The sequence below is a fragment of the Heterodontus francisci genome, chromosome 20, assembly GCF_036365525.1.
Source record: "Heterodontus francisci isolate sHetFra1 chromosome 20, sHetFra1.hap1, whole genome shotgun sequence".
In the NCBI taxonomy this organism is placed as follows: domain Eukaryota; kingdom Metazoa; phylum Chordata; class Chondrichthyes; order Heterodontiformes; family Heterodontidae; genus Heterodontus; species Heterodontus francisci.
The window spans coordinates 82,111,857-82,993,142 of NC_090390.1; the positions used below are offsets into that span (position 1 = coordinate 82,111,857).

Here is an 881,286-nt window from a genome sequence, read left to right on the forward strand (position 1 = left end):
GCGAGAGCGAGGGACAGACAGCGAGAGCGAGGGACAGACAGCGAGAGCGAGGGACAGACAGCGAGAGCGAGGGACAGACAGCGAGAGCGAGAGACAGACAGCGAGAGCGAATCAGAGAGAGAGAAAGAGAATCAGAGAGAGAGAGAGAGAGAGAGAGAGAGAGCGCAAGAGAGGGGGGAGAGAAAAACAGTATTATTTTAACTGAATCGTTGATCAAAATAAATTTAGTACGGCAGAGGGAAAATATGGGCCTCATGACAAACACAAAATAAGGTGTTAAGAGGTGTGTCAGTCTAGATTGATGAACCAAAGGAAGCAGGCAAGTGACCTAGTCCAAGCCTGGAGATCATATGATGCGATACTATCATATGAATCTCAATCCCTAATGCTAGTTCAGCAGGAGACCCGAACTCAAGATTTAAAAAAAAATATTAATTCATGGGATGAGTGTCACTGGCTAGGCCAGTATTTACTGCCCATTCCTAATTGCCCTCGGGAAGGTGATGGTGAGCCGCCTTCTTGAATTGCTGAAGTCCACGTGGTATAGTTACACTTAGTGCTGTTCGGGAGGGAGTTTCAGGATTTTGACCCAATGATAGTGAAGGAACAGTGATACAGTTCCAAGTCAAATGGTGCAAGACTTGGAGGCGAATTCTTGAAAAATTCTGGACAACTACATTGGGTAACAATATTGCACAGGCCTTTTTCAATAGCTGCTACCAACCAACATTTTACAAGCAGCATCTGAGTCATCAGTTTATTCAAACATACAGAAAGCTCTGCTTAACTTTAATTCTATTATTCTGGGAACTTTGAAAGGATCACTGCTAAAAGGAGAAAGAAAACTGCCAATTTTCCGTTCCTTTTAAAGAAAACATTCAGCACTTAGTAATTCACAGGATAGCATCAACTAATATCATTCATAAAAGCATAATCTTCATTTACACCACTTTTGACTTTATATTTGTCGATATAGTTGTGATATGGAAGGGAATTTGATAAATACTAGAACAGGAAGATTTTGCAGGGCCACGGGGAGAAAGCAACATGGGAGGAGGACATGGGTCAAATTGGATAGCTCTTTGAAAGAGGCACAATGGGCCAAATGGACTCCTTCTGTACTACAGGAAACTATAATTCTGTTTCATGAAAGTCTGCATACTCCAAGAAAGAAGTTGCATTTGTATAGCACCTTTCATGACCTCATGACATCGCAAAGCACTTCACAGCCAACAAAGTCCTTTTTGAAGTGTTGTGACTGTTGCAATGCAGCAAACGCAGCAGACAATTTTCTCACAGCAGGATTCTACAAACAGCAATGAAATAACGACCAGGTAATCTGTTTAGTGGTGTTGGTTGAGGAACAGGCACGAGTGGGAGGACATAGTGTCCACACCCACCTGTATAGTTCCCAATTGGAGCAAGGTGGTGTCAGATCCACTTGCAGATGGGAGGAAGGGGGCTACCAATTCCAGGTGTGACGGCTGACCAGGAGACACACTGACAAAAAGAGCACTGGCAGTAATCTGGAAGCTTGCGCCCTGACCTGTCACCAGGCAAGAGGTGTATGGCACCTATAGGTGCACAGCTCTTACTGGAGGGTGAAGAGGATTATAGAATGCTGAAGCAAACCACTGCAGTCCACCCATCTGGCTGGTTACAAAGTTTGAAATATACCATGCACTATTCTACAACGACTTTCATTAATATAGGGGCATTATTATAGTAAAAAAAGTCTCAAGGAACTTCAGACGAGCGCAGACAAATAAATTGACACTGAGCCAAAGTAGATCTGAGGGCAGGTGGCTAAAAGCTTGGTCAAAAGTAGAAGATTTTAAGACGTGTTAAAGGAGGAGTGAGAAGTGGCAATGCATGGAGGTTGAAGGAGGGAATTCCAGAGCAAAGGGCTGAAACAGCCAAAGGCATGGTCACCAATGGTAGAGAGAAGGAAATCAGAAATGCATAAGAGGCTAAAACTGGAGCAACACAGTTCTAGGAGGGACATAGGGCCGAGGCTACTAAGATAGGGAGGGGCAAGGTCCCTTTTGAACACGAGGATGGGAATCAGCCAGAACTCTCAATCCCACTCTCTGCCGAATATCTATCTGGTTCCCTCTTGGATCTGCTAGCACCATCATACTTTAGTCCTTGCCCTTCCCACTATTCTCCCTACTTGGTGAGAGCGCCTTCAGCCATTTTGGCCTTGTACTCAAACTCTCCCCTAAATCCTTTTGCCTCGTTGCTCCTTTCCAACAGTTTCCTGAAGAAACTTTCGTTTTAGCCTTGCTTTTGGTTACCACCTCTCTCCTTTCTTTTGATCTCCAGATTTCTGCTGCCTCTGGCACATTTAGGCTGCTTTGTTACGTGGAGGAGTGCTGCTGAGAACCCAAGTTGCTGCTGCAATGGATATTGTGACATCACAGACTCAAATCCACTTGTTTAGGAGGCAGCAGCTCACAAGACCCAGGAGAAAGGGCAACCAAAGCAAGCAAGCGCAGGGGGAAAAATCAGAGCACTGCGTCCGCTGCCAGCTGCAATCTTGGAACATAATCAGTCTCATTACCCAGGTGTAACCAATGCACCACATTTCATGGTATTACGTACACATTATGGGGACCTCAAGGCTCAGGAAACAGTTAATTCAAGCAACTGAGGGCATGCCTGTTTGACAGAACACCGTTTTGTAATACAAGTATCAGCCTTGACTCCATGGTCACACTCTCACCTTTGAGTCAAAAGGTCACAGATTCAAGCCCCACTCCCACACTTGAGCACATAATTCTCAGCTGACACTCACAGTGCAGCAGTGCATTGCCAGATGTGATGTTAACATGCACCCTCATGTTTCTGCATTTACAATGCCTTTGTCTCTTGCACTGCGGAGTGCGAGGGGGGTGGGGGGCAGGGGGGAGGAAGAGAGAGAGAGCGCGAGAGAGAGCAAGCAAAAACAAGAAAAGAGAGTGTCAGACAAATAGAGACAGAGGAAAGAGAAAAAAAAACTTAATTTATGTTGCATCTTTCATGACCACAGGATGTCCCAAAGCATTTTTCAGCCAATGAAGCACATTTGAAGTGCAGTCATTTTTGTAATGTAGGAAATGCGACAGCCAATTTGTACACAGCAAACTCCCACAAACAGCAATGAGATAACAGGTTTTTGTGATGTTGATTGAGGGATATTATCCAGTACACCAAGGAGCTCTCTCCTGCTCATGTTCAAAATGAGACTTTTTGCGTTCACCTAAGGGGGTAGATGGGGCCTCGGTTTAACGTCTCATCCGAAATACAGCACCTCCAACAGAGCAACAACCCTCAGTATTGCACTGGGAATGTCTGCTTTGATTTTGGGCTCAAGTCCTGGAGCGGGACTTGAACCCACAACCTTCTGGCTCAGAGATGATGTCACTAACCAATGAACCATGGCTGACACGTGGAACAGTAGACAAGTGGGCAGGCAGGAGCGAGAGCGCGCGAGTGAGGGAAGGAGGAAGAGAGGGAGAAGGAAACAGCGATAAAGAGATATATGAACTTTAAGCCTGCAAATCCTCAGTTTATGCTTTCACTCCATTTGCAATGAGCTTGTGAAGGTCTGGTACCTATTTGCAGTTTTGCACCTCTTCTACTGGGACTCCAGCCGTTTCCAACACACAGCGTGCTGTAATCTATATCCTAATTTACGTACGATGTGCCAAGCAAGATCTATATCCTCAGGTAACAAGACATGTTCAGACTTCTAACCTCATTTAACATGCAACACACAGCAACCCATTGTGGTACACACTGTGCAATGGCTTATTCACTCATTTGACATACAATGGACCACAAACTGGATCTTTATTTAACATATAATGCCATTAATTAGAAGAACAACTTGCATTTATATGTTGCCTTTTGTTTTGAATGAATTATTCCTTGAAGTGTGGCCATTGTTCCTGTGTCGACGGAGACAGCAACCAACTTGTATATACCAAAGTCTCACAAACAGCAATGAGGTAAATGACCAGTTCAGCTTTCGAGGTGGTGTTGGGTGAAGGTCAAGTGTTAACCAAGACTCCAGAAAAAGTCCCCTGCTTCTCTATGACTTTGTTGTCCTGAACAGGTTGCCTAGGCCTTGGTTTAATGCATCATCCAAAAGACGGCACCTCTGACAATGCAATACTCTCTCAGTACTGCAGCCTGGATTATTTTCGATTGTCAGTTCCATCAGGATTGCGCCTATGTGATCAGAGTGGCTGTTAAAAGAGTTAGTGACCAATGTTTTGGCATTGCAGAGTATGTTCCCTGCTTTGGGATTTTGGTGCAGATCGAGCAGATATCTTGGCTGCACTGTGTAAGCTGCATCCCAGGGGAACACCTTCTGAATCAAAATATAAATTGTTTTCTGCTCTGTACTCATTCCTGCTCTTTAACCCTTTCAGCAAATGCTCCATTCATGTAGGTGTGCTCAGGATCTGACAGCTGAAATTTTAAATTTAGCACCATCGGCTTTACATTTTGGTCAAGAAAAAAAAAACGTTTGCATAGCAGCTCATCATCATGTCACAACAACAACCTGCATTTATATAGCACCTTTGACATAATAAAATGCCCCAAGGCACTTCACAGCAACATAAAAAAACAAAGGCTGGCATTGAGTCAGGTAAGATGTTAGGGCAGATGAGCATAAGCTTGGCCAAAGAGGTTGGCTTTAAAGGAACGTACTAAAGGAGGAGAGCAAGGAAGAGAGGTCATAGTGTCATACAGCACAAAAACAGGCCCTTCAGCCCATCGTGTCCGTGCCAGCCATCAAGCACCTAACTATTCTAATCCCATTTTCCAGCATTTGGCCCGTAGCTTTATATGCTATGGCGTTTTAAGTGCTCATCTAAATACTTCTTAAATGTTGAGAGAGTTCCTGCCTCTACTATCTCTTCAGGCAGTGTGTTCCATATTCCAACCACCCTCCGGGTGAAAAATCTTTTCCTCAAATCCCCTCTAAACCTCCTGCCCCTTACCCTAAAATCTATGCCCCCTGGTTATTGACCCCTCCACGAAGGGAAAAAGTTTCTTCCTATCTAACCTATCAATGCCCTTCATAATCTTGTATACCTCAATCATGTCTCCTCTCAGCCTTCTCTGCTCCAAGGAAAACAACCTGAGCCTTTTCAGTCTCTCTACATAGCTGAAATGCTCCAGCCCAGGCAACATCCTGGTGAATCTCCTCTGCACCCTCTCCAGTGCAATCACATCCTTCCTATAGTGTGGTGGCCAGAACTGTACACAGTATTCCAGCTGTGGCCTAACTAGCGTTTTATACAGCTCCATCATAACCTCCCTGCTCTTATATTCTATGCCTCGGCTAATAAAGGCAAGTATCCCATATGCCTTCCTAACCACCTTATCTACCTGTGCTGCTGCCTTCAGTGATCTATGGACAAGTACACCAAGGTCCCTCTGACCTTCTGTACTTCCTAGGGTCCTACCATCCATTGTATATTCCCTTGCCTTGTTAGTCCTCCCAAAATGCATCATCTCACACTTCTAGAGGTTTAGGGAGAAAATTCCAGAGCTTAGGACTTAGTCAGCTGAAAGCACAACCACGCATGGTACAGCGATTAAAATCAGGGATGCTAAAGAGTCCAGAATCAGAGGATCACAGATATCTTGGAGGGTGGTGGGGCTGGAAGAGATTACAGAGATAGGGAGGGGTAAGGCCATAGAGAGATTTGAAAACAAGGATGCGAGTTTTAAAATTGAGGCATTGCTCAACGGAGAGCCAATATAGGTCACAGATGACAGGAATGATATGCCTCACTAAAAACCCAGTTACAGCACGCACTGCGCACAAATCAACACATATTTTGAGCATTATTGTCCAACAGATGCTGTAAAATAAAACTTCGCACAGCCAACTCTGGAAGCAGGATAGATGAACGCAGATAGTGTTAACCTTCTCCAAAATGCTCTCCCTTTCAGGCGAAGGAGAAGGTCAGTATGGAGGTTAGTGGCTATGATAATTGTGATGGATTGGAAGAGCAATAAAGTCCCCCACAAAGATGCACATTGGGTTGTATTCGTCTGTTAGTTGTCGGAATATTTCAATCGGGAGCTGTTGCACTCTGAATGAGGCTGCCAACTTGCCATGGACCAGCGCTGTCCCTTGGCAAGTGCAGCAGTCTCTCACCCAGGAAGCACGCAACCCACACAGTCCCAGCCGGAAATGGAAGACTTTCATCTGACCAATCTGGGCTAAATTCAAATTCAGGCAGGACAGGGGCAGGTAAAATAGATAAAGCAAAAAACCTTAAACCAATCATTTATTCTTTTTTAATTACAAAAGTTAAAATATACTGAAAATATGGCGTTTGACAGTATATCTAAATGCCTCACTTTGAATCCTCACAAGAACCGATACTTTAAGGAAATAAGCGTAGTTTCCACCATTTCTCAAGTTAACGACCTTTAGTTTCACCTCATACTCCTCAAAAACGTATTCCAAAACTATCTTCCTCCAAGTCACTCATCACCCTGACTTGGCACTATATTGCCGTTCCTTCACTATCGCGGTGTCAAAAACCTGTAATTCCCTCCCCAACACCACCATGGGTGTTGTACCTACCACCAGATGGACTGCAGCGGTTCAAGGTGGCTCATCATCAAGGGAGGTGGTGACTAGATTAGATTAGAGATACAGCACTGAAACAGGCCCTTCGGCCCACCGAGTCTGTGCCGAACATCAACCACCCATTTATACTAATCCTACACTAATCCCATATTCCTACCAAACATCCCCACCTATCCCTATATTTCCCTACCACCTACCTATACTAGTGACAATTTTATATTGGCCAATTTACCTATCAACCTGCAAGTCTTTTGGCTTGTGGGAGGAAACCGGAGCACCCGGAGAAAACCCACGCAGACACAGGGAGAACTTGCAAACTCCACAGGCAGTACCCGGAATCGAACCCGGGTCCCTGGAGCTGTGAGGCTGCGGTGCTAACCACTGCGCCACTGTGCCGTCCACAACTGTGACGTCGTGGTAATGTCTCTGGACACTGGCTACTGCTCTGGGGGCATGGGTTCAAATCCCACCAATGCTGATGCTGAAATTTGAATTCAATTAATCTGGGAATTTAAAAAAAAAGCCAGTCGAATGGTGACCATGAAACCATTGCCGATTGTTGTAAAAACCCATCTGATTCACTAATGCCCTTTAGGGAAGGAAATCTGCAGTCCTTACCTGGTCTGGCCTACATGTGACTCCAGACCCACAGCAATGTGCTTGACTCTTAAAATGTCCTAGCCAAATGAACTAGCCAGTTCAAGGGCGATTAGGGATGGGCAATAAATGCTGGCCTAGCCAGTGACGTCCACAAACGAATAAAAAACAACCAAATTCTCAATGCCAAGGTTTGGAGGTTGGGTGGTAAATGTTTGGAATTCTCTACCCCAGAGAGCTGTGGAGGTTCAGTCATTGAGTATATTCAAGATGGAGATAGATAGATTTCTAGATATTAAAGATATCAAGTGATATGGAGATAGTGCGGGAAAATGGCATTGAGGCAGAACATCAGCCATGATCTAGTTGAATGGTGAAGCAGGTTCGAGGGGCTGAATGACCTACTCCGGTTCCTATTTCCTATGTTTCTAATTAGGGATGGGCAACAAATGCTGGCCTTGCCAGTGACATTCAAATTCCATGAAAGAATTTTTTAAAAGCCTGAATACAAGGCAGTAATTCAATTGAGAAAAGCGAGAGTGTGAAAGAAAGGGAATGAAAGGGAGAAAAAAATATTGGGGAAGAATTTACAAACTGGAACCTAATTGAAGAGCTCACATAGTTTATATAGAAGAAATACCAGGAATAACTTACACATTGGAATCTCGTTCAGATGAAATTCAAACCACAAGAGTAGGTTATTAGATGAACCTCCCTACTGTGGAGTTCAGAAGCTATTTTCTTCAGCCTTGCACAAGGTATTTTACTGGTAGTTTGCCGCACAAAATAACGAGAGAGCAGGTGCCTGCATTGACTACTTGGTGTACAAGGGACCAAAAAGATAAAACTGAATGAATCAAGATCAAATTATTAAAGATGTGGATGTGTACTTCAAGCATTCACATGCATACACAACAGGAATGTGTACCCAGGAATATGGATGCAGTAGTGTCAGTTGGCTTAGCAGGTAGCTCTTCACACCTCCAAGTCTGAGGAATACTGAGGAAGCGCTACGCCATCTGAGGTGCTGTCTCTCAGAAAACAGGTTAAACCGAGGTCCCATCTGTCCTTTCAGATGGATGTAAAAGATCCTACAGGCACTATTCAAAGAAGAGCAGGGGAGTTCTCCCCGGTGCCTTGGGGTCCAATATTTCCTCAACCAACATCACTCAAACAAATTATCTGGTCAGAATCACACTGCTGTTTGAAAGTTGTGAAAGGCACATATAAATCCAAGTTCTTTCTTGCTTGCTTCCATCCAGCAGTATTTATGAGCAGAGATTGTTTATGCATAAGGCTGTAAAATCTAAGCAGCTTCTTACCTCCGGGGTGCTTGCTGTTGGAGTCACGTCCTGGTTGAAACCGCCTTCTGACTCTGGCACTGCAACCAACTCTGCTTCAATCGCAGCATTTGATCTAAAATTCTGCAGAAATCCTCCCTTGCAATCAGTAATAACTGCAAAAACACACACAGGAGAAAAAAATGAATCAAATCATTGGAAAACTTTGCATTTCTTCCCCTTTCCCTCATTCCAACTCAAAAGCTGTATAAACCACCAAGCTGAACTGAAAGATGGGACTGCTCTGATGGCTCAATGAGTGAATACATCTGTCTGGGGTCAAGCTACACGGGTCAAAGGAAGAATCCCCAGCTTTAAACTGGGATAGATAGTCTCAGTCAGGGAAGTGAAGGGGAAAAAGGCAATTCAAATCAAGGTCCCTGCTCTTGATTGCCACCTAATGACCCCTGCTGAAAAATGTTCACACATGGGCATCAATAACAACCAACTATATTTATACAGCACCTTTAATGTAGTAAAACATCGCAAGATGCTCCACAGGAGTGCAATCAGAAATTTGTCTAGAGAAGAGGTGTGACCTAATAGAGGTCTTTAAAATTAAAAAGGGGTTTGACAGGGTAGACGATGAGAAGCTGTTTTGACTTTTGGGAGAGTCCAAAACTAGGGACCATTAGATGTAAGACCATTTGTGCTGACTGGCCCATTTCTATGCTGCAATTCCATGTAAAAAATCTACTACACAAGGACACTGGAATATTGGGGCAGGTAACCAAAAGCTTAGTGAAAGTGGTAGGTTTTAAGGATTGTATAAAAAAGAAAGATGGAGAAGAGGCGGTTGAGGGAGGGAACTCCAGAGCTTGGAGTCAATGTTCCCGCACAGCAACCCGGAAGTTCGCACGCAGGCTGAGCACAAGTTGCCCCCTCTAGGTTACCACGCAGCGTGCACAGCTGCGCAAAACAATTTAAAGGGCCCATGCACTTAAATGAATAGGCTGCGCACAACAAACAAAATTAGAGGGACCGTTGTTTGGGACATAAACAGCTGAAGGTATGGCCATCAATGGTGGAGTGAAAGAAATAAGGGATGAATAACACACCTTGGAGCGTTGTCAGGCTGGAGGGGGTTACAGACATAGGGAGGGCAAGGACATGGGTTGGGTGGGGGAGGTGGATTTGAACACCAGGAGGGAGATGTCCTCTGATTGCTATGTATTGGTGTCATTGGGAAGATTATTAATTTCAGTGAAATTAAAAATATGGCCTTTCCGAACCTTTTCCCTCAAAATAGTGACCAGAGCATATTCCCACTCACACCTCCATCACCCCCTCAAGGCCAGTTTTGGATCCACAAGAGTCTAATGGCCTGCTGATATACACTGTTCAAGAATGGCCACTCAGTCAAGGTTCCAGAGTGCTGCTGAAGCCTGTGTATCCCTGTGTGAGTTTCCATCTCTCGAATGGTAGGAGAAAGAACTAAAGGGGGACAAAATAAGCTAAACAAAGCAGCAGGTAATGCCCACCTTCCTTCCACCAAAATGAATTCTGCAAGGAGAATCCTTGGCATTGTTCAGCACTGCACACAGTTCTTTCACTAAAGGATTGGACTGAATTATCAATCCAGTCGCCTCAATCAACTACCTCCTTTTGGTTTTGAGGCATCACAAATGGCACGACATTGCACAGTATGCAAGGCAAACCAATACTAGGGTTTGGCTGATGCTCTGTTGATGCCAGCTCAGTCAACGGAATCCCCAACCATTGACTCAATGGAAATTGGCATCAGTTTTCACAATGGAAAGTGGTTAACTGCCAGTCGAGGACTACCAAAATGTCTCATCCAGCATCATGTGATACACCAAAGGGTGGAGCATTTGGCACTGAAAGTTCCATCCCCAGAAGAAAGCACGTAAAAACAACAGGAGAATCTGTTGATATCATCCTCGCATTGGCTAAGGAGATATCCCAGCTGATCAGTAGGATTCTTTCTGCTGCCTGTATCACGCATCATCTAAGGGTGTAATAATGCAAGTCACTTTCAATGAACAGACCAGGCAGCATCTATGGAGAAAGAAACATGCTGTCTGCTCTTTTGAGTGTTCCCAGCATTTTCCTTTTTTATTTCACATTTCCAGCATCTGGGATATCTTGCTTTTGCACTTTACAACACTCAGTACTGCTGAGTGGATGTGGCCAGTCACCTAGGCTGATCCTATGCTCTAATAGAAGCTTTTTAGGGGACCGGGTATAAAACAAATTGTTCCAATTTTAAGACAATGCATGTAGAGATGAGAAACAAACTATTCAGATGCTAATGCCCCATTCTACCGACCAAAGAAACAAGCCAACTGCCTCTCCAGAAATATTTATGTTGTTATCATCAAGTAGAGAGCGAGCTGAAAACTGCAGCCCAGCAGAAAATCACGTGAGAAATGGAAAAATGCAGTGTTTGCATTTGCCAAACTATGATGCTGGCACACACAAATCCTTTTGGAATAAAGCACATAGGCAGATGCAAACGTACAAATGCAAGTTTTCCATTCAGATGGAAACGTTTAGGTAGAGAGGAAGGAGATTGCAGCCTACCCCAAAACCACGTTTAACAAAAAAACAATCTGACTATATAATCTGGAAAGCATAGTGATAAACAGCATCAGCAACTGGAGAACCTCAGTAAGTTACATTTATGGGATTCCACTCATGAAACCGGATCTAAGGATGCACCAAAAACCAAATGTTCATATAATTTATTATCACGGTGAAGGAATATTTATTGCATGGCAGCTCTTTTTAAAAAAAAAAATGGATGTTTAGGGGGTTGCATTCCACTATTAGAATCATCGAATGATACACCATAGAAGGTGGTCATTTGGCCCACCATGCCTGTCCTAGCTCTTTAAAAGAGCTATCCAATTAGCCCCACTCCTTTGCTCTTCCTCCACTGTTAACTGTATATTAATTGAGTGTTTAATTGTATTCAGGTGGTGGGCTTTAACTAGGGATTCACTTATACTCCTATATAGGAACAGACTGAAATTGTGGTTGTTGGGTTTGGAGGTGCATGTTCGTAATGTGTGCCTCTGTAAATAAAAGCTTATAAGTGTGTAAAGACTAGGCTCCAGTTCCATCCTTCACTGCCTGGCTATCTGGAATAGAACACCCATCGCCCTGAAATTCCACTCCCCCCCCACCACCACCCATTCAAGTATTTATCCAATTCCTTTATGAAAGTTACTACTGAGGCTGCTTCCACCATCCCTTCAGGCAGTGCATTCCAGATCATAACTTTCTGCGTTAAAAAAATGTGTTCATGTCTCTTCTGATTCTATTGCCAATTACCTTGAATCCATCGGCTTTTCAGTGGCCTTTTCTGTGCCATCAAGCAGTACAGTGCAGCTTGCCAACCCACCAAATGGAGGAAATCCCGCAGTTGACAATGGAAATTAGTGGATCAAATCCCAAATTTTGGGTTTAACGTATTACACAGAAACTGCCTCAGCACAGGAACAAAGATGAGTGCAGTACAAAACGGCAAAAGAAACACATTCAAAAGGATAAAATACCAATAAGGAGAAGCCTTAATTGGCTGTGCAGTGAGGCAACGTCTTGCTTTGTCCTACAAGTATTCGTGGATTATTAGCAGAGATTGACTAACAGAAAGTTAATCCCGCAAGATTCTTGTGTATTCCAGATTAATTCTGGAATAAACACACTCTTCTACATCCAGAAGCTATTTGTTGCAGCGTTACAGGCCAGAAGGTCCTTACAATTATCAAGTGTTTTCATAGGAAAAGACCATTTCCTCTGGCTGAAGCAGTCAGTGGTCATAATTCAACATGGCCACAGAGCAAGAATAGAAGATTACGCAGAATTTTCTTCGTGCCGAGGGTTGTTAGAAAATGACATCGTTCACCACAGGGACTAGCTGAGGCAAACACAAATTGCACCTTTTAGAACGTGGATAAATATTAGATCTAAAAGAAGATACAGAGCTATGGGTGGTGGAACTGGCTTAGGATTGCTCTCACAAATGAATGGCCTTCTGTGCTGGTCAACCTCCTGGTCTGTATGACTCAGCTGCACACTGCCTTCAGCATCTGAGCTATCAGGGGAATTCAGTAAACATTATTCAACACAGCACAAGGTATCTGGAAGCAATTTCAGAGCTGCAATCTAATGCAAAGATTCAGATATGAGGGGTGTAAATAGTTGAGTTTTATTCAAATGGTTTATAACATGAAACTCTTGATTAGATTATGCCTTGTAATCATTTGTGCATAAACAGCAAACCTCTCAATTCGATCAGTCATGTAAACACTTTCAAATATTCATTGTACTATACAGAATCTAAAGTTAAAATATAAGAAATAGGAGTAGTCCATACAACCCGCTATTCAATAAGATAATGGCTGATCTTCTGCAGCAACTTCAGTTTGCCGCACTATCCCCTTTATCCCTCGATTCCCTTAGTGTCGAAAAATCTATTGTTCCCAACCTTGAATATACTCAACGACTGAGCATCCACAGTTCTCGGAGATAGAAAATGCCAAAGATTCACAACCCTCAGAGATACAATCATGCCATCACATTCACTGTCACTGGAGCTGGAAGTGAACCTGCTGCTCACCAAAAGCAGGATAGGGTTGAAAAGTGACAAAACTGTCTTCCCCCTCCAATTTGCTCAGCCTTTTCCCTTTCCAATCCCTCGCTTCAGTCGTCACTCCCTTGTGTACATTCGAACAAGAGAGAGAAAGGCAGGGGAACCAAAGCAAGGGCTCCTTGGATTACAAGGGAAATGGAGAATATGAAGAAACAATAAAAAAAGAGGGTGAATGATGAAGGCTGGGTGAATTCTTTAAGCAAGAACCAGGCCAAATACAATAAATTGAAAGGGGAAGTGAAGAGGTAAAGTCTAACAAAGAGAGAATGAGAGAATAGAATGGTAGTTAACATAAGAGGGAACCCAGAAATCTTCTATCTGCATGTAAATAATAAGCAGCTAGTAAAGTGGGAGGGGGGGGGGGTCCTATTAGGGACAGAGGTGGTGAAATATTCTTAGAGGTGCAGACAAGGCTAGAATGCTTAATCAGTATTTTGTACTGATGTTTATAAGGAAGAGGATGCTGACATAAGTGGAAATGGTAGAGGTAATGGGTGGGTGAAAACTGATAGGCAGGGTGTACTGGTAAGAGTGGATAAGTCACCTGGTTTGCACCACAGGTTGCTAAAGGAAGTGGGAGTGGAGATAGCGAAAAGGCTTGCCAAAATCTTCCAATCTTCCCTAGATATGATGGAGGTGCCAGAGGACTGGTAAGTGGTAAACGTGACACCCTTTTCAAGGAAGAGTGTAAGGACATTCCAAGCAACCACAGGCTGGTCAGTTTAACATCAGTGAGGGTAAGGTTTTAGAAATAATCTAAAAAAAAACAGGCACTCGGAGAGTTAATTAAAGACAGCCTACATGAATTTGTAAAAGGTAGATTGTGTTTGACTAATCTAATTGAATTTTTTGATGAACAAAGAAGGTTGATGAAGGTAAAGCAATGAATGTTATCTACATGGATCAAGAAAGCTTTTGATCAAGTACTGAATAAAAGGCTGGTTAACAAAATTGAGGCTTATAGAATAGGAGGGTCAGTGTCAGCTTGGATAAAAAAAATTGGGCTTAAGGACAGAAAACAGCAAGTCACGATATATGGTTGTTTTTCAGACTACAGGATGGTGGACAGTGGTGTTACTCAAGGCTCAGTACTAGGACTGCTAGGATATATAAAATGACTTGGATATTGAAATACAGAGCAAAATTTCAAAATTTGCTGATAATACCAAACTTAGAGGTGTGACAAAGAGTAACGATGATATCAATCGACTGCAACAGGACATAGATAAGCTAGCAGATGGGCAGACAAGTGGCAGATGGAATTTAATACAGAGAAGTTTGTGGTGCTGCATTTTGGCAAAAGGGATAGGCAATATAGACTTAATGGCACAGTTCTAAAGAGTGTGCAGAGACAGAGGGACCTGGGGGTTCAGGTGCATAGATCTTTGAACATGGCAGGACATATTGAAAGAAAAGTTAGCAAAGCATATTTTAATAAAGACAGAAAATGCTGGAAATACTCAGCAGGTCTGGCAGCATCTGTGGAGAGAGAAACAGAAAGCATATGAGAACTTGGGCTTCATAAATAGAGGTATTGAATACAACAGCAGGGAAGTGACACTGAACCTTGATAAAGTTCTGGTTAGGCCACAACTAGGGCATTACATTCATTTCTGGTCACCACACTTCAGAAAGGATGTGAAGGTCCTGGAGAGGTGTACAGGAGATTTACCAGAATGGTTCCAGGAATGAGATATTTTCGCTACAAGGTTAGGTTGGAGAAGTTGGGGTTGTTCTCCTTGGTGCAAAGGAGGTTGAGGGGAGATCTGATAGAGATGTACAAGATTATGACAGGTTTAGATAAGGTGGACAAAGAAAACTGTTCCCATTAGCTGATGATACAAGGACTAGGGGGCTCAGATTTAAAATTTTGGGAAAGAGATGTAGAGAGGATATGAGGAAGAACTTTTTTCTTAAATGCAGCAAGTGGTAATGACCTGGAACTCATTGCCTACAAGGGTGGTGGAAGTGGAGACGACCAATGATTTCAAAAGGAAATTGGATAGGCACATGAAGGATTTAAACTTGCAGTGCTACGGGGATCGAGCAGGGGAATGGGACTGACTGGATTGCTCTAGAGAGCCTGCATGGACTCAATGGGCCGAATGGCCTCCTTCTGTGCCGTAATGACTGTATGATTCCATGACTCTATGGCTGTTCCCTTATCCTGAGACTATGACCCCCAGTTCTAGATTCTCCAGCCAGGGGAAACAGCTTCTCAGCATCTGTCAAGCCTACTAAGAATTTTATACGCATCAATGAGATCACCTCTCATTCTTCTAAATTTCAGAGAGTAGAGATACATTCCACTTAATCTCTCCTCATAGGGCAACCTCTCATCCCAGGAATCAATCGAAGTGAACCTTGATCAAGAAGTTCTTGATTAGATTAGTCTTGTAGCAATTCATCAGTATTTCTGATTTTGTACTAAAATTGCAATACTCAGGTCAGATTACAGTCCTAATACTGCCAAGTATCTATTATTCTGTTATCTATTATTCTGTACTAAATAGGAGAAATAAAAAGCTGCTATAAAATGTTCAGATGAAAGTGACTTGCCCAAAATATTAGCCTGTTTTTTTGAATGTTTACCTCAGATTTCTTTTTGTGCTAAATACCCAAATCCAGTGCTGCAAGTGAGTCCTTGTTTCCCATAAAGCGGAGTGCGCCTGTTTATCCAGAATACCTGAATAACTTGTGATTTTGGGGCTCAAACACAAACCCAAGTGACTGTACATGGTTTATGGGACGAACATATCACTTTCTCTTACAATTGCCTTGACTTCAGAAAGGAGTACAATAAAACAATCAAAACATGACTTAGGCGATAAACTACCAGATTGATTAACAGTAAATAAACAGGAGCAAGGACAAATAGAGATTTACTGCAGAACCTAGCAACCCTTCCTCAGTATGCCCAATTTGTTTTTTAAATTGCTTCCCCTACACCAAACAAAGTAAAACTGGGTGCAAAACAACATCCTTTTAGTTTCCAAAGGCCCTCCTGCTTATGTGCCCATCTCTGATGGCTTCAGAAGACTTGTTCAAGGTATACATTTTAACTCTAAGTTGCACACGGAAAAAAGGAAATCTTTTGCCACTTATTATTCCCCAATAACATTCCCCACTAACGTGCTTTTTAAGATCACCTCCCTTTTTTTTCTCCCGAATGTTGCCCAGAGAGGGTTGCATGGTTGACAGCAGGCTGCGAGTACTTCACCTAGGGCCATTCTGCCAGCCTAACATGGGCAGGTTACACTTCCATACTGTCCCATCCCTACCACTCTTTAATGCCCACGTGTGCTCACTTTTGAGCAGGAGTCAATGGATAACAGGGAACAATCTGTAGCTTGTTACTATGTGGTTAGACTAAATTTGCTTTGAGCTGTTGCAATCCAGAGTGAGTGATCATCAGGCAACAGGATATTTTTCATTGTATTAATATATTTCTAATACTGCATGCTCCACACAGACTCCCCCAAGGGCAAACCAAACTGCACCAAACAAATTCCAGATGAGCAGTCCTTTTTCAGATTTGAAGGATCAGAGAATGTTAGGAACTCACAACCAGACATATAAATCCCCAGATCAAATGACAACCCATCAAACTCACCAGGTCATCAGTAGTCAGATTTCTTCCATCATCAGTCCTCGGACCCCCAAAAGAGAACATTTTGCAATGGACAGGGAGGTAGGAGAGGGCTGGTTGGGCAAGATTTTACCACCCTTTCGCCAACCCAGATCACAGACAGTCAGAATGCTCTTATATTAGCTAGAATTGATATTCTCATTTTGAGGATAACTGGTACTGGGAAAAGGAAGAGTAGCGCTCCTGAAATAAGGGAGTGGATTCAGAAGCTAGGGAGTGCTATCTTCAGCCAGGCAGGGTTATACCCGACTGAGGATTACTTGGTTTCCACACACTCAGTTTAGTTAGCACAATAATTTACCTATAATATTTTGTTTTAAAAAAAAATTAGATTTATTTCCTTCCTCCTGTAGTTTCTTTTATCATCAATTTGCAGAACAATTTCAAACCAAGGAAGAATGCAAAATAAATAGTACTTTGTAGATCATTCGGCACTTGCTGACTCATAGACCGAGAGCTCTTCACATTTTAGCAGGGTTATTAGTGAGCAGGATAAGGCCCTTTCAGTGTCTGGAACACAGGTCACAAGGAGATCGGTGGGGAAGAAGGATTTTCTTTAGATATTAGCTGCTTCAAGTGATACCTACTACACGAGGGAGGCTAGTGATTGGCTGGGCAGGAGCAGCGAGGATATCTGTCCAGTCAGAGATCAGCCCATTCAGCTGGGGAGCCTATGACATGCTCACTCGGGAGCTGTCCGGCTCAGCTTTTCCATATTTGGTACCTCTGAGCACAGGACCCTTATCTTGGCACACCCAGGATTCCGCTGTCTGAATAAACTGCATCATGAAGAGGGGCGCGACAACACTCCCACGACCAAATCTACAAGAGTGCCCAATACAAAGAGTATTCAGAGCCAGTAACGTGAAAAAGTCAAATTAGAAACATACAGACAAGAGTAGGCCACTCAGATCCTTGATACAATTAGATCATGAGCCGATCTCTATCTCAACTTCATCAACCAGCATCAGTTCTGTAAGCCTCAATACAATTCCTTAACAAAAATCTACCAAACCCAGTTTTGAATTTTTTGACTGACCTCATAGTCTCACAGCATATTTGGCTGAGGTGGGGGGGGGGGGGGTGTGCGGGAGGGAAAGAGACTTCCAGATTTCCACAATCTTTTGTGGTAAGAAGTACATCTTAACACCTAACCTAAAAGGGCCTAGTTCTAATTTTAAGAGATGACCCCTTGTCTCAACTCCTCCCATCCACCCCCATCAGAACAAATAGTCTTTTTATAAAATCTGGCCTATCAACTCCTTTAATTACCTTAAACACCTTAATGAGATCACCCCTTAAGGGAATACAAGCCTAGTTTATGCATTCTGCCTCTTAATTCAATCCATTTAGCCCTGGTATCATTCTGCACTGCATTCTCTCCAAGTACAATATATCCTTCCTGAAATGTGGTGACCAAAATTGCTGCAGGCCCTGCTGGAGCTGCATTATTTACAAAACAGATTCCGCCAGGATCCGAAGCAAATAGATCAGGTCACACAAAACCTCACACTGCTTTGCAGTCCCTGAGCCTTCGCTTTGAAATGGCTGAATCGTAGAATCCTACAGCACAGAAGGAGGCCATTCAGCCCATCATGCCGGTGTCAGCTCTTTGAAAGAGCTATCCAATTAGTCCCATTCCCCACAGCTCTTCCAAAGGTGCCAAGAGGTTGCAAATCAAATCAATTCTCAAGCTCATTGCAATGTGTGGTAATACTTGTGCACTTGTTTTGAAATTAACACAGCAACAAGCATAACCTTTGAAAGCTTCACTCTCAAAAAAAATGTCATTTAGTTAATTTAAAAATAAAAAAGCCATTTTACTAAGTACACTCCATTACCCATTTGTGTAGTCAGATGAAAAGCACTTCAATGCATGTTAGTTTGCAGAAATAGCAGAGACGTATGGGACCTGATGTCTAAAGATGTCGATCTCCTAAAGACTGACCAGAGCTTAGGTCCTGGAATTTTGTGGGTCTTGGCATCTGCCACTGAACACACACTGCGGTTCCGCTGAAAAATGCTGGGCAGGCAACAGTATCAACAAGTTCACACCGTGATCCAAAAATTGCCTCGTGAGGCAATAGTTTTTAATGTGCTTACGTAATGCTCTTAAATCACTGCCTCAAACTGACTCCATTAGCACTTCGCACTAGTGTTAATGGAAACATCAACTGTGCTAATGGGCATTTTTCGCAGTTCAGTGGACAGTTATGAAAGTTTCACACCCCCACTGTTACGCTTCATTCAAATCGCAATGAACACACAGCTTGAAACTTCACGAACAAGTGATTTTTCATTTGTCTTAAATCTGCAACTACAAGAAATGATACCCATTTTAACTGCTTTTTCTTTTCATACCAGGCAATCTTGAGCTTAAAAATAATTCCACACACTCGAGACAGTCAAAAGGACAATCAGCAGGAAACTAATGTATAAATTTAGCAAATTAGAAATCTCACATAATGGGAGCCTGATTACAGAAGCAAACAATTAATCTTTGTGTGTTTAGTGTGACATGCAGATGTACGTATAATAGATTGGATTCCACTTGCACTTCAGGCAAGGGTAGATATTGCCCCCAAATGGTTTTAATGTGCTATAACTAAAAGGAACAGCAGCCATGCTCTCCACCCTGCTCCACTTTGTTTTAAGCTTTTTTAAAAAAAAAACAATCTTTCCCATCCTCAGTTGGGGTACAGTTGCCCTCCGATACCTTTTCGTAGTAGTCCTTCTTCACGTGAGCATCGACAGTGAGTACTCGCTATCAGGAGTTACTGCATAGCTATGTGCAGCAAGAACTCTGGCTTTCTTTTTTCGCTCTTCCATTCCCAAGGGCACTGAAGCTGATTAAAGCAAGACTTAATGCCTCCCAAGCCGAGAATCAGGCAACTCGACAAAGGCCAGGACTAAATTAGGAACTTTGCCAGCCGGTGTGCCCCACTGCCTCACTGTAATAACCAGCAGGACAATATAGCACAATATTTAATGGGAAAAAGTTAAGTGTGAAGAAAGTGTCAATCGATTCCTACAGAAGGCTTTTAAACAAGATCGATACGAATAAAAGGAGGCCATTCAGGAAGAAACTGCAGCAAAAACATTTCCGTCTACAAACGGGAGAATTGATATCAGCAAATCTCCCTTTAACAAGCCTGAGTTTCAGTACTCGTTTGAAGGAAAAAAAAGCAGTGCGATTTCACCGACGATTCATACTTCGCCAAGAGGGAAAAAAGAACAGGCCATCTCCAATTTTTAATTTAAAAAGATTATATGCAATGTTCCCTTTAAAATTTCATTGTTGTGCGCAGCCAGTTTACCTCAATGCACAGTCATGCACGTGCGCTCTTTGATACGGAACTAGACTCCTGCATGGCTATGCTTGCGCGCGGCTTAGTGGGAACATTGATTATATGATAGATTTTTGTTTGGCAAGGGCATTACGGGTTTCAGAATCAAGGATGGAGTTAAGATACAGATCAGCCATGATCTAGTTGAATGGGGGAATAGGCTCGGGGGCTGAATGGCCTATTCCTGTTCCTGTAACAGTATTCAATTATTTCTTAAAATTACTCAACAACTTGCACTTGCATAATGTCACTAATGCAACATAACGTAGGTGGTAGGGAAAATATAGGGACAGGTGGGGATGTGGTAGGAATATGGAATTAGTGTAGGATTAGTATAAATGGGTGGTTGATGGCCGGCACAGGCTCGGTGGGCCGAAGGGCCTGTTTCAGTGCTGTATCTCTAAACTAAACTAAACAGGCTGAAAGCAAAAATAGGGATTCCAGGCTTGTGTCTCTATTGCCCTACAGAAGTCCATTTCGCACATTGTTTACTCTTTATGTGACAAAGAAGTTTGCCTTGTTGTCAGAGTTTACTTAGCATTCTGAAATGGTAACGCTAGTTTTGTCAGCTCTGCCTAATTCATGTGATCCCTAGGTCAGTCAAGTGACAAGATCCAAGACACAGTAAGTTACCTCTGATGGTGCACCATGCACCCAGTCGACAGATTAAGGCTACAAGTGACCGACCACACTCGAGCAGGTCCTACAGCTTGTCCGCTATGGAACAACAGTGGCAAGAGGCTCCATGTTCACAAGATTTAAAACGTTTCTGTCCGCAAATGGGAGAATCTATAGCAGCAAGTCTCCCTTTAAAAAGCCCTGCGCAAGACACAGTACTTGTTCGAAGAAAAAAAAAAGCAGTGATTTCACTGATAGTTCATTCATTGTCGAGAGGAGGAAAAAAGAGGTCATCTCAAATTTTTCATTAAAAAAAGGAATTTCTCATCCAGAATCGGCATGCATATTTTTGCAGGAATTACATCATGCTTCAGTTGGGGTTCAGATCATCAGAGTAAAGTCTTGCCATTCCGTATCTGTTTTTAGCCCCTAAAAGATCCTACAGCACTATCTGAAGAGAGGGGAGTTCTCCCCAGTGTCTTGGTCAATATTGATCCTTCAACTTTCTTCACTAAATTAGATGATTTGGTCATTATCTCATTGCTCTTTGTGGGAGCTTGCAGTGCACAAATTGGTTTTAGCATTTCCCACATTACAACAGTGATGACACTTCAGAACAAGTACTTCACTGGCTGTAAAGCACTTTGGCATGTCTTGAGGATGTGGAAGGCACTGTATAAATGCAAGTTTTTCTTTCCTTTCACTTCCTTATTCCAATAGTTCAGATGCTAAAGGAACCAAGCCATGCTGTACTGCACCATCCAGACCAGAAAAGCCCCAGATTTGATCACTGCTCTGTGATGAGTTGGCGTCTCTCAGCTGAGAGTATAGCTGGGTTGCTACAATTTGTGCCAGCGTCTCTGCACTTGAGGTGAGAACATCGCGCGCGTGTGTATACACAGACACAGGCAGTTCCTGTTGCTGATCACCACAAGATGGAAAGGATGTGTGGGCGTGTGCATATGTGTTGGGCAAGAACAGGAGCAGGATCGGCCCTAGTGCTCTCCTGCTGCAGTGACTCATTCTGGACACCACCTGAGGCCATTGCAGGTTCCAGGCCAGCCTGACGATTCCCATCCTCTCCGATCGTGATCCATCAGTTAAACAGACCCAGTACTCCCCCCACAGTGCAGGCTCCCATCCCTGCCACAAGTTCAGAAGTCGAATTGGGAGCTAAAAGTTGACGATGTCTCTTGTGCTAGAACAGCCCACTTGACACTCGCCCCGGGCATTCACGCATCAAGAGCGGCTGCTTAAATGGGGTGTCAGAGACCTGCCTGCTGATGCTTCTTAGCTCCAGTCAGAAGAAGAATGGGTGAACGGAATGGTTAAACACAGAATTGTCAACTGATAAATTGCGACAGTTATATGCGAGTAGTTTCTCTCTTTGAATAAAAAGGGAAAGGGCCCTGACCAGATAGGATTTCATTTTAAAGAATTACATAGCCTCTAGGATTAGTTTCTGTTATAGTGACTCTCGCTCTGAAATGTGGGATCTCACTACAAATATGCAATGCTGCTGAGGCCCTGCTTCCTATCACTCATTTCTTCATCCCAGAGACTCTGACCAATTTGTTACTCTTACTCCAGACAGGCTTCTGTGGCTATTTATTTTTTCTAAAACCCTATTATGATTATACATATTGTAAGTGTGGCTCTGGCTCAAAATTTCCTGCAGTTAAGGGTGGGGGGGTGGGGAGCCTTCACAGGCGCATTTTACTTTGCTGCGACCTAGCTGACAGCAGAAACTGCTGGATATGGTCCTACAATCAATTTGATACAGCATTCCCTATTTGCCTGTTCCATATACCGTTCATTAAAAGTAGTGACACAGATTAAAAGGCCCTGTAAAAAATGCAAACAAAGCACTCGGGTCCATTTCGAGAGAGAGAGAAAGAGAGAGAGAGAGAGAATAGAAAAGCAGAGAAGTTATGTTAAACTTGCATAGAGCCTTCGTTAGACTACACTTAAGAGTACTGTGCACAACTCCGATCTCCATGTTACAAAAAGCATATTGAGGCACTAGCAAAGGTTCAATAAGGTAGATATAGAGATATTTCCACTTATAAAGGAGTCCAGAAGTAGGGGCCATAAATGTAAGATGGTCACTAATAAATCCAATTAGGAATTCAGGAGAAACTTCTTTACTCAGAGTGGTGAGACTGTGGAACTCGCTACCACATGGAGTGGTTCAGGCAAATAGCATAGATGCATTTAAGGGCAAGCTAGCATGAGGGAGAAAGGAATAGATAGTTAGGCTGATAGAGTTAGATGAAATAGGTTTGGAGGAGACTCATGCAGCATAAACACCAGCGCAGAACAGTTGGTCTTAATGTCCTGTTTCTTTGCTACAAATTCTATGTAACTCCATGCCCACTCCTGCATATCTCAGAAATTCCCTCTCCTTTGACTGCTTTAAAGTTTATGTTTCCCCTGACCTCACCTTTCAATAACCTCCTGATAAATTTTCTCACGAGCTGCACTTGCAATCACCTCCCTGAGCATCTCTTACGCTTCCTGTTCATTGCTGCCTCTGTTTAGTGGCTCTGGATACTCTGTTAAACAGAAGGCATTGTGTAAAGATCAAGGAGCTTATCTGATTTCAATAGCCCCATCTGCCCCCTCAGGTGGACGTAAAAAATTCCACAGCACCATTTCGAAGAAACGCAGCTGATTTCTGGCCAATATTCATCCTTTATTGAAAAATCGCTTCAAAAACAGAGAGATTATCTGATCATCATCTCATTGCTACTTGTGAGAGATTGCTGTGTGCAAATTGGCTGCTGCATTTCTTACAACAGTGACTATGTTCAAAAAGTAAAGCGCTTGGCTATAATGCGCTTTGGGGCATCCTGAAGTCATGAAAGGCGCTATATAAATGCAAGGCTCTCTTTTTCTAATTCAGCGGCTCCCTACTTTTATGCTGCTAATACCCGGCTCGCTGATCCTCGACTGCAGAATTACAGACCCATCATAAAGCGGATCTATAAATCTGGCGCTGGGTTAAGGCAAGCAGCAGCTCTGCGGAAAGCCAAGCCAAAACTGGCCGCAGGGTGGAAACAGCTCAACTTTTTGTATCTTGCAACAAAAAAAAAGCACAGCTGGAAATCCACCCTATCCTTTCACTGGAATGAATTTCATGCTGTAACACAGTACAAATGATTCCATTCGGTGCGGTTATTAAGCGCAAATCTAGTTAAGCCCCTTCCTGCCACTTATATACACATACGAGGGGCATAATGGGAGCAGGCGTGTCAATGGAAGTTGGTGGTGGTTGGTGGGGCTGGGGGTTTGAACGGAAAGGGAGGAGAAAGAGCAAACTCTTCCCTGGCCCTGTAGGAAAATGCTCAATAATATTATAATGGAGACTTAAAAAAAAAAGCACGTGTAAAATGGTGTGTAATTCAATCCAATTGGCAACAGCAACTCACCCAAGGCATTGGACTATAAGTACGCAGTTAAGCTTTACAAACAAAAAAAGTCCACCTAAAATTCAGGCCTTCCATTAGGCTGCAATGCATCATCTTATTTTCACTCAAAATAGTAACTGCTAACCTCAACCTCTCCTCACCATTCTGCCTAAGTCAAGGGCTGTGCAAAACCCACATCAGAAATTAAAATTAAACGTTTAAGCACCAAAAATGTACTTTGTGAAAAATTTCACAACTTGAGATAGTTTGTTTTTTTTGGTGAGGCAAGGGTTTTGAGCGGTATGAAACCAAGGTCAGTCGGTGGAGTTAAGATACAGATAAGCCACGATCTGAATGAATGGCAGAACAAGCTCAAAAAGCTGAATGGTCTGTTCATATGCAAATCCAGCATTTCTACAGGGAGCAAAACAATTCTGAAAATACACAGAGCAGGTTTTAGGCGGGGGCTCTGGAATAGGTCCAAACATAGAACATCCACACATTCTTCTTCACTGATACTGGCAGACCTGAGGAGTATTTTCAGAATTTTCTGTTTCATCTCAGGTTTATTAGCCTGCAGAAGATTAAATGTGTTACCTCTCCCTGCCCCAGCAGCAAGACGGTTACATGCTCTGCAGTTCATGGAGCTTTCTGTAGGTCCTCTTTTCAATCTTGGTGAGATGTATATGAGAACTTGCTGAAATCCTCCAGCCCCGTGCAAACTGGTAAATGTGTTGTGTGGCACACAGAGCCAAAGAACCCAGTGCAGTACTAGAGTCTATCCCTGGTATATGTTGAGTTAGCTGATCTCAGTTGGCGAGGCAGCTGGAGCTATATAAGTGACCCCAGCTGTCGCTGGGCCAAGAAGCAAATCAGGGTTCCTTCTCCTGCCCACTGTCCGAGGCCCTTGCCAGGATGGACAAAGGCATGTTCCCATGCAGTCACCGGAGCCGAGAGATCGGACTCTTAATCTAAACACAGTGCGCTCCGCAGCATCAGGGGCCCAGGTTTGGAAACCCATCTCTATTTGCTGTTTCTGGCTGAACTCCGCACTAGCCACCATTGGCTGAAGCTGTGTGGGTTTTTCAGGAGGCCTGTAGACACATTGTTCTGTATTACTTAAAAGTAAAATACTGCAGATGCTGGAAATCTGAAATAAAAACAAGAAATGCTGGAAATACTCGAAGAAGGGTCACTGACCCGAAACGTTAACTCTGCTTCTCTCTCCACAGATGCTGCCAGACCTGCTGAGTATTTCCAGCATTTCTTGTTTTTAGTTCTGTATTACTTGCTGGTTTTACTCCTTAAAAGCTGCAGCTGGGGATAGTTGCCCCAGCTCTCCCACTACTGATTGCCAGTCAGAAATAATAGACTGAACAACCTTCAGCTCAACAAGTTAGGGGCGGCACAGTGGCGCAGTGGTTAGCACCGCAGCCTCACAGCTCCAGGGACCCGGGTTCGATTCTGGCTACTGCCTGTGCGGAGTTTGCAAGTTCTCCCTGTGACCGCGTGGCTTTTCACCGGGTGCTCCTGTTTTCTCCCACAGCCAAAGACTTGCAGGTGATAGGTAAATTGGCTGTTGTAAATTGCCCCTAGTGTAGGTAGGTGGTAGGGAATATTACTGTAGGGTTAGTATAAATGGGTGGTTGTTGGTCGGCACAGACTCGGTGGGCCGAAGGGCCTGTTTCAGTGCTGTATCTCTAAATAAAAATAAAATGAATAAAGTTAGCATGAGGATGGGAGGGGAACACTTTGACATCTAATAGTTCCAAAATAATTTGCACCTTAGCGGAAGAACAGGCTTGGAAACACATCAACTTCATATCGATTACAAGGGTAGCTAGAGATGAGAAAGGCCATTCAGTCCATCTAGGTTACCCCTTCCTAGATGCCCACGAGCTCCTCCTCCCCCATCACAACATCTAACCGCCTCCTGAACGACCCTGGAATTTCTGCCTCCACTTCCCCACCCAGGGGCCGCTCCAGGCAATCACTCTCTGTGACAAAGTGCTGCCTAACATCAGTCCTGAAATGGTGATTGACCACTTTTACGTCCCTGTCCTTGGTCACGCAGTCATGATTTAATGTGAAACATCTGTAATCACAAACAGGATGAATTTTTTTTTAAAGTGTCTTAAACACGTTATAAAAGTCACTTCTCATTCGCCATCTTAACTCCTTGCAATATTTATATCGACCAAGAAGCTTCACATGTAGTATCATCGGACCTTTTACTGAACCCACAAGATAGAAAGACAGTGACGTTTTACCCCTGGGTTCGAGCCTAGCCATGCTTATTGAATCAAAGCACCGTCTCTCTCTGCTAGCTAGAGGGGCTCCACCTGAAGTTAGTTTGGGCAACCGCAAGTTAGAAGCAAGGATCTATAGAACATAATTTCTCCCAACTCAGTTCTAATCTGACAATATCTCTCATTTCAGCAAGTGTATGGCATGGAAACAAGTCTCACCTATCCTCATAATTCAGTCCTCTGAAACGAAGTAGCACAGAATAAAACACAGCTATTGATTTTGGCAGTCCTCTGTCACTTGGAGCAAATGTAAACAAAGAGTAGAAGTTAGAGTCTCTGTAAAATAAACGTGTCTGAAGTCAGTAGACCAGAGGGATACAAGTGAGTGGAGACAGAGACAGAAAAACTACCGGCAGGGGAAAAATAATTATCTTTAATAGGAAAGGCGGTCCAAAATCAGAGAAACAGACAACAGGAAAATAAACAGACAAAAGCACATCAAGAGTAAAACAGGAACACAGAAGTGAAATGAAACTTTGAGAAGGAGATATAAAATAAACAGTTGGCAAAGATTGCTTGCAAATCAAGCCTTACAGGCCGGGTAAACCCCAGGCTCGATCTCTGGTCTATGCAGAATTAGTGAACTCAGCCAGGGAGCAAGGCTCCTTTAAAACTGGCCTCAGCATCCCTGGACAAGGGAGAGGCAAAGAAAAAAGTCCCTCAGTCAGGGTTTTCACTAATTGCAACCTAGCAAGTCTAGTTGGGAAGTGTGCAAGCAACAGCAGAATAGCTCTGCTGTGACCCTTCCTAACCGTCCAGTCAAAGCCATCCAGGCTTGCAAATGAAGGATGGCCATTTGGGGCGAGTTACCATAGGAATGTAGGAACAGGAGGAGGCCATTCAGCCCCTCGAGCCTGTCCTGCCATTCAATGAGATCATAGCTGACCTCTGACCTAACTCCGTATACTCGCCTTTGTCCCACATCCTTTAATACAGTTGGTTAACAAAAATCGATCAATCTCAGATTTAAAATTAACAATCGATTTCGCATCAATTGCCATTTGAGGAAAAATGTTCCAAACTTCTACCACCCTTTGCATGTAGAAGTGTTTCCCTATTTCACTCCAGAAAGGCCTGGCTCCAAGTTTTCAACTATGCCTCCTGGTCCTGGACTCCCCAACCAGTGGAAATAGATTCTGTATATCCATCCTTAATATCTTGAAAACTTCAACCAAATAAATCCTTAACTTTCTAAATCTCTGGGAATACAACCCTAGTTTTTGTAATCTCTCCTCAATGTAACCCTTGGCAGAGGGAACACTAAGCCAACTTGAATCAATGCCTTTGAGGATTCAATTGAGATGAAAACGGGGGACAAAACAAAAGATTTAAACAGCCAAAGAGTGAATTTTTCCTTCTTTCAATGAGAAAGAATTAAAGGAAGACATTACTAGACCCTGTGGGGACAGATTCACTGCAGTGAGGCGATCACCCAGCTAATCCAAACACTGTAGTGCATTTCCATGGAAAACATATCTCACGTCAGGAGCTGCTTCCAATCAGCTTTTGACAGCTACTATTATATTCAGTAAGCTCAGCAACACAAAACAGCTTTGTCAGTTCTTTGCATCACCTCCACACTTGGAGTCGAGTCACAATTTATGCAAGGGCTGTGGATGAGCCAGATTGGTGGCCGTGAAAATGGAAATGTTGTTCAGTCCATTGAGCGCAGATGCACTGGAGTTATCAAGTAAACATAGGCAGGCAATTCAACAGATAAAGAAAAGTTATCCAGAGGCGCTTTTGCATCACAGAACTGCTGTCGACAGCAAAAGTGCATGTCTCCCACCATCGGAAAATAGGATTGGTCTGTGTTGTCCATGTTGCGGTGACAGCATGGACCCACTTCTCCGTGGGCCTCCTTGATCTGCTGCGAGACCAGCAATCGCCTCACTTGGGCTTCTAAACATACAGCACTGATTTAATGAGTGAGAGTGCTTGCGTCACCACAGACTGCCCCGTCATGCCACAGGCATTTTAGACCGACTGGGCTTCTGCTCCAACGTCCACACTTTAATTTTCAACCACAGAATCTCCTCCCTCCCCCATGTAATTCGAGAGGACTCAGCTGATTGTACTAACAGAATGAATAAACTTGCATTCATAAAATGCCTTTCACAACCTCAGGATGTCTTGAAGTGCTCTGCAGCCAATGAAGTATTTTTGAAGTATGGTCACTGTGGAATGCAGAGAACGTAGCAGCCAAGTTGCGCACAGCAAGCTCCCACATACAGCAGTGATCTGCTGCAGTGATATTAATTGAGGGATAAATATTGGCCAGGATACTGGAGAGAACTCATCTGTTCTTAGAAAAAGTGCCATGGGATCTTTTATGTCCAGCTGAGAGGACAGACAGGGCATAGGTTTAATGTCTCACCTGAAAGAGAGCACCTCCAATAGTGCAACACTCCCTCAGTGTTGCACTCAAGTGCCAGTCTAGATCTTGGGCTCAAGACTCTGAAGCGGGACTTGAACACGTAACCTTCAGATACAGAGATAAGAGTATCACCCACTGAGCCACTGCTGTCACTGAGCCTGTCAGATGCCTCTCCTCTCTTGCAGAGGAAACTGATTCAAACACTGGATGCAGGAAACCAGTGCCGTTGCCTATAATATTACGAAGAGGCTTTTATTCCCTATTACCAGGACCACAAGTTTACAGTGACTGACTTAAGTCAAATTTTGTTTTTAGTGCATGGGATTCCAGGACTTTTAGCAGCATTGAGGATTTGCATTTCCTGATACTGTCCTGAAAACAAGCAATCTTAGGAATTGATTCCCAGCAACATCAACCCTACAAACCTAGCCTCCCACTGGGCCTGCAGTATGACTACGGTGTCTGCTAGTGGTGCTGTAGAGAAAAATGATATGTAAAAGCTCAGTGCTACCATCATCAGGCATTTAGCAAAATTGCAGCTGTGCATGAACTTGGTCCTCAAAAGAGTTTTTCCTATAATAATAATACTCAGTTTTTGTTTGTCCGGACTGTTTTGATTGGTCAGTTTAAGGGAATCGTCTGTTGGTGGGATTATTTGGTGGGCAGTGCCTGGCCCACCCGGAGGCATGTGCAGCTGCCAATGGTTGGCGGTGGCAGCGGATTGGGACAGGGTTGGAGAAGGAGAAAAACAGTGGAAGATAAGGGGAGCCCAAAGTTACCCTGGCTGGAGAGACTGTTTCTGTGATGGATGGGATGGGATTGATGGGAGGGATGGGGATGGCAAGACAGGGATGGGGATGACATGGGAGGGATGGATGAGATGATGGAATTGGTTAAGTGTGGCAAAATTCTTTGATACAACTTATCGTTCGAAAGCTATTCTTTGCGCTGTAAGTGAAGATTTACTACATTTGAATGAAAAATTTAGAAAAGCTGTCAGGCGAATTCAAATAGACCAGAATTGATTCTATAGAGAAAATGATAACAGTCGATATCCTCCAGAGTTTAACATATGAACATAAGTAGGAGCAGGCGTAGATCATTCAGCCCCTCGAGCCTGTTCCACCATTCAATAAGATTGTGGCTGATCTGATTGTGGCCTTAATTCCACTTTCCTGCCTGCCCCCATAACCCTTGACCCCCATCGTCAATCAAAAATCTGTCTCAGACTTGAATATATTCAATGACCCAGCCTCCACTGCTCACTGGTGAAGAGAATTCCAAACACTAACAACCCTCAGAGAAGAAATTCCTCCTCATCTGTCATAAATGGGAGACCTCTTAATTTGAAACTGTGTCCTACCTCTAGATTCCCCAACGAGGGGAAACATCCTCTTAGCATCTACCCTGACAAGCCCCCTCAGAATATTATACATTTCAATAAAATCACCTCTCAATCTTCTAAACTCCAATGAGTATAGGTCCAACCTGCTCAACCTTTCCTCATAAGACAAACTCCTCATCCCAGGAATCAGCCTAGCGAACCTTCTCTGAACTGACTCCAATGCAAGTTTGCCCCACCTTATGTAAGTGACCAAAACTGTACTCTAGGTACAGTCTCACCAATGCCCTGTACAGTTGTAACAAGACTTCCCTACTTTTATACCTTATCCCCCTTGCAATAAAGGCCAACATTTCATTTGCATTCCTAATTACTTGCTGTACCTGCATGCTGACTTTGTGATTCATATACAAGGACAACCAGGTCCCCCTGTACTGTAACATTCTGCAGAGTCTTTCCATATAAATAATATTCTGCTTTTCTATTCTTCCTACCAAAGTGGACCACCTCACATTTTCCCACGTTATACTCAATCTGCCAAATATTTGACCCTCACTCAACCTATCTCTATCCCTTTGCATTCTTTTTTTGTATCCTCCTCACAACTTGCTTTCCTACCTATCCTCGTATCATCTGCAAATTTGGCTACAATGCACTTGTCCCTTTATCCAAGTCATTAATATAGATCGTAAACAGTTGAGGCCCCAGTACTGATCCCTGTGCCACTCCACGAATTACAGTTAGTCATCCTGAAAATGACCCATTCATCCCAACTCTCTGTTTCAGGTTAGTTAGCTAGTCCTCCATCCATGCTAATATATTACCCCAACAACTCTGATCTTGTGTAGTCACCTTTTATGTGGTGTCTTATTGAATGCCTTTTGGAAATCCAAATACATTACACCTACTGATTTTATCCACCCTGTTTGTTGCATCCTCAAAGAACTCTAATAAATTTGAGGAATACAATTTCCCTTTCACAAAGCCATGTTGACTCTGCCTAATTGCATTGTGATTTTCTAGATGTCCTGCTACTACCTCTTTAGTAATGGATTCTAGCATTTTCCCAACAACAGGCGTTAGGCTAACTGGCCTATAGTTTCCAGCTTTCTGTCTCTCCCTCCTTTCTTGAAAGGAGAGGTCACTTATGCAGTTTTCCAATCCACTGGGACCTTTCCAGAATCTAGGGAATTTTGGAAAATTACAACCAATGCATCCACTATCTCTGCAGCCACTTCCTTTAGACCCTCGGATGCAGGTCATCAGATCTCGGGGACTTTTCAGCCTTTAGGCCAATTAGTATTCCCATTAAATTTTCTTTCGTGATAGTGATTGTTTTATGTTCCTCCCTCCCTTTTGCTTCCTGTTTTCTACTTTTCTTGGGATGCTTTTTGTGTCTTCTACTGTGAAGACGGATACAAAATACTTGTTCAAAGCCTCTGCTATTTCCTCGCTCCCCATTATTAATTCCCCAGTCTCACTTAAGTACACTTTTCCTTTTTATTTGTAGAAGCTTTTACTGTATGTTTTTATATTTCTTGCTAGCTTTCTCTCATACTCCAATTTCTCCCTTTTTTTTTCGGCATCCTTTGCTGATTTCTAAAGTTTTTCCAATCATCTGGCCTAGCACTAATCTTCATACATTGTACACCTTTTCTTTCAATTTGATTCCATTTTAACTTCCTTAGTTAGCCATGGATGGTGCATCCTTCTGGTAGTGTCTTTCTTCCTCAATGGAATAGATCTTTGAGAGTTATGAAATATCTCAAGTATCTGCCACTGCTTCTCTACTGTGTCTTATCGTTTAACCTATTTTCCCAGTCCACTTTAGTCAACTCTATATTCACATCCTTGTAATTGCCTTTATTTAAGTTTAAGACATCAGTTATGGACCCACATCGCTCACCCTCAAACTGAATGTGAAATTCTATCATGTTATGATCACTCTTGCATAGAGGACCCTTTACTATGAGGTCTTTAATTAATCCAGTTCAATACATATTAACAGATCCAATATAGCCTGGCCCCTGGTAGATTCTGGAATGCATTGTTCTAAGCAACTGTCTCAAATACACTCTGATAAAACAGGATCTGGCCAAAGTGGACCGGGAGCAGCTATTTATAGGAAAGTCTACATCAGACCAGTGGGAGTCAAAGAGGAAATAGTGAGAGTTCAGAGCCAACATGTAGCCGTTAAGGTGAAGGGTAGGACCAACAAGTCCAGGGAACCCTGGATGTCAATTAATATAGAGGATTGGATCAGGAAAGAAAAAGGAGGCTTATGGCAGATACAGAGCACTGAAAACAGCAGAGGCACTAGAGGAGTATAGAAACTGAGCGTCACTGAGCAGGTTTTAAGGCAGGAGGTTTAGAGGGGATTTGAGAAAAAAAAATTTCACCCAAAGGGTGGTTGGAATCTGGAACGCACTGCCTGAAGAGGTGGTAGAGGCAGGAACCCTCACAACATTTAAGTAGTATTTAGATGAGCACTTGAAATGGAGCATACAAGGCTATGGGCCAAGTGCTGGAAAATGGGATTAGAATAGTTAGGTGCTTGATGGCTGGCACAGATACGATGGGCCGAAGGGCCTGTTTCTGTGATGTATGACTCTATGAACTTATCCTCCAGGCTACCTTTGCCAATTCGATTTGTCGAATTGATGTGAAGATTAAAATCACCCACAATTACTACTGTACCTTTCTTGCAGACCCCCATTATTTCTTGATGTTTACTCTGTCCTACTTTGTAGCTTCTTTTACTAGGCCTATAAACTACTCCCACCAGTGACTTCTTTCCTTTGCTATTTTTTATTTCTACTCAAACTGATTCCAGATCTTGATCTTCTGAACCAAGATTATCAGTTTCTACCATCTAACTCCAATGGACATGCCACCGCACAAACTTCGACTCAAGGAAGGAGCAGTTATAACGTTGCTATGAAACTTGAATCCTAAACAACAACTTTTTCATGGAACAAGTTTGGTAGCTAGGTAGCTGTTTTCTTCGATGGTGGATGCTTAAATTATAGCAGGCAGATTTCATGGAAATAAGAGCATTTATTCCTCAAATAACATTGAGCCCATCAGATGTAAACCTGCCTTTTCAATCCAGAGAAAACTGCTCCCAATTGGACTTTCATATTTGATAGCTATAAACAAGTCACATGGCCAGACTCTTGACAAAACCTGCTATTATATTTCTAGGCCAGTTAGCCAAGAAGGTGCTGGAAACTATTAAAGAGGTCTTATCATACTATGCTTTTCCAAGTGCATTGTTTAGAACAAGTCAGCATGGTTTTACTAAAGGGAGATCCCGTTTGACAAATTTAGAGTTTTTTGAGGATGTAACTAGTAGGGTAGATAAAGGGGAACCAGTAGATGCAGTATACCTGGATTTTCAAAATGCATTCGATAATGCATTAAAGATTAACAGGCAAGATAAGGGCTCATGGACTTGGGGGGTAATATATTAGCATGGATAGAGGATTAGTTAACAGACAGGAAGCAGAGAGTGGGCATAAATGGGGCATTTTCAAGTTGGCAGACAGCGAATAGTGGGGTGCCACAAGGATCAGAGCTGGGGCCTCAGCTATTTACAGTCTATATTAATGACTTGGATGAAGAGACAGAGTAATGCATCTACGTTTGCTGATGATACAAAGCTCTGTGGAAAGATAAGCTGCGGGGAGGATGTAGAGAGGCTGGAAAGAGATATCGACAGGTTAAGTGAGGGGGCAGCAAGATGGCAAATGGAGTATAATATATGGAAGCGTGAAGTTGTTCACTTTGGTCATAAAAATAGAAAAGCAAAATTTTTTTTTTTTTTAAAAAGGTGTGAAACTGGTACAAGGAACGCACAAAGTTAACATGCAGGTGCAGCAGGCTATTAGGAAGGCAAATAGCATGTTGGCCTTCATTGCAAGGAGATTGGCGTACAGGAATAAAGAAGTCTTAATTAAATTGTACAGGGCTTTGGTGAGACCGCACCTGGAATACTGTGTGCAGTTTTGGTCTCTATATTTAAGAAAGGATATACTTACACTGGAGGCAGTGTGGCGAAGATTTACTAAATTAGTCCCTGGGATGAGAGGGTTGCCCTATGATGAGAGGTTGAGTAAATTGGGCCTATATTCTTTGGAGTTTTGAAGTAGGAGAGGTGATCTAATTGAGACATACAAGATTCTGAAAGGGCTTGATAGGGTAGAAGTTGAGAGATTGCTCCCACTGGTCAGGGAATCTAGAACACGGGGACACAGTCTCAGGATAAGGGGCCAATCATTCAGGACTGAGATGAGGAGAAATTACTTCACTCAAAGGGTTGTGAAGCTTTGGAATTCTCTACCCCAGAGGGCTGTGGATGCTCCATCATTGAATACATTTAAGGCTGGGATAGATAAATTTTTGGTCTCTCAGGGAATCAAGGGATATGGGGAGCGGGCAGGAAAGTGGAGTTGAACCCCAAGATCAGCCATGATTGTATTGAATGGCGGAGCAGGCTCGATGGGCCATATGGTCTATTTCTGCTCCTATTTCAAGTGTTCTTGTGTCTGTTTTCAAACATATACAGCTTTATGTAGATTTTCCAGAGTGAAAAGTTTTGATTCGGTTAAAGTCTTGGGTGAAAGAATAACCAGAAATCCTGTATTTAAAGAAGTACTGTTGCAATAAAGATACTAATTTGACCGCAAATGTTTTGCAGTCTCTGCTAGTATATAAAAAGGTCATTTTATATCTCTGCTGGTTGCAAGAGTCCCACATGAAATGAGCTGTGGGCTGTCACAATCCAATGCCACAATGCACAACTGTCTCTTATCGAGGACTAAATTGGATATCACATTCAAAAGTCACAGTATGGTTGTGTGTAATAATAGAATTATAGAATAGTGCAACACTGGAGGTGGTTACTTGCCGGTAGCTTTGAAAGGCAATCTTGTTAGCGATCAGTACAAGCTGCATTTATGTAGTGCCTTTAAAAGTAGAAAAACTTCCCAAGGCACTTCACAGGCGCAATTTTCATACTAAATTTGACACCAAGCCACATAAGGATAGATGACCAAAAAAGTTAGTCAAAGAGGTAGGTTTAAAAGAGAGAGAGGGAGGTATACAGGCAGAGAGATTTAGGGAGGGAACTTGACAGCTTTAGGGCCTAAGCAGTTAAAAAGCACGATGCCAATGGGTGAAAATCCAGGAAGCACAAGGGGTCAGAATTGGAGGAGCTCAGAGATCTCCGAGGACTGTAGGGCTAAAGGAGGTTACAGAGATATGGAAAGGCAAGGCCATGAATGAGTTTGAAAACAAGGATGAGAATTGTAAAAATCAAAATGTTGCTGGACTAGAAGCCACTGCAAAGGTGAAAGGGTCTTAGTGCAAGTTAGAATACAGGCAGCAGAGTTTCAGATGTGCTCAAGTTTACAGAGTGGAAGGTCAACCAGGACAACACTGGAATAGTTGAATCGAGAGGTAACAATGGCAAAGGACATTAGGAAATGACAGAGGCACTGAGGGACTTTAGTCTGGACATAGCAAAGAGAGGTATTCTCTGCCTCTAAGCAGTGTGCACATAATGCCAACACAGGATTCAAAGTGTTCGACTAACATCCCTCATCCCGATCAGCACAGAAATTCACAAAACTGATTCAGTGGCTGAAAATCAATGACACAGTAATCCTTCAGATTGAACTGCTCAAAATAACGCTGAAGCATTCTGAAACATGGTTTCATGCTGCTATCAAAGTAGATCCCATTGCTTCATTAGCACTACAACCAGGAATGAAGTTAAAGGCTTGATGGTGTGAAATTCTCCACACAGCAAACTTCCCAATAGTCTGCCAATATTCACTATGTAACAAGTGAAGAACTGATAGTTGGATAGGGGTGTAGAGGAGCATGAGCATCTGTGGAACTGTACCCCAACAAGAAATACTCCCTCCCTCATACACACACATACAAACACCCCTATCCCCACAGAATCTCGAGAAATGCAAACGACCTACAGCCAAGTCAGGAAAAATACTGGAAAATTCATCATCAACTCCTTAAGGCAATCAACCAATATTGCGCAGCAACTTGTGGAGCTCATACTTACTCAATCACAAGTAACTAATTATTTTAGAACTGGAAACGTGAACCAGACAGCAGTGAGACAAACAAAGACACTCAATTTCATATAGATACCAGGGGAACACATGGGACAAAAGTATCTTAATGTCCCCTTTCATTAACACCTTTTAATGGATTATACCATCATATCCACATTCCCAATCACTTACCCCCGTAAAAATCAGCATTTCCAAGAAATACCACACTGTTCAGGAGAACCATGACCCAGCAGATCGGTAGCAGGTAAAAGATGGAAAGCATTCCCAACAGACTTCCGTAAAACCTGAACAAAATAGAAAGCGAGGCAAACGTTGAGCATTAGCACTTCAGGATTCCAGACAAATACAATATAAAGAGTCATCAGGAATATAGGAACAGGAACAGGCCATTCAGACCTCAGGCCTGTTCTGCTATTCACTGAGGTCATAGCTGATCTGTACTTTAACTCCAGCCACCTGCTTTGCCACCATATCCTTTTACACCTTTGTCTAGCAAAGAATTATCCATCTCAGATTTATATTTATTGAGCTCATATCCATTGCTTTTTGTGGGATAGAGTTCCAAACCCCTATCAGCCTTTGCGTGATGAAGCGTTTCTTAACGCCACTCCTTTTTGGCCTGGCTCTTATCCTAGATTCCCCCACCAGCAGAAAAAGTTTCCCTCTACCAATTCCTTTCAAAATACTACAAACCCCAAATCACCCCTTAACTTTCTCTTCCAGGAATACAAACCCAGTTTATGTGATCTAACCCTTGAAACCCTGGCAACATTCTGGTGAATCTGAGCTGCGCTCCTTCCAAGGCCAATATATCCTTTCTAAGGTGCAGTGTCCAGGACTGTACACAGTACTCCACATTTGGTCTAACCAAAGCATAGCTCTGCTAAAGCTCCCTCCACTTTATATTCTAGCCTTCTAGTTATCAACACCAACATTCCAATAGCCTTTTTGATTATTTTTTTGTACCTAACTACTACATTTTGCGATGTGCACATGGACCCCTAAATCTCTTTGGACTTCTTTTCCAAGCTATTCACCAATTATAAAATACTCACATCTATGCTTTTTTGCAATATTGGACCACTCAATTAACGTGTAAATCAATGAATCATTGCAATTTTATGCTCCCATCTACACTACTTACTATGCTACCAATCTTTGTGGCATCAGCAAGCTTGGATAACATGCCACTCTGTTGCATTATTTAAGTCATTAATAAATTTAGTGATTAGCTGAGGCCCCAGCACAGATACTTGTGGGACAGCACCTTCAAATTTGAGGAACTCCAGCTCATTTCTTTGCCGCTCTCTAGCTGCCAGGGTAGGGATGACCATTATAGTGCCAGCCCTACCCCAACCATCACAAGGAGTATCAAACGAAGTTTGACACTCAGCCATGTAAGGAGGTATCAGGGCAGATGACCAAAAATTTGGTCAAACAGGTAGGTATTAAGGGAGGAAAGAGAGGTAGAAAAAAAAGAGAGGATTGGGGAGGGAACTCCAGAGCTTAGGGCCTCGGCAGCTGAAAACACAGCCATTAAAAATCGGGGAAGTGCAGTAAGCCAGAACTGAAAAAGCGCAAAAGTCTCAGAGGGCTGTGTGGTTTGAGGTGGTTGCGGAATTTGGGAAGAACAAAGCCTTGGAGGGATTTAAAAACAGAATGAGAATTTTAAAGTTGAAGCATTGCCAGAGCAGGAGAACGGAGGGGTAATGGGTGATTGGGATTTGGTGCGAGTTAGGGCACAGGCAGCACTGGATGAGCAAGTTTATGGAATTTGGAAGATGAGAGGCCGGTCAAGGCATTGGAATAGTCAGGTTTAGAGGTAATGGAGGCACGGATGATGGTTTCAGCAGCAGATGAGCTGAGGAAAGAGCGGAATCAGGTGATGTTATGGAGGTGAATGTAGATGGTGTAGATGTTGCTGCAGGCATGTGGTTCGAAGCTGGTCGCAGGATCAAATAAGACACCAAGACTGCAAACAGTCTGGTTCAGCCTCAGAGCTGCCAGGGAGAGGGATAGAATCAGTGATGAGGGAACAGAGTTAGTGGCAAGAATGGAAGACAACAGCTTTGATTTTTCGCAATATTTAGTTGCAGGAAATTTCTGCTCATTCAGGACAGAAGCCAGACAAGAACTTCACAGGAGCTCAAGGAAAATGTACATTTAGCCGAAGCAGAGATTAGGAGGGGTGACCTAAAACTTGACCAAAGGGGTGAATTTTAAGAAGGGTCTAGCAGGTGGAGAGAGGGGTACAGATCCTAGGAGCAAAATCCCTGTGCTAATTTGCCGCACAATATAATCCCCTGGACCAAGTTTAAAGAATAATATTTTCATAGATCAGAGTCAGAAGGCTGTGGATTTGAGTCTCACTCCAGAGACTTGAGCCCATAATCAAAGCTGACATTCCTAGTGCAGTACTGAGGGAGTGCAACATTGTTGAAGGTGTTGTCTTTCAGATTAGACATTAAACTGAGACCCGTCTGCCCTCTCAGGTGAACGTAAAAGAACCTACAGAACAATGTCGAAGAGGAGCAAGGAAGTTTTCTCATGTCCTGGGCCAATATTTATTCATCAACCAACATCAATTTAAAAAAAGTGCTCATTATCTCATTACTGTTTCTGGGACCTTGCTGTGTGTAAATTAGCTGCCACATTTCCTACATTACAACAGTGACTACACTTCAAAAAGTTCTTCAATGGCAGTAAAGAACTTCGGGATGTCCCGAGGTCCTGAAAGGCACTATACAACTGCAGTTTCTCTCTTCCCTCTGTTCCACCACCAGAAAACACACGAAAACCATGCAAGAAGTGAGTCCTTCGTCATGGTCATTTCCGGTTTAATGACTGTGTTGGTCAAAGCTTAGAAATTCACAGCAAATTTACCGTCCTGCACCACAACCCACCACACCAACATCGTCCAAGGTAACCAACCATTCACTTACAGGACGGACTGCGAGTGATCCTCCCAGTACAGGACTCGATATGCAGCCTCGCAACTGCTGCAGGTCTTATTCAGTATCTCATCCAGATGAATTAAACTGTGGAGAAACGAAATAAACGGAAGCATTAGCATCAAAATAGCAATCAGCAAGCATGTAGGGGCTCAGAAGGCACATTACAAATATTTTACACTTAGCAAGGGTGGACATGAGGCAGATAGGTGTTATAAAATCAGGAGATAGGGCATTTGATATAATTGATGAATTGGTGAGCTAAGTGCTCTCCGCAGGAGAGTTTATAAAGTTTATAACAAAGGAAGGCGGCTCACTTGATGCCTTTTGTATATGTTATAAGAATGTACAGTACGGAAACAGGCCATGCAGCCCAACTGGTCGATGCTCTATATGAGCTCCTCCCACCCTACTTCACCTAATCCCATCAGTTTATCCTTTTCTGCCTTTCTCCCTGCTGTGGCTCAGTGAGTAGCATGCTCACTTCTGTGTCAGAAGGTTCAAGTTCCACTACAGGACTTCAGCACAAAAATCTAAGCTGACACTCCAGTGCTACGCTGTGAGATGTGCCATCTTTCAAATGAAACTTTATGAAACAAATGCCTCATTTTCTACATTACAACAGTGACTACGCTTCAAAAGTACTTCATTGGTTGTAAAACACTTTGGGACATCCTACAAAAAGTGCTATATAAATGCAAGTCTTTTTTCCCTTAAAAAGCATCGATGCTATTCACCTTAACTATTTCTTGTGGAACTGAGATCCACATTCTAACCACTCTCTGGGTCAAGAAGCACCTCCTGAATTCCTCATGTGTTTTTCACAAATGACTTACGTGTTTTTCTTTAAAACTATATCTGGCAAACTCGAAGGAATGACAGGTTCGACTGAAAGGTCCCCTAATGAAACAGTCTGCACCGGGAATGCAAATTCTATGAAAACATTGCGGAAAGACCTGGGCAAGCTCCTTACTTGACATAGTGGAAAGTTTTGCAACCGGTTCCTGTAATTAAAGATGATCAGACAGTCCTCAAAACTGTCTCTCATTAGGTTTGTGTACAGATTTGGCTGTGATGTGCACACAAACCTTAGAAGTAAATTCTTCAGTAACAGACAGACTTGAGTTATAGAAGCGTGGCCAAAGTTGGAACACAAATACGAGGAATGAGCGCAGCACTCTGCTATGATCTGCCTGTCTCAAAGGTCGCTCTCAGTCAATGCTTGTAAATTGATTTATTTGGAGGAACTGAAACTCCCCAATTTGTTAAGCGACTCCCATCAAGCAGCCTCTGTTCGTATAGGTATGTCTTGATTGAAAGCTGTGAGCTATCAAAGGAAATACATATGGGTCATCCTGCTCCAGCCAAAGATGCATTCTTTCCATGTTATTGTACTCACACTGAAGCATTTTCACCTAAGCTGCCCAAGACGATTGATGAAGTTCAGATGGAGAGATCAGACCCCACATACTGATGTTCTTAAAGAAAAATCATACATAACGTGCCAAGCGATAGATATTCGGATCATGAAGACACGGTTTTGATGATCAGGTCACATGGTACACAATGGACGAAATGGCCTCCTCACCTGATAAATGAATCCCAAGGAAGTTTTTGTGACACATTGACAACTGGGAAGCAATTTTTTTTTCAGTGGTGAGCAAAAGACTGCTTAAAAGGTGTCTCTGAACCATCGAGCAAAATAGAAGCCCATAAACAGGAAGAATTTGTTCAGGATAAGAAAGCCGGATGAAAACTCATTCATGAAAGCTCTTCCTACTATCAGGCCCACAGCACTGAATGTAAATGGCAACTGAGAAAGTCTCGCTTGGAAAACAGTGTATCCAGGACCCACTGTTCAATCTGAAAGTATCGGTCTCGACACTGTTATGACCGAGGCAGGAGGAATGCACTGTCTTTTCTAATTCCACTACTCCACAGGTCACAACATATATCCAAATGTTCACCCAGTTAGCGGTACAGCCAATCGTATACTCTATTTTTTAAAATCCCAGAATAAAATACACTATCCAGGTTGCTTTAACAAACAAAAGTATCAGTTTATTACAAAACAAGATGTAACCAGTAATGAAGCAAAGCATTAACACACAGATTGAAATATGAAAGTTCCCATTTCAAGCTCCCCAATTGAGCTCACACACACACTGGAAAAAATACAGAAATTCGCTCTGCAAAGGTGTGTTACAAAAAAAAAAAACAGATATGGAAGGAAGTCAGTTGTCCCTTTTTCGGTATGGCATCCCGGTATATGGAGATGGGTCACTGGGATCATTTCAGAAGCAGCTCATTCTGGAGATATGGAGAATTATTCTAGTAGGCTTTCCAGGAGAAATGTGGAGCTGGATATTAAAGCCCCTCCGCTGTCAGGAACGGTGGGGGGGGGGGTCGGGCAATGAAGATCGGTATGGCGGAGGCCCGCCACCGACCCTGATGGCGGCAGGCCTAAACTGGATCTTTGCAGGATTTCGTCAAAAAGTTAGAGAAGGTGGGTGAGCTGGGTGGTTTCTTGTTCCCTTGGCAGGAAAACATCAACTGTCTTCAAACAGTTCACACCCCAACTAAACTGAAAACAATGTCCAAACCACAAACAAAGAGTCGACCTCCTGACCTCCATAAACCTTGACATGTGGCTTTTCTGTAACCATTTTTCCCTAAGTCACCAAGGGTTCTGTTGTTTACTGAGCCCAAATCAAATCACAGATGGTTTCCAGCACCAAACAAAATTGCAAGTATCCTTTCGGTGAACTTTTCAATTTTAACACAAGTCCAGAAAATAAATTTTTTTTTAAATGGAAGCTCTTTCGTAACAACACTCATCACACAACTCACTGCAGAAAATGAGACGATATTCTGGCCGTCTTCTTCTATCACCAAGGATGAACTCCCCACTATTAAACACTGGATGGGTGAGGGTTGAGATATATGTAGCATCATTGTCCCCTTACATCAGGAATTGCGGCACAGGAAGGAGAATCACGGATGTAAACCCACATCCCCTTCATGTATTGCACCAGTGCACTACACCATGCTAAGCTACAGGCGAGCCCTCCCCCTCAGCAACTCCCCAAGGTATTAAACCTGACCAATTTCAGTTTGCCAATTTTCTTTTAGACCTAAGAGATTTTCTTTTATTTCTTGAACTGGACATGATTTTGTTTGATAAAAGATCAAGAAATAAAGGACATCAATATACCTTTGCCTGGTTTGATCCCTAGTTTACGTTGAGTCAATTGATCTCAGTTGGGGCTGCTGCAGCTTTTCCCAACATTCCTGAACTAGAAGAGAGAAAAAAATGATAATAAGCCCACTCCTGCTCATCATCCAGCGTGAGAGCGTGTACGCGAGAGAGGGCAAATGCTAGTGAGACAGTGAGCACGTGCAGCCGGCCAGCACTTAATAACAAGTCTCACGTGTAGCATGGCAACTCTGTTGAGGTACCAGAGGGCTACTAACATTCAGAGAACCACATCCCAGCTGACTGAACACATTAAGTATAGGAGGAGAGAAGAGAAAAGGAAAATTGGAATTTGAAAGCTACACAAAAGGTTGACACTGGAAAAGGAAGCCTTTATGCAGTCTCTTTGTGTCCCAACTTATGAACAAATGTCAAGCTTGATCCATTATTTATAGGAACTTATGAACCTTTACAGCTTGATACCTCAGCCCAGCTACTACTGGACACAAGGTGGAAGGAAAAAAGAAAATCTACAAATACTATGAACCGAAAATAAAAACAGAAAATGTTGGTAATGTGTAAGCAAACTAGTCAAGATCTAAAAGAGAACAGACAGTTTAACAATTCATTAGGCAAAGAAAGAAATACTTGCATTTATATATATAGCACTTTACACATCGTCAAGATGCCTCAAAGCACTTCATATAATGAATTACTTTCCGAAGTGCAGTAACTTGGGGAAATACCTCAATTGAATTTGATCAGAAATGTTCTAAATAGGCCTATTTTTAGTGATGATGGTTGAGGGAGGAATGTTGGCCAGGACGCCATGAAAAACTGTATGTGCTCTTTTCCAAATACTGCCACGGGACCGTTCATGACACCCTGAACCGGGCAGACACAAACTTATTTTAGCATTTCAACCAGAGGACAGCAGCTCTGACAATGCAGCCCACTCACAGTACTGCAATTGTGTTTCAGTCTAGTTCACGTGCTCAAGTCCTGGTGAAGGTGGGGGGGTGCTCAAGCCTGCAACTTTCTGTTCGAGAGGCAAGAATGTTACCAACAGAGCCAAGCTGGCAAAGAGAAGCAGAATACTTCGTATGAAGGGTCACACCAAAAGTTAACTGATCTTTCTTCTTCTGAGGCAAGACTGACTTTTCCAACATTTTACCTTCTGCAGCATGTGGACTTTTCAAAACAAAGTTCTTATCAAGCACAATAAATTTCAATTAAGCTGGAGCTGTAATTCATAGTAATCCTTTAACAGAACTGACTGAAACACTCAAGAATTATTGGCACTTTTTCTTTACCCCTCTCCACCAAATTGAATTAAAACATGAACAGATACCAAGAATACAATTTCTTTGGCATGTTTCTTCATGCAAGACATCAGCTTGACAAGGCAAACATTGGATTAAGCTAAAAATATGACCAATGCACACACACACTTTCCATAAGGTTATAAGAAGGGCAATGGAACACACCCAAAATGTCACAGGAAAAGTGTACAGGCACTTTAAAAGAACACTGACCCCCAATTAAAATTAGAAAAAGCTGGCTTTAAAGAGCAAAGGAACCAACATTCCGATACATCTCTGTCAGCAAAGGGGTTGCTGGTTGGTACAGTGAATTGGAACCCTATAATCCAAACCCAATATTCCAATGAAAAGGTCCCATGTGACTAGGTCTGGAGCACAGATCATGAGCACTACAGCCACAATGATGTCAAGACCCCAACATTTGCTGTGTCCAGTGCACTCTGCCATTTCTGAATATCAGGTAAGTGAAACAAATTGGCCGAAGACTGGCATCTGTGATGGTGGGGTCCTTTGGAGGTGGTTGAGAAGGATCATCCACTCGGCACTTCTGGCTGAAGATGGTTGCAGCCTGGTCTTTGGCACTCAGGCATGGGGCTCCACCATCATTCAAAATGGGGATGTGCACAGAACCTTCTCAACAGCAACAACTGAATTTACATAAAAGAAAAATACTGCAGATGTTGGAAATCTGAAATAAAAATAAGAAATGTTGGAAATATTCAGCATATCTGGCAGCATCTATGGAGAGAGGAACAGAGTTAACATTTCAGGTCAGTGACCCTTCATCAGAACTGGCAAATCTTAGAAATGCAAAAGATTTTAAGCAAGTAAAGCGGAGGTGGGGCAAGAGATAACAAAAGAGGTGTTGATAGGACAAGGTCACAGAGAATAACTGACCAGAAGGTCATGGAGCAAAGGCAAACAGTATGTTAATGGTGTGCTGAAAGACAAAGCATTAGTACAGAGAGGATGTTAATGGACCGAAAACTGAACAGCCTGGCCCCAAGCACAAACATGAAAAAAAAAGTGGGTAGGCACAGTAGAAACAAACTAAACAAACTAAAATAAAATAAACACAAAAAATATAAAAGAGAAAAAAGAAATAACTAAAAATGAAAAAGGGGGGCCCATCATGCTCTGAAATAATTGAACTCAATTTTCAGTCCGGCAGGCTGTAGTGTGCCTAATCGGTAAATGAGATTCTGTTCCTCGCGCTTGCATTGCTGTTCACTGGAACATTGCAGCAAGCCCAGGAAAGAGATGTGGGCATGGGAGCAGGGGTGTGTGTTGAAATGGCAAGCAACCGGAAGTTCAGGATCATGCTTTCGGACTGAGCAGAGGTGTTCCGCAAAGCGGTCACCCAATCTGCGTTTGGTCTCCCCAATGTAGAGGAGACCGCATTGTGAGCAGTGAACACAGTGTACCATATTGAATGAAGCAGCAATTTACTTGTACTTCACCTGAAAGGAGTGTTTTGGGCCTTGGATAGCAAGGAGAGAGAAGGTAAATGGGCAGGTATTACACCACCTGCGATTGCAGGGGAAGGCGCCGTGGGGAGGGGATGAGGTAATGGGGTTAATGGAGGAGTGGACCAGGGTGTCGTGGAGGGAACGATCCCTTCGGAATGCTGACAGGAGAGGGGAACATGAGTTTGGTTAGTGGCATCACGCTGAAGGTGGCGGAAATGGTGGAAGATGATCCTTTGGATGTGGGGGCTGGTGGGGTGGAAAGTGAGGACAAGGGGAATCCTGTCGCGGTTCTGGCAGGGAGGGGAAGGGGTGAGGGTAGAGGTGATGGAAATGGGCCGGACACGATTGAAGGCCCTGTCAACCACAGTGGGGGGGGTATCCTCGGTTGAGGAAAAAGGAAAACATATCAGAAGCGTTGTCACGGAAGGTAGCATCAACAGAGCAGATGGGTCAGAGACGGAGAAACTGGGAGAATGGAATGGAGTCCTTACAGGAAGCAAGGTGTGAAGAAGTGTAGTCGAGGTGGCTGTGGGAGTCAGTGGGCTTATAATGAATATTAGTAGACAGCGTATCCCCAGAGATGGAGACAGAGAAGTCGAGGAAGGGAAGGGAAGTGTCGGAGATGGACCCTGTAAAGGTGAGAGAAGGGTGGAAATTAGAAGCAAAGTTGATAAAAATTTTCCAGTTCCAGGCAGGAGCACGAAATGGCACCGAACATTCCGGTACATTGATGACTGTATAGGTGCCATTCAGTCCGCTCAGTCTGAAAGCATGACCCTGAGCTTCCGGTTGCTGGCCATTTCAACACTTCCCCGCTGCTCTCATGCTCACATCTCTGTTCTGGGATTGCTGCGGTGTTCCAGTGAACATCAACGCAAGCTCAAGGAACAGCATCTCATTTACCGATTTGGCACGCTACAGCTTGCAGGACTGAACATGGAGTTCAATAATTTCAGAACATGACGGGGCCCCCTTTTTATTTTTAGTTATTTTTTCTCTTTTCTATTTTTTATGTGTTTATTTTATTTTAGTTTATTTAGTTTGTTTCTACTGTACATACCCACTGTTTTTTTTGTGTTTGTGCTTGGGGCCAGGTTGTTCCGTTTTCTGTCCATTAACACCCTCTCTGTACTAACATTTTGTCTTTCAACACACCATTAACATACTGTTTGCCTTTGCTCCATGACCTTCCGGTCAGTTATTCTCTGCGACCCGCTGCCCTATCACCACCTTCTCTTTTGTTATCTCTTGCCCCACCTCTGCTTTACTTGCTTAATACCTTTCAAATTTCTAATATTTGCCTAAGACCACCAGCTTAAAGCCACATGTAGCCAGAGACTCGAGTTGGCCATGAACTCTCAACCTGAGGAACCATATCAGGGCTTCACCATTGAACCTTGACTGGAGTATAACAAGAGAAATCTGCTACTGTGAACATAAAACAGTGAATCAGTCCTCCTCAACCTCCAGAGCTTTTCTTCAGTGGACAAAGGATTACAGGCCTGCATCATTTCAAGTCGTCACCCCAGAAAAGCAAGTGTAACAGATGACTCTTGAAATCATACAAGACCTAAACACATACTACTTTTATAAGTGCAATCTTTTCTTGAGTGTGTGTGTGTGTACCTGAATGAGTGTGAGAGTGGGTGTAGTTGCTATTATTCGGGTGTTGAATAAACATTTATCTTTCTTTTAAAACTTACGAGAAAACCTCTCATTTATCTGTTCCTGACTGATAAAATAGAGCTTTTCACACCCATTTTCTCTCGGACACACTCTCTGTATAAATGGTTTGTCTTTTACTATGGCTATTACCACTCCCTTTGCCTTTTGTTCCCTGACATTTTTGTCATTTAATCTCTCCTGCCCTCTGCCCTATCAGAGACCTTCCCTTTTGTTCTTCTTCCCACCCCTTTTCATTGCTCAAAACCTATTACATTTCTAACCTTTGCAAGTTCCGATGAAATGTCACAGACCTGAAACATTAACTCTGCTTCTCTCTCCACAGATGCTGCCAGACCTGCTGAGTATTTCCTGCACTTTTCGGTTTTTATTTCAGATCTCCAGCATCCGCAGTATTTTGCTTTTACTATCGCTAAAACAGATGATCACACTGTTGTAGGATGCTGTGTGCAAATTAGCTGCCATTTTTTATGCATTCAAGGGGTGTGGCGTGTCACTAGCAAGGCCAGCGTTTATTGTCCATCCCTAGGTGTCCTTAACTGAATGGCTTGCTAGTCTATTTCAGAGGGCAATTAATAATTAACCATATTGCTGTGGATCTGGTATCACATACAGGCCCAGACTGGGCAAGGAGGGCAGATTTCCTTCCCTAAAGGACGTGAATGAACTAGATGGATTTTTAAGACAATCTGGTAGTTTCTTGGTTACCTTTACTGATACTGGCTTTTTATTTCAGATTTATTTAATTGAATTTAAACACCCCAGCTGCTGTGGTGAGATATGAACTCGTGTATCCAGATTATTAGTACAGGCCTCTGGATTACTGGCCCAGTAGCATAACCACAATGCTACCATCTCTTGTAATTTCCTGCAGTGACCACATTTCAAAAGTACATTATTGGCTATAAAGTGCTTTGGGCCACACTGAGGTTGTGGAAGGTACAATATAAATACCATCATTGCAATGCCGTTCTACCAAACTGAGATAGGCTTACAATGCTTTGATCTCTACTAGAGCTTCCTGTCTGCTGATTTTGACTTTCTGAAGATCCTCTCTTCGAACACTGTGACTTTTCCGTCTCGTGAGGGCCTGCTCGGTGAGCTGCTCCTGGCAGCAATCCTGTAAATACCCAAGTACAGCAGGGGTAGAGATAAATACCGCAAGCAGGATGAACCAGCCAACTGCAGAACAGAAGAGAAAACAAGACACTAAATGACAAGCTACAATCTGCAAAAACAAAAAGTGTGCGTAAAATGGAGGGATGTTTACCGGTGGGGAGCGGAACATTTTCAGGCAGCCAGTGTTGGCACCAAGTACCGCCAACATGAGTTAGATGAGGAGCGAAGCACCCTCGCGCTCCACACAGGCACTCCCAGATCAGGTGGAGCACAGGTTACATGGCACCAATAACAGTAGAATTTCCAACGCCATTCTCCCAACCTCCCGCCCTGAACTCTGGAGAAAGGCCAGAAGCAGCCATTTAGGAGATTGCTTTAGAATTTCAACCAATCTTCCGCCAAAGTTACAGCGGGAGATCCCAATGTACCTTCACATCAGAACAGCTTCCCCTACAGCACCAGTGTGACATTTTCAATTCCCTACAACAGACTGGGGCCTTGTCTAGTACAGGCACAATAGGTGAAAGGCCTCCTTGTCTGCAGTAAGATTCTGTGATTAGGAACACAGGAGCAGGAGTAGGCCATTCAGCCTGTTGAGCCTGCTCTGCCATTCAATTATAATGGCTGATCATTTACCTCAACCCCACTTTCCCGCGATGTCATTAGTATCCAGATATCTATCGATTTCTGTCTTGAACATGCTCAATGATTGAGCTTCCACAGCCTTCTGGGGTAGAGAATTCCAAAGACACACTACACTGAGTGAAGAAATTCCTCATTTCAGTTTTAAATCATCTACCCCTTATTCTGAGACCATGTCCTCTGGTTCTAGACATACCAGCCAGGGGGAACATCCACCCTGTCACGCCCTGCAAGAGTTGTTTTGTAAGTTTCAATGAGATCACTCCTCATTCTTCAATTACCAATTTAGTGCCAAGTTAAGCCACTTTCATGTCCACTGAGAATTGAACTGAGTTTATCTAAATTTATTTCACATTGGAATCATACAACCAGCGCAGGAGACACACCTCCAATCTCTCTGGGTAGGACTAGGACACAAGCCTCACAGGTAAAAGGTCACCGTCCACCTACTCTCCATTCTGGAGACCACTTTAATATTAACGATTCAATTCTTACCTTCGGTAAGCGTCAGGAATAGCACGTTGAGTGTGATGCAACACAACATGGAACATTTGGGAGCTTTCCACCTGCAAAATAGTAAGCTTGATTAACAAATCTGGCAGCATCCAGCTACTATAATCCCTCTGCCTGAATTAGTAAGGGCTTTAATAATATGCCGATTTCACAGTGCATTTAGACTGTGGCGACCTGTCCAAGACTGGCAGCATTGAAGCAAAGCTGGAAACACACAGCTGATCAAATCATAGATTCCAAACCACAGGAGACCATTCAGCCCATCGTGCCTGTGCCAGCTCTCTAAAAGCGCTATTCACTTACTCCCACCACATCGCTCTGCAAATTTCTCCTTTTCATGTATATACCCAAATTCCTTTTGAAAGTTATTATTGAATTTACATCTACCACCTTTTCAGACAGTGCATTCCAGATTATAACCACTCACTGCATAAAAATAACCCTCATCTCCCCCTCTGGCTCTTTTGCCTTAAATCTGCCCTCCGGTTATTGACCTGTGTGAGGTAAACCCCCCACCCCCCACAACCTGCAAGCCCCTGACTGGAAAGACATACGCATAGTACCTGACAGTGTTGAAACAAAGGAACCAGTCCTTTCCCCAATACACAGAAGAGACCTGGTCAAACCAGTCAGTCACTTGACCACCTACTAGTCAACTGAGGGGAGTTTTAAATTAGAAAAAACAGAATTTGAACTCAGAACGCCATGTTCTCCTGGAACTGAAGCAGAACCCTCTTCGGTCTGTTTCCTTCTATCTCCTTCGCACGGAGCTGAATCTTGTGAAAACACGAGAACCTCAAAAAGAGAGAGAAAAGTCTCCTACGTGAACAAGGTTTAAGCAGAATACTGGGCCCCAACGAAATGCAAGAATTACCTACAAAAGGACTATACCCATGAGCTCAAAACACAAACAAGATATTGCCTCAAACTGTCCTACTTTATCTTTTCTTTTCTGTCCCTACCTGCATGTGCATATCGCGTGGGCAAGTCGTATATCCATACGCATGAACCGTTTGAGTTTAAGTCTAAGTTTTAATAAATTTCACTTTTCTCCTTTAAACCTGAGAAAACCTGGTGAGTTGGTCTCTTTGCCTTATTATTGATAAGCTGTGAATGAGGATTCACAAAGGGGGAGCTCAAAACACAATGTGTTTAAAAATTAAACCCAGTTACAATAAGACCAGGTAAAGACAGCCAAAGACCCCTAGACACATTTCGGCACGTGGTCATAACAACCTGCCAATGGAAACAGTTTCTCCTTATTTATCAAAACCTTTTCATAATTTTGAACATCTCTATTAAATGTCCTCTTAACCTTCTCTGCTGTAATGAGATACAAGATTAGTCGAGGTTCCAGTTCATTATCCATTGATTCCGCATTGTAAACTGCATTGATGGGGACATCTGGCTGGAAGACAGGGGAGGAAATTTAATGGCAGATATCTAGACTCTCAACTAGAAGCTTTTGCTCATTACCCTCTCAAAATGGAAAAAAAAAGAACTACCTGATGCCGTGTCCTGCTCTGTGGCACCTTAATAGCCTCCTGACTTTCCTATGCAATACAGGCCTTTAAATTTAAATAATGCCAGAAAATACTACAAATATAAATTTATCAAAGTTGGAGAAACACCAGGAGAAAAAGTATTTATACATCTAAACATTGAAAATTGGTGTCTTGCTGCTCATAAAAAATATATTCACTAATGATATTTCTGGGATATAATTTACTCACATCAACATTTAACGGACACTCAGATGCATCAGGTAGGGAAGGAAAATCAAATACAATACATTACGATGTCCATCAATCCAAGAAATCCTGCAGGTAATTGATCAGGTTCCACCAGAAAACTCAAGATTTTATTTACTTTAAGGTCCATTCATGCTGTAGCTGCAACATCAGTGGAAAGTGGTTTCAATGGCAAAGTGTAGATAAAGTGGATTTTATTTACGCAACGAGTTGTGATCTGGAATGCGCTGCCTGAAAGGTCAGTGGAAGCAGATTTAATCTAGCGACTTTCAAAGGGGATTGGATCTATAATTGAAAAGGAAATATTTGTGGGGCTATGGGGAAAGAGCAGGGACGGTGGGACTAATTGGATATCTCTTTCAAAGAGCCAGTCCAGGCACAATGGGCCGAATGACCTCCTTCTGTGCTGTATGATTCTATAATTATGGTATGAATGTAGTTTAAATCTGGAGTCAGGCCCAATCTAACCCCACAGCAAAACAGAGTTGGATTCCCTGGAAGGTGCAGACTCAGACCTCTCTCGAGTTAGTTTGGGCTATGACACCTGACTTACACTCTAAGTTTAACCCCAGTGCAAAACCAAAAATGCCCCAGTCCTCAGATTTCTGTCCCTTTGTGATAAGATTCTGTATTTGTTGACATACTGGCGCATTTCTTTGTACAGAGCAACGGAAACAATGGTTTCAGCAAATTGTAAGTTTTCTTCTCGTTAGGTAACTTTTAGAACTGGGGATCCTCAGGACTGCCAATATTTGCAAATGGATTCTTAGAACAGTGATAAGTGCTGGGGTCCCTGAGAGCACTTCCATGTGTGTCCAGAATGGGTCACAGGGAGTCCCACACACGGAGAAGTTTGCTTCTTTAAAACATGCGTGGAATTTAGAAGCTGGCAAGCTGCTTTATTTAAGAAGCTCTGACAAGTGGCTGCGAGGAATTTTCCACTTTCCTCTCATTGTCAGGAGGAACAAAAAACAGGAATTCGCCATATGAGAAAACATAAGTATAGGAAATCAGTCCCACACCGAGTGCGGGAACGGAATACAACAAAGCAGAAGCAATACCATCGAAGGCAAAGTCACTGGCTGAACCCAGCAGTATATAAACATCAGTGACGAGCCATTCTCTTAGCTAAAGATTTTACAGATTTCATTAAGACACTGGTATATTAAATTAAATTATTGTTCATAATTCATTTGAACATTATGTTCAAGGCATTATTTTATTTTGTCTGATTGTTCCCTCCTCTGTTTTAACTCCTGCTGTTACATAAGTGCCTACTGCCTTTAAGCTCCATGTGAGCCTAGAGTGAGTGTTGGTAAGGTTCCTGATCATGGGAAATCATCAGTGCCTGATTCCCATATAATTCATCATCAACACACACACACACCCTCACGAGCAACAGAAAAGAGTGAGTGAGAAAACACACATGCAAAATATAGCACGTGCACACAAGACAGATGAGAGACAGAGACGAGAGATAGACATCTGAGGGGTCTGACAAGGGCCTTCGTTTAATGTCTCATCTAAAAGGCAGCACCTTTAACAATGCAGCACTCCCTCAATACTGCACCAAGTGTCAGCCTAGCTTTTGTGCTAGAGTCTTTGAAGTGGGATTTGAACACACAACCTTCTGACGCAGAGGAGAGAGTGCTACTCGCTTAGCCACAGCTACTGAACAATCAGGGAAAACAGTATAAACATTCTAAACCCACATTACTGATGTCTTAAACTGCCTCCAACCACAATGGAATATAAAGCAATATCATTAAAATAAAGTGTCCAACACCTATCTGGTCCATCACACCTCACATACCAGAATCACTCTTGATTAAGATGCAAATCATGCAGAAAAATAAAATCAGTCCCTTGATACTGTGCGCTTCTGTCCTGGAGCCTGAAATTTACAAGGATTTCCAACCGCCACAGTTCCTTCACTGGCCTGAAACCTTCACTTTATTTCTTTCCCCTTCGATGCTGTCTGGCCTGCTGAGTGTTTCCAGTATTTTCTGTTTAGATTTCAGATTTCCAGCATCTGTAGTATTATGCCTAATCGCTAACAATTTGTTTACTGAACAATTCTATTTTGTGACCTTATGAACATACAGCTCTTTAACACAATACTACATTGTACACTAAATGGTACATAAACTCATGTTCTTACTAAAAGCAGCATCGCATCCAATTTACCGTAAACAATGCCGAATCCTTCATTTACTTTTTAAAAGATCAGCTATATTCACATACAAAGGATCTTGTCATCACTGAACAATTAGTTGATGCTTCCAAAGTCTGCGGAATTAGCACATTCCCCAAAACAATTCACATCTTCAACTGCAAAACCTGGCTGTCACATTCATGTACATAAGTGAATATGATCCAAAGGGTCTTTCATTAGTTGTGAAGCACCTTGGGACATGAAAGGCGCTACAGAAATGCAAGTTCTACCTCCCCTCTTTCTTCAAAATTTCTGTAATCTCCATTCCTAAACTGAGGATGCAGGTAAACCAATAGGAGTGCCCCAAAACTTTGTCGGATCAGAGTTAGCAGATCTCAGCAGGGATGGTGTGGGATTGCTATAATTGGGCTCAGTGTAGGTACAGGGACAGAAAGGAATCAGCAAGGCTCCTGCTCCCTCAGTGCTATTTACAACGCCTGCTAAAACTGTGTGGGCGTGAATATTAGGTCACCTGTGAGATTAAGAGATATGGGGTGATTTGACAGCGTCATAAAATGACTGGCTTTCTCCTTTAAAAAAAATTCTCAACACTTCTGAAAGTCAAGCGCAGCATCTGCACACTCTATGCACGAAACACTAAGATACAAGTGAGGACGGGGATTGGGTGGTAATCAGTTTCTTAGAACACTATTGTTTTTTAATGTATGGGGCTTGGGTTCAAATCCAACCCAAACAAATGGTATGAAAGTACCCTCTGTCAGACAGTTGGAAGGGTTTAAGCAAAGTGAGCTTGAGGCAGTCTGAAACCAATTCAAACTAAGTGGAAAGTTATAAAACTACTTGTAATTCTGAAATACTAACACTCTCATTGGAGGGCCAACATTGGACAAATCCTTTAATGTTGAGGGCTGAGATGTAAAATGAGGAAATTATTCTCATATTAACTCAAATTATTCTTCATATTAACAACTGCTGTCCTATATCACGAAACTGTTTTTTCTCCTCTGTTTAAAACAGTATGCCTTCAAGACTCTCTTTAAAAACAGTGTGCCTTTAAGATTAAGCACAGTGTGCCAGCAGCTGCACCTGTTTCCCAGGCCACAGCAGGAGAGAGGTCACATGATGTACTGTAACTTTTAACTGTGGATAAAGATGGGTTTCAACCAGTTTGAACTAGCGTCCGGCGAAGCGTGCTCTGAAGTAAGAAGCTGTCTATTTTTCTTAGCCGAAAATCTACATTGAGTTACAGGCTGTGTTATGGCCCAAGGAGAGAAAAAACCTTGGAAAAAGAACGTTTGCCTTCAAGAGGGAGTATGTTATTTGTTTGGGTTTGCTGGAAGTCTCAGTAAAGTTTCGACTTAAAAACTACCAATTTTAGAATCCAAATAGATCTGTGGCTATACTCCTTGTTAAAAGAACTGTGTGACATCTGCTGCAACCAAAGTGCTTCGAATGTCCATCTATTAAAAGATTGTTTCGTCTAATTCACCTGGAGGCTTCAAGTGGCATCTGATTGTTCTAATCTGGGACACCTCACCAACCAGGACGTAACTCACCAGGACTCACAACCCAGCTACTTATTTTATTCTGAAGAAATAGAGACAGAGTTATACAGCACAAAAACAGGCCCTTTGGCCCATTGTGTCTGTGCCGGCCATCAAGCACCTAACTATTCTAATCCCATTTTCTAGCACTTGGCCCGTAGCAATGGCGTTTCAAGTGCTCATCTAAATACTTCTTAAATGTTGTGAGGGTTCCTGCCTCTACCACCCCTTCAGGCAGTGTGTTCCAGTATACTATTTTTAAAACTGGTTAACCGTTGGTTTTTGAATGTATGTCTGTGTGCATTAGGGTTAAGAGAAAATAAGTTATAAAGCCTTTAGATATAAATTTATCTTAATAGTGTTTAAGATTCAGTTTATTAATAAATAGTTAATTTGTTGCTGTTTAAGGCTTGGTCTGTTTTATTCTGGGGGTTACTAAAGTGTTTAATCTGGCTAATTTCCAGTAGGTGGGAAAACTTTAACTTAATGCTGCGACCTGTGGTGTATTGGGACTGAATTGACAGTACATTACTCCCGCCTCGGTCGTAACACCTAAATGGTGTCCCAAATCATTTATATATACACCAGAATTCCCCTACCAGAAGTTTACTGTACAAATCCGAAGGGTTCAAGGTTCTTTATGAATGCAGACACACTCACATAAACTTCAATCAAATCATGGGTGTATAAGATATTAAGGGGCAATGATAGAAATAAACTATTTCTTCTCTTTAGGGAGTCTAGGCCTAGGGGACATAGCCTCCAAATTAGAGCCAGATCTTTCAGGAATTAAGTTATGAAACACTTTTACATGCAAAAGGTGTTAGAAGTTTGGAACTCTCTTCAGCAAACACCTGTTAATGCTGGGTCAACTGTTAATTTAAAATCTGAGATTGATCAATTTTTGTTAACCAAAGGTATGAAGGGATGTGGGGAATTAAACTGGGGAGCTTCCCAGCAGGCATGCCTCACTGATTCACTGCAACAACGAACCGAGGTAGCTGAGATATGTAGCATTATATTTAGAAAAGAAGCTAAGTGTGAAGACATTATTGAGATATTCCCAAAGAAGACTTTTAAACAAGATTGAGACAGATAAAAAGAGGCTAGTTGACCCATCTTAACTCATCCATCCAGTAAGGAAATACAGATTCAGCCCATAAAATTAATGGATTTTGGTTTGGCAAGGGTGTTATAAGTTACAGAACCAAAAATGCTGTTAAGATGCAGATCAACCATTATCTAGTTGAATGGAGGAACAGGCTCGAAGGGCTGAATGGTCTACTCCTATGTTCCCTCAATCCCCCTCACACCCATTGATACTGTCCAATTGAATGACTTTCCCTGGTAACTTATTTCACAACTCCATTAGCCTTTGATAAAAATGATGCCGGCTTCCCTTACTTCCTAATTTTTAAACTCGTGCTGCTGGTATTTAAAACATGAACAATTTATTTGCAAGTATGACCAACCATAGCAACAGAATTCTTGCGCAACCAGTTCCCTGATCAGTCAGCTGATTATGACAGTGAAAAGTTGAGCAAGTCATACATAATCAAGGTAATTCCTGGCTCTATCCCTGATCTGAGGTGACAAGAGGGAGCATGTTGTAATGGGAAGACAATAGGGTTGGAACTCTGATCAAGTGTGACAAAGGACCTCCATCACTTAACTGAAGCCAACTGTCAACAGCCTATTTAAAAAGACAAAAGAACACTTGAGGACGTGAATATTGATTACATAGAATTTGTACGTAAAGAATGGAAAGAGAACCTGTTTCTGCCAAAGGAGGAATGTTGGCCAGGACACAAGTAGAACATCACATTCCTCTTTGAGTAATATTATGGGATCATCAATGTCCACCTAAGCAGGTAAATGGGGCACAGGTTCAATGTTTCATCCAGAGGTCAACACTGGAGTACTGCCTCAATAATACACAACCTTCTGACTCGATAAGGAGAGTATTACTGTCATGCTAGGCCCCCACCTGTCAAGAATGAGGCACATTAATTTTGTCATGAACATTGATTTTAAACTGTTACTGGAATGAAGAAAGGACTTGTTAAACAGAACAGCTGTGGCTGAAAAAGACATTTGCATATTGACAGTGATTGGAAGGACAAAGGACCATTCCCTGACACATTCAACCTACAATGGACCTTGATCACCAGGTATTGTGTGTAAGAGGAGCGTTCCAGAGACTGCTAAGGTGATACAATCCAAGACACAGTCAGATCAGTTAGTCATATGACTAAGCTGCTAGGCAACCTGGGTTTTTCTAAATTGTACAAACAGTTTGAACTCAAAAAGACTGTTTGCTCTTGGATTGAGAAGATCTCTCCTGTCTGCTCCCATCTCTCTCTCACAAGCCTCTGAATCCACTGACGACACATGAACCCCAAGAGAGAAAAGTCTCCTACAGCGAACAAGGTTTAAGAATAATACTGGGCCCCAACAAAAAGCAAGATCTACCTACAATCAAGGACTCTACAGTGAGCTCGAAGAACCGTAACAAAAACTCTTCAGATATTGCCTCAAACTTTTGCACTTTACTTCTTCTGCTCTGTTCTGTCTCGATCTGCATGTGTGTATCACATGTGCATGCTAGCGAGGGTGCGTCGTGTATCTGTAGGCATTAACAGAATTAGAGTTTAAGTTTAATAAACCTAAGAAAACCTGTATGTGCTGGTTTCTTTGCCTTATAATTGGAAAGCAGTGAACAAGGATTCACCTAGGGGGAGCTGAAAACATGGTGTGTTTAAAATGTTACGGTAAGACCAGGTGAAGGCTGAGAGGGACACCTTTCTCACCTGGTCATAACAATTAACAACTAGACAAACGTAGTGCACAAACACAGGCTCTCAAACACTTGTGTAGTGGTGTGAAACCTTGCTCTGCCCATTACTGCTCACCTGCAAGAATAGACCCATCATTCCATTAAATAGAAGAAACTGTCCCTCACTGAAAAAAGGCATTCCAAGGTGCAGCTAACAGTAGATGTCCTCCCTGTCAAACAGACTAGTACACACAACTGGAACTGCCTGGAACTGATGGCACGTAATGCCATGAAAATGCAAGCCTACGAATAGACACTGGAAACAAAGTTAAACGTGGGATATTGGCACACTGCCTTGCTTCTATGTCCAATGCCCTGAACATCTCCCATCCCCTGTGTGAGTGACATACAGCTGACAAGGGTAGAGAATCGGCATGTTCAGTTTTGGAAAGCAAACATCCAGAAAACTCAGAGGACTGAAGATGATTATCACTTGTCTATCAAAGCTAAGCTACAGAAGTGCCTCGACAAAATTCACCACTAATTACAGTTCATCTGACAATCATTAACTATACTGCGAGCAGCACAATTCACTTCAGTACGTCTCTCATGTTCTAACCAAAATACCGAACTATTTGTAAACATTGAATTAACTCCACTATAGTTAATTTACTATAAATTTCAGAACTGCAAACAATAAGAAAATATGAGCATAAGAAATAGGAGCAGGAGTGGGCCCTTCAAGGCTGCTCCACTATTCAACAAGATCATGGCTGATCTTCTACCTCAACTGCACCCTCCTGTACGATTCCATATAGCACAGAATAGAATTATGTCATATCTCTTAATTCCCTTAGTACCCAAAAACGTATCAGTCTCGGTGTTGAATATATTCAACAACTGAGCATCCATAGTTCTCTGGGGTAGAGAATTCCAAAGATTCACAACCCTTTGAGTGAAGAAATTTCTCCTCATCTTAGTTCTAAATGGCCAATCCCTTATTCTGAGACTGTGGCCCCATATTCTAGATTCCCCAGCCAAGCAAAGTATTTTCTCAACACTGTACTATTTTCCAGCAATCTAGAAATATGAAATGCACTGTCATTGAGGCGGTTTTTAAAAAATCCTTTCTTGGGAGGTGGGTGTCACTGGCAAGGCCAGCATTTGTTGACAGCTGAGTGTCTTGCTAGGCTATTTCAGAAGGCAGTTAAGAGTCAACCACATTGCTGTGGTTCTGGAGTCACATGTAGATCAGACTGGGTAAGGACAGCAGATTTCATTCCCTAAAGAACACTGGAGAACCAGATGGGTTTTTAAGACAATCGATGATAGTTTCATGGTGCCATTACTGAGACTAGTTTTCAATTACAGATTTTTATTTTATTAATTAATTGAATTTAAATTCCACCAGCTACCATGGTGAGATTTGAACCCATATCCTCAGGGCGTTAGCCTGGGCTTCTGCATTGCTCGTTCAGTGACATTGCCACTACACCACTATCTCCCTCAAGGGTGGCACAAATTGCTTGGACTAGCCAGTTTAAACAAATAAGATTAGATTACAATTGACATTCATTTATTGTCTACTGTCCTTCTCAAGTCTGTGGTGACTTTCTCATTTATATAGCAACTTTCATATCTTCAAGACAATCCAAGGTGCTTCCCACTCTTGCTGCTTCCCCCCAGTACAATATATACTTTCAGAGCTCAAATCCTGAAATGCACATAGCCTGGTCATGTGCTAACAAATTTGGTTCAAACACCTCAAGCTACATCACAACACACTACGCAGCCAAATCCTCTTACTATTTCAGGATCCAAATCCTCTTACCATTCCAAGGCATGGACAACTGGCTTATAAATTGCATTGAACTAATTTAATCATGAGATTCTGGCATCATAAACTGGCAGTAAAGGTAGTGCGCAAAATACAGACCAGCAGAACACAGAGGTTACATGGAAGCCCTATAGAGATGTTCAAGAAGATGGAGTCTAAACATTTTTGTCTGTGCTTACAACACACAGAACATAGTGTGATTCAATTCACCAGTCAGTTGTGCATGACAGCAAGATTAAAACAGGCAAGGCTCTGACTCTTGACAAGAGAATCGGACCTCAGCCTTCCAAATACCAAACCTACCATATCCCCCACAACATCCATTAGCATCGGGCTATCATGTAAATGCATCAACCATTTGGGTATCCGCCTCAGCTCAGTGGGTAGTACTCCCACCTCTGACTCAGGTCATGCATGCGTTCAAGTATCACTCCAGAAACCTGAACACAAAATCTAGGCAGACACTCCAGAGAAGTACTGAAGGAAAGTTGCACTGTCGGAGGTGCCATTTTTCTGACGAGATGTTAAACCGAGGCCCTGTCTGCCCTCTCAGGTGGACATAAAAGATCTCATGGAGCTATTCAAGGAAGAGCAGAAGCGCTCCCTCTGGTGTCTTGGCTGATATTTATCCCTCAGCCAACATCACAAAACCAGATTATCTTGTCATTATCATTTCATTGTTTGTGGAACCTTAATGTGCCTAAATTGGCTGTCACGTTTCCACAGTTCACTGAAAAAGTATTTCACTGATTAAAATGCTTTGGGACGTCATGAGGATGTGAAAGGAGCTACATAAATGCAAGTTCTTTCTTTCCTGCTAACTAGTTCCAGGTAACGATCAGCCTTTTCTTCTCAAAACAAAATGCTTTTTATACCTTATAATCCTTGAACGAATCAAAAAGTTAAGCAGCATGAAGAGACAAATCTAAAAGATCTGCAAAGATAAGCCACACAGAAGTAGTAGGTATATGTAGCATATACCACTGAGGGAATTGGGAGGGGGGTATTTTAAAAAAGCATTACCACCAGCCAATAAATTATACACTATATCTTATTCTGTAAAATACTATTATACAGCCACAAAAATAAAACTTCTAATTTGATTCTTGATATTACACCCATCACATTTACAATTCCAGAATTAAACTTCTCTAAAATGATTAGATACAATCCTCAAAGCTAACAATGTTTAACTGTGCTGAAAGCGATCAACAAACTATTTTCTGTTAGTAAACAAAATTTGCTTCAAAACACATCACTCTGTGATGAAAAATTTCACTTTCACCCAACAACTTGTTCATTTTGGGCTCCTTGCTTTGGTCCTGCCCACACACACAAGAAATACCGTTCCCTTTAATTTACTGAAGAAGGAAAAGCCGCCAGACAGCAAATACCAAGAACCAATGGCAGACTGTCAAGTTAAAACAGCAGAAAACGAAAAACACACCTGATTAAATACTTCACCACCTCCCAGAAGTCGTACAGCGGCTCTGCGAAGAACTCCAGCCTCTTGAAAGCCACTACCAGGCTGAGGAGGTCGAAGGTCTGAGGGGGTTTGGGCCTGGACTTGAGCTCCACTGTGGAGTTGGTCTCTGGCTCAGGGAGGGGGCTGCTGGCAGTGAGGGAAGAGCTACTAGTGTAGGTGATGGTGGTGGTAGGAGGGCTACTAGCAGAGTTCCTCCTCTCACCACTGTCTGCTCCAGCAACCTCCCAGGTAGGAACATTGCTCAAACCAGGTTGCATAGCTCCAAATATATATGTAGATATATTTAAATATAAATGTGTCTGATATTCAAATATGTGTTTGTATCTATCCAAATAATAGATGTTGCTATAATTATTTTAAATAAAATTGAGGTACAACTGCTGCAAAGATACTACTCTCCAGTCTATGAACACAATGCTAAACTGGGGTGGGGGTCACTGAGGGGTCACCACGTTGCTAGGAGACGGGGTCGGTGGTGGCCATGACATTACACTCCGGTAAGTCTCACCGGTCGCCGCTACTTTCTCTCCCGTTGTCTCTGGTACCGGTGCACTGATGTTACCGAGTGTTGTTAACACCTTCCAGTGCTTCCCCGAACGCCCCGGTACGATGTTTCTCCGTCCTCCCTTTCCCTCAGCCAACCACCGCCGCCTCCGTGCGGCCCCACCCCGGCACAGGCCAGAGCAATCGAGCTCCCGCTCGCTCATCGACGTACGGTAGCGCGATGAGGTCATGCGTTGGGCAACTTGGCATGGTTCCATAGTGGTTATGTTACCAGACTAGCAAAGCAGAGGCGAATGCTCTGGAGATATGATTTCAAGGGCAGCTGGGGAATTTAGTTAATTAAATAAATCTGCCATTTAAAAAAAAACTAGTGTCAGTAACGGCAACTATGAAACTGCTGGATTGTCATTAAAAACCCATCTGGGTCACTAATACTTATGGAAGGCTATCTTCTAAGAAACAATAGAGGTAGACTGCGTGTATTCTAAAGGTCACCAACTACTGGGAAAGATATAGAGGAGCAGCTTTGCAGGGAAATTACAAAGAGGTGGACAAACTAGAGTGGTGATGATGAGGGAGTTCAGTTATCCCGATATAGACTGGGATAGTATTAGTATGAAGGACAGAGGGGGAAGCATTTCTGGAATATTAAGGAGAATTTTCTTGATCAGTATGCTTCCAGCCCAACGAGGAAGAAGGCATTGCTGGATCTGGTTCTGGGGATCGAGGTGGGTCAAGTGGATCAAGTATCAGTCAGGGTACATTTAGTATCATAAGGTTTAGGTTAACCATGGAAAAGGATAAGGAGCAATCCAGAGTAAAAATAATTAATTGGAGGCAGTGAGAACAGATCTGTCCCAGGGCAGCACAGTGGCGCAGTGGTTAGCACCGCAGCCTCACAGCTCCAGCGACCCGGGTTCAATTCTGGGTACTGCCTGTGTGGAGTTTGCAAGTTCTCCCTGTGTCTGCATGGGTTTTCTCCGGGTGCTCTGGTTTCCTCCCACAAGCCAAAAGACTTGCAGGTTGGTAGGTAAATTGGCCATTATAAATTGCTCCTAGTATAGGTAGGTGGTAGGGAAATATAGGGACGGGTGGGGATTTGGTAGGAATATGGGATTAGTGTAGGATTAGTATAAATGGGTGGTTGATGGTCAGCACAGACTCGGTGGGCCGAAGGGCCTGTTTCAGTGCTGTATCTCTAAACTAAACTAAAACTAAACTAAATTGCAATCAAAGATTGGCAGGCAAAACTGGAAGGGAACAATAGGTTCCCTTTAAAGAGGAGATGATGCAGATACAGTCGAGGGGAATTCCAGGAGGGGGAAAAGTAGGGCAACCAAAGCTAGAGCTTCCTGGATGACGAGAGAGGTAGAGTAAGATGAAATTGAAAAAAGGTGCCTGACAGATATCAAGTTAATAATACAAGTGAGAACCAGGTTGAATATAGAAAGTTCAGAGGGGAAGTGAAAAAGAAATCATAGATGCAAAGAGAGAGTATGAGAAGAGACTGGCAGCTAACATAAAAGGGAATCCAAAAGTCTTCTATAAGCATATAAATAGTAAAAGGCTAGTAAGAGGAGTGGTGGAGCCGATTAGGGACCCAACAGGGGATTTAAGCATGAAGGCAGAGGGCATAGCTGAGGTACTAATGAGTATGTTGTATCTGTCTTCCCCAAGGAAGAAAATGCTGCCAAAGTCATAATGAAAGAGGAGATAGTTGAGATACTGGATAGGCTAAAAATTCATCTATATTAATAACAGACTTGGGTGTGCAGGGCACAATTTCAGGATTTGCAGATGACATAAAACTTGGAAGTATTGTTAACTGTGAGGAGGATAGTGATAGACTTCAAGAAGACGTGGACAGGCTGGTTAAAGGGGTGGACACCTGGCAGATGAAATTTAATGCAGAGAAGCGTGAAGTGGTACATTGTTGTAGGAAGAACAAGAAGAGGCAATATAAAACAAAGGGCGCAATTCTAAAGGAGGTGCAGGAGTAGAGAAATCCGGGGGTATATGTGAACAAATCATTGAAGGTGACAGGGCTGGTTGAGAAGGTGGTTAAAAAGGCATATGGGATCCTGGGCTTTATAAATAGAGGCATAGAGTACAAAGCACTAGTTTGGCCTCAACTGGAATATTGTATCCAATTCTGGGCACTGTACTTTAGGAAGGATGTGAGGGCTTTGGAGACGGTGCAGAAAAGATTTACGAGAATGGTTCCAGGGATATGGGACTTTGGTGATGTAAATATATTAGAGAAGCTGGGTTTGTTCTCCTTAGAGAAATGAAGGTTGAAAGGAGTCTTGATAGAGGTGTTCAAAATCATGGGAGTCGAGACAAACTAGATAGAAACTGTTCACATTGGCAGAAGTGTCGAACGTACGAATTAGGAGCAGGAGTAGGCCATTTGACCCCTCGAGCCTGCTCTGCCATTCAAGAAGATCGTGGCTGATCTGACTATAACCTCAACTCCACATTTCCACCTACCCTGGTAACCTTTCACCCCCTTACTTATCAAGAATCCATCTACCTCCGCCTTAAAGGATTTGAGTACAGGAGTAAGGATGTCTTACTGCAGTTATACAGGGCATTGGTGAGACCACACCTGGAGTATTGTGTGCAGTTTTGGTATCCTTACCTGAGGAAGGATGTTCTTGCCATGGAGGGAGTGCAAAGAAGATTTACTAGGCTGATCCCTGGGATTGCAGGATTGACGTATGAGGAGAGATTGGGTCGACTAGGCCTATATTCACTGGAGTTTAGAAGAATGAGAGGGGATCTCATAGAAACCTATAAAATTCTAACAGGACGAGACAGGCTAGATGCAAGGAGGATGTTCCTGATGGCTGGGGAGTCCAGAACCAGGGTTATGCCATTTAGAACCAAGATGAGGAGAAATTTCTTCACTCAGAGGGTGGTGAACCTGTGGAATTCTCTACCGCAGAAGGCAGTGGAGGCAAAGTCATTAAATATATTCAAGAAGGAGATAGATATATGTCTTAATGCCAAAGGGATCAAGGGAAATGGGGAGAAAGCGGGAACAGAGTACTGAATTAGACCATCAGCCGTGATCTTTTTTGAATGGTGGAGCAGGCCTGAAGGGCCGAATGGCCTACTCCTGCTCCTATTTTCTATGTTTCCCTGCTTCCACTTTTGAGGAAGAGAGTTCCAAAGACTCACAACCCTCTGCCTTAAATGGGTGACCCCATATTTTTAAATAGTGACCCCTTGTTCTAGATTCTCCCACAAGGGGAAACATCCTTTCCACATCCACCCTGTCAAGACCCTTCAGGTTCTTATATGTTTCAATCAAGTTGCCTCTTACTCTTCTAAATTCCAGCAGATACAAGCCTAGCCTGTCCAACCTTTCCTCATAAGACAACCTGCCCATTCCAGGTATTAGTCTAGTAAACCTTCTCTGAACTGCGTCCAAAGCATTTACATCCTTCCTTAAATAAGGAGACCAATACTCCAATGCCCTGTATAGCTGAAGCATAACCTCCCTACTTTTGTATTCAATTCCCCTCGCAATAAACGATAACTTTCTATTAGCTTTACTAATTACATGCTAAACCTGCATAATAACCTTTTGCAATTCATGCACTAGGACACCCAGATCCCTCTGCCTCTCAGAGCTCTGCAATCTCTCACCATTTACATAATATGCTTCTTTTTTATTCTTCCTGCCAAATTGGACAATTTCACATTTTCCCACATTATACTCCATTTGCCAGATCTTTGCCCACTCACTTAACCTATCTATATCCCTTTGTAGCCTCCTTATGTCCTCTTCACAACTTACTTTCCTACCTATCTTTGTGTCATCAGCAAATTTAGTGACCATACCTTCGGTCCCTTCATCCAAGTCATTTATATAAATTGTAAAAAGTTGAGGCCCAGCACTGATCCATGTGGTACACCACTCATTACATCTTGCCAACCAAAAATATGTACCATTTATGCCTGCTCCCTGTTTCCTGTTAGCCGGCCAATCTTCGATCCATGTCAATATGTTACCCTCTACACCATGACCTTTTATTTTCCGCCATAACCTTTGATGTGGTAACTTATCAAGTGCCTTCTGGAAATCTAAGTACAATACATCCACCGGTTCCCCTTTATCCACAGCACATGTTACTTCTTCAAAGAGCTCCAATAAATTGTTTAAACATGACCTTATCAATCTTTTAGTCATTCTTTGCTGTTTTTATATTCTGTCCAATCTTTGGACACCTATCTTTGTGCAATTATATGCTTTTTCTTTAAGTTTGATACTATCTTTAACTTTCTTAGTTACCACGGATGGTGGGTACTCCCTTTGGAATTTTTCTTTCTCGTTGGAGTGTATCTATTCTGTGTATTCTGAAATATCCCCTTAAATGTCTGCCACTGCATCTCCATTAACCTAATTTGCCAGTTCACTTTTGCTAGCTCTGCTTTCATGCCCTCATAATTGCTTTTGTTTAAGTTTAAAATACTAGTCTTAGACCCACTCTTCTCTCCCTCAAACTGAATGTTAAATTCAACCATATTATGATCGCTGCTACCTAGGAGCACCTTTACTATGAGAATCAGAGGACACCAAGTTAAGGTGATTGGCAAAAGCACCAATGGCAGCATGAGTAAAAACTTTTTTACACAGCTAGTGGTTAAGGGGCGAAAGAGAATATTGTGTCAAATTTTGTTTGATAACACTCCTGTGAAATGTCTTGGTGACATTTTGCTACAGTAAAGGCACTCTATAAATGCAAGCTGTTATAGTAAGATACTTTTTTGTAACTTAGAAGAAAATATACACCTTTAAGGTTTTCTTGGGGGAGAAGAAAGGATATATTGTATCAAATTTTGTTTGGTAACACTCTTGGTGCAGTGCCTTGGGGATGTTTTACGATATTAAAGTTGCTTTCTAAACATAAGTTACTGCTGTTATAAATGTAAGATTTTATTTTGTTAATTCGGGGGGCTGAATTTTACCGGCCCCCCGACATCGTGGGTTTTGGCAGGGGGGCCCAGAAAATGCCTCTGGGAGAGTCCCACTATGGGCCTCAACGCCGGGAAGGCCCCGCCCCATATTACCAGCAGCGGCGAGGCCTTGTGGCAGCCCCACCACCACTTGGCAACCGGAGACACATTTAAATATGGTAATCAATGTCAATTAATGAATTACCTGGTGCCGCTGGCCGACCCGCACCAGTATTGCGGTTGGCGGCCAACACTCACGCGCCGTCCAATCTCCGACCAGTGATGGATGGCAGAACACTGGTGGGGAGAGGGAAGGAAGTAAGTATATCAGTGCAGGAGTGGTGGACTGGGGTCAAACTTTCCTGATTGGTCCAGGGGGTGATGAGAAGGGGTAAAGTTAAAAGTTTCTGACCTTGGGGCGGGGGAAGGTCAGCTGCACAAGGTGAGTATTTTGGGTGGGAGGAGAGGGCAAGGAATGAAATGTAAGTTTATTGGGGAGATGGGAAATGGGCTGGACACATTAATTTAATAATTTGTAATAAACTTTAAAGCAATGTGCCTTTAAAACTTTAAATGAAATGTAAGGGCTTGAAGCCCTTTAAAAATGGCGTTGGCACCTGCGCAGTGGCGCTGGATGCCGTTGCCGGGGACGGGGCGCCTGCCCCCTCCACATCATGGGGAGGGGTGGTGGTCCGCAACGGCCATGTAAATGAGCCGTCGTGTTTAATATTGCGGCGGCTCCACAGAGCAAATCCCGTGCGTGCGCCCCACCACCTTTGAAGCTCGCCGCCGAGATCAGCAGCGAGCTGGTAAAATTCAGCCCCTAGAATGCACTACCCGATAATGTAATGGAGGCAGATTCAATTGTGCCTTTCATAAGGGAATTGGATAAGCACCTGAAGAGAAACAAATGCACGGCTATGGGTAAAGTACAGGGAAGCGGGACTAGCTGAGTTGCTCTTGCAGAGGGCTGGTAGGGACACGGCGGGCTGATTGACTTCCTTCTGCACTGTAACCATTCTATGATTCATACCCAGTCTGGCCTATATATGACTACAGATCCACAGCAATCTGGTTGACTCTTAACTGGTTTCTGAAATAGTCTAGATAGCTAATCAAGTGTATTCAAGAAGGCAGCTCACCATCACCTTCTCAATGGCAGTCAGGGGAAAGCAATAAATGCTGGCCTTGCTAATGACACCCACACCCCGTGAATTAACAAAATAAAAGCTTACATTTATAACATTGGTCAAATCTCAGTCACAGTTCAGTGGTGAAAATCCTGTTACTGTTTCTCAGGTAGGGAGTATCAAAGGTCACCTTTTGTCTGTGCCTCTATGTAGTTTAAAGATGGCATTCTGGCAGGGATGGGTCTGTCTCTGCTTTCTGGCTTTCTCTGCACAGAAAATGTCTCAGAGATTTGATTTCTGTCAGGTGACCAAAGCTTCTCTCCCATTGTTTTCAAAAATGATGTTTGATCGTGTGGTCATTGTTAGACAATGGGTTTGGATGTTGCTCATCTCTATGCCATCTTGATAAAGTGGTGTTTTTTCACACCCTTTATCCTGAGTTGAGTCTGGAGTCTCCATGTCTGTCAAGTCATTGTTAGCCGAACCTTTTGAGAAGGGGCAGCCATTAACATTCAAATGGGCCATTTACATTTCCGATGCTTTCTTCAACACTTGACCAGACATGACGATTGATTCAGAGTTCCAGCAGCTACCATGTGTATTTGCAGTACAGGAGAGGCCACCTGACCTCTTGCTACATTTTGTTTTGCAGAAAAAGGTGGCCATTTTGAGTTCAATTCATCAGTTGATTTTTTTAGTTCATAATTTCTTCTTGCGTGAGCGTGACAGCCTCTACCACCCTTTCAGGCAGTGAGTTTCAGACTCCCACCACCCCCCCCCTTCTGGGTGTAAACATTGCTCCTCAACTCCCCTCTAATCCTTCTACCCATTACTTTAAATCCATGCCTCTTGGTTATTGATCTCTCTGCTAAGGGAAATAGATTCTTCCTATCCACTCTATCTGGGCCCCTCATAATTTTATACACCTCCATTAAATCTCCCCTCAGCCTCCTCTGTTCCAAAGAAAACAATCCCAGCCTATCCAATCTTTCCTCATAACTAAAATTCTCCATTCCTGGCTACATCCTCGTAAATCTCCTCTGTACCCTCTCTTGTACAATCAAATCCTGTAATGTAACCAGAGCTGTACAAAGTACTTTAGCTGCAGTCTAACTGGTGCTTGATAAATTTTTCATTAAGATGTCTGTGATAAAAATAAAAATCTGGAATATAAAATGGTAAAGACTGGAAATTCTCAGGAGGTCCAGCAATATGTGAAAAGAGAAAAGACTGAGTACTGAGGGAGATACAAACATGTCACAGCTAGTATCTTAAATATGTATTTTTTCAAAGACAGCAGTGAGATTACATTTCAAGATATTAAAACATAAAACAGAACAAAGCATTTTGTCTAAGATTTAGCACTGTATTGGTTTCTTTAATTCTGTCATGGTACACACAGGGTTAAAAACCCACTGTAATTCAGAAATAATGTTTTTTGTAATAATTGGCCATTTTTCTGAAAATTAGACCTCATGGACGTAACCAAGCCATTCAATTCAACTATAAACATTATGTGTGTTTTGTTTTCAGGCGGGTGGTTGAATAATCTTGTATTGGATTTAACATAGTTATTTTAATTCATAAGATCCCAGTAACAGCTTTAGTGGAATTCGTGAGGCTGCCTTTTTTTAAATCATAGAGTCTATCTGGAATTTCCAAAGAAAACTAGCTAAATCAGATAATTGTCATAATTAGTAGGAATGGGGGGGGATCCATTGTACAAAATTAATTATAGCTCAATTGAGCATAGAGGTTGGAAAGAGCATAAGAGATAAGAGAATGAGTAGGCCATACAGCTCATCTAGCCTTTTCCACGATTCAATAAGATCATGACTGATCTTCTACCTCAATTCCACTCCCCATATCCCTTGATTCCCAAGTGTCCAAAAACATATAAATCTCAGTCTTGAATATACTCAGCGACTAAGCATCCACAGCCTTCTGGGGTAGAGAATTCCAAAGACTCAAAACCCTCCGAGTGAAGAGATTTCTCCTCATCTGAGCCCTAAATGGCCAACCCATTATGCAGAGACTATGATCCCTAGTTCTAGACTGTTCAGTCAGGGGAAACAGCCTCACCACACCTAAAACTAATTTAGTATTTGATAACGCCACAAGGCAATAGCTGATCTTAACAGCCCTTGTGCTATCAATACCTTCTCTTTTCTTATCTCTTGACCCACCCTCACTTTACTTGCTTAAAACCTATTACATTTCTAATATTTGACAGTTCTGATGAAGGGTCACTGACCTGAAACGTTAACTCTTCTTCTCTCTCCACTAATGTTGCCAGACCTGCTGAGTATTTCCAGCATTTTTTGTTTTTATTTCAGATTTCCAGCATCTGCAGTATTTTGTTTTAATTCCATAAAAAAATATGTTCTGTTCCTGCTATTATTTGCTTATTCTATTACTATTTAATAAGCTTGTTTGGTGGTTAATGCCTACAGGAATTGTTATTCTGCCACCTTCCAAATTCAAGGAGGATCTCTGAATGCACAAGATAAAAACAGCAGCTCGGATAATTAAGAAATCAGTTTGTTTTCCCAGCACACAATGAATTTTTCCAAGTTACTGGAATGAGTGGAAACACTCTTTAGGATCTGGAAATTTAATGCTAGCTTGTAAGGGCAGTCTTCAACGTGGGGAAACAAAAATGCCTACTGAGTAGAGGGACATAGAAACCCCAAAACCTAATGCTGTCAACTGCCTCATTTTAAGTAACGTTCACTCACTTTTTGTCTCTGCTAAAGATAGACAGAGTTTTGTGCTGTCAGGTGGGTTTGTGATCTGACTCACTCCTCACGTTACTGTTATGGAGCCAACTCTGTCAATATTAGAAAGGCAAATTGCATTCGAATTGATCTTTATATTTGCTTTGCCAATTCTCTCGCCAAAATGTCATGGACGCTCAAGGGCAATTGAAATTTTCAAGACTGAGTTTGACGGATTTTTGTTGGGTAAGGATATTAAGGAATAGGGAGCTAAGGCAGGTACATGGAGTTGAGGTATAGATCAGCCATGATCTAACAGAAAGGCGGAGCAGGCTCTGGGGCTTCTTCCTGTTCCTATGCTCCAATGTCAGCTTGTCAAGTTTAATAAAATGCTGGATAAGTTCCTGGGACTAATGAACCCATCTATATCAGTACACCTGAGATGGGAGGAGTGCACTGTCTTTTCTATTTCAATTCTCCATAGGAACATAGGAGCAGGAGTAGGCCATTCAACCCATCAAGCCTGCTCCGCCATTCAATACGATCGTGGCTGATCATCTACTTCAATGCCTTTTTCCCACACTATCCCCTTATCCCTTTATGTCATGGTATTTAGAAATCTGTCAATCTCTACTTCAACCTTACTCAATGACTGAGCTTCCACAGCCCTCTGAGTAAAGAAATTTCTCCTCATCTCTGCCCTAAGTGGCTTAGCCCTTATTTTGAAATTGAGTCCCCTGGTTCTAGACTCCCCAGCCAGGGGAAACATCTTAACTGCATCTAACCTGTCTGTCCCTTTAAGTATTTTGTAGGTTTCAATGAGATCACCTCTCATTCTTCAAAACTCTAGCGAATACAGGCCCAGCTTTCCCAATCTCTCTTCATAGGACAGTCCCGCCATCCTGGGAACAAGTCTGGTGAACCTTTGTTGCACTCCCTCTATGGCAATAATATCCTTCCTAAGGTAAGGGGACCAAAACTGCACACAGTACTCCAGGTGCTGTCTAACCAAGGTTCTATTCAATTGAAACAAGACTTCGCTATTCCTGTACTCAAGTCCTTTTGTGATAAAGGCTAACATACCATTATCCTTCTTAATTGCTTGCTGCACCTGCATGTTAGCTTTCAGTGACTTATTGATGAGGGCACCCAGGTGACTTTGTACATTTACACTTTCTAATCTCTTAATATTTAAGAAATACTCTGCACGCTACCAAAATGGATAACCTCACATTTTTCCACATTATATTCCATCTGTCATGTTCTTACCCACTCACTAAGTCTGTCCAAATCCCCTTGAAGCCGCTTTGCATCTTCCTCACAACACACATTCCCACCTAGCTTTGTGTCATCTGTGGACTTGGAAATACTACATTTTGTCCCCACATCCAAATCATTGTTATATATTGTGAACAGCTGGGGCCCAAGTACTGATCCTTACGGTACCCCACTTGTCACAGCCTGCCAACGCGAGAATGACTTGTTTATTCCTACTCTCTGTTTTCTGCCTGTTAATCAATCCTTAATCCATGCCAGTATATTACCTCCTATCCCACGTGCTTTAATTTTGCTAACCAACCTCCTGTGGAGGACTTTATCAAAAGCCTTCTGAAAATCCAAGTATACTACGTCCACTGACTCCCTTTTACCAATTCTGTTAGTAACATCCTCCAAAAACTCTACCAGGTTCGTCAAACATGATTTCCCATTCATAACTCCATTTGACTATGCCCAATCAGATCATTATTATCCAAGTGTCCATTTATCACATCCTTTAGAACAGATTCTAACATTTTCCCTACTACTGATGTAAGGCTCACAGGTCTGTAGTTCCCTGTTTTCTCTCTCCCACCCTTCTTAAATAGTGGGGTGACTTTTGCTACCTTCCAATCTGCAGGAACCGTTCCAGAATCTGTAGAATTTTGGTAGATGATCACCAATGCATCCACTATCTCCATAGCTCCTTCTTTCACCATTCTGGGATGTAGAATATCCGGTCCTGGGGACTTATCAATCTTCAGCCCCATTAATTTCTCCAATACAACCTTCATACGAATACTAATTTCCTACAATTCCTCATTCTCCCTAGTCCCTTGGATCTCTAATTCTGGGAGATTACTTGTATCTTCCTCAGTGAAGACAGACACAAAGTAAACATTTAGCTTCTCTGCCATTCCTCTATTCCCAATTATATATTCTCCTGACTCTGCCTGTAATGGACCCACATTTGTCATAGCCAAATGTTTCCTTTTTACGTACCTTTAGATGCTTTTACAGTGCGTTTTATGTTTTTTGCTAGTTTACACTCATATTCTATTCTCCCTTTCTTTATCAGTTTCTTTGTCCTCCTCTGATGTATTCACAGCATCAAAAATAGGCCACAACATCTATTTAAATGTTTACCCGGTTACCAATATAGCCAATCATATATTATCTATTTTTTTTATCCCAGAATAAAATACACCAACCAGGTTTCTTTAATAAACAACAAAATTATCAGTTTATTATATAACAAGACTTAACAAGCATTAACACACAGATTGAAATAGGAAAGTTCCCTTTTTAAATTCCCCAATTACACTCACACACACTGGGAAAAAAATACAGAAATTCACTCTGCAGAGTTCTGTTACAAAAAAAGACAAAAAAGTTACTTTGGCCAATTACTTGTTAATTCTTGACAAAAAAGAAAGAAGATATGGAAGGAAGTCAGTTGTCCTTTTTTTGGTCCAGATATATGGAGATGAGTCAGTGGGATTGTTTCAGAAGCAGTCCGTTCTGGAATGTCAAGAATTATTCTAGTAGGCTTTCCAGGAAAAATGTGGCATCAGGGTTTTGCTGCCAGCACACACTTGGATCACAGGATTTTTTTCCAGCTTCTCAGGAGCTATGCAGCATCAGGGATTTTAGCTCTCCCACACTGGATCTTTGCAGGATTTCTTCAAAGAGGCAGAGAAAGAGGTGAGCTGGGTGTTTCTCCTTCCCTTGGCAGGAAAACACCAACTATCTTCAAGCTGCTCACACCCCAACTAAAACTGAAAACAATGTCCAAACCCCAAACAGAAAGGCAACCTCCTGACCTCTATAAACCTTGGCATGTGTCTTCTCTGTAACATTTTCCCCCAAGTAACCATGGGTTATGTTGTTTACCGAGCCCAAATCACAGGTAGTTTCCAGCACAGGTGGTTTTCAAATCTCGTGTCCTTTTGGTGAACTTGGTTAAATAAAAACACATCCATGTAATCTTTTCAGTTTTAACAAAAGTCCTCAAAAAAATAAAATATTTTTAAAAATGGAAGCACTTCCGTAACAATATATAGAAGCTAAGTAGGTGATGGGGTTATGTCTCCCAGTCACCGTGATTTTCTGGAGCTCACTTGATAGTCTTCAGGTGTTTTTAAAAAAATCTTCTTTACCAACTATTTATTCGCTTTATAAGTTTCAGTCAATGAATTAAAAAAGACTGGTTAGTAAACCTCTCTGAAACAGCAACCAGACCTTGTGAATTTAAAGAACTGTATTAAATTCAAATTGCAGTCAATCAGGCATACATGTCAAACAATCTCTCAGCATGTTTGTATTTGAATTGAGTGGCTTTGTTCTTTAAGCTGAAAACAGTCCTAAATAAATTTCTCCGCCACTCTCACTTTCACCAATGGCACATGCAAGTACTTCAGTGCCCCACATCGTCCACACAATACACACTAAACGCAACACAAAATGACAAAGAAGTGTTTCATGAGCTTTAACTAATAATTTAAAATATCAATACCGAGTATGAATTGGGCCTGACTTTGCCGAAAACTTGGGCCAAAGTAATGGTACATCTCTGGTGTATGTTGTTTATTACAGTACAAAAATTCCAGGAAATTATGGCGTGAGTGACTTACACCATAACTTGCTGGGACTTGTGCGTCGCTCCACCATTACTCCTCTCTGAAAATAGCCAGAAGATAATTATCAAAGCCCTCAATCCTATTAAAATCAACGATGATCGCTATTTTGCTGGATTTCAGCCATTCTTCACGCCACTGTCACTGAGGCAGAAAGGTAATTCTTGGCTGGGGCAGATATTGCATCTTATGGAAGGTAAATTAATCAACAGATGATGCATGCTTGGTCCATTCAGCCTTCTGGACTGGTTTCGATTACCTGAGGAAGTTGGACAGGAATTTACTAGGTTTGTTTTACCCTTTATTGGGCCTGGGTTTTTTGTCTCTTGCAGGAGATCACATGGCCTCAGGGTTGGGAGAAGGGCAGGGTAGGAAGTGTCCACTTGCGATGCTTCGAGCATCATGAGCGTGGGGCAGTCTTGATGCATCAGCTGGTCTTTTCCTGCCCGTCATTTACGTCTGTTCAAAATGTTCATACAAATTACATATTACGTAGAAGCTACAGCACAGAAATAGGCCATTCGGCCCTACAGGTCTTTCCCCGCTGTTTATGCTCCACACAAGCCTCCTTCCATTCCTCCACACCTTACCCTTTTATTCCTTTCTCCTTCATATGCGCATCTACCTTCCCCTTAAATGCATCCATGCTCTTCACCTCAACTTATCCATGTGGCAGTGAGTTCCACATTCTCACCACTGTCTGGGAAAAAGAGTTTCTCCTGAATTCCTCAACGATGGCGCCCCTCCCAGGCGGGCCACACGTCACGGAGCCGCCGCGATATTAAGCGCGGCCGCTCATTTAAATAGCTGGGGCTGACCGTCATGTGGTGACCTCGATGACATGGAGGGGTGGGCTGTCCGTCGCCGGCAATGGCGTCAGCTGCCTTTGCGCAGGCGCTGATGTCATATTTAAAGGGCTTTGAGCTCTGCCATTCAATGTAAATATTTAAAGAAAAATGATTTTAAAAATTAAATAAATTTATCTTGCTCCTCTCCCACCCCACCCATAACAATTAGATTAATTACTTGCCCTCTCCCCCTCAAAACACTTACCTTGTCCACCTGACCTTCCCCACCCGCCAAAGTGCATAAACTTTACACTGTAACTCTTCCCTGCATCCCCTACACCAATGATATGACTTTGACCCCTCTCCCCTCCTCCCACACTGAGAAACTTACCTCCTCCCCGCCGCCCCCCCCCCCAACAGTGTTCCACCTCGGTTCCCCGGACGGGGATCTGAAGGCGCGGGAATGCCAGCTAGTGGCACAGAGATCGCACCGGGACAGACGGTGGGAGCGTAAGGGTAATAAATTCATCGATTTTAATTAATTTAAATATTTAAGTGGGGCTCCCATCACCGAGCGGCGGGGGTGCCACTGGAAATATCGGGCCGGGCCTTCCCACAGTCGGGGTGCATGACGGTCCTCTCCCAGACACATTTTCCGGCCACCCCCTGCCAGAACCCCCGATGTCGGCGGGAGGCAGGTGGGGGTCTGTAAAATTCAGCTCATTCTTTCTCCTGCTCCTTCATTCTCTGGTATAAGTCACTCTGGTGACAGGATCGATATATTGCTCGTTTGGCCATACCGCTCCAGATTTGCGGTTATGTGTGCTGCAGCGTACACTAATCATTCCCCAGCAAATTGTGGCGTAAATTCGTCACTGGATATTTTGGGAGCACAATGGTTTAACCTATGGCATACAGTGCCAATATCGTCATCTTGGCCCCATGAATTTAAAGTGACTGGGGCAGGAAAAGGGAGGTAAATCCAGGAAATTTGCAATCACCATTGACTTGATAGAGTTGAGGGTGGGTGGGGAGATGTTGCGAGGAGCTATAATAAAGATCCCGTCTTGGTTTTGATGAGGATGTTGGCCATGTGTGGTTAAAGCCCCCCACCCCCCCTCCCCGACATTAACAGCGCAGGGTAAATAATGCTGTAACTCAGGCCATAATTTCCTTGAACTTTTATGGTGCAGCAAACTCCAACACCTTAGACGGGCCACTCTATTGGTGCAAATCACCAGGAAAATCTGGGCCATTATGGACATGAAGTGGTTCAAACCAAGTGGTCCATAATGTCTGCCAAATTATGCCTTCCCAAATCCACCAAAGGCCTTAGTAGTACCTATAAGTAATGATCCCATGTTCCTACACTCCAGTTGGGCTGGCTGGGAGTGCAGGTTAGTGAAAGGGCTACAACCCTGTGGTCCAATTCTCTGACTCTGTGCGTCCTTCAGAATTATCCCTATAATATCTGTAACAGCCTCCCCAGAGAGGTAAGTGGACACTGTTGGCCTCCGCTGTAATGGTGTTCCTCTCTGTTGAAAGTTTCTGTAAGGAGAGGAAGAGCAAACATTAAGTATATATACGGCTTGTGGCTGTGACGCTCCTATAGAATTAACCAGCTTTACACCACTACCAAGGTCCTTGGTGTGAAACTGGGATAGTTCTCCTTACAGCAGAGATTTGATAAAGGTGTTCAAAATTATGATCCGACTACCACTAGGTCCCAGGCAAAGAACCTATGCTTTCCTTCAGAAAGAACCCATAACTCTGCACCTCAGATCACATTTGCATGCTATTTTGACCAAAACTCATGATAAGTTTCCTAAAATGAGCACTTCCTGGGAGTTTAGCAACCCACTCAGGGCCCTCCGACTGGCATAACATTTAGACTACAGGCATGATAAACATTGTTCCATTACATCAATGCTAACAGCTCACCTTGCTGCACCTCTTTAACTAAGAGTACATGTTGTAGACCTCCACCATAGTGTATTCTTGACATCACATTTATGCTGCAAGTCATCGCCTGTAAATCAGAAGGTCAAATCCTATTCCAGAGACTTGAGCACAAAAAATCCAGGCTGACGCATCAGTGGAGTACAGATAGAGTGCTGCAGTGTTGGAGGCGCCATCTTTCAGACGGGGAGTTAAACTGATACCTTCCCCACTGCCCCCTCAGGTAGATGTAAAAGATCCCATGGTAACATTTTGAAGAAGAGCAGGGCAGTTCTCCCTGGCGTCCAGGTCAATATTTATCCCTCAACCAACATCACTAAAATAGATGATCTGGTCATTATCACTTTGCTGTTTGTGGGAGCCTGCTGTGTGCAAATTGGCTACTGCATTTCCTACATTACAACAGTGATTACACTTCAAAAACGCATCATTGCTATAAAGTGTTTTGGGACGTCCTGAGGTCATGAAAAAGTGCGATAGAAATGCAAGCCTTTTACTTTTTCATTGTCTCTGGATCATTATTCTGAAACTGCTTACCAAGCAATATCAAGAAGGCCACCCACCATTGTCTTCTCAGGACAACCAGGCATGGGCAATAAATGCTGGCCTTGCCAGCGATGCTGCATCCTGAGTACTTTTTAAAAAATTGTCATATGGCAGGTTCTCCAGATATGTCCATTCGGTGTTTGTGACTGCTGCTCTGTGAGGCTGGGTCATCGTTTGCAAAGCACGTTTTGAACTGTTGCCAAGCAGCTCCTACTCTAAATTATTATTATTAGCTCTTGCCAATTGCAGAGAAACACGAAGCATGACAGACCGTAAAGTGCCCCATTATTGCATTAACACATAGTGATGGCAACTTATTGACACTGGTATCAAGTACAGGCGAAAGCTGGTCTGGGGTGTGTGATCCCACCACGGAGGCATCTTGCAATCTGGTTCTGGTCTCCATGATACCAAAAAAGGATATCAAGGCACTGGAGAAGGTGCAAAAAATAAAGATTTACAAGGATGATACCAGAACAGAGAGGGTATAACTAGCAGGAAAGATTAAACAGGCAGAGGCTCTTTTCTCTAGAAAAGAGAAGGCTGAGGGGAAACCTAATAGAGGTCTTTAAAATGAAGACCTGGAGGACCAGAGCGGCAGTCGGCGGACCTAGGAGGAACCAGGACCAGAGCAGGAGATATAGATGAAAAGTGGGGCTCGAGGCCTAAACTTACCTGGAGGACCGGAGCGGGGGTCTCTGCAGCTGTGGCTGTGTCCCCGCGGGCTGTGTTGAAAAGTGGGAGAACATCCGGGAAATCCGTAAGCTGATTGGTTATTGCCTGCAAATAGCTTAAAAATTAGAGAAAAAAAGTTCTTTTTTTTCAAACCCTCAAATAGCTACCTTGTAAGTGGTAAGGTTGGTACAGCGAGGCCTGGACAACGTATGTCAGCCAAGAGCGACGTCTCAATTCATTCCATCTTTACTGCCTCCGGAGAATCCTTGGCATCAGGTGGCAGAAGCATATCTCCAACACAGAATTCCTCGAGGCGGCCAACATCCCCGGCATGTACACCCTACTGAGCCATCGGCGCTTGATATGGTTTGGCCATGTGAGCCGCATGGAAGATGGCAGGATCCCCAAGGACGCATTGTACAGCGAGCTCGTCACTAGTATCAGACCCACCGGCCGTCCATGTCTCCGCTTTAAAGACATCTGAAAACGCGACATGAAGTCCTGTGACATCAATCACAAGTCGTGGTAGTCAGTTGCCAGCGATCGCCAGAACTGGCGGGCAGCCACAAAGGCGGGGCAAAAGTGTGGCGAGTCAAAGAGACTTAGCAGTTGGCAGGAAAAAAGACAGAAGTGCAAGGGGAGAGTCAACTGTGCAACAGCCCCGACAACCAACTTTATCTGCAGCACCTGTGGAAGAGTCTGTCACTCTAGAATTGGCCTTTATAGCCACTCCAGGTGCTGCTTCACAAACAAAGAACAGTACAGCACAGGAACAGGCCATTCGGCCCTCCAAGCCTGCGCCGATCTTGATGCCTGCCTAAACTAAAACCTTCTGCACTTCCGGGGACCGTATCCCTCTATTCCCATCCTATTCATGTATTTGTCAAGATGCCTCTTAAACGTTGTTATTGTACCTGCTTCCACCACCTCCGCCGGCAGCAAGTTCCAGGCACTCACCACCCTCTGTGTAAAGAACTTGCCTCGCACATCACCTCTAAACTTTGCCCCTCTCACCTTAAACTTATGTCTCCTAGTAACTGACTCTTCCACCCTAGGAAAAAGCTTCTGACTATCCACTCTGTCCATGCCGCTCATAACTTTGTAAACCTCTATCATGTCGCCCTTTCACCTCTGTCGTTACAGTGAAAACAATCCGAGTTTATCCAACCAATCCTCATAGCTAATGCCTTCCAGACCAGGCAACATCCTGGTAAACCTCTTCTGTACCCTCTCCAAAGCCTCCACGTCCTTCGATAAAAGCAAAATACTGCGGATGCTGGAAATCTGAAATAAAAACATGAAATGCTGGAACCACTCAGCAGATTTGTCAGCATCTGTGGAAAGAAAAGCAGAGTTAACGTTTCGGGTCAGTGACCATTCTTCGGAACTGACAAATATTAGAAATGTCACAGGTTATAAGCAAGTGAGGTGGGGGTGGGGCAAGAGATAACAAAGGAGAAAGTGTAGATTGGACAAGGCCATATAGCTGACCAAAAGGTCATGGAGCAAAGGCAAACAATATGTTAATGGTGTGTTGAAAGACAAAGCATTAGTACAGATAAGGTGTTAACGGACTGAAGATTGAACAGCAGCAAGTGTAAACATGAAAAAAAACAGTGGGTAAGCAAACTGAATAAACTAAGATGAAATGAAATAAATGCAATAAAAAGAAAGATTGCAAAAAATGTAAAAAAAGAAAAAATAACTAAAAATGAAAGTAAAATGGGGGGTTGTCATGCTCTGAAATTATTGAACTCAATGTTCAGTCCGGCAGGCTGTAGTGTGCCTAATCGGTAAATGAGATGCTGTTCCTCGAGCTTGCATTGATGTTCACTGGAACACTGCAGCAATCCCAGGACAGAGATGTGAGCATGAGAGCAGGGGAGAGTGTTAAAATGGCAAGCAACCGGAAGCTCAGGGTCCTGCTTGCGGACTGAGCGGAGGTGTTCTGCAAAGCAGTCACCCAGTCTGCGCTTGGTCTCCCCAATGTAGAGGAGACCACATTGTGAGCAGCGAATACAGTATACTACATTGAAAGAAGTACAAGTAAATCGCTGCTTCACCTGAAAGGAGTGTTTGGGGCATGGGATAGTGAGGAGAGAGGAGCTAAATGGGCAGGTATTACACCTCCTGCGATTGCAGGGGAAGGTGCCATGGGACGGGGACGAGGTGGTGGGAGTAATGGAGGAGTGGACCAGGGTGTCGCGGAGGGAATGATCCCTTCGGAATGCTGACAGGGGAAGGGAGGAGAAGATGCATTTGGTAGTGGCATCATGCTGGAGGTGGCGGAAATGGCAGAGGATGATCCTTTGGATATGGAGGCTGATGGGGTGGAAAGTGAGGACAAGGGGAACCCTGTCAAGGTTCTGGGAGGGAGGGGAAGGGTTGAGGGCAGAGGTGCGGGAAATGGGCCGGACACGGTTGAGGGCCCTGTCAACAGTACTAATGCTTTGTCCTTCAACACACCATTAACATATTGTTTGCCTTTGCTCCATTACCTTTTGGTCAGCTATGTGGCCTTGTCCAATCTACACCTCCTTTGTTATCTCCTGCCCCACCCCCACCTCACTTGCTTATAACCTGTGACATTTCTAATATTTGTCAGTTCCGAAGAAGGGTCACTGACCCGAAACGTTAACTCTGCTTCTGTTTCCACAGATGCTGCCAGACCTGCTGAGTGGTTCCAGCATTTCATGTTTTTACTCCATGCCCTTCTGGTAGTGTGGCGACCAGGATTGCACGCAATATTCTAAGTGTGGCCTAACTAACGTTCTGTACAGCTGCAGCATGACTTGCCACTTTTTATACTCTGTGCCCCGACCGATGAAGGCAAGAATGCCGTATGCCTTCTTGACTACCTTATCCACCTGTGTTGCCACTTTCAGTGACCTGTGGACCTGTACACCCAGATTTCTCTGCCTGTCAATATTCCTAAGGGTTCTGCCATTTACTGTATACTTCCCACCTGCATTAGACCTTCCAAAATGCATTACCTCACATTTGTCCGGATTAAACTCCATCTACCATTTCTCCGCCCAAGTCTCCAACCGATCTATATACTGCTGTATCCTCTGACAATCCTCAACACTATCCGTAACTCCACCAACCTTTGTGTCGTCCGCAAACTTACTAATCAGACCAGCTACATTTTCCTCCAAATCATTTATATACACTGCAAACAGCAAAGGTCCCAGCACTGATCCCTGCGGAACACCACTAGACACATCCCTCCATTCAGAAAAGCACCCTTCCACTGCTACCCTCTGTCTTCTATGACTGAGCCAGCTCACCTCTGATCCCGTGTGACTTCACCTTTTGTACCAGTCTGCCATGAGGGACCTTGTCAAAGGCTTTACTGAAGTCCATATAGATAACATCCACTGCCCTTCCTTCATCAATCAGCTTTGTCACTTCCTCAAAAAACTCAATCAAATTAGTGAGACATGACCTCCCCTTCACAAAACCATGCTGCCTCTTGCTAATAAGTTCGTTTGTTTCCAAATGGGAGTAAATCCTGTCCCGAATAATCCTCTCCAATAATTTCCCTACCACTGACGTAAGGCTCACTGGCCTATAATTTCCTGGATTATCCTTGCCACCCTTAAACAAAGGAACAACATTGGCTATTCTCCAGTCCTCTGGGACCTCACCTGTAGCCAATGAGGATACAAATATTTCTGTCAAGGCCCCAGCAATTTCTTGTCTTGCCTTCCTCAGTATTCTGGGGTAGATCCCATCAGGCCCTGGGGACCACTGACCACCTCCAGGTGCTTACCCATTGTCTCTCGAGACAAGGAGGCCAAAGAAGAAGAAGAACTAATTAGAATAGTGCTGTTTGGACAGAGTGAAGCTGTGAGTTGTGCCTGAGGGATTTCACTTATGAGGGGAAGGAGGTGCTCTTTGCAGTCTTTCTTTTCTTTTCTGCCTTTACAGCCTCCACCGTACAGGGGAAGAAGCTGATTGGCAAGTAATTGGTAAGTTATTCTACTTATTACACTAGCAATAATTAGTTTGTAAAGCTAAGTAATGACAGGGCAGCTCGGCCAAGTAGAATGTGCCTCCTGTGGTATGTGGGATGTCATGGACGCACCATGTGTCCTTGACAAACACATCCGCAGGAAGTGTCACCGGCTGCAGAAGCTTGAGCTCCGGCTTTCGGAACTCGAGTGGCGGCTGGAGTCACTGTGGTGCATCCGGCAGGCAGAGAACTACGTGGATAGCATGGTTCAGGAGGTAGTCACCCCAGAGCTTAAGAGAGCACAAGCAGAGGGGGACTGGGTGGCTGCCAGACAGACTTGGAGAGCGATGCCTATGGTCCTTTGGGACTACAGCTACAGCAACAACAAATGAGGGAGAAAGGAATAGGAAGTTATGGTGAGATGAGGGAAGGTTGGGGGAGGCTCACGAGAGTGTAAAAACTGGCATGGGTCTGTGCTGTAAATTCTGTGTAACTCGATGTACTTTAGGTTTCTGACAGATTATGACAATCTTTGGTAAGAACAATATTGATGCCTGTACCTGGACTGATGGAATGAAAAATCTCTACTATCTGTCTCAAGAGTTCTAAAAAGGAGTTTTGGACATTCTTCAGCTGGTTTCTTAGGGAACAAATCAAAAGCACCAAACTGCCCAAAATCCACCACACCTTGGCACTTAAGGGGAGACTTACTGTTAGTGGCAGAGTCCCAAAGCACTTTACAGCCAATGAAATACTTATGAAGTGCAGTCACTGTTGAAATGTAGGAAATGCAGAAGTCAATTTATGCATAGCAAGCTCCCACAAACAGTAATCCAATAATGACCAGATAACCTTGTTATTGTGATATTGATTGAGTGATACATATTGGTCCCAGGACACTGGGGAGAACTCTTCTGCTCATCTTGAAATAGTGCCAAGGACAGATGGGGCCTCGGTTTAACGTCTAATCCGACAGACGGCACTTCCAACAGTGCAGCACTCCCAACAGTGCAGCACTCCCTTGCTACTGCACTAGGAGTGTCAGCCTGGATTTTGTGCTCATGTCTCTGGAGTGGGCCTTGCACTCACACAACCCTCTGACTCAGGGGTCAGAGGGCTTCCCGTTGAGCCACAGTTGACACCTTTGTACCTTTGCATTATAGATGCATGTGTGGGACCTTCTGGCATTTTCCAAGGTTCCCCCCATTTAAAACAATTATGTAGGACTCCCAGTTGTAATTGAGAACATGTGGAGTCCGAAAGGATGGGATACCCATAGTGGAGCAGTACTAGAGAGCTGCTGTTATGCCTTAAAGGAGCACCCACACTTCCACAACACGGAAAGTAAAATCTGCTTCTACTGGAAGAATGGCTGCAGTTGGGTCTATTGGGGAACATCAGACAAAGACGGAAGGGTCAAAACTAGGTCAACACTTCGATACTCCCATGGGCATCAGTGGTCTGTCCTCGCGATTTAAGCCTCGGGCATGGTGGGGTTCTGCTCTGTTGCATTTATGGAGTATGGCTCTTAGGAATTGGGGGTTAATTTGTGAAGAGCAGAAAGTTACTTATGTGTGTCTGTTTTTTGCAGGGCAAAGAGGGACGATGGGTCACATTTGGGGGGCAAACCATTGTGTAATGTAGACGAGGAAAACGTTCCCCTAATTTTCAGATATTCACTGATGAGCATCCAGCTCATCCAATTGGAGAATTGGAAAATGACATGCTGCCCGGGCACACAGACTGTGCCCCCAGTTTTCTGCACCCCCTCCTCCCCAATGTTGTACGTCTATCAGAATGGAAAATCACACCTTAAATTGTTAATCCAATATGCCAACTGTGAAATTATTCTGTATGTCGTTCACTTAACTAACAGCAGATGGAAGCAAAGAACCAGTATTTGACGGTGATCTGCTGACTGAAAGTTTTATATACAAAGTGATTACTGACAACGCAGCCGGCAGCTTACGTCATCCGACTGCGCCAATCTGCGCACATGCGTAGATTGGTTCCTACCCTCTGCGCATGTGCTGCGTTCCGCAGTGCCAGGACTGGTTGGCGCATGCGCAGATGACGTCATTGCAATGCGGCAGATGGTGGGGGGATTCGGGCCGGAGAGAGCAGGGGTGGGGGGAGAGAGGGTCTGAGGAGTGCGGAGAGAGCAGGAGTGGGGGGAGAGGGGGTCTAGGGAGCGGGTAGAGACCGGGTGCGGGGAAAGCTCAGCCAAAGACCTTGCTGGAGGTGGGTGCGCTCTCCTCCTTCCCCCCGCTGCCCGCTCCCAACCCCCGCCGCCTGCCCGCTCGCTCACAGACACCCCCCCACTGACTGCTCGCTCACCGCCCGCTTGCAACACCCCCAACCGTTCGCTCCCCCCCTCCCCGCCGGCCTCCTCGCTCCATCCCCTCCCCTCCCTGGCCCGGTCCCTCCCTCCCCTCCCCGGCCCGCTTGCTGGCTCCCCTCCCCTCCGGCCATTGTGTGCTGCCATGTGTTTAGGTTGCCAAAATATGATTATTTGAGCAGCGCCATCTTTAATCCTGGCAGCTGCCTGACGGCACAGACTGTGACATTTTAGTGGCACAGGCTGCATTTGTGCATGTGCCACTGCAGCGCCACCTAGTGGTAGCATTGTCAGCCAACGCAGCCTTTTATATATACACAATGTCTTTCACAACCTCAGGATGTCCCACAGCATTTTACAGCCAGTGATGTACTCTTTTGAAGCATGGTTCATTGTTGTAATGTAGGAAACATTAATAACATAATGTAGCCAATTTACACACAGCAAGACCCCGTAGACGTGTGATAATGATCAGATAACCTGTTTTAGGGATGCATGTTGAAGGATAAATATTAGCCAGGACACCAGGGATAATGCCTTGGCTCTTCTTTGAAATAGTGCCATGGGATATTTTTACATCCACCTGAGAGGGAAGACGGGGTCTCGGTTTAACATCTCATCCACAGTGGCGCAGTGGTTAGCACCGCAGCCTCACAGCTCCGGCGACCCGGGTTCAATTCCGGGTACTGCCTGTGTGGAGTTTGCAAGTTCTCCCTGTGTCTGCGTGGGTTTCCTCCGGGTGCTCCGGTTTCCTCCCACATGCCAAAGACTTGCAGGTTGATAGGTAAATTGGCCATTAGAAATTGCCCCTAGTATAGGTAGGTGGTAGGGAAAATATAGGGACAGGTGGGGATGTGGTAGGAATATGGGATTCGTGTAGGATTAGTATAAGTGGGTGGTTGATGGTCGGCACAGACTCGGTGGGCCGAAGGGCCTGTTTCAGTGCTGTATCTCTAAACTAAACTAAACCTCCAACAGTGCAGCACTCACTCAGCGCTGCAGTGTTAATGTCAGCCTAGAATTGTGCGCTCGAGTGTCTGGAGTGGGTCTTGAATCCACAACCTGCTGAGTCAGAGGCAAGAGTTCTACCCACTGAATTAACACTTTTACAGCAGTGCCAAAATTGGAAGTATAAAATACGCAACAACTTTCATTTATATAGCACCTTTAACTTAGCAAAATGTTCCAAATCTCTTCATAGGAGTGTAGGATTAGGACAGGCAACCATATCAAAGAGATAGGTATTAAGCAGCATCTTAAAGTAAGAGAGGCAGAGAGATTTGGAGAGCGAATTCCAGAGTTTAGGACCTAGATACTGCAGCCAATGGTAGTGTGAAGGGAGTGGGGGATGTACATCAGGGTAGAATTGGAAGAACACAGCCATAGGAAGAAGCAAGGCCATGGAGGGATGGGTAAGGATGAGAATTTTAGAATTGAAACATTGACAGGGACAGAGGAATGTTGGAAATATAGGCTGGAATGGTTCAGCTGAGGGCCTTTTGGGAGAATGATTTGATCCGAAATGTTTTCTTGCCTCTTCTAGGTATTTCCAGCATTTGCTGTTATTATTTCTCAATACATGGAAGATTGCAACTATTGCAGACACATAGCCCAGAGTGTTTACCAGCTCGCTATCTGGTATCTTAACAGAAACAGTGGGGTTGAAATTGGTATGCATTACTCCCGTTTTTATCAGGCATAAAATGAGAGCAAAACAGATCCATTTAGCAGTGGGACAACCTGCAGGTGCTGCTCCCACTGCTAACTTCGTGAGACCCTTTTTATTCGGTGTACTAGGCAGACACCTAAAACAAGTTTTAGGCCCTTTAAATAGGTAAATTAGGAGCATGCCAACAACATGCTTTCACAAGACAGCATTCGCTCATGTATGATTGTAAACTGATTTTTACCTCACCTGTCAGTTCAAGTATGGAATCTATATATCAAGGCCTGAATCTTCTCTTAAAGAAAGACCTCACATTCATGTAGACATTGTAAAGTCTCTTGGAAATGTTCCCAACTGCTACCTGTACAAAAAAACTGATTTCAAAACACAGTCACTACAGTTAGTAGTGCAATAGCAAGAACAACTTGCATTTATAAAGCATCTGTAACATCGTAAAATGTTCCGAGGTGCGTCACAGGATCATGATCGCTGAGTTTGGATGATCAGCCATGATCGTATTGAATGGCGGTGCAGGCTCGAAGGGCCGAATGGCCTACTCCTGCTCCTATTTTTTTTAAATGTTTCTATGTTTTTCTATAATCAGACAGAATTTGACACCAAGCCACGTAAGGAGATATTAGGACGGGTGACCAAAAGCTTGGTAAAGAGAGGTTTTAAGGAGCGTTTTAAAAGAGGAGAGAGAGACAGAGAGGTTTAGGGATGGAATTCCAGAGCTTGGGACCCAAACAATGAAGGCACGGCTGCCAGTGTTGGAGTGATGGAAATTGGGGATGCACAAGAGACAAGAATTTGAGGAGCGCAGAAATCTCGGAGAATTGTTGGATGGGTGGAGGTTACAGATCCTATCAAGAAATTTGTTGAATTTGCAATGGCCTCTAAAAAAAATCAAGAATTCTTAAAAACAAACTTCCCTATGGAGCCAGGAGGCACTGAGTCACCATCTCTAAAGGAGTCATGGTCCCAACTCCCACCCCTAAATACACCAATTCCTTCGCCACATTCTCCGGAAAGCTCCTGGCATGAAGCAGAGAGCAAATGGTGAAGGTTTGGGAGTCCATGGATGGAATTGACGGTCTGCGCGCGTCACAACACTCCTCCCAACTGGACATTGGTAAACTTTTTCTCTCACAGCTGACTGAGTACCCTGAGAAAATTGCCGTGAATTATGTTCACAAATAGTTGCATCCTGCCTGTAGCTCGAAACATTGCCAAGTGGTCCAAAGGGTTAAACTTGCATTTGTATAGTGGCCTTGGGTTTAGGGTGCTTGCTGGCTGCCCTGGCCCCAATCTAGACATGAAGACGAGGCCCGGACTGAAATCTATCCCGTTTTCCTTTGGCATTCAATCCCGCCACCGCCGACATACAGTGGCAGCAGTGTGTACCATCTACAAGATGCACTGCATCAGATCACCAAGCCTCTTTCGACAGCACCTTCCAAACCCACAACCTCAACCACCTAGAAGGACAAGAGCAGCAGATGCATGGGAAAACCACCACCTGCAAGTTCCCCTCCAAGCCACACACCATCCCGACTTGGAACTATATCGCCGTTCCTTCACTGTCGCTGGGTCAAAATCCTGGAACTCCCTTCCTAACAGCACTGTGGGTGTACCTACCCCACATGGACTGCAGCGGTTCAAGAAGGCAGCTCACCACCACCTTCTCAAGGGCAATTAGGGAAGGGCAACAAATGCTGGCTTAGCTAGTGACGCCCACATCCCATGAATGAATAAAAACAAGGAATCATGGAAAAATCCATTTTGTTTTATTCCTCAGAATGGGTTTGCAGGGAGCAGCTTGGCTGCTGGGTTATTGACTTGTGTACCTGAATCAGAGCCTTCAGCAGGAAAGGGAAGAAAAGGAAAGTGTTTTTAAAGTGACACCATGCTGACAGAGTTGGTGTTTGCTCTGTGTACATACTACGGAATCAAATTTACCAAAGTCCATTTTGACACATTGAAGCTACAAATTGAATTCCTATTGACTCAGCTCATCCAAGCTTGATTCCATTACTCTGGGCTATAGAAGATAATAAATAGCCCATTCCTCGATTAAACATTAATGTGTCAATCACTTACTGCTGCAAAATATACAGTAACATGGAGCCTGATTAGCAGGACTTCATTCATCTCTAGTCTCCAACCTCTGTTTCCATCACAAAACCTTGTGTATCTATTTTATAAATACTGCTATGGTCAGCATTTCTTTTAATTTTACCTCTCTTGTTACTTCTCAGCTGAAAATATCCCATCCCGCAGGCACTTCCATCCCCTTATATTCTTGCTGTTGTTACGACCAGGTGAGAAAGGTGTCCAGGGGTCTTTTACTGTCTTGACCTGGTCTTATTGTAACAGGGTGAATCCTTGTTCACCACTTTCCAATTATAAGACAAAGAAATGAGCATAAACAGGCTTTCTTGGGTTTAAAGAAGAAAAGTGAAATTTATTAAACCTTAAACTTAAACTCTAATATGGTTAAAGCCCTGGGATATACGACACGCCCACGCTAGCATGCCCACATGATACGCACATGCAAACAGGGACAGAAATGAGCAGAAGAAAAATAAAATGGAGAGCTTTGAGGCAATATCAGAAGAGTTTCTTGTTTACTGTGCTTCGAGCTCACTGTAATCCTTTTGTAAGTAGTCATGCTTTTTGTTGGGGCCCAGTATTCTTCTTAAACCTTGTTCACTGTAGGAGACTTTTCTCTCTTAGGGTTCATGTGTCTTCAATGGTTTCCGAAGCTGGTGAGAGCGAGATGAGAGCAGACAGGAGAGAGATGTTCTCAGTCCAGGAGAAAACAACTTTCTGAGTTCAAAATTCCTGTTGGAAGTTCAAGTTCCAAAAGACTCCAACAGTCATCCGGTCATGTGACCAAACTGGTCCGATCTTGTCTGTTTGTGTATCCGGCCATCTTAGCAGTTAACCTGGAATGCTAGCCTTTCCACCTTCAACGTCTGGTAATCAAAGGTCCATTGTGGATTAAATTGGAGCAGGGAATAGCTCCTTTGTCCTTTGAAGTACTTGTCTTTTGATATGCTAATGTCTCTCTCCAGCCAAAGTCTTCAATTGTTTTTTTAAAGCAAGTTCATTAACAATAGTTTAAAATCAATGTTCTTGTGGTGAAATTAATTTTCCTCATTCATGGCAGGTGGTGGGGGGGGGGGGGAAGGGGGGTGCTTGCCTGACACAATTAACAATCATTGCACTGTCTCCTTCAACAATAACAAGTTTCATTTATATAGCGCCTTTAACACAGTAACATGTCCCAAGGTGCTTCGCAGGAGCGTTATCAAACAAAATTTATCATCCAGTCAAGTAAGGAGACATTAGGACAAGTGGCCAGAAGTTTGGTCAAGGAGGTTGGTTTTAAAGAACACCTTAAAGGAGGAGAGAGGCAGGGAGGTTTAGGGAGGGTATACCAGAGCTTGGGATCCAGACAACTGAAAGCACAGTTGCTAAATGCACAAGAGGCCAGAATTGGAGAAGCGCAGAGATCTCAGAGGGTTGTGGGCTAGAGGAGGTTGCAGAGATAAGGAGGGAAAAGGCCATGGAAGGACTTGAACACAAGGATGAGAATTTTAAAACTCTAACTCATTATTCTCAGGATTATAACTCATTCCCTCCCTCAGTTTTCCATCTCCAATACAATATACAAACTTTAAAAACAACCCAAGCTTTCATTGACCTGATTTCATTTATTCTGTTCAATCCCTGCTGCTGTGGTTTCATTATAAACCTCAAGCACTTTAACCCAAACCTCTCAGTAAACTATAGGAGGCTAGGACTGAATGATGAGGCTATTATTCGTGGTTCAAAGGTCACAGCAGTAAAAGCCAGTAGTTTACGAGTATTGTGCAAACCCTGAGATCATTAATTGCGGTGAGTCTCAATTGCCCAAACACGGATTGGGAAACAGGTGAACCCTGTCAATCGCCATCCCAGATCTAATCATTAGCAATGATCCAGATAGGGTCCATAAGTCAAAAGTGTGGAGCATCTGGGATTCATTGATAACCATGGGCTATAATTTGCATCTGCCGTTAGTTAGACATGCCCTTGCGCCTTTAGGTTTCTTTAAATTTTGTGTTTGCTGACAATGCAACCACTAGGTGGCACACTCCTGGCACATGCACAAGCGCAGCCTCATCCACTGAAACGTCAATGTCCGCGACATTGCAGGCAGCTGTCACTAATAAAGATGGCACTGCTCAATTTGTCACATGAAAAGCGAATTGACGTTAAACCTCCTCAACGGCTGCTTCCATACCCTGCAATCATTTCCCCGCTCCCGCCCACGATCGCCGCTTGGAAGGGTGTGGAACCAGGGGTGGAGGAGGGTAGGAGAGGTGCCAGGAGGAGGGAGCCGGGAGAGGGGAAGTGAATGTGGCGATCGCGGGAGGATCACACAGTCAATTCGCTTTTGTGTGTCAAATTTAAGAGCAGACGGGCGGGAAAAAGATCCTCTCTGCCCCCGGCACCCCACTCCCCTCCTTTCAATGCAGCCCTCTTTCCCCACTCTCCTTTTCAGTTGCTGATATAGGCTGCGCATGAGCAGAATCATACTGGCAGGATGAAAGCTTTCTGCACATGTGCGCAGTTCGGATCGCAGTGATGGCATCAGCGCTTGGCTGCGTTGTCAGGAGACACTCCGTAAATTGTTAGCATGGCAGAAGCTGCCATGGTTGCTGATAACAGCACAGCGAATGGAAAGTGTGCATCTGGGAGCTGAGCGCACAGGGCAAGCAACTGTGGCTCTCATTAACCAATCAGATTGTGAAATTAACAGCATGAGGACTGCGAAGGAAGAGTGAATGAATTCAATGTCAAATCAGGTACAGAAAGAGAGATAAAGAGAGGGAAAGCAAGACTGGATGAAGAGAAAGAGTAAAAGAGACTGAAAGGAAAAGTAAAACAAAATTATGTATTAATTTTATATTTTACATTTTTAAAATCTCCCACTGTGATAAAAACCTGAAGGAATGAGATGCCACACTTATAATGGTTAATTCCGAGCACCAGAGAGCTTGATTGGCAGTAATTAGCATCACGTCGTTGAAAGGGTACTTAGACTGAAATGGACAAGAGTTTCTGACTGAGATTAGTTCGTTTGCACTATGCAAATACAGGAGCTACACCCTATTCAATGTATGTCGACTGTAATGCAGGCAGTGAGATGCTGTTTTCACAAAGCTATCAATCTCAAAGCTACCAATAGAAGCATGCAACTCAGAGGGCAACTTTTAGATTTTTGAATTCAACCCCCACATCTGCCCTTCACCTAATGTTTCTGTACCATTTGCCTGTAAATTTAGCCTCATCATTTGTTTACAAGCTAGTTAAGACCCGGTATTATAAAAACTGAAATGCTCAAGTTAATATGCAAAAAGGACAATGACACAATAATGTCAGACTTTAAAAGACAAGACGTTGAGGGAAATGCAAAGTGTGTTTCGATAGTATAGTAACCTATAGCACAGAAGGAGGCCATTCAGCCCATCATGCCTTTGCTGGCTCTTTGAAAGAAATATCCAATTAATCCCACTCCCCCTGCTCTTTCTCCATAACCCTGCAAATATTTCCTCTTTCTGTGCTGTCAATTCCATGTACTTCTATTTCCTTTCAGAAACCGCTACTGAATTTGTTTTCACCGCCCTTTCAGCAGCACATTCCAGATCAGAACAATTAGTTGTGTAAAAAATATTTCTGCTCATCTCCCGTCTCGTTCTTTACCCACACGTTAATTTATACATGTTAATTGGAATACAATAATGGTTGGACAATGTACAGTAAAGAATTGGGAATTATTCAACCCAGCTGATTAAAGAAGAACTGGCAGAGCTGGGCTCTTTGGACACTGGGCTGTAGGCCCCTTTCAAAATAGCACCAGCCGCACTGCCTATACTAAGCAGGCTGGGAAAGCTGTGACCCCATTTCGGGGCCATTACTGATCCGTTAATGCCAGGCGAAGGCTGTCAAAATAGACCCCAATATTTTCAGAAAAGGGGGAAATATTCTAGGGAGGAAATCTGGCCGCATTCAAACTAGAGCAAGATGTATTTTGGACATGTACATAAATCACGGCAAATCTGACTTCAGCGATGAAGTTAGCTTACCACAGTCTTTCTGAGCATTTCCCTACAGCAGCATGAAAAGATCGAGATTGGAGAGGGAGACGGATGATATCTGGAGTTTTGTCAACCAGTCGGCACAAGAGATACATAATTCATTGGGAAGTCTTCAATAATAGATTGTAAATTCACATTCAGATGCAGGAGAAATTTGAGGAAGAGACACATAAATAGTATTAAGTTAGTTAATATGCTAATTCAAAACTTCAAACATTGCTTATCTGCATGGTATTCTTTTGGGTCTCCTTATTCCGAGAGACAATGGATACGCGCCTGGAGGTGGTCAGTGGTTTGTGAAGCAGCGCCTGGAGTGGCTATAAATCTGAGAAGATGAGTTTGAAGCCACAACCTATAAAACAGCTTAACAACATCAAATGTTTTAACGGATTACACAAAAAATGGCAGTAATCTTGCCCTCCTGCTTTGCTTCAGTCAGTCCTATTATTTTTATTCTTTCACAGAATGTGGGAATCACTGGCAAGGCCAGCATTTATTGTCCGTCCCTAATTGACCTTGCGAAGGTGGCTGATCAATACAACTGAGTGGCTTACTCGGCCATTTCAGAAGGCAGTTAAGAGTCAACCACATTGCTGTGGGTCTGGAGTCATGTGTAGGCCAGACTGGATAAGGATTGCAGATTTGCTTCCCTAAAGGGCATTAGTGAACCAGATGGGTTTTTAAACAATCCAGCAGTTTTATGGTCTCCATTACTAATATTAGCATTTTATTCAGATTTTATTTATTGAATCTAAACTTATTAGTTGAGACGATGGGCTTTGAACTCATGTCTCAGGAATTATTAAACCAGGAGTCTCTGGATTATTAATCTAGCAACATTATAGGAAGGATGTGGAAGCTTTGGAAAGGGTGCAGAGGAGATTTACTAGGATGTTGCCTGGTATGGAGGGAAGGTCTTACGAGGAAAGGCTGAGGGACTTGAGGTTGTTTTCGTTAGAGAGAAGGAGGAGGAGAGGTGACTTAATAGAGACATATAAGATAATCAGAGGGTTAGATCGGGTGGATAGTGAGAGTCTTTTTCCTCGGATGGTGATGGCAAACATAGCTTTAAGTTGAGGGGTGATAGATATAGGGCAGATGTCAGAGGTAGTTTTTTTACTCAGAGAGTAGTAGGGGCGTGGAACGCCCTGCCAACTTTAAGGGCATTTAAGTGGTCATTGGATAGACATATGGATGAAAATGGAATAGTGTAGGTCAGATGGTTTCACAGGTCGGCGCAACATCGAGGGCCGAAGGGCCTGTACTGCGCTGTAATGTTCTATGTTCTATGTTCTATGTTCTATAACCACTCTTCTACCTTAGCCCTTGAGTTTTTGTTACATTGAAGTACAAGAGTTGTCCTGATTTCCTTAATGGTTTCTGAGGAAGCGCCTCAATGCACAATATTAATCTGTCCCTTGGTTTGTTTCAGATTAACTGGTGGAGAAGGGAGGGCGTAGAGTTACAGCAGCACTAACAGCACCCCAGGATTATGTTTTTCAGATGATGGAAGGGAAAGAAACTAGAGGGTGAATTTCTGCTGGGGTAGGGTGGAGTGTCTCTCCCACTCACATTGTTATTCACTGCTCATCCAGCAAAGTTATGGCTGATGTGTGAAGGAGCAAACCCCCTCCCCCAACCCCGTGGAAATTCACCCCCTGAACATTTCCTAAAATGGGGGAGAGCAGAAGAGTCTGAAAGAATAATGATACATAATTTCAGGCCAGAACAGGATTGATAGGCTCTGGATGGAGCAAGCTTGATGGGCCGATTGGCCTTTCAACTGTTGATAGGCCTGATGTGTGCTGCCAGGAGTTGTCTCTGTTACTTCCTAGCATTTGATTTCTTTCTGTTATGGTGTAAGCTCCTGCTGTACTTTCCCCAGACATCCTGCAGCAATCGGTGGCCGGGTAGGCTGGATGGTTCCAGATCTTGTCTCTACCAATAAAATACAAAGAAAGAACTTGCATTTCTGTAGCGTCTTTCCCGACTCAAGACATCCAAAAGCGCTTTTCAGCCGCTGAAGTATTTTTTGAAGCGTGGTCACTCCTGCATTGTTCCTGTTCTTCCTTTGATTTTCCTGTACTGGCCTCTCCGTCCCCTTCCCAACTCATGAGAAGTGACCTGTTCTCCTGCCAAATACTTCCCTTCTCCAGATTGACGGGTATTGGTAACTCAATAGTGCTGGAGTAGCAGATAAAGTGAGTTAAGCTTGTGCAGCAATAATGCTTTATGTAGAAAGTGAGGCTCCGAACTTCTTCAGCGTCTGGGGCGCAGTCCTTATGTAAAATAGCTGGCAGATCAGCAAAGTGGATGGAAATGTATGAGAAATTACAAAAAACTGTCTGGAGAGTCTAGTACTAGGAGGTCACAGTCTCAGGATATGGGGACTGAGATGAGGAGAAATTTCTTCACTCAGAAGGTTGTGAATCTTTGGAATTCTCTACCCCAGAGAGCTGTGGATGCTCAGTCATTGAGTATATTCAAGACTGAGATCGATAGATTTTTGAACAGTAAAGGACCCAAGGGAGATGGAGACAGAGCAGGAAAGTGGTGATGAATTAGATCAGCTATGATCTTATTTAATGGCAGAGAGAGTTCGAGGGGTTGTATTGCCTACTCCTGCTCCTATTTTTTATGTATAAATTGAATGGTTTCTACAATGGCCAAATTAGCCCCAGGCCTGGAAGATGAAAATGACCCCTTTATATTTGTGGGCCGGATATTTAACATGCCGTTGTTCAAGTTCTCCACATATGTTTTAGTTCAACAATCAGAATGCCGATTTTGGTCACATCCTGGAAACCGATCATTATGCTTCTGTCACAATATTGAGGGCGGACCGCTGATCCAGAGTGCCACGGAGCAGAGGAGTGCAGAGTTGTTCTGACCCTTCCTGCACCGGATTCATGACCTTGGCCGAGGGGGAAGTACTGTCGGGAGGTCAAACACTTACCCAGGAAGAAGAACTGGAACAACAGTCAACAAGCTGCTGTTCCTGGGCAGCTCCTCACACCTGTATTGGCCAAGATCCAGGAGCAATAAATAAAGAACTAACTTGCATTTCTATAGCACCTTTCATAGCCTCAAGACATCCCGAAGCACTTTACAGCCAATTATGTACTTTTGAGGTGTAGTCACTGTTGTACTGTAGGAAATGCAGCAGCCAATTTGCAGACAGCAAGCTCCCACAAACAGCAATGTGATAATGACCAGATAATTTTTTTAAGTGATGTTGATTGAGAGATAAATATTGGCCAGGACACCAGGGATCATTCCCCCACTCATCTTTTAGTTAGTGTGATGAGATCCTTTACGTCCACCTGAGAGGGCAGGCGGGACCTCTTCTGAAAGACAGCACCGACGACAGTGCAGCACTCCCTCAGCACCGCACTTGAGCATCAGCCTAGATTTCATGCTCAAGTCTCCTGAGTGGGATTTGAACCCATGGCTTTCTGACTCAGACAGGAGTACTACCCATTGAGCCACTGAAATAAAATGGGAACAGGGCTTGACTTCAGCTGTAATGTAAGATCTTGCTGCATTTTTCAAGCTGACCATGTCGGCTAATGATTTTGTAATGATATTATATTGCTGCCTGTGGCTCAGATATATGAGTGTAATATAGCTCCTTCCACAACATTTTATTTACTAGTCAAGATTGTAACAAGGCATTAGAAATCATTTTTTGTTGCACAATTATTTGCTGGCTTTTTATGCAGGTTTTCTCCCTTTATTTTTCTCTGAGTCTAGACAGAGACAGATGGAACATCTAATAACAACTACAACTTATATTTATATAGCACCTTTAAAGTAGTAAAACATCCCAAAGCACTTCACAGGAGCAATTATCAGACAAAATTTGACACCAAGCCACATGAGATATTAGGACAGGCGACTAAAAGCTTGGTCACTGAAGTAGGTTTTAAGGAGTGTCTTAAAGGAGGGTGGAGAGGTTTAGGGAGGGAATTCCAGAGCTCAGGGCCCAGGCAGCTGAAGGAACGGCCGCCAAAGGTGGAGCGATGGAAATCAGGGATGAAGAAACACAGAGATCTCGGAGGGTTGTAGGGATGGAGAAGGCCTGATCCCAAATGCACCAGAGTTCCCCATCCACTCCCCCCTCCCTGGCTGCAGTTTTGGGGCCAAGGTTTGTACTCTTACAAAGCCCGGCTGGGAAATCTCGGACAGCGGGGAGCCCTGGCACAACCGAGTTACTGCATTTTCCAGTGGGTTCTGCCAGTGTTACAGTTGTAGCCTGGCAGAACTCCCAAGGAACCTCTGATGAAGATCATGCCCTTGAAGAAAGTGGCCCTTTAATGGCCACATGAAGAGAGTGCCTCTTTAATAAAGATTCTCATTAAAGCAATTCCAGTCATCCTTGGGTATTGAGCTCAAAATTAATTTGAAGAAGCCTTTGAAAACACACGAGAGGCTCTCCTCACAACAAGAACTCTCACTTTATTAGTCCTGTCAACAGATCAGATGAGCTTTTGTAGATCTAATTTAATGTAGAATAAGTCAAATGTGTGATTTTACAGCCAATACTCGGTTATTGCACAGGGACACAATTTACACCTTTTACTCTGTTTAATTGTTTTGTTACTTTCACTGAGAGAAAGACAGCAGATTATTTGCAGCACTCAACTTATTTTTTTCCTTCCCACTGTTTCGCTGCGTGCAATATCCATTTATAGTTAAAAGATCCCAGGTTTGATCAGCTGATAACAGCTGGGTTGACGGGGGTGGGGGGGGGGGGGGGGGGTGGTGCTGAGTGCAACAGTTGACCAATAGTAAGGAGTGGGGAGCTTGACCAATTGTTAATTGTATGACCTTCGATAATAAAAGTGTAGATATTGGCTGAATTGACAGGAACAAGCTCATCTGTGGTCCACCTAATGATGGTTATTTAGCCTCATCACTAGTCAATACCTACAGGAAAGAAAGGTAAGGGTAAAAACTATTCTCAATGACAAAGACATTACGATGGTTTAGAGCATAGAATCTTTTGTAATCAGAGAGTAACAGAGTATGACACAGCGACAGATAGGGAGAAACTGTTCCCGTTGGCAAAGAGCCGAAATCCAGAGGACGCTGATTTTAGGTGATTGCCAAAAGAGGCGACATGAGGAATAACTTTTTTACGCAGCGAGTAGTTAGGATCTGCAATGCACGGCCTGAAAGTGTGGTGGAGGCAGATTCAATCATGGCTATCGAAAGAGAATTATATAATACTCTGAAGAGAAAAAATTTGCAGGGCTACGAGGAAAAGGCAGGAAAGTGAGACGAGCTGAGCAGCTCTTGCAAAGAGCCAGCATGGCATCAACAGGCCGAATGGTCCCCTTCTGTGCTGTAATTCTATGATTCTACATTGCTAAGTGATTCTCTCAACCCAGACCTTAGAGGTAGCTTACTCAATGCACCAGTGTGATTCTCTCCTGTGGCTTTAGGCCAGTTGGAGTATTCTTCTCCATTCATTGAGTTTAGTGATAAAGCTAAGTCAGGACCCTCCCCCCTCATCCCCTCAACAAGTTCATCTCTCCTCTTCCCACCCAACATATCCACCTGGAGCTAGGTCAAAAACATCACGGCAGTGCAGCATATTGGAGTTGGGACACATTGAGGTTGGTCTTGACATTTGGGCAGCCATCATTTTGAGTCCCTACCCTTCCCAACATCGAGCTAGTGAGCTGTGGGGAACGTCAAAAGTTCATCACAAAGCAACTCGCCAGATGAAGCATGGCCAATATCGGTTCGCCCCAGCCAGCAGCAGCCTAGATTACTGTCCACTGGAGAATTTCTTCTCCTCCTAAGGCCCCACAAAAATAATTTCCAGCCGTTGCCAGGCCTCCACTCCTTTATCACCTGTGGAACTGATTGGAGACCTTTGCTCCCTATCTAACCTGTGCCATCTGACCTTGAAATACTTCATGTGACAGAGTAGAAGGAGAGTTGTCCTATATCCCACCTGTATTGTACCACTGACCGAGTGCTCCTTGAGTCCGAGTAGGAGCAGCTTCACCTCCCCGACATTCCCTTACCTCACACGGGAGAAATATCTTTAGTCATGTCAAGCAACGATGGATAGCTGAAGGTGGAACTATGTCTATTTGTCTGAGCGTGATGTAGAGTGTATCGAACTGCTTTGCAAATATGCCAGTCAGGATGAAATCAATATGAAACTCTGCTCAAGGTAGCTAATAATGATTTGTGAATTGACTGTGCAAGTCCTCATCGGTGATTAAAAGAGAATTAAGGTGGGCCTGGATTCAAGGTTGGGTATATCCTTGTAGGAACGCATAGGTGAAAATGCCAAGTTCTACCTTAAAGCCAAAGTATTTGTTTGCAATTTGGCCGTCCTTTGCAGCAACACAAATCTTTGCAGTCTTGAAGTGTTTCCACTTTGACGAGATGCACTCGCAGTTGAAATTTCCATCTGCTACATTTCCTGAGACAGTGATGTGAGTAAATGTAGCAGAGATAGGCACCCTGTTGTTCATACAGCAGAGTTGTCAGTAGCCAGTTGCTAATATACATGTTTCAGATTGTGACAGATATACAGCTTCTCGGACTTGGAGTAATAGTGAATTAGTGATACCACTGCGAGAATGGCCAAGAGAGAAGGCTGAGTGTCTGGCCACCTGCATGTTTGAGGGAAGTGCAGTCATGTTTCTATGTGGGATCAAAACTGCCCTCGTCTTCGCGCTGTGGAGGAGTACCGTATTCATTTTAAAAGAGGGTTCGAGTCATCCCTCTTGCTTCTTGTGGGCCACCAATTCTGACAGAGGTGCATGTTTGTTCCTCCCAGCAAGCTCATTGAACATCCCCTGCTTCCTGGCTGCCTTTTCACAAGAGTCAGTTCCTGGAATCATCACTCCTTAGTGTCTCTTCTTACTGATCACTTTCACTCGACTAACCTTTGGCTAATTCATCTCGGCACCTATTTTGTCTCACGATCCACTTTAAAAGAATAGTAGGGAGGGAGGAACTTTGTCATCGGCGGCAGGTCAAAATGGGCGATAGCGCACCGGCACCAGGTTATTCACCCACCCAATTTTCTTTTCCCAGGTGGAGTTGATGCCACAGTCGGCCATTGTGTTTCACCCCTGGTTTATCTAAAACGATTATTACAAAGAAAATCCTGTTGCATCCTGGCAGCCATTTGACTGTCGCAAGAGAACCAGGCTTGGAAATTCCTTTATGCTATCGTCAAAACTTGAAGTAGGTGCAGGAAATGATCTCTCTTCATTCCTATACGGAGGCCAGCAGATAGCAAGAAATTGGCCCTTAAGCCCCGTCTGAATACTAACCCTACATTAATCCCATATTCCTTACCACATCCCCACATTTCTCCTACCACCTACCTACACTAGTGGCAATTTACAATGGCCAATTTACCTATCAACCTGCAAGTCTTTGGCTATGGGAGGAAACTGGAGCACCCGGTAGAAACCCACGCGGGACAACTTGCAAACTCCGCACAGGCAGTACCCAGAACTGAACCCAGATCACTGGAGCTGTGAGGCTGCGGTGCTAACCGCTGCGCCACTGTGCTGCCCCTGTTTCTGTTATCTGTTTTCCAGCCCTATCCAGCCCTGAATTACACTCCTCCGTATTAGCCATGCTTTCACTGGGGTTACTCTGTCGCCCCCTAGTTAACTCAAGTCGCCTGAGCTCTCTCTCTTCGCATTCTTTCTGAAAGGTTCTTTCTCTCTCCTCTCTTTCTTTTTCTTCACATTCCTTCTGGAAGGTTCCTTCTTTCTCTCTCTCCTGTCTCTCTCTCTTTTTCTCTTTCCTCAAATTCAAGTTTCCTCTGTTCCAATTGTATCTTTGCTAACAATACCCTGTCTAGGTCTACTTCTAACACTGTTTCTGCTTCTTCAGATTCAAGGGAGAAATGGTTGGCCACTAGCCTTAGGAGTTCAGACTTCCTAGCCTTGCCACGTACAGTGATCCCACACTGCTCAGCCATTTCCCTCAACTCCTCCATAGACAGGGCTTTTAACTCATCCCAAGTTACTTCACCCCAGCTTGGAGAGCTACTCGCTTCAGTTGCAGACATGTTAGTATTCAATCACACACAACCACAAGAAAACCTGGATTGAAATCTTTTTTTCTTTTTGATTGGGATCAATTTGGCTTCCCATTTCCAATTTCCCGTTTGTCTGTGGGTCAAATCCAGGATGCTAGCCCCTAAATTTCTGTTATGACTAGGTGAGGCAGGGGTCTAGGGGTTCCCTCCTTGCTTGGTTTAACTGTAACAGGATTTAATTTTAGAAACACTGTGTTTTTAGCTCCCCCTCAGTAAATCCTTGTTCACTGCTTTCCAATTGTAGGGCAAAGAAATCAGACAGGTTTCCTTAAATTTAAACAAGAAAGGTGGAAGTTTATTAATCTTAAACTCTAATCTGGTTAACGACTACTAATATGTGAAGCAACCACACTAGCATGCATACGCGATAAACACACAGGCAGATAGAGACAGAAAAAGTAGAAAGGAATAAAGGGGAAAAGCTTGAGGCAATATCGGGATTATAATTACAGTCCTTTGAGTTCAATGTGGAGACTTTGGTTTCCAGTAAGTCCTGCTGTTCGTTGGGGCCCAGTTCACGCTTCAGCTTGTTTCATTGTCGGAGTCTTTTCTCTCTTGAGGTTTATTTGTCTTCCGTGGGTCCGGTGGCTTAGGAGAAAGTGAGAGAGAGACAGCCAGGAGAGAGACTTTCTTGTTCCTGTTTCAGTTGCAAACTCTTGTCTCAATTCAAACTGTCCTATGTCTCATTCAAAGGCCTGGATCAGCCAGTCAGTCATGTAACCAGCTGGTTTAACCAATCCTGTCTCTGTGGATTGTATTATCTTAGCATTCCCTGGAATGCGCTTCCTTACACTTTCAATGTCTGGTGATCAAAATCTGTTTGGGTTAATTGGATCAGGGAGCAGTTCTTTGTCTCCACAAGCATCATCTCTTAGTATGCAAATGTCCTTCCAGCCAAGTGACTGGTGATCTTCAAACAAGTAATTTCTTCACTCCAGCAGCAGTTTAAAATCAATGTTCATATGACAAAATTAATATGCCTCATTCTTGGCAGGTGGGGGTCTGCATGACATAATACAAGAAATGTCCCTGGGTCTGTTTCATTCACAGCTGTCAGGAAGAGGGGATGTTGGGGAAGTGTTCATTCCATCAGTCAGCTCTGCATTTGAAACAGGTGTTGGAGGTTTATAATAGGAGAAATTAATCATCCGTTTGCTGTCAATAGAAATGAGAGCTCAATTCACTGATTAGTATGGAACATCTCCTCTGATTTTAACTCTTCCTCCTCCTTGCTTTGTAATTTTTCCAAATTCTTCTGCCTTTTCTAATTATTTCTTTTCTTATTTCTTAGCTTATAATTGTTCTCCTTCAATTTCCTTTTCTCCAATGTCTCCCTCTCCTCACAAGCTGTGGATAAGAAATTCCATTCAGCCCACTGCAGTACATTAGTCCCGATAAAGCAAAAGGTCCCCCTTCACTTGCCCCTCCATCACGGCATCTAACTGCCCCTTAATCTAGATTGACACAGGAGTCTTTGAGTGGAATCTTACCACCTCCCAACCCCAAATGTCCCACCTGCCTGCGCGATCTTCCCAGAGGTGGCCAATTAAGAGGCCGCCTCCAGAAGTTCCATCCAATTAAAGACAGTGGGCGGGTTCCTGCAGCTGCAGGCCCAATCAGAGGAAAGTTGGCAGACCCACCGGGAGAGGTGGGACGTGCTCAGGAAGCAAGGAGAGCAGCAGGGTGTCTCAAAATGGAAGCGTCCTCAGAGGTGTGGAACAAAGTTAAAATGATGAGGGCCGAAGCCAGTAGACCCGTCAGAGCGAGGGGGAAATCACTCATGTGGGTTCATTTTGGCTGCGGGTGCAGCCTTTCCTGCCCACGGCCCTGTCACTGGCACATGGAGCCTCTGGCTCCGATGCCTCTCCCAGCCTGATGCCAGGGAGCAACCCCCATGGAGATGCTGTGCTCGGCACTCAGTGGGAGGCAGCTCTGATATCGGGAAGATCCTGGTGGAGTCCTCCCCAACCCCCTCATTATGCCCTTAATTGATCATTATTGGCTACCCATCACTGCCAGATGGGTGCTCAACCACCTCTGGCCAGATCGCCCAGAGGCAGAAACACATTGGGGCACCAACCCAACATCAACCTTTCCTATATCCCTCCCAGTCCAGCCTCTGCAAATCTCACAAGTTTCTTCCCTTTGACAGCTCAAACTGGTGTGAGGCAATCTCCAGGACAGCTCCTCACAACTTCAGTGTGCTTCTGAGTTATACTGCTACTGTTCTATTGATAGGAGCATAGAAACAGGTGAAGGCCATTCAGCCCCTCGAGCCTATTTTACCATTCAGTTAGATCATGGCTGATCTCTATCTCAAATCCATCTACCTGCCTTGGTTCCCTATCCTTGATACCCTTACCCAACAAATATTTATCGATCTCAGTCTTGAAAAGCTCTAATTGACCCCCCTGTCCTTGTGGAGACGAAGTCCCGTCTTCATATTGAGGATACCCTCCATCGTGTTGTGTGGCACTACCACCATGCTAAATGGGATAGATTTCAAACAGATCTAGCAATGCAAAACTGGGCATCCATGAGGTGCTGCGGGCCATCAGCAGCAGCAGAATTATACCCAACCACAATCTGTAACCTCATGGCCCGGCATATCCCCCACTCTAACATTACCATCAAGCCAGGAGACACACCCTGGTTCAATGAAGAGTGCAGGAGGGCATGCCAGGAGCAGCACCAGGCATACCTCAAAATGAGGTGTCAACCTGGTGAAGCTACAACAGAGGACCATCTGCGTGCCAAACTGCGTAAGCAGCATGCAATAGACAGAGCTAAGCGATCCCATAACCAATGGATCAGATCTAAGCACTGCTGTCCTGCCACATCCAGTCGTGAATGGAGGTGGCTCCACAAATATCCCCATCCTCAATGATGGAGGAGCCCAGCACATCAGTGCGAAAGATAAGGCTGAAGCATTTGCAACAATCTTCAGCCAGAAGTGCCAAGTTGATGATCCATCTCGGCCTCCTCCTGAAATCCCCAACATCACAGAAACCAGTCTTCAGCCAATTCGATTCACTCCACGTGATATCAAGAACTGACTGAAGGCACTGGATACTGCAAAGTCTATGGCCCCTCAAAATATTCCAGCAACAGTAATGAAGACCTGTGCTCCAGAACCTTCCGTGCCCCTAGCCAAGCTGTTCCAGAACAGCTACAACACTGGCATCTACCCTGCAATGTGGAAAATTGCCCAGGTATGTCCTGTACACAAAACGCAGGACAATTACCACCCCATCAGTCTACTCTCAATCATCAGTAAAGTGATGGAAGATGTCATCGATAGTGCTATCAAGCAGCACTTGCTTAACAATGACCTGCTCAGTGACGCTCAGTTTGGGTTCCGCCAGGGCCATTCAGCTCCTGACCTCATTACAGCCTTGGTTCAAACATGGACAAAAGAGCTGAACTCAAGAGGTGAGGTGAGAGTGACTGCCCTTGACATCAAGGCAGCATTTGACCGAGTATGGCATCAAGGAGCCCTCGCAAAACTGAGGTCAATGGGAATCGGGGGAAAACCCTTCTCTGTCTGGAGTCATACCTAGCGCAAAGGAAGATGGTTGTGGTTGTTGGAGGTCAATCATCTCAGCTCCAGGGCATCACTGCAGAAGTTCCTCAGGGTAGTGTCCTAGGCCCAACCATCTTCAGCTGCTTCATCAATGACCTTCCTTCAATCATAAGGTCAGAAGTGGGGATGTTCACTGATGCACAATGTTCAGCACCATTCATGACTCTTCAGAAACTGAAGCAGTCTGTGTAGAAATGCAGCAAGACCTGGGCAATATCCAGGCTTGGGCTGATAAGTGGCAAGTAACATTTTCACCACACAAATGCCAGACAATGACTATCCCCAACAAGAGCGAATTTAACCATCTCCCCTTGACATTCAATGGCATTACGATCGCTGAATCCCCCACTATCAACATCCTAAGGGTTGCCATTGACCAGAAACTGAACTGGAGTAGCCATATAAATACCATGGCGACAAGAGCAGGTCAGAGGCAAGGAATCCTGCGGCGAGTAACTCATCTCCTGACTCCCCAAAGCCTGTCCACCATCTACAAGACACAAGTCAGGAATGTGATGGAATACTCTCCACTTGCCTGGATGAGTGCAGCTCCAACAACATTCAAGAAGCTCGACACCGTCCAGGACAAAGTAACCCACTTGATCAGCACCCCATCCACCAATTACAATATTCACTCCCTCCACCATCAACACACAGTGGCAGCAGTGTGTACCATCTACAGGATGCACTGCAGCAATGCACCAAGGTTCCTTACACAGCACCTTCCAAACCTGCGACCTCTACCACCTCGAAGGACAAGAGCAGCAGATGCATGAGAACACCACCACCTGCAAGTTCCCCTCCAAGTTACACACCATCCTGACTTGGAACTATATCGCCGTTCCTTCACTGTCACTGGGTCAAAATCCTGGAACTCCCTTCCTAACAGCACTGTGGGTGTACCCACCCCACATGGACTGCAGCGGTTCAAGAAGGCAGCTCACCACCACCTTCTCAAGGGCAATTAGGGATGGGCAATAAATGCTGACCTAGCCAGCGATGCCCACATCCCCTGAATGAATAAAAAAAAGCAACTGCAAACACTTGAAGGAGAGAGTTTCAGAGTTCCAATACACTTTGAGTGAAAAGGTGCTTCCCTGATTTCCCTCCCAAAAGGTTTAGCTCTAATTTAAAGATCCTGCCGTCTCGTCCTGAATTCGCTCAGGAGAGGAGGATAGTTTCTCTCTATCTACCCTAATGAATCCCTTTATTGTTTTAAAGACCTCAATCAGAGTACTCATCAACCTTCTACGCTCATGGGAAGACAAAGTCAAGTCTATGCAACAAAAGCAGAAAATGCTGGAAATATTCAGCAGGTCAGGCACCTTGCTGTATGGCTGTGAATCATGGGCGACTTACAGCTACAAGGGAAAGACGCTCAACAATTTCCATCTTCACTGACTGCAGTGCATTATGCGTATATCATGGCAGGACAAAATCACAAATGTGGCAGTCCTCTCAATGGCAGAGCTCCCAAGTGTGTTGACACTAATCAATTGAGGCGGCTTCAGTGGATTGGTCACGTCCTCAGGACGGAAGACAGTCACGAACCCAAGGAGTTTCTTTATGGTGAGGTAGCCAGGACCAGACGACCAATGGGGTGCCACTTCAAGGATGCTTGCAAGTGTAACATGAAGTCCCTAAATGTCGACGAAGGCTCTGTACTAATCATGAACACCCAAAATCACTTAGATTTGACACAAGAGAATAAATTAAAGCCTGAAATAAGTGCAGAATGTTTCTATTCACCCCTCTACACTAAACTCAACCTTTGAGACAAGTAGGACCTCCTGACATTCATCCTATATTTACCTTTCAATAGTTTGAATCTGTACCCCTCATCTGGTATGAAGTGGTACTATGCCACTTGCTATCTGACACACCCGACTCTTTCCGTGAATTTGGTCCCAAGGCACTAGAAGCCCTCCTGCACCGAACCCAAATCCTCATTCTTCAGGTATGAACCCAGGCAGTGGGTGCCAGCTAGCTATTTAACTGTGAAGGCATCACATCAGAGCCTAATCCTCTCCTGGTCCACATCTGATTCCACGTCAAGTCACTGGGTTATGATCAGTGAAGACAATCTCAGCTGCTTTTCCCTTTCCTGCCCCATGAGTGCACAGAATGAGATCAGCAAATGGGGATAGACCCATCCTCTGACCTTCCTGTTTTGAGGTGGCACAGTTAGACAGAAAAAGCACTTATTATACAGGGTAGGTCAGGACACTCGGGAGTGCATTGCTCTTCTTGGAAATATTGCCACGAGATTCACATGAGAGGGCAGCCGGGTCCTCCGTTTAACGTCGCATCTGAAAGACAGCACCTCTGACAGTGCAGCACCCCTTCAGTACTGCTTCTGACCCAGAGGCGAGCGCACGACCAACTGAGCCACCATAAATGAAAGGACGGCATCCAATCCACTCATCCTGTTGTACCACTTAGCCTACACACTGAAATCCGTGCTGAAGGGCTGTAATCCAATAAAGGGTTAATGAAAATCTCTGTGTCTTTAAACAAAGCAATTTATTCCATCATAAACTCTGAAACAGCAGAGGTGGGTTTACACAAAGGGGGGGGGGGGTGGAATTCGAATTCACCCATCCTCTATATCCCATATCCGGGCTAAATAAAATCATTTACTTGGGGAATCTTTTTCCCCTCTCTCAGTCAATTCGCAAAACTGAGTGTTGGAGGCGCTGTGTGTTTGGTACCAGGGAAGCTGTTACATTGAAAGCATCGTCCAGCCCAGATTACTGGCAAATCATCACATCTCCCCCCCACACACACACACTCACTCTCTCTCTGTACCTTTAGCGACAGCATCTCAAGGAGATAGGGGCCAGGGGAAGAAGACAGACAGAGAGGAGAAACGAGAGAACAGGAACTGAAGGCGCAACATCTCCCATCTTTGCAACGAGTTCAATGTAAGTCGAGTTGAACGTCCTAAAAATTGATTATTGGTGTGATTTTGCAATCCAATATTCCGAGTACCGTAAAACTAATCTAACCGGAAGATTGATGTCTCACTTTAAAACGTGTATTTTTTGTAAATATTTTAGGATTTTAATTATAGACCTTAAGTCAGCGTGTTTTTCTGTGACTAGGGCGATGCTATTGAAGTGTGTAAATTTGCAGAGTAGTTTTGGTCAACAACATTGAATAAAATTCAAAAACACAAGGTTCACACTAGAGAGAGAGAGAGAGAGAGAAAGACAAGGACCTGGGGCTAATTGGCAGCATGTTTACTAGATTTCAATCGCCAAATATTTAAATAAACTAGATTCCCTCCAAGTGAGGGACATGTTAAGTGATATGACTGGGACACCTGCAAAGCAAGTAAGCATTTATATAGATTTAAAAATAAAGGAAAGTTCACACTGTAGACTGAGAGACGGAGTCACTTGGCAGTGCCCTTTCGCCAAGTGCCAAACATGTCACTTTTAGTAGAAATTGGCAGCCAGTTTTGTTTCTTCTGTCTTGGCTCATGAGGACAGTCTCCCTATTTAGGAGTGAGTCACCTTGAGAAATAGTGAAGGACTATCAAACCTGTACCATATTATTCTGGCTACACGGCCAAGAGTGTCCTTCATTGCTGAGGGAGGGGAAAAAAAGTATTTCTTGAACCAGATTTGAAGAGACGCCCAGGATGTTCTTCCCTATCCCACGAAAACTAGTTCTTCACACCCCTGCTGCAGTTTCTGTTTGCGAGTTAGCACTGGCATCTGTATAAGCACAGTGGGTCATTCCATATCAGCAGGCTTGTTTGCAGGTAACAGGATGGTTCTTAATTTGCAAAGAACTAGTCAGATCTTGAGGAGATATTCCTGAGAAAGTTATCAGAAATAAGTGGGTATGAAGATAGTTTTAACTCCAGGGATTTTATATTATAGAATTGTTTGCCTCGTGAACTTTACATCTGTATTTTTTTTCCTGCAGATTGATTATGGAATAATATTTTAAATTTATATAAGATTTTCTGCTCAGAAACCAGCCAATTGGCTCCACATGAGCCTCCTCTCACCCTACTTCATCTCACCTCATCAACAGAACCTTCTATTCCTTTCTCTCATGTGTTTATCCAGCTTCCCCTTAAATACATCAATGCAATTCGCCTGAACTATTCCATGTGGTAGCATATTGCACATTCTAGCCAATGTCTGGCTGAAGTTGCTTCTCCTGAATTCCCTATCGGATTTAACAGTGACTATGCAATCTTTGGGGGCACTTTCTTATTATTATGAAAATGTTAAATGCAATTAAAAACCTAGACAGTTCATGTGGAATTTCAGTGGTTTTTATGTCATGATTGCATTCACAAAGACTTCAAAAAGCAAAAATCTTGCAAAATTTCCAACAATTCAAACTTGCATGTTCACTCATTTCTATTTTTCATCATTCTGGAAACAGCTGTTTGATTTGTGTGCAGCTTGTCTTTGGGTTTAAAGATGAGACATTCATGACACTCTTGATTCCTTCGCCACTGTTACTGCAAAAAAAAAAGCAAGCAAAGAGCTACCAAAATGATAACTACTTACTCCAGCCTGATTCTTCACTGTCATTTTATTTTGTTGGTGAATTTTTGTTCTTGATAAGGTGTGGGTACATTAAGTGCTGGAGAATAGCACACTTCAGAATTTCTAGCACCCAGTATTCACACCAAGCACCCCCAGGTCAGGTTTAGCATGGCTCCCTGTCCTCAGCCCAAACTCAGAAAAGCAATCCTTACTGCACTGTTGTGGACAGGTAGGAAATGATAGGGGTGGTTTTTCTTTTCACCTCTCAACTGACCGCAGACAGTGTTTTTATTAGAATTGTGTGTTAACCCTTGAGCATTTTAATGGTCAATAAACAGACAAATGACAGGTTTTCTGATAGGTTTAAAGAAAGATAAATGTTTATTAAACAAAACCTGAAAATTTGAAACTTCACCCACATACACATGCACAAACGTGCATACACACAAGAGAAATAGAGATTAAAAGATAGCATGCATTTAGGTCTGGTATTTTTATAAAGAGTTCATTGTGAAACCTTGTTTGTTTTCCTGGGAGGAAAACTTAAACGATGCAGTCCTGTTCTTCCTTTTCTCCTGGTTCACTGGAGTTAAGCTTTGGAGAGTTTCAGGTGGACGGATGCTTGGCTGCAGACTTCTTTGGTTAAATCTCAGTTACAGTCCGATGACGAAGATCCTGTTTCAGTCTCTCAGATGGAGAGTTTTCAAAGGTCACCTTTTCATCTCTGCCGCCAGGTAGTTTTTAAAGATGGTATTCGACAGGATCTTTTTCTCGGCTGGAATAGATCTCTCTCAGCATCCTACCCGCTGGCTTTTTGTCTCTGCTCTGGATTTCTGCACAATAAAGTCTCTTTTTAAAAAAAGACCTTATCAGGTGACAGAAGATGCTGCTCTCCCCTGGTGTTTTCATACAATGGCCGGAGTTTTACCCCTCCTGGGAGTGGGCTGGAGGCGCCGGGAGGGGAGTAAAATAGAGTGGGAGGCGGGGGGTGCTATTCCCATTGCCTACCCTCCCCCGCTGCTATTTTACCAGCAGCATTTTACCGGAGATTGAAAACGGCCTGCCTGCCCCAGGCCAATTGAAGCCCCTAAGTGGCCAATTAATTGCCACTTAAGGGCCTCGTCCTGCCACTTTTACTGGCAGCTCCTGGAGGCGGGACATCCTGCCTCAGTGGGGCAGAAGTCCCGTCCGATGCCAATTAAACGCCTGTGCCGTGCAAAATCACTGCGTGGTTTCCACGTCTGGCTCGCCTCCGACCTTTCAGCCAATAGGCGGAGCCTCTGCCACAACATAAAATTCCGCCCAATGTCCCTGAATGTGTGGCCATTGTTAGACAATGGTGTTTGATTGTTGCTGATCTTGATAAAGTGGTGTTTGGTCACACCTATTATCCTGAGTTTGGGTCTAGAGACCCTGTGTGCACAGGTGATTGTTAGTCGAAATGGTTGAAAAAGGTAGCCATTAACATTAAATGGGTCCATTAGCATTACTAATGCTTTCTTCAAGGTTGGTCCAGACATGATGATAGGTTTATTCTCCAACAGTCACTATGCATATTCATGGTACAGGAGAGGTCACCTGACCTCTTACTCCATTTTGTCTTCTCGCATAAGCGTGCCCATTTTTGGGAGGCTAATTCATCAGTTCATTGTTATAGTTCATAACTTCTCTTTGTGTGACTTTTACCCAATTCCCACACCAGCCAGTTGAAAGTGCTAATTTGCGGATAATTCTGTGCTCTGAGCCTATTTCTCTCTCTCTCTCTCTCTCTCTCTCATTCCAATCCTTTCACTGCTTGTTTCTCTCTCTCAATTTTACCCTCTCTCTCCTCTCAATCCCTCATTCCCTGTTACTCATTTCAAGCTTTCTCCTTCATTTCCCTTTGTAATCCCTGTGTCTCACTTCAGTCCCTAGCTGCTAGTCTCTCTCTTCTCATCCCTTATTCTTTAACTCTCTCTCTTTGTCTGTCCTTCATACTAGGAACCTAACACCTATCTCTTTCTCCTTGATGCCTCACTCATCATCTTCTTCAATCTCCTCATTTAAAAATAAAATTCTTGACTATTTGGGAGCTGACAAACTTCTCTCAGTTTCTCAAATACATTTTGTCCCCCTTGAAAGGGACTTTCACTAAAACCATTCTGATCCAAGATCACCACCAACACTATAGTGAGTACAAACTATTTTATGGTCCCTTTAAAGCCAGCACGTAGTTGCCCCAGTGACTGGGTAGCGTGTGTAAGTTAGCGTTCAGTGCCAGAAGCAGATCACACCAGTCTGGCAGGAGACTGGCTGTAAGGCAGATACATTTGACCTAAGTGCTCCCAGAATTAGTATTAATAAATTAACTAGTGTTAATATTAACCAGGGTCCTGCTTCTGGTATCGATCCCGTGCTTTCTACTGAAAGGTATGTGGGTGGAGGTGAATGTCAGTTAGAGACTGGGCTTTACTGTGTAGCCTCCCATGGTTTAATATCATAATGAGACTCACTATGCAGGTTCATACATAGAGAATGGACATTTAGCAGAAATATCAACGGTGAGTCGGTACCCTTGGGACTGAGCCCAAGCAAGAGTCAAAGTCTTTGGGAGAGCCAGGGTGGAGGGAGAAAGTAATTCTACCACAAGCAATGACATCATCACCATGAAATCTCTTTACGTTTGACCTCATAATTGGTAATAAATGTCAATTAAAAAAAAAATAAAGCATTGCCGGAACCAGCAATATAATTTGCATTAAAAATAATGACATAATGTCCTTTAGGGAAGGAAATCTGCTGTCCTTACCTGGTCTGTCCTACATGTGACTCCAGACCCGCAGCAATGTGGTTAACTCTTACATGCCCTCTGAAATGGCCTAGCAAGCCACTCAGTTGTATCTAATCGCTACAAAGTCAATAAAAAGGAATGAAACCGGACGGACCACCCGGCATTGACCGAGGCATCGGAAACGACAACGGCAAACCCAGCCCTGTCGACCCTGCAAAGTCCTCCTTACTAACATCTGGGGGCTTGTGCCACTGTTGGGAGAGCTGTCCCACAGACTAGTCAAGCAACAGCCTGATATAGTCATACTCATGGAATCATACCTGACAGACAATGTCCCAGACACTGCCATCACCATCCCCGGGTATGTCCTGTCCCACCGGCAGGACAGATCCAGCAGAGGTGGCAGCACAGTGGTGTACAATAGGGAGGGAGTTGCCCTGGGAGTCCTCAACATTGACTCTGGACCCCATGAAGTCTCATGGCATCAGATCAAACATAGACAAGGAAACCCCCTGCTGATTACCACCTACTGCCCTCCCTCAGCTGATGAGTCAGTAGTCCTCCATGTTGAACAGCACTTGGAGGAAGCACTGAGGGTGGCAAGGACACAGAATGTACTCTGGGTGGGGGGACTTCGGTGTTCAATTAATAAAACAAAAAAACTCAACCTAATTAGCATTTTAATTAAAACAAGAAATTCGGGAAATACTCAGCAGGTCTGGCAGCATCTGCGGAGAGAGAAGCAGAGTTAACGTTTCAGGTCAGTGACCCTTCTTCAGAACTGGCAAATATTAGAAATGTAAAAGGTTATAAGCAAATAAAGCGGAGGTGGGGCAAGAGATAACAAAGGAGAAGGCGTAGATAGGACAAGGTCACAGAATAGCTGACCAGAAGGTCGTGGAGCAAAGGCAAACAATATGTTAATGGTGTGTTGAAAGACAAAGCATTAGTACAGATAAGGTGTTAATGGACTGAAAATTGAACAGCCACAAGTACAAACATGAAAAAAACAGTGGGTAAACAACCTGAACAAACTGGGATGAAATAAAATAAAATAAACACCAAAAAAATGTAAAAAAAGAAAAATGAAAAAAGTAACTAAATATAAAAGTTAAATGGGGGGCCCGTCATGCTCTGAAATTATTGAACTCAATGTTCAGTCCGGCAGGCTGTAGTGTGCCTAACCAGTAAATGAGATGCTGTTCCTCAAGCTTGCGTTGATGTTCACTGGAACACTGCAGCAAACCCAGGATAGAGATGTGAGCATGAGAGCAGGGGGGTGTGTTGAAATGTCCAGCAACCGGAAGCCCGAGGTCATGCTTTCAGACTGAGTGGAGGTGTTCCACTAAGCGGTCACCCATTCTGCGTTTGGTCTCCCCAATGTAGAGGAGACCGCATTGTGAGCTGCGAATACAGTATACTACATTGAAAGAAGTACAAGTAAATCGCTGCTTCACCTGAAAGAAGTGTTTGGGGCCTGGGATAGTGAGGAGAGAGGAGGTAAATGGGCAGGTATTACACCTCCTGCGATTGCAGGGGAAGGTGCCGTGGGAAGGGGACGAGGTGGTGGGGGTAATGGAGGAGTGGACCAGGGTGTCGCGGAGGGAACGATCCCTTTGGAATGCTGACAGGGGAAGGGAGGGGTAGAAGCGTTTGGTAGTGGCATCACGCTGGAGATGGCGGAGAATGATCCTTTGGATATGGAGGCTGATGGGGTGGAAAGTATTTAATATAAAAGTATTTTATATAAATAATATAAAAGTTCTAATATTTGCCAGTTCTGAAGAAGGGTCGCTGACCCGAAACGTTAACTCTGCTTCTCTCTCCACAGATGCTGCCAGACCTGCTGAGTATTTCCAGCATTTCTTGTTCTTATTTCAGATTTCCAGCATCCGCAGTATTTTACTTTTATTTTAGCATTTTAATTACTTGCTTAATGGTTCAGGTGAGGAGTCATGTGATGGCATTTTTGTCCGCATCAGAGCATTAACTACAATTCACTCTGACTCTCTTACTGCTCCTGGATACACCTGAATGTAAAAGCAGGCAATGTTCAGGACATACGATTGACTCTGTCCCTAACAGTGTTCAATCTCGTGCTTTGTGGGAGGGAGGGAATGATGATGGAGGGGAAAGTAAATGTTTTAAAAGAAGATACATTCTGTGATACATAAACTATTTTATTAAACTTTTTAATATCTTGATAATTTGAGGACAGTGACTTGCTGGAGTGTTGGGAGTTACAGTAAAAGCAATGTGGCTTTATCAGCTGTTCTCTAACAGTCTAGATGGCTGCCCTTTGATGCATGCTTTGCATCATTGCTAAACTCTCACTAAACCCGCCCTTGATATAGGAGCCTTGATTGGTGTGCCGGCCGATTATTTAAGTGATTTTGATGGTTGGAAAATCTTCGTTCCCATGGCCAGCATAAGTTCCCAAGATTATGCTCTCCTAATTGGACCCTCAAAGTTACGATCTCTGAGGTTGATCCCGGATATGAATCCTTAACCCTGACAGAGAGCCTATTCTGATGGGCCAATCAGGGTGACTTTTGGGTTAATCCCAGGGTTATCAAACAAGAATTAGCATCACAAGTGCCCCTTTGAGGGCACAACTGATGTTAGAATTATGTAGTATTATGCAGTATTTACAGGATAGAAACAGGCCATTTGGCCCAACTGGACTATCCTGGTCTTTATGCTCCACACAAGCCTTCTCCCAACCCTCTTTATCTAACCCTATCAGCTTGTTCTTTTCGTTCATTCATGGGATGTGAGCATCACTAGAAAGGCCAGCATTTATTGCCCAATCCTCAATGCCCTTTAGATTCCCTTTTCCCCTTGTGTTTATCTAGCTTCTCCTTAAATGCAACTATGCTATTCGCCTCAACCACTCCCCGTGATAGCAGATTTCACATTCTCAGGGTAAAGAAGTTTCTCCTGAATTTCCTATTAGATTTATTAGTGACTATAATATATATGGTTTAATCAAACTAAAAGAAGCTTGACATGAACACAACTGTCCCAGCAAAAGTTAAGCGAACCTCCCCAGTGTTCTTATCAGTGTCAGAATACCGGCCGACGCAAGTTGTAAAACTTGTGAGCATGAGGAGCATTTTTGTCCTCACTCAAACGATGATGGAATCTGTGCAGAAGCACATTGACATGGGTAGTATATGGATTCAAGCGACAATTAATTTGTTCCTGCAGCCAGAGGGAAACAGGGATAAGCGATGGGTTTTGTTTGAACTTCTGGTATTCCTCCTGTTCCTAAACACTCTTCTGATCTTCTGAATATAATGCACAATCTCACTGAGGTCCGTTCAATTCACTTAGACACTATTCATTTAAGCCTCCACCCTCGAATCCCACTCTAGACGTCTTATGTCTGTCTATCTTTTTTCTTTTGCAGATGAAATCTGTGGGGACAGGTGAGATAGAGTTGTTCACAGACAGCTACTGTAACATCTGCAATGCACAGTTAATCTCCGAGTCCCAGAGAGTAGCACATTATGAGGTAAGGAATGTTGGCACTGTATCACCCCACCCCTGCATGCCCCCCACCAACCAGCACCCCCAAAAGGTGAAATCCTTTAGTCAGATCCTTTACACTTGTCGGGAAGGGGTGATAGGCCTCCCATCAGTTACCCGAAACTTTCAACAAGCAAAATAAAACCACCGCCGTGACCAAACAGAAGAAAAGAAAGGATTTGCATTTAAATCGCGCCTTTCACAACCTCAGGAAATGCAGTACTTTTAAAGTGTAGTCAATCAAGTATTGTAGGAAACACAGCAGCAAACTTGCACATAGCAAGATCCCACAAATGGCAATGGGATAATGCCCAGATCATCTTTGTATGCGGGCGTTGGTTGAGAGAGAAATATTGGCCAGGCACCCTTGCTCTTCTGTGAAATAGTGGCATGGATCCTTTTGCAGCCACCTGAGAGATCAGCAGGGGCCTCAGTTTAATGTCTCATCCAAAACACAGTGCAGCACTCCACTCAAATGTCAGGCTGGATTTTGTGTTCAAGTCTCTGGAGTGGGGTTTGAACCCATGACCTTCTGTTTCAGGGCAGGGAGTGCTATCCATTGTGCCACAGTTGACATTTCAAAATTACCATCCTGAGAGTTCTTTTTTTTATTCATTCATAGAATATGGGCATCCCTAGCAAGGCCAGCATTTGTTGCCCATCCCGAATTACCCTTGACAACTGAGTGGCTTGCTAGAGACCCCCTTCAAAATAATGACAGACTCCTGGGGACCCCCACTCAAATAATGACACATTCCTGGGGACCCCCATTCAAATAATGACATACTCCTGGGGACCTCCACTCAAATAATGGCACATTCCTGGGGACCCCCACTCAAATAATGACAGACTCCTGGGGACCCCCACTCAAATAATGACACATTCCTGCGGACCTCCACTCAAATAATGACAGACTCCTGGAGACCCCCACTCAAATGATGACACACTCCTGGGGACCCCGACTCAAATAATGACAGACTCCTGGGTACCTCCACAATATTGCTGTGGGTCTGGAGTCACATGTGGGCCAGACTAAGTAAAATGGCAGATCTCCTTCCTTAAAGGACAGTAAGGAACCAGATAGGTTTTTACAACAATCAATAATAGTTTCACCATTACTGAGACTAGCTGCTTTTAATTATTATTTAATTGAATTGAAATTCCACCAGCTGCCATGGTGGGATTGGAAGCCATTTATTTATTTTATTTATTTATTTAGAGATACAGCACTGAAACAGGCCCTTCAGCCCACCGAGTCTGTGCCGACCAAGAACCACCCATTTATACTCACCCTACAGCAATCCCATATTCTCCTACCACCTACCTACACTAGGGGCAATTTATAATGGCCAATTTACCTATCAACCTGCAAGTCTTTTGGCGGTGGGAGGAAACAGGAGCACCCGGCGAAAACCCACACAGTCACAGGGAGAGCTTGCAAACTCCGCACAGGCAGTACCCAGAATTGAACCCGGGTCCCTGGAGCTGTGAGGCTGCGGTGCTAACCACTGCGCCACTGTGCCGCCCACCGCCACTGTGCCGCCCATGTCCCCAGCTTATTAGCCTGGGCCTCTAGATTAGTAGTCCAGCAACATTACCACCACTACGCCACTGTCTCCCCATGTCAAGCATTCAGTGCAGGAAACCCAGAGTTATGTGAGGTGACAGTTAGCAATTAGCCCCGTCAATGTTACAGTTGTCAACACTGGAGAGATGTCAGGAGTGAAGAGTCTGATCAAAAAGTAATGAGATAGATCACAGGCCCATTGATGTACACAGAACTGTGTGCTCATTGTCATAAGGCCAAGTTTTCGAAGCAAGCCTTGGGAGGTCCAACAGGAGATCCCAGGGGACCTGTAAATCCAACAGATTTCTGCCCATTCATCATTTCATTTTCTCTGTTACTCAATATAATGAGAATATCTTTTGCAGTGAAAGCTCTTGAGTAGCTGACATTCTTTCCAGAATTAGGGTGGGGTTCCCAGGAGCGTGTCATTATTTTGAAAGGGGGTTCCAGTAGTGTGTCATTATTTTGAAAGGGGGTTCCAGGAGTGTGTCATTATTTTGAAAGGGGGTTCCAGGAGTGTGTCATTATTTTGAAGGAAGTCCCCCACTCAGGCATTTAAAGTCCCCAGTCAAGATATTGAAATGGATTATAAGGAAACCTCCATTATCTACTTCCCAATTATCTACCAGATGTTTCACGGAACATAGGTTTGTGGAAGACACCATGGGAATTTTAAGAGTAATGCTCCCTCTACACTGTCCCATCAAACACTCCCAGGGCAGGTACAGCTCTGGCTGGAGAGTTTTGAATTATTTCCTGTATGGAAGCAGGGAAAGCAGCTGATCCTGGAGCCGCCTGGTGGAGCAGCAACTGCAGAGGAGAGTGACGTGCAAGTGTGGAAGTGAATCTATCTATTGGGGAGGAAAGAAGGCTGCAATTTTTTTAGAGGTGGATGTTGGAGCACCTGAAAAACTCTTTTGTTTAGACTGTTGGGGGAGGGAGAAGAGGCTGGAAAATTCAGGGGTGTGGCTGCCAAAACCTGTAGAGAGCCCCTGTATTTGAATCTGTGCTTTTTCCATCCTGCACACAGGGAGTTCCCTCCCCACCCCAATTGCTTGGTTTGGGACGGCTGGAGCTGCCCTGATGAGGAAATTATCACTGTAACAGCAGAAGAGGAGAGTACTGGGCAGCTCCATCTGACCCGGGTGAAGAAGCCTCCCCCAACCAGAAGGCAACTGGAAGTTTGAACTTTGGACTGTCTGTATTAAGGTGCTGCAACCACCTGTTGGAGAGAAACATTCCTCGCAGCCTTTCTCTCCCTTCCACCACCCAACCACCTATTCTCCCCATTTTCCACCCCATCCTCCTCTACTCCCACTCCCAAACCATGTCTTTTTTTTCAAGGGGGGGCATGGCTCTTCGACCCCATGGCAAACCCATCATCACCGGTGGCGGGGCCCTCTCATGTGCTGCTGCAGCTGTGCCTGTTGTCCCGTCACCTTTTTGGGCAAATTAACTTCAAAGCATCAGGTCAAGAGTTATGTCCACCCAAATATGACAATGGAGGCATGTGCAAAAGCAATGGCCGAGGTTGTCGGCCCCTCAGCCATTGTCACTGTCTCCAAAGTGTACAGGAAAGCTGTCTTTTTCCTGAAGACCAAGCAGACGGTGTCCCTGGCCCTGATTAAGGGCATCAACGTGGATGGGACTTTTCTGCCAGTTGACCCCTCTGAAGGCCGCTGTGCAATGGATCACATTGTCACATATCCCGCCTTTTATTCCAAGAGAGCTGCCCCTCCCCCACCTGCACCATCGAGGGGAGGTAAAGATGGGGATCACCCGAATCCTGCTCGGTATTCAGGACAACAGCCTCCGGCATATCAAGTCCTTCTGTCACCAGATCTTTATGCAGCTGGCACGGGATGAAATGTTGGACGGCCTGCAAAGGGGTGGGGCATGTTCATAACAGTTGCCCCAACCTCAAAACCATCAATTCCATATCAACTTCACAGCCTCCAGTTGGGATGGGAGCTCGGTCCAAGTAGAAGGAACACGCGGAAGAAGAACAAACACAGAGAGGCACAGCCCAGGCCTGAGGCCAGCGCAAGGCCTGATGCCAGGGAGCCCACCTGCTCCACGGCTGAGCTCAGGCCCAAGGTAACTGGGCAGAAGGAGGATGTGGAGGCCTCTGAGCCTTCGCACCCTAACGGGAAAAAGAGGAGGAGGCACCCATCCACAGAGGCAACTCAGGGGCCTGAAGTGTCCCCAGGATCCCCCTCCCACCACCATCATCAAAACCGTAAGGCGTGGGCAGGTGCTTCTACTCCTCAGGATGGAGGGTAGGGGGGTGCTGTAGATTTAGCCCCTGCTGTAGGGGGAGGGTGAGTGTAGCCCTGCCTGTGGTGGGAGAGCCTGGGCTCGCTTCTAGTGAAGCCTCTCCGTCTGCCACTGGGTCAGGTATCCTGGGTGGAGGTTGAGGGTGGGTCCCCAAGGGTTGGCTCCCCAGCCTGGGATGTATCCGACTCAGTGACAAACGAATATAGTGCCCCACCTGCTGAGCCTGTGGGTCCGGAAGCGCTGGTGTCCACGGGCCCAGTTTCCCTGAAGGAGCCCAGGAAGTACTCCTCTGCCATCGATCCTGGGGGTGGGATCATGACGGAGGAGGAACCAGCTGGCACTGTGTGGGGGGTGTGTTGGCCACTAGTGGCGACTGCCCGGAAGAGGATGGGGACTCGGTGTGGAGCACGGAGGACGATATAGAATCCATCGCCCATGAGGCGATGGACACCCTCATGCACCCACCGAGTCTTCTCTAATCCCATAAGCAGAATTCAGGGACTTCCTTGCGGTTAGCAGAGGTTATCATAATAAAGTTCAGCTGGCCCTTGATCGGGGGTCAGAACTGGCGCAGATCATCGAGTCCGTCCGTGTACAAACGTGAGACCAATTGTGCAGCATCGGTTCAAGGCTTTCCTCAATGGGCTGTTGAGGGAGTGGTCAGCGACAAGCTCTTCTGTTCCCTCTTCACAGTGAGGTGTTGGTGACGGTTTTTAAGTACCTTTGACATGAAGATAACCATAGCCAGCCTCAACATCAACGGCAGCAGGGGGTCTCACCGCAGCTTTCACAATCTCTCAGTCCTCAGGGAAGGGAGATACGCGGTGAGCTTTCTGCAGGAAACCCACACCGTTCCAGGAGACGAAGCCACCTGGCTCCTGGAGTGACAGGGTGGGGTCTACATGAGTCACCTCACCCCTATTTCTAGTGGGGTGGCTATTTTGTTGGCCCCGACTTTTCAGCCGGATATCTTGGGGGTCAAGGATCTTGTGCCAGGCCGCTTGCTTCAGCTCGCCATTCGCCTGGGTGGCGTGCCACTTCACTTTGTGAATGGGCCTGGCATGTTGCAAGTGCACTTCTTTAAAGAAGTGTTCACTCTCTTGAGCTCTATTGATAGCGGCAAGTGCATCATCCTCGGGAAGGATTTTAACTGTAACCTCGAGGTGAGGGATCTCTCCGGTCCCCAGCGCGGCCAAGTGTCAGTGGAGAAGTTGAGGGAACTGATCAGCTCCCTCAACTTGCTGAACATTTGGCAGAATCTCCATCCCGACTCCGGAGCCTTCACCTGGAGCAGGAGGGTCCCGAATCGACCGCCTCTACATTTCGCAGACGTATGTCTCCTGCTTCTCGGCGGCCTCCATGCGGCGAGTGCCATGCTTGGACCACCACCTGCTGTGGGCAGAGCTCGCTGTGCTCTGCACGTGGGCGGAGTCCACGTACTAGCACTTCAAAAACTGTCTGCTGGAGGACGAGCAATTCCGGGACTCAGTCCGTTGATTCTGGGCCGATTGGAGAAGGAAGGGGAGAGGCTTCCTCTCCTTGCGGCTATGGTGGGATGTGGGCTAGACTTCCATCCATGTCTTCTGTTAGAAGTACGCGAAGGGGTCAACCAAGAGACAGGAAGCCGAGATCGTGTGTCTGGAGAGGGAGGTGCTCGACTTGGAGTATCGCCTTGGTCATGCCATTTCACACCCAGTCCTGTGGCAGGCGTACAAAGAGAAGAAGGGCACGCTGAGGGAACTGCAGCTCATAGGGTCCCGAGGCGTGTACGTGAGGTCGCAGATCCAGATCCTAGAAGATTTCGACCGTGCCTTACCCTTTTTCTACTCGCTGGAAAAATGGCGGGGGGTCCGTAAGCAGCTCGTTGAGCTACTGGCCGACGACAGATTCTCCATCAAGGATCCGGAGGGAATGGGCCTTTTGTTCTGTACCTATGACGAAGCACTGTTCTCTCCAGATCCTTCGAGGACAGACGCAGAGTTTTGTGGGAGGACCTGCCGAAGGTCAGCCAGGAGGGCGCTGAACGACTGCAGGCTCCACTCACGTTGGCGGAGCTGACCGGCGCCCTCCACCAACTCTCGAGGGGCAAATCCCAGGTGCTGGGCGGGCTGACCGTGGAGTTCCTCAGGGCATTCTGGGGCATCCTGGGGGACGATTACACGCGGGTCCTGGGGAAAGCCTGGTGACCAGGGAAATACCCCTCCCGTGGCGCAAGGCAGTTATCGTCCTTTTGCCGAAGAGGGGTGATCTCTGCCTGCTTAAGAACAGGTGTCCGATCTCAGCACGGATTATAAGATCTTTGCCCGGGCTATGTCTATCTGCCTGGGCTCCATGCTGACCCACATGATCCACCCCAACCAGTCCTATACGGTCCCGGGCCGGTCCATCCAGGACAACACCCAACTGGTCCGGGACTTGATCCATCTTTCCCAGAGGACTGGTCTGTCGGTCGCCTTTCTCTCTCTTGGTCAGGAGAAGGCGTTCGAAAGGGTGGATCACGAATATCCTTTCGGGACTCTGCGCACATTCGGACTCGGGCTGCACTGCATTTTGTAGCCCGGGTCCGACTTTTAAACATCACCGCAGAGTGTCTAGTCAAAGTTAATAGGTCCTTGATGGCGCCCCCTCACTTTAGGAGAGGAGTATGTCAGGTATACCCATGTCCAGCCAGTTATATACCATCTGCGTGGAGACGTTCCTGTGCCTGCTTCGCAGGAGGTTGGCGGGTTTGGCTCTGCGCAGGCCGAGCATGCGGGTCATCCTCTTGTTTACGCCGATGACGTGCTCCTCGCGGTCACAGATCCTGTTGACTTGCGGAGGATGCGCGAGTGCCAGCAGACCTTTTCTGCCATACCCTTCGCGATATTCAGTTAGGAGAAATGTTCCAAAACCCTGATAGGTCAGTGGTGGCTGGACTTCCTGCCAGAGGGGTTAACACTTTTCACGCACTTCCTCTATCTGAGAGTCCATCTTAGCTTTGCTGAGGAAGCCTGGCCGGCAAACTGGCGGGAGTTGTAGGCGAAAGTCACCACTCGGCTGGAGCGCTGGGCAGGACTGCTCCGAGTGCTTTCCTACAGGGGCCGAGCGCTGGTCATAAACCAACTGGTGGCCTCGATGCTGTAGTACCAGTTGGTCACATTGGCCCCGCCCCCTGCATTTGCCACCAAGATCCAGAAGAAGCTCGTCGATTTTTTCTGGGGCAAGAGGAAACACTGGGTCTCTGCCGCGGTCCTGAGTCTCCTGATTGAGGAAGGCGGCCAGTCGCTGGTGTGCATCCGCATTGAGGCTGAGACTCTCCTCCTTCGGACCCTGCAGAGATACCTGAATGTCGATCGTCCTCCCAGATGGTGTGTGCTGGCGACGTATTTTTTTCCACCGGGGCACTGCCTCCAAGACAACGCGCAGCTTCCAGCGGAGAACGTTAGCCGCGCCTGTCTGAGGGATTTGCCTGTCTTTTACCGGGATCTATACAGAGTCTGGAACATGGTCGCCTTCGGTCAGGATGCTCCCTGTGGAAGGGAGGGCTCTGGCTGTCCATGCAGCCAGTTCTGGGGACGGACCGACAGGTGGAGGAGTAGCCGAAGCCCCTGGGACGCCCCTCACTGCGGGTGACGAGAGGGCTCGGGAGTGTGGAGCACTCCCAGCCGAGCTGATCCCAGCTTGGCCAGAACTGCTCATCGGAGCCTGGACCCGAAGCCCACCTTGGGAGCTGGTCCCTCACAACCTGCACGGAGGGGTTTCCTATAGGGGCTGCTCCTGCACAGCTTCCACTTCCTTGCCCTTGTTTGCCGCCCGAACACGCCATGGCGGTCCTTGTTGCCATCTGGTGGCAAGGGGTGTCTCCGGTGGAGGTCTCTCTATGCGGGAGTCCTTTCCCTTTATATTGGGGATTGGGGTGGAGAGTGTTTAACAGGCTTTTAAGTAGGTTCACGGACTCCCAGGCCGCCTGTAATTTCTGCGCTCCTGATCTTTGGGCACCCGGTGTGGAGGGGCGTGGGCCGGGAGTAGGATTTCCTTGTCAGCCTGGCAATTCACAGGTTCAGGCAGCAGGCTGTCGGGGGCGGGGGGGTGGGTGGGGAGGTCCGTCTGCCCTGATTGCCTTCCCTCTTCCGTGGTTAAATTCGTGTCCGGGTGTCCCTGGAGAGGGAACATGCGGTGTCCGCTGGTTTTACTCAAGGTCTTCTGCAACCGATGGGCACCACAGGGGCTGCAGTACATCATAGATGCAGAAAATCATATTTTGTTTTGAGGTTTGTGTTACTTATCTGTTTTAAAAGTGAAAAGGAGGTTTAAAAAAGAGGTTAGATTCAGAATAAAACATTAAACAGGTCAGGTAGAGTTCAGGTTAAATGCAAAGTTCAGTGTAAGCTGCCCAATTTACATTGCCCATATCATGAGAAAAGCTGACAGCGCAAAGAGGAAAAAGAACTGTAGATGATTCTATTTTGTTTGACAAATGTTCTGGTCCCTGAAAGTTTAACTTTTTAATTTTAAGCAGAAATGTTACACTTACAAAACCCCTTACCATCTCCAACCTTCACATCAATGAATTACTTTTGAAGTGTTTTGTCATACAAGTGCAGCTCCCAAATTCCGCAGAAAATTCTGGAAAAGTGAATGAAAGAACAAATTGAATTTCTTGGTTGGTTGGTAGGTAAATTGGCCATTATAAATTGTCACTAGTATAGGTAGGTGGTAGGGAAATATAGGGACAGGTGGGGATGTTTGGTAGGAATATGGGATTAGTGTAGGATTAGTATAAATGGGTGGTTGATGGTCGGCACAGACTCGGTGGGCCGAAGGGCCTATTTCAGTGCTGTATCTCTAATCTAATCTAATCTAATCTATAGCACTTTTCACAGCCAGAGAACACCCCGACGTGCTTTATCGCAAATGAGGTGCTACTTGAAGTAAAAACAGTAAAAATGCTGGAAATACACAGCAGGTCTGGCAGCATCTGTGGAGAGAGAAGCAGAGTTAACGTTTCAAGTCTGTGACCCTTCATCAGAACTAGTCAAACTAGTAGCGTGGCCATGTTGGAGAATAAAGAGAGAAAATGCCAGAACTGCACAGAAAGTCGTTCAAAGAGAAAAGGCAAGCTTGTGCTTTAAGAAGTACAGACACATTATCACACTTAAGGTTACACAGAGTTTATTAACCTCCACCATTCACTTTCAAATGCTGCCTGACTCCTTTTTCAGCAGTTTCTGGGATTATTGGAGAAAGGATAAAGCAGGGTGTTTTGTTTTGTAATTGATGAGTGATGAGATCACTTTATCAGTTTGCGACAGGGGTGGGGGTGCTGCTGGGGGGAAGGATTCTCTGTTGTGTGATGCTGGCTGCTGTTTGCACACTGCTGGACCCAAGGTTAAGGGAACCTCAAGGCTCCACCTGCACTCTGTGGCCTGATGATCGCCTGGTAGTGTGGCAGGTACGGGTATACCCATCATGTGTCTCTGTGATCCAGGCATGTGCTCAACCTCTCTGCATCATGCTTCGCTGCTCAGGGCCTATTTAGAACAAGAGAGCAGGAGAAATTTCAGCACGCATGCAGACACTACATTTAACAGCCAATTAAATTCTTTTGAAGTGTACTGTTGTAATGTAGGGAAATATGACAGCCAATTGGGCACAGCAAGCGCCCACAAACAGCAATGTGATAATGACCAAATAATCCGTTTTGTGGTGTTGGTTGAGAGATGAATTTTGTCCCAGGACACCAGGGAGAACCCCCCTGCTTTTCTTCAACGTAGTGCCATGGGATTTCTTATATCCACCTGAGAGGCCAGACAGACCTTGGTTTAGCATCTCATCCGAAAGATGGCAACTCCGACAGTGCAGAGCTCCCTCTGTACTCAGTACTGTACTGGAGTGTCAACCGAAACTACATGCTCAAGACTGTGGACTGGTCACAACCTTCTGACTCTAGAGTGCTATCCACTGAGCCACAGCTGACACTACATCTAGAAGACTAGACAGAGTGTTAACTTAGAAGGGTGTAGAGAGGCCTGGAGTAAATTGCAAACGAGGACAAGAATTTTGAAGCTAATGCTCCAAAGATGGGGAACCAGTGAAACTCAGCGAGGACAGGAATAATAAGGGCAGAGACCTGAGTACATAGACTAATACTCCAGTCATCATCTTGTCATGTCACTACACATTTCCTTGCCTCTGCCCCATGCAAGCTCTGGAGAAATCTGCGTTCAGAAAGTTGGGTGTAGCATTGTAGAAAGATTCATACGAACGTACGAATTAGGAGCAGGAGTAGGCCACTCGGCCCCTCAAGCCTGTTCTGCCATTCAATAAGTTCATGGCTGAACTGATTACTCCATATTTCCACCTACCTCCGATAACCTTCCACCTCCTTGCTTAACAAGAATCTATCTACCTCTGCCTTAAAAATATTCAAAGACTCTGCTTCCACTGCCTTTTGAGGAAGAGAATTCCAAAGACTCACGACCCTCTGAGAGAAAAGATTTCCCCTCATCTGTCTTAAATGGGCGACCCCTTATTTTTAAACAGTTCTAGATTCTCCCACAAGGAGAAACATCCTTTCAACATCCACCCTGTTAAGACCCCTCAGAATCTTATATGTTTCAATCAAGCCACCTCTTACTCTTCTAAATTCCAGTGGATACAAGCCTATCCTGTCCAATCTTTCCTCGTAAGACAGTCCACCTATTCCAGATATTAGTCTTGTAAACCTTCTCAGTACTGCCTCCAAGGCATTTACATCCTTCCTTAAATAAAGAGACCAGTGCTGTACACAGTACTCCAGATGTGGCAGGCTAGACAAAGCTTGACAGAGACTAGAACTAGGGGACATAGTTTAAAAACAAGGGGTCGCCCACTTAAGACAGAGATGAGGAGAAATTCTTTCTCTCAGAGGGTTGTGAGTATTTGGAACTCTCTTCCTCAGAGAGTGGTGGAGGCAGGGTCATTGAATATTTTTAAGGCAGAGGTAGATAAATTCTTAACTAACAAGGGAGTGAAAGGGTATCAGGGGTATGCGGGAAAGCGGAGTAAAGACCACAATCAGATCAGCCATACTCTTATTAAATAGCGGGGCAGGCTCGAAGGGGCCGAATGGCCTACTGCTGCTCTTAATTCATATGTTTGTATGACAGGGACCGCGACATGAATGCTCCAACTGGTGTCCCCACCACTGCAGTGCAGTGCTGAGGAAGTATTGGATTCTGGAGATCTTTTGCATGACTCATTAAATCCAGATCTTGTCTGCCTTCTCAATTAGATGTAAGAGATTGCATGGCACTATTTCAAAGAAGAGCAGGGGAGTTCTTACCATGTGCTGGGGCCAATATTTATCCCTCAATCAACTACGCTAATAAACAGATTTTATCCGGCAATTACATTGCTGTTTGTGGGAGCTTGCTGTGAGTGGTATGAGTTCAGCTGAGGTTGCAGAGTCATTAATGAGTTAAAACCTGTGTCAGGTAGAACACCAGGAGCCCAACGAGGACAATGTAAGAGTTGCCTAGATCTTGGATCTGTCTTACCTTTTAAATAGTTGGAGTGTGTCACAGTCACACATGTAGCTATACCTCCGAACTGTCAGTATATCAGCAAAATAATTCTGTCTGTCAACAGCAAAATGAGAGACAAACAAAGGCAACAAGTGTGCTGAGGCCAGTCAGTTATTTATTTTTTTATTTATTTTTATTTTTTATTTAGAGATACAGCACTGAAACAGGCCCTTCAACCCACCGAGTCTGTGCCGACCATCAACCACCCATTTATACTAATTCTACACTAATCCCATATTCCTACCACATCCCCACCTGTCCCTATATTTCCCTACCACCTACCTATACTAGGGGCAATTTATAATGGCCAATTTACCTACCAACCTGCAAGTCTTTGGCATGTGGGAGGAAACCGGAGCACCCAGAGGAAACCCACGCAGACACAGAGAGAACTTGCAAACTCCACACAGGCAGTACCCAGAATTGAACCCGGGTTGCTGGAGCTGTGAGGCTGCGGTGCTAACCACTGCGCCACTGTGCTGTCCAACTACCTGAGCAATGGTGGTTCTTTCCTGACCCAGCAGCAACACGACTCCCCATCACTTTATCTCTTTTCTACTTTGTGTATGTGTCAATTGTGTTCTCTCTGTCACACCGTAGATGCATTTAAGGGGAAGCTAGATAAACACATGAGAGCGAAAGGAATAGAAGGATATGATGATAGGGTGAGATGAAGAGGGGTGGGGCTTAGACAAGTTGGGTCAAATGTCCTGTTTCTGTGTTGTAGCTTCTATATAATTCTCTCTCTGTTGCTTTCTGTCTCTCATTGTTCCAGTCTCTGTCTCTCTTTCTTTTTCTGTCCATCTCTTTTGCACCTGTTTTTCTGTTTGTTTCTCTGCCTCTTTCTCTCCTATTTCTGCCTCTACATTTTGCTCTCTTTGTGTTCTTCCTTTGCACCTACCATGTGTCAGTCATGTTCATGGTTCAGCTGGTAGCTGAGTCAGAAGGTTGTAGGTTCAAGTCCCACCCCAGAGACTTGAGCACAAAAATCTAGGCTGATACTAGCAGTGCAGTACTGAGGGAGCGCTGCACTGTCAGCAGTGCTATCTTTTGGATGAGATGTGAAACTGATGCACCGTCTGTCCTCTGGGTCGATGTAAAAGATCCCATGGCATTCTTTTGAAGAAGAGCAGGGGAGTTCTCCCCGGTGTCCTGGCCAATATTTATCTCTCAATCAACATCACGAAAAACAGATTATCTTGTCATTGTCACGTTTCCTGCTCTTGGGAGCTTGCTGTGTGCAAATTGGCTGCTGCATTTCCTACATTACAACACTGGTTGTAAAGCACTTTGGGACATCCTGTGGATGTGAATGGTGCTTTATAAATGCAAGTCTTTTCTTTTTTTTCTTTTCTACTTATATCATTCTCTCTCACTTTCACTTTTGAGGACTAAAGGAAATAGTGGATGCATTGGTGGTTATCTTCCAAAATTCTATAGACTCTGGAGCAGTTCCTACAGATTGGAGGGTGGTAAATGTAACCCCACTATTTAAAAATGGAGGGAGAGCAAAAACAGGGAATCACAGACCAGTTAGCCTTACATCAGTAGTGGGAAAAATGCTAGCGTCTATTATAAAGGATGTGATAGCAGAACATCTAGAAAGCATAAATGGGATTGGGCAAAGTCAACATGGGTTTACGAAAGGAAAATCATGCTTAACAAATCTACTGGAGTTTTTTGAGGATGTAACGAGTAGAATAGATAAGGGAGAACCAGTGGATGTGGTGTATTTGGATTTTCAGAAAGCTTTTGATAAGGTCCCACATAAGAGGTTAGTGTGCAAAATTAAAGCACATGGGATTGGGGGTAATATACTGGCATGGATTGAGAATTGGTTACCAGAGAGGAAACAGAGAGTAGGAATAAACGGGTCTTTTTCTGGGTGACAGGCTGTGACTAGTGGAGTACTGCAGGGATCAGTGCTTGGGCCCCAGCTATTCACAATATATATTAATGATTTGGGTGAGGGAACTAAATGTAACATATCCAAGTTTGCAGACAACACAAAGCTGTGGGGAGGATGCAAAGAGGCTCCAATGTGATTTGGACAAGTTGGGTCAGTGGGAAAATGCATGGCAGATGCAGTATAACGTGGATAAATGTGAGGTTATCCACTTCGGTTGTGAAAACAGGAAGGAAGATTATTATTTGAATGGTGATAGATTGGGAAAGGGGGAGGTGCAACGAGACCTGGGTGTCCTTATACACCAGTCGCTGAAAGCAAGCATTCAGGTGCAGCAAGCAATTAGGAAGGCAAATGGTGTGTTGGCCTTCATTGCAAGAGGATTTGAGTACAGGAGCAAGGACGTCTTACTGCAGTTATACAGGGCCTTGGTGAGACCACATCTGGAGTATTGTATGCAGTTTTGGTCTCCTTATCTGAGGAAGGATGTTCTTGCCATGGAGGGAGTGCAAAGAAGATTTACTAGGCTGATTCCTGGGATGGCAGGATTGACGTATGAGGAGAGATTGGGTCGACTAGGCCTATATTCACTAGAGTTTAGAAGAATGAGAGGAGATCTCATAGAAACCTATAAAACTCTAACAGGATGAGACATGCTAGATGCAGGGAGGATGTTCTCGATGGCTGGCGAGTCCAGAACCAGAGGTCACAGTCTCAGGATACGGGGTGTGCCATTTAGAACTGAGATGATGAGAAATTTCTTCACTCAGAGGGTGGTGAACCTGTGGAATTCTCTACCGCAGAAGGCAGTGGAGGCCAAGTCATTAAATATATTCAAGAAGGAGATAGATATATTTCTTAATGCCAAAGGAATCAAGGGATATGGGGAGAAAGCGGGAACAGGGTACTGAATTAGACCATCAGCCATGATCTTTTATGGTTGATGGCGCAGGCCCGAAGGGCCAAATGGCCTACTCCTGTGCCTATTTTCTATGTTTCTATGTTTCTCAGTCTCTTTCCCTGTCCTGGACTCCCAAATTCCGATCTGTCTCTCACAGAAATGATCTTCCAGGCCTGTTTAGCTTTGCACATCATTCTGTGTACTGTTGAAAACTTGATGCAGCCATAGAAAAATCTGCAAACGTAATTGTGGTGCTGTTTTTCTACATTATAACAGTAACTACACTCAGGGGGAAAAAAGTACTTAATTGGTTGTAAACTGCTTCGAGACATCCGGTGGTCGTGAAATGCAAGTCTTTCTTCTTTTCTTTCTGTTCTGCTAAATACTAGCTGTTAAAAGCTTCATAAAGGTTATTATTCAGTTACTGTCAAATTGGTATAAAACACAGAGCAAATAATTATATAAACTGCCACTTAAAAAATTTCTTGGAGAATGCATGATGAAGAGAAACACTGCTTTAACTAATTTTTCATATTAATGCAGCGTACTCAAACTCTCTAATGTTAGAAACTGGGATAAAAGACATCAGCTGAGATTGCCTGACTGGCATCATCTTGGCACTGCCTCTGTTAGCCTGGACTTCAGTGGTCACTCTGGGAAGTAAAGGAGCCACAATCTGACAGAGGGGGAAAAATATTATGACCTTCCAACAAATCACTCTTCATTCGTACAGAAGCTTGCACAGAAAAATGGCCACTCTCTAGTTGACCCTAATCAGCAGGCCGAAAGCAAAAGAAGGAGGAATCTTCCTTTGGACACACATGTCACAAGGGGCCAGTGAATATGTGATATTGCGATGTACAGATGGGAAGCCACAGCCAGTCTCCATTCTGTGCTTGCATTTATAGGATGCCTTTCAGGATGTTGCAAAGCGTTTTACTGTTTAAAGTGTAGTCACTGTTGTAATGCTGGAAACATAACAATTTGCATACAGCAAGCTCCCATAAACAGCAATGTGAAAAATGGCCAGTTAATCTGCTTTTCGGTGATGTTGCTTGAGGGTTGAATATTGGCCAAGACACCAGGCAGAAATCCCCTCCTCTTGTTCGGGTGCCCTGGGTTCTTTGACTTTCACCTTAGCAGGAAGCCTCAGTTTAAAGCTTCATCTGGAAAATGACAATACTGGGAGTGTCAGTCTGGATTATATGCTCTGGTGTGGGGCTTGAATAGAGGTGAGAGTGTTACCACTGAGCCATGGGTGACAGCATAGCTGTGGTAGTGGATCTGGCCTTAGTGCTCTTGGGTTCAGAAGTGCAAACAAAACAATCAGCAGGGTTTCCTGCTCCCGGTCACCATTCAGTGATAATTTATCAGACAGTTCCCCTTGGGTGGGATAAGTAACGGGAATAGCTGCAAACCTTTCTCTTTCCCTTCAATTTCAACCCACCCACGGTTGAATTGCCTACTGACACACGAAGAGCAGCCAGTTTGGATGAAGTGGTGGAAGTAGGCCACGGAACTCGATGCCAGTAAGAACCACAGCTTCAGGGGAGGGGGAACGGGAGGACATTTCAAGATGGGTCAGAGATGGAAGCAGTAGCATTATCAAAGAACACTGTGTGAGGAGTGGGGTTGGGAGGGTCAAGCGGAAATGCAGGTGTTGGCACTACAGAAACAAACTTGAAGGGAAGGGCTACACTCAGAGCAGTGTTCGAATACACCTGAGCTTCAGAGGTAATTATTTTCTTAACAGCAATTACTTGTGTGAAAAATGGGGCTATCGCTGACCGACATTGGCTCCTGGTCAAGCAATGCCTTAATTTTAAAGTTCTCATCCTTGTTTTCAAATCACAGAATTGTTACAGCACAGAAGGAGGCCATTCGGCCCATCTTGCCTGCACCAGCTCACCGAATGAGCAATTCACCTAGTGCCACTCCCCTGCCTTCTCCCCGTAGCCCTGCACATTCTTCCTTTTCACATAAAAGTCTAATTCCCTTTTGAATGCTTCAATTGAACCTGCCTCCACCAGCCTCGGGCAGCGCATTCCAGACCTTAACTACTCGCTGTGTGAAAAAGATTTTCCTCATGTCACTTTTGCTTCTTTACCAATTACTTTAAATCTGTGCCCTCTCGTTCTCAATCCTTTCACGAGTGGAAACAGTTTCTCCCTATTTGCTCTGTCCGGACCCCTCATGATTTTGAATACCTCAGCAGTCCCCTCTCAATCCAAGCTCCACAGGTGCAGTCTTCACCTCAAGGTGCATTTCGACAGAGCCTCCTCAGCTCTGGTTAGTCAGCTACTTTAAGTAACAGAAACAGCTTCTGAACTCAGTCTTCATTTTCTTCTGCTTGCTGGGACTGCATTCCTGCCCAATCTGCCTGATCTGGGGCGGACTCTGTCTCGTTTTATCTGGTTCTAACTGATGTCAGTTTTCCCGGAAACCTGAAGTTGTTTTTCCAAATTCTGTTTCACTTTTGGTTTCCATTCTCTTTCAGTTTTAACGTTCCACTTCTGTTTCAAGTCTAGCTTCCCTCTCAGGTTGAGTCTAAAAAAACAAGCAAGCTTTGCAACCATGGAGTCCATCACAATCTGCACAAGCCCCTTATATCTCCACTAACCTTCTCAACGCGCACCCAAGTTCTCACCCTCTTTCTGCAGACAAGACTGTTCATAACATAAAAGCAAAATACTGCGGATGCTGGAAATCTGAAACAAAAACAAGAAATGCTGGATTCACTCAGCAGGTCTGGCAGCATCTGTGGAAAGAGAAGCAGAGTTAACGTTTCGGGTCAGTGACCCTTCTTCGGAACTGACAAATATTAGAAAAGTCACAGATTATAAACAAGTGAGGTGGGGGTTGGGCAAGAGATAACAAAGGAGAAGGTGCAGATTGGACCAGGCCACATAGCTGACCAAAAGGTCACGGAGCAAAGGCAAACAATATGTTAATGGTGTTTTGAAAGACAAAGCATTAGTACAGATTAGGTGTGAATATACTGAATATAGAACATCAGCAAGTGCAAACCTGAAGAAAAACAACCTGAAAAAAACAGTGGGTAAGCAAACTGAACAAACTAAGATGAAATGAAATAAATGCAAAAAATGTAAAAAGGAATGCAAAAAAAAGGAAGAAAAAATAACTAAAAATGACTAAAAATGAAAGTAAAGTGGGGGGCTGTCATGCTCTGAAATTATTGAACTCAATGTTCAGTCCGGCAGGCTGTAGTGTGCCTAATCGGTAGATGAGATGCTGTTCCTCGAGCTTGCGTTGATGTTCACTGGAACACTGCAGCAATCCCAGGACAGAGATGTGAGCATGAGAGCAGGGGGGAGTGTTGAAATGGCAAGCAACCGGAAGCTCAGTGTCCTGCTTGCGGACTGAGCGGAGATGTTCCGCAAAGCGGTCACCCAGTCTGCGCTTGGTCTCCCCAATGTAGAGGAGACCACACTGTGAGCAGCGAATACAGTATACTACATTGAAAGAAGTACAAGTAAATCGCTGCTTCACCTGAAAGGAGTGTTTGGGGCCTGGGATAGTGAGGAGAGAGGAGGTAAATGGGCAGGTATTACACCTCCTGCGATTGCAAGGGAAGGTGCCCTGGGACGGGGACGAGGTGGTGCGGGTAATGGAGGAGTGGACCAGGGTGTCGCGGAGGGAACGATCCCTTCGGACTGTTCATAATGCCAGGGAAAGGAACAGGCTGGGAGCAAGAATTCTCCAGTGTCATCACCCTTAAACCGGCAGTGCAAGGAGCTCAAGACTTCACTGGCCCAGCAGGGTCATGAGCATCAGAGAGGTAGAGGTTGATAGCAGACCCAAGCAGAGTGCTTGCATATTGCAAACTATCATCTGATCATGTGCAGCTTGTTCCACCTTGGAACGTTGAACACCAATGTGCAGGAGCAGCTACTTGTGGCAGGGACAGCCCAGAAGAGACCTCAATTTATGCACATCTTTAAAATAATGAAATGACTCAAGACCTTTAGCAAACAAATTTGACACCAAGCCACATAAGGAGATATCAAGACAGATAATCTAAACCTTTTTAAGAGAGGCAGGTGCTAAAGATCATCTTGAAAGAGACAAGTAGAGAGGAGGGAAGGTTTAGGGAGGGAATTCCAAAGCTTAGGGTTTCGGTCCATCCGAACATACGAATTAGGAGCAGGAGTAGGCCACTCGGCCCCTCGAGCCTGCTCCACCATTCAGTAAGTTCATGGTTGAACTGATTACTCCACATTTCCACCTACCCCTGATAACCTTTCACCCCCCCCTTGCTTATCAAGAATCTATCTACCTCTGCCTTTTGAGGAAGAGAAGTCTAAAGACTCACGACCCTCAGAGAGAAAAAAATTCTCCTCATCTTTGTAGTAGTTTTGAAGGCACAATGGTGGAGCGCTTAAAATCAGGGATGCGCAAGGAGCCAAACTGGGAGGTTTGCAGGGTTGGAAGAGCTAACAGAGATCAAGAGGGGCAAGGCCATGGAAAGATCTAAAGACAAGAATGATCATTTTAAAATCAAGACATCGCTGGACAGGAAGCCAGTGTAAGTCAGCAAGCACAGGTCTGCATTGTCAGAATGCTATTGATATATCAGTTGTCTGAATAGTTTCAATGGTTTTTCAATGCATGATGATGGGACTGGGGAAGAATGTATCAAGGATTGCTATGTAGAGGATCTCTAAGTCCTCAGGGCTGGGGAGTGAGGAGTGAAATTACCGAGCTCTGAGCTAAACCCTGACGGCTCTGACTGCAAGGCACCAACACGTGCCCCTCCTTCTCTGCTGCTTCCTCTCCTTTTAGCAGGTCTTCCTACTCTGATGATGACTGCTGCTGTTGCTCTTCCTCCGCTAAATGCAGGCCTCTCTGCAATGCTATGTTCCACAATATGCAACTGACCATGACGAAGCAGAAGAGGGTACTTGGAGTATATTTGAGCAGCCCAGACGCATCAATTTCTACTCGAGTATTCCTATTCTTTCCTCTATAAGGATCCTGGTTGTGCCCTGGCTTTGATTGCGGATATGGTGGGCTTGCACAGTGGTGCCATCAGCCAGGTCTGCAGTGGGTATCCCTTGTCCCCCAGTAACCATCTTGTCACTTTCCTCATAGAATTGACTGGTCAGGCAATAGCACAGTGTCTGAGCATGAAGGCATTGTAGCAGTTTTGAATATTTTGTAGACCTGCGTGATGATGTTCATATGAGCAGCAACTACTTGTGCAACATGCAGTACTCCTGCTGTGGCCGAACTAGTGTTTTATGCAATTCCAGCATAACCTCCCAGCTCTTAAAGTCTATGTCTCGGCTAATAAAGGCAAGTATCCCGTATGCCTTCTTAGCCACATTATCCACCTGTCCATCCACTTTCAGGAATCTGTGGACATGCACTCCAATGTCCCTCTCTTCCTCTCCACTTCTCAGTATCCTACCATTTATTGCATATTCCCTCGCCTTGTTAGCCTTCCTCAAATGCATTACCTCAAACTTCTTTGCCACTGTTCTGCCCACCTGACTAGTCCATTGATATCTTCCTGCAGTCTTCAGATTTCTTCTTCATTGTCAACCACATGGCCAATTTTTGTATCATCTGCAAACTTCAAAATCGTACCCCTTGCATTCAAATCCAAATCATTGAGATATACCACAAAAAGGCGGCGCAGTGGTTAGCACCGCAGCCTCACAGCTCCAGGGACCCGGGTTCGATTCTGGGTACTACCTGTGCGGAGTTTGCAAGTTCTCCCTGTGTCTGCGTGGGTTTTCGCCGGGTGCTCCGGTTTCCTCCCACATCCAAAAGACTTGCAGGTGATAGGTAAATTGGCTGTTGTAAATTGCCCCTAGTGTAGGGAGGTGATAGGGAATATGGGATTACTGTAGGGTTAGTATAAATGGGTGGTTGTTGCTCGGCACAGACTCGGTGTGCCGAAGGGCCTGTTTCAGTGCTGTATCTCTAAATAAAAATAAAAAAATAAAAATAAAAAAGCATGAGACCTAGTACTGAGCTCTGTGGAACCCCACTGGAAACAGCCTTCCAGTCACAAAAACACTCATCGACCATTACCCTTTGCTTCCTGCCTCTGAGCCAATTTTAAATCCAACTTGCCACTTTGCCTTGGATCCCATGGGCTCTTACTTTTTTGACCAGTCTGCCATGTGGAACCATATAAAAAACCTTGCTAAAATCCATATAGAATACATTTTCCAAAAGGCATTTGACAAGGTGCCACATAAAAGGTTATTGTGCAAAGTAGGAGCTCATGGTGTAGTGGGTAACATATTAGCAGGGATAGAAGATTGGCTGGCAGGCAGAAAACAGAGAGTATGCATAAATGGGTCTTTTTCTGATTGGCAGGATGTGATGAGTGGAGTCCCGCAGGGGTCTGTGCTGGGACCTCTACTTTTTACAGTTTATGTCAATGACTTAGATGAGGGGAGCAATGGCATGGTAGCTAAATTTGCAGTTGACACAAAGATAGGTAGGAAAGTATGTTGAGAAGAGGACATAAGGAGGTTGCAGACCGATTATAGATAGGTTGAGTAAGTGGACAAAAATCTGACAGACGGAGTATAATGTGGGAAAATGGGAAATTGCCCACTTTGGTAGGAAGAATAAAAAAAGCAAAGTATCACTTAAATGGAGAATGACTGCAGAATTCCAAGGTGCAGAGGGATCTAGGTGTTCTAGTACAGGAGTCACAAAAAGTTAGTATGCAGGTACATCAAGTAATAAAGAAGGCTAATGGAATGTTATCCTTTATTACGAGAGGAATTGAAAATAAAAGTAAGGATGTTATGCTTCAGTTATGCAGGCATTGGTGAGACCACATCTCGAACACTGTGTGCAGTTTTGGTCTCCTTATTTAACTAAGAATGTAATTGCGTTGGAGGTGATTCGGAGGAGGTTTACTAAATTGATATCTGGAATGAGCGGGGTGTCTTATAAGGAAAGGTTGGACAGACTGGGCTTGTTTCCACTGGAGTTTCAAAGAATGAAGTATGATTGAAGTATATAAGTATATACTTGATTGAAGTATATAGATCCTGAACGGTCTTGACAAGGTGGATGTGGAAAGGATGTTTCCTCTTGTGGGTGAGTCCAGAACTAAGGGTCACTTTTTAAAAATTAGGGGTTGCCCTTTTAGGACAGAAGACGAGGAGAAATTTTTTCTCTGAGGGTTGTGCGACTTTGGAACTCTCTGCCTCAGAAGGTGGTGGAGGCCGGGGTCATTAAATATTTTTAAGGCGGAGTTAGATAGATTCTTGTTAGGCAAGGGAATCAAAGGTTATCGGTGGTAGATGGGAGTGTGGAACTAAGAGACAAACAGATCAGCCATGATCTTATTGAATGGCGGAGCAGGTTCGATGGGCCGAATGGCCTACTCCTGCTCCTAACTTGTATGGTCTTATGGTAAACTCCAGCCCCACAACCCTCTGGAGAATCCCCAATTTTAATCGCTCCACCATTGGTGGCCGTGCCTTCAGCTGCCGAAGCCTAAGCTCTGGAATTCCCTCCCTTAACCTCTCCAACTCTTTACCTCGCCTTTAAGGTGCTCCTTAAAAGCTACCTCTTTGTCCAAGCTTTTGGCCATCTGCTGCAATATCGTCTTATGTGGTTCGGAGTCTAATTTTGCTCTATAACACTCCTGTGAAGCCAGTTTGGAAGTTTTATGACGTTAAAGGTGCTATATAAATATAGGTTATTGATAGTGGTTAATTGATCAATTCCCTCTTCTGCAGTAATACTGCTGCTTAACCAGCAGGTGGCAGTCACTTAGCAAAGAGGATTTCCTTTGTCTCATTCAATGGAGGTTTGGGTTGTCAAGCCTCCCAGAAAGTCCTGGAGTTGCCTGGGACTCCTTGGTCTTGTTGCTCGCTGCCCAGGGGATCATTTCAAATTTCCCACCTCCAGCCCAGTGACATCACCATTACAGTCAGTTGGGACGGACTGGCTTGTTGGGAACAATGGATGATAGGGTACCAGGAGTTGGAGTTGGTGTCCTCAGCAATCAGAGTGCTAAATGAAGCTCTTTTTTGAAGTGTAGTCGCTGTTGTATTGTAGGAAATGCAGCTGCCTGGTTGCGCACATTAAGCTCCTCTAAATAAGAATGTAATGTTTGCTAGTGATGTTAGTTGAGGGATAAATGTTGGCCAGGACACCAGCGAGAGCTCCACTGCTCTTCTTTAGTTTGTGCCGTGGTATCTTTTACAGTCACCACAGAGGGCAGACGGGATCTCAATTTAACATCACATCCGAAAGACAGCATCTCCAACGGTGTAGCACTCCCTCAGTACTACGCTGGGAGTGTGGGCCTGGATTGTGTGCTCACGGCTTGGACCACGACCTTTTGCATCTCACCTCGGGCAGTGGGAAAGCTCCTGTAAGAAACATGTCTGCTTTGCTGCCTGACTTAACACAGCCGGTAGTTTCTTTTTATTCGTTCATGGGATGTGGAACTTTTGATGATGTGGAACTGGCTCTTTGTGGCTGGATCACCACAGTGTAATAGCTCCTTTAGTTTGTGCTCCACTGCTCAAACACTCTGAAGTTAATAATTTATCCATTGCACTACTAGTCAGCTATGACAGACTATTCCTTGCAGTTCGTAATGCTTTGTCTTATGTCCTTGGGAGTGAGGTCACTATACTTCTCTGTTTCCATTGTAACATGAAATAATTTACTCCCTTATAGATTTCAGCTACAGATAGTCCAAAAAAATCATATTTTACAAATTTAGGACAAACGCAGTGTTCTTTGTGCTTTAAAAAAATTGCTACTTTGACCATTTTCCTGGCACTCTTCACTTATTGTAGAAAGGTTCTTGCGTCTATATCTAGCTCTCTGTCATATTAAAATTGCTGAGTGAGTCACAACAGTCCATTTAAAAATTCACTGTGATGCCCTCACATACTATGCCAATGAAAAGGTCCATTCTAAACATCTCAACATTAACTTCCAGTACCTATTGTGCCTGTAGGAGGTGCTGTGATAGGACTTTACAATGTAAAAAAAACCGTCACGTAACGTTAGCTGCTCCACCCATTACTGGCCTGCATGCTGGTCCTGAGACTCGGCACACAACTGCAATGCAAAGGCACTGGAATTGTGCCAGTATGATTGCTGTTGAAAGTCTCAGCCCTGACTCAAATGCTCGGACACTTTGAAGACTGCTTCCTTTTCTCCTTCCTGCCTTTTCCGTGAATAGCAACTACCATAAATCAATGTTAAACCAAAAGATAAAAATCTATCAAAACACTTTGTAACTTCAAATACCTCTATTAAATCTCCCTTTACCACTGTTCTAAGGAGAACAATCCCAGCTTCTCTAATTTTCCACATAACTGAAGTCACTCATCTCCATATCATTCTAGTAAATCCAAGGCCTTGACATCCTTCCTAAAGTGTGGGAAAGGCCTGCTCAGGTCAGGAAAAAAAACCCGACCCAAACCTGACAGAACCACATCGGACTCAAGCCCGACCCAATCCGAGCCTGGCCCGACCACCGGAACGTTCACTTTACCTACCTTCCGATTCCGAATCCGTTTTTCACTTTTTCAGTTTGTGCAGATAAGCAACAGAAACTGTAATTGGACTTGAAAAGTTGTTTAAAGAGATGAAGATTGGAGCCACGAAGCCAGTGATTGTTTGGTCACGAGTTAAACAGAAACCCATGGAGTTGTGCCCAGACAGGTTGTGCCACACTGTACCAGTATTGCTTAAAATAAGCACAACAATTGCCCAAAGGCTCAGAAAATATCATTGTACATCTAGACTCCTGCTTTACAGGTTGAAATACTTGCTGCAAGTTTATCCGGTGAGCAGCTGAGATGCAGAGACCAGGAAGGTCCTGGAGGTCTAGAGGACTCTAGTCTAGAGTCCTGACAGTGATCATTTTATATTTTTATATAAATACTGTATATTTTATAATAATTAATCACTCAGGACCTTACTGGTAGCAGGCCTTTAAAGTGTGGTTTCCAGAATTGGACACAATTCTCCAGCTGATTTATAAAGGTTTAGCATAATTTGCTTTCTTCTGTATTGTGTTCCTCTATTAGTAAAGCCAAGGATCTCGAATGCTTTTTTAAAACCGTCTTCTCAACTAGTCCTGCCATCTTCACAGATTTGTGTACATACACCCCCAGGTCTGTCCCTGCAACCCTTTAAAATTGTAACATTTCATTTATATTGCCTCTCGATCGTCCTCCAGAAATACATCACGACACATTTCTCTACATTAAATTTCATCTGCCATGTGTCTGTCCATTTTGCCAATCTGTCTATGTTCCCCTGAAGTCTGAGCCTATCCTCACTGGAGTGTTATCGAACGGAATTTGACAGCGAGCCACATTAGACCAGATGACCAAAAGATGGGTCAAAGCGGTAGGTTTTAAGGAGTGTCTTAGAAGAGGAGAGAGAGATGGAGAGGCAAGGAGGTTTAGGGAGGAAATTCCGTAACTTAGGGCCTTGGAACCTTGGCCGCCAATGGTGGAGCAATTAAAATCAGGGATGCTTAAGAGTCGAGAATTAGAGTAGTGCAGAGATCGCAGAGAGTTGTGGGGCTGGAGAAGATTACAGAGATAGGGAAGGGAGGAGAAAGGCCGTGAAGGGATTTGAAAACGAGGATGACAGTTTTAAATTTGAGGTGTTGCCACACCAGGAGCAAATGTTGGTCAGCGAGCACGGGTGATAGGGGAAAGGGACTTGGTGCCAGTTAGACACAGCGAGCAGAGATTTGGATGACCCCAGGTATACAGAGGGTTGAACGTGAGAGGCTGGCCAGAGTGTCTTGGAATAGTTAAGTCTAGAGGTAACAAAGGCATGAATGAGGGTTTCAGCAGCAGATGTACTGGGGAAGGGGTGGAGTCGGGAGATGTTGCAGAGGTGGAAATATGCGGTATTAGTGATGCCACAAATATGTGATCAGAAGCTCACCTCAAGGTCCAATATGACACCAAGGTTGCGAACAGACTGGTATAGCCTCAGGCAGTTGCCAGGGAGAGGGATAGAGTTAGTGATGAGTTTGTGGTGGGGACCCAAAATTATAGTTTCGGTTTTCCCAATATTTAGTTGGAGGGAAATTTCAGTTCATCATGTTGACAAGAATTTTGATAATTTAGAGGCAGTGGAGGGGTCAAAAGAGGTGGAGGTGAGGTAGAGCTGGGCATCATCAGCGTACATGTGAAAACTGACATCTTTTCGGATGGTGTTGCAGAGGAGTAGCATGTAGATAAGAAATAGGGAGCCAAGGATAGATTCTTGGGGACACCAGCGGTAACGGTGCGGGAGCAGGAAGAGAAGCCATTGCTCGTGATTGGTTTTTTGAGGAGAAGTGTAGATGCCTTGAGATTCTATGTAGAGAGGGGAATACCTGAAGAGAGAGAATCATCAGCAATAATAGCTGTCAATCTAGATTATGTCCTGAAGTCTCTGGAATGGAGCTTAAACCCATGACCTTATGACTTGGATGTGAGAGTGCTACCCAAGGATCGACTGCTGACACCCGAGCACATCAGCGAGCAGGTTGCACTGTCGGAGGAAGGGGCAGGGTTAACGGTTTTGAATGGCTTTCTTTTCTCAATGAACTGATTCTTTATGCTTTAATAGTGAATGTGTGACCATGTGACTTAGGACATGGACTCTAAGCCATCTGCCTGTTTTATTTTCTCAGAGCAAGAAGCATGCCAACAAGGTGCGTCTGTACTATATGCTTCACCCAGAGGATGGAGGGCCTCCCTCCAAGAAGCTACGTCCTGATAACCCTGTAAGTAGTCACCATTCTTAAAGCTACGCTTGATAAATTATATTGCTGAGCAACGAAGGTGTACCTTCATGAAACTATTCCCCTGTTTAATAATCCAAAACATACGGTCAGTACAGGATATGTCCTGACTTGGTAGTTTTATTAATAATGTGAGCTCTGAATTTGCACTTTGCTACACATTTTGCAAGCCTTCAATATTTTATTTTGGAGAAATATGCTTTCCTTAGGTTTTTTTCTGCTCTTCACCTCCTTTGGTATTTGTTGTGCTAACCTAGTGCAAATGGAATTGGATTATTGCTGTGTAAGATATTGCTCAGATCCCAGTGAGTACTGCACTAATCACTGGGACACTAATCATTGGCAAGGATGCTTCTTCCCCTTGAACGAGGCTGGAGCTGAGCCGTGTGTTTACCATTTCTCCCCTGCCCCCAACCTATGTTGGAGCAGCTCACCGAAATTCACTGCCAAGTGTTACGACCAGGTGAGAAAGGTGTCTAGGGGTCTCTTTCAGCCTTCACCTGGTCTTATTGTAACAGGGTTTAATTTTTAAACACACTGTGTTTTGAACTCCCCCTTGGTGAATCCTTGTTCACCACTTTTCAATTATAAGGCAAAGAAATGAGCACAAACAGGTCTTCTTAGGTTTAAAGAAGAAAAGTGAAATTTATTAAAACTTAAACTTAAACTCAAATTCAGTCAATGCCTACGGATACATGTCGCACCCCACGACAGCATGCATACACGATATACACATGCAAATTGGGACAGAAAAGAGCAGAAGAAAAATAAAATAGAGAGGTTTGAGGCAATAATAGAAGAGTTTCTTGTTTACTGTGCTTCAAGCTCACTGTAGTCCTTTTGTAAGTAGTCTTGCTTTTCGTTGGGGCCCAGTATTCTTCTTAAACCTTGTTCACTGTAGGAGACTTTTCTCTCTTGGGGTTCATGTATCTTCAATAGGTCTTCAGTTCTGTGAGAAAGAGATGAGAGCAAACAGGAGAGAGATCTTTTCAGTCCAGGAGCAAACAGCTTTCTTGAGCATCAAACACTCTGTGGCAAATTCAAATTCAAACAGCCAGTTAGTCATGTAAGTTAACTGGTCTGACCACTTCTTCTGTGTATTGGAGAAGCAAGGACTGGGTCCTTTGTTCCAATGCTGTCTGCTAGCATGCAAAAAAGGTATTTCCGGCAAGGGGCCTGGCAATTCCTTGTGATAGACCCACTTTTCTTCCCAGCACAAATTTTAAGTTTTAATGTTCATGTGGCAAAATAATGTGTGCCTTATTCTTGGCAGGTGGGGGCCTGCATGACACAAGACACTGGCATATGAATGATATCTGTTTGGGCCAAGGTACCAGAGGGTGAGGGCCACCCACTGAATTGTATCCCAGCACAAAGAGGGGATTGTAGAGATACGATAAAGCACAGTGAGAAAGTAGAGGACAATACTCCAAGGAAGGTCCTTTACCATCTTGTATATTTAGTCCCCTCATGCCACAAAATTCATTTCTCAATATTTGCTACCCCCATCCTGTATTCTCCCGACTCTGCTGAAGGCACTGACTTACCCTGGGGTATCCTTCAAGCCCATGCCATCCTCACCCGAGGTCTATACAAACACATTTCGAACAGATTCACTGGTTAACGCTCAAATTTTGCATTTTTAACCTCATCTCTAATTCAGGGAGGTTGAGGCCCATTGCAGTACCCTTGGCCTCTTCCCTGTTGAAATTGGCTGACTTAGCCCATATTAAGGGACCCTTACAGCTCAATGAGTGTAAATAGAAGGGGAACTGTTATGTCTTCTTGTTGTTTTCTGGTTCCCAGATGGTGGAAATAATCACACTTTAAACTTGGAAAGGCTGGGGTCTTTGTCTAATCATTCATCCACCATGCTGCCTGCTGTAGGACTGGTGAAACTGGTTTTCTGTTACATATCCATGACTCTCTAGTACAGCCGTGAATGTGGCCCCACTTGAACACTTACACAAAACAATTAGTTCCTAGCACTTTACAGATAGTATAACAATATATAACATCCCTCTTTCTTTAAAACATAACGTCCCTATATCAATATAACTGTCAATATAACCAAAGAAGATTATCAACTGACTTTTGGAAATAATCTGAACCCCTTTCCCGAGTCCTTTATAGCGTGTATTCTTTTTCTAAAAAATATTATTCATGGTATTGCTTGGGTGGTAAGATGTTGTGCCTCCATCTTGTAGATTTGGCATTTGTTGCTCTCAGTGGTGAGTTGGCATGCTGTACAGGCGATGTTGTGTCACTTGCTGGTGATGTTGTTAATGTTGTCTCACTGGATAGTGATGTTTCCGGTGTTGTTGATGGTCTTTTCTGTTGTTCCAGCTGAGGTGTAGGTTGAATATGGATTCTGTTCCTTCTCATTTGGTTACTGGTTTTGGTCTCAATGATATATGACCTTGGAGTCTCATCTTCACCAACAACTTTTGCTGGGCTCCAGGTTTTCATGATTGGATCCTGTACATGTACAGTTTGTCCTTTCAACAGCTCAGGTAGGGATTTAGCATATTTGTTGAAGTGTTGCTCTCCTCCCACTTGTGCTTCAGTGAGTTGTTGTCTCACTTCCTCCTGGTCACTTGAAGGATATATTTTGCTTGGCAGAGTTGTCTTATATTTTCTTCGAGTCAACAGCTCTGCAGGTGATTTCATGTCAGCCTTGAGAGGTGTGGATCGGAGTGACAATAAGGCCAGGTTTGGGTCTTCCTTCACCTCTTGGCATTTCACAAGTGTTCGTTTGACCGTCTGGACGTGTCTTTCTATAAATCCTTGTCCCCGTGGGTAGTGTGGTGTTGAGGTGATGGTGTTGAACCCATAGTGGTCAGCGAATTCTTTAAATTCTTTTGGATGTATATTGGGTGCCATTGTCACATATTAACCTTTCAGGAATCCCTTGCTCAGTGAACAGAACTCGTACTGCTGACATTATTGTTGTGGCTCTCAAGTCTTTCACCTTCCGGATAAAAGGGAACTTTGAGTAATAGTCTGCGACAATAAGATACCATTCTTGATTATGTGTGAATAAATTGATTCCTTCAGTATGCCATGATCTGGGTGCTACTTCAGTAGCTATCATCTCCTCTTTTTGCTGCGCGTTTCTGTACTTCTGGCATACATTGCATGTCGACACTGTATTTTCAATATCTTTGTATATGTCTATCCAGTACACAGCTGATTTGGCTCTGAGCTTACACTTCTCCATTCCCATGTGGCCTTCGTGTATCTTTTGGAGAAGTTCTTCCTGCATTGTTTTGGGTATGATTATTCTGGATCCGGTCAGCAGAACACCATCTTCTAGTGAGATGTCATCTCTGATAGACCAGTACTGCTGTATTGTTGGCTGTGTGTGCTGTATCCTATCAGGCCATCCCTGGATCACTTGCTGAGATAGCATCTGTAACTCCTCATCTTTGCTGGTCTCATCTCTAATTTGACTCAGTTTCGGTGGTGTTACATTCAGTAGGTGATGAATCTTTATACCTAGATCCTGTGGTGACAACTGAGATAGGGTGTCTGCCAGCACCATTTCTCTTCCTGGCTTGTATTTCAGAGTGAAATTGTAAGTCTGAAGCCTCTGCAGTCTTGCTGGTGCTTTACATAGATTTTTCTTGTAGATCTGCTCCAGTGGACGATGATCACTCTCCATTGTGAACTTTCTCCCATAGAGATATGTGCGGAACTTCTCACATCCATAAACGACTGCCAAAAGCTCTCTTTCCATGTTGGCATATCTTGTTTCAGCTAATGTCGGAGCTTTGGACACAAATGCTATTGGTTTTCCCTCTTGTACCAGGGCTGCTCGCTGTTCTTTTGTGGAAACATCTTCTTGCAAAGTGATGGGTTTCTTTCTATCGTAGTATGACCGACTTGTCTCCTTGCATACTACCTTTTTGAGTTTGTCGAAACTCCTGTCATGTAACTCTGACCACTGATACTTTATACCTTCTTTCATCAGCTCCCACAGGTCCGCTGTGTGTTCTGATATGAGGAATGAAGGAGCTCATGTATTGTACCAAACCAAGGAAACTTCTCAACTCTCGCTGTGCTCTTGGGGCTTCCATCCCCGAGATGGCTGAGATACTTTCAAGATTCGGCTTAACTCCGTCAGGTGTGTACACCATCCTGAAGAACTGACATTCTGTCACTTTCACAATGCATTTGTCTGCATTTAGCTTAATCCCAGCTTTCCTGGTTCTCTCCATGGCTTCATGTAGATGGTTATCATGATCTTTTCCATCTACACCATATATCTGGATATCATCAGCTATGCCGACTGATACTTTGCATCCCATGTATGTCTTGTCTACCTCTGTTGGAACACATCCTGGCTCACTTTGAGGCCAAAAGGTAGATGCAGGAATTTGTACCGTCCAAAGAGTGTGTTGAATGTTGTCAACAGTGAAGATTGTGCGTCCAGCTTCACATTCCAGTAGCCATTCCTGGCATCAAGCTTGCTGAAAACTTTTGCCGCTGTCAGTGCTGGTGTGATTTATTCCAGTGTGGGAATAGGGTAGTGAACCCTCTTTATTGCTTGATTAAGATCTTTGGGATCGAGGCAAATTCTTAGCCATCCATTTGGCTTCTCTCTCACCACGATGGATTTTAGAATTAGAATTAGAACATTACAGCGCAGTACAGGCCCTTCGGCCCTCGATGTTGCGCCGACCTGTGAAACCATCTGACCTACACTATTCCATTTTCATCCATATGTCTATCCAATGACCACTTAAATGCCCTTAAAGTTGGCGAGTCTACTACTGTTGCAGGCAGGGCGTTCCAAGCCCCTACTACTCTCTGAGTAAAGAAACTACCTCTAACATCTGTCCTATATCTATCACCCCTCAACCTAAAGCTATGTCCCCTTGTGTTTGCCATCACCATCCGAGGAAAAAGACTCTCACTATCCACCCTATCTAACCCTCTGATTATCTTATATGTCTCTATTAAGTCACCTCTCCTCCTCCTTCTCTCCAACGAAAACAACCTCAAGTCCCTCAGCCTTTCCTCGTAAGACCTTCCCTCCATGCCAGGCAACATCCTAGTAAATCTCCACTGCACCCTTTCCAAAGCTTCCACATCCTTCCTATAATGCGGTGACCAGAACTGCACGCAATACTCCAGGTGCGGCCTCACCAGAGTTTTGTACAGCTGCAGCATGACCTCGTGGCTCCGAAACTCGATCCCCCTGCTAATAAAAGCTAACACACCATATGCCTTCTTAACAGCCCTATTAACCTGGGTAGCAACTTTCAGGGATTTATGTACCTGGACACCAAGATCTCTCTGTTCATCTACACTACCAAGAATCTTCCCATTAGCCCAGTACTCTGCATTCCTGTTACTCCTTCCAAAGTGAATCACCTCACACTTTTCCGCATTAAACTCCATTTGCCATCTCTCAGCCCAGCTCTGCAGCCTATCTATGTCCCTCTGTACCCTACAACATCCTTCGGCACTATCCACAACTCCACCGACCTTCGTGTCATCCGCAAATTTACTAACCCACCCTTCTACACCCTCTTCCAGGTCATTTATAAAAATGACAAACAGCAGTGGCCCCAAAACAGATCCTTGCGGTACATCACTAGTAACTAAACTCCAGGATGAACATTTGCCATCAACCACCACCCTCTGTCTTCTTTCAGCTCGCCAATTTCTGATCCAGAGCTCTAAATCACCTTCAACCTCATACTTCCGTATTTTCTGCAATAGCCTACCGTGGGGAACCTTATCAAATGCCTTACTGAAATCCATATACACCACATCCACTGCTTTACCCTCATCCACCTGTTTGGTCACCTTCTCGAAAAACTCAATAAGGTTTGTGAGGCACGACCTACCCTTCACAAAACCGTGCTGACTATTGCTAATGAACTTATTCTTTTCAAGATGATTATAAATCCTGTCTCTTATAACCTTTTCCAACATTTTACCCACAACCGAAGTAAGGCTCACAGGTCTATAATTACCAGGGCTGTCTCTACTCCCCTTCTTGAACAAGGGGACAACATTTGCTATCCTCCAGTCTTCCGGCACTATTCCTGTCGACAATGACGACATAAAGATTTACCCAATCTGTAAGCTCTGTGACTCTGGCAATCACCTTTTTTTCCATTTCTTGGAGCTCTCTTTCAAGCTTTCCTTTTAGTTCTACTGGTACTTTATGTGGGGGATGAATCACTGGTTTCATCGCTGGATCAATAGTGATGTGATACTCAAAATCTTGAAAGCATTCAACCATCTCATCAAAACACTCTGGGTACATTTGTACCAGATCTTCTTTTGCTTCTGATCAGAGGGAACTTTTCAATGGGTGTACTGTCTTCAACCCTTAGTGTCGCTTCCTTCACCTCATGGTTTATTGAGATAATCTGCAGCTCTTCACAACTGCTCATCCCAAGTATAGCAGGACCACCTGTTTCAGTGAGGTAGAATATACAGTTAACATCTTTTCCTTTGTGTGTCCCTCCAATTTGGGTTGTTCCTAGCTGTCGAATCTCAGTTGCCCCCGTATGCTGTTAGCACAACGTTGTTTGGTTTCCTTGGATAACCATTTTTCTCCAAGTTTTCAGGAAAGATCTGCTGGTATAGTCTGAGCGGGATGATGTTGCTCTGCGCTCCAGTATCAATCTTCACCTGCAAATTTATTATTGTGGATTTGTTTCTCACCCTCCGCAAGCTCTGCAGATTGATCCATATGTGGGACATTTACTTCTATCTGTCAATTCATGTGGTCGTCCACAGCTCCTGCAGATCTTTCTCTCTGTCTGGTGTATATTCTTTTGTTGTTGTTTCACTGCATCAACCCTGCTGCCTTTCTCTTGGCTTAACTGAAGACTAGCTGTTTGGGTAGTCAGAGTCTTCGTCTGTCTGCTCGTGACTTCATGTACTCTGGCAGTGTCTACAGCCTGCGATATTGTGAGCTTCTCCTGTCCGATTAGAGCTTTCTGTACTTCAGGATGTGCAGAACCCCAAATGAGCTGATCTATCAGCCTTTCATCTGTGTCCTTAAATTTACATTTTCTGGCTGCACTTTTCAATCTTGTTACAAAATTGTCAATAGGCTCACCTAGTTCCTGTCTGAGGCCTTGAAATTCATACTGGTATATCCGATGATTTGATTTTGACTGGAGATGGGTGCTGAATCTTTCAAAAATTTTGTCTGGGTTTCTGCTGTCCTCTTCACTTTGGTCCCAGCTGTTAAATAAATGAGATTTATCTCCAGCCCACAGAAGGATATAGCTGACCGTCTCCTCTTCACTAGAGCCTTTTAGGAAACTATTGTTTAAATTTCTCAAATGCTTCTACGACATCATCAGCATCCCAATTCATTACGGGCTGTAGCTGTGCATTCATTCCTATCCCGGCTGACATTTCGTTTTCGCACGAGTCACTCACTTTTTCTTTCTCTCTCTCTGGCACTAATTTGGGGTCAATTTTCCCAATCTAATTCTTTTCAAATGTTCCAGGTTTACTCACAGACACTCGCTGCCACCATGTTACATCTTCTGGTTGTTTTCGGGTTCCCAGATGTTGGAAATAATCACACTTTAAACTCGGAAAGGCTGGAGTCTTTGTTTAATCATTCATCCACCATGCTGCCTGCTGTAGGACGGATGAAACTGGTTTTCTGTTACATATCCCATGACTCTCCAGTGCAGCCGTGAATGTGGCCCCACTGGAACACTTACACTTACACATAAGAGGGAGCTGAACCTGTGGAATTCTCTACCACAGAAGGCAGTTGAGACCTATTCATTAAATATATTCAAGAAGGAAATAGATATATTTCTTAATACCAAAGGGATCAAGGGATATGGGGAAAATACGGGAACAGGGTACTGAATTAGACCATCAGCCATGATCTATTTTGAATGGCGGAGCAGGCCCGAAGGGCCAAATGGCCTACTCCCGCTCCTATTTTCTATGTTTCTATAACAACTAGTTCCTAGCTAATTAGTTCCTAGCACTTTACAGATGGTATAACAATATATAACAGGAATCAAAACAGTTCAATGGAGACTACAACAGGGCATGATTGTCTAACCCATCTTCAATCCACTCACTACTGTCTCTGTACGAACAATAACGGATCGCTCCTTTGTTATAATTACTAAAGGTTTTTAAATGGCTATTGAGTAGTCCTCAGTTTCGGCCTACTTTAATTAATTAATTAAAGCCTAAGCTTCTAAATGGTTACAGTTAACTAAACTTTCAGTTGCAACTTTTAAATGATTGCAGTAAATTCAACAGACTGAAAGTTTCAGTTGTTGGTGTGAAACTATCATGGCTGCCTTCTGTGTTGTAGGGCATCATGATGCTGACATGTGACTCAATTGTGCCATGTGTTTAGTGCAAGACAAGTCAGGACTACCCCACCCTTCTTCGAATGGTGACCATGGGAACTTTTACAGCCACCTGAGAGGGCAGATGGGGTCTTGGTTTATTTTCGCATCTGAATGTCAGTACATATAAATCTTTCACTTCTGAGGTCTGTATTTAGATTTAGGGCACTTCTGTTTCTCTATGGTTCTACTTTGTGTCAACACGGAACAATAGGTAGTGACATTAGAAAATTAGAAATAGAGCATCAGTTGATCAAGGTTCCACCTTGTCTTCTACTGCAGCTCATTCTTTTATCAGAACCTCAAAACTGCTGTGCTTCCTTCAATCTTATGTATTCAAATTCACCTCGAGGATGAGGAGATAAAGCTGCCCCTCTCTTTACTATGTTGAAAGGTTAACAACAATTACTTGCATTTACATAGCACAGTGGCGCAGTGGTTAGCACTGCAGCCTCACAGCTCCAGCGACCCGGGTTCAGTTCTGGGTACTGCCTGTGTGGAGTTTGCAAGTTCTCCCTGTGATTGCGTGGGTTTCTGCCAGGTGCTCCGGTTTCCTCCCACAGCCAAAGACTTGTAGGTTGGCAGGTAAATTGGCCATTGTAAATTGCGCCTAATGTAGGTAGGCGAATGGGAGGGATATGGGATTAGTGCAGGAGGGGATGTGGTCGGGAACATGGGATTAATGTAGGATTAGTATAAATGGGTGGTTGATGGTCAGCATAGACTCAGTGGGCTGAAGGGCCTGTTTCAGTGCTGTATCTCTCTATGACTTCTAATCTAATAGAACTTCCCAAGGTGTTTCACAGGAACAACATCAAGCAAAATTTGACACCAGGCCACAGAAGGAGGTCTTAAGAGAGGTGACGTAAAAGCTTAGTCAAAGAGGCAGCTTTTAAGGAGGAATGCAATGCAGAGCGGTTCAGAGAGAAAATTCTAGGGCCTAGGCAGCTGAAGGCACGGCCGCCAATGGTGGCGCAGTTATAATTGGGCTGCACACAAAGCCAGACTTGGAGGAGCGCAGAGATCACGGAGGGTTTAAGGGCTGGAGGAGATTACAGAGATGGGTCCTATGTGAAAATACGCATGCACCCAAAGAGAATAAATTCAGATGAGGAAAATCTGAAACGAAAATCAGAACCTGCTGGATCTCTAAAAAGAGAAAGGATTGGTTAATATTTTGGGTGGAGGATCTTTCACACATTGACATCCAAAGACCTTTGCCCATTTTTTTCTTTTTGTTGATTCACCTGGCTGTGTATTTGCACCATTTTCTATCTCTCTCCCGATAAACAATATATTTGGGACAATTTCAGCCCAGTTGTAAATGGCTGTGAATCTACTACACACACTGCCTGTAAAGCAACACAAATTGGTGCTGAATTGTCAGCCTCCTTCAGAGAGATGACAAGGCTACAGAAATTGAAATAGATGATGTCCACAAGTTGAACTTAAGGCACTTATGTCAGTGCAGTGTAGAAGGAATTCTGCCTGGGTCTCAGCTCCACTGGCCCTCGAGCTGCGTCATACTGGTACAGTTTGACAACATTGACATGCCTCACTTTGAAGACATAACAGAAAACCTGGTCTGGAATAAAGGTGCTTTTCTAAATCTTCCCATAAGAACATTCCTCATTTGCCTCATATTAGAGGGTCTATTATGAGGAAAGCTTTTTTTCAATTCTTTCATGAGATGTGCATGTCGCTGGCAAGACCAGCATTTATTGCCCATCCCTAATTGCCCTTGAGAAAGTGGTGGTGAGCCGCCATTCAATACGATCATGGCTGATCAATGCTGGAAGGAGATTGAGATTTAATAAGCAAAGTACAGAGGTAGGCAAAGTGAAGGAGGGGAGGAAAGAACAAGAGAGAAGGTCTGTGATATGGTGGAGTGCAGGAGAGATTAAATAACAAAAGGGTTGATGGTGCGAGGCAAAAGGAAGGTGGTAATGGGATAAGTAAAGAAACAAAAGACGAGTCTAGAGGAGGTGTAAAGGGCAACAGCAGAACCATTGCCAGCACCTGCTATCTGAAGAAACAGGGGCAGTAGGAGCTGTGTGTGTGTCCATGTGAGTGCGTCCTTGTACTTATGCGTGCGTTCGCGTACATGAATGCTAGTGTGCGTGCGTGATTTTATATACTTCACACTTCTCTGAAGGTGATGAGCTCAATAAATCTTTCTGACGAAAGGTCATAGACCTGAAACGTTAACTCTGTTTTTCTCTCCAAAGATGCTGCCTGACCTGCTGAGTATTTCCAGCATTTTCAGTTTTATCTAAGTCTTCCAGCACGTATAGTATTTTGCTTTTGTTGAAATCAGTGTTGACGCTGGAAGGCTGTAAAGTGTCTCAAGCTTCATTGGAACAGTGTAGGAGGCCGAGGACAGAGAGGCCACGTAGCGTAGGCAGCTAAGAAGGAAGGTGAATAAAACTACATCCAGTGCCACTCTTCAGCTAGCCACCCCCTTACCCCCACCCTCCTGCACCAGTTGACAAGGTGGCAGGTGAAGATGTGGGGATGGGGGAGGGACAGAAATTCATGGGATCCCATTTTAATTTGGTGAATTCCCCTCGGCACATGATCCGTTAGGCCCATAGGCCGGGCCCTAAATTAGGCCTTGGGACTCTGCTAAATAACATGGGCAAACTGCTGGCACCTTGCGCTGCACCACAGGCAGCTCACCTAATGGCATGAAGGAATTTCAGGCTCGCTGCAAAGGGCCTTGTGTGAGGCCCGTGAGGGAGGGGCAGCGGGAAAATGGGTGGGAGGGGACAACAGACAGCTGTCAGGAGGTCTGTGGAGCTGGGAGGAGTTGCTATGGAAACCCGGCTTTACGCTGGCAGGCTGGTTCCTAGACTGCGCCCATGATCGGTGAAGCTGTGTCCACCCAGCTCGCTCCACATCCTGTGTCCCCACTCCTGTAGGTGCTTCAATTTCCTGCGGGTAGCCTTAAAACAGGTGTCAACCTCTCACTTACGTAGGCATGGGGCCTAACACCTGATTTGGGCAGCCACAAGAGATATCTGAAAAACCATCCAACCCTGATGCCTGTAAAACGGGCGTACGAGGACCAATTTCTACCCCTTATTATCTCCGACAGTGGGATTGTGAGAGCGGTGGGGAGACATACCAAAATGCAATCTCCTTCATGCTCAATTAATCCTCATTTTAAAACTACTCGCTGCTTTAAAACTGAATTCAATTTTTCACAGAAGTGCTTCACATGAACTGTGTTTTTGATTTACGTTAAGTTTAACTTGGTCTGATGCCCTTGACGGTCCAATAAAGCAGAGCTCCTGTTTGGCTGGCATTATGTAATCAGGGCCTCAAGACAATAAACTCTTGCTTGTCCCCTGTGTTCCATGTGAAAGTAGGGCAATCTCTTCAATACAAGATGAGTGGAATATGATTTGGCATCAGAATGACGTTGCACGCTCTGTGAGATGACCATGAGATTGTGGAGCTGTTTACAGCCTGTTCCCTTGTGAGTGAATTATTGCTCTGAGCAAAAACACATCTGTGTTCCCATTATTAATATTTCATTTCTACTTAAAGCATCGATGAAGCAGTCTCCACTCTGACAGGAGTTTGTCGGGTAGAAGATGGACAATGTGGATCGTAGTGTGTGTGTGCAGGATGTGCGTGTGTGAGATGTGTGTGTGCATGTATGTTATGTCTGTGTGTATGTGCACATTTGTATGAGTGCGTGTGTGAGCTGTGTGTGTGTGTCCACGTGAGTGCGTCCTTGTGTCTGTGTTCGTCTGTCTTTGTGCTTGTATGTGCATCCATGTACGTGAATGTTAGTGTGCGTGTATGTGTTCCTGTGCGTGCATGACCTTTGCACTTCTCTCTACCTCTTTTGTGAATTGTTTTTATACATTTGACCATTGCTAGCTGGGCCAACATTTATTGACCATCCCTAATTGCCCTTGAGAAGTGGTGACTGATGTTGGTGGCCGTTTCCGAGCTGCCAGAACCAAGTGGCATTGTCCTAGACAGTGAACGTTGACAGCTTGGTTAACATTGGACGTTAACTTGGTTTCAAGTCTGGAAATGATTGGTTCAAACCCTACTCCAAAGACTTTAGCATGTAACATCACTTCAGCTCCTTAAGATAGTGCTGTAGAGTCAGAGCTGTAGGGGCTTTGATTGAGGCATGACACAATCTGCCTGTTCCATCGTTCATGTAGCTGTTAAAGATCCAATTTGAAGGAGAATAGTGACCTTCCCAGGTCACCAAGAGACACATTCGCTGAACGTTTGTCTATTGCTGTGTGCAAAATGGCTTCTACATTTGCCTAGATAGCAGCCACCATGTTGTAAAATGAAGTGCTTCACCAGTTCAATTCTTTTTATGCTAAGCATCATTGTGGTCCTCAGCCAATATCCACATGACCTTTTCCTGGTTTGAATTATGCTGGAGCAACCAGGATGTCCAGTCAGCGATGTATGTGACACCTCTTGAAAGTCTTGGCGTACTCACCGTGTGTTGAGAAACCCAGCAGGAATATCACAGTCTATTTCTAATGGAGCCAACCCACCCCCAATACCCTCCCCCACCCCCATCGCTCCAGAAGTCTTTGTCCCCACACGGACTCTGCCACCAGAGAGGTGAATCTTGGATGTGGCTCAGTAGGTAGCTCTCTTGCTTGTGAGGTAGAAGGTTGAGGGTTTATATCCCATTCCAGAGACTTACATGCAAAATGCAGTCTGAAACTCCCAGTGCCTGTATTCAAGGAGTGCTGCATTGTCAGAGGTACTGTCCTTTGGGGGAGATGTTAAAACCAAGGCCCCACCAGCCCCTTCAGATGGACATAAAAGATTCCAAGGCACTGTTCCACAGAGCAGGTGAGTTCCTCCTGGTGTCCTGGCTATATTAATCTTTGACCAACATCGTTATTAAAACAGATTTTCTTGTCATTATCACATTGCTGTTTGTGGGAATTTGCTGTGTGTTAATTGGTTGCTGTGTCTCCAACATGACAACTTCAGAAAGTACTGCATTGGCTGTAAAGTTCTTTGGGTTATCCTGAGGTCTTGAATGGCGTTTTATAAATGTTTTCTTCTTATCCCTGTTTTCTTCAATTACATTTGAAAGGTGCCTGGGGCAAAGCAGATACATGAGCCTGTTTGGTGAAGTTAGTGAACAGTAACAATGCACACGACCTGACATTAATTTTCCAGCCATTATTTTAGTGACTCAGTCGTTGCCTCTCACTTTTTGCACTGTGAATGCTCGTTAAAGGCAGACCAGAAAAATCAATTTACCTGGCTGCTCAGCATCCTATCTCTGGTCCTCTGGGATCATGCAAGTGTCCTTACCCTAAAACAAAATAAAGAAAAACAAACTACTAAGCCTTTCTTTGAATATTATAAATGAACGCTCCCATCGCTCTTTCTGGTTTTAGGAAGTTCAACAATCAATGTTTTGAAGAAGTAGAATTTTTGAGGGTCAACTCAGATGGAAAGCCCATCCCCAGGTTATACTAGATAAGAAATAAAGTCAACGCAGAGGAGGAGGCCATTCGGCCCATCATGTCTGTGCGGCTCTTTGAAAGAGCTATCCAATTAGTTCCGCTCCCCCATAGCATAGCCCTGCAAAGTTTTCCTTTACAAATATTTATCCAATTCCCTTTTGAATATTACTGTTGAATCTGCTTTCAGGCGGCACTTTCCAGATCATAACAACTTGCTGTGTTAAAAACATTTTCACCATCTCGCCTCTGGTTTTTTTTGCCAGTTACCATAAATCTGTGTCCTCTGGTTGTTGACCCTCCCACCAGTGGAAATAGAGCATAGAGGGAAAAGCTATCAACCTCCTCAAAATTTTGAACACCTGGGCAGCACAGTGGCGCAGTGCTTAGCACCGCAACCTCACAGCTCCAGCTACCTTGGTTCAGTTCTGGGTACTGCCTGTGTGGAGTTTGCAAGTTCTCCTTGTGACTGTGTGGGTTTCCACTGGGTGCTCTGGTTTCCTCCCACAGCCAAAGACTTGCAGATTGATAGGTAAATTGGCCATTGTAAATTGCCCCGAGTGTAGGTAGGTGGTAGGAGAATTGTGGGGATGTGAGAGGGAATGTAGGATTAGTATAAATGGGTGGTTGATGGTCAGCACAGACTCAGTGGGCTGAAGGGCCTGTTTCAGTGCTGTATCTCCCTATGAATCTATAAACACCTCTATTTAAATTTCCCTTAATCTTTTCTGCTCTAAAGAGGACAAGCCCAGCTTCCCGAATCTCTCCAAACGACCATTCTAATGAAATGTGTTGAATGGCATGAAGTTCCTGTATTTCCACTGTAAGTGCAAGCTAAACTCACCACAGAAAGTTATGTCTTGACATTTCAAGTATAAGTAGCATTTTTAATGATGCAATAATATCATTAGGGGAGGCGGTGGCGTAGTGCTTTTATCACTGGACTAGTAACCCAGAGACCCAGGGTATTGATCTGGGACATGGGTTCGAATCCCACCACAGCAGAAGGTGGCATTTGAATTTAATTAATAAATCTGGAATTAAAAGCTATTCAATGATGGCCATGAAACCATTATCGATTGTTGCAAAAACCCATCTGGTTCACTAATGTCCTTTTGGGAAAGAAATCTGCTGTCCTTACCTGGTCTGGCCTACATGTGACTCCAGACCCACAGCAATGTGGCTAACTCTTACATGCCCTCTGAAATGGCCTAGCAAGCCACTCAGTTGTACCTAACCCGGCATCAACCTCGGCACCAGAAACGACAACGGCACAGTGGCGCAGTGGTTAGCACCGCAGCCTTACAGCTCCAGGGACCCGGGTTCGATTCTGGGTACTGCCTGTGTGGAGTTTGCAAGTTCTCCCTGTGTCTGCGTGGGTTTTCTCCGGGTGCTCCGGTTTCCTCCCACAAGCCAAAAGACTTGCAGGTTGATAGGTAAATTGGCCATTATAAATTGTCACTAGTATAGGTAGGTGGTAGGGAAATATAGGGACAGGTGGGGATGTTTGGTAGGAATATGGGATTAGTGTAGGATTAGTATAAATGGGTGGTTGATGTTCGGCACAGACTCGGTGGGCCGAAGGGCCTGTTTCAGTGCTGTATCTCTAATCTAATCTAATCTAAACCCAGCCCTGTCGACCCTGCAAAATCCTCCTTACTAACATCTGGGGGCTTGTGCCAAAGTTGGGAGAGCTGTCCCACAGACTAGTCAAGCAACAGCCTGACGTAGTCATACTCACGGAATCATACCTGACAGACAATGTCCCAGACACTGCCATCACCATCCCTGGGTATGTCCTGTCCCACCGGCAGAACAGACCCAGCAGAGGTGGCTGGTCAGTGGTCTACAGTAGGGAGGGAGTTGCCCTGGGAGACTTCAACATCGACTCCGAACCCCATCAAGTCTCATGGCATCAGGTCAAACATGGGCAAGGTAACTTCCTACTGATTACCACCTACCGTCATCCCTCAGCTGATGAGTCAGTACTCCTCCATGTTGAACACCACTTGGAGGAAGCACTGAGGGTGGCTAGGGCAAAAAATGTACTCTGGGTGGGGGACTTCAATGTCCATCACCAAAAGTGGCTCGGTAGCACCATGACTGACCGAGCTGGCTGAGTACGAAAGGACATAGCTGTTAGACTGGGTCTGTGGCAGGTGCTGGGGGAACCAACACGAGGGAAAAACATACTTGACCTTGTCCTCACCAATCTGCCTGCCGCAGACGCTTTTGTCCATGACTGTGTTGGTAGGAGTGACCACCGCACAGTCCTTGTGGAGACGAAGTCCCGCCTTCACATTGAGGATACCGGCCATTGTGTTGTGTGGCACTATCACCGTGCTAAATGGGATAGATTTCGAACAGATCTAGCAATGCAAAACTGGGCATCCATGAGGCACTGTGGGCCATCAGCAGCAGCAGAATTGTACTCAAACACAGTCTGTAAACTCATGGCCCGGCATATCCCCCACTCTACCATTACCATCAAGCCAGGAGACCAATCCTGGGTCAATGAAGAGTGCAGGAGGGCATGCCAGGAGCAGCACCAGGCATACCTCAAAATGAAGTGTCAACCTGATGAAGCTACAACCCAGGACTACTTGCATGCCAAACTGCATAAGCAGCATGCAATAGACAGAGCTAAGCGATCCCTAGTGAATTGCCATTGTAAATTGCCCCTAGTGTAGGTAGGTGGTAGGAGAATGGTGGGGATGTGGTAGGGAATATGGGATTAATGTAGGATTAGTATAAATGGGTGGTTGTTGGTCGGCACAGTCTCGGTGGGCGGAAGGGCCTGTTTCAGTGCTGTATCTCTAAATATAAATAAATAAAATAAATATAAAATCCCATAACCAACAAATCAGATCTAAACTCTGCAGTCCTGCCACATGCAGCCATGAATGGTGGTGGACAATTAAACAACTAACTGGAGGAGGTGGCTCCGCAAATATCCCCATCCTCAATGATGGGGAAGCCCAGTACATCAGTGCGAAAGATAAGGCTGAAGCATTTGCAACAATCTTCAGCCAGAAGTGCCGAGTTGATGATCCATCTTGGCCCCCTCCTGAAGTCCCCAGCATCACAGATGCCAGTCTTCAGCCAATTCGATTCACTCCGCATGATATCAAGAAATGACTGAAGGCACTGGATACTGCAAAGGCTATGAGTCCTGACAATATTCCGGCAATAGTACTGAAGACCTGTGCTCCAGAACTTGCCGCATCCCGAGCCAAGCTGTTCCAGTATAGCTACAATACTGGCATCTACCCGGCAACGTGGAACATTGCCCAGGTATGTCCTTTACACAAAAAGCAGGACAAATCCAACCCGGCCAATTACCGCCCCATCAGTCTACTCTCAATCAGTAAAGTGATGGAAGGGGTCATCAACAGTGCCATCAAGCAACACTTGCTTAGCAATAACCTGCTCAGTGATACCCAGTTTGGGTTCCGCCAGGGCCACTCAGCACCTGACCTCATTACAGCCATGGTTCAAACATGGACAAAAGAGCTGAACTCAAGAGGTGAGGTGAGAGTGACTGCCCTTGATATCAAGGCAGCATTTGACCGGGCATCAAGGAGCCCTAGCAAAACTGGAGTCAATGGGAATCAGGGGGAAAACTCTCTGTTGGTTGGAGTCATACCTAGCACAAAGGAAGATGGCTGCGGTTGTTGGAGGTCAATCATCTGTGCTCCAGGACATCACTGCAGGAGTTCCTCAGGGTAGTGTCCTAGGCCCAACCATCTTCAGCTGCTTCATCAATGACCTTCCTTCAATCATAAGGTCAGAAGTGGGGATATTCGCTGATGATTGCACAATGTTCAGCATCATTCGCAACTCCTCAAATACTGAAGCAGTCCATGTAGAAATGCAGCAAGACCTGGACAATATCCTGGCTTGGGCTGATAAGTGGCAAGTAACATTTGTGTCACACAAGTGCCAGGCAATGACCATCTCCAACAAGAGAGAATCTAACCATCTCCCCTTGACATTCAACGGCATTACCATTGCTGAATTCCCCCTTTATCAACATCCTGGGGGCTACCATTGACCAGAACCTGAACTGGAGTAGCCATATAAATACCGTGGCTACAAGAGCAGATCAGAGGCTAGGAATCCTGCGGCAAGTAACTCACCTCCTGACTCCCCAAAGCCTGTCCACCATCTACAAGGCACAAGTCAGGAGTGTGATGGAATACTCTCCACTTGCCTGGATGGGTGCAGCTCCAACAACACTCAAGAAGCTCGACACCATCCAGGACAAAGCAACCCGCTTGATTGGCACACCATCCACAAACATTCACTCCCTCCACCACCGACGCACAGTGGCAGCAGTGTGTACCATCTTCAAGATGCACTGTAGCAACGTGCCAAGGCTCCTTAGACAGCACCTTCCAAACCCGCGACCTCTACCACCTCGAAGGACAAAAGCAGCAGATGCATGGGAACACCACCACCTGCAAGTTCCTGTCCAAGTCACACACCATCCTGACTTGGAACTATATCACCGTTCCTTCACTGTCACTGGGTCAAAATCCTGGAACTCCCTTCCTAACAGCACTGTGGGTGTATCTACCTCACATGGACTGCAGCGGTTCAAGAAGGCGGCTCAGCACCACCTTCTCAAGGGCAATTAGGGATGAGCAATAAATGCTGGCATAGCCAGTGACTCCCACATCCCATAAATGAACTTAAAAAAAGTTAATTACTGCCAGTTCACCCCTCTGGCATAGGAAAATTATTACAAGTGTGGAGTCTAATTCCTTCAGATACTAATTGATGGAGATTTTAAAAGTTTAAACTTTAATTATTTTAATTTGTTTTTACTTTTCCCTTTTGTCTCTTTATTTCTGTTTTTCTTCATCCAGTCTTTTTTTCCTTCTCTTTTTGTACCTGATTTGGCATCAAACGCACCCACACTTCCTTCTCAGTCCTTGCGCTGTTAATTTCACAATCCCTCAGTCTCACTGGTTCAGGAGATACAGGAGGTACTAGCTCTGTTCACTCATGTCCCACATGCCCTGGTTCCCCAGCTGTGCCGTTACTGGCTCACACTTTCAGCCACTTGTCGTGCAAAAAAATGTAAAAATCTAAACGTGCAAAGGCAAGTCTAACTAATGTGGATGCAGTTAGATCCCCTGCTACAGCAAATGATGATCCAGGTACTCTAGCTGGTGCCTAAACCGTGATTTATAAAGGCTGACCATAACTTTCTTGCTTTTATACACCATGCCTCTACTTAGAGAGTTCAAGACCCCATAGGGCTTGTAGCCTTCTCAACTTGTCCTGTCACCTTCAAATACTTGTGTATATAGATCCCCAGGGCTCTCTGTTCCTGCACCTCCTTTAAACTTTTACCATTTATTTTATATTGCCTCTCCTCATTCCTCCTTCCAAAATGCATCACCTCAAGCTTCTCTGTGTTAAACTGCATCTGTCATGTTTCTGCCCATTTCACCACTCTGTCTATACCCACCTGAAGTCTGTTCAATCATTACTACATTTCTGTGTTTTGCGTCATCGGAAAACTTTGAAACTGTGTCCTGTATACCCAAATTTATGTCAATGATATATATCAAAATTGAGTCGTGGTCCTAATACCGACTCCAGGGACACCACTGTATCCTTCTGTCTGGTCTGAAACAACATGTCTCTGGAGCAGCACAGTGAGAACGAGAGCAATTTTTGCATCGCATTACCTCAACGGAGAGCATCTGTTCTGGTCTCATACCCTCTCCTTCCATGATAATTGAATGAGAAGCTGCCAATTCCATCTTCCTCTCTCCTGTGCTTTTATTTTTAATTCCTACATTGTGGGGATGTGGGCATCACTGGCCAGGTCAGCATTTGTTACCCATCCCTAATTGCCCTTGAGAAGGTGATGGTGAACTGCCTTCTTGAACCGCTGCAGTCCATGTGGGGGTAGGTCCACCCACAGTGCTGTTAGGGAGGGAATTCCAGGATTTTGACCCGGCGACAGCGAAGGAACGGCGATATAGTTCCAAGTCAGGATGGTGTGTGGCTTGGAGGGGTATTTGCAGGTGGTGGTGTTCCCACACACTCCGTGGCCCCTTGCCCATCTGGGTGTTTGGAGGTCGCAGTCAGGGGTGTTGCCAAAGAAGCTTTGCTGCATGACACACCCCAGGCCCCATTATCCTCCACATATTAGCACTCAGTATTAGATATTAGCTGCACAAAAACAAGCACAGAGTCACCTTCAGCAAGCTGTAATCTGATTAAAGTGTTATGTCTCTGCAGTGGGCTCCAAGGATGTGTTGTCCTTGGAGATGCTGCTCCCCTGCCCTAGATTTCCATGATGTAGGTATTTTTAGATTTTATATCATTTAATTTCAGACCTGCAAAGTCTCACACATTAACTGCAAGTCATGCATTTTGATTCTATTTCTACCTGCAATCACACTTTAATTTGCACTTCACACATCAACCCAGACATAGCACGCAGGCTTGGACTGTCTGCTGTAAATTGATTCGCCTTGATGCTAATGTGTGTGTGGTTCTGTTGTGGTGGACCATTTGAGGCTTTCAGTGCTGGGTTCTCATTTAAGTATCTGCTCTTCATAATATTTTGCACCTGTGAAACAGCTTGGGACATGTTTCCACCTGAAAGTTTGTTTTTGCTGCCTAGCTTCTGTATCCTAATAATTTCTGTTTGGCAATATAGAAAATTCAGACACCTAAGGAATTAGCCAACAGATGCCCGTCTCTTGGGAGAAGGGGACGCAGCAGAGGGAAATTGCATTTCATCAATTTTAAAGTCACTTGAAGATGCAGACCTGGTGCCAATACAGACCGCGAGACAACATTTCTTTGGAACTGGTAGCAAAATGGGTTAACTGTTCTGTCTTTCAGATGAGATGTTTTAAACCAGGGCCCTATCTGCCCTCTCAGGTGGATGTAAAAGATCCCACGGCCACTATTTCGAAGTAGAGCCTTGAAGTTCTCCTGGTGTTCTGGCCAAAATTTATCCCTCAACCAACAACATTGAAGCAGGTTATCAGGTCATTATCACATTGCTGTTTGTGGAATCTTGCTATGCATGCATTTGCTGCCCCGTTTCCCTGCATTAAACCACTAGCTGCAGTTCAAAAGTACCCCATTGGATTAAAGTGCTTTGGGACATCCTGAGATCGTGAAAGGCACTACATAAATGCACTTTATTGTTTATTTGTGGGATGTTATTCCCAAAATAGCTACCAATTTAGTCTCCACGGTAACACAGTTGATTATGTGGGAAGTGTTGTGGAGAGGTGCTGAAGGGCCAGTATATAATTACAGGTGTTTCCTCTTCTGACCTCATGCTGACACTGAGTGCCTTGTTTTATTCCAACATTGATTTTCCTTCGCCTTGATGAGCACCAAAATGAATCAATGCAAGTAAAAAATTGTCCCGTAGTAATTAGGCATTTTTTAGTTTAATCTGTTATAGAATATTGACCTGAATTCCAATAAAGGAATGAAAACTTGCCAGTATCTAATTTCTGATCGGTACATTATCAGCTCATGGGTCCGTTTTCCTTTAATGTTCCTGGGTACCTCAGGAACCGCACAAATGCTAATCAGTAGAGTCTGTGCTGCTTGTAAAAGCAACCCGGTAGCATTGAAGCTACATTTACAGGAACATACATCTTTCAGGTACTTTGGATTCCCTCAACAGGCAGTCCAATGAAGACAATAATTCAGTTCTATCACTCTGATCTCTCAGATTTCCACGTCTCATTAATTATCCCCTGAAGGAGTCGAGCTGGCGGGAAGGAAGTGGGACACAGGGTTGGTTGGTGACTGCATTGCTTTATGTGCACTCTATCACTTTTCAAAGTTATTGGGACATGATAGATTGTGAGCTGTAGGGTTCAAGAGAGAGGTTGGATTGTGCATGGATGAAATGGCACACTTCCTGGTATTGATTCTCTAATTCTTTGATATCATTTCAATGATATCACCCTATTGCAGGAATATGGGACTAGAATAGTTGAGTGCTGTATGGCCGAAGGGCCTGTTTCTGTGCTGTATAACTCTATGACTCTATGACCCTGTAGATTGCAGGCCAGCCTATGGAAATCCAGGTTAATGTCTGTCAAGCTCTTGGGGTTGGGAGCCCATTGATTTTCTACTGTGACCAAGGCAAAGGCCACATTTTGGAAGCAACACTTAACCTGAATTTATTGGTTATCTCCTGGGGAGCAGTATCATCCACGACCTCAGGACTCTCAAAGCACTTCACAGCCAATGAAGTACTTTATGAAGTGTAGTCACTGTTGTAATGTAGGAAACGCAGCAGCCAATCTGTGCACAGCAAGATCCCACAAACATCAATCTGGTAATGGCCCGATAATCTGTTTTAGTGATATTGGGATAAATATTGGACCAGGACACCAGGAAGAACTCACCTGCTCTTCTTCAAATAGTGCCCCGGGATCCTTTAAGCCCGCTAGGGAGCGGCCTCGATTTAATGTCTTCTCTGAAAGATGGCACCTCCAAAGGTGTAGCACTCCCTCGGTGCTGCACTGGGAGTGTTAGCCTAGATTAGGCGCTCAAGTCACTGGAGTAGAGCTTCTGACTGAGAGGCGAGAGTGCTACCCACGGAGCCAAGGCTGGCACTTTGGCCTTTCAGTCAGAAGAACAGAAGAAAGCAGGAGAGAATCACCAGAGAGTCTAGGTACACTCTCCCCTTGAAATTTATAAACCTGTGTTTCTCAAAATACAGTAGTTGGTAACAACAACAACCTGCATTTATTTAGCACCTTTAATGTCGTAAAAGATTCCAAGGCACTTCAGAGAAGCGTTACCAGACAATATATGACATCGAGCCACATAAAAAGACTTAGGACAGGTGACCAAAAGCTTGGTCAATGAGGCAGGGTTTAAGGAGCATCTTAAAGAAGGAGAGAGAGGTGGAGAGGTTTAGGGAGGGTATTCCAGAGTTTAGGACTCCAGGTAGCTGAAGGCACAGCCGCCAATGGTGGAGTCAAGGGAGTGGGGGGATGGACAAGAGGCCAGAGTTGAAGGAATGCGGAGCTCTCAGAGGGTTATAGGACTTTGTTCTTTTAAAAGCATGAAGCACAAAACAAAAAGTGTGAACGATTCAAGAATGCCAGCAATCACTGTTAGCAAGAGTAGAGTGAAAAAAACATTCACAGGCACTTCACGTGGGCCCACATTATTCATCACCTACTGAAAGCAACATCACGGGCATCAAACTGCGACATGTGAGCTCACAGACCAACCATCTGTCTCACCAGACAACCACAGGACAAGATGATACTTTCACAAGACAGCATCCGTTCATGTAGGATTCTGTCAGTTCAAATGTTTAATCTAGAAAACAACAGCCTGAATCTCTTAAAGGAAGAACTTGCATTTAAGTCTCCAAGTCCCTCAGAACTGTCCCCGAGCGCTCTTCATACAATGAACTGATTTCCAAGTACATCATTGCTGTTATGTAATGCAACAGCAACAACAGTAAAGTGTCCAAAAGTGCTTCACAGGAGCGTTATCAGAACAAAATTTGACACTGAGGCATATAAGGAGATATTAGGGCAGGTGACCAAAAGCTCGGTCAAAGACGTAGGTTTTAAGGGGTGTCTTAGAGGAGGAAAGAGGTGGCAAGGAGGAGAGGTTTAGGGAGGGAATTCCAGAACTTGGAGCCCAGATAGCCAAAGGCAGGGCTGCCAATGGTGCAGGGGGGAAGGAAACTGGGATGCCATTTTGGGCACAACTAGATCTCACAAATAGCAATGAGCTGATTAATCAATTAATTTGATTATGGCGGTGTGGGTTGTGTGAGGATATCAATGATTGTTCAAGTAGTACAGGGAGATCTGTAACATCGATTTATTACAGCACAGAAGGAGACCATTAGGCCCATCGAGTCCATGTCTGCTCTTTGTAGCACAATACAATCAGTCCCATTCCCCCGCTTAATCCTCGTAGCCCTGCAAGTTTATTTCCCTCAAGTGCCCATCCAATTTCCTTTTGAAATCATTGATCGTCTCCACTTCCATCAGCTTTGTTGCCAGCGAGTTCCAGGTCATTACCACTCGCTGCGTTAAAAAAGTTCTTCCTCACATCCCCCCTGCATCTCTTGCCCAAAACCTTCAATCTATGTCCCCTAGTCCTTGTGCCATCAGTTAATCTTTTCTTTGTCCACATTATCTAAGCCAGTCATAATATTGTACACCTCTATCGATTCTCCCCTCAATCTCCTTTGCTCCAGGGAGAACAACCCCAGCTTCTCCAACCTAACCTTGTAACTAAAATCCCCCATCCCTGGAACCATTCTGATAAATCTCCACTGCACCCTCTCAAGGAGCCTCACATCCTTCCTAAAGTGAGAAAAAGTCCATTTAGTAAGACAAGAATCATCCAGTCGAGTAACAAAGAGCCTGTTCACTTTGCGATTGGTGGTGGACGGCGGTGTGGTGAGTGAGAGCCGGGCAGTGGAAGGTAGGAGGTCAGATGATGAAACGTCCAGGAATACATCAAACTAGAATTGGCAACTCTCGAGCAAATACTATTTGATCTTTGTTTTTTTGCAGAAGGACAGGTTAAGATGATCCATATATTTAACTATGAGGGCAGCGACTCCCTGCTTGCCTTCCAAATACTTTATAATTGTCAATAGCACCACCACCGGACCAGAAGCACATCTACATTTCAACCACAATTCTATCGAAGCTCTTGTTACAATGCTATGGGCTATCAATTCTTGCTTTCCTCTATGGCAATTAATAGAAAGAAAGAAATTGCAAGAAGACCTAAAGTGCTTTAAAGCCAATGAAATACTTTTGAAGTGCAGTTATTGTTGTAGCATAGGATCGGACGATAAGATTTTGCTGAACAGCAAAGTGATAGTAACCAATAATAATTTCAGTGATGTTGATTGAGGGACAAGTATTGGCCAATATCACTAGAGAGGGAGCTACCCTGCTGTTCTTTGAATAGTTCATTGGATCTTTTCAATACACCTGAGAGGGCAAAAAGAGTCTTGGTTGAGTGAATCATCTGAACGATGACATGGCCAACAGTGCAGCACTTCCTCAGTACTGTACAGGGAAAGTCATCCTGGATTTTGTGCTGAAGTCTCTGGAGTGGGACCTGAAGCCATAATCATCTGACTCAGAGGTGAGAGTGCTACCCACTGAACCACAGGAAGTCTTCAACATTTCTCTATCACCTCTGCCTCACAATGGGGGTAATTTTGACTCTTTTTGTTCGGGTTCCAAACAGTTTTTAAATCCCCGTGGTCACTTACCCACCTGATAAGTGGTGTCACTGAGAAAACAATGAGGTCTCCTCTTAAAGGGTGGCATGGTCCTGTATAGCATATGCACAGCAGGTCATCAGGACCTGCCTGGAGCATTTAGTAGGAGGCCTGAGCAGGAAATGGCAGGCAGTTTCCTGCCAAGCCAACCCGACATGGCATCAGAAGAAGCTCACTAATGTTCGCCTGGGAACCAAAAGGAAACCTAAGGCCTCCCTGCCAAGGTATCACCCACCCCCAGGTCCCCACTGATTTCAGGGAACCCTGTGGGACTTGCCATCAGTTGATTCCGTGGTCTTACCTGCTCATCAGACGTTCTCAGGACTGCGTGGGTTTGTGCCCGGGACAGGTGTGAAGAATTGAAGAGGATTGTGATAGACTTCAAGAGGACATAGACAGGCTGGCAGACATAGACACATGGCAGATGAAATTTAATGCAGAGAAGTGTGAAGTGATACATTTTGGTAGGAAGAACGAGGAAAGGCAATATAAAATAAAGAATACTATTCTAAATGGAATGCAGGAGCAGAGAGCCCTGGGGAAATTGTGCACAAATCATTGACTGTTGCAGGGCAGGTTTAGAAAGCGGTTAATAAGGCATGACGGGATCCTGGACTTTATAAGTAGAGGTACAGAGTACAAAAGTAAAGAAAAGCAAAATACTGCGGATGCTGGAAATCTGAAACAAAAACAAGAAATGCTGGATTCACTCAGCAGGTCTGGCAGCATCTGTGGAAAGAGAAGCAGAGTTAACGTTTCGGGTCAGTGACCCTTCTTCGGAACTGATAAATATTAGAAAAGTCACAGATTATAAACAAGTGAGGTGGGGGTTGGGCAAGAGATAACAAAGGAGAAGGTGCAGATTGGACCAGGCCACATAGCTGACCAAAAGGTCACGGAGCAAAGGCAAACAATATGTTAATGGTGTGTTGAAAGACAAAAGTAAAGAAGTTATGATGAACCTGCATAAAACACTGGTTTGGCCTCAACTGGAGTATTGTCTCTAATGCTGGGCACCACATTTTACGAAGGATGTGAAGGCATTGGAGAGGGTGCAGAAAAAATTCACGAGAATGGTCCCAGGGATGAGGAACTTCAGTTATGTGGATAGATTGGTGAAGTTGGGAGTGTTCTCCTTAGAGAAGAGAAGGAGATTTGATAGAGATTTTCAAGATCGTGAGGGGTCTGGACAGAGTAGATGGGGAGAGACCGCTCCCATAGGCAGAAGGGCCGAGAGCCAGAAGACACTGATTTTAAGTGTTTGGAAAAAGAATCAGAGGCGATATGAGGAAAAACTTTTTTACGCAGTAAGTGTTTAGGACTGGAATGGCCTGAGAGTGTGGGGGAGGCAGATTCAATCGTGGCTTTCAAAAGGGAATTGGATAATTATCTGAAGAGAAAAGATTTACAGGGTGACGGGGAAAAGGTAGAGGTGTGGGATTAGCTGAGTTGCTCTTACAGAGAGCCGGCACAGACACTATGGGCCGAATGGCCACCTTCTGTGTTGTAACCATTCTATGAACCCCAGCAGAATTCCGCATTCCTCTAACTGGCCATTTGTGCACCCTCCTCTCCTTCGCTCCCTCATTGGTGTCCATGCCTTCAGCTACCTTGGCCTTAAACCCTGTAATTCCCTCCTTAAACATTCCCAGCTCTCTACCTCTCTCTCCTACTTTAAGATAGTCCTTAAAACCTACCTCTTTGATCAAACTTTTGGTCGCCTGTCCTAATATCTCTTTATGTGGCTCAGTGTCAAATTTTGTCTAATAAATTTTGTTGATAGGTAAATTGGCCATTATAAATTGCCCCTAGTATAGGTAGGTGGTAGGGGAATATAGGGACAGGTGGGGATGTGGTAGGAATATGGGATTAGTGTAGGATTAGTATAAATGGGTGGTTAATGGTCGGCACAGACTCGGTGGGCTGAAGGGCCTGTTTCAGTGCTGTATCTCTTTAAAAAAAATTGCTCCTGTAAAGCACTTTGGAATGTTTTACTATGTTAAAGGTGTTATATAAATGCAATTTATTGTTATTGCCCCTCTGGTGCCTTGCTCATTTTTGAATATTAATCTGGATTTATTGGAATGATGTATATTATCTGAAGAGTATCCACTCTGGATGTAGTAAAATGGCATGGCTCACTTGGGAACCCTCTCAACTGTGTATTCGAAGGTTATGGGTTCAATCCCCAATCGCAGGACTTGTGTATGTAATCAATCCTAACAGTATAATGCAGCACTGAGTTACTGAATATCCTGTCCTTCAAACTCAGATGTTTAAACTGAGAATCCAGTCTGACAGCCTCTGGGATTAGCCTGTGTAAATAAAATATTCATGTTCAGTAACAGGCAATTATTGTGTAACAGGTGTGAGCAAGCAGTTTACACGGTGTACATCCACTGATATTCCTCATGTTCAACGAAAGAACTTGCATTTTTATAGCGCCTTTCAGGAACTCAGGACATCCCGAAGAGATTTACAGCCAATGAAACACCTTTTGAAGTGTGATATCCGTTGTAATGTAGGAAATGCGGCAGTTGATATACACACAGCAAGCTCCCGCAAACAGCAATGTGATAATCACCCGAAATCTCTTTTAGTGATGGTTAAGGGATAAATATTGGCAGGACACTGGGGAGAACTCTCCTGCTCTTCTTCAAAATAGTGCCCAGGGATTTTTACATCCACCTGAGAGGGCAGGCGGGGCCTCGGTTTAACATTGCATCCGAAAGACAGCACCGCTGGCAGTACAGCACTCTCTCAGTACTGAACTGCAGCATGTCAGCCAAGATTACGGGGATCGAGCGGGGGAGTGGGATTGATAGCATAGCTCCGTGGAGAGCTGGCATGGACTTGATGGGCTGAATGGCCTCCTTCTGTGCCGTAAATAAATGACTCTAATTCCCTGGTGTGGGCCTTATATTCCAGAGGTGAGAGTGCTACCCACTGAATCATGGCTGACGTATGTTGGGGTGGGGCAGTTGAACAGGTGCCACTCGCCATTTGACCAATCTTCGTGTATGAGTGAACGTCAGCTGACTATTCAAACATTGTGTGCTTCACACTTCAGCCTGACCCTGTCCTTGCACACATGCATCTTCCAGCAAGTGCCAGGTGCTGTGGCTAACTCTTTTCCCTCCGCATTCCACCACCCTACCTCCTACACCCCTCACTCACCCTGAAACAGGGGCACTAAGTCCTATTGTGCCCTCATCACCAGCCAGGGAATCTGTCGAGTCCTATAGTCGCACAGCATCAAGCAAGAGCTTCCTCCAGCCTGTGCTGTACTATGTACTGCCCGTGCGGTCTATCCATCATTTTAAGTACCCCTTTATAGACCATCTGTGTAATAAAGTTATTGATAATGCTTCTTAATAGCCATTATTGAAGGAGTAGTAATAGGCTGAATTACACAAAGAATGCATGTATTAATCTGGCTTTAATTTACATATGATTCTGCATTGGCTTGTATATTTTTATTTTAAACACGACACACAGAAGCCCTGCCTGGAATCCACAGGGCCTGATGATTAGCTTTTTTATATTTAAAATGTTTTGATAATGGCCTTCCCCTCTAGCTGAGTTGACTAACTGGACAGCCCCATCTATGGCTCAGTGACTGGCTGGCACTATTGCTTCTATATCAAAAGGTCATGGGTTTGAGCCCCCCCGCCCTCCCCCACTTCTAGAGATTTGAGTATGTAATTTAGGCTGACACTCCCAATAGTACTGAGGAAATGCTGCACTGTCAGAGGAGCTGTCTTTCCCACGAGAATTTAAACCAAGGTTCCCTATATGCCCCCTCTGATGAGTGTAAAAGATCCCATGACACTATTTTGAAGAAGAGCAGGGGAGTTCTCCCTGGTGTCCTGGGCCAATATTTGTCTCTGAACCAATGTCTAAAAACAGGTTATCTGGTCATTATGAGAACAGAAAGTGCCGGAAATACTCAGCAGGTCTGTAGAGAGAAACAGTTAACGTTTCAGCTCTGTGACCTTTCAGCAGAACACTCTCTAGTCATTGTTGCTGATTGTGGGACCTTGCTGTGCACACATTGGTTGCCAATTTTCCGACATTACAACAGTGACTATTTTTCATTGGCTGTAAAGCATGTTGGGACATCCTGAGGTTGTGAAAGATGCTATAGAAATGAACGTCTTTCTTTTTTTACGTCACCAGATTATTAAAACTTTATAAAATGTCACATTTCTTACAATTGGGAATCCCTTTGTATGCATACATCAGCCTAACAGGCAAACCTGTCTGTTATTAACACTGCCTGGGATATTGCTTGCTACCGGGGCTGATGTTGTACACCACTGACTACAGCAATGCTATTCATGGATCTCGCATTTGAATAATTTATTCAGAAATGCAAAAATCTGATTGATGTCCTGCTCTACTCAGTCCTTGATGTGGTTTCTCCTCTGAGTTTTACCTTGTCTCAGTTGGTAGCACTCCCGCCTCACTGCAGAAATTCATAAAATCATAGAAATTTACAGCAAAGAAGAAGGCCATTCGGCCTATGCCAGCTGAAAAAGAGCCATCCAGCCTAACTCACATTCCAGCTCTTTGTCCGTAGCCCTGTAGGTTACGCACGTCAAGTGCATATACAAGTATTTTTTAAATGCGATGAGGCTTTCAGGCAATGAGTTCCAGACTCCCCACCACCCACTGGGTGAAAGAATTTCTCTTCAACTCCTCTCTAATCCTTCTACCAATCACTTTAAATCTATGCCCCCTGGTTATTGACCTCTCTGACTTGATCACGTAGCCCAGGCCCGCACTCCAGTGCAATGACAAGAAATTGCTGCAATGCTGCCATCTCCCGCTTCTGTAGTTTCGCCAACAATTAAATGTCCAGTGCCATTATTGTAAGACGAGCACGGGAGGTCCCCTGATGTCCTGACCAATTTTTCTCCCTCAACCAATGCCACCAAATAAAAACAGAGTGAGTAGGTCATTAATTTCAGGAGAACTAATTCATTAAAAGAAAGATTTTCCATCTTTTTCATGACCTCAGGATGTCCCAATGCGTTTGACAGCCAATGAAGCCGAGGTGGGAGGAGTGCACTGTTTATTCTAGTTCCACTTCTCCATGGGTCACAACATATATTTACATTTTTTTCCCACTTACCGATATGGGCAATCACAGAATGAAACACACCAACCAGGTTTCTTCAATAAACAACAAAATTATCAAACAAGTCTTAACCAGTAATGAAGTAAAACATAAACATATAGCTTAAAATATTAAAGCTGCTTTTTCACCTTAGCGCCACACACACACACACACACGTTAACCAGAAAAATAAAAGCAATTTTTGTTCAGCGCGGTTACAAAAAAAACAGGGGGAAAACTACTTAAGCCGAATACCTTCTCATACTTGAAGAAAAATCAAGTCTGGAAAGATGTCCTTGGTTTTGGTTTGGCGTCCCAAATGTATATAGACAGCTGTCACTGGGATCTTCTTAAAACAGTTCGTTCCAGGCAATGTTGTAGATCAGTTTGGGTAGGCTTTCCAAGAAATGCAGCTGCAGAGGCTTTGATACGCAGGGTTTCTTCAAATATGTAAGGTTTCTTCAAATACAGGATGAAATAGGAATCTGACACACTGTATGCAGGATTTCCTTTCAAGACAGAGAGATGAGCTGGGTCTTCTTGGCAGGCAAAAACTAACTGTCTTTTGTAACATTTCAAATTGAAACTAAAAACATTCCAGAAGTCAAGCCTCCTGACCTCTATAAATCTTGACATGTCACTTCTTTGTAAACAGCTCCCTAAGTCAAAAACAACCCCTGCTGGGTGATTATTCACAGACAGTTGTTTTCCAGTAAGACTTGTTTACAAGCCAAGTCCAGGAACCTCCTGGTGATTTCTTTAAAAAAAAACTCAAAGCTCAGGATCTCTTCAAGATTCCAGATGAATCAGTGTCCGTAATTCAACTATAAGTCCTTAAAACATATTTTACAAAATAAATTGAAGCGCTCTCGTAACATACCTTTGAAGTGTTGTAATGTAGGGAACACAGCAGTCAATTTGCAAGCTCCCATGAATAGCAATATGATAAACAGCCAGAACATTTGTAGTTTAGGTGATGTAGGACTCTAATATTGCACTGGGACTTTCAGCCTAGATAATCAGGTCAAGTCTCTGGAGTGGGGCTTAAACCCACAACTTTCTGACACAGAGGTGAGAGTACTACCCATAGAGCCGCAGCCTACACCTACTCTCATTTTTATGCTTTGGGATGATTCTGAGATACAAGGTGAGATGTTACATATATAGAGATGCAAACTCTCCTATTGTCTCGAGAATACATCAGTTAATGATCCAAGTTTAGTATTTTAAAATCATTTAGCTTTGTGCTGGACTAGTGTCCCCCATTGTATTGCAGAAGCATTTCTACACAGAGCATGCCAGGACTCCCATTGTTCCCAGTCTCTGCCAATTATGTTGCAGAGCAGATTTCAGACTGCCAGCTACAAAGGAGAAGCAACATTATGCATTGGGCAGGTTTTGACTAGAAAAAAGATTAAGAGGCAAAATGACTGCTATTTTTAGGTTCTAAAGGCACTGGATAATGTGGACCGTAACAAGCTGCCTCTGAACAATACACCCAAAGGACACGGCAAATTCGGAAACAGTCTGCAAAAAATTATCTTTCAGTGAGTGCCTGACTGGTCACTCTCTGGAATAGACTCCCGAGAAAGACGATGAAAGCAGTTATTATTGATTCATTCAAATTCTGCTCAAATACTGGATCCCCAAAATGTTATTTTCTGAAAGGAATCTGAATAATCTGAGATATGACACGTGGTGAGTGCAGCGATGCTTGAGAGGAACAGGAGGCTTTGAATCTATGGTTCCTAAAGCTCTCCATCCACAGGGGGTTTTCCTCACCTCATGTCTGGGTCTGTTGTAGACTTATTGATGGAGATTGATCGTTGTGATTAGTCAATAACTCCATTATCATTGTATCATGTGATTACCAGGATAGTGAAAAGTGAAGTAGATGGACCTTGGTCCTTTTCATCTCGCAATTCCTATGTTCCCATGTATGTGTGTGATCGGCCAGAACTATTGAAAAACTCTACTCACCATCACCATCAAGGTCCCACAAACAGCATCTGACACATGACTGGATAATTTGTGCTGGTGATGTTAGTTGAAGGGTAAATGTTGGTTAGGACACCAGGAGAACTCTTTTGCTCTTCTGTGAATAGTGCCTTGGGATTGTTTACATCCACCCGAGAGGGCAGACAGGATCTCGGTTTAACATGTCATCCAAAAGACAGCAGATCCAACAGCACAACACTCCCTCAAAGCTGCCCTATAGTATCAGCCGAGATTATCCATTCAAATCTCTGGAATCTGCAGCCTTCTGACAGTGAGGTGAGTGTTCCCACTGAGCCATGGGTATACCCTAATGTGGACATGGTACCCCTTTTCTGTGAAGAAAGTTCATGGAGATCAATGGTAGGTGCTCACAATTGTGGTATCATTTTGCAACATGCACTTTGGGGAGCCCAAAACTGATCAGCTGCTGCCCTTTAGTCCTGCTGAATGGGATGAATTACTCAACTCTCTTCAAAAATGCTCTAAGTGGAGAGATTGAGTAGAATGGGCCTATACTGTTTGGAGTTTAGAAGAATGAGAGGTGATCTCATTGAAACATTTAAAATTCTTTAACCACCAGAAATCTGCTACACCTCAGCAGGTTCATGACTACAAATATCCAGGCCTGCACCTTTGAACAGACTTTTCCTGCCGAAAAGATACAACAGGTTTTACATGAACCACGAGCTCTTATCTCCCTTTGAACTTAAATTGCATCCGCTCTCTTTATCTATTCTTGTGTATGCATGTGTGTGAGAACGCGTGAGTGGGTGAAGGTTGTGAAATCCGGGCTTTTTGCTGTTTAAATAAATTTAATCTTTCTTTTAAACCTACAAGAAAACCTGTCATTTGTCTGTTTATATGAACTTAAAACACTTGGGGGCTAACACACCATTTTTAACAAAACACGATTGCAGTCAGTTGGGAAGTGAGGAGTGGAAGTTACCCACACTGCTTACCATTTATCTGTAACACTTTCTATCACTCAATCTTGTGCTCAGTTTCTATTTTATATTGTCTCAACTCATTGCTCTATTCCGATATTTCTTCCTCATTATTTCCTTATTCATCTCCATCTCTCTCCTTCCTTCTCTTTTCTCTCTCTCTTTCCATCCACGGGAGATGAGGAAAGTTTTTTGTACACAGTGCATTGTGATAATCTAGAAAGGCAATGGAAGCAGCTTCAATAGTAATTTTCGAAAGAGAATTAGATAAGTACTTGAAAAGGAAAAATGTGCAGGGCTATGGGGAAAGAGTGGGGTGGAAGATCTTTCCAAGAGTCGGCAAGGGTACAAAGGGAATGGCCTCTTTCTATCCTGTAGGATTCTATGAGGTGCCTGCTCTGGAGGATGTAGAAAATCCCATGGCAATGTTTGAAGAAGAGCAGGGGAGTTTTCCTGTGTCCCACTCAACATTCAGCCCTCAACCATCACCACTAAAAACAGAATAAATGTTCATTCATGGGATTTGCTGTATGTGGGATCATGCTATGTACAAATTGCATTTGCCTGAAAAAATGACTTGACTAGAATTCATGGACGATTCATTGTGGAGCTTTTTGGAATGTTCTTACGCTCTTATCTCTGCATCCTTCCCTCTATCTCTCTGCCACTCTGGGGAGTGAATTTCCACATGTGTTTCACCCGCCCGTCTGCTGTAACTTTGGTGGAACAGCTACTGGTGCGAATGGCATTCTTCTGGGGTTTTCGGGCTCTTCCTCCAAAGTTAGAGTGTAATGACGGGGAAAACCACCATGGAAATTCCCCTCCGGAATCTCTCTCCCTGGCTCTACATGTCAGCCTTGGCTCAGTGGGTAGCACTCTCAGCTGAGTTGCAAGGTTGTGGGTTTGAGTCCCACTCCATGGTCTGGATTACTTTACAACAGTGTTTCATACGTTGGTAATGTCAGTTTGGCTCAGTTGGTAACTTTCATCTCTCAGCCCAGAGTTTGGTGGACTCATTCACCAAACCAGGCTATGGGCAAGTAATTTAGCCTTTGACTACTGAAGCACTGAGGGAGAGCTGCATACTCAGTGACATCATTCATGCAACAAGTTGGTAACCAAGGTGCCAACAACAACTTATATAGTGCTCTTAACGTAATAAAACATCACAAAGCGTTTCACAGGAGCTGGAGGAGATTGCAGAGAGAGGGAAGGGCAAGGCCATGGCAGGATTTGAAAACAAGCATGAGAATTTTAAAATTTAGATGTTGCTTCACCGGGAGCCAATGTAGGTCAATGGGCACAGAGGTGATAGGGGAATAAGACTTGGTGCAAATAAGACACAGGCAGCAAAATTTTGGATGACCTCAAGTTTACGGCAGGTGGAATGTGGGAGGGTGACCAAGAGTGCATTGGAATAATTAAGTTTGGAGGTAATGGCGGATGAGCTGAGGCTGGGATGTTGTCAGGCAATGCTATGGAGGTGGAAATAGGTGGTCTTACCATCTACTTGTGTTGGTGGATGATAAAGATCCCATTGCATGATTTAGGAAAAGAGTGAGCTGGAGTTCCTGCTACATTGTACTGTTTTATCAGCGCACTTTGCCTGAAATTGGCAAGAACTGAGGAAGTTACATTCTGTAATCAAGTTTCTGCCATCTTTTGTGCTAGTTTAAAAAACATTGTGCTGGAAAGATTAGACCAGAGTTGAGGAGAGATTTTTTCACCCAGAGGGTGGTGGTGGTCTGGAGCTCACTGTCTGAAAGGGCGGTAGAGCCAGAAATCCTCATCACATTTTTAAAAACTCTTGGGTATGTACTTGAGATGCTGTAAACTACAGTGCTACAGACCAAGAACTGGAAGTGCGATTCAACTGGATAACTCTTTTTCAGCTGACACAGACACCCTGCACAGAATGGCAGTGTAAATCTTTCTATGTTTCTCTGCCTGCCCACAAAGCTGGCCATGCCCTCGCCACCACCACACTGCCCCCCCCCCCCACCCCCCCCACAGATCGAATTAATCACCATAGCAACTTTCCAGTAATTGTGCCTTTTAAGGGCTTTCGAGGAGGCTCTTAAAATGAAAATGTTTTCCAGGTTCAAGGACACTAATAGGCACCTTTTAAATTCATTGTTCAAAATCAGGTTACTCACATGCTTATTTTTGTGATAAACCCATTTTCAGATGTATTATTCAAGCTGCACCAAGTTATGACACTTAAATACAGCAAGGAATATTTTTGAATGCAAATTCCTTTCGTGTTACATTTTAATATGGTGCCCCATTCCAGCAGGTTTTACATTTGGCAAATGAGTTTGTTATATAGTGTTATACTATCTGTAAAGTGCTAGGAACTAGTTGTTATGTGTAAGTGTTCCAGTGGGGCCACATTCACAGCTGCACTGGAGAGTCATGTTACATGTAATACAAAAAACAGTTTTACCAGTCCTACAGCAGACAGCATGGTGAACTGTGTTAAACACAAAGACTCCAGGCTTTCCAAATTTAAAGTGTGATTATTTCCAACGTCTGGAACCCGAAAACAACCAGAAGATGTAACATGGTGGCAGCGAGTGTTTGTGAGTAAACATGGAACATTTGAAAAGAATTAGATTGGGAAAATTGACCCCAAATTAGTGCCAGAGAGAGAGAAAGAAAAAGTGAGTGACTCGTGCGAAAACGAAATGTCAGCCGGGATAGGAATGAATGCACAGCTACAGCCCGTAATGAATTGGGATGCTGATGATGTCGTAGAGGCATTTGAGAAATTTAAACAATAGTTTCCTAAAAGGCTCTAGTGAAGAGGAGAGGGTCAGCTATATCCTTCTGTGGGCTGGAGATAAATCTCATTTATTTAACAGCTGGGACCAAAGTGAAGAGGAAAACCAGAAAAAGAGGACAGCAGAAACCCAGACAAAATTTTTGAAAGATTCAGCACCCATCTCCAGTCAAAACCAAATCATCGGATATACCAGTATGAATTTCAAGGCCTCAGACAGGAACTAGGTGAGCCTATTGACAATTTTGTAACAAGATTGAAAAGTGCAGCCAGAAAATGTAAATTTAAGGACACAGATAGATCAGCTCATTTGGGGTTCTGCACATCCTGAAGTACAGAAAGCTCTAATCGGACAGGAGAAGCTCACAATATCGCAGGCTGTAGACACTGCCAGAGTACATGAAGTCACGAGCAGACAGACGAAGACTCTGACTACCCAAACAGCTCGTCTTCAGTTAAGCCAAGAGAAAGGCAGCAGGGTTGATGCAGTGAAACAACAACAAAAGAATATACACCAGACAGAGAGAAAGATCTGCAGGAGCTGTGGACGACCACATGAATTGACAGGTAGAAGTAAATGTCCCACATATGGACCAATCACTGGGAAAAGATCTGCAGAACAAGGCAAGAAGGTGGTAGACGAGTCACCAGAACCAGGGTAACAGGGCGAATGAATAGTGAAAGAAACCAAAACCTCTATACCCTGGAAGATGGCGATGGGTTTGAGAACATGATAGACATAGGAATCATACAACTGCATAAAAATGTCTGAATGTGACAGTTCCCAGAGAAAAGAAATTCACACAATCATTCAGATCAGGAAGAGGCCGATAAACAAGCCCACAATGATAAATCTGAAGGTGAAGATTGATACTGGAGCACAGAGTAACATCATCCCACTCAGACTATACCAGAAAATCTTCCCTGAAAACTTGGAGGAAAATGGTTATCCAAGGAAAGGTGCTCTGAAACCAAACAACGTTGTGCTAACAGCATACGGGGGAACTGAGATTCGACAGCTAGGAACAACCCAAATTGGAGGGACACACAAAGGAAAAGATGTTAACTGTATGTTCTACCTCACTGAAACAGGTGGTCCTGCTATACTTGGGATGAGCAGTTGTGAAGAGCTGCAGATTATCTCAATAAACCATGAGGTGAAGGAGGCGACACTAAGGGTTGAAGACAGTACACCCATTGAAGCAAAAGAAGATCTGGTACAAATGTACCCAGAGTGTTTTGATGAGATGGTTGAATGCTTTCAAGATTTTGAGTATCACATCACTATTGATCCAGCGATGAAACCAGTGATTCATCCCCCACATAAAGTACCAGTAGAACTAAAAGGAAAGCTTGAACGAGAGCTCCAAGAAATGGAAGAAAAGAAGGTAATCGCCAGAGTCACAGAGCCTACAGATTGGGTAAATTCCATTGTGGTGAGGGAGAAGCCTAATGGATGGCTAAGAATTTGTCCGGATCCCAAAGATCTTAACCAAGCAATAAAGACGAATCACTACCCTATTCCCACACTGGAAGAAATCACACCAGCACTGGCAGGGACTAAAGTTTTCAGCAAGCTTGATGCCAGAAATGGCTACTGGAATGTGAAGCTAGACACAGAATCTTCACTGTTGACAATATTCAACACACCCTTTGGACGTTACAAATTCCTGCATCTACCTTTTGGCCTCAAAGTGAGCCAGGATGTGTTCCAACAGAAAGTAGACGAGACATACAGGGGATGCAACGGATCAGTCGGCATAGCTGATGATATCCAGATATATGGTGTAGATGGAAAGGATCATGATAACCATCTACAAGAAGTCATGGAGAGAACCAGGAAAGCTGGGATTAAGCTAAATGCAGACAAATGCATTGTGAAAGTGACAGAATGCCAGTTCTTCGGGATGGTGTACACGGAGTTCAGCTGAGCCCTGAAAGAATCTCAGCCATCTCGGGGATGGAAGCCCCAAGAGATAAGAGAGAGTTGAGAAGTTTCCTTGGTTTGATACAATACATGAGCTCCTTTATTCGCACATGTTGGAACACACAGTGGACCTGCGGGAGCTGATGAAAGAAGATATAAAGTATCAGTGGTCAGAGTTACACAACAGGAGTTTCGACAAACTCAAAAAGGTAGTATGCAAGGAGACAAGTCGGTCATACTACGATAGAAAGAAACCCGTCACTCTGCAAGAAGATGTTTCCACAAAAGAACTGCGAGCAGCCCTGGTACAAGAGGGAAAACCAATAGCATTTGTGTCCAAAGCTCTGACATTAGCTGAAACAAGATATGCCAACATGGAAAGAGAGCTTTTGGCAGTCGTTTATGGATGTGAGAAGTTCCGCACATATCTCTATGGGAGAAAGTTTACAGTGGAGAGTGATCATCGTCCACTGGAGCAGATCTACAAGAAAAATCTATGTAAAGCACCAGCAAGACTGCAGAGGCTTCAGACTTACAATTTCACTCTGAAATACAAGCCAGGAAGAGAAATGGTGCTGGCAGACACCCTATCTCAGTTGTCACCACAGGAGAAGCATGAGATAGAAGATCTAGGTATAAAGATTCATCGTCTGGTGAATGGAACACCACCGAAACTGAGTCAAATTAGAGATGAGACCAGCAAAGATGAGGAGTTACAGATGCTATCTCAGCAAGTAATCCAGGGATGGCCTGATAGGATACGGCACACACAGCCAACAATACAGCAGTACTGCTCTATCAGAGATGACATCTCACTAGAAGATGGTATTCTGGTAGGTGAATCCAGAATAATAATTGTCAAAACAATGCAGGAAGAACTTCTCCAAAAGATACATGAAGGTCACATGGGAATGGAGAAGTGTAAGATCAGAGCCAAATCAGCTGTGTACTGGATAGACATATACAAAGATATTGAAAATATGGTGTCGACATGCAATGTATGCCAGAAGTACAGAAACGCACAGCAAAAAGAGGAGATGATAGCTACTGAAGTAGCACCCAGATCATGGCATACTGAAAGAGTCAATTTATTCACACATAATCAAGAATGGTATCTCATTGTCGCAGACTATTACTCAAAGTTCCCTTTTATCCGGAAGGTGAAAGACTTGAGAGCCACAACAATAATGTCAGCAGTACGAGTTCTGTTCACTGAGCATGGGATTCCTGAAAGGTTAATATGTGACAATGGCACCCAATATACATCCAAAAGAATTTAAAGAATTCGCTGACCAGTATGGGTTCAACACCATCACCTCATCACCACACTACCCACGGAGACAAGGATTTATAGAAAGACACGTCCAGACGGTCAAAAGAACACTTGTGAAATGCCAAGAGGTGAAGGAAGACCCAAACCTGGCCTTATTGTCACTCCGATCCACACCTCTCAAGGCTCACATGAAATCGCCTGCAGAGCTGTTGACTCGAAGAAAATATAAGACAACTCTGCCAAGCAAAATATATCCTTGAAGTGACCAGGAGGAAGTGAGACAACAACTCACTGAAGCACAGGTAAGAGGAGAGCAGCACTTCAACAAATATGCTAAATCCCGACCCGAGCTGTTGAAAGGGCAAACTGTACATGTACAGGATCCAATCATGAAAATCTGGAGCCCAGCAAAAGTTGTTGGTGAAGCTGAGACTCCAAGGTCATATATCATTGAGACTGAAACCGGTAACCAATTGACAAGGAACAGAATCCATATTCAACCTGCACCTCAGCTGGAACAACAGAAAAGACCATCAACAACACTGGAAACATCACTATCCAGTGAGACAACATTAACAACATCACCAGCAAGTGACACAACATCGCCTGTACAGCATGCCAACTCACCACTGAGAGCAACAAATGCCAAATCTACAAGATGGAGGCACAACATCTTACCACCCAAGCGATACCATGAATAATATTTTCTAGAAAAGAATACACGCTATAAAAGACTCTAAAAAGGGGTTCAGATTATTTCCAAAAATCAATTGATAATCTTCTTTGGTTCTATTGACAGTTAGATTGAAATAGGGGCATTATGTTTAAAGAAAGAGGGATGTTATATATTGTTATACTGTCTGTGAAGTGCTAGGAACTAATTAGCTAGGAACTAGTTGTTATGTGTTCCAGTGGGGCCACATGCATGGCTGCACTGGAGAGTCATGTTATATGTAACACAAAAACCAGTTTTACCAGTCCTACAGCAGGCAGCATGGTGAGCTGTTTTAAACACAAAGACTCCAGCCTTTTCAAGTTTAAAGTGTGATTATTTCCAACATCTGGGAACCAGAAAACAATAAGAAGACGTAACAGAGTTTGAGCAAAAACCTGAGCAAAAAAAAAACGCTTCCACAGACTAAAACAACTTTGAGGGCAGTATGCACCCGGATCACTGATTGCAGCCAAGGCTGAAACTCTGCCCCAGGGAGTTCTCCCTGAGTCTGAGCCATATCCCTTATCCCAGTGGCCACCTGACAACAGATGAACCAATCAGTCCTCTCTTGATTCTGGGACATTGCTGGTGTAGGAAAGCTGTGGCAGTTACATCTATAATACATATGGTGCTTCAAAATGTAATGCATTACAACATGAAAAAGCAAGTGCCTCTATTTATATAATGCCTTTCATGACCTCAGGACATCCCAAATCACTTTACAGCCAATGAGGTACTTATCAATTGTAGTAATTTAAGAAACGCAGCAGCCAAATTGTACACAGCAAGCTCCCACAAACAGCAATGCGATAATGATCAGATCAGTCTGGTTTTTTTTGTTGATTTTGGTTAAGGGATAAATATTGGCCAGGACACTTGGGATAACTCCCCTGACCTCCTTCGAAAGAGTGGCTGTGGGATCTTTTATGTCCGCCTGAGTGGGCAGATGGGGCTTCGGCTTAACATCTCATCCGAAAGACAGGTGCTACATGGTTGTATGTAATTTGCTTTTGTTGATGAGCATCTGTGATTAGAACATCACTCATGCATAACGGTGAGTAATGGCAGGACTTGGCAGCATTTCATGGCAAGCGAGTAAACTGTGTAAACGTTTACAGACAAATAGAATTTTTGAAAGAGTTGTATTTCTTTATTCTTGGGACTTGGGTGGTGGTTAGGCACGGTTTATTCCATGTGAAGTTGTAGCGATTTGTTTTCCCAACTAAGTTGCCTACTTTGGAGGGCATTAAGAGGCAGTCATAGAATCATAGAATGATTCAGCCCCCAGGTAGGTCTTTCGGCCCATCTTGCCTGTACTGGCTCTGTAAAAGAGCCATCTTATTTTGTTTAATAATGCTGCAGTGAAGCGCCTTGGGATGTTTTACTATGTTAAAGGCACTATATAAATACACAATGTTGTTGTTGTAGTGGTAATGTTTGGGGTAGTTGTGATGCTTGAGATCTAAGCATTGAATCAAACACTGGGAGAACGTCCCTGCTCTTCTTCGAACTTTGCCATGGGTTTTTCTACATCCACCTGAGCTGGCGGATTATAGAATCTTGTAGCACAGAAGGCCATTTGGCCCGTCATGCCTGTGCCAGTTCTTTAAAAGAGCTGTCCAATTAGTCCCACTCTCCTGCTGCTTTTCTCCCTATAACCCTGAAAATTCCTCCTTTTCAAATATATATCCAATTGGCTTTTTGAAAGTTATTATTGAATCTGCTTCCATCGCCCTTTCAGGCAGCGCATTCCAAATGACAACCACAGGTCTCACAGGCCAAGAATTTCCTTGAAACAGCTGCTGCTCCCTAGTCATAGTTTTGACACAAACCCTGTGGCCAGTGAAGTTATGGTGGGGGAGAAGATGCAGCTCCAAAGACAGTGTCCCGTATAAGTCAGATCAGGTAGGGGTGTGAGATGTGTGGAGTTGACGGCGGGGGTGAGGTTCCGTGTGAGATGTCAGCACCCAGTTTGCCAGTATCCAGAAGTTCAATGCAGTAAGAGGGGCCCACAGAAAGACATCAGCAAGAGTCCAAATGTCTCTTTGAGACAACAGGCAAAGCAAGTATATAAGAAATATTAAAACACAAGAGTGACTTTTGGCCATCAAAGGAGCTCGTTCCTCCTACAGCCCATGTACTCTCTACCCTATCATAGACTCCACACACTTATTTAATGCCCTCTCACAGCCCACATATACTGAAATCTCAAGATTTAGATAGACACATTTTTATTCGGTAAGAGCATCAAGGGATATGGAGCAAAGGCAGGTAATGGAGTTAAGGTACAGATCAACTGTGATCGAATTGAGTGGAAGAACAGGATCGAGGGGTGAATGGCCTCATCCTGTTCCTAATGGGCCTCATGACACATTCCTGAGAAGGATAGAGGAGAACATACCTGCCTACATTTCAATGCCATTACTAAACTCAAGACAGGCTCTGACATCAACAGCTTCTCTCAGTTAGAATCAAAAGATAAATATTCATAATGAGACAACGTTGGGTAGAGTTATTGTCATGTTTGTGATGCAAAAATATCTCCCTGCATGCTAAAAATGACTCATCCCTCATCTGAAAATAGATGCACAATGTATTTTGTGAGGTACCTTACTTTTTATAATGCATTATTTTGCAGTGTTGGGTCCTAATTGTGAATTTGGAGGAGGCTTGTCTTAGCTTCCAGGTGTTACACTGAGAGAGATGCTCCATCACAGTAGCATAATTGAACACCCTAAAATCACTGTTTCTGAGCCTGTTTGTATGGTGCGCTGCAGTGTGACCCCAGTAGAATTTGCAGTGTCAGTGGTGGGGATAGGTGCAGGGTGGGACACCTAATTAGTATGGGGCTAGTGGGCACACATGCCACTATGTGTGTATCTCTGGCACCTACCTGCCATTGGGCTTGGGGATGTTGGGGGTTGCCTGATCCCATCCCTGGTACCATTTAGTGTCCCCCGACCCCCTATGTTATTGGGGATAATTGAGATGTCTTTTTTTTAATTGTCCTGTCCTGCAGGATCCAGGACACTTTCTAGGCTTAGACCACACCCATAGCCCCTTGATGGGGCCCACTAGCTCCCATCTATAGGCTGCTGTGTTCTATTCTAGAAAGCCAGTTGGTGAAGGATAGAACTAGAGCCGATCTTTACACACTTCCTTTTTTATTTGCAGAGTTACACATTACAAGCATACACCTCCTAACCCAACAGCCACAGTTTTAACCTGTGTCTATTTGTAGGGGTTCAAGAGAATACCCAGTTAATGCCCACCACCTGCAAACAATTAAACACAATTAATATGCAATTAACATGGTGTACTTCATATTGTGCAGCATGCCAGCTTCCAACTGAGGCAAGGCAGCAAGAACTTCCAGCCTAGGGAGTCCCTTCCCACCCACTCCCTCCCAACCAGACCACCCCAACGTTTGTTCAATTTTAATAGTTGAGGTTCAGTGTGCAATAGCCGAGCAAATTCTTTTACACACGCATATACCGATAATCTTCACACCAGTCCAAAAACAGTCTATCGCAGCAGAGTGCAGCTCATCTTTGCCACCTTTCAAATGAGATATTAAACCGAGGCTCCATCTGCCCTCTCAGGTGGACATAAAAGATCCCATGGTACTATTTCGAAGAAGAGCAGGGGAGTTCTGTTCAGTGTCCTGGCCAATATTTATCGCTCAATCGACATCACAAAGCAGATTATCTGGTCATTTACCTCATGTGGGAGCTTTCTGTGTGCAAATTGGCTGCCACATTTCCTACGTTACACAAGGACTTCAAAAGCGTTTCATTGACTGCAAAATGCATTGGGAGATGAAAGACGCTATAGAAATGCAGGTTTTATTTCTTTGTTTCTTGGTTCCTTGTCTAATTGGTTGGCCAGCATTGAGTGACAAGGGGGAGGGTAATTTTTGTCCACACCCACAAGCGACAGCATGATATCAAGAGTGAGTTTTCAGACTAATTATAGTGTCCTTAACACAAAAAAGAAATGAGTGAGGGCCTGTAAGGAATCAAAATTTAATGCACAGAAGATTATGACAGTTCTTTAAAAAATTCCCTGCAATGCAAGGGAGAAATAAAACAAGCTTTAAACGTGGCTGTTAGATCTGCACGGTGCCTTTGATGGTTGTGCAGAGATGGTTTTAAGTTTTTCTAGCAGCAGCATTTAAATTGTAAATTTCTCCAAATATTCAAAATTTATTTGGAATTAAAGCCAGTGTTTAATGAATGCTCCCTTTAAACACATTGCCTAACCAATCAGAAGCTCATCAGGGCTCAATTAATGTGCAAAGATAAAAGACAAATGTAATAAATTACAGAACTAATGCAAATTTTCTAAATTATATTTATAAACAGCTCCGTAGGATTCATTTAACTAAAGTGTAGAGACAGATGCCGCAAGGCAGGAGTTGGAGAGGTGATGCTGGAGGGATATTCTGGAGAATTTTTATTTTCTTTGGACATTGTGCTTTTTTTTATTTGGAGCTTGTTCTCTGTGAAAGATCCCACGACATTATTCCAAAGACGATCAGGTGTCCTGGCTGAGCAGGGCGTTATCCCCTGGTCAATATTTATCCCTTAACCATAGGAACAGGAGGACATCAATCAGCCCCTCGAACCTATTCCATCATTCTGCATCTTAACTCCATTTACCTGCATTGGTTCCATAGTCCCTTAATACCCTGCTCCAACAAAAAAAAGATCAATTTCAATTTCTAAATTTTCAATTGACCCCCAACCTTAACAACCACCATCACACAGAAAGAAAGAACTTGCATTTCTGTATCGCCTTTCACTACCTCAGGATGCCCCAAAGTGCTCTACAGCCAATGAAGTACTTTTTTGAAGTGCTGTCATTGTTGTAGAAAATGCGCAGCCAAAATGCACATAGTAAGATCCCGCAGACAGCAATGTGACAATGACCAGCTAATCAGTTCTTAGGTGTAGGCTGAGGGATTAACATTGACCAGGACGCTGAGGAGATCTCCCCTGCTCTTCTTTGAAATAATACCATGGGATCTTCACTGAGAGGGCAGATGGGGCCTTGATTTAATGTCTCATCTGAAAGACAGCACCTCCAACAGTGCAGCACTCCCTCAGTACAAGCTGGAATGTCTTGTCCAGATTTTGTGATTAAGTTTCTGGCATGTGAGATAAACCCACAACCTTTTGGCTTGGGGATGTGAAAGTTACTCACTGAGCCACAGCTGATACTAAACAGATAATCTGGTTATTAGCTCATGCTTGTTTGTGGAATCTTGCTGTGTGTCAATTGGCTGTCCCGTTTCCCTACATCACAACAGTGACTACACTTCAAAAGAACATAATTAGCTGCAAAGTCTCATGGCATCAGGTCAAACATGGGCAAAGTAACCTCCTACTGATTACCACCTACCGTCCTCCCTCAGCTGATGAGTCAGTACTCCTCCATGTTGAACAGCACTTGGAGGAAGCACTGAGGGTGGCAAGGGCACAAAATGTACTCTGGGTGGGGGACTTCAATGTCCATCACCAAGAGTGGCTCGGTAGCACCACGACTGACCGAGCTGGCCGAGTCTTAAAGACTGGGTCTGCGGCAGGTGGTGGGGGAACCAACACGAGGGAAAAACATACTTGACCTCGTCCTCACCAATCTGCCTGCTGCAGATGCTTCTGTCCATGACAGTATTGGTAGGAGTGACCACCGCACAGTCCTTGTGGAGCCGAAGTCCCACCTTCACATTGAGCATACCATCCGTCGTGTTGTGTGGCACTATCAACCTGCTAAATGGGATAGATTTCGAACAGATCTAGCAATACAAAACTGGGCATCCATGAGGCACTGTGGGCCATCAGCAGCAGCAGAATTGTACTCATCCGCAATCTGTAACCTCATGGCCCGGCATATCCCCCACTCTACCATTATCAACAAGCCAAGAGACCAACCCTGGTTCAATGAAGAGTGCAGGAGGGCATGCCAGGAGCAGCACCTCAAAATGAGGTGGCAACCTGGTGAAGCTACAACCCAGGACTATCTGCGTGCCAAACTGCATAAGCAGCATGCAATAGACAGAGCTAAACGATCCCATAACCAACGGATCAGATCTAAGCTCTGCAGTCCTGCCACATCCAGCCGTGAATGGTGGTGGACAATTAAACAACTAACTGGAGGAGGTGGCTCCACAAATATCCCCATCCTCAATGATGGGGGAGCCCAGCACATCAGCGCGAAAGATAAGGCTGAAGCATTTGCAACAATCTTCAGCCAGAAGTGCCGAGTTGATGATCCATCTTGGCCCCCTCCTGAAGTCCCCAGCATCACAGATGCCAGTCTTCAGTCAATTCGATTCACTCCGCGTGATATCAAGAAACGACTGAAAGCACTGGATACTGCAAAAGCTATGGGCCCTGACAATATTCCGGCAATAGTATTGAAGACCTGTACTCCAGAACTTGCCGCACCCCAAGCCAAGCTATTCCAGTATAGCTACAACACTGGCATCTACCCTGCAATGTGGAAAATTGCCCAGGTATATCCTGTACACAAAAAGCAGGACAAGTCCAACCCAGCCAATTACCGCCCCATCAGCCTACTGGCACTTGCGTAGCAATAACCTGCTCAGTGACGCTCAATTTGGGTTCCGCCAGGGCCACTCAGTTCCTGACCTCATTACAGCCTTGGTTCAAACATGGACAAACGAGCTGAACTCAAGAGATGAGGTGAGAGTGACTGCCCTTGACATCAAGGCAGCATCTGAACGAGTATGGCATCAAGGCGCCCTAGCAAAACTGAGGTCAATGGGAATCAGGGGGAAAACCCTCCGCTGGCAGGAGTCATACCTAGCGCAAAGGAAGATGGTTGTGGTTGTTGGAGGTCAATCATCTGAGCTCCAGGACATCACTGCAGGAGTTCCTCAGGGTAGTGTCCTGGGATAAAAACAAGAAATGCTGGAACCACTCAGCAGGTCTGGCAGCATCTGTGGAAAGAGAAGCAGAGTTAACGTTTCGGGTCTGCGACCCTTCTTTGGAACAGGGCCCAACCATCTTCAGCTGCTTCATGAATGACCTTCCTTCAATCATAAGGTCAGAAGTGGGGATATTCGCTGATGATTGCACAATGTTCAGCACCATTCATGACTCCTCAGATACTGAAGCAGTCCGTGTAGAAATGCAGCAATCCTGGACAATATCCAGGCTTGGGCTGATAAGAGGCAAGTAACATTCGTGCCACACAAGTGCCAGGCAATGACCATCTCCAACAAGAGAGAATCTAATCATCTCCCCTTGACATTCAACAGCATTACCATCGCTGACTCCCCCACTATCAACATCCTAGGGGCTACCATTGACCAGAAACTGAACTGGAGTAGCCATATAAATACCGTGGCTACAAGAGCAGGTCAGAGGCTAGGAATCCTGAGCTGAGTAACTCACCTCCTGACTCCCCAAAGCCTGTCCACCATCTACAAGGCACAAGTCAGGAGTGTGGTGGTATACTCTCCATTTGCCTGGATGGGTGCAGCTCCAACAACACTCAAGAAGCTCGACACCATCCAGGACAAAGCAGCCAGCTTGATTGGCACCCCATCTACAAACTTTCACTCCCTCCACCACTGACACACAGTGGCAGCAGTGTGTACCATCTACAAGATGCACTGCAGCAATGCACCAAGGCTCCTTAGACAGCACCTTCCAAACCCGCGACCTCTACCAACTAGAAGGACAAGGGCAGCAAATACATGGGAACACCACCAACTGCAAGTTCCGCTCCAAGTTACACACCATCCTGACTTGGAACTATATCGCCGTTCCTTCACTGTCACTGGGTCAAAATGCTAACAGCACTGTGGGTGTACCTACCCCAAATGGACTGCAGCGGTTCAAGAAGGCAGCTCACCACCACCTTCTCAAGGGCAATTAGGGATGGGCAATAAATGCTGGCCTGGCCAGCGTCGCCCACATCCCATGAATGAATTTTTTAAAAAGCGCCTTGGGATGTCCTGAGGTGGGTGAAAGATGCTATAGAAATGCAAGTTCTTTACTTGGAGTAAGAAATGGGAAGAAGGTGTGAAGCCTTTGAGAGAGCTGAGAAGAACAGTGTATTAGCTATTCAGATGATAGTGGGATTGCCATAGCCATTGAGATTTGCCATGTATTGGCACTCAGTGTTACTTCCAGCTTCTTTCAACTTGAGCTAGAGATTAATGTTTGTGTGGTTTTTTAAATTATTCATTCATGGGATGCGGGCGTCGCTGGCTAGGCCAGCATATATTACACATTCCTAATTGCCCTTGAGAAGGTGGTGGTGGCTGCCTTCTTGAACTGCTGCAGTCCATGTGAAGTGGGTACACCCACAGTGTTGTAGGAAGGGAGTTCCAGGATTTTGACCCAGCGACAGTGAAGGAACGGCGATATAGTTCCAAGTCAGGATGGCTCCAAGTCAGACATTTGTTGTATATCAGTCATTCAGTTGGACAAAAGCCCAACTCACTAACGTGCAGTGTGACTCCCAAGGTACAGATTTGTTACACATTGAATTACCTGGCACATCACGGCACTGCAAGTCAAGTGGTGGAATTGCAGCAGTGCTTAGTCAGGTGATATGTATCGCTACAGTGTGAATCATGTGATACAGTATCATTACATTGTGATTCATGTGATTCATCATTGTTGCTGTGTGTCATGTGATACAGTATCGCTGCATTGCGAGTCATTTTGTAAAACCAGTGCTTTTACACATATTATTTATTGTCTGCCCGCGCAATCAATTGCTGCTCTCTAAATATAATTTGTTGTGTGAATCTAGTTAAAGTGTTGTAATATAGCAAGGTGCTAAATAAATTTAAATGCATTTTATAAAAATTTGAGCTCTACACCCGCACTTGATGCCATTATCTGAATCCCCTTGGTGTATCATTGTTTTTCCAGTAGTACTCTCACCTCTGGCTAAGAAGGTTATGGGTGGCTGATGCTACAAACGTCAATACCAAATCTAAGTTTACACTTCAGTGCTGCACAGGGGAAGTGCTGAAATGTTGGCGGCACTGGCCACTCATACGTTGGCTTTTTGTGAGCCAGCTGTGTTCAGGTCAGCTGCCTCATTTTCTTCTATAACAATGTGGCTGGACTTCAAAGAATAATCTGTTGGTTGTTAAATGCTTTGGGTCAGCCCAAGTGCATGCTAAAGCACTATGTAGATGCAAGCTCTTTCTGTGGGAGGTAAATGGACTTAGCATGAACTAATGTATGGTGGTACTGATACCTCTTCAAGGAGGGAACATTCCCAATGTACAGTGAATCCATCCTTCATGGCTTCCTGAAAAAACCTTTACCAACCTCTCCCAAAGGTCCCTCTGACATTTCATAGGTAAACATATAGCAAGGCTGTGAGGGTCCTAGAGAGGGTGCAGAGGAGATTTATCAGAATGGTTCCAGTAATGGGGGATTTTAGTTACAAGGTTCGGTTGGAGAAGCTGGGGTTGTTCTCCTTGGAGCAAAGGAGATTGAGGGGAGATTTGATAGAGGTGTACAAAAGTATGACACATTTGGATAAGGTAGATTTAAAAAAAAAGCTGTTCCCATTAGCTAACAGTACAGGGACTAGGGGACACAGATTGAACGTTTTGGACAAGAGATGCAGGGGGAATGTGAGGAAGAACTTTTCTACGCAGCGAGTGATATTCACCTGGAACTCGTTGCCTACGTGGGTAGTGGAAGAAAATCAATGATTTCAAAAGGAAATTGGATGGGCACTTGAAGGAAATAAACTTGCAGGACTTTGCTCTGCGGAGAGACAGCATTGACTCAATGGGCCGAATGATCTCCTTCTGTGCCGTAGTTGACTCTATGACTGTTATGGTTCGGAGCCATGGGAACATGTAGACTTTCGTTCCAATGGAGTCAAATATAGGATTAGACCAGGTAAAGACAGCATGTTTCCTTCCCTAGCAGAGAGCAGTGAATCCAGGTGGGATTTTACGACAACCCATCGGCTCGGTGGTCACTGTTACTGGTTCCTTAATTTTATTTCCAGATTGTTTTAACTCAGTTCAAATTTTCAAGCTGTCCATGGTGGGATTTAAACCACTTCACTTCCGTACCCATGTTCCGGAAGTCTTCACATGCCGCAGACGTTTGAGCCATCCTGATGCTCTCTCCCGCATCCCACCGCGTTGTACCTTCAAACAACAGCAAGTAATACAATACCTGAGCACCGGAACCTCTGACTTTTTATCTGCCCGATCTTCTTGTTTGCCAGCTGCTGGTCTTGATGGGATCGGAGCGAAGGTAGTTGACACGCTGTTTGAGGTAGCAGTCACAGGTGGACGGGTTTTGGTCTCAGTGCCTTGGTTGAGAGTTAGAGAACCAAGACAAAGATAATATTACATAGAATTTACAGCATAGAAACAGGCCTGATTTATTGCAATATTGGAGATGGGGAAGAAATGGACTTTCAATGGGTGGAGTTGTTGGAGGAGCAGGAAGTCATGTGATGAATCCTCCAGGGATATGTCCAAATAAAGTTTGCATCCCTGAGGGTGACTACAGCCTGTTTGTTGCTGGCTGCAATAGGTATTACTGGTAAATTCTAGGGTAGAGGATTGTAGGTAAACCACTTGCCTGTCCAGTCACCAACAATAAGGGGCAGGGGGTAGTACTCCGAGAAAAAAACACAAAACAAAATGAGGAGAGAGGGAATTTTTTTAAATTATTAATTTTTTGAGGTATTCATTTCCGACCACATATCCGTGCCATCATTAAAACCATGTATCTATGCCTGACTTCACCCCTGCTTCAGCTCATCTGCTGCTGAAACCCTCATCCACGCCTTTGTTACCTCCAGACTTGACTATTCCAACACACTCCTGGCTAGCCTCCCATGTTCTACCCTCCGTAAACTTGACGTCATCCAAAACTCTGCTGCCTGTGTCCTTACTCACACCAAGTCCCATTCCCCCATCACCCCTGCCCTCTCTGACTTACAATGGCTCCCAGTAAAGCAGTGCCTTGATTTCAAAGTTGTCATCATTGCTTTCAAATCCCTCCATGCCCTCACCCCTCCCTAGCTCTGTAATCTCCTCCAGCCTCACAACCCTCTGAAATATCTGCAATCGACTAATTCTGGCCTCTTGAGCATCCCTGATTTGTATCGCTCCACCATTGCCTTCAGCTCCCTGCGCCCTAAGCTCTGGAATTCTCTCCCTAAACCTCTCCATCTCTTTACCTCTCTATCTTCCTTTAAGACGCTCCTTAAAACCTGTCTCTTTGACTAAGTGTTTGGCCGTCTGCCCTAATATTGCCTTGTGTGTCTGGGTGCCCAGTTTTGCTTTATAATGCTCCAATGAAGTGATTGGGACATTTTGTTGTGTTAAAGGTGCTATATAAATATAAACTGTTTTTGCTTTTATCGAGCAAATTCAAAGTGCATCAAATGTGGCACAAGTTATGAAAATAAGCTTTGCGCAAGCACAGCACATATAGAAGCAAAAACTTACATTTATGTAGCACCTGTCAAGACCTCAGGCTGTCCCAAAGTGCTTTGTAGCCAATTGAGTACTTTTGAAGTGTAGTCACTGTTGTAATGTAGGGAAACATGACAGCCAATTTGCGCATAGCAAGATCCCACAAATTGCAATCTGATAATGACCAGTCAATATTCTGATCAATATTGGCCTGCTCGTCTTTGAAATAGTTTGAATCAGAAATAAAAACAGAAGACGCTGGAAATACTCAGCAGCTCAGGCAGCATCTGTGCAAAGGGAAAGAAAGTTAATGTTTCAAGTTGATGACCTGAACTAATTATATCAGAACTAGTTTGAATCAGAGATGGTCCAGCAGGGTAGACACAGGGAGGGGGCATTGAAATTAGAGACATCTCAACAGGGTGTGAAGAAGGAAAGATTTATAAATCAGACACAGCTCAGCAGGGTAGGCTATTGGGTAGAAGCTTTGCAATGTCCAGCTTAATCTTTTACAGGGTAACCTTTTGCATGTTGATCTTATATATGGACCATCCTATATGCACATCAAAAACATAGTTGTAACCTATGCTGGTTTCCACTCTGTCATTTAGATTACAATCAGTTGTTCCACATTCTCTGGATGTGACAAGGACACATTAAACACCCTGCAGCAAATATAATGAGAAAGCCATGGGGGACCTTGAACTACTGCAGTGCTTGTGGTGATGGTACTTCCATAATAGTGTTAGGCAGAGAATTCCGGTATATTGATCCAATCCAATTGACAAGCCTTTGACAATCACTGTGATGCCTTCAGTTCATTAGGAATCTGCACATTGATTTTGTCAACCTGCATTTATCTTTCTGCAATCCATTTGGATTTAATCAGTCTGAAAAGCCTAGCATCTACTTTGTGAACCACATTTTCACAATTTTAAAGTGAGATTGATGAAATTAATGACCTGTCCACTGGTACCCACAAAGGCTCAGTAAATATATCCAGTGAGTCGCTGAAACAAACAGACTTAATCTAGTTGCATGTGTGATCCTCAAACTGTTCTGAGTCAACTGACCTCAGTCACGGATAGTAAGAAAAAGAAAAAAAGGAAATAACTGACCGACTTGCATTTCTATAGCACCTTTCACGACCTCAGAACATCCCAAAGCACTTTACAGCCAGTGATGTACTTTTGAAGTTTAGTCACTGTAGGAGCCAATTTGCAGTCAGCAAGCTCCCACAAACAGCAAAGTGATAATGATCAGATAATCTATGTTTGAGTGATTTTAGTTGAGGGATAAATATTGGCCAGTTTGCCACGGAGAATGCCCCTCCTCTTCTTCGACATTGTGCCATGGGATCTTTTACATCCACCTGAGAGGGTCAACGGAGCCTCAGTTTAACATCACATCTAAAAGGTGGAGCCTCTGACAGTGCAGCACTCCCTCACTACTGCACTGGAGTGTCAACCTAAGTTGTGTTCTCAAGCCTCTGGAGTAGGGACTTGAACCCACAATCTTCTGGCTTGAAGGTGAGAGTGATACCCACTGACACAACTCTTACATGTTTGTGAGAGTATGTAAACTCATGTACTATTTTCAAGGTGCAACCCAATCAGAGCCTCAGTGTTATGGTCAATTTGCCATTCATCAGAATGAGCCATGGGATATTTCAGCCTTTGCCTTGAATATGTTCCTGTACAGTTTGAGCATCAAACATTTCCTAGTAAGATGCAGGATAAAGCTCTGCTCCACCAATGTGCCTTAATCCCAGCTTAGAATGAGAATTGGATCCTTTCTATTTTTCATATTGTAGCAAACTCAAGTGAGCAACCTTGATTTTCCTCTTGGAACATGGGAGCAGAAGAAGGCCATTCAACCTTTTTTATTCATTCCTGGGATGCAAGCATTGCTGGCTAGGCCAGCACTTATTGCCTATCCATAATTGCCCTTGGGAAGGTGGTGGTGAGTTCATTTTTTGAACCGCTGCAGTCCATGTGGTGTTGGTACACCCACAGTGCTGTTAGGAAGGGAGTTCCAGGATATTGACCCAGCGACAGTGAAGGAACGGTGATATAGTTCCAAGTCAGGATGGTGTGTGACTTGGAGGGGAACTTGCAGGTGGTGATGTTCCCATGCACTTGCTGCCCTAGTCCTTCTAGGTGGTAGAGGATACGGGTTTGAAAGTTGCTGTGGAAGGAACCTTGGCAAGTTGCTGCAGGGCATCTTGTAGGTGGTACCAACTGGTGCCACTGTGTGCTTGTTGTGGAAGGAGTGAATGTTTGAGGTGCTGGATGGGGTGCCAGTTAAGTGGGCTGCTTTGTCCTGAATGGTGTCGATCTTCTTTAGTTTTGTTGGATCTGCAACCAGGCAGGTGGACAGTATTCCACCACACTCCTGACTTGTGCCCTGTACATGGTGGACAGGCTTTGGGGAGTCAGGAGGTGAGTTACTCACTGCAGAATTCCCAGCCTCTGACCTGCTCTTATAGCCACAGTATTTATGTGGCTGGTCCAGTTCAGTTTCTGGTCAATGGCGACCCGCAGGATGTTGATGGTGGGGGATTCAGCACTGATAGTGCCATTGAATGTCAAGGGAGATGGTCATTCCCTGGCACTTGGGTGGCACAAATGTTACTTGCCACTTATCAGCCCAAGCCTGAATGTTGTCCAGGTCTTGCTGCATATGGACACGAGCTGCTTCAGTATCTGAGGAGTTGCGAATGGTACTGAACACCATGCAATCATCAACCAACATCCCCACTTCTAAACTTATGATGGTGGGAATGTCATTGAAGATGTTTGGGACTAGGATACTACCCTGAGGAACTCCTGGAGCAATGTCATGGGGCCTAGATGATTGACCTCCAACAAGTACAACCATCTTCCTTTACGCTAGGTACGACTCCAACCAGTGGAGCGTTTTCTCCTGATTCCCATTAACTCCAGTTTTGCTACGGCTCCTTGATGCCATACTCGGTCAACTGCTGCCTTGCTGCCAAGACTGATACACCTTTCAATTAAATCATGACTGATCAGTAGCTTAATTCCATTTATCCACCTTGGTTCCATAGCTCTTAATACCCTGCCCTAACAAAACTCTATGAGAACATAAGAAGTAGGAGCAGGAGAAGGCCATTCGGCCCCTCGAACCTGCTCCACCATTCAATAAGATCATGGCTGTTCTGATTGTGGCCTTAACTTCCCTTTCCTGCCGTTCCCCCCCATAACTCTTGACTCCCTTGTAGATCAAAAATCTGTCTAACTCAGCCTTGAATATATTCAATGACCCAAACTCCACAGCTCTCTGGGGAAGAGAATTCCAAAGATTAATAACCCCCGGGAGAAGAAACTCCTCCTCATCTCCGTCTTAAAAGGGAGCCCCCTTATTTTGAAATGTGCCCCCAGTTCTAGATTCCCCCACAAGGGGAAGCATCCTCTCAGCATCTACCCTGTCAAGCCCCCTCAGAATCCTATATGTTTCAATAAGATCACCTCTCATTCTTCTAAACTCCAATGAGTAGAGGCCCAACCTGCTCAACCTTTCCTCATTAGACAATCCCTTCACCCCAGGAATCAGCCTAGTGAACCTTCTCTGAGCTGCTTCCAATGCAAGTATATCCCTCCTTAAGTAAGGAGATCAAGACTGTATGCAGTCCTCCAAGTGCCGTCTCACCAATGCCCATGACTTCCCCACTTTTGTATCCTATCCCCTTTGCAATAAATGCCAACATTCCATTTGCCTTCCTAATTACTTGCTGTACCTGCATGCAAACTTTTTGTGATTCATGTACAAAGACACCCAGACTCCCCTGTACTGCAGCATCCTGCCAACTGTCTCCATGTAAATAATATTCTGCTTTTCTACTTTCCACCCAAAGTGGACAACCTCAAATTATCCAACATTATATGCAAAATCTTTGCCCACTCACTTAACCTATCCATATCTCTTTGCAGGCACTTTGGGCTGAATTTTACTCGGCCCGCGACGTCGGGGGTTGTGGCGGGAGGGCCCAGAAAATACCTCCGGGAGAGGCCCGCCACAGACCTCGATGCCGGGAATGCCCCGCCCCCCCCAGTGACGGAAACTTCATTTAAATATTTAAATAAATGTTAATGAATGAATAAATACTTACCTCGTCGCGACGGTCATCCCGTTCTGATATTCCGGCCGGTTTCTGAAACTTCCATGCCTTCGGATCTTCGTTCGGAGGTCCAAGGTGGAGCACTGATGGGGAGGTGGGAGAAGTTACGTTTTCAGGGCAGGGGGAAGCAGGGAAAGCTCTTGCGATTGGTGGAGGGGATGGTGGAAAGGGGTTGAAGGTCAAAGTGAATAAAGTCCATGGGGGAAAGGTGGGGATCGGAAGATAGGTTTTTTGCGGGAAAGAGGCCAAACAATAAAGTCTTTAGTCATTGGGGGTGTGATAGAGGGGCTTCAATCATTTATTACCTCGTTTAAGTTAAATTTATGCTGACTGTACCCTTAAAGATGTCAATTAACTGAAAGGACTGGAAGCCCTTTAAAAATGGCACCACGCCTGCACAGTGGCATTGGACACCATTGCAGGGGACAGAGTGCCCCGCCCCTCCATGTCATTGGGGTCAGGCATTCCTCCCCCTCCATGTAAATGAGTCGTCGCGCTAAATATCGTGGCGGCATCGCGGAGTGAATCCCACGCTTGCGCCCTGTCGCTTTTGAAGCTCACAGTAGCGAGCTGGAAGAATTCAGGCCTTTGTGTTCTCCTCACAACTTGCTTTCCTACCTATCTTTGCATTGTCTTAAAATTTGGCTGCAATGCACTCGAGAGGGGGGAGCAAAAAGACAAGTGGTAGTTATAGGGGATTCTATAATTAGGGGGATAGATAGTATCCTTTGCAAGCCGGATCGGGAGTCCCGCATGGTGTGTTGCCTGCCCGGTGCCAGGGTGCAGGACATCTCTGACCGGCTTGAAAGGATATTGGAGCGGGAGGGGGAGGATCCAGTTGTTGTGGTCCACGTTGGGACTAACAACATAGGCAAGGCTAGGATGGAGGACCTGTTTGGGGATTATAAAGCACTAGGAACGAAATTAAGGAACAGGTCCTCGAGGGTCATAATCTCCGGATTACTGCCCGAGCCACGTGCAAATTGGCTTAGGGATAAGAATATTAGGGAAGTAAACACGTGGCTAAGGGAGTGGTGTGGGAAAGAGGGGTTCCATTTCATGGGGCATTGGCATCAGTTTTGGAACTTGGGGGATCTGTATCGATGGGACGGTCTCCACCTGAACCGATCTGGAACCAGTGTTCTAGCGAAACGGATAAATAGGGTGGTCTCTAGGACTTTAAACTAGTGACTCGGGGGGAAGGGAAAGGGAAAACGACAGGGAGTATGATAAATAAAAAGGTAAGCAGCAGGCTAACATGTGTGCAGGAGGGTTTAAGTTCAAGGCAGACGATGAAAGAAGCAGAAAGGAAGGATAACTCAGGAGTTATTATTAGAGATGTTGGGAATCATGAGGGTAAGAAAGCTAGCATAAAGGCACTTTACCTGAATGCTCGTAGCATTCGTAACAAGGTTGATGAGTTAACGGCACAAATCATCGCGAATAAATATGATTTGGTAGCCATTACGGAGACATGGTTGCAGGTTGGTCACGACTGGGAGTTAAATACCCAGGGGTACCAGACTATTCGGAAGGACAGACAGGAAGGTAAGGGAGGTGGTGTAGCTCTGATACTCAAGGACGACATCAGGGCGGTGCTGAGAGATGATATAGGTTCTATGGAGAATGAGGTTGAATCCATTTGGGTGGAAATTAGAAACTCTAAGAAGAAAAAGTCATTGATAGGCGTAGTCTATAGGCCACCAAATAATAACATCACATTGGGGCGGGCAATAAACAAAGAAATAACTAATGCCTGTAAAAATGGTATGGCAATTATCATGGGGGATTTTAATCTACATGTTGATTGGTCGAACCAGCTCAGTCAGGGTAGCCTTGAGGAGGAATTCGTTGAGTGTATCCGTGATAGTTTTCTTGAACAGTATGTAATGGAACCGACGAGGGAGCAAGCTATCCTAGATCTAGTACTGTGTAATGAGACAGGAATAATTAATGGCCTCATGGTTAGGGATCCTCTTGGAAGGAGTGATCACAGTATGGTTGAATTTAGAATACAGATGGAGAGTGTGAAGATAAAATCCAATACCAGGGTCCTGTGCTTGAACAAGGGGGACTACAATAGAATGAGGGAGGACTTGGCTAAAGTGGACTGGAAACAAAGATTTTACGGTGGGACAGTTGACGAGCAGTGGAGGACTTTCAAAGCAATTTTTCAAAGTGCTCAGCAAAAGTATATTCCAGTGAAAAGGAAGGACTGGAAGAAAAGGGGTAATCTGCCATGGGTGTCTAAGGAAATAAGGGAGGCTATCAAATTGAAAAAGAAGGCATACAAAGTGGCCAAAAGCAGCATGAAACTAGAGGATTGGGAAAAGTTTAAAGGTCAACAGAAAGCTACAAAAAGAGCTATAAAGAAAAGTAAGATGGAGCATGAGAAAAAACTAGCACAGAATATAAAGACAGATAGCAAGAGTTTCTATAAATATATAAAACGAAAAAGAGTGGCTAAAGTAAACGTTGGTCCTTTAGAGGATGAGAAGGGGAATTTAGTTATGGGATATGATGAAATGGCCGAGGCATTGAGCAGGTATTTTGTATCGGTCTTCACAGTGGAGGACATTAATAACATGCCAGTAATTGACAAAGAGACGAACGTAGGTGAGGACCTGGGAACAATCATTATTACGGAAGAGGTAGTGTTGGGCAAGCTAATGGAGCTAAGGATTGATAAGTCTCCTGGCCCTGATGGAATGCATCCCAGGGTACTAAAAGAGATGGCAGGAGAAATAGCAGGTGCACTGGCGGTAATTTTCCAAAATTCGCTGGACTCTGGGGTAGTCCCAGCAGTTTGGAAAACAGCAGATGTGACGCCACTGTTTAAAAAGGGAGGTAGACAAAAGATGGGGAATTATAGACCGGTTAGCTTAACCTCTGTAGTGGGGAAGATGCTTGAGTCTATTATCAAGGAAGAAATAGCAGGGCATCTCGATAGAAATTGTCCCGTTGGGCAGACGCAGCATGGGTTCATGAAGGGCAGGTCATGCTTGACAAATCTTTTGGAATTCTATGATGACATTACGAGCAAGGTGGATAATGGGGACCCAGTGGATGTGGTGTACCTAGATTTCCAAAAGGCCTTCGACAAGGTGCCGCACAAGAGGCTGCTGCATAAGATAAGGATGCATGGCGTCAGGGGTAAAGTATTAGCATGGATAGAGGATTGGTTGACTAACAGGAAGCAGAGAGTGGGGATAAATGAGTGCTATTCTGGTTGGCAATCAGTCACTAGTGGTGTGCCTCAGGGATCGGTGTTGGGACCGCAATTATTTACAATTTATATAGATGATTTGGAGTTGGGGACCACGTGTAGGGTGTCAAAGTTTGCAGATGACACTAAGATGAGTGGCAGAGCAAAGTGTGCAGATGACTGTGAAACTTTGCAGAGGAACATAGATACATTGAGTGAGTGGGCAAAGGTCTGACAGATGGAATACAATGTTAATAAATGTGAAGTCATTCATTTCGGTAGGAGTAACAGTAAAAAGGATTATTACTTGAATGGTAAAAAGTTGCAGCATGCTGCTATGCAGAGGGACCTGGGTGTCCTTGTGCATGAATCGCAGAAGGTTGGTCTGCAGGTACAGCAAGTAATTAGGAAGGCAAATGGAATTTTGTCCTTCATTGCTAAAGGGATTGAGTTTAAAAGCAGAGAGGTTATGTTGCAGCTGTATAAGGTACTGGTGAGGCCGCACCTGGAGTACTGTGTGCAGTTTTGGTCTCCTTACTTGAGAAAGGATATACTGGCACTGGAGAGGGTGCAGAGGAGGTTCACTAGGTTGATTCCGGAGTTGAGGGGGTTGGCTTATGAGGAGAGACTGAGTAGATTGGGATTATATTCATTGGAGTTCAGAAGAATGAGGGGGGATCTTATAAAAACATATAAAATTATGAAGGGAATAGATAAGATACAAGTAGAGAGGATGTTTCCACTGGCAGGTGAAGCTAGGACAAGAGGGCATAGCCTCAAGATTAGAGGGAGCAGATTTAGGATTGAATTAAGAAGGAACTTCTTCACCCAGAGGGTTGTTAATCTATGGAATTCCTTGCCCAGTGAAGTAGTTGACGCTTCTTCAGTAAACGTCTTTAAAGCTAAGGTAGATATCTTTTTGAACAATAAAGGAATTAAGGGATACGGTGGGAGCGCGGGTAAGTGGATCTGAGTCCACGAAAAGATCAGCCATGATCTTATTGAATGGCGGAGCAGGCTCGAGGGGCCGGACGGCCTACTCCTGCTCCTAGTTCTTATGATCTTATGATCCCTTCATTCAAGTCATTAATATAGATCATAAATAGTTGAGGCCCCTGCACTGATCCCTGTGGCATTCCACTAGTTAGTTTGCCAAACTGAAAATTCCCCGTTTATCCTGACTCTCTGTGTCCTGTTAGTTAGCCAATCCTCTATCCATGCTGATATATTACCCCAAGCACCATGAAATCTTATTTTGTGTAGTAACCTTTTATGTGGCACCTTAGTGAATGCCTTTTGGAAATCCAAACACACAACATCTGCTGGTTCCCCTTCATCCACGCTGCTTGTCACATCCTCGAAAAACACTAAATTTGTCAAACACGATTACCCTTTCATAAAACCATGTTGACTCTGCCCGATTGCATTATGATTTTCTAAATTTTCTGCTACTACTTCCTTAATCATGGATTCTAGCATTTTCCCAATAACAGATGTTAGGCTAACCGGCCTATAGTTTCCTGCTTCCTGTTGCACCCCTTTTTCTTGAATAGAGGTGTTACATTTGTGATTTTCCAATCTACTGGGTCTTTTCCAGAATCTAGAGAATTTTAAGATTCCTCCTACAATCTACAGGGATTTTAAACCGAATCTTGGTGTCACTCAGCCACTGTGTCCTGACTTATCTCATCTTCTGTCCTATTTTCTCAAGCTTGACAATGTCCTACGCAAAGGACTTGGCTGTTTATCTAGGTTTCTCGATTTTTAAAAAAGAAGTGCTCTTTGCAAAACCTCTTGGTGTTGGGGATTTAATTTAGAGAATTTTAATTTAGTTATTTAATTTAGAGAATGACCTACTACAGTATGGGAGCCTTACATTCCCAGTGAACCAGTCACCACTGTAGATGGGCATTAAAAGCCTGTTCCCTGAAGATTGGCCATGGGCCATCCAACAGTATTGTGTGAATTTGCTAAACGCATGGCTCCAACTCACTTAATAGCTCATTGTCGAAGCAGCCTAGGAGATTCAATCGGTACAAGGAGCACCACTTTGAAGGGCTAGCCTGCTACAGAATCACAGATGCCCTGTCTTCCAAAATGGCATATACTAGACTATCAATGACTGATATTTTTCTCAGCACATATTCAAAGGGCCCGTTTGAAACCTAATAAAGACGTCTGTCTTTATTTCCAACAGAAACAAGCATGCTTGAATGGAGAGAAGATCCATTGCATGACAAGGAGCTGGTTAATGTGCACACTGAATAAATTCCTTTTTCCTATTAAACACCCAGTGCTTTCCAGCAGTAATCTATATGTCATTAGTGGCAACTTTGGTAAGCAGATTTCTTAAAAGTTTTCCGATTTTCATTATTGTTCCAACTTTTTGGCAGGTATCCCAATTTGTTAGTGTTTAATTGGATTTGTAGCTGAAAAGATTCAGCTCCAAGCTCAAGCAGTTCAAGGGAGTGTCAAATGGGCTTTTAAAAAGGAATCAGCAACCCTTCTCAATGAGGAGATTTGGACAGTCTTTAGAAGGAAGCCTCACCTGCAGCACTCTCAGTTACAGACGGAGCTCCCTTCACTGACAAGATATCACCAACAGGAGTCCTCCCTTTAGACCCGGAAGAACAGAGTGGCACAACGCACTGACCAGTTTATGCCGTATCTCGGGGAGGGATCCTAAAACAGACATTAGGATTTTGATTTGCTTATTGAAGACACCACATGCCTATTTCAGAAAGGCACTTGAAAAGCACTGTCTTCCAATTTGACAGTTGGCAAGCTTCCAGTTGGTGTCAGATGCAAGAGACCATGCTGGCCCATTCCCTCCCCGAGTGCTAATTTTTGCCGAAATACAGGCATAGCCGATTTCTCCCCCTGTTTTTTCTGATTGAGTGATGTGCAAAGGATCAACTTAAAATGGTCACTAAGAGAATGAGGAGGGAGGTTAGGAGAAACGTTTTTACACAGTAGATTGTTTGGAAGGGTTTGCCTTGGGAACAATTGAGGCAGAGACTACAAAGTGGATATACATTCCAAGCAATAGAAGGTGCTCGACTATGGGAAAGAGCAGTGGAATTAGTTTTGCATTGTTCTAGAAAGGAGCTGGCACAGTCATGATGGGCTGAATGGCCTTCCTTTATTCTGATATCTTCTATAGTTCCACAGGATCCTCGTTTAAAGAAGGAGTTTCACTATCAGGATACAATATATAAGGAACAACTTTCATTATCGTAGTTTCAATATTTCAGAAGGGAGTCTCAAGTATCAAGTTTTTTTTTAAGTCATTGAGGCCTCATTGACAGAGGAAGTCACACAATTATAACTTCCTATTACCAGCTTCACAAAAATTATCGAGAAAACTAAAATGTTCTTGGCCATTAAATTCAAGTACTTCACTTGCCCTGGGCCCTTAAGCTCTGGAATTCCCTCTCTAAACCACTCTGTCTTTCTACCTCTCTCCCCTCCTTTAAGGCACTCCTTAAAGCCTATCTCTTTGACCAAGACAGTCCTAATCGCTCTCTATCAATTTTTTGCCTGATTATGCTCTTGTCAAGTGCCTTGGGACATTTCACTGTGTTAAAGGTGCTATATAAATGCAAATTGTTGTTGTCTATGCCGGTTTCTTTGCCAAAACAGCCAGTGCCCACATGTTGGGCTGAATTTTATTTGGGCGTCACGCTGCGCGGCTGTGCCCTTTCAACTCAGCGGGGTGCCCGCATTTAGCTGTCGCCACGGAGCCCGCACAATATTACGCGCGGGGGCTCATTAGCATCACTGCGTCAAGCCTCCCCCCCCCCCACGATATTACATGGGGAGAGGCAGGACATTCGGCGCAGTGAGGAACCCTTTGACAGTTGTGCAGCAGGTGCTGAGGCCCTATTTTAAGTGCCCCAGCACCTGCTTCCTGACAGCTGTCAAAGAATACTTACCTGACTGCTGAAGAGTGGGGCTGCTGTCAATCTAGCAGCAAAGCAGAAAGTGCTGCAGAAACCCAGCAAGTCAGGCAGCATCTGTGGAGAGCGAAGCAGAGTTAACTTTGTCCAAGTTCACAGACCTGAAAGTTAACTCTGCTTCTCTCTTCACAGTTGCTGCCTGACCTGTTGAGTTACCCCAGCACTTTCCAATTTGCTGCCACATACTTACCCTGCTGTGTCCCAGTGTCCTGTGAAGTTGCGATCCTCTTCTCCCACTCAAGTGTAACATTGCTTCTTGTAGGCGTGCCGCACCTGGGTGAATAATCTTAAATCTGCACATTCCAGGACGTGAGACAGTGCCCCCTTTCAGAATGCAGAGTTAGACCCCTGCATATCCCCCCCTCCTCCCTTCCAGAATGCAGTTAGACCCCTGTGAATCCCCCCTCCTCCCTTCCAGAATGCAGAGTGAGGACCCGCCAGCTTTTCAGATCATGAATGGGGCGGCACGTGACAGCCACCCATTCAACAAAAAATCTGGCAGTGTCGGTGGAGAGGCAGCGGGCTACATAATCAGCATAGGTAAGTAATAATCATTACCATATGTTGATTGTGGTGCCTCCGCTGTGCGGTGGGGTGGGGGGGTGGGGGAAGGGGGCAACACCGAGGTCCCGCCGCCGCTGGTAATATGCGGTGGGCCCTTCTCGACGTTGCGAGGCGGGCTTCTCCCCACAATATTTTACTGGCCCCCGCACCATGACCTGTGGCGTTGAGGGGCCGGTAAAATTCAGCCCGTTGTGTGGGGAAGAATTATCTGTCCCCTCACTCCATTGCACAGTATGTCACTGGGCTATGGCCTTCTGGGGGGGGTTTGGCATGTTTCTTTGAATTCTGACTGCTGGAGCTTATTCCTCCAATTGTCCTGTCCTTATCTCCCTGCCTTCTCCTGAAGCTGCTGAATCCTTATTGGGGGAAAGGTCCAGCACATGCCAGGAGTCTCAGGGTTGTATCCATGGCCATTGGGCCATGGGGATTAAGATGACAGAGTCCACTCCCGTCCACGCCAAAGGTTTTCTTCACATGTGCACATCTCAGCAGAGCTCAGCTGTTAACAATTAGAAACGGGACTCCATTGTAAATTCTCAAAATTTGCTGATGACACCAAACTTGGAGGAGTGGCAAAAAGTGAGGATGATATGAACTGCCTGCAACAGGACATAGATAGGCTAGCAGAATGGGCAGACAGGTGGCAGATGGAATTTAATACAACAAGTGTGAGGTGATGTATCTTGGCAGAACGAATAGGGAGAGGCAAAATAGATTTAATGGTACAGTTCTAAAGAGTGTGCAGGTACAGTGGGACCTGGGGCTGCCTGTGCATCGATCTTTGAAAGTGGCAGGACATATTGAGAGACTGGTTAGTAAAGCATATGGGATCTTGGACTTCTTAAGTAGAGGCATAGAGTACAAAAGCAGGGAAGTTATGCTAAACCTTTATAAAGCTCTGTTTAGGCCCCAACTGGAGTATTGCATCCAGTTTTGGTCACCACACTTTATGCAGGATGTGAGGGCCTTTGAGAGGGTGCAGAGGAGATTTACCATAATAGTTCCAGGGATGGAGGATTTTAGTTAGAAGATTAGGTTGGAAAAGCTGGGTTTGTTCTCTTTAGAACAAAGGAGATTGAAGGGAGATTTAATAGAAGTGTTACAAGTGGTCTCCTTCTGTGCCGTAAACTCTGTAGTTAGTTTGAGTTCATTAAGGCCAAAGACTCTTCACACTGCCAATCTGAGATCAACTAAATCAACAGAGACCAGGAATGGAACCAGGAATCTTTCTGGCCTGCAGTCTCCAGTTCCACACTGGGAGGTATATTTACCAGTACAGCCCTTTGGGCTGGATTTTTTTTTGCACTGTTCCCTTGTACCATTGGAAGAAGGTGGTTGTCAATTGTTAGATAATGTATGAACTTCAAAATGCAGTTAAAGCCTTCTTTTCTAGTCAATTTTATGCTTAGATCATGATCTTTATAACTCAAGGAGCAAAACAACCAATTTGGAGATTTTTGTGCATCAGGCCATTTAATTGTTCACTCAGCAATTGAACACAAACTAATTGCAAATGTTCACACGAAAGGAACATATTTTATACAAAGTTCATTAATCCTGTGCAGTTTCCTGCTGTGTCCAGGCACAATTTGAACCTGGTAGATTGACTATATTTAATATTGCTGAATATTAAAAACCAGGTAATTGGAGAATATTTTATGCATAATGATAGAATCCTAGACTTATAGAATGATAACAGTACAGAAGGAGGACATTCAGATCACCATGCATATGGTGTTCTTCAGTAGAACTATCCAATTAATCTCATTCACCTGCTCTTACCCCATAGCCCTATAAATTTTTCCCTTTAAGTATTTATCTAATTCCCTTTTGAAAGTTACTATTGAATCTGCTTCCACCGCCCTTTCAGGCAGCACGTTCCAGATCACAACAACTCACTGCATAAAAAATATTTCCATATTTGCGTCTGGTTCTTTTGCCAATTACCTTAAATTTGTGTCGTCTGGTTTCTGACCCTTGTGTCACTGGAAACTGGTTCTCCTTATTTACTCTGCAAAATCAATTCATGATTTTGAACACCTCTATCAAATCTCCTCTTAACTTTCTCCACTCTAAGGAGAACAACCCCAACTTCTCCACATAACTGAAGTCCCTCATCCCTGGTACCATTCTAGTAGATCTACTCTGTGCCCACTGCAAGGTGGTAACATCCTTCCTAAATTGTGGTGTCCAGAATTGGACACAACTCTCCAGCTGGGGCCCAAGCAGTGTTTTATAAAGGTTTAGCATAACTTCCTTGCTCTATTCCTCCATTAATAAAGCCAAGGATCCCATATGCTTTTTAACTGTCTTCTCAACCTGCCACCTACACACACCCCCAGATTTCTCTATTCCTGCACTGCCCTTAAAATTGTACCATTTCATTTATATTGTCTTTCCTCATTCTTCCTACTGAAATGTCAGTGTAATTTCTTAAAATGCTTCATGAAACTTAGCAAAATCTAAAATGTGAGCGATTAGGAGGCAGTTTGATCCATTGGAATTCCATGCAGTAGGAGTGGATTAAGCCTTTGAAATTACCCACAATGGGAGCAAATCGGATGACTTTGGTTCATTGGGATTCTGTATGATGGCAGTGAATGGGAGGAGGTTTGGTTGGTTGAGATTCAATGCAATGGAAATGGATTTGAAACCCATTGAATCTACAATGTGAGAGTGAGTAAGAAAGGATTTACTCCATTAGAACTCTGCATAATGCCAGGGAATCTGGGAAGGTGTTTTATCTATTGGAACTCTACACGATGCAAGCGAGTTTGATAAGAGTAAATAGTGAGAAACAGTTTCCTCTGGCAAAAGGGTCGGTAACCAGAGGACACAGATTTAAGATTATTGATGAAAGAGACAGAGGAGAGTTGAGAGAATTTATTGTTACACTGTGAGTTGTTGTGATCTGGAATGCACTGACTGAAAGGGTGGTGGAAGCTGATTCAGTAGTAACTTTCAAAAGGGAACTGGATAGATACTTGATAAGGAGACATTGCAGGACTATGAGGAAAAAGCAGGGCTGAGTGGGACTAATTGGATAGCTCTTTCAAAGATGCACAATTGGCCGAATGGCCTCCTTCTCTGCTGTCTGATTTTATGAATTTGGGAAGGGGCTTGGTCCATTGTGAATCTGAACTGAGGGCACAAAAAGGACGCAGTAGAAGGTGCATTATTTTCTATTGATACAAGATTGGGAATTTGGTTCAATAAACAAGGGGCTGGATTTTATGAGCCCCCAGAGATGGGCTAGGAGGTAGGGGGGCCCATAGAATTGCGACAGAAGGCAGAGGGTGGAGGGCCTGTCGCCTTCCCGTTGCACCACAAAATAGTCCGGGGTGGGATAGGCCAACAATGGCCTTCCCACCTAGAGGCCAACTGAGGCCCTGAAGATGCCTATTAGCAGCCACTTAAGGGCCTCTTGCCACTGCCGCTGGCATTAAGCCAGCAGCATGAGGGGGGGTCTCTACCATGCGGGGAGGTCACCCAGTAAAACGAGGCGACCTTCCTGCAGAGTTGTGTGGGGGGTGGGGGTGGGGGCGGGGTGGGTGCGCTTTGTGGGCAATCTGTGGCCCACGGAGGGCCCACACCAGTAAACAACCCACATTCCTGGACCCCACCCCGCTGTACTCAATGCCTACCCTCCCCCCACGATCACCGGGGCCCGCTGGAATGGCCCTGGCGACCCTGCCTTACTCACCTCAGGTCTGGGTCTCCAGCACTGGGCCTGGGCCCAAGGCCAGGTGCAGTACCAGCAGGGGCCACTGCTCCCAGTGGCACTACTGATACTACTGAGCTACTGGGGCTCTGATTGGCTGGCAGCTCTTGGAGGTGGGATCCCTGTCTTTAAAGAGATGGGGATCCTGGCACCGACCGGGCTGTTAATTGGCCTGGCATTGTAGAATCGCCCCGAGGGGGCTCCAAATTCCTGAGGCAGGATTCCCCCACCTTCTCGGCCCGTTGCCGGGAGCCTCACAGTGCCACTAAGTTGTGCAAAACCGGACTGCAAAATAGCTGTGTACAAGGTGCAAGAAAGCTGAGAAATTGAGAATTTTCAAGTATTACGGGTGTTGTGTGTGGCAGAAATGCATCATTAGATTTCTTGGCTTGTGCACAGACATCTTGAGTGCTCTGGGCCGTTCATTTGAAGAGATAACATTAGCAGGTAAACTATCAACCACATTAAGGATGGAACACTGCACTCATGTGAGAAATATCCAGAAGCTGAGACAGTAGGGTTGGTATTCTAGAAGGATGAGATCAAATGGGTTGAAGCAGCTTCTTTCATGTGAACCCAACCTGTGATAATTTGATATTTCTTTGCAAAACTTTTGGCTCAGGTCCTGACAGCAGCTGCCCGCACTGTAGGCTCCTTGTCCCCAAAGAGTGCCCGCTGCATCTCAGCAGTAACTGTCCTCATGTGTGAGGCTAGTGGCTCAGTGGGTAGCTCTCTCAATTGTGAGGCAGAAAGCTGTGGGTTCAAGTCCTACTCCAGGGACTTGAGCACATGGTCTGGGCTGACTCTTCAGTACAGTATTGAGGGAGTGCTGTATTGTTGGAGGTGCTGTCTTTCAGATGTTAGTGGAACTGAGGCATTGCCTGCCCTCTCAGGTGGATGTAAAAGATCCCATCATACTATTCAAAGTACATGGGAGTGCTCCTCATGTCCTGGTCAATGTTTATCCCTCAATGAACACTTAAAATGAATGATCCAGTCATTTATTTCATTGCTTTTAGTAGGAAACAGTTTCTCTCTGATCAACCCTATGAAATCCTTCTCAGTGCCTGGCTCACGCACAACTTCCCCTCCCTCCCTCCCTCCCTCTCTCTTTCTTTCTTTCTCCCTCTCCCTCCCTCCCGCTCTCTCTCTCTCCCTCTCCCTCCCTCTCTCTCTCTCTCTCTTTCCCTCCCTCCTTCTCTCTCTCTCTCTCTCTCTCTTTCTCTCCCTCCCTCCCTCCCTCTCCCTCCCTCTCTCGCTCTCTCCCTCCCTCTCCCTCCCTCTCTCGCTCTCTCCCTCCCTCCCTCTCTCTCTCTCTCCCTCCCTCCCTCTCTCTCTCTCTCTCTCCCTCTCTCTCTCTCTCTCTCTCTCTCCCTCCCTCTCTCGCTGTCTCTCTCCCTCCCTCTCTCGCTCTCTCCCTCCCTACCTCTCAGTCTCTCTGTGGAAATGCTTCCAATCACTCTCTGACTGTTGGAGATCCAGTTTGCTGTGGCTTTCTGGGCAATGTGCTGAAGGACCTGTTTATGGGCTGCTATGTTTCTTGGAATAAAATAAATATATATCCCCCTCCCCCCCCACTGTTTCTGTACGGGAGGGCAACATGCTGAAAGAAACATCTGCTGGGAAACAGGCAAGATGGATGAAGCATTGCGCTACTCCGTGCTTCATTAAGAATAGAGACAGTCTCTGAGAAATGATGGCTCCTGGGGATCGAGATATGAAATAAAACTAAACAGTGCAGTCGTAATGATATTTCTTTCTCTACATGACAATCATGTCAGTGGTATTTAGAAAAAGACTACTGGCCTTTCCTGACCTCCCAAAGTGCTTTACAGTCATTTAAGTACTTTATTGAAGTGTAATCACTGTTGCAATGTTGGAAAATGGGCACAGCAAGATTCCACAAACAGCAATGAGATAAATTCCCAGATAATCTGTTTGTTGAGTGCTGCATAATGGCCAGGAGAACTGCCCTGCTCTTCTTTAAATAGCTGCTGTTGCATCTACTACATCCACCTGAGATGGTAGACAGGGCCTTGGTTTTAAACATCTCATCTGAAAGTCAGCACCTCCAACTATGCAGCACTCCCTCACTACTGCACTGGGAGTGTCAGCCTAGATTATTTCCTCACATTTCTGGAGTGGGATTTGAATCCATGGTCTTCTGACTCAGAGATGAGCATGCTACCCACTGAGTCACAGCACCTCCCTCCATCCAATATTTGCTTCCACAGGCCATGGAGAGTCAGCTTGTATTAAACTCAAACTCTTAGTGTGCGGCTCAAATCAATGATCCTCTGAGTTGGCCGTGTTACCGATTGAACCACGCCTATGCATTGATGAGATCAGAAGGGAAGTCAACTGAATCTTTTTTTCATCTAAAGGATAGCAGACTTGTGGAATGAATTCCATTCAGGTGGGCAATATTAAATAGAAGGTACAGTACCAAACAGACTATTCGGCCCAACTGGTCTATGCTGGTGTTTATGCTCCACACAAACCTTCTCCCACCCTACTTCATCTCACCTTATCAGCATAACCTTCTACTCCTTTCTCCCTCATGTGTTTATCTGGCTTCACCTTCACTGTATCTATGCTATTCGCCTCAACCCCTCCCTGTGGTAGCGAGTTCCACATTCTCACCACTCACTCTCTGCGAAAAGAAGTTTCTCATGAATTCTTTATCAGATTTATTAGTGACTATCTTATATTTATGGCTCCTATTTCTGGTCTCTCCACAAGTAAAAACAGCCTCTCTATGTCTTCCCTATCAAACCCTTTCATCAAAGACCTCTATTAGGTCATCCTCAGCCTTCTCTTTTTTAGAGAAAAGAGCCCCTGCCCCTTCGGACAACATAGATGGAATGAAGAGTAATGCATCTTTATTGCAGCGAGAAGGGATTGAGGGATACAATGAGAAAATGAGTAATGGAATTGGTCTACAAGCAAAATAATGGATTTCTAGATTTAATGGCCTCTTCATGCTTCAATAAAATCATTACAGGATGGATTGCTGTGGTGGATGTGTTTAATGACATGGTAACTGAGTGCTTTTTGAATGTGTTTATAATTTCACCTATAGCAATGACAGTGACCCTTCCTCAGTTTGTTCTTACAATGTTAATGAAAAGAGCATCATTAAATAGAATGGAGCAGGATTGTATAGCCACACCGTCACATTGTATGTCAGTCATTAGCAAGTCAAAGACAATTTTAAAAGCTTTCCAGTATGTGGGGAGGCGGTGGCGGAGTGGTATTGTCACTGGGCTAGCAAGCATGCTTCCCCCACCCCCCCCAGGGTATTGTTCTGGGGATGTGGGTTTGAATCCCACCACGGCAGAAGATGGAAATTCAATTTATAAAAAGTGTGTCTAATGATAAAACAATTGTCAATTGTTGTAAAAGCCCATCTGGGTCACTAGTGCCCTTTTAGGAAGAAAATCTGCCATCCTTACCCAGTCTGGCCTACATGAGACTCCAGACCCACAGCAATATGGTTGACTCTTACTTGCCTTCTGAAATGGCCTAGTAAGCCACTCAGTTGTATTTAACTGCTAAAAAGTCAATAAGGAAAGAAACTGGACAGACCGCCTGGCAGTAACCAAGGCACTGGAAATGACAGCAACAAACCCAGCCCTGTTGACCCTGCAAAGTACTCTTTACTAACATCTGGGGGCTTGTTCCAAAGTTGGGAGAGCTGTCCCACAGACTAACATAGTCAGATTCACCTAATCATATGTTACAATGAAGGTCCTAGACACTGCCATCACCATCCCTGGGTATGGTCTGTCAAGGTGGCAGCACAGTGGTATACAATCAGGAGAGAGTTCTCAACACTGACTCTGGACCTCATGGCATCAGGCCAAACATGGGCAAGGAAACCTCCTGCTGATTACCACCTATTGCCCCCTCCCCCCCAAGCTGATGAATCAGTACTCCTCCATGTTGAGAAGCACCGAGGGTGGCAAGGGTGCAGAATGTACTGTGGGTGGGGGATTTCAATGTCCATCAGCAAGAGTGGCTCAGTAGCAACACTGCTGGCTGTCCTAAAGGACATAGCTGCTAGACTGAGTCCGTGGCAGGTGGTGAGAGAAAAATATACTTGACCTCGTCCTCACCAATCTGCCTGCTGCAGATGCATCTGTCCATGACAGTGTTGGTAGGAGTGACCATCGCACACTCATTGTGGAGATGAAGTCCTGCCTTCACATTGAGGATACCCTCTATCGTGTTGTGTGGCATTACTACCCTGCTAAATGGGATAGATTTCGAACAGATCGAGCAATGCAAAACTGGGTATCCATGAGGCGCTGTGGGCCATCAGCAGCAGCAGAATTGTACTCAACCACAATCTGTAACCTCATGGCCCGGCATATCCCCCACTCTACCATTACCATCAAGTTGGGGGACCAACCCTGGTTCAATGAAGAGTGCAGGAGGGCATGCCAGGAGCAGCACCAGGCATACCTCAAAATGAAGTGTCAACCTGATGAAGCTACAACCCAGGACTACTTGCATGCCAGACAGGGTAAGCAACATGCAATAGACAGAGCTAAGTGATCCCATAACCAACGGATCAGATCTAAGCACTGCGGTCCTGCCACATTCAGTCGTGAATGGAGGTGGCTCCACAAATATCCCCATCCTCAATGATGAGGGAGTCCAGCACATCAGTGCAAAAGATGGCTGAAGCATTTGCAACAATCTTCAGCTAAATGTGCCAAGTTGATGATCCATCTCGGCCTCCTCCTGAAGTCCCCAGGATAACAGATGCCAGTCTTCAGCCAATTTGATTCACTCTGCATGCTATCAAGAAACGACTGAAGACATTGGATACTGCAAAGGCTATGGGCCCTGACAATATTCCGGCAATAGTACTGAAGACCTGTGTTCCAGAGCTTGCCATACCCCTAGCCAAGCTGTTCCAGTACAGCTACAACACTGGCATCTACCCGTCAATGTGGAAAATTGCCCAGGTATGTCTTGTACACAAAAAACAGGATAAATCCAACGTGGCCAATTACCGTCCCATCAGTCTACTCTCGATCATCAGGAAAGTGTCATCGACAGTGCTATCAATTGACATTTGCTTAGCAATAACCTGCTCGCTGATACTCAGTTTGGGTTTCGCCAGGGGCCCTCAGCTCCAGACCTCATTACAGCCTTGGTTCAAACATGGACAAAAGAGCTGAACTCCAGAGGTGAGGGAGAGTGACTGCTCTTGACATGAAGACAGCATTTGACCGAGTATGGCATCAAGGAGCCCTAGCAAAACTAAGGTCAATGGGAATCAGGGGGAAAACTCTCCACTGGTTGGAGTCATACCTAGCGCAAAGGAAGATGGTTGTGGTTGTTGGAGGTCAATCTTCTCAGCTCCAGGACATCACTGCAGGAGTTCCTCAGGGTTGTGCCCCAGGCCCAACTACCTTCAGCTGCTTCATCAATGACCTTCCTTCACCATTCATGACTCCTCAGATACTGAAACAGTCCATGTAGAGAATATCCAGGCTTGGGCTGATAAGTGCCAAGTAACATTTGTGCCACACAAGTGCCAGGCAATGACCATCACCAACAAGAGAGAATCTAACCATCTCCCCTTGACATTCAACGGCATTACCATTGCTGAATTCCCCCTTTATCAACATCCTGGGGGCTACCATTGACCAGAACCTGAACTGGAGTAGCCATATAAATACCGTGGCTACAAGAGCAGGTCAGAGGCTAGGAATCCTGCGGCAAGTAACTCACCTCCTGACTCCCCAAAGCCTGTCCACCATCTACAAGGCACAAGTCAGGAGTGTGATGGAATACTCTCCACTTGCCTGGATGGGTGCAGCTCCAACAACACTCAAGAAGCTCGACACCATCCAGGACAAAGCAGCCTGCTTGATTGGCACCCCATCAACAAACATTCACTCCCTCCACCGCCAACGCACAGTGGCAGCAGTGTGTACCATCTACAAGATGCACTGCAGCAACGCACCAAGGCTCCTTCGACAGCACCTTCCAAACTCGCGACCTCTACCAACTAGAAGGACAAGGGCAGCAAATGCATGGGAACACCACCACCTGCAAGTTCCCCTCCAAGTCACACACCATCCTGACTTGGAACTATATCGCCGTTCCTTCACTGTCATTGGGTCAAAATCCTGGAACTCCCTTCCTAACAGCACTGTGGGTGTACCTACCCCACATGGACTGCAGCGGTTCAAGAAGGCAGCTCACCACCACCTTCTCAAGGGCAATTAGGGATGGGCAATAAATGCTGACCTGGCCAGCGCCGCCCACATCCCATGAATAAATAAAAAGAAATGAGTCCAAAGGAATGTTACTGGCTGTCTATCAGCATTGGGGTAAAATCACGAATGGAGGATTGGGATCATTTTTAGTTGCTAGCATTAGAAATTGGAATGCAGCCAGTTTGATATCAACCAGCTAGGAGGGAGAAACTGGATCGTAAAAGTTCACAACACAGAAGGAGGTCATTTTGCTCATTGTGTCTGTGCTCTTTGATGGAGCATTCCAAAACTAATACTGTTGCCTTATGCTCTCCCCATAGCCTTAAATCTTCCTCTGCTATGAATATTTATCCAATTTTCCCTCATAAGATGCAATGATGTAATTGTCTCATTGCCCATTGTCCAAGCTCTGACTACTCTCTGCAAAAAGAGATTTCTCCTAAGCTTTCTCCTTACTCTTAGTGAAGGTTTTAAATAGCTAGCACCTCATCACAAAGTTGGAACCAGAGGAAATTGTCTGTCCCTACTCGCTCTTTCAAATCCTTTCAACATTTTATAAACCTCTCCTTAATCTCTTAGTCTTAACCTTCTCTGTTCCAGTATCTCAAGTCTCTGCTCATAAATGCAGTTCCTCAGGGATGGTGTCAGCCGGGTGCATCTACTCTGTATGTTCTGGATGACCTTATTGTACTTCTTATATTGCAGCATCCAAACTTACGTACAGAACTCCAACTGTGGCTCAACCATTACCTTTCACAAGTGCTTTCCATACTTCAGATGAGATGGTAAACCAAAGCCCTGTCTGCTCTCTCAGGTGGACGCAACAGATCCGACAGCACAATTTTGTAGAAGAGCAGTGGAGTTCTCCTCAGTGACCTGGCCAACATTTATCCCTCAACCAACATCACTACGTTAGATTATTTGGCCATTATCACATTCTTGTTTGTGGGATCTTGCTGTGTACAAATCAACTGCCGCTTTTCCTATATTACAACTGTGACTACACTTCAAAAGTACTTCATTGGTTGTTAAACGTTTTCAGACATTCTGGGACCATGAAAGTCGCTATATAAATAAACATTCATTTGTTCTTTCTCCCGCTTCATTTCATTAATCTTGTAACAAAATCCCCTAAATATAAAAATCCTAGGGTACTGGAAAATTATCTACTCTGACTGAAGCAGAGCAAAAGTTGGGTATGTAATGCAAACTTTTTTAGATCACTCTCAGTCTGTTTCCAATCATTGTAAACTGAGACACGTAGATGAAGAGTCAAAACCCATAGTATAGATGGGAGGACATAACCCAGGCCACCACAATGATGCAGTACTGGGGGAGTCCTGCACTGTAAGAAGCACAGGCCTTCTGGATGTGGTGTTAAGCCAAGACTCTGTTGACCAGTTCTAGTGGATTTTGAAGATGCTACGACAGTGTTGTTCTGTTGTTCGAGTCAGCATTCCTTCCTCAGGCAACATGATCGAAAAAAAAATATTGGGCTGAATTCTCCAGCGGGCAGCAGGAATCTGACACCATGACCATAGGGTGGACCCGAGCCTGCACATGGTCTCACTGTGCCCGCCGGAGCAACTTTATGTGAGGCAGCCTCCTAATTGGCCAACTCCACATTCGCTGTCCAGTTAAGAACGACGGACGGGATCGCGACTCAGGAGGTCCAAAGCAAGGGTCCACAGCACTGGATGGACGGCAGCCCCACCAGGAGAGGTGGGCACTGCTGAGGGAGGCAGGAGAGCACAAGGGCACCTCAAAATGGAGGCACTCTGGGGTGGCTGCAGATTATTTTAAAAAAGAGAAGGTCCAGATGTGTCAGGGTCATCAGTGTGGAGGGGAACCCCTCAACAGCAGTGACTGTGTTTGTGACTGCAGCCATTTCAGCCTTGCAGCTACATCACTGGGTGTTTGAGAGGAAGCTCCAATAACTCTCCAACCTGCCACTGGGAGGCCACCTCCACTTAGTTTCCGGTCTCCAGACTCAGCGGCCGCCCGCCCGATGCCAGGAAGGTTCTGGAATAATGACCCTTGATTGGACCCTTAATTGGAGTTACTGCCTGCCAGTCTCTGTGGCAGCCCGCACCGGGAAAGTCGGCTGGAGGTGGGTCAGCGTCAAGGAGCTGTCCCAAAGGGGTTTTCTGCTCCGTTCCTGGCACCCACCCACCTCCAAACCCATTTCCACGGGACTGGGAAAATACAGCCCCTTATTTTTGTTTGTGGGATTTTGCTGTGTGTAAAAGGACTGCTGAATTTGCCTGAATAATTCTCAATACTTCAAAGTAATTAATTGCCTCTGATTGAAGATGGCAGCACACCACCACTTTCTCCAGGGCAATTAGGGAATGGGCAATAAATGGAGGCCTTGCCAGTGATGCCCAGACCTTGTGAATGAATTTTTTTAAAAACATTTTCCGATGTTTCTGAGAGATATAAGAAACCATATAAGTGCAAGTCTTTCTTATCAATGATTGAGTAACGTCCAACTTGGTGTTTGAATCGTAAGAAGGGGAGACGGAGGGAGGTGAGGAGTCAGAATGGGAGACACTGCAATGATTTCTGATAACAAATCATGCACGATGCAGATGGGAGGAAAGGTGTGCAGGAGGGCTTGCTTGAAGCTAATGGGAAACAAGACAAGAAAAGTTGTTAAAATGAAAACAGACAAGAAGAATTGCAGTAACGAGGAGCTGCAGGCGAGACGTGAGGGAAGGATAAATTGACAAGCTTTCTCATGCATTTTCTCCAACAGTAGGAGAGAGGTAATGGAAATGTGAAGGACTCAGATCACTGTAGGACAACAAAGCAAAAATGTAGCTGAATATTTGGACACCACTGGGGTTATTGGCTATGAGAATCACAGAATTGTTACAGTGCAGAAGGAGGCCATTCGGCCCATCGTGTCTGCACTGGCTCTCTGAAAGAGCAATTCACGCAGTTCCATTCCTCTGCCTTCCCCCCTTAAACCTATACATTCTTCCTTTTCATATAACTGTCTAATTCCCTTTTGAATGCTTCAATTGAAGCTGCCTCCACCACGTTCTCAGGCAGCGCATTCCAGACCTTAAACACTCGCTGTGTGAAAAAGCTTTTCCTCAGGTCACTTTTGCTTCTCTTACCAAATACTTTAAATCTGTGCCCTCTCGTTCTCGATCCTTTCACGAGTGGGAACAGTTTCTCTCTATCTACTCTGTCCAGACCCCTCATGATTTTGCATATCTCTATCAAATTACATCTCAGCCTTCTCTTCTCCAAGGAAAACAGTCTCAGCTTCTCCAATCTATCTTCATAACTGAAATTCCTCATCCCTGGAACCATTCTCGTGAATCTTTTCTGTACTCTCTCCAATGCCCTCACATCTTTCCTCAAGTGCGGTGCCCAGCATTGGACACATTACTCAAGCTGAGGCTGAACTAGTGTCTTATACAAGTTCAACATAACTTCCTTGCTCTTGTACTCTCTGCCCCTATTAATAAAGCCCAGGACACTGTATGCTTTATTAACCGCTCACTCAACCTGTACTGCCACCTTTAATGATTTAAGCACATATACACCCAGGTCCCTCTGCTCCTGCACCCCTTTTAGAATTGTACCCTTTATTCTATATTTTCTCTCCATGTTCTTCCTACCAATATGAATCACCTCACATTTCTCTGCATTGAACTTCATCTGCCACCTGTCTGCCCATTCCACCAGCCCATTCCACCAACTTGTCTATGTCCTTTTGAACTTCTACACTATCCTCCTCACAGTTCACAATGCTTCCAAGTTTTGTATCATCTGCAAACTTTGAAATTGTGCCCTGAACACCAAGGTCTAGGTCATTAATACATATCAGGAAAAGCAAAGGTCCCAACACTGATCCCTAGGGAACGCCACTACAAGCCTTCCTCCAGCCTGAAAAACATCCATTAACCATCACTCTTTGTTTCCTGTCACTCAGCCAATTTTGTATCCACTGTTGCTACCATCCCTTTTATTCCGTGAGCACATCATATTTTGGAACTTTTTTTTGACAGAAAGGCTTTGGAAAAGAGAGTTACATTGAAATATGAGGCTTCCATTGCAAAGTGCGTTCACACAACTTTCTTTTGAAAAAATGCACCGAGTTCAAATGTGGATTAAATTCAAATGAGCTAAGCTCTGATTTTGTTTGCCCAAAGATTGAAGGTAATTAATAATTCATTTGCCTGTCTTCGTCTTTAGTATAAAAATAAAAAGTGCTGGAAATACTTAGCAGGTCTGGCAGTATTTGTGGAGACAGAAGCAGAGTTAGTGTTTCAGGTCAGTGACCTTTCATCAGAACTGACCTGAAATGTTAACTCTGCTTCTCTCTCCACAGATACTGCCAGACCTGCTGAGTATTTCCAGCATTTTTTGTTTTTATTTCAGATTTCAAGCATCTGCAGTATTTTGTTTTCATCTCAGTACTTAGTAAACACTTTGGGCCCAATTTTAACTCTGTGCAAGTTGGTGAGTTAAAATCTCGCCCCTCATATCCGTTGTGTTGGGAAGTTCTTTGTCCAGAGTGCTTGGCTCTGACGTCCGCCCTCCTCTTTGCTGTTGAGCACAGAGAGATCAAAATTGGGACAGAAACTCACAATGAGTCAGGTCATGGGTAGGCTTCAGGTTAAAAGACTAAAGCTGACAAGCTTTCTCATGTAATTTGTCCAGCAGTACAAATCAGTCTGATTCCAACCAGCTATGAGGTAGAAAGTAGGATTTTTTGAAAATTCTTTCATGGGATGTGGGTGTTGCTGGCATTGCCCATCCATAATTGCCCTTGAGAAGGTGGTGGTGAGCTGCCTTCTTGAACCACTGCAGTCCATGTGGGGTAGGTACACCCACAGTGCTGTTAAGGAAGGAGTTCCAGGATTTTGACCCAGCAATAGTGAAGGAACGGTGATATAGTTCCAAGTCAGGATGACTTGGAGGGGAACTTGCAGGTGGTGGTGTTCTCATGCATTTGCTGCCCTTGTCCTTCTAGGTGGTAGAGGATACGGGTTTTGAAGGTTCTGTCAAAGGAGCCGTGGTGAGTTGCTGCAGTGCATCTTGTAGATGGTACGCACTGCTGCCACTGTGTTTCGGTGGTGGAGGGAATGAATGTTTGTGGATGGGGTTCCAATTAAGCGAGCTGCTTTGTCCTGGATGGTGTCGAGCTTTCTGAGTGTTATAATAGCCGTACTCATCCAGGCATGTGAAGAGTATTACATCACACTCCTGACTTGTGCCTTTACAGATGGTGGACAGGCTTCGGGGAGTCAGGAGATGAGTTACTTGCCACAGAATCTCCAGCCTCTGACCTGCTCTTATAGCCCCAGTATTTATGTGGGTGCTCCAGTGTAGTTTTTGGTCAATGGTAACTCACAGGATGTTGACAGGATTCAGTGATGGTAATGCTTGAAGACTGAGGTGACCATGGGCTAAATACAACTGAAGAAGTGACCTTTTATATAGCACCTTTCACATCTTCAGGGCATGCCAGAGCACTCAACAGCCAAGAAATTACTTCTGACATGCAGCTGCTGCTAATAGTGTAGTGAAACAGGACAACCAATCAACACAGCAAGATCCCACAAATAGTTCAATGACCAGATACTCTGCTTTGGTGATGTTGGGGAAGGGATAGATGTTGGCCAGGACAGGATTTTAAAGACAAGATTTCTTGTTAGAGATAACAGGCATAGCAGAAGGGAGGTCACAATAGTCCCAGCCACTGAATTAAAAGACAGGGTTCTTCAACGTAAGGAATGATGAAGTGAGAAATATCACTGATCACATCAGTCCCAGCTTATCCCTGTTACAAATTCAGGACTTGCCTAAAATATTCTTCCAGCTCTGCTCACCTCTGTAAATGGTCTGAACAGCCGTACTTTGCAATCTCGAATTACATGGAAGTGTAACCCAGTGGTAGCAATAGCACCCACTTCGTGAGCTGAAGTGGATGTTAACTAGGTGTCAGCTGTGGCTCAGTGGGTAGCACCGTCACCTTTATATCAGAAGGTTATGGGTTTAAACCCCATTCCAGAGGTTTCTGTACATAATCCAGGCTGACCCCCCCCACACAGTGCAGTACTGTCAGGGATGGTGTCTTGTGGATAAAATGTTAAACCAAGGCCCTGTCTGCCCCCTCAGGTGAATGTAAAAGATCACATGCACAATCTGAACAATTCACTCAGAGAGCGGGAAACAGCGAGAGCGGAGCGGAGCATAAAGAGACTGGGAGACAGAGAGCGAGAGTTCACTCAGAGAGTGGGAGACAGCGAGAGCGGAGCGGAATATAAAGAGACTGGGAGAGAGAGAGCGAGCAAGAGTTCTCTCAGAGAGCGGGAAACAGCGAGAGCGGAGCGGAGCATAAAGAGACCAGGAGAGAGAGAGAGAGTTCACTCAGAGAGTGGGAGACAGCGAGAGCGGAGCGGAATATAAAGAGACTGGGAGAGAGCGAGAGTTCACTCAGAGAGTGGGAGACAGCGAGAGCGGAGCGGAATATAAAGAGACTGGGAGAGAGCGAGAGTTCACTCAGAGAGTGGGAGACAGCGAGAGCGGAGCGGAATATAAAGAGACTGGGAGAGAGCGAGAGTTCACTCAGAGAGTGGGAGACAGCGAGAGCGGAGCGGAATATAAAGAGACTGGGAGAGAGCGAGAGTTCACTCAGAGAGTGGGAGACAGCGAGAGCGGAGCGGAATATAAAGAGACTGGGAGAGAGAGAGCGAGAGTTCACTCGGGGAGGGGGAAACAGTGAGAGCGGAGCGGAATATAAAGAGACTGGGAGAGAGCGAGAGTTCACTCAGAGAGCGGGAGACAGCGAGAGCGGAGCGGAATATAAAGAGACTGGGAGACAGAGAGCGAGAGTTCACTCGGGGAGGGGGAAACAGCGAGAGCGGAGCGGAGAATAAAGAGACCAGGAGAGAGAGAGCGAGCAAGAGTTCTCTCAGAGAACGGGAAACAGCGAGAGCGGAGCGGGGCATAAAGAGACCAGGAGAGAGAGAGAGAGTTCACTCAGAGAGCGGGAAACAGCAAGAGCAGGGCGGAGAGTTCAGGCACACCGGAGTTTGAAAACAAAGTGAACATTGACATCAGAGAAAAGCTACAAGGTGATGATTCATGAGTAACTGCTGTTAGGGAGTATCAGTAAATAGCTAAGTTAGTAAATTACTGTTAGGGTTTGTGTAAATAGCTAGGTTATAGCGTCTCAACAACTGGCAGACGAGAAAAGAGTATAAATTAAGTACTAATAATAAGGAAGAAGTGTGTATCTGGTGAGTTTTTTTTTGAATGAGGCTTATTTTAACTGGTGAACTGTATTGATTTTTAATAGGATTTATCAGTACTAGTAAGGTTTTATTAATAATTCTCAGGTGTAGTATTGGTAAATTGTTTTCAAAGCAGTAGCAAAGGGTCAACTAATAAATAGAGGAATGGCAGGGTGCTTCAACCTCACGAGTTCACCTCCTGTGCTATGTGGGAGCTCCAGGATGCTTCCCATATCTGGAGAACCATTTGTGCAGGAAGTGTCATCAATTGCGGCAGCTGTGACACTGCGGTGCATTCATCGGGATGAGAGCTATGTTGATAGCATGTTTATAGATGTGGTCAGCCCACAGCTTTAGAGAATGTAGGGAGAGAAAGAATGGGTGACCACCAGGTAGTCAAAAAGAATCAGGCAGGTAGTGCAGGAGAACCCTGAGTGCATATCACTCGCCAACAGGTATTCAGTTCTGAATACTGAGGAAAGTGATGCTTCACTTGGGGAGTGCAGCCAGAGCCAAGTCCATGGCACCACGGGTGGCACAGCTGCACAGGGGGTACAGGGAAGACTGGAAGAGCCACAGTGATAGGTGATTCAGTATTCAGGGGAACATACAGGTATTTCTGTGGCCATAGACATGAATCTAGGATGGTGTGTTGCCCCGCTGGTGCCAGGGTCAAAGATGTCACTGAGCAGTTGCAGAGCGTCCTGAAGGTGGAGGGTGAACAGCCAGCTGTCGTGGTCTATATTGGAACCAACGTCATAGGTAGAAAGAGGGATGTGGTCCTGCAGTCAGAATTTAGGGAGCTAGCTAAGAAGCTAGCAAGCAGGACCTCAGAAGTAATAATCTCTGGATTACTCCCAGTGCCACGCGCAAGTGAGTATACAAATAAAGGATAAGACAGATGAATGCGTGGCTGGAAAGATGGTGCAGGAGGGAGGGCTTCATATTCCTGGGACACTGGGACCGGCTCTGGGGGAGATGGGACCTGTACAGGCTGGACAAGTTGCACCTGAACAGAGCAGGGACTGAGTTCCTTGCGGGACATTTTGCTGGTGCTGTTGGGGAGGGTTTAAACTAGTTTGGCAGGGGGATGGGGACCTGAGGGTAGACTCAGTTGGGACAAAATCAGAAATGAAAATGGAAGGCAGAAAATGAATGGATGAGTCTGGAAGACAGAGAAAGCAAAGGTTAGAAAATAAAATAAAGAGTTTGGCAGTACTCAAAGGTATCTATTTCAATGCAAGGAGTACAGCAAATAAAGCAGATGAGCTGAGGGCACAGATAGACACATTCTTTTGGGCCTCCTTATCTCGAGAGACAATGGATACGCGCCTGGAGGTGGTCAGTGGTTTGTGAAGCAGCGCCTGGAGTGGCTATAAAGGCCAATTCTGGAGTGACAGGCTCTTCCACAGGTGCTGCAGAGAAATTTGTTTGTTGGGGCTGTTGCACAGTTGGCTCTCCCCTTGCGCCTCTGTCTTTTTTCCTGCCAACTACTAAGTCTCTTCGACTCGCCACAATTTAGCCCTGTCTTTATGGCTGCCCGCCAGCTCTGGCGAATGCTGGCAACTGACTCCCACGACTTGTGATCAATGTCACACGATTTCATGTCGCGTTTGCAGACGTCTTTATAACGGAGACATGGACGGCCGGTGGGTCTGATACCAGTGGCGAGCTCGCTGTACAATGTGTCTTTGGGGATCCTGCCATCTTCCATGCGGCTCACATGGCCAAGCCATCTCAAGCGCCGCTGACTCAGTAGTGTGTATAAGCTGGGGATGTTGGCCGCTTCAAGGACTTCTGTGTTGGAGATATAGTCCTGCCACCTGATGCCAAGTATTCTCCGAAGGCAGCGAAGATGGAATGAATTGAGACGTCGCTCTTGGCTGGCATACGTTGTCCAGGCCTCGCTGCCGTAGAGCAAGGTACTGAGGACACAGGCCTGATACACTCGGACTTTTGTGTTCCGTGTCAGTGCGCCATTTTCCCACACTCTCTTGGCCAGTCTGAACATAGCAGTGGAAGCCTTACCCATGCGCTTGTTGATTTCTGCATCTAGAGACAGGTTACTGGTGATAGTTGAGCCTAGGTAGGTGAACTCTTGAACCACTTCCAGAGCGTGGTCGCCAATATTGATGGATGGAGCATTTCTGACATCCTGCCCCATGATGTTCGTTTTCTTGAGGCTGATGGTTAGGCCAAATTCATGGATAGACACATGGCAGTATAATATCATGGCTATTACAGAAACATGGCTTAAGGAGGGACAGGAATGGCAGCTCAACGTTCCTGATTACAGGGTTGTCAGACGCGATAGGGAGGGGGATAAGAAAGGAGGGAGAGTGGCAATTTTGGTAAGGAAACTAATACAGCTGTGAAGAGGGATGATATGTTGGAAGGTTCATCAAATGAGGCCATATGGATTGAACTAAGAGGCAATCACACAGCTGGGAGTGTACTATAGACCCCCAAACAGTCAGAGGGAGATAGAAGAGCAGATATATAGGCAAATCTCTGAGAAATGCAAGAACAATAGGGCAGTAATACTGGGGGATTTTAACTACCCCAACATTAACTGGGATAGTTTTAGTGTGAAAGGAATTGAGGGAGCAGAATTCTTGAGGTGCATTCAGGATAACCTTTTTGGCCAGTATGTAGCAAGTCCAACAAGAGAGGGTACAGTTTTAAACTTAGTTTTAGGAAATGAAGATGGGCAGGTGGAAGGAGTGACAGTGGGAGAACATTTTGGTGGTAGTGATCATAATTCAGTCAGTTTTAACATATGGAAAAGGACAGAGATAGAACAGGAGTTAGAGTTCTCAATTGGGGCAAGGCCAATTTTACTAAACAGAGGAGTGATTTAGCGAAAGTGGACTAGAAACAGCTACTTGAAGGTAAATCAGTGTCAGAGCAGTGGGAAGCATTCAAAGGGGAGATTCAAGGGGTTCAGAGTAAACATGTTCCCACAAAGAAAAAGGGTGAGGCGGCCAAATCTAGAGCCCCATGGATGTCAAGGAGCCCACAGGGTAAGATAAGGCAGAAACGGAAAGCTTATGTCCGACACAAAGAACTCAATATTACAGAAAGCCGAGAGGAATATAGAAAATGGAGGGGTGAAATCAAAAAGGAAATTAGGAAAGCAAAGAGAGGGCATGAAAGAATATTGGCAAGCAAAATCAAGGCGAACCCAAAAATGTTTTATCAATGCATTAAGAGTAAGAGGATAACTAAGGAAAGAGTAGGGCCCATAAAGACCAAAAAGGTAACCTATGTGTAGGGACGGAAGATGTTAGTATGGTTCTTAATGAATACTTTGCATCTGTCTTCATAAAAAAGGGGGAGGATGCAGATATTGTAATTAAGGTGGAGGAGTGTGAAGTATTGGATGTGATAAACGTGGGGAGAGAGGAAGTATTAATAGGATTAGCATCCTTGAAAGTTTATAACTCACCAGGGCTGGATGAAATGTACTCTGGGCTATTAAAAGAAGCAAGAGATGAAATAGCGGAAGGTCTGACCATCATTTTCCAGTCCTCACTGGATATAGGTGTGGTGCCGGAGGATTGGAGAACTGCTAACATTGTACCTCTGTTTAAAAAGGGAGCAAGGGATAGACCGAATAATTACAGGCCAGTCAGTCTAACCTCAGTAGTGGGCAAATTATTGGAATCTATTCTGAGACAGGATAAACTGTCACTTAGAAAGGCACAGGTTAATCAAAGATTGTCAGCATGGATTTATTAAGGGAAGATCTTGTTTGACCAACTTGATCGAATGTTTTGCAGAAGTAACAAGGAATATAGATGAGGGTAGTGCAGTTGATGTGGTCCACATAAAATCCTATGAGATCCAGGGAAATACAGCAAGGGTGGATACAGAAATGGCTCAGCGGCAGAAACAAAGGGTAATTGTTGACGGGTGTTTTAGCGACTGGAGGGCTGTTTCCGGTGGTATTCCGTAGGGCTCAGTACTGGGACCCCTGCTTTTTGTGGTATATATTAACGATTTGGATGTAAATGTAGGGGGCATGATCAAGAAGTTTGCAGACGACACAAAGATTGGCCATGTGGTGGATAGTGAGGAGGATAGCTGTAGGCTTCAGGAAGATATTGATGGTCTGGTCAGATGGGCAGAAAAGTGACAAATGGAATTCAACCTGGAGAAGTGTGAGGTGATGCATTTGGGGAGGTCAAACAAGACAAAGGAATATACGATTAATGGGAAAGTACTGAGAAGTGCAGAGGAAGTGAGGGACCTTGGAGTGAATGTCCACAGATCCCTGACAGGTCAATAAGGTGGTTAAGAAGACATATGGAATCCTTTCCTTTATTAGCCGAGGTATAGAATACAAGAGCAGGGAGATTTTGCTGGAACTGTATAACTCATTGGTTAGGCCATAACTTGAATACTGTGTGCAGTTCTGGTCACCTCATTACAGAAAGGATGTAATTGCACTAGGGAGGGTACAGAGGAGATTTACGAGGATGTTGCCATGATGGGAAAAATGCAGCTATGAGGAAAGATTGGACAGACTGGGGTTGTTATCCTTGGAACAGAGAAAGCTGAGGAGAGATCTGATTGAAATGTACAAAATTTTGAGGGGCCTGGATTGAGTGGCGGTGAAGGGTCTATTCACCTTAGTACAGAGATCAGTGACGAGGGGGCATAGATTTAAAGCGATTGGTAGAAACATTAGAGGGGAGATGAGGAAACGCTTTTTCACCCAGAGGGTGGTGGGGGTCTGGAACTCACTGCCTGAAAGGGTAGTTGAGGCAGAAACCCTCAATTCATTCAAAAGGTGTCTGGATGTGCACCTCAAGTGCCGTAAGATGCAGGGCTACATACCAAATGCTGGAAGGTGGGATTAGAATGGGTGGATTGTTTTTTGGCCAGCACAGACACGATGGGCCAAGTGGCCTCTTTCTGTGCCTTAAACTTTCTATGATTCTATGATTTATATGGTTCTAAGAGCAGTTGAGTTATCCCTGGTGTCCTGGTCAATATTTATCCATCAATTAACATAATTAGAAACAAAGCTTATCTGATCATTATCACATTGCTGTTTGTGGGAGCTTGCTGTGTGAAAATTGACTGCCACATTTCCTACATTACAACAGTGCCTACTTCAAAAAGTACATCATTGGCTGTAAAGCACTTTGGGGCGTCCTGAGGTTGTGAAAGGCGCTATATAAATTCATTTAGAAAGGGATGAAGAGAGAAAACAAGGAATTATAGACCAGTCAGCCTGATGTCAGTAGTGGGGAAAATTCTAGAGTCCATTATAAAAGATTTTATAGCAGAGTACTTGGAGAACAGTGGTAGAATCGGACAGAGTCAGCATGGATTTACAAATGGGAAATCATGCTTGACAAATCTACTAGAATTCGTTGAGGCTGTAACTAGTAGAGTTGATGAGGGGGAGCCAGTGGACGTAGTTTATTTGGGCTTTCAGAAGGCTTTCAACAAAGTCTCACTTAAGAGATTAGTGTGTAAAATTAAAGCGCATAGGATTGGGGGTAGTGTATTGCGATGGATAGAAAATTGGTTGGCAGACAGGAAACAAAGTGTAGGAATAAACGGGTCTTTTTCCGAATGACAGGCAGTGACTAGTGGGGGTAACGCAGGGATTGGTGCTAGGACCCCAGCTATTCACAATATATATTAATGATTTAGATGAGGGAACAAAATGTAATATCTCCAAATTTGCAGATGACACAAAACTGGGTGGGAGGGTGAGTTGTGAAGAGGATGCAGAGAGGCTTCAGGGTGATTTGGACAAGTTGAGTGAGTGGGCAAATGCATGGCAGATGGAGTATAATGTGGATAAATGTGAGGTTATCCACTTTGGTAGCAAAAACAGGAAGGCAGATTATTATCTGAAAGGCTATAAACTGAGAGAGAGGAATATGCAACAAGACCTGGGTGTTCTCGTACACCAGTCACTGAAGGTAAGCATGCAGGTCCAACAGGTGGTAAAAAAGGTAATTGGTATGTTGGCCTTCATAGCGAGAGGGTTCGAGTACAGGAGCAGGGATGTCTTGCTGCAATTATACAGGGCCTTGGCGAGGCCACACCTGGAATATTGTGCGCAGTTTTGGTTTCCTTATCTGAGAAAGGATGTTCTTGTTATAGAGGGAGTGCAGCGAAGGTTTACCAGACTGATTCCTGGGATAGCGGGACTGACGTATGAGGAGAGATTGAGTCAGTTAGGATTATATTCGCTGGAGTTCAGAAGAGTGAGGGGGGATCTCATAGAAACCTATAAAATTCTAACAGGACTTGACAGGGTAGATGCAGGAAGGATGTTCCCGAAGGTGGGGGAGTCCAGAACCAGGGGTCATAGTCTAAGGATACGGGGTAAACCTTTCAGGACTGAGATGAGGAGAAATTACTTCACCCAGAGAGTGGTGAGCCTGTGGAATTCACTACCACAGAAAGCAGTTAAGGCCAAAACAATGTATGTTTTCAAGAAGGAGTTAGATATAGCTCTTGGGGTGAAAGGGATCAAAGGATATGGGGTGAAAGTGGGAACAGGTCACTGAGTTGGATGATCAGCCATGATCATAATGAATGGCGGAGCAGGCTCAAAGGGCCGAATGGCCTACTCCTGCTCCTATTTTCTATGTAAGTCTTTCTTTCTAAAATGCCATTCAGGCTCCTATTGATGTCATCGGACTTGATTTCTATATTAAAAGGGGCCCATTGGCTGAATCAGGCAAGTATTTTGGACATCCGGAGTTAGGTTCCCTTTCAAAATGGCGCTGATGTGTTGCCAGTGGTAACAAGGAGGTAAGGATGTCAATCCCATTCTGAGGCCATTGCCACACCCATTAACACAAGGTGAAGGCAGTCAACATTGGCCGCTCTATAGTTACGAGTCTTCTTTCATGTAACATTGTCTTCAACAATCTTTGTAAACTCAGTCATACATTGTGAGGTCAGATAGACTGACCTTTATTTCCCAGTTTGTAATTTTGATAAGTGGCCCTTAAAACAAATGTAGTCATTTAATTGAGTCTTTTAAAAAATCAGATTAAACAGATAGAATTATATCTGAGTACTGCAGTTAAACATAAAGGCTGATGGTGGAAGGGCCCCTTTGACGATCACAAACACATAAAGAAGGGATACCCAGGATAGGGAGGCCGAGGAACTCTTTATAAAGCCCAGGGAGGCACTCCTGCTCTTCACAAGGTAACCTTCAAAAACATTTTTTCTTGCCTCCATGGAACTGTTCTGCCCCGGATCCACGTCGCGGCAGAATCACCAAGTGCACTCAGCACAATACACAGTTCCCGCGGCCAGGGGTTAAAATGGCATTGGGGTCCAGATCACATTAATGGACACTGACTTTTGAATGTTCATAAGGTCCTGCCTAGGTGAGTGCCTTCAAAACTGCACAAAATGTGCCGAGCAAGGTGAGTATTGCACTGCCCCGATTTTAACCCCAGTTCTCATCCAGAGCGAGCATAGGGAATCAAAATCGGGTCTGTTGTGTCTTTTGTGTCCCCATGTGCCTGTCTCCAATCTTTCCATAGATTGATGACTGAACTTCTGCTCTCCTGCATCCTAAGTGACTGAAGCTGGTCAAGAGCCTGCCCTTAGACCTGAATGCTAGTGTGAGTTTCTGCCCCTACTTGATCTCCCTGTGTTCACCAACAAAGTGAGAGTCTATGTCTGAGAACCCCTGACACCCAACATCAAAAACTTCCCAACACAATGGATACAAGGGTGAGAATTTTATCCTGGCAACGGGGGTCTCAACGTGGGAGAAACCAACGCTTAGATCTTTCCTTCGCCTCTTCTCTGGAAGGCCTGCCAAATTTACTGCCAGTCAGGCACTCTACTGGACAGCGGCGGTCCTTCCATAAGATCTAGGATCCCGTCGCCGGATGCCCTGCCCTTAGAGAGCTGCCAGCCAATCAGAGGCCGAGGAACATCGCAGGACCCAGGCCTCAGGTAGGCCGGGGTGGGAGGGGTCTTGTGGGGTTGGGGTCGTGGGGGATGGGATGGAGGCAGATCGGCAGGAAGGACGGGGGGTGGGGGGTTGCCCTCAGCACCCCCCTCTCACCTCCCTTTCCTGATGCCGGCTCCATCGTTCAGGCAGCCTGCAGGGTTTTCCTACCGTACTTCCCGTGCGGCAACAGAGCCACCTGCCGACAGGTAATTGCGGCTGCGGCAGGACGAAGCCCTTATTTGGGCATTCGTTGCCCAGTTAAGGGCCTCAATTGGCGATGGGCCAGGAAGGCCATTCACAGACCTTCCCGACCCAGACTAAATTTCAGTGGAGGCGGGATGGTGGCGGGAAACTCCCCTCTGCCTCCATCCCACCCGATTTTATGCTCTCCCCACTTCCCAACACGCCATGGGGGAGAGTATAAAATTCCCCCCAAGTTGTTTATCGATAATAACAGATTAATGAATTATTAGTTGTTTTTAGTGTTTGGCGAAATAAATTCAGTTTAGCTCATTAGCATTTGACCCACTTTTCAACTTGCCGCTTTTGTAAAAGAAGTTTTGTAAACACAATTTGCATTAGAATCCCATCATTTCAATGTAACTCTCTTTTCCAAACCCTTTCTGTCAAAACATTCTAAAGTATGACGTGTTCATAGCCAACAACCCCAGTGGTGTCCAAATATTCATCTACATTTTTGCTTTGTTGTTCTACAGTGATCTGAGTCCTTCACATTTCCATTACCTCACTCGCACTGTTGGAGAAAATGCATGAGAAAGCTTGTCAATTTATCCTTCCCTCACCTCTAGCCTGCAGCTTCTGGATACTGCAATTCTTCTTGTCTGTTTTTATTTTAACAACCTTTCTTGTCTTGATTCCCATTAGCTTCCAGCAAGCCCTCCTGCACACCTTTCCTCCCGTCTGCATCGTGCATAATTTGTGATCAGAAATCATTGCAGTGTCTCCCATTCTGACTCCTCACCTCCCTCTGTCTCCCCTTCTTCTTATGATTGATCTCCGCTTGTATTTATATGGCACCATATCAAATCTCTCAGAAACGCCTTGAAGTGTATTATGAGCAATTAATTACTTTGAAGTATCTATAATTATGTAAAGTGGGTTCTCTTAATCACTACTTCTTGATTTATCTAATCTTTCACAATCTTTTCAATTTATCCGGCAGTCCTTAACTCTTCAGGCAGGGTTGTCCATGTGAAACAAGACACACAAACAAATCTTAAGAGAGCTCACTGTAATTCTCCTTGCTGCTTCCTTGATGTAATTAAGTGGTAGCTGTGGCTCAGGGAACAGTACTCTTGCCTTTGAATCATGATGATTGTGGGTGGAAAACTGCTCAGAGTTGAGCACATATTCTAGGCTGACAGTCTCAGTGCAGTACTGAAGATGCCCCAGTTGCCCATTCAGATCCTGCGGCACTATTTCGAAGTGTTCTGGGGAGCCAATATAACTAAAATACGATTATCGGGTCATTTGCCTCATTGCTATTTGTGGGAGCTTGCTAGGCACAAATTGACTGCTGCGTTTCCTACATTTCAACAGTTACTACTCTTCAGAAGTATTTCAGTGGTTGCAAAAGCATTTTGGGACGTCCTGTAGTTGTGAAAGATGCTATATAAATGAAAATACTTTCTTTTTAAGCCTTAAAGACCAAAACAGCCACAGGTTTGATTTCTGGCCTGTTTGGGGAGTGAGCTGATTGCAGCCTGGGGGCTGGGGTGACAGTGGACCTGGTCTAGAGGAAGGGGAAAATAAGTCAGGAGTCCTGCTTCTGATCGCTGTCCAGTGATCCTGAAGGTGTCTGTGGGTGTCAGGTAAAAACAAAATTGTGCTTGGCTTATTAACATAAGAATTAGGAGCAGGAGTAGGCAACTCAGCCCCTCGAGCTGCTGTGCCATTCAAAATGATCATGGCTGATCTCATCTCGGCCTCAACTCCACTTTCCTACCCGTTCTCCATAACCCTTCAACCCATTACTAATTAAAAATCTGTCCATCTCCTCCTTAAATATAATCAATTGATTCCTAATCATCCACCGCACTCTAGGATAGTGAATTCCACAGACTCACAACCCTTTGAGAGAAGTAATTTCTCCTCATCTCTGTTTTAAATCTGCCACCCCTTATCCTAAAACTATGACCTCTCGTTCTAGATTGCCCCACCAGAGGAAACATCCTCTCTACATCTACTTTGTCAGTCCCCTTAATCATCTTATAGACCTCAATTAGATCTCTCCTTCCTCATTTCAACTATCCTACCTTTTAGTCTTCCTGCCCAGTCCACTAGGGCCAAATCTGTCCTCAGGCCTATGTAATTACCTTTGTTTAACTCCAGAACGCTAGTGTGGGACTCCAGTTTCTTGCCCTCAAACTGAATTTGAAATTCTAGCATGCTATGATCACTCTTCCCTAGAAGATCCTTAACAATGAGATCATTAATTAATCCCACCTTATTGCATAATACCAAATCTAGAATAGCCTGCACCCTGCTTGGTTCCACAACATATTGCTCCAAAAAACAATCTCTAATACATTCAATGAACTCTCCCTTGAGGCTACCCTTGCCGATTTGATTAATCCAGTCTATATGCATATTAAAATCACCCATGATTATTGCCGTACCTTTCTTACAAGCCCCCCAGTATTTCCTGGCTTATACTGTGCCCCACTGCGGAACTATTGTTTGGGGACCTATAGATTACTCCCACCAGGGACTTCTTTCCCTTGCTATTTCTTATTTCTACCCAGACTGATTCTACGTCCTGATCTCCAGTGCCTATATCATTTCTCACTACAGCACTGATCTCTTCCTTCACTAACAAAGCTACACCACCTCCTTTTCCTTCCTGCCTATCCTTCCAAAATACTGAGTATCCTTGGATATTCAATTCCCAAACCTGGTTTCCCTGCAACCACTTCTCAGAAATCGCCACTAAATCATACCCATTTGTCTCTGTTTGTGTTGTTAACTCATTAATTTTATTCCGAATGCTTTGTGCATTCAGATAGAAAGCCTTTAAGTTTGTTCTATTATCAAATTTCCCTACTCTTGTACCCTTGCTACTTGGACAGGACAAAGCAGCCCGCTTGATCAGCACCCCATCCACCACCTCAAACATTCACTCCCTTCACCACTGACACACAGTGGCAGCAGTGTGTACCATCTACAAGATGCACTGCAGCAATTTGCCGAGGTTTCTTCAACAGCACCTTTGAAACCCGTGACCTCTACCAACTAGAAGGACAAGGGCAGCAGATGCATGGGAACACCACCACCTGCAAGTTCCCCTCCAAGTCACACACCATCCTGACTTGGAACTATATCGCCGTTCCTTCACTGTCGCTGGGTCAAAATCCTGGAACTCCCTTCCTAACAGCACTGTGGGTGTACCTATCCAACATGGACTGCAGCGGTTCAAGAAGGCAGCTCACCACCACCTTCTCAAGGGCAATTAGGGATGGGATATAAATGCTGAGCTAACCAGCGATGCCCACATCCCATGAAAGAATAAAAAAAATTGTGATCACTGCTTTGTGCCATAACAATCATTCCTTTACCAGTTTTTAGCGACAGAAATTAAAGTAATCATTAAAGTCATTAACAGTCATTATCCTGTTCTACCGTACAGTTTTTCTTTCACCATTTATTAGCTTCAGAACTTAAAGTGCAATTTGTCACCCATGACATATGTTAATCTATTGAACTTCAAAAACTGCTTTAAAAATGCTGTCCATAAATTCTGTTTTGAATGCTACACCACAGAGCCTTATAATGCCCTTTTAGTGGTGTGGCCCTATCGGGGCCCCGTGGAAACAGTTTCTGACAATGAGCCCTTATGACTATGTACGAGAGAAGCATTTTGAGCCATTTTAAATTGCTCTCCCCTTAATTGATTTCAATTAAAGGTTCACAACAAGATGGTACAAGATAGAGGACTGGAATACAAGGTAGTAGAAGTCATGCTTCAGATATACAAAGCGCTGGTTAGCTCACTGCTAGAGTTACTGTGAGCAGTTCTGGGCACCACACTTTAGGAAGGATATATTGGGCTGGGGGGGTGGGGGAGTGCAGTGAAGATTTACCAGAATAATAACTGGACTCCAAGGGTTAAATTAGGAGGAGATATTACACAAACTAGTGTATTCCCTGAAATTTAGAAGATTAAGGTGAGATCTGATCAAAGTTTTCAAGGTATTAAGGAGAACTGATGATGTAGATAAAGAAAAGCTATTTCTTTGTTGGAGAATCTAGGACTAGGGGGCAGAATCTAAACATTAGAGCCATATCTTTCAGGAGTGAAATTAGGAAACCCTTCTACACACAAAGGGTGGTAGAAGTTTGGAACTCTCTTCTGCAAAATGTAATTAATGCTAGATCAATTGTTAATTTTAAATCTGTGATTGATAGATTTTTGTTCATCAAAGGATATGTGGCAAAGGTGGGTATATGGAGTTAGCTTGGAGATCAGCCATGATCCCATTGAATGGGAGAACAGTCTCTATGGCTTGCTCCTGTTCCTACGTTGCTATGTTCCCGTAAGATGGAACAGCTTGTCTCCTAGAGATATGTCCCCATCTCACAGTCTGTATGGGGTCATCCATAACTCTTATTTTCACCAAACCGCAGTACAGCAGGGGTGAATGCTCTGCACACAATGGATTCTTTCAACGTCTTAAAAAAAATTCCTTTTTTTATTTAAAAAAAAACACATCACACTGTCGGCAGGTAGATTAAACAAATTAGAACTTTATTCTACCCTTTTGAAATGGACATCCCGGGTGGGTTAGTAAATTTGCAGAGGACACGAAGGTCGGTGGAGTTGTGGATAGTGCCGAAGGATGTTGTAGGTTACAGAGGGACATAGATAGGCTGCAGAGCTGGGCTGAGAGATGGCAAATGGAGTTTAATGCGGAAAAGTGTGAGGTGATTCACTTTGGAAGGAGTAACAGGAATGCAGAGTACTGGGCTAATGGGAAGATTCTTGGTAGTATAGATGAACAGAGAGATCTTGGTGTCCAGGTACATAAATCCCTGAAGGTTGCTACCCAGGTTAATAGGGCTGTTAAGAAGGCATATGGTGTGTTAGCTTTTACTAGTAGGGGGATCGAGTTTCGGAGCCACGAGGTCATGCTGCAGCTGTACAAAACTCTGGTGAGACCGCACCTGGAGTATTGCGTGCAGTTCTGGTCACCGCATTATAGGAAGGATGTGGAAGCTTTGGAAAGGGTGCAGAGGAGATTTACTAGGATGTTGCCTGGTATGGAGGGAAGGTCTTACGAGGAAAGGCTGAGGGACTTGAGGTTGTTTTCGTTAGAGAGAAGGAGGAGGCGAGGTGACTTAATAGAGACATATAAGATAATCAGAGGGTTAGATAGGGTGGATAGTGAGAGTCTTTTTCCTCGGATGGTGATGGCAAACACGAGGGGACATAGCTTTAAGTTGAGGGGTGATAGATATAGGACAGATGTCAGAGGTAGTTTCTTTACTCAGAGAGTAGTAGGGGCATGGAACGCCCTGCCTGCAACAGTAGTAGACTCGCCAACTTTAAGGGCATTTAAGTGGTCATTGGATAGACATATGGATGAAAATGGAATAGTGTAGGTCAGATGGTTTCACAGGTCGGCGCAACATCGAGGGCCGAAGGGCCTGTACTGTGCTGTAATGTTCTATTCTATTCTATTCTTAAACAAAGTATAGTGTTCTTGGTAAAGGGCAGGTAGATTTCCCACTATTTGGCGCGCTGGGAGAATCGCACTCAAAATCCAAATCTTCCCACTGCCCTAGTTTGTCAATTTAAAGTGGTGAAGAACATCAGAAGGCCCTCCATCATACTTGGACTAAAGTCTATAACAAGACTGGGTTCACAGGGTCTGCTCATGTTTCTTGACCTGCTGTCTGTGTGTATACATGTATATATAAAATTTGAAACAAAAACAAGAAATGTTGGAATCACTCAGCAGGTCTGGCAGCATCTGTGGAAAGAGAAACGTTAACTCTGCTTCTCTTTCCACAGATGCTGCCAGACCTGCTGAGTGATTCCAGCATTTCTTGTTTTTGTTTCAGATTTCCAGCATCTTCAGTATTTTGCTTTTATATATAAAATTTGTCCATCAGGTCTGTGTATATGCGTGTTAGGATGGAGTGGTACTGTAGGGTCCTGCTAGATCGATAATAATGGTATACAAGGGGACATCCCTCCTTTGTATCTACCTTATGACTTCTGTGTATGTGTTTTAGTTGGTTGGGGGGGGGGTGTCAAAATCAACCCCACCCCTGCGCCTTCAGACAAGGTTGTTGCTAGGCTCAAGTCTGGGATTGGAATGACAATATGCAGCACAGAAACAGGCCATTCAGCTCATCAAGTCTGTGCTGGTGTTTATACTCCACACGAGTCTCCTCTCATTCCATCTGCCTCAGCATTTCTTTCTATTCCCTTTTCTCTCTTGTACTCGTCTAGTTTCCTTTCAAAAGCATCTAAGCTTTTTGCCTCAACCCCTTCCTGTTGTAGTAAGTTCAGCATTCTAACCACGCTCTGAATAAAGAAATTTCTCCTTATTTCCCTATTGGATTTATTAGTAACTCTCTTGTATTTATGGCCATGAGTTTTGGATTCTCCCACAAGTGGAAACATTCTCTCCCTATCTACCCTGTCCAACCCATTCATAATTTTAAAGACCTCTACCAGGTCTCCTCTAAGTCTTCTCTTTTCTGAAGAAAAAGCTCCAACCAGTTCAATCTTTCCCGATAGCAATAATCGCTCAGTTCCGGTGCCATCCCTGTAAGTCTTTTTTCCACTTTCTCCAGTGCTTCTATGTCCTTTTTATAGCACGGAGACTGGAACTGTACAAATACTCTCTAAGTGAGACCTGATCAGGGTCCAATGCAAGTTGAACATAACTTCACTACTTTTGAATTCTATTTGCTCAGAAATAACTCCCAGTGCTTTGTTCGCATCTTAATTGCTTTGCTGACCTGCGAAGCTGCTGTTAATAATTTGTTCAGCTGTATCCTGAAATCCCTTTGCTCTTAGTTTCCAAGATATAGGTGATGTTTCTGATTTTCCTGCCAAAGTGCATACCTCATATTTATCGACTTTAAAATTCATTTGCTACTTAACTTCCAGTCTGCAAGTTTTCTGATGCCTCCTGGGAGCTAGCTTAGACAATGGCATAGAATCATAGGGTGAGATTTTAACCCATTCAAAACCAATCCATTTGCACAGAATTAAAATCGGGCCCTATGCAGCACAGAAGGAGGCCATTCGGCCCATCATGCCTGTGCCAACTCTTTCAAAGGCTTATCCAATTAGTCCCATTTCCCCCTCCACCCCTTCCCCTTTTCCATAGCCTAGCAAATTTCTCCTTTTCAGGTATTTATCCAATTTCCTTTTGAATTTATGATGGAATTTGCTTCAACTGCCCTTCCACAGAGTGCATTCCAAATCATCATAACTTGCTGAGTAAAATATTTCTCCACATCTCCTCCCTGGTTCTTTTGCCAATTGTTACGACCAGGTGAGAAATATGTCTAGGGGTCTGCTACTATCTTCACCTGGTCTTATTGTAACAGGGTTTAATTTTAAACACACTGTGTTTTGAGATCCCCTTTTTGTGAATCCTTGTTCACAGTTGTCCAATTATAAGACAAAGAAACCAATTCACACAGGCCTTCGCAGGTTTAAAGAAGAAAGATGAAATTGTATTAAAACTTGATCTCTAATACAGTTCACGCCTACAGATATACGACCTGCCCATGCGAAATCACATGCAGATAGGGACAGAAAAGAGAAGATGAAAATATAGTAGCGAGGGGTTTGAGGAAATATCTTGTTAGGGTGCTTCGAGCTCACTGTAGTCCCTTTGTAAGTAGTCTTGCTTTTCATTGGGGCCCAGTAGTCTTCTCAAAACCTTGTTCACGTAGTCTGTTCACCTTTCTGTCTTTGAGTTTCATGTGCTTTCACAAGATTCAGTTCCATGGGAAGGAGATGGAAGCAGTTCAGTTCCAGGAGAGATCGTTACTCCATGAGCACAAGCTTTTGTCTCAGTTCAAATCCTTTGTTGGAAGTTCAAATTCAAAACAACTCCAGCCAGCTAGTCATGTAACTAAAACTGGTTTGACCACTTCTTCTGCGTATTGAGGAAGCAACGACTGGGTCCCTTTTGTTCCAACACTGCTAGTTACTATACAAAAATGTCTTTCCAGTCAGGGGCTTGCAATTTTAAGTTTTAATGTTCATGTGGCGAAATAATGGGTGCCTCAGTCTTGGTAGGTAGGGGGTTTGCCTGACATCGCCACACCAGGGGAATAAAATGCGATTTGAAGAAAACAGCACATTTCATTACAGAGTTTGAGAGAAATGTAAGATACAGAAAGAAAAACCATGCATTTCTCTCATTCATTTCCATTCATTCAACAATATTAAAGCTAATTGAAAATGGTCTGTTCCAGGTGCCTGGGCTGCTTTAATTTTCTCTTTTTTTCTCAGGAGAGTTAGTGGGAGGGTGGGTCTGTCTTGAACTCCCTGATTCATGCAAAGACTTTTGGCTTCAGGGGATGGGTGGTTCCCTTTTCCTCTGACTGTGGGGGAGGATCTCTGTTACTCTCCCTTTGTTCTCTGGGACACTCCTACCTGCAGGTATTTGTGCAGACTTAATTGCATTCTCCTGTGGCACTTTGACTAGGTGAGGCCTCACCCTCATGGTTTCTCTGCCCCCTAGAGGTCTTTCTTTGTCTGTGCAGGTTCCTGTAAATGCTGTTAGCAACTCTGGTAGGGAGCTTCTAGAGTCTGCATTTACATTGGAGGATGTGGGGTCTAACTTTTCACATTTATCGGGGTTGGTTGACCAGACAGTAGGGGTTTTCATCTGGGATTCGTCCCGGGCTTCCTTTAACATGCTTTCATAGTAACTTCTTCCCCTTCTGTTTCTAAACTTTTGCCAGCCCTGTAACTGCCTGTCCCCTTTTGATCTCGGCAGGGTTCCTTTCACTTCACCAGCCCTCTGCCCTCCTAACACTGGTGCAGGACTTAGGGGTGCAGGTTTCACTGTAGGTAGGGGTTTTCCCTCAATCTGGTACATGTGGCAACTCCTGCAGTATTCCACCACATCTTTGTGGAGTTTTGGCCAGTCAAACTGCTGTCTTATACAGGCTTTGGTCTTTCGTATACCGGCATGTACAGCCACTGTAGCTTCGTGGGCCCTTTTTAAGATTTCTGCCCGGTACCTCTGTGGCATCACAAACTGGTGAACTACTGTCCACTCCTTGTCCTCAAGTCTGTGAGGAGAACTCTATTTCCTCATCAGTACCTCATTCTTTAAATAGTAGCAATCAGGGACTCCCTGTGCTTTCACTTCCAGACTGGGCAGCCTGTGCTAACTCTCAGAATACTGGGTCGGCTCTCTGAGCCACACCTAGGGAAAATCTATTTAATTCATTCCCTGGGTCTCCTAACTTTCCAAAGAAAGTCTCGGGCAGGTAGACCTGGTCATTTGCCTGCAGTGCCAATGCAGTCTCCTCTGGGGGAGATGCTTTGATCATGGCCTGATCCACTACATATTCAGGGACACTGCAGGGGACTGTCTCCTGTCGCCGGCCTGTCTCTCTGACCTCCTGTGATCTTTCTTTCACTACTGGGGGGGGGCTACCACCTTCATCCCTGCCAGACCATTACTGAGGAGCAGGTCAACCCAGTCCACAGGCGAACTACGGACGATCCCTACAGTCACTGGTCCCGAAACTAGGTCGCACTCCAGGTGTACCCTGTGTATAGGTACAGGCATGCACTGCCCTCCAATACCATTCACCACCATTCTGGCGTGCACTACGCTCTCTGGGGGAAAGGTCAAACCTTTTCCCAGTAAAAGGGATCTGAACCACTATGGGCTTGTTTGCTCCACTGCCTTCAAATACAAAACCCTGATAACCTTCAGGAATCCTATTACCTTTTCCTGCACTGGCCATAGTAAACTTCCTGGGTCACACCCTTACTGCAGTCAAAGCCACAGCCCATTCCGTGTTTTCCATCAGGCCCTCGTCGTCACTAAGTGGGTGTGCTCTGATTAATCCTACCGGTTTTCCCTTTAGTTTCCAGAAGTCAGCTTTTAAATGCCCTGCCTTATTACAATGGAAGCACACAGGTCTCCGGATCTCACTCTTGCTCACAGCACCTTCCTTTTTGGCTGGAGGATGGCTCCCTGTGTCTCCTGCTTTCCTTTCTCTTCCAGGACTACCTGGGCAGATATCACCTTCCCACCCTTTGTTCTTTTTGGATTTTTGGGGGTGATTAGGAAAGGTTCTCCCCTGGGAAACCAACTTATAAATGATAGCAAACTTATCGGCCGGAACGGCCGCTTGCCGGGCTCCCTGAACCCACTGCTCCTCTACATGGGTTTTTATTGAGAATGGGAGAGAGTTTTTAAATTCCTCTAACAGGATTACTTCTCTGAGAGTGTCATAGCTGAATTGTGTTTTTAAAGCCCTCAGCCACTGGTCAAAAGCCAGCTGCTTGCTTCTTTCAAATTCCAGATAAGTTTGATTGGCTTGCCTTTTAAGGGTTTTAAACTTTTGGCGGTAGTCTTCGGGTACCAATTCATATGCCCCGAGGATAGCGTTTTTGGTCAGTTCTTAATTTGATGAACTCTCATCTGGCAGCAAGAAATAAACCTCATGGGCTTTTCCAGTTAGTTTGCTTTGTAGTAAAAGAGACCAGGTCTCATCTGGCCATTTTAGCTGCCTTGCCAGTTTCTCAAAGGACACGAAAAACGTTTCCACATCTTCCTTATTGAATCTTGGAATTAGTTGGGTGAGTTTTAGCAATCTTGTACCCAGTCCTGAATTATGCTCCTCCATATTGGCCATGCTTTCACTGGGGTTACCCTGTCGTCCCCTAGTTAACTCAAGCCTCCATAAGTCTCTTTCTTCGTAATCCTTCTGGAATATTCTTTCTCTCTCCTCTCTCTTGTTCCTTCTCCTGTCTTTCTCTCTCTCTCTCTCCTGCCTTTCATTTTCTTCACGTTCCTTTTTGAAGTCTATCTCTGTCTCCTCCCATTCCTTTTGGAAAGCTCTCTCTTTCTACCTCTCCTGCCTCTCTCTCTCATTTTCTCTTTCTTCTAATTCAAGTTTTGTCTGTTCCAATTGTATCTTTGCTAACACTACCCTGTCAGATTCTGCTTCTAAGCCTGTTTCTACTTCTTTAGATTTAAGGGAAAAATGGTTGGCCATTTCAATTGGAGTTCAGACTTCCTAGCCTTGCCACGTACAGTGATCCCACACTGCTCAGCCATTTTTCTCAACTCCTCCATAGACAGTGCTTTTAACTTATCCCTGGCTTGGAGGGCTACTTGCTTCAGTTGCAAACATGTTAGTATACAATCACACACAACCACAAGAAAACCTGTATTGATTTTGTTTGCGCTGGAGTGCTGACTTGGGTTGCATTAGAGTGCTACAGTGGAAGTTTGGTAACTGAGGATAATTAAGGGTTAATTTTATCTTAAATCTAATCTGTCTTTTATTTAGCAGATTAACTTAACAGTTGCTGTTAGGGTTGGAGAAGGTGAGTTTTAGACCATCTTTAAATAGGGTTCACTCAGGCTCTGCTTGTAGCTGCACCTTGTTAATTAGAGAAGTGGCTTAAACCAGTTTTCAGGGCGTTAGAGCCAGTCAGTATAAAAGTGAGCCATCTTACAGTGCTGACTTTGTTTGTACTAGACTGCTGACTTGGGTTGCATTAGAGTGCTACAGTGGAAGTTTGGTAACTGAGGAAGTTCGGTAAGGAGAGAGCGAGGAGCTCCTTTTATTTCCTACCTGTCCTCAGAGTGAGGGGAGCCGAGAGCTTCCAAAGAGCACAGCTGACTGGGAGGAGACTCAGCGGGCGGAGTTCCGGACCGGTAAGTATAAAAAACTTGCCTCTGGTAAAAAGCTGAAAGTGGTGTCACAGGAAAGCTGTGACCTGATTGGCTGGTGGGGAATTTTTATTACTGAATTTGAAAATATAACATTGATAAAAAATGATTAAAACCCTAAATAACTAATTAATAAGTAGAGTAACTAAACCAGAGGGAGGAGATTACTGTATTTAGTTAGCATTTAATATTTATAGTAGGAATCTAGCACTGGGGACCATATAGTTAATTATAACAATTTAGTAAGGATTTAATAAGTATTTATTTATTTTAAATTAATTTATTAATTAGTGCTAGAAATGTCAGTTAGAGGGTTGAAGTGCTTCACCTGTGAGATGTGGGAGGTCTGTGACGCTTCCAGCGTTCCGGCCGACTACATCTGCAGGAAGTGTACCCAGTTGCAGCTCCTCACAGACCGCATGGATCGGTTGGAGCGGCAACTGGATGCACTTAGGAGCATGCAAGTGACAGAAAGCGTCATAGACAGGAGTTTTAGAGAAGTGGTTACACCCAAGGTGCAGGCAGAGAGATGGGTGACCGCTAGAAGGGGCAGGCAGTCAGTGCAGGAATCTCCTGTGGCTATCCCCCTCTCTAACAAGTATACTGTTTTGGATAAGTGTGAAGTGATTCATTTTGGAAGGTCGAATTTGAATGCAGAATACAGGCTTAAAGATAGGATTCTTGGTAGTGTGGAGGAACAGAGGGATCTTGGGGTCCATGTCCATAGATCGCTCAAAGTTGCCACCCAAGTTGATAGGGTTGTTAAGAAGGCGTATGGTGTGTTGGCTTTCATTAACAGGGGGATTGAGTTTAAGAGCCGCGAGGTTATGCTGCAGCTCTATAAGGCCCTGGTTCGACCACACTTGGAATATTGTGTTCAGTTCTGGTCACCTCATTATAGGAAGGATATGGAAGCTTTAGAGAGGGTGCAGAGGAGATTTACTAGGATGCTGCCTGGACTGGAGGGCATGTCTTCCGAAGAAAGATTGAGGGAGCTAGGGCTTTTCTCATTGGAGCGAAGAAGGATGAGAGGTGACTTGATAGAGGGGTACAAGATGATGAGAGGCATAGATAGAGTGGATAGCCAGAGACTTTTTCCCAGGATGGAAAGGGCTATCACCAGGGGGCATAATTTTAAGGTGATTGGAGGAAGGTTTCGGGGAGATGTCAGAGGTAGGTTCTTTACACAGAGAGTGGTGGGTGCGTGGAATGCGCTGCCAGCAGTGGTAGTAGAAGCAGATACATTAGGGGCATTTAAGTGACTCTTGGATAGGTACATGGACGATAGTAGAATGAAGGGTAGGTAGTTAGTTTGATTTTAGAGTAGGTTAAAGGGTCGGCACAACGTCGTGGGCCGAAGGGCCTGTACTGTGCTGTACTGTTCTATGTTCTATGATACTGTTGGGGAGGATGGCCTATCAGGGGAAAACAGCAGCAGCCAGAGCAGTGGCACCACGGCTGGCACTGTTGTTCAGCAGGGAGGGACAAAGCGCAGAAGAGCAATAGTTATAGGGGACTCTATAGACAGGGGCACAGATAGGTGCTTCTGTGGACGTGAAAGAGACTCCAGGATGGTATGTTGCCTCCCTGGTGCCAGGGTCAAGGATGTCTCTGAACGGACAGGGGGCATTCTGAAGGGGGAGGGTGAACAGCCAGAGGTTGTGGTACACATCGGTACCAATGACATAGGCAGGAAGAGTGACGAGGTCCTGCAGGGGGAGTTTAGGGAGTTAGGTAGAAAGTTAAAAGACAGGATCTCTATGGTTGTAATCTTGGGATTACTCCCTGTGCCACGTGCCAGTGAGGCTAGAAATAGGAAGATAGTGCAGCTAAACACATGGCTGAACAGCTGGTGTAGAAGGGAGGGTTTCAGATATCTGGACCATTGGGATCTCTTCAGGGACAGATGGGATCTGTACAAGAAGGACGGGTTGCATCTAAACTGGAGGGGCACAAATATCCTGGCTGCAAGGTTTGCTGGCGTCACTCGGGAGGGTTTAAACTAGTGTGGCAGGGGTGTGGGAACCAGAGCAGTAGGACAGCAAGTGAAATAAATGAGGGGGAAGTAGTAAATAAGGCCAGTAAGACTAAGAGGAAGAGCAGGCAGGGAGATGTTGCAGAGCACAGCGGAACTGGTGGTCTGAAGTGCATTTGTTTCAATGCGAGAAGTATAACAGGTAAGGCAGATGAACTTAGAGCTCGGATTAGTAGAACATAGAACATAGAACATAGAAAAATACAGCACAGAACAGGCCCTTCGGCCCACGATGTTGTGCCGATCCTTTGTCCTCTGTCAAGGACAATTTAATCTATACCCCATCATTCTCCTTTATCCATATACCTATCTAAAAGCCGTTTGAAAGTCCCTAAAGTTTCTGACTCAACAACTTCCCCAGGCAAGGCATTCCATGCCCCGACCACTCTCTGGGTAAAGAACCTTCCCCTGACATCCCCCTTATATCTCCCACCCTTCACCTTAAATTTATGACCCCTTGTAACGCTTTGCTCCACCCGGGGAAAAAGTTTCTGACTGTCTACCCTATCTATTCCCCTGATCATCTTATAAACCTCTATCATGTCACCCCTCATCCTTCTCCGTTCTAATGAGAAGAGGCCTAGAATGTTCAGCCTTTCCTCGTAAGACTTATTCTCCATTCCAGGCAACATCCTGGTAAATCTCCTCTGCACCCTCTCCAAGGCTTCCACATCCTTCCTAAAATGAGGCGACCAGAACTGCACACAGTACTCCAAATGAGGCCTTACCAAGGTCCTGTACAGCTGCATCATCACCTCACGGCTCTTAAATTCAATCCCTCTGCTAATGAACGCTAACACCCCATGTGCCTTCTTCACAGCCCTATCCACTTGAGTTGCAACTTTCAACGATCTATGCACATAGACCCCAAGGTCTCTCTGCTCCTCCACATGCCCAAGAACCCTACCGTTAACCCAGTATTTTGCATTCGTGTTTGTCCTTCCAAAATGGACGACCTCACACTTTTCAGGGTTAAACTCCATCTGCCACTTTTCAGCCCAGCGCTGCAACCTATCCAAGTCCCTTTGCAGACGACAATAGCCCTCCTCGGTATCCACAACTCCACCAACCTTTGTATCATCTGCAAATTTACTGACCCACCCTTCGACTTCCTCATCCAAGTCGTTAATAAAAATCACAAACAGGAGAGGACCCAGAACTGATCCCTGTGGCACGCCACTGGTAACTGGGCTCCAGGCTGAGTATTTACCATCTAAGACCACTCTCTGCCTTCTATCAGTAAGCCAATTCTTAATCCAACTGGCCACATTCCCCACTATCCCATGCCTCCTGACTTTCTCCATAAGTCTACCATGGGGGACCTTATCAAATGCCTTACTAAAATCCATGTACACCACATCCACTGGTTTACCCTCATCCACTTGCTTGGTCACCTGCTCAAAGAATTCAATCAGGCTTGTGAGGCAAGACCTACCCCTCACAAAACCGTGCTGACTGTCCCGAATCAAGCAGTGTCTTTCCAGATGCTCAGAAATCCTATCCCTCAGCACCTTTTCCATCAACTTGCCTACCACCGAAGTAAGACTAACTGGCCTGTAATTCCCAGGGTTGTTCCTATTCCCTTTCTTGAACAGGGGCACAACATTTGCCACCCTCCAATCACCTGGTACCACCCCCGTCAACAGAGAAGATGAAAAGATCATTGCCAGCGGCTCTGCAATTTCATCCCTTGCTTCCCATAACATCCTTGGATATACCCCGTCAGGCCCGGGAGACTTGTCTATCTTCAAGTTATTCAAAAACCCCAACACATCTTCCCTCCTAACGAGCACTTCCTCGAGCTTACCAGTCTGTTTCACACCGTCCTCTTCAGTAATACACCCCTTCTCATTCGTAAATACCGAAGAGAAGTACTCATTCAAAACCTCACTTATCTCTTCCGGCTCAACACACAGTCTCCCGCTATTGTCCTTGACCGGACCTACGGTCCCCCTAGTCATCCTCATATTTCTGACATACGCGTAAAAGGCCTTGGGGTTTTCTTTTATCCTACCCGCCAAGCATTTTTCATGCCCTCTCTTAGCTCTCCTAATCCCTTTCTTCAGATCCTTCCTGGCCATCTTGTATCCCTCCAGAGCTATGCCTGTGCCCTTTTTCCTCAACCTTATATACGCATCCTTCTTCTTCCTAACAAGACTCTCAACCTCTCTTGTCAACCACGGTTCCCTCACATGACCATCCCTTCCCTGTCTGACAGGGACATGCTTATCAATGGCCCCTACTATCTGCTCCTTGAAAAAGTTCCACATTTCGACCGTGCCCTTCCCTGCCAGCATATGCTCCCAACTTATGCTCCTCAGTTCCTGCCTGACAGCATCATATCTACCCTTCCCCCAATTGTAAACCTTGCCCTGTTGCACATACCTATCCCTCTCCATTACCACAGTGAATGCTACAGAATTGTGATCACTATCTCCAAAGTGCTCGCCCACCAACAGCTCTATCACTTGCCCTGGTTCATTACCTAGTACCAAATCCAATATTGCCTCCCCTCTGGTCGGGCAGTCTACATACTGAGTCAGAAAAGCTTCCTGGACATACTGCACAAACACTACCCCATCCAAACTATTCGATCTAAAGAGTTGCCAATCAATATTTGGGAAGTTGAAATCCCCCATAATTACTACCCTGTGACTTGGAAAAAGTACTTGGAACTATGATGTTGTTGCTATTACAGAGACTTGGTTGAGGGAAGGACAGGATTGGCAGCTAAATGTTCCAGGATTTAGAAGCTTCAGGCGGGATAAAGGGGGATGTAAAAGGGGTGGGGGAGTTGCATTACTTGTTAAGGAGAATATCACAGCTGTACTGCGGGAGGACACCTCGGAGGGGTCGTGCAGCGAGGCAATATGGGTGGAGCTCAGGAATAGGAAGGGTGCAGTCACGATGTTGGGGGTTTTCTACAGGCCTCCCAACAGACAGCGGGAGGTAGAGGAGCAGATATGTAGACAGATTTTGGAAAGATGTAAAGGTAACAGGGTTGTAGTGGTGGGTGATTTTAACTTCCCCAATATTGACTGGGACTCACTTAGTGCTAGGGGCTTGGATGGGGCAGAATTTGTAAGGAGCATCCAGGAGGGCTTCTTGAAACAATATGTAGATAGTCCAACTAGCGATGGGGCCGTACTGGACCTGGTATTGGGGAATGTGCCCGGCCAGGTGGTCGAAGTTTCAGTAGGGGAGCATTTTGGGAGCAGTGACCATAATTCCATAAGTTTTAAGGTACTTGTGGATAAGGATAAGAGTAGTCCTTGGGTGAAGGTGCTAAATTGGGGGAAGGCTAATTATAACAATATTAGGCAGGAACTGAAGAATTTAGATTGGGGGCGGCTGTTTGAGGGTAAATCAACATCTGACATGTGGGAGTCTTTCAAACGTCAGTTGATTAGAATTCAGGACCAGCATGTTCCTGTGAGGAAGAAGGATAAGTTTGACAAGTTTCGGGAACCTTGGATAACGTGGGATATTGTGAGCCTCGTCAAAAAGAAAAAGGAAGCATTCGTAAGGGCTGGAAGGCTGGGAACAGACGATGCCCTTGAGGAATATAAAGACAGTAGGAAGGAAATTAAGCAAGGTGTCAGGAGGGCTAAAAGGGGTCATGAAACGTCATTGGTAAACAGGATTAAGGAAAATCCCAAGGCTTTTTATACGTATATAAAGAGCAAGAGGGTAACTAGGGAAAGGGTTGGCCCACTCAAGGACAGAGAAGGGAATTTATGTGTGGAGCCAGAGGAAATGGGCAAGGTACTAAATGAGTACTTTGCATCAGTATTCACCAAAGAGAAGGTCTTGGTGGATGATGAGCCTAGGGAAGGGAGTGCAGATAGTCTCAGTCATCTCATTATCAAAAAGGAGGAGGTGTTGGGTGTCTTGCAAAGCATTAAAGTAGATAAGTCCCCAGGGCCTGATGGGATCTACCTCAGAATACTGAGGGAGGCAAGGGAAGAAATTGCTGGGGCCTTGACAGAAATCTTTGCATTCTCATTGGCTACAGGTGAGGTCCCAGAGGACTGGAGAATAGCCAATGTTGTTCCTTTGTTTAAGAAGGGTAGCAAGGATAATCCAGGAAATTATAGGCCGGTGAGCTTTACGTCAGTGGTAGGGAAATTATTAAAGAGGATTCTTCGGGACAGGATTTACTCCCATTTGGAAACAAACAAACTTATTAGCGAGATGCAGCATGGTTTTGTGAAGGGGAGGTCGTGTCTCACTAATTTGATTGAGTTTTTTGAGGAAGTGGCAAAGATGATTGATGAAGGAAGGGCAGTGGATGTTATCTATATGGACTTCAGTAAAGCCTTTGACAAGGTCCCTCATGGCAGACTGGTACAAAAGGTGAAGTCACACGGGATCAGAGGTGAGCTGGCAAGATGGATACATAACTGGTTCAGTCATAGAAGACAGAGGGTAGCAGTGAAAGGGTGCTTTTCTGAATGGAGGGATGTGACTAGTGGTGTTCCGCAGGGATCAGTGCTGGGACCTTTGCTGTTTGTAGTATATATAAATGATTTGGAGGAAGATGTAGCTGGTCTGATTCGTAAGATTGCGGACGACACAAAGGTTGGTGGAGTTGCGGATAGTGTTGAGGATTGTCAGAGGATACAGCAGGATATAGATCGGTTGGAGACTTGGGCGGAGAAATGGCAGATGGAGTTTAATCTGGACAAATGTGAGATAATGCATTTTGGAAGGTCTAATGCAGGTGGGAAGTATACAGTAAATGGCAGAACCCTTAGGAGTATTGACAGGCAGAGAGATCTGGGCGTACAGGTCCACAGGTCACTGAAGGTGGCAACGCAGGTGGATAAGGTAGTCAAGAAGGCATACAGCATGCTTGCCTTCATCGGTTGGGGCATAGAGTATAAAAATTGGCAAATCATGTTGCAGCTGTACCCAACTTTAGTTAGGCCACACTTAGAATATTGCGTGCAATTCTGTCGCCACACTACCAGAAGGACGTGGAGGCTTTGGAGAGGGTACAGAAGAGGTTTACCAGGATGTTGCCTGGTCTGGAGGGCATTAGCTATGAGGAGAGATTGTATAAACTTGGATTGTTTTCACTGGAATGACGGAGGTGGAGGGGCGACATGATAGAGGTTTCCAAAGTTATGAGCGGCATGGACAGAGTGGATAGTCAGAAGCTTTTTCCCAGGGTGGAAGAGTCAGTTACTAGGGGGCATAGGTTTAAGGTGCGAGGGGCAAAATTTCGAGGGGATGTGCGAGGCAAGTTCTTTACACAGAGGGTGGTGAGTGCCTGGAACTTGCTGCCGGGGGAGGTGGTGGAAGCAGGTACGATAGCGATGTTTAAGAGGCATCTTGACAATTACATGAATAGGATGGGAATAGAGGGATACGGACCCCGGAAGTGGAGAAGGTTTTAGTTTAGGCAGGCATCAAGATCGGCACAGGCTTGGAGGGTCGAATGGCCTGTTCCTGTGCTGTACTGTTCTTTGTTGTTTTTGATTTGCTCTTTTTGATTGGGAACAATTTGGCTTCCACTTCAAATTTCACTCGTTTGTCTGTAGGTAAAATCCGGACGCTAGCACCCAATTTCTATTACAACCAGGTGAGAAATGTGTCTCGGGGTCTGTCACTATCTTCACCTGGTCTTATTGTAACAGGGTTTAATTTTAAACACACTGTGTTTTGAGATCCCCTTTTTGTGAATCCTTGTTCACAGTTTTCCAATTATAAGACAAAGAAACCAATTCACACAGGCTTTCTCAGGTTTAAAGAAGAAAAATTTTATTTTATTGAAACTTAAGACTTAATCTATACTACGGTTCACGTCTACCAATATATGGCGAGCCCATATTAGCGTGCACACGCGATATCACATGCAGATAGGGACAGAAAAGAGAAGAGGAAAATATGGGAGAAAGGGGTTTGAAGCAATATCTTGTTCGGGTGCTTCGAGCTCACTGTAGTCCTTTTGTAAGTATTCTTGCTTTTCATTGAGTCCCGGTAGTCTTCTTAAAACCTTGTTCACGTAGGAAACCTTTCTCTCTTTGAGTTTCACGTGTTTTCACAAGATTCAGTTCCGTGGGAAGGAGATGGAAGCAGGCAGGATGGAGAGACTGTAATTCTTGCTTCAGTTCTAGGAGAGATATTTACTCCATGAGCACATGGCTTTGTCTCAGTTCAAATTGTTTGTTGGAAGTTCAAATTCAAAAAAACTCCAGCCAGCTAGCCATGTGATTAAAACTGGTTTGACCACTTCTTCTACGTATTGGGGAAGCAACGACTGGGTCCCTTTTGTTCCAACACTGCTAGTTACTAGACACAAATGTCTTTCCAGTCAGGGGCTTGCAATTTTAAGTTTTAATGTTTATGTGGTGAAATAATGGGTGCCTCAGTCTTGGTAGGTGGGGGATTTGCCTGACACAATGATTTCAAATTGCTGTCCTTTGATTACCGACCCTCCTGCCAGTGAAAATAGTTCTCCTTATTTACTCTATCAAAACCCTTCATCATTTTGAAACCCTCTATTAAATTTCCCCCTAACCTTCTCTGCTCATAAGAGAATCATCCCAGCTTCTCAGTCTCTCTACATAACTGAAGTCCCTCATTCCTGGTACCATTCTGGTAAGTCTCCTCCGCACCCTCTCATTGGAGTGTCCAGAATTGGGTAAATCCTCCAGCTGAGGCCTAACACATGCTTTATAAAGTTTTAGTGTAAATTTCTTTCTTTTGTACTCTATGCCTAAATTTATAATGCAAAAGATCCCATATGCTTTGCATCCACCCACACCAACAAGTTTGGTTTGACATCTCATTCAATAGACCGCACCTCTGATAATGCATTCCTCCCTCAGGACTGCACTGGGAGATTTTTGTTTATTCTTTCATGGGATGTGGACGTCGCTGGCTGGGCCAGCATTTGTTGCCCATCCCTAATTGCCTTTGACAACTGAGTGGCTTGCTAGGCCATTTCAGAGGGCAGTTAAGAGTCAACCCCATTGCTGTGGGTCTGGAGTCACATGCAGGCCAGACCAGGTACAGATGGCAGATTTCCTTCCTTAAAAGACATTAGTTGCAGCTGAGATTGGAGGGGATGAACTTTTGCTGGGATTTTACTGCTCACCTGCTGTAACAGTGGTTATAGCAGGTGAGCAGGCTGCAACAGCTGCACGCTTTCCAAAGTTATGGCAGACAAATGAGAGAACCCCTGTGTAAATCCGCCACTCCCATCACCCCTTCCTGTGTTCAAGTCCTGGAATGTGTCCTGAGCCCAAGACTTGCTCACTCAGAGGTGATTGTTCTACCTATTAAGCCAAGCACTGCTGACTGCAGCATTGATACAGAGTGTAGTGAGTTCATTATTTTCCTACAGAGTATGTATTCAACAAATATAGAATAGAATCGTAGAATGGTTGCAGCACACAATGAGGCCATTTGACCCGTTAAACCCACGCCAGCTCTCTGCAAGAGCAATTTATCTCGTCCCGCTTTCCCGCCCTTTCCCTGTAGCCCTGCAATCTTTTTCCTTCATGTGCCTATTGTCATGCAGGCCCCAACTGCCAAGCATGAGGCATATTAATTTCGCCACATGGACATTAAATTTCAAACTGTTGTTGAAGTGAAGAAAGGACTTGCTTTAAAAAATTGCCAGATCTTGGCCGGAAAGACATTTGCCATAATTAACAGACAGTGTCTGGAAGGACAAAGGACCATTCCCTGACACATTCAACCCACAATGGACTTCTGATCACCAGACGTTGAATGTAGGGGAGCTCACATTCCAGGTTAACTGCTAAGATTGCCGAATACACAAACGGACATGGTCAAACCAGCTAGTCATGTGACTAACCTGCTGGGCAAGCTGAGTTTTTTGAATTTGTACAAACAGTTTGGACAGAAAGCAGAATACTCCTGGACTGAGAAATCTCTCCTGGCTCGCTCGCCACAGCCTCTCCTGTCTGCCTGCTCCCACCTCTTTCTCACAAGCCACTGAATCCACTGAAGACATATGAACCCCAAGAGAGAAAAGTCTCCTATAGCGAACAAGGCTTAAGAAGAATACTGGGCCCCAATAAAAAGCAAGATCTACCTGCAATCAAGGACTCTACAGTAAGCTCAAAGAACTGTAGCAACAGCTCTTCGGATATTGCCTCAAACTTTTCCACTTTATTTTTCTTCTGTTCTTTTCTGTCTCGATTTGCATGTGTGTATCACGTATGCATGCTAGCGTGGGTGCGTTGTGTATCTGTAGGCGTTAACCGAATTCGAGTTCAAGTTTATGTTTAATAAATTTCAACTTTTCTTCATTAAACCTGAGAAAGCCTGTTTGTGCTGATTTCTTTGCCTTATAGTTGGAAAGCGGTGAACAAGGATTCACCAAGGGGAAGCTAAAAACACGGTGTGTTTCAAATAAAACCGTGTTACAATAAGACCAGGTGAAGGCTGAGAGGGACCCCTAGACACCATTCTCACCTGGTTGTAACAGAAATTTGGGTGCTAGCGTCCAGAATTGACCCACCGACAAACGAGAGAAATTGGAAGTGGGAAGCCAAATTGTTCCCAATTAAAAAGAGCAAGATTTCAAACCAGGTTTTCTTGTGGTTGTGTGTGATTGAATACTAACATGTCTGCAACTGAAGCAAGTAGCTCTCTAAGCCAGGGTGAAGTAACTTGGGATAAGTGAAAAGCACTGTCTATGCAGGAGTTGAAGACAATGGCTGAGCATAGAAACAGAAACATCGAAAATAGGAGCAGGAGTAGGCCATTCGGCCCTTCGGGCCTGCTCTGCTATTCATTATGATCATAGCTGATCATCCAACTCAGTGACCTGTTCCCACTTTCACCCATATCCTTTGATCCCTTTAAACCCAAGAGCTAAATCGAATTCCTTCTTGAAAACATACAATGTTTTGGCCTCAACTGCTTTCTGTGGTAGCGAATTCCACAGGTTCACCACTCTCTGGGTGAAGAAATTTCTCCTCATCTCAATCCTGAATGGTTTACCCCGTATCCTTAGACTATGACCCCTGGTTATGGACTCCCCCACCATCAGGAACATCCTTCCTGCATCTACCCTGTCAAGTCCTGTTGGAATATTATAGGTTTCTATGAGATCCCCCCTTACTCTTCTGAACTCCGGCGAATATAATCCTAACCGACTCAATCTTTCCTCATGTGTCAGTCCCGCCATCCCAGGAATCAGTCTGGTAAACCTTTGCTGCACTTCCTTCTATAGCAAGAACATCTTTCCTCAGATAAGGAGACCAAAACTGCACGCAATATTCCAGGTATGTCCACACCAAGGCCCTGTATAATTGCAGCAAGACATCCCTGCTCCTGTACTTGAATCCTCTCACGATGAAGACCAACATACCATTTGCCTTTTTTACCGCCTGTTGGACCTGCATGCTTACCTTCAGCGACTGGTGTACGAGAACATCCAGGTCTCGTTGCATATTCCCCTCTCTCAGTTTATAGCCGTTCAGATAATCTGCCTTCCTGTTTTTGCTACCAAAGTGGATAACCTCACATTTATGCACATTATACTGCATCTGCCATGCATTTGCCCACTCACTCAACTTGTCCAAATCACCCTGAAGCCTCTCTGCATCCACCTCACAACTCACCCTCCCACCCAGTTTTGTGTCATCTGCAAATTTGGAGATATTACATTTAGTTCCCTCATCTAAATCATTAATATATATTGTGAATAACTGGGGTCCTATCACCAATCCCTGCGTTACCCCGCTAGTCACTGCCTGCTTTTTGGAAAAAGACCCATTTATCCCTATTCTTTGTTTCCTGTCTGCCAACCAATTGTCTATCCATCGCATTACACTACCCCCAATCCCATGTACTTTAATTTTACACGCTGATCTCTTATGTGGGACTTTGTTGAAAGCCTTCTGAAAGTCCAAATTAGCCACATCCACTGGCTTCCCCTCATCAACTCTACTAGTTACATCCTCAACGAATTCTAGTCGATTTGTCAAGCATGATTTCCCTTTCGTAAATCCATGCTGACTCTGTCTGATTCTCCCACTGTTCTCCAAGTGCTCTGCTATAAAATCTTTGATAATGGACTCTAGAATTTTCCCCACTACTGACGTCAGGCTGACTGGTCTGTAATTCCGTGCTTTCTCTCTACCTCCCTTTTTAAATAGTGGGGTTACATTAGCTACCCTCCAATCTGTAGGAACTGTTCCAGAGTCTATAGAATCTTGGAAGATGACCACCAATGCATCCACTATTTCTAGGGCCACTTCCTTAAGTACTCTGGGATGCAGATCATCAGGCCTTGGGGTTTTATCGGCCTTCAATCCCATCAATTTCCCCAACACCATTTCTCTACTAATACTAATTTCCTTCAGTTCCTCCCTTTCACTAAACCCTGTATTCCCCAACATTTCTAGTATGATATTTGTGTCCTGCTTTGTGAAGACAGAACAAAAGTATGCATTTAGATGGTCAGCCATTTCTTTGTTCCCCATCATAAATTCCCCTGTTTTTGACTGTAAGGGACCTACATTTGTCTTCACCAATCTTTTTCTCTTCACATACCTATAGAAACTTTTACAGTCAGTTTTTATGTTCCCACAAGCTTACTCTCGTACTCTATTTTCCCCTTCTTAATCAATCCCTTGGTCCTCCTTTGCTGAATTCTAAACTGCTCCCAATCCTCAGGTCTGTTGTTTTTTTCTGGCGAATTTATATGCCTCTTCCTTGGATCTAATGCTATCTCGAATTTCCCTTGTAAGCCATGGTTTGGCTACCTTTCCCGTTTTACTTTTGCGCCAGACAGGAATAAACAATTGTTGCAGTTCATCCATGCAGTCTTTGAATGTTTGCCATTCCCTTTCCACCCGTCCTCCCTTTAAGTAATATTTCCCAATCCATCATAGCCAACTTGCGCCTCATGCCTTCGTAGTTTCCTTTACTAAGATGCAGGACCCTGGTCTCAGTATCAACTATGCCACTCTCCATCATGATGAAGATTTCTATCATATTATGGTCGCTCATCCCCAAGGGGTCTTGCACAACTAGATTGTCAATTATTCCTCTCTCATTACACAATGCCCAGTCTAGGATGGCCCGTTCTCTAGTTGGTTCCTCAACGTTTTGGTCCAGAAAACCATCCCACATAGACTCCAAGAATTCCTCTTCAACGGTATTGTGACTAATTGTGCCCAATCTATATACAGATTAAATTCACCCAAAATTACAGATGTTCCTTTATCGCATGCGTCTCTAATTTCCTGTTTAATGCCATTCCCAACGTCACCACTACAGTTTGCGGGTCAATATACATCCCCCACTAATGTTTTTTGCCCCTTAGTGTTTCTCAGCTCTACCCATACAGATTCCACATCGTCAGAGCTAATATCTTTCCTCACTATTGCGTTAATTTCCTCTTTAACCAGCAATGCAACTCCACCGCCTTTTGCTTTTTGTCTGTCCTTCCTAAATACTGAATATCCCTGGATGTTCATTTCCCATCCCTGGTCACCTTGCAGCCATGTCTCCGTAATCCCAACTATATCATACCCGTTTACATCTATTTGTGCAATTAATTCATCCACATTATCGCGAATGCTCCGCGCATTATGGCACAAAACCTTAAGGCTTGTCTTTTTAACATTACTTGGTCCCTTCTCACTATTTTTCACTATGGCCCTGTTTGATTCTGGCCCTTGATTTCTCTGCCTATCACTTTGCTTATTCCCCTTACTGTCTTTTGTTCTTGTCTTTAATCGCCCCTCCTCTGACTCCTTGCAAAAGTTCTTCTGCCATTTTAGTTTAAACCCTCCCCAACCACTCGACCTAGGACTTCCCCTAGGACATCAGTCCCGGTCCTGCCCAGATGTAACCCATCCAGTTTGTACTGGTACCACCTCCCCCAGAACCAGTCCCAATGTCCCAGGAATCTAAAACCCTCCCCCTCACACCATCTCTTCAGCCACGTATTCATCCGATATATCCTGCTATTTCTACTCTGACTGGCACTTGGCACTGGTAGCAATCCTGAGATCACTAACTTTGAGGTCTTACTTTTCAACATACTACCTAACTCCTCATATTCTGCTTTTAGGACCTCATCCTTTTTTTTACCTATGTCATTTGTACCAACGTGTACCACGACCATTGGCTGTTCACCCTCCCCCTTTCAGAATATCCTGCAACCGCTCTGAGACATCCTTGACCCTAGCACCAGGGAGGCAACATATCATCCTGGAGTCTCTTTTGCAGCCACAGAAACACCTATCTATTCTCCTTACAATTGAATCCCCTATAACTATTGCATTCCCACACTTTCTACTCCTCCCCTGTGCAGCAGAGCCAACCGTGGTGCAACGAATTGGGCTGTTGCTGCTTTCCCCTGAGAGGCCATTCCTCCCAACAGTATCCAAAGCAATATATCTGTTTTTCAGGGGAATAGCCACAGGAGATTCCTGAACTGCCTGCCTAGTCCCCTTGCTCTGCCTGGTGGTCATCCATTCCCTTCCTGCCTGTGGAGTCTGAGCCTGCAGTGTGACCACCTCTCTATACATGCTATCCACAATACTCTCCACCTCATGGATGCTCCACAGTGTCCCCAGCTGCCGCTCCAGCTCCAAACTCCAGGCTTCCGGGAGCTGCAGCTGGATACATTTCCTGCACACATGCTGGTCCCGGGCACTGGAATTGTTCCCGGCTTCCCACATAGGGCACGAGGATCACACCATGGCTTTGAGCTCTCCTGCCATGACTTAACCCTTTAAATTAAACCTTTTGGAAGATCTTAATATCAAATAATATCAATTACTCTAGGGCCCTTCTTCCCTGGTCTTTGTTACTATAGAACTCCCTAAAAAACACTACTTACTATATATGAAAAAAAACTGTAGACCCTTCTTACATTAGTTACTAAGCCAACTATTTAGAGCTATTTCCTAACAGCAGTGACTCACCAACCTTCTAGCTTTCCTGTGATGTCACTGTTAGCTTTTTTTTCAAAACTCCGGTGTGGGATCACTGTACGTGGCAAGGCTAGGAAGTCTGAACTCCTAAGACTAGTGGCCAACCATTTTTCCCTTGAATCTGAAGAAGCAGAAACAGGGTTAGAAGTAGATCCTGACAGGGTATTGCGAGCAAAGATACAATTGGAACAGAGGAAACTTGACTTAGAGGAGAGGGAGAAAGAAAGAGCCTTCCAGAAGAAACCTGAAGAAAATGAAAGGCAGGAGAGGGAGAGCGAAAGTATATTCCGGAAGGAATGTGAAGAAAGAGAGCTGAAGGGGCTTGAGTAAACTAGGGGGCAACAGAGTAACCCCAGGGAAAGCATGGCCAATATGAAAGAGTGTAATTCAGTACAAAATTGTTAAAACTAGCTCGGTTAATTCCAATATTCAATGAGGAAGTTCTGGAAGAATTGTTTGTGTCGTTTGAGAAACTGGCAAGGCAGCTAAAATGGCCATCTGAGACCTGGTCTCTTTTACTACAAAGCAAGCTAACTGGGAAAGCCCATGAGGTTTATTCCTTGTTGCTGGATGAGAGTTCATCAAATTATGAACTGACAAAAGTGCAATCCTCGGGCATATGAATTAGTACCCGAAGCCTGTCACTGAAAGTTTAGAACCCTCAAGAAGCAAGCTTATTAATCTTATCTGGAGTTTGAAAGAAGTAAGCAGCTGGCTTTTGACCAGTGACTGAGGGCTCTTAAAGTACAGTTCAGCTAAGAGAATCTCAGAGAAGTAATTCTGATAGAGAACTTTAAACACTCTTTCCCACTCTCTATAAAGACCCATGTAGAGGCACAGCGGGTTCAGAGAGCCCAGCAAGCGGCCGTTCGAGCTGATGAGTTTGTTTTAATTTATAAATCGGTTTCCCAGGGGAGAACCTTTCCTAATGACCCTCACAAATCCGAAAAGGACAAAGGGTGGGAAGGTGATAGGAACCCAGGCAGTCCTGGGACAGAAAGAAAAGCAGGAGACACGGGGGCCCTCCTCCAGCCAAAAGGGAAGGTGCTGTGAGCAAGAGTGAGACCCAGAGACCTGTGTGCTTCCATTGTAATAAAGCAGGGCATTTAAAAGCTGACTGCTGGAAACTAAAGGAAAAACCTGTAGGGTTAATCAGGGCATACCCACTCGGTGAAGATGGGGACCTGATGGAAAGCACAGCAGAACACTCTGTGGCTTTAAGTGCAGTAAGAGTGAGGCTCAGGATGCTTACAGCTGCAAGTGCAGGAACATTTAATAGGATTCCTGAAGGCTGTCAGGGTTTTGTGTCTGAAGGGAAAGTAACCCCATATCCCTTGAATGGGGCAAGCAAGCCCATTGTGATTCTCAGGGACACAGGGGTCACTAGATCCCTTTTACTGGGAAAAGGCCTGACCTTTCCCTCAGAGAGTGCAGTGAACACCAAAATGGTAGTGAATGGTATTGGAGGACAGTGTATGCCTGTATCTATAAACCGAGTGAGACCAAGTTTCGGGACCGGTGACCGTAGGGATTGTCCCTAGTTTGCCTGTGGACGGGGTTGACCTGCTCCTAGGTAATGATTAGATGGGGGTGAAGGTGGTAGCCCCCCAGTAGTGAAAGAAAGACCGCAGGAGGTCAGAGAGTCAGGGCAGTGGCAGGAGACGGACCCCTGTAGTTTCCATGAATATGTAGTGGATCAGGCCATGATCAAACCAGCTCTCCCGGAGGAGACTGAATTGGCACTGCAGGCAAATGGCCATGAGGTCTGTTTGTCTGAGATTTTGTTTGGAAAGTTAGAAGACCCAGGGAATGAATTAAATGGATTTTCCCGAAGTAAGGCTCAGCAAGCCGACCCTGTATTGAGAGAGTTAGCACAGTGTGCCCAGTCTGAAAGTGAAGCAGAGGGATCCCTAATTGTTACTATTTAAAGAATGAGGTACTGATGAGGAAGTGGAGTTCTCCTCACAGACCTGAGAGCAAGGGGTGGACAGTAATTCAGACAGTAATTCAGCAGTTGTGGTGCCTCAGAGGTACCGGAGAGAAATATTAAGAAGGGCCCATGAGACTAGAGTGGCTGTACATGCCAGTAGACGAAAGACCAAAGCCCACATAAGACAGCAGTTTGACTGGCCAAAACTCCACAAAGATATGGACTCATGTTAGGAGGACCCTCCAGCAGAGGGCTGGTCAACTGTAAGGGACCTCTGCCGAGAACAAAAAGGGACAGGCAGGCGCAAGGCTGGCAAAAGGTTAGACAGGGACGGGGAAAAAAATGATCAAGAGGGCAGGGTAAAGGAAGTCCGGGAGGAATTCTGGATGGAAACCCCTACTGTTCGGTCAGCTAACCCCGGAAAATGTGAAAAGTTAGACCCACATCCTCCTACGTAAATGCAGACACTAGAAGCACCCCACCAGAGTTACTAACAGCATTTACAGGAACCTGCAGAGACAAAGAAAGACCTCTAGGGGGCACAGAAACCGTGAGGGTGATGCCTCATCTCGTTGAGGTGCCACAGGGGAGTACAGTAGAGTCTGCACAAATGCCTGCAAGCAGGCATGTCCTCTGGGACAAAGGGGAGATTAACAAAGAATCCATTCCACAGTCAGAACCAAAGAGAAACCATTCATCCCCCTTTTCACACCCCAACAGGTCTTTACCCTAGGCAACCATGGAAATGGGCAAACGAAAGAGAAAGTCCCCAAAACAACCCACACATTTATTGGGATGCCAAAAAGGGGGCAATTAAAGCAGCACTGGCACCAAGAGAAGACAGGCTGTAATAAGTCTTAGGATTTATGAATGAATGGGAATGAATGAGAAAAATGCATGATTTTTTCTGTATCTTACATTTGTCTCTCGACCCTTTTATTAATATGAGCTTTTCACAAATCACATTTCATTCCGCTGGGTGTGGAGGTGTCAAACAGACCGCTACCTGCCAAGCATGAGGCGTATTAATTTTGCCACATGGACATTAAATTTCAAACTGTTGTTGAAGTGAAGAAAGGACTTGCTTTAAAAAATTGCCAGATCTTGGCTGGAAAGACATTTGTATCTTAACACACAGTGTTTGGAAGGACAAAGGACCATTCCCTGACACATTCAACCCACAATGGACTTTTGATCACAAGACATTGAATGTAGGGGACCTCGCATTCCAGGTTGACTGCTAAGATGGCTGAATACACAAACGGACATGGTCAAACCAGCTAATCACATGACGAACCTGCTGGGCAAGCTGAGTTTTTTGAATTTGTACAAACAGTTTAGACAGAAAGCAGAATGCTCCTGGACTGAGAAGATCTCTTCTGGCTCGCTCGCCACAGCCCCTCCTGTCTGCCTGCTCCTATCTCTTTCTCACAAGCCTCTGAATCCACTGAAGACACATGAACCCCAAGACAGAAAAGTGTCCTACAGCGAACAAGGTTTATGAAGAATACTGGCCCCCAATGAAAAACAAGATCAATCTACAATCAAGGACTCTACAGTGAGTTTGAATAATCCTAACGAAAACTCTTCAGATATTGCCTCAAACTTTTCCACTTTATTTTTATTCTGTTCTTTTCCGTCTCTATTTGCTTGTGTGTATTACGTACGAATGCTAGCGTGGGCACGTCATGTATCTGTAGGCGTTAACTGGATTAGAGTTTAAGTTTAACTTTAATAAATTTCAACTTTTTTTCTTTAAATCTAAAAAAGCCTGTTTGTGCTTTTTTTTTGCCTTATAATTGGAAAGCGGTGAACAAGGATTCACCAAGGGGGAGCTAAAAAACACAGTGTGTTTAAAATCAAACCCTGTTATGGTAAGACCAGGTGAAGGCTGAGAGGGAACATTAGACATCTTTCTCACCGGGTCGTAACTCCATCCAATTCCATTTAGAAAGCCATGATTGAGTCTGCCTCCACCACACTCTTAGGCAGTGCATTCCAGATCCTAACCACTCATTGTGTATAAAAGATTTTCCTCATTTCACCTTTAATTCTTTTGGTATTTATCTAAAATCAGTGTCCTCTGGTTCTCGACCCTTCCATCAATGGGAACAGTTTCTCCATATCTACTCTGTCCAGACCCTTCATGATTTTGATCACCTCTATCGAATCACCTCTCAACCTTCTCTAAGGAGAGCAGCCCCAGCTTCTCCAATCTATCCTTGTAACTGAAGTTACTCATCACTAGAACCATTCTCATAAATCTTTTCTGCACCCTCTCTAAATATATATAAACATATAGTTACTGTTTGAATTATTTGCTGCAAACATTAATTAGTACTACTGGCTGCAGCCGGCAAGAGAATAATATTTTGCCTAGAGCTTGCTGGTTTCCATTCCACTAGCAGTTGCTAATAAGACTTAAATTATGGTGTGTTTGGTGGCTCCATGATACTTGTGTTCCAATTAACTGCTTCACTCAATGCAGCATTTGCTTCTATGGATTTAAATGTGCAGCTGTACGGATCAGAAAATTTGCAGAGTTAATATAGTGGAATCCCCATAGCATACACAATTGTTGCGCTTGCTTGGCCAGATGTTTGTTGTAAAATGAAATCTATTATCATGCTTAACAGTCTCCAAACCAAACTGTTCAGAAATTCAGAGAGCTGAAACTTCTGTTTGCCTGAAAGAAGAACTCAAGAAGATAGAGCTTGCATTTATATAGCGTCTTTCACGACCGATACAGATCTAATTGCATGGCAGAACAGGCTCAGGGGCTGAATGGCCTACTCATATTCCAATGTTCCTTATACACCCTTACCAAATGTTGTCGACTTTCACCACTGTGTGTGGAAGGGTGCATAGACATGAAATGGAAGACAGAGGGTTTTAAAGTATAGAGAAAAAAATGACATTTGTAAAGGAATCATGGAATGAAAGATAATCTGCTCAGTAAATTTGCATTAACACTTGCTCCCACTGTGAGATTTGCATGTCTCTGCATACTTGATGCAACTTGTATAATGACAATTCATCAAAGCATTTCCCTCAGAACAGCATTCACTGAAGAGCTAGTGGGGATTTTCTTTAATCCAGATCAGACTTCCAGCTGTCAAACATGGATCATTATGTTTGTTCAAAGTCTTGGAAGTGTGGAGCCCCAGCTGTAATGTCTGCCGATTGCCCATATTACAGATGGAGCTTTGCACATTGCACTCACTGCCTGCAGTGCTGGTATTATGCTGGGTCTCAGTGCAACAAGACCAGTGATTTGAAAAGACACACGAGACACTCAGTGCAGGGAAATATTCAATCCTATTGTGCGACAATCCCAACCAGTGTAACGCATTCCCATTTACCCTTGTGGAATTCCTGTTGATCAAACAACTTCCCATTCATTTCCATTGAAACAAAGAATGTGCATTTCTATAGTGCCTTTTGCAATCTCAGGATGTCCCAAAGCGCTTTACAGCCAATGAAGTACTTTTGAAGTGGAGTCACTGTTGTAATGTAGGAAATGCTGCAGCCAGTTTGTGCACAGCCAACTCGCACAAAGAGCAATGTGATAATGACCAGATAATCTAAATTAGTGATGTTGGTTGAGGGCTAAATATTGCCCAGGACACTGACCTCATTTGGCAAAAGTTAACATTACCACTGCAATCCAGTGGAACTTCCTACTGTGGAAGCACAAGGGATGAAATGTCCTCCCGTTTCTTCCTGTTGCGGAGTTCCCAATTATTCCAGCCTCTTCTCATTTAATCACAATCTCAATAACCAAACTGTTCCTCATTGATTGCCATTACGTAGAATCTCAATGTGATGGATCAGATTCTGTTCCTACTCCCTGGCATGGTACAATAGCCTAATGAACCAAATATTTCCTAATTCATTGCAGTTATACAGAATCACAATGGATTAAAGACTCCACACTATGTAGATCCTTTGCCAAACTCTCAATTACAGAGATCTACCAGCTTCGTGGAATTTGTTACTTGTATCCCTTCGGCTATAATTATAATTATATGATTAGTAAGGTTGCAGATGACACCAAAATTGGTGGTATAGTGGACAGTGAAGAAGGTTGTCTAAGGTTATAACAGGATATAGATCAACTGGGAAAGTGGGCAAGGGAGTGGCAAATGGAATTTAACACAGACAAGTGCAAAGTGATGCATTTTAGGAAGTTAAACCAGGGAAGGACATATACAATGAATGGCAGGGCCCTGCGGAGTGTTGTTGAGCAGAGAGACCTTGGGGTGCAAGTACATAGTTCCCTGAAAGTGGCAACACAGGTAGACAGGGTGGTGAAGAAGGCGTATGGCAAGCTTGCCTTCATCGGCCGAGGCATTGGGTTCAAGAGTTGGGACGTCATGTTACAGTTGTACATAACGTTGGTTAGGCCAACGTTACTGGAGTACTGTGTGCAGTTCTGGTTGCCGCACCACAGGAAAGATGTGATTAAGCTAGAGAGGGTGCAGAAAAGATTCACAAGGATGTTGCCTGGATTGAAGGGCTTGAGTTATAAAGAGAGATTGGATAGGCTGTTTGGGTCTGTTTTCCCTGGAGCGAAGGAGGCTGAGAGGGGACATGATAGAGGTATATAAATTTATGAGTGGCATAGATAGGGTAGATAGCCAGAGTCTGTTTCCCATGGTAGGGGTGACTAAAACTAGAGGGCATAGATTTAAGGTGAGGAGGAGGAGGTTTAAAGGGGATCAAAGGAGTAAATTTTTCACACAAAGAATAGTGGTTATCTGGAATGAACTGCCAGAGGAGGTGGTGGTGGAGGCAGGAACAGCAGCAACATTTAAGAGGCATCCAGACAGGTACTTGAATGAGAAAGGCATCGAGGGATATGGAACTCATGCAGGCAGGTGGGATTAGTATAGATAGGGATTATGGTCAGCATGGACGCAATGGGCCGAAGGGCCTGTTTCTATGCTGTACGACTCTATGATTCTATGACTCTATAATGCAGCAGACTAAAATGCCATTTCTTATCATTGTCATGGAAAAGAATATACAGCACAGAAACAGGCCATTCAGCCCAGCTAGTCTGTGCTGGTGTTTGCACTCCACACAGGTCTCCTTCCACTCCATCTACCTTATGACAGCCTTTCAGCATATCTTTCCACATATCTTCCTGCGCACACGGGTATTTACAGCACAGAAACAGCCCAACTGGTCCATGCCGATGTTTATGCTCCACATGAGCCTCCTTACTTCATCTCAACCCATCAACATATCCTATTCCTTCCTCCCTTATCCAACCTCTCCTTAAATGCATCCATGCTATTGGCCTCAACTACTCCTTGTGGTAGCGAGTTCCACATTCTCACCACTCTCTGGGTAAATTGTTGACAAATGTGACGTTGATTTCTTTGAAGAACTCCATAGGTTAATCTTCTGGTGTTGATCAATTGCTGCTAAACATCACTGCTAATCTATTAGAGCTCCATAAGTAACAATCATATATTTACCACCAGTGATTGTGTCATTCTAAGAGTGTGTCAGAAGCAGCTGCAAAAATGATAGACTGTGTTAAACAGTTGACACATTTGTACATAGTGTAAATTTCATGTGTCAGTAGTGGATCAGTGGGTCGAACTCTATGAAGGTTTAGACTTCATAGTCCCACTCCTGTGCAGTACTGAGGGAGGGGTACACTGTCTGGAGGTGCCATCTTTTTGGCCGAGACATTAGACATCTCAGGTGGATGTAAAAGACCCCACCCCCACTACCACCCCGGCACTATTTTCACACGTATGGAGCATAAACGTGCTTGGAGCTGTTGGGCCGAATGGACTGTTTCTGTGCTTTAAATGATTCTGTATAGTATCTTGCTTTTGCTTCTATACATCATTTTATTCGCAAGTGAATCTGGACAGTACTGTAGAAAGTGCCAATATTTTCCGTCTTCTCAAGTGACAGATTTTTGTGGACACGCTACTTAGTTTCCCAACAAGCGAGCGAGGTAGCAGGGTCCACAGTTAGAGATCAGCTTCAATAGCTCTGTGAAGGGGATAGTAAAAAAAAATCAATATCATAGGAACAGGAGGAGGCCATTCAGCCCCTCAAGCCTGTTCCACCATTCAAAGGAGGTCATTGCTGTTCTGTTTCCTAAATCCGCCACCTGCCTTAGCTCCCTATCCCTTGATACCTCTGGCTAAAAAAAAGCTATCGATCTCAGATTTAAAATTATTAATGTACTCCCCAGCATCTACTGCTTTTTGTGGGCGAAATTTCCACATTTCTACCGTCCTTTGCATGAAGAAGTGTTCCCTAAATTCTCTCCTGGCTTTGATTTTAAGTTTGTGTCCCCTTGTACCTAAAAATCTCAAACAAATCACCCCTTAAACTTCTATAATCCAGGGAATACAAGCCTAATTTATGTAATCTTTCCTTATTATTCAACTCTTGGAGCCCTGGTAACAGTTTCAATTATAAGAGACACGGGATACTGAATTTCCTCAGACTTTCTGCTGCTGCAACTATGTCGGAAGTGTGGTAAAAACACAGTTATGGCAGGGTTTCTGACTAAGTTGTGGTAACACAGCAGCAGAAAGTCCGAACAAATTCAGAGCCACCATGTCCTCATAGAGGCTGTTGTCAGTAGGAAGATGGCCTTGAGTAAATTCCAAACGGCAGTGATGGAATGCTCATTTGATTCATCCTATTAGGGAGATGCTCAGTCGCAAAACATTCACTTGCTCTCAGCACTTTGGAAAACAGATCAGTCTCATTAGCTAAAGCTAATAACTCTGTGTGAAGATTGATAGCGTGTTATACTTGAGCTGTGGTTGCAGGTTGAGTGATTAAATAGGCCGAGCTGCAAATGTTACGTAAAGGAGATGTTGTTACGTTCATGTGAACAGGTCAATAAGAAAGCCTGATCTGACTTCTGTAATGTTAGCTGTGTCTCAGTGGATAGCATACTTGCCACTGAGTCTGAAGGGGATGGGTTAGAGCCCCGCTCCAGGGAATCCAGGCCGACACTCCCAGTGCAGTAATGAGGGAGTGCTGTACTGTCGGAGATGCCTTCTTTCCAATGAGAATTTAAACCCCATCTGCCCTCTCAAGCAGATGTAAAAGCTCCTATGACACTTTTTGAAGAAGGGCAGTGAAGTTGTTCTGACCAACATTTATCCCTTTATGCAACATCACTAAAAGAGGTTAAGTGGTCATTATCACATTGCGGAGGTTTGCTGTGCAAATTGGCTGTATCATTTCCTATATTGCAACAGTGACTATGCTTCAGAAGTACTTCATTGGCTATAAAGTGCGTCGGGATGCCTGAGGTCCTGAAAGGCATGATAGAAATGCAAGTCTTCCCTTTTTACTTTATGTTTGTGAGATGCATTTATCCAAATGCTTCAGTAATTGGTATAAATTTGGGGCAGATCCATATTTTCGGTTTAATGAGCAGCCAGTTTTATAACCCTTCTCTTCCTTTTTCTCTCTTTCCCAGGACAGCGATGACAGAGAGGTGGACAAAAACAAATGCTGCACCCTCTGTAACATGTTCTTCACCTCAGCTATTGTAGCGCAGTCCCATTACCAGGGGAAAACTCACGCAAAGAGAATGAGGCTGGTGCTGGGAGAACCACCCCTACCTCCCAGGACAACAGGTAAGCCTCCTTTGGGACATCTTGGCAAGGGTCACAACTGGTGGTCAGGTTCCCACAACAGGTGGTCTGAGTCCTGAGCACAAACAAGGCACACCATCGTAGACAGCTCTTTAACCTCAGTTATCGTCAGGTTCCTCTCGATGGGTTTTGTTTTCCGACCCTCTGGGATTGCAAGTTAAAGTCCCACTCCAGAGCCCTGAGTTCAAAAATCCAGACTGACACTCCCAGTGCCAGTACCGACGGAGTGCTGCACTGTTGAAGGTGCCTTCTTTCGGATGAAAACCAAGGACCCATCTGCCCTCTCAGGTGGATGTCAAACATCTCACAGCCACCATTTTGAAGAAGAGCAGGGATGTTCTCCCTTGTGTCCTGATAATATTTATCCCTCAACCAACACCCCTAAAAACTGCTTATCTGCTCATTTTTACCATAGGATCTACCTGAGCTACAGCTGGAACATTATCTGGCCATTATCTCATTGCTGTTTGTGGCAGCTTGCTGTGTGCAAATTGACGGCCAGGTTTCCCTCATTACAACAGTAACAATATTTCATTGACTGTTGAGGACCTTGGGATGTCCTTCCTGAGATTGTGAAAGATACTGTGTACATGCAACTTCTTTCTCTGCAGTATGGCTTAAGAACTCAGTGGACTGAATGCCCTCCTTCTGTGCCATAATGACCCTACGACTCTGTTTACCTGTGGGTGGATAGGATAAGCTCTTAAACTGTTAGTATAGATGTATGTTCTATTTCAGTTCGTCTCCAAATGGAGGCCAAACGCGGGGTTGGGTATCTGAAAAGGACCCATTCGGACTGTTTCCATTGAAGTGAAATGTAATGTTGAGGCACGAGTGTGTTGAATCTAACTGCAAGCACTCTGCACTAATGTGCTGGAGGTTAATTTCATCGAGCACAGAGTTAAATTAGTAAAACATCATTCTTAATAATCACAGTTCCAGGGAGGCCAACCTTTGGGAAATCAAAACTGGAACCAGTGATGCGACCATTCGGGTGATTATTAAAAACATGTTAATTACAATGTTCCAAAATTGCGTTACCAGTTTCTGATTAAATGCTTCACATTCATTAGTTCTGAATTTTTTGAATTCCCAGAACAGCCTCCTTTCACTACTTCACACTTGTGTTTTTCCGTTTCAAACTTTGTTTTTTCTGTTTTCCCAGCCGTCCCTCTCCCCAACCACTGTCTGAGGCCAAACAGGCCACTCGCAACCTTGGTGTCACCTTTGACCCTGAGATGAATTTCCAACCACATTTCCGCGCCATCCACCTCCATAACATGACCCGTCTTTGCCCCTTCCTCAGCTCATCTGCTGCTGAAACTCTCATTCATGTCTTTGTTACCTCTAGACTTGACTATTCCAATGCACTCCTGGCCAACCTCACATCTTCCACTTTTCCTTAACTTGAGCTCATAGTGTCCATATCCTAACTCACACCAAATCTCATTCATCCATCACTCCTGCGCTCGCTGACCTACATTGGCTCCTGGTCTGGCGACGCCTCAGTTATAAAACTCTCATCCTTGTGTTCAAATCCCTCCATGGTCTCACCCCTTCCTATCTCCATATATCTTTCAACCTCGACAACCCTCCGAAATCTCTGCACTCCTCCAATTCTGGCACCTTGCGCATCCCCGATTTTAATTGCTCTATCATTGGCATCCGTGCCTTCAGTTGCCGAGGTCCTAAGCTCTGGAATTCCCTCCCTAAACCACTCTGTCTCCTTTAGAACACTCTTTAAATCCTACGTCTTTGACCAAGCTTTTAGTCAACTGTCCTACTATCTCCATATGTGGCTCAGTGTCAAATTTTGTTTGATAACACTTCTATGAAGCGCCTTGGGATGTTTTAATATGTTAAAGATGCTAGATAAATGTAAGTTGTTGTTGCTTCTGTAGTGTTTTTACCTGAATTGTCTTCGTGCATCGTCACCGTACCTCCCTGGCATTGTATTGCTCAATTTGCCCATTCGTCATCTGTCAGCGTATTGAGTGGAGCATTCCACCACAAAGGCATCACAGGCAGGACAAATCCGGTCTCTGCCTGCCAGGAAAGCATAATAACACACACAAATGCAAACATGCACATGTGCAGACACACACAAATATACACAGACAGATATACTCACATACATGTACATAAACATGTGCACATGCAAACACAGATAGACACACACCTACACACACACACAAACACATATATGCAGTCACACACAAAAATGCAACTGCACGGACACACATAAAGGGGGCATTGGAGGGGGAGAGCATATAATCGGACGGGATGGGTGCTGGTGCGGGGACCACCTTCCCACCTCCACCCAAATTAAGTCTGGGGTGGGATGTCCCGTGAATGGCCTTTCTGTCCCGCCACCAGTTGAGACCCTTAAGTGGACAATTAATGTGCAATTAAGTGCCTCATCCCGCCCAGTTAAAGAGCTGCTGGCCTCTGATTGGCTGGCAAATCTCAGAGGGCGGGACATCTGTTACCAGAGTCCTTGATCCTGGGGAAGGCCCACCGCTGTCCAGTTAAATGCCTAATTGGCATTGATTTGGCGGACCTTTCCCAAAGTAGGCAACGTGGGCCTCTCGCCAGCGCTTTTGCCGGTGGTCAAAACCCCTGTCGCCAAGATAAAATCTCAGCCAAAGACACAGACATCCATACTCTGAAACACAAACATACACACATATACATTTTATGATTTACTGATTAGGAGCAGAATCTCTAACTAATTTTTTAAAAATTACTTCTTGGGATGTGAGTGTCGCTGGCAATGCCAGCATTTATTGCCCATCCCTAATTGCCATTGAGAAGGTGGTGGTGAGCTGCCTTCTTGAACCGCTGCAGTCCATGAGGTGTAGGTACACCCACAGTGCTGTTAGAGAGAGAGTTCCAGGATTTTGACCCAACAACAGTGAAGGAACAGCGATATAGTTTCAAGTCAGGATGGTGTGTGGCTTGGAGAGGATGTGGGACTTCCACCTTGGGGAATTCTAGTGTGGACCCCCGAAGAATGCAGCTGACATAAACTATGAATCACAAATTTACAACCCACAAGCAATGCTTTTCTATTATCAGTGCTGAAAGTAATTTGCTAGTATCTAACCAACTCTATAACTAATCAAAATCCTTCTGGAAATCTTGCTGCTTTTTTGCCTTATATTTTGATATCCAGTCGTTGTCCAGCTCATTCAGAATTCTGCTGCTTGTATCCTAACTTGTACCAAGTCCCGTTCATTCATCACCTCTGTGCTCTCTGACCTACACTGCCTGCACTGATTTTGGTCCGGTAATTCCCTTGACTTTCAAATTCCCATCCTTGTTTTCAAGTTACCTCCATGGCCTCAGCCCTCCCTCTCCACCTGTGAAGTCCAGGACAGAGGGAATGTTGGAATAAGATCCTACAAGAGCCCAAAAGCCTACAGAATCGGGGAACCCTGGAGGTGGTTATAATTACAAGGGACCAGGATTGTGAAGAGGTTTTCCAGCTGGAGATGTCCAATGGACACTGAGGAGAATCCCTTCTTGACAGAGAGACAAGGCTATCCAATAATGATCCACCAATGTAACAACAGAGCCCCAATCTTTGGGAATGGATGTTACGACTGATACACCAGAGGCTAAGTTGCTGGGTATGGTAACCATGCCTCCTGCAGCCCCATACCTTCCGAGCTATCTGTGCTCCTCCAATTCTGCCCTCATGCGCATCCCCAATTTCATGCACTCCGCCATTGAACATAAGAACATGAGAAATAGGAACAAGAGTAGGCCATTCAGCCCCTCGAGCTTCTCCGCCATTCAATAAGATCATGGCTGATCAGATTGTGGCCTTAACTCCACTTTCCTGCCTGCACCCCCACCTCCCCCCACCCCACCGTAACCCATGACTCCCTTGTAGATCAAAAATCTGTCTAACTCAGCCTTGAATATATTCAATGACCCAGCCTCCACTGCTCTCTGCGGTAGAGAATTCCTAAGATTAATGACCCTCTGAGAGAAGAAACTCCTCCTCATCTCCATCTTAAATGGGAGACCCCTTATTCTTTGAAACTTTGCCCCCTAGTTCTAGATTCCCCCACGAGGGGAAACATCCTCTCAGCATCATTGGCTATGCCTCCAGCCACCTAACCTTGGAACTCCCTCCCTAAACCTCTCTGCCTCTCCACCTCTCTCTCATTCTCAGACCCTCATAAAAACCTACCTCTTTGATCAAGCTTTAGGTCACCTGTCCTCATATCTCCTCATGTGGCTCAGTGTTAATGCAAGCTGTTGTTAATGGGTGTGTCAGCGGGGAGGGGGCGCTGATGTTGTGGGAAACTGGCAGCACACCCAGATGTTATGAACCAGATGCCTGAATTTAACGGCTCAACCTCTTCGACATTTTTTTCAATTCCCGCCTGAAGCCGTCAGGAATAATGTAAGCACCTGGATTGGACATAGCAGTCATTCCAATTCCAGTGGATCCGGTAAACGCCGTACTAAATTTGGAAGCGTTTTAGATAGCATGGAGCAGCAGAGCAATTGGAATGTGAGAACAGGATTAATCGTAGAGTCATAGAGTTATACAGCACAGAAACAGGCCCTTCGGCCCATCGTGTCTGCGCCGGCCATCAAGCCGATCTATTCTAATCCCATTTTCCAGCACTTGGTCCGTAGCCTTGTATGCTATGGCATTTCAAGTGCTCATCTAAATACTTCTTAAATGTTGTGAGGGTTCCTGCCTCTACCACTTCTTCAGGAAGTGTGTTCCAGATGCCAACCACCCTCTGAGTGAAAATCTTTTTCCTCAAATCCCCTCTAAACCTCCTGCCCCTTAAATCTATGCCCCCTGGTTATTGACACCTCCGCTAAGGGAAAAAGTTTCTTCCTATCTACCCTATCTATGCCCCTCATAATTTTGTATACCTCTATCAGGTCCCCCCTCAGCCTTCTCTGCTCTAAGGAAAACAACCCGAGCCTATCCACTCTCTCTTCATAGCTGAAATGCTCCAGCCCAGGCAACATCCTGGTGAATCAATGTCAGCCATCTGATGCTCTGACTAAAATATCCTGAAGTAAAAACTCTACCGGTCCATTAGGCCTGATTATCTGTGACTGGATTGTGATTGAAGCTTGTGAGGACTTGTCATATAATCTATACCATGGCTGTACTCCCTTCTCTAACAAGTGTACAACCGTCACCAGCAGGCTGTTCTTCAAGGCAAAGATCAATAACGTCAGCAACTTGCTGACTGATCTCAGGCACAGAGACCAGCTCTCTTAGTGTGGGCCTGGAAATGCACAAGGCTTCACAGGTCAAAGGGGAGGCAGGCTGCAGGACAGCTCCCGGGTCATGATACAGGTAGAGCTGATCTTCATACAATTAGAACCCTACACCGCTGTTAGCTCAATGATTCAATTGTTTTCGGGTTTGAATACAATGCTTTATTTTTATTTATTCACAGGATGTGGGTGTCACTGGTAAGGCCAGCATTAAATGCCCATGGGGTGACCATTTGTCCGGTTTTGTACCGGACAGTCTGTATTTCAGCGCATCTGGCCCCGTTCCGGTATCGGACACCCTTAGGTCTGGTGTTTTGAAGTTTTCAATGGCTTAGCTTGGCCTGAGGGGAAGGTCCATTCACTCCTGGGCACTCACTGACCAATGTGGAAATGATATCAAATGAATGATATCAAAATAAATCAATTAGAGGCTGGGCTGTTCCAAATGGCCACCTGACAAGCCTTATTGGCTGGGCGGCACAGTGGCGCAGTGGTTAGCACTGCAGCCTCACAGCTCCAGCAACCTGGGTTTGGTTCCGGGTACTGCCTGTGTGGAGTTTGCAAGTTCTCCCTGTGTCTGCATGGGGTTTCCGCCGGGTGCTCCGGTTTCCTCCCACAGCCAAAGACTTGCAGGTTGTTAGCTATATTGACCATTGTAAATTGCCCCTAGTATAGGTAGGTGGTAGGAGAATGGTGGGGATGTGGTCGGGAACATGGGATTATTGTAGGATTAGTATAAATGGGTGGTTGTTGGTGGGCCAAAGGGCCTGTTTCAGTACTGTATGGCTCTAATATCAATGGCAGTCATTCAATATCATTTCCAGGTCAGCAAATGCCTGTGAGAAAAGATCCTAGTGTTGTCTGCATCACCACACCCAACGCCATTCACCAATTCAAAATGTCAAAGAGACAGACTTTGTTGAATCCAGAATGGTTAAACAAATGTTATAATACTATATTTATTAATTATTAGCAAAGTTATTATTGATAATTAGTACTTGAACTTAATCAATGAGTGATTCAATGCAATCGCAGTGATCGTTTTAATTAATTACATCAGCAGGCCATTAGCTCGTAGCCATTTTTTGCATGTGTGTACACATGGAGGTTGGCAGGCCAGAGTCTGTGTCCTGTATTCCTGATGTCCACCCTAATTGCCCTTGAGAAGATGGTGGTGAGCCACTTTCTTAAATGCAACTGTGGCTTGCTGGATTATTTCAGAGGGAACTGCATTGCTGTGGGTCTGAAGTCACATGTAGGCCAGACCAGGAAAGGACAACAGATCTCCTTCCCCATAGGGCATTAGTGAACCAGATAAGTTTTTTTTTTCAAACAATCCAGTAGTTTCATGGTCACCATTACAGATACCAGCTTTTTAATTCCAGATTTTATTTAATTAATTGAGTTGAAGTCCCCCAGCTACTCATGCTGGGATTTGAACTTGTGACTTCTGATTATTAATCCAGGTTTCTGGATTACTAGTCCAGTAATATAACCATTGTGTTACAGGACCCACTACAAGGAGGTTATAAAAACCTGGAGTAAGTGACTCATCATTAGCTCGGGGATTTGATGAATGAGGGTGCTCTGTATTCCATTGTGCTTTCAATCCCTTATTGCTGCCTTGTGTAAAATGGGGAGGATGGCAGCTATAAATATTACTTTCAGAACCATTCTGCAGAGCTCTGAGTGGAAGCTAATTACCTGGCAGTTCAATATATCACTCTCAGCACCCTGTTGAGAACACAGCTCTGAGCAGAATAGCCACACTGCAAGAGTGCTTCCAGCATCCAAAAGTCCACATCTCTGAAAATAGGATTTATTTTCATTTTCCCCCTTTGAAAGGGACTTGTATTTATATAAGGGGCGCTTCACAATTTCAGGACATCTCAGATCACTTTCCAGCCAATGAAGTGTCAGTGTTGTTGTGGCAGCCAATTTGCACATAGTAGGATCCCACAAACTACAATGTCTTTTAGTGACTCAGGGAATAAATATTGACAGGGATACTGAGCAGAGCTCCCACCCACTTTACTGAAACAGCAACTCTGGCACTTTTATATCCTTCTGAGAGGTCAGACATGGCCTCAGTTCAACATCATATTTGAAAGACAGCATCGCCACCAGTGCAGCACTCCCTCAGTGGACTTGAACCCACAGCCTCCTGATCTCTAGGTAAGTGTGCAACCCACTGAGCCACAGCTAATGGCTTCAGTTAACTTCCCACAGTCTAAGGAAGATGCTAAGTCATTGTCTCAGTATGGCTCCACTCTTCATTACCTCACCTAAATGATCAATCTGCATGGAGGAAGCCCTTACCACTTGTGTCAACAACTCATTCAAGCACACCGTTTCCCTGTTGACCTCAACGTACACCGGACAGTGATCAGGAGTTGGAGATTTATTTTCTCTCTATTTCAGGGGCACTGATGTAAGTTACTGCGCTCAGACTCTCAGTCTTCCTGACAGTAGCTAACTCATCAAAGGCTGGGCTATTGGACCCCCTGTCTGTGTGGCTCAGTCTCCTAACGGCATTCTATTTATCGACCAAACCCCCATTGGAGGAAGCGTCCCGATTTCATTTGTTAATGGGAGCACCAAATGGGAAAGCTCAACACATAAAGAACACCTGATGCGTGCAGCAGAAGCCAAAGGCAAGGAAAATCGGGTGGGGTTTATAATGGGCTGAACTGTTACCACTAGCTTCATACTCCCACCACCACAGTTGAATAACGACCGCTGCATATTGAAAATGCAATTGTACGAGTCTTGGGCAATTCTGCTTTCATAGATGGCTGTTCTACCAAGCTCCCGCCCATTGTTGCCCTGTGGCCCTGCCTGGTTCAAGATTCATGTCTAGTCAAAGGTTTGTATCAGATCATTGTCGTTCCAGCATCAATTACTAGCAGCACTGCTGAGCGACAAGTACACGGATGGAGAAGCGTTCAGAGTCCAAGGGCTGAATTTTCCTGGCACTGGGGTAGCAGCTGGGAGGCAGACAGGGAAAATAGCAGGAAATTTCCTGGGGACAGGCTGTCATATGGATTAACTACCCGCTCAATGGAGGCAAACAACCAATTAAGATCATTAAGGCCTCATTTAGGGGCATCAGGCTCACCAGCATCTTACCGACAGCGGAGTGGCCCCCCCCCTGCCGAATGCAGCAGCTTTATGGGTGCGGCCTCCCTCAGGCAGTCCGGAGGTGGGGAAGGGACACCACCAAAGAGGGGGCGGCCGGCGGCAAAGGCCACACACACGGCCCAAACACTGCCACTGAAGGGGTTTCCCCTTCTGATCGGAGGGGCCTGCCGCCTTCCCCCCCCCCCCCCCCCCCCCACCTTTAATTATTATTTAATTTTTCGTCTCCAAGGACGCCTCTATTTTGAGGCATCCCATGTTCTCCAAGCTACCTCCTCAGTGCTGACCTCTCCCTCTTCGAGATGCCGAAGCCTGCGGGAAAATTCAGCCACGAATGTGAATATTCAGTTGTCGAGAATTGTGAGGGGAAAGGAGGCGACAAGCTGAAACATGGGAAGTGCTTTGGAAATTAAGCAGCAGTTCATAACTGTTGGACATTTCACTTTAGAATGGACATAGGTTCTCACACGACAACAGTCCATGGTAATCATAAAACATTACTGCACAGAAGGAGGCCTTTTGACCCTTCATTCCTGTGCCAGCCGATGGAAAGAGTTATCCAATTACTCCCACTCCCTTCCCCCCAACTCTTCCCCATAGCCCTTTTCAAATATATATCCAATTCCCCTTTTGAAAGTTACTATTGAATTTGCTTCCACCGCCCCTTCAGGCAGCGCGTTCCAGATCACAACAACTCAGTGTGTAAAAAATTCCCCTCAGCTCGCCTCTGGTTCTTTTGCCAATCTCCATTAATCTGCATCCTCAAGTCACCAATCCTCCTGCCAGTGGAAATAATTTCTTGTTAGTCACTTCATCAAAACCCCTCATAATTTTGAACATCTTTAATAAATCTCCCCTTAATCACCGCTTTAGGGAGAACAACCCAGCTTCTCGAGTCTCTCCACATAACTAAAGTCCATCATTCCTGGTACCATTTCCAGTAAATTTCCTCTGATTCCTCTTCATGTCCCAGCATATAGCACATTCGGAAATCATTTTGGTTGACCTTACAATGGAATGTTGCAGGGACATGAGCACATCATCCAGGCTGACCCTCCCAGTGGACTACTGAGCGAGTGCTACACTGTCAGATTTGCCCTCTTACAGATGAGACATTAAACCATATTTATCCCCCAACCAACACCACCAAAACCAGATTATCTGGTCATTATCACATTGCTGTTTTTGGGAACTTGCTGTGTTTTTTGCTTCTTTCATGGGATGTGGGCGTCGCTGGCCAGGCCAGCATTTGTCGCCCATCTTTAATTGCCCTTTGAGAAAGTGGTGGTGAACTGCCTTCTTGAACCGCTGCAGTCCATGTAAGTTAGGAACGCCCAGAGTTAGGAAGGGAGTTCCAGGATTTTGACCCAGCAACGGTGAAGGAACAGCGATATAGTCCCAAGTCAGGATGGTGTGTGGCTTGGAGGGGAACTTGCAGGTGGCAGTGTTCCCATGAATCTGCTGCCCTTGTCCTTCTCGTTGGTAGAGGTCTCATGTTTGGAAAGTGCTGTCGAAGGAGTCTTGGTGAGTTGCTGCAGTGAATCTTGCATATGGTACATACTGCTGCCACTGTGCGTCGGTGGTAGAGGGAGTGAATATTTAAGTAGATGGATGGGGTTCAAATAAGCGGACTGCTTTGTCTTGGATGGTGTTGAGCTTCTTGAGTGTTGTTGGAGCCTGTTACGACCAGGCGAGAAGGGGTCTGGGGGTTCCCTCTCAGCCTTTGCCTGGTTGAACTGTAACAGGGTTTAATTTGAAAACACTATGTTTTTAGCTCCCCCTCAGTGAATCCTTGTTCACTGCTCCAATTGTAAGGCAAAGTAATCAGACAGGTTTCCTTAGATTTAAACCAGAAGGGTAGAAGTTTATTAATCTTAAACACTAATCCGGTTAACGACTATGAATATGCGATGCGACCACGCTAGCATGCATACACGATAAACACGCACGCAGATAGAGACAGAAAAAGTAGAAGGAATAAAGAGGAAAAGTTTGAGGCAATATCTGGTAGTTACAGTCCTTTAAGTTCAATGTGGAGTCTTTGGTTGCCGGTAAGTCTTACAATTCGTTGGGGCCCAGTTCACGCTTCAACTTGTTCCGATGTAGGAGTCTTTTCTGTCTTGAGGTTTATGTGTCTTCCGTGGGTCCGGTGCCTTGGGAGGAAGCAGGAGAGAGAGACAGCCAGGCAAGAGACTTGCTTGTTCCAGCTTCAGTTGCACACTGCCTTCTGAATTCAAACTGTCCGGTGGCTACTTTTAAAAACCTGGACCAGCCAGTTAGTCATGTGACCAGCTGGTTTAACCAGTCCTGTCTCTATGGATTGTATCATATTAGCAGGGCCTGGAATGCACTTCCATACACCTTCAATGTCTGGTGATCAAAATCCATTTGGGTTAATTGGAGCAGGGAATAGTCCGTTCTCTCCACAAGCATCATCTCTTAGGATGCAAATGTCCTTCCAACCCAGTATCTGGTGATCTTCAAACAAGTCATTTCTTCACTCCAGCAACAGTTAAAAATCAATGTTCATATGACAAAATTAATATGCCTCATTCTTGGCAGGTGGGGGTCTGCATAACAGAGCCAAACTCAGCCAGTCAAGCGGAGAGTATTCCATCACACTGCTGACCTGTGCCTTGTAGATGGTGGACAGGCTTTGGGGAGTCAGGAGGTGAGTTACTCGCCTCAGAATTCCCAACCTCTGACCTGTTCTTGTAGCCACAATATTTATATGGCTGGTCCTGTTCCATTTCTGGTCAATGGTAACCCCAGGATGTTGATAGTGGGGAATTCTGCGATCGTAATGGCATTGAATGTCAAGGGAAGATATTTAGATTCTCTCTTGTTGGAGATTGTCATTGCCTGGCACTTGTGTGGCACGAATGTTACTTGCCGAAGCCTGAATATTGTCGAGGTCTTGCTGCATATGGACACGGACTGCTTCAGTATCTGAGGAGTTGCGAATGGTGCTGAACATTGTGCAATCTTCAACGAACATCCCCCTTTCTGACCTTATGATGGAGGGAAGGTCATTGATGAAGCAGCTAAAGATGGTTGGGCCTAGGACACTACCCTGAGGAACTCCTGCAGTGATGTCCTAGAGCTTAAATGTTTGGCCTCCAGCAACCAGAGTCATCTTCCTTTGTGCTAGGTATGACTCCAACCAGTGGAGAGTTTTTCCCCCGATTCCCATTGACTTCAACTTTTCCGGGGCTCCTTGTTGCCACACTCGGTCAGATGCTGCCTTGAGATCAAGGGCAGTCACTCTCACCTCACCTCGTTAGTTCAGCATTTTTGTCCATGTTTGGACCAAGGCTGTAATAAGGTCTGGAGCCGAGTCCCTGGCGGAACCCAAACTCAGGGCCAGTGAGCGGCTTATTGCTAAGCAAGTGTTGCTTGATAGCACTGTCAACGCCACTTTCCATCACTTTGCTGATGATTGGGAGGAGACTGATTGGGCAGTAATTGCGCCGGATTGGATTTATTCTGCATTATGTGGACAGGACATACCTGGGCAATTTTCCACTTTGTCAGGTAAATGCCAGTGTTGTTGCTATACTGGAACAACTTGGCCATGGGTGCAGCGAGTTCTGGAACACATGTCGAAAGTACCACAGCTGGGATGTTGTGTAAATTGGCTGCCGCGTTTCCTACATTACAACGGCAACTACACTTCGTTTTAGGACATCGTGAGGTGGTGAGGGACGCGATATAAATGCGAGTCTTTCTTTTCTCCATTCTTTGAATAGTCTTTAGTCGACTGAAAGAGCTGCCCTGCAGTGAGATATCGTGCTTGATATTTCTGGAAGTGGGCTGATAGTGGTGAATGATCCATACATCAGATGCATTTGCAGCATTAACCCCTCCACTGTCTCTAGAAATTAATAAAGGGCCATCTGGAATTCCTAATCGATTGCATATCTCCTCAGACAGAACAGCGACAGGATTGGAGGGCCATGTGTAATTCGTGCAGTGACATGTCCTTACTAGCAACCGATTGACAAGTAGCGCAGTCAGCCATTTCCTCCGATCAATCTTTCATTCGAACAGAGCTGGGATGCTTAGTTATGACTCAGTGCTGGTCACATAAATCATGTTATTAGTAAAATAAAAGGGAAAAATCCTTACTCTTAAAAAATTCATTATTGAATTTTCCTTTGCCCAAATAGATAGCGTCATTAAGACTCTTTTCCAACCATAGCAGTTGTGAAATCTTGAATCTTGCAATCAGGGTATCTCTTTAAAGGGAATGTCCCATCTTCAGACCTGCTGTTTCCTTAAAGAGGAGGGATATTTAGCCAAATTGTTCTTTCATTGGGGGTGAAATTCCATGGGTGAAATACAACAGCAACCAACTTGCATTTATCTTCTTCTTTGGCCTCCTTGTCTCGAGAGACAATGGGTAAACGCCTGGAGGTGGTCAGTGGTTTGTGAAGCCTGGAGGCGGTCTCGAAAGGCTGTAGAAGAAGGTTCCTTAACAAAGAAGGCCCAGAGCTGTTAGGCCCATCAGTGCGGAAAAACGAAACCTCTACAAAAGACTGACTTTGGCCACGGCTGTGGCCTTTTCAGCATGGCGGCCCCAACAAAGGGCCAGGGAGAGCAACCGGCGATGGTACTCTGACCTCCCACCGGGAGGCTGCCTCCAAATTGTTGCCAACCTCTGGACTCAGTGAAGGGCCCATGCAGCACTGGGAAAGTTCCATTGGTTTGGCAAAATGACCCTTAAGTGGGACCTTAATTGCCTTGTTTGACTGCCCACCTCTGTGGTGCGGGTTCCCAATTCCCATGGTAGCCTGACCCTGGGAAACTCGCCCGGAGCAGGGACAGCATCGGGGAGCCATCCTGATGGGTATTCCTGCTACTGCCCTGGGCCCCCCAAGCTCTCAAAACCATCTCCAAGGGGCCAGAAAGTTTCCAGCCATTGTATTTAGAGTTTCTTCCGCACTAATTCCATCTCCACTGGTAATATGAATAAGAAATATACTTCACTCAGGAAAGCTGCATTCACAATGTCATTCCATCATTTTCATTCAGTTTCCTTGGCTATATTCAAGTCTGCTTTGTACATGAAGAAAAATCGCTCTATCCCTCTTTATTTAACCTCAGTAGATCTTTCTGAATTTTATCTCCTGTTTTCCTGGTGGTTTTGTTTGCGTGCAATACCAGCCCGAGTTCCCATGGGGAGCCCCCCCCCCCCCCATTCTCCCACCATGACACTGGAGGGAGATCAGCAAAAACACCCAAAGAACGTGAATGGCTGAAAATGGCCATTAATGTGTCCCTATGAGGAATCCGCTGGTCTGTTGGGATAAACAGGAGATAAATAACAACTTGCATTTATATAGCACCTTTAATGGATGGAATTTTATGGTGGATGGATGGGAGCCGCACTCCGATGTAAAAGTCAGTGGTGAACCTGCTTCCGCCTAGCCCGGGGATCTGTCCCGTATTTTACAAATCCCTGGGCTTTAATTGTCCCGAGGCCCGGAATTCCACCCGCTTGAGGGAAGCGGTCCCACCTCAGTGAGCTGCTGGCCAATCAGCGGGCTGGCAGCTCTTAGTCCCAGCAGCGTCACTGGGAATGGTGGCCACTGCTGGGACTGCAGCCCAGCCAATGTCATGGATCGAGGAGGGAAGGTAAGCAGGGACATGCCTCACCAGTGAGTTCAGTCCTTCCTTGGTGAGGCTGGAGTGGTCGTTTGGGGGGGTGGAGGGTGTCTTGGGTCCCGGGGGTGGGTTGGGAGGTGGGGCCGGCCCTCAATCGGGCACCCTGTGCCTGACTGCCTTGCCACCTCCCCCCCCCCCCCCCACCCCCAAACAGGGCGCAGAAGGGCTGGCAGCTATCGTTGGGCGGCCTTTCACATCTCCAGCACACCCACTTGCCATGGGTAAAATACCCGTGGAGGCGGGCAAGGGCCCTTAAGTGGCCACTAAATGGCTACTTAAGGGTCTTGATTGGCCTCGGGCGGGCAGGCCGTTTCCCAGACCCCGCCCAACGCCATAAAGTTGTCCGGAGGTGGAAGTGGGGCGGGTAGGCCTCCCAGAGCCTGCTGCTCAATTTTACGCCACCCCCACGCCACCATCCGACCCACTGGGGCAGCGTAAAATTCCGACCAATGTGTTAAAAACATCCTCAGGCACTTCACAAGAGCTTGATCAGACAAAATTTGACACCAAGCCACATAAGGGGATTGGGGCAGGTGACCAAAAGCTCAGTCAAAGGTTGGTTTTAAGGAGGATCTTAAGGGAGGAAAGAGAGTTGGAGAGGTTTAGGGAGGGAATTCCAGAGCTTAGGGCCCAGGCAGCTGAAGGCACAGCCGCCAATGGTGGAGCGAGGTGCAAGAGGCCAGAATTGGAGAAACGCAGCGATCTCATCAGGTTGCAGAAGAGACCTTTGCAGAATCTCCAGGCCTTGCTATTCGTTTCACGCAGTCCCCCTTGTTATTTGTAAATGTCGCTAACAATAACAGCTTCAAGACTCACCTTGGATTTGTCAGTCAAGAAAGTACCATTTATAATCTCTCTTTACTTTTTATTGAGGCAACTCATTGTCTAATTTACAATATCTTTCTGTATCCTGTGACCTTCACTTTATCTATAATGTTCATGTGAGGGACCTGACCGAATGCTTTTTAAAAGTCAAGATAGTCTATCCATCACATTACCTTTGATAAATCCTTATAGGTTTGGTAGTTTCTTGTACTTGTGTTAAATATGCTTCAGCTGTTTTTCTTATAATAAACTCCAATATTTTTCATCTCTAATTTTCAATTCAATTCCTTTCTGGTTCTTTAACAAAAAAGGTCAGAAAATGTTATTGCAGTCTCATTGAATCATAGAATGATGCAGCAGGGAAGGAGGCCATTTAGCCCATCGTGCCCATGCTAGCTCTTTGTAGGGGCTTTCCAATTAGTGCTACTCCTCAACACTTTCCGCATAGCCCTGTGAGTTGTCCATCTTCTCCCCGTACCCCTATGTTCAGTCAGCTGTGAACACTTGCAAATTCCCATGGGACCGCTTTCCTCGAGTATTCCTGCATGTGTCGTGTTCTTGATTTCTTAATGAGTGCTAGATGCATTCCCTGGTAAAGCAGGGCAGTGGTCCCCACCAAATCCCCTTATATATTATAGACAAGGCCACTGGTTAATTTATTTGTCATTGATGAAACAAATTGGCGGGAACAAACCCTGGGAGCTGCTCCTGCCGGAAGCTCAGCAGAACACCACATCTGCGTGGGCGAGCGGGATTTCTGTCACACTCCTGGAGCAGTGACACTGGAGGAATGGGATGGAGGAATTTCCTGACTGTTGAGTTGTGGAACATGATCCTCAGAACACCAGTGCTGGAGGGTGCAGAAATTCATCTCGGGTGGCAGTGCAGAACAAGGCAGCATCATGTTGGATCACCTGTTACACATCCCACCTGAGATTCAGCTCCATTGACTTGGGATGGGATGTGTGGCAAAGGCCCGATGTGATAGTGCTCATTGCATGCTGCTGTCCAGTTTCCCAGTTCCCATGTTAACTTTAAACGGCATGAGAGAGCGCGATTCCTAATCCCTTCCCGCTTTATTTTCTAGATGAACTGAGGGAGTGCTGCACTATCAGAGGTGCCATCTTTCAGATGAAGCATTAAACTGAGGCCTTGTCTGCCCTCTCAGGTGGATTTAAATGATCCCATGGTGCTATTTCAAAGAAGAGCTGGGGAGTTCTCTTTGGTTTCCCGGCCAACATTTATCCCTCAATCAACATGACTAAAAACAGATTATCTGGTTAACTGATTATCTCATTGCTGTTTGTGGGAGCTTGCTGTGCACAAATTGGCTGCTGCATTTCCTACATTACAACAGTGACTACATTTCAAAAAGTACTTCACTGGCTGGGAAAAGCCTTGGGGTCATCCCTGAGGTGGTGAAAGGCACTATATAAATTCAGGTTCTTTGCACTTGAGAGCAAAGGGAATAGAAAGATTTGCTCAAAGGCTGAGATGAGGTAGATAGAATGGGAGGAGACTCGTGTGATCTTGTTGGGCCAATTGGTTATTTTCTGTGCTGTTTGTTCTGTGTGGTTCTTTCGTTCATAGATATGATTTTTACCCTGTAATTATTATTTTATATCCCAGAGTCTCCTCCTGATGTGCTGCAACCTGCAGCTCCCATCTTCTCAGGACTGGGTCCCATCACAGACAACGATGACTCGGGCAAGTTCTGCCAGCTTTGCAGTGCCTGGTTCAACAACCCAATGATGGCCCAACAGCACTACGAGGGCAAGAAGCACAAGAAGAACGCAGCCAGAGCCAAGCTCTTGGAACAGTTAGGCGAGACGCTGGATTCAGAAGCCCTCAGAGGTACGTGTGGCATATTTCTTTTGGCATGTTTCCCAGATTCTCTGAAGCATCTTCAATATTTCACAAGGCAATACTTGACTTTCTCTCTCTCACTTCGTCAAATATTTATTCATGTGCTGTTTGATCTCACTCCATCAGTTTCCTTCCTTTAAGTAGTGCTTCTGCTCCAAGTTCAAAACCAAGCAAGGTTGCACTTTCTAGGTTTGCTATCTAAATAATTGTCAGCACTTGGTGCTGACCATCAATGGTTAAAGTCTCCTGATAAATTGCTGAATACTAACGGTGAGGAAATACTCTCCACCGCAGTCTCGGTGTCCAAAGATAAGGGTCTTGGCTGCAAATTTCAATGGGCACTATCCTGTGGTTGTGATGCTAGTCTGTAAATGTCCGGGAGGTTCCTAGGTTCAGTTTCTAAATCTGAGTTGGTTCATATGGAGGCACTTTGATTGGCCTCAGTGCCCTTGGATTAAGGAAAGGTGAAGAAGAAATAATAACTGACCTTTGTGCTCTTGGTCACCATCCAATGGCCTTGGCTGGAGAGTGCATGAGTCTGGACATTAAGCAAGGATCTCGCTTGACTGTGAGACTCGCTACAGTCAAACAGCCTGCCGGCACTCACTGTGTAGACTCACGCTTGAAGAATGACCACTTGGGTGAGGTGAAACCATAGCCTGGAACAAGTACCAACCATCATGAGACGGGGTTTAGAATTGTTCCTGAAAGACAACCTTACATTGAAGATGCTATTTTATGGCTCATCCTTTAAAATAGTGAGAGGTGTAGGAAGGGCTGTTATGTTCCATATAGTTTGGTAGCCAATGAAGAGGTGTTCAACTTGTGGTTCTCGGGCCACATGCAGTGCCCAAGCCTTGGCAATCTATCCCTCAAAGCCCAATGTACCATTAACCTACTTCAGCTTATATTTCATGCTTGCTGGTTTTCCTAGAGGTTTGGAAAGGGCTGTTGTTGACATTTTTATCGAATGAGTAAATAAATCAGCAATTTGAGACATACGCAAATTCGGAGCACAGGTTGAAGAGGAGGCCATTCAGCCCTTGGGCCACCTCCGCCGTTCATTTAGACCATAAGAACATAAGAAATAGGAGCTGGAGTAGACCATTTGGTCCTTCGGGCATGCTCTGTCATTCAGCAGGTCATGGCTGATCTACCACCTCAGCCCCATCTTCCCACATTATCCCCATATCTCTTAATTCCCTTAGTACCCAAAAATCTATCGACTTCTGTCTTGAATATATTCAACAGCTGAGCAGCCACAGCTCTTGGGGGTAGAGAATTCCAAAGATTCACAACCTTTTGAGTGAAGAAATTGCTCCTCATCTCTTTCCTGAATGGTGGACTCCTTATCCTGAGACTATGACCCCATGTTCTAGATTCCTCAGCCGGGGAAGCATTTTTCCAGCATCTAACCAAGATCACGATTTATCTGAACCTCAACACCATCTAGTCACCTTTGACCCACAGCCCTCAATACCCTTAGCCACGAAAATCTATCAATCTCATTGGGACATGGTTTAAACTATATACAAGGGCTCTCTGAGGCTGACTGCTACCCACCTGTGAAGTGCAATAAGACACAATCTTAACATTAGTTTATTGATACCAATGAAGAATAAAAATGAATATTTATTGTGGAAAATTCAGGTCAGGGACCCACACAGGGTAAGTATTTCAGCTGTTATATGCCAGCCTTGTGCCCTCTGCCAGGTGTGGCTCTCTTGCCTCTGAGTCACAATGTTGTGGGTTGAAATCCCACTCCAGGGACTTGGGCACATAATCCAAGCGAACACTCCCAGCACTGCACTGAGGGAATGCTGTACTGTTAGAGCTGCTGTCTTTCAGGTGGGATGTTAAACCGAGACCCCGTCTGCCCTCTCAGATGGGCATAAAAGATCCCATGGCCACTATTTCAAAGAAGAGCATTGGGAGTTTCCAACTCTCAGCTAAGATCACTGAAAAAAACACATTATCAGGTCATTATCATGTTGTTTGTGGGAGCTTGCTGTGCGCAAATTGACTGCCACACTTCCTGCATTACCACTGTGACTACACTTGAAAAAGTACATCATTGGCTGTAAAGCACTTTGGGATGTCCTGAGGTTGTGAAAGACGCTATATAAATGCAAGTTCTTTCATCTTTTATTCTCCGAGTGGGTATCAGTTTGTTCAGATGTACTGCCGCTGTTTATAATGAGTCATAACAATGTGCGAGCAAGGACAGTCTGATTGGCTGTAAAACACTTTGGGATAGCTTGAGGTAGTCTAAGGTGCTATATAAATGCAAGTTATTTCTTTAACTGGACTTTAGCCAAGATATGCATCAAAGTACCATCAGTCCTGGCTCAGCTTCCCTCCTGTGCCGATAGATGGTGATGAACCAATTCCATTGCTTCATAACTGAGGCGCAGATCGCTGAGATTACTGCCATACCAATCTGGAACTGAGCCTTTAGAATAATACAACTGTATCATAATTACTACATTTGATTTATGTAAATAAATGTATACCCTCACTTCATGTTACCAAGTCAACCATTGCAGCAGTCAGGCCGAGAGCTCATTATATTGCATTTATTGTTTGTACACTTCACTCAGGTCCCAGCCATTGCGTTGTGACCGATTTATATTGAAGGGATTGGAGAAATAATTATTCCTAAATCGTGGGTTTGGTAAGGTAAATAAGGAATAACGCATACAGAGGTGTGAAGTACAGGCTGGAATCTAATCGAGGGCTTTGGGTCGTTTATATATTTTGTTATTCGATCATGGGATGTGGGCGTTGCTGGCTAGGCCAGCATTTATTGCCCATCCCTAATTGCCCTTGAGAAGGTGGTGGTGAACTGCCTTCTTGAACCGCTGCAGTCCATGAGGGGTAGGTACATCAGTAGTGCTGTTAGGAAGGGAGTTCCAGGATTTTGACCCAGTGACATTGAAGGAACAGTGATATAGTTCCAAGTCAGGATGGTGTGTGGCTTGGACGGGAACTTGCAGGTGGTGATGTTCCTAAGCATCGGCTGCCCTTGTCCTTCTAGGTGGTAGAGGTCGCGGGTTTGGAAGGTGCTGTCAAAGGAGCCTTGATGCTTTGCTGCAGTCCATCTTGGATGCACTTCTTCATGGGGATTCAGTCGTTGCTCATCAAAACAGAAACACTGTATTTTATTGAAGTACTGCCCTGCATCAAACGGTACTACATTGTAAGTAGAAATTCCTATGACTGGTTTGTCGGTAGGATTCTTTGCTGCCACTGTGCATCGGTGGTGGAGGGAGTGAATGTTTGTGGATGGTGTGCCAATCAAGCATGCTGCTTTGTCCTGGATGGTGATGAGGTTCTTGAATGTTGTTGGAGCTGCATCCATCCAGGCAAGTGGAGAGTATTCCATCACACTCCTGACTTGTGCCTTGTAGATGGTGGACAGGCTTTGGGGAGTCAGGAGATGAGTTACTCGCCGCAGGATTCCTAGCCTCTGACCTGCTCTTGCAGTCACAGTATTTATGTAGCTGCTCCAGTTCAGTTTCTGGTCAATGGTACCCTCCAGGATGTTGATAATGGGAGATTCAGCGATTGTAATGCCATTGAATGTCAAGGGGAGATGGTCATTGCCTGGCACAAATGTTACTTGCCACTTATCAGCCCAAGCCTGGATATTGTCCAGGTCTTGCTGCATTTCTACATGGACTGCTTCAGTATCTGAGGATCGCGAATGGTGCTGAACATTGTGCAATCATCAGTGAACATCCCCACTTCTGACCTTATGATTGAAGGAAGGTCATTGATGAAGCAGTCGAAGATGGTTGGGCCTAGGACACTGCCCTGAGGAACTCCTGCAGTTGAGATGATTGACCTCCAACTACCACAACCTTTGCGCTAGGTATCACTCCAACCGGCGGAGACCTTTCCCCCTCATTCCAGTTTTGCTAGGGATCGTTGATGCCATACTCGGTCAAATGGTGCTTTGATGTCAAGGGAAGTCACTCTCACCTCTCCTCTTGAGTTCAGCTCTTTTGTCCATGTTCGAACTAAGGTTGTAATGATGGCTGGAGCTGAGTGGCCCTGGCAAAACCCAAACTGAGCAGATTATTGCTAAGCAAGTACCGCTTGATAGCACTGTCGATGACACCGTCCATCACTTTACTGATGATTGAAAGTAGACTGATGGGGCGGTAATTGCCCTGCTTTTTGTGTACAGGGCATACCTGAGCAATTTTCCACATTGCCAGGTAGATGCTGTACTAGAACAGCTTGGCTAGGAGGCGCAGCATGTTCTGGAGCACAGGTCTTCAGTACTAATGCTGGAATGTTGTCAGGGCCCATTGCAGTAGACAGTGCCTTCAGTCGTTTCTTGATATCATGCAGAGTGAATCAAATTGGCTGAAGACTGGCATCCTTGATGCTGGGGATGTCAGGAGGATGCTGAGATGGATCATCAACTCGGCATTTCTGGCTGAAGATTATTGCAAATGCTTCAGCTTTATCTTTTGCACTGATGTGCTGGTCTCCCCCATCATTGAGGATGGGGATATTTATGGAGCCACCTCTTCCAGTTGGTTGTTACATGTCCGCCACCATTCACGACTGGATGTGGCAGTACTGCAGAGCTTAGATCTGATCCATTGGTTATGGGATTGTTTAGCTCTGTCTATCGCATGCTGCTTCCTGTGTTTGGCACACATGTAGTCCTGTGTTGTCGCTTCACACCTCATTTTGAGTTATGCACTTCTGCACTTTTCACTGAACCATGATTTGTCCCCCAGCTTGTTGGTAATGGTCGAGAGGGGGATAGGCCAGGCCATGAGGTTACAGATTGCAGTTGAGTACAATTCTGCTGTTGCTGGCCCACAGTGCCTCATGGATGCCCAGTTTTGTATTGATAGATCTGTTCCAAATCTATCCCATTTAGCACAGCAGTAGTGCTACAAAACAGAGGGTATCCTCAGTGTGAGGACAAACTTTATCTCCACAAGGACTGTGCAGTGGTCACTCCAACCACAGACAGATATATCTGAGGCAGGCACCTTGGTGACCAAGAGGTCGAGTATTTTTTCCCCTCGTGTTCGTTCCTTCACCACCTGCTACAGTCTAGCAGCTATGTTCTTTAGGACTCAGCCAGCAGTGGTACTATCAAACCACTCTTGATAATGGACATTGAAGTCCCCCACCCAGGGTATATTCTGCACCCTTGCCATGTTCAGTGTTTCTTAACAGGGGGAAGTACCAATTCATCAGCTGAGAGGTGGGTAGTTATCAGCAGGAGGTTTCCTTGCTTATATTTGACCTGATGCCATGAGACTTCATGAGGTCTGTAGTCAATGTTGAGGACTACCAGGGCAATTCCCTCCTGACTGTATAGCACTGTGCCATAACTCTGCTGGTGGGACATCATTAGACTAGCTTTTAATTCCAGATTTATTAATTCATTTTTTTGATTAATTGAACTCAAATTTTAATCTTCTGCTGTGGTGAGATTCAAACCCATGTTCCCCAGAGCAATACCCTAGATCGCTCAGTTATTAGTCCAGTGACAAATACCACTACGCCACCACCTCCCTGCAATAAGTGATACCTGTAAGTGAGTTACAGAATGGAATCTAATCGAGGGGTTCGGTGGGGTGGGGGGGTGGGGGGGGTTGGTTTCCAAATCGAATAACAGATACCTGGGATTACGTTACAGGCTAGAATCTAATCGAGGGGTTCAGACAGTGTAGATGTGGAGTTCTTTTATTTCTGATGCATTTTCTATGCCACCTTTTCTCCCATGTCCAATATACTGTGCTGTACCTCACCCACTATTCATGTGGGACCTTTGATGCTGAGGCTACTTCAGAATAATGGGCATTGCAATCTAGCCTAATCTTGGCAACCTGTGGTATGTCTGGCAGGATGAATTGCAAAGAAATAAGGAGCAGGAACCGTGCTCATTCCTTTTCCACTTAGACCACAATGCACAGAGAACCCTCCCCCGCAATCCCATCTGCACTTACCTCGATGACGGAAATGGGGCTGCATCGTCATCTCACTGGCTTCACGTGAATTTCCACCATTTCCAACTTGCATAACAACCAAATGAGGCCTTTGCTTCAAAATGGCGGCCGCCTCATTATCATGCTTATGAGCGTCCTGGCCAAAAATTGACCCCCAAAGAGTAGGGAATGTTAGGAATAAAGGGGGTAAATTTCCTTGGGAGAGGTGGGGAGAGAGCGGGGGAGAGAGAGGGGCCAAATGGCCTACTCCTGCTCCTATTTCTTATGTTTTTGTTCAGGTTCCAGGGCGGTAAGGTGAATGGCCTTCCCTTATCCCTGACTGTAGCTGTGACCTCAGTTCCCAAAGGTGAAAGGTTAGGACAGTCCCACCCCACCATACACCCCTATCACCGCCCCGCCCCTCACCTGCCTCCCACCTGTGCTACTCAGTCTCTTTTCACTGCCGTGTTTTAACAGCGGTTTGTATTTTTATTCCCATTCCTATCCATCCTTCTCCTTAATCTCATTCCTTGGCTCAGCCTGCAGTTCTTCTGTTGTCACAGTCTATAAATTGTGGAATCATGCACAGAGCATGTCATAAATCCCAGGGCTGGAAATCGATCATAAAAGTCCCTTAAAGTGAGTGTTGTTTTTAACATAAATCAATTTCCTAAATGCCTGGAGTTTAATTGCAGTGAAAGATGTCACATCACAGTTAGAAGCTAAGGTTCGCTGAAACTCCCCCCCCTCCCCCCCCCACACCCACCCACCACCAAGGTGCAGTGCACATTGTAAATCAACCCCTTTGAAAGAAGCAAGCACATTGAATGCCATGGTCGGTAAGGCACTACTCTGCATTGGGCACTGCCCACGCGCCTGTATGATAGATCATTAGTAGGCACATCCCGTCAAGGCACCTGCAATCTTAGAATAACAAAAACTTTCATCTGCAGAGCTCCTTTGATGTTCCAACATTAACAGAGAAACATTGGACACTGAGCCACATAAAGAGATATTAGGACAGGCGAGCAAAAGCTTGGTCAAAGAGTTATGTTTTAAAGATCATCTTAAAAGAGGAGAGAGAGGTGGAGGGGGTCAGGGAGGGAATTTCAGATCTTAGGGCCCAGGCATGGCCGTCAATGGTGAGTGATTAAAATTCAGGGATGTGCAAACGGCCGGAATTGGGGGATCGCAGAGATCTCAGCTGGAGGAGGGAAGGGGTGAGATGCCTTTTAACGTAGTGAAGGTGATCTCCTGGATTGGTACCACTGTGAAGTTTGGGGGAGTGGGAGGAAGGGAGTGGAGAGGAGGGAGGGAGGAATTGTTTAGTCATGACTAAAAACTTAGTCAAATTAGTAGGTTTTAATGAGCATCTTAAAGGAGGAGAGAGAGGGGGTGAGGTTTAGGGAGGGAATTCCAGAGCTTGGGTCTTTGATAGCTGAACATTTTTTTTTGGAAATGTGACACCTACATTCCATTCGCAACAGGAAGAAAACAAGCATTCAGGAATTGTCATATTGCCACATAGGTTTTGTACTTGCACATGTCAAACTGCCCTATTCCTATCCCACAGGGCAGGTTTCCAATGAGGGCAACCCTTTCAAAGGTATTCCCAGTGAAAGCCCTTTACTATAAGGCTCTCTTTATATATCTTAGCGTTCTGTCACTGCCTAGTCTTTCTTCTCACCGGAAGGATGATGGGGTGGAAAGTGACCATATTTCATCTTTTGAGTGCAGGGACTTGGCCACAGGCAATTTGACAACATGAGGCATCACAACCAGATTTTGATTCCCTGGCTTGTGTTCAGTTCAAGTAATGGATCAGCAGTAAGCTGTCATCCTGAGAGGAGTCCATGACACAATCATATTTGGCTGGGATTATCTTGAAAGACCAATTGAAATTTCCTTGCTCTGACTTTCTTATGTTTCTCTGGCCTGCAATTTGAGTAAAGAGCCCTTCCACCTATTGGACACAGATCTGGGTGTGCATCCTCAATCTCGTAAATGGCTGTCATGTGTCTGCAGGAGAGAACTACAGACAAATCTGGGAGCCTGGCCTAGAGTGTCTGAAGTGGGTAGTGTAAATGCCAAACTGTTTAACAGTAGTGGATGTTCTTGTGAGATTGGTACAGTGTTGAAGTAAGGTGAAGCAAATTTCATTTCACAACTAACTCCGATCAAGGGATGGCTTGAAACTGACATAGGAGTGAAGGAACCAGAAAAGGAAGAGGCCCTCAACCCCTCGAGCCTGCTCTGCCATTCAATTAGATCCTGGATGATCTGCATCCCAACTCCATTTTCCCCCTTTGCTCCATATCCCTTGATACCCTTACCCAACAAAAAATCTGTCAATCCAGTTTTGAAAGGTCCAATTGATTTCCAGCATCCAGATTTGGTCAACACAAGGTGACCATGTGATATTGTCATTAAAAACAAATCAGCCAATTCGTTAATGTCCCTCAGGAAAGGAAATCTGCCATCCTTACCTGGTCTGGCCTACAAGTGACTCTAGTCCCACACCAACATGATTGACTCTTAACTGATCTTAGCTTAACTTAACTAGCATAGCGAACTAGTTGGTTATATCAAAGCACTACTGCAGTGGTTCAAGAAGTTGAACCCAAAACTCATCACCACCTCTCAGGGCAACTAGGGATGGGCAATAAATGCTGGCCTTGCCAGTGACTCCCACATCACCATATGGGTGACCACAGCATGCACATTGCTGAAAAAACAAACAATTAAAGACCAGGTTAGAAATTCAGCTTGCAGGATGGAATTACCTAGCAAGATTGGCCCAGTCTCAAACTCAAGTCAGTTGCCAGTGGAAACCAGTACATTGAAAAAAAAATTGGAGCAAAGCCCTGAATGCATGAGGGACTCATAAAAAATACCTCAAAGCAAGAAAAAAACCTTTTAGTTTTGTTTGTGCAGATTAATTCTGGTGACTGGAAGAGAGACAGGACTTTTCTGCGACAGAGAGAAAGACATTTATTTGTCATTTTCACTACCATGCAATGGTCTACGTAGGAAGTTAGATGATTGGGTGCCTGGGTGGCATTAATCACAGTCACTCAGAAACTTGAAACTAACCGAGACTGTAATTTTGGAAATGATCAAGCAGATTTTCCTTCATTCTGGGCAAAGCGAATCATTTATTTTTCCCTTGGAAATATCAAACGGGTTGTAGAGTGCTGATAAATGGAGGGCTGCAAATCTGTAAATAGTATGTCAAAAAATATGGAGGTCTGGAAAGCTGGTCGCTGCCGGAGGAGGGGTGGGGGTGGGTTTCATGATTGCAGAGGGTGGGAGTCCTGGGCTGACAGGGGACCATATTATTTTTCTGCATTCCAGAGGTTCACTTCTGCTTCTCCCGGGGTTGACAAAACTAATTCAACACTTACCTGACCTTGTCCTCTTCTCCTCCATCAGTCAGAGTGAGTGGGGTGTTGACAGTAGCCAGCTGTGGCTCAGTGGGTAAGTATTCTTGCCTTTAAATCAGAAGCTTGTGGGTTCAAGTCCCCATCTCAAGGTTTGAACACAAAATCTAGGCTGACGCTCCCAGTCCACAGGGAATGCTATACTGTTGGAGGTGTCATCATTTGGATGAGACCCTATCTGCCCTCTCACATGGTGGTAAAAGATCTCACAGCACTATTGCAAAGAAGAGCTGGGGAGTTATCCTTGGTGTCCTGGCCAATACATTTCAATCAACATCACTGAAACAGATGATCTGGTCATCATCACATTGCTGTTTGTTGTGTTGTTACAACCAAGGTGGGCGGAGTTCACTGTTTATTCTCGTTAAACATATGTTGTGACCCTTCTGCAATGCCCTGCAGTTGTGATAGGCACTATATAAATGCAAATCTTTCTTTCTAAAATGGCACTCAGGGTTCTATTGATGTAAAAGTACCCGAATTTTCATACTATAAGGGGTCCTTTGCTTGTAACTGGTAGACCCCTTTTCAAAAAGGCACTTGCCATGTTACTGATGGTAGCGAGGAGGTAAGGTTGTCAACCCCATTCTGAGGCCGTGACTGCATCTGCTAACACCAGGCCAAGACAGTCAGCATTGACCACTCGGTTATTGAAAGCCAATGTTCATTAAAGATCATTGTTTCCTATGGTCTTTTCAATCTCAGTCATAAATCCTGAGGACAGTCAGACTGACCTTTCTTTCCCAGTTTGTAATTTTGATAAGTGGCCCTTAAAAGAAACATGGTTATAGAATCCTGTCTTTGAACTCAAAAAATCAGATCAAACAAATAGAATTATGTTTGAGTACATAGGACTTAGGAGCAGGAGAAGGCCCATCAGTACTGCAGTTAAAAAAAGCCTTATTTCACTAGGGAATCATTTATAAGTGACAAATCACCTCTTAAACAAATATAAACTTTTATTCTATGTTGACTGATTTTTATCTTAAAAGAGACTGTGGCTTCATGAAAATATTCTTGGCAAACCTTTAATCACAGGCCTGTTTTTAACTTACACAGTGTTAAAATCAGGCCTCACTTGTCTGCAGACATCAACGAGTCTCCTGTGGATGCAAACCCTGATGGAAAAAAAGGCATTAGACTCAAGTACTTGTTGACTCTTGTTTGCTTTGATAAAAGAGACGTCTTTGAAGCCGCTTGATTGAAGTTTTCACAATTGCAAAATGAATTGACAAATTAAGGGCAGGATTTTCCCCTGGGACCCCGCTGTCAGTCTCAAATGGGGTCAGAAGCCAGCACTGTGTGGACAACAGCCACTCAGTGGTTTTCCCCAATTAATGGCCAGAGGGCGGGCTTGATGTCTAATTAAGGATGGCGGGCTGGCTCTCAAAGCTGGAGGGCCAATCAGAGGCCTTACAGCTTGAAAGGAGCAGGTGGGTGTCAAGACAGATAAGTGAGAGAGAGGACACCAGAATTTTCAACTTTATATTAAATATGGCCTTTGCAGCCAGGCCACCATTGTTGGTGGGTTGGGGTGGGGGGGGGGGGAGGGGTGGGGTTTGGAGGTGCTGGGGCAGCCCCTCCATGGGTAGCCTGCAGCTGCTGCTGCGCCCGGACAGGCAGGGAGGGCCTCTAAGCCTGCCTGGAGTGCCGGCTCACTGGTCTGACACCAGGAGGCCACCTCCAGGCAGCTAAACTGTCCCTCACCGCCTCCGGGAACCTGGGGGCCGACTGGAAAATCCCAATCGGCCTCTGTTAACAGGCCTTAATATGCCTTTAATTGGGTCATTTGGCTGTGCACCACTTGCGGGTGGGTGGACCTGCTGCCTGGGGGCAGGTTGGAGCCAGGGAACCAGCATGTTGGCGGGAGCTAAAAATCCATTATGGCAAAGGGTTCCAGATACTAGAGGGTGACAGTTTGGGAAGTCAATGGTAACAAAGGAAGTCTGAGATAATAAGAGAAGTTATAAATAAAGTAATGATGTATGGGAAGTAGAGAGGCCAGACAGGCCTCAGCTTAACATCACATCAGAAAGGCATCACCTCTGACAGAGCAGCACTCCCTCAGTACCACACTGAAACTTGCAATTTGGTTTACTGGCTGAAGTTTCTGACGTGGGGTCTGAACCCACAGCTTACCTGATACAGAGACACAAATGATGCCATTAAGACGCACTGTTCCTCCTTGAGCTGCCTTTGTGTTAGGGAGATTGAGGTGAACAGGCAATAGCTAGAAATTGTCTGTTCCAGAATAGAGCCTACCTATTGTGATTGCTTCCTTTGGTGGCCGGTTGTCTTTGTGCGCTGATACTGATAGCATCATCACTGCTATTTTCATATAATAGGTTCTTGGAATGGAAGAATTTATCCTGGAATTAGTGCCCAGAGTCAGCTGAGGCATTGCTGAATTCTAACAAGCTAGCTAGCGGAGAATGGGGATCAAGAGTTTGAAGGATAAGAGACACATGAGAATGCTCAAATTAATTATGGGATAAATAGTCTAAAGCAAAGAAATTGCTTGGGCTGAACACACTGAGCAAGTGACTAAAGGCACAGAGGATGTTTAACGAGGGCCTCACCAAGTATTGGAAGGTAAACCAATTTTTTGCCAGCTTGCAAAGAAAGAAAAATACTTGCATTTCTATAGCATTTTTCACAACCTCAGGAAGTCTCAAAGTGCTTCACAGCCAATGAAGTATTTTTGAAGTGTATTCACTGTTGTAATGCAGGAAACACAGCAATTTGCATACAGCAGGCTGCCACAGACAGCAATGTGTTAATCAGATCATCTGTTTTTGGATATTAGTTGAGGGATAAATATTGGCCAGAGCACTGGAGAGAACTCCACTGCCCTTCTTTAAAATAGTGCCCTGGGATATTTTGCATGCATGTGAGAGGGCAGACTGGGCCTTGGTTTTGTGCCTGATCCAAAAGACAGCATCACCAGCAAGGCAGTACCCTCTCAATACTACATTGAGAGTGCCAGCTGGTGGTGAGAAGGGCCCTCCCCGTCAGATCCTTCATGCACACCCGAAGTCTCGCCCCCTCCGCACAATGCCCCCGTGGTGGCTGTGGCAGGGAAGAGACGGTCGCCCACCTCCTCCTGGAATGTGTCTTCGCAAAGCAGGTGTGGAAAGAGATGCAGTGGTTTTTGTCGAGGTTCATCCCAAGCAGCTCTGTAACACAGGAGTCTGTGCTCTACGGGCTGTTCCCAGGGATGCACACCGAGACAAACATCAACTGCTGCTGGAGGACTATCAATTCGGTGAAAGACGCCCTTTGGTCTGCCCGAAACTTGCTGGTCTTCCAGTGCAAAGAGTTGTCCACCACCAAATGTTGCAGACTGGCACATTCCAAGGTCCAGGACTACGTGCTGAGGGACGCACTGAAGCTTGGGGCAGCCGCAGCAAAGGCTCAATGGGGAAAGACCACAGTGTAAGGACCCCCCACCAAGCTGAACTGAGGGGCTGGATCCATGGGAAACCCCTCGAACTGTATCGTTAATATTTTCATTTGCTGTAAATGTAAAACTGTAATTGGCATGACAGTTGTGAAACGGAAGGGTTGTGAAGAAACTCATGATAGGATTGAAGGAAACTGATCTCCCTTGCAATGTTTGTATTTTTTGGTGCTGTTTGAAACTGTTTGGCAGTGTAATGTTTGCAGATTTTTATGAATAAGGTATATTTTGGAAATTAAAAAAAAACATTGAGAGTGCCAGCTTGCATCATGTACTCAAATCTCTGGCAATGGACTTGAACCCAGAACCATCTGACACAGGCTAAGAGTGCCACCCACTGAGCCACAGCTGACACTGGACTAGTAACCCAGAGACCCAGGGTCTCTGGGGACATGGGTTCGAATCCCACCACAGCAGAAGGTGAAATTTGAATTCAATTAATAAATCTGGAATTAAAAGCTAGTCTAATGATGGCCATGAAGCCATTGTCGATTGTTGTAAAAATTCATCTGGCTCACTAATGTCCTTTAGGGAAGGAAATCTGCTGTCCTTACCTGGTCTGGCCTACATGTGACTCCAGACCCACAGCAATGTGGTTGACTCTTACATGCCCTCTGAAATGGCCCAGAAAGCCACTCAGTTGTATCTAAATGCTACGAAGTCAATAAAAAAGAATGAAACCGGATGGACCACCTGGCATCGACCGAGGCACCGGAAACAACAACGGCAAACCCAGCCCTGTTGATCCTGCAAAGTTCTCCTTACTAACATCTGGGGGCCTGTGCCAAAGTTGGGAGAGCTGTCCCACAGACTAGTCAAGCAACAACCTGAAATAGTCATACTCACGGAATCGTACCTTACAGACAATGTCCCAGACACTGCCATCACCATCACCGGGTATGTCCTTTCCCACCGGCAGGACAGACCCAGCAGAGGTGGCGGCACAGTGGTATACAGTAGGGAGGGAGTTACCCGGGGAGTCCTCGACATAGACTCTGGACCCGTGAAGTTTCAAGACATCAGGTCAAACATAGGCAAGGAAACCTACCGCCCTCCCTCAGCTGATGATTCAGTCAGTACTCCTCCATGTTGAACGCCACTTGGAGGAAGCACTGAGGGTGGCAAGGGCACAGAATGTACTCTGGGTGGGGAACTTCAATGTCCATCACCAAGAGTAGTTCGGTAGCACCACTACTGACCGAGCTGGCGAGTCCTAAAGGACATAGCTGCTAGACTGGGTTTGCGGCAGGTGGTGAGGGAACCAACAAGAGGGAAACACATACTTAACCTCGTCTAACCAAGCTGCGTGCCGTAGATGCATCTGTCCATGACAGTATTGATAGGAGTGACCACCGTATAGTCCTTGTGGAGATGAAGTCCTGCCTTCACATTGAGGATACCCTCCATCGTGTTGTGTGGCGCTATCACCGTGCTAAATGGGATAGATTTCGAACAGATCTAGCAATGCAAAACTGGACATCCATGAGGCACTGTGGGCCATCAGCAGCAGCAGCATTGTACTCAACCACAATCTGTAACCTCATGGCCCGGCATACCACTCTACCATTACCATCAAGCCAGGAGACCAATCCTGGTTCAATGAAGAGTGCAGGAGGGTATGCCAGGAGCAGCACCAGGCATACCTCAAAATGAGGTGTCAACCTAGTGAAGCTACAACACAGGATTACTTGCATGCCAAACTGCGTAAGCAGCATGCGATAGACAGAGCTAAGCGATCCCATAACCAACAGATCAGAGCTAAGCTCTGCAGTCCTGCCACATCCAGCCGTGAATGGTGGTGGACAATTAAACAACTAACTGGAGGAGGTGGCTCCACAAATATACCCATTCTCAATGATGGGGGAGCCCAGCACATCAGTGAGAAAGTTAAGGCTGAAACATTTGCAACAATCTTCAGCCAGAAGTGCCGAGTTGATGATCCATTTCGGCCGCATCCTGAAGTCCCCAGCATTACAGATGCCAGACTTCAGCCAATTCGATTCACTCCGCGTGATATCAAGAAACGACTGAAGGCACTGGATACTGCAAAGGCTATGGGTCCTGACAATATTCCGGCAATAGTACCGAAGACCTGTGCTCCAGAACTTGCCACGCCCCCAAGCCAAGCTGTTTCAGTACAGCTACAATACATCTATCCTGCAATATGGAAAATTGCCCAAGTATGTCCTGTACACAAAAAGCAGAATAAGTCCAACCCGGCCAATTACAGCCCCATCAGTCTACTCAATCATTAGTAAAGTGATGGAAGGTGGCATCAACAGTGCCATCAATCGGCACTTGCTTTGCAAAAACCTGCTCAGTGACGCTCAGTTTGGGTTCCACCAGGGCCACTCAGCTCCTGACCTCATTACAGCTTTGGTTCAAACATGGACAAAAGAGCTGAGGTGAGAGTGACTGCCCTTGACATCAAGACAGCATTTAACCTGCCCTTGGCATCAAGGAGCCCTCGCAAAACTGAAGTAAATGGGAATCAGGGTGAAAACTCTCCGCTGGTTGGAGACATACCTAACGCAAAGGAAGATGGTTGTGGTTGTTGGAGGTCAATCATCTGAGCTCCCAGGACATCACTGCAGGAGCTCCTCAGGGTAGTGTCCTAGGCCCAACCATCTTCAGCTGCTCCATCAATGACCTCCCTTCAATCAGAAGTGGGGATGTTTGCTGATGATTGCACAATGTTCAGCACCATTCGCGACTCCTCAGATACTGAAGCAGTCTGTGTAGAAATGCAGTAAGACCTGGACAATATCCATGCTTGGGCTGATAAATGGCAAGTAACATTCGTGCCACACAAGTGCCAGGCAATGACCATCTCCAACAAGAGAGAATCTAATCATCTCCCCTTTACATTCAATGGCATTACCATTGCTGAATTCCCCCACTATCAACATCCTAGTGGCTACCATTGACCAGAAACTGAACTGGAGTAACCATATAAATACCGTGGCTACAAGAGCAGGTCAGAGGCTAGGAATCCTGCAGTGGGTAACTCACCTCCTAACTCCCCAAAGCCTGTCCACCATCTACAAGTCAGGAGTGTGATGGAATACTCTCCATTTGCCTGGATGGGTGCAGCTCCAACGACACTCAAGAAGCTCGACACCAACCAGGACAAAGCAGCCCACTTGATTGGCACCCCATCCACAAACATTCACTCCCTCCACCACCGACGCACAGTGGCAGCAGTGTGTACCATCTACAAGATGCACTGCAGCAATGTACCAAGGCTCCTTTGGCAGCACCTTCCAAACCCACGACCTCTATCAACTGGAAGGGCGAGGACAGCAAATGCATGGCAACACCACAACGTGCAAGTTCCCCTCCAAGTCACACACCATCCTGATTTGGAACTATATCGCCGTTCCTTCACTGTCACTCTGGAACTCCCTTCCTAACAGCACTGTGGGTGTACCTACCTCACATGGACTGCAGCGGTTCAAGAAGGCAGCTCACCACCACCTCACGGGTAATTAGGGATGGGCAATAAATGCTGGCCTAGCCAGCGACGCCCACATCCCATGAATGAATTAAGAAAAAGACCATGCAGTGTCATCAGTCACATTAATAAATATTGTCGTGTCACTTGATAATCTGAGCAGGTTGCAGCGTTTGCTGGTGAGGTACTGTGTAATAATGTTACTTTTTTTTAACACCACATACTTGTGGATGTTTTGATTTTCTTTGTGAAAAAGCAATAGCTTCAACAACTGCCTTTGCCTAGCCTCCCGGGTAAGGAATTATAGGAAAATGTACCCTGCTTAAAAGCAGAGAGAAGCACAGTGCTGCAGTTTGGAGATTGTGTTGGTGCTGCTGTGGTTGTGTGTTTCAGAAAGGATCTGGTAAATAACGGGTTGGGAATGGGATTTGGAGGTTGTGGTCTGACAGTGGATGAAGAAGGTAGGATATTTGTCTATCAATCGGATACACACACAATTTAGTATTTTCATCACCTCAGGTCAGGCATCAAATCGGAATACATTTTTAAAAGAATTCATTCTTGGGATGTGGTCATCTCTGGCAAGGTCAGCATTGATTGCATATCCCAAGTGGCCCTCGAGAGGATGGTGATGGGTCTTCTTAAATGGCTGCAATCCGTATGGTGAAAATGCTCTCGTAGCGTTGCCATCTCCAGTTGGACAATCCTGGAGGTTTACCACATGACCTCCTACCCCCAACCGCCCCGCCCCCACACTCCTGCCATCAGCCACTTGACATGCCCACTCTCATGGCACTCAGCCTTTCCATGGCCAATTGGAAAGCGAAGAAGTTCTTCATTACCTGATTCGAAAGTTGAACATCCATTTTTCCCATTGCCAATATTTTAATGATAAATAAAGTGTTTGAAAAACTGAAACAAACGCACAATTTATTTTGATGGCCCAATGATTTTTCTCCTGGATTAGTTGCAGCCTGCCCTGGAGATAAACCTTTAATTTCTGGTGACTCCAGGACACGGCTGGAGGGTTGGCAACCCAACAGTGCTGTTAGTGAGGGAGTTCCAGGAGCTTTACCCAGTTACTCTTCAGGAATCAAAGATTAATCTCCTGGGCACTATTGTGAGCAATTCCAGGGGGGAAATTATCCGCATTTTTAAAAAATTTGGCCCTTTTTCTCATTGAACGCTTTTGTTTACCAGTTATAAAAATATTGCTGATGGGTAGAAAGGCTGTTTGACTGGGTGGGGCAGATGGAGGGGGGATGTCACATGATGGAACCAACTAGATTTGCTAACCGTAGTTCTGCCTGCAGAAGGTTAAATTCATGGTCCTGAATTTATGGCAGGGTAGATTGTGCAAGGTACGGAAGCAGTAAACAGCACAAGAAGATGGAGCAAATGCATTGAGAGTATAGTAGCATAATAGGCAGTCATTTTGCATATAGCAAAAGGTCACAAACAGGAGCAAGATCAATTACCAGCTAATCTGGTAATTGGGCAAACATTGGACAGGACATTAGAAGGCCATTCATGGATGTACCATGGGATCTTTAACTTGAAGAGGTAACAAGCAGCTCTATCAGGTGTGGCTCAGTGGTAGCCCTTTTACCTCTGAGTCCAGGACTTTGCTATATGATCTAGGCATACACTCCAATGGAGTGCTGCACTGTTGAAGGTGCGATTGTTTTGAATGAGATGTTAAATTAAGGATCCATTTGCCCTCTCAGGTGGACATAGAAGATTTTATTGCACTATTTTGAAGAACAGGAAAGTACTTATTTAAGGCTAATATTTACCCCTCATTCAACATCACTAAAAAAAGGTTCATAAAAGCAAAATACTGCAGATGCTGGAAACCTGAAATAAAAACAGAAAGCGCTGGAAATACTCAGCAGTTCAGGCAGCATCTGTGGAGAGAGAAGCAGAGTTAACGTTTCAGGCCTGTGACCTTTCTGATGCTGAGTTCTGATGAAAGGTTTACAAATTTAGATTATTTGTGCTCAACTTTTGCATTGGACCTTGAATCCCTCACTTTCTGACTTAAAGGCAAGAGTGCTTCCAACCGAGCCACACTGACACTGTATAGGAAGCATGGTGAATGCTCATCCACTTTAAGTAACATTTGGTAACGCTTTGGTTAATTTTGTGGTTGTGCAGTGAAATTGTTTCAATCCAAGATTCGATGGTAAGACTTTCAGAGGCAGAAGAAACTTTAACAAATTAATTAATTAATCAAAAAATATTGGTTTTTTTTTGACATTTCTGACACTCAAATGGTCAGCACAAAATCCCTCAAAGCAAGTTGTGCTCCTGCTAGTTACATTCATTGCATTTTCCAATTTTCATAATCCCATGGCACTCTTTCAACTTCACATCTCTGAAGTTTACAGATTTGTTTTCCTGGCTGCGTAGGAAATGAGGTGGAGACTGCCTCGGGCTAAGGTGGAGACACATCACCAAAATAGAATATTCCCATTAGACAGAGACTTAACTCACGTCTTTACCATTAAGGAATTCTTTTCGTGAGGTGAACATGAGAGAAATTTGTTACGCTGAGTCAAGAAATATCATTTGTAAACATTATTTTTCTGTTTTGGAGAGGTTGGGGAAGGGCCAAGGTCCATAGTGCAGGGAACCACTATGGTCAGGAAGAGGAGGCAAGGAGTAATAGCGAGGTCATGTCAGAATGAGGTACTCCAAGCTTGTAGTTTGTAGCAGTTTGAAAAAGTGATAATGGACTGGAAAAGAATAAGTAACAGTGGGGGTGAAATTTGACTTGAGCGGGAATGCTGAGAAGGCAGAGTTATATGGATTTCCCATTAAACGGCCCGTTTGTCAGACTGTTCCATTGGAATCAACGGGTGTGGATTTTAACAGCCCCCCACTCGCGTTTTGTACAACTGCTCACGATGAATTTCTACGCCAATCAGTTTAAATTTTAAGGTGATTGTCGGATGAATCGGGGTGACATGAGGGGAAAAAAATTACACAGCAAGTTGTTGTGATCTGGAATGCGCTGCCTGAAAGGGCAGTGGAAGCAGATTCAGTTAGTAACTTTCAATAAGGAACTGGATAAATACTTGTAGGGGAATTTTTTTGATTCATTCACGAGATGTGGTCGTCGGCAAGTCCAGTATTTGTTGCCCATCCCAAGCTGCGTCTTGAGAAGTTGATGGTGAGTTGTTTTCTTAATCGCTACAGCGCATCTGGTGTAGGCACATTCACAGAGCTGTGAGGGATGGAGTTCAGGATTTTGACCCAGATAACAACAACTTATATTTATTTAGCACCTTTTAACATGATAGAATATCCCAAGGTGCTGTCACAGCAAAATGAACTATGAAACCAAGCCACAAAAGGAGATATATGGTCAGATGATCAAAAACTTGGTCGAAGACGTAGGTTTAACGAGTGTCTTAAAGGAGGAAAGCGAGGTAGAGAGGCGGAAAGATTTTGGGAGGAAATTCTGAACCTTAGGGCCTAGGCAACTGAAGGCGTGGCCACCAATGGGGGAGTGATTAAAATCAGGGATACTCAAGAGGCCAGAATTAGAGGAGCACAGATACCTCGGAGGGTTGTGGGGCTGGAGGAGATTACAGCGATAGGGAGGGGCGAGGCCGTGGAGGGATTTGAAAACAAGGATGAGAATTTTAAAATCAAGATGTTGCTTGACTGGGAGCCAGTGTAGGTCAGTGAGCACAGGGGCGATAGGGTAACGGGACTTGATGCGACTTAAGACATGGGCAGCAGAGTTTTGGATGACCTCAAGTTTACGGAGAGTAGAATGTGGAAGACCAGCCAGGAGCATGTTGGAATAGTCAAATCTAGAGGTAACGATGGCATGAATGAGGGTTTCAGCAGCAGATGAGCTGAGATGGGGTGAAGACGGGTGATGTTACAGAGGTTGAAATAGGCGGTCTAAGTGATAGCATGAATATGAGGTTGGAAGCTCATCTCAGGGTCAAATGTGACATTGAGGTTGCTAACAGACTGGCTTAATCTCAGACAGTTGCCAGGGAAAGGGATGGAGTTGTTGATGGGGAACGGAGTTTGGAAACGATGAAAGAACGACGATATATTTCCAAGACAGGATGGTGTGTGACTTGGAGGGGAACTTGCAGATGGTGGTGCTCCCATGCATGTGCTGCCCTTGCGCTCCCAGGCAGTACAGGTCAGGGGCTTGGAAGGTGCTGTCGAAGAAGCCTTAGGGCTATGGGGAAAGAGCAGGGGGAGTAGGATAATAGGATAGCTCTTTCAAAGAGCCAGCACAGGCACGATGGGCTGAATGGCCTCCTTCTGTGCGGTATGATTCTATGATACAGGGCAGAGGTTCAGAATGTCTTGGTAAAGTGGCGAAAAATAAAAATATGCGTGAGTGAGAAATAACAGCGATGCATGGTAAAAGGACACATTTGTTTAACGACAAACCTTTTCTACTACTTTGACCAGGGCTAGGTGAGATGTTTGAGGAGTTTCCCAGATAAGGGAGCGGTGTCTGAATCTTAACGTGACTCGAACTGGATGGGAAACTAAGTGTTGTTAAGAGGTAATAGAGGTGTTTGGCACATTAGAGGAAACCATGCTCCTTGGGTACAGTTTTAGCAGTGGAGGAGATGTGGGTAATCCCAGCAGAGATCAGACTTCCAGCCCAGACTGATAGGATGAAAGGCAATCATTTTAATCTAACTTGCCTGCGGGGTAACTCTTACAATCAGATCAGCTGCCTGTTTTACCTGCGCTATGATTTTTCTTTCCATTAAAATCAGCGGGTGCTCAATCTGATTGCCTCAGCTTCCCTCTGAGCGATGTTGTTTAAAATGATCCCCTTTTAAACCTTTTTTCTATTGTCTGTAAGGGTTGCTTGGAAATGGCACCCTCTGCAGTTCCTGCACATTTTGCTCTCAGCGTGGCTTAGTTGATAACATAAATTTCATTTGTTGCTTGTGGGATCTTGCTGCCTACATTTTGGCTGCCATATTCTCCTCAATAACAACAGTTGCATGCGTGTCACGAAATGCCACCGGATGGGAAGCACTTTAATATTTCCTGAGACTGTGATCAGGAGCTATATAAATGTAGGCTCTTTCTTCAGGTTGTTTCCCCTGCTGAAGAGTCTAGAACAAGGGGTCCTAACAATAATAACAACAACAATTTGTATTTGTACAGTGCCTGTAATGTAATTAAACATCCCAAGGCATGTCACAGAGTCTAATGATGTTATGGAGATGGAAGTAGATGGTCTACGTGATGGTGTGGGTATGTGGTCAGAAGCTCATCTCGGGGTCAAATATGATACCAAAGTTGAGAACAGTTTGGTTCAGCCTCAGACAGTTGCCAGCAAGAGGGATAGAGTCATTGGCTAGGGAACGGAGTTTGTGTAGGGACCAAAAATAACGGTTTCAGTCTTCCCAATATTTAGTTGAAGGAAATTGCTGCTCATGAACCACTGGATGTTCAACAAGTTGTTAGATAACTTGGAGAGAGTGGAAGGGTCAAGAGAGGTGGTGATGAGGTAGAGCTGGGTGTCGTCAGCATACAAGTGGAAACTGCCATTGTGCTTTCAGATGATGTTGCTGAGGGCCAACATGTAGATGAGAAATAGGAGCGGAAAGTCACAGTCCCAGAATAAGGGGTTGGCCATTTAGGGCTAAGATGTGGAAAAATTTCTTCGCTCTGAGGGTTGAGAATCTTTGAAATTCCCCAACTGAGAGAGCTGCAAATGCTCAGTCATTGAGTATATTCAAGAATAAGAGCAATAGATTTTTGGAGACTAAGGGAATCAAGGAATATGAGGATAGGAAGGGAAATAAGAGTTGAGGTAGAAGATCAGCCATGATCATATTGAATGATGGAGCAGACTCGAGGGGCTGAATGGCCTACTCCTGCTCCTATTTCTTATGTCAGACATTCATCTCAATACTGCATGTCGCAGGAACAGAATGGTTCCCAACAAACCAACAGTCCTTGTGCTTCATTGTGCAATGTACTTGAAGACATTTCAGTGTGATAAATGCAAGTATTCATTTATGGTAACCTGGGAGAAGAACGGAACATGCCTGGAATGTAATGCTAAAAACTAAGTCAATAGAAAAGAGTTGGCGTTCCCTGTTATGTACTGCAGCTCGGGTGTAGAGACCAGCAATTTGGAGAGGATGTGTTTATCGCTGAGCATTTATCTCTGTCTAATACACTGTGCCTTTCATTTTGAGAACTGATAGTGCTCACAATGGAAATTGTATTTCCATACCTTTATTTAGGCACAGTGCTGAAGACTTCTAGGTCAGGTACAGTGCAGGTTGATTGGACAGATTCCAGCTGTATCTGGCAGGCCAACATCAATCTTACGCTCTGAAAATTGGTCTTTTCTCCTCATTCATGTATTTATATCACTTGTAATGTAGCACGCATCCCTGAATGTAGGACAGGAATATGGATCAGCGGGCAGACTTTGAGTGCCATAGAGTTTTTCTATCACAAAACGACAGAGAGGAAAAGAAACTCTCTGGTCCTTTCAGCCTGTCCCGCACATTTGTGCTACCTTGTGCCTCACAATAGATAGACTCCCTCTCAATAACAGAAGCATCCTGTATACCCCACCTCCTAAAGATAAGAAAACCTTGCATTTATGTAGCACCTCTGTCTCAGGTAGTGAATCAAAGTGTGGCATTCGTTATGTAAGTGTTACACACAGCCAGCTTGCTGAGTGGGAGTTGGTGCTATAACGGTAATGTCACTGGACTAGTAATCCGGAGGCCCAGGCTAATGACCTGGGGATATGCTTTCAAACCCCATCATAGCAACTGGTGGGGTTTAAATTCAATTAATTAACAAAAAGAAATCTGCTGAGATCATGACTATTCATAGGAACGTAGCTGCTCGAGGATGAATCTGATAGGATGCAAGGTTAGATGTTGTTCTAGAATTTTGCTTGCCATACGAGTATATGAATTAGGAGCAGGAGTAGGCCACTCGGCCCCTCAAGCCTGCTCCACCATTCAATAAGATCATGGCTGAACTGATTGTAACCTGAGCTCCACATTCCTGCCTACCCCCAATAACCTTTCACCCCTTTGCTTATCAAGAATCTATCTACCTCTGCCTTAAAAATATTCAAAGACTCTGCTTACAACGCCTTTTGAGGAAGAGAGTTCCAAAGACTCACGACCCTCTGAGAGAAAACATTTCTCCTCATCTCTGCCTTAAATGGGCAAACCCTTATTTTTGAACAGTGACTCTGAGTTCTAGATTCACCCACAAAAGGAAACATCCTTTCCACATCCACCCCTCAGAATCTTATATGTTTCAATCAAGTTGCCTCTTACTCTTCTAAATTCCAGCAGATACAAGCCTAGCCTGTCCAACCTTTCCTCATAAGACAACCTACCCATGCCAGGTATCAGTCTAATAAACCTTCTCTGAACTGCTTCCAACACATTTACATCCTTCCTTAAATAAGGAGACCAGTACTGTACACAGTACTCCAGATGTGGTCTCGCCAATGTCCTGTATAACTGAAGCATAACCTCCCTACTTTTGTATTCAATTCCCCTCGCAATAAGCAATAACATTCTATTAGCTTTCCTAATTACTTGCTGTACCTGCATAATAACCTCTTGTGATTCATGCACTACGACACTGAGTTCCCTCTGCATCTCAGAGCTCTGCAATCTCTCACCATTTAGATAATATGCCTCTTTTTTATTCTTCCTGCCAAAATGGACAATTTCAGATTTTCCCACATTGTACTCCATTTGCCAGATCTTTGCCTATTCACTTTATCTATATCCCCTTGTCGACTTCTTATGTCCTCTTCACAACTTACTTTCCTACCTATCTTTGTGTCATCGGCAAATTGAGCAACCATACTTCTCTGGGAGGACCCACCATTCGTGGTTAACTAAAAAAGTTAAAGATAGTATCAGAATTAAAGAAAAAGCATATAATTGTGCAAAGATGGGTGGCAGGTCAGAAGATTGGACAGAATATAAAAAGCAGCAAAGAATGACTAAAAGATTATAAAGGAGGGAAAAGTAAGAATTTTTTTTAATTCATTCATGGGATGTGGGTGTCGCTGGCTAGGCCAGCATTTATTGCCCATCCCTAATTGCCCTTGAGAAGGTGGTGGTGAGCTGCCTTCTTGAACCCCTACAGTCCATGTGGGGTAGGTACACCCACAGTGCTGTTAGGAAGGGAGTTCCAGGATTTTGAGCCAGCGACAGTTTGATACCATCTTTAATTTTTTTAGTTAACCACAGATGGTGGGGCCTCCCTTTGGAACTTTTCTTTCTCGTTGGAATGCATCTATTCTGTGTATTCTGAAATATCCCCTTAAATGTCTGCCACGGCATCTCTATTGACCTATCCCTCAACCTACTTTGCCAGTTCACTTTTGCTAGCTCTGCTTTCATGCCCTTATAATAGCCCTTTGGGGTGGAAGGGGATGGAGCAGAGAAGCTTGCAGAAGTTTTCATAGAACCCTAGAAAGTATGCCACGGAAGGAAGGAGGCCATTCAGCCTATCGAGTCTGTGCCACTTCATACAAAGAGCAATCTAATTTGAAAGCTAGTCTCAGTAATGGTGCCATGAAACTATCATCAATTGTCATAAAAAACCCAACTGATTCACTAATGTCCTTTAGGGAAGGAAATCTGCTGTCCTTGCCTGGTCTGGCCTACACGTGACTCCAGGCCCACATCAATATGCTTGTCCCTTACCTGCCCTCTGCAATGGCCTGGCAACCCACCCAGTTCAAGGGCAATTAAGGATGGGCAACAAATGCTGGCCTTGCCAGTGACGCCAACATCCCATGAAAGAATTTTTTAAAAAAGCATTGCCATGAACAGATATTAAATCTGTGGGCTGAATTTTATAGCACCCCCCACCCCGACGTCGAGTGTCGTGCCGAGGTGACCGGAAAATGCCTCCGGCAGAAGCCCGCCATGGGCCTCGACACCGGGAAGGCCCGGCCAGGCCTGATATTGCCGCCAGCGGTGAGGCCTTATGCTAATAAATGAATTGATCACCTTCCCGCTGCCGCCATCCATTCCAGAGCAATATTGGTGCCGGTGGCCGGCACTCCCACGCCTTCGGATCCCTGTCCGGGGATCCAAGGCAGAACACTGGTGGGGAGGGGGGAGCAGGTGAGTTTTTCAATGCAAGATGGTGGGGAGCAGCGTCAGAGTCTTTTCATTGGTCTAGGGGATGTTGGGAAAGGGTAAAGTTTAAAGTTTGCAGGTGGGGGGGGAAGGTCAGGTGCACAAGGTAAGTGTTTTTGGGGCGAGAGAGCAGGTAATTAATTCCATGGTTATTCGGGGGGTGGGGGGGGGGTTAGCGGGGAGAGGGGCAGGATTAATTTATTTCATTTTTTAATTTCAATGCAGCTTTAAATCTTCAAATTGAACTGAAGGGCTCGAAGCCCTTTAAAAATGACATCAGCACCTGCACAAAGGCTGCTGATGCCATTGCTGGAGGTGGACAGCCCCCCGCCGCCCCCCTCTCCCCTCCACTCCACGTCATCAGGGTTTGCGGTCCACCCCGGCCATTTAAATGAGCTGCCGCGCTGAATATCGCGGCGGCTGCACGACGTGCGGTCCGCGCTGGCAGACCGCCATTGTTTACGAAATCGGCGGCAGAGGTGTAAAATGCAGCTCTGCGTTTGGTTGAGAGTAAAATGGTGGCATAAGGAGAATTCACTGCTGTTCTTAATCAGGCGGAGGGGCCTCACATTGACATCCCATCCAAATTGCGGCAACTCCAACAATGCAGCAATTCCCAGGAGCATCTCGATTGACACCTGCAAATCCAGGAACGGGTCTCACACCCACGGCCTTACTATTTCAGAAGCAGGAGCCCCACTAGCTGAGCACAAGGTCCCTCATCACCAGCTTTCCATTCTTAACATATCCAGAACAATAACTGAAGATAGGGTGGAGTAGATGGTCCTGTGTGTTTGGGCGTGGACATTTGGGATCTCGGCCTGGACTGATTGAAATGAACGTACTCTGCTGTCATAGAGGTCATAATGAAAACAAGTTTGCATTCTCTCAACCCAGTTCCTAAGGTGTGAAGGCCAATGGCATGAAGTTTGGGTTTTGATAGAGGAGATAGGGAGAAACTTTCCATCAGGGGGAGGGTCAGTAACCAGAGGTCACAGATTTAAGATAATTGGCAACAGAACCAAGATGAGAATTCTTTTTAGACAGTGAATCATTATGATCTAGAATGCTCTGCCTGAGAGGGCAGTGGAAGCAGATTCATTGATAACTTTCTAAAGGCAATTGGATAAATACTTGGAAAGGAGACGTTTGCAGGGCTTTGGGGATCGGCAGGGGGAGTGGGACTAATTGGACAGCTGTTTCAAAGAGCCAGCACAGGTAAGATGGGCCGAATGGCATCCTCCTGTGCTGCACAATTTTTTCTTCTGTGAATTTGACCTTAACGATTGTTTCTATCTGCACCAATTCTTATCAATCTCAATCAGTGATGGTCCCTGACCTGCAGAGATCAAGGCTGTTTGAAGGAACATAGCTGTTCAAGAATGAATAAGGTAGGATACAAGGTTAGATACTATATTCTGGAATTTTGCTTGCGGGGGTGAGTGCAGAGAAGCTTTGCAGGAGCTTTCATAGAATCCCAGAATAGTACAACATAGAAGGAGGCCATTCAGCCCATTGAGTCTGTGACACGCCTTACAAAGAGCAATCCAATTAGTCCCACTCCCCCACTCATTCCTCATATCGCTGCATTTTTTTCTCCTTCAAGTATTTATCTAATTCCCTTTTGAAGGCTCCTATTGAATCTGTTTCCACTGCCCTGGCAGGCAGTGCATTCCAAATCCTAACCACTCTCTGCGCAAAAATGTGTTTCCTCATGTCGCCTCTGGTTCTTTCGTCAATTGCCTTAAATCTGTGCTGTCTGGTTATCAACCCTTGTGCCAACGGGAACAGTTTCTCTTCATTTACTGTATCTAAACCTTTCATGATTTTAAATATGTCTCTCAAATCACCTTTTAGCCTTCTCTGCTGTAAAGCAGTAGTTCGCAAAAGCAGTGGCTTCTATCCACAAAAAGCAGGACAAATCTAATCCAGCCAATTACCACCCCACCAGTCCACTCTCAATCATCAGGAAAGTGATTGAAGGTGTTATTGACAGTACTATCAAGTGGCATTTACTCAGCAATAACCTACTCACTGATGCTCAGTTTGGATTCCGCCAGCTCCAGACCTCAGTACAGTCTTGGTCCAAACATGGACACAGAGCTTAACTCCAGAAGTGAGTTGAGAGTGACTGCCCTTGATATCAAGAACAAAGAACAGTACAGCACAGGAGCAGGCCATTCGGCCCTCCAAGCCTGCGCCAATCTTGATGCCTGCCTAAACTAACACCTTCTGCACTTCCGGAGCCCATATCCCTCTATTCCCTTCCTATTCATGTATTTGTCAAGATGTCTCTTAAACGTCGCTATCGTATCTGCTTCCACCACCTCCCCTGGCAGCAAGTTCCAGGCACTCACCACCCTCTGTGTAAAAAACTTGCCTCGCACATCCCCTCTAAACTTTGCCACTCGCACCTTAAACCTATGTCCCCTAGTAACTGACTCTTCCACCCTGGGAAAAATCTTCTGACTATCCACTCTGTCCATGCCGCTCATAACTTTGTAAACCTCTATCATGTCGCCCCTCCACCTCCGTCGTTCCAGTGAAAACAATCCAAGTTTTTCCAACCTCTCCTCATAGCTAATGCCCTCCAGACCAGGCAACATCCTGGTAAGCCTCCTCTGTACCCTCTCCAAAGCCTCCACGTCTTTCTGGTAGTGTGGCGACCAGAATTGCACGCAATATTCTAAGTGTGGCCTAACTAAGCTGCAACATGACTTGCCAATTTTTATACTCTATGCCCCGACCGATGAAGGCAAGCATGCCGTATGCCTTCTTGACTACCTTATCCACCTGGACCTGTACGCCCACATCTCTCTGCCTGTCAGTACTCCTAAGGGTTCTGCCATTTACTGTATACCTCCCACCTGTATTCGACCTTCCAAAATGCATTACCTCACATTTGTCCGGATTAAACTCCATCTGCCATCTCTCCGCCCAAGTCTCCAACCGATCTATATCCTGCTGTATCCTCTGACAATCCTCATCATTATCCGCAACTCCACCAACCTTTGTGTCGTCCGCAAATATCAAGACAGCATTTGACCGAGTGTGGCATCAAGGAGCCCTAGTAAAATTGAAGTCAGTGGGAAAACTTTCAGGTAGTTAGAGTCATACCAAGCACAAAGGAAGATGGTTGTGGTTGTTGGAGACCAATCATCTCAACCCCAGCACATCACTGCAGGAGGTCCTCAGTGTAGTGTCATAGGCCCAACTGTCTTCAGCTGCTTCAACAATAACCTTCCCTCCATCATAAGTTCAGAAGTGGGGATGTTCACTAATGATTGCACAGGTAGTGAAGCAGTCCATGCCTGCATGCAGCAATACTTGGACAACATTCAGGCTTGGGCTGATAAGTTGCAAGTAACATTTGCGCCACACAAGTGCCAGGCAATGACCATCTCCAACAAGAGAGAATCTAACCATCTCCCCTTGACATTCAACGGCATTACCATCTCTTAATACCCCAATATCAACATCCTGGGGATTACCATTGACCAGAAACTGAACTGGAGTAGCCATGTAAATACTGTGGCAACAAGAGCAGGTCAGAGGCTGGGAATTCTGCAGTGAGTAACTCACTTCCTGACTTCCCGAAGCCTGTCCATCATCTACAAGGCACAAGTCAAGAGTGTGATGGAATACTGTCCACTTGCTTTGGATGCAACTCCAATAACACTCAAAGCTCAACACCATCCAGGACAAAGCAGCCCGCTTGATCGACACCCCATGCACTACCTTAATCATTCACTGCCTCCACCACCAGCGCACCATGGCAGCAGTGTGTACCATCTACAAGATGCACTGCAGCAACTCATCAAGCTTCCTTCAACAGCACCTTCCAAACTCGCGACCTCTACCACCTCAAAGGATAAGGACAGCAGATGCATGGGAACACCACCACCTGCAAGTTCCCCTCCAAGCCTCACACCATCCTGACGTGGAACTATATCACCGTTCCGTCACTGTCACTAGGTCAAAATCCTGGAACTCACTTCCTAACAGCACTGTTGGTGTACCTACACCCCACGGACTGCAGTGGTTCGGGAAGGCATCTCACCACCACCTTCTCAAGGGCAATTAGAGATGGGCAGTAAATACCGGCTTTGCCAGTGACACTCACATTCCAAGAATGAATGGAAAAAAAGTACCATAAAAATCTTCCAGGGACTCCGCGAAATAATCTCTCTTGCGGGTAAGGGAGAAAGAAAAACACAAGGTGAGTGAAGAGAAGGAAGAAAAAAAGTCAAACCTCCCACTTTGTACAAGTTAACAGTAATTAGTCCCACATGAGTCGCCAACAAGATGTCCACCCCCAAAGCTGCCGACTTCTTCACAGTGATGGGCACCTCGGCTGCCATGGTTATCAGCGGTGACTCATGCATTTACTTTCAGTGGGAGGGGAGTTGGCAGGCCAGCAGCTGCTGTGATACTCTTGTGTATTCAGTTTGGACTCATGCAGTGAGCAAGTGCCATTATAACACAACCTGGCCTGCTGAGTCTTTCCAGTAATTTTATTTATATTAATGTCTGGTTGGTTTGATTCTTGTAATTGTGGAAAAGCTGTCAGGCTGACTCAGAGGTCCTGCAACCATTAAGGTTTGAGAACCACTGCCCTCAGGAGAAGAACCTCGGTTTCTTCAGTCTATCCACATAACTGTAATCCCTCATTCCTGGAACCATTCTGGTAAATCTCTTCCATACCCTCTCCAAAGTCTTCACGTCCTTCTGAATGTGTGGTGCCCAGAATTTATTTTTTTCCTCAGCCATTTAAATCTTATGGATGATAGAGTAGACTGTATATGGTCTGTAGTAGGAACTGGGCTTGATAAGTTCAAGGCCTTGTTCTCGTCATACTTACGTATTTGCAAACTGGTAAACTTACTCAAACACAGTGCAAGGACATCTGATTTGGAAATAGGAATTGGGAAGAGAGCATCCAAGTCAATGCAGTGAGGAGCATACATCCCAGTTTAGGCCTGGATTGACAAAGCAGGTATCTTAATTTATCTTCAGCACTGGCATGTGGGGAGATATCAGGGATGGGAAGGAATTATTGGGTGGGAAACAACAAGGAAATATGTGACTTGCTTGTGGCTCAGTGACAATCAATTTTGTACTTCTTAGTCATTGAAGAATGATACATTTGGTGAACTTAGGCACCATTTTCGGAAACCACTGCCCAGTATGATAGCAGACATATGAAATTTTGTTTGTGTTCTGTCCATCAATCAAAGAGAAATACATTTTCCTAGACAGTGAGTGGAGATTGGCAATATCTCCAAAAGCTGATCCATTACCGCTAAGATCAGCTTGCCATCTTTAATAAGGGCAGCTATGTCAAAAGGCTTTTTTTATTGAATGAACAGTTTTAGAGAGCTTTGCATCTCCTTGGACTTGCTGTCTTAATATTGTGTAATCATAGATGATGTACTTTGCAGCAGAACTCTATCCGAAGTAAACCCTGGCATTTTGTCGCCTCAGAAAGAAAAAAGTTATTTTCGATTTGTTTTTGATTGAATTTTCAGGTGTTTTTTAAGCAGAAGAACGTCCATGTTGGCAAATGGAACACTTCAGGAGAGGTTAGAAGGAATTAGGCAGAGGGTTGTTAGAGAATGAAATGCTTTTTGTGATTGATGTAGAGATCATTGCACCCTTGAAGGAACAATTGGACAAATGTTTAGAAGTAGTGGAAGATATAGGGAGAGGGCAGGGCAGCGGGATTGTTCTTGCAAAGATCCAGTACAGACCTGATGGGCTGAATGGCTTCCTTCTGTGCTGTAAACTTCTATGGTTCCATTTTTGTCATAAAATACCAAGCAAGCTCTCAGGTTAGGCATAGAAAGGGTCTAAAATGGACTGAAGCCCTTTCTGAAGTGGCCCATCAAGTACTCCCATTGTCAGTGATGGCAGAGGTCGGATCCAGAATCAAACACCCTGTGCAGTAATGTTCTCCCTCAGAATATTCTCCCTGCCCAATGATACCAATGTGACATTTACATTTACAGCACCAGCCGTTCTTGTAGCTGTTAATTCTGTGCGGTGGATTCCACTCGGGGATGTAAGTTTATCAAACTCATCTCACAGGACAATCACATAGCTGAGCAGAAGAGAATATTTTCATTCCGTCAATCTGGGGCAGTTTTGAACCCAGGTCCCAGGAGTGGAAGGGCAGTATTACCACCCTGGTCAGTCTCCCATCCAGAACACCCTAAAAATAAGGTAATCGATTGCTGTCTGAAAGTTGGGGAGAGGAGAGGGAGTGAATGCTTTGCAATAATCCCGCCGACTTGATCCTGCCACTGAGAACAGATTAAATTGCCATTGCAGACGATTAGCAAGATGTCCAGTTAGAGCTGGCCAAGATCTCACACGATATTATCGACATTCAAAACTACAACTGATAAAATGCATATAAACGCATTAAAGTTAGCCAGATTCCTTGTAATTGATTCATAAAAGGGTTTCAAAAAGATATACTACTGTCATTTTTAAAATAATTGCTTCATAATTTAGCACTTTAATTTAGCATTTAATGTAACAATAAAGATGCATTTGGAAGCGCTTTTTTAAATTCATTTGTGGGATGTGGGCGTCGCTGGCCAGGCCAGCATTTGTTGCCCATCCCTAATTGCCCTTGAGAAGATGATGGCGAGCTGCCTTCTTGACCCGCTGCAGTCCTTGGGGTGTAGGTACACCAATAATGCTTTTAGGATGTGATTCCCTCTGTGGGACTCCATGATGCATAGGAAAATAAGAAATAGGAGCAGGACTGGCCCATACGGCCCCTCCAGTCTACTCTGCCATTCAGTAAGGTTATGGTTCATTTGCAACTAGGTAGCCCGAAATGTCAAGTGCCTGGAATTTTTGCGGAAGTGGGGGTGTTCTCTGGTGGGTAATCAAAAAAATGACAGGGGAACTATTGTCACCATCAAACACTCATCAGGTCAGCTGCATAGTCAACAGCTGCACCCTCTGTAAGCTTGAGCTTGTTCAAAGTTTTAGCTGCTGTTTGTATTCTAACTCTATCTGTGAGGGCTTGTGAAGGAGAGAGATGCATTTACTTGCCAATAAAGCAGTGCACTTCTGAAAATTGTTCATATGGTTGAGCAGGTCGAAAAAGATCATCTGAAATGTGCAAGTTGCAAATTAGAGGCTCATTGCATTATAAATTGATTTTGAAATGAGAGCTGGAGTTTTTTTGTGATAGAAATGTTGAAATTAAAAAGTATCTGCATTGTCAACAGAACTCTAGACCGTAGGGAAATGATTTGCCAACTCTGGTTGAATTGATTCCTGAGATTTCATCAAGTGAGGTCCCACTGCCCCGCTCCCACCATTGGTCACCTGATACAGCATCATCATGGTGCACCGCCTTTCTGTGGCCAATTGGAAATCAAAGTGATTCCCGACAACGCAGCGGCCCGCTGACGTCATCAGAGTGCTGCAAGCTGTGCACATGCGCAAACGGGCTCCTGCTCTCTTCTCATGCACGGCCTGCCGTCTTGCCAGGGTTGGTTGGTCCATGCGGGGAAAAAACTTCATTGTGTAACGCGCCTGGTGTTCGCGCATGTGCGGTAAAGCGTCCGATTGTTCACCGTTCCTCGCTTCCCGCAACCCCTCCCACCCCGCTGCTAGCTTGTTGAAATGGCCATTTTTTGTGTGTGAGGCTAGTGATTAAGAGCAGGGGTTTCAACCATAGCAGATATCATAAGTCACTCACGATCTTGTCCTCATTCAAAATCAGACACATGGTCACTGGACAGCAATCAAAAGTGGTTGCCCTGACTTTTCGCACTTTTCCCTCCTCCTCGCTTGCCACATCCCCCCCCCACCCCACCCTCCTGCTGCTCACAGCCCCCCCCCCCCATCACGCCCTGGCCTCTCGCTCCCCGCTACCCCCCCCCCACTTCCAGCCGCTAGCTCTAGGCCCACTTCCCTCCTCTCGGCCACTCGCTCAACCTGTCATCCCTCCCGGCCTGCCTTGCTTCTTCAGGTGGCGCTCGAAGACTGATCGAATGTGGGAGCGAGTGGCCGAGAGGAGATAAGCGGGCCTAGAGCTAGCGACTGGAGGAGGGCGCGGGGGTGGGAAGCGGGAAGAGAGCAGCCAGAGAGCAGGGCAGGGGAGTGGGGGGGGAACGGGAAGTGCAGAGCAGGAGGCCAGAGAGTGGGGTGATAAATCTGTGAGAAATTGAGCAGCTACATTTTCTATGATAAATTGAGCAGCGCCATTTTTAACCCTGGCAGCTGCCTAAACATCGCAGTGAAATTTCAGTGGAAGAGGCTGTATTTGCGCATGTGCTAGTACTGTGCCACCTAGTGGTTGCGTTGTCAGCGAACGCAGCCATTGGAAATTGAACAGACTCTTCATGGCCCAGTGGAATGATTCTTGACTGTCAAACAGCCTAGACGATAACTCCCTATCGTTTAGTTACTTTTTTCCCTGTTTCTGGTTTACTCACGTTCTTCACCACCCCAGCAGAGAGCGTGGGAAGATGCACTACTTTGAAGGCAGCTGCTAGAAGATGCTTTTAAAACAGAATCCCCCTCCCCCACCCCATCATAGATCTAGTCTATCTCTAATGATCTAACTCTCTCTCTCTACATACACATACATATGTACATACATATGCATATCTCCATCTCTCTGTATCTCTGTACATATCTCTGTCTGTCTCTCTGCCTGTCTCTTTCTGTCTATCTCCCTCTCTGTTTCTCTCTCTTTCACTCTCTATCTCTCTCTATATCATTCTGTTTCTTTATCTCTCCCTCCCTTTCTCTCTAGCCTTCTTTCTCACTCTCTATCTATTGCTCTATCATTCTTTCTATTCCTCTCTCTCACTTGCTGTTTAACATTCTGTCACTCTCTATTCCTTTTTATCACTCTCTCTACCCATTTATCTATAAATATCTTTCGATTTCTCTATCTCACTCTCACAGTTTATATCTCTCTGTCTGTGTCTCTTTCTATCCCTCTATCATTCTGTCTCTCTCTATCTCTATCTCAATCTCACTCTCACTGTGGAACATCTCAGCTCACTATTTCCCTATGGTGACACATGTGAACCTGTCAGCTTGGCTTAGTTGTTCTCACTCTCAGCTCCTTCGCTTTCCCAATTCAGCATGTTGAGGAGTCAACCAGCCAGCTGCCATGGCAACGCCACTGGTCACAACCTGTTTGAGCTTCTAACACAAGCTGGTTTGCATCCTTCCCTGGGGCAAAGTCATTCTCTGAAGGCAACCTATGCCAACAGTGCAAATGTGGTCACGCCATTCAGGAGGAGCTGAGGACGGACTGGCATAGAGCCCTTCTGTAAAACGGAGTACAGACCAGAAACATAGGAACAGCAGTAGGCCATTCAGCCCCTCCAGCCTGTTTTACCATTCAATTAGATCATGCCTGATCTGTATCTTAACTCCAACTACCTGCCTTGGTTCTGCAACCCTTAATATCTTTGCTAATAAAAATCTAGCAATCACAGTTTGAAGTTTTCAATTGACCTCCAGCCTCAACAGCTTTTTGAGGGAGAGAGTTCCAGATTTTCACTACTTTTTGTGCGAAGAAGTGCTTCCTGACATCACCCCTGGATGGGCCTAGCTCTAATATTAGGGTTATGCCCCCTTGTTCTTGACTCTCTCCACCAGAGGAAATAGTTTTTCTCTAATACCCTATCAAATCCTTTAATCATCTTTAACACCCCAAGGGAATACCAGCCTCGTCTATGCAACCTGTCCTCATAATTTAACCTTTCTGAGCCCCAGAAAGGGCACAGGATTGGGTGTCAGGCCTGTGTGGGGTTTTGCATGAGGGAAGCACAGTTGACGGTGAGCAGGAACCTACTCTGCCAGCATTTGCGGGTAAATGTAAGCCATGGCTGTTCTGATGGTAACAGATACCTTCTCAAACTGCCATTTAAAAATTAAATGTGGAGTTGGATTCCCTGGCCGGAATTTTACATTGGGCGGCAGGCCCCGCCCACCAGCCAAAAAGTCCAGGGCAAGCCCCCTCTGCCTCGCCTGAGGGCCGGGCCAGGATTTTACATGACCCAGGCCCTTAATTGGCCTTGGGTAGGACTTCCACCCCTCTGCGGCAGGAACGGGGTTTTGTAGTGGGGGTAGTTGGACCATGGGGGAGGGGCCCCAGCCTGCAAGGAGGCCGCCAGGTTTTGCTGGGCGGCCTCCTGGGGGACCTCAGCTGCCCACTGGTGAAAATAGCAGTGGCGGCGGGAGGAAGCCCTTAAGAGGCAGTTAATTGGTTCATTTAAGGGGCTTGATTGGCCTGGGGAAGGCAGACCGTTTCTTGCTGCCGCCGTCCCTTATAAAATTGCAGCGGTAGCGGGAAGGCGTTGGGAATGACACCCCCTCGCCTCCCATTCAATTTTACAACCACCCACCGCTCCTGCCTCCAGCCCACTCCTGGTAGGGGGGTGGGGGGGGGGGCGTGCAATTTCGGCCCTCTCTTTTAGAAATGGGTCTCTCCAGATCCCAACAGGAGTGGGGTGGTGGGGAGGGGGGGTGGGGTGGTGGCAGTAACAGATATACTAACCCCACCGTCTCATAAATCGCGAGACATGCTCTTTAAACCCAAGCGATTTGGTATAAAAATCAGGTGTTTGTTTTTCAAACATAAACCAATATTGATTGACAGTTGGTTTATAAACCTCAATAATGATTTATTTAATCTGTAACAGGTCAGAGCTCTTTACAAAAACTATATTATTGCATCCGAAAATGCTTTACAAAAAACTTTTTAAAAGTCCTCCCTGTTATCCCTGCACATGTTTCCCACCATCTCACACCACAGCTACTGGAGTTAATTGCCAATTAGTGCCAGGCCTGCAATGTGAATCCAGCCCTATTAGGAGCCAAGGCCCCAGGAACGCCAAAGCCAGTGTCTCTCAGCTGGATGATAGCTAGGTTCCAAAGGTAACCAACCTAAATCATTGCACAAACCAGTTCTCCACCTCTTCCACTTCAAAATCTCTGTTGTCCGAGCAGATTCCAATCCCTGAAAATGCAGCTAAAATAGGAAAGGTAGAATATTCCAGGCACAATGCCTGATTTTAACTGTGCAAATGGGTGGGTTTTCAATGAGTTAAAATCTCGCCCAATGGCTCTCACTGATCTGTGTTGATGAATCCCACTCTTTAAAATAGGCACAGCTTCACGGGATTAACTGGGCCTTCCCCTCTTTAACAGACTCTCACAAAGACCTCACTCCCTAAAACCAGCAGCTGAACCTGAGCTACAATTCCCAGAGCGATTTGCTACGTCTCTCTCTCTCTCTTTCAATTTATCTATCTCCCCCCTCTCTCTCTCTCGCTCTCTCTCTTCCCCCCCGACTCCCTCCCCCGCCCCCACCACTTCCCCGGGCCTCCATCTTACTCGGTTCCAGGCACTCTCTGTATCTAAAATAAAAGCAAAATCCTGCAGATACTGGAAATCTGAGATAAAAACAAGAAATGCTGGAAATACTCAGCAGGTCTGGCAGCATCTGTGGAGAGAGAAGCAGAGTTAGCGTTTCAGGTCAGTGACCCTTCTGTGACTCTCTGTATCTCGCCATCTTCTTGCTTCCACCGCCAGCTTCCCCTCTAACCTTGACATGGCGGCTGGCACTTGGGTAACAGCGCACAGCAGAGCACTGAAAGATCATGTTCACTTCATTCGTACCCACATTTCTGAGAAATCCTGAGACTTCAGAACCCTTGCTACATCACGAAAGAGGCCTAATTTAACTGAGAAATCACACCTCTTGCAATAACTTTGTCAGACTTGGCTTGTCCGGAGTAGGGTTGCCAAATCTAGTTGGGTGTATGTTTGCCAACACTCCAGGATTGCCCTGGAGACTAATCTTCAGGACACCTCTGGAAGTAAATCCGTGGAGAAAATGTCAGGTAATCGGGATTCAGTGGAGTTGGGGTGGGGGGGACACTTTCTGCTCTTCTTGGCTCCACAGGAATGGTTTTTGCATTTTGCTTTAAAGAAAACTTTTGCTGGCGGTCACTGATTAGGCCATTGAGGATTCTGAATTCTTCTTCCCCATTCCTCAATAAGCTGTTTCCTGGAGTGCACCTAAAAGACAGGTTTTAAGTCCTTCATTCATAGCTAAAGGGCCTAATGCCTGTTTCACAGCGGCCGACAGGGACACCTAAAAAAAATCACCCAATCTTATATCAGTGCCTTTATCATCTTTTAGGTGGCCTTTAAGCCATCATTTACACGCCAGTTTTTCTACATAAAACAGCATCAATAATGTCCGATTTGAAATTAGTTTTGTTCGGAGAAAATAGAAAATTGAAATTGATACAGACAATAGAAGGTAAACTGAGACAATCTTCATACTGTGGGTGTGTGTGTTTGTGGCCTACACAATTAATACTCACTAATAACCCACTAATATTGCACCAAGAAGGTCATTTCAAGCTCGATGTCTTCATCAGTGATTTCCCCGAGTTCCTCGAGCTAGGAAGATTCATCACTGATGCCAGTGTTTGTAATTACTGGGACATTAGCAATTGATCTGGGCTAATTTGCTCAGAGGCTGAAATTTTCACTCAGCATTTCAGAGTAGACTATCCTAGCTTGTGCCATTTCTACACTGAATCACGTGGGGAAAAAAGCAGTCATCACTGAGGCTCCGAAGCCTAGGATTACCAACCCTGCAGGCTTGCCCAGGAGTCTCCAAGAATTGAAGATTAATCTCCAAGGCACTTTTTTTAATTATTCACGGGATGTGGGGACTGCTGGCAAGGCTGGCATTTATTGCCCGTCCCTAATTCCCCTGGAGAAGAACTGGTGAGTCACCGCCTTGAATACAACTGAGTTGCTTGCTAGGCCATTTCAGAGGGCAGTTAAGAGTCAATCACATTGCTGTGGATCTGGAGTCACATGTAGGCCAGACCAGGTAAGGATGGCAGATTTCCTTCCCTAAAGGACATCAGTGAACCAGGTGTATTTTTAGGACAATTGGTAGTTTCCTGATCACCATTACTGCTACTAGCTTTTAATTCCAGATTTATTTATTGAATTAAATTTAAATTCTGCAGCTGCTGTGTTGGGATTTGAACTCATGACTCCCAATAATTAGTCCAGGCTTCTAGATTACAAACCCAGTAATATAACCACTATGTCAGCAAAACCCAGAGGAAAACGATCATAGGGCCATTGAAAGAATTGCACTTTTTTTTCATTTTCTTTGAACATGTTTGTTTATTAATTCTAACAATACAGGAGTGAAGGGGGGGAAGGGCTGTTTGACAGTCAAGAGTCATCCAATTGAGTCGTGAAGAGTCTGTTTGATTTCCGATTGCCCATGAGATGGTGGAGCACAGCAAGGATTGACTTGTTGGGTAACCAGTGGCGGGAGGGTGGGGGCGGGGCAATCGGAGGTAGGACGTCATTAATGAAACCTCCAGGAATACAGCTAATCACAGTTGGCAATACTGATTTGATACAGGTGTTCAAAATCATGGAGGGTCTGGACAGAGTAGGATAGAGATTGTTCCCATTGGGTTGCGATCCAGAGGACATCGATTTAAGGTGAATGGCAAAAGAACCAGAGGCGACATAAGGAAAAACGTTTTTGCGCAGTGAGGTTAGGATCTGGAATGCGCTGCCTGAAAGTGTGGTGGTGGCAGCTTCAATCATGGCTTTCAGAAAGGAATTGGATAATTATCTGAAGAGAAATGATTTGCAGGGTTACGTGGAAAAGGAGGAGGAGGAGTGGGACTAGCTGAGTTGCTCTCATGTTCTATGATTCTATTCTATGGTTCTACTGAGACAGATTGTAACTCAGAGCAAAGATGACTAGGATTTTAGCTGCACTTCATTTTGCCCTGTTTCATCTGAAGGATTTTCCAGTTTAGCTTTGACCTTAATTGAGGGGCTCTGAATGTAAAGTAATTGTAATATATCCCTGTGGCACTAGCAGACAAAATGGACACCAAGCATGGCCAGTTCAAGGAAGTGTTTATTTACATCATTACATCATCATGTCATTAGCATAATATACAAATACATTACATTGCCTCCCCTTCTGAAAGAAAAGTATTTTTCTTTTTTGTTTTTCTACATTGAACTATATCGACAAATCAAGTTTAATGACTGGTTTACGTAGTCTTTCTGATCTGCTTACAGGTTTTGGTATAGAGTCAGGTTTTGAACTGCTTGGTTTTGGTTCAGTAAATAAAGAAGATCTAATTTCTTCTTAGAAATTGGTATTTCAGACACTGAAGTCTGAACTGGTTCAAACTCTGCCATGAGCTTGTGATCAAGTGAATCGTGCTCATGTTTTGGTTCATCCCTTGCAGGATCATGTGATCTACATGGACATTTCTCACTTTTTCATCAATTTCAACCATGTATCTTTTGGTTCCACACACTTTGATTACATTTCCCACTTCCCACTTGTGTGACTTGTGAAGGGGACTATTTATATTTATATTTTCTATGTTTCTATGACTCGAAACATGAACATGCTCATTTTCCTTCTCATAAAAGTCTACATGAGCTCTTTGAAATAGTCGAGTTGGCCATGGCCACGATTGCAAAGGAGTTTTAGGTGACATTTCTAAAGTTTTGGCAACCAGTACATTTGCTAACCAATGATTCTACTATCTCGACATGGCCAATGAACAAAACCTCTTGCTATGGATTTCAGACTGACTATTCCTGTGTGCTCGGTATGGAATTCTGGTAGAATCCTATCTCTCAAAGAACTAGGTACCACCACTCTATGATCCCACTTAATGCAGCCCTGTTCACGAAACAACTCACTGACAGTTGTAGAATGGCTTCAGTTCCTCATCTGTACACTGGTCAAATTCTGCCCATGTCTGTTCGTTAACTCTTTTCAACACTGAGTCTTTCTGAATTGCAGCTGCAATTTCAGTTGCAGTGATTGGAAAGTCATGGTGGACAGTATTCGTTATACTCTCTCAAGATTAACCCTTTCATACCCTTATTCTACAATTTCCTACTCCTATTTTGAAGATTACACCTTCACAGCCTATTTCTGTGTCCTCATGAAGCAAACATGGCAGTGTGACAGTGATAGTATTCTCTTTCGAACTGCGATATTCAGTGTTATACTCATACTGTGAGAAAAGCAGAGCCCACCGCTGCATCGTCAGTGTTGCATACTTTGGTCCCAGAATAGCTATTAGGGGTTTATGATGTCTCACAAGCATGATGTTTCTACCCAACAAAAACTGGTGAAATTGTTTGACTCCAAAGATGATTCCAAGCACTTCCTTTTCTATATGCGCGTAGTTGCGTTCACTCTTGGCCAGGGTACGCGACACAAATGCTATGCGTTTCACTTGACTATCATCCATGACATGACTGATCACTGCAACTCCATTGTTTGAAATGTCTCATTCTAGCTTCAGGTCATGATTTGCGTCCTAATGAATGAGTAATACATCACTGGACAAGCTTCTCTTACATGCATCATAAGCATCTTGTTGTGCTTTAGACCATTCCCATTTCACATCTTTCTTCAACAACTCATGTAATGGAGCTACCATCATTGTAAGTTCAGGCAGAAATCAGGAGTAGTGTTGGACCATGCCTGGAAAAGATCTGAAGTTCGCAGATGACACGAAAATTGGTGGTGTTGTAAATAGTGAGGAGGAAAGCCTTAGATTACAGGACGATATAGGTGGGCTGGTAAAATGGGCGGAGCAGTGGCAAATGGAATTTAATCCTGTGAAGTGTGAGGTGATGCATTTTGGGAGGACTAACAAGGCAAGGATGGTAGGACACTAGGAAGTACAGAAGGTCAGAGGGATCTTGGTGTACTTGTCCATAGATCACTGAAGGCAGCAGCACAGGTAGATAAGGTGATTGGGAAGGCATATGAGATACATGCCTTTATCAACCGAGGCATAGAATATAAGAGCAGGGAGGTTATGATGGAGCTGTATAAAATGCTAGTTAGGCCACAGCTGGAGTACTGTGTACAGTTCTGGGCACCACACTATAGGTGTATATGTGATTGCACTGGAGAGGGTGCAGGGGAGATTCACCAGGATCTTCCCTGAGCTCGAGCATTTCAACTATGAAGAGAGACTGAAAAGGCTAGGGTTGTTTTCCTTAGAGCAGAGAAGGCTGAGGGGGGACATGATTGAGGTATACAAAATTATGAGGGACATTGATAGGTTAGATAGGAAGAAACTTTTTTCCTCAGTGGAGGGGTCAATAACCAGGGGGCATAGATTTAAGGTAAGGGGCAGGAGGTTTAGAGGAGATTTGAGGAAAATTATTTTCACCCAAAGGGCAGTTGGAATCTGGAACGCCCTGCCTGAAGAGGTGGTAGAGGCAGGAACCATCACAACATTTAAGAAGTATTTAGATGAGCACTTGAAACGCCATAGCATACAAGACTACGGGCAAAGTGCTGGAAAATGGGATTAGAATAGTTAAGTGCTTGATGGCCAGCACAGACACGATGGGCTGAAGGGCCTGTTTCTGTGCTGTATAACTCTATGACTCTAAACTCAGACACATCTTGTGGCTATGGATAAAAACAGAAATTGCTGGAAATACTCAGCAGGTCTGGCAGCATCTGTGGAGAGAGAAGCAGAGTTAACGTTTCGTCAGAAAGCTATACACTTCCGGGACAATTTCTGTTAGCAAAATTGCTTCTTGCACTCAAGAATTACCTTGTTCTGAGTCTTGAGCTCTTCACTTTCACGTTCAAGTTCCAAAATGTTATTAGCTCTGAAAAACATATCCATTCTTTCAATATGCAAACTGAATGGTTCTTGAGCCCTCTCATATGCTCCTAGACTTCCAACGCATCCCATGGTTGTAGCCGTATCGTCACTTTTCCAAATTCACAGTAACCCAGTAAACACTTTATTGCGGCTGCTTGTAACTGTGATACCTAAAACCAGTCTAGCTGGCGGTTGAAAATATTCTCTTACCCAAATGATCACTTTGAATCCAATGCACATTAGCACACTGTGGCATATCCCATTTAACTGAGGAGATAGATTGAGGCTCAGGCTTTGCACAATCCAGCCAAAACCTCTGCCACCTGAGCGGGTAATTCACCAAGACCTTGGCTGATCTTGTTCACTGCAGTCCTCGCTGCTGTCTGCTGCCTATATTTACAGGCTTGTAGCTCATCCTCATCGCCATTTCCTGCAATATATTTGGGTGGCACTAGCAGAGAAAATGGGCACCAAGCATGGCCAGTTCAAGGAAGTGTCATTAGCATAATATACAAATATATTGCCGGATCGGTAAATTGGTTTTCCTCAGTCGGAAATTGCGATGTGCCATCTCTGAGCGGCCTCTCAGTAATGCGTTCTTTTATGCTGTTTGATGCAACATAAATGAGATGTGTGGAGTCCTGTTGGTTGAAGATCTCAAACAGGTTTATTAACAGCTAAACTATTATATACAGAGCAAACTATTTACAGAACTTTACTCTAGGTGTTACAGTTGCAGTGACTTTGGCTTATAGTCACATGACTGCATCCTGGTACCTAGCTTATTAGCATACTAAGATCTTAAAGGGAGATCACTCTTAAAGGTAATCATACAACATCAGGTTCTTGAGGAGCCAAACCAGCGGAGGAAGTGTTCCTCCTGGCTGTACAAAACAACAAGGGGCCAGTTATCGCTGACCTTCGCTCCTCTCCCTGACACCCTCACCCCCGCCCCCCCACAACCCCCATCACCTAAATTCACTTCTGAGCTTCGGTAGCGAACTGGCACATAGCAGGATCCCACAAACAGCAATGTGATGATGGCCAGACAATCTTTTTTTTGTGATGTTGGTTGAGGGATAAATATTGGCTCAAGGACGTCATGGAAAACTCCCTTTCTCTTCTCTGAGCTAATGCTGCGGGAGCTTTTTACCTTCATCTAAATGGGCAGATGGGGTTTAAAGACAGCACCTCTGAGAGTGCAGCAGTCCTTCAGCACTGCACTGGGAGTGTCAGCCTCGAATGTGTGTTGAAGTCTCTGGAGTGGGAGGTGAACCTTCTGACTCAGAGGTGAAAGTGTTACCCACTGACAGTGGACACATACGGACACTGGTTGAAGCCAGGACTGGGCAGATTTGTGATGCCTCCCGTGGCCAAAAGGCCTTCTTTTGCTCCTTGTCAAGGTTCCCGCAAAACAAATTACCATGCAAGGGCAGAGTGGCAACGGAGGGTGCCGGCACCTAGAGGGTAAGGGAGAGGAGCAATAGGAGAAAAGAACTCCATCAGTGTTCCTGTTTAGAATATAAATGGCCACTTTACGCTTTCTAACTGTGGGTCTCCTCAATATTTCAAAGTCAAATAAAAACTCGCTCCATACACTAGGTTTACAGAGAGCAGATTAATGTCTTGATGCAAGTATCTCCCAGCGCTCATTCTTCCAACCTGCTACAAGGCGATTTGTTCAACCGCTGTGTCCCATTTTTAGAATTTATTACCAAAGCAACAACTGAGTCAGTCCCGGCACTAATTGGGGATTATAAAGGCCTCTGCTTATCATGCTGGAGCCTCTCCTTATCATGCTGGATGCTCTCATAATATTATCTGTGTACCAGCTCAATCAGGCAGCTCATTAGACAGCCAGTAAAGACCTGTTTTTTTTTTATATATGTGTATGTGTTTAATTCCAGAGAAAATTGAACTTCCCATAAGCGGATCTATCCAAAATAAACCGAGGGTTGCAGCAAATCTAGTTCTTCTCGAACTTACTCCTCACTGTCATCCCCATCGGCCTGGATGGAGGATCTCAATTTGCAGTGAGAAATTATCAGACGTGCCAGCACAAAATCACAGAGAATCATACAACACAGAAGGAGGCCATTCAGTCCATCAGTCCTGTGCTGGCTCTTTGAAAGAGCTATCCAATTAGTTCCACTCCCCTGCTCTTTCCCCATAGCCCTGCAAAGTTTCTTCCCCTTCAAGTATTTATCCAACTCCCTTTTCAAAGTTACTATTGAATCTGCTTCCACTGCCCTTTCAGGCAGCGCGTTCCAGATCACAACATCTCGCTGTGTAAAAAACATTCTCATTTCCCCTTCAGTTCTTTGGCCAATTATCTTAATTCTGTGTCCTCTGGTTACTGACCCTTCTGCAGTGAAAACATTTTCTCCCTATCTACTCTATCAAAAACCCTCGTAATTAACTTAATTTCTGTTGGAAAATTCCTTCTCCTCTCAGCAACTCTCGAGGGTATTGTCTCTTGGTAAGAGTGGGATTTGTCTCAGGACAGGTACAGCTTGGGGTTAGATACAGAGTAAGCTCCCTCTATACTGTCCCATCAAACATTCCCAGGACAGGTACAGAACGGGGTCAGATACAGAGTAAAGCTCCCTCTACACTGTCCTATCAAACACTCCCAGGGCAGTACATCTGAGTGAGACCAGGTAAGGATGAAAGATTTCCTTCTTTAAAGGGACATTGGTGAACAAGTTGGTCTTTTATGTCAATCCGACAATCACGCAACCGTACCCTTTAGTTTCAAGTACTTGTTTTAGAGAGGGAGACAGAGCAAAGTAGAGAGGTACATCAGCCTTACTCCTGATCATTATGGGGAAAGAGCAGGGGGGGAGTGGGGCGAGTTGGATATCTCTTTCAAAAAGCCTGCACAGGCACGATGCTGTATGATTCTCCAAAGAGAAGGGGAAGCAGTCAGAGGTGTAAGACTGAGAGGAGGAAACCTGTGAGTAGGAGATGGTTAAGCAACTGTCTCAGTGATATGGCTGTTGAGAAAATCAGTTGCAGTCCTTGCAGGTCCTTGGTTATCTGCCTCGTGTGGTTTAATTTCTAAACACAGATTTTCTCCAGCTGAGTGCCTGCTTGGAATTGGCCTAATCTCTCAGTTCATGGCTTGTCTCGTTCATCCTGGTTATCAGGGCTGAACACACACCGGCCGAGTTCCTTCCCCTTCTTCATCTGATGTGGCAACGCTGAAATTGGCGCCTAAGGTATAGCTCAGAAAGGTTAATGCACTGATAAACAACAATTTGTATTCATATAGTACCTTTAACATAGTAAAATGTCCTAAGGCCAGTCAGAGAAATGTAATTCAGAGCCACATTAGGAGATATTCGGAGAGGAAAGAGGTAGGTTTTAAGGAGGGAGAGGTTTGGGGAGGGAATTCTGGAGCTTAGGGTCCAGGCAACTGAAGGCACGGCCGCCAATGGTGGAGCAATTTGGGAATGCTCAAGAGGCCAGATATCTCGGAGGGTTGTGGGGCTGGAGGACTTACAGGATATGGAGAGGCGAAGCCACGGAGGGATTTGAAAACAAGGTTGGGAATTTTAAATCACAGAATCTCTGAATGGTTACAGCACAGAAGGAGGCCATTCAGCCCGTCGTGTCTTTGCTGGCTCTCTGAAGGAGCAACTCACCTAATGCCACTTCGCCGCCTTCTCCCCGTAGCCCTGCACATTCTTCCTTTTCAGTTAACAATCCAACTCCCTATTGAAAGCTGCAATTGAACCTGCCTCCACCACGGGCGGCACAGTGGCGCAGTGGTTAGCACCGCAGCCTCACAGCTCCAGCGACCCGGGTTCAATTCTGGGTACTGCCTGTGTGGAGTTTGCAAGTTCTCCCTGTGTCTGCGTGGGTTTCCTCCGGGTGCTCCGGTTTCCTCCCACAGCCAAAAGACTTGCAGGTTGAGAGGTAAATTGGCCATTATAAATTGCCCCTAGTATAGGTAGGGGAATATAGGGACAGGTGAGGATGTGGTAGGAGTGTAGGATTAGTATAAATGGGTGGTTAATGGTTGGCACAGACTCGGTGGGCCAAAGGGCCTGTTTCAGTGCTGTATCTCTAAATCTAAATCACACTCTCGGACAGTGCATTCCAGATCCTAACCACTCGGTGTGTGAAAAAGCTTTTCCTCGTGTTGCTATCGCTTCTTTTGCCTTAATTACCTTAAATCTGTGCCCTCCTGTTCATGATCCTTCAGCCAATGGGAACAGTTTTGCCCTATCTACTCTGTCCAGACCTCTCGTGATTTTGAAAGCCTCTATCAAATCTCCTCTCAACCTTCTCTTCTCCAAGGAAAACAGTCCCAACTTCTCCAATCTATCTACGTAACTAGGTTCTTCATCCCTAGAACCATTCTTGTGAATCTTTTCTGCACCCTCTCCAGTGCCTTCACATCTTTCCTAAAGTGTGGCACCCAGAAATGGGCACAATATTCCAGTTGAGGTCGAACCAGTCTCTTATACAAGTTCGACAAAACTTCCTTGCTCTTGTACTCTATGCCGCTATTAATAAAGCCCAGGATACTGTATGCTCTATTAACCGCTCTCTCAACCTGTCCTGCCACCTTCAATAATTTATGCACGTATACACCCAGGTCCCTCTGCTCCTGCACCCCCTTTAGAATTGCAGCCTTTATTTTATTTTGTCTCTCCGCGTTCTTCTTACCAAAATGAATCACTTCACACTTCTCTGCATTAAATTTCAACTGGCATTTGTCTGCCCATTCCACCAACTTGTCTATGTCTTTTTGAAGTTCTACACTATCCTCCTCACAGTTCACAATGCTTCCAGGTTTCGTGTCATCCGCAAATTTTGAAATTGTGCCCTGTACACCAAGGTCTAGGTCATTAATATATATCAGGAAAAGTAAGGGTTCCAATACTGATCTCTGGGAAACTCCACTACAAACCTTCCTCCAGTCTGAAAAACATCCTTTAACCAATACTCTTTGTTTCCTGTCACTCAGCTAATTTCGTATCCATGTTGCTACCGTCCCTTTTATTCCATGAGCTATAGGTTTGCTCATAAGTCTGTTGTGTGGCACAGTATCAAATGTCTTTTGGAAGGCCATGTACACCACATCAACAACATTGCCCACATCGACCCTCTCTGTTACTTCATCAAAAAACTCCAGCCAGTTAGTTAAACATGATTTGTCCTTCACAAATCCATGCTGGCTTTCCTTAACTAAATTAGAGGTGACCCTGGAACAGGAGCCAATGTAGTTCAGCAAGCACAGGGGTGATGGGTGAATTGAACTTTGGTGTGAGTTAGGATACAGGCAGCAGAGTTTGGGTGGAAAATGGGCAGCTGGCCTGGAGCATTGGAATAGGGCAGTGTCGAAGTAACAAAGGTAGGAATGAGGGTTTTAGCAGCAGATGGGTTGAGGCAGGGGCAGAGACCGGCAATGTTACGGAAGTGAACATAGGTGGTCATGGTGTTGACCCCAAACCTGAGACGTTAGGTTTGCGAGAGAGCGTAAAATAGAGAGCTGGTGAGGGAGAGATAGAAAGCGGGAGAGGTAGAGAGCAGGAGAGCATGAGAGGGAGTGAGCGAGCACAAGAGGAAGAGAGTGCAAGCAAAAGTGGGCAAAACAGACAGAGAGAAGAGCGAGAGCAGGAGTGAAAGAGCAAGAAAAGTGAGTGTGAGAAAGTGAGGGAACAAGAGAGAGAGGCAGAGAGATAATGATGGAGACAGAGAGCAAGTGATAAAGCAGGAGAGATAAAAACGAGACAGACAGAGTATGATAGAGAGACAGCGAGAAAGAGTGGGAACAACAAAGCGAGACAGGGAGACAAAGAACTAGTGAGAGAGAGCACGAACAAGCTAGATAGACACACGCAGTCTCGTCGCACATTCACAGTTTGCAGTCATTTCATAACTGAGATATTACAGAGAGTGTGAAGCAGTGTATGCTGGGTATGTACAGGCTCCAGGGAGATGTAACTAGGCAACATCAAACCAGCAATTTACACTACACAGGGCCCACAGAAGAAGAGGCACTCACAGGTTAATGAGTTACAACGGCCTCAGCCAAATAGCAATTGTATTTCTCGGTTGTGTAACTTATATATATAGTGCCTCATTGCATCTGTCAGAAACATTATAAAATGTTTCACATAAAAAGACATACTTTGAAATGTGATGACCTGCTAAAGCAAACATTTTGCACCCAACAGAATCATCCAAACAGCAATGCGGTCAGTGCCCACTTAATCTGTCTTATTGCTTTTGATTGAGATGGATGTGTGGCCAAGACATTAGGAGGACTGCCCCGCTCTTTTTCAATAAATGCACTTGGATCTGCAACCTCCAACTGAACAGAACCTCAGTTCAACATCTCATCTCAGGAACGGCTCCTGTCTTCCTCAGGAGCACTTAAATTAGGGGTGGAAATCCTGGAAGTGGGGCTCGAAACCAAGAACCACCTAACCCAGAAGTCAAAGAGGTACCAATGCTTGATTGGCACCCCATCCACCGGCTTAAACATTCACTCCCTCCACCACCGGTGCACAGTGGCAGCAGTGTGTACCATCTACACGTTGCACTGCGGCAACATGTCAAGCCTCCTTCGACAGCACCTTGCAAACCCACGACTTGTACCACCCAGGAGGACAAGGGAGCAGACCCTTGGGAACACCACTGCCTCCAAGTCACACACCATCCTGACTTGGAACTATATCGCCGTTCCTTCGCTGTTGCTGGATCAAAATCCTGGAACTCCCTTCCTAACCACTATGTACCTACACCACATGGACTGCAGTGGTTCAAGAAGGCAGCTCACCACTGCCTTCTCAAGGGTAATTAGGGATGGACAATAAATGCTGGCCTAACCAGTGACGCCCACATCCCGCGAATGTATTTTAAAAGAGCAGAGCTAAGATGGCACTGCCCATCAATAAGAATATAAGAAAGAAATTGCCACTTGACTAAATTAAGCTCACTCCTTCCACTGGATCAGTTGTGATTTACCCAGCATTCTATTATTCCATTTACACCTCTAAGGGAAGTGATTGGTATAGGAGAAACCTAGAGTGGAATACTCTCTGAGCCCCATAAAAATAATTCCAAACGCCAGTGTCCATTGGGAGGCCCTTTTCAAAATGTTGCCCATTACGGGACTGTAAGATTCCCAACTCCATTTTGAGACTGTTAATGCCGCAGGCAATACAAGTGAAAATTGACGCCCCCCCCTACACAATGTGTGTATGGATATAGGGGCCTGGATGTGATTGCTTCATGGTCAACCAGTACACAACACACGAAGAACAGCCACTCGAATTCAATACAGAAAATATATTATGGAATCATAGAATGGTTACAACACAGAAGGAGGCCATTCAGCCCACCAAGTCTATGCTGGCTGTCTGAGACCAACTCACCTAGTCTCACTCCCCTGCTTTTTCCCCATAGCCCTGCTAATTTTATCTCTTCAGATAATTATCCAATTCCTTTTTGAAAGCCCGGTTGTACCTTTCTCCACTACACTCTCGGGCAGTGCATTCCAGATCCTAAGCACTTGCTGCATGAAATTTTTCCTCATGTCACCCCTGGTTCTTTTGCCAGTCACCTTAAATCAGTGTCCTCTGGTTCTCGACCCTTCCACCAAGGGCAACAGTTTCTCTCTATCTACTCTGTCCAGACCCCTCCTGATTTTGAACACCTCTATCAAATCTCCTCTCAACCTTCTCTTCTCTAAGGATAACAATCCCAGCTTCTCCAATCTATCACCGTTACTGAAGTCCCTCATCCCAGGAACCATTCTGATAAAACTTTTCTGCACCCTCTCTAATGCCTTCACACCCTTCCTAAAGTGTGGCGACCAGAATTGGACACAATGCTCCAGTTGAGACTGAGCCAGTGTTTTATAAAGGTTCACCATATCCTCCTTGTTTTTGTACTGTATGCCTTTATTTATAAAGCGCAGGATCCCATATGCTTTATTCACCACTTTCTCAAACTGCCCTGTAATAAAGTAAAGTAAATAAAGTAAAAATTAGTTCCCTTAATGCCAAGACTCAGGAGAACTTTCCCAGGGGAGGTAACTGAAGTAACCTGAGGATAATCCAATAGAGCTGGATGTAAATGAACGGTTACCGCTGTGCCCCGGGATGTTGTTGTTACTCGCTGTGCAAACAAAACATCTCCCAGAATGTCAATAGAAATAGAAAATACCCGATGGCAAACCAATAAAAACAAACTATGGTAATCTGATTCTGTATTTTTAATGGGTTCATGGTGTGTCTATACTGGAGAGGTGCCAAGGAAATATTGTGTTTCGGTGGGCTGTATGAAGCAAAGGTCTTCTCCTGCCTAAAGCTCTTTCTGTGTTGTGAGTTGTCAGTTTAGTTTAGTTTAGAGATACAACACTGAAACAGGCCCTTCGGCCCACCGAGTCTGTGCCGACCATCAACCACCCATTTATACTAATCCTACACTAATTCCATATTCCTACCACATCCTCACCTGTCCCTATATTTCCCTACCACCTACCTATACTAGGGGCAATTTATAATGGCCAATTTACCTATCAACCTGCAAGTCTTTGGCATGTGGGAGGAAACCCACGCAGACACAGGGAGAACTTGCAAACTCCGCACAGGCAGTACCCAGAACTGAACCCGGGTCGCTGGAGCTGTGAGGCTGCGGTGCTAACCACTGCGCCACTGTGCCGCCCTTTTGGAAGGTAAACTGCCTGAACAGCGAGGATGCAGCAACATGGATATTGGCCCTGTCCTCCTTTCACCTCTGCATTAAATGGCAGTTTCAATCAATACCTGAACTCCCCCTCGCCCATTCTCATCCTCATTCAATCTGACAAGACCATCGCAAAAAACTCTCCTAGTCAAATATGCATCTCCTCAAACTCTGCATCTCACACAACCTGTCCCCTTAAGGGGAAGCTGGATAAATTCAAGAGGAAGAAAGGAATAGGAAGTTTTGCTGATAGGGGGAGGCGAAGAGGGGTGGGACGAGGCTTATGTAGTGCATAAACATTGGTATATAATAGCTGGGCCTCCCTATCTCTCTAACGTCCATCTGCAACCCTCCCAGATTTCTGTGCACTTCCACTCTGGCTTCTTGCGCATCCCCGAATTTAATCACTCCACCCTTGGTGGCCGTGCCTTCAGCTGCTAAAGCCTTAAGATCTGGAATTCCCTCCCTAAACTTCTCCCCCTCTCTACTTTTCCTCCTTTAATACGCTCTTTAAAACCTACCTCTTTGACCAAGTTTTTGGTCACCTGTCCTAATATCTCTTTATGTGGCTCGGTGTCAAGTTTTGTTTGATAATCGCTCCTGTGAAACTCTTTGGGACAATTTACTATGTTAAAGATGCAAGATATTATTGTTGTTGTTGAATGGCCTGTTTCTGTGTGGTAAATTCTATGTAATGTTGGGCTTTTCAAAGTTACTCAGGAGGTTGTAGCCCCTTTGTTGCTGAATGTACAAGGCCAAGCTTTGTATTAATGTGATAAAAATCAATTATCAGTTTAACATAGCAAAGTTTTTATTTTTAGAGATACAGCACTGAAACAGGCCTTTCGGCCCGCCGAGTCTGTGCCAACCACCAACCACCCATTTACACTGATCCTACATTAATCCCACATTCCCTACCACATCCCCACCATTCTCCTACCACCTACCTACACTAGGGACAATTTACAATGGCCAATTTACCTATCAACCTGCAAGTCTTTGGCTGTGGGAGGAAACCAGAGCACCCGGCGGAAACCCACGCAGTCACAGGGAGAACTTGCAAACTCCGCACAGGCAGTACCCAGAAGCAAACACGGGTTGCTTTAGCTGTGAGGCTGCGGTGCTAACGACTGTGCCCTGGTATCCCAAGGTACCTGACAACTGGGAGCCAGATACAGGCGGGAGTAAGAGGTCAAACCAAGGAACATTCCCAAAGGCATGTTTGACAGGGGGCTTTTGAAGGTGGAAGCAACAACCAAAAATAACTTGCATTTATATAGCACCTTTACCATTGCAAAACATCCCAAGGTGCTTCACAGGAGCGTAATCAGGCAGAGTTTGGCACTGAGCCACTTAAGGAGATACTAGGACAGGTGGGTTACAGACCTGGCTTTTAAGGAGCATTTTAATGGTAGAGGGAGGGATAGAGAGGTTTGGGAAGGGAATTTCAGAGCTTGGGGCCCAGGCAGCTGAAGGCACAGCCACCGACTGTGGAGTGATGAAAATTGGAAGGGTTGTAACAAGTGCAAAGGGTGCTACAGAGAGCAGAGGAGTGTCAACTGAAGGCCCTGCCACGGATGGTAGGACAGACAGAGTGAGGGATGCTTCATGCGAAGAGCAGAGTGTGCAATATCGGAGAAGGTTGGAGAAGTAGGAACTTAAGTGTGACATGAGGATGAAGATCTTGAAATCAGTGACTCAGGAATTCAGGCATGCCAATCTCTGGGAGAAATGTTGGGGAGGGGTGCAGGGTATATTCCCTGCATCTGATTGGCCAGACGTACCCCACTCCTCCCCCACCAGACATTGGGCCTTGGACTTTATTGTAATCAAACCAGCACAGAGTAGTAGAAAATCTAGTGTAAGGTCTGGGAGTCCGGGAGTCACAGGGTGGTGGGGAGCCAAAGTAAGTGGGTCTTAGAGAGGGAGTGTCAAACAGGTGTTAAGCCCAATGCACCCTTTAATTTTTTTGTCGTTGTAGGCGGCCAATTTGTTTGTGTGTGGTTCCTTTAAATTTTTTTGCGCACACGTGCAGAAACTTAAAGCCGCCTTATGTTGACTCTGTAGGGAGGTTTCGGGTAGCTGCACAACCGCGCAGGCATGTACCTTAAAGGGGATACTGGTTAGGCCCCTTGTTTGCATAAAGGACATCTCTCGTTTCTCCGTATTCAGTATGGTGGCACTTCTGGCCACAAATAATCACACTCTTCATGTCCGCCATGTTGGGGCTGAGCAGCGCTCACAAAATGAGTCAGTTTCTAGGCCAGTGGGTCGACGGACAGGAAGGCAATGGAAGTCAGCATGGACAGAAGTGGTAAGTGATGGGACGTTATTCCATGTAGGATACGGGTGTCAGAGCTCAGTGCTGTACTGAGGGAGCTGCACTCCCGGAGGTGTCTTCTATCGGAGGAGGCATTAAAGCCAAAGACCTGTCTGCCCTCTCAGGCAGGCATTATAGATCCTGCAGCACCATTTCAAAGAAGAACAAAGGTGTTCTTCCCAGTGCCCTGGGTCAATATTTAACCCTGAGCCATCATTAAAAAAGATTATCTGGTCATTTATCTCATTGCTGCCTGTGGGATCTTGCTGTGTGTGAATTGGCTGCTGCGTTTCATATATTAAAACAGTGACTACACTTCAAAAGTAGTTCATTGGTTGTAAAGTGCTGTGGGACATCTTAAGGTCATGTAAAGCACTATCTGTCCAGACACAACTTCTTTCTCTTTCCATCTGTTTCTATCCGTCCATCACACCTGTAATACCCCAGAGGTTAAGTTACTTTGATCGCTGTATGCCTGCTTGTGAATCCATTTATGTAGTGAGTGACACTCTGAAGACCCCAACTTTCACCTTTCCAAATGTTGAGCCTTTTTTAGCTGCTCATTTGAATGTGACATTTTAACCAACTCATTGTTCACTAAACATTGGAGCCTTACCAATCTAGAAATGTCATGTTTGCACATCGCTCACAAGAGTCTTGTCTGAAAGGATTTCGAAAAATTGGTGTTTCGAAATTCTCATCCGTGTTTTCAAATCTCCTTGGCTTCATCACTCCATATCTCTCTAATCTCCTCCAGCCCTACAACCCTCTGAGATCTTTGCATCAGAGGAGGCTGAGAGGAGATTTAATTGAGGTGTATATAATTATGAGGGGCCTAGACAGAATAGATAAGAAGGACCTATTTCCCTTAGCAGAGAGGTCAATAACCGGGAGCATGGATTTAAAGCAATTGGTAGAAGGATTAGAGCCGAGTTCAGGGGAATTTATTTTCACCCAGAGGGTGGTAGAGGCAGAAACCCTCACTGCATTTAAAAAGTACTTGGATGTGCACTTGAGGTGCTGTAACCTACAGGGCAACGGACCAAGAGCTGGTAAGTGGGATTAGGCTGGATAGCTCTTTCTCGGCCGGCTCAGACAGGATGGACCGAATGGTTGCCTTCTGTGCAGTAAGCGTTCGATGTTTCCACATTTCTATCTCTCTGCCCCTCTAATTCTGGCCTCTTGATCATCCCTGATTTCATCTCTCCACCATTAGCAGCTGTGTCTTCAGCTGCCTAAGCCCTAATACCTTCTGGAATACCTTCTGGAATACCTTCCCTAAACGTCTCTGCCTCTCTCTCCTCCTTTAAGATGCTCCCTAAATCCTACCTGCATGGCCAAGCTTTTGGTCACCTGTCCTAATATCTCCTTATGTGGCTCAATGTCAAATGTTGTTTGATAGCAATCCCCTGAATCATTTTGAGATGTTTTACTATGTTAAAGGTGCTATATGAATGCGAGTTGTTGTTGTTATCTTTGTAATGAATGATCCAGTATATGTTGCCAATATTCTGCGCTGCCTCCAGTTTCAATTCACCCTCCCCAGCATGTCGTATAAAAATTTTACTTTTAGTTTCTGGCAGTTTTGCTTTTGTACTGATCACACTGAGAAAAAGCTATAGACAGCGTGTAACACTTTCAGGCCAAAGCCCCTTATATTTTTGAAATAAAGCAAAAAAACATTCTGTTAAAAAAATTCCTGATACCAAAAATTCCTCCCCTCAGCAGCTCTCAAGGGTCTGCTGGTGAAAGCAGGATTTGTCTCAGGGCAGGTGCAGCATAAGCATGACGGCAATATGCTACTGGACGAGTAAGCCAGGGGCCTGAATAAATACTTCAGAAACAGGAGTTCGCATTCCACCATGGCAGCTGGATGGATTTAAATTCAATTGCTGAATGAACCTGGATGAAATGTTAGTCTCATTTAATAATGGTCATGAAACTACCAGATTGTCATATACACCCATCTGGTTCAGTGGAGGGAAATCCGCCGTCCTCACCTGGTCTGGCCTCCATGTGACTGCAGACCCACAGCAATGTGGTTGACTCTTAACTGCCCTCTGAAATGGCCGAGCAAGCCTCTCAGTTGGAGGCGGCTGATCACCACCTGCTCAAGGGCAGTTCGGGTTGGGCAATAAATGCTGGCCTTGCCAGTGATGCTCACAAGTACAAATTACAAAAAAAGATACAGGGCTGGATTTAATGGGCCCCTGGAGACAGGCTGGGGGCCTATAGAATTGTGATGGGAGACAGTGGGTGGAGGGCTTGTCGCCTTCCTGTTGCCCCAGGATTAAATCAATCAGTAGCCATTTAAGGGCCTCTTCCCATCACTGCTTGAATTAAGCTGGGGGTGGGGGCCTTCCTGTAAAAACCCCCTCCAGCACTCAACACTCATCCTTTGCCCAGACTGGCCCCAGCAACCCTGCCTCATTCACCTCCTCTCCTGGTCTCAGGCCTCCTGCAGTACCAACAATGGCCACCGCTGTCAGCCCTCTGATTGGCCTAGTGTCTCCAAGATCTGCCGGCCAATAAGAGAACTGGCAGCTCTTGGAGATTCTCGGCATTTAAGTTCCAGAAAGCTGTTGAATCGTGTCGGGGGAATTCGAAATGCCGAGGCCCTCACCTTTTCAGCACATTGCTGGGAGGCCTGCCAATGTGACTAAATCCAGCCCACAGAGTAAAGCTCCCTCTACACTGTCCCCATCAAACACATCCAGGAGAGGTACAGAGGTGCTGCTGGAGAGGGAGAGCTGAGGAGAGAGTTGCAAGACTTTTTGGACACTATTTGCTGTAGAGGAGGAAGAGACTTTTGGAATAAAGCTGAAAAAAAAACGGGTTAGATACAGAGTAAAGCTCCCTTTACACTGTCCCATCAAACACTCCCAGGACAGGTACAGCACACGGTTAGATACAGAGTAAAGCTCCCTCTACACTGTCCCATCAAACACTCCCAGGGCAGGTGCAGCACGGGGTTTGATACAGAGTAAAGCTCCTTCTACACTGTCCCCATCAAAAAAAAAACGGGGTTAGATACAGAGTAAAGCTCCCTCTACACTGTCCCATCAAACACTCCCAGGAGAGGTACAGAGGTGCTGTTGGAGAGGGAGAGCTGAGGAGAGAGTTGCAAGACTTTTTGGACAATATTTGCTGTAGAGGAGGAAGAGACTTTTGGAATAAGGCTGAAAAAAAACCAAAACGGGTTAGATACAGAGTAAAGCTCCCTCTACACTGTCCCCATCAAACACTCCCAGGACAGGTACAGTACTGGGTTAGATACAGAGTAAAGCTCCCTCTACACTGTCCCATCAAACACTCCCAGGACAGGTACAGCACGGGGTTAGATACAGAGTAAAGCTCCCTCGACACTGTCCCCATCAAACACTCCCAGGACAGGGACAGCACAAAAAAAAGGAAAAAAAAAAAAACAGGGTTAGATACAGAGTAAAGCTCCCTCTACACTGTCCCATCAAACACTCCCAGGACAGGTACAGTACTGGGTTCGATAGGGAGTAAAGCTCCCTCTACACTGTCCCATCAAACACTCCCAGGTAAAAAAAAGAAATAAAAAGGGTTTGATACAGTGTAAAGCTCCCTCTACACTGTCCAATCAAACACTCCCAGGACAGGTACAACACGGGTTAGATACAGAGTAAAGGACTTATTGCCCATCCCTAATCGCCCTTGGACTGAGTGGCTTGCTAGGCCATTTCAGAGGGAATTTTTTTAAGAGTCAACCACAAGTCACATGTAGGCCAGACCAGGTAAGGAGAGCAGATTTCCTTCCCTAAAGGACATTAGTGAACCAGATAGGTTTTTACAACAATTGACAATGGTTTCATGGTCATCATTAGACTAGCTTTTAATTCCAGATTTATTAATTAAATTCAAATTTCACCATCTGCTGTGGTGGGATTCGAACCCATATCCCCAGGGCAGTAGGGTGGGTTCCTAGCCTGGGTTCTGGATTACTAGTCCAGTGACATTACCACTACACCACTGCTTCCCCCTGGCTGTTTCACTGGATGGGGTGGTTGGAGGCAGTAGGTAATGTAATGGAGCCTCCAGGCATACATCCAACCCAAGGTGGCAACCCTATTTATACCTTGTCATTTGACACGGGATGTTCCAGTGCAGTACTGAGGGAGTGCTACACTGTCAAGGGTGCCATCTTTCAGATGAGATTTTGAACTGAGGCCCCACCGGCCCTGTCAAGTGGGCATAAAAGATCCTGTGGCACTATTTTGAAGAAGAGAGTTCTTCCCGGTGTCCTAGCCAATATTTATCCCTCAACCACACCTAAAAAATCCTAGAGTATCTGGTCATTATTGCCACTTATGGGTGCTTGCTTTGTGGAAATTGGCTGTCATGTTCCCTACATTACAACAGTGACTACTCTTCAAAAAGTACATCATTGGCTGTAAAGCACTTTGAGACACCCTGAGGTTGTGAAAGGCGCAATAGAAATGCAAGTCTCGCTTTTCTTTCCTTCATTCTATTCCATAAGAAGGGTACTCAGGAGTGCACTCAATTACAGGAGTGATTTTTCCAGAGAAACATCCTTTCTAAATATTTATAATTGACCTTGCAAACACACAAACTTCCCTTGCTTCATTTGTCACCTCTGCATTCCTCAAGGTTCCCGGCCTAGCAATTCCCATGAAAGCCATTCTCTTGTACTTCGATCTCCTCCACCACGTTGAGTCATGCTGCATGTCCTACAGGTGTAGCCCATCTTGCTCAGGTTATCATGCCAACGTTGCCTTCCTTGAATCTCCAGCACCAACAACCCGTCCCCCAACCCATCCACACTTTCTTCAGAGCATGTTGTTATGGCTGGAAGGAGAACTTGCAAAGTCAATAACTGCAGCTCTAGTTTATTATTAGTTTCTTCCCTGTTTCTTTCCAAATTGAGTCTCTTTTTCGAGCATTAAAGATTTTTTTTCTGTCTTTTTCTCGGTGACTGCCAAGAGCTGAATTCATGAAAGTCTGATGCAGTTCGGGATGTGCACGGACTCTTTTGAATGTAAATCCCACAGCCTGGCCTTGCGTTGGATTCAGTCTTCGCACTGAGAGCCCTGTAAGGAGGAAAAATGGAAGATTGGCATCTATATAGCGCCTTTCACAACATCAAGATGTCCCAAAATGCTATTCGCCTCAAACACTTCATGTGTTAGGGAGTTCCACACTCTCACCGCGCTCTCGGTTAAAGAAGGTTCTCCTAAATTTCTTATTGGATTAATTAGTGGCTATCTTATATTTTTGGCCCTTGGTTTTAAATTGCCCCATAAGTGGAACCATCTTCTGTACATCTACCCTAACAGATCCATTCATAATTTTAAACAATGACTTTATAGCCAATGAAGTACTTTATGCCTGGTGTCATAGTGGGAAACGTGGTAGACAATTTCTGCACAGCGAGGTCCCACAAACAGCAGTCAGATAATTGTCAGATAATCTGTTTTTTAGTGAGAGTAGTTGAGGGGAAAATATTGGCATGGACACCAGGGATAACTCCCTTACTCCTCTTCAAAATATTACAGTGGGATCTTTTACCTGAGCGGGCAGACAGAGCCTCGGTTTAAGGTCTCATCTGAAAGACACTCCCTCAGTACTGCAGTCCAGTGTCAGTCCAGAGTCTGGGCTCATGATTTTGAGCATCCATGACCTTCTGACTCAGAGGTGAGAATGTGATCAACTAAATCATGTCTGGCATCTTATCAGGTTGGCCGTTTTTTTAGGGAAAGAGCCCCAACCTATCTGATCTTCCCTGATAGTTGGTCAGCAAATGGTCCCAGGAAGTTGAAGGACATGTTTTAAGAGCAATGAGCAGATAAATCAGCTTTAAAATTAACATTTCCAAGTCCATACTGATGTCCTCCTCCACTCAGTTCTCTGTCAGTTTTCTTTCCGATTCTCAGCCATTGATTTGCCAAAGTATGAGGCAACAGTCAAGCATTAATCTGTGTCAGTGACAGGGTCATGTAGACATCAAGAAGAATACCCCGACTGCATCTCGAGGAGCTTTAATTACAATCTGGCAAGCGGGCAAGACAGTGTCACACTGACTGAGCCAAACAAACCTGTGCTAACTGTACCCAAATTTGATATCGCTTGTTGGGTCTAGACGTTGCTTGGAAAATGGTATCCAGTTTATATGAATAATAAACTACCAATTCAAACACTTTGGTGTTGAAATTGATTCTGCATCTCAAAATGAGACAGACACATTAAAAATGTAACTGTTACACTGGCTACAAGATTAAGTCTGCAGCACAAAGCTCATTAATATATCTGAGATGATCAGCAGACTTTGTACTGAATAGTGACTGCATTGGATAAGGAGTACTCCCACCCCCTCAAAATAAACCTCTTTGTCACCTTCGATCAGAGAGGTCATTCATATACAATTCTTAATCAAAGTGAAGGATGTAAAGCTAGGCGCAGGACAAATTTCTAGTTTTTATAATGCGATGTGACTGCATCACAAGGTCAAGCACAGCAGAGGTTAGATACTAGACACTAGGGTTGATACTGTGATGGAGCAACCCCAGAGGGGGTGGAGTTTGAAGGGGGTGCAGGTCACAGGCCATGAGCTTCATGACTGTGATTTTCCAACTGCGTTCTCTTTTTGAGTGCTGTTCTTTGCTGAGTGCGTCCCATCCCCCCTGAAGCTCCCTCTACACTGTCCCATCAAACACTCCCAGGACAGATACAACACGGGGTTAGATAGATATTTTAAAATTATGTATATAAAGGGGGCCTGAGGAATAAAGGCCCCATCGACATAAAATATATAAAAGGGGCCTGGGGTATAAAGACCACCTTATAAATTTTTTTTTAAAATGGGATAGATACAGAGTAAAGCTCCCTCTACACTGTCCCCATCAAACACTCCCAGAGCAGGTACAGCACGGGGTTAGATACCTGGTAAAGCTCCCTCTACACTGTCCCATCAAACACTCCCAGGGCAGGTACAGCAGGGGTTAGATACCTGGTAAAGCTCCCTCTACACTGTCCCATCAAACACTCCCAGAAAAAAAAAAGAAAACGAGGATAGATACATGGTAAAGCTCCCTCTGCACTGTCCCATCAAACACTCCCAGGACAGGTACAGCATGGGTTAGATCCCTCTACACTGTCCCATCGAACACCCCCAGATGAGATACAGAGTAATACTCCCTCTCTACACGTACATCTAGGCCAGTATAGGATGGAAGGGGAACACGACCACCTGCAAGTTCCCCTCCAACTTACACACCATCCTGATTTGGAACTATATCGCCATTCCTTCACTGTCACTGGGTCAAAATCCTGGAACTCCCTTCCTGACAGCACTGTGGGTATACCCGTACCAGATGGACTGCCAACGTTCAAGAAGGCCACTCACCACCACCTTCTCAAGGGCAATTAGGGATGGGCAACAAATGCTGGCCTTGCCAGCGACACCTACATCCCATGGAAGAATTAAAAAAAACATAAATGTTCCCAAACCCCTGGACCCTCTCTTTCCAAGAAATGCCAGAGTTATCCTGATTTGCTGACCCCCTGTAAGCGACAGCTAACCCTGTTTCTGGCTGGGATGAAGCTTTCATACGGGAGGTAGAAATTTGTAACATTATTCAGAGCCCGAGTGAGCACCTGGACTGGTTATAAATGCCTAAGGGAGTGGGAGAGGAATTTTCCTTGTTTTGCTTGTCCCTGGGTTTTCACCTGTCCCAGGAGATTACATAACCTCTGGGTGGGGTGGAGAGTGTACATATTGTAAGGTACAGGATATTACAACTGTGTGGGACATGCTGGATGGGCCAGAAGGCTCTTTCCTGTCTGTCATTCTTTGTATGTTCATAAACGTTTGCTTAATCTATGTTCGGAGGTTTGAAGTCAGAGGGAAAAGCTGGAAAAACATCTGAAGAGATTTCCCTGTGGCTGTGATTTACACCACGATGCAGGATAGCCTGCTGTTGTTTGACTGCTGTGCACCTAGCTAGCAGGTGAGTGCTTGTCACTCACTCAGCAGAGCCTCTGATATGACTGCACTTCTCTCTCTCTCACTGCACCTCGATCTCTTAGTCTCTCGTTCTCTCCCTCTCTCTCTCCCTCTCTTTATCTCTCTCTCTGTCTCTCTCTGTATCCCTCTATTACTTTCCCTCATCCTATCTCTTTCTTCCTCCTCTCTCTACTGCTCTATCTCCCTCTCTCTTCTTCCTCTCTCTATCCTGTTGTCATTCACTTTCCCTCATCCTATCTCCCTCCTCTACATGCCTCTCTCTCACTCTACCTCTCTCTCTATCTCCCTCCCTCTTTCTATCCCTCCCTCATTCTCTCTCATCTACTCTATCTCCCTACTCTATCTATCCCTCTCTCCATCACACTCTCTATCTCTCTTTCTTTCTACTTTCTCTATCTCCCTCCCTCTATCTCATTATCTCTCTCTCTCTCTCCCCCTCTCTGGTCCCTTGCACTTGCCAAATGACACAAGTCAAAATAAAAAGCCCCTTTGCTGCCATAGACGGTTTCATAAATGTCATCTCATTGTCACTGTCCTCCCAAACAGTCTCCTCCTTACCCTCCTACAAATCTTTTCTCTGCAGCTCACCCCACCCTTCGTGAGAACCACGATGATTATTCAGAGAAGATTGTAATCATTTTTCATTCTGACCGATTCAATTCTCATGACCTCATTCATTTTTTATGTATCAGTTGTGTCTCAGTGGGTAGCAATCTTGTCTCTAAGTCAGAAAGTTGTGGGTTCAAGTCCCAGTCCAGAGATTTGAGCATAAAATCCAGGATAATACTCCCAGTGCGGTATTGAGGGAGTGCTGCACTGTCGGAGGTGCTATCTAACAGGTGTGATGTTAAACTGAGACCTTGTTTGTCTTCTCAGGTGGGTGTAAAAGTTCCCAAGGACTATTTCAAAGAGGGTGTTCTTCCCCAGTGTCCTTGTTTCATCCAATATTACTAACACACATTATCCTGTCATTATCATGATCCAGTTTCTGGGATCTTGCTATGTGTACATTGGCTGACATGTTTCCCTACGTTATAAGAATGCCCTGTTCTTCACAAGAGCTAGAGCTCTTCGGGAGGGTTTAAACTAGTTTGGCAGGGGGATGGGAACCGGAGCTACGGATCAGTGGATGGGGTAGCTGCTGAACAGGCAGATACCGAGTGCAGAGAGTTTGTGAGGAAGGTTAGACAATTGACACGACAAAGTTGCAGCCAGAATGATGAGTTGAAGTGTGTCTATTTTAACGCAAGAAGTGTCAGAAATAAGGGTGATGAACTTAGAGCATGGATCAGTACTTGGAGCTACGATGTTGTGGCCATTACGGAGACGTGGATATCAGAGGGGCAGGAATGGATGTTGGATGTTCCGGGGTTTAGATGTTTCAAAAGGAATAGGGAGGGAGGTAAAAGAGGTGGGGGAGTGGCATTGCTAATCAGGGATAGTATCACAGCTGCAGAAAGGGAGGTCGTCGAGGAGGGTTTGTCTACTGAGTCAATATGGGTGGAAGTCAGAAACAGGAAAGGAGCAGTCACTTTATTGGGAGTTTTCTATAGACCCCCCAATAGCAAAAGAGACACGGAGGAACAGATTGGGAGGCAGATTTTGGAAAGGTGCAGAAGTAACAGGGTTGTTGTCATGGGTGACTTCAACTTCCCTAATATTGATTGGAACCTCCTTAGTGCAAATAGTTTGGATGGAGCAGTTTTTGTCAGGTGTGTCCAGGAAGGTTTCCTGACTCAATATGTAGATAGGCCGACTAGAGGGGAGACTATGTTGGACTTGGTGCTTGGCAACGAACCAGGCCAGGTGGCAGGTGAAGGAACCTTGGATGACAAGAGATGTGGAACAGCTAGTCAAGAGGAAGAAGGAAGCTTACTTAAGGTTGAGGAAGCAAGGATCAGACAGGGCTCTAGAGGGTTACAAGGTAGCCAGGAAGGAACTGAAGAATGGACTTAGGAGAGCTAGAAGGGGACATGAAAAAGTCTTGGCGGGTAGGATTAAGGAAAATCCCAAGGCGTTCTACACATGTGAGGAACAAGAGGATGGCCAGAGTGAGGGTAGGGCCGATCAGGGATAGTCGAGGGAACTTGTGCCTGGAGTCAGAGGAGGTAGGGCAGGTCCTAAATGAATACTTTGCTTCAGTATTCACTAGTGAGAGGGACCTGGTCATTTGTGAGGGCAGCGTGGAACAGGCTGATATGCTCGAACAGGTTGAGGTTAAGAGAGAGGATGTGCTGGAAATTTTGAATGATATGAGGACAGATAAGTCCCCGGGGCCAGACGGGATATACCCAAGGATATTACGGGAAGCGAGGGAAGAGATTGCTGCGCCTTTGGCGATGATCTTTGCGTCCTCACTGTCCACTGGAGTAGTACCGGATGATTGGAGCATGGCAAATGTTATTCCCTTGTTCAAGAAAGGGAATAGGGATAACCCTGGGAATTATAGACCAGTCAGTCTTACGTCGGTAGTGGGCAAATTATTGGAGAGGATTCTGAGAGACAGGATTTATGATTATTTGGAAAAGCATGGTTTGATTAGAGACAGTCAGCATGGCTTTGTGAGGGGCAGGTCATGCCTCACAAGCCTTATTGAATTCTTTGAAGATGTGACAAAACACATTGATGAAGGAAGAGCAGTGGATGTGGTGTATATGGATTTTAGCAAGGCGTTTGATAAGGTTCCCATGGTAGGCTCATTCAGAAAGTGAGGAGGCATGGGAGACAGGGGAAGTTGGCTGTCTGGATACAAAATTGGCTGGCCCATAGAAGACAGAGGGTGGTAGTAGATGGAAAGTATTCAGCATGGAGCTCGGTGACCAGTGGTGTTCCGCAGGGATCTGTTCTGGCACCTCTGCTCTTTGTGATTTTTATAAATGACTTGGATGAGGACGTGGAAGGCTGAGTTAGCAAGTTTGCTGATGACACGAAGGTTGCTGGAGTTGTGGATAGTGTGGAAGGCTGTTGTAGGTTGCAACGGGACATTGACAGGATGCAGAGCTGGGCTGAGAAGTGGCAGATGGAGTTCAACCTGGAAAAGTGTGAAGTGATTCATTTTGGAAGGTCGAATTTGAATGCAGAATACAGGCTTAAAGACAGGATTCTTGGTAGTGTGGAGGAACAGAGGGATCTTGGGGTCCATGTCCATAGATCGCTCAAAGTTGCCACCCAAGTTGATAGGGTTGTTAAGAAGGCGTATGGTGTGTTGGCTTTCATTAATAGGGGGATTGAGTTTAAGAGCCGCGAGGTTATGCTGCAGCTCTATAAGGCCCTGGTTCGACCACACTTGGAATATTGTGTTCAGTTCTGGTCGCCTCATTATAGGAAGGATGTGGAAGCTTTAGAGAGGGTGCAGAGGAGATTTACCAGGATGCTGCCTGGACTGGAGGGCATGTCTTCCGAAGAAAGATTGAGGGAGCTAGGGCTTTTCTCATTGGAGCGAAGAAGGATGAGAGGTGACTTGATAGAGGTGTACAAGATGATGAGAGGCATAGATAGAGTGGATAGCCAGTGACTTTTTCCCAGGGTGGAAAGGGCTATCACCAGGGGGCATAATTTTAAGGTGATTGGAGGAAGGTTTCGGGGAGATGTCAGAGGTAGGTTCTTTACACAGAGAGTGGTGGGTGCGTGGAATGCGCTGCCAGCGGTGGTAGTAGAAGCAGATACATTAGGGACATTTAAGCGACTCTTGGATAGGTACATGGATGATAGTAGAATGAAGGGTAGGTAGTTAGTTTGATCTTAGAGTAGGTTAAAGGTTCGGCACAACATCGTGGGCCGAAGGGCCTGCACTGTACTGTACTGTTCTATGTTCTATGCTCTTGGCTGTAAAGCACTCTGGGGTGTGCTGACATTGTAACAGGTGCCAAAGAAAAGCAAGTTCTTTCTTCTCACTTCACCCACATTTAAGCTGTCCGAGGAAACATTAAACCTTCCTGTGTCAAGATTTTTCATACCACACCACATAATTTTCATGAGATGATGATGTTTATTGCACACTGCGACATATTGACTTGACTTTAATGATTGCATTAGTGTGTGTAGAACGGGGAGTTGTGAGCTTTAGTATCACTGCTTAATCAATCCTTTCAGAAGGTTCATGTGCGGAGTGCAGGACTGTAAAATGGGTTTAATGACAGAACATCACTACAAATAGAGGAGCCAATTGGGATTTGCGCGATTTGCTTTTCGACCACTGATTATAGCTGGATTTCGAGACAGGATCGTTACCAGTTCAGCACTCAGTAAAGGCAGAAAGCCGAAAAACCAACAAAATTATTCTATTTATTCTCTCTCTTTTTCACCTCTCTCAACACACTTTCTTTTCTTTCTTTCATTGTCATGTTCATTTGAATTTTTAACATGGAGTTCTGAGCTGCCCGATGTAGCCAACACGCTGATTACAGTTTAAATCGACACCTTTGTAAATGACACTTAACGGTGATGAAAGATTTTCAGTGCATTTACCCACATGCAGGCTATCCAGGATACACAGGAATGGTGGAAGTGGTGGGGACTATAATTGAAAGAAAGGCTCATAGATATCTTCCCAGATGTTCGTGAGTACCAGTTACCTTGGCAACTCCTTTTGAAATAATATGATGCCGTTGCCTTACAGTCACAATTGGAAGATTAATGCCTGGAATTTTTAAAGGGCTGCAGCAGTAGAGAGGCCTGGGTGTTCATATACACAAACCTTTGACAGTGACATGACTTTGAGAGTGGTGAGACTGTGGAACTTGGTAACAAAGGGAGTGGTTGAGGTGAGTGGTATAGTTGCATTTAAGGGGAAGCTAGATAAACAGGAAGGAGAACAGAATAGATTGTTATGGTGACAGAGATAGATGAGCAAAGATGGGAGGAGGCTTGGGTGAAGCATTAATGACAGCACGGACTGGTTGGGCTGAATGGCCTGTTTCTGTGCTGTATATTCTATGCAATTCTCTATAAGAGGGCTGTTACAAAAGGCATACAAGCTTGGCTGGACCTTCCCAGCCCTGTGGAGGTGGGGTTGGAGGCAGTGAGGGTGGGGTGGGGGGGGGTGCGGGAGGTGTAGGGAAATAGCAAGGAACCGTGTCGAGGCAGCTACCTAACACATTCCCACGTCCTGGGAACTTTCCCGGGGTGGACTGGGAACTGGGTCGACTGCCTGCTCTCGGGAGGTGGGCAGTCAATTTGACCAATGGGGGCCATTTTCCAATGGTGCCGTGTATAGAGACCACCAGCTTAATCAAGGTGGCCGCCTGGCAGCAGGTGGGGGGCCTTGAGAGCCAGAGGCTCCATGCCCTAATGAGGGGGCCGCAGGGATGAAATGCTGCAGCTCCATCTGTGAATCCGCCGGCGGGGGGGGTTTCCTCCCCAGCCTGATAGCCCTAACAGCTTTGGGCTTTTTAATGTTAATCCCAATGCAGGCAAGCGAGAGTGCCTGCATGTTGAGGTGCCCTCGCTCGCCTGCCTGCCTCAGCAGTGCCCGCCTCTCCTGGTGGGGCTGCTGCCAGACATCGCTGCAGGATTTCTGATTGGGCATGCGGATTCCCTTGTCCGCCTGCCATCCTTAATTAGATGGGGCTCCCAGAGGCTGCCTCTTAATTGGCTGCCTCCAGGAACATTGTGACTGATGTCCCACCACAGCCACTTCCGGGTTTCCGACCCAGAATTGAGGCCAAAGTGAGGTTCTCAACGATCTCGGCAAAATCCAGCTCTATTAGAGTACAAAAGCAAGGAAGTTGGACTAAGCCTTTATGAATCACTGGTTAGGCCCCAGCTGGAGTATTGTGTCCAATTCTGGGCAAGAAACCTTAGGAAGGATGCCTAGGCCTTGGAGAGGTTGCAGAGAAGATTTATTGTCATGGTACCAGGGATGAGGGACTTCTGTTTTGAGGAGAGACTGAAGACGTTGGGATTGTTCTTCTTATAGCAGAGAAGGTTAAGGAGAGATTTAACAGAGGGGTTCAAAATTATGTGCGTTTTAATAGAGTAGATAAGGAGAAACTATTTCCTGTGGCAGGACTGTCAGTAACCAAAGGCTGCAAGTTTAAGATAATTGGCAAAAGTACCAGAGGCGACAGAAGGGAATGTTTTTACGCAGCGTGTTGCTGTGATCTGGAATGGCTGCAAGGTGGAAGCTTGGGGAAGTAGAATTAGGCCAGGGAAGCAATTTGTTGAAGATCTTTGCATGCAGCTTATTCAGAAGCACGTGTAAGGAATCACAGGAATTCTCTGGTCTTATAAGAATTAATTGGTCTCTCCTCCTTTAAGACATTCCTTAAAACCTGTCTCTTTGACCTGTCCGAATGTTTCCTGTCCTAATATCTCCTTCTTTGCCTTATTGTCAACTTTTGTCCGATTACCAACATTGGGGTGTTTTATTACATTAAAGGCACTACATAAATGCATGCTGTTGTTTTTGAAAGAGGGATTTAGATTAAGAGAATGATGCATGGCATTAGAAGACTAAGGAGAATAGTGAGAGAATGTTTCTACTTGTGGGCAAGAATGTAAATAGAGGCCATCAAGATAAGATAGTCACCAAGAAATCCAGTCGGGAATTCTTTCCCCAGAGAGTGGTGAGAATAAAAAACAAAGAACAAAGAAAATTACAGCACAGGAACAGGCCCTTCGGCCCTCCAAGCCTCCGCCGATCCAGATCCTCTATCTAAACCTGTCGCCTATTTTCTAAGGGTCTGTATCTCTTTACTTCCTGCCCATTCATGTATCTGTCTAGATACATCTTAAAAGACGCTATCGTGCCCGCGTCTACCACCTCCGCTGGCAACGCGTTCCAGGCACCCACCACCCTCTGCGTAAAGAACTTTCCACGCATATCCCCCCTAAACTTTTCCCCTTTCACTTTGAACTCGTGTCCCCTAGTAATTGAATCCCCCACTCTGGAATAAAGCTTCTTGCTATCCAACCTGTCTATACCTCTCATGATTTTGTACACCTCAATCAGGTCCCCCCTCAACCTCCGCCTTTCTAATGAAAATAATCCTAATCTACTCAACCTCTCTTCATAGCTAGTGCCCTCCATACCAGGCAACATCCTGGTGAACCTCCCCTGCACCCTCTCCAAAGCATCCAAATCCTTTTGGTAATGTGGCGACCAGAACTGCACGCAGTATTCCAAATGTGGCCGAACCAAAATCCTATACAACTGTAACATGACCTGCCAACTCTTGTACTCAATACCCCGTCCGATGAAGGAAAGCATGCCGTATGCCTTCTTGACCACTCTATTGACCTGCGTTGCCACCTTCAGGGAACAATGGACCTGAACACCCAAATCTCTCTGTACGTCAATTTTCCCCAGGACTTTTCCATTTATTGTATAGTTCAATCTTGAATTGGATCTTCCAAAATGCATCACCTCGCATTTGCCCTGATTGAACTCCATCTGCCATTTCTCTGCCCAACTCTCCAATCTATCTATATTCTGCTGTATTCTCTGACAGTCCCCTTCACTATCTGCTACTCCACCAATCTTAGTGTCGTCTGCAAACTTGCTAATCAGACCACCTATACTTTCCTCCAAATCATTTATGTATATCACAAACAACAGTGGTCCCAGCACGGATCCCTGTGGAACACCACTGGTCACACGTCTCCATTTTGAGAAACTCCCTTCTACTGCTACTCTCTGTCTCCTGTTGCCCAGCCAGTTCTTTATCCATCTAGCTAGTGCACCCTGGACCCCATGCGCATTCACTTTCTCCATCAGCCTACCATGGGGAACCTTATCAAACGCCTTACTGAAGTCCATGTATATGACATCTACAGCCCTTCCCTCATCAATCAACTTTGTCACTTCCTCAAAGAATTCTATTAAGTTAGTAAGACATGACCTTCCCTGCACAATACCATGTTGCCTATCACTGATAAGCCCATTTCCTTCCAAATGGGAATAGATCCTATCCCTCAGTATCTTCTGATGTGGAACTCGCTACTTCAGGGAGTGGTTGAGGCGAACTGTACAGATGAATTTATGATAAACATATGAGGGAGAAGGGAATAGAGGGTTACCTTGATAGAGTTAGATGAGAAAAGATGGGAAGAGGCTTGAGTGAATCATACATGCCAACATGGACTGGTTGGGACGAATGGCCTCTTTCTGTGCTGTAATTCTGTATAATCCTATGTAGTGTCTGGTGAGACAGAGTGAGAGAGAAAGGAAAGGAAAAAATTGGCATTAGGTGACAACATTTATTAAGACTTTTTTTCATCCCACACCCCTTGATCAAACCTTACGAGCTTTCTGCTGCTGGAGCAGTGTTTGGTAGTTTAATCTTTTTGAACACAGTAATTCCTTCAAAATGAGACTCTGTTTCCATAAATATCCTTGTTGTGGACTCTTGACTTTGGTCTGCCCTTCACTCTGTTACCCTGCCAGGTCTGTAACACTTCTCTCTTAATCTGCATCTAATTAGAAGTCACCAGTGATTTGCAAGGCTCAAAATTCAGGTTGAAGACGACCCCTGCTTGGCTCTGCAATGAGAAATATTATTGGGAGCTCTTTCCTTGAACTGCTGTTCTGTACCTCGTATGTGACCGGAATATTAGAAAGAAATCAATCTTAAATAGCTGAACAGTTTTTTTCTTTAAAAAAAAGATATTCAATACATATTTTATAGCTGTGTAGATATTCTCCCCATCCCATGGCTTAAGGCAAATCTTAATTAAAGTGTAAACCTTCACTAGAGATTTTATATTAATATATTTTATTTTTGGTGTATTTTGTGAGGTTGCCAGCAATACTATCAGCCAGTATTTGATCGAGCTGCTCCATCTCCAATACAGTGTGATGTTAGATCCGGACAAATGCACAATTCGCTCAGCCTCAACAGTGGAGCGTGATTTTCTCAATGAATAGTGACGAGGCGTTACCAACCCCCTGGGTCTGCCCTGGAGTCTCCAGGAATTGAAGATTAATCATTAGGACACTGCTGTGAGCAATGGCCAGGAGAAACACCATGGGCATGTTTAAAAGAAAAGGTGTTCTTGAAAATTTTTCTTTTGTTCACTGGTTACAAAAAGATTGGAGTTGGAAGGAGAAAAAGTTGTTTGACTGGCAGGTAAAACCATCCAATCGAAATGAAGCATTCGCTTTCCGTTTGGGTGTGGGAAGGCGGGGCACCATGAGGAGGTGACCAATGGGAGGAATGTGGAGTCGGGGTAATTGGAAGTGAGAGCTCCAGGAATACGCACAAAGAGATTTGGCAACACTACTCATGACATTGAAATTGAAATCAAAAAGAACAGGCCTTTATTTTAACTCTGCCCTGCCTGGTGGAAATAGACATGCAGCAGGGGGAAGGGGGAGGGGGAGAGGGATTGGGGGGGAGTGGGGGAGGGATGAGAGTGGTGGTGTTGGGCAGCTCAAGTGGAACTGGAGGGACCTACACACTTGTTTCTTGCCCCCATCTCACTGACTGCAATTTTAAATTACAGGTGGCAAGAACATCTGTCCCAAGCTGATGTGTCCTCTTTAAAATCAAGGCCAATGTTTAGTTTAGTTTAGTTCAGAGATACAGCACTGAAACAGGCCCTTCGTACCCACCGAGTCTGTGCCGACCATCAACCACCCATTTATACTAATCCTACACTAATTCCATATTCCTACCACATCCCCACCTGTCCCTATATTTCCCTACCACCTACCTATACTAGGGGCAATTTATAATGGCCAATTTACCTATCAACCTGCAAGTCTTTGGCATGTGGGAGGAAACCGAAGCACCCGGAGGAAACCCACGCAGACACAGGGAGAACTTGCAAACTCCACACAGGCAGTACCCAGAATCGAACCCGGGTCGCTGGAGCTGTGTGTGTTTTTATTTTATTCATTCATTCACAGTGTTACGACCGAGGTGGGAGGAGTGCACTGTTTATTCTAGTCGCACTTCTCCACAGGTCACAACATATATTTTAAATTTTCCCACTTACGAATAGTCTATAAATACACTCTATTTTTCCCAGAATAGGACAAACTAACCAGGTTTCTTTAATGAACAACAAAATTATCAGTTTATTAGAAAACAAGTCTTAACTAGTAATGAAGTAAAGCATAAACACACAGATTTTTAATTTTAAAGTCCCCTTTTTACCTTAGCCCCTCGCACTCACACACATGTACGTACATACGCCAGTTAACTGGAAAAATAAAAGGGATTTTTTAAAATTCAGAGCTCTGATACAGACAAAAAAAAAATCACTTGGGCTGATTACTTGCTCATTTTTGAAGAAAACAGCAGATGAGATATGTTGTTCCAAAACTGGCCTATAGTCTAGCTTCCGAGTACATGTAGACAGGGTCACTGGGATCCTTTAGAACAGTTCTTTTCAGGTGGTGTTGAGAATTATTTTAACAGGCTTTCTTCAAAGACAGGAGACAAGATGAATTGACACAGTGAACTTCTCAGGGTCTTTTATAGATCCTGGAAAGCGAACTGGGTTTTGGTCATCTCTCCTTCCGCCACTTCTTCTTCAGGCTGACTTTTTCAGCTACTTACTCCAGAAGGTAAAACACACACTGACTGCTACAACCAAAAGCTGGTGAATTTTCTGCCCTCTCAGGTGCACACTGCTGCTGCCAGGCTTGTCCAATTTTCCCCTGTTACCAGGGTTTCTGTTCTTAGTTAGTTAGTTAGAGATACAGCACTGAAACAGGCCCTTCGGCCCACCGAGTCTGTGCCGACCATCAACCACCCATTTATACGAATCCTACACTAATTCCATACCCTACCACATCCCCACCTGTCCCTATATTTCCCTCCCACCTACCTATACTAGGGGCAATTTATAATGGCCAATTTACCTATCAACCTGCAAGTCTTTTGACATGTGGGAGGAAACCGGAGCACCCGGAGGAAACCCACGCAGACACAGGGAGAACTTACAAACTCCACACAGGCAGTACCCAGAATTGAACCCGGGCCGCTGGAGCTGTGAGGCTGCGGTGCTAACCACTGTGCTGCCCTGTTCTTTTTAGATTAGATTAGAGATACAGCACTGAAACAGGCCCTTCGGCCCACCGAGTCTGTGCCGACCATCAACCACCCATTTATACTAATCCTACACTAATCCCATATTCCTACCAAACATCCCCACCTGTCCCTATATTTCCCTACCACCTACCTATACTAGTGACAATTTATAATGGCCAATTTACCTATCAACCTGCAAGTCTTTGGCATGTGGGAGGAAAACCGGAGCACCCGGAGGAAACCCACGCAGACACAGGGAGAACTTGCAAACTCCACACAGGCAGTACCCAGAATTGAACCCGGGTCCCTGCAGCTGTGAGGCTGCGGTGCTAACCACTGCGCCGCTGTGCCACCCTATTCTATTTATAACTTGAGTCATGTGACAACCAGAAAACATTGTTGCCAAATTAGTTCCTTCAGTGCCTCTTGAAAAAAAAAACTGGTCCAACATTTATTCAGTCTAACTATGAATTCCTCAAAAGATATTTTAACAAAATAACCCAGAATCGCTTCCATAAAAACAGGATATGGGCGTTGCTGGCAAGGCCAGCACTTATTGGTCATCCCTAATTGCCCTTGAGTAGGTGGGGGTGAGCCATCTTCTTGAATGCAACTGAGTGACTTGCTAGGCCATTTCAGGGGGCAGTTACGAGCCAACCACATATAGGCCAGACTGAGTAACGATGGCATATCCCTAAAGGGAAATAGGGTACTAAATGGATTTTTACAACAATCCAACAGTTTCATGGTCATCATTACTGATACTAGATTTTAATTCCAGATATATTTAATTCAGTAAATTTAAAAGCCCAAGCTGCCTTGGTGGGATTTGAACTCATGACACTGGACCATTAGACCAAGCCTCAGGATTTCTAGTCCAGTAACATAACCACAAAGCTACCATACTCTCGCTAGCTCCTACATCAACATTAGCATCAAAGGAGAACCACTTAGAGTCTTACAGCACAGAAGGCAGCTATTTGATCCATTGTGCCTACACTTTGAAAGAGCTAATCAATTAGTTTCTGCTTTTTCCCTGTAGCCTTGCACATTGTAATACTAATCCAATTCCATTTTGGAAGTTACTTTTGATTCCTCTTCCACCTAAATTTTTTCATTTCTTGAATAAGGAATCTTTGTTCCCTGGAACTCGGGGACTGTTCCATTTTGGAGCGAAGGTTAAGGGGAGCGTAAATAGAAATATTTAAAATTATGTAAGGTTTTAATGGACAATAGGGAAAGATTGTTTCCTCTAACTGGGGTGGTTTGTGACAAAGGGTCATCAATTTAACATTATCTGTAAGAAAATAGGAGCATAGAAACAGGAGGAGGTCATTTAGCCCCTTGAGCCTGTTCCCCTATTCAATGAGTTTCATGGCTGATCTGTGACATAACTCCATATACCCAACTTTACCCCATATCCCTTAATATCTTTTATTAACAAAAATCTATCAACCTCAGATTTAAAATTAACAATTGACCCAGCATCAATTGCCATTTTGCGGAAGAGAGTTCCAAACCTCTACCATCCTTGTGTGTAGAAGTGTTTCTGAATTTCACTACTGAAAGGTCTGCCTCTAATTTTTAGACAATGCCCCCTAGTCCTAGACTCCCCAACCAGAATAAATAGTTTCTCTCTATCTACCCAACTGTTCCCCTTAATATCTTAAAAACTTCATGCAAATCACCACTAATCACTTCTAAATTCCACGGAATACAACCCTATTTTGTTTAATCTCTGCACATTGCTTAATCCTTGAAGTCCAGGTATCATTCTGGTAAATCTACACTGCACTCCCTCCAAGACCAATATATCCTTCCTAAGGTGTGGTGCCCAGAACTGCTCTCAGTAACTCCAGGTGTGGTCTAACCAGGACGTTGTATAGTTGAAGCACGACATCTACCCCCTTGTATTCCAGTCCTCTGGATGTAAAGGCCAGCATTCCATTAGCTTTTTTGATTATTTTCTGCACCTGTTCATGATATTTTAATGATCTGTGTCCCTGGACATCCAAGTCTCTGAACCTCCACTGTTTCAGTCTTTTCAGAGAGCTTGGAGGGAGGTTAGAAGAAACCTTTTTAAGCAGAGGGTCGTTGGAGCGTGGAGCCACAGAGTGTGGTTGAGGCAAAGATCATTACAGTTTTTAATGGAAGAATGAATTAAGCATTTAGCAGAGAAAGATGTGGATTGATATTAGGGCAGTGGAGGTCATCTTGGATTGCTCCACCATACACAGAAATGATGAGCTAAATGGCTTCCTTATATGCTGTAACTTTGTATGGTTATGTGGTTCCCTATGAGTGAGGTTGCCAAATTAAAGGCAGGTTTGTGCTGTGAGTCGAAATCCAAGGACCTCATTGTGTGCTCATACCTCTTGTGCAGATTATCCAACATTTATCCACATATGTTATCCACATATCCTCCTTATCTCGAGAGACAATGGATACGCGCCTGGAGGTGGTCAGTGGTTTGTGAAGCAGCGCCTGGAGTGGCTATAAAGGCCAATTCTAGAGTGACAGGCTCTTCCACAGGTGCTGCAGAGAAATTTGTTTGTCGGGGCTGTGTCCAGACCGGCCAAGAGAGTGTGGGAAAATGGCGCACTGACACGGAACACAAAAGTCCGAGTGTATCAAGCCTGTGTCCTCAGTACCTTGTTCTATGGCAGCGAGGCCTGGACAACGTATGTCAGCCAAGAGCGACGTCTCAATTCATTCCATCTTCGCTGCCTCCGGAGAATCCTTGGCATCAGGTAGCAGGACCGTATCTCCAACACAGAAGTCCTCGAGGCGGCCAACATCTCCAACTTATACATACTACTGAGTCAGCGGCACTTGAGATGGCTTGGCCATGTGAGCCGCATGGAAGATGGCAGGATCCCCAAAGACACATTGTACAGCGAGCTCGCCACTGGTATCAGACCCACCGGCCGTCCATGTCTCCGCTTTAACGACGTCTGCAAACGCGACATGAAGTCCTGTGACATTGATCACAAGTCGTGGGAGTCAGTTGCCAGCGTTCGCCAGAGCTGACGGACAGCCATAAAGACGGGTCTAAAATGTGGCGAGTCGAAGGGACTTAGTAGTTGGCAGGAAAAAAGAGAGGCGCAAGGGGAGAGCCAACTGTGCAACAGCCCCGACAAACACATTTCTCTGCAGCACCTGTGGAAGAGCCTGTCACTCTAGAATTGGCCTTTATAGCCACTCCAGGCACTGCTTCACAAACCACTGACCACCTCCAGGCGCGTATCCATTGTCTCTCGAAATAAGGAGGCCAAAGATCCACATTACAATCTATCTGCCAACTGCCATTCCTCAACATATCTGCTTAATAAAGCCCAGATGTTTTAACTCCGTAATTGTGAAGAAATACAATTCAGATCTGAGGGACTTCAGTCATTACAAACTGGGTCACAGGTGCAAAAAGTCTAATGAGATGCTGGCGTTCATCAAGTGTTATAGAATATCAAACCCAGAGAAATGCAGTGACAGACATACAAAGTGCTGGTGTTTGTTGTCACACTCTCCTTTTTGATATCAGAAGGATATAGGTTCAAGACCCACATCAGAGGCTTGAACACCAAGTCTAGGCTGACACTCCCAGTGCGGTACTGAGGGAGTCCTGCACTGTTGAAGATGCTGCCTTTCAGATAAGATGTTAAACTGAGGCACTGTCTGCCCTTTCAGGTAGATGTAAAGGATCCCACAGCCACTATGTGAAGTAAAGCAGCACTGACCATGATTTATCCCTCGACCAACATCATCAAAACAAATTATCTCATCATTATCAGATTGTTGTTTGTGGGAGCTTGCTGTGTGTAAATTGGTTGCCTTGTTTCCTACATCACAACAGTGACTACACTCCAAAAAATACTGCATTGGCTGAACTCAAGAGGTGAGGTGAGAGTGACTGCGTTGACACCAAGGCAGCATTTGACCGTGTATGGCATCGAGGATCCCGAGCAAAACCAGAGTCAATGGGAATCGGGGTGGGGGTGGGATCTCTCTGCTGGTTGGAGTCATACCTAGCACAAAGAAAGATGATTGTGGTTGTTGGAGGTCAATCATCTCAGCTCCAGGGCATCACTGCAAGAGTTCCTTAGACTAGTGTTCTAGGCCCACCCATCTTCAGTTCTTTATCAATGACCTTCCTTCAATCAGGTGGTCAAAAGTGGAGATGTTCACCGATGATTACACAATGTTCAGCACCATTTGCGACTCCTCAGATACTGAAGGAGTCTGTGTAGAAATGCAAAAAGACCTGGACAATATCCAGGCTTGGGCTGATAAGTGGCAAGTAACATTCGTGCCACACAAGTGCCAGGCAATGACTATCTCCAACTAGAGAGAATCTAACTATCTCCCATTGACATTCAATGGCATTACAATCGCTGATTCCCCCACTATCAACATTCTGGGGGTTGTCATTGACCAGAAACTAAACTGGAGTAGCCATATAAATACAGTGGCAACAAGAGCAGGTCAGAGGCTAGGAATCCTGCGGCGGGTAACTCACCTCCTGACTCCCCAAAGCCTGTCCACCATCTACAAGGCACAAGTCAGAAGTGTGATGGAATACTCTCCACTTGCCTGGATGGGTGCAGCTCCAACAACACTCAACACCATCCAGGAGAAAGCAGCCCGCTTGATCGGCACCCCATCCACAACATTCACTCCCTCCACAGTGGCAGCAGTGTGTACCATCTACAAGATGCACTACAGCAACTCACCAAGGCTGCTTAGTCAGCGCCTTCCAAACCCGCGACCTCTACCACCTAGAAGGACAAGGGCAGCAGATGCATGGGAACACCACCATCTGCAAGTTCCCCTCCAAGCCACAACCATCCTAACTTGGAACTTTATCGCATTCCTTCACTGTCGCTGGGTCAAAATCCTGGAACTCCCTTCCTAACAGCACTGTGGGTGTACCTACCCCACATGGACTGCAGCGGTTCAAGAAGGCAGCTCACCACCACCTTCTCAAGGGCAATTAGGGTTGGGCAATAAATGCTAGTCTAGCCAGTGATGCCCACATCCCATGAACGAATAAATACAAAATGCTTTGGGAGATTGTGAAAGGTGCTGTGTAAATACAAATTTTTCTTTCTATTGAGCCAATGCCCCAGCAAGTGGCCAAGCAGCTGGAAGTGTACTTATGCTGTATCATTCCAACTGGTTAAGCTCCTCCAAAAGTTGTGCGAACAATAAGCCTTCCTTCTTGTCAGCTTGTACTGATGTTCTCTAGACTGTGTATTCCGATGGGAAGAGAGTCACATATCAGTCAAACTGAGAAGTTAGTTTGCAGACCCTTAAAGTATGATAATGAGTTCATGGCTGGCCCCCGTCCCACATTGCACTCTCCATTTACATCAGTTCATCACCAAGTCCCGGTCACCATCACCCTGTGCTTGCTGACCTACATCGATTCCTGGTCCATCAATGCCTTGACTTTAAATTCTAATCCTTGTTTTCAAATCCCTCCATGATCTCACCCTTCCCTATGTCTGTAATCTCCTCCAGCCCCCCAACCCTCCAAGATCTCTGCACTCTTCCAATTCTGGCCTCTTATGCATCCCCGATTTTAATCACTCCACCATTGGTGCCTGTGCCTTCAGCTGCCTGGGCGCAAAGCTCTGGAACTCTCTCCCTAAATCTCTCCCCCTCTCTACCTCTCTCTCCTCCTTTAAGGTGTTCCTTATAGCCTATCTCTTTGAACAAGCTTTTGGCACCTGTCTAAATATCTCCTATTTATGGTTCCTTGTGATAGCACAAAAGCAAAATAGTGCATATGCTGGAAATCTGAAACAAAAAGAGAAAATGCTGGAAACACTCAGCAGGTCAAGCAGCATCAGTTCCGATGAAAGGTCAGAAATGTTAATTCTGTTTTTCTCTCCACAGATGCTGCCTGACCTGCTGAGCGTTTCCAGCATTTTCTCTTTTTGTTGGCTTTGAAACGTTACTTGGAAATGCCATGGGGTACTTTACTACGTTAAAGATGCTATATAAATCCAAGTTGTTGTTGTGTCAGGCAGCCCAATAACCAACGTGTCAGAACCCCTCCCAGTTGCTTCCTTTCAAAGGGACAAGTGCGGGTTGCTCCAATCTTTCCTCATGAGTCAACCCTTCAATAACAGTTGATAGGCCTTTGACTTTCTTCTGTGCTCTGCCTCGGAGGGCCAGATTGACCCAGTTGTGTCTCAATGACCAGATGCAGTTTGATCAGAGCACTGTACAGTTGCAGTATGACAACCTCTGGCTTCTACTGGAAGAGCACCTAAAAATTTACCAGAGAGAGCCTTGCCAATTTTCTCTCTAATTTCCTTGAGCTTTTCACAGTGTACCCCATCTGGTCAGGTATTTAGAGATTTAATTTTTTGTGCTTCTCGGAACAGGAGCTTCACTGAGCTTCACATATGTTCCAGATTCCTGAGCCAAATTGCATGGATCTCGAAATGGTTTCACTTTAATTTGTGAAGACTGCGTGAAAGATTTATTTAACTCTTCCTTTCTTCACTCGTACAAAGAATTTACAGGCCATTCAGCAACAACTTGCATTTCCATAGCGCCTTCAGCTTAGGATCAGGTGACCAAAAGCTTGGACGAAGGGGTAGGTTTTAAGGGACACCTTAAAGGAGGAAGGGGAAGTAGTCTTTAACATTTTAAACACCTCAATCAGATCATCCATTAATCTCCTATATTCAGGGGAGTACAAGCCAAGTTTTTGCATTTTCTCCTCATTATGTAACCTTCTAAGTTCATTCTGAATACCACTAATCCTCCTTTTAATTACCCTCCACCAGGTCAGTCCTCTCTACTTTCCTTATATCTTAAAATATTTTAACTTGCTGTTTGCATTGATTTCCACTTCATTAATTAGCCAGTGTGGTCTTGGCCTTGTTATGTCTGTCCTTGAAATATGGAGCAGTTTGGATGTTGTCACAGAGTGTCAACTCAAAGCCTGTAATCACTCCTAGGTAACTATTGTTTAATATTGAGAATATCTGAAGTCATCAATTAAATTATAGCCTGTAACTCACTTTCAGGGTATTCTATATATAAACCATCCAAATCAAAGTTCTTCCTCACATCCCCACTGTATCTCTTGCCCAAAACACCTAGTCCTTGTGCCATTGGCTAATGGGAACAGTTTTTCCTTGCCTACCTTGTCATAATCTCGTACACCTCTATCAAATCTCCCTTCAATCTCCTTTGCTCCAAAAAGAACAGCCCCAGCTTCTCCAACCTAACCCTGTAGCTAAAATCCCCCATGCCTGGAACTATTCTGGTTAACCTCCTCTGCACCCCCTCAAGGACCCTCACATCCTTCCTAAAGTGTGGTGACCAGAACTGGACGCAATACTCTAGTTGAAGCCTAACCAGTGCTTTATAAATGTTCAGCATAACTTCCCTGCTTTCGTACTCAGTGCCTCTATTTATGGAGCCCAAGATCCCATAGGGTCTTCTAACTAGTCTCTCAATATGTCCTGTCACCTTTAAAGATTAATGCATATGCATCCCAGGCCCCTCTGTTCCTGCACACTCTTTAGTACTGCATCATTAAGTCTATATCGCCTCTCCCTATCCCTTCTGCCAAAATGCAGCACCTCACACTTCTCTGTATTAAGTTCCATCTGCCAGCTGTCTGCCCATTCTGCTAGCCTATCTATGACCTGTTGCAGTCGATTTGTATCATCCTCATTGTTTGCCACTCCAAGTTTGGTATCATCAGCAAATTTTGAAATTTTACTCCGTATTCCAATCTCCAAGTAATTTATATATATCAAAAAGCTGTGGTCCCAGCACTGACTCTTGGGCAACACCACAGTCTATCATCCTTCAGTCTAAAAGAACAACCATTTACCACGACTTGCTGTTTTCTGTCCTTGAGCCAATTTTCCATTCAAGCTGACCCTCCTAATCCATGAGGCTTAATTTTGGTAATCAGCCTTTTATGTGGTAGTTTATCAAAAGCTTTCTTAAAATCCATGTAGATAAAATCCACTGCATTCCCTTATCAACCGTCTCTGTTACTTCAGCAAAAACATTAAATTAGTCAAGCACAATCTGCCTTTTACAATCCCTGCTGGCTTTCTTTAATTAACTCAAACCTCTCCAAGTGTCTGTTGATTTTTTTCCCTGATTATTGATTCTAAATCCTTACCCACCACTGATGTTAAACTGACTGGCCTGTAGTTTCTAGGCCTGTTTGTACACCCTTTCTTGAATATGGGTGTCACATTTGCAACTCTTCAATCCCCTGGCACCTCCCCTGTATCTAGGGAAGATTGGAAGATTATGGCAAGCCCTTCCGCTAACTCCACCCCCACTTCCTTCAGCAACCTGGGATGCAAGCCATCTGGACCAGGCGACTTATCCACTCTAGGCACAGCCAGCCTTTCCAGAGCCTCCTGTCTTTCACTTTTCACCCCAATCATTACCTCTGCCATCTCCACTGGGACTTGAGCACTTATTTCCAGGCTGAAACCCTGAGGGAGGGCTGCACTGTCAGAGGTGCTGTATTTCAGATGAGATGTTAAATGGAATCCCTGCTTGCCCTCTCAGGTGGAGGTAAAAGATCTCACAGCACAATTTCAAAGAAGAGCAGAAGTTCTGCCCCAGTGTCCTACCCCTCAACCAACATTGCTAAAAAAAAGAGATGATTTGGTTATTTATTTCATTGCTGTTAGTGGGAGCTTGCTGTGCACAAATTTGACTGCCGTGTTTCCTACATTATAACAGTGACAACACAACAGAAAGTACTTCATTGGTTGAAATGTGCTTTGGGATGTTCTGAAGTGATGTAAAGCACTACAGCAATGCAACTCTTTCTTCAGGGACCCTATATTGAATGATAAAGGAAAATCAATTCCATTTATTATGACTGAAAGAAAGAAAGAGTTTGTGAAATATGTGATGTTGTTATGTACTCACATAAAGGTTATCAGGCTCATGCACACTTACCCCACTTCATAGTAGGCTCATCCCCAACCCCCCACACTTCTATCCACCTTGCCTCCAAACTTGATTTATATATCGCCTTATCTCACTATCTATCATAACAGCCTAAAGCATTTGAATAAATTGCTTTGAGCTACGTTTATTGTTGCTAGGTAGGCAAATGGCGGTTGCCATTTTCTCCACAGCAGGATCCCACAGACAGCAACAATGCAGCAATCCCTCGCTCACTGGATCGGGTTGAACCCTCATCCAAAGGGGCTACCGATGGAACCAAGTTGTCATGCGTTACATGGCACGGTGTCATCCAATACGCTGGCCACTCCCTGCCAGTGGTTAGCTGGGGATCCCAATGTGGCTAATTGCAGTTCTGATTTGTAGATTAAAAGATGAGTAATAGACACTGTCATTGGGTCATGTGATCTCTGCTCGTGATTGAATGGCGTGTGAACTTTAACTTTTTTGACTTTTGTGGTATAATGATGAGAGAAAAAACAGTGTGCAAGTGTTTATTGATTGTTGTGGCTGCTTTGCTTCCTTGGTCACTGAATGATAGTGGATGTTTGTTAACTAAATAACCACAAGTGTGAAGTACATTTACCTTGATTGTGTATAAGGTGTTTTCTACTAAAATTAGCACATGAAGCTAAAACAATGGTTCCGTAGCCACAGCTATGGCTGGACAGCAATTTCCATTGGACAATACTGATATAGCACTGTTCAAACATCCATTCCTAGTTTTCAAACCCCTCCTTATAGACTGGCTGCTTCACGCCTGGATCAACTTCCTGGTTGCCTAATTAAAACATTGATACAGCAATTACTGATGTTAATGCTCCATCACCAAATTCTCGCACTGAAGCTGATAGGTCATTACCCTGCTCTCTCATGCATCTCCAAACCATCTGAAAAACCTAATTGGAAAAACACCGAGAGCAGGGCACTGTCTGCACTCTGCGTCAGGGACTAACACTCCTAGGATACTCAGTGAAGGGGACAGTAAAATAAAATACATTTAAAAATAAACTCGCAAGGGCAGGAGAGAGAGGAACAATAAAGTCTATAAATAAGTGTGGAAATATTCGCTCCAAGGCCAGATTAACATGCTGAAATGAGTTTTTGAGTTATTGACTTAACTGAGCTAGGAATCACAGCAGGTCGAAATCGAAAGAAGTCTATCGAGGGATAAGTTGGCTACAACTATTGCCAAGGAGCAAGGATGCATTAAATAAATTGTTTACATGACTCTTTTGAAATGGAGATGGGAGAAATTCAGGGTCTGTTTATCTTGGTTCAGGTACGTATTGCATGTGTGGTAGGTCAGTAATGAGTTATGGCGAAACTCAGCGAATTAAATATCTACATAGACTATGGGATACATACCAGCGTGCTTAAGGAAATTAATAATTGGTTCTTGTAAATCCTGCTTGCAAGAGCATTGTGTGACTTGGGCCTGGGGCTGGGCTCAGGTTTGGGACTGGGCCTGTTCTTTAGCCTGGGCCTGGGCCCGAGGCTCAGCCTGAGCATAAGCCTGCACAAATCCCTCCGATGTCCCAATACTCTCTCATAGTTGGTAATATTTTTATAACTAGAGGGACCCCTTCCCCCAAAAGGCTCAGTTGGTAAATGGGCTGCCCATTAATGAAGACCAGGATCCCGGGTTTGCTTTCCTGTCTGTGCTGAGATGGCGCATCTCAACAAGCCAAAATGAGACTGCTATAACACCAGAGAGGCTAGCCTGTTCCCCACACCCTTGCTCCTTATTGTTATCATAAGGCCATGAAGCTCGATTCAAGGTAAAAAAAAAAAATCAAGGTGCGACAAGGTCCCACTAGGCAATATGGCCATGCTCTTTACCATTGGCGAAAGTTCTATAAAGGGTAATTCCACAATCCCGTGCTCCCACAGGGGAGTCTCCATTCATAGGGAGGGCACCTCAGAGAATCAGAGCTGCAGTGTTATGGTCCAAGAGGAGATTGTTGACCAGTTATTGGGAACAGGAACCCTGGCTAATCATTATCTCCAGCACATGCCCTGTGAGAGCAGCCTTCAGTTGACAGTGCAGCTTTTCAGAATTTAACTGTAAAATCCCATCTCACAGCTCAATAGCTGTTAACAATGTGCATTTTATCTGATACTGTATGCTATTTTTATTCTGAAAGCAGCCCTCACATAACAGGGCCTTGACTGTTACAAGGCAATTCCATGTGTAGGTGATTTATATGTAGGGCAACAACTTACATTTATATAGTGCCTTTGGTAACACATCCCAAGGCGCTCCACAGGAACATTAGCAAGCAAAAATTAACATCAAGGCAAAGGACGGTGACCAAAAGCTTGGTCGAAAACGTAGATCTCAAGGAGCGTCTTAAAAGAGAAAAGAGAGGTAGAGAGGCGGACAAGTTGAGGTAGGAATTCCAGAGATTAGGGCCTAGAGGTCTGAAGGCACAGTTAGGGAGATGCACAAGAACAACACAGAGTACTCAGAAGTTTATAGGGCTGGAAGAGGTTAAAGAGGTAGGGAGAAGAGAGTCCATGGAAGGATTTGAACACAAGGATGAGCTTGTGTCGGCGTGGTTTCTCTTGTTAAGTTTTCTGTTTGGCTCTTACCACCTTTTGTTCAATATTGAACTGATTCACCACGAATGGTTCTGTATGTTCCTCGCCACTGTTAGTTCTAATACCGGGAGACTTCAAATGGTGTAGCTTAGCTCCTTCCAAAAGGAACTGGGTAAATGTCTGGTTGGGAATGTTGGTTGGAGTTTGACTTGAAGTTATAGGAATGCGTATAGACTGTGACAATTAGTGGTCAATGCGACAATATATTCTTGTCCTGCTGAAGAGTGAAGAGGATTGGCTGGATTTTAACAAGCCCACGACATTATGATTTGTGGCGGGGGGAGGGGGCCTGAAGATGGCTCCGGATGAGGCCCGCCACGGACCTCGATACTGGCAGGACCTGGCCCAATCCTCCCGGCGGCAGTGAAGCTCCATGGCGGCCCACCCCACCACACCCACCCCCCCCTCCCCCCCCACCAACCTCTGGGTGACAGGACCAACATTTAAATATGCAAATCAATAAAATTAATACATTTAAATACACTTACCTACAATCTTGAGGGAAGATCGCGGTGGCCGACACTCCCCCGCCTTCAGATCCCCGTCTGGGGAAACGCGGCGCCACACTGGTGGGGAGTGGGGAGGAGGTAAGTTTGTCAGTGGGGAGGGGGGGTTCAAATACACGTAATGGGGGTAGGGATGGTGGGAAGGGTTGAATCTTAAATTTTGTGCAGTTTGGTGGGGGGGCGGGGAATGGTCAGATGTAAAAGGTAAGTGTTTTGGGGGGGAAGGGCAAATAGTTATTGTAATTGTTATTGTGGGGTGGAAAAGGGGCATTAGAGATTTATTTATTTAATTTTGGGTGTTCTTTAAAAACTTAAATATGCCGGCAGAGCTGGCTGCCCTTTAGAAATGGTGCCAGCGCCTGCGCACAGCTGACGCCATTGCCCCAGCTACTTAGATGAGCAGCCACGCTTAAGATTGCACTGGCTCAGGCCGCCATTTTCTGAGCTCGCCGCCAATCTCGGTGGCTGGCTCATAAAATCCACCCTGATGTGTTTGAAGGATGGCAGGTCGGAGATAGCGGAGATCTGAGGATGGATGAATGTTGTGGAATTTTGCTTGGTTGCCTTTGAGAGGAAGTGAGGCACCATGGAGTGCTTGTCCACAGATCCCTGAAAGTAGCAGGACAGGTCGATAAGGCGGTTAAGAAGGCATATGGAATCCTTTCCTTTATTAACCGAGGTATAGAATATAAGAGCAGGGAGGTTATGCTGGAACTGTATAACTCATTGGTTAGGCCACAACTTGAGTACTGTGTGCAGTTTTGGTCACCTCATTACAAAAAGGATGTAATTGCACTAGAGAGGGTACAGAGGAGATTTATAAGGATGTTGCCAGGGCTGAAAAATTGCAGCTATGAGGAAAGATTGGATAGGCTGGGGTTGTTTGAAACAGTAGGCTGAGGGGATATTTGTTTGAGGTTTACAAGGTTGTGAGGGGCCTGGATAGAGTGGATAGGAAGGACCTATTTACCTTGGCAGAGGGATCAGTGATTAGGGAGCATAGATTTAAAGTGATTGGTAGAAATATTAGAGGAGAGATGAGGAAAAATGTTTCCAACCGGAAGGTGGTGACGGTCTGGAACTCACTGCCTGAAAGGGTAGTAGAGGCAGAAACCCTCAACTCATTCAAAAGGATATACACCTGAAGTGCCGTAACCTCCAGGGATATGGACCAAGTGATGGAAAATGGAATTAGGATGGGTGGCTGATTTTTTGGCCAGCACAGACGCGATGGACATAGTGACCTCTTTCTGTGCAGCACATTCTTCTACATTTTCTAAATATTCTAAATAACTGAAAAAGAGGATTATGCAGGGATGTGAGGAGGGGGCAGAGGTGTGGCAGTATATAAATTGCTCCTTAGGAGGGCCAGCACGGACGCGAGGGATCGAAGGGCCTTCTTCTGTGCTGTAACCGCTATGATACTATGAGAATCAGGGCATATTTATACAGAACTTTCCCTTGGGAGTAAAGTCCATGATAGGGCAGAATCTACATGGGCTATGGAAGGGGATTAAGTGGGTGGGGAGAGTCCGTGATAGGGTAGACTGTAACAGGCAGTGGAAGGACTGTCTGATAGGCCTCACTCTCTGCTTTCTCATGTTTGTCCTTTATTGAAGCTGCAGAAAGTCGAAATAACAGCCAGTAATTTGACGTCAGTCCTTGACTGTGTGAGAGAACTGGGATAATTTTGTAACGGATTCATCCTTCCATTGCACACGGTGGGCAGAATTTTATGAGATCCCCGGAGACGGGCTGGGAGGCAGGGGGCAGCCGTAGAATTGTGACGGGAGGCGGGGGGGCCCCATTGCCTTCCCGTCGCCCCGCAAGTTATTTGGGAGCAGGATAGCCAACGGCAGAGTAGAGGCAGGAACACTCACAATATTTAGGAAGTAGTTAGATCAGCACTTGAAACGCCATAGCATACAAGGCTACAGGCCAAGTGCTGGAAAATGGGATTAGATTGTGACGGGTGCTTGATGGTCGGCACAGGCGCGTTGGGCTGAAGGGCCTGTTTCTGTGCTGTAAAACTCTATAACTCTATGACAGCCTGCTGCACCTGGGGCAACCCAGTAATCGTGGCGAAATCCAGTGTACTTGGTGCCTGCGAGGGTGTGTCTGTAATGAATGAATGTACTCTCCAGCCCCGGCAAAGAGGGCATCAGTGACCTGCGAGATGCAATGGCGTGCCTTTGCTTGCGAGATGCCACTAAGGTCCAAAGCTGATCCTTGGAAGGAGCCAGAAGCGAAGATGTTCAAGGCCACAGTGAGTTTAGCTACTGGCATGTTGGCCCGTGCTGCGAGGTACAAGGTCTTCTGCAATGAGGTCACAGAAGTCTGTCATCATCTGTCTGGGGAGTCTCAGTCTCTTGAGGCACCGGGTCTCATTCATCTCCAGGTACATCTTCACCAGTAGATCCAGTGGTGAGGGTATGGCCTCCATGTCCTTCCTTCCCCTCGTTCCTTTCCTGTGCCCTCCTGCTGCTCGGGATTCTGCGGAGGGTGTTGCTCCTCATCACGACTGGGCCCAAAATCTGACAGTCATGCCCCCATTGCCAGATGCAGCCTTCCTTTTGGACAGGTGGCCACCCTGTTGTCCTTGGCAGCTTTGCCCCTGCTCTTCTGCCCCTGCAATGCCATGGGAGTGATGGCCCTGTTCAATGCCTGAACACTCGGTGCCCACTCTCCCCGCCAGCACTGCAGTGCCAAGGGCACCTCCTTACCAAATGCCAAGAACCTCTTTCCCCTGCTGTCCCTCTTGTGGGGTCAATCTACTCCTTGGGGCAGCTATGGGGACTGGCTCCCCACTCTGTATCCACCTCCCTTCAGCCGATCTGCAACAGAAACCTCCTGAAACGGTGTGCACCCTTCAAAATTCCACCCTCCCCCTTCAACAAGCTCTTAATGAGCTTTTTCAATACTTTAATTGGCCTCAATGGAGAGGAGGGTGGGATCTCTGTCCTGCCCTCTGCCCTGTTGAACATTGCCAGCGCCAGGAACCGCATCCCAAAACTGGCCCGCTGGCCGGAGCCGCCATTTTTGGTGCCCCTCCCGCCTCCGTTCCTGACTTCAGCAGGGGCCGGAAAATTCATCCCCTTGTGTTTGACAAACTCCCACTAGGACCCATGCTTCATAGCCTTGATGTTGGATAAGGACATCTCTAAGATAGAACCTCTATCTTACATCACTTCTCAGATGCCATCTTACCAGCCTGAAAAGTTAATATTTCACCAGATTTTACTCATAGTTTAGGTCCCTGTCACTTGAGGTTAGCTTGGTGGCTTTTCTCTTCACTGCCTCCAGTGCTTGGATAGTCTCCCTTGTTTCTTGGCTACCAGGCCTAGACACAGCGCTCAAGGTGGGGTCTGAACAGACCTAGACACAGACTTGAGAGAGCAGGGGAGCCTTTAGTTTAACATCTCACTCAAAAGACAGCACATCTGATAGTGCAGCTGAGCTCAGTACTGCACCGGGAGTGTAAACTCCCTAGATTAAGTGACTGTGACTTGAACCCACAAACCTCTAACTCAGAAGCGAGATTGTTACCCACTGAGCCACAGCTGGCAGCTGTTGTGGGGTGCGTGTGTGTTACCCATTTGGCCTTCTGTGGGCAGTGTTTTACATTTGTCAATATTACATTGCATCCGCTGTTGTTTGGCTCGCTAACATATTTTGTTTAACTCACTATAACTCCGGCCAGCCTCCCTCAATTCTTGAACCGGGGCAACCCTGTGATATGAGATCGTGATCTGTGGACAGAAGATGATTGCTCGGCTGACTAACCTTGTTTCCTCACTCATGTTCTTGTGTTGTTTATAACAGCGCTGCCACACTTTGATAAGAGCCCACTCAGCAACTGAGAACACTGCTCAATGATTCGGAGATAGCAATGTAATTGGCTTCATAATTACAATGACAATTTATTGTAATATCCTTATTAACGAATATCTAACACAGCATGATAAAATTAGAATAGAAAGAGTCAGGAATATGGAACAGAGGAAGGCCATTCAGCCCTTCAAGCCTGTTCCGTCATTCAATTAGGTCATAGCTGATCTGTATCTTCACTCAGTTTATACTCTATCTACATCTGCAACCCCGATTGGTCAGTAGGTAACACTCATATTTCTAAGTTAATAAGTTGTGGGTTCAAGTCCCACAATTTCTAGGCTGACACCACCAGTACAGCACTGTTGGAGTGTTACACAGTCAGAGGTGCTGTTATTTGGGATGAGACATTAAAATTAAGGTCCTGTTTGCCCTCTCAGATGGATGCAAATGATCCTATGGTACTACTTTCATAGAAGAGCACAAGAGTTCTCTGCTTGTTACCACATTTCATTTTGTGGGATCTTGCTTTGTGCAATTTGGCTGTCCCCCTTTCATACAATACTACAGTACTACATAGTAACGCGCTTTGGAACTTCCTGAAGTCACAAAGATGTGCGTTTTTTTTAACCAATCTCAACATCTTTCAAATACTTTCTTACCTGATCTATATACTAAAGCAATATCTCGATTTATTCAGCTTAACATGTCACCAAAATGACTCAAAGCACTTCACACAATAGTTTAGATTTTCATTATCGGGAGGGGTCAAACGGCTAGCTGGCCAAATGCACCAGTAGGAGGCCCAGTCCATTTTGTGAACCACATTACCATATGGTTGGCATCCTGCAGGAACCAGGCCAACACGATATCCAGCTGTCCAGGGTCATCATGGTGGACCTGGGATGGGATTTTATGTTCAAATCCCTCCATGGCCTCGTCCCTCCCCATCTCTGTAATCTCCTCCAGCCCTGAAACTCTTCCCAAGATTTCCACGTTCCTCCAATTCTGACCTCTTGCGCACACCTCCCCTCCACTTCCTTCATTCCACTGTTGGTGGCTGTGCTTTCAGCTGTCGAGGCCTTAAACTCTGGAATTCCCTCCCTAAACCTGTTCACCTCTCCACCCCTCTCTTCTTTAAGTCAGTCCTTAAAGCCAACCTCTTTGACCAAGCTCACCTGTCCTAATGTCTCTTCCTTTGGCTCAGCGTCACTTATTTTTGTCTGATTTACTGTCCTGTTTTACTATTGTCATGAAGACCCCCACCTGCCAAGAATGAGGCATATTAATTTCGTCATTAATTTTAAACTGTTGCTGGAGTGAAGAAATGACTTGTTTAAAGAGATCACCAGACATTTGGTTTGAGAACATTTGCATACTAAGAGACGGTGCTTGTGGAGACAAAGCAGCTACTGGTCCAATTAACCCAAATGTATTTTGATCACCAGACACTGAAGGTGTAAGGAAGCTCACATTCCAGTGTCTGCTAAGATGATACAATCCGCAAACGCCATAGTGGTTAAACCAGTTAATCACATGACTAACCTGCTGGCCAACTTGGAGTTTGAATTGTGCTCACAAGACAGTTTGAAGACAGGCTGCAGATTGCAACTGAACCTGCAGCAAGAGAGCCTCTCTCCTGGCTGGCTCTCTCTCACTTTCTCACAAACCTCTGTACCCACTGAAGTCACTTAAACCTCAAGGGAGAGAAGACGCCTACGTCGACACAAGTTAAAGCGTGCACTAGGCCCCAATGAACAGCAAGACTTACTGGCAACCAAAGACTCCACACTGAACTCAAAGGATTGTAATTACAACCCAGCTATTGCCTCAAACTTTTCCCCTTTATTCTTTCTACTTTTTCTGTCTCTATCTGTGTACGTGTTTATCCCGTATGCATGCTAGCGTGGTTGCATAGCGTATTCGTAATTGTTAACCGAATTAGAGTTTAAGGTTAATAAACTTTCACCTTTCTTGTTTAAATCTAAGAAAACCTGTCTGATTTCTTGGCCTTACAATTGGAAAGCAGTGAACAAGGATTCACTGAGGGGGGAGATAAAAACACAGTGTTTTTAAAATTAAACCCTGTTACGGTTAAACCAGACAAAGGCTGAGAGGGGAGCCCTAGACCCTTGCCTCACTTGGTCATAACAGAAATTTGGGGGCTACCATCCTGGATTTGACCCACAGACAAACGAGAAATTGGAAATGGGAAGCCAAATTGATCCCAGTCATAAAGAGAAAAGATTTCAATACAGGTTTTCTTGTTGTGTGTGCTTGAATACTAACATGTCTGTGACTGAAGCTGGTAGCTCCCCAAGCCAGGGTGAAGTAACTTGGGATAAGTTGAAAGCACTGTCTATGGAGGAGTTGAGGAAAATGGCTGAGCAGTGTGGGATCACTGTACGTGGCAAGGCTAGGCAATCTGAACTCCTAAGACTAGTGGCCAACCATTTTTCCCTTGAAACTGAAGAAGCAGAAACAGGGTTAGAAGTAGACCCCGACAGGGTTGTTAGCAAAGCTACAATTGGAACAGAGGAAACTTGAATTAGAAGACAGGGAAAGAGAAAGAGAGAGACAGCAGAAAGATAGAGAAAGACAGGAGAGAGAGAAAGAAAGAGCCTTCCAGAAGGAATGTGAAGAAAAAGAGAGAGAGAATGAAAAAGCCTTCTAGAAGGAATGCGAAGAGAGAGAGCTAAGGCGGCTTGAGTTAACTGTGGGGGGTTGGGGGGGGGGCGCGACAGAGTAACCCCAGTGAAAGCATGGCCAGTATGGAGGAGCGTAATTCAGGGCTGGGTACAGAATTGTTAAAACTTTTCCAACTGATCCCAAAATTCAATGAGGGAGACGTGGAAGTACTTTTTGTGCCTTTTGAAAAGCTGGCAAGGCAGTTAAAGTGGACAGCTGAGGCTTGGACTCTACTGCTACAAAGCAAGCTAATCGGAAAAGCCCGTGAGGTTTATTCCATGCTGCCAGATGAGTGTTCATCCAATTATGAACTGACAAAAACTGCTATCCTCGGGGCATATGAGTTAGTACCGGAAGCCTATCGCCAAAAGTTTAGAACCCTCAAGAAGCAAGCTGATCAAACTTACCTGGAGTTTGAGAGAAGTAAGCAGCTGGCTTTTGACCAGTGGCTGAGGGCTCTTAAAGTGCAGCTCAGCTATGAAAATCTCAGAGAAGTAATTTTGCTCAAGGAATTTAAAAACTCCCACCCACTCTCCATAAAGTCACATGTGGAGGATCAGAAGGTTCATAGAGCCCAGCAAGCCACATTGCTGGCTGATGAGTTTGTTCTCATTTATAAATCGGTTTCCATGGGGAAAACCTTTCCTGGTCACCCCCACAAATCCAAAAAGGACAAAGGGTGGGAAGGTGATAGAAGCCCAAGCAGTCCCGGGAGGGAAAGAAAAGTAAGAGACGCAGGGTGCCCTCCTGCAGCCAAAAAGGAAGGTGTTTTAAGTAGGAGTGAGACCCAGAGACCTTTGTGCTTCCATTGTAATAAAGCAGGGCATTTAAGAGCTGACTGCTGGAAACTAAAGGGAAAACCTGTCAGGTTAATCAGACCCCTGCCTCACCTGGTCGTAACATTCTGTTACAGGCATTATATAAATGCAAGTTATTGTTGTCTTTGGAACGAGGTTTTAGCCTTATTTTACTGGAAACCTGAAATTGAAAAAGTAATAAAATGGAGATTCCCCAACTCCTTCCAGTCCACTTTCATGCCCCCTTCTGACAGAGCTCAACAGGGTAAAGTTGAGAGTAACTGACCCATGCAGAACAGGAAAGGCATAGGATTACTCCCTGCATGTTCTGAGTTATTGGACCTTAGCTAGGATGGTGGTGCGATTCACCTCCTCGGGGAGCACAGTACTCTAAGTGTGGTCTTACCAAGGTTCTATGCATATTTAACATAACTTCCCCACTTTTGAATTCTGTTTCTCTAGAAATGAACCCGTCTTCTTTGCATTTTGATGGCCTTGTTCATCTGAGTTGCTATTTTTAATGATTTGTGAATCCGTACTCCTAGATGTTTCAGCGCCTCCATCCCATTTGGACTCTTATTTTTGAAGCCGTAGGTGGCCTCCTTATTCCAGCTGCACCACCCCCACCCCGCCAGTAAAACATTGAATACTCGACTAGGATGGGGAGTAGCAGGGGCTGTACAGACATTTTAGTTGGGAGAAGGTTTGCACAAAAAAAAGGGGCGGAGGTGTACATTTTTCGTTTTTGTTCTACTTTTTTAACCCTCCAGTATTTAGTTCTTGCTTCGGTGCACTGTAAGGAGCTGTTTGCTGAGTACCTGGTAAGCTATTCTACTTGTAAAAAATAGTCTGTAAAGTTAAAGTATGGCAGGGGAGCTCAGCTAAGTGGAATGTACAGCCTGTGGTATGTGGGAAGTCATGGATGCACCACATGTCCTAGACAGACACATCTGCAGGAAGCGTCACCGACTGCAGAAGCTTGAGCTCCGGGTTTCGGAACTTGAGTGGCAGCTGGAGTCACTGTTTTGCATCTGCGAGGCAGAGAACTATATGGATAGCACATTTAAGGAGGTGATCACACCGCGCAGGTTAGGAGCAAGCAGGCAGATGGGGAATGGGTGACTGTCAGGCAGTCTAAGAGAATGAGGCAGGTAGTGCAGAAGTCCCCTGATATGATCTCACTCGCAATCGGTTTTCCATTTTGGGTACTGATGAGGGTAATGATTCCTCAGAGGATGCAGTCAGAGCCAAATTGTGACACCACAGATGGCTGAGCTGCACAGGAGGGGAGGAAGAGAAGTGGAAAGCAGTAGTGATAGGGGACTCGTTAGAGGAACAGACAGGTGTTTCTGCGGCAGTAAACTCCAGGATGGTGTGTTGCCTCCCTGGTGCCAGGGTCAAGGATGTCACAGAGTGGCTGCAGGACATTCTTCTGGGGGAGGTGAGCAGCCAGAGGTCGTGGTCCACATTGGTACCAATGACATAGGTAAGAAGGGGGATGAGGTCCTGAAAGCAGATTTTAGGGAGCTAGGATGGAGATTAAAAAGCAGGACCTCAAAAGCTGTAATCTCAGGATTACTCCCAGCCCCACATGCAAGTGAGCAAAGGAATAGGAGAATTGAGTGATTGAATACGTGGCTAGAGAACTGGTGTAGGAGGGAGGGCATCAGATTTCTGAGACATTGGGACCGGTTCTGGGGCAGGTGGGACTTGTACAAGATGGACGGGTTGCATCTTAGCAGGACAGGGACGAATATCCTGGCAGGGAGATTTGCTAGTGTTGTTGGGGAGGGTTTAAACTAAATTGTCAGGGGGATGGGAACCTGAGAGGAAGCTCAGATTGGACGGAAGCAAAACTGGTAACTTGTCAGGGGCGTGGGAACCAGGAGCAAGTATTAGAGAGGAATACCAAGGTGTGCAGAATACTGGGAGAGATAAATAGCACAAGAGTAGGGTATAGTACGTTATTAGGTGGGGTCAGAGTAAGGGAGAAAGTAATAAAGTCTGAATCAGGGTTATTGTGCATATGTGAATGCACGGAGTGTGGTTAATAAGACTGGTGAGGTACAGGCGCAGATTGCCATGTGGAAATATGATGTTGTGGCTATAACAGAGACCTGGCTCAAAAAAGGGCAGGACTGGGTGTTAAATAGGAAAAAGAAAAAAGGAGGAGGAGTGGTGGTATTGATTAAGGAGAGCATTGCAGTGCTGGAGAAAAAGGATGTCCCAGAGGGGTCGAGGACAGAATCAATTCGGCTAGAGCTAAGGAACAAAAAAAGTGCAGTTACACTGCTTGGTGTTGTCTATAGGCCACCAGCTAGTGGGAAGGACGTGGAGGAACAAATTTGCAAAGAAAATACAGAGAGGTGAAAAAATTATAGGGTAGTTTTAATTTCGAGATACAGCACTGAAACAGGATCTTCGGCCCACCGAGTCTGTGCCGACCATTAACCACCCATTTTATACTAATCCTGCACTAATCCCATATTCCAACCACATCCCCACCTGTCCCTATATTTCCCTACCACCTACCTATCTATACTAGGGGCAATTTATAATGGCCAATTTACCCATCAACCTGCAAGTCTTTGGCATGTGGGAGGAAACCAGAGCACCCGGAGGAAACCCACGCAGATACAGGGAGAACTTGCAAACTCCACACAGGCAGTACCCAGAATTGAACCTGGGTCACTGGAGCTGTGAGGCTGCGGTGCTAACCACTGCGCCACTGTGCCGCCCTAATGGGGGACTTTAATTATCCAAACATAGACTGGGATAATAGTAGTGTAAAGGGCAGTAAGGGGCAAGAGTTCCTAGAGTGTGTTCAGAAAAATTTTCTACAACAGTATGTTGCTAGTCCAATGAGAAAGGAGGCACTGCTAGACTTGGTTCTTGGGAATGAGATGGGCCAAGTGGATCAAGTATCAGTAGGACAGCATTTAGGGGATAGTGATCATTGTATCATAAAGTTTAGACTGACTATGGAAAAGGACAAAGAGCAATCCAGGGTAAGAGTAATTAACTGGGGGAAGGCCAACTTCAGTGGGGCGAATAAATTGGAGTCAAAAGCTGGCAGGAAAACTGGTAGATGAACAATGGGCAACCTTCAAAGAAGAGATAGTTCGGGCACAGTCAAAGTATGTTCCATCTAAGGGGAAAAGTAGGGCAAACAAATCCAGAGCTCCCTGGATGACAAAAGAAGTAGAAATTAAAATAAAGAAGAAAAAGTGTGCTTATGACAGATGCCAGGTAGAAAATACTATTGAGAACCAGGCTGAATATAGAAGGTCCAGAGGAGAAGTGAAAAAGCAAATAAGAGAAGCAAAGACAGAGCCTGAGAAGAGACTGGCAGCTAGCATTAAAGGAAATCCCAAAGTTTTCTATAGGCATATAAATAGTAAAATGATTCTATAGATATAGCTCTTGGGTCTAAAGGGATCAAGGGTATGGGGAGAAAGTGGGAACAGGTTACTGAGTTGGATGATCAGCCATGATCAAAATAAATGGCGGAGCAGCTCAAAGAGGCGAATGGCCTACTCCTGCTCCTATTTTCCATGTTTCAATGTTTCTAAAAGGATGGTAAAAGAAGGAGTGGGGCCGATTAGGGACCATAAAGGGGGTTTACACATGGAGGCAGAGGGCATAGCTGAGGTATGAAATGAATATTTTGCATGTGTCTTTACCAAGGAAGAAGATGCAACCCAGGCAATGTTGAAAGAGGAAGTAAGTCAGACACTAGAGGGGTTTAAAATTGATAAAGAGGAAGTATTAGATCGGCTGTCTGAACTTAAAGTGGATAAAGCATCAAGACCAGATGAGATGCATCCAAGGATACTGAGGGAAGTGAGGGAGGAAATCGCAGAGGCACTGGCCATAATTTTTCAGTCTTCCTTAGACTCAAGGGTGATGCCAGAGAATTGGAGAATTGCAAACATTACACCCTTGTTCAAAAAAGGGTGTAAGGATAAGCCCAGCAATTACAGATTAGTCAGTTCAACTTCAGTGGTGGGAAAACTTCTAGAAAAAATAATTCGGAACAAAATCAATAGTCACATGGACAAATGTGAGTTAATTAAGGAAAGCCAGCATGGAATTCTTAAGGGAAAATCATGTTTACTAACTTGGAGTTTTTTGAGGAGGTAACAGAGAGGGTTGATGAGGGCAATGCAGTTGATGTGGTGTACATGGACTTTCAAAAGGCATTTGATACAGTGCCACACAACAGACCTGTGAGCAAACTTGTAGCTCTTGGAATAAAAGTGATGGTAGCAACACGGATACGAAATTAGCTGAGTGACAGGAAACAAAGAGTTTTGGATATTTTTCGGGCTGGAAGAAGGTTGGTAGTGGAGTTCCCCAGGGATCAGTGTTAGGACCCTTGCTTTTCCTGATATATATTAATGACCTAGACCATGGTGTTAAGGGCACAATTTCAAAGTTTGCAGATGATACAAAACTTGGAAGCATTGTGAACTGTGAGGAGGATAGTGTAGAACTTCAAAAGGACATAGACAAGTTGGTGGAATGGGCAGACAGGTGGCAGATGAAGTTCAATGCAGAGAAATGTGAGGTAATTCATTTTGGTAGGAAGAACATGGAGAAACAATATAGAATAAAGGGCACAATTCTAAAGGTGGTGCAGGAGCAGAGGCACCTAGGTTTATATGTGAATGTCATTAAAGGTGGCAGGACAGGTTGAGAGAGCAGTTAATAAAGCATCCTGGGCTTTATTAATAGAGGCATAGAGTACAAGAGCAAGTCAGTTATGTTGAACTTGTACAAGACTCAAGTTCGGCCTCAGCTGGAGTATTGCGTCCAATTCTAGGTGCCGCACTTGAGGAAAGACGTGAGGGCATTGGAGAGTACAGAAGAGATCCACGAGAATGGTTCCAAGGATGAGGAATTTCAGTTATGAAGATAGATTGGAGAAGTTAGGACTGTTTCCCTTGGAGAAGAGAAGGCTGAGAGGTTATTTGATAGAGGTTTTCATAATCATGAGTGGTCTGGACAGAGTTTATAGAGAGAAACTGTTCCCACTCATGAAAGGATCGAGAACGAGAGGGCACAGATTTAAAGTATTTGGTAGGAGTAGCAAAAGAGTCATGAGGAAAAACTTTTTCACACAGCGAGTGGTTAAGAGCTGGAATGCGCTGCCTGAGAGTGTGGTGGAGGCAGGTTCAATTGAAGCATTCAAAAGGGTATTAGACTGTTATATGAAAAGGAAGAATGTGAGGGTTACGGGGAGAAGGCAGGGGAATGGAACTGAGGGAGTTGTTCTTTCAGAGAGCCTCGATGGGCCGAATGGCCTCCTTCTGCACTGTAACAATTCTGTGATTCTGTGAACTCAAACTGTGTTCTGTGTTTATTTACCAACGGATATGTAAGAGCATAAGAAATAGAATCTGGAATAAGCCATGCAGGCCCTTGAGCCTGTTCCATCATTCAATAAGGTCATAGCTGAATTTCTACATTACATACAGCATATATTATAATTTTGTAAAGGCCCTGTTACTACTTCCAGCATGTTCCCAAAGAGCGATGTCAGGCTAACAGGTCTGTATTTCCCTGTTTTCTCTCTCCCTCTTTTCTTGAATAGTGGTGTTATATTTGCTACCTTCCAATCCACTGGGACTGCTCCAGATGATAGGGAATTTTGGAAGATCACAATCAATGCATCCACTATGCCTGCAGCCACCTCTTTTAGAATCTGAGGATGTATGTCATCAGGTCCCAGGAATTTGTCAGCTTTTAGTCCATTAATTTCTCCACTACATCATTTTTACTAATATTAATTACCTAAGTTCCTCAATTTCATTGGACTCTTGGTCCCCAACTATTTCTGGTATGTGTTTTGTGCCTTCTACTGTGAAGATAGACATCAAATATTTGTTGAACGCCTTTTTTAAAAATTGCCAAGGATAAAAACTATTTGGAGTTGTAAGGCAAAATTTCGGCATTTCTAAATCAGAATACTTAGCAAATTGCCAAGTGTTTCTGGTAGAATACATACTTTGCATATATAATAAATAAAATGCATGTATTGAATTTATGTATCAACAGATGTAGCTATACCATTCAAACAGGTTTATTTAGAGAATGATGTTTTTCATTAAAATAATCATTTGATATCGTAAAGTGCAGCATAATGATTAGCTTTTTCTCCCCACAGTAAAAACACGGCACTTACTTTTCTCGACTTAATTTTTTTAAAGCTTTTTTTCATGTTAATGTGATTCAACTGGAAATGATTGGGAGCCACAAATGCGATGTTAAAGAGCCATATGGAACTCCGGAGTCACAAGTTGCAGACCCCCGGTTTAGCGTCTCTGTCATTTCCTAATTCCCCATTTCTCCTGTCTCAGCCTCTAAAGAACCCACCTTTATTTTCACTACTCTCTTCCTCTTTTACATAATTATACAAGTTCTTACAATCTGTTTTTACATTTCTTTCTAGTTTACTCTCACATTCTATTTTTCCCGTTATCAATTTTTTGGTCATCCTTTGCTTGTTTCTAATACTCCCCCAATCCTCAGGCTTACTACTCTTTTTGGCAACATTACTCTTTTAATCTAATACTCGCCTTAACCTCTTTAGTGAGGCATGAATGGATCCTATTTGCCAATAGAATTTTTATTTCTCAATGGAATATATATTTTTTCAGAATTATGCAATTCTTAATTAATTTAACCTCCTGCCTGCAGAAGGTTAAATTCATGGTCCTGAATTTATGGCAGGGTAGATTGTGCAAGGTACGGAAGCAGTAAACAGCACAAGAAGATGGAGCAAATGCATTGAGAGTATAGTAGCATAATAGGCAGTCATTTTGCATATAGCAAAAGGTCACAAACAGGAGCAAGATCAATTACCAGCTAATCTGGTAATTGGGCAAACATTGGACAGGACATTAGAAGGCCATTCATGGATGTACCATGGGATCTTTAACTTGAAGAGGTAACAAGCAGCTCTATCAGGTGTGGCTCAGTGGTAGCCCTTTTACCTCTGAGTCCAGGACTTTGCTATATGATCTAGGCATACACTCCAATGGAGTGCTGCACTGTTGAAGGTGCGATTGTTTTGAATGAGATGTTAAATTAAGGATCCATTTGCCCTCTCAGGTGGACATAGAAGATTTTATTGCACTATTTTGAAGAACAGGAAAGTACTTATTTAAGGCTAATATTTACCCCTCATTCAACATCACTAAAAAAAGGTTCATAAAAGCAAAATACTGCAGATGCTGGAAACCTGAAATAAAAACAGAAAGCGCTGGAAATACTCAGCAGTTCAGGCAGCATCTGTGGAGAGAGAAGCAGAGTTAACGTTTCAGGCCTGTGACCTTTCTGATGCTGAGTTCTGATGAAAGGTTTACAAATTTAGATTATTTGTGCTCAACTTTTGCATTGGACCTTGAATCCCTCACTTTCTGACTTAAAGGCAAGAGTGCTTCCAACCGAGCCACACTGACACTGTATAGGAAGCATGGTGAATGCTCATCCACTTTAAGTAAATTTGGTAACGCTTTGGTTAATTTTGTGGTTGTGCAGTGAAATTGTTTCAATCCAAGATTCGATGGTAAGACTTTCAGAGGCAGAAGAAACTTTAACAAATTAATTAATTAATCAAAAAATATTGGTGTTTTGTTGACATTTCTGACACTCAAATGGTCAGCACAAAATCCCTCAAAGCAAGTTGTGCTCCTGCTAGTTACATTCATTGCATTTTCCAATTTTCATAATCCCATGGCAATCTTTCAACTTCACATCTCTGAAGTTTACAGATTTGTTTTCCTGGCTGCGTAGGAAATGAGGTGGAGACTGCCTCGGGCTAAGATTAGATTAGAGATACAGCACTGAAACAGGCCCTTCGGCCCACCGAGTCTGTGCCGAACATCAACCACCCATTTATACTAATCCTACACTAATCCCATATTCCTACCAAACATCCCCACCTGTCCCTATATTTCCCTACCACCTACCTACACTAGTGACAATTTATAATGGCCAATTTACCTATCAACCTGCAAGTCTTTTTTTGGCTTGTGGGAGGAAACCGGAGCACCCGGAGAAAACCCACGCAGACACAGGGAGAACTTGCAAACTCCACACAGGCAGTACCTGGAATCGAACCCGGGTCCCTGGAGCTGTGAGGCTGCGGTGCTAACCACTGCGCCACTGAGACACATCACCAAAATAGAATATTCCCATTAGACAGAGACTTAACTCACGTCTTTACCATTAAGGAATTCTTTTCGTGAGGTGAACATGAGAGAAATTTGTTACGCTGAGTCAAGAAATATCATTTGTAAACATTATTTTTCTGTTTTGGAGAGGTTGGGGAAGGGCCAAGGTCCATAGTGCAGGGAACCACTATGGTCAGGAAGAGGAGGCAAGGAGTAATAGCGAGGTCATGCCAGAATGAGGTACTCCAAGCTTGTAGTTTGTAGCAGTTTGAAAAAGTGATAATGGACTGGAAAAGAATAAGTAACAGTGGGGGTGAAATTTGACTTGAGCGGGAATGCTGAGAAGGCAGAGTTATATGGATTTCCCATTATATGGCCCGTTTGTCAGACTGTTCCATTGGAATCAACGGGTGTGGATTTTAACAGCCCCCCACTCGCGTTTTGTACAACTGCTCACAATGAATTTCTACGCCAATCAGTTTAAATTTTAAGGTGATTGTCGGATGAATCGGGGTGACATGAGGGGAAAAAAATTACACAGCGAGTTGTTGTGATCTGGAATGCGCTGCCTGAAAGGGCGGTGGAAGCAGATTCAGTTAGTAACTTTCAATAAGGAACTGGATAAATACTTGTAGGGGAATTTTTTTGATTCATTCACGAGATGTGGTCGTCGGCAAGTCCAGTATTTGTTGCCCATCCCAAGCTGCGTCTTGAGAAGTTGATGGCGAGTTGTTTTCTTAATCGCTACAGCGCATCTGGTGTAGGCACATTCACAGAGCTGTGAGGGATGGAGTTCAGGATTTTGACCCAGATAACAACAACTTATATTTATTTAGCACCTTTTAACATGATAGAATATCCCAAGGTGCTGTCACAGCAAAATGAACTATGAAACCAAGCCACAAAAGGAGATATATGGTCAGATGATCAAAAACTTGGTCGAAGACGTAGGTTTAACGACTGTCTTAAAGGAGGAAAGCGAGGTAGAGAGGCGGAAAGATTTTGGGAGGAAATTCTGAACCTTAGGGCCTAGGCAACTGAAGGCGTGGCCACCAATGGGGGAGTGATTAAAATCAGGGATACTCAAGAGGCCAGAATTAGAGGAGCACAGATACCTCGGAGGGTTGTGGGGCTGGAGGAGATTACAGCGATAGGGAGGGGCGAGGCCATGGAGGGATTTGAAAACAAGGATGAGAATTTTAAAATCAAGATGTTGCTTGACTGGGAGCCAGTGTAGGTCAGTGAGCACAGGGGCGATAGGGGAACGGGACTTGATGCGACTTAAGACATGGGCAGCAGAGTTTTGGATGACCTCAAGTTTACGGAGAGTAGAATGTGGAAGACCAGCCAGGAGCATGTTGGAATAGTCAAATCTAGAGGTAACGATGGCATGAATGAGGGTTTCAGCAGCAGATGAGCTGAGATGGGGTGAAGACGGGTGATGTTACAGAGGTTGAAATAGGCGGTCTAAGTGATAGCATGAATATGAGGTTGGAAGCTCATCTCAGGGTCAAATGTGACATTGAGGTTGCTAACAGACTGGCTTAATCTCAGACAGTTGCCAGGGAAAGGGATGGAGTTGTTGATGGGGAACGGAGTTTGGAAACGATGAAAGAACGACGATATATTTCCAAGACAGGATGGTGTGTGACTTGGAGGGGAACTTGCAGATGGTGGTGCTCCCATGCATGTGCTGCCCTTGTGCTCCCAGGCAGTACAGGTCAGGGGCTTGGAAGGTGCTGTCGAAGAAGCCTTAGGGCTATGGGGAAAGAGCAGGGGGAGTAGGATAATAGGATAGCTCTTTCAAAGAGCCAGCACAGGCACGATGGGCTGAATGGCCTCCTTCTGTGCGGTATGATTCTATGATACAGGGCAGAGGTTCAGAATGTCTTGGTAAAGTGGCGAAAAATAAAAATATGCGTGAGTGAGAAATAACAGCGATGCATGGTAAAAGGACACATTTGTTTAACGACAAACCTTTTCTACTACTTTGACCAGGGCTAGGTGAGATGTTTGAGGAGTTTCCCAGATAAGGGAGCGGTGTCTGAATCTTAACGTGACTCGAACTGGATGGGAAACTAAGTGTTGTTAAGAGGTAATAGAGGTGTTTGGCACATTAGAGGAAACCATGCTCCTTGGGTACAGTTTTAGCAGTGGAGGAGATGTGGGTAATCCCAGCAGAGATCAGACTTCCAGCCCAGACTGATAGGATGAAAGGCAATCATTTTAATCTAACTTGCCTGCGGGGTAACTCTTACAATCAGATCAGCTGCCTGTTTTACCTGCGCTATGATTTTTCTTTCCATTAAAATCAGCGGGTGCTCAATCTGATTGCCTCAGCTTCCCTCTGAGCGATGTTGTTTAAAATGATCCCCTTTTAAACCTTTTTTCTATTGTCTGTAAGGGTTGCTTGGAAATGGCACCCTCTGCAGTTCCTGCACATTTTGCTCTCAGCATGGCTTAGTTGATAACATAAATTTCATTTGTTGCTTGTGGGATCTTGCTGTCTACATTTTGGCTGCCATATTCTCCTCAATAACAACAGTTGCATACGTGTCACGAAATGCCACCGGATGGGAAGCACTTTAATATTTCCTGAGACTGTGATCAGGAGCTATATAAATGTAGGCTCTTTCTTCAGGTTGTTTCCCCTGCTGAAGAGTCTAGAACAAGGGGTCCTAACAATAATAACAACAACAATTTGTATTTGTACAGTGCCTGTAATGTAATTAAACATCCCAAGGCATGTCACAGAGTCTAATGATGTTATGGAGATGGAAGTAGATGGTCTACGTGATGGTGTGGGTATGTGGTCAGAAGCTCATCTCGGGGTCAAATATGATACCAAAGTTGAGAACAGTTTGGTTCAGCCTCAGACAGTTGCCAGCAAGAGGGATAGAGTCAGTGGCTAGGGAACGGAGTTTGTGTAGGGACCAAAAATAACGGTTTCAGTCTTCCCAATATTTAGTTGAAGGAAATTGCTGCTCATGAACCACTGGATGTTCAACAAGTTGTTAGATAACTTGGAGAGAGTGGAAGGGTCAAGAGAGGTGGTGATGAGGTAGAGCTGGGTGTCGTCAGCATACAAGTGGAAACTGCCATTGTGTTTTCAGATGATGTTGCTGAGGGCCAACATGTAGATGAGAAATAGGAGCGGAAAGTCACAGTCCCAGAATAAGGGGTTGGCCATTTAGGGCTAAGATGTGGAAAAATTTCTTCGCTCTGAGGGTTGAGAATCTTTGAAATTCCCCAACTGAGAGAGCTGCAAATGCTCAGTCATTGAGTATATTCAAGAATAAGAGCAATAGATTTTTGGAGACTAAGGGAATCAAGGAATATGAGGATAGGAAGGGAAATAAGAGTTGAGGTAGAAGATCAGCCATGATCATATTGAATGATGGAGCAGACTCGAGGGGCTGAATGGCCTACTCCTGCTCCTATTTCTTATGTCAGACATTCATCTCAATACTGCATGTCGCAGGAACAGAATGGTTCCCAACAAACCAACAGTCCTTGTGCTTCATTGTGCAATGTACTTGAAGACATTTCAGTGTGATAAATGCAAGTATTCATTTATGGTAACCTGGGAGAAGAACGGAACATGCCTGGAATGTAATGCTAAAAACTAAGTCAATAGAAAAGAGTTGGCGTTCCCTGTTATGTACTGCAGCTCGGGTGTAGAGACCAGCAATTTGGAGAGGATGTGTTTATCGCTGAGCATTTATCTCTGTCTAATACACTGTGCCTTTCATTTTGAGAACTGATAATGCTCACAATGGAAATTGTATTTCCATACCTTTATTTAGGCACAGTGCTGAAGACTTCTAGGTCAGGTACAGTGCAGGTTGATTGGACAGATTCCAGCTGTATCTGGCAGGCCAACATCAATCTTACGCTCTGAAAATTGGTCTTTTCTCCTCATTCATGTATTTATATCACTTGTAATGTAGCACGCATCCCTGAATGTAGGACAGGAATATGGATCAGCGGGCAGACTTTGAGTGCCATAGAGTTTTTCTATCACAAAACGACAGAGAGGAAAAGAAACTCTCTGGTCCTTTCAGCCTGTCCCGCACATTTGTGCTACCTTGTGCCTCACAATAGATAGACTCCCTCTCAATAACAGAAGCATCCTGTATACCCCACCTCCTAAAGATAAGAAAACCTTGCATTTATGTAGCCCCTCTGTCTCAGGTAGTGAATCAAAGTGTGGCATTCGTTATGTAAGTGTTACACACAGCCAGCTTGCCGAGTGGGAGTTGGTGCTATAACGGTAATGTCACTGGACTAGTAATCCGGAGGCCCAGGCTAATGACCTGGGGATATGCTTTCAAACCCCATCATAGCAACTGGTGGGGTTTAAATTCAATTAATTAACAAAAAGAAATCTGCTGAGATCATGGCTATTCATAGGAACGTAGCTGCTCAAGGATGAATCTGATAGGATGCAAGGTTAGATGTTGTTCTAGAATTTTGCTTGCCATACGAGTATATGAATTAGGAGCAGGAGTAGGCCACTCGGCCCCTCAAGCCTGCTCCACCATTCAATAAGATCATGGCTGAACTGATTGTAACCTGAGCTCCACATTCCTGCCTACCCCCAATAACCTTTCACCCCTTTGCTTATCAAGAATCTATCTACCTCTGCCTTAAAAATATTCAAAGACTCTGCTTACAACGCCTTTTGAGGAAGAGAGTTCCAAAGACTCACGACCCTCTGAGAGAAAACATTTCTCCTCATCTCTGCCTTAAATGGGCAAACCCTTATTTTTGAACAGTGACTCTGAGTTCTAGATTCACCCACAAAAGGAAACATCCTTTCCACATCCACCCCTCAGAATCTTATATGTTTCAATCAAGTTGCCTCTTACTCTTCTAAATTCCAGCAGATACAAGCCTAGCCTGTCCAACCTTTCCTCATAAGACAACCTACCCATGCCAGGTATCAGTCTAATAAACCTTCTCTGAACTGCTTCCAACACATTTACATCCTTCCTTAAATAAGGAGACCAGTACTGTACACAGTACTCCAGATGTGGTCTCGCCAATGTCCTGTATAACTGAAGCATAACCTCCCTACTTTTGTATTCAATTCCCCTCGCAATAAGCAATAACATTCTATTAGCTTTCCTAATTACTTGCTGTACCTGCATAATAACCTCTTGTGATTCATGCACTACGACACTGAGTTCCCTCTGCATCTCAGAGCTCTGCAATCTCTCACCATTTAGATAATATGCCTCTTTTTTATTCTTCCTGCCAAAATGGACAATTTCAGATTTTCCCACATTGTACTCCATTTGCCAGATCTTTGCCTATTCACTTTATCTATATCCCCTTGTCGACTTCTTATGTCCTCTTCACAACTTACTTTCCTACCTATCTTTGTGTCATCGGCAAATTGAGCAACCATACTTCTCTGGGAGGACCCACCATTCGTGGTTAACTAAAAAAGTTAAAGATAGTATCAGAATTAAAGAAAAAGCATATAATTGTGCAAAGATGGGTGGCAGGTCAGAAGATTGGACAGAATATAAAAAGCAGCAAAGAATGACTAAAAGATTATAAAGGAGGGAAAAGTAAGAATTTTTTTAAATTCATTCATGGGATGTGGGTGTCGCTGGCTAGGCTAGCATTTATTGCCCATCCCAAATTGCCCTTGAGAAGGTGGTGGTGAGCTGCCTTCTTGAACCGCTACAGTCCATTTGGGGTAGGTACACCCACAGTGCTGTTAGGAAGGGAGTTCCAGGATTTTGAGCCAGCGACAGTTTGATACCACCTTTAACTTTTTTAGTTAACCACAGATGGTGGGGCCTCCCTTTGGAACTTTTCTATCTCGTTGGAATGCATCTATTCTGTGTATTCTGAAATATCCCCTTAAATGTCTGCCACGGCATCTCTATTGACCTATCCCTCAACCTACTTTGCCAGTTCACTTTTGCTAGCTCTGCTTTCATGCCCTTATAATAGCCCTTTGGGGTGGAAGGGGATGGAGCAGAGAAGCTTGCAGAAGTTTTCATAGAACCCTAGAAAGTATGCCACGGAAGGAAGGAGGCCATTCAGCCTATCGAGTCTGTGCCACTTCATACAAAGAGCAATCTAATTTGAAAGCTAGTCTCAGTAATGGTGCCATGAAACTATCATCAATTGTCATAAAAAACCCAACTGATTCACTAATGTCCTTTAGGGAAGGAAATCTGCTGTCCTTGCCTGGTCTGGCCTACACGTGACTCCAGGCCCACAGCAATATGCTTGTCCCTTAACTGCCCTCTGCAATGGCCTGGCAACCCACCCAGTTCAAGGGCAATTAAGGATGGGCAACAAATGCTGGCCTTGCCAGTGACGCCAACATCCCATGAAAGAATTTTTTAAAAAAGCATTGCCATGAACAGATATTAAATCTGTGGGCTGAATTTTATAGCACCCCCCACCCCGACGTCGAGTGTCGTGCCGAGGTGACCGGAAAATGCCTCCGGCAGAAGCCCGCCATGGGCCTCGACACCGGGAAGGCCCGGCCAGGCCTGATATTGCCGCCAGCGGTGAGGCCTTATGCTAATAAATGAATTGATCACCTTCCCGCTGCCGCCATCCATTCCAGAGCAATATTGGTGCCGGTGGCCGGCACTCCCACGCCTTCGGATCCCTGTCCGGGGATCCAAGGCAGAACACTGGTGGGGAGGGGGGAGCAGGTGAGTTTTTCAATGCAAGATGGTGGGGAGCAGCGTCAGAGTCTTTTCATTGGTCTAGGGGATGTTGGGAAAGGGTAAAGTTTAAAGTTTGCAGGTGGGGGGGGAAGGTCAGGTGCACAAGGTAAGTGTTTTTGGGGCGAGAGAGCAGGTAATTAATTCCATGGTTATTCGGGGGGGGGGGGTTAGCGGGGAGAGGGGCAGGATTAATTTATTTCATTTTTTAATTTCAATGCAGCTTTAAATCTTCAAATTGAACTGAAGGGCTCGAAGCCCTTTAAAAATGACATCAGCACCTGCACAAAGGCTGCTGATGCCATTGCTGGAGGTGGACAGCCCCCCGCCGCCCCCCTCTCCCCTCCACTCCACGTCATCAGGGTTTGCGGTCCACCCCGGCCATTTAAATGAGCTGCCGCGCTGAATATCGCGGCGGCTGCACGACGTGCGGTCCGCGCTGGCAGACCGCCATTGTTTACGAAATCGGCGGCAGAGGTGTAAAATGCAGCCCTGCGTTTGGTTGAGAGTAAAATGGTGGCATAAGGAGAATTCACTGCTGTTCTTAATCAGGCGGAGGGGCCTCACATTGACATCCCATCCAAATTGCGGCAACTCCAACAATGCAGCAATTCCCAGGAGCATCTCGATTGACACCTGCAAATCCAGGAACGGGTCTCACACCCACGGCCTTACTATTTCAGAAGCAGGAGCCCCACTAGCTGAGCACAAGGTCCCTCATCACCAGCTTTCCATTCTTAACATATCCAGAACAATAACTGAAGATAGGGTGGAGTAGATGGTCCTGTGTGTTTGGGCGTGGACATTTGGGATCTCGGCCTGGACTGATTGAAATGAACGTACTCTGCTGTCATAGAGGTCATAATGAAAACAAGTTTGCATTCTCTCAACCCAGTTCCTAAGGTGTGAAGGCCAATGGCATGAAGTTTGGGTTTTGATAGAGGAGATAGGGAGAAACTTTCCATCAGGGGGAGGGTCAGTAACCAGAGGTCACAGATTTAAGATAATTGGCAACAGAACCAAGATGAGAATTCTTTTTAGACAGTGAATCATTATGATCTAGAATGCTCTGCCTGAGAGGGCAGTGGAAGCAGATTCATTGATAACTTTCTAAAGGCAATTGGATAAATACTTGGAAAGGAGACGTTTGCAGGGCTTTGGGGATCGGCAGGGGGAGTGGGACTAATTGGACAGCTGTTTCAAAGAGCCAGCACAGGTAAGATGGGCCGAATGGCATCCTCCTGTGCTGCACAATTTTTTCTTCTGTGAATTTGACCTTAACGATTGTTTCTATCTGCACCAATTCTTATCAATCTCAATCAGTGATGGTCCCTGACCTGCAGAGATCAAGGCTGTTCAAAGGAACATAGCTGTTCAAGAATGAATAAGGTAGGATACAAGGTTAGATACTATATTCTGGAATTTTGCTTGCGGGGGTGAGTGCAGAGAAGCTTTGCAGGAGCTTTCATAGAATCCCAGAATAGTACAACATAGAAGGAGGCCATTCAGCCCATTGAGTCTGTGACACGCTTTACAAAGAGCAATCCAATTAGTCCCACTCCCCCACTCATTCCTCATATCGCTGCAATTTTTTCTCCTTCAAGTATTTATCTAATTCCCTTTTGAAGGCTCCTATTGAATCTGTTTCCACTGCCCTAGCAGGCAGTGCATTCCAAATCCTAACCACTCTCTGCGCAAAAATGTGTTTCCTCATGTCGCCTCTGGTTCTTTCGTCAATTGCCTTAAATCTGTGCTGTCTGGTTATCAACCCTTGTGCCAACGGGAACAGTTTCTCTTCATTTACTGTACCTAAACCTTTCATGATTTTAAATATGTCTCTCAAATCACCTTTTAGCCTTCTCTGCTGTAAAGCAGTAGTTCGCAAAAGCAGTGGCTTCTATCCACAAAAAGCAGGACAAATCTAATCCAGCCAATTACCACCCCATCAGTCCACTCTCAATCATCAGGAAAGTGATTGAAGGTGTTATTGACAGTACTATCAAGTGGCATTTACTCAGCAATAACCTACTCACTGATGCTCAGTTTGGATTCCGCCAGCTCCAGACCTCAGTACAGTCTTGGTCCAAACATGGACACAGAGCTTAACTCCAGAAGTGAGTTGAGAGTGACTGCCCTTGATATCAAGAACAAAGAACAGTACAGCACAGGAACAGGCCATTCGGCCCTCCAAGCCTGCGCCAATCTTGATGCCTGCCTAAACTAACACCTTCTGCACTTCCGGAGCCCATATCCCTCTATTCCCTTCCTATTCATGTATTTGTCAAGATGTCTCTTAAACGTCGCTATCGTATCTGCTTCCACCACCTCCCCTGGCAGCAAGTTCCAGGCACTCACCACCCTCTGTGTAAAAAACTTGCCTCGCACATCCCCTCTAAACTTTGCCACTCGCACCTTAAACCTATGTCCCCTAGTAACTGACTCTTCCACCCTGGGAAAAATCTTCTGACTATCCACTCTGTCCATGCCGCTCATAACTTTGTAAACCTCTATCATGTCGCCCCTCCACCTCCGTCGTTCCAGTGAAAACAATCCAAGTTTTTCCAACCTCTCCTCATAGCTAATGCCCTCCAGACCAGGCAACATCCTGGTAAACCTCCTCTGTACCCTCTCCAAAGCCTCCACGTCTTTCTGGTAGTGTGGCGACCAGAATTGCACGCAATATTCTAAGTGTGGCCTAACTAAGCTGCAACATGACTTGCCAATTTTTATACTCTATGCCCCGACCGATGAAGGCAAGCATGCCGTATGCCTTCTTGACTACCTTATCCACCTGGACCTGTACGCCCACATCTCTCTGCCTGTCAGTACTCCTAAGGGTTCTGCCATTTACTGTATACCTCCCACCTGTATTCGACCTTCCAAAATGCATTACCTCACATTTGTCCGGATTAAACTCCATCTGCCATCTCTCCGCCCAAGTCTCCAACCGATCTATATCCTGCTGTATCCTCTGACAATCCTCATCATTATCCGCAACTCCACCAACCTTTGTGTCGTCCGCAAATATCAAGACAGCATTTGACCGAGTGTGGCATCAAGGAGCCCTAGTAAAATTGAAGTCAGTGGGAAAACTTTCAGGTAGTTAGAGTCATACCAAGCACAAAGGAAGATGGTTGTGGTTGTTGGAGACCAATCATCTCAACCCCAGCACATCACTGCAGGAGGTCCTCAGTGTAGTGTCATAGGCCCAACTGTCTTCAGCTGCTTCAACAATAACCTTCCCTCCATCATAAGTTCAGAAGTGGGGATGTTCACTAATGATTGCACAGGTAGTGAAGCAGTCCATGCCTGCATGCAGCAATACTTGGACAACATTCAGGCTTGGGCTGATAAGTTGCAAGTAACATTTGCGCCACACAAGTGCCAGGCAATGACCATCTCCAACAAGAGAGAATCTAACCATCTCCCCTTGACATTCAACGGCATTACCATCTCTTAATACCCCAATATCAACATCCTGGGGATTACCATTGACCAGAAACTGAACTGGAGTAGCAATGTAAATACTGTGGCAACAAGAGCAGGTCAGAGGCTGGGAATTCTGCAGTGAGTAACTCACTTCCTGACTTCCCGAAGCCTGTCCATCATCTACAAGGCACAAGTCAAGAGTGTGATGGAATACTGTCCACTTGCTTTGGATGCAACTCCAATAACACTCAAAGCTCAACACCATCCAGGACAAAGCAGCCCGCTTGATCGACACCCCATGCACTACCTTAATCATTCACTGCCTCCACCACCAGCGCACCATGGCAGCAGTGTGTACCATCTACAAGATGCACTGCAGCAACTCATCAAGCTTCCTTCAACAGCACCTTCCAAACTCGCGACCTCTACCACCTCAAAGGATAAGGACAGCAGATGCATGGGAACACCACCACCTGCAAGTTCCCCTCCAAGCCTCACACCATCCTGACGTGGAACTATATCACCGTTCCGTCACTGTCACTAGGTCAAAATCCTGGAACTCACTTCCTAACAGCACTGTTGGTGTACCTACACCCCACGGACTGCAGTGGTTCGGGAAGGCATCTCACCACCACCTTCTCAAGGGCAATTAGAGATGGGCAGTAAATACCGGCTTTGCCAGTGACACTCACATTCCAAGAATGAATGGAAAAAAAGTACCATAAAAATCTTCCAGGGACTCCGCGAAATAATCTCTCTTGCGGGTAAGGGAGAAAGAAAAACACAAGGTGAGTGAAGAGAAGGAAGAAAAAAAGTCAAACCTCCCACTTTGTACAAGTTAACAGTAATTAGTCCCACATGAGTCGCCAACAAGATGTCCACCCCCAAAGCTGCCGACTTCTTCACAGTGATGGGCACCTCGGCTGCCATGGTTATCAGCGGTGACTCATGCATTTACTTTCAGTGGGAGGGGAGTTGGCAGGCCAGCAGCTGCTGTGATACTCTTGTGTATTCAGTTTGGACTCATGCAGTGAGCAAGTGCCATTATAACACAACCTGGCCTGCTGAGTCTTTCCAGTAATTTTATTTATATTAATGTCTGGTTGGTTTGATTCTTGTAATTGTGGAAAAGCTGTCAGGCTGACTCAGAGGTCCTGCAACCATTAAGGTTTGAGAACCACTGCCCTCAGGAGAAGAACCTCGGTTTCTTCAGTCTATCCACATAACTGTAATCCCTCATTCCTGGAACCATTCTGGTAAATCTCTTCCATACCCTCTCCAAAGTCTTCACGTCCTTCTGAATGTGTGGTGCCCAGAATTTATTTTTTTCCTCAGCCATTTAAATCTTATGGATGATAGAGTAGACTGTATATGGTCTGTAGTAGGAACTGGGCTTGATAAGTTCAAGGCCTTGTTCTCGTCATACTTACGTATTTGCAAACTGGTAAACTTACTCAAACACAGTGCAAGGACATCTGATTTGGAAATAGGAATTGGGAAGAGAGCATCCAAGTCAATGCAGTGAGGAGCATACATCCCAGTTTAGGCCTGGATTGACAAAGCAGGTATCTTAATTTATCTTCAGCACTGGCATGTGGGGAGATATCAGGGATGGGAAGGAATTATTGGGTGGGAAACAACAAGGAAATATGTGACTTGCTTGTGGCTCAGTGACAATCAATTTTGTACTTCTTAGTCATTGAAGAATGATACATTTGGTGAACTTAGGCACCATTTTCGGAAACCACTGCCCAGTATGATAGCGGACATATGAAATTTTGTTTGTGTTCTGTCCATCAATCAAAGAGAAATACATTTTCCTAGACAGTGAGTGGAGATTGGCAATATCTCCAAAAGCTGATCCATTACCGCTAAGATCAGCTTGCCATCTTTAATAAGGGCAGCTATGTCAAAAGGCTTTTTTTATTGAATGAACAGTTTTAGAGAGCTTTGCATCTCCTTGGACTTGCTGTCTTAATATTGTGTAATCATAGATGATGTACTTTGCAGCAGAACTCTATCCGAAGTAAACCCTGGCATTTTGTCGCCTCAGAAAGAAAAAAGTTATTTTCGATTTGTTTTTGATTGAATTTTCAGGTGTTTTTTAAGCAGAAGAACGTCCATGTTGGCAAATGGAACACTTCAGGAGAGGTTAGAAGGAATTAGGCAGAGGGTTGTTAGAGAATGAAATGCTTTTTGTGATTGATGTAGAGATCATTGCACCCTTGAAGGAACAATTGGACAAATGTTTAGAAGTAGTGGAAGATATAGGGAGAGGGCAGGGCAGCGGGATTGTTCGTGCAAAGATCCAGTACAGACCTGATGGGCTGAATGGCTTCCTTCTGTGCTGTAAACTTCTATGGTTCCATTTTTGTCATAAAATACCAAGCAAGCTCTCAGGTTAGGCATAGAAAGGGTCTAAAATGGACTGAAGCCCTTTCTGAAGTGGCCCATCAAGTACTCCCATTGTCAGTGATGGCAGAGGTCGGATCCAGAATCAAACACCCTGTGCAGTAATGTTCTCCCTCAGAATATTCTCCCTGCCCAATGATACCAATGTGACATTTACATTTACAGCACCAGCCGTTCTTGTAGCTGTTAATTCTGTGCGGTGGATTCCACTCGGGGATGTAAGTTTATCAAACTCATCTCACAGGACAATCACATAGCTGAGCAGAAGAGAATATTTTCATTCCGTCAATCTGGGGCAGTTTTGAACCCAGGTCCCAGGAGTGGAAGGGCAGTATTACCACCCTGGTCAGTCTCCCATCCAGAACACCCTAAAAATAAGGTAATCGATTGCTGTCTGAAAGTTGGGGAGAGGAGAGGGAGTGAATGCTTTGCAATAATCCCGCCGACTTGATCCTGCCACTGAGAACAGATTAAATTGCCAGTGCAGACGATTAGCAAGATGTCCAGTTAGAGCTGGCCAAGATCTCACACGATATTATCGACATTCAAAACTACAACTGATAAAATGCATATAAACGCATTAAAGTTAGCCAGATTCCTTGTAATTGATTCATAAAAGGGTTTCAAAAAGATATACTACTGTCATTTTTAAAATAATTGCTTCATAATTTAGCACTTTAATTTAGCATTTAATGTAACAATAAAGATGCATTTGGAAGCGCTTTTTTAAATTCATTTGTAGGATGTGGGCGTCGCTGGCCAGGCCAGCATTTGTTGCCCATCCCTAATTGCCCTTGAGAAGATGATGGCGAGCTGCCTTCTTGACCCGCTGCAGTCCTTGGGGTGTAGGTACACCAATAATGCTTTTAGGATGTGATTCCCTCTGTGGGACTCCATGATGCATAGGAAAATAAGAAATAGGAGCAGGACTGGCCCATACGGCCCCTCCAGTCTACTCTGCCATTCAGTAAGGTTATGGTTCATTTGCAACTAGGTAGCCCGAAATGTCAAGTGCCTGGAATTTTTGCGGAAGTGGGGGTGTTCTCTGGTGGGTAATCAAAAAAATGACAGGGGAACTATTGTCACCATCAAACACTCATCAGGTCAGCTGCATAGTCAACAGCTGCACCCTCTGTAAGCTTGAGCTTGTTCAAAGTTTTAGCTGCTGTTTGTATTCTAACTCTATCTGTGAGGGCTTGTGAAGGAGAGAGATGCATTTACTTGCCAATAAAGCAGTGCACTTCTGAAAATTGTTCATATGGTTGAGCAGGTCGAAAAAGATCATCTGAAATGTGCAAGTTGCAAATTAGAGGCTCATTGCATTATAAATTGATTTTGAAATGAGAGCTGGAGTTTTTTTGTGATAGAAATGTTGAAGTTAAAAAGTATCTGCATTGTCAACAGAACTCTAGACCGTAGGGAAATGATTTGCCAACTCTGGTTGAATTGATTCCTGAGATTTCATCAAGTGAGGTCCCACTGCCCCGCTCCCACCATTGGTCACCTGATACAGCATCATCATGGTGCACCGCCTTTCTGTGGCCAATTGGAAATCAAAGTGATTCCCGACAACGCAGCGGCCCGCTGACGTCATCAGAGTGCTGCAAGCTGTGCACATGCGCAAACGGGCTCCTGCTCTCTTCTCATGCACGGCCTGCCGTCTTGCCAGGGTTGGTTGGTCCATGCGGGGAAAAAACTTCATTGTGTAACGCGCCTGGTCGGTCTCCAAGCATGCGCTTGGTGTTCGCGCATGTGCGGTAAAGCGTCCGATTGTTCACCGTTCCTCGCTTCCCGCAACCCCTCCCACCCCGCTGCTAGCTTGTTGAAATGGCCATTTTTTGTGTGTGAGGCTAGTGATTAAGAGCAGGGGTTTCAACCATAGCAGATATCATAAGTCACTCACGATCTTGTCCTCATTCAAAATCAGACACATGGTCACTGGACAGCAATCAAAAGTGGTTGCCCTGATTTTTCGCACTTTTCCCTCCTCCTCGCTTGCCACATCCCCCCCCCCCACCCCACCCTCCTGCTGCTCACACCCCCCCCCCCCCCCCATCACGCCCTGGCCTCTCGCTCCCCGCTACCCCCCCCCCCACTTCCAGCCGCTAGCTCTAGGCCCACTTCCCTCCTCTCGGCCACTCGCTCAACCTGTCATCCCTCCCGGCCTGCCTTGCTTCTTCAGGTGGCGCTCGAAGACTGATCGAATGTGGGAGCGAGTGGCCGAGAGGAGATAAGCGGGCCTAGAGCTAGCGACTGGAGGAGGGCGCGGGGGTGGGAAGCGGGAAGAGAGCAGCCAGAGAGCAGGGCAGGGGAGTGGGGGGGGAACGGGAAGTGCAGAGCAGGAGGCCAGAGAGTGGGGTGATAAATCTGTGAGAAATTGAGCAGCTACATTTTCTATGATAAATTGAGCAGCGCCATTTTTAACCCTGGCAGCTGCCTAAACATCGCAGTGAAATTTCAGTGGAAGAGGCTGTATTTGCGCATGTGCTAGTACTGTGCCACCTAGTGGTTGCGTTGTCAGCGAACGCAGCCATTGGAAATTGAACAGACTCTTCATGGCCCAGTGGAATGATTCTTGACTTTCAAACAGCCTAGGCGATAACTCCCTATCGTTTAGTTACTTTTTTCCCTGTTTCTGGTTTACTCACGTTCTTCACCACCCCAGCAGAGAGCGTGGGAAGATGCACTACTTTGAAGGCAGCTGCTAGAAGATGCTTTTAAAACAGAATCCCCCTCCCCCACCCCATCATAGATCTAGTCTATCTCTAATGATCTAACTCTCTCTCTCTACATACACATACATATGTACATACATATGCATATCTCCATCTCTCTGTATCTCTGTACATATCTCTGTCTGTCTCTCTGCCTGTCTCTTTCTGTCTATCTCCCTCTCTGTTTCTCTCTCTTTCACTCTCTATCTCTCTCTATATCATTCTGTTTCTTTATCTCTCCCTCCCTTTCTCTCTAGCCTTCTTTCTCACTCTCTATCTATTGCTCTATCATTCTTTCTATTCCTCTCTCTCACTTGCTGTCTAACATTCTGTCACTCTATATTCCTTTTTATCACTCTCTCTACCCATTTATCTATAAATATCTTTCGATTTCTCTATCTCACTCTCATAGTTTATATCTCTCTGTCTGTGTCTCTTTCTATCCCTCTATCATTCTGTCTCTCTCTATCTCTATCTCAATCTCACTCTCACTGTGGAACATCTCAGCTCACTATTTCCCTATGGTGACACATGTGAACCTGTCAGCTTGGCTTAGTTGTTCTCACTCTCAGCTCCTTCGCTTTCCCAATTCAGCATGTTGAGGAGTCAACCAGCCAGCTGCCATGGCAACGCCACTGGTCACAACCTGTTTGAGCTTCTAACACAAGCTGGTTTGCATCCTTCCCTGGGGCAAAGTCATTCTCTGAAGGCAACCTATGCCAACAGTGCAAATGTGGTCACGCCATTCAGGAGGAGCTGAGGACGGACTGGCATAGAGCCCTTCTGTAAAACGGAGTACAGACCAGAAACATAGGAACAGCAGTAGGCCATTCAGCCCCTCCAGCCTGTTTTACCATTCAATTAGATCATGCCTGATCTGTATCTTAACTCCAACTACCTGCCTTGGTTCTGCAACCCTTAATATCTTTGCTAATAAAAATCTAGCAATCACAGTTTGAAGTTTTCAATTGACCTCCAGCCTCAACAGCTTTTTGAGGGAGAGAGTTCCAGATTTTCACTACTTTTTGTGCGAAGAAGTGCTTCCTGACATCACCCCTGAATGGGCCTAGCTCTAATATTAGGGTTATGCCCCCTTGTTCTTGACTCTCTCCACCAGAGGAAATAGTTTTTCTCTAATACCCTATCAAATCCTTTAATCATCTTTAACACCCCAAGGGAATACCAGCCTCGTCTATGCAACCTGTCCTCATAATTTAACCTTTCTGAGCCCCAGAAAGGGCACAGGATTGGGTGTCAGGCCTGTGTGGGGTTTTGCATGAGGGAAGCACAGTTGACGGTGAGCAGGAACCTACTCTGCCAGCATTTGCTGGTAAATGTAAGCCATGGCTGTTCTGATGGTAACAGATACCTTCTCAAACTGCCATTTAAAAATTAAATGTGGAGTTGGATTCCCTGGCCGGAATTTTACATTGGGCGGCAGGCCCCGCCCACCAGCCAAAAAGTCCAGGGCAAGCCCCCTCTGCCTCGCCTGAGGGCCGGGCCAGGATTTTACATGACCCAGGCCCTTAATTGGCCTTGGGTAGGACTTCCACCCCTCTGCGGCAGGAACGGGGTTTTGTAGTGGGGGTAGTTGGACCATGGGGGAGGGGCCCCAGCCTGCAAGGAGGCCGCCAGGTTTTGCTGGGCGGCCTCCTGGGGGACCTCAGCTGCCCACTGGTGAAAATAGCAGTGGCGGCGGGAGGAAGCCCTTAAGAGGCAGTTAATTGGTTCATTTAAGGGGCTTGATTGGCCTGGGGAAGGCAGACCGTTTCTCGCTGCCGCCGTCCCTTATAAAATTGCAGCGGTAGCGGGAAGGCGTTGGGAATGACACCCCCTCGCCTCCCATTCAATTTTACAACCACCCACCGCTCCTGCCTCCAGCCCACTCCTGGTAGGGGGGTGGGGGGGGTGGCGTGCAATTTCGGCCCTCTCTTTTAGAAATGGGTCTCTCCAGATCCCAACAGGAGTGGGGTGGTGGGGGGGGTGGGGGGGTGGTGGCAGTAACAGATATACTAACCCCACCGTCTCATAAATCGCGAGACATGCTCTTTAAACCCAAGCGATTTGGTATAAAAATCAGGTGTTTGTTTTTCAAACATAAACCAATATTGATTGACAGTTGGTTTATAAACCTCAATAATGATTTATTTAATCTGTAACAGGTCAGAGCTCTTTACAAAAACTATATTATTGCATCCGAAAATGCTTTACAAAAAACTTTTTAAAAGTCCTCCCTGTTATCCCTGCACATGTTTCCCACCATCTCACACCACAGCTACTGGAGTTAATTGCCAATTAGTGCCAGGCCTGCAATGTGAATCCAGCCCTATTAGGAGCCAAGGCCCCAGGAACGCCAAAGCCAGTGTCTCTCAGCTGGATGATAGCTAGGTTCCAAAGGTAACCAACCTAAATCATTGCACAAACCAGTTCTCCACCTCTTCCACTTCAAAATCTCTGTTGTCCGAGCAGATTCCAATCCCTGAAAATGCAGCTAAAATAGGAAAGGTAGAATATTCCAGGCACAATGCCTGATTTTAACTGTGCAAATGGGTGGGTTTTCAATGAGTTAAAATCTCGCCCAATGGCTCTCACTGATCTGTGTTGATGAATCCCACTCTTTAAAATAGGCACAGCTTCACGGGATTAACTGGGCCTTCCCCTCTTTAACAGACTCTCACAAAGACCTCACTCCCTAAAACCAGCAGCTGAACCTGAGCTACAATTCCCAGAGCGATTTGCTACGTCTCTCTCTCTCTCTTTCAATTTATCTATCTCCCCCCTCTCTCTCTCTCGCTCTCTCTCTTCCCCCCCGACTCCCTCCCCCGCCCCCACCACTTCCCCGGGCCTCCATCTTACTCGGTTCCAGGCACTCTCTGTATCTAAAATAAAAGCAAAATCCTGCAGATACTGGAAATCTGAGATAAAAACAAGAAATGCTGGAAATACTCAGCAGGTCTGGCAGCATCTGTGGAGAGAGAAGCAGAGTTAGCGTTTCAGGTCAGTGACCCTTCTGTGACTCTCTGTATCTCGCCATCTTCTTGCTTCCACCGCCAGCTTCCCCTCTAACCTTGACATGGCGGCTGGCACTTGGGTAACAGCGCACAGCAGAGCACTGAAAGATCATGTTCACTTCATTCGTACCCACATTTCTGAGAAATCCTGAGACTTCAGAACCCTTGCTACATCACGAAAGAGGCCTAATTTAACTGAGAAATCACACCTCTTGCAATAACTTTGTCAGACTTGGCTTGTCCGGAGTAGGGTTGCCAAATCTAGTTGGGTGTATGTTTGCCAACACTCCAGGATTGCCCTGGAGACTAATCTTCAGGACACCTCTGGAAGTAAATCCGTGGAGAAAATGTCAGGTAATCGGGATTCAGTGGAGTTGGGGTGGGGGGGACACTTTCTGCTCTTCTTGGCTCCACAGGAATGGTTTTTGCATTTTGCTTTAAAGAAAACTTTTGCTGGCGGTCACTGATTAGGCCATTGAGGATTCTGAATTCTTCTTCCCCATTCCTCAATAAGCTGTTTCCTGGAGTGCACCTAAAAGACAGGTTTTAAGTCCTTCATTCATAGCTAAAGGGCCTAATGCCTGTTTCACAGCGGCCGACAGGGACACCTAAAAAAAATCACCCAATCTTATATCAGTGCCTTTATCATCTTTTAGGTGGCCTTTAAGCCATCATTTACACGCCAGTTTTTCTACATAAAACAGCATCAATAATGTCCGATTTGAAATTAGTTTTGTTCGGAGAAAATAGAAAATTGAAATTGATACAGACAATAGAAGGTAAACTGAGACAATCTTCATACTGTGGGTGTGTGTGTTTGTGGCCTACACAATTAATACTCACTAATAACCCACTAATATTGCACCAAGAAGGTCATTTCAAGCTCGATGTCTTCATCAGTGATTTCCCCGAGTTCCTCGAGCTAGGAAGATTCATCACTGATGCCAGTGTTTGTAATTACTGGGACATTAGCAATTGATCTGGGCTAATTTGCTCAGAGGCTGAAATTTTCACTCAGCATTTCAGAGTAGACTATCCTAGCTTGTGCCATTTCTACATTGAATCACGTGGGGAAAAAAGCAGTCATCACTGAGGCTCCGAAGCCTAGGATTACCAACCCTGCAGGCTTGCCCAGGAGTCTCCAAGAATTGAAGATTAATCTCCAAGGCACTTTTTTTAATTATTCACGGGATGTGGGGACTGCTGGCAAGGCTGGCATTTATTGCCCGTCCCTAATTCCCCTGGAGAAGAACTGGTGAGTCACCGCCTTGAATACAACTGAGTTGCTTGCTAGGCCATTTCAGAGGGCAGTTAAGAGTCAATCACATCGCTGTGGATCTGGAGTCACATGTAGGCCAGACCGGGTAAGGACAACAGATTTCCTTCCCTAAAGGACATCAGTGAACCAGGTGTATTTTTAGGACAATTGGTAGTTTCCTGATCACCATTACTGCTACTAGCTTTTAATTCCAGATTTATTTATTGAATTAAATTTAAATTCTGCAGCTGCTGTGTTGGGATTTGAACTCATGACTCCCAATAATTAGTCCAGGCTTCTAGATTACAAACCCAGTAACATAACCACTATGTCAGCAAAACCCAGAGGAAAACGATCATAGGGCCATTGAAAGAATTGCACTTTTTTTTCATTTTCTTTGAACATGTTTGTTTATTAATTCTAACAATACAGGAGTGAAGGGGGGGAAGGGCTGTTTGACAGTCAAGAGTCATCCAATTGAGTCGTGAAGAGTCTGTTTGATTTCCGATTGCCCATGAGATGGTGGAGCACAGCAAGGATTGACTTGTTGGGTAACCAGTGGCGGGAGGGTGGGGGCGGGGCAATCGGAGTTAGGACGTCATTAATGAAACCTCCAGGAATACAGCTAATCACAGTTGGCAATACTGATTTGATACAGGTGTTCAAAATCATGGAGGGTCTGGACAGAGTAGGATAGAGATTGTTCCCATTGGGTTGCGATCCAGAGGACATCGATTTAAGGTGAATGGCAAAAGAACCAGAGGCGACATAAGGAAAAACGTTTTTGCGCAGTGAGGTTAGGATCTGGAATGCGCTGCCTGAAAGTGTGGTGGTGGCAGCTTCAATCATGGCTTTCAGAAAGGAATTGGATAATTATCTGAAGAGAAATGATTTGCAGGGTTACGTGGAAAAGGAGGAGGAGGAGTGGGACTAGCTGAGTTGCTCTCATGTTCTATGATTCTATTCTATGGTTCTACTGAGACAGATTGTAACTCAGAGCAAAGATGACTAGGATTTTAGCTGCACTTCATTTTGCCCTGTTTCATCTGAAGGATTTTCCAGTTTAGCTTTGACCTTAATTGAGGGGCTCTGAATGTAAAGTAATTGTAATATATCCCTGTGGCACTAGCAGACAAAATGGACACCAAGCATGGCCAGTTCAAGGAAGTGTTTATTTACATCATTACATCATCATGTCATTAGCATAATATACAAATACATTACATTGCCTCCCCTTCTGAAAGAAAAGTATTTTTCTTTTTTGTTTTTCTACATTGAACTATATCGACAAATCAAGTTTAATGACTGGTTTACGTAGTCTTTCTGATCTGCTTACAGGTTTTGGTATAGAGTCAGGTTTTGAACTGCTTGGTTTTGGTTCAGTAAATAAAGAAGATCTAATTTCTTCTTAGAAATTGGTATTTCAGACACTGAAGTCTGAACTGGTTCAAACTCTGCCATGAGCTTGTGATCAAGTGAATCGTGCTCATGTTTTGGTTCATCCCTTGCAGGATCATGTGATCTACATGGACATTTCTCACTTTTTCATCAATTTCAACCATGTATCTTTTGGTTCCACACACTTTGATTACATTTCCCACTTCCCACTTGTGTGACTTGTGAAGGGGACTATTTATATTTATATTTTCTATGTTTCTATGACTCGAAACATGAACATGCTCATTTTCCTTCTCATAAAAGTCTACATGAGCTCTTTGAAATAGTCGAGTTGGCCATGGCCACGATTGCAAAGGAGTTTTAGGTGACATTTCTAAAGTTTTGGCAACCAGTACATTTGCTAACCAATGATTCTACTATCTCGACATGGCCAATGAACAAAACCTCTTGCTATGGATTTCAGACTGACTATTCCTGTGTGCTCGGTATGGAATTCTGGTAGAATCCTATCTCTCAAAGAACTAGGTACCACCACTCTATGATCCCACTTAATGCAGCCCTGTTCACGAAACAACTCACTGACAGTTGTAGAATGGCTTCAGTTCCTCATCTGTACACTGGTCAAATTCTGCCCATGTCTGTTCGTTAACTCTTTTCAACACTGAGTCTTTCTGAATTGCAGCTGCAATTTCAGTTGCAGTGATTGGAAAGTCATGGTGGACAGTATTCGTTATACTCTCTCAAGATTAACCCTTTCATACCCTTATTCTACAATTTCCTACTCCTATTTTGAAGATTACACCTTCACAGCCTATTTCTGTGTCCTCATGAAGCAAACATGGCAGTGTGACAGTGATAGTATTCTCTTTCGAACTGCGATATTCAGTGTTATACTCATACTGTGAGAAAAGCAGAGCCCACCGCTGCATCGTCAGTGTTGCATACTTTGGTCCCAGAATAGCTATTAGGGGTTTATGATGTCTCACAAGCATGATGTTTCTACCCAACAAAAACTGGTGAAATTGTTTGACTCCAAAGATGATTCCAAGCACTTCCTTTTCTATATGCGCGTAGTTGCGTTCACTCTTGGCCAGGGTACGCGACACAAATGCTATGCGTTTCACTTGACTATCATCCATGACATGACTGATCACTGCAACTCCATTGTTTGAAATGTCTCATTCTAGCTTCAGGTCATGATTTGCGTCCTAATGAATGAGTAATACATCACTGGACAAGCTTCTCTTACATGCATCATAAGCATCTTGTTGTGCTTTAGACCATTCCCATTTCACATCTTTCTTCAACAACTCATGTAATGGAGCTACCACCATTGTAAGTTCAGGCAGAAATCAGGAGTAGTGTTGGACCATGCCTGGAAAAGATCTGAAGTTCGCAGATGACACGAAAATTGGTGGTGTTGTAAATAGTGAGGAGGAAAGCCTTAGATTACAGGACGATATAGGTGGGCTGGTAAAATGGGCGGAGCAGTGGCAAATGGAATTTAATCCTGTGAAGTGTGAGGTGATGCATTTTGGGAGGACTAACAAGGCAAGGATGGTAGGACACTAGGAAGTACAGAAGGTCAGAGGGATCTTGGTGTACTTGTCCATAGATCACTGAAGGCAGCAGCACAGGTAGATAAGGTGATTGGGAAGCCATATGAGATACATGCCTTTATCAACCGAGGCATAGAATATAAGAGCAGGGAGGTTATGATGGAGCTGTATAAAATGCTAGTTAGGCCACAGCTGGAGTACTGTGTACAGTTCTGGGCACCACACTATAGGTGTATATGTGATTGCACTGGAGAGGGTGCAGGGGAGATTCACCAGGATCTTCCCTGAGCTCGAGCATTTCAACTATGAAGAGAGACTGAAAAGGCTAGGGTTGTTTTCCTTAGAGCAGAGAAGGCTGAGGGGGGACATGATTGAGGTATACAAAATTATGAGGGACATTGATAGGTTAGATAGGAAGAAACTTTTTTCCTCAGTGGAGGGGTCAATAACCAGGGGGCATAGATTTAAGGTAAGGGGCAGGAGGTTTAGAGGAGATTTGAGGAAAATTATTTTCACCCAAAGGGCAGTTGGAATCTGGAACGCCCTGCCTGAAGAGGTGGTAGAGGCAGGAACCATCACAACATTTAAGAAGTATTTAGATGAGCACTTGAAACGCCATAGCATACAAGACTACGGGCAAAGTGCTGGAAAATGGGATTAGAATAGTTAAGTGCTTGATGGCCAGCACAGACACGATGGGCTGAAGGGCCTGTTTCTGTGCTGTATAACTCTATGACTCTAAACTCAGACACATCTTGTGGCTATGGATAAAAACAGAAATTGCTGGAAATACTCAGCAGGTCTGGCAGCATCTGTGGAGAGAGAAGCAGAGTTAACGTTTCGTCAGAAAGCTATACACTTCCGGGACAATTTCTGTTAGCAAAATTGCTTCTTGCACTCAAGAATTACCTTGTTCTGAGTCTTGAGCTCTTCACTTTCACCTTCAAGTTCCAAAATGTTATTAGCTCTGAAAAACATATCCATTCTTTCAATATGCAAACTGAATGGTTCTTGAGCCCTCTCATATGCTCCTAGACTTCCAACGCATCCCATGGTTGTAGCCGTATCGTCACTTTTCCAAATTCACAGTAACCCAGTAAACACTTTATTGCGGCTGCTTGTAACTGTGATACCTAAAACCAGTCTAGCTGGCGGTTGAAAATATTCTCTTACCCAAATGATCACTTTGAATCCAATGCACATTAGCACACTGTGGCATATCCCATTTAACTGAGGAGATAGATTGAGGCTCAGGCTTTGCACAATCCAGCCAAAACCTCTGCCACCTGAGCGGGTAATTCACCAAGACCTTGGCTGATCTTGTTCACTGCAGTCCTCGCTGCTGTCTGCTGCCTATATTTACAGGCTTGTAGCTCATCCTCATCGCCATTTCCTGCAATATATTTGGGTGGCACTAGCAGAGAAAATGGGCACCAAGCACGGCCAGTTCAAGGAAGTGTCATTAGCATAATATACAAATATATTGCCGGATCGGTAAATTGGTTTTCCTCAGTCGGAAATTGCGATGTGCCATCTCTGAGCGGCCTCTCAGTAATGCGTTCTTTTATGCTGTTTGATGCAACATAAATGAGATGTGTGGAGTCCTGTTGGTTGAAGATCTCAAACAGGTTTATTAACAGCTAAACTATTATATACAGAGCAAACTATTTACAGAACTTTACTCTAGGTGTTACAGTTGCAGTGACTTTGGCTTATAGTCACATGACTGCATCCTGGTACCTAGCTTATTAGCATACTAAGATCTTAAAGGGAGATCACTCTTAAAGGTAATCATACAACATCAGGTTCTTGAGGAGCCAAACCAGCGGAGGAAGTGTTCCTCCTGGCTGTACAAAACAACAAGGGGCCAGTTATCGCTGACCTTCGCTCCTCTCCCTGACACCCTCACCCCCGCCCCCCCACAACCCCCATCACCTAAATTCACTTCTGAGCTTCGGTAGCGAACTGGCACATAGCAGGATCCCACAAACAGCAATGTGATGATGGCCAGACAATCTTTTTTTTGTGATGTTGGTTGAGGGATAAATATTGGCTCAAGGACGTCATGGAAAACTCCCTTTCTCTTCTCTGAGCTAATGCTGCGGGAGCTTTTTACCTTCATCTAAATGGGCAGATGGGGTTTAAAGACAGCACCTCTGAGAGTGCAGCAGTCCTTCAGCACTGCACTGGGAGTGTCAGCCTCGAATGTGTGTTGAAGTCTCTGGAGTGGGAGGTGAACCTTCTGACTCAGAGGTGAAAGTGTTACCCACTGACAGTGGACACATACGGACACTGGTTGAAGCCAGGACTGGGCAGATTTGTGATGCCTCCCGTGGCCAAAAGGCCTTCTTTTGCTCCTTGTCAAGGTTCCCGCAAAACAAATTACCATGCAAGGGCAGAGTGGCAACGGAGGGTGCCGGCACCTAGAGGGCAAGGGAGAGGAGCAATAGGAGAAAAGAACTCCATCAGTGTTCCTGTTTAGAATATAAATGGCCACTTTACGCTTTCTAACTGTGGGTCTCCTCAATATTTCAAAGTCAAATAAAAACTCGCTCCATACACTAGGTTTACAGAGAGCAGATTAATGTCTTGATGCAAGTATCTCCCAGCGCTCATTCTTCCAACCTGCTACAAGGCGATTTGTTCAACCGCTGTGTCCCATTTTTAGAATTTATTACCAAAGCAACAACTGAGTCAGTCCCGGCACTAATTGGGGATTATAAAGGCCTCTGCTTATCATGCTGGAGCCTCTCCTTATCATGCTGGATGCTCTCATAATATTATCTGTGTACCAGCTCAATCAGGCAGCTCATTAGACAGCCAGTAAAGACCTGTTTTTTTTTTATATATGTGTGTGTGTTTAATTCCAGAGAAAATTGAACTTCCCATAAGCGGATCTATCCAAAATAAACCGAGGGTTGCAGCAAATCTAGTTCTTCTCGAACTTACTCCTCACTGTCATCCCCATCGGCCTGGATGGAGGATCTCAATTTGCAGTGAGAAATTATCAGACGTGCCAGCACAAAATCACAGAGAATCATACAACACAGAAGGAGGCCATTCAGTCCATCAGTCCTGTGCTGGCTCTTTGAAAGAGCTATCCAATTAGTTCCACTCCCCTGCTCTTTCCCCATAGCCCTGCAAAGTTTCTTCCCCTTCAAGTATTTATCCAACTCCCTTTTCAAAGTTACTATTGAATCTGCTTCCACTGCCCTTTCAGGCAGCGCGTTCCAGATCACAACATCTCGCTGTGTAAAAAACATTCTCATTTCCCCTTCAGTTCTTTGGCCAATTATCTTAATTCTGTGTCCTCTGGTTACTGACCCTTCTGCAGTGAAAACATTTTCTCCCTATCTACTCTATCAAAAACCCTCGTAATTAACTTAATTTCTGTTGGAAAATTCCTTCTCCTCTCAGCAACTCTCGAGGGTATTGTCTCTTGGTAAGAGTGGGATTTGTCTCAGGACAGGTACAGCTTGGGGTTAGATACAGAGTAAGCTCCCTCTATACTGTCCCATCAAACATTCCCAGGACAGGTACAGAACGGGGTCAGATACAGAGTAAAGCTCCCTCTACACTGTCCTATCAAACACTCCCAGGGCAGTACATCTGAGTGAGACCAGGTAAGGATGAAAGATTTCCTTCTTTAAAGGGACATTGGTGAACAAGTTGGTCTTTTATGTCAATCCGACAATCACGCAACCGTACCCTTTAGTTTCAAGTACTTGTTTTAGAGAGGGAGACAGAGCAAAGTAGAGAGGTACATCAGCCTTACTCCTGATCATTATGGGGAAAGAGCAGGGGGGGAGTGGGGCGAGTTGGATATCTCTTTCAAAAAGCCTGCACAGGCACGATGCTGTATGATTCTCCAAAGAGAAGGGGAAGCAGTCAGAGGTGTAAGACTGAGAGGAGGAAACCTGTGAGTAGGAGATGGTTAAGCAACTGTCTCAGTGATATGGCTGTTGAGAAAATCAGTTGCAGTCCTTGCAGGTCCTTGGTTATCTGCCTCGTGTGGTTTAATTTCTAAACACAGATTTTCTCCAGCTGAGTGCCTGCTTGGAATTGGCCTAATCTCTCAGTTCATGGCTTGTCTCGTTCATCCTGGTTATCAGGGCTGAACACACACCGGCCGAGTTCCTTCCCCTTCTTCATCTGATGTGGCAACGCTGAAATTGGCGCCTAAGGTATAGCTCAGAAAGGTTAATGCACTGATAAACAACAATTTGTATTCATATAGTACCTTTAACATAGTAAAATGTCCTAAGGCCAGTCAGAGAAATGTAATTCAGAGCCACATTAGGAGATATTCGGAGAGGAAAGAGGTAGGTTTTAAGGAGGGAGAGGTTTGGGGAGGGAATTCTGGAGCTTAGGGTCCAGGCAACTGAAGGCACGGCCGCCAATGGTGGAGCAATTTGGGAATGCTCAAGAGGCCAGATATCTCGGAGGGTTGTGGGGCTGGAGGACTTACAGGATATGGAGAGGCGAAGCCACGGAGGGATTTGAAAACAAGGTTGGGAATTTTAAATCACAGAATCTCTGAATGGTTACAGCACAGAAGGAGGCCATTCAGCCCGTCGTGTCTTTGCTGGCTCTCTGAAGGAGCAACTCACCTAATGCCACTTCGCCGCCTTCTCCCCGTAGCCCTGCACATTCTTCCTTTTCAGTTAACAATCCAACTCCCTATTGAAAGCTGCAATTGAACCTGCCTCCACCACGGGCGGCACAGTGGCGCAGTGGTTAGCACCGCAGCCTCACAGCTCCAGCGACCCGGGTTCAATTCTGGGTACTGCCTGTGTGGAGTTTGCAAGTTCTCCCTGTGTCTGCGTGGGTTTCCTCCGGGTGCTCCGGTTTCCTCCCACAGCCAAAAGACTTGCAGGTTGAGAGGTAAATTGGCCATTATAAATTGCCCCTAGTATAGGTAGGGGAATATAGGGACAGGTGAGGATGTGGTAGGAGTGTAGGATTAGTATAAATGGGTGGTTAATGGTTGGCACAGACTCGGTGGGCCAAAGGGCCTGTTTCAGTGCTGTATCTCTAAATCTAAATCACACTCTCGGACAGTGCATTCCAGATCCTAACCACTCGGTGTGTGAAAAAGCTTTTCCTCGTGTTGCTATCGCTTCTTTTGCCTTAATTACCTTAAATCTGTGCCCTCCTGTTCATGATCCTTCAGCCAATGGGAACAGTTTTGCCCTATCTACTCTGTCCAGACCTCTCGTGATTTTGAAAGCCTCTATCAAATCTCCTCTCAACCTTCTCTTCTCCAAGGAAAACAGTCCCAACTTCTCCAATCTATCTACGTAACTAGGTTCTTCATCCCTAGAACCATTCTTGTGAATCTTTTCTGCACCCTCTCCAGTGCCTTCACATCTTTCCTAAAGTGTGGCACCCAGAAATGGGCACAATATTCCAGTTGAGGTCGAACCAGTCTCTTATACAAGTTCGACAAAACTTCCTTGCTCTTGTACTCTATGCCGCTATTAATAAAGCCCAGGATACTGTATGCTCTATTAACCGCTCTCTCAACCTGTCCTGCCACCTTCAATAATTTATGCACGTATACACCCAGGTCCCTCTGCTCCTGCACCCCCTTTAGAATTGCAGCCTTTATTTTATTTTGTCTCTCCGCGTTCTTCTTACCAAAATGAATCACTTCACACTTCTCTGCATTAAATTTCAACTGGCATTTGTCTGCCCATTCCACCAACTTGTCTATGTCTTTTTGAAGTTCTACACTATCCTCCTCACAGTTCACAATGCTTCCAGGTTTCGTGTCATCCGCAAATTTTGAAATTGTGCCCTGTACACCAAGGTCTAGGTCATTAATATATATCAGGAAAAGTAAGGGTTCCAATACTGATCTCTGGGAAACTCCACTACAAACCTTCCTCCAGTCTGAAAAACATCCTTTAACCAATACTCTTTGTTTCCTGTCACTCAGCTAATTTCGTATCCATGTTGCTACCGTCCCTTTTATTCCATGAGCTATAGGTTTGCTCATAAGTCTGTTGTGTGGCACAGTATCAAATGTCTTTTGGAAGGCCATGTACACCACATCAACAACATTGCCCACATCGACCCTCTCTGTTACTTCATCAAAAAACTCCAGCCAGTTAGTTAAACATGATTTGTCCTTCACAAATCCATGCTGGCTTTCCTTAACTAAATTAGAGGTGATCCTGGAACAGGAGCCAATGTAGTTCAGCAAGCACAGGGGTGATGGGTGAATTGAACTTTGGTGTGAGTTAGGATACAGGCAGCAGAGTTTGGGTGGAAAATGGGCAGCTGGCCTGGAGCATTGGAATGGGGCAGTGTCGAAGTAACAAAGGTAGGAATGAGGGTTTTGGCAGCAGATGGGTTGAGGCAGGGGCAGAGACCGGCAATGTTACGGAAGTAATAGGTGGTCATGGTGTTGACCCCAAACCTGAGACGTTAGGTTTGCGAGAGAGCGTAAAATAGAGAGCTGGTGAGGGAGAGATAGAAAGCGGGAGAGGTAGAGAGCAGGAGAGCATGAGAGGGAGTGAGCGAGCACAAGAGGAAGAGAGTGCAAGCAAAAGTGGGCAAAACAGACAGAGAGAAGAGCGAGAGCAGGAGTGAAAGAGCAAGAAAAGTGAGTGTGAGAAAGTGAGGGAACAAGAGAGAGAGGCAGAGAGATAATGATGGAGACAGAGAGCAAGTGATAAAGCAGGAGAGATAAAAACGAGACAGACAGAGTATGATAGAGAGACAGCGAGAAAGAGTGGGAACAACAAAGCGAGACAGGGAGACAAAGAACTAGTGAGAGAGAGCACGAACAAGCTAGATAGACACACGCAGTCTCGTCGCACATTCACAGTTTGCAGTCATTTCATAACTGAGATATTACAGAGAGTGTGAAGCAGTGTATGCTGGGTATGTACAGGCTCCAGGGAGATGTAACTAGGCAACATCAAACCAGCAATTTACACTACACAGGGCCCACAGAAGAAGAGGCACTCACAGGTTAATGAGTTACAACGGCCTCAGCCAAATAGCAATTGTATTTCTCGGTTGTGTAACTTATATATATAGTGCCTCATTGCATCTGTCAGAAACATTATAAAATGTTTCACATAAAAAGACATACTTTGAAATGTGATGACCTGCTAAAGCAAACATTTTGCACCCAACAGAATCATCCAAACAGCAATGCGGTCAGTGCCCACTTAATCTGTCTTATTGCTTTTGATTGAGATGGATTTGTGGCCAAGACATTAGGAGGACTGCCCCGCTCTTTTTCAATAAATGCACTTGGATCTGCAACCTCCAACTGAACAGAACCTCAGTTCAACATCTCATCTCAGGAACGGCTCCTGTCTTCCTCAGGAGCACTTAAATTAGGGGTGGAAATCCTGGAAGTGGGGCTCGAAACCAAGAACCACCTAACCCAGAAGTCAAAGAGGTACCAATGCTTGATTGGCACCCCATCCACCGGCTTAAACATTCACTCCCTCCACCACCGGTGCACAGTGGCAGCAGTGTGTACCATCTACACGTTGCACTGCGGCAACATGTCAAGCCTCCTTCGACAGCACCTTGCAAACCCACGACTTGTACCACCCAGGAGGACAAGGGAGCAGACCCTTGGGAACACCACTGCCTTCAAGTCACACACCATCCTGACTTGGAACTATATCGCCGTTCCTTCGCTGTTGCTGGATCAAAATCCTGGAACTCCCTTCCTAACCACTATGTACCTACACCACATGGACTGCAGCGGTTCAAGAAGGCAGCTCACCACTGCCTTCTCAAGGGTAATTAGGGATGGACAATAAATGCTGGCCTAACCAGTGACGCCCACATCCCGCGAATGTATTTTAAAAGAGCAGAGCTAAGATGGCACTGCCCATCAATAAGAATATAAGAAAGAAATTGCCACTTGACTAAATTAAGCTCACTCCTTCCACTGGATCAGTTGTGATTTACCCAGCATTCTATTATTCCATTTACACCTCTAAGGGAAGTGATTGGTATAGGAGAAACCTAGAGTGGAATACTCTCTGAGCCCCATAAAAATAATTCCAAACGCCAGTGTCCATTGGGAGGCCCTTTTCAAAATATTGCCGATTACGGGACTGTAAGATTCCCAACTCCATTTTGAGACTGTTAATGCCGCAGGCAATACAAGTGAAAATTGACGCCCCCCCCCTACACAATGTGTGTATGGATATAGGGGCCTGGATGTGATTGCTTCATGGTCAACCAGTACACAACACACGAAGAACAGCCACTCGAGTTCAATACAGAAAATATATTATGGAATCATAGAATGGTTACAACACAGAAGGAGGCCATTCAGCCCACCAAGTCTATGCTGGCTGTCTGAGACCAACTCACCTAGTCTCACTCCCCTGCTTTTTCCCCATAGCCCTGCTAATTTTATCTCTTCAGATAATTATCCAATTCCTTTTTGAAAGCCCGGTTGTACCTTTCTCCACTACACTCTCGGGCAGTGCATTCCAGATCCTAAGCACTTGCTGCATGAAATTTTTCCTCATGTCACCCCTGGTTCTTTTGCCAGTCACCTTAAATCAGTGTCCTCTGGTTCTCGACCCTTCCACCAAGGGCAACAGTTTCTCTCTATCTACTCTGTCCAGACCCCTCCTGATTTTGAACACCTCTATCAAATCTCCTCTCAACCTTCTCTTCTCTAAGGATAACAATCCCAGCTTCTCCAATCTATCACCGTTACTGAAGTCCCTCATCCCAGGAACCATTCTGATAAAACTTTTCTGCACCCTCTCTAATGCCTTCACACCCTTCCTAAAGTGTGGCGACCAGAATTGGACACAATGCTCCAGTTGAGACTGAGCCAGTGTTTTATAAAGGTTCACCATATCCTCCTTGTTTTTGTACTGTATGCCTTTATTTATAAAGCGCAGGATCCCATATGCTTTATTCACCACTTTCTCAAACTGCCCTGTAATAAAGTAAAGTAAATAAAATAAAAATTAGTTCCCTTAATGCCAAGACTCAGGAGAACTTTCCCAGGGGAGGTAACTGAAGTAACCTGAGGATAATCCAATAGAGCTGGATGTAAATGAACGGTTACCGCTGTGCCCCGGGATGTTGTTGTTACTCGCTGTGCAAACAAAACATCTCCCAGAATGTCAATAGAAATAGAAAATACCCGATGGCAAACCAATAAAAACAAACTATGGTAATCTGATTCTGTATTTTTAATGGGTTCATGGTGTGTCTATACTGGAGAGGTGCCAAGGAAATATTGTGTTTCGGTGGGCTGTATGAAGCAAAGGTCTTCTCCTGCCTAAAGCTCTTTCTGTGTTGTGAGTTGTCAGTTTAGTTTAGTTTAGAGATACAACACTGAAACAGGCCCTTCGGCCCACCGAGTCTGTGCCGACCATCAACCACCCATTTATACTAATCCTACACTAATTCCATATTCCTACCACATCCTCACCTGTCCCTATATTTCCCTACCACCTACCTATACTAGGGGCAATTTATAATGGCCAATTTACCTATCAACCTGCAAGTCTTTGGCATGTGGGAGGAAACCCACGCAGACACAGGGAGAACTTGCAAACTCCGCACAGGCAGTACCCAGAACTGAACCCGGGTCGCTGGAGCTGTGAGGCTGCGGTGCTAACCACTGCGCCACTGTGCCGCCCTTTTGGAAGGTAAACTGCCTGAACAGCGAGGATGCAGCAACATGGATATTGGCCCTGTCCTCCTTTCACCTCTGCATTAAATGGCAGTTTCAATCAATACCTGAACTCCCCCTCGCCCATTCTCATCCTCATTCAATCTGACAAGACCATCGCAAAAAACTCTCCTAGTCAAATATGCATCTCCTCAAACTCTGCATCTCACACAACCTGTCCCCTTAAGGGGAAGCTGGATAAATTCAAGAGGAAGAAAGGAATAGGAAGTTTTGCTGATAGGGGGAGGCGAAGAGGGGTGGGACGAGGCTTATGTAGTGCATAAACATTGGTATATAATAGCTGGGCCTCCCTATCTCTCTAACGTCCATCTGCAACCCTCCCAGATTTCTGTGCACTTCCACTCTGGCTTCTTGCGCATCCCCGAATTTAATCACTCCACCCTTGGTGGCCGTGCCTTCAGCTGCTAAAGCCTTAAGATCTGGAATTCCCTCCCTAAACTTCTCCCCCTCTCTACTTTTCCTCCTTTAATACGCTCTTTAAAACCTACCTCTTTGACCAAGTTTTTGGTCACCTGTCCTAATATCTCTTTATGTGGCTCGGTGTCAAGTTTTGTTTGATAATCGCTCCTGTGAAACTCTTTGGGACAATTTACTATGTTAAAGATGCAAGATAGATTAAAGATATTATTGTTGTTGTTGAATGGCCTGTTTCTGTGTGGTAAATTCTATGTAATGTTGGGCTTTTCAAAGTTACTCAGGAGGTTGTAGCCCCTTTGTTGCTGAATGTACAAGGCCAAGCTTTGTATTAATGTGATAAAAATCAATTATCAGTTTAACATAGCAAAGTTTTTATTTTTAGAGATACAGCACTGAAACAGGCCTTTCGGCCCGCCGAGTCTGTGCCAACCACCAACCACCCATTTACACTGATCCTACATTAATCCCACATTCCCTACCACATCCCCACCATTCTCCTACCACCTACCTACACTAGGGACAATTTACAATGGCCAATTTACCTATCAACCTGCAAGTCTTTGGCTGTGGGAGGAAACCAGAGCACCCGGCGGAAACCCACGCAGTCACAGGGAGAACTTGCAAACTCCGCACAGGCAGTACCCAGAAGCAAACACGGGTTGCTTTAGCTGTGAGGCTGCGGTGCTAACGACTGTGCCCTGGTATCCCAAGGTACCTGACAACTGGGAGCCAGATACAGGCGGGAGTAAGAGGTCAAACCAAGGAACATTCCCAAAGGCATGTTTGACAGGGGGCTTTTGAAGGTGGAAGCAACAACCGAAAATAACTTGCATTTATATAGCACCTTTACCATTGCAAAACATCCCAAGGTGCTTCACAGGAGCGTAATCAGGCAGAGTTTGGCACTGAGCCACTTAAGGAGATACTAGGACAGGTGGGTTACAGACCTGGCTTTTAAGGAGCATTTTAATGGTAGAGGGAGGGATAGAGAGGTTTGGGAAGGGAATTTCAGAGCTTGGGGCCCAGGCAGCTGAAGGCACAGCCACCGACTGTGGAGTGATGAAAATTGGAAGGGTTGTAACAAGTGCAAAGGGTGCTACAGAGAGCAGAGGAGTGTCAACTGAAGGCCCTGCCACGGATGGTAGGACAGACAGAGTGAGGGATGCTTCATGCGAAGAGCAGAGTGTGCAATATCGGAGAAGGTTGGAGAAGTAGGAACTTAAGTGTGACATGAGGATGAAGATCTTGAAATCAGTGACTCAGGAATTCAGGCATGCCAATCTCTGGGAGAAATGTTGGGGAGGGGTGCAGGGTATATTCCCTGCATCTGATTGGCCAGACCTACCCCACTCCTCCCCCACCAGACATTGGGCCTTGGACTTTATTGTAATCAAACCAGCACAGAGTAGTAGAAAATCCAGTGTAAGGTCTGGGAGTCCGGGAGTCACAGGGTGGGGGGGAGCCAAAGTAAGTGGGTCTTAGAGAGGGAGTGTCAAACAGGTGTTAAGCCCAATGCACCCTTTAATTTTTTTGTCGTTGTAGGCGGCCAATTTGTTTGTGTGTGGTTCCTTTAAATTTTTTTGCGCACACGTGCAGAAACTTAAAGCCGCCTTATGTTGACTCTGTAGGGAGGTTTCGGGTAGCTGCACAACCGCGCAGGCATGTACCTTAAAGGGGATACTGGTTAGGCCCCTTGTTTGCATAAAGGACATCTCTCGTTTCTCCGTATTCAGTATGGTGGCACTTCTGGCCACAAATAATCACACTCTTCATGTCCGCCATGTTGGGGCTGAGCAGCGCTCACAAAATGAGTCAGTTTCTAGGCCAGTGGGTCGACGGACAGGAAGGCAATGGAAGTCAGCATGGACAGAAGTGGTAAGTGATGGGACGTTATTCCATGTAGGATACGGGTGTCAGAGCTCAGTGCTGTACTGAGGGAGCTGCACTCCCGGAGGTGTCTTCTATCGGAGGAGGCATTAAAGCCAAAGACCTGTCTGCCCTCTCAGGCAGGCATTATAGATCCTGCAGCACCATTTCAAAGAAGAACAAAGGTGTTCTTCCCAGTGCCCTGGGTCAATATTTAACCCTGAGCCATCATTAAAAAAGATTATCTGGTCATTTATCTCATTGCTGCCTGTGGGATCTTGCTGTGTGTGAATTGGCTGCTGCGTTTCATATATTAAAACAGTGACTACACTTCAAAAGTAGTTCATTGGTTGTAAAGTGCTGTGGGACATCTTAAGGTCATGTAAAGCACTATCTGTCCAGACACAACTTCTTTCTCTTTCCATCTGTTTCTATCCGTCCATCACACCTGTAATACCCCAGAGGTTAAGTTACTTTGATCGCTGTATGCCTGCTTGTGAATCCATTTATGTAGTGAGTGACACTCTGAAGACCCCAACTTTCACCTTTCCAAATGTTGAGCCTTTTTTAGCTGCTCATTTGAATGTGACATTTTAACCAACTCATTGTTCACTAAACATTGGAGCCTTACCAATCTAGAAATGTCATGTTTGCACATCGCTCACAAGAGTCTTGTCTGAAAGGATTTCGAAAAATTGGTGTTTCGAAATTCTCATCCGTGTTTTCAAATCTCCTTGGCTTCATCACTCCATATCTCTCTAATCTCCTCCAGCCCTACAACCCTCTGAGATCTTTGCATCAGAGGAGGCTGAGAGGAGATTTAATTGAGGTGTATATAATTATGAGGGGCCTAGACAGAATAGATAAGAAGGACCTATTTCCCTTAGCAGAGAGGTCAATAACCGGGAGCATGGATTTAAAGCAATTGGTAGAAGGATTAGAGCCGAGTTCAGGGGAATTTATTTTCACCCAGAGGGTGGTAGAGGCAGAAACCCTCACTGCATTTAAAAAGTACTTGGATGTGCACTTGAGGTGCTGTAACCTACAGGGCAACGGACCAAGAGCTGGTAAGTGGGATTAGGCTGGATAGCTCTTTCTCGGCCGGCTCAGACAGGATGGACCGAATGGTTGCCTTCTGTGCAGTAAGCGTTCGATGTTTCCACATTTCTATCTCTCTGCCCCTCTAATTCTGGCCTCTTGATCATCCCTGATTTCATCTCTCCACCATTAGCAGCTGTGTCTTCAGCTGCCTAAGCCCTAATACCTTCTGGAATACCTTCTGGAATACCTTCCCTAAACGTCTCTGCCTCTCTCTCCTCCTTTAAGATGCTCCCTAAATCCTACCTGCTTGGCCAAGCTTTTGGTCACCTGTCCTAATATCTCCTTATGTGGCTCAATGTCAAATGTTGTTTGATAGCAATCCCCTGAATCATTTTGAGATGTTTTACTATGTTAAAGGTGCTATATGAATGCGAGTTGTTGTTGTTATCTTTGTAATGAATGATCCAGTATATGTTGCCAATATTCTGCGCTGCCTCCAGTTTCAATTCACCCTCCCCAGCATGTCGTATAAAAATTTTACTTTTAGTTTCTGGCAGTTTTGCTTTTGTACTGATCACACTGAGAAAAAGCTATAGACAGCGTGTAACACTTTCAGGCCAAAGCCCCTTATATTTTTGAAATAAAGCAAAAAAACATTCTGTTAAAAAAATTCCTGATACCAAAAATTCCTCCCCTCAGCAGCTCTCAAGGGTCTGCTGGTGAAAGCAGGATTTGTCTCAGGGCAGGTGCAGCATAAGCATGACGGCAATATGCTACTGGACGAGTAAGCCAGGGGCCTGAATAAATACTTCAGAAACAGGAGTTCGCATTCCACCATGGCAGCTGGATGGATTTAAATTCAATTGCTGAATGAACCTGGATGAAATGTTAGTCTCATTTAATAATGGTCATGAAACTACCAGATTGTCATATATCTGGTTCAGTGGAGGGAAATCCGCCGTCCTCACCTGGTCTGGCCTCCATGTGACTGCAGACCCACAGCAATGTGGTTGACTCTTAACTGCCCTCTGAAATGGCCGAGCAAGCCTCTCAGTTGGAGGTGGCTCATCACCACCTGCTCAAGGGCAGTTCGGGTTGGGCAATAAATGCTGGCCTTGCCAGTGATGCTCACAAGTACAAATTACAAAAAAAGATACAGGGCTGGATTTAATGGGCCCCTGGAGACAGGCTGGGGGCCTATAGAATTGTGATGGGAGACAGTGGGTGGAGGGTTTGTCGCCTTCCTGTTGCCCCAGGATTAAATCAATCAGTAGCCATTTAAGGGCCTCTTCCCATCACTGCTTGAATTAAGCTGGGGGTGGGGGCCTTCCTGTAAAAACCCCCTCCAGCACTCAACACTCATCCTTTGCCCAGACTGGCCCCAGCAACCCTGCCTCATTCACCTCCTCTCCTGGTCTCAGGCCTCCTGCAGTACCAACAATGGCCACCGCTGTCAGCCCTCTGATTGGCCTAGTGTCTCCAAGATCTGCCGGCCAATAAGAGAACTGGCAGCTCTTGGAGATTCTCGGCATTTAAGTTCCAGAAAGCTGTTGAATCGTGTCGGGGGAATTCGAAATGCCGAGGCCCTCACCTTTTCAGCACATTGCTGGGAGGCCTGCCAATGTGACTAAATCCAGCTCACAGAGTAAAGCTCCCTCTACACTGTCCCCATCAAACACATCCAGGAGAGGTACAGAGGTGCTGCTGGAGAGGGAGAGCTGAGGAGAGAGTTGCAAGACTTTTTGGACACTATTTGCTGTAGAGGAGGAAGAGACTTTTGGAATAAAGCTGAAAAAAAAACGGGTTAGATACAGAGTAAAGCTCCCTTTACACTGTCCCATCAAACACTCCCAGGACAGGTACAGCACACGGTTAGATACAGAGTAAAGCTCCCTCTACACTGTCCCATCAAACACTCCCAGGGCAAGTGCAGCACGGGGTTTGATACAGAGTAAAGCTCCCTCTACACTGTCCCATCAAACACTCCCAGGGCAGGTGCAGCACGGGGTTTGATACAGAGTAAAGCTCCTTCTACACTGTCCCCATCAAAAAAAAAACGGGGTTAGATACAGAGTAAAGCTCCCTCTACACTGTCCCATCAAACACTCCCAGGAGAGGTACAGAGGTGCTGTTGGAGAGGGAGAGCTGAGGAGAGAGTTGCAAGACTTTTTGGACAATATTTGCTGTAGAGGAGGAAGAGACTTTTGGAATAAGGCTGAAAAAAAACCAAAACGGGTTAGATACAGAGTAAAGCTCCCTCTACACTGTCCCCATCAAACACTCCCAGGACAGGTACAGTACTGGGTTAGATACAGAGTAAAGCTCCCTCTACACTGTCCCATCAAACACTCCCAGGACAGGTACAGCACGGGGTTAGATACAGAGTAAAGCTCCCTCGACACTGTCCCCATCAAACACTCCCAGGACAGGGACAGCACAAAAAAAAAGAAAAAAAAAAAAACAGGGTTAGATACAGAGTAAAGCTCCCTCTACACTGTCCCATCAAACACTCCCAGGACAGGTACAGTACTGGGTTCGATAGGGAGTAAAGCTCCCTCTACACTGTCCCATCAAACACTCCCAGGTAAAAAAAAGAAATAAAAAGGGTTTGATACAGTGTAAAGCTCCCTCTACACTGTCCAATCAAACACTTCCAGGACAGGTACAACACGGGTTAGGTACAGAGTAAAGGACTTATTGCCCATCCCTAATCGCCCTTGGACTGAGTGGCTTGCTAGGCCATTTCAGAGGGAATTTTTTTAAGAGTCAACCACAAGTCACATGTAGGCCAGACCAGGTAAGGAGAGCAGATTTCCTTCCCTAAAGGACATTAGTGAACCAGATAGGTTTTTACAACAATTGACAATGGTTTCATGGTCATCATTAGACTAGCTTTTAATTCCAGATTTATTAATTAAATTCAAATTTCACCATCTGTTGTGGTGGGATTCGAACCCATATCCCCAGGGCAGTAGGGTGGGTTCCTAGCCTGGGTTCTGGATTACTAGTCCAGTGACATTACCACTACACCACTGCTTCCCCCTGGCTGTTTCACTGGATGGGGTGGTTGGAGGCAGTAGGTAATGTAATGGAGCCTCCAGGCATACATCCAACCCAAGGTGGCAACCCTATTTATACCTTGTCATTTGACACGGGATGTTCCAGTGCAGTACTGAGGGAGTGCTACACTGTCAAGGGTGCCATCTTTCAGATGAGATTTTGAACTGAGGCCCCACCGGCCCTGTCAAGTGGGCATAAAAGATCCTGTGGCACTATTTTGAAGAAGAGAGTTCTTCCCGGTGTCCTAGCCAATATTTATCCCTCAACCACACCTAAAAAATCCCAGAGTATCTGGTCATTATTGCCATTTATGGGTGCTTGCTTTGTGGAAATTGGCTGTCATGTTCCCTACATTACAACAGTGACTACTCTTCAAAAAGTACATCATTGGCTGTAAAGCACTTTGAGACACCCTGAGGTTGTGAAAGGCGCAATAGAAATGCAAGTCTCGCTTTTCTTTCCTTCATTCTATTCCATAAGAAGGGTACTCAGGAGTGCACTCAATTACAGGAGTGATTTTTCCAGAGAAACATCCTTTCTAAATATTTATAATTGACCTTGCAAACACACAAACTTCCCTTGCTTCATTTGTCACCTCTGCATTCCTCAAGGTTCCCGGCCTAGCAATTCCCATGAAAGCCATTCTCTTGTACTTCGATCTCCTCCACCACGTTGAGTCATGCTGCATGTCCTAAAGGTGTAGCCCATCTTGCTCAGGTTATCATGCCAATGTTGCCTTCCTTGAATCTCCAGCACCAACAACCCGTCCCCCAACCCATCCACACTTTCTTCAGAGCATGTTGTTATGGCTGGAAGGAGAACTTGCAAAGTCAATAACTGCAGCTCTAGTTTATTATTAGTTTCTTCCCTGTTTCTTTCCAAATTGAGTCTCTTTTTCGAGCATTAAAGATTTTTTTTCTGTCTTTTTCTCGGTGACTGCCAAGAGCTGAATTCATGAAAGTCTGATGCAGTTCGGGATGTGCACGGACTCTTTTGAATGTAAATCCCACAGCCTGGCCTTGCGTTGGATGCAGTCTTCGCACTGAGAGCCCTGTAAGGAGGAAAAATGGAAGATTGGCATCTATATAGCACCTTTCACAACATCAAGATGTCCCAAAATGCTATTCGCCTCAAACACTTCATGTGTTAGGGAGTTCCACACTCTCACCGCGCTCTAGGTTAAAGAAGGTTCTCCTAAATTTCTTATTGGATTAATTAGTGGCTATCTTATATTTTTGGCCCTTGGTTTTAAATTGCCCCATAAGTGGAACCATCTTCTGTACATCTACCCTAACAGATCCATTCATAATTTTAAACAATGACTTTATAGCCAATGAAGTACTTTATGCCTGGTGTCATAGTGGGAAACGTGGTAGACAATTTCTGCACAGCGAGGTCCCACAAACAGCAGTCAGATAATTGTCAGATAATCTGTTTTTTAGTGAGAGTAGTTGAGGGGAAAATATTGGCATGGACACCAGGGATAACTCCCTTACTCCTCTTCAAAATATTACAGTGGGATCTTTTACCTGAGCGGGCAGACAGAGCCTCGGTTTAAGGTCTCATCTGAAAGACAGCACCACTGACAGTACAGCACTCCCTCAGTACTGCAGTCCAGTGTCAGTCCAGAGTCTGGGCTCATGATTTTGAGCATCCATGACCTTCTGACTCAGAGGTGAGAATGTGATCAACTAAATCATGTCTGGCATCTTATCAGGTTGGCCGTTTTTTTAGGGAAAGAGCCCTAACCTATCTGATCTTCCCTGATAGTTGGTCAGCAAATGGTCCCAGGAAGTTGAAGGACATGTTTTAAGAGCAATGAGCAGATAAATCAGCTTTAAAATTAACATTTCCAAGTCCATACTGATGTCCTCCTCCACTCAGTTCTCTGTCAGTTTTCTTTCCGATTCTCAGCCATTGATTTGCCAAAGTATGAGGCAACAGTCAAGCATTAATCTGTGTCAGTGACAGGGTCATGTAGACATCAAGAAGAATACCCCGACTGCATCTCGAGGAGCTTTAATTACAATCTGGCAAGCGGGCAAGACAGTGTCACACTGACTGAGCCAAACAAACCTGTGCTAACTGTACCCAAATTTGATATCGCTTGTTGGGTCTAGACGTTGCTTGGAAAATGGTATCCAGTTTATATGAATAATAAACTACCAATTCAAACACTTTGGTGTTGAAATTGATTCTGCATCTCAAAATGAGACAGACACATTAAAAATGTAACTGTTACACTGGCTACAAGATTAAGTCTGCAGCACAAAGCTCATTAATATATCTGAGATGATCAGCAGACTTTGTACTGAATAGTGACTGCATTGGATAAGGAGTACTCCCACCCCCTCAAAATAAACCTCTTTGTCACCTTCGATCAGAGAGGTCATTCATATACAATTCTTAATCAAAGTGAAGGATGTAAAGCTAGGCGCAGGACAAATTTCTAGTTTTTATAATGCGATGTGACTGCATCACAAGGTCAAGCACAGCAGAGGTTAGATACTAGACACTAGGGTTGATACTGTGATGGAGCAACCCCAGAGGGGGTGGAGTTTGAAGGGGGTGCAGGTCACAGGCCATGAGCTTCATGACTGTGATTTTCCAACTGCGTTCTCTTTTTGAGTGCTGTTCTTTGCTGAGTGCGTCCCATCCCCCCTGAAGCTCCCTCTACACTGTCCCATCAAACACTCCCAGGACAGATACAACACGGGGTTAGATAGATATTTTAAAATTATGTATATAAAGGGGGCCTGAGGAATAAAGGCCCCATCGACATAAAATATATAAAAGGGGCCTGGGGTATAAAGACCACCTTATAAAATTTTTTTTAAAATGGGATAGATACAGAGTAAAGCTCCCTCTACACTGTCCCCATCAAACACTCCCAGAGCAGGTACAGCACGGGGTTAGATACAGAGTAAAGCTCCCTCTACAAAAAAAAAAATAAAAAAAAAAATGGGGTTAGATACAGAGTAAAGCTCCCTCTACACTGTCCCCATCAAACACTCCCAGGGCAGGTACAGCAGGGGTTAGATACCTGGTAAAGCTCCCTCTACACTGTCCCATCAAACACTCCCAGAAAAAAAAAAGAAAACGAGGATAGATACATGGTAAAGCTCCCTCTGCACTGTCCCATCAAACACTCCCAGGACAGGTACAGCATGGGTTAGATCCCTCTACACTGTCCCATCGAACACCCCCAGATGAGATACAGAGTAATACTCCCTCTCTACACGTACATCTAGGCCAGTATAGGATGGAAGGGGAACACGACCACCTGCAAGTTCCCCTCCAACTTACACACCATCCTGATTTGGAACTATATCGCCATTCCTTCACTGTCACTGGGTCAAAATCCTGGAACTCCCTTCCTGACAGCACTGTGGGTATACCCGTACCAGATGGACTGCCAACGTTCAAGAAGGCCACTCACCACCACCTTCTCAAGGGCAATTAGGGATGGGCAACAAATGCTGGCCTTGCCAGCGACACCTACATCCCATGGAAGAATTAAAAAAAACATAAATGTTCCCAAACCCCTGGACCCTCTCTTTCCAAGAAATACCAGAGTTATCCTGATTTGCTGACCCCCTGTAAGCGACAGCTAACCCTGTTTCTGGCTGGGATGAAGCTTTCATACGGGAGGTAGAAATTTGTAACATTATTCAGAGCCCGAGTGAGCACCTGGACTGGTTATAAATGCCTAAGGGAGTGGGAGAGGAATTTTCCTTGTTTTGCTTGTCCCTGGGTTTTCACCTGTCCCAGGAGATTACATAACCTCTGGGTGGGGTGGAGAGTGTACATATTGTAAGGTACAGGATATTACAACTGTGTGGGACATGCTGGATGGGCCAGAAGGCTCTTTCCTGTCTGTCATTCTTTGTATGTTCATAAACGTTTGCTTAATCTATGTTCGGAGGTTTGAAGTCAGAGGGAAAAGCTGGAAAAACATCTGAAGAGATTTCCCTGTGGCTGTGATTTACACCACGATGCAGGATAGCCTGCTGTTGTTTGACTGCTGTGCACCTAGCTAGCAGGTGAGTGCTTGTCACTCACTCAGCAGAGCCTCTGATATGACTGCACTTCTCTCTCTCTCGCTGCACCTCGATCTCTTAGTCTCTCGTTCTCTCCCTCTCTCTCTCCCTCTCTTTATCTCTCTCTCTGTCTCTCTCTGTATCCCTCTATTACTTTCCCTCATCCTATCTCTTTCTTCCTCCTCTCTCTACTGCTCTATCTCCCTCTCTCTTCTTCCTCTCTCTATCCTGTTGTCATTCACTTTCCCTCATCCTATCTCCCTCCTCTACATGCCTCTCTCTCACTCTACCTCTCTCTCTATCTCCCTCCCTCTTTCTATCCCTCCCTCATTCTCTCTCATCTACTCTATCTCCCTACTCTATCTATCCCTCTCTCCATCACACTCTCTATCTCTCTTTCTTTCTACTTTCTCTATCTCCCTCCCTCTATCTCATTATCTCTCTCTCTCTCTCCCCCTCTCTGGTCCCTTGCACTTGCCAAATGACACAAGTCAAAATAAAAAGCCCCTTTGCTGCCATAGACGGTTTCATAAATGTCATCTCATTGTCACTGTCCTCCCAAACAGTCTCCTCCTTACCCTCCTACAAATCTTTTCTCTGCAGCTCACCCCACCCTTCGTGAGAACCACGATGATTATTCAGAGAAGATTGTAATCATTTTTCATTCTGACCGATTCAATTCTCATGACCTCATTCATTTTTTATGTATCAGTTGTGTCTCAGTGGGTAGCAATCTTGTCTCTAAGTCAGAAAGTTGTGGGTTCAAGTCCCAGTCCAGAGATTTGAGCATAAAATCCAGGATAATACTCCCAGTGCGGTATTGAGGGAGTGCTGCACTGTCGGAGGTGCTATCTAACAGGTGTGATGTTAAACTGAGACCTTGTTTGTCTTCTCAGGTGGGTGTAAAAGTTCCCAAGGACTATTTCAAAGAGGGTGTTCTTCCCCAGTGTCCTTGTTTCATCCAATATTACTAACACACATTATCCTGTCATTATCATGATCCAGTTTCTGGGATCTTGCTATGTGTACATTGGCTGACATGTTTCCCTACGTTATAAGAATGCCCTGTTCTTCACAAGAGCTAGAGCTCTTCGGGAGGGTTTAAACTAGTTTGGCAGGGGGATGGGAACCGGAGCTACGGATCAGTGGATGGGGTAGCTGCTGAACAGGCAGATACCGAGTGCAGAGAGTTTGTGAGGAAGGTTAGACAATTGACACGACAAAGTTGCAGCCAGAATGATGAGTTGAAGTGTGTCTATTTTAACGCAAGAAGTGTCAGAAATAAGGGTGATGAACTTAGAGCATGGATCAGTACTTGGAGCTACGATGTTGTGGCCATTACGGAGACGTGGATATCAGAGGGGCAGGAATGGATGTTGGATGTTCCGGGGTTTAGATGTTTCAAAAGGAATAGGGAGGGAGGTAAAAGAGGTGGGGGAGTGGCATTGCTAATCAGGGATAGTATCACAGCTGCAGAAAGGGAGGTCGTCGAGGAGGGTTTGTCTACTGAGTCAATATGGGTGGAAGTCAGAAACAGGAAAGGAGCAGTCACTTTATTGGGAGTTTTCTATAGACCCCCCAATAGCAAAAGAGACACGGAGGAACAGATTGGGAGGCAGATTTTGGAAAGGTGCAGAAGTAACAGGGTTGTTGTCATGGGTGACTTCAACTTCCCTAATATTGATTGGAACCTCCTTAGTGCAAATAGTTTGGATGGAGCAGTTTTTGTCAGGTGTGTCCAGGAAGGTTTCCTGACTCAATATGTAGATAGGCCGACTAGAGGGGAGACTATGTTGGACTTGGTGCTTGGCAACGAACCAGGCCAGGTGGCAGGTGAAGGAACCTTGGATGACAAGAGATGTGGAACAGCTAGTCAAGAGGAAGAAGGAAGCTTACTTAAGGTTGAGGAAGCAAGGATCAGACAGGGCTCTAGAGGGTTACAAGGTAGCCAGGAAGGAACTGAAGAATGGACTTAGGAGAGCTAGAAGGGGACATGAAAAAGTCTTGGCGGGTAGGATTAAGGAAAATCCCAAGGCGTTCTACACATGTGAGGAACAAGAGGATGGCCAGAGTGAGGGTAGGGCCGATCAGGGATAGTCGAGGGAACTTGTGCCTGGAGTCAGAGGAGGTAGGGCAGGTCCTAAATGAATACTTTGCTTCAGTATTCACTAGTGAGAGGGACCTGGTCATTTGTGAGGGCAGCGTGGAACAGGCTGATATGCTCGAACAGGTTGAGGTTAAGAGAGAGGATGTGCTGGAAATTTTGAATGATATGAGGACAGATAAGTCCCCGGGGCCAGACGGGATATACCCAAGGATATTACGGGAAGCGAGGGAAGAGATTGCTGCGCCTTTGGCGATGATCTTTGCGTCCTCACTGTCCACTGGAGTAGTACCGGATGATTGGAGCATGGCAAATGTTATTCCCTTGTTCAAGAAAGGGAATAGGGATAACCCTGGGAATTATAGACCAGTCAGTCTTACGTCGGTAGTGGGCAAATTATTGGAGAGGATTCTGAGAGACAGGATTTATGATTATTTGGAAAAGCATGGTTTGATTAGAGACAGTCAGCATGGCTTTGTGAGGGGCAGGTCATGCCTCACAAGCCTTATTGAATTCTTTGAAGATGTGACAAAACACATTGATGAAGGAAGAGCAGTGGATGTGGTGTATATGGATTTTAGCAAGGCGTTTGATAAGGTTCCCATGGTAGGCTCATTCAGAAAGTGAGGAGGCATGGGAGACAGGGGAAGTTGGCTGTCTGGATACAAAATTGGCTGGCCCATAGAAGACAGAGGGTGGTAGTAGATGGAAAGTATTCAGCATGGAGCTCGGTGACCAGTGGTGTTCCGCAGGGATCTGTTCTGGCACCTCTGCTCTTTGTGATTTTTATAAATGACTTGGATGAGGACGTGGAAGGCTGAGTTAGCAAGTTTGCTGATGACACGAAGGTTGCTGGAGTTGTGGATAGTGTGGAAGGCTGTTGTAGGTTGCAACGGGACATTGACAGGATGCAGAGCTGGGCTGAGAAGTGGCAGATGGAGTTCAACCTGGAAAAGTGTGAAGTGATTCATTTTGGAAGGTCGAATTTGAATGCAGAATACAGGCTTAAAGACAGGATTCTTGGTAGTGTGGAGGAACAGAGGGATCTTGGGGTCCATGTCCATAGATCGCTCAAAGTTGCCACCCAAGTTGATAGGGTTGTTAAGAAGGCGTATGGTGTGTTGGCTTTCATTAATAGGGGGATTGAGTTTAAGAGCCGCGAGGTTATGCTGCAGCTCTATAAGGCCCTGGTTCGACCACACTTGGAATATTGTGTTCAGTTCTGGTCGCCTCATTATAGGAAGGATGTGGAAGCTTTAGAGAGGGTGCAGAGGAGATTTACCAGGATGCTGCCTGGACTGGAGGGCATGTCTTCCGAAGAAAGATTGAGGGAGCTAGGGCTTTTCTCATTGGAGCGAAGAAGGATGAGAGGTGACTTGATAGAGGTGTACAAGATGATGAGAGGCATAGATAGAGTGGATAGCCAGTGACTTTTTCCCAGGGTGGAAAGGGCTATCACCAGGGGGCATAATTTTAAGGTGATTGGAGGAAGGTTTCGGGGAGATGTCAGAGGTAGGTTCTTTACACAGAGAGTGGTGGGTGCGTGGAATGCGCTGCCAGCGGTGGTAGTAGAAGCAGATACATTAGGGACATTTAAGCGACTCTTGGATAGGTACATGGATGATAGTAGAATGAAGGGTAGGTAGTTAGTTTGATCTTAGAGTAGGTTAAAGGTTCGGCACAACATCGTGGGCCGAAGGGCCTGCACTGTACTGTACTGTTCTATGTTCTATGCTCTTGGCTGTAAAGCACTCTGGGGTGTGCTGACATTGTAACAGGTGCCAAAGAAAAGCAAGTTCTTTCTTCTCACTTCACCCACATTTAAGCTGTCCGAGGAAACATTAAACCTTCCTGTGTCAAGATTTTTCATACCACACCACATAATTTTCATGAGATGATGATGTTTATTGCACACTGCGACATATTGACTTGACTTTAATGATTGCATTAGTGTGTGTAGAACGGGGAGTTGTGAGCTTTAGTATCACTGCTTAATCAATCCTTTCAGAAGGTTCATGTGCGGAGTGCAGGACTGTAAAATGGGTTTAATGACAGAACATCACTACAAATAGAGGAGCCAATTGGGATTTGCGCGATTTGCTTTTCGACCACTGATTATAGCTGGATTTCGAGACAGGATCGTTACCAGTTCAGCACTCAGTAAAGGCAGAAAGCCGAAAAACCAACAAAATTATTCTATTTATTCTCTCTCTTTTTCACCTCTCTCAACACACTTTCTTTTCTTTCTTTCATTGTCATGTTCATTTGAATTTTTAACATGGAGTTCTGAGCTGCCCGATGTAGCCAACACGCTGATTACAGTTTAAATCGACACCTTTGTAAATGACACTTAACGGTGATGAAAGATTTTCAGTGCATTTACCCACATGCAGGCTATCCAGGATACACAGGAATGGTGGAAGTGGTGGGGACTATAATTGAAAGAAAGGCTCATAGATATCTTCCCAGATGTTCGTGAGTACCAGTTACCTTGGCAACTCCTTTTGAAATAATATGATGCCGTTGCCTTACAGTCACAATTGGAAGATTAATGCCTGGAATTTTTAAAGGGCTGCAGCAGTAGAGAGGCCTGGGTGTTCATATACACAAACCTTTGACAGTGACATGACTTTGAGAGTGGTGAGACTGTGGAACTTGGTAACAAAGGGAGTGGTTGAGGTGAGTGGTATAGTTGCATTTAAGGGGAAGCTAGATAAACAGGAAGGAGAACAGAATAGATTGTTATGGTGACAGAGATAGATGAGCAAAGATGGGAGGAGGCTTGGGTGAAGCATTAATGACAGCACGGACTGGTTGGGCTGAATGGCCTGTTTCTGTGCTGTATATTCTATGCAATTCTCTATAAGAGGGCTGTTACAAAAGGCATACAAGCTTGGCTGGACCTTCCCAGCCCTGTGGAGGTGGGGTTGGAGGCAGTGAGGGTGGGGTGGGGGGGGGTGCGGGAGGTGTAGGGAAATAGCAAGGAACCGTGTCGAGGCAGCTACCTAACACATTCCCACGTCCTGGGAACTTTCCCGGGGTGGACTGGGAACTGGGTCGACTGCCTGCTCTCGGGAGGTGGGCAGTCAATTTGACCAATGGGGGCCATTTTCCAATGGTGCCGTGTATAGAGACCACCAGCTTAATCAAGGTGGCCGCCTGGCAGCAGGTGGGGGGCCTTGAGAGCCAGAGGCTCCATGCCCTAATGAGGGGGCCGCAGGGATGAAATGCTGCAGCTCCATCTGTGAATCCGCCGGCGGGGGGGGTTTCCTCCCCAGCCTGATAGCCCTAACAGCTTTGGGCTTTTTAATGTTAATCCCAATGCAGGCAAGCGAGAGTGCCTGCATGTTGAGGTGCCCTCGCTCGCCTGCCTGCCTCAGCAGTGCCCGCCTCTCCTGGTGGGGCTGCTGCCAGACATCGCTGCAGGATTTCTGATTGGGCATGCGGATTCCCTTGTCCGCCTGCCATCCTTAATTAGATGGGGCTCCCAGAGGCTGCCTCTTAATTGGCTGCCTCCAGGAACATTGTGACTGATGTCCCACCACAGCCACTTCCGGGTTTCCGACCCAGAATTGAGGCCAAAGTGAGGTTCTCAACGATCTCGGCAAAATCCAGCTCTATTAGAGTACAAAAGCAAGGAAGTTGGACTAAGCCTTTATGAATCACTGGTTAGGCCCCAGCTGGAGTATTGTGTCCAATTCTGGGCAAGAAACCTTAGGAAGGATGCCTAGGCCTTGGAGAGGTTGCAGAGAAGATTTATTGTCATGGTACCAGGGATGAGGGACTTCTGTTTTGAGGAGAGACTGAAGACGTTGGGATTGTTCTTCTTATAGCAGAGAAGGTTAAGGAGAGATTTAACAGAGGGGTTCAAAATTATGTGCGTTTTAATAGAGTAGATAAGGAGAAACTATTTCCTGTGGCAGGACTGTCAGTAACCAAAGGCTGCAAGTTTAAGATAATTGGCAAAAGTACCAGAGGCGACAGAAGGGAATGTTTTTACGCAGCGTGTTGCTGTGATCTGGAATGGCTGCAAGGTGGAAGCTTGGGGAAGTAGAATTAGGCCAGGGAAGCAATTTGTTGAAGATCTTTGCATGCAGCTTATTCAGAAGCACGTGTAAGGAATCACAGGAATTCTCTGGTCTTATAAGAATTAATTGGTCTCTCCTCCTTTAAGACATTCCTTAAAACCTGTCTCTTTGACCTGTCCGAATGTTTCCTGTCCTAATATCTCCTTCTTTGCCTTATTGTCAACTTTTGTCCGATTACCAACATTGGGGTGTTTTATTACATTAAAGGCACTACATAAATGCATGCTGTTGTTTTTGAAAGAGGGATTTAGATTAAGAGAATGATGCATGGCATTAGAAGACTAAGGAGAATAGTGAGAGAATGTTTCTACTTGTGGGCAAGAATGTAAATAGAGGCCATCAAGATAAGATAGTCACCAAGAAATCCAGTCGGGAATTCTTTCCCCAGAGAGTGGTGAGAATAAAAAACAAAGAACAAAGAAAATTACAGCACAGGAACAGGCCCTTCGGCCCTCCAAGCCTCCGCCGATCCAGATCCTCTATCTAAACCTGTCGCCTATTTTCTAAGGGTCTGTATCTCTTTACTTCCTGCCCATTCATGTATCTGTCTAGATACATCTTAAAAGACGCTATCGTGCCCGCGTCTACCACCTCCGCTGGCAACGCGTTCCAGGCACCCACCACCCTCTGCGTAAAGAACTTTCCACGCATATCCCCCCTAAACTTTTCCCCTTTCACTTTGAACTCGTGTCCCCTAGTAATTGAATCCCCCACTCTGGAATAAAGCTTCTTGCTATCCAACCTGTCTATACCTCTCATGATTTTGTACACCTCAATCAGGTCCCCCCTCAACCTCCGCCTTTCTAATGAAAATAATCCTAATCTACTCAACCTCTCTTCATAGCTAGTGCCCTCCATACCAGGCAACATCCTGGTGAACCTCCCCTGCACCCTCTCCAAAGCATCCAAATCCTTTTGGTAATGTGGCGACCAGAACTGCACGCAGTATTCCAAATGTGGCCGAACCAAAATCCTATACAACTGTAACATGACCTGCCAACTCTTGTACTCAATACCCCGTCCGATGAAGGAAAGCATGCCGTATGCCTTCTTGACCACTCTATTGACCTGCGTTGCCACCTTCAGGGAACAATGGACCTGAACACCCAAATCTCTCTGTACGTCAATTTTCCCCAGGACTTTTCCATTTATTGTATAGTTCAATGTTGAATTGGATCTTCCAAAATGCATCACCTCGCATTTGCCCTGATTGAACTCCATCTGCCATTTCTCTGCCCAACTCTCCAATCTATCTATATTCTGCTGTATTCTCTGACAGTCCCCTTCACTATCTGCTACTCCACCAATCTTAGTGTCGTCTGCAAACTTGCTAATCAGACCACCTATACTTTCCTCCAAATCATTTATGTATATCACAAACAACAGTGGTCCCAGCACGGATCCCTGTGGAACACCACTGGTCACACGTCTCCATTTTGAGAAACTCCCTTCTACTGCTACTCTCTGTCTCCTGTTGCCCAGCCAGTTCTTTATCCATCTAGCTAGTGCACCCTGGACCCCATGCGCATTCACTTTCTCCATCAGCCTACCATGGGGAACCTTATCAAACGCCTTACTGAAGTCCATGTATATGACATCTACAGCCCTTCCCTCATCAATCAACTTTGTCACTTCCTCAAAGAATTCTATTAAGTTAGTAAGACATGACCTTCCCTGCACAATACCATGTTGCCTATCACTGATAAGCCCATTTCCTTCCAAATGGGAATAGATCCTATCCCTCAGTATCTTCTGATGTGGAACTCGCTACTTCAGGGAGTGGTTGAGGCGAACTGTACAGATGAATTTATGATAAACATATGAGGGAGAAGGGAATAGAGGGTTACCTTGATAGAGTTAGATGAGAAAAGATGGGAAGAGGCTTGAGTGAATCATACATGCCAACATGGACTGGTTGGGACGAATGGCCTCTTTCTGTGCTGTAATTCTGTATAATCCTATGTAGTGTCTGGTGAGACAGAGTGAGAGAGAAAGGAAAGGAAAAAATTGGCATTAGGTGACAACATTTATTAAGACTTTTTTTCATCCCACACCCCTTGATCAAACCTTACGAGCTTTCTGCTGCTGGAGCAGTGTTTGGTAGTTTAATCTTTTTGAACACAGTAATTCCTTCAAAATGAGACTCTGTTTCCATAAATATCCTTGTTGTGGACTCTTGACTTTGGTCTGCCCTTCACTCTGTTACCCTGCCAGGTCTGTAACACTTCTCTCTTAATCTGCATCTAATTAGAAGTCACCAGTGATTTGCAAGGCTCAAAATTCAGGTTGAAGACGACCCCTGCTTGGCTCTGCAATGAGAAATATTATTGGGAGCTCTTTCCTTGAACTGCTGTTCTGTACCTCGTATGTGACCGGAATATTAGAAAGAAATCAATCTTAAATAGCTGAACAGTTTTTTTCTTTAAAAAAAAGATATTCAATACATATTTTATAGCTGTGTAGATATTCTCCCCATCCCATGGCTTAAGGCAAATCTTAATTAAAGTGTAAACCTTCACTAGAGATTTTATATTAATATATTTTATTTTTGGTGTATTTTGTGAGGTTGCCAGCAATACTATCAGCCAGTATTTGATCGAGCTGCTCCATCTCCAATACAGTGTGATGTTAGATCCGGACAAATGCACAATTCGCTCAGCCTCAACAGTGGAGCGTGATTTTCTCAATGAATAGTGACGAGGCGTTACCAACCCCCTGGGTCTGCCCTGGAGTCTCCAGGAATTGAAGATTAATCATTAGGACACTGCTGTGAGCAATGGCCAGGAGAAACACCATGGGCATGTTTAAAAGAAAAGGTGTTCTTGAAAATTTTTCTTTTGTTCACTGGTTACAAAAAGATTGGAGTTGGAAGGAGAAAAAGTTGTTTGACTGGCAGGTAAAACCATCCAATCGAAATGAAGCATTCGCTTTCCGTTTGGGTGTGGGAAGGCGGGGCACCATGAGGAGGTGACCAATGGGAGGAATGTGGAGTCGGGGTAATTGGAAGTGAGAGCTCCAGGAATACGCACAAAGAGATTTGGCAACACTACTCATGACATTGAAATTGAAATCAAAAAGAACAGGCCTTTATTTTAACTCTGCCCTGCCTGGTGGAAATAGACATGCAGCAGGGGGAAGGGGGAGGGGGAGAGGGATTGGGGGGGAGTGGGGGAGGGATGAGAGTGGTGGTGTTGGGCAGCTCAAGTGGAACTGGAGGGACCTACACACTTGTTTCTTGCCCCCATCTCACTGACTGCAATTTTAAATTACAGGTGGCAAGAACATCTGTCCCAAGCTGATGTGTCCTCTTTAAAATCAAGGCCAATGTTTAGTTTAGTTTAGTTCAGAGATACAGCACTGAAACAGGCCCTTCGTACCCACCGAGTCTGTGCCGACCATCAACCACCCATTTATACTAATCCTACACTAATTCCATATTCCTACCACATCCCCACCTGTCCCTATATTTCCCTACCACCTACCTATACTAGGGGCAATTTATAATGGCCAATTTACCTATCAACCTGCAAGTCTTTGGCATGTGGGAGGAAACCGAAGCACCCGGAGGAAACCCACGCAGACACAGGGAGAACTTGCAAACTCCACACAGGCAGTACCCAGAATCGAACCCGGGTCGCTGGAGCTGTGTGTGTTTTTATTTTATTCATTCATTCACAGTGTTACGACCGAGGTGGGAGGAGTGCACTGTTTATTCTAGTCGCACTTCTCCACAGGTCACAACATATATTTTAAATTTTCCCACTTACGAATAGTCTATAAATACACTCTATTTTTCCCAGAATAGGACAAACTAACCAGGTTTCTTTAATGAACAACAAAATTATCAGTTTATTAGAAAACAAGTCTTAACTAGTAATGAAGTAAAGCATAAACACACAGATTTTTAATTTTAAAGTCCCCTTTTTACCTTAGCCCCTCGCACTCACACACATGTACGTACATACGCCAGTTAACTGGAAAAATAAAAGGGATTTTTTAAAATTCAGAGCTCTGATACAGACAAAAAAAAAATCACTTGGGCTGATTACTTGCTCATTTTTGAAGAAAACAGCAGATGAGATATGTTGTTCCAAAACTGGCCTATAGTCTAGCTTCCGAGTACATGTAGACAGGGTCACTGGGATCCTTTAGAACAGTTCTTTTCAGGTGGTGTTGAGAATTATTTTAACAGGCTTTCTTCAAAGACAGGAGACAAGATGAATTGACACAGTGAACTTCTCAGGGTCTTTTATAGATCCTGGAAAGCGAACTGGGTTTTGGTCATCTCTCCTTCCGCCACTTCTTCTTCAGGCTGACTTTTTCAGCTACTTACTCCAGAAGGTAAAACACACACTGACTGCTACAACCAAAAGCTGGTGAATTTTCTGCCCTCTCAGATGCACACTGCTGCTGCCAGGCTTGTCCAATTTTCCCCTGTTACCAGGGTTTCTGTTCTTAGTTAGTTAGTTAGAGATACAGCACTGAAACAGGCCCTTCGGCCCACCGAGTCTGTGCCGACCATCAACCACCCATTTATACGAATCCTACACTAATTCCATACCCTACCACATCCCCACCTGTCCCTATATTTCCCTCCCACCTACCTATACTAGGGGCAATTTATAATGGCCAATTTACCTATCAACCTGCAAGTCTTTTGACATGTGGGAGGAAACCGGAGCACCCGGAGGAAACCCACGCAGACACAGGGAGAACTTACAAACTCCACACAGGCAGTACCCAGAATTGAACCCGGGCCGCTGGAGCTGTGAGGCTGCGGTGCTAACCACTGTGCTGCCCTGTTCTTTTTAGATTAGATTAGAGATACAGCACTGAAACAGGCCCTTCGGCCCACCGAGTCTGTGCCGACCATCAACCACCCATTTATACTAATCCTACACTAATCCCATATTCCTACCAAACATCCCCACCTGTCCCTATATTTCCCTACCACCTACCTATACTAGTGACAATTTATAATGGCCAATTTACCTACCAACCTGCAAGTCTTTGGCATGTGGGAGGAAAACCGGAGCACCCGGAGGAAACCCACGCAGACACAGGGAGAACTTGCAAACTCCACACAGGCAGTACCCAGAATTGAACCCGGGTCCCTGCAGCTGTGAGGCTGCGGTGCTAACCACTGCGCCGCTGTGCCACCCTATTCTATTTATAACTTGAGTCATGTGACAACCAGAAAACATTGTTGCCAAATTAGTTCCTTCAGTGCCTCTTGAAAAAAAAAACTGGTCCAACATTTATTCAGTCTAACTATGAATTCCTCAAAAGATATTTTAACAAAATAACCCAGAATCGCTTCCATAAAAACAGGATATGGGCGTTGCTGGCAAGGCCAGCATTTATTGGTCATCCCTAATTGCCCTTGAGCAGGTGGGGTTGAGCCATCTTCTTGAATGCAACTGAGTGACTTGCTAGGCCATTTCAGGGGGCAGTTACGAGCCAACCACATATAGGCCAGACTGAGTAACGATGGCATATCCCTAAAGGGAAATAGGGTACTAAATGGATTTTTACAACAATCCAACAGTTTCATGGTCATCATTACTGATACTAGATTTTAATTCCAGATATATTTAATTCAGTAAATTTAAAAGCCCGAGCTGCCTTGGTGGGATTTGAACTCATGACACTGGACCATTAGACCAAGCCTCAGGATTTCTAGTCCAGTAACATAACCACAAAGCTACCATACTCTCGCTAGCTCCTACATCAACATTAGCATCAAAGGAGAACCACTTAGAGTCTTACAGCACAGAAGGCAGCTATTTGATCCATTGTGCCTACACTTTGAAAGAGCTAATCAATTAGTTTCTGCTTTTTCCCTGTAGCCTTGCACATTGTAATACTAATCCAATTCCATTTTGGAAGTTACTTTTGATTCCTCTTCCACCTAAATTTTTTCATTTCTTGAATAAGGAATCTTTGTTCCCTGGAACTCGGGGACTGTTCCATTTTGGAGCGAAGGTTAAGGGGAGCGTAAATAGAAATATTTAAAATTATGTAAGGTTTTAATGGACAATAGGGAAAGATTGTTTCCTCTAACTGGGGTGGTTTGTGACAAAGGGTCATCAGTTTAACATTATCTGTAAGAAAATAGGAGCATAGAAACAGGAGGAGGTCATTTAGCCCCTTGAGCCTGTTCCCCTATTCAATGAGTTTCATGGCTGATCTGTGACATAACTCCATATACCCAACTTTACCCCATATCCCTTAATATCTTTTATTAACAAAAATCTATCAACCTCAGATTTAAAATTAACAATTGACCCAGCATCAATTGCCATTTTGCGGAAGAGAGTTCCAAACCTCTACCATCCTTGTGTGTAGAAGTGTTTCTGAATTTCACTACTGAAAGGTCTGCCTCTAATTTTTAGACAATGCCCCCTAGTCCTAGACTCCCCAACCAGAATAAATAGTTTCTCTCTATCTACCCAACTGTTCCCCTTAATATCTTAAAAACTTCATGCAAATCACCACTAATCACTTCTAAATTCCACGGAATACAACCCTATTTTGTTTAATCTCTGCACATTGCTTAATCCTTGAAGTCCAGGTATCATTCTGGTAAATCTACACTGCACTCCCTCCAAGACCAATATATCCTTCCTAAGGTGTGGTGCCCAGAACTGCTCTCAGTAACTCCAGGTGTGGTCTAACCAGGACGTTGTATAGTTGAAGCACGACATCTACCCCCTTGTATTCCAGTCCTCTGGATGTAAAGGCCAGCATTCCATTAGCTTTTTTGATTATTTTCTGCACCTGTTCATGATATTTTAATGATCTGTGTCCCTGGACATCCAAGTCTCTGAACCTCCACTGTTTCAGTCTTTTCAGAGAGCTTGGAGGGAGGTTAGAAGAAACCTTTTTAAGCAGAGGGTCGTTGGAGCGTGGAGCCACAGAGTGTGGTTGAGGCAAAGATCATTACAGTTTTTAATGGAAGAATGAATTAAGCATTTAGCAGAGAAAGATGTGGATTGATATTAGGGCAGTGGAGGTCATCTTGGATTGCTCCACCATACACAGAAATGATGAGCTAAATGGCTTCCTTATATGCTGTAACTTTGTATGGTTATGTGGTTCCCTATGAGTGAGGTTGCCAAATTAAAGGCAGGTTTGTGCTGTGAGTCGAAATCCAAGGACCTCATTGTGTGCTCATACCTCTTGTGCAGATTATCCAACATTTATCCACATATGTTATCCACATATCCTCCTTATCTCGAGAGACAATGGATACGCGCCTGGAGGTGGTCAGTGGTTTGTGAAGCAGCGCCTGGAGTGGCTATAAAGGCCAATTCTAGAGTGACAGGCTCTTCCACAGGTGCTGCAGAGAAATTTGTTTGTCGGGGCTGTGTCCAGACCGGCCAAGAGAGTGTGGGAAAATGGCGCACTGACACGGAACACAAAAGTCCGAGTGTATCAAGCCTGTGTCCTCAGTACCTTGTTCTATGGCAGCGAGGCCTGGACAACGTATGTCAGCCAAGAGCGACGTCTCAATTCATTCCATCTTCGCTGCCTCCGGAGAATCCTTGGCATCAGGTAGCAGGACCGTATCTCCAACACAGAAGTCCTCGAGGCGGCCAACATCTCCAACTTATACATACTACTGAGTCAGCGGCACTTGAGATGGCTTGGCCATGTGAGCCGCATGGAAGATGGCAGGATCCCCAAAGACACATTGTACAGCGAGCTCGCCACTGGTATCAGACCCACCGGCCGTCCATGTCTCCGCTTTAACGACGTCTGCAAACGCGACATGAAGTCCTGTGACATTGATCACAAGTCGTGGGAGTCAGTTGCCAGCGTTCGCCAGAGCTGGCGGGCAGCCATAAAGACGGGTCTAAAATGTGGCGAGTCGAAGGGACTTAGTAGTTGGCAGGAAAAAAGACAGAGGCGCAAGGGGAGAGCCAACTGTGCAACAGCCCCGACAAACACATTTCTCTGCAGCACCTGTGGAAGAGCCTGTCACTCTAGAATTGGCCTTTATAGCCACTCCAGGCACTGCTTCACAAACCACTGACCACCTCCAGGCGCGTATCCATTGTCTCTCGAAATAAGGAGGCCAAAGATCCACATTACAATCTATCTGCCAACTGCCATTCCTCAACATATCTGCTTAATAAAGCCCAGATGTTTTAACTCCGTAATTGTGAAGAAATACAATTCAGATCCGAGGGACTTCAGTCATTACAAACTGGGTCACAGGTGCAAAAAGTCTAATGAGATGCTGGCGTTCATCAAGTGTTATAGAATATCAAACCCAGAGAAATGCAGCGACAGACATACAAAGTGCTGGTGTTTGTTGTCACACTCTCCTTTTTGATATCAGAAGGATATAGGTTCAAGACCCACATCAGAGGTTTGAACACCAAGTCTAGGCTGACACTCCCAGTGCGGTACTGAGGGAGTCCTGCACTGTTGAAGATGCTGCCTTTCAGATAAGATGTTAAACTGAGGCACTGTCTGCCCTTTCAGGTAGATGTAAAGGATCCCACAGCCACTATGTGAAGTAAAGCAGCACTGACCATGATTTATCCCTCGACCAACATCATCAAAACAAATTATCTCATCATTATCAGATTGTTGTTTGTGGGAGCTTGCTGTGTGTAAATTGGTTGCCTTGTTTCCTACATCACAACAGTGACTACACTCCAAAAAATACTGCATTGGCTGAACTCAAGAGGTGAGGTGAGAGTGACTGCGTTGACACCAAGGCAGCATTTGACCGTGTATGGCATCGAGGATCCCGAGCAAAACCAGAGTCAATGGGAATCGGGGTGGGTGTGGGATCTCTCTGCTGGTTGGAGTCATACCTAGCACAAAGAAAGATGATTGTGGTTGTTGGAGGTCAATCATCTCAGCTCCAGGACATCACTGCAAGAGTTCCTCAGACTAGTGTTCTAGGCCCACCCATCTTCAGTTCTTTATCAATGACCTTCCTTCAATCAGGTGGTCAAAAGTGGAGATGTTCACCGATGATTACACAATGTTCAGCACCATTTGCGACTCCTCAGATACTGAAGGAGTCTGTGTAGAAATGCAAAAAGACCTGGACAATATCCAGGCTTGGGCTGATAAGTGGCAAGTAACATTCGTGCCACACAAGTGCCAGGCAATGACTATCTCCAACTAGAGAGAATCTAACTATCTCCCATTGACATTCAATGGCATTACAATCGCTGATTCCCCCACTATCAACATTCTGGGGGTTGTCATTGACCAGAAACTAAACTGGAGTAGCCATATAAATACAGTGGCAACAAGAGCAGGTCAGAGGCTAGGAATCCTGCGGCGGGTAACTCACCTCCTGACTCCCCAAAGCCTGTCCACCATCTACAAGGCACAAGTCAGAAGTGTGATGGAATACTCTCCACTTGCCTGGATGGGTGCAGCTCCAACAACACTCGACACCATCCAGGAGAAAGCAGCCCGCTTGATCGGCACCCCATCCACAACATTCACTCCCTCCACAGTGGCAGCAGTGTGTACCATCTACAAGATGCACTACAGCAACTCACCAAGGCTGCTTAGTCAGCGCCTTCCAAACCCGCGACCTCTACCACCTAGAAGGACAAGGGCAGCAGATGCATGGGAACACCACCATCTGCAAGTTCCCCTCCAAGCCACAACCATCCTAACTTGGAACTTTATCGCATTCCTTCACTGTCGCTGGGTCAAAATCCTGGAACTCCCTTCCTAACAGCACTGTGGGTGTACCTACCCCACATGGACTGCAGCGGTTCAAGAAGGCAGCTCACCACCACCTTCTCAAGGGCAATTAGGGTTGGGCAATAAATGCTAGTCTAGCCAGTGATGCCCACATCCCATGAACGAATAAATACAAAATGCTTTGGGAGATTGTGAAAGGTGCTGTGTAAATACAAATTTTTCTTTCTATTGAGCCAATGCCCCAGCAAGTGGCCAAGCAGCTGGAAGTGTACTTATGCTGTATCATTCCAACTGGTTAAGCTCCTCCAAAAGTTGTGCGAACAATAAGCCTTCCTTCTTGTCAGCTTGTACTGATGTTCTCTAGACTGTGTATTCCGATGGGAAGAGAGTCACATATCAGTCAAACTGAGAAGTTAGTTTGCAGACCCTTAAAGTATGATAATGAGTTCATGGCTGGCCCCCGTCCCACATTGCACTCTCCATTTACATCAGTTCATCACCAAGTCCCGGTCACCATCACCCTGTGCTTGCTGACCTACATCGATTCCTGGTCCATCAATGCCTTGACTTTAAATTCTAATCCTTGTTTTCAAATCCCTCCATGATCTCACCCTTCCCTATGTCTGTAATCTCCTCCAGCCCCCCAACCCTCCAAGATCTCTGCACTCTTCCAATTCTGGCCTCTTATGCATCCCCGATTTTAATCACTCCACCATTGGTGCCTGTGCCTTCAGCTGCCTGGGCGCAAAGCTCTGGAACTCTCTCCCTAAATCTCTCCCCCTCTCTACCTCTCTCTCCTCCTTTAAGGTGTTCCTTATAGCCTATCTCTTTGAACAAGCTTTTGGCACCTGTCTAAATATCTCCTATTTATGGTTCCTTGTGATAGCACAAAAGCAAAATAGTGCATATGCTGGAAATCTGAAACAAAAAGAGAAAATGCTGGAAACACTCAGCAGGTCAAGTAGCATCAGTTCCGATGAAAGGTCAGAAATGTTAATTCTGTTTTTCTCTCCACAGATGCTGCCTGACCTGCTGAGCGTTTCCAGCATTTTCTCTTTTTGTTGGCTTTGAAACGTTACTTGGAAATGCCATGGGGTACTTTACTACGTTAAAGATGCTATATAAATCCAAGTTGTTGTTGTGTCAGGCAGCCCAATAACCAACGTGTCAGAACCCCTCCCAGTTGCTTCCTTTCAAAGGGACAAGTGCGGGTTGCTCCAATCTTTCCTCATGAGTCAACCCTTCAATAACAGTTGATAGGCCTTTGACCTTCTTCTGTGCTCTGCCTCGGAGGGCCAGATTGACCCAGTTGTGTCTCAATGACCAGATGCAGTTTGATCAGAGCACTGTACAGTTGCAGTATGACAACCTCTGGCTTCTACTGGAAGAGCACCTAAAAATTTACCAGAGAGAGCCTTGCCAATTTTCTCTCTAATTTCCTTGAGCTTTTCACAGTGTACCCCATCTGGTCAGGTATTTAGAGATTTAATTTTTTGTGCTTCTCAGAACAGGAGCTTCACTGAGCTTCACATATGTTCCAGATTCCTGAGCCAAATTGCATGGATCTCGAAATGGTTTCACTTTAATTTGTGAAGACTGCGTGAAAGATTTATTTAACTCTTCCTTTCTTCACTCGTACAAAGAATTTACAGGCCATTCAGCAACAACTTGCATTTCCATAGCGCCTTCAGCTTAGGATCAGGTGACCAAAAGCTTGGACGAAGGGGTAGGTTTTAAGGGACACCTTAAAGGAGGAAGGGGAAGTAGTCTTTAACATTTTAAACACCTCAATCAGATCATCCATTAATCTCCTATATTCAGGGGAGTACAAGCCAAGTTTTTGCATTTTCTCCTCATTATGTAACCTTCTAAGTTCATTCTGAATACTACTAATCCTCCTTTTAATTACCCTCCACCAGGTCAGTCCTCTCTACTTTCCTTATATCTTAAAATATTTTAACTTGCTGTTTGCATTGATTTCCACTTCATTAATTAGCCAGTGTGGTCTTGGCCTTGTTATGTCTGTCCTTGAAATATGGAGCAGTTTGGATGTTGTCACAGAGTGTCAACTCAAAGCCTGTAATCACTCCTAGGTAACTATTGTTTAATATTGAGAATATCTGAAGTCATCAATTAAATTATAGCCTGTAACTCACTTTCAGGGTATTCTATATATAAACCATCCAAATCAAAGTTCTTCCTCACATCCCCACTGTATCTCTTGCCCAAAACACCTAGTCCTTGTGCCATTGGCTAATGGGAACAGTTTTTCCTTGCCTACCTTGTCATAATCTCGTACACCTCTATCAAATCTCCCTTCAATCTCCTTTGCTCCAAAGAGAACAGCCCCAGCTTCTCCAACCTAACCCTGTAGCTAAAATCCCCCATGCCTGGAACTATTCTGGTTAACCTCCTCTGCACCCCCTCAAGGACCCTCACATCCTTCCTAAAGTGTGGTGACCAGAACTGGACGCAATACTCTAGTTGAAGCCTAACCAGTGCTTTATAAATGTTCAGCATAACTTCCCTGCTTTCGTACTCAGTGCCTCTATTTATGGAGCCCAAGATCCCATAGGGTCTTCTAACTAGTCTCTCAATATGTCCTGTCACCTTTAAAGATTAATGCATATGCATCCCAGGCCCCTCTGTTCCTGCACACTCTTTAGTACTGCATCATTAAGTCTATATCGCCTCTCCCTATCCCTTCTGCCAAAATGCAGCACCTCACACTTCTCTGTATTAAGTTCCATCTGCCAGCTGTCTGCCCATTCTGCTAGCCTATCTATGACCTGTTGCAGTCGATTTGTATCATCCTCATTGTTTGCCACTCCAAGTTTGGTATCATCAGCAAATTTTGAAATTTTACTCCGTATTCCAATCTCCAAGTAATTTATATATATCAAAAAGCTGTGGTCCCAGCACTGACTCTTGGGCAACACCACAGTCTATCATCCTTCAGTCTAAAAGAACAACCATTTACCACGACTTGCTGTTTTCTGTCCTTGAGCCAATTTTCCATTCAAGCTGACCCTCCTAATCCATGAGGCTTAATTTTGGTAATCAGCCTTTTATGTGGTAGTTTATCAAAAGCTTTCTTAAAATCCATGTAGATAAAATCCACTGCATTCCCTTATCAACCGTCTCTGTTACTTCAGCAAAAACATTAAATTAGTCAAGCACAATCTGCCTTTTACAATCCCTGCTGGCTTTCTTTAATTAACTCAAACCTCTCCAAGTGTCTGTTGATTTTTTTCCCTGATTATTGATTCTAAATCCTTACCCACCACTGATGTTAAACTGACTGGCCTGTAGTTTCTAGGCCTGTTTGTACACCCTTTCTTGAATATGGGTGTCACATTTGCAACTCTTCAATCCCCTGGCACCTCCCCTGTATCTAGGGAAGATTGGAAGATTATGGCAAGCCCTTCCGCTAACTCCACCCCCACTTCCTTCAGCAACCTGGGATGCAAGCCATCTGGACCAGGCGACTTATCCACTCTAGGCACAGCCAGCCTTTCCAGAGCCTCCTGTCTTTCACTTTTCACCCCAATCATTACCTCTGCCATCTCCACTGGGACTTGAGCACTTATTTCCAGGCTGAAACCCTGAGGGAGGGCTGCACTGTCAGAGGTGCTGTATTTCAGATGAGATGTTAAATGGAATCCCTGCTTGCCCTCTCAGGTGGAGGTAAAAGATCTCACAGCACAATTTCAAAGAAGAGCAGAAGTTCTGCCCCAGTGTCCTACCCCTCAACCAACATTGCTAAAAAAAAGAGATGATTTGGTTATTTATTTCATTGCTGTTAGTGGGAGCTTGCTGTGCACAAATTTGACTGCCGTGTTTCCTACATTATAACAGTGACAACACAACAGAAAGTACTTCATTGGTTGAAATGTGCTTTGGGATGTTCTGAAGTGATGTAAAGCACTACAGCAATGCAACTCTTTCTTCAGGGACCCTATATTGAATGATAAAGGAAAATCAATTCCATTTATTATGACTGAAAGAAAGAAAGAGTTTGTGAAATATGTGATGTTGTTATGTACTCACATAAAGGTTATCAGGCTCATGCACACTTACCCCACTTCATAGTAGGCTCATCCCCAACCCCCCACACTTCTATCCACCTTGCCTCCAAACTTGATTTATATATCGCCTTATCTCACTATCTATCATAACAGCCTAAAGCATTTGAATAAATTGCTTTGAGCTACGTTTATTGTTGCTAGGTAGGCAAATGGCGGTTGCCATTTTCTCCACAGCAGGATCCCACAGACAGCAACAATGCAGCAATCCCTCGCTCACTGGATCGGGTTGAACCCTCATCCAAAGGGGCTACCGATGGAACCAAGTTGTCATGCGTTACATGGCACGGTGTCATCCAATACGCTGGCCACTCCCTGCCAGTGGTTAGCTGGGGATCCCAATGTGGCTAATTGCAGTTCTGATTTGTAGATTAAAAGATGAGTAATAGACACTGTCATTGGGTCATGTGATCTCTGCTCGTGATTGAATGGCGTGTGAACTTTAACTTTTTTGACTTTTGTGGTATAATGATGAGAGAAAAAACAGTGTGCAAGTGTTTATTGATTGTTGTGGCTGCTTTGCTTCCTTGGTCACTGAATGATAGTGGATGTTTGTTAACTAAATAACCACAAGTGTGAAGTACATTTACCTTGATTGTGTATAAGGTGTTTTCTACTAAAATTAGCACATGAAGCTAAAACAATGGTTCCGTAGCCACAGCTATGGCTGGACAGCAATTTCCATTGGACAATACTGATATAGCACTGTTCAAACATCCATTCCTAGTTTTCAAACCCCTCCTTATAGACTGGCTGCTTCACGCCTGGATCAACTTCCTGGTTGCCTAATTAAAACATTGATACAGCAATTACTGATGTTAATGCTCCATCACCAAATTCTCGCACTGAAGCTGATAGGTCATTACCCTGCTCTCTCATGCATCTCCAAACCATCTGAAAAACCTAATTGGAAAAACACCGAGAGCAGGGCACTGTCTGCACTCTGCGTCAGGGACTAACACTCCTAGGATACTCAGTGAAGGGGACAGTAAAATAAAATACATTTAAAAATAAACTCGCAAGGGCAGGAGAGAGAGGAACAATAAAGTCTATAAATAAGTGTGGAAATATTCGCTCCAAGGCCAGATTAACATGCTGAAATGAGTTTTTGAGTTATTGACTTAACTGAGCTAGGAATCACAGCAGGTCGAAATCGAAAGAAGTCTATCGAGGGATAAGTTGGCTACAACTATTGCCAAGGAGCAAGGATGCATTAAATAAATTGTTTACATGACTCTTTTGAAATGGAGATGGGAGAAATTCAGGGTCTGTTTATCTTGGTTCAGGTACGTATTGCATGTGTGGTAGGTCAGTAATGAGTTATGGCGAAACTCAGCGAATTAAATATCTACATAGACTATGGGATACATACCAGCGTGCTTAAGGAAATTAATAATTGGTTCTTGTAAATCCTGCTTGCAAGAGCATTGTGTGACTTGGGCCTGGGGCTGGGCTCAGGTTTGGGACTGGGCCTGTTCTTTAGCCTGGGCCTGGGCCCGAGGCTCAGCCTGAGCATAAGCCTGCACAAATCCCTCCGATGTCCCAATACTCTCTCATAGTTGGTAATATTTTTATAACTAGAGGGACCCCTTCCCCCAAAAGGCTCAGTTGGTAAATGGGCTGCCCATTAATGAAGACCAGGATCCCGGGTTTGCTTTCCTGTCTGTGCTGAGATGGCGCATCTCAACAAGCCAAAATGAGACTGCTATAACACCAGAGAGGCTAGCCTGTTCCCCACACCCTTGCTCCTTATTGTTATCATAAGGCCATGAAGCTCGATTCAAGGTAAAAAAAAAAATCAAGGTGCGACAAGGTCCCACTAGGCAATATGGCCATGCTCTTTACCATTGGCGAAAGTTCTATAAAGGGTAATTCCACAATCCCGTGCTCCCACAGGGGAGTCTCCATTCATAGGGAGGGCACCTCAGAGAATCAGAGCTGCAGTGTTATGGTCCAAGAGGAGATTGTTGACCAGTTATTGGGAACAGGAACCCTGGCTAATCATTATCTCCAGCACATGCCCTGTGAGAGCAGCCTTCAGTTGACAGTGCAGCTTTTCAGAATTTAACTGTAAAATCCCATCTCACAGCTCAATAGCTGTCAACAATGTGCATTTTATCTGTTACTGTATGCTATTTTTATTCTGAAAGCAGCCCTCACATAACAGGGCCTTGACTGTTACAAGGCAATTCCATGTGTAGGTGATTTATATGTAGGGCAACAACTTACATTTATATAGTGCCTTTGGTAACACATCCCAAGGCGCTCCACAGGAACATTAGCAAGCAAAAATTAACATCAAGGCAAAGGACAGTGACCAAAAGCTTGGTCGAAAACGTAGATCTCAAGGAGCGTCTTAAAAGAGAAAAGAGAGGTAGAGAGGCGGACAAGTTGAGGTAGGAATTCCAGAGATTAGGGCCTAGAGGTCTGAAGGCACAGTTAGGGAGATGCACAAGAACAACACAGAGTACTCAGAAGTTTATAGGGCTGGAAGAGGTTAAAGAGGTAGGGAGAAGAGAGTCCATGGAAGGATTTGAACACAAGGATGAGCTTGTGTCGGCGTGGTTTCTCTTGTTAAGTTTTCTGTTTGGCTCTTACCACCTTTTGTTCAATATTGAACTGATTCACCACGAATGGTTCTGTATGTTCCTCGCCACTGTTAGTTCTAATACCGGGAGACTTCAAATGGTGTAGCTTAGCTCCTTCCAAAAGGAACTGGGTAAATGTCTGGTTGGGAATGTTGGTTGGAGTTTGACTTGAAGTTATAGGAATGCGTATAGACTGTGACAATTACTGGTCAATGCGACAATATATTCTTGTCCTGCTGAAGAGTGAAGAGGATTGGCTGGATTTTAACAAGCCCACGACATTATGATTTGTGGCGGGGGGAGGGGGCCTGAAGATGGCTCCGGATGAGGCCCGCCACGGACCTCGATACTGGCAGGACCTGGCCCAATCCTCCCGGCGGCAGTGAAGCTCCATGGCGGCCCACCCCACCACACCCACCCCCCCCCCCCCCCCACAAACCTCTGGGTGACAGGACCAACATTTAACTATGCAAATCAATAAAATTAATACATTTAAATACACTTACCTACAATCTTGAGGGAAGATCGCGGTGGCCGACACTCTCCCGCCTTCAGATCCCCGTCTGGGGAAACGCGGCGCCACGCTGGTGGGGAGTGGGGAGGAGGTAAGTTTGTCAGTGGGGAGGGGGGGTTCAAATACACGTAATGGGGGTAGGGGATGGTGGGAAGGGTTGAATCTTAAATTTTGTGCAGTTTGGTGGGGGGGCGGGGAATGGTCAGATGTAAAAGGTAAGTGTTTTGGGGGGGAAGGGCAAATAGTTATTGTAATTGTTATTGTGGGGTGGAAAAGGGGCATTAGAGATTTATTTATTTAATTTTGGGTGTTCTTTAAAAACTTAAATATGCCGGCAGAGCTGGCTGCCCTTTAGAAATGGTGCCAGCGCCTGCGCACAGCTGACGCCATTGCCCCAGCTACTTAGATGAGCAGCCACGCTTAAGATTGCACTGGCTCAGGCCGCCATTTTCTGAGCTCGCCGCCAATCTCGGTGGCTGGCTCATAAAATCCACCCTGATGTGTTTGAAGGATGGCAGGTCGGAGATAGCGGAGATCTGAGGATGGATGAATGTTGTGGAATTTTGCTTGGTTGCCTTTGAGAGGAAGTGAGGCACCATGGAGTGCTTGTCCACAGATCCCTGAAAGTAGCAGGACAGGTCGATAAGGCGGTTAAGAAGGCATATGGAATCCTTTCCTTTATTAACTGAGGTATAGAATATAAGAGCAGGGAGGTTATGCTGGAACTGTATAACTCATTGGTTAGGCCACAACTTGAGTACTGTGTGCAGTTTTGGTCACCTCATTACAAAAAGGATGTAATTGCACTAGAGAGGGTACAGAGGAGATTTATAAGGATGTTGCCAGGGCTGAAAAATTGCAGCTATGAGGAAAGATTGGATAGGCTGGGGTTGTTTGAAACAGTAGGCTGAGGGGATATTTGTTTGAGGTTTACAAGGTTGTGAGGGGCCTAGATAGAGTGGATAGGAAGGACCTATTTACCTTGGCAGAGGTATCAGTGATTAGGGAGCATAGATTTAAAGTGATTGGTAGAAATATTAGAGGAGAGATGAGGAAAAATGTTTCCAACCGGAAGGTGGTGAGGGTCTGGAACTCACTGCCTGAAAGGGTAGTAGAGGCAGAAACCCTCAACTCATTCAAAAGGATATACACCTGAAGTGCCGTAACCTCCAGGGATATGGACCAAGTGATGGAAAATGGAATTAGGATGGGTGGCTGATTTTTTGGCCAGCACAGACGCGATGGACATAGTGACCTCTTTCTGTGCAGCACATTCTTCTACATTTTCTAAATATTCTAAATAACTGAAAAAGAGGATTATGCAGGGATGTGAGGAGGGGGCAGAGGAGTGGCAGTATATAAATTGCTCCTTAGGAGGGCCAGCACGGACACGAGGGATCGAAGGGCCTTCTTCTGTGCTGTAACCGCTATGATACTATGAGAATCAGGGCATATTTATACAGAACTTTCCCTTGGGAGTAAAGTCCATGATAGGGCAGAATCTACATGGGCTATGGAAGGGGATTAAGTGGGTGGGGAGAGTCCGTGATAGGGTAGACTGTAACAGGCAGTGGAAGGACTGTCTGATAGGCCTCACTCTCTGCTTTCTCATGTTTGTCCTTTATTGAAGCTGCAGAAAGTCGAAATAACAGCCAGTAATTTGACGTCACTCCTTGACTGTGTGAGAGAACTGGGATAATTTTGTAACGGATTCATCCTTCCATTGCACACGGTGGGCAGAATTTTATGAGATCCCCGGAGACGGGCTGGGAGGCAGGGGGCAGCCGTAGAATTGTGACGGGAGGCGGGGGGGCCCCATTGCCTTCCCGTCGCCCCGCAAGTTATTTGGGAGCAGGATAGCCAACGGCAGAGTAGAGGCAGGAACACTCACAATATTTAGGAAGTAGTTAGATCAGCACTTGAAACGCCATAGCATACAAGGCTACAGGCCAAGTGCTGGAAAATGGGATTAGATTGTGACGGGTGCTTGATGGTCGGCACAGGCGCGTTGGGCTGAAGGGCCTGTTTCTGTGCTGTAAAACTCGATAACTCTATGACAGCCTGCTGCACCTGGGGCAACCCAGTAATCGTGGCGAAATCCAGTGTACTTGGTGCCTGCGAGGGTGTGTCTGTAATGAATGAATGTACTCTCCAGCCCCGGCAAAGAGGGCATCAGTGACCTGCGAGATGCAATGGCGTGCCTTTGCTTGCGAGATGCCACTAAGGTCCAAAGCTGATCCTTGGAAGGAGCCAGAAGCAAAGATGTTCAAGGCCACAGTGAGTTTAGCTACTGGCATGTTGGCCCGTGCTGCGAGGTACAAGGTCTTCTGCAATGAGGTCACAGAAGTCTGTCATCATCTGTCTGGGGAGTCTCAGTCTCTTGAGGCACCGGGTCTCATTCATCTCCAGGTACATCTTCACCAGTAGATCCAGTGGTGAGGGTATGGCCTCCATGTCCTTCCTTCCCCTCGTTCCTTTCCTGTGCCCTCCTGCTGCTCGGGATTCTGCGGAGGGTGTTGCTCCTCATCACGACTGGGCCCAAAATCTGACAGTCATGCCCCCATTGCCAGATGCAGCCTTCCTTTTGGACAGGTGGCCACCCTGTTGTCCTTGGCAGCTTTGCCCATGCTCTTCTGCCCCTGCAATGCCATGGGAGTGATGGCCCTGTTCAATGCCTGAACACTCGGTGCCCACTCTCCCCGCCAGCACTGCAGTGCCAAGGGCACCTCCTTACCAAATGCCAAGAACCTCTTTCCCCTGCTGTCCCTCTTGTGGGGTCAATCTACTCCTTGGGGCAGCTATGGGGACTGGCTCCCCACTCTGTATCCACCTCCCTTCAGCCAATCTGCAACAGAAACCTCCTGAAACGGTGTGCACCCTTCAAAATTCCACCCTCCCCCTTCAACAAGCTCTTAATGAGCTTTTTCAATACTTTAATTGGCCTCAATGGAGAGGAGGGTGGGATCTCTGTCCTGCCCTCTGCCCTGTTGAACATTGCCAGCGCCAGGAACCGCATCCCAAAACTGGCCCACTGGCCGGAGCCGCCATTTTTGGTGCCCCTCCCGCCTCCGTTCCTGACTTCAGCAGGGGCCGGAAAATTCATCCCCTTGTGTTTGACAAACTCCCACTAGGACCCATGCTTCATAGCCTTGATGTTGGATAAGGACATCTCTAAGATAGAACCTCTATCTTACATCACTTCTCAGATGCCATCTTACCAGCCTGAAAAGTTAATATTTCACCAGATTTTACTCATAGTTTAGGTCCCTGTCACTTGAGGTTAGCTTGGTGGCTTTTCTCTTCACTGCCTCCAGTGCTTGGATAGTCTCCCTTGTTTCTTGGCTACCAGGCCTAGACACAGCGCTCAAGGTGGGGTCTGAACAGACCTAGACACAGACTTGAGAGAGCAGGGGAGCCTTTAGTTTAACATCTCACTCAAAAGACAGCACATCTGATAGTGCAGCTGAGCTCAGTACTGCACCGGGAGTGTAAACTCCCTAGATTAAGTGACTGTGACTTGAACCCACAAACCTCTAACTCAGAAGCGAGATTGTTACCCACTGAGCCACAGCTGGCAGCTGTTGTGGGGTGCGTGTGTGTTACCCATTTGGCCTTCTGTGGGCAGTGTTTTACATTTGTCAATATTACATTGCATCCGCTGTTGTTTGGCTCGCTAACATATTTTGTTTAACTCACTATAACTCCGGCCAGCCTCCCTCAATTCTTGAACCGGGGCAACCCTGTGATATGAGATCGTGATCTGTGGACAGAAGATGATTGCTCGGCTGACTAACCTTGTTTCCTCACTCATGTTCTTGTGTTGTTTATAACAGCGCTGCCACACTTTGATAAGAGCCCACTCAGCAACTGAGAACACTGCTCAATGATTCGGAGATAGCAATGTAATTGGCTTCATAATTACAATGACAATTTATTGTAATATCCTTATTAACGAATATCTAACACAGCATGATAAAATTAGAATAGAAAGAGTCAGGAATATGGAACAGAGGAAGGCCATTCAGCCCTTCAAGCCTGTTCCGTCATTCAATTAGGTCATAGCTGATCTGTATCTTCACTCAGTTTATACTCTATCTACATCTGCAACCCCGATTGGTCAGTAGGTAACACTCATATTTCTAAGTTAATAAGTTGTGGGTTCAAGTCCCACAATTTCTAGGCTGACACCACCAGTACAGCACTGTTGGAGTGTTACACAGTCAGAGGTGCTGTTATTTGGGATGAGACATTAAAATTAAGGTCCTGTTTGCCCTCTCAGATGGATGCAAATGATCCTATGGTACTACTTTCATAGAAGAGCACAAGAGTTCTCTGCTTGTTACCACATTTCATTTTGTGGGATCTTGCTTTGTGCAATTTGGCTGTCCCCCTTTCATACAATACTACAGTACTACATAGTAACGCGCTTTGGAACTTCCTGAAGTCACAAAGATGTGCGTTTTTTTTAACCAATCTCAACATCTTTCAAATACTTTCTTACCTGATCTATATACTAAAGCAATATCTCGATTTATTCAGCTTAACATGTCACCAAAATGACTCAAAGCACTTCACACAATAGTTTAGATTTTCATTATCGGGAGGGGTCAAACGGCTAGCTGGCCAAATGCACCAGTAGGAGGCCCAGTCCATTTTGTGAACCACATTACCATATGGTTGGCATCCTGCAGGAACCAGGCCAACACGATATCCAGCTGTCCAGGGTCATCATGGTGGACCTGGGATGGGATTTTATGTTGAAATCCCTCCATGGCCTCGTCCCTCCCCATCTCTGTAATCTCCTCCAGCCCTGAAACTCTTCCCAAGATTTCCACGTTCCTCCAATTCTGACCTCTTGCGCACACCTCCCCTCCACTTCCTTCATTCCACTGTTGGTGGCTGTGCTTTCAGCTGTCGAGGCCTTAAACTCTGGAATTCCCTCCCTAAACCTGTTCACCTCTCCACCCCTCTCTTCTTTAAGTCAGTCCTTAAAGCCAACCTCTTTGACCAAGCTCACCTGTCCTAATGTTTCTTCCTTTGGCTCAGCGTCACTTATTTTTGTCTGATTTACTGTCCTGTTTTACTATTGTCATGAAGACCCCCACCTGCCAAGAATGAGGCATATTAATTTCGTCATTAATTTTAAACTGTTGCTGGAGTGAAGAAATGACTTGTTTAAAGAGATCACCAGACATTTGGTTTGAGAACATTTGCATACTAAGAGACGGTGCTTGTGGAGACAAAGCAGCTACTGGTCCAATTAACCCAAATGTATTTTGATCACCAGACACTGAAGGTGTAAGGAAGCTCACATTCCAGTGTCTGCTAAGATGATACAATCCGCAAACGCCATAGTGGTTAAACCAGTTAATCACATGACTAACCTGCTGGCCAACTTGGAGTTTGAATTGTGCTCACAAGACAGTTTGAAGACAGGCTGCAGATTGCAACTGAACCTGCAGCAAGAGAGCCTCTCTCCTGGCTGGCTCTCTCTCACTTTCTCACAAACCTCTGTACCCACTGAAGTCACTTAAACCTCAAGGGAGAGAGGACGCCTATGTCGAAACAAGTTAAAGCGTGCACTAGGCCCCAATGAACAGCAAGACTTACTGGCAACCAAAGACTCCACACTGAACTCAAAGGATTGTAATTACAACCCAGCTATTGCCTCAAACTTTTCCCCTTTATTCTTTCTACTTTTTCTGTCTCTATCTGTGTACGTGTTTATCCCGTATGCATGCTAGCGTGGTTGCATAGCGTATTCGTAATTGTTAACCGAATTAGAGTTTAAGGTTAATAAACTTTCACCTTTCTTGTTTAAATCTAAGAAAACCTGTCTGATTTCTTGGCCTTACAATTGGAAAGCAGTGAACAAGGATTCACTGAGGGGGGAGATAAAAACACAGTGTTTTTAAAATTAAACCCTGTTACGGTTAAACCAGACAAAGGCTGAGAGGGGAGCCCTAGACCCTTGCCTCACTTGGTCATAACAGAAATTTGGGGGCTACCATCCTGGATTTGACCCACAGACAAACGAGAAATTGGAAATGGGAAGCCAAATTGATCCCAGTCATAAAGAGAAAAGATTTCAATACAGGTTTTCTTGTTGTGTGTGCTTGAATACTAACATGTCTGTGACTGAAGCTGGTAGCTCCCCAAGCCAGGGTGAAGTAACTTGGGATAAGTTGAAAGCACTGTCTATGGAGGAGTTGAGGAAAATGGCTGAGCAGTGTGGGATCACTGTACGTGGCAAGGCTAGGCAATCTGAACTCCTAAGACTAGTGGCCAACCATTTTTCCCTTGAAACTGAAGAAGCAGAAACAGGGTTAGAAGTAGACCCCGACAGGGTTGTTAGCAAAGCTACAATTGGAACAGAGGAAACTTGAATTAGAAGACAGGGAAAGAGAAAGAGAGAGACAGCAGAAAGATAGAGAAAGACAGGAGAGAGAGAAAGAAAGAGCCTTCCAGAAGGAATGTGAAGAAAAAGAGAGAGAGAATGAAAAAGCCTTCTAGAAGGAATGCGAAGAGAGAGAGCTAAGGCGGCTTGAGTTAACTGTGGGGGGTTGGGGGGGGGGGGGGCGCGACAGAGTAACCCCAGTGAAAGCATGGCCAGTATGGAGGAGCGTAATTCAGGGCTGGGTACAGAATTGTTAAAACTTTTCCAACTGATCCCAAAATTCAATGAGGGAGACGTGGAAGTACTTTTTGTGCCTTTTGAAAAGCTGGCAAGGCAGTTAAAGTGGACAGCTGAGGCTTGGACTCTACTGCTACAAAGCAAGCTAATCGGAAAAGCCCGTGAGGTTTATTCCATGCTGCCAGATGAGTGTTCATCCAATTATGAACTGACAAAAACTGCTATCCTCGGGGCATATGAGTTAGTACCGGAAGCCTATCGCCAAAAGTTTAGAACCCTCAAGAAGCAAGCTGATCAAACTTACCTGAAGTTTGAGAGAAGTAAGCAGCTGGCTTTTGACCAGTGGCTGAGGGCTCTTAAAGTGCAGCTCAGCTATGAAAATCTCAGAGAAGTAATTTTGCTCAAGGAATTTAAAAACTCCCACCCACTCTCCATAAAGTCACATGTGGAGGATCAGAAGGTTCATAGAGCCCAGCAAGCCACATTGCTGGCTGATGAGTTTGTTCTCATTTATAAATCGGTTTCCATGGGGAAAACCTTTCCTGGTCACCCCCACAAATCCAAAAAGGACAAAGGGTGGGAAGGTGATAGAAGCCCAAGCAGTCCCGGGAGGGAAAGAAAAGTAAGAGACGCAGGGTGCCCTCCTGCAGCCAAAAAGGAAGGTGTTTTAAGTAGGAGTGAGACCCAGAGACCTTTGTGCTTCCATTGTAATAAAGCAGGGCATTTAAGAGCTGACTGCTGGAAACTAAAGGGAAAACCTGTCGGGTTAATCAGACCCCTGCCTCACCTGGTCGTAACATTCTGTTACAGGCATTATATAAATGCAAGTTATTGTTGTCTTTGGAACGAGGTTTTAGCCTTATTTTACTGGAAACCTGAAATTGAAAAAGTAATAAAATGGAGATTCCCCAACTCCTTCCAGTCCACTTTCATGCCCCCTTCTGACAGAGCTCAACAGGGTAAAGTTGAGAGTAACTGACCCATGCAGAACAGGAAAGGCATAGGATTACTCCCTGCATGTTCTGAGTTATTGGACCTTAGCTAGGATGGTGGTGCGATTCACCTCCTCGGGGAGCACAGTACTCTAAGTGTGGTCTTACCAAGGTTCTATGCATATTTAACATAACTTCCCCACTTTTGAATTCTGTTTCTCTAGAAATGAACCCGTCTTCTTTGCATTTTGATGGCCTTGTTCATCTGAGTTGCTATTTTTAATGATTTGTGAATCTGTACTCCTAGATGTTTCAGCGCCTCCATCCCATTTGGACTCTTATTTTTGAAGCCGTAGGTGGCCTCCTTATTCCAGCTGCACCACCCCCACCCCGCCAGTAAAACATTGAATACTCGACTAGGATGGGGAGTAGCAGGGGCTGTACAGACATTTTAGTTGGGAGAAGGTTTGCACAAAAAAAAGGGGCGGAGGTGTACATTTTTCGTTTTTGTTCTACTTTTTTAACCCTCCAGTATTTAGTTCTTGCTTCGGTGCACTGTAAGGAGCTGTTTGCTGAGTACCTGGTAAGCTATTCTACTTGTAAAAAATAGTCTGTAAAGTTAAAGTATGGCAGGGGAGCTCAGCTAAGTGGAATGTACAGCCTGTGGTATGTGGGAAGTCATGGATGCACCACATGTCCTAGACAGACACATCTGCAGGAAGCGTCACCGACTGCAGAAGCTTGAGCTCCGGGTTTCGGAACTTGAGTGGCAGCTGGAGTCACTGTTTTGCATCTGTGAGGCAGAGAACTATATGGATAGCACATTTAAGGAGGTGATCACACCGCGCAGGTTAGGAGCAAGCAGGCAGATGGGGAATGGGTGACTGTCAGGCAGTCTAAGAGAATGAGGCAGGTAGTGCAGAAGTCCCCTGATATGATCTCACTCGCAATCGGTTTTCCATTTTGGGTACTGATGAGGGTAATGATTCCTCAGAGGATGCAGTCAGAGCCAAATTGTGACACCACAGATGGCTGAGCTGCACAGGAGGGGAGGAAGAGAAGTGGAAAGCAGTAGTGATAGGGGACTCGTTAGAGGAACAGACAGGTGTTTCTGCGGCAGTAAACTCCAGGATGGTGTGTTGCCTCCCTGGTGCCAGGGTCAAGGATGTCACAGAGTGGCTGCAGGACATTCTTCTGGGGGAGGTGAGCAGCCAGAGGTCGTGGTCCACATTGGTACCAATGACATAGGTAAGAAGGGGGATGAGGTCCTGAAAGCAGATTTTAGGGAGCTAGGATGGAGATTAAAAAGCAGGACCTCAAAAGCTGTAATCTCAGGATTACTCCCAGCCCCACATGCAAGTGAGCAAAGGAATAGGAGAATTGAGTGATTGAATACGTGGCTAGAGAACTGGTGTAGGAGGGAGGGCATCAGATTTCTGAGACATTGGGACCGGTTCTGGGGCAGGTGGGACTTGTACAAGATGGACGGGTTGCATCTTAGCAGGACAGGGACGAATATCCTGGCAGGGAGATTTGCTAGTGTTGTTGGGGAGGGTTTAAACTAAATTGTCAGGGGGATGGGAACCTGAGAGGAAGCTCAGATTGGACGGAAGCAAAACTGGTAACTTGTCAGGGGCGTGGGAACCAGGAGCAAGTATTAGAGAGGAATACCAAGGTGTGCAGAATACTGGGAGAGATAAATAGCACAAGAGTAGGGTATAGTACGTTATTAGGTGGGGTCAGAGTAAGGGAGAAAGTAATAAAGTCTGAATCAGGGTTATTGTGCATATGTGAATGCACGGAGTGTGGTTAATAAGACTGGTGAGGTACAGGCGCAGATTGCCATGTGGAAATATGATGTTCTGGCTATAACAGAGACCTGGCTCAAAAAAGGGCAGGACTGGGTGTTAAATAGGAAAAAGAAAAAAGGAGGAGGAGTGGTGGTATTGATTAAGGAGAGCATTGCAGTGCTGGAGAAAAAGGATGTCCCAGAGGGGTCGAGGACAGAATCAATTCGGCTAGAGCTAAGGAACAAAAAAAGTGCAGTTACACTGCTTGGTGTTGTCTATAGGCCACCAGCTAGTGGGAAGGACGTGGAGGAACAAATTTGCAAAGAAAATACAGAGAGGTGAAAAAATTATAGGGTAGTTTTAATTTCGAGATACAGCACTGAAACAGGATCTTCGGCCCACCGAGTCTGTGCCGACCATTAACCACCCATTTTATACTAATCCTGCACTAATCCCATATTCCAACCACATCCCCACCTGTCCCTATATTTCCCTACCACCTACCTATCTATACTAGGGGCAATTTATAATGGCCAATTTACCCATCAACCTGCAAGTCTTTGGCATGTGGGAGGAAACCGGAGCACCCGGAGGAAACCCACGCAGATACAGGGAGAACTTGCAAACTCCACACAGGCAGTACCCAGAATTGAACCTGGGTCACTGGAGCTGTGAGGCTGCGGTGCTAACCACTGCGCCACTGTGCCGCCCTAATGGGGGACTTTAATTATCCAAACATAGACTGGGATAATAGTAGTGTAAAGGGCAGTAAGGGGCAAGAGTTCCTAGAGTGTGTTCAGAAAAATTTTCTACAACAGTATGTTGCTAGTCCAATGAGAAAGGAGGCACTGCTAGACTTGGTTCTTGGGAATGAGATGGGCCAAGTGGATCAAGTATCAGTAGGACAGCATTTAGGGGATAGTGATCATTGTATCATAAAGTTTAGACTGACTATGGAAAAGGACAAAGAGCAATCCAGGGTAAGAGTAATTAACTGGGGGAAGGCCAACTTCAGTGGGGCGAATAAATTGGAGTCAAAAGCTGGCAGGAAAACTGGTAGATGAACAATGGGCAACCTTCAAAGAAGAGATAGTTCGGGCACAGTCAAAGTATGTTCCATCTAAGGGGAAAAGTAGGGCAAACAAATCCAGAGCTCCCTGGATGACAAAAGAAGTAGAAATTAAAATAAAGAAGAAAAAGTGTGCTTATGACAGATGCCAGGTAGAAAATACTATTGAGAACCAGGCTGAATATAGAAGGTCCAGAGGAGAAGTGAAAAAGCAAATAAGAGAAGCAAAGACAGAGCCTGAGAAGAGACTGGCAGCTAGCATTAAAGGAAATCCCAAAGTTTTCTATAGGCATATAAATAGTAAAATGATTCTATAGATATAGCTCTTGGGTCTAAAGGGATCAAGGGTATGGGGAGAAAGTGGGAACAGGTTACTGAGTTGGATGATCAGCCATGATCAAAATAAATGGCGGAGCAGCTCAAAGAGGCGAATGGCCTACTCCTGCTCCTATTTTCCATGTTTCAATGTTTCTAAAAGGATGGTAAAAGAAGGAGTGGGGCCGATTAGGGACCATAAAGGGGGTTTACACATGGAGGCAGAGGGCATAGCTGAGGTATGAAATGAATATTTTGCATGTGTCTTTACCAAGGAAGAAGATGCAACCCAGGCAATGTTGAAAGAGGAAGTAAGTCAGACACTAGAGGGGTTTAAAATTGATAAAGAGGAAGTATTAGATCGGCTGTCTGAACTTAAAGTGGATAAAGCATCAAGACCAGATGAGATGCATCCAAGGATACTGAGGGAAGTGAGGGAGGAAATCGCAGAGGCACTGGCCATAATTTTTCAGTCTTCCTTAGACTCAAGGGTGATGCCAGAGAATTGGAGAATTGCAAACATTACACCCTTGTTCAAAAAAGGGTGTAAGGATAAGCCCAGCAATTACAGATCAGTCAGTTCAACTTCAGTGGTGGGAAAACTTCTAGAAAAAATAATTCGGAACAAAATCAATAGTCACATGGACAAATGTGAGTTAATTAAGGAAAGCCAGCATGGAATTCTTAAGGGAAAATCATGTTTACTAACTTGGAGTTTTTTGAGGAGGTAACAGAGAGGGTTGATGAGGGCAATGCAGTTGATGTGGTGTACATGGACTTTCAAAAGGCATTTGATACAGTGCCACACAACAGACCTGTGAGCAAACTTGTAGCTCTTGGAATAAAAGTGATGGTAGCAACACGGATACGAAATTAGCTGAGTGACAGGAAACAAAGAGTTTTGGATATTTTTCGGGCTGGAAGAAGGTTGGTAGTGGAGTTCCCCAGGGATCAGTGTTAGGACCCTTGCTTTTCCTGATATATATTAATGACCTAGACCATGGTGTTAAGGGCACAATTTCAAAGTTTGCAGATGATACAAAACTTGGAAGCATTGTGAACTGTGAGGAGGATAGTGTAGAACTTCAAAAGGACATAGACAAGTTGGTGGAATGGGCAGACAGGTGGCAGATGAAGTTCAATGCAGAGAAATGTGAGGTAATTCATTTTGGTAGGAAGAACATGGAGAAACAATATAGAATAAAGGGCACAATTCTAAAGGTGGTGCAGGAGCAGAGGCACCTAGGTTTATATGTGAATGTCATTAAAGGTGGCAGGACAGGTTGAGAGAGCAGTTAATAAAGCATCCTGGGCTTTATTAATAGAGGCATAGAGTACAAGAGCAAGTCAGTTATGTTGAACTTGTACAAGACTCAAGTTCGGCCTCAGCTGGAGTATTGCGTCCAATTCTAGGTGCCGCACTTGAGGAAAGACGTGAGGGCATTGGAGAGTACAGAAGAGATCCACGAGAATGGTTCCAAGGATGAGGAATTTCAGTTATGAAGATAGATTGGAGAAGTTAGGACTGTTTCCCTTGGAGAAGAGAAGGCTGAGAGGTTATTTGATAGAGGTTTTCATAATCATGAGTGGTCTGGACAGAGTATATAGAGAGAAACTGTTCCCACTCATGAAAGGATCGAGAACGAGAGGGCACAGATTTAAAGTATTTGGTAGGAGTAGCAAAAGAGTCATGAGGAAAAACTTTTTCACACAGCGAGTGGTTAAGAGCTGGAATGCGCTGCCTGAGAGTGTGGTGGAGGCAGGTTCAATTGAAGCATTCAAAAGGGTATTAGACTGTTATATGAAAAGGAAGAATGTGAGGGTTACGGGGAGAAGGCAGGGGAATGGAACTGAGGGAGTTGTTCTTTCAGAGAGCCTCGATGGGCCGAATGGCCTCCTTCTGCACTGTAACAATTCTGTGATTCTGTGAACTCAAACTGTGTTCTGTGTTTATTTACCAACGGATATGTAAGAGCATAAGAAATAGAATCTGGAATAAGCCATGCAGGCCCTTGAGCCTGTTCCATCATTCAATAAGGTCATAGCTGAATTTCTACATTACATACAGCATATATTATAATTTTGTAAAGGCCCTGTTACTACTTCCAGCATGTTCCCAAAGAGCGATGTCAGGCTAACAGGTCTGTATTTCCCTGTTTTCTCTCTCCCTCTTTTCTTGAATAGTGGTGTTATATTTGCTACCTTCCAATCCACTGGGACTGCTCCAGATGATAGGGAATTTTGGAAGATCACAATCAATGCATCCACTATGCCTGCAGCCACCTCTTTTAGAATCTGAGGATGTATGTCATCAGGTCCCAGGAATTTGTCAGCTTTTAGTCCATTAATTTCTCCACTACATCATTTTTACTAATATTAATTACCTAAGTTCCTCAATTTCATTGGACTCTTGGTCCCCAACTATTTCTGGTATGTGTTTTGTGCCTTCTACTGTGAAGATAGACATCAAATATTTGTTGAACGCCTTTTTTAAAAATTGCCAAGGATAAAAACTATTTGGAGTTGTAAGGCAAAATTTCGGCATTTCTAAATCAGAATACTTAGCAAATTGCCAAGTGTTTCTGGTAGAATACATACTTTGCATATATAATAAATAAAATGCATGTATTGAATTTATGTATCAACAGATGTAGCTATACCATTCAAACAGGTTTATTTAGAGAATGATGTTTTTCATTAAAATAATCATTTGATATCGTAAAGTGCAGCATAATGATTAGCTTTTTCTCCCCACAGTAAAAACACGGCACTTACTTTTCTCGACTTAATTTTTTTAAAGCTTTTTTTCATGTTAATGTGATTCAACTGGAAATGATTGGGAGCCACAAATGCGATGTTAAAGAGCCATATGGAACTCCGGAGTCACAAGTTGCAGACCCCCGGTTTAGCGTCTCTGTCATTTCCTAATTCCCCATTTCTCCTGTCTCAGCCTCTAAAGAACCCACCTTTATTTTCACTACTCTCTTCCTCTTTTACATAATTATACAAGTTCTTACAATCTGTTTTTACATTTCTTTCTAGTTTACTCTCACATTCTATTTTTCCCGTTATCAATTTTTTGGTCATCCTTTGCTTGTTTCTAATACTCCCCCAATCCTCAGGCTTACTACTCTTTTTGGCAACATTACTCTTTTAATCTAATACTCGCCTTAACCTCTTTAGTGAGGCATGAATGGATCCTATTTGCCAATAGAATTTTTATTTCTCAATGGAATATATATTTTTTCAGAATTATGCAATTCTTAATTATGAAACCACGACTTTTCTTGATATATATTAATGACTTAGACTTGACTGTGCAGGGCACAGTTTCAAAATTGGAAGTATTGTGAACTGTAAGGAGGATAGAGATAGGCTTCAAGAGGCCATAAACAGGCTGGTGGAATGGGCGAGCACCATAGCAGATGAAATATAATGCAGAGAAGTGCAAAGTGATACATTTTGCCAGGAGAACGAGGAGAGGCAATAGAAGCTAAAGGGTACAATTTCAAAAGGGCAACTAGAGCAGAGGGACCTGGGGGTATATGTGCACAGATCATTGAAGGTGATAAGGCAGGTTGAAAAAGTAGTTATAAATGCAAAACAGGGTCATGGGTTTTATAAATAGAGGCATAGAATACAAAAGCAAGGAGGTTATGGTGAATCTGGATAAAATGCTGGTTCAGCCTCAACTGGAGGGGTGTGTTCTGGGCATTGCACATCAGGAAGGATAGAAAGGCTTTAGAGAGGGTGCAAAAAAGATTTACAAGAATGGTTCCAGGGCTGAGGAACTTCAGTTACGCGGATAGATTGGAGAAGCTGAGACTGTTCTCCTTTGAAAAGAGAAGATTGAGAGGAGATTTGATAGAGGTGTTCAAAGTCGTGTGGGGTCTAGACAAAGTAGATAGGGAGAATTTGTTCCCATTGGTGGCAGGGCATGTGATTGGCAAAAGAACCAATGGTGAAATGAGGAAAAACGTTTTTACACAACAGGCGGTTAGGATCTGTAATGCACTGCCTGAGAGTGTGGTGGAGGAGGATTCAATCATGGCTTTCAGAAGAGAATAGAATAAGCATCTGAAGGGAAACATTTCCAGGGTTACAGGAAGAAGTGGGGTAGTGGGACTTGCTAAATTGCTCTTGCAGAGAGCCAGCATGTACTCAATGGATTGAATGGCCTCCTTCTGTGCTGTAACCATTCTATGATTCTATATTTCTTTAAATATTCACCATTGCTTTCCTACTGTCATACCTTTTAATCTGTTTTCCTAATCTACCTTTGCCAACTCATCCTTCATACCTATGTAATTGGCTTTATTTAAGCTTTATTTACACTTGTTTCAGAATTAAGTATGTCACCCTCGAACTCAATGTGAAATTCTATGATATATGATCACTCTTCCCCAGAGGATCCCTTACTAAAAGAATACTAATTAACCCTGTCTCATTACACAGACAAGATCTAAAATAGCCTGTTCCCTGGTTGGTTCTATGATGTACTGTTCCAAGAAACTGTCTCAAATGCATTCCGTGAACACATCCTGCAAGATACTTTTGCCAATTTGATTTGTTGAGTCTCTATGGAAAATCAAATAAAATCCCCCATGATTAGTGTAGTACCTTTGTTAGAAGCTCCTTTTATTTCTTGATTAATGCTCTGTCCAATGGTATAGCTACAGTTAGGGGTGTTATAAACTACTCCCACCAATGTTTTTTGATCTTCATTATTTTTTAGCTCCACCCATACTGATTCTACTTCCTGTTCTTCTGACCCAAGATCCTTCCTCACTAATGGTCTTATGTCATCCTTTATTATCACGGCTACCTCCCCCCCCTCCCCCCCCCCCCACCCCACCCCCAACTACCCCTCCCTCCCCAACACCCCACTTTCCCATTTTGTCTGTCTTTTCAAAATGTCGAGTATGCTGGAATATATAGTTTCTAATCCTGGTCACCATGCGACCATGTCTCTTATGACTATTAGATCACACCCATTAATCTCTAATTGTGTCATTAATTCATCTATCTTGTTATGAATGCTTCGTGCATTCAGATAAGTCGCCTTTAATTTTAACTTTTTACCAATTTTCTCTGATTTGACCTTATTCACTAATGCACTATTACCATTAAAATTTTTGTCTCTTTCCATCACACTCTGTATATTTTACCTAATCACTACACTGCTCTATGTCCTTGACTTTTCCCTTTCTTAAATAGCAGTGTTACATTTGCTAACTTCCAATCTGCTGGGACCATTTTAGAATCTAGGAAATTTAGGATATTCATAACCAATGCATCCACTATCTCTGCACCTACCTCGTTTAGAACCCTGGGATGTCGGCCATCAAGTCCCAAGGATTTGTTGGCTTTTAGTCCCTTACGTTTCTCCAAAACTTTGTTCTCTGTTGATATTAATTACTTTAAGTTCCTCACTCTTATTAGCCCCTTGATTGCCCTCTATTTCTGGTATGTATGCGTGCCTTCCAGTGATACAAATACAATAGATACAAAATATTTGTTTAGTGTCTGTGCCATTTCCTCAATCCCCATGATAATTTTTCCTGTCTCTGCCTCTAAAGGACCAACATTTACATTAGCTACTCTCCTCCTTTTATATATACTTATAAAAGCCACTACCACAATCCTTTTTACTGCTCCTACTTCAGTGGCCTCCTGTACCATGATGCTGTGGTCAAATTGCCCATCCTCCCTGCTGTCTTTGTTCTGAACCATACAGGTGTCAAGTACCTTATACCTGTTGGACAAGATCAAAGGCTGAGGTTCCTCCATCACTGCATCCTGGGCCCCCATACCTGCTGGACTCAAAGTCATATCCCCCTGTCCTTGACCACTAACCAAATATAAAGTACTGCCTAACCCAACAGGTGTGACTGCCTCCTGGATCAAAGTGTCAAGATAATTCTCCCCCTCCATCACAATGTCTGCAGCTCAAACTCCAGCTCAACACTCTGAGTAAGTTCCTTGAGTTGCAGACACATTGTAGATGTGGTTGCTCAGGATCTAACTGATCTTCAGCAGCTCCTATATGCTGCAGTTACGAAACATCAACTGCCCTTCTGTCCCTATCTAACCTTGTTTTATATATTTAATTAGGGTTTTTATTGACTCAATATTTTAGTTTTATTAACCAATTAGTTTATTTACTTTGATATTGATATAAAAATTAATAATTATGGTTTAAACCTTGATCCTGGCTTAAAGAGCAAATAACAGTAATACTCATCACCAATCACCTCCCTGCCATCCTTTCGCATCACTCTTTTATTTGCTCTCAGGCCTCCACTACACTCACTGCGCTCTCTCTCAATCTCTCCCTCTCTCTCATTCTCCCCCCTGGCCCCCCTCCCTCCACTCTTTCTATCCCCACTGCTCTCGTTGTGCTGTCTCTCTGGTCTGGATTTTACCAGCCCTATAGAGACAGGTTGGGAGGTGGGAGACCTGGTAAAATAGCAGCAGGAGGCATCAGGAGGGGAGCTGGATGTCTTCCCGTCACCATGGCATATTACTAACCTCAGCAGCGCAACCGCCCACCGAGCAGCCAATTGAGCCACTTAGGGCCCAATTAAGGGCCACTTTCCGCCGCACCACCCCCCCCCCCCCCCCCGGCATTTTACCTGCACTAGGAGGGATCACTGCTGCATGGGGAAACCACCAGGTAAATCCTAGAGGCCTCCCAGCAGTTTCCCGGGGTGGGAAGAGCCCTCCTTCATGGCTGCTGCATGGCCCACAGAGGGGCCCCCTGGCTGCAATGGCCGCCCCCACGGCTACAGCGCCGCCGCTGGAATCTGCCCCCCCCCACCCCCCCATCCCCAATCACTAGGGCCTGCCCGGCCCTGGGCACAGAACTTAAACAAACTTACCTCGTCTTTGAGGGCACATCATCATGGAGGTTCCCCCTCCTTCATCCTGCAGCCTCAGCAGTGGCCACCTCTAGCAGTGGGCCAGCAGCTCTGGGAGGAAGGCTGCCATCATCTATTGGACGGCAGTCCCAGGGGCGGCCTTTTAATTGGCCACTACCAGGGTCCCGGCTTGCGCGGGGTTGGATCCTGCTTTTGGACTTGGCAGCAGGACTTCTTACCTCTTGGGAAAATTCATCCATCTGTCTCCACTGCTCCTTCTATCCCTGTTTCTCTCACCCTCTCTCTCTCTTTCACCAGTCCTTCTATCCCCACCCCACTTGCTCAATAGGCCCAATCTACTCAATCTCTCCTCATGGGACAGCCCTCTCGTCCCAGGAATCCATCTGGGGTATTGGCCCTAGCAATGATTCCACATCCTTTTCTGTCCAGTTCTGAATCAAATGTATTATGGATGTATTAGGATGTATTAGGGGACCTCAGTTATGAGGAGAGACCGGAGAAGCTGGGATTGTTCACCTTAGAGCAAAGAAGGTTGAGGGAAGATTTAATGGAGGGGTTCAAAATCATGAAGGGTTTTGATAGAGTAGACATGGGAAAACTATTTCCACTGGCAGAAGGGTCGGTAACCAGAGGCCACAAACTAAAAATAATTGCCAAATAAACCAGGGGTGAGATGAGGAGAATTTTTTTTTTACACAATGAGTTGTTGTGATCTGGAACGCGCTGCCTGAAAGGGTTGTATAAGCAGATTCAATAGTAACTTTCAAAAGGGGATTGGATAAATATTTGACGAGAAAAATTTGCAGGGCCGTGGAAAAAGAGCAGGGGGGATTGGGACTGCAGCAACACAAAAGCAAAATACTGCAGATGCTGAAAATCTGAAATAAAAGCAGAAAGTGCTGGAAATATTCAGCAGGTCTGGCAGCATCTGTGGAGAGAGGAACAGAGTTAACGTTTCAGGTCTGTGACCTTTCATCAGAACTGGGAAAAGTTAGAAATGCAATAGATTTTGAGCAAGTGAAAGGGGGGAGGGTGGGAAGAAGAACAAAAGGGAAGGTCTGTGATAGGGTGGAGGGCAGGGGAAGTTAAAAGACAAAAGGATTTATGGTGCAAGACCAAAGGGAGTGGTAATGGGAGTGGGACGAATTGGATAGCTCTTTCAAAGAGCCAGCACTGGCACAAGGGGCCCTATGGCCTCCTTCTGTGCTGTACGATTCTACTAAAATATGCACAGTACAATCCTGAATGAGCAAAATCTCCCAGACACCATCAGCTTCGCCCATCTGCTCACTTGATTAAACAAGTGGCCCATCATTTCTTACTCTCTATGCCAGCAAATCGCTGAATGCATTAAAACTGAACTGGGCACTGACACTAGTTACATTGGTTACTGTGACGCAGTAATGGAACACAGCTACTCAGTGGTTTTATTGTGTTGGAAGGGAGCATTTTCACCTAGGGAAATGAGCTCAAACCCAGCCTCTAATTGAGATGACAGTTCCTCTCAGTGATGGGGATTGGATGGTTAAGAGTGTAAGCATGCACACTCTGGGACCTCAGCTAGTATCCAGTGCAGATTGATAGGGTGAAGGCTTCCTCTCTATAATGGCACTGAGTAATGCCATGTATTCAAAAGTTGTCTCTTAGTAAGCTCATCCAAGACCTGACCTGGCAAAGTCAGTGGGAGTGGAGAGTGTATGTTAACACCCTCAGCCCAGCAAACTCTGGGCAGAATGAAAGTACGATGACCTTTTACTACTGTGATACCACCGTACAGCTGTTTTAACACCAGGCGGTTGGAGCATCTACCTATATGCAAATTGGGGTCCTATTGCCAAGCATAATCTCCTCCTTCAGTCTCTCTCCACTGTGTCTCCTCACTTTCCCTCTCTCCTTTTCTCTCTCTCTCATACCTCAGTCTCCCTCCAGCTGCCTCCCTCTTTCCGTTTCTCTCCCATCTGTCCTTTCGCTCTTTCTCTCCTTTTCTCTTTATTCCCCCCTCAGTCTTTCTCCTGCTGTCTCTCTTCTCTGCCTTTCTTTCTCTATTTCCCTCTCTCTGTCTCTCTCTCACAGTCTCTCTTCCCCCCTTGGTCTCCACTCATCTCTCTCTAATATGCAGCATGTCTTTATTACAATGAAAGAAGATAGCAGACCTGTTAGCTTCTGCCTAATTAGGTTTTGTAAATGGCTTTTGAAAGGTAATTATCAAAAAATCAGCATTATTTGAAAACTGTAGGGGTCCTTTTTTTGAGTAATATATAAATTCCATTGTGGAAGCTATAAAAGTGCTTCTGACTGCATGGAGCTCCTTATCCATTATGTGTGATAACTTATTAAACAATAATTACAGGTAATTTAACACTGGATGTTTATAAGGCAGCTCTGTGTTTAAAGAGAATCAAACAGCTGAACTAAAGAGTTCACTGCTGACTCCCGAGTCTGTTAACAAATATTATTTAGATTAAAGATATTCCTGTATCTTATGCTGTCTTGTGATGGCTCAGTGGTTTAAATGCTCTGCCCAGTGTGGTACTGAGCCACACAAACCAGGAAAATCCCAGTCCAGTCTCAAATCCCCGAGTTAGCTGATCTGATGCGGGGAATGCTCCCTAGCTACCAACTCCATCCCTCTCCCTGGCAACTGAGACTAAGCCAGACATTTCGCAACGCTGGTGTCACATTTGACCCCGAGATGAGCTTCCGACCACATATCCGGGCCATCACTGAGACCGCCTATTTCCACTGCTGTAACATCACCCAACTCCATCCTTGTCTGAACTCATCTGCTGCTGAAACCCTCATTCATGCCTTTGTTAGCTCTAGACTATTCCAATGCACTCCTGGCTGGTCTCCCACATTCTACCCTCTATAAACTTGAGGTCATCCAAAACTCTGCTGCCTGTGTCTTAACTCACACCAAGTTCTGTTCCCCTATCACCCCTGTGCTCGCTGACCTACATTGGCTCCCGGTCAAGGAATGTCTCGATTTTAAAGTTCTCATCCTTGTTTTCAAATCTCTCCATGGCTTCGCCCCTTTCTATCTCTGTAATCTCCTCCAGCCCCACAAAACCCTCAGAGATATCTGCGCTTCTCTAATTCTGGCCTCTTGTGCATCCCTGATTTTAATCACACCAACATTGATGGCTGTGCCGTCAGTTGCCTAGGCCCTAAGCTCTGGAATTCCCTCCCTAAACCTCTCCGCCTCTCTTTCTTCCTTTAAGATGCTCATTAAAACCTACCTCTTTGACCAAGCTTTTGGCCATCTGACCTAATGGGCTGAATTTTATAAGCCCCCTGACGTCAGGGGTCGTGGCGAAGGATGCAGAATATCCTTCCGGGAGAGGCCCGCCACGGTCCTCAACGCCGGGAAGGCCCCGCCCCATTTTACCAGCGGTGGTGAGGCCTCGTGGCAGCCTCCCCACTGCTCGGCGACGGAGACTTTATTTAAATATGTTAATGAATAATGACTTACCTGGTAGAGATGGCCATCCCACGCCGATATTCCAGTCTGTTGCCGGAAGTCCCGCGTTTTCGGATCTCTGTTTGGAGATTTGAGGTGGAACACTGTTGGGGAGGGGGGAGGAGTTAAGTTTTCAGGGCGGTGAGGGGGAGCGGGGAAAACTGTTACAATTGGCTGAGGGGATGGTGGAAAGGGGTTGAAGGGCAAAGGTAATAAAATTTGGGGGTGAAAGGTCGGGACTGGCAAAATAGTTTTTTCGGGGGCAGTGGGGGGAAAGGCAATTAAGTATCTCGTTTGGTCATTGGAGGGTGGAAGAGGGGCTTCGATCTTTCATTGACTGGTTATATTTAAATTCAACGTGCAGTACTCTTTAAAAATTTAAATTAACTGTCAGTGCTTGAAGCCCTTTAAAAATGGCACAGGCGCCTGCGCGGTGGTGCCAGACGCCGTTGCTGGGGATGAAGCACCCACCCCCTCCATATTAATGAGCCGCCGCCCAAAATATCACGCCAGCTTCGCGATGCACATCTCACGCTTGCACCCCGCACTTTTTGAAGCTCGTTGCCGTGCTAAAAAAATGCAGCCCAATATCTCCTTACAAGACTCGGTGTCTAATTTTGCTTTATTACGCATCTGTGAAGCACCCAGAATGTTTTATTATGTTAAAGATGCTACATAAATATAAGTTGTTGTTATATAGCCATGCTCACAGAGTCAATACAGTGCAAAAGGAGGCCATTCGGCCCATCATGTCCACACCAGCTCTCTGAAACAGCAACTCCCTCAGTTCCATTCCCCCGCCTTCTCCCCATAACCCTATACATTCTTCCTTTTCTTATAACTGTCTAATTCCCTTTTGAATGCTTCAATTGAACCTGCCTACACCATGTTCTCAGACAGAGCATTCCAGACCTTAACCACTCGTTGCGTGAAAAGGTTTGTCCTCAAGTCACTTTTGCTTCTCTTACCAAATACTTTAACTCTGTGTCCTCTCGTTCTCGATCCTTTCTCTCTATCCACTCTGTCCAGACCCCTCATGATTTTGAATACCTCTATCAAATCTCCTCTCAGCCTTCCCTTCTCCAAGGAAAACAGTCCTAACTTCTCCAATCTATCTTCATAACTGAAATTCCTCATCCCTGGAACCATTCTCGTGAATCTTTTCTGTACTCTCTCCAACGCCCTCACGTCTTTCCTCAAGTGCGGTGCCCAGAATTGGACGCAGTATTCCAGCTGAGGCCAAACTTGTGTCTTATACAAGTTCAATATAACTTCCTTGCTCTTGTACCCTACACCCCTAATAACAAAGCCCAGGATAATGTATGCTTTATTAATTGTTCTCTCAACCTGTCCTGCCACCTTCAATGACTTATGCACATATACATCGAGGTTCCTCTGCTCCTGCACCCCCTTTTAGAATTGTACCCTTTATTTGATATTGTCTCTCCATGTTCTTCCTACCAAAATGAATCACTTCACATTTCTCTGCATTGAACTTCATCTGCCACCTGTCTGCCCATTCCACCAACTTGTCTATGTCCTTTTATGTTAGTCATGGCTCCATGGGTAGCACACTAACCTCAGAATGTCATGGATTCAAACCTCACTCCAGAGACCTGAACACAAAATCCAAGCTGATACACTCCAATTGAGTGCTGAGGGAGGTCAGAGGTGCCATCATTCAAATAAGATGTTAAACCAAGGCCCTGCCTGCTCCCTGAGATGAGCTTAAATGACCCCCAACTGTAATATTTCAAAGAAGAGCAGGGGAGTTCTCCCCTGGTGTCCTGGCCAATATTTATCCCTCAACCCACATAATTATAAAGCAAAATAAAACAGAAAATGCTGGAAATACTCAGCAGGTCTGGCAGCATCTGTGGAGAGAGAAACAGAGTTAACGTTTCAGGTCTGTGACCTTTTGTCAGAACTGGGAAAACCTATTTAACAGGTTTTATGCAAGTACAGAGGCAAGGAAAGGGGAAGGGGAGGAGAGAACAAAAGGGATGGTTTATGAAAGGGTGGAAGGCAGGAGGGATCAAATGACAAAAGGGATAATGGTGCAAGGCAGAAGGAGATGATAATGGGACAAGTAAAGAAACAAAGATGGATCTGTAGGAGCTGAAAATTATGAACGTAGAAACATTACCAGCGCCTCTTGCCCAAAACAATGGGAGCAGTGGTTATGATGTGAAATTGCTGAACTCAATATTGAGTCCAGACAGGCTGTGAAGTGCCTGATCGAAAGATGAGGTGTTGCTCCTCAAGTTTCCATTGGGCATTCATTAGGACAGTGTAGGAAGCTAAGGACAGAGTGGGAGTGGGACGGAGAATGAAAATGGGAAGCAATCAGAAGCTCAGGGGTCACGCTTGCAGACTGAATGGAGGTGGAGCATTTTCTCTTTTTATTTCTGATCTCCAGCATCTGCAGTGTTTTGCTTTTATAAATAAAAAGCAAATTATCTGGTCATTATCACATTGCTGTTTGTGGGATCTTGCTGTGTAGAAATTGGCTGCCAAGTTTCCCACATTACAACAGTGACTACACTTCAAAACAAATATTTTATTGGCTGTAAAATGTTTTGGGACGTCCTGAGGTCATGAAAGTTGCTATAGAAATGCAAGACTTTCTTCTTTGAAATCACTGAAATTTGCGGTGAGTGAATGGTACTCTGGCTTAGTGCACACACCTTTCACCTGTGGGTCCTGAGGTCAAATTCAGTGCAGACTAACGAATATGATCAAGGTTTCCTCTATCACAGTCGGTTGTAAGGATTCTATACTCAGTGAGCCTGATGTGGTTCGAAAACAGGTTCTCAAGTCACGTGGGGGTGGACAGTGCAGAGTTAACCTCAAAATTGGCACAAGTTGTTGTTTTTTTTTATTCATTCACGGGATGTGGGCGTCGCTGGCCAGGTCAGCATTTATTGCCCATCCCTAATTGCCCTCGGGAAGGTGGTGCTGAGCTGCCTTCTTGAACCGCTGCAGTCCATGTGGAGTAGGTACACCCACAGTGCTGTTAGGAAGGGAGTTCCAGGATTTTGACCCAGCGACAGTGAAGGAACGGCGATATAGTTCCAAGTCAGGATGGTGTGTGACTTGGAGGGGAACTTGCAGGTGGTGGTGTTCCCATGCATTTGCTGCCCTTGTCCTTCTAGGTGGTAGAGGTCGCGGGTTTGGAAGGTGCTGTTGAAGGAGCCTTGGTGCATTGCTGCAGTGCATCTTGTAGATGGTACACACTGCTGCCACTGTGCGTCGGTGGTGGAGGGTGTGAATGTTTGTAGATGGGGTGTCAATCAAGCAGGCCGCTTTGTCCTGGATGGTGTCGAGCTTCTTGAGTGTTGTTGGAGCTGCACCCATCCAGGCAAGTGGAGAGTATTCCATCACACTCCTGACTTGTGCCTTGTAGATGGTGGACAGGATGTGGGGAGTCAGGAGGTGCGTTACTCGCCTCAGGATTCCTGGCCTCTGACCTGTTCTTGTAGCCACGGTATTTCTATGGCTACTCCAGTTCAGTTGTCGGTCAATGGTAGCCCCTAGGATGTTGATAGTGGGGGATTCAGCGATGGTAATGCCGTTGAATGTCAAGGGGAGATGGTTAGATTCTCTTTTGTTGGAGATGGTCATTGCCTGGCACTTGTGTGGCGCGAATGTTACTTGCCACTTATCAGCCCAAGCCTGGATATTGTCCAGGTCTTGCTGCATTTCTACACAGACTGCTTCAGTATCTGAGGAGTTGCGAATGGTGCTGAACATTGTGCAATCATCAGCGAACATCCCCACTTCTGACCTTATGATTGAAGGAAGGTCATTGATGAAGCAGCTGAAGATGGTTGGGCCGAGGACACTACCCTGAGGTACTCCTGCAGTGATGTCCTGGAGCTCAGATGATTGACCTCCAACAACCACAACCATCTTCCTTTGCGCTAGGTATGACTCCAACCAGCGGAGGGTTTTCCCCCTGATTCCCATTGACCTCAGTTTTGCTAGGGCTCCTTGATGCCATACTCGGTCAAATGCTGCCTTGATATCAAGGACAGTCACTCTCACCTCACCTCTTGAGTTCAGCTCCTTTGTCCATGTTTGAACCAAGGCTGTAATGAGCTCAGGAGCTGAGTGGCCCTGGCGGAACCCAAACTGAGCATCACTGAGCAGGTTGTTGCTAAGCAAGTGCCGTTTGATGGCACTGTTGATGACACCTTCCATCACTTTACTGATGATTGAGAGTAGGCGAATGAGGCGGTAGTTGGCCGGGTTGGATTTGTACTGCTTTTTGTGTACAGGACATACCTGGGCAATTTTCCACATTGCAGGAACAGTCTGTGATTTTTTTATTCATTCATGGGATGTGGGTGTTGCTGGCTAAGCCAGCATTTATTGCCCATCCCAAATTGCCCGTGCGAAGGTGGTGGTGAGCTAACTTCTTGAACCGCTGCAGTCCACCCACAGTCCTGTTAGGAAGGGAGTGTTGTAGCTGTACTGGAACAGCTTGGCTAGGGGCGCGGCAAGTTCTGGAGCACAGGTCTTCAGTACTATTGCCGGAATATTGTCAGGGCCCATAGCTTTTGCAGTATCCAGTGCCTTCAGTCGTTTCTTGATATCACGTGGAGTGAATCGAATTGGCTGAAGTTTGGCATCTGTGATGCTGGGGACTTCAGGAGGAGGCCGAGATGGATCATCAACTCGGCACTTCTGGCTGAAGATTGTTGCAAATGCTTCAGCCTTATCTTTCACACTGATGTGCTGGGCTCCCCCATCATTGAGGATGGGGATATTTGTGGAGCCACCTCCTCCAGTTAGTTGTTTAACTGTCCACCACCATTCACGGCTGGATGTGGCAGGACTGCAGAGCTTAGGTCTGATCCGTTGGTTATGGGATCGCTTAGCTTTGTCTATCGCATGCTGCTTACGCAGTTTGGCATGCAAGTAGTCCTGGGTTGTAGCTTCACCAGGTTGACACCTCATTTTGAGGTATGCTTGGTGCTGCTCCTGGCATGCCCTCCTGCACTCTTCATTGAACCAGGGTTGGTCTCCTGGCTTGATGGTAATGGTAGAGTGGGGATATGCCGGGCCATGAGGTTACAGATTGTGGTTGGGTATAATTCTGCTGCTGCTGATGGCCCACAGTGCCTCATGGATGCCCGGTTTTGCATTGCTAGATCTGTTTGAAATCTATCCCATTTAGCACAGTGATAGTGCCACACAACATGATGGACGGTATCCTCAGTGTGAAGGCGGGACTTCGTCTCCACAAGGACTGTGCGGATGTAACTTGGGGGAAAACAGATTTTGAAGAGCCTTTCCCCAGACGAGGTAGTGAGTGGGGAAGAGTCTGTGGCAGAGAGGACAGAACAGTCTGTGATTTTTTTATTCATTCATGGGATGTGGGCGTTGCTGGCTAGGCCAGCATTTATTGCCCATCCCAAATTGCCCTTGAGAAGGTGGTGGTGAGCTAACTTCTTGAACCGCTGCAGTCCACCCACAGTCCTGTTAGGAAGGGAGTTCCAGGATTTTTACTCAGCAACAGTGAAGGAACAGCGATATGGTTCCAAGTCAGGATGGTGTGTGACTTGGAGGGAAACTTGCAGGTGATGGTGTTCCCAATCATTTGCTGCCCTTGTCTTTCTAGTTGGTAGAGGTCACGGGTTTGGAAGGTGCTGTCTAAGGAGCCTTGGTGCGTTGCTGCCATGCATGTTGTGGATGGTACACACTGCTGCCACTGTGCGTCGGTGGTGGAGGGAGTGAATGTTTGTAGATGGAGTACTAATCAAGTGGGCCGCTTTGTCCCAGATGGTGTCGAGCTTCTTGAGTGTTGTTGGAGCTGCACCCATCCAGGCAAGTGGAGAGTATTCCATCACACTCCTGACTTGTGCCTTGTAGATGGTGGACAGGCTTTGGGGAGTCAGGAGTTGAGTTACTCACCGTAGGATTCCTCGCCTCTGACCTGCTCTTGTAGCCACGGTATTTATATGGCTACTGCAGTTCAGTTTCTGATCAACGGTTGGCCTTAGGATGTTGATAGTGGGGGATTCAGCAATCGTAATTCCATTGACTGTCAAGGGGAGATGGTTAGATTCTCTCTTGTTTGAGATGGTCATTGCCTGGCACTTGTGCGCCACTTATCAACCCAAGCCTGGATACTGTCCTGGTCATTCTACATTTCTTCACGAACTACTTCAGTATCTGAGGAGTTGCGAATGATGCTGAACATTGTGCAATCATCAGCGAACATCCCCACTTCTGACCTTATGATTGAAGGAAGGTCATTGATGAAGCAGCTGAAGATGGTTGGGCCTATGACACTACCTGGAGGAACTCCTGCAGTGATGTCCTGGAGCTGAGATGATTGACCTCCAACAACCACAACCATCTTCCTTTGTGCTCAGTTTGACTCCAACCAGCGGAGGGTTTTCCCCCTGATTCCCATTGACCTCAGTTTTGCTAGGGCTCCTTGACCCCATACTCGGTCAAACGCTGCCTTGATGTCAAGAGCAGTCACTCTCACCTCACCTCTTGAATTCAGCTCTTTTGTCCATGTTTGAACCAAGGCTGTAATGAGGTCTGGAGCTGAGTGGCCCTGGCGGAACCCAAACCGAGCATCGCTGAGCAGGTTGTTGCTAAGCATGTGCTGTTTGATGGCACTGTTGATGACACCTTCCATCACTTTACTGATGATTGAGAGTAGACTGATGGGCGGTAATTGGCCGGGCTGGACTTGTACTGCTTTTTGTGTACAGGTCATATCTGGGCAATTTTCCACATTCCAGGGTAGATGCCAGTGTTGTAGCTGTACTGGAACAGCTTGGCTAGGGGTGCGGCAAGTTCTGGAGCACAAGACTTCAGTACTGTGCCGGAATATTGTCAGGGCCCATAGCCTTTGCAGTATCCAGTGCCTTCAGTCGTTTCTTGATATCACGCAGAGTGAATCAAATTGGCTGAAGTCTGGCATCTGTGATGCTGGGGACCTCAGGAGGAGGCGGAGATGGATCGTCAACTCGGCATTTCTGGCTGAAGATTGTTGCAAATGCTTCAGCCTTATCTTTCATACTGAAGTGCTGGCCTACCCCATCATTGAGGATGGTGTTATTTGTGGAGCCGCCTCCTCCAGTTAGTTGTTATATGTCCACCATCATTTACAGCTGGATGTGGCAGGACTGCAGAGCTTAGATCTGATCTGTTGGTTATGGGATCGCTTAGCTCTGTCTATCGCATGCTGCTTACGCAGTTTGGCACGCAGCTAGTCCTGTGTTGGAGCTTCACCTGGTTGACACCTCATTTTGAGGTATGTCTGGTGCTGCTCCTTGCATGCCCTCCTGCACTCTTCATCGAACCAGGGTTGGTCTCCTGGCTTGATGGTAATGTTAGAGTGGGGGATATGCTGGGTCATGAGGTTACAGATTGTGGTTGAGTACAATTCTGCTGCTGCGATTGGCCCACAGCGCCTCATGGATGCCCAGTTTTGCATTGCTAGATCTGTTCGAAATCTATCAGATTTAGCACAGTGATAGTGCCACACAACATGATGGAGGGTATGCTCAATGTGAAGGCAGGACTTCGCCTCCACAAGGACTTAGTGGTCACTCCTACCAATACTGTCATGGACAGATGCATCTGCGGCAGGCAGATTGGTGAGTACGATGTCAAGTATGATGAAAGCCTTTCTCACATAGTATTTTCTAAACAATGCACCACTTAGTTGTAATTCACAGGAGCTGAACAACAGGCAAATTATGGGAGGGAAATATCAGCTTTCATCATTTTGTAGTGTTCAAAATTAAACCAAGGCTAGAGTTCAAACCTCTGCATTTATCTACTGAAGTATTTGCGTATGAGTGTACATTTACAACTGTCTCATATCTGCTAAATATCAGGGGACTTGTACACAACAGGGACCTTGTTCAAAGTGTGAAAATCACTTTACACTTTAAAAAGGAATGATGGATGAATAGAAAGTGTTCCTTTATATTTCCCAGATTGAATCCCTGTGATCGGCTTGAATATACCAGGACTGAATACACCAGAACTGAATACACCAGAATTGTATACCCCAGGACTGAATACACCAGAACTGAATGAATACACCAGAATTGTATACCCCAGGACGGAATACACCAGGACCGAATACACCAGAATTGTATACCCCAGAACTGAATACACCAGAACTGAATACACCAGAATTGTATACCCCAGGACTGAATACACCAGAACTGAATGAATACACCAGAATTGTATACCCCAGGACTGAATACACCAGGACTGAATACACCAGAATTGTATACACCAGGACTGAATACACCAGAATTGTACACCCCAGGACTGAATACACCAGGACTGAATACACCAGAATTGTATACCCCAGAACTGAATACACCAGAACTGAATACACCAGGACTGAATACACCAGAATTGTATACCCCAGAACTGAATACACCAGAACTGAACACACCAGGAGCGTGTACAGCAGGAGCGTGTACACCAGGACAGTACAAACCAGGCATAATAAATCCTGGCTGTGTGTACCACAGCTGGATTTATCAGCGTACCTGTTCTGGCCCTCATCATATCAGAACTACCTAAAACCAGAACCAACTATGACGGCACAGACCTGAAACATTAACTATGTTTCTCTCCCTGCAGATGCTGCCAAACCTGTTGAGTATTTTCAGCACTTTCTGTTTTTGTTTAACCAACTATCATTTGTCTGCTTACATCTGCCTGGCACAGTCAGGCCTGATTATACATATGTGGCTCACACAAGGGTAAATTAGATCAGGATTTATTATACTGAGCAGCAACATTGGGATGTGCAGGCTAATTGTATATTTTAGGACATTGCCAACAATCTCCTTCTGTCAGTGCTAAATATACACCTGGTTTTGACAATATAAGTGACTACATGTAAAGACAGTTTGACAATCTAGTGCCAGTTATAAAAATAGAATCCCTTATATATTACACTCCTGATAAAAAATAAATGAGACTCTGCTTGACAGTTGGCGTTTCTGACAATTGCTGTTGATGGAGAGAAGCTTCACATTCAAATATATTCATTTCCTCCCCTCATATTTCTTGGGATTAGAATATCACCAGCAATTGTAATATTGGACTGAGAGGAAAGTGCAATCGTCCAGCAGATTGGGAGGTAGAGGGTGAATGCACCAGTTTGTGTGTGTGCTCAGCTGTACAGGAACAGGTTGGATTCCACATCCTGTGGTGAGTTAGTTGATCTGAGCAAATGAGATGTTAAATGTTCAGTCATTGAGTTTTTTTCAAGACAGAGGTTGATAAACTTTTGGAGACGAAGAAAATTAAAGGGTTTCGTTTTTTTTAGTTTAGTGATACAGCACTGAAACAGGCCCTTCGGCCCACCGAGTCTGTGCCGACCATCAACCACCCATTTATACTAATCCTACACTAATTCCATATTCCTACCACATATCCACCTGTCCCTATATTCCCCTACCACCTACCTATACTAGGGGCAATTTATAATGGCCAATTTACCTATCAACCTGCAAGTCTTTGGCATGTGGGAGGAAACCCACGCAGACACAGGGAGAACTTGCAAACTCCACACAGGCAGTACCCAGAATTGAACCCGAGTCACTGGAGCTGTGAGGCTGCGGTGCTAACCACTGCGCCACTGTGCCGCCCATTATGTAATGGGACAGGGTGAGAAGGTGGCGTTGAGGTAGAAGATCAGCCATAATCTTATTGAATGGTGGAGCAGGCTTGAGGGGCCAAATGGCTCACTGCAGCTCCCATTTCTTAAGTTCTTAAAACCAGGGCTCAATGGTCCTGGAGCAGGTAAAAGGGGGAAAGGAGGTGATTGGGAGGGTGGAGGGGGGATGTCATCCTGTGTTGCTAATTGAGATTACTCTGGTCAGAGGTTGAGCTGACCCCAGATGTGAACAGTATAAGGCTCAAACTGTGATGCCCCTTACCCCTCCCCCCTCCCCCTACCCCACCCCGACCAGCACGCCCCACCCCTCCCCCGCTCCCTTTCAGGCTGGTACTTGGGGTTGCCAACTCTTGTTGGACATGTTCCTGGAGGTTTCATCGCATGGCCTTAGGCCTCACACCACTCCCACCACTGGTCACCCGACACGTCCATCCTCCCGATGCCCACCTTCTCACACTCCCCCAGAAAGTGAACAGGCTCTTTATTACCCAGATAGATGATTCTCGAATGTCAGTCAAACAGCACTGTTTCCCCATCTCCTATATTTTTGTACTCAGTGAACAAAAGTGTTCAAAAGAAAATTTTTACAAAGGCACAGTTTTTTAACTGCCTTGTGTGATTTTTCTCCCTGGATTTGCTTGCAGTAGTGACCTAGAGATTAACCTTTCAATCCTGGAGACTCCAGGGCAGGTCGGGAGGGTTGTCAACCCTATACTTGCTGCCTAGGCTCACACTTGGATGAGATATTGGACAGGGTTCTGTGGAACAGTACTGCAGCAAGGAGTCAGCAGAAAAATATACCAAAAAAGGAACAGATCGGCAGAATTTGATATTAAGCCCAGTTGGTTATAAACTGGAAAATACTTCAGTGATTCAGCACATGCCATTTATTGAAGAGCCCTTTCAACTCAGCTACATGCAGCTTTCAATCATACGAACACTTCTAGGATGAAGGGAACATAGAACAGTACAGCACAGTACAGGCCCTTCGGCCCACAATGTTGTGCCGAACCTTTAACCTACTCTAAGATCTAAGTAACTACCTACCCTTCATTCTACTATCATCCATGTACCTATCCAAGAGTCGCTTAAATGCCCCTAATGTATCTGTCCGATAGAAACATAGAAAATTTACAGCACAGGAGGAGGCCATTCAGCTCATCATGTCTGAGCCAGCTGAAAACGAGCTATCCAGCCGATTCCCACTTTGCAGCTCATGGGCTGCAGCCCTGTAGGTTACAACACTTCAAATGAATATCCACGTTTTTTTTTAATGCAGTGAGGGTTTCTGCCTCTACCACCCTTTCAGGCAGTGAGTTCCAGACCCCCACCATCCTCTGGGAGGAGAATTCCTCCTCAACTCCCCTCTAATCCTCCTACGAAGTACTTTAAATCTGTGCCCCTTGTTTATTGCCCTCTCTGCTTAGGAAAATAGGTCCTTCTTATCCACTCTATCTAGGCTTCTCATAATTTTATACACTTAAATTAAATCTCCCCTCAGTCTCCTCTGTTCCAAAGTAAACAATCCCAGCCTATCCAATCTTTCCTCTTAGCTAAATTTACTTGACTGTGAAGACACAGTTACACCCATATCAATACAGGTAAATACTTCCCCATTTCACATGCAGTCAGGAGTGCTGCCAGTTATATTGGTGATCTCTAGGACTCTTTGATATCTTCGGATTTATCCCAGAGCAACAATTCCATAAGATCCTATATAATTCTGACCAACAGTTCTGCAGGATACTTTTGTAAGGATGGGTTCTTCCCCTTCGTGTGCCGTACAACTTAGACCAGGCAGGGAATGCCTTCTCTACAGAGTAAAGCATTGTTCAGTTCATCCTCTCGATGATATGTGGTCTGGTCACTTTTCCACATTCCCTGTTCAGGTCACTTCCAGCCCTGTGAGGCTGAGGGATGAGATGATAAACTAAGGTGCTGTCTGCTCTCTAAGTTGGATGTAAAAGATTCCATGGCACTATTTCAAAGAAGAGCAGGGGAGTTCTCCCCGGTGTCCTGGCCAATATTTATCCTTTAATGAACATCACAAAGGCAGATTATCTGGTCATTATTGCATTGCTGTTTGTGGGAGCTTGCTGTGTGCAAATTGACTGCTGCATTTCCTACATTATAGCAGTGATTACATTTGAAAAAGTACTTCATTGGAAGTAAAGCACTTTGGGACGTCCTGAGGTCATGAAAGTCGCAATAGAAAAGCAAGTCTTTGTGTCATCATGTTGTTGGAGGGAGGAATGTTGGCCAGGAAACTGGGAGAACTCCCTACTCTTTGAATAGTGCCATTGAATCTTTAATAGCCACTGACTAGGAAGCTAAAGACTTGCTTTAACATTTCAGCTGAAGGCCGAGGTGTAAAGGAAAGAAACTCTCATTTTTATACAGTGTCTTTCACAACATTAGGTTGTCCCAAAGTGTTTCGCAGCCAATGCAGTGCTTTTGAGGTGTAGTCCCTCTGCTGCATCTTTACTGGGACGGCAGAAATCCAGGCACTGGGGCCAAAAGCAGGAGGCGACCCCACTTCGGCCCGTGATGGGACCCCGGGAGGCATATTACTCTGCCTGCGGGAGAGCTGGGAAAAGAACAAAACTAATTTTGATGATGGTTAGGTCAAACTAACAACCACATCTATTCTCTAAATTATAGCACTTTGCGTTGAATTAAGCAGATTGGTTTCTCACTAACTGCATCTGCAGTGCCGTTCCATACCACCTACAAGCCCTTTAATCAACAAGCATCTGCTTCCTGATCTCATTTACACGGGGAACAAGCTGTTTTTAGATTAGCTTTGCGTTTAGTAAGCATTTTTTCCTGCTTCATTGCACATCAGCCTGTTCACCATTTAAACCTTTTACTGCTTTCCTCTTTTCCCTCTTTTAAATTATCCTTGGCCGGCCTAACAACCTCAGTTGCTTGCAGCCCGTCCCATCAATCAATAGCCCTCATCATCACATGCCATTGTCTGCATTGTCATGTCAGTTTTCTCCACAGTAGCCAATGCTTTGCCAGCTGCTAAGCAGGAAAATTGAATTTGTATGGCGCCTTTTCAGACCCACAGGATGTCCCAAAGCACTTCACAGCCAACATGTTACTTTGATGGTGCAGTTACTGTTGTCGTGCAGTCAAATTCGGCAGCTGTTTTGCGGACAAGCTCCTGCAAATGACTAGATTAGCTTGTGTGAGTTGAAGGGATGAATGTTGGCCCCACTCTTCTCCACATTCTGCTGTGGGATCTTTTAAGGCCAACCCGAGTAGGCAGAGGGGATCTGTGCTGAAAGTCTCATCGAAAAGGTGGCACCTCAGACACTGCAGTACTCCCTCAGTACTGCTCTGAAGTGCCAGCATAGATTACATGCTTAAATCCTGAAATGGGGTTTGAACTCACAACCTTGTGATTCCAAGGCAATTCCAAGGCAATATGGAGAGCTTTCTGATAACTGAGGCACTTGCATCTGAGAAGGGGAGGGGAGGAGTAGATGGGATAAGGTATTAGGAACAGTCTGAAAAATGCACCCATGGATGATTGTAAAAGGTGTGATGGCCCTGTTAACAAAGTCTACATCTCATACTGTCTCCTAGGATGTACAGCACAGAAACAGTCCATTCGGCCCAACTGGTCTATACTCCATGATGTTTATGCTTCACACGAGTCTCCTCCCACCCTAATTGATCTAACCCTATCTGCTTATCCTTCGATTCCTTTCTGCTTTGAATGGTTATCTAGCTTCCCCTTAAATGCCATTCACCTCAACTACTCCATTTGATAGTGAGTTTCAAATTATGAAGGCTGTTTTCTACAAATGTTTGTTGTTATGGTATATTAAGGCAGCCTTTATACCAGAACTAGTAGTCCTCAGTGATATCACACAGCCATAATTCTCAGCTGATAAATGGAAACCCGTGTGATGGACAAAAGCATCTTACTATTGAATGGAGGTGGGAGGCAGTTAGAGAGATTGAAATTGGTTGGAAGATGAAAAGGAAATGTGCTCCACATCCAGCACTCATTACGTTAAAGCTTTAAGCAAGTAGACTTAATTCATATCCCTTGCTGTTCTCACCCATGTGGTTCCGAGATATGATATTATGTCATTTCTCCATCTTCCTTTCAGTCTCCCCTTCTTCTTCCTGTTCCTTGGCTGATACTCCATTAGCCTTTTTATCCACCTGTTATCATTTCTTCAAGCAAGATGCCCAGCCCAGGCATCTTCTGAATGATGTCCTTAACTCCGGTTTTCTGGCGTATTTCATTACACCTGATTGTATCACGCATGAATAGGTGTAACATTTGCCTTTCCATTGCTCTCTGAGGTGAACACAGGTTTTGTTCTATATATTTTGTAGTTGTCCATGATGCTGCTCCATATGTCATGGTCGGTAGCACACACTGATCATACACCCTCCTCCTTAACGCCAGTTGTATTTTCTTATCACACAGAATATCCCTGAGGGATGGGATGGGACAGGATTGTGGGATGGATTGAGCAGGTCCGCCATCTTGTTTCCACAGGAGAAACAGGGAGGGGGAAAGCGGAAGAGTCGGGGAGAGCGAGAGAGACATATCTACAGGGGATTTACTGGATATTCACTGATTTTTTTTTTTACTGGATATTAACTGGGGTTTTACTGAATATTAATAGGAGATTTACTGGATATTAACCAAGGTTTTTTTTTAATGGGTATTAACTGGGGTAATAACCGGTAATTTATTGGGTATTAAATGGGGCTTTTACTGGGTATTTACCAGGATTTACTGAACATTAACCAGGATATTAGCTGAAGGTTTTTTGGACTGGGTACCAACAGAAGATTTATTGGTTATTAATAAAGGATCTATTGAGTAGTCAGAGGGACCTTGGTGTACTTGTCCATAGATCACTGAAGGCAGCAGCACAGGTCGATAAGGTGGTTAGGAAGGCGTCTGGAATACTTGCCTTTATTAGCCGAGGCACAGAATATAAGAGCAGGGAGGTTATGACGGAGCTGTATAAAACGCTAGTTGGGCCACAGCTGGAGTACTGTGTACAGTTCTGGGCACCACACTATAGGAAGGATGTGATTGCACTGGAGAGGGTGCAGAGGAGATTCACCAGGATGTTGCCTGGGCTGGAGCCCTTTCAGATATAAAGAGAGACTGGATAGGCTCGGGTTGTTTCCCTTAAAGCAGAGAAGGCTGGGAGGGGACCTGATTGAAGTATACAAAATTATGAGGGGCGTAGATAGGAAGAAACTTTTTCCCTTAGCAGAGGTGTCAATAACCAGGGGGCATAGATATAAGTAAAAGCAAAATACTGCAGATGCTGGAAGTCTGAAATAAAAACAAGAAATGCTGGAAATACTCTGCAGGTCTGGCAGCATCTGTGGAGAGAGAAGCAGAGTTAACGTTTCAGGTCAGAGACCCTTCATCAGAACTGGATTTAAGGTAACGGACAGAAGGTTTAGAGGGGATTTGAGGGAAAAAATTTTCACCCAGAGGGTGTTTGGAATCTGGAACACACTGCTTGAAGGGGTGGTAGAGGCAGGAACCATCACAACATTTAAGAAGTTTTTGGATAAGCACTTGAAACTCCATAGCATACAAGGCTACGGGCCATGTGCTGGAAAATGGGATTAGAATAGATAGGCTTGATGGCTGGCATGGACACGGTGGGCCGAAGGGCCTGTTTCTGTGCTGTATAACTCTATGACTCGATAACCGGGAATTGGCCAGTAAGATCCTTGCCGAGGATAACATGGTGTCTCGCTGCTATTGTGGCATAAACCATGCTCTATGGTGAGTCAGTATAACCAGCAAATGCCTCCACTGAGCTCCGGGCAATGACAAACAACCCAGCCAACTCAGGCAACCTGACAAGAGTAGTGGGAGCCTTGATGGAGGAAATGCCATCAAAAGGAGTTGACTTCTGCAGATTAAGTCAACGGCATCCAAAAAAACCCATGTCTTAGGGGAAGGGTATCATCATGACTGAAGACAAAGGGTGAGGCAACCGCAACAGAAAACACGCCTCGCCAGTGCGTCAGTATATGGCAGAAATCCGTCATGCAATGGAAGATAAGATGGAAAAGGCCGTAAACCCCATGGCCAAAATGGGTACCATACAAGTGGGAAATTGTGCAGTCAGTACTCAGAGGCACGATCTCATAATGAAGCCCTGAAGTCAAAGCCACTCGATCTTAATAAGCCTTTATAATTTACTGGTTAGACCTCAGCCTGGACTATTGTATCCAATTCGAGGCCCACACTTCAGAAAGGACGCCAAGGCTTTGAAGAGGATGCAGAGGAGATTTACCAGAATCGGAGCAGGGATGAGGGGTTTCAGTTATTTGAAGAGTTTGGAGAAGCTGGGGTTGTTGTTCTTAGAGCAGCGAAGGTTACTGGGAGATTTGTTAGAGGTGCTCAAAATTATGAGGGGTTTTGATAGAGTAGATAGGGAGAAACTGTTTCCACTGGCAGGAGAGTCAGTAACCAGAGAACACAGATGTAAGATAATTGGCAAAAGAACCAGTGGGGAGGTAAAGAGAATATTTTTCGATGCAGTGAGTTGTGATCTGCAATGCACTGCCTGAAAGGGTGGTGGAAGCTGATTCAGTAGTCACTTTCAAAAGGGAATTAGATCTCTGCTTAAAAAGGAAATATTTGTAGAGTTATGGGGAAAGAGCAGGAGAGAGGGACTAATCGGAGAGCTCTTTCAGAGAGCTGGCAGAGTTTTTTTTAATTCGTTCATTGAATGTGGGCATCGCTGGATAGGCCAGCATTTATTGTCCATTCCTAATTGCCTTTGAGAAGATAAATGGTGAGTCGCCTTCTTGAACCACTACAGTCCATGTGGGGTAGTGCTGTTAGGAAGGGAGTTCCAGGATTTTGACCCAGCAACAATAAAGGAACACATGAACATACGAATTAGGAGCAGAATTAGGCCATTCGGCCCCTCCAGCCTGCTCCGCCATTCAATAAGATCATGGCTGATCTGTTTATGTCTCGAATTCCACACTCCCATCTACCCCCAATAACCTTTGATTCCCTTGCCGAACAAGAATCTATCTACCTCCGCCTTAAAAATTATTCTGTGACCCCCGCCTCCACCACCTTCTGAGGCAGAGAGTTCCAAAGTCTGAGAAAAGAATTCTCACCATCTCTGTCCTAAAAGTGATTGAGTGGTTGGGGAGGGTTTAAACTAAAATGGCAGGGGGATGGGAACCATTGCAAGGAGTCAGAGGAGGAGGGATCAAAGACAAGAACAAAAGACAGTAAGGGGAATAAGAAAAGTGATAGGCAGAGAAATCAAGGGCCAGAATCAAACAGGGCCACAGTGAAAAATTGTGAGAATTAGAATTAGAATTAGAACATTACAGCGCAGTACAGGCCCTTCGGCCCTCGATGTTGCGCCGACCTGTGAAACCATCTGACCTACACTATTCCATTTTCATCCATATGTCTATCCAATGACCACTTAAATGCCCTTAAAGTTGGTGAGTCTACTACTGCTGCAGGCAGGGCGTTCCACGCCCCTACTACTCTCTGAGTAAAGAAACTACCTCTGACATCTGTCCTATATCTATCACCCTTCAACTTAAAGCTATGTCCCCTCGTGTTTGCCATCACCATCCGAGGAAAAAGACGCTCACTATCCACCCTATCGAACCCTCTGATTATCTTATATGTCTCTATTAAGTCACCTCTCCTCCTCCTTCTCTCTAACGAAAACAACCTCAAGTCCCTCAGCCTTTCCTCGTAAGACCTTCCCTCCATACCAGGCAACATCCTAGTAAATCTCCTCTGCACCCTTTCCAAAGCTTCCACATCCTTCCTATAATGCGGTGACCAGAACTGCACGCAATACTCCAGGTGCGGTCTCACCAGAGTTTTGTACAGCTGCAGCATGACCTCGTGGCTCCGAAACTCGATCCCCCTACTAATAAAAGCTAACACACCATATGCCTTCTTAACAGCCCTATTAACCTGGGTAGCAACCTTCAGGGATTTATGCACCTGGACACCAAGATCTCTCTGTTCATCTACACTACCAAGAATCTTCCCATTAGCCCAGTACTCTGCATTCCTGTTACTCCTTCCAAAGTGAATCACCACGCACTTTTCCACATTAAACTCCATTTGCCATCTCTCAGCCCAGCTCTGCAGCCTATCTATGTCCCTCTGTACCCTACAACATCCTTCGGCACTATCCACAACTCCACCGACCTTAGTGTCATCCGCAAATTTACTAACCCACCCTGCTACACCCTCTTCCAGGTCATTTATAAAAATGACAAACAGCAGTGGCCCCAAAACAGATCCTTGCGGTACACCACTAGTAACTAAACTCCAGGATGAACATTTGCCATCAACCACCACCCTCTGTCTTCTTTCAGCTAGCCAATTTCTGATCCAAAGCTCTAAATCACCTTCAACACCATACTTCCGTTTTTTCTGCAATAGCCTACCGTGGGGAACCTTATCAAACGCCTTACTGAAATCCATATACACCACATCCACTGCTTTACCCTCATCCACCTGTTTGGTCACCTTCTCGAAAAACTCAATAAGGTTTGTGAAGCACGACCTACCCTTCACAAAACCGTGCTGACTATCGCTAATGAACTTATTCTTTTCAAGATGATTATAAATCCTATCTCTTATAACCTTTTCCAACATTTTACCCACAACCGAAGTAAGGCTCACAGGTCTATAATTACCAGGGCTGTCTCTACTCCCCTTCTTGAACAAGGGGACAACATTTGCTATCCTCCAGTCTTCCGGCACTATTCCTGTCGACAATGACGACATAAAGATCAAGGACAAAGGCTCTGCAATCTCCTCCCTAGCTTCCCAGAGAATCCTAGGATAAATCCCATCTGGCCCAGGGGACTTATCTATTTTCACACTTTCCAAAATTGATAACACCTCCTCCTTGTGAACCTCAATCCCATCTAGCCTAGTAGCCTGAATCTCAGTATTCTCCTTGACAACATTTTCTTTCTCTACTGTAAATACTGACGCAAAATATTCATTTAACACTTCCCCTATCTCCTCTGATTCCACACACAACTTCTCACTACTATCCTTGATTGGCCCTAATCTAACTCTAGTCATTCTTTTATTCCTGATATACCTATAGAAAGCCTTAGGGTTTTCCCTGATCCTATCCGCCAATGACTTCTCGTGTCCTCTCCTCGCTCTTCTTAGCTCTCCCTTTAGATCCTTCCTGGCTAGCTTGTAACTCTCAAACGCCCTAACTGAGCCTTCACGTCTCATCCTAACATAAGCCGCCTTCTTCCTCTTGACAAACGCTTCAACTTCTTTAGTAAACCACGGCTCCCTCGCTCGACAACTTCCTCCCTGCCTCACAGGTACATACTTAGCAAGGACACGCAGTAGCTGCTCCTTGAATAAGCTCCACATTTCGATTGTTCCCATCCCCTGCAGTTTCCTTCCCCATCCTACGCATCCTAAATCTTGCCTAATCGCATCATAATTTCCTTTCCCCCAGCTATAATTTTTGCCCTGCGGTATATACCTGTCCCTGCCCATCGCTAAGGTAAACCTAACCGAATTGTGATCACTATCACCAAAGTGCTCACCTACATCTAAATCTAACACCTGGCCGGGTTCATTACCCAGTACCAAATCCAATGTGGCATCGCCCCTGGTTGGCCTGTCTACATACTGTGTCAGAAAACCCTCCTGCACACACTGGACAAAAACTGACCCATCTAAAGTACTCGAACTATAGTATTTCCAGTCGATATTTGGAAAGTTAAAGTCCCCCATAACAACTACCCTGTTACTCTCACCCCTGTCGAGAATCATCTTCGCTATCCTTTCCTCTACATCTCTGGAACTATTTGGAGGTCTATAAAAGACTCCCAACAGGGTGACCTCACCTCTCCTGTTTCTAACCTCGGCCCATACTACCTCAGTAGATGAGTCCTCAAACGTCCTTTCTGTCGCTGTAATACTCTCCTTGATTAACAATGCCACACCCCCCCCTCTTTTACCATCTTCTCTGTTCTTACTGAAACATCTAAATCCCGGAACCTGCAACATCCATTCCTGCCCCTGCTCTACCCATGTCTCCGAAATGGCCACTACATCGAGATCCCAGGTACCAACCCATGCTGCAAGCTCACCCACCTTATTCCGGATGCTCCTGGCGTTGAAGTAGACACACTTTAAACCAGGTTCTTGCTTGCCAGTGCCCTCTTGCATCCTTGTAACCTTATCCCTGACCTCACTACTCTCAACATCCTGTACACTGGAACTACAATTTAGGTTCCCATTCCCCTGCTGAATTAGTTTAAACCCCCCCGAAGAGCACTAGCAAATCTCCCCCCCAGGATATTGGTACCCCTCTGGTTCAGGTGAAGACCATCCTGTTTGTAGAGGTCCCACCTACCCCAGAAAGAGCCCCAATTATCCAGGAAACCAAAACCCTCCCTCCTGCACCATCCCTACAGCCACGAGAAGGGGACAAGTAATGTTAAAAAGACAAGCCTTAAGGCTTTGTGCCTTAACGTGCGGAGCATTCGCAATAAAGTGGATGAATTAATCGCGCAAATAGACATAAACAGGTATGATACAGTCGGGATTACAGAGATATGGCTGCAAGGTGACCAGGGATGGGAAATGAACATCCAGGGGTATTCAGTATTTAGGAAGGACAGACAAAAAGCAAAAGGCGGTGGAGTTGCATTGCTGGTTAAAGAGGAAATTAATGCAATAGTGAGGAAGGATATTAGCTCTGACGATGTGGAATCTGTATGGGTAAGCTGAGAAACACTAAGGGGCAAAAATCGTTAGTGGGGGTTGCATATAGACCCCCAAACTGTAGTGATGATGTTGGGAATGGCATTAAACAGGAAATTAGAGACGCATGCGATAAAGAAACATCTGTAATTATGGGTGAATTTAATCTGCATACAGATTGGGCAAATCAAATTAGTCGCAATACCGTAGAGGAGGAATTCATAGAGTGTATACGTGATGGTTTTCTGGACCAATACGTTGAGGAACCAACTAGAGAACAGGCCATCGTAGACTGGGTATTGTGTAATGAGAGAGGAATAATTGACAGTCTAGTTGTGCAAGACCCCTTGGGGATGAGTGACCATAATGTGATAGAATTCTTCATCATGATGGAGAGTGACGTAGTTGAATTTGAGACTAGGGTCCTGCATCTTAGTAAAGGAAACTACGAAGGTATAAGGCGCAAGTTGGCTATGATGGATTAGGAAGCGTTACTTAAAGGGATGACGGTGGAAAGGCAATGGCAAACATTCAAAGAGCGCTTGGATGAACTGCAACAATTGTTTATTCCTGTCTGGCGCAAAAGTAAAACGGGAAAGGTAGCCAAACCATGGCTTACAAGGGAAATTAGAAATTGCATTAGATCCAAGGAAGAGGCATATAAATTTGCCAGAAAAAACAACAGACCTGAGTATTGGGAGCAGTTTAGAATTCAGCAAAAGAGGACGAAGGGATTGATTAAGAAGGGGAAAATAGGGTACGAGAGTAAGCTTGTGGGGAACATAAAAACTGACTGTAAAGGTTTCTATAGGTATGTGAAGAGAAAAAGATTGGTGAAGGCAAATGTGGGTCCCTCACAGTCAGAAACAGGGGACTTTATTATGGGGAATAAAGAAATGGCTGACCAACTAAATGTATACTTTGGTTCTGTCTTCACAAAGGAGGACACAAATATCAGACCAGAAATATTGGGGAACACAGGGTTTAGTGAAAAGGAGGAACTGAAGGAAATCAGTATTAGCAGAGAAATGGTGTTGGGGAAATTGATGAGATTGCAGGCCGATAAATCCCCAGGGCCTGATAATCTACATCCCAGAGTACTTAAGGAAGTGGCCCTAGAAATAGTGGTCATCTTCCAAGATTCTATAGACTCTGGAACAGTTCCTAAAGATTGGAGCAAAAACAAGAAATGCTGGAATCACTCAGCAGGTCTGGCAGCATCTGTGGAAAGAGAAGCAGAGTTAACGTTTCGGGTCAGTGACCCTTCTTCGGAACTGACAAATATTAGAAAAGTCACAGATTATAAGCAAGTGAGGTGGGGGTGGGGCAAGAGATAACAAAGGAGAAGGTGCAGATTGGACCAGGCCTCATAGCTGACCAAAAGGTCACGCAGCAAAGGCAAACAATATGTTAATGGTGTGTTGAAAGACAAAGCATTAGTACAGATTAGGTGTAAATACATGCTTTGTCTTTCAACACATCATTCACATATTGTTTGCCTTTGCTCCGTGACCTTTTGGTCAGCTATGTGGCCTGGTCCAATCTGCACCTTCTCCTTTGTTATCTCTTGCCCCACCCCCACCTCACTTGCTTATAATCTGTGACTTTTCTAATATTTGTCAGTTCCGAAGAAGGGTCACTGACCCGAAACGTTAACTCTGCTTCTCTTTCCACAGATGCTGCCAGACCTGCTGAGTGATTCCAGCATTTCTTGTTTTTATTTCAGATTTCCAGCATCCGCAGTATTTTGCTTTTATCCTAAAGATTGGAGGGTAGCTAATGAAACCCCACTATTTAAAAAGGGAGGTAGAGAGAACACAGGGAATTATAGACCAGTCAGCCTGACGTCAGTAGTGGGGAAAATTCTACAGTCCACTATCAAAGATTTTATAGCAGAGCACTTGGAGAACAGTGGTAGAATCGGACAGAGTCAGCATGGATTTACGAAAGGGAAATCACGCTTGACAAATTACTAGAATTCTTCGAGGATGTAACTAGTAGAGTTGATGAGGGGGAGCCAGTGGATGTGGTTTATTTGGACTTTGAGAAGGCTTTCGACAAAGTTCCACATAAGAGATTAGCGTGTAAAATGAAAGCGCATGGGATTGTGGGTAGTGTATTGCGATGGATAGAAAATTGGTTGGCGGACAGGAAACAAAGTGTAGGAATAAACGGGTCTTTTTTCCGAATGGCATGCAGTGACTAGTGGGGTACCGTAGGGATCGGTGCTAGGACCCCAGCTATTCACAATATATATTAATGATTTAGATTAGGGAACTAAATGTAATATCTCCAAATTTGCAGGTGACACAAAACTGGGTGGGAGGGTGTGTTGTGAGGAGGATGCAGAGAGGCTTCAGGGTGATTTGGACAAGTTGAGTGAGTGGGCTAATGCATGGCAGATGCAGTATAATGTGGATACATGTAAGGTTATCCACTTTGGTAGCAAAACCAGGAAGGCAGATTATCTGAATGGCTATAAACTGAGAGGGGAATATGCAACGAGACCTGGATGTTCTCGTACACCAGTCGCTGAAGGTAAGCATGCAGGTCCAACAGGCGGTAAAAAAGGCAAATGGTATGTTGGCCTTCATAGCGAGAGGATTCGAGTACAGGAGCAGGGATGTCTTGCTGCAATTATACAGGGCCTTGGTGAGGCCACACCTGGAATATTGTGTGCAGTTTTGGTCTCCTTATCTGAGGAAGGATGTTCTTGCTATAGAGGGAGTGCAGCGAAGGTTTACCAGACTGATTCCTGGGATGGCGGGACTGACGTATGAGGAGAGATTGAGTCGGTTAGGATTATATTTGCTGGAGTTCAGAAGAGTGAGGGGGGAATCTCATAGAAATCTATAAAATTCTAACAGGACTTGACAGGGTAGAGGCAGGAAGGATGTTCCCGATGGTGGGGGAGTCCAGAACCAGGGTCATAGTCTAAGGATACAGGGTAAACCTTTCAGGACTGAGATGAGGAAAGATTTCTTCTCCCAAAGAGTGGTGAGCCTATGGAATTCACTACCACAGAAAGCAGTTGAGGCCAAAACATTGTATGTTTTCAAAAAGGAGTTAGATATAGCTCTTGGGTCTAAAGGGATCAAAGGATATGGGGCGAAAGCCGGAACAGGTTACTGAGTTGGATGATCAGCCATGATCATAATGAATGACAGAGCAGGCTCGAAGGGCCGAATGGCCTACTCCTGTTCCTATTTTCTATGTTTCTATGTTTCTAAAAGGGCGATCCCTCATTTTATAACAGTGCCCGCTAGTTCTGGACTCCCCCACAAGAGGAAACATCCTTTCCACATCCACCTTGTCAAGACCATTCAGGATCTTATATACTTCAATCGTGTCTCCCCTCACTCTTCTAAACTCCAGTGAAAATAAGCCCAGTCTGTCCAACCTTTCCTCATAAGACAACCCGCTCATTCCAAGTATCAATCTAGTAAACCTCCTCTGAACCACCTCCAACGCATTCACACCCTTCCTTAAATAGGGAGACCAAAACCGCACACAGTATTTGAGATGTGGTCTCACCAATACCCTGTATAACTGAAGCATAACATCCTTACTTTTATTTTCAATTCCTCTCGTAATAAAGGATAGCATTCCATTAGCCTTCTTTATTACTTGCTGTGCCTGCATACTAACTTTTTATGACTCATGCACGAGAACACCTAGATCCCTCTGCACCTCGGAGTTCTCCATTTAAGTAATACTCTGCTTTTTTATTCTCCTGCCAAAATGAACAACTTCACATTTCCCACATTATACTCCATCTGCCAGATTTTTGCCCAGCCACTCAACCGATCTATATCAGACTGCAAGCTCCTTATATCCTCTTCACAACATACTTTCCTACCTATCTTTGTGTCATCTGCAAATTTAGCTACAATGTCATCATTCCCCTCATCTAATTCATTAATATAAATTGTAAAAAAGTTGAGGCACCAGCACAGACCCCTGTGGGACTCCATTCGTCACATCCTGCCAATCAGAAAAAGACCCATTTGTGCATACTCTCTGTTTTCTGCCAGCCAGCCAATCTTCTATCCATGCTAATATGTTACTCCCTACAGCATGACCTCCTACTTTGCGCAATAACCTTTTATGTGGCACCTTGTCAAATACCTTCTGGGAATCCAAGTACAGGACATCAACGGGCTCCCCTTTATCCACGGCACATGTTACGCCTTCAAAAAACTCCAACAAATTGATTAAACATGATCTCCCTTTCACAAAGCCATGCTGACTATTCCCGATTACCTTTTTCTCGGTGCCCTATAGCCTCCTTAATGATCGATTCTAACACCCTCCCCATGACAGATGTCAAGCTAACTGGCCTATAGTTACCTGTTTTCTGCCTCCCCCCCACCCCCCACTTCTTGAATGGAGGGGTTATATTTGTTATGTCTGATGGAATCTTTACAAAATCTAGCAAATTTTGAAAAATTAACACCAACACATCTACTACCTCATTAACCACCTCTTTTAAGACCCTAGCATGAAGCCCATCAGGACCCGGGGACTTGTCAGCCCGCAGCTCCATCGGTTTGGTCAGTACCGCTTCCCCGGTGATTGTAATTTCACCAAGTTCCTCTCTTCCTTCCACCTCCTGATTTACTGCTATTACTGGAATGTTTTTTGTATCCTTTATAGTAAAGACAGAAGCAAAATATTTGTTCATTTCATCCGCCATTTCCTTATTATCTACTATTAACTCCCCATTCTCACTCGTTAGAGGACCAACACTCACTTTACTTGCTCGTTTCCTTTTCAAATACCTGTAGAAACTCTTGCTATCCATTTTTACATTTCTAGCCAGCTTCCTCTCATACTCTAATTTCTTTCTCCTGATTAACCTTTTATCATTCTCTGCCATTCTTTATATTCTGACCAATCATCTGACCTGCCACTCATCTTTGTGCAATTACATGCTTTTTCCTCAAATTTGATGCTTTCCTTAACTTCTTTAGTTAACCACGAATGGAGGGTCCTCTCCTTAGAATTTCTCTTTGTATTAGGAATATACTTATCCTGAGTATTCTGAAATATCCCCTTGAATGTCTGCCACTGCTTCTCTATTGATCTGTCTCCTAGCCTAGTAACCCAGTTCATTTCAGCTAGCTTAGCTTTCATGCCCACATAGTTGTCCTTATTTAAGTTTAAAATACTAATCTTAGATTCACTCTTCGCTCTTTCGAACTGGATGTAAAATTCAGTCATATCGTGGTCGCTGCTACCTAGAGGTGCCTTTACTCTGAGGTCATTAATTAATCCTGTCACATTGCACAATACCAAGTCTAATATAACCTGCTCTCTGGTTGGTTCCAGAATGTGCTGCTCTAAGAAACTATCTCGAAAGCATTCTATGAACTCATCCAGGCTACGATTGCCAATCTGATTTTTCCTGTTTATATGTAGATTACACAGAAACATAGAATATAGGAGCAGGAGTAGTCCATTCGGCCCTTCGAGCTTGCTCCGCCATTCATTATGATCATGGCTGATCATCCAACTCAGTAGCCTGTTCCAGCTTTCGCCCCATATCCTTTGATCCCTTTAGACCCAAGAGCTATATCTAACTCCTTTTTGAAAACATACAATGTTTTGGCCTCAACTGCTTTCTGTATGAGCGAATTCCACAGGCTCACCACTCTCTGGGTGAAGAAATTTCTCCTCATCTCAGTCCTGAAAGGTTTACCCAGTATCCTTAGACTATGACCCCTGGTTATGGACTCCCCTACCATCGGGAACATCCTTCCTGCATCTACCCTGTCAAGTCCTGGTAGAATTTTATAGGTTTCTATGAGATCCCCTGTCACTCTTCTGAACTCCAGCGAATATAATCCTAACCGACTCAATCTCTCCTCATACGTCAGTCCTGCCATCCCAGGAATCAGTCTGGTAAATCTTTGCTGCACTCCCTCTATAGCAAGAACATCCTTCCTCAGATAAGGAGACCAAAACTGCACACAATATTCCAGGTGTGGCCTCACCAAGGCCCTGTATAATTGCAGCAAGACATCCCTGCTCCTGTACTCGAATCCTCTCGCTATGAAGGCCAACATACCATTTGCCTTTTTTACCGCCTGTTGGACCTGCATGCTTACCTTCAGCGACTGGTGTACGAGAACACCCATGTCTCGCTGCATATTCCCCTCTCTCAGTTTATAGCCATTCAGATAATAATCTGCCTTCCTAGTTTTGCTACCAAAGTGGACAATCTCACATTTATCCACATTATACTGCATCTGCCATGCATTTGCCCACTCACTCAACTTGTCCAAATCACCCTGAAGCCTCTCTGCATCCTTCTCACAATTCACCCTCCCACCCAGTTTTGTGTCATCTGCAAATTTGGAGATATTACATTTAGTTCCCTCATCTAAATCATGAATGTCTTTTGTGAATAACTGGGGTCCTAGCACCGAACCCTGCAGTACCCAACTAGTTACTGCCTGCCATTCGGAAAAAGACCCATTTATCCTACACTTTGTTTCCTGTCCGCCAACCAATTTTCTATCCATCGCAATACACTACCCCCAATCCCATGCACTTTAATTTTACATGCTAATCCCTTATGTGGAACTTTGTCGAAAGCCTTCTCAAAGTCCAAATAAACCACATCCACTGGCTCCCCCTCATCAACTCTACTAGTTACATCCTCGAAGAATTCTAGTAGATTTGTCAAGCATGATTTCCCTTTCGTAAATCCACGCTGACTCTGCCTGCTTCTACCACTGTTCTCCAAGTGCTCTGCTATAAAATCTTTGATAATGGACTCTAGAATTTTCCCCACTACTGACGTCAGGCTGACTGGTCTATAATTCTCTGCTTTCTCTCTACCTCCCTTTTTAAACAGTGGGGTTTCATTAGCTACCCTCCAATCTGTAGGAACTGTTCCAGAGTCTATAGAATCTTGGAAGATGACCACCAATGCATCCACTATTTCCAGGGCCACTTCCTTAAGTACTCTGGGTTGCATACCATCAGGCTTTGGGGATTTATCAGCCTTCAAGCCCATCAATTTCCCCAACACCATTTCTCAACTAATATTGATTTCTTTCAGTTCCTCTCTGTCACTAAGCCCTGTGTTCCCCAACATTTCTGGTATGAATCACCCATGATTACTGCCGTTCCTTTATCACAAGCACCCAATATTTCTTCTTGTATCCTTGGTCCTACATTATGGTTAATGTTAGGGGGCCTGTTGGCCACTCCCACTAGTGACTTTTCCCCTACTATTCCTCATCTCCACCCAACTGATTCCACATCCTGATCTCCTCAACCAAGGTCATTTCTAACTATTGCACCAATGCCATCCTTGATTAACAGTGCTACCCCTCCACCTTTATCTAGCTTCCTACTCTTCTTGAACGTCATATACCCTTCAATATTCAGGACCCAGTCCTTGTCATCCTATAACCATGTCTCCATAATGGCTATCTGATCATATTTATTTACTTCAATGTGCGTTATCAGTTTGTCTACTTTGTTATGAATGCTACATGCATTCAGACACAGAGCCCTTAGTTTTGTCTTTTTGTTATCTTTGTAACATCTAGTCTTGAGCGTTGGTCTTTTTTCTCTCTGTCCCTTCCTGTCATTCTCTGCTCTTCATTTCCCATATTACTATTCTGCTCTCCTGCCTTGACTCTACCCCTTGATTTGCTACATCTACCCAGACTAGATCCCTCACCCCCCCACCACCCCCCCACCTTGTTTAGTTTAAAGCCCTCTCTACTTCCCTAGTTATATGGTTTGCAAGAACATTGGTCCCAGCATGGTTCAGGTGCAGACCATTCCAACGGTACAGCTCCAACTTTCCCCATTACTAATGCCAGTGCCCCACGAACCGAAACCTACTTCTCCCACACCAGTCTTTTAGACACTTATTCATTTCACTAATCTTATCTGCCCTCTGCCAATTGGCACGTGGCTCAGGTAATAATCCAGAGATTATTACCCTGGAGGTTCTGCTCTTCAATTTGGTGCCTAGCTCCTCATACTATCTAAGCAGAACCTCTTTCTTAGTCCTCCCTATGTCATTGGTACCTACATGGACACAACAACTGGATCCTCCCCCTCTCACTCCAAGTTCCTGTCCAGCCCTGAGCAGATTGCCCGAACCATGGCACTGGGTAGGCAATGCAGCCTTCTGGACTCACGCTCTCGGCTGCAAAGAACACTGTCAATATCCCTCACTATACTAACCCTACTACCACAACATTCCTTTTTGCTCCCCCAACTTGAATGGCTTCCTGTACCACAGTGCCACAGCTAATCTGCTTATCCACCTTGCAGACCTCACTTTCGTTCACACAGGTTGAGAATACCTCAAACCCTGTTTGACAATTGTAAAGTCTAAGGCTCCTCCACTACTGTCTGCTCGGTCCTTTTACCTGCCTCACTCACAGTCACCTCCTCCTGTCCCTCATTGCTGACAAAAACAGATGACCCTGTTCTAGGAGGTGTGACCATCTTCCAGAACAAAATATCCAGGTATTTCTCCCCCTTCCTTATGTTGTGCAGTATTTGCAGTTTGGCTTCCAGATCAATAATCCTGATCCGGAATTCCTCTAGCTGCTTACACTTTCAGCAGATGTGTTTGTCCTAGATTGCCTTGGCATCTAAAAGCTCCCACATACCACAGCTATAACATAACACCTGACCTGTCATTGTTACTTATGCTATTAGTTAATTTACTTCAATTACTTTCTTAATCACTTTCTTTATTAACTCACACTGTTTCCCAATCTGCTAAGCTTAACTAGTATTAACAAATAAATACCTTACAATTTCTAAAATTACCTGAGTTTTGAAAGATAAAAGATAACACACTCACCAACCAAATCACCTACCTTGGAGGCAAAGGAAGAAGACTCACCAGCTGCTGCACCGAATTCCCATGTGCACCAAATTCCAGCTTCACTCTGGCAATATCTCTCACTCAGACAAATGTCTCTTCTCACTGTGTCCCCTCATGGCGAAATAGTTCCAAGTCAGGATGGTGTGTGGCTTGAAGGGGAACTTGCATGTGGTGGTGTTCCCATGCATTTGCTGCCATTGCCCTTCTATTTGGTAGAGGCCACGGGTTTGGAAGATGCTGTCTAAGGAACCTTGGTGCATTGCTGCAGTGCATCTTGTGGATGGTACACACTGCTGCTACTATGTGCCAGTGGCAGAGGGAGTGAATGTTTGTGAATGGGGTGACAATCAAGCGAGCTGCAGTACTTTCAAACATCAAGTTAGAATGAAAAAAATAGCACTTGCATTTCTAGAGCACTTTGCATCCCAAAGTACTTTGCAGCCAATTAAGTACCTTTGAAGTGTAGTCACTGTTGAAATGTACGAACTCGAAGTATTGATCTTAAAGCTTATAGAATCCTGGATTCTTATAGAGGCAAAAGCAAAGAAGTAATGCTAATCCTGTACAAATCATTGGTTCGGCTGCACTTAGAATATCATCACGTTTTAGGTGCCAATTATAGGGAGGATGTCAAGGCCATGGAGAGGAGATTCACTATGGCGATACCTGGGATGAAAGGCTTTAATTACGAGGAGAGACTAGAACAGGGGTCGGCAACCTTCATAACAAGAGCAGCCATTTTTTTTTAATTAGTCAAAAATGCTATATTTGCAAGTAACATTTGCTATATAATGATACAATGCTATATAATGCAAGTAACATTTGTGCCACACAAGTACCAGGCAATGACCATCTCCAAAAAGAGAGAATCTAACCATCTCCCCTTGACATTCAATGGCATTACCATCGCTGAAACCCCCACTATCAACATCCTAGGGGCAATCATTGACCAGAAACTGAACGGGAGTAGCCATATAAATACCATGGCTACAAGAGGTCAGAGGCTAGGAATCCTGTGGCAAGTAACTCACCTCCTGACTCCCCAAAGTTTGTCCACCATCTACAAGGCACAAGTCAGGAGTGTGATGGAATACTCTCCACTTTCCTGGATGTGTGCATCTCCAACAACACTCAAGAAGCTCAACACCATCCAGAACAAAGCGGCCCACTTGATTGGCACACCATCCACAAACATTCACTCCCTCCACCACCGACACACAGTGGCAGCAGTGTGTACCATCTACAAGATGCACTGCAGCAACGCACCAAGGCTCCTTAGCCAGCACCTTCCAAACCCGCGTCCTCTACCATCTCGAAGGGCAAGGGCAGCAGATGCATGAGAACATCACCACCTGCAAGTTCCCGTCCAAGTCACACACCATCCTGACTTGGAACTATATCCCTTTCCTTCACTGTCGCTGGGTCAAAATCCTGGAACTCTCTTCCTAACAGCGCTGTGGGTGTACCTACCTCACATGGACTGTAGCGGTTCAAGAAGGCAGCTCACCACCACCTTCTCAAGGGCAATTAGGGATGGGCAATAAATGCTGGCCTAGCCAGTGATGCCCACATGAATAAAAAAGCCACATTGCTGTTACTCAAATGCCAATAATGAGAAACAAGACAGAGACACATTTCAACAATATTTTAAAAGTTTCCACAAAAAGTTCTTAATCGAATGATACTTTCTCACAAGTGCGATGTTAGTTAAAATTTTAAAAATGAAACAAGCCATTTAATTACCATCAAAATAGGTTTGATCAATCAAAATTGGGAGCCACACATTAGTCCTTAATGAGCCACAGGTTGCAAACCCTGGACTAGAACATAGGAATTGCTAGACAAAAAAAGACCACGGTCATTCTAGTTCGTCTGCTACCAACTAGAGTTGTACCACAAGACGAGAGAAACAAATTTATTTTTCATGATAGGGCAGAAGGTTATGAGGAGATTTTATGGAGTTGTTCAGGATTAAGAGGGACGTAGATAAAGCAAATCCAGGAAAAAAAACTATTTCCGCTGGTTCGGGAGATAACCAAAGGGGATAAATTTAAGATCATTTCAAGAGTAACAAATTAACAACTTATATTTATATAGCACATTTGACTTAGTAAAATGGCCCAAGGCACTTCACAGGAGTGTTATGTCACGCCCATGCAATCCGAATTTATGAATTATATAATGAATTTATGAGGTAATCACAAAATGGATGCTTTTCCTGTAAACAAAATGGAGTAAGATGTCAGGTGACCTTTCCTTTCCTGCCAGTACATGTAGAACTACAAAAACCCTGAGCTAATTTTCATGTCTGGACAAGTCTTGGAGAAGTCATTAAAATACAAATGACCCTCTCTGGACACATCCCTGAGAAATTATTAAAATGCAAATGACCTTTTATGTGGAAATGGCTGCTTCTTTCCAGCTGATTAGGTTAACAGTACTGTTGCAGACTTTTTGACTCCAAACTCAAAATCAAAAGAATGGGTGTGAAAAGCCCTACTTTATCTCGGTATGATGAGGATGAATGACACCTAACAATGGCCTCACCATCAGAAACCATTTATGAGGAAAATGGAAAGAGAAACTATGGTCACATGACAAAAACTGTATTTCTGAAAAGGAGCTTTAATAAAGGTATTTTCTGGGCAGACAAAGGAGATCCATCTCTACCATCGAAGAGAATGGACCCTGCCTAAAATTACCAGCTTTGAACTACATATAGGCAGTGGCTGGAATTAATCTTGAACTCCCCAACTGAGAAATTGTGCCAGGGCTTCACCATTGACCTTTGGCTGGAATATAGCAGGAGCAGTCTGCAACAGCGCATCCACCTTTCTGAATCTCCCAAATCTTCCTTCAGCGAACAAGGCAAAAGATTACAGGCCGGCACCATTTCAAGTCTTCACCCCAGAGAAAAGCAAGTTTAACAGAGGATTCTTCTAAAATCATCAGACTTAATGCATATTTATAATCTCTATATTTTTTTGAGTGTGTGTGTATCTGTATGAGCGTCAGAGCTGGTGCTGTTGCATATATTTCAGGTTTTGTATAATAAACATTTGTCTTTCTTTTAAACTTATGAGCAAATCTGTCATTTGTCTGTTCTTGACAATTAAAGCATTTAGGGGTTAAAAAACGCTTTTTTTTTAAAACGCTGTCTTCGGTCAGTTGAGAGGTGAAAAAGGGGGAATCCTCCCTACCATCTTTCACCTGTCTGTAACAGTTATCAAACAGAATTTGGCATTGAGTCACATAATGAGATATTAGAACCAATGACCGTAAGCTTGGTCAAAGATGTAGGTTTTAAGGAGCGTCTTAAAGTAGTAAAGAAATGTGGAGAGGATTAAGGAGGGAATCAGAGCTTCTTGACAGCTGAAGGCTTGGCTGCTGGTGGTGGAGGGATTAAAATCAAGGATGTGCAAGGGGTCAGAATTGGAGGAGTGCAGAGATTTCGAAGGGCTGTAGGGATGGAGGAAGTTACAGGCATAGGGAGAGCAAAGCCATGAAGGGATTTGGAAACTGCCAGACTAGGAGCAAATGTAGGTCAGTGAGAACAGGGGGATTGGTGACTGGGACTTGGTACGAGTTAGGATACGGGCAGCAGAGTTTTGGATGAGCTTAAGTTTATGGAGACACCAAATGTTTAGACAAAAACTTTCACACGGAGGGTTGTTTAGAATGCCTGATGAGAAAGTGAGGAAAGCAAAATCCATTATTTGCTTTTTTTGTACAAAGGAAGTGGATAAATATTTGAGGAAGAACATAAATGAATAGGGTGTGTGTCTAGGGAAAGGCCATTTGACAAAGTGGACAGCTGTTTTACAGAGCCAGGTTAGGCGTGATGGGCTGAATGGCCTGTCTCTCCCTGCACTGTAAAATTCCATGATTCTCTCTGACGACATCTCTGCACTTTGATGTATTCCAAGTGGGTTTTCTTTTTAATCTTTTGTAAAAACAAATTGCACATTTTCTTTGTAACTAAGTGGAGCAGATGGATCTTGGTCCTTCACTGAACACGTCATTTAATTCTATTGTAAATTAAATTAACATCTTCCAGGCACTATCCATTTTGCAGAAAGCAAAGATAATTAAAAAGATAATCACCTGGTACAGGTTAAGCCATAATTACTGCACATTAAGTGTACTTACCCATACAGTTATCTTCCGTGTTAACTTCAATTGATTTATTAAGAATTAACAATAATGCAGATTTATTTAGCACCTTTTTATTATTCATTCTCAAGGTATGGGCATCACTGGCATGGCTCGCATATATTGCACAAATCTGGCAAAAGAACCGGAGGGGAGATAAGGGAACCTTTTTTTAATGCAGTGAGTTGTTACAATCTGGAATGCACTGCCTGAAAGGGTGATGGAAGCTGGTTCAATAGTAACTTTCAAAAGGAAATTGGATAAATACTTGAGAAGGAAAAGTTTGCGGAGCTATGGGGAAAGAGCGGGGGATTGTGGGATTAATTGGATAGCTGTTTCAGGGTTGAATTCTCCCCTAAGCATTGGGAACCCGACGTTGGGACCATTTCCGGGTCCTGAGCCCATGTGTTTCAGCAGCGCACCCACCAACTTAATTTTACAGGAGGTAGTCAATTAGAAGGCCACCTCCGCATTCGACATCTAATTAGGGGCGGCGGGCAGATCGCGGATGAAGGAGGGCCAATCAGAGGGCAGCCGACAGCCCCACTGGGAAATGTGAGCACTGCTCAGGCAGATGGAGAGCGAGTGGGTGCCACCAGATGGAGGCACTCACCTAAAGGTCCAAACGGCATCCTATAAATAACAGCCAGAACCATCTCAGAGATCAACGTGCAGGAGGAATGGCTCCAGATGCCTACGGATGTGCATCAGACAACCTTTCTGCTCCTTTATACCTGAATCTGCAAGAACGTAGGATGGCACTCCACTCTCCCATCATGAAACCACCTCCGATGTGTTGCCAGGGTCCTGACACAGCAGGGGGCTCGTGCGATGCCAGAAAACTTGCCTTCCTATCAGAAAATCACCAGTAATTGAGATCTTAATAACCTTAATTGGGTTCCCACTGTGGAACGGACATGTTGCCAGAATCAGCCCCAGCTCACCAGCCCTATTTCAGATTCTTTTTCAAACATCAATCTTACCTTCCCCCTGTATCTCCATCTTCCTTAACCCTCTTCTCTGTCCAGAAACACATCTAGTTGTCCCTTCAACTCGTTCATATTGGGTGTGGGTAGTGTAGTGGTTAAGTTACTAGGTTTATAATCCATTCAGAAGTAATTAGAGTTTCTCAAACTGCCACAGTGGGAGTTGAACTCAAAGCGGTGGTTTAAATTAGTCAGGAAAGCCACTGAAATAATTCTTTTTTTTAATTCATGCTGCGGGTTGTGTGCATCAATGGCAAGGTTGGGCCTTAACTGCCCCTGAGGTGGTCTTGTAAGCTACCTTATAACAGGGCAACTAGAGGTGGTCCAATAAATGCAGACATTGCCAGCGATGCCCACATGCTGAGAATGAATTAAAACAAAGAATTATTTCAGTGGCTTTCCTGACTAACTTAATCCACAAACTTTATTACCCTTTGCAGAACAGAAAAGTTCCTTCTAACTTCTTACCCTGGCATTTGAACCAGTGAATAATTTGTCTTGGGGCGAGCTTGCCAACTCCCTTTGCAACCTCCTGATCCTTAATCTTCCAGCCTTTATTAGAAAGAATGGAAATCATTGAAACTTAAGAGGGAAATGAGCCAGCAACTAAATGTTTGCCAGAAGCTAATTATCTGACAGATGTTTAGGAAATAATTGTTTGCTAATGGTTAATACATTAACTTTTGGCTGATTATGATCAGCGGATGTAATCCGAATAATTAGTTACAGGAATGCAATTTGTTTTCTGCAAGGCATCAGAATAATTATTAGCTTTCTAGAGAGTATCTGTACCTTGCAAAAGTTCAAAATAATTTGTGATTTCTGAGCAGTTCTGTCTTTTCATAATATATGAGTAATAATTTTCTTATTTTCTTCCTGCTACTGATTGTATGCTCAACCCAGATTAGCTGAGGCCATTTAGCTATCGCTTCACAGGAACAGGAAGTGCATCACCTCCCTCACCAACACCGCTTACTACCATCTCCGTATCATCGTCCATTTCCTCCCCTGCCTCAGCTCATCTGCTGCTGAATCCCTCACCCATGTCTTTGTTGTCTCTAGATTATTATAATGCTCTCCTGGCTGGCCTCCCACCTTAAACTTGAGCTGATCCCAAAGCTCTGCTGCCCAAGTCTTAACTCACACGAGGTCTGGTTCACTTATTACCCACTACACTCGCTGACCTACATTGGCAATCAGTCCAGCAACACCTCAATTTTAAAATACTCATCCTTGTTTTCAAAACCCTCCATGGCCTCGCCCCTCCCTATCTCTATAGCCTCCTCCAGCCCTACAACCCTCCAAGATCTCCTCTAATTCTGGCCTCTTGTGCATCCCTAATTTTAATCTCTCCACCATTGGCAGCCATGCCTTCAGTTGCTGAGGCCCTAAGCTCTGGAATTCCCTCTCCACCTCTCCCTCCTTTAAGTGACTCCTTAAAACCTACCTGTTTGGCCAAGCTGTTGGGCACCTGTCCTAATATCTCCTTATGTGGTTCAGTGTCAGATTTTGTTTAACAATGCTCCTGGGAAGCGCCTTGGGATGTTTTACTATGTTAAAGGCGCTATATAAATGCAAGTTGTTGAAAAAAATCATCACACAGGTACGTTAGCTAAGTGCACATCATTTACCTGTGATCTTCCAAACCCACGACCTCCACCACCTAGAAGGACAAGGGCAGCAAATGCATGTGAACACCACCACCTGCAAGTTCCCCTCCAAGCCACACGCCATCCTGACTTGGAACTATATCGCCGTTCCTTCATTGTCGCTGGGTCAAAATCCTAAAACTCCCTTCCTAACAGCACTGTGGGTGTACCTACCCCACATGGACTGCAGCAGTTCAAGAAGGCAGCTCACCACCACCTTCTCAAGGGCAATTAGGGATGGGCAATAAATGCTGGTCTAGCCAGTGACACCCACATCCCATGACCCACAACAACTTGTATTTATATAACACCTTTAATGTAATAAAACATCCCAAGGCACTTCACAGGATCATTAGAAAACAAAATATGACACTGAGCCACATAAGGCGATATTAGGTCAGATGGCCAAAAGCTTGGTCAAAGAGGTAGGTTTTAAGGTGTGTCTTAAAGGAGGAAAGTGAGGTGGAGAGGCGGAGAGATTTACAGAGGGTATTCCAGAGCTTAGGGCCTATGCAGCTGAAGGCACGGCCACCAATGGTGAAGCAATTAATATTGGAGATGCTCAACAGGCCAGAATTAGATGAGCGCAGATATCTTGCAGGGTTGTGGAGCTAGAGTTGATTAGAGATAGGGAGGAGCTTGACTATGGAGGGATTTGAGAACAGAGATGAGAATTTTTAAATCAAGACGTTGCTTGACTGGGAGCTAATGTAAGTTCGCAAGCACAGGGGTGATAGGTGAACGTGACTTTGTGCAAGTTAAGACAGAGTTTACGGAGGGTAGAAAGTGGGAGATCAACCAAGCGTGCATTGGAATAGTCAATTCTAGAGGTAACAAAGGCATGAATGAGGGTTTCAGCAGCAGATGAGCTGAGACAGGCAAAGTCAGGCAATATTACGGAGATGGAAGTAGTTTGTCTCAGTGATGACATGAATATTTGGCTAGAAGCTCATCTCGGGGTCAAATATGATACCAAGATTGCAAACAAACTGGTTTAGTCACAGAATTTTGCCAGGGATAGGGATGAAATCAGGAGCCAGGGAATGGAGTTTGGAGCAGGGACCAAAAACAATGGCTTCCGTCTTCCCAATATTTAACTGGAGGAAATTTCTGCTCATCCAGTACTGGATATTGGATAAGAAGACTGATAGTTCAGCAACAGTGGAGGAGTCAAGAGAGAGGTGGTAGTGCGGTAGAACTGGGTGTCATCAGCATACATGTGAAAATTACCATTCTGTTTTTGGATGATGTCCCTGAGGAGCCGCATGTAGATGAGAAATAGGAGAGGGCCAAGGAGAGATCCTTGGGGGACACCAGAGGTAACAGTGCAGGAGCAAGAAGAGAAGCCATTAAAAGTGATACTCTGGCTATGATTAGATAAATGCGAATGGAACCAAGAGAGAGCTGTCCCACGCAGTTGGACGACAGTGGAGAGGTGTTGGAGGAGGATGGTGTGGTCAACCGTGTCAAAGGCTGCAGACAGGTTTATCTTTGTCATAGTCACATAGGATGTCATTTTTGGCTTTGATCAGAGCCGTTTCAGCTGGAACTGTTACAGGGATGAAAACATGGAATTCTGGTAAATTTAGGTACGGATTTGGGAAGTGACAACATGTTCAAGAGAGGAAAGGGAAGTTAGAGATGAGACAGTAGTTTGTACAATGGTGGGGTCAAAGATTGGAGTTTTGAGGAGATAGGTGACGACAAATGTAAAGGAGAGAGTGACAACACCTGAAGAGAGAGAACTGTTAACAATATCAGCTAACATGGGGACCAGGAGAGGAAGTTGGATGGTCATCAGTTTAGTGGGAATAGGATCGAGGAGAAGGAGGTGGGTCTCATGGACAAGTTGAGCACGGAGAGGGCATGAGGGGAGATAGGACAAAAATTGGAGAAAGATGTGAGTTCAGGGCGAGGGAAGCAGGGAACTTTGGAGGAAAATGACCCAGTGGGCTTGCGTAAGGGAGGGATGCAGCAGAGATATCTGAATCAATGGTCTCAAATCAAAAATTCTTTAATAATGGGTGTTGACAGGATGTTCGACCAACTCCACCAGAATGGTCAAGTGAATATGGTGTCTTTCACTCAGACTTGGCCGCTCACCACGTCAGGCCTCAGCTAAAGTATTGTGTCCAATTCTGTCCACCACGCTTAAGGAAGGATGTCAACGGCTTGGAGAGGGTTTTCTACAATGGTACCAGGCTGAGGGACTTCAGTTAGGTGGAGCAGGTGGAACTGTTCTACTTGGAGCAGAGAGGGGAGATTTAGTAGAGGTGTTCAAAACCATGAATGGTTTTAATAGATTAAATAGAGTAAATAAGGAGAAACTGTTCCCACTGGCAGGAGGGTGGGTAACCAGAGGACACAGATTTAAGGTGATTGGCAAAAGAAGTAGAGGGGCAAATGAAGAGAATTTTGTTTGAGCAGTGAGTTGTTGTGATCTGGAACGCGCTGCCTGAAAGGGCGGTGGAAGCAGATTCAATAGTAACTTTCAAAAGGGGAATTGAATAAATACTTGAAGGGAAGAAAATTGCAGGGCTATGGGGCTGAATGGCCTCTTTCTGTGCCATAAGATTCTATGATTCTACATAATTATATAAGACCCCAAGCATTGTTTTAACTGACTGACTGATCCAATCCCCGATCCATGTGAATTTGTTTTTTTTGGTCACATTTCATTAAGTATTCCAGTGCTGTGTATCCGATGTCTGACCCTCATTACCACACTCAATGTCTCTTAACAGGGATCAAAGCTTAAGAATCACACAAAATACAGATAGAATATATTACACCACTTCATCTCAAGCTATAAATGCCTGGGTTAAAATTACAAGCTCTAATGGTGTTGCGATAAAATGGAAGGATATTTAGTTACTGCCAAGGAATAATCTGTCAGTCAGTCAGTGATTGCATCCTTTTCAAACCTGGACTTTTGAACTCGCAGCTCAAATTGGGATGTTTGCTACATTTACAGAGGCAGCAAAGCCACCGCCAGTCCTTTATAACCATAAACTGGACTGTATTATGCCATTGAGTCAGAGGGCCATGGGTTCATGCCCCACTCTAGGGTCTTGAGTACATAATCCAGCTCGATAACCCTCCGGGATCTCAGCGCTGCTCTAATTCTGGCTTCTTGTACATCCCAATTTTAATCGCTCAACCACTGGTGGCCGTGCCTTCAGCTACCAAAGCCCTACACTCGGGAATTTCCTCCCTAAACCTCTCTGCACCTCAATAACAGCTTGTATTTATATAGCACTTTTAACTAAATAAAACTTCCAATGGTGCTTCACAGGATTATTGTATAGCAAAATTTGACACTCAGCCACCGAGGGCAAATTGCCAAAAGCTTGGTCAATGAGGTAGGTTTCCAGGAGTGTCTTAAAGGAGGAAAGAGAGGCGGGAAGGGAAAAAGCTGAGCTCAATCCTATCTTCACCAGTGAACTTTCCAACAAAACAAAATGGTCACCATTAGAGCAAGACATTGTTGCAGCTCATGACTCTTTGCTCAGTAAGCCTATCGACCGAGTAGCTGAGCCAGGGAGCCCGGGAGGGTCCCAGGTCAGATTCCCATCAGTCTGTGCAGAGTTGAACTGCCCCTGAGCAGGTTGGTGGTGGGTGTTAAGTTGACCTCATTGCCCTAGAGCTAACGAGGGTGGGTGGAAAACACTGTCCACACCCCTTCTGGAAATGCTAGTGTGTGACAGGACATAGAATTGTGATTGAGTATAATACTGCCCTTGAAGGAATAGCCAATACTCATCGCTGAGACTCATGTGACTGTCTAGGAGAGGTACTGTTAATGCCAGCACCTGTCAGATCATAAGGTAGAAAGGAACTGAAGCAAATTACTGGAGATAATTGATCACATTTTTTTCTTCGCAAACCAACTTGATGCCTTGCAGCTTGTGTGAGACTCTGTGTGTATGCCACTGTGTGATTAACGCAGAAGATTAACACAGAATAATTAGTTCTTCACTGCATCCTATGCAAACTAGCAGCCGGTTCTGAAGTAGCAAGCATCCCATAATCAGGAAATGCAGCTTGTCGTTTACTCACGATTGGTGGAGATGAAGAAGGACCTTTGACCCATCCTTCCAGAATACAAAGCCTATCTTCTCCACATTTCAGCATCTTGCCGTTGCTCAACTGATTCTAGTGTCTGAGTCTCAACCAGCATTCCAAACAGCTATAAAATCACAGGGCATTTCACAGACTTACTGAGACTACTTTCCACCATCACAAGGCTGGAAGATGTTCATCCCTTTAATAACTGAGAAACAGATTACATAGAATTTTACAGCATAGAAAATTACAAGCTCTAATGGTGTTTATACTCCACCCACTTTACATCATCTCACCCTATCCGCCAGGGCCACTCAGCTCCTGACCTCATTACAGCCTTGGTTCAAACATGGACAAAAGAGCTGAACTCAAGAGGTGAGGTGAAAGTGACTGCCCTTGACATCAAGGCAGCATTTGACCGAGTATGGCATCAAGGAGCCCTAGCAAAACTGAGGTCAATAGGAATCAGGGGGAAAACCCTCCACTGGCTGGAGTACCTAGTGCAAAGGAAGATGGTTGTGGTTGTTGGAGGTCAATCATCTCAGCTCCAGGACATCACTGCAGGAGTTCCTCAGGGTAGTGTCCTAGGCCCAACCATCTTCAGCTGCTTCATCAATGACCTTCCTTCAATCATAAGGTCAGAAGTGGGGATGTTCGCTGATGATTGCACCATGTTCAGCACCATTCACAACTCCTCAAATACTGAAGCAGTCTGTGTAGAAATGCAGCAAGACCTGGACAATATCCAGGCTTGGGCTGATAAGTGGCAAGTAACATTTGCGCCACACAAGTGCCAGGCAATGACCATCTCCAACAAGAGAGAATCTAACCGTCTCCCCTTGACATTCAATGGCATTACCATCGCTGAATCCCCCACTATCAACATCCTAGGGGCTACCATTGACCATAAACTGAACTGGAGTAGCCATATAAATACCTTGGCTACAAGAGCAGGTCAGAGGCCAGGAATCCTGAGGCGAGTAACTCACCTCCTGACTTCCTAAAGCCTGTCCACCATCTACAAGGCACAAGTCAGGAGTGTGATGGAATACTCACCACTTGCCTGGATGGGTGCAGCTCCAACAACACTCAAGAAGCTCGACACCATCCAGGACAAAGCAACCCGCTTGATTGGCGCCCCATCTACAAACATTCACTCCCTCCACCACCGACGCACAGTGGCAGCAGTGTGTACCATCTACAAGATGCACTGCAGCAACGCACCAAGCCTCCTTAGACAGCACCTTCCAAACCCGCAACCTCTACCAACTAGAAGGACAAGGGCAGCAAATGCATGGGAACACCACCACCTGCAAGTTCCCCTCCAAGTCACACACCATCCTGACTTGGAACCATATCGCCGTTCCTTCACTGTCGCTGGGTCAAAATCCTGGAACTCCCTTCCTAACAGCACTGTGGGTGTACCTACCCCACATGGACTGCGGTGGTTCAAGAAGGCAGCTCACCACCACCTTCTCAAGGGCAATTAGGGATGGGGAATAAATGCTGGCCTGGCCAGCGACGCCCACATCCCATGAATGAAAACCCTATCAGTATATCCTTCTATTCCTTTCTCCCTCGTGTGTTTATCCAGCTTCCTCTTTAATGATTTTATGCTCTTCACCTCAACTACTGCTTGTGGTGGCGGGTTCCACATTCTAACCACTCTCTCAGTTTCTCCTGAATTCCCTATTGGATTTATTAGTGACTGTCTTATATTTATGAATCCTACTTTTGGTTTCCCCCCCACAAGAGGAAACATCTTCTCTTCGTCTGCCCTATCAAAACCCCTTCATAATTTTAAAGACCTCTATCAGGGTCACTCCTCAGTCTCCACTTTTCTAAAAAAAAAGAGTCCCAGTCTGCTCAAACTTTCCTGAGATTTAACCTCTCAGGTCTGGTATCATTCTTGTAAAGCTTTTTGCACTTTCTCCAGTACCTCTATATCCTTTCTGGTCATGTGGAGACCAGAACTATGCACAGTGTGGTCTAACCACAGCTCTACATAAATTTCATTTAACTTCATTGCTTTCGAATGTTGCCCTTCTAGAAATGAAACCAAGTGCTTTGCTTGCACTTTTATGGCATAGTTAAGTATATTTTGATGCCAAATGGCCTCCTTCTGTGCCCCATTATGACTCGATGTCAGATCCAGGCTCCTATAGTTTGAATTTGTGGAAACCATAGCAAAGCATAAATTCATCGCAAACGCCAGCCATAATAGTCGGAAAGCAATGAAAATGTGAAGTCATTTGAATATTTCTGGCGCAATGTGTTACAATCTTGGCTGTTTCTCCTTCATTTTTAAAAGCCCGTGCCCCCAGTTTGTGGTTGAGGAGCATCAGACCCTCCAACTCAGTGAGTTGGGAGTGTGGGGGTGGAGTGTGGGGGTTGAGGCAGTGAACAGTCAGGGATGGGAGCAGACCCCTACCCACAGGGAGAGAGTGAGAATGGAAGACAAGACATGTTGTGACTGGGCTATTCCTTCATGGGTTGAAGGCAAGTTGAGTGCAGCATAATGTGCATTCTGTAGACTTTGAACAAAGTAAGTGTCCCAGGGTGTTTCACCACAGAGAAACAGAGATTAAGTGGCAATGGGTTAAGGAAATAGAACTTTAAAGGAGCTATTGTAGTTTCTCTTGGCAAACAGTGTGAAGTAGTGAATGGATTCACTGATTAATTACCAGTCTGGTGTGTTTGTCATTTTTGTGTCTTCACACTCTTCCCTAGGAGAACAATGTGAAGTAATGGAAGGATTTGTAGGTTGACAAACAGTCTAATAGGTCATAATCATCTTTATGTATCCATGGGTTCCCACAATCTGCATGAGGAGGAAGGGTGTCACTCACACCCACCAGATGCAAGTATCCCACTGGATGTCAGTCCAGAATTCAGAACTGGAGCTCTAGTCTTGGCAGGACTATATGGAGTGAGGTGTAAACCCTCCACCTTCTGACTCAGGAGGTGGAGGATGCGACCGTTGAGCCACAGACGCCCTCAAATTTTGAAAGAGCTGAGAATGGTAGAGAAGTGTAAAGGGAGGGGGATACTGCTCACCTTCATCAAATTCTTCTGATTCAGGCACAACTCCACCTCGACAAACTGAGAAACTCAATCCTTTTCTTTTTCTCTCTTCTCCAACAGCTTTGAAAAGCAGCTACACCTGCAACATCTGTAATGTGATCCTGAACTCCGTGGAACAGTTTCACGCTCACCTACAGGGCTCCAAGCACCAGAGCAAGTAGGCAAAGGTTTTTAAACAACTTATCAATCGGCAAGCAAATAGTACTTACATTCAACAGAATTATATATAGCAGATACCCGGGAGTGAGTTACAGACTGGAATCTAATCGAGGGGTTCGGATGGTTTATATATAGAATAACAGATACCCAGGAGTGAGTTACAGACTGGAATCTAATCGAGGGGTTCAGATGGTTTATTATATAGAAGAACAGATACCCGGGAGTGAGTTACAGGCTGGAATCTAATCAAAGGGTTCAGGTGGTTTATTTATAGAATAATAGATAGCCGGGAGTCAGTTACAGACTGGAATCTAATCGAGGGATTTGGGTGGTTTATATATAGAATAACAGATAACGAGGAATGAGTTACAGACCGAAATCTAATCGAGGGGTTCGGGTGGTTTATATATAGAATAACAGATAGCCAGGAGTGAGTTACAGACTGAAATCTAATCGAGGGGTTCAGGTGGTTTATATATCGTTAACAGATACCCAGGAGTGAATTACAGACTGGAATCTAATCGAGGGGTTCGGGTGGTTTATATATAGAATAACAGATACCCGGGAGTGAGTTACAGACTGGAATCTAATCGAGGGGTTCGGGTGGTTTATATATAGAATAACAGATACCCGGGAGTGAGTTACAGACTGGAATCTAATCGAGGGGTTCGGATGGTTTATATATAGAATAACAGATACCCGGGAGTGAGTTACAGACTGGAATCTAATCGAGGGGTTCGGATGGTTTATATATAGAATAACAGATACCCGGGAGTGAGTTACAGACTGGAATCTAATCGAGGGGTTCGGATGGTTTATATATAGAATAACAGATACCCAGGAGTGAATTACAGACTGGAATCTAATCGAGGGTTTCGGGGGGGTTTATATATAGAATAACAGATACCCGGGAGTGAGTTACAGACTGGAATCTAATCGAGGGGTTTGGATGGTTTATATATAGAATAACAGATACCCGGGAGTGAGTTACAGACTGGAATCTAATCGAGGGGTTCAGATGGTTTATATATAGAATAACAGATACCCGGGAGTGAGTTACAGACTGGAATCTAATCGAGGGGTTCGGATGGTTTATATATAGAATAACAGATACCCGGGAGTGAGTTACAGACTGGAATCTAATCGAGGGGTTCAGATGGTTTATATATAGAATAACAGATACCCGGGAGTGAGTTACAGACTGGAATCTAATCGAGGGGTTCAGATGGTTTATATATAGAATAACAGATACCCGGGAGTGAGTTACAGGCTGGAATCTAATCGAGGGGTTCAGGTGGTTTATTTATAGAATAATAGATACCCGGGAGTGAGTTACAGACTGGAATCTAATGGAGGGATTTGGGTGGTTTATATATAGAATAACAGATAACGAGGAATGAGTTACAGACTGAAATCTAATCGAGGGGTTCGGTTGGTTTATATATAGAATAACAGATCGCCAGGAGTGAGTTACAGACTGGAATCTAATTGAGGGATTTGGGTGGTTTATTTATAGAACAGATACCCAGGAGTGAATTACAGACTAGAATCTAATCCACGGATTTGGGTGGTTTATAAATAGAATTATAGATAGCCAGGAGTGAGTTACAATCCAGAATCTAATCCAGGGATTTGTGTGGTTTATATATAGAATTACAGATAGCCAGGAGTGAGTTACAGTCCAGATTCTAATCCAGAGATTTGGGTGGTTTATATATAGAATTACAGATAGCCAACAGTGAGTTACAGACCAGAACCTAATTGAGGGGTTCAGGTGGTTTACATATCAAAGAACAGATACCCAGGAGTGAGTTACAGACAGGAATTTAATCGAGGGATTTGGGTGGTTTATTTATAGTATAACAGATACCCGGGAGTGAGGTGCAACTGGAATCTAATCGAGGGGATCAGGTGGTTTATATTGTGCTGCCAGCACTAAGGCCAATCGGGTCCTGAAGTACCCCATGAACAAGTAACAGGATCTGGCAATAAAAATTGTCTCGCGAGAAATCAGCAAGTCTTTCATTTGCTGCATGCTTGCCTTTTTTTGCAGCCTGGTGGAGAATGTGCTGTTGTATATCTTTCTGGTAGAAAATGGGGGAAATATCTTGAACAGCAACTACTTCTCTAGGACACTTTGTACCTCGGTTGTGGGTTGGTAGCTTTGGCCTTGTGACCTAATTGATTAAACAGCTGCCCAGTGGCATTTGGCCCAGTTTCTTGTGATTGAATCAATGATTCCTGATTGTTGCAGATTTTGCTCCAGGCAACCAAGGAACCAGGGTCAAGGCAACAAGAAAACAAATTAATCACAGCCCTTGACTTTAAAAAATTATATAAATTTTTTTACAGTAGCAATTTTAAGCTGTCCCTTAGATGTACTTGCTCTAATTTCCTGCATTTGGTAAAATAGCTGTCAAGTGTTTCTTCAACTATGTGTCACTTAGTGGCAAGTGATTGGTTGTGCAGTTTATCCACAGGTGATGATCATTTAGATAATATTGAGTTTTGGAGAACTCTTTTTTTTTGTAAGAACTGTATTCCTTGGGGGGAGTAATTATTGTGTCATTGATCTACCCAATTTAAACACAGTTGGAATGGTTTTTGTTGGAACATATCCCATTGAGGCCTGCTGCAGCTGCCTCTTCAACATCCTGTGTCTGTCCTCAAGAACAAACAAAGAAAGAACAAAGAACAGTACAGCACAGGAACAGGTCATTCGGCCCTCCAAGCCTGCGCTGATCTTGATGCCTGCCTAAACTAAAACCTTCTGCACTTCCGGGGACCGTATCCCTCTATTCCCATCCTATTCATGTATTTGTCAAGATGTCTCTGAAACGTCGCTATCGTACCTGCTTCCACCATCTCCCCCGGCAGCAAGTTCCAGGCACTCACCACCCTCTGTGTAAAGAACTTGCGTTCTTGAAACAAAGAACTTGAGGTTCACACAAAATACAACAGAATAACAACAACTTGCATTTATATAGCACTTTTAACAGAGCAGTGTGCCAAGGCACTTTACAAGAGCATTATCAATAAAATTTTGACAATGAACCACAGAAGGAAACATCAGGACAAGGTGACTAAAACCTTGTTAAAGAGGTAGGTTTTAAGGAGTGTCTTAAAGGAGCAAGGTAGAGAGGCAGAGAGGGTTAGGGAGAGAATTCCAGAGCTTAGGACCTCAGCAGCTGAAAGCACAGCCACCAATGTTGGAGTGATTTCAATCAGGGCTGCATAAGATGCCAGAGTTAGAGGAGCACAGAGATCTCGAAGACTTGCAGGGCTGAAAGAGTTTACAAAGAAAATGAGGAGCACGATTTTAAAACTGAGACTTTGACAGACTGGGAGCGAGTGTAGGTCTGTCCGCAGAGGGGTGATAGGTGATTGGGAGCAAGTTCTGATAATGGGCAGCAGTGTTTGGGATGAGCACAAGTTTATATAGAGTTGAAAGTGGGAGGCCAGCCAAGAGAACACTGGAATAGTCAAGTCTAGAGGTAATAAAGGCACGGGTGAGGGTTTCAGCAGCAGATGAGCTAAGGCCGGGTCAAAGTTGGGCAATGTTATAGAGGTGGGAGTAGGTGGTCTTAGTGATGGCGTTGACATTGGTTGAAAGCTCATGCTGAGGTCAAACACAATGGCAAGGTTGCAGACAGTCTGGTTCATCTTCAGACAGTATCCAGGGGAGGGATGGAAATAGTGATGAAGAAACGGAGTTTGTGACAGGACGATGGCTTTTGTCTTCACAATATTTAGTTGGAGCAAATTTCTGCTCATCCAATACTGGATGTCAGACAAGAAACATGACAAATCAGAGACAATGGAGGAGTCAAGAGATGTAGTGATGAGGTAGAGCTGTGTGTCATCAGCGTACATGTGGAACCTGATGTATTTTTGGGTGATGTCAGCAAAGGCAGCAGGTAGATGATAAAATAGAATTTTCAGGTATCAGTCATGGCTCCATGGTTGCAGTTTCATTGCCTGCTCACATCTCTCCACCAGTAGAGTCCCCAGTCCTGCAGATTACCAGCCTTGCCTCAGCAGGTAGCAGTCTTGTTTCCGAGTTAGCAAGTTATGGATTTAAGCCCCACTCTAGAGACTTGAGGATCCTGGCTGACATTTCAGTGCAGTCCCACGCACACGAATCATTTTGATGCCGCTATGATATTCCTCCTGGACTTTGCTCGCATCAATACCCTGGAGATTAATCTGTAATTCCTAGAGACTCCAGCATAACCCTGAAAGATTGGCAACCCTTGTGCCCTCTCAGGTGGGTGCCAAAGATCACACAAGTAGCAATTCAAAGAGCAAGTGAGTTCTCCCTGGTGTCCTGTTCAATATTTATCCCAAAACCAACATCAGTAAAACGGAACATTTGGTCGGTGATCACATTGCTGTTTGTGGGAGCTTGCTGTGCACAAGTTGGCTGCTGTGATTCCCAACAACAGCGACTACACTTCAAAAGTACTTCATTGGCTGTGAAGCACTTGGAGGCGCCCTGAAGTCATGAAAGGTGCAATAGAAATGCAAGCCTTTCTTTATAGGTTCACAAATCTCTCCCCAACAACGTTGAGTGCCTGAAGTCTGTTTAGTTGTTCATTCAGATGAAAGTTCATCTCATTTCCTCTCTCTTATGTCCCTGAGTTTTGTACAAAGCCAAAGTCTATCATCTTACAGATGATTTGTCTCTCACCTCTGTGCCAGTGGCAGTGATGTTAAAAGAGGCAAGAAAGTTAGTTCCAGAAGCTTCAGTGTTTAGCTCAGTTCCATAGAGGAGGCCACTTGGCCCCTACTGCCTGTGGGAAAGGATTTATGACCTGGCCAACATTCCACCTTCAACCAGCACCAGAAAATAAAGTAATTCACTGGTTATTTATCTCACTGCTGTTTATAGGACATTGCTGTTCGTGAGGGCTGACCCATTCAGCCTAAACAACACTGACTGTGCTTCAAAGTAATTCATTGTGTGAAGTAATTTGGGACATGCTGGGAGATTGGTGTTGTCAACCCTCCAGGGCTGAGGATTAATCTCCAGGACACAACTGTGAGCAGAGCTGGGAGATTAAGATCATAGTGGCATTAAAAAAATATGTTTTGCAATGTTCTTTGAGTGCTCCTCTTTGTTAGTTATAAAAAATATTGAACATAGGGAAGGAAGACTGACTGACAGTCAAGAATCATCCAATCCAAGAGTCTGCTAGCTTTCCAATTGGAGTGGGAAGGCAGGGACGACCATGTTGGGCGACCAGTGACAGGAGCGTGGGGGGTAGGGTAAGTGGAGGCAGGAGGTCATGTGATGAAATCTCCAGGAATACGTCCAACAAGAGTTGGCCCCCCCTGTGGGAGACACCTGGAGCTGTTATATAAGGACAACATTCTCTCCCTGAAATAAGTCTGTTCCACTCGGCGACAGATTTCATTTGGCACCTGCTGCCTTTCTCTGTGCATTTGCAGCTCAGGGGAGTCTTCACTAGAAAGTTCTGCACATGAGAAACTCAAAGGCAGACGGGTCCCTTTGTGCACAAGCTCTCTATCACGCTGAGCTCGTCTCGTTCAAACCAGTTGCTATTCACAGGTTCTCCACTGAGATTTAAGTGCTCTCTGTATGTGAGAAGCAAAATGCCATTCAGCCCCTGAAGGAGAGCTTTGTGTTAAAGAAAACGCCAGTGATTTTATTAAAATATCTCTTTTTGATCGATTGCCTGACATTTCCGGAACTGTCACGCCTCCCAAAGTGCTGACTCTAGGGGGGGTGTTGAGGAAACAAGAAAATACACATTGAAAAGGATAAAGGCCATCAAGGGCTTTGAGAGAATGATACAGGAATGGTCAGCGAAGTAGTATGCATACAAACATTGATAAAATAAAGGCAGGAAAGAACAACGAGAAGGTGCTCACTGGTGGTGAGACCGGGGACTATCAACAGGCAAGTAATGTTTCATCCGTAACATTGCCCATCTCCTGCCCTGCCTCAGTTCATCTCCTGATGAAACACTCATCATGCCTTTATTATCTCTAATCTCATCTTGTGACCAGCCTCCCATCTTCCACCCTACATAAACTTGAGCTCATCCAAAACTCTACTGCCCTGTATCCTAATTCGCACCAAGTCCCATTCACCCATAAACATAGAAACATAGAAAATAGGAGCAGGAGTAGGCCATTCGGCCCTTCAAGCCTGCACCACCATTCAATACGATCTTGGCTGATCGTCCAAACTCAGTACCCTGTTCCTGCTTTCTCCCCGTATCCCTTGATTCCTTTAGCCCTAAGAACTATATCTAACTCTTACTTGAATATATTTAATGATTTGGCCTCAACTGCTTTCTGTGGTAGAGAATTCCACAGGTTCACTACTCTCTGGGTGAAGAAATCCCTCCTCAGCTCAGTCCTAAATGGCTTATCCCTTATCCTTAGACTGTGACCCCTGGTCCTAGACTCACCCGCCATCGGGAACATCCTTCCTGCATCTAGTCTGTCCAGTCCTGTTAGAATTTTGTAGGTTTCGATGAGATCCCCTCTCATTCTTCTAAACTCTAGCGAATACAAGCCGAATCTACCCAATCTCTCTTCATACGTCAGTCCTGCCATCCCAGGAATCAATCTGGTGAACCTTCGCTGCACTCCCTCCATAGAAAGAGCATCTTTCCTCAGATAAGGAGACCAAGACTGCACACAATATTCCAGATGTGGTCTTACCAAGGCCTTGTATAATTGCAGCAAGACATCCTTGCTCCTGTACTCGAATACACTCGCTATGAAGACCAACATACCATTTGCCTTCTTAACTGCCTGATGCACCTGCATGCTTACTTTCAGCGACTGGTGTACAAGGACACCCAGGTCTCGCTGCACCTCCCCCTTTTCCAATCTATCGCCGTTCAAATAATAATCTGCCTTTCTGTTTTTGCCACCAAAGTGGATAACCTCACATTTATCCACATTATACTGCATCTGCCATGTATTTGCCCATTCACACAACCTGCCCAAATCACACTGGAGCTTCTCTGCATCCTCCTCACAGCTCACACTCCCACCCAGCTTTGTGTCGTCTGCAAACTTGGATATATTACACTTAATTCCCTCATCTATATCATTAATATATATTGTGAATAGCTGGGGTCCTAGCACCGATCCCTGCGGTACCCCACTAGTCACTGCCTGCCACTCGGAAAAAGACCCGTTTGTTCCTACTCTTTGTTTCCTGTCTGCCAACCAGTTCTCTATCCATGTCAGTACCTTACCCCCAATCCCATGTGCTTTAATTTTGCACACTAATCTCTTATGTGGGACATTATCGAAAGCCTTCTGAAAGTCCAAATACATCACATCCACTGGTTCTCCCTTATCTATTCCACTATTTACATCCTCCTACACATAAACCATCTGCTCACTGTCTTACATTGGCCCATGGTCTGGCAACATCATAATTTTAAAATTCTCATCCTTGTTTTGCAATCCCTCCAAGGCCTCGCTCCCTCCCTATCTCTGTAACCTCCTCCAGCCCCACAACCCTCCTGGAGCTCTGCACCCCTCCAATTCGAGCCTCTTTCCCATCTCCAATTTTAATCACTTCACTGTTGGTAGGTGTACCTTCAGCTACCTGGGCCATCAGCTCTGAAATTCCCTTCCTAAACCTCGCCACCTCTCTACTATGCTCCCTTCTTCAGGGGAGGCAGTGGCGTAGTGGTATTGTCACAGGACTAGTAACCCAAAGACCCAGGGTATTGCTCTGGGGACATGGGTTCGAATCCCACCACAGCAGAAGGTGGAATTTGAATTCAATTAATAAATCTGGAATTAAAAAGCTAGTCTAATGATGGCCATGAAACCATTGTCGATTGTTGTAAAAACCCATCTGGTTCACTAATGTCCTTTAGGGAAGGAAATCTGCTGTCATTACCTAGTCTGGCTTACATTGACTCTTACATGCCCTCGGAAACGGCCTAGCAAGCCACTCAGTTGTATCTAACCACTACGAAGTCAATAAAAAGGAATGAAACCGGACGGACCACCCGGCATCGACCTAGGCACAGGAAGTGACAACAGCAAACCCAGCTCTGTCGACCATGCAATGTCCTCCATACTAACATCTGGGGGCTTGTGCCAAAGTTGGGAGAGCTGTCCCACTGATTAGTCAAGCAACAGCCTGACATAGTCACACTCACGGAATCATACCTGACAATGTCCCAGACTCTGCAATCACTATCCCTGGGTATGTCCTGTCCCACCAGCAGGACAAACCCAGCAGAGGTGGCGGCACAGTGGTATATAGTAGGGAGGGAGTTGACCTGGCTGGGAGTCCTCAACATCGGCTCTGGACCCCATGAATTCTCATGGCATCAGATCAAACATGGACAAGGAAACCTCCTGCTGATTACCACCTACCGCCCTCCCTCAGCTGATGAGTCAGTACTCCTCCATGTTGAACAGCACTTGGTGAAGCACTGAGGGTGGCAAGGGCAGAGAATGTACCCTTGGTGGGGGACTTCAATGTCCATCACCAAGAGTGGCTCGGTAGCACCACTACTGACCGAGCTGGCCGAGTCCTAAAGGACATATCTGCTAGACTGGGTATGCGGCAGGTGGTGAGGGAACCAACAAAAGGGGAAAACATACTTGACCTCGTCCTCACCAATCCGCCTGCCGCAGATGCATCTGTCCATGACAGTATTGGTAGGAGTGACCACTAAGTCCTTGTGGAGGCGAAGTCCTGCCTTCACATTGAGGATACCCTCCATCATGTTGTGTGGCACTATCACTGTGCTAAATGGGATAGATTTCGAACAGATCTAGCAATGCAAAACTGGGCATCCATGAGGAGCTGTGGGCCATCAGCAGCAGCAGAATTATACCCAACCACAATCTGTAACCTCATGGCCCGGCATATCCCCCACTCTACCATTACCATCAAGCCAGGAGACCAACCCTGGTTCAATGAAGAGTGCAGGAGGGCATGCCAGGAGCAGCACCAGACATACCTCAAAATGAGGTGTCAACCAGGTGAAGCTACAACCCAGGACTACTTGCATGCCAAACTGCATAAGCAGCATGCGATAGACAAATCTAAGCGATCCCATAACCAACGGATCAGATCTAAGCTCTGCAGTCCTGCCACATCCAGCCGTGAATGGTGGTGGACAATTAAAACAACTAACTGGAGGAGGTGGCTCCACAAATATCCCCATCCTCAGTGATGGGGGAGCCCAGCACATCAGTGCGAAAAATAAGGCAGAAGCATTTGCAACAATCTTCAGCCAGAAGAGCCGAGTTGATGATCCATCTCGGCCTCCTCCTGAAGTCCCCAGCATCACAATGCCAAACTTCAGACAATTTGATTCACTCCGCGTGATATCAAGAAACAACTGAAGGCACTGGATACTGCAAAGGCTATGGGCCCTGACAATCTTCCAGCAATAGTAATGAAGACCTGTGCTCCAGAACTTGCCACGCCCCTCACCAAGCTGTTCCAGTACAGCTACAACACTGGCATCTACCCTGCAATGTGGAAAATTGCCCAGGTATGTCCTGTACACAAAAAGCAGTACAAGACCAACCCGGCCAATTACCGCCCCATCGGCCTACTCACAATCATCAGTAAAGTGATGGAAGGTGTCAACAACAGTGCTATCAAGCGGCACTTGCTTAGTGATAACCTGCTCAGCGACGCTCAGTTTGGGTTCCGCCAGGGCCACTCAGCTCCTGACCTCATTACAGCATGGTTCAAACATGGACAAAAGAGCTGAACTCAAGAGGTGAGGTGAGAGTGACTGCCCTTGACATCAAGGCAGCATTTGACCGGGTATGGCATCAAGGAGCCCTAGCAAAACTGGAGTCAATGGGAATCAGGGGGAAAACCCTCCGCTGGCTGGAGTCGTAGCTAGCACAAAGGAAGATGGTTGTGGTTGTTGGAGGTCAATCATCTGAGCTCCAGGACATCACTGCAGGAGTTCCTCCAGGTCGTGTCCTAGGCCCAACCATCTTCAGCTGCTTCATCAATGACCTTCCTTCAATCATAAGGTCAGAAGTGGGGATGTTCGCTGATGATTGCACAATGTTCAGCACCATTCGCGACTCCTCAGATACTGAAGCAGTCCCTGTAGAAATGCAGCAAGACCTGGACAATATCCAGGCTTGGGCTGATAAGTGGAAAGTAACATTCGCACCACACAAGTGCCAGGCAATGACCATCTCCAACAAGAGAGAATCTAACCATCTCCCCTTGACATTCAATGGCATTACCATCGCTGAATCCCCCACTATCAACATCCTAGGGGCTACCATTGACCATAAACTGAACTGGAGTAGCCATATAAATACCGTGGCTACAAGAGCAGGTCAGAGGCTAGGAATCCTGAAGCGAGTAACTCACCTCCTGACTCTCCAAAGTCTGTCCACCATCTACAAGGCACAAGTCAGGAGTGTGATGGAATACTCTCCACTTGCCTGGATGGGTGCAGCTCCAACAACACTCAAGAAGCTCGACACCATCCACGACAAAGCAGCTCACTTGATTGGCACCCCATCTACAAACATTCATTCCCTCCATCACTGATGCACAGTGGCAGCAGTGTGTACCATCTACAAGATGCACTGCAACAATGCACCAAGGCTCCTTAGACAGCACCTTCCAAACTCGCGACCTCTACCATATAGAAGGACAAGGGCAGCAAATGCATGGGAACAACACCACCAGCAAGTTCCTCTCCAAGTCACACACCATCCTGACTTGGAACTATATCGCCGTTCCTTCACTGTCGCTGGGTCAAAATCCTGGAACTCCCTTCCTAACAGCACTGTGAGTGTACCTTCCTCACATGGACTGCAGCGATTCAAGAAGGCAGCTCACCACCACCTTCTCAAGGGCAATTAGGGATGGGCAATAAATGCTGGCCTGGCCAGTGACGCCCACATCCCATGAATGAATAAAAAAAAAAGATACCTCTTAAAACCTACCTCTTTGACCAAGCTTTTGGTCACCTGTCCTAATATCACCTCATGTGGCTCAGTGTCAAAATTGCTTTCATAATCACTTTTGTGAAGCACTTTGGGATGTTTTACTCCATTAAAGGTACTATATAAATGCAATAAAAACAAGAAATGCTGGAACCACTCAGCAGGTCTGGCAGCATCTGTGGAAAGAGAAGCAGAGTTAACGTTTCGGGTCAGTGACCCTTCATCGGAACTGCAAGTTGTGTTGTTGTTGCATCCCTTCTAGGGGGTATGAGATGTTCTTGAAGGACATCCCCAAATAAGAATACAAAATTCAAGTTTTGGACAGACTTGAGCTTTATCAAATGTTGAGGAGAAAAGAAGTGCCAGGTGAAAAGAAGGAACCAATTTTCTGGAAGGAGTTTTCAGAGAATTATTTAGAACCACATGTAATGTCCAGCACAGAAACAGGCCATTCAGCCCAACTGCTCCATGCTGGTGTTTATACTCCACATGAGCCTCCTCTCACCCTACTTCTCCTCACCCTATCAACATATCCTTCTATTCCTTTCTTCCTCATGTGTTTTTCTAGTTTGCACTTTATGCTATTTATGCTATTCACCTTAACTCTTCCTTGTGGTAGCAAGTTCCATATTCTCACCATTCTCTTGGTAAAGAAGTTTCTCCTGAGTTCCCGATTGGAGTTATTAGGTACTGTCTTATATTTATGGTCCTTAGTTTTGGTCTCCTCCCACAAGTGGAAACATCTTCCTTATGTCTACCCTATCAAACCCCTTCATAATTTTGTACAACTCCATTGGGTCATCCTTCAGCCTTCTCCTTTCAATCTTTCTGCGATGGAGGACCAACAGAAATTCCATTTGAGGTCAGAGGGTAATCAAGCAAAAAAGAAAGTTTGCATTTATGAAGTAGGGTGGGAGGAGGCTCATGTGGAGCATAAACACTGGCATGGACTACTTGGGCCGAATGGCCTGTTCCTGTGCTGCAAATACTATGTAATTCACAATGAGTGGTCAGTAAGTCATACACAGCATAGCATCACTAAAGCAGATTATCTGGTCATTATCACTTTGCTGTTTGTGGGAGCTTGCTGTGCACAATTTGACTGCTGCATTTCCTACATCACAACAGTACCTACACTTCAAAAGTACTTCATTGGCCATAAAGCGCTTTGGACATCCTGAAGTTGTGAAAGGCGCTATAGAAATGCAAGTTCTTTCTTAGTGTGGACAGGGAATTCTACCAGAGAATGGGTTATGGAGTTAGGTCACAGATTATCCATGATCAGATTGAATGGCAGAACAGGCTTGAGGGGCTGAATGGCCTCCTCCTGTTCCTATTCTCCTATCATGGCAAAGCCCATCGTGCCTGTGCCAGCTCTTTGAAAGAGCTATCCAATTAGTCCCACTCCCTCTGCTCTTTCCCCATAACCCTGCGCATTTTGAGTGTATATCCACTATTGAATCAGCCTCCACTGCCCTGTTATGAGTGTATTCCAATCATAACATCTCCTCATCCACTCCTCACCCCCCCCCCCCCCCCTCCCCGCACCACCACCCCCACTCTGCTACTTTTGCCAATTATCTTAAATCTCTGTCTGATTACTGACCCTCCTGCCAGTGGAAACAGTTCCTCCTTATTTACTCTAATTAAAACCCCTCAAGTAAATCTCCCCATAACCTCTGCTCGAGGGAGAACAATCTCTCTGGATAACTGAAACCCTTCACCCATTCATTGGGTTGTTTCAAATAGTAATTTAATAATTTAGACTGCAATGACTTTGAGCTTCTCAATCTTCAGCTCTTTCACTAAAAGTGAGTGCTTTGAGCCAAGTCTGCTATTCTCATGTCTGCACAGGTAATCTGCTTGTTTTCCAGGAAAGGGAATGAAGAAGAGATTGTCCATTCAGTAATTTGTATATTTAATGTTCTTTGTGCATTATTCAGTTGGGGAGGCCTCCCATAGGCATATTTCCATTATCCTGGCAGTGATGTAGCACAGAGGCAGACTCGTGCTGTCTCTCAGTTCCACTTAGTCAATGGTTTAAATGGGAGCTGGCAGTAGTGCACAGCAGGTCATTCAGTGTCTGAAATGGGAAGATAGGTCAGCTCAAAGAGTGAATAAAATGTTCAGCGTGTTCTCCTGAACCGACTCACAGAAGCTGACGTTCTTCAATGAGATAGTTGAGGGCCTTTCCGTATCCCCAGCAGCACAGATAGATTGCTGATTAGTTGACAGCAACAACTTGCATTTATATAGTGCCTTTAACGTAATAAAATGCCCAAGGAGCTTCACAGGGACGACTGTCAAACAACATTTGACACTGAGCCTCAAAGGGAGATATTAGGGCAGGAAACCAAAAGCTTTCACAAGGAATAGTAAAATTGATACAGCATGGAAATAGGCCATTTTTTTGTTATTCGTTTCTGGGGATATAGCCAGCATTTATTGCCCATCCCTAATTGCCCTTGAGAAGGTGGTGGTGAGCCACCTTCTTAAACCACTGTAGTCCATGTGGGGTAGGGACACACACAGTGCTGTTAGGAGGGAAGTTCCAGGATTTTGACCCAATGACAGTGAAGGAACGGCAATAGAGTTCCAAGTCAGGATGGTGTGTGGCTTGGAGGGGAACTTGCAGGTGGTGGTGTTCTCATGTATCTGCTGCCCTCGTCCTTCTAGTTGGTAGAGGTTGCGGGTTTGGAAGGTGCTGTCTAAGGAGCCTTGATGCATTGCTGCAGTGCATCTTGTAGATGGTACACACTGCTATCACTGTGCATCGGTGGTGGAGGGAGTGAATGTTTGTGGATGGAGTGCCAATCAAGTGAGCTGCTTTGTCGTGGATGGTGTTGAGCTTCTTGAGTGTTGTTGGAGCTGCACCCATCCAGGCAATTGGAGAGTATTCCATCACACTCCTGACTTGTGCCTTGTAGATGGTGGACAGACTTTGGGGAATCAGGAAGTGAGTTACACACTTCAGGAATCCTAGCCTCTGACCTGCTCTTGTAGCCATGGTATTTATATGGCTACCCCAGTTCAGTTTCTGGTAAATGGTAGCCCCTAGGATGCTGATTGTGGGGGATTCAGCAGTGGTAATGCCATTGAATGTCAAGGGGAGATGGTTAGATTCTCTCTTGTTGGAGATGGTCATTGCCTGGCACTTGTGTGGCGCGAATGTTACTTGTCACTTATCAGCCCAAGCCTGGATATTGTCCAGGTCTTGCTGCATTTCTACAGGGACTGCTTCAGTATCTGAGGAGTCGCGAATGGTGCTGAACATTGTGCAATCATCAGCGGACATCCCCACTTCTGGCCTTATGATTGAAGGAAGGTCAATGAAGCAGCTGAAGTTTGCAACTCCTGCAGTGATGTCCTGGAACTGTGATGAATGACCTCCAACAACTTCAACCATCTTCCTTTGTGATAGGTACGACTCCAACCAGAGGAGAGTTTTCCCCGATTGCCATTGACTCCAGTTTTGCTAGAGCTCCTTGATGCCACACTCTGTCAAATGCTGCCTTGATGTCAAGGGCAGTCACTCTCACCTCGCCTCTTGAGTTCAGCTCTTTTGTCCATGTTTGTACCAAGGTTGTAATGAGGTCAGGAGCTGAGTGGCCCTGGTGGAACCCAAACTGTGTGTCACTGAGCAGGTTATTGCTAAGCAAGCACCACTTGATGTTAGAGAAATCTCCAAGCCTGTTTGTGAAGAAGAGACTAGGATGCTTTCGTGGAGATTGTTTATTGCTTGTCACAGAGCTTACTTCTGCTCTACAAACAACACAACTAGCCAGTGCTGGCGGGATCTTCTTTATATATACACGTTTGAATACAATTAACTAGTTAACATTCAACACCTGTTCACCCTATTATCTTGAAGTACCAGGTATTTAACATCCATTAACAGAACTTCAGACCCTAACAGATTCCCCCTTCTTTAAATTAAATACATATATATTGTTACGACCAACCACTCCAGTCAAAGCCCCCAATCAAAATATACGATTCTGATTGTGGTGGGAGAAACGCACTGTTAATTCAATCCCGTCCCTCCACAGATCGCCTAACATATCATTTTAAACTTTCCAAATTAAAGAAAGACCAAGCCAAATTGTACCTTCGAATGAGGCTAAACAAACCAGGTGACTTTAAATCAACAAATTAACTATTTAATTCAAAGAACTAAATTCTTAAACACTACTAAGATATAAAGAACTTTAAAATAGAAAAAATTAGAGTCCTTGCAAATTTACGCTCCTGCCGGAGGTAAAAAAAGTCCAAGGTTGCTTAATGTCCTCTGCCGTCCGATGGAGAGAGAAAGGTTCTTCCACAGTAGAACAGTCCGTAGTCTAATTCCAGCAGTAAGTGATGCTTTCCTTCTCCAGCGATGAATTTCAACAATTAACAACTTGCAAACACTTTCAATAGAATCAATCTGGCTTTAGAGTTTTTGAGAGATAAAAGATTGTCACAGTCTAACTTCCCTTCCTTCAGTTTAAATTATCAGAGATCTCTGTTTTGGCTTGACTTTTTTTGAATTCTGAGAGACAATAATGAATAAACAGCCTAAATTCTCTTCCTTCAGTTGAAATGGGCTGAGAGCTCTTCTTTCAAGTGCTAACACAGCTGTTTTTCTGTGTCTTCTGTTAGAACAGTCTGTTTGTACTATAAGCCAGTTCAAAATTAAATTGTATCAAATGTATCTCTCGATGCTCAGTCCGAGTGGCTGTATCCAAGACAACAGGAATGCACCCTTTGAATTGCAGTCTCCGAATGGCTGTATCCAAGGCAACGAGAATGCACCTTCTTGGTAACTCCTGAGGCCTGCTTATTCTTAAAGCAGTACTGATCCTTTGTTGTCTTAAAGACACACCACATATTTCCAGAAAAAAAACTACAGGATCATAATATATATATAAGAAAACGAAATAAAAAACAAATGACACATTTTTCTTTACATTATTTATCATTAACTTTCAATAGCACCAACTATTAACATGCTGTATATTCCCCCCTTTAAAAAAAGCTTGTGTACACTCACTGTCTAGTACTGCACAATAGAATGAATCTGCAACTAGGACACTCATTACCGGACTGAAGCTTCTTGTGACCAGTACAATTCCTTCTGATTGATCAATAGTGTATCCTCGCCTTCTGAACCTTCCACGTCATGTGTCATCTCAAAAACCCTGTTATTCCGTTTTGGACAATGCAATGCATAGTGATACTTTGAGTCACATCGAAAACACTTGTTGTGTTTGCAATTAACTAATTAACACCCAACACCTGTTCATCCTATCATCTTGAACTACCAGGTATTTATCATCCATTAACAGAACTTCAGACCCTAACACTTGACAGCACTGTCGATGACACCGTCCATCACTTTATTAATGATCAACCCATCGTGCCTGTGCTGGCTCTTTGAAAGAGCTATCCAATTCGTCCCACTCCCCTGATCTTTCTCCATAGCCCAGCAAACGTTTCCCCTTTGAGTATTTATCCAATTCACTTATACAGTAATTCCTCGCTTTAGCACATTTTCACACAATATGTTTTCGCTACAACACTGTTTTCCTATTAGGGAAAACTTTTCACACAATGCAAAATGTGCCCATTATATTGCAGTCTGTCGATGATGAACTAGGTACAGTACTTTGCTGTGCAGCTGAGTGGTATGGGGGTTGTGGGTCTACGCGCAGAAGGCTACAGTACACTGCATATCCTCATCTCATCTCAGTTCTTTGTCCCACCATCTTTACGCCGAACCTTCGCCAAATTAATTAAGGAAACAGACAGTGAGGAGAAACCCACAATTAAGGAGTTTTGGCATGCCTTCAATATCAAGAACACCAACAATATAATTGCAGAGTCATTGGCTGAAATATTGTCTGTTGCATGAATGGGGTTTGGCAAGAATTGTGGCCTGAATGCATTCATGACTTTAGAAGCTTCCGGATGGTCGAGAATGTGACCAAAGTGAGACTTCAGATTGTCAGCTGATCCAAGGAGGTTGGTTTTGAGGCGGTGGAGGAGGCGGACATGGAGGGGTTGCTTGCATCACACGAGGAGGAGTGTCGAATGAAGAATTGATGCAACTGGATGAGCAACGACAGAAGGAACAGGAGGTTGCTGATGTTGCACCTGCTGCTCGCATATTAATTACCAAGAGATTGTCAAAAGCTTCCCATCATGTTGAGCAAGCACTGGTAATCTTCAATGAAGATGATGCAGATAGACAACGCAGCTCTAAAGTAGCCAGACTAATGAATGATGACACGCGTTACTATCGTGAGCTTTATAAAGAAAAAATGAGACTAGCAACACAACTGTCGCTTGACAAATGTATAAAATCTACTGAAAAGGCATCCTCAAGTGACGGTCCTGATGTTCCTAGGCCGTCGAGCTCCAAAGGAGAAGATGCACAGCCCCATATGGCTCCATCTCCACCTCTATCATCGTCTTCAGTTGATAATCCCGATGATCCTACACCTTTGACACCCCCCCCCCCCCCCCCCCCACAGTAACTCCACCATTCGCCCCTCCACCCCAACCACCACAACTACAGGCAACTGCCACCATCTCAGGTAAGTGACATTTTGTTGCATTAATAATTTTTATTTAAAAAATGTAATAATGGTTCCAAATGTTCCTCTATCCTCTCTCAGTCCACACCTTTTCCAATGTTTCTTATGAGAAAATGTTTTCGCTTAATGCGGCACTTTTCAAGGACGCATCTACCGCATTAAACGAGGAATTACCGTAAACGTTATTATTGAATCTGCTTCCACCGCCCTTTAGGCAGCACATTCCAGATCATAACAACTCACTGTGTAAATTTATCCTCCTCGTCTGTGTCCTCTCCTTACCAGCCCTTCTGCCAGTGGGAACAGTTTCTCTTTATTTAATCTATGAAAACCCCTCATGATTTTGAACACATCTCTCAAAACTCCCCCTTACCTTCTCTGTTCTAATGAAAGCAACCCCAGTTTCTCCAGACTCTCCACGTAACTGATGGCTTTCATCCCTGGTACCATTTTCCTCTGACATCCTCTAAGGCTTTGACACCCTTCCTAAAATGTGGTGCCCAGAATTGGCCACAGTGGCGCAGTGGTTAGCACTGCAGCCTCACAGCTCCAACGACCCGGGTTCAATTCTGGGTACTGCCTGTGTGGAGTTTGCAAGTTCTCCCTGTGTCTGCGTGGGTTTCCTCCGGGTGCTCCGGTTTCCTCCCACATGCCAAAGACTTGCAGGTTGATAGGTAAATTGGCCATTATAAATTGCCCCTAGTATAAGTAGGTGGTAGGGGAATATAGGGACAGGTGGGGATGTGGTAGGAATATGGGATTAGTGTAGGATTAGTATAAATGGGTGGTTGATGGTCGGCACAGACTCGGTGGGCCGATGGGCCTGTTTCAGTGCTGTATCTCTAAAACTAAAAAACTAAAAACTACTTCAGCTGGGGCTGAACCAGTGATTTACAAAGGTTTACAGAGACAGGAGAGTCATAAAGGAGGAGTGAGAGTTAGAGATGTTTCGGGAGGGAATCCCAGGAGCTGGACAAATACATAAAGTACATTTGTTTGTCTATTGCATGACCCGGTGAGTGTCTGCGAATTCACCAACAGGATAAAGGGAGAGACTTGTTAGGACATGGAGTGCTCAACCAAAAACACTGGTGGAAGTAGAACGCATAATAGATTTTTAAAGGGAAATGGATCAATATTTGGAGAAGAACAATGTGAAAGGATATGGAGGAAGGGAAGGGGAATGGGACTGATCGGATATCTCTTTCGGAGAAATGGCACAGGCTGTTCCAGTGCTCTACAATTCTCTGCGGTCTTCACAAGGTCAGCATGATTGTCACATTCGTGGTACTCTTTGCATTTGGGGTAGTATTGAACATACAGACCTCTCTGGATGGTATACGTTACATGCAGTCCCACTGACCACGCCAACTATTCCTGCTGTCAGAGCCCATCTGGAGTAACTGTGTTCAGTTCTGGGCTCCACACCTGTGGAAGGATATATTGGCCTTGGAAATGTAGATTCAGTCAGTCCAGACTGACACCAAATCTTAAAGGCATTAATGATGAGGACAGGTTACAAAAACGTGGTTTGAATTCCCCTGAGTGTAGGAGATTGAGGGATGATCTAATCAAGGTGCTTAAAATGTTCAAAGAATTTGATGGTGTAGATACAGGGAAATTATTTCCTCTGGCAGAGGAACCAAGAACAAGGGAATGTAATCTTAAAATTAGGAGGGAAGCCAAGAAGCGTTTTCTTCATACAAAGAATACTAGAAATTTGAAACTCACTCCCCTAAAAGATCATTGATGCTGGGAGACAATCAGTGCCCGCAAGATTAATATCGATGGATTGTTTTGGGAAAGGGTTTCAAAGGATAGGGAGCAAAGGAGGGTACATGGAGTTGAGGTACAGATCAGTCATGATCTATTTGAATGGCAGAGCAGGCCTGAGCAGCTGAATGGCCTCTTCTTGTTCCGATGCTCTCACAGCTGTTTTAACTCCAGGTTGAAAAGGGAATAAGTAATGCCATCTGGAAAACCGAACCCTGTAATTGTGTTAGAAATTTGCATGTTTCTCATTAATTGCTATTTAACAAGCTGTTAATGTGCAAAGATGCAGCATCAGTGCTGGTCCTGGGTGTTCCTGTGCATCACTCAATTTTACTCACAGGACTCATTTTTGAATTTAAGTTAACACAGCCTCATGAATTTATTCCTCCTTAAAGGAGCCTCACCACTTGCAACAATGCTAACACGCAAGGTAAACAGGGACAGCACTGAATATTTCTTGAGGATTATATTCACTGGAGTTCAGAAGAGTGAGGGGGGATCTCATAGAAACCTATAAAATTCTAACAGGACTTGACAGGGTAGATGCAGGAAGGATGTTCCCGATGGTGGGGGAGTCCAGAACCAGGGGTCACAGTCTAAGGATACGGGGTAAACCTTTCAGGACTGAAATGAGGAGAAATGTCTTCACCCAGAGAGTGGTGAGCCTGTGGAATTCGCTACCACAGAAAGCGGTAGAGGCCAAAACATTGTATGTTTTCAAGAAGGAGTTGGATATAGCTCTTGGGTCTAAAGGGATCAAAGGGTATGGGGCGGAAGTGGGAACAGGTTACTGAGTTGGATGATCAGCCATGATCATAATGAATGGCGGAGCAGGCTCGAAGGGCCAAATGGCCTAATCCTGCTTCTATTTTCTATGTTTCTACGTTTGAAAGAATGACTCAGAAATAGTTGTAGTGAGGATCAGCTTTTGCTGGAATATGCAAGAGCTTGCAACACATAAACTCTTATAATAACAGCTTGCATTTGTATAGCACCTTTAATGTAGAAAAACATCCTCATACGCTTCACAGAAGCAACAAAAATTGACAGAGCCAAAGGCGACATTTAGACCTGCCACCCAGGTTAATAGAGCTGTTAAGAAGGCATATGGTGTGTTAGCTTTTATTAGTAGGGGGATCGAGTTTAGGAGCCACGAGGTCATGCTGCAGCTGTACAGAACTCTGGTGCGGCCGCACCTGGAGTATTGCGTGCAGTTCTGGTCACCGCATTATAGGAAGGATGTGGAAGCTTTGGAAAAGGTGCAGAGGAGATTTAAAAGGATGTTGCCTGGTATGGAGGGAAGGTCTTACGAGGAAAGGCTGAGGGACTTGAGGTTGTTTTCGTTGGAGAGAAGGAGGAGAAGAGGTGACTTAATAGAGACATATAAGATAATCAGAGGGTTAGATAGGGTGGATAGTGAGAGCCTTTTTCCTCGGATGGTGATGGCAAACACGAGGGGACATAGCTTTAAGTTGAGGGGTGATAGATATAGGACAGATGTCAGAGGTAGTTTCTTTACTCAGAGAGTAGTAGGGGCATGGAACGCACTGCCTGCAGCAGTAGTAGACTCGCCAACTTTAAGGGCATTTAAGTGGTCATTGGATAGACATATGGATGAAAATGGAATAGTGTAGGTCAGATGGTTTCAAAGGTCGGCGCAACATCGAGGGCTGAAGGGCCTGTACTGCGCTGTAATGTTCTATGTTCTATGTTCTAGAACAGGTGACCAAAAGCTTGGTCAAAGAGGTAGGAACATTAGAAATCTGGGGAACCTAGAACACAGGGTCACAGTCTCAGGATAAGGGGTCGGCTATTTAGAAATGAGATGAAGAAAAATTTCTTCACTGAAAGGATAATGAGTCTTTGAAGTTATCTATCCCAGAGAGCTGTGAATGCTCAGTTGTTGAGTTAATTCAAACAGAGGTTGATAGATTTTGGGGTACTAAGGGAATTAAGAGAAACAGAGATAGTGCGGGAAGGTAGATTTACGATCAGCCATGATCTTGTTAAATGATGGAGCAGGCTTGAAGGGCCAAATAGCATGCTCCTCCTCCGATTTCTTACCTTGTTATGTTCTTATGAACAAGAGGAGGCCATTCAGTCCCTCATACTTGCTGCAACATTCAATTAGATATGCTTTTAAGGAGTGTCTTAAAGGGAGAGAGGCAGAGAAGTTTGGGGATGAAAGGACGAGGCCAGCATTTATTGCCCATCCTTAATTGCCCTTGAGAAGGTGGCGATGAGCCACTTTCATGAACCGCTCAGTCCTTGTGATGCAGGTACACCCACAGCACTGTTAGGTAGGGAGTTCCAGGAGTTTGACCCAGCGACAATGAACAAAGAACAAAGAACAGTACAGCACAGGAACAGGCCATTCAGCCCTCCAAGACTGCGCCGATCTTGATGCCTGTCTAAACTAACACCTTCTGCACTTCCGGGGTCCATATCCCTCTATTCCCTTCCTATTCATGTATTTGTCAAGATGTCTCTTAAACGTCGCTATCGTATCTGCTTCCACCACCTCCCCTGGCAGCAAGTTCCAGGCACTCACCACCCTCTGTGTAAAAAACTTGCCTCGCACATCCCCTCTAAACTTTGCCCCTCGCACCTTAAACCTATGTCCCCTAGTTACTGACTCTTACACCCTGCGAAAAAGCTTCTGACTAGCCACTCTGTCCATGCCGCTCATAACTTTGTAAACCTCTATCATGTCGCCCCTCTACCTCCGTTGTTCCAGTGAAAACAATCCGAGTTTTTCCAACCTCCCCTCATAGCTAATGCCCTCCAGACCAGGCAACATCCTGGTAAACCTCCTCTGTACCCTCTCCAAAGCCTCCACGTCCTTCTGGTAGTGTGGCGACCAGAATTGCACGCAATATTCTAAGTGTGGCCTAACTAAGGTTGGATACAGCTGCAACATGACTTGCCAATTTTTATACTCTATGCCCCAACCAATGAAGGCAAGCATGCCGTATGCCTTCTTGACTACCTTATCCACCTGCGTTGCCACTTTCAGTGACCTGTGGACCTGTACGCCCAGATCTCTCTGCCTGTCAATACTCCTAAGGGTTCTGCCATTTACTGTATACCTCCCACCTGCATTAGACCTTCCAAAATGCATTACCTCACATTTGTCCGGATTAAACTCCATCTGCCATTTCTCCGCCCAAGTCTCCAACCGATCTATATCCTGCTGTATCCTCTGACAATCCTCATCATTATCCGCAACTCCACCAACCTTTGTGTCATCCACAAACTTACTAATCAGACCAGCTACATTTTCCTCCAAATCATTTATATATACTACAAACAGCAAAGGTCCCAGCACTGATCCCTGCGGAACACCACTATTCACATCCCTCCATTCAGAAAAACATCCATCCACTGATACCCTCTGTCTTCTATGACTGAGCCAGTTCTGTATCCATCTTGCCACCTCACCTCTGATCCCGTGTGACTTCACCTTTTATCCCAGTGATATAGTTCCAAGTCAGGATGGTGTGTGGCTTTGAGGGGAACTTGCAGGTGGTGGTGTTCCTATGCATCTGCTGCCCTTGTTCTTCTAGGCAGAACATAGGGCCATGATGGCTGAAGACCATGTCATGTCTGGCTCTGTTGTAGACTAATTGATGGAGATTGATTGCTGTGATTAGTCAACATCTCCATTATCGCTGTATCCTGTGACTCCCAAGATGGTAGAAGGTGAAGTAGATGAACCTTGGTTCTTTTGCACCTAGCAATTCCTATATTCCTATGGAGTCTTTCATCTGTGCAGTCAGCCATTAGTTCTCTGGCAATGATCCACATGGCATGATTACATTTTCTTGAAGCCTTGGAAGTAATGAATATTTGAACAGATTTTGTAAGATACCATTTGGCTGCATTTTTCTTTCTCTATACTTTATTTCTTTTAAGGAGGAAACATAACCCGTGGACATCACACCGAAGCAAAAACAGCAGAAAATCTATCAGGTTGTGATTTCTGCAATGTTTCCAGTCCATAGGACACACATTAACATTTTATTAACATAAAGGCAAACAGATTGTACACTCTGACAGGAACGGAGTGCTCAATGTCTCACGTTAAATCCAAGGCAGGAACTGTAAAATATATATTAATGCAATGCAAGGTTGCAGGCATGTGATGGTCTTGAGACCTCATTCCGTTAATTGATACATAAGCTTTCTTTCTGATAGATCGAATGGGACTTCACCCCTTGATATCAGTGTTGAAACTTCTTTTTTCATGATGGAATGCAGTTTCCCTGATGGCTGTATCTAACTTCTGTTCCTTGGCTGAATTGGAGAACAGCTACTGAGCAGCTTTATATCTGACTACATGCGAACATACGAATTAGGAGCAGGAGTAGGCCACTCGGCCCCACCGTTCAACAAGATCATGGCTGATCTGATTGCAACCTCAACTCCACATTCCTGCCTACCCCTGATAATATTTCACCCCCTTGCTTATCAATAATCTATCCACTTCTGCCTTAAAAATATTCAAAGACTCTGCTTCCACCACCAGGTCCCACCTCCCTGCCAGCATTTGCACCGAGTTGGGGGTAGGGGGTTGGCGTAACTTTGACTTTAGCCGAGAGTCAATGAAGTCAATAAAAACATAGATTGGGTGACCGCTTTGTGGAATACCTCCGCTCAGTCCGAAAGTATGACCCCGAGCTTCCGGTCGCTTGCCACTTCAATACATCCCCCTGCTCTCATGCCCACATATCTGTTCTTGGCTTGCTGCAGTGTTCCAATGAACATCAACACAAGCTCAAGGAACAACAGCTCATTTTCCGATTAGGTACTCTACAGCCTTCCGGATTGAACATTGAGTTCAATAATTTCAGAGCATAACTTGTCCTTTTTTTATTATTTTATTTCATTTTGTTTCATCTTTTTTTTTACCATGTGCCTGCCTTAAACTGGGTTTTTCGTGTTTGTGCTTTTGGCTAGGGCTGTTCATTATTCTGTCATTAACACTTTCTCTCCACTAATGCTTTGTCTTTCACCACACCATTAGCACACTCTCTTTGCCTTTGCCCCATGGCCTCCTTGTCAGTTAATATCTCCAGCCCTCTGTCCTATCACGCATCTATCCTTTTGTTCTCTTCACCCCCCCACCCCCACCCCCACTTTACTTGCTTAAAGCCTATTACATTTCTAACCTTTGCCAGTTCTGATGAAAGGTCACTGACCTGAAACGTTACCTCCGTTTCTCTCTCCACAGATGCTGCCAGACCTGCTGAGTATTTCCAGCACTTTTTGTTTTTATTTCAGATTTCCAGCATCTACAGTGTTTTGCTTTTATTTAAGTCAATGAAGTAAACATTTGTCAACAATCAGGATACACAAATTCAAAGAGCTTCTCCCTGGCGATGTTCTAGCAGACAATAATTGGTTTCTAAGACTGCAAATTGCTGCTCTGGTATTGCTCAGGGTCAGAATGACCACCCCCCCGCCCCCACCCCCCCCACAGTGGGTGGGGAAGGAGCAGTCAGCTAGTGGAGGTGGCGGGGCAAGAGGATGGAAATCCAGCCAGGAGCAGGATCACGGTGGTAGACCTTGAGGCCCAATTTTAGCACCCACAGCCTTTTCTGCCAAGCAGGGCATAGAGATGGAGAATCCAGCCCTGGAAATTGAAAAGTTGAGGATTCTCCACTTTATCTTAAACACCATTAAGAGTTAACTGTGAACTCAACGGTGTCTCATCCTCATCTTTTATTCTTCATATCTGCTGGCATGGGACATGTGCGACAGATATTTTGTGTGATCTTGCACCCTCTGTGACATCACAAAGTTGCACACGAGTCTTCAAGACCACCTAATTGGTTGGGCACAACCTGGAAGTAAGACCCAAAAATTTACCCAGTGTTGACCTGATTTTGTAGATGCTAAGTCATACCCTGTAGAATTGAAAAGTAGATTTTTTTTTTATTCATTCAAAGGATGTTGGCATTGCTGACAAGGCCAGCATTTATTGTCCATCTCGAACTGCCCTTGAGAAGCTTGTGGTGAGCTGCCTTCTTGCTCCAACTGACTGTCTTGCTGGGTCATTTCAGAAGGCATCACATATCGGCCAGACAGGGTAAGGACAGTAGATGTCCTAAAGACCATTGGTGAACAGGTGGGTTTTGTATGGCAAATGTTCACCATTACCGATACCAGCTTTTCATTCCTGATTTTACTTAATAAATTGAATTTAAATTCACCAGCTGCTGTGACAGAATTTAAACTCATGTCTCTGGACCATTCGTCCAATAAAATAACTGTTATACTATCAGATCCCCTACGGTCTGCTAAACTTGTTTTGAACCTTGGCTAGACCACACTTGGAGGACTGTACGGATTTCTAGTCGCGATATTATAAAAAGGTTTTAGAAGCAAGGGAAATGGTGCAAAAAAGATTTACAAGTATGATGCCAGAAATGTGAGGTTATGCAGTGTGTACCATTTTCAGGATGCGTTGCTGCAACTCGCCAAGGCTTCTTAGACAGCACCTTCCAAACCCGCAACCTCTATCACCTAGAAGGACAAGGGCAGTAGACGCACAGGAACACCATTACCTGAAAGCTACCCTCCAAGTCACACACCATCCTGACTCCTTCATTATCACTGGGTCAAAATCCTGGAACTCTCTCCCTAACAGCACTCTGGGAGCACCTTCATCACTAGGACAGCAGCGGTTCAAGAAGGCGGCTCACCACCACTTTCTCAAGGGTAACTAGGGATGGGCAATAAACACAGTAATGCCCACATCCGTGAATGAGTAAAAAAAACTATCAGGAAAGGAATGCACAGGCTGGGTCTCTTTTCTCCTGAAAAGAGAAGGCAGAGGATTGACCAAATAGAGGTCTTTAAAATTTTGAAAGGTTTTGATAGAGTAGACACAGAGTGTTTCCACTTGTGGGGAAGAGCACCGTTAGGGGCCATGAATAAAAGATAGATACCAAGGAATCAAATAGGGAATTCAGGAGAAGCTTCTTTATTCAGAGAGTGGGGAGAATGTGGAGCTCGCTACCACAGGGAGTGGTTGAGGCAAATAGTATAGATGCATTTAAGGGGAAGCTGGATAAGTACATAAGGGAATAGAGGGGTATGATGATAAAGTTAGATGAGGAAAGATGGGAGAAGGCTCGAGTGGAGCATAAAGGCCAGCATAGACTGGTTGCGCCAAATGGCCTGTTTCTGTGCTGTATTCTCTGTAATTCTATGTAATTATTCTCCCAGTCTTATTGGAATGCACCCAAAGTTAAAATGGATGTAAATTGATGTCAGCTCAGTGGCCTAGCAAGGGCAATTAGGGATGGGCAACAAATGCTAGCCTGCCAGCGATGCCCACGTCCCATGAAAGAATAAAAAAACCTTCATCTCTTGGCGAGGAGGTCATGGGTTCAAGTCCCATTCTATAGCACATAATCTAGGCTGACACCCCTAAGGAATGCTGCACTGTTGGAGGTGCCGTCTTTCAGATGAAACGTTAAAACCAAGGCCCTGCCTGCCCTCTCAGGTGGACTTATACGATCCCATGGCACAATTTTGACGAAGAGCAGGGATGTTTCTCCCTGGTGTCCTGCCCAATATTTATCCCTCAACCAAAATCATGTTGCTGTTTGTGTGATCTTGCTGTGTGCAAAAAATGGCTGCCGCATTGCCCTAGTTTAGGACAGTTTAAAAAGTACTTCATTGGCTGCGAGGTGTTTTGGGATGCCCTGGGTGTCACATAAATGCAAGTCCTTTCTTTTCATTCAGACACCAGTGAGCAGAATTAACACTGAGTGTGACTCCCCACTGCTGCTTGCCTGCTAGGCTTCTGCACCCTTTGTATCGAGGTGGATTACTACACAGTCACAATGCTGTTTGAATACCAGTCCTACCGATATTTGGGTAGGAAACTGTTCTCTTTATTTTTCATTTGGTCTCACCTCAGTGAGTGATTGCGAAGATCAAGAAGCAGAGAGATGAAAATAGATGAGAACATCAAATTCACTTGTGTCAGACACCAGTCCCAACACAGCAGCAGTCATTTGACTGCGTATGGATCATTTGTGCTGGGCTACATTTTATCAATTGAAACGCGATTCAAATTTATCTTTGCATCTGCTTCAGCAATGAACGGAAAACTCCTGGACAGAGGCTGGGATGGTGGGTTTGAGGAGGGTGGGTGGGGGTGCAGGAAGGAACATCTTTATGACTTTGATGTTTCCAATTATGTGAGGGGGACCAGAACGAGGGTCTCAAATATAAGATAGTCACTAATAAATCTGATAGGGAATTCAGGAGAAACGTCTTCACGCGGAGAGTGGTGAGAATGTGGAATTCGATACCACAAGGAGTAGTTAAGGCAATTAGTATAGATTCAATTAAGGGAGAGCTAGATAAACACAAGAGGGAGAAAGGAATAGAAGGATGTCAGGGAAGGGTGAGATGGAGGGGTGGGAGGAGGAGCATGTGGAGCATAAACATCAGCATGAACCTGGTTGTTTCTGTGCTGTTCATTCTATGTACTATGTAATTCTATATTCCTCCAGTGTTACGTCTGCTGGTTGTTTTCTGGTTCCCAGATGTTGGAAATAATCACACTTTAAACTTGGAAAAGCTGGAGTCTTTGTTTATTCATTCAGCCACCATGCTGCCTTCTATAGGACTGGTGAAACTTACATATCACATGACACTCCAGTGCAGCCATGAATGTGGCCCCACTGGAACACTTATTCACATAACAACTAGTTCCTAGCTAATTAGTTCCTTTAGAGATAGTATAACAATATATAACATCCCTCTTTCTTTAAAATATAATGCCTCAATATCAATAACTGTCAATAGAACCAAAGAAGATTATCAACTGACTTTCGGAAATAATCGGAACCCTTTTTCCCAGTCTTTTATGGCGTGTACTCTTTTTCTAAAAAATATTATTCATGGTATTGCTTGGGTGGTAAGATGCTGTGCCTCCATCTTGTAGATTTGGCATTTGTTGCTCTCAGTGGTGAGTTGGCATGCTGTACAGGCGATGTTGTGTCACTTGCTGGTGATGTTGTTAATGTTGTCTCACTGGATAGTGATGTTTCCGGTGTTGTTGATGGTCTTTTCTGTTGTTCCAGCTCGGATGTAGGTCGAATATGGATTCTGTTCCTTCTCATTTGGTTACCGGTTTCAGTCTCAATGATATATGACCTTGGAGTCTCAGCTTCACCAACAACTTTTGCTAGGCTTCAGGTTTTTATGATTGGATCCTGTACATGTACAGTTTGTCCTTTCAACAGCTCGGGTAGGGATTTAGCATATTTGTTGAAGTGTTGCTCTCCTCTTACCTGTGCTTCAGTGAGTTGTTGGGTTGGATTTTACGTCGGGCGGATGGGAGCTGGCCACCGACGTAAAATTCGGTGATGAACCCGCTTCCACCTAGCCTGGGGATCCGTCCTGTATTTTAGGGGTCCCCAGGCTTTAGTTGTTCCGAGATAGGACTTCCACCTGGCGGTGGCCACTGATGGAACTGCAGCCAAGCTGAGGACATGGAGCCAGGACTGCAGGTAAGATTGGGTTGCCTTGCCGGGGGCAATCGGTTGTGCCCCGGCGCGGCAAGGGTGGTCGTTTGGGAGGAAAGGGGAGTGTCGTGGGTCCTGGGGGTGATCGGGGAAGTGGGGGCGGCCCTCAATCGGGCACCCTGTACCCAATTATCACAGCCTCCCCCCCCCCCCCCTCCAGGGCGCTGAGAAGCCGCGAACTTTCACCGGGTGGCCTTTCCTGGCTCCAGGACGCTCACCTGCCATGCGTAAAATCCCCATGAAGGTGGGCAAAGGCCCTTAAGTGGCCGTTAATTGGCAACTTAAGGGCTTTGATTGGTCTGGGGCAGGCAGTCCGTTTTCCGCCTCCCCCGCCCTACGTTAAGTGAGGCGGAGGCGGGAGCAGGTCGGGAAGGCCTCCCGGAGCCTCCTGCTCCATTTTACGCCACCCCCACCCCGCCGGCCACCATCCGGCTCGCAGGGGTGGCGTAAAATTCCGGTCGTTGTCTCATTACCTCCTGGTCCCTTGAAGGATGTATTTTGCTTGGCAGAATAGTCTTACATTTTCTTCCATTCAACAGCTCTGCAGGTGATTTCATGTCAGCCTTGAGAGGTGTGAATCAGATTGACAATAAGGCCAGGTTTGGGTCTTCCTTTGTCTCTTGGTTCAACAAGTGTTCATTTGACCGTCTGGAGGTGCCTTTCTATAAACCCCTGTCCCCATGGGTAGTGTGGTGATGAGGATTCTCTGGATGTAAATACAGATAGTATAACAATATATAACACCCAGCCCTCAATATTTTACGGCATCAATTTTAATTTGCTCACAATCAGCACTTAGCCTGCTCTGAGATATAAGCCACTGGTCATGACTTGGATCGCTGAGTGCAAAACAGTTCATTCTCCATCAATCGTCAATCCCACACTGAAGGATATTTAGCCCCAGGCTGCACTCATTAGGAACAGGTGAGGCCATTCAGCCCCTCAAGTCTGTTCCGCCATTCAAAGAGATATGGCTGATGTGTACCCTAACTCCATCCACCTGCCTTGGCTCCATCTCCCATAATACCCTTAGCTAGCAAAAAAAAACTATTGCTCAGATTTAAAAATTATTAAACATGCATCAACTGCTTTTTGTGGGAACAGTTCCACACCTCCACTACCTATTGTGTGAAGAAATGTTTCCTCGCTCCTGTCCTGAATGACCTGACTCTGATTTTAAGGTTATATTCCCTTGTCCTACACTCCCACACCAGCAGAAAAAGTTTCTCTCCATCTACCCTATCAATTTCTTTCAGACTTTTAAAACCTCAGTCAAGTCATCCCTTCGCTTTCTCTATCCCAGGGAATAGAAACCTAATTGTCATAATCCTCATAATTTAAGCCTTGGACTTTAACTGCACTCTGCATGTTTCCACTTTTCCTTCTGACAGGGATTGACAGCTCCCCAACTGACGGGGCTGAAGTTAATTCACAATACCTTTAAGATGAACATCCTCACTGATTCTGCTTTTGGCACCTCTCTAAACTTCTATGTCACTCCCCCTCTCTTTCCTTCCTTAAGATGCTTCTTAAACCAACATCTCTCCAGCCCTACGCCCCTATGAGAATTCTACATTCTTCCGACTCTGCTCACTTGCACATCCTCCACTCCCGCGCCCTCACTTGCTTTGTTCCACCATTGACGGCTGTGCCTTCAGCTGCCTCGGCCTCTGCCCTGGAAATCCCTCCCTAATCCTCTCTGCGTCTCTACCTCCCTCTCCTCCTTTAAGGCACTCCTAAAACCAACATCTTTGTTGAAGCTTTTGGTCACCTGTCCTGAGGTCTGCCTATGTAGCTCAGTGTCAGTTTTTGTCTGATCCATGCTCCTGTGAAGGGCCTTGGGACATGTCACTACATTAAAGGTGTTATATAAATGCAAGTTGTTGTTGTTCTTCCCAACCTCCCCCTAGCTTTCTCCTGAAGATTCTGACTATAACCAGGTTACAGCCTCCTGGGAAACGCTGTCTTGTCCCAAGTGGTAGCTCTGCAGCTGAGTCCAGGAACCAGGGCTGGGAAATTCTGTTCTCGTCTGCCAGACCGTGGCCAGCGTGAGGCCTGAACTGAGCTTAAGTCATAACATTGAAGAATCTTGCAGCACAAAAGGAGGCTGTTCAGCCTTCCAGATCTTTGGGAGAGCTAGCCAATGAGTCTGACTCTGCTCACTCTTTCCCTAATAGATTTTCCCCTGAAGTATTTATTCAATTCCTTTTTGGAAGTTACTATTGAATCTGCTTCCACCAGCCTTTCAGGCAGTGCGTTCCAGATCATAACTCACTGCATAGAAACAGTTTCCTACTGTCTCCACTGGTTCTTTGGCTAATTATCATAAATCTGTGCCCTCTGGTTACTGACCCTCATGCTACTGAAATGGTTTCTCCTTATTTACTCTATTAAAACATTTCATGATTTTGAACACCTCTTTTAAATCTCCCCTTAACCTTCTCTGCTCTAAGGAGACTATTCCCAGATTCTCCAGTCTCTCCAGGTTGATAGGTAAAGTGGCCATTGTAAATTGCCCCAGTGCAGGTAGGTGGTAGGAGAATTGAGGGAAGGTGGGGATGTGGTAGGGAATTTGGGATTAATGTAGGATTAGTATAAATGGGTGGTTGATTGTTGGCACAGTCTTGGTGGGCTGAAGGGCCTGTTTCAGTGCTGTATCACTCTATGACTCTCCACATAACTGAAGTCCCTTATCCCTGTTAAATCTCCTGTGTGCCCCCTCCAAGGCCTTGATGGTAAGCTGCATCTGATCAAATCTGCATGCAAGGAAATGGCTGTGCCCCCTGACTCTCCAATCTGAGTTTTTTTTAATTCGTTGTTGGGATGTGGGCATCACTGGCTAGACCACCATTTATCGCCCATCCCTAATTGCCCTTGAGAAGGTGGTGGTGAGCTGCCTTCTTGAATCGCTGCAGTCCATGTGAGGTAGGTACAAACACAGTGCTGTTGGAAAAGAAGTTCCAGGATTTTGACCCAGCGACAGCGAAGGAACGGTGATATAGTCCCAACTCAGGATGATGTGTGACTTGGAGGGGAACTTGCAGGTGGTGGTGTTCCCATGCGTCTGCTGCCCTGGTCCTTCTAGATGTTAGAGGTCGTGGGTTTGGAAGGTGCTGTCTAAGGAGCCTTGGTGCGTTGCTGCAGTGCATCTTGTAGATGGTACACACTGCTGCCACTGTGCGTCAGTGGTAGAGGGAGTGAATGTTGAAGGTGGTGGATGGGATGCCAATCAAGCGGGCTGCTTTGTCCTGGAAGGTGTCGAGCTTCTTGAGTGTTGTTGGAGATGCACTCATCCAGGCAAGTGGAGAGTTTTCCATCACACTCCTGACTTCTGCCTTGTAGATGGTGGACAGGCTTTGGGGAATCAGGTGTTGAGTTACTCACTGGAGAATTCCCAGCCTCTGACCTGCTCTTGAGTTCCCTCTGATTGCACTTGTTGAGAGGTGGGACAGTCTCTCAACACCACGACCAGATATACAGGTGTAGCAAAGAAGAAAAGTCAATATTTCTGGTCTTTCCATTGCAACTTCTTTCAGCTTTTTCAAATATAGACTTATCCTCATTGAGATCTACTCTGTCTTGCCTTTTTTTAATGTATTTTTATGGCAAAGTGGAAGTCACATTAAAAATTGAAACGTATTCTCTCATTGCAGCTTCTTAAACATGCTGGGCAGGATTTGCTTGAATGATGATGAAACAAGTTGAAACTTTTAAATGTTCATACTTAAAGAAGAAATATATTAGTTTGGGGTCGGAATTTCCTTGGGCCCTGATTGCGTATGCTAATTTATAAAAAAGAAAGACTCGCATTTATACAGCACCTTGCACCTCTGACAAAACAGCACTCCCTCAGTACTGCACTGTAGTATGGCCTAAAAGAGTTTTGCAGCTAAAACAGTTCATTGGACTTGCTTGCAGGGATGAGAATTTTAAGTCGTGAGGAAAGGCTGTGGAACTTTAGGCCCTGTTGTCTTTGGAGGCAGACGTGGAGACAATCATGTGTTTCAAACAGAGAAAAGTCGATCCTGGCAAATTGTTGACAATGGTCAAGGGTTCAAATCACTGGAGACGCAGTTAAAATTGAGGAACTCAATAGAACGACAGAGAAGTCAGGCAGAATGCTATCGCCCAGTGGGCAATTGAGTTGTGCAGTGAGTTGGCAGGGAAGGTAATTGAATCTGATGGCACAAGTGGGTTCAAGACACTTATCTGGGAAGAGAGGGGATGTCATGAGAATATTTGGAGCTGGTTGACATGAATCAAAAGGGACTGGTTGATTCATTGAAATGGCCTCTTCCCTAAAAATCTTGATATTGTTACGAGCCATACAGTACCAGATTGGAGTGAATTATTACCCAGTGTGTAGTCTGCAGGTGCGGGAGCTGACGGTGAGACACAGACCGGCTGTGCAGTACCAGACAGAAGGGAATTATCATCCACTGGGTAGCTTACAGATACAGGAGCTGACAGTCAGACACAGACTTTTTCATCTTTCCTGTTTTCATCTTGAGACTGAACGTAGAAACTGTAGTGCGTGAGGGCCACTAGTTTTATTGAGGCTTGACAAATATTTGATGAACTGTATAGTAATTCATTGTATTCATTGGACTAAGGGAATGTTTAATATCGCAGAAATTTATAATGCAGTGAACTCTCAATAATAGAATTCCAACCTAGAACAAACCGTATTTCACTAACTCCCACTGGACACAAATAGAATTAATAAAACAGATGAAACATCTGTTCGAACCCAAATTTGCCCTCACCCAAAAGCTGCTCCTTATCTTTACTGGAAAGTTCTTCAGTCTTCATGTTTGTCCTGCACTCTGGGCTAGGTGTTACATGTCCCTAGGGAAGAGAATTGTTTAGATGTGATGTCATCCTGGGGTCGACCCACAGGATTTCTCTCGCTGAGTCAAGGAAATATTTGATAACTTTTACTTTTTGAGAATCGCATATCAAACACTTTCCCCACTGGAATAGCCTTCACCCTCAGGCTCAAGTCATCAAGAGAAAATGAAGTGTTTATGAAATCGCTCAGTGATTGATGGGCTTCTTTTTGATGTTATGACTTTGAGGTTGAAAAGATGTTTTTCTAAAAACCAGTGGTATGTGTTGGGGGAGGGAGGGTGTAAAATAAAATCAACCAAACATAAGATCCATTCGAATTGGAGGAGCAGTGTCTTGAATGCAGGCTTTGTATGTGAATATTTTCAGTAATATGTTAGGCATTGGAGGAGGGTAGAAACTCGGGCCGGGATCAACTGGGCCAGATCTCCTCAGCTTTTTCATCCTCCCTATAGCTGGCTGTCGTTTCCAATAGATGTGCTGGTCCCTACATAGATGGGACTTTTTAAATAACTGGTAATGACCAAGACATTAAACCCAATATTCTCACCTCACTCAATATCCTCACCTCACTTGATATCCTCTCCTTGGTCAATATACCCATCTCACTCAATAACCTCCTCAATTGATATCCTCTCCTCACTCAATAGCCTCACCTCATTCGATGTCCTCACTTCACTTGATATCCTCACTTTGCTCGATATACCCACCTCACTCAATAACCTCCTCACTTGCTATCCTCACCTCACATGATATCCTCCCCACTCAATATCCTCACCTCACTCGATATTCTCTCCCCATGAGTGAGCAGTCTGTATGTTCTCGAACAGGTTGTTTGCACCCAAGTGGCTTCCTAAAGGCACTAGTCCTCGTTCCATTTGCTATCTGTGTTCCTATTACAGGAAGTAGTAACCCTTTCATTGCAGATAGGATAATCTCACTGGTTTAAGCTCAGATCCAGGCTGCTACCCCAGTATCATAATGAATGTGTACTCCATTGGGGGAGGTGCCATTATATGGATAAAGCACAAATCCAAGGTGCAGGCTGTTTTCTGGGTGGTCCTGATGGAAAGCAGGCAATTCTCCGCATGCCTGGCCAACATTCCTCCCCCAGCCTGCGTCAACAGAATTCCAATGTTATTGGGGGGTCTTTGCTGCCACTGAACAGCTGTCTTGTTTATCTACGTAATGATAGTCACTGGGTTTCAAGAAGCAATGGATGGCAATTGCGTCTCTCAGTTAGAACCTCATGGGTTCAAGTCCTGCTGTGGAGACCTCAGTACAAAATCCAGGCTGATGCTCAAGGTGTCGTCTTTTGGATGAGGCATTAAATGAAGGCCCTCTCAGGTGGATTTAAAATCCCATGCCATTATTCGAAGAAGCGCAGGAAAATTGTCCCTGGTGTCCTGGACAAATTTTATCCTTCAGGCACCATCATTAAAAAGACAGATTATCTGGCCATTATTGCATTGCTGTTTGTGGAACCTTGCTGTGTGTAAATTGGTTGCCACTGTGCAACAGTGACAAGGCTTCAAAAGTGCTCCATTGACTGTAAAAACATAGAAACATAGAAAACAAGAGCAGGAGTAGGCCATTCAGCCCCTCGGGCCTGCTCCGCCATTCAAAAAAGATCATGGCTGATGGTCTAATTCAGTACACTGTTCCCGCTTTCTCCCCATATCCCTTGATCCCTTTGGCATTAAGAAATATACCTACCTCCTTGACTTGGCCTCCACTTCCTTCTGCGGTAGAGAATTCCACAGGTTCACCACCCTCTGAGTGAAGAAACTTCTCCTCACCTCGGTTCTAAATGGCATACCCCGTATCCTGAGACTGTGATCCCTGGTTCTGGACTCCCCAGCCATCGGGAACATCCTCCCTGCATCTAGCCTGTCTAGTCCTGTTAGAATTTTACAGGTTTCTATGAGATCCCCTCTCATTCTTCTAAACTCCAGTGAATATAGGCCTAGTCGACCCAATCTCTCCTCAGACGTCAATCCTGCCATCCCAGGAATCAGCCTAGTAAATCTTCTTTGCACTCCCTCCATGGCAAGAACATCCTTCCTCAGATAAGGAGACCAAAACTGCACACAATACTCCAGATGTGGTCTCACCAAGGCCCTGTATAACTGCAGCAAGTCATCCTTGCTCCTGTACTCGAATCCTCTTGCAATGAAGGCCAACATACCATTCGCCTTCCTAACTGCTTTCTGCACCTGAATGCTTGATTTCAGCGATTGGTGTACAAGGACACCACCCAGGTCTCATTGCACCTCCCCCTTTCCAAATCTATCACCATTCAGATAATAATCTGCCTTTCTTTTTTTACAGCCAAAGTGGATAACCTCACATTTATCCATGTTATACTGCATCTGAATTGCATTTTCCCACTCACCCAACTTGTCCAAATCACATTGGAGCCTCTTTGCATCCTCCTCACAGCTCACATTCCCCCTCAGCTTTGTGTCATCTGCAAACTTGGAAATGTTACATTTAGTTCCCTCACTCAAGTCAGTAATAATATATTGTGAATAGCTGGGGCCCAAGCACTGATCCCTGTCACTTCCTGCCACCTGGAAAAAGACTATGGGGTGTACTGAGATCATGAAAGGCATTTTAGAAATGCAAGTCTATTTTTCCTTAACGGGCAGGGGAGTGGGATTAAGTGCCTTGCTCTTTCAGAGAGCCAGTACAGACATGAGGAGCTGAATGGCCTCCTTTTGTGGGGTAAAAGTTCATGATTGAATGGAAGTTGTTTTGGGACATAATTAAATTTTCCACAAAGTCAGTTTGTGCACAGTTCCCCCTCCCCTTCACCTTCACTCAATTGTTATCCTGACCTATACAATACAGGCAGCCAATAGCCCATCACAGAGGCCTTATAACAGAGTCAGTGCCTGTTACCAACTTTTTAAATGATAAACCAATATCTGAGAACTTCATTGGACTCAGTTTGGCTGATATTGACAACAGTGTCACTGCATAGGACCACAACAACATGCTTCCGTCTTTCTGCAAAGCAGCATTGGGAGCAGATGTCGGCTCACTAGACGTGCCCAAGGGATGCCAGCTTCTTGCCCATTCCAATGTGCGCGCATTTAATGAGAAGCAGCTGTTACTGCAACAGATTCATCTACATGTTAAACCCTTGGGTGTACATCCAGTAAGACAAGAGTGTGTACTGAATCACAGGATTGTTGGAGAGAGCCAAGACACAGCATAATGATAATGTACGTGTTCTCGCAACCACGTGACTACAACTGAGTAATGACCAGGAGAGAATTCAAGGGCAAGGAAATGTCAAGCAGTCGATCTAACTCTTCCAGAGCAGGTTGCTAGACTAGGCCTGTATTCTCTCGTGTAGAAAAGATTATGGGGTGATCTAGTTGAGGTGATTAAGATGATTTATGGGATTGATAGGGAGATAGAGAGAAATTATTTCCTCCGATGGGGGAGGCCAGAACAAGGGGGCAGAACCTTAAAATTAGAGCCAGGCTGTTCAGGGGTGATGTCAGGAAGCACTTCTTCACACAAAGGGGAATAGAAATCTGGAACTCTGTCCCCCAAAACATTGTTGAGTCTGGGGCTCAATTGAAAATTTCAAATCTGAGATTGATAGATTTTTGTTAGGTAATGGGATTAAGGTAGGTAGATGGAGTTAACATGCCGATCAGCCATGATTTAATTGAATGGCGGAACAGACTCAAGGGGATGAATGGTTACCCCTGTTCCTTTATTCATAACCTGTACTATCTATCATCCGGTACTCTAGTTAGTTTAGTGTTACATACTATTTAAAGTATAGAAGCAGGCCATTCAGTCCAACTGGTTCTTGCTGGTGTTTTCCTCTCCACAAGCCTTCTCCTTCTTTACTTCATCTCACCCTATCAGTATATCCTTCTATTCATTTCTCCCTCATGTGTTTATCCAGCTTCCCCTTAAATGTATCTATGCTAATAACCTTAACCATTCCCTCTGATAATGGGTTCCACATTCTCGTCCCTCTCTGAGAGCACTAATTCTTCCAGTCGGGGCTTGTGCACTATGTAGACGATTTATAGGCAGGTATTACTGATGAGCTAATCACTCCGCCACTCCCTCTTGGTGTTGTAATGCTCTATAATGCTCCTATGCTCCCTATTTATATAGTGTCTTTCATGTTCCCAGGATGTCCCTTGTGCTTGAAGGCCCATCAATTACTCTTGAAGTAGGTGAACACGGCAGAGAATGAGAATGAAGCAACTGGAAGAGACTGTTTAAGATATGCCTGCTGGTCAGCCAAGTGGCTTTGACACTGGAGTGGAGCCAGATAAACGAACATGGAATTGAATCAACATAGACAAACAAAAATGAAAGAAGAAAAGAAAGACTTGCATTTCTGTAGCGCCATTCTTGACCTCAGGGCATCCCAAATGTTTTACCACCAAAGAAGCACTTTTGTAAGTGCAGTCACTGTTGCAATGTAGAAAAAAGCAGCAGCCAATTTGCACACAGCAAGATCCCACAAACAGCAATGAGATAAATGATCGTGTCTTTAGTTATTGTTTGAGGGATACATTTTGACCAGGAGTCTGGGGTGAACTCCTCACCTCTTCTTTGAAATAGTGTCGTGCAATGTTTCACGCCCATCTGAGAGGGCAGATGGGGCCTCAGCTTCGTGTATCAACCAAAGGACCACACCTTTGACAGTGCAACAATCTTTCAGTGCTGCAAGAGAGTCAGTCAAGATTGTATGCTGAAGGTTCTGGAGGGGGATTTGAACCCAGAACATTCTGACTCAGAATAGTGCTAACCACTGAGCCAAGGCTGGCACAGTAAGTAAATGGTGGATCATTACCATCACTCTGCCCAGCGCATGGACCAGCTGTCACCAACATACTTTCTACTTTTGATTTAAAGGTTAGAAAACTAACCTGAATTAAATAATTTAAACTACATGAATGCACACACAATGCAAACACTAGCATCTAAGCAATTACATTCTGACCAGCAACAAGATGTCAGGTCATGCTTAGGGCTGCACAAAGCACTGCGTAATGGCCCTCATCACAACACCATGTCAAAACAATGTTGTCCATTAATACAATTCAAGTCAAGGAATGTTTTTGTTCTCTGACAGGAGAATGAATGGGTTTCAGCAATTGGAAATATCAAGAATGATATGAAGACAGTGACACAGAAATATCGGGCTGAATTTTCCCGACTCCATGGGGGGGGTGGGGATTGGAAGCGGGGGTGGGGGCCAGGCAAAGAGCAGGCGGCCATGTTGGGGCATCTCTGCGACGCATTCCCGCTGCCGGGGATCTTTCAGGGGGATGGGCAGGAAAGCAGATTTCTGGCTCCCCGGAGGCGGGCAGTCAGTTTACATAGTTAAGGCCCCAATTAGGAAAAATTTTACTGGCTTGCCAGAGGGCCTTCGGAGCAGGAAGCTCCATCCCCCAAAGAGGGGGCCACAAGCAGGAAAGGCTGGACTTGCAGCCCAAACAATTCGCCCGAAGGGGTTTCCCCTCCACTCCGAGGGGCCTAACAGCTTCGGCCCTGCTAATTTTTTATTTGCATCCACACCTGTGAGGGTGCCTCCATGTTGAGGGGCCCTCGTGGTCCCCGACCTGCCTCAGCTGTGCCCACCTCTCCCCGTAGGGCAGCCAAGGCTCCAGAGGCGCCAGCCCTCTGATTGGGCGAGCAAAATCTACATCCCACCTACTGTCCTTAATCGGACAGTGTGCACGGAGGCGGCCAATTAGGATGCCACCTCGGGAATATTGCTGGGATGGCCACTCTGCCCGCACATTTGGGCTCGGGACTCCCGTTTAGTCCCGACGTTGGGGTCCCGAAGCTCACAGTAAAACCCTGCCCATCAGTTCCACTAAAAAAGCAGAGCTCACATTACGTGAGTGCAACTTCCCTTTGTTGTCAGCTGTGGCTCATTAGGTAATACTCTTACCTCTGAGTCAGAAGATCATGGGTTTAAGTCCCCTTCCAGAGACGCCAACTCTTAATCCAGGCTGGAATTCCAGTGCAGTATGGAGGCAGTGCTGCACTGTTGGAGGTGCTGTCTTTTGGCTGTGATGTTAAACCAAAGCCTCTCTGCCCTTTCAGGTTATGCAAAACATTTCACAGGATTGTTTCATGGAGAGCAGGGGAGTGTGCCCTGACCAATATTTATCCCTCAGCCAAAATCAATTAAAAAAAACAAATTTCTGGTCATTATCACATCACTGCGGGAACTTGCTGCCCCCAAATTAGCTCCTGTGTTTCTACACTTCAAAAAGGTTTCATTGTTTATTAATTGCCAATGGGGGCCCTGAGATCATGAAAGGCACAACCTAAATGCAAGGTCTTTCTTTTCCTGTCAGAAATTGAGAGACAAGTAGGTGGAAAAATGTAACAGAGCAATACTTCCTTCAAAGGTTACAGGATTAACATAGAGGTATTGGTTTGATAGAGTTGTAATTGCTTCCCACTCAAGTTACAGATGAAATCTGTGTATTTGACAGTACAGGCATCTTACTTCATTGAAAGAGAAAACTTTGATCGCTCCTCAACCGGACAACGGTCATCTAACATCTCCGTAATGGAAGGCTGACTCAGGACAGTTTGTGATGTGCCAGTCTCTTTGATGCTCAAGAAGCTTAAATCCAGAGCTGCGTATAAAGCTCCCTCATCATCAGCAGCTACTTCATGAACATGGTCACGTAAAAGGGTTTGACATAGAAATATAGCCAACAGAAGAACTTTTCACTGCACTGCATGATAGGTCAGCCGAAGCTGGAGTCTTCCCTCCATGAAGGAGGTTTCTCATTTTGACCACAAGTTCACCTTGGAACTTGGTCCTAGCACCTGAGGTGAAGAAAACTCAAACATTGCATGCATAGGAATTCCAAACCATGAAGGAGCTTCTGTTCAGACACCAGTGTTGTACAACTCATGCATCAGTCTCTGAAGAAAGATGGTAAATACCAGAGCTTCCCTTCACCTCTGCTCAGTGTGATTGGAAAGAATTGTATCTGAGCTGGTGTTCGCCAGTACCCCCAGGGTAATCATACACATCCCCCTATGTCTACTAGCCAATACCTTTGGAATCCCCTCTTGATCTCTTTTTTATTAATTCATTTACAGGATGTGGGCCTCACTGGCAGGGCCAGCATTCTTTTGCCCTTGGGAAGATGCTGGTGAACTGCTTAGTGGCTTGCTAGGCCATTAAATAGTTAACTGCATTGCTGTGGGTCTGGAATGACATATAAGTCAGACTGGGTGAGGACAGCAGATTTCCTTCCCTAATGGGCATTAGTGAATCTGATGGGTTTTACAACAATCCAGCACTTTCACAGTTAATTTTACTGAAAAGAACTTTTTCCTTGCAGATTTATTCAATTAATTGAATTCAAATAACAAATTGCCATGTTGGCACCTCTGACAGTGCAACATTCCCTCAGTACTGCACTGTGAGCATCAACCTAGATTTTTATACTTGAGTCCCTGGAGTGGACTTGAACCTGTAACTTTCTGACTCAGAAGCAAGTACACGACCCACTGAGCCACAGCATAGGATGGGCCCCGCTTATCGGTATAAAAAACCTCAAGTGTACCCTGGCACAACTGATGGCAAAAATAGAACAAAACAGAAACCTATTCCCCAACCTCAGTTTGACAGCTCCAAAGTGAGCTGAATGCTCTTGGCACTCATCTCTAAGCTCCCCGACACCTCTCCTAGAGGGCATGAATCTTCCGTTGAATGTCGAGCACACTTACCAGCCTACCTTATCGTTGATGACATACTGTAGCATCACCTCCTCCCAGTCAACATTAATGGCCTTTATCTGTTTACCACACTCCACTGGCATTTCCAACTTCTGTGCACATTGGCACCCTATTATGGACCAAGAGGGCCAGATGCCAATTCTTTACAATTATTGCTCCATATGAGGGCAACCACCATCTGTAGAATTTCACCCACATGAGGAGCCACTGGCCTAGAAATTGGGAAAACCCAATGCAGAAAGGTCAGGCCTGAGACACACCCAATATTGACCCTTGGACCAGCGAGCTGTCTAACATCTTCAGGCAGCTCACCAGTGAAGAGCATTTATATTTTGCGCTGCTATGTTTCTGGCAGTATCCTGCAGAGGCAGGGTGTGGGGCCAGGGCGGAGGCGATAGGGAGGGGGTGATTAGGAGCCGGCAAAGGTCATCGGCACTGCACTCTTGCTCCTCCCGGATCTGTGTTCAGTTAAGGATTTTGTTTAAAGCTTACCTTTTTGCTAGCGCCCCGTAGCGATTCCCTTTAAAGACTATGTAGACTTGAACACAACTGGCTTGGCACTGAAAGAGATTGGGGACCCAAAATCGGTGTTCGGTCCTTACTTGCATACTTAAAAAAGTCTGAGGTTTGATTCGGGCACGGGATCTAGAAGCTTTCTTTTCTAGACTTCACCAATATGATGGGTGGCATACTTCCGGCATGGACTGCACACGACGACTGCCATGTTGACCATTTATAGTCCGTTTTCCACCTGCAAAAGAGGTTACAGAGTCAACCAATTCCCAGGCCAACTCCTTCAGGACAAGCAAGGGTAAGGGGAAAAATATAGAGAGCAAGATTGGTAGCTTGAGTTACATGAGAACAGGTGGAGGCCATTCAGCCCCTCAAGCCTGTTCCACCATTCAGTTAGATCATGACTGATCTGTATCTCAGCTCCATCTGGAGAGTCTAGAACTAGGAATCATTGTCGCAGGATGAAGTGTCGGACATTTAGCTGAGGATGAAATGAGGAGAAATATATGAGTCGAATATATTCCAGACTGAGATCGATAGATTTTTGGTTGCTAAAGAAATTAAGCAATAGGAGGAAAGTGGAGTTGAGATAGAAGATGAGTCATGATCTTATTGAATGGCGGAGCAGGCTCAAGGGGTTGTGTGACCTACTCCTGCTTCTATTGCTTTTGTTCTTATTACCCTTTCCTAACAATAATCTATCAATCTCAGTCTTGCACTTTTCAATTGCCTTCCAGTTCCAGCTGTTGTATCCTGTCCCCCACTCCCCCAACACAACTCAAACTGAATCCTCATTTGGTTTTATTCCAAGTGCATCAGCTACTTGACCACTTAACTAAAAGAAACAAAATGAGCTGGTGACCTTTCCCAGTGTAGAATGCGATTATGTTACTCCACTCTGGGTCACAGGCAACTGGCAAAATGCCTTGTAAGCATCTCAGAGTATAACAGTATTATGTTTTATTAGATTAACAAAATTCTGACATCTTCTGATCTCTGCATTGGCGAAGTATTTTGCTGAGCACTCAAAATATACATTGCATATTTTGGAGGAAAACACTTTTAACTCATTCGCCACCAGCGATGTCATTGATGTTATATCATGGCTGCATGGCATTCACCCCAACCAGTCCGTCCCGGTGAGGGAATAATCCCAATCATATTTATCCACCCCATTGCCATATCACCTCAACCCCATTTTTCTTTATCCACCTATCCAGTCTAATCTTGAATATTGGCGTAGGTTCTGCTACAACCTCACAACTTTATGTGGAGAAGTTTTTCCTGCTCTCAGTTCTAAGTCTCTTACTGGTCGATGCTTGAATCCTTTGTCAAAGACAATTATCCTTTCAGTTAGATCATTGTTGATTTGTTTCCTAACTCCATCTATCTGCCTTGGTTCAACATCCCCTTACTACCCATACCTAACAAAAATCTATCAATTTTGACATTTTCAATTGCCCCCCAACATCAACAGTTTTTTTTGGGGGAGGGGGGGGGCAGAGGGTTCCAGATTTCCACTATCCTTTATGTGAAGAAATGTTTGCTGATTTCACCCTCTGAAAGGGCAAGCTCTAATTTTAGGGTTACGCCCACCTTGTTCTAGACTCCCCCCCAGCAAAGGAAATCGTTTCTCACTATCTACACTATCAAACCTTCAATCATCTTATCAATTAGATCACCGCTTAATCTTCTGTATTCAAGGGAATACAAGCCTATTCTATGCAATGTGACCTCATGATTTAACCGTTTTAGCCACAGACCTCCTCCTTCTGTCCTATGTTGCCCAGGACACAAGAAGTAGTCCTTATTCTTCAAACTTTACCATTTAATGCCTCATAACCAATCAGGCATGAACTCTGTTGAACAGTACCTCTGACGACACAGCACTCCCTCTACTGCACTGGAACGTGAGCATAAATTCTGAAGTAATTCTGATATGAGGATCGATCCTGCAACTTTTCGGTTGAGTGCTACCAACAAAGCCAAACTGGGACTTAATAAAGGTAACCTGTTGAGGACATAGCTTTTTCATTTGTTCATGAGATGTGAGCAGTGCAGGCAAGACCAGCATTTATTGCCCATCCCTAATTGCCCTTGAGAAGGTGGGGGTGAAATTCTCCGGGCACCTCCCACTACGCGTAGGTTCTGCCCGCAAGCAGTTTCCATGCAAGATTTAGCAGTGCATGAGGCGAGGCCATGCCACCTGCTTTCAGCAGGAGCCTACCGGACTGGGGGATTGGTCTCCTGACTAAACATCATATGGGCAGTGTCCCGTGATTGAATACCATGTGATCAAATGTTTCGTGATCAAATCTCCAGGACTACTTCAACCAGAGTTAACAACTCTACCCATTACAGGGGTTGTGAGATCCAGTAAGTATAGTGGGCATTGGGTTAATTCACCCTTGAGTGCGACACAGGACAAATTTTGAGGAGATTAGATATAGACAAGTGATGAAGCATCTCCTCCAGAAGTCACATTTAACAGCAACATTAATTTATTGCTGCAGTTTAAGTGAGTGTAATATTAAGTTACGTCTAACTAAACCTAGGTCAACATCCCATTAAAATGTGCATAAACTCCACCAAAGAACATAAATCCAATCCTGTTCTGTCGGAGTTTTATCTGCTTTTGTCTGTAAATTACTGGAGTGCCTTCCCAGATACTCAGTCATTCTCCGATGCTCTTTGGAAGGTTGAGGAATCATACACAGCAACTGTGGACGGTGATGTAGCAGATCATTATCATGTGCTGCAACCCAAGACTCTGTGAGGATAGCCAAAGAGTTTGGAGGTGAATGTTCAAGAGGGAAAGAAAAGAAGGAACGTGCATTTATATAGCACTGATCATGACCTCAGGCCATCCCATAAAGTGCTTCCCAACTAATGATGTGCATTTTGCAGCGTGGTCACGGTTGTAATGTAGAAAACACGACAACCAATTGCAAACATAAAGGCCATATAATGTATTTCTGATGTTGGTTAACAGTAAGTATTGGGGCCAGGGCACCAGGAAGAACTTCTTTGGAATAGTGAGATGGGATCTTTTACATCCACCTGAGACAGCAGTCAGGACCTCGGATTAAAATGTCATTTGAAATAAAAAAGGAAGAACAACTTGCATTTATATAGCGCTTTTCATGACCACCTGACGTCTCTAAGCGCTTTACAGCTAAATACAGCACATCCAACAGTGCAGCACTCCCTCAGTATTGCACTGGAGTGTCACCCTAGATTATGTGCCCAAGTCTCTGGAGCAGGATTTGAATCCGTGACCTTATTAGCAAGGAATTTACAACAGAGAGGCAGAATGAGATACAAAGTATTTGCAACACTGAAACAGGCCATTCAGCCCAACTGGTCTATGCCAGTGTTTATGCTCCACATGAGCCTCCTCCCACCCCTCTTCATCTCACCCTATCAACATACCCTTCTATTCCTTTCTCTCATGTATTTATCTAGCTATCCCTTAGGTATATGTGTGCTATTCACCTCAATTGTCCCTTGGTTTTTTTATTCCTTCACAGGATGTGGACGTTGCCAGCATATATTGTCCATCCCTAATTGCCTTTGAGAACAAACAACTAACAGGAGGAGGTGGCACCACAAATATCCCCATCCTCAATGATGGGGGACCCAGCACATCAGTGCAAAAGATAAGGCTGAAGCATTTGCAACAATCTTCAGCCAGAAGTGCCAAGTGGAGGATCCATCTCGGCCTCCTCCTGAGGTCTCCAGCATCAAAGATGCCAATCTTCAAACAATCCAATTCATTCCACTTGATAGCAAGAAATGGCTGAAGGCACTGGATACTGCAAAGGCTATGGACCCTGACAACATTCCAGCAACAGTACTAAAGACTTGTGCTCCAGAAATAGCTGCACCCCTAGCCAAGCTGTTCCAGTAGAACCTGCTCACTGATGCTCAGTTTAGGTTCCACAGGGCCACTCAGCTCCTGACCTCATTACAGCCTTGGTCCAAACATGGTCAAAAGAGCTGAACACCAGAGGTGAGGTGAGAGTGACTACCCTTGACATCAAGGCAGCATTTGAACAAGTATGGCATCAAGGAGCCCTAGCAAAACTGGAGTCAATGGGAATCAGGGGGAAAACTCTCCGCTGGTTGGAGTTATACCTAGCACAAAGGAAGATGGCTGTGGTTGTTGGAGGTCAATCATCTCAGCTCCGGGACATCACGGCAGGAGTTCCTCAGGGTAGTGTCCTGGGACCAACCATCTTCAGCTGCTTCATCAATGACCTTCCTCCGTCATAAGATACTGAAGCAGCCCATGTACATTGCAGCAAGACCTGGACAATATCCAGGCTTGGGCTGATAAGTGGCAAGTAACATTCGTGCCACACAAGTGCCAGGCAATGACCATCTCAAATAAAAGACAATACGACCATCTCCCCTTGCTGTTCAACGGCATTACCATCACTGAATGTCCCAATATCAACATCCTGGGGGTTACCATTGACCAGAAAGTGAACTGGACCAGTCACATAAACACTGTGGCTAAAAGAGCAGGTCAGAGGCTAGGAATTCTGCGCTGAGTAACTCACCGCCTAACTGCCCAAAGCCTGTCCACCATTTACAAGTCAGGCGAGTGATGGAATACTCTCCACTTGCCCAGATGGGTGCAGCTCCAACAACACTCAAGAAGTTTGACACCATCTGGGACAAAGCAGCCCGCTTGTTTGGCACCCTATCCACCACTTCAACATTCACTCCCTTCACCACCCACGCATTGCAAGATCTACAAAATGCATTGCAGCAACTCACCAAGGCTCCTTAGACAGCACCTTCCAAACCCGTGGCCTTTACCACCTAGACGGACAAGGGCAGCAGATGCATGGGAACACCAGCACCTGCAGGTTCCCCTCCAAGTCACACACTATCCTGACATGGAACTATATCACCATTTCTTCACTATTGCTGTGTCAAAGTGCTGGAACTCCCTAACAGTACTGTTGATGTGCCTACACCCCAAGGACTGCAGATGTTCAAGAAGGCAGCTCACCAGCACCTTCCCAAGGGTATTTAGAGATAAGCACATTCCATGAACAAATGAAAAAAAGAACTCAGCCAGCATAGTCAGTAGTGGTGCTACTGAGCCAATCTTGGTGATGGACATTGAGGCTCCCCCACCCAGAGTACATTCTATGCCCTTGCCAGCCTCAGTGCTTCTTCTAAGTGGTGTTCAACATGGAGGAGTACTGGTTCATAAACTGAGGGAGGGAGGTAGGTGGTAATCAGCAGGAGGTTTCCGTGCCCTTGTTTGACCTGTTGCCATGAGACTTCATGGAGTCCAGAGCCAATGTTGAGGACTCCCAGGGCAACTCCCTCCTGACTATACCACTGTCCTGCTGGTGGGATAGGACATACGCAGGGATGGTGATGGTGGTGTCTGGGACATTGTCTGTAAGGTATGATTCCATATGATTGTGATAGCAAGTTCCACATGCTAACCATTCTCTCGGTAAAGAAGTTTCTCCTGAATTCTATATTAGATTTATTAGTGACTAACCTTACATTTCTGGCCTCCTACTTCTGGCCTCGCCCACAAGTGGAAACATCCTCTCTGCATCTAGTCTGTCAAACCCTTTCATAATCTTGAAGATGCCCATTAGGTCAACCCTCAGTCTACTCTTTTCTAGAACAACGAGAGAGCAGAACTGGGAGAAGAAGGGATAGTAGGGTGGTGTGGGGATAGTGCAGGGAGGGTTCTCAGGTTTGAGTGCAAAAGCAAGACAAACCAGCTTGTTTCAGGCATTGAGATGGGAGGCCGAGTCACGGTGCTGGACTTTAAAAACAGTTGTGGGTCCAAATAGGAGATGGGTGGGCGCGCAATTTGGTGCCGGCGACCTCCATGCCAGTTTGCCACCACGATCTTGACCTCAAGCCGTTTTGAAAGAGGGCGGGTCGGAGTTGGATCATCTCCCCTCCGCTTCCTAGTGGATAGCCAATTGAGGCCAATTATTGTTAATTACTGGGCCTATTAAGGCTCCGTTTCTGCGCTGACTGGAATTTCCTGATGGCAGCCAAGTTGACCTGGACCATGTCCTGACCAAGGTAATGGGCTCAGGATGAGAGCTGGGGTTGATTGTGGGGTGGGGGAATGGATGGGTTGGGTAGGGCTCAATGGATCACGCGAGGGACCCACTCTGGACCCATAATGACCATCACAGCACAGCTGCAGCTGCTGGCCATCCTCTGGAGAGGTTGCCCCTCCAGGACCATGGCCAGGCAGCTGTGGCTTTTAAAAACATAACAATAAACTTAACTTCATTTGCCCCTCGCAGTCGGCAGCTCCCACCTCTGCCAAGCGGTGGAGCTGGAGGAGGGTGGGGTGCTGCTGATAACTGAGTGCTAGAGGGCATCCCATCATACCATTACTCCTCCAACATCGGGAGCCCGTCCGCCATCCCTGATCGGACAACGAGCCCACTCCCTAGCCTTTAATTGACTGAGCATTTGAAAATCTCAAAAATCTAAAGCACACTGGGCGGGGTCAGGACCTGGAAACAGCCTCCAGTTCCATCTCCATTGAAAATCCAGCCCACAGTGTGTGAATGAGCTGCCACTGCACACCAGCCTGCCATTGTGGCCCTGCACTCTACACTTGTTATATCTCATCGCATGGGCTAAAGGGACTCTAACAGCAACCGACAGACAGGTCCCTGAGGCAGCTCATGTTTATTTATAACTTGATTTCAGTTGTTGTAGCTTTTGACATGCACGGAACTGAAATGAAGTGGCGTGCCTTTACTCGTTTGTGTCAAGGTCCCGGGCACAAAAGCGTGGTGAGAGGGATGGGGAAGCAGCACTTGGTTGAGGTTTCACCTCGGTGCCATGAATCTCTCTCTCAGCGTTAACGGATTGTGTGCTTTGCACAGGTCTAAACAGGCTGCAACCAGCTCAGGTCGGCCCTTATTGATTAAATTACGAGGACAGGTTGTATATACTGTTACAAGAGTGCCTTTATTTTTTGTAAAGTTTGCTTTTAAGGACTTATATTTGAATTATGGACATTGATTCATCTGGAAGCTTGAAGAGATGCTGAACTTTGTTTTTTTAAAAGAGATCACCAGAAGGATTCCTGGACTTGGCTTGTAAACAAGCCCTTACTGGAAGGCATCTGTTTGCAATTAATTACCCGGCTTGTTGTTATGACTGAGAAGATGTTTAGAGAGAAGTGACAGGTCACAATTTATAGGGGTCAGGAGGCTTGATTCTTGTGACATTGTTTTGGTTTCATTTTGGACAGTGAGTTGGTTTTTGCTTGTCAAGGAAACCCAGCTCATCTCCTTCTCTCTCTTGGAAAGAAACCCTGAATATCCAGTGTGTCAGTCTCCTCTTTTCTCTTTCCTCCTGTATTTGAAGAAACCCTGCCTTTCAAATGTGTTGGACCTGAAACCTCTGTGCCGCATTTCTTCTGTAAGGCCTATCTGAAACCTATTGCTGCATTTCTTGGAAAGCCTATCCAAACTGATCCTCAAGGTCACCTTAAAAGAACTGTTCCAGGAAGATCCCAGTGACAGCCGTCTATATGTATTTGGGACACCAAACCAAAGCAAGGACATCTTTCCATGTCTTCTCCTTTTTCTTCAAGAATGAGCAATTATTCAGCCTAAGTGTTTTTTAAAATCTTTTTTTGGTAACAGATCTCGAAAGCACAATTCCCTTTTATTTTTCTGATTAGCGTGTTTGTGTGTGTGTGTTTTATAATAAACTGTTGTTTATTAAAGAAATCTGGCTGTCGAGTTTTATTCTGGGATAAAAATAGTGTCTATGATTGACCGTATCAGTATGTGGGAAAAAAGTTTAAATATATGTTGTGACTCGTGGAGAAGTGGGACTAGAATAAACAGTGAACTTTTCCCAAGTAACAATACTTGGCTTGTATTCCCTCGAGTTTGGCTGATAGAAGGGTGATCTGATCGAGGTGTTTAAAATAAGGGTAGACACAAAGAAATTATTTCCTCCGGTGGGCGAATCAAGAACAAGGGGATACATTCTTAAAAATTACAGCCAGGTAATTTAAGAGTGAAATTAGGAAGCAACTTTTCACATTAAGAGTTGTGGAAATCTGGAACACTCTCACCTATAAGTTGTTGAGGCTGGTGGTCAATTGCAGCTTTCAATATTGAGACTGAAATATTTTTGTTGTCTATCAAGGGATATGGAGAAATCGTGGGTAAATGATATTGAGGTACAGATCAGCCATGGTCTATTTGAATGACTGAACAGCCAAGGTTGCTCACTTGTTCTTGTGCGACATTTCTGTGCTCATTAAGGTGAGGGATGTTTGAGCGAAAGACTCACGACCCTCTGACAGAAAATACTTCTCCTCATCTCTGTCTTGAATGGGCGACCCCTTATTTTTAAACAGTGACCCCTAGTTCTAGATTCTCCCACAAGGGGAAATATCCTTTCCACATCCACCCTGTCAAGACCCCTCAGGATCTTAATATGCTTCAATCAAGTCACCTCTCACTCTTCTAAATTCCAGCGGATACAAGCCTGTCCAATCCTTCCCCATAAGACAGTCTGCCCATTCCAGGTATCAGTCTAGTAAACTTTCTCTGTACTGCCTCCAACACATTTACATCCTTCCTTAAATAAGGAGACCAGTACTGTACACAGTACTCTAGATGTGGTCTCACCAATGCCCTGTATAGCTGAAGCATAGCCTCCCTACTTTTGTATTCAATTCCCCTCGCGATAAACGATAACATTCTATTAGCTTTCCTAATTACGTGCTGTACCTGCATACTAACCTTTTGCGATTCATGCACTAGGACATCCAGATCCGTCTGCATCTCAGAGTTCTGCAATCTCTAACCATTTAGATATTTATTTTTTATTCTTCCTGCCAAAGTGGACAATTTCCCACTTTCCCACATTATACTCCATTTGTCAGATCTTTGCCCACTCACTTAATCTATCTATATCCCTTTATAGCCTCCTTATGGCCTCTTCACAAGTTAGTTTCCTACCTATCTTTGTGTCATCAGCAAATTTAGCAACCATACCCTCAGTCCCTTCATCTAAGTCATTTATATAAATTGTAAAAGATGAGGCTCCAGCACAGATCCCTGTGTCACACCACTAGATTTTGGGATTAGAATAGGTAGGTGCTTGATGGCCAGCACAAACACGATGGTCCGAAGGGCCTGTTTCTGTGCTCTATGACTCTATGACACTTGTTACATCTTGCCAACCAGAAAATGACCCATTTATGCCTACTCTCTGTTTCCTGTTAGCTAGCCAATCCTCTATCCATGCCAATATGTTACCCCCTACACCATGAGCTTTTATTTTCTGCAATAACCTTATCAATGCCTTCAGGAAATCTGGGTACAATACATCCACTGGTTCCCCTTTATCCACAGCACATGTAACTCCCTCAAAGAACTCCAATAAATTGGTTAAACATGATTTCCCTTTCACAAAACCATGTTGACTCTGCCTGATTACCTTGCATTTTTCTAAATGCCCTGCTATAACGTCTTTAGTAATAGCTTCTAACATTTTCCCTAAGACAGATGTTAAGCTAACTGGCCTGTACTTTCCTGCTTTCTGTGTCCCTTTTTGAATAAAGGAGTTACATTTGCTATTTTCCAATCTAACCGAACCTTCCCCGAATCTAGGAAATTTTGGAAAATTAAAACTAACGCATCAACTATCTCACTAGCCACTTCTTTTAACACCCTAGGATGAAGTCCATCAGGACCCGGGGACTTGTCAGCCCGCAGCTCCAACAATTTGTTCAGTACCACTTCCCTGGTGATTGTAATTTTCTTGAGTTCCTCCCTCCCTTCCATTTCCTGACTTACAGCTAATACTGGGATGTTACTTGTATCCTCAATAGTGAAGACCGATGCAAAATATCTGTTCAGTTCATCTGCCATCTCCTTATTATCCATTATTAATTCCCCAGACTCACTTTCTATAGGACTAATGCTCACTTTGTTAACTTTTTTCTTTTTTAAATATCGAAAGAAACTCTTACTATCTGTCTTTATATTTCTAGCTAGCTTTCTCTTGTACTCTAATTTTACCTTCCTTATCAATCTTTTAGTCATTCTTTGCTTTTTTTTATAATTCTGTCCAATCTTCTGACCTGCCTCCCATCTTTGCGCAATTATAGGCTTTTTCTTTAAGTTTGATACTATCTTTAACTGTTTTAGTTAAACACGGATGGCGGGTCCCCCCCCTTGGAATTTATCTTTCTTGGATGAATGACCAGTTACCAAGAACAGCTTGCATTTGTATAGCACCTTTGTGTTAGTAAAACATCCTAAGACGCTTCGCAATGCGTTATTAGACAAAATTTGACACGGAGCCACATGAAGAGATATTAGGACAGATGACCAAAAGCTTGATCAAAGAGGTAGGTTAAAAGGAGGGGAGAGGGATACGGAGAGATTTAGGGATGGAATTCCAGAGCTTAATGCCAGAGCTTAATAGTGTGAAGTGGAACACTTTCCCTTTGGGAAACAAGGGCTGAATTTTACCAGCCCCTGATGTCTGGGGGCATGGTGGGGAGGCCTGGAAAATCCTTCCGGGAGAGGCCCACCATGGGCCTCGACGCCTGAAAGACCCCGCCCCATTTTACCGGCCACCCCGCCACTCAGCCAAAAAACCTTAATTTACATATGTAAATAAATGATAATAAATGAATAATTACTTACCTCATCGCGACGGCCATCCCTTGCCGATGTTCCAGCAGGTTGCCAGAACTCCCATGCCTTGGGATCTCTGTTCGGAGATCCAAGGTGGAACACTAGTGGGGAAGGGGAGGAGTGAAGTTTCCAGGACGAGAGGTGGGGGAGCGGCAAAAATGAACGCAATTGGTTGAGAGGCCGGTGGGAAGGGGTTGAATGTTAAAGGTCATGATCGAAAATTTACTTTTTTTGGAGGGAGAGGACAAATAATAAACTGATTATTCATTGGGAGGGGCTGGGAGAAGATATCGGAAATGTGAAATAAATTTTACTTTAATTTTTTGGAAAAGCTGTAACTTTAAACATTAAAATGAAACAGGAAGAGCCTGAAGCCCTTTAAAAATCGCACCGGCACCGGTGCTTGCGCAGTGGCGCCAGACGCCATTGCCGAGGACAGAGCGCCCGTCCCCCTCTACGTCATCGGGGACAGGTGGTCCGACCCCCCCCCTCCCCCTCCATATTAATGAGCCGCCACACGAAACATCGTGGTGGCTCTGTGGCTCACATCTCGCACGTGCACCACACACTTTTTGAAGCTCCCCGCCAAATTCAGCCGCAAGTATCAGCAACAAGGTGGGTGTCTCCGCTCAGGAGTGATTTTGGCCTCTGAGTCAGAAGGTTATGGGTGTGACCCGCACTCCTGACAATCCTGGCAAATGAAGGTGAGAGGATGAGGAGGACATGGAAGAGGTTGAGGAAAATGAGCAGGAGCAGACCGGGCTTGGTTACGAATAGCCCTAACCTGCAAATTTTGAGCGTTGATTTTAACCATGCCCACCCAATGGGAACAGGGTGGGCGTGTGGGCTGAGCGATTAAAATGGCGATTAGGTGATCCTCTGAGGACAAGAAAAATTACCTGGGCTACTGACAGCCTGGGACCCCTACTCTCAGCAATCGTGAGCCCCCCCCCCCACCACCAAGACCCCCCCCCCCAACACCTGCAACTTACCTTGCTCGAAGCCTAACCTTGTGGCCTCAATCAGGTGATCTGCATCTTTAACAATCCGTGGTTAACTTATGGAATTTAAATTGAGCTGGACCTTCAGAGTCACAAAGGGACCTCTTCTCCGCCAGAATATTGTGAGGAGGGACTGGAGAAATTCAGCCTATTCCGCCTCTGAAGGAGGCGACTGAGAGGGGACCCCATAGAGGTGTCTAAGATAGTAAATGGCCTAAGAGAGATCAATCCAGAACTGTAGTTCAAACTAAACAATAACAATACTTTGAGAGGGATCCAGGGGGGTGCTAGGGGGTGTGGGTGCAGTCAAACTGTGGAATGACAAGTTTTGAACTGATGTCAGCCATTTCTTCACACATACAATGTGGAATGGACTGAGCAGTAAATCTAATGGAAGCAAAAGATCTGAGAATAATTTTAGAGACAGTGGGCTGCTAAGATGGGAGGACTGAAGCATTCTCCCAGATTGCTGAGCGAGAAACTGGTTGAATAATACAATTGTGCAGGGCATCGGTGAGCTGTACAGTGTGCAGTTTTCGTCTCCTCACCTAAGTAAGGATATACTTTCCCTAAAGTGAGTACAATGAGGATTAACTCAGCTGATCCCCGGGGTGAGAGGATTGTCCTATATTCCCTGGAGTTTAGAAGGAGAGATGATGTCATTGAAACAAATAAAATTCTTAAGTGGTTTGGAAGGAGAAAATGTTTTCCCTGGCCGGGGAATCTAGAACACAGGATCACAGACTCAGAATAAGGGGTTGGCCATTTAGGATTGAGATGAGGAGAAATTTCTTCACCCAAAGTGTTGTGAATCTTTGAGGTTGATAGATTTTTGAATACTTAGGGAATTAAAGGGATACGGGGATAGTGTGGGAAGGTGGAGTTAAGGTGTAAAATCAGTCCTAATCGTATTGAATTCCAGAACAGGCTTGAGGGATCCAATAGGGGCCTACTTCTGCCCCTGTAGCTTATGTTCTTATATATCCTTCCTTATGATGTCAGCTGTGGCCCAGTTGGTAACACTCTCACCTCTGAGTCAGAAGTTTGCCGTACTGAGGGGATGCTGCATTGTCAGAGGTGCCATCTCTCGATGAGATATTAACCTGAGGCATCTTCAGCCCTCTCAGGTGGATGTAAAAGATCCCATGTCACTATTTTGAAGACGGGGAGTTGTCCCCAGTGTGCTGGCCAATATTTATCCCTCAAACAACACTAAAGAAAGTATCTGTTCCTTGCTCTTTGTGGGAGCTTGCTGTGCACAAATTACCTGCTGCATTTCTTACAACACTTCAAAGAAGTATGTCATTGGTTGCAAAGCACTGTGGGATATCCTGAGGTCGTGAAAGGTGCTATATAAATGCAAGTGTTTCTTATCCCACCTATTTTTTCAATTTCTGATACTCTTGTCACTCTTCACTCTTGCTGTGCTACCTCATCCTTTTCAACAAAATAGTGGTAACATTTTCTTTAGGAAAGGCACTACCAGCTTTCCCCAGATGCACAAGCCTTGAGCTGCAGATCATTAAGCGATAATTTGCTGCAGTAACCATTTATTTCAAATTAACCGTAGCAAGTAATCACACCAAGGGCAGAAAAGCAGAGTGAGATTATACAATACATAAAGCCTCTCAGCAATTCTCCTGACACACAGCGCTGTGGGGAATAAGGCTGACTATCGTTACAATTAATTTAACTTGCACTGAAACATTTATGAAAACATCTAAGCGCTAAGGGCTGGGTGGGACTTAAAAAGGTGAGCAGATGCAATCTTCTGTGAAAGTATAATGAGGGCGAAATTGGATTCAGTAGCGCCGTTTTTTGGGTGCTAGGAGACCCCTTAAGGTTCCAAAATGGCATCATTGGCACACGCAAACGAAGTATGCCAGACACAATATTGGTAAAGGGGTTAGTGCTTGCACATCTAACATCTGACAGAAGTATTCAGAAGAGGCAGACCATGACGTCTTGCATTCTGGTTTGACACCAGCACTGCCACTTTGGAGCTCCCCAATCCGGCCTTCATGTTCTCCTAACCTCCCACAGTGAACGTGCATTCACTGAAGGAACCTCTGCAGCAGTGCGGTTTAAAGGCATTGTCAACTACTTACAGTTTAGTTGCTGGATTGTTTCTTTTGGCTGTTGCTGCAATTCTACAAGTTTTGGGGGTTTTTCCAATACTTGTTAAAAGTTTCAGAAGTCTACAAGAAGTGGTCTGACTACCACCGAAGTACTTTTTTGCTAACTTAAAGGTTATGCACAAACCAGTTGCTTCAGACATGCATGGCCTAAGTGTGCGAGGTGAGTGAGGTTAAAAAAATGCAGGGAAATGCAGCAAGGTGGATACAAAATTGGCTCAGTGGCAGGAAACAAAGGGTAATTGTTGACGGCTGTTTTTGCGACTGGAGGGCTGTTTCCAGTGGCATTCCACAGGGTCCCCTGCTTTTTGTGGTATATATTAATGATTTGGACATAAATGTAGAGGAAGTGAGGGACCTTGGAGTGAATGTCCACAGATCCCTGAAGGTAGCACGACAGGTCGATAAGGTGGTTAAGAAGGCATACGGAATCCTTTCCTTTATTAGACGAGGTATAGAATATAAGAGCAAGGAGGTTATGCTGGAACTGTATCACTCATTGGTTAGGCCACAACTTGAGTACTGTGTGCAGTTCTGGTCACCTCATTACAGAAAGGATGTAATTGCACTAGAGAGGGTACAGAGGAGATTTACGAGGATGTTGCCAGGACTGGAAAAATGCAGCTATGAGGAAAGATTGGATAGGCTGGGGTTGTTCTCCTTGGAACAGAGAAGGCTGAGGGGAGATCTGATTGAAATGTACAAAGTTTTGAGGGGCTAGGATAGAGTGGAGGTGAAGGGCCTATTTACCTTAGCAGTGAGGTCAGTGAGGACTGGGGGCATTGATTTAATGTGATTGGTAGAAAACTTTGAGTGGAGTTGAGGAAAAAATGTTTTCATCCGAAGGGTGGTGGGGGTCTGGAACTCACTGACTGGAAGATTAGTTGAGGCAGAAACGCACTACTCGTTCGAAAGGAGTCTGGATATGCACCTCAGGTGCTGTAATCTGTAGGGCTATAGACCAAATGCTGGAAGGTGGGATTAGAATGTGTGGATCGTTTTTCAGCCAGCACAGACACGATGGGCCAAGTGGCCTCTTTCTGTGCCTTAAACGTTCTATGATTTCTATGATTATTAGGTATGAGTCATGATTGCTCGAGATTGTTGGTAGGTGAGTGATGGAAATGTGGTGCATTGAGCAGTGTGCGAGGCTAGTGGTGGCATTCAAAGATACATTCACTGACGTTGACCACTCGTGAGGTCATTAAATTTCTTTGGGCACTACATCCCAGTCCTTGGAACTATACTCCTGGCACTCCTGACAGCTGTAGCAATCTGTTCCCACTGTCTCCTCGCCATGTGTCTGAAGGGCCTCCGACTTCCCCCATCAAGGATACAGGACATCTCTCCTCCTTTTCTTTTTATTCGTTAATGGGATGTGAGCATCGCTGGCAAGACCTGCATTTATTGCCCATCCCGAATTGCCCTTGAGAAAGTGGTGGCGAGCTGCCTTCTTGAATCTGCAGTCCATGTGGTGTAGGTACAGCCACAGTGCTGTTAGGGAGGGAGTTCCAGGATTTTGACCCAGCGACAGTGAAGGAACAGAGATATAGTTCCAAGTCAGGATGGTGTGTGGTCTGGAGGGGAACTTGCAGCTAGTGGTGTTCCCATGCATCTTCTGCCCTTGGCCTTCTAGGTGGTAGAGGTCATGGGTTTGAAAGGTGCTGTCGAAGGAGCCTTGGTGTGTTGCTGCAGTGCATCTTGTAGATGGTACACACTGCTGCCACTGTGTACCGGTGTTGGAGGGCGTGAATGTTGAAGGTGGTGATAGGGTGCTGATCAAGCGGGCTGCTTTGGCCTGGATGGTGTTGAGCTTCTCGAGTGTTGTTGGAGCTGCACCCATCCAGGCAAGTGGAGAGTATTGCATCACACTCCTGACTTGTGCCTTGTAGATGGTGGACAGGCTTTGGTGAGACAGGAGGTGAGTTACTCGCCGCAGGATTCCCAGTCTCTGACCTGCTCTTGTAGCCACAGTATTTATTTGTCTGGTGCGGCTCTTCTGCCAAGTCCTCCAGTGCAGCATCTGAAAACATGGGGGCCCACGCTCTCCCGTGGATCAGCTGTTTTGTTCTTTTCCAGGTCAGATTCAGTTGCAGAATGACATCCAGTACCTGCTGCAGACTAGCTTTAAGAAATGCAAATTAAATGATTTTGGGCCTTCTGTTGATGCATGCAGCCAATGTATAGAGCAGGCAGTGCTGGATGCTTGTAGACAAAATCGTTGTAATTAGCAGGCAGTGCAAAGTTGGTCTGCTGCTGGCGTTTCACTCGACAGGCGCAGGTTATCAGACATTGCAATCCCCATGGCTGGTTTTGGGGGCTTGACCAATTTATAGCCCATTGTGTTTCCTCGTGATAATTAGGCAAGCAAAGAATGATATATTTGCTGGTCAGCTGCAAGACAAAAGCGATGTGAATTCGACTAGGAGTGAAACTGACTTCCTACATTTTGTAATGCCAGCTGAAACCTGCTGGAATCCTCATGCCATCTTGCACCTTCCATCAACTCGAGGGCATCCAAAACTCTGCTGTCTGTATCCCTAACTCGCACCAAGTCCCGTTCACCCATCACCCCTCTGCTCACTGACCTACGTTGGCTCCCAGACCAACGATGTCTCAATTTTAAAATTCTCATCCTTGGTTTCAAATCTGTCCATGGCCACGCTCCTCTCCATCTCTGTAATCTCCTCCAGCCCCACAACCCTCTCAGATGTCTGCACTCCTCCCATTCTGCCCTCTTGCACATCCCAGATTTTCTTCATTCCACCATTGGAGCATCTCTCTACAGGAGTGAGATATTAGAGGGGTGCAACACAGGTTGAGATGACCCTACCTAAGCCTAGCCTAAACTCAATTCCTAGTGTGGATACAGCTGATGTCCATTAATATTGAGTTACACCTTTGAAATTGAAAGAAGCATTTTGTCCCAACAGAGTTAACATGAAATAGAAGAAAAAACTGAGTTATTTCCTTATTTTCGGATTGTGTTCTAAAGGAGCTAGTCATATATTATGGAGTCCCAGTAAGAACTTATTCAAACATTAATTATAAAATGATATTACTAGTGTGAAGAAGATATAATGTGTCTGGTTTGGCAAGCAATCAATGTAATCACATCAAGGGACCAGGTTTTCTATAAAGAGGCTCAGTCATAGCTCTTCATTTATTCTAGCTTTCCTCTTAAGATGCACATTCCCTCCTCTCTCCCTAGTTTCCATTTGGATTGGAGATCATTAACCAGCCACTAGGAAGTATAGCAGAGTTACTGCAGGGTTACGCAGTCCTGGCTGGACTCCCACATTCCATCCTCTGTAAATCTGAGGGCATCAAAAACTCTGCTGCCCATGACTTTACTTGCACCAAGTCCCACTCACCTATCACCCCTGCGCTCGCTGACCTACATTGATTTTAAAATTCGCATCCTTGTTTTCAAATCCCTCCACGGCCTTGCCCCTCCCTATCTCTGAAATCTCCCCCAGCCCTGCAACCCTCTAAGATATCTGCGCTCATCAAATTCTGGTCTCTTGCACATCCCAGGTAAATTTCTCTTTCAAAGAGCTGGCACAGTCATGACTGGCCGAATGGTCTCCTTCTGTGCTGTAACAATTCTGTGATTCTGTGATCCCCAATTTTAATCTCTCCATCATCGGTGGCCATGCCTTCAGTCGCCTAGGCCCTAAGGTCTGAAATTCCCTCCCTAAACCTCTCCGCCCCTCTGCCTCACTTTCCTCCTTTAAGACACTTCTTAAAAACCTACCTCTTTGATCAAGCTTTCGGCCATCTGCTACCCAGTGAGACACTGAGTCAGAACAGTAAAGAATGTTGAAAATTATTCTTCAGACTTGTTGCACAAGTATCTGGCAGGGGGGAGGGGGGGGGGGGGTCAGGGGGAGGTCATCTTATTTAAACAGGCCAAGTAGGCATGCACACCACTCAGGGCTGTATCTTAGAGCACCCATTAAATGAGGGTAGCCGCAAAATACCTGGAAGTTTCAGTAGTGTGCCCACCTTCAGGGGTTCGGACTTGGACCCTCACAAGGCCTCACAGCCAACCCTTGTCTGCTTTCATTGCAACAATATTCTGCCAGACCAGGGACCAGGAAGCTCGCAGCCAGGGAATACACTCCTTGGTAATGCTCCCTTCTGGTGCCAGTGTCCTTGTTTGGGACAGGACTGAGGGATTACCTCAAATGAGGCATCTTCAAAACCAGTATGGGAGGCAGGAGGCTGGCATATCTGGGTTCTAGCCTAATTCCTGTGTCCTCTTGTCCTGCTCTGTGAAAGTACTGTCCCTGGCCTCTATCCAGGGATAGGCACCAACGTGTTGCACCATGGACATTTGACAAAATTATTGACTCAGCCGCAGACATGGGAGCAATTAATCTGTATATAAAGTACATAGCCAGCCTAACACCATCAAAACACAGTCCGATTTAAAACACATTTCTCCCAATAAATAAAGTAGTTAAGCATACAAACATCAATGGAGAGCAGCACAACTGTATTAGCTAGCTAGCAAGCAAAGCAGCATTAAATGCCAATGCAAATTACTTTTGTTGACAGAATAGAGCTTTACTGTTCCCTGAAATCTAAGTAATCAAATTTCAGCACTCAGCAATAGAGTCCTTTGTTTACTGTTTTTAATCATTTTTACAATCAATGCTATTCTTTTAAGTTTTATAAAACTTTTATAAATCATGTTTTAAACTTTGTGTGACGATAACTTTAGGAACGCGACAGAAACCAGTAATAATAACTTCCGTAGTTTTGTTTTTAAAACTTCCACCTTATCATAAAACTCAAATCAGTTTCCATCCTAGTGGATATGAATGTGCATCCACATTACCAGTAGTTGAGGAATCCCTCAAATTTTGGGGAGGTGGGAGAAATAAGGAAAAGGCAAAAAAAAAGTCTTTGAATCAGCCTAATTAACCTGCAGGTGCACAAGATTGGAATTTAATTTTCAATTTCATAACTTTAATTGCATTATTAGAACATCAAACCCATGACCTGTTTTACTGACTGATACAGATTGGTATGAAGTTTTTTTAAAACTACTTTTCTCTGAAATTCTCTTCCTGTCTGAAGGCACTGATTCTCTTTAGTGGAGTACTGTTCCATGGGAAATGGTTACTCTTCAACATGAGATGCAAGAATACAATATTCATGCACGAGCCTTGACAGGCCATGCGGCCGTGGATGACATCACCACTGAACCAGACCCTGCCCTCACCCAACAACTACATTTGCATACTTCAAGCAGAGGTCATTACATAACGATCAGGAACTCTTGCCAAGTTTCCTTCCTTCAACCAAGGACTTTAGCACAACTACTCATATGAAATCATCTAACTCTGTGTAGACAGGGAGTTAACTTGGCATCTTCCTGGTCAGTATAGCTACGACAGTAACTTTTCTGAGCATGGTTATTTTTGTAGCCTGGCTGAATATCTTGTGCATTTTGCTGAATACAAAGACGTCCTCCATCCCCACTAAGAAAACAGAAGTTTAATCCCCAGATTTTACCTGTCTCCATTGGAGAGATTTATTTCAAGTTTTGGCTTTCTCCTTCGAGCTTCATTTTGAATACCGTCAACACTCCCTCCTGCGCCCGTCTCTTTGCCGGCGGTAGGGGTGGTTGGCGGGGTGTGGTGGTGCTGGGGAGTGAGCTGGCGCGAGCTGCGAGCAGTCGGGAGCGGGAGAGAATGGCAGGATTGAGCGGTGAGCAGACGGGCGCGGGTGGGAGCGGGGCAGTGAAGTGGTGATCACAGGGGGAAGTGGGGTACTGTTGGAGGATGGAGATGGTGATTGCAGCCACTGAGGGGTGAGGGAGTTTGGGTTCTATTTGCATTTTGTGTCAAATTGAGCAGCGCCATATTCGTTACTGGCAGCTGCCTGAGATGTCGCAGACAGTGACGTTTCAGTGGATGAGGCTACATTTGTGCATGTGCTAGTACTGCGCCACCTAGTGGTTGCTTTGTCAGCAAACGCAGCCTTGAAAACTACCCGTCATGGACCTCAAAATGTTTACCACGGACACGTTGCTGACCCTGCCTCTATCCCATTCAGTATCTCAAATGCCTCTATTAGGGCCCCTCTGAAGCATCTCTTCCTAATGTTAAGGAGCCCGAGCTCATCAAGTCCTTTTTCCTAGCTCTTCCTTTGACACCGAGGATCAGATCATTGCTCTCCCCTGCACTACCTCCTTACAAACTTTCTCTGGAAGTATCGTCAGTGTACGTCTTGGAATATCAACAACAACTTGTATTTCTGTAGCAACTTTAACATTGCAAAACATCCCAAGTCTCTTCACAGGAGCGTTCCCAAACAAGATTTGGCACTGAGCCGCATAAGGGGATATTTGGACAGGTGACCAAAAGCTTGATTAAAGAGGTTTTAAGGAGCATCTTAAAGGAGGAGAGGTTTAGGGAGGGAAATCCAGAGCTCAGGGTACAGACTGCTGAAGGCATGGCCATCAATTGTGGAGCAATTAAAATTGGGGATGCGCAAGAGACCAGAATTGGAGAGCCGAGAGCTCGGAGGGTTGTGGGGCTGGAGGAGATTACAGAGATAGGGAGGGCGAGACCACAGAGGGGATTTGAAAGCAAGGTTGAGAATTTTAAAATTGAGGCAATGCTGGACCAGAAGCCAAAGTAGGTCAGGGGGCAACAGGGGTGATGGGTGACCAGGACGAGTTAGGATACGTGCAGCAAAGTTTTGGACAAGCTCAAGTTTATGGAGATTGGAAAATAGGAGGCTGGCCAGGACTTCATTGGAATAATCAAGTCTAGAGGCAAAAAAGGCATGGGTGAGGGTTTCAGCAGCAGGTGAGCTGAGGCAAGGGTCGGAGCCAAGCAGCGTTATGGAGTAGAAATGAGTGATTTTGGTGATGGAGCTGAAATTTGGTCAGAAGTTCATCTCAGGTTCAAATAGAACACCAAGGTTGCAAATGGTCTGATCCAGCCAGAGACAGTGTTCAGGGAGAGGGATTGCATCAGTAACTAAGGAACAGAGTTCCCCAACAGCACTGAAGGATTTTGGCCAATCAATGTCCTGATTTGAATTTAGTCCCAGGCTCCGTGTTTAAGTCAGACAGCTCGAGAGGAAACTGATATCTGAACATGGAGAATTTCTTTAGGACTTTGACAGTAAGGAGGACGTCGCTAATGACTAGTTGTTGCATTCTGTGAAAGAAATAATTGTCCAGATATGTAATATAAAATATAATTTATCTGGCATTGTAGATGACTAGTGAATGATTAAATGATTGATGATTTTAATCATTCACCACTATATATACTATATATATAATATTCCACACTTGTCCTTCCTGTTCTATACAAGACGTGTTCTTATCATTGGACACTTCCATAAATTTGGACATTTATTGCCAGTACAGTATAAATAACTGGAATAAGAATACTCAAACATCATTATCAAAATCAATTAGCTATCACCAAAGCAGGGTGAGCGTGTGTTATTTGTTCAGGCTGCTCTGTGTTGACTTTATTAATTTATTGGCAAACACTTGTTGTACTCGACACACATCATCCTACACATTCTTCCTCCCACCTGCACCCTCTGCACCTTCACTGTGTCAGAATCAAAGGGACAATTTTATTTTTATTCATTTCATGGGATGTGGGCGTCGCTGGCTAGGCCAGCATTTGTTGCCCATCCCTAATTGCTCTCGAGAAGGAGGTGGTGAGCTGCCTTCTTAAACCGCTGCAGTCCGTGTTGCGGAAGTACACACAGTGCTGTTAGGGAGGGAGTTCCAGGATTCAGATCCAGCAACAGTGAAGGAACGGCGATATATTTCCAAGTCAGGATGGTGTGTGGCTTGGAGGGGAACTTGCAGGTGGTGGTGTTCCCATGCATTTGCTGCCCTTGTCCTTCTAGTTGGTAGAGGTCACGGGTTTGGAAGGTGTTGTCTAAGGAGCCTTGGTGAGTTGCTGCAGTGCATCTTGTAGATGGTACACACTGCTGCCACTGTGCGCCCGTGATGGAGGGAGTGAATGTTGAAGGTGGTGGATGGGGTGCCAATCAAGTGGGCTGCTTTGCCCTGGATGTTGTCGAGCTTCCTGAGTGTTGTTGGAGCTGCAGTCATCCAGACATGTGGAGTGTATTCCATCACATTCCTGACTTGTGCCTTGTTGATGGTGGACAGGCTTTGGGGAGTCAGGAGGTGAGTTACTTGCTGCAGAATTCCCAGCCTCTTACCTGCTCTTGTAGCCACAGTATTTATATGGCTGTTCCAGTTCAGTTTCTGGTCAATGGTAACCCCCAGGATGTTAATTATTTTAACTCGTGGGTTTGTTCAGAGCAGGCGAGCACGGAGGGAATGTTACCTACTCCCATGGAGGGTTCAATGTTAGGCCCAGACATTTAGCTACCTGGGCCTCATGTGAATACAGCAACACTGTTAGGGTGAAGTCAGGAGGGCCAGTGGCAGGAGGGGAAATTGGGAGGGGAGTCAGGAGTGGCACCGCAGCTTCACAGCTCCAGGAACCCGGGTTCAATTCTGGGTACTGCCTGTGCGGAGTTTGGAAGCTCTCCCTGTGACTGCGTGTGTTTTCACCGGGTGCTCCAGTTTCCACCCACAGCCAAAGACTTGCAGGTGATAGGTAAATTGGCCATTGTAAATTGCCCCTAGTGTAGGTAGGTAGTAGGGAATATGGGATTACTGTAGGTTTAGTATAAATGGGTGGTTGTTGGTCGGCACAGAGGCGGTGGGCTGAAGGGCCTGTTTCAGTGCTGTATCTCTAAATAAATAAATATAATCCCAACATGGAACCATACTACAACCACAGAACTAAAGCCAGCGTGTAGTGTAACATAGAAAGATATCCCAGATTAGAAACAGCGTCCAGCAAGGATCCATATCCTGGTATAGAATTGGACCCCATAATGGAATTATACCAATAATAGTATCATACAGTCACATGGCACATTGTACTGTCACATGGCATCATACCTGAGCTTGAAATCTTACCCCAGCATAACATCGTACTCTATAACGGGATTGTACCTTATAATAGAACTGTACTAGAAAGGAATCGGATCCCAGAATGCAATCATACCTGAACATGGAATTGGACCTCAACATGTAACTATTCCCTACTATGGAACCGAATGCCTTGGACAAAGGAGCGGAGATGTTGAGAACTGGATGAAAAACAAGAATGCAAATTGTCTTGAGTGCAGTACTCGCCTGTGCTGTGCACCATCAAAGAAAACATCTGAATGTTCCAAAATCTAAACCTAAAGACACACAAGGCAGATCATGATGCATGTCATCAGGGGTAAGAGGTGATTGATAATGGATTCATGTTCACAATCCTGCCATGGATGAGTTCCTAATCTCTGTTACTACGGGGAGCTGCTGAGTGGAGGTTGGAGAACAAGCAGGTTACCCAGGAAAATCTCCCGCCCATCCGGAGAAGGGGATAACTGCTCCATGACCATATCTAGAAGCATTGGTGAAGGCAAGAAACCAGCCATTGGGGAAGGGTGCTGGTGGAAACCCAGGACGAGGTTGAGGTGGCGTTCCCTATGGTTCAGTGCTGGGAACCACTATTTTTTTTGATATAAATAAATGAAGTGACTCCTGACAATACAGTCCCCCCTGTCGACATCATCAGAGCACTCCCAGATTCGCACATGCGCAGAACAGACTCTTGCTGCCAGTATGGTGCTGCACATGCACAGCTTACATTAACATCCGGCTTGCCAGGACTAAGTTGTGCATGCGCTCGAAAACGACATTCATCGCTCGTCACTCCCTGCCTCGCCACTTCTCCCCACTCAGCTCCCTCCTGCCACTGGTACCTGCTCCCTCCCGCTTCTGGTCTGTGATCGCTGCCTTTCTTCCCAGCATGGGGGAAGCAGGGAAGAGAGAGAGTGACAAGATAGGGAGGCGAGGGAGACTGCGAGCGGGAGGAATGGGGAGCGAGTGGCTGAGGGGGAAGAAGTGGCAAGGCCACGGTTTCTGTTAAATTGCACACACAATCATGCTGAACACAAGCTTCCAGGATTTATCTGTTCCAACTTCCAAAATGTTAGAAATCTTTTTTTAAAATGCTCACTGGTTTAAAATTCAGGTTTGTGTCCAGAAATAATCATCAATAAAATTCATTGCAGGGAGCAGGAGCGGGGACCAGAAGCAGGATGGAGCAGGGAGCAGTGCAGAGCAGGTGGGAGAAGCGGTGAGGCAGCGATCGCCTTTTGGTTTCATTTGTTTTTGTTTTTGTGATAAATTGAGCAGCGCCATCTTTGCTACTGGCAGCTGCCAAGAACGATGCAGACAGTGACATTTCAGTGCATGAGGCTGCATTTGCGCATGTGCAAGTACTGCGCCACCTAGTGGTTGCATTGTCAGCAAACGCAGCCATAAATGACTTGAATATTGGAATACAGAGTCAAATTTCAAAATTTGCAGATGATACCAAGATTGGAGATGTGGCAGACAGTGAGGATGACACCAATCGACTGAAACAGGACATAGATAAGCGAGCAGAATGTACAGACAAGTGCCAGATGGAATTTTATACAGTCAAGAGTGATGTGACACATTTTGGAAGAAGGGGTAGGAAGAGGCAATATAGATTTAATAGCGCAGTTCTAAAGAGTGTGCAGGAACGGGATCTGAGGATGCGTGTGCATCGATCTTTGAAGGTGGCAGGATATATTGAGAGAGTGGTTAGCAAAGCATATGGGATCTTTGGCTTCGTAAATGGAGGCATTGGGCTGGATTTTGTGCTGGAGGCGGGTCTCTCGATGCTGGGCCGTAAAGTTGGGGGAACCCTGCTTCTGCCTTTTCTTGCTTCCCCGGAGTGATCCTCCAGTCTTTTTAAATCAAAGTGTCCGGAGCCAGGATCTCTGTCCCTTTAAAGACAGGGATCCCGCCTCTAAGAGCTGCTGGCCAATCAGAGTGCTGGCAGCTCAGCAGTATCAGCAGTGCCACAAGGAGCAGTGGCCACTGCCAGTACTGCAGAGACCTCAGACCGGGTTCAGCACTGGAACCCTGGACCAGAGATAGGCGAAGCAGGGTTGCCAGGGCCAGTCCGGAATGCCCTTTGAGGCAAGGTGGGGGGGGGCGATCATGCAGTCCAGAGGGAGGAGGGTCCTGGGGGTAAAGTTGTTCCCGATGGGGGTCCTCTGTGGGCCACAAATTGCCCACAAAGGAGGGCTCTCCCCCCACACAAGCCTGCAGGGAGTGGGCCTCGTGTTACAAGGCATCCTCATCCTCCGTGTGCGGCGGAGGCACTTCCGGTAAGATCCCAGCGGCGGTGGGAAGAGGCCTTTAATTGGCTGTTAAACTTAAGGGTCTCATTTGGCCTCTGAGCAGGAAGGATATCATCAGCCTATCCCATCCACAGGAAGATCACTTGGCGATGGGGAGGTGACAGGCCCTCCGCCCCCCCCTTCCCCTCCCTTGCACCCATCATGAAATTCCGTGTTTCCCCCCCACCCCACCTCCAACCCTGCCTCAGGGGGCCACCAGGGTGCAAAAACAGGGACATTATGCTGAACCTTGATAAAGCTCTGGTTAGGACACAACTAGAGTATTGCATCCAGTTCTGGTCACCACACATCAGGATGAATGTGAGGATCCTTAAGAGGGTGCAGAGGAGATTTAGCAGGTTCGGGGATGAGGGATTTTAGTTACAAGGTTAGGTTGGAGAAGCTGCGGTTGTTTCCTCTGGAGCAAACGGGATTGAGGGGAGATTTGATAGAGGTGTACAAGATTATGACAGGTTTAGATAAGGTAGACAAAGAAAAACTGTTCCCATTAGTTAATGGTACAAGGACTAGGGGACACAGATTTAAGGTTTTGGACACGAGATGCAGGGGGAATGTGAGGACGAACGTTTTTACACAGCGGGTGGTAATCACCTGGAACTCGCTGCCCATGAGGGTGGTGGAAGCGGAAACGATCAATGATTTCAAAAAGAAATTGAATGGGCACTTGAGTGATTTAAACTTGTAGGGCTAAGGGGATAGAGCCGGGGAATGAGACAGATTGGATTGCTTTATAGAGAACCGGCACGGACTCAATGGGTCGAATGGCCTCCTTCTGTGCCACAAGGGAAGAAACACAACTTAAGAAGAATCGGGGGTGGGAAATGACTAATTGGTGGAAAAAAACCTAATTACCTAAAAGTAAACAATATTACATGATAAAGTGACACACAGTCCATCGTATGTCTGTAGAACCATTTAAACATGCTCTTAAACAGGACTTGTAAAAGGTCCTGAGCTATCACAGTCATGTTATATGCACTTACAAATGTATAAGTGCTATTTAATGACTAAATGAACAAGAGAGTCGATTCGTTTGATGACTCAGCAGTACTAACTCAGTCAGGCTAATAGTTCGATTGATACTAATTTAATAACAGTTCAGCTTCGTGTTTTTCTCGATTTTCTTAAGTGAAGGATTTTTTCCCCATTACTTTTTTTTAAAATGTTTTTGGCATCCTCGTATCCTCCCCTTTTTCTCTCTGACTGGGTTCTGCAGGTGTTACAGGAATCGAATGGGTCTTTCCTCTCTAGCATTTAGACGAATGAGGGGTGGGCTCATTGAAATGTATGAAGATTCTGAGAGGTTTGACACTGAGAGATTGTTTCCCCTGGCTGGTATGTCTACAACTAGGATAAGGGGTCAATTATTTAGGACTGAGATGAGGAGGAATTTCTTCCCTCAGAGGGTTGTGAATCTTTGGAATTCTCTAGTCCAGAGGGCTGTGAATACTCAGTCGCTGAGTATTTTCAAGGCTGAGATCGATAGATTTTTGGACTCTAGTGGAAATCAAGGGTATAGGATGGGAAAGTGGAGTTGAGGTAGAGGATCAGCCATGATCTTATTGAATGGCGGAGCAGGCTCGAGGGGCCGAATGGCCTACTCCTGTCCCATTTCTTATGTTCTTACCTATCCTTTGAAGCTGCCTCTATTCACCCATCCGCTCCTCCTCATAACCTCTCCTTTAGAGGCTTCTCGTTTATCCCCACTCCCTATTCCCACTACTCTACATCAGTGGTCATTCATTCACATAACTGCCTTCTGAAGCTCGTTGCTCCAAATTCCCTTCTCACACGTTTACAAACCAGGTCTTCAACCACATTCAGATTAGCCTCTACCTTTGTCTTTTTATTTCCCGCCCTAAAGAAAAACAGAACTTGCATTTATATAGCATCTCTTTTACACCCTCAGAACATCCCAAAGTGATTTACAACCAATGAATCCATTTTGTGCACAGCAAGATCCCACAAATAGCAATGAAATAAATGACCAGGTCATCGGATTTTAGTGCTGTTGATTGAGGGATAAGTATTGACCAGGACACTGGGGCTAACTCCCCTGCTCTTCCTTAAAATAATGACATGGGATCTTTTACCTGAGGGGTCAGGGACAAGGCCCTGGTTTAATACCTAATTGGAAAGATGGCACCTCTGACAGTGCAGCACTCCCTCAGTACTGCATTGGGAGTATCAGCCTGGATTTTGTGCTTAAGTCTCAAAGTAGGATTTGAACCCAGAAGCTTTTGATTCAGAGGGGTTGTGGGCTACCCACTGAACAATGGCTGACACCTTAAGCTCTGTTTTAACCTCCTGGTTTAAATGCTTTGATTTTCCCCTCAGCCTAAGGCACGGTAGTGTAGTGGTTATGTTACTGGACTAGTAATCTACTAGACCAGTGCTATTCGTCCAGAGAATGTGAGTACAAATCCCACTGTGACAGTTTGAGAATTTTAGTTCAGTTTTTAAAAAGCTGGCATGAATAAAAAGTGACCATGAAACTGTCGGATTGTCATAACTGGTTCACTCATGTCCCTTTATGGCAGGAAGCCTGCGGTCCTTGCTCACTCTGGGCCTGTCCGTGACTCCAGACTCACACCAATGTGGTTGACTTTAATTGCCCTCTGAAATGGCCTAGCGAGCCACTCAGTTATATCAAACCATTAACGGTTCGAGAAGAAGGATCATCACAATCTTCACAGAGCAATTAGGGATGGGCAATAAATGTCAACCGAGTTGCTCACCTCCTGTCAATTTTTTTTTTAAACTAGGATGCTCATGATTACCATCAACATCCTGACAGTCACCATTGACCAGAAACTGAACTGGACCAACCACATAAATACTGTGGGTAAAAGAGCAGGTCAGAGACTGGGAATTCTGCGGCGAGTAACTCACCTCCTGACTCCCAAATGCCTTTTTTTTTATTAGTTTGTGGGATGTGGGCATCATTGACTAGGCCAGCATTTATTTCCCATCCCTAATTGCCCTTTAACTGAGTAGCATGCTAGGCCATTTCAGAGAGCATTTAAGAGTCAACCACATTACTGGAGTCCTGGGTCTGGAGTCCACATGTAGGCCAGACCAGGTATGTACCTCAGATTTCCTTCCCTAAAGGAATGCCTGTCCACAATCTACAAGGCACAAGTCAGGAGTGTGATGGAATACTCTCTACTTGCCTGGTTGAGTGCGGCTGCAACAACACTCAAGAAGCTCGACACCATCCAGGACAAAGCAGCCCGCTTGATTGGCACCCCATCTACCACCTTCAACATTCACTCTCTCCACCACCGATGCACAGTGGCAGCAGTGTGTACCATCTACAAGATGCACTGCAGCAACGCACTAAGGCTCCTTCGACAGCACCTTCCAGACCCACGACCTCTACCAACTAGAAGGACAAGGGCAGCAAATGCATTGGAACACCACCACCTGCAAGTTCCCCTCCAAGTCACATATCATCCTGACTTGGAACTATATCGCTGTTCCTTCACTGTCGCTGGGTCAAAATCCTGGAGCTCCCTTCCTAACATTACTGTGGGTGTACCTACCTCACATGGACTGCAGTGGTTCAAGAAGGCAGTTCCTCACCACCTTCTCAAGGGCAATTATTGATGGGCAATAAATGCTGGCCTGGCCAGCGACGCTGACATCCCATGAACAAATAAAAAACAATACAGTGCACCAACGACCAGCCCGGATATGATCAGCTAACTCAGTATACACTGTGCAATACACTTCAGCTGTGGCATTGCCCTGCAGGTAACCCATGTGTTTTCTTGCATTTTGCCCTTGCCCATGTTAGATCCTGTGATCGGATTAGGTGATCTGTTCCTTTGTATCTACAGTCGTTAACAAGAAAAATAATGCATGACACAAGAATTTAACTAGCTGTGTATTTTGTGCCTGCCAGTAAATCAAAGGGCCACATGAGATTAAAGATAGGAGTCAATTATTGTGGAGTTGTCAATGAATTGCAGTGAAATGCATTGAGAGCACAGTCAGTCGAAGCTGAGACAAAGCAGAATCTTTTAATGAAACTGTCAGCTGATAATTCAATTATAGATTGTAAAATCACAAATTGCATTAAAAGAGAGATGTAACAGGTGAGAGGCAGAAAGTCACTTCTTTCTGCTACTGTTTGGGTCATGCGAGTCTCAGGGGTGTAGATTTTCAACTTGCTGAATGGGTGTATATCTTCCAGATCAACCATCTGTTATAGACACTGCCAAATTTTCAATTAAATTTGTAAGAAAGAAAGATTGTATTTAGATAGCGTATAAATCCTCAGGATGTCCCAAAGTGCTGACAGTAAAATTAAGCTCTTTTTGAAGTGTAATCACTGTTGTAATGTAGGAAATGCGACAGCCAATTTGCGCACAGCAAGCTCCCACAAACAGCCATGTGACAATGACCAGATGCTCTGTTATTAGTGATGCTGCTTCAGGGAAAAATATCGGCCCCAGTACACTGGGGAGGACACTCCCACTGTTCTTCAAATAGTGTCATGGGATCTCTTATGCCCACCTGAGAGGGCAGACCCTCTGTTTAATGCCAAAAGATGGCACTTCTGACATTGCAGCACTGGGACTGTCAGTGAAGATTATGTGCTCAAATCTCTAGGATAGGACTTGAACACTCAATCTCCTGAATCAGGCAAGCATGCTACCAACTGAACTAGGATGGAACCTGTGACCGTCTGATCTCTGTAGTAAGACACCGCCCCTATGTGCAAAAAAAAAAGGATTCACAAGGATGATGCCAGAACTCCGGAAAAAACAGACTGGGGCTCTTTTCTCTAGAGAAAAGAAGGTTGAGGGGTGGCCTGATAGAAGTCTTTCGATAATAAAAAGATTTGATAGGGGTAGATGTAGAGAAAATGTTGAGAGACCAAAAGCAGCGACTATAAATATGATAGTCATTAATAAATCCAATAGGGAATTCAGGGGAAATGTCTTTACCCAGAGAGTGGTGAGAATATGGAATCACAAGGAATGGTTGAGACGAACAGCATGGATGCATTTAAGGGGAAGCTCGATAGACAAATGAGAAGAAAGGATTAGACGATTATGCCGATAGAGTTCAATGAAGAGGGTGGGTGGAGGCTCATGTGGAGCATAAAGGTATGCATGGACTAGTTGGGCCAAATGGCATGTTCCTGTGCTGCAGATTCAATGTAACTCGAGGTAAAATATCAAGGGCATTTATTTTCCAATTGTAGATGTTTTTTCTTATTGACTGTCTGATTATCTTTGTTCCCTCTTGATTGGTTTTTTGCCGGTGTTTCACAGCGACGAGGCGAAGGATGGCGGAGGGACAGAACCCATGGCTCGAGCTGCAGTGCGAGGCCGAGGAGAGCGGGTCGAAGATGGCGGGGAACCATCCCAGGTCACCGGCTGCGATGGGCGGCCAGCCAGAGACAAGAGGAGCTGGAAGGGAGTGGTCCCGGACTGCGGGCCCCACTGGCAGGGAAAGGACAACCCAGTGGGCGGTGACACCAGGCTCCAGGGGGCCAACACCAGCTGGGAAGAGCGCAGGAAAGTTGGCATCGAGGGGACCCCAACCGGGGCCTGCGAGGCAAAGCTGGGGAGAGAGAAAAGAAGCTGGGGGGCGGCCATGCGAGTCTGGGGAGAGGACCAGGGAAGTTGGCTAGGACTCATCCCAGGCTGTGGAGAGGTAAGAGGCAGCAAGTGTTAAACAGAAAGAACAAAATTGCATTTCTATAGCACGTTACAGGATCTGGGGACCTCCCACAGCGCTTTACAGCCAATAAAGTGCGTCGAAGTGTAGTTGTTGTTGTAACATAGGCAGCCAATATGTGCACAGCAAGACCCCACAAAAAAAACAATGAGATAATGACTGCATAATCTGTTTCAATGATGTTGATTTGAGAGATAAATATTGAACAGGACAGCAGGCAGCACTCACCTGCTCTTTAAAATAGTACCAAGGGATCTTTTACATCCACATAGAGTGTGCAGACGGGGCCTCGGTTTAACGTCTCATCCAAATGAGTGTCAGCCTAGATTTGTGCTGAAATACAAATAGTTAAGAAGGGCGAAGGGACTGTGTTATGGGCAAGTGAAAGATGATTGGGATGGTTCTCCCTTTTTCAACTCACGACTGACTGAAAACAGCGTTTTTTTAAAAAAGGGTGTTTTTTAACCCTTAAGTGCTTTATTTATCAAGAACAGACAATTGGCAGGTGTTCTCGTATGTTTAAAAGAAAAATAAATATTTATTATATATCACCTGAAATATACACAACACCCACTCTCACACCCATACAGATACAGACACACTTAAGAAAAGATAGAGATTATAAAGATAACATGCATTGGGTATTATGATTTTAAACAGTCCTCTGTTAAGCTTGCTTTTCCCTGGGGTGAAGACTTGAAACGGTGCAGGCCTGTAATCTTTGCTCTTGTTCACTGAAGAAAGACTTGGGAGGTTCAGAAAGCCGGATGTGCTGCAGACAGCTCCTGTTATATTCCAGCCAAAGGTCAATGGTGAAGTCCTGGTAGAATTTCTCAGGTAAGGAGTTCAAGACCCAAACTCCAGTCACTGCCTACATGTAGTTCAAAGCTTCGGCAGGGTCCCTTCTCTTCGATGGCATAGTTGGATCTCCTTTGTCTGTCCGGAATGTACCTTTATGAAAGCTCCTTTTCAGAAACCTAGTTTCTGTCATGTGACCATAGATTCTCTTTCCATTGCCCCCATAAATGGTTTCTCATGGTGTGGCCATTGTGAGACAATGGAATCCAGGTGCCATGCATCCTCATCTCATCTTGATAAAATTGACACACCTATTCTTTGTAATTTAGTTTTGGAGTCAAAAAGTCTGCAAAAGTATTGTTAACCCAATCAGTTGGAGAGAAGCAGCCATCACCACAGAAAAGGTGGTTTGCATTTTAATGATTGCTCAGGGATGTGTCCAGAAGGTCATTTGTATTTTAATGGCTTCTTCGAGACTTGTCCAGACATGAAAATTAGCTCAGGGTTCTTGTAGTTCTATATGTATTAGCAGGAAGGGAAGGGTCACCTGATTTCTTACTCCATTTTGTTTAGAGATAAAGTGTCCATTTTGTGTTTACTTCATAAGATCATTTTATAGTTCATAAATTTGGATTGCATGGGCATGGCAACTGTATGAGAATAGATTAGTAGTTAATAGAAAATGAACCCAAAAGACTTTTATAAAGACATAAATAGTAAAAGGATAGTCAAAGGAAGGGTGGTGATGATTAAGAGTTCAAAATGGGGATATCCTTTTGGTGGCTGAGGTGCTAAATAGGTACTTGCCTGGAGAAGAGGAAGCTGCCAATGCAACAGTAAAGGAGGAGACAGTAGCAATGTTGGATAGAATAAAAATAGATAAGAGGAGGTACTTAAAGGTTGGCATTGCTCAAAGAAGAAAAGCCATCTGGTTTGGATGAGGGCATCATGGGTTACTGAAGGAAGTAAGGGTGGAAATTGCAGAGGCTGTGGCCACAATCCTCCAATCCTCCTTAGATATGGGGGCAGTGCCAGAGGACCAGAGGATTGAAAATGTTACACCCCTGTTTAAAAAAAGAGAGGGGTAAAGCCGACGACTACAGACCACTAATGTTGATGGTGGTAAAATGTTTAGAGACAATAATCCAGGACAAAATTAATTGGCATTTGGAAAAGTATGGGCTAATAAATGAAAGTCAGCATGGATTGGTTAAAGGCAAGTTGTATTTGACTAACTTGGTGAAGTAACAGAAATGTCTGATGAAGCACGTGCAGTTGCTGTTGTGTATATGGACTTTCAAAGGCTGTTTAACAAGGTTCCATACCAATTTACAAACTCGGTATTTGAGTGGCAAATGAAGTTTAACATAGATAAATATGAGGTGATGCACTTTGGCAAGAAAAATAGAAACATCACCTACACCAGGATTGTCCAACATTAGGCCCACAGGCCAGGATCTGGCCCGCCAAATGTTTCCATCCGGCCCACAGATGTAAACTGTTCCCGGGGTTGTTCCTCATCCTCACCGTGGCTGGGGATGAAAAATTTCCCTTGTCTTCTTACAAAGCGGCCTTTTTAAAAACATCGCTGTCAGTTTCAAGTTGGCAGCTGCTGATATCGGGAACAGCCGTTTTACAACAGGCTCGGGGTTTTCCAATGGGTTATGACTTATTTCTAAAAAGCCTGCTGGAAAACCCTGAGTCTGTTGGAAAACAGCTGTTCCCAATGTCAGCAGCTGCCAACTTCAAACTAACAGCGAGATGTTTTTAAAAAGAACTGACCAACCATCTCTGAGCGTCCATTCTCTGCAACTGTGTGAGAGAGAAAGGGAAGAGAGGGAGAGGGGGATCTGAGAGAGAGAGGAGGGGCAGAGAGAGAGGGGGCAGAGAGTGAGAGAGGGGGGACAGAGAGACAGAGGACAGAGAGAGCAGGGAACACTGAGTGGGGAACACTGGAGACACGGGGGTGGAGAGAGAGGGGAGAGAGATACAGAGAGAGCAGGGATGGAGAGAGACTGAGAGAGGGGGAAGAAGGAGACAGAGAGAGGTGGGGAGAGGGAGACAGAGAGGTGGGGAGAGAGAGAAAGAGATTGGGGGGAGAGGGAGAAAGGGGGGGAGAGGGAGACAGAGAGAGGGGGAGAAGGAGACAGAGAGGGAGAGAGAGAGAGAGATGGGTGGGGGGGGGAGAGAGAGTCAAAGAGTCATTTACCTATAGCACAGAAGGAGGCCATTCTGTCTATCGAGCCCATGCCGGCTCTTCACAGAGCTATGCAGTCAGTCCCACTCCCTGGCTCGATCCCTGTAGCCCTGCAAGTCTATTTCTCTCTTAGGTGGTCATCCAACTTCCAATTGGTGTAATTGTTCGTCTCCGCTTCCACCACCCTTGTGGGCAGTGAGTTCCGGTTCATTACCACCCGCTGTGTAAAAAAGTGCTTCCTCATATTCCCCCTGAATCTTTTGCACAAAACTTTCAATCTGTGTCACCTGGTCCGAGAAGGGAGGTGGGGGGGTGGTGGGTGGGGAACAGAGAATGAGACGCACACAACACACAGCGTGGGGAGTGGGGGGGAGCGAATCAAGGTCTCTCATGAAAGATGGACATCTATCCACAATACTCTGCATCGCAATGTCAAGTGTGCGGCAGAGATTGACTACTTATGCAAGCAAAAATAACGCCAGGTATGTCACCGAATCAGCTTTCAATATAGTGACGAGTAAGTAAGTCAATAAATTAGTCTTCTTATTTAAAGCTTCTTCACAAAACTGCACATTTGTTGTTGTTTTTAGTAGTAAGATAAATTTTTAATGCCTTATCTTTCGAAATTTGCCCAGGGCTGAGCAAAAATCGTAGTGTGGCCCTCCACCCGAAAAGGTCGGGCAGCCCTGATCTGGAGGGTGATGTTTCCTGTACTGATGGAACCATGGATGTGCCATGTTAAGGAAGAGAATTGGTCAAGGATCTGTAATGTAAGGATGGAGTGGTATTCTGGAATTTTCTTTACTGTGGCGAGGCAGGGAGGAACTTTACAGAACTTTTCCTTTGGAAATTGATAGGGTTAGATAAAATCCATAATTGATGGAAAGAATCTTCAGTGAAAACGCAGCTTTAGAATATTCAACCATTTTCACACCTCACCAGTCAACCCTCATTTCCTGCCCTCCACAGACACTGTGCTCCTTGCTGGTCTCATTCAATGCAGAGACCCTAGTTACCCGTGCAATATTTAGCTAAATACTGGCTCTTTTTTTCCCCTCTTCTTCTCCTTCCCGCTAACTATCCCCCACTTTTTTCATCTCCTGCCTTGAAGGGGTTGTCTCTATGCCAGGTAGGGTCAATGGGAGTCTGCTGACCTCCGTTACCCTGCCAGGTGGCCATTCTTCATGAGTTAACCCATTTTTTATGTAAGTGCCAGTAGATTCTTCAACTGAGGTAGCATCACAGTCGAGTTATGGATTTGCCTTCATTCTGCGTCCATAAAACAATCACCTTTTAGCAGGGGCCACAAGACAGGAGAAGAATCATGGCTGATTGTCAAATCTCCCTAGCCAAGGGTTACTAAAAGCCAAATGCTGTCCCAACTAGGACACAGATGAATGATTGAAATAAAAATAAGAAATGCTGGAAATACTCAGCAGGTCTGGCGTCATCTGTGGAGAGAGAAGCAGAGTTAACATTTCAGGTCAGTGACCCCTCATCAGAACTGATTGAAATTTGGATCTTCTAGGTGTGTGTAACTCAAGGTTACACTGCACACTCTGTTAAACCATTGGGATTCAGGATGAAGTCCTGTGGAGACTCAGATAGAGGATGTTGAGGTCCAGTTGTGGTAGTTCTTGGGTTTCTTGGTATAAATAAGGAAGCCACAACTAGATGACAGTAGCTTGAAGTCTTCTACAGGCCCATCTTGTCTGCTGCAGTTAGAGGGACCTGGACACAATTGAATCAAATTCATAGAATACCTTAAATATATTTAAATTTACTTTACCTTGTGAATCTTTAAACATGCTTAGGGTGGGAGATTTTCATTTATGAGCCCCACAAACATTACCAGGGCAGGTACAGCACCGTTTTAGTAGAAACCAGCACATAGCCACAAATGGGTATCTTTACAGAATACACAAGCACTTCGCCAGTGCAGAAAATACCTATTGATTATAATGACAACCTATCCAAATATCCAACAACCAATATTGACCAAAATGCAGTGTTTCTCAGCTGACAAAAGGTCATCAACCTGAAACCGTTTCTCTGTCCACTGATGTTGCCTGACCTGCTGTGCATTTCCAGTTTTATATTAGATTTCCAGCAATCTGCAATATTTTGCTTTTATTTCACATTACTCTGGTAAGCTGTTATAATTCTGGTGGACAAAGCACATTTAGCTTTGGCCTGGCCAATTTAGTGAGTTTTACTGCATGCATTCAACAGCCCCTCATTTGACAGAATGGAGTTGTCAGTTAAAACCTGACATATAATAATGTCAGTGGATTTTTTCACAAGTATATTCATAGAAAAATGTTACATTCCGAGAAAGAGAAAAAAAAAACGGGTTAGATACAGAGTAAAGCTCCCTCTACACTGTCCCCATCAAACACTCCCAGGGCAGGTACAGCACGGGGGTTAGATACAGAGTAAAGCTCCCTCTACACTGTCCCCATCAAACACTCCCAGGGCAGGTACAGCACGGGGGTTAGATACAGAGTAAAGCTCCCTCTACACTGTCCCCATCAAACACTCCCAGGACAGGTACAGCACGGGGTTAGATACAGAGTAAAGCTCCCTCTACAAAAAAAAAACGGGTTAGATCCAGAGTATAGCTCCCTCTACACTGTCCCCATCAAAAAAAAAACAGGGTTACATACAGAACAAAGCTCCCTCTACACTGTCCCCATCAAACACTCCCAGGACAGGTACAGCATGGGGTTAGATGCACAATAAGCTTCCTATACTTTCTCCCAACAATGTGCCCAACCTCAGAAGAACATACTATTACCGTAATAAAAGCAAGATATTGCAGATGCTGGAAATCTGAAACAAAACCAAAAAGTGCTGGAAATACTCAGCAGGTCTGGCAGCATCTGTGGAGAGAGAGGCAAAGTTAACGTTTCAGGTCAGTGACCTTTCATCAGAACTGGCAAAGGTTAGAAATGCAATAGGTTTTAAGCAAATACTGTGGCGTGGGGCAAAAGAGAACAAATGGGAAGGTGTTGATAGGAGGGGGGGAGGGAGACAGAGAGAGGGGGAACAGAGAGAGGGGGATCAGAGAATAACTGACAGGGAGGTCATAGGGCAAAGACAAAGAGTGTGTTAATGGTGTGGTGAAATACAAAGCATTAGTGCCGAGAGGATGTTAAATGACAAAATAATGAAAGCCCTAGCCAAAAGCAAAACATGAAAAAAAGTGGGCAGGCACATGGCAAAAAAAGTGTAATGATAAAACAAACTAAAATAAAATGAAATAAAAATAAAAAATACAAAGTAAAACTAAAAAAGGGGAGTCATGCTCTGTAATATCTGTAATATACTATTACTGTAACCTGTGTGACATGATTATTCCCCACAAGTCAATTCTTATCTTACTCTCTGAGTAAGATCTATTACCAACTTGTTCTCAGTTTGGGGATGTTTTGTATTGTGGCTGTCCAAAATAGATTGAGACTGCACAAAATGCAATTCACTTACTGTTATTACAGAGGGAAACCTTTAACCAATTAGTTTGAATTGGATTGAAACCCAGGTCCCAGAAATGGAGGGTCAGCATTTTGAATTACTGTGCACCCAGCTATTCCCTGCCTCTGTTAGTTACAGACTTTTGGGGGCAAAGAGCATTTGGAATAATATATCTTGTAATCTGTCCCAGAAATCTAAAATCTGTCGCATAGGTTGGGAGCTCACAGGTTTCTACATAGAATTAAAAGAATATGCAGCACAGAAACAGGCCATTCGGCCCAACTAGTCTGCGTTGGTGTTCGTACTCCACCCGTCTGCCTCATCTCAGCCGGTCAGCATATCTTTCTGTTCCCTTTTCTCTCATTTCCTTTTGAAAGCATCTAACCTATTCAACTCAACCACTTCCTGGGGTAACGAGTTCCACATTCTAACCACTCTTTGGGTAAAGAAATTTATCTTATTTTCCAATTAGATTTATTTGTAACTATCTTGTATTTATGGCCGTGAGTTTTGGATTCTCCCACAAGTGGAAACATTCTTTCCCTATCTACCCTGTCCAACCCATTCATAATTTTAAATACCTCTATCAGACCCAAACTGTTCACTCTTTCCTGCTTGCTGTAATCTCTCAGTTCTGGTAACATCCCTGTAAATCTTTTCTGCATTTTCTTGAGTGCTTCTTTGTCCTTTTTGTTTTATGGCAGCCAGTACTGTCCACAGAACTCTGAAGTGCCACCAGACCAGGATCATATACAAGTTTAACATAACTTCACTACTTTTGAATTCTGTCCCCCTGAAAATAACTCCAGGTGCTTTGTTAGCATTTTCATTTGCTTTGCTGACCTGGAAAGCCGATTTTAATGATTTGTTCACCTGTATTCCAATCCCTTTGCTCTTTTACCCCATTCAGTTTCTTGTTTTTTAAGGTGTAGGTCAGGGTTGTCCAACCTGACAAATTCACCTTTGAAATGGAGCAGTCAAATGAGCTCCTTTTCCTTGACATACTTGTTGAGAAATCTGTTAAGGGGTTCTCTACCACGGTCTACCGAAAACCTACCTTCACTGGTCAATACACGCATTGGGATTCTTAGAGTTCCACACGCTATAAGATTGGCCTTATCGACAACCTCGTAAATAGAGCCCAAGCCATTTGCTCACCATGCAAGCTTGATGCTGAAATAGGGCGAATCAAAGACATCCTGCGTGACAATGGCTACCCTGATCAGATCATTTCTCGCTGTATATCGCGCAAACTTATGAACGGGCCTAAGGCCGTCGTACGGAAGAGTACTGTATCCCAAAAATTTGAGCAACAGGTAAAGCTAGCTGTTTCACGCTGCTACTATGCAGTAGCAACACGTGTGGTGTTCGCCACTAACAGGATGTTGCCGTCAAGCCAAAAAGACATTCTGCCTATCACACAAGAATAACGTGATATATGAATTTCAATGCCAGTGTGATGCTCGGTATATAGGCCATACGTCCCAAAGGCTGGCGAATCGTGTCAAACACCATGTCCCTTCTGCTGTTTGCAACGAGCAAGGTACAGGCCGTACCCAACCAGCCCGTGTTTGCAAAACTCAAAACACAGTGTCCCAACACTAGATGTGATTCCGTGATTGGACAACATTTGCTCAATTATCCTCAGTGTGCTAAGAATTACGCTGACAACCAATTTAAGATTGTCAGTAGGGCTCGTAGTGTGGCGAATTTGTTACATATATTAATACACAAAGCCCTGTTCTTTGTAGACAGAAAGAACATGTATAAACATTGTGCCTGTTTCAGCTAAACAAAATAAGTGACAGCCATTCGCTGGTTCATTCCTCAGGGGAATGCCTTGACCAATCAGAGTCAAAAGCTGCCAGGTTTAAATTTCAAACAAAGCTTGGCAGTTAACTGTCAGTCACCGTAAACTGGAGCACTCTCCATGGCAATGCCTCTACCAATCAGTGTTCACTTGCCAACCAACTCTCTTCTCATACAGTATAAAGTTGTTGTTTCCCTTACATTGGTATTCTTCTGGATTATCCTGATGACTGCAAGATGAAAAGCTTCCACAACATGTCTTTATTTTCAGAAATACTCTCAAGTTCTGTACTACCAAATGACTATCTTTCTTTCCATTCTTGCTTACTTCCTTGCATTCATTCCTATCCTTATTCCCAGAATTCCCAATGCCTGAATGAAAAGGTTTTCAATCAAGTCACCTAAACTCTTCCCCCTGACTAGCGGCCTGTATTAACTCCCTTCTCTTTTTGAAAGACAGACAGGACACAGCGTTGACTCCAGCAAAATGCCAGAGATTAAATGTCACAATCTCTCACATCGCAGCCATCATTAAAGGGTGGCCTGTTCAGCTGAAACTTCCCAGGTGGACTGACAATAGAAATGGAGTAATAATTACATCTCAGGATGAGCCAGAATCCCTGGCAGAGGGAGTGTGCTGCAGAGTCGGCCGTTTCTCAGTCCCTGAAGTGTTGCAGTGTCGTAAATCTGTAGCCTCGACTGTGATAAAGGCCAAGGGTGAGCTTCTCTATCCAGTGAATTCAATTAAAATTATTGACTTTTCTTTATATCTTCATTACATCTCTCTTCATCAATGTGAAGGATGGTGGGTCAGGTGAACAAAACATTATAGAGCTCTTCACCCAGTGAACATGTCATGCACTCCAAGGTCAAGAGTAGAGTAGGTCATATCCAGTGTAAAAGGAGCTCAATTTTGTAGTGCCATACCCCACTCAATAACAACGACACTTACATAAATAGAATTACATAGAATTCACTGCACAGAAACAGACCATTCACCCCAATTGGTCCATGCTGGTGTTTATGCTCCCTACAAGCTACCTCCCACCCCTCTTATTCTCACCCTGTCTGCATAACCTTCTATTCCTTTCTCCCTCATGTATTAATCTGGCTTCTACTTAAATACATCTGTCATTTTCCTCAAGTACTCCTTATGGTAGCGAGTTCCACGTTCTCACCACTCTTTGGGTAAAGAAGTTTCTCCTGAATTCCCTATTGGATTTATTAGTGACTATTTTTTATTTATGGACCCTAGTTTTTGTCTCCTCAGCAAGTGGAACTTTTCTCTATTGCTGTGCTGTGGTCATGGTCTCATAGAGCCATAGAGTTATACAGCACAGAAACAGGCCCTGCGGCCCATCGTGTCCATGCCGGCCATCAAGCACCTATCTATTCTAATCCCATTTTCCAGCACTTGGCCCGTAGTCTTGTATGCTATGGCATTTCAAGTGCTCATCTAAATACTTCTTAAATGTTGTGAGGGTTCCTGCCTCTACCACCCCTTCAGGCAGTGCGTTCCAGATTCCAACCACCCTCTGGGTGAAATTTTTTTTCCTCAAATCCCCTCTAAACCTCCTGCCCCTTACCTTAAATCTATGCCCCCTGGTTATTGACCCCTCCGCTAAGGGAAAAAGTTTCTTCCCATCTACCCTATCTATGCCCCTCATAATTTTGTGTACCTCAATCCGGTCCCCCCTCAGCCTTCTCTGCTCTAAGGAAAATAACCCTAGCCTATCCACTTTCTCTTCATAGCTGAAATGCTCCAGCCCAGGCAACATCCTGGTGAATCTCGTCTGCACCCTCTCCAGTGCAATCACATCCTTCCTATAATGTGGTGACCAGAACTGTACACCGTACTCCAGCTGTGGCCTAACTAGTGTTTTATACAGCTCCATCATAACCTCCCTGCTCTTATATTCTATGCCTCGGCTAATGAAGGCAAGTATCCCATATGCCATCCTAACCACCTTATCTACCTGTGCTGTGCCTTCAGTGATGTATGGACAAGTACACCAAGGTCCCTCTGACTTCCTAGGGTCCTACCATCCATTGTATATTCTCTTGCCTTGTTAGTCCTCCCAAAATGCATCATCTCACACTTCTCAGGATTAAATTACATTTGGCACTGCTCTGCCCATCTTACCAGCCCATCTATTTCGTCCCGTAATCTAAGGTTTTCCTCCTCACTATTTATGACACCACCAATTTTCGTGTCATCTATGAACTTACTGATCATACCTCCTATATTCTCATCTAAATCATTAATGTACATTACAAACAGCAAGAGTCCCAGCACCGATCCCTGCGGTACACCACTGGTCACAGGCTTCCAATCACAAAAACAACCCTCGACCATCACCCTCTGCCTCCTGCCATAAGCCAATTTTGGATCCAATTTGCCAAATTGCCCTGGATCCCATGGGCTCTTCCTTCTTTGCCAATCTCCCATGCAGGACCTTATCAAAAGCCTTACTGAAGTCCATGTAGACTACATCAACTGTTTTACCCTCATCTACACACCTAATCACCTCTTCAAAATGTTCAATCAAATTTGTTAGACTAGATCTCCCCCTGATAAAGTCATGCTGACTATCCTTGATTAAACCCTGCCTCTCCAACTGGAGATTAATTCTGTCCGTCAGAAATTTTTCCAATAGTTTCCCTACCACTGACGTGAGACTCACTGGCCTGTAATTACCTGGTTTATCCTTACTACCCTTCTTGAATAATGGTACCACATTAGCTATCCTCCAGTCCTCTGGCACCTCTCCTGTGGCCAGAGAGGATTTGAAAATTTGTGTCAGAGCCCCTGCAATTTCCTCCCTTTCCTCACATAACAGCCTGGAATACATCTCATCTGGGCCTGAGGATTTATCCACTTTTAAGCCCACTAAAACCGCTAATACCTCCTCCCTTTCAATGCTAATTTGTTCAGGGGCAGGTCCTCAGCTTTTTTTCTGCACCCCAGGAGAGATGAGTGTGACTAGGGAAGAGGGTATATCCTGAGGGACAGGATTAATCTCCACTTGGAGAGGCAGGGATTAATCAAGGATAGTCAGCATGGCTTTGTGAAGGGGGAGATCATGTCTAACAAATTTGTTTGAATTTTTCGAGGAGGTGACTAGGTGTGTAGATGACAGTAAAGCCGTTGCCTACCTCAGACCAGAAACTGAACCTGTGCTGTTGATGTTTTTTAGAACCATATGCTAGCCAACTGAGCTGCCCAGTCCCCCACCCTATTGAGGCCCTTCATAATTTTAAAGACCTTTATTAAGTCACCTCTCAGCCTTCTCTTTTCTAACCTGTTAAGTCTTTTCTGCTGGTTATAACCTCTCAGTCCTGGCGCCGTCCTTGTAAAAAAAAAATTTATACTGTCTCCAGTGTTTCAATATCCTTTTGGTAATATGGAGACCAGATCTGTGCACACTACTCCAAGTGTCGTCTGGCCAAGGTTCTCTACAAGTTAACATAACATCCCTGCTTTTCAATTATATTCCTCTAGAAATGAACCTCAGTGATTGGTTTGCAATTTTAATACAGCAATAAGTCACAAAGAGGGGAGAAAAATTAGACCCTGAGCAGGTTTGGGAGAAACGCAGAAACATCAAGGCTGGAAAAGACCAGAGGCCCATCTAGTCTGGTTCCATAGCATCCTAGAGATTCTATCCAGTGTATTGCTCTTGAAAGTATGTGGCCACTTTTGCCTTGGAGATCTAAATTACTTGCCTTTGCAACTTCTCTCAGTAAGTTGCTCAGGTAACCCGCTACCCTTTCAGCCTGAATGCATCTCCTCTCAATTTAAACTCATGTCATGTCTATTCCCTGTCTTGTATATCCCTGACTGTCCCTTGGCATCTCCAAGCCTGCCTATTTCACAAACCTCAATCACATCTCCCCTCAGTCTTCTTATTTTCAAGATCTCATTTCCAGGAAAACATTCCCATATCTTTGTCCATTCCATGTGCTGTATTTTCAATCTTCCCCATGTCATCTCAGCTGCTCTTTTTTGTACCTTTTCCTGTTCAACTTCATTCTTTCTGCGGTGCGGAGTCCAAAATGGCACACAGTTCTCCAGATGTTGCCTGACCAATACCCGATCCAATGGTAGGTTTACTCACTTTGATCTGCTCCCTATTCCTCTTTTTATCTGAAGCAACTTTCCTTTTTTGGACGACTGCCAGAATTAACTTCAGGTGTTGAGAGAACTATTATGGCCCCAAGATCCTTGTCTTGATTTGTCTTGGTCAGCATTTTCCATTAACCCTGTAATCTAATTGCCTGTTCTTTGTGCCCAAATACATCACTTGACAATAATCCACATTAAATGGCATCTGCCACTTGCCTGCCCATTTCTCCAAAAAATCTAGATATTCCTGTAGTTTCTCCCCATCTTCCTCTGTATTAACTACTACTGCACTATTATAATTACTGCTACTGTACTACTACTACTCTATTACTAGTAATAGTGTTACTATTACTACAACTGCTAGTCAGCTCAGCAGCAACAATGGGGTAGTTTTACTAGCAGTTAGGCCTGGCAATTCAACCAAGTCTCAGTAACGGCTCCAAGTGCCACAGCGTGGAGGAATGGTTGAACATTTCCAGAGCAATGGAGTGCAGTGGAGGTGGGGGAAGGTTGTAGGGTCGGAGAAGGTTACAGAGATAGGAAGGGGGAGGGTTGTAGGGTGGAGGAGATTTCAGAGATAGGGAGGAGCGAAACTTGAGGATGGGAATTTTGAATCTGAGGTGTTAAGGGACCAGGAGCCGGTGTTGGTCTGCAAGCATTGGAGATCATGGACGAGCAGAATTACTGAGACAAAGGATACAGGCAGCAAAGTTTCGGATGAGCTGGGTGAAGGCTTGGAGAACGGCCAAAGGAACAATGGAATAGTCTAGTCTGGAATTGGCAGAGGTGGATGAGGATTTCAGCAGCAGATGGGTTGAAGTGAGGCAGAGGCAGGGGATGTTGATGGAGGCGGAAGTAGGCGGCTTTTGTATTGGAGAGGATATGGGCTCGGAAGCTCAGCTTGGGGTCAAATAGGGCGCCAAGGTTGCAAACAGTCTGGGACCATGCAAGAGCCAAAGGACACAGATTTAAGGTGATTGGCAAAAGAACCAAAGGCAACATGAGGAAAAACTTCCTTACGCATCGAGTGGTTAAGATCTGGAATACACTGCCTGATAGGGTGGTGGAGGCAGATTCAATCATGGCTTTCAAAATGGAATTAGTACATGAAAGGAAAAATGTTGCTGGGCTTCAAGGAAAGGGCAGGGGAGTGAGAGCAGCTGGATTGTTCTTACAGAGAGCCTGCATGGGTTCAATGGGCCAAATGACTGCCTTCTGTGCCGTAACCATTCTATGATTCTGAGAGACAGTGGCTGGGGAGGGGAATGGGCAAGGACACTAGCAAAGAATAATTCACCTAACTTACAGTTTGTGAGATCATGCTGTGCACAAAACCGGCTGCCACGTTTGACTACATAACAACGGTATGATTCGTAATTCACTGGATGCCCTGGGAATGTAACAAGGTGCGATATAAATGCAAGTTATTTGTCTCCTGGATCAAGTTCCTTTGCTTTCCTCGTCCAGATTGATTCTCATCTTGATATCAATTGGAAATGTGGGTCAGCAAGATATTTCTGTAAGTTGATCGTATTGTTGCTAAGTAGGAGTCAGTTAATTGCTGGGAAAGATAAGAGGTTTGCTTTTTTGGGAGTTGGAGAGAATCCAGACAGTGTCATTGCGATGCAAGCATTAATCAATTGAATAATGGATGAAGAGCCATTGTAGGAGGGATCTATTGCTGCTCCATCTGCGGATAATTGCAATGGTGGTGTAAAACAATCCTGTGCTCTGGAAAAAACACGTGACCAGCGGCTAAAACATTCTCTTCGTTTTCCTTTACGATTTTGGTGTGGGTGGTGGGAGTTCAGTAATGGGCAAAGAACCTGGCAAGGCTGGAGACGCAGAGGGTCTGCCAATCTTAACTGTGGAGGGAGCTTTGCAGCTGAGTCCTAATCCTATTCTCCCTGGATGAAAACATACATGTACATTCCTGAAAGGATTGCTGGATAGTGAACAGCAACAAGGATCCTCCCTAATTTCCCCTCACTAGTTCAAAAGTATTCAGTTCACATAGCAACTCATCAGGGTTTCTCCAATAGCACCTTCCAAATCCACAGCCTCTTCCCCCTGGAAGGACAAGGGCAGCAGATGCATGGGAACACCGCCACCTGCAAGTTCCCCTCCAAGACATCCTGACTTGGAACTATATCGCCGTTCCTTCACTATCGCTGGGTCAAAATCCTGGAACTCCCTTCCTAACAGCACTGTGTCCCTACCCCACATGGACTGCAGCGGTTCCAGAAGGCAGTTCCTCACCACCTTCTCAAGGGCAAGTAGAATGGGCAACAAATGCTGGTCTTACCATCGACGCCCACATCCCGTAAATAATAAAAAAGAAAGATGTAGCACCCCCCCATCCCCCCACCACACCCCCATCCCATCCCAGCTGAGCTTAGTTGACATAGAAACAGAGGAATCTTTAGATGAGGAAAGACCTAAAATCCTTCTGGTTGGTCATCGACCATCTTGGTAGTCACATGATATGATGATAATGTTGATTAATCATAGCAATCAACCTCTATGAATTAGTCTACAATACTGATTGGGAACGAACCCGGTCTGTATGAGTCAAGTACCACACTAGGCCGTGCGTATTTGCCAAATCATTTGCTAATTTTCTCCCATCTCCATTAATATATCTTTTCCTTCCTCTCCTTTCTGTATTGCAGCCTCAAACTGCAGCAGTGGGGGCCTGCTCTAGTTACCAATAGGGGTCCACTGCAATTGTCTTGGACTAGGGACGAAGGAGGAGAATCACGGTCCACGTCGCGATGACTCTCCAGCCCTGAAGAACCTTCTTCTCGAGGTCAGAGATGGAATATGGGGGACTGTGCCCCGAAAGCGGAGGCTGGGGCCAAGGGGAGGAGGGGAGGCAAGGGGAACTTCGGGCTGAACACTGACTCATTGAGAACAAAAAGAATCTTTAATTTACACTGTACTGGTTAGAATTGTCGCAATAAATGCTTTTATCAGATGGGGAGGGTGAAGTAATACATTAATCATTACACATGAAAATTCGATCATTTATATTGTGTTTCCAATGAAACCTGTAGCGATTGACATCTGAGCCCATGTACAATAGAATATCCATTATTAACCAATATGTCAGGGACCTCCCTGCTGAATAATCATAGAATCACACAGCACAGAAGGAGGCCATTCGGCCCATCATGCCCATGCCAGCTCTTTGAAAGAGCTATCCAATTAGTCCCACTCCCCCTACTCTTTCCCCATAACCCTACAATTTTCCCTTTTCGAGTATTTATTCAATTCCCTTTGAAAGTTACTATTGAATCTGCTTCCACCGCCCTTTCAGGCAGCGCGTTCCAGATCATTACTGCTCGCTGTGTAAAAAAATTCTCCTCATCTCCTCGGGTTACCGGCCCCCCTCTAGTGGATGTTGTCAGATCATTGAGCGGTCCTACTTATTTTGTACAGCAATTACCTACTGAGAACTGAAATAACATCAACACCTAATAAGACATCATGTAGTCTTTGCACCCTACGCAGGATTCCATCATATTGGGAAGTGGATAATTGTAGCACAGGTGATATTTCCATTGTAATTTCTCTCTTAAATGTGATTCCCACATGCAGGAATGCTTCCCATATCACCAGGAAATTATCACTGAAAAATGAAGCACTGTTATTAATCATTGTCTTTATTGGAAGATGTTTGGGGGGAAAAAAATGGGAGTAAGTATTGACACCACAGTGTCAGCTAATGAGTTGGAACCAGGGTGGCAATAATGGCAGGGCTCACAGCAAACAGTGCACTTGTCAACAAACACCAGCCACAACAAACTGCAGCAAACCGAACTCGTGACTGAAACTACAGCAACATATCTCGATAAAAGCAGGATTATTTCTCCAGCAAAAGGCAGTGAGTGGGGGATAGTAACATAATAAAAAATTAATCCCAAGCACTTACAGCAGTGCCATTTCTAGTGTGATTGAAGGCGGAAATTACCCCGTCGTCTCCATTCTGGCTGGCACTTGCCGTGTCCCTATATGCAGCCATTAAAAAAAATTACTCTGGGACTTGACCAATTGCCATCCAAATCCACACCACCCTGTCATCACTCAGTGATAGTGTGGAGCAGCTGTTCCCCAGTCCCTGATAAAGACAATGCTCCTGTCAAAGCCAACACAAAGTCTGTATCTTATACCATGCAGCAGGTAACAATCAGCTCAAGACTGTAACCCAATGGGAAGAGAGTGCAGAAGGTGCAGCTATACACTTTCACTGGTGATCCAACCAGTCACTTTGACATGATGGTGGGGGTTACGTAGGGTCCCTTTGGGTTGAGTTGATGCCAAACCTGGTGATGGGAGATTGGAACTGATGCACTCTCAGAGAGTCAGTCATCCCCAGTTCATGAGCCAGGGGGTTATGTGGTGCTCCATAGTACTCCTGATGAATAACTACCCAGCCAGGTTCATTACTGGGAACTGGAATGAATAGATATGTCACTTGGGGACCCAGGATGCTTCCCAGTTAGCTCACAATTTCCCTATAAGCCAGCAGTCTAAGAAGTAAGATGGTTTGAACTTGACAAGCAGCAGGAAGCTTGCTAGTGAGGGAGGGCCAATAGAGATACAACACTGTAGCCCAGAGTTTCCAACGACGCTCATTGCCAGCAAGACCCGTGCTGGGGGCAGAAGCAATTGTTGCAAAAAGAAACCGCAGTACTTCGATGATTACTGATTCCTTTAAGTGTTTGAAATAAATAATGAGGAACCTTGGATGGCACCAAGATTCCAGTGGCCCGAGACCGTCTTGTGGTGTACATTGTAAGGGCTCTCTATCAGAGAGGGAGAGGGGCACACGTAAAGAAGCACAGACACACACGCAAACACACCCTGAATTTCACTAGTGCGCCGCAAATTGCAGCGGCGTCCTTTGAAGTTGATGGGCCGCCCACACGGAGCGGGCGCTGCTGAGCCCCTGCCATATTTCTCACGGGGCTCATTTAAATGGAGGGGACAGAACGACCGCCCCAGATGATGTTGAGGGAGTGGTCGCTCCGTCGCCGGTGATGACGTCTGGCGCCACCGCGCAGGCACCATTTTTAAAGGGCTTCAAACCCTTACCGGAAATTTAAATTTTTAAAGAGCACAGCACCTTTACTTTAAATAAAAACTGTCAATTGAACATCAAACTGCCTCTTCCCACCACCCCCCCCCCCCCCCGCCACCCACCCCCACAAAAAAACATTTTTGCCGATATTGACTTTTCACCCCCAAACTTTATAATTTTTGGCCTTCAACCCCTTCCCACCATCCCCTCAGCCAATGCAAGCAGTTTTCCCCGCTTTCCCCCCCCCCCACCCCCACACCCTGATAATTCCACTCCTCCCCCCCCCCCCCGCCCAGCGGCCGGAATATCGGCTTGGGACAGGCGCCAGGACAAGGTAAGTTAATTTGCATGTGTTTTAATTAATTTTAATATTAAAATGAAGGCCCTGCCGCTCAGTGACAGAGGGGTGGGGTGGTGTGGGGTGGGGGGGGGGGGGGGGGGGGGTGCCGTACCAAGGCCTCGCCAGCGACAGTAATATTCCAGGCCTCCCCACCACGACCCCCGACATCGGAGGGCTCATAAAATTCAGCCCACACTCACACGTACGTAAAAAGACTTGGGGCAGGGTTTTTTTGCCCTTTGGGCCGGCACCCCGATGTTGGGGTCAAATGGGGGTCACATCCCCACATTGTGTGGAAAACATTCACCCGGCCGAGATTTTCCCTGAATTGGCCAATTGGTGGCCAGAGGGCGGGCTCGAAGCCGGAGTGCCAATAGGAGGCCCTTTAGCACTGAAGAAGCAGCAGCCTGCCTCCCCTCCATTAAACTTTTAAGTTAAAAAATGCCCCCAGTAGCCAGGCTACGATTGTGGAGGGAGGAACCCCTCCCCAGGGCAACCTGAGGCCGCAGCTGAGGCCAGGCAGGCAGAGAAGGCCTCAAAGCCTGTCCAGAGCACTCGCCCCCACACCCCCTTCCGGTCTGCCACTGGAAAAATACCTCCAGGAGGCTGGCTGTGTCCCCAGTGCCTTGGGGAGCCCAGAGGCCAACTGGAAAATTCCAGTCAGCCTCTGACAAAAGGCCTTAAGTGGTCTTTAAATGCCCTTAATTGGCTGCCTGCAGCTTGTGAGCAGCTACCCCTGTCACCCCACTCCCAACACCCCCAGTCCTGCCTCTGGGAAAACAGCCCAGGGGCAGGATGGTGCCAGTAAACCGGCAGCGCAAACCTTCGTGCCCACCGATCTCTGCACTTGCCCCCTTCAGGGTCTAAAAATCCTGTTCCTGCAAACTGATGCACAAACTCAAAGAAAGATAGATAGACACACAAGCACCGATCTTTACTGGGGTGGCATTTCCAAATTTTTGGGGAAGGAGTGCTGGTGTGTGGAGTTTTAACAACAGCATGCATGGTTTTATTTCTGCAGGCAAGCTCGTCACCCAGGACCCAGTCTGACTGACAGGTTTGGCTCCCTGTCAGGCAGGGAACACTGCAGCAGCAGCCGCAGCTTAGGAGCAAGTGTTCCTGCTTCTCGGGCTAGAGGTCACAAGGTGTTGTGGGTGAGCGCAGCATGGCTTGGGGTGTGGGGGGGATGATCACAGGAGGTCAGGGCGAGATCAGAGACAGAAATGGGGGTATAGGTATTCGCAGGGAGGTCCGGTCATGGGGGTGGGAGAGTCAGTGACAGCGGGAGTGTCCGATTGTGGGGAAGCAGATTAGCTTTGGGGGTTGAGAGGAAATACCCCCGTTCCTCCTGCCCCACAAACAGTGCCGGAAAAGCACTTAACTTTTCCCCAAAGTTGTCATCGCCTCCCTTTAGTTGCCGGATGGAAGAGAGATAAAATATGATGCAGGCAGTGTCATTAAAATGGTCAGCTCGCCTCCTGTGAGCAGGTTGTCCCCCACGCCCCACCCTTCCCCCTGTCCTGCCTCTGTTAAAACCTAAAAATGGGCAGGTCTGGACATTTAAAATATTTTCACATCCCATCTGACCCCAACCACTCCCCCCCCGCCCCCAGTTTTTGGGTGCTAAAACTCCCCTCACACAGACACTTTAACATACTCACAGGGAGGGGGGAGACACTCAGATGCTGTCCTCAGAGGAAGAGAGAGAGAAATGTTCCTCTCCTGTTCATTCTCCATTTTTTTCTAACAGACACAGAAAAGATATACAAAATATAGCATTTGAAATATTTTGTGCAATTGAGATGTTCCAAACTGTCAACAATATATTGAAAAAATGAATCATTTCCCAGGAGAGTTGTAGTTTTGTCAATTTGAATGATTTTTGTCCAGGCGGGGGGGGGGGGGCTGGGTAATGGGGTGGGGGGGGGGAAATTGATCAAAATTCATTTTGTAAATGGTCATGATATTTCCTTTCTGAATAATGAATGATGAAAAATATTGCTGGAAGCAAACAATTGCATTACTGCTGCATAAAATATCATAGTAATCTCATGAGAGTGCAGGCTGAAAACAAGCCTTCAATCATGTACTTGTTTCATTTTCCATTACAAAGGTATTTAGATTACTTTCACAATAAAATATGTTCTGCTCTGAAACAAAATAAGAATTATTGATATTTTTTGGTCTTATTTAAGTCTCTTGAATATCTCTGTGGGTCTTTCTGACTTTCTGATCACACCTGAAACATTGTCATTGGCTTATTCTGGCTTGGTTTTATTTTAATTGACTCCCTCCCTCGCTACACTCAGCCATCAGGGATTTTAACCAGAGTGACACCATTGTGCCTGCCAATGCCTTAGGAACAGGGTGGGACGTATATCTATACTCATAGCAAATATTCTATATTACAACAGTCTATTTACACAGCAAGCACACTACAGCAAACAGTCTACAGAGTCTACTTAAAATGAGTCTACAATCTACAGCAAACAGAACTCATGAACAAAACTACAGCAACATCATTTGATAAAAGCAGGGTTATTTCTCCAGCAAAATGCAGGAGAGGAGAATAGTTATGTAGTACACATTATGTGTGTAAAATCAATCCCGGTAACTTACAGCTGTGTGGTTTCTAGGCAACTGATGGGCGTATTTACCCCATCATCTCCATTCACCCACATCTCATGCATTTCACTACAGAGACTGGGGAGTGGGAACACCTTGTCAACTTTTGGGAAAGGAATGACTGATTGCAGGGAAAGTTATGAAGAAACAATCTCAGCTTCAAAATTTTCTGGTTTTGAACTTGGACTGTTATAAAAATAATTCAAGCAGCTCACAAAATATTGGCCTTTATCGCAAGGGGGCTGAAATACAAAGGGATTGAAGTTACATTGCAGTTATATAAAGCTCTAGTTGGACTCCAGTTAGATATTGTGCTCAGTTCTGGACACTGCAACTCAGGAAGGATATGTGGACCTATTTGGGGTGTAGTGCAGATTCACAATACCTGGACTAAAAGGCTTAAGTTATGAGGACAGGTTGCATAGATTAGACTTGTATTCCCTTGCGTATAGAAGGTTAAGGAGTGATCAAATTGAGATGTTGAAGAAGATTAAAGCATTTGATAGGGTAGATAGAGAGAAACTATTTCCTCTGGTAAGGGTGTCGTAATAAGGGGGTATAACCTTAAAATTAGAGCCAGGCTGTTCAGGGGTGATGTCAGGAAGCACTTCTTCACACAAAGTGGAGTGGAAATCTAGAACTCTCTCCCCCCAAAAAAAGCTGTTGAGGCTGGTGGTCAATTGAAAACTTCAAAAGTGGGATTGAGAGATTTTTGTTGGATAAGGGTATTAAGAGGGGGATAAATGGAGCTAAAATACAGATTAGCCATGATCTAGTTGAATGGCAGAACAGGCTTGAGGGGCTGAATGGCCTCCTCCTGTTCCTATGTCCTAAAAATCAAAATCAAGACTCCTGAGTACACTGAAAAGCATTGTCCATGGTGAGTGCACAGGAAGGAGTGAGTCTTGTCAATAATATCAAGGGATATAGAACTATGGCAGTTTAATGGAGTTGGGGTACAGATCAAATGTGATCAAATTGAATGGCGGAACAGGCTTGAGGGCTATATGGCCTCTTCATGTTCCTATGACAATTGCTGAACAACAAGACAAGCCTTGTCCCCACAATGAATACACAGTAAGAATGCACCACATCCATTTTCATTACAAAATAACAAGTCATTACAAATGGATGGCAAGCTGTAAAATCATGGCCATCACTCATACACATTAAACAATATGTTCCAAGTACACAGCTTTGATTGTTACAAGCATACAGTAAGGAACAATTAGCCTTGTTAATTCAATTGCATGTTAAACAGCCATTATTATTGTCAGTTACAAGCACAGAATGAGGAATGATTCACCTGGCTTTCATATTGGAAACAGTGAGCTTTGTATTTTCCTACCTTAAAATGACTGTCACAATATGAGAGGCTCATAATTCAATGCTTGCATCTTATTAGGAAGCTCTGATCGCATCAAGAGTGCGAGTTTCAAATTATTTTGGGGTGAGGCACTTTTAACTTTAGCCCCGTCAGTTGTGGCTCAGTGGATAGCACTCTTGCCACTAAGCGAGAAGGTTGTGGGTGTTGTGGTACACCTTTAAGAAGGTGTGGTTATGTTTTCAGTGTAATGTACCATATGACTTCTACTCAGGAGGAGTCTGTAGAGAGTATGCATCCAGACTAGACCTGTGTAAGATTGCTCCCAGTTGTACGCCTGCAGTACAATTACAAATAAAGAACCTACATTATGTGTTAACCATTCCCTTATGTGTGGTTAGTTTTTGTGTATGGTCAACACTAACACAAGGAAAAGCAAACACAATATGGTGGCAGCGGTGGAGAATTTTCAATTCTGAACTCCACCATCTCCAACGAGGTTCAAGTTCACAGACTTCAGAAGATCCTCAAAAACACAGATGGATCTGACTTTTGACTGCATTGTTTGCAACTGAGGCTTGTAGGCACCTCTGCATTTGTGTAGGATAAGACTGTTTGCATTGTAGCTATGTGATCGGGCCTCGCAGACTCGAGTAAAGGGCTCAGTTCTGAAAGGGAGTCAAGCTCCCAAGAGCACATCAGGGTTTTTCTGGGCCTACTGAGGGAATGTGTAAGTTACTACAGATCCTCGGCACTTCACGTCAAGAGGCCAGATCGATACTTGGGCAGAGACACCAAGTAGCTATTCCAGACCACAAGATTGGTTGCAGGGCAGAGCAAGCCATTGTTTTAATTGTACCAGAGTCGGGCAATTGCACGAAGATATCAGCCAAGCTATAAAAAAAACACTTTTCAGTGCTATTATGGACTGTTTCATCATCAAGTTCTTTTGCACCAAAAAATCACGCTTCGTGGGTGGGTCAATGGAGAGCACGCAAATCAAGAGACAACTCCACGCACTCCAAACTTCACCGTACTGCTCCACTGGGCTATGGAAACCTGTGGAACTGCAAGAAGTTGCTGCTGTAGTGATTTCCTTTTCCAAAACAGCAAGTAAGTGTTCTTTTGCTAAAGAAAGCTTATACTGCCAGTTAAAGTACAAGGATGACTTCCAAGTTTCCATCTATCAACTGGAAAGTGGCTGATCTTGTCTCAGAGCTTAAGTTATTAAAACAGCGAGTGGAGTTGTACTTCGTCAACTTGCCAGTCTCTGAGCCTGAAAAGCAAGCTGTGAAAATTTGCATCACCACAGGCAATGAAGGTTGAATACATCAGGGCTCACAGAAGAGGAACAGAAAGATCCCGCTAGGATTTGGTCTCCACTTGAAGATCAACTGCGCATCAAGATTAATTACCGTGCTAAACCACCTTGAGTTCACGTCATTCCATCAGCAGCCGCACAAATCGATTGATCATTTTGTGAGCAGGTGTTGTGATAGGGATGTGACTGCGACTTCCATGAAGCTGAACTCACAGAGCGAATTACTGAATTGGTCATTGCATGAACGCCGATTGAAGGATACCAGAAGGATCTCTTGGAAAAACCTAAAGGTTACACTATCGATTCATTTGTCAAGGATGGACGCAAATACGAAGCGATCATTGCAGGACAACAAAGTTTGCAATCTTTGTGTTCTACCTCAACAATTGGTACAGTAGCCAAAAGTTCTAAGTCTGGCAGAACATGTCAGAGATGCAGACTCCTACATGTGCCAAGGAGCTGTCCGACATTCTATGGTGTATGCAAAACATGCAGTGCAAGAGGGCACTGGAAGCAGCAGTGCAAAAGAGCCAAACCTAAAGAGAGGAGCAAGGTTTGTGACATGAGTCAAACAATCAACAAAAAGGGACAACGACCTTATCAGCACAGGGACCATTCTAGATACAACAAAAAAGCAGATACATGAGGTAGCCAATGGAAGTGACCAGAGTGATGATGATAACAGTGATTTAGGTTCCATAAGATGTGAAGAACAAGCTTTTCACACATTGAATATCATTGGAGCATGGATGCCATCACACCATTGGAAGCTTTTGCATCCATACAGATCATTTGTCCGAAGAATCAAAGCAAACATGTGCTATCGGCAAAAGTTGATACAGGGGCAGGTGCAAGCGTACTCCCTCTGGAGAGTCTCAAAAACACGTACCTGAAGACATGGAAAGCCGTGATGATGCCTACAGGCACCCAGCGCACAGCTTATAATGGGTAAGCAATTCCATGTTTGGGTTCCATAAGGGTAGATAGTCAGTACAACCAATCAGCATGAATATCCCAACTCTTATATATTGTTCAGACTACCAGACCAGCAATTTCAGGCCTGCAGGCGGGCAAGGGACCTAACCCTAGTTACAATACACGGGACCAACCATCTAGAGGGAAGCAGACCAAATGTGGAAAATAGACCAATCAGTTCCTTCAGCGATCTCACCTCACAGTATCCTGACGGTTTCGACAGAATTGGCAGCTTTACAGAGGACAAGGCAGTTCACGCTGTTGAGGATCTCACTCAAGAAACAGAAAAGTTCAAGAAACGTTTGACACTGCTTGAGATGGTGAAGGAATACCTGAAGAAAATAGAAGCAAAGCACGAGTTACAAGTTTCTGAGTCAGCAAAACCAAGGCCAAGATGCTGGCTGATCAAATAGAGGAGATGAAATTGCAAATGGCAAGGAACAAAATGGTGAGACTGCACAACAGGAAATTCATATTAAGTCTTGACTGGGCAAAGCAAAATAGAAAAGTGTTGCAGCAGAACCACAGGTCCTGAAAGAGAAGATTCATGAGGTTTCATCTCAGCTAAGGTCACCGTGGGAGAAAGTGAGAAACAAAGGTCAGATCAGAGAAGTTTCTGGCTGTAGATCTTTGTGTGATCCCATCACGAACAGGACAACATTCAAAACCAAGTCTCAAGCAAAGTCTACGCACACGAATTCCAAGAAAAAGAGTCAGTGTGAAACTGTTCCGCAATCTGAGAGCAGATATACAGTTACCAAGTCAAGGCGTTTGGTTAGACCACCACTACATTATTGAGAGTTATCAGTCTTATGTTATAGCCTTGTGCGATGTATATTTGTAATTTACCACTGTTTACTGACCTTTATATAGTCATAGTTTATTTGTTTAAGGGGGATAATTTTTATTTAGAAAAAAGAGGGATGTTGTGATACACCTTTAAGAAGTTGTAGTTATGTTTTTGATGTAATGTACCATATGACTTCTACTCAGAGGGCGTCTGTAGAGAGTATGCATCCAGACTAGACCTGTGTAAGATTGCCCCCAGTTGGACACCTGCAGTACAATTATAAATAAAGAACCTAAGTTATGGGTTAACCGATCCCTTACACATGGTTGGTTTGTGTGTATAGTCAACACGAGCACAAAGAGAAGCAAACACAACAGTGGGTTCAAGTTCCACTCCAGAGATTTATGCTGACTTCTAGTGCAATACTGAGGGAGTGCTGCACTGTCGGAGGCGCCATCTTTCTGATGGAATGTTAAACCGATGTCCTGTCTCCCCTCTCAGGTGGATGTAAAAGGTCCCATGGCACTATTTCAAAGCGGAGCAGGCAATTCTCCTCGGTGTCCCCCAACCAACATCCCTAAAAAAACAGATTATCTGGCCATGATCACATTGCTGTTTGTGGGAGCTTGTTGTGCACACATTGGCTACCACATTTCCTACATTACAACAGTGACTACACTTCATTGGTTATAAAGCACTTTGGGACATTACAGCAGTGCTATAATAATGCAAATCTTATTTCTCTAATACCCCAGAAATTCCTACTTCTGCTCACATATTAAGGCTTCTGAGTTTTTCTTCTGGGACTCTTCATTCTTCCTGACAGCTGCCAACATAGAAATAGGCAGAGGCCATTCAGCCCTTCAAGCCTGCTCCACCATTCATGGCTCATCTGCATCTTAACTCCATCTTGCTTCCATACCCTTTTACACCCATGTCCAGCAAAAATCTATCGATCTCAGCTTTAAAATGATTGATGGAGCCCCATCATCTACTGCTTTTTGTAGGAGAGGCTTCCCCTCTTCAACCACCCTTTGGATGTAGAAGCGCTTCCTAATTTGCTAACTGGTCTGGCTTTGATTTTAAGGTTCCGTCCCCTTGTCCTGACTCCCCCACCAATGGAAATAGTTTCTCTCTATCTGCTCTCACAATTCCTTTCAAAATCCTAAAACCTCAATCAAATCTCCCCTTAACTTTCTATATTCCAGGTTATGTAACTTGCAGGAAAAACCACAGTGACCTCCTCACTTAGACTCTGACTAAATATACAATTAGCGCAATAGGACCCCAATTTGCCTAAATTCACAAAGCTCTGGATTGCAACAGGTATCCGCCGCAGATCCCTGCAGAAACCTTCTGGCTACAATCGCAGGCAGTAGGAAAGGGGTGAGTTCCAATCGGGTAGCAAACCTGCTCAGCCTTTACTACCCCCACCTGCCCAGTTTCAAGTGGACCAGTGGGATTAAAATCAATCCCCAAATGTTAGGAGGTGAAGATGTCAGAGGATCACAGGACCAGGATGCATTGACACAATTCAGTCACCGTTGTAAACTCTCTGCTTATTGTTATATATAAATTCCTTAATCCACATTGAAATGGAAACTTTTCATGTAAACATGTCACGCTGTAGTTCCACTTTCTCACCACTGCATTTTCCATTATAAATATGGTCATAGGAATTCATAATGGGAAAGGTTGGCAGGAATCAGATTTTCAATATATTACAGGTATGTAGCTGAGGCTGTTTGATTCTCTTTATAGTATCATCTTTCTCCTGGATACCAGGCATTTGAAAAAGACGAATTTGGAAATCTTGTTACCCAGAGCAAACAGGTAAGCACGCCACCTGTCACAACATTGAACAACGCAAGAAAAATCTTTCAGGGAGTACATTACAGATCATAACTCGCTGCGTTAAAAAAATTCTCCTCATTTCCCCCTCTGGTTCTTTTGCCAATTACCTTAAATCTGTTACCAACCCTCCTGTCAGTTTCTCCCTATCTACTGTATCTCAAAACCCTTCATAATTCTGAAGCAGGGTTAGAGGATCATGTGCCCGGGATGTAATTTACATTATAAATTCCTTGTACCTTCTCTGCTCTTAAGGAGAACAATCCTCACACATGGAAATCAGTGGGAGTTCCAGATCTAAAATCTAGATTCAATCCTGGGGCATTTGATCTGCTCAAGTTAAGGCAAAGGAATTTCTCTGAAGAAGTCAAGCAAACAAAACATTAACAGCTCAGAAAATAATGGATTAATGGCTTGTAATAATTGCATTTCCTTTCATGCTTTTTGACCAGACTGTATTAATGCATGACAACAAAATAAATGGTAATCTGCTAAATTGTGCATCTAATTAACACTGAATTACACTGTCTCAATTAGTAGCCATCTCACCTTGGAGTTAAGGACTTCAGCACATATTCCAATAGTAGAGGGGCTATCTTGGGGGTATCATGGTTGGGGTATTCTAGTGGTCTCGTGGGTGTAGCTTGGACTGAGGACACAGGAGATTAATCTCAGGGCACTAGGGTAAACTGACCTGATGTAAGCTATCATAAACTTGTTATGATTGATCTGCCACTATAAAATAACAGTACGGGGCGGAATATCTGCTGGTCTTATATTTCTTAATAAAGTGTTAAAGTTTCTGACACTAGACCCTTGAACCTAGCAATTAATAAGATAACACACTGGCTAGAATCTTGCAGCCTCTTGCATGCCCCTATCCCCAACTCTTTATATACACTTGAGTATCTGACTAAAACATGTAGCACTTTGAAGTGAGCAGCTTGCACTGGAATCAAAGCATTACTTGGCCCATCATGTCTATACTGGCCCTTTGAAAGAGCTATCCAATTAGTCCCACTCCCTGGTTCTCTCCCCATAGGCCTGCAGAAATTTCCCCTTCAAGTATTTATCCAATTCCCTTTTGAAAGTTACTATTGAATCTGCTTCCACCGCCCTTTCAGGCAGCGCGTTCCAGATCACAACAACTCACTGCATAAAACAACCTGCTCTCATCTCCCCTCTGGTTATAATGGTTGCCCTCTAGTTATAATGGTTACCCTCTGGTTATAATGGTTAGTTCACTACCACCATCGAAAAATGTGCTCGGCTCAGTCGTAGCTGCCTCACCAGCTGAATAAAAATTGGCTAAAGATTTGTAACCATAGCTTTCTGCAACTGTTTTAAAATGTGTATTGATGGTGACGCCATGGGACTCAGACTTTGAAGTGGGTACATTATGTTTCAATTGATTTCTGTCCCGCACTGGGAAAGCCGCTTGTAATGTTTAATCACTTCCTGGAGCTGACAAGTGACCTTTTCAAAGGCGTAGTGAGACTCCAAGGCTTCTTTTAATGGAGACATTTGTTTGCTCATTAAAAAAAAGCCTGTTTGTTGGTCAGTGTAACCCCCAGTTAGCACCATGCACAGTGACACTTTAATAAAGAAATGTTTGAACGCATTCGGAGGTGTTCTGGGGCACTGTAGTTCTAACAAGGCAACGTCCTTTTTCTAATAGGCAGTTACACATACCTTGAACTGCCTGTCTGACCAAACAAAATGTAAAATTAAAACCCATTATTCTCAATTTCCGTAGAGGGAACAGAAGGAGGCCATTCAGCCCTTCGAGCCTGTTCCGCCATTCAAGTTAGATCACGGCTGATCTGTATCTCCCCTCTGTTTATCTGCCTTGGTTCCGCATCCCCTTAATACCCTGACCCAACAAAAATCTATCAATAATAAATAAAAACAGAAAGTACTGGAAATACTCAGCAGGTCTGGCAGCATCTGTGGAGAGAGAAACAGAGTCAACGTTACAGGTCTGTGACCTTTCATCAGAACTCACACTACCAATCTCAGTCTCGAAAGCTCTAATTGAACCCCAGACTTAAGAGCTCTTTTGGGGAGAGCGTTCCAGATTCCCACTCCCCTTTGTGTGAAGAAGTGCCTCCTAACATTACCTCTGAACAGCCTGGCTCGAATTTTAAGATTATGCCCCATTGTTCTGGGCTCTCCCCAGCAAAGAAACTAGTTTCTCTCCATCTACCCAATTAAATCTTTTAAGCATCTTAAACACCTAATTAGATCAGCCCTTAATCTTTTATGCCTGGGGGAAACAAGTCAAGTCTATCTATGCATAGAATGTTTAAATTTACTTTTGTTTTCGGGTGGGTTTGATGTAAAGCAACCTATTTCAAATTGGTGTGCAGTCTGATTCAGTAATGAGAGCAATTGCCTCTTACAGAGAGTAGAAAGTCTCTCTCCCACAATGGCAATGCTAGATTTAATGAATGGACTGTCCTCAGTTGTTGTCGCACTGAATGCTCCAATTGGCTCCCACACTTGAAGACTGCAGCCCCTGGGAGTGTTTGATGGGGACAGTGTAGATGGAGCTTTACTCTGTATCTAACCCCGTGCTGTACCTGCCCTGGGAGTGTTTGATGGGGCAGTGCAGAGGGAGCTTTACTCTGTATCTAACCCCGTTTTTTTTAATTTTTAAAATAACTTTATTAAAGACAGATAAATAAACAACAAACTCAAATTAAAATGCCATTCTCGGCGTTGACAATGCACTCCAGTCCCTGCAGTGCCCACCGTTCGCGGAAGGCCTCAAGCATGCTGGCGGACACCGCATGCTCCCTCTCCAGGGACACCTGGGCGCAAATGTAACCGTGGAAGAGGGGCAGGCAATCAGCGAGGACGGACCCCCCGATGGCCCGCAGCCTGGACCTGTGAATTGCCACCTTGGCCAGGCCCAGGAGCAGACCGATGAAGAGATCCTCCTCCCGGCCCACACCCCTCTGCACCGGGTGCCCAATGATCAGGAGCGTGGGACTGAAGTGCAGCCAGAACATGAGGAGCAGCCCCTTCAAATACTCAAAGAAGGGCTGCAACCTCGCACACTCCGTATATACATGGAACATGGGCTCGTCCAGACCGTAGAAAGTACAGGCGGCCTGGGAGACACCGTGTTTTTTTTTCATGTCGAGGGGGCCTTTATTCCTCAGGCCCCCTTTATATACATATTTACAAAAATAACTTTATTAAAAACAGAAAAATAAACCAAAACTCAAATTAAAATGCCATTCTCAGCGTCAACGACGCACTCCAGTCCCTGCGGTGCCCACCGGTCACGAAGGCCTCAAGTGTGTTGGCGGACACCGCATGCTCCCTCTCCAGGGACACCCGGGCGCTAACGTAACCGTGGAAGAGGGGCAGGCAATCGGGGAGGACGGAACCCCCGACGGCCCATAGCCTGGACCTGTGAATTGCCACCTTGGCCAGGCCCAGGAGCAGACCGACGAGGAGATCCTCCTCCCGGCCCAGGCCCCTCCGCACCGGGTGCCCAAAGATCAGGAGCGCAGCCAGAACTTAAGGAGCAGCCCCCTTCAAATACTCAAAGAGGGGCTGCAACCTCGCACACTCAGTATATACATGGAACATGGACTCGTCCAGGCTGCAGAAATTACAGGCGGTCTGGGAGTCCGTGAACCTACTTAAAAGTCTATTGCACGGGACTGCCCTGTGCAACACCCTCCACCCCAGGTCCCCGATGTAAAGGGGGAGGACTCCCGCGTAGAGAGACCTCCATCGGGGTTTCCCCTCGCCGGCAGATGGCAACGCCGACCGCCAGGGCGTGTCCGGCCGGCTGACGAGGGCGAGGAAGTGGAGAGTGTGCAGGAGCAGCCCGTACAGGAAACGCCTCCGTGCCAACTGGAATGGCACGGAGGGCATTTCCGAGAGGCGGCTCGGGTTGTGCAGGACCGGCTCCCGAGGAGGGTTTCGGGGCCTGGGTCCGATGAGCAGTTCCGAATGGGGGTCAGCTCGGCCGGGAGCGCTCCGCACCCCCGAGCCCCCTCGCCACCCGCAGTGAGGGGCATCCCGGGGGTTTCAGCTACTCCTCCGCCCGCCGGACCATCCTCGGAGTCGGCTGCCCGGACAGCCGAGGCGCTCTCGTCCTGGGAGACCCCGTGCTGTACCTGCCCCGGGGGTGTTTGATGGGACAGTGTAGAAGGAGCTTTACTCTGTACCAAATCAATCCTTCCCATTATAATTCATGCCCTGTATTTATATTCACAACAAATTGTGGTTCCCGCAGGCAGACTCACCTCTCTTACCATTTGAAAATTGAACCCCTATTATTCTCTGGGTGGGAGTAGCATGTTAATTACTCCTTTTACTCTGATAATTTAACATTAACATTTGCACAGCTTGTCCACCAAGCACTCCTGCCCACTACAAAGCACATCAAATCATTTTATTCAGGCTAAAAATTAGTTATCAAATTTATTTGCATTATTAAGGTTTATATAGATGCAAACAGAATACAGCAGATAGGCAGCAATGCAATGCTAGACTTACACAATACTTTAACCTGTCTTAATAATAATTGAGAGTGTTTATCAGCGGTGAGCTACCCGATTCTCGCTTGAACAATGGGCGGCCAGTAATTGAAAATCAGGGGATTACCTCGGCTGCTCCTTTGATACTCAAGACCCACTTGAGGCACAGTGGCGCAGTGGTTAGCACCGCAGCCTCACAGCTCCAGCGACCCGGGTTCAATTCTGGGGACTGCCTGTGTGGAGTTTGCAAGTTCTCCCTGTGTCTGCGTGGGTTTCCTCCGGGTGCTCCGGTTTCCTCCCACATGCCAAAGACTTGCTGGTTGATAGGTTAATTGGCCTTTATAAATTGCCCCTAGTATAGGTAGGTGGTAGGGAAATATAGAGACAGGTGGGGATGTGGAATTAGTGTAGGATTGGTATAAAATGGGTGGTTGATGGTCGGCACAGACTCGGTGGGCCGAAGGGCCTGTTTCAGTGCTGTATCTCTAAACTAAACACTTGACTCTAAGTGGCCAAGCAGCCTGCCCACCAGTTGTAGGAATGCAGCTGTGATTTTCGGGTATTAATTAGCGGAGAGCACATCATGTGCCCATTTCTACAAGGCACTGAATGGCCTAACAAACCTCAAAACAGATTATCTGGTCAGTATCTCATTGCTGTTTGTGGGAGCTTACTGTGTGCAAATTGGCTGCTGCATTTCCTACATTACAACAGAAACTACACTTCAAAGGTTGGCTGTAAAGTACTTCGGGATGTCCTGAAGTTGTGAAAGGTGTTCCAGAAATGCAAATCTTTTATTTTTTTCCATTGCTCTGTTTCTTTCCAGAGCCCTGATGATAAATAACGACACATGTCCCTAAATGCCCAACTGCAGCAAAATCCAGCCCATGATATTTCAGAGCGATAAGAAAGGAGTCAGAGTGGGTTAAATAGGGGGCTTGGTGTAGATAAGGAAGAGGTGGTGACAGAGTCAATATGGTTAGAGTTCAGCAACCGAAACAGAGTTGTCTGTCAGTATGTATTACAGACATCCAAATTGTGGAAAGGAGATGGAGGAAGAGATTTGCAGTCAAATTAGGGCAGTGCTGTCCAATGGAAATTGCTGTCCAGTCATGGGTGTGGCTACAGTCGCACTATTTTAGTTCCATACATTAATTACAGTAGAAACCACCTTACATACAATCCAAGTAAATATGCTTCACACAGGGGTGTATATTTACTAAGGAGCATCCACCACCATTCAGTGATCAAGGAAGTAAAGCAGCCACAATGGTCAAAAACACTCACACGCTCTGCTGCTCCTTTCACCATTTTACTGACAAAAAAGGTTAAAATTCACACACAAATATGGGCATTGAGATCACATGACCCAACAATGGTGCTCATTTTTAATTTACTGAGCAGAAATGCAATTAGCCAGATCCGGATTCACAATTATATGAGTGGTTCTTGGACAATACTGGATTAGAGAGCTAAGTGGGAATAACAAATCTACTGAAGGGTCACTGACCTGAAACATTAACTGCTTCTCTCTCCACAGATGCTGTCAGACCTGCTGAGTATTTCCAGCGTTTCTTGTTTTTATAACAAATCTACTGTTCTGGAAGATTCCTATTATTCATATCTCGATTAGTGACAGAGCACGAATAAACAAAGAAATTGGGACCTAAACTGTGCGCAGAGCTCCTTCCTCGAACAGGCTGTTACACCAACAACAACTTGCCTTGTAGATATATGTCAAGTAAAAGCATACACATGAAGCACATTTGCCTGTATTGCGTGCAAGGCAAATTCTACGAAAATTAATGCATGTAGCTAAAACAGTGTCACCCAGCTGAGGTTAAGCAGCATTGCTATTGATCAACACTCCTCCAATTTTGACTGCATATTTAATGTAGCAAAACATCCCAAGGTGTTTCACAAGAGCGTTATCAAACAAAATTTAACACCGAGCCACATAAGGACATATTGGGCCAAGAGGTGAGTTTTAAAGAGCGTCTTAAAGGAGCAAAGACAGGCAGAGAGGTTTAGGGAGGGAATTCCAGAGTTTAGGGCACAGCTAGCTGAAGGCACAGTCGCCAATGCTGAAGAAATTAAATTCAAGAGGTCAGAATTGGAGGAATGCAGAGGTCTCGGAATGTGAGGCTGGAGGAGATGACAGAGATTGGGAGCAATTCGAAAACAAGGTTGTGAATTTTAATAAAAGCAATATGCTGCGGATGCTGGAAATCTGCAGTAAAAACAAGAAATACTGGAAATACTCAGCAGGTCTGGTAGCATCTGTGGAGAGAGAAGCAGAGTTAACGTTTCAGGTCACTGACTCTTCATCAGAACCCTTTTTAAATTGTTGCTGGATTTGGTGATGAGGAATGAGATAAATTAGGTGGATGAGCTAAATGTGGGTGAGTAGCTGTCACAATACAACTAGCAAGTGAAAATATCAGAGAAGAAATTGGAAAGTCAGATTGGATTAGGAAGGTGAGGAATGTGCTGGATGAAGAAAGGTGAAAGCAGGAACTGGTGCATAGGGCTGTACAATGGCTATGGGACTTTTTTTTTTTAATTACTTAGGTACAGAATTGTTTATTCCATTCAAAAAGAAGGAAGCTACTGGTAGTTTAGGATGCTGTGGATAAATAAGGTTGGAAACCAATTAAAATTGAAGAAGAGATTTTATAGAAATGATAATAATAACTAAAGGTGAAATGAGAAATAAGAAAAGAGATAGCGATAGGGAAAGCAAAGAGAGAGAGGGAAAATATGTTTTTAAAAAAAGGCGAAAAGCATAAAGTAAAAGCGGACCTTGTTTAAAAGCAAGGTGGGACCCCTGTTTCTTTTCCTAATTATTCAGACACTCTAATATTTTTGAGCCTATTTTTTCAAGTTCCTACTGCCAAGAGGGAGATTTTCCGATATTCATGACTGCCAGTAGATAAACACAGGACAAATGATGGACAGGTAGAAACTCCCTGGTCCATATGGCCTGCCCCACACAATACTCGCCACCCAACTCAAATGCATGGGATCTCCTGGGAAAGGTGAAAAGCCAGATAAAATCAGATCAACTCGGAGAATCAGCCCTTTACTTTGTTCCTTACACTTTAGCTTAAGTTTGAGTTAGTTTCTTCCTCAACACTTTTTCTTCTCGTGTCTATCTTCTCATTCTGAATCTTGCTCTGAATCAGGTGTGTTTAAAGCTCACATGGGCCAAGAATGGGCAGATGGAATTAAGCTGCAGGTTAGCCATGGAACTAAATGAATGACGGAACAGGCCCCCGGAGCTTCCTATTTTCTCATGTTAATCTTGGAGCTTCACTCAGTAACCCAACGCACCTTTAATTAGCCTGAAATTTCATCCTGAATCACAGCGGCAAAGCAAAGTGATTGGATTGTAGGGTGCGTAGGGAGGGGAATTAACAGAAATCTGATCATGACGTTATCAATCAGTTTGAATTGATGTGACACAGGACATTAAATCCCACAGCCCTGGGTAACGGACTCTAATGAACAGTGAGCAGATGCTTCAGCAAAATTAGGGGCAAGAAAAGAATGAAATTGCTGGCATTAAACTAATGTCTTGGAATTTAATTAATGGGTTATGAAAGGATTCCATTTCAGTTCGAGGATATCATGAGGAAAAGTAGTTTAGCTTTCAGGCCTGTAATTACAGTTATTACATGTGCCACTGAGCTGCTAATAATGCACAGACATTGAACAGCTCTCTCAATCATCCTTACCTCCTACTTGTATGATAAACACTTGCTGAGGCCATCTTTGTCAGCAGGGTCTGGTTTAACCCTTTCTCCTGATTCAAGGAGAGTTTAAAGAGACTGTTGCTATTTCATTTATCTAAAGGAGACTCCCTCAGGGAGTGTCAGCCTAGATTTTCGTGCTGAAGTCTCTGGAGTGGGTCTTGAACCCAGAACCATCTGACTCATGGACGAGAGTTCCATTTCCTGATCACTAACAGCTAGATACTGCATGACAACACAATCATCTCCAGCTCAGAAAAGGGTATCAGCAGCTTAGTTGAATTAAATTGTATCCCTGAGCAATGGAAGGTAATTAGCCTGCAAAAAGGGACATCTGCACCGACAACTTGCATTTATATAGTGTATTTAACATTGCAAAATGTCCCATGTTAATTCACAGAAGTGTTAGCAAACAAAATTTGACACTGAGCCACAAAAGGAGATATTAGGATAGGCAACCAAAAGGCTGGTCAAAGAGGTAAGTTTTAAGGAGTGTCTCAAAGGAGGAGGGAGAGGCAGAGAGGTTTAGGGAGGGAATTCCAGAGCTTAGGGTCCAGATAGCTGAAGGCACGGCCGCCAATGGTGGAGCCGATGGGAAATTGGGGATGGACAAGAGGCCAGAATTGGGACAGTGCAGAAATCTCAGAGGGTTGTAGGTCAGCAGGAACAGGGTGATGGGTAAACTGGACTTGGTGCGAGTTAGGATACCAGGCAGCAGAGCATTGATACAGAGATACGGTAATCAAAGCGCATTGGAAACACAACCTGTTGCTAAGTGCAAGCCAGCACTCAGTGTAGCCGCTGCTTCTCGATATGCAGAATGCTTAATTTCTTTAGATGTTCTTCAATTCTCCTGTGCAATGACCTCCCTCCATGAGCTTTCATTTCTCTGATGTGCTCCAATAAAACTGTAATAACAAATTATTGACTAGGCGAAGTCGAGGCTTTGCAGAATAAAGTTTCACCTCAACCTGCCTAGCTTTCATGCACAACCTGTTTCTGTCTTGATCTTGTACATCAAACACCATACAGTCTATTGCAATCAGGGTGGAGAATGTACTTCAGATGAGATATAAAAACTTACCCATTCCTGGAAGGATCGACACACTGGGACCTCCCAGTTTGTTTAATTAAAACTCCTTCCAGGTATCATTCTGGCTTTTCTCTCTTTCTTTAAGAGCAACTAATCAGTTCCAACTATTAGAAGCACCGCCACTCAATTTTACAAAGAGCAAAGATACTTTACCAAAACGCGTCACTCCTATAACAAAACCGAAATGTTGTGGATGCTGGAAATCTGAAATAAAAATGCTGGAAATACACAGCAGGTCAGCCGGCACCTGTGGAGAGAGAAACAGAGTTAGAGTTTCAGGTCTGTGACCTTTTCTCAGAACTGGAAAAAGTTAGGGATGTAACAGGCTTTAAACAAGTACAGAGGCTGGGAAAGGTGGAGGGGAGGGAAGCACAAAAGGGAAGGTCTGTGATAGGGTAGAAAGCAGGAGAGATTAAATGACAAAAGGGATGATGGTGCAAGGCAAAAGGATATGGTAATGGGACAAGTAAAGAAACAAAAAGATGGGTCTAGAGGAGGTGTAAACAGGAATAATCATTACCAACATCTGAAAATACAGGAGCAGTGGTTATAATCTGAAATTGTTGAACTCAATATTGAGTGCAGAAGGCTGTAAAGTGCCTAATCGAGAGATGAGGTGCTGTTACATGGAACTTCCATTGAGCTTCATTTCAGGACCACACTGATCCCAGTACGTGCAGTGTAGGAGGTCGAGGTCAGAATGGGAGTATGGCGATCCTGTATCTTGGATATGGAGGTCAGTTAGCTTAGATGGATAGAGTGTGATGCAGAAAGACACCATACTGACTGTGGTAGTTCATGTATGCCTGCCTCCTCACCTTGCCCCATGCTTGCACAGTGCCCCTCAAAGCTGTACATTACCAACTGTCTCTCTCTAACTGGGAGAGATGCCTCTACTCCTCTGGGGCTAAAGCAACAAAATCTTGGATTATGACTCCAGGGCACTTTCTAGGTTATGAGGTGAGAGAGGATGTCATGTTAGTGTATGGGATGGGTTAATTAGTCTGCTGCATTAGGATTTTTAAACCTTAGTAACTTCCATATATTCCCATATCCCAATACATTCCCACATTGCCAGGAATTCCTGGTTCTGAGGGTGGGGGGTATGGTTCCTGAATTCTCTTTCCCATGGAAATGGGGGCAAGAGGGGTCCCAACATTATATCCTACAGGCTGTATCCAGTAAAGAGTAGGAATCTACAGGAGCGGGGTCTAGGGATAGGGGATTGGAGGGGGGGAGATAGTGGGCCGGGAGATGGGGATGAAATAGCTTATCTTCAGCGAGCAAGAGAAATCATCCAATCGAAGATGATTCATTTCAGAATGAACAGGCACAGCGGTCATCACTGGTGTGTGGAAGGAAAGAGTTAATGCATTGAATTCTCTGTAAAGATCTGTAAGGGGCTGTGCAGATTACCCAAGAAGGTGATCATGTGCCTTGCTGCTGGGTATCAGATTTGTCCACAATCTCTCAAACGATTACAATGGTGTCTTTTATTGTCCAGTTGGACTCCTCTTTGTGGACTTAAGACAGACGTGAGTGAGCGAAGCCTTCTCTTAAATATTAAAATAAATAGAAATGGGACAGTTCTGCTTTAATAACTTTATCCATTAATATCCCCAATTACACACATCACCAGCCTCCTTCCATTTCCTTAGGGAGCCTCTTCCTCTCTATAAATATCACAATTTAAATAGACAAGCTTTTCCAAGACATCATCCCTTTGGCTCCCATCCAGATGCTGTGCCAGCTGTTGGCCCTGCTATATGGTCCCTAGGTGCTTTGGTGTTGTGGAGAGTGTAAGTGATATTTGAGCTCCATGGCCGTCCCTCATCTTTTGTGTGTGTGTGATCCCCAACCCACACCTTCTAAATCTGTCCTTTTAGGGAGTTTGTAGAGTTTTAGGATCCTATACAATATACCGTCTAACTTTTTTTTTGGAGTGCGCGAGCAATTTGTTGAAGTGTGCGGCCCCTTTAAAAGTTTTTGCACAGTCCTGCAGGCGCAGTAACTTAAAGGAATCAACTTGTGCATAGCCTGTGCAGGAACTTTCAGGTTGCTGCATTTTACCACATGAATGGGGATATATAAATATACATTGTTGTTGTAATCATACTGCAACCAAAAAGGAAGATAGAGAAATCATGTTAAAGCTCATATACTTCAATATACAACATTCAGAGCAGTAAATACAAGATCTACACAGCAGGCCAATCAGTGTGATGAAACGGAAATAAAACAGGTTATGGCAGTGTGGCAGTGTTCCATTCCCCCACCCTCCCATGTCAGCTGTGTCTTAGTGGGGAGCAATCTCAACCTTCGGAATCAGAACGTTGTGGGTTCAAGTCCCACTCCAGACACTTGAACACAAAATGTAGGCTCATACTCCCAATGAAGTACTGAGGGATACCAGCCTGTAACTCACTCCCGGGTATCTGTCAATCTATCGATAAACCCCTTGATTAGATACCAGTCTGTAACTCACTCCCGGGTATCTGTCAATCTATCGATAAACCCCTTGATTAGATACCAGTCTGTAACTCACTCCCGGGTATCTGTCATTCTATCTATAAACCACCCGAACCCCTCGATTAGATTCCAGTCTGTAACTCACTCCCGGGTATCTGTTATTCCATATATAAACCCCCCAAACCCCATGATTAGATTCCTGTCTGTTACTCACTCCTGGGTATCTGTCATTCTATCTATAAACCAACCGAACCCCTCAATTAGATTCCAGTCTGTAACTCACACCCGGGTATCTGTTATTCCATATATAAACCCCCCAAACCCCTCGATTAGATTCCAGTCTGTAACTCACTCCCGGGTATCTGTTATTCCATATATAAACCCCCCAAACCCCTCGATTAGATTCCTGTCTGTTACTCACTCCTGGGTATCTGTTATTCGATATATAAACCACCCCAAACCCCTCGATTAGATTCCAGTCTGTAACTCACTCCTGGGTATCTGTCATTCTATCTATAAACCACCCGAACCCCTCGATTAGATTCCTGTCTGTTACTCACTCCTGGGTATCTGTAATTCTATATATAAACCACCCCGAACCCCTTGATTAGATTCCTGTCTGTAACTCACTCCTGGGTATCTGCTATTCTATATATAAACCACCTGAACCCCTCGATTAGATTCCAGTCTGTAACTCACTCCCGGGTGTCTGTCATTCTATCTATAAACCACCTGAACCCCTCGATTAGATTCCAGCCTGTAACTCATTCCCAGGTATCTGTTATTCTATATATAAACCACCTGAACCCTCAATTAGATTCCAGCCTGTAACTCACTCCCGGGTATCTGTCATTCTATCTATAAACCACCCGAACCCCTCGATTAGATTCCAGTCTGGAACTCACTCCCAGGTATCTGTTATTCTCTCTATAAACCCCCCGAACCCCTTGATTAGATTCCTGTCTGTTACTCACTCCTGGGTATCTGTTATTCTATATATAAACCACCCCGAACCCCTCGATTAGATTCCAGTCTGTAACTCACTCCCAGGTATCTGTTATTCTATATATAAACCATCAAACCCCTCGATTAGATTCCAGCCTGTAACTCACTGCCGGGTATCTGTTATTCTATATATAAACCCCCCGAACCCCTCGATTAGATTCCAGTCTGTAACTCACTCCCGGGTATCTGTTATTCTATATATAAACCCCCCGAACCCTTCGATTAGATTCCAGCCCATAACTCACTCCCGGGTATCTGTTATTCTCTATGTAAACCACCTAACCCTTCAATTAGATTCCAGTCTGCAACTTACTCCTGTGTATCTCTAATTCTATACATAAACCACTGAACCCCTCAATTAGATTCCAGCCTGTAACTCATTCCCAGGTATCTGTTATTCTATATATAAACCACCTGAACCCTCGATTAGATTCCAGCTTGTAACTCACTCCAGGGTATATGTTGTTCTATATATAAACCACCTGAACCCGGGGGAGGCAGTGTGGCCGTGGCGTAGTGGTATTATCACCGGATTAGTAACCCAGAGACCCAGGGTATTGATCTGCTGACATGGGTTCGAATCCCACCACAGAAGAAGGTGGAATTTGAATTTAATTAATAAAAATCTGGAAGTAAAAGCTAGTCTAATTATGCCCATGAAAACATTGTCGATTGTTGTAAAAACCCATCTGATTCACTAATGTCCTTTAGGGAAGAAAATCTGCTGTCCTTACCTGGTCTGGCCTACATGTGACTCCAGACCCACAGCAATGTGGTTAACTCTTACATTCCCTCTGAAATGGCCCAGCAAGCCACTCAGTTGTACCTAACCGCTACGAAGTCAATAAAAAGGAATGAAACCGGACGGACCACCCGGCATCGAGCTAGGCACCGGAAACAACAGCAGCAAATACAGCCCTGTCGATCCTGCAAAGTCCTCCTTACTAACATCTGGGGGCTTGTGCCAAAGTTGGGAGAGCTGTCCCACAGACTAGTCAAGCAACAGCCTGACATAGTCATACTCACGGAATCATACCTTACAGACAATGTCCCAGACACTGCCATCACTATTCCTGGGTGTAGTTCTGTCCCATCGGCAGGACAGACCCAGCAGAGATGGCGGGACAGTGGTCTACAGTAGGAAGGAAGTTGCCCTTGGAGTCCTCAACATCGACTCCGGACCCCATGAAGTCTCATAGCATCAGGCCAAACATGGGCAAGGTAACCACCTACTGATTACCACCTACCGCCCTCCCTCAGCTGATGAGTCCTCCATGTTGAACACCACTTGGAGAAAGCACAGAGGGTGGTAAGGGCACAAAATGTAATCTGGGTGGGGGACTTCAATGTCCATCACCAAAAGTGGCTCGGTAGCACCACTACTGACCGAGCTGGCCGAGTCCTAAAGGACATAGCTGCTAGACTGGGTCTGCGGCAGGTGGTGGGGGAACCAACAAGAGGGGAAAAGGATACTTGATCTTGTCCTCACCAATCTGCCTGCCGCAGATGCTTCTGTCCATGACTGTGTTGGTAGGAGTGACCACCGCACAGTCCTTGTGGAGACGAAGTCCCGCCTTCACATTGAGGATACCCTCCATCGTGTTGTGTGGCACTATCACTGTGCTAAATGGGACAGATTTCAAACAGATCTAGCAATGCAAAACTGGACATCCATGAGGCGCTGTGGGCCATCAGCAGCAGCAGAATTGTACTCAACCACAATTTGTAACCTCATGGCCCGGCATATCCCCCACTCTAACATTACCATCAAGCCATGAGACCAACCCTGGTTCAATGCAGAGTGCAGGAGGGCATGCCAGGAGCAGCACCAGGCATACCTCAAAATGAGGTGTCAACCTGGTGAAGTTACAACACAGGACTATCTGCGTGCCAAACTGCGTAAGCAGCATGCAATAGACAGAGCTAAGCAATCCCATAACCAACGGATCAGATCTAAGCTCTGCAGTCCTGCCACATCCAGTCATGAATGGTGGTGGACAATTAAACAACTAACTGGAGGAGGTGGCTCCACAAATATCCCCATCCTCAATGATGGGGGAGCCCAGCACATCAGTGTGAAAGATAAGGCAGAAGCATTTGCATCAATCTTTAGCCAGAAGTGCCGAGTTGATGATCCATCTCGGCCTCCTCCTGATGTCCCCAGCATTACAGATGCCAGACTTCAGCCAATTCGATTCACTCCGCGTGATATCAAGAAATGACTGAAGGCACTGGATACTGCAAAGGCTATGGGTCCTGACAATATTCCGGCAATAGTACTGAAGACCTGTGCTCCAGAACTTGCCACAACCCTAGCCAAGCTGTTTCAGTACAGCTACAACACTGGCATCTGCCCGGCAATGTGGAAAATTGCCCAGGTATGTCCTGTATGCAGAAAGCAGGACGAGTCCAACCCGGCCAATTACCGCCCCATCAGTCTACTCTCAATCATCAGTAAAGTGATGGAAGGTGTCATCAACAGTGCCATCAAGCAGCACTTGCTTAGCAATAACCTGCTCAGTGATGCTCAGTTTGGGTTCCACCAGGGCCACTCAGCTCCTGACCTCATTACAGCCTTGGTTCAAACATGAACAAAAGAGCTGAACTCAAGAGGTGAGGTGAGAGTGACTGCTCTTGACATCAAGGCAGCATTTGACCGAGTCTGACATAAAGGAGCCCTAGCAAAATTGGAGTCAATGGGAATCAGGGGGAAAACTCTCTGCTGGTTGGAGTCATACCTAGCGCAAAGGAAGATGGCTATGGTTGTTGGAGGTCAATCATCTGAGCTCCAGGACATCACTGCAGGAGTTCCTCAGGGTAGTGTCCTAGGCCCAACCATCTCCAGCTGCTTTATCAATGACCTTCCTTCAATCACAAGGTCAGAAGTGGGGATGTTTGCTGATGAGTGCACAATGTTCAGCACCATTCGCGACTCCTCAAATACTGAAGCAGTCCGTGCAGAAATGCAACAAGACCTGGACAATATCCAGGCTTGGGCTGATAAGTGGTAAGTAACATTCGCACCACACAAGTGCCAGGCAATGACCATCTCCAACAAGAGAGAATCTAACCATCTCCCCTTGACATTCAACGGCATTACCATCGCTGAATCCCCCAGTATCAACATCCTAGTGGCTACCATTGACTAGAAACTGAACTGGAGTAGCCATATAAATACCGTAGCTACAAGAGCAGGTCAGAGGTTAGGAATCCTGCGGCGAGTAACTCACCTCCTGACTCCCCAAAGCCTGTCCACCATCTACAAGGCACAAGTCAGGAGTGTGATGGAATACTCTCCACTTGCCTGGATGGGTTCAGCTCCAACAACACTCAAGAAGCTCGACACCATCCAGGACAAAGCAGCCCGCTTGATTGGCACACCATCTACAAACATTCACTCCCTCCACCACCGAAGCACAGTGGCAGCTGTGTGTACCATCTACAAGATGCACTGCAGCAACGCACCAAGGCTCCTTAGACAGCACCTTCCAAACCCGCAACCTCTACCACCTCGAAGGACAAGGGCAGCAGATGCATGGGGACATCACCACCTGCATGTTCCCGTCCAAGTCACACACCATCCTGACTTGGAACTATATTGCCGTTCCTTCACTGTCGCTGGGTCAAAATCCTGGAACTCCCTTCCTAACAGCACTGTGGGTGTACCTACCCCATATGGACTGCAGCAGTTTAAGAAGGCAGCTCACCACCACCTTCTCAAGGGCAAGTAGGGATGGGCAATAAATGCTGGCCTAGCCAGTGACGCCCACATCCCATGAATGAATAAAAAAAATATATAAACCCCCCCGAACCCCTCAATTAGATTCCAGTCTGTAACTCACTCCCGGGTATCTGTTATTCTATATATGAACCACCCAAACCCCTCGATTAGATTCCAGCCTGTAACTCACTCCCGGGTATCTGTTATTCTATATATAAACCCCTCGAACCCCTCGATTATATACCAGCCCGTAACTCACTCCCGGGTATCTGTTATTCTATATATGAACCACCCAAACCCCTCGATTAGATTCCAGCCTGTAACTCACTCCCGGGTATCTGTTATTCTATATATAAACCCCCCCAAACCCCTCGATTAGATTCCAGCCTGTAACTCGCTCCCATGTATTTGTTATTCTCTATATAAACCCCCCCCCGAACCCCTCGATTAGATTCCAGTCTGTAACTCACTCCCGTGTATCTGTTATTCTATATATAAACCCCCCCAAACCCCTCGATTAAATTCCAGTCTGTAACTCACTCCTGGGTATCTGTTATTCTACATATAAACCCCTCAAACCCCTCGATTAGATTCCAGTCTGTACCTCACTCCCGGGTATCTGTTATTCTATATATAAACCCCTCCGAACCCCTCAATTAGATTCCAGTCTGTAACTCACTCCCGGGTATCTGTTTTTCTATATATAAACCCCCCGGACCCCTCGATTAGATTCAGGTCTGTAACTCACTCCCAGGTATCTATTATTCTGTATATAAACCACCTGAACGCCTCGATTAGATTTCAGTTTGTAACTCACTCCCGGGTATCTGTTATTCTCTTTATAAACCCCTCGATTAGATGCCAGTCTGTAACTCACTTCCGGTATCTGTTATTCGATATATAAACCCCCCGAGCCCCTCGAGTAAATTCTGGTCTGTAACTCACTCCCGGGTATCTGTTATTCTCTTTATAAACCCCTCGAACCCCTCGATTAGATTCCAGTCTGTAACTCACTCTCGGGTATCTGTTATTCCATATATAAACCCCTCGAACCCCTCGATTGGATTCCAGTCTGTAACTCACTCCTGGGTATCTGTTATTCTATACATAAACCCCTCAAACCCCTCGATTAGATTCCAGTCTGTAACTCACTCCCGGGTATCTGTTATTCTATATATAAACCATCGGAACCCCTCGATTAGATTCCAGCCTGTAACTCACTCCCGGGTATCTGTTATTCTATATATAAACCACCCGAACCCCTCGATTAGATTCCAGTCTGTAACTCACTCCCGGGTATCTGTTATTCTATATATAAACCACCCGAACCCCTCGATTCGATTCCAGCCTGTAACTCACTCCCAGGTATCTGTTATTCTATATATAAACCACCCGAACCCCTCGATTCGATTCCAGCCTGTAACTCACTCCCAGGTATCTGTTATTCTATATATAAACCACCCGAACCCCTCGATTCGATTCCAGCCTGTAACTCACTCCCAGGTATCTGTTATTCTGTATATAAACCACCCAAACCCCTCGATTCGATTCCAGTCTGTAACTCATTCCCAGGTATCTGTTATTCTATATATAAACCACCCGAACCCCTCGATTCGATTCCAGTCTGTAACTCACTCCCGGGTATCTGTTATTCTATATATAAACCCCTCGATTCGATTCCAGTCTGTAACTCACTCCCAGGTATCTGTTATTCTGTATATAAACCACCCGAACCCCTCGATTCGATTCCAGTCTGTAACTCACTCCCGGGTATCTGTTATTCTATATATAAACCCCTCGATTCGATTCCAGTCTGTAACTCATTCCCAGGTATCTGTTATTCTGTATATAAACCACCCGAACTCCTCGATTCGATTCCAGCTTTCATCACGTGTCTTTATGTTGCACTGGTCTGCCACCTTCTGGTTGCTTACCAGAATGCCAGTCGCTCACCCAAGCTTCTTTCTTGTGTGGGGACATTGCTGAGTCTCATGTAGTAATTATTGCATGTTTGATTGAACAATGTGTGGCCTTCACTGGTGCACATATAACAGCCTATCTCTCCTGCAGCACTTGTCAGCAATTGAACTTTCCATACTTACACGATCAATTGCATTAATTGCTCCTTGCTGAAATGTTTTCTCATCCAAAAAGTGGAAGCCACACTCTTTGTTCCAAGCTATTTAATTTTGACATCTGGTCTTCAGTGTTCCAATTTAACGTAAATTAGAACACATATGTAATAAGAGTGAAACACGTAGATGTTAAAGCAGTGCTGATGTAGCACACTCCTCCTCCGGCCCTACAACCCTCCAAAATCTCTGAACTCCTCCAATTCTGGCCTCTTGCATATCCCTGATTTTAATCGCTCCATCATTGGTGGCTGTGCCTTCAGCTGCCTGGGCTCTAAGCCCTGGAATTCTCTCCCCTAAACCTCTCTGCCACTCTCCTCCTTTAAGATGCTCCTTAAAATATACCTCTTTGTCCAAGCTCTTGGTCACTTTTCCGATGTGGATCAGTGTCAATTCTTCTCTGATTTACCCTCCTGTGACATTTTACTACATTCCAGGCACTATAAAAATGCAAGATATTATTTACTGCGTGCCAATGGTTATGTATTGTGGGTCTCTGAGCATCTATTAATTACCAAACTTGACAACTCTGCTGAAATATAAATTGTCCTCAACTGATTGATTCTGAATTTGCTTTGCGCCAGTTCTGATGTTGGAGGATGTGGTGGAAATACTGTTGAGCTTGACAACTGTTCAGATAGTAAAATAAAATGTCATTTAAAAAACAAAACCCCACTCTAAAATGCACCCTCGTAAAGTAAAACCTGCAGCACGGGTGATCTAATATTGAGTCCCTGATCGAGATGTTCCCAGGGGAAGGAAATGAGATGAAATTCAGATTCGTTCAATGGGCGACTTGAGTCAACGTCAAAAAATGTGAAATATAATTGTTGACAGGGAATGAACATACTAGCAGGATGGTTCATACATTGCAGCAGATTTAATTGTGTACCTGAGCTGCAACTGGAGCCCTTGTCACTTTGCCTTTTTCAACAGTGACCAATATTCTACCGTCATCATTAGCAAATTAAAATATCCCAGAGATGAATTCTGTGCCCCTCTAGGAATTGTCTGGTTCCACTCGTAATGGGGATGCAGGTGATGGGGTGTAGTTGAGGTGACGTCAACACTTCATTACCTTACTCTTACTCAAATCCTTCATGTTCGCCAATGCAAGCTCCCAGAATATGGACTGGCATCACAGCCCACGCTTCAGCCTCTCCTCACCTGATGCCCACTCAAACCATGTAATAGCAGTGCCGATGGCACTGAGGCAAATTGGAGAACCCAAAGTCCCACCCAATCAGCTAACAGCACACACCAAGGGGTGTGTTTTTCACCATGTTTGATTGACCATTAGTGCTTAAGGAGCACACAAATTGGGCAGCCAAAAAAATTAAAGGGTTAAATATTTAGAGACTTTGCCCCTGTCGTTTAATTTTAATGACCAGAATATTGAGAGCGATGCCTTCTATGCCCAAGTCTTCAATCCACACTCCCTTTGCCAAGCCAGGAGCTCAATCATTGGAAACCTGCTAAAAGAGTTAAATTATGAGGACAGTTTCCATAGGCTAGGCTTCTATTCTCTTGAGTTTAGAAGATGAAAGGGTGATCGAATTGAGCTATTAAAGAATTTGATAGAGTTGATAGAGAGAAACTATTTCCTCTGGTGGGGGGAGCCCAGGACAAAATTGGTATTAGAGCTAGGCCGTTCAGGGGACAGGGATAAACTAGGAGACTACAGGCCAGTCAGTCTAGCATTAGTGGTAGGGGAAGTTATTGGAAAGCATTATCAAGGACAAAATAACCTTCCATTTGGAAAGGTAAAAAGAGCCAGCATGGATTTGCTCAAGGTAAATTGTATCGGACTAACTTGATTGAATTCTTTGTCATAGAGTCATACAGCACTGAAACAGGCCCTTCGGCCCACCGAGTCTGTGCTGACCATCAATCACCCATTTATACTAATCCTAAATTAATCCCAACCACATCCCCACCTTCCCTCAATTCTCCTACCACCTACCTACACTAGGGGCAATTTACAATGGCCAATTTACCCTATCAGCCTGCAAGTCTTTCGCTACGGGAGGAAACTGGAGCACCCAGAGGAAACCCACACAGTCAGAGAGAAAACTTGCAAACTCTACACAGGCACTACCCAGAACTGAACCTGGGTCACTAGAGCTGTGAGGCTGTAGTGTTAACCACTGCACCACTGTGCCGCCCTTTGATGAGGTAACAGAGAAGGTTGATAAAGGTAATGCTGTATAGACTTTTGGTGGCATTCCACCAAGTGCCACACAGGAGGTTTGTTCGGAAATTGGACGCTCATTGAATTAAGGGAAAAGTGGTGATTATGGATACGAAATTGCTCAGTGACAGGAAATGAAGTGTAGTGTGGTGGATGAATGTTTTCAGGCTGGGAAGTGCTTTGCAGGTATGTTTCCCCAACGGTCAGTTTTGGGTCCATTACTCTTTTCAATTTTTATATAACAACCTAGTGTCATGCAGGCCCCCACCTGCCAAGAATGAGGCATATTAATTTTGTCATATGAACATTGATTTTAAACTGTAGTTGGAGAAAGGACTTGTTAAAAAATCACCAGACACTTGGCTGGAAGGACATTTGCATACTAACAGACAGTGCTTGTGGAGACAAAGGGCTATTCCCTGGTCCGCTTAACCCACAATGGATTTTGATCACCAGACATTGAAGGTCTAAGGAAGAGCATTCTAGAGACTGCTAAGGTGATCTACAAAAGCCAGGACTGGTTAAGCCAGTTGGTCACATGATTAACTGGCTGGTCCAGGGTTTTTTTTTGAACTAGCCACAGAGAGTTTGAACTCAGAAAGATTGTTTGTTCCTGGATTGAGAAGACCTCTCCTGTCTGCTCCCATCTCTTTCTCACAGAACTCCAAATCCACTGAAGACACATGAACCCCAAGAGAGCAAAGTCTCCTACATCGAACAAGGTTTAAGAAGAATATGGGGCCCCAACAAAAAGCAAGACCTTCCTACAATCAAGGACTCTACGGCGAGCTCGAAGAACAGTAACCAAAACCATCTTCAGATAGTGCCTCAAACTTTTCAACTTTATTTCTTCTGTTCTTTTCTGTCTCTATCTGCATGTGTGTATCGCATGTGCATGCTAGCATGGGCACATCGCATATCCGCAGGCATTAACTGAATTCGAGTTTAAGTTTAATAAAGTTCAACTTTTCTTCTTTTAAACCTAAGAAAACCTGTTTGGCTGCTTTCTTTGCCCTACAATTGGAAAGCAGTGAACAAGGAGTCACCAAGGGGGAGCTAAAAACACAGTCTGTTTAAAATTAAACCATGTAATGATAAGACCAGATGGGGCTGAGAGGGAGCCCTAGACCACCTTCTCACTGGGTCGTAACACTAAACTTGGGTGTAAGGAGCAGCATTATAAAGTTTGCAGATGATACGATTCTTGGCAAAATAGTAGATAGTGAAGAGGATAGTTAAGGTTAGACTGCAGTATAACACAAGTCAGGATAGTGAAATGGGCAGAAGCATGACAGATGGAATTCAATATGGAGAAGTGTGAAGGGATGCATTTTGGGAGGATTAATATGGAATGACAGTATATTATAAATACCACAAATTTCAGAAGTGCAGATAAGCAGAGAGACCTTGGAGTCCATATACATAAATACTTAGAAAAGGTTCAGCGGAGGCTTACCAGGGTTGAGGGACTTCACTTATGAGGAGCAGTTGGAAAAGTTAGAACTGTTCTCCTTGGGATAGAGAAGGTTAAGAGGAGACCTAATAGAAGTTTTCAAGATGATGAGAGGTTTTGATAGAGAAAAACTATTTCCCCCAGGCAAGTGGATAAATAACCATAGATCATAGATTGAAAATCGTTGGCAAAAGATCTAGAGGGGAGATGAGGAGAGATGTTTTCACTCAGAATTGTCAGGATCTGGAACGCTTGACCTGAAAAGGTGGTGGAAGCTGGTCCCAAAAATAATATGAAAAGGGAGTTGAGGTGTTGTATAACTCTATGACTATGACCCTATGAGGATGAGGAACTCGCAAAAAAGCCAGGCTGTCGGATTAAGCATAACTGCTCTTCCTAAGAGCGATCACTGGCACGACATACCGAATGGCCTCTTTCCGTGCTATAAGTTTCTGTGATTCTTCACACAAAGGGTAGTGGAAATCTGGAACTCTCTCCCTCAAAATGCTATTGAGGCTGGGGTTCAGTTGACAAGTCCGAAACTGCGATCGGTCATTTTGTTAGGCAAGAGTATTAAGGGTTGTGGAATAAAGGCGGTTAGATGGAGTCGAAGTACAGATCAGCCATGATCTAATTAAATGGCGGAACAGGCGTCAGGGGCTATATGACCCACTCCTGTACCTATGTTCCTAAGGGCCAGAGAGGCAGAGTTTAACATTCCCCAATCTTGGTGCCCATATCCAAGGTGGGTTGGACAGCCAAGCATCCCAGATTATCCAGAAGTCTGCAAGTCCCATTCATCCTTCACCTCTGTGTTCACTGATCTACATTGGCTCCTGGTCCACCAACACAAAGATTTTACAATTCTCACCCTACAACCCTCCTACTCTGGCCTTTTGTACTCCCTTCTACCCATCATTGGCGGCCGTGCCTTCAGCCGTCTAGGCCCTAAACTCTGGAATTCCAGCTTTAAATCTCACTGCCTCTCTGTCCTCCTTTAAGGTGCTCCTTAAGACCGAACTCTAGAAGCAACTTTGTCACAGTAAATCTGATGAAATTTATATTGCTGAATGGAAGCACTCACTTGGGAACTAATAAGCTGGCACAGTCATTACAATCTGCGATGTTGAGAATTGAGAGCCCAGGGTCGATACAAGAGTTATTAAAAGCTGATTACTGTTCGAGAGACACTTACTCTCTTAATGAGACAATAGGTCCTTTCCCATAGAGGCTAATATTTGGAATATTTCTCCAACTGGAAGATGGCCTCAGGCTTGTGGCAATAAATATTTATGTGATTGAAACTAGTATAAAGTGTGTTGACTCAATAACTAACTTAAGGACACCAACATTGATCGACAAGGTGGCAATTAAGAGTGGAGTCAGCAGAGAGACTGTTTTTGTGTTCAGGTTGTATGTTCTCATTACAGCCTGAATTCTCTGTGGATGTCCCAAAATTAAGTGAGTGATGGAGGTGGAAGTTTACCCATTGCAGTGACCAGGTTGGCCCTCGGATTACAATGGGATGTTTCTGCAAGCACTTTTAGAGTTATTTCCTGTTCTTCCCCTTGCCTCTCTACCCCAACCTCAATGGATGTGTCTTCGACTCTACCCCTTCCAATTTTGGGGCGTCTATCTCCACCTCTGCACCTCATCCCGCCCAAGAGAAATGCTTCCTCATGATTTTTCTCTTGGCATCACCGAACAACCCTACATTCTGCAATGAGTGTCAGCCATGGCTCAATGGGTAACACTTTCAACACTGACTTAGAATGTTGTGGGTTCAAGTCCCACTCCAGACAGCTGAGTATAAAGGTCCACGTTGACACTCCCAGTGCAGTACTGAGGGAATGCTGCACTGTTGTAGGTGCTTGACATTAAACTGAGGCCCTGTCTGCTGTCTCAGGTGGACTTAAATGATTCCATGTCAATATTCGATGAAGAGCAGGGGAGGTTTTCCAAATATATCCCTCAACCAGCATCACTTAAAATAAGAAGCTCTGGTCATTATCACATTGCTGTTTGTGGGATCTTGCTGTGTGCAAATTTCCTGTCCCATTTCCAACATTACAACAGTGACTACACTTCAGAGAGTACTTCATTGGCTGTAAAGTTCTTTGGGACTAGGGCGGCACAGTGGCACAGTGGTTAGCACCGCAGCCTCACAGCTCCAGCGACCCGGGTTCAATTCTGGGTACTGCCTGTGTGGAGTTTGCAAGTTCTCCCTGTGTCTGCGTGGGTTTCCTCCGGGTGCTCCGGTTTCCTCCCACAGCCAAAAGACTTGCAGGTTGGTAGGTAAATTGGCCATTATAAATTGCCCCTAGTATAGGTAGGTGGTAGGGGAATATAGGGACAGGTGGGGATGTGGTAGGAATATGGGATTAGTGTAGGATTAGTATAAATGGGTGGTTAATGGTCGGCACAGACTCTGTGGGCCTGTTTCAGTGCTGTATCTCTAAAATCTAAAAAAAATCCAGAGGTTGTGAAAGGTGCTATGTAAATGCAAGTCTTTCCTTTGCACACTACTGGTTGCAGAGCTTGCTGGAGATATAGGCAGATCTGCAGGGTGGTGCTTACAAGTCAGCTGACCCACTCCTGACACTGCTGAGATGCCTCTAATTCCCCCAAGATAGCTACAGCTCTGCTGATCCACTTTGAATCCTGGTGCATTGCCTCCCAACTCACTGAGCTGCATGTCACTCCACCAGCATTTATTGCCCATCTCTAATTGCCCATGAGAAAGTGGTGGTGAGCTGCCTTCTTGAACCGCTGCAGTTCATACGGTGTAGGTACACCAAACAATGCCGTCAGGAAGGAAGTTCCAGGATTTTGACCCAGCGACAGTGAAGGAACGGCGATATATTTCCAAGTCAGGATGGTGTGTGACTCAGGGGGGAACTTGCAGGTGGTGGTGTTCCCAAGTGTCTGCTGCCCTTGTCCTTCTAGGTGGTAGAGGTCGTGGGTTTGGAAGGTACTGTTGAAGAAGCCTTGGCAAGACGCTGCAGTGCATCTTGTAGATGATACACACTGCTGCCACTGTGCACTGATGGTAAAGGGAGTGAATATTTAAGTTGGTGAATGGGTTGTTGTTCAAGTGGGCTGCTTTGGCCTGGATGGTGTCGAGCTTCTTGAGTGTTATTGGAGCCAAACCCATCCAGGCAAGTGGAGAGTATTCCATCACACTCCTGACTTGTGCCTTGTAGATGGTGGACAGGCTTTGGGGAGTCAGGAGGTGAGTTACTCGCCACAGAATTCCCAGCCTCTGACCTGCTTTTGTAGCTATTGTATTAATCTGGCTGGTCCAGTTAATTTTCTGGTCAATGTAACCCGCAGGATGTTAATAGTGGGGGATTCAGTGATGGTAATTATATTGAATGTCAAGGGGAGATGGTTAGATTCTCTCTTATTGGAGATGGTCATTGCCTGGCACTTGTACGGCGTGAATGTAACTTGCCACTTATCAGACCAAGCCTGAATGTTGTCCGGGTCTTGCTGCATGCAGATACGGGCTGCTTCAGTATCTGAGGAGTTGCGAATGGTACTGAACACTGTGCAATCATCAGCGAACATCTCCACTTCTGACCTTATAATGGAGGGAAGGTCATTGATGAAGCAGCTGAAGATGGTTGAGCCTAGGACACTACCCTGAGGAACGTCTGTGTCTTAGAAGTTTGGCCTTCAACAACCACAACCAGCAGAGGGTTTTCCCCCTGATTCCCATTGACTCCAGTTTTGCTAGGGCCCCTTGATGCCATACTCAGTCAAATGCTGCCTTGATGTCAAGAGCAGTCACTCTCACCTCACCTCTTGAGTTCAGCTTTTTTGTCCATGTTTGAACAAAGGCTGTAATGAGGTCAGGAGCTGAGTGGCCCTGGTGGAACACAAACTGGTTAATGCTGAGTAAGTGCTGCTTGATGGTACTGTCGACAATACCTTCCATTACTTAGCTGATGATCGAGAGTAAAATGATGAGGCAGTAATTGGCCAGGTTAGATTTATCCTGCTTTTTGTGAACAGGACATACCTGGGCAATTTTCCACATTGTTGGGTAGATGTCAGTGTTATTGCTGTACTGGAGCAGCTTGGCTGGCAAGAGAGATTGGAGAAATTGTGCCTTGAAATGATAAGAGCTTTAGCAGCCGTGGGAGTGCAGTAGTGGCAGAGACAAGCAATGTACCAAATGGGGGGCATAATGGATAATGCACAAGAACGGAGGTAGGTGGTCCTGTGACTGGACCAGAAGTGGGGTTCAATGCAACTAAGACCCTTTGAGCTCCAAAAGCAAGTCAACCTTTACCCAGGAACAAAAACAAATGATTAGTGTTTAAATTAACTTCATTTTCCTTAGTTCCTCTAGATTTATTTTTGAAAAAGCAAAGTTTGAGAGATGCACATGTTGCGATCTAATGGCAAGGTACCTCAGAGGCAACTGATGAGGTTAAAAATCTCACAAAATTGACCTTGATGGATTCTAAGAGTAGGAGGTTGCTAGGATACTCAGGCCTACATTCTTGTCAAACTAGTACTCCAACTTTCTGAGTAAATCCCATAATTAATAAAACAGTAAGATTATAATTAATGTAGTACAATTGAAGTGATTTATGACTTTAACCCCTTATAGGGACTAAACCAAATCAGGCGTACATGCCTATGAATCTCTTTTAATTAAGTTCAAACCAGACAAATTCTTGTAGACACTTATTTGGGTCCAAAGAATTGAACTCGTTTTCCCTCAAAGAAAGAAAACTAACAGAATCGTAACATCTTTCAGATAGCCTATTTTAAAAATAGTTATGGCTGTCATTATCCCAGATATTATAAGGGTCTGGGAAACTCTCTTCAATACGTATCTCTCCATTTAAAGAGACACAAAGAGGGGCTTCTTGTAGTTGTATACAGAATACTACATGAGACAATTTATTAGCTTTTATATATTTATTAAAGAGTTGAACATGCAATACGCTTTTACGTGTATAAGTATATCACAATATCAAATATTACTAAGAGATGTAACATATAATCTTATTTCTAAAATAGAATCCAAGAGTTTAACCTTGCAGCAAAATATCTTAGAATATCCATCAAAATTTAAAGTAAACATTTACCTTAAATTCCCCGAGTAAGGCATTGGGTGAGAAATATTGATGAGGAATTCAACACATCTAATTTATATAGCACCTTTCACAGCCACCTGACATCCTAAAGCATTTTACAACCAATGAAGTACTTTTGAATTGTAGTCACTTCTGTAGGACATACAGCAGCCAATTTGTGCACAGCAAGCTCCCACAAACAATGATGTGATAATGATCAGAAATTCTGTTTTAGCCATGTTGGTTGAGGAATAAGTATTGGCCAGGGCACCGGCGAGAACGCTCTTCTCTTCTTCAAAATAGTGCCAAGAAATCTTTTATGTCCACCTGAGAGGGCAGACGAGAGCTCGGTTTAATGTCTCATGAAAGACAACACCTCCGACGGTGCAGCACTCCCTCACTGGAGTTTCAGCCTGAAATTTTGTGCTCAAGTTGCTGGAGTGAAACTTGAACAAGTTGAGGAGCAGATCAGCCATAGATGTATTTTAAGATGTCCCTTCTGTCCCTTTTTCATAGCAACTCACAAACCTTTGACTTAGAAGTGGGAGTGCTATCACTGAGTGAAGGCTGAACCCTAGATGGATCGAATAACTTCACTATTTCATACTTAACATTGTGAAAACCATTGCTGTTATAAGCAAGGACTAGCAGTCCCACTTTCTAACTTCTAGTTCCTTTTATTTGCTAGGGCTCCCTAGGAATGCAATAACTGTTGAGTGTTTGGGAAAAATTTGTGCTTGTGTGATGAAACATAGGTATAATAGGCTTAATTCAGTAGAATTTAGATATAGTTAATATTTATACCTTTTAGAATTAAAGATTGAATAAATGGTCAGTTTTCAAGACTCACTGATATTCCCCTTTAAGAAAGTAGAGTTAGAAATTTCAAGCTCTTTCAAGGTCCCTGTTACAATAGAATGTGAACCAGAAACATCTTTTAAGTTGGGAAATCCATTTCAGCATCTCCGTTGCCAGGGACTTGGAGGATAAACACACATTGAAATATCCTGTGTGACATTAGTAAGGGATAGCAATAAACCTAATTGATTGTGTTGGTAAAATGTAGACAGATCGACTCAAAAGGTTGCTACAAGGTACCATAAAAAACACAATCATAGATAATAAAATAATAAATGAAATAGTACTTACAGGAAAAGATGTCAAGTAAATAATTATAAACATTTTGACCAGATAAATGCTCACAACTTCAACAGCAGAGGAATTCCAGCAAAATATTAAGAGGCGATGTTAGTTAATGATATTACCATATATAGATTTCAAGAGCAGGAAAAACACATACAGAAAGGTAACACCTATATGCTAAAAGGTCAGATGATACCTTAGAAACAGTATAAACATGAGTGTTTCTAGAAGCAAGTCTTTCTTCTTAGTCATACAGCGAGTTCCCTACCTCAGCCAGGCTGTATGGCTGATGGGAGAGGTGGGAAATGGAAGAAGTATTGAGATTAGTCAATAAAAATGAATGCAACAGTTGAAATGGTGCCCGCACCCCAGCCCCAGTATATCATATCCTGTGTGTGAGCCTGTGTTTCAGTTGGCATCAGTAGCACGCACTCTTTACATGCATGGGAATTAATCTAAAACTCTGTACTTATTTATTGAAAAAACACTGTCTGAACCATAAAGGATCCGCTGCTTTTTATTGGTTTTTCAAATTGCAAGAAGAAGAATTTGACAGAACGGTGAGCTGGCAGTAATCACTCCAAACAGAATTGAATGCAGAAAAAAATCCATACACTCACCTGGCCCCATGCACCAGGCATGAACTGCACGCCCCTCCCCCATGGAAAGATATATTCTCTGAAATATTTGATCGACTTTGCAGCTCTTGGAGCCGAGAATAAATTCTCCACAAACAGGTCTCAACTGCAGGTGCCAGTTTCCGTCTCTCTTTCTCTAACACATGCTATCAATCTTTCTATCTGCCTCTATCTGTCCCTCTTGCTATCCTACCATCAGCACACTGCTTTCCCCCACCCCTTCTCTGCCTGCGTTTATTACTTTCTGTTTCTCTATCTCTCCAACTGTATTTATACGCCGCTGTCTTTAGCTTTCCATGTTTGGTTCTCACACATTTTATATGGACTGCCTCTCTTTTCCTTCCTCCATGTATCTTCCCTCTTTATATTTCTGTTTCTTGTTCTGTCCTGGTCTTACTCGCTCTGCCTTTGTCTCATTCTATCTCTCCTTTTGTCAACCCCAATATCGCCAAGGTCTGAAATTCCCTCCCTAAACCTCTACATCTCTTTCTCCTCCTTTAAGATGCACCTTAAAACGTACCTGTATGAGCAAGCTTTTGGTCAACTACCCTAATATCTCTTTTATGTGGCTTAGTGTCAAATTTAGTCTAATAAGGCTCCTGCGAAGCATCTTGGGACGTTAAAGGCGCTATATAAATGCAAGCTGGGCACAGCAGTTGTTGTTGTCCTCATCTCACTATCTCTGTTACGCCATTCACTGTCACTTTTCCACACTTTCACATGCTCACTCTATCTGTTTGGTTTCTATCCTTGTCTTAATATAATGTCTCCCAGTCTATTCTTTGCTCTCTCTCTTCCTCATCCTCCTCATCTCTGTCTCACACTCCACCCGTGTCTATCTATCTCCCTCTCTGTCTTATGTATAGATAAAAGATAGTGAACAGGTTCAAGAAATATGCTAACAGGCTAATGGACTGTTCCGCCTTATCTCAAGGGGACTGCAATATAAAGGAGTGGAAGTTATGCTACCGTTTTATAAAGTACTGGTTAGACCCCAACTGGAATATTGGCTGGGATTTTGTGTGGCCACCTGAGGTGGGGTCGCAGGCAAGGGGGGGGTGCATGGAGTATCGTGGCGGGGAGGCAGACAGTCCATCGTCTCCCCGTTGCCAAGTGATCTTCCCGGGGGCAGGATAGGTTGACGACGGCCTTCCTGCCCAGAGGCAATTTGAGGCCCTTAAGTGATTTATCAACAGCCAATTAAGGGCCTCTTCCCACCGCTGCTGGGATCTTACCCGCAGTGGCAGGGATGCCTCCGCTGCACGAGGAGGAGGCCTTGTAACATGAGGCACACTTCCTGCGGCGGTCCAGGCAGGGGGGGGGGGCTCCCTTCTTGGGCAATATGTGGCCCACGGAGAACCCCCCACCTGGAACAACTTTATCCCCGGGGATTCCCCTCCCCCTGGACTGCACCACCGCCCCCACCGCACCCCATCGCCAGGGCCTTCTGGAAGACCCAGTGACTCCGTAACTCGTATCTGCGGTTTGGGGTTCCAGCGCTGGGCCTGGGTCCAAGGCCTCTGCAGTACCGGAAGTGGCCACCGCTCCCAGTGGCGCTGCCGATACTGCTGAGCTGCCGGCCCTCTGACTGGCCAGCAGCTCTTAGAGGCGGGATTCCTGTCTTTAAATGGGCAGGGATCCCGGCACGGGACAATGGGACACTTAGCAGTTAAAAGAACGGAGGATCATTTCAGGGGGGCGCAAAAAGGCTGAGACGGGGCTCCCCCGCTTTTTCGGCCTGGCGCTGAGTGCCCCAACTTCAGCACAAAATACAGCCCCTTGTGTTCAGTTCTGGGCACTGCATCTCAGGAAAAACATATTGTTCTCGGAGGGGGTACAACACAGAATCACCAGAATAATACTGGGGATTAAAGAATTAAACTATAAGGACAGGTTGCATAGTCTAGGCATAGTCTAGGTGACTGCAACAACTACCGTGGAATCTCCCTGCTCAGCATAGTGGGGAAAGTCTTTGCTCGAGTCGCTCTGAACAGGCTCCAGAAGCTGGCCGAGCGCGTCTACCCTGAGGCACAGTGTGGCTTTCGTGCAGAGAGATCGACTATTGACATGCTGTTCTCCCTTCGTCAGATACAGGAGAAATGCCGTGAACAACAGATGCCCCTCTACATTGCTTTCATTGATCTCACCAAAGCCTTTGACCTCGTCAGCAGACGTGGTCTCTTCAGACTACTAGAAAAGATCGGATGTCCACCAAAGCTACTAAGTATCATCACCTCATTCCATGACAATATGAAAGGCACAATTCAACATGGTGGCTCCTCATCAGAGCCCTTTCCTATCCTGAGTGGTGTGAAACAGGGCTGTGTTCTCGCACCCACACTTTTTGGGATTTTCTTCTCCCTGCTGCTTTCACATGCGTTCAAATCCTCTGAAGAAGGAATTTTCCTCCACACAAGATCAGGGGGCAGGTTGTTCAACCTTGCCCGTCTAAGAGCGAAGTCCAAAGTACGGAAAGTCCTCATCAGAGAACTCCTCTTTGCTGACGATGCTGCTTTAACATCTCACACTGAAGAATGCCTGCAGAGTCTCATCGACAGGTTTGCGTCTGCCTGCAATGAATTTGGCCTAACCATCAGCCTCAAGAAAACGAACATCATGGGGCAGGATGTCAGAAATGCTCCATCCATCAATATTGGCGACCACGCTCTGGAAGTGGTTCAAGAGTTCACCTACCTAGGCTCAACTATCACCAGTAACCTGTCTCTAGATGCAGAAATCAACAAGCGCATGGGTAAGGCTTCCACTGCTATGTCCAGACTGGCCAAGAGAGTGTGGGAAAATGGCGCACTGACACGGAACACAAAAGTCCGAGTGTATCAGGCCTGTGTCCTCAGTACCTTGCTCTACGGCAGCGAGGCCTAGACAACGTATGCCAGCCAAGAGCGACGTCTCAATTCATTCCATCTTCGCTGCCTTCGGAGAATACTTGGCATCAGGTGGCAGGACTATATCTCCAACACAGAAGTCCTTGAAGCGGCCAACACCCCCAGCTTATACACACTACTGAGTCAGCGGCGCTTGAGATGGCTTGGCCATGTGAGCCGCATGGAAGATGGCAGGATCCCCAAAGACACATTGTACAGCGAGCTCGCCACTGGTATCAGACCCACCGGCCGTCCATGTCTCCGTTATAAAGACGTCTGCAAACGTGACATGAAATCGTGTGACATTGATCACAAGTCGTGGGAGTCAGTTGCCAGCATTCGCCAGAGCTGGCGGGCAGCCATAAAGACAGGGCTAAATTGTGGCGAGTCGAAGAGACTTAGTAGTTGGCAGGAAAAAAGACAGAGGCGCAAGGGGAGAGCCAACTGTGCAACAGCCCCAACAAACAAATTTCTCTGCAGCACCTGTGGAAGAGCCTGTCACTCCAGAATTGGCCTTTATAGCCACTCCAGGCGCTGCTTCACAAACCACTGACCACCTCCAGGCGCATATCCATTGTCTCTCGAGATAAGGAGGCCCAAAAGAAAGATATATCCTTGAGTATAGAAGATTAATCAGTGACCTAATTGAGGTGTTAAAGATGATTAAAGGAGTAGATAGGGAAAGCCCTTCTTCACACCGGGATTGACATCTTTCCATCTATGAAAGATGATGGACACGCAGCAAACAATCCATTTACTTGGGGTGTCTTCTCTTGCTGCACCTTTGCTGATGGCTGTGAAGGCCAATCCTTGAGAGGCAGGTTCTGCCACAACTGTTGCACATGAAGCTGCCAAGTGAAGCTGTAAGTTGTTGTTTTTGACATTGGCGCCTGTTGCCAAGCTGCTGTAGCAACTTGTCGTTGTGGTAATGCACACCAGTCCACAGGATGTGTCGCCATTTCCTTCTATCACCAGCTAGTGACTCCCAGATGTGACTGTCAACATTCAGGGCCTTCATGTCACACTTGCAAGCATCCTTGAAGTGAACCTTTAGATGCCACACTGGACATCTGGCCCCAGCTACCTCACCATAACCACCTTGGATACGTGACCGTTTTCCATCCTGCAGATGTGTCTGATCCACCGAAGCCGCCTCTGTTTGATCAGTGCCAACACACTTGGGAGCTCTGCCTTTGAGAGGACTGTCACATTTGTGATTTTGTCCTGCCAGGATATACCCATAATGCACTGCAGTCAGTGAAGATGGAAATTATTGAGCTTCTTTTCCTGTTAACTGTAAGTCACCCATGTTTCACAGCCATACAGCAAGGTGCTGAGCACACAGGCCTTATAAACTATCAGCTTGGTCCTAAGGGTCAGCTTGGGGTTATCCCATGTGCGTTTTGCAAGTCGGCCAAAGGTGGTAGCTGCTTTCCCTATATGTGCATCGAGCTCTGCATCAAAGGACAGATTGGCTGTCACCGCGGACCTAAGGTAGCAGAATTTACTAACCACTTCTAGCGGGGTGTTATTTAGTGTGATCAGGCACGGTGAAGCAACACCTTGTCCCATGACCACGGTTTCTTGACGCTTAGAATCAAGAAGAACAAGTTGGCTGGGTTGGTCACTGCAAGGTGTGGAGTTGAGCGAAATAACCCAGGTTTGATCCCTGACCTTCTCCCGAGTTAGTCAATTGCAGCCAGAAAGGCAGTAAGGGGCGGCACTACAATTCCTCAGATGTTCCAGGGTAGATTGGGGATGATCAGGCAGGTTTCATTCATCAGACTGCTATCCGGTGACCTCCCAGACAACACACATGGGGAGATCAGTCCAGGTACGATCATAGAAACAAAGAAAGTTTAAGGCACAGAAAGAGGCCACTTGGCCCACTGCATCTGTGCTGGCCAAAAAACAATCCACCCATTCTAATCCCACCTTCCAGCATTTGATCCGTAACCCTGCAGATTACGGCACTTGAGGTGCATATCTAGACTCATTTTGAATGAGTTGAGGGTTTCTGCCTCATCTATCCTTTCAGGCAGTGAGTTCCAGACCCCCCACCACCCTCTGGGTGAAAAAAGTTTTTCCTCATCTCCCCTCTAGCTTTTCTACCAATCACTTTAAATCTATGCCCCCTCATCACTGACCTCTCTGCTGAGGTGAATAGACCGTTCACCTCCACTCTATCCAGACCCCTAAACTTTTGTACATTTCAATCAGATCTCCCCTCAGCCTTCTCTGTTCCAAGGAGAACAACCCCAGTCTGTCCAATCTTTCCTCATAGCTGCATTTTTCCAGTCCTGGCAACATCCTCGTAAATCTCCTCTGTACCCTCTCTAGTGCAATTATACCCTTTCTGTAATGAGGTGATCAGAACTGCACACAGTACTCAAGTTGTGGCCTAACCAATGAGTTATTCAGTTCCGGCATAACCTCCCTGCTCTTATATTCTATACCTCAGCTAATAAAGGAAAGGATTCCATATGCTTTCTTAACCACCTTATCGACCTGTCCTGCTACCTTCAGGGATCTGTGGACATTCACTCCAAGGTCCCTCACTTCCTCTACACTTCTCAGTATTCTCCCATTAATCATGTATTCCTTTGCCTTGTTTGACCTCCCCAAATGCATCACCTCACACTTCTCCAGGTTGAATTCCATTTGCCACTTTTCTGCCCATCTGACCAGACCATCAATATCTTCCTGCAGCCTACAGCTATCCTCCTCGCTATCTACCACACGTCAAATCTTTGTGTCATCTGCAAACTTCTTGATCATGCCCCCTACAATTACATCCAAATCGTTAATATACACCACAAAAAGCAGGGGACCCAGTACTGAGCCCTGCAGAATGCCAATGGAAACAGCCCTCCAGTCACTAAAACAGCCGTCAACAATTACCCTTTGTTTCCTGCCACTGAGCCAATTTTGTATCCACCTTGCTGCATTTCCCTGGATCCCATGGGATTTTATTTTTTTAACCAGTCTGTTATGTGGGACCTTGTCAAAAGCCTTGCTAAAATCCATGTAGACAACATCAACTGCACTACCCTCATCTATCTTCCTTGTTACTTCTTTTAAAAATTTGATCAAATTGATCAAACAAGATCTTCCTTTAACAAATCCATGCTGTCCTCTCATTGGAATAACTCGTCAACACTCACTGTCTGATGAGAAATGGCCACTTGGACAAAGCACCCCAGAGGGCTGAATTTAGGCGATTCCCACCCTTTGCTTAGTCGCACTCTTCCCAATGAGTCAAAAGATCACAGGTTCAACTTACATTAAAGGGAACTGAGCACATAATCTAGACTGACACTCCCAGTGCAGCACTGAAGGAGTAAAAACGAAAAGTGCTGGAAATACTCAGCAGGTCTGGCAGCAGCTGTGGAGAGAGAAACAGAGTTAACATTTCGGGTCGATTGACCTTTCATCAGGAGAGAGTACTGAAGGAGTGCTGAACTGTTGGAGGTGCGGCCTTTCATTTGAAACAGTTAAACCAAGGCCCCTCTGTTCTCTGAATGTCAACTGTGGCTCAGTGGTACTCTTGCCTCTGAGTCACAAGGTCTCGAGCTAAGTCACACTCCAGGACTTGAGCACAAAAATCAAGGCTGATGCTCCAGTGTAGTACTGAGGGAATACTGCACTGTCAGAAGTGCAGTTTTTTAGATGTAAATCAAAGCCCCATCTGCTAGCTTGGGTGGACATTAAAGATCATATGGCACTATTTCAAAGAAGAGCAGGGGAGTTCTCCCCAGTGTCCTGGCCAATATTTATCCTTCAACCAACATCACAAAAAACAGAATATCTGGTCATTATCACATTACTGTTTGTGGGAGCTTGCTGTGTGCAAATTAGTTGTTGTGTTTCCTACATTACAACAGTGATTATACTTTTAAAAGTAATTCATTACCTATAAAAACATCAACTGCTGCTGGAGGACTATCAATTCGGTGAAAGACGCCCTTTGGTCTGCCCGAAACTTGCTGGTCTTCCAGCGCAAAGAGCTGTCCACCACCGAATGTTGCAGACTGGCACATTCCAAGGTCCAGGACTACATGCTGAGGGACGCACTAAAGCTTGGGGCAGCCGCAGCAAAGGCTCAATGGGAAAGACCACAGTGTAAGGTCGCCCCACCAAGCTGAACTGAGGGGCTGGATCCATGGGAAACCCCTCGAACTGTATCGTTAATATTTTCATTTGATGTAAATGTAAAACTGTAATTGGCATGACAGTTGTGAAATGGAAGGGTTGTGAAGAAACTCATGACAGTATTGAAGGAAACTGATCTCCCTTGCAATGTTTGTATTTTTTGGCGCTGTTTGAAACTGTTTGGCAATGTAATTTTTACAGATTTTTATGAATAAAGTATATTTTGGAAATTAAAAAAAATGACCTATAAAAGCTCTTTGAAACTTTCTGAGGTTAAGTTAAGCTAAAACTGAAAGAACAAAAGGAGACCCTGACTGCTCTTAAATTGTTCTACACAATATGCCAAACACAAATCAGCATATCTGAGACCGGAGAGGTTGTTACGACTGCACTGTGCTACTTGCAAGTGGAGCAGCTTCAAATACAGAGATGTTTTTCGGAATCTCCCTGATGTTAAATGATCGACCCCCTTTTTTGAAAATGTCACGCCACATCTGACTGGGACTTACTGAACACATTGCTGGGGATTGTTTGCACACAAAAGTGCTGCATGTTGCCAACATCTGTTTCTAAGACATGCTTGTGGAATGTTGCTAGTTTGTTGAGCCAGCTTTGCTCTAAGTCCTTTGCTGCTTAACTCCTTAAGGTCTTAAAGGCCGCAAATTTAAAATTCTCATCCTTGTTTCCAAATCCCTCCATAGCTGCATATCCACTCCTATCTTGTAACTTTGGGGCGGCACAGTGGCGCAGTGGTTAGCACCGCAACCTCACAGCTCCAGCGACCCGGGTTCAATTCTGGGTACTGCCTGTGTGGAGTTTGCAAGTTCTCCCTGTGTCTGCGTGGGTTTCCTCCGGGTGCTCCGGTTTCCTCCCACATGCCAAAGACTTGCAGGTTGATAGGTAAATTGGCCATTAGCAATTGCCCCTAGTATAGGTAGGTGGTACGGTAATATAGGGACAGGTGGGGATGTGGTAGGAATATGGGATTAGTGTAGGATTAGTATAAATGGGTGATTGATGGTCGGCACAGACTCGGTGGGCCGAAGGGCCTGTTTCAGTGCTGTATCTCTAAACTAAAAAACTAAACTAAACCTATTCCAGCCCTACAATCCCCCATGATCTCTGCGTTCCTCCAATTCTGGCCTCTTGAGCATCCTCTGATTTTCGTCTCTCCACCACTGGTGGCTGTGCCTTCAGCCGCCTGGGCCCTAAGCTCTGGAATTCCCTCCCTAAACCTCTCCCCCTCTCTCTCCTCCTTTAAAACCATTGTTAAAAAGCTACCTCTTTGACCAAGCTTTTGGTTGCCTGTCAGAATAGCTCCTTTTCGGAAGTCACGTCGCGGTTTGGAGGTTTGTTGTTGTTTTGTCCTAAACCTACACTTCCCACTTGCCTGAGAACCAAACATAAATTGGAAAACAGGGAAAGAAATATTTGTATTCATTTAAAACCTTATGGCGTTGCCCCAAAAAATACTCAATGAAACATTCATTTTTGAAGCGGGCTGGGAGTTATTTAGTAGGCAAACCCAACAGCCATCTAATGCCAGCTATAACCTACCAGCAGTAATTGGCAGCCGTGCCTTATTTGTCCCTGTGAAACACCTTGGGACATTTTACTACGTTGTAGGTTCTATATAAATGCAAGTTGTTGTCAGGAAATCCCCCAACCCATCCCACTCCTGACTTTTCAGTTGGGTAAATGACTTCCCTTTAGGGGCCAATCTGTTGACAGAGTGTGGGGGCGGAGAGTGGGAGAGGAGGGTCGAGGAGGTGGGGGGGAAAGGGAAGGGGTTTACAGATCAGACATTGAATGGGGTTCAATGGACAAATACACCATCCAGAACAACCCAGCAAAAAACTCACCACCTGAAAGCTCCCCTCCAAGCAGGTTTGATCCTGGAGGCTGCAGCTCCGTCTATTAGTCTCTGAGCTCCTGGATGAAGCAGAGAAAGATCAGTCCTACTGTACCCACCACATTGATGTCTGCCTGCAACCACCACCGACCACCAGCACCACCCCACCTAACATCCAGTCATTACTCAGAGCTTTATTTTAATTTAGTCTCAGGATATAGGTGTGTTAGCGAGGCCAGCATTTATTGCCCAACCATAATTGCCCTTGACAAGGTGGTGGTGAGCATTGTTACGATCAAAGAAGGAGATACCATTGAGTGGGTAAAGTGGTCATTTCATCATTCTATCCTCCTGTGTTCATTGCAAATCTGCCAGAGTTTATCCAACTGAGGTGTTGAAATCTTCTTTCTTCTTCTTTCTTCTTCTTTGGCCTCCTTGTCTCGGGAGACAATGGGTAAGTGCCTGGAGGTGGTCAGTGGTTTGTGAAGCAGCGCCTGGAGTGGCTATAAAGGCCAATTCTAGAGTGACAGACTCTTCCACAGGTGCTGCAGATAAAATTGGTTGTCGGGGCTGTTACACAGTTGGCTCTCCCCATGTGCTTCTGTCTTTTTTCCTGCCAACTGTTAAGTCTCTTCGACTCGCCACACTTTAGCCCCGCCTTTATGGCTGTCCGCCAGCTCTGGCGATCGCCGGCAACTGACTCCCACGACTTGTGATCAATGTCACAGGACTTCATGTCGCGTTTGCAGACGTCTTTAAAGCGGAGACATGGACGGCCGGTGGGTCTGATACCGGTGACAAGCTCGCTGTACAATGTGTCTTTGGGGATCCTGCCATCTTCCATGCGGCTCACATGACCAAGCCATCTCAAGCGCCGCTGGCTCAGTAGGTTGTATAAGCTGGGGATGTTGGCCACCTCGAGGACTTCTGCGTTGGAGATACGGTCCTACCACCTTATGGCAAGGATTCTACGAAGGCAGTGAAGATGGAATGAATTGAGACGTCACTCTTGGCTGACATACGTTGTCCAGGCCTCGCTGCCATAGAGCAAAGTACTGAGGACACAGGCTTGATACACTCGGACTTTTGTGTTCCGTGTCAGTGCGCCATTTTCCCACACCCTCTTGGCCAGTCTGGACATAGCAGTGGAAGCCTTTCCATGCGGTTGTTGATTTCTGCATCTAGAGACAGGTTACTGGTGACAGTTGAGCCTAGGTAGGTGAACTCTTGAACCACTTCCAGAGCATGGTCACCGATATTGATGGATGGAGCATTTCTGACGTCCTGTCCCATGATGTTCGTTTTCTTGAGGCTGATGGTTAGGCCAAATTCATTGCAGGCAGCCGCAAACCTGTCGATGAGTCTCTGCAGACACTCTTCTGTGATGTTAATACAGCATCGTCAGCAAAGAGGAGTTCCCTGATGAGGACTTTCCGTACTTTGGTCTTTGCTCTTAGACGGGCAAGGTTGAACAACCTGCCACCTGATCTTGTGTGGAGGAAAATTCCTTCTTCTGAAGACTTGAACGCATGTGAAAGCAGCAGTGAGAAGAAAATCCCAAAAAGTGTGGGTTCGAGAACACAGCCCTGTTTCACGCCACTCAGGATAGGAAAGGGCTCTGATGAGGAGCCACCATGTTGAATTGTGCCTTTCATATTGTCATGGAATGAGGTGATGATACTTCGTAGCTTTGGTGGACATCCGATCTTTGCTAGTCGTCAGAAGAGACCATGTCTGCTGAAAAGGGTGTTGAAATAATAGATTCAGAAATCTAGGGCCCTCCATTCCGATGTATTTATTTCATGGAGTTGGATTTCCAATCCACTTGCTTCAGGCGAGAGGCCTAAAGGTAGTTTAACATGTTGATCAGCAGCCATTCTCGCCCACGGGATGACTTTTAGTTCCTATTAAGAAGAACTACTCCTTGTTGACTTATAATATTAGAAATACCTCCCTCAGTTATTCCAGCATACAAGTTCATGAATTTCAATTGTTCCACTGGGCTTTAACAAGCACCAGGTACTCACCGTCAATGGACTGAATTAGTCTTTTACATGGTTCACAGTGGAGGGTTTCACATTGTGTTTAGCCAAGCAAATAATGTGGTGATTCATTTCTCTATTGACTTTTCAAAAGGCACGTAGCAATTTGGAGTTTCAATGCCTTGTCCGAAATCTGCCACACCGCACCCCTCCCCCACCTGAGAACTGACCGTAGGTTGGAAAATAGAGAAATACTTGCATTTGTTTCAAACCTCATTGCGTTGCCCCCAAAAAACTCAATGAATTACTCATTTTTGAAGCACACTGAGAGATATTTTGTAGGCAAACCCAACTACCATCTCATGCCAGCTATAACCTACAAACAGTAATTGGCAACCGTGCCTTCAGCTGCCTGGGCCCTAAACCTCTCCGCCTCTCTGCATCTCTCTCCTCCTTTAAGATGCTCCTTAAAACCTACCTCTTTGACCAAGGTTTTGGTCACCTATCCTAATATCTCTTCATGTGGCTCAGTGTCAAAGTTTGTCGGATAATCGCTGCTGTGTAATGATTTGGGACGTTTTACTCTGTTAAATGTGTCATATAAATGCAAGTTTTCATAATGGGATAAGTGACCAGTTAATGTGTTTTTGAGTGGTGTTAGTTAAGGAATTTGAATATTGGCCAGGACACCAGGAGAACTCCCTACTATTCTTTCAATGGGATCTTGGAAGCCCACCTTAATGTTGGAACAGGTAAACAGAGCCTAAGTTTCAAGTCCAGAGCCTAAGTTTCAAGTCTAAAGGCTGCTCCACAAATGCAGTGCTAACTCACCAAGGCTCCTTCAACAGCATCTTCCAATCCAGCGACCTCTACCACCTAGGAGGACAAGGGCAGCAAATGCATGGGAACACCACCACCTGCAAGTTCCACTCCAAGTCACACACCATCCTGACTTGGAACTATATCGCCGTTCCTTCACAGTCGCTGGGTCAAAATCCTGGAACTTCCTCCCTAACAGCACTGTGGGTGTACATACACCCCAAGGACTCAGGAACTTGGCTCACCACCACTTTCTCAAGGGCAACTAGAAATCGGCCTTGCCAGCCATGCCTACATCTCATGAATGAATAAGTAAGTTATTTTTTAAACTCCCTGAATTGGAGTGTCAGCCTCCCATATGTACTGAGCCTCGGGGTCCCACTCTCATTAGGTCTATTCCTGGAGCTTTTATCACATGACCTCCCACCTCAACCCGTCCCACCCCCATACTCCCGCTATTGGTCCATCCTCCAGGTGTGCTGTCTTCCCACAGCCAATTGGAAAGTGAACAGACTCTTTGTTATCCAATTAGATGAATATTGACTGTCAGTCAAACAGCTTTTCCTCCCCCATCTCTGATACGTTTACAACTGAAAGTTTTTAAAGAAAATTTTAAAAAACACTTTTATTTTATTGCGCCTATGAATTTTCTCCTGGGTTTTACCTGCTGCAGTGTCCTGGAGATTAATTTTCAATCCCTGGAGACTCCAGGGCAATCCTGGCGGGTTGACAACTCGAACTGAGCTTGGGGCTCGGAGACAACAAAGCCAAACTGACAGTCATACGAGTGAGGGAGCAGCTGTCATCTCAAAAAACACAAATAACTGTAGATGTTGCAAATCTACAGTGTTGGAAATTGGACGGCCACGTGAACGAAATAGACTTGCAGGGCTACGGGGATCGACTGTGGGAGGGGGACTGACTGAGTAGTTCCGTGGAGAGGTGGCATGAACTTGATGGGCCGAATGGCCTCTTTCTGTGCTTTAAATGACTCTAGAAAATGCCGACGAATACAGCAGGTCAGGCAGCATCTGTGCAAAGAGAAAGGTATTGGGTTAATGCTTCAGACTGGCCGCCTTGTCTCCGCAATAGGCCGCGGATTGTTAATGGGGCGAGATTTCCAACGTGGAAGAATGGGGATGAGTTTCTCCAGCAAGGACTTGGAAACTCCCCCCCTACCCAACCCAAAGGTTCAACACAGGAAGAATGCAAGGAGTGGGTCAGAACAAGAGAGGAAAGTTCAGAGGGGGCACTGACCAGATTGGGAGATAGTTGGGACAATTTTAGCCTTTAAACGAGAGCGGGGTTGAGTCAGGCAGGGGGTTAAAAATCAGAATTCTGACCCAAACCTGCCTCTAACCTGCCCATTTCCACCTTTAACTGAGCCTGGAAGGTGGGCTGGCAGCCAACTGCTCCAAGGCGTTGGGTTGGTACTTTAAATATGTTAATGAGGTTGCGAGCCTTATTGTCATTCAGCTTTTCAACTTTAACTCTGGTCAGTGGGGTTTCCTGAGCCTCGGGGACCCAGCAGCTTCATTCAGGCCAGGACTTGGCGGATTCGGGTGAGTGCCTTTACACCTGGATCCAGGCACCCACCTCACCAACCTTCCCCACGATCTCATACACCACCCCCAGGCTCCCGATTTCCCCCCCCTCAAGGCGTCCAACACCACCTCCTAGCCCCCGACTTCACCCCAGGTCTCCGATTACACCTCCGCCCTCCCCCACCCCCACCAAAGGCCTCCAATCCTTCCGTCAGGACACTGACCTCCAGCCCCCAAAGAGAATAGACTTAGAGACAGAGTGGCTGAGAGAGTGAGAGAGAAATAGAAAGAGAGAGAATGGCTGAGACAGATAGAAAAGAGGGCGTGACTAAAAGAGACATCGAGTGCGATAGAAAGAGAGAAGTGACCAAAAGCTTGGTAGATTTTAAGGAGTGTCTTAAAGGAGGTAGAGAAAGAGAGGGTTAGGGAGGGTATTCCAGATCTTGGGGCAGAAGGCAGCTGAAGTCAGGGCGACCAATGATTCTTTGGCCTCCTTATCTCGAGAGACAATGGGTAAGCGCCTGGAGATGGTCAGTGGTGTGTGGAGCAGCGCCTGGAGTGGCTATAAAGGCCAATTCTAGAGTGACAGGCTCTTCCACAGGTGCTGCAGAAAAATTTGATTTTCGGGGCTGTTTCACAGTTGGCTCTTCCCTTGCGCCTCTGTCTTTTTTCCTGCCAACTACTAAGTCTGTTCGACTCGTCACACTTTAGCCCCGCCTTTATGGCTGTCCGCCAGCTCTGGCGAATGCTGGCAACTGACTCCCACGACTTGTGATCAATGTCACAGGATTTCATGTCGTGTTTGCAGACGTCTTTAAAGCGGAGACATGGCCGGCCGATGGGTCTGATACCAGTGGCGAGCTCGCTGTACAATGTGTCTTTGGGGATCTTGCCATCTTCCATGCGGCTCACATGGCCAAGCCATCTCAAGCGCCGCTGACTCAGTAGTGTGTACAAGCTGGGGATGTTGGCCACCTCAAGAACTCCTGTGTTGGAGATACGGTCCTGCCACCTGATGCCAAGTATTCTCCGGAGGCAGCGAAGATGGAATGAATTGAGACGTCGCTCTTGGCTGACATACGTTGTCCAGGCCTCGCTGCCATAGAATTAGAATTAGAATTAGAATTAGAATTAGAATATTACAGCGCAGTACAGGCCCTTCGGCCCTCGATGTTGCGCCGATCATCTGACCTACACTATTCCATTTACATCCATATGTCTATCCAATGACCACTTAAATGCCCTTAAAGTTGGCGAGTCTACTACTGTTGCAGGCAGGGCGTTCCACGCCCCTACTACTCTCTGCGTAAAGAAACTACCTCTGACATCTGTCCTATATCTTTCACCCCTCAACTTCAAGCTATGTCCCCTCGTGTTTGCCATCCTCATCCGAGGAAAAAGACTCTCACTATCCACCCTATCTAACCCTCTGATTATCTTGTATGTCTCTATTAAGTCACCTCTCCTCCTCCTTCTCTCTAACGAAAACAACCCCAAGTCCCTCAGCCTTTCCTCGTAAGACCTTCCTTCCATACCAGGCAACATCCTAGTAAATCTCCTCTGCACCCTTTCCAAAGCTTCGACATCCTTCCTATAATGCGGTGATCAGAACTGCACGCAATACTCCAGGTGCGGCCTCACCAGAGTTTTGTACAGCTGCATCATGACCTCGTGGCTCCGAAACTCGATCCCCCTACTAATAAAGGCTAACACACCATATGCCTTCTTAACAGCCCTATTAACCTGGGTAGCAACTTTCAGGGATTTATGTACCTGGATACCAAGATCTCTCTGCTCATCTACACTACCAAGAATCTTCCCATTAGCCCAGTACTCTGCATTGCTGTTACTCCTTCCAAAGTGAATCACCTCACACTTCTCCGCATTAAACTCCATTTGCCATCTCTCAGCCCAGCTCTGCAGCCTATCTATGTCCCTCTGTACCCTACAACACCCTTCGACACTATCCACAACTCCACCGACCTTCGTGTCATCCGCAAATTTACTAACCCACCCTTCTACACCCTCATCCAGGTCGTTTATAAAAATGACAAACAGCAGTGGCCCCAAAACAGAACCTTGCGGTACACCACTAGTAACTAAACTCCAGGATGAACATTTGCCATCAACCACCACCCTCTGTCTTCTTTCAGCTAGCCAATTTCTGATCCAAAGCTCTAAATCACCTTCAACCCCATACTTCCGTATTTTCTGCAATAGCCTACCGTGGGGAACCTTATCAAACGCCTTACTGAAATCCATATACACCACATCCACGGCTTTACCCTCATCCACCTGTTTGGTCACCTTCTCGAAAAACTCAATAAGGTTTGTGAGGCACGACCTACCTTTCACAAAACCGTGCTGACTATCGCAAATGAACTTATTCTTTTCAAGATGATTATAAATCCTGTCTCTTATAACCTTTTCCAACATTTTACCCACAACCGAAGTAAGGCTCACAGGTCTATAATTACCAGGGCTGTCTCTACTCCCCTTCTTGAACAAGGGGACAACATTTGCTGTCCTCCAGTCCTCCGGCACTACTCCTGTCGACAATGACGACTTAAAGATCAACAACAACGGCTCTGCAATCTCCTCCCTGGCTTCCCAGAGAATCCTAGGATAAATCCCATCTGGCCCAGGGGACTTATCTATTTTCACTCTTTCCAAAATTGCTAACACCTCCTCCTTGTGAATCTCAATCCCATCTAGCCTAGTAGGCTGTATCTCAGTAATCTCCTCGGCAACATTTTCTTTTTCTACTGTAAATACTGACGAAAAATATTCATTTAACGCTTCCCCTATCTCCTCTGATTCCGCACACAACTTCCCACTACTATCCTTGATTGGCCCTGTTCTAACTCTTATCATTCGTTTATTCCTGATATACCTATAGAAAGCCTTAGGGTTTTCTTTGATCCTATCCGCCAATGACTTCTCGTGTCCTCTCCTTGCTCTTCTTAGCCCTCCCTTTAGATCTTTCCTGGCTAGCTTGTAACTCTCAAGCGCCCTAACTGAGCCTTCACGTCTCATCCTAACATAAGCCGCCCTCTTCCTCTTGACAAGCGCTTCAACTTCTTGAGTAAACCACGGCTCCCTCGCTCGACAACTTCCTCCCTGCCTGACAGGTACATACTTATCAAGGACACGCAGTAGCTGCTCCTTGAATAAGCTCCACATTTCGTTTGTGCCCATCCCCTGCAGTTTCCTTCCCCATCCTACACATCCTAAATCTTGCCTAATCGCGTCATAATTTCCTTTCCCCCAGCTATAATTCTTGCCCTGCGGTATATACCTGTCCCTGCCCATCGCTAAGGTAAACCTAACCGAATTGTGATCACTATCGCCAAAGTGCTCACCTACATCTAAATCGAACACCTGGCCGGGTTCATTACCCAGTACCAAATCCAATGTGGCATCGCCCCTGGTTGGCCTGTCCACATACTGTGTCAGAAAACCCTCCTGCACACACTGGACAAAAACAGACCCATCTAAAGTACTCGAACTATAGTATTTCCAGTCAATATTTGGAAAGTTAAAGTCCCCCATAACCACTACCCTGTTACTCTCGCTCCTGTCGAGAATCATCTTCGCTATCCTTTCCTCTACATCTCTGGAACTATTCGGAGGTCTATAGAAAACTCCCAACAGGGTGACCTCTCCTCTCCTGTTTCTAACCTCGGCCCATACTACCTCAGTAGACGAGTCCTCAAACGTCCTTTCTGCCGCTGTAATACTTTCCTTGATTAACAATGCCACACCCCCCCCTCTTTTACCCTCTTCTCTGTTCTTACTGAAACATCTAAATCCCGGAACCTGCAACATCCATTCCTGCCCCTGCTCTACCCATGTCTCCGAAATGGCCACAACATCAGGATCCCAGGTACCAACCCATGCTGCAAGCTCACCCACCTTATTCCGGATGCTCCTGGCGTTGAAGTAGACACACTTTAAACCAAGTTCTTGCTTGCCAGTGCCCTCTTGCGTCCCTGTAACCTTATCCCCTACCTCACTACTCTCAACAGCCTGTACACTGGAACTACAATTTAGGTTCCCATTCCCCTGCTGATTTAGTTTAAACCCCCCCGAAGAGCACTAACAAATCTCCCCCCCAGGATATTGGTACCCCTCTGGTTCAGGTGAAGACCATCCTGTTTGTAGAGGTCCCACCTACCCCAGAAAGAGCCCCAATTATCCAGGAAACCAAAACCCTCCCTCCTACACCATCCCTGCAGCCACGTGTTCAACTCCTCTCTCTCCCTATTCCTCTCTTCGCTAGCACGTGGCACAGGCAACAACCCAGAGATAACAACTCTGGTTGTTCTCGCTCTAAGCTTCCACCCTAGCTCCCTGAATTTCTGCCTTAAATCCCCATCTCTCTTCCTACCTATGTCGTTGGTGCCTATGTGGACCACGACTTGGGGGTGCTCCCCCTCCCCCTTAAGGATCCCAAAAACATGATCGGAGACATCACGTACCCTGGCACCTGGGAGGCAACACACCAACCGTGAGTCTCTCTCGTTCCCACAGAACTGCCACTGCCCAAATAAATAGTTTTCCCCTACCCAGCAGTCCCCTGGTCCTCCGAAACAAAAAGGGATTAACTTGTAACTTACTGAAATTGACCGCTCAGCTGAAAGTCCGCTCCGCACCTCGTTCTGTTAAATCGCTGGGGGCTTTCTTGTAGTTCAACAATGCAATGCGCTTAGTGGCTATGACAGGTTCCAGCTCTTCATTATGAGATTGAAACCAGTCTTCATTTCTCCTTGCACTTTTGCCGTAGGTGGTCAATGATGCAGCAAATAAAATTGGGGGTACATAAGAGCCCAGAATTAGAGAAGGAGAGTGATCTTGAGGGATTATAGGGCAGGAGGAGGTTACAGAGATACGGAGAGGCAAGGCCAAAGAAGGACTTGAAAATAAGGATCCAATATTCCGAGAGATTTAATATTCGAGGTGTTTCTTAACCGGAGCCAATGTAGGTCAGCGAGGATAGGGGAGATGGGTGAGTGCAGCTTGGGACTTAGGATACAGGCAGTAGTTTTGGATGAGCTGAAGTTTACAGAGAGTGGAAGATGGGAGGTCGGTCAGGAATGCCCTGGAAAAATCAAGTCTGTAACAAAGGCATTGGTGAGAGTTTCAGCAGCAAATGAACTGAAATGCTCACACACACTCACACTCACACTCACACACACTCACACTCACTCTCACACACACTCACTCACACACACACACACACACTCACTCTCACACACTCACTCTCACACACACTCTCACACACTCACACACACACACTCTCACACACACACTCACTCTCACACACACTCACACACACACACACATACACTCACACTCACGCACACTCACTCACACACACATCCTCCTCACACACCCACACTCACACACACATACATACACACACTCACACACACCCTCACAGACACACACTCTCACTCGCACATACTCACACAGTTACACTCACACTCACACTCACACACACTCAGACACACACTCACACACACCCTCACAGACACACACTCTCACTCGCACATACTCACACAGTTACACTCACACTCACACTCACACACACTCAGACACACACAGCCAATCACACACACAGTCACTCATACCCCTTCACACACACATACTCACACTCACACAAAGACACTCACACACCCCCTCACCCCTTCACACCTCCTCACACACAGACACTCACACAGAGACACTCACACACACACACCCTCACACACACACGTAGTCACACACACTCACACACATACACACATACACTTACTCACATACTCAGACACATGTAGTTACACACACACATGCACTCACACACACATGTACACTCACTAAAACACATACATATACATGCACTTACACACGCATACACTCACACTCACTCATACACACACATATAGATGCACACACACTCACTCACAAACACTCACACACACACACCTTCTTCTTCTTCGGCAATCCCTCGGGAACAAGGATGACTTTCTTCCACTGCAGGGTTGTGGGTCCTCAGGTGACTGAATTCTGGATCCACAAACTCTTCCACAGGTGGGGCAGGTGATGTTTGGTGAGGTGAGTAAATGGGATGCTCGAATTTCCGAACGCTCCTTCCGCTGTTTGCACTTGATCGCTGCCTGGGCATGTCGACGTTGTTCGAACTGGCTGGCACCTTCGCAGATGTTTCTTCTCCATTTTGGGCAAGAGATTCCCACGAATCAGTGGAGACGTCACATTTTTTTCAGGGAGGTTTTAAGGACATCCTTGTAGCGTTTCCTCTGCCCTCCTGGTAGCCACTTGTCGTGACGGAGCTCGGAGTAGAAAGCTTGTTTTGGGAGTCTTGTGTCAGGCAGGGGGACGATGTGGCCCATCCAACGTAACTGACTAGCCATGATCAGTACCTTGATACTGGGGATGTTGGCTGAGAGAGAACACTGATATTGGAGCGCCTGTCCTACCACTGAATTTGCAGGATCTTGCGGAGGCACCACTGGTGATATCTCTCCAAGGCTTCCAGATGGCTGCTGTACAGTGTCCATGTTTCTGACGCATACAGGAGGGCAGGTAACACTGCAGCCTTGTAGACCATGAGCTTGGTGCCAGGTCTGAGGTCTTTGTTGTCAAACACTCTTTTCCACAGACGACCAAAGGCTGCACTGGAGGCGATGCTGAGTTTCATCGTCGATGTCTGCCTTTGCTGAGAGGAGGCTCCCAAGGTATGAGAAGTGATTTACCGCTCATCCTGTACAGTAGATCGACTGCCGCGTGCAGCTTCAAGGAGATGAGGTGGAGTGTTGCGGTGAGGAAGATGGAAAAGAACATTGGTGCGATGACACAGCCTTGCTTGATCCCAGTTTGCACTCGGATTGGGTCAGTGGCAGATCCGTTGACAAGGATTACAGCTGGCATGTCGTCGTGCAGCAGGCGGAGGATGGGTGACGAATTTGAGGAGGATGTTCCATAATCCCTCCTGGTTGATTGAGTCGACAGCCTTTGTGAGGTCGAAGAAGGCCATGTATAAAGGTTGCTGCTGCTCCCTACATTTTCCTTGGAGTTGTTTTGCTGTGAAGATCATGTCCACTGTGCCTCTTGATGGACGGAATCTGCACTGTGATTCCGGTAGGAGCTCTTCAGCCACGGGGAGGAGGTGGTTGAGAAGGACTCTTGTGATGACCTTCCCTGTGGCGGACAGCAGGGATACCCTTCTGTAGTTACCACAGTCAGCCTTGTCACATTTTTTTGGAGATGGTCACAATTACGGCATCTCGGAGTTCCCCTGGCAAACACACAAACACACACATACACACATGTAAAATGTGCAGCAATTACTAGACAAAGTCCAAGAGCAAACAGGGCTCTGAGCACCACCTTGTGGTACAGTTCGACAGTGCACAGTCACCCTGGCTCACATTAACACCAGGTCAAGTTTTCTCAGTGAGGAGGCAGACCAGAGAATTCAGCAGGAAAGTGGCAGTGTCCTGAACGGTGATTCTCCAATCCGCCCTCCTGACCAGCGAGGCTCAACACCAAAATTGCAGCCTTGTGAAATTCACCCTCGGTCTGTGAGGAAGAATAACCCATCATTACAGGGAAAATAATAATTAGCATTTTGCTTGCTGTCAACTATTTTAAGGTAAAATTACATTTTTGTCTCTCAATGGCCCCATTATTGAAAAAAATTAAGAACTGGCATTTAGTTAGCACTTCATTATGTCTCTCTGAAATGCCTCAAAGCACTTCACAACTAATTAATTACATTTAAAGTGCAATCACTGTGGTTTTACAGACAGGCATGGGATGTTATGTCAGTCAGTGGAATAAGGATCAAGGAGCAACAGAAAGTGTGTGAGTGAAAGTGTGAAAAGTGTGAGTCTGCTAGAAAGTGTTTGTGTGTGTGCGAGTGTGTTTGTGTGTGCGAGTGTGTGTTTGTGTGTGTGTTTTTGTGTGTGCGAGAATATGTTTGTGTTTGTATGCGAGTGTGTGTTTGCGTGTGCAAGTGTGTGTTTGTGTGTGCAAGTATATGTTTGTGAATGTGCGAGTGTGTGTTTGTGTGTGTGAGTGTATATTTGTGTTTGTATGCGAGTGAGTGTTTGTGTGGGTGTGTGAGTGTGTGTTTGTGTGTATGTGTGAGTATGTGAGTGTGTGTTTGTGTATGCAAGTGTATGTTTGTGTTTGTATGCGAATGTGTGTTTGTGTGTGTGCGAGTGTGTGTTTGTTTGTGTGTGTGTGTTTGTGTGTGTGTGTGTGTTTGTTTGTGTGTGTGTTTGTTTGTGTGTGTGTGTGTTTGTGTGTAAGCACGAGTGCATGTTTGTGTTTGTATGCGTAAGCGTATGTTTGTGTGCGAGTGTTTATGTGCGTGCAGGTATGTTTGTCTGAGTGCGAATGTTTGTGTGCGAGTGTGTGTTAGTTTGTGTGTTTGTTTGCGAGTGTGTGTTTGTGTGTGTGTGCTAGTGTGTGTTTGTATGCGAGTGTGTGTTTGTGTGTGTGTGTTTGTTTGTGTGTGTGTGTTTGTATGCGAGTGTGTGTGTGTGTTTGTGTGTGTGTGTTTGTTTGTGTGTGTGTTTGTTTGTGTTTGTGTGTGTGTTTGTGTGTGTGTGTTTGTTTGTGTGTGTGTGTGTGTGTGTGTTTGTGTGTGTTTGTGTGTGTGTGTGTTTGTGTGTGTGTGTGTGTGTTTGTGTGTGTGTGTGTGTGTGTGTGTGTTTGTTTGTGTGTGTGTTTGTGTGTTTGTGTGTGTGTGTGTGTGTGTGTTTGTGTGTTTGTTTGTGTGTGTGTTTGTGTGTTTGTGTGTAAGCACGAGTGCATGTTTGTGTTTGTATGCGTAAGCGTATGTTTGTGTGCGAGTGTTTATGTGTGTGCAGGTATATTTGTCTGTGAGTGCGAATGTTTGTGTGTGCGAGTGTGTGTTAGTTTGTGTGTTTGTTTGCGAGTGTGTGTTTGTGTGTGTGTGCTAGTGTGTGTTTGTATGCGAGTGTGTGTTTGTGTGTGTGCGAGTGTGTGTTTGTGTGTGCGAGTGTATGTTTGTGCTTGTATGCGAGTGTGTTTGTGTGTGTGTGCGAGTGTATGTTTGTGCTTGTATGCGAGTGTGTGTTTGTGTGTGCGAGTGTGTGTTTGTGTGTGTGTGTGTGCGTGTGTGTGCGAGTGTGTGTCTGTGTGTGCGCGAGTGTGTGTTTGTGTGTGTGTGCGAGTGTATGTTTGTGCTTGTATGCAAGTGTGTGTTTGTGTGTGTGTGCGAGTGTGTGTTTGTGTGTGTGTGCGAGTGTATGTTTGTGCTTGTATGCGAGTGTGTGTTTGTGTGTGTGCAAGTGTGTGTTTGTGCTTGTATGCGAGTGTGTGTTTGTGTGTGTGCGAGTGTGTGTTTGCGTGTAAGTGTGAGTGCATGTTTGTGTTTGTATGCGCGAGCGTATGTTTGTGTTTGTGTGCGAGTGTTTATGTGTGTGCAGGTATGTTTGTGCGTTTGCGAGTGTGTTGGTTTGTGTGCGTTTGAATGTGTATATGTTTGTGAGTGTGTAAGTGAGTGTATATGAGTGTGTGTAAATATCAGGTGGGTGAGGCTCCTCTTCATTCCTCACTCTTCTCCCCCCCCCCCCCCCCACTTCTCTAAAACCATCCTCGACTTCACCTTGGTGCAATGGGCTGAATGAGAAACAAGACTAAGTGGTTAACTCTCTGAGAGCTAGCACTGGTGTGATGGGCTGAATGGCCTCCTTCTGTGTTGGAAAAATTCTTTCTCCATAAACAGCATTTGCGACCAACTGCTGCCAAATTTAAGGGGAAGGAGTAGCCCTGAGGATGCTCCCGGCCTGCGATTCTGTGTTAACGAAAGTAGAAATGAAAAGGACAAAAGAGATCTTCATCGAGTGCAAAGCAATCCAGTGCCACAGGAGAAGCTTGTCTGCATCAAATAATCCCTCAGCCAATCTGTGAACAAAGTACTTTCTGATTTATGCATTTAACCACAATCTCCCTAAATACTCATCACTTGCAACTAATGAGTTGATGAAGACTTTGCTTTGTTCAATTAATTCATCATCTGAACAGCAATTAGTAGTGCTTTTGTATTTCATTATTATAATTTATCGACACATTAATATTGTTTCTATACAAAGCATCTCCATGGATATGCACGCCAAGTGAAAAGAGAACCTTCTTTTCTTTCTAGCCTTGGTTCAGTGACTAGCACTGTTGCCTCTTGAGCCAAAAGTTCCTGGGTTCAAGTCCCGTAAGAGCACAGAATCTAGGCTGACACTCCCAGTGCAGTACTGAAGGAATGCTGCACTGTTGGATATACCGTCTTGTGGACGAGTCGTTAAACTGAGGATCCGTCAGCCTTCTCAGGTGGATGTAAAAGATCCCACAGCACTCTTTTCAAAGAAGAGCAGGGGAGTTCGCCTTGGTATCGTGGCCAACGTTTCTTCTGCAACAAACATCTCCAAGAGAACGGATTATCTGGTTATTTATCTCATTGCTTGTGTGGCAGCTTACTGCACATAAATTTGCTGCTGCATTTCCTACATTACAATAGTGACTATGCTTCAAAAAAAACTACTTTGGGATATCCTGAGTTTGTGAAATGTGCTATAGAAATGCAAATCCTTTGTTTTAAATATAACATTTTTCTGGGGGCCTGAGGGTGACATCTTTGTGAACTCACCCACCCCGACACTGCCCTCTTTCCCTCCCCAAGTCCACCAAATCGATTCATGTGACACACCACGAGAGAGCTTCATCAGGTGCCAATACTCTGCTGTCCTTGTCCTAACTCGCACCAAGTTCCATTCACCCATGCTCTTATATTTATATAGCATCTTTAATGTAATAAAACGTCCTGTGCTCACTGACTTACATTGTCTCCTGCTCCGGCAACACCGCAATTTTAAAATTCTCATCCTTGTTTTCAAATCCCTCCATGGCCTTCGCCCCCTCCCTATCTCTGTAATGTCCTCCAGTCTGAAAACCCTCTGAGATATCTGCCCTCCTCCAATTCTGGCCTCTTGTGCATCCCTGATTTTAATCGCTCCACTATTGGCGGATTCCCTCCCTTAACCTCTCCATATCTCCACCTCTCTCTCATCCTTTAAGCTTTGACCAAACGTTTGGTGACTTGTCCTAATATCTCCTTATGTGTCAAATGTTGTTTGGTAACGCTGCTGTGAAGCACCTTGGGCCATTTTACGATGTGAATGGTGCTATATAAATACAAGTTGTTGTTTATTCTAATCAAGTCATAACGAGACAGCGCTCAATTTCCTTCTTTTCCTGACTTATACGGAACCAGTAATAAAGCTCACTCAGGTTTTAAAGCAAAATGAGGAGATTTACTGGAATGGTGCTAGGGACAAGGGACTTCAGTTGCACGGAGAGTCCGGAGAAGCGGGGGCTGTTCCCCTTAGAGCAGAGAAAGTTAAGAGGAGATTTGATAGAGACGATCAAAATCTTGAAGGGCTTTGAAAGAGTTAATAGGAAGACACTGCTCCCATGGCAGGAGGGTCGGTAATCAGAGGGAACAGATTTATCACGATTGATAAAAGAACCGGAGGAGCCATGAGGAAACTTTTTTTTTGGACAGCGAGTTGTTGTCATCTGGAATGTGTTATCTGAAAGGGCGGTGGAAGTAGATTCAATAATAACTTTAGAAACATAGTAAATAGGAGCAGGAATAGGCCATTCGGCCCTTCGGGCCTGCTCCGCCATTCAAAAAAGATCATGGCTGATGGTCTAATTCAGTACTCTGTTCCCATTTTCTCCCCATGTCCCTTGATCCCTTTGGCATTAAGAAATATATCTATCTCCTTCTTGAGTAGATTTAATGACTTGGCCTCCACTGCCTTCTGCAGTAGAGAATTCCACAGGTTCACCACCCTCTGAGTGAAGAAATTTCTCCTCATCTCAGTTCTAAATGGCACACCCCGTATCCTGAGACTGTGACCCCTGGTTCTGGACTCCTCAGCCATCGAGAACATCCTCCCTGCATCTAGCCTATCTCGTCCTGCTGGAATTTTATAGGTTTCTATGAGATCTCCTCTCATTCTTCTAAACTCTAGTGAATATAGGCCTAGTCGACCCAATCTCTCCTCATACGTCAATCCTGCTTTCCCAGGAATCAGCCTCGTAAATCTTCTTTGCACTCCCTCCATGGCAAGAACATCCTTCCTCAGATAAGGAGACCAAAACTGCACACAATACTCCAGATGTGGTCTCACCAAGGCCCTGTATAACTGCAGTAAGACATCCTTGCTCCTGTACTCAAATCCTCTTACAATGAAGGCCAACATACCATTCGCCTTCCTAACTGCTTGCTGCACCTGAATGCTTGATTTCAGCGATTGGTGTATAAGGACACCCAGGTCTCATTGCACCTCCCCCTTTCCCAATCTATCACCATTCAGATAATAATCTGCCTTTCTGTTTTTACAACCAAAGTGGATAACCTCACATTTATCCATGTTACACTGCATCTGCCATGCATTTGTCCACTCGCCCAACTTGTCCAAATCACATTGGAGCCTCTCTGCATCCTCCTCACAGCTCACATTCCCCCCCAGCTTTGTGTCATCTGCAAACTTGGAAATGTTACATTTAGTTGTCTCACGCAAGTCATTAATATATATTGGGAATAGCTGGGGCCCAAGCACTGATCCCTGTGGTACCCCACTAGTCACTGCCTGCCACCCAGAAAAAGACCCATTTATTCCTACTCTCTGTTTCCTGTCTGTCAACTAATTCTCAATCCATGCCAGTATATTACCCCCAATCCTACGTGCTTTAATTTTGAACACTAACCTCTATTGTAGGACCTTATCAAAAGCCTTCTGAAAATCCAAATACACCACATCCACTGGTTCTCCCTTATCTATTCTACAAGTTACATCCTCAATAAACTCTAATAGATTTGTTAAGCATGATTCCCCTTTCGTAAACCCATGCTGACTTTGCCCAATCCCGTTTATGCTTTCCAGTGTTCTGCTATCACATCCTTTATAATAGACTCTAGTGTTTTCCCCACTACTGATGTAAGGCTAACTGGTCTGTAATTCCCTAACCCTAACCCTCCTTTTTTAAATAGTGGGGTTACATTTGCCACCCTTCAATCTGTAGAAACTGCTCCAGAGTCTGTAGAATTTGGAAGAAATAGACAAGTGGCAAAAAAAGGTTTTGGGGAGAGCGAATTTTAGTAAAATAAGGCAGGATCTGGCCAAGGTAGACTGGAAAGAGTTACTTGTCGGGAAATCTACAGAAGAGCAGTGGGGGGCATTCAAAAAGGAAATGGGGAGGGTACAGGCCCAACATCTTCCCTCGAGGGTAATAGGTAGGAGCAACAAGCCCAGAGAACCATGGATGACCAGAAACATTCAGGGTACGATGAGAAGGAAAAGAGAGGCTTTTAGCAAATACAAGGAGAGCAAATCAACGGAAGCATTAGTGGAGTACAGAAAGTGTAGGATGGAGCTTAAGAAAGCAATTAGGAGAGCAAAGAGGGGATATGAGAAAGCTCTGGCTGGTAAAAGTAGGGAAAATCCCAAGATATTCTATAAGTATATCAATGGGAAGAGGATAACCATGGAAAGGGTAGGACCCATTAGGGACCAAGGGGGAAATCTGTGGGTGGAGCCAGAGGACATCGGTAGGGTGTTGAACGAATACTTCACATCTGTCTTCACCCAAGAGAATGAGGATGTAGATATGGAACTCAGAGAGAGAGACTGTGAGGTTCTTGAGCAAATTGTCATAAGGAGTGACAAGGTATTGGAGGTCTTGGCAGGCTTAAAAGTGGACAAATCTCCAGGTCTGGACGATTTGTGTCCCAGGATGCTGTGGGAGGCGAGGGTGGAGATTGCAGGGGCTCTGACCCAAATTTTTAATTCCTCTCTAGCCACGGGGGAGGTGCCAGAGGACTGGAGAACAGCTAAATGTGGTCCCACTATTTAAGAAAGGTTGTAGAGATAAGCCAGGGAACTAGAGACCAGTGAGTCTCACGTCAGTGGTAGGGAAACTATTGGAGAAAATTCTGAAGGAGAGAATCTATCTCCACTTGGAGAGGCAAAATTTGATTAGGAATAGTCAGCATGGCTTTGTCAGAGGGAGGTCATGCTTAACAAATTTGATTGAATTTTTTGAGCATGTGACCAGGTGTGTAGATGAGGGTAGTGCAGTTGATGTAGCTTACATGGATTTCAGCAAAGCCTTTGACAAGGTCCCACCTAGGAGACTTATCAAGAAAGCAAATGCACATGGGATACACGGTAACTTGATAAGGTGGATTCAAAATTGGCTTAGCTGTAGGAGACAGAGAGTGATGACAGAGAGGAGACAGAGAGGGCGGCACAGTGGCGCAGTGGTTAGCACCGCAGCCTCACAGCTCCAGGGACCCGGGTTCGATTCCGGGTACTGCCTGTGTGGAGTTTGCAAGTTCTCCCTGTGTCTGCGTGGGTTTCCTCCGGGTGCTCCGGTTTCCTCCCACATGCCAAAGACTTGCAGGTTGATAGGTAAATTGGCCATTATAAATTGTCACTAGTATAGGTAGGTGGTAGGGAAATATAGGGACAGGTGGGGATGTTTGGTAGGAATATGGGATTAGTGTAGGATTAGTATAAATGGGTGGTTGATGTTTGGCACAGACTCGGTGGGCCGAAGGGCCTGTTTCAGTGCTGTATCTCTAATCTAATCTAATGACAGACGGCTGTTTTAGTGACTGGAAGCCAGTGTCCAGTGGCGTGCCACAGGGATCTGTGCTGGGTCCCCTATTGTTTGTCATTTATATAAACGACATAGATGACTATGTGGGGGGTAGGATCAGTAAGTTTGCGGATGACACAAAGATTGGCCGAGTGGTTAACAGTGAGGTTGAGTGTCTTGGGTTACAGGAAGATATAGACGGGATGGTCAAATGGGCAGAAAGTGGCAGATGGAATTTAACCCTGAAAAGTGTGAGGTGATACACTTTGGAAGGAGTAATGTGACATGGAAGTATTCAATGAATGGCCTGACACTGGGAAGTTCCAAGGAACAAAGGGACCTTGGCGTGTTTGTCCATAGATCTCTGAAGGCAGAAGGGCAGGTTAATAGGGTGGTGAAAAAGGCATATGGGATACTTGCCTTTATCAATCGAGGTATAGATTACAAAGCAGGGAGGTCATATTGGAGTTGTATAGAACTTTGGTAAGGCCACAGCTGGAGGACTGTGTGCAATTCTGGTTGCCACATTATAGGAAGGATGTGATTGCAATGGAGGGGGTGCAGAGGCGATTCACCAGAATGTTGCCTGGGATGGAACATTTAAGCTATGAAGAGAAGTTGGATAGGCTTGGTTTGTTTTTGCTGGAGCAGAGAAGACTGAGGGATGACCTGATCGAGGTGTACAAGATAATGAGGGGCATGGACAGGGTGGATAGGGAGCAGCTGTTCCCCTTAGTTGAAGGGTCAGTTATGAGGAGACACACATTTAAGGTGAGGGGCGGGAGGTTTAAGGGTGATTTGAGGAAGAATTTTTTTACCCAGAGGGTGATGACGGTCTGGAATGCCCTGCCTGGGAGGGTGGTAGAAGCAGGTTGCCTCACATCCTTTAAAAAGTACCTGGATGAGCACTTGGCACGTCATAACATTCAAGGCTATGGACCAAGTGCTGGCAAATGTGATTAGGTAGACAGGTCAGGTGTCACTAATGCATCGGTGCAGACTCAATGGGCCAAAGGGCCTCTTCTGCACTGAATTATTCTGTGATTCTGTGAATGCATCCACTATTTCCAGGGCCACTTCCTTCAGTACTCTGGGATGTAAATTATCAGGCCCTGGGGATTTGTCAGCCTTTAACCCCATCAATTTCCCTCGCACTTTTTTTTTACTAATACTGATTTCCTTCAGTTCCTCCCTCTCATTAAACCCTTGGTTCCCTCACATTTCTGGGAGGTTATTTATGTCCTCTTTTGTGAAGACAGAATCAAAGTATGTGTTTAATTGTTCTGCCATTTCTTTGTTCCCCATTATAATTCCCCCATTTCTGACTGTAAGGGACCCACATTTGTCTTCACTAATCTTTTTCTCTTCACATATTTATAGAAGCTTTTACAGTCAGTTTGTATGTTGCCCGCAAATTTACTCTCATACTTTATTTTCTCCCGCTTAATCAACCTCTTTGTCCTCCTTGGCTGAATTCTAAACTGCTCCCAATCCTCAGACTTGCTGCTTTTTCTGGCAATTTAAATGCCTTCTCTTTGGATCTAATACTATCCCTAATTTGTTTTGTAAGCCACAGTTGAGCCACCTTTCCGATTTTATTTTTGGTCCAGACAGGAATGAATAATTGTTGTAATTCATGCACACGTTCTTTAAATATTATCCATTGCCTATCCACCGTCAATTCTTATAGTAAAGTTCCCCAATCTACCATAGCCAACTCGTGCCTCATACCTTCGTAGTTTCCTTTATTTAGATTCAGGACCCTAGTTTCGGATTCAACTACTTCACTCTCCATCTTAATGAAGAATTCTATCATGTTATGGTCGCTTCTACCCATGTGACCCCGCACAACAAGATTGTTAATTAATCCTTTCTCATTGCACAATATCCAGTCTAGGATAACCTGTTCTCTAGTTAGTTCCTCAATGTATTGGTCTAAAAAACCGTCACATACACACTCCAGGAAATTCTCCTCCACAGTATTATTGCTAATTTGGTTTGACCAATCTATATGTAGATGAAAGTCACCCATGATTACAGTTGTACCCTTGTTGCATGTGTCTCTAATTTCCTGTTTAATGCCATCCCTTACATCTCCACTACTGTTTGGGGGCCTATTGACAATGCCCACCAATGTTTTCTGCCCCTTTGTGCTTCTTAGCTCCACCCATACAGATTCCACATCATGATTTTCCAAGCTAATATCCTTCCTCACTATTGCATTGATTTCCTCCTTTACTAACAACACTACCCCACCTCCTTTCCCTTTTTGCCCATCCTTCCTAAATATTGAATACCCCTGGATGTTCAGTTCCCATCTTGGTCACCCTGCAGCCATGTCTCCGTAATCGCTACTATATCATAACCGTTTATATCAAATTGTGCTGCTAATTCATCGACTTTATCTAGCTTTCAAAAAAGAATTGGATAAATACTTGAAGGGAAAAAAGTTACAGGGCTATGAGAAAGAGCAGGTGAGTCAGACGAATTGGATAGCTCTACGAAAAAGCTGGGCCAAATGGGCTCCTTCTGTGCTGTATCATTTTCTGATCAATAAGTCATCAACTGCCAGCTAGGAAGGAATTTCTAAAGGAGCTCTTTTATTTATAAGTAGTATAGCAGAACTGAGAGGTTATATTTATCAGCAAGGATGGAGCAGACTGTTCTGTTTAGAAAAGGGTAGGCTGAGGGATGGCCTAACAGAAGACTTTAAAATGATGAAAGGTTTCGATAAGCTAGACATTGAGAAGATGTTTCCACTTGTGGGGATGTCAAGACTAGGGGCTGTAAACAATGATCCCTCTGAATTCTTTTCATTGTGCACGGCCGCACACACACACACGTTATTTTAATGTGACCAAAAGCTTGGCGAAGGATGTAGGTTTCAAGGAATGACTTAAAGGAGGAGAGGTGGATATGTTTACAGCAACAACTTATATTTATATAGCGCCTTTAATGTACTAAAACATCCCAAGTCGCTTCACAGGAGCATTATAAAACCAAATGTGACACCAAGCCACATAAGGAGATATTAGGTTAGATGACCAAAAACTTGGCCAAACAGGTAGGTTTAAAGGAGTGTCTTAAAAAAAGAAAGAAGGGTAGAGAGGTGGGGAGGTTTATGGAGGGAATTCCAGAGCTTAGGTCCTTGGCAGCTGAAGGTGCAGCCGCCAATGGTGGAGTAATTAAAATCAGGGATGCACAAGAGTCCAGAATTAGGAGCACAGATATCTCAGAAGGTTGTGGGGCTGGAGATAGGGAGGGGTGAGGCCAGGGAGAGATTTGAAAACAAAGATGAGAATTTTAAAATCAAGATGTAGCTTGACCAGAAGCCGATGTAGGTCAGTGAGCACGGGCATTCATCTCGAGGTCTAGACTAATAGGGGAAAGGGACTTGGTGCAAGATAAGACACAAGCAGCAGAGTTTTGGATGACCTCAAGTTTACAGAGAGTAGAATGTGGGAGACCAACCAGGAGTGTGTTGGAAGAGTCAAGTCTAAATGTAACAAAGGCATGAATGAGGGAGGGAATTTAATTTAAGGTATGAATTCCAGGGCTTCGGACCCAGGCAACTGAAAGCCCAGCCACCAATGGTGGTCTGAAGGGAAGTGGGAATGGACAAGAGGGAGCTGGACAGTGAACAGTGGCCGTGAAATCATTCTCCAGCCAGGAGTCACTGGGTTCAATGGAGAACACAATCCAAGTGGCTGACTATTCCCCAACCACAAGTCGGAGTGCCAATTTTCCAGGATTGTGCTGGAATCTCCAGGAATTAAAGATTAATCTCCAGGTCACTGCAATGAGCAAAACCCAAGAGAAAGATAAATACAATACAATAAAAGATATGATGTATTTTTATAATTTTCTCTGAACAGTCCTGTTTACTGATTATAAAAGTATCTGACATGAAAGTCAAGAATCATTCAATCAGGTGACAAAGAGTCTGTTCACTTTCAAAATAGCCATGAGATGGCAGGGCGTCACAAGGGTGAAATGTTGTGTAACCACACGTTATAGGTACATAAAGAGCAAGAGGAGAATTAAGGAAAGAGTGGAATCTATTAGGGAGCATAAGGGTAACCTGTGTGTGGAGGGGGAGGACGTTGGTATGGTTTTTAATGAATACGTTACGTCTGTTTTCACAAAAGGAAGGGACGATAGAGACATTGCAATCAGGGAGGAGGACTGTGGCATGAGATGAAATTAACACAGTGAGAGAGGAAGTATTAAGGGGTCTAACATCTCTGAAAATGGATAAATCCCCAGGCCCAGGTGAAATGTATCCTAGGCTGTTAAGGGAAGCAAGAGAAGAAATAGCAGAGACTCTGATCATTTTCCAATCCTATCTGACTGCAGGTGTGGTGCCAGAGGACTGGAGGACAGCTAACGTTATACCATTGTTTAAAAAGGGAGAAAGGGATGGACCGAGTAATTAAAGGCCAGTCAGCCTAACCTTGGTAGTGGTAAAATTAATGGAAAAAATTCTGAGGGACTGGATAAATCTTCATTTAGAAAAACATGCATTAATCAAAGACAGTCAGCATGGATTTGTTAAGGGACATTGATGTGGATTTTAGCAAGGCTTTTGATAAGGTCCCACACGGTAGACTGGTCACGAAAGTAAAAGCCCATGTGACCCAAGGCAAAGTGGGAAGTTGGATCCAAAATTGGCTCAGAGGCAGGAAGCAAAGAGTAATGGTCAATGAGTGTTTTTGTGACTGGAAGGCTGTTTCCAGTGGGGTTCCACAGGGCTCAGTACTAGGTCCCTTCCTTTTTGTGGGATATCTCAATGATTTGGACTTGAATGTAGGAGATATGATTTAGAAGTTTGCAGACGATACAAAAATTGGCCGAATGATTGATAATGAAGAAGAAAGCTGTAGTTTGCAGGAAGATATCAATGGACTAGTCAGGTGGGAGGAAGAGTGGCAAATGGAGTTCAGTCTGGAGAAGTGTGATGTAATGCATTGGTGGAAGGCTGACAAGGCAAGAGAATACACAATAAATGGTAGGATACTGTGAAGTAGAGGAACAGAGGGACCTTGAAGTGCTTGTCCACAGATCCCTGAAGGTGGCTGGACAAGTAGATAAGGTGTTCAAGAAGGCATACAGGCCTTTATTAGCCGAGGCATAGACTATAAGAGCTGGGAGGTTATCCCGGAACTGTATAAAACACTGGTTAAGCCACAGCTGATGCACTGTATGCAGTTCTGGTCACCACACAATAAGAAAGATTTGATTGCAGTAGAGAAGGAACAGATGAGATTTACCAGGATGTTGTCTGGACCGGAGAATTTTAATTATGAGGAAAGATTGGATAGGCTAGGATTGTTTTCTTTGGAACAGAGGAGGCTGAGGAGTTTGAAGTGTTTAAAATAATGAGCGATCTAGATAGAGTGGATAGGAAGGCCCTATTCTCCTTGGTTGAGGGGTCCGTAACCAGGGAGCATAAATTTAGGGTTAGAGATAGGAGGTTTGGTGGGGATTTGAGGGGAAATTTTTGAGGGGATTTGGAACTCACTGCCTGACAGGATGGTCGAGGCAGAAACCTCATCACATTTACAAAATACTTAGATATGCTTAGAAGTGCCGTAACCTGCCAGGCTACAGAGCAAGAGCTGGAAAGTGGGACGGTGCAGACATGATGGGCTGAATGTCCTCCTCCTGTGCTGTAAGTTTCTATGATTGTATGATCCTACCGATGGCAGGAGTGTGGGGAGGCGGAGCAGTTGGAGACACAAGGTTATGTGATGAAAGCTCCAGGAATGAGTCCAGCCAGAGTTGGCAACCTCTATTTACGAAGAACTGCTTCGAATGAATTGAATAATTAGTGGGTTACTTTTCAATTTAATTGCTAAGGCACCAGAGTGAGGAATTGCGTGTAGTGGTCTGTCTGGAATGTGGACAAGAGGCAGTCATAGTGACTCACATTGCTGTTATGTTGTGCATGTTTCAAGAACTGCGTGTCACTTAAAGGTTGGGCTCGCCTCGCAGAGGAGTTCTGTAAGTGTTTGATGAATGAGCTCATTGTCTGCCAATGTTATGAGATCTGAGTTTTAATTAGAAAAATGCGTGAGCTGTTGTGACCAGGAGACCTACAAAATACGCTCCGTCCCAACAACCCTCCCTCATTATTTTCCCGTCTTCCTTCTCCCTTGATCCCCTGCTCTTGATTTTCTCCTCTCCACCCTCACAAAACGCAGCGTCAAGTTACAAGTAGGTTAAAAGAAAGACTTGCATTTATATAGCGCCTTTCACAACCTCAGGAGGTCCTAAAGTTCTTTACAGCCATTGAAGTACTTTTGAAGTGTCGTCACGGTTGTCATGCAGGAAACATGGCAGCCAATTTGCACACAGCAAAATCCCACTAATGGCAGTGGGATAATGGCAAAATAAAAATATACAGATTAGCATTCCTGTTCGTGAACAAATAATGTTTTTTTTTAAAGTGATGTTGGTTAAGGAAGAAATATTAGCCAGGAGATTAGGGAGAACTCCCCCCTGCTCTTCTTCAATAAGTGTCGTGGGATCGTTTACATGATTCTGAGAGAGCAGACAAGGTTGCTTTAATATCTCATATGAAAGACTGCACTCCCTCAGTACTACACAGGGTGTTTCGGCCTGAACTTTGTGCTCATGTTTCCGAGCAAGTCGTCTTCCCTTAACCTACTGACTCAAGGCAAGAGTGCTACCCACTGAACCACAGCTGACACCTAAAACTGCTCCAATGTCTGTACACCTACCTTGGCATCCGTCCTGAGAATGGAAAACTTTCTCTGTATTTGCTGCAGGTTCATAGATCCAGAAGACTTAGTCAACCAACACTGCCAGACAGTTTGAGCCTTTGCGTCAACAGGAGTGTGCCGCCCCACCACAAGGACATGAAGGACATCCCGTTACAAAGTATTTACAACACAGAAGCAGGGCATTCAGCCCAACTGGTCCATGCCGGTGTTTATATTCCACATGAGCCTCCTCCAACTCTTCTTCATCTAACTCCATCAACTCACCCTCTACTCCGTTCTCCCTCATGCATTTATTGAGCTTCCCCTGAAATGCATCTACACTATTTGCCTCAACCGCTCCTTGCACATAGTTTAAATAAGCAATAGAAGGTTTGCCCAGTTGAAGAAACAAGTTTCCCCCCTGTATTGGTTTTATTTTTGGCATGTGGGTGTCACTGGCAATGCTGACATTTAAGCCAATCCCCATAGTTGTGCTGAGGTTTGATATAATTGAGGGGTTTACCAGACAAGTAAGAGTCAATCATATTGGTATGTGACCTGAGTCACATACAGGCCAAGCTCAGGAAATGATGGCAAGGTTCCTTCCCCAAGGGATATTTGTCAACCAGTTGGGTTTTTAACAACAATCTGTCACTTTTACTCATACCAGTTTTTATTTCCAGATTTTGCTTTAAACTGAATTCAAATTCTCAATCTCCCATGGCGTGATTTGAACTCACAGCTGCTTTGATTATTAATCCAGGCCTCTGGTTTACTAGTTCAGTAACATAACCACTACACTAATGTACCCCTTTAACAGCAGAACCTATTTCTTATTCACATAGAGTCTACGAAAATGAGTAGAAAGGGATGGTCTTTGTGAGGGGACTTAATAACAGGAAGATATCAGATTAGGGGGAATCGGATTTAAAAATAAACACATGAAATAATCAAGCTGAATATAGAAAATTCAGAGGGGAAGTAAAAAAAAAACAAAGAAGCAAAGAGAGAGTATGAGAAGAGACTGGCAGCTAACATAAAAAGGAATCCAAAAGTCTTCTATAACCAAAAAGGGGATTTATGCATGGAGGCGAGGGCATGACTAAGGTATGAAATGAGTACTTTGCATCTGTCTTTACCAAGGAAGAAGATGCTGCCCATGTCATGATGAAAAAGGAGGTAGTTGAGACACTGGATGTGCTAAAAAGTAATAAAGAGGAGTTATTGGAAAGGCTGGCTGTACTTAAAGTTGTTCAGTCACCAGGACTGGATCAGATGCATCTGATGATACTGAGGAAAGTAAGGGTGGAGATTGCGGGGGCATTGACCATAATCTTCCAATCCTCCTTAGATGTTACCAGAGGACTGGAGAATTGTAAATGTTCAAAAAAGGATGTAAGGACAAGCCCAGCAATTACAGGCCAGTCAGTTTAACTTCAGTGGCGGAAAAGCTTTTAGAAACCATAATCCAGGACAAATTAACAGTCACTTGGACAAATGTGGATTAATTACAGAAAGACAGCACAGATTTGTTAAGGGGAAATTGAGTTTAACTAATTTGATTGAGTTATTCAATGATGTAACAGAGGGATTGATGTGGTGTTCATGGATTTCTAAAAGGAGTTCGTTAAGTGCCACATAACAGGCTTGTCAACATGGTTAGACTCCATGGAATGAAAGGGACAGTAGCAGCATAGATATGAAATTGGCTGAGTGACAGGCAACAGAGAGTAGTGGTGAAAGGTTGTTTTTTGGACTGGTGGAAGGTATATCATGGAGTTCCCCGGGGGTCAGTATTAGGACCACTGTTTTTCTTTGTCTATATTAATGGCCTATACTTGGGTGTGCAGGGCACAATTTCAAAACTTGCAGATGATACAAAACTTGGAAGTATTGCAAACTGTGAGTAGGATAGTGATAGACAGGCTGGTGAGGAAGATAGTGATAGAGGACATAGACAGGCTGGTGGAATGGGCAGACACATGGCAGATGGAATTTAATGCAGAGAAGTGTGAAGTGATACATTTTGGTAGGAAGAACGAGGAAAGGCAATATAAAATGTACAATTCTAAAGGGAATGCAGAGGCAGAGGGACCAGGGAGTATATGTGTGAAAATCATTGAAGGTGGTAGGGCAGAATGAGAAAGTGATTAATAAGGCATACAGGTACCTGGGCTTTATAAATGGAGAGATAGAGTACAAAAACAAAGAAGCTATGGGGAACCTTCACAAAACACAGGTTCAGCTTCAACTGAGGCATTGTGTCCAATTCTGGGCACCGCACTTTAGGAAGGATGTGAAGACATTTACGAGAATGGTTCCAGGTATGAGAAACGTCAGTTATGTGGATAGATTTGAGAAGCTGGGGCTATTGTCCCTAGAGAAGAGAAGGTTTAGAGGAGAGTTAATACAGGTGGTCAAACTCATGAGCAGTCTGGACAGAGCAGACAGGGAGAAACTGTTCCCATTGGTGGAAGGGTCAAGAACCAGAGGACATTGATTTAAGGGTAATGCCGAACGAAGCAAAGGTGACATGAGGAATTCTCTTTTTTACGCAGTGAGTGGTTAGGATCTGGAATGCACTTCCTGAGAGTGTGGATGTTGCAGATTCTATCACAGCTTTCAAAAGGGAATTAGATAATTATCTGAAGAGAAAGAATTTGCAGGGCTATGGGGAAAAGGCAGGTGAGTGGGACTAGCTGAGTTGCTCTAGCTGAGTTGCTCTTGCAGAGAGCCAGCACAGACACGACGGGCCGAATGGCCTCCTTCTGCGCTGCAACCATTGGATGATTCTACGAATCTTCCTGATGACCATATGCTCTGAGCTCTAGAATTCCCTCCCCAATCCTCTCCACCTCTCTCCTCTTTCAAGATGCAATCCTAATGCTGAGACTCCTTCTTTGCAAGAGAACAGGCGCTCCCAGTGCAGTACTGTAGGAGTGCTGCACTATTGCAGGTGCTGTCTTTCGGATGAGACATGAAACAAAGTCTGACTTCTCAGGTGGATGTAAAAGGTCCCATGGCTCTATTTCAAAGAAGAGTAGGGGGAATTTCTCCCCTGTGTCCTGGCCAATGTTTATCCCTCAATCAACATCACTAAAACAGACTGTATGGTCATTATCACATTGCTGTTTGTGGGAGCTTACTGTGCACAAATTGGCTGTCGAATTTCTTACATTACCACAGTGATGACACTTAAAATGTACTTCACTGCTGTAAAGCACTTTGGGACATTGAGGTTGGGAAAGGCGCTATAGAAATGCAAGTCTTCTGTCTCAACAGATACACTATGTCACAATATATCCTAATCTCTAATGCATTATGAAGATTAAGAACAGACTAACATTCCAAGTCAATAACCGTTCACGAGTCAATTAGTCAGCCTGACTGATGGAGGCAATAACATTCAGAAAGGGCCTTTTCAACTTTAACATCAAGAAAAACAGAGACAATAATCTCAAAATCAGTTGCCCATTCTCTCGGGAATGACAGTCCTCAATCATCGCGAAAAACTGCTACTAGGAAACTCTAAGCTGAATTTAATTAAATTAGAGATGTGAACTTCAGTTGGTGCTGTCCATACTCAGCGTGCTTTTAAAAAAACTGTCAGTGATTTGCAAAGAAATTGTGGAAGCATAAACTTTTCAGGAATTGGCACACTTTAAAGGTTAGTAGTGGCGGCTGTGCCTACAGCTGCCTAGGCTCTGAGCTCTGGAATTCCCTCCCTAAACCTCTCTGCCTCTCTCCTCTTTTAAGATGCATCTTAAGACCGAAAACTTTGGCCAATCTTTAGATCACCCGTCTTAGTATCTCGTTCCTCATTTTTTTTGTCTGATTTGTTAACACCTTGGGTCATTTTACTCTGTTAAAGGTACTATGTAAATGCAAATTGTTGTTGTGCCTTGTCCGATTACAGTCTGTCGCAGTGGGCAGCACTCGCCTCTGGGTCAGGAGACAGTAGGTTTGATCGCATAGTCTCGGGCTAACATCTGCCTCGTCTGGTGAACGGCAAAAGATCCCGGGGCCAACTTGGCAGCCAGACAAGCTGAGGTGTTCTGCACCCTGGGGTGGGGGATGTGGGAGAGGTGCCCACAATCTTTCAAAGACAGGCCACAGGCAAGGCCTAGATCTGGAATCAGGAGGCCTGAAAGATCCGCAGCTACACTCCTGGCCGCCAGAGTTGGGCACAAAAATCTTCTGTACCTACCCTAGAAGTTTTTGATAAAACAGTGTAGAGGGAGTTTTACCCTGTATTGACCCCCATTTTTTTCTCTTGCCCATTTTTTTTTGCTTCAGGGGATCTTTATTCCCCAGGCCCCCTTTATATACATTTTAAATTAAAATTTGATTAAAAACAGGTAAATAAAATAAAGCTCAAATTAATATGCCATTCTCGGCATCGATGATGCACAGCAGCCCCTGCGGTGCCCACCGGTCGCAGAAGGCCTCAAGTGAATGGACGGACACCGCATGCTCCTTCTCCAGGGACACCCGGGCATGAACGTAACTGCGGAAGAGGGGCAGGCAATCAGGGCGGACAGACCCCCCACCCCCGACAGCCCGCAGCCTGGACCTGTGAATTGCTACCTTGGCCAGGCCCAGGAGCAGACCGACGAGGAAATCCTCCTCCCAGCCCGCCCTCCTCCGCACCGGGTGCCCAAAGATCATGAGCATGGGGCTGAAGTGCAACCAAAACTTGAGGAGCAGCCCCTTCAAATACTCAAAGAGGGGCGGCAACCTCGCACACTCCATATAAATATGGAATACGGACTCGTCCAGGCCGCAGAAATTACAGGGGGCCTGGGAGACCATGAACCTACTTAACAGTCTATTGCACGGGACTGCCCTGTGCAGTACCCTCAACCCCAGGTCCCTGATGTAAAGGGTGAGGACTCGTGCGTAGAGAGACCTCCACCGGGGTTTCTGCTTGCCGCCAGATGGCAACACAGACCGCCAGGACGTGTCCGGGAGGCAGATGAGGACAAGGAAGTGGAGCATGTGCAGGAGCAGCCCGTACAGGAATGGCACGGAGGGCATTTCCGAAAGGCGGCTCAGGTTATGCGGGACCAGCTCCTGAGGAGAGTTCCGGGGCCTGGGTCCTATGAGCGGGAGTCAGCACAGCCGGGAGAGCTCCGTACTCCCGAGCCCCCTCGTTACCCACAATGAGGGACGTCCTGGGGGCTTCGGCTATTTCCCGGCCCGTCGGTCCGTCCCCGGAATCGGCCACCCAGACAGCCAAGGCACTCTCCTCCATTGGCAGGGGAGTGCCCTGACTGGAGGCGACCATGTTCCACACTCTGAATCTTCTTTGGCCTCCTTGTCTTGAGAGACAATGGGTAAGGGCCTGGAGGTGGTCAGTGGTTTGTGAAGCAGCGCCTGGAGTGGCTATAAAGGCCAATTCTAGAGTGACTGACTCTTCCACAGGTGCTGCAGATAAAATTGGTTGTCGGGGCTGTTACACAGTTGGCTCTCCCATTGCGCTTCTGTCTTTTTTCCTGCGAACAGCTAAGTCTCTTCGACTTGCCACTCTTTAGCCCCGCCTTTATGGCTGCCTGCCAGCTCTGGCGAACGCTGGCAACTGACTCCCACGACTTGTGATCAATGTCACAGGATTTCATGTCGCGTTTGCAGACGTCTTTAAAGCGGAGACATGGACGGCTGGTGGGTCTGATACCAGTGACAAGCTCGCTGTACAATGTGTCCTTGGGGATCCTGCCATCTTCCATGCGGCTCACCTGGCCAAGCCATCTCAAGCGCCGTTGGCTCAGTAGGCTGTATATGCTGGGGATGTTGGCCGCCTCGAGGACTTCTGTGTTGGAGATACGGTCCTGCCACCTGATGCCAAGTATTCTCCGGAGGCAGCGAAGATGGAATGAATTGAGACGTCGCTCTTGGCTGACATACATTGTCCAGGCCTCGCTGCCATAGAGCAAGGTACTGAGGACACAGGCTCGATACATTCGGACTTTTATGTTCCTTGTCAGTGCGCCATTTTCCCACACCCTCTTGGCCAGTCTGGACATAGCAGTGGAAGCCTTTCCCATGCGCTTGTTGATTTCTGCATCAAAAGACAGGTTACTGGTGATAGTTGAGCCTAGGTAGGTGAACTCTTGAACCACTTCCAGAGCGTGGTCGCCGATATTGATGGATGGAGCACTTCTGATGTCCTGTCCCATGATGTTCATTTTCTTGAGGCTGATGGTTAGGCTAAATTCATTGCAGGCAGCCGCAAACCTGTCAATGAGTCTCTGCAGACACTCTTCAGTGTGGGATGTTAAAGCAGCATCGTGAACAACAAGGAGTTCCCTAATGAGGACTTTCCATACTTTGGTCTTCGCTCTGAGACGGGCAAGGTTGAACAACCTGCCACCTGATCTTGTGTGGAGGAAAATTCCTTTTTCTGAAGACTTAAACGCATGTGAGAGCAGCAGGGAGAAGAAGATCCCAAACAGTGTATGTGCGAGAACACAACCGTGTTTCACACCACTCAGGATAGGAAAGGGGTCTGATGAGGCACTGCTATGCTGAATTGTGCCTTTCATATTGTCATGGAATGAGATGATGATACTGAGTAGCTTTGGTGGGCATCCGATCTTTGCTAGTAGTCTGAAGAGACCACGTCTGCTGACGAGGTCAAAGGCTTTGGTGAGATCTATGAAAGCAATGTAGAGGGGCAGCTGTTGTTCGCAGCATTTCTCCTGTAGCTGGCGAAGGGAGAACAGCATGTCAATGGTGGATCTCTCTGCTCAAAAACCACATTGTGCCTCAGGGTAGACACGCTCCGCCAGCTTCTGCAGCCTGTTTAAAGCGACTCGAGCGAAGACTTTCCCCACTATGCTGAGCAGGGAGATTCCACGGTAGTTGTTGCAGTCACCGCGGTCACCATTGTTCTTATAGAGGGTGATGATATTGGTATCGTGCATGTCCTGTGGTACGGCTCCCTCATCCCAGCACAGGCAAAGCAGTTCATGGAGTGCTGAAAGTATAGCAGGCTTGGCACTCTTGATTATTTCAGGGGTAATACCGTCCTTCCCAGGGGCTTTCCAACTGGCTAGAGAATCAATGACATCACTGAGTTCCAATTTTGTTGGCTGTTCGTCCAGCTCATCCATGACTGGCAGAGACTGGGCTGCATTGAGGGCGGTCTCAGTGACAACATTTTCCCTGGAGTACAGTACTAGGTAGTGCTCCACCCAGCAGTCCATTTGCTTGCATTAGTCAGTGATCGCATCCCCTGATTTAGACTTGAGGGTGGGCGATCTTCCTGATGGTTGGCCCAAAAGCTCTCTTAATGCCATCATACATTCCTCTGATGTTTCCGGTGTCGGAGGCCAGCTGAATACGACTGCATAGGTGTTGCCCGTAGTCATTTGCGCAGCGCCTGGCTGTTCTTTGTGCAGTGCTTCTGGCTACTTTAAGAGCTACTGATGTTAACTCACTGGGGCTTTCTTGCAGTTCAACAGTGCAAATGCGCTTAGCGGCTATGACAGGTTCCAGCTCTTCAATATGAGATTGAAACCAGTCTGCATTCTGCTTCACACTTTTACCATAGGTGGTCATTGCTGAGTCATAGATGGCGTCTCTGATGTGGGCCCACTTGGTCTCTGCATCCCCTGCAGGAGTGTTTTGAAGGGCTTTTTCAAGTGAATTTAGAAACTTATGTAACAGCTGTGGATAGGAAATTCTGTTAGTGTTGATGCACGGGCGGCCCTTTTGCTTGGAGTGATGCAGCTTCTTTGGTTTGAGTCTAACTTTGCTGCACACCAGGGAGTGGTCGGTGTCGCAGTCCGCACTGTGGAAGCTGCATGTGATTTGAACGCTGTTCAAAGAGGCTCACCTTGTGACGATGAGGTCCAGCTGGTGCCAACGATGTGATCTTGGGAGCCTCCATGAAACCTGGTGACAGGGTTTAGTATGAAAGAACGAGTTGGTGATGCAGAGGTTGTGATAGGTACACAACTCCAGCAGTCTCTGTCCATTCTCATTCATCCTTCCAATGCCATAGCGCCCAAGGCAGGAGGGCCATGAATCATGGACAGCCCCAACCCTGGCATTAAAGTCTCCTAGCAGGAACGAATGTTCGGTATTGGGGATGCTACTAATGATATTATGGAGTTCCTCGTAGAACTGGTCTTTAACTGCAGGTGGGGAGCAAGGTGTTGGAGCATAGATGCTGAGTAGGTGTACTGGACCAGAGGCAGTGAGCAGTCGGATGGACAGTATGCGTTCCAAGCCATTTGAAGGTGGCTTTATCATGCTGAGCAAAGAGTTTCTGATGGCGAAGTCCACTCCATGCTGTCTTGGCTCTTCAGGATCCCTCCCCTGCCAGAAGAAGGTGTAGTCTTGCTCTGTTAGAGATCCGTTCGCAGGGAGGCGTGTCTCCTGAAGTGTTGCAATGTCAACATTGACCATGTTCCAGACTCTGAATAGATCCCGGTAAAAGACAGGCAACTCCCTCAGAGAGGCAAGGCTAACGTTCTGCGCCGGGAGCTGCGTGTCGTCTTGAAGACAGTGCCCCGGCAGAAAAAATATGTCACCAGTGCACACCATCTGGTAGGTCGCTCGACGTAGAGATATCTCTGCAGGGTCCGAAGGCGGAGAGTCGCAGCCTGAGTGTGGATGCACACCAGCGACTGGACGCCCTCCTCAATCGGGAGACTCAGGACCGCGGCAGAGACCCAGTGTTTCCTCTTGCCCCAGAAGAAATCGACAAGCTTCTTCTGATTCTTGATGGCAAATGCAGGGGGGCGGGCCCAAAGTGACCAACCGGTACCACACCATCGAGTCCACCAGTTGGTTTATGACCAGCGCTCGGCCCCTGTAGGAAAGCACTCGGAGCAGTCCTGTCCAGCGCCCCAGCCGAGTGGTGACTTTCGCCTCCAACTCCTGCCAGTTTGCCAGCCAGGCTTCCTCAGCGGGGCTAAGGTGGACTCCCAGATAGAGGAGATGCGTGGTGCTCCACGCAAAAGATGTCAACTCCTCCGGCAGGAAGTCCACTCACCACTGACCCACCAGGAGTTTGGAACATTTCTCCCAATTGATCCTTGCGGAGGACGCAGCAGAAAAGGTCTGCTGGCACCCGCGCATCCTCCGCAAGTCAATGGGATCTGTGACCGTGAGGAACACATCATCGGCGTAAGCCGAGAGGCCACATGGCCGGCTGGCACAGAGCCAAACCCATCAACCTCCTGCAATGCAGGCACAGGAATGGCTCCACGCAGATGGTGTACAATTGGTCGGACATGGGGCATCCCTGACGCACTCCTCTCCCAAAGCGAAGGGGCGCCGTCAAGGACCCGTTAACTTTAACCAGACACTCTGAAGCTGATCTGCTTGCGGTCCCAACCCATCTTGCTAGGCCTACATTCAAACAGACAGGTTTGGATTTGACCTCTCAACAATTGGTTCAATTTGAAACCAGGCAGGAAAAGTTTAGGTTTCCTGAATGGGGTAGGGGGTGGCGGGAGTGGGAGGAGGGTAGGTGTCGAGTGTTGTTTTTGGCAGAACAGACTCGCATGGTTGAATGACCTACTCCCCATTTCAACACAGGGAAGTTGAAATCATTCCTTAAAATTAGTTTCTCTTTTTGAACATTGGGCAAATAAATTAAAATCCCAAATCCATATTATCAATCATCTCCCTGCCCTGTGTCTTTCCCTGTGTCTGGTTTCGAGAATCAGTGTCAATCTACCTCAGAGAGATCAGGTTTTTCTCTAGTGTGTTGGCTGGAGGGAGCCATCACTCACTGAGTGGGACTGCAGCAGTACTGACTGCTCAGTGCTCTGGATAATGTGTTCCGCCTGTGGACTGTTTTAAGAGACACACCCATCCCTTATTGTTGGTGCCATGGTCATGACATCCCTCAGCAAGCGGCTACCCGCTGCTTCCTCTGGGGGTTCTGGAATAGTCCATCACTTGCCAAAGAAAGCCTTTTCTCTGCAGTTAATCGCAAAGGTCGACTTGAAAGGATGTCATGTTCTTTTTCTCCAGATTTAATTTTAACATCTCCACAGAAATTAAATCTCTATGAAGAAAGAACCAAGGGTTGGTGAAAAGTGGCACAATAACAGTCATTCCTTGCCCCCCGCACTCACTCGCTCGCGCACACACACACACACGCGCACTCACACATAAACTCACGCTCATGCACGCACATACACACACTCGGGCACTCTCACACGCGCGCACTCACACACATGCACTCTCACACGCGCGCACTCACACACACGCACTCGCACTCTCACAAACACACACACACACACTCTCACACACACTCACACGCACACACTCACACACAATCATAATCTGTTATCCTACATATAACTCCTCGAAACCCTCGAGTAGATTCCAGTCCATAACTCGCTTCCAAATATCCATTATTTATATAAGCCACCCCGAACCCCTTGATTAGATTCCAGTCTGTAACTCACTCCTGGGTATCTGTTATTCTTTATAAAAACCACCCAAGCCCCTCGATTAGATTCCAGCTTGTAATTCACTCCTGGGTCTCTATTATTCTGTATATGAGCCTCACCAAACCCCTCGTTTAGACTCCAATCTCTAACTCACTCCTAGTTATCTGTTATTCTATATCTAAACCCTTTGGAACACAGTAATGTTTTAACACAAGCAGCCCAGTTCACAGGTGTTAAGGACTACGTCGAACACATAAAAGGGTTTCAATAACAATATATTAGCCAGTGCACTCAAAACAACACGGCGAGGGAACTGAACCCCTCTCTCAGCTGAAAGGCAATGTGTGGCCCTTTGGGCATGTGCTGTAGAGGGGAGTGACAGGATAAGACACATCCTTGAAATCTGTACCCAGTCTGAGTCAGCATTTTCAGGAGAAGGGAAGAAAAAGAGAGAGATACGGGAGTGGATAAATAATCAGTCATGTAACAAGGCAACAGTGAGAAAGTCTGTTTACTCAGATCTCTTTGGTTTATGAAATGGATTTAATGTGAAAGGAGGTTACAGCATACAACAAACACATATAGTTATTAATCCCTTTTAGGTAAACAGCTTATTGTTAATAATAAAAAAAAATACAATAACACTGTCTATGGTATTCTCAGTAGAGTGTGTACAAACTGTCCGAGAATACAGTTAAAACCTAATCTACTGGCATCGGGTAATGAACATAAAGCGCGATATATGTGGCAGATGCATTGCAAACATTCCCCAAAATACTCCAGGACGGGGACATCCCAAATTGTTTTCAATGCTGGTCAGTCATGTAGGTGTTGGGTTGCCAACTCTTCATTATTGGCCTGGAGCTTCCTGGAACTGAACATTAATCTCCGAGGCTGCTATACACAAAGCTTCAGGGGAGAGAAGAGTCAAAAGGGGCATTAAACAAAAGTGTGTGTTTTAAAAAAAATTTTTGAGCATTTTCATTCATTAGTTGTAAAAACGTGGAGACTGGGAGAAAAAAGACTGATGGTCAAAATTCATCCAATCAGGCAATGAAGAGTCTGTCCCCATTACAATTGGTCATGGGAAGGTGCAGTGCCTGGGAGGATAGACCAATGACTGAAACACAGGGGCGGGCTGTTTGAGGCAGATGGTCATGTGATGAAAAGTCCGGGAATAGACCCAGACAGAGTTGGCAACTCAACAGTAGGTGTGTAGTTGGGAATTATTGCTAGGGAGGGACATGGATGTGGGGGTTAGGATTAACCTTCTGAGTGGGAAGCCTTGCCTGTCCCACGGCACATGTCGGAATACAGCCAGCCTGCTGCCCTTGACTCTCTGATGGATGACGAGCTGGGATAATGATTCCACAACATCTGCGTGCGCTCAAAAAATTAACCCAACCTCCTCGTAAGAATAATGTTTCCCATTACTGTGCAGGTCCAGTAACTCATCCAAAACTGTGCTGGTGCTAAAGGTTCTTGACATTCTGATCCAATGCTTACCTACCAGTAGAGCCAAGGGTTATAAGTCAAACCAGCCAATCAGAAACATAAACACCAATGGATGCAAATTGCCTGGCCTTGGGGTTAGAGATTAGAGGTGACTTGGTGCCCACAGACTGGAGTTCAGATGCCCCTATCCTATTATAATTGATTATTAACAATATTTAACATTCAAAAGAATAAATACTCAAAGGGGAAAAAATGCTGGGCTGTGGAGAAAGAGCAGGGGGAGTGGGGCTAATTCCAAAGAGCTAGCAAAGACGGGATGGGCCAAATGGCCTCTTTCTGTCCTGTATGATTCTACGGTTCTAATAATATTGCAGAATTCCATGAATTCTGATAACTTATTGACTAATTAGAAGGGAAGACTTCCTGCTACCCCACCCCAAGCACACAGGAAGGGCAAGGTGGGCCAGGGGTCGATAGGATCCAGAATGTCTCCCACAACGAATAAAGCAATCTGGGAAAGGAGAGACTCATTCTCCAGCAACCGGAAAGGAGGGGAATTGACCCAAACAGGCTCCAACCGCGAAGGAAGGCATACCCCACCCCCAAATCCACCTCAAACCCAGTTGGCTGGTCGAGAGTGGAACAGGCCTCTGATCAACTCAAACCAGCGAGGGCCCTGAGGTGGTGGAATGAACAAAAATGACAGGGAGACAGAGAGAAAGGTGCCGGTAATCCAATTTGAGCGGAGAATCCTGAAATTTTATACTCGTGCACTTGAACTGTGAAAAACGCCCAAGAGGAGAATGTTATTATCTTTACAAACACAGTTGACTTATAGAAATCTAGGCTGAAGTACTGGTGGCTACAGGTGACTGGGGAGCTGCAGTACTAACTTGAGGTAATGAACTGGAAAGATGACACCAGAAGGATACCATATGCAATTACAGTGTATGGATTTAAGCAAGATCTTTCCTACTGCTATCAATGTGCTAAATAAACTCTGTGACACACTATATATCTGTACGCAACAGGGCTGCATCCAATACTCGGAGCAGGAAGAGATAAGGGCTTCATAAAAGAATGATTTGTATGAGGAATTTGTCCTTACAGAACAAATTCTTGTAGCAGTAGCTGACTCTAATGATGTTATTTGCAATCTCAACTTATCAATAAAAAGGTTTTTTTTGACAATGGATTTTAGAACCCGAATTCCTTGACTCCATTCCAGCCTGTAACTTATTCCTGGATATCCGTTATTCTACATATAAACGACCCGAACTACTCGATTAGATTCCAGCCTGTAACTTATTCCGGAATATCCATTATTCTATATATAAACAACCCGAACCACTCGATTAGATTCCAGCCTGTAACCTATTCCGGAATATCCATTATTCTATATATAAACAACCCAAACACTCGATTAGATTCCAGCCTGTAATTTATTCCCGAATATCCGTTATTCTATATATAAACCACTCGAACCCCTCGATTAGATTCCAGCCTGTAATTTATTCCCGAATATCCGCTATTCTATATATAAACCACTCGAACCCCTCGATTAGATTCCAGCCTGTAATTTATTCCGGAATATCCGTTATTCTATATATAAACGACCCGAACCACTCGATTAGATTCCAGCCTGTAAATTATTCCCGAATATCCATTATTCTATATATAAACCACTCGAACCCCTCGATTAGATTCCAGCCTGTAACTTATTCCCAAATATCCAATATTCTCTAAATAAACCACACAAACCACTCAATTAGGTTTGAAGCCTGTAACTCACACTTGGGTATCCAATATTCTATCTGTACCTATATATGTAGTTGTTGCATGAAGAATGTGATTATATTTTAAGCCAAGTGATTATTCATGATAAAAGACACCTGAAAGACCCCAGGAGTTGCTACTCCCAGGTGTAAAGCACTTTACTAACTGAATTTGCAAACACTATTTTCTAATAGTCTTATTCCCACAGGGAAGGGAATTCATTCAAGGTCAATTGGTACCTCTAAAAAAGCTGGGTTGACGTCTGTTGAGATGGGGCACCTCGGGTTACAGCTTATTCTTTATTATGGGGAGGTGGAGGAAGGAACTTAGTGATTCTCACCTACCCACCTTCACACCATGATCCCAAGCCCAGTCACCCACCCATTTTCCACCATATTCTTAACCCACCTATCCACCTTCTCCCCTTGTCACAACCCCACCTACCCACCTTCTCCTCTTGACACAACTCCACCCACCCATCTTCTCATTGTATCCCCAACTCCACCCATCCACCATATCCCTCAATCCCTTCTCTCTCCAGAAACATTTCATCGCCTCCTGAGCCCATTACCCCGTCTGCTTCACAAGTCTCCCCCGGTTACTTATTCCAAAATTCAGGGTTACGCTCTCTGAGTGAAATCCTTCCTGATTTCTAACCCCTAAATTTTAACCTGTGTGCCCCAATATCTGAACCTTTCACCACTGCACACACAGCTTTAAATGAGTATATAAATACTTTTTTATATATATATATATATATTGCATTAAAAAAAAAACAAGCAATATTTAGCAAAATCCCGACCCGCTTCATAGCAAAACTGGCAACACACGTCTAGGCTTGTACTGCTCACACAGCAGCTGTTACATACCACACAGCGAGACTAGACAGGTAACAGGGCAGTCTAGACTATTAAAGAAAAGACATGAGACTCGAGAACACCTCCCAACTGACATCCACCTTCACTACTGTAACAATTACAATTAGCCGAGAGAGTCTCCCTTCCCAAAAATTAAAGGCATGTTAAGCATCTGCTCCTCAAAAATGAAGTACTTGTCGGAATTTGATTTTGTTAGAAATATTTCAGGTACCAATAAGCCATTATGAAAGGAGACCAGTTTGTCTGTCTCTGTCTCTCTCTCTCTCTCCTCCTCCTCCTCTGCCATGCATCTAATCCCCCATTTCTAACAGTGGCTTAATTCAACTTGCTGAGAGGAAATTAATTCAGCTCCTGAAATCTCTGTGGAATGTTGTAGCTGATTTGGGACCTCAGCAGGCAGTATGGGAGGAGCAGAAAGGGGAAGGCTATAATCTAATCCACAGACCAACATCGGAAACTCTCCCAGTCCCACTCACACACAAGCAGTTCTCTCACTAACTGAGATCTTTAAGAAAATGATGCAGGCCAATACTGGGTCTTCTGCTTATCTTCAATTGAGGAAGAAAAATATCACTTCCAATGCTTGAAACGTAGTAATCAAGTTTCCTCTTTAATCTTTTGTTTTGGGACATTTTGTCTTGTTGCAATCTCTCAGTCTGTCGTTTGAGAAATTCAAGAATGCTTTGGGGGTGGTGGGGGGCGGTGGAAACTAGCCACATCACTGCATTTCTGGAGAGGGGTTGTAGCGAATACAAAAAGAAGTCAAGGTCTTATGTTAGTAAATCCAATCAATGGAGACGTCTCCCGGTTGTTGTGGTTCCATCTAAATGACCGACTGCTCGTCACGGCATTTCTTGCAGGTACAATAAACAGCAGAGATGAGATATAGCAGGGTGCAGAGGCTGACGAACACCGCGGCGCTCAGGTAGATCTTATAAGGGCAGCGGTAGCTGTAGGTGGGCAGGTTGCAGTAGCTCTTGTCGTTGGTCTTGCTGCCCATGAGATAGGCGGCCACCAGGTAGAGCAGGACGGCCAGCCAGTCGTGCAGGGCGTTGGTTAGCACCCAGCGGTCACCTCCCACGATGGGCACCAGGTCGCTTTTGCTCAGCAGGGTGAGGAAGAAGAGGGCGAGGGTAGTGAGCCAGAAGAAGACAGCCACAAAGACCACGTAGTGCAAAGCTCCATCATACTTGCTGACCGCGATGATAATCCAGACCACAGCACCCAGGAGGATCTGTAGCATTCTCAACACTCCCAGCAAACTCTTCAGGAACTGCTTCTGGATAGTCAGGGACGACGCCTTAGCTGACTGAGGAGCCATGGTTGTTGGGGAGAGAGGGGAGGGGGAATTTTTAAAAAATCAATAATGCGATTTTCGGTGGAAGGAGAGGAGGAGAAAGCGAGCTGAGACAGAAGGAACTTAGTGATTCTGCTTCCTGTCGCTCCTTCTCTCCTCCCTCCGAAAGAGCAAATCTGTAGCTAAACTTTATCCCAAACTTTCTAAACTGTTATATTCTTTCCAGAGTGCTATTTTTTCCTGAACTTATTTTTCTTTCTAAACTGTTATTTTCTTTCGTAACAGTTACTTTTTAAACTTTTAATGTCTTTCTCGACTTTTTTTAAGTTTCTAAACTTTTAATGCTTTTGTAACTTTCCAAACTTTTAATATCTTTCTGAACTCTTTCCTCTTCCTAGACATTTATTTTATTTCTAAACATTTATTATTCAAATTGGACAACTTTCATTTTCTTTCCTACCCATCCGTTATTCTTTAACTTTCGACTGTTTCATTTCCTTCTCTGTCACCCTCCTTCGTCATTCTCTACCCTCCCCTACATTTTTGTTTAATTTTAGACCAACGTTTTTGATGTCCATCCGCTATTATTTTAGAGATACAGCACAGAAACAGGCCCTTCAGCCCACCGAGTCTGTACCAACCATTTATACTAATCCTACATTAATACATCCCCACCTTCCTATACTTTCTTTTCTTTTGGGCCTCCTTATCTCGAGAGACAATGGATACGCGCCTGGAGGTGGTCAGTGGTTTGTGAAGCAGCGCCTGGAGTGGCTATAAAGGCCAATTCTAGAGTGACAGGCTCTTCCACAGGTGCTGCAGAGAAATTTGTTTGTCGGGGCTGTTGCACAGTTGGCTCTCCCCTTGCGCCTCTGTCTTTTTTCCTGCCAACTACTAAGTCTCTTCGACTCGCCACAATTTAGCCCTGTCTTTGTGGCTGCCCGCCAGCTCTGGCGAATGCTGGCAACTGACTCCCACGACTTGTGATCAATGTCACACGATTTCATGTCGCGTTTGCAGACGTCTTTATAGCGGAGACATGGACGGCCAGTGGGTCTGATACCAGTGGCGAGCTCACTGTACAATGTGTCTTTGGGGATCCTGCCATCTTCCATGCGGCTCACATGGCCAAGCCATCTCAAGCGCCGCTGACTCAGTAGTGTGTATAAGCTGGGGGTGTTGGCCGCTTCAAGGACTTCTGTGTTGGAGATATAGTCCTGCCACCTGATGCCAAGTATTCTCCGAAGGCAGCGAAGATGGAATGAATTGAGACGTCGCTCTTGGCTGGCGTACGTTGTCCAGGCCTCGCTGCCGTAGAGCAAGGTACTGAGGACACAGGCCTGATACACTCGGACTTTTGTGTTCCGTGTCAGTGCGCCATTTTCCCACACTCTCTTGGCCAGTCTGGACATAGCAGTGGAAGCCTTACCCATGCGCTTGTTGATTTCTGCATCAAGAGACAGGTTACTGGTGATAGTTGAGCCCAGGTAGGTGTACTCTTGAACCACTTCCAGAGCGTGGTCGCCAATATTGATGGATGGAGCATTTCTGACGTCCTGCCCCATGATGTTCGTTTTCTTGAGGCTGATGGTTAGGCCAAATTCATTGCAGGCAGACGCAAACCTGCCGATGAGACTCTGCAGGCACTCTGCAGTGTGAGATGTTAAAGCAGCATCGTCAGCAAAGAGGAGTTCTCTGATGAGGACTTTCCGTACTTTGGACTTTGCTCTTAGACGGGCAAGGTTGAACAACCTGCCCCCTGATCTTGTGTGGAGGAAAATTCCTTCTTCAGAGGATTTGAACGCATGTGAAAGCAGCAGGGAGAAGAAAATCCCAAAAAGTGTGGGTGCGAGAACACAGCCCTGTTTCACACCACTCAGGATAGGAAAGGGGCAATTTATAATGGCCAATTTACCTATCAACCTGCAAGTCTTCGGCTGTGGGAGGAAACCGGAGCACCCGGCAAAAACCCACATGGTCACAGGGAGAACTTGCAAACTCCATACAGGCAGTACCCAGAATCAAACCCGGGTCACTGGAGTTGTGAGGCTGTGGTGCTAACCGCTGTGCCGCCCACCCCTGCAACATGTATGAAGTTTTTAAAAATTGAATCTTTCTCCAAAGCAGAAGATTAAAATTTTGCTTCCAATTCTTTCCAAAGTGACAGATTAAAACTATTTTCCCAGTTTTCTCCAAATAAAGGATTAACAATATTATTTCAATTGTCTATAAAGTCAATTAAAATTATTATTTTTCTAATTAGATGGAAGATTTTGGAACTCCTCACCAAGCTCAAATTTGTTGACACCAATCACTCCCCTGTCTTTCAAATACTTTTGACAATTAAAGGCTGGCTTGAGTCTGCAAAAGAAAAAAAAACCGACCCGAGCCCAACAGAACCACATCCGACCCGTCCCGACCCAGCCCGAGTCCTTCCATTTTTTCCCGCGCCCACTCGACCCGACCATCAGTTAACTTACCTTCCATTTTTCACTTTGTTGCTGATCTGCACAAGCTTAAAATAACTGTAACAAAACCACCTTTCTAGTGAAAAGTTACATTAACCGTGGAGCCACTTACCTGTGAGAGCATGTCCGACCCGGTCCGACCCGAGCCCGAATGCCGGACCTGGAAGTGCAACCCGACCCGACCCGAACCCAACACATGTTGTCGGGTCCCGTCGGGTTCGGGTCGGGTAGCAGGCCTTTACTGACAATTACCCACCTTACTAGCACATTGCCCTGGCATAAACACCCCCCTCCCCCTCCCCCCGCTCCACATGGCACTCACTCCCTTCCCCAACAGCGTAGCTGAAACCCAACTTCAAAAATGTCAATAAGTGCTCATAAAATGAATATTCTTCACTGAGATTTTAAAAAGCAACTTCACTCCACCCCTGCCAATTCTCGCAAACTCAAAAAATACTCAAAATCCTCCACCCTCCTGAGTGTTCCCAGGTTAAACAGTGCCTCCCCCAAAATATTTCGAGGTCCCCCTCCCCCACCAAATACTCCCAAATATACTCCCTTGCCCCAACCCCTCCCCCCCCCCACGATGTTCTCATGTTTGCCTACACCTCCCCCCACCCACTCCCAGCCCCAAGCTGACTGCTCCACCCCCAGCCCCCCGCCTCCCCATCCCCAGGTTGTCTGCTCCTTCCTAGGTCCAAGCCCTCCAGTCCCCAAACTACCCAGGTACCCTCTTAGTCCCCAAGCCATCTCCTGCCAGCCACAGACCCTCCATGCTGCCTCCCAACCTGAGCCCCCTCACCTATTCCCATATTCCACCATAGACTCAGGATCCTCACAGCCCCAGGGCCCTGAATTGCTCTCACCCATGCCTGTTGCAGTGGGTGCATGGGAGGCACTGACTGCAACCTCACTGTAAACTGATTAATATTGTGAGCAGCTGATGGCCCTGCTAGGAGAGGACGAATCACCAGGCCCACGTCCAGCCTCTAGCAAATTATCTCCCAACTTTGTGGCCAAAGCTCTTACAGGCAGAGCTACCAGGTAGTGTTGGAGGTGAGACCAGGACAAGCCACACAGAATGTTGAATAGACAATCTCTCGGGCTGTAATTTGGCTGAAGTACAGTTAGTTTCAATGCTCAGCGTGGTCCCTGAAACACACAGAAACCGGTTACCATGCTTAATAGTCTCCAAAGCAAGCTACCAAGAAATCCATTCAGCACAGAAGGAGGCCCTTCAGCCCATCATGCAGACTCTTTGAAACATTTATCCAATTAGTTCCAGTCCCCTACTTTTTGCCCACAGCCATGCAAAATTTTTCCTTTTCAGATATATATACATACAAACATACGAATTAAGAGAAGTAGGCCATTCTGCCCCTCTAGCCTGCTCCTCCATTCAATAAGATCATGGCTGACCTGTTTGTGTCTCATCTCCCATCTACCCCCAATAACCTTTGATTCCCTTGCCTATCTACCTCCACCTTAAAAATATTTAATGATCCCGCCTCCACCACCTTCTGAGGCAGAGATTTCCAAAGTCGCACAACCCTCTGAGAGAAAAAAATTCTCCTCATCTCTGTCCTAAAAGGGCGACACCTAATTTTAAAACAGTGCCCCCTAGTTCTGGACTCACCCACAAGAGGAAACATCCTCTCCACATCCACCTTGTCAAGACCGTTCAGGATCTTAGATATTTCAATCAAATTTCCCCTCATTCTTCTAAACTCCAGTGAAAACAAGGCCAGACTTGAACGACTGTATGGCCTACTCTTGCTCCTATTTCTTATGTTCTTCAATCTCTCCACTGCTTTCACATTTTGTGATTTGGGTCTGAGGTTCTCTTTTTCATCCGAACCCTCATCCTCAAGGCATTGACTCTCCCTAGGGCACGGTTCCATGTCCCCCAGCTGCCTTCCTGTGGCCATCCGTCATGTGAGAGTGAGTCTGGGTTGGCTATTCGACTGTGGCAGGCATTGCCAGTCAGATCCCGGAATCCAAAAAGTGTACACGGATGATTTACATATGGAATGTTCTAGAGTTTTTCTTGGTATACCTTGGAGATCAAGATGGATTTTTTTTTCTCCCCTACAGAACGTTCCCTTGGGTGATTAAATGGGCAGGGCAGGATAGGAGAGTTTGAGGCCTTCTGTCTTTGTGGCCACTCAAGCATGCTGTCTGGACTGAAGAGGCCTGATATGCATTGGGATAAACCGTAGCAGACGTTCATCAGAAACCCCATTTACATGAACAAAGTTTCCGCCAATGTTACATCAAGTGCCGCCATGATGGAATTCTTAGTGATAACGTTCAAACCCATGCAATTAGTTGCTGATATTCACAGATCACCACCACCAGCAGCACAGTGGCAGCAGTATGTACCATCTACAAGTTCACAGCAGCAACTCGCCAAACTGGAGGCATCCTCTCGCCAACGTTTTCAAATGCAAAAATAAAAAAAGGCCTTTGCAGCCGGGCCACCTTTGTGTGGGGTGGGGGGGGAGGCCCCTCCACAGGGCAGCCTGCAGCCGCTGCTAGCAACCAGGCTGCCAGGGAGGGCTTCTGAGCCTGTCTGGAGTGCTAGCAACGCACGCCCCCCCCCACCCCCAACACCCCATCCCTACAGTCTACCACCGGAAGGTCACCTCCGGGGAACGGGCTCGCAGGCTGGTAGCGCGAAATTCTGCACCCGCCCACCTCAGTCCCTGCCCCCATCTAGGGCTAAAAATCCAACTCAAAGTTTTAAAGAGAGTTGTGAAGACAAACCGGCACCAGCGACTGAGGAAATAACTTTGAACTGCTGATTGTTAGTCTGATCATATTGCTTTGTAACTGCCAAGTTCTGGACAACAAGGACCCACCCTTGTGATTCTGCCACCCGGGGGGCCGGGGGGGGGAGGGGGGGTGGGTTCAGGGGAGGCACAGTTGGATTTGTTTTGGAGGAAGTTGAATACGTGTGTGTCTCTCTTTCTTACTTAGTACATCAATTCACCACCCGCAATGATGCAACTTACTTTGGAATCGGTCAGAGAGATGAACAAACAGGATTTCCTTTCGATGCATGACCTGGGGTGGGGGGGAGGAGTGTGGCAGGATGGGGAGGAGAAGAAAAGACGTAAGTCTGTAATCATTTTGTCGATACTTCCTGGCAGCTGCCTGGTATATGGTTAGCCTAAGCTGATTTGACTGAACCCACATGCATCAAGCTAACCACTGTTTTTAACGCACATGTGTGAGCTCGTGTCTTAAAATAGCACAACATTCTCGTCCGAGTGGGCACGTTCTTCAGCTCCTGTAAACCTCTGGTCCAGAACAAACGGGACACAAAATTATAGCCAAGCCATTTAAGAATGAAACCAGGAAACAGTTTCTCAAATAGAGGATAGTGGAAATCTGGAGCCCTCTCCCCCACAAAAGGCCATGGCTGCTGAGGCCCAATTGCAGCTTTCAAGACTGAGATTGATAGAATTTTTTGGGGGTAAGTGTTAAAATCCCTACATGGCCTCGCCCTCTACAATCCTCCAAGATCTCTGTGCCCTTCCAGTTCTGGCCTCTTGAGCATCCCCAGTTTTCACTCCTCCATTGGCGGCCATGCCTTCAGCTGCCTGGGGCCCTAAGCTCTGGAATTTCCCTCCCTAAACCTCTCCAACTCTCTACCTCTGTCTCTTCCTTTAAGTTGCTCCTTAAAACCTACCTCTATCAAAGGATACAGAGTAAAGGCAAGTAAACGGAGTTAAGATACAGAACAGCCATGATCTGGTTGCAAGGCACAACAGGCGCGAGGGGCTGAATGGCTTCCTCCTCACCCTATGACTGGACTCCTGAAATGAGTGAAGCAGCTAGTTATGGGGTAGGAGATCAGACTCACTGTCAAATGCAATGTTCTTTGGTACTTGAAAGAAATTTCCAAAATTTGTTACATCAGCAGCAAAACCAGTTCCCCTGATGACTGCCTATGTAAATCCAACAATGAGTGTTGTAAATAAAGGAAAGACCTTGCATTTAATAAAGTTTATTATGTCTTCTTAACATCCCGTGTCAGCCTGATAGTCATGCTACTTGTCCAACATCCACTACTGGATGAACAGAAAATTCCTCCAAGCCATTGTCTTCAGGCCTCACCACAAACTCTGTTCCCTAGCAACCGACTCCATTCCTCTCCCTGGCAGCTGCCTAAGGATGAACCAGACCCTTTACATCCTTGGCCTCCTATTTGAACCTGAGATGAGCCTCCGATGCCATATCCTCTCCAATACCTACTTCCACCTCTAACATCGCCCATCTCCACCCCAACCTCAGCTCGTCTGGTGCTGAAACCCTCATCCATGCTTTGTTACCACTAGACCTGACTATTCCAATGCTGTCCTCACTGTCCTCCCCATCTTATATCCTCCATAAACCTGAGCTCATGCAAAACTCTGCTGCCCCATTCTAACTCACACAAGTCCTGTTTACCCATGCCCCCCCTAATCATGTGCTCGCTGACTTACATTGGTTCCCAGTCCAGCAACACTTTAATTTTAAAATTCCCATCCATGTTTTCAAATGCCTCCATGGTCCTCGCCCCTCCCTATCTCTGTAACCTTCTTCAGCCTTCCAAGATGTCTGCGCACCTCCAGATCTGGGAATTCATTGGGAAAAAGCGAGATCAGAGCAGGGCATAAAGAGCCCGGGAGAGAGAGAGCGAGCGAGCGAGAGTTCACTGGGAAACAGCGAGATCAGAGCAGGGCATAAAGAGCCCGGGAGAGAGAGAGAGAGCGAGCAAGCGAGAGTTCACCGGAAAAAATCGAGTTCAGAGCAGGGCATAAAAAGCCCGGGAGAGAGAGAGCGAGCAAGCGAGAGTTCACCAGGAAACAGCGAGATCAGAGCGGGGCATAAAAAGCCCGGGAGAGAGAGAGAACGAGCGAGCGAGAGTTCACCAGGAAAAAGCGAGATCAGAACAGGGCATAAAGAGCCTGGGAGAGAGAGAGCGAGTGAGTGAGAGTTCACCAGGAAACAGCAAGATCAGAGCGGGGCATAACCCGGGAGAGAGAGAGCGAGCGAGCGAGAGTTCACCGGGAAAAAGCAAGATCAGAGTGGGGCATAACCCGGGAGAGAGAGAGCGAGCGAGCGAGAGTTCACCGGGAAACAGCGAGATTGGAGTGGGGTATAAAGAGCCCGGGAGAGAGAGAGCGAGCGAGTGAGAGTTCACTGGGAAACAGCGAGATCGGAGTGGGGCATAAAGAGCCCGGGAGAGAGAGAGCGAGCAAGAGTTCACCAGGAAACAGCAAGATCAGAGCGGGGCATAAAGAGCCCGGGAGAGAGAGATAGCGAGCGAGAGTTCACTGGGAAACAGTGAGATCGGAGCGGGGCTAGCTGCTACTGCTGTTGCTGCTGCCACCAGTCTGCCAGCTTTCGGAAAGAAAAATCGAGGTGTAACATCAAATGGAAGCAGGTAGCTCATTGGCTGGTTGAGACTTGGGCGCTACAAACAGCACGAGAGGGGAGAGAGAGCAGCAAGGCACAGGGAGCTAGTCGGTGAGTATCTGGTGGGTATTCTCTTACTTTCCAATTTTCTTTTACGTGCCAATTTTTTTTTCTCTAACATCTAAGTCTATCTACTAATTAGAGAGAGAGTTCACTCAGAGAGCGGGAAACAGCAATAGCGCTTTAGTTTTCTGGATCACTGGATCAGTTTCTGGCAAAGGTGGGACCTGTACAAGTCTGACAGGTTGCACCTGAACTGGAACGAGACCAACATTCCTGCAGGGAGGTTTGCTGGTGCTGCTTGGGGGGTTAAACTAATTTGGCAGGGGGATGGGATACAGAGTGGAGGTACAGTCAAATATAGAAGAGAAACTGAGTCAGTCTGGAAGGCAGAGCAAATACAGACCTGTTAAGGCACAAGTGAAAATGCAAGGCTGGATTGCATCTATTTTAATGCAAGGAATCTTACAAGTAAGGCAGATGAATTGAGGGAGTTGATTAACACACGGGAAGGGCAGGACTGGCAGTTCAATATTCCAGGGTATAGAATCTTCAGGTGTGATGGGGGGTAGGGGTGTAAAAGAGGAGGTGGCATTGCACTGTTGATCAAGGAGTCAATTACTGCAATAAGGAGGGATGATATCTTAGAAGGTTCCTCAAATGAGGCCATATGGGTAGAACTTAAAAACAAAAAGGGGGCAATCACTTGGCTGGGAGTGTACTACAGGCTGCCAAACAGTCAGGGAGAGACAGAGGAGCAGATATGTAGGCAAATCTCAGAGAGGTGTAAAAATAATAGGGTAATAATAGTAGAGAATTTCAACTTCCCAATATTAACTGGGATAGTCTTAGTGCAAAAGGCTTACAGGGGCTGGAATTCTTAAAGAGCATCCAGGAGAGCTTTTTGAGCCAGCACGTAGAAAGTCCTACAAGAGAAGGGGTGGTACTGGATCTAATCTTAGGGAGTGAAGCCAGACAAGTGGTAGAAGTGTCAGTGGGGGAGCATTTCAGGGATAGTGACCATAACTCTGTAAGATTTAAGGTAGTTATGGAAAAGGACAAAGATGGACCGGAAATAAAGCTACTGAATTGGGGGAAGACTGATTTCGATATGATAAAACAGGATCTGGCTAAAGTGGACTGGGAGCAACTACTTGTAGGAAAGTCCACATCAGACCAGTGGGAGTCATTCATAGAGGAAATAGTGAGAGTTCAGGGCCAACATGTTCCCAGAAAGGTGAAGGGTAGGACCAACAAGTCCAGGGAACCCTGGATGTCAAGGGATATAGAGAATTGGATAAGAAAAACAAAGGAGGCTTATGGCAGATTCAGAGCACTGAAAACAGCAGAGGCACTAGAATATAGAGTATAGAAAGTGTAGGGGGGTACTTAAAAAGTAATTAGGAGAGCGAAAAGTGGGCATGAAAAAACGCTGGTGGGCAAGATAAAGGAAAATCCCAAGGTGTTTTATAAATATATTAAGGGCAAGACGATAACCAGGGAAAGAGTAGGGCCCATTAAGGACCAAAGTGGCAATCTTTGTGTGGAGCCAGAGGATGTAGGTGAGGTTTTAAATGATTACTTTTCATCAGTGTTCACTATGGAGAAGGATGATGTAGGTGTAGAGATCAGGGAGGGGGATTGTGATATACTTGAACATATTAACATTGAAAGGGAGGAAGTATTAGCAATTTAAGTGGGCTTAAAAGTGGATAAATCCCCAGGCCCAGATGAGATGTATCCCAGGCTGTTATGTGAGGCAAGGGAGGAGATAGCAGGGACTCTGACACAAATTTTCAAATCCTCTCTGGCCACAGGAGAGGTGTCAGAGGACTGAAGGACAGCAAATGTGGTACCATTATTCAAAAAGGGTAGTAGAGTTAAACCAGGTAATTACAGGCCAGTAAGTCTAACATCAGTGGTAGGGAAACGATTGGAAAAAATTCTGAGGGACAGGATTAATCTCCACTCGGAGAGGTAGGGATGGCTTTGTCAGGGGGAGATCTAGTCTAACAAATTTGACTGAATTTTTTGAGGAGGTGACAATGTGTGTAGATGAGGGTAAAGCAGTTGATGTAGTCTACATGGGCTTCAGTAAGGCCTTTGATAAGGTCCCGCATGGGAGATTGTTTAAGAAGGTAAGAGCCCATGGGATCCAGGGTAATTTGGCAAACTGGATCCAAAATTGGCTTAGTGGCAGGAAGCAGAGGGTGATGGTCGAGGGTTGTTTTTGCGATTGGAAGCCTGTGACCAGTGGTGTACCGCAAGGATCGGTGCTGGGACCCTTGCCGTTTGTGGTGTACATTAATGATTTAGACATGAATACAGGAGGTATGATCAGTAAGTTTGCAGATGACACAAAAATTGGTGTTCAAAATAGTGAGGAGGAAAGCTTTAGATTACAGGACGATATAGATGGGCTGGTAAGATGGGCACAGCAGTAGCAAATGGAATTTAATCCTGAGAAGTGTGAGGTGATGCATTTTGGGAGGACCAAAAAGGCAAGGGAATATACAATGGATGGTAGGATCCTAGGAAGTACAGAGGGTCAGAGGGACCTTGGTGTACTTGTCCATAGATCACTGAAGGCAGCAGCACAGGTAGATAAGGTGGTTAGGAAGGCATATGGGATACTTGCCTTTATTAGCCGAGGCATAGAATATAAGAGCAGGGAGGTTATGATGGAGCTGTATAAAACGCTGGTTAGGCCACAGCTGGAGTGCTGTGTACAGTTCTGGGTACCACACTATAGGAAGGATGTGATTGCACTGGAGAGGGTGTAGAGGAGATTCACCAGGATGTTGCCTGGGCTGGAGCATTTTTGCTATGAAGAGAGACTGGATAGGCTAGGGTTGTTTTCCTTAGAGCAGAGAAGGGAGGACCTGATTGAGGTATACAAAATTATGAGGGGCATTGATAGATTAGATAGGAAGAAACTTTTTTCCCTTAGCAGAGGGGTCAATAACCAGGGGGCATAGATTTAAGGTAAGAGGCAGGAGGTTCAGAGGGGATTTGAGGAAAAAAAAAAATTTCACCCAGAGGGTGGTTGGAATCTGGAATGCACTGCCTGAAGGGGTGGTAGAGGCATGTGCCCTCATAACATTTAAGAAGTATTTAGATGAGCACTTGAAATGCCATAGCATACAAGACTACGGGCCAAGTGCTGGAAAATGGGATTAGAATAGGTAGGTGCTTAATGGCCGGCACAGACACGATGGGCTGAAGGACCTGTTTCTGTGCTGTATAACTCTATGACTCTATGACTTTGACTCTTGCGCATTCCTGATTTTAATTGCTCCACAATTGGTGGCCATGGTTTCAGCTGCTTAGGCCCTACGCTTTGGAATTCCCTCCCTAAACTTTTCTGTCTCTCAGAACATTGCTGCAGGAGTTCCTCAGGGGAGTGTCCTAGGCCAAACCATCTTCAGCTGCTTCATCAATGACCTTCCCTCCATCATAAGATTAGAAGTGGGGATGTTCGCTGATGATTGCGCAATGTTCAGGACTCCTCAGATACTGAAGCAGCCCGTGTCTGCATGCAGCAAGACCTGGACAACATTCAGGCTTGGGCTGATAAGTGGCAAGAAACATTCGTGCCACACAAGTGCCAGGCAATGACCATCTCCAACAAGGCAGAGTCTAACCATCTTCCCTTGACATTCAATGGTATTACCATCACCGAATCCCCCACCATTGACAGCCTGGGGGTTACCATTGAGCAGAAACTGATCTGGACCAACCATATAAATACCGTGGCTACAAGAGCAGGTCAGAGGCTGCGAATCCTGCGGCGAGTAACTCACCTCCTGACTCCCCAAAGCCTGTCCGCCATCTACAAGGCATTGTCAGGAGTGTGATGGAATACTTGCCTGGGTGGGTGCAGCTCCAATAATACTCAAAGCTCAACACCATCCAGGACAAAGCAGCCCACTTGATCAGCACCCCATCCACCACCTTAAATATTCACTCCTTCCACCACTGCTGCACGTGGCAGCAGTGTGCACCATCTACAACTCACCAAGGCTCCTTCGACAGCACCTTCCAAACATGCAACCTCTACTACCTAGAAGAACAACGGCAGCAGGTCCATGAGAACACTACAACCTGCAAGTTCCCCTCCAAGTCACACACCATCCTGTCTTAGAAATATATTTTCATTGGGTCAAAATCCTGGAGCTCCCTCCCTAATACTGTGGGTGTACCTACACCACATGGACTGCAGTGGTTCAAGAAGGTGGTGCCACCACCTTCCTTGGGCAATTAGGGACGGGCAATAAATGTTGGCCTAGCCAGCGATGCTCACATCCCATCAATGAATTTACAAAATCAACCATTATAAGGCATAAAACACTTTGACAAAATGCATCTTGGTCACACTGGCAATGTTGTGTGTTTCTATATACAGCAATATAGTTTAAAGAAAATAAACAGAGAACGCAGTTTACTTACTGGAATTAATGAGGCAAATTCCATGGTACACTCAATGTATGTCGGTAGACAATGATGGGCGATAATGCCCTGGTAGCATTCAAGGAGGAATGAGAATGGACAGAGACTGCTGGAGTTGTGTACCTATCATAACCTCTGCATCACCAACTCGTTCTTTCAAACTAAACCCTGTCACTAGGTTTCATGGAGACACCCAAGATCACGTCGTTGGCACCAGTTGGACCTCATCGTCACAAGACGAGCCTCTGTAAACAGTGTCCAAATCACACGCAGCTTCCACAGTGTGGACTGTGACACCGACCACTCCCTGGTGTGCAGCAAAGTTAGACTCAAACCAAAGAAGCTACATTACTCTAAACAGAAGGGCCGCCTGCGCATCAACACTAACAGAATTTCTTATCCACAGCTGTTACATAAGTTTCTCAATTCACTTGAAAAAGCTCTTCAAAACACTCCTCCAGGGGATGCTGAGACCAAGTGGGCCCACATCAGAGACGCCATCTATGAGTCAGCAATCACCACCTTTGGCAAACGTGAGAAGCAGAATGCAGACTGGTTTCAATCTCACTTTGAAGAGCTGGAACCTGTCATAGCCGCTAAGCGCATTGCACTGTTGAACTACTAGAAAGCCCCCAGCGAGTTAACATCTGAAGCACTTAAAGTAGCCAGAAGCACTGCACAAAGAACAGCCTGGCGCTGCGCAAATGACTACTGGCAACACCTATGCAGTCATATTCAGCTGGCCTCTGACACCGGAAACATCAAAGGAATGTATGATGGCATTAAGAACGCTTTTGGGCCAACCATCAGGAAGATCGCCCCCCCCTCAAGTCTAAATCAAGGGACACGATCACTGACCAACGCAAGCAAATGGACCGCTGGGTGGAGCACTACCTAGAACTGTACTCCAGGGAAAATGTTGTCACTGACACTGCCCTCAATGCAGCCCAGTCTCTGCCAGTCATGGATGAGCTGGACGAATAGCCAACAAAATCGGAACTCAGTGATGCCATTGATTCTCTAGCCTGTGGAAATGCCCCTGAAAAAGACGGCATTACCCCTGAAGTAATCAAGGGTGCCAAGCCTGCTATACTCTCAGCACTCCATGGGGGATCTGATTGAAGTCTTCAAGATATTAACAGGAAAAGGCAGGCTAGATAAAGATAAACTATTTCCACTGGTTGGAAATTCTAGAACTAGGGGGCAGGGTCTTAAAATTAGGAGCAGCCCATTCAGGAGAGATGTGGCAGAAAGGGTGGCAGAGGTTTGGAACTCTCTCCCACAAACAGCAGTTGAAGCTAGAACAGTTGTTAATTTTAAATCTAAGATAGATAGATTTTTGTTAAGCAAAGATATTAAGGGATATGGGCCAAAGGCAGGTATATGGAGTTAGGCCGCGGATCAGCCATGATCTCATTGAATGGCGGGACAGGCTCGAGGGGCTGAATGGCCTACTCCTGTTCCTAGCTTCCTATCTTCCTATGTTCATATAACTGCTTTGCCTGTGCTGGGACGAGGTAGCAGTACCACAGGACATGCGCGATGCCAATATCATCACCCTCTATAAGAACAAGGGTGACCGCAGTGACTGCAACAACTACCGTGGAATCTCCCTGCTCAGCATAGTGGGGAAAGTCTTCACTCGAGTCGCTTTAAACAGGCTGCAGAAGCTGGCTGAGTGTGTCTACCCTGAGGCACAGTGCGGCTTTCGAGCAGAGAGATCTGACATGCTGTTCTCCCTTCGCCAGCTACAGGAGAAATACCGCGAACAACAGATGACCCTCTACATTGCTTTCCTAGATCTCACCAAAGCCTTTAACCTCATCAGCAGACGTGGTCTCTTCAGACTACTAGAAAAGATTGGATGTCCACCAAAGCTACTAAGTATCATCACCTCATTCCATGACAATATGAAAGGTACAATTCAGCAGAGTGGTGCCTCATCAGACCCCTTTCCTATCCTGAGTGGTGTGAAACAGGGCTGTGTTCTCGCACCTACACTGTTTGGGATCTTCTTCTCCCTGCTGCTCTCACATGCTTTCAAGTCTTCAGAAGAAGGAATTTTCCTCCACACAATATCAGATGGCAGATTGTTCAGCCTTGCCTGTCTAAGAGCGAAGACCAAAATACAGAAGGTCCTCATCAGGGAACTCCTCTTTGCTGACGATGCTGCATTAACATACCAGACAGAAGAGTGTCTGCAGAGACTCATCGACAGGTTTGTGGCTGCCTGCAACGAATTTGGCCTAACCATCAGCCTCAAGAAAATGAACATCATTGGACAGGACGTCAGAAATGCTCCATCCATCAATATTGGCGACCACACTCTGGAAGTGGTTCAAGAGTTCACCTACCTCGGCTCAACTATCACCAGTAACCTGTCTCTCGATGCAGAAATCAACAAGTGCATGGGAAAGGCTTCCACTGCTATGTCCAGACTGGCCAAGAGGGTGTGGGAAAATGGTGCACTGACACGGAACACAAAAGTGTTTCAAGTCTGTGTCCTCAGTACCTTGCTCTATGGCAGCAAGGCCTGGACAACGTATGTCAGCCAAGAGCGACGTCTCAACTCATTCCATCTTCGCTGCCTCCGGAGAATCCTTGGCTTCAGGTGGCAGGACCGTATCTCCAACACAGAAGTCCTCGAGGCGGCCAACATCCCCAACATGTACACCCTGCTGAGCCAGCGGCGCTTGAGATGGTTTGGTCATGTGAGCCGCATGGAAGATGGTAGGATCCCCAAAGACACATTGTACAGCGAGCTCGTCACTGGTATCAGACCCACCGGCCGTCCGTGTCTCCGCTTTAAAGACGTCTGCAAACGTGACATGAAGTCCTGTGACATTGACCACAAGTCGTGGGAGTCAGTTGCCAGTGATCGCCAGAGCTGGCGGACAGCCATAAAGGCGGGGCTAAAGAATGGCGAGTCCAAGAGACTTAGCAGTTGGCAGGAAAAAAGACAGAAGCACAAGGAGAGAACCAACTGTGTAACAGCCCCGACAACCAATTTTATCTGCAGCGCCTGTGGAATAGTCTGTCACTCTAGAATTGGCCTTTATAGCCACTCCAGGCGCTGCTTCACAAACCACTGACCACCTCCAGGCCCTTACCCATTGTCTCTCGAGACAAGGAGAGCTATGGGTTAATGCTCGTAAATCTCAAATGTGCCACCAGGGGGAGGCAGTTCATCAGCGGCTCACTCCTTCCACACAGGAGAATGCAGACACCTCGGTGAGGATTATATTAAACCTTGTGTTTCTATACAGAGCTATAACAGTAAAAAAAAAATACACAGAGACTGCACATCTCTAGTTCACTTGCTCGGATTAATGAGACAAATTCCATGATATTGTCAGTGTATAGGAGATCTGATAGAGGCATTCAAAACCATCAAGGGTTTTGATAGCGTAAACAAGGAGAAACTGTTTCCAGTTCCCAGGAGGGTCAGTAACCAGAAGACACAGATTTATGTGGAATGGAAAAAGAACCAAAGGTGACATGAGGAAACTTTTTTTTTACACAGCACGTTGTTTTGATCTGGAATGCGCTGCCTGAAAGGACGGTGGAAGGAGATTCAAAATTAATGTTCAAAAGGGAATTGGATAAATACTTGAAAGAAAAAGAATTACAGGGGCTATGGGGAAGGAGCAGGGGGGAGTGGGATTAATTGGATTGCTCTTTCAAAGAGCCGTCACAGGCACGATGGGCCGATGGGCTTCCTTCTGTGTTGTGTCATTCTAGACCCATTGAATTTACAGCACATAAAGGCCATTCAGCCCAACAGGTTCATACTGGTGTTTATGCTCCACACAGCTTCCCCTTGAATACAGCTATGCTATTCACCTCAACCATGAATATATGTATACTAACACATTTTGCTTTGTCTAAATCTAAGGTAAGGCTGATGCAGTCTAAGCTGACCACCCAGCTCCCAGTGTGAGTACAAAGCAAATTACTGCCAATGATGATAAATAATGGAAAACTCCCAGCAGGTCAGGCAACATCTGTGTGGAAAGAGTGGACAAGGTAATGTATCAGCTCTCTTCCAAAATTGGAATGGAAAGAGACGGACAATCACAGAGAGGGGAGGAGCGGGAATAGGGGAATATAATTAAACAAACTCCCAGACCTGCTCCGACCTCTCGGGCACTAGCCTTGTACACTCATGCCAGAGAGGCTCAATGCAAGTTTCAAGAACAGCAGGGGTTGAAATCAGATTGTGGGCGATACGAATCGGGCGCTCGTTTTATAACTCGCCCCGTTTAACCTCCCATCGATTTCAACGCAATCGAAAACAGAGAGCTGGTGCAGACACGATGGGCCAAATGGCCTCCTCTGTGCTGTAACAATTCTGTGATTCTGTGAAAATGGGGGCGAGGTGCAAAACAAGAGCCCGATTCACCTTCGCTCGTTTTGCATTCGCTCCTGCCAAAGACCAATTTCACCACCGACATCTCCTCCTTTCCCCCAGGCACTCTGCAACACTCTGGTCTAAACATTGACATGAGTATCTTCAGACTTTAGTTAGGAACATAGTGAACAGGAGTAGGCCATTCAGCCCCTCGATGATGCTCCACCATTCAAATAGATCATGGCTGATCCGTATCTCAACTCCATCTCCATTTCCCTTAATACCATTGTCGAACAAAAATCTATCAAACTCAGTTTTGAGAGCTATCAACAGCTTTTTGGGGGATTGAGTTCCAGATTTCCACCAGCCTTTGTGTGAAGAGTGGCTTCCTGGCATCACCCCTGAATGGCCCAGTTCTAATTTTAAGGTTATATCCCCTTGTTCTAGACTCCCCCAACAAGAGAAAATAGTTTCTCTCTATCTACCCTATTGAATCCATTGATCATGTTAAACACCTTGATTAGATCACACCTTAATCCTCTATTTCTTTGGCCTCATTGTCTCGGGAGACAATGGGTAAGTGCCTGGAGGTGGTCAGTGGTTTGTGAAGCAGTGCCTGGAGTGGTTATAAAGGCCAATTCTAGAGTGACAGGCTCTTCCACAGGTGCTGCAGAGAAATTTGTTTGTCGGGGCTGTTACACAGTTGGCTCTCCCCTTGTGCTTCTGTCTTTTTTCCTGCCAACTGCTAAGTCTCTTCGACTCGCCACACTTTAGCCCCGCCTTTATGGCTGCCCGCCAGCTCTGGCGAACGCTGGCAACTGACTCCCACGACTTGTGATCAATGTCACAGAACTTCATGTCGTGTTTGCAGACGTCTTTAAAGCGGAGACATGGACGGCCGGTGGGTCTGATACCAATGGCAAGCCCGCTGTACAATGTGTCTTTGGGGATCCTGCCATCTTCCATGCAGCTCACATGGCCAAGACATCTCAAGCGCTGCTGACTCAGTAGTGTGTATAAGCTGGGGATGATGGCCACCTCGAGGATTTCTGTGTTGGAGATACGGTCCTGCCACCTGATGCCGTATTCTCCGGAGGCAGCGAAGATGGAATGAATTGAGACGTCGCTCTTGGCTGACATACGTTGTCCAGGCCTCGCTGCCATAGAGCAAGGTACTGAGGACACAGGCTTGATACACTCGGACTTTTGTGTTCCGTGTCAGTGCGCCATTTTCCCACACTCTCTTGGCCAGTCTGGACATAGCAGTGGAAGCCTTTTCCATGCGCTTGTTGATTTCTGCATCTAGAGACAGGTTACTGGTGATAGTTGAGTCTAGGTAGGTGAACTCTTGAACCACTTCCAGAGCGTAGTCGCCAATATTGATGGATGGAGCATTTCTGACGTCCTGTCCCATGATGTTCGTTTTCTTGAGGCTGATGGTTAGGCCAAATTCGTTGCAAGCAGCCGCAAACCTGTCGATGAGACTCTGCAGACACTCTTCAGTGTGAGATGTTAATGCAGCATCGTCAGCAAAGAGGAGTTCCTGATGAGGACTTTCCGTACTTTGGACTTCGCTCTTAGACGGTCAAGGTTGAACAACCTGCCATCTGATCTTGTGTGGAGGAAAATTCCTTCTTCTGAAGACTTGGACGCATGTGAGAGCAGCAGTGAGAAGAAAATCCCAAACAGTGTAGGTGCGAGAACACAGCCCTGTTTCACACCACTCAGGATAGGAAAGGGCTCTGATGAGGAGCCGCTATGTTGAATTGTGCCTTTCATATTGTCATGGAATGAGGTGATGATACTTAGTAGCTTTGGTGGACATCCAATCTTATCTAGTAGTCTGAAGAGACCACGTCTGCTGACGAGGTCAAAGGCTTTGGTGAGATCAATGAAACAACGTAGAGGGGCATCTGTTGTTCACGGCATTTCTCCTGTAGCTGGCGAAGGGATAACAGCATGTCAATGATGGATCGCTCTGCACGAAAGCCACACTGTGCCTCAGGGTAGACACGCTCCGCCAGCTTCTGGAACCTGTTTAGAGCGACTCGAGCAAAGACTTTCCCCACTATGCTGAGCAGGGAGATTCCACGGCAGTTTTGCAGTCACCTCGGTCACCTTTGTTTTTATAGAGGGTGATGATATTGGCATCGCGCATGTCCTGAGGTACTGCTCCCTCGTCCCAGCACAGGCAAAGCAGCTCATGTAGTGCTGAGAGTATAGCAGGCTTGGCACTCTTGATTATTTCAGGGGTAATGCTGTCCTTCCCAGGGGCTTTTCCGCTGGCTAGAGAATCAATGGCATCACTGAGTTCCGATTTTGTTGGCTGTACGTCCAGCTCATCCATGACTGGTAGAGGCTGGGCTGCATTGAGGGCAGTCTCAGTGACAACATTCTCCCTGAAGTATAGTTCTAGGTAGTGCTCAACCCAGCGGTCCATTTTCTTGCGTTGGTCAGTGATTATGTCCCCTGATTTAGATTCGAGGGGGGCGATCTTCTTGATGGTTGGCCCAAAAGCTCTCTTAATGCCATCATACATTCCTCTGATGTTTCCGGTGTCTGAGGCCAGCTGAATACGACTACATAGGTGTTTCCAGTAGTCATTTGCGCAGCGCCTGGCTGTTCTTTGTGCAGTGCTTCTGGCTGCTTTAAGTGCTACGGATGTTAACTCGCTGGGGGCTTTCTTGTAGTTCAACAGTGCAATGCGCTTAGCGGCTATGACAGGTTCCAGCTCTTCAATATGAGATTGAAACCAGTCTGCATTCCTCTTCGCACGTTTGCCGTAGGTGGTCAAAGCTGACTCATAGATGGCGTCTCTGATGTGGGCCCACTTGGTCTCAGCATCCCCTGTGGGAGTGTTTTGAAGGGCTGTTACAAGTGAATTTAGAAATTTTTGTAACAGCCGTGGATGAGAAATTCTGCTCGTGTTGATGCGCGGGGGGCCCTTCTGCTTGGAATGATGCAACTTCTTTGGTCTGAGTCTAACCTTGCTGCACACCAGGGAGTGGTCGGTGTCGCAGTACACGAGAGAATACCAACCTAGTCTATACAACCTGCCAATTCAACACCTGACTCTCCAGCTTTCATTTCCTCAGCTGTGTGTGTCTGGTTTCCACACATTGACTATTGTCTTTTTAATTTATTTTTGTTTCTACTTCCAAACACAGTTTGTAATGTGTTAATTGAAAATGGAACCTGTGTGTGTGGGGCTGGTGTGAACAGCAACTTCTGTGGAAATGGGACTGTTCGAGAAACTAGTCTGCCTTAACATCAAAGGAAGACTTAGGTTTATGTAGCCCCTTTCACTGTCTCAAGATTTCCCAAAGCATTTTACAATGAAATACTTACGAAGTGTAGTCATTGTTGGAATGTAGGAAATACAGCAGACTACAAGAGCAGGTCAGAGGCTAGGAATCCTACGACGAGTAACTCACCTCCTGACTCCCCAAAGCTTGTCCACCATCTACAAGGCACAAGTCAGGAGTGTGATGGAATACTGTCCACTTGCCTGGATGGGTGCAGCTCCAAAAACACTCAAGAAGCTCAACACCATCCAGGACAAAGCAGCCCACTTGATTGGCACCCCATCTACAAACGTTCACTCCCTCCACCACCGACGCACAGTGGCAGCAGTGTGTACCATCTACAAGATGCACTGCAGCAACGCACCAAAGCTCCTTTGACAGCACCTTCCAAACCCGCGACCTCTACCACCTAGAAGGACCAGGGCAGCAAATGCATGGGAACACCACCACCTGCAAGTTCCCCTCCAAGCCACACACCATCCTGACTTGGAACTATATCGCCGTTCCTTCACTGTCGTTGGATCAAAATCCTGGAACTCCCTCCCTAACAGCACTGTGGGTGTACCCACTCCACATGGACTGCAGCGGTTCAAGAAGGCAGCTCACCACCACCTTCTCAAGGGCAATTAGGGATGGGCAATAAATGCTGGCCTGGCCAGCGACACCCACATCCCATGAATGAATTTTTAAAAAGCCAACTTGTGCACAGCAATGGGTTAATGATCAGATAATCTGTTTTTTTCAGTGATGTTGGTTGAGGGATAACAGAATGCCAGAAAGAACATCCTTGTTCATCTGTGAATAGTACCACGGGATCCTTTACATCCACCTGAGAGGGCAGATTGGGTCTCAGTGTAACATCTCGCCTGAAAGGCGGTACTTCTGACAGTGCAGCACTCTCTCAGTACTGCACTGGGAACACATCAGCCTAGATGTGCTCAAGTCTCTGGAGTGGGACTTGAACCCACAACCTTCTGACTCTGGCAAGAGTGCTACCCACTGAGGCACATCTGACAGTCAAATATTCTATATCCGACCTCGATACTGGGCAGTTCTGTGGCACAGGGGCATTCAGGCCTCTGGCCTAAGAGAGGGAGACAGACAAATAAAGGAAATGGGAACTAGAATGACAGAACCATAAGCAAGCCTGTTAGTATCCTGACCTACACCAAGTCCCAATCACCCACAGAATCATAGAATTGTTACAGGACAGAAGAAGGCCATTCAGCCCATTGTGCCTGTGCTGGCTCTCCGAAAGGCAGTTTATCTAGTGCCATTTGCTAGCCTTCTCCCCGTAGATCAGCATATTCTTCCTTTTCAGATAACAATCCCGTCACCAGATCCACCAATGCTATAACTTTAAGATTCTTGTCCTCGCTTCAAATCCCTCCATGGTCTCTGTAATTTCCTCCAGCCTCGCCACCCTCCGAGATCTCTGTGCTCCTCCAATTCTAGCCTCTCGTCCAACCTTCCTCTCTTCGTCCCAGCACAGACAGCTGTGCTTTCAGCTTTCACCCACTGCTCTCCAATACAGTAACCGCTGGCCACGTGCAACTAATTGCATTTCTGATTAGTAAATAAACAATGAGTAATAGCCACTGTTGTTGGTCATGTGATCTCAATACGTATCCACACAGCACGTGCATAGGGTTGCCAACTCTCCAGGATTGCCCTGGAGTCTCCAGAAACTAAAGACTAATCCCCAGGACACTGCTACGAGCAAAATCCCAGAGAAAAATCATAGAGACAGTTAAAAAATGATGTTTTTTTATCATTTTCTTTGAATACTTTTGATTATTAAATAAGGATTATTTCATTGGCCAAAAAAAGGATGATTGACTGACCAGCCAAGCATCAACCAATCAGGTAAAGGAGAGTCTGTTTGCTTTCCAATCAGCTATGGGAAGGCGGGGCGCTGCGAGGATGGACATGTTGGCTGACCAATGGTGTGATTGCGGGGGGTCATGTGCTGCACCTCCAGGAATATGTCCAAGCAGAGTTGGCAAACCCGACCTACACATGTGAACTTTAACCTTTTTGGGTATTTGTTGGTTATATAAGACAACAAGTATAGTGTGCAAGTTTATTCCATTCGCTGGGAATGCTTTACCTCCTTGGTTACTGAAAGGTGGTGAATGTTAAGTAACAATACACCTGTAAAGTTACCTGTAAGGTGTTTTCTAATTAAGCAATGATACTGAAGCCACACCTGAGGCTGGTCATTGATTTTTATTGGTCAACACTGACCTATGGTCACGCACTGCTCTCAGGCAAAGCACATGCCTTTCCCCTACAAAAGTAGCACACACATAGACATTGCCAATTTTCTCCTGAGCTGAGGATTGTTCTAAGCAATCGTGAAGGTAAAATTGTAAAAACAACAGGGGGGCAAAATTCACCTTTGAGCAAGGAGGAGTAAACAAGGTGATAAAATCAGGGTGTGCTAACAGTGCACAGCACATTGCAAGAAATTGTAGCAAACAAGAAAGCCTTGCATATGTATAACACCTTTCACAATGGCACGTCATCCCGTGCGGTCACTGTTGTAATGTAAGAAACACGGCAGCCAATTTGTGCATAGCAAGATCCCACAAACAGCAATATGATAATGACCAGATAATCTGTTTTAGAGATGTTGGTTGAGGGATTGAATTGATCAGGAATGACTCCCCTGCTCGTCCTTGAAATACTGCCCTGGGCTATTTTAGGTCTACCTCAGAGGCCAGACACGACCTTGGTTTAATGGCTCATGTGTAAAAGCAGCACCTCTGACTGTGCAGCACTCACCCAATACTGCACTGGAGTACCAGCCTTGATCATTGTGCACATGACCTTGGGCTGAAGCTTCTTTGCCCGCCAGCGAAATTAGCAGCGGGCAAAGAGAACGGCGGCCCCTGCATTGCAGAGCCGCCTCAATCTTCCGTGCGGCAGCTTATTTAAATAGTCGGGGTGGGCCGCTCCCCCCAATCACATGGAGAGGGCGGGCTGTCCGTCCCCAGCAATGGTGTCAGCTGCCTGTGCACAGACGCTGACGCCATTTTTAAAGGGCTCTGAGCCCTACTGGTAAATTTAAATATTTAAAGTGCAAGTAAATAAAAATAAATGAAGACATTTCAACAGCCCCTCTCCCACCACCCCCCATAACAATTTAATTAATTATTTGCCCTCTCCCCCCCCAAAAACACTTACCTTGATCACCTGACCTTCCCCCCCACAAACTGTATATAGTTTAAACTATAACCCTTCCCACCATGCCCTACACCAATGATGTTACTTTGACCCCAATTCCCCCCTCCCGCACTGATAAACTTACCTCCTCCCCCCTCCCCACCAGTGTGGCGCCTCATTGCCCCGGATGGGGATCTGAAGGTGTGGATGTGCCGGCCACCGGCACGAAGATCACAGCAGGATATTGGGAGGCGACGTAGGTACCATTAATTCATGAATTTTAATTTATTTAAATATTCCTATGGGGGTCCCATCGCCATATCAGGCCAGGCCCTCCTGGCGTCGGGGTGCATGACAGCCCTCTCCTGGAGGCATCTTCAGGCCCCTCCCCCCTTGCCATGGCACCCAACGCCTGGGAGAGAACAAAATCCAGCCGCTTGACTGGGACTTGAATCTACAGTCTTCTGATTCAGAGACAAGAGTGCTACCCACTGAGTCACCTATTGATTAGCTGCCTCCTGGACTGTTGCCAACATGTTTCCACCTTAATTGGTTCACAGCGTTCACTCTGTCATCATACAGCCTTTGACCCTCAAGTGACGTGGGCAGAAACCTCTAAGGGAAGAGGCTTCTATCATCTTCCACATTCCTGCATTGGGGGAAGTTGATTCAAGAATAAGATTGATAGATTTTTGGATACCAAGGGAATCAAAGTATATGGGGTTAGTATGGAAGTTGAGGTAGAGGATTAGCCATGATCTTGTTGAATGGTGGAGCAGGATGGCCTACTCTAGCTCCAAATTCTTATGTTATTATGATCTTCCAGAGTCCCTATTCTGATTGCTTGCCATCAACAACCACCCCACCCCCCACCCCACTCCTATGTACATGGGTACACATTGAGTGAAGGCAGGGCTGAGGGTGCAGGTAGAGTTGAGGTTCTGTTAGAGCGTTATTAATCCAGAGAACATGCATTCATAATCTCCCTGCAGCAGTCTGAGAATTTGAATTCAGATAATATTAATTAATTTATTTATTTAGAGATACAGCACTGAAACAGGCCCTTTGGCCCACCAAGTCTGTGCCGACCAACAACCACCCATTGATACTAATCCTACATTAATCCCATATTCTCTACCACATCCCCACCATTCTCCTACCACCTACCTACACTAGGGGCAATTTACAATGGTCAATTTACCTATCAACCTGCAAGTCTTTGGAGGTGGGAGGAAACCAGAGCACCCGGCGGAAACCCAGGCAGACACAGGGAGAACTTGCAAACTCCGCACAGGCAGTACCCAGAACTGAACCAGGGTCGCTGGAGCTGCGAGGCTGCGGTGCTAACCACTGCACCACTGTGCCGCCCATAAAGAGATACAGCACTGAAACAGGCCCTTCGGCCCACCGAGTCTGTGCCGACCAACAACCACCCATTTATACTAACCCTACAGTAATCCCATATTCCCTACCACCTACCTATACTAGGGGCAATTTACAATGGCCAATTTACCTATCAACCTGCAGGTCTTTGGCTGTGGAGGAAACCGGAGCACCCGGTGAAAACCCACACGGTCACAGGGAGAACTTGCAAACTCTGCACAGGCAGTACCCAGAATCAAACCCGGGTCCCTGGAGCTGTGAGGCTGCGGTGCTGCGGTGCTAACCACTGCGCCACTCTGCCGCCCTTAAATTTGCTCCTTAAAATCTACCTCTGACCAAGTTTTTGGTCACCTGTCCTAATATGTCCTTATTTGGCTCTGTGTTGGATTATGTCTGATAATCACTTGGAATGTTTTACTCTGTTAAATGTTCTTGGTAAAGTAGGGGAGAGAAGCGATCAATCTCTCAGTGGGTCTATCACGGAGCAGAGATGAAAGAGAGAGTGAAACTGCTTCCCGCTCTGGAGTCTGGAGCAGTTGCAAACATTCTCGATCGCAAAACTGAGCAGAGCAACCACCCTCTATTCTGCTCTGAACCAGTCGGGACCAGAACAGACTGCTTTGGCTAGGAGCCAGCCACCGCTGTGTGTCAACCGCTGTGTGGTTTTCTAATTCCATGCCTCGGAGCACCACCTTCAAACACTATCAATGTTTATTCATTCTAAACAGCACTCCCTGCTCACAGATTATTTCTTTTTTTAGGACACAGGGCTCTCTCTCTCTCTCTCTCTCTCTCTCCCTGTTGTGTAACCAGAGCTGTTAAAGAGCCACACTCACTCATTTTCATTTCAAAACAACACAACCTGACCTATTTTGATGCCCGACACAGCCTAAAAACAAAAAGCACAGCAAAACGGTTTTGCAACCTGACTTGTCTCTTAGAGACTGTAAGACTCACACCCAACAATTTGCTCACGATGCTCGCTGTCCTACGTTGTCCCTGAACACTACCATCTTAAAATGCTCATCCTCATGTTCAAGTCCCACCGTGGCCTCATCCCTCCCTACCTCTGTAACCTCCTCCAGCCCTAAAGTCCTCTGAGATCACTGAGCTCCTCCAGTTCTGGCCTCCTCCATCATCCACTCCCTTTCCCCCACCGTTAGCAGCCGTGCCTTCAGCTGTTTAATCCCCAAGCTCTGAATTTCTCTCTCTAAACCTCTCCGCCGCTAAGATATTCCTTAAAACCTAGCTCGTTGACTAAGCTTTTGGTCACCTGTCCTAATGTCTACTGATGTGGCTCAGTGTCAAATCTTTTTGTCTGATTAAGCTCCAGGGAAGCACCTTGGGATGTATTACTGCGTTAAAGATGCTACATTAGAAGGTTGTAGGTTCCAGCCCCACTGCAGGCTGACGCTTTAATCTAGGCTGCAGTATGAAGGGAGTGCTGCACTGTTGGAGGTACCAGCTTTGAGTGAGATGCTAAACGGAGACCCTTGTCTGTCCTCTCGGCTGGATAAAAAAGATCTATTGGAAGAAGAGCAGGGGAGCGCTCCCTGGTGTCCTGGCCAATATTCATTCCTCGACCAACATCACTAAAACAGATGATCTGATCATTGCCACGTTGCTGTTTGTGGGATCTTGCTGTGCACAAATTGGCTGCTGTGTTTCCTCCATCACAACAGTGACTACACTTCAAAAGTACTTCATTGGCTGTTAACCGCTTTGGGACGTCCTGAGTGGCGCTATAGAAATGCAAGTCTTTCATTCTCACCCAACGACCTCACGACCTTCCTATGCAGTATCCCGTACAGCGACCTGGGGCAAATTGTGGCTGATTTTCCACCCCTGAGCACCTTGACTGAGATCAACCAACTAGGCCCAGATCAAGAAATGCAGCCTGTGTCGCTACTGGTCAGTGTGTCTCACCAGATAACCTAGTACATTCTGTTTAAATTCAAATTAAACATACTTAAACACATTTTAGGACACAACCAGCTTTGGTAATTGGACATAAGCTGATTTCAGAATTCTGGAATCTGTGTGCTCCCTCTGAGAGACACAAGGTCACTAAAATGCGGCAGAAAGAGAGAGAGGGGGAGGAGGGGGCCAGTTCCTGTTCCCTACCCCCCAACCCCCATGTCCCCTAACTCCTTCCTCACTCACCAACACAGATCAGCTGCCCTTCTTCCAATAGGCTCCCAGTCCCCATCGAAACTGGACATCAGTCAAGTGCACAGCCTCGACTGGTTTCAACCAGTGGTGAGTGTTGGCAAGACAACATGTTAATTCATTCAATTTGTAATCTTATTACAAGGATTTTCAAAAACTTCTTGTTTTGTAAAAGGAACATCGTATTCAGTGCAAAAATTCCTTTTGAAGAACAATTTTCTCCACTGGTTCTTCGCTCGTGATGAATTCTCAATGCGTGATGCTGCAAACTCTCTCTGAATTATTTATTGCCCCCATTGCAGCACAGTGGCGCAGTGGTTAGCACCGCAGCCTCACAGCTCCAGCGACCCGGGTTCGATTCTGGGTACTGCCTGTGTCGAGTTTGCGAGTTCTCCCTGTGACTGCGTGGGTTTCTGCCAGGTACTCCGGTTTGCTCCCACAGCCAAAGACTTGCAGGATGATAGGTAATCTGGCCATTGTAAATTGCCCCTAGTATTGGTAGGGGAATTGTGGGGATGTGAGAGAGTAATGGGATTAATGTAGGATTAGTATAAATAGGTGGTTGATGGTCAGCACAGACTCGGTGGGTCGAAGGGCCTGTTTCAGTGCTGTATCTCTAAATAAAATAAGTTAAAATTTTCTGACCCATTTTCTCACCTGCCACCAACCTGGGCCAATGTATGGATAAATTGACACTGCGTCAGCTGTAGCTCAGAGGATTAGCACTCCCACCTCTGAGTCAGAAGATCGTGTTGGGGTGGGGGAGGGGTCATAGTCCTAACGAGAGACTTGAGTTATAAGATTTAGGCTGACACTCCCTGTGCACTATCGGAGGTGCTGCCTTTCGGATGAGAAGTTAAACCGAGAGCCCGTCTGCCCTCTCAGGTGGATGTAAAAGATCACATGGCACTTTTTAAAAAATCATTCATGGCCAGGCCAGCATTTATTGCCCATCCCTAATTGCCCTTTAGAAGGTGGTGGTGAGCTGCCTTCTTGAACAGCTGCAGGGTCTGGAGTCACATGTAGGCCAGACCAGGTAAGGACAGCAGATTTCCTTCCCTAAAGGAGATTAGTGACCCAGATGGGTTTTTAACAACAATCAACAATGGTTTCATGGCCATCATTAGACTAGCTTTCAATTCCAGATTTATTAATTGAATTCAAATTCCACCTTCTGCTGTGGTGGGATTCGATCCCATGTCCCCAGAGAAATAACCTGGGTCTCTGGGTTACTAGTCCTGTGACAATACCACTACGCCACCGCCTCCCCTAGTGGAGGGAGAGCAGGGGAGTTCTCCCCAGTGCCCTGACCAATATTTATCCTTCAAACAACATCACTATAAAAACAGATTATCTGGTCATTATCACATTACTGTTTGTGGGAGCTTGCTGTGTGTAAATTGGCTGCCATGTTTCCTACATTACAACAGTGACTACAACTCAAAAGCATTTCATTGGCTGTAAAGCGCTTTGGGTCATCATGAAAAGTGCAGGAAAAATGCAAGTATTTATTTTATATTTTTACCATCAAGAAACGCAATGCTCCAATGGCCATGGAAACACAGGGGCGGCACAGTGGCGCAGTGGTTAGCACCGCAGCCTCACAGCTCCAGCGACCCGGGTTCAATTCTGGGTGCTGCCTGTGTGGAGTTTGCAAGTTCTCCCTGTGTCGGCGTGGGTTTCCTCTGGGTGCTCCAGTTTACTCCCACATGCCAAAGACTTGCAGGTTGATAGGTTAATTGGCCATTAAAAATTGCCCCTAGTATAGGTAGGTGGTAGGGGAATATTGTGACAAGTGGGGATGTGGTAGGAATATGGGATTAGTGTAGGATTAGTATAAATGGGTGGTTGATGGTCGGCACAGACTCGGTGGGCCGAAGGGCCTGTTTCAGTGCTGTATCTCTAAAAAAAAATAGGTTTCGGTTTGTTTTGGGTCCTACATGGTGTAGGCACAGAGCATGTGTCAGAAGCTGGAGGCACCAGGCACACCCAAAATTGGGCTTCGGTCCTTATTAGTACATTACCAGTGAGCGTAAAGTGATCAGAGGCAGCTCACCAGTTGCCTGGCGACCACATTGAGCCTGCTGCCTCCCCAGCAGCGGCTCGCCGTGATGTCTGGGTGGTGGGGAGGCGTGCAGAACGGGTTGGGGGTGGGCAACCATGAATCGCAGCGGCCCTCAGGAGTACTCCTCCTGGCTCCACTTGACAGAGGCAGGGACAACAGATGGGGGGGAGGGAGGGATACTGGGGTGGAAATAGGGGGGCGGGGGTGGATTGAGGCTTGGATAAAGGCTAAGAGAGTGAAATGGGGAAATGAGGGGATTGGGGCTTGGACAGGTGGTGAGAGGGAGACTGGGGGTCAGAAATAGGGGTTCGATGGTTGGGTGAGAGGGCACTGAGGATAATAAATCAGGGCTTGGACAGGGGAGGGAGGAAGACTGAGTAATAGGGATCGAGGGTAAGGGGTGGGAGGACTGAGGGAAAAGAGAGAGGGGATGCATGGGGACTAGCATTTGGTACAGAGCTAGAAGCAGCAGCATCAACTGGGTGAATGGGAGCAACGCTGAGAGAGGAGCAGCCAGTTTACAGGTGAGTGAAACTTGGGGACAACTGCGGGTAATAATGAAAGATTATTTCCACTCCTGGACAAATGGGAAAACAGAAACCAAAACATAGCATTCTTACTGGACGGTCCAAGGCAGAGAGGGAACATTTTTCAATTGAGGGCTATTGGACCAGGGGGTGCATCACAATAAGTCATTATTGAGACAGACTCAATTATCAATTAAAAAGGGACTAGGTAACTATAAAAGCATCTGGGAACAAAGGGGTTATGAAAGAACGTTACACAGGGGGCTGAATAGCCACCTCTTGTACTGTAATTTCTATGTGAAAACTCTTTTATTAAGATTGAACTCGGAGTGGTTTAGAAAAGTTCACACTGAGCTGAGAACAATGTGCCCTGTGAGAAATGCCCCAAAATGCCAAGCTTCCTGCCCCTTGCCTGAGATCTTTTTTTCATTCATACGACGCAGGTATTACTGGCAAAGGCAAGCATTTATCACAGATAGACCTGACAAGGACAGCAGATTTCCTTCCCTAAAGAGGCATTAGTGAACATGATGGTGGGAAGTGGGGGGGGGGGGGGGGGGGCGGGGGGTGGATTTTATGTGGGCAATGGGGGTCTTGGCCACCGGCTGAAGAGCTGGTGAAAGCCCCATGTCGCTTCCTTTGGGGAAGTGCCCCCCGGATCAAGTGGCAATTAGGCACTTACGTAGACAGCGGTGGGCTTCTCCAGGACCCGATGTCTGGCCTGTTGAGAGCTGCCGGCCAATCGGAGGCCAGCAACTCTTTCACTGAGCACCACCAACGCAGAGGCAAGGGACCCAGGCCACAGGGGAGTCATGGCAGGAGGGGTTTCGTGGGAGAGGGAGGTCAGCAGCAAGGGTAGCTCTCAGCAGGTCCTCCCCCCACCCCCCACAACCTTTCTGATGCCAGGTCCCTCGTTCAGTCATGAAGTGCCTATGAATGAGGGACCGCCCTCCCCCGGGAGCTGGCAAGCAACCAGCATGGGTTTGCTTGGCATGCTTCCTGCGTGGTGGCAGGCCCGCCCACCACTGCGCTAATACAGGCACAGGCAGGACGAGGCCCTTAATTGGGTATTAATTGCCCACTTAAGGACCTCAATTGGCAGCGGGGCAGAAAGGACATCCACTGGCCTTCCCACCCCTTATTTGGGGTAGAGGGTCCCCACCTGCCACCATCCCACCCAATTAATGCTCTCCCCGCCTCCAAACTCACCACCAGGGAGAGCATAAAATCCCCCCCACGATGGGTTTTTAACAACGATTTGTTGTTTCATGGCCCTTATTACTGATGCTAGCTTTTTATTCCAGATTTATTTAACTAACTGAATGTAAATTCTCCAGCTGCCTTAGTGGAATTTGAACTCATGTTGCAAGATTGTCAGTCTAAGTCTCTGTTTTACTAGCCCACTAACAACCACTATACAACCATTCATCCCAATCTCTTGGCTTGGCTCGGGTTGGTCAGTTTTGACCTGTGAAGTCCAAGAGAAGTTCCCAGTTCGGAGCTGTGGCCTTCACCCAGAAAACAAGCCCAAACCAGAGTCCAGAGAGATAGCGAGAGAGATCAGAGCCTGGGAAGCCTGATCGCACCTTGTGTAGTGCAGACAGATTCTGCTCCAGTTTCAGGGTGAATATCAGAGGATATAAGATTTGTACTAGTTATGGTTAGAATATTAGAGTGTTACTCCTATTACTATGAGTTACGTTTTTTTTATTGATTCCTGGGATGTGGGCATCGCTGACTAGGCCAGCATTTATTGCCCATTCCTAATTGCCCTTGAGAAGGTGTTGGTGAGCTGCGTTCTTGGACCGCTGCAGTCCATGTGGTGTAGATACATGTAGACTATCAGTGACTAATTCTATTTCTGTTGGTTATGAGGCGGATCTGGGTGTTACCAGTATTACTATTAGTTATCGGCGTAATTTCATTGAGCTACCATTAGTTACTGGGGGAATTAAAGTTTCTTCCACATTTGGTTTCCACCCGACTCGCTCCCCCACCCTCTGTTTCCCTTCTTCCTCTTCTCACGGGTCGCCTCCTGATTCTCGGAGCTCCTTGCACAACAGCTGCTGACATGCAAGTAAAATTACTCAAACTACATGGTCCCAAATTTTATAGGAAAATGCAACTGCGTTTTCAAACATCACATGATCAGAGGTCAGGCAATCAACGTTCCAGGAATAACGCCAGCCACAGTGGGCAACCATGGATAGAAGATTAAAATGTTAGAACTTCTTCACACAGAGAGTTATGAGGCTGGGAAATTCATTCCGAGGGTTATTAATTAAGACAGAAACTAAGAATAACTTATATTTATATACAGCCTTTCACCACCTTAGAACATCCCAAAACACTTTACAGCCAATGAAATACTGTGGAAGTGATTTCACTTTTGTAATGTAGGAAACATGGCAGCCAATTTGTACAAAGCAAGATCCCACAAAGAGAAATGTAATAATGATCAGTTTTAATGATCTGTTTTTTAGTGATGTCGTTTGAGGGATAATTATTGGCCAGGACATCATGAAGACCTCCCCTGCTCTTCTTCAAAATAATGCCATGGGATCTTTCATGCCCACCTGAGAGTACAGACCAGGCCTCTGTTTAATTCCTCATCCAAAAGATAGCATAGCACTCCCTTGGTACTGGCACATAAGCCTAAATGCTTGTGCTCAAATCTCAGGAAGTGGGACTTGAACCCTCAACCTTCTAACTTGGCTGAGAGGAATGCTAATTGAACCACAGCTGACATTGACAGTGGCAACATCCAAGGTTAGATTGGATGAAGGAAAAGGGGCTGAAGGGATAGGGTGACAGGATAAGTAATGTGATTAGAACTATTTGTTAGTGTGGAGGGCAAACATGGGCTTGTTGGGCCCAATGGCCTATTTCTATGTTGACAGCTCTATGTTAGCAGTGGCTCAGTTGATAGTATGCTTGCCTTTAAATTAGCAGATTTTGGGTTCACGTTCCACTCTGGAGCCTTCAGCACAAAATCTAGGCTGAGGCTTCTGTTGCCAGTACTGAGGGAGTGCGGCACTGTTGGAGGTAACATTCCCTTTGAAATATAATTGCTTTGCACAGTCCCTGTAAATTATTCTGCACAGTCACTGTTGTATGCTTGTATTACATATCACAAAAGAAGGCCTGTTTGGTACCTTCCTGGCTGCTATATGGCCATGCAACTTAGTGGGAATGTCGGTTGACGTTGCTGTGTTTCGGATGCAAAGTTAAATAGCCTGTCCGCACTCTTGGGTGGATGTGAAAAATCCCTTGGTTTATTTTGATGAAGGGTAGGGATGATCTCCCCACTGTCTTTGCCAATTCTTATCCCTCAATCAGCATCAATTAAAAACAGATTATTTGGTTATTATTACATTGCTATTTGTGAGAGCTTGCTGTGCGCAAATTGGCTGTTTTTCCTACATTATAACACTTCAAAAAGTACTTTGTAAGCGCGCTTTGAGACATCCTGAGGTCATAAAAGGCACTATATAAATGCAAGTCTTTTTTTTCTTTTTTAACGCTAACAGAAGAAGGCATCAGTCTGTAAAACGGTTAATAAAAAGTATGACTAACTCCAGGATCCTGTAACTGGGATTTCCCTCCATGCTCGATGATTAATTTTGAACTCAAATAGTTTTTAATTGTTTAAACGTGATGAGACTGTGAGGGGGGGATGGGGTTGTGGAGGGGAAGTGACCGGGAAGGGAGGAATTAGCATAAACAGCTCAGCTTGCAAGCTTCAGAAAAGCACCTCATGATTCAGAGACTGAATGTATCTCTGCCTGCGGTTAAACACAACCCCCTTTAGCTGGTCCAAACCAGTTCCAAGCTGCTTAAATTGCAGCTCAAAGCCGAAACAAAGGGATGTGAAACTTAATCATAGATCACAGGCTGAGATGAAAAGAGTCACGGAAACATTAGATCCAGCCACTGACTAATTGCAGTTTAAAGAAACTGCAAATGCTGGAAATGTAAAGAGAGGGCAGAGTGTGCTGGAAATAGGAATTGCAGGGTCGATCTAATTTGTCTTTTCCCATTCTGGCTATGCTACCATCACGAACAAGATCACCAGCAAGCTTTTATACAGCAACTTTGACATGCTGAAAAAATGACCCACAGTGCTTCACAGAGCAATATAAAGCTAATTTTGACACCAAGCTACATCAGAAGATGGTAGGATGGGTGAGCAAAAGGTTTTGTTTTATTTATTCATACAATGTCAGTGTCACTGGCAAGGCCAGCATTTGTTGCCCATCCCTTAAACGAATAAAAAAAAATTCGAAAACGCGGTGTTAGTTTTCACATGTACGCTGGCGGCACCCAGTTCTACCTCACTCCACCACTTCTCTCGACTCCTTCACTGTTACTAAATTATCAGATTGCTTATCCAACTATATTTTTATTTGTTTCATGGGATGTGGGCGTCGCTGGCTAGGCCAGCATTTATTGCCCATCCCTAACTGCCCTTGAGAAGGCGGTGGTGAACCGCCTTCTTGAACCGCTGCAGTCCATCTGGTGCAGGTATACCCAGAGTGCTTTTAGTGAGAGGGTTTCAGGATTTTGACCCAGTGACAACTAAGGAACGGCGATATAGTTCCAAGTCAGGATGGTGTGTGGCTTGGAGGGGAACTTGCAGGTGGTGGTGTTCCCATGCATCTGCTGTCCTTGTCCTTCCAGGTGGTAGAGGTTGCGGGTTTGGAAGGTGCTGTCTAAGGAGCCTTGGTGTGTTGCTGCAGTGCATCTTGTAGATGGTACACACTGCTGCCACTGTGCGTCAGTGGTGGAGGGAGTGAATGTTGAAGGTGGTAGATGGGGTGCTGATCATCTCCGTAACATCACCCGACTCAGCCCCTGCCTCAGCTCATCAGCTGCTAAAACCCTCATCCATACCATCATTACCACTAGACTTGACTATTGCAATGCAATATCAAGAGTGCAGGAGGGCATGCCAGTAGCAGCACCAGGCATACCTCAAAATGTGTAAACCTGGTGAAGTTACAACCCATGACTACTTTGCGTGCCTAACAACGTAAATTGCATGCAATGGACAGAGCTAAGCGATCCCACAATCAAAGAATCAGATCTAAGCTCTGCAGTCCTGCCACATCCAGCCGTGAATGGTGGTAAACAATTAAACAACTAACAGGACTAACAACTAACAACTAACCAGTTCCGAAGAAGGGTCACTGACCCGAAACGTTAACTCTGCTTCTCTTTCCACAGATGCTGCCAGACCTGCTGAGTGATTCCAGCATTTCTTGTTTTTGTTTCAGATTTCCAGCATCCACGGTATTTTGCTTTTATTTTAACTAACAGGAGGAGGTGGCTCCACAAATATCCCCATCCTCAATGATGGGGGAGCCCAGCACATTAATGCAAAAGATAAGGCTGAAGCATTTGCAACAATCTTCAGCCAGAAGTGCTGAGTGGATGATCCATCTTGGCCTCCTCCTGAAGTCCCCAGCATCCCCAGTCCCCTAAAGATTTGTGCTCCCGACCTTGCTGTGTCCCTAGCCAAGCTGTTCCTGTACAGCTACAACAGTGGCATCTACCCGACAATGTGGAAAACTGCCCAGGTATGTCCTGTACACAAAAAGCAGGACAAATCCAACCCAGCCAATTACCACCCATCAGTCTACTCTCGGTCATCAGTAAAGTGATGGAAGGTGTCATCAACAATGCTATCAAGCGGCACTTGCTCAGCAATAACCTGCTCTGCGACATTTAGTTTGGGTTTCGCCAGGGCCATTCAGCTCCTGACCTCATTACAACCTTGATTCAAACATGGACAAAAGAGCTGAACTCGAGAGGTGAGGTGAGAGTGGACTGTCCTTGACATCAAGGCAGCATTTGACTGAGTATGGCAACAAGGAGCCCTAGCAAAACTGAGGTCAATAGGAATCAGGGGGAAAAACTCTCCACTGGTTGGAATCGTACCTAACGCAAAGGAAGATGGTTGTGGTTGTTGGAGGTCAATCATCTCAGCTCCCAGGACATCACTGCAGGAGTTCCTCAGGGTAGTGTCCTAGGCCCAACCATCTTCAGCTGCTTCATCAATTACCTTCCCTCCATCATAAGGTCAAAGTGGAGATGTTCGCTGATGATTGCACAATGTTCAGCACCATTCGTGACTCCTCAGATACTGAAGCAGTCTGTGTAGAAATGCAGCAAGACCTGGACAATATCCAGGATTGAGCTGATAAGTGGCAAGTAACATTCACGCCACACAAGTGCCAGGCAATGACCATCTCCAACAAGAGAGAATCTAACCATCTCCCCTTGACATTCAATGGCATTACCATCGCTGAATCCCCCACTATCAACATCCTAGGGGCTACCATTGACCAGAAACTGAACTGCAGTAGCCATATAAATACCGTAGCTACAAGAGCAGGTCAGAGGCTAGGAATCCTGCGGCGAGTAACTCATCTCCTGACTCCCCAAAGCCTGTCCACTTTCTACAAGGCTCAAGTCAGGAGTGTGATGGAATACTCTCCACTTGCCTGGATGAGTGCAGCTCCAACAACACTCAAGAAGCTCAACACCAAACAGGACAAAGCAGCCCGCTTGATTGGCACCTCATTCACCACCTTCAACATTCACTCCCTCCACCACCGGTGCACAGTGGCAGCAGTGTGTACCATGTACAAGATGCACTGCAGCAATGCACCAAGACTACTCAGGCAACACCTTCCAAACCCGCGACCTCTACCACCTAGAAGGACAAGGGCAGCAGATGCATGGGATCACCAAGTTACCCTCCAAGTCTCACACCATCCTGACTATATCGCCACTCCTTCACCATCGCTGGGTCAAAATCCTGGAACTCCCTTCCTAACAACACTGTGGGTGTACCTACCCCACATGGACTGCAGCAGTTCAAGAAGGCAGCTAATCACCACCTTCTCAAGGGCAATTAGGGATGGGCAATAAATGCTGGCCTGGCCAGTGACGCCCACATTCCATGAAACAACAAACTCCTGGTTGGCCTCTCACATTCAGCCTCCATAAACTTGAGGTCATTCAAATCTCTGCTCCCATGTCCTAACTTATACCAAGTCCTGTTCACCCGTCATCTCTGTGCTCGCTGGTTCCTGATTAAGCAACGCCTTAATTTTAAATATCTCATCCTTCTTTTCAAATCTCTTCATGGCCTTGCCCCTCCCTATGTCTGTAAGCTCCTTCAGCCCCACAACCCTCTGAGATAACTGCGCTCCTCCAATTCTGCCCTCTTGAACATTCCCAATTTTAATCACTCCAACATTGGTGGCGGGCATTCAGTTGCCTGGACCCTAAGCTCTAGAATCCACACCCTAAACCTCTCTGCCTCTCTACGTCACTTTCATCTTTATGATGCTCCTTAAAACCTACCTCTTTGACTAAGCTTTTGGTCATCCAGCCTAATATCTCCTTATGTGGCTCAGTGTCGTAATGCCCCTGTGAAGCGCCTTGGGGCATTTCATTAAGTTAAAGGCGCTATATAAGTGCAAGTTGTAGATAACAACAACTTGCATTTAGATAGCAACTTTAACATAGCAAAACGTCCCTGGACACTTCACAGTAGCATAATCAGACCAAAAAATTGACACAGAGTAAAGGGCTGCTCGGGTCTGGAAAAAAAACCCGACCTAAACCCAACAGAACCACATCGGACCCGAGCCCAACCTGACCTGAGTCCTTCCATTTCTTCCGCGCCCGACCCGATCCGACCCGACCCGACCCGACCGCCAGAATGTTCACTTTCTCCAGTTGACAGCATTCGTTTTACATCCATAGTGCACTCACTGTACCAACCACTTTTGGATGGATGGAATGGAAGGAAGCTGCAGTATGAGCGCGATGACATCATAGAGACGCTCACTCGCTCACTGCGCAGTCTCAGAGTCTGGAGTCTGGATGCATGTTTCCCTCCTTGACGTCCCGGACTCCCAGCTCAGGCAGGCTTTTCGAATTTTGACGCTTACTTACTCAACTTCCCTTTTCCTCCCAGCAGAGCAAAAGGTAGTACTGTGTGTGTTTAACCCGGACCCAGACCCGGCCCGACCCAACCCGACCCGAGCCCAAATACTGGACCCAGAAGAGCGACCCGACCCCAACCCGACACACGTCGTCAGGTCCCATCGGGTTCCGGTTGGGTCGCAGGCCTTTAACACAGAGTCAATGATATATTAGGACAGGCGGTCTTTAGTAAGGAGAGAGAGGCAGAGATGTTTAAGGAAGGGATTCCAATGCTTAAGGCCCAGACAGCTGAAGGCACATCTGCCAATAGTGGGCTGAAGGAAGTTGAGATAGACAAGAGATCAGAATTGTAAAGATCCCATGGCATTATTTCGAAGAAGCAGGGGAGTTCTCCCTGGTGCTCTGGCTATATTTAGCCCTCAAGCAACAGCATTAAAACTGAGGATCTGGTCATTTGTGGGACCTTGCTGTGTGCAAATTGACTGCCACGTTTCCCAACAGTGAGTGATTAAACTTCAAAAACGTACCTCATTGGCTAGGCAGCACTTTGGGGCTGCATGAGGTCATGAAAGGCTCATATGAATGCAAGTCTTTTTATTTGAAATCATGCTGTGCTTTTTGTTTTTTGCAGTGGCAGGCATCAAAATAGGTCATGTTGGATTGTTTTGAAACCAAAATAAGCGAGTGTGTCTTGTAACAAGGGAGATTTAACAGTTCAAGTTACACAAAAGACAGACAGACAGAGACCGGGAGAGAGAGAGACAGAGAGAGCCCTGTGTGCTAAGAAAAATAATCTCTGGGCAAGGAGTGCTGTTTGGGTTGAGTAAACACTGATAGCTTTTGAAGGTGGTGCTCTGAGACACAGAATTTAAAAAACAAACCACGCAGCGGTTGATACACTGGTGGCTGGCTTCTAGCCAAAGCAGTCTGTTCTGGCCCTGACTGGTTAGAAGCGGAATAGAGGGCGGTCGCTCTGCTCTTATTGTGATCGAAAGTGAGTGGAACTGCTCCAAACTCCAGAGAAGGGATGCAGTGTCTCTACCTCTCTCTCTCTCTCTGCTCTGCCTTTGGAGACAATCGAGGGCAATTCCACACGGCTTCAAGCACATTTTCTGGAACTTGAAAGGCCTCCACTTTTACCTCCCATCAATCGCATGGCATCTCCTTTATTTTTTAGCTTTAACTTGACGCTTTTTACATTGTGAGAACTCGACTCATAACTGGGCTTGAAAAATACACCTTTCGAGCCTTAAAGGGCTAGTGCCCAGAGAGAGAACTTGAGTTCAACTCCCATCAAAGCAGTTTGAGAATTCGAATGCAGCTTTTAAAAAATGTGGAAATAAAAAAGTGGTGTCTGTAAAAGTGAAAATGAAGCCGTTGGATTGTTGTTTTAAAAATCCAAATGGTTCATTAATGTCCCTTACAGGGAAGGAAACCTGCTGTCCTTACCAGTCTGAGCCTATATGTGACTCCATTCACCATGCTAATGTAGCTGATTCTTAACTGCCCTCTGAAATGGTCAGTTTTATCAAAGCTCAGGGAAATTATAAGGATGGGCAATAAATGCCGGCTTTGCCAGCGACACCCACACAATGAGTTTGAATTAAAACAAAGTCCTGTGTGCTCTTTTTAAAATGAAAAGCAAGGCAAAGTTGAAATAGAAACAGAAAAAGGTGAAAATATGCAACAGCTTCATCATTCTCTGAAAACCGGCAGGGTAACGTTAAGGAACGATTATCAAGCTTTGAGCAGGTTGAATATAACTTCAGCTGTTATACCGAACAAGTCATTGACTTTACCATCACAAAACCTATGAGGCTATCATATAGGGAATTAGGATGTATTGCCAGACAAATTAAACACAAGAAAAGAATTACTCTTCTTGCCTGCATATAAAGCCTCTGTTTGGCCTCTCCTAGAATACTATGTCCAGCTTTGGTCCCCTTAGATGTTGGTTGATATTCTGATAGGGTGAGAAGTAGTAAGCAGGTGGCTTGTGTGGAGGTATAAATGCCAGCATAGACCAGTTCGGCTGGATGGTCTGTTGCTGTGCTATAAATTCTTTGTACACCAACAACAACTTGTAGTTATATAGCGCTTCCAAGGAACTTCACAAGAGTATTATAAAGCAAAATTTGACACTGAGCCACATAAGGGGGTATTAGGGCAGGTGATCAAAAGCTTGGTCAAAGAGGTAGTTTTTAAGGAACGTCTTAAAGAAAGAGGTAGAGAGGCAGAGAGGTTTCGGAAGAAGATTCAAGAGCTTTGGGTCTTGGCAGCTGAAGGCATGGCTGCCAATGGTGGAATCAGGGATGCTCAAGAGGCTGGAGTTAGAGAAGTGTAGATATCTCGGAAGGTTGTGGACTGGAGGAGGTTACAGAGATAGGGAGGCCATGGAACAGTTTGAAAAGATGGATGAGAATTTTACAATTGATGCATTGCTTAACTGGGAGCCAATGTAGATCAACGAGCAAGGTCTGATGAGGTGAGCGGGAGTTGGATAAGGGCAGTGGAGTTTTGAATGACTTCAAGTTTAGGGAGGGTAGCCCGTGGGAGACCGGCCAAGAGTGCATTAGAATAGTCAAGTCTAGAGGTAACAAAGGCATGGATAAGGGTTTCAGCTGCCAATGAGCTGAGGGAGAGGCAGAGTCGGGCAATAAGGTTACGGAGGTGGAAATTGGTAGTCTTAGTGATGGCATAGATATATGGTCGGAAGTTCATCTCGGGATCATTATATGACAACCAAGGTTGTGTCTGGTTCAGCTTCAGCCAGCTGCCATGGAAAACAATGCAGTAACTAAATAAATGTAATGAAATATTAACCTGCCTTAGTCCGACTATTGTGGTTCCAGCAGCCTATGCTTCTTTTGAGCTTTATTACTTTTTTATTCTCTTCTCTGTTAAAATTCTAACTAGAATGCAGAATCCATGATTCCACTGTTGGCAGAAGGATTTGTTTTAGCAACGTACGCACATGGACCTGCTGCACAGTCAACGGCGACAATCCAAAGTACAGTAGGGCCAAAAGTAAACACGCCAAAGCAAAAAGAACAATTTGTGAAGTTGCCCTTATGATTCCATGGGTCACTCGGTTGCCTGGTTCATGGCACCAAAGTCAAACCGACCTGCAGCGTGTCCTCTGAGCTCAGGGGTCTGCAACCTGCGACTCCAGAACCGCATGTGGCTCTTTAAGATCACATTTGCAGCTCCCAACCTTTTCCAGTTGGGTCGCATTAACATGACAAAAACCTAAAAAAAATTAAGTGAAGCAAAGTAGGAGCCATGCTTTCATTGTGGGGATAAAAAGCTAATCATTACACTGCACTTTACAGTTTCAAATGATGATTTTAACAAAAAAAAATCATTGTTCTCTAAATAAACCTGTTCGGGTGGTATAGCTACACCATGGTTATAAATAATGCCTTTGATTCAAGGACAGATTTTATGGTTGCAACCATGATTGTTTTTAATGTAGCTGAAACAATAAATTATTCTGAATGTGCCATTAGAAGCTTTTTTTATCATGAGAATCATTGGCCGAAAAAATTGTCTCAATTATATAACTTAATTAATAAGTTATAGTTTGTTTTAAAGATGACTTTACTGATAAAATTATAGTAAAAACATGTCAAAAAACATGACAATTCACAGTTAGGTCTATTTTAATTTCATTTTTTTCTATTGATACATCAATTCAATAGTGTTTTATTTATTATATATGCAAATTATGAATTCTACCAGAGACACTTGGCAATTTGGACATTGTCTCGCAGCTCCTGCAAGTTTTTCTGAAAAGGCTATTGAGGTTAAAAAAGATGTTGACCGCTGTATTAGGTGATCTCAGGCAAATCAGCAACTGTTGGGATTGGAGGATTAAAAATAGCCAGGGTTCCGACTCACTGCACCAACAATCTGCATTTCTTTAGCTTTTAGAATAGTGAAACCTCCCAAGGCGCTGCACAGAACCATAAATCAGACAGAAACATTGACATTATGCTAAAGAGATATGAGAACAGGTGACACAACACTTGGCCAAAGAGGTTTTAAGCAGCCTCTTAAATAAGCAGAGAGAAGGTGAGAGGATAAGGGTAGGATTCCAGAGTTTAGGGTCTGGACAGCAGAAGGTACAGCTGCTAAAAGGGAGTGGGAGATGAAGAAGAGGCCAGAATTGGAGGAGCACAGTGTTCTCTGTAAGGCTAAATGGTTGTAGGTTTAAGAAGCTTTTTAAAGGACGATTGAGGCGGTCAGGTTTAATGAAGGAGTTTCAGTGTTTAGGACCTAGGCAGGAGACACGGCAACCAATAGTGAAAGGGAGAGAATGGGGGTTGGACAAGAGACCAGATACTGCAGGAAATGTGTGGGCACATGTTGAGAGTGTGATTGTGTTCTCTGTGCAGGCAACCCCTCTTCTCTTCACCCCATCCTCCCTGACCCTTACCTCTGACCCTCAGCCCCGTGGCTCAGATTGTCAAACCTCACCCATGGGAGTAGCACTTGATGAGGACAAGGCTCTGGAGCTACTGGCTGGTGGAACTGTAACCCACTGTAGAGTCAATGCAAGGGTTATATTAAAAGTCAAACAAAAGTTTACGTTTTTTTTTACAAGGACGATGACCTGTGAAAGGGAGAAAAACAAAACTGTTGTTTGGAAGCAGTTTATTGCTAATAAAACGCAAGTTATAAATTCCAGATAGCAGCAATTGCTGGTACAGTCATTGCAAATTATCCCTACCAAATCCAGCTCAAACCAGAAAGGCTTTCCCCGACTATCTGTTTTTGTCTTTTAACACTTGGTTACATCATCCACCGCCCACAGTTGCTCAGCCTTGATTGACAGGAGAACCAGGCTCAGCATAGCCGCCCCGCCTCCTGCCTGCTCCTATTGGCTAATCGTGCTATCGATCAACGGGGCAAGACAATGGAGCCGAGAGGCGATTGGCGGATTGTGTTGTCAGTCAGCGTACTGTAACATGAGCCGCACGTCAATCACTCGGAGTGACAGCCGGTGCCGGGAACTCAAGCTGCCTCCTATAAAAGTTGCAACCAGCTGTGAGCAGCTCGGAGCGGAGCAGAGCAGAGCAGCGCAGCGCAGCGGGAACCGGGTATGTTAACCGGTGGGGACCAGCTGGCGCTCAGCGTTTGCAGGATGGAGCCTTACTCTGCTCCGTGCCCCGTCTGCCCGGCCTGGTTTGGCAGCAGGTGGGTGCGCAAGTCCCGCAAGAAAGCCTCGGCCAACATCTTCCAGGACGTGGACCTGGGGCAGATGCAAGCGCTGTTCAGGAAGAGTGGGGACGAGAACGCTGAGGAGCGGGCGAGGATCATCTGGGAGAAGGAGAAGCAAGGAGACCAGGACATTACACAGGCTCTGATGGAGCTGAAGTCCAGGAAGACTCAGCTCTTTTTCCAGCACAATAAAACTGGAGCAGAGTTCTTGGGGCTGATGTGGATGAAAGCCTTTAACAGACTGCGGTAATTATTTGCACTCTTTTAAAAAAAAAAGAACTGGGAAACCTGTGCTTTTTATATTTAAAAAAAAACAACTACCTCAATTCGCCACTTTTCCCCAACGCATTTGCATCGCGTTGAAACTCCTGACTCTTTTAACACTTTCTGCGTTGTGTTTGTTGTTACTCCAATTTTTATATGTAAAATTCTCATCATGTCCCCCAGTATCAAGGATGGAGGAAAGGGTTCTGAGTACGAATCTAGCGGCAGCGTGGAACGATCGCAAAGGACCAAGATTAAGAGAAAGAGACTCAGTGCAAAGAGGTCGCACAGAAAACTGCTTTAAAACGGGGCTGCTGCAAAATCCCTCGTCCTTAAATTGCACCGAACAAAAAAAAAATAACTGCAACTTTCTGGGGAAATGAATCGGCTGCATTTTTATTAACATGTTTTGGATGCGAAACGTTAGTCTGTGTTTTGCTTTTTGTGTTTTTTTTTTAATTTAATATTCTAAACACTAAAAACTGACCTTTTTGGGATGACCGATTTCGTTCCGTTAAACGTCTCCTGCATTTCAATAAATTTGTCATTAAAACTATTTTTTTTTGGCGGCGTTTTTATTGACAGTGAGATCTTGATGAATTCCGCATCACGCTTAGCATTTTCTTAAACGCGCTTTCTGTTCATAATTTCTTTGAAAAGGTTGTTGACAAAGTGTTCAAATTTGGAATGTTTCAATGTTCAGCTTTTTCTCTACCCCCCCCCCCCCTCCCCAATCCGCCCTCTGGGGGTAAAATGCCCCTGAAACTGACCCCCCACTCCCCCAAGAGGTGCTGGGTGCAACAAACTGGGTGAATTTCACACAGCAAAAATTGTGATTTTTTTTTTCTGTCCATTTAATATTAATGGATGGACATTCCCATTGTTTATTCCTGATGTGCCAGATTCTATAAAGTGGGAAATTCACATTGGGATGCAGACTTGGGGCTGGACTAGGGGTCCATCTAGCCTTTGGGTGGGTTCAGTCTGTGGGTAGGGCCTTGGTAGGTGCACCTGGACTGGGGTGGAAAGAATGGGTTGGGAAAGATTTCCCACATAGTGTGGTGGGGCCAGGGCTGCTGGCTGATTGGAGTGGTGTGTGCAGAGTCAGGACTCAAGGAGGGACATGAGGGTGGAGGGATCAGTAGAGCAGGATTTTAATTCCACTATAACACCACAGACAAATGCTGTGTAAAAACCTTCAATATGCTCAGTTACTATGACAACACCTCATGTTACCCATCTTTGCTGTGCTCGCTGACCTACATTGGCTCCCAAATTGGCAATGCCTCAATTTTAAAATTCTCATCCTTGTTTTCAAATCCTTCCATGGCCTTGCCCCTCCCTATCTCTGTAATCTCCACAACCCTACAAGCTATCTGCACTCACCTCATTTGGGCCTCTTGCACGTGTCTCATTTTAATTGCTCCACCTATGGTGGCAGTGTCGCCAGTTGTCAATGCCCCGCTCTGGAATTCCCTCACTATACATCTCTTCTTTAAGATACTCTTTAAAACCTACCACTTTGACTAAGCTTTTGTGATCCTGCATTCTAACAGGGAATACACGTCAAAAGTACTTCATTGGCTGTAAAGCACTTTGAGGCTTCCAGTGATCATGAAAGGCACTACATAAATGCAAGTCTTTATTATCTCCCCTAATAACTTATGTAGCTTGGTGTCAAATTTTGTTTGATAACGTACCTGTGAAGCACTCTCAGACATATTACTACATTAAAGGTGCGGTAGAAATGTAAGTTGTTCGGAGCAAGGGCCCCTGCTTGTTTTTCATGGTCTAATGGGTTATTTCAACCTTTCCTCCGAAGACCTGAGATAATGGGCTGAATTTTACAGACCCCTTCCCCACCACCCAATGCAGGGGTCGTGGTGGGGTGGGAGCTGGAAAATGCCTCCGGGAAAGGCCCTCCATGGACCTTAACGCCGGGAAGGCCCAGCCTGATATTGCCAGCAGGAAGGCCGTGCAGTGGCCCCCAGCCACTCAGCGACGGGAGCCCAATTTAAATATGTAAATTAAATGAATAAATTACCTTTACGCTCCCGGTGCAATATTCGTGCCGTTGACCAGCACTCAACCGCCCGGGGATCTGAGGCGGAGCACTGGTGGGGAAGGGGAAGCAGGTAAGTTCCTCTGTGCAGGGTGAGGGGGGGGGGTGGTGCGGAGTGGGGTCACAGTCATCTCATTGGTGAAGGGTAGGGTGGGAAGGGGTAAAGTGTAAAGTTGATGCACTTTGTGGGGTAGAATGTCAGATGCACATGGTAAATAATTTGGGGGAAGAGAGGGCAAGTAATTAAATCTATGGTTATTGGGGGGGGGGGCAAGATCAATTTATATAATTTTTAAAATCAATCTCTCTTTAAATATTTAAATTGAAATGTCGGGCTCGAAGCCCTTTAAAGATCGCGTCAGAGCTTGCACAAAGGCACCTGACACCATTGCCGGGGACGGACAGCACCCCACCCCCATGTCATCGGGGTGGGCGGTCCGCCTCGGCTATTTAAATGAACTGTCGCACTTAATATCATGGTGGCTCCGTGACGTTTACGTCCACTGCCGATTTCGATGGCGGAAGTACAAATTTTAGCCCAATGTCAACTCACATTGAGGGGTTGAAAGTTTCCTGGTGTTACTCATTCCTAGGGTTCAAAGCAAAATCCAGTTTGAACATAGTCAATCCGCTCACTAGGGTAGGAGTCAGCACCAGACTCACTATAATTGAGCATAAATTGGAATTAATGAATAACATTAAATTGAAAGTCTCACTTCTATAGTATATGGCTGACTGGTATAGGAATCAGCTGAGATTTGGGCTAAAACATATTTGGGATAATATAAATCTAGAGGAACAGTTTAGAGAAAGAAGAAATAAAGATTTGCATTTCGTTAGCACCTTTCACAGCCCCAAAGTGCTTTATGGCCAATGACTAAACCCCAAGATATTAACTGATAAATCCAATAGGAAATTCAAGAGATATCTCCTCACGGTGAGAGTGGTGAGGATGACGAATGCTCTTATCACCAGAATTAGGTGAGGTGAAAAGCAAGGGTGCATTTAAAAGGAAGATAAATAAGTGCAAGTGGGAGAAAAGAATAGGGTGAGATAAAGGAAGGAGAGAGGAGGCTCAAGTGGAGTATAAATGCCAGCAAAGGCCAATTGTGCCGAATGGCCCATTTTTGTGCTACAGAGAATATGAAGTTAGAATTAGAATTAGAATTAGAACATTACAGCGCAGTACAGGCCCTTCGGCCCTCGATGATGCGCCGACCTGTGAAACCATCTGACCTACACTATTCCATTTTCATCCATATGTCTATCCAATGACCACTTAAATGCCCTTAAAGTTGGCGAGTCTACTACTGTTGCAGGCAGGGCGTTCCACGCCCCTACTACTCTCTGCGTAAAGAAACTACCTCTGACATCTGTCCTATATCTTTCACCCCTCAACTTAAAGCTATGTCCCCTCGTGTTTGCCATCATCATCCGAGGAAAAAGACTCTCACTATCCACCCTATCTAACCCTCTGATTATCTTGTATGTCTCTATTAAGTCACCTCTCCTCCTCCTTCTCTCTAACGAAAACAACCCCAAGTCCCTCAGCCTTCCCTCGTAAGACCTTCCCTCCATACCAGGCAACATCCTAGTAAATCTCCTCTGCACCTTTTCCAAAGCTTCCACATCCTTCCTATAATGCGGTGACCAGAACTGCACGCAATACTCAAGGTGCGGCCTCACCAGAGTTTTGTACAGCTGCATCATGACCTCGTGGCTCCGAAACTCGATCCCCCTACTAATAAAAGCTAACACACCATATGCCTTCTTAACAGCCCTATTAACCTGGGTAGCAACTTTCAGGGATTTATGTACCTGGACACCAAGATCTCTCTGCTCATCTACACTACCAAGAATCTTCCCATTAGCCCAGTACTCTGCATTCCTGTTACTCCTTCCAAAGTGAATCACCTCACACTTCTCCGCATTAAACTCCATTTGCCATCTCTCAGCCCAGCTCTGCAGCCTATCTATGTCCCTCTGTACCCTACAACACCCTTCGACACTATCCACAATTCCACCGACCTTCGTGTCATCCGCAAATTTACTAACCCACCCTTCTACACCCTCATCCAGGTCATTTATAAAAATGACAAACAGCAGTGGCCCCAAAACAGAACCTTGCGGTACACCACTAGTAACTAAACTCCAGGATGAACATTTGCCATCAACCACCACCCTCTGTCTTCTTTCAGCTAGCCAATTTCTGATCCAAAGCTCTAAATCACCTTCAACCCCATACTTCCGTATTTTCTGCAATAGCCTACCGTGGGGAACCTTATCAAACGGCTTACTGAAATCCATATACACCACATCCATGGCTTTACCCTCATCCACCTGTTTGGTCACCTTCTCGAAAAACTCAATAAGGTTTGTGAGGCACGACCTACCTTTCACAAAACCGTGCTGACTATCGCAAATGAACTTATTCTTTTCAAGATGATTATAAATCCTGTCTCTTATAACCTTTTCCAACATTTTACCCACAACCGAAGTAAGGCTCACAGGTCTATAATTACCAGGGCTGTCTCTACTCCCCTTCTTGAACAAGGGGACAACATTTGCTATCCTCCAGTCTTCCGGCACTACTCCTGTCGACAATGACGACATAAAGATCAACAACAACGGCTCTGCAATCTCCTCCCTGGCTTCCCAGAGAATCCTAGGATAAATCCCATCTGGCCCAGGGGACTTATCTATTTTCACTCTTTCCAAAATTGCTAACACCTCCTCCTTGTGAATCTCAATCCCATCTAGCCTAGTAGGCTGTATCTCAGTAATCTCCTCGACAACATTTTCTTTCTCTACTGTAAATACTGACGAAAAATATTCATTTAACGCTTCCCCTATCTCCTCTGATTCCACACACAACTTCCCACTACTATCCTTGATTGGCCCTGTTCTAACTCTAGTCATTCTTTTATTCCTGATATACCGATAGAAAGCCTTAGGGTTTTCTTTGATCCTATCCGCCAATGACTTCTCGTGTCCTCTCCTTGCTCTTCTTAGCCCTCCCTTTAGATCTTTCCTAGCTTGTAACGCTCAAGCGCCCTAACTGAGCCTTCACGTCTCATCCTAACATAAGCCGCCTTCTTCCTCTTGACAAGCGCTTCAACTTCTTTAGTAAACCACGGCTCCCTCGCTCGACAACTTCCTCCCTGCCTGACAAGTACATACTTATCAAGGACATGCATTAGCTGCTCCTTGAATAAGCTCCACATTTCGTTTGTGCCCATCCCCTGCAGTTTCCTTCCCCATCCTACACATCCTAAATCTTGCCTAATCGCGTCATAATTTCCTTTCCCCCAGCTATAATTCTTGCCCTGCGGTGTATACCTGTCCCTGCCCATCGCTAAGGTCAACCTAACCGAATTGTGATGACTATCGCCAAAGTGCTCACCTACATCTAAATCGAACACCTGGCCGGGTTCATTACCCAGTACCAAATCCAATGTGGCATCGCCCCTGGTTGGCCTGTCCACATACTGTGTCAGAAAACCCTCCTGCACACGCTGGACAAAAACAGACCCATCTAAAGTACTCGAACTATAGTATTTCCAGTCAATATTTGGAAAGTTAAAGTCCCCCATAACCACTACCCTGTTACTCTCGCTCCTGTCGAGAATCATCTTCGCTATCCTTTCCTCTACATCTCTGGAACTATTCGGAGGTCTATAGAAAACTCCCAACAGGGTGACCTCTCCTCTCCTGTTTCTAACCTCGGCCCATACTACCTCAGTAGACGAGTCCTCAAACGTCCTTTCTGCCGCTGTAATACTTTCCTTGATTAACAATGCCACACCCCCCCCCTCTTTTACCCTCTTCTCTGTTCTTACTGAAACATCTAAATCCCGGAACCTGCAACATCCATTCCTGCCCCTGCTCTACCCATGTCTCCGAAATGGCCACAACATCAGGATCCCAGGTACCAACCCATGCTGCAAGCTCACCCACCTTATTCCGGATGCTCCTGGCGTTGAAGTAGACACACTTTAAACCAAGTTCTTGCTTGCCAGTGCCCTCTTGCGTCCCTGTAACCTTATCCCCTACCTCACTACTCTCAACAGCCTGTACACTGGAACTACAATTTAGGTTCCCATTCCCCTGCTGATTTAGTTTAAACCCCCCCGAAGAGCACTAACAAATCTCCCCCCCAGGATATTGGTACCCCTCTGGTTCAGGTGAAGACCATCCTGTTTGTAGAGGTCCCACCTACCCCAGAAAGAGCCCCAATTATCCAGGAAACCAAAACCCTCCCTCCTACACCATCTCTGCAGCCACGTGTTCAACTCCTCTCTCTCCCTATTCCTCTCTTCGCTGGCATGTGGCACGGGCAACAACCCAGAGATAACAACTCTGGTTGTTCTCACTCTAAGCTTCCACCCTAGCTCCCTGAATTTCTGCCTTAAATCCCCATCTCTCTTCCTACCTATGTCGTTGGCGCCTATGTGGACCACGACTTGGGGGTGCTCCCCCTCCCCCTTAAGGATCCCAAAAACACGATCAGAGACATCACGTACCCTGGCACCTGGGAGGCAACACACCAACCGTGAGTCTCTCTCGTTCCCACAGAACCTCCTATCTGTTCCCCTAACTATGGAGTCCCCAATGACTAATGCTCTGCTCCTCTTCCCCTTTCCCTTCTGAGCAACAGGGACAGACTCTGTGCCAGAGACCTGCACCCCATTGCTTACCCCTGGTAAGTCGTCTCCCGCAACAGTATCCAAAACGGTATACCTGTTGTTGAGGGAAACGGCCACAGGGGATCCCTGCACTGCCTGCTGGTTCCCTCTCCTTCCCCTGACGGTAACCCATCTACCTACTTCTTTTACCTGAGGTGTGACTGCCTCCCTATAACTCCTGTCAATAATCCCCTCCGCCTCCCGAATGATCCGAAGTTCATCCAGCTCCAGCTCCAGTTCCCTAACGCGGTCTGCGAGGAGCTGGAGTTGGGTGCACTTCCCGCAGATGCAGTCAGCAGGGACACTCTTGGCGACCCCTACCTCCCACATTCTGCAGGAGGAACATACAACTGCCTTTACCTCCATTCCCACTATTCTAGATTCCCAACAAATCTAACTGAAATTGACCGCTCAGCTGTAAGTTCGCTCCGCACCTCGTTCTGTCAAAGCTGCTCCTCGCAAAAAGTAATTTGGAAGTGTGGTCACTGTTGTAATGCAGGAAATACAGCAGACAATACACATACAGCAAGTTTCCACACACAGCAATCTGATTCAAATATATGTTCAAAACTAACTCCAGTTCATTGAAATAATCAATGAGTCCCATCATGAGTGCATATCCTCATCCACTTATTAGGTTCCTGTTAAAAGTTCTTAATAATAATGAACAGATAATCTATTTATGGCATTGATTGAGGGATAATAAATCAGCTTATACAAAACAAACTGATGAATAATAAATTAATTTTTTTTTAGAGATACAGCACTGAAACAGGCCCTTCCGGGTCTGTGCTGACCATCAACCTCCCATTTATACTAATCCTACACTAATCCCATATTCCTACCACATCCCCACCTGTCCCTATATTCCCCTACCACCTACACTACGGGCAATTTATAATGGCCAATTTACCTATCAACCTGCAAGTCTTTTGGTGGTGGGAATAAACCGGAGTACCCGGCGAAAACCCACGCAGACACAGGGAGAGCTTGCAAACTCCACACAGGCAATACCCAGAATTGAACCCAGGTCACTGGAGCTGTGAGGTTGCGGTGCTAACCACTGCACCACTGTGCCACCCTATCCAATATCCAATATTGGCCAGGACTCTTCTTTTTAACTGTACCATGGGATATTTTACATTCACCTGAGAGGACAGATGGGGCTTCAGTTCAACGTTTCAGCTGAAAGACGGCATCTCCAACAGTGTAGCATGCAGGAAGCTTTACCCTGTACCTGTCCTGAGACTGTTAGATGGGACAGTGTAGAGGGAGCTTTACTCAGTATTTAACCCGTTTTTTTTTTTCTGAATGGCCTGTGGCTTTTCTCCCTGGTGTTTTTGTCGGCAACCGTGTCCTGGAGATTCATCGTCAGTACCTGGAGACTCCTGGGGAAATCCTGGAGGGTTGGCAACCCATAATGCCAAGCTTCCCAGTAGGCCCTTTGTGAAGCCTAACTCCACCTTGTCACCACAGTTACGGGAAGCTGAGGCGCCTTGTCTTATGTACTGCAGAGTAAGCCAAAAACACTGGCCAGAAGCTCCTTGCTTCAATTCATAGTGTCTGTTTAGCTGAGGTACTGTTTAAATGCCAGGTTATTCCCTACCTCCATGTCACATTTATTGGTGGCCTTAAACAGGTAGTGGCAATAAGAATAGAGGGGAGCTTTACTCCGTATCTAACCCCATTTTTTTTTCTATTTTTTTCTAACCCCCGTTTTTTCTTTCTTTATTTTTGGAGAGGGAGCTTTACTCTGTATGTAACCCCCGGTTTTTTAATATTCTAACCCCCTTTTTTTATATAAGGTGGCCTTTATACCCCAGGCCCCTTTTATATATTTCATGTCGAGGGGGCCTTTATTCCTCAGGCCCCCTTTATATACATATTTTTGAAATAACTTTATTAAAAACAGATAAATAAATCAAGAACTCAAATTAAAATGCCATTCTTGGTGTCGATGATGCACTCCAGTCCCTGCACTGCCCACTGGTCGCAGAAGGCCTCAAGCATACCAGCGGACAACGCATGCTCCTTCTCCAGGGACACCCGGGCGCGAACATAACCGAGGAAGAGGGGCAGGCAATCAGGGAGGACGGACCCATCCCCGACGGCCCACAGCCTGGACCTGTGAATTGCCACCTTGGCCAGGCCCAGGAGCAGACCGACGAGGAGATCCTCCTCCCGGCCCACGCTCCTTCGCACCGGGTGCCCAAAGATCAGGAGCGTGGGACTGAAGTGCAGCCAGAACTTGAGGAGCAGCCCCTTCAAATACCCAAAAGGGGGCTGCAACCTCACACACTCCATTGTACATGGAACACGGACTCGTCCAGGCCGCAGAAAGTACAGGCAGCCTGGGAGTCCATGAACCTACTTAAAAGTCTATTGCAGGGGACTGCCCTGTGCAACACCCTCCGCCCCAGGTCCCCGATGTAAAGGGGGAAGACTCCCGCGTAGAGAGACCTCCATCGGGGATTCCCCTTGCCGCCAGGTGGCAACGTGGACGCCAGGGCGTGTCCGGCCGGCTGACGAGGGCGAGGAAGTGGAGAGTGTGCAGGAGCAGCCCATACAGGAAACCCCTCCGCGCCGATTGGAATGGTACGGAGGGCATTTCCGAGAGGCGGCTCGGGTTGTGTGGAACCGGCTCCCGAGGAGGGTTTCGGGGCTGGGGTCCGATGAGCAGTTCCGGCCGAGCGGGGACAGCTCGGCCAGGAGCGCTCCGCTCTCCCGAGCCCCCTCGCTACCCGCAGTGGGGGGCGTCCCAGGGGCTTCGGCTACTCCTCTGCCCGCCGGTCCGTCCCAGGAGTCGGCCGCCCGGACAGCCAAGGCACTCTCCTCCGCCGGCGGGGGAGCGCCCTGACTGGAGGCAACCATGTTCCAGACTCTGAATAGATCCCGGTAAAAGACAGGCAACTCCCTCAGAGAGGTGCGGGTAACAGACTTCGCCGGGAGCTGTGTGTCGTCTTGAAGGCAGTGACACTGGCGGAAAAAATACGTCTCCAGTGCACACTGTCTTGGAGGATGCTCGACATACAGGTATCTCTGCAGGCTCCAAAGGCGGAGAGTCGCAGCCTGGGTGCAGACGCACACCAGCGATGGGCCGCCCTCCTCAATCTGGAGACTCAGGACCGCGGCAGAGACTCAGTGTTTCCTCTTGCCCAAGAAAAAATCGACAAGTTTCTTCTGGATCTTGGTGGTGAATGCAGGGGGCGGGGCCAAAGTGACCAACCGGTACCACAGCATCGAGGCCACCAGTTGGTTTATGACCAGCGCTCGGCCCCTGTAGGAAAGCAATCAGAGCAGTCGTGTCCAGCGCCCCAGCTGAGTGGTGACTTCTGCCATCAACTCCTGCCAGTTTGCCGGCCAGGCTTCCTCAACGGGGCTAAGGTGGACTCCCAGATAGAGGAGGTGCCTGGTGCTCCACGCAAAAGGTGTCAACTCCTCCGGCAGGGAGTCCACCCGCCACTGACCCACCAGGAAACTGGAACATTTCTCCCAATTGATCTTTGCGGAGGACACGGCAGAAAAGGTCTGCTGGCAGTCACACATCCTCCGCAAGTCAACGGCATCTGTGACCACGAGGAGCACGTCATCGGCGTAAGCCGAGAGGACAACCCGCATGGCCGGCTCAGGCAGAGCCAATCCCTTCAACCTCCTGCAAAGCAGGCACAGGAATGGCTCCACGCAGATGGTATACAATTGGCCGGATGTGGGGCATCCCTGACACACTCCTCTCCCAAAGCAAAGGGGCGACATCAAGGATCCGTTAACTTTGACCAGACACTCTGTGGCGGCCTATAGAAGTTGGACCCAGGTCACAAAATGCAGCCCGAGTCCGAAAGCCCGCAGAGTCCTGAAAAGGTATTCGTGATCTACCCTGTCAAACGCCTTCTCTTGATCGAGGGAGAGAAAGGCGACTGACTGACTACTCCTCTGGGAAAGATGGATCAGGTCGCGGACCAGATGGATGTTGTTTTGGATGGACTGGCCCAGGACCGTGTAGGACTGGTTGGGGTGGGCTAACACGGAGCCTAGGCGGGTAGACATAGCCCAGGCAATGATCTTGTAATCCGTGCTGAGGAGTGAGACCGGTCATCGGTTTTTAAGCAGGCAGAGATTGCCCCTCTTTGGCAGCAGGACGATGACCGCCCTGCGCCACAAAAGGGGCATCTCCCCTGTCGCCAGGCTTTCCCCCAGGATAAAGAACAAAGAACAAAGAACAGTACAGCACAGGAACAGGCCATTCGGCCCTCCAAGCCTGCGCCGATCTTGATGCCTGCCTAAACTAAAACGTTCTGCACTTCCGGGGACCATATCCCTCTATTCCGATCCTATTAGGGCTTGGATTAGTACCTGGGAGTATGATGTTATTGCTATTACTGAGACTTGGTTGAAGGAAGGACACGATTGGCAACTAAATATCCCAGGATATCGATGCTTCAGGTGGGATAGAGAGGGAGGTAAAAGGGGTGGAGGAGTTGCATTACTGGTCAAAGAGGATATCACAGCTGTGCTGAAGGAAGGCACTATGGAGGACCCGAGCAGTGAGGCAATATGGGCAGAACTCAGAAATAGGAAGGGTGCGGTAACAATGTTGGGGCTGTACTGCAGGCCTCCCAACAGCGAGCGTGAGATCGAGGTACAAATATGTAAACAGATTATGGAAAGATGTAGGAGCAACAGGGTGGTGGTGATAGGAGGTTTTAATTTTCCCAACATTGACTGGGTTTCACTTAGTGTTAGAGGTCTAGATGGAGCAGAATTTATAAGGAGCATCCAGGAGGGTTTTCTAGAGCAGTATGTAAATAGTCCAACTCGGGAAGGGGCCATACTGGACCTGGTGTTGGGGAATGAGCCCGGCCAGGTGGTTGAAGTTTCAGTAGGGGACTACTTTGGGAATAGTGATCACAATTCCGTAAGTTTTAGAATACTCATGGACAAAGACGAGAGTGGTCCTAAAGGAAGAATGCTAAATTGGGGGAAGGCCAACTATACCAAAATTCGGCAGGAGCTGGGGAATGTAGATTGGGAGCAGCTGTTTGAAGATAAATCCACATTTGATATGTGGGAGGCTTTTAAAGAGAGGTTGATTAGCGTGCAGGAGAGACATGTTCCTGTGAAAATGAGGGATAGAAATGACAAGATTAGAGAACCATGGGTGACAGGTGAAATTGTGAAACTAGCTAAGAGGAAAAAGGAAGCATACATAAGGTCTAGGCGGCTGAAGAAAGACGAAGCTTTGGAAGAATATCGGGAATGTAGGACCAATCTGAAACGAGGAATTAAGAGGGCTAAAATGGGTCATGAAATATCTTTAGCAAACAGGGTTAAGGAAAATCCCAAAGCCTTTTATTCATATATAAGGAGCAAGAGGGTAACTAGAGAAAGGATTGGCCCACTCAAGGACAAAGGAGGAAAATTATGCGTGGAATCAGAGAAAATGGGTGAGATTCTAAACGAGTACTTTGCATTGGTATTCACCGAGGAGAGGGACATGACGGATGTTGAGGTTAGGGACAGATGTTTGATTACTCTAGGCCAAGTCGGCATAAGGAGGGAGGAAGTGTTGGGTATTCTAAAAGGCATTAAGGTGGACACATCCCCAGGATGGGATCTATCCCAGGTTACTGTGGGAAGCGAGAGAGGAAATAGCTGGGGCCTTGACAGATATCTTTGCAACATCCTTAAACACGGGTGAGGTCCCGGAGGACTGGAGAATTGCTAATGTTGTCCCCTTGTTTAAGAAGGGTAGCAGGGATAATCCAGGTAATTATAGACCGGTGAGCCTGACGTCAGTGGTAGGGAAGCTGCTGGAGAAGATACTGAGGGATAGGATCTATTCCCATTTGGAAGAAAATGGGCTTATCAGTGATAGGCAACATGGTTTTGTGCAGGGAAGGTCATATACCAACTTAATAGAATTCTTTGAGGAAGTGACAAAGTTGATTGATGAGGGAAGGGCTGTAGATGTCATATACATGGACTTCAGTAAGGCGTTTGATAAGGTTCCCCATGGTAGGTTGATGGAGAAAGTGAAGTTGCATGGGGTCCAGGGTGTACTAGCGAGATGGATAAAGAACTGGCTGGGCAACAGGAGACAGACAGTAGCAGTGGAAGGGAGTTTCTCAAAATGGAGACGTGTGACCAGTGGTGTTCCACAGGGATCCGTGCTGGGACCACTGTTGTTTGTGATATACATAAATGATTTGGAGGAAAGTATAGGTGGTCTGATTAGCAAGTTTGCAGACGACACTAAGATTGGTGGAGTAGCAGATAGTGAAGGGGACTGTCAGAGAATACAGCAGAATATAGATAGATTGGAGAGTTGGGCAGAGAAATGGCAGATGGAGTTCAATCAGGGCAAATGCGAGGTGATGCATTTTGGAAGATCCAATTCAAGAGTGAACTATACAATAAATGGAAAAGTCCTGGGGAAAATTGATGTACAGAGAGATTTGGGTGTTCAGGTCCATTGTTCCCTGAAGGTGGCAACGCAGGTCAATAGAGTGGTCAAGAAGGCATACGGCATGCTTTCCTTCATCGGACGGGGTATTGAGTACAAGAGTTGGCAGGTCATGTTACAGTTGTATAAGACTTTGGTTCAACCACATTTGGAATACTGCGTGCAGTTCTGGTCGCCACATTACCAAAAGGATGTAGATGCTTTGGAGAGGGTGCAAAGGAGGTTCACCAGGATGTTGCCTGGTATGGAGGGCGCTAGCCATGAAGAGAGGTTGAGTAGATTAGGATTATTTTCATTAGAAAGACGGAGGTTGAGGGGGGACCTGATTGAGGTGTACAAAATCATGAGAGGTATAGACAGGGTGGATAGCAAGAAGCTTTTTCCCAGAGTGGGGGATTCAATTACTAGGGGTCACGAGTTCAAAGTGAGAGGGGAAAAGTTTAGGGGGAATATGCGTGGAAAGTTCTTTACGCAGAGGGTGGTGGGTGCCTGGAACGCGTTGCCAGCGGAGGTGGTAGACGCGGGCACGATAGCGTCTTTTAAGATGTATCTAGACAGATACATGAATGGGCAGGAAGCAAAAAGATACAGACCCTTAGAAAATAGGCGACAGGTTTAGATAGAGGATCTGGATCGGCGCAGGCTTGGAGGGCCGAAGGGCCTGTTCCTGTGCTGTAAATTTTCTTTGTTCTTTGTTCTATTCATGTATTTGTCAAGATGCCTCTTAAACGTCGCTGTTGTACCTGCTTCCACCACCTCCCCCAGCAGCAAGTTCCAGGCACTCACCACCCTCTGTGTAAAGAACTTGCCTCGCACATCCCCTCTAAACTTTGCCCCTCTCACCTTAAACCTATGTCCCCTAGTAACTGACTCTTCCACCCTGGGAAAAAGCTTCTGACTATCCACTCTGTCCATGCCGCTCATAACTTTGTAAACCTCTATCATATCGTCCCTCCACCTCCGTCGTTCCAGTGAAAACAATCTGAGTTTATCCAACCTCTCCTCATAGCTAATGCCCTCCAGACCAGGCAACATCCTGGTAAACCTCTTCTGTACTCTCTCCAAAGCCTCCACGTCCTTCTGGTAGTGTGGCGACCAGAATTGCACGCAATTCTGGACGTCCCAGATCGCCCTGAGGAACTCCACGGTCAGCCCGTCCAGCCCCGGGGATTTGTCCCTCGAGAGCTGGTGGAGGGCGCCGGTCAGCTCCACCAATGTGAGCGGAGCCTCCAATCCTTCAATGCCCTCCAGGCTGACCTGCGGCAGGTCCTCCCACAAAACTCTGCGTCCTCACTGGACGGATCCGGAGAGAACAACGCACTGTAATAAGTATGGACCAGGAGGCCCATTCCCTCCGGATCCGTGATGGAGGATCCGTTGTCGGCCAGCAGCTCAACGAGCTGCTTATGGACCCCCCGCCATTTTTCCAGCGAGTAGAAGGAAGGTGAGGCGCAGTCCATATCTTCCAGGATCTGGATCCGCGACCTCACGTACGTGCCTCGAGACTCTTTGAGCTGCAGGTCCCTCAGCGCGCCCTTCTTCTCTTTGTACACCTGCCACAGGGCCAGGTCCGTGATGGCATGACGGAGGCAGGACTCCAAGTCGAGCACCTCCCTCTCAAGGCGCCCGATCTTGGCTTCCCGCCTCTTGGTCGACCCCTTCGTGTACTCCTGACAGAAGACACGGATGTGAGTCTTGCCCATGTCCCACCATAGCCTCAAGGAGGGGAAGCCCCCCCGCTTCCTTTTTCAGTTAGCCCAGAATCGACAGAACAAGTGACAGAATCGCTCGTCCTCCAGCAGCCGGTTGTTAAAGTGCCAGTACGCGGACCCTGCCCGCGTGCGGAGCGGAGTGAACTCCACCCACACCAGGTGGTGGTCCGAGCACGGCACCAGCCGCATGGAGGCCGCCAAGACATGGGAGACATACGCCTGCGAGAAGTAGAGGCAGTCAATTCGGGACCCTCCTCCTCCAGACCTCCACGTGAAGGCGCTGGAGTCGGGATGGAGATTCCACCAGAAGTCCACCAAGTTGAGGGAGCTGATCAGTCCCTTCAACCTCTCCACCGACGCTTGGCTGCGCTGGGGACCGGAGCGATCCCCCACCTCCAGGGTACAGTTAAAATCCCACCCGAGGATGATACACTCGCCGCTATTGACAGAGCTCAAGAGAGTGGACACTTCTTTAAAGAAGCGTGCTTGCAATGCGCCGGGCCTGGACGCATACACAAAGTGGAGCGGCACGCTACCCAGGCGAACGGCGAGGTGGAGCAAGCAGCCTGGCACAAGTTCCTTGACCCCCAAGATCTTTGGCTGAAAGGTCGGGGCCAACAAGATAGCCACCCCACTAGAAATAGGGGTGAGGTGACTCATGTAGACCCCACCCCGCCACTCCAGGAGCCAGGTAGCCTTGTTTCCCAGAACGGTGTGGATTTCCTGCAGAAAGCTCACCGCATATCTCCCTTCCCTGAGGACTGAGATAGTGAAATCTGCGGAGAGACGCCCTGCCGCCGTTGATGTTGAGGCTGGTTATGGTTATTTTCAGTCAAAAGTACTTAGAAACCCGTCACCAACATCTTACTGTGAGGAGGGAGCGGAAGTGCACCTGGCTTTCCACTCCCCCAGCAACCCATTGAAGAACACTTTAAACTGGCGCCTCTCAACCAGTTTCACACCCGTGCCCTTCCCTGCTTTCTTGAGGGCGGCATGGACAGACTGGATGATCAGCGGCAGATTTGTCCATCGGCCTAGGGCCAGCTGAACTTTATTGCGGCTACCCCTGCATGCCACGGGGAATTCCCGGAGTTCCACCATGAGGATGAGAGGAGACTCAGTGGGAGGCACGAGGGAGTCCACCGCCTCACTGGCGATGGATTCAAGGTGGTCCTCCATATCCCACATCGAGTCCCCATCTCCGGGTCATCACTGCCAGCGGGCAACACACCCACCACACAGCGTGGGGCAGACGTACGGGCTGTGCCAACTGGTCCTGCCTCTGTCACGATCCCAGCCCCAGGATTGATGTCGGAGGAGTCCTCTCTGGGTTCTAGTGTGGAAGTGGAGCCTATTGGCGCCAACGGTTCAGGACCCCCATCCACCTCCATCCCCAGGCCAATGAGCGGCCCGGGGGGACGATAGGTCCCGACTCTGGAAATCCAGCCGGAGCCAGGACCGGAGGTGGAGAGAGGAGGCCATCTCCTGCTCTACCAGCGCCCACAGACCCAGCAGATGGGGAATTAAACAAATTGGCCTCTGGGTCGGGTACATCCTCGGTGGCAGCATCAAGCTGCTGGGAGGCCAGACTCTCACTGGTTTCGCCCCCACCCAGGTCACCTGACCCATTGGCCAAAGGAATGATTTTTTCCGTGGGGTCAACAGCCTCCCCACCATGGCCAGGCACCCCCTCCTTGGGAGTACCCAAAGCCACAAGGGCATCTTTCTCCTCTCCATCCCGAGGGACAGAGGGTTCCCTCCTATGGCTTTCGGCCCTCATGGGGCTGGTGGCAGGGGGAGCTTGAGGACCTGCGCCAAGAGATGGGCCCTGCAACTCATGGCCCTCTTCAGAGGAGGGACTTGTCCTCCTCTTATTGCAGGAGGGGTGCAGAGGCTTAGAGATCTCCATCTCAGTAGAGGCCTCTGCTTCTCCCTCTGCGCCCAGATTTCTTGGGCCCGAGCTCAGCCATGGGGCAGGTGGGCTCCCCTGGATCAGCCGTAGGGCTGAGTTCAGGCTCAGGACTTTTTTCCATATCCTGGGGGCACGCCTTCAGGTGTTTTGCTTTGTGCCGCACCTTCCTTCCACCAGGACGGGTCTCCCCCTCTCTACTGGAGGCCGTGAAAACCACCGCGTCCGGAACTGCCTGAGCGGTGGTTGTTGCAGGTGTAGGGGGAAGTGCAGCGGCACCACCCTGGGCCACCAAGGTGGGTTGGCGGCCCGGAGTTTGGGGCAGCACTTCCGAACATGCCCCACCTCCTTGCAAGCATGGCACCGTGCCCGGTCCGAGGTGCAGACGATGCATAAGGCCACCCCATGGAATCAACACTAAATTGGCCTTTTGTAACCTCTTCTGGAGGCTGTTCTCCCAAAGACCGAGCGGGACTGGGGGGAGCACTGTCTTTATCTCCCAGGTGGGGGAAGAGGAGCTCACCGGGAATGAAGGGCGGGATATTTGACAAGGTGACCTTCTGTGCAGTGGCCTCCAGGGGCTCCACTGGCAGAAAGGTCCCGCCCATGGTGAGCCCCTTGCTCAGGGCCAGGGATACCGTCCGCTCGGTCCTGAGGAAAAATACAGCCTTCCCATACATTTTAGAGGCAGCAACAATGGCCGAGGGGCCGACAACCTCGGCCATTGCTTTCACACATGCCTCTATCGTCATGTTCGGATGGACGTAGCTCTTGACCCCATGCATTAGATGTTATTAATACAAATGGTGACGGGGCGACAGGAGCAGCCAAAGTAGCATATGTGCGGAAGGGCCCCGCCACCAGTGAAGAAAGACTTGCCATGGGATCTAAGAGCCATGCCCACCCCTGACAAACAAAGCAAATTGACAAGGTTTAAACAAAAAACAAACTTTAAACAAATTGATGTGGAGTAGAGGAGGGTAGGTGTTGGAAGGTAAAGGAAAAGGGGAGGATAGGTGACTGAGTGGAGGGAGAGAAAGGCTGCGAGGGATGTTTGCTTCAACTGCTCGTTGGAGCACCTTAGTACAGTCGCACCAAAACTTCCAACTGGGGAGGCTTCTTCGCCTGGGACGGCTAGAGTCGCCTGGTACACTCCTCTTCTGATTTTTCACAAAGAGTGTCTTCACCTGGGCAACTCCAGCTGTCCCGAGCAGAGAGTTGGGGTGGGGAGGGTGCTCCCTGTGTGCAGGATGGAAATCAGCACCAATACAAATACAGGAACCCTGACAGGATTTGGCAGCCCCACCCCTGAGTCTTCCAGCCTTTTCTCCCTCCACCAAATAGTCCAAACAAAGAGTCTTTCAGGTGCTCTAACACCCACCTCTCCAAAAGAAATTGCAGCCTTTCTGCCTCCTCTCGATGGATTCACTTGTCCTGTCTCTCCACTCTGCAGTCTCCACACTCTCCTTTCTCCAGTTACTCCAGTCTCCACTCTCCTCTCCCCTCTCCAGTTGCTGTTGCAGGAGCACAGGTGCAGCTGCTCCCCCTGACTGCACACAGGAAGTGCTCCAAACTCTCCAGTCAATCCCTGGGAGTGTTTGATGGGACAGTGTAGAGGGAGCTTTACTCTCTATCAAACCAGAGCTGTACCTTCCTTGGGACTCTCTAGCTGGGGTAATACAGGCAGGGCATTATTCTGCTTGTAAACTACTTGTGTATTATCTGGGAGAGCCTGATGTTAATAGTATGCGGATAAATGCTCTATTGCCCGAGGATTGAATCATGCCCTCAATAATTATGCACAAAAATACTGAATAGTTAACTTTAGGGTATGAAAAACGAAAATATGACCTAATGTATGGATCGGGGAAAATACATGATCATCATTTGGTTTCAGTTTTCTCTTCTGCGATCTGGAAATCCTTGACAATGTGCTACGGTTCCACAGGCACTGTGTGATCCCAATACTTTGGCCAAGTAACCATTCTTCATGTGTAAGTGTAGGCACTGAGTGCAAATGGTAATTGATGATAAACTCACCACTCTCCAGACACAGAATTCCTGTACATCACTGGATAGTTCCTTGCATATCCCTTCAGAGTTCATCAGAATTCTTCATAGCGCTATTCGCAGTAAACAGGGTCTCCTGAACATGAGACTCCTTTTTTATTGGAATCATAGAATCATACAATATAGATGGAGGCCTTCTGGCCCATTGTGTTTGTGCCAGCTCGTTGAAAGAGTTATCCAATTAGTCCCTTTCCCTCCTGCTCTTTCCCCAAAGCCCTGCAAATTTCTCATGTTCCATTATTTATTCAATTACCTGCTGAAAGTTACTACTGAGTCTACTTCCACCACCTTTTCAGGCTGCGTGTTCCAGATCGCTGGGTTGCTGCATAAAAAAATTCTCTTCATCTGCCCTCTCTTCATTGTGAATTACCGTAATTTTGTGACCTATGATTACTGACCCTCCTGCTAGTGGAAATAGCTTCTCTTTGTTTACACTGTCATTAAAACCCTTCATAATTTTGAACACGTCTATTAAATTTCCCCGGAACTTTCTCTGCTCTAAGGAAAACAATACCAGCTTCACCAGATTCTCCACATAACTGAAGTCTCTAATCACTGGTATAATTCTGGTAAATCTTCTCTGCGCCCTCTCTAATTGTTGTCAATTCTTCCCACCTATCCCAAAGGCATTGAATCCCATAAGGGTACAGCTCCACAGGCACCTGGTGCACTCTTGTTCCCCACTTAAGTGACCATACATCATCAATGAGAGCAGGCCGGCTATTCAGGCACAGAGGCATCATTCCTGTTCTCACCCCAACAATTTCCAAGCAACTTCCAAACCCGAAGAAGGGTCACTGACCCGAAACGTTAACTCTGCTTCTCTTTCCACAGATGCTGCCAGACCTGCTGAGTGAATCCAGCATTTCTTGTTTTTGTTCCAAACCCATGATCACTACCACCTAGAAGGACAAGGGCAGCAGACACATGAGAGCACCACCACCTGCAAGTTCCCCTCTAAGTCACACACCATCCTGACTTGGAACTATATCACCATTCCTTCACTGTCGCTGGGTCAAAATCCTGAAACTCCCTCCCTAACAGCACTGTTGGTGTACCTACACCACATGGACTGCAACGGTTCAAGAAGGCGGCTCACCACCACCTTCTCAAGGGCAATTAGGGATGGGCAAAAATGCTGGCCTGGCCAGCGACGCCCACATCCCATGAATGAATAAAGAAAACCACACACATTCCGTTCCAGCAGGAATGACCAGGGAATGCTTGTGTGTGAGTGGGGTTGGGGGAGGTGGGGGCGGATGGCAGGAGAGTGTGTAGTGGGGCAGGCAATTGGACCCCATCTAAAACAAGGGCATGCAGAAGGAAAGAAAGACTTGCATTTATACAGGGTCTTTCACGATCTTTGGACAGCCCAATGCTCTTTACAGCCAATGAAGTACTTTTGAAGTGTAGTCATTATTGGAATGTAGGAAATGCAGCAGCCAATTTGCGCACAGCAAGCTCCCAAAAATAGCAATGTGATAATGCCCAGATAATCTGTTTCTTTATGTAGGTTGAGGGATACCAGGGATAACTCCCCTGCTCTTTTTTGGAATCAAGCTGTGAGCTCTTTTATGTTCACCAGAGAAGGCTGATAGGACATCAGCTTTTAACATCTCATCTGATAGACAGCATCTCCAACAGTACAGCAGTCCCTCAGTGGTCCACTGGGAGTGTCAGCCTAGATTGTGTGCTCAGTGTCTGCAGTGAGACTTGAACCCACAACCTTCTGACTTAAAGGTGCAAGTTCCACCCACAGAAATGTGGCTGGCACCTAATAGAGGCCAAGTGAAGCACACGTGTCATCTTAGCTAACTCGACACTGTTGAGACATGGGATCCTTTGCTCTGTATAAATTACAGACTGTGTTTATGAACTCAGTGATTGAGAAAGATTAGTATCAGACATAATATTGAATCATCGTCACAGATTCTTATCTAAACTTGGTTTCCTGATGGTGAAATTGAGGAGATTCTAAAGAGACTAGATAATGCAGACCATGGTGAATGAACTATTTCACCATGTCGAGTTCACTAGAACCAGAGGACATGGCCTGCACAAAGAGGGTCTAAATTCAAAACTAGTCCCTGGAAACAATATTTCAGCGAGCGAGTGGTCAATCCATCAAACATACCCCCTAGGGAGACAATGAGAGCATTTGTGTTCGTTCCTTCAAATGCAAATTAGATAGATTTTTTCAGAAAGTAACAGTTTGGGGATACAGTGTGTGAGTAATTTGAGAAATGGCATATGGTGAGACCTTGGGTGGTGGTGGGGGGTGTGGCAGTGGGGTGTGTGGGAGGGGAACAGTTGACTTTGGACCTATGGCTCCCAAAGCTCTCCACCACTGGTGGTTTGTTCACCTCATGTCTAGATCAGTTGTAGACTCAGTGGGCTGGATTTTAGCTAGCCTTCGACGTCGGGGTCCGTGGTGTGGGGTGGGGGGGGGGGGGGTCCGGGGGGGGGTGGGGGTGGGGGGAGGCCTGAAGATGGCTCCAGATGAGGCCTAACACAAACCTTGACACCAGGAGGGCCTGGCCCGATCCTCCCAGCAGTGGCAAGGCTCCGTGGCGGCCCCCACTGCTGCTGGGTGACGGGACCACAATTTAAATATACAAATGAGTAAAATTCATGAATTTACATACACTTACCTCCAATCTTGAGGGCCTGCCGTGATCTTCGGTGCAGCGGCTGGCACTACTGCGCCTTCAAATCCCCGTCCAGTCAAACGCTGGTGGGGAGGAGGTAGGTTTGTCAGTGCCGGGGGTGGGGGAAAGGGGTCAAATAAACGTAATGGGTGTAGGGGATGGTGAAAAGGGTTGAACCTTAAACTTTGTGCAGGGAGGGGGGGTCGAGGTCAGATGTAAGAAGTAAGTGTTTTGGGGGAAATGGCAAATAGTTATTGTAATTGTTATTGAGAGGGTGGGGAAGGGGTGTTAGAAATTTATTTGTTTAATTTTGGGGGTTAGAACTTTAAAAATTTAAATTGGGCGGCAGGGCTGGCTGCCCTTTAAAAACAGCACTAGCGCCTGCACAAAGGCAGCTGACGAACAGCCCACCCCACCTCCACATGATTGGGGGGGCCGCTCTTAAAATCCAATCCATTGGTAGAGATTGATCGCTGTGATTAATCAATAACTCCATTATCATTATATCATGTGATTATTGGTTTGCTTTCATTGATCTCACCAAAGCCTTTGACCTCGTCAGCAGACGTGGTCTCTTCAGATTACTAGAAAAGATCGGATGTCCACCAAAGCTACTAAGTATCATCACCTCATTCCATGACAATATGAAAGGCACAATTCAACATGGTGGCTCCTCATCAGAGCCCTTTCCTATCCTGAGTGGTGTGAAACAGGGCTGTGTTCTCGCACCCACACTTTTTGGGATTTTCTTCTCCCTGCTGCTTTCACATGCGTTCAAATCCTCTGAAGAAGGAATTTTCCTCCACACAAGATCAGGGGGCAGGTTGTTCAACCTTGCCCGTCTAAGAGCGAAGTCCAAAGTACGGAAAGTCCTCATCAGAGAACTCCTCTTTGCTGACGATGCTGCTTTAACATCTCACACTGAAGAATGCCTGCAGAGTCTCATCGACAGGTTTGCGTCTGCCTGCAATGAATTTGGCCTAACCATCAGCCTCAAGAAAACGAACATCATGGGGCAGGATGTCAGAAATGCTCCATCCATCAATATTGGCGACCACGCTCTGGAAGTGGTTCAAGAGTTCACCTACCTAGGCTCAACTATCACCAGTAACCTGTCTCTAGATGCAGAAATCAACAAGCGCATGGGTAAGGCTTCCACTGCTATGTTCAGACTGGCCAAGAGAGTGTGGGAAAATGGCGCACTGACACGGAACACAAAAGTCCGAGTGTATCAGGCCTGTGTCCTCAGTACCTTGCTCTACGGCAGCGAGGCCTGGACAACGTATGCCAGCCAAGAGCGACGTCTCAATTCATTCCATCTTCGCTGCCTTCGGAGAATACTTGGCATCAGGTGGCAGGACTATATCTCCAACACAGAAGTCCTTGAAGCGGCCAACATCCCCAGCTTATACACACTACTGAGTCAGCGGCGCTTGAGATGGATTGGCCATGTGAGCCGCATGGAAGATGGCAGGATCCCCAAAGACACATTGTACAGCGAGCTCGCCACTGGTATCAGACCCACCGGCCGTCCATGTCTCCGTTATAAAGACGTCTGCAAACGCGACATGAAATCGTGTGACATTGATCACAAGTCGTGGGAGTCAGTTGCCAGCATTCGCCAGAGCTGGCGGGCAGCCATAAAGACAGGGCTAAATTGTGGCGAGTCGAAGAGACTTAGTAGTTGGCAGGAAAAAAGACAGAGGCGCAAGGGGAGAGCCAACTGTGCAACAGCCCCAACAAACAAATTTCTCTGCAGCACCTGTGGAAGAGCCTGTCACTCCAGAATTGGCCTTTATAGCCACTCCAGGCGCTGCTTCACAAACCACTGACCACCTCCAGGCGCGTATCCATTGTCTCTCGAGATAAGGAGGCCCAAAAGAAGAAAAGAAATTGGATGGTAGAAGATGAAGTAGATAGACATTGATCTTTTTTCATTTAAACGTTCCTATGCTCCTATGACTATTTAGAGAAGGAGAGATTTTCATGAGAAAGTACTCAGTCAAGATTAGATTAGATTAGATTAGAGATACAGCACTGAAACAGGCCCTTCGGCCCACCGAGTCTGTGCCGAACATCAACCACCCATTTATACTAATCCTACACTAATCCCATATTCCTACCAAACATCCCCACCTGTCCCTATATTTCCCTACCACCTACCTACACTAGTGACAATTTATTATGGCCAATTTACCTATCAACCTGCAAGTCTTTTGGCTTGTGGGAGGAAACCGGAGCACCCGGAGAAAACCCACGCAGACACAGGGAGAACTTGCAAACTCCACACAGGCAGTACCTGGAATCGAACCCGGGTCCCTGGAGCTGTGAGGCTGCGGTGCTAACCACTGCGCCACTGTGCCGCCCTGATTTTGGCATCAGGACCATAGGGGCAGGAGTAAGCCATTCAACCCCTCAGACTTGTTCCACCATTCAGTTAGAGCATAGCCATTTACTCACCTTTGCTCCATTTCCCTTGATACCCTTACCCAACAAAAATATCTGCATAATGTTACCTTGAATTGCTCTGCAATTTTCAGCATGGGTGTTTTGCATCTGCAATCGGCCAATAAAAGGCTTGCCAAACACTAATTCATCAAGTCAGTGTCCTTTAAGTGCAGTTTTGCACAGTGCAAAGATTCCCTCTCCACCCCCTTTAAAATGATATAAGTATAGATAAGCGGGAAATTATCAAGCAATTTAAACAAGGACAATGAGTTTAGAGACTAGAGAATACAAGTAAGGAATTTACAAGCCTTGTGCAAGAGATTAGAGAAAAGTGAAATTCTTATCAGTACAATAAGGAGTACATACTCCAAGAGACAGTTGCTGATTCAGCACACCTGTAAAAAGGAATGGGATCAATAACTTAAGACTATGGAGATAGTAACAGTAGCAAAATACTGCAGATGCTGGAAACCTGAACTGAAGAGAGAATGCTGGAAATATTCAGCAGGTCAGGCAGCATCTGTGGAGAGAAAAACAGAGTTAACATTGGATGTTGATGATCTTTCTGAGAATTTGGCCTGGATTTCAATTCCAGAGTTTTTTAAATTAATAAATTGAATTTATTAATTAATGTGAATTTAAATGCCACCAGCTGCCATTAGCCTGAATCTCAGGATTACTAGTTGTGACATTACACCACCATCTCCCCTTTGCAAATGCAATTCATTTGGCCTTGTCATCTTTAAGCTTGGCCCATTTGTCAAGCATCTCAGGTCTTGCTTCCTTACTATTTGTAACTTTGCTTTAGACTTTTTCTACTGTCGTCATTTGCTCTTTGTTAGCCTCTTCAGTGAAAACTGAGCCCAAGTATTTATTCCGTATTCCAGCCATGTCAGTATCATCTCCGTGAGTTTATCTTGCTCACCCTGTAGTAGCCCTATCCCTGTCTTAATTCTCCTTCTGTTACTTGTGTGCCTAGAGAATACTGTCATGTAGGCCCCCACCTGCCAAGAATGAGGCACATTGGTTTCAACATATGAACATTGATTTTGAACTGTTGCTGGAGTGAGGAAATAACATGTTGAACAGATCAGTCGTGGTTGGAAAAAACATTTGCATACTAACAGACGGTGCTTGTGTAGACAAAGTACCATTCCCTGACACATTCAACCCACAATGGATGTCGATCACCGGACAGTGAGGGGGTGGGAAAATGTATTCCAGGGTCTACAGGGGCCAGGACTGGTTGGACCAGCTGGTCACATGACTAACTGGCTGTTCCAGGGCTTTTTGAACTAGCCACAGAGAGTTTGACTGTTTGCCCTGGACTGAGAAGATCGCTCCTGTCTGCTCCCAACTCTTTTTCACAAGCCTTTGAATCCACTGAAGACACATGAAGCCCAAGAGAGAAAAATCTCCTACAACAAACAAGGTTTAAGAAGAATACTGGGCCCCAACGAAAAGCAAGATGTACTGACAATCAATGACTCTACAGTGAGCTCGAAGAACCATAACAAAAACTCTTTAGATATTGCCTCAAACTTTTCCACTTTATTTTTCTTCTGCTCTTTTCTGCCTCCATTTGTATGCGTATCGCGTATGCATGCTAGCGTGGGCGCATTGTATATCTGTAGGCATCAACTGAATTAGAGTTTAAGTTTAATAAATTTCAACCATTCTTCTTTAAACCTAAGAAAACCTGTTTGTGCTGGTTTCTTTGCCTTATAATTGGAAAACAAGGATTCACCCAAGGGGGAGCAAAAAACATGGCGTGTTTAAAAATAAAACCCAGTTATGGTAAGACCAGGTGAAGGCCGAGAGGGATCCCTAGACACCTTTCTCACCTGGTCGAAACAAATACATTACTATTTCTTTTTATATTTATTTATACTTTAATTTCATATTTCCTCTTTGCCTACCTAATTGTCTCTTTAACCTCTTTCCTAAGCTTTCCTTTTTTTGTCATCCTCTTCTTCACATAGAATTTCCAGCATAGAAATAGGCCATTTGACACTACAGGTCTGTGCACAAATTGGCTGTTGTAATTCCTACATTACACTTCAGAAAGTGTATCATTGGCTGTGAATTTATTTGTTGCCTCCTGAAATGTGCGTTATATAAATGCAATTTCTTTCTTTCACTATTCTCCATTGTGCCTCAGTCTCTCCCACTAGGTTCCACTAAAAGGATCCTGAGTGAAAAGGAAATTGGAGCTTGCAAGACAGATTTTCCACATTTATTTTTAAAAAGCCATTGATTGAATTTTGCCAAACACCATACCCCTTTCTTTCCTAAAGGTGTCTTTAGGAAGAGTGTAAGAGTGCGATTGTCATTCAGATATTTCTAGATCAGTTTAAAAATGAAAATGTGTTAAATTTGTATCTTTAAGCCCCCTCCCTAAACACATCTTTGGAAGGGGGAATGCTGGCTGGTTAGTGATATTAAAACAAGCTTGTCCTAGGCTATGGCCAGAGGCCTCTCTAGCAAATCACAACTGCTTTAAGTAGCTCCTATCCTTCTTTAGAATGCTCTGCTCTCAATATCCTAGCTAATGTCTCTGACTCAGAGTTAACTGCGCTTACTCACTCCCTTCCCAGTGTCAATGTTTCCATAGTTTATTCCTGTTCTTGGAATCTTAGTCTTCACATTTATGGAAAAGAGTAAACAATGTCATTGACTAATGCCATCATGCCAGTGACACAGCATATCTATGAACAACCAAAAACAGGACAAATAAACAGAGACACAGAAAAAATAAAGTTCAGCTAGTTACTGGATCACCCAGAGCAGAACTGTGCCTTCCAGGCCAGGGAGTTTCCTTCTTTGAATCTAGTCAGTGCTGACTTTGATGATCCAAACTGTGGTGGGGCTAAACTAAAGTAGGTAGCATATCTCATCTGAAAGACAGCACTTCTGACAGTGCAACACTCCCTCAGTACTGGGAGTGTCAGCCTAGGTTTTGTGCTCAAGTTTCTGTAGTGGGACTTGAACCAATACCTTCTGACTCAAATGCACAAGCACTTAGTCACAGCTTCTTCTTCTTTGGCCTCCTTGTCTCGAGAGACAATGGGTAAGCGCCTGGAACTGGTCAGTGGTTTGTGAAGCAGCGCCTGGAGTGGCTATAAAGGCCAATTCTAGAGTGACTGACTCTTCCATAGGTGCTGCAGATAAAATTGGTTGTCGGGGCTGTTACACAGTTGGCTCTCCCCTTGCGCCTCTGTCTTTTTTCCTGCCAACAGCTAAGTCTCTTCGACTCGCCACTCTTTAGCCCCGCCTTTAAGGCTGTCCGCCAGCTCTGGCGAACGCTGGCAACTGACTCCCACGACTTGTGATCAATGTCACAGGACTTCATGTCGCGTTTGCAGACATCTTTAAAGCGGAGACATGGACGGCCGGTGGGTCTGATATCAGTGACGAGCTCGCTGTACAATGTGTCCTTGGGGATCCTGCCATCTTCCATGCAGCTCACATGGCCAAGACATCTCAAGCGCCGCTGGCTCAGAAGGGTGTATATGCTGGGGATGTTGGCCGCCTCGAGGACTTCTGCATTGGAGATACGGTCCTGCCACCTGATGCCAAGGATTCTACGGAGGCAGCGAAGATGGAATGAATTGAGACGTCGCTCTTGGCTGACATACGTTATCCAGGCCTCGCTGCCGTAGAGCAAGGTACTGAGGACACAGGCTTGATACACTCGGACTTTTGTGTTCCGTGTCAGTGCGCCATTTTCCCACACTCTCTTGGCCAGTCTTGACATAGCAGTGGAAGCCTTTCCCATGCGCTTGCTGATTTCTGCATCGAGAGACAGGTTACTGGTGAGAGTTGAGCCTAGGTAAGTGAACTCTTGAACCACTTCCAGAGTGTGGTCGCCAATATTGATGGATGGAGCATTTCTGACATCCTGTCCCATGATGTTCGTTTTCTTGAGGCTGATGGTTAAGCCAAATTCACAGCTGCAATCCTGTCGATGAGTCTCTGCAGACACTCTTCAGTGTGGGATGTTAATGCAGCATCCTCAGCAAAGAGGAGTTCCCTGGAGGACCTTCCGTACTTTGGTCTTTGCTCTTAGACGGGCAAGGTTGAACAACCTGCCATCTGATCTTGTGTGGAGGAAAATTCCTTCTTCTAAAGACTTGAACACACGTGAGAGCAGCAGGGAGAAGAAGATCCCAAACAGTGTAGGTGCGAGAACACAGCTGTGTTTCACACCACTAAGGATAGGAAAGGGGTCTGATGAGGCACTGCTATGCTGAATTGTGCCTTTCATATTGTCATGGAATGAGGTGATGATACTTCGTAGCTTTGGTGGACATCCAATCTTTGCTAGTAGTCTGAAAAGACCACGTCTGCTGACGAGGTCAAAAGCTTTGGTGAGATCTATGAAAGCAACGTAGAGGGGCATCTGTTGTTCACGGCATTTCTCCTGTAGCTGGCGAAGGGAGAACAGCATGTCAATGGTGGATCTCTCTGCTCGAAAGCCACACTGTGCCTCAGAGTAGACACACTCAGCCAGCTTCTGGAAACACATCTTTCAAAAATGAAAATGTGTTAAATTTGTATCTTTAAGCCCCCTCCCTAAACACATCTTTGGGAGGGGGAATGCTGGCTGGTTAGTGATATTAAAACAACTTGTCCTAGGCTATGGCCAGAGGCCTCTCTAGCAAATCACAACTGCTTTAAGTAGCTCCTATCCTTCTTTAGAATGCTCTGCTCTCAATATCCTAGCTAATGTCTCTGACTCAGAGTTAACTGCGCTTACTCACTCCCTTCCCAGTGTCAATGTTTCCATAGTTTATTCCTGTTCTTGGAATCTTAGTCTTCACATTTATGGAAAAGAGTAAACAATGTCATTGACTAATGCCATCATGCCAGTGACACAGCATATCTATGAACAACCAAAAACAGGACAAATAAACAGAGACACAGAAAAAATAAAGTTCAGCTAGTTACTGGATCACCCAGAGCAGAACTGTGCCTTTCAGGCCAGGGAGTTTCCTTCTTTGAATCTAGTCAGTGCTGACTTTGATGATCCAAACTGTGGTGGGGCTAAACTAAAGTAGGTAGCATATCTCATCTGAAAGACAGCACTTCTGACAGTGCAACACTCCCTCAGTACTGGGAGTGTCAGCCTAGGTTTTGTGCTCAAGTTTCTGTAGTGGGACTTGAACCAATACCTTCTGACTCAAATGCACAAGCACTTAGTCACAGCTTCTTCTTCTTTGGCCTCCTTGTCTCGAGAGACAATGGGTAAGCGCCTGGAACTGGTCAGTGGTTTGTGAAGCAGCGCCTGGAGTGGCTATAAAGGCCAATTCTAGAGTGACTGACTCTTCCATAGGTGCTGCAGATAAAATTGGTTGTCGGGGCTGTTACACAGTTGGCTCTCCCCTTGCGCCTCTGTCTTTTTTCCTGCCAACAGCTAAGTCTCTTCGACTCGCCACTCTTTAGCCCCGCCTTTAAGGCTGTCCGCCAGCTCTGGCGAACGCTGGCAACTGACTCCCACGACTTGTGATCAATGTCACAGGACTTCATGTCGCATTTGCAGACATCTTTAAAGCGGAGACATGGACGGCCGGTGGGTCTGATATCAGTGACGAGCTCGCTGTACAATGTGTCCTTGGGGATCCTGCCATCTTCCATGCAGCTCACATGGCCAAGACATCTCAAGCGCCGCTGGCTCAGAAGGGTGTATATGCTGGGGATGTTGGCCGCCTCGAGGACTTCTGCATTGGAGATACGGTCCTGCCACCTGATGCCAAGGATTCTACGGAGGCAGCGAAGATGGAATGAATTGAGACGTCGCTCTTGGCTGACATACGTTATCCAGGCCTCGCTGCCGTAGAGCAAGGTACTGAGGACACAGGCTTGATACACTCGGACTTTTGTGTTCCGTGTCAGTGCGCCATTTTCCCACACTCTCTTGGCCAGTCTTGACATAGCAGTGGAAGCCTTTCCCATGCGCTTGCTGATTTCTGCATCGAGAGACAGGTTACTGGTGAGAGTTGAGCCTAGGTAAGTGAACTCTTGAACCACTTCCAGAGTGTGGTCGCCAATATTGATGGATGGAGCATTTCTGACATCCTGTCCCATGATGTTCGTTTTCTTGAGGCTGATGGTTAAGCCAAATTCACAGCTGCAATCCTGTCGATGAGTCTCTGCAGACACTCTTCAGTGTGGGATGTTAATGCAGCATCCTCAGCAAAGAGGAGTTCCCTGGAGGACCTTCCGTACTTTGGTCTTTGCTCTTAGACGGGCAAGGTTGAACAACCTGCCATCTGATCTTGTGTGGAGGAAAATTCCTTCTTCTAAAGACTTGAACACACGTGAGAGCAGCAGGGAGAAGAAGATCCCAAACAGTGTAGGTGCGAGAACACAGCTGTGTTTCACACCACTAAGGATAGGAAAGGGGTCTGATGAGGCACTGCTATGCTGAATTGTGCCTTTCATATTGTCATGGAATGAGGTGATGATACTTCGTAGCTTTGGTGGACATCCAATCTTTGCTAGTAGTCTGAAAAGACCACGTCTGCTGACGAGGTCAAAAGCTTTGGTGAGATCTATGAAAGCAACGTAGAGGGGCATCTGTTGTTCACGGCATTTCTCCTGTAGCTGGCGAAGGGAGAACAGCATGTCAATGGTGGATCTCTCTGCTCGAAAGCCACACTGTGCCTCAGAGTAGACACACTCAGCCAGCTTCTGGAAACACATCTTTCAAAAATGAAAATGTGTTAAATTTGTATCTTTAAGCCCCCTCCCTAAACACATCTTTGGGAGGGGGAATGCTGGCTGGTTAGTGATATTAAAACAACTTGTCCTAGGCTATGGCCAGAGGCCTCTCTAGCAAATCACAACTGCTTTAAGTAGCTCCTATCCTTCTTTAGAATGCTCTGCTCTCAATATCCTAGCTAATGTCTCTGACTCAGAGTTAACTGCGCTTACTCACTCCCTTCCCAGTGTCAATGTTTCCATAGTTTATTCCTGTTCTTGGAATCTTAGTCTTCACATTTATGGAAAAGAGTAAACAATGTCATTGACTAATGCCATCATGCCAGTGACACAGCATATCTATGAACAACCAAAAACAGGACAAATAAACAGAGACACAGAAAAAATAAAGTTCAGCTAGTTACTGGATCACCCAGAGCAGAACTGTGCCTTTCAGGCCAGGGAGTTTCCTTCTTTAAATCTAGTCAGTGCTGACTTTGATGATCCAAACTGTGGTGGGGCTAAACTAAAGTAGGTAGCATATCTCATCTGAAAGACAGCACTTCTGACAGTGCAACACTCCCTCAGTACTGGGAGTGTCAGCCTAGGTTTTGTGCTCAAGTTTCTGTAGTGGGACTTGAACCAATACCTTCTGACTCAAATGCACAAGCACTGAGTCACAGCTAATACTACATAAAGTATGCAACACACCCGAGCCAGTTAACCAGGTATTAGACTCCCCCAGTCACCATGTGGGGAGAACCCACTCAATTGCACCCCATGGCTATGATGTAGAAGCCTCCAGATGCTGGGTTTGATCCTAGGGTTCCTGCTCCTGACAGCTGTCTAATGAACCCTGCCGCAAATGTGAACAACACAAATACAAGGTTGATTCAACTGGGCTTCCCTCTACTGTCCTGATTTACTGGGTAGTCAAGGGGGCTACAGTAAAGGCCTGCTCGGGTCTGCAAATGAAACCCGACCCGAGCCCAACAGAACCACATCCGACCCGAGCTCGACCCGGCCCGAGTCCTTTAATTTATTCCCGCGCCTGACCCGACCACTGAAATATTCAGTTAACCTTGCTTCCGTTTTTCACTTTTTAAGCTTGTGCAGATAAGCAACAAAAACTGTAACTGGACTTGAAAAGTTGTTTAAAAAGTGCATTAAGATTGGAGCCATGTACTGGAGGTGGTGATAGAGTGTGTCCAACCCGGCCCGACCCGACCCAACTCGAGCCCGAATGCCGGATCCGGAAGAGCGACCCGACACATGTCGTCCGGTCCCGTTGGGTTTGGGTTGGGTAGCCATGCTCTAGGCTACAGACTTTAAACTTTCCCTCCCTAAAGCCCTCTGCCTTGGATTGTTTCTATATGGAATAACAAATACCCAGAAGTGAGTAACAGACTGGAATCTAATCAAGGGATTTGGGTGGTTTATATATAGAATAACGGATACCCGGGAGTGAGTTACAGGCTGGAATCTAATTGTGGGTTTTACATATAGAATAACATATGCTACAGGTCGAGTTACAGGCTAGAACCTAATCAAGGGGTTCGAGGTGTTTATATATAGAAAGGCAGGTACCCTAGAGTGAGTTATAGACTGGAATCTAATCAAGGAGATTGTGCGATAAGCTGCAAGTAGCAAAGCCTAAGCAGTTTTTAACTCATTGGAATGCAATGATTGGATTCCTGCCCTGGACTCCCTCCAGCACATTATACTAATGAATTCCTGTATATATCATTGAATGTTTCCAAAGTCCTCGGTTTTTTAAATTTCCCAACTCTTTAATGGAGGGAGTCACTGCCAGCATCAGGATGGTACAATCCAAGTCACTGATGCATGGTGACATTTAACATGTGCTGATTGCAGCACCTCTTACCGGAAAGGGTAGTGAGCTTGGTATTCAATTACTGGGGACAAATGGGGTCAACAAGATTAACAAGAGGCTGCATACAAACAATGAGCAATAGGTCATCTCCGCAACTGGCAGGAGTTGGACTGCAAACAGGAAACAATGTCCGTTCAGTTTTGCAAGTTAACAGTCACTGCCACCCTCAGATTCCGTGTCATAACCAGAGCGCAGAAAGCATTTAGGATTTTTTTTTTTGGCAAGTACAATAGCACAACATTGTCATTACACCAATCGACTGACGCAGAGCCGATAAGAGATTAGTAGGTTTTGTAGAACATTACAATGACCTAATGTTAAGCAACACAGCTGTACAATTACTTTATGGGAACTTCATAAGCGTAGCAAGGTGAAGGCAGTACAAACTGGAAACTTAAGACAGTGATATTTATCAGCATTCCTCAGTGTTTATTCCTGCATATGGACACTGGATGACCCATTCATTCACAACCAGTGCTGGACAGGTTATGAAACATCCTTAGATCAGAGAAGGTTAAGAGGAAATTTGATTGAGGGGGTTTTGATAGAGTTAATAGGGAGAAACTTTCCACTGAGAGAGAGAGAGAGACCCCCACTCAGGTCTGCATGTGTCAGAGTCCAGTTGCTTCTCCTCTTTCTGCTGCTAAAAGACACAAGCTTAAAACCACAGATGGGGAGGGACTTGTCACATGACAGTCACTCAGTCATTCAAGCATAGCAGTTAGCAGTATTTCTCTCTTGCTGAAAAGAATAGTCACTGTTGTAATGTGGATAACTACTGCTACTTTTGAATGACAGGAAAAGCTTATAATGGGATGACTAGCTTGGCTGTCAAATTGATGGCCTCCTGAGATGCTGAGTGGAGAAATGTGGGGTAACCACAGGGTATTGGTGAGACCACATCTGGAGTACTGTGTATCGTACTGGTCTCCTTATTTAAAGAAGGATGTAAATGCATTGGAGGCAGTACAGGGAAGGTTTGCTAGACTAATACCTGGAATGGGCGGGCTGTCTTATGAGGAAAGGTTGGACAGGCTAGGCTTGTATCTGCTGGAATCTAGAAGAGTAAGAGGTGACTGAGTGAAACATATAAGATCCTGAGGGGTCTTGACAGGGTGGATCTGGAAAGGATATTTCCTCTTGTGGGAGAATCTAGAACTAGGGGTCACCGTTTAAAAATAAAGGGTCGCCCATTTAAGACAGAGATGAGGAGAATTTTTTTCTCTCAGAGGGTTGTGAGTCTTTGGAATTCTCTTCCTCAAAAGGCGGTGGAAGCAGAGTCTTTGAAAATTTTTAAGGCAGAGGTGGATAGGTTCTTGATAAGCAAGGGGTTGGATGGTTATGGGCCAAGTGCTGGCAAATGGGATTAGGTAGACAGGTCAGGTGTTTTAACGCATCGGTGCAGACTCGATGGGCCGAAGGGCCTCTTCTGCACTGTATTATTCTGTGATTCTGTGTTATCGAGGGTAGGTGGAAATGTGGAGTAATCAGTTCAGCCATGAACTTATTGAATGGCGGAGCAGGCTCGAAGGGCCAAGTGGCCTACTCCTGCTCCTAATTCATCTGTTCGTATGTACAGATTTAAGGTAATTGGCAAAAGAGCTAGAAGTGAGATGTGGTAGAATTTTTTTGTACAGCGAAGTGATGCGACAACAATAGTTTACTTGCAATCATTGAAAACAATAGAACAATATTCTGATGAAAGGTCACAGACCTGAAACGTTAACTCTGCTTCTCTCTGCACAGATGCTGCCTGACCTGCTGAGTGTTTGCAGCACTTTCTGTTCTGAGAACAATATTCTTCGTAGGAACATAGAATCTTACTGTACAGAAGGAGGCTATTCATCCCATTGTGCCTGTGCCGTCTCTTGGAAAGAGTCAATTAGTCCACTCCCCAGTGCCCTGCAAATTTCTCCCTTCTGAGTTTATCAGTTCTCTTTTGAAAGTTACAATTGAAACTGCTTCCAGCACCCTTTCAGGCAGCACATTCCAGATCATAACAACTCACACACGTTCTGAAAATAAATAAGGAAAATGAATGCAAGCCGTTGTTATTTCTTAACAATCAAATGCATTTAAAATATATATGTTTTCACGTATCTCATTATTTATTTGACTGGTACATTTTTGCAACAACTTTGTGGGTCTCGAAATGTCTCGGGATCAGTGACAATTTCATCTGGTTGGCAGGTCTGGACAGGATGTGTTGCAACAAAAAATTCTGATATTGGACTTGAAAAAATAAGTATCAAACTTTAAATGCTAAAATATAGGGTTTTGGCAGAACCAAGAGGTTATAACTATCAGGAAAGACTGAACAGGCTGCGCCCCTTTTCCCTAGAAAAGAGAAGACTGAGGGGGTGACCTGAAAAATGGTCTTTCTATAGAAGGGGTTCGATAGGGTTTCTGTAGAGAAGATATTATGAGAGAGCAAAACTAGAGGTTGTAAGATAGTTGTTTAAACCCAATAGGGAATTCAGTAAACTTTTCTTTTTTACAGAGTGGTTAGAATATGGATCTCACTACCACATGGAGTAGTTGAGGTGTGTAGCATAGATGTATTTAAGGGTAAGCCAGATAAACATATGAGAGGAAAAGGAGTAGAGGGATAGTGTCAATGGGGTTGGAATGAAGACAGGTGGGATTGCAACAGCTCGTGTGGAGAATAAATATCTGCATGGAGCTCTTGGGTCAAATGGCCTGTTTCAGTGCTGTAAAACTATTCTATGTATAACAATGGTGTGTGGCCTGAGGCTGCTTAGGCCCTATAAATTCTGAAATTCACTAAACCTCTCTGCCTCTCTTTCCTCCTTTAAAACACTCCTTAAGACCTACCTACTTGACCAAAGTTCTAGTGATCTGCTCTAATATCTCCATATGTGGCTCATGATAAATTTCCTTGGAATGTTTTACTATGTTAAAGGCGCTATATAAATGCAAGTTGTTGTTGGAAGTCCATCAATACTTTAAATTTCATTTAGACCAAGGGAAAATGAGTTAATCTCACTTTAAACGATTTAGACTTGACAGATCCGTGCTTAAACTCCAGCTAAACAGCTCAATAACTGTGCCTTTCCAATCAAAATGATCAATAATAAATCAAAACAGAAAATGTACACACCTATTGAATTATGCCACGCAAAAAGATGGACGTCTGACAGGGAAATTTAAAAAAAAATAAAACCTTTCCGTTGTAACCTTCATTATTTTTTCATTAGTAAGATATAAAAAGGAAAATAAACTTCAGTGGTCAGTATTTCTTGGCTATTTTCATAGATAAAGATTTTTTAAATACATGAGTGTCGGCTGCCCCTCATAAAGATGGCGGCCAGCGGTATCCAAGGCGGTCGCCAAGGGTAACGGAACCAGTGATCGGGAGGGAGCCAATGAGTATGCGCGTTGTTGAGGGGTGAGCTCCCTGTTAGGAGGACATGTCTGGCTCAGGCAGGGCCTGGGAGCTGAATATTCATCAATTTAAACCTGGCTTCCTGCTGCAATATCCACAGGCTGTTTAGCACTGCAAGGTAAGTGGGCACCTTCAAACAAAATTTAAAAGGCACAACTTATGTATATTTAACATTAATGCTTTTTATATTTTCCCCCTAAATTTGAATTCTCAGCTGGGAGGCCATTCAGGGTTTGCCCACCTGTTCATTATTGCCAAGTCCAAACTCAAAATGATTCATTTATTTGTGCATGCATCTTTTTAAAAAGCACACTGGGTGCTGGCTGTTCCCAGGGGTGCCGGTTGCTCATTCGTGATGTGTGAGTTTGGTTAATGAATAGTGGCTTATTTGGCCATGTAGGGCATCACAGTTAAGCCTGATCATGTCCCTGTCTGTGTGTGTGTACATACAGGCACTCAAGTATTTATATTTTAGCAGAGCTGATGATTAGTAATAGAATCTCTTGGCTGATTTCTGCAACTGCTATCCCCCATTCTAGCCCAGGAATGTTGAGGTCAATTCAGAAAGCATAGATCAGTGATGGAGGTTGGGAACCTCCTGCTTTGTAGACTGTGAGGTGCCATCTATGGCTCAATAGGTAGCACTCTCACCTCAGAGATAGGAGGTTGTGGGTTCGACTCCAGTTAGCACCGCAGCCTCACAGCTCCAGCGACCCAGGTTCAATTCTGGGTACTGCCTGTGTGGAGTTTGCAAGTTCTCCCTGTGTCTGCGTGGGTTTCCTCCGGGTGCTGCGGTTTCCTCCCACAAGCCAAAAGACTTGCAGGTTGTTAGGTAAATTGGCCATTATAAATTGCCCCTAGTATAGGTAGGTGGTAGGGAAATATAGGGACAGGTGGGGATGTGGTAGGAATATGGGATTAGTGTAGGATTAGTATAAATGGGTGGTTGATGGTCGGCACAGACTCGGTGGGCCGAAGGGCCTGTTTCAGTGCTGTATCTCTAAACTAAACTAAACTTGAGCACGTAATTCAGGATCACAACCCAATGCAGTACTGAGAAAGTACTGAGAAAGTACTGCACTGTTGGAGGTGTTGTCTTTTGGATGCAAATGTTAAACCAAGACCCTGTCTGCACACTCAGGTGGGTAAAAGATCCCATGATACTATTTTGAAGAAGAGCAAGGGAGTTCTTCTCAGTGTCCTGGTCAATCTCTCAACCAATGTCTTAAACAAATGATCTGGGCATTATCACTTTGCTGTTTGTGTGATCTTGCTGTGTGCAAAATTGCTGCTGTGTTTCCTACATTACAAATGTGACTATGCTTCAAAGGAGTACTTAATTGGCTGTGAAGTGCTTTGAGATATCCTGAGGTTATGAAAGGTATTACAGAAATGTAAGTTCTTTCTCTAGTTGTTATGTGAAGGAGAATTGTAAGCAGTTTGTTTGAATGTTGTATTTGGTGACCAGAGCAATTCTTTTCCCCATCTCTCCACCTCAGTGTATTTGGCCTTTGAGTCTATGGGTCATGCACCATTTAATTTTAAATAGCATTTAAAAACCTTGTTGCATAAAAAAAACGGTGATTCAACATCTACTGTGGGTGACTGGTCAATAGGAAGTGAGGTGGCATTGAGCTGAGGCTCTGAAACGAGCTGCACCATCAGTAGAGTTCTCTATTTCAGTTTGGGTACCATGTTCAGCCTGGGAGCTGTCTTTATTGTGGGGCTAGAAAGCAGAGATATAATCATACAACAACTACGGATGGGTAGAGATCCTCTGGTCTATCCAGCCTGTTGCACGCAATTATGATCCCTTGTGTATCACAATATAGACACACTCCATGTCAACCAAACCGAGGGGTCTCCTAGGGGAGGATGAAACCAAGAAAAAAACAGATAAATTTGTTTTTCACCCATCTAAGTGATCAAAACTAAGCCAGAAGCTCATTCTGGCCCTGAATTCCCTTTTAGTGTAGTAATTTTTTTAATGTTCTGGATAAGAACATAAATAGGAACAGCAATAGGCTGTTCAGCCCTTTGAGCCCACTCCACCATTCAATGAGATCATGGCTGATCTACTTCAACACCTTTTTCTGCACTATCCCCATAACATTTGATTTTAATATGTAGAAATCTATCGATCTCAGTCTTGTTTATTAGCTGTGGTATAGAATACAAGAGCAGGGAGATTTTGCTATAACTGTATAACTCATTGGTTAGGCCACAACTTCAGTACTGTGTGCAGTTCTGGTCACCTCATTACAGAAGGATCTAATTGCATTAGAGAGGGTACAAAGGAGATTTATGAGAATGTTGCCAGGACTGGAAAAATGCCATTATGAGGAAAGATTGGATAGGCTGGGGTTGTTCTCCTTGGAAGGCTGAGGGGAGATCTGACTGAAATGCACAACATTTTGAGGGGCCTGGATAGGGTGGAGGTGAAGGGTCTATTCACTTTAGCAGAAAGGTCAGTGATGAGGGGGGGGGGGCATAGATTTAAAGTGATTGGTAGAAAAATTAGAGGGAAGATGAGGAAAAAATCTTTCACCCAGAGGGTGGTGGGGGTCTGGAACTCCCTTCCTGTAGGGGTAGTAGAGGCAGAAACCCTCAACTCGTTTAAAAGGTGTCTGGATATGCACCTCAAATGCTGTAATCTGCAGGGCTACGTGCCAAATTCTGGAAGGTGGGATTAGACTGGGTGGATTGTTTTTCGGCCGGCACAGACAAGATGGGCCAAGTGGCCTCTTTCTGTGCCGTACACTTTCTATGATTCTATTGAACATACTGAACGACTGAGTCTCCACAGCCCTTTGGGGCAGAGAATTCCAAAAATTCACCACCCTCTGAGTGAAGAAATTCCTTCCCATCTCAGTCCTAAAGGGGCCTGCCCCTTATTCTGAGACTGTATCCCCTGGTTCTGGACTCCCCAGCCAGGGGAAACATCAACCCTGTCGAGACCTGTAAAAAATTTTGTATGTTTGAATGAGATCACCTCTCATTATCTGGGATGTGGGCATCATAGGCAAGGCCAGTATTTATTGCCCTCGAGAAGGTGGTGGTGAGCTGCTTTCTTGAATAAAACTGTGTGGCTTGCTCGGTCATTTCAGAGGGCAGTTAAGAGTCAGTCACATTGCTGTGGGTCTGGAGTGACATATAACAACAACTTGCATTTATATAGCACCTTTTAATGTAATAAACATCCCAAAGCGCTTCACAGAGGCATTATAAAACAAAATATGACACCGAACCACAAAAGGAAATACTGGGGCAGATGACCAAAAGCTTGGTCAAAGAGGTGGGTTTTAAAGAGTATCTTAGAGGAGAGAGAGGTAGAGAGGCGAAGGGGTTTAGGGAGAGAATTCCAGAGCTTAAGGCCCAGGCAGCCGAAGGCATGGCTGCCAATGGTGGACTGATTAAAATCAGGGATAATTAAGAGGCTGGAATTTGAGAAGCACCAATAGCTCAGAGATAGATTGGCCAGACCAGATAGGAACAGATTTTCTTCCCTAAAGGACATTAGTGAACAAGATGGTTTTTTAACGACAAAATGGTAATTTCATGGTCCCTGTTAGTGATACTAGCTTTTTAATTCCAGAATTCTTTAATGTTTAATTAAATTTCCCAGCTGCTGTGATGGGATTTGAACTCCTGTCTCCTGATTATTAACCTGAGCCTCTAGATTACTAACTTACCACTATGCTCCAGTTCCCTTAAGTACTCTGTGTACTTCCTGGCCCCTGGGTTCCATATCATCAGCACCGGATGTCTACAAGCTACTTTTTCCTTCAGCTGGCAGAAATAGGAGCAGGAGTAGGCCCTTCAGCCAATCGAGCCTGCTCCGCTATGCAATATGATCATGGCTGATCATCCACTTCAATCCCTTTTATGTCATTGGTATTTAGAAATCTGTCAATCTCTGCTTTAAACATATTCAGTGACTGAGCTTCCGCAGCCCTCTGGGGTAGAGAATTCCAAGGATTCACGACCCTCTCAGTAAAGAAATTTCTCCTCATCTCAGTCTTAAGCAGCTTCCCCTTTATTTTGAAATCGTGTCCCCTGATGCTAGACTCCCCAGCCAGGGAAACACCTTACTGCTTCTACCCTGTCTATCCCTTTAAGTATTTTTAGGTTTCAATGTGATCACCTCTCATTCTTCGAAACTCTAGAGAATACAGGCCCAGTTTCCAAAATATATCTCCATAGGACAGTCCCGCCATCCCGGGAACAAGTCTGGTGAACCTTCGTTGCACTCCCTGTATGGCAATATTATCCTTCCGAAGGTAAGGGGACACAGTACTCCAGATGCGGTCTGACCAAGGTTCTATACGATTGAAGCAAGACTTCGCTATTCCTGTACTCAAATCTCTTGCGATAAAGGCTAACATACCACTAGCCTTCCTAATTGCTAGTTGCACCTGCATGCTAGCTTTCAGTGACCTATTGACGAGGACACCCAGGTCCCTTTGTACATCTACACTTTCTGATCTCTTACCATTTAAGACATACTCTGCACATCTATTCCTCCTACCAAAGTGGATAACCTCACATTTTTCCACATTATATTCCATCTGCCACATTCTTGCCCATTCACTAAGTCTGTCCAAATCCCCTTGAAACCGCTTTGCATCTTCCTCACAACACATGTTCCCACCTAGTTTTGCGTCATCCGCGAACTTGGAAATATTATATTTGGTCCCCACATCCAAATCATTGATATATTATTGTGAACAGTTGGGGCCCAAGTACTGATCCTTGCGGTACTCCACTACTCACGGCCTGCCAACGCGAGAATGACCCGTTTATTCCTATTCTTTGTTTTCTGCCTTTTAACCAATCCTTAATCCATGCCAGTATATTACCTCCTATCCCATGTGCTTTAATTTTGCTAACCAACCTCTTGTGGGGGACTTTATCAAAAGCCTTCTGAAAATCCAAGTGTACTATGTCCACCAACTCCCCTTTATCAATTCTGTTAGTAACATTCTCAAAATCTCCAACAGGTTCATCAAACATGATTTCCCATTCATAACTCCATGTTGACTATGCCCAATCAGATCATTATTATCCAAGTGTCCATTTATCACATTCTTTAGAATAGATTCTAGCATTTTCCCTACTGCTGATGTAGGCTAACAGGTCTGTAGTTCCGTTTTCTCTCTCCCTTCCTTCTTAAATAGCGGTGTGACATTTGCTACCTTCCAATCTGCAGGAACCGTTCAAAAAACAATAGAATTTTGGAAGATGATCACCAATCCATTCACTGCCTTTTGTTTTATTCGTTCCTGGGATGTGGGTGTCATTGGCTAGGCCAGCATTTATTGCCCATCCCTAATTGCCCTTGAGAAGGTGATGGTGAGCTGCCTTCTTGAACCGCTGCAGGCCATGTGAGTTAGGTACACCCACAGTGCTGTTAGGAAGGGAATTCCAGGATTTTGACCCAGCGACAGTGAAGGAATGGCGATATAGTTCCAAGTCAGGATGGTGTGTGACTTGGAGGGGAACTTGCAGGTGGTGGTGTTCCCATGCATTTTCTGCCTTTGTCCTTCAAGTGGTAGAGGTCGCGGGTTTGGAAGGTGCTGCCGAAGGAGCCTCGGTGCGTTGCTGCAGTGCATCTTGTAGATGGTACACACTGCTGCCAATGTGTGTCAGTCAAGGAGGGAGTAAACGTTTGTGGATGGGGTGATAATCAAGTGGGCTGCTTTGTCCTGGATGGTGTCTGGCTTCTTGAGTGTTGTTGGAGCTGCACCCATCCAGGCAAGTGGAGAGTATTCTATCACACTCCTGACTTGTGCCTTGTAGATGGTGGACAGGCTTTGGAGTCAGAAGGTGAGTTACTCGCTGCAGAATTCCTAGCCTCTGACCTGCTCTTGTAGCCACGGTATTTATAAGGCTGCTCCAGTTCAGTTTCTGGTTAATGGTAACCCCCAGAATGTTAGGATATCTCCATAGCTACCTCTTTCAACACTCTGGGATGTGGAATATCAGGTCCTGGGGACTTATCAACCTTACAGATTCAGTAGTAACTTTAAAAAGAGAATTGGGTCAGTGCTTGAAAGGGAAGAATTTGCAGGGCTATGCAGGAAAGGGCAGGATAATGGGACTGATTCCATAGTTCTTTCAAAGAGCTGGCACATGCCTCCTTATGTGCAGTCCTGTGTTTTAAGTAAAAGGGGTTATGCATCTCTTTCCTTGAGCCAGAACCTATGTTTTCTGTAAATATGCACCCCTCCACTACTGGTGACAGTGTGTACCATCTACAATATGCACTGCAGCCCCTCCCAAGGCCCTGATCTCTACCACCTAGAAGGACAAGGGCAGCAGAAGCATGGGAACACCACCACCTGCAAGTACCCCTCTAAGTCACACACCATCCTGACTTGGCAATATATTGCCGTTCCTTCATTGTCGCTGGGTCAAATTCCTGGAACTCCCTCATAGCACTGTGGGTATACCCGCACCACATAGACAGGTTCAAGCAGGCGGCTCACCACCATTTTCTCAAGAGTAATTACGGATGGGCAATAAATACTGGCCTTAAAAAGTGACATTTCCAATCCATATCATCCCACATTTATTGAACCATTCCATTTATCTTAAATGTTGGAAGCTGATTGAATAGGTTACAGGTTCACACCCACAAAGATGTGGTGTGACATAAGATTGTGATTCTGGTACAGATTCAGCGTGAAGTTACTCCAAGTGCAAAATGGTCTCTCCATAAAGGGAGAGATCGCAATACAAAGTAAGAAATAGATTATGCCAATTTGGGGCATGTCTGTGCCTCTGTCCCCCATGTCTGTACATGTGGTTGAATTTCTGGGCACATGCAAAGCTTTTTTTGAACTCCCTTCTGCCCTCTCTCCTGTCATGCGAATGTCTGATGAAATCCCGAGGAAGATCTTTTGTGACGCATTGACAACCAGGAAGTGTTTTTTGTGATGTTCAGCCAAAGACATATAAAGACTGCTTCAAAGTGAATCTAAAACATACAGCAAAATTGACGTCCCTAAGTAGGAACAATTTGCGCAAGATAAGAAACCCTGGCAAGCACCTATCTGTGAAGGCACCTCCTACTGTCAGGCCCGTAGCATTGCTGATGCTGAATGTAAATATCAGCTGAGGAAGTTTCGCTTGGAAAATCCAAGATTCCCAGTCCCGGTATATCCGGGACCCACTGTTCAATCTGCAACTCATCACACAGGAAAAGAATATAAGAAATATGACTAGGACTAGGCCATTCGGCCCATCAAGCCAGTTCCGCTACTCATTAAGATCCTTGCCTTTAACGCCACTTTCTTGCCTGCCCCCCCATAAAACCTTGACTCCCTTGTAGATCAAAAATTGTCCAATTCAGCCTTGAATATATTCAATGGCTAGAGAATTCAAAAGATTAACGACCCTCTGAGAGAAGAAATTCCTCCTTCTCTATGTCTTAAATGGTGACCCCTTATTCTGAAACTGTGCACCCTAGTTCTAGATTCCCCAGGAGAGGAAACATCCTCTCAGCATTAACCCCGTCAAGCCCCCTCAGAATCATATTTTTCAGTAAGATCACCTCTCATTCTTCTAAACTCCAATGAGTATAGGTCCAATCTGCTCAATCTTTCCTCATAAGGCAATCCCTTCATCCCGGGAATCAACCTAGTGAACCTTCTCTGAACTGCTTCCAATGCAAGTAAATCCCTCCTTTAAATAAGGGGACCAAAACTGTACACAGTACTCTAGGTGTCTTACCAATGTCCTGTACAGTTATAGCAAGACTTTCCTACTTTTATACTCCATTCCCCTTTGCAATAAAGCCTAATATTCTATTTGCCTTCCTAATTACTTGCTGTACCTGCATTCTAAATTTTTGTGTTTCATGTATCAGGACACCCAAATCACACTATCACAGCATTCTGTAGTCTCTCTCCATTTTAATAATCGGCTTTTCGATTCTTCCGACTTAAGTGGATAACCTCACATGAAAGGATATTCCATCTGTTTTCTTTGATATCACAGGACGAGCGACAAGCTGTGTGTTTAGGCATGTATGTAGCACTTTAGGATGTCCCGATGATATGATAAGGTCCTCTATAAATACTATTGTTTTCTTTCTAGGCACCTTTGCTGAGTTTTGTGAATAATGGAGCTCCCTCAAGTGACAAACACATGGAACTGCAATATTTGAATTAAATTTATTTCATCTAATAGTTGCCATTGCACGGTGAGAATCATAAAGCACATCTCTATTCTTAAATTCAGTTAATCAACATACCACCCCTATTGAGGGCCTGCAGCTCTTGGAATTCCCTCCCTAATCCCCTCTGCCCCTTCCTCCTTCCTGAACACCCACTTCTGTGGCCAAGCTTTTTAATCACCTGTCCTAATATGTCCCTATGTGGCTCGGTGTCAGATTTTGTCCTGTGCAGTGCCTTGGGGCATATTACTGTGTTAAAGTCGCTGTATGCAAGTTGTTGTTCTATCTTCCTATTTTTTTTTTGCTGTCTTGAAATTTTGGCCCCTTGCAGTTACCAGTTGGAGGAATTGCTCTCAAGCAATAGATGGGGTGGGGTGAACAAGGGCCTAGGCACAATAGCAGGGCTGCGGAGGAGGGCCTGGGTATAGTAGCTGGTCTTTCCTGGCTTTGAGGTGCACGTTTTGTTTTGAGCATTTTCTTTTTAAACTAGTTTACATACCTGTCTGCATTTCCTGGCTCCAGGTTATCAGGTAAGCAGTAGCGCTTATATTACTGGACGAGTAATCCAGAGATTGAGTTGAAATCTCACGGTGACAATTTGAGAATTTGCATTCGATTTAAAAAGAAATCTGTAAATAAAGAGCATGGTATCATGAAATTGTCAGATTATTGCAGAAACACCACTGACTCACTACAATGACTGTATTTATATAGCGCCGCTAACATGGTAAAACGTCCCGAGGCTTCACTGGAACATAATCAGAGGGCAGCTGACACTGAGACAATAAGGAAGGGGACCAAAAGCTTGGTCAAAGAGGTTAGATTTTAAACAGCGTCTTAAACCTCTCTGCTTCTCTCTCCTCCTTCCTAAGCTTAAGGCCTACGCAGCTGAAGGTGCAACTGCCAATTGAGGGATCTGCAAGAGGCCAAAGTTGAAAAGAACATAGATTTCAGAGGATTATAGGCTGGAAAAGGTTACAGAGATAGAAATGGAGGACATAATATCCTTCCTACCAGCCTTATATGTATATGTGTATATATCTCTCTCTCTCTCTCTCTCTCTCTCTCTCTCTCTCTCTCTCTAGTGGCCTATATATGACTGTAGTCCAACATCAACATGATTGACTGCTAACTGCCCTAAAGTTGTATCAGTACCTTCTTAGGGCAACTAGTGATGGGCAATAAATGCCACTTTACCAGTGAATGAATTTTAAAAAAAGTCTGCTTGGTCATCAGGAGTGGGATTAATTTTAAACTCTCTGCTCATGTCCCAGGAACATCGAGGCCAGTTTGTAGCACGTCCATCACTGACCCAGGTGAGAGCAGTGCAGACCTCCGGTCGGGTGTGGAACTTTGGCCCAGTAACTCACTAGAATGACTTTTTTTTTGTTAGACTGGAGCATGACGCTGATCAAAGGAACCTTCACCTACTCAAGCGGTGAGGAGTATCACGGGGAGTGGAAAGAAGGTAAGTTGTTCTCTCTAGAGCCTGTCATTGTGTGGCTTGCAAGGTGTGACTGTGAGACTATTTATTTATTCCTTCTCTTTGGATAACTTACTGGTGTCTTTACTGAGGTCCCAGCGATGCCAACACACATTTATTTATACAGCACCTTTTTAATCCAGTAAGTGGTCGGAGACACTTCCCCCCCAGGGGTGAAAGGAGCGGATGAATCCGGAGAATGTGGCAAGATAACCAAAGCTTGGGGAGGTGGTGGTGGCAGATGTACAGGAACCAAGAGTCAAATGACCCAAGGACATGAGTTGAGAGGCAAGACTAGAGGCGATTACAGAAGTAAGGCTGGGCCATGTAGAAGAAGACGACAACTTGCATTTATAAAGCACATTTCAGGATATCCCAATGAACAACAACCAATTAAGTGCTTTTTGAAGTGTCGTCACTTGTAATGTAGGGAACGCGACAGCATATTTGCACAGCAAGCTCCCATAAACAGCACTGAGGTAAGTGATCAGATAATCTGTTTCAGTGATGTTGTTTTGAGGGATATATATTGGCCAGGGCACTCCTGCTCTTCGAAATAACGCCATGGGCCTCAGTTTAACATCAAGTGAAAATGCAAAGTTCCCTCAGTAGTGCACTGGAGTGCTACCTTAAATTTTCTGCTCAAGTGCCTGGAGTGGGACTTGAAACAATAGCCTTCAGACTCTGAGGCAAGAGTGCTGCCCACTGAACCACGACTAACATGTAGGGATGCAAGAGACAAGGATGGTGACTCCACTTGGGTAATGTGTGATGGATGGTGTAGTGATACTTCCAATCCAGTCGACCTGGACTGTGATGCCCTCCTGAGCGGTGCTGCTATAACTGTGACCTACTGTACCAAAGTTGTTTGTGGAGAAAGTGTTTTGATAACATCTGGGTGAAGGACTGTTGGCGTTGGCAGTGAGTGGTGGGAGCAATCTGAGTTGGTGAATTTGGGTATCACAGCAACTACTTGCATTTATATAGCACCTTTAACAAAGTAAAATGTCCCAAGACTGTTCAAAGGATCGTTATTAAACAAAATCTGACAGTCACATGAGTTACTGGGACATATGACCAAGAGCTAGGTCATAGAGGTAGATTTCAAGGAGCATCCTAATGGAGGAGAGAGAGGCAGAGAGCTTTCAGGAAGGAATTCCAAAGCGTAGGGTCTTACCACTGGCGGCCTTGCCTTTAGTTGCTGATGAAAATAGGGGTTGTGCAAGAGGCCAGAATTGGAGGAGAGCAGAGATCTTGTAGGGTTTTAAGGATGGAGGAGGTTATAGAGATAGGGGTGAGGCCATGGAGGGATTTGAACGTGACGATGAGAATTTTAAAAACCAAGCCAGTTCAAGTCTGCAGGCACAGAACTGATGGATGACTGAGACTTGCACGCCTACGAAGCATACCAGTACAATATTGAAATATATTTGCTTAAATTCTTTCTTTTCCCACCCTGTAAAGTGATTGGGATCCAAATGTGGAACATTGCCTCCAGAAAGTACTACTGTGAGCATGCAGGGCACATGGCGGGGCAAGGGACATGTTTCCCAGGACCTATCATTGATTGTTGTAAAAACCCATCTGGTTCACTAATGTCCTTTAGGAAAGGAAATCTACTGTCTTGACCCAGTCTGGCCTACATGTGACACCAGACCCACAGCAATATGGTTGACTTTTAACTGCCCTCTGAAATGGCCTAGCAAGTAACTCGGTTGTCGAGGGCAATTCGGGATGGGCATCAAATGCTGGCCTTGCCAGTGACTCCCACAACCCATGAAAGAAAAAATTGTTCCCAGCCCTTCTTCCACCTCACCCCCAGCCCCAACTCCTTTCCTGAAGGTGCAGACACCCGTATTGGGGTGCAATTTCCTTGGACACTAACGCCACCCTCCAGTACTTCAGCCAAGTAGGTCATTCTCTACGTGTGAAGCTGAACAGTGGGCGTTAGCAGATCATCTGTACTGAAACGCTGCTTAGCTGAGCTCAGGGTCATTCCAGCATGAGCTGCTGGTTAGGGATCTTCTAAGTGGTATAGGTCACGGGTTTGGAAGATGCTGTCGAAGGAGCCTTGCTGAGTTGCTGCAGTGCATCTTGTAGATGGTACACATTGCTGCCACTGTGCATCGGTGGTGGAGGGAGTGAATGTTGAAGGTGATGGATGGTGTGTCATTCAAGCGGGCTGCTTTGTCCTGGAAGGTGTCAAGCTTCTTGAGTGTTATTGCTGCTGCACTCATCCAGATAAGTGGAGAGTATTCCATCACACTCCTGACTTGTGCCTTGTAGGTGGGCAGAGAGACTTTGTGCAGTCAGGAGATCAACCACTAGCCATAGAATATCCAGGCTCTGACACAGGCCAATTTGTAGCATTCCTCAGGTGCTGCTCCAGTTAAGGTCAGCACAGATCTAAGAATCGAAGCTGGTGAGTTCTTGGTCTGCGCATGGCCAGTCACCTTTTGAGTTGCCAGGCTAATGTCGACTGAACTGTAATCTTCTGCAACGTCATTCACGCAGTGACCTTTTACCCTTCCACTGTACCAGGTCGCCGTCACGGAATCGGGCAGCTGAGGTTCGCAGACGGCAGCAGCTACATCGGCCAGTTTGAGAACGGCCTGTTCAGTGGTCGCGGGGCGCTTTTCTTCACTGACGGCTCGAGGTAAGCTAGAGTCTGAGGTACCTGGGTCCACCCCCCATCCCCCTCATGCACTACAGTCCAGGCAGAAGACTCAGAAAAGGCAATCTACTTCCTTTGATGAAAGCAAAAGGCAGTCTGCTTCCTGATGTCTGCCAGTAAATCTCAAACGAAAGAATGAACTTGCATTTATGTATTGCCTTTTGCAACCTCAGGGCCTCCCAAAGTGCATTACGGCCAATTAAGTACTTTTTGAAATGTAGTTGCTGTTGTACTATAGCAAGGTGTCAGCCAATTTATGCACAGGAAGATCCCACAAACAGCAGTGTGATAATGACCAGATCATCTGTTTACTTTTTTTAGCCATTGGTTGAGGGATAAATGCTAGCCAGGACACCAGGGAGGACTCCCCTGCTGCTCTTCAAGATGGTGGCCATGGGATCTTTTATACCCACACGAGAGGACAGATGGAGCCTTGTTTAACCTCCCTCCTTTCTATACTTAAATGTGATCCCTAGAATCAGTGGCTACTTGCTCAGAATCCATCAAGCGCCAGCCAATATCAGCTTGAGATACAAATCCCTGTGGATGTTCAAATTAATTGGTCTCCTATTCCTACGCCTGTATGTCTGTAATGGATAGTCTGTCTAACAGCTGTCTGTGCCTGTAATGTTGTTCCTGTCGACTGTGCCAGAGGGTGTTGCTATACCATATACTGCAGTAGAAACAAGAAATGCTGGAACCACTCAGCAGGTCTGGCAGCATCTGTGGAAAGAGAAGTAGAGTTAACGTTTCGGGTCAGTGACCCTTCTTCGGAACTGACAAATATTAGAGATGTCACAGGTTATAAGCAAGTGAGGTGGGGGTGGGGCAAGAGATAACAAAGGAGAAGGTGTAGATTGGACAAGGCCACATAGCTGACCAAAAGGTCATGGAGCAAAGGCAAACAATATGTTAATTGTGTGTTGAAAGACAAAACATTAGTACAGATAAGGTGTTAACGGACTGAATATTGAACAGCAAGTGCAAACATGAAAAAAAAACAGTGGGTAAGCAAACTGAACAAACTAAGATGAAATGAAATAAATGCAAAAAAAAAAGCTTGTAAAAAAGAAAAAATAACTAAAAATGAAAGTAAAATGAGGGGCTGTCATGCTCTGAAATTATTGAACTCAGTGTTCAGTCCGGCAGGCTGTAGTGTGCCTAATCGGTAGATGAGATGCTGTTCCTCGAGCTTGCATTGATGTTCACTGGAACACTGCAGCAATCCCAGGACAGAGATGTGAGCATGAGAGCAGGGGGGAGTGTTGAAATGGCAAGCAACCGGAAGCTCGGGGTCCTGCTTGCGGACTGCTGCCATATACTGCAGTGTTGTACAGTGAATGCATCCTGTATCTTGGGATTCACTAGAGCATCGACTTTGCGCAAGTTACCTGCCAGTAGCATTAAGAAAGACTTGCTTTTAAATTGTGCCTTTCATTATCTTTGTCCCAAAGCACTTTACAGTCACTTTTGAGGTGTAAATACTGTTGTAATGTAAGAAACTCAGCAGCTAATTTGCACACAGCAAGCTCCCACAAACTGCAATGAAATAATGACTCGACCATCTGCTTTTTATTGATGTTGGTTGGCCAGGATAGTGGGGAGAACTCCCTGCTCTTCCAATAGTGCCCTGAGGTCTTTTACATCTACCCAAGAGGGCTGACAGGTCCTCGGTTTAACATAGCATCTGAAAGACTGTGCGGGGTTTCCCTCTGGTATTTCGAACAACTGGACACTCTTCCAAGTGTGAGTATCGACAAGCTATTCGTCGCATGGGGCCTCACAGCTGAGTCCAATCCTGTGTCCATGGTCACCTGTTACTTACTCTGTCAACCAGGGTGTGATCTCTAGCTTTGTTTGCCCGGGATACTGGATGATTTGTAGTGCCTCTTTTTTCCATATTGGGTGAGACCTGCAGAACCAGTACACTGGAAATCAAGCTGGGACATTGTGGTTTGTACAGTTCAGTTACACGCTATAAGCTGAACTGACGGGGGTGTTTGGTTGGGGGGTGGTGTGATGGTGATGGATGCACAGTCCTGCTTTATTTAAGCGAAAAAAAACTAAAGCCCAATCTGGTAATGATGACTTGGATAAACATTGCATTTGTACCAGGCAGAGAAGGCTGAGGGACGACCTAATAGACATCTTTAAGATTATGAAGGGGCTTGGTAGAGTCGATGTAGAGATGTTTCCACATGTTGTGGGGGGGCGCCCTGGCCCAAACTAGGGCTCATAAATAACAACTTACATTAATATAGTGGCGTTAATGTATTATAAATGGTGTTGATTTATGGATTAGAAACTGGACTGAAATAACGACATTTGAGCTGCTGTACGTAGTTTTAAGATGTTCTTTGCACTTTTTAATTTGCACTATGGGTAGGTAGAGGTTTTTAATCACCATTCTCACTGATGATGTATTATAATCCATAAATCCCAAGGCATTATAAATATCACTACAATAAGTCCAGTAGGGAATTTAGGAGAAACATCTTTACCCAGAGAGTAGTTAGATTGTGGAACTCACGACCACATGGTGTGATTGAGGTGACTAGTATAGATGCATTTCAGGGGAAGCTAGATAAGTACATGAGGGAGAAATGAATAGAAGGATACGTTGATGGGGTGAGCTGGTGGGATGAAGGTTGTGTGGTGCATAAACACTGCCATAGACCAGTTGAGCCGAGTGGCCTATTTCTACACTGTAATTTCTATGTAATTCAATGCATGCGGGAGGAGCTGATAACACAGCTTGGCTGTTGGACTATGGCAAGCAGAAGCAAAGTAGCTGACCAAGGACAGCTTATGAAAGAACAGTGATGGAACGGCTCTCCACCTCCTTGCACACTAAAACTCGATGTTGTGGTTTCTCTTGTCAGGTACGAAGGGGAGTTTGTACAGGGGAAGTTCCAAGGAGTTGGGGTCTTCACTCGATGTGATGGAATGAAGTTTGAAGGAGAGTTCAAAAATGGACGAGTTGAAGGATATGGTGAGAAGTGATCTACTGTTAATCTCTTGAGTATATTGAGATAAGCTTTCGGAGGGAGGCAATCCACCTAGAAGGACAAGGACAGCAGACGCATGGGATCAGCACCACCTGTAAATTCCCCTCCAAGCTGTGCACCATCCTGACTTGGAACTATATCGCCGTTCCTTCACCGTCGCTGGGTCAAAATCCTGGAATTCCATTCCTAACAACAATGGGTGTATCTACACTAGATGGACTTCAGCAGTTCAAAAAGGCAGCTCACCACCACCTTTCAAGGGCAATAAATGCTGGCCTTGCCAGTGACGTGCTCAACCCGTGAAAGTATAAAACAAAATCCAGCCAGGGCTAGCTCGACTCAACTTAATCTGGCCAGCTCCATTCAGCCTAGCTCAGCTAGCTTATCTTATCATGACACAGCCCAACTGAGCTCAGCTCAATCCAACTCAACACAGCCTAACCCAATTCAAAAAGTGCTGGAAATACTCAGCAGGTCAGGCAGCATCTGTGCTTTTATGTTACTAACCCAGTCCAGTCCAGCTTAGTTCATTTCTATCTGAACTTATTTTTTACTGTGGTCTGAACATTTTGCATATTGGTTGGAAATGGTACCCCACTTCTGTCGAAGGCAGTGTTTTACAGGCTGAGTATAAATTGGAAAAGCAAGGGCATGGGGTAGTTGGGGACGGACAGTCAGCTTGTCGTGGCTGACTAATTGAATTGAATTTTCTGAGGAAATCGCAGCATATCTTTGCCTATTGACCTCACTAGTGGACACAGCAATGGTGCACAGTCGATATTTTGCACTCACCTTGCCCTTGGTGGGATGGGCCAGGGGATGGTGGGAAAGAAGGGGGAGGCTGGGCACTTAAATGGATGGTTGATGTGTAAGAAGATAATGGGTACAAAAGACCTGCAGTTTAGCTCGGATTGTCCAATCATCCTCCGGGCTCAGCCAAAGCTGGACTCTGGAGGGAGTGAGAGAGTCTGTGTGGGTTGGGAGATCTCCCATCTGTTCCCTGATAGCCCAATGGGTAGAATGATCCTTGCTCAAGAAGCAATGCAAGATTTAGTTTTGTTCCTGGCTGGTAGAGTGTAGGACAAAAGAATATGAACTTGTCGTGCAGACCTGCCAAGAATGAGGCAAATTAATTTTGTCATATGAACATTGATTTTAAACTGTTGCTGGAGTGAAGAAAGGACTTGTAAAAAAAAAAAATCACCAGACACTTGGCTGGAAAGACATTTGCATACTAACAGATAGTGCTAGTGGAGACAAAGGACTATTCCCTGGTCCAATTAACCCACACTGGACTTTGATCACCAGACATTGAAGGTGAGGCAGCTCACATTCCAGGACTGCGAAGATGGCAGAATCCACAAACCGTAGTGGTCAAACCAGCTAGTCATATGACTAACCTGCTGGGAAACCTGGGTTTCTTTTTGAATTGTGCCACAGAGAAAGACTCAGAAGGCTGTTTGAACTGAAACCTGGAACTGGGAAGCCTCTCTCTCTCTCTCTCTCTCTCTCTCTCTCTCTCTCTCTCTCTCTCTCCCAAGCCACCGGAGACACGTAAACCTCGAGAGAAAAGACTCTGACCTTGAAACAAGTTGAAGCATGCACTGGGCCCCAACGAATTGCAAGTCTGACTGGCAACCAAAGACTTCACAGCGAACTCAAAGGACAGTAAATTAGAAATCCATCTATTGCCTCAAACTTTTCCCCTTCTATTCTTTTTTACTTTTCTGTCTCTATCTACGTGTGTTTATCGCGTATGCATGCTAGCGTGGTCACGTTGCATATTAATAAACTTCTACTTGTTTAAAATCTAACAAAACCTGTCTGAATTGATTTCTTTGCCTTACAATTGGAAAGCGGTGAACAAGGATTCCCTAAGGGGGGAGCTAAAACATGGTGTTTTTCTAAAAATTAAACCCTGTTACGGTTAAACCAGGCAAAGGCTGAGAGGGAACTCCTAGACTCCTCTCAACTGGTCATAACAACTTTTTAAAATTGGAGTCAAGCCATTCAGGAGAGAAGTTAGGAAACACTTCGTCACACAAAGGGTGGTAGAAGTGTGGAGCTGTCTCCCACAAAAAGCAGAAGGTGCTAGCTCAATTAATAACTTTAATTCTGAGATCAGTAGTTTTTTGGCTAGCCAAGGGTATTGATGGATATGGAGCCTAGGCAGGTGGATGAAGTTAGGATACAGATCAGCTATGATCTCATTGAATGATGGAACAGGCATTGAGGGGCTGAATGGCCTCCTCCTGTTCCTGTGTTGCTAAGCTACTTTTTAAAACCTTGTACCTGTATTAAGTATGTCAGATTCTTTGTCTTTCACTCTCTCAGGGCTGCTGATGTTTCCCGATGGCTCACATGGGCACCCGAGAAATGAGGGCATCTTCGAGAACAACAGGCTGTCTAAACGGGAGAAGTGTCAAGCCGTGATCCAGAGAGCACAGGCGAGCGCGAAAAGTGCACGGGCTCTCTCCCTCTAACTCTTCCTCCGTATTTAAAACCAATTCAATGGCTTGCTGTGTCTGCGTGGGAGAATGCGGAAAGACTGTTTGCATCAGAATTGTTGAATTCCAAATTGTGACTGTGCTGTGCTCTTTCTTCCTTTTCCTTCAGTTCCAGTCTGGATAACAGTAGTGTGCAGCCCAGCACAGCTGGGAACGGGTGGCACACAGGTTCCATTGTTGGGTTCCCAATCTGGAGCTGCAGTGCTTGGGAAGTCTGGGTGTCGATGGCAGGAGGGAAAAGGGTGACTGCCATCTGCTTCTGTATGCAGACTAGGGACAGTAGTGGCTGCAGGTCGGGAGTGAGGGGGCTGGCAGTGGTGTTGGTTGGGGGAGGGAGGGGAATTGACTAAAGGAAGATTTTGCTTTGAGGTGTCCCGAGTTCTTCAAATCTCTTCTCTAACTTGCCAGCCCCCTTCCCCAGCTGCATCCAAACCCACACGTAGAAGACTCTGACTACTTGATTTGGTTGACCATTTTACCTTCTGTGACGCTGCTCTCCAACACTACAAGCTCCTGACCACTTCCTTGCCACCCCACAAAGGAAATCGTGCCTGTAACTAATCATTGATGTTTTGCATCATCAGAGGTGTTCAAAATTATGAAGGGTTTTAATAGAATAAAGAAAGAGAAACTGTTTCACTGGCAGGAAGATCACTAAGCAAAGGAGGAAATGAGAATTTACTTGCACAGCAAGTTGCTATTATCTGGAATTCTCTGCCCGAAAGGACGGTGGAAGCAGATTCAATAGTAACTTTCACAAGGGAATTGTGTAGATACTTGAAGGGGAAAAGAGCATTTGCAAGGCTGTAGGGGAGTAGTGGGGGAGTGGAATTAATTGGATAGTTCTTTCACAGAGCCAGCACAGGCATGATGGGCTGAATAGCCTCCTCCTGTGCCATTAAGTGCCATTGTTTATGTCATGATTGCTGGATGGGGATCAGCTTATCTGATCCCGTCATTCAAGGACACCAATCCCGTACCATCTTCCCAGTACAGCAGCAGTGTCCTAGTGTTTGGTATTTGTGGGCTGTGTAGGTGTGTACCATGGAGCCTTTTATTTATTTATTTATTTTATTTAGAGATACAGCACTGAAACAGGCCCTTCGGCCCACCGAGTCAGTGCCGACCATCAACCACCCATTTATACTAATACTACATTAACCCCATATTTTCTACCACATCCCCACCATTCTCCTACCACCTACCTACACTAGGGACAATTTACAATGGCCAATTTACCTATCAATCTGCAAGTCTTTGGAGGTGGGAGGAAACCGGAGCACCCGGCGGAAACCCACGCAGACCCAGGGAGAACTTGCAAACTCCGCACAGGCAGTACCCAGAACTGAACCCGGGTCGCTGGAGCTGTGAGGCTGCGGTGCTAACCACTGCGCCACTGTGCCTTGTAGCAACAAGCAAAGTTTAAATCTCTTCCCATCGCTAGACATGTTTGAAGTCGGTGACGCTCGCAGCTCTTTGTTCTGATTTCGGATTTATCCAGCAGACAACAACATTCAGAGCAGGCCTTTCCAAATGTCCAGCCCCACAAATATCAGATGGACAAACCAGTAAAGAATGTAGAATGGAGACCCCAGGCTTGGTGGGAAGCATGCAGCCCAGGGGCCAAGGATTGGATACCCCTGCATTATTAGTAGCCAGCTGTTACTTAAAGGAGCCCAGTATCCTGGCCTTGCCCACTCTTCCTACTGCATTCCAGCTGTTGATATCCCCCTGTCCTAGGTGGAAAGACATTCTACCTGGCTTCTGCCCACAAACTTGCCCTTCACAACCCTGATCCTGTGCCCTCTTGTCCCACTGCCATAGCATTTCTAAAAATATTGCACGGGTATCTTGAGACACCTCAGTTAGGTCTCTTTTGGAACCATCAGTCCATTGAGCACACTTCACATACGAACGTTCGAATTAGGAGCAGGAGTAGGTGCATGATGTTTACTTGCTTGTGTGTGATGCTTTCCTTGGTTGCAGTGCCTTTATTCCTCCCGCTCCATAGTTTTTTGTTGCAATTAATGAAATGCAGCCCCTGGGGCAGCTAATTTGCTGCCGGTTTCATTCTCTGCCCCACTCTGAAACATCCAGCGGGAAGTGGATGAGAAGCCTGAGCACAACTCTCCAGTCAACATGACCCTCCCTCTGTTCAGCATCTCCCCACGCATCCGCTCCCTGCAGCCCATTAAAACTCACACCCTTGTTTCCATTGTAAAGATATTGCACTTCAATCATTGACCATGTTCCTGCCTGGTCCTCTGCATCACCAGTTATTTATTAACCCAATGCCAGTATAATTACCAAGGACCAAATGTCCGTTTGACACCGCCTGCTGGAGCTGAATGACTGCTCCCGCACTGAGTAAGATCAGCTGTTTAGTCTCATCAGGGTTGAGTGTCATCTCAGGGGTTTGTTTCTGATTTGTCGGAGCGTTTGAGCGATGTGTTGAAGCAGCCGGCTTACTGAGGAAGCTTGTGTTGGAACAAAGGAACAGGAACAGGCCATTTAGTCCCTCAAGCTTGCTCCACCATGCAGGGAGATCATGGCTGATCTGTGACCTAACTCCATGTACCCCGCCTTTGCCCCATATCCGTTAATACCTTTGGTTAACAAATCTATCGACCTCCGATTTTAAAATTAACACTTGACCCAGCATCAGCTGCCGTTTGTGGAAGAGTTCCAGTAGAGCTTGCAGTATTGGCTATCCAGAACTGAACTGGCCATTTATCCGTGGACCATTCAGTGTTTTCGATGGTGTTAAAAGAACAAATGAGATGAAATTGGACGGAAAGCCTTCAGTATTGGTTGGTTCTGATGAACCTCGGCTGAAACACTAACCAGTCTTTGTCTTTCGTGGCTGACCCAGCTGTGTATTTTCTGTTTTTTATTTCACAGTGTATATAGTAATGTAACTGGCTATTTCTAACCTGCTTTATCATTTTCTAAAGAATTGCCTTAATTTACCAGTAAACCATGATGGGATGTTGATTAGAATGGGGCCGCAGTCTAGATGATGTAGAATTGAACTAGTAGAAGCTGGGTTTTACAGGGTGCCTACCTCACTAATGATGGGGTAATTCAGTTAATCACAGGCTGACAGGACCCAGGATCCCCTTGCCCCCTCTTAGTCCCTCGGTTTGACTGCACTGTTTTTGGTGGGACTGAGAGAGGCTGGCTGCTTATTTCACTGTCCACGTTCTGTCCACACTCCCACGTGTCTCAAGGAGAACTCCTTAACACCCCCATCCCAAACGCTGTCATGTCTGCTCCACTAGAGTGTGGAGAGAGGCTTGAGGTCAGCCTGAGAATGAGTGGGGGTGGGGAGGAATTGATTCAAGGGGCAATAACAGTCAAGATTTAAGAAAGAATAATGTCAAATGCCTTAATTATGAGAATAACTGCTGCATTGTTTTAATGGGTGGGGATGTGTGTGAGAGAGATGGAAGTTGGAAAGCAGCCCTGCGTCTTGCGATTGTAAAACTGGACCGATTCTTCCCTTTGGAGCAGGCTGCTGTGAAATGTGAATGAGAACTGAAATTAGCAAAGCGATTTGCTTTTTAATTTTGGGTAATGTTTTGCTGCTGCTGTGCTTTTGTGCCTTTTTTTTGCATTCAATACAGGGAAGTATAAAACTGGGGGTGAATGTGTCAGATTACGTAGATTTCTTTCTGAAAAGAACATATTTCTGGACAGTGTATGAATAATTTGAGACATGACCTGGCATTCTGGGGGAGGAAACAGGTGACTTTGATCCTCTGGTTCCCAAAGCTCTCCACCACTGGGGGTTTTCCTCACGTCATGTCTGTGTTGTGTTATAGACTAATCAATTGATTTCTGTGATTAATTGCCAACTCCATTATCTTGATATCATGAGACTGTCAGGATGATAGGTGAACTAGATGGACCTTGGCCTTCTCTCATCTACAAATTTCTATGAATGTTAGACATCTGACCTATTTATCATTGTGATGGAAAAATTGAGCTTGTAGAGTGGTTACATGACAATCTTGTTTTTTAGATGATGTCCAAAACCTTACCAGCTTAATGTCACCCAAACCCCTTGTGAGCTTTTGATGCTAACAGTGCTGCACATCCATTATTTCTTCCTGATGGAAGATCCCAGGTTTGCTCCATGCTTCGTTCCAAATTGTTGGGTGTTGCAATTTGCTTCAGTACTTCTTTTGGACTTCAGATGGTTTATAACTCTTAGTCACTATCCAGTGCTCTCCTCCAGCCCCCCTCAACTGTCCGACTTTTCCCTTTTTTATTTTGCGCGCTCTCTTTCCTTATTATTATCGTTGGTGTGAAGCAGCAAACTGGAATGATTTGTGACGCAGCCTATGCCTTCAGCCCCTCCCTCTATCAGCTAATTTGGCATCATCATAACAGCTCATCCTCTCCGTATTGGCCAAATCTTCATTCTCAAAAATATCTTGAGATCAGACTTGCTAAGGTTGTGTTGCCATGATTTCTCATGGAGCAGCCTGCGTTTGTGCACTTTTTTTGTTATCCCTTCTAAAAGGGCTGGATTGTGTTAAACTCCTTTTTTTTAAAAATGGTTACAGTTCCTGTTTTAGCCCAGATGTCCCAGTCTAGCATGAAAAAGGCAGGAAGACTTATTAACCATAACTGTCAAAAAGAAAAATCCAAATTAATCGAAACGTAGGTCGATGTAAAACATGGTGCTTTCTCATTACTTGACTATTTACTTTCATGCCTTCAGTATCTGTGAGGAGTTGGTGGATTTTCTTGCACATATTTAACTGAGATTGAAATTTATTATGGAAATGTATTAACTTCACATTCTTACATGTGCTGCCTTTTTTCCCCAGTCTTATTTTTCAAGTGCAATTAATTATTTGTTGTGATTACAAACTGGTTTGTCCAAATAATGCAATAAATGTGGCCTCTATAACTGCTTATTCTGTCTGGATTGCTCGTAAACTCTTTCCCCTTGGCAGGTGAATCTGGCGATGGCTCTGTTTAAGCAGAACTTTACCTCAATCAGACAGTAGTGCGTTTGAGCCCCATTCCAGCACTTGGGCACCTGATCTAGGCTGATTCTCCCATGCAGTACTGAGGGAGAGCTGCACTGTCAGAGGTGCTGTCCTTTGGGATGTGTGTCTGTTCAGGTGATTATCATGGATGCTGGGTAAACGGATAAAGATCCAATGCCACTATTCTAAGTACAGAATCGATGAATGTTCCAGCACATAAACCAGCTACTCCTCCTGTCTATGGTGATGCTTTTACACCTCATCTAATCCCTCTCCTGCTCACTTCCCATACCCACCTCGTATTCCTGTTTCAAGCAACTGTACAATTTTATTTTAAAATAATTTATATTCTGCTTCAAGAAATGTTTTGTAGCAGAGGATTCCACATTCCAAATGCCTGAAATGCAATTTTTTTCCTACTTTTTAACTCTTTCCATGACTACCTTTGTTTCCACTGGACAACAAGTTGGCAGAAATCAATCTGTTCCTTCTAACCATCATAGTCATGAAAGCATGACTCAGCATCTATGCTCCAACACTCTGCTCCCCACCTGAAGCTAAAGACCAGTTCTATGAACAACTCCATAACATCATTAGCAGCATCCCCAACACCGAACACCTATTCCTGCTGGGGGACTTTAATGCCAGGGTTGGGGCCGACCATGACTCATGGCCCTCCTGCCTTGGGCGCTATGGCATTGGAAGGATGAATGAGAACGGGCAGAGACTGCTTGAGTTGTGTACCTATCATAACCTCTGCATCACCAACTTGTTCTTTCACACTAAACCCTGTCACCAGGTTTCATGGAGGCACCCAAGATCACGTCGTTGGCACCAGCTAGACCTCATTGTCACAAGGCGAGCCGCCTTAAACAGTGTTCAAATCACACGCAGCTTCCACAGTGCGGACTGCGACACCGACCACTCCCTGGTGTGCAGCAAGGTTAGACTCAGACCAAAGAAGTTGCATCATTCCAAGCAGAAGGGCCACCCGCGCATCAACACGAGCAGAATTTCTCACCCACAGCTGTTACAAAAATTTCTAACTTCACTTGTAACAGCCCTTCAAAACACTCCCATAGGGGATGCTGAGACCAAGTGGGCCCACATCAGTGACGCCATCTATGAGTCAGCTTTGACCACCTACGGCAAAAGTGCGAAGAGAAATGCAGACTGGTTTCAATCTCATAATGAAGAGCTGGAACCTGTCATAGCCACTAAGCGCATTGCACTTTTGAACTACAAGAAAGCCCCCAGCGATTTAACATCCGCAGCACTTAAAGCAGCCAGAAGTACTGCACAAAGAACAGCTAGGCGTTGCGCAAACGACTACTGGCAACACCTATGCAGTCATATTCAGCTGGCCTCGGACACCGGAAACATCAGAGGAATGTATGATGGCATGAAGAGAGCTCTTGGGCCAACCATCAAGAAGATCGCCCCCCTCAAATCTAAATCGGGGGACATAATCACTGACCAACGCAAACAGATGGACCGCTGGGTTGAGCACTACCTAGAACTGTACTCCAGGGAGAATGCTGTCACTAAGACTGCCCTCAATGCAGCCCAGCCTCTACCAGTCATGGATGAGCTGGACATACAGCCAACCAAATCGGAACTCAGTGATGCCATTGATTCCCTAGCCAGCAGAAAAGCCCCTGGGAAGGACAGCATTACCCCTGAAATAATCAAGAGTGCCAAGCCTGCTATACTCTCAGCACTACATGAACTGCTATGCCTGTGCTGGGACGAGGGAGCAGTACCCCAGGACATGCGCGATGCCAACATCACCCTCTATAAAAACAAAGGTGACCGCGGTGACTGCAACAACTACCGTGGAATCTCCCTGCTCAGCATAGTGGGGAAAGTCTTTGCTCGAGTCGCTCTGATCAGGCTCCAGAAGCTGGCCGAGCGTGTCTACCCTGAGGCACAGTGTGGCTTTCGTGCAGAGAGATCGACCATTGACATGCTGTTCTCCCTTCGTCAGATACAGGAGAAATGCCGTGAACAACAGATGCCCCTCTACATTGCTTTCATTGATCTCACCAAAGCCTTTGACCTCGTCAGCAGACGTGGTCTCTTCAGACTACTAGAAAAGATCGGATGTCCACCAAAGCTACTAAGTATCATCACCTCATTCCATGACAATATGAAAGGCACAATTCAACATGGTGGCTCCTCATCAGAGCCCTTTCCTATCCTGAGTGGTGTGAAACAGGGCTGTGTTCTCGCACCCACACTTTTTGGGATTTTCTTCTCCCTGCTGCTTTCACATGCGTTCAAATCCTCTGAAGAAGGAATTTTCCTCCACACAAGATCAGGGGGCAGGTTGTTCAACCTTGCCCGTCTAAGAGCGAAGTCCAAAGTACGGAAAGTCCTCATCAGAGAACTCCTCTTTGCTGACGATGCTGCTTTAACATCTCACACTGAAGAGTGCCTGCAGAGTCTCATCGACGGGTTTGCGTCTGCCTGCAATGAATTTGGCCTAACAATCAGCCTCAAGAAAACGAACATCATGGGGCAGGACGTCAGAAATGCTCCATCCATCAATATTGGCGACCACGCTCTGGAAGTGGTTCAAGAGTTCACCTACCTAGACTCAACTCTCACCAGTAACCTGTCTCTAGATGCAGAAATCAACAAGCGCATGGGTAAGGCTTCCACTGCTATGTCCAGACTGGCCAAGAGAGTGTGGGAAAATGGCGCACTGACACGGAACACAAAAGTCCGAGTGTATCAGGCCTGTGTCCTCAGTACCTTGCTCTACGGCTGCGAGGCCTGAACAACGTATGCCAGCCAAGAGCGACGTCTCAATTCATTCCATCTTCGCTGCCTTCGGAGAATACTTGGCATCAGGTGGCAGGACTATATCTCCAACACAGAAGTCCTTGAAGCGGCCAACACCCCCAGCTTATACACACTACTGAGTCAGCGGCGCTTGAGATGGCTTGGCCATGTGAGCCGCATGGAAGATGGCAGGATCCCCAAAGACACATTGTACAGCGAGCTCGCCACTGGTATCAGACCCACCGGCCGTCCATGTCTCCACTATAAAGACGTCTGCAGACGCGACATGAAATCGTGTGACATTGATCACAAGTCGTGGGAGTCAGTTGCCAGCATTCGCCAGAGCTGGCGGGCAGCAATAAAGACAGGGTTAAATTGTGGCGAGTCGAAGAGACTTAGTAGTTGGCAGGAAAAAAGACAGAGGCGCAAGGGGAGAGCCAACTGTGCAACAGCCCCGACAAACAAATTTCTCTGCAGCACCTGTGGAAGAGCCTGTCACTCCAGAATTGGCCTTTATAGCCACTCCAGGCGCTGCTCCACAAACCACTGACCACCTCCAGGCGCGTATCCATTGTCTCTCGAGATAAGGAGGCCCAAAAGAAGAAAGAAAAAAGAAAGAAGTCATGAAAGCCTCTTGCAAGTCATCCCTTTAAACTCTGCTCAGCTGCAAAATATTACTGGTTATCAGCTAAATAACAGTTCAACAAATTGATCAGACACCTTGCTGTTTCAGCCATGGCTCAGTTGGTAGCACTCTCTCCTCCAAGTCAGAAGATTGTCAGTTTAAGTCCCACTTGAGGACAAAATCTAGCTGACCCTCTTCAGTGCAGTTATGAGGGAGCACTGTATTGCTGGAGGTGTCGTCTTTTCAATGAAACATTAAACAGAGGCCCTGGCTGCCTTCTCGGGTGGATGTAAAAGATCCCACGGCACTATTTCAAAGAAAAGCACGGGAGTTATCCCCGGTGCCCTGGCCAATTCTTATCCCACAACCAACATCACAAAAACAGATTATGTGGTCATTATTGCTGTTTGTGTGAGTTTGATGGGTGCAAATTGGCTGGCACATTCCCCACATTACAATAGTGACAACACTTCAAAAGTACCACATGGGTTCTTCGAATGTCCTGACGTCGTGATAGGCATTGTCTTTAGTTTTGCTTCTCAAAAGTACACAGTGAAGTTGTGCAATGTGTTTTTTTTTCTAGGACTCGCTCCACCATTGAACATACGAATTAGGAGCAGGAGTAGGCCATTTATTCGCTTCAAGCCAGCTCTGCCATTTAATAAGATCATGGCTGATCTGTTTGTGGCCTCAACTCCACTTTCCTGCCAAACCCCAATACCCTTTGACTCCCTTGTTAGTCAAAAATTTATCTACCTCTGCCTTAAAAATATTCAATCACCCTGCCTCCACCGCTCTGAGGAAGAGAGTTCCAAAGACTCTCCACCCTCAGAGAAAAAACTTCTCCATCTCTGTTTTAAATGGGTGACCCCTTATTTTTAAACTGTGTCCCCTAATTCTAGTCTCTCCCACAAGGGGAAACACCCATTCAGTGTCCACCCTGTCAAGTCCCCTCATGACCTTTGTATGTTTCAATAAAATCACACCTCATTCTTCTAAACTCCAAAGAATACAGACCCAACCTGTCCAACCTTTCTTCATACGATAGTCCCCCATCCCAGGTATCAGTCGAGTGAACCTTCTCTGAACTGCCTCTAACACATTTATATCCTTCAACTGCCTGGACTATGGGTGTTGGAATTCTCTTCCTGAACCTCTCTTCCTCTCCTTTTTAAGATGCTCCTTAAAACCTACTGTTTGACAAAAGCTTTGTCTCCTGTCCTAATATCTCCTTATGTGGCCTTAGATGTTGAACTTTCTTTGACGCTTCTATGAAGCACTTTGGGACATCTTACTACATTAACGTGCTATATAAATACAATTTATTGTTAAGACCTGGATACAGACAGGGTATCAGAGGCTGAAACTATCAGCGCTCGGGAGAAGGGGAAAATAGTAATGAAATATTACATCTTAAACCAACTGAAATATTTACTTTCCATTTTGTTTGTGCTATTACAAAACATCCCACATTGTTAATCATTAAAAAGGTTAAGATGATCATTGGTAAATATGGTTTATCAAAATTACTTTTCCTTTTGATTAAGGGTAAATTGGATCTCTACATTTCAGCAATGCAGGAGGACTAGGTAACTTGAGTCAGCAATAAACAACGCCTGGGTCTGGTACAGCTCTGGTTATGATTCAGCGTAAAGCCCACTGTACTCTGTCCCATCAACATGCCTGAACCCCCAACCTTAAATGTGCTAGTGAACAGGTGTGGCACTGCCATTTCCCACATCCTTGGCAACTGGGAGACTGCAGGACATTTGCCAAATGATTGTAGCATGAACTCAATCCTGGGAGTGAACTGGATTGAGATGCATTGTAGCACTGACACATGAGCTGGAAGGCTAGTGACATAATGCCCAGTCCCTTTTCTCTGCAGTTTTTCTCCATTTAAGGTACTTGCAGCTCAAGGGTGGCTTTGATATCTGTTACACTATTACAAACAAGTTGTACTCTCAATACCATCAATCCTTCAGACGGGAAAAGTAGGACAAATACCAAACTCAATGACCATTATAAAATGCAAAACGTACTATCCAGAGCATGTAACAGTGCAATCACGTTCAAGGATGCATATTGCAACACTTTTGACTGAACTCCGCCACAATTAACTTTTGTAACATTAAACACTAACATTCAGGGCCTCTCAATAGCTGAAGTAAAAGTAAAGGTAGGGAATTTAGATTGTAGTAAGTAGTGTTTGGAGTAGAATAAGGTCCCTATTGTAATTAGTACTCTAAAAGGGAGTAACTAAGGAGCTTAATCTAAGGCTAAGTCATGGCAGGAGAGCTCAGCCCCGTGGCTTGCTCCTCCTGCGCTATGTGGGAAATCAGGGACACTTCTAGTGCCCCTGGTGACCATGTGTGCAGGAAGTGTGTCCAGTTGCAGCTACTGGCTGACTGCATTGCGCAGCTGGAGCTGCAGATGGATTCACTGTGGAGCATCCGTAATGCTGAGGACGTTGTGGATAGCACTTTTAGCGAGGTGGTCACAACGCAGGTAATGGTTGCAGAGGCAGAAAAGGGATGGGTGACCACCAGGAGTAGTAGTAGGTGCAGGCAGGTTGTGCAGGAGTCCCCTGTGACCATCCCTCTCTCTAACAGATATACCGCTTTGGATACTGTTGGGAGGGATGGCCTCCCAGGGGAAAGCAGCAACAGCCAAGTTCGTGGCACCACGGATGGCTCTGCTGCTCGGGAGGGGGTGAAAAGAGTGGGAGAGCCATACTGCTAGGGGATTCAATCGTAAGGGGGACAGGCGTTTCTGTAGCTGCAAACGAGGATGGTATGTTGCCTCCCTGATGCTAGGGTCAAGGATGTCTCGGAGCAGCTGCAGGACATTCTGAAGGGAGAGGGTGAATAGTCAGAGGTCGTGGTACACATTGGTACCAACGATATAGGTAGAAAGACAGATGAGGTCCTGCAACAAGAATTGAGGGAGCTAGGTAGCAGATTAAAAAGCAGGACCTCAAAGGTTGTAATCTCTGGATTACTCCCAGTGCCATGTGCTAGTGCGTATAGTAATAGGAGGATAGAGCAGATGAATGATTGGCTGACGAGATGGTGCAGGAGGGAAGGCTTTAGTTTCCTGGATCACTGGATCTGTTTCTGGCAAAGGTGGGGCCTGTACAAGTTGGATGGGTTGCACCTGAACCAGAATGGGACCAACATCCTTGCTGTGAGGTTTGCTAGTGTTGTTGGGGGTGGGGATGGGGCGGGGGGGCGGTTTAAACTAATTTGGCAGGGGAATGGGATACAGAGTGGAGGTACAGTAGGGGGTGATGCACAGTCATATATAGAAGAGAAAATGAGTCCGTCTGGAAGGCAGAGCAAATATAGACCTGTTAAGGCACAAGTGAAAAATACAAGGCCGAATTGCATCTATTTTAATGCAAGGAGTCTTACGAGTAAGGCAGATGAATCGAGGGCATTGATTAGCACATGGCATTATGATATTATTGCTATCAGAGACATGGTTGAGGGAGGGGCAGGACTAGCAGCTCAATATTCCAGGGTATGGACTCTTCAGGCATGACAGAGGAGGTGGTATTGCACTGTTGATCAAGGAGTCAACTACTGCAGCAAGGAGGGATGATACCTTAGAAGGTTCCTCAAACGAGGTCATATGGGTTGAACTTAAAAAAAAAAAAGGGGCAATCACTTGGCTGGGAGTGTACTACAGGCTGCCAAACAGTCAGAGAGAGATAGAGCAGATGATATGCAGGCAAATCTCAGATGTGTAAAAGTAATAGGGTAATAATAGTAGGGAATTTCAACTTCCCCAGTATCAACTGGGATTGTCTTAGTGCAAAAGGCTTAAAGGGGGCGGAATTCTTAAAATGCAAACAGGAGAGCTTTTTGAGCCAGTATGTAGAAAGTCCTACAAGAGAAGGGGCAGTGCTGGACATAATGCTAGAGAATGAAGCTGGACAAGTGGTAGAAGTGTCAGTGGGGGAACATTTCGGGGATAGTGACCATAACTCTAAGATTTAAGGTAGTTATGGAAAAGGACTAAGATGGACCGAAAATAAAGGTACTGAATTGGGAGAAGGCAGATTTTTAAGATGATAAAACAGGATCTGGCCAAAGTGGACTGGGAGCAGATACTTTTAGGAAAGTCTACATCAGATCAGTGGGAGTCATTCAAAGAGGAAATGGTGAGAGTTCAGAGCCAACATGTTCCCATTAAGGTGAAGGGTAGGACCAACAAGTCCAGGGAACCCTGGATGTCAAAGGATATAGAGGATTGGATCAGCAAAAAAAAAAAGGAGGCTGATGGCAGATTCGGAGCGCTGAAAACAGCGGAGGCACTAGAGGAGTATAGAAAGTAGAGGGGGTACTTAAAAATAGTAATTAGGAGAGCGAAGAGGGGACGAAAAAACACTGGTGGGTAAGATAAAGGAAAATCCTAAGGCGTTTTATAAGTATATTAAGGGCAAGAGGATAACCAGGGAAAGAGTAGGGCCCATTAGGGAACAAAGTGGCAATCTGTGTGTGGAGGCCGAGGGCATAGGTAAGGTTTTAAATTGTTACTTTTCATCTGTGTTCACTATGGAGAAGGGCAATGTAGGTGCAGAGATCAGGGAGGGGGATTGTGATATACTCCAACATATTAGCATTGAAAGGGAGGAAGTATTAGCTGTTTTAGCAGGCTTAAAAGTGGATAAATCCCCAGGCCCAGATGAGATGTATCCCAGGCTGTTATGTGAGGCAAGGGAGGAGATTGCATGGGCTCTGACACAAATTTTCAAATCCTCTCTGACCACAGGAGAGGTACCAGAGGACTGGAGGACAGCGAATGTGGCACCATTATTCAAGAAGGGTGGCAGGGATAAACCAGGTAATTACAGGCCGGTGAGTCTAACATCAGTGGTTGGAAAATATTGGAAAAAATTCTGAGGGACAGGATTAATCTCCACTTGGAGAGGCAGGGATTAATCAGGGGTAGTCAGCATAGCTTTGTCAGAGGGAGATCGTGTCTAACAGATTTGATTGAATTTTCTGAGGTGGTGATGAAATGTGTAGATGAGGGTAAAGCTGTTGATGTAGTCTATAAGGACTTCAGTATGGCTTTTGATAAGGTCCTGCATGGAAGATTGTTTAAGAAGGTAAGAGCCCATGGGATCCAGGGCAATTTGGCAAATTGGATCCAAAATTGGCTTAGTGGCAGGAGGCAGAGGGTAATGGTCGAGGGTTGTTTTTTTGAGTGGAAGCCTGTGACCATGGCGTACCACAGGGATCGGTGCTGGGACCCTTGCTGTTTGTAGTGTACATTAATGATTTAGACGTGAATATAGGAGGTAAGTTCGCAGATGACACGAAAATTGGTGATGTCGTAAATAGTGAGGAGGAAAGCCTTAGATTACAGGACGATATAGATGGGGGGGTAAGATGGGTGGAGCTGTGGCAAATGGAATTTAATCCTGAGAAGTGTGAGGTGATGCATTTTGGGAGGACTAACAAGGCAAGGGAATATACAATGGATGGTAGGATCCTAAGAAGTATAGAGGGTCAGAGGGACCTTGGTGTACTTGTCCATAGATCACTGAAGGCAGCAGCTCAGGTAGATAAGGTGGTTAGGAAAGCATATGGGATACTTGCCTTTATTAGCCTAGGCATAGAATATAAGAGCAGGGAGATTATGATAGAGCTGCATAAAACGCTAGTTAGGCCACAGCTGGAGTACTGTGTACAGTTATGGGCACCACACTATAGGAAGGATGTGATTGCACTGCAGAGGGGTCAATAATCAGGGGGGCATAAATTTAAGGTAAAGTGCAGGAGGTTTAGAGGGAATTTGAGGAAAAAAATTTTCACCCATGGGTGGTTGGAATCTGGAACACACTGCCTGAAGGGGCGATAGAGGCAGGAACCCTCACGACATTTAAGAAGTATTTAGATGAGCACTTGAAACGCCATAGCATACAAGGCTATGGGCCAAGTGCTGGAAAATGGGATTAGAATAGTTAGGTGCTTGATGGCCAGCACAGACACAATGGGCCGAAGGGCCTGTTTCTGTGCTGTATAACTCTGACTCTGGTGTAACTTACTTGAAACACTGATGACAAAAAATTTGGCATTTTAGTCTTTGAATTTTGCTCTGAAAGGGGAACGACAACTCAGCCTTCCCTCTGCCAAAGTCGAATACAAATGCAACAGATTACAGTAGCTCTGACCCAATGGGCCGAATGGCCTGTTTCTGTGCTGTAACACTTTGTGGGTCAATGTTTTAGTGATGGGACTTGTATATTTTAAAAAACAAAGTTATGAGTGATCGTGAGCAGCACTACAATCAACAACTTCTGACTTGTAGAGAACACACTTGAGCAGCAACTGTTAACTGGAGAACCTCTGGGAGAGCACTGAAGACTGGAGATAATTATGAGGAGGAGAAAAAGGTTCCCTTATTTTTAAATTTTGCTTTTCCCACATACTAGTTTCAACGTTTTGATGAAGCAAATCAAGAAAACCTATTTCTACTATTTGGTGAGTTGTTAACTGGAGGACAGAAATGTAAAGATCATTAATAAACTAACAGATATTGGGGGTTTGTGAAGGGTTGTTTGGCTATGGAATGCTTGACTTGTAACTTTTGGGAACAGAAACTGTGAAAGAAAAATGGTGACGGGAAAGTGAGGGGAGATGCAATACACATGATTAAGGAATTAGTAATGGGACTCAACGTCATGTGAACTAGAAGTGTGGCTCTTTCTAAAGCACGGGACTCGTGGTGTTCGCTGCGAACAAGGTCAGAGCCAGCCGTTGGACACAAAGTCGCTCTGTAACTCCTTTCTCTCCCCCTCAGTCAACGGCAGCAGGGGAGCACGACAAGATCCTCCGTAATATCCGAACCATCCCATCGCCTCCTTGAGTGCCGCAATGCCATATCTTTGTGTAATCTGCAGGAGATAAGACCATTTTCCCTGTTATGTCTGAAAGGGAGCTCCTTAACAAAACTTATTTGAAGTGCTCTGTATGGTTCAGTTTATATCATACCCATTCTGGGGATATGGCAATGCCAGCATTTATTATCCATCCCTAATTGGCCCTTGAGAAGGTGGTGGTGAACTGCCTTCTTGAACTGCTGCAGTCCATCTGGTGTAGGTACACCCACAGTGTTGTTAGGGAGGGAGTTCCAGGATTTTGACCCAGTGACATTGAGGGAACAGTGAGATAGTTCTAGGTCAGGATGGTGTGTGGCTTGGAGGTTCCCATGCAGCTGCTGCCCTTGTCCTTCCAGGAGTAGAGGTCATGGGTTTCGAAGGCGCTGTCGAAGGCCCCTTGGTGCGTTGCTGCAGTGCATCTTGTAGATGGTACACACGGCTGCCATTGTGTGCTGGTGGTGGAGGGAGTTAATGTTTAAACTGGTGGATGGGGTGCCAATCAAGCAGGCTGCTTTTCCCTAAATAATGGCAAATTTCTGAAGCGTTGTTGGAGCTGCACTCATCGAGGCCCGTGGAGAGTATTGCATCACACTCCTGACTTGTGCCTTGCAGGTGGTGGACAGGCATTGTGGGGGGGTGCGGTCAGGAGGTGAGTTACACGCCACAGAATTCCCAGCCTCTGACCTCTTCCCCCGTGCAGCCATTGCACAGTAATCAAGAATTTATAATCAAGTTGATCTTTACAGCAAATGAAGTACATTTTTGAAGTGTAGTCACTGTTGTAATATAAGAATTGTGATGGTCAATTTGCACACAGCAAGATCCCACAAACAGCAATATGATGATGACCAGATCACTGCTTTTTGTGATGTTGGTTGAGAGATAAATATTGGCCAGGACACTGAGGAATCCTCCCCTGCTTTTCTTCAAATAGTGCAGAGATATTTTGTATCAGCTTTATCGTTTCCTGCGCCTGACAGTGCAGCACTTTTTCAGTACTGCGATGGGACTGTCAGCCTAGATCTTTTTAGCCAAGCCCTGGAGTGGGACATTTACCCACAATCCTCTGACTCAGAAGAGAGTACTGGCCCTGAGTCACAGCTGATACCTACGGCTGAATTTTGTCAGTAACTGAGAAGGACCAACACCAGAACTGAAAACGGGAGCTGACTTCGCGTGGATGGACAGTGGGACCCAACAGGCAGCATTTTTACCAGTGGTGGATAATTAACAAGCTGCTGCTGGGGCCGCCGTCCAATTAAGGACAGCGGTCCACCTCCCAGAACTTCCACCCTAATCAATGCTAAGGTGCCTTCGAAGACCAGGTAAGTTTTATTGAACAGGCAGCCCCTGGCAACGGGGTGGGGAGGTCAAATTCTGTGCCTGAGCTGCAGGGGGCGGCCATTCAAGAGAGCCCCTCCCCCACGAACCTGCTGGGAGGCTGCCAGGGCAACAGCAGGTCCTCTCGACACCGGCAGGCGGGGAAAGTGGCGCTTAATTAGCCACTTAAGCAGCTTGATTGGGCGGCTATGCCGCCGAGGATCCTACCACTGGTAATAATCCATGGCGGTGGAAGATGTTGAGCTCCTTTCCCGACGTCTTCCTCCACAATATCACCAGCCCTCCTGCTCCCATCCTGTTGCCGTAAGGCTGGCAAATTCAGCCCCCAGTTTTTAAACTGTGTAAGGGAAGGTTGGAGCTATACTTACTGCCGTGTTTGGCTCAATCAGCCTGTACTGGAGTTCACGAGCTTCCTCCCACTGCCCTCCAAGGCACAGCTTTTCCAAGTTGCACAGTGGCTCTCCAAGCACGTTGGCCAGTGCGCACACACCACCCACAGCACCTGCATACACACACACGTACACACAAAATCAGAGACAGAAAAATCAGTTTAATAAGGAAAGAACAAACTTGCACTTATGTAGCCACTTTCACAACCTCGGGACAACTGTGACTGGAACTAGCACTTCTGAGGCCGAAGGTTCCGCATTCAAGTCTCACTCCACAGACTTGAGTTCATAATCCACACTGACACTCCCGATGCCAGTACTGAGGGAGTGCTGCACTGTTAGAGGTGCTGTCTTTTGGATGAGACATTAAACCACGGCCCTAGCTGCCCCCTCAGGTGAACACAAAATATCCCACGGCACAATTTCAAAATAAAAAGCTATTCCTAGTGCCCTGGCAAATACTTATCCCTCAACCAACAGTGTTAAAACAGATTATCTGGTCATTATCACGTTGCTGTTTGAGACCTTGCTCGAGGCAAACTGGCAACAGTACAATATTTTTCTTTCAAAGCACTTTGCTTTTGAAGTGAAGTCACTGTTGTAACATCTACATCAGGGCCTGGGAGGCATTGAGTGGGTCATTATGCTTTTACCTCATTTTGGAATCCAGCAGAGACTGTAATTATTCACGTGAAATTACTTTGGGGTCTCAGCCCAGTTCCTATTTGGCAAAACCCCACAACTCTGAATTTCCTTGACATCATTCTCACACAGAAACTTCACTGCTGGTGTAGGGATTAGAAATGTTACTATAGTACAGCATGTTTCTGAGGTGAGGAATGAGACATTGTAGAGGGAGCTTTACCTGCCTTGGGAGTGTGATGGGGCAGTGTAGAGGGAGCTTTTATCTAACTCATGCTGTATTTTTTACTGGTTTGGTTTTTCTTTGTTTCTCTCTTAATTCCTTTTGTTTGTTTTTGGATAGCAGGATCCTGTCATTCACACCTCCCCTAGACACATCTTTTGTTTCTTTACTTGTCGCATGACCACTCCATTTGGCTTTACACCATGATCATTTGTCATTTATCTCTCCTGTCCTCCACCCTATCACAGATTTTCCCTTTTGTTCTTTTTCCCAACCTCTCCTCTTTCACTTGCTCAAAATCTGATACATTTCTAACTTTTCCCAGTTTTGATGAAAGGTCTACTAAGGAAGAGGATGCTGACAAAATATTGGGACAAGCAGAGATGGTAGAGGCAATTGATGGGATGAAATTTGATAGGAAGGATGTACTGGAATGGCTGGCTATACTTAGTGGATAAGTCGCCTGGTCCAGATGGCTTGTATCCCAGGTTGCTAAAGAAAGTGGGGGTGGAGATAGCGGAAGGGCTTGCCATACTCTTCCAATCTTCCCTAGATACAGGGGAGGTACCAGAAGATTGGAAAGTGGCAAATGTGATACCCTTATTCAAGAATGGGTGGAAGGACAGTCCTAATAACTACAGACCGGTCAATTTAACATCAGTGGTGGGTAAGGTTTTAGAAACAATAATCAGGGGAAAAAAATCAACAGGCACTTGGAGAAGTTTATATTAATTAAGAATAGCCAGCGAGAATTAGTAAAAGGGAGATAGATCATGCTTAACCAAAGACTTGCAGGTTGATAGGTAAATTGGCCATTGTAAATTGCCCTAATGTAGGTAGATGGTAGGAGAATGGTGAGGATGTGGTAGGGGATATAGGATTAGTATAAATGGGTGGTTGTTGGTCGGCACAGAATAGGTGGGCCGAAGGGCCTGTTTCAGTGCTGTATCTCTCTATGACTCTATGACTCATTGAATCTTTTGATGATAAACAGAGAAGGTTGATGAAGGGAAAGCAAAGGAGGTTGGCTATATGGATTTTATGAAAGTGTTTGACAAAGTACCACATTAAAGGCTGGTAAACAAAATTGAGGCTCACAGAATAGGAGGGTCAGTGTCAGCTTGGATAAACAATTGGCTCAAGCACAGAAAACAGCAAGTCCTGGTTAGTGGTTGTTTTTTTAAACTGGAGCATGGTAGACAGTGGTGATCCCCAAGATTCAGTGTAGATTCAGTGTACATATTGATATATGTAAATGATTTGGATATTGGAATACAGAGTAAAATTTCAAAATTTGTTAATGATACCAAACTTGGAGATGTGACAATGAAGATGATATCAATCAAGTGCAACAGGACATAGATAGGCTAGCAGAATAGGCAGACAAGTGACAGATGGAACTTAATAAGAGAAATGTGAGGTGATACATTTTAGCAGAAGAGATGGGAAGAGGCATTAATAGACTAAATGGCACAGTTCTAAAGTGTGTGCAGGAACAGAGGGACCCTGGGGTTCATGTACATCAATCCTCGAAGGTGGAAGGACATATTGAGAGAGTAGTTAGCAAAGCATATAGAGGTGTTGAGTACAAAAACAGGGAAGTTATGCTAAACCTCGATAAAGCTCTGGTTAGACCACAACTAGAGTATTGCATCCAGTTCTGGTCACCACACTTTAGGTAGGATATGAGGATCCTTGCGAGGGTGCAGAGGAGATTTATCCAGGGATGGGGGATTTTAGTTACAAGGTTAGGTTGGAGAAGCTGGGGTTGTTCTCCCTGGAGCAAAGGAGATTGAGGGGAGATTTGATAGAGGTGTACAAAATTATGACAGTGTTATGACCAGGTGAGAAAGGTGTCTAGGGGTCGCTCTCAGCCTTCACCTGGTCTTACCGTAACAGGGTTTAAGTTTTAAAACACTGGGTTTTTAGCTCCTCCTTGGTAAATCCTTGTTCACCGCTTTCCAATTATAAGGCAAAGAAACCAGCACAAACAGGCTTAGGTTTAAAGAAGAAAAGTTGAAATCTATTACATTTAAACTCTAATTCGGTTAACGCCTACAGATACACGACGCGCCCACGCTAGCATGCACACGCGATACACACATATAGATAGAGACGCGAAAGAGGAAAAGTTTGAGGCAATATCTGAAGAGTCCTTGATTGTAGGTACATCTTGCTTTTCATTGGGGCCCAGTATTCTTCTTAAACCTTGATCGTTGTAGGAGACTTTTCTCTCTTGGGGTTCATGTATCTTCAGTGGATTCAGAGGCTTGTGAGAAAGAGATGGGAGCAGACAGGAGCGATCTTCTCTGTCCAGGAGCAAACAGTTTTTCCTCAGTTCAAGCTCTCTGTGGCCAGTTCAAAAAACCCTGGAACAGCCAGTTAGTCATGTGACCAGCTGGTCCAACCAGTCCTTGCCCCTGTGGATTGCATCACCCCAGCAGACCTTGGAATGCACTTCCCCACCCCCTCACTGTCCAGTGATCAACATCCATTGTTCCCTGAAGGTGGCAACGCAGGTCAATAGAGTGGTCAAGAAGGCATACGGCATGCTTTCCTTCATCGGACGGGGTATTGACTACAAGGGTTGGCAGGTCATGTTACAGTTGTATAAGACTTTGGTTCGGCCACATTTGGAATACTGCGTGCAGTTCTGGTCGCCACATTACCAAAAGGATGTAGATGCTTTGGAGAGGGTGCAGAGGAGGTTCACCAGGATGTTGCCTGGTATGGAGGGCGCTAGCTATGAAGAGAGGTTGAGTAGATTAGGATTATTTTCATTAGAAAGACGGAGGTTGAGGGGGGACCTGATTGAGGTGTATAAAATCATGAGAGGTATAGACAGGGTGGATAGCAAGAAGCTTTTTCCGCAGAGTGGGGGATTCAATTACTAGGGATCACGAGTTCAAAGTGAGAGGGGAAAAGTTTAGGGGGATATGCGTGGAAAGTTCTTTACGCAGAGAGTGGTGGGTGCCTGGAACGCGTTGCCAGCGGAGGTGGTAGACGCGGGCACGATAGCGTCTTTTAAGATGTATCTAGACAGATACATGAATGGGCAGGAAGTAAAGAGATACAGACCCTTAGAAAATAGGCGACATGTTTAGATAGAGGATCTGGATCGGCGCAGGCTTGGAGGGCCGAAGGGCCTGTTCCTGTGCTGTCATTTTCTTTGTTCTTTGTTATCCATTGTGGATTGAATGTGTCAGGGAATGGTCCTTTGTCTACACAAGCACTGTCTGTTAGTATGCAAATGTTTTTTCCAGCCACGGCTGATCTGTTCAACATGTTATTTCCTCACTCCAGCAACAGTTCAAAATCAATGTTCATGACAAAATTAATGTGCCTCATTCTTGGCAGGTGGGAGCCTACATGACAACAAGTTTAGATAAGGTAGACAAAGAAAAGCTGTTCCCATTAACTGATGGTAGAAGGACTACGGGACTCAGATTTAAGCTTTTGGGCAACAGGTGCAGAGGGAATGTGAGGAAGAGCTTTTTTTACGCAGCGAATGGTAATGACCTGGAACTCAATCACCTTCAAGAGTGGTGGAAGCAGAGATGATGAATGATTTCAAAAGGAAATTGGATGGGCGCATTAGAGATTTAAACCTGCAGGGCTACAGAGATAAAGCAGGGATTCGGACTGATTGGATTGCTCTACAGTGAGCTGGCAGGGACTTGATGGGTCGAATGGCCTTCTACTATGCTGTAATAACTCTATGACTGTATGAATCCATGACTCTACAGCCTGAAACATTAACTCTGTTTCTCTCTCCACAGATGCTGCCAGACCTGTTGAGTTTTTCTAACACTTTCTGTTTTTATTCCATATTGTACCAGCCCTCGGAGAGTTTGGTGGCTGACACTAAGTTCCAATATGGGAAGTGTTGTATTTACCGAGGTTAATAACCATTATAAAAACAAGAAATGCTGGAACCACTCAGCAGGTCTGGCAGCATCTGTGGAAAGAGAAGCAGAGTTAACGTTTCGGGTCAGTGACCCTTCTTCAGAACTGACAAATATTAAAAATGTCACAGGTTATAAGCAAGTGAGGTGGGGGTGGGGCAAGAGATAACAAAGGAGAAGGTGCAGATTGGACAAGGCCACATAGCTGACCAAAAGGTCACGGAGCAAAGGCAAACAATATGTTAATGGTGTGTTGAAAGACAAAGCATTAGTACAGAATAGGTGTTAACGGACTGAATATTGAACAGCAGCAAGGGCAAACATGAAAAAAACCCATAATAACCATTATGGTGGAGCACAAGAAAATGGTTAAAAACATGCAGAAATACATCCAGAAAATTAATCTAAAATAACAGAAAATGCAATAAAGACACATCTGACAGAGAAAGCACTTAAAGTTGGAACCTGAAATTTTAAACAGCCTTATCTCATTACAAACAACAATAACAACAACTTGCATTTATATAGCACCTTTAACATAGTAAATGCTCCAAATTGATTCACAGGAGTGTAATCAGATAAAAATTGACAGCGAGCCACATGGGGAGAAATTAGGACAGGTGAGGGTGTCGGTTCTAAGCATCATCTTAAAGGAGAGAGGTGGAGAGGCTTAGGGAGGGATTTCCATAGGTTAGGGTTTCGACAGCTGAAGGTACGGCCAGCAATGGTGGAGTGATTGAAATCGGGGATGTTCGTGAGGCTAAAATTGGAGGATCACAGTTATCTCGGAGGTTGTAGGGGGTTCCAGAGATAGGTAGAGGCGAGACCATGGAGGGATTGAAAACGAGGATAACAATAAGTTTGTATATTTGCAGCATTTGCGTGTGTTAATTGTCGCCACTTCCAACACTGGTAACTCCGTCTGTCTGTAATTCAAGTTCTATAATAGCATGTTCTGGAAATGAGCTGTGCAGAGATACACAAAGAACAATTCTGTCAGTTGTTTCTTTCCTCTCCCTCTTCGTGTGAAGCCTCTTTTGAACCTGCCCCATTATCATGCTCCCGATCTGCGGGGGTGTTCTCTGACCTCGAATTTAAAGCATGTTATTGAACTTTTTATATCTTTACCACGTCACGAAAAGGAAGATCAGCTCCTTAATAAAGGAAAATTGAAGCCTCTGCGTATTGACCCTAGTGTGACAGGTATATCGCCCCAGTCAAACTTCCCAATTGCCACTGTTCCTGGAGCATCTTCCTCTTCTCTCTGTGAAAAGCAGTGAGAGACAAGCCCAGCATGAGGCTAGTAAATCTGATTTATAAATAAGGAGAATAAATTCCATTCCATTGATCACTGGCTCCAGCTGCTTCTTGGTGTTCAGTCCGTCAGGAGGTGATTGGGACAGCAGCTGCTCAGATCTGCTGCAGTGTTTTTTTTATTCGTTCCTGGGATGTGGGCGTCGCTGGCTAGCTCAGCCTTTATTGTCCATCTCTAATTGCCCTTGAGAAGGTGGTGAGGAACTGCCTTCTTGAACCGCTGCAGTCCATGTGGGGTAGGTACACCCACAGTGCTATTAGGAAGGGAGTTCCAGGATTGACCCAGCGACAGTGAAGGAACGATGATATAGTTCCAAGTCAGGATGGTATGTGGCTTGGAGGGGAACTCGCAGGTGGTGGTGTTCCCATGTATCTGCTGCCCTTGTCCTTCTAGATGGTAGAGGTCGCGGGTTTGGAAGGTGCTGTCGAAGGAGCCTTGGTGAGTTGCTGCAGTGGATCTTGTAGATGGTAGACACTGCTGCCACTGTGCGTTGGTGGTGGAGGGAGTGAATGTTTGTGGATGGGGTGCCAATCAAGTAGGCTGCTTTGTCCTGGATGGTTTCGAGCTTCTCGACTGTTTTTGATGCCCCACCCATCCAGGCAAGTGGAGAGTATTCCACCACACTCCTGACTTGTGCCTTGTAGATGGTAGACAGGCTTTGGGGAGTCAGGAGGTGAGTTACTCACTGCAGGATTCCTAGCCTCTGACCTGCTCTTGTAGCAACAGTGTTTATGTGGCTACTCCAGTTCAGTTTCTGATCAATGGTAACCCCCAGGGTGTTGATAGTGGGGGATTCAGCGATGGTAATGCCATTGAATGTCAACGGGAGATGGTTATATTCTCTCTTGTTGGAGATGGTCATTGTCTGGCACTTGTGTGGCGCGAATGTTACTTGCCACTTATCAGCCCAAGCCTGGATATTGTCCAGGTCTTGCTGCATTTCTACATGGACTGCTTCAGTATCTGAGCAGTCACGAATGGTGCTGAATATTGTGCAATCATCAGCGAACATCCCCACTTCTGACCTTATGATTGAAGGAAGGTCATTAATGAAGCAGCTGAAGATGTTTGGGCCTAGGACACTACCCTGAGGAACTCCTGCAGTGATGTCCTGGAGCTGAGATGATTGACCTCCAACAACTACAACCATCTTCCTTTGTGCTAGGTAGGACTCCAACCAGTGGAGAGTTTTCCCCCTGATTCCCATTGACTCAGTTTTGCTAGGGCTCCTTGATGCCATACTCTGTCAAATACTGCCTTGATGTCAAGGGCAGTCACTCTCACCTCACCTCTTGAGTTCAGCTCTTTTGACCACATTTGAACCAAGGCTGTAATGAGGTCAGGAGCTGAATGGCCCTGGCGGAACCTAACCTGACCGTCACTGAGCAGGTTATTGCTAAGCAAGTGCCGCTTGATAGCACTGTCGACGACACCTTCCATCACTTTGCCGATGATTGACAGTAGGCTGATGGGGCGGTAATTGGCCGGGTTGGATTTGTCCTGCTTTTTGTGTACAGGACATACCTGGGCAATTTTCCACATTGCAGAGTAGATGCCAGAGTTGTAGCTGTACTGGAACAGCTTGGCTCGGGGCGTAGCAAGTTCTGGAGCACAGGTCTTCAGTACTATTGCCGGAATATTGTCAGGGCCCATAGCCTTTGCAGTATCCAGTGCCTTCAGTCGTTTCTTGATATCACGTAGGGTGAATCGAATTGGCTGAAGTCTGGCATCTGTGATGCTGAGGACTTCAGGAGGAGGCCGAGATGGATCATCAACTCGGCAGTTCAGGCTGAAGATTGTTGCAAATGCTTCAGCCTTATCTTTTGTACTGATGTGCTGGGCTCCCCCATCTTTGAGGATGGGGATATTTGTGGAGCCACCTCCTCAGTTAGTTGTTTAATTGTCCATCACCATTCACAACTGGATGTGTCAGGACTGCAGAGCTTAGATCTGATCCGTTGGTTATGGGATCACTTAGCTCTGTCTATTGCATGCTGCTTAGCATGCAAGTGGTCCTGTGTTGTAGCTTCACCAGGTTGACCCCTCATTTTGAGGTATGCCTGGTGCTGCTCCTGGCATGCTCTCCTGCACTCTTCATTGAACCAGGGTTGATCCCCCAGCTTGATGGTAATCGTAGAGTGGGGGATATGCCAGGGCATGAGGTTACAGATTGTGGTTGAGTATAATTCTGCTGCTGCTGATGGCCCAGTTTTGTATTGCCAAATCTGTTCGAAATCTATCCCATTTAGCCCGGTTGGAGTGCTACACAACATGATGGAGGGTATCCTCAATGTGAAGGCAGGACTTCATTTGCACAAGGACTGTGCGGTGGTCACTTCTACCAGTACTGTCATGGACAGATGCATCTGCGGCAGGCAGATTGGTGAGGACAAGGTCAAGTATATTTCTCTTTCTTGTTGGTTCCCTCACCACCTGCTGCTATGTCCTTTAGGACTTGGCCAGCTCGGTCAGTAGTGATGCTACCGAGCCACTCTTGGTGATGGACATTGAAGTCCCCCACCCAGAGTACATTCTGTGCCCTTGCCAACCTCAGTGCTTCCTCCAAGTGGTGTTCATACATGGAGGAGTACTGACTCATCAGCTGAGTGGGGGCAGTAGGTGGTAATCATCAGGAGGTTTCCTTGCCCATGTCTGACCTGGTGCCATGAGACATCATGGGGTCTGGAGTCGATGTTGAGGACTCCCAGGGCAACTCCCTCCCCTATACTACTGTGCCACCACTGCTGCTGGGTCTGTCCTGCCGGTGGGACAGGACATACCCGGGGATGGTGATGGCAGTGTCTGGGACATTGTCTACAAGGTATGATTCTGTGAGTATGACTATGTCAGGCTGTTGCTTTCCCAACTTTGGCACAAGCCCCTAGATGTTAGTAAGGAGGACTTTGCAGGGTTCGCAGGGCTGGGTTTCCTGTTGTCGTTTCCTGTGCCTAGGTTGATGGCGGGTGGTCCGTCTAGTTTCATTTCTTGTTGACTTTGTAGTGGTTAGATACAACTGAGTGGCTTGCTAGGCCATTTCAGAGGGCATTTAAGAGTCAACCACATTGTGGGTCTGGAGTCACATGTAGGCCAGACCAAGTAAGGACAGCAGACCTCCTTCCCTAAAGGGCATTAGTGAACCAGATGGGTTTTTACATCAATCGACAATGGTTTCATGATCATCATTAGACTAGCTTTTTAATTCCAGATTTTTATTAATTGAATTCTAATTCCACCTTCTGCTGTGGTGGGATTCAAACCCATGTCCCCAGAGCAATACCCTGGGTCTCTAGTCCAATGACAATACCACTATGCCACCACCTCTCCTATTAATCAGAAAACACTTTTGCAATAAATGGGACAGATCCAATAGCTCTTTCAAAAAGTCTGCACAGGCACGATGGGCCAAATGGCCTCCTTCTGTGCTATATGATACTCTTAATTTAATCTTTGCCTGTGTTAACCAGCACATCCCTAGTCCCCTCACCACTGTGGGTAAATCCTTACCTATTGAATAAGCAGCGAGGAGGCACCCTGCCGATCCAGCCAGTACTTGGAAATCCCAGTTCCTGGTTTTGTGAACAATCAGGGCCATTCTTGTAACCTGTGGAAGGTAAACTGAAGAATAAAACAGTGTCTACTGCCAATCATCCAATGAGTTGGAGGTCTGGCGGGACTTACGACAGAACTCACAGCAAATAGTCTATTTAAAGAGTCTCCACTTACTACAGCAAACAGAATTCATGATTGAAACTACAACAACATTATATTGTTGAGTGAAGGATTGTTACAAAATACAAATTATGCACATAAAATCAATCCCAGTCACTTACAGCAGTGAGGTCTCTAGACATGATTGATGAGGGCATTATCCAATCATCTTCATTTGGGCCAGGGTCTGTGCTGTCACTATATGCAGCCTAATATAAAACTGTCTTCCCTCCTTTGCCAACTATGGGAAAGGGAATGGGACTCAGCCAGAAGGTCTGAAGGATTTAAACACTGTGTTGTGGAACCAACTTGGCAACAGGTTATTTTTGATCTGGTAACATGTAATGAGACAGGGTTAATTAATGATCTCACAGTAAAGGATTCTCTAGGGAAGAATGATCATAATATGATAAATTTCACATTCAGTTTGAGGGTGAGAAAGTTGGGTCTGAATCTAGTATCATAAACTTAAACAAAGGCAATTACAAAAGTATGAAGACAGAGTAGGCTAAAGTGGACTGGGAAAATAGATCAAAAAGTTGTTGGTAGATATGCAGTGGCGGCATTTAAGGAGGTATTTCAGAATTGTCAATGAAGATATATTCCATTTAGAAAGAAAGAGTCTATGAGAAGGATGAACAATCTATGGCTAACTAAGGAAGTTAAGGATGGTATCAAATTGAAAGAAAAGGTACACAATGTTACGAAGCTTCATGGTAGGCCAGCCAATTGGGAAAATTTTAGAAACCAGCAAAGGATGACTTAAAAAAAAGTGCAATAATAGATTGAAAGTAAACTAGCAAGAAATATTAAAAACAGACAGTTGTGAGCTTCTACAAGTATATAAAAAGGGAGTATCTAAAGTAAATGTTGGTCCCTTAGAGAATGAAACGTTTTATTCTTGCACAGAATGTTGGCATCGCTGGCAAGGCCAGCATTTGTTGTCCATCCCTAATTGCCCTTAACAACTGAGTGGCTTGCTAGGCCATTTCTGAGGGCAGTTAAGAGTCAACCACATTGCTGTGGGTCTGGAGTCACATGTAGACCAGACCAGATAAGGACAGTAGATTTCCTTCCCTAAAGGACAATAGTGAACAAGATGGTGTTACGACCCAGTGAGAAAGAGGTCTAGAGTTTCCTCTCAGCTTTCATCTGGTCTTACCGTAACAGGGTTTAATTTTAAACATACCGTGTTTTTAGCAGCCCCCGCCCCCCCTTGGTGAATCCTTGTTCACTGCTTTCCAATTATAAGGTAAAGAAACCAGCCAAACAGGTTTTCTTAGGTTTAAAGAAAAAAGGTTGAACTTTATTAAGCTTAAACTCTAATTCGGTTGACGCCTACGGGTACGCGATGCGCCCATGCTAGCATGCATACGCGATACACACATGCAGATGGAGAGGAAGAAATAAAGTGGAAATGTTTGAGGCAATATCTGAAGATGGTTTTGGTTACTATTCTTAGAGCTTGCTGTAGAGTCCTTAATTGTAGGTAGATCTTGCTTTTCGTTGGGGCCCAGTATTCTTCTTAAACTGTGTTCGATGTAGAAGACTTTTCTCTCTTGAGGGTCATGTGTCTTCAGTGGGTTTGGAGTTCCGTGAGAAAGGGATGGGAGCAGACAGGAGAGGTCTTCTCATTCCAGGACCAAACAGTCTTTTTGAGTTCAAACTCTCTGTGGCTAGTTCATAAAAAAACCCTGGAGCAGCCAGTTAGTCATGTGACCAGCTGGCTTAACCAGTCCTGGCTTTTGTGGATTGTATCACCTTAGCAGTCTCTGGAATGCTCTTCAATGTCTGGTGATCAAAATCGATTGTGGGTTAAGTGGACCAGGGAATAGCCCTTTGTCCCCACAAGCACTGTCTGTTAGTATGCAAATGTCCTTCCAACCAAGTGTCTGGTGATTTTTTTAAACAAGTCCTTTCTTCACTCCAGCAACAATTTAAAATCAATGTTCATATGACAAAATTATTTCATGGCACCATTGCTGAGACTAGCTTTCAATTCCAGATTTTTATTAATTAACTGAATTTTCCAGCTGAATATGACTGCATAGGTGTTGCCAGTAGTCATTTGCACAGCGCCTAGCTGTTCTTTGTGCAGCGCTTCTGGCTACTTTAAGTGCTACGGATGTTAACTCGCTGGGGGCTTTCTTGTAGTTCAACAGTGCAATGCGCTTAGCGGCTATGACAGGTTCCAGCTCTTCAAAGCGAGATTAAAACCAGTCTGCATTCTGGTGAGGGGGTGAGGGAGCAGTACCACAGGACATGCACGATGCCAATATCATCACCCTTTCTAAGAACAAGGGTGACCGCAGTGACTGCAATAACTACCATGGAATCTCCCTGCTCAGCATAGTGGGGAAAGTCTTCGCTTTAAATAGACTCCAGAAGCTGGCTGAGCATGTCTACCCTGAGGCACAGTGCGGCTTTCGAGCAGAGAGAACCACCATTGACATGCTGTTCTCCCTTCACCAGCTACAGCAGAAATACCGCGAACAACAGATGCCCCTCGACATTGCCTTCATAGATCTCACCAAAGCCTTTGACCTCGTCAGCAGACGTGGTCTCTTGAGACTACTAGCAAAGATCTGATGTCCACCAAAGCTACGAAGTATCATCACCTCATTCCATGACAATATGAAAGGCACAATTCAGCATAGCGGTGCCTCATCAGACCCCTTTCCTATCCTTAGTGGTGTGAAACACGGCTGTGTTCTCGCACCTACACTGTTTGGGATCTTCTTCTCACTGCTGCTCTCACATGTGTTCAAGTCTTCAGAAGAAGGAATTTTCCTCCACTCAAGATCAGGGGGCAGGTTGTTCAGCCTTGCCCGTCTTAGAGCGAAGACCAAGGTACGGAAAGTCCTCATCAGGGAACTCTTCTTTGCTGACGATGCTGCATTAACATTCCACATGGAAGAGTGTCTGTAGACACTCATCGACAGGTTTGCGGCTGCCTGCAATGAATTTGGCCTAACCATCAGCCTCAAGAAAACGAACAGCAAGGGACAGGACATCAGAAATGCTCCATCCATCAGTATCGGCGACCACGCTCTGGAAGTGGTTCAAGAGTTCAACTACCTAGGCTAACTATCACCAGTAACCTGTCTCTCAATGCAGAAATCAACAAGCGCATGGGAAAGGCTTCCACTGCTATGTCCAGACTGGCCAAGAGAGTGTGGGAAAATGGCGCACTGACACGGAACACAAAAGTCCGCGTGTATCAAGCCTGTGTCCTCAGTACCTTGCTCTACGGCAGTGAGGCCTGGACAACGTATGTCAGCCAAGAGCGACGTCTCAACTCATTCCATCTTCGCTGCCTCCGGAGAATCCTTGGCATCAGGTGGCAGGACCGTATCTCCAACGCAGAAGTCCTCGAGGTGGCCAACATCCCCAGCATATACACCCTACTGAGCCAGCGGCGCTTGAGATGTCTTGGCCATGTGAGCCGCATGGAAGATGGCAGGATCCCCAAGGACGCATTGTACAGCGAGCTCGTCACTGGTATCAGACCCACCGGCCGTCCATGTCTCCGCTTTAAAGACGTCTGCAAACGCGACATGATGTCCTGTGACACTGACCACAAGTCGTGGAGTCAGTTGCCAGTGATCGCCAGAGCTGGCGGGCAACCATAAAGGCTAAAGAGTGGCAAGTCGGAGACTTATCAGTTGGCAGGAAAAAAGTCAGAAGTGCAAGGAGAGAGCCAACTGTTCAACAGCCCCGACAACCAACTTTATCTGCAGCACCTGTGGAAGAGTCTGTCCCTCTAGAATTGGCCTTTATAGCCACTCCAGGCACTGCTTCACAAACCACTGACCACCTCCAGGCTTACTCATTGTCTCTCGAGACAAGAAGGCCAAAGATGATGAGATGATTAATTAATTAAATTTAAATTCCACCAGCTGCCATGGTGGAATTTGAACCCATTAGCCTGGGCTTCTGGATTACTAGTTCAGTGATGTTACCATTACACCACTTTCTCCCCCTTGTTAATAATGGGAAACAAGGAAATGACAGATAATTTGAACAAGTATTTTGTATCTGTCTTCACAGTAGAAGATACTAGAATCATCCCAATAATAGTAGGAAATCCAGGCAAAAGGGAGGGAGGAACTTAAAACAATCACTAAAGAAAAAGTACTAGCAAATTAATGGGACTATAGCTGACAGGTCCCCTGGACTTGATGGCCTGCATCCTTAGGTCTTTAAAGAAGTGGCTACAGAGATAGTGGATTCATTGAGCGTAATATTCCAAAAGTTTCCCAGATTCCTAGAAGGTCCCAGCGGCCGGGAAAACTGCAAATGTAACGTCCGCTGGAATCCATTATTAAGGAAATAGTAGCAGGACATTTAGAAAATCATAATACAATCAAGCAGAGTCAACAAGGTTTTATGAAAAGGAAATCATGTTTGACAAATTTATTAGAGTTCTTTAAGGATGTGACAAGCAGGGTGGATAAAGGGGAACCAGTAGATGTAGTATATTTGGATTTCCAAAAGACATTCGATAAGGTGCCACATAAAAAGGTAACTACACAAGATAAGAGCTCATGGTGTTGGGGTAATATATTAGCACTGATAGAGGATTGGCTAACTAACAGCAAACAGAGAGTCAGAATAAATGGGGCATTTTCAGGATGGCAAACTAACTAGCGGAGTGCCAGAGGCATCAGTGCTGGGACTTCAACTATTTACGATCTATATTAATGACTTGGATGAAGGGACCGAGTGTATTAAAGCCACATTTGCTGACTGTACAAAGATAGGTGGGAAAACAAGTTATGAGGAGGGATGTAGATAGGATATGTGAGTGGGCAAAAAATTGCCAGATGGAGTATATTGTGGGAAAATGTGAGGTTGTCCATTTCGATAGGAAGAACAGAAAAGCAAAATATTGTTTAAATGGAGAGAGATACAGGATGCTGCAGTACACAGTGATCTGGGTAGCCTAGTACATGAATCACAAAAAGTTAGGATGTAGGTACAGCAGTTAATTAGGAAGGTAAATGGAATGTGGGCCTTTATTGCAAGGGGGTTAGAGTATAAAAGTAGGGAAGTCTTGCTACAACTGTGCAGGGTATTGGTGAGACAGCGCCTCGTGTACTGTGTACAGTTTTGATCTCCTTACTTAAGGAGGGATACGCTTGCATCGGAAGGAGTTCAGAGAAGGTTCACTCGGCTGATTCCTGGGATAAAAGGGTTGTCTTATGAGGAAAAGTTGAGCAGGTTGGGCCTATACTTACTGGAGTTTCAAGAATGAGAGGTGATCTTATTGAAACATATAAGATTCTAAGGGGGCTTGACAGGGTAGATGCTGAGAGACTGTTTCCCTTTGTAGAAGAATCTAGAACTAAAGGGCATTGCCTTTTAAGATGGAGATGAGGAGGAATTTCTTCTCTCAGAGGGTTGTTAATCTTTGGAATTCTTTTCCCCAGAGAGCAGTGGAGGCTGTTGTTGAATATAATCAAGGCTGAGTTAGACAGATTTTTGAACTATAGGGGAGTCGAGGGTTATGGGGAAAAGGCAGGAAAGTGGAGATGAGGCCAAGATCAGATCAGTCATGATCTTATTAAATGGTGGAGCAGGCTTGAGGGGCTGAATGGTCTGGCTCCTGTTTCTTATGTAGCCATCTGTGATTCAGTGAGTAGCATTCTCACCTCCAAATCAGAAGGTTGTGAGACTTGAGCACAAAATCTTGACTGACACTCCCAGTGCAGTACTGAGTGAGTGGTCCTTTTTTTTCATTCATTTGTGGGATGTGGGCATTGCTGGCTAGGCCAGCATTTATTGCCCATCCTTAATTACCCTTGAACTGAGTGGCTTGCTAGGCAATTTCAGAGGGCATTTTAAGAGTAAACCACATGTCACATGTAGGCCAGACCAGGTAAGGACAGCAGATTTCATTCCCAAAAGGGCATTAGTGAACCAGATGGGTTTTTACAACAATGGTTTCATGGTCACCATTACACTCACTTTTTTTTTAAATTCCCAGATTAATTGAATTTAAATTTCACCATCTGCTATGGTGGGATTTGAACCCATGTCCCCAGAGTAGTAGCCTAGGTCACTAGTCCAGTAACATTACCACTACGCCACTGCCTCCATTGTCAAAGATGCCATCTTTCAGATGAGATGCTAAACCCGGGCCTCTCAGGTGAATATAATAGATCCCACGGCACTATTTTGAAGGAGACCAAGGAGCATTTTCCCTGGTGTCCTGACCAATAATTATCCCTCAACCAATATCATTAAAGGAAAAACAGATGATCTGGCCATTATTGGTGTTTGTGGGATCTTGCTGTGCATAAATTGGCTGTCGCATTTCTTACGACAGTGATTGCACATCAAAAGTATTTCATTATCTATAAAGCGCTTTGGGATTTCCCGATGTCATGAAAGACTCGATAGAAATTCAAATTCCCTTTATGTAGTTATTTACCTGACCCTAGCCAAGAGTGCAATGCCTGGGCTAGAAGATGGGAGAGGAGGGGTCAGAGAATTCCAGTCCCAGTAACTCCATATGGAAAATGAGAGCAGGATCAGGGTCTGCTCTGATGCCTCCGCCTGCTGATCATCGACCTGTGGTATCGTCTCAGGCATCAGTAGTCAGAGGCTGATGCCAATGGAGCTGTAGCCCACAATATGGCACAGCCTTCAAATTAGAGCCAGGGCATTCAGGGGTGATGTCAGGAAGCACAGCTTCACACAAAGGGTAGCGGAAATCTGGAACTCACCCCCAAAAAGCTGTTGAGGCTTGGAGGGGGTAGGAGGGTGGTCAGTTGAAAATTTCAAGACAGATTTTTTGTTGGGTATTAAGGATTATGGAGTCAAGTTGGGTAGGTGGAGTTAAGATACAGATCAACGATACTCGAGGGGCTGAAGGGCCTCTTTCTCTTCCTAGAAGTCCAAGAGAGGAAGCAAGAAAGCTGATAACTACTTACATCATTACCACTGTCTTTCAGCCCGATGATGTTTGGATGATGAGAAAGAGTAAGGATGGCATCCATTGGTAACTCCAGTGCAGTGTTGCCGGGGACACTGTACAACACAACTGGCACAGGTGAGGAATCTGCTACCTGAATTTAAATTTTTTAAAAAAATCAACAGCGATTGATTAAAAGTCACCACCCTCAACCTGAAAGACACATCAGCAAGGGAGTTTCACACTAAACCTTGTCACACTACTGTTCACTGATTCCCACACTCACAATTGAAGAGAGTGAAGTGTGGAGATCACACAATGCTATAGCAGTGGCATACGTGTTTGTATAAAATTTGTTTATCCACTATCCATCAGCCTTGGTTTAGTTGGCAACACTCTCAGCTTGGAGTCAGTAAAGTTGTGGCTTCATATCCCACTCCAGGCCTTGAACATAAAAATCCAGGTGGATGCTCCCAGTGCAGTACTGAGGGGGTGCTGCACTGTCAGAGGTGCTGTCTTTCTGATAAGATGTGAAACTGGGCCTTGTCTGCCCTCTCAGGTGGATGCAGAGGAGGTGTTATCCCTGTGTCCTGGTCAATATTTATCCCTCAAAAACAGATTATCTGGTCATCATCAGATTGCTGTTTGTGGGAGCTTGCTGTGCGTAAATTGGCTGCTGCGTTTCCTCTATAACATGACTACACTTCAATAAGTACTTGAATGGCTGTAAAGCACTTCAGGACTTCTTATGGTCATGAAAGGCTCTATATAAATGCAAGTCTCTTTTCTTTATTTATTGAAGGTTCAATGCTGATTTGTTTTTTGGACTGTGCTGTTGAAATGAGCTCCCCCTGATCAGCAAACGTCATCAAGCGTCAGTTTGGTTGCAATACAAATCTTCTGAATCTATGCAGTCACCGCACCAGACAGAGAAAAGAGAAAAGTCTTGATTCAGAAAGAAAGAAATGGACACAGTCAAGACCCAGAGAAAACATGAATGCAACAGAGAGACAGAAAGAGTCAGGGTGGGGAGAGGAGAGACAGGACAAGGAAATGGTGGGTGCGGTGATAGTGCATGAAGACTGGGGGAGGATGGAGACATGGAGAGAGAGAGAAAGTGGGGAGAAGAGAGGGATCACCTCGTCTGTCACCAAGTAGAAGTGGGAAGATCTCCTGTCTCACTATAGAGAGCAACCATTGAAAGTTGCTCCTCCCAAAAGTTCCAGTAGGGCAAGGAAGGAAAAAAATTATTGAGAGCAAGAGAAGGCACCATAAAGGACATAAATGATCTGAGCAGTAACAGGAAGTTATTTCTCTGTTAATATATCTCTATTAACAGGTGTTTGTGTTACTGTTACCTGTGTATAGTGCTGTACGAAGGCAGCACTGTTCATTCTGCCCCGATAGTAATACGGAGTGATGACCATCACCGCAAGCGCTCCTGCTTCAGCCATTTTGTGTGTCATTTCAATGGTGGCCTCTGTGGCTGTTGGAAAAGAAAGCAAAATGACCACTTAGCCTGTTGGCAGTGATGCAGTAGCCATGGCAACAGGCTTGTGTTCACTGAACCATAACTGAGGCCGTCATTTATTTGCTGGAAAATCATAGGGCAGTTACAGGTAAAAAAGACACAGTTCCATTTATTCATAACCTAATCCAACACCATGGGTGTGACTAAGCGTTACTCTCTCTCACTCTGTCTCTGGTTCACTCAGCTCTGTTTCCAGTGCACAAATACTTGAAGTGCTTATTCCCCAACCACATCCATTGGGTTACCCAGACAGGGTTGTAAAGAACCAATCAGATCACCCATCGTTGCTCCTACTTCTCCCTCACCACTGCTGAAATCCTCATCCACAACTTTATCTCCAGCCAAGAGTCTCACCGAGCCTGTTCTGGTGAAGGGTTCCATTCGCAACCATTTACCTGTCTCCTATCTTTAGGACACAATGCACCTCCCCTGCTTTCTGTTTTTGCCTCAGAACATTCACAGTCTCTACTTACATTCACAGCCAGATCCAGCGACCAGCACCTTCTCCTCAGGCAGCACCTGCCTCACCCTACGAACAATGTCAACACGCTCCTCGCTGGTCAGGTAGACAAACTCTCCATTGGAGCCCTGCACAACTAACCCTGCAAACAGAAAGATCTTACATTTATACAGCACCTGTCACTACTTCAGGACGTCCCAAAGCACTTTACAGCCAATGAGGTACTTTTTGAAGGTACTGTTGTAATGTAGGAAACATGGTGGCCAATTTGCGCATAGTAAGCTCCCACAAACAGCCATGACCTGCTTTAGTGATGTTGGTCGAGGGCTAAATATTGGCCCAGATGGGAAAACTCACCTGCTCTTCCTTGAATTGGTGCCGTGGCCTCTTTTACATCCACCTAAGAGGGCAGACCAGGCCTCAGTTTAACATCTCATTCAAAAGACGACACAGTGCAGTGCTCCCTCAGTACATGGTAGAGTTTTTGGAGAATGCAACTAACAGGGTAGACAATGGTGAACCAGTTGAGGTAGTATATTTGGATTTTCAAAAGGCATTTGATAAGGTGCCACACAAAAGATTGTTACACAAGATAAGGGAGCGAGGGGTTGGAGGTAATTAGCATAGATAGAGGATTGCTTGGTTAAAGGACAGAAAATAAATGGCTCATTTTCAGGTTGGTAGAGTGTTACTGGTGGAGTGCCACAAGGATCAGTGCTGGGGTCACAGCTATTTACAATCTACATTAATGACTTAGATGAAAGGACCAAGTGTAATGTATCCAAGTCTGCTGCTGATATATAGATAGGTGGGAAAGTAAACTGTGAGGAGGACATAAAGATTTTGCAAAGGGTTTTGGATTGTTAAGAGAGTGGGCAAAAAGTTGGCAGATGGAGTATAATGTGGAGAAATGTGAAGTTATTCACTTTGGCTGGAAGAATAGAAAAACAGAATATTTTTTAAATGGTGACAAACTATTAACTGTTGAGATTCAGAGGGGTTTGGGGGTCCTTGTACACGCAACACAGAAAGTTAACATGCAGGTACAGCAAGAAATTGGGAAAGCAAATGGTATGTTGGCCTTTATTGCAAAGGTGTTGGAATACGAGTGTAAGAAGTCTTGCTGCAATTGTACAGGGCTTTGGTGAGACCACATCAGGAGTACTGTGCACAGTTTTAGTCACTGTACCGAAGGATGGATATGTTTAACTTGGAGGGCATGCAGTGAAGGATCACTAGACTGATTCCTAGGATGAGAGGGTTATCCTACGAGGAGAGATTGAGTCTTTTCTCTCTGTAGTTTGGAAGAATGAGAGGTGATCTCATTGAAACATATAAGGTGCTGGAGAGTCCAGAACTGGGGGGTGGTGCGGAGGGCGGTCACAGATTCAGGAAAAGGAGCTGGCCATTTAGGATTGAGATGAGGAGAAATTTCTTCACTCAGAGGGTTGTGAATCTTTGGAATTCTCTAGGCCAGAGTGCTGCGGATGCTCAAGTATTGAGTATATTCACGGTTGAGATTGATAGATTTTGGACTCTAAGAAAATCAAGGAATATGTGGATAGGGCAGGAAAATGGAATTGAAGATCAGCCATGATATTACTGAATGGTGGAGCAGGCTCCAAGGGCCATACAGCCTACTCCTGCTCCTTATGTTCTTAGTCCTCACCGACAGTGCAGCACTCCCTCAGATTATGTGCTCGAGTCTCTGGAGTGGAACTTAAACCCTTGATCTTCTGACTCAGAGGTGGGATTTCTACCCCACTGAGCCATAGCTGATGCAGTTTGGAAATCTGACAGGGACCACTAGTTGGGTCACGACATTTCCTTTTCTTATCTTCCGCATGCAGCCTAACGGCCTCCTGACGGGTCTCCATTTCTGTCTGAGCGTTTTAAATGGCCGGCTTTCTGACGCCAGTGATGACGAGATGACGAAGACATCAAGACCGTCCACACCAGCCCCCTGCAGAGCCAGCGACCCTGATGGCAGTTTGCAGGACTCAACAACTGCTACTTACATTTATATAGCACTTTTAATGTTCTCAAGATGCTTCACAGAAACATTATTAAATAAAAATTTGACACCGAGCCACATAAGGAGATATTGTGATAGGTGAACAAAAGCTTGATCAAACGGGTAGGTTTTAAGGAATGTCTGAAAGGAGGAGCGAGAGGTATAGGGGAAGGGATTTCCAGAGCTTGTGGCCCAGGCACCTGAAAGCACAGCTGCCAATAGTGGAGCAAAGGAAACTGCGGATAGGGAAGATACCAGAACTGGAGGAAGTGCAGAGATCTCAGTGGGTTGTAGGGCAGGAGGAGGTTGCAGAGATAGGGAAGAGTACGAGGCCATGGATGGATTTGATCACAAGGATGAGAATTTTTAAATCAAGTAAGAAATTCCAGGCTTTCTGGCCCCAGAACACAGATGGTTGGGCCGTGTGTATTCCCAACTATGGCCAAAGGCAGAGAAAAACCCACTGTTTTGCCAACCACTGCTGTGTTCTGCAGTAAACAGGCTGTTGACGTTGGGACTTGGGGGGGGGGAACTTTAGTGACATATTAATCAAAACAAGTGGGCAAGGAGTACAGTTTTACCAGCTCCAAGGTCCAAGGATCTTGTGTGTAAACATTCGTGTAGAAAGCAGGACTGGAGACTAAAGCTGCAAAGCCAGTAACCCGTTGCCAGCAATAGTTACTGCTCCACTAATATAATAACAGGAAGAGGTACAGACATGACTGGTAGGTCTAGGTACCATCCAGCGTGGAGCTGAGCCACATATAAGATCCCAGGTTTGCATTTCAGTCTGGCTCGACTCAGCTGATCCCACTCCTGGTTTTATTGTTCTTGGGCCAGCAAGAGAAATGATCCAGCCGGGTTCCAACAAATCTCTAGTTGTAAGGGGTGCACGGTGACCTCCAGCTGCACAGGCGCATATGTGGACATAAGAAAGACTTGCATTTATATAGCACCTTTTGCAAATACAGGGCATCCCTAAGTGCTTTACAACGTTTTGAAGTTGTAATGTAGGAAACACGGCAGCCAATTTGTGCACAGCAAGATCCCACAAACAGCAATGTGACGATGACCAGATAATCTGTTTTTGTGATGTTGGTTAAGGGATAAATATTGGCCAGGACAGTGGCGATGATAGGGCTTTTTATAAACATAAACTAGCATTTAACATAAAGAAACCACACTGAGATTTAAGCAGAAGGATGAGATTGATAAGTCTCAGAGAGCAGGAGTCAATGTAGGATAGTGAACGCAGGCTGATGGGTGGGACAGGATATGGGCAGCCGAATTTTGGATGAACTAAAATTTGTAGAGGATGGGAGCCGGGCAAGAGAACATTGGAATATTCGAGTCTGGAGGTAACAAAGGCCTGGATGAGGGTTTCAGCAGCAGATGGGCTTGAGGCAGGGACACAGACAGGGAATATTACAGAGATGAAAGCAGGCAGTATTTGTGACAGAGGGGATATGGGGTCGGAAGCTCAGCTCAGGGTTGACTGAGACACTGAGGTTGCAAACATTCCAGGGTGAGGGTTGGAACCAATGGACGGGAACAGCGTTTGTGGCACAACAGGGATATGTGGGCAGCAGTTTTAGATGAGCTCGATCGAACTGACAGAGGGTAGTAGACGTTGATCAAGCCCACAACCTCAAGAGGTGAGAGGGATAGTGATCAAACCAAGCTCCCAATGTCCCTTACTAAATTGTTTTTTTTTCTTTAAAAATGCATAATTTCATATAACGCTCATTACCTCTGAAAGGAATCTTGCTCAGCTTCTGGACGTTGCTCTCCAGTTGTTGATAGTCCACCTGCCCTTTCTGGGTAAAGGGGGTAACTATAGGGGGGTAAATACCCGCCAGGTCCAGCCTACTCCCAGAGCTGCTACACCTGCCCTCCTTCACCCCCCTCCCAAACACCCTCCAACCCAAACGTTTCCAGATTAAAGCCTTTCCCAAAAACATTTCCTCTACCAGGAATAAAACTTTTTCTCTCTGCACCTACCCCCTTTCAAACAAAACTTATCTTCTGACCCGGAACGCTTCGTCAACATTAACCACGCCCACTAACCAGCGTTTTGTGTGTGAATTGTTATTATTTTAGAAACCAAGCTGCAAAAATGTCTTTTTTTCCCCCAGCGACAAAGTTTTTAAGTGTTCAAAAAGTTTTTCGAATGTTTGGGGAAAGTTTGGGAGGCGCTGGAGCGCTAGCAGATGGCCCAATGGGGAGCTGCCGCTTATTGACAGGTTTAATTCATAGCTAACACGGTGAGAGCTAAGAATACCTATACACAGTGACCAGAGTTTATTATTACTGTGTCCATGCGGCTTTTCAGATGAGTGTAGTGACAACGCGTTGTCGGTAATAATAAACGGTTCCGAGCCTTTACTATCAGTCCCAATCTCTGATGCTAAACCTATCCACAACCCCGAAACCCTGAACCTATCCACAACCCCGAACCCTGAATCTATCCACAGCCCTAAACCCTAACCACAACCCCAACCCCTGAATCTATCCATAACCCCGAACCCTAAACCCTAACCACAACCCCTAAACCTCGAATCTATCCACAATCCCTAACCCTAAACCCTAACCACAACCCTAACCCCTGAATCTATCCACAACCCTAACCCCTAAATCTATCCACAACCCTAAACCCTAACCACAACCCCTAACCGTAAACCCTAACCTTAAACCCTAACCACAACCCCTAAATCCCGAATCTATCCACAATCCCTAACCCTAACCACAACCCCAACCCTAACCCCTGAATCTATCCACAACCCTAAACCCTAACCACAACCCCTAACCCTAAACCCTAACCTTAAACCCTAAACCCCGAATCTATCCACAATCCCTAACCCTAAACCCTAACCACAACCCCTAACCCCTGAATCTATCCATAACCCCGAACCCTAAACCCTAACCACAACCCCTAACCCTAAACCCTAACCCCTAAACTTAAACCCTATCCACAACCCCTAAACCCTGAATCTATCCATAACCCCTAACCCTAAACACTAACCACAACCCCTAACCCCTGAATCTATCCACAACACCTAACCCTAAACCCTAACCACAACCCCAACCCTAACCACAACCCCTAACCCTAGACCCTAACCACAACCCCTAACCCTAAACCCTAACCACAACCCCAACCCTAACCACAACCCCTAACCCTAGACCCTAACCACAACCCCTAACCCCTGAATCTATCCACAACCCCTAACCCTAACCACAACCCCAACCCTAACCACAACCCCTGAACCTAGACCCTAACCACAACCCCTAACCCTAAACCCCAACCCTAACCACAACCCCTAACCCCTGAATCTATCTACAACTCCTAACCCTAAACCCTAACCTACCGAGGGTCTAAATCCTGGAATTCCCTCCTGAAACCTCTCTACCTCTCTTTCCTCTTTTATGACACTCCTTAAAACCTGACTCTTTGACCAAGCTTTTGGCCATCTGTCCTAATATCTCCTTACGTGGCTGGGGTCAAATTTTGCTTTATAACTCCTGTGAAGCATCTCAGGATGTTTTATTACATCAAAGTCACTATATTGTTGCCAAAAGCCTCCTAAAACCCAACTTTTTGACCATGGCTGCCGTCTTCCCCATAAATCTTTGTTTTCCATTTCTTTCCCTCAGAACTCACGCTGGAGTGCACTCATGTGGTACTGGGTAGACCTCAGCTGGAGTACTGTTTCCAATTCTGGGCACCACACTTCAGAAAGGATGTCAAGGCCTTGGAGAGGATGAAGAGGTGATTTACTAGAATGTTACCGGGGTGAGCAGCTTCAGATACATGGACTGGAGAAGCTGGGATTGTTCTCTTTAGAGCAGAGAAGGTCAGGGGAGATTTAATAGAATCACACGGACCATTCAGTCGGTGCTCGCTCTCCACAAGAGCAACTTAGCTAGTCCCATTCAAGAACACAAGAATTAGGAGCAGGAGTAGGCCATTCGGCCCCTCGCGCCTGCTCCACCATTCGATACGATCATGGCTGATCCGATTGTGGCCTCAACTCCGCTCCCCTGCCCTATCCCCATGACCCTGCAAATTTTTTTTAATCTTCGGGGGCTTATCCAATTCTCTTTTGAAAGCCCTGATTGAATCTGCCTCCATCATACTCTCAGGTAGTGAATTCCAGACCCCAACCACTCGCTGCTCATGTTGCCTTTGGTTCTTTTGCCAATCACCTTAAATTTGTGTCCTTTAATTTTAATGAAGGTGTTCAAATTATGAGGGGTTTTGATAGAGTAAATAAGGGGAAACTATTACCATTGGCAGGAGGGTCAGTAACCAGAAACATAGGGCTGCATTTTACATGTCCACTGGCATAAACTATGGCGCTCCGTCTGCGCGGACTGCATGTCGCAATGCCGCCATGATATCAAACGCAGCGGCTCATTTAAATGGCCAGGGAAGACTGCACCCCGCCCCCCCCCCCCCCCAACTACCCCCCATTGACATGGAGGGGGCAGGCTGTCCGTCCCTGGCAATGGCGTCACTTTGGCAGGAAGAATAACAAAGAAGCATATTATCTAAATGGTGAGAGATTGCAGAGCTCTGAGATGCAGAGGGATCTGGGTGTCCTAGTGCATGAATCACATGAGGCTAGTATGCAGGTACAGCATGTAATTAGGAAAGCTAATAGAATGCTATCATTTATCGCCAGGGGAATTGAATACAAAAGTAGGGAGGTTATGCTTCAGCTATCCAGGGCATTGGTGAGACCACATCTGGAGTACTGTGTACAGTACTGGTCTCCTTATTTAAGGGAGGATGTAAATGCATTGGAAGCAGTACAGAGAACTTTTCCTAGAATGATGCCTGCAATGGGCGGTCTGTCTTACGAGGAAAGATTGGACAGGCTAGGCTTGTATCCATTGGAATCTAGAAGAGTAAGAGGTGACTTGATTGAAACATTTAAGATCCTGAGGAGTCTTGATAGGGTGGATGTGGAAAGGATGTTTCACCTTGTGGGAGAATCTAGAACTAGGGGTCACTGTTTAAAAATAAGGGGTCACCCATTTAAGACAGAGATGAGGAGAATTTTTTTCTCTTAGAGGGTCGTGAGTCTTTGGAATTCTCTTCCTCAAAAGGTGGTGGAAGTAGAGTTTTTGAATATTTTTAAGGCAAAGGTAGATAAATTCTTGATAAACAAGGGGGTGGAAGGTTATTGAGGGTAGGTGGAAATGTGGAGTAATCAGTTCAGCCATGAACTTATTGAAGGGCTGAGTGGCCTACTCCTGCTCCTAATTTGTATGTTTGTATTTATTTTTTTATTCAGAGATACAGCACTGAAACAGGCCCTTCGGCCCATCGAGTCTGTGCCGACCCATTTATACTAACCCCATATTCCCTACCACATCCCCTCAATTCCCCTACCACCTACCTACACTAGGGGCAATTTACAATGGCCAATTTACCTATCAACCTGCAAGTCTTTGGCTGTGGGAGGAAACCGGAGCACCCGGCGAAAAACCCACGTGGTCACAGGGAGAACTTGCAAACTCCGCACAGGCAGTACCCAGAATCAAACCCGGGTCGCTGGAGCTGTGAGGCTGCGGTGCTAACCACTGCGCCACTGTGCTGCCCCAATGCTATTTTTAAAGGACTTCGAGCCCTACATTTCAGTTGTAATATTTAAAGAAATAGTGATTTGAAATAGATCTGAAAAAATTAAATAAATATTTCTAGCCCCTTTCCCTCCCTCCCAATAACCATACAATTAATTCCTTGCCCTCTCACCCCGAAATACCTTATCCACCTGGCCTTCCCCCCCCCCCCCCCCCACCCCCACCCCCACCAAAGTTCATACACTATGCACTTTTCCTTTCCCACCATCCCCTAGACCAATCGGATGAGTTTGACCTCACTGCCCCCCTACCACCACGCACTGAAAAACTTACTTGCTCCCCCCTCCCCACCAGTGTTCCGCCTCGGATCACCGGGTGGGGATCCGAAGGTGCGGGAGTGCCAGCCACTGGCAGCAATATCGCACGGGAGCAGACAGCGGGAGTGGGTAAGTCATTTATTCATTAATTTAAATTAATTAACATAGTCAGATGTAGCTCCCATTGCCGAGTGGCAGGGGGGTCACCACGAGGCCTCACCGCCACCGGCAATATGGGGATTGAGGCCTGCGGTGGGCCTCTCCCGGAGGCATTTTCAGGCCCCCTCGCCACAATCCCTGACATCGGGGGTGGGTCTATAAAATTCAGCCCATAGATTTAAGATAAGTGGCAAAAGAACCGAGGTGAAGAAGAGGAAAATTTTATTTACGCAGCAAGTTGTTGTGATCTGGAACGCGCTGCCTGAAAGGGCGGTGGAAGCAGATTCAATAGTAACTTTCAAAAAGGAATTGGATAAATACTTGAAGGGAGAAACATTTGCAGGACTATGAGGAAAGAGCAGGGGGAGTGGGACAAAGTGGATAGTTAATTCAGAGAGCCAGCACAGTCACAATGGGCCAAATGGTCTCCTTCTGTGCCACATGATTCTATGACATAATGTGTGAAGAATGCTACGCCTAGGTGAGTTGTTAAGCAGTTCTCAAGTCATGGTGAGTCCAGTGCTGGTGGTAGGGTTGCCAACTTTCATTGAGTTTAATCCTGGAGCTTTCATCACATGACTTCACACATTGAACCATCCAGGCCCCACTCTCCCACCATTGGTCCATTCTCCAAGAGCACTGCCTTCCCACTGCCAATTAGAAAGCAAACAGACTCTGTTATCCTATTGGATGAATCTTGACCGTCAATCAAACAGTTTTTCTCCCCCCATCTTCAATATTTTTACGACTAATAAATGAAATTGTTCAAAGAAAATGAAAAGAAAGGATTTCTTTAATGCCTCCTCTGGTTTTTTCTCCAAAGTGTCACTCAAATCAGTGTCCTGACTGGAGATGAATCTTCAATTCCTGCAGACTCCAGGGCAATCCTTGACGGTTAGCCATGCTAGCTGATGGATCAGGGAGGAGATGTACAGATAATCAATATTCTTCAGATTTGTTTGATTACCTTTGTGAATCAGTGAGAATTTAACAGAACTTCCCCTGTAAAGTCCATGGCAGCATAAGTTGCACCCATTCTGGGCAAGAAATGGGCTAGATGGGCCGAATGACTGTTTCTCATTCAATGTGTTTCTACATGTTCTCTTACACCTAAATCTGTCTTCAAAAAAATATGTGCTGTAAAATAGTCCTGAAATTAGTGTGGAAAAAAATGACCAGATAAAATATATATTTTTAATACAGAAAGCATTAATATATTGGACACACATTACAAGTACCAACATTGAAAATATAGATACAAGCATCTTGATGCTCACGGGGATACAGTGACAGGAAAAGACCATTCAGCCCCTCGAGGCTGTTCCACCATTCAGTTAGATCTTGGCTGATCTGTACCTCAACTCCATTTGACCACCTTAGTTCCATATCCCTGATACCCTTACCCAACAAAACTCAATTAAACTCAGGCTTGAAAATTTCAGTTGACCTGCAGCATCCATAGTTTTTTTTGGGGTTGAGTGCATTCCTGATTTCCACTACTCAGTCTGTGGAAAAAATGCTTCCTGATTTCACCCGTAAACAGCCTAGCTCCAATTTTAAGATTGTACCCGCTTGTCCTGGATTCCACAACCAGAGGAAATAGTTTCTCGGAACCTACTCTATCAAATCATTTGAAACACTGCAATTAGATTATAATTAAAACTTCTAATCTCAAGGGAACGCAAGCCAAGTTTATGCAACCTGCCCTCATAATTTAACCCTTTAAGCCACAGTATCTTTCTGGTGAAATAGTTTTCCATGCACCACTGCTATCTGAGCTCTACTCATCAGAAACGCACACATGTTCACCATGTTGAGACCGCCTGTCCGCCACAGGCGTTTAATTTTTAAAAAAAATTATTCTTAAAGATATTGATTATGCTGAACTTGTTTTGCTTTTTCGATCCATATTGTGGTATTCTTAATATCCCAGCACAACCTCTTTCCAAAACCCTCAACGTCAGTCAGCAGTGAATAAATATCAGGTTGACCTGGCTTTCGACTGACATTGGTTTCCAAGTCGGGCAAGAGTCTGACACAAAACCGCTTGTTATGTGTTTCCTGCGGCCATTGGTGAAAACAGAAGACAAAACATGACCCACGTATTTGGCTCAACAGTTCCAAAAATATTTTCAGTCATCCTAAAGGCTTATCCTGTTTTCAAATGTGATCGTTAGCTGCTAATTTGCACGGACCAGTGCATCTTTGGTTTCGAGTTGCCACTGCTGTACCAGGTCAACTGGAGTCTTTCCCTGCTAAAGAAAAGAAATAAAAGGCGTAGCAACCGATTTTACACAGACAAACATGGCAGCCAATTTGCACAGAGCAACCTTGTACGCTCTGACCTCCAACCTTTCGCACTGATCTCTATTCAACATTTGGCACTCCAATTTCCATTCAACCTTTCAGACTCCGATCTCCAGAAAAATGCTCCCTCATGAGTCATGTGAGCTGTGGCTGGATTCCATTAAATGTCACCAGAAAATGTGGGAATGACAGGCCGACATCCCCGATCAGAAATGCCACCCGTTCCATCTTGCTTGTCCCAGTGTGCCGAAACAAGACCCTGATAGAAGTGAGGTTGCACTGCTGCCCCAGTAAGACCGCAAATATTGCGGGTAGCTCTTCACATGCAAATTACCCTGACCTTGTGATTTAGGATCGGCTTAGGGGTGAACAAGACCTGCTGCGTTGGCAGGGAGGATCGTGTACCCAAGAATAGTGTCGCTAATGTATTCTACATCTTCTGCCTGCTCCCGTCAATATCCATGCATTGGGCTCAGAGCTGTGGTCCTTACCTCCTTCAGTTTCCCCTTCCTCATAGAATCCAATAAACCCAAGCTCAGCGTTGCCTAACCACTCTGACTTCTTGCTTTACGTCACCTCTTTCCCGTACTCTTGGTGATTCCCCGGCACTGTGGCTTCGGACCTTCTCAATTTGAAAGATCTGAAGGGGAATACTTACTGTATTTTTGGCCCTCAAATTGGCTCCTTGTAAAATAAGCAGCTTCGTTATCTTGTACCGGTTAAGTCGGACAGCGTCATGCAACGCTGTGTCCCCCTCCTGTAGAACAAATAACAAAATGCAATGAGTACCTTATTTGTAACTCGATTCCCTCCATTTTAGATCTGTATTCACTTCTCATTTTTTCATCCATTAATTCTGCCTTTTAACTCCCCTTTTGTCTTTCTAATACTGATTTGCCTGACTGATATCCAGCCTCTTTCCAACTTATCAAAAAATATTTACAGTCAATTAAACCCATGTTTTGGAACTCGCTGTCACATGGGGTGGTTGAAGCAGAGAGCATTTAAGGAGAGGTTTGATGCATACATGACAGAAAAAGCAACACAGGGATATGGGGACTGAGAGGAGAGAGGTAACTCGATTGGGAGGAGGCCTATAAACACCGGCATTGCCCAGTTGGACCTGTTCTTCTGCTGTAAATTCTATGGGATTTTACCTGCTATTTTTCACTTCCCACCTATGTTTTGTTCAATCCGATAGAGGGGGCTTATTTTCTGATTTCCAGTTCCAATGTTGGGTTTCAACAGAAACATGAAACTGTCTTTTCTCTTTCCGGATGCTGTTGGACTCAGGATTCCTAGTATTTCCTGATTTTATTTTAGCTGAATGCTTGAAACGTCAATGGTGGCCAGGGGCCGGAGCAGGGGTCAATGGCCGGAGCAGGGGTCAATGGTGGCCAGGGGCCGGAGCAGGGGTCAATGGCCGGAGCAGGGGTCAATGGTGGCTGGGGGCTGGAGCAGGGATCAATGGCGGCCGGGGCCGGAGCAGGGGTCAATGGCGGCCGGGGGCCGGAGCAGGGGTCAATGGTGGCCGGGGGCCGGAGCAGGGGTCAATGGCGGCCAGGGGCCGGAGCAGGGGTCAATGGCGGCTGGGGCCAGAGCAGGGGTCAATGGTGGACAGGGGCCGGAGCAGGGGTCAATGGCGACCGGGGCCGGAGCAGGGGTCAATGGTGGCCAGGGGCCGGAGCAGGGGTCAATGGCGGCCGGGGCCAGAGCAGGGGTCAATGGTGGCCAGGGGCCGGAGCAGGGGTCAATGGCGGCCGGGGCCAGAGCAGGGGTCAATGGTGGCCGGGGCCGAAGGCGGCCAGGGGCCGGAGCAGGGGTCAATGGCGGCCGGGGCCGGAGCAGGGGTCAATGGCGGCCGGGGGCCGGAGCAGGGGTCAATGGCAGCCGGGGCCGGAGCAGGGGTCAATGGCGGCCAGGAGCCGGAGCAGGGGTCAATGGCGGCCGGGGCCGGAGCAGGGGTCAATGGTGGCCAGGGGCCGGAGCAGGGGTCAATGGCGGCCGGGGCCAGAGCAGGGGTCAATGGCGGCCGGGGCCGGAGCAGGGGTCAATGCTGGACACTGATTACAAGCAGAGACCCTGGATAATTTCTTCTCACCTGGCCCAGAGATACTGAGGTTAATTGTATCCTGCCAGTGTACCCGCTGGGACCAACTAACACAGCAGGAAACCTTTGGGTCTTCCTTGCCCGTGTGGCTCAGCTATCGGTGCCTTGTCCTGCTGAGCTACCAGAGGAGCAGCACACTCAGTGGGGCAGTCCTGGGGAGGGATGGGGGTGGTGGTGCTAGGATCTGTGAGGAATCAGTCTATAGACTCGATACTAGACCCAGCTTCTTTGAAGGGCCGTATCAGAGTGGCATTATCAGAGACCTAAGAGTGGATTATGCAGCAGCAAGATGTGTGTGACTGAGAGAGAAAATAAGTAAGCTTTACCCGGTCCTTGATGTTGATGTCAATGCCACAAGCTATGAGGTGCTCTACACATTCCACATGTCCTGTCCTGGTAGCAACATGCAATGGTGTACTAAGCAGCTGCAATTAAAGGACGAGGTAGTCAGTACACAGCAGTCAAATAATTAATATATTATACTAGCTAACAGCTCCGCCCGCCCCCATTCCCTATTAGAATTATACAGCAAAGAAGGAGGCCATTTGGCCCATCATGCTTATGATATCACTGTGAAAGAGCTATCCAATCATTCCCATTCGCATGTTCCTTCCCCATAGCCCTGGAAACTTCTCCTTTTCCAGTATTTATCCAATTCCCTTTTGAAGGTTACTACTGAATCGGATTCCACTCCCCCTTCAGGCAGCACATTCCAGATCACAACAACTCAATGTGTAAAAATATTTTCTCATCCCTCCCCCTGGTTTTTTTGCCAATTACCTTAAATCTATGAAAATAAAGACTTGCATTTCTATAGCGCCTTTCACAACCTCAGCATCTTCCACTGTATTTACAGCTAATGAGGTACTTCCTTTTTGAAGTGCAGTCACTGTTGTACTGTAGGAAATGCAGCAGCCAATGAGCACACAGCAAGATCCCACAAACAGCAATGTGATAATGTCCAAATCGTCTGTTTTTTTAGATGTTGGTCAAGGGATATACATTGCCTCCAGAATACGGGGGATAACTCCCTTTCTCTTCTTCGATTTAGTGGCCATGGGATCTTTTCTATCCACCTCAGATGGCAGGCAGGGCTTCAGTTTAATATCTCATCTGAAAGACAGCATCTCTGACAGTGCAGCACTCCCTCAGTACCGCACTGGAGTGTCAGCCTGGATTTTTGTGCTCAAATCCTACAGTCACATGATCCCTGCCTCCACCCACCTGCCCCCAAACTCCCACCATTTGTCACCTTGTCTTCCTAAGACCAGTTGGAAGGTAAATGGACTCTTTGCCATCTAATTGGATGAATTTTGACTGTCAGTCAAACAGCATTTCCACCATCATGCATCTCTGATTTCTTTTGATTTAAAAAACAAGACTATTTAAAGTATTTGGATAAAAGCACATTTTTTTTCCCTTCCCTATGATTTTCCTCACCGGGTGTTACTTACAGCAGTGTTAGTTATGGCTCCGTCATTTGTACTTTCACCTCTAAGTCACAAGGTTCTGGGTTTAAGTCCCACTCTAGGGCATAAGCACAAAAATTAAGGCTGACACTCCAGTGCAGTACTGAGGGAGTGCTGCACTGTTGGAGGTGCTGTCTTTCAGATGAGATGTTAAACTGTGACCTTGTCTGTCAGCTCAGATGGATATAAAAAATCCCATGGTACTATTTTGAAGAAGAGCAGGGGAGTTCTCCCCCGTGTCCTGACCAATATTTATCCCTCAACCAACATCACTAAAATAGATTATCTGGTCATTATCACATTACTGCTTGCTGTGCGCAAATTAGCTGCTGTGTTTCCTACATTCCAACAGTGACGACACTTCAAAAGTACTTCATGCAAACAAAAGCAAAATACTGTGGATGCTGGAAATACTCAGCAGGTCTGGCAGCATCTGTAGAGAGACAAACAGAGTTAATGATTCAGGTCTGTCACCTTTTATAGTTAGAAATGTAATGGATTTTGAGCAAGTGGGGGGAGGAAGAACAAAAGGGAATGTGTGTGATTGGGTGGAGGGTCAAAGAGATTAAATAACAGAAGGTTCCATGGTACAAAGCCAAAGGGAGTGGTAATGGGACAAATAAAGAAATAAAAGATGTGTCTGGATGAGGTGTGAATGGCAAGATAGCAGTAACTGGATACGTTACTACCTTCAGGATGCAACATTGAGTTCAATAATTTTACATCATAAACTCTGGTCCCATTGTTTTTTCTTTTTTCATGTTTTTTTTGCTGGTTCGTTTTTTTCCCCTTTTATTTCTTAATCCCTTTACTTTGTGTTTGGACAGCTGTGGTCATGAAAGGTGCTATAGAAATGCAAGTTTTTTTCCCCCTATAGATTAATCTTTAATTCCTGGAGACTCCAGGGCAATCCTGCAGGGTTGGCTACTCTAATACACGCACACACACACATACACTTCCCAGCACAGGCCACTGAATAGCGATCAGGAGCAGGACCCCCTCTGATTTTTTTTTTGTACCTCCTGACCCCAGGGTGCTGGGGCCAATTGTGACACACCCAACACGTCCCCGGTTGAGATTTTCTAACTCAGCGCTGACCTTTGACCATTCATCTCACATGTACCTCTGCTCCTCTGCAGCCATAATCAGCTGAGGCCCCAATGACAAATCCCTTACCTTGTCTTTGACATTCACAGCAGCTCCTTTCCCCTGCAGGATCTTGAGCACGTCCAGTCTCCCACCTCTACAGGCCCAGTGAACAGCAGTACAATCGAGCTGGAAGGAGAGGATGAGTTGGAGGATAAATCAATGTCTGAAGCATCTCTTCAGATCAATGGATCCCGAACGGCCAACTTACTGTAGGTAACTCCTCTGGCTCAATTACTGAAATCGTTCAACGCCGAGGAATGGATCTAAACTCGAAGAGGCAGCATAGCAGGTTAAAAGAAGCTCAGGGGCCGGATGTGACACCCCATCCTAATGGAATCCCTCCCCTTCCTGTCTCAAAGGATCATGTGCAACACACTTTATTCTGAATGGATTCTATCAGGCACTGACCTGAACCCTAATCCTTGTCCTGACTTGGCTCAAAATACATGCATAAATTCAAATAAATCATGGAAACTTACAGCACAGGCTATTCGGCCCATTGTGATTCTGCTGGCTCTTTGAAAGAGCTCTTTCATAAGTCCCACTCCCTCTGCTCTTTCTCCATATCCCTACTATTGAATTACTTCCATTGCCCTTTCAGGCAGCACATTCCAAATCAGAACAACTCATTGCTTAAAACAAAACTTTGACTCATCGACCCTCTGGGTCTTTTGCCAATTACCTGTGCCTTCTGGTTACTGACCCTCCCGACACTGGGAACAGATCCTCCTCATTTACTCCAGCAAAACCCTTCATGATTTTGAACACCTCTTAAATCTTTCCTTAACCTTCTCTGATTGAAGGACAACCAAGTCTAAACTAACGTTATCAATCCAGTTGCAAGACAGGGGGAGGTGGTGGTGTAGTGGTATTGTCACTGGATCAGTGACCCAGGTCATTGTTTTGGGGACATGGGTTCAAATCTCACCAAGGTGCAATTTGAAATCAATTACTAAATCTGGAACTAAAAAGCTAGTCTAATGATGGCCATGAAACTTTTATTGATGGAAGGAAATCTGCTGTCCTTACCTGGTCTAGCCTCTATGTGATTCTAGACCCTTGACTCTTAAATGGCCTAGCAAGCCACTCAGTTCCATCTAATGGACTGCAGTGGTTCAAGAAGGTAGCTTACTGCCACCTTGTGATGGGCAATAAATGCTGGCCTGGCCAGTGATGCCCACATCCCAGGAATGAATAAAAGAAACATGGTCTAATAAGATACACTACCCAAATTGATCTAGTTACTGGGTAATTACAAACTTGGATAAAAGAAGGGTGATGATTGGAGATCTGTTGTATCTGTGCTGGAAAGTAGATGTGCATTGTTAATGTTGAGAAAGTACAAGAGCCAGTTCAGTACCGGTCTATCAATTGCCTCCCACCCTGGTTTCACATACATAATCCAATAATGTGCCAACACTCACTGTCTAGGCTTACACCCATAGGATGGCCCATTAAGAAAGGTCTTGGAGAGCTTTCATGAAGCCATCCTGTAGCATGAGTCACAGCCTTTATGATTCCACCCTGGAGACTGAGCACATAATCCAGGCTGACATTCCCAGGGCAGTGTCAAGGGGGTGCTACACTGTCAGATGGACCGTCTTTCGAATGAGATATTTAACTGAGGTCCCATTTGCCTTCTCAGATGGATGTAAAAGATCCCATGGCATTATTCTGAAGAAGAGCAGGGGAGTTCTCCCGGCCAATATTTGTCCCTTAACCAACATCACAAAAACAGGTTATTTATCACATTGTCATTTGTGGGAGCTTGCTGTGCATAAATTGGCTGCTGCATTTCCCTATATTACAACAGTGACTACAATTCAAGAAAGTGCCTAACTGGCTGTAAAACTATTTAGCATGTCCTGAGGTCGTGAAAGGCATTATATAAATGCAAGTCTCTCTTTCATGGGAGGATGGGAGAAAACTTGCAGAATGGAACACTCACCCTGTCCTTGAAGTCAACAGTCACTCCCTCTTCCAGAAGTTTGGACACAATGTCAGTGTGACCTTCTAGAGATGCTCTGTGTAGGGCAGTCCGCTTAAACTATGGAGCAAAATACATGAAAGAACAACAGTCAGTCCAGAATATTCAGATTGGACGTTCAGTACAACTAGCTCCCTCTGTTATAGAGGTCCATGTTCAGGACTCATAGCAGAATATAGCAAAATTCATAGCAAATTTGTGGGATTATTCATGTCCATTTTATTATTTGATATCAAGTTGTGGGCAATACTGATCAAGCTGCATTTATTTCCCATCCCTAGTTGTCCCTAAGTAGTAACTGCTTTTACAAATAAGTAGTGCATGGCCAATGTAGAGATACTAAGAGTTAATCATGTAGTGAGGGACTGGAATCACCTGTAGCCTTAGAGCAGATAAGGTCAACAAGTTCACTTCTCTCAAGGCTATTGGTGAGGAAGTTGGGTTTTTATGACAATCTGGCAGCTTTCAAGATCAATTGATTTCTGGTGCTGCCTTACAATAACCTGCAACTCCCTGTAGAACCCCCCTCACTCCCCCCTGCGCCCCCGCTCAATCGCTCCAATCGCATTACTTCAAAGGAGAGCAGGGGAGTTATCCCCAATGTCCTGGCCAATATTGATTCCTCAACTATCATCACTGAAAGCAGATTATCTGGTCATTATCACATTGTTGTTCACGAGATCTCTGTAACCTCTTCCAGCCCTACAACCCTCCGAGATCTCTGTAACCTCCTCCAGCCCTACAACCCTCCGAGATCTCTGTAACCTCTTCCAGCCCTACAACCCTCCGAGATCTCTGTAACCTCCTCCAGCCCTACAACCCTCCGAGATCTCTGTAACCTCTTCCAGCCCTACAACCCTCCGAGATCTCTGTAACCTCCTCCAGCCCTACAACCCTCCGAGACCTCTGTAACCTCCTCCAGCCCTACAACCCTCCAAGACCTCTGTAACCTCCTCCAGCCCTACAACCCTCCGAGACCTCTGTAACCTCCTCCAGCCCTACAACCCTCCGAGATCTCTGTAACCTCCTCCAATTCTGACCTCTTGCACATCTCCCAATTTTAATCACTCCACCATTGGTGGCCTTGCCTTCAGCTGCCTGGGCCCTAAGCTCTGGAATTCCCTCCCTAAACCTCTCCACCTCTCTACCTCTCTTTCCTCTTTTAAGACGCTTCTTTAAATCTACCTTTTTGACCAAGCTTTTGGCCACCTGTCCTAATATCTCCTGATGTGGCTCAGTGTCAAATTTCGTTTAACGCTTCTGTGATGCAACTTGGGACATTTTACAACATTAATGGCGCTATATGAATGCAAGTTATTGTTGTTTTTGACCAGTTGACAGTGATAAGCAGAAAGCAATGTTCCTCCTCGTTGCTCAGATATGCTGAGACCCTGTTGGTACGGTACTGAGTGGAGGCCAGGAATACATCTGCTCTGGCTGAAACACGGGATCGATAAAAAGAAGCACAAAGCAATCAGGGGAATAAAAAACACCCAGAAGGCGAAATTCTGCACTAACCTCATCACAGGCATCAGGGCATCCTCCGTCTGCCAAGTATTTCTCAATGATTTTCATTTTTCCCTGGACTGCAGCGTTCAGAAACGCTGGGACCTCAACAGGACCAGACTGGAAAGAGAAAATCATTCTCGAAGAATGAGTGTCGTCATTAACATCCATCTCACCATTAGAATTCCTCTCCCAAAGGCAGTCACATTATTGGGACTCTCAGTACCCAACAAACTGGCACAGCCAAAAGGCGCTGAATGACTTTCCCGATTTCTCTTCCTTATTATCTTTTTTTTTCAATTAGATTACACCAATTAGATTGTTAGGGATTGATGCCCACAGAGATCTGGACTGAGAGATCCCAAACTTCCTCCCATCTCACTCTGTTAATCCTGAAAGTGACAGCACAATTATCTAATCCTCTGTAATACCCAGTTCCCCATGGAAAAGTGAAGAGCCTCACCCAACGCCTGGGTCAGTTAGCTGGGTTGGTTGAATAATGGACGCAAGGCCTCATGGCTTGATTTGAATCCAACAAAGTCCACTTACCCTTTAATTTGTTGATGTTTTCCATGTTAATTTAAATAGGTTTTGAGGATTATGGGCAGATTTCTTTCAGGCATGAGCTCCAACCCATCTGACTTCTGGCACTCACCGCACCCACACGAAGACCCAGGAAATTCTGCCCCCTCCCTCCTTATAGACCAGAAATGACGTTAATGGACAGTATCTAGTACCTTTCCCTAAATCTAACCTCAATCCTAATCCTTTCCCTAAACCTAAGCCTATTCCATGATATACTTCATATAAACAAAATGAATGAATGTCATTGAAAGTGTTAAGTGTTCATTCTCTGATGTCACAGCAATAATATCTGGCCTTGTGTTCCATTTTTAAAGCTATACACTTACAATTTCCTCTGGCTCCTTCTCCGGTTCAGCGGCTGGAAGCTTCTTCCTGTTTTTCCGTTTCTTTCGAAGCTGAATTAAATTTTCGATTCCCCCAATATTGATTATTTCTTGACGCAGATCCCTCGAAGTCTTCCTCACTCTTTCTTCACCCTAAGGTGTTTTTGGTCAAAAACAACAGAATAAAGGTCAGCTTGACCTTGGCTATTTTTACTGATTTCCTGTTTCAACAGGACAATGAACTTTACACTGGCCGGGTAACAAAGAAAGTTGGAGGGTGACCACAAGCAGGAAGCTGTGTGGTGGATGGAACAAAGAGAGAAAGAGGCCGAGAGGAGCAAGAAAGGGAAATGAGAAGGAAGAGAGGAAGGAGAAAAGAGTCAGAGAAAAAAGGATCTTGAGAGTTTTTGATGGAACAGTGTAGAGGGAGCTTTACTCTGTATCTAACCCTGTGCTGTACCTGCCCTGGGAGTGTTTGATGGGGACAGTGTAGAGGGAGCTTTACTCTGTATCTAACCCCGTGCTGTACCTGTCCTGGGAGTGTTTGATGGGGACAGTGTAGAGGGAGCTTTACTCTGTATCTAACCCCGTTTTTTTTTCTGTACCTGTCCTGGGAGTGTTTGATGGGGACAGTGTAGAGGGAGCTTTACTCTGTATCTAACCCCGTGCTGTACCTGTCCTGGGAGTGTTTGAAGGGGACAGTGTAGAGGGAGCTTTACTCTGTATCTAACCCATGCTGGTAATGCACTCAGTATTGACACCACAGTCAAGAAATAGGAAATATTCCATTCTCCAGCACTGACATCCTTGGTTGAAGAAAATAGCAGGAGAAGATGGGATTAACCTTGTCACGGCCGAGCATTTGTGCTCCTGGACAGTCTAACACAGTGCAGCCTCATGGTCACCGACCAAACAAGTGTCACCTTGGACCAATCAATCAGCAGGAGGCTGTGGTGACAGCTGAGATTTCCAGTGCTAATCCATCACTGCCAACCCCCCCTTCATCACAATGAGCTTATTTAAAAGCTGTTTTTGACATGCCACACTCTGTGATTCATAATGCATGCCAGAAACAAAACTTGCAGGGGCTCTCTGTCTAGTCCTGGCATCAGCCCTGTTTCATTCTGTTAACCGAAGAGGGAAGGTGTCACTCTCTTGCGAAACTGTATATTTTATTCCGTTGATAAGGAAAATAGAGGTTGCTCCTCTTGGCTGGAGGGTTGAGAAATAGGGATTGTCCGTATAGGACTTCACTCAGAGGGTTATGAATCTTTGGAATTCTCCACCCCCGAGAGCTGTGGATGGTCTGTCGTCGGGTATATTTAAGACTGACTTCGATAGATTTTTGGACTCTAAGGGAATCAAGGAATATGGGGATAGTGCGGGAAAGTGCAGTTGAGGCTGAATGTCAGCCACACAGCCTACTCCTGTTCCTAGTTTCTTACATTCTTTTGAAAGTTGTGGTAATTGAAGTGGGGGAGGTGTCAGTGCCGGGGGAAAAGGGCGCTTTGTCATTTCAGGCGCCCAGTGTCAGCACCTTAGTATGGGCCACCCTGGATCATGAAGCTACCGGATTGTCGCAAAAACCCCAACTGGTTCACTAATGTCCTTTAGGGAAGGAAACCTGCTGTTGTTACCCGGTCTGACCTATACGTGACTCCAGTCCCACACCAATGTAGTTGACTCTTAACTGCCCTCTGAAGTGGCCTAGCCAGCCCTGAGTTGCATCAGGCCACTAATGGTTCACAAAGAAGGTTCTCCACCACCCTCACTGGGAAACTAGGGCCTGATAATAAATGCCAGCCTTGCCAGTGACACCCACATCCAGAGAATTGTTTTTCTTATTCCTGTGCTCCCAGTGAGGTGGCAAGGTGAGGTGAAGAATAAATTAATCTGCCCCATTAGTTGCTTCAACCCCAATCTCTGAAGAAAACTAATTTTCCATTGCCCGCACCATTCACTCACTCATCAAGTCATTCCATGTAGCAAGAGGCCGTTCAGCCCATTGTGCCTGTGCACGAAGTGATTTAGAAGAAAGAATGGTGGTACTTTTGAGTAGTGGTTCTGGAGCAGGGTGAGACTACCCAAGTAAGAGTCTTCGAGATTAGCCAAGTTTCAAGTCTTGCAGGTGGAAGTCTAGTGTGTAACGCATTGCAGCACCTGGTCCCCTCCACCTGAGGACCTGAGCTCAGCAACAGGTGCAAATGTTATTGGCAGTGTGAAATAAAACTAAGGTCAATGAATAAATCTCTGTGTCTTAAAACAGTTGTTGAACAAAGCTGCATTATTAAAGCAATATACACACTGGTTTGTGGAGGAGATGTTGGCGTAACCTGATTGCTGTTTCCAAGGTTACTTGCTGATCTCCTGTGAAATTGCACACGAAGCGGGTAATATTGATTTGGGAGATGTGTTGGACACAGTGGGTGGGCACTGCTGTTCCTGGTGTCTACCACAATTGTGTTGGATCATTCATTGTTTGCTTGTGGCAACACTGTGAGGAACCCATATCACTTGACTGACTCTGTGGTGATACTCTGCCTGTGCGGAGTTTGCAAGTTCTCCCTGTGACCGCGTGGGTTTCCGCCGGGTGCTCCGGTTTCCTCCCACAGCCAAAGACTTGCAGGTTGATAGGTAAATTGGCCATTGTAAATTGCCCCTAGTGTAGGTAGGAGAATTGAGGGAAGGTAGGGAATATGGGATTAATGTAGGATTAGTATAAATGGGTGGTTGATGGTCGGCACAGACTTTTTTTTAATTCATTCATGGGATGTGGGCGTCGCTGGCCAGGCCAGCATTTATTGCCCATCCCTAATTGCCCTTGAGAAGGTGGTGGTGAGCTGCCTTCTTGAACCGCTGCAGTCCATTTGGGGTAGGTACACCCACAGTGCTGTTAGGAAGGGAGTTCCAGGATTTTGACCCAGCAACAGTGAAGGAACGGCGATATAGTTCCAAGTTAGGATAGTGTGTGACTTGGAGGGGAACTTGCAGGTGGTGGTGTTCCAATGTGTTTGCTGCCCTTGTCCTTCTAGTTGATAGAGGTTGCAGGTTTGGAAGGTGCTGTCTGAGGAGCCTTGGTGCTCGGTGGGCCGAAGGCCTGTTTCAGTGCTGTATCTCTCTATGACTTTAAGGGATGACCTTATAGTCATAGAGTCATAGAGTCGTACAGCATCAGGTTAAGATTGACAGAAAGATGAGGGAGAGCAATAATCAGATACTGTATCACATGAGTCACTCTGCAGCGAAACTGTGTCACATGACTCACTGCAGCGATACAGCATCACATGACTCACTCTGGTGATACTGCATCATGTGACTCATTTTGTAGCGATATTCTACCACATGACTCATTCTGCAGTGATACAGTATCACATGACACTACAGTGATACTGTGTCACATGATTGACTCTGTTGACTTTGTTCTTTGATGCTCACACTGCAGAGATGGTTTGATGTGGCTGAGTAACAATTACCTTTACTGCCAGAAACCTGCTGCTGCTTTTAGCCGGCTCCCTGTATTTCTCCTTTGTCAGATCCACTGTGTCCATTTCACTGATTGCCACCTTGCTACACAGGGTTTTCTACAAAAATGGGGGAGAAAACAAGCATTTAATTTTTCGTATTTTATTGGGACATGGGAATCTTTACTTTGTGGAGATTTTACTTCAGTAATCTCTACTCTTTCTGTGTTGGCCAACAACTTAAACCAATTATCTGGTCATTTATCATCTTGCTGTTTGTGGGATCTTGCTGTGCACAAATTGGCTGCCGCGTTTCCTACATTACAACAGGGACTACATTAAAGACCTGCTCAAGTCACAAAAAAACCCCGACCCGAACCCAACGGAACCACATGGGACCCGAGCCTGACCCGGCCCGAGTCCCTCCATTTTCCCCCCGAGCCCGAGCCAAGCCGAGCCCGACCCGACCACTGCAATGTTCCTTTTACTTACCTTCCGACTCCCAATCAGGAAGCTGCAGCATGAGCGTGATGACATCACAGAGACGCTCACTGCGCAGACTCAGTTTCCTTGCTTGACGTCCCAGACTCACAGCTCAGGTACGTTTTTAACCTTTAACACTTACCTTGCTGTGTGTGTCTGACCCGGACCCCGCCCGACCCGGTCCCGGCCCGACTCGGACCTGGCCCGACCCGACCCGAGCCCGAAGGCCATACCTGGAAGAGCGGCTCGACCCAACCCAAACCAGACTACACTACAACAGTACTTCTGTAAAGCACTTTGAGACGTCTGGTAATCGTGAAAGGCGCTATATAAATGCAACTCTTTTCTTTCTTTATTGTCTTGATGTCAATTTCTGACCGTTTTAAAGCATAAAAATAAACTAGTTGAGGATTGCATTTTAGAAGCACACATTGTACAAACTTTTCAGCGTGGGGGAAAACTAAACCTCTAGGTTGTTTGGATCAAATTCTTTTGCCCTTTATGTTCAGATTCAAATGTTTAACCCCTTGCTATATAAAAAAGGATTATATTTATATAGTACTTTTCAACACCTCAGTATGTCCCTAAGCACTTTACAACCAATTAAATAGTTTTTCAAATGCAGTCACTGTTGTAATGTAGGAAACGTGGCAGCTAATATGTGAACAGCAAGATCCCAAAAACAGCAATGTGATAATGAGCAGATCATCTATTTTTACACACACATTAGCTGAGGGATAAATATTAGCCAGGACAGCAGCGAGAATCTTTCTCTTGTTTTTTGAAATAGTAACATCATATATTTTACATCCACCTGAGAGGACAGACAGCGCCTCGAGTTTAATGTCTCATCTAAATGACAGCGTCTCTGACAATGCAGCACCCCTTCAGTAATGCACAGAGGTAGGGGCAAGAGTGCTACCCACTGTGCCACAGCTGACATCAAACTAGGATACAATGGAATTTGGTAGATATACAAATACAGCCTAGCTTCCAATCTTATGGAGTGGGATTGCCTTACAACACAGCAAGTGTGTAATTATCCCAAATTCTACAAAGAAACGTACAGGATTGTAAGACACTCTGCAGTAGATCTGACTGGCCCCGAAAACCAGCACGCCTTCAATTGCCCGCCCACCTCAAATGTCTTTCCAATTCTTCCTTGAGCACTCCCTCACTATCCATCTCCCTAGGTCATCATTCTGCACAAACCCCACCCTCTGTGTGATGCAGTGAGGTATAGAACTGTCTGTGCTCACTCCCTCTACCGAACCTGCTTCTGGAGTTGCTCCCCATCTCAGGTATAATTTTGGGGTTCAGGTTTGCTTGATGAATATCTCCAACCTCCCAGCTTTCTCTTCTAGAATTAAGCAGACGATAACTGTACTTCATTAGGCTCAGAGGGTGGTGATAGGGACGGGGCAGTTTCTCCTGCTCACCTGCAGCCGGGAAGAGGCAGGATGCAGGGAACAGTGTCTCTAGTATTTTTCTAGGGTTTCTCCAACCCATCGGCTTAAGTTAGGAAGTCACCAGCTGTTATTTCACTCTCTATGCATGGTACTAACAATCGAATATTCACATCCTCCATTGACTGGTTAAGAATCATTTTAGAAGTATTGTCGAACCTTACAGCACAGAAGGAGGCCATTCAGCCCATCGTGCCTGTGCTGGCTCTTTGAAAGAGCTCTCCAGTTAGTCCCACTCCCCAGCTCTTTCCCTATCGTCCTCCAGATATATATCCAATTCCCAGACGTTTTAGTTGTTTATTTACGTTCAATAATACATACGTCATGCTCTGCCCTCTCCAAACTCTCCTTTAATTCCACCTTGTCGATCAGTGAGCTGATTTCTGCATCAAGTTCCATGTCTGATCCTTTCTGAGTTGCAAACCAGAGAGAGAACGGAGACTGATCTGTGAGCTGTGCAGTGAACAGTCTCTAGTGCTACAAAAGGACAAAGTGTCCTCTGAGGGTTTTATAACTGCTGACTGGTTGGACTGCTAGCACAGAGGGTTGGGGGGGGGGGGGGATGCTGGTGCTAGTGGTGATTGGAAGGGGTGGGGTTCGGGGCTTGCCTGACAGTCACACTGACCGACACGTGGGCCCTGAGAATGTATGCACGCCCAGGCTGGCTCTGGGCACAGCTGGTTGGGTTGGGTTGAGTTGGGGGGGTTGGGCAGCAGTTCACTGGCACAATTTTGGAAACCATCCCTGACGTGCAGGGAATGTAGTGACGTTGAGGTCATTCAACAAGCTCATTGCCCATAATGAGGTAGTGCAGTTCTGGAATAAAAGGACACACACAATGAGTGCTTGTAAATCATCGAGAGGTTTTGAGCTCGGAAAGGGGAGATGACACCCAGGCACAACTATGTGAAAGGCACATGATTGATATTTGGTGATCTGGGCGGATGGAAGAATGTGGAGATTGTCCTCCGATTTGAGCTGCTCATTTCATGTCGAAGAATCAAAACGTAGCTCTTCTTCACTGCTGCTCCCCAGGCTTCACATAGAAAAACATCCATAACATTTCCCAGAGATGTAAGGGAAATGGGCTGTGAGCCAAAAGAAGGAGAAGGGTCTAAAAACTTGCTCAAAGTGGTGGATTTTAAAGAGGGTTACTAGAGTAGGAGAATGAGCTGGAGTGAGGGAATTCCAGCAGAGGTTCATCGAGCTCCTCTCCCTACTCCTCTCACTCTACCTCCATCTCCAGATCATACAGGAAAATCTCTGTGAAATTCCTCCCCATTTCCCTAAGGCAATCAAGTACTGCTTCAGGAGCCATGGTCCCCCAACCAAGACTAACCTAACAACCTCCTCCCATCCTGCCCCACCCACCAATGACCACCCTTCCCTTCCCTTGGGATTGGAGAAAGCCGCACCACTCTTTTAGAAGAGAACATAAGCAGGAGAGTGACATTGTAAGCCAGTCGGACAGCAACATGTTACAATGGCATTTTTGTGTCGGCAAATACAAGGGAAGCAGCATGAGATTCTTAAAAAGAACTTGTGTTTTTATAGCAGCTTTCACAATCTCAGGATGTCTCAATTACAGCCAATAAAGTAGTTTTAAAAGTGTAGTCAGAGTTGTACTGTTGGAAACACAGCAGCCAATTTGCTCATAGCAAGCTTCCACAAACAGTAATGAAATACCGACCGAACAAAATCTGTTTTCAGTGATGTCGGATGCAGAATAAATATTGGCCAGGACACTCTGCTCTTCTTCGATATAATGGCCATGGGATATTTTATATTCACCTGAGAAGACAAACAAGGCCTCGGTTTGACTTCTTATCCGAAAGACCATGTCTTCAAAAATGCAGCACTCCCTCCATATTTGCACTGGGAGTGTCAGCCTAGGTCCAGTCTCTGAATCCTGGATATTGCCATATGTTTTGCCTCAGCTGTGAATTCCACATCTTCACAACTCTTTGTGGAGAGAACTTTTTCTTGCTTCTTTGCTCTAAGTCTCTTACATTTGATCTTCTGTCAATATCTCGTCAGTTGCTTTATATATCATCTTGATTTTAAAATGTTCTTCCTCGTGTTCAAATCCCTCCATGGCCTCACCCCTCCCTATCTCTGTAACCTCCTTCAGCCCAACAACCCTCCGAGATATCTGCGCTCCTCCAATTCTGGCCTCATGCCCATCCCCGATTTTTAATCCCTCCACCACTGGTGGTCGTGCCTGGAGTTGCCTCCCTAAACCTCCCTCTCTAAACCAAGATCTTTGGTCACCTGTCCTAACATCTCCTAATGTGGCTCTGTTCCAAATCTTGCTTGATAGTTGCCCCTGTGAAGCACCATGGGACATTTGGTTATGATTAAAGGTGCTATATAAATGCAAGCTGGTGTATTGTTGGCCCTTCAGTTGTTTGATACATGTATTACAGCAATGGAAAATGTTGCACAAATGTAACATAAAGTATATAATACATAAAACACACATATAAAAAAAAGGCTCGTGTGAAGCATCAAGACCAGCATGGACCTGTTGGGCCGACTGGCCTGTTTCTGTACATGACCTTGTTCAGTTGAGTAATTAGCAGCAGCTGCTGCAATGTGGTCCTCCCGGCCGGTAGGGGGCGCGGTGGACGGCGCCGCTCCTGCGTCCGCGCGCTCTTTGTTTATCAAAATGGAGGCGCCCTGAGCTTCGCGGATGCTGCTGCCCTTCGCGGAATTACCTTTCACAGGGTGGGCAAAATGAGCAACTTTAAAAAATAACTTTCCAAATAACAAAGAACAAAACTTTTAGAGGAAGAAAGCTTAAGTTGCAGAGCAAAAAAAAAAATACCAGAGCTGGCAGGGTGGGAAAAGTATCAATTCTACAGGGAATGGCCACTACCTGTAAATGTGGGGGGAGAGAAGGGATTCTCAGCACAATTTACCCCTTTCCAATAATTTATTTCCATGTAAAATGTTTTTGCAAATTGATTGCAGCATTTATCTTTTAGCTAATTCAATCCAGCTGTTGCATTCTCTTGTTATGTCTGCCAAACTATTCCTTATTCAGCATTACAATGATAACATGTTGAGCTAGTAATGTTGATTTTTTAAGTCGCTGTGTGTTGTTCCTTTCCTTTTTTTAGGGTCTGCTTTTAAACTGACAGGTGACAGGAAAGGGAAAGGCGCAGTGGTTAGCACCACTGCCTCACAGCACCAGCGACCCGGGTTCGGTTCTGGGTACTGCCTGTGCGGAGTTTGCAAGTTCTCCCTGTGACCGTGTGGGTTTCCGCCGGGTGCTCTGGTTTCCTCCCAGAGCCAAAAGACTTGCAGGTTGATAGGTAAATTGGCCATTATAAATTGCCCCTAGTGTAGATAGATGGTAGGAGAATTGAGGGAAGGTGGGGATGTGGTAGGGAATATGAGATTAATGTAGGATTAGTATAAATGGGTGGTTGATGGTCGGCACAGACGTGGTGGGCCGAAGGGCCTGTTTCAGTGCTGTATCTCTCTATGACTATGTTTCCCCCCACCCTCCCATGCTGTATCTCTCTATGACTCTATGTTCACCCCCCCCCCCCCCCCCCCATCGATAAACTGTCTGAGGGGGTCACCAGTTGTGTAATTGTAATTAAGAGTGTGTTTGGATTACTGGGGTAAAGTTCGGTGCAGATGCAGCTTACCGCTTATTAATGTTGTTGCTTGATTCCGGGTCTTGCCCAGATAAGTCGTGAGAAACCTTTCCTTGGGGTGGGTGCCAATTTAGTATATGGTATCAGGGATGAGGAGCTTCAGTAATGTGGAGAAGCTGGGAGTGTTCTCCTTAAAGCAGAGAGAATTAACAGGAGATTTAATAGAGGTGTTCAAAATTATGAGGGGATTTGATAAAGTAGACTAGGGAGAAACTGTTTCCATTGGCAGGAGGGTCTGTATCCAGAGGTCACAGATTTAAGGTAGTTGCCAGAAATCCATGGGAAATTAGAATTTTTTTTGCACAGTGAGTTGTTGTGATCTGGAATGCACTGCCTGAAAGGGCGGTGGAAGCAGATTCAATAATAACTTTTGAAAGGGAATTGGATAAACACTTGAAAAGGGGAAAAATATTGCAGGGTTATGGGGAAAGATCAGCGGAGTGGGACAAATTGAATAGCTCTTTCAAAGAGCCAGCACAGGCACATTGGATCCTATAACCTCCTCCTGTGCTGTATGATTTATAATCCTATGATTGCCTGGTCTGTGCTCGGCTCCGCTGGTCTCAGCCAGGTTGATTCTGGTTGCCCTAAGTAACCCTGAATTCGAGTGGTGAGGTAAAATGAATCAGTGTTCTACGCCAATCATAATTCAGTAACCCTGCCAGAGAGAGTGAGTGGATTTTGGCTGTGATGCCCCCCACCCCCCGTTCCCATCGTAGAATAGCCACTATTGGGGTCACAAATGATTTAAGTAGACATTTAGGGCGAGTTACAGGATATTAGTCAGCCACCTGTGGAACTTAAGCCAGTGAGGAGAGGAGAGAAAATTGGTGAGGATAAAATCGCTTTTTTGGGGTATGTGGAGCATCCTGACTTTTCGGGCTGTGCCTCTGTGTGGGGCATCACATTATCTTGCACTGAAGAAGATCCCGCTGAAGTTCCATTGCTCTGGATTGTGCTTGGCTGCTGCGATTTGAAATCCTAATATCTCATACGTGTTGCTCCCGCCCAAGAGAATGGATGGGGGATATAGTCCTGGGCCTCTGGCAACATCTTGAGACGATGATCGCCCGCTCCTTCATTGTTTCCAGATATTGAAGTTCCAATCGCAGCTGTGCTTCCAGATGGAAGCAGGGAGGGAGTGGGGTAAACAGACCTCCAGCAATTGGTACAGAGGGAGGTTTCAGAGTGTGAACTCTCTGGGGATTTGGAAGTGAGTATCTGTGTTGCAGTAGAGGGATGAGAATCACACACTCACCCCGTCCAATCACCCATATTAGTCGTGCAGAAGAGAAAAGTCACGGGCAGTCAGGTTGAGATGCTGTCCCACATTGGTTCAGTGTGGCTGAGGCAAATGATTGGGACCAACTTGACTGATTGCTGAAGCTGCTGCAGGACTTTTGTTCTTTTGGGCCTCCTTATCTCGAGAGACAATGGATACGCGCCTGGAGGTGGTCAGTGGTTTGTGAAGCAGCGCCTGGAGTGGCTATAAAGGCCAATTCTGGAGTGACAGGCTCTTCCACAGGTGCTGCAGAGAAATTTGTTTGTTGGGGCTGTTGCACAGTTGGCTCTCCCCTTGCGCCTCTGTCTTTTTTCCTGCCAACTACTAAGTCTCTTCGACTCGCCACAATTTAGCCCTGTCTTTATGGCTGCCCGCCAGCTCTGGCAGGACTAGAGAGTGAGAAAGAGAGGCATACAATTATAATGAAACTGTCCCCACAGCCCCCCTCCCCTCCCTCCACCCCAGGGGAGTTCTCCCCAGTGTCTCAGTCCAATATGTATCCCTCAAGCTACATCACTAAAACAGATGATCTGGTCATTATCACATTTCTGTTTGTGGGAGCTTGCTGTGCCCAAATTGGCTGCTGTGTTTCCTGCATTACAACAGGGGCTTCAAATGTACTTCATTGGTTGTGAAGCAGTTTGGGATGCTCTGAGGTTGTGAAAGGTGCTATAGAAATGCACGTCCATCAGTGTGAGGTGTTAAATGTTAGGCTGCCTCTTTTCTAATCTCCCCCACTCCCACGGGGAACTTGGAGGTAAAGTCAGTCCTGGAGGACTGGGGCCACATTTCTTTGTAGCCAATCATACAGTTGGCTTAAGAATGGACCATCAGCTATCTGGCCTGTTGTCGGGGGGTGGCGGGGGTGGGGGGGGGGGGGTGGCGGTGTGGTGGGTATTTGAACTGGATCCATCCTTTTAGGGGGTGAGGTGGGATAAATAATCGTCAGTAACTCTGGGAAAACGGAGAGTTGGCGAGTAGCTTCTGGGGTGGTGGTGGGAATTATAAAAGGTGCATTTTAAAAGTCTGCAGAAACCCTGTTTATTTGTTTAAATCCCTCCGCCGAGCAGGACTTGCACTCTGAACATCAAAGTGGGGACACAGGTTTACAAATGACGGAAAATCTAGGGAGACAGGAGGTTAGAAACTTCATTCCAACTCCCTGCGCAACTGCTGAGTTTGGAAGAAGCTCCCAGTAGAAGCAGTTAAAGCATATTAACATGAATATGTAGTCCGCACCCCCATCTCAACGGAGATGAGGAGAAATTTCTTCACTCAGAGGATGGTGAATCTTTGGAATTTCCGACCGGGGAGAGAGCTGTGAATGCTCAGTCACTGAGTATATGCAAGACAGAGGTCGATAAGAGTTTTGGGCACTGAGGGAATCTCGGGATATGGGGATAGGACGGGAAGCTGGAGTTGAGGTAGAAGATCAGCCATGATCTTATTTAATGGCGGAGCAGGCTCGAGGGGCCGAATGGCATATCCTGCCCCTTATTTCTTATGTTTTTGTATTCAGAATTTTTTTGACTTTTACAAATAAAGCAGTTGGACCTTTATGTGAGTCAGTCCAGTAACATCAGCTGGATAAATATCATATTGGCAAGGATTTGGAGGTTACTGGGATGGTGAGCCATTCCACAAGACGCAATGTTTCTGTTAAAGCTGGTCAGGGTTGGGGCAGAGGAATATTGTCTGTGGCTTTTAGGCTGGAGAACTGGGAATGTTTTGAACATTCTGAAGCTGTGATTGATTCCCACTGGGGAAAAGACAGTATTTATACGGAATATTCCCTCAGGAGATTAAATGGGTGGATAGAGTCCATGAAAGCGGAGAGTGTACATGGGTTCAGGGGGGATTGGGTTTGATGAGCTGCAGAGCCTTTTTAAGCCCAAGTGTTGTAAATGAATTCCAGGAGAGGGTGGATGATTGGTTCGATCAGATATCTTGCCTTCACCAACACTGATTGATTCATATCACTGCCAACAGCTGACCAGATGGAAGTTGAAGAGTGCTCGTCAGAGACAGTGAGCGAACTGATAATTACCAGTGAGACGGCAGAAGCCGCGAGACAGCTCTGTGCCTATAACCTCATGCCAGCACCGGCCACGGCACAAGGAGAGGAAGGTCACAGAATGGATATGCAGGTGGAGACGTACCCTGTGCCGCAGGATGGCAAGGCTCCAGTGGATGGTCTGGTGACAGTCAGTAACCCAGACTCTGAGCTGATGACCACCCATGGCGACTGCCCTCTCGTGCCAGATGAGGTCGTGGCTTCTGGGAGCGGCCAGATTAATGGAGTGCCTGCTGCTGTTACCGGTAAAAGCACACCACAAGGTTATAGCAGAGGATCAGTCCAGAACCCCCAGATAAACGCAGCCTTTTTTAAAGAGGCAATACAGGCACGATGGGCCAAATGGCCTCCTTCTGTCCTATTTGATCCATTGAAGAGTATTGAGGTGCTGGGCACTGCTGCACCTTTTTAATTTGGAACCTGCATGTGAGATGGAGGTACTTGTTCCTATTTTATTATTTCTCAGAATCTTAACAGTGCAGAAGGAGGCAATTCGGCCCATCGTGCCTGTGCTGGGCCTTTGAAAGCGTTATCCAATTCGTCCTGTTAACCCCTGCTCTTTCTTCATAGCCCTGCATATTTTTCCTTTTCAGGTATCTATCTGTTTCCACCAGCCTTTTAGGCGGTGTGTTCCAGCTCATAACCTCCCGTGTAAACAAATTCTCCTCATCTCCCCTTCTGGTTCTTTTGCCAATTATCTTAAAATCTCTGTCATCCGGTTACTGATCCTCCCACCAATGCGAAACAGTTTCTCCTGATCTACTCTATTAAAACCCTCATAATTTTGAACACCTCTGTCAAACCGCTTCTTTCGTTGTCCTAAGGAGAACAATTCTACCTTCTCTAGTTGCCTGTAAACTGCAGTCCCTGGTATAATTCGAGCAAATATCAGCCATGTCTCAGTGGGTAGAGCTCTCACCTCTGAGTCCGAAGGTTCCCAGTCCATGTCTGACTCCAGAGACCCGAGCACAAAATCCAGGCTGACACTCCCAGTGAGGGAGTGCTGCACTGTCAGAGGTGCTGTGTCTTAGATGAGATGTGAAATCGAGGCCCTGTCTGTCTCTCGGGTAGATGTGAAAAAATCCCGCGGCTCAATTGTGAAGAGGAGCAGGGGAGTTCTCCCTGGTGTCCTGGATGATATTTATCCCTCAACCATCAGTAAAACAAAAATCCTGTCGTTATCACATTGCTGTTTTTGGGAGCTTACTGTGCGCAAATAAGCGGTTGCATTTCCTACATTGCAACGGTGACCACACTTCAAAGGTACTTAATTGGCTGTGGATTGTTTTGGGATGACCTGAGATTGTGAAAGACACTGTAGAAATGCAAGTCTTTTCTTTTGCATCTCCTCTGTGCCCTCTCCACTGGAGAGTGAACTGACTCTGGGAAGAGTGGCTAGGTAGTTTATCATTGCCTTCTTGATGGTTGTTTTTAATTTTGAGAGCACCTTCTAAGCTGGGCTGTAACTAACACTGACGCGTATGATGAGGGAGAGGTAGACATCAGCATCTGGTGGCTGTGCAAATCCCCAGTGGGTGTCAACCTGCGATTGGGAGCTGGCGTTCTACTCTCTGCTCGAACGGACTGTCTGAATGTGCTAACGGGGAATATCTTCTACTCACTCCTTGCAGAGAGTTCAGACCTACTGGAGACAGCACAGGTGCTGAGTGAGATTGCGATGCCACTCCTGACGGAGAGCCATGAGGTAGAAACTGAGGAACAGGCGGACCCCTTCGCTGAGGGGCCTGAGCGGCACGTCTTGGTCTTGTCGACTGTACCCCAGGACAGCCTGGAGCTTCAGGTGCCTGAGGAGGTGATACTGGAGCTACCCAATGGCATCAAGATGAATGGAAAGGATCTCGCTGCCATCACCGAGCTCCTACACCCAACCCAGGTACCATGGATACAACAGTGAGGGGATTGTGACTTGTCCAAGTAAAATGCTGCCTGTTTGTCAAGACCTTCCCAATTTCAACCATTATTAATGCAGTGGGGTGGCAACTTGCTCTTAAGTATCAAAAACCTCTCCAGATTACAAATGTTTTATTCTTGGGATGTGGGCATCGCTGGCAAGGCCAGCATTTATTGCCCATCCCAAATTGCCCTTGAGAAGGTGGTGGTGAGCAGCTGCAGTCCATGTGATGCAGGTACACCCACAATTATGGTTTTTATGACAATCTGGTATTTTCATGATCATTATTAATGAGACTAGCATTTTATTCCGGATTTATTAATTAAATTTAAGTTCCTCCAGCTGCTGTCGTGGGATTTGAACGTGTGTCTCTGGAGCATTAGTCTGGGCCTCTGGATTACTAGGCCAGTAACATGATCACTATGCTACCATCCCCCCGACAGAGGTATAATCAGACAAAACAGATGCCAAGCCAAAGGAGCTGGTAGGAAGGGTAACCAAAGAGCTGGGTTTCAAGGAGGGTCTTGAAGGAGTAGAGTGAGGTGGAGAGATTTAGGAAGGGAATTCCAAAGCAGATAGTGGGGAGGGTCCTGAGCAGGTCCTGGTAGTGTTGCAGTGAGTTGGGGATCGGTCTTTCACCTTTGGAAGCAGAGTTGGAATCCAGTCCAGTTGCATGTGGAGTGTCTTCTCTCCCTGATGTATCTTATTTGAAATGAGTGTGTGGACAGACTGTACCCAATTTAATGCTGCTTCACTGCTATACCAGTTTTATGTTCTTCTTTGAAGTTGCAGTGGTTCAGTGGGTAACACACCCACCTCTGAATGACAAGGCTCTGAGTTTAAGTCACACTCCAAAGGCTGACATTTCCAGTGCTGAGGGAGTATTGGAGGTGCCGTCATTAGTTGCAATAATAAACTGACGCATTGTCTGTTCTCTCAGGCAGATGTAAATGATCCCATTATTTGAAGAAGAGCAGGGGAGTTCTTGCTGCTTTCCTAGCCAATATTTATCCCTCAACCAACATCACAAAAAATAGCCTATCTGGTCATTATCTCATTGCTGTTTGTGGGAGCTTGCTGTGCACAAATTGGCTGCCACATTTCTTACAGCAGTGACAATACATCAAAAAGTACTTCATTGGCTGAAAGCGCTTTGGGGGCATCCCGAGGATGTGAAAGGTGCTATTTAAATGCAAGTTCTGTCTTTTTCTTTTCACTGAGACCAAATTCAGTGGGGCTCAGATGTGATCAGGGCCTCTCCACTCATTGGCCATTCTTCATGTGTGAGTGTATGGAGTGAGCTCCTACTACAGGGATATTATATGCAGCTCGGCCCATGACCCAGCACAAGCATAACGTTCAACCCTCTTACCCACAAACCGCAGGAAGGATTAGAGACGCATGCTACTTTGGGGTCAGTTGGCACTTTCGAACAGGAGCTGAACTGACTTCTGTTGAGAAGTGGGTGTTGGGTTAGTGTTCCTTGCAGTAAGGGATCAGCGGGTGTGAAGAGGCCTACTCATGATGCATTATGGTCAGAGTTGCTGCCTGTCGGATAAAACATTAAATCAAGGGTTTCATCAGCTGCAACCAGGGGTTCAGGTGGATGTTGCCACCAGGGCCGGATGGATTGTATCCCAGGCTGTTAAAGGAAGCCAGGAAGGAAATAGTGATGCTCTGAGGATGATCTTCAAATCCTCACTAGATACAGGCGAGGACCCAGAGAATAGGAGGTCTGCGAACGTTGTACCACTGTGCGAGGGATAGACCAAATAATTATAGGCTGGTCAGTCTGACCTTGGTGGTGGGCAAATTATTAGGATCAATTCTGAGAGATAGGATAAACTGTCACTTAGGCTCAGATTAATCAGGGATAGTCAGCATGGATTTGTTAAGGGAAGGTCATGTCTTACTAAATTAATAGATTTTTTTGAGGAAGTAACAGGGAGGATTGATGAGGGTAGTACAGTGGATGTGGTCTACATGGATTTTAGTAAGGCAATTGACAAGGTCCCACATGGCAGACTGGTCAGTAAAATGAAAGCCCATGGGATAGAGGGCAGGTTGGATCCAAAATTGGCTCAGTGACAGGAAACAAAGGGTAGTAGTCGATGGATGTTTTTGCGAATGGAAAGCGGATTCCAGTGATGTTCCGGTGTTGGGTCCCTTGCTGTTTGTGGCAATATATTAATGATTTGGACTTAAAGGTGGGAGGCATGATAGGGAAATTTGCAGATGACACAAAAATTAGCCGTGTATTTGATAGTGAAGAGCATAGCTGTAGACTCCAGAATGATATCAATGATTTGGTTGAGTGGATGGAAAAATAGAAATGGAATTCAATCCGGAGAAGTGTGAGGTAATGCATTTGGGGAGGGCAAACAAAGCGAGGGAATACACAATAAATGGGGGATATTGAGAAGGGTAGAAGAAGTGAGAGACCTTGGAGTGCATGTCCACAGGTCCCTCAATGTGACAGGACAGGTAGATAGAGTGGTGAAGAAGCCATATGGAATGCTTTCCTTTATTGGCCAAGGTATAGAATACAAAAACAGGGATGTAATGCTGGAACTGTATAAAATGCTGGTTAGGCCACAGCTGGAATATTGCGTACAGTTCTGGTCACCTCATTACAGGAAGGACATAGTTGCTCTGGACAGAGTACAGAGGAGATTTACAAGAATGTTGCCAGGGCTTGAAAGTTGCAGCAGTGAGGAAAGATTGGATAGCCTGGGGTTGTTTTCCTTAGCAGAGAGGAAGCTGTGGAGTGACTTAACTGAGAGGTACAAAATTATGAGGGGCCTAGAGAGCAGACAGGAAGGACCAGTGGCGCAGTGGTTAGCAGTGCAGCCTCACAGTTCCAGTGACCCGGGTTCGGTTCTGGAGCGGAGTTTGCAAGTTCTCCCTGTGACTGTGTGGGTTTCCGCCGGGTGCTCCGTGTTTCCTCCCACAGCCAAAGACTTGCAGGTTGATAGGTAAATTGGCCATTGTAAATTGCCCCTAGTGTAGGTAGGTGGTAGGAGAATGGTGGGGATGTGGTAGGGAATATGGGATTAATGTAGGATTAGTATAAATGGGTGGTTGGTGGTTGGCCGAAGGGCCTGTTTCAGTGCTGTATCTCTCTGTGACGATATGACCTGTTTTCCCTAGCAGAGAGGTCAATTACCAGGGGGCACAGATTTAAGTTGATTGGTAGAAGGATTAGAGGGGACATGAGGAAAACTTTTTCACCCAGAGGTTGGTGGGTGTCTGGAATTCACTGCCAGGAATGGTGGTGGAGGCAGAAACCCTCAGTTCTTTGAAAAGGTGTCTGGACCTGCACCTGAGGTGCTGTAACCGACGAGGCTATGGACCAGGCGCTGGAAGGTGGGATTAGATTGGGCGGCTAGTTTTTTTTTAAGCCAGTGCAGACACAGTAGGCTGAATGGCCTCCTTCTGTACCGTAACTTTTCTGTGGTTCGATGTAGAAGATGCCACGGCACCATTCAAAGAATGTTCTGATATCCTCTCTCAACTAACATGACCAAAAAGCAGACACTGGTTATATGGATGTACCTGTCCTGGGAGTGTTTGATGGGGACAGTGTAGAGTGAGCTTTACTTTGTATCTAGCCCCATGCTGTACCTGTCCTGGGAGTGTTTGATGGGACAGTGTAGAGTGGGCTTTACTTTGTATCTAACCTCATGCTGTACCTGTCCTGGGAGTGTATGATGGGGACAGTGTAGAGGGAGCTTTACTCTGTATCTAACCCCATGCTGTACCTGCACTGGGAGTGTTTAATGGGGACAGTGTGGAGGGAGCTTTCCTCTGTATCTGCACTGGGAATGTTTGATGGGAACAGTGTAGAGGGAGCTTTACTCTGCATCTAACCCCATGCTGTACCTGCACTGGGAGTGTTTGATGGGGACAGTGGAGAGGGAGCTTGACTCTGTATCTGCACTGGGAGTGTTTGATGGGGACAGTGTAGAGGGAGCTTTACTCTGTATCTAACCCCATGCTGTACCTGCACTGGGAGTGTTTGATGGGGACAGTGTAGAGGGAGCTTTACTCTGTATCTAACCCCATGCTGTACCTGCACTGGGAGTGTTTGATGGGGACAGTTTTGAGGGAGCTTTACTCTGTATCTAACCCCATGCTGTACCTGCACTGGGAGTGTTTGATGGGGACAGTGTAGAGGGAGCTTTACTCTGTACCTGCACTGGGAGTGTTTGATGGGGACAGTGTAGAGGGAGCTTTACTCTGTATCTAACCCCATGCTGTACCTGCACTGGGAGTGTTTGATGGGGACAGTGTAGAGGGAGCTTTACTCTGTACCTGCACTGGGAGTGTTTGATGGGGACAGTGTAGAGGGAGCTTTACTCTGTATCTAACCCCATGCTGTACCTGCACTGGGAGTGTTTGATGGGGACAGTGTAGAGGGAGCTTTACTCTGTATCTAACCCCATGCTGTACCTGCACTGGGAGTGTTTGATGGGGACAGTGTAGAGGGAGCTTTACTCTGTACCTGCACTGGGAGTGTTTGATGGGGACAGTGTAGAGGGAGCTTTACTCTGTACCTGCACTGGGAGTGTTTGATGGGGACAGTGTAGAGGGAGCTTTACTCTGTATCTAACCCCATGCTGTACCTGCACTGGGAGTGTTTGATGGGGACAGTGTAGAGGGAGCTTTACTCTGTACCTGCACTGGGAGTGTTTGATGGGGACAGTGTAGAGGGAGCTTTACTCTGTATCTAACCCCATGCTGTACCTGCACTGGGAGTGTTTGATGGGGACAGTGTAGAGGGAGCTTTACTCTGTACCTGCACTGGGAGTGTTTGATGGGGACAGTGTAGAGGGAGCTTTACTCTGTACCTGCACTGGGAGTGTTTGATGGGGACAGTGTAGAGGGAGCTTTACTCTGTACCTGCATTGGGAGTGTTTGATGGGGACAGTGTAGAGGGAGCTTTAATCTGTATTTAACCTAATTTTTTTAAATAAATGGGTCATTTTCTGGTTGGCAAGATATAACGAATGGTGTGCCACATGGATCAGTGCTAGGGCCTCAACTTTTTACAATTTATATAAATGACTTGGATGAAGGGACCGAAGGTATGGTTGCTAAATTTGCTAATGACACAAAGACAGGTAGGAAAGTAAGTTGTGAAGCGGACATAAGGAGGCTACAGAGGAATAAGTGAGTGGGCAAAGATCTGGCAAATGGAATATCATGTGGGAAATGTGAAATTGTCCATTTTGGCCAGAAGAATAAAAAAGAAGCATATTATCTAAATGGTGAGAGATTGTAGAGCTGTGAGATGCAGAGGGATCTGGGTGTCCTAGTGCATAATCGCAAAAGGTTAATTATGTAGGTACAGCAAGTAGTTAGGAAAGCTAATAGAATGTTATCATTTATTGCGAGGGGAATAGAATACAAAAGTAGGGAGGTTATGCTTCACCTATACAGGGCATTGGTGAGACCACATCTGGAGTATTGTGTACAGTATTGGTCTCCTTATTTAAGGAAGGATGTAAATGCGTTGGAAGCAGTTCAGAGAAGGTTTACTAGACTAATACCTGGAATGGGCGGGCTGTCTTATGAAGAAAGGTTGGACAGGCGCGGTATGTATCTGCTGGAGTTTAGAAGAGACAACTTGATTGAAGCATATTAAGATCCTGAGGGGTCTTGACAGGGTGGATGTGGAAAGGATGTTTCCCCTTGTGGGAGAATCTGGAACTAGGGGGAACTATTTAAAAATAAGGGATTGCCCATTTAAGACAGAGATGAGGAGAAATTTTTTCTTTCAGAGGGTCGTGAGTCTTTGGAACTCTCGTCCTCAAAAGGTGGTAGAAGCAGAGTCTTTGAATATTTTTAAGGCAGAGGTAGATAGATTCTTGATAAGCAAGGGGGTGGAAGGTAATCGGGGGTAGGTGGGAATGTGGAGTTTAGGTTACAATCAGATTAGCGATGAACATATTGAATGGCAGAGCAGGCTCGAGGGGCCGAGTGGCCTACTCCTCTTAATTTGTATGAGGTTTACTCTGTATATAACCCCGTTTTTTTCCTTTTTTTTTGATGGGGACAGCGTAGAGGGAGCTTTACTCTGTATATAACCCCGTTTTTTTCCTTTTTTTTTGATGGGGACAGCGTAGAGGGAGCTTTACTCTGTATTTAACCCCGTGCTGTACCTGCCCTGGGAGTGTTTGATGGGGACAGGGTAGAGGGAGCTTTACGCTGTATCTAATCCCCATTGTGCCTGAATTGGGGAGTTTTGCACATGCTCGGGCAGTTCATTCCTCACCTCCATAAGAGAAAAATGTCAATTTCCACTCACAAGTGTTAATTTATGTTGAGAATGTGACCTTTCACCTCCCAGGTGTTGCTTCAAACGGGACATCGGAAGTTCACCTTGGCTACAGCTGACGCCGTGATCTCAGCTGGGTCTCTGGTCTGCACAGTATCCCAGGAAACAAGCCAAGAGGAACCATTCGCAAAGCAGGAAGGTAACTGTCCTGTGTCAATATCACTGCCATCACCTGGCTGGGTATACAGCTCCCTTAACTAATATTTCTGAAATGTGTTTCTTTGCACAGATCCAGAAGTGGAAATGGAAGGGAAGTTGTATAAATGCTACCTCTGTAGTTTGACCTTTAATCGTCGTGGCAACTATGTCCGACATAAGAAAATCCACACGGTTAACACCGAGGTTAGTGGTTGTGCGTTTTTTAAAATACCCTATATCCCCTCCATCAGCAAGACCACCTACTTCCGCCTCATTACCCATCTCTGCCCCTGCCTCAGCTCATCTGCTGCTGTAATGGCCTAGCGAGCCACTCAGTTGTATTCAAGAAGGCAGCTCACCACCAGCTTCTTGAGGACAATTCAGGATGGACAACAAATGCTGGCTTTGCCAGCAACGCTGATATCCCACGAATGAATTAAAGAAAAAAGTAACTTTGTCCCATATACCAGCAAAGTCCTAGTTGTACTCTTGGACTGTGCTAAGTTTACTGATTGCAGGCAGGACAGCAATAGAGGTATTCAATTGGTCTCCATCATATAGGAAAGGAGAAATCATCCAGGGTCCCATAAAAGATCCCTTGGCACTATTTTGAAGAAGGGCATGGGAGTTCTGTGTTGATGTTGTGCAAGATCTTTCTAATTTTGGGCAGATTAAGAATGGTTCGTTAGAAAAATTTTTAAGTGAGTATTTTTTTTTCTGTATGAGGAATGAAAATTCTGTGTTTTTTTTCTGGGTGGCAGAGAGAGGAGCCGAGTGACTGGGACTTCATATCTTTGAAGTTTAACAGCTGTGGGCTGTTTTGGTTCTTCCATCTCCTGAAGGTGCTGGCATATGAAAGAGCAGACATTTATATAGCAACTTTCACATCCCAAAGTCCTTTCAGGCAATTAAGTACTTTTAAAGTGTTATGTTGTAGGAGAACACAGGATAAATATTGGCCAGGCCACTGAGTAAACTCCCTGTCTAATAGCACCAGGAGATCTTTGACGTCGACCTGAGAGAACAGGGCCTCCGTTTAACATCTCATCCAAAAGGCAGCACCTCGGACAGTACACCACTCCTTCAGAACTGGATTGGAAATGTCTGCCTGGATTTTGTCTCTGCAGTGGGACTTGATCCCTTGATCTACTGAGTCAGGCGCGAGAGTGACTACCAACTAAGCTATAGCTGACACCATGCTGGGAGCGCGAGAGCCAGCCAGAGATCCTGCTCCCGGTCACCACTCAGTGACCGCGGGGAGGTCCACTAGCTGGTGTGGTTCTGTCCTTTTAGATCTACTCCAAGTGAGCACTTAATTGTGAATCTGAAAATTGAGAAAATGGAAATCATCACCAACAGCCCTAATCCTGTGTTCGCTGCAGATTCGGATGGTTTTTAATTGGTCACTGGGCGTGATTGAGGACAACGGAAACTGTTTTTTATGTGTTTGGAACTGAAGCCAATTGGAGCTCCCTCTGCTATCCAGCGGGCTGGGGGGTTGCTGAATGTCCTGACGGAGCCGCTGTTAATGCAATTCTGTCTCCTCTACTCCCGCCCCCACTCCCCCATTACAGGAAGATGCCAGGTACAAGTGCTCACACTGTGACCGCCAGTTCATCCAGCACTGCGACCTGCGGAGACACGCTCACGTTCACATGGGAACGCAGCCCCACAAGTGCGACCTGTGTGGGAAGGGCTTCCTCAGAGCCAGGTATGGGGACAATTTGCAGGCACTATTCGGCTGGGAGAAGCCTCACCCAGCCAACAGTCATTCCTCCCCCAACACCCCGCCTGTACTATTCACTGGTTTGGGTTTCACGTTTTGTTCTGCTTTATAATTTCAGCGATCTGGTGGTTCACAAGAGATTTCACACCAAGGATCGTCCATTCCAGTGTAGTCAGTGCCAGAAATCCTTCTTCCAGTCTGGTGAGTGCGTCACGAGCAGTCTCTCAACTGCCCCCCTGTCAACCCCCACTCAGCTCCCTGAACCCCTCGATTATATCCCAGTCTGTAGCTCACTCCCAGGTATCTTTATTCGATATATAAAACCCAGAACCCCTCGATTAGATTCCAGTCTGCAACTCACTCTCAGGTGTCTGTTATTATATATATATAAACCACCCGAACCCCTCGATTAGATTCCAGCCTGTAACTCACTCCTGGGTATCTGTTATTCTATTTATAAACGCGGTGAATCCCTCATGGAAACATAGAAAACAGGAGCAGGAGTAGGCCATTCTCGCCTGTGCAATTGGATATTGTGCTTCTCGATACTGCTCTGGGGAGCAAATTGGAGGAAAATTTGAGCAACACAGATTAATCCAGATGGGCACAGACTGACGATCTCTTGCAGTGTTGCTACGCCATTCAAAAAAGCTCATGGCTGATTGTCTAATTCAGTACCTTGATCCCGCTTTTTACCCATATCCCTTGATCCCTTTGGCATTAAGAAATATATCTATCTCCTTCTTGAATATATTTAGTGACTTGGCCTCCACTGTCTTCTGCGGTAGAGAATTCCACAGGTTCACCATCCTCTGAGTGAAGAAATTTCTCCTCATCTCGGTTCTAAATGGCATACCCCGTATCCTGAGACTGTGACCCCTGGTTCGGGACTCCCCAGCCATCGGGAACATCCTCCTTGCATGTCTCATCCTGTTAGAATTTTATAGGTTTCTATGAGATCTCCTCTCATTCTTCTAAACTCTAGTGAATATCGGCCTAGTCAACCCAGTCTCTCATCATACGTCAATCCTGCCATCCCAGGAATCAGCCTAGTAAATCTTCTTTGCACTCCCTCCATGGCAAGAACATCCTTCCTCAGATAAGGAGACAAAAACTGCACACAATACTCCAGATGTGGTCTCACCAAGGCCCTGTATAACTGCAGTAAGACGTCCTTGCTCCTGTACTCAAATCCTCTTGCAATGAAGGCCAACATACCATTCGCCTTCCTAATTGCTTGCTGCACCTGAATGCTTGCTTTCAGCAACTGGTGTACAAGGACACCCAGGTCTCGTTGCACCTCCCCCTTTCCCAATCTATCACTATTCAGATAATAATCTGCCTTTCTGTTTTTACAACCAAAGTGGATAACCTCACATTTATCCACGTTATACTGCATCTGCCATGCATTTGTCTACTCGCCCAACTTGTCCAAATCACATTGGAGCCTCTCTGCATCCTCCTCACAGCTCACATTCCCCCCCAGCTTTGTGTCATCTGCAAACTTAGAAATGTTCCATTTAGTTCCCTCACTCAAGTCATTAATATATAATTGGAATAGCTGTGGCCCAAGCACTGATCCCTGCGGTATCCCACTAGTCACTGCCAGCCACCCAGAAAAAGACCCGTTTATTCCTCCTCTCTGTTTCCTGTCTGTCAACCAATTCTCAATCCATGCCAGTATATTACCCCCAATCCCATGTGCTTTAATTTTGCACACTAACCTCTTATGTGGGACCTTTTCAAAAGCCTTGTGAAAATCCAAATACACCAGATCCACTGGTTCTCCCTTTTCTACTAGTTACATCCTCAAAAAACTCCAGTAGATTTGTTTACCTTTTGTAAATCCATGCTGACTTTGCCCAATCCTGTTTATGCTTTCCAGGTGTTCTGCTATCACATCCTTTATAATAGACTCTAACATTCTCCCCACTACACTACTGATGTAAGGCTCTCTTGTCTGTCGTTCCCTGTTTTTTCTCCCTGCTTTTTTAAATAGTGGGGTTACATTTGCCACCCACCAATCTGTAGGAACTGCTCCAGAGTCTATAGAATTTTGGAAGATGACCACCAATGCCTCCACTATTTCCAGGGCCACTTCCGTTAGTATTCTGGGATGTAGATTATCAGGCCCTGGGGATTTGTCAGCCTTTAACCCCATTAATTTCCCTAGCACTATTTTGTTTACTAATACTGATTTCCTTTAGTTCCTCCCTCTCATTAGACCCTTGGTTCCCTAACATTTCTGGGAGGTTATTTGTGTCCTCCTTTGTGAAGACAGAACCAAAGTATGTGTTTAATTGTTCTGCCATTTCTTTGTTCCCCATTATAATTTCCCCCGTTTCTGAATGTAAGGGACCTACATTTGTCTTCACTAATCTTTTTCTCTTCACATATTAGATTAGATTCCAGCCTGTAATTCACTCTCGGCGTATCTGTTATTCTATACATAAGCCACCCAAACATCTCGATTAGATTCTAGTCTGTAACACACTCCCGAGTATCCGTTATTCTATATATAAACCACCCAAACCCCTCGATTAGATTCCAGTCTGTAACTCACTCCCGGGTATCCGTTATTCTATATATAAACAGTTCAAATCCTTTACAATCCTCATTTTGTTCCTAAACACTATCTCCTGCTCCCAGTCATGTTTCTCCAAGACCGCAATACTCTTGAGGCCCTTCACCTTCCTCAGTCTTCCTGTTCCCCAATAATCTACAGGGTTTTCAAAACTTCAGCTTGGTGTCACTTCATAATTATTCCCATTGTCTCTTTGCCTCTTTTCATCCAGTGCCAGCATTCCTGCCCCTTGAGTCAGAGGTGGGGGAGGGGAGGGGGTGTTCGAACCCTCCTCTAGTCCTGGCTTGGAATTCTGGGTTGACATCCAGTGGGATCCTCTCGTCTGGTGGGTGTGGGTAGCCCCCTCTCTCATCGCATAGGCTGTGGGAGCCCATAAAACCCTCCCTGCCCAATCGAGTTAATCCCTGCACACCCCTCCCCCACCCTCCCATCCACTAGTATTATAGATGGGTACGGCTATGGAAGGCGTGTTCATGTCACTGCCTGTCAGACTGTTAATCAGTCTATGAATCCTTCCATTACTTCACACTGTTCTTCACAGGAAGACGGTGAAGATACAAAAACAGCTATGGGCCTTGATCCTTCACTTTGATATATCAGTTTAGAAAAAAAAGTCTGTTCTTCCCTCTGACACAACACAGACAGTATGTTCATATGACAGAGCAGAATGTCCAGTTATTTAACTGTGAAGAATGTCTGTTATTTTAAAGAGCCACCTGCCTTTTTACAGCCTTGACTTTAATGATGTGTCACATGTAAGGGTTGTGTGTTCAGTGGGTGACATTAAATAAAATTTTATGGTTAACAGTGAGGTTGAGTGTCTTGGGTTACAGGAAGATATAGACGGGATGGTCAAATGGGCAGAAAAGTGGCAGATGGAATTTAACGCTGAAAAGTGTGAGGTGATACACTTTGGAAGGAGTAATGTGACACGGAAGTATTCAATGAATGGCCTGACACTGGGAAGTTCCGAGGAACAAAGGGACCTTGGCGTGTTTGTCCATAGATCCCTGAAGGCAGAAGGGCAGGTTAATAGGGTGGTGAAAAAGGCATATGGGACACTTGCCTTTATCAATCGAGGCATAATTACAAAAGCAGGGAGGTCATGTTGGAGTTGTATAGAACTTTGGTAAGGCCACAGCTGGAGTACGGTGTGCAATTCTGGTCGCCACATTATAGGAAGGATGTGATTGCACTGGAGGGGGTGCAGCGGCGATTCACCAGGATGGTGCCTGGGATGGAACATTTAAGCTATGAAGAGAGGTAGGATAGGCTTGGGTTGTTTTCGCTGGAGCAGAGAAGACTGAGGGGTGACCTGATCGAGGTGTACAAGATTATGAGGGGCATGGACAGGGTGGTTAGAGAGCAGCTGTTCCCCTTAGTTGAAGGGCCAGTTACTAGGGGACACAAGTTTAAGGTGAGGGGCAGGAGGTTTAAGGGGGATTTGAGGAAGAACTTTTTTTACCCAGAGGGTGGTGACAGTCTGGAATGCACTGCCTGGGAGGTGGTAGAAGCAGGTTGCCTCACATCCTTTAAAAAGTACCTGGATGAGCACTTGGCACGTCATAACATTCAAGGCTATGGGCCAAGTGCTGGCAAATGGGATTAGGTAGACAGGTCAGGTGTCTTTAATGCATCGGTGCAGACTTGATGGGCCGAAGGGCCTCTTCTGCACTGTATTATTCTGTGATTCTGTGACAAAGATCCTGACCCCTGCTAGAAGTTTCAGGTGCGAGTACTCCACGTGGAGTCAGGATTGGGTGCGAGTGTGATTCCTCTTGTGGTTGAATAGCCCATTAACGATCGGTGGCACCAGGTGATTCATTTACTACGCACCGTGTGTCAGGTTCGCAATCCTGGCACTGTGGAGTAGAATGAACGCAAGTTTGATCCCCATTCCCTTCAACCCAGTCAAGGCCAGGGTGAGCCAGCTCACTCCAGAGGAAAGTGGGAAGGAGATTTATGTTGCTTCCTGGCAAGCAACTTTTGAGGGAGAGGGGTGGTGGTCGAGGTCATTGGGGATGGCCTAGTAGCTGACCATACCTTTGCACAAGTTGGGAAGTCAGATAGAGCCGATGATAGAGCCTCCTGTGTTTATATATAGCGTTGCTCACAACTTCTGAATGGGAATTGCACGGCATGCTGTGCCACACACAAACCTGATTCAGATGCTTCTGAGTTGGTAAGGGCTTTCATTTCTATAGCGCCTTTCATGATCACAGGACCTCCCAAAGCACTTTACAGCCAATGCAGTACTTTTGAAGTGTAGTCACTGTTGTACTGTAGGAAACGCGGCAGCCAATTTGCACACAGCAAGATCCCACAAACAGCAATGTGATAATGACCAGATCATCTGTTTTGATATTGGTTGAGGGATATATATTGTCCAGGACACAATAAATCCAAGTTTGTTTGTCTTTTTTTCCCCTAAAGATGGTTTGTTTCTGATTTTGGGGGTAGGGAGTTGCAACCCTTATTGGGACAGGGCTGGGCGCAGAAAAACTGAAAGATACAGTGCCCTGTGATTCCTCAGCCCTTTTGCCGGGGAAGTACTTTTGGCTGGCATGGCTCGAAGATCTGACAGCATAGGAGGGCCAGTCGGCCCATCATACCTGTGCCAGCTCTTTGAAAAACCTGTCCAGTTTCACTCCCCAGCTTTCTTCCCAAAACCCTACAAATTAGTCCTCTTCAAGTACGTCTCCAAATTGCCTTTTGAAAGTCGCTATGCAATCTGATTCCACCACCCTTTCAGATAGTGCAGTCCACATCTCAACAATCATCTCCCCAGGGGATGTAACCCTTCTTGTCTGGGTGATTTATATTTCACATGGCTGTGTCCCTTGTGGGTGGTGAGGGTGCTGAATGTGTGTGGCTGGTGTTGGTCCAGCTGGAAAGTGAACAACCCTGTGTCAAATGATGGAAAGTCGAGGACCTTTGGTATGAGATGTACTCTATCCCATATGCTGGCAGCGACCATTACCATTCTGTGCATTCCTTCCTTTGCACGCAGACTACGTGTTAATCTGACAGGAGTTATAAATCCAGCTTCTTCATGCAACTGCAACGGAATATTTCAGGGTTATGCTCATGAACTCACTTCCCTCCCTCCCTACTACCTGCCCCCATTGTCCCTGCTTCTGACTTTCTGCCCCCTTCTCTAGAAGGTATTATCTTCTCCAGAGCTGTGCCAGGAATGTACCCAGGGTGCCAACATCATTCTGCTTGGAAACAGTGCCATAGATGCCAGTCGCACTCTTTTTGGGTACTACTTCTTTTGGAAGAAGCAGTGAGAGGGACACTGGCCACAATCCACTGAGGGTGGACCGGATTCTACTGGAATTCAGAGCCACCAGCTCAGGCCACATGTTTCTGGCTGTGGTGAGCGGGCTGATCCCGGTTAGCAGTGTAGTTAGCATTGGTTCCTGCGGGGAAAAGGAGAGAAAATTGAATTGACCATGGCTCTAGCTTTGTACCACTATCCCCTGGCCATTGCAGGAAAGTATGTGTGTGCGAGCGAGTATGCATCTGCTTGTTAGCGCAAGTGTGTATGCATTTGTATATGTGCACCAATGAGTGTGTGTGATCATGTGTGTAACAGTGAAGATATCACAAGCAAGCCCATGGTGTTCTGATCCAAACAGCCTCCCGATACTCTCCGCCTTATTCACATATGAAGATTGGTCACTTGGATAAGGTGTATCGGAAGGTGCCACTACTTGTGGGATCGCACCCAAGTTGGTGAGCACTTTTGTGGGCAGTTGAGGGGGGGGGGGGTGGGTTGCATACGTGCGCAGAAGAGCCAGCGCAGGGGGAGTGAAAGGGAAATGAGCAAAGGTGTAGAACCTTTTCTGAGGTGTTATATTCTGCAGGTGACCTGCGCCGTCACGTGAGAAACATCCACATGACCAATGCCCGAATGCTGAGCTGTGGTCACTGCAGGAAGAAATACACCAAGGAGGCAACACTCCTCCATCACATCCAGACCATGCACCGGGATGTGCTGCTGCAAAGCTTGGAGAAACAGAGGCAACAAAGCAGGTATGTCATAAGAATGGAGGAAAGTCAAGCCCACCCATGTGAGCCTTCAACCACCCAGCTTAATGTCCAGTTTGCCCAGGTCTGGGTGTGTGGTCATTCTGCAGAATATAAAACACAGTGGATTTGACCCAATGCCTGTGAATGCATAGCGAGTGGAAACCTTTTCCTTGTTAGCATCAAGCACTCTGCCATCAGACGTAACAGAGCTACACGTGGAGTAAAGCGCCTCTACATCAGTCCCATCAATGTGCCTCTGCATTTTCCCACACCAGCCATCCCTGTGATCTCTAGAGTGATTTTCCAATTTAGTGTTAGTGAATTCTGAGTTAGGACTAGCTCCTGCTAGGAAGCTGTGTAAATTCATTTCACACAGGATCTTTACAGCTAGAAGGAAGACAGAGACTTGTGCCCCACTAAGTCTGGCCTGGGTTTGAAATCGGCTCCCAGAAACAAATTAGGTCTGTGTCCAGCTCACTGGCCTTTGCCCCTTTGTCATCCTGTTGGTGCAACTTATTTGTGCGCAGTAAGCTGCCATAAACAAATATGTGATAATGACCAGAAAATCTGTTTTTTGATGTTGGTTGAGAGACAAGTACTGTGGGATCAAGGCACTGGGGATGACGACTCAGCTCTTCAAAATATTGCCGTGGGATCTTTTATGCCCAGCTGAGAGGGCCTTGGTTTAATGTGTTATCCAAAAGACTGCACCTCCAACAGTGCAGCACTCCCTCCCTGGATTTTGTGCTCAGGTCTCTGAAGTGGGTCTTGAACCCACGATCTTCTGACTCTGATGCAAGAGTGCCACCTTCTGAGCCATGGCTGACACCCATTTTGACCAATGTTGATGTGGAGAGTTGCCAGCTGATAGGGTTTGTGTGTCTTTTTTGATTGCAGTGAGGTTATCATATCAGAGGCTGGAAGCATGGCTGAGGATGAAAGCCCCTTGAGCACTTCCGGGCCAGGGCCCTTGGATGCGGGCTCTGTAAGTTCAGGTACGGAAGAAAATTATGGGGTGATGCAGACATCCTGACCTGGCTTGGTGGGATGGTACCCCGTATTGGCAAAGAGGATTGCTGGTTTGAACCTTGTTGGATCTCAGGAAGAGGTGCTAAATTTGGCCTGGGTCGGGGAGTGAAAAGAAGGTTCGGCCGCAGATCCCTGTGGAATGGAAGCGGACGTTGATTAGTTTCTTTCCTCTCCTTTTCCGAAGACGTTGAGTGGTTGCAGAAACGCTGCCACATTTTCCAGTCCTTTGACCCAGGGGAGTTCAGAATACTGTCCTGGCTGGGATCACTTAATCCTCATGGCTGTAGCTTCTGGTCCTTCATCAAATGACCAGCTAGGAGCAGAGGTGACTTTCCTCCCCCTCCATCACACCTGCCCAGGGGAGCATAGGGTAAATATAGTGCCCCTAACTGCGAGCTCAGCATAGACAAAGGATTGGGCACTGTGACCCTTTCTGCTCTATTCACATCCTCAGGACATCCTAAAGCTCTTCACAGCCAATGATTTTTTAAAATTCATTCATGGGATGTGAATGTCTCTTGCAAGGCCAGCATTTGTTGCCCATCTGTAATTGCCCGGGTAAGGGAAATTAGGCTGTTAAAAGAAGCGAGAGAGGAAATAGCAGAAGGTCTGACCATCATTTTCCAGTCCTCACTGGATGCAGGTGTGGGGCCAGAGGATTGAAGAACTGTTAACGTTGTACCTCTGTTTAAAAAGGGAGTAAGGGATAGACCGAATAATTACAGGCCAGTCAGTCTAACCTCAGTAGTGGGCAAATTATTGGAATCTATTGTGAGCGACAGGATAAACTCTCACTTAGAAAGGCACAGATTAATCAAAGATAGTCAGCATGAATTTAAGGGAAGATCTTGTTTGACGAACTTGATCGAATGTTTTGAAGTAACAAGGAAGATAGATGAGGGTAGTGCAGTTGATGTGGTTTATATGGATTTTAGCAAGGCTTTTGACAAGATCCCACACGGCATACTGGTTAAAAAATAAAATCCCATGGGATCCAGGGAAAGGCAGTAAGGTGGATACAAAATTGGCTCAGTGGCAGGAAACAAAGGGTAATTGTTGATGGGTGTTTCCAGTGGCGTTCCGCAGGGCTCAGTACTGGGTCCCCTGCACTTTGTGGTATATATTAATGATTTGGACGTAAATGTAGGGGGCATGATCAACAAGTTTGCAGACGACACAAAGATTGGCCATGTGGTAGATAGTGAGGAGTATAGTTGTAAGCTGCAGGAAGATATTGATGGTCTGGGCAGATGGGCAGAAAAGTGGCAAATGGATTTCAATCTGGAGACATGCGAGGTGTTGCATTTGGGGAGGTCAAACAAGGCAAAGGAATTAATTGGAAGTGAGGGACCTTGGAGTGAATGTCCACAGATCCCTAAAGGTAGCAGGACATATCAATAAGATGGTTAAGAAGGCATATGGAATCCTTTCCTTTATTAACCGAGGTATAGAATATGAGAGCAGGGAGGTTATGCTGGAATTGTATAACTCATTGGTTAGGCCACAACTTGAGTACTGTGTGCAGTTCTGGTCACCTCATTACAGAAAGGATGTAATTGCACTAGAGAAGGTACAGAGGAGATTTACGAGGATGCTGCCATGACTGGAAAAATGCAGCTATGAGGAAAGATTGGATAGGCTGGGGTTGTTCTCCTTGGAACAGAGAAGGCTGAGGGGAGATCTGATTGAAATGTACAAAATTTTGAGGGGCCTGGATAGAGTGGAGGTGAAGGGTCGATTCACCTTAGCAGAGAGGTCAGTGACGAGGAGGCATAGATTTAAAGTGATTGGTAGAAAAATTAGAGGGGAGATGAGGAAAACCTTTTTCACCCAAAGGGAGGTGGGTGTCTGGAACTCACTGCCTGAAAGGGTAGATGAGGCAGAAACCCTCAACTCATTCAAAAGAAGTCTGGATATGCACAAGTGCCTTAATCTGCAGGGCTACGGACCAAATGCTGGAATGTGAGATTAGAATAGGTGGATCGTTTTTCAGCCAACATAGACATGATGGGCCGAGTGCTCTCGATCTGTGTCTTAAACTTTCTATGATTCTATAGTGGTGGTGAGCTGCCTTCTTGAATCACTGAAGTCCATGTGGTGTAGGTACACAAAGACAGGGGAGCTCCAGGTTTTTTACCCAGTGACAGTGAGGGAATGGCTAGTAGGCAGTAGTGGTTGCAGGTTTGGAAGGTGCTGTCGAAGGAGCCGTGGTGCATTGCATTGTTTAGATGGTACATACTGCTGCCACTGTTCACGATGGTAGAGGGAGTGAATGTTTAAGGTGGTAGATGGCGTGCCAGTCAAGCAGGCTGCTTTGTGCTGGATGGTGTCGAACTTCTTCAGTGTTGTTGGAGCTTCACCCATCTAGGCAAATGGAGAGTATTCCTTCACACTTCTGACTTGTGCCTTGTAGATGGTGGACAGGCATTGAGAAGTCAAGAGGTGAGTTACTCGCCCAAGACTTCCCAGCCTCTGACCTGCATGGTTAAAATAAAATAACTGTTGCTCTGAAGGTAATGTAATGGTGTATGTCAGCCATGGACCATTGAAGAAAAACTGATTATTCTCCCCAATGTGAGTGAGATGGCTGTGCAGGCTCGTGTGGCATCTAATGCTATTTAATGCCTTTTTCCACAGCAGTACCGGTTGAGGCAGAAAGGAGTGAAGAGATCGCATTGGAGGAGGAAACTACCACAGTGTGTGGCTCGGAGACATGTCCCTCCATCCCAGGACAGCTCCTGGAGCCCACAGACAGTGCAAGAGAACAAACGCAGGCTTACCTTGGCTGCAGCACTGCAGTGTGGCTGTACCTACCCCACATGGACTGCAGCGGTTCAAGAAGGCAGCTCACCACCACCTTCTCTAGGGCAGTTAGGGATGGGCAATAAATGCTGGCCTAGCCAGTGCCGCCCACATCCCATGAACGAATAAAAAAAAAAGTGGGACAGTGCTTAGTGTTGTGTTACTAGACGTGCATCTGAGGAAAGAGCTCCCTATGCTTGTGGGGGTCATGCTATGTAAATTATCCAGCAGTGAAATTACCCCTCCAGCTGGACCACTTGGCTAATTTCTGTGCCATACTGTGTGTTTGGCCTTACACTCACGTGCAAACATCACCGCAATTAAAAAGTATTTCAACATCCCAATCCAAGTCATTTTATGTTTAAGTCTGCAGCTGTAGTAAAAGACATGAAACTTGTTTTTATATCAAAGCAAAGCCTGTCCCAACAGCACAGTAACTCTCCCATTGGAAGCATTGTAGTGCCTGTACTATCCCTTTGCACGATTCAACTGCATCTACCCAACCTATCAGGCAGCTTAATTCCACTTAATCATGGAGCTCTTCCTGATGATTGTTTCAAATTTAACAAACTTCACAGCCTTTAATTCTATTTTCCTCACTCTGAAGTAATAGTTTGGATTGACTTTATACTATTAGCTGCTTCGACATTCCAGTTATAGACAAAAAGTTTTATTAATTCAGTTCAATATTCCACTCCCCATTTGACATTTACAAAGAATGAATGAATTTGCATCAGTCACCACTTCAGGCTGTCCCTTCCCTAGCAATTACTTTTGATGTAGTCATTGTTGTGATGTGAACAACAGCCCCTCCAACTGTACTGCCTTGAGTGTTAATCTGGATCATGTACTCAAGTTGCTGGAGTGCGGTTTGACCTTCTGATGCAGAGGAGAGAGTGGATACTTACTGAACCATGACCAACATCTCTATTTGAAATAAAGGTTTGATAGGAAATGGAAGAACGTTCACATGGGATACCTGCCATTGTGAACAAGTAGAATTTCCTGATCCTCCACCAGTTGGCCAGTGAGAAAGATAATCAAACTTTTTGTGGCCTATGAAATTTTATTAAATATTTCACAATCTGAAACTGTTGTGCAGAAGTACTAAAAAAAAAGCCTCTTTCCCTGCCTCTGGTCTCTGCATACCCAGAAGATGCTGGGCTGCAAGTAGAGACACTAGTGTGGATCTAGGTGTAATATAAAGGCATGAGTACAGGTCAGACCATTTTGATTAGATAGCTTTCAGTGCTACTTATTTCACAGGGTACTAACACTAAAATCCATGTAAAACTGGGTCTGCTGCAAGTACCCAGCACAGTTCTTGGTTATATGACTCCTCTTGAGGCACTTAGTACTTCTCTCCATATAAATCAATGTAGGAGCAGACAAGGCTTTGCTGTAGCATGTCAAAATAATTTCATTCTTTTATATAAAATAGCATCTCTCTTCAGCTTCACATCAACTCCCAAGGTGACACATGGTAATGTTAGACTCAGGCAAATTAACCCTTTGCAGCAGCCTCAATAATCTAATACCTGAGGCAGACGATCAAATGGAAGGAATCCCTCCACAAATACCTGGGATCTTTTACATGCACCCGAGCGGGTTCTTGTTCTAACTTAGCATAAGATGACTTTGTGCTACATGGTCAGCACTGAAGTTTCTGCAAAGATTACGTGTTCTGGTCCCAAACTAGTGAAGACAAAGACTCCTACTGAGCTAATAGTTCAGGAGGTATCAACTGCCCCTCCGTCCTTTTCCATCCCTTGCAGGAATGCCCAGTGTAGCATTCCTACAGAACCACTAACACAACAAGACTGAACTTCAAACCCTGATGAAAGGTCAGCGAACTGAAACGTTAACTTTGTTTCTCTCTCCCGAGGCTACCAGAGTATTTCCAGCATTTTTATTTTGACGCCTCCTGGGTCAGTTCCACACAACAAATGGTATCCTCTGCCCCCTCCCTTCCCTTTTCCAATATAGTCCTTCATGAACTGTCAGTCAGATCTTCTCTCTCTGGCAAACGTGGCAGACTGATAAATCACACCTTTCATGCCAGTATCATCCCTTTTAATATGCCTGTTAAACAATATGCAGTCACTGAAAGAAGAGGCCTGAAGATACGAATTGAGTTTGAGATGTTCCCTGCAGTTTCTTTTGTGAGTGTTTTCATTTAAAACAATAAGTGTCAGGGTATGTAAACAAATATAACCTTGAATAAGGGAGGGGCAGTGACTTCATAAGTTTGTCATCCCATCCTCCTGTGTTCAAAACAACTTTGTACCACAGACCTGATTTAGTTTGTAATTAGTGTTTGATTAACTTGCCCCCACCCTTAGATCTGAGCCCATGAAGGTCTTCTTCTTTGGCCTCGTCTCGAGAGACAACGGGTAAGCGCCTGTAGGTGGTCAGTGGTTTGTGAAGCAGCACCTGGAGTAACTATAAAGGCCAATTCTAGAATGACAGACTCTTCCACAGGTGCTGCAGATAAAATTGGTTGTCAGGGCTGTTACACAGTTGGCTCTCCCCTTGCACTTCTGTCTTTTTTCCTGCCATCAGCTAAGTCTCTTCGACGCGCCACTCTTTAACCCCGCCTTTATGCCTGTCCGCCAGCTCGGACGATCACTGGCAACTGACTCCCACAACTTGTGGTCAATGTCACAGGACTTCATGTAGCATTTGCAGATGTCTTTAAAGCGGAGACATGGACGGCCGGTAGGTCCGATACCAGTGATGAGCTTGCTGTACAATGCGTCCTTGGGGATCCTGCCATCTTCCACGTGGCTGACATGGCCAAGGCATCTCAAGCGCCGCTGGCTCAGTAGGGTGTATATGCTGGGGATGTTGACCACCTCGAGGACTTCTGCATTGGAGATACGCTCCTGCCACCTGATGCCAAGGATTCTCCAGAGGCAGCGAAGATGGAATGAGTTGAGAAGTCACTCTTGGCTGACATACGTTGTCCAGGCTTCGCTGCCGTAGAGGAAGGTACTGAGGACACAGGCTTGATACTCTCAGACTTGTGTTCCGTGTCAGTGCGCCATTTTCCCACACTCTCTTGGCCAGTCTGGACATAGCAGCGGCCGCCTTTCCCATGTGCTTGTTGATTTCTGCATCGAGAGACAGGTTACTGGTGATAGTTGAGCCTAGGTAGTTGAACTCTTGAACCACTTCCAGAGCGTGGTCGCCAATATTGATGGATGGAGCATTTCTGATGCCCTGTCCCACGATGTTCATTTTCTTGAAGCTGATGGTTAGGCCAAATTCGTTGCAGGCAGCTGAAATCCTGTCGATGAGTCTCTGCAGACACTCTTCTGTGTGGGATCGTCAGCATAATCGGCAAAGAGGAGTTCCCTGATGAGGACCTTCCGTACTTTGGTCTTCGCTCTTAGACGGGCAAGGTTGAACAACCTGCCATCTGATCTTGCGTGGAGGAAAATTCCTTCTTCTGAAGACTTGAACACATGTGAGAGCAGCAGGGAGAAGATGATCCCAAACAGTGTAGGTGCGAGAACACAGCCGTGTTTCACACCACTCAGGATAGGAAAGGGGTCTGATGAGGCGCCACTATGCTGAATTGTGCCTTTCATATTGTCATGGAATGAGGTGATGATACTTAGTAGCTTTAGTGGACATCAGATCTTTGCTAGTAGTTTGAACAGACCACGTCTGCTAACCAAGTCAAAGGCTTTGGTGAGATCTATGAAAGCAACGTAGAGGGGCATCTGTTGTTCGCAGCATTTCTCCTGTTGCTGGCGAAGGGAGAACAGCATGTCAATGGTGGATCTCTCTGCTCGAAAGCCACACTGTGCCTCAGGGTTGACATGCTCAGCCAGCTTCTGGAGCCTGTTTAAAGTGACTCAAGCAAAGCCTTTCCCCACTGTGCTGAGCAGGGAGATTCCACGGTAGCTGTTGCAGTCACCGAACTTCCAGATGGTTGGCCCAAAAGCGTTCTTAATGGCCATCATACATTCCTCTGATGTTTCTGGAATTGGAGGCCAGCTGAATACGACTACATAGGTGTTGCCAGTAGTCATTTGCGCAGCGCTTCTGGCTGCTTTAAGTGCTACGGATGTTAACTCGCTGGGGCTTTCTTGTAGTTCAACAGTGCAATGCGCTTAGCGGCTATGACAGGTTCCAGCTCTTCAAAGTGAGATTGAAACCAGTCTGCATTCTGCTTCTCACGTTTGCCAAAGGTGGTGATTGCTGACTCATAGATGGCGTCTCTGATGTGGGCCCACTTGGTCTCTGCATCCCCTGTAGGAGTGTTTTGAAGAGCTTTTTCAAGTAAATTGAGAAACTTATGTAACAGCTGTGGATAAGAAATTCTGTTAGTGTTAATGCACAGGTGGCTCTTCTGCTGGGAGTGATGCAGCTTCTTTGGTTTGAGTCTAACCTTGCTGCACACCAGGGAGTGGTCGGTGTCACAGTCCGCACTGTGGAAGCGGCGTATGATTTGAACACTGTTTAAAGAGGCTCGCCTTGTGATGATGAGGTCCACCTGGTGCCAACGACATGATCTTGGGTGCCTCCATGAAACCTGGTGACAGGGTTTAGTTTGAAAGAATGAGTTGGTGATGCAGGAGGTTGTGATAGGTACACAACTCCAGCAGTCTCTGTCCATTCTCATTCATCCAATGCCATAGCACCCAGGAGGGCCATGAGTCATGGTCGGTCCCAACCCTGGCATTAAAGTCCCCCACCAGGAACAAATGTTAGGTATTGGGAATATTATGAAGAACCTTGTAGAACTGGTCTTTAACTTCAGGTGGGGAGCAGAGTGTTAGAGCATAGATGCTGAGTAGGTGTACTGGACCAGAGGCGATGAGCAGTCCAATGGACAGTATGCATTCCGAGCCATTTGAAGGTGGCTCTGTCATGCCGAGCAAAGGGTTTCTGATGGCGAAACCCACTCTATGCTGTCTTGGTTCTTCAGGATCTCTACCCTGCCAGAAGGCGTAGTCTTGCTCTCTTAGAGATCTGCTCGCAGGGAGGAGTGTCTCCTGAAGTGCTGCAATGTCCACATTGAGACTGAGCTCATTGTTAATGATGGCGGTCTTCCGAGAATCGTCGATTTGTGTAAGGTCTTCCAACAGGCCAGGACACATAGTTCTGACGTTCCAGCTTGCAAAGCGAAGGGCA

At 45.3% G+C, this 881,286-nt stretch overlaps 8 protein-coding genes across 13 annotated transcripts in view; 4 read left to right on the forward strand and 4 right to left on the reverse strand.

Annotated features, from left to right (window-relative positions):
* Positions 1-61,443, reverse strand: part of zfyve27 (zinc finger, FYVE domain containing 27) — a 186,708-nt gene extending 125,265 nt beyond the window's left edge. For all 3 annotated transcript variants that reach the window (XM_068053128.1, XM_068053127.1, XM_068053129.1), the window contains exons 1-6: positions 60,736-61,443; positions 49,187-49,257; positions 47,926-48,112; positions 39,252-39,347; positions 36,481-36,593; positions 8,524-8,657 (exon numbers count right to left, since the gene is read on the reverse strand). In XM_068053128.1, the coding sequence (XP_067909229.1) occupies positions 8,524-8,657; positions 36,481-36,593; positions 39,252-39,347; positions 47,926-48,112; positions 49,187-49,257; positions 60,736-61,031 (897 nt within the window). In that variant the 5' untranslated portion in view covers positions 61,032-61,443. The remainder of the gene's footprint in view (positions 1-8,523; positions 8,658-36,480; positions 36,594-39,251; positions 39,348-47,925; positions 48,113-49,186; positions 49,258-60,735) is intronic.
* Positions 61,444-106,548: 45,105 nt separating this feature from the next.
* Positions 106,549-602,785, forward strand: zgc:171482 (zinc finger protein). 2 transcript variants are annotated; one of them, XM_068053130.1, is made up of 8 exons: positions 106,549-106,658; positions 114,431-114,535; positions 140,413-140,505; positions 265,192-265,351; positions 281,891-282,115; positions 511,963-512,059; positions 584,455-584,839; positions 599,940-602,785. In XM_068053130.1, exons 2-8 carry the CDS (start codon positions 114,431-114,433, stop codon positions 599,979-599,981), a joined length of 1,107 nt encoding a protein of 368 aa, XP_067909231.1. In that variant the 5' UTR covers positions 106,549-106,658; the 3' UTR covers positions 599,982-602,785. The 2 variants fall into 2 exon arrangements, with proteins under 2 accessions (XP_067909231.1, XP_067909232.1); XM_068053131.1 differs by lacking the exon at positions 114,431-114,535.
* Positions 602,786-686,330: 83,545 nt separating this feature from the next.
* Positions 686,331-691,726, reverse strand: marveld1 (MARVEL domain containing 1). The gene has a single exon (XM_068053132.1). It carries the CDS (start codon positions 691,264-691,266, stop codon positions 690,769-690,771), a length of 498 nt encoding a protein of 165 aa, XP_067909233.1. The 5' UTR covers positions 691,267-691,726; the 3' UTR covers positions 686,331-690,768.
* Positions 691,727-733,587: 41,861 nt separating this feature from the next.
* On the forward strand, positions 733,588-734,598 carry LOC137380976 (transcriptional and immune response regulator-like). Its single transcript, XM_068053391.1, has 2 exons — positions 733,588-734,024; positions 734,226-734,598. Exons 1-2 carry the CDS (start codon positions 733,660-733,662, stop codon positions 734,344-734,346), a joined length of 486 nt encoding a protein of 161 aa, XP_067909492.1. The 5' UTR covers positions 733,588-733,659; the 3' UTR covers positions 734,347-734,598.
* Positions 734,599-770,041: 35,443 nt separating this feature from the next.
* morn4 (MORN repeat containing 4) lies at positions 770,042-792,817 on the forward strand. 2 transcript variants are annotated; one of them, XM_068053133.1, is made up of 6 exons: positions 770,042-770,156; positions 778,139-778,244; positions 779,611-779,685; positions 782,242-782,356; positions 785,257-785,366; positions 787,717-792,817. In XM_068053133.1, the coding sequence occupies exons 3-6, from the start codon at positions 779,619-779,621 to the stop codon at positions 787,863-787,865; spliced, it is 441 nt and encodes a 146-aa protein (XP_067909234.1). In that variant the 5' UTR covers positions 770,042-770,156; positions 778,139-778,244; positions 779,611-779,618; the 3' UTR covers positions 787,866-792,817. The 2 variants fall into 2 exon arrangements, with proteins under 2 accessions (XP_067909234.1, XP_067909235.1); XM_068053134.1 differs by lacking the exon at positions 778,139-778,244.
* A 4,786-nt stretch (positions 792,818-797,603) lies between these two features.
* hoga1 (4-hydroxy-2-oxoglutarate aldolase 1) lies at positions 797,604-827,674 on the reverse strand. Of its 2 annotated transcripts, XM_068053135.1 has the most exons (7): positions 827,394-827,673; positions 823,643-823,771; positions 822,997-823,124; positions 821,658-821,792; positions 814,516-814,612; positions 804,906-805,039; positions 797,604-803,211 (listed from the first exon to the last, which is right to left on the reverse strand). In XM_068053135.1, exons 1-7 carry the CDS (start codon positions 827,602-827,604, stop codon positions 803,062-803,064), a joined length of 984 nt encoding a protein of 327 aa, XP_067909236.1. In that variant the 5' UTR covers positions 827,605-827,673; the 3' UTR covers positions 797,604-803,061. The 2 variants fall into 2 exon arrangements, with proteins under 2 accessions (XP_067909236.1, XP_067909237.1); XM_068053136.1 differs by lacking the exon at positions 821,658-821,792 and having other exon boundaries at positions 827,394-827,674.
* Positions 827,675-832,877: 5,203 nt separating this feature from the next.
* On the reverse strand, positions 832,878-849,293 carry LOC137380885 (ankyrin repeat domain-containing protein 2-like). The gene is made up of 10 exons (XM_068053290.1): positions 849,177-849,293; positions 848,873-848,962; positions 846,615-846,722; positions 843,145-843,294; positions 842,246-842,353; positions 840,689-840,787; positions 838,768-838,866; positions 836,449-836,547; positions 834,671-834,769; positions 832,878-833,960 (listed from the first exon to the last, which is right to left on the reverse strand). The coding sequence occupies exons 1-10, from the start codon at positions 849,291-849,293 to the stop codon at positions 833,886-833,888; spliced, it is 1,044 nt and encodes a 347-aa protein (XP_067909391.1). The 3' UTR covers positions 832,878-833,885.
* A 3,736-nt stretch (positions 849,294-853,029) lies between these two features.
* On the forward strand, positions 853,030-881,279 carry LOC137380786 (uncharacterized). Its single transcript, XM_068053138.1, has 10 exons — positions 853,030-853,049; positions 855,491-855,820; positions 857,207-857,469; positions 863,840-863,966; positions 864,057-864,169; positions 865,540-865,676; positions 865,810-865,892; positions 872,145-872,313; positions 873,208-873,305; positions 875,977-881,279. Exons 2-10 carry the CDS (start codon positions 855,499-855,501, stop codon positions 876,225-876,227), a joined length of 1,563 nt encoding a protein of 520 aa, XP_067909239.1. The 5' UTR covers positions 853,030-853,049; positions 855,491-855,498; the 3' UTR covers positions 876,228-881,279.
* The last annotated feature ends 7 nt before the right edge of the window (positions 881,280-881,286 follow it).

Excerpts from the sequence above, each read along its gene's own strand:
- zgc:171482 (XM_068053130.1), top strand. The coding sequence starts at position 114,431 with ATGAAATCTGTGGGGACAGGTGAGATAGAGTTGTTCACAGACAGCTAC. Across the intron at positions 140,506-265,191 it reads AGCTACGTCCTGATAACCCT|GACAGCGATGACAGAGAGGT; the intron begins GTAAGTAGTCAC and ends TCTCTTTCCCAG. Across the intron at positions 512,060-584,454 it reads GGCTCCAAGCACCAGAGCAA|CGACGAGGCGAAGGATGGCG; the intron begins GTAGGCAAAGGT and ends GGTGTTTCACAG.
- marveld1 (XM_068053132.1), bottom strand. The coding sequence starts at position 691,266 with ATGGCTCCTCAGTCAGCTAAGGCGTCGTCCCTGACTATCCAGAAGCAG.
- LOC137380976 (XM_068053391.1), top strand. The coding sequence starts at position 733,660 with ATGTTAACCGGTGGGGACCAGCTGGCGCTCAGCGTTTGCAGGATGGAG. Across the intron at positions 734,025-734,225 it reads AAAGCCTTTAACAGACTGCG|TATCAAGGATGGAGGAAAGG; the intron begins GTAATTATTTGC and ends CATGTCCCCCAG.
- morn4 (XM_068053133.1), top strand. The coding sequence starts at position 779,619 with ATGACGCTGATCAAAGGAACCTTCACCTACTCAAGCGGTGAGGAGTAT. Across the intron at positions 779,686-782,241 it reads TCACGGGGAGTGGAAAGAAG|GTCGCCGTCACGGAATCGGG; the intron begins GTAAGTTGTTCT and ends CCACTGTACCAG. Across the intron at positions 782,357-785,256 it reads TTCTTCACTGACGGCTCGAG|GTACGAAGGGGAGTTTGTAC; the intron begins GTAAGCTAGAGT and ends TTCTCTTGTCAG.
- hoga1 (XM_068053135.1), bottom strand. The coding sequence starts at position 827,604 with ATGTTTTTGGGAAAGGCTTTAATCTGGAAACGTTTGGGTTGGAGGGTG. Across the intron at positions 821,793-822,996 it reads TCGTACAGCACTATACACAG|GTAGCAGATTCCTCACCTGT; the intron begins GTAACAGTAACA and ends ATTTAAATTCAG. Across the intron at positions 803,212-804,905 it reads TGATTGAGCCAAACACGGCA|ATTACACAAAGATATGGCAT; the intron begins GTAAGTATAGCT and ends TATCTCCTGCAG.
- LOC137380885 (XM_068053290.1), bottom strand. The coding sequence starts at position 849,293 with ATGGTTTCCAAAATTGTGCCAGTGAACTGCTGCCCAACCCCCCCAACT. Across the intron at positions 846,723-848,872 it reads TGGAGAGGGCAGAGCATGAC|AAAACCCTGTGTAGCAAGGT; the intron begins GTATGTATTATT and ends CCATTTTTGTAG. Across the intron at positions 840,788-842,245 it reads GCCCTGATGCCTGTGATGAG|TTTAAGCGGACTGCCCTACA; the intron begins GTTAGTGCAGAA and ends TTTGCTCCATAG.
- LOC137380786 (XM_068053138.1), top strand. The coding sequence starts at position 855,499 with ATGGAAGTTGAAGAGTGCTCGTCAGAGACAGTGAGCGAACTGATAATT. Across the intron at positions 864,170-865,539 it reads TCCACACGGTTAACACCGAG|GAAGATGCCAGGTACAAGTG; the intron begins GTTAGTGGTTGT and ends CCCCCATTACAG. Across the intron at positions 865,893-872,144 it reads GAAATCCTTCTTCCAGTCTG|GTGACCTGCGCCGTCACGTG; the intron begins GTGAGTGCGTCA and ends TATATTCTGCAG.